Source organism: Eretmochelys imbricata, chromosome 1 (genome assembly GCF_965152235.1).
Source record: "Eretmochelys imbricata isolate rEreImb1 chromosome 1, rEreImb1.hap1, whole genome shotgun sequence".
In the NCBI taxonomy this organism is placed as follows: Eukaryota; Metazoa; Chordata; order Testudines; family Cheloniidae; genus Eretmochelys; species Eretmochelys imbricata.
Genome location: NC_135572.1, coordinates 328,264,904 through 329,356,515, shown reverse-complemented (window position 1 = coordinate 329,356,515; position 1,091,612 = coordinate 328,264,904). Strand labels below are relative to the sequence as shown.

Below are 1,091,612 nucleotides of genomic sequence, written 5' to 3'. Positions count from 1 at the left end.
ATTGTCATAGATGGCCTGGTGCAAGCTCAACTGAATATGGCTAAAGAGAAGTGGCTTTTTTGTCTTCCCATGTTTTCTTCACTACTCTTTCTCTAGTGCTCTGGACACTACAACCATTGTCAGTCACCCTGCTAGTCTTTGCCTTCTTTCTCCCTTCACATCTAAGTACGTTTTGGTGCATCTTCACAACATCTAAACAATCCATACCTTCCTGCCCTGCCAGCTAAAATAAGTGTGTACACCATAATCATTTCATGCTTTAGTTATTGCAACCTCCTCCTTTCTGGCCTCCATATCAGCCCCTCCAGATTGTACAAATCATAGCTGCTAAAATTATCTTCCTTGCCCTGTCAGCATCATGCCCTCTCTGATCTTTCCACTGGATCATATTTGCTCATCATATCAAGTTTAAACTTTTCACCCTTGCCTTCAAGGTCCTGCACAACTTGGGTTTAACTGAGGTCAGAGTATGGTCTATAATATTATGTATACTCTTTCCAGCACAGACAGAGAAACTATTTTACAAGACCTTCCATACAAATGCAATCTTTGGTTTCATCCAGCAAACATGTGCTTGAAGGAGGGGGAAAAGTTAAAGCATGCTGGATATTGCAAGATCATGTTTGGGAACATTTATTTGAATTCCAAATCACTGTCCAACTCTCTTTGTCCAACCCTCTAAACTCCTGTCCCATTTGTGAACATTCAGAGTGGGACTGTTCAGTGCTGACCTACCTCTGCTCTGGGAGGGAAGTTAGGTGGATATTGAGTGCTTTGGAAAATCCCACCTTAGGTTTTAGTTCAGGTGAATGTAGCAAGAATGATTGCTGTTTGCATAAATACCTGTGTTTGCATGGAAACAAGTATATACACTGATCCCTACTCATCATTAATTAGTCTCCTGTGTAAAAAGTCTTCCAGTTTGCAAAAGATTTGTGACCAGGAAAAAAGGGCTAAATTTGCAGTAAATATTTGCAAAGAATAATTCAACCAAGTCTAGGAAAAATTATTGATTTTAAGGAACACATGCTATTTTAATTGATATTTGCGAGTATTCTACTAGAAACTGGTTTTTGTCTTGTTGAAATGTGGACCAATGGCAAAATACAGAGAAATTTCTGGGGTAAATTTTCAATATAAATCGGATACATGGTAGTATCTGTAATTGTTGTTCACTTAAAGATGCATGGTATCACATGAGCTAATTTTCAACTGTACATTTTTCAGTTTGCTGCCTGAAAAACCAATTGCTCAAATACTTAGAGCAGTAGAAGAAGCCACTATCTGTTTAAAAGCCCCTATCTTTTTAATTACAATATTGGGAGATAAGGTTGCAAATCACTGAGATTTTTCTCTTTAGAGTTTCCCGTGTGCTTGTTCCGGCTCCAGCTAAAGTCTCACCTATTGAGCAGAGCTGCAGGAACTGAGCAAACTTTACCCTTCTACCTGCAAGGGTTTACTGGGGGATCTACACCAATGGCAGGGTAACATTTCACCTGCTCGCTTCTCTCTCAAGGCTCCCTCTGGTGATGCCCAGCAAATATGGAGCAAGGAGGAGGCAAAGCAGCTAGTTACCTTAGGGCTTTGTAATCAAGAGAGTGAAAGGTGAGAGGGCTCCAAAGGGCACAGGCTGGAGGAAGTATAGGGGTTCTCCTTTGAGTCCCTGTTGCTCCCCCGTTCTGTCCTACCGGTTTCCTTTGAGGACCTGGTCCTCTACTGGGACTTGCAGGCCACTGGCCTGCCAGTTTGGAACAGACTTTCTATGCCTGGAGAAGCTGTGTGCATAGAAACCAGCTTATCCGTCTTTGAACCCTGTCAAGGGAAAGACCACTCTAGTGTTATGTACGTTATGGTGTTTGCATGCAGATGGGGCAGGTATTCTATTAGCTTTGGGCAGTATCGCCACACCCAGGAGGAGTTAAAACTCAGGAGTCAGCACTCCAAAGTCATGAGACTGAAAAACAAAATAGGGATTTGGGTAGTTTTTACACCTCCCCTTCCTGGCATCGGTGTGTGTGGGAGAGAGACAGACACAATTACAGGTTGAAATCGCATTCAGAATGTGAATGCACACAAATGTGATTGTGTCTCCAATTCCCCCCCATTGCCCAATCCTCCCAATTTGCAGCCCCTGCTCCCTTCCCCAGCATCTCCTGGCTGCCACCAGGCCTCCGTTCCCTGCTCCATCAACACCCAGGCTGGCTCCAGCAGCCTCTCACTTCCCAGCTCCCACCTCCCTGCAGGCTCCACACCTTTCCCCCTGGATTCCTACTTCCATTAGCCCACGGTGGGGTGGAGTGGGGGGTTAGGCTGAGATCACAGCAGGGTTGCTTGTTCCCCCACAGAGCACACAGGGATGCCCTGATATTGGAGGCAGAGGCTATGGCTGCCTGAAGCATAAGCCGCCTCCAGCAGCCAAAAGGGGGAAGTGACTAGCAGAATTCCTGAGGTTACTGTTTTATCACCAGAGCCTCGAGGGGCAACCCGACGCTGTGACCGGGCAAGTTCTGGCAAAGCAGTTAGGGTCCTAGCATTCCAGTAAAGTGCGTCTGCGTGAAATATGGGCTCTAGCACGTGGGTGGGTGGCACCTGAGTGGCTGTCTTGATAAAAGTCAGGGCAGGATGGCTCCCCAGCCTTAGAAATGATTTTGGTGAATGGAATAACCTGGGCTTTCTCAGGTGCCCAGAGGAAATCCAAGTGCATGAATGTTCTCCCGCCCTTAAATTATTTCCAAGGCTGCTGTGTTGCATGGTCTGTAAAATTCTTAAGCAAACTTCAAAGGATCACCCTTGGATTTGCATGAGTTGGCAGTAGATGCAAATTCAGCGCTGCCAGCCTGCATCAGAAGAAAGTTAATGGAAGCCTTGCCTTCCTGAACCTTCCAGTCTTTCTGGTTCTGTTCTATTGGTTTTACAAAGTGGAGGAGGGCACTAGCCTGAAAGAGACTAAAGCATGCAATATTTTGCTACAGTGGATGCAGTCTAAAAATTTTATGTTTGCCCTTCTGAAGTGCAATTGCTTTGGAAGTCACGAAGGGATTTTGGGCTTATGTCTGCTGTTGAAATAGTGCCTTTAAAATATTTCTCCATATTTGAAATGTAATGACTGCATTTAAATGTGGTTTACAGGAAGAAAGTTTTACAGTAGGTGTGAAAGCTGGTTTCATATGAGTTGCTTTACATTAAGCTATTTATATTTTTCTGTAATTGGAATGCTTAGATGCATCCTACTGGCTGTATATTATAATCATCAGATGCTGATAACATTTTCCCCACTGACCATCACACAAAACTATAATGATCATGTTTTGGCTGCCTGTGCGTGTTCATAACTACTCGGGAATTAAGGCTATTTTTTTAAATTGGTGACAAGGAGTTATTCAGCTTGAATTGAACAAGAATGTTTTGCAACCTGTCAGCTTTTTTTATTGCAGTAATCTCATTACGTTGTTCATAAACAGATCAGCTGCCGGGCAGCCCTATAATCCCTCAGCTGAAATAATTTGAAGGTGTGTAAGTAAAGTGACAGGACTCTGAAGTGTGGGAACCCTTGTGATAAACAGCTCTGGGTCAGAGCTCCGTTTTGTCAGAAATTGCTTAATTCAGGCTCATTGTTGCCAACTTGTATGATTTTATTGAGGCTTGTGATTTAGTGTGTGTCTTCTATCCCCAGCTCCTGTAGTCATGGGAGTACATGACAATTTTATGTTTCACTTAAAATAAATGTCTCCAACCCTCAAGACAGCAGAAAAAAATCTTGAAACTTAAGAGTTGACACAGCAGAAGGCATATAAAATGAAACATGACCAATGTGTGCTTTTAAAAACCCGTTTTAAAGAGAGATTAACATGATGGCTGATGTGATTGCAGAGCCATTGGCCATTATCTTTGAAAACGGTTGGTGATCGGGGGAGGTTCCGGATGGTTGGAAAAAGGCAAATATGGTGCCCATCTTTAAAAAAGCGAAGAAGGAGAATCCAGAAAACTACAGACAGTCAGCCTTGCCTCAGTCCCCGGAAAAATCATGGAGCAGGTCCTCGAGGAATCCCTTTTGAAGCACTTGGAGGAGAGGAAGTGATCAGGAACAGTCAACATGGATTCACCAAGGGCAAGGCATGCCTAACCAATCTGATTGCTTTCTATGATGAGATAACTGGCTCTGTGGATATGGGGAAAGCAGTGGACATGATATACAGAGACTTTAGCAAAGCTTTTGATAGGGTCTCCCACAGTATTCTTGCCAGCAAGTTAAAGTAGTATGGATTGGATGAATGGACTGTACAGTGGCTAGAAAGCTGGCTAGAACATCAGGCTCAATGGGCAGCCCTGGGCCAGCCACATCGGCCACTGCTGGGGCGGTCTTGGGCTACTGCACCCCCTCCCACCAGTAGCAGCAGTAGTTTGGATGTGGGAGGAAGCTCAGGGCTGGGGCAGGGGGTTAGGGTACGGGGGAGGGGCTCCCCAGAAGCGGTTGGCACGTCGCTGCAGCTCCTAGGTGGAGGGGCCAGGGGACTCTGTGTGCTGCCCCACCCTGTAGGCACCACCCCCACAGCTCTCATTGGCTGCAGTTCCTGGCCAATCGGAGCTGCAGAAGCAGCGCTCATGGCGGGGGCAGCGCATGGAGCACTCTGGCCTTCCCCTCCCCATAGGAGCTCAGGGACATGCCGGCTGCTTCTGGGGAGCTGGGTAGGGAGCCTGCCAAACTTCCCCCCGAGTATGAGCGGGAGTCCAGGGCCGAGTGCTTCCGCCCCACCCCCCAGCACTTGCAGCACCCCCACCAGGGCCGCCCCTCCACAGCACCCATGGCCCACCCGGCCCAAGTTTCAGTTAGGGGTATATAGTATGTCATGGACAGGTCATGGGCCATGAATTTTTGTTTACTGCCTGTGACCTGTCCATGACTTTTACTAAAATACTCGTGACTAAAATATGGCCTTAGTCACGTCCCAACCAAGATAGTGTCTCTTCATTTTTTCCTTGTTTTTGTGTGGCTTTGCAAGTCCAGCTGTTAGAAATCTTCATTAGTATGTGTAGCCCAGCTCTCAAAACTAAAAGGATTTGTGTTACAACATTTTTGGATTAGCTCCAGTGTTCCTTTTCTCCAGATGTCCAATCTTAGTTTCCTTCTCCTAATTTGCATGGGCAAAGATATAGCAACTAGATACTATGGTAACCATTGCTATAACTACAAATTAAACAGATTGCTTAGCCCCTTTGAAAGACAGCCATTAGCTGGTCTGCAAGCAGATGGCATTTCAACCCCGTTTCTAACACAATACATATAAACTGCAGATGAGATGAGCCAAATCTATCCCCTTCCTCGGGTTTTCCTTTGCTGTTAAACTGAGGTTTGTTTGTTGTAATTTAAGTTAAGGTTTTCCTTGAGTAGTATCAGAGCCTCAGACAGAACTCAGACCCTTTTTTACTCGTGAATGTAGCCAGTGGTGCAAGTAGAAATAATTTCTTACTGGTACTGCACTCCTGGGAGGGACACAAGGGGGGGCACGTGACCTCCCCATGTGATTCCTCCCCGCCCAGCCCAGGGTCCCATGTTGTCCCCGTCCCCTCTGACACTCCCTTTACCTGTCTAAAATTTTACAACTGCATCTGTTAAACATACTCTAGTGCCTGTTACAGTTGCTCTGAGTATCCTTAGTTCATCGTTACCAAAGTTGTTGTATAGCTATAAGCAATGTATCATAGAAATGACTGGCAAGGGGAGGGGGCATTTGCAATTCAATATTTTTATAGGAAAAGCAAAAGATTTTTATTCAGTGACAATAGCTAGTTTCATTCTAAAAACCCAATGTAAAACAACACCACCACTACCAAAAATCTCAATAGCTAGACGCTTATTTTTCTAGTGCTGCAAATGAAAAATCTTCTGGGTGCAAAATGCTTTAATTCCACAATAGATATTCTACAGTTTGCCTTGTAATATGCATTTCCCTATAGCCTTGGTTTTATGCATCTGTTCATGTCAGTTCTAAATTCATACTTATTAGAACACACTCCACCATATTGGCTCCAAATGCTCTAGTGTGTTGGAATGTGACTAGTATTTTTATCAGGGATTTTAATTTCCAGAATATTTTATATAGTGTCTGTCTGCAATGACATTGTACAATGAAACAAATACAGGTAAGAGCCAGATTCTTGTCTCGCTTATGGTGTTGTAAGTCAAGGGACATATGCTGAAGTTACTGTGCCATAAAGCTTGTGTAAAGTGAAAGGAGAATCAGGCCCTAACTCACTAAAAATAGCTGAGAATGAAATAAATGCAAGCCCATTATCATTTAAATTGCGTAGTGCTGACCAGTATGCTCAGAGCTGTATAAGGCAATATAATACAGTTTCTCTCCAGCAGAGTTTCTTTTAGAGCAGCATTTCTCAAACTGGGGGTCCCGACCCAAAAAGGGGTCACAAGGCCATTGTAGGTGGGTCATGGTATTGCCACCCTTACTTCTGCACTGCCTTCAGAGCTGGGCAGCCAGAGAGCAGCAGTAGCTGGCTGTGTGCCCAGCTGTAAAGGCAGTGCCATCAGCAGCACAGAAGTAAGCATGGCATGGTATGGGGGCAACATCACAGCCTGAAATATTTTCAATGGGGGTCCCAGCAAAAAAAAGTTTGAGAACCCCTGTTCTGGAAAGTAGACACACCGAAGACAAGATGCAATGGAAAATCCAGAGGTGGGGGGGAATGGAAGGTTTTTTCCCCCTAATTTCCTCCAAAATAAATTCACCATATATCAGATGAATGGATCATGTTAAAAAAACTCCCAAATTAAAAAGGGCTTTAAATGGATCTGATTCTTTGGTCATCTTCAGTACAGAAGTAAGAGCATTCCTTAGCACTGTCCCAGGGCCACAGAAGCAGAGAGACACTTCCCCTGCAAGCCTGGCAAGCCAAGCCTCATCCCCTTGCAGGGCAAACAGAGGTAGAAGTCCAAAAAGTATCTGGGACCATTCAAGCCTTAAAAATTAAAACCAAGATCTGCCCATGCAGACAGTAATTAAGGGAGCCCAATAGCAGGCAGGGGGGCGCAGAGTTTGTCTAATAAGAATGGAATTGCTACATTCTATACAGACTGCAAGTGTTGGATCAGAGCACGCTGTGGCTGGTCAATGGAAGTGTCACAAAGGTGCTGATCACTGTTGCGGGCTGGAGCATGTAGTAAACCATCAGACGACAGCAGGCTTCTTCTTCGAGTAGTGTCCCTATGGGTGCTCCACTTTAGGTGTCTGTGTGTTCCTGCACCTCTAATCGGAGATTTTTGATAGCAGTGTCCTGTTGAGCCCGGGCATGTGCTCTCCCTCCCTCATGGCTATATAACACTGGGTGGGGGAACCCCCCTCGCTTCCTTATCTATCGCCTTTCGCCTCTGACCTAAGGAGCAGCTGTCCCTTCTTTATCTGTGTCATTAGCATAAGCGAGCTGTAGCTCACGAAAGCTCATGCTAAAATAAATTGGTTAGTCTCTAAGGTGCCACAAGTACTCCTTTTCTATTAGCATAAGCATGTTTGTTTTGTTACCTTTGTTCTCCCTAGAAGTATTCAGGCTAGTGTTTTGTTTTGTTTTGTTTTATTCCTTTGGTTTAAAAAGAAAAGAGAAAAAGGAAAAGAACTTCACTTCTCTTCCCTGTCTGGGGGCATTCTCCCCCCCCACCCTGCATCTAGTAGACTTATAATTATTTTCTTTTTCAGTTAAAAAAAAAAAGTAAAGTACAGACGCTGTTCTTCTGCATATTCCTCCCTGCTAGAGGATGACACCCCATGCCCAGGGGCTTGCCTGGCTCTCTCTGCTCCTTAGTCTCTAAGGTGCTACAAGTCCTCCTTTTCTTTTTGCCGATACAGACTAACACGGCTGCTACTCTGAAACCTGTAATGGCCAGACACTCACTGTGCCTGGGAGACCCTCACAAAAGTGCTTTACCTGCCACACCTGAAACTGCCTCACAGGAGCTGGGAGCTGAAGTAAAAATTCCTCCCTATGGAGAAAACACTTCAGTCTGCAGAGGACTCCGGTGAGTGTTGACCCCGGACCATCCCCGGAGCCTTCACTTCAAAAGGGGTCAAGTGGTGAAGAGGAGAAAGAGAGAGAGGAGGAAAAAAAAAGCCCCCAGCAGACTCCCCCTGGAAAGGCTCCTCTGAGCAACTGGCCGGCCAGAGGGGTGTTCCCCAGTGTGGCCATCTCGGCACCGACCCCCGAGTAGCTGGCCAGCCAGAGGGGTGTTCCCCAGTGCGGCCATCTCGGCACCGACCCCCGAGTAGCTGGCCAGCCAGTGGGGCGTTCCCCAGTGCGGCCATCTCGGCACCGACCCCCGAGTAGCTGGCCAGCCAGGGGGTGTTCCCCTGTGCGCCCATCTCGGCACCGACCCCCGAGTAGCGGGCCAGCCAGAGGGGCGTTCCCCAGTGCGGCCATCTCGGCACCGACCCCTGAGTAGCTGGCCAGCCAGGGGGCGTTCCTCAGTGCGCCCATCTCGGCACCGACCCCCGAGTAGCTGGCCAGCCAGAGGGGTGTTCCCCAGTGCAGCCATCTCGGCACCGACCCCCGAGTAGCTGGCCAGCCAGTGGGGCGTTCCCCAGTGCGGCCATCTCGGCACCGACCCCCGAGTAGCTGGCCAGCCAGGGGGTGTTCCCCTGTGCGCCCATCTCGGCACCGACCCCCGAGTAGCGGGCCAGCCAGAGGGGCGTTCCCCAGTGCGGCCATCTCGGCACCGACCCCTGAGTAGCTGGCCAGCCAGGGGGCGTTCCTCAGTGCGCCCATCTCGGCACCGACCCCCGAGTAGCTGGCCAGCCAGAGGGGTGTTCCCCAGTGCAGCCATCTCGGCACCGACCCCCGAGTAGCTGGCCAGCCAGTGGGATGTTCCCCTGTGCGCCCATCTCGGCACCGACCCCCGAGTAGCTGGCCAGCCAGGGGGCGTTCCCCAGTGCGGCCATCTCGGCACCGACCCCCGAGTAGCTGGCCAGCCAGGGGGCGTTCCCCAGTGCGGCCATCTCGGCACCGACCCCCGAGTAGCTGGCCAGCCAGAGGGGTGTTCCCCAGTGTGGCCATCTCGGCACCGACCCCCGAGTAGCTGGCCAGCCAGTGGGATGTTCCCCTGTGCGCCCATCTCGGCACCGACCCCTGAGTAGCTGGCCAGCCAGGGGGCGTTCCCCAGTGCGGCCATCTCGGCACCGACCCCGAGTAGCTGGCCAGCCAGAGGGGTGTTCCCCAGTGCGGCCATCTCGGCACCGACCCCCGAGTAGCTGGCCAGCCAGAGGGGTGTTCCCCAGTGCGGCCATCTCGGCACCGACCCCCGAGTAGCTGGCCAGCCAGTGGGGTGTTCCCCTGTGCGCCCATCTCGGCACCGACCCCCGAGTAGCTGGCCAGCCAGAGGGGTGTTCCCCAGTGTGGCCATCTCGGCACCGACCCCCGAGTAACTGGCCAGCCAGAGGGGTGTTCCCCTGTGCGCCCATCTCGGCACCGACCCCTGAGTAGCGGGCCAGCCAGAGGGGTGTTCCCCAGTGCGGCCATCTCGGCACCGACCCCTGAGTAGCTGGCCAGCCAGAGGGACTCCCCAAAGCAGCCATCTCGGTAGGACAATACCAGCAGAGGAACCTCCTGCTGTGAGCTCAGCTGCATGGTTGGGCACTGAAGCTCTGGAAGCTGAAAGCTGAGAAGGGGCTTCCTGCTGTGAGCTCTGCCCTGCTCTGGGCTCTGCTCTCGGCAGGGACAAGGGGCTTCTGTGGGCTCTGTGCTGCTCTGAGCTCTACTCTGGGCAACTACTGCAGGGAGAGGGGACAGTTACCGTACCATCTCTAAAAGAGCGGCATAGAGAAACCCTTTGGTACCAGCTGCAACAACACTCCCATCTAGGAAGTGTTCTGCACCTTCCCAACCACTGATACCGACTACAGACATTCCTCTGGGGTTCCGGATGAGCCCAGGGTAACACAGGTGCTCTGATACTCTGCAGACCTGTGCTCTCAGTACCCAGGGAGAGACAATTACCATACCAGCTCTAAAAAAGTGGCATCAACAAACTTTTTGTAGTGGGCAAAACTCTCATTTAGGGAGTGCTCTGCCCAACTATTGGTACTGACAATGTACCACAGACCCTCCTCTGTGGTACCAAATTGAACCCATGGTACTGCATGAGCTCTGGTACCCTGGAGACCTGATGATTGGGGAAGAACCACAATCCCCGTTACTTGGTACCAGGACCCCGGTATCAAGCACATCCCAGCACCCAGAATCGCTCTCAGCACTGGGCTGTATACTGCAAATACCCCAGTCAGCGGCACCCTTACCCACTGACAAATCTGACACTGGTCAGGAGGAGATCATTCCCTGGCCTCTCAGGGTGGCCCACCACCACACTACAAGGGTCACCCTCAATTCTATCACACCAACCACCCATGCCTACCTTCCTGCCTCTCCCTCCCAAGGCCATATTGTAACTCTTCTGGTATATACACAGTGCGAATGTCTCCAATGTCTCTCAGGGAGAGTCCACCAGATGGTTTGCTACAGCCTGGCATCTGAGCCAGGGCAGGAGAGCACCTGAGCCAGGACAGGAGAAAGCTTTTTCAGAACAGGAAAGAAGGGCAGGGGGAGAGGGCGGGGGTGAAAAACCTGAAGAGAAAGCTACCTCTTCAGCACACTTCTCCTCATCTCTCCCAGATGAGACTGTGCTGCCTACCCCTCATCACTAGGTGAAGATTTAAGAACTTTCTGGATCTTACCAAGAGGGTGGCAGATGAGCTGCAGATTCCCTTACAGGAGGTGGCAGATACACATCACAAGTTGGTGGAAATTCTGCACACTACCTTCTCATCTAGAACTGTCCTCCCAATTAATGAGCTGATTCTAGATCCTACCAAAATCATCTGGCAGAGCCAGCCTCCATCGCACCAACCAGCAACAGAGTGTAAACAAAAACAACCCTACATCTCTACCCAAAGAGGCAGACTTCGTTTTCATCATCTTTAACCCAATTACATCATAGTGGATGTGGTTAATGCATGAAGCAAGCAACATAATGCCAAGTCAACTCCATATGATCAGGCTTCGCAAGATGGCGTATTCATCAACAACATTACTGTTTAGAGTAATAAATTACCAAACTGTCATGGCCAAAACAATTTTGTTAATCTTGGGAAACTCAGGATGTTTCTGAAACATTACTGGAAACACAAAAAGAACAGATTCAGACTATTCTTAGAGAGGATCAGTTAGTAGTCAGAACGGTCCTAGAGACACCACTGGATGTAGCTGTTACAGCTGCCCACCCAGTCTCTATGACAGTGGTACTGAGGTCGGCTGTGGGTTTTTGTTTGGTTTTTGTTTGCTATACCTCTCTAGATTGTCCAAAGAGGTACAGACTTCCAATTTGAGGGCCAAACTCTTTACGGAGAAGACAGATTTTCTCTCAACATACTGAAGGATTCTCGGACCACACTACACTCCTTAGGAATCTACACTGTGGAACAGAAGAGAAGATATACCTCTCAACCACACCACAGATCACAATCTTCTCAATACTCACCATCTCTGTGCTGTTATGAGCCACAGTGTAAGAGGCCCAGGGCTCAAAAGTGAAAACAGTCTGCACTCCAGTCTATGACCTCTCTAACTGCCTCTTATAAGCCCTTTGATGAGCTGGTCGGGGGCCTGAACAATGATACCTTACAGCATCAGCTGCCATCTGTACACCTGTCACGCCACTCAGAAGTCACCTTACCTTACTTCACAGCAGTTAGGACCAGCTCTAGAGCAAAGAGATTGATTTCTAGCCCTGAACCTACAGGGTGCCTATTTCCATATCTCAATACAACCATCGTACAGGAGATTTCCTACTGCTTACCTTTGGGGCAGGATCATTATAGGTACAGACTGCTCCACACAGGGTATTCTCCAAGGTTCACTGCATTGTAGAGGCATACTAACCCCGGTACAGTGACTGGACTTTATCAGCACCAACCTGATGCAGTACAAGTAAGAGCATTCCTTTCGCTACCCACATTCACCGCCCTGGGACTTGTCTCCCTAATACCTTGGGGAGCTCACCTACACAACCACAAGGTTCAAGACAAATGACCTTCCACATCACTCTTTTGGGGCTAAGGGCTGTCAGGAGCGCCTGTGCACAAACTCTGCCTTTCATCAAAAACAACACACAAAGGTTATGATGGACTTAATGTGACCTGTATGTTTTGTATAAATTGCCAAGGAGCTGCCAGATCTCCCTCCCTCTGCAAGACAGCATTCAAACTTTGGAATTGATACACTCATCACAATGTGCTCATCTCAGCTATCTGTCTACAAGGGATACAGAATGGGACAACCAACAGTCTCAGTTGGAATTTTCTCATGACAATGAGTGTATACTGAATTCAGAGGTGCTTCAAGATATAGCCACCCTTTGGGGAACCCAGCCTATGGATCTCTCCGCTACTTATTGGAACAAGAAAGGTCCTTGATACTGCTCCAGAGCCGGCTTGGGGAAACATTCACTGGCAGTCGCCCTCATCTTCCCAGCGGACAGGGCCCACTTGTACGTCTTTTCCCAGTTTCCTACCCTATCCAAAATTCAACAAAACAAAGCGACAGTTATTGTGATTGCCCCTATTGACTACGACAAGTCTGGCTCCCTTACCTGACGCAGTTGGCAATATGCCCTCCTGTTCCTCTGACGTCAGCCCATATCTCACCCGATCTTTCAAAACAATGGGCTGACCCTTCACCCCAACCCATGGGTCCTCTGCCTCCAGGCTTGGATCTTTCTTTGTTCCAAAGCTTAGAAGCAGAATGCTCTGACAAGCTGATACACATGTTGCAACACAGCCACAAGTTGACCACTCCACATACCTATCTACAAAATGGAAGCGAGTCCAAGTTTGTACCATTCCAAACGGACAGACCCAACCTCATCTTTCCTCCCTCTGATTTTGCGCTACATTTTAAACTCTCACTCAGTTCCCTTAAGGTAAATCTCATGGCAAAAATGGCTTCCCACTGGGAGTTTGCTCAACCACTAATGTGTAGATTCTTTAAGGGCATTGGGACTCTCTTCCCCCATGTAACACCACCCGCTCCAGCCTGGGACTTTAATCTAGTTCTCAGGGCTTGGACTAGACCTCCCTCTGAGTCCACAGCAACTTGTTCTCTCTTACACCTGTCCATGATGACGGCATTTCTAATTGCCATCACCTCAGCTAGGCACATAGGAGAAATAGTGGCCCTGATGGCACACCCATCGTTCACGACCTTACTTTTTTTTTTTTTTTAAACAAACTCTAAGGCCATATCCCAAGTTTCTCCCTATTTTTTTTGCACTTTTCCATATGAATCAACAGATCCATCTCCTTGTTTTTTCCCAAAACCACATTGTGACAACTGGGAGACAACTGTGCGTATGCTAGATATTAGAAGGACATTAGCATTCTACTTGAACAGGACTAAGGCCTTCAGAAAATCCCCTAAACTCTTCCTTTCGTCCACAGAAAGATCCAAAAGCTCTGTGATATCTCCTCAAAGACTATCCAAATGGATCTCTAGTTGCGTTAATCACTTAGCAAGGCCGCAACTTGCTTCCGTGCATACGCACTCCATGAGATCAGTTCCTACCTCAATCTCCCCAATCTATAGAGCAATGATTGGGGCCTCTGTCCATACTTCCGCAGAACATTATGCGACCACTGAAGATTTGGTTGCTGACACCATCTTCGGCTCCACAGTACTCTCTGTAGTAAAAGACTCCGCTCCGAGTCTCAGCCTCCAGTGGTGGGTACTGCTCCGGAGTCACCTGAAGTGGAGCACCCATAGGGACACTACTCGAAGAAGAAGAGGAAGTTACTCACCTTGTGCAGTAACGATGGTTCTTCAAGATGTGTCCCCCTACGGGTGCTCCACAACCTGCCCTCCTCCCCTCTACTTCGGAGTTCTCTACAAGGCTCTGTGGTAGAGAAGGAAGTGAGGGGGGTTCGCCCGTGCAGTGCTAAATAGTCTCGAGGCAGACCATGAGGGAGGGAGAGCACATGCGCAGGCTCAACGGGACACTGCTACCAAAAATCTCCAATTAGAGGTTCAGGGGCACACAGACACCTAAAGTGGAGCACCCATAGGGACACACATCTCAAAGAACCATCGTTACTGCACAAGGTAAGTAATTTCCTCTTATGTAGATGAGAGGTAAATTTGGATTTAAATTAATGGGTGTACTGCATAATTGCTTTCAGCTACTTTAAAATACCATTCTCTGTGCAGCCTGGAGTAATCATCACTTACTTGGCAAAGATCAAAGTAGCCTGTGATTTCACTCACAAAAGCAGAAGAAATGCAGGGATGTTTAAAATGTTTGTAATAGCCCCACCTGGCAGATCTGGGATGCAGAGCAACTTTGTTTTGACTCAAAATCTATCGAACGTGATATCTCATCCAACCATATGAGACTTCCAGTGTGAACGGTAAAGTACAATTGCAGGGCTGAAATTAACAACAAAGCCATAATGCCTTTGAAATATCTGAAAATTCAACAGGCACTTCATCATAAAAGTGCCAGAGTTGGAAACGGACAGCTTGCCAGCGGGAGGAAAAGGTGCATGAGAAAGTGAAAAGTAAGGGACTCTGAGTGAAGGTTTGGATCAATATATTTGATAGTGCATCTAATTCTAGTGTTGTTCCATCTTCATGTTGATCTAGTGATTCAGCCCAGAACTGTGATTCTTCACACTTCAGTGCATCATGAGGCTTGCTTATCAGAGCGCTGTAGAAGAAACCCAGCTCCTCCAGAGCTTAAGCTCATTGTGCCAGGAGAACTGGTCTAAATAAAAAATCCAAAATGGATTAAAGTTGGTCATACATTTATTGGTAATACCTGGTATAAGAAGAAGGCCAAGAGGAGGTGGATATGGATTGCGCCCAACGCGAAGAACAAGAATGAGATTGACTATGTTCTGATCAATTAGCAGCACATTGTACAAGACCTCTCAGTAGTACCATCATTGAACACTAGGAGTGACCATCGCTTGCTCAGAGTAGGCTCAACTTCAATGAAAAGGTAGAGAAGAAAGCACTACAGACAGCAAATCAGAAACAGTGGCCAAAAATATTTGATGAGACAATCTTGAAAGCAGACATTTCCAAGGAAGACTGAAGTCTTATAGATAACTGCGATGAGGATTATAAAAACTTCATGATAAATTGAAGCAATGCGTGAAATTAACCAAGAAAGAGAGACCAAAAAGAGTGAAGGGAAGAATCTTGGAGGAAATGTGGAAATTTCTAGAGAAGCGGAGGAATATGAAGCAAAATGATGGTGACAAACTTGAGTACTCTCTCCTCTGCAAATTGATAAGAAGAAGACTAAAGGAGGAATTCAAGAAGTACATAAGAACATAAGAATAGCCATACTGGGTCAGACCAAAGGTCCATCCAGCCCAGTACCCTGTCTACCCACAGTGGCCAATACCAGGTGCCCCAGAGGGAGTGAACCTAACAGGTAATGATCAAGTGATCTCTCTCCTGCCATCCATCTACACCCTCTGACAAACGGAGGCTAGAGACACCATTCCTTCCCCATCCTGGTTAATAGCCATTAATGGACTTAACCTTCATGAATTTATGCAGTTCTCTTTTAAACCTTGTTATAGTCATAGATTCATAGTTATTTAGGTCAAAAGGGACCATTATGATCATCTAGTCTGACCTCCTGCACAACGCAGGCCACAGAACTTCACCCACCACTCCTACAAAAAAAAAAACAAACCTCACACCTATATCTGTGCTATTGAAGTCCTCAAATCGTAGTTTAAAGACTTCAAGGAGCAGAGAATCCTCCAGCAAGTGACCCGTGCCCCATGCTACAGAGGAAGGCAAAAAACCTCCAGGGCCTTCCAATCTGTCCTGGAGGAAAATTCCTTCCCGACCCCAGATATGGCAATCAGCTAAACCCTGAGCACATGGGCAAGATTCATCAGCCAGATACTACAGAAAATTCTTTCCTGGGTTACTCAGATCTTACCCCATCTAATAACCCTCACAGGCCATTGGGCCTATTTACCATGAATATTTAATTACCAAAACCATGTTATCCCATCATACCATCTCCTCCATAAACTTATCGAGTTTAATCTTAAAGCCAGATAGATCTTTTGCCCCCACTGCTTCCCTTGGAAGGCTATTCCAAAACTTCACTCCTCTGATGGTTAGAAACCATCATCTAATTTCTAATCTAAATTTCCTAGTGGCCAGTTTTTATCCATTTGTTCTTGTGTCCATATTGGTACTGACTTTAAATAATTCCTCTCCCTCTCCGGTATTTATACCTCTGATATATTTATAGAGAGCAATCATATCTCCCCTCAACCTTCTTTTAGTTAGGCTAAACAAGCCAAGCTCCCTAAGTCTCCTTTCATAAGACAAGTTTTCCATTCCTCCGATCATCCTAGTAGCCCTTCTCTGTACCTGTTCCAGTTTGAATTCATCCTTCTTAAACATGGGAGACCAGAACTGCACACAGTATTCCAGGTGAGGTCTCACCAGTGCCTTGTATAACGGTACTAAAACCTCCTTATCCCTACTGGAAATACCTCTCCTGATGCATCCCAAGACCACATTAGCTTTTTTCACAGTCATATCACATTGGCGGCTCATAGTCATCCTATGATCAACCAATACTCCAAGGTCCTTTTCCTCCTCCATTACTTCTAATTGATGCGTCCCTAGCTTATAACTAAAATTCTTGTTATTAATCCCTAAATGCATGACCTTACACTTCTCACTATTAAATTTCATCCTATTACTATTACTCCAGTTTACAAGGTCATCCAGATCCTCCTGTAGGGTATCCCTGTCCTTCTCTAAATTAACAATACCTCCCAGCTTTATATCATCCGCAAACTTTATCAGCACACTCCCACTTTTTGTGCCCAGGTCAGTAATAAAAAAATTAAATAAGATTGGTCCCAAAACTGATCCTTGAGGAACTCCACTGGTAACCTCCCTCCAGCTTGACAGTTCACCTTTCAGTAGGACCCGTTGTAGTCTCCCCTTTAACCAATTCCCTATCCACCTTTCAATTTTCCTATTGATGCCCATTTTATCCAATTTAACTAATAATTCCCCATGTGGCACAGTATCAAATGCCTTACTAAAATCTAGGTAAATTAGATCCACTGCTTTAGTCCTCCTCAGGCAAGGCGTTCCACAGGTTGACTATGCGCTGAGTGAAGAAGAACTTTCTTTTATTTGTTTTAAACCTGCTGACCATGACTTTCATTTTATGGCCCCTAGTTCTTATATTATGGGAAAAAGTAAATAACTTTTCCTTATTCACTTTCTCCACACACTCAAGATTTTATATATCTCTATCATATCCCCACTTAGTCTCCTCTTTTCCAAGCTGAAAAGTCCTAGCCTCTTTAATCTCTCCTCATAGGGACCCATTCCAAACCCCTAATCATTTTAGTTTCCCTTTTCTGAACCTTTTCTAATGCCAGTATATCTTTCTTGAGATGAGGGGACTAGATCTGTACGCAGTATTCAAGATGTGGGCGTACCATGCATTTATATCAGGGCAATAAAATATTCTCCATCTTATTCTCTATCCCTTTCTTAATGATTCCTAACATCCCCTTTGCTTTTTTGACTGCCGCTGCACACTGTGTGGACGTCTTCGGAGAACTAGCCACGATGACTCCAAGATCTTTCTCCTGATTAGTTGTAGCTAAATTAGCCCCCATCATATTGTATTGTATGTATAGTTGGGGTTATTTTTTCCAACGTGCATTACTTTACACTTATCCACATTACATTTCATTTGCCATTTTGTTGCCCAATCTCTTAGGTTTGTGAGATCTTTTTGAAGTTCTTCACACTCTGCTTTGGTCTTAACTATCTTGAGCAGTTCAGTGTCATCTGCAAACTTTGCGACCTCACTGTTTACCCCTTTCTCCAGATCATTTATGAATAAGTTGAATAGGATTGATCCTAGGACTGACCCTTGGGGAACACCACTATTTACCCCTCTCCATTCTGAAAATTTACCATTTATTCCTACCCTTTGTTCCCTGTCTTTTAATCAGTTCTCGATCCATGAAAGGATCTTCCCTCTTACCCCATGACAACTTAATTTCTGTAAGAGCCTTTGGTGAGGGATCTAAGTACACTATGTCCACTGGATTCCCCTTGTCCACATGTTTGCTGACCCCCTAAAAGAACTCTAATAGATTAGTAAGACACAGGGCTGGTGCAACCACCAGGTGAACTAGGCGGTTGCCTAGGGCGCCAAGTGGTTGGGGGCGGTGGTGGAGCGGAGGTGAGCTGGAGCTGGGGGGGCACGGGGAGGGCCGCCTGCAGCAAGTAACAGGGGGGGAGGCGGCGCACAGGGGAACCGATCCCCACCCCAGATCACCTCTGCTCCACCTCCTCCCCTGAGCACCGCCCCACTCTGCTTCTCTCCTTCCCAGGCTTGTGCGCCAAACAGCTGATTGGTGTCACAAGCCTGGGAGGCGGGAGAAGCTGCAGCGTGCTTGGGGAGGAGGTGGAGCAGAGGTGAGCTGGGGTGGGGAGCTGCCACACGCTGCTCCTGGGGCCGAGGGGAGGGAGGGAGTGGTGGGGAGCTGCTGCGGGGGGGCTCTCTGGGCCGAGGGGGGGTCGCGGCGGAGAGGAGCTGCTGCAGGAGGGGGAACCTCAGGGTGGAGGGGGGCGGTGGGTAGCTGCCGCAGGGTTCCTGGGGGGTGGCGGGTGCAAGGTGGAAGTTTCGTCTAGGGCGTGAAACGTCCTTGCACTGGGCCTGGTAAGACACGATCTCCCTTTACAGAAACCATGTTGACTTTTGCACAACAATTTGTTCTTCTATGTGTCTGACAATTTTATTCTTTACTATTGTCTCAACTAATTTGCCCGGTACTGACGTTAGACTTATGGTCTGTAATTGCCAGGATCACCTCTAGAGCCCTTCTTAAATATTGGTGTTACATTAGCTATCTTCCAGTCATTGAGTACAGTAGCTGATTTAAAGGACAGGATACAAACCATAGTTAATAGTTCCGCAGTTTCACATTTGAGTTCTTTCAGAACTCTTGGGTGAATGCCATCTGGTCCCAGTGAATTGTTACTTTTAAGTTTCTCAATTAATTCCAAAACCACCTCTAGTGACACTTTGAACTGTGACAATTTCTCAGATTTGTCACCTACAAAAGACGGCTTAGGTTTGGGAATCTCCCTAACATCCTCAGGCGTGAAGACTGAAGCAAAGAATTAATTTAGTTTCTCTGCAATGACTTTATTGTCTTTAAATGCTCCTTTTGTATCTCGATCGTCCAGGAGCCCCTGCTTCTGATGTACTTAAAAAACATTTTTTATTACCTTTTGAGTTTTTGGCTAGCTGTGCTTCAAACTCCTTTTTGGCTTTTCTTATTTCATTTTTACATTTAATTTGGCAGTGTTTATGCTACCCAAATGAAAGGCTCTTAAAGATGGCAGAAGCCTCAAAAAATGCAAAAGGGAATTGACATTGTACATGTCTACAATAATGGCGCTGAAGAACAGGGATGGAAAACCAGTAATTGACAGAACAGAGATGGTCTGCAAAGATTTCTACACTGAACTGTTTGTGTCTCAGATAAATGTCCCAGTACCAGCACTTCAACAGACCAACGAGCATGTGCTCCCAGTCCTTGTCAGTGAAGTTCGACATACAGTTCACCAAATGAAGGAAGAAAAAGCCCCAGATAAAGATGGACTGACAATCAAAATAAGAGCTGGAGGCCAAGATCTCTAGGAAACCCTTGCTCAGAGGTTTAGGCATTACTTGGAAATGCAGAAGATACCATCTAGCTGGAAGGAGTCCAACACCATATCACTATACAAGAAGGGCAATTGTGAAGATCTAAAGAACCATCATCCAATATGCCTGCTTTCACATGTCCATAAGCTGTTCACCAAAATAATAACAAAACGACTCTCGGAGAGTCTGGACGAGCAGCAGCCGAGAGAGCAGGCAGGCTTTCGAAGGAATTTCATCACAATTGACCATATTTTCACTATAAACCAGCTATTGGAATGCTCAAGGGAATACCAATTCCCTTTATGTATTGCCTTCATCGACTATGAAAAAGCGTTTGACTGCGTAGAGATCATTGCAGTGTTGAAAGTTCTTGCAGAGCAGGACATTGACACAAACTCTATATCAAAGGAAGCTAATTCTGACTGCACTATAGATATAACTATATTTGATACCTCCCTTCGCATCCCAGTTAAGAAAGGTGTAAAACAAAGAGATACGGTTTCACTGAAACCCTTCACAGCCTGCATTGAAATGGTAATGAGGTGAATGAATTGGAAGGCTGGAATCAACTTCAACAGAGAGCAGTTAAACCATCTCAGATTTGCAGACGATATTGTTGATCACTGAAAATACTATCAAACTACAGAAAATGCTGTGAGAACTCATGTCATAAATATAAAGGGAAGGGTAAACCCCTTTAAAATCTCTCCTGGCCAGAGGAAAAATCCTCTCCCTTGTAAAGGGTTAAGAAGCTAAAGGTAACCTCACTGGCACCTGACCAAAATGACCAATGAGGAGACAAGATACTTTCAAAAGCTGGGAGGAGGGAGAGAAACAAAGGTTCTGTGGCTGTCTGTATGCTGCTTTTGCCGGGGATAGAACAGGAATGGAGTCTTAGAACTTTTAGTAAGTAATCTAGCTAGGTATGTGTTAGATTATGATTTTTTTAAATGGCTGAGAAAAAAACTGTGCTGAATAGAATGACTATTCCTGTCTGTGTGTCTTTTTTGTAACTTAAGGTTTTGCCTAGAGGGATTCTCTATGTTTTGAATCTAATTACCCTGTAAGGTATCTACCATCCTGATTTTACAGAGGTGATTCCTTTATTTCTATTTACTTCTACTTCTATTAAAAGTCTTCTTGTAAGAAAACTGAATGCTTTTTCATTGTTCTCAGATCCAAGGGTTTGGGTCTGTGGTCACCTATGCAAATTGGTGAGGATTTTTACCAAACCTTTCCCAGGAAGTGGTGTGCAAGGGTTGGGAGGATTTTGGGGGGAAAGACGTGTCCAAACTACGTTTCCCAGTAAACCCAGTTAGAGTCTGGTGGTGGCAGTGGATATTCCAAGGACAAAGGATAAAATTAATTTGTACCTTGGGGAAGTTTTAACCTAAGCTGGTAAAAGTAAGTTTAGGAGGTTTTCATGCAGGTCCCCACATCTGTACCCTAGAGTTCAGAGTGGGGGAGGAACCTTGACAACTCAACACAAAAAGCAGCCAAGCTGGACTGAAAATTAATGACTCCAAAACTAAATTTATGCAGTCTGATACCTTGCCAAAAGCCCAAATAACAATCAAGGGAGACACGTTGCTCAACTTTTTCTATTTGGGCTAAGAAATTAACATGCGCCACGATCAGGAAGGTGAACTTTTGCGAAGAAAGAAAGCAGGTTGGTGCGCATTCAATTCGAGGAGGGATGTCCTCCAAGGAAAAATCAACAGGGCAACACACGCCAGCCTCTTCAACTCAACAGTGCTGCCAGCAATGTTGTACAGCAGTGAAACATGGGTGCTGACAAAGACAGAGGAGCAGCAACTGTCTGTCATGAAGAGGGTGATGGAAAGAAGAATTCTGGGAATGTCAATCCATAATCAAGACCCCAATGAAGTGATCAGACAGCAGAGTGGAGTGCAGGATGGCCTTTTGGAAAGCAAGTACAATAAAATGTGATGGGCTGGGCATAAGCGAGGCTCACTGACAATCGATGGACTGCAGCTGTTGCCGAGTGGTACCCACGGGAACTGAAACGACCACTTGGCCAACCTCCAAAGAGATGGGAAGATTTTATCTTGAAAAGACATGGCCACACATGGAGAAGGAAGGCCAAGATACGAGAAGAATGGAAGATGTGCTGTGATCGGCGCAATCTATAAGAGGGCTGAAGGATGGATCAATCAAGGTGAATAAATTGTACATTTTATTTTCTGTAATAACCCTTCTTCACAAGTGTCTTAATGTGTTCACTTAACAGTAGACATGAGGGATATGTTTTGTTTTGTTTTGTTATTTTTTTTAAATGTAACATCAGATCAGTTGTCTTTATTACAGACCTGGATTCCTTGAGGGAGCAATCCTTAACTCATCACTGAAAGGAAGACAACTAATAACCAGATGTCTCAGTGAAGGAAGTCTCCACACTATCAAATCAACCAGCTTCCTCCTGTTTATTTGATTAACAAATGAGCAGGACAGCAAGACTGAAAGCATTTATTATTGGTATATATTTATGTTCAGTAATTAATAAATATAGAATTGGACTTCACTGCAAGTCAGTGAACTGCAGAAATGAGCCCTAAGCATGTTGGGGGAGGTCTGTTATTTGCATAAATACTAGTGTGAAATGTTGGATCTTCTTCTAAAGGGGATATTTGACATAGCAAAAATGAAGAGTTATTTTAAAATGTCACTCAAACTATTAGGCTACAGTTTGCCACAGACTTTGTTCTCTGTTTCTATGGGAGACCATGGGTAGCAACAGTGGGGAGAAAAAGTGAAGAGCATTTTATTAACTGCTTCTAATCAAAACATACTTACATCAATCTAATCTCATTTAACACTACGGAAAAGTTCTTGAAAAATGACAGCTTTTCTATAGATTTGTGAACCATCCCATAGAATCTAATAGCAAATCATATCCCTTCTTTAGGAAAGCTTAACTTAACCATTTGAACAGAATTAAATGCTGTAGGTTTGTAGAGTAATTTCTTTTGAATTCTATTAATTGAATCTCTATTGGATTTTCCATAAGGGTACAGTTTACATATTGTAATGCACTCTGATAAACCAATGAGCTATTATTACCTAATCCTTTTGTATTCTGCTAGAGGTGTGGTGGACAAATCTTGTTTGGACAACCTCTGAAGCAGAACACTGTGCACTTGTTTTCTCTAGCCATAATCAGGGTCTACCCGTAAGACCACACATCTCTACAGCATATAATCCACTGAGGTAATACTTTATGCAGCATGCTTCACACAATACTTGTGTAAGCAGGGTCTGAATGAGTTCTCCCCTGACAGCTAGCTGGGAGCAAACTGTATTTATATGAACACACTTACTCTGCATAGGTATCCAGCAGACAGGAGCTGTGTTGCTCAACAGTGATCAACTTTGGCTGGTGTTGGGTTAAAAAACACTGTAGTACTGAATGCAAGGGAAGTGAAATGTTATCTTTATTGCATGAGTAAAGGGGAGCAGAACTGAGCTGAGCCTGTCCTGATTGAGGGGTCAGCCTCATTTGAAAGGAACTTGCTAAGGCAGGTGCGTGAAAGCCAGACCCCTGTGAAAGCAGAGATCAGTGGGGACAGGTGTCCCAGCCAGGAGGTATGGACTCTCCCTAAGGGTCCCCGGTCTGGTTTAACCTGTTCCTCCCCACTGTTCAAAGATAAGCTTCATTAGGAGCCTTTTGTTATTTTAAGTACTCAATAGGAGCTGAAATCACTTGTGGTGGGGCAGTGTTTTTGCCCAGCCTGCTGAGAGCTAAAAATCACTAAGAGAGGCAGGTGGCATCAGAAGGTGACTGACGGGCAGCTGGTGGGAGTGGCTGGTGAAAGTGGCGAGCACACTTGGCTGGTGGGAGCGGCCAGCAAATGTGGTGAGCAGTCAGCCAGCAGGAGTGGTTGGTGGTGTGGCCAGGCGGCAAGGAACAGCAGCTGTCAGAGTGGCCAGGTGGTGAGGAACAGTGTCTGCTCAGATGGTGGAGCAAGCTAGGTGCATTCTTCCTCCGGTTGGAGGTGAACTCACACAGATGCACCTCTGAACCCTGGGTCCTCACTGACCAAAGACAACCACTGTGAGTGGGTATGGTGAGGGAGCAGGGGGGAGAGGGCACTGAAAAGGAACTTTTGGTTGTAGAACTCAAGAACATGAGGCAGAAGACTTTGCCCTGCGCACTCTGGGGTGGGTGTCCTGCTCACAGTTCTGTTTATGAATCTAGTCCTGTAAATATGAATCCTGCTTGTGGCATTTTCCCTTATTAATGTCATGTGACTTCTCTCCTTTCATTAAAGAGGAATTTACTACTTACATGAACATGCCTAACCCTGACAATGTGAAACTGGATGTGCTGGCTTTTTGGAACAGTCATCAAGACACACTTTCCAACTTCAGCAACGTGACACAGAGAGCTTTGAGTGTACCCCCTGGATCTATTGACGCAGAGAGCTTATATTCAAAGTGGGACTACCTCCAAGACAGCAAAAGGCTCAATATGAGTGAGAATACTTTGGAGAAAATTATGCAAGCATATGCAAATAAGGATTTCTGGAAAAACTACTAGCTCTGAGAGAGACAAAATACTTTTGTACATTTAAAAAAAAGCTTCCATTATACTGTAGTAAAATGAGTATATTGTGAACAGTTTTTTTTCTTTTTTCCCCCGTTTTTTCCAATTTTTTTAATTATCATTTTTAACCAGATTTCAACCTGGTTTTAATACTTGGAAAATAAACACTGAAATATTCCTGGATTTTTTTTTTACAAATAAAAACTGAAAGCGTGTTGTGATGTTACACTCCATAGTCTCTATGAAAATATGTTTATGATATGGATACGATAACTGAAATATACTGTATCCAAGATGGCTCGTGTAAGATATCATTGGAAAGGTTATGATTTATTGTATGTAATTATCCAATTTGTATGCCTGTATCATTTCTGTATCTGAAATTAGAAATATTGACCATGTATCTGTATTTCAAATGTGCTACTTTGGGTGTCACCCACAACTAGCCCTTCGGGTACAACAATGAAAAGCCAGACAGGGCTGATGGCCCATTAGCAAAGACAATGGACTATGAAAAGGCTTAGTCTTCCTGTGGATGCTCCAGACAGCCTGTGAGTAATGGCTGCCATAGCCCTACAGAGACATGGGTCTGAGTCACCTGGTATAGGACCCACCCCTTGGCATGCCAGTGTTCTTCCACTGGGAGATAAAGGGTTCCCGCCCTACACAAGAGCTACATAAGGAAGGGGAGTGATGTCATGCCTCCCCACTTAGAGACACTGAAAAACACCTCGAAGCAAGAACTGAACTGGGGGGAGAAGAATTGATCCCAGGCTAAAAGGGCGTACAGGCTGAGAGTGGAAATCCCTGAAGTTTCAAGCTGCAGGCCAGTGCCGTTGGCTTTCAACACTCTCTGTAATCTGACTGTGACAATATCCAGAGTGAGAAATTACTATTTGTAGCCAATTTCTTTAGTGAATCAAGCTTAGTTTGCGTGTTTTGTTTTATTTGCTTAGTAATCTGCTTTGTTCTGTATCACTTTAATCATTTAAAATCTGCTTTTTATAGTTAATAAATTTGTTTGGGTTATTATTAAACTCAGTTTGTGCAATTTCTAATGGAGGCCCCTAACAAGTTGTGCATATCCTCCTCCTCACTGAGGGAGGGGGCAAATTTATGAGCTTACATTGTATAGATTTCTGTACAGTGCAAGAAAGTATTATTTTGGGTTTATTCCCCAAAAGGGGTGTACACATGAGTGCTGGGTGAATCCTCTAACACGGAGCTGACTTCAGTCTGTGTCTGTGGCTGGGTGTGGCCGCGCCTGTGTGTGCTCTAGAAGAGGCTTAAGAGCCTGGCTCAGCGAGACAGGTTAAAGGTGGCAGAACAGGTGGGCTCTGTGATATCTCAGCACACCAGGTGGCATCTTGAAGGGAGGCAACCTGTCACATGTGGAACACTACTGATCCTACAGTCAGATCTACACAGTCAACCCTTGTACCCAGATGGGGCCCCATATCTATTCAAGGGACACTATCAGTTCTAGTTTGGCCCAAATTTAGGCCTCAAGTTGATCTAAATTGCAGGGCTTACATTTGTGGCTAAACCACACTTGACAGTATTTCTTCAACAGATCTAGATGACAAGTTTTTAATGTTTTCAGCTTGAAAAGGGCTAGTAAGAATGTTTCACATTATGAGAGCTGAATTCACAGTTTAACCGCAGAAAGGAGTGAGGGTCACACATATTGGAGAGAATGTTCTTTCCCAGACTCTTATATAATTGGACCAGAAGAAACCACTTGGCCCATTCTGATCCCTTACATTTTTATAGGCTTGCTCACTATATGATTTCCTATGAAGTCTATCTCACCTGTTCATGAACATCTGCAGTAATCCTGAGTTTGCTAACTGTACTTTGGTAGTCTAGCCTATTGCTCCCCTGCCCAATTACTCTTAAGAACTTGTTCATAATTTCTAGCCTAAAATTTTCCTTCTTTAGCTCCTTGTTCTGTCGTCTTCCCATGGTTAGGAATTTTCTCTCAAAATGATTTTTTAACAGAAAACAGCTTCCATGAAATCAAAATTTTCCAAAGGGCTTCAGTTTTCTGTCAGGAAAACCTAAAATTAAATATTTTTGGTTTGGGTTGATTTAACCCAAAGTGAAGCATTTAGATTTGTCAGTTCAACATTAAATTGCATCTGTCTAAACTGCTGCAGTACCTCATGCCCATATTTTCCTCTGTGGGCTGGGTTCTTCACTGACCACATCTCCCATGAGATTGCCCCACCATCTCCCCTGTGACTGATCCATGTGGAGCATCATGGGAGTCATGTGACTACAGGTGCATCTTGGGAGATGGAGTCCACCCTGGGAGTCCAGGACAAGAGGTACCTGAATTACAACTCCCATGAGGCACTGCAGCATCAAAGGCAGGCACAGTTTACTGTAGAACTAACTGGAAACAAAACATTTATATGTTTCTGGATCAAAAACTTTTCTGAATTTTTAATCCCATGAAAAAATCCCTGATATTTCAACTTTTCAACCTGATTTGGGACAAACTATTTTTAAAAATCAGATTTTCCTGTAAGACAGAAATTCCAATTTTCTCACAGTTCTAGCAAAGAATACATCTGCGATAACTTAGAGACATAATTTAGAACAGAAAATATCTGTAGTAACAACTGGTAAATGTTAACCGTATAATGCCTTCTGCTAGGTGGAGCCAGCAGCGACCAGGGCCAGGTTCAATTTCTAGGGCTCCTTTTCAACAATACAACACAGACCTGGCTCAAGCCCCCATCCAGTAACGTGGGAAAATTACACACCACCCCAGGGTGCCTCTGAAAGGCAATACTTCTCCACTCACAGAACAAAGTCTGAGTGTAGATAAGAAACTTTTAATGGAAATCTGGTCCTGTAAATATTACAGTAATGCACAACTGTTTTTGTCAGTAAATTCAGAAACTGATGGTATATATCTGGGGGTTGGCAAATGCCTGTTAAATGGCTTCATTATCACTTGACAGGTTTCAGAGTAGCAGCCCTGTTAGTCTGTATCTGCAAAAAGAAAAGGAGTACTTGTGGCACCTTAGAGACTAACAAATTTATTTGAGCATAAGCTTTCATGAGCTACAGCTCACTTCATCGGATGCATTCAGTGGAAAATACAGTGGGGAGATTTATATACACAGAGAACATGAAACAATGGGTGTTACCATACACCCTGTAAGGAGAGTGATCAGGTAAGGTGAGATTTTACGAGCAGGAGAGCGGGATATGGGGGTGGGGGGGGACCTTTTGTAGTGATGGCTCTTTAACAGGACAGCCCTGGATGGTAAGGACTGTGCAGGGGGCAGATGATGGGGTGGCAGGGGCCAAAGAGAAGGAATTTAATTCCAGAAGGTGCCTTCTAAGTGGAGGCCCCAAGTCCACTGTCCTTCCTCCACCCAGGCCACCCTCAGAAGCACAGAGAACTTCAGTCCAAGCCCAAACTCAGAGATGTCTTCTGTAACTAAATTGTGTGAGCCTAAAGTTTTTGGTATGGAGCTTGAAGCTTGGTTGGGAAGATAGGTGTTGCCCTCTCTGGGCCCTGTGCCTTCCAGTTCATTGCCTTCCCAACCTATCCACGCTGTCACCTGAACCAATTTCGTCCACACACTCAACTCTAATTTTGCCTTCTGTTGGCTGGTTCAGTAGTTTTGAGTATATATGCTTCATAGCATATGTTTTAAAAGTAGCAGGGTCTAAGTATCCATTTAGGACCCTGTTCAGCAAAGCTCTTATGCACTTGCTTATCGTTAAACATGGCTACGGCTACATTTTAGTCATGGGTATTTTTAGTAAATGTCATGGGCAGGTCACGGGCTATAAACAAAAATTCACGGGCCTGTGACCTCTCCATGACTTTTACTGAAAATACCCGCTCTGACTAAAACTTGGGCGGGGCCATAGGTGCTGACTCCATGGGTGCTCCGGGGCTGGAGCACCCAAGGGGAAAAATTAGCTGGTGCTCCGCACCCATAGGCAGCCAAGCTCCCCCCTCCTCACCTTCTCCCCCCCAGTGCACCATGTCTCCACTCCTCCCCCTCCCTCCCAGTGCTTCCCTCCCCCCCTCCCGCTGCCTAACAGCTGTTTGGTGGCACTTAGGACTTTCCAGGAGGGAGGGGGAGGAGTGGGGTGGTGGCGCACTCAGGGGAGCAGCCAGAGAAGAGGCAGGGCAGGGGGTGGGGATTTTGGGGAAGGGGTGGAATGGGGGTGGGGTGAGGACTGTGCAGGGGCGGGAAGCGGCAGGGCAGGGGCAAGGCCGGGGCGAGGGGGGGGTCAAGCACCCACTGGGCAGAGGGGAAGTCAGCCCCTATGGGTGGGGGGCTGTGGGTGTTCTGGGGTGGGGGTGGTTCAGAGGTGCAGTCCGAGGGCTCTGCAGGTGCTGGGAGAGGTGGCTTGGGACCCCTGCTGGTGCTGCGGGGTGGGGGAGGTTGGCAGGGCTTCCTACCCGGCTTCATGTCCCTGCAGCTCCTAGGTGGCAGAGGCAGGGGCTCGGCTGCTCCTGCCACAAGCGCTGGCTACCGCAGCTCCCATTGGCTGGGAACTGCAGCCAATAGGAGCTGTGGGGGCGGGGCCTGTGGGGGCAGGCAGTGCGCAGTGTAGAGACACCCTCCTGCTGCTCCACCGCTTAGGAGCTGCAGGGAGGTCATGCCAGTGGGAATCAGGGAGCCCCCAGTCCCCCCTCCCCCTAGCCCTGAGCCCTTTCCCACACACCTAAACTGCAGCTGCTGGCCCAGGGGCTGCCCAGCTCGGGCAGCCACTGAGCCAGTACCAGTTGCTGCAGAAGTCACGGAGGTCACGGAAAGTCACAGAATCCGTGACTTCCGTGACCTCCGTGACAGACTCACATCCTTAAAAATTAGTAGCCTTATTGATTTCAGTGGGGCTACTCATGCACTTAAAGTTAAGCAAATGCTTAAATACTTCTGTGAATTGCCTAAGTTATGTAATATTGTATGAATTTTATTGTGAAGTGCTGTGCCATCGGAGGACACCTAACTGCTTGATAGATACGAGAAACATATTAGCTCATGAACATAATTGGAATGTTTGGTTATGATTATTTTGCAGTAATGTCTTGGTTACATGATGGTGGTGGACATAATGCTATATTAAAGTTGGAAGTCTGAACTAGTACAGCAAATACATATTGTGAGTGGATAATTCTGTGTAGTGTGCTATTGATATGTTCCATTGGAAATTTTGGAGAAAATATGTCACTGTTTTGACACTCATTGCTATGTATGTTAACTTTTGAAGCTTTAAAAAACATAGAATTGGTCAGGGATTTTCATCAAAATGGCTTTTCCAAAGGAAAACACAGTTTCTGAAAACAGTTTTGATTTAAAATCAAAACAAAATATTTCAAGTCGTTAACCCAAATCAAAACATTTCAGTTTGTTGATCTGCACTGAAACATTTTGGGTCAGTTCAACATTATTCTGTCCCCCTGAACTGCCCTGGTGCCTTGTGGGAATTTGGGTACCTTGTGGCACCCTTCTGTACGGGGTAGGATGTATCGCAAGCTCTTCTCTGGTTTAACTGCCATGACTGTGGTGGATCATGGGAGATATAGTCCAGCCAGGGCCCATAGCCCATAGCAGAGAATGGGGGTATGAGGCAACTGAAGTGCAGCTTCAAGGAAGCACCACTGTGGCTCAGGCAGACACAGTTCAGGGTTGAGTCTAGCTAGAATGAAACATTTAGGCATTTCTAGGTTTTTAACACCTTTATATTCTGTGAAAGATATTCATAGTTTGACTTTCCATCCCTGTAACCTGATGGGCTCCCTCACCAGCTCAGTTAGAATTCTGAGCCACTCCCAAGTCTCTTTTCAGGTCCTTCCTTTGAGGCACAGTTTCTTAACAAAACAAAACCAAAAGTTAGTGCTCCAGAGCTTACAGGCTGTCAGGGCCTAGACGCCTTTCCCTCTACACCTTTGGAAAGTACACATTCCATCCTTTTAGCCCACCTGAATCATGTGACAAGCATCCCCTCACCATTTCCTGGCCATTCCCCCCTGTCACCGGTCACAAAGAGTTGGGTCTAGAGCGCACACTTTGTCTAACCCTCCAGGAAAAGAAATCCACATTCACATGGGATGCACCACAGCTGGGCTCTACTGCGAAGGCACAGGGCTCCAGAATCACATAACCAGAGGCTCAACCTGGGGTAGGACTGGCTCATAGCCTGTGGCCATTTCAGAGGGGCATAGCTGATCAGCAGGGTAAAAGGTGCTCTGAGGAAGTAATACTTTAGGGCCCCAGCTGCCTATTATTTTGATAAACACAAGTAATTCTTCTCCCTGGAAAGGAGCTTCCTCCTGAGATGTAATACTAGCTGCTCCCCAGCCTCGAACTCCTGTGAAAACAGCCCCAAGCCTTTGCTTAGAGGCACTGTGTGTAGGACAAACTCCTTGGTGAAATCTGGACTATACAGCACCAATTTGCTGCACAGGATCTACTTGAGCTCCACAAAAGCATCTGCACATGCTGCAGAGAAGTGTAGCTTCCAGGGTGCTTTATTGTGCAGGATGTGCATTAAAAGAGCAGTTTTCACAGAGAACTGGGGCACAAATTGGTGATAACACCCCATTAATACCTGGCATTTCACAGTAGAGACAGAGGATTCTGGGCAAGGCCTTCTACCTTACTAGCCAGGGGTTTAGTCTGTATAATTCCCAGGATGTATCCCAAATACTTGGTCTTGGCATAACCACTCTGACAGTTGGTCAGGTTGGCTGTTAGTTCTGCTGCCCTCCCAGGATGTTCTGATCAAGTGGGTGAGTATATCAGTGTTTCCCAATGGTAGGTCCACTGCGTCTCAGGAATGTTCTAGATGGCTTGCCAGATGCAGGGCTGGATTGACCCGTCACTAGGCCCTAGCCTAGGCAAACATACATTTCTGCTGGCCTGCCGCTGAGGGGAGGCCCTCTAGGGTTGGAGGGAGAGCTAGCCTCACACTCATCCCACAGTGATAGCTCCTGTCCTGTGAGGCTGCGCCCAGCTCCCTGCTCTGGACTTTGTGACCCAGTGAATAAATCACAGCTCTACTCAGGTTTGGCCTGGATGCTCCTCTGTCATAATGGAGGGGTGGCTGGGCCAAACCTGAACTGTACTGTGATCCCATTCATCAGGTTGCAATGCCCAGAGCAGGAAGCTGTGCCCAGCCACACAGAACAGGAGCCACTGCTGGGGGGGAACTGCGGGTTGGGCTCAAACTTCCACCCCTTCTAGCCCCAGGGGCCTCCCCGCCGCACCAGGCCAAGATTAGCATTGCGGTGCCAGGGCTGAGGGTACATATATGTGATGGTAGATCACAAAAAAGGGCAAAATACAGTTGGTGGGTCACCTTAGTAAAAACTTGGGGAACTACTGGAGTAAATTACTACATCAGCTAGAGAGGCTTGGTGAGGTGATAGCACTCCCTTCATCAGCTTTTGAAGTGTGGCCATGGAGCCCAAATTGTTGGGATATGTAAGGGTTAAGTAGAGACCTGGGAAACCGCGGGGAAAGGAAGCGAGGGGGGTGCTGACATGGTATTAGGGAATAGAAGCCCTGCCAATGTTTCTGCACTTGATAGATAAAGTGTTACCCCTCTCCCTTCTCTTCTCCTTGTTAAGGATTGATAAGCACTGCAGCTGCACAAGGAATGTAGGGATCTAAAGGATACCTTTGTGTAAAGCAGCATTATTCCCCCCCCCCCCCCGCTTCCTTTCCCAGCTACATAAACGACCTTGGGGTCATGGCCCTTTCCTCCATTCCCTGCAAACTGCTGATCAAGGGAATTTGTGGCTGCAATTATTGCAAAGAAATGTATCTTCGAAGCAAAAATTATCTGTAGAATATGCTAATGCTGTAAACAGTAATCAGGTGTGGGGATAATTATATTCAGTATATAGCTATTAATATTCATTGTATAGGCATTCATATTACTCAATAAGGGTTTTGGGGGTGTTGTAGTAAATGTAAATATTTACATACTAACTTAGATAAAAAGTGTGCTGTAACTAACTCAGTGCTTACTCGACAATTGGGTCGAGGGGAACAGGTACCGCAATAAAGAAGTCCATCTACTCAATCCACCTCTGGGTCAGCCTACTAATTTTCTAACATCTGGCAGCACGAACAGGATCCCAGGGGAGAGTTGTGCCTGATCGCCATGTCTTGCCATGGATTCAATGAGTAAGTTGAACGGGCCCTTTACTGCAACCCCGGTTAAGGAGTTTATTAATAAACCAGTAGGGAAATGGGGGGGTCCTTATGCCCCCCCCCCCGCGATTGTCAGGATTGGCTAGCCATCCAGGGGTGGGTGGAAGCTTCCCTGGCATCCAAATACTCCCAGAATAAGAAAAAGGCTGTTTTGTTGCAGGCTCTGTGTGAGGGTCTGTCAGGTTTATGGGAGGAGGTTACCAGTCTTAAAAGCAAAGTTGAAATTCTGCAGCAAATTGCTGAGGAACAGCACATGGTAAATCATCACAGTGGGCTGGCAATCAGAATAGCTGAAAATGCATGGACGATTTTAATCATCTTAAGTCAAAGAACCTGATCCTCAAGGAGACGCCTTAAAGCAAAATTCTTGTTCCCTATCCCCCATTTCTCTCCCTCTACCCCCCAATTTTTGGTTTTCTGAAGTTTTAATGGACGGTACTTTGAATACTTAGGAAAAAGTTTGTTTGGACAAAGCAGGACAGAGTCTGCAGCATTCCTTTGACATTTTTTAGAGTAAAAGGTCCATGGGTGACCATGGAAACAAATGTTTTACTGCCTCTTTAAATAATCCCAAGGTAATGGAAGTACAGGGTGAGGCAGCTGTGTGTTGCAGGGTGGCTATGTCGTTACATGCAAAAGGTACCATCTTAAAGAATCGAATGCACAAGTGAATAATTTAAAGTGAGTGAAGAGTTACAAGTAGCTCTTGTAAAAATTAACACTGCAAAATTTGGGAAAAGTTTGGAGGGAAGTAAACACTTAAAAGTTGTGAAAATGTTTAAAAACTGGTGGGAAAATGGGGGTTGTAAAAATGTTAAAAAGTAACAGTTGTGGTGTTATAAAAGGAAAATTTGTGGTTTAAGAATAAAACCCAATTATGTAAATGTAATATATGTGCAACTCAGTACAGTCACATTAGGTGAAATCCTGGTAGTTAAACAAATTACACAAGGGGGTCAGGTGGCTACTACCACCACTGTGTTTTTGACCCCAGGAGACTTTATAGATATTCTGAGGGAAAATGGGCCCTTTTCCCACAGAAATGGTCTGTAAAGGACTGCTGCAGGCAGCAAGCAGCCAAATACTCTGATCTATATTATTTAACTATTGAACAAGTTAATCAAAATCACTAAAAAAATATAAGGGGTTTCCATTAAAATGTAACTGTCCCTAGTTGTACAAAATGGGAGTGTAATTGGGGAACAGTTATATAAAAAATAACAAAAGCCATCCAAGGGGTGTTGGGCAAAGGAAAATTTTTGTGTATGAATCTTTTTGTATAATTATGTGAGGGTTTAAGGACCGAAACCAACACTCATGGTTTGTAAAATCCTGTTTGTAGGTTTAAAATAAATTGGTTTTGTTTTTTAAATTAAAAAAAACAATGCCACTAAAACTCCATTTAAATCTGTCATTCAAAGCTGCAACACTGACAGACCCTTGTGCTGGACACGGGCAGCTTTGGGTACTTCCATGTTTTTTATAAAGTTTAATATCTTTTTAAATAAGGACCAGACAATGTGTTCCTGGCTGAGGCAACCAGAACTGGAAGAATGGGGAGAGATTCTGAATTCACTTTTTTTTTTTTTTTTTTGGTAATAAATAGCAGCTAAAAACTGCAGGAGAGGAACAAAAAAGTTAAAAAAAGCACCCCTCTGGAGCAACAGCAGGGGTGAAATGCACAACACTGATCCTTAAGGTGGCTGTAAGTAATCTAACTGTCACAATGTTAAACCTTGGAATGAATGCTAGTAAGTAATCCCGTGACAATGTATAATGTGTGTGATTTTTTGGGGGAAATTTTTAAGCATGCTAAAAACGGTAATTGAAAGCAAATTTCATGTCAAAGGTCTCATGGTAATACTGCCTCTCAGCTATTACCTGTGAATGAACTTAAAGCTTGGCACAGCAGAGAAACCATTACAAACCTGTCTGTTGTACAAGAGGGGAAACTGAGGTACACAACCTCATGAATTTCATAAATGAACAGTGGAATAATTCACCCTTTCCCTTTAAGGGTAAAAATCTAGCCTGCCTATAAAACAAAACAAGAAAAGTATGAAGGTAATTTTTCTATTTCCTGCAGTTAGCAAAAAGATTTGTAAAAGAAAGGACTATTTTTATGCAATAATCTGTCCCCACCAAAGAGGTGGGAAATGTTTATTTTGTTTTTCAGACACTCTGTGGGCAAGCTGGCACCAGTGGACGAACAATCCAGAACACCATGGGTCTACTGTCGCAGCAAAAATTGTGTTGTATGTTTTGTGGTGTTTGTCTTGTTATCGTTATTTTGGCGGATATTGTACAAGGAGGGTTAACGCATATAGCAGCAAAGGTCAGTGCATGATATAACCTGCCTGGAGAGCATGGTCTACCCATTGTGGGGGGGGATCAAGTGCTGTACCGCATTCCAGGAGAACACCATCCATTCCCAGTTCCTAAATGAAGGGTTCCTTACCTAGCCTGTGACCAGTTGGAGCCCAGCTTGCTGCTATTAAAAACAAAAAATAAAGAACAAAAATGGGTTTATTGCACTCAAATAAAAAGGCACAAAATGGGAATTAAAAATGAAAATAAATAAATTCTGTGGCATGCATCTTACAGGTAAACCCACAGAGGGGAAACAAGAATGCCCTGGCCTGGAATAAAACAACTATTGCTGCTATTCTTGCTATTGTAAGCCCTACCCAAATCCAGCAATATAAAGTAGCAAAGGAAGGAGACACGTGAACTGTTACACCCCCAAATGGTGGTAATGAGGCAAATAAGGATTTCAAGGATTTACCCGTGAAAAACTGTACTATTAGCCCCCCATGGGAATTTGGCAATGTCGGTATGTGGTGTATGGATTGGAGGGGGAAATCCTAACCTGGTAAAAAAAATATCAAATTTATCAGGAAATATTGCATGGTATTCCTTAAAATATGCCATAATAAATTACAGTGGGAAACAGTCATCCTGGTAGGTGGTTTATGACAAAGGGCCCAAAAATATAACTCTCCGGCTTCCTGGGGTGTTTGGGGGGGTTCCATAGTTGGAGTGTGGTATTACCATGTGTAATCATAATGGTACCTCTATAAAAGACAATCCGTAAGCTTGCAGTTATGTACATACCAGATGGGGCATGAAGCCTCCCCTAAAATGCTGGGAATATAACAATTTAACTGTTTTGCAGATAATATGGATGCCACGCTGGAAGGATCTTGATTTAAGATGGCCACAGCCTGGAGCTGGAAATAGTTCCTTACAGGCAACCGTGTGGGAGTGCGTGCAACCAGAGCTTGTCAGTGTGTCCTTTCAGTCCATTACATGGATGGGTGGTACACCCCAGAGAATGGTGGGTGGACCGGGTACACCCCAGCTGCAGAACATACATCAAAGGGATCTATGGGCAGCTGGAACCACAGGGTTGGGTGTATTGAATCTGGGGGACCGTTGGGTAACTAAGTAATTAATAAGCCAAAATGTAAAACTTCAACCATAAATCAATGAACTACTAGCACAACTATCTGCAATTGCAATGGAATGAAAAAGGGCAGCAAAGGTGAACCTGCAGTGAACTCAGTGAACAGGGAACCTTGTGATACGGGTGGGAGGGGATAGCTTCAACAGGTTGCCTTGGGGGAAGAAGTGTATGGAAATGCAAAATGCTCAGCTAGGGGGCTAGCACCTCGGTAATAGTTGCAGTAGTAGTTTGGGATGAGATGGCAACTAAGGTGGTCCCCATGAGCCCTATGGGAATAATAAGAAAGGGAGGAGCTCACTGGGAACCACTGGGGGATAGATAAAGAGGATGAAATGGTGTAAAATAAACAATAATTAAATTAAGTAATTGTTTGTCCAAAAAAAAATATTTAAATGTGCCCCTTCCCGATGGGTCTGCTCCTTCCTGGCCAATGGCCTGTGTCAGGGTGAATACATAGTCTAAGGGACCATTCCAAGTGGCCCATTAACACCTCTGCAGTCATAGGACAAAAAGGGGCGGGGGAAGGTTAGTAGGTTACAGATCGTTGTAATAACCCATAAATCCAGTGTCTTTATTCAGACCTTGTGTGTGTCTGTGTCTATGTCTGTCTAGTAAAGTTATGCTCCCAGGCTTGTCTTTTGAAAGTGTTGAGCAGGTTTTCTTTGAGGACAAGGACTGAGAGGTCAGATATGGAGTGATCGTTTTGTGAAAAATGTTCACCCGTGGGAGATAGGGTGTTTTTGACTTCTATCATTTTTCTGTGTGAGTTCATTCAAGAGCTGTCTCGTTTTACTCACTTGGTTGTTACTGAGTCCTCAAAGGAAGCCAGCCCAACACTTTGAAAAGACAAACCTGGGAGCGTTCCTGTCTGTGTGTCTGGATGACTCTTACTGGGTTGTCTCCCTTGATCTTGAATTAGGGGTAGAGACAATCCTGGAAGAGCTGATAAAAGTACTTCATATACCCTAGCCAGCCATCTCTGGAGCTATGGAACACTGCATCATCCCACTGGCTTTGAAGAAAACCAGATCTGCTAGCTGTGGTCTGGGCATCTACCACAGAGGGATCTGGTCCTCAAGGGGCCCCGCTGTGGGGTCCAGATTACATTGTACTGTGCTTTTTTTTCTTTTCCCAGGGCCCCTTGGACTCCCAAGAGTCTCCTTCCTGGTATGACAATGTTCCCTTCAAGGCCTGGGCTGGGTACTGAAGAGTTTGGGAAGATAAAGACCTGTTCTGGCTCACTCACCTGCTGGGTGTTGATGCCTGAGTCTGGGCCTGCCACAGCTGCTTCAGGTAAAAGACTGGCTACAGAGCCCAAATCCCAGCCCCCACTGGGGAAGGCAGCTGTTTAGCTACAGCTACTATCCTGTCTGTATTAAGGCCTCCCAGGGACAGCCATAGTCATAGGTAGGGCTGGCTGTCTCCATGGACGCAGCCTATATTTAATCACTTTTCTTGTGCAGAATCTCTGAGGTAGTTAGCTGTCCAGGCACATATGTCTGCCTTGAGCCTGAATCCACAAGGCCTAACACCTCTGTCCCATTTACTATGACTGGAACTACACAGGCTTTTGAATCAGGGGGCTCCTCTTGGGTTTCAAACGTTCAGGTTTAGGTATAATCACACTCCACACTGGGACAATCCCAATACCGGTGGACTTCTAGCCCACAACAGAAGCCAAAGGGGACACTCCAGTCCCACTATGGAGCCCCTGGTCCATTTAGCCAGCGATCCCATCACTGCATGTTCCTTGTTCCCAGTCATAGGCTGGGATGATACTGGGTCTAGCACAGGTCTCTACCTTCCCATAGCTTAGTGGAACCCTTCCCAGTGTAGGCCTTGTAACCCTGGCCACCCTCTCATAGTCCCAGCCACTACTGGCCTCACTTTCATAGAGGGACTGGTTTCAAAAGCCTCAGTAGTCCCCCAATCCAGTAGTACCTCCAGAAAGTTCTCCTGGTGGTTACTCGGTGGTGACAGACCCACTTCTGAGCCCCTTAGTAGGCTCTTAGTAGGATCTGACAAAATTTCTTCGGGCTACCACCTCCACAATTTCAGGGGATAGGATCTCTGTCCATAACTAGTGAGAGCAGAAATCCCATAACCATTGAACCTCTGCTTGAGGCTCAGCATTAGGGACAAGTTTCGTCTGAAACAGTCATGATATTCCTCCTCGCTGAGAGCCAAGCAGTCCAAGATGGCTGCTTTCAGCAGCCCATTGCTCTTTGCCAAGGCCCCAGCCATAGCACAATAAACACCCTGGGACTCACTTGTCAGTTAAGGAGCAATCTTGAGGGCCCATAACTCCTGGGCATCTGTCACCTGTTCAAAGGTCTCTAGGAAGGCTTTGGGGTCACCCTCTGGCCCCATCTTAATGAGAAATGCTCCCCTATATATGGATAGCCACAACATTACATCCACCTGTGAATCCTAGCCATCCTGAGCCAGTAGTTGGAGCAGTAACTGCTGCGGGCTTTCCTGTTGCTGTTTAATCTGCGGTTGCTGAACTTGCAGCTGTTCTTGCTGGAGCTGTTGGTACTGCTGTTGCTGTCCCTGTGCCAAAAGCTGCCTCAGCTGCTGTCATTCTTGTAGGGCTTCAGGATCCGGTTTTGGGCTGTGGCAGTTTGCCTGTGTTCTCCACCATGTGTAAACTCATGGGCTCCCTCACTAGCCCAGGAAGAATTCAGTGCCACACCCAAGTCTCTTTTTCAGAGTCCTTCCTCAGGGCATGGTTTATGATTAAACATAAAACCTCACAAGATAACACAAAACAAAAGTGACAACAGGGCCTTCCTGCTGCATCTCTCTGACCTGGAAATGGACATACCCCTACCTTTAAAGTCCTGATGAATCATGTGACAGGCCACCCCTTAACCATTTCCTGGCTGTTCCACTCTGCCAGAGTCCTCGGGACAAACCCACCTGCAGAAATATCAGAATTTCCCATGGGACAGAAGTCTAAAAGAAGCAGTGTTAACACTGTTGGGGGTCAAGGCTATGATTTTGGTGTGAAGGTCACAGTGTTCACAGCAATTATGAATTTTAATAGAGTCTGTGACACCACCTCCCCACTGGGCCGGGTCCTGTGGGCCCAGCTCCGGGCATTGGCAGGTTTGGCATATCCTCCTTTCCATAGACAGGGGCAGACATGCAGCCCTAAGTGGTGCTGTGACCTAATTCATGGGGTTGCAATGCTTAGAGCAGGTAGCCAGGCCCAGCCCCATGGGACAGAATCTGCCACTGAAGATTGAGTGAGGGATGGGCTTGCGCTCCAGCCCCACCCTTGGGGCTTCGCTTCTTTGCTGGGGTTGGCTTGCTATACCAGACCCCACACCCTTAGTTGTGAACTTTTCCTGACTACCAGGTTTTTCTCAGCACCTCTGCCATGAAATTGACTAAAAATTTGCATGACAAAATCATTGCCTTATTGATGATGAACAATCCGCTATTACAGGGGTTCTCAAACTTTTTTGCTGCCCGCCCCCTTTGAAAATATTCAAATATTTCAGGCTGTGACAACCCCCTCCAAAAGTGATAGCAAATTACTGTACGTACTCATAAGAGCATACTCATGGTTTTGCCACCCTTCCTTCTATGCTGCTGCTGGTGGCAGAGCTGCCTTCAGAGCGAGGTGGCCAGAGAGCGGCAGCCGCTGTTCCCTCCTCCCTCTGAGCTCCCCTGCTCCCGGCAATACTTTTTGTGATCTCATGACCCCCTTTTGGGTTGGGACCCCCAGTTTGAGAAATGCTGAGCTATTACATAGAAGAGGAATTGACTGCATTCCTTATCTGGGCATTTTGAGAGTGACATTTTTGGTGTTAGCAGTATATGATAGGGAGTTTTAAAAATGGTTGAGTGTTAACTGAGGTAAATGCTAAACGCTGCTTTAAACATACAACTCACAATGCACACTTTGGGTCTGACATGCAGCTGGACTGGCTTGTGAACACTTTGTGACTCAATGCAATGGCTAGGTGCAGGGAAGGGCTTATTGTCTGTACTTTCCAGATCGGACAAGTCCTTCTGCTGAACATACTTACCTAAGGGCTGGTTATTCTCTCTATCTGAGGTAGTTATACGGGCCTTCATTACTGTAGAATTCTGGTGCCTCAAGTCTTAAATGTATTTATCCTCACAACACCCCCAGAGGTAAGGAAGTGTTAATTACAGGTGGGATATTGAGGCAAAGAGTTAGTAAGTGACTTGCCCAAGGTTGCACAAGAAGTCTGTGGCAGAGCAGGGAACTGAGCCTGGTCTCCCGAGTCCTATCTCTAATCACTAGACCACCCTGCCTCAACCTCCAGGAGGGATTTTGAGTATCTTTAGAAGCAAAAATAGCTGCTAAGTACTTCATTTATATTCCCAGGATCACATGTAAGTACTTGATCCCTACCCTCTGACCTCCACCCACTGAAATGCCAACTTTGAGTTCTGCACAGTAATACACAATACCAACCCTCACTCATTGCGCTCAGCCATTGATGGGTATTGAGCAGCTAGTTCAGCACCTCTGCAGTCTGAGGCACCTCCCTGCTTAGTTCCTTGCTGGTCTGGTCTGAGTGCAAATCAGGATGTCATCCATATAAAAAAATCACACTGTCTCTTTCAGGCATCCCATGCCACATCCTGATTACAGGGGGACCCTGGCAAAACACAACTGCTTCCCTTGAAAGCTAATGGCAAATTTGTAATAGCTGACCCGATGTCAAAGGATAGCAAAGAAAGCATTGGCCAAATCCAAGACTAAAACCACTGTGTTCCTCCCACCCCACAATGGAGGCCATCACCCCCTAATACTTAGCTACTATGGGGGCTATCGGGGATGTTACCCAATCAAGGGGGCGAAAATTAACTATCAGCCTCCAGTTCTTGCCATCACTTTCAAGGACTGGCCTTGGGGCTTGAGTATTTCACTAAAATCCCTTGGCTTTAAAAGTCCATCAGTTGTTTCAGGCTGGCTTCTGCCTCCCTTGGATACCTGTACTGCTTCTGGGCTTGGGGATGGGGGTCTGTAACTAGGATTCAACTTTGCCACATTCTGTTTTATTCTTGGCCCACACCTCCCAGTGTTTCTCTGCAATTGCCAACATTTCTGGAGTCCACGACGGCCACCCTAATTCTTCAGATGCCTTAAGGACCACTATCAGGTAGCTTGCTAAAATCTCCACTGGTTCCTAGATATACCAGGAGGCATTTACCATAGAACCCTGTTAGCAAAATCAGCTAACACTCTTCATTCTCTTAAAACATCAATTCCCCAAATTCCTTCTCCCCCCAAATTAAGTAAGCCAAATTTCTCTTTATTTCTCCTCTTCCACACCTAATACAAAATATTTCTGCAAAAGGGAACAACATTCTTTGTCTCATTAAACCCCTATAAGGTCTTAACTCCAGCTGGAGGGTCAAACAAGTTCTCATTCTGGGTACTCATCAAGGAGTAAGTGGCACCTGTACCTAACAACAAATTCCGTCTGAACTCCCCTCCTTCAAACTCCACATAAACCATGAACCACCCCACCATCGGTGTCCAAATGTGTCACTGCTGGGGGGAGTTGGGGGCATTGGCTTCCCTACAGGGAGGCAACTGGCTGCAGTAGCAGGGCACTCAGGATTTTTCCTGCGTGCTCAGCCAGCCTCAACAAAAATTCTAGGGTGGACAAGGCTTAAAAGCTGTCTCCAAATTTCCACCCACCAGGGATCAAGAGCTTTGACTGGACCTTGAAGGGGCCTGTCTTCATTCACTTTCCCTTTTTCCTTTTCCCCCTCTTTTAAAATCTTATTTAGGAGGGACCATCGCTTTAAACAAGATTGCTTCATGTGGACACTAGCTTTTCAATCTTTGGGCCCGATCCTTCTTTTGCTAATTTACTGCTTTTTCTCAAAACTGCTTCCCACGTCCTAATCAGCATTGCCTGGCAACCATATCATCAAAGACAGTAAATACTTTCAGCGGAGAGAGGGGGGAAAGAGTGGGGGGGTTGGGGGGGAAGAGTTGGAGACAAGAAAAGTGGAGGGGGGGAGAAGAAGCAGAGACGGGGGAGTGAAAAAAGAACTGCTTAGGGAGAAAGGACAACCTAAGCCAAGGAAAGTACAGGCAGCAACAACAAGTCTGGCAGTAGGGCTCAGCAGACCAAAGCGTCTGGGAACCTGGACTTCCAACCCCTATCCTGGCTCCGAGAGGAGAGAGGGAGTTGCTGTAATGAAAGAGGTCCTGGGGCTCAGTCCTCGCAAGCCCTGGCACAAATTAAACACTGGCTGGGTGGCTGGAGAGCGGCGGCTGCTGGCCAGCTGCCCAGTTCTGCAGGCAGCGCTACTGCCAGAAGCAGCACAGAAGAAGGGTGGCATGGTGTGGTGTATTGCTACCCTTACTTCTGCGCTGCTGCTGGCGGCCGCTCTGCCTTCAGAGCTGGGTGGCCAGCGAGAAACTGCTGCTGGCCAGGAGCCCAGAGGTGCTGGGGCTCTGAACTGCCAAACCTAGAGGTGCTGGGGCTGACCCCGGCGCAAATTAAGCTCTTGGGTTAAGGTGCCTGAAGCTGGGCACTAAAGAACTGAGGCACCTGAAATCAGGATGACTATTTGAGCCCCCAGCCCTTACTATAACAATATCATACAATATATCTCAAGGTACTCCAGCTTTGCAGGGTTATGGCAAGGCTCTGGCCTATTGCCTAGAACACCTGTAGCAGTTCTTTTACAAAGGAGGTCCACCTATTTGTTAAGGAGCCAAATCACCTTGCATTGGGTTAGTTCTTCACATGAAAGTGTAAGTGCAATATCCCACATAAGCACTGGATGGCAGTAAATGCACAATAAAAACTAGTATCAGGGGTAGCCGTGTTAGTCTGTATCCACAAAAACAACAAGGAGTCCAGTGGCACCTTAAAGACCAACAGATTTATGTGAGCATAAGCTTTCTTCGGTAAAAACCCCACTTCACTTTTTTTTTTCACTCCATGCATCTGAAGAAGTGGGGGTTTTACCCACGAAAGCTTATTCTCAAATAAATCCATTGGTCTTTAAGGTGCCACCGGACTCCTTGTTGTTTTAATAAAAACTAGCTGCACAAACAAAGAAAGTGATGACTTCAACGGGTTCAATGACCAGTTCTTTACAAATGGTTATTATATAATATAATATGCAATTGTAGTTGGCCCGATTCATTAGAAAGCTGTGTGTGTGAATACAATCCATCTGCTTTAAATGGCTAAAGAAAGAAGTTAGCTGTCTCAGATGTTATGGGAGTAACCAAATAGCAGGCCGAAGTGAAGGCCTTTTGTTTGCAGGACAATTGCAAGGGGATGACGTAAATCTATTTCTTTGACTATTTGAAAAATTTAATACAGTTTGTTACTTGCTGAAGTTTTGCAGGATTGCTTGCTTTTGATGTATATGCAGGCAAATGAGTGCGAGGTAGTTCTCTGCCAAACCCGAGATCATTTGTTGAGGACATTACAAATCAGGCTGATAAAGATAACTGTTAACATAATATGCTTGGAGCGCTGTAAGGCATCTGACTTTAACACTGCATGACATTCCGATTTAAAAATTAGCACTATACAAAATCAATTCAGCCCATATTAAATGGATTAAAATTGGCTAACTGACAGATCTAATAAAATAATAGTAAATGAGCAATCATCATCCAATGGAAGTGTTTCTACTGGGGCCCCAGGGATCTGTTCTTTGCCCATTCCATTCTATATCTAGCAGGGATCTGGAAGAAAACAAATTCAATGCTGGTGAAGTTTGCAGATGACACAAAACTAGTGGAGTAGTAAATAATGATAAAGAAAGGTCAGGACTACAAAGTGATCTGAATTACATGGGAAGATGGGCTCCCTTGAACAACATGTGTTTTAATGCAGCAAAGCACAAGGTCATGTATCTTGGACCAAAGAAATAGGTTGTACTTACAGGAGAGGCTAAGGTATTTTGGAAAGCAGTGACTCACAAAAGGACTTAGGGGGCATGGTGGATAACCAACTGACCATGAGCTCCCAGTTTAATACGGTGGCAAAAAGAACTACCACAAGGCTTCCATGTACAAGCAGGGAAATATCAAGCCAGAGTAGGGAGGTGGTATTATCATTATATGTATGGCATTGGTATAGGGTTGCCAACTTTCTAATCGCACAAAACCGAACACCGGGCCCCACCCCTTCCCTGATGTCCCACCCCTTCTCCGAGGACCCACCCCTGCTCGTTTCATCTCTCCTCCCTCTGTAGCTCGCTCTCCCCCGCTCACTCACTTTCACCAGGCTGGGGCCGGGGGCTGGGGTGTGGGAGGGGGTGAGGGCTCTGGGGGTGGGGATGCAGGCTCCAGGTGGGGCCAGAAATAAGTTGTTCAGGGTGCAAGAGAGGGCTCCGGGCTGGGGCAGCGGTTGGAGTATGGGAGGGAGGTGAGGGTGCCAGCTGGGGGTGAAGGCTCTGGGGTGGGAATGGGGATGAGGGGTTTGGGGTGCAGGAGGGGATTCTGGGCTGGGGCAATGGTTGAGGTGTGTGTGAATGTAAGGGCTCCAGGTGGGGGAGTGGGCTCTGGGCTGGGGCAGGGGATGATGGGTTTGGGGTACAAGAGGGGGCTCAGGGCTGGGGCAGGAGGTTGTGGGAGTGAGGGGTGCAGGCTCCAGGAGGGAGTTTGGGTGTGGGATGGGGTTCAGGGTGTGAGGTCCCAGAGGCCCTTACCACTAGGCACATGGGTGGCCAAGGAGGCTCCGCATGCTGCCCTCTTGCCCGCAGGCACCGCTCCCGCAGCTCCCATTGGTCGCGGTTCCCAGCCAATGGGAGCTGCGGAGCCAGCACTGCATGGAGCCTCCCTGGCTGCCCATGTGCCTAGGGGCTGCAAGGACCTGATCACCACTTCCGGGAGCTGCACAGAGCTAGGGAAGGCAGGGATCCTGCCTTAGCCCAGGCCCCCGCTGTGCCGCCAACCAGACTTTTAACAGTCCAGTTGGCAGTGCCGACTGGAGCTGCCAGGGTCCCTTTTCGACTGGGCGTTCTAGTTGAAAACCAGATGCCTGGCAACCCTACATTGGTGAGACCATTACTGAAATACCATGACCAGTTCTGGTGTCCACACTTTTAAAAGGATGTTGATAAACTGGAAAGGGTTCAGGAAAGAGCAATGAGAATTATTTGAATCTGGAAAACCTGCCTTACAGGGAGACTAGAGAAGTTCAGTCAATTTAGTTTGTCCAAAAGAAGATTAAGTGACTTGTTCATGGTCTATAAGGGCCTATACAGGGAGAAGATTTCAGAAAGCAGATACCTCTTTAATCTAGCAGACAAAGGCAAAACAGGATCCAGGTGAAGCTAGACTAGAAATAGACTGAAGATTCAGATAGAAGGACAGGAACTTTTTGATTAGTATTTGTATAGTATCTTCCACTATGTAGTACTGAGTTCTGATTGCAGACCTTAAAGACTAGCAAAATACAAATATATAAGACTGTTTGGAGCTAATTCAGTTACACCTGTGGATATCTAGTAACTATGGAAGTCACCAGTTATTTTAGATATATAAATGTGTAAATCAGAGCAAAAAGAAAAGGAGTACTTGTGGCACCTTAGAGACTAACCAATTTATTTGAGCATAAGCTTTCATGAGCAACAGCTCACTTCATCGGTTGCATGAAGTGGAAAATAGAGTGGGGAGATTTATATACACAGAGAACATGAAACAATGGGTGTTACCATACATACTGTAACAAGAGTGATCAGGTAAGGTGAGCTGTTACTAGCAGGAGAGAAAAATAAAAGCCTTTTGTAGTGATAATCAAGGTGGGCCACTTCCAGCAGTTGACAAGAACGTGTGAGGAACAGTGTGTGTGTGTGGGGGGGGGGAAATAAACGTGGGGAAATAGTTTTACTTTGTCTCCCCACTGTATTTTCCACTGCATGCATCCGATGAAGTGAGCTGTAGCTCACGAAAGCTCATGCTCAAATAAATTTGTTAGTCCCTAAGGTGCCACAAGTCCTCCTTTTCTTTTTGTGAATACAGACTAACACGGCTGCTACTCTGGAACACAATATACTGTAGTCAATATGGTCTATATTATAGATGATGAATATATACACTCTATTTGCAATAAAAGTATAACAGTGTATCTTTGTGTGTAAAGAAAAGCTAAAGGACATCAGATAAATATTTCAGTGCATAGCTAAATAAGAGGGGGAAACCGTTCATATTCAATATGGTTTCTAAACACATTGTTCTGTCTGTCAGATCTGATGATGGCTGGTGACTAGACACTTCAAAGAAATGCTGCTTTGCTATTTATTTCTTATTTGTACTCCTGAGAAATCTCAAAACATTTTAAATTTGATTTAGAGAAGTTTCATGACATAAATTGAACATGCTACAGAGAGCAGTTTACTTTCATGGTCAATATGCAGACAATAAACTACAATAAAGGTAAAGTAATTTCATTTTGTGACACTTGCCTTGTATGTTTATGCTTTAGCTGGATTTTAATACCCCTGTCACTTGCTCTGAAGCTCCTAGATACTTTATGTTGAATCCTTTTGTCAAATCTAAATCTTCATTGAGTCAAGAATGTAAAGCAGATGTGCATAAACTTTGCCCATCTGAAGGTCACGTTAGCTAATTGCCTGAGAGCCACACCTAATCTACATAAAATGGAACAGACATAGTGGGATCACTGCATGCTAGGATTTGTAGTTGCAGATAGCGGCAATTCCATATTATTGAAGATGACAGCCATGCTAAATAACTCCATAGGCTGCTTTTCCCCATTCCAATGTAAGACATAGCATCAAAACGAGTGGCATGGAAACCATCAGCATGGAATGTAGGTATTACTGGAAAACGGAATGGGTGTGGGGGAATGCACTCATTACCCTTAACATTAAAATCCTGTAAACCTCCACTTGGAGTTTGCCAGCTTCTGGAGTGCCAGGCTGAGCCTCTAAGGCAGGAGTGGCCAACCTGAGTCTGGATTTACCAATGTACATTGCCAAAGAGCCACAGTAATACATCATCAGCCCCTCATCAGTTCCCCCCACCCTGCTCCCGGAGCCTCCCACCCACCGGCAGACCGGCCGATCAGCACCTTCCTCTCTGCACCTCCTGATCAGCTGTTTCCTGGCATGCAGGAGGCCTTGGGGGGAGGGAGAGGAGCAAGGGCACGGTAGGCTCAGGGGAGGGGGAGGGAAGGGGTGGAGTGGCAGAGCCAGGGGTTGAGCCGTGAGCATCCCCTGGCACATTGGAAAGTTGATGCCTGTAGCTCCAGGTGGGAAGAGTGGTGAGTACTGGGAGAAGGGAAATTCGTTGGTGTGTTACTAGTTAACTCCAAACCTTTCCCTCCCAGATCTTATTTTCCTGCTCCTCCTTGGTTTTATTGTTATTTTGGGGTGTGTCATTCCTTTGCTGGGGTTTGTGCTGATGCACTTTATTGTTTCTTGTGTACTGGGTTTATTACTCCTTGCCAGCTGTAGTAGAAGTAGTAGTCACTTTCCCAAGGGATAGCCTTCTTTGTGTCTCTGGCTCAGGGAGGAGGCATCAGGCATCACAAAATATAACTGGGGACCCAACCCCTATGAAGAGAGGGGAGAAGCCACTCCAAAGAGCAACCAACCCGGGCAGAGACTTGAGCCACATCTCAGGGGACAGGCTACAATTCTGAAAGCCCATAAAAGTGACAGATTGTAACAATCATAGGAGTGAAGGGCGGGAAGGGACCTCACTATGGAAAAATGAAATAATTGTCTCATCTAACTCAAAGCTACTTTGTTTTCATACTTGTTATTGTTCTTATAGCTGAAATATAGGCCACACTGTGCTACCAATGTTATCATTCCCAGGCAAAAATCTGGCTAACCTGGAGGTAAGGGTGGCAGTACATATCAGTGATATAAAAGAAAATGCCCTACAAGAACATTGTAGTTATCAACAAAACATTAGAAATCTGGAAATTCAGAGGTAAAATTGAACTTAAAAAGAAACAGAAACACTTGAAAGTATCGACATGCACAGCTAAGTTACCTGAACAATGTTACCTATGGCCCTTTAGTGGTACCCCCAGCCTCCCACCTTGCTATCGTAGTATCTTTCATACAGGTGGTATGGTGGGTTGGTTTGAATCAAGGGCCTTTTCCTAAGGGCTTTAAGAGGTCCGCAGCTATGGGTGCAATGCAGGGACCATGCACTGAGCATGCCTTCTTGCCTTCAACATGTTTGTTCACAAAGGCTTTAAGAAGTGTGCAGCCTGTGGCGTTTGGTGTATTTGTACAGATTAGGGGTGGAGTCTCAAAAATGTGCATCACAAAGCATTAGTTTTGCAATTGGTTTCATGCATACAGTATGTCCCTGATGTTTTGTTGCCCCACTGTGTTTTTGTCCGGAGCATAATTAAGTGTTACAATTTCATGATCTGATACTGGGACATTTGGACATGCGGGCTATGTGTTTAATGATACATGTGTACATAGAATTTTAATGAAGACTGGCTTCAGTAAGCTATTGTCTAATCAGGAATTTGTGAAGTGTTTCATTTTCTGTGGATTCTGTGTGGCCATAAAAAAGATTATAGCTAGCATTAATGGTGTACAATTAAGAATAAGGCATTTTAGTTTTTTTTGTCTACCAATAAGATTAAACTCTTAGGGATGAATAAATTGGACTCAGAGTTTCTGATTTTTCTCAGGGCTTCTCCACAGGGACAGAGTTTATTGGTGACTTTAGTTATGAATGTCCATCCTTTGGAATGTTTTGGTCAGAGGGAACCCTGCGTGTAGTGGAGCTGGTCCATAGCAGCTCCTGGGGATGTTAAGAAGTCTATAGGATGTCAAATTTGGAAGTGAGAGCAGTAAGTAAGGTACGGGCCCCGTGGGAGCAGGGCAGGCAGGAGGCAGATGACTTGGGGACGGTGCCGAACTCTAGGCTCAGAGGAAGCCATGGGACATTTAGGGTCTGAGTTGGGGCCAAATGAAGTGGGAGTCCAAGTATCTTCTACTGCTGGTGACTGTTGTCTCCCTACTTTTCACTTGTACAGATGCACATTGGGCACCTTGTAACTCCCCAAAGGACTCTACTAGTACATGAAGAGTAAGAAAGTAATTTTTTCATGGTGGTCATAGAAGTCTAGGATTCCTCATGCTAGGATGAAAGAAGCCTCCTTGCCCTGTCCCTTCTATGCCTGTTGAGACAAGGCAGCTGCTGCTGAGAGGAGAGCATAGACTGGTGCCTTAAGCCCAGGGGGAATGGAGGTGGTGGGAGGTGAGTTACCTAGGAGGAATGAAAGGGAGGGACGAGTGTTTTCTCCTCTCCCAAATGTAGCCTACAGACTTCTCAGCACCCCAGAAGTGACCTCCCCCTCCACTGTCTGGATTTCCTTTCTCCAGAAAGGAATGGCTCAGGGATGAGCGGAAACCTACTGACATTTTCCTGGTGATCCTTCTGGCTCAGCTACAGAGGAGAAAAGTAGAAATCAGAAGGAAATGGGGAATGAAAATTCCTTGGTGCCTCACTCCATGAGTGGTGTGGGATGAAAAGCAAGTTATGCCAGGAGCAAGCATTGAGTTAGGAGCTCTCATCGCCAGGGGCTGAGTAGGCCATCCTTGGCAAATAACTTACGGGGTGAATGTTGCCTCTTTTTACTCATGAGGTCTCTGCCTGTAGCAAGCTGTGATCCCCTCAGATTCCTTATCTGGAACTGGAAGAACTTGTTTTGCCTGTTGTTGACATCCCTGGATGGATCATGGACAGTTCTCTCTGCTGAGGATTTGTTATTCAGACTGTATTGGTCTGTTCTATACACACCCTATGTATGGCTATTCCCTCACACCCTGCTGCAGGAAGGACAGCAGGACTTTCCCTCCCATCTCTAGGGCATGACAGAGACTAATTTCCTTTCATCTGCTTTTGGGGGTGGGATGGAAGGGTTGAAAGTTTTCCTCCTTCTCTTTGTGGGTGGTGAGGACAGAGAGAGCCATTGTCTCTCCTCTGTTCCAGAAGGAAATCTGGGGATGGGGAGGAAGGGCAGAAAGGAGAGGGCCACTCTCCCTGATCATTTTCTTCCCACCAGGGAGAACAGAGAGCCCTTGAGCCAACCTGACCACTCCATCGTGGGGACAGTTTCCCTGACTCTGCATCACTGAATGTAATGCTGTGTTTGTGTAACGCCAACAGGCCCCAGTTCTTGGCGGGTGGAATCGAACCTGGAGCTTAGGGCATGAGCCTCTACTGCATGAGCTGAAAGTCATATGGCTGTTAGCTAAGGCTGTAGAGCAGACTCATTAATCTCTCTCTCTCTCTTTCTCTCTCTCTCTTTCTCAAGTGGTCTCGGTGCACTAGATGGGACAGAACACCAGACCCAGGAGGTGTATGGTTACATTTGTATACAATGGAAAACCAAACAATTCTTAAATAAATCCATATTGGTTTGCTGCTGGGGTTAATTTTTCAATGGGTCTCCTGACAAGAGAGTTTCCTTTTCAAATACCTCTTCTAAAACTTTATCTGCACCTTCTACCCACAAGACGCAAACATTGTCTCTCTACCTTGGCATAGGGATCTTCCCATGCCATGCTGTGTTGCTCACCTTTGCAAGTTTTCTGTCACTTAGTATTAGTAAATTAGAGAATTGATCCTAAATGTGACTATTTGCTTCTGTGAACCAGATACCATACTCATTACGCCTTTCTCCTTCCACTTTTTTGTACTTGTCCCTATCAAACTGCAGTCACATAGGACCACCCTTTGGAAGTCCATAGGATCCTGATTTCAGTGAGAGTTGAGTACGTTCAGCGCACTGCAAGATGAGGTCCTAAAAATCATTCCAATTAATACTAAGTTTCAGCGGGTAACACAATGCAGTTGATGCACTCCATTTTCCAAATCTGCTTTTACAGAGCCAGCTGCATGCAAGTTTTGCAATAAATTGCACAGAAAGGTAACTCAAAGCCTTTTTTGATTTATCTGAAATCTAGTGGCTCAATTTTCCTGTGGAGCTTATATAGTAGTAGGGTGTTCTATAGTGCCCATTGACATCTAAGTGCTTCCTGTACTAGCTGTCAAACCTGCTGGTTTTGCCACAGTGATCTGGCATCCTGACCAAGCTCCAACCTCTGTGTATCCATTGATACCTAGGGGCCCAGTTTTGGAGTTTATCTCCTGTAAAATTCACAGATACAATTTCTATGGCTGTGACACAGTTTACATTCCTCCTCCACCTCCCCCCACGGATAGTAAATTTAATTGCAATTTAGAATCATAGAAACATAAGGTTGGAAGGGACCCTGAAAGATCGTCTAGTCCAGGGGTTCCCAAACTTTTTTCGCTGAGGACCAGCTGTGTAGCTGCAATAGGCACAACTATTCACACTTCTTGAGGAAAATTGTTCATTTTTATTATTACATATACAAACCATAACACTGTAAATAAACCATGTGTCCTTTTCATTTTAATGTAAAAGTGCTAAAACCCACTTCATCAGATGCATGGAGTGGAAAATACAGGAGGAGGTACAAATACATGAAAAGATGGGAGTTGCCTTACCAAGTGTGAGGTCAGTCTAACGAGACAATGTACTATATGCCATCATGTGTCATCATGTGCCAGCAATGCCCCTCTGCCATGTACATTGGCCAAACCGGACAGTCTCTATGCAAAAGAATAAATGGACACAAATCTGACACCAGGAATTATAACATTCAAAAACCTGAAGAATAACACTTCAATCTCCCTGGTCACTCAATAACAGACCTAAAAGTGGCAATTCTTCAACAAAAAACCTTCAAAAACAGACTCCAATGTGAAACTGCTGAATTGGAATTAATTTGCAAACTGGACACCATCAAATTAGGCCTGAATAAAGACTGGAAGTGGTTGGGTCATTACCAAACCTAAACCTAATTTCCCCCATAATAATTTCCCCCTACTGTTACTCGCACCTTCTTGTCAACTGTTTGAAATGGGCCACTCTCATTACCACTACAAAAGTTTTTTTCCTCTCCCTTGGTATCCTACTGTTAATTGAATTGTCTTGTTAGACTGACCTCACACTTGGTAAGGCAACTCCCATCTTTTCATGTATTTATACCTGCTCCTGTATTTTCCACTCCGTGCATCTGATGAAGTGGGTTCTAGCCCATGAAAGCTTATGCCCAAATAAATTTGTTAGTCTCTAAGGTGCCATAAGGGCTCCTCATTGCTTTTACAGTTTTGTATAAAACTGAGCAATAAGCAACACAACAGTAACAAAATTGTTAAAAAAACACATTGTGTTATTTGTTGATTTTAAAACAAAATAGTAGTCCAACTTTGAAGACTATATTGTGTTTTCAATTTTTGTGTGTATAAAATCTGAATTTCTGTGCTGTATAAATAAATTTCTGTGCTGTAGATGGCCCAGAACTTTCATTATCTTCTCCACCAGTGCACCCTTCTCATTTTTGACAAATATATTGATCCATGTCAGATTGAAATACTGCTTGCCATTTTTTACAGTTGTAAATGACAGACTGTGTGTACATTGCTAGGTTACCTTGCAATGCACTGTTGTACTCATGAAAATTAAACTTGACATATTGCATCTTGTTTGTTTTTTAAATAAATAATTTTTTTTCTAGACACTGTCCAACATATATAGCTCAAAACATTACATTTATCTAGCCTTTACTTAGATTACATGAGTCATGTAGAGTTAAAGATTTACTAAGAGCTTGACTGGAGAATGCAGTTGCATCGGCAGACCACCAGGGACTGTGTTGTGTCCCACCTTCAGGCTGCGGCACAGTTTGGGAACTCCTGTCCAACCCCCACGCTGAAACCCCCAGGATTTAGTATACCTAGATCATCCCTAAGAGGTGTTTGTTTAACCTGTTCTTAAAAGCTTCTGATGACAGGGATTCCACACCTCCTGAGGTAACCTACTCCAATACTTAACTATCCTTAGAGTTAGAAAGTGTTTGCTAATATATAACCTAAATCTCCCTTGCTGCAGATTAAGTCAATTACTTCTTGTACCTACCTTCAGTGGGCATGGAAAACAATTGATCATCCTCTTTGTTATAACAGCCGTTAATATATTTCATGACTGTTATCAGGTCCACCTTCAGTCTTCTTTTCTCAAGACTAAACATGCCCAGTTTTTTTAACCTTTTCTCAAAGGTCAGGTTTCTAAACCTTTGATCATTTTTGTTGCTCTCCTCTGGACTCTTTCCAATTTGTCCACATCTTTCCTAAAGTGTAGCACCCAGAAGTGGACACAATGCTCCAGTTCACTCCAGACCAGGAGGTCTCGCCAGTGTGAAGTAGAGTGGAATAGTTAACTCCAGTGTTTTACATGTGATGGTCCTGTTAATACATCCCACAGTAATATTTGGTTTTTCACAACTGCATCATGTTGTTGACTCACATTCAATTTGTGACCACCATACCCCCAGATCATTTTCAGCAGTGCTACTGCCTACCCAGTTATTCCCCATTTTGTACTTGTGCATTTGATTTTTCCTTCCTAAGTGTAGTATTTTTCACTTGTCTTTATTGAATTACATCTTGTTGATTTCAGACCAATTCTCCTATTTATCAAGGTCGGTTTGAATTCTAATCTTGTCCCCTAAAGTGCTTTCAACCAATCCCATCTTGATATTGTTCACAAATTTTGTAAGTACTCCATTATTCTAGTTACTAATGAAAATATTGACTAGTGAAGACACCTATGGGACTCCCTTCCTGAAGATGCATCCTTCCAGTTTGACGGTGAACCACTGAATATGTTTTGTCAACCAGTTGTGCACCCACCTTACAGTAATTTCATCGAGAACACATTTCCCTAGTTTGCTTTTGAGAACGTCACATGGAACTGTGTCAAAGGGATTACTAACAAAAAATCCAAGATATCCTATCTACTGCTTCCCTTCTGTCCATTAAGCCAGTAACCCTGTTAAAGAAGGAAGTTAGGTTATTCTGGCATGATTTGTTCTTGACAAATTCATGTTGGCTATTACTTATCACCTTATTATCCTCTACGTGCTTACAAATTGATTGTTGAATAATTTGTTCCAGTATCTTTCTTGGTATTGAAATCTGTAATTCAATGGGTTCTCTTTGTTCTTCTTTTCAACGATACAATGTTTGCCTTCTCTAGTCCTCTGGGATCTCACCCCTCCTCCAGGAGTTCTTAAAAATAATCACCAGTTGTTGTGAGATTGATTCCTAGTCAATATACAGCAGTGAGTTTTCAAGTTGGCAAGGCCTGATGACATTTACCCTAGGGTACTTCAGGAACTAGCTGAAGCAAATGGGGTCAACTGCTTGGAAGACAGCTCGGCTCACCACTATACTACCCAGGCAACAACGAACAGAAGGAGTTGAAACGACTTATTACTTCCATGCACAGTAACTTCAAGTATCTGAGAATCTGGACAGTGCCTCCTCCTGTTCTTTCAAGTTCAGTTTAAATATAATTGGTAGTAGGACTCTCCGGGTGGGGGAAAATGCGCAGAAAGAGAATATTGACACAGCCATTTGGCATTAACACTCTCTGCTTTCCTTGCTTTTGCTGACAGTTATTGAAAAGCTGAGTTTTAAATGTTTCCTACTTTTTCTTTATCATCCTGTCATCTTCTGCTTAATTCTGCAGTGAATTCAAAATCCCATAGGCCTGATCCTACAAGTAGCTGAGAATCTCTTTGGAGTTGATGACAGCCTGCAACTAGCACACCAATAGGAGTTGAGGCTTCCTACTGTCTTCTCCTTGCAGGCATTTAATGACAGGGTGGCCTGTTAGCGTGGAAATAAGCATTACCTCTTTCAGTTTCCTATGAGTGTTCAAGAAAAGCTGAGCAGCACTGGTATTGATCAGCAGTCATTTTTGAAGGTTATTCTAGGCTACTCAGTCTCAGAACTCACATCAAGCTCAGTCAACAAGAGATTATTGATGGCAAAAGTGCATCAGTATTGACAGAGATAGGAAACCTCTACTTTGCAGCGTAACTGTGCCGCACTCCAGTGAGCACCATTTTAAGATCAAACATATTTCTAATTTGAATTCAGATCTTTACCCCAACAGTATGCTTGGATCTCCAGGGAAATCCTTGTGTACTACAGAATTTGCAACATATAAGCAAGAAATACGGAGAAAGGATATTTTTCTGTAGAGAACAGGGCCAAATTCTCAAATAGCTGTAAATAGTGCAGTGTGGGGAACAATTCATTTGTTCTCTTGAACATTAGGGATTTTTGTAGCAATCCAACTCGTCACTCACCTATCATTTTTGCTTTAACAACCATTTGCAGGGGGTTGCACATGATCCATGAAGGTCCAATCATGTTGCGGTATATGTATTTCTCTTATCTTTCTGCAGTTCTCCATTTCTGACACACAGTCCATAATCAAAGCCCCTGAATCTGTTGCGCTTAGCTGTTTGTATTTCAAGTCAGCAGAAGGCTGTAAAGCGCAATAGTTCCTGGGTGTTTAAAATATCTTCAACCGAATGGCCTTCACTGAATGAGTAACTGGGAACAGTGAGCTCTTGTGCCATGTCTATAAGCAACACATTTATAAAAATATCACTGTGGAACTGGCCTGTTAGGTCAATGCTAACTCACCATTTCCTCTTTTTAAAGCATGGGCTGCATAGCAAGCTATGTAGGGGGACACATTTCCAGGGGTTGCTCTCGCTCTAGGAAGATTCCCTCTCCCAGAGGGATCCACTGTCTTGGAAAACTATGCTCTGGGTCCCAGTCCCTGGGAGCATATCTGTACAGGGAGACTTCTTCTAGCCACTTAAGACAACTTCCCTTTCCAGCAGAAAAGAGATGGGGAGCAACCCAGAAAGAAGGGAAGAGAAGGCAATGGGGATCATGATTTAGTGAGTAAGCGGAAGCACCAGAAACATTATTTACTTAACACAGAATATAATGAGGGCCAGCCCTGCTAATGTGGTAGGATGATGGTACCAAAAAGAACCTGAGCAGCATGGTCTGATGGACAAGCACTGAACTGAGGTTCAGAAGAGTGGGGTTCTATTCCTGTCTCTGCTACTGCAGGCTGGGTAACCTTTGGCAAGTCACTTCATCTCTCTGGGCCTCTGTTTGCTCACCTGTATAGTGTACATAACAGGATAGCAGGCCCTTTAAATGAAACTGGGCTCCGCTCTCCTGTTGTAGTCCAGGTGCTTCCAGTTGGGCCAGTTCAGGGGGTGGTGGGTAGCATGTGGGGGGCTATAAAATGTCAGTCAGGAGGCAGACCAGGCCAAGTCAGTCAGGTGATGAGAGCACTCAGAGACAGAAGGTGATTCCTGGGAGGATGAAGGCAGGAGAGCAGAAAGAGCGGTTTGCTGGCTGGTGTCTCAGAGCCAGGGACAGAGGGCTGAAGGCGGGGGGGGGAGGAGGAGCAGCAGCAGCAGCAGTGGGATATGCCTGTTGGCTCGAAACCAAGGGCCAAAAAGGGCTGAAGGAAGGGGGAGCTGCCAAGGGGCTGAGCTTGAGAATTGGACCTGAGGAACGGGGAGAGGGCCAGTGGGAGTGGGGAATGCTCCCAATGGAGAGGCTGTGGGAAGATCAGGGTTACACCCCGGAAGGAAGGGCTGGAGTGACTGTCCTGGCACAGGGATGGAGCTGTGGCAGAGGACACTGGCATGTGCTGAGAACGAAGCACGGTTTTAAGGACTATGTGCACTGGGGGTGATATGAACTATTTGCATATGTTTTATTAATCAGCTATATTGATGGACTAGAGCAGTGGTTCTTAACCAGGGGTCCACGGCCCCTCAGGGTCCGTGAGCCCTTTCAAGGGGGCTTGCAGAGGCCTGCAGCTGAAACCCGGTTCTCCCGAGGCCCAGCGCTGAAACCAGGAGCGGTGTGGGGCTGAAGCCGGTGCCACACCCTAGCTGTGAGTGGTGCGAGGCTGAAGCCAGCGTGCCCCCCACCAAGCCAGGAGCAGCGGATGGCTGAAGGTGAGAACCACAGCAGCCCCCCCGAATGAAGCTGGGAGCCCCACTGGGAGCCCCTGCCTGGCCCAAACACAGCCCCTAGCTACTCCCTGAGCTACCCTCCTGCCTACACACAGCCCCTAGATATCCCCCTCTCTGCACCCTGAGCTACTCCCTGCCCACACACAGCCCCAGCTACCCATCTCCCTTTACCCTGAGGTACTTCTCTCACTTCACACAGCCCCTAGCTACCTCCTCCCTGCACCCTGAGCAGTTTTCAAACTTTTTGAAGTGAGTCCCCCCTTTGAGTTATATTTTTGGTTGCATCCCTCCACAGCCCAGACAGCCTGGATGGCCTGCTGAGTGAGTCAGGGGATGGAGGTGGTGCTCCCTCCCTGGACCCTGCTGTGTAGAATTGGCTCAAGCCCTGCCAGCCCTTGCCCTCTCCAAATAGAAGTAAAACTATGTGTATGCCCAAGGGTCCCCCCCAGCCCAGAGCCCCCCGCTCCACTCCCCACACTGTGCCTTGGTGTTTTTATAGCATGTTGAGGGGGGCCTCATCAAGAAAAATGGTTGAGAATGCCTGGACTAGAGGACAAGCTTGTATGAAGTTAGTGGGGACCCACGTGGGAAACTGAGGTTAGGGGTGTCTTACTTCTGCTGCCGCCAGGCTCTAAGGGGGAACCTGGGAGGGGGCCCACTCACTTACAGTGGTGTAGCTGGCAAGATCCAAGAGCCCCCTCCTGTCATGGAGGAATAATGGAGATGAAAAGCTCAGACCCTTTTTTAGATGGGAAATGTTCACCCTCCCAAGCTGAGCATGGAAGGATGGCCACAACTGCATGAGTTCGTGATTCAGTTTCTGCCAACAGCCCATATCATACTTCCTGCAGTAATTTGCAGGTCTGGGAACTGTCTCTAAAGTGGTTAAGTTTTTTCTGCCTCTCAGACCCCATCTTCCTCTTCCCTAAGGTCCTCAATACATACAACTGAAACACTTCTTAGAGGGGGTTTTCTTCCTTCCTTCCTTGTCCCAGTGTACACATCTCCCAAGCCTTTCAAGGGAAATGTCCAATGTGACCCATTGCTCATCTTTATGTTTTCATGGTGGGCAGACCCGTCTGATATGCCCCACCTCTTGATATTTAAAACACTTGGGCAGGCCCTTCCACCTCCAGGCCACCCTTGGAACGTCTCTTCCTCAGTCCCACTTCGACCACTCCACCTGACAGCTGGGGCTCTCCACTCTTGTGTCCAGGCTTTCCACATTTAAAGCAAAGCAGGATCTCCCTCACCAGCTGGTAATGGTGATCTCCCTGACCTTGCTGCTACACTGCCTGCTGACTCCACTGGAACTGCAGAAGAAATGCTTAAGTGCACTGCTGCTGCTCAACCAGTAGCCAGACCACATCCTCCATCTTGTCCATGGGCTACACTGTAGTCATTTCCCTACTTGATGGGAGGGAGTCTCAAAAATCCTGCTGACTACACCAGTTTGTAGCACTGTGCTTGCTATCCCAGTGCGCTGATCCTGTTTTCTCCTTCTTCAGGGTTTCTGTGGAGGTTAATTTTCTCAATCTCAGTTCCTGGGATCTGTTTTTTTTTTTATTAAATTAACTGAGTCCCCAAAAAATAAACAGGAGAAATCTTCAACCCAGCCTTAAACTGGGCATAGCCACTTCTCCCTGAGGTACTTTCCCTTCCTTGGGGACCACTGCAGGACGCGCTCTGTCCCTGTAGCTTCACTCTGCAGTCCCCTTGTAGCTCTGCTCTTTCTTTACTCTCACTCATAGACTTTATTGGCAATAGCTCTGCAGGAGCCAAACTTTCTCCTTGTAGCCGCTCATCCCAGCTCCACACAGTCTCCTGTGGCATGAGCTTCCCCAGGTCACTGTTACGCTTCCTGTCTCTTACAGCTTTCAACTCGTGTCCAATGCCAGATTGACCCTTTATTGCCCCCGTCATGGAGGGATAATAGAGTTGAAAAGCTCAGACCCTTTTTTGGATGATAAATGTTCACCCTCCCGAGCTGAGCATAGAAGGATGGCAGCATCTGCATGAGTTCCTGATCCATAGCCCCCAGGAGCTTTCCCTCCACACCTTAAGTGGGCCAACTGGGAGCCTCTGGACTAGAACAGGAGAGCTGAGCCCAGTTTCATTTAATGGGCCTGCTACCTTGTTACATTTGGATAATGGTACTTCCGTTCCTTTGTAAAAGGCTTTGAGTCTATGGATGAAAAAGCTTGTATATAGTGTAAGTACTGTATTATTATTATTACCTTTTCTATTCATGTACCCCATGACAGGATTGCTCTTTTTCTTTGCAGAAAGAGGAAAAGCTAGCTCCAACCTGAGGAATGGTCTACTGGAAATACCTTGCATAGTCTTAGGGGTGTATGAGTGTAGAAGCAATGCTCTTCTAAAGACAAGTCAGGCTCCCATTGAAGTCAACCAAAGTTTTGTCATTGCAGTGGGGGTGCACATTTAATCCTTGATAAATTTGCAGGACTACCAAAAAAAAAAAAAAAAAAAGAGCAGGTATGGGTAGTGAAATGTGATCTTGTTACCTGTTCCTGGAACCAACCAGGCTATAACCACAGACAAAGGGTGAACTCGAGCAGCACCAAGGCTTGATTTATTGCTTTCCTTATTGCTTCCCTTATTTGTGCAGTCATACTCACACATGCAACACATTCATGCTGGGAGGCTGCAGGCGTGGATGTTGGTTTAGATTTCAATGGCTGGGGCTGGCCAGGCCACAGCTGCTAGGTGACGAGAGTCCCCAGAGTCACTTCAGATCTGCGGGAGGGCTCTACTGCTTCTGGTCCGGTCCTGAGTTTAGCGTGCTGTTACATTCCCTTGTTGGTAACTCACCTGGCAGCTCATCTTGAGATTTATACCTTCACCCAGATAACACCATGGTTCCATAAAAGGAGATATTTGCTTCTTTGCTTTGCCATTGGCTGTCACTCACACTATCTCACTCATTCCATACATCAATTGTTTACATATTTAGATGCATGAATACAATTGGTAATATAGAGCACTGTAGCTTTAAGCAAGCATCTAATATACTTTCCGCTGCTGCTTGTGGTTTTGTAACAGCAAAACAGAAAGCTATTCAGACTGCATTTGAAAGAGCAAATGGGCAGGGATATGTGTGTGTGTGTGTGTGTGTATGCAGAGCAGGGCTGCGTCTGGTTACAATCTAGGTAGAATATTCATCTTTTGCCTTGATTCTTTCATTGAGATGGGGAGATGTAATTACTCTTTACCCTTATGAATGCACCTTAAGCTATCATTTTGAAATGGAAATAATTTTTAACTAGCTTTGGGACTGAATAAGACATTGGAACAGAGTCAGATCTTAGTTACACTAATGTAAATCCAGAGCAACAACTCTAAGATTAATGGAGTTACTTTGCATTTATGCTAGTGTTATTGAAATGAGATGCCAGCAAAGTAAGACTCCATTGTTGCAATAGTGCATCAGTTGTTGGGTTGCTGACAGACAGGTGCATCAACCGTAGACTTGTTTTGCTGTAATTTTGTATTTCTTGATAAAGAGCTTGGATTGCAAATTTGTGGCAGACCCAGGGGCTGTAGCTTTAAGCCATTGGTTCAGTGCAATGTACCATTAGCAGGATTCTTATATCAGTCCTTTTTCTTTCTGAAAGGATGTGATTTAATTAGCTTTGCTGCCAGATACTTTAGAGCGGAATGAGGAGATAGAGTTCACAATAAATCTCTAAGCTTTGTTAGGACGGGGAATGATGGCATTGCCTAAAAAAGGAAGGACCTGCAGAACAAACAGGGGAGAAAAGTGGACCAAAGTTGGATAATTAGTAATAATGAGATGGGAGGATGTTTGCCTTGCATTTACCTGCTTCCCTGGCAAATACTACAGGGAAAAGAGCTGGAAAGGCTCTTAGACAATGAGAATAGAGCCCAGACTTTTAAAAATTGATAGTCAAATTCAAGATAATATTTACTGAAGGCTGATGGTTTCAGTTCTAATATGGTGCTACCATAAATTATTGACTCCCTTTTAAGCCAGTTGCATATAGTAAATTTCTGTCCTCTATGTGATTATATGAACACCTACAACATTATTCTACAGTAATAGTCCAGGACTGGGATTTTCAGTGGAGCCTAAGAAAGTTGGGTGCCTAAATCCCACTGACTTTCCATGGGAGTTGGGCACCTAAGTCCCATAGGCTCCTTTTACAAACTCAGCCCAAACTACAGTTTACAGAAATGTTACTAGTGTTTAGCCCCTTACTGTAGAATATTTAAATCCTTTTAATTTGTAATCCCACTGCAATAATGGGAAGCTTAATTATCCTCAGTTAGCAGGTAGGGGGCTCAGGCTCAGAGGTAAGGTGTCTTGCTCATGGTCACTTGTCAGGTCACAGGCAGAAAGAGAGTGCAAATTACCCAATTCCCAAAGACTGATCTTAATCCACAACTGCCCCTTTAAAAAGGTATTTATTCCCCAGGGTTCCCGCATTAATAAATAATTGTAAAGGATGGCAGCGTTTGGTTGAAATACCTCCACCCTGTAAACAGTGTTGATGCCATTGGAAGGTAGTGAGATGGGCTCTGCTAACTCATTGGAGTAGGTAAGCGCTTAGAGGATGTAGGGTGCGGGCTGAGCAATTGTCCAGTAGAACCCAAGAAGCAGCCAAGCCTGAGAAGATTTGGGCTGAACTTCATTAATTTCTTTGATAGCCAATCCTTCAGGCAAAGGCTGACTGTTTGACGCTCCCATCTGTGGACTTTAGAGAGGGCTGGAAAAGACATCTCATCACAGTTACATTGTCTCAAGTTATTTTTCAAAGTCATGAAATACCTAACGCCGAACTTCACTTTTTTTGAACTGATATTGTACTGCAAAACACAAAAATTGCCACTGCAGCCTAAACACTACACAAAGAGCATTAAAAATCGGCACCAGTGGAACCTCAGCAAGGTATTGCCTCCCATGACTTCTACTTGCTGAAGCTCCAAGGCCATTATCTATGCAAAACATTAACAGCTCTGACATTATAGCTAGTGAAAAATCTGATGGAGTTATTTTTTAAACAAATTACGGATTTTACAGACTTAACCTTTTGTCCTAGAGCTTCTCATGACTTGTTTTAATAACACCCAAGAGATCTGACGCTCTGATTACTCCGGTTAAATAAAATACAAAATTTAAATTATAGTTAGGTCTTGGTTTATTCCCATGATCTACAGCTGCAGTTTGGTGTGGGTGGTTCACATTGACTACATAAGCTAAGACCGACTGTTTGGAAAACATATAGATTGCTACCTAAGGAGATTTCATAACTGGATGATAAATCCTTAACTTGAACATTCAAAGGGTACTGCTATGCTTTCTCACTACTCCTCAATATATGCTGCTATTTTGAAAGATTATACCGCTTGCAGCAGGCCTATTATTTCTATCTACTGGGGCTTTTTCTTACACAGTAGGGCAGATTCTGCTCTCATTTACACTGATTTAAATAAGGAGTGACTGCACCCAAGACACTGGAATTACACCACTCCATAATTGATCAGAATGAGGTCCATTGTTTCCTCCTTACAGCTTTAAAACAGGCCCAGTTCTGCTCCCACTGAAGTCAATAGCAAAGCCACTTTTGGTTTCAAGGTCAGCATGATCAGAAAGTGGAAATGATAACCTCCTTTTGTTGCATTCTCCTATATACAGGAAACATACTTCAGTCAGAGAGAACTTTCTTTTATATTAAGAGAACAATAAGGAAAAGTAGAAAGCACATAACTGGGTGCACCTACATTGCCATCATTTACCACAAGTGCAGGCTATAGAATAGAAAAAAGACTCAGGTGCTTTTACCACCATGTCATCTAGGCATCAACAAGTGGCAATTTACAGGCCCTAATTTTCCCAGTGCAGAAAAAGACGTATTTCAGCCCTGTAGCAGGTTGCATTTCAGTAGAGAAGATAAGCTGTCTCTGAAGGCAAGGGGGAAATGTATGTACATGTAAAAGGTGCAGCACAAAGAAAACAAGTTAGAATTAACACAAGCCGCAGCCGCCACAGTCTGGTGTGCTAGTTAATTTAAAGGCTATCTAAACTCCTAGATATTCAGTTGGTGCTTTGTGTAAATGTCAGACGGAGAATTATTAGAAATTATTGGAATTACAAAAAACCCAGAATTTAGATCATCCCAAGAGGCATAAAGATAAGCACACACTCAACAGGCTTTTTTGACACAGTTCCACATGACATTCTAATAGGTAAACTGGAGAAATGTGGGCTTAGCGGAACTACCATTAAATGGATACCTATTGGTTAATCAACTGCAAACAAAGAGTAACTATTAATGGAATGGTGTCAGATTGGAGAGAGGTCTCAAGTAGGGTTCCACAGCCATCTATTCTGCGTCCGGTGTTAACATCTTCGTTAATCACCTGGATGAAGGAATAGAGAGCATACTGATCAAATTTGCAGCTGACACAAAGCTGGGGCAGGGGGTTGCCAGCACTTTAAAGGATAGTGATAAACTTCAAACGGAGCTTGATAAATTGAAGAACTGGACTATAGACAGCAAAATGAAATTCAACGCAGACAAATGTAAGGTGCTACATTTTGGGAAGAAAAATCAAATGCACAAATACAAAACGGGGGATAACTGGCTTGGCAGCAGCAATGCTGAGAAGGATCTGGGAGTTGTAGTGAATCACAACCTCAACATGAGTCAGCAATGCGATGCTGTTGCGAAAAAAGAAAATGCAATTTTGGGTTGCATTAACAGAGGCATAGCATGTAAGTCACGGGAAATGATAGTACCACTCCACTTGGTGCTGGTTAGGCCTCAGCTTGAGTACTGTATCCAATTTTGGACACCAACGTACAGAAAAAATGTAGAGAAACTGGAAAGGATCCAGAGGCGAGTGACAAAGTTAATCAAAGGGATGGACTGCAAGCCATATGAACAAAGGCTGAAGGAACTGGGTACGTCTAGTTTGGAAAAGTGGAGATTAAGGGGGGGACAGGATAATGGTCTTCAAATACTTGAAAGGCTGTCATATAAAAGTTGGAGAAAAGTTGTTTTCTTTTGCCACAGAGGCAATGGGTTCAAACTACCGCATAGCAGATTTAGATTAAATCTCAGGAAACATTTCCTAACTGTAAGAACAGTAGGACAATGGAACAGACTGCCTAGGGAGGTTGTGGAAGCTCCTTTGCTGGAGTTTTTCAGAAGGAGGCTGGCCAGCCATCTGTCTTGGGTGGTTTAGGCACAACAAATCCTGCATTCTGACAGCGGTTAGACTAGATGACCTTATGATTCTAGAAGGTTAGACCTTCTAACCTTATGATTCTAACGGAACATGCACAGTGTGCATGCAATTTTTCCACCAGGGGCATGCAGGCAGCACAGGGAGTGGTCAAGAGGAAGACAGGACTTTCAGAAATGGAGATCATGCAACAGCTGTAAATAGTGCTGGCCAAATGGCAGCACTGTTGCATGATCTCCATTTCTGAAAGTCCTGTCTCCCTCTTGATCACTCCCTGTGCTGCCTGCATGCCCCTGGAGGAAAAATTGCAACAGCTCATTCATCTGTAAATAATAGTTCACAGGCTCAGAGAAGACCAGATGGGGATGGAATGGGCCCAGTAGGGGAGCATGAAGGGAACCAGCTAGGAGAAAAATGATGTCGGAGGTCACAGGTACACATGGATGAGGCTTTCAGTAGATGAGACAGAACAACTGACAGCTCAAAAGCAAAGACAGAATCTCTCCCCTTTCCTTTATGGGGGCCCCTGGGCACCATTCGCCTGCCAGTTAGTGATATCATTGACCCCCGTGAATCTAATGTAATTATCTATGGCATTTGTAGTGCACCTTTACTCTCATAGGCACCAGTCAGGGTTTGCTGAATGCCGTAGTGCTTGGCATGGCCACCCATGTCTCTCCAAATGCTGCTGTCCCTGCCTGTTGGTGGGAACACATCCAGCTGGCCTGTTTTACACTATGCTCATTCGGCAGCTTCAGCAGCGTGCACTGGCCCTGTCACCATTGGCCACACCTACGGTCCTGAAAACCAATCCCCTTTGCAATGCATGCCCCCAGGGAGTGCAGCAGCTATTCACCCTAGCCGTACCCCACATAACTGTGAGGGGAGGGTACTAATTGCACCCATTTTGCGATACATTCAGGTCCCAATTATAGTCTGTAGCAAAATTCCCACTAACTACAGTGGAAGCAGGATAACTCTTTGGGGATGCAGACTCAAAGGTCTCCCTCTACATACTTTTCCTAGGTTGCAGAGAACATGGTTACAGGGACTGATCAAGACCCAGCTGTTGAAAGTTCAGTGAATTGCTCCTGTGGTTTTCAGGTTCTAAGCTTTTCAGGGAAGGCACCATGATTAGTTTTGTCTTTGCAGAGTGAATAGCACATCATTGGTGCTACTGAAATACAATCAGTAAATGATACTGTTACCTCCTCACCTTCTTATTTGTATTTCCCAGTTCAAGTGAAATTGGTCATTTCCATGAAGGGGGCAAAATCTCTGTACACTGGAAGAATATTTCTGTCTTGTGCAACTGTTTGAATACAACGGTGATCAGGGCATGGAAAGAAAGCCTTCAAATGGCTCCATATATAATTATTCCTGACCTCAGAGTGCAATGTTTAATACTTGTGCTTTGGATGTATTAAAAATTAAAAAATGAACCAATGGCATGATTGGAAGCTGTCTTCCTTAAGAAGAAAGAGGAAGCCTAAAAGTTTTATGAATCATAGAGTTGGAAGGGACCTCAGGAGGTCATCTAGTCCAACCCCCTGCTCAAAGCAGGACCAATCCCCAATTTTTGCCCCAGATCCCTAAATGACCCCCTCAAGATTGAGCTCACAAGCCTGGGTTTAGCAGGCCAATGCTCAAACCACTGAGCTATCCCTCCCCCTCCCTTTTATGCATCCGTACATCAAAGTGTTATTACTAGCTGAGGTTTCTTTTTTATAATTTCAACTTGTATATGAATTGAATTTCAATGGGTTGGTTGTGCAATGTATTCCGATCTCCAGATCAGTCAAATTTTATGAACACCCCAAAGCTCAGTGGCTGTGAAAGACGTAGGGAAAAAAGCACATTTAGGAACATCAAATGGGAATGCAGGACTGATATCTTTTGTCAGTAGAAAGATTGTTTTAATACCCTGTCGGTCACAGTAATAACCTTAAACAAATAGATCACTTGTATTTACTTTGTAATATCAATGCTTTTACAAGATTGACTATCTAGTGGGATTGTCTGTACAAATTTCACAGTTGTCCCCAGGCAGCTCTGTGAAGAGGACACTTTCACTCCATATGCTATAGAAAGATGCCTTCAGTGATGCTCTATGAATTAATCATATCCCCAGGGGCTGGAGGAGGATAATCATAGAAAAACCCTGTAGCAGTGACTCAGAGAGCTTCAATAAGATGTAACAGCACCTGGCCACTTCGTACAACGAGGAGCAGTTATATCAAATAGGCTGCTGCCTCCGAGAGGAGATAGCTCTGAACCTCATGGAGTTGCCTGGGTTAGTCAGAGAGTAAATGAGATGAATCCACATGATTTACATTACAGATTTGTGCATGCTCCCCACCACCTGAGGCCAAGAGGTTTAGAAGAGAGAAAAGGCACAAACCATTTATCTAGCCGATGACTCATTTTTTGAAATCCCCCCACTGCTCTGGTATTAGAGAGGCACAGCAGGACAGGCTGCACTTTATTCAATGTTAAAATACAAGTGCTAGATGGCAAACTGAAGGTTTTGGTGAAATGTATCTTCATCAGTTACGAGACTTTCATGCACATTTCTTCCTTTCACAGAGACACACTCACCCTCCTGCCAGGTCATCTTTCCTTGAAACTATCTATTATACACCCCTTCCCCCCAGCACATAGATTCAAGGGAGTTTACATTAGTCACTTGGCATCCATCAGAAAATAAAAAGTCATGTCACACACTGAGGAAAGATAAATGTATCATTAAAACTGTGTTTGATTTTCTGTTCTGGGCCTTCTAAGATGTTACAACCAGACTTGGTTAAGTTTTATTGCATCTCTACCGGACAATAATTTGTGTGAAAAGAAAACACACAGATTACAGAATAAAGATGTTTGTGTGCAGAGCGTGCTAACCTGCAAGGGTATGGAGTCGGTCTATTTCTACTATATTTTAAGGCTTTTTGTTCCCCCTCCAGACAAATTCTGAGCTGTCTAAGTAGGTGCAGTTCTGCAAACCTCCATAGTTTTGCATCTACTTGTGTTGTGCCAGTGTTTTTACAACATTCGGAAAGTTTCTAGAAGCAGTGGCCTGATTGTCCTCTGATTTACACCAGTATGATTCTATGGACTTCAGCAGAGTTACACCTGTCAAAAGGAAGAAGCAAACGGGGGCCACTGGTAAAACACTCATTCCCCCCACTCCTCAAATAGTTCATATTAATCAAACGTTCAGTAAATCTGTTCTTTTTAAAAAACAATCTTGAGCTCTCAGAGCTGAAAACTCAGCTGAAGCTTAAAGGCTGCCACATCTAAACACTTAGCTCTGAATTTGGAAAACTTTTTATAAATGGCTGCCAAACTGGCACACTTGTTGGGAGTTTCAGCAGACAGATCAACAATTGAATGGATATAAAAGCTGAACTCCCCCCTTGGTCGGGAGGCACTCTGCCACAGCACACAAGACATGTGCTTCCACTGTCCTTACCTGTTCTGTGGCTAAAAAGAAGACTTGGGTCACCAAAGCTGCCAAGTAGGCATATCTAGCAATCTGTTTCATATAGCTGCCCATCACCCTGGAAACTGGGCATCTTCCATTTAAAATTGATAATGAAGTCCTTAGCGAACTCCATGGAGTTCCTGGCTCTTCCCTTTTTGACATAAAAACTCTGCTTGGGATAGGGGTTTTTTTGTGTGGGAGGGTGAGGAGGTTGGTTGATATGTTGTTGTTTTTTCAGAGTTCAGAAAAAAGTGTTAGTCTGTATCCGCAAAAAGAAAAGGAGGACTTGTGGCACCTTAGAGACTAACAAATTTATTTGAGTGTAAGCTTTTGTGAGCTACAGCTTACTTCAATGGATGCATTCAGTGGAAAATACAGGGGGAGATTTTATATACACAGAGAACATGAAACAATGGGTGTTATCATACACACTGTAAGAAGAGTGATCAGGTAAGGTGAACTATTACCAGCAGGAGAGTGGGGAGGGGGGGAACCTTTTGTAATGATAATCAAGGTGGGCCATTTCCAGCCGTTGACAAGAATGTCTGAGGAACAGTAGGGGGGAAATAAACATGGGGAAATAGTTTTACTTTGTGTAATGACACATCCACTCCCAGCCTCTATTCAAGCCTAATTTAATGGTGTCCAGTTTGCAAATTAATTCCAATTCAGCAGTCTCTCGTTGGAATCTGTTTTTGAAGTTTTTTTATTGAAGAATTGAGACTTTTAGGTCTGTAATCGAGTGGCCAGAGAGATTGAAGTGTTCTCTGACTGGTTTTTGAATGTTATAATTCTTGACGTCTGATTTGTGTCCATTTATTCTTTTACGTAGAGACTGTCCGGTTTGGACAAAGTACATGGCAGAAGGGCATTGCTGGCACATGATGGCATATATCACATTGGTAGATGTGCAGGTGAACGAGCCTCTGATAGTGTGGCTGATGTGATTAGGCCCTATGATGGTGTCCCCTGAATAGATATGTGGACACAGTTGGCAATGGGCTTTGTTGCAAGGATAGGTTCCTGGGTTAGTGTTTTTATTGTGTGGTGTGTGGTTGTTGGTGAGTATTTGCTTCAGGTTGGCAGCTGTCTGTAAGCAAGGACTGGCCTGTCTCCCAAGATCTGTGAGAGTGATGGGTCATCCTTCAGGATAGGTTGTAGATCCTTGACGATGCATTGGAGAGGTTTTACTGGGGGCTGAAGGTGATGGCTAGTGGCGTTCTGTTATTTTCTTTGCTGGGCCTGTCCTGTAGTAGGTAACTTCTGGGTACTCTTCTGGCTCTGTCAGTCTGTTCTTCACTTCAGCAGGTGGGTATTGTAGTTCTAAGAATGCTTGATAGAGATCTTGTAGGTGTTGTCTCTTTCTGAAGGGTTGGAGCAAATGGGGTTGTATCGTAGAGCTTGGCTGTAGACAATGGATCGTGTGGTATGGTCTGAAGCTGAATGAAAGTATGGATGAAAGCTGGAGGCATGTAGGTAAGGATAGCAGTCAGTAGGTTTCCGGTATAGAGTGGTGTTTATGTGACCATCGCTTATTAGCACTGTAGTGTCCAGGAAGTGGACCACTTGTGTGGATTGGTCCAGGCCTGAGGTAGATGGTGGGAAATTGTTGAAATCATGGTGGAATTCCTCAAGGGCTTCTTTTCCATGGGTCCAGATGATGAAGATGTCATCAATGTAGCACAAGTGGAGTTGGGGGCGTTAGGGGACGAGAGCTGAGGAAGAGTTATTCTAAGTCAGCCATAAAAATACTGGCATACTGTGGGGCCATGCGGGTACCCATAGCAGTGCCGCTGATTTGAAGGTATACATTGTCCCCAAATGTGAAATAGTTATGGGTGAGGACAAAGTCACAAAGTTCAGCCACCAGGTTTGCTGTGACATTATTGGGGATACTGTTCCTGACGGCTTGTAGTCCATCTCTGTGTGGAATGTTGGTGTAGAGGGCTTCTACATCATAGCTCACCCTACCTGATCACTCTCGTTACAGTCTGTATGGTAACACCCATTGGTTCATGTTCTCTGTGTATATAAATCTCCCAGTGGTCCCTTCCGGTAAGCTGGGGGAGGGGCCTTTAGAAGTGGGGGGGGTGCACGCCCTCCCACCTCCTGGGTTTTCCAACAAGACCCACACACTCCAGCCCTGGTACATGCTACCTGTTCTGGCCCCACCCACTCAGCAGGGACCCAGGCAGCTGTTACTGAATGTGTCAGCTGCCAAAGGGCACTACGTGGGCTCTTAAAGGGGCCGTGCTCCTTCTGGCTTGCACTCCCTGGCGGTGAGTATAGCAGCTTGGAACCCCTGTGGGCAGACTCTGGCATGTGCTCCCAGTATGGGGATGGCCTCACAACAAAGGGTACTGGAGTGTGGGCCCCCTTGTGTGCCAGGACCTGGCTCCTTACATAGCTATGGGGGGGGGGGCTCAGTCCCTAATCCTGCCTGGGTTAAGCCCCTGGGAGAAAGTAGCGGGTCCCATCACCCTTATCCCCTTTTCAGGGGAGGGGCGCAGTCCCTGGAGCTATCTGGGTTCTTCTGGCAACATAGCCAGGCTGCTGGGAGGCAGCATGGCCTAGTGACCAGGAGGCAGAGCCCAGGACTCCTGGTTCTATTTCTGGCTTGGGGCCTCTCTACTTTTTCCCCATAATTCAAGCACTGCCTGTTTTATGTCCCAACCTTAAGCAATTCCTTAGGAGGACCCCTTCAGTGTGCCAGACCTCCCAAGTGGTCATACTTTCCCATAAGGATTGGCTATGTGGCTTGTAACACATCCTAGACTGAGCCTTGGGCTCCAGCACTCCTGTGTCTCACCATGAGCTCTGCCCAGCGAGGCCAGCTGAGAGAGAGACTCCTGTTCAGAGACTGTGGTGGAACATCTGCCCCACACAGGGTTGAAAGAATTTAAGGTGGCCAGGCAGGCCAATTAACTTTACTAGTGCAACTGGAGGAGGAGCCAGGACTTTGAATTCCCCAGAACAGGAAGATTTTAGAGGGCAAACCACAAAGAGGAGATCTGAGAGTGAGTGGGGCCACAGACAGGACAGGGGAAGACACCACCGGGGGAGAGCACAAGGCTGGTGGAGCTAATCCCCAGCACAGCCAGGAGGAGGCGCCATAAGTGGTGAGTGAACCCCGTGATAGAGACTTTTATCCAGTTCAGGGATTGATGAACTTCAGCAAGTATTGGCAGTGACTCCATGCAGCCTTTTCAAAACAGTCGGGTTTATGAGTTGACTGGAATACAGCATTGCACAGCCCTTAATTTTTGCTTCTCTATGCCAGTCTAAGGCCTTGTCTACACTACACAGTTTTGTCAGCAAAAGGCAGCTTTTGCTGACAAAACCATGGAGGTGCACACACTACAATGTTCCTCCTGCTGACAAAACTCTCCTGCTTTGCTGACAAAATAAAACCACCACGATGAGAGGCGTAGAGCTTTTTGGGGCAAAGTTAGATCGACAAAGCGTCAGTGTAGATGATGCATCTGTTATGTCACTGTAACTGGCCTCCAGGAGATATCCCACAATGCCCACCATGACTGCTCCGCTCACTGTTTTGAACTCTGCTGCCCTGCATCCAGCTACACAGGCATGCACCCCTGCCCTTTCAAAGCCCCAGGAAATTTTGAGACTGCTCAGTGTGGAGAGCTCACATAGCTACCACCCAGCTGAGCATGCCGGCTCCTGGCAGCAAACACACTCCTGCCTGGACTACAGGGGAGGGGATGGATGACCTTGGTCTGTGGGGAGAGGAGGCTGTGGGAGAACTTGGAGGGAATCACGGTGTCATAAATATAAAGGGAAGGGTAAACCCCTTTAAAATCCCTCCTGGCCAGAGGAAAAATCCTCTCACCTCTAAAGGGTTAAGAAGCTAAAGGTAACCTCGCTGGCACCTGACCAAAATGACCAATGAGGAGACAAGATACTTTCAAAAGCTGGGAGGAGGGAGAAAAACAAAGGGTCTGAGTCTGTCTGTATGCTGCTTTTGCCGGGGACAGAACAGGAATGGAGTCTTAGAACTTTTAGCAAGTAATCTAGCTAGGTACGTGTTAGATTATGATTTCTTTAAATGGCTGAGAAAAGAGCTGTGCTGAATAGAATGACTATTCCTGTCTGTGTGTCTTTTTTGTAACTTAAGGTTTTGCCTAGAGGGATTCTCTATGTTTTGAATCTAATTACCCTATAAGGTATCTACCATCCTGATTTTATATACGTGATTCCTTTACTTCTATTAAAAGTCTTCTTGTAAGAAAACTGAATGCTTTTTCATTGTTCTAAGATCCAAGGGTTTGGGTCTGTGGTCACCTATGCAAATTGGTGAGGATTTTTACCAAACCTTCCCCAGGAAGTGGGGTGCAAGAGTTGGGAGGATTTTGGGGGGAAAGATGTGTCCAAACCACGTTTCCCAGTAAACCCAGATAAAGTTTGGTGGTGGCAGTGGAAATCCAAGGGTAAAATAATTTTGTACCTTGGGGAAGTTTTAACCTAAGCTGGTAAAAGTAAGCTTAGGAGGTTTTCATGCAGGTCCCCACATCTGTACCCTAGAGTTCAGAGTGGGGAAGGAATCTTGACACACGGAATCAAACATTAACAAGTAATTCTGCTCTCCCTGGCACTAGGACTGCAGTGGCAGGCAGGCAGGGTAGACCAGGGTGAGAGCCGAGGACGGAAGAAGGGGCTGATTTGGAGATGTTCCCCTCTCCTTGCCGGTGTACCAGTCGCTGCTGGGGTGCGGGGACATCAGTTATCTGTGTACCAGCTTCTGCCTCAGGATTGGTTGCTTCCAGCTGCTGTCTGAACTTAAAGAGACAGGGTGCCGACACTCACTTTCCCCCGAAACACACACACACACTCTCTTTCTCACTCTCTCCCTGTCACACATGCTTCCCACCCGTCCCCACTTCTGTGGGCTTCTTGTGTTAGTGTTTAGCAATGTAAGTTTGGTCATATTACTGAGTGTTACTTTAAAAAGTGATTTTAAATGTGTTACTTTTCAGGCACACACAGCAGTCATTACAAGGTTTATAGCAAACAAAGCCAGGCTCTGCACGCTATACCAATACACATTACTGTGGGTCAGTGTTAATATACTCCTTCAAGCCATCCCCAGCTGAATAGCCCCCTGTTGGGCTCCTCTTATAGCCTTGTGTTCATAAGGCACAGCACAATACTGAAGAGCAGTGCAGGATCCCTGTTTTCTGATAGACATGGCTGGGGTGTGGGTTACCAGCGTGCTTGAAAAGCAGCTGGCAATCTAGCAGGATGTCCATGGAACAATGGGATTGGGAAACCTGCATCATGTGATGCTGAAACTGCCCCCATGAGGCATTGCAAACCCTTCCCAAAGCACCCTGCGGCCAATTGCACAGTGGGATAGCTACCCACAGTGCACGGCTCTCTGTGTCGATGCAAGAGCTGCTACTGTGGATGCGCTCCGCTGACACAAGGAGCATAGTGTGGGCATGCAACAGTCGTTTAATTATAGCGGTGGCTGTATGTCGGTGTAACTTGCATCAACAAAACTCTGTAGTGTAGACAAGGCCCAAGTCAGAGTTCAGACTGGCCAACACCAGGGATCCCTTGAGCCATGCTGCTGTAGGAACCATCTTTGCTCCTTCTCTCTCTGTTCCTTTGTCTTAGGCCTAGGTAAGGGCTCTGTGTCTCTGCAAACCCAGTTCTTATCTTTGCCTCTTGTCACCTCTGCCTATTATCCTCCTGCTGCAAAGCCATGCTGAGTTTACATGTGTAACCAGCTGGGAGCTTATGCCCAAATAAATTTGTTAGTTTCTAAGGTGCCACAAGGACTCCCCATTGTTTTTGCTGTTGATAAGTGTTAATTGTTCAGGTGCTGAGGTTTCCATTGTCTCTGTAGAGTCTTCCAAGATGGGTTGGCTCCAGCCAGTCCTGAATGACCCATTTATATAACCCAAGACAGCTACCTGCCACAAACACCTCATGTCTCCTGCTTTGCCCTGAGAGCCACAGTTTAACCCTTCTGAACCCACTGGATACCAGAGAGTTAGGTATAGAGTCATACCGATCGTTCATACAAATATTACAGAGAATCTCCACATCTGTCACAACATGCAAATGACTTTTGAAGCAATGGAAAAGACTTCAGAACTCCAGAACTATAGGAGTTGGCAAATTGTGCAAGCTGTCTGAAATAGAACTCTAATATTTTATACAAATTAAAGAACAACAGTTGTTGTTGCATGTCAGGGTTTTGGGAGGCTAATTCTAAGACGGAGCAAAGGAATAAGAGATCTTCTCATACACACAGGGATGAAAGGAAGCCAGTGCAGCTGAGCACAATTTGTTAAAAATTAAACAAGTGAGAGAGAACTTGGCCGTGGTTTTCATGGGAAGATAAAAGCCCTTAATCCTTATTGAATCCTTGCAGGGTTTTTTATAATATTGAAAATAATGGGTCTCAGAAAGGATTTAGAGTTTTTACAGAGCGTTAAACTGTAAGCCGTGGACTTGTATTTTTAGCTCTGCTCTGGACACATCTGCAGCAATGAGGTCTGTGTGACTCTTCATACAGAGTCGGTTTTAAACAATGTTGGCAAAAATCATGCACCACATTTCTTTTCTCTTCAGTGTTTATTTCACTGAAATACAGAACATAAACTCACCCCTCTCCCCATTTCCCCCCTCACTGACTCTGAGGGGGTCTCATCTGTTCTTTACTTCTAATCTCCTCACCTGATCCTTGATCCATCCTCTCCTGGTGACTGACTCCATTTGCCCCCTCTTTCTTGCCCTTACACTTTGAGAAGGATCCAGAGAGTTAAGTGTCAACCTCTCCAAATATTACCCCACTTCCTTCTAACCTGTCTTCTGCCTTCAACTCACTGAACGAGCCATCCACAGCCATTGCCCTGAGTTCCTCCTCTTTAACTCCATCCGAACTCTCCTCCAACCTGTTCTGCCCTCTGCAACTCCTGGCACCAAGTTTTCTAATGACCTTTAAATGAGGGACCCAGTCCACTTATCTGGCTTCATTACTTCTTCTTCATGCTGACAAATCTCAGATCTACCTCTCCACTACTGTCCTTGAGCCAATCTCAGATTTCAGCATGTCTGTGTAATTTAACCACCTATTTAGCTATAGGCATACCTAAGCTGGAAAGCCCCATCTTATTGCTGTAACCCTTGTCCTTCCTCTCCTTCACCACTCTCCTTTTATTCCCAGTTGTCATGTCACATCCGAGAATATATTGCAAGTTCTTTGGGGCAGGGACCAAGCCTTTCTATCTGACCCGTAATGCACTTGCAACACTTTCGGATATTGTAAAAATAATAATACAGATGTAGCAATGTCCCTCCCCTCATTCTAGTTTGTTAATGATGGAATAATATTCTGTCATTTCTAAGGCTCCATACCATAGCAAAGGATGGAGTATTGTTTTCCATCTAGTGGCTATCTGTAATTACTTAGGAATATTTCTTTAAAAAGGGTATGTGGCTTACATTAAAAAAAATTGACTATAGGTACAAACAGATAGCTGCTGTCTTCTGCCCTTATCTGGAGTAAAATCAATTCCTTTTCATCCTCATGTGTTATGCCCTCAGCTACACAAAGGAAATGCAGCCTAAGCAGACTCAGCTTTCAGGGCTTTCCTGTCCTCTGCTCTTTTTCTCACATGCTGAGGTTTGGCTAGGGTTTTGGCTAGTTTTTCAGGAGCTGTTAGGAGAGCTACCTGTGCAAGTGGAGGCAGGTGAAACTCCTTGCTTTGACCATTGCTGTGTTTAGTTTGACGAAAGAAGTTCCTCTAGCAGAGCTAATCTGGACTCTGCTAGATTTTATTTTTCATGCTCTATATGTGTTATCACTTAGTCAATGTGGCAGGTGTTTCTTCATAAAGGGAGAAAGATATTCCTGTACCTTTCTCTTTATTTAGTGTTTGACAACTTCTAAGTGATATATTCAAACTTTGTCACCTCTAATAGCAGCAGGGTTTGAGATACCCCCCTGGAATATCAGAAGAACAGACATTAAAGAGGACTAGTATTATTAGGCACTAGTCCCTTCACTTTTCCAGTGCAAGATTGTCCCCTACCATATATTGTCAGTCTAGGGATTCCAGTTTTCAGTTTTAACCCAAAACAACTGGTTAAATTGCAAGAAATGTATTTATTCAAGTTCTGGTTAAAAAAAAATGAACTCTGGAAAAGATGAGAAAACATCAAGAATTCACGACTGTTGTGAGTTACAGCTGCTATAGTCCCCTGCTCATGTGCTGCATGGTTCCAGTCATGCTCATGCAGTGCAGCAGCAGGGTAAGGGGCTTATTTTTGTGGGGTTATTGTGACACAGAGGCCCACTGACTGTTCACTACTCTGTGTCAGCTGCTTTTGTCAGGTCTGACATATTCAATACACCTAAAATACTGTTGTCATGATAAAACTAAAAGGTAGCATGTAAAATATCATCTCAGAACTAATAATTTACTGGTCATTAATATTCTTGCATGATGTGTCTATGTGGTGTGTACAAAGAGTTTTGGATACATGCTAGAATTATGTTTTTAAAATGTGTTTGGCAAGCAATGCATAAGGCCAGTCTGTCCTAGACAATGGAATGTGTATTTGCTTGGCTCACCAGCCTTGCTGTCAGGCAGAGACAATGACACTACATTTATATAAAGGGTAAACAGAGTTATCAGCCTAGTGAGTGGTGGAGATAGCCTCTGGCGGGGGGAGGGAGTGGGGGGCAGAACCTCAAATGATATGCAATTGAATCAGCTGATTGTATACAATATTGCTCTTTATAAAAGTGTATCAAGTGAAGTCTTTTATGAAAGCTAATGACACAGGTGATTAATTTTATTGTGAAATGTATTATTAACAATGTGAAAAAAAATGGATACTCAATGATATTACGCTTTAAAGTCTGTGACCAATCACAGGGAGAAACAGGTTTTCACCCAGACAGGAGTGAAGGCAGCTATTTACCTGTTGCCAGTGAAATTAAGCAAAATGTGATCAAAAACAATGGAAGCCCAATTTACATACAAATCGTCAGGGAGATGGGAAGTCCACAGGAAAGCAAGAACAGCATGAGGTGATCCTGAGTCTGGGGACAAAACAGTGGGTTTCAGAAGATATAAGGAAAGAAAGAAACCATCCTGACACCCATCACTGGACAGACACAAGAGGTAGAGCTCTGACAAGCTCAGAAAGACGGGTCCTTCAGCCAAGGGGGTTGAAGTCTCTGGAAACTGAACATAAGTGAGACACCTTCCTAGGCAAAGATCTTTCACCTAAGAGGAAACAGGAAATTAGCAGCTTGTACTTCTGTGGAAGGTCCTGACTGAGAGAAAGTCAGTCATGGCTGGAAAGAAAGTTTGGAAAGAAATCTACCTTGATCCAAGGCTGTAGCTTATTGAGTTGTCTTAGCCACTAGAAAATGTATTTTACTTTTATGTGCTTGTGACCATTTTTATATTTTATCCCTTGTACATGAACTCCCTTAAAACCTCTCTTTTTTGTTTTGTTTTACTTTTAATCTATGCTGTGTTTGAATTGAAGTGGTCATTAACTACAGTTAAAGTGATAAATTGTGCTTTTGTCTCTTTAAAGGTGCAACAAACCTCATTAATTCTCTGAATGTTCCAAGAGAGGGCTGGACACTTCAGGGCAGAGGGTCTTGGGGAAAGTTAAGTCTGGGGCTACGTTGGGAGGTCACCCGGCAAGTAGTCAGAGACTGTCTGAGACCAGGGGGTGGATGTTGTGTTGTAGGCAGGCTTCTGGGGTCAGAGCACTGAACTAGGGTTGCAAAGCACCCAGATGCTCAGGGACCTGCATGCTTGTCTGCTGGATGTTGGTGTCTGGGCTGTGAGCCACAGCAGCAGAGCATTTAAGGTGCCCGGGGTTACGGGGCAGGCAGTGACACAACCTCTCATTGGTCTGGACTGCACCCCAGAACATGACAGTTATATAACAAACCCTGCCAGCATAGGCTGTTGCTATACAGCATACAATAGCCAGCTGGAATGGTGTAGTGCCAAAGGAGATAGAACTCAAAAGAACAGCCCCCTAATACTTAAGCCAAAGGATAATCTTCCACAGTTGTTAGCAGTACAGCAGCTTATAACAGCTGAGCAGCTCTGAGCCTGTCCAGGAAGGGCAAGTAGCCCCATTGCTACCAGGAGACACTGGGAGATGCTGTTCCTCAATTGTTTAGCCAGCTTAGCTAGTGCCTCCTCAGCACTGTGTTGCTCTCTGCCTTGCAGCAGTGCCTTCCTCATGGTTCAGCCACCTGACTACAGATCCACTGTCCAGCAACCAGCCCCATCCCAGCCAGCAGCCTCTCCCTTATAGCTGTACCTGTAGCAGGGGGCCCCAGCTCATCTCATGCTCTGTTTTCCTCCACTCCCAGCTCTGGTGAGAGAGCTCCAGGGCAGAGCACCCCTGAAGGGTAAGGAGGACAGCAGCAATGGGAATAGGGCTCATTGCATCTTTAAAGAGGAGCTGCCTGGTTCAGGAGCAGCTCAGCAGGCAATCACACAGCACTGAAGAGGAGGAAAACTGCTCATAGGCAGGGAGAGGCCAGAATTAAACAGTGAGTAGAGAGGGAAGTGCAGAACTAATGAACGGTGGAAAGGGAGGCTGTGAACTGGACTGAGGTATTAGGGGAGGAGAGGGAATCTGAGAATTAGCGGATCTGGGGAGGGGTGCTGAGAATTAAATTGATGGGTGAGAAAGAATGAAAGAGTAGCAGAATTGAGCTGTTTGGGGCAAGGAATAGCTAGAACTTATGAGGTAAGAAATTAATTGAATGGGTCTTGAAACTGAATAGCTTGGAGTGGGGTATAGCTAGAACTGATGAACTGGGGAGGGCAGCTGAGATGGGAAAGAATTGGAAGGAAGGGGCTGAATTGTTGAACTTGAGGCGTGGGACACAGGCTTGGTGAATTGCTTGGGAAAAGGGGCATTGAACTGATGGGAAGGGTTTTATAGAACTGATGAACTGGTGGGAGGGAATGAATTATGTGAGACAACTAGGAAGAAAAAGAATGAACAGATTGGGTAGAGAGCTCTGGAGGAGAGAGAATGGAATGGGGCAAATGGTGAGTGGAATGTGGGACAGAGAGATGGGGGAGAGGGATTTGGATTTAAGAAGAAGAGAAAGTGACAGGTTGTCAGGGAAAGACTAAAAGAACAAAGAAATTGTACCAAGTATTTCAAAATTGTTCTCTTCAGTTTCCTGAACTTCTGGGTGATTAAGGATTGTGTCTTGCTACTTGTTTGGGCAGTGCGTAGCACAGCATGGATACAACTAGGCTAATAATAATGATGAAGATAAATGACAGATGGCAGAGGAATAATCACATACTTGTCAGCTCATTACAATAATAATTACAACAGTAATTCTAGTGTTTTTTTGTCCAGACTCCAGTGATTTGGTTTCTGTCACCTTAAGTTCCTTGCAAGACTATAGCCCAGTCCTATAGATCTCGTGGTCAGAACATTTACACGTATGAAATATGTGACAAACCCAAAATATCAATGTTTTCATTACAAGTATACATATAATGATAGAGAAGGTATCTAGCCAAAAACAAAAGGGGAAATGTTGCTTTTAATAAAAGGTTTAGCAGCTCTTAAATTTTCAGAAAATGATGTGTATCTAGATTCCTGGCTTTTGTTTTAGCTGTTAGCTTACTCCAGAGCTGTGATAGGCTGCAGATTGGTTTCCTTCTTTCCCTTGTCGTCTGAGACTGGAAATGTGTTTGTTCTTTTCCCTCAATACTCCTTTTTTCTTACTCAGCTTAAAGGGCTGTATTTCAAAATAAGGAGAAACACCACTATGGTTTTCAGTTCTAAAATATCGTTGTGCATTGTGAGTATCAAGCTACTGACAGCGAGAGAAATGACTAAGCAGGAGGTGCACTTTTCCCCCCAACTTACTTCAGAATTAACCTGACAGTTTTCAGCTAGTTCCTTAGCGACTGATTTCACCTACTTCGAATAAATAATTTTCAGTACTTGGATTTCTCCTTGGCATTCAAGGCTCAATCCCTCCACAATACTTAGCATGTCAAAGGCTGTCAAACTGCTCAGAGCCCTGCCTGTAAAACATATTACTACTAACAATAAAAAATAAACAAATGTAACAAGACTGTATTTTGGCAATAGGCTTAAATCTCATGCAAACATTCCAGCATGCAGATTAATTAAAAACAGCCCAAGTGTTACTTTAGCTTGCAGCAGTTTAAGCTGGTGCATCATAAAGCATCCTAATTAATACTAGGCACACTGAAACAGGAGAGGTATTTTGGATTTTTAGTTACTAAGGGAAACCTAAGTGCTGTGCTAAATGCTTTGGCCTCCTTTTACTTGTAGAAAATCTGCTTTGTAACTCCACCATATGCACCCGCTGTTCTCTTCCTGATGGATGTTGCTATGGAAGCAAACTCGGGAAAAAAATCAAATAGGTAATGTTTCTGCAAATGATTGCACAGGTGGGGTTGGAAATTACCGATGACACAAGATAGTTAAGCAGAAGCTCTGAACTATAACAGGAATTTGAGGTTTCAGAGTAGCAGCCGTGTTAGTCTGTATCCGCAAAAAGAAAAGGAGTACCTGTGGCACCTTAGAGACTAGCAAATTTATTTGAGCATAAGCTTTCGTGAGCTACAGCTCACTTCATCGGATGCATTCAGTGGAAAATACAGTGGTAATAGCTCACCTTACCTGATCACTCTTATTACAGTCTGTATGGTAACACCCATTGTTTCATGTTCTCTGTGTATATAAAATCTCCCCCCTGTATTTTCCACGGTATGCATCTGATGAAGTGAGCTGTAGCTCACGAAAGCTTATGCTCAAATAAATGTGTTAGTCTCTAAGGTGCCACAAGTACTCCTTTTCTTTTAGCAATTTGAGGGCAGGCTTCAAACCTGTGAGATTTTTATTTTCCTTTCCTTTCACTTTGTGTGTTTGTTGAAGCTCCACACCCCTGTCAAAATCAGACCATGGAGGCTTTCTGTGCTCCTGGCTGACTGAATTTATTCAAAGAGTCAGGGATTCTCCAAACCTTTGGATAAAATAACAGAGGGAGGAGGGAGAGGGCACTAGATGAACGGGGGAGGAGCGCAATGAGTGATGTTCATGCATTTAGGGTGATATGGCTGAGGTTCCCTGAGGCTTGAGGATATCTGGCATATGACCTCATCAGAAGAGAATGTCCATTTTGTTTCATGTAGCAATTTGATATTCTTATGCCAAAGGTGGTAAAATGCATGCATGGAATTAGTGGATATGTGACTTTCCATTCATACATAGAGCTTTAGTTAAAGAACCTGATGTGAAGAGGCACATCTGGCAAAGCTGCTAAGGGTACATGGATAGATACCTGCACTCTTTTGTCTGGACAGAGACTCCCAGATAAGCATTCAAATCAATTCTAGCCACATTCAGCACTGAAAACAAAAAGAGCCATGCAATGGGGGGTGATGCAGCTTGCCTCCGACTTCTCTACTGCCTGTGCCTCACTTACGGCAGTGCACCCAGCCCTCTCTCTGGGATGGTCTCCCAGCTCTGTGCTCAGGCATTCCCAGGCCCCAACCCAGGCTTGCGGCCCGCACTGTGTGGTCTCGTTCCAGTCCCACCCTGTAGGCCTGTTTTCAAGGATACCTGGCCCAGCTGATTGGCCCAGTGGACTATAGTCAACAAACTATGGATTTGGGCAGGTCTGAGTTCCTCCTCTGGCATGCCATTTCCATCCTCCAAAAGGAGCAGGACTGACAGCTGGAAGTTGGAAGTGGGTTTCCTGTCGTCTCTAACCAGTTGGAGCATTGGAACATGGAAAGGGCAGTTCTTTCCCTCTATCCATCCCCCTAAGCACTTGGGGCTCAGGGAACATGGCTGGACCCATCACAGCCAGGCTGCCATTACATGAAGTGGGGACTATGGATGTGAAAAACAAAGAGAGGCAGGGGTGAATTTAAGCTAATTGTGCCCAAAAGGTGCCATCCAAACCATACTGTGGGGAAGGAGTGCAGGTTAAGCGGCAAAATTGTGGGCCTGCAAATCTACTCGTGTGTGTTCAGGGAAAAGGGAAGGCACAAAATGTGAAGACCAATTTGCATTGTGTGCTGTGAATCACCAGCTCCAGTCAATCCTGCTTTCAAGCAAAATTATGGCAGGAGGCTTTAAAATGTCTCTTAAAGTGCCAGGACTTAAGCAAGGCTTTAAAGTGAAAGGTCTCAACCCGCTGGCACTCAGTTATTCCTTCCTATTGTGTTGAACCATTCCGCCCAGAACCTGCACCTGGAGTCGGATGATACTGAGTCAGTATAGAGAGAGCATGTGACCCAGTTGCAGTTAAAAAAAAAAAGTTATTCAGAAAACAGTGCAACCCCTCCCCTCCAAATTACCAAACTAGAGATGGGCATGCCCTTCAGTCTGAACGGCCTCAAACTTTGGACCCTGATCTGAACTTTGTAGCCTTGCTTCATGAATAATACAAACTCTGCTGTATTGTACCTTAGGACCCGTTGCCACTAATCTTGCTTTAATAAAGACCAGACCTGAGTTGTTTCATATCTGTCCCCTGCTTTTGTCAGAGCACAGCTGGTTAACACTTTTTCCCTCAGAAAATGAACACACCCTAGCACAGCAGTTCCCATACAGTATTGGTTCATGTACCAGCTTCTTAAAATAGTTGTGACATGAATTGACTGAACACCAAGCTCATATACCACCACTAGACACGTCCCACACAGTGCTTAATTTGTAATGAAAGCGGTGCCAGGGCTCAACAAATTTTTTTACATTCATAACTGATGCAGCAAGGCCAGAGGTGTCGGGGCTATGAACTGTCAAAGCCTAGAGGTGCCATTGGCATCAATGGAGCTTTGCCATTGGCGTCAGTGGGTGCAGGATTAAGCCATAGAAGAATGGTTAGAGGAGAAATAAGTTTAAATGTTCAAATCCTTGTGTTCCCTCTAGAGACTAATACCTAATATTGCTACATATAATAAGTCTACTAACAGTACAATGAGTGAGACATTGTTAGTTATTTTACGGTAAAATCGAGAGGTCCCAAACAGAATCCTGTCTCCATTGTGCAAGGTGCTTAACAAACATTCTCTGCCTTGAAGAGTTTACAATATACATGATGCAGATCCTAGACTAGGCATAACAGGTTGCTGACTGGAACGTCCAGAGCAGCTGCTATAATGCAGAAATTGGGCTAAACCAAATCTCCATGGTGTGACTGAGGGGCAGCAAGGCAAATGGTCAAATGTGGTGGAGGAGTGCACAATCAGAAGATTGGAGGGTGGACTGCAACATCTTGATACCTTCTGATGCAGCAATGAGATGGCTGAACAATTTAGTTATCGACTTGTGACCCACACAAAAGAAGTGCCCTTAACAATCTCTCACTATTTGATAGAGCAGTGTCAGGTGTCATAGCATGGTTACCTTTCAAGATGATATTCAGGTACTACTGAATATAATGGCTACTATTCACTCTTTTAATGGATTGCTAACTTGCATGCTAAGATCAGAGTGCATGTCCTAAGTCCTATTGTTTGCATGTCTCTTTCTTTCAGGAAGGCAAGAACTTCAAAGGGGCTTCTTCCTGCTATTAGCTTCTGCCTTTTTGTTTCTTAAGATTTAATCAGAAATGCAGATACACAGTTTGAAATATGGACCTAATTCTTGAGATGGACCCATCCTCCAGGTAGAAGCAACAGTTACATTGTAAAAAGAAAAGGAGGACTTGTGGCACCTTAGAGACTAACCAATTTATTTGAGCATAAGCTTTCGTGAGCTACAGCTCACTTCATCGGATGCCACAGTATGCATCTGATGAAGTGAGCTGTAGCTCACGAAAGCTCATGCTCAAATAAATTGGTTAGTCTCTAAGGTGCCACAAGTCCTCCTTTTCTTTTTGCGAATACAGACTAACACGGCTGTTACTCTGAAACCAGTTACATTGTAAAGGCAGACAGACCATATGTTATGACCCATAGGTCTCAAACCTGGGTCTGTAGGGTTTATAAGAACAGCCATGCTGCAACCTGCCATCTGGAAGCTTGCTGATGCATGCTTACTGGGACCTGTAAAGCCCAGCCCTAGTTTGAGGCTGTGTCCCTGCACCCTATTGGTGTAATCCTGGAGCAGCTGATTGTCCCCCTGGCCTTTCTTAAATCAGCAGCAGGAACAGGAAGCTGTCTGAACAACTGGGCTCTGTATACCTTGTGCTTCCTGCTACTCTGGCTTAATTTCCTGGTATCCTGACTTAGTGTCACTCCTGGCATCTAATTTGTAGTTTTGACCTCCAGGCATCCTGACCTAGCTGACTCCTTTCTTATGACTGTGGATTCTTCCTCTGACTACTAGGTCTGGCTGCCCACAACCCAGCCATGACACCCTGTTGCAAATGTCTATCAAATATGCATTGTAACTTACAGTGGCAGTTCATCATTAACATTGCAGCATCATCCCAATGGATGCAGCTACAACATACAGAGTAGCTGGGTTGCACTGTTTTGCTGATAGTGCACATTTGCCACAAGCACACAACACTTGTGAGAGGCAGTGTCTAGGGTGACCAGATGTCCTGATTTTATAGGGACAGTCCCGATATTTGGGGCTTTGTCTTACATAGGTGCCAATTACCCCCCACGCCCATCCCAATTTTTCACCCTGGCTATCTGGTCACCCTTGCAGTGTCACACAGTCACTTCTGCTCACGTTCACACACCAGCCATCAGAAGGCAATCAATCAATGCCATTTTGACTCACCAAACTATTTCTTTTATTAATTAATGCATTATAGATACTACAAGGATGAGCACAATAGAAAACCCTAAAACAGCTTCATTGCTGCACTGCAGCCTAAGAGTAAGCCCTAAACATTAACAGGTAGAAGGAAAATTCTAACATAAAACTGGAACCAGGAACTGAATCTGCTTAGCATGCGTCTGCTAAAATGTGACTTGTTTGTGAACCCTCAGAACAGAATATCTTCCTCAGGCAGAGCTCAGTCTGCTAGAAATGGAAACTGAGCCTGTGAGTACCTTATGATTAGCACATTGAGTTGTCATGTTCTATATCAGTGTAACAGTCAGGTAACAGCAAGTGCAGCCTAAAGCGCGTATCTTGCTGGGCTGTGTTTGAACCCATTGGGGGCTGAGTAAGGCTGACCTTTCTGACAAGATGTGTTGGCAGTATGTGAGAATATCTCCAAGTGAAGTTTAACCAACGACTTAGGATGATACATGGAAAAACCAGCTGAATTCTGCTCTCAGTGTCAGCCATGCAAACCCACTGACTCCAGTGGGAAAGTCCAGCTTTGGCTCACTGGGCAGTATTTGGCTCATCACACAGGATCATTGATGAGGTGGGATAGTAAGGAACTCCTGTCCCTGCTGATATACTAGAGGATAAGGAAAACAATTTTTAAATGTGTTCTTATTGTTGGATGTGATGTAGGGAAACTGGATGGGATGAAATGAGGTTCTCCTGAACCTTTGTCCAAACTCAGAACAAACCTGGACCCATGTGGCTCTTTGAAAAAGTTCATTTAACTGTCATTTTTATTTTTCACATCTGTGCACTTGTCGGTTCTGGTTGGGCTTAGATGCAGAAGGGTCAAGAATACATATCCTTTGCACTGTCACATCAGGCAATTGATCCTTTAAGCACAGTGACCTCTCTCCAGCAGCAGTCAGCAGGGCTTCAATCCTGCGATCAAATATGTGTAGGCCAAATGTCGGCTACCTTTGGCACATGGCCCATCAGGGTAATCTGCTGGCAGGCCGTGAGACATTTTGTTTACGTTGACTGTCTGCAGGCACAGCCCCCCACAGCTCCCAGTGGCTGCAGTTCACCGTTCCAGCCAATGGGAGCTGCGGGAAGTGGTGTGGGCCACAGGGACGTGCTGGCCACCGCTTCCCGCAGCTCCCATTGGCCGGGAACGGTGAACTGTGGCCACTGGGAGCTGTGGGAGGCCATGCCTCTGGATGGTCAACATAAACAAAATGTCTCGTGGCCCGCCAGCAGATTACCCTGATGGGCTGCGTGCCAAAGTTTGCCGACCCCTGGTGTAGGCAGAGCCCTCTTAAAGAGAGAGGGACTGTGCATGGGCAAATCATGGTAGGATTGAGCAATACAGATAATTTGTACAAAATAATTTACGGTACTCCCGTTTCAATTGGTGAACTGTTTACCATCAAGTCAAAAATTATTTGCCACATAATTTTTGTGCATATACTTGGGGTGTCACTTATTCACAAGCAGTTTGTTGCAATTTATTTTGAGCTTGTTTTGATTGGACACAAGGGTCATGTAGTATGTTTAGTGCCTTGGATGGATGACCGTAATTTCTAGAATCAGGTTTCTAGTGCGACTACTCGGGGATACACATTCAGAACTTGTTTTCCAGGGAGATGCTGCCATAGTTATTTAAATTTGATCTCTTGGGGAAAATTCCTGCCAAAAATCCCCTTTACTTGGCTATTTTCAGGAACACCAGCGGGGAGTGTATACAAAGTAAATTAACTCAAAAGAAATTTGAATAGTTGCAGAAAACTTTGTGGCACATCCACCCAACCATTCTGCACCTGGCCAATTGTATAATGCAGCTCGTGGGAAGATGTGTGTGTGTGTGTGTGTGTGGGGGGGGGGACAATAATAGAAAATGTGGAAATGGAAGGTGCTTAATGACTTCTTTGTTTTGTTTTCACCAAGAAGGTTGGTGGTGATTGGACGTCTAAAATAGTGAATGCCAGTGAAAATGAGGTAGGATTGGAGACTAAAATAGGGAAAGAACAAGTTAAAAATTACTTAGACAAATTAGATGTCTTCAAGTCACCAAGGCCTATGAAATGCATCCTAGAATACTCAAGGAGCTGACTGAGGAAGTATCTGAGCCATTAGCGATTATCTTTGAAAAGTCATGGAAGACTGGAGAAATTCCAGAAGACTGGAAAAGGGCAAATATAGTGCCCATCTATAAAAATGGAAATAAATACAACCCAGGGAATTACAGACCAGTCATCTGAACTTCAGTACCTGGAAAGATAATAGAGCAAATAATTAAGCAATCAATTTGCAAACATCTAGAAGATAATAAGGTGATGAGTAACAGTCAGCATGGATTTGTCAAGAATAAATCATGTCAAACCAACTTCGATAGCTTGATAGGGTAACAAGCCTTGTGGATAGTGAGGAAGCAGTAGACATGGTATATCTTGACTTTTTATACAGTCTCGCATGACCTTCTCATAAACAACCTAGGTAAATGCAACCTAGATGGAGCTACTATAAGGTGAGTGCAAAACTGGTTGGAAAACTGTTCCAAGAGAGTAGTTATCAGTTGTTCACAATCATGCTGGAAGGGCATAATGAGTGGGGTCCAGCAGGGATCAGTTCTTGGTCCAGTTCTGTTCAATATCTTCATCAATGATTTAGATAATGGCATAGAGAATACACTTTCAAAGTTTGTGGATGATACCAAGCTGGGAGAGGTTGCAAGTGCTTTGGAGGGTAGGATTAAAATTCAAAATGATCTGGACAAACTGGAGAAATGGTCTAAAGTAAATAGGATGAAATTCAATAAGGACAAATGCAAAGTACTCCACTTCAGAAGGAACAGTCAGTTGTGCACATACAAAATGGGAAATGACTGCATAGGAAAGAGTACTGCGGAAAGGGATCTGGAGGTCATAGTGGATCGCAAGCTAAATATGAGTTGTCATAAATATAAAGGGAAGGCTAACCACCTTTAAATCCCTCCTGGCCAAAGGAAAAATCCTTTCACCTGTAAAGGGTTAAGAAGCTAAGATAACCTTGCTGGCACCTGACCAAAATGATCAATGAGGAGACAAGATACTTTCAAAGCTGGAGGGGCTGGGGGGGAAAGGGTTCTCTCTGTCTGTCTGTGTGTTTCTTTTGACGGGACCAGAGCAGGAATGCAGGTCAGAACTCCTGTAAAGAGTTAATAAGCAATCTAGTTAGATATGTGTTAGAGTCTGTTTTGTTTAAATGGCTGATAAAATAAGTTGTGCTGAATGGAATGTATATTCCTGGTTTTGTGTCTTTTTGTAACTTAAGGTTTTGCCTAGAGGGATTCTCTGTGTTTTGAATCTGATTACCCTGTAAGGTATTTACCATCCTGATTTTACAGAGGTGATTCTTTTACTTTTTCTTCAATTAAAATTCTTCTTTTAAGAACCTGATTGCTTTTTCCTTGTTCTTAAGATCCAAGGGTTTGGGTCTGTGTTCACTTATGCAAATTGGTGAGGATTTTTATCAAGCCTTCCCCAGGAAAGGGGGTGTAGGGCTTGGGGGGATTTTGGGAGGAAAGACGTTTCCAAGTGGGCTCTTTCCCGGTTATATTTTGTTAGATGCTTGGTGATGGCAGCAATAAAGTCCAGGGACAAAAGGTAAAATAGTTTGTACCTTGGGGAAATTTTAACCTAAGCTGGTAAAAATAAGCTTAGGGGGTTTTTCATACAGGTCCCCACATCTGTACCCTAGAGTTCAGAGTGGGGAAGGAACCTTGACATGAGTCAACAGTGTAATGCTGTTGCAAAAAAAGCAAACATCATTCTGGGATGTACTAGCAGGTATATTGTAAGCAAGACACAAGAAGTAATTATTCCGCTCTACTCCACGCTGATTAGGCCTCAACTGGAGTACTGTGTCCAGTTCTGGGTGCCACATTTCAGGAAAGATGTGGACAAATTGGTAAAAGTCCAAAGAAGAGCAACAAAAATGATTAAAGGTCTAGAAAACATGACCTATGAGGGAAGATTGAAAAAAATTGGGTTTGTTTAGTCTGGAGAAGAGAAGACTGAGAGGGGACGTGATAACAGTTTTCAAGTATATAAAAGGTTGTTACAAGGAGGAGGGAGAATTGTTTTTCTTAACCTCTGAGGATAGGACAAGAAACAATGGTCCTAAATTGCAGCAAGGGAGGTTCAGGTTGGACATTAAGAAAAATTTCCTGTCAGGGTGGTTAAGCACTGGAATAAATTGCCTAGGGAGGTTGCGGAATCTCCATCATTGTCTAACCTGCTCTTAAAAATCTCCAAACACCTGTCAAGGATGGTCAATACTTAACACAATCAGCCTGATTGACTGGCCTGAAACAAGATATTTATTATTTGTATTTTTCATTCCAAAAAAACAAATATTATTATTGGTAATAAAACTATCTTGAGAGACAGAGTAAGTGAGGTAATATTTTTTTTATTGGACCAAGTTCTGTTGGAAGGGACAAACTTTCGAGCTTCACAGAGCTCTTCTTCAGGTCCGGGGAAGGTAACCAGAGCGTCTTAGCTAAATAAAAGTTGAGACAGATTGCTAAGAATAAGGCAGTGGTCGCTAAATTTTTTAACTTGTTCTGCCCCCCCACCCACCCCTGTCCACATCCCCTTTCCCCTGAGCCACAGTTGTGAGTTGGGGCTGGGAGCAGGGCCATGGTCAGGGCCAGAGTGTGCCTGCACTGGGAACAAGAGGCCGCAGCTCGGGCCAGAGACACAGGCTGTGGCCTCGAGCAGAGATGGGGGGCTGGTCCGGGTCCCACCAAGCCTCCCAAACATTTCTCCATGTACCCTGGGGACCACTGGCATAAGGGGTTCACACATGCTGGAGGATACCACTTAAAATGAAATGGGCAATTAAGGGATAGCGGGCAGCAAGGAGTGTGACAAATTGTGATAGTGAGCCAGAGGTGTCAACTTTCTAATTTCCCAGGGGTGCTTGACCCCTGTTCCACCCCAGACCCCACCTCTGCCTCTTGCTGCCCTCATTCTGCCCCCTCCCCCGAGCATGCCCAGCCCTTGCTCCGCCCCTCCTGCCCAGTGCCTCCTGCACGCCACTGAACAGCTGATCGCAGCAGGAGGCACTGGGAGGGAGGGAGAGAGAGCTGATCAGCAAGGCTGCAGATGGGTGTGAGCACCCATTATTTTTTTCCCATGGGTTCTCCAGCCCCAGAGCACCCATGGAGTCGGTGCCTATGTAATGAGCCATAAAATCAGCAAGTCCTTGTTTTAGTATCTAGCAGCGTTATGAATTTGGTTCCCAGGCTTGTCTCTTGAAGGAGTTGTGCAAGTTTCCTTTGGAGATAGGAGTGAGAGGTCAGATATAGAGTGATCACGTTGTGAAGGGTTCGGTCACAGAGACACCCTTGAGACCGTCACCTGATGTGCTGAAATTACTTCTGAGCCCATTTTCCCTGCCATCTCGGGACTCCAGAACCCTGCCTTGTTGAGCCAGACATGCTAGCCTGCTGCAGCACAGACCCCCAAAGCTGCAGACTTTAACCAAAAACTATCTCCAGCACCCAGACACCCAATTCCCAATGGGATCCAAACCCCAAATAAATCTGTTTTACTCTGTATAAAGCTTATACAGGGTAAACTCATAAATTGTCTGCCCTCTATAAAACTGATAGATATGCACAGCTGTTTGCTCCCCCAGGTATTAATCACTTACTCTGGGTTCGTTAATAAACCAAAGTGATTGTATTAAGTATAAAAAGTAGGATTTAAGTGGTTTAAGTTACCAAGCAAAATAAAACAAAACACGCAAGTCTAAGGCTAATACATTAAGAAACTGATTACTGGTACAATCTCACCCTTAGACATGTTCCAATAAGCTTCTTTTACAGACTAGACTCCTTCCTAGTCTGGGCCCAATCCTTTCCCCTGGTACAGTCCTTGTTAGTTCCAGCAGGCATCTTAGGTGAAAAGCAGGGTCTCTCTCATGACTGGGATCCCCCTTTGTTCTCTTCCTCCCCCTTTTATAGCTTTGGCACAAGGTGGAAATCTTTTGTCCCTCTGGATCCCCACCCCTCCTTCTAAATAGAAAAGCACCAGGTTTAAGATGAATTCCACCATTCTTCCTGGGCTGGCTTATATGAACACAAGAAGTCTTGCAAGTAAACAGAGCCATTTACAGTCAATTGTCCTAGTCAATGGGAGCCATCAAGATTCTAATTTAAATCATCATCAATGGCCCACAATGGAATTGCATAATTCCAATAGTACCTCAGAGTTATACTTGATATTTCTAGCTTCAGATACAAGAATGATACATACATACAAATGGGATGAACACACTCAGTAGATTATAACCTTTGTAATGATACCTTACAAGAGACCTTTTGCATGAAGCATATTCCAGTTACATCATATTCACACTCATTACCATATTTCCATAAAACATATGGAGTACAACGTGACACATGTTCTGAATATTCTTTCTCCATGGGTGAAATGATTTTTTGTCCATTATCATTTCCCTGTGTGAGTTAATTTAGAAGCATAGTGATTTTTCTGGTTCCACCCAGTTGTTGCGGCCTTTGATGCACAGGATGAGGTACACTACCTGATGTTGGCATGTGTTGGACCTATGGATCTTAAAGGTGTTTTGTGGGGCTATTGATCATCGTAGTTGTGGAGATATGTCTGCAGGTTTCGCATCTGTTCTGGCAGGGTCTGGTGCTGCTTTGAGTGGGTGGGTCTGGGTTTATGGGGATCTTGCTTCTGATGATGAATTTAATAAGGTTGGGGGGGGGGTTGTTTGAAGGCCAGAAGAAGGGGTTCAGGAAAGATTTCTTTCAGAAAGTGGTCCCCATCAAGTGTGGATTGTAATTGTTTAATACCCTGTATAGGTTCCAGTGTGGGGGTTTAGGTGACAACTAGGAGCGTGCGGTCAATGTTGTGGTTTTTTTGTTTTTTGTATTGAAGCAGGTTCTCCCAGGATATTTGGGTGGCCCATTCCATGATGGAATCTACTTCTCTGGTGGAGTGTACTTGTTTAGTGAAGCTGATGGTAAATGTATTTGGGTGTATTTTCTTCAGAGAAAATTCTGTGGTACAACAACACTGCGAACATAACATTATCTACTGCCTTTTTATATCCATCTCCAGGATTTGACTCTAATCCTTCTGTTTTGTACAGACTGTTTGTATACTGTGTGAGCAGGCAGTCCCTTTTCTTTGTTTTAAATTTACCAGCTCTTAACCTTGTTAAGGGGGTCAGTATGTAAAAGGAGGTGCTGGTCAGTTTCTCTGTAATCATCATAATTCTAAATTCTTCAATTAAGTTCCCTTTATTTCCTCCCTTCAAGAAAAAGTCATCCTCATCTTTGAAATACCTCCTTAAACTAAACCCAGCTATTCACTAAACATTTTTTATCTTGGTGTACGTAGGTATTTATTATAGTAGTACCCAGAGGCTCCAGTCAGGATCAGGGTGTTAGGTACTGTACAAACATATCAAAGACACATCTCAAAGAATTAACAATTTTCATTGACCTTCACTCTACCAGCTCAACCTGTGGTGAGTTCATCAAAACGGCACACAATGATCCAAATGAGGATGTACTAGTACTTGATAAAATGTCATTATAAAGTGTTGTGGAAAATATATTCCATTAAGTTCTGCATTTGTGTTTCAAAAGAATGTGTTGGCTGCAGAAAGAATAATCACATGATAAAGGGCTGCAGGACTGGACCCTTAGTGGGAATTTTTATTGAACCATGTTAACTGGAGCAGTCATTTTTCACCCTTATTATTTAGGGTTATTAGTGGGGAAATTCATGGTGCAGCCATTTTTATTTCCTGCAGATTTTTCTTTTTTTGGCTTGATAGCAGATCAGAAGCTGAGTTCCTGTTTGACCAGGTTTGGGATGACAAAATAAGGGCTTCATGTAAATCAGATATTTATTGGTATCACTGTAGTTGGACAAAAGAACACTGTTTAAAGGAATGAAATATATTTATGCCATAGCAGTTAAATCCAATGTCCTAGAACTAATTAATTCATTATCTTATCCTAATTCCCCAGATGACTGTACTAATAGCAGCTTGATATATTCTTGGTGACTAGGACTTCTATATATTCCTGGAATATACGAATGCCAGAAATGTTTGTATTGAGGTACCTGTCCCCTGAATATCCCCAGAAGAAGGTAGCACTCAACAGTGGAAAAACAATTAAGCACTTTCACAGTACAAAAATGTGAATATTTCTCAAGGTAAGTGATGACCTAATCCTTTGGCTCCAGTTCCTTTCAGCTTTTGAGAAGTTAAAATGAGTTCAGCATTTGTATAACATTTTCTGCTGAACAACTGTGCTCTTATACATTTTATACAAGTTTCCTGGCTCTCCACAAAGCTTTCTGTAAAAATCAGGATATGTTCATCCATATGTGCCTTGCAAACTTCATTTATAGCTGCCAGTGCAGTGCTGCTTACTTGATGGCCTAAATACCTGGGAATGGATGATTTATAATCTCTTGGGCCTTGTGGTGTAACTTCTGGTGCCAGGTGTTCAACCCATTGTTTTCGCCCTCCTTCACTTGGTGCATACCAATGAGTTTGTGATCCTAGTTGTGCTGATTTTCTCTTAAGATGAGTGTGCGAAGAACAACTTCAAAGATTTTCTTTAGGAAACCCAAAGTAGAAAGACCTAAGGAGCAATAACTAAATTTTAGAGTTAAACAGCCTGCACCACAGGTGCTGGAACGAGGGTGCTGGGGTTGCTGCAGCACCACCTAGCTTGGAGTGCTTTCCATTAGACACAGGGTTTATAGTTTGGTTCAATGGCTCTCAGCACCCCCACTATACAAATTGTTCCAGCAGCCCTAGCCAGCACTAGATCAATCCTTATATTACCTGCAGATTGTACTTCCAGTAGTATGAATTTTGGCTTATCAAAAATAGATTTAATCTGGATGTAAATATTTATTGTAGGCCTGTAGTTCAGCCTATTTGTAAATGTACGTGCACCCATACAAAAACCACTTTGGGCCTCAATCAGGTTTTGATGAAAGATTCACTTATTTTCATAAATGAAAAGAGGCTTTGGCCAAACCTTTCTATTTTGTATATTGTCTAAGGAAGGACTTTAATCCTTTAAAAACCACCACCTACAACTGAACATTGTGTTAAAACACACCAGTATAGTCACTAAAGTCCCTGTGGTAGGACCGGGAGAAACCCATACAAACTGAGAGTGCATTTGCTAATTCAGATTATAAGGGCCTTAATTTTCAAAGGGTTTCACAAAATGTAGTGACATGACTCACAATGAGACATTTCATTGCATGACACCAACACATTCCTCCTGTCTTCAACATGTGGTGTTGATGAGCCTGATATAAATGTGCACATAGATATACTGCAAAATGGATGAAGTGTAACTAGTTCTTATTTTAGGTGTAATAAGACCTTGGTATTTGCAATGTGGTAAATACTAGATAAGAAAGGCACAATTCCCCAGCATAGCTGGTGGATAGGGCATTATTCTTTAGAAATTGCTGCTTTCATTGTTGATGTTAACCCAGTACTTTGATTTGATTCCCCCTTTCTCTTTCTTACGTGTCACTATTGTGTGGACTTAAATAAGCTCCCAGTTCCAAGAGGCTCATTTATATGGTATTTATACCACAGTGACATCTTTCTCCTTTTTGTGTGTGCTTGTTTTGATTTAGTATATTGGGTCCCTTTAGTACCAAGAGAACACGGTGCTCCTCTCTGGCTGATAAATTCTGATGATTGCTCTTGTTCTGTTTTCTTATGTGAGGAGACATTTTAATATTGCCTTCTCATCCATCAAATCTCTTCTTCATCTCGGAGACTCAAGCAACTATCCTATTGGGAAGTGATTTCTTGCATTATTTTCTAAAGGTGAACTGTGTCTGGCCACTGCTTTTAATCATATTTTAAAGACAAAGTGTTTGCTGAGACATTATGTTTTCAAAAGAATCTTTTAGCACATCTCCCAGGGGCATTTCCAAACTTGGACTCTGTCTTTCGCCCACCCTTTCTGTTGTTTAGAAATTGCAGAGAAGTAAGGAATCAGTGGTATTAGCATCAACCTGTATATTCTTCCATTAACAGCTTAGAATTGGCTACTCCCCCAAAATACCAAGTTAGATACTATTCCTGGAACACACTGTGAGCCGCATCTCTCCTAAAAAGAGACATTTGTATTCATAACTAGCAAACGGATTTTAATTTCTTATATTGAGGCTGCAGATTGCAGCAAATAGAGATTTGTCCTTGTGTCCAAGGGATGATAAGATTTCATTTGTTTTCTGCTGGCAAGGATCAAAGATCCTGTTTTTGTCACTAGGTCTTTGATATGCAGGAACAGCCACCTTGGAAGCCAAAATGGCATTATGCTGATTCTTTGAACCTGAATGGTGTTATAGGTGAACAATTAGCAGACTCTTGCTTGAGAACCTCAAGAGACCATGACTCTAGACATTGTCGGGCTTCACAAACAAATGAAGAATAATGAAGCTGGGCACGACAGGAAGTGTATGTTGGTTAAATCAGCTTCTGGGTTACATCGATTGATCTTTTGTCAGACTCCACATTAAGTATTTGGAGTGAAACGTCTTTTGTAAAATCTCATTATTTTCAAAGGAACAGCGTTCTGCATGGCAGGCTGAGTTGCACCTGGTTACTGGCCAGCCACAAACTTAGTTGCAAGATGATCATTCCTTACTACTGGAAAGAAATCAGTATCATTTCTCAGTCTTAGAGCTTGGAGTGGCATCTGATGCGTGGTTGAAGGGCACTGCACCTATCGTACTCCAGCTTGCTGCAGAAATTGTCATTTTAAATCACAGCAGGAGATGAAATTTGGGGCATTTTAGGGCTGCAATTTATCCACTAGTGTACCTTGAGTTACTCCTGTGTATTAATGTAACAGACATATATGAAACATTCTATTACTGGTGAGCCTGGAGAGTTCTTGTCTGATCTCAGCTCGTGTGGCAGTGAGCAGTAGGAGAGATCTTCCATCTGTTCCAGAGGTGGCATTCCCAGCCCCCAAAGCCCCAAAAGCAAACATTTTTTCAAGAAGGTTTACTGAGGCCAATACAGTCCTGCCAATTCTACTGCTTTCCTGGCAGGCTACTGGTTTTTAGCACTTCCTATTGGGAAACCTAAGCACTCTGGGATAAACAGATGGTTATTTCATATCAGACTGGAGTGATGTATACTTGTAAAATAATAGAGCAGGCAGCTAAAGGTTTCCATCAAAAGTAATAATCTATTTCCTTGTTTTGCTCGTAATTTAGAGTATCCAGTTCCAGATTTGCCAGATTCTGTAACAAGACATCATTCTAAGTATATTTCTTTCTCTCTCCCCCACCTGCCCCCCATGTCCTTATTTCTCAGGTTTTCCATTTAATCCCTTTTAAGTTTGAAATTTGCTGTGAGAGCTTCTTGGCTCCCTTGTAATATTTCAGGTTGTCCCTTGGGTAAAAGATCAAACTGTTTTGCAGTAAAAGAAATGGAAATGAATTATTTATTTGGATCCTGGACTTTCCACAGGTGCAACTTCAAGAAGCCCTTCAGTGCTACATCTTCTAATATGCACCAGTACAGAGTGTTTGAAATGGCTTAATCCTTCTGAATTTCCCTTTGACAACCCCTCTGGAGTTGGCTGATATGCATAGTAGGGATGGTCCTTGTTTTCCTGTCTCACTTTTTAGGATATGTCACCATGAAAATTAAGAGTGTGAGAAATCTGGTATGGACATTAATGTGTGATTATTTGCACTCTTTTGGCTTCTCTTATAAACTGTCTATACACTGTTGTTATTTATTCTTTTACATCCTGTCACGGGACAACGACTCACTGGTGCGGCACCTCCTGTCGGTCATCCTGGGAATTAGCACTTTCAGCCAGGAGCGCCCTCTGCAGGCCGGGGTCTCACCTGCCACTGGCCCCCATGTCCCTCCCGGACCCTGGTGCCCTCCTCACCAGGGTTCTGCCCCAGCAGTACCCCACAATCTGGGTCTCCCCACCCAGGGGATCTTCCAACCCTCTTCCCCCACCTTGCCTCAGTGGCCACTGCCAGTCACCATCTAGCCCCCACTCCCTGAAGCAGACTGCAGTCTATGAACCACTCATCATCGACAGGGGGGGTTGAACCAGCTGCCTCTGCCTATCTCTGGGCTGCCCCTCTGCAGCCCCAGTACCCTTTCATAGGCCTTTAACTTGGCCTGCAGCCTGGGGCTTTGCTAGGCTGGAGCTCCCCAGCCCCCTCATAGAATATCAGGGTTGGAAGGGACCTCAGGAGGTCATCTAGTCCAACCCCCTGCTCAAAGCAGGACCGATCCCTGACTAAATCATCTCAGCCAGTGCTAAATCATCCCCTCTGCCCTTCCCCAGCACTGCTCCACTTCAGGTACCCTGCTAGCTCCTTTTGTGTGTCCTTAACTAGGCCTGCAGCCTGGGGATTTGCTAGGCTGGAGCTCCCCAGCACTGCTGCACCCTAGGTGCCCTTCCTAGCTTCCTAGGCAGCCGGGTCCTTCTCTCTCTAGGAAGCTAGAGAGAGTGTCTGTGTCCTTCTGGCCCATCGCCCTCTTATAAGGGTCAGCTGGGCCCTGATTGCACTGGCTACAGCTGTGGCTGCTTTCCCAATTAGCCCAGATTTCCTCGCTGCAGCCCTCTCCGGGGCTGCTTTATCCCCTTCCGGCAGGAGTGGGATTACCACCCCACTACCCACCCCCAAATGCATGTGGTGCCACACAGGCACATAAACCAGACTCAGTTCATACTCTGGAGAACTTGGAATCTCGGCTTCTGATCCTGCACCATGATCTGTGTGGGATGCGCCCTCCATTCACTAGGAGCTCAATTGATTTCAAGAAGATCCCACTCTGGCATAAGGGACCACTTCTAGAGCCCTGCAAATCTGTGGATATCTGTGGACTGTGTTTGCAGATCATGGCTCAGATGGCAGATACAAATTTTGTATCTACGCAGGGCTCTAACCACCTGTAAGGATCAGATTAAAGGATTGGTACTGAAGTGCGGAGGAGACAGAACAGAAAGAAGAGAGAGGGGATATAAGCAACACGGGTCACAAAAACAGGATCCTAGTTAGCTTAGTAGTGTAGCTCATGTCTAGTTGCTGTTTGTTTTTTATAGGTTTATTTATATATATATATATATATATATGTAAGCAGTGTCAGGATGAGCTCCACCCTGACATCTGGTGGTGAGGTGTGGCAAGTTGTGGAAAAGAACTTCAGGGGCCGATCTCATTTGCATAGGCACACCCACCACGCCTAGAATGAGACCATAGCTGCTCAAATGGTCACTTTGGCTGCTGTGGGATCCCCAGCGTCTCTGTTATTGGGGCAGGAAGAATAAATTGTTATTACCCTGATTATGGGAACTGTGCTTGGAACTGTACGTGGCCTTTTGTTATGATGGAGGGATTCACCATCAACTAAGTAGCACTCGCTAGGCAAGGGTCATGGGTTCCAAAACTGTGTGAATAGAGAGAGGCTGGGGACAAGTATTAATACTTGGTGGCATGGGCCCCTTGGTGAGGGCCTTACATGCTAATTGCACTTCCTCCTCTCTCCACTGTGGAATATCAGAGCTAATTTTGATTTTATTAGAAGTCTAGTTATAGGCTGCTGAGCTCACTTTGGGCTGACAGTGCACCAGCACTGGGGCTCCCCTACTACAAGCTGAATTCACCTAAGAGCTGAAATCACTGAGTGTTGTGTTAAGTAGTGGGGGAGCCTGAAGATATATTGTGGAGCAGTTTGCGGCACGGCTGGTGAAGCAGCTGGCGGAGCGGAGCGCAGCTGAGCGAAGGAGTTCGTGGGGCGGCTGGCGGAGCGGAGCGGAGCGAAGGAGTTCGTGGGGCGGCTGGCGGAGCGCAGCGGAGCGAAGGAGTTTGTGGGGCGGCTGGCGGAGCGGAGCGCTGCTATGGAGCTGTGGGGCGGTCAGCTTCAGATCATGTAAGGTGCCTCTTACCCCCGTCCCATTTCCACCCAGGTTGGGAGGTAAAGCTCCGCAGATAAACTTTCGAACTCTGGGGCTGCCCTGACCAGGGACAGAGACTTTTGGGGCATTGGACTTTTGGGACCTTGGGTGATTTGGGGTTGCTGGACTCAAGAACCAAAGGGAAAAGGGCATGCCCCAATTTGCCTGGGGTGGGTTTTTTTTGCTCATGGGTTGTGTTATGAATCCTGTTGGTGGTGTTTCCCCAACATAATGCCACATTGTTTCTCTCTGTTATTAAAAGGCTTTTGCTACACTCAGGCTATGTGCTTGCGAGAGGGGAAGTATTGCCTCTTGGAGGCGCCCAGCGGGGGTGGTATATATTTGTCCCAGGTCACTGGGTGGGGGCTCGAGCCGGTTTGCATTGTGTTATTGGAATGGATCCCCTAGATATTGAACCCGGCCCTTGTTGCTGCCAACTCTGACGGGCAGAAGGGTTACATTTTTGGGGGCTCGTCCGGGATCGCCTGGGTCAGTACCCCTCGCAAGCACCTGTTGAGTGATCCACTACATTGGGAAACAATTTATATATTTTTTTGTTTTGTTTGTGCTTATATTTTGAGGAAATTACTGTTTGTATAATGGCTAATATGTCAGGTTTGTTGGGCCCTGGCTCAGCAGCTTCTAGCTCAGGGGCTGCAGCCTCGGCTGATGATTGGACAAAAGCTCTGGGGCAAATATTGGAAAAGGTTGTGCTGCCCCATGCTGAGTCAGACTCTTGTCGTAAGTTAAGATTATTTGCTGGGGAGGAGGAGTTTGAACCCTGGTTAGAGCATACCACTGAAATGCTGCAAGAGTGGGCCGTACCAGATGCAGAAAAGCGAAGATGCCTTATAGAGAGCCTTGGCGGCCCAGCATTAGATGTGATTCGCACCCTGAAGCTCATTGACCCTGGGGTCAGTGTGAAGGACTGCCTAGAGGCCCTTGAACACAACTTTGGGAGCGTAGAGGGCCCTGAAGACAGCTACTGTAAGTTCCTTAATTCCCGACAACAAAAGGGCGAGAAGGCTTCAGCCTACATACAGAGACTGGAGAGACTGCTTCAGAGAGCTGTCATGAGGGGAGCAGTGACTGCTGAGCAGATGGATCAGACCAGACTGGCTCAAATTGTAAGAGGAACTCAGTATCAGAACCCGATTCTACTTCATCTCCAGCTAAGAGAACGACGGGAACATCCCCCAAGTTACTCCCAGCTGATAAAAGAGGTCCGAGAGGAGGAAGAAAGGCAGGCTGCCAGTGAGTTTTGGGAAGCCCAAACATCGGAGCCAGGCAGCACAACACCACTGCAAACGGCCAGTGTACTGATGGTGAGCACCAGAGAGGAACTTGCCCAACAAATGCAGGTCCTGACGGAACGGATAGCTGAGCTGCAAAGTACCGTTGACCGAGTTAAGACTTCCAGGAATAAGAAGCCTCAAACTGTGGCGATTGAGAAGCCCGCACTTAGAGCCACCATCCCCCCCAGGCGAAGGGGAAAAGGTCAGTTCTTCTGCTACCGATGTGGTCAGGATGGACACAGTGCTGCCAAGTGCCGTAATGAAGAAAACCCCTCCTTAGTGTATGGAAAGCTGAGGATCAGTTGGGAGAGATCCGGTAGCTGCCAGAGGGTCTGGGGACGGGGACCCCCCAGGTCTGCAGGATTTGAAGATTCCCCCAGAAAAGACTGTCCAGCTGGGATCCCTGCAGGACTGATAGGGCCTCGAGCAGAGGTCACGGTGAGGATTGAAGGGGTGGAGTGTAAAGCAGTGCTTGACACTGGATCTCAAGTGACTATTATATTTCAGTCATTCTACCAACAGATGCTTAGGCACCTGCCTATACAGCCACTGACTGGCCTTGGCCTGTGTGGCCTCAGCATGGATGAATACCCCTATCAAGGGTATGTCATAGTGCACCTGGAATTCCCAGAGGAGGTTGCTGGGGTAAGAGAAGAGGTAGACACAGCTGCCTTAATATGCCCTGACCCTAAAGGGACTTCTGATGTGTCTGTGCTGATAGGGACCAACTCCAGTCTCTTCAAGGTACTCGCGGATTACTGCAGAAGGCGGGCTGGGGACCAATACCTGAATACCCTGATGATCCATACGCTTTGTGCTGAAGCCTATAGGAAAATTGAGAGCGCTAAAAGGGACACATCTGAGCTACCGCTTGGGGCACTGAAGTACGCGGGCACAACCCCCTTAGTAGTGCCTGCAAGGACGGAGCAAGAAGTGCTTGTCATGAGTACCTGTCTGAAAGGCAGTAAAGGGACGTTAGCAATGATAGAGCAGCCGATGGGAGGAGAGCTCCCTGAAGGAGTGCTGGTCCCCAGTGGAGTCATAACCCTACCTGCTGAAGCCCAGGAAAGGGTGACTATACTGATTGCTAATGAAACGAGTCGTGATGTTGTTGTGAAGCAAGGACAAAAGATAGCAGACCTCTTTGAGCCTGAGTCGATTGTAAAACCCCAGTGTGAAACTCAAGTTCCGACAATAGACCCAGCAAAGTTTGACTTTGGAGATTCACCAGTGTCCGAGGACTGGAAAGATCGCCTGAGGAAGAAACTTTGTGAAAGATCCAAGGTGTTCTCACTGCATGAGTGGGATGTGGGATGTGCAAAAGGAGTAGAGCACAATATCAGACTACATGACTCTCGACCTTTCAGGGAGAGATCTAGGAAGATTGCTCTCTCTGAGATGGAAGATGTGCGACATCATCTTCAGGAGCTGGCTGCGAATGGCATCATTACAGAGTCCCGTAGCCCATACGCCTCACCCATTGTGGTAGTCCGCAAAAAGAATGGGAAAATCCGGATGTGTATTGACTACCGCACCCTAAACAGCCGTACTGTGGTCGACCAGTACACTATGCCTCGAGTGCAAGATGCCTTAGACTGTTTGCTGGGAAGCCAGTGGTTCTCTGTGTTGGATCTTCGAAGTGGATACTACCAGATCCCTCTGGGAGAAGAAGATAAGGAGAAGACAGCCTTCATCTGCCCATTAGGGTTTTATCAGTTCGAACGCATGCCCCAAGGGATTTCTGGAGCACCTGCCACCTTTCAACGTCTCATGGAGAAAGTTGTGGGAGACATGAATTTACTGCAAGTGTTAGTTTATTTGGATGACCTGATTGTGTTTGGAAGAACCTTAGAGGAGCATGAAGAAAGACTTCTTAAAGTGCTTGATAGGTTGGAGGATTATGGTCTGAAGCTTTCAATTGACAAATGCCAGTTCTGCAGAACCTCAGTGAAGTATGTGGGTCACATTGTGTCCCAAGAAGGTGTGAGTACTGATCCTGATAAAATAGAAGCACTCACTACATGGCCACGTCCAAGTAACTACAGAGAACTCAAGACCTTTCTTGGATTTAGTGGCTACTACCGCAGATTTGTGAAAAACTATGCTACGATTGTAAAGCCTCTGAATGATCTTACCAGGGGACATCAGTCCAGCAAGAACAAATCTAAGTCCAAGAATAAGGGGAGGTCCCCAAAGCCTCCTGTGCAGAGACACAATGGCCCCTTTGCACCATTTGGGCCACGGTGGGATGAGAGATGTGAAAGGGCTTTTCGAGAAATCATTACTTGCCTAACTCATGCTCCAGTCCTAGTTTTTGCTGACCCAAGCAAACCATTTATCCTGCATACTGATGCCAGTTTGGAGGGTCTGGGAGCAGTCCTGTACCAGGAAGTGGAAGGCAAATGTAAACCTGTAGCCTTTGCCAGCCGAGGATTGTCTGATAGTGAAACTCGCTATCCCACCCACAAGCTGGAATTTTTGGCCTTGAAATGGGCCATCACTGAGAAATTTCGAGACTACTTGTATGGTGCTCAGTTCCAGGTGTGGACAGACAACAATCCACTGACTTATGTGTTAACAAGTGCTAAGCTGGATGCTACAGGGCAGAGATGGGTGGCCGCCTTGGCTAGCTATGAGTTCAGCATTCAGTACCGATCAGGGAGAAGCAATGTAGATGCAGATGCATTGTCCAGGCGTCCGCAGGCTCCAGAAGTTGCTGTGATACCCACAGATGGAGTGAGAGCTATTTGCAGTGTGAGTCGCCGAGAGCCAGAGGCCCGTGAGGGCTTTCAGGGATGTGTTGCAGAAGCTTTGGGCCTGCCCCCTGAATGCATGCCTTCTGCTTCAGTGAACTATATTGCATTAGACCAATCTCCTTTGCCCATGCTCAATGCGGCTGACTGGCAAGAAGCCCAGCGGCAAGATATTGACATTCGTGATACACTACTTGCCAAAAGGGAGGGGCGAAGCCCAGCTGCGGTTGTCCCACCTAACCCGGAGGGTAAACTACTATTGAGAGAATGGACCAAACTAAAACTGATTCAGGGAGTGCTACACCGAATGACCACTGACCCTTTACAAAAACAACGAGCACAACTAGTACTGCCAAAAAAGTACAGAGCCCTGGCCATGAGGGCCCTGCATGATGACTTTGGGCATTTAGGGATGGAGAGGACCCTGGAACTTATTCGTAGTAGGTTCTATTGGCCCCGAATGGCTGAAGATGTTCACAGGAAATGTGAGACTTGCGCTCGATGTGTTCAAAGGAAAACTCTGCCCACGAGGGCTGCATATCTCAAGAACATCACCAGCAACAAACCTTTGGAGTTGGTATGCATTGATTTCTTGTCTGTAGAGGTAGACAAGAGGAATGTTGGAAACATTCTAGTAGTGACTGACCATTTTACACGGTATGCACAAGCATATCCCACACGTGATCAGAGGGCCACCACCGTTGCTCGAGTATTGTGGGACAAATATTTCTCAGTCTATGGATTCCCGGCTCGGATACACTCTGATCAGGGGCGGGATTTTGAGAGTCACCTTCTGAAGGAGGTGCTGAAGATAGCAGGAATTAAAAAGTCTAGGACAACGCCTTATCACCCCCAAGGTGATCCTCAGCCAGAGAGGTTCAATCGAACCCTATTAGATATGTTGGGAACTTTGCGACCAGAGCAGAAGGCAACCTGGAGCCAGCATGTCGCATTTCTGGTGCATGCCTACAATGCCACAAAGAACGATGCTACGGGAGTCACCCCATATCTCTTGATGTTTGGGCGAGAACCAAGATTACCCATAGACTTGTGCTTTGGTGTATCAGAGGATGGAGATAGCTATGAAACTCATCAGCAATATGTATCCCGACTAAGAGAAAAGCTGCGGGATGCTTATCGCTTAGCTACCGCTGCGGCTCGGAAGAACGCAGACCGCAACAAACATCGATATGATGCTAGAGTGCGTTCGCAGGAGCTCCAGCCGGGGGACAGAGTCCTGCTGCGAAATTTGGGTATTGCTGGCAAACACAAGATAGCTGACAGATGGAAGGCAATACCTTACCTGGTGATGGAAAAGCTGGGAGATCTGCCGGTCTACAAGATCAAACCTGAAGACGGTCCAGGGCAAATAAAGACGGTGCATAGAAACCTTTTGCTCCCTGTGGGGGAATTGGTAAGCACCCCTTATGAGATGGGCCACGGCAGGGCCGCCGGGCAGAACAGAGGTGCTAGACCAAAGCCGCCATCCAACACAGACAGTGGGCCCCCTGCAGCTAACTTACCCCTATTCTGCACATCTGAGAGTGAGTCTGAGGAGGAAGACACAACCCTGGTGTATCCTGGGATGGAGACAAGATTTCAGTCTCGATCAGCTGAACCAAACGAGAGTTTTCCCTCTTCCGCCCTAAACCCAATGGCGGAACTATTTAGGCCCCTTTCTGATACCCCGGTGCTGCTGATGAGACCCCCCTGTGATGACACACACAGGTTACTGGACAATGGGGACAGACAGGTAGAGGATGTCCTGGGCACCTTGGACCCTCCAGCGTTAGAACTAGGAGTGCAGGGGCCTACGCCAGTAGCCGAGGGACCCTCCAGGGAAGCCTCTCCATCCGTCACTCAAGAGGATGTTCCCCCTACCTCGGCAACAGAGATTCTCAATAGACGAGACAGGGTGATAAGACCAGTGAAACGGTTAACTTATGATGCACCTGGGGTGACTAGTGAGGAGCCAATACATTTAGCACACAGGCTTGTGGAAGCTAAAGTGGGCTTCCTGAGGCCCTTTGGAGGAAAGCAATGAGTTGGTATAAAGGGGGTGTGATTTGTCGGGACGACAAAGTCTCGGCTGGGGGGAGGATGTAAGCAGTGTCAGGATGAGCTCCACCCTGACATCTGGTGGTGAGGTGTGGCAAGTTGTGGAAAAGAACTTCAGGGGCCGATCTCATTTGCATAGGCACACCCACCACGCCTAGAATGAGACCATAGCTGCTCAAATGGTCACTTTGGCTGCTGTGGGATCCCCAGCGTCTCTGTTATTGGGGCAGGAAGAATAAATTGTTATTACCCTGATTATGGGAACTGTGCTTGGAACTGTACGTGGCCTTTTGTTATGATGGAGGGATTCACCATCAACTAAGTAGCACTCGCTAGGCAAGGGTCATGGGTTCCAAAACTGTGTGAATAGAGAGAGGCTGGGGACAAGTATTAATACTTGGTGGCATGGGCCCCTTGGTGAGGGCCTTACATGCTAATTGCACTTCCTCCTCTCTCCACTGTGGAATATCAGAGCTAATTTTGATTTCATTAGAAGTCTAGTTATAGGCTGCTGAGCTCACTTTGGGCTGACAGTGCACCAGCACTGGGGCTCCCCTACTACAAGCTGAATTCACCTAAGAGCTGAAATCACTGAGTGTTGTGTTAAGTAGTGGGGGAGCCTGAAGATATATTGTGGAGCAGTTTGCGGCACGGCTGGTGAAGCAGCTGGCGGAGCGGAGCGCAGCTGAGCGAAGGAGTTCGTGGGGCGGCTGGCGGAGCGGAGCGGAGCGAAGGAGTTCGTGGGGCGGCTGGCGGAGCGCAGCGGAGCGAAGGAGTTTGTGGGGCGGCTGGCGGAGCGGAGCGCTGCTATGGAGCTGTGGGGCGGTCAGCTTCAGATCATGTAAGGTGCCTCTTACCCCCGTCCCATTTCCACCCAGGTTGGGAGGTAAAGCTCCGCAGATAAACTTTCGAACTCTGGGGCTGCCCTGACCAGGGACAGAGACTTTTGGGGCATTGGACTTTTGGGACCTTGGGTGGTTTGGGGTTGCTGGACTCAAGAACCAAAGGGAAAAGGGCATGCCCCAATTTGCCTGGGGTGGGTTTTTTTTGCTCATGGGTTGTGTTATGAATCCTGTTGGTGGTGTTTCCCCAACATAATGCCACATTGTTTCTCTCTGTTATTAAAAGGCTTTTGCTACACTCAGGCTATGTGCTTGCGAGAGGGGAAGTATTGCCTCTTGGAGGCGCCCAGCGGGGGTGGTATATATTTGTCCCAGGTCACTGGGTGGGGGCTCGAGCCGGTTTGCATTGTGTTATTGGAATGGATCCCCTAGATATTGAACCCGGCCCTTGTTGCTGCCAACTCTGACGGGCAGAAGGGTTACATATATATATATATATATATATATAATTCAAAACTGAATCTGGATATTTGTTTTTAGTGGTGTATGTGTACAGTAGGAATAGGTGATCATGAGATTGCTGGGGAGAGAAGGCAGGTGGGAGAGGGGATATGGTGGGGTATGGCAAAGGACAGTAGTACACAACCACAAGTAGGACAAGAAGACAACACTGCAAAGACTCAAATTGGAGAGGTGCTGTCATAAATATAAAGGGAAGGTTAACCACCTTTAAATCCCTCCTGGCCAGAGGAAAAACCCTTTCACCTGTAAAGGGTTAAGAAGCTAAGATAACCTTCCTGGCACCTGACCAAAAGGACCAATGAGGAGACAAGATACTTTCAAAGCGGGATGGGGGGAACAAAGGGTCCTATCTGAATATGAGATGCTTTTGCTGGGACCAGAGCAGGAATGCAGGTCAGAACTCCTGTAAAGAGTTAGTAAACAATCTAGCTAGATATGCGTGAGATTCTGTTTTGTTTAAATGGCTGATAAAATAAGCTGTGCTGAATGGAATATATATTCCTGTTTTTGTGTCTTTTTGTAACTTAAGGTTTTGCCTAGAGGGATTCTCTATGTTTTGAATCTGACTACTCTGTAAGGTATTTCCCTTCCTGATTTTACAGAGGTGATTCTTTTACTTTTTCTTCAATTAAAATTCTTCTTTTAAGAACCTGATTGCTTTTTCCTTGTTCTTAAGATCCAAGGGTTTGGGTCTGTGTTCACTTATGCAAATTGGTGAGGATTTTTATCAAGCCTTCCCCAGGACAGGGGGTGTAGTGCTTGGGGGGATATTTTGGAGGGGAGACGTTTCCAAGTGGGCACTTCTCCTGTTATTTTTGTTTGACACTTTGGTGGTGGCAGCATAATGGTTCAAGGACAAAAGGTAAAAGTTTGTACCTTGGGGAAGTTTTAACCTAAGCTGGTAAGAATAAGCTTAGGGGGTCTTTCATGCAGGTCCCCACATCTGTACCCTAGAGTTCAGAGTGGGGAAGGAACCTTGACAAGTGCCCTGGGTAGAACTGAGTGTAGCTTCGGGAAGGGAAGACTGGGAAGGAAGCCTGATGCAGGGTGTGAGGTTTGGGCAAAGGCAGAGGGAGGGACAGTGGCCCATACTCACCCCCTTAGTGCCTTATCTCCTGATGCTGCAGAGGCAGCTGGTAGTGGTTGAAATGCAATGGTAGTTGGTAACGTCACTGCCCTGGGGCACTGAATGGTGAAAGTGCACCCTAGTCCTCCAGCTCCTAGCAGGGACTGAGTCTCCCCCTTCCTAGGGCTGGCCTGGAACCAGCGGTAGGACCACTTCTCTGTGTAGTCCTGTTTGTGATGGGAGGGAAGGGTACAGGACACCTATCACCCTGGGAGACTCCCCATTGACTTTGCTGCTGTGGTGGACAGAGGGAACTGGCTGGTTCCCTCCCTCTGTCACTGGTGCTTTGGGTCCAAAGGGGGACAAAATCCTCCCCTTACTAAGGGGTAACTCTACCCCTAATATGTAGGGATGGAGCCATGTGATCTGCTTGGGATGGTTGTTGGGATACTAGGGACTTAATGTCCTGAGTGCCCTCCCCCCACCTCCACAGTGTCCTCCTACACTAAGGTTTTGATAAAGTGTAATTTAAAATTAGAAGTGGTTTTCTTCTAATTGTTTTCCCCTGAATTTATGCAAATATATGAAAATGTGCACACCTGTACAATCCATGGCATGTATGCTCATGGGCAATGGCTTCACTGACTTTTAGTGTTTCACACTAAAACATGGTCCTATGCAGACCACTGGCTGGAAAGACACTGGGATTTCAGCTAGTCCAGGAGGGAATCAAGAGTTTCCAAAAGGGAAAGCTAGAAGGCCCAGATGGAAAAATGCCAACCAGTGGGCACAAAACAATGTGTTGAAGCTTAGCTTTCAAGGCCTAGACTTTGCATAGTTTTACTACCATTCATGAGATTCTTAAGGAGAAAAAAGGTCACACTTTACACAAAAGAAAGCTATTTTAGTGATGAAAATGGACAAAGGTTCTTCTGGGCCAAATTTTTGCAAAAATCAGTGTCAAATCTCATAGTCCTACTCAAAGATTGAAATGCTTCTGACGTAAGTTAATGAGCAATATGCTTCCCTAGTGTAACTCCATTGTCAGTGAGGATGGAGGTATCTCTTCTAGTATAGAAGTCTTCTCTTGGGAATGGGGCTTAAATTTAAAAAATGGCAAATTGATCAGGAAGGTTCAACCACTCATATTGTGTCAGCCCTCTCACACCATGGAGGTGCATCAAAAGGCATGGGGTTATTCATTGTTGAATCATTCACAAGTTAATGTGAGATACTTTCCTTTTTCTCCCTTCTGCTCTGCAGAAATGAAAATGTGGCCCTTCAAATCTAGGGTGTTGGGAGCATTCTGCGTGCTGATTGAACAATAAGTTGATGACAGTTTCTATTCATTTTACCTCCTTACAGGGTAGCAAACTCATGCTAGATTTCACATCATTTTTTGGTAATAAGCACGTAAAAATGCTTTGGTAAACTCTCAATGTAATTTGTCTGTTTTCAGCATAATTTCTTAATACTTCAATGCTGAAGTGCCACTAAACACAGGATAATAATGTGACCAATATGGCAATTTCCTACAATATCCTGGACAAATCTTCTTGAATGAAATTAAACTTTACTAAATGAAGCCTAAGTGTCTTATGTGGTCATTGTATTATAATGAATATGTTTGTGTATTATTGTGGGATTGTATGTAGTGTCTCAAGGGGGGAGACATGACTAAGGTAAACCTGAAAATTGTTATGAGCTTCAAAGAACTATTTGAAACAATGTGAACTTTTACAGTTAAGTGGGTTTCCCAGGGGAGTGACATGCAAATGTAATTCCTGGTGTTATGCACCTGCCTTTTGAAGTTGTGCCCCAAGGAGAGTCCCATTGTCTACAGATTACCTATTCCCAGATCAAAGACACAGACTGTATAAAGGAGGGACTAAACTTTTCATGAGTGAGCTCATTCTGAGCTAACAGTGCTATGAACTTGTGACTGCAGAAAAACCCTTTGGTGGGGTTTGAAGGACTGTTCACCTGCCACAGACCTTGGTGGAGCTGAGGTGATCTCTGGTGATCTTATTAGCATGGGTGGAGACTCCTTTATTGTTTTTAATGTTTTCTCTGTATTGCTTTCACCTTAACAATAAAAGTGCTTGCTTAGAGCTGTGTGGTAACTTAACTGTGGGCAATCACACTGTTTATAGCCTGTAAGGAAGGAAAGCAAAGCAGGCCTGCTAAGGCAGTCTGACTTGCTGGGGAATTCCTAGTGTAGGCAGGGAACTGTGCAGCCAGGAAATACCCCCATCAGGAGGGAGTGAGACATGGGTCTCCACCCAAGAGAGATAACAGCTGGGAAGCCGGAAGCCTTGCAGGGCCACAGAGGGGGAATACAGGTGCAGTTGCCCTGAACTGTGGCAAATAGTATGATGGAAGTTTGGACAGCTTTGACATTCCTTATGAAACAGAGTTACAACACAGCGATAATTAATGAAGGATTCAATTGATTGATTAGATGAAAGTGAAAACCTCCAAATAAGTGTAGCCTAAGGTGCAGTGTGCTTCCACAGCAGCCCTGGGAACTACAAGTTTTGGACTACAAACTGCAGCATGTTGGGAGAACTTCCTTGTTCCTGCCAGGACGTACCCTCCAGCCCCCCAGCAGGACATCTCAGCACTGACTGAGCTGGGAGCAGGTAGCGGGCAAGCAGAGAGGAGGCTGCTGGACTGTAATCCTGTTCTATGTTCTTTACAGAATAAAGCCTTGTTCCTGGACGTTTGTCTGAGTGGGTCTGGTCTGAGGTGAACACACATTGACACACAATGCAGAGAACACAAAAGAGCCTCAAGTTTTCCAGTTTTCCAAAGTTGTGTAAAAAGTCGCAAGGCAGGCTTCCCCTATCTTGAACAAACTCGTACTGGGCCAGTGAACAGGAGAGGGGGTTACATTTTTTTTAGTTGTTGGTGCCGTGACTCAAATAGGGGAAGTTTAATTTTTTGCACACAGTAGGGAAGCTGACACAAAAGAGAACCAGGACAGCATGGATTCACGGTTTGAAGCCCAAGGGGATTGGCCTGACTCTGGTTTGGTGTCAGTGAAATTAGAGACCCCCAATGGGTGTTGTAGCCAGGAGACTCCTGTTACTCAGGGTGAAGGTATTGGGGGGGCAGGAGGAATCTTGGGGAGGAACACGGTAATGCCATACCTCCCTGCACAGCACCAAATCCTTGGGGTTCCTGTGTTCAGTGGTGGTGCAGATTGCAGAGTAGACATAAAGGACTGGATAAAATGTATACAGTACCTGCTAACAGCCACTGGCATTCCTGAGCTTTTGAAGTTCCCCACCCACATCAGATATCTGAGTGGGGGCCCCCGTAAATTAGTCCTTAATCTGCTGCCCCAGGAGCAGTTTCCAGCCCAAGCTATTAAAGAGCTTAAAGCAGAGTACAGTGACTGCCATTTATCTCTGGACCTCATGGCAGACTTTTATGAGACACACCAACGCCCTAGAGAGACAGCTTCGTCTATGCCATCAAGTTAGAGACACCACTGCGGGTAGTAGAGGAGACGCTCCGAAGGGCCACCCTTTTCCTGATTGGGACTATAAGTTGACACAGCAGTTCATGCAGGGCATCCGAGAGCGAGAAGTTTGGGACAGGTTGGCACCTATGCAGCCTTGCTGCATGACATTCTGGCAGCTGCAAGGAGAACTGCACCAGCTGGCTTGGGAGAGGAATGTAGAGGGTAGAATGGATATGCCAGCCCAGAGGATAAACAGCATGCAACAAGCTGTCCTGTCACATGGTGCTGTGCAGGCTGTTCCCAACGTGCCTCCACCCAAGGTGCCTTCACTGCCTCCAACCATATCACGTGATGTTGGAGGCAGTGAAGGGCCTAACTGGGCTAGTCCAAGAACTGACTGTCCTCCAGAGCCAGAGCCAGGAGAGAATGGGACAACTAGAGGCACAAGTGCTGCAGCAGGATGCAGTAGCGAAGACAACACCCCAAAATTCTAGATGGGGAAGTGGGTGAGGTACCCCCTGATCTTAGTGTCTGTGGCACCAGAGGCCATTTAATATACCATCGTTGTGGACAAGAAGGCCACATAGCCCGGGGCTGCCGTCAACCCCCTCAGCCCCACCCCATGGGGCCACGGCAAGTTGAGGCTCCCTCTTCTTTAAACTGCTAGAGCCTGACACCAAGAGGTAGGTGAAGGGCATAGAGCTGGTGAGAAGTCCCCCAGTAGCGTCAGTGTGCACAACTTTCCAGCGTAATCTACCAGCTGCAACCTGTCATCCTGGCCTGGTGGGGCTCTTGAACGAGGAAACTGTTGAAGTGAATGGTATCCTGTGCAAGGCTCTAATTGATTCAGAGTCTCAGATCACAACCATCAGAGAGGATTTCTGGAGAAACCACCCTACCCTGGGCAAGTTGCATCCCATGCCTGTAGATATCCTAATAGAGGGAGCCGGTGGCCAAGGAATTTCCCATCAAGGAGCAATCAAGTTAGATTTATTTTTTCTTGGTTGAACCTACAAGGGAGTCCCTGCCCTTGTGGTGCCTGGGATGAAGTACTGCCAGGGAGTCCCCATGTTGTTTGAAACAAATGTCATCCGTTCAAGTTGGCAGGATTTAGCTAACCAGTGAGGGAATCAATTCCCTGCCTGCCTGAAAGGGAAGTCACCAGTGTGGTATGCAGCCTAGAAGCAAGTGATCTCTGGCCAAGAGAGGCCATCCTTGAGATAAACTGGCAAGCGGCCCATCTTGTTAGGAGCTGGAGAAGGAAGAATTGTACCTGTGAAGGCCCCTTGGCGTACAGGATGGGGACCATACACTAGAAGCTGATGCTAAGACTTACCTGCCAGAAGACCTGAGGGTGGAGGAAGGCATAATGAATGTTGAACATGGGAAGGCTTATATTTATCTGCAGAATGTAGGACAAACAACAGAGGTAATAAAGAGGAACCAGCATCTAGCTACAGCTTCAGTAGTCTACAGCATGGCTAGCATGAGCAGCAACTTAAAATATTCTCCAGGACAAGCACTGGCCGACAAGCATAAGCACACAAGCACAAGTGGCACAGGCCGATGCTGCTGTGCAGGAAGTGGACCAGAGTCAGGTAGCTGTGCAGGACCCAGCTCAACTGAAGATACTGGAAAAGTTCCTGAGGCGGAATGCAGACGTATTTTCTCAAAATGATCTCAACTTGGGCTGCACTTCCACAGCCAAGCATGAGATACTGCTGATTGATACTATTCCTGTGAGGCAACCCTACCAGAGAATACCTCTGGCACAATACCAGGAGCTCTGTAAAGACTTGCAGGGGGTGGTGGAGGCAGGAGCAATCAGAAAGTCAAAGTCGAGTCAAAGTCCTTATGCATCACCAATAATGGTGGCGAGGAAGAAAGATGGTTCTATGAGACTGTGTATTGACTACAGACAGTTGAATGCTAAAACCACTCAAGATGCATTTCCTCAGCCCCGTATCGAAGAAGCCCTGGATGCCCTAGGAGGAGCCAGATATTACTCCACACTGGATCTTACCTCAGGGTATTGGCAGGTGGAAATGGCAGAGGAGGATAAACCCAAAACCGCATTCATCATCCCATGGGGCTGTTTGAATGTAATCTGATGCCTTTTGGTCTACAGAATGCCCTGGCTACCTTCCAGAGGCTTATGATGCATGTCTTTGGGGATTTAAACTTCACAGCAGTACTGATTTACCTTGATGATGTCATATCATTCTCCCATACTTTTGAGGAGCTCCTGGAGATGGTTTTTGATAGACTCCGTCAACACGGTTTCAAGCTGAAGCCCAGGAAGTGTCACCTGCTACGAGAAGAGGTAGGATACCTTGAGCACATAGTATTGGCCCAAGGCATTGCAACAGATCCAAATAAGATACAGCAGGTGAGGGTTTGGAAGGCTGCTTCTAAGAGGGAAGTGTTACAATTTCTTAGATTCCTGGTTATTACAGGAGATACATCAAAGGCTACTCCAAACTGGCAGCCCCTTTATTCAGATTAACTGCAGGTGAACCCCAGACCAGAAGGAGAAATCAAAGTGGTTCCACTAAGATACCCAGTTTTGTTTGGATAGAGGACTACGACCAAGCTTTCACAGAGCTGAAGACAAAGCTGACTACTACACCAATACTGGGATATGCTGACTACAGCTTAACATTCATAGTCCAGACAGATGCATCTACAGAGGGGCTAGGAGCTGTACTGGTTCAGGTTCAGGCAGGGAAGGAGAGGGTCATAGCTTATGCCAGCATGGGCTTAACTCCCTCAGAAAAAAATACTCTGCCCATAAACTGGAGTTCTTGGCGTTAAAATGAGCGGCAGCAGATAGGCTCTAAATTTATCTACTAGGACACCAATTTACAGTGCTGACTGACAGCAATCCACTGACCTATGTTACTACTGCTGCTAAATTGGATGCAACCAGTCAAAGGTGGATGGCAAAGCTGGCAGAGTTCAACTTTGACATAAAGTACCGGCCTGGGAGAAGTAATGCCAATGCTGATGGCCTGTCTCAGTTACCCCGGGAGGAGGTGGCTACAGTTCTGAATGCCGGATGCAATGTGTCCTCCATAGCAACCCAGGGTGAATGCCAAAGGAATGCAATGGTGAGAGATGAGCCACACCATAGGCTATGCATAGAATTAATCCCAGGCCTACCTAAGGAAGAACTGAGGAGGCTGCAGGAAAAGGATGCAGTAATCTCCTGAGTAAGGACCTACATGCCTAGGCAATGCCCAGGCAGTGCCCGGAAGAGGCAGAAGAAAGAAACACCAGGGCGGACATTACTGAATCAATGTAAGTGATTGCAGCTGGTAGAGGGGATCCTTTACAGGAGGACAACAATCCCAGGAGAGGGACAGATCCAACAGGTGGTGCTGCCCGAGAAACCTCAGAGAGAAGTGTTCAAAGCTCTGCACATGGACATGGGTACAGATGGGCATTGACCGTACAGTGGATCTCATCCGCACTCGCTGTTATTAGCTAGGCATGCAGTTCACCATCCAGGGCTGGTGCTTCTTTTGCGAAAGGTGCTGCCTAAGAAAGAGAGGCATCTCTGAAGACCGAGCTCCACTTATCTCAATGCATACCAGTAGGCCTCTGTAGGTAGTGTGCTTCGATTTTCTCACCCTGGAATTGTCCAGGGGGTGCATCAAGAATGTCCTTGTAGTCACTGACCACTTCACTCGTTATGCTCAGGCATAGCCTACTCTTGACCAGCGCGCATCTTCTGTGGCCAGGGTGATGTGGAAACAGTTCATCTGCTACTATGGCATCCCTGAAAAGATACATATGGACCAGGGGAGAAATTTTGAAAGTAATCTCCTGGTCCAGCTTTGGAATCTATTGGGGACTTCAAAGAGCAGAACCATGCCCTACCACCCTCAAGGGAGTGGGACTACTGAGTGTTTCCACCGAACACTCATGAATATGCTGGGAACCTGGCGTCTGGGCCAAAAGGCGAACTGGAAGGATTGTGTTGAGCCCATGACTCATGCCTATAACTGTACCCACCATGAATCCACTGGGTTTTCCCCATTCTTCTTAATGTTTGGCTGGCCCCCCAGGCTGAAGGTAGATCTGGCCCTGGGTATCCCTCACCGGGGAGATGAGGGGGTAGAGGTGGAGTAGTACATCTTCTGGCGAAGGGAATGCCTAGAGAGAGCATATCATCAGGGTGCACAGGCATCTGAAGCTGCCAAACTTCACCAGAAACAGTACTATGACCACCAGACGTGAGAAGCCCCACTGACTCCTGGAGACAGGGTGCTAGTAGTCAGGGAGAAGAAAGGGAGACAGAAACTGGGAGACAGATGGGAACCAATCCCCTATATTGTGATCAGGGGACTTGCCTGTCTATGCTGTACAGCTGGAATCAGGAGGAGGGGAATGAGTGATACACTGTAACCAAACTACATCATGCATGTTTCTACCTATCAGTGGAGTTAATCAACCAGCAGGCAGGGAGGTACAAATGGAGGAAGCCAAGCCGGGGCTTGAGTGAAACTTCCCATTGGAGGCAGCGGTCGGAAAGGAACTTACTGTTGGCTCTGTAGATAGACCGGCTGTTATAGGGGAAAGAAAACCAGTAGGGGGATGACGTACACAAGGGATACCCTGGACATGGGGGATGGGCAGTGCAATGAAAGGGTGTCAGGGCTACACTGTATTGAGTCACAAGGCCCAGACCCAGACCTAGACCAAGACCATCTTGACTCAGACCCTCAGTACTCTGACCTGGAAGAGCCTGATCACACCATGGGGACCACAGGAGGAGACCGACCAAACTGAGGAGAGTCTGAACAAACCTAACTGAATTGGAGAAGGGCAGACAGAGTGGGACCAGATTGGAGAGGTGCCCAGAGATAGTTCACCAGCTCCTCAGCCCTCAACAAGACAGTGAAGGTCACCTGTCCAGCTCGATTTGGAACAGTGGGCTGCCTGATGAAAGAGAAGCAGAGACCGGGGGTTTGGCTAGTGTTGCTGTGGGGAATATTGAAAATATTAGACTAAGGAAAGGCACGAGGTCACCCTTTCGATAAGTGGGGGAAGGGTGTAGCCCAAGGTCCAGTGTGCTCCAACAGCAGCCCTGGGAATTACAAGTTGTGGACTACAAACTGTGGTATGTTGGGAGTACTTCCTGGTTCCTGCCAGGATGTACCCTCTGAGCCCCCTTCTCCCCCCAGCGGGACCTCTCAGCACTGACTGAGCTGGGAGCAGGTAGCTGGCAAGTAGAGAGGAGGCTGCTGGACTGTAATTCTGTTCTATGTTCTTTACAGAATAAAGTCTTGTTCCTGGTGGCTTGTCTGAGTGGGTCTGGTCTGAGGTGAACACACACTGACACACAGCACTGAGCACACAAAGGAGCGTCAGGCCCAGTTTCCCAAAGTTGTGTACAAAATAGCAAGGCAGGCTTCCCCGATCTTGAACAACCTCATACTGGGCCAGTGAACAGGGGGTTACATAAGAAAGCAAGAATGATACAAGTGAAAGCAAAGTCAAGGTAAGTGCATGTACTCTAGGACTCTGGTGGTCTAGCAAAACGTGGCAGATGGGAAGGTGTCAACCATGTTACTTTTATTATTGCTCTGTTGATTCCGACAGTGTCATTATTGTGTATTCTTTACAACAGGCTGTAATTTAAAGGCACATGACACTTAATGAACAGTGCATCATGTAGACTCTTGCAATTTGCAGCTTTTCAGATCTGGTGGGTTTCCAGAAGGGATTTCAAAAAGATCAGGAGGGGACTTGGGGAAGCAGAGTCATGGATACAGCAACAAAGACATTACAAATGGAGAGGAATTAGGACAATAAGGACAACAATACTGAGATATAGGTTCACTCACAGGCCCCGACTTTCTGATTTTCCTGATGGGTGCTCGACCCCACACTCCACCCCAGACCCCGCCCCCACTCCATCCTTTCCCCCAAGACCCCACCTCCACCCTGCTCCCCCACTTCCCGCCCATTCCTTCCCCTCCCCTGAGCATGCCCCGCCCCCGCTCCTTCCCTTCCCCCTCCTCCTTCCCCCCAGTGTCTCCTGCCTCCAGCTTCTCCCAGCTCAGCCTAGGTGCCTCGCCAGGCCAAACTACCCTGCTCCTGGGGCCCATCGTGCGGGGCTTGGACACGCAGAGAGCTTTGTGCCTGGGGGTGGGGGCATGGCCCAGATTGGGGACAGCCAACACCAGATCAACCAGCCCCAGTGGGTCCGGCTCCTCAGCTGCCTTGGCCATAGCCTGGCCCTCTTCTCCCTTAGTGCGCTGAGCTGTTTCCTCCCCACGCTGCCCCACGGATGCAGTCTGGTCCCCCACCCATGCTGCCCCTGGATGCTGGCCCCTCCCAGTCGCTGTTCTGCAGCCCAGCAGCTGCCTGAGAGAACCTGGCTGGGGACGTGGTTTCCGCTCTCTGCCACAGCCCAGTTGCTGAGGTCCTTAGCTGAGCAAGCGGGGAGGGGAGCCTCTGGCTCGCTCGCCTCCGGCACCCTCGCCCAGGGGTGGGAGTGGCTCTCTCAGGCAGCTGCCAGCCTGCCATGCTGCAGAGCAGTTTCTCAGTGGCCGGAAGGAGCTGGTCCTGCCCCTTCCACTCCCTGCCAATGAGTGAGCACCCAGGTTTTTTTTGTGGGTGCTCGAGCCCCAGAGCACCCATGGAGTCAGTGCCTATGCGTTCACTGGCGCTGCCAGGCATCCCAGGGGATCAACAAAGAATGCATAACCTAGTTCAATATATTATGTTACTCTGGTCATACTCATTCTCCAGCCAACAGCACTAACTTCTGGGACAGCTCAGGAGTTAGCTGTCCCCTGGTGGAGTGAGGAATTGTGGGCACTTTTCCTGCAACCCGCTTGTGGGCAGACTTCCAGACACTGGCTCCCTGAACCCTGGGATATGTCAGTGTGGCCAGCATGTCCAATGGCTGAATTAGGACTTACATATAGAAAATATTAAATTACCCTTGACTGATCTCAGAACAGATACAAAATATTGAAAAGGAAAATATTCAAGCCTTTGGAAGCATCCCTTCCAGGCTTTATGTCTGTTTTAAATATGCTGCAGTGCTGTGACAAAACAGTTTTACTATCATTTATTTGAAAAAAAAATGCAGAAAACGTCCCCTTGTTCTTTTGCTCTTCAAATCCTCGATCACCCAGGTTACATTCCGAGCACAATGACATGTTACAGCTGTAACGATGACAGGCTGCTTGATCTTGTATTAAACAGCAATTTTACTTTAATTGTTGTTTTTCATTGCTTAAACCATGGCAGCCCAATACTCTGTTGTTTCTGGCAATTCATGCTGACCATGCATCACACAAACAGCTCCTTTACTTGTTCTCTGTTTCCTTACTCATTCCCAGGGCCGGCTCTACGTTTTTTGCCGCCCCAAGCAGAAAAAACAAAAACAAAAAAACCCTGCCGAATACACTGCCGGCGGAGAGAACAGGAATATCGGAGGGAGCTGTCGCTGAATTGCCGCCATGGGAAACAATGGAGAGGTGTTGCCGTCAAATTACTGTCAGGGCTGTTGCCGGAGTGCCACCCCAAGAACAGCCTGAGTGCCGCCCCTTCAGCAGAGCTTCCCCAGGCACTAGCTTCCTTAGCTGGTGCCTAGAGCTGGCCCTGCTCATTCCCCTATTATTAAAGGCCTTATTACTGTGTCATCTCTTAACAAGTATGCAGACATGGCATATGTACAAATCCAGTTTTTTATTTCCTATGCACTGCATGCTTACATTTCTAAGAAAACTCTTGATGTGCAAAGAGCAGCCACCCCTTTGTCTGTAGTGGTTGTTTGCCTCTAACAGAGGATGCACATACAAAACAGTCTTCAACAATATTATCTGATCTCTTCACCTTCTAGCTTTTGAGGCAGTTCCAAAACACAGGTGGCATTGTGCTCATCTTTAAAAAATGCGAGTAAGAAGGATGGATTTTCATTTGCTGCCATGAGTATAACAAGAGAAAATAAAAGTTTGAATATAGATTCCGCCGAAGAACCTATAGGGATTTATTTGCTGGAGTTTGCATTTCCATTGAAAAGCTCATTGTGGCCCCAGAGTATTTCTTTCTGTTCTAATGGTCTAGTCAAGTGCAAACGTTTGGGGCCTAGCTTGTTATAACTGCTTTTGAAAGTAATGTGCCAACCCAGAGCATGGCATAATGGAATCATTTATTTTTCCTGACCTCCTTACTTCTGCTGGTACCTTTTTGATTATGTAAAGTGATGAATCAACCGACAGCAACTTCAGAGACTTCCTGGCTTGCACAAAATTCCACTCTTACTGTAACCAAGGTGCAAGCAATGCACCCACTAATGAATTCATCGGAGGGCGGCATTCATTGTTTGGAAGGAAGCAAGGCTAGAATCACACTAAACTTTTGTGTCTAAGTCCTAATTTGGGAGACTGGGTAACTATCTAGTTATTTTTTGTTTTTAAAGAAGTCAATACATATTCTCAGTGTGACCCCATTAAAAGCTATAGTGACATCAAGTTTCACATAAGAATGTTCATATTATCACATCTTTTGGCTTTCCTACTTTACTTTCAGTGTGTCATGTCTCTTCATATACAGCATGTGCTGAGGGACTGCTGGAATTCAATTATCACCCGTCACTGTTATTTATATTGATTTGTAGATCATCCGTTGTGACAAGTTCATTGTGCAGCCTTAACAGGCCTTTATGGCGTTACTGTTTATTAATAGTAATGCACCAGTCAACTTCAAGTCTTACATTAAATGTAAGCTAGTTCATTGTCTGAAAGCTCAGTGGTGCCAATGTATGGTAGGTACGGGTGACAATAAGACTGTCACTAATGTGCTACAACACTGCCCTTTATGCTAATCCTCTACAAACATGACAAGGAACAATTCCTCTAATTAATGAGCTCCCACAGATTATTTTTCTTCTACAGATTTCTGAGCATAAAAAGCAGTTTCTTCAAATGGACAATTAAGTAATAAAGAGATGTAAGTAATCGAACATTTGTCATACAAATAATTGCCTGTTAATGTTCCTAATGTGCTAACCATGCTTTCTAGTTCTCACTCCTTTACAGTGTTCTTTGCTACGGCGTGTCTCCTTGGCCTGTGCAATTCCTCCCTGCCCGGCTTTTGGGCTGCTTCTGTAATGACTGACTGTGGTCAGTAGATAGCACTGCAGCATACAGGATCTTCTGAGCCAGTTTAGCACGCGTCTGGTGACAAACAATAAAAAGGGTGAAGATTAACATTCCAAATGGTTAGCACGTCAGAACAGAACACTAAACCCAAGAATATTACAGAGAATAGAGAGGTGAAAAATCATGTGCACCACGGGGCTCTTTTTCTGGCCAATTGTGTAGAGTTTTATAACGAGGGCAGAGTTCACTGGCAATTATTGCGGGGAAGAGTTTTCATGGACGGCTATTTTTCTTTCATTCCTGAATCCCTGCTCTATTAAAGATCCATAGGAAAAGTGTGTTACATTTCTGTTGAACAGCACTGAGCCAGCTGTACCATGAGGCAGGAATGTTTAGGAACAGGACAACATAATGGATAAACAAATGTCCTGAATTGCTATATGATGGGTTATGTTTCACAGTGTATGCTGTTTACTGTAGCGCACCAGCAATATTAGAGGGAAATACAGCTGCACCGTTCATACAAACCAGTATACTGGCTGTTTACAACATTTAGAGGCCTAATTTCCAAAATGAAGCTATGTGTGTTTGCCTGGATGTAGATTTGTATATTTCCCCTCTACGCTGTGATCCTGGCCATGTGACAGTTAACAAGTTGGGTTATTTTTTTTATCCAATACAACATGTACTGATAATTCCAGGAAGAGGTTGCCTTGAAAAAGCCATAAAATTTAATCAAGGCATGGAGCCAAGCTGTTGCATGAGCCTGGGAGGGAGTAGGTGCAAAGTCTTTTTCAAGATGAAGATACCAGCACATCAGACTCATCTGTAGCAGCACAGCTCTGCTATGTGAGTTATTTACTATGACAGCAGAGTCCAGTATCATATACAAGCCCCTTCCAGAAAGTGTGCTGCTTCCTGGTATGTTGTTCAGTGGCATTGAGCACCTTCAAAGGAATACATTTATGTGCTCAGTTTGCCATTTCCCTAGTCTGTTATGTTTCCCCACAGGCATCAGTCCATACATTCTTTCCCTTACTAGGGAATGAGTTGCATTTTTTAATAATATGTATATTAAAGAGAGAGATGCACGCGTATGTTATTCCTGTGAAATACAATTAGGATTTCCCCCCCCCCTTTCTTGGATTCAGTTTTCTAAGTGAATTCAGCAGGAGTTGCCACTTTTGATGATGAGATGTGACCTGTTTTAATCACCACTGTCCACTGTCAAGCCTGTCAGGCAATTTAGCTTCAGGTGCATAATGGCAAGTTATTATAGGGAGAGAATCATTTTAAGTTTCTAGACAGTGGGAGCATTCCCAGAATCCATTACTGCCTGATTAAATTACCCAGATTTCTGCGTGTGAAGGTTTGTTACAGCAGCATGTAATCCACGGGAGTAACTAATCATATCATATTGATTTAGATGCTGCTAGAATGGGAAATCTAATTGTAATACTGTGAAAGCTTCTCAAGGAATCTGTACTAATGATTGCATTTGTAATCCCATTTGCAGGTGAAAGTTCTAAAAGACATCCGTGAGACGAATATCAATGCTGCAGTTTTGGACAGTGCATTGGAAATCAAGCTGCAGAAGGTGAGGCTGCTAGAGGTTATTTTGATGACTCAGTAGTGCCACAAGGTTCTACCATTCTAGCTTGCCCCTCTGCTGTTCTTTACCATACCTACAGAAAGAAATATGTGGGAAAGTTACATGCAAATATGAAGAAAATCTGAAGGATTTGACCTTCAGTCTTGCTAAACCTTAATATTCATTTCAGTAAGGTTGCTAAACTTTTATCTGTGCTTTTAAGGTTTGTGTAGAGAGTGATATCCTTGATCTCCTCCCTCTCCACATATGAGAACAAACGGGTCTGAAAAACACTTCTTATTCAGGGCAATGCTTTTTATCTGGAGTGCCTTGTGGCTCTTTAGTTACTCTTTAGATGTTAAAAAGAAATTCTATAATCCTTTATTGGGTTCAGTGACTATCAGCAACTTAACCTTGTGTGTGTATGTGTGTGTACGTTAGGCTATCCAAATTTTTTTCTATTTAGTGAAATCTATGGGTCATTTACTATAGATCAAGTATATTTAATGTTTTTAATCTGTTGTCTGTGTAATGTTGAAGTGGGGTGACCTGCAGACTGTATAAATACAATACAATGGCTCGTGTAGCATACTTGTTGACAAGGGATTATTTTACTAAACCAGGATATTCCCTCTTCTGAGCTGCAGTGATTGTGTTTTAGGAGTAATGTAAGCAGTTATACAGCATATCAAGCTAACTCATTCTTATCACTCACAAACAAGGTTTGTGTGTTAGCAAATGATTAGATGTGCAAGATGAGGACAAGTGATCTGACCGGTTACAAACCAGCTGTGCGTACCATTCTTTGGAAAGAGTTTCATATTCTTTCACAAAGCAAAAGCAAGGATTCCACTGGGCCATCAGATCATTCTTTTGTTTTCAGATGAATTTGGGACTGATGAAAATGACTGACTTGACTAATAGCAACGGCTAGTGCCAAGTGACTGGAGTTTTCTCACAAAACATTTAAAGCCTAATTTGCAACATCGTTGTGCCTTGGGTGTTAACTCAGTCCATTTTTTGATACAGAAAGAGACTGACATTTGGAGACAGAATAATCATCCCCCTTAAGAAAAAGGTTGTTGTTGGACTTTGTCTCAGTGGACCTTGTCATTGGACTTTGTCTCAATGGACTTTGTCTCAGTGACTGCTTCTTGGAGCAGCTGGTACAGGAACCCACAAGGGGAGAGGCAACTCTCGATCTAGTCCTGAGTGGAGAGCAGGATCTGGTCCAAGAGGTAACTATAACAGGACCACTTGGAAATAGTGACCATAATATAATAACATTTAACTTTCCTGTGGTGGGAAGAACACCTCAACAGCCCAACACTGTGGCATTTAATTTCAGAAAGGGGAACTATGCAAAAATGAGGAGGTTAGTTAAACAGAAATTAAAAGGTACAGTGACTAGAGTGAAATCCCTGCAAGCTGCATGGACACTTTTCAAAGACACCATAATAGAGGCTCAACTTAAATGTATACCCCAAATTAAAAAACACTGTAAAAGAACTAAAAAAGAACCACCGTGGCTTAACAACCATGTAAAAGAAGCAGTCAGAGATAAAAAGGCATTTTTTTAAAAAGTGGAAATCAAATCTTAGTGAGGTAAGTAGAAAGGAGCATAAACACTGCCAAATTCAATGTAAAAATGTAATAAGAAAAGCCCAGTGGTGAGCTGGAGCCGGTGCGAACCGGTTGTTAAATTTAGAAGCGGTTTTAGAACGGGTTGTTAGGGCTCCCCCGGCCCCTCCCCCGCCTTCTCCCCTCTGGCAGAGCCTCAGCGTGCAGCGCAGCTCGCGTCAGCGCTCTGGACCGCTCCTGGGCAGCTCTGGAGCACCTGCCGCTTTGAGCGGCGTGGCAAGGGGGCGGGGCTGAGTCCAGCCAGCCGCGCGGCATCCACACACGCTGCCCTGAGCAGCATGGTAAGGGGGCTGGGCCGGAGCTGAGAGGAGGGGTTGGATAAGGAGCAGGGAGCGGTTGGAGGGGGCGGAGGATCTGGGGGGGTGGTTAGGGGACGGGAAACGGGGGGTGGGGGGGGTTGAGTAGGCAGTCGCCACCCCAGAAAGTTCCAGCTAAGCTGGGGCTCAGCTGGGGCAGCCCCCCGGGCCAAGGGGGCCCCGACTCGCGGCGCTAGGGAGGGTGCATGGTGTAGGGCTCAGTGTTATAGAAGGGGGCGCTTGGAGACAGGGCCGGCTCTAGGCACCAGCAAAACAAGCAGGTGCCTGGGGCGGCACATTTCTAGGGGCAGCATTCTGGCGCCAGCCATGCCGCCCCTAGAAATGTGCCCCCCAGCTCGCCTCCTCTCCGCCTGCTCCCCTGAGCGCGTTGCCTCTCCTTTGCCTGAGAGGGAGGGGGGAGAGGCAGGGCGGCGGCGTGTTCAGGGGAGCAGGCGGAGCGGAGGTGAGCAAGGGCAGGGGGTTGTGGGGGGAAGCCGTAGGAAGCAATGGCGGGGGGGGGGGGGAATGTGGCATGCTCAGGGGGAGGCAGTGGGGCCGGGGATTTGGGGAACGGGTTGGGAAGGGGCAGAGCTGAGGGTGGGGGGGGGCATGAAAAAAAAAGCTGGGGTGGCCAAAAATTTTTTTGCTTGGGGAGACAAAAATCCTATAGCCGGCCCTGGTTGGAGAAGGGGCTCAGTGCTAGAGTGGGGGTGCATGGATCAGCACCGTTTGCGGGGTACAGGGCTATGGAAGGGCTGCGGGACCCCACGTCCTGTCTTGGGGCAGGGGCTGCGCTGTGGCTGGTACCTGTGCTGCACAGCCATCCGGACAGCCGCTCCGGGGCCCTGCGCACAGAGGCCGATCCGATGCCACCTCACTCAGCAGCCGCGGCCGAGCTCCATGCTGCTTCCTGCCCGGCCCAGGAAGTGCGACCAGCTGCTCTGGGCAGGGAGATCAGGCACCATGTGACTGGGCGCCGCGTAGGGCCGGGGAACCAGGCCCTTCACAGCAGCAGCCTCTTCTGCCCCAGGAGCCGGGCAGGGCCGGCTGGTACCATGGCTGGGGGCTGCCTTGGGCGTGCTGGGGCGAGCCTCCCCCCCCAGTCTCTCCTGCTCCTGCGGTTTGGTGCTGTCCGGCCTCTGCCGCTTGGGGGCACTCACATCCTGCGGTGGGGAGTCGGGCAGACGGCAGCCTTTGCCTGCAGGGAGCCGCCGCCCCACATGCCAGGAGCGACCCCACTGGTGCAAGGACTGCAGGACTCCTGTACCACCAGCAGGCACCTGGGATGGAGAACGGGCCTGGAAAGGGCAGGGGGGCAGGACAGAGCCTGGGGGGGTGGGAGGGGACAGGACAGAGGCACATCCCTTAAATCAGAACTTTTTATAGGGAACCGGTTGTTAAGATTTTGGCATCTCATCACAGGAAAAGCCAAAAAGGAGTTTGAAGAACAGCTAACCAAAAACTCAAACGGTAATAAGAAAATGTTTTTTAAGTACATCAGAAGCAGGAAGCCTGCTAAACAACCAATGGTGCCCCTGCACTATCGAGATACAAAAGGAGCACTTAAAGACGATAAAGTCATCGCAGAGAAACTAAATTAATTTTTTGCTTCAGTCTTCACACCTGAGGATGTTAGGGAAATTCCCAAACCTGAGACATCTTTTGTAGGTGTCAAATCTGAGGAATTGTCACAGATTGAAGTGTCATGAGAGGAGGTTTTGGAATTAATTGAGAAATTTAACAGTAACAAGTCACCGGGACCAGACGGCGTTCACCCAAGTGTTTTGAAAGAACTCAGATATGAAATTGTGGACCTATTAATTATGGTTTGTAACCAGTCTTTTAAATCAGCTACTGTACCCAATGACTGGAAGATAGCTAATGTAACACCAATATTTAAGAAGGGCTTTAGAGGTGATCCTGGCAATTACAGACTGGTAAGTCTAATGTCAGTACTGGGCAAATTAGTTGAAACAATAGTAAAGAATAAAATTGTCAGACACATAGAAGAATATAAATTGTTGTGCAAAAGTCAACATGGTTTTTGTAAAGAGAGATCATGTCTTACTAATCTATTAGCGTCCTTTCATAGACTGAGAACTGGTTAAAAGACAGGGAACAAAGGGTAGGAATAAATGGTAAATTTTCAGAATGGAGAGGGGTAACTAGTGGTGTTCCCTAAGGGTCAGTCCTAGGACCCATCCTATTCAATTTATTCATAAATGATCTGGAGAAAGGGGTAAACAGTGAGGTGGCAAAGTTTGCAGATGACACTGAACTGCTCAAGATAGTTAAGGCCAAAGCAGACTGTGAAGAACTTCAAAAAGATCTCACAAAACTAAATGATTGGGCAATAAAATGGCAAGTAACATTTAGTGACACTAAACTGGGAGGAGAGGTAGATACGCTGGAGGGTAGGGATAGCATACAAAGGGCCATAGACAAATTAGAGGATTGGGCCAAAAGAAATCTGATGAGGTTCAACAAGGACAAGTGCAGAGTCCTGCACTTAGGACGGAAGAATCCCATGCTCTGCTACAGATTAGGGGCCAGATGGCTAGGCGGCAGTTCTGCAGAAAAGGACCTAGGGTTACAGTGGACAAGAAGCTGGATATGAGTCAACAGTGTTCAGTTGTTGCCAAGAAGGCCAATGGCATTTTGGGATGTATAAGTAGGGGCAGAGCCAGCAGATCGAGGGACGTGATCGTTCCCCTCTATTCGACATTGGTGAGGTCTCATCTGGAGTCCTGTATCCAGTTTTGGGCCCCACACTACAAGAAGGATGTGGATAAATTGGAGAGAGTCCAGCAAAGGGCAACAAAAATGATTAGGGGTCTGGAACACATGACTTATGAGGAGAGGCTGAGGGAACTGGGATTGTTTAATCTGCGGAAGAGAAGAATGAGGGGGGATTTGATAGCTGCTTTCAACTACCTGAAAGGGGTTCCAAAGAGGATGGATCTAGACTGTTCTCAGTGGTAGCAGATGACAGAACAAGGTGTAATGGTCTCAAGTTGCAGTGGGGGAGGTTTGAGTTGGATATTAGGAAAAACTTTTTCACTAGGAGGGTGGTGAAACACTGGAATGCGTTACCTAGGGAGGTGGTGGAATCTCCTTCCTTAGATATTTTTAAGGTCAGGCTTGACAAAGCCCTGGCTGGGATGATTTAGTTGGGGATTTGTCCTGCTTTGAGCAGGTGGTTGGACTAGATGACCTCCTGAGGTCCCTTCCAACCCTGATATTCTATGATTCTATGAATGTGGATAAATGTAAAGTAATGCACATTGGGAAAAAATAACCCCAACTGTACATACAATATGACGGGGGCTAATTTAGCTACAGCTAATCAGGAGAAAGATCTTGGAGTCATCGTGGATAGTTCTCTGAAGACGTCCATGCAGTGTGCAGCGGCAGTCAAAAAAGCAAACAGGATGTTAGGAATCATTAGAAAAGGGACAGAGAATAACAAGGAGAATTCTTATTGCCCTTATATAAATCCATGGTACGCCCACTGGCATTAGAAAAGGCACCTAAAATGATTAGGGGTTTGGAATGGGTCCCATATGAGGAGAGATTAAAGAGGCTAGGACTTTTCATCTTGGAAAAGAGGAGACTAAGAGGGGATATGATAGATGTATATAAAATCATGAGTGGTGTGGAGAAAGTGAATAAGGAAAAGTTATTTACTTGTTCCCATAATATAAGAACTAGGGGCCACCAAATGAAATTAATGAGTAGCAGGTTTAAAACAAATAAAAGGAAGTTCTTCACTCAGCGCACAGTCAACCTGTGGAACTCCTTGCCAGAGGAGGTTGTGAAGGCTAGGCTATAACAGGGTTTAAAAGAGAACTGGATAAATTCATGGAAGTTAAGTCCATTAATGGCTATTAGCCAGGATGGGTAAGGAATGGTGTCCCTAGCCTCTGTTTGTCAGAGGGTGGAGATGAATGGCAGGAGAGAGATCACTTGATCATTACCTGTTAGGTTCACTCCCTCTGGGGCACCTGGCATTGGCCACTGTTGGTAGAAAGGATACTGGGCTGGATGGACCTTTGGTCTGACCCAGTATGGCCATTCTTATGTTCTTATGTTCTTTTGTTCCCTTGTGAAGGTTTTGTTGGAGGTGCCAATAATCAAGTGTCCTCTCAGAACCTGAAACTTCTGGAGGGCGGGGGAGGGGGCGGGGAGGAGTGTATTTTTCCTTCCCCTGTATAATGTGGTCAATATTCTCTGGTCAGGCTCAATGTGTTTCACATAAGACTGGGGACAGGGCAACGGTGGCTTTCCGAGCCCATCTTTCCTTGACCTGCTTACCCTGAAGACTGCACTAAACCGCACCAGCTACAAATGGCCCACAGGGTTCATTCTAGCAGCTGGGGATTGCTGGACTCCAGAGATGCTCCAGGGAAGACCCCTTTTTTCCTAGACACATTGGCTAATACACTAAGAGTTGGGAGCCAGGGGTGGAAGTAGAGACTGCTACAATGGCTCTATGCCACCCAAAGATTTCCTTGAGTAGGGAAGGATCCTCCACTGTCTGAATTTGCTAGGTTTAAGGTAGCTTTGCTCTGGAAAGTCAGCACAAAGCTAGCCTAATAGGCTGGAGAATTTAGCCTTATATGAGGGTTTGATTGATTTTTTTCAATCAAAATTTTATGTAACCTTACAAAACAGAAAACTTTACAGCTGCTGCTTTGCAAGGCCATCAAGTCTCTTGTAACTCCAGAAACCCTGCAAAGGATATTGCCCATATGCTAGCCCTTTTTACAGGATAAAGATGCTTCAGATATTCCCTTTCAGTCTGCCTTCTGCCTGTGAAGAGGTAGGAGATTAGGAGAAATATAGGTGTCTTAGACAGACATTAATATTCTCCAAGCTGGGTTTAAAGTTTTTGTACAGTAAAGCCTTATTTGTGTAGCAGTATATTTCCTTGCTTACTTCAGACATAGTTCAATCCCAGTCGTAACAGTAACAGGCTGCACTAATTCTGTGCACAGAATTTTAAAAATTCTGCATATTTTATTTGTCAAAATAACACAATATAATCACACCAGTTTCAATTATTTTGATAATCTATTTCCAAATACCTGTCAGCAAGTATGTCTGTAACAGTACAGACAACAAAAGACTCAGGAAATTATTTTTTGACAAATAGATTCCTTTCTAGGCATATTAATACAGAACTTTGAGTAATAATTCATTTAAACTACTATACAGAAACATATTTCCTGCACCCCTCAGAAGCAGTGCAAAGGCTTGGGGGAGTCAGGGTTTATGGAGGAACTGAGGGATGGGGAAGTAATTGCTGGGAAGAAGCCTGGAAGTGAATGTGGAGAGTTGTTGTGTGTGGTTGGGAGAAGTATTGAACAGTTCTTTATTTTTCTGGGGTGAGGGTAGGATTGTTAAGGAGTTGGGGAGCCTCCCCCATGCAAACCCTGGCTGACCCCAAGCCTCTCCCATTCGGTCAGGCACATCTGCCCTTTCTCTGTGTGTCCCTTCGCTCCCCCACCCCCATCCCTATGTGTCCCTGCACTGCCCTCCTCTCCCCATCTTCACGTGGTCTTGCACCACCTCCCATTCAGCCCCTGATCTATGTTGCCACCCCACTAGCTCCTGTGCTCCTGCCCCAGTTCATCCCCCTATTAGCCCTTCTGGACCCCAGTCTGTGATCTCCCCAGCAGCCCCGTGTGTCTCACTCTGTTCCCCCATATCCTATGCCTCCTCACCTGACCCCACGGGCATGTTGCTGTGAGGAATGCAGCCTCTGACCCCACTCTCTCTCACCTCACTGTGGCTGGGTGCTCCTGCCCCTGAGCCACCTGCCATCTCTTCTGGCATCACAGCAGCCCCTGGTGGACGAAAGGTGTAATTGCAGCAATTCTCCGTCAGAATGTATTATCTGTGGGGGACATGGATTCTGCACATGCGCAGTGGCACAGAATTCCCTCAGGAATAACAGTAATAGCAAATTGTACAACTTTACATCTTATGTTTAGCAGCAATGGACCTGGGTATGACAGGGTAAGTCATCCTGTATCTATTCAAGCAGCTAAATTAGAAATTCTGTGTGTTAATTACCTAAGCTTACAACGTGTCACACAACTTCTGCCGCAGCTAATAAACACTATAGCTGCTTACTCATTGTTTATTTACTCAGAATTCAGGAAAATAATTAGTTCATAAATCATATGAATTTTGGTTAAACTGTTAATGAAGGTTTCACAAGGTGGTGCTGTTATACAGAGTCTTCTAATTTATTTTTTCTGGGGACATGTGACCAAATGTTCAGTCTTGGGACTGAACATGTTGTCCTAGTGGGAGCAGTGCAAGCACCAGAAGAGTTAACTCACTTTCTTGGTCACTGATTGCAGCCAGTTCTTGAGGCAGAATTGCTGTCTGGGAGCCGGGCATTGGTGTTGGGCTGAGATTCCTGAAAGAAGGGATTGTCTGTCTGCAAACTGTATGACCAACTTTTTTTCTGGGACTGGTGTATGTGTCTAAATAAAACAAGTAACACTTAGAATATACCCAGATTCTGTGTCGCTGATTTCTCCTCCTGTGGGAAGCAGCCCTGGACATCTGCAATTGCTCGGCATTTGCGTAATAATATGGCATCTGCAATAATTTGCACAATTATTTGACCAATAATATTCCCAATAATATGGGGAATCTGAACTGTGCTCTCAATTGCAATTTCTCTCTGGGTTCCTCTTGGTGGGATATGTGGCTACTCTACTCAATGGACATATGGTCATTTTTATCAAGGCCTAACTGGATTAGGATTTTATCTCCAGAACAGTCCACCAGATTTCTCATTGCCTTATCAACTGGCATAGCTACAGCTTAGCTTTGATTTGGTTTTCTAAAGTTCCCACTCTTTCGCCTGTAGTTCTATCTATCTATAAGTCATCTATGGATTGATTGGTTTTCTATAGTATCCATTACCATAGAATATGCAAGCAATTCCAATGTAGTGTAAATGATACAGAATCAGGCCCAGAAACTTCTAGGTATTTGATATGGAAAGTCAGCCATGACATATTAAGATGAGACAATGAATGTGGCTTTTTATTGTGAACAAAACAGGATCTGAACCCAAGAATTTGTACGTGAAAAGCTCATTAATTGACTCCTTGGGCTGGCCAACCAACACTGTAATCCTGAATGAGGACTGGCTCTGTTCAGAGTAACTGATAATGCAGTGGTTTTTAGATTCCCCCAAAAGCAGTTTAGCATGTAAGCTTATAGACCACTAGGTGTTAATAACTATATCTAAACTTTGGTTAATATATTATTAATTATTATTATTATTATTATTATGATAATTCCCATCCTATACCCAGGTGATCTCTTTTCCTGATCTCCATAGCTACTGAAATTAAGTGCAAAGTAAAAGTTTTTTGAAAAAAGTACTGATAAATACTGGCATAACATCCCAGTATTGGAATTAAGAGTCAAATAAATTACCCAAATGTCTTAAACAGTTTTGAGTGAAGGACTTCTGTGTTCTCAATTAAGGTGCAAATTCATTGGGACAGATTCTAATAAATGAAAAAATGGTTGGATTGACATCAATGAGTTACTCCAGGTTGACACTGGTATAGTTCACAGTTTCACATGGTTTTGATCTAAACCAGGTTAATTTGAGAAGTTTGGGTTGAATTATGGGATTTGCTCAAAGCAGCAGTCAGAAAAAGTGAATCACACAAAAACAAAATCAAACGAAAGGTTCAAATGAACTCTGCAAACAAAACCTGCTGAGTTTTGCACAGCTCTAGTCTATCACAACAGAAGCCTCAATGAGTAATATTTCTCCAGTGGTGTTGCTTTTATTTGAACTGTTTGTAAAACATCGGAATGCCAGAGTATATAATAACCCTGTAGGGATAGACATTGTAGTTAACCCTTTGTAGTCATTAGTTCTAGCACGGAGTCAGGCACTTTACCTAGGACTCATGGTGTGATATTTCCTGGACAAACAGGCTGCAGTACTTACTCACATATTCTGCACAGTTTTAGGCATTATGTACCTTAAATACAGTTAATCTGTATCACAGATGTAAGTCTTGATGGACTACATTTCTGTTTCTCCAGTATGTTCTGTTTTTCTATCTCAGTCAGCATATTACATTCCATCAGAGAAGAATTATTTCCACAATTAAATTAGTGCTGCATTTATACGGAGTCTGAAGTGTAGGGCTTTACTTACTTTATTATTCAGTTTGCTATAAATGTTGGAAATAAAAATTCTGAGAGAGGGAATTGAGCAATTTCTTTTTCACTGCTCTGATACATATTTCTACTTATTTGCCATGTGTCTTTACTACATTAGAGTTGGTTGTTGAGCAAAGGCCAAACTGCGTTTAGAAAGATTGTAAGATCTACTGTGTGGAAATAACATCAGTAAACTATGTTCCAGATGAACAGAGCCCAGATAAGTTTCATGTAAATTTTCCCAAGGTAGGGTTGGAGTTTCATCTACACCAAGATGATTACTGGTCTTGAACCTGAGTGGTGATAAAGAGATACATCTTCATTTCTAAGTTGATGACACTTATGGTTTATTTACACACAACATAGGATCTGAATTGTGCCAAAATGGTTCAGCACCACAGATTTCTCGTACAAACTTCTATATGGCTAGCAACTTTAAAAGGAATTCAGTCTAGCTGGAGTCTCCTTTTGTTCTGTACACTCTGCGCTAGCCATGGATGGATATGGTTAGTCTCAGAACTACATTCATGTTTTTTAGGACTTTTCTAAGCAGACATGTTGAATGCAGCTTTTTATTTCTTTAGAAGAGAAGGCATTAGCAAGGATAGAAAGGATTGACAATCCACTCATATGCCCCCTACACTTCCTAATAGTTTTACTGAGGGTTTTGCAAGCTTGTCAATCATTATTATGTTCCCTCACAGCATCCTGGCCCTTGTATCCTGTTCTCATTCCATGATCTTAGAAGGTGAATACTTTTACCTCTTTAAAGCTGTCTAAAATGGCAAATAAAAAAGTTATAAGTACATCATATAGTAAGTAGATGGATATATGCACTTCAGAGCCAGATTCTCAAATGTGTTTCTTAAATCACACATCTAAAATTTGCAAGTGCACAACTTCTTAAGTGCAAACCACAACATTTGTGAGGGGTGAAAAAACAGTAATTGGGTGTGTAAACAGGCACTGGCCCTTGCAACTTCCTGTCATCCACTCAGAAAAGGGCACTTATGCATTCAGTTCCCTGGCTGCATGTATATATGCTAGCCTTTATGCAAATATACAAATAACTGTGTGGCGATGAGTGTACAGCAGAAACATAGACATTATAAAATATGAAGATCTAGCAGGTCACCTATGTCATTCCCTTGCCAATGCTGAATTATTCTGTAGAATGGATTTCTAGCATTCTGTGCTTTCTCATGTAGTTTTAAACTTCTCCCCTTGGGAGCCTGTTCCACAATCTAATAGATTTCACTATCAGGAAGTTCTTCCTGAGTCTGTCTGAATTTTCACTTCCTTAATAATTGTTTCCTTTCATTTCATTCCTAATAATATCTCCATGTACCATCCTAAATAATTCCTCTTCCTTCTTGGGTGTTCACAACTATCAGAGCTTTGTAAAGTGTGATCATGTGCTGGGCACACACACACACACACACACAGAATTTTATAATGCATAAAAATGTCAAAGTGTATTGACATGAAATGCACTATAGGTGCACAGCATAGCCAAAATCCTACAGCCCTTACTTAGCCAAAAACACCCACGAAAGCCAGAGCGAAGGATTTAGGAGTTGGGATGGTAACACATTTGTATGTGGGCACAAGACATGGCCCGTCACTATTCTGCTAATAGAGCTGTTTAAACTAAAAGCACGGAAGCAATTTGACTCATTTCAAGACTGTCTTATCTCTTCATTAGCCTTTGAATTACTATGAAAACATCCGTATCAGTTAAACATACCATCAAGCATTCTTGCTGCTGACCTACCCATCCCATAATATCCCAGAGGAAAAAGACTGGCTCACGCCTCATGCTAAAGACAGGGGACCAGTCACTCTCATTACAATATTCCAAATAGTTCAACACATTCCAGACCTGCTGCCTTTGAAGAGGAACTGCTATTATGGGATCACTCAATTGGGGTGGCAAAGTTTTTCCATGGGGGTAACATCTGCAGAAGAAATATTCTTAGTGATATTCTCATGGTGTGCTGGTTGCTTCTGCACTGCTGCTGAAATACCATTAAAATAATAATTAATAAAAAAATCTTCCACTTTTATGGAACCTGAAGGTCTCAAAGCCATTTACACACATGGATGAATTAAGCAGCTCAGAACCCCAGTGACATAAATACAATCACCCTCATTTTACAGATGACAAAAATGAGGCACAAAGAGACTGCTAAAATTTATCCCTGGTCACACATGAACTTTGTAAGAAATCTGAGAATATAATCCAAGCAGTTTGACTTTCTATCCTGTGATAACCACGAGATCAACCTTCCTTTCTAAACAGACAAGGCAGCATGTGTTAAGTTCCTATCACCCAGTATCATATTTAGTGGCGTTACTGTACAAAACTCTCTATGCTGACAAGCTCAAAGAAAAGTGATTGATAGCTAGAGAATTTTCTCCTTCTCATAGTGTGATAATAATGGACAAAGACAAAGAGGTTGGAGCAGGGAATTGACTGTTCGCGAACTATGTTGTTTAAAGTAACAACTTTGTGGCTTATTTCGTAGAGTTCAGACCCTTAGAGGAGGGTATGTTTGTGGCCCCCGGAGCGACCTGGGGATTCCTGACTGGGATTCTGAATCAGTTGGTGGATGACTTCATAGTTCATAGAACCTTCAGAGGAGCCTAAGTGGAATGGTGTTGATTGGTCACAATACAGAAAGTAAAATGAGTGTCAGATTAGTCCAAGAGTCAGAAACTCCTGGCTGCTCTGGTTATTTTGGGGGTTCTTTTTATTTTTCCCCACTGTAGTTGAGGACTAGGCTGACAGAGGTGACACAGATTCTCTTCCTGTGGGCTGCTTCTCCAGATATTCTTTTCTCCACTGAAAACTGAAGTCATTGTAAATAACTCTCCAGCAGCCCTGGCACACAGTTATGTGATTAGGGCACTGACTTATCTGACGATATTGCTTCATATTACATTTGAGACAGTAAATGCATTCCCTCTCTTGGAACCACCTCGCTGAGTGCCCCAGGCGCTTAAGACTTTTACAGTAGTCTATGAATCCATCACGGAGCCCCTATAGCAACAACTGCATTCCCTCTCCCCGAGCCACTAACAAAAGAGATCCCTGAAGATTTTTACATCTCTTGGGGAGAAATATGTATCCATTTGTGTGAGGATTTGTTGTTTCAGTCCCAAAAATAACTCCCTGACACCTACCTACTTATTTTAAAAGTGTATGTAAGTTACAACCAGTGATCAAGTAGATGCTGTACAGTGGAAATGAGCCTTCAGTAGGGAACAAGTGCTGCAGCAAAAGAATTGCGGATGGAGCAGGCTTCATGCCAGTTACAGAAAGCAGCCTCGGATATGAATAATATTGAGTGAGAATAAAAGCAATTAAGAAACACATTCTATTTGTTGCTATGGACAGTATGTGCACAGCCCATAAATCCGCCGTACTCAGCGGTTGTTACACAACAGAAATCTGTTTTTTAGTCGGTACATATTGGCCACCAAAGGTTTAAATTAATCCATTTAAAGCAAACTTTAAACAAATCTCCCTGGGAACTAGTCAAACTTCTCACCCTTAGAGGATGACTGATAGTGTTTCTTTCCACTGTAAAACAGACCTTAAGCAGGTACCTGTTGAGCGCCAAAGGTCTGCTCAGTTCCAGTATTGGTGGGAGAACACCCCCTTATCCCTTATGGGCGAAATCTTGTCTATTTCAAAACACCATTCAGTAATAATGTGAAACCCTCTTAAGCAAATAAATGCTAGAGAAACAAGACTACCTAAAAACTATACATTTGCTGTTCAGCCATGTCTGTGCTGGAAGCAGTTTGACCCTGTACCACTGACTTTGTCTGCTTTTTTTTAAGTAAAAGAAAGAGACAGTACAGCATCTCTAAAGGAAACTGCTTGTGCAGATTTTGACTGTCCCTGATGGTGAGTGGGATTTCTGACTGTCACAGTGCTGATGGCTAGGTTCCTGTTTACAGAAGAGCCTTCTCTTTTAGCTACAACCTGTTAACCAGGATAAGCCCTAAAACATGCAACTCATTGTTCCTTTGAGAGTAACAGTTCAGGTCACATTTTATTTTATGGTCTCTAGCAATCTTTCCTCCCCTGTTAATTATGATAGCTGTAATGTAATAAGAAAAATATTCATTAATTGTTCAGATTTTGTATGCCCTACAGTGGGAGCTGCCCAAGATGAGATGTGCAAGTCTGAGGATGACACTAAGCTGGGGTGAGAGGTAGATATGTTGGAGGATAGGGATAGGGTCCAGAGTGACCTAGACAAATTGGAGGATTGGGCCAAAAGAAATATGATGAGGTTCAACAAGGACAAGTGCAGAGTCCTGTACTTAGGATGGAAGAATCCCTGCTACAGGCTGGGGACTGACTGCTAAGCGGCAGTTCTGCAGAAAGGGACCTGGGGATTACAGTGGACGAGAAGCTGGATATGAATCAACAGTGTGCCCCTGTTGCCAGGAATGCTAGTGGCATATTGGGCTGCATTAGTAGGAGCATTGCCAGCAGATCAAGGGAAGTGATTATTCCCCTCTATTCGGCACGGGTGAGGCCACATCTGGAGTACTGCATCCAGTTTTGTGCCCCCCACTACAGGAAGGATGTGGACGAATTGGAGAGAGTCCAGCGAAGGGCAACAAAAATTATTAGAGTGTTGGGGCACATGACTTATGAGGCAAGGCTGAGGGAACTGGGCTTTTTTAGTCTGCAAAAGAGAAGACTGAGGGGGAATTTGGTAGCAGCCTTCAACTACATGAAGGGGAGGATGGAGCTAGGCTGGTGGCAGTGACACCGGTGGTGGCAGGTGGTGGCAGATGACAGAACAAGGAGCAATGGTCTCAAGTTGCAGTGAGGGAGGTCTAGGCTGGATATTAGGAAACACTATTTCACTAGGAGGGTGGTGAGGCACTGGAATGGGTTACCTAGGGAGGCGGTGGAATCTCAATCCTTAGAGGTTTTTAAGGCCCGGCTTGACAAAGCCCTGGCTGGGATGATTTAGTTGGGGTTGGTCCTGCTTTGAGCAGTGGGTTGGACTAGATGACCACCTGAGGTCTCTTCCAACCCTAACCTTCTATGATTCTATGTTAATGATTTGGCTGCGCTAGGGCACTTCCTTGTTTTTGTTTATTGTATTAACGAAAGGGTTTTGGTCTCATTCAGATATAACTTGTCATGTATTTTTGAATTCACCATGCATCACTTTCACAAGGTTTCAATGTGTGGTGGCACTTACAGTGAAGTAAGTTATAGCAAAACTATAACTATGCATTATAGACTCATAGACTTTGAGATCAGAGGGGACCATCATGATCATCTAGTCTGACTTCGTTCACATCGCTCACCCACCCACTCCTGTAATAGACCCCTAACCTCTGGCTGAGTTACTGAAGTCCTCAAATAACGATTTAAGGACTTCAGGTTACTGCAGATGATGTTGGAGCAGGAGTTAAAATGATAGTTTATAATGAGGTAGAGTGAATTATTTGGAACCGTTTGAAAGCCTTGCAATAGAAAAACTCCATTCCTTGTGGTAGATAACTCTCTCTTGCAGTGTCATTGTTCTGGGAATCGAATCCAGTTTTAGCTACTGATATATTAATAGGCTGGTCACATAGTATCTAAGCACCAGAGAAAAATTAAGAATTTCAGTAGATCCATGGAAGGACCTTACTCTCCACCACTTTTTGATTCAACCACTATTACTTAGAGCAGGAGTTCTCAACCTTTTTCTTTTTGAGGACCCCCCCAACATGCTAGAAAAGTCCATGGCCTAGCTGTGCCACCACAACTGCTTTTCTGCAAATAAAAGCCAGGGCTGGCATTAAGGGGTAGCAAGCAGAGCAATTGCCTGGGGTCCCATGCCACAGTGGGCACAAGAAAGCTAAGTGGCTCAGGCTTTACTTCAGTCCCGGATGGTAGGGCTCAGGGCCACAGGCTGCAGTTCTGTGCTGTGGGGCTTTGGCTTTATGCCCTAGGATGTAGCGAGCCTAAAGCCAGCCATGCTTGGTGGACCCCCTGAAACCTGCTCGCAGCCCCCCAGGGGATCCCAGACCCCTGGTTCAGAACCACTGACTTACAGGATTCTTTGGGAGTGGTAGGACTCTGCTTGTCTTCCTCCCCCCATCATTATCTGGTCCACTGGAAACCAAATAGAAATGATGGCCTCATGACAGGGGAGTTCTCTCTACTTACAAACCTACAATTTGGAGGAAACAGTACCATTTCTGCCACCTTTCTCCAAAGGCCTCTATCCTGTATTAAGTATCGGGGGTAGCCGTGTTAGTCTGTATCCACAAAAATTATGAGGAGTCTGGCGGCACCTTAAAGACTAACAGATTTATTTGGGCATAAGCTTTCATGGGTAAAAACCCCACTTCTTTAGATGCATGGAGTGAAAATTACAGATGCAGGCATTATTATACTGACACATGAAGAGAAGGGAGTTACCTCACAAGTGGAGAACCAGTGTTGACGGGGCCAATTCAATCAGAGTGGATGTAGTCCACTCCCAATATTTGATGAAGAGGTGTCAATACCAGGAAAGGGAAAGTTACTTTTGTAGTGAGCCAGCCACTCCCAGTCCCTTCTCTTCATGTGTCAGTATAATAATACCTGTGTCATAAATATAAAGGGAAGGGTAAACCCCTTTGAAATCCCTCCTGGCCAGGGGAAAGCTCCTCTCACCTGTAAAGGGTTAAGAAGCTAAAGGTAACCTCGCTGGCACCTGACCAAAATGACCAATGAGGAGACAAGATACTTTCAAAAGCTGGGAGGAGGGAGAGAAACAAAGGGTCTGTGTCTGTCTATATGCTGGTTTCTGCAGGGGATAGACCAGGAATGGAGTCTTAGAACTTTTAGTAAGTAATCTAGCTAGGTATGTGTTAGATTATGATTTCTTTAAATGGCTGAGAAAAGAATTGTGCTGAATAGAATAACTATTTCTGTCTGTGTATCTTTTTTGTAACTTAAGGTTTTGCCTAGAGGGGTTCTCTATGTTTTTGAATCTAATTACCCTGTAAGATATCTACCATCCTGATTTTACAGGGGGGATTTCTTTATTTCTATTTACTTCTATTTTTATTAAAAGTCTTCTTGTAAGAAAACTGAATGCTTTTTCATTGTTCTCAGATCCAAGGGTTTGGGTCTGTGGTCACCTATGCAAATTGGTGAGGCTTTTTATCCAACATTTCCCAGGAAAGGGGGGGTGCAAGTGTTGGGAGGATTGTTCATTGTTCTTAAGATCCAAGGGTCTGGGTCTGTAATCACCTGGCAAATTGGTGAGGCTTTTTACCAAACCTTGTCCAGGAAGTGGGGTGCAAGGTTTTGGGAAGTATTTTGGGGGGAAGGACGCGTCCAAACTGCTCTTCCCTAGTAACCAGTATTAGTTTGGTGGTGGTAGCGGCCAGTCCAAGGACAACGGGTGGAATATTTTGTACCTTGGGGAAGTTTTGACCTAAGCTGGTAAAGATAAGCTTAGGAGGTTTTTCATGCAGGTCCCCACATCTGTACCCTAGAGTTCAGAGTGGGGGAGGAACCTTGACAACCTGCGTCTGTAATTTTCCCTCCATGCATCTGAAGAAGTGGGTTTTTTTCCCCATGAAAGCTTATGCCCAAATAAATCTGTTAGTCTTTAAGGTGCCACCAGACTCCTCATTATCCTGTATTAAGTGCTACTTAAGTGAAGACCTAATATCACGGTCTGTTGCTCCGCTCTCTCCCAGAGAGATCATAGGAAATAATGGTTTAGAACTGGCCCCACACTAGATCCTTTTTCTGTCCATCCCAACCCAAAAGTTGAACATTGAGATAAAACAGGACTCTGATTTCAATCATCCCAGATATGGGTTTTACAAAACCAGTGCCAGGCCTAAGTTTCTCCCCATTCAAATTTTTTTGTTCTGGGTATTAAAATGTTAACTGATATTTCCAAATGACTGTATATACACAGATTAGGTGCAGCTAATTTTGTTTCCTGTCAAATGACTGCTAGCCACAGCTCTCTCTCTCATGTGTGTGTGTGAGAGAGAGAGAAGATATTTTTCCACACAGTTCTAAGACTTCTATTTGCTGCAGAAAAGAGCCTTGATTTCAGAATAACATTTTTCCTGAGCCTCATGCCCTACAGAGGGGAAGATTTATTCCATTATTCTTTACAATTTGTAAAACATACACAATCCATTAGGTGTAGCAGTTCTCAGCCTTTTCCACACCAAGACCCCTTTTTCCATGGCTCTAGGTTCTCTCTCCATTCTAGCCAGGACCCTCCTCTCACTTACCAATAGGAAAGGCAGGTTGACTGTGAGCCTCTGACACCTATTGCGATGCCCCAGTTGACAAACCCATGTCTTAAGAGCAAAGTTGGATAGGTGATTGGAGCAGGGTTCTTCATCTGTGATCCATTATTCATCTTCTCCCTTTTTCCTGGGTACCATAATGTTCAAGGGTGCTTGTGGTTGGGACTGTTTATGGGGTATGGAGGTGTGGGGGAAATTATTCATTCATCTTGTTCATTTGGTAATCCTGTAAATTTCAGGACAGTTGCCAATGCAATATAAGATCATAGAATATCAGGGTTAGAAGGGACCTCAGGAGGTCATCTAGTCCAACCCCCTGCTCAAAGCAGGACCAATCCCCAATTTTTGCCCCAGATCCCTAAATGGCCCCCTCAAGGATTGAACTCACAACCCTGGCTTTAGCAGGCCAATGTTCAAACCACTGAGCTATCCCTCCCCCCGCATCTCTACATTTATGGGACTGTTTATGGGGTATGGAGGTGTGGGGGAAATTATTCATTCATCTTGTTCATTTGGTGATCTGTAAATTTCAGGACAGTTGCCAATGCAATATAAGATGCATCTCTATGCTCAGGCCTTCCCTGAGTCAGCAGCTGTAGAAGAGCTAGAAGTGACAAAGCAAGTTCACCCCACTCAAGAAAGCAGTGATAATTAGGCTAAATAAACAGAGGACAGGGTCATTTCAGAGAGAACGGATGCTACTTCTAATTTGTGTATCTGGAGCATAGCTGCTATAGTGGTCAATGCACTGAAAAATACTTTGATAGATACCATTAGATCAGAATAAGATAGCAAAGCTAAAACAGACCTTGGATGAGATATATGGAAGCACAAAAACTAGAGAGGGGAAAAGACCTAATACTCTGTGCCTTCTATGCCCCCTGCCTATGTAGGAACATTGCCTGCCAAGCATCCCCTTTACAACTTCTGAAATATGTGTAACCTGTCTGCCAGTTGGATTCAGCAGCAGCAGTATCTAGAGGTTCCTCTTAATACATAACAGAACTGACTCAGGCCCCCACCCAATAATCTGGGAAAATGTAACACTGCCCCTGGGCGCCTCTGAGAGGCAATATTTCCCTTCTCGCAAGCACTGAGTGTGTGTATAACAAAAGAGAACTTTAAATAAAAGGGAAAGGGAGCCCAACTTTAATTTGGGAAAACACCACAAACACATTCAAAAGCATGTGACCATAAGCAGACCGGACCCCACAGTGTGTGGGGCAGTGTCCTTTGCCTCAGTTTCCCGCCTTGCAGTGAGAAAGTCTGACAAACAAATGCCCCTTTAACACATCACGCCCTTCTCGCTGCACTGCACCTCACTCACTGTTGGTGGTCCTTGGTTATGGAAGACCCAGAGTTCAGAGGTGCGTTCACAGTGGTTCACCTCCCACCCTTGGTGGGGGGGCATTGAGCAATGCCTCTGCAACTAGCTCACAGCTGCTGCTGTCTCTTTGCCACTGCTCTCTGCACATCACATTCTGAGGTTCCACCACTTAACTCAGGTCTCTGTGATTTCAGCAGGTAGCAGGGAACCTCACTGCCCGTGCAGTTGCTGTATTGTCTGTCACAGCAACATTGTCCCCACAACAAGGTCTAAAGCTGAGCCCCTTCAACCTGCTCAGCTGTGATGTCTGCACCAGGAACCACCCACCAGCGCAAAGGACTCTCAAATAAATCTAATCAGCTCCATCTTTAAACACTGGAAAAGGGCAGTCCAAATGTTAGCTAGGATTCTTCAGGTAGAGTCTGCACTCCCAGGTAAAAACACCTGCCCCACCCCCTTTCATCTTCACTAGGATTTGGCATCCCTACTCCCTGCTTAGCAAGAGAGGTTCAGTTTAGGGTGACCCCCTCAATCAGGCCATGCTGAGCACAATTCTGCTGACCTTTACTCATACAGTAAGGATAACAATATTTCATTACCCCTGCATTCAAATACTAGAGTGATCTGTAACCCAAAGCCAGCCAGAGTTGATCATTTTGGCAAAGCAGCTCCATCATGGTGCGCACCTCGGCAGCATGTCTAAGCAAACACAGTCTGCTCCTGAAATCTTTTCCCCAGTGCATCACAAGATGTCAGGGGAGAGCTTGTTTAGACCCTGCTTACATAGAAAATAGAAGAAGAAATACAGCACTTGATTATTGCTTTGCTGTGTATGTGTAGGCAGCAACTGGTTTTCAGAGTGGAAATGCTAACAAACATGAGTTTGTGGGGGGTAAGTTTCTACTTACTGGTCAAACTGATTAGGATAGAGGTGGGAGACAGTGCGAGGACACTGGTTCCCTTCTTAAAATAATCAGTGAGTTTAATGTACGGAAATGACACAGAGATAGAGGAGTTCCTCTTATTTAATGGCATTTCTCCTTATTAAATGTTCTCCATTCAAGCCCTGGGGCTCATGTTCAATCTATGAATGTCTATTCTTCTATTTGGTTATAGAAGCTTCCCTTCTCTTTCCTTGTAAGAAGGCATGCATTTGCCTGAGCCTCTTGAAATCCCAACATGAATCATTCAATTCAGCTCCAGCCAGCGGACCACCCTGGTGGGGATGTGCCTTTGACAGCATGCTGTCAAAAGTGTTTCCCTACAGGCACACTCTCTTTTTAAAATTCCTGACAGAACGGTTTTCTGAAAGCTTTTGTTCGGTAAGCATGTTTAATTTGCCGCCACTCTCAAACCTCCTGAAAGCTGAATTAGCACCCCGCCAATGCCTCTGGGGTGTGTTTTTGCACCCCAAAAAGGGCCTCAGGTTCTGCAATCTGATTAGATGCATAATTTAAATTCAGCAGACATCTGGCAAACACATCTGAAGATTTTCAGTATGTGCCATCTCGAAATAGCTGGAGCAGAATCTACAGTGTTAATTAGCAATTACATTCATGTCCCAAAAATATGTAAATAAAGTACAACAAGCTAGAAATGCTAACGATCACAAAGACTGAAGGTACTCAGCAAAGCCTAATTAAAAATGTGAGGAGACTGCCAGTGTATCTAATGTATGCATCTTCCTTTTCAAGATGATCCTTTCAATAGGCAGGGCTATAAAATATGAGTTATTCCTATTCAGTGGAGATCATACACCTGGAAGCTCTCTACATTTGGGGAATGAAATAAATAGAACTCATGTGATGAAAAGAAACCTTGAATCGTTAGCAGGAACAAAGCTTTTTGAAGAGTCATGGCCTTGATTGGTAAACAACTGCCTCTATGAAGGTTGGTTCAGTAATATGATGGACATCTGCTTCCTAAAAGCTTACAGTGCTATTGTGGTTTCCGTCATAAGCAGGAGCTGTGAAGAGGCTTAGCTCCTTTGGCTTTTCCCTGTCTATATTCCTGGCATTTTTCTTTTAAAAATGGTATAGTCTAAACAACACAGTGCTGGATAGAATGTCTTTGTAAGGCAAACACAGAAATGTAATAAAGTGCAGCTGAGGTACCCTGTAAATTGACTACACCAAATTGCCTCTGAATGATACTTGTAATTTCTTGTACAAATCACTGATATTCTCAAAGATGCCTCCTGCTATTATGTCTGTTAAAAAAAACAAAAACAAAACCAAGCCTCACTTAAGAAGCAAGAGCTGTTGTATGTCACCCACTGGTCATTATTAAAGGAACATGAATGACTTTGAAGGCAAACCCTCCTGAAGTGGGACCCCAGGGGCCAGTCATCATTTCATCCAGTGTAAAGGGGTATTCTGGAGGAGGAGGAGGAAAAACTTCCAGAATGAGGTGCATTTTCCCATTAAAAAACAATAAGCCTGGATGCACATGGTCTTCTGCCAATGATCTCAGTGCGTGAGTCTGTGATTAGGACCCAATCCTGCACACCCCCAAAACTCCCATTGATTTCAGGATCAGGGCCTTGAGTAGTGTGCTGGCGGTACACAGGAATATAACAGACCAAGCCTAACCTCATTGCTGCAGAAATCCAAAGCATTTGCTGCAAGAAGCGCTTGTCAATGGAAACCATTCAAATGCTGCTAGATAGAGAATTTTTTTTAAGCCGGGAAGGGGGAATGATGTGCTGCAGTTTCATTTTTATTAAATAAAAATGTTAGTGCTGAGATTTGTGTGCAGTGTACTTTGTGCAAAGCTTGTAAAATGAGTTGTTAAATTCCTTTGTCCCTGGCTTTACCAGTGAATGGTGCTAGCTGCCAGGTTTTGTAGCCCTTCAATGGACACTGAAGTTAGGTAAACAGTGGATCCCATTTTAAAGGGTTACTTTTTTAGATAATATTTGAACATAAACTCTTTGAACTGCAAAACTTGGAAAACCAACCCCAGATTATTTTAAGCATGCAGCAGGCATGTTTGAATGGGCAGCCACATAGACTGTAAAGACAGGAAAAATCAGCCCCTGTTTTTCTAACCAGTTACTAGTATTATTAATGCCCATTGACAGGTTTCAGAGTAGCAGCCGTGTTAGTCTGTATTCGCAAAAAGAAAAGGAGTACTAGTGGCACCTTACAGACTAACCAATTTATTTGAGCATAAGCTTTCATGAGCTACAGCTCACTTCATCGGATGCATTCCGGATGCATTAGTCTCTAAGGTGCCACTTGTACTCCTTTTCTTATTAATGCCCATTGTAAATGTACTAGCAGTACATTAAGGTCCACATTTTTCCAAGTACTTGCATGATTTGTGCAACATCCATTGTGCAAGCACAAGTCAGGGATTTTCTTGTGCTCCTTCTGATGCACATGCATACTGATGCATACATGCACTGAGGGCCACTGAGCGTGAGGAGCAAAAGGGCATGCGTACTTTGAACATGGGGGTACAGAACACATTCACTCTCAGAAGGGAAAATGCCCTATCTGCCTTTTACCTTTACTCAACCAGGTTTTTATTTTTTGCTACATTTCTGTGAGGGACAGGGGAATCAGGGGCTGAGAACTTTGCTTCCTTTTAGTGAGGGACTTGATATAGCTTTAACTTCATGTAATGGTGACTGGATATTATGGAGATTGATGCCTTGGAGATATGCCAATAAAATAAGATTCAGAATACCAGAGTGTTTGTGACGGTTAAATTGCACAATTGGACAAGGACAAAAACCTCTTGGGGAAAACAGCATTGAGGGGATATTGTCCAAGAAAAGGGAAATATATGTGTGTGTGCCCATCTGCAGGTATGAGTAACTCAATACAGAGAGTAGTTAGCTAACAGGCTGCGTAGTACTTATCAGCAGAGATTCACGTAGGGTGATTTTCCACCCTGGCCTTTTTCAAAGCCGGATGAAGCTGCACTGAGCTGTCTGTGTGCAGTTTTAAGACTTTTATTAGCAAAGCAAAATGAAAATTGATGCTCAGTTAAAGAAGGGGAGTACATGAATGGTGGTGTAATAAAGGCTCTTTCTGACATGTTGATGCATAGCTTTTCTTCTGAGTGCAGGTTTGGGGTGTGTGTGCAGATGAAATGTCTACATTAGGCCCACTGCCCAGGACAAATAGACTGTCTAAAATGAACAACTCTGTAATGAGCTAGTTTTCAGTTGCCATGGTGGAGATTGTAGACTAGTGCTCTGCATGACTGTTTCTCGTCACAAATTGAAAGCCTGAGGGCAGAACTGGGTTAAGATTCATTGCTCCCTGGGGAAGCACTTTGGTTGGGATCCCCATAGGCACTGGAGCACCCCAGGCAGATGGAATCTTCATAGAGCACAGGGGCTTATTTTCACTTGGCAGAGGGCATCATAAAAATGTGAGCTCAGTGTCGGAGAGTTTATTTCCTGGCCCCGGTCACCAGACCTGGGTCAGGGTACAAAGGTAAAAACTTGTGTCACATGAGAGGGGTCAGTATCCACTGGTTTCAATGGAGGCAGGGACTCTACAGTAGCAACATGTTTGTGAGGTGTCGTAGTATTGCAGGCATCTGCTCTATTTTATTTCCAGTTGAATCCCTGGCCCATGGTCTCGGGACTATGGATGTTCTGCAGTTTTCTGAGGTGCGGGAGGGGGATGGTTACCAAGAAGGATAGAGTACCATCATTTTGTATTAGCAAAGGAAATTCTATTCCTCTGTCTGATTTCCATCCTACATATTGATGCTGTAGACAGCTGACTACTCCTAAAGTCAGCCTTAGGGAGGAGAGAGCCAGGGGAACATTTTCCTCTCTGAACAAGAGTGCTACACGATTGACTAGGAATAGAGCTTTGCTCTAACAGACCAACTACCTTGAAATAGCCTCACTTCTGCCAAGTCGGGCTGTAAATTGCACATTAAAAGGTTATGAGGGTTCAAGCGTCACTCCACAGTTTGAGTGTAGGTGCTTCTTCTTGGGTTGCCAGCAGCTGCAAAGATCTAGGTACCTGGGATGGGGAAAAGAAATTCTTGAACACTGCTTAGTACTGGAGGGAGAGGGGGCTTCTCTTGGAAGGCTTTTCTCCACAAGAGAGCTGTTGGGTTTTCAGTCCCAGAAATTCAGCCTGACTAGATTTTCCACTGCGTGGGGGCTGTCTCCTGAAGAACAATCCCCAGGGAGCTGTCTGCAAAACACTGACTGCCAGAAAGGTGGGGGAGGATGTGCCACAGCAGGAGAGAATTTTTAATTAGAGCTGCTCTCGCTCAGAACATGGGGATTGCAGGGAGCAGGTGGAATAGGCCCTTAAACATTGCTGCTGAACTGCCTTAATCAGAACAGCTGGTAAATCTCTCGAGGACCGGATGGTGCTTTTGAACATGAAGGAGGGAATTCTTTTCTTTGCTGCTGCTGGGCTGTGGCTTCTCCTCCCAGCTGCCGAAGCTGAAAGTTAGCCAGGCCCTGGCTCTCAGTCAGGCAGAGGAAGGCATTTTTAAGTTGCAGGTTGGTGTGTGGAAAAGGGGGTAGGGAGAGCAACTGCTCAGCTGCCGCAAAACTTGAAAGGTAGGAAGGATCCAGAGTAGAATCAGTGCTGTGTATTTTAAGGGCTCTAACCTGGAAACCTTGGCTGTAATAGTGCCTGCAATAGAGAGAATTTTATCAGAGCTGCACAGCGTCCCTTGTAGGAGTGGATACTATTCATCTGTAACCTCAGGGAGGTCAGTGCTAAGGGTGGTATGGGATTTCACTGCAAATGCAGTAACCTGCCCAGGGCATTTCCGTGCCAGTGATTTCTGCTGGATGTGTGTGTGTGTGTGTGTGTGTGTGTTTTCTCTTGCTGTGTAGAGGTAGCTGAAAACAGGCAGTGGCAAAATCATTATCCACATAGGCTCTCACTAGAGTAACATATGCCAGTGCAAGAACATCCAGTAACCATAAGATGGATGGATCATATCACGTAAGCTTCTGGTGTTTGGCATGTTAAAACTCACTGCATCATAAATGGCAGCACTGGTGCTCAGGGCTTCTCAAAACATCATGGTGTTGAGCGGTGTTAATTTGTGCTGACTTCAGACTGCGTACTCATCTCAGGTGCTGTTGAAAGCTCTGCTCACCTTATACAGCATCGGGGTGCACTTGTGCACAATCATCAGACATAAAACCAGCAGTCAGTGCCAGAGGAAGAGGAGAGTTGGGAGTGGCAGTAAAGCATTTGTTCCCCTGTAATCAATATAAATGCTGCTTCTCTACCCCCAAGTTACCAAAACAATGGGAACTTTCAGATTCTATTTTCAATGTGCAGCCCTACCAGGATGTGGATTCAGTACCTGTGTTTATATACTTGTCAACAAATAAAATTGCCTCTCCATATTGAACTCGGCTGCTATCTTGCAACCCAACTTTAATCTTACCAGTGGCATCAGCTACTTGAAACCAGCATTTGAGCACTGTCGGAAGAAGCTCAGAGTGTTTCGAGTGAGCATCTTCCCAGCAAAAGGTGTTGCAAATGGAGCAGTTTGTTGATACCCTATATCTATGACTGTCTGGCTAGCAGAGGATTTTAACTTCCATTGCTGGAACATCACAACTGGCTAGCAATAGTGATGCAAACAGTTTTGTATGGCTGTGTCTCGGGGATGCTTGAAAGCATTATATCTGTGACATGAAAGTCTATTTAGTAGTTCACTATTAAACACACTGGCAGTTCTTCGCAGTCATGTTTGTATGTTGTGGGGTATATGTATATCTGTTTTGCCAGAGAGTCTGGCTTTTCGACATAGACACAATCAGAGTGTACAGTACTCTTTTTGCTTCTTTCATCCAGTTAATGTAACTTTTGCCAGACAATGCTTAGAATGAATCAGAGGGCATTGTGTCAACTGATCTGTGAACAATGTAACCAATTTTTCATTAACCAACAGCTTACGGAGAAGTTGCTAAATTTTATGGGCCATTAGCAGCTTCTGATGCTGCAAATGACTATGAAAATCAGGGTCTTGCAGTTTTGAATCCTGCTCGTTTGATGAATTGCCTCATTGTAACTGTAGCATTTTGAAGAAATGTACTCAGTCAGTATTACCCAATTTAAACAAGTTGTTGAAGGCTAGTAAAACAACCCACCCAGTGGGAGGGGAAACGACTGTAACAGCATGCAGACACTCCACATCTTCAAATATGTGTTAGGTTTTTTAAAAAAGTTAATTTTGAAAATCTTTGCATCAAGGGAGATCGTTCATTGTGGTTTGGAGCTAGGGAGGATAAAGAGGAACAGATATTTATATAGCAAATAAGGTGCCCCTTCATAACAAGACAGCTAATAATGCATAACTCTATTCATCCATACATATCAAAGGACTTTATAAAGGAAGGTAAAAGTCATTATCCCCATCTTACAGATGGGAAAACTGAAGCCCCGAGAGGTGAAGTGAGACTTGCCAAGATCACACAGCATAAGTGGCAGAGCAAGGATTAGCACCTAGATCTCTGGACTTTCACAGAGCACGATCCACGGGCCATGTTGCCTTCTCCATGTGGGCAACAGTGGTGCTAGTTGCATCTGTTTTTGAACTAGAGGTTAATATAATTATTTTTACAGCATCTCAAAGCATACTGGTCATTTTGCAATCTCTTCAGGCCAGGGACATTGTCTTTTATTTGTGTTGTAATCTAATTTGTAAGAGAAGAGCTGAAGCCACAAAATTTAAATCCGGAAATGAATTTTGAAGGACGTTTGGAGATAGTGTTCAGACCCAGGTTTATAGTCTACACTCATCTCTGATTTACACACAGTTTTTGTCCACAGGGTTCAATTGTCATTTCCCTGGGCTCTGTGAACATGCAATTTTTGTCTGGGAACTGCAAAACCACATGATAAACTACCAAAGGGTAGAACTTTTTCTGATGCTTGGTGGGGAAGAGGAAAATGGGGAAGCCTGTCTCATACTGGCCTAGAGCCATGCTAGGAGCACCCCAATAGCTAATATGCTTCTGTTCCCAGTGTTGGCTGGAATTTCAAACTTCTTGTCACAGCTGAAACAACTGTTAGCCTTGGTTGTTAAAACCAATTGAGGCAATTGAGGGTTTTTAAAATTGAGGCAGAAGTTAACTATGAGATGCTTTAGCTAGCCTAGGTGGATGGGGCTATGCTACATTATGGCCAGACTTTAAAAAACATGCATTTACTTGCTTGGGTAAAAGAACAGTTGTATAACTGGGTTAATAACACAGGTTAGCCTTGTCCACACAGATAGCTCCTAACCATGTTATAACATAGCGGGACCACAACCTAATTTAACAAACAGTTTTAAAATCAGAAGCTGTAGCTACAAGGTAGACTGAGCCATAGACAGGTTTCAGAGTAGGAGCTGTGTTAGTCTGTATCCGCAAAAAGAACAGGAGTACTTGTGGCACCTTAGACACTAACAAATTAGAGCATAAGCTTTCATGGGCTACAGCCCACTTCATCTGATGCATAAATTTGTTAGTCTCCAAGGTACCACAAGTACTGCTGTTCTTTTTGCGGATACAGACTAACACAGCTGCTACTCTGAAACCTGTCATTATGCAAGGCACTGAATTTAGCTGTATGGAATAGAAATCCATCAACTTCACAAAAAAAAACTCATACAGATACAGACAGATATAATCTCCCATTCCAAATGCAAACAGATGGACATCATACCAAAAGGACTAAAGGTAAAAAATCCATTACAATCTACATATCACACAGACTATGCTGACAGCTTGTACCACACACTCTCAAAGAAACTGCAAAATCACCTGATCAACATCCTCTACAGCAAACAGGGAAAGATTAAGAATGAGCTCTCAAAACTGGATACTCTCATAAAAAACCAACCTTCCACACAAACTTCCTCATGGATAGATTTTACAAAAACTAGACAAGCCATTTACAACACAAACTTTGCTTCTATACAAAGGAAAAAGGACATTAAACTATCTAAACTGCTACATGCCAAAAGGAGCAACAATAGAAGTTCCCTTAACCCACCCAACAATATTGTTAATCTTTCCAGCTATACCCTTAGCCCAGCAGAAGAGTCTGTCCTATCTCGGGGCCTCTCCTTCTGCCCCTCCAGGCCCACGAACATGATACAGTTCTGTGGTGACCTCGAATCCTACTTCCAATGTCTCTGACTCAAAGAATATTTCCAACACATCTCTGAACAACATACTAACCCACAGAATCCTTCCTACCAACACTACAGAAAGGAGGATTCTGCGTGGACTCCTCCTGAAGATCAAAACAACAGACTGGACTTCTACATAGATTGCTTCTGTCGACCTGCATGGGCTGACATTGTGGAAAAGCAGCATCACTTGCCCCATAACCTCAGCCATGCTGAACACAACACCATCAACAGCCTCAGGAACAACTTTGACATCATAATCAAAAAGGCTGACAAAGGAGGTGCTGTCGTCATCATGAATAAGTTGGAATATGAACAAGAGGCTGCTAGGCGGCTCTCTAACTTCACATTCTACAGGCCATTATCCTCTGATCCCACCGAGGATTACCAAAAGAAACTACACCATCTGCTCAAGAAACTCCCTGAAAAAGCACAGGAACAGATCTGTGCAGACACACGCCTAGAACCCCGACCAGGGGTATTCTATTTGCTACCCAAGATCCATAAGCCTGGAAATCCTGGACTCCCCATCATCTCAGGCATTGGCAGCCAGACAATCCTGCTGTTAGGGTATGTGGACTCTCTCCTCAGGCCCTATGCTACCAGCACTCCCAGCTATCTTCAAGACACCACTGACTTCCTGAGAAAACTACAATCCATTGGTGATCTTCCAGAAAACACCATCCTGGCCACTATGGATGTAGAAGCCCTGTACACCAACATTCCACACAAAGATGGACTACAAGCTATCAGGAACAGTATCCCCAATAATGTCACGGCAAACCTGGTGGCTGAACTTTGTGACTTTGTCCTCACCCACAACTATTTCACATTTGGGGACAATATATACCTTCAAGTCAGTGGCACTGCTATGGGTACCCGCATGGCCCCACAGTATGCCAACATTTTTATGGCTGACCTAGAACAATGCTTCCTTAGCTCTCGTCCCCTAACGCCCCTACTCTACTTGTGCTAAATTGATGACATCTTCATCATCTGGACCCATGGAAAAGAAGCCCTTGAGGAATTCCACCATGATTTCAAAAATTTCCATCTCACCATCAACCTCAGCCTAGACCAGTCCACACAAGTAGTCCATTTCCTGGACACTACTGTGCTAATAAGCGATGGTCACATAAACACCACCCTATACCGGAAACCTACTGACCACTATACTTACCTACTTGCCTCCAGCTTCCATCCAGGACACACCACATGATCCATTGTCTACAGCCAAGCTCTGAGATACAACTGCATTTGCTCCAACCCTTCAGACAGAGACAAACACCTACAAGACTTCTATCAAGCATTCTTAAAACTACAATACCCACCTCCTGAAGTGAAAAAACAGATTGACAGAGCCAGAAGAGTACCCAGAAGTCACCTACTGCAGGACAGGCCCAACAAAGAAAATAACAGAACACCCCTAGCTGTCACCTTCAGCCCCCAACTAAAACCTCTCCAGCGCATCATCAAAGATTTACAACCTATCCTGAAAAATGATCCCTCTCTCACAGATCTTGGGAGACAGACCATTCCTCACTTACAGACAACCCCCCAGCCTGAAGCAAATACTCTCCAGCAACCACACACAACACAACAAAAACGCTAACCCAGGAACCTATCCTTGCAACAAAGCCCGATGCCAACTCTGTCCACATATTTATTCAAGTGACACCATCATAGGACCTAATTACATTAGCCACTCCATCAGGGGCTCATTCACCTGCACATCTACCAATGTGATATATGCTATCATGTGCCAGCAATGCCCCTCTGCCTCTGGACAGACTCCATGCAAAAGAATAAATGGATACAAATCTGACATCAGGAATCATAACATTCAAAAACCTGTAGGAGAACACTTCAACCGCTCTGGCCACTCAGTAAAAGATTTAAGGGTGGCAATTTTGCAACAGAAAAGCTTCAAAAACAGACTCCAACGAGAAACTGCTGAGCTTGATTTAATATGCAAACTAGATACCATTAACTTGGGTTTGAATAGAGACTGGGAGTGGCTGGGTCATTACACATATTAAATCTATTTCCCTACGTTAAGTATCTCACACCTTCTTGTCAACTGTCTAAATGGGCCATCTTGATTATCACTACAAATGTTCTTTTCTCCTGCTGCTAATAGCTCATCTTAATTAGCCTCTTCCTTCTCTGTGTGTGTGTGTGAGATTATATATTTTACTATATGTTCCATTCTATGCATCTGATGAGGTGAGCTGTAGCCCACGAAAGCTTATGCTCTAATAAATTTGTTAGTCTCTAAGGTGCCACAAGTACTCCTGTTCTGTTTGAGCCATAGACAGAAGCACAAGAACAGCTCAGGCATATATATGGCTTTGTCATATGAGAGGGGAGACGGTCTTTTTTCCTAAAAAATAATTAAATAGTCTATATAGGGTTCAGCCTCCAGCCTTTGACTGACACCCCTTCTATACTGATGCCATTAGAGTCAGCCAGCATGGCCATTACAACTTGAACATCTTCCCTGAAATGCCAGTGCTGCTACCTCATGTGGGATCAGAGGTAAAGGTAGAAAACTGCAAAGCAGAAATTTTTAATCCCATTCAGAATCCTTAGAACAAGCCTTTAGTCAATATTCTTAAATGATTAGGAAAAAAGTCTGGTTCTGGGAGTTTCAGTACGGCTGCCTTTCAGTGAGAATCCCACTAGAGAAATATGCCCTAGCAGCAGTTCTAAGAAAAACCAATGGTAGGTGATAGGTTGGCCAGATGCCAACATGCCCTCCTTGGCCTGTGGAGGTGGATTAACAGGATAACAGTTCAGATGGGGATGTTTTCTGACAAACCTTGGCAAGTGATTGGAAGATTTAGTGATTTAAAGAGACACATTTTGGCACCTTACTGTAGAGAGGCGATGGAGGAGATGGCATGTACATATACCCATGAGGGGGAAGTGAAAAGCAAGGATTGACTGTGAGACAGACATATGCTAGACAGGATTTGAACTTTCCCATATATTGAAATTGTTGAGATTCCCCAGCAGCTCTCCAGCTCCCCACGGACACTCAAAGGAAAGCACATACACGATGTTTGCCAGTATTCAGTTTAGCTGAAGCAGAAATTCTTAGGGACTCTCCATGTAATCAGAGGAGATGCCTGGGCATAGGAGCGCGGCTCTGACCACAGTGCATGAGGGTGTTGAAGAGGGATGGAAAGGTGGTTTAAAGCTTACATTTGCACTGCTCTGTACCAGGCTGGTTCCCATTTGCTGGGATAGAGCAGCCCTTAGTTTGTTCTACCAGATACCAGATAGCAATTGGCCACAGTGGTCCAAAAGCACAGCTGATGATCAGTAAGATAAAGGGTCATCCAAACCCCACTCCTCTGGCCATGCTATGCTGGTAGCAGGGTGGGCGAGCAGAGAGAGGTTAAGCCACTTTAGGGCCACTATGTTAGCAGAGAAAGGAAAAGCAGCTGCACCACACTAGAGACTTTAATACCTTTGACTAGCTGTGAACTGGTGTGCACCCCACAGCAGCCTGGGTAGAGCTGGCAAGGCCTGAAGGTATATCTACACTGCAGTGAAACACTCGCAGCTGACTTGTGTCAGCTGGCTCAGCTGCAGGGCTGTAAACTTGCAGTGTAGATATTCAGGCTGGGCCTGGAGCCTGTTCTCGGGGGCCCACCCTGCACCCTAGGATACAGGAGGTTGTCATGGTCAAGGAGAAAGTCTAGGGAGAGAATAAGCCATGAAATCCTGCCCTGGAGTAAGGAGTCTGGCAAGAAGTTGGGAGGAGTGAAGTAACCATGGGGAGTAGAGTGAACTCCAGAGGTAAACCCAGAAACAGGCAAGAGAAGATAGAGAGTCTAGGTAGGAAGGAAACGAGAAAAATAGTAACAGTAACGGGGACTACTGGTTATAGGGTCCTTGGACTGGAACCCTGTGTAGAGGGTGGGCCCAGGTTCCCCTGCCAGCCACTGGCATAGTGACACAGAACCCTGAGCTGGGGCTGAACACCATCTGGAGACAGCATTTGGACCATTGTTCTGTTGGACTTTATAACTCTAGAAGGGGTGGAGTAAATGATAAATTGGCCAGAGGCCAAGTTGACCAGAAGGGATTATCGCAGAATGAGCAACAAGCAGCAAGGGGACCCCCAATGCAGCACGAGCTACATTCCCAGATCTAGATGCAAGGAGGTGCACTAATGGTGAGTGGCAGCCCCATTACACTAGCCTTGGAACTGACATTAAATACTTTCCTGGAAAAAAAAATCAGAATCCCTTAAACTTGTCTGACATAGATGCCAATGCCTGTTTGCAGATACTGAGGAGAAAAAAAAAATGCACATTTCAAGGGCTCTTCAGGGAAATGCAGGTAGTTTTTAAAGATGTTTACTGCCAATGAAACTGGAACACTTAGCGCTAAGAAGGAAAAGACTGTTCCAGCTCTAGCTGAGCTATCAGTTATAAGTGCTAGTTCAGAAGTCCCTGCAGCTCAGCAGGAAACTTCAGCTAAGGAGGTACCAGAGAGTTTCACACCAGCTATAGTAATAAAGGTACTGGAAAGGTACTGAATGCGTGCCTAGAAAACCAGTGGTAACATTTTCTGGATCTAATGAAGAGAAGCATACCAAACCTTGCTAGCTATTAGAGAAATAATAAGAAATGGAAGGACTGTAAACAGTGGAAGTCAAACAGACAACTAGTTTTAGTAAGACTGAGTGGTGCCATTTTTGCATGCAAACCAATCAAGTTTCCAGGGGCATTATTTGTTTAGAAGTGAAGTTGGACAGAGAATTAAAAGAGAGGAAAAACAAGAGTTAGCAGCAGCGAGTGACAGAGCATTGAGAATGGAACATGGAGCTAGTCACGTCCAGGTAACTCATATCCAGCCCATGTTGGCATTGCCATGATGGTTCCTTGGTGGCATATGTGAAATGTGCTGATGCTGTCAGCTGATAGGTGTCCCTATCACAAAATGTGCCATCAAAATTGCAACCGTTGTTGGCAGTCCCAGATGAGAGGCCATTGACTGAATTAATTAACAATCAACTCATCTCCTAGGGTGTTCAAGACAAGTGGCACATTAGCATAATGGGCAAACATGTTCTGCTGAGCTCCCACTGTATCTGTTCTACAGTAGATTCCAGTCCCAGTGCTGCAATCTGGAATCCGTCAGGAGCACTTACTATGTGTAATGGAATCCTCAGTAGAGAGTAGTGGACCTGTAAAACCGACTAATACAATCTGACAAGATGACCAAAATACATATTTAACAGAGAATGGATATTAAGGGGGAAAAAATAAGATTTGAGAACTGGAAGATATAGAATCGAAGGGAGGTCATCTAGTCCAGTCCCCTGTACTCAAGGCAGGACTAAGTATTATCTAGACCATCCCTTACAGGTGATTGTCTAACCTGCTCTTAAAAACCTCTAATGATGGAGATTTCACAACCTCCGTAGGCAATTTATTAAAGTGCTTAACCACCCTGACCGTTAGGAAGTTTTTCTACTTAGTATGAGTCCCTGTAGTGGCATTAAGATATCACATGATGTGTGGACTAGAGATAGGTCACTTAAGGTAAAATATCAGATACTTACCTGTATGTCTTTGATCTTGTTTTCTTCTGATGTTTCATGTGTTAGAAATAATTCCATAGTAGCTTTTTTTTTTTCCTCTCTGCATTTTGATACTTGTGCCTCTGGGCAAGGCCAGGAAATAAACAGACTTTTGAAACGCAAGGAGTGAGCCCTCTGAATGCTTTTACATTTTTCTATCTCCTGGATCACTTAGCTTTGACCACGTCTATAATTGTCCTTAGCAACTCTTCCCTGGCATTGTTTGAAGAGGGAGATGGCAGTCTAATCTATGCCCAACATTTCATTTCCAAGTATAGTATATTTGGCTGAATGTCCTCAGAGCTTAAAGTACTTTCTCTGCTTGGGCCAACCATCAACTGTTTTCTGGTAACAGTTCAGATACCAAGTTCAAGTTGCCTTAATACAAATACATTTTATTTAAGGTTTTAGAGAAATAGAAAATAATAAAATATTTACAGATTCCAAGGCTTGAAGGGGCCATTGTGATCATCTGGTCTGAGCTCCTGTAGAACACAGGCAATTGAATTTCCCCAGAATAATTCCGAGATATTATATTATATTAATTAATTAATTAATTTTTTAAATCCAATCCTGATTTAAAAATTGTCAGTGATGGAGAATCCACCAGGATCCTTGGCAACTTGTTCTAATGGTTAATTACCCTCACTGTTACAGGCATACTTTTTTTTTTTTTTTTTAGTTTCAGTCTGAATTTGTCTAGCTTCAACTTCCAGTCTTTGGATACAATTAATTTAGGCTTGAATAGAGACTGGGAGTGGCTAAGTCATTATTCAAGGTAACCTATTTCCCCTTGTTTTTTCCTACCCCCTCCACCCCAACCCCCCCGTTCCTCAGACGTTCTTGTTAAACCCTGGATTTGTGCTGGAAATGGCCCACCTTGATTATCATACACATTGTAAGGAGAGTGGTCACTTTAGATAAGCTATTACCAGCAGGAAAGTGGGGTGGGGGGAGAGAAAACCTTTTGTAGTGATAAACACCCATTTTTTCATGGTTTGTGTATATAAAAACATCTTCTGTATTTTCCACAGTATGCATCCGATGAAGTGAGCTGTAGCTCACGAAAGCTTATGCTCAAATAAATTGGTTAGTCTCTAAGGTGCCACAAGTACTCCTTTTCTTTTTGCGAATACAGACTAACACGGCTGTTACTCTGAAACCTTTGGAACATGTTAGACCTTTCTCTGCTAGATTGAAGAGCCCATTATCAAATATTTCTTCCCCATATAGGAACTTATAGACTGTAATAAAGTCACCCCTTAACCTTTTCTTTGTTAAACTAAATAGATTGATCTCCTTGAATCTGTCACTACAAGGCATATTTTCTAATCCTTTAACCATTCTTGTGGCTCATCTCAGAACCCTCTCCAATGTATCAACATCCTTCTGTTGGCACTGTGAGCACAGTATTTCAGCACCACTTGCACCAGTGCCATCCCAGCATCACATTAGCTCTTTCGTCCAGAGAGTCACATTGGGCGTTCATGTTCAGCTGATTATCCACCACGAGCCCCAAATCTTTTTCAGTCATTGCTTCCCAGAAGAGTCCCGCATCCTGGAAGTATGGCCTACATTCTTTGTTCTTAGAGGTATACATTTACATTTAGCTGTATTAAAATGAATATTGTATACTTGCACCCAGTTTACTGAGTGATCCCGATTGCTCTGAATCAGTGACCTCCTCTTCATTATTTGCCACTCCTTCAATATTTGTATAATCTGGAAACTATCAGTAGTGATTTGATGTTTTCTTCCATGTCATTAATAAAAATGTTAAATAGCATAGGGCCAAGAACCAATCCCTGTGGGACCCTTTTGGAAACACACCCACTCAATGATGATTGCCCATTTACTATTGCATTTTGAAACCTATCGGTTAGCCAGTTTTTAATCCATTTATTGTGGCCATGTTAATTTTTTTAAATCAAAATGTTGTGCAGTACTAAATCAAACACCTTACAGAAGTCTTAGGATCTTATATTAACACGATTAGCTTTATAAACCAAACTTGCAATCTCCTGGGGAAAAAGGATATCAGGTTAGTTTGACAAGATCATAGAATCATAGACTTTAAGGTCAGAAGGGACCATTATGATCGTCTAGTCTGACCTCCTGCACAACGCAGGCCACAGAATCTCACCCACCCACTCCTGTAGCAAACCCCTGACCTATGTACTGAAGTCTTCAAATCATCATTTAAAGACTTCAAGGTCCAGAGAATCCTCCAGCAAGTGACCCGTGCCCCACGCTGCAGAGCAAGGTGAAAAACCCCCAGGGCCTCTGCCAATCTGCTCTGGAGGAGACTTACTTCCCAACCCCAAATATGGTGATCAGCTAAACCCTGAGCATGTGGGCAAGACTTGCCAGCCAGGCACCCAGGAAAAAATTCTCTGTAGTATCTCAGATCCAACCCTATCTAACATCCCATCACAGGCCATTGAGCATATTTACCGCTAATAGTCAAAGATCAATTAATTGCCAAAATTAGGCTATGCCATCATACCATCCCCTCCACAAATTTATCAAGCTTAGTCTTGAAGCCAGATATATCTTTTGCCTCCACTGCTCCCCTTGGAAGGCTATTCCAGAACTTTACTCCTCTGATGGTTACAAACCTTCATCTTATTTCAAGTCTAAACTTCCTGATGGCCAGTTTATATCCATTTGTTCTTGTGTCCACATTGGTACTGAGCTTAAATAATTCCTCTCCCTCCCTGGTATTTATCCCTCTGATATATTTATAGAGAGCAATCGTATCTCCCCTCAGCCTTCTTTTGGTTAGGCTAAACAAGCCAAGCTCTTTGAGTCTCCTTTCATAAGACAGGTTTTCCATTCCCTGGATCATCCTACTAGTTCTTCTCTGTACCTGTTCTAGTTTGAATTAATCCATTTTAAACATGGGAGACCAGAACCGCACACAATATTCCAGATGAGGTCTCACCAGTGCCTTGTATAATGGTACTAACACCTCCTTATCTCTACTGGAAATACCTCACCTGATACATCCCAAGACCACGTTAGCTTTTTTCATAGCCATATGACATTGTCAGCTCATAGACATCCCGTGATCAACCACTACTCCGAGGTCCTTCTCCTCCTCTGTTACTTCCAAGTTTTGCGTCCCCAGTTTATAACAAAAATTCTTGTTATTAATCTCTAAATGCATGACCTTGCACTTTTCACTATTAAATTTCATCCTATTACTATTATTCCAGTTTACAAGGTCATCCAGATCTTCCTGTATGATATCCCAGTCCCTCTCTGTATTGGCAATACCTCCCAGATTTGTGCCATCCGCAAACTTTATTAGCATATTCCCACTTTTTGTGCCAAGGTCAGTAATAAAAAGATTAAATAGGATTGGTCCCAAAACCTATCCCTGAGGAACTGCATTAGTACCCTCCTGACAGTTCACCGTTCAGTGTTACCTGTTGTAATCTCTCCTTTAACCAGTTCCTTATCCACCTTTCAATTTTCATATTGATCCCCATCTTTTCCAATTTAGCTAATAATTCCCCATGTGGAACCGTATCAAATGACTTACTGAAATTGAGGTAAATTAGATCACGAATATGATTAAAGGGTTAGAAAATGTGACCTATGAGGGAAGACTGAAAAATTGCATTTGTTTAATTTGGAGAAGAGAAGAGTGAGAGGGGACATGAAAACAGTTTTCAAGTACATAACGGGTTGTGACAAAAAGGAGGGAGAAAAATTGTTCTCTCTAACTTCTGAGGATAGGACAAGAAGCAATGGGCAGGTTTAGGTTGCAGCAAGGGTGGCTTAGGTTGGACATTAGTAAAAACTTCCTCTCAGGGTAGTAAAACGCTGTAACAAATTGCCTGTGGAGAGGTTGTGGAATATCCATCATTGGAGATTTTAAAGAGCAAGTTAGACAAATACCTGTCAGGGATGTTTCTAGATTATACTTAGTCCTGCCATGAGTGCGGAGGACTGGACTAGATGACCTCCTGAGATCCCTTCCAGTCCTCTGATACTCTGACATGGTAAAATGTCTGCAATCCCCTCTAACATTTTTATAAGCAATTTCCCTTTACTTGTGTTCTCTCATTCACTGTGTGCTTAAACCAAAATGTAATGAAGAACATTCATTATTTAATTGTATGATTTAAATAGCGATCTCTCTTATATCAGCCACAAATTGGTAAACTACTGTTGGATAAGGAAAAGTGTAATTCTTTGAGTTTTGGATCAAAAGTTCCTCAGGAAATATCTCAACTTGACATGAATCCCTGAGTAGCTACGTTTTTGTTCAATATAAAATGGCATGTATGCAGACAACTGTCTATTAAGGAGACTCATGTGGGTTGCATATTCCATCCAGGTTGCAAAACAGCCAGTGTTCATGAAGGTTGCCTCATATGGGACCTAGATCAGAGTATTTGAATAACCACAGTGGAACACCAGAGTTATGAACTGACCAATCAACCACACACCTCATTTGGAACCCAAGTACAGGTAGCAGCAGAGACCCAAAAAAAAAAAAAAAAAAAAAAGCAACAAATACAGTACAGTGTATTCAATGTAAATGACTAAAAAAAGGGGGGGAGGGGCAAGCAGCATTTTTCTTGTGCATAGTAAAGTTTCAAAGCTGTATTAAGTCAGTGTTCAGTTGTAAACTTCTGAAAGAATAACCATTACGTTTTGTTTAGAGTTATGAACATTTCAGAATTACGAACAACCTCCATTCCCAAGGTATTCTTAACTCTGAGGTTCCCACAAATGCAAATACTATACTTTTATTATTAATTTAACATGTTGATCTGAAGATAAAATCAAGTTCTTAATTGAGGAAGTAAACCAGCATTTGGTCTATACTTTGGTTCTGTTACTATCTAACTGTACTGTCATCTGCTTTTCCCAATAACCGTTCCTCAAATGCATGACTAGTTTAGTGCACAGTATATGGCAACTGTAAGGGTATAATCACATGTTTCAATGCTAGCATTTCAAAAATCATAGACATTAGTAAATGACATGGAGTTAAACCCAGACAACAATGCACTTGTCTCTTAGTTTATCTTTTCACCATGAAATATTAATAAGCCAGCTCTACCACTGCTGCTAGCTACTGCTACATGAAATACTTTTGTATCATCAGAGCAGTGTAATTTACAAAATGCTTGTCTCCTGAGAAGAGCCTCAGAAGAAGGTGCTCTGTATTTCTTTCATATTTTCAAGGCAGCCTGGTATGGAATTTTTCTTACTTGAATTCCCCATTTTCTTCTTTGTTTGGTCTATGGTATATTCACTTTCATTATAAATCCCTCTTCATTGGTATCTATTATGAAAATTCATTAGGTGGGTTTAATTTTCCACAATGAAATGGCATAGTTCTGAGTTGCTTCAGAGTTTTCTTTGGAACCCTACTAATTTATGTTATGTGCAAAGAAATCTCACTGAAATATATTAATTCAGGAGACTGGAAAATGAGTCATCTTAAATATGCTTCCTGTTCATGCCTGTTTAATTGAACAATGTGCGTACATACACCATATCTGTGGTGGGGATATCCACGTGATAAACAGCTTTTAACATTTGCCTTGATCATCTCACTTGCACTCTGTCATCTAAATCTACCTCTGCTGGGAGTATTTCTAAAATTCTAAGGATGAAATCCTGGCCCCATTGCAGTCAATGGTAAAACTCCCTTAGATTTCATCAGGGCCAGGATTTTACCTCATATCTCCAAGCTAATGCAAGCAGTTTCCAATGAGAAAACCTATCTAATACATTTTTTTCTTCCTCCCTTCAGCCTCATCTCCCAGTTCACTCGTCTGAGATGCAGGACAGGCAGTATTCTGTCCTATACAAATGACAGTCTTAAGAGCAGATATCTCACACCATTTTATTGCTAGGGATTGGTGCTACATACCATTGGACAGGGGAGATTTCCAGATTCCCAATGGAACCCAACATTTGCTCCTGACTCTAATAGGTTCTGAGAGGACCTTAAAATCATGACATTAGGTACAGAAAATCAATTTTTGACAATTATAGAAGTTTCTGAAATGGATCAGTTATTTTTCACTATGCATCTTATTCAGTGTTTATCACCACGGTATCTCTCAGCACTACACGTATGCAATGTGGTAAATAGAACACATGCTGGTGTGGTATAAAGATTTGATTTACACTCATTGGGGATGACCTGTAGAACTCACAGGTGGTCTCATCACTCATGAGTAATGTGAACATTTTGAACTCAAGCTGATAGAAACTGGATGACATACCACATCCATACGTATTCTCTCTCACTCTTTGTCATATTATATACTTTGTATCAAATAATTTATGTTGGTATTGCTTAAGTATATGCACCTAGCACATTTTTGGGTGCTGTATAAAGAAAAGTATTAGTATCTGATCTAGTTTTCATGTAATGGCTATTTGTTAAATAGTTTACTATATTCCTTCCCTTGAAAACTGCTTCTTCATGACTATATGTCAAAATCAGTCTAGGATTCATGTGTTGTGGGGTAATGTAATTTTCTTGGACAGGTAAAGAGTCACAAAGAAACAGACATTTTTCAAAAAAATGAAAATAAAATAGCCAATTAAAGATCATTTAATCTCAAAGACACTTAGTTTAATCACACTTTTCAGCAAATATTCTGAGAGGTAACTGTAAACATTTGAAAGCATGAGGATTTTCTTCTTCCTCTCGAGTTTACTAGGGAGGATAGGATCAGCTTAATAATGGAACCATGATCTTAATGACAGAAGGGCTACCTTCTTCTCCATAATAATCAGCTACACACACCTGCAAAGCTGAGAATTGAATCCTATTCTTTCAGCTCCAGAAACACTGGCATTTACCCCATTTGAGGTAAGTAACCAATCTTGCTATAGATACCAATTAGCTGTAGAAATACCCCTAATGTTCTTTCTGAGCAACATGCAACTAACAGAGCAACACACTCACTTACACATATAGAGACTAGTCCAAAGGAAAGACTCCTATTGACTTCAGTGAGTTCTGGCCATAGTGCTCAGTCATGCTCCCACTAAAGTCAATGCCCAATCAATCAATCAGTTAACAACTGACACAGGAGTGGGCCCATAATGCCCACTGAAACCAAAGTATTTGGCCCAAAACTATCCATAACAAACATAATTGAGAACTTTGCTTAACTTTGTCAGATGTAGCATGGAATTAGTAACCTTAGAGAAGCTGTGACAGTGAGCCAGCGAGGGTTAAACAACCAGTAGGCTAAGTGATCTAAAGATCAACCTTTAAGAACATATTAGGGAAGTACTGAAACGGTAAACAGGGCCATTTCTTTTAGATAGCTATCAAAGCCATCTTAGATGCACTAAAACCTTTGAAATGTAAACCTATATTGTCACAGAATTAGAAGTAAATACTAATTGTATTTGTCTGTGTTTACCTATATCTGTTAGGAATTTAACAATGTGATCTAATTAGCCAGTAGATGCAAAACTTCGGTTCCTGTTGGTAATATTTCATCACTATATTCTGTTGATTCAGAGATCAAAAGGGAATATTGTCAATTAGATGAAACATGTGGTGTAATAATATCATTGTCTTTATTTCTCTTTTAAGTTGGTAGTAAACTACCTGTGAACCTTTGAATGGTGAATTGCCTTATGCTAATCAATGCAACTAACTACGAGTGTATAAATAGGAAATAGAAAGTTTACTTCAAAGCAACAATGTATATTACCTATTCTTCATCCAAGGAATGCCTGTGGTATTATCTGCTGTCAAGAGCAGCCTGCCAGAGAACTCTAGGGCCTGATCCTGTCGTCTCAGATCTGCTTAAGCTTTGTCAGGAGAAGTTGAAGTTGCAAGACTGAGCTATCCAGCTCTATTCTAGATTACCCTGCAATTTCTCATGGAAGAATTTAAATACATGGCCTGCCTATTGAACTATGACTTAATGAATTGATTCTGGAAGGATTTTTTGCAAAACAGCAGCTCAACATCTGTGCTATGAAACTGACCTAAGGACTTTATTCATATCTCTGTGTATAATGATCTTTTAACCATAAGAACTCTCTTTTCTTTTTAATACAATGGAGATTAGTTAATAAGAATTGGCTGTAAGTGTATATTTGAGTAAAATCTGAAACACAGAGCATAATGTGTCCAATTTCTTGGGGCTGGTAAAACTTTATATATGGTGAATAAGATTTTCAGTGTCCTCCTCATATTTGATTTGGCTGTCTGGGTGGGAGCCCAGGGCTGGGTTGCTTTAAGGGAACTGTATTTTTGGTTTCTGGATAACCAGAAAAGTGTTGCAGAAGCTGTTTTGTTGCTGGCTCAGTGAATCTAATTATTAGAATAAACCATCAGTTTTGAGGATTGTCTGCCCCATTCTTTGCAGTTTGCCCTGACTGAGCACTCTCAGTGAGGCCCCTCCAGCAACCACGGTTATAGCAGTCTTCTCAGATTAGGGTGATTTTATGTGATTCAGAAACTGACAAAAAGAACAAGGAGTACTTATGGCACCTTAGAGACTAACAAATTTATTTGAGCATAAGCTTTTGTGGGCTAAAACCCACTTCATTGGATGCATGCAGTGGAAAACACAGTAGGAAGATATATATACACACACAGAGAACATGGAAAAAATGGGTGTTGCCATACCCACTATAATGGGAGTGATCAATTAAGGTGAGCTATTGTCAGCAGGAGAAGAAAACCTTTTGTAGTGATAATCAGGATGGCCCATTTCCAACACTTGACAAGAAGGTGAGAGTAACAGTGGGGGCGGCGAGGGGGTGGGGGGGAAATAAGCATGGGGAAATAGTTTTACTTTGTGTTATGACCTATCCACTCCCAGTCTTTATTCAAGCCTAATTTAATGGTGTCCAATTTGCAAATTAATTCCAGTTCAGCAGTCTCTCGTTGGAGTCTGTTTTTGAAGTTTTTGTTGTTGTAATATTGTGACTTTTAGGTCTGTAATCGAGTGACCAGGGAGATTGAAGTGTTCTCCGGCTGGTTTTTGAATGTTACAATTCTTGACGTCTGATTCGTGTCCATTTATTCTCTGTCTGGTTTGGCCAATGTACATGGCAGAGGGGCATTGTTGGCACATGATGGCATATATCACATTGGTAGATGTGCAGGTGAATGAGCCTCTGATAGTGTGGCTGATGTGATTAGGCCCTATGATGGTGTCCCCTGAATAGATATGTGGACAGAGTTGGCAACAGGCTTTGTTGCAAGGATAGGTTCCTGGGTTAGTGTTTTTGTTGTGTGGTGTGTGGTTGTTGGTGAGTATTTGCTTCAGGTTGAGGGGCTGTCTGTAAGCAAGGACTGGCCTGTCTCCCAAAATCTGTGAGAGTGAGTGATCATCCTTCAGGATAGGTTGTAGATCCTTGATGATGCATTGGAGAGTTTTTAGTTGGGGGCTGTAGGTGACGGCTAGTGGCGTTCTGTTACTTTCTTTGTTGGGCCTGTCCTGTAGTAGGTGACTTCTGGGTACTCTTCTGACTCTGTCAATCTGTTTCTTCACTTCAGGAGGTGGGTATTGTCAAACTGACAAATTTTCTTTGACCTTTGCAGAACTAGTCTCCCTTTACTGTAGAGTAAATATGGAAATGTCCAAACTTAAGTTATAAGGGAGCAAAAATAGGGCTTTAAAATGGAAGCTGGTGGCAACTTTAATTTTTGGAAACCTACTACCTCTCCATAATACTAGAACTATCATAGGCTGGCAAGAGGAAAAACTAGATGATCGTGTTGGTCTCTGCTTCCAGTTACTAAAATACTATATATTCCCTAGTTTAGATATACAATGAATTCTTTTCTCCTTTTATTTGCAGTGTTCATGGCTTTGGCCAAGATTCTGCTGTGACTAGTAACTAACCATCCATAATTTAATTAAATGTAATTAGGTGACTACTTGCAATTTTGGGGGACAATGGAGTAGTTTCTGGATGCAAATCTCTGGTTTTGCCAAAAGAGATTAAAGCACAAGTGCTGAAATACTATTAGAGATGTATATGTATGATCTATAAGACTAATGCTGTGTAATGACGTCGTTCCTTTGTTTACTTTGATCTTTTGCAGTTCTTTCAAATTAGGACTTTTCTACTAAGTCTTAAAAGTATTTAAACTCTAATAGAAAAGAACCCCTGTGGATAAATTAGCACTCTCAAGGTATCTTTTAACTCACTATTATCTCTTCCCTGGAGAATGACTTAATTACAGCTACATTGTATGCATTCTATGTTGTCTAAGACTGTTGAAAGTGAAACCGCTAGTGGAGAGGAACAGGCATCATTTGAAGCTGATAATGAGTTAGGCATCAAAATCTCACCTAAACTAACACTAGAAATCAGCCTTGATGGTGATGATTAACTGATGTCTATTGCACATCTATAAATAACACCCCCCCTTGCATAATTGCTGTCATTTTGCAGAAGTATTTTCACCTTGCCTTTTGAAGTTAGAATAATCAGTGTCTTTTTTTTTTTTTTTTTAATCAGGAAAGCAATTTGCAAAGTTGTTAGATCAGAAGCAGTATATGATACCTTGGTGGGCAATTTAAGCACAGATGTTTTTGGAAGATAAATTTGCCACACTATTCTCAAACCTAACCCGACAACGGTTTGTAGACTATCAAAATTGAAGTTTGCATATTTTGGTGGGTAAAGAATCTGAAGTTCATTTGCAAAAAGAATATTTCACTGCATGCCAAAAGGATTAACACTCAAGACGGCAAAGATATTGAGATGGAGGCACTTGCTGCCCGTTGAACTTTAGGAAATGAAAGATTTGAGTGAGGGCCCTGGGCATGGGAGACCTGATATGTTAATCCAACTGCCATTTGATATTAGAAAACAAAAGTGATCGCTTGTCATGACTCTTCCTCTTTATTTTTGAGTAGGTTTTATTTAGAACTTCTCTTTCACCAGTGTCGCAGCTGCTTTTAATCCTGTATCTTGCAAAGTCAAAACATTTTTATTTTCTCTTATTCTGATGAAAAACAGAAGCACTCAAATAGCAGTTCCTGTTGGCTAGACATCACACTGTGTGCAAGCCCCCAAGTCTCTAATAAAAATAAGGAGATGAATACTTAACCAGTCTCATTCATAACGTTAAATGGGGCAGATTCTCAGCTGGGCGATCTATTGCAACATGCTTTACAAAGGTAGGTAAGCAGAAAGTGACCAAAGATCTATCTTGTATGATATTCCCAAGAGCTTCTTTTAGGTCATCTGAGATGGTTTATTATTTTATTTATTATTTATTTATTTCATTAATCAAAATCTTTAGGGTTTTTTAATAACTACAAAATGTTCATGGTGACCACAGAACAATTTCTACCAAGAATAATAAAATAGCTTGAAAAAAACAATCAATCAGGTGAAATGAGTGTTCACTCTGATAAATGGGGTGGGCGTGAAAAGTTGAATGAGTGTAAACAATATCCGAGGCGTTCTTTTGCTCTGTATGAGTTTTAACAATGCTTGTTCAGGGTTTCGTGACAAGTTATTCAGAACACAAAGTCACTGGAAACAAATCCTCCATTATGAAAAATATCCATGTATCACTACTGAGTCACACTCTGGCACTCATGACACCTGCACACCTTTTAAGAAACATTGTGCTTTTGGTATGGCTTTTTCATCATCCTAAGAATTGCCTCCACAAAAGTGTCCTGACTCTAGATTTTGAAAATATGGTCATCTTAAGTAAACATTACTATTCTATTTTAGAGGCAGAGGGAAATTGAGGCACAGATGTGTTAAGTGATTTGTCTAAAGTCACAGAAGTAGAGATTCACAGAGGCAGGAGTAGAACTCGGGTGGCCTATCTCACAGGGTATCTCTATGCTGCAATTAAATACCCAGGCCTGGCCCATGTCAGCTGACTCAGGCTTTGTCTACAGGGCTGTCAAATTGCAGTGTAGACGTTTGGGCCCAGAGTGGAGCTGGGGTTCTTGGACCCTCTCCCCATGCAAGATCCCACCTCTTGGGCTCCACATTGCAATTTTACAGCCCTGTAGCCTGAGCTACACAACCCTGAATCAGCTGACTTGGGCCAGTCACAGGTGTTGACATGCACACAGTTTGGTCACCTATCCAGGAGACCATATCACTTGTGTTTTCTTTTAACACACAGACTGCTCCAGAACTCACAGCTAGTGCCAATGGCCAGAACTAACCTTAGATCTTCATCTGGTAAAAATACCATAATGATGGGTGCTATAAAAAAATCCAAGATAGTTAGAAGTAGGGCTGTGAATTAATCACGGTTAACTCAAGTGATTAACTCAAAACAAATTAACTAGATTCACAAAGTCACGATTAATCGCAGTTTTAATCGCACTATTAAACAACAATAGAATACCAATTTAAATTTATTATACATTTTTGCATGCTTTTCTACATTTTCAAATATATTGATTTCAATTACAGCACAGAATACAAAGCATACAGTGCTCACTTTATATTATTCTTTTTGTTTAAAAATAGTTACACTGTAAAAAAAGATAAACAAAAGAAATAGTATTTTTCAATTCACCTCATAAAAGTCCACTCAGTCCTACTTCTTGTTCAGCTAATCGCTAAGGCAAACAAGTACTAGTGGCACCTTAGAGACTAACCGATTTATTTGAGCATAAGCTTTCATGAGCTACAGCTCGCTTCATTTGATGAAGCGAGCTGTAGCTCATGAAAGCTTATGCTCAAATAAATCGGTTAGTCTCTAAGGTGCCACTAGTACTCCTTTTCTTTTTGCGAATACAGACTAACACGGCTGCTACTCTGAAACCTAAGAAAAACAAGTTTGTTTACATATACAGGCGATAATACTGCCCACTTCTTATTTACAGTGTCACCTGAAAGTGAGAACAGGTATTCCCATGGCACTGTTGTATCCGGTCTTTCAAGGTATTTATGTGCCAGATATACTAAACATTCATGTACCCCTTCATGCATCAACTTGTAGGCTCTAAAGTTTTACACAGTTTTGTTTTTCAGTGCAGTTATGTAAAAAAAAAAAAAAATTCTACATCTGTAAGTTGCACTTTCATGATAAAGAGATTGCAATACCGTACTTGTATGAAGTGAATTGAAACGTGCCATTTCTTTTGCTTATCTTTTTTTACAGTGCAAATATTTGTAATAAAAAATAATACAAAGTGAGCACTGTATACTTCGTATCCTGTAGTGTAATTGAAACCAGTATATTTGAAAATGTAGAAAAGCATCCAAAATATGTATAATAAATTTAAATTGGTATTCTATTATTGTTTAACAGCGCAATTAAAACTGCAATTAATCGTGATTATTTTTTAATCTCGTGATTAAGTGCAATTTTTTTTAATTGCTTGACAGCTGTAGTTGGAAGAGATTTCACTATTTTCTCTCAGACACATTCCCACCAGGATTATACACATCTTTTACTGGAAAATTAGACAATTGCATGGCCTTCTTGCTGATCATAACTTTGATTGACAATGAAATGCTTCAACTACTGTAGAATATGTTTACCCACTTTTTGAGTAGGACAGACTGCTGAGAACTTATACATCAGTACTCTTTACCATTGAATGGCTACCTATACACTTCTCGAGGTGCTGGTTAAGGTCTTAGTTACCTCAAAGGCTGCCTCTTTGCCTATGCCCAGCCACCTCTCGTGTTTATGGCAGGAATGCTGTGGGTGTCTGTCCTGAGGTAAAAGTTAAGTCCCAGTAACAGGCTGTGACCTCTAATTAATTCCTGTCAGACATATATCAGAGCCTGAGCACTCTTAGGCCCCAATCCTGCAAGCTGCTCTGTGCAGGGGTCCTCTTCAGTCACACAAGTCAGGATAGCTCTCTGTGGGCAGTGGGGTCAGCTCATATGATCCATACTTTAGGGTCATGGCCTTAGAATGCACTGTAAGATGCCTCTCTTTTTCTAGGCTTTAGAAGAGTGGTGGGCAATCTGTGGGCCACAGGTGGCCCATCAGGGAAATCCACTGGCAGGCCATGAGACAGTTTGTTTACATTGACCGTCTGCAGGCATGGCCGCCCACAGCTTCCAGTGGCCGCGGTTCTCTGTTCCTGGCCAACGAGAGCTGCGGGAAGCAGCGCGAGTTGCCCACCACTGCCTTAGAACCTCCTGGAACTGAACCTGCTGGTGACTCTTTCTCAAGTTTCTGTTAAGGTGACCTAATTTGCTGCTGTGTTTAGAGCCAAAATTATAGATCTGCATTCCATAAAGCTACAACAGCCATGATTCTGCTCAGATCTCAAAGGGGTAAAAAAATGAAGGCACAAATGAGCACTGTCTGACCACAACCAGGTACGCTCCAGCTGTGTCTTGCACCCAGCACTCCCCTATTCTTGACTTGACAGTTGCTCTCCCTCGTCACCTTCCAGTGGATTAGAACAAATTACATTATTTAAAGAAAAATAAAATAATCAAAAGATACGTTTGTTTTATGAGGAACTATAATGCTAATAAGGATGTAATTAAAGGAATAAAACTAAGAAAATGCCATAAGGAAAAATAGTTGAAGGTAGAAGATTTTTTTTCCTAATTAAGAAAATTAGCATTCATGTAGTGAGTTCTTGGCTGCTACCCCAGTGAGTTGTGCTAGTAGTGTACACTTGAGAATTTCTAATAAAATTATTCATTTTGGGTTGTTAACTGCTCGTATTTTAAACTCCGTTATGAAGGTAACTTTTGATCATAAATGGCTAGGTACTGTGTAAAATCATTATTAAAAAACTCAGAATGCAAAGCAGCTTAGAACATATTCTGCTCTTAGTAGAGCCTCTCCTTGCCTATAATGCCAAATTAAAAGACCCCCCCCCCCGAAAAAAGGGGGGGGACACACCAACCAACCACCTCAAAAAAATTGTCTCCAAAGTCAAGATAATAAACCAAAAACTCGCCTGACTAAAACAGTCTTGCAGTATGAGCTTGGCAAACTCAGGCTTCTGTTCGTTTTCTAATAAGTATCCTTATAGCAAATATCCTTTATTTTGAAGACCATGGTCTTGATTCTGATCGCACTTATGCTAATATAAACCAAGTGCAAGTCCGATGACGTCAATAAGAGTTACATTGGAGTAAACTGTTGTGGCAGCAGCCCCTGTAATTTAAGTACTGCTTGTGCTAGTATCCCATAAAAAGTGATGCCACTGATTTCAGTGGCAGCAAAAGCGGGCCCAAATGACAGAGAGAGGCAACAGCACCATCGAAAGGTAGACTGCTGCTTTTCATAAAAAAGACGAGACTGTTGTTTTTGATGTGTCAATGCACGGGACAACATTTGGGGGAGACAAAAATCTAGCTGGCTTAGCAACATTCTTACAAGGCTCCATCAGGGTAGTAGGTCAGTTTCTGTTTCCTGGAAAAGTAAGAGAACCAGATGAACATTATGTATATAAGTAAAGTTACATAGTGTTAATATGGGGCCCAGTCATGAAATCGTTACTCAGGCAAGACTCCCACCTGTATGCAAACAGGTGCAGTTGCCACTCACATAAGCTATGTGCTCAGGTATTGGGAACTCTTCTTTTAAACATTTAGGTCAAAATGATGGCTGCTTAGAGCACTGAAAGAAGGGCATGCCTGCACTCCAGAGCAGAGGAGAAGGAAGGATTAAGGTCTTTGCTATCATAGGGCCAGATTTTTAAAGGTATTTAGGTGCTTAAAGATGCACATAGACACCTACTGGGATTTTTCAGAAGTGCCCAAGTTCCTAACCCCCACTGGTTTCATTAGGAGTTAGGCACCAAAGTGCTTTTAAAAATTGCACCACGTGCTTAGCTGCATTTTTAGGCACCTAAATAACTTTTCACATCTGGCTCAGGGTGGCTGGTGTGTGCAGACTACGGTGCTTTTTGCTACACCTGTCAGAAAGGGTGTGTAGCCTATGCTCATACTACCATGTAGCTGCCTGCAGACGTGCTATTAAGGGTGGGGGATTGATTGTCTCCCCCATATGGCTTCTGCCCTGTATGCATATGTGCAGAGGACAGGACAGGGTCTCTCAGCATCCTCTCCACTTCCTAGCACATCCGTGCAGGGCTGGGGCATAACTTGGCCTTTAAATTCCCCAAGCAACATCCTTTCCCCTTGTCTTCACCCCCTTACTTTGGTATTTCCTAGTGAATGATGCACAATTAAGTGCATACTTTTAATTGAGACCCATATGCCATGCATTCCTTTATCTATTTGTCCAGAGTATATTAAAATCACCACCTTTATGTGTATGTGCATGTCCTACCCCCTTTAACAAACTGATACCAACCAATAAATAACAATAGAGAAGCATTAGCATTTTCCTCCCCTCCTTGTTCATACCCAAAAGAGCTATATCCAAATTCAAATAGCATTTTAACAAAAGAATAGCACTGTAAGCTCTTCAGGGTAGGGACTGTCTCCTCTTCTGTGTTTGCATAGCTCCTAGCACATTGGTACTCTGTTCTCTATGTAAGGAAACATGTTCTACAAAACCTTATAGGAACAGCTTACTGATGCCAGTTAGACGAGCCTCTGGGAAATTTTAATGTGTGAGTATGCAGCAGACTTTTTGCTTAGTTTTTCATTTAGAAATAAATACACATCATTTGCACATTTGAATGAAGCTCATGTTTTGTTATCAGCTGCTGGTGTCTCCTTTTCATGTTATGTTCCCTACAGGTCTGGAAAGTTATTATGCAAAGAAAGAAGAGGAATATGAAATATTAAAAGCAGATACTATTCAGGTACCTGCTTTCTATCTCTCACTTTCTCTCTGAGTAAATTCCATAGCAAAGCATGAAGAAAGATAGAAAATTTAAAAATGAGTCGATCTTAAAAGGCCTGTGTAACAGATTTTAATAATAATTACTTGGAGATCAACTGGAAAAAATACAAAAAGCCTTTGTTTTGTTTTAAGGACATTGTCGATCAGGCCCAACTGAGTAATTACTATTTCTAATTGCAAAAACTAACACAACTCATATAATGTATAAAAATATACACGGCATGCAACACAGATCTTTTTTAACATAGTTGTAAGTCTTCTATCATCAGCCGGGCAAGGAATTTGGATGAAAGTTGACTAAACCATAGTGGTTAGAAAGAGCAGTGGACTAAGAGTTTAGGCCAGATTCTCAGTTGATATACATTATCTTCAGTGGAGCTGCATTGATTTACTCTAGTTGAGTACATAAGCTCTGGCTCCTGGATTCTTTTCCTGACTCAGCATCTGATTCTCTGGCTGACCTGGGGCAAGTCACTTAACTTCTCGGGCCTTGTTTACAATAGAATTTTTTTCCTAAATTTTCATCAGTGGTAGCAGTACATATGGACAAAGTAGCATCAGTGGCCACTGGTGTTTTAATCACCATGTCATTTATTTTGACTCTGAGCAGGATTAGACAATGGATATGAATAATACTCATATTATGCACTGAACTACCATTATCTTCACACCCCCATTGGGTGTTGGAAGCATCCCACGGTTCTCCTGTGATCTTATGCTGACTCTGTGCACCATGGATCATTCAAAAGTCTTGCCTAAGTTCATAAAAATAAGTGCTGTTTTTGAAACCATAGTTTAACAACTTGTTCTTGGCTATGCTTGCAGCTAAACTGTGTTTAGTAATGGTTCAGATGCTTCATTGTTAGGGCCCTACCAAATTCATGGCCATGAAAAACGCATCACGGACCATGAAATCTGGTCTCCCCCAGTGAAATCTGGTCTTTTGTGTGCGTTTACCCTAGATTTCAGAGGGGAGAGCCATGTTTCTCAAATTGGGGGTCCTGCCTGAGAAGGGAGTTGCAGGGGGGTTGCGGTATCGCCACCCTTACATCTATGCTACCTTCAGAGCTGTGTGGCCGGAGAGCAGCAGCTATTGGCTGGGGGCCCAGCTCTGAAGGCAGTGCCATTGCCAGCCGCAGCGCAGAAGTAAGGGTAGAAGCATCGCAAGCCCCCCTACAATAACCTTGTGACCTCCCCACAACTCCTTTTTGGGTCAGGACACCTACAGTTACAATACCCTGAAATTTCAGATTTAAATTGCTGAAATAATGACATTTACTATTTTAACAATCCTATGACAATGAAATTGACCAAAATGGATCATGAATTTGGTAGGGCCCTAATCATTGTTCAACCCATTGTCAGCAACAGTTAATTTTCCTAACACAGACCAGGCATTCAAGAGATAACTAGCATACTTAAGCAGAAGATTCTACTAACTCATTAATTTTTCTGTTGTCCTTCACCTTTGTTTGTGTCTGTCTCTTGAAAGAAGCAGTGTGTTAATTTGTGCTTCTTTGTGTTCGTGCTGTGACATATCTTGATCACTCATCCAGCCTTGCCTCTGGTCATCTCCATCCACCTGAGTCTTGTTTCAGCATCAGAATGTATAGAGGTTTGCCTAGGCTCTAGGCCCTCATAAGGCAAATTAAAGTTGCTGGAGAACTGATTTACAACTGCCTCTCGTCTAGGCAGGCCATTCATCTGGTTTTCAGCTGGACAGTGCTGCTTTTCTAAGGTTGTCCCCCAACCAGTGCTGAGACAAAACTAGATGTGGCATTGGATGGGAGATGCCATTTTGAAGAGTGCACTGCTTCCCTGCCCCTGGTGTGACACAGTGCATTAGAGGTCACACTGGTGGGGGCGGGGTGGCGTGTTGTTCAAAACGGTGTCCCCTCTGTGGCATCACTTCATATGGTCACACTGCTGAGGGAGGGGCCACATCATTTCCAGAAGTAGCAGACAGTCCAGTATTCTGGGGATGCGTGAGTGGCCACCCTGTGTCTATTTAAGTTTTTATGCCATACATTCCACTCTGGTATCTAAGCACCTTCTGGTAGCACAGCAGGCAATGAAACTAGCATCAGTCACATATGTTTTTCCTTCTCGCATGGGTGCTCTCTCGCTCTCTCTTTCTCTCACTTTTTACTTGTTCCAAGGTAGCCAGTTTATTAGGGCTGCATGTGATTTCAGTGTTTTCTTGATGATATCCCTCTCATTTATACAATTACCACACCTTCTCCAGAACCTAAGATCTGCATCACTTTCTGTGATAGGATGATATATCTGTATTTTGCCATAAATTAGAGTCTGACATAATTCTCCTTGAACAGTTTTGGAGTGTAAATCCAAATTAGCCAGCTTGACAGGGCAGTATATACCAGTTTATTTCTTTACATTACAGATTGGATGAGGGCCGAACCAAGCCTATTTTTCTTGAGAAGCATCTCGCACAAATCACTTGTAGCAGATTATGCAGTGAGGAGGACAGGAAAACTTGGTGGGCTGGAAACTGAACAGGCCACAGAAGTTTCTTCTGAGAAACCACATGGGTGAAAACCCTTATGGTGTTTGCTATCTGAGTGGTGTTTATAATTGCAACAGCAATTCTTAAAATTCTAAATAGATGTTGACTGGGATAATTTACTAATTCTATGATTGTGTCCAGCCATTTCTGTCTAAAAAATAGAATAAAACACTTCTGAGTGTATGTGGCTGCTTTGAATCATTACAGTGATAGTGACATCAGAGGCATAGGGCAGATCTAAGACTTTACTACAAATGTAGGAAGCATGATTATTCATATGACATGTGACACTCCCTTTACTTCTAACCATCCGTTCCTACATTGTAGCCTGAAATACAGCTCTGGGCAGAAGGACAGCACAAAGTCTATGCACCCTGGAACTGAAGTGTGCAGGGCACCACACGGCTGAATTTCACCCACAGCACATACATTCACAATACCACAATACATTCCCAATACCTTGTAAGGTAATGACGTTTGGAATTTATTTGCAATCAAAATAAGTTTAGGAAAAATACTTTAAAAAATGGAAGAGCAATTTAGTAAAGCTTTTATCAGCTTGTCATAGCTGACGGACTAGTCAAAGTTCAGGGTCCTGGGCATGCTCCAGTTGGGGGTAGAAATTCATGATGGAGTATGGTATTTGATCTGACGCATTCTTGTTTATTTACAAGGGATTAACAATGTCCGGCTTCTGCGAACACAGGAGGAGCCAAAAGCAAAGGGGCAATTTCTTAGATTGCAGGCCCCTTTCAGCCAGTACCCCCGACCTTTCTCTAAGCTTCTCCCAGGTCATATCATACTTACAGGCTGCTGCTTTGTTTTCTTTCTCCGCTCTTGGTCTCTCTCTTTCATGTCTTTGCTCTGTCTTGCCTGCCCCCCCCCACACACCTGGTCAGGAAAATGCCCAATTGAACACCCTGCCCACATGATGTTTGTTTCTGGGCATACTCTAAGGGTACATCTACGCTGCAAAAAAAGCCTCTGGCCAACTGACTCAGCCTCATGGTGGAAGAAACTGCAGGGTTAGGGTTATGGGCTACTGATATCACCACAGGAGACTTAAATTAGCCTCCTGTGGGAAGCATCACCCAGCATGACCTGAGTGGCAATTTTCTCACAGCCCACTGATGGGCTGGCACCAGTATTTAAGCCAGGAAGCCATGACAGGGAGTTGTCTGAGCAACTATACACACTGCCCACTTGTCTTGCTTCAGACCCTGCACATGAGAGATCCCAGACTCTGGCTTTTGGCCCTGCCTGCCTCCCGATGCACGGTTCATACTGTACGACGATGTACAGTCGGGACGCCATTTGTCCCGATATTGCGGCTTTGGCCGCTCTGGCTTTTTTTTTTCCTTCCCCCATGTGTCCCGATATTTTCTCCCTTACATCTGGTCACCCAATCTACACTGGTATGTTTAGCCCCATCACTCAAGCCTCATGAGTCTGTCAGCTGACCCAAGCTCTGAGTCTCGGTGCCAGGGTTTTTTCCTTGCAGCATAGACATACTTTTTGTGCTTTGTTTGAGGTGTGGCCCCTTAACTTCTCTTGCAGCAATCTGAAGTGAATGATGCATTCACATATCAGTTTTGTTAACTCAACTCATAACAAAGTTTAACCCAGCTCATAATTATAGTTTAAACATAGTAAATAATAGTGTAGACAGATGGGACTTCCTCAAAGAAAACAAGCTCATTCAAGCTATCCTAAATGGGATCCAAGCAAAACTGTTAGGCCCCATATTCAGCAAAACACTTAAGCATGTGCTTAACTGTAAGCATGTGTTGAAGTCCATTTTTATTCAACAAAGCACACTTCAAGGGTATGTGTAAGCCCCAATGACTTCAATATGACTTAGGCACATGCTTAAGTACTTTGTTGAATCAAAAAGTTCATAGAGGGATATGGATATTAATAGCCATATCCCTCTATGAACTTTTATAAACAAACAAAAAACGTTATGGAGTTCTGCTTTTTATTTTGTGCGGGGAGTGGGGGAGTAAGAGTGGTTTTTTAAAATTGTCTCTGAAATGAAAATACAAACAAAATGGGATTCATAATTTTTCTTTTGCATGGGAGATCAGCTCTTCCTGAATATCAGGCTCCTTTAAAGTGTCTCAGATTGAACAGTGAAAAGCTGACACTCTCAAAATTGCAAATCACTTTGGAAAAGTGATTACTATTACTGTATCATTGGTGATTTTTGCTCTACCTGGATAGGCCTCCTTAAAAATAAATGGCCTAATTAAAGAAAGAGTAAACTTTATCATTTCTCTGCAGAGTAAGTCAGTAGCAGCTACCCTGGATAATCCCCAAAAGCAATCCTTCTGTGTACCAATGGAGTTACAAGCGAAGATGATTTTGAGAAACAGTAATAAGAATATTGTCTATCTTGATGCATTTGGTTCTAACCTCAGTGGGAGACCAAACTACTAACTGCAATTATTCCTAATAGATTGGTAGAGTTTTTTATGCTCTAATTCCTACTGCCACAACAATAGCCCAGAGATGATAATGTCAGAGAACGCTAGCTTTTGCTCAAATGTTATTAGACTGGTCTTGGGCTTCAGAAAATTGCACTTTTTATGTAATAGAAGATGAAAATATCAAAAAAGCATGTGTTCTAAATAAAGTCTGTTGTTACCTGGCTGCCTGCAATTGCCTTTAATGTCTGAGGCAATTCTAGTCAAGTAACATCATGGTACATGTAATAGAGATATCATGGCAAAAAAGTACTGTGTGTTTGTCTAATCTTTTTCCAATGCGTCTCGTTTACTTGGATCAGACAAGTTGCCTGGTTTTCATTTGTGGGTTATTTAGTTTGGCAAATAATATACTTTAATTCTGAAAATGACTCAAGTTAAATTAGCAAGGTAGCCTTGTATATGCTATTATATCTACAAAGGCTGGGAGTTCTGTACTTTTTCTTTGTGAAACAAGAATTTTTTAGTTGAACATTGATAGCTAAGTAAAGGTCATCTCTTCCTTTTTTGCTGTGTAATTGACTTGGCTGCTTATGCTCTTTGGCAAACAGTACATTAATTAAACTCACAGATTATACTAAACTGACAGCTGTTACAAAACCTAGTGTGGATGGCAAAATAATAAAAAGGGACCTAAAGAGGTTAGAGAGGTGGGCAGGTAAGAAAACGAGGTTCACCCTGGAAAAAATGTAAACTAGGAAAAAGCAACCCAAAATGCAGCTATTCATTAGGAACGAGGTACATGGCGATAAAAACCTAAGGAACACAGTATATTAGAAATGAATTCATAAATTGTGGCAGCTACCCCCAAAAGTCCTCACTATGATTCTGGGCTGTAGAAGCAGATAAATCATAGAGGAGACCATGTCTACATATCTCTTCTGTGAGGTGCCCAGCACAACTCTGGGTGCAGTACAAATGAATTCATAATTAGCTATTCCTGGGAACATAACATTATATGTGCATGGCTATTATAATATTATGTGATAAAGCATGGCCAGAGAGCAGTAGGAGAGCCTTATTCCTTGTAGAGGGAAGAAAGTTTGCTACAGATTAATTAAAACACCTGAAGCCAATTAAAGCACCTGAAGCCAGTCACCTGATAAATCCCCCTGCTTCAATCAGACAAGGGAAGGTGTTGAAGCAGAGTGGATGGGTGTTGGAGTAGAGAGCAGTTTGGAGGGAAGCAGAGGAGAGTTTGGAGAAGTGCTGCGGTGGACTAAGAAGACCAAGACCCTAGGTAAAGGGACACCTGATTTGTGCAGAGGGAGGGCAGGAAGCCCCACAAGCTGAAGGGCAGGAGAGGGAAGTAGCTCAGGGGAAGGAACCGCTAGTTCAAGCAGTTTACCGCTATCCCTACGGCCCCTGGGCTGGGACCTGGAGTAGAGGGCGGGCCTGGCTCCCTCCCTCTCCACTCCCCTCCTCTAGGACCCTAGTTGGGCAGTTAATACCCCAGTTCAGGGGTGAGAAACTGTGCCCTGAACCCTCCCCAAGAAGAGAAAGTGTGAGACCCATCAAAGTAGTGCTGGCAATTTGACACAATTAGTATTTATTGCATCAGGCATTGTTATGGTGCCTCACACAACGAAAGTGCATGTTCTCTGTACAGAAGAGAATCTAAATAAGAAAGACATAAGAAATTATGATACGGAAGCATGAAGGCCCCCAAAATAATGGACATGCAGGGTGAATAAGTGGGAATACATAGCAACAGAGCCAATATCAATAGTGGAAAGCTAGCTGGAGTTGTAGGCTTTAAAAAGCAGTCTGAAGAGGATGGGGAAGAGGATGTTTTGGTGAGTGTTTGGGGGTGAAATCTTCTCTTGTGCAGAGCACCAGGAGAAGGCCTAGGCACCACTTACATTTCACTTCAGCCCTTATGTAATTATGAGCTTAAATAGGATTTAAGTGGTTGCATAGGCCCTCTGCTGGGTCTCTGCACAAGGGAAATTTCTCCCTGCAGAAGGCATAAAGGTTCTAGACAGAGGGTTCAGCATGAGAAGAAGCCAGAAGGGTGAAGGAGACAAAAAGCATCAAGGATAGGAGAGTGGACAGCACATAGGGGATGTGGAGCGGAGTTAGTAGAAACAAGGACTGAGATGTAGCTGGGGCAAAGTTGTGCAACATCCTGAAAGTGTGGATGAGGAGCTAGTGAGGACATCTGAGAATACATACATGGCAAGAGCAACACATCTACATCTGGCAAATCTAGAACATAGCATTTGTACATCTGGGAGATCAAAACTTGGTGGCCATTAAATAACTTAGTACTGTTCTGGAAGTACAAGTTTAGTATCCAATCATAGCCATGCATGCAACAGTAACTAATGGTGTCCCCCTTATTGATCTATGTTGAGTTAAAAATTTGCCATGAAAGAAGATAAATTCAAAATACGAGTGAAAAAAAATCTATGTCTTTGAATCACTCAGAGCAGTAGAAATAGAATGGTCTTTCTCATCTAGTAGATAATAAACACAAGCCAATGGAGAAAAATTGCTGTATCCATCCCAAACAAATCAACGAAGCAATGTGCAAGGATTACTTGAGGATCTTGTTCAACATGTGTGGGAAAGCACAATCTACATTGTCTTTCGGCAATTTGTCGTTTTTTGTACATAGATAAATATCACCCCTCTAACTGTCTGAAAGGAATTGACTTTAAACCTGTGCATATTAAATTTCACTAAGCAGTTCAGTATTCTGATCAATTTTATTCAAGCACGGCTCTTTTTTTTATTAAAAGAGGATCCCAATAAATTCATCTTTGGGGAAAAACTCATTTTCATTCACTACATGCTACAACATATTAGTGGGTAAACTTCCTCTTCTGTTGCATAATCTACAGATCAGATTTATGGGTTTTCACTATATTTCCAATGGCCCCACTGCCTCAAGTGTGAATTTGCTGTGTTTGGGACAGTGGGACCTAAGTATGGCTGGCAAACATCCTCTCTACCATGTTCGACTTGTTAATGTCAGTAGAGGATGCTTTCTCTTATGCTGTTTTTCATCAGCTTTCTTCCACTTGAAGATCCACCTTGGCCATGCCGGTCCAGTTCTGGGTATGGTTCTGATCAATATCTTCATCAAGGATTTAGATAATGGCATAGAGTACACTTAGAACATTCACGAATGATACCAAGCAGGGAAGGGTTGCAAGTGTTCTGGAGGACAGGATTAAAATTCAAAACGATCTGGACAAACTGGACAAATGGTGAGAAGTAAATAGGATGAAATTCAATAAGGATAAATGCAAAGTACTCCACTTAGGAAGGAACAATCAGTTGCACACATACAAAATGGGAAAGACTCTCTAGGTAGGAGTACTGCGGAAAGGAATAGGGGGGTCATAGTGGACCACAAACTAAATGAGTCAACAGTATAATGCTGTAGCAGAAAAGTGAACATCATTCTGGGATGTATTAGCAGGAGTGTTATAAGCAAGACACGAGAAGTAATTCTTCCACTCTACTCTGTGCTGATTAGGCCTCAATGGAGTATTGTGTACAGTTCTGGGAGCCACATTTCAGGAAGGATGTGGGAAAACGGAAAGTCCAGAGAAGAACAAAAATGATTAAAGGTCTAGAAAACATGACCTATGAGGGAAGATTGAAAAAATTGGGTTTGTTTAGTCTGGAGAAGAGAAGACTCAGAGGGGACATGATAACAGTTTTCAAGTATGTAGAAGATTGTTACAAGAAGCAGGGAGAAAAATTGTTTTTCTTAACCTCTGAGGCTAGGACAAGAAGCAATGGGCTTAAATTGTAGCAAGGGAGGTTTAGGTTGAACAATAGGAAAAACTTCCTAACTGTTAGGATGGTTAAACACTGGAATAAATTGCCCAGGGAGGTTGTGGAATCTTCATCATTGGAGATTTTTAAGAACAGGTTGGACAAACACCTGTCAGGGGTGGTCTAGATAATACTTAATCCTGACATGAGTGCAGGGGACTGTACTAGATGACCTCTCAAGTTCCCTTCCAGTCCTATGATTCTATGCCTGATTTTGGCCTACCTGTGCCCCAACTCTTCCTTCTACTTATGAACCTGCACAGTACCCATAAAGTTTCTGAGCAGAAGCCACTACACCCACATCCTGATATATGTAGCCTCCTTGTCTTTTCTGTAGTCTTTCTTTGCTGCTCTGTTATGTCTTTGTTTGCTCTGTGCCTGAGCAGCAGCCAGGGAACACACAAACCTCAGTAATGCCAATTTTTTTTTAAATGTTCTTACATTTTTTTCTTACTTACTTCCTAATGATTTTAAAACCAGGCAGGAGTGAGCAGAGCTGTTGAGTTTTACAGCATTAAGCAAACTGAAGGACAGATGGATTTACCTTTTAGTGTTTCCAAATCAGAATGGATTTCCCCCTTAGAAACTTTTACAGTGTCAAATGCTGAAGTAGATCCTATTTAGAAAATATAATTGTTAATTGACCAGTCCCTTTGCACTATCTGGTTTGTGTCATTAAAATATTTATTAATAATATACATACATGGAGACCTTATTCCCAAAGGTCCCTAGGTTCCTTAACAAAGGATAATAAAAAATATTTACCAGAAACCAATGAGAATGTGATTAAGTAAATATATAATAAAATATCCATGCAGGTGAAGGAACAAAACTACATCATTCCTGACAACAGAATCTCCTGACAGGGGCCAGGTTCAGACCAGATTTCATTTTGGTTAAAAATTTTCAGTTTTCAATGGAACAGTGAAACAAAATGATTTTTTTTCATTTAGTGAAACTAAAATATTCGTTACACATTTTTAAAGAAAGGAAAACTCTGTTGTAAGGGGCATACCGAGGCAGAGTTGGGGGTAGGAGTGGTGGGGCTGTTCTGGAGCGATGCTGGGCAGCTTTGCAGCCCAGAGGACTGCCCAAGAGAAGGTGTCATAACATAAGGCAGTTTACGTCAATCTAGTTATGTTGCTGTGCACACTACAGCCTTGTGTTCACCGATGTAAGTGCCCTACTACACCAACATCATAACTCCACCTCCCGAGAAACAAAGGGTTTATGTGAGTGTAGTTATGGCAATGCTGTGGGCTCCCATTCTTGTCAATTTCATGGCTCCATGCTCAGACCTGCCGATTGAGGGCGGGCACGGAAGGGGGCAATTGCACAGGGGCTTGGGCATGGGAGGTGGGTGAACCCCAGGTTTGGGGAGGCTAGCCCTGGGCCTGGACCATCCCTTCTACCCAAGGCCCTGCCTCTCCCACCAGAGTCTCCCTCTCCCAGCACGGCAGCCAGCACTCCCCACCCCAGGCCGCCCAAGTGCCACCAGCCTCAGAGCACCAGGTGGGTGAGCGGGCCGGACGGCGCGGCACAGCCTCCCTCCCCCAGCACCAGAGTGCAGCCCGGCTCCCATTAGCTCCCCAGCCCCAGCCTGGGGCCCCAGCCACCAGGAAGCAGGAAGGGGCCCGGGTGTGGAGCATGAACGGGGCCACGCAAGGCTGTTTGGGGGGTACAGCCTCCCCCTGCCTTTGATACCCATCACCCATAGCCCTGGGCTCTTTTAAATCACCTGGGCAGGCCACAGGGCTCCTAGGCATGCATAGGGTGGTGCCGGCAGCGACGAAAGCAAATGGGCGGGCATGAGGAAACACTGGCTGTACCGGAAGAGCGTGTCCAGCAGCGCAGCCGGCAGCTCACTGGGCACCAGCCAGAGCAGGCACAGCACCGCCCCAAAACCTCAGCCATCCCTTTCTAGGGGGCCCATTGACTGTTCTGCCCTGGGGCCATGCTGGAGCCTAAAACTGACAAGGAAGATGGGTGGTAGGGGGCTCCAGCTAGAGCCCAGTTCCCTGCTTGGAGCCGGGCTGTCCCCCCAGGCTCCCAGACCAGCTACTGCCTGGGCTCCCCACTGGGCTGAGCTTGCCTGGCTCCTCACTTCCAGCTGGGCTGATGCCTGGGCTCATGGCTCCTGTCGGGGAGCTCAGCTGCATGGAGGCTCCCCACAGGGAGCCCAGCTGCTGCCCAGAGGCTCCTGGGCTGCCCACCTGGACTCGGTGTGGACAGCTGGGCTTCTGGCAACGGAGAGCTAAGAGCCTTGGGGGGAAGTTGGGCTCCTGGGAGCACGGAGCCAAGAGCCCAGGGCCAGCGGGGCTCTCAGTGGCGGAGAGCCGAGAGCTCGGTGGGGGGGCGGGGACAAGCTGGGCTCCTGGCAGTGGGGAGTGGGGAGCCGAGAGCCCGGGTGTGGGGGTGGTGAAGCTGGACTTCCAGTGGCGGGGAGCCGAGAGCCCAGGGGGCAGCAGCCAGGCTCCCAGTGAGGAGTCACGTGTGGAGCTGAGAGCCTGGTCTCTCAGGCCTCCACATTGCCCCTCTTAAATTGGTGGAAGCACTCCTGGTGAGGATGGGCACCACCAGCAGAAGGTGGGTAGTGTGGACATGAAGTCTAACATAGGTAGACTCAAGTTTCTAGTGTAGACATGCCCTTAGACAACCCCTTTCCCTCAACTATCTATACTTCATTGAGATCTGCTCTAGTCCCAGGAGCAGCCTGAGAGTGGAAGACTGCAAAGAGACCTTCTAGGCACCCTAGTCTATAGTTTGCTGGGTTGTGCGTTCTGGGCTGTGCTTTGCAATATAGACTCTCACCCTTTGTGTCTTTGAGAATTTTGGTGGAAAACAGTTTGTTTGTTTTTTACCAGCCCTCATTTCTGCTTAATAAAAAAGGTGATTTTTAAATATACATTCCTAACATTGATAAATATTTTCCTGAAAATGTACTGAAAACCACTCCAAGAAAAGGCTGTGTAACTTAAAGTTGGTGGTAATGTGACATTTGCAGAGTGCTGAGTCTCATGTTTGCCATAGTAACTAGGTGAGATGGATTTAATAGATGTGTATAAAAAGTATTATGTAGCATAAACCAAATGATCTAGCCAAAATACATGTTTCATCTAAGAAAGTTAAAATCATAATGGTTACAGAACTGCGCACACCAAATTTGACTATGGGCGGCTGTCCCTGAAGGTTTGTCAGATTTAAGTCATCTGGGAAACCCGCTAGGCTTTGTTTATTTCCAGCCTCTGTAAACAAAATCCCATTGCAATCCAAGCTATGTAGGTTTCATACAGTCTGTCTCATCTATGCAGGTGAAGTAGACACATAAACTTTCTTTAAGTGGTCATGGAAATTATGTGTGTACATCATCCACATGTCTGTGGGAGAAAAGATACTGTGATCTTAGTTGCTGCAATCTGATTGTCAATGCCTCCGATGGGTGATTGTTCATTACAACTATCCTCTTATTAAAGCTTCCCTAACGTGTGCAAAGTGGAAATGGGCACCACCCTCCAAACAGGCCCAGGAGATCCAATACTTCCTGTGTACTACAGACAAGAGCACAGTTGCAGCATGTAGCTGGCATGGTCAGCTGGGCAGTTACGCTCAACAATGCAGAGCTGTTAGGTTTGCTCACCAAGCCAGGCAATCAGGACCAGGAATTTCAATTTCAATCCATTATGCTACTAATTTTCCAAGAGGGCAGAAAAAATCTGTAGCTTTTTCTTGCTACAGAAATGGAAACTGCCATAACCCAAATCCACTCTTTTGACAAAGGACATGTAACCGACACACGATATGAGGCAACACCTGGACCTGTCCTGTTTTTTTTGTTAATCATGATGCATGTTATCATGTTGCAGAGGCTGTAAAAGCCAGTCCCACAGATTGGAGATTATGGAAATGAAAGATTAGCTCACCTATTTGAGCACATAATTTTGTTGTTCTGAGCAGGAGTCTACATTAGATACATATCTGTGAATATGAATTATTTTATAAAGTGACAAAAAAGTTGGAGAGGGTTCAAAGAAGAGATATGAGAATGATTAAAAGATTAGAAAGCATGCCTTACAATGATAGACTCAAGGCAGTCAAAATATATAGGTTAACAAAAAGAAAGTTAAAGGGTGACTTGACTACAGTGTGTAAGTACCTATATGAGGACTACATTTTAAAATGGGCTCTGCAGTCTAGCAGAGAATGGCATAACACAATCCAATGGCTGGAAGATGAAGATAGACAAATTAAGAGTGGAAATAAGGCATGGGCAGAAGAGAAGAGATGGGCAGAAGAGAAGAGAGAACCAGTGTGTCACAATCTGGGGTGCAGTCCAGACCAGTGAGAGCTTGTGTCACTACTTGGGTTATAACTGAGTGCCCCACAAATGCTTCTGCTATGCGTGGCTCCCTGCCTGAGGGACACACACACACACAGCCAGCAGTCAGCATGCACTTTGTGTTGTGTATGCTGTACAACTCTGATCCAACCACTTTGAATCCAATAGCAATTAATCCTAAGCCTAACCCTAACCAGTCTTGGTTAATGTTTGCAAGTGATCCCAACACCCTTGTCCCCAGTCCTGAACCTTTCCAAACCCATGTGCTCTGCAATGTCCAGCCCTCTCCTACAACATTCAGAGAAATAATATGGTCCATTTGCTCCTTTAAAGTGACAAAACCCAACTGGCATTAACATTCACTTTAATTCAAACACAGGGCTCTGGGTTTAGATCAGTGGTAAAACAAGTTTATTAATACAAGAAGATAAAGATAGAAATGGTTACAAGCAAATTAACATGAAAACACAGCTCTAAAAGTCTAAAACTTAATCTAGCCACATACAGACTTTGATCAAGACGGCTTTTCTCACCCACAGTCTTCTAGCAAGAAAGTGGCTGACCCCTCCCCCTTGTCAGGATCTCAGCCCAAAGTGCTGGTTCCTTTGTTTGCTTAGGTGAAAGAGAGAACTTGGAGCTTTCTTCCTCTTTCTTTTATAGTCCTTTGCAGTGGATTCTTCTGAAGGTTACCCCTCAAAGTAAAGTTTATTCAAGCTGGGAGGAAGGTGACATGGAGTCTCATGTGGACGGAAGCTCCATGCTCTTTCTCCCACCTCTGGTGTTTGCTGAAATGAAAATTGTTCTGTTTCCTGCAGTCTCCCCTATTGTTAGTTTACTGCTTCTATGTATATTGAGGTAAACCCACATTCCTTTGTTTAGGCTAGACCTGCTTAACAACCCCCGACATGTTTGGTTTAAACATACTTTAGTCATAAGTCCAACATATATCCAAAACTCTTAATACACATCACGTACATACATCCTGCGAGAGTATTAATGAGCAATGAGTTGTTAGTTTTCAAAGGATACCTTCCTAGGCATATTCTGTACAAAGATAATTACAATGGTGTGTAGGGTGTGAATACAGGGTGCCTCGGGGCACACAGTGAACGAGTGATCTACAGCGCAGTCACTTTGGAATGTGCCTGCTGACACTTCAGTATAGTTTTGAGGCAGAGCAGCCTTAGTTTAAGGAAAGAGCAAGTTAAACTCCCCTTCAAGGTGTGGACTGGAGGTGTTCATCTTTTAAATGGCAGAGCTTATTTGACAAGCAATTGTAATCTATCTACACTATCAACTTATCAGATTTACAATGTTGCTGCTAAAAAATTTCAGGTTGAGTTTAAAGCTATTTTACAAGTGCTTGTGTCCTTGTACACATAAAGACATATGATAGGTAATAGCATGGACCTTTGAGACAGCATCGTTTATGTCAATAATGAAAGCCAGTGCAGGAATCACTGGTTTGTAAGGCACATTAACCATCCTCCAGCGCAACAGGTGGCAGAAGTCCTGTTAAATACACAAAGGATTAACATTTAGGAGGGACGCCCTGGGCACAAAAGCTGTACAATAGGGGGAAATAAGCCCATATGTGATTAGGGTGATTATATTTGTAGGAACAAAAGCAGAGTTACTTTTATGCAACGCACTGTTACCAGGTACAGCATAATTAGATCTTTAAATAAGCTCCTGAATTTTACGTATCAGGGGGTGGTCCTGTTTGTTAGGGGGCTTATTCCTTCACCCGCTTACTTCCCTGGTCCTTCTCGCATGAACAGAGAGTAACAATACCCAAAGTCCAAAGGTGCAAACAATCTGATGTTTATTGGGGTGAGCTTCCAGCAAGCATGATTCCAGTTTCCTTCCTTAGTGTCCCCCTTCCCAGCTCTGACACCACAGAGCCTTACCTGTGTCCCTGTTCCCATTCCCCCCTTAGCAAAACATTATTCCAGTTTCCCCACCCCTGTTCCCATTTCCCCCTCCTTCTGATTGATTGCAGACTATATAGTAAAATTTGAGTTCTGCTTAGCTATACCTTAACCAATCATTTTACTGAAATGTAACTAACCAGTCCTAACATATTGTAACATGATTATTTAACCAATTATATCCACCACCTTAATTAGTTTACACCCAGCAAAATTAATTATACAGCAGACAGAAACAATCACAGAACCAGACAGAGGTTATACAGACAAACAATAGGGAAATGGGGACTACAATGATAGAACAACACAGAAATGAGGATTTCATATCCCAGCTATTGATAAGTGAGTTCTTGCCAGACAGGGTGCTATCAGGCTAAGTTTCCTTTTATATTTTCTAGTCAGTTCCCTTTCTCTGGAGGTGATAGGCATTATCAGGACAGGACTATATTCCTAACAGCCCAATAGCTCCTTATCAGTGTGACTAGTTTGGAATGTGAGGATGTGACCATTCACTTCCCAGCTTATTGCTGCCTGTGCTGCTTAGCCAAAGGCCTTAGCCTAAGAACACGGCTTCACACTGTCACAGTAAGAGAAGGCCCTTACACTGTCAGGCAGGGATTTTGATTCTCTCTTTTATACCTCTATAACTAGCTAAGTGATAAGAATACACCTCAATTCTTAGAGTATAGGCCTTTACAGACAAGCCTGAATATCTATATCCTAACACTGTTGCCTTTGAAATTAACAGAAAAACTCCCAATGACTTCACAGGCCTTGGCTCAGCAAAGTTTAAGCATATGAATAATTCCATTGTAGTTAACAGGATACCTGTGTGCTTGAAGTCAAGTTTGTTCTTAAGTGCTTTGCTGGGCCAGAGCCATATGGAGCAGGAGTTTGCCCAAAGAGTTGTAGGGTTTTTGTTAGCTCTTAGCTTTACAGCTCTACTGACTTTAATGGGTGTCACAGAGGGTCAGCCTTGTTTAACACTGTGGTCGATCAATATGTAACTGGTTCTAGGGGTGACATTATGAGTTGTTTGTGCAGCCTTTTCTATAGTTTTATGAAAGAGCTTTCATCTACAGCAGCTTCTTTCCTGGAGTAGAGAGGTTACATTCAGAAGACAGTAAGTTATTAATAAAGCACAGCCTGAAATATCCAGGCTTTATTTCAGGCTACTTGATTTCCAGAAGGTTACTGGCTTTAATGTCTTGCTATTTCAGTTCAGCGCATCCCTCCTTTTTAGAGATGACCACATTATCTGTCAAGTACTTTTGTATCCCTAATTGCTGTACTGTGAAGCTTGTGTTCTTCAATAACTGGTTTCTAAGGCTGATGGTCATTGTCCCTATATAGGCAAATCTACTTCCAAAAGGACCGCTTGTTTAAATTTGTGATAGATATTTAAAGCATGCAATGGCTGCTTTGAGGATCAACCAGCAAGCTAGTTGTAGTCTGGCTACTCATTTCCCTTGAATCTATTGAGGAAATAAGTGGGTAAATGTAGTTTAAATAAATGGCATCTACCATAGAAGTTACCTTTTGCCTAGAAATTTAGTGTGCTGTTTATTGTCTGTCTGATTTAGGGCTAGGTCCTTCACCCATTAGTATTGTTAAACTCGCAATAACTACAATGGAAGTAGCATCAGACCATTTCCTTACACTGTGAATGCTTATGAACACTGACAGAGAAACATATCATATCAAATTAATAATGATACTATTTCTATTCACATATGTGTAAGCATGGTTATTACTAGCATAGTTTCTCTGCGGTGTCAACAAGGCACAACAGAACTTTCTACATCAAAGGTAAAGTAAAGTGCCTTGTCTAAAATAAACTGAAAGCAACACGTGTAAATAAAGATAATTAAAAAAATCCCAAACAAAACACTCTCACTGCACACACTTTTCCCTCTGTAGAGAGGAAAAGAGAACAAACAGATGTTAGTCCCATAGCTTAATGTGCTGCTGGAAGACATGCAGATATTAGTGTGATGAGCACAGTACAAGAACCTGTATAGAATAGCATAGACATTGAAATTTGCTATCTGTAAACATTCACATTGGTCAGGTTTGCTATGAAACCCCTTAACCCCATTGCCATAAGGGGAGGGCGGGGCTGTAAAATTTTCCTTGGCCCAGCCAGGGCTAAAGATTTGTTGTTGTCCTGTTGTCAGGCTACTCTCCCTTAAGCAGAGAGGAGGCTGGAAGGATGGAACTAAAGCAGCAGCCCCAGATGCCTCAAAAGAGGGAATCTCTGGTTGGTTCAGTATCCCAGAGATGGGATGCCTGGGCAAGAGGAGATAGCTCCTCCCTCTGGGGTGATAGCTGAATGGGAAGAGAGTGGGAGGGCAGCAAACAGAACCAGAGAGCGGGGAGCTCCAGCTTCCCTCACAGAGTGACTGTTTTTTTCAATTTTCTCAGGTGGTAGCGTTAGGTTCCCACAGAACCTACCACACCACTGTGAAGGGAGTGACTGTCCGATGGACAGGTTTCAGAGTAGCAGCTGTGTTAGTCTGTATTCGCAAAAAGAAAAGGAGTGCTTGTGGCACCTTAGAGACTAAGCTCAAATAAATTGGTTAGTCTCTAAGGTGCCACAAGTACTCCTTTTCTCTTTGTCCGACGGACAGTTCAGCTGACTCCCTCAGCTGCCTCAGCCTGCAACCTGATCAAACAGTTACCTCAGCCAGGAGGAAAAGCAGAAAGCTTATATCTAAACTTGTTACCCTAGTGTGGGAGCATTCAGACCATCCTTTGGAGCTGGAAATCTATGTCTAAAACCCAGACTGCTCTGCGAATCATTCGACCCCTCAGAAAAGACTGGCACTGGACCACAATGCCTGCAACATCTAAGTGCACCACCAACAGGGGCTGGACTTGGGACTAACATGTTAGAAGGTTAACTTAGCAACTAGAGTCAGGGAGACTTTGAGTGGGTGTGTTAAGTGACCGGAAAAAGAAAAAAGAAATATATGGCATCCGCTATGGATGGCTGTGTATATATATATTTTAAAAATCTAGAAATATTGACATATTATTTAGTATAACTTGTTCTTTGCATTTTTTTGTGTTTATAATTTCTATTGGTTATATAAAGTTTATTGGAGTTGTTCAGTAATTTGAGAATTGTGTCCTTATGTATGATGTGACTACAGTATCCACTGTTAAGGTAGATTACCCATTATTTCCCTGGAGGGACTGCCTTTAGTGTAGCAGTTCAAATAATCCAGTCAGCAGAATCATGAGTTCAGCAGGAAAACCCACCTGGGCAGAATGACCAGGACCTCAGGAGGTAAAGCATACCCTGCGCATCTTGAGTTTGTATCCTGGAAGGCAGCAAGGGGGAAAGAGAGATCTGAAAGGTTTGTGGAAAGCAAGCGAAAAGGGGCTGGAATTTTGCAAAAAGAAATTCATTCAAAAATTACAAAAAGTATTTGTGGGAAATGGTTTGCTGAGTATACCATCTGTAGTCACTACTGGATCTTCTAGATACAAGTCATTGGTCTCAAACGGTAAGGATCTCAAGGGTTCTGTATTAATCCTAGCTATGAGATACTCTAGGAGGGAGAGGCCTATTGCTTCACATTATAATCATCTAATCTTCTGTTGCTTCACTCATTACAGGAGGGGACATCTGTAATCTTTTCAGATAAGAAAATTTCAGTCAAGAACATAGCTGTCCAGTGAACTTCTTTTGGTTACCCAAAAATCAAAAGAAAGGATAAAAAAAGACATGCACCCAAGAAAATTCCATTCAAAAGAGACAAATAATATAGGATCATTCATTTGGTTATTCTTGTCAGTTCTTAACCATTAGGGTAACCATATTTCCTAAAGTAAAAATGGGACGGCCTGCGGCTGACCCTCCCACCCTGAACTCCACAGCTTGACCCCCTCATTGAGCACCACAGTCACCTGGGGCTGACCACCTCCCGCAAGCTCCGCACCCTGACGCACACACCCTTTAAGCTCCACAGACGGCTGGGGCTGACCCTTCTACCCTCACCTCTGTGCCCCATGCTGCCTGCAGCTGGGGCTAAGCCCTTGTGCCCCATGCTGCCTGGGGCTGGGGCTGATTTCCCCTACTGAGCCCTGCGCTGCCCGGCGCTAGGGCTGACCCTCTAACCAGCCCCACACTGCACAGGGATGGGGCTGACCCCCTCCTTCCAAGCCCCACACCGCCTGGAGCTGGGACTGGGGTTGAGTGCCCAAGCTCCATGTTTCCTGTGGCTGGGACTGACCCCTGGGTTGCATGCTGCCTGGGGCTGGGGTGGACCCCCGAACCCTGCTGCCTGGCACCTCACATCACACTCCAGCCCATTCCAACTTTTATGGTAAACTGGGCATTTGTTCGTTTGCTCTTCCCAACTTATTAGTTGGGAAGATCAAATGGGACAAATGTCAGTTTTTGTCAAAAAAGTAGGGATGGGGATGACAGAGCTTAAAAAGGGGAATGTCTCAGCCAGAATGGGATGTATGGTCACCCTATTACCCATTTGTATGGAGTGGTGCTCGCCTTTCAGAGATGAAGTGGCTAGTCTGGCCTCCCTGTTAACATAGAACTTGAAGCCGTGGACTCTGTGAATCTCATTCCTATGTTTACAAGATAGCTGATGAGTGGTGTCAATATCCTGCTGTAACTGAATGCACCCCTGTACTCACACCTGACATGCTTTAATAGGCAGCAGGTTTAAAACAAACAAAAGGAAGTATTTTTTCACACAACGCACAGTCAACCTGTTGAACTCCTTGCCAGAGCATGTTGTGAAGGCCAAGACTATAACAGGGTTAAAAAAAGAACTAGATAAATTCAGGGAGGATAGGTCCATCAATGGCTATTAGCCAGGATGGGCAGGGATGGTGTCCCTAGCCTCTGTTTGCCAGAAGCTGGGAATGGGTGACAGGGGATAGATCATTTGATGATTACCTGTTCTGTTCATTCCCTCTGGGCACCTGGCATTGGTCACTGCTGGAAGACAGGATCCTGGGCTAGATGGACCTTTGGTGTGATCCAGTATGGCCATTCTTATTGTAATAATCTTTGTACAAAATATCCCTTGTGAGGTATCATTTGAAAAGTAAAAACTCACTGGTCAATAATATCATGATGAAATTTGTGTAGCAAGTTATGAATTCCCTCTAAATGATGTTGGTAGCCCATGTTCAAGTCCACATAGCCCCGACTAGGCAGGACTGGTCAAGCAGGCCTTAGACAAAGGAATATATGTTTATCTCAGTTTACATATACATTGTAAACAGGGTTCTCAGACAGCAAGAAAGGGAAGACAGGAGACAAAGGAAATCAGCAAACAAGTGAGAAGAAACAGCATACAACCTCTTCCACTACCAGATCCCCTGCCTCCATCCTCACAGCTAGAAGGAACTTTATCTAGGGGTAACCCTGAGGAAAATACATTTCAAGGGGTAACTGAACAATAAAAGCGAGGGGCAAAAATGCCCCAACTGTTCTCTCCCTATCCATCTCTCTCTATTCGCCGAAGAGACAAAAGAAACTTTCACTGGACTTTGGGAGCAGATCTTGGCCTCAGTGTTTGGTCAGCAATGCTAGTGGTAATGTGGTAAAGAACTTCACCTTGAACCAAGTCTAGTTTGTTAAGTTCAGAAAGCATTTTGTCTTTATTACTCTTATAACTATTTCTGATCTTAATGCCTTATACTTATACTCACTTAAAATCTGTCTCTTTTTCATTAAATAAACTTATTTTATTTAATTAAAATTAATCCAGTGTTGTGGATTGTCTGAATAACTTCATAGCAGGCAGCAGACTGTTTTATGTTGATCCCCTTACTGGGGCAACGGACCTAATATATCTGGACCCTCCAGGAGAGGGCTGGACAGTGCAGAACACATGTTTTGAGGGGAAAATCAGGGACTAGGAGTGCACTGGAGTCATCCTGCAGGTAGTAACCAAGGCTGCTGGAAGCCAGAGTGTGGCTGATGTTTGCTAACTGGCTGCTGGGGTCAGGGTTGCTGGACAAGGGCAGTAGCTGTACACAGACACTAAGGATGTACCTTGTTGGGAACTACAGTAGCAGAGCGTTGTGAGATACTCCAGGTTGCAGAGCAGGGGTGACAGCCCTCATTGGTCTGGCTTGTACCCCAGAATGTCATACCTGCCCAAAGGATAGGAAGGAAAAAGCTCCCATTTCAAAAATAAGCTTTGGCTTTAAAAGTAATTCCCACCTCCCGTCCTCAGGTGCCCTGGTGTCTAGAGGCCTTCCTTGGCAGCCTGGTGTACCATGTTCTAAGAGAAGTCAGCAGAATGAAGACGAAAGACTTGTCTGTGCTTTAATCAGATTGTCTCCTGAAATCATGGTCTTTATTCATCTTTTTATAGGAGCAGCTTTTACCGTCTACCCTTGACTAGACTGGTGATAAATCACAATGTGGGCTGTAGTCGGCTCCCATTGTGTAACACATGGTTAATTCAAGAAGCAGCTGAAGAAATCTTCGTTCTTGAGTCTGGCTTGTGTTCCTCTGTGACCTACCTTATTTGGAAGAAAAAGGGCTTGGGTGAAAGGGGGAAGGTGCACTAAATTAAGACAGATCAGTAACTCTGAGTGGGCTGGAATTTTCAGAGAGGATTTTAGATTCTGAATGTCAGTCATTAGCAGCACCTCAACAAGACAGAATCCAGACAGCAGAAAATGAATATTGAGGAGACTGAAATTGTGTTGAAAAGGTCAGCGGTTCAAACATTCTCAAGTTAAAGTACAGTAGAAAGAGGTAATAAAGAGATGGCTTTTCAAAAGTTTGATTCTATCATGCTATTCATAAAAGATCTCATCTGGGGTTTTCATATTTTTTTTCTTGCAAGCTTGTTCATCTTTTTTTAACTCAAAGTACTGAATGGGGGGAGCAGATGGATGTGATGCCTGCTGTGCTTGAAGCAGTTCAAAAATACTGCTTGTCCAAAGGAACAAAAATAGCTATGCTAGTTCCTGATAGAAATTTAATATGAGAATCACATTGGTAATAATGATCCTGTGAGATGTGGGTGATGATAATATGTGTTTGTACTGCCCAATGGGGCTGCAGACTAATGCATGAGTATTAGTATTTATTTATATTAGTATTATATTTATATTAGTAGTAACTATTATTAATAAAATGAAAGAGGGGCTCAATCTGCAAACTCTGCAACTGGATCCTGATTTGGAATATTTGAGTTCAGGAATGTTTGGTCCTAGAGAAAGAATCCATTTGTAAAATTTGCATCTGGATCTACATGCAGATTTGGAACACATCCTCCATATTTCAAGGGTATTTGCATTAAGTATTATGGCCCAGACCCATCTCAAATCCATATTAATAACTGGTATCCGTGCAGATATATATATATTTTCAGAGAAACAGCACCATTTACAGTTTCTTCACCAGACAAACACTGCTACCAAAATGTCATAACCAACAACATCTATAAACCCCTCATGCAGCCTGTTACAAGGAAATGCCTTCTACCATGCAGTGACACCTAATGTCAAGGACATTAGCAGATAGCATTCTGTTTGTGACATCTGACTGACATGTTGTCACAAGGAATCTCTGGTTGGCAATATGAATTTGTGGATGAGGTTTATTTTAGGAAGTGGGATGACAATTTTATATTTCTGTCTGGTTTTGTAAAATGAACAGCACTGTGCTTTTTATTTTATTTTTTTAATATCCCACCTAAAATGTCTTTAGTTGTTTTAAGCAAAAGAAAAAAATTTCCCATGATATGCTGTAGACACCAGGAAACTCTTTTAACCTTGCAAATCTTACAGTGCTGTACACTAAAGTATCAGAAACTAAACTAATTAAACTGGAATGCTGCTTTCTCTCTCTCTTATAAAAGAGGGAAAAAGAAAAAATTACTGGAGGGGGAAAATGGCACTGAACATAACTGAAAATTATGTGCAACCCAGGAGCATTATGAATATGAAATCTTTGTTGTACAAATTATAGACTACATATAGTTCTGGACATCTACCTTTTAGAACAATGAAGACAAATTACAGGGAATTCAAAGAACAATGAAAAATAACTGAGGGACTGGAGAGATTGATTTATGGAGCAAGATTAAAAAAACTAAATATTTAAACTGCCCCGAACAGTGCTAAGGAACTATAACTGTCTACAAGTATTTGAAAGCTGTAAACAGCAAGGAGGCAAAGGGGTTGTTTAGAGTGGTTCTAAGGGGTATAATTAAGAATACTAGGATGAAATTGAGCAAAGGGAGATTTATGTTGCCAAAATATCTAACAGTGAGGTCTAACAGATTGTGAAATAGCTTCCCAAGTAAAGTGGTGGAAGCCCCATCTCTTGGATGATTTAAAAACAGGCTGGACATAGTACTTTCAAATATACTGTCAGAAGTATAGAAAAAATGACCCAGTATGTCTTTTCTATCTCCAGTTTATATGATCCCTCAATTTTTTTGATAGTGTGGCCCACCTCCCCTTCCATCTGTGATTATATGGACCACGTAACCCCCCATTGGCAATTGAATAACATCCCTGTGCAACTAACATGAACAATTAGAATAAGGAAAGAATTTAATGCATTATTAGCATGTGGAAACAAGGAGGAAGAGTCAGCAGTATGTGACAAACCAGCTACCACAGTTCAGAACTACTGCTGAAGCTTATATTTAGTTTCTCCTTATGAATCTTGCAACCATAAAATGACTGCAAAAATTCTGAAGAAGGAAAAATAAAACTACCAACCCATCAATGTTCATTTGAAATGTCTAATGAATTCACTGTGTTTGCTCCCTTTTCGTGTTCTGCTTCTGCACACATTCTGATAGATGGAGTCACTGGCACGCGTGCTTGCCAAAGCAGCACATTTTAAGTACATATTGCAGAAAGTAACTTTTGTTCCTTTCATTGCCCCCAAGTCCTGGCTTTATTAAGCCTGATCTGGCAGGCTTAATATAACCAGGCACTTTCCACTAATATCAGTATGATGACTTGCAGCAGTAAGGACTGCACATGGGGTCCTTCAGGAAGGAAGGTGCTCCACGCATGAAGGCAGTAGTAGTCGTTAGTAGTAGTATGTATTGAAAGCAGTGGGAAATGATAGTTTTGTGGCTAAGATACAAAACCAGGAGTCAGGAGACTAGCTTCTATTCCTGGCTCGGCCACAGACTTTCCTTTGTGGCCTTAAAGAACTTGATAAATCTCTCTCTGGGCCTGAGTGCTTTCATCTGTAAAATGGGGATAATAATGTTTATCTACCACAGAGATCTGTTGTGAGGCTCAGTTCATTAGTGCTTTTCCTGAATTTAGACCCAAGTAGTTAGTGTTAGATGGGATAACTGTTATTACATTTCAAAGGTCTTTAAGAGCCTCAGGTGAGAAATGCTATGGAAGTGGAAAGGATTATTTAATGTCTCTTTGACTGCCTATTAGGCCAGCTGCTATGTGGAGAGATTCCTTTTGGTGTCTATCAAGCCATGAATCACCTTGCTTGTTATTAGTTGTGCAATGTTAGACCTGACAAATCTCGCTGGGAAGCAAATCTTGGTCTTTGGTAGCAGCGGGATGCTCTAGGCAAGTGATGTCCAGGACTATAGCAACAAGAGCTGGCTGAACGTTAGATGGTGTGCATCTGAAAGCAAAAAGAAAAAAGTGAAAAATGTTATTAGCCTTCAGGGCCGTCCCACAAGATTTTGGCACCTGAGGCGGGGAGCTCAAATGATGCCCCATGGTCCCCTTGCTTGGGCCAAAACTTTGAAAGGTCTCAATTCTGCTTTCTTCCTGTTCTACTCCTCTCATGGTACTGCTCTGCTACCTACCCCAATAAAGGAGAACTAATAACTTAAAATGCCTTGTTCAAAATTTTAAGTAACACTTAACTTTCAAATGCCTGAACAGCAAATGTAACTTTTCTTGTCTTCATAGTAAACACTGGCATTTTATCTGTTTGAATAATCAAAGTGGTGCTTTCCATGCCTTCTTGGTTGCAAAGATTTGAACTGCTTTCTGAAGGTCCACAGTCTGGGCCAGCTCATGCTTTATTGAGACGGCTGCAAGGCCAACCAGCCTCTCCTGTGTCATTGTGGAGCGTAGATGTGGTTTTTTTATTAACTTCAGCTTGGAGAAGCTGCGTTCTCCACTGGCAGCTGTTACAGGAAGCGTTAGAAGTATGCGCAGAGCAACAAAAGCATTTGGAAAGAGGATGGTCATCTTATTTATGCACATATATTCCAGAACAGCCTTTGTAGTTGATCCTGCTGAAATGTAACTTGAAAGGGCTTTCAGTTCATCACCTAAATCACTCGCATCAATATAGTACATGTCATCATATGTCAACACTGTCTCTAGTGCCCTGCATTGGTGGTGTAGGTCTTCTTCAGGTAAAGTGAGGAGTTTTGGAATATCTTACAGCATCCCAAATATACTGCTGTGTTCCTTGAGCTGCATGAAACGTTCTTCAGTTGACTGTATTGCACAATCTAGCACCTGGTTAAAGAATTCAACTTTGAATTGTTGTTTGCGGTCTCTTATGGGATTATCCCATGCCTCGTAAACAAAATGTCGTCGTCGTCTTCTTCATGACTCTTGTATTCTTGAATGGGTGGGAAAATAGCTTCAGTGTGAAGTTCCTCTGCCAACTTCTGTGCACTCTTCAGAACGTTTTGAAATCCCTCATCTGACCGGCCAGACTGTAGGTATGACTTTGCTTTGTCCAGTTGTTCCATTGCTCCAGATATATCAAGGTCAACGCCTTGGAGTCTCTTGCTTACAACATTTATTTCAAACAGTTTGTCATGCCACAATACTAAGCCACACAGAAATTTGAAGTTATGTATGTTTCTGGTGATTCCATTTCCCTCTGCCACTGTCCTCCCACAAACAGTTCCTGTCATAGCATTATTCTCCATAATGGCAACTATGGCATCATCTATCTTCCCAATTTGGTGTTTGATAGGCTTTATTGCCTCCACTTGACTTTCCCATCGTGTGGCACTCAGTGGTTTCAGTGTCGGCAAATTTTGAAACAACATCCTCTCTATCGATGAGTTGATGCAGAGAAAAATACATAGATGCTTTGAATTACATTAAAAAATTCAGCAGCCTCACTAGAAGCTGATGCTGCATCACTGACCACCAAGTTCAATGAATGAGAACTGCATGGGACAAAAAAAGCTCCAGGATTTAATTTTCGGATCTGTGTCTGCACTCCTCTGTTCTTTCCTCTCATGTTGGCACCATTATCGTAGCCCTGATCTCTCATGTCAGCTATCGCAATTCCCATATCTTCCAGCTTTTTAAGAAGCACATTTGTCATATCAGCTCCTCTGGTATCATCAATGTCAATAAATTCTAGAAAATGCTCTCTGACAGTCACCATTGCAGGGACATTTTCACTACGTTCTGTTAAAAAATGCACCATTAAAGTAATTTGTTCCATATGGCTGATGTCAGGTGTGCAGTCCAGAATAACAGAGTAATATCTTGCTGACTTCAGATCTGCCACAATATTCTGTTTGACTTTTGTTGCCAGTAACTATATGATCTCATTTTGAATTGTTTTTCCAAGGTAGTGGTGTGTGTACATTTCTTGGGTGGTGACTCTTCTTACATGCACCTGGAGTACAGCATCAAACTGAGCCATCAGCTCCACAATTTTAAGGAAGTTTCCATTGTTTGGCACATACAGCTGATCTGAAGTGCCACGCAGTGCTAGGTTTTGGGTAGCGAGCATTCTCACAATGGCAATGAGCCTTTTCAGAACATTTTGCCAGTAAAGAGACTCTGATGTAATCTTCTCTTCATGCTGATCATCTATGGTGGCCTTTAATCTTAGTCTCATCTCAAGCTCTTTCTACCTATGGAATGCTCTGTGGTGATTTCCTGCCTTCTCATGGCATGCCAGATTTCTAGCCAGAGTTTTCCAGTCCTTTGTTCCTGTAGAACCCAATGTGGCTGGAACATTAGACTGGAAGAGTTTGCAAGAAAAACAGTATGCAGCATTCTGGGTTTTTGAGTACATAAGCCATGGCTTCTCCACTTTGTCACTATTGGGGATTTCACACCAGTGATGTGTTGGATGGAAACTTCTACTTTCATTGTCTTTGGGAAACATAAAGTTTTTCACTTGCTGTGGCCCATACAGTACAAGGAAGTTCCTCAGGCTACTGCTCAAGTGGGTCCACAGTCCTGGATCATACAGATTTAAGGAACTAAACTCAGCAGCAGCTGTTTCTAGTGCCTCCACTACACTCTTCTCTGATCTACACTTTTCTTCAGGAATGTGCACGGTTACATCCATTTGAGATGGAGATATGGATGCTGCAGTAGCTGCCAGGTCACCTGCACTCTGACTGACTGGAAGATCAGGCATCTCCTCACCACTCAGATCCTCACTGGGGCTGGAAGGCTCACCGTGAACATTTGTGTCTATGTCTGTCAGGAGAGCTCCTTCCTGCTAAGATAGAAAAGCTTCCTTTGCTTTCTTTCTTTTTCTGAATGCTGCCCCAGAGGGGCGTTTTCTTCTTTCACTCATGACTGCTGTTCTGTGCCAGCTATAGTGGCTCTCAGCATTCAGTGGAAGGGGACAAATAAGCAGGCTGGTAGCAGGGCCTGAGTGAGGGAAGATATCAGAATCTTAACGGCCTAACTGGCTCCTACTACTTCAGTTGCCTGCCTGGTCTCCTCAGTGGGCTTCAGGGAAGCAGCAGGAAACAGGAAGTTCCCTGAGAGGCTGGTGTTAATCAGTCCAGGCTCCTGGGGGTGCTAGAGAGGTACATAAGAGGCTCCTCCGTCTCTCTCTCCCTGCAGCTCCTGCTGCTTTCTGTTATTCCCTCTCACCTTTTCTCCTGCCTGCCTGTTATGTCTCTTGTGCCCTCCTTCCTCCAGCACAGCACTCCACCATCTCTGTGCATCTAGAGCAGAGAGAATACATATGCACCAGCAGCAGACACAATTTTCTACACTCTGGGTCCTAGTGGCACTCGCCACACACAGTCTGGCACCTGAAGCAGCTGCCTCAGTTCGCCTCATGGTAAGGCCAGCCCTGTTAGCCCTACAGCCTTAAAACAATCTTTGCAAAGGAATAACAGTTATCTCCTCTGACACTAACTACTTGGATCAGGCTGTCCTGATTTTAAAAAAGAGAACAGTCAAGTAAACCAAGGGCAGCCATTCTGAAAAGTAGGCAATATCGTTACAAAACTGCAACCCAGAAAATTATGCATTGTGTTGAAAAACAGAAATACAGAACAAGGCATCAGGCTTCAATATACCAATAAACCTTCTACAAGCCAAAAATGGTACCGACTGCTCAGGCAATCTCTACAAGTGATCAATACTTGAACTCTGTTTAATAAATATTCCATAACATTGGAAATACATGTCTAAGCTGTAATGTGCTGCTAGCCACTTGAAAAATTAGCAATGAGAAATGTAGATCTGTCAAAGAGCAAATTAGGGAGGTTCTTGCAATTATGTGAGTTTATTTTTTTTTAAAAGTAATGTCAGGGAAGGCTGACTGGGAATTATATGTGGGAAGAAAGTCAGACAAGAGGAGATGTCCAAGAAAGGTTCTGATGATGGAATAATGTTATTTTGCTACCTTCATCATTACTACCATCAGCATATGACAGATTGATGGCTGCTGAAGTCCAAGTGTCTTAGAGAGCTTCTTTCTTCTCTAATATTTCCAACTGGCGGACTGCATTGCTCAGTGAACCACAAGGGGTTTTTCTGGTTGACATAGCATGTAAGCATCGTCTTGGAGGCTGTGCTGGGGAGAACACACGCTACATGTATTTAAAAGGTTAATAAGAGACCTTCTAAATCAAATACCCTCACACACCAGCCTGCTTCAAGCTCTAGGAAACATAGAGGCTGCTTTTATGTTTTGTTAAACTCACTTTGCAGCCCTGAGATGCAGGTAGATTGCTGGGGCAAAGAGAAGGAGCACAGTGGTTGGGGACTGTAGACAGCTGGCACAAGGTAGAGAAGCACCCAAGCTGTTTTAAACTAGGCCAGAGCCATGGGTGGGGCAAAGAGCCAGGAACCTGTGACCAGATCTCTGGGATTCTCCTTCCTGCTATCACCCTAATATGCTGCACTGTGCTGAGATTGCTTTGAGGAACGGTTCTGTGTATTAGGTCTTGCCTGCATGAACAGCATAGTTTGCAGCAATGTGGGGTGGCAATCGACTGTTCCTGTTTCAAAGAGGGGCAAATGAAAGTGCATTACAGAACTTCTAGTGTGTGGTACAGGGTCCACGTGGACATTTAGAGCTCAGCAGGCTAATGCATGGTAGATTTATGCTCCAGCTTGCCGTATTTATCTAGACCAACCCTTAGCCTTTAATGTGTCTTATGGTGCAATAAACACCCTGGTTTTAAGAAAATCTCTCCATCTCAGGCCTTCTATATCCCACTACTTCTGTGGTGGGCAGGGTCATTCTGATCATTCTGATACCCAACCGGGGACTGTACTGCAAAGGGAGTATATTTAAAAGGCAAAGGTGATTTACCAAGTCCTTGTCTAAGGGAACTCGCCCATCGGTCTCAGAATGCTCCATCTGAGGAGCCACAAGCAAGAGCAGCCCTGATACTGTGGTGATGTGGGGCACATAAGAAGTATGTAGACTGAAGACCCGGCAGCCCTTCTGCACTGCTAAAGGTCAGTCCTTGATTGCTTCAGGATCTTGTCTCTGGCAAGGACCCAGGTGCATCTGAGGTGATCAGGTTCAGGTAATCATCTGTCCTGGAATGTTCCTGAGGTCCCCACAGACAGACCCACTCAGAAAGGCGCTTGCAGAATGTTTTTGTAAGGACTCATCGTGAGACCTCAATTTCCCTCCAGATCTGCTGTTTGTGACTACCTAACACAGGGCTGCCTCTCCTTGACTTTCCTCCAGGACTCTTCACTCTTTCCCCTCAGGTAAGAGTCCTTGGTTTTTGATTAGTTCAAAAAGTGACCATTCCAATTCTTCAGAGCAGAGCGGGTGCTAGGCATAAGAAGGAGATATTTGGGAGATATTGTTTCAAGCTTCAGAATATTGTGTCTTCGTAACTTTCTAGTTCTTTTCAGTAGAAACTCCATATCAATATTTAGCTATTCCTTATCCTCAAGATACTATTTTCTGCACCAGGAAGACACTTCTGGTAACACCATAAAACTTTCTTTCCACGGTACTGAATGTGACGAAGCCAATAGAATACCTCTACCTTCCTTGCACATGACTGAGAGGAAAAAATTAGGTCATTCCTTTGAAACATTGAAGGTAAATTAATGCACTTTAAAAAAACCTTAAATCAAACAAACACAAAAATGTGTACTTGCATTTTGACAGATTGTTATGTTGTGATTTATTGAAAACAGAAGAAGTTGAACCAGTGTACCTTGAAGGATCATATCACAGCAGTCATTAGATCATCTCGTCTGCTTCAGCTACTTAATCAAGCATGAGTCCATGAAACCACCCGGGTGGTTAAGAAACGTAAGTGACGATGTGAAGATTAAAGGAGCATATCAACACTAAAACAGTTGGACAGTGATGCATCCTGATACTTTTTCAAATGTGACCCTCAACGACCACAGCTGCAGAACCCGTCATGTTGCCTTAGTGACAAGTATCTACTTAATGTAATTTTTCACTTTTGAAGATAGGCTGCAGTGACAGGCTTATTGTGGCACTTCTGCTGCACATTGTTACACTTACATGTCTTGCTGCATATTTGTGCTGTCCCAACTGACAGGTGCATATCTTAATAAGCTCTACCAGGGGTAGAAATTAACAGACAAGAGAGCCCGAAGCAGTGGAAGCATCTGGTAGAAAGAAAAAATGTCCTGTATTCCATATGCTGTCAAGTGTAATTAGAGTTGCCAGTTGTCATTGCTGCCAGAACTTAGCTAAATAAGTTACTCGGACGTTATCTAGCTGACAAAAGTCAAAGCCAGTCTATAAACTCAAAAGGTAAGATAATAACAAAATGTTAATAGTTAGTCTAATTATTTACTACCTCACAAGCTAATGGGTGAATAGCTAAGAAGTTTAGTGAGTTGCAAAACAGTTTTAATAAGTGTGCTTTTAAAAACATTTACTGTCAGCAATAGATATGTTAGTGGTAAGAGGATGTGTTCTTTGGCCCAGATAAGAAGTATACAATATGATGTCATATGTTTCATTTCATTTCTCTTAGACTGTAATACACAGCCCCAGAATTTACTGCAGATCTGTCATAAAGGGAAGGGTAACAACCTTCCTGTATACAGTACTATAAAATCCCTCCTGGCCAGAGGCACAATATCCTTTTACCTGTAAAGGGTTAAGAAGCTCAGGTAACCTGGCTGGCATCTGACTAAAAGGACCAATAAAGGGACAAGATATTTTCAAATCTGGGGTGGGGGTGGAAAGGTTTTGGTCTGTCTGTTCTGTGTGCTTGGGGGACACACATCAAGGAAGCAAGCAATCCAACTCCATTAGAATTAGTAAGTACTAGCAAGGGAATACGTTAGCTTATTTTTGTTTTGGCTTGTGATTTTCTCTGTGCTGAGAGGAAGGTGTATTCCTGGTTTTCTTTTTGTAACTTTAAAGTTTGGCCCAGAGGGAAATCCTCTGTGTTTTTTTAATCTGATTGCCCTGTAAGATTATCTTCCATTCTAATTTTACAGAGGTGCTACTTTTACCTTTTTTCTTTATAATAAAGTTCTGTTTCTTTTAGAATCTGATTGAGGGTTTTTTTAGTGTCGTGAAAAAACCCAAGGTTGGTCTGTGCTCATCTTGTTTATTCTCAAGCCTCCCCAAGAAAGGCGGTGCGGGGGCTTGAGGGGAGTAGGAACTCCAAGTGGTCCTTTCCCTGAGTTTGTATAAATCACTTGGTGGTGAAAGCGTTACCTAATCCAAGGTACAAGGGAGAATTTGTGCCTTGGGGAGTTTTTAACCTAAGTTGGTAGAAATAAGCTTAGGGGGTCTTTCATGAGGGTCCCCACGTCTGTACCCCAGAGTTCAGAGTGGGGAGGGACCCCTGACATCCCCCTTTACCACAGAACTGTGCTTCAGGCACATGTTATGATTGGTTATGAAGAAAGCCCTCCATATGTGAACCAAGCACAAAACCAGTGCAGTTCTATGCAATGCAGTCTTTCAGACTCTGCAGACAGTCCCATACAAGAGCTCTGACAGGGGAGAGCTGCCCACACAGCTTCATGGGATGCTGAACCCTCATGATGACAATATAAGAGTCAATACTGTTACTGCTGGTCAGCTTGACAGTCGCGCCAAGTTTTCTGGAACTGGAGGTGTGACGGAATGCTGCATGCTGGGGCACTCTCATGGTGGAGAGCTGGCTGGAACGACTTCATGTCACTCAAAAGGAATATTTGTTGGAACAGTGATGTTTGCTAGACACACCTTGCTTGACAAAGCTGGTTAGAGTCAGTAGTTTCACTCTGTAATGGAATCACAGGAACCAACACTTCTTAAATGGTGCAAAAGAGGCTCACTCTGTAATATGGTGACACAGAGCTAATAGAATGATTATGTTACCGCACAATGTTTCTCTCAATAAAAAGATTATAAACTGTTGTAATGAGTATTGTTTTGTTTCTGAAATTTACACGGTAATGAGTTGTAAACTTGTTAAAACTTTCTAAACAAATAAATAGTGAGAAGAAAAAGAGAAAGACAGTTAGTAGTGTGTGTGCTGAGCCCCTGTTCTGAGCACAAGGGCATTCAGCACATATTGTTGCAGTAAAAAGGAATTTGGTTTTTGTTTAGTTTTTCACCTTTAACACAATCATCACTTTGTTTTATGACCTGTCCTTTTGAAACATGGATGAATTTTTAGAATAATTCATGAGCAGAGATCTCACACAAAAGTTGAGCGGGGTGGAAGCAGGCACAGCTCCTCTTGAGGTCAATGGGCATTGCACCTGATTCTGATAGGGTCGAATTAGGCCCTCCATCCATCCTGTTGCACTGGGCTTGTTCTTGTCAGTAGTTTTTCCATCATTCCTAATTGGCTGTTAATGAGCTGTCAGCAACGGCTGCTCATTAGGTGGCAGCAGATATTGAAAGTTTGCTGTGGCTAGACTTGAAGTTTATCTGAAATATTACAGAATAAACGTCAAGCTGATAACTGTCATTACCCTTTTGTCCTGATGTACAGTACACATATAATGTGATCTACCCTACAGATGAGGTGACTTTAAGTGCCTTTAAAAATATTTAACGAGGTGAACAGAGGATTTATAAGTTCATATAAAGGCTGATGTAAAGCTCTGCTTTGATATTACATTACAGTATAGTTTAGTATAGTCCTGCATTGACAAGATGATATCAAATATCTCTTGTGGCCACTTATTATTTAATAACAAGAAATTGGCCAAATGATAGTGGATCAGTTGAGAGGCAACAAAATGTGTATTTCTTAAAAAAGGATTAGAGAGAGAATTCATATTTGGATACTCCACCCTTCATCCGTTCCTTGTCTTCTTAGACTGTGAGTTCTTCAGAGTATGGGCCAAGTCTCCCTAAGGTTTTGTACAATGGGAGCCTGCTCCTAGTTGGTGCCTTTGAGGCTACTGTAATATATTAATGAACAATTAATTACCAAGCACCATAACTGTCAAAGGGAAGATGTGGAATCAGGATTAAAAGCCAGGAAGGGGATGGGCCCCAACAGGTTCACTCTCAAGAAAGAAGTTTAATGTCAAACATGCAATAAGGCAAGACAGCAATCATTTACAAAGGCCCCTTTCTGCATGACACAGGAATAATGTGACTGTTTTCAGATGACAAGAAAAAATCCTATTGGATGAGACCCCAAAGTGAGGTGCTGAACCTCTTGTGGTCATTAAAGGTTCCATGTCACTTTCGTTGTGGACATGCAGGAAGAAAGACAAGATATGAGAAACAGGACTTAATTAGCCCTCATCTTTAACTTAATTCAGTTGGGAGGGCTCCATCTGGAGGGATAGGGTTTATATACCCTTCCTCAGAGGCCCAGGGCCATTAGCTTACCTGAGCACCTTCAGCCAGCCCACCAGCTCAGTTGATGCCTCTCCCCTTCACCCACCCAACCACCCTCCCTCTGCCCACCCAAGGGCAGTGGGGAACCCTTAAAGGAGCCACAACCCACCTCTTCCTGCTGATCAGAAAAAGAGCAACCCCTCCTCCACCAACACACACGCCTATACTTTTGAGGTCGCAGGGAATCCATTTTTAAGAGTAAGGATGTTGGGCGGGTGACCTCACAAGATTTCAGGTCAGATAATAATGTTCTGACCTGCCTACATTTTCCCTGTGTGTTCAGTTGGCTATTAGCATTCACTTTCTATCCTAACCTGATGTTTAGTGTTGCTGGAGAGGCAGAGGAAAGGGTTTGTGGAAATACTGATGTATGCTCAACGGTTGCGTGAGACAGTAATAAATAAAGTAGGGATAAAAGAGGCTTATGGGGATAAGCAAGGAGATTCATGGTATGATGTTTGAGGACATGATTGGCACAGAGATCAAGGCAGGAACATGATGGAAAAGAACCCAGATAAAAAATATTAAAGAAGCATAAAAATGAATAAAGAAGGGTAAAGTAGCAAATACAATGCAACTAGCAAAAAGAAAGTGAAGAGAAACACTAGCTTCTTTAAATACACTCTAGCTGGCCCAGTGCCTGCACGCAGGAGTTTTGGGCTCTGAAACAACTTCAGCATTTTTGCTAGGGCTTGGAAAGTCTTTAGAGAGCGCAAGAGGAAAGACACAGTCATTAGCACTTTTCACCAACCGCCAGCTACTGGATACCAGTGCCAGGTTGTGGACATTTCTTGCCTTCCCAGTTACAGAGTAAAGTGAAGCCATCACAGCATAACATGGTAGATACTATTTAAGGACATGATTTAAAAAATAATTATATGGGGAAAATTTTAGAATGGCTAAAGAACTGGGGTGACAGGCTTTGGTTTTACAATGCAACTGGCAAAAATGTAGCAGTGTCTAGTCACTCCTCTGGTAGAATGGTGGTTCCCGCAGCAGTTATCCCTTGCCGTGGTCAGTAGGAATGGGATTCGCAGTACACTCAGATGTGAGCCTCAGGAACAGTTTAAAATAGTTATTTTAGCACATGCATAAAGGCAGTAGGACAAGAGCTGAAAGTTAATGAGAGCTGAATGATACTGCTGCAGGCTGAAGAGGGGACAGGGGGGTCAGAGCGTAGAATATGGGCCTGGAAACTGGGAGGTCTGAGTTGTAAGTGGCTGTGGGGTTTGTTACAATATTTAAAGTCTTTATTATCATTTCACAGGATTCCACCCAAGAGATCATAGACTGCAGCAGAGAGAGAAAAAATTCAATATGTTTCAATATGAATATGTTTTAAAACTTGCCAAAGACACGCAAGGTACCTGATGTTTGTAAGAAGACACGCTCCTCTTAAGGAACCTCTGTGTTCATACTGTTTTGAGTTGAAGCTTTCTGGGGTTAAACATTTGGAATGGGGTAGTATTCTTATTTGTAAAGGGTATTTTTTAAATGTTGCACCCACACATTTTGGGTGCACAAACATAGATTTAGTTAGACATCTAACTGCCTTTGTGCTTTAATTTTAGGATATTATGTTCATTCATCTTTAACAAACGCTGCATGAAGTTTAATAACTTACACTGGTTCATCACCCCAAGTGATCTGTTTGGTCTAGCTTTCTTTTTTTATGAGGATAAAGCAATAAATCTGGCAAAATAGCCATTTCCAGAACAAAAGCACAATGTGTGTAAAAATCTCACAATCTAATAAGCTTGGACTTAACATTTCTTGCAAAGAAAACCCATCTTTTTTCTAAAAAAGTGTTTCTGAAAAGTAATTGAAGCGCTTAAAAAAAAAAAAAGACAGCAAGCACTTGTGCAGTTGTGAAGATGAAGAAAGGCAGCTTGGGGAAAGTAGCCACTCAATCCCTCTGGATTTTTTTTCTTCTGCAAGCGTACATGGTAACAAGCTAATGTAGGATTTTGACTGACCGCACCAAAGCTCTTGGCTTTCAGTGGCAAGATGGAATGAACTGATTAAACTGTCTAAAAAGTGGAGCAGCTGTGTGAAAGCTTATTCAGAGAGACTATAGCACCAAGGCTAATTGGCAGTTAAATTTATGTTGCTGTGTTGAATAAAAGTTTAAGAACTGAAATTTCACAGCAGGTATTTCCCCCTGTTGGCCTTTTAATTAAAACTCTGGTCTGCACTGACTTGGATATAGAAAATAAAGGTAAAACCTGTTATTGAAGGGTGCTGTGGAGGACATTGGTTATTTTTGTTTCACAACAGCTGGGCTTCCACTTACATAGTGTAGCCATGGGAGATAATTTCTGGGAGAAATGAGGAAAGAACAGGGCTAGAAGGCAGGAAACCTCATACCTGGCCTTGGCAAAGAATTCCTTTCTGTCCTTGACCAAGTCACATAGGCCAATTTCTTTTATCAGTCTTGGGTAGCTAATGTTAGGTATCTAAATCCACATTAGACAATTACACTGAGTGGCCTTGTTTTCCAGCTATGGATTTCACAGCTGCCACTGAAACCAAGTTTGAAAGAATTGGCCTTAATTTCACAAGGAAATTTGGGCTTTAATAAAGAAGTCCCATGCACTCTAAGCACAACATAAGCCCCAAACATGGGTCTTTGAATTCTGATCTGCACCTTCTGAAACATGTCCTCCTTGCTCCTCCTCAGTCGCTTCCTTAGCTGGCAGAGGCACTCCGCCAGTGTGTAGGGGGTTCCCCAGAAGGCCACATCTGCAGAAGTACAAGAAACAATAAGCAGAAGCATGATTGTTAGTGCACTCACAGCATCGAATTATAATAGTAAAATAACCTCTTTATCATTGTTCCTTGGCAAGCACACAGCTCAGCAAGTGCCCTAAACATGGTAAATTTGGCCCGGGGGAGGAGGCGGATTCAATAGGGGGCAAAGGGTCTTGATGTTTTTTAAGGGGATCACTGCAAGTGACTAGGGACAATATTGTAAATTCTGCCACCATTTTCACAGGCCGGGGGAGGGGGTCATCAAAACCAATATCTCACTCCTGAGGGTAAGCAAGGATGCAAATGTGCATCTCCTGCATGTGTGTCACTTCAGACTGGGTACTTATGCTGCTCACCTGTGTGTTGCTTTGGTCCCAGCACAAGTGATTGCCGATTGGTGGAGGAAAGTTTCCTGCAATGGGGGAAGGAACAAAGCAGCTCTGCCTTGGAACCTTAGGCAGAGGATTTGGCAAGTATTTCCATGAAAGTTTTCTAGCAATCTCTCTAGATGATTTCCATGAAATCTCAGTGTGTATTAACACTATATGTGTGTACAGTGAGACCCTGATCTCTCTTGGGGCCCCTAAGCACTACTAGATTACAAACAATAATAATATGTTCAAAAATCATGACTCAGGACCCAAAAATCATAAGATTAAAACTTACGAGATTTTAAAATAACAATAATAAATTTGGGCTGCTTTTTATTTGATGTCTGGTTTTGGGACCTTTGAGGGTCACTCAGGTCACATTTTCAAGCTTTGCTCCACAGCCATGAGGACTAAAAATAACTTACACTTGTCTAAAGTGAAAGCTGAGATTCTCACCTAATCACATAAATAAAATACCACCTATGGCGAGAGTTGGCAACAGTACTGCAGCAACTACCCCCTCCCAGCTCTTCACCTGATTGAGACTTCATGGCTTCTGATGACATATCCATGTTACACAGGAGTGGTGCTCAAGGCTAGGAAGGCAAAGGTTAGTCTCTATCATGGTCCACTGCCTCTGAAGTCAGACTGGGAATTAAGACAGCGCTCTGCTTGTTGGAATTGTGTGTGTGTGCGCACATGTGACTATGCAGTTACATAGGCTAAAGAATGACCCCTTTTTTCCTTTATAATTTTTCCCCAGGTCTACCTTTATTTAAATGTAGGGTTTGGGGCGTTGTGAATAGCATGGTATGATGCATTTAATTCCACTTCTGTCTTGTAATATACATCATGTACATTATTTACCCCTTACCTATCACAAATTATTCAGTAAAGCATCATTTGGGTGTCAAAAAGCTTCCACTAAGTATGAACTATATAGTTATTATTATTATTTATTATTTTCTGTTTTTATGAGTTGAATTTTTATATTTTCTCTCAGTGGATTGTGCAGTCAGTACAACTTCTGATTTATGCAGTAAGAAACAAACACAAGCTAATAGCAAAGGTGCACATTGTTGATAGGGTGTTGTGCCTTCAGTGCTGTGTGTACTACAGTTCTTGTTTTTCTTGGTCACAAGAGATGACAATATTAAGGAAATTACTTTTGCTGCACTGTAGTTGTGTCTATGTGCAGAGTTGCTGCTGGCATTCTTAGCACCCTTCCATCTATGCTGGCTCAGAGAAGGCCTAGATGTAGGGTGAGCAGATAGCAATTGGGACAGGGTGTGGCCGGGGGGCAGGGGGTGTGGGGGTGATGGTGGGGGTGATTGGCGCTTACATAAGAAAAAGCCCCACATATCAGGACTATCCCTATAAAATCGGGACATCTGGTCACTCTACCTAGAAGACACAGTGGTACAAATGCTGCTGGCTAATCTACATATACAGAACTTGTGGTGTATGTATGTGGTGGTGGGGAGTTAGGGGACATATTCCCCATCTCCAACTTTTTTACTACTTCATTGATGTCTCTCTCAATGGAGCTGTACTTCCAAAAATACCAGGCCACTTAATTTGGGTGATTACTAGGGACTTAAGTGCATAACTTTAGGCACCCAAGTTTGAAAACATTGATTTCCCTCTCAGTGCAGTTGCTGGTCTCCTGCTTTTTATCTCCCCTTCCTCCAAAATTAATAATGATATGGGGGTGCTTGCTCTCTATATTTATAAGTATCAGGAAAATGAATTTGTATATGTATAGATAGATACATCTGCATGGGATCTACATTTGATTTTATGGCTTTCCCTATCATCCCACCCTACCCCTTTGTATGTCACTTGTCTTCTTAGAGGCAAATGTCTTCTAAGCATAGACTTGCTAAGTGTTTATACAAATCCTAGTCCAAAGGATCCCTGATTCTGATTAGGGTTGTGCCACTGGTATTATCACAGTGTCAGTATTACATAAGACCACCAGCCCTACTTCAGTTTCAACCTTGCAACAGAAAATTGCAAACACAATAAGTGTTGCACCAGACCAAGCCCACAAGGAGGGAGACCAGGATTTTGAAAACATAGCTCACAATAGCTATAAAAATTGACATGCTGGTGAAGGGTCATCCTTATGCATGAGCACATTCAACGAGGCAAAACCAAGGCTAAATTCGTCTTCCATACTAATTCTGAGCTCAGGTTGTTAGTACGCACATAAACTTGTTAGGGGTCTGTACAGTTAATTCATTTCTCATAAACAGTGAATGGGTAGTGGAACACTGGATAGCTATTGGACCATGAAATTCTTTAACTCTGAAATTGTGCCAGTGGGCTGGGGAGGTGCGGAAGAGCTAGAGAAGGAGTCCCTAATAGAAAGGCCATTCTTGGACTCATGAAGTCATGCAGAATTTTAAACACCAGGTGCTTGTTACACCTGTAAGTAATTGCTGTGCTGTTGAAAAAACAGATTGTTCTCTTGGGATGCAAGTGTTCTTTACTCTGTACCCGGGGAAAATAAATAGCTTCTTTCTCTAAAAAACCAAAAATGTCATTTAATGCTCAGCAATCAGTCTTAAAAGGTGGTACTTGTCTGACACAGCTATAGCTTCAGGAATGCATCCGATGAAGTGAGCTGTAGCTCACGAAAGCTTATGATCATTATTATGATCATAACTGATGATTATGTTAGTCTCTAGGGTGCCACAAGTCCTCCTTTTCTTTTTGCGGAAACAGACTAACACAGCTGCTACTCTGAAACCAGTTACAGAAGTGGCGTTCTCCTCAGGAAGGAGTTTGCATTGTTATTATCATAATTCCTGCAGATCTGGCTGGCTGGTAGAATGCAGAGCAGCTTTAATCACACTTTTAAACAAAAGTGGCAGAAATTTATGCTAGGAACAACAGTGGTGTCAGCTGTGTTGGATGCTGTTACAAACTAACAATCAGCTGTCAGATATGCAGACAAAATAAAAAGAAGCAGGCCCCTCTTCAAATGGTGAGGTAATGTTATAAAAATATAAAGAACACAATTAAATTTAATCAAACATTTGCACTTATAAACAGCTGCAACAGAGGCCTCCTGGGGCTTTGATAAACACATTCAGATTGTCAAGTGTGACTGCAGGAAGATTAGATAGAAAGGTATTGTAATGATAAGGGACTGGAGAGAAAGGTACCATCTCCTGCGGGCATACTCCCCAGTTCTCTAATATATAAATTATGTCCCTTGGCTGCTCGCTGCTACCTCTCTACCTCGTACTTGTGCTGATGATAATCAAGGATGCTCACTACTGTAGAAGGGATAAAACCAGACAGAAACAGTGAGCAGTCCTCTAACATTTTGCTCTAATGAGTCAGGTCCTTAAAATAACAGACCTCTGTGTAATTATGCAACATCAGCTGATATTGAACAGCCTTCTCCAGTATCACAAGCTGGTGGCAATGCCGATTGTACCTTGTTCGCATTTTCTTATTGTTCCTGCTCTCTCTCCATTGTCCTGATTCTGCTGGACTGAGACCAGTGGTAGCAGAGTTTCTTGTCAAACACTGACAGGAACAACTGTCTCCTGAAGGGCAAGTTTCACATGGCAAAGTAGTTCAAGAGTTCACAGGGAAATTGATTGCAATTCCAATATAATATTTCTTCTTACGTAAATAAGAATATGTATCAATAGCAGGTTGGACTTGAAGTCTCTTTTCCTAAGTAAACAAGCAGATTGGCTTATACTGGATAAGCAATAGCCATGTAATTTAAAAACACAGCAACTTTTGGAGGCCAGAAAACGAATGGCAAATGAAGAAAGAATTTTTGAAGCACTGAAAGCATGTTGCTGGCGGGATGGAATTTAATACCTCAGTGTTTGTTACAGGCATTTGGAGGACTCCTTGAATCATCCACACAGGTTGTATTTTCAAAGTTTATGAATTGTCACAAACCCTTTCCCCTCATGGTTTGTTTTTTTCCACCTTGGTGTCCACGTCTACTCCATGCTGATTAGGCCTCAGCTGGAGCACCGTGTCCAGTTCTGGGTGTCACGTTTCAGGAAAGATGTGGACAAATTGGACAAAGTCCAGAGAAGAACAACAAAAATGATGAAAGGTCTAGAAAACATGACCTATGAGGGAAGATTGAAAACATTGGGTTTGTTTAGTCTGGCGAAGACAAGACTGAGAGGGGACATGATAACAGTTTTCAAGTACATAAAAGGTTGTTACAAAGAGGAGGGAGAAAAATTGTTCTCCTTAACCTCTGAGGATAGGACAAGAAACTATGGGTTTAATTTGCAGCTAAGGCGGTTTAGGTTGGACATTAGAAAAAACTTCCTAACTGTCAGGGTGGTTAACCACTAGAATAAATTGTCCAGGGAGGTTGTGGAATCTCCATCATTGGAGATTTTTAAGAGCAGGTTAGACAAACACCTGTCAGGGATGGTCTAGATCAGTGGTCCCCAATGTGGTGCCCGCAGGCGCCATGGCATCCGCCGGGGCATTTATGTGCGCCCACCATCAGGGCCGGCACCAAGGAATGGAGAGGAGAGGAGCATATCCACCAGAGAAGCTGCGGCCGAAATGGTGCCAAGGCATCGCTGCCTGCCACGCTCTTCTGAAGGCATGAATGTGCTCTTGGCCACAGAAAGGTTAGGGACCACTAGTCTACATAACACTTAGTCCTGCCATGAGTGCAGGGGACTGGACTAAATGACCTCTTGAGGTCTCTTCTAGTTCTACGGTTCCATACCATCAGATCTCCCCTGAAATAGTGGGCCCATAGTCTCACCTCTCAACCTAAGACCAATAAACAGGCTATTACTTCATTGCAGATGTACTCCTTTATTGGCAAATCCTGCCCTGTGCCAAGGCCAGGTATAGAGGAGTGAGGCAAGGGAACAATCCTGGAGCTGGAGAGAAGAAATCCTCGCCCCAAGGCTCCACACAGCAGAAAGAGAACTGTCTACAACTGAACTCTTAGGGCTTCACTGGCTTCCACACTGCTTGCTCCATCCAACCAAGATGGGAAATGTCTGGTAGATCTGCACAGTCATGGGTCCAGTGGTCCTACCCATACTTCACCTCACCCCCATTCCCAGTTCAGCAGTGCAGGAGAAGTCTCAAGTTGAGTTCAACAGGAAGACTCCCAGAATCCTCTTACCCCTTTCCTGAATCCTCCCTCACTCTCCCACCCTCATGCAGTAGCACCACAGGGTATGTCTACACTGCATCTGGGAGTGAGCATAATGCCTGCATAGACACACTCACACTCGCTGATAAAACAACTAGCGGGGCTCAAGCTAGCATGCTAAATATAGCAGCTTTGGCAGAGACTCAGGCTAGCCACCTGATCTCAAACCCAGGTAGGCCTGAGAGCCTGATCTGCCGCCTCGACTACAACATCCACACTGCTATTTTTAGCACACTAGCTGGAGCCTTGCTAGTGCCTGGCTCTTTACCTGGGCTGGGAAGCTCGCTCCCAGCTGCATTGCAGCCATTCCTCCAATACATCCTCCATAGCAGTGGTGTGGGCCTGGATTTGGAGCAGGGAGTTCCTTTGTCCTGTGTTTGTACAACGCATAGCACCATGGGGATATCATAATAGTATCCAACCAAAATAACATTGAGAACAAGTTGTAGGGAGATAATCGGATCAGTTTCAAAGATGACCACACTTTTCACTGTTTCTGTATATTTTTTTTAAATAGTAAAATTACTACACAGAAAGCAGCCAGTGAAGTGGGCTGGCTCTCTGCTTCCACACGTGTTACTCGGGAGAGTGCAATATGTGGAAGCTGGCAAATATTGTCATTTCAACTAGAAAGAATCAATGCAGCAGAATAAAACTCCTTAGAAAATCATTTGTACCTCACTGCTGATAAAACAACTAAAGCTGTCCTAGTTCATGTCCCTCTGAGCTGGCAAGTCTGTACTTTTTCTGTCTCAGACCTGTTAACTCCTTGTAGTGGCCTGCAGTCATCCCTCCCCGTCAAGCTCAGAGGGAGGCCACTCTGCCTCACTACATCACACAGCAGATAGTCAATTATTAGGCTAGGGCTTTGGCTCTCTGGGTGGGGCTGAGCACCACTCAATGTATAGCCTGAGCCTTCTAGTTGGACAGGGTACTACAGAACTCAGTAGCAAGGCTGGAGTCTTGCAGCTGGCTAAAGACATCTGCTTCCTTCACCGGGTCACTCCCAACTGAGCTGAAGGGCCCGTGTCTTATACTTCCTGTCCCATACCTCTGCTTCCAGTGTGTATGTGTGGGGTGAGGGGGTGCTGGCTTGGCTCCATCCACCAGGGGAAGTGTAGTTCAGAGGCCACTCTGCCTTACCTCGCTCCTCAACTGAACCCTAGCGTTAGGAGTTCAGAAATACATGCCCCTCATCTTTTGATCTTGGTTAAGTACCAATGCCATAATTCCATGCTTCCTAGCTCTTTCACACGTGCATCTTTCATGCATCTTTTTTCCCTCAGCATTTAAAGACTTCATCCTTTATTTCTTCCTATTGGTGATACTATTAAGTACACACACTTAATTGAGTTACAAGCAAATACATAGAATAATGTCAGGGAGTTTATCGTTGTCAATCCTAGATAGGTAATTAAATAGTATCCTTCACACTCTCTTCTGAGCAACCGGGACCCTTTAAACGGATATGCTGTTTTAACATAATGTCAATACATTTTCTTGTCCTTTCCTCTGTTGAGATGAGATTGTGTATTCCCTAGAAAATGGAGCTATGCCTAGCCCAAGACAGTGCCTGGAGATTAAAGTAACACTTCCATCAGATTTAATAACTGGGGGGTCACAGAACATCAAGAGAGAAGTGAAAAATTAACAGAAAACTATTCTATGTGTAATATAATAGCTAAAAATGACTGTTACACAAAACAAATCTGGTGAAAAGAAGTTTGAAAAAGCACTTGGGTAGGATGTATATTGGCCAAAACAGATTGGGCCAAATTCTTAGCTGGTGTAAATGAGTGTCGCTTGATTAAATCAACAGAGATATGCTGATTTACATCTGCTGAGTATGTGGCCCTTAACACTCAATTGTTTTTGTCCATGGTATCTGTAAAAGAAGAGAAAACCAGGTTGGTTTCAGTACCACCAACATTTAAGTGGACTGAAGAGGCTGTGTTAAGATTTGCTTGGATTTCAAACTTTTATGTAAGATAGTTAAAGTAAAGTGGTCATGTGCCAAAGGCTTCAAACCACAGTCAGTTTGGATTTTATAATCAGCATGCTACTGGCCAAACCTTCAAGGCAAATCTGAGTAAACTCAGAGAAGCCTTGCCTTTGACTGGCAGCTTTTTTCTGTTGCATATCTTTATTCTAGTGCTCCCTCCAGAGCAGAAGGAAAAGTACTCCTCTCTACCTTTTTGACAGCCACCCTCAGCATTCCCACTATAGATCCAAATGTAATAATGTCCATGCTCACAAAGTCCTTCTGGCAGTATAAACAGCCATTTTCCTATTGATAGCTTATGATCGCTGACAAAATCCCATTACAACCATTGGGATGCTCTTCAGTCAAGTATTGTGTAGATTCGGGATCCCATTGTAAGCAAGCCACCTCATGGCAATAAATATTAGGAATATTTGCATTGTAATCACTCTATACTATTTTCTGCAAAATTGTTTTTATGTATATATCATTGCTTTGCTATACAGGAAACAAGATATAGAGCATGAATATTGACATTCATATTATCCATACACTTAGACATCATAAAGAAACTGTGGTTTGTAAAGGCTTTCAATAAAGACTGGCTGTGGGAAGGTTAAGTAGAGTATCTATTCCCACAAGCATCTTAGCAGTACCCTGTGATACTTCTGTTTCCTTGGAGACTTTCTTAGATCTAGAAACAAGTAAGAAAATATTATTGTTCACAGTATAAGAACCAGAAGTTTCTGTTAACCCTCTCTTAGTGCGCATTAGGTAGATGCAATGCAAGTATGAATATGCCAATGCTTTACTAAAAAGGCAATTGCCCTGTGCTTCTGTACCAGCTATGGACTGGCTACAGAGCTGGGTTCTGTAAAGACACATAGTAAGAGCTCCCGCTCTAAAGAACTTACACTCTGAAGAGACAAGATGTGCTCATCATAAAGTCCTTTAATGTTCCGCCAGTCTGGCTCCAAATTACCTTAAGTAAGGTATTTTACACACAGCACCACCTTGTGGCTGAACAGCATAATATAGTATAACATTCCACTAAGGCTACAGTAATGTTCTGTAATCTTAGACCACCTAGGGACAGTTCAATATTCAGGTATTTAAATATTCTCAAAGGTAGCACCTACCACCTTGTCTATTGAATTCCTTACACCCAATATTGTTTTCATATTACTATGTTAACGCAGATGCTGTACCCTCAATATTTCTACCTGACAAAGGGGTTTCAACAGGTAAATTGTACTGATTTATATACATAGCTATACATGTCATAGTTACAGATAAAAGCTTGGTCTCTGTGACATTTGTGTTATGTTGTCTATTTTAATTATTGTTTGGATCAGACAACGTACCATTATAAAAAAAAGATACCGTTGTCACATGGACACTTCCAGAGGCCAAACAATTATAATACCCCTTCACTGGATTATAAGAGTATACCCCTTGTACCAAATTCAGGTCCATCAGCACTTGGAATATCTTTATCTTCAGAAAGTTGAGAAGAAACTATACAGAACAGAGGGAGCATAGAGAAGGACTAGAAAGACTGTCTGCTAGAGTGAGTGGCAGAGAACTGTGCCACAGGAATATCAAAGAAGGGCCAAAAAAGCATAAAGGAGTACAGAGTAAGGGTGGTGAGGACAGGACTATAGGACCCAGGGACTACTGGAAGAGGGCAAGGGAAGAAATAAAAGGTAAGGATAGCATGAAGTAAAGCAAGAAGAGAAACCTGCACAGAAAAGCCAGACAGAAAAGAAGGGGGCCAGATGTAGGCTGGATAAGCTCTCAGAAAGGCTGGGTAGAACAGTAGCACTCAGAAATGATCTGCGGCATGAATGAGCACATAGGGCAGGGCATAGCCAGGAATTTATAGAGAGAAGAAAGCAGGAGTTGGACTTTCTGGAATTCCTGTTTCAGACAAGTTTGCCAAAGTGACTTCAAATGATGCAAAAGCGAGGGAGTGATTTTTACAGTGCGTTTCCTGAAAGGTGCTGGAGTGAGGGAACTAGAAACTTATCACCACTATTTACCTACATTCTGCCAATGTGCCTCAGGAGGAACCACCATCAAGGATGAAATGGTAGCCCCGCTTCAGACTCTGTTTATTTCTTGTCCTCTCTATTGCAACTGCCAACAAAAGCGCTAATTAGTATGAGTGATGGGGGGCGCTAGTGGGTGGACACTTGGCAAATACGAATTAGACTGAGCTCACAGGCTCATTTCACATAAGTCATCATATAGCAGTCTGATGAAAATGGCCTTCATTAACAAACCGCCAGCACTACATATGACCTGGTGAGAGAGAAGACATTACATCCCATTACCAGTCACCAAGCCAGACTAAATCTACAGGAGCCATATAAAGAGCCCATGGATTCCAGACACAAAAGAGCTGCAAAATTGTTTTCATCTAGTGGCAAAAAACTATTTTTTTCTCATGTCTGTATGACATTTTTAAACATCTCTAATGAGCCAGAAATCAGAAACCTTGTCCAACTCGTTCATCTAAAAAAAGTAAGTAATTGGAAAGGAAACAACTATAGATCAACATAGTTTTATATGAGCTTTCCAGAATTATTTGCACTCAATTGTCACTGCAAGGAAAATTAAAAACCAGAAAGTATCAGTTTGTAATAAAAGTGCATTTTTTTCTGAAGCTTATGAATTGACAGCTCTTTTCTTGGTCATTTCTTAACAATTAATTGGCTTGGCTTTTCCAGCCCACTTTCAGAAACGAAACCCCACATTGGAATATACAGTATTTTAAGATAATTTACTTTCAGTAGAGGGCTCTATAGGACCACAAAATCTGCTGGTATTCCAGGGCACAGATTTTGTAGGTGCAATTTCCCATAAATGGCTACTTTTCAAATGCAGTCTACATTTCCGATTTTTTTTTTGTCATATTCTCCCACTGTTGCTACTAGCACAGCTCCACCATGGCTAGCAATATGCCAACCAGCCAGCTAGTATAGACCAACTGCCAACATTTCACCATTTTGCAGCCAGTCCTAATGTTAGGCAGCCTTATCTGCCAAAGTGCTTTAGGGAATATCAAAAGCCAAGGGGGTGGCACGTGCTCGTTCAGAGGAAGAGCAGGTTAAAGCAAAATACCCAGTTTCCCACAGATAGCAGAACACATCCAAGCGCATGTTCAGTCTAGTTATCTGCTTGGAGATTTATCTGTTTGGCCTTTTCTCCTTTGCAGCTGCATAAAGAGACTTTAAAGACTTATCTCAAATGAGCTTTGTGCCAAATTACGTGGCTTCCCTATTGTCAAATTAGTGAACACAATAATGAAGGAGTGGGCTATTCCACCCATATCTCCCTTCTGGGGTTCTCAAAAAAAGTGTGTGCCGTGTGTGTGTGTGTGTGTGTGTGTGTGTAATATGAACAAATGGAGCTGTGTGAAAGAGAGTGAAGGTGAAGGAGCAAGCGTTCCCATCACAGCTGCTACCTGCACTGTCTCTTGCGACCTTGGACCTTCTTCATCCTAATCCTGGAGAGGTCACAACCAGACTGAGGGAGCCAGATGACACCTCCACCAGCTACAACTAAATCCTGACCGGGGATATAACGTTTTGTCCCACACATACCCTATTTCTTCTTTTTCCTATCCCTCTTCTTTTCCCTTCTCTCTAATAAGAGTCTGTCTTAGCTGGCAAAGACTGTACATTTTGCAACACTGCGGTCAGCCTGCGACCAGAATGCTAAATGCAATGCCCTAAACAGCCCCAACACTGGTACAAATTGGCCAGATCTTGAAGTGGCTGATAAGTCTGTGTACCGTGTCTGTAGTTTTTCCAGCAGAGAGGCTGCAAGTGAGAGTCAACACCAGAGACAGGAGCTGGGGATCTTTCTATTTTTAATGTTCTTTTCCTTTCCACTTTTGTGTACTTTTGGCTTGTTTTGTTTTCTAGGAAACGGGACTGGACTTTAACAGCGGCACCAACAACAGCTCCATCCCATCCCAACTAACTTCTCTTTTCACCAAAGGCCAGTTAGTACCATCTTTAATTCCAACTAAGTGACACCCAACCAGGGGGGTTTATTTCTAAAAATGCTCTCTGGCTACTGGGAAATGGAACAAGGGACATTGTTAAAATGAAAGCCTTAATACTTTACATTGTAATTGCTTTAACTGCTTTTCCTTCTTTTCTATATCTTTGATAAAAAGTTAAAAGATTTTTGATGGTGTATTTGGCACAGTACTATGTAGATTGAGATCTCTGTACACCAAACCCCAAACCTTGTTTAAAAACTCTTTAGTACTAAACAATTTCAGGTTCACGTTGACACCCTTAACTCTTTGGTCCCATATGTTCCTCTAAATTAACACAGCAGGACCCTGGGAGACATTCAGCCAAGGAACAGAAAGGAATGAAAGGTCAAACCTGAGAAGGGAAGCAGGGGGTTTACATTGATACTTTCAGTTTGGGATTTCGTTGGGAGATTCCAGGGGAGCTCCCTTGAGTCCTGGCCTGAGAGAAGGGTGTAAGGACTGCAGGGCTAAAGATTTGTTATAAGGACATTGGACTGTTTATATGTTGTGTTGGGTTTTCTGTTGCTCTGGAAGAGGAGAGACTTTCAAGTTATTGGGCCAGAGGGCTAAATTTCAGGACGGGAGACCACCACAGGGCAGAAGCGGCTGTGGATAGAGAGTGCCAGAAAGGGGCAGGGCCTGCTATGCCATGCCCAACCACGAGGGGGCACCCCACCAGTGAGTTCACATTTCTACACCCTGGGCTTGAACTCAACCTGCTAATCCAAGATAAAAGCCAAGTTGCCATGTCTTTACTGCTATTTAACCCAGGTTACTTGACATGGGTTAGCTAACCCAAGTTAAGAACACACTTCTTCTTTGCAGCATAGACCTACTCGGAGACTAAATATGGAGGGGCCCCTAGTGGAGGCTGGAAGGCAGATAGTCACCACCATCTGGTCTAGACCAGCTCTGGTATTTCAGCACTATGTTGTCAGAGGGGTAGCCATGTTAGTCTGGATCTGTAGTGCCACAGGACTCTTTGCCTCAATTATGATGTTAGGCTAGATTAAATGTTCAACCACTCTGTTGCTCCTTACAGCACTTCCTGGCACTGAGGGGATATGGAGGTGTTGACCACCTGTTGGGAGCTCTGGCAGGCATCCTGTCTGAGGAAGGCCTAGAGCTCCAGGGAGAGTCCAGCCTTTTTGAAGGATGCAGCATCCCCTCCCTCGGCACCCAGCTAGATCCAGTAAGGAAGGGGCCTGGAACCATGGCTCTGCATTCTCACCAGCCTCACGTAGGCCCTTTGGAGAAGTGAGCCCCAGCCGGACTAGCATCACACAGACCTTGTACTTGAAGTGCAAGGACTGCTGTGGTGCCTGATCCCTGTGCAGCTACAGAGTGGGGGATGGGGGAGCTTCCTTGCCTCCTTACCAGCTCCCAATCCCTCCTAGAGTGCCTATGCACAGGCTAGCACAATCTAGTCCTAGAGAAGTTACTGGTGTTTACCTGGAGCAGGTGCCATTCACCAGTGATTGCACAAAGGTCCAGTGACTGGTTAATCTTTGAGCATCAGGCTGTCTGCAGCAAATTGAACAGGGGCAGGGTGTAAGGGAGTTGCCCCCAAACTCATGGGCAAATGGCAGGGCTGCAACTCAACCACTCTTTGACTGCTACAGGTTGGAACAACTACTCTGTGAAGGGAGTTTGGACCACAGGATCTGCACAGTTGCAGATTCTTTATCCCCTCAGCCCAGCCCAACCCCTCTTGTGCATGGGCCTATGCAGAACTGGCAAGGAATTCCCTTTTCAGTGCACTGGGGAAGTGCAGGACTATAGCCCAGCCACTCTGCCTATGGGTCCCCCTTATACAGTCTCATGCTGGAGTTGTCATAGTGCACACCATCTTGTGATAACCCTCAGCCAGAGGATCAGTTTCATCCATTGAGACCGAAAAATCTTTGCCTGGGGAAAAGTAAACTAACAGAACAGTTACAGCCAAGTTATCGAAGAGGCCCCAACTCCACTTCCATTTGTTGGCACGCAGCTTTGCGCACACGTACATATGGAGACCTTGAGCAAGGAGCACATCTTGGCCGACGGTGGGGGTTAAAAGCTCTTTATAGGCCCCTGATCCCACTACTACTGTGCATAGGGCATTGGGTAGGGAAAGTGATTGCATCTCATACCCGAGGTTCTGACCCCAAGTTTTGAAAATATGGCACAGTGTATGATCTATTTGAAGACCCTATGCAAACGTGCACTGCCATTTCTGCAACAGCCAGGTAAATTCCAGTGAATCGTGTTATGGATCACTTCTTTGGTGGCATAATACTGCTTAGCTTCAAGCAGTTTTCACTTACTACTGATTCTGCTCTAGCACTTTTTTCTTTTTGTTTGAGCAGGATGACCTTTGTTTATATAAACTACACAGATAAATACCATGTAGATATTGCAGCGATAGGCACCTTGGAAATACAGCAGATAGTAGAGAGAAATAAGGAAATACCAAGAGAACAGATGGTGTCTCTCCCAAAAAGAATTCTGAGACACCTATTCTCATACTAGGCTTAATGTGTTTCCATATGGGATATACTGAAAACATGTTTCATTTCCTAGTATTAAACAGAGATAGAGTTACTTATTACATTGACATTTTAAAAATCCATGTTTTTGCTTAAGACAGATGTCTAGAAGATATTTTGTGTGTTCACTAGTTTTGTGGTTCACTTTGGTTTTATAAATTAGAGTACAATACAGTTAGTGCACCCAAATACTGAATTGAACTGCATCTAAAGCTTTGTTTGCTGTTTTACAATCTGTATCTTATAAATCAGTTATTTAAACAGACATCTAATTATTTTCAGTCGCAGACTAAGTTCTGGAAAGATAATTGCTAGAAGTTGCTATTGGTGTTATGGCAACAGTGTGTGCAAACTCAAAGAATTGGTAGATATCTGTACATTGTCTTAGTAATGGAATTTATATCAGATTGTGCACATTTTCCTTATATTTGGGTTTTGGAAAGAGTTACTGTTATTCACATGTATTGCCTTCATATTAGAGAGACTAGGCGAGTGCGTTAACATTTTATTGGACAAATTCATATTATCATTTGTAATCTATGCATCCTGTAAACTCAAACTTTATGAATTTGTTATACTCATTTCTTTCTCCAATGTGAATCAATATTGTTACTAGGCACCAAATAAGTCCTGTAGTCAGTTTTTCATGAGATGCATCACTGACCAACAAATGATCTGAGAACTGTATTAGCTAAAATTCAACCATGTTTCTTCCGGATGATTAATCCAGGGTGAATCATCAGTACAATTACTTAGTTTAAATGTAGAACATCCTTTTTATTTCCTATACAAACATAGTTCAGCTCCCAAACTATGACTTAGAGATCTTGCCGGCTATGGCGAAGGACAGATGTCAGGAGTGTACGGAATGAGCCATGATCAAATTACTTTTTCAGCAATATCACAAGACTGCAAAATATGCTGTGACCTTCAGAGTCACCACCCATAAAAATAAAATCCACTGACTAATTTGCCAGTTCCTTGTTCCTTTACTTCTGCAAACAACTGTATCTCACACTGGCTTGCTCACATGCATAAAGGATGATGCATACTCTTCTGTATTTGTTGCTCTGCATCAAACTGGCTGTATAGTAACATAGTTCTACTCACTATTTTGAATGTAGATCTCCCAGATGGAAGCCTGTTAATTAATTCTGTGTTTGGCTAAATCTGCTTATGTTGGTGCCAGCTAGCTCTTGCTATCACAAACCGACAGGACAGAGATCTGGTGATGAGCACATTTTGGAGGATGAAAGAATGTGGGTAGGTGAACAGGTCAGCTACAGGTCAGAACTAAGTATTTTATAGTTCACTTAACACAACTTGTTCTGAATTTTGAAGATCTGCTGTGCAGATCAGAGCAGCTAAAAAGTAGGGGAATTAGCATTGATAAAATAGCTCGGACTCAAATCTGTGGAAAAAGAACAGAATTGCTGGAGCAGAAACTTATGACAAAAGAAAATCAGCCATATTGTGTACAACATAACTTTATTTTTCAGAAGAGTTCACCTCAATGTGTCAGAACAAAATGTACTTTTCTAATCTTGAAGCCAGCAAGATTTTAAAAGTTAAACTTCTAGTTTTCCCATCTGTAATTTTCATATTGAGATGGATTTTAGAAAAGTATTTTAAAGGAAAATTATTTGCATATGTTTGATCAGAACACTGCAGTACAAATATCATTATAGCAATGATACAGCACACCATTTAGTAATTACACTTAAACGTAATTGCCTCTATTGAAAAAAAACCCAGCCATCTATGATAACTGTACTTCAAGTGCTTCAGCAGTACAATGAAAAATTATCAGAGTTTAAACAATACAAACAGGTGGGAAAAACAAAACTACTGCAGCTAAACAACAGAAGTTTCAATAAGTTATTTAAATATGGTACTGTTAGTCGTTCAGACACAAAACAAACACAAACAAAACCTTTTATAGCAAAGCATATGCTCATCAAAAGGCAACATAGAGAGAGGGTGCTAAACTCTGATCTTCATTATGTAGGTGTGAGACTGGATAAAAGAGAATTCAGCCCAAAATCTATACTGACTTCAGATTTCAGCACAAAAGTATTAATACACCAATTAATATACACATGTAAATAATCACTCCATATCTGTACAGGATCATCAATTTTCCCTGCTAAAATAGCAAGCTATTGACACAGTGAATTTGTGATTTATCAAAGGTCAGTTTTTCCCCATACAAAACACAGCAAATTAAGTTTTATTTTATTATTTTCCACATTTCACTAATTAAAAGTACCTAAAATCTTTCAGTCAATTAAATCACATTTAAGATGAACTTGTGGCCCCATGTTCACCTTGTATAATGGACTCTCCAAAGGACTGTGCCATTGTCAAGGAGGGAACCTTTTTGTGTATTAACTTAAAATACTTAGAAAATGTAGAATTTGCTGGTGCTTTATAATGTATTTATAATTTTTCTCTTGCCTATGCCTTTCTGGTATTATAAAATGCCCCTATGAGCTGCTTGTGAGATACTTCAGCTTGTGGTACTTGGTATCATCCAAACAGTTCACGAAAGCCTTTTATAATCCCACAAAGTTCCATAAACACTTTATAAGTGTTTATAAACACAAGATCAGGTATGCTTTATAGACAGATGTGCCTTTTATTTACTAAAATATTTCTAAACTCTTAAAATTATTACTTAAAGCCAGGAATGTATATTTGAATTGCATTGATAAGTTGCAAGATACAGTCAGAATCAAGTAATGAAAGATTAACCAAAAATAGAGATGAAGATGAAGTAAATGAAGATATATCACTACTTTCCAGTATTTAATCACAGGCAGCTATAGAATAATTCTAGCAAAGCAGATCGTTTCAAACTGACATTGCAAATATCTCATTTTGATCTACTCCAATGGTGTAATTTCAAAGGAAAGTACTCACACTACTTTAACACATCTATAATTATTACTGCAACACAGCTAGTCAATTAGTTATTTAAAAATGGAATGAACATCAGTCATTATGAAAATGTAAGCCAATTAATCCTCCTCCTGCCACACACATAATTTTGGTTGTTTCTCTGAAATATCTCCTGATGACTCAGAGAAGGTTTAAAATCCTTTAAAATGTATACAGAGGAAATAAAATATTTATAAAATTATATTTTAACCGTCAAAATGCTTTCCAATTTTAAAATATTTGTTAACTTGAATGAAATTCATATTTACTCAAGTAATTTTCTTTAACCTTTTTTTAAACAGCCTGGAAGGATATCTATAGTAATTGCTCAGCTGTACTCTGGTTGTAGATAGCTTCATCGTTAGAGTTCTCCTCTATTCCTCTTGCAAAGAGTTTCATTAACTGACGGTGAACTCTGCAAAATAAAAAAATTATGTATTGAAGATTTTTTTAATTTTTCTTTTACTAAGAAGTAATCACATTTGCTATGGGCTTAATTTGGAATCACTGTGCATTCCACGTAGCTGGGCTAAACATTTTATTCCGCAGCACAAAGCTATGGCCCCCTATTGCTGGGACACTCCCCTTCTGCAGAGGATGTTGGACGGTGGAGTGCATATTCACAAGTTCACCAGCCCTGCGACCACCACTCCTCACAGAGAGCGTTCAATGGGAGTTTTGCATGAGCACACTACATCTGATTGATCACATCTGCTTATTCAAGTCTCTATGAAATAATATTTGATTCATAGATTCCAAGGCCAGAAGAGACATGGTGATTATCTAATCATTTGATTACTGTTTAATGGAACTCTGTTCTATGGACAGACTTCTGTAGTGTATTTCTGGTTCCTTTTACCAATTAAAAAAACAAACTCCAGCCTTCCACAGTCCCTCTCCCATCTGACTTGAACATTTACCTAGTTGTAAACATACTTCTGTACTTGCCAAGGCCTGAAAGTCACAAAGACCCAAAATCAGGGTACAAAGTGTCTTCATGGAGGTTAAGTAAAATGATATGGGGTTCACTCCTTTAGAGAATGTAGTTTCTATCATCTTAGTTTTATGATCCTTTATTTCTGATGCAAGTAATTTTTAACAATAAAAGTTAAGGGATAATGAATTTGTGTGGAATGTTGGTAACTTTGAGATGTATATGAATGATAACCCTCAAAATGAAGAATAACTGAAGGGTATTTTAAGATAATTTCTATGCCTGAAAATGTGGCATAAAATAATGAAAACTATAAAACACCAATATTTTGAGGATATTCTCAACCCTTATATAACCTAACCGGAAGTTTGGCAAACTTGTGATGTTGCATGGAACTAGTTCCTCACTAGCCCAAACGAGCACTCTGTATCTTCACTGCTCTCTGTATCTTCACTGTGGAATCCTGGGAATTGTGGAAGCAACTAATAGCTATATAAGCTTTTAGATGAAGCAGGAAGAAGGGGAGTGAACCATCTTCCTTTCCAACCTTTGCTATACAGGATATTTACAGTTAGTTTTATTTGGCAAACAAGAAGGCACATGAAGAAAAGCAAATGATCCCTGACGAAGCCAACCAATCATCGAAATTCCTGTGAATGTGATGCGATTTGATGTGATTTGAAACTGCTGTCAGATACATTTTAGTGTATTCTAGTGAAAGAGAAAGGATGCATTTAATATTTTCCTGGAAAGTATATGGTAAAAAGCAAAGGCTAGCATTCAAAGGAACTCTTCACAAAGATTCTAAAAAGCATCACGGAATTCTTTAGGAATATAATGTTATCTACTACCTATTAACTTCTTAAAACGGACTGACTTAAAAGCAGATATCTTAAAAGGATCACCTTGCTACAAATAATATACACCTTGACAGTTACTCACCTAACTTCAATTGTGGAGCTATCCAAAGTTTCTCCATCACAGTTCCAGATGCTGTTACTAAGATTGCAGCAACAAGCTGGATGGTCTCTGCAGAACTGACCAAAGCGTTTCTTTCCTACATCCTTGACATCAATGACACTGTCTTCTAAATGCTTTGATGTAAATTGAAACTTCTTTACCCGATAAACCTCTACAAATGTGAAGTCAAACTACAAAGAGAAATTAAAACAGGCATTCTACTAAGTATTTTATTTAAATTAATCAGTAAAGCTCAACACAGAAAGCGGCATTTAATTTTCACTGGGCTCTCCAATTTTCCAGAAGGGCTGATTGTGGCATGAAGTACAAGTGATACTAATGTTACACAACAAGTCAATAGTTCTTTTCACATAAAACACATGGTCCTCCCGGCTTTCAGGCCTTTGCTTTCATCACCAGGAGATGGGTTCTCAAGGGCCTTTTTCCCAAAACCCTGCCCTTCTTTATGGCTAAATGGGGTAGGATCCTGAAACTATCCATAGGAGGGGGGTCCCAAAATTATTTTATGTTGTGTTATAGGGTTGCAATATGAAAAAGATTGAGGCCCACTGCCATACCAGCCTATGATTCTCAACTTCCATACCCTATACAACTGTACTGACTTTTCTGCAACCCCCTCCCTCTGTGCTGTGTAACCTTCCCCTGAGGGCGGGGTCCAGTGATTGCCATATCTAGAGAAGTCCATGTCAGTACAGGCACCGTGAGGGAGCTGAGAATGTCAAGGGTGTGGGAGGAACAGTAATATTTATTTTCCAATGAAGTAAAATCTTCTTAACTAGCTAACCTAATTGAAAACAAATGTGGTAATTAAGAGATTGTCTTAATTATCAGAGGATTAGAGGATTACTATGTGATGGTATACAACCACTTATTTCACAAAGTTGTTTAAAATAAGCTTTGTATAAAACATTAAGGGACCAATCAAGCTGCTGAGTGTCCTCCACTCCCAGGAGGCAACTTACAGGATCTGGTCTGAAATGTTTAAAAGTCAGGCTAATGCAAGGTACTCAGTTTAGCAACTGCAACACACGGGGGGAAACAACAAAAGTGAGCAAAGGGACACCCAATAAAATGCATGCTAGCAAATATCAACTCATACCTGTTAACTAGTCTATATTAATGCAGAGACATCTCAATGTATCTAGGTTTTGGTATCATCTAAGCACCTAAATCAGAGTTTCTCAACAGAGGAATGCTAGACTAATCCAGGGACTGCCCAGGACAGAGAAGATGAGCAGACAGTGGTATGGGGCATATCACTCTAGGTAGGCAGAGGAAAGAACAGAGCAGGTGGTGGGGGTGGGAAGGGATAGCTGCATGACCCTGGATCCATTCTGATTTCCCACTGCAAACATGTTCCTGTGGGGAAAGCTGTGGGTAGCTTCTCAAAGCCTATTTTCTCTCCCTGCTCATGCTGCGTTCCTTAATATAGCAAGCCACAGCAGCAGCCCACAAGTACAGTGAGCAGCTTGCTAGTAACTTGTATTCATGGCCAGAGAGCCACCAATGGACGCCCAACCACCCACCCTGAGCAGCACATAGCCTTGTGATAAATGATGGAATAGATAGGGGGACAAGGAGCAACCGGGGACAAGGAGCAAGGGGACAGGGAGGCAGGAACAAGCAAAAATGATTGAGAATAGAAAAGAAAAATAAAGAACAAGCAAGATCTGGGTGTGGACAAATGGAGGTGGGAAAGGAAGAGAGGGAGAATGGTATGAGGGAGTACAGGGCAAGAAGTTTTAGCCACTTACGTTGGGGAGAGGAGTGGGAATAGAAATAAAAAGGTGGGCCTAAATAAGCATTTTACAATGAGGTGCACCATTAATCAACTGTTTAGTCAATCATCCACACATGGCATTAAAGTCATTTGTCTGGCAATCATTCCAGGTAAGTCAGCATGCTGGCAGCCATAGATATGATCTCAGCACCTGAGCTAAGATTTCACCTGATAGTACATTCTAAACAAGACAGGCACACTTCCCTTGGAATTAATCCTGTAAAAATGTAACAGCATAATGCGAGAGAAATTTTGATGTAGGACAGGAAAAGCTCATATTCTAATCATGTCTGGTCATTGAAGATCTTTCAGAAGCCTGTGTCATGCCCAAATTACAGTTTTGCTAACTACATTCGGACAATTTACATACATTATGCAGTTTCCAATGAGTAAATTCTTCCTCTTCATTTCCAGTTCTGAACAGTTTTGTGATACTGCTGTGGGGCAGAAGTTCCTGCATTTCAGTGTTTGGTGAAACAAAGAAACAGGTATGTGCCTACAAGCATTTGGGGATGAAAGGATTTCAAGTACTAACTGTATTCAACAGAAATTACAAGGGAAATTTTACAAAGGCCTAATGTAATTACCAAAATTGGAATTTGGCTTAGGACACCCTGGGAGAAGTCCTTTCTCTTATGTAAAATGTCACAAGATCTTCGATGGTCACGTGGACAAAACATTTAATCTAAAATGCATAAATGCTCTTGTTTATCAGTTCCACCACTAATGATTTTTGTGCCAGATAGGTTTACCAGCATTTAGATCCCCTTCACACCCTGAACAGTACATGGTGTTAGAAAGAGAGAATACATACCTGATCATCTTGGTTTGTATGTCTGACGAGATACCTCAGAAAATTGAATCTGGAGCATTTGCGAACTAGAATGAGGTCAATAGAGCCATCTGCCAAGTGAGCTGCTGGTGAAAGGCCTTTAGGACTCCGTGGACAGGCACAGCTCATATTGACTGCATTGATGGCCAGAAACTTTCCTTTAATAACCTTCCAATCTTCTTCTCCTTCATCTTCTGAAACACACAGTCAAGCATGTCGTTAAGACTATTACCAATATACTTACAGGAGGAGTGAGATACAACCATGCTTAGCAAGTTTCAGCTATTTAATACAAATTTTAATGCATTAGGGATATGTATCTAACGTAAGTAATACAATGTATTTTGTATATTTTACCATGAATTCATACACAAAGTTGATATTGTAATATTTAATACTTCTTCCTACTAAGCATTCTTTTATGAGTCTGTAGCACCAGAATGGTGCACGCTCTTCTCCCTTATATCATAAATGTTTGACACTTCTACCACATGAACGTCAAATTCAGATTCCATATACTCCACATTCATGGTCATGGGATTAACCCACATCAAAGCAAAAAAAAAAAACCAAAAAGAAGTGGTGCCAACTGAAAAAAGGGAGCAAGGGGAGAGACAGCAATTTTTTTCAGTTTTAATTTCAATTTATTAATATATTTATTTATTAAGATGCTGATCCAGGAAAATTAAGGATGTGTGTATGTGGTGGTTTGCTTGTTCCATTCTGTTTTGATTTTTCCCATGCCACAAAATGTATTCAAATCAATTTAAAAAATGTGGGAGGGAGGATAAATGATTCAGGGGTCAGTGACGGCTGAAGTTTTGAGGAGGGAAAGAAGGAAATTTGAACGTTTTGCTGGCATCGGCAGTTACATGGGATTAACTGAGGGCAGAATTGGTCCCTGTGTGGTATTATAAACCTGCCCAGGTAACTGAAAGACAAAAATAGTAGAGAAGCTTGTTTTCATCCAGACCAAGCTATGGGTATTAACAGATTATAACCAGACTCAGTTTAAATGTCTGGATGCATCAATTTCACTACCAGGTAGCAGTATTTTTTTCCCCCGACACAGTGGACTGTTACGCTGGAAACGCTGCATAAAAATGGCATTTAAAAAAAATGTAAGGAAAAAGAGTCAGACATGAGAAAAATAAGTTAAATTCCATGTTTTAGTTTTAAGATTACATCTTTTCTGCCTTATCCCCTCAATTAATTAAAAAGGCCATAAAAGCATTTTTAAACATCCCTTCCAAATATAAGTCGATTCAAATATTTAAGAGAGACTCCTCTATACAACCATCTACCCAGTCAAAAGATGCTTGGAGACTACGGTAATGAGCACTGTTTTAAGAGCCTACCTAGACAGAAAAGCAGCACTACAGATGATTAGGGTAGAGTATATTAAAGGAAATATTAAGGAACCAACAAAGAAGATAAACTTGGATGATCAAGCTCAGTAATATACTGTATCAATGAAAAGGGGGGAGATGGAAGCCATGCGACATATCTACTTGTAGGGATTCTGCAATACAATATTCTTCCCCTCTACCCATTTTGGTAAATCAATAGCTAATGGTTTTCTTTCTGAGTTGGTTTTCTGTGCCTCAAATGTAGTATTTTAGGACCTTCATTTGTACTATAATTCTGATATTCTTTGAACAATTTGATCAAATGGTGCCACGCTTGTTTTAGAGAAGAATTAGCCTGATCATGCAGTGTGAACAGCTTGTAAGCAAAAGCAGTATGTGTTGCGTGTGTTGGATTAATTCTGAACTGATCTTCCTCCAATCTAAACAGCAACAGAGAGACAGCGAGAGCCTGAGGGAGATATTTCTTGAAAGCAAATGAATTTTTCTAACTTCACTTGAATTTTCCACTTTTTGAATCTTCCACTCACCAGATTCGTTGGCAACTGAACTAAGGGAAACATAGCTACAGGATGACTGAGTGTTAAACGTGGAGATGTTTCAGAGTATTTGATTGCAATATTCATTTGGGCCTTCCACAGGTTGCTGGAAGCTGCTGAAATTACTTGTGCAGACACAAAGAAGTGCTAGTACTCAATATTTGCTCAGCACCTGCACAGATACTTCTACATAGAACTGAGAAATGCATTCAGTGCTCAGCAATATGAGCAAATTTCTAAACCTGTGCTGAACTGAGCAGGGAGGAAGCGAGCATGACGGAGGGTAGGGAGAGCAATCCAGTGAATACAAAGCATGTGCGCAGTGGCCTTTTAAATCTTTTTAGTTATTTTTACTGCAAACCAAGACTAGCAGATGATTCCACTTTGCTTATTAGTTTCGCTTAGAGAAGAGCTGGGACAGCCATGAGGACCAGCTGCTGACAGTATCTGTGTTCTAAGAAAATAGTAATCTGCACAACCAGAAGCTTAATGCCTCATGACACGTGCTGGCCACAGTATTCCTGGCTCACTAGCTAGCAGGTCCCACTCTCTTGAGCCAGTGTTTATTGGATCATAACTAACATAGCACCATGCTTAGCAGCCTTCATGATGACCCTGAACTGCTCTTTCACAACTGTCTTCTAAACCCTTGCAGGGTTGAGTCTTTGATCAACACATCAGATAATTTTCTTCTAGTGTGACATGACACATTACCATCATCTTCCCACTTCTTTCTGCACATAAAGATGCTGAGTTAATGTAGATTTATAAGGAAAAACAGAAATTTGAAACAACCATTGAACTTTAATAAAGTATGATAAGCTCCTAAAACTGATGAAAATAAAACACTTCCTCAATATCATGACACATTTTTTGCAATTCCATCTTACCAGGGACTAGGCAATGTTACAATAAGTTACATAACCATAAAGAGAAACAAGAAAACCTGTGCCCTTGGTTTCAGCTGTATGTGGGGTGCATGTCCATAGGAAGAGCAGTGGTACGAGATACTGAATGAAAAACTGCTAAAAATGCTCCTTCGCTCCTGATCATGGGGATTCTGGGCCTGATCCAGTGCCCAGAAAAGACTCCTATTGCCTTCAACAAGCACTGGCTCAGGTACTCTGAGCAGGGTTGGTTCCTAGGCATAAGTCAAAGCAACCTGAGAGTTCTTCTAATTTACTACAGCTGCTAACTATCTTAAGGGGTTGAAATAGCAGTTGGGGATCAGTGCAGCCTGAAAACATCCCAACTCTTACACTGGCAGCAGGAGGTGGGCCTGTCATATAAGTTGACACTCTTGGTGCTAAATATGCTAGTTTTATGACCAGAATCTACCAGCGATGTTGCACAAAATGACTGCAATATACTGGATGCTCTGGTCTACTATGTTTAAGGCCTTGATCCACTGAAGTCAGGCTTTGGATCAGGCTCTAAGGAAACAAAGAAGAACAGAAGTAGAGGTCTGCACTGGAAGTCTGTCCAAAAGACGAGAACACTGAAGAAGGATTTCCATGAGGAGATTGAGGCGGGGCTAGTTTCCAGTCAAATGGAATGCACCCATTTACATTAGTCTGAATTTGGCTCTGCTAGAGGCTCGAGGTTTGCCAAGACGGTAGAGCACAAGTGAGGGAGTAACAGGCTCCAGGAGAAGTGATGCAGCCAGAAGCAGAGCTGCACAGAGCCTTGAAGGGAAGGAGCAGTAGTCTGAAGGTACTGAGAAAGAAGACTGAAAGTCAATGCAGGAATTCAAGGAGTTGTGTATGTGTGTAGAGGGGGTTGACATGATTGGAGCACCAGATGAGGAACACCACGTAATCTGTACAGAGAACTGGTAGGGTGTCACTGAGAAAGATGTTAAGTAGGTTGTTAACAGTCCATGTTCACAGCATGATACTTACAATTTTTAACTGTTTATTTAGGATGAAGTTTAGCTCTGACGAAGTACAAAACCTTAACTGCTATCTGCCGAGAAATCTATCTAGGAGGCAATTCAGCTTCCACACTAGCTCAGGGCTTGCCAATTAATTGTTATTTTGTGATTAAGAGTTCAGATGATTTAGGATTTAGTTGAGCCCACAAAATAAACTCTTCTTCTCAGGCAGGAGAAGCCTGATCCACTAAACTATTCAAGGAATTAGTATATTTATTAGGAGGATTGTTGGAGGGTGATCATTTCTTATGGTTTTTCTTTAAATTCTTCTTTTCAACTTGAATCCTAGTTTATAATAATTAAAACAAAGTGAAATTGATCTAGGTGTTCAAGAATTTTTTTGAAATGAAACATTACACATTCTTCACATTTATCACTTCAATATGTTACCATTATGTTCTAATCCATAATTCTTCTGTTGCTCCTCTGGTTGTTGCTTACTTTGCCTGCAAATGTAACACCTGAAAAACAAGAATATTGTTCAGTTTAATTTTAGTATGTTTTTCTCAACTATTGAAATAAGTTACTTAAATTATTTTACATTTGGAAAATGTTATTTTTACCACAGCCTACATTCATTGTTCTTTAGCATATAAAGATTCCACGTGCTTCAAACAGAGTTTAGTGCTTGGATTTACACTAAAGAAATCTGTGTAAGAAATACCCAATCCCTAAAAGGGATACATACACTGTAATGGATTATTTTAGTACTAAACTATGCAAAAGTCACACTAAAACTTTTATTTTCTGCTAGTGATCAGAATCAAACTGAGCTGCCATTCCAAGAGATCTGTAATGCACACCCAAGAGTCTACAGCAGAGTACAGATAACAGAATAGGATTGTGAGCACAAGTGCAGTATGACTCTCTTCCCCACATCCATACCATGGTCCCATTCCTCCAACTGGATCCACGCAGGTGGATTCTTGTGCCCATGTAGAGCATCACTGATTTCAATGATGATCTGTCCTCTTGGATTGGACTGCAGGACCAGGGCTGTTGAGAGGGGCACATTAACAGCAGTACCAAGGGCTGAGGAAAGTCTGATCCCCAATTCAGATGACTTGTTTTTTTAAATGTATATTTGTTTGGAAACTCTTGTTTAGCTTTTACAAGGTTTTTTAATTTCATAATTATTTTTAGGTTCAACATTTTTAAATAGAAAAAAGTGAAACACCTTTAAAATGTAAGTAGAAAGAAAAATATCTGCACAAAATTATGGAATTTCATAAGGTCCCGACATGACATTAGTAGAGTGGGGATGGGACTCTCCCAGTGTAGGTCTTCAGCAGCAGGGACTGGACCCAGGATGCCTGGATCTGAAGCCATGAGCCTCTACTGTCTGAAATCAAAGACCCAGGTCCATTATCTCAAAGCAAGGAACAGATTCTTACACCTCAATGACTACTGACAAAGACAGTTCTACCTTAGAGCAAAATTATTAATAGAATTGGAAAAAAGGAAACTAGTGATTAATTAAAATATATTTGGCTGTATTAGGGGGCCCTGCCTCCAGTTAATGTGGGGTTTGAGTTTTGCAATTTACTTCAATAGGAAAAGAACAAGTCCCCAGACCTGAAACGACTGAACCATGTATGTAGTCACATTAACCTCAAGAGTCATATTGTGATAACTGAAAAGATTTTACCTCAATGGGACTACTCACATGCTTACATCTTTCCAGGATCTGAAGCCTCATAGTGTAATTACTTCCTTGTTTGTAGAAGCTAGAAGGCTTTTGGATTGGTCTTTTGCTCGTGTTTACATGACATGTGTCCTTGAGTGTCTCTTTGGTAACTGAGCACTACATTATTGCTTTATTTTGCTTCCTTTAGTAATGGAGGATGAAACACATCAGCTGGTCAATAGACACATTTTTGTAATGCAAACCAGTTCTAGTGTTTCTTTTTTGTTTTGAAGAGTTAACTTTGTCTACTGATTTAGGAAAATTAAGTGGTCCATTTGATAATCAAGGAACTGCACTTCTTTTTACAAAATTCATCTCTTCCATAGTATGTTTCTGGATATGGAAAAAACAAAATTGCCCTTATCTGTACCCAAAATAAATAAATACATAAGTGTTCTGTATTACTTTTCTTTGTTAGATCATGCAGAAAATGGAAGTGAATAGTTTATCAAAGTAAAGGGATCTTAGTTCTGATCCCTTTTTAAACAGTTTGTGTGTAATTACCATTAGAGATATATTAACTTACCCTGTTCTGCATTTTTTTTTATCTCTTGGAGATCCCAGTGTCTGTTTTGCTGGTAGAAAGGAAACTGTTCCCTCATAGTAATGATGAGAAAGAAACGTCTTGAAACCTTAAAAAAACAAAACAAAAAAACAACAGCAGAATTACATAGCTTTTAGTTGTTTTAATCGTGCATTTCATCCATCCCCTTGTTGTTCCATTTCCTCCACCAGGAATTGCAAGAGAACAGTTGCTCTTCTCAATTTCACATCTCTTTGCTATACTGGAACTTTTAGAATAGGTGGAAGGTGAAAAATACCTCTCCTTCATTTTCCTTAATTATTACGTGAATAAAAAAAATTGTGGCCCAGATTTTTAAAGCGTATGGCACTTAGCTATACAACTCCCGTGAATTTCAATGGCCTAGATGGGGCAAAAACATTAGTTTTTCTTTTTAAAGGAGAGGGGACATAAACAATACTTCCCAGGAGCATAATAACTGGATTTATAGGGTTCAAGAATGGAGAGTACAACCAAAATTAAAATTCAGATATTAATTTCCAAAATTCTCTGTGAAAGTGAGAAGCACAATGTGAAGGTCAAATACAAAATTGAATGAGTCTATTCCTGGATTTACAAGCACTTTGGCAAACAGTCTTAAGAAAGGGGGATGAGTACGAAATACATGGATAGAAATATTTGAAGATCACTAGTTCACCCACCTTAAAAAAAAATCAAACCAAAACTTATTTTTTCTGGCCAATATGATTTACAGAATTTAGGAAAATAATGTTTTGGAGGTATGGATGCTTCCTCCACATCACTGTAGTTCCACTGCTCTTTCAAGTGCAACAGCCTCATTCTCTACAGTTAATCCAATACCTGGCTCCATTTTTTTTTCTCCTTGAAACTCTAATATATTTTCTATAAGAAGAGGAACACTTGGGTTCATTGGTTCCTTTTCTACCCTCAAATGTTGCATCTTGCCCTTACTCCTTGTAGCACTAACATTACTTGTTCTCAGACAAAAAACATTCCCAAGCTCTCCCATTAAAATTGGTTACTGAATGTTAAGGTTGATATGTGATATCACAAAGAGCACATTAACAATAACAGTGCTATTAATAAAACCTGGACAATAACTATCATGGAAACTATCAGATGTTGACATTTAACAAATTTTGCTTAATCTGTCAGCTTCCATAGTGTGAATGGAAACAGTTGTGATGAATAATACTAGGAACTTTGTTCACTTTACTCACTGAGTTAGCTTATCAATGAAATTTTAGTTATAGATGAGGAGGTTACCTACTTGTAACTGGAGGTTTTTTGAGATGTGTGGCCCCTATCTGTATTCTGCTATGGGTTACGCATGTGCACCATGGGCCCACAATCAGAGAATTTGAAAGTAGTGTTGGTTGTTGCGCCCATGTGCCCTGACTCACATCATGCCTCTGACTGAGGTGATAAAGAGTGATAAAGGGTGGGGTGGACTGACTGCATATCCAGTTCCTTCTCCAGCATGAATCTGACAGATCTGAAGTGGAAGGGAAGGAGGGCAGGAAGTGGAATACAGATAGGTATCACACATCTCAGAGAACCTCCAGTTACAGGTTAACAAATTCCTCTTCTCTTCTTCTTTGAGTGATGGTTCCTATTGTATTCCACTGTGGGTGACTGACAAGCATTCCAAGTGGGAGGAGGGTGCAAGGATGAGAATAGAAGGGTTGTGTGGAGGACCGCCATTCCAAAGGAGGCAGCTGCCACTGCAACTTGCACCAAGGCATAGTGTGTTGCGAACATGTAGGCAGAACTCCACATGGGAGATTCTCTGGGTGGAGAAGGCCTGTCTCCTGATTCTCTTCTACCACAATAAACGAACAGTCTAGGGCAGGGGTCCCCAACGTGGTGCCCGTTGGCACAATGGCGCCCACCGAGGCAGTTGTGTGCCCCCGCAGGACAATGCACTGCCGAAATGCTGCCGCAGAGTGCGGCCCCCCTAAAGCCGCCCGCCGAAATGCCGCCGAGAAGCATTGCCGTTTCTCAGCAGCATCTTGCTGCTGCCGCTTCTCAGCAGCATTTCGGCGGTGGTGTGTCCAGCACCCGCCACAGTCTTCTGGGAATAGGAATATGCTATTCCCACAGAAAGGCTGGGGACCACTGGTCTAGGGGACAACCTGATTGTTTTTGTTCTCTGCAGGTAAAGGGCCAAAGCTTGTTGGACATCGAGGGAAGGGAGTCTACATTCTTCTGCAGATGTGTGTGGTTATGGAAAGAAAAACAGCTAAGTGAATGGACTGGTTAATATGAAACGGGGAGACCACTTTTGGTAAAAATTTCAGGTGTCAGCATAAGAAGACCGTATCCTTGTGGAATACTGTGAATGGCGTTGTGACACTATGCCCCATATTCTTCATAGAGATATTATTAGGATATGATTATGACGTAACTATGATATATTTTATGCAAGATAGGTCATGTAAGATATCGTTGAAAAGGTTATGATTCACTGAATATGATTATCCTATTTGTATGCATGTATCATTTTGGTATCTGAAATTAGGAATATTGTCTATGCAGCTATTACAAATGAGTTTACACCAGGGGAATGCCCACTAGGCAGAATGTAGTCAGTCTAGATGGCAGGCTGGAAAGAGAGAACAATAGGACTTAGAAAATGCTAATCTCCCACTGGGAAGCCTTCCTGAGGACGCTACAAACAGTCTCTGAGTTATGGCTGCTATGACCCTACAGGGACATATGACCAAGTCACCTGGTACTGGATTCCATCTTGAAATACCATTGTTTTTCAAATGAAAGGCGTGGGAACTAAGCCTGGAGACAAAGGGTTACCACCATATGCAAAAGCTATTTATGGCAGGGGAATGACATCATCGTGGTTCAACACTGACTCCCCGCCCAAGAACTCCTAAAAACACCTGAGAAACAAGGACTGAATTGGGAAGAAGGGCTGAACCCAGGCTAGAGGTATTTCTAGCCTGTGAAAAGAATACCTGGGGTTTTAAGCTAAAAGCAAGTGCAGTTTGCCCTCTAGAATCTCTGCAAATTGCCTAAATCAACATTTAGGGTGAGAATTTACCCTCATATCCCATCTCTTTAGTATATTAAACTTAGATTGTGTTTTTGTATATTTGCAAGGTAATCTGCTTTGATCTGTTTGCTGTCCCTTATAATAACTTAAAATCTATCTTTTCTAGTTAATAAACTTGCTTTTGTTTTGTCTAAAATCAGTGTGTGGAAATATAACTCAGAGCAGAAAGCTGCTGCATATCCCTCTCCAGATTGAGGGAGAGGGCGAATTTTAAGAGCTTACGCTGTACAGCTCTCTGTGCAGTGCAACGCGGTACAATTTTGGGTTTACCCTCAAGAGAGGATATGCGCCTGAGAAGCTGGTAAGTGCCCAAGCTGTATAGCTTTCCCATGCAGGGGCTGGTCAGAAAGCCTGTCTGCATGTTACTACAGCTGGGTGTGTCCCTACCTTTGTGCTGGTGAAAGTGGGAATGTGTCTGAAGCTTATCACAGCATTGGAATGAGTACCAGATTCAGGTCCCATTGAGGCGTGATCATTTGGAGAGGGGAAAAGGTTCTTAGGAGGCCTTTCCAAAATCAAGCGTTAGCATAAAAAAGAGTAACCCTCCACAGAAGGATGGGACATGCTAATCGCCATCAGGTGGACTCACAAGATGCTGAGGGAGAGACCCAATGTCTTTAAAGATCGAATGTAGTCCAGGATTAGGGAAACTCTGCAGCTTCTGGTATAACACCTTTATGTTGTACCCAAGACGAAAAGCATTTCCATTTAAGTCCAATAACATTGTCTAGTGGAGTCTTTCCTACCTTTAAAGTCAATGTCCTCTACTGCTGAGGAACATATGTATTCTAAGGTCGATGCCCATCAAATACCAGGCTCTGAGGTGGAGAGATTGTGGATTGGGATGCTTAATCCTGCCGGTGTACTGGGTGAGAAGATGAGGGAAGTTCAGGATGGTAATCGGTGGACAGGATGACATATGCAGGAGATTGGGGAACCAGAATTATCTGGGCCAGAAGGGGGCAATCCGAGTGACCATCTCCTTGTCTCACTGGATATTGTGTATAACCCGAAATAGAAGGAGCAGTGGACGGAAGGTGTAGTTTATTTGGTCTGACCAGGAGAGAAGGAGAGAATTGCCCCAGGAGCAGTAACTGAGGGCACCTTTGAGCAATATATTGCTGTTTGTCTGAGAAGTGAATAGGTCTCTGTTTGGGGTCCCCCACTGCGTGAAGATGCATATAGCACTTCTTCGTGAAGTTCCCACTCATGGTCGATTGAAGTGTCCGCTGAGTGAATCTGTGATCACATTCTCTGTCCCCAGAAGATAGGCTATGGATAGAGTGATCTGATTGCTGATGCACCCGTTCCACAGACTGACTGCATCTGTGCATAGAGCGGTAGATTTCGCTCCCGCTTGTTTGTTGATGTAGAAAACAGTGGTGATGCTGTCTGAAATGATCAGGATGAGAGTGAAAGAGTGGAAGAAAGAGTTCACATACCTTCCTTATTGTTTGAAGTTCCAGGATATTGATGTGCATCCTGGATTCTCAAGATATCCACGTCCCTTGTGTTGTGCGGTTGTCCAAATGGCCTTTCCAGCCTAGCAGGCATGCATCGGTGATGATAGTTTTGTTTGGGGAAGAGGGAAGAAAGGGGACTCCCAAGCGTATGTGATGTGGGTCTGTCCACCACAGGAGGCAGGACAGTACCTTGGAGAGGACTGTCAGCATGAGGTTCACGGAATGGCGACTCACTGAGTACACAAACTGCAGCCCTGTCTGAAGGCAATGAAGGTGAAGTCTTCCAAATGGGGTCACATAAGTGCACAAGACCATATGGCCAAGTAGAGATAAGACAAGTCTTGGCTGGTACACAAGGGTTGTTCATGATGCAAACTATGATGTTGTTCATTGCCTGAAATTTGTCTGTGGGCAAATATGCCCATGCCAGGATAGAGTTTAGTGAATCCTGAGGTGGGTGGAGGGGAGGAGGAAGGGGGCTGGAGAAGAAGCTGGAAGCGGTGGTGAAGATGATTACTGGGAGGGCTATGCCCCTGCTTGTCCCCCCTTATACATGCCCCTGCACGGACCAATGCACACTAATTTCAATTTCTCTGACTCCAGGCACATTGGGTTACACATGTGTAACCCAGAGTGGAATACAACAGAGACTACCACTTGAAGAACTATATCTATATACAACTTCAAGAGTTAAAACAAAGCCACTTGTTAATCACAATAGTCTGAAAAACAGATTAGACACCAGTTGTAACATTTCAAAAACCAAGTCCTTTTAAACTCCTTCCAGCTCCCAAAATCTTGAAAATATTAATTTATAACTTTCCAGGAAATTAATTTGGTATAATCAGAGTAAGTTGTCCACAATTTTGGTTATTTGAAACACTTATTTTTATCACAGATAAAATGTTAAGAAATAAAGAGACTGAAGCCCAGAGTCAAACCAGAAACTCAGTGTAACCTTCATTTTGGAGCTATTTAGGCTGCCTCTATGTTATGATGCGCTATGTGTGCATGAAGATTCACAACAGGCTAGACTATTAATGACAGGTTTCAGAGTAGCAGCCGTGTTAGTCTGTATCCGCAAAAAGAAAAGGAGTACTTGTGGCACCTTAGAGACTAACAAATTTATTTGAGCATGAGCTTTCGTGAGCTACAGCTAATTTCATCGGTTGCATGAAGTGGAAAATACAGTGGGGAGATTTTATATACACAGAGAACATGAAACACTGTAAGGAGAGTGATCAGGTATTACCAGCAGGAGAGAAAAAAAAAGACTTTTGTAGTGATAACCAAGGTAGGCCACTTCCAGCAGTTGACAAAAACGTGTGAGGAACAGTGGGGGGGAAAATAAACATGGGGAAATAGTTTTACTTTGTCTCCCCACTGTATTTTCCACTGCATGCATCTGATGAAGTGAGCTGTAGCTCACGAAAGCTTATGCTCAAATAAATTTGTTAGTCTCTAAGGTGCCACAAATAGTCTATTAATAGTCTCCTAGTCTATTAATGAGATCCAATGTGCTTGGTGGTGCCTTAGGGAATTTCCATCTGATGCAGTCTGGCTGCTATTTTTGAAAAGCTTCACAGAAGTTTACTTAGAGAGAAGTTATCCAGCGCTCCATTATCTTTAGATTTTCTACATAAGGATATAGTAATTACACAAAAGTTACCTGAAAAGTCATATCTGATCGTACCCATCCACCGCTTCTTTTCACTGTCTTTTAGTATATCGCCATAAAAACCATAGCCCAACAGTGACACAAAGTATTTAAGAAATGTATTGTTGTGATGTATGGAGGAGACATCCAGAGGCTGAGAATCACCTGTTAACAGAAATTCCAGGCTTTATCTCAGTTAAAAGTTTCTTTGTTTCAAACCTGATACTAATTTTTAACATTAAACATTTTTTTTTATTGAGAACAACCTTATAAAACATGCAACAGAGAAAAAGAGAAACATTCTGCAAGGCTAATGATGCCATATATTGTTAAATGAGGAAAAATAATGAAGACACAAGGAGGCCAGTGTACTAATGTACTGGCCATTGTACTGGGGGGGGGGGGGCAGAGACAATAGCGGCATCTTGCTGAATCCTACCATTTTTGAAGTTGCTTAATGTAATGTATTTGAGCTAATTCTATATTTTAGCATAAGCAAAAAAAAGCAATACTTAAAAAAATACAAATATACACCTACATTTAATATCCTAGGCCAAACACTATGTCCAGAGCACATGAGGGCCCCAATTCTGCAAAGGTGTCCACAGGTGCTTAACTTTATGCTCACTTCAGTGGGACTACTCACAGTGCATGAAGTTAAGTATTTGCATAGATCTTTGCAAGATCAGGTTTTAGGATTACAACAGTTAAGCTTTCGAAAGCCGAGAAATGCTGAAATTAAGGTTGTATGCAAAATCTTAACACTGCTCTTTATACTTCTGCATTACAATAATTTTAAAGTACATAATCATTTATTTCTTGTTTACAATATTAGCAAAAGTTAAAGTTTCAGAAAGTTCTGATCATCCGAAAACAGTCGGTTAAAACAGAAATGCTCATCCAATCTTAATGCAGCTCTCTTTAGCATCAGATAGATAGACAGATAAATAAAATATGAGCTGTTTGCTAGTGAGATACACACACACACACCTCACTAGCAAACAGTTCATACTTTATTTATCTATTATAATCAAACTATATTCTTACACAACAGAAATGATGATCATTCTGGATATGTTAAGGTCTTGAAAAGAAGTTAATGACCTGTAAGCTGAAAACCTACCCACAATAATATGTAGTGCTGATGTTACTGGATCAGTGACACCAACTGTTGCATAACATATGCAGTCTGTTGAACCTGTAAAAAATAAATGCTTTTCATTTTTTATCTTTTAATAATAGAGAGAATACTGCTCTATACATGTAGTCGTTCAGATAAAAACATTCTATCCTCTCATCACTTTTTATTCCCTTTTCCTAAATGCGGAAATAGAATAAAACCAAGCAATAATATGGATAGGAAAATTATAACAAATAAATTAGAATACTGATTTCCTCCTTGAGTGAAATTTACTCCTCTCTGAACAAAGTCCACATACTTCCATTTTATGCACTGAAGAATGCTGGTTTTGGGGAGGTAGAAGCTGCTTCTACCTCAGCGAAAGGACAATGGCACAGTCTTTATCTCAGCCTATGGACAGGAGTGGCAGCTTCTGCCACTTTGCACCCCAAGTTCAGAAATCCCTGCTCACTGGAACCTCATTTAAAAAAAAAAAAAAGATAAAGCAATCCACTCCATACCAGTCAATTCACAGCATTAGGGCACAATTCCTTAGGACATAGGGATGCACCTTTAGGTACTGCTTTTTCATCACTGCGGCCTGATCTATACTACAGAGTTAGGTCGATGTAAGGCAGCTTACCTTGACCTAATTATGTCAGTGTCTACACTACAGCCTTGTCCTGCCAATGTAAGTGTGCTACTATACCGACATAATAATTCCGCTTCCGCAAGAGTTGTAGGGTTTATGTCAGTGTAGTTAGGGCGACGCAGTGTCTGTGTAGATACTGTGTTACTTACATCGCTGTTAGCTCTCTTGCCCAGTGGAGCTGTGAAATTGACAAGAAAGCTGGGCAGATAGGCTGTAGCTGCCCTCCCTCTTCCCTGGAGAGCTGGGTGACTGGACCCTGCTTCCAGCTGGGAGCCAGAGCAAGAATGGATCCTGCTCCCGGCTGAGCGATGGGGAAGGAATCCCAAGCAGCTGGACCACGCTCTCAGCTGGGACCGAGGTGAGAAGCCCAATTGGCTGGACCCCACTCCCAGCTGGGAACCGGGTGAGAATGGACCCTGCTCCCAGCTGGGAGCCAGGGTGTGAAGTCCAGGCACCTTGGCCCTGCTCTCAGGGGCCAAGAAGCCCTGGCGGCTGGATCCCACTCCCAGGGGGCAAGAAGCCCTGGCAGCTGGACCCCCGTCTTGGCGGGGAATGGGGAGGCGAGAAGCCCCGGGCGGCTTCCTCTGCTCCCAGCGGGGAACAGGGAGCAAGAAGCCCCAGGTGGCTTCCCTCACTCCCAGTGGAGAACAGGAAGACGAGAAGCCCCGAGCAGCTTTCCACACTGATGGCGGGGAACAGAGAGGCGAGAAGCCCTGGGCGGCTTACCCCCACTCCCGGGGGGAACGGGGAGATGAAGTGGGAGGCGGCAGCTCGCCGAAAGCCAAGGAGCCTGTGGGGCATCCAGGCTTCCAGCTGGGAGACCAGGCTCTCAGCTCCCCACACTGCCCCTCTTAGGTCAGTGGAAGCACTCCTGGTGATGACGCACACCACCAACCCAAAGAGCATAGTGTGTACATGCACCACTATAGTAATCGCTGCCGTGGCTGTAAGTCAATCTAATATAGGTCAACTTAAGTTTTTAGTGTAGACATACCCTAACACATGAACGACTGTTGCATGCATCATCCTCCTAGTCCACCAATCCTCACTCTTTTTTGAAAGGGCAAATTGATTTGGGGCAAATAGACTGTGTAAATATGAATATGTATTAAATATATTTAAGTTACTTATATTTTCACCCATTAATTTGATTGGGTCCTTACAGAAAATACTTGCAATCTTATTTTTTTCTGTACAAAAATCCCTTCTTTCCCACTTAAAAAAAAAATTGTTACCACAGTACAAAATTACTGGTTTCTAGACTCTGTATAATTAGTCAGTAACTTTATCTAAGCATCTGGATTGCACAAATGTTTGTCTGGAGTAAAGATACAACAAAAACTGCAAAAACTAGTAGATATACCTGTGCCTTTGTATTAAAGTAGCATATTTATTATTAATACATACTTTTGTTTGGAAGAGGAACAGCTTGTGATAAATCCAATATACTGGAAAAGAGTTGGTATGAGACAGAGGTTCGTGGTCAAAAGGTCCCCCCTGTTCTTTGCAAACAACTCTCACCTCAGATCTGACAAACTCACTTCACCAAACATGTCTTACAGGATATTTACCTATGTAAGGTACCTACAGAAAACTAATAACTTGTCAAGATTCATAATCGTGAGGTTTATGTACAAGTAATATTTAATGAATAATGTACTTATATTGAAAGCATGCTTTATGGACTTGGAGTAAAAATTAGTCACCAGGGGATAATGTGTGTTGATGATGGCCCATTCAAGCAGGAGGGAGTTACCACTCTGCCTATTTTGCTGGTGATACAATACAAAGCTCAATTGTTTGGGCTTGTTCAACCCCAAGATTTTCAATGGAAAACCATCAGAGGCAACAGCAATCAATCGACGAGAAGTTGGATATGAGACAACAGTGTGCCCTTGTTGCCAAGAAGGCCAGTGGCATTTTGGGATGTATAAGTAGGGGCATTGCCAGGAGATCGAGGGACGTGATCGTTCCCCTCTGTTCGACATTGGTGAGGCCTCATCTGGAGTACTGTGTCCAGTTTTGGGCCCCACACTACAAGAAGGATGTGGAAAAATTGGAAAGAGTCCAGCGGAGGGCAACAAAAACGATTAGGGGACTGGAACACATGACTTATGAGGAGAGGCTGAGGGAACTGGGGATGTTTAGTCTTCAGAAGAGAAGAATGAGGGGGATTTGATAGCTGCTTTCAACTACCTGAAACGGGGTTCCAAAGAGGGTGGCTCTAGACTGTTCTCAGTGGTAGCAGATGACAGAACAAGGAGTAATGGTCTCAAGTTGCAGTGGGGGAGGTTTAGGTTGGATATTAGGAAAAACTTTTTCACTAGAAGGGTGGTGAAACACTGGAATGCATTACCTAGGGAGGTGGTGGAATCTCCTTCCCTAGAAGTTTTTAAGGTCAGGCTTGACAAAGCTCTGGCTGGGATGATTTAGTCGGGGATCGGCCCTGCTTTGAGCAGGGGGTTGGACTAGATGACCTCCTGAGGTCCCTTCCAACCCTGATATTCTATGATTCTATTCTATGAAAACCTCTTGAGGGTAAAAAAGAAATGTTACAGCAAGACAGGGGTTCACCCTATCTATGAACAGAAATAAAACACTGTTTCAGTAGAACACTAAGGAGGGGAAGGTACCCTGAATCCTTTCGCTGTGGAGACACCTAGAGAAGCAAGGTGTTCTCATGAAAAATTAGATCCTGGTTCACGTGAAGCCAGCCACAGACTGAACTTGGGGGGTGGGTGCAGAAATCTACTTTTTAGATAACGAAGGTAACTATTAATAAGTGTAGGCTCAGGTTCACGTTTTATTATTTTGTATTGTAATCATTTGTTTTCATCACTCTCTCTTGCTTCCAGCGGAATCTTTATTCTTAAATAAACCATACAAGTGCTGTGTGTTAATCAGGGGCAGTAGATTAAGATAAAACTGGTAAACTGCTCCTGGAATTTCTGTTAGTAGCCAGTGGCAGGGGCTGGATATCACAGGGAAACAACTCAAAAGGACAAGGGGTGCACCTCATGTTAGTCTGTAAAGTGAAGTCACAGGCTGGAGGAAAGTGCTTGAGTGGCTGAAAAGCTGGTGGCATTGGGGAGCTGACACCCAACCAAATACAGGCAAGACTCTCTCATGCTCGAGGCAGTGGGTAACACGGTGACTCTCAATTCTGGATACCCTGAGAACCATTACAGTTGTTAAAACTAAATTTTGCTCTTTATAGCAGAGCAAATAATTCATATTCTATTTTTGTCCCTACATAGGCTGGAGGGTTGGGGGGGGGGTATAATTTTAGCTTTGTGTAAATAGGTTTTGCTATTTTGAAAGGATATAGTGAATTTTTGCTAAATATTTAGGTTTTATAAAAACAAATGTTTACAAAATCTAAGCCCAAGAGATTTGTTTCTATGCATTTTTAAGATTCCAATAGGACCGGTTGTTTTTTTTTTAAAGTAAGCCCCTGTTGTGTTTAAAACTCAAACAGTTCAGTATTGTACAAACACATGTAAGCCTGCAAGTGAAGTTGACTAGAAAAGCAAAGTGTAAAGAAATGAAATTGACTCTAGTTTATTTTCAGTCTCCTCATTAATGCAAAGAAACCCAGCACACACAGTGAGGAGTACGTTTGATTTTTTCATCTTTAATAACCAAAGGTGTTTGCTGCAGCACAGATATGGAGGTTTTATTCAAAATGATTTTTTTATGTGACAGCATCCCTTTAATTTTCAGCCTCTCTTATGTACATGTATAGATATTTAACATACAAAACACATTTAGCATTAGAAGATAAAAGCATAAGAAGATCTATTCAATAAAGGAAAGCTATTTTATGCTGTTTGAAGTATTTCACAGGATTAATTTAAAACCATAACATAAAGGATGTATAAGATACATCCAATTTTAGATTATAAAATACTGTGATTATTTCCCTTCAGGTGAAGAACCAGCTTTTAATGCAGACTGAGCAGGAGGAAACTTGCCTATGGGAGCCCAAACAAGGGTTAGGAATGTGCGTTGAGAAAGATCAAGGAAGATTAAATTAGCCAAGTCAAAGATAAGATCTTGCGAGGAACCAACACCTAGCTGAGACTTGCTAAGGGTCTGTAGGCCCTTCTCCTCCCCAAACTCCTCCAAAATTGATAGCATAAGCCTTGAAAAACACCTTTGTCCACCTGCCTGTTTTCAGACACAGCACAGACATACTGGACAAAGGCCAAGTCAGACTACTCCATTTTCACAAGGCCAATTCAGACGCTGAGAAACATGCTAAAGGATGAATGATTCATGGATTTCAAATCTACTCTCCATTCTTTTTTTTAATCACTTCAGAGGAAACCAGGGAATACATGCTGGTAGACAGGGGCAGGGAAAATCCTTCCCTCTCTCTCACTGTCCAGGAGACTGTCATCACCACTTCCACTTAAGGGCACAAGAGAGGAGGCTGCTCCATCTCATATGAACATTTTGCAGAAGCTGGCCACAGTGATCAAGAGGTTTTAATGAGTAAGGCCCTGACAGCAAAAGGAGGCAAACACACATAATGGAATCAAACTCCAAAGGAAACAGTAAGTGTGATGGAGGGACTTTTCTGTGAGACCAGCGCATAGTTCAGGACACATTGTCATGGGCAAGTGGTTTGGCACAGCACACAGAACTCCAATTTCTCTTTTAAGGTGGTGACAAACATGATGGATGGCAGATGGTAAGGAGCCAAATTTGGGGCTTCGTAGTAGCAATAGCTGTTCAGAGATTTGGCATGTAGAAATGCTATACCAAATCTTTCCATTTCATTTTGCCTGCAGTTTGTGGAAGACCCTGATGCATGCATGAACTCTATCATATCTTGGTTCAGTTAGGGAAGAAAGCAGATGACCCTCTAGTTATCCTCTTAGTTAATATCATAACTGCTTGAAGATCTGAATAGGATCTGAGCATTCAGGTGTGAATTCCTTGTTTGTCACTTAGCCTTTCTGCCTTCATCTAGGTCAGGGATTTTGCAGTAGCTGAACAGAAACTTTAGTTCCATATTCAGACCTGGTCTAAGCAGATGGAACTCCAACAGTCAGTTAGCCACACAAGGTCTGAACAGTAAACAGCAGTGTGAAGCATTACTAATTTGATGCTCTCAGGTACTAGAGTATAGCCATCACAGAGAAACAAAACACTGATACAGCACATGGATGGCCCACTCCTTTAATAATTCTTCACATCATTCCAAGAGGGTATTGTGATGCTGACAAACCAGCTCAGATTAGAATCAATAGGCCAGTTCACCTGTCTGTAACCTTTAAAGGCATGTCAAGACGCACTGCAATTCAATCGTGTGTAAGTATCAAAGGGATGTTAAATGGGCTAGCAGACACCAGCTCCTTCACTTGTTTGGACAAGAAATCAAGGAAAATGGTGTTTGTATGCTTACATCTGTCTATATCCTGTACTTAATTAGCCTTACGATCAAAGATGTGTATATACCGCAAGGAACTAATGAATATTTCCTGTATTGTCCTCATTTATCTGTCCATGTTTTAATGAATGGCCAGTCATTGCCTAATGTAAATCAGTGTAATTGAATTGTTTGTGTATGCATGGGAAGTAGGTAGTTAACTTCAAACCAAGGGTCTTTGGCTTAACACTAGAGACACTCTAACTGTCTGCATTACCTATACTGTGCCAATAACCTTCACCAAGCTGCTTCCAACTACAAATACTGGACCATGGGAATGATCCTGCTCTCTGATTCATTTCTGGACTGCCTGAACTCTGGGCGAGCAGCGAGAGATCTACGCATACAGACAGAGATCCTCAGAATTCATTTTTGGGAAGCCCTGTGGACTTATGAAAAGATTCTAACAGCTTCTACATCTATACTATCATTTGGACTACAACCTCTAATTCACCTGTAATGTATATTATTTGCTTTAATTTCTTAACTCTCATTTCAATTTTTAAATTAATAAATCTTTAGTTAGCCAATCCTTAGTAAACTAACACCATTGTTTTGGGTAAAATACTGAAGTATCCAGTAACCAGCGGTGACTGATTGGTATTTGGAACTGGAATAATCTAATATGAAGTGGTTTTGGTTTTAATAACCTTACATCATAAAGTCTAGTTTGCCTGGGTGATAAACAGGGGCCTGTATTCCATGGTAAAACTAGTGTAGTGATCCAGGAATACTCTTATTACTGGCTTGGTGAATTTGGGGGTATTTGCCCTATGTTCTGACAATCTATCCTGAGTCAAATAGCTGCAGAGGGTGTCATTTAGTGGTTTGCTCACAATGTATGTAAACTGTCTTGAGAGAGAATGACTGCTCACCACATGTTCCTAGCCCCGAACAGTTACTTGTGGTCATGGTTGGATCAGGGTACTACAATTGGCCACCTGTATGAAAAGGTGCTCCATAGCAATTTTATAGGTGTATGGCTTCAGTATCCAAGGCTCATGTGGTACAGTATACCACTGCTTAACCAAATAGTATGTGCAACACAGATTTTATCTGGATAATTAGGAGTTCAGATAATTGAGGGGGCAGAATCCATTCAGCAGCAGGGTAGCCTCCCATGTAACCAGGGGCTTGCTCTCTCTCACTCTCTTCTCCTGGCAGCCTCAGACGCAGGGGTCTGCTCTGCCCCATTCACTTATTCCTAAGACAGCAGGGCTGCAGAACGCTTGCTGTACCGCTCCCGGTAGGGGCAAGGTATGGGGCAGAAAAGAGACACCCTCCCCCCAGGACCCTGCTCTGCCCCCTCAACACCACAGTCTTGCTCCTGCACCTTGCACCTGCAGGGATCGGGGAGGGAGGGGGACAAAGGGGGCAGCAGCCCTATGGCAGCACAGCGAGTCCTCTCTAGTTCATGAGAAAAAGATTTACCACTCTGAGGTGAAGAGAAGCCACAGGATAACACCGCATTAAACAGAATACAATACAACTAAAGTAAGAAGCTTAACATTTTCCCTTTCATGCACCTACACAAGTGTTTTAAGACAGATAATGCACAGGCACCACACACCTTTTTAAATTACTCTTCAATCTAGTGAGTTGACAAGGGAGATTGGATACATTCTTGGAAACCGTTCTCTGTTGGCATAGAAGAACTCATACTACTTCTCTCTGAACATAGTAAGACACCAAAGTAGTGTTATATTTGCTTTCTTCCAGTCCATTTGATGACACTGACAGAAAGCAATCCAGTGTTTCAAGAGAAGTTTTACAGACAGGTGGATCCATTGTTACTGCATTGCAATATAAAAGTCTTTTGTCAAGTTGTTACTAGTGCTGGAACACTCCTAAGACAGTGAAATAGGGTATGTCTAACAGAAGGAGGGAAGGTATTCTGAGCCAGAAGGATTCTCTGGATTTGTAAGAGGTAGTTGAATGGAGAAGAAAATGGAAGAAAGTGCATTGGCAGAAGCAGGATACCCCAAAAGGAGAAAGTCAGTAAGGAAAATGTAATAGAAAGCATGCTGAGGTGTACAATAAAGCTGGGGATAGTGTAAGAGAGGAAACCAACAAAGCAAGAGAGAAGAGTAGTCCGAGAAGCCTGTCTGAAAAAAAGTGCTTACCCTGGTAGTACTAAGGTCAAAGGTACAGCTACCATCGCCAAATAGGGCTCTCCCTATTTTACTTCTAATGAATCTGAACTGGTCTCAAACTATCTTTACCTAGAACTATTATTCAGTTTTATATATTGATTTAAAACATGAAATACGACCCACATAAGAAGCATAATTCTACCTTAGTTGACCTTCATACTAGCAGAGTCATCACTTTTTTTTCCCTCCAGGGAGGTTATCAAATAGCTTTTTCCTTCCTTGCTTCATTGGTTCTCTCTTACACTATCCACAGTTTTCTTGAACATTTTACCCTGCTTCCTATTACATTTTCCCTACTGACTTCCTTCTTAAGGGTATCCTGCTATCACCACAGCACTTTCTTCAGTTTTCTGTGCACACACAGGGGCATGTTCTGTCTAGATGAAAAAAAAAAGTGTGGTCACAAGGCAGAAGAAAGATGAGTGATGGGCAAAGATATAGGTGAATGAGTTATGAGGAGTTTTGATGACAAGAAACTTGAATTTGATGTGAAAGAAAAAACTGTTTCAAAAGCAACACACGTTTAAGTTGGAATGGGACATTTTAAATGTAAGCTGTGTGAAGGAAGGAAGGGAAAATGAAAGGTTTGTAAGTAGTGTGAACACTTAGTTTAACGCTGTGTTTGCTGGAAACTAAGAACAAAAGCTTCAACTAGAATAATGGTTCCTGCTACAAACGCATCATCTTACTTTTATCTGCTCTTAAATGGTTTGTTTAAACTCTGGGGTATATTCTGAATTTCCAACAAAACTTTAATTGCACACTCTCTCTTACTATTAGGGGGTGTCAAGCGATCAAAAAATTAATTGGGATTAATCGCGCTGTTAAACAATAATAGAATACAATTTATTTAAATATTTTTGGCTGTTTTCTACATTTTCAAATATATTGATTTCAATTACAGCACACAATACAAAGTGTATAGTGCTCACTTTATATTTATTTTTATTAAATATTGGCACTGTAAAAACAAAATAGTATTTTTCAAGTCACCTAATACAAGTACTCTACTGCAATCTCTTTATCATGAAAGTTGAACTTACAAATGTAGAATTATGTGCAAAAAAAAAAAACTGCGTTCAAAAATAAAATAAACGTAAAACTTTACAGCATACAAGTCCACTCAGTCCTACTTCTTGTTCAGCCAATTGTTCAGACAAACAAGTTTGTTTACATTTGCAGGAGATAAAGCTGCCCACTTCTTGTTTACAATGTCACCTAAAAGTGAGAACAGGTGTTTGCATGGCATTGTTGTAACTGGTGTCACAAGATATTTACGTGCCAAATGCACTGAAGATTCATATGTCCCTTCATGCTTCAACCACCATTCTAGGGGATGTGTCCATGCTGATGACGGGTTCTGCTCGATAATGATCCAAAGCAGCGTGGACCGAAGCATGTTCATTTTCATCATCTAAGTCAGATGCCACCAGCAGAAGGTTGATTTTCTTTTTTGGTGGTTCGGTTCTATAGTTTCCGCATCGGAGTGTTGCTTTTTTAGACTTCTGAAATCATGCTCCACACCTCATCCTTCTCAGATTTTGGAAGGCACTTCAGATTCTTAAACCTTGAGTCGAATGCTGTAGCGAAATCTCACATTGGTACCTTCTTTGGGTTTTGTCAAATCTGCAGTGAAAGTGTTCTTAAAAACAAACACGTGCTGGGTCATCATCAGAGACTGCTATAACATGAAATATATGGCAGAATGTGGGTAAAATAGAGCAGGAGACATACAATTTCCCCCCAACGAGTTCAGTCTCAAATTTAGTTAACGCACTATTTTTTTAACGAGCACCATCAGCATGGAAGCACGTCCCTCTGGCGTGGTGGCAAAAGCATGAAGGAGCATACAAATGTTTACCATATCTGGTACATAAATACCTTGCAATGCTGGCTACAAAAGTGCCATGCAAACATCTGTTCTCAATTTCAGGTGACATTGTAATTAAGAAGTGGGCAGCATTATCTCCTGTAAATGTAAACAAACTTGTTTGTCTTAGCTGAAGAAGGAGGACTGAATGGACTCATAAGCTCTAAAGTTTTACATTGTTTTGTTTTTGAGTGCAGTCATGTGACAAAAAAAAATCTACATTTGTAAATTGCACTTTCACAATAAAGAGATTGCACTGCAGTACTTATATGAGGTGAGCTGAAAAATACCATTTCTTGTTTATCATCCTTACAGTACAAATATTAGTAATAAAAAATATAAAGTGAGCACTGTACACTTTGTATTCTGTGTTGTAAGTGAAATCAATATATTTGAAAATGTAGAAAACCATCAAAAATGTAATAAATTTCAATTGGTATTCTCTATTGTTTAACAGTGCAATTAAAACTGTGATTAATAGCTACTAATTTTTTAATTGCGATTAATTTTTTTGAGTTAATTGCGTGAGTTAACGGCGATTAATCGACAGCCCTACTTACTATTAATTGGAAAGTTGGCATAGCATGACAGACTATATTGTAAAATTTCCCTTTTGTCCCACAATACAATACACTATACACAAGTTAATACACTAACACAACAGTTTCCAAACTTTTTCATGCCGCAGTCCCCTTGGGGCTCACCTCCAAACACAACCTTCCTGGAACGGAGTATTCAGGTTGGCTTTTCACAGATGAATGCTCCATCTTAACAGTCTACTTTGAAAACTATGGGGGGTGACCAGGCCCAGATTAATCAATGTGCACTCAGTGCACTTGCACAGTGCCTCCATATCAGCCCCCCGCTGTGCAACAACCAGATCCAAAATAAAGGAATGGCCAACTGTGGTCTATGGGCCACATCCAACCCACCAGAATATTTCATTTGGCCTGCTGCCCCATGTACAGGAACGGGGTGGGGAGTGGAAATTTCCTCTTTCCCCCGATCTCGCCACATCGCTCCTGCATCCTCCACGTGGAGCTTGTGACATGCTGCAGGCCACAGAAGGCATGTTGCTGCAGAGACAAAGCTCTATTCCTCCAATTGTAGATGGCGTTGAATAGCTGCCCCCAAACCTATTTGCTTAGAACTTCGTTGCATTTTTTCCCACCCTTCCCAGTCTTATGACCCCTCAAAAAGTATCAGATGCTAGACAGTATGCCTTTGCCTGTCACTTTTAAGATTTTAATTCTCCCCTCACTTGCCCCCAAAACACCCACTAACAGATAATTAAATTGAGAACTGTTGAGTATAAAAATTCAATACTTGTCTACTAATATGTAAAAGGAAAAATGAATAGCTATATGCACTCTGTAAATGACAGATTTCAGAAACAGATTTCCATTTGCAATATGACAATGTATAATATTTTTGTAGCCATAGTTCTGTCCCATCAGTGAAAGACAGCACTACAGAAACTCTAACCTAACAGACATTGCACTCAGGTGAGCACCAGGACTACCGCTGTGAGTAGGTTCACCAGGAATTAGGGGAGAATTCTTGCAACTTTTCCTCAAGTATGTCACTGACTGATTCACACGTGGCCATCTGGTGCCTATGATTTAAGAGGACCTGAAACCGAGCCTTAAGATTTGTACAGTGCACAGATCTATATAAATTACTGAAAATATTAATGTATACACTATACGTATGTACCCCTTTACCAATTTCCCATCTTTATTTAGGAATAAAACATTAAGAAAAGACTCCCTGCCTTTCCCCCTATTTCCAACATTAAAAAACCAAAACAAAAAAAACCACATACTTTACCAATACTTATTATATATAAAGGATTTATATTTTAAATTTGTTCTCCAGAAGAGTGTGTAACATAATTTAGAGGTTAACTTCCTTAAACATGTTCATTAAATATATTTTTCAAAATCACTATTCAGATCCAAAAGTAAAATTATGACTATATTAAGAGAATGTGTTTAATATAAAACCTTGCAAAATACAGGACAAGGATACAATGTAAATTCACATACAGCAAATGGCTGTACAGTGGACAAAATGAAAGCAAAAAGCAAACAACTCACATTTATAACAAATAGACTATAAAGGATTGTACAAGAAAAGAACTTAAGTTTAATACTGTTTTAACATCAGCGAAGATTGTTTTAAAAACAGACAGGAAAAACGATAACCCCAAATATGTACATTTAACAAAATGTCAGTTGGTGACAAATTGGTACGCTACAAAAGCAAAAGCATTTCAACTCCATTTTAACCTATTCCTCCCAACAAAAGTATAATTATGCCATAACCTAAACATTAGAGTTATGCTTTTTACCCGTACCTTCTTTAGATCACTAACACCATAAACAGACGAATGTTTTCAGATGAGCATGTGTCAAACCCAGAATACTTTACTCAGACAAAAAAAATCTTTACTGAAGTCAATGGAAATTTTGCCCAAGCAAAGAGTTAAGGCGTGAGAAAGCAATTCAGATTTTGTTCCCATAAGTTTAATTGAGTTGCAAATGGATACAAGTGTGTCTCTTCATTAGTATTATTTGGAGGAACACATGAAAATCTCTCCACAGAGTGATTTATATAAAGCACCTCAGATATATAGTACCTTTGTTTTACTCACTACACTATAAGACTAAATGAACAGGTGTGAGAGTTGGGTAAATAACAATTAAAATAGTAAATGAGGAAATTTAACCTTTATGTTCACTAAAAATACTAAATTTCAGAATTTTTCATTATTTACCATCAGCACACTCAGTGTTTTGTTGCTTATCACAACTCTAACTTCAAATTTTAGTAATTTACTCAAAGGCAGTCATGTGATTGTCAACACAGGATAATTCTGTGCCTTACCTGAACAATTGTATGCCCACACTCATCTGTAGTTCTGGAGATACCCCTGAGTATTATTAATTCCAGTATTGGAAGAGGAAGCCCTCCCTCCAGCCCAGAGCACATTTTGAATGGAACCTTAGGGATCTCTTTTTTTGGCTCTATGGGTCATTAATTTTCAAGTGCCAAAGATGCTCTTTGGATTAGTTTTTGCAGTTAAATCTACTTTGTCAAAGAACTTCACTTAGGAAAAAGTTTTGAACAATGATGCTCACTAGCAGTGGTCATAATTAGCCTGAAAAGGGTGGCTATCATAGTGAATTGGAATGGACCAGCACCTCACTGAGATATTGAAGGAAGCTAGCAGCAGGGCTTCTGCAGGCATTATGACTACAGAGCAAGAAGAACATCATAATATGCACCTCTCTCTGGATCCTGTGGACTGGCTCTCCAATGGTTCTATGCTTCTTGTGACAGAAGCATTGAGAGAGGAGAGGCTGTGGTTTCTATCCCACAAAACGGATTTCAACACTTGCATAGTTAGCCAGTGATGAAAACAGATAGAATATTGGGCTCCTTTCGCTGTACAGAATAAAGTGTTTAGCCTCTATTCAGTGGGTTTCAACTGATAATGCTTTCAGTGAGTGTTTTTTAGTGCAAATTTATAATTTTCCCTCACCATTCCTTTTTTTAATAACATTTGTATTAGCATATGTAAGCCCCAGAACACTAAACAAGAAAGCAGTTCTTAGGCACTACAATAATAATTTTATCAGATACTTTAATTTTTGCTTCCTCCCCCTCATGTAAATTCCCTCTCCCACAAACAAGACATTGCAGCCATCACTATTTATGCTGGCTCACCAATAGCTTTATGGAGCATTACTGTTCATATTTAATTCTACAGGCAGGCCTGACTACAGAAAGTTACTACATTAATAAATAACGTAAACTGAAAGTTAACCCTTTTTCATTCTTACCAGCAGGGATTATGCCAATCCTTATATTGCACTGGACTAATGGTGCTTTGGGATTATTTTGATCTATGCCAGAATCCTTCTGTATTCTTCCAATTAGACCATGCATCACTTCACTGAACATTCCGTCCCCACCAACACAAACAATACTGCCAGAAAACACAAGTTAGAATGCATGCTAACAGTCAAAAAACACATTAAATGTTCCAATTAGCACAAACGCCACTTACAGTCATCACTTTGTTCTCCCTATTCACCTTTATGATTTATAAAAAAGGGACACAGTCAACTTAAAACATTATATTTAAAACAAACAAACAAATAAAACAAGATAGCTGCAGGAACTACAGGAGTCCCCCTGCCCCATTTTGTAACTTTACAACAATTTTCTCCTGTGTTTTTAAAATGTGCTTTTTCTTTCCCCTGTTGCTTTGTGAACAGACACAAACATTAGTGGAAACTAACTATACAAGTAAAACACTGAAACAGACTGTACACAAAAAGCCCTCAAATACAAAATTAAACAAAGTAAAAATTCCTCCCCTCTTTTTTAATTGGTATGTTTATAAATAAATTTGTAAGTTAACATATGTAGTTTCAGAAAGAAGTACGATATTTGTATTCCTTTAATATGCAATTCCATTTAATCTGTTTTTTCTATTAATTTTAATCAACTGCTACATCACACACAATTACTATCAAAAGACATACTCTGAATCCTGAACTGAACATTTATACATTTAAAAACCATGTAAGTTTATAAAATGGTAGACAATTGGAGCCTCAAGTCTCAAAAGTACAAAGGCTTATATATTAGCTAAAGTGACTTATCCTTCTTAAAGTGGCTGAATCCTGAAATCTTAAATTGTCTTGTTACACAAAAGCATAAAAGAGTTGGATAGATCAAGATGACAATTCTACAATCTGACAACAAGTAGTTTTAAATATCTTCAGAAGCAAGAGTTTGTTTCGCAAAATTAATCCAGTTTAGCTGGAGTAGCAACTATAGTTAAAGCTCAGGACGGACAGACTCAAAGTCTGTAGCCAAGAGTAACACCAGAAACAAAGTATTACATGATGGTAAATAATATCTGGTCTGTGCATAAATATTAACAAAATGCACCCCCTTAAAAATCTTAAAGGGGCTCAGAGCTATAATTAAAAAAAAAAAAATCTTCCAATGAGATGCACTATGAGAATGAGCCTAGTCAAACCTTCAGAAAATTGCACATTAAATCCCTAACATACACATACAAGCAGTAGAAAGTTATATATGAAAACAATTGGATTAGTACAATTACTCTCTAGTTTGTTCAGTGTGTACTCTAACTTGCAGAACCTATTTCTATTTTGCACCCATTTCTCATGCAGAATACTCCTATTGCATATTCTGCACCATCTGTATGAAACAGACCAGTATGGGGAATAGGCACTCACAGTACAGATCAGAATAGAATTTGTTCTCACCATCATTCTCAACATACAGACCATTATGCTAATACACTTTTTCATGCTATTTGTTGATCATTTAAGCATTTAAATTCTGTCATCACTGAACTGCTGCACTGTCAAAACTGATCGAACTCTTGGCACAGAGTAGAAAAATAAGCAGTTAAGGGAAACTCCTGCATATAGACAATCCACAAGTGATATTTATCCTTTGAGAGAACCCTATTTTTGCTCCAGTACTGGAGTCACAGTCCTATAAATATATGTTAGCTTCTGCTCAATACTTGCTCTCTATGCCAAATACCTTGTTTTAAAAGAAAGATACAGTTTCTCAGTTGTATATTATTGAGCTACATTCTACCTCAAAAGAAAAGGCAGCTGCCAGTTTCTCACCTCCTTAAGTATATTCTATACCCAATCAGACCCTTGACATATTCCTGCCTCAACTCTAGATTGGATCTATGGCACTGTGAAGGCAAGGAATTGGTTTGGAATTAATGTAGGACTGAAATAACGATAATCTTATCCCGCTCTCAACTAACAGTAAGTACAAATTCAATATTGCCAGGACAAAACAGATGCCTCTCTCTTCTGAGGATAATCCCCATTGCCAATAACAGAGACCAAGAAATTCATGGTATATTACTTTGACTCAAACTGGAAGTGAATACCAGAATATCAACATGCAAAAAATGGTGCTTTAGTGAAGAGTTTTCATACCTCCAGAGCTATTGCTCATTTTAATTAAATTCTTATGAACTGTCATCCTGGGGCCTGGCTATTATGGAGATATCTGGTAGCAGTGACAATTTTTATGCTGAAGTATCTAATGAGTAGGTAATAGACATAGACAGGTTTGAAAGGTTTTTTCTAACTGGAGAAAATGTGAAATAGCTAAACAAATATTTGTGGCAGTCATGTATGCAGTGGGAACCAGAAATGGTCAGAGGTGCAGTCAGCTTGATAACTGTCACTATTTCTTCTAAAGATCAGACCTTCACTGTACCTGAATTATCTACTGAATTACTGTAAGACAACTATTTTTGCCTTTTTTTTTGGTGTTGTTTCTTTTAGACAGTTCAGATTTTTCTCTCAGCCAGATCAAAGAAGTTCCAATTAAAAATCTAATGTTCTATCAACTTAGAGAGATCAAATGAGATATTCAGGAATAATAAAGACTACACACAGGGATATCTGGCTTTTTCTTAAGGAAGACTTTGAAGAAAATACTGGGAGTGATTTTCTAGGAGGATAGGTCTTGCGCTGCATTAAGAGCTACTATATTTGGTCACTGCCACACCCTCCCAGAAAACATGAGGGAGAAAACTCATTGTGAGGATTGTTGGGTACAACATATACTAGACTACATTTTCAGATGGTCAGTTTCCCTTTCTACAGGTGTGTAGATTTATCCCCACAACTGGCTTACAAACATGAAAACAGCACTTCAACCCACCTGTAAATTCACCCCTTTATTTTGGAGGTAAGGTAGCCATTCAGTCCATAGCTAAGGCTGAAGCTAGTTTTAAGGTACAAAACCTATTTTCAAATATCCACTCCATAACTTCTCCAAAACACACAATTTCCCTAAACTTAACATTCCTCATTTTATTGTAGAGTAGAATTTTTCTGGGAAGTCAGAAAAGGAGTTTAAAAATTTGTGGTGTTGAAATTTTTTTCCTGTTGCCATCATAAAAATTATTCAGTATTTTGGTTCATCTCTCCAAAAAAATGGCTTTTCCGAGAAATCACGGGTTTTGTTTTATTTTTCTGGGCTTCCTCAAGAGAAATATATTAGTATTCTGATGGAGTGATGACTGGTAGTAGTAGTAGTAGAAGAGTTTAAAAATATACAGTGCTTGTGATAGGATGCATATAGTTCACACTAACGTTGAAGTGGAAGAGAGGGACAGGAGAAGCAGAGTCTTTTATCCATGTTAAACTTTACAGGGGAAATTTTCAAAAGAGCCTAAGGGATTGAGGATTTGTATTCTAAACTATCCTCCTTAATGCTTTCCTTTTCTAGATATAGAACTTAAATACTAAAAATTTGTGACATAACTACTTTTGGCTAAAAGATATGTTCTTTAGTACTGGAAATCAAAATCCAGTCCAACAATTGGCATACCAATATGGCAGTGATGGAAAGGATCTCCAATCATAATAAAAATGATAAGTTCATTGATATATGGGTAGACTCTATAGAAATAGTGGAATACGTTGGTAGGCCATGTTATGACTCCTCCTTCCCTCTCCCTTTCTTCTCTAGATTGTTTCTTTCCCTCAATCGCCTCTATTTTTATTACCTTTACCCATCTAACTTTTACACACAAAATTAAATACAAACGATAGAAGTCTGATCCTCTGTATGCTAACTTTCACCATAGTGTTTGGGTCATTTTAAATTATAATGCTTTATATAAATATTCAATTAAAATGGGGGGAAAAAAGACCAGAAATGGTTACTTACTGTAACTGTGGTTCTCTGAGATGTGATGCAGACATATATTCCACTTAGGTGTGTGCGCACCCAGTGTGTCAGAGCCCGAGCCTTTTGCCTAGCAGTACCTGTAAAGGGGTGGTGCTCGTGCCTCGGAGCTGTGGCCCCTCCTCTGGCTATGTGAGGCAGCGCTGCCCTGATTCCCCCCTCCACCCGCTCAATTCCTTTCCACTGACAACCCATGAGAGGAGATTCCAAGGTAGAGGGGATGGAGAGTGGGTCAGGAAATACATGTCAAAGAACCACAGTTACAGTAAGTAACCAACCATTTCTTCTTCTTCTTCAAGTAGATGCAGATGAATATTCCACTTAGGTCACTCACGAATAGTACACCAAAACGGAGGCGGGACTCAAAGTCTGCTGCAATAGGGATTACGGAACTGCCCTTCCAAGACCTGCATCCAGTCTGGAAGTTGCAGTAATAGCATAATGATCCATAAATGTATGTATCGACAACCACGTGGCTTCCCTGCAAACGTCCAGTACGGAAATGTCACGATCAACATCACTTGTGGCTTCGTAGAGTGAGCCCGTATCTGCTGAAGACGTGCAGTGAAAAGTATTTCATATGCAGCCTTGATACAGGATGTTATCCATCTAGAGATGGTCTGTGCAGAGATTGCTTGTCCCTTCATGTGGTCTGAACAGGCAAGGTAAAACATGCAACAGTTTAGCCCCGTCTATACATAGGGATTGGATATATTGGAATTAGAAAAGGTTCAGAAAAGGGCAACTAAAATGATTAGGGGTATGGAACAGCTTCCGTATGAGGAGAGATTGAAAAGACTGGGACTTTTCAGATTGGAAAAGAGACGGCTAAGGGGAGATATGATTGAGGTCTATAAAATCATGACCGGTGTAGAGAAGGAAGTGTTGTTTACTACTTCTCATAACACAAGAACTAGGGGTCACCAAATGAAATTAATAGTCAGCAGGTTTAAAACAAATAAAGGAAGTATTTCTTCAAACAACACACAATCAACCTGTGAAACTCCTTGCCAGAGGATGTTGTGAAGGCCAAGACCATAACAGGGTTCAAAAAAGAACTAGATAAATTCATGGAGGATAGGCCCATCAATGACTATGAAACAGGATGCGCAGGAATGGTGTCCCTAGCCTCTATTTCCCAGAAGCTGGGAATGAGCGACCAGGGATGGATCACTTGATGATTACCTGTTCTGTTCGTTCCCTCTGGGGCACCTGGCACTGGCCACTGTTGGAAGACAGGATACTGGGCTAGATGGACCTTTGGTCTGACCCAGTAGGGCCATTCTTATGTTCTTATGTCGATATAAAAGGCTAGACATTGCCTGTTATCAAGCATGGAGGTGTTGATCTTCTGGGGGAAGAGTGCAGCTTAGGGAAAAACACTGGTAAATACGCGGCTTAATTCAGATAAAACAGAAACCACCTTGGATAAAAACATTGGGTGTGGTCGCAGCGTTACCTTGTTCTTGGAGAACTGTGTGAAAAGCAACTCAGCCACCACGGCCTGCAACTCGCACACCCTTCTTGCCAAAAGGATGGCTATCAGGAACGTGGTTTTCTGAGACAGGATAGGATACAATGGACTTGAACAGAGGGCCCATCAGAGCAACCAGAACCATGTTTAGATCCCACAATGGACGGGTTCTCAGACCAGAGGATGCAAGTGGACAAGCCCCTTCAGAAATCTTGTCACTATGGTATTAGAAAAAAACCTGACTTCCCTTGAATTGGGGGATAGAATACTGATATTGCTGCCAAACGCTCTCTCAGTGAACTGAGCACAAGTCCAGATTTCTGAAGATGTAACAAATATCACAAGATGTACTGGGTGGAGGCCTCTGTCAGGTGGGTCCCATGGGCCACACTGAGAACCTGTTCCATTTCACTAAGTAGGCCATCCTAGTGGAGGACTTCCCACTGTTGAGTAGCACTTGTTGGACAGGTTCCAAGCACTATTCTTCCACATTTACCCATGCAACAGCCATACCATGAGGTGCAGGGAGCTGACTGCAGGATGGAGTGTGTGGCTCTGGTTCTAAGTGAACAGGTCAGGATGGAGAGGAAACAATATGAGACGTTTTCTTGGAGGAACTCTACATGGATGCGCAGTGAAAAAGGTTCTTGTACACCTTAAAAATCCTTTGGAGCAGAAGAAGATGATGAACCAAGCAGCTCAGCATCATCCAGCAATGAGGACTAAGGGAGGAAGGACTCAACCTCCATGGGGAGGAAGACCTCTAATGCCCAGGCTTGCGGTTGATCCAAAGCCATCACTGTCAACCTGGTGGGTGACTGGCTTTGAATGGGATGAAGAATGGGATCTCCATGAACAAGTAGCATCCCACTGAGTTCAAGGCCACTGAAACGGGTAGGGCATTGGTGGCCAATAGGGGGCTGAGACAGAGACCTCCACCATGGCCAGAGCACACACGCCAACCCTGGAAGCCGTACTGGTCCACTGGCAGCCCCCAGAGTTAATCAGGTGACAGGGAGTGGGAGGATGATGACTCCGACTCTGAATCGGAGCCCCAGGATCTCAGCAACATTGGTGGAGTGACACCAAAGGGAGCCAATCGGCAGTCTGAATCATCCATCACCTAGAAAGTGGCAGAAATTAGCACTCCTGATGTGGCAGTACCAAGCATGCTGATGGCACAGGTAGTGTTGGTCCAAACATAGGTGACAACTCCATGGGTGCTCCGGGGCTCAAGCACCCACAGAAAAAACAATAGTGGGTGCTCAGCACCCAGGAGCCAGAGTTTGAGTGTGGAATGTGATGAGTTCTCTGCTGCTACAACTTCTGCTCTTGGGGAAGGGAGTTTATAAACAGAGGCAGGGTGATTAAGATAACAAAAGGCTTGTCATTAAATTAAATAAAGGATCTTTAGATGACCCTGAAAGCATGATCAGGCACTCCAGTTAAAAGAGAGGAAACAAAGGGCAGGAATAAATGGTCCATTTTCAAAATGGAGAAAAAGTAAATAGTGGTGTCCTACAGGAGCTTTTACTGAGCCCAGTGCTATTCAACATATTCATAAATAATCTGCAAAAAGAGGTAAACAGTGAGGTGGCAAAGTTTGCAGATGATACAAAATAACTCAAGATCGTTAAGTCCAAAGCAGACTGCAAAGCGTTACAAAGGAGTCACATAAAACTGGGTGACTTGGCAACAAAATGGCAGATGAAATTCCATGTTAAATGCAAAGTAATGCACATGGCAAAACATAATCCCAACTATACATACAAAATGATGGTGCCTAAATTAGCTGTTATCCATCAAGAGAAAGATCTTGGAGTCATTTGCAGTACTCTGGAAACATTATGTTTCCAGAGTACTGCAAATTTATAAGAATCCTTCTCACCATGCCTGTATCATCCTGAACTCATTCTCCAACTTCAGAAGATTTAAAAATTATCTCCAGTCATCAATGGGACAGCCACAACTGAATAATGTAGCTGTCCTTAACGTGCATCAAGACAATACCAGGGAATTAGATGTAAATAAGATTGCTGACAGTTTCATCCAGAAAGCTACAATGAGACATAATGTCTTTAAACTGGGACATTAGTGAAGACAGCTTGTAAGTGATTGCAATGATTTTAATATACTGTAATTTATGATAATGTATTTATGTAATTCATAAGAATTGAATTATTAAAATAGTAAAGATATCAATGACAAATTCAATAACTAGAATATGGAAGAAGTGTATAAATATGGAGAAAATAACCTCTCCCCAAAACTGGCAGAGTGCCCCCTTCCACTCCCCCCGCCCCACACTCCTCTTCAAAAGCACACACTGGCAAAAACAAAAGTCAGTGCCTATAGGTCCAAGTGCAAACAGCAGTACCAGAACGAATCGACATCAAGGATGGTGAAAGCCACCAGTGGAGAATCTGCAGTGTCAAATGCAGCAGGGCTGAAGACAGTCCTGTTGCAGAGGTCCCCTGTACCAATTCTGGTACCAGCTCCATCCTCACCATGGGGAGGGGAACGTCTGGATGCCTGCCAACAGACACGAGGGTTCAGCAGTTCACTCCATTGGAGGGGCTATACGTGGCACAGCCCCGGGAAAGTCCTGGACCAACAGGGAGGTCTAGACCAAAAGGCAGAGGTCGTCTGCGGCTGCCTTGTATGCTGATGACATGGACATGGTACCAGCATCTCCCTCATCAGTACTGGACTCAACAGATACCCGGAGTCTGAACCAGAGTCGACGGTACAGGGTTTCTACCCTTCGCATTTGGTACCAGGGAAGGGTCAGAAGTATCCATGCCATTCTGTGCACTAGAACCAGTGCATGCTTTTCCTGGGGGAGGCAGAGGAGCTGCCCCACGACCTGGGGCAGTCATGATTGGTCTTATGAGACCTCTTCCTCAGTGCTGGCAACAGAACAGCTCCTCTGACTCTTTGGAGATGCGCCTGTCCTGGAATGAGAAGCGCAATGCTCTCCAAGCCCAAGGGTGATTTTTGGCCTGAGGAGGGCCTCAGTACCAGATCAGGCTGCCTGGCCTGTACTAGTAGGTGCTGCATGAGGCGGAGGTCCCATGTCACCTGAGTCCACTTCTTGAATGACCTACAGATCGAACAACACTTTTCAAGTTGGGCCTTGCCAAGGCAAAGCAAGCACTATGTGTGGGAGTAACTATTGGGGATCACTCCTCCACATAAAGGACAATGTTTAAACCCCGGTGAGGGAATCACTGGGACCACTATCCACTGACTACTAACTAAATACATACAATAAACTAGACAAAGACTAAAATGTGAGACTACAACCACACAGAGCTCAGACTCCAGCCACAGGTGGTGAGATGGAACTGAGGGGTGTCAGGGTGGTGCCGCCGCAGCACATAGCTAAGGAAGTGGCCACAACCACAAGCCGTTAGCACCTCCCCTCTACAGGTACTGCTAAGTAAAAGTCTCTGGCTCCAGCGCGCTGGATGCACACACATCTAAGTGGAATACACATCTGCATCTACTTGAAGTGGAATTTTTAGTGCCCATTTAAAAAGCCAAACTGGGCAATTCAAAAACAACAGCACTTTGTTAAAGAGCAACGTAAGGACAAGTTTTGGTGGAGTGCTGCCAATATTCAATATTAATGTTCTTTACAATGTTCTTGCATGGTCTGAATACATTTCCATTAAACCATAATACCAAATAATCCACGTATTTCATACCACCAAACAGATCGATCATTCCAATTCTATTTAAAAATATATTTTCATTTCCCCAACACACCACACTGTAAGAAAACAGAATTCTGATATAATTGAATATCACCCCTTTTGAATTCTATACATTTAATACAAAGTCAACAGCAGTGTTCCCTCTAATTTTTCCCACCCATGTGCGGAATGAATTTTGTTATGTGCACCAATATGGAGGTGATATATGACACACCACCTTCATATTGGTGCACATAAAATTCATGTGGTTGCGTGGGGCTGAGGGCTCTGGCTGGGGGTTCAGGCCCTGGGGTGTGGCAGAAGGTTGCAGTGTGGGGGGATGAGGGCTCTGACTGAGGGTGCAGGCTCTGGGGTGGGGCTGGGGATGAGGGGCTCAGGGCTGGGGCAGAGGGTTGGGGTGCAGGAGGATGAGGGCTGAGGATGAGGGATTTCAGGTGCAGTGGGGCTCCCTGGGGCTACGGTGGGAAGAGAGGACTCCCCCCAGCTCTCTCTCTCCCCCCACAGTAGCACCTGGGCTGAGTGGGAGAGGTGCCTCTCCCCGGGCCAGGTCACCTGGCCCACTTAGGTCCGGGGCTGGGCTGGGTTGGGGCTGTGGGAGAGGTTCCGCAGCAGGTCTGGGGCTTGGGGAGAAGCATCTCTTCCTACTGCAGCCCTGAGCACCTGCACGGTGTTTAATAGGCAGCTGCGTGGCTGTGCAGCTTAGAGGGAATTTAGGACACCAGTATACATCCAAAAGCATAATCCCCAACTACAGAACAAGTCAGGAGCAAAATTAAAATGGAGTGGTGGCTAAATCAGGTGAGGTGTACCTACTGGTAAAGGATTACTTGGCAATGGGGAAAAAGTGACTGGATCCTGTAATTATTCATTGCCAGACTTTTTAAAGTTTTAGCTTTTAAAACAAAGTACAGAAATTTGGAATGAAGTGTAATATTGAGTGGTGGTTGAACTCTGCTGAAACGTGCTTATGACTGTATCTGGTTTTAGGCCCTGATTCACAAAAAACTTAAGCATGTGCTAATTGAATTGGGGCCTTAATTTAAGTGTTTTAGTGTGTTTATTTGGTACATAAAACTATAGACTAACTTAGCATATAAAGTTCACGTAAGAGTAAGAGGAGGTTATTTACCTGTAACTGGAGGTTCTTCGAGATAGGAACCACACATCTGTACTCCACTGCGGATTTATGCATGTGCACCATGTGTCCGGAGCCAGAGAATTTGAAAGTAGCATCCGTTGGTCTGCACATGCACCCTGGCTCACACCTCATGCCTCCGATTGAGTTGATAAAGAGCAAGGCGGACTGACCACCTTTCCAGTTCCTTTTACACCGCAAATAATAGAAGACCTGAAGCAGAGGGGAAGGAGGGCTGGTTGTGGAATACAGCTAGGGACCATACATCTCGAAGAATCTTCAGTTACATGTAACTAACCACTTCTTCTTCTTCTTCGAGTGATGGAATACAATAGGGACCACTCTAGTTGACTGACAAGCATTACCTAAGGAAGAGGACGGTGTGGACAGTAGGGTTGAGCAGAGATCCACCATCCCAAAGGAGGCATCAGCAGCAGAGGCTTGCATCAGGGCATAATGCCTTGCAAACATGTAAATGGAACTCCACATGGCCACTTTACAGGTGTCCAGGAAGGGTATGTCCTGAAGAGACTTTAGTTGTAGCTTGCGCTGTAGTGGAATGAGCTCTTACCCCTGGGAGGCCCCGGTGTTCAAGAGTTGATGGAGAGTAGAATGTAGCCAGATATCTATTTGGAGATTCTCTTGGTGGAGATGGCATGGCATGCTCTCTAACTCTCTCTGCAACGGTGACAAACAGTCTTGGGGATTTTCTGATTGGTTTTGTTCTCTGCAGATAAAAGGCCAAGGCTTGTCAAACAGCAAGGAAGTGGAGTCTTCATTCTTCTACAGAAGTGTGAAGTTTTAGGATAAAAACAGGTAAGTGAATGGTCTGGTTAAAGTGAAATTCCAAAACTACTTCGGGGTGAATTTGGGGTGTAGATGTAAAGAAACCTGATGTTTATGGAACACTGTGCATGGAGGGTCTGCCATCATTGTTCCCAGTTCACCAACCCTTCTCACTCACATGACAGCTATCAGAAAGGCAACCTTCATGGAAAGGAGGGACATGGAACAAGTAGCTAAAAGCTCAAAGTGGGGCCTTGTCAGTACTAAAGGAACAAGATTCAGGTCTCATTGGGGTGGAATCTTCTGAGTAGGCAGAAAGGTCCTTATTAAGTCTTTCCAGAATCTATTGATTAGAGGATGTACGATAATCAAGTAGCCTGAAGCAGGTAGATGGTATGGACTGACCACTGCTAAGTAAACTCCTAAGGAACGGATGGATAGACCCGACATTTTCAAAGACAAGATATAGTCTAAGATGAGAGGCTGTGGACACGAAGGATTCCAACCTGGACCATACGACTGTGAGAAGGAAGTGGAGAGGAAGTCAGTCCACCCCGCCTTTAACACCTCGGTTGGAGGCATGAGGTGAGCCAGTGCACATGCACGGACCAACGGACACTACTTCCAAATTCTCTGGCTCTGGGTGCATGGTGCACATGCGTAATCCCACCATGGAATACAACAGGGACCACCATTCAAAGAAGAATATTAATTCAGGGGGTTAACTGGACTCCCCTGAAACAGTCTATTTTTGCCTTTGAGAATAAATCCATATTCAGGTGCAGGAGATGGACGCCTGTTTTGAAATGCTGTTTATTACAATGATCTCATCATCAAAGTTATCACATTACCATAAACTACCCTGTTACAATAGTCTCTTCTCCAGAAATTAAGCTACATATGCCAGGAAAAATCAAATCAAATCACTTACCCATCATACTTGTAGATATTAACTTCTAATAAGTTATCCTTAGCATGGTTAGCATGTTCAGTTACTATGGAGAAAAACAAACACACTTATTCACTCAAGCCTTCCTATTAAGCTAAGTTTCATAAACTTATCAAGTAATGTTTCATAAGTTCCATAAACAAAACCAAATGAATGTGGCTGTCAAGCAGAAAACAAGAGACAAGGTAGTGAGGCAATATCTTTTATTGGACCAACTTCTGTTGGTGAGAGGTCCAATAAAAGACAGAGAGACAGGGTGGGTGAGAGAATATCTTTTACTGGACCTTTCACCAACAGAAGTTGGTCCAATAAAAGATATTCCCTCACTCACCCTGTCTCTCTAACATCCTGAGACCAACACAGCTACAACTACATTACATACAAGCAGAAAACAAAACCATTACAATGTCTCGGTTTACCAAAATGTTTCATTTTAATGGATTTTACAACAAGGAAACAACTGAGAAATGCATGTACTACATACGAGGAAAATTCTTTGTTTAGAAAACAAAAAAATTAAATGTAAATGTAAGTGTCACATACATGTATTTTTCACTGTGAGTCGCTGTATCATTTAGTAATTATTTCATCAGGGTAACTACCTATGCAGTTTTAAATGGCAAGTTTTATTTATTTATTTATTTTAAGTGGAAAAAGAAGGATATCTGTTTTTATAAATTAAGACCTTAAATAGCTTGGATGCATCACTACCTACAAAATGGTCACTGAAATAAAATGGTACATTGCTACATCACCCTCATTTGTGAATTGCAGGGCTATAGCTAAATTAGCTAGAAATCAGTTACTGTTCCATTTCATGCACTTATTAATGCAGAAAGCAGAATTCTAAAAAGACATTTTCTTAAGCTGTAAGGAAGAGTTGCTTTAAAGATTTCATTTTATATTTAATGAGAGATTGAAGTAAAATATTAACATTACTCACTAATAACATCTGTAGAGATGGAAGCTAGACTAAACAATGGAGCCACTTTTTGTTCATAGATCCTCTTCCCTTGCCGTTTTCCTCCATATGGATTAATATATACTAGCAGTTGCTTTGGTCTAGATTCTGGGGGAGGAGAGGGGAAACAAACACGCCACATTGTTAGGCACTTGAGTATAAAAACAAGCCAGTTTTGATAAATGTATTTTTTAATTCTAAGTTATTACATTTAAATACATACTCTTATAAAATATTTTGTTAGTGAACAGAGGCAATTTGAATAAAAGATTTTATTAAAACTCCTTAGTGTGAGGATTAAATAGGTTCCTTATTATATGGAAAGAGCAGCAGAAAGTTCATATTACTTTCAGGCAGTTCTGCATTCACCTTGCCTTTCCACTAAATGAAATGACAATGGCATCAGAGCTACCAATAAGATACAAGCTAAGGTGGCAACTGGAAAGAGGCATATTATCTTCTCCTTGGAAAAAATAAGCATAGTAACTGTATGCATCCTGTGGGTGAGATGAATACAGAAATATGTCTGTACAGAAGGTATTTTATGAATAGAATTCTAGAAAATAGCTTTTGTAACAGGCAATTGAATGATCCTTCATGTGATAGAAAAGTGGTAAGTATATTTTGTAAAAGCATATTCTGAACTGCGGGAAACTGCTCTGAAGATCTGAACTCAATATAATGTAAGAATATCTACCATTACTGTCTGAAGTCTGGCTGAAAGGACTTCAGTTTGACCCCAAAGTCAGTCGAGTCAAGGAACCAAAAACACCTATCACAACAGGGCTATTCAACTAGACACCTTAAATGAGAATGCTTTCCACTGCTAGAGGGTCTTAGGATATATCTGTGCTTTGATAACATTAATTAATTAAGATTCAAAGTTTTTCTATGGAGGTACTGATTATTATCCCTATTTTAAAAAGGTAAGATTAACGAAAATAGACATTAGTAAACTGGCCAAGAGCTAAGTGGAAATCTGCGATTGAAATAGAAATAGAATCTAGATCTCATGACAGACCTTCAACCACATTGTCCCTTTCTAAAACCGTTGGTAACCTAAGGCCAGTTAGCCCAAATTTTGAGACTCAAGGTGAGATGCTTTTCACAGCTTCGTATGTTTCAACCAACCAACCAACACAGGACTGACTGAAAATTCCAAAATTTAAATCTTTGAGGAAAACACAAACAAATTTTTGAAAAAAAAAATTCACAGAAAATTCCTATATTTTGACCAGCTTCATCACAAATATCATCTGCACTGGAACATGGTGAAAAGCACCAGGTTGGCTGAATTAAGACAACTTTGAAAGGAATATAAGATAAATACTGAATGTATCACATAGGTCTTTGCAAAGAATCAAGGCTATCCGTATTATAGTAACATGGTTTCATATATAGCCAAATTGGACATTGCATAGACAAGACTTTTTTCCAGCACTGGCTGTATATTGCAACTCATTCACTAGTCCCTGGAATCAGTCCTGCAAACCTAATGTTCAATTCATTCTTCGGCATCAAAGAATAGTGTTACAGGCTGTACCAGAGAGATATTTATGCAAACACCTTTTTACACAAAGATATGTCCTGTGTGATTATTCAGAGACAAAACTAAAAAAAAAAAAAGAGAGAAAGAAAGAAACTGGATTATACTCCTTTTTCTGCATCACCATGGTTTACTAAATTTCAGACACTTACACATGAGCAAATCCATTGTAACTGTTGGAGTTGCACATACATTGCTGAAGGCACAATCTAAACACAAAGCTGCAGAAATAATTTTGAGCCCAGTCTGCCCAGCAGAGCTTTTATTAATGGTGATATTGCATGAGAAGAAAAGCACCCAGCTTGACATTCAGAGCTGGCTGACCATAGCATTTATTTTTAAACTGAGTACATTTAATACAGAAATTATTTAGACAAAAGAGGAAATCCTAAAGTGCAATTTTTACAAAAGACATTCTGATAGAATTATGATTTCAGATGTGCTTGTCCTCAATACCAGAAAAGGCACACTAGCTTCTCTCTCAGACACCTATTCCAGAAGTGCAGATTTAAAACTGTATAATTCACTCTCTTGGTCCAACCACAAAAAGGGCATTCAGCAAGTTCACCTTTCTCAACGTCTCTAGCATAGTATTGAATGTAATCTGATAAATTAGTATTTTATTAGAGCAATGTCCATTGGCCCTGATCAAGATTGGGGCCCTGATTTCATGTCTTAGATGCAAAATTTCACCACTGTGTAGATGTGGCAAGATAGAGGAAGATATGGTCCCTTTCCTGAAGAGCTTATCAGTATGTGTTATACCTGAGAGGAAAGTTGCACCTCTTAACTCAGTAAGGAAATTTTCCAGACAATATCAAATCATACATATTCATATGTGTGGCCATACACAGAGATCCCATAAGCCTTAAGCAAACTATTGGGCTCAACACTGGGGTAACTAGGTGAAATTCTCTGTCCTGTGTTATAGGAGGTCAGACTAGATGAGCCAATGGTCCCTTCTGACCTCAAAATCGATGAAACCAAAGGGTTCACATAATCAAGCTTCTGGACAGCTCACTGATAAGTACCAGAATAACATTAAAACCATTGAACAATAATTCCCTCTAGCTTATTTTTAAAAGTAGTTTTAAGCAACATTAAGATTCTGAACAAATACCCAAGGCAAGCAATTCCCAGTTAAGGCAAACGCCTAGTCACAATAGGTGCAGAATAGGAAAACTGAGTGAGGATTGTGTCTCTTTGGTCTCCTCCTTTCATAAGTAATGCATACAAAGTACTTCAAAAACAAAGCAATACTGGTATAACAGGAACTATGCAGCCAGCAACTACCAAGCACTCTGAAGCAGCTGACACTGGTGTGAGCACTGTAACTTGTTTTATTGGAAGAAACATTAACAAAGTTATTATCAGATGTTTGTTCCCAGTGCTTAAGGCTCTGGGAAGTTTACTATTACTAAATAGTTATACCGGGCTTGTAGTTAGAGGCCCATAATTCTAGGTGCTTTACAAACACATAGATCTGGTCTACACTAGGAAATAAAGTTGGCATAGCTATGCTGGTCAGGGGTATGAAAAATCCACACCCCTGAACGATGCAATAAACTGATCTAACCCCTCTCTAGATCAACAGGAGAATTTTCCCATCAACCTAGCTACCGCCTCTCGAGCAAGTGGATTAGCTACACCAACAGGAGAACACCTCCTGCTGGCATAGGAAGCATCTTTAGTGAACCACTGAAGCTGTGCCACTGCAGCATTTTAAGTGTAGACAGGCCCATAGTCCATGCTCCAGAGGATTTTCAATCAATACAAGTGATATGTGGGGTGCGGGGAAGAAGAGCTTAAGCAGCAGTGTGTTTTTGAATCTAATGAAGTTTCGGAAGGTGCAGGAGATACTATGGATGGAATGGCTATTCTGTAGCAGCATTACCCCTGGCTAACATACAAATGTTTATGCAGTGGTCCGGGATTCCTTGTCAGCATGAATGTATCCAAAAACTCCTCTCATTCATTCAAGTCACAATACTATGGAAAGTCTACAGGCCCCACATTCTCCAGTGCTCTTCACAGTCATTTACACTTGGACAAATGAATAAGAACCCTACTATTCTGATCTGTTAGGGTTTGACATTCACTTTCCACAGGTATTAATGACTATGCTGCCTTGCACCTTGTGACAGTGGAGAATCAGATACTTGCTAGTTCAAATGCAGCACACCTCCTATCCCCAACTGCTCTCCCTTAGGAGGGCATGAGCTGAGCTTAAGGGCTGAGTTAGCCACATTAATAGAAACTTAACTAAACTGCTGTAGGTGCCATGAAAATAATGTTGTATATTTCAGTAATTTAGTCGAACAACTTACTCTGTAACTCAAGTAATTCTTTAAGTGCCTGTATCCACTGGTTACACAGTTGCTCATCAACGCACGAAAATGTTACTTCGCTGCACCGCCAGCGGTGTTTTTGTGCTCTTTTCATGTAATATACTATATATAGTATAAAAAAAAGAAAAAGAAAGACATTTATGTATTCTACATTTATTGCAACAATGAAATATACTTAATTGTGTGCTGAAGCCCTAGTTTTAAAAATCTGTGCAACATATTTAAAAGACAACATATTAATGAACCAAAAGACACTACTACCCCCTTCTGGAATGTTTCTATTTCTCATAATTCTAATAGGAAAACTTTGTGTGTGTGTTTGTAAGAGGGCAACATTCCAAGTATTTTTCACAATTTAAAAACAGTAATTCCTCCCTGACACATTTCAGCTTACAGTAACTGCTCAAATGTGAATGATTTTTTAAAGATACTTCTCAGCATGCCCAGAGGAAAGGACAATAGGTTATTACATGGTTGCTTACAAGAGTTGCAGCATTCATACTGCCTGAATTTCTTTTGTTTTGAAAAATTTATATGCCATATAAAGCTTGCAAAGTTCATGTCAGAAAAAACACCCAGTCCTCAGTACCCCCTTTTAAATATCACATCAGTTTGCAGGAAGCTGAAAGGAAGAGGGAGAATCTGAAAGCCAATTTCAGTCTCTTGAGAAGCATGTGTGTGGGTGGAAGAGAACCACCAAATCATTACAGACTATTTTCTCACATTTAGTCCTTCCATAAAGCCTTGGACAAGTACATTCAAGTCCCCTTTCCACAGTTAGCAGTACAGAGGATTGCCATTATATCACTAAGCAGGTTAGAGTACCATTGTATCTCACTTGATTATACGTAAGTGCTTACATAAAAGAAAGTCTTCACACGTCGAAAAATGTGTGAAAGATCTTTTCTCACACAGTCTGATCATTAATAATGATTGGAGTTTTCGTGAGGACAGCATCTCTTATTTGATTTTCTAGTGGAGTAATACAGAATCTATGATGCCACAATATTTACTTCGCAACAGTGAGATGTAGTAAGTAAGGGTTATGACTCCATTGTGGGACCAAAGAGAAGGAGATGAGCCATGAAGGAAAGATTTGATTAAAACATCTTTAACAATAATAAAAAGCCAGGCTCTTGACCAATAGTTCTGTTTATAAAAAACTCTTTGTACAGCTCTTAGATTCAAGTCCCCCTTACAATATCTACAGATGACTACAGCATTCTGAAAATAGGAGTAGTTTCCCTACCTGTGAAAGCATGCGGCTTTCCCATTTTTTGCCATTTTCCACTACTACATTGCTTCTCGTCAATTTCAGTTTCTTCTACAACAATAATCTCTGAGGCGGGCACAAAATAATTTCCTGTACAAACACAACATCCATACATGAAAACTGAACATTAACAATACAAAACACATTAAAATAGCCTCAAAACATAGAAGTGTAAAATGTGTATTTCATATCAAATGTAAAGACTATGTAGGTAAATATCAGACAAACAGCTTTGAACTAAGCCATGCACAACCAAGGACATAAATCAGGAATACAGGGTCACAACACCACTCACTCAAAATTGGCCCAACCATGAGCCCATCATTCTCCCCGACCCTCCCCCAGTCATGACAGAAGGGCAAATAAATCTTCAAATAAAGCGTTTTGTAATTCTAATTGTTGTTGTTTCAATCCTATTCCTGGTACTGAAGAAAAGCTTACTGGTATCTAATTTCTACATCACCCTTACACCGTGATGATCTTGTTATTTCAGAAGCCTGACTATATTAAAAAAGTGGGAAGTACATGAAAAAAAAAAATGAGATTTCACCGTACAAATAATTGTTAAATTTATCAAGGCTAAAAAGAGTAGGAGTGTGTGGCAAGCCAACCATAGCTATTTCTGTTTCTAAACAGACTCTAGAGCATAAATGTAACTTAATTTATTGAATATTGCTAGCTGCAGTTTAACCATGATTAAGAGTATAATAATGGTCAGCTCTCACATAATCAAAGAATAGAACCTTTTATGTAAGAAGAAAAGGAGTACCGGTGGCACCTTAGAGACTAACAAATTTATCTGAGTGGTGCCACAAGTACTCCTTTTCTTTTTGCGAATAGAGACTAACACGGCTGCTACTCTGAAACCTGTCATTTATGTAAGGGGATTTCAAAATGTAGTTGCCTGACCTGGCTAGACATAAAGCAGTCAAGAGGAGGAGGACAAGAAACAAAAGGGAGAAAGATATAATTTCTGCTCTGTTTGTGTTTTTAATTCTATTACTGAACTGTATAAGTTACTCAGATATTCTTCAATATTAACGGCAATTCTGTGTTGCATTAACAAAAAACAAACTTTTAATGATTGTTCATTTTGCTATCTCCTGGACATGTTAAAATTAAAATGAGAGATTCCAATTAGATAAAATGTAAACGAAGATTCTGGATAGGATACTCATTGGCATGTTTGCTAGGAGAAGTAACAGAAGGCACATTGCTTTATTACACATTTTCTGTACACTAGAAAGAAAAGAAAGCGGTCTAACCCCGTAGGTAACAATAATTTCATACAAACTTTTAAATACATATTATTGCAAGCATTTATAAGTATCCGGGCTCCTTTTACATGGTTTAGATTAAAGGTAAGCCTACATCACAACCAACACCATTTTAAAGACACATCAAGAAAATTTCACTAATCAAAAAATGAGAGAAAATTGAGCCAGCAGCAGGCAGAAAGTTAGCCCGACAAGTTTCACGATTCCTTCTGAATCGTGGCCAGGCTAAGGTTCAGATGTATTCCTGGCAAGAGAAAATTCCAGAGACACACCTGCTACTAAAAATACTCTGTCCAGCAATCCCCTTAGTTCTTAATCTTGAGAGTTTAGTTTAAGCATTCTAGAGAAAGGTAAGCAGGCAGCATGGCAGGTCAGAGAAGTATCCAAGCCCTAGGACCTGTATATAGATTTAACTGGAAACACTGACTCAACCAGAAGTTGACTGGCAGCCTGTACCAAGTGTGGTGCACAAAACACAATATGTTTGTCACAGCCTAGACCAGTACCACTCTCTGGACAAACGTCATTCTGTTGTGATGGGCTCCAACTGCTGAATCCCACATGTAGTTAAGCTCTTTGGTTCTGGGTAGCGACTGATCACTGTTCCTAAATCTGGGTCTCAGGAAATCTCTCCTGGTGCAGCAGATTGTGTGTGTCAGACACCCTTCCTGGGCAGTGAGATGTTACCTAGATCCTGGAAGCAGTGCCTCAGTCCTCCTGAGCCTCCAGATGTTAGACTCATTCTCCCTACAGTCTAAATGGCTGTGGGAGTTCTGGTTCCCTAGTTAACCCCTTAATTGCTCTATCACAACTTTCCAGACAGTCTCTGTGCTAATAAATCAAACTCCTGGTACACAAAGAATGCTCAAAGCTACACTTAAGATTACATTCAAAACAGAGGTTCTAATACAACTGGCATTCTCAAAAGAAAAATGGAGTTCATAAGCTGACAAAAATTGCTCAAACTGTCACATAGTTCTCTCTAGTTAACCCTGCCCTAAAGCAAGAGACATATTCTGAATTAGGGAAAGCTTTCAAGCAGCCTACACACAAGCCTATATATTGTTATACAAGATTTTGGGTGAGTTAAATAACATTTAAGGGGCCTACTAGAGTGTATGATGGGCACTAATCTGCCTAATCTTTCTAAAAAGTTAACTTTTATTTAAAAGAGGATAAGGATAGCATCTTGACTCCACCGCTGCTGTAGAGTGTTTCTAGCAGCTGAGGGCTAGATCTGTCTCTGCTTACAGCCTTCCCCAGACAGGAGTAACCTTAATTCACAATACAGTCATGGGTTTCACATCTGACTTCGACTGGGCAGCATCAATGACAGTGATGAAAAGAGAAAAGGAGTACTTGTGGCACCTTAGAGACTAACCAATTTATTTGAGCATAAGCTTTTGCGAGCTACAGCTCACTTCATCGGATGCATACTGTGGAAACTGCAGAAGACATTATATACACAGAGACCATGAAACAATACCTCCTCCCACCCCACTCTCCTGCTGGTAATAGCTTATCTAAAGTGATCACTCTCTTTACAATGTGTATGATAATCAAGTTGGGCCATTTCCAGCACAAATCCTCAATTTGATCATCATACACATTGTAAGGAGAGTGATCACTTTAGATAAGCTATTACCTTATCTAACACGGCTGTTACTCTGAAACCAGTGATGAAAAGGATCTTGCACATTCTTCAGAGAAACTACTTACTCATTAGTGGTGAGTACAAGTTCAAACCATGGTTTGAGAAATCTCAGTTCCATCTAGGATGACTACACTAACTTACAAAGTGCTAGGCACTGTACAGACACCAGACAAGTCTACTGTCTTCACAGGAGAAGACTGCCCCAACCTTAAGCAAGTTAAGAAAAATGTACTCCATGATAGGGGTAAATTTTCCAGCTCTCCCTCCTCCAATCTCAGTCCAAATACTAGCTCAAGAGTGAGACTAATACCGAGAACATTCCCACATGGTTCTGAAAAGTTGTCACGTTACATACAGATGGACAAATGTCATCGAGATGAATGTAGGGCCTCACTTCACTCTGCCAATAGAACATTGTGTGAAAATGTAGGGTCAACGAACAGTAGCCTAGGATCCTTATCCACTGCAGTCTATTCCTTCCCCAATAGAGCGGGTAGTTTCCACAAGTAGGTGCTCAAATACAAATGCACAGAGCAAGCTACAAAAGGCACCCTACTAAAATCATCCCCAAACAGGATGGCTTTATCTGCAACAGCCTGAAATATCATAACCACCCACAGAAGTAAATAGTAGGACAACTCTCTCAGAGAATTTGTGGAGCAATTATTCCCCTTGAAAATAATTCACACACCCAAACTACTAACCCCATAATAGTTTTACACTATACTGCAATGTGTTAGTGGAGTTCATTGCTATTTACACCGGTGTAATGGGATGATTTAGTTGGTGTTGGTCCTGCTTTGAGCAGGGGATTGGACTAGATGACATCCTGAGGTCCCTTCCAACCCTAATATTTGAGGATTCTATGTGTGAGATCAGTATCAGACCCTATATGTACAGTGTAGCTCATTATGGGCCTGTCTACACTACCGCTTAAATCGATGTAACTTACTTTGCTCAGGTGTATGAAAAAATCACCCCCCTGACCAACCCAAGTTACATCGACTTAAAGCATGTCCTCCCCATGCTATGTAAGCGGGACACGCTCTCCTGTCAGCGAAGCGTGTCTTCACCAGACGTGGTGCAGCGGCACCGATGTAGCGCGGTACTGTAGACTAGCCCTAAGAGTTTGTCCTGGCTGAAATAATACACACATATACACACACACAGTATAAGTTTTAAACAAACAATTTAATATTGTACACAGCAATGATGATTGTGAAGCTTGGCTGAGGTGGTGAAGTTAGAGGGTGGAAGAGGGTGGGATATTTCCTAGGGAATGCCTTACTGCTAAATGATGAACTAGCATTCAGCTGAGCCCTCAAGGGTTAACACATTGTTAATGTAGCCTCACACTCTACAAGGCAGCACAAATGGTGGGAGGGGAGACAGCATGGCAGACAGAGACACACACCCTGTGTGTGTGGGCCGGAGGGGAGAGAGACAGATACACATTGCCCCTTTAAGTACACTGACATCACTCTAAGTACATTGCCTTTTTAAATAGATCAGGAAGTTGAGACAGCAGCTGCGGCCAGCAAGCTCTCTCTGTCCTGAGCCCTGTTGTGTCCCCACCCTGCTCTATATGGAGAAGGTTTAAGTGGGGGGCAGGCATAGGGGGGAGGGGGACACCTTGACATTAGCCCCCTTCTTCCCCCCTCCCCTGCACAGCAAGCAGGACACTACAGGGAGCAGCTCCAAGGCAGAGGGCAGGAGCAGCACATGGCAGTGGGGGGAGGGACATCTGAACTGCTGGCAATTGGTAGCCTGCTAGGCAGCTGCAGCACAGGGAACTTAGGGGAGCAGGGAGCTGATGGGGGGCTGCTGCTCCACCCTGGTTTCAAGCCCCCACCAGCTAGCTGCAATGGGCTGCTCTTCCTGCAAGCAGTGGACAAAGCAGGCAGCTGCCAAACAACATTATAAGGGAGCATTGCACAACTTTAAACAAGCATGTTCCCTAATTGATCAGCAATGTAACAACGTTAACCAGGATGACTTTAAGTGAGGAGTTACTGTAAATTGGAGTTGAGGGATGACTTCTGGTAAGCTCTGAAACATGTGCGTAGGTTCCTTTAAATGTGTTTTCTCTTTAATTCTTTTACCTTAAGAATAAATGTACCTGCTCAGAAAGAACTCAGTGGTAACTTATAACTTGGGGCAATACATTGCTCAGAGCCCTTGGAGTGAAAGCAAAGTGCAGGCACTGGCCTCTTAGGCAATTTGGCTTGCTGGGGATATCACAATGTCAGGCAGGGAGCCACGCTGCCTTAAAATCCCTGGTAAGGAGGAAGAGAGACACCAGTCTCTCCCAAGAGAGGTGATGGCTGGGAGCTGGAAACCTGAAGTGGGAGCCCTTGCTGGGCCACAGAGGGGGAATATGAACATAGCTGGCTGAAAACTGTGACATATATACATTTAAATACACAAGCACCAGAAAAATGCTACAAACACTGGCTAATATTGTGTTTCTAACTGCTTAGTTCCTCATCAGCTCTTCAGAATGATGTTAGGATAATTACCTGATGTAACTGAAGTTGAGATTTTTCTTGAAATGGATATATCTATAAAGAAATAAAGTCTCAGCATACAGTATGCTACTTGTTCCTTTGCTAATATACATTTTATGTGACATTGGCAAGTGACAGTACTTAGGATTCTCTCTTTCCTTTATATATAAATTAAAAATGAACACCGATGTTTTATTGTAACACACAAGAAAAGCAAGCACAGGGAAGGTCAGTGTGGTATTCTAATCACAAGAAGTGCAATTTTAAAGACTATAAAGACACAAAAATGTAGGGCTGGAAGGGACCTCAAGAAGTACTCAAGCCCAGCCCCCTGTGCTAAGATAGGACCAAGTAAATCCAGAACATCCCTGATAAGTGTTTGTCCAAACTGTTGTTAATAAACCTCAAATGATGGTGATTGAAAGTCTGTATAATTACCCTTAACTACCCGTAGAATTAGGAAAATGAGGAAACATTTTCTAATATCTAACCTTATGCTCCCATGGTGCAGATGAAGGTAGGATTTGTAGTAATGGGCTTAAAGGGACATAGCAAACAATTGATCACCATCCTCTTTATAACACCCCATAACATATTTGAAGACTTATCAAGTGTCCCCTCAGGTTTCTTTTCTAAAGACTAAACATGCCCAGTTTTTTTAAACCTTTCCTTTAGGGCTGTTGATTCATCGCAGTTAACTCACGTGCTTAACTCAAAAAAATTAATAGCAATTATTCGCAATTTTAATTGCACTGTTAAACAGTAGAATACCAATTGAAATTTATTAAATATTTTGGATGTTTTTCTACATTTTCATATATATTGTTTTCTGTGTCAATTTAAATCAAAGTGTTATTTTTTATTACAAATATTTGCACTGTAAAAATCACAAACAAAAGAAATAGTATTTCTCAATGCATCTCATTCAAGTACTGTAGTAGCAAACTCTTTGCCATGAAAGTGCAACTTACAAATGTAGTTTTTTTGTTACACAACTGCACTCAAAAAACAAAACAAAGTAAAACTTTAGAGCCTAAGAGTCCTCTCAGTCCTACTTTTTGTTCAGCCACGCCAAGACAAACAAGTTTGTTTACATCTACAGGAGAGAACGATGCCCTCTTATTTACAATGTTACCAGAAAGTGAGAACAGGCATTTGCCATATCACTTTTATAGCCGACATTGCAAGGTATTTACGTGCCAGATATGCTAAACAGTCACATGCCCCTTCATGCTTCGGCCTCCATTTCAGAGGACATGCTTCCATGCTGATAACACTTGTTAAAAATAGTGTGTTAAATAAATTTGTGACAGAACTCCTTGGGGGAGGGGGACGGGGGGGAATTGTATGTACCCTGCTCTGTTTTACCGGCATTCTGCCATATATTTCATGTTATAGCAGTCTCAGATGATGACCCAGCATATGTTGTTCATTTTAAGAACACTATCACTGCAGGTCTGACAAAACGCAAAGAAGGTACCAATGGGAGATTTCTAAAGACAGCTACAGCACTCGACCCAAGTTTTAAGAATCTAAAGTGGCTTCCAAAATCTGAGAGGGATGAGGTGTGGAGCATGCTTTTAGAAGTCTTAAAAGAGCAATACACCGATGCGGAAACTACAGAACCCGAACCACGAAAAAAAGAAAATCAACCTTCTCCTGGTAGCATCTTACTCAGATAATGAAAACAAATGTATGTCAATCATAGAATATCAGGGTTGGAAGGGACCTCAGGAGGTCATCTAGTCCAACCCCCTGCTCAAAGCAAGACCAATCCCCAATTAAATCATCCCAGCCAGGCCTTTGTCAAGCCTCACCTTAAAAACGTCTAAGGAAGGAGATTCCACCACCTCCCTAGGTAATGCATTCCAGTGTTTCACCACCCTCCATGTGAAAAAGTTTTTCCTAATATCCAACCTAAATCTCCCCCACTGCAACTTGAGACCATTACTCCTTGTTCTGTCATCTGCTACCACTGAGAACAGTCTAGATCCATCCTCTTTGGAACCTCCTTTCAGGTAGTTGAAAGCAGCTATCAAATCCCCCCTCATTCTTCTCTTCCATAGACTAAACATCCCCAGTTCCCTCAGCCTCTCCTCATAACTCATGTGTTCCAGTCCCCTAATCATTTTTGTTGCCCTCCGCTGGACTCTTTCCAATTTTTCCACATCCTTCTTGTAGTGTGGGGCCCAAAACTGGACACAGGACTCCAGATGACGCCTCACCAATGTCGAATAGAGGGGAACGATCACGTCCCTCGATCTGCTGGCAATGCCCCTACTTATACACCCCAAAATGCCATTGGCCTTCTTGGCAACAAGGGCACACTGTTGACTCATATCCAGCTTCTCGTCCACTGTAACCCCTAAGTCCTTTTCTGCAGAATTGCTGCTTAGCCAGTCGGTCCCTAGTCTGTAGCGGTGCATGGGGTTCTTCCGTCCTAAGTGCAGGACTCTGCACTTGTCCTTGTTGAACCTCATCAGATTTCTTTTGGCCCAATCCTCTAATTTGTCTAGGTCCCTCTGTTTCCTATCCCTACCCTCCAGCGTATCTACCTCTCCTCCCAGTTTAGTGTCATCTGCAAACTTGCTGAGGGTGAAATCCACACCATCCTCCAGATCATTTAGGAAGATATTGAACAAAACCGGCCCCAGGACCGACCCTTGGGGCACTCCACTTGGTACCGGCTGCCAACTAGACATGAAGCCATTGATCACTACCCACTGAGCCCGACAATCTAGCCAACTTTCTATCCACCTTATAGTCCATTCATCCAGCCCATACTTCCTTAACTTGCTGGCAAGAATACTGTGGGAGACTGTGTCAAAAGCTTTGCTAAAGTCAAGGAACAGCACATCCACGGCTTTCCCTTCATCCACAGAGCCAGTTACCTCATCATAGAAGGCAATTAGATTAGTCAGGCATGACTTGCCCTTGGTGAATCCATGCTGACTGTTCCTGATCACTTTCCTCTCCCTTAAGTGCTTCAAAATTGATTCCTTGAGGACCTGCTCCATGATTTTTCCAGGGACTGAGGTCAGGCTGACTGGCCTGTAGTTCGCAGGATCCTCCTTCTTCCCTTTTTTAAAGATGGGCACTATATTAGCCTTTTTCCAGTCATCCGGGACTTCCCCGGATCGCCATGAGTTTTCAAAGATAACGGCCAATGGCTCTGCAATCACATCTGCCAACTCCTTAGCACTCTCAGATTGAACGCATCCGGCCCCATGGACTTGTGCACGTCCAGCTTTTCTAAATAGTCCCGAACCACTTCTTTCTCCACAGAGGGCTGGTCACCTCCTCCCCATGCTGTGCTGCCCAGTGCAGCAGTCTGGGAGCTGACCTTGTTTGTGAAGACAGAGGCAAAAAAAGCATTGAGTACATTAGCTTTGGATTGTTATTGAGCAGAACCCATCATCTGCATGGACTCGGGTGACCAGACAGCAAGGGTGAAAAATTGGGACATGGGGTGGGGGGATAACAGGCACCCATATAAAACAAAGCCCCAAATATCAGGACTGTCCCTGTAAAAATTGGGACTCTGGGCACCCTGGTATGGACACATGTCCCCTGGAATGGTGGTTGAAGCAGGAAGGGACATATGAATCTTTAGCGCCTCTGGTACGTAAATATCTTGCAATGTCAGCTACAACAGTGCCATAAGAATGCCTGTTCTCACTTTCAGGTGACATTTTAAACAAGAAGCAGGCAGCATTACATCCTTCAAATGTAAACAAACTTGTTTGTCTGAGCAACTGGCTGAACAAGAAGTAGGACTGAGTGGACTTGTAGGCTCTGAAGTTTTACATTGTTCTGTTTTTGAGTGTAGCTTTTTTTTGGGTACATAATTCAACATTTGTACATTCAGCTTTCATGATAAAGAGATTGCAGTACAGTACTTATATTAGGTGAACTGAAAAATATTATTTCTTTTGTTTTTTTACAGTGCAAATACTTGTAATAAAAATAAATATAAAGTGAGCACGGTACACTTTGTATTCTGTGTTATAACTGAAATCAATATATTTGAAAATGTAGAAAATATCCAAAAGTATTTAAATAAATGGTATTCTATTATTGTTTAACAGCGTAATTAATCGTGCGATCACAATTTTTTTTAATCGCTTGGCAGCCCTACTTTCCTTATAAATCAGGCTTTCTAAACCTTATATCATTTTTGTTGCTCTCCCTTGGATTCTCTCCAGTTTGTCTACATCTTTCCTAAAGTGTTGTGCACAAAAGTGGATGCTATACTCTAGCTGAGGCCTCACCAGTGCCAAGCAGAACAATTACCTCCCACATCTTACATGACAGTCCTGTTAATATATCGTAAAATATTAGCCTTTCACAGCTGCATCACATTGTTGACACACATTCAGTTAATGATCCTTTCAGGAATGATCTAGTTATTACTTAGCCCTGCCTTGACTGTAGGGGACTGGACTAGATGACCTGTTAAGGTCCCTTCCAGTTCTACACTTCTATGATTCTATAACCCGCAGATCCTTTTCAGCATTTAACCTGATATTACCCATTTTGTAGCTGTGCCAGGATCACATTACCATGTGGAAGAATCAGTGTATTGTGTCTGAAAAAGAAGGTCTCATCAGCAATTTGAGAGAGAAAGGGAGAAGGAGAGCAAGACTTCATGTTCTGGATAAGAAACCACACACAGGCAGATGGCGGGAGAGACAGTGGACTCCTTAGAGGGCTCTGGTCTACAGCCAAACATGCTCTGGAGTGGTAAGGAAATGGAGGTAGGGTATTCTGTCTACATCTGTATCTCTCTTTTGGTATCTAAATAAAGATTAATGTTTAGAATCTTGTGAAAAGTCTTTGTGTCTGTTGGCTTCACTATCACATGCCCCTAAGAGTGAAACCCAACCCAGAGAACCCACGCAGCTGGAATTCTGGGATAGGGTGTGCTTCAGCTACAGGGGAGCCTGACAGGGTGTGGTGGTGGGGGGGGCAAGCACTTGTCCCAAAGGCTAGGCAGTTGAACTGTGAGGTTACAGCTCTCAGAAATGGGTGCTAGACAGAGCACCTGTACCATAAAAGTGTGCCTAGAGACCCCAGCCAGGGGCAATGCCTGGACTCTGTTCAGATTCACCAGCTTAAAGCACCCCAATCCCAGTGAAGTGGGACCCAAACACAACAGACCGGTGAATATCAACCTAGGAGCTCTACCAGGGCTATAAATGTGTGACAGCAAGAGTGGAACTGTTTTCATTCAAACTGAGTACTGTACTCTGAAAATATTTCTTTATACTTCACATGTACTCACATTAAGAAAAATACAAGAGATGAAAGTAATAGGAAAGAATATTCACTTCAGTCCCCAGAAAAATCACAGTGCAAGTCCTCAAAGCAATCCATTTTGAAGCACTTGGAGGAGAGAAAGGATTCACCAAGGGCAAGTCATCCTGACCAACCTCATTGCTTTTATCATGAGATAACTGGCTCGGTTGATGTGGGGAAGGCGGTGGATGTGATATACCTTCACTGTAGTGAAGCTTTTGATATGCTCCCCCACTGTAAGGTGGACAGAAAGCTTGCTACATTGTTGGACTCACTAGGTAGCGATCAACGGCTCGATGTCTAGTTGGCAGCCGGTATCAAGTGGAGTGCCCCAGGGGTCTGTCCTGGGGCCAGTTTTGTTCACCATCTTCATTAATGACTAGGATGATGTGATGGATAACACCCTCAGCAAGTTTGCAGATGACACTCAACTGGAGGGAGAGGTAAAGATATGCTGGAGGGTAGGGATAGGGTCCAGAGTGACCTAGACAAATTAGAGGATTGGACCAAAAGAAATCTGATGAGGTTCAACAAGGACAAGTGAAGAGTCCTGCACTTAGGACGGAAGAATCCCACGTACTGCTACAGGCTGGGGACCGACTGGCTAAGCAGTTGTTCTGCAGAAAAGGACCTAGGGATTGCAGTGGGTGAGAAGCTGAATATGGATCAACAGCGTGCCCTTGTTGCTAAGAAGGCTAACGGCATATTGGGCTGCATTAGTAGGAGCACTGCCAGCAGATAGAGGAATTTTTTATTATTCCCCTCTATTCAGCACTAGTGAGGCCACATCTGGAGTACTGTGTCCAGTTTTGGGGCCCCCACTACAGAAAGGATGTGGACAAATTGGAGAGACTCCAGCAGATGGCAACAAAAATGATTAGGGGGCTGGGGCACATGATTTATGAGGAGAGGCTGACCTGGGGTTATTTAGTCTGCAGAAGAGTGAGGGGCCTTCAACTACCAAAACGGGGGTTCAAAACAGGATGGCACTAGGCTGTTCTCAGTGGTGACAGATGACAGAACAAGGCGCAATGATCTCAAGCTGCAATGAGGGAGGTGTAGGTTGGGTATTAGGAAAAACTATTTCACTAGGAGGATGGTGAAGCACTGGAATGCCATAGCTAGGGAGATGATGGAATCTCCATCCTTAGAGGTTTTGAAGGCCTGGCTTGACGAAGGCCTGGCAGGGATGATTTAGTTGGGGTTAGTCCTGCTTTGAGCAAGGGATTGGATTAGATGACCTCCTGAGCTCTCTTCCAACCCTAATCTTCTAGGATTCTATGAATGTATATGCATATTGCACTGAGTACTTAGTATGACAATTTCTCCGATTGACAGAAACATCAGCTTGTAGAACTTCTCATTACACACTTCCTACAAGTTTTATTTTAGATTATTCAATTATATAAGTGATGGGCAACCTACAATACAGGGGCTGCTGCCACATTTCCCCATAATTTTCATTTACCCCATAGGAACTTTAGCAATTCATTTGAATTTTATTGGCTGACCTAATCTTTGTCTAAAGACCTACTGTCCCATACACTTTGAAAGTGTCACAATGGAAGTGAAATCAGACCAGACAGCAAATTGAATATCTGTATTACTTTGTATCTTAGAGGCTCCCACCAAATATGGCACCATAAAAGGTGAGATATCAGAGTTTACAATCTAAGGCCATGTCTACAGTACCCACCAGATCGGCGGGTAGTGATCGATCTATCGGGGATTGATTTATCACATCTAGTGTAGACGCGATAAATTGATCCCCGATTGCTCTGTCGTCGGCTCCGGAACTCCACCACGGCGAGAGGCGGAAGCGGAGTCGACAGTGGAGAGGTGGCCGTTGATCCCGGGCCGCGAGGATGCAAAGTAAGTGATTCTAAGTCGATCTAAGATACAGCGACTTCACCTACGCTATTCTCGTAGCTGAAGTTGCGTATCTTAGATCGATCCCCCGCCATCCCCTGCAGTGTAGACTGGGCCTAAAACACAGTTAGAAACAAGGAGCGGGAAGGAAAGGTGAAGAAATGTGCCCAAGGTCACATAGCAGAGGTCATTGGCACGGCCAGAAATAGAACCCAGACGCTTGGTCTGATACCGTGTTTGCTACACGATGCTCTCTATTATGAAAGTGCAGTCAAAAAGCTCTACACATTTGTATTGGTAAGCCAAACTCAAATGTTTCATATTAGATATCAAGTTTCAGCAAAAAGAAAAGGAGTACTTGTGGCACCGTAGAGACTAACCAATTTATCTGAGCATAAGCTTTCGTGAGCTACAGCTCACTTCATCGGCTGCATACTGTGGAAAGTACAGAAGATCTTTTTATACACACAAGCCATGAAAAAATGGGTATTTACCACTACAAAAGGTTTTCTCTCCCCCCACCCCACTCTCCTGCTTGTAATAGCTTATCATAGAATCTCAGGGCTGGAAGGGACCTCAGGAGGTCATCTAGTCCAACCCCCTGCTCAAAGCAGGACCAGTGTCCAATTTTTGCCCCAGATCCCTAAATGGCCCCCTCAAGGATTGAACTCACAATCCTGGGTTTAGCAGGCCAATGCTCAAACCACTGAGCTATCCCCCCCCAGCTCAGGGATTAGCTAAAGCAATCACCATCCTTACAATGTGTATGATAATCAAGGTGGGCCATTTCCAGCACAAATCCAGGGTTTAACAAGAAAGTCTGGGGGGGGGCGGGTAGGAAAAAACATATTACATATCAGGGAAATTATAGCATCTCTACAATTGACTGGCAAAGCCACACCTAAATGCTGAATTAATTCCAGACATTTAAACCAGGAAGAGATCAACAAGTTGTAGTGATTTTTTTTCAAAATACAATGATTGAAGACCTGGAGGAACTGATAAAATATTAAATGTGAAGCTTGGCTACTCAATAACCAAACGTAATTAATGACTAAGGACTATGTATGTGATTTTGAGGTGTGGTTGTGGGGCAAGAAACCTTATATATTTGAAGAGCATTAATATACCAAGGAAGAAGTAGTGTAATGAAGTAACGGAGGAGCAAAGAGATATTTAAGGTAAACTTGAGGGAATTTTTTTCCTAAACACTGAACTCTATTAGACCATAGTAGTCTCCCAAAGAAAGTGGAAGCCTCATTGTGTTGCTTATTTAAACTAAACTGAAGAAAACTCTTGAAAATATATTCTAGTTAATAACCCTGCACTGGCAGGGGTAGGAGAAACTAATAGGCTTTTTCATTTGTAATGCCTATGATTTAAATCCTACATACGACGGTATGAATATAGATGAGCTTTATATCTAACAGTTCATTAGAGGTCTTTATAAATACCACATATAACTGAAGGTCAAAACATTTTTCCTGACAAAAGGAATTTTTCACAGAGTGAGCATACAAGCCTCAAGACTTTCCACAAATCCTCCTAATTTGAAAACTTTTAAATTGTTAGTTTTTCAGATTAAGCTTTATTTTTAATCTCTGCATGTAGGATGAATTCTCCTCTCCTCCCTTGCGAACTGTTCCCTTTTGGGAAGTTTGAGTGAATTCTCTTTAGCAGTTTCTGTATTTGGGTAGGAAGGAGACAAGTGGGCATTTGAACACTCTTTATGAGCAGTCCTTTCCTGTTTCCTGCCCACCAGTGTTTTCCTGTTTTATAGAAGTACCAAATAACTTTCACAAAAGATAAGCCCAAGTCCAAAAGGTCAGATAATAGTTGGAAGGTCAACAGCCCTCAAGAAAGTGCTACCTTTGCTAAGTTTGAGACAATGATTGTTTTAATTTAATGATCACGTGATAACTGCAAACCACTCATAAAAATACATAATTTTATAAGCTGTGCACAGGTAAATTTATAGTTAGATATACTGCACAGTAATGCCCTGATCATGAAGGATCAACTTTTAAAAGGCAATCAATCTTTACCAAATTACTGCCTCTTCACTCAGGTACTTTTGGGTTGCTTGCCAATCCTCCTCATAAAAGTGTTCATTTATATTTTAGCAGCACACATTTCTTTCATATTCCCAAGTCCTTATAAAGACTGTACTGAGGCCTCCAGCGCACAGAAAACCTAAAAGGCAACAGGAGACACCTGTGAAGCTCTAGTAAATATTGCCTTAGTAGCTAACCGCACATTCCACAAATCACACATCAAGCAGTTAAAAGGAGGATGCACTTCAGATACTGAATTATTTTCTTCATAAAGTGTAGCTGTGCCTCCAGAAGTGCACTTGCATACTTCCTTGTTTTTACTCTTTATTTACCAGTGTGTCTTAAATAGACTTTTGCAGGACTGCAGCCAAATTTGATAACAGGGACTGCCATGATTCTCCAACCTACCTAGTGCTTCGGCAGACATACCAAGAAAAGTCAAGTTCATTGTGCTTTTTCACAGTTCTTAGCCAACCTCAATTTTTTGCATGTAGAATGACCAGACACAACATTCTATTTGCAAAGGATTGTGGGGGATGCCATCTGCTTTGCAGCAGCCATCTTACCCAGTCCACGTCCCATCCCAGCAGAAAATAGTCAACAGCAGATACAAGCATATAAGCAGCCATTGGTTCCGAACGAAACTAGCGTGCTGGGAGCACGTCCAGTACGTTCTGTGGTTCTTTCATGGTCTGGAGCAGGGGTTCTCAACCTTTTTCTTTCTGAGGCCCCTCCAACATGCAATACAAACTCCTCGGCACAAGCTGTGCCACAAGTGTTTTTCTGCATATAAAAACCAGGGTGGCATTAGGGGGTAGCAAGCAGGGAAATTTGGGGCCCCATTCCACAGGGGGCGCTGCGAAGCTAAGTTGCTCAGGCTTCAGCACTGGGTGGTGGGGCTTGGGGCGGTGGGGCTTCAGCTTTCTGCTCTGGGCCCCAGTGAATCTAATGCTGGCCTTGCTTGGTGGCCCCCTGGAGGCCTCAGACCCCTGTCTGAAAAGTGCTGGTCTGAAGGAAGTATATCATCCGCACAGAAGCCGCCAGTTCAAAAGCAGCCCCACTCTAGCCTATGCATCAGCTAACTACTAAGGGTATATCTACACAGCAATATGAGCCCAGGCTCAAGCCTACCTCCCCTTTTAGCCACACACCAATTGTACTAACCTAGGGCTCGGACCTAGGGTCCAAGATCCTGCAGGGCTGGAGAGTCCAAGCCTGTGTTAAGCTAGGACCAAAGGTCCAAGCCCTACTGCTTTCCTGTGTGCATGCAACACTGGCAGTCTTCTGCATATATCCCAGAATTCCTGGTGGAAGAAGAGCAACGCTACTGGTAGCAAGCACAGAGACCAGACGTACCGTTATTGCCTGGCTGAGTGCACTCCCCCTTCCTACTCCTTCTGCTCCTCACTGCTGCATGGAGCTTGCCTGGAGCAGGGAGCAAAGTTGACAGGCAGGAGGCAGCTGCCAGGATGTTGGGAGGTTGCAGAGCTGAGCCTGGAGCTCTGCCCCTCCCCCGCCCTGCAGGGCAGCCCTTTAGTCCCTGCTCCACTCTCTGTCCCTTGGTCCCCACTATGCCCGCCCGCTCCTCCCAGGGCTGCATGTGCAGATTCACCCAGGCAGCATGCACTGTGAGGGCAGTGAGTGGGAGCCAGCCCTAAAACTTCCCCACTGCCTCCCAAGGATTCCTTATTTCTGCCTCCAGGGGTGCAGCAAGGGTAGGGATAAGAGATCCTGGGGGGTGCTGAAGCACACTGCACCACAAGCCTTTAGGATGTACTTCACTGGCTCTGCAGCTGGCAGCAGCCAGGCTGGGGTGTGTGTCTGTTTTTACTCTGAAACCTACATTTTATGTTAAGCTTCAACAAAAACAAAAAGCCAGACAACAATAAAATGAAAACCAACCAACCAAAGACACTTTCATTGATCATCCCATTTTAAAAATTAAGAATTGCAAAATTCCATTTTAATAGTCTGACAGCCCTGGAGATTGATGGCCTAATTATCCTCAGAATAGGTGCATATGCGCATGTTCCTGCCCATGTGACTCAGCCTAGAGATGGAGAGCCCAATTCTCAAATTAGATGGTAGTTCATTATAAAGACTTCCCAAACTTACTCCTGAGGGAATTCTGTGCCAAAAAATAAAAATTCTGCAAACTTATTTGTCAATAAATAAATGTAGAGGCTCCAGCATGGCAGTGGGGAGCACAGGCCACTGGCTGTATGGAAGTGGGAGAAAATGCATGGAAGTGGAAGGGGGAGGGGCAGAACGCAGCACACTCGGGGAAGAGGCGGGGGAGGAGCTTGACTGATGGCGGAGCCTGCCTTGCTTCTGCCCCCACAGAAGAGATCGGGGAGGGGGTGGGGTGAAGAAGAGCAGGCCAGGTTGGGACCCCTTTGGACCGTGGACCTGGTGCCATGGTAAATCCGGTACTGATTAAGTCTGATACACTTTGCCGGACACCTTCTTTGAAATTGATTCTTTTCCTAAGAATTTACAATAAATCCTCAGTCCTGCAATTAAAGCCAAGTTTACATTAGAAATTTGTTAAAATTTGTTAGAAATTTGTTAAATGTTGACATGTCAGACGTTTACATGAGCAAACATGGAACTGGTAACAATAAAATTCTTAGTGTGCAACAGACTGATTATGCAGATAGTTCTTAATTAGGACATTTAAAGGGACACTTACAAAACAAAAAATGTATCTTAGATACACAGCTGATACCCGAAAAATATTACTCACCATTTAAACCTATTTCAAGGGTAAAGTTTACATTGAGTGCAGCCTGGTTTGTACTGAGGCATACCATTTTTGCAGAGGATTAGTTTGTATTCCATAATCTGTCATTGCATCTACACAAAAACTTATTAAAATTCAAATCAAAATATTTATATTAACACAAGAGTTAAGAGTAAACATAGTTAAGTAAGAGTAAATGTAAAGTTAGCCAATACTATGAGTGCACAAAATAGTGGGAAATGTATGTACAGCAGGAGTGGGCAACATGAAGCCCACAGGCCTAATGCGGCCCATCAGAGTAATCTGCTGGTGGGCCGCGAGACAATATTTACATTGACAGTCCACAAGCATGGCAACCCGCAGTTCTCAGTAGCTGTGGTTGACATACAGTGTATAATTTGAAAGAACGAGGAGTACTTGTGGCTCCTTAGAGACTAACAAATTTATTTGAGCATAAGCTTTCATGGGCTAAAGCCCACTTCACCAGATGCATGCAGTAAAAAATACATACGAAGATAGATAGATAGATATACAGAGAGAGAGAACATGAAAAAATGGGGGTTGCCATACCAACTCTTAACAAGACCAATCGATTAAGGAGGGCTATTATCAGCAGGAGAAAAAAACTTTTGTAGTGATAATCAGGATGGCCCATTTCAAACAGTTGACAAGAAGGTGTAACAGTAGGGGGAAAATTAGCATGGGGAAATAGTTTTTAGTTAGTGTAATGACTCATCCACTCCCAGTCTTTATTCAAGACTAATTTAATGGTGTCCAGTTTGCAGATTCATTCCAGTTTTCCTGTTTCTCGTTGGAGTCTGTTTTTGAAGAGTTTTTGTTGAATAATTGCGACTTTTAGGTCTGAAATTGAGTGTCCAGGGAGGTCGAAGTGATCCCTAACTGGTTTTTGAATGTTTTTCTTCTTTTAGGTAGAGACTGACCAGTTGGACCAATGTACATGGCAGAGGGGCATTGTTGGCACATGATGGCATATATCACATTAGTAGATGTGCAGGTGAATGAGTCTCTGATAGTGTGGCTGATGTGATTAGGTCCTATGATGGTGTCCCCTGAATAGATATGTGGATACAGTTGGCAATGGGCTTTGTTGCAAGGATGGGTTCCTGGGTTCATGTTTTTGTTGTGTGGCATGTGGTTGCTGGTGAGTATTTGCTTCAGGTTGGGGGGCTGTCTGTAAGCAAGGACTGGCCTGTCTCCCAAGATCTGAGAGAGTGAGAGGTTGTCCTTCAGGATAGGTTGTAGATCCTTGATGATGCGTTGGAGAGGTTTTAGTTGGGGACTGAAGGTGACAGCTAGTGGCGTTCTGTTACTGAGCAGTCTTCTGGCTCTGTCAATCTGTTTCTTCACCTCAGCAAGTGGGTATTGTAGTTGTAAGACTGCTTGATAGAGATCTTGTAGGTGTTTGTCTCTGTCTGAGGGATTGGAGCAAATGCGGTTGTATCTTAGAGCTTGGCTGTAGACAAGGGATTGTGCAGTGTGGTCTGGATGGAAGCTGGAGGCATGTAGGCGAGTATAGGGTGGCGTTTATGTGACCATGGCTTATTAGCACCGTTGTGTCCAGGAAGTGGATCTCTTGTATGGACTGATCCAGGCTGAGGTTGATGGTGGAATGGAAATTGTTGAAATCATGGTGGAATTCCTCAAGGGCTTCTTGTCCATGGGTCCAGATGATGAAGATGTCATCAAAGTAGAGTTGGGGTATTAGGGGACGAGAGCTAAGGAAGCGTTGTTCTAAGTCAGACATAAAAATGTTGGCATACTGTGGGGCCATGCTGGTACCCATAGCACTGCTGCTGACTTGAAGGTATACACTGTCCCAAATGTGAAATAGTTGTGGGTGAGGACAAAGTCACAAAGGTCAGCCACTAGGTTTGCCATGACATTATCAGGGATACTGTTTCTGATGGCTTGTAATCCATCTTTGCGTGGCATGTTGGTGGAGAGGGCTTCTACATCCATAGTGGCCAGGATGATGTTCTCTGGAAGATCTCCACCTCCCAGAGGAGCGGCGCTCCCACGGTGCCCCAGTAAAGGTCACGGACTGGGGATTTTTGTTTATTGCCCATGACTTGTACTAAAAATACCCATGACTAAATTGTAGCCTTACCTATGCACACTATTTAAAATTTAATAGAAAATTTGATATCATTCATATGCAGGAAGTTTCCAAAAGATAAACTCCATTATTTCTAATACCAAATTTCCTCAAACTAGTCAGACATTTCTCTTCCAGTGAGTTGAATACGTATCCCAAGTTTGAAGTTAAGCTTTTTTACATACAAATAGGTACACTATCAATTTTCTAACTATGTTAATAACTTCCCTTATCTCACAGTGATATCTCATATGACCTAGGAGACTTCGCAAGACTTGGCAAAAGAAGTTTCACTTTTCAGCTGAGGGATCATGCAACAGCTCAAAGGATAAACTTATCTGGAAGGCAATAAGTGCCCAAAGCTATAGTGGCTTAACATTAAAGTGCTTCCTCGACCATAACGAAATCAGCTAACAAACAAAAAGGAAAGGAATGTTTTCATCACTGTTTTGAAGCAACAGTTATTCTACTATATCCAGGTGCAATTAATTTGAATATGAAACAGAAAAACAACTATTTACTAAAACAATACTTAAGGCTTTGATGTTTTCAGAAAATAGTGTAAACATATTAGCCTGTGTTTTTGTACTCCAGCTAGACTGGCATGTGTTCTTGTGGTAGACAGAAAGAGTCAACATTCATACAAAGGATGCTCAAATCATATGGTCTGAAAAGTGTACTTACTTGCAGTTACAAGCCCTAGGATTACTTTAACTGACTAATTTAAGACCCATTTCTTTCCATGTCAAGGAGTATACATTGGCTAAGCAGTTGGTGTATTGTGACTGCTGATTATACTAAACACGATAGTTCCACTTGTTATCTTGTCCTTCCTCATTTTCTCCTTCTCACACTTACCCGTTACCATGAAGCCAAAGAATATTTGTATAGGCACAGTGGTATCTGCACTGATATACGAGCAAGATTTAGTCCCAAGACTCAAAGTAGCACCGGCATAACAAGGCCTTGACCCTCAGTTATCCTGTGGTAGTAATTTAGAGGCCTCCTAACACCATGCAACTACAACCTTTACTCTTAAGAGGAACGCTGAGAAATGCTGGAATTATTAAGCAGTCAGTTCTGCAAACATACTGCAAGTTTCAATTTCAATTGCAAACACACTATTTCACAGATGCAGTTTTTCTGAAATCTCAAATGGCACATCCATTACATGATAAAAGTACTAAATTACATTGTGGCTTGAATATTTTAATAAATATTCTTGTTTTAGATCTGCTCATTGCTGTAACATATTCCAGCTAAAACCCCTAACTCCAATGGCTCTCCAAGTGACCAAAAGCCACCTGCAAGATCCTCAAAATGAGTACTTTTTCTAGCTATTACTAATCTATGTTTAGTGCGCAGAAAGAGGACTATGCACACTTGGCTTTATATCTGCTGACAAGCTCTTCGGGCTGGGGGAGGCGGAGAAACCACTTCCTAGTGTCTTGTCAAATCATTATGAGCTTGTCAATGTGGTCCAAAGTCTATGCATGCAGCTTTTCCCATACTTATGAAGAAACTTAGTGAATGAACCCAGGAGCAGAAGTTTGCAAAGCTGTTTTCCTACTATTAATTCTCACCAGCTGTTTAATTTATTTTAAACGCTGGACCCCACAGTCCTGCCCTAAATATATGGCTTTAAGAAAACGTTGCTGATGGTGTGTAAACTAATCTGTATTGCACACATTTTTAAAATTTATTTTGCAGCAACACTCGAGAAGCCTCTAGTAAATACTACACCAAATATACTACAGTAGGCTAAACACCACCACAAAGAATCAGAACCCTCTGGGACAAGAAGAACATTTCTCAACCCCATTCTGGACCCAAAACGAGAGAAGAAAGAGCAGGAACCTTTGGAACTTTACGCCCTTTAAGAGAAGGCAGACCTGTGCGCAACAGCTTGCGCTATTAACTGGTCTGTCCCTTTTCGTAAGAGCTGGTTGGACATAGGAAGGTGGTGCCTTATCTTTACAGTATGTGTGTTACCTCCCACACACATTTCAGTGATACACGTGCCAAGGGCACAAGCAGACAAGAACAGGAACAGGTGCACTCTATGACAACCTCCAGAGCCGCTCCAACCTCCCCCACACACTATACAACCCCTCACATCTCAAAGCCCCTCCAAATCCGCACTACTGCCAGAGCCCCTCCAGTGTCCCCCACTATAACCCCAATCCCAGAGCCCCTCCAACCCCACATTATCCAACCCCCCACTACTGCCAGAGCCCCTCCAGTGTCCCCCACTATAACCCCAATCCCAGAGCCCCTCCAACCCCACATTATCCAACCCCCCACTACTGCCAGAGCCCCTCCAGTGTCCCCAACTATAACCCCAATCCCAGAGCCCCTCCAACCCCACATTATCCAACCCCCCCACTACTGCCAGAGCCCCTCCAGTGTCCCCCACTATAACCCCACTCCCAGAGCCCCTCAAAACCCCACACTATACAACGCTGCACCTGCCAGAGCCTCTCCAGGGCCCCCCACTATACCCTCACCCCCTCCATTCTCCCCCCCAATGACACCCCCCCCATGGCCGTTCAGTCCCCCGCACCTGCCAGAGCCCCTGCAGTCTGCCCCGCACTATACCCTACCCCCCAGAACCCCTCCAAGCCAGCCCTGTACAACCCCCATCCCCTCCAGTCTGCCCCAGCCCCTCCTCCCGCCAGGCCCCATCACTCACCGCCGTCCCGGCCCCGGGGCGGCTGCGGATCCCGCCAGGACAGCAGCCCCGGCTCCCACTCTAACGTGACCTCCCAGGCGCGCTGCCCGAAGGCCAACGAGGAGACGAGCCGGGGCCGCCGGCCGCCCGCGGGCTGCTCCATAGGCGCTCAGGGCCGGAGCACGCCTGCCCCGCGACGCATAGCCCGGGCCTCAGGGGCCGCCCAGCTCCTGGGCACCGGGATGGCGGCAGCCGGCAGCTAACGGGGCCCGGCCTCACCGCTATCCGGCTATTGCCTAGCGTGGGGGGACGAGAGCGTCAGCACGTATGAAAATCACCGCCGAGGGTGGAGCCTCGCCGTCTCTCTGCTGGCGGCGGCGAAGATACGGGCCCGGGTGCAAAGCTGCTAAGCGGCGCTGGGGCCAAGGGCCGCGACGCGCGATCCCCGTTGTGGCCAAGCGTCAGGCCTAGCCCGTGAGCCCTCCACCCCCTGCAGCCCAGCGCCGCCCGGGGCTCTCACAGCGTCGGGCCGTCCCCGTGTGCCCTCCGCCCCCTGCAGCCCAGCGCTGCCCGGGGCTCTCACAGCGTCGGGCCGCCCCCGTGTGCCCTCCGCCCCCTGCAGCCCAGCGCCGCCCGGAGCTCTCACAGCGTCGGGCCGTCCCCGTGTGCCCTCCGCCCCCTGCAGCCCAGCGCCGCCCGGAGCTCTCACAGCGTCGGGCCGTCCCCGTGTGACCCCTGCTGCCCAGCGCCGTCCTGGTCTCTGACAGCATCGGGCCTTGCCCGTGAGTCCTCTGCCCCCTGCCGCCCAGCGCCACCCTGGTCTCTCACAGCGTCGGGCCGTCCCCGTGAGCCCTCCGCCCTCTGCAGCCCAGCGCCGCCCGGGGCTCTCACAGCGTCGGGCCGAGCCCGTGTGTCCCCCGCCCCCTTCCTTCCAGCGCCGCCCGGGGCTCTCACAGCGTCGGGCCGAGCCCGTGTGTCCCCCGCCCCCTTCCTTCCAGCGCCGCCCGGGGCTCTCACAGCGTCGGGCCGTCCCCGTGTGCCCTCCGCCCCCTTCCTTCCAGCGCCGCCCGGGGCTCTCACAGCGTCGGGCCGTCCCCATGTGCCCTCCGCCCTCTGCAGCCCAGCGCCGCCCGGGGCTCTCACAGCGTCGGGCCGAGCCCGTGTGTCCCCCGCCCCCTTCCTTCCAGCGCCGCCCGGGGCTCTCACAGCGTCGGGCCGTCCCCGTGTGCCCTCCGCCCCCTTCCTTCCAGCGCCGCCCGGGGCTCTCACAGCGTCGGGCCGTCCCCATGTGCCCTCCGCCCTCTGCAGCCCAGCGCCGCCCGGGGCTCTCACAGCGTCGGGCCGTCCCCGTGTGCCCTCCGCCCTCTGCAGCCCAGCGCCGTCCGGAGCTCTCACAGCGTCGGGCCGTCCCCGTGTGCCCTCCGCCCTCTGCAGCCCAGCGCCGCCCGGGGCTCTCACAGCGTCGGGCCGAGCCCGTGTGTCCCCCGCCCCCTTCCTTCCAGCGCCGCCCGGGGCTCTCACAGCGTCGGGCCGTCCCCGTGTGCCCTCCGCCCTCTGCAGCCCAGCGCCGTCCGGAGCTCTCACGGCTGTGCCCGTGTGACCCCTGCTGCCCAGCGCCGTCCTGGTCTCTGACAGCATCGGGCCTTGCCCGTGAGTCCTCTGCCCCCTGCCGCCCAGCACCACCCTGGTCTCTCACAGCGTCAGGCCGTGCCCATGTGCCCTCTGCCCCCTGCCTCCCAGCGCTGCCCGGGGCTCTCACAGCGTCAGGCTGGGCCCATGTGACCCCTGCCGCCCAGTGCCGCCCTGGTCTCTCACAGCATCAGGCCGTTCCCGTGAGCCCCCTGACCCCTTCCGCCCAGCGCCACCCGGAGCTCTCACAGCGTCAGGCCGTGCCCATATGTCCTCTGCCCCTCTGCAGCCTGGTGCCGCCTCAGACTCTCATGGTGTTAGGTCTTGCTCAGGGGCCCAGGGATTTCCCTACCGCCCCTGTTAATTTCCCCAACACCGCCACAGCGGTCAACCAGTTGTACTCAGTGTTGTCAATTTAGTTATTGGTTGGAAATTTCAACTGAAATGAAAGAAAAGGAGTACTTGTGGCACCTTAGAGACTAACCAATTTATTTGAGCATAAGCTTTCATGAGCTACAGCTCACTTCATCGGATGCATCTGATGAAGTGAGCTGTAGCTCACGAAAGCTTAGGCTCAAATAAATTGGTTAGTCTCTAAGGTGCCACAAGTATTCCTTTTCTTTTTGCGAATACAGACTAACACGGCTGTTACTCTGAAACTGAAATGAAAACATTAATACACACTTTAAAAGCACCCTCTACACCATTGCAGCACAATACCTCTGAGGTCCATCATAGCATCAAATCATGCCCAGTGTACTATACCCATGTGCTCTCTGCACCATTGCAATCTAGTATTTGTTAGGTCTCTTCAACTAGCTCTCCTATCTTGTACCCTTAAATGCCCATGCATAGTATCACCTAGTGCCAAACTGGGTCCAACTCTGCATGTGAGGGGAAGAGCCAATGAAGTAATTGTTGGGAGAAAGATGCCGTAAATGAGCCTCGCACAGTGCTGTGAGCAGATGCCTTTCCCAATCTCTCATAAAACACAGTCCACTCACTGTCCAGAGTTAGAGATTCTACCCCTTCTGGCTTCATAAACAAAGTAATAAACCCTTAAGTTCTCCCCCGGCTTGTATGCTCTTAGGGCTCCTACTTCAGAGCAACCAACAGTCTTCCCTGACCCCCAAGCCGTGAGGCTTATTTAAACAGCAGAACCCAGTGGATCCTGCTGGGAGAGGGTTAACATCTGCTGACAGGACCAGGTGTGTTACGCAAACATTGCTTGCCTTTTAAACTGTGTAAAGATTAACTAGAACAACTGAGTAATGGTGCCAGTTTGCCTCTGTATATAGGTCAGTGTTCACAGCTGAATTAGTTTATTAACTGTTTCACATCTGAATACTATCTCTTCTAAATCAATTTGCATTTGAAGAGAGCAATAGAAGTGGCTAAACAAGAAAGTGTCTAGTACTTGGGTGCAGACAAGATTATGTAGGCCTTACCCAGCAGTTTGTAAAACTGTGACCTGTGGTCTACAGCAAAGTTGCTGCTCAGGGTGCCTAAGTCCCTGTTTTGCCTCCACTGTGGTTCACAAAACTTCTGCTGAACCCTGTAGGTGCCTAAACTCACCTAGCCCCTATGTTTTTCCAGAGTAAAAGTTCCCTGGGTGCCTGTGTTTCTGCCTCTGGGCACTGCAGCCTCCCCCTAAGCATCCAGGTACCTACCTCCCACCTAAGCCCCAGAGCAATTCACAAATCAGGGGAAGACAGGTATTTGGCTGCCTCATTTATGAGTAGGCCTGCTCAGAGGGAATCTAGCAGGTTAACTCCCATGCAAAATGCAGCTGGAGCTGATGCCCACCTTCTGACTCAGTGGTTAACCTGGTATGTGGGAGATGCAGGTTCAATTCCTTCCACCTTTGCCAGTAGGGGAAAAATGATATGAACAGGGATCTCACATTGCTTAGGACAGTGCTCTAATCCTGGAGAGCTATGGGATATTTTCAGGGCAAAAGAGGAGGAGGAACTCCCTCAATCTCTCCTCTTGAAGCTGTTCTGTTGTGGATCACTACTAAGGAAAGTGTGGTTGAAGCAGGGGGACTATACCTAAGGCATCCCACCTCCCAGCTAGGTGCCCTAATCTCTGGACTACATAGTCATTCCCAGTCTCTGGCTTAATGCTTGTTCCACTGTGGATAAATACTAGGGCTATCAATTAGATCACAATTAACTCAAAAAAATTGTAGTTTTAATTACACTGTTAAACAATAATAGAATACCAATTTAAATTTATTATAAATATTTTTGGATGTTTTCTTACATTTTCAAATATATTGATTTCAGTTACAACACAGAATACAGTGTACAGTGCTCATTTTATATTATTTTTATTTCAAATATTTGCACTGTAAAAGATAAACAAAAGAAAAAGTATTTTTCAATTCACCTTATACAAGAACTGTAATGCAATCATGAAAGTGCAATTTACAAATCTAGAATATTTTTTACATAACTGCACTGAAAAACAAAGCAAAACTTTAGAGTCTACAAGTCCAATCAGTCCTAGTTCTTATTCAGCCAATCGTTAAGTCAAACAAGTTTGTTTACATTTAGTGAAGATAATGCTGCCCACTTCTTGGTCACAATGTCACCTGAGAACAGGGGTTTGCATAGCATTGTTGTAGCTGGTGTTACAAGGAGGGACCCCATTTCTGGATTGCTAAGCAGAGCTAACCATTTCCCTGTAACCTGGATTTAGGCACATCTCTCTGAGAGGTTACCATCCCTCTGATCAGCATCTCCCATTGGGTAGCTTAGGTCACTTCTTGCCTAGGGTGCTGACTTTGGTGAATTGTATTTTGAGGTACCTATTCATTGTATAGGGAGCCTTGGCACCTAATTGGCTTTGTGGATCCCAGTGTTGCTCTTTGACTGTATAGGCACCTACAAGTTAGGTGCTATGATGTTCAGCACTGCAACATCTTAATCCCTTCCTGGTTCCACCCTGGTGCTGGCTTTCATTGTTTGTACCTGCTAAGTCAAACGCAAAGACATCTAAAACGCATACATCTTGTTAATTATCCCCGTAGGCAGAGTGGGAGGGAAACTGCCTACGCACTCATTTTTTTTATTAAGGAGTCACATTATGTGCATATTGAGAACTCCTGGCTTAAAAAGAAACGTTCACCATATTTAAAAGCTTGATTCAATAGAGACGATTTTCACTGTCTTGCTTTAACAACACAAGAATAATAAATAGTTGAAAGCTGTTGCATATGCAAGTCAGTAGAGTTACATCAGTAATGAATATGGCCCACATGTTTATCAAATCATTATCCCTCATGTCAAGGTTCCTTCCCCACTCTGAACACTAGGGTTCAGATGTGGGAACCTGTATGAAAACCTCCTAAGCTTACTTTTACCAGCTTAGGTTAAAACTTCCCCAAGGTACAAACTATTTTACCCTTGGACTTCCACTGCCACCACCAAACATCTGATCGGGTTTATTTTATTAGGAAAGAGCCCGTTTGGAAACATCTTTCCCCCCCAAAAGCCTCCCAACCCTTGCACCCCACTTCCTGGGAAAGGTTTGATAAAAATCCTCACCAATTTGCATAGGTGACCACAGACCCAAACTCTTGGAGCTTAAGAACAATAAAAAATGTATTCAGTTCTTGAAAAGAAGAATTTTAATTGAAGTAACAATAAAAAGAATCACCTCTATAAAATCAGGATGGTAAATAACTTACAAGGGAATTAGATTCAAAACATAGAGAATCCCTCTAGGCAAAACCTTAAGTTACAAAAAGACACACAGACAGGAATATCCATCCTATTCAGCACAGTTTATTTTCTCAGCCATTTAAAGAAATCATAATCTAACGTGTATCTAGCTAGATTACTTACTAAATTCTAAGACTCCATTCCTGTTATGTCCCCAGCAAAAGCCCCCCCCCCCCCGAGAGAGAGAGAGAGATAGATATTTGTTTTCTCCCTCCCCCCAGCTTTTGAAAGTATCTTGTCTCTTCATTGGTCATTTTGGTCAGGTGCCAGCGAGGCTATACTAGCTTCTTAACCCTTTACAGGTGAAAGGGTTTTTCCTCTGGCCAGGAGGGATTTTAAAGATGTTTACCCTTCCCTTTATATTTATGACACCTCATTATCTGGGTTTGAGTTGTACAGTCCCCAAAGCATGGTTCCTCATCAGGATGTAAGAGCAGATCAGGGTAAACCAGTTTAATGTAACTATCCCAGAGATCCTAGTTAAGTCCTGACAAAGAAGGGGGACTTCACATTTAGCTGCTGTCAGTGTCTATTTGCTCAAGGCTAGCCACTCTCCTTATATGCTACTGTTAGGCTTCCTTAAATTAGCACACCTTTTAAGAGTATCTTTTAGGTTAATTATCCCTCAGCACTATAAAGCAACAGTATTTTCACTGGTAACAAACAGATATAAGGTTGGTTTACTTATATAACATAATATCAAACTTACAAGAAATAGATTCAAAATAAAGTGACTGCTCTTCTTCCTCATAGAAATGACAGAGTGAATTTTTTGAACATTTGTCAGTAACATACATTGATCTGTAGCTACTCAGAGCTTACAATATAGCAATGAGATGCATAATACAGAGGGAACCCTTTCCCCATGAGCAGCTTACTTGGGTTTATTTTCCCTACTAATTCCCTTTTGCACAGAGTTGCCCTATTATCTAGTCTCTCTCACATGCTTTTCTGAGGCTGGCTCTTTCAATATGGCACAACCAAAATGCTGCAGCTCTAAAGTGGGTATTTTGTAAGTGACAGCTGCATCTTTCTCTCTTTCAGTAGTAAGTGTTTGTATGTTTCCCCCTCGCTGCCTCTCTACTTTCCCTTTCTTATTCCTGAGGTGACAGCATATTCTTACAGTGACTTAACAGACTTGCCTCCAAAGATAAGATTCTTCTGACTGAACTGTTAAGAGAGTGCTCTAGAAAAGAAATGTCTATATTTGCAGAAGTCCAGTTAATAGAAAATTCGCCAGTAGCTGGCATTCAAGAAATTGTTGGCATTCACCATTGTTCATAGGTTTTCTAGAACCAGTAAAAGTTGTTGCTCTTCACTGTAAATGACTTCTCATGTGCAGCTATTTATGTGGAGCTCTTACTGTAAATAACTTGAATTGAACCAGGAAGTATTGGTCCTGAGTCAAAGACTGTATTTGCTGAGTTGAAAACAATCCATTTGCTTCAGTGGACTGCAGAGAAGTAGCAGCCACTTACACCAGTGGTGAAATTGGCCTCTACAGTCTAAATTAAAGGTCATTTCAAAGGGAGAAAAGTGGGATTTGTGTTGCCCTCTGTTTCTTTATAGTGAAAGACTGAATTTTTTAAAGTTGAGATTTATTCTGATTCATTAAGTCTTGCATTTCCTGATTTTGCTGGAGGTCTCCCTTGGAAGATGCAGAGAAATGGTTTGGGAGTTCTCCGACCTTGAGTGAAGGCCCAGTGTGTTTAATTTTTAACAAAGGGAGTTTTTCACCCTACAGTTTAAGGTTTAGTTAAGCAGTTGTTTGTTTTTTAAAGTGTAACAGTCTGAATAAAAATCCCTTCTTCCCCCAGTGAATCAGGTTTCACTTCCTTGGTGTCTGTGATGTCAGTAACACAAGCTCTCCAGCTTTCTAGGAAAAACAAACTAGATGAGACCTGAATATCTAGTGTAAAATTATTCAGAAAACAAATCTTTTGTGAACAAAAAGTGAAAAAAACCAACAGGAAGCTTTACAAGTTTAAAGCAGATAAACACACATACACAAATGAGTTACAGTCTTAGGTTTCAAAGGGTAATAGAAGCTGTGGTAATATGCAAATTCTGTATGCTGTGCAGGACTAACCTAAACTAAGCATCTTGGGGATCCCTTGCTTATGCTTAGAAATGTTGTCATCTCCAAATTCCAAGCAGCACAGTGATACAGTTCCTTCTGGTCAGGCATTTTTATTCCCTGTCTCCAAACTGATAAAACAAGTGTTGGTGTTTGTCTCCTCTTTGTGTGTGTGTGTGGGTAGAGGGTGGGGGAGGCAATCAACAAAGTCTTTGTCCTTTGCAGGGCCGGCTCTAGGCACCAGCAAAACAAGCAGGTGCTTGGGGCGGCACATTTCTAGGGGCGGCATTCCGGCGCCAGCCATGCCGCCCCTAGAAATATGCCCCTGCTGCCCCAGCTCGCCTCCGCTCTGCCTCTGCCTGCTCCCCTGAGCACACCGCTGCCGCTCCGCTTCTCCCCCCTCCCTCCCAGGCTTGCTGCGCACGAAACAGCTGTTTCACGCTGGAAGCCTGGGAGGGAGGGAGAACCCAAGCGGCCGTGGACTCGGGGGAGGCGGTGGTGGTGGAGCGGAGGTGAGCTGGGGCGGGGAGCGGTTCCTCTACTCCCCCCCTGTTACTTTCTGCGCTTCCCCCCACCCTCGCTCACTTCCACTCCGCCTGCTCCCCTGAATGTGCTGCCTCTCCCTCGCCTGAGAGGGAGGGAGGAGAAGCAGAGCGGCGGCATGTTCAGGGGAGCGGGCGGGGGGTTGTGGGTGGGGAGCAGCAGGAAGCAATGGCGGAGGGGGGGAAATGCAGCATGCCCGGGGGAGGAGGCGGGGCCAGGGATTTGGGGAAGGGGTGGGGAAGGGGCAGAGTTGGGACGGAGCTGGGGGCACGAAAAAAAAGTGGGGGCGGTCAAAAATGTTTTTGCTTGGGGTGGCAAAAATCCTAGAGCTGGCCCTGGTCCTTTGATGTTCCCCAATGGCTCCTTTGGTTTCAAAGGGCCTTCTTGTATGCAGGCCCAGCACTTTACATTAATTAATGTAGTCATTTCTTGTTTGCTGTGTTACACAATTAGAGAACTTCATGATGCAAACAAATTATCAATGTAACTTCATGCCGTGGGCTACAGATGTTATGAATGAGATCAATATATGCAGCAGCCTACAGGCATTTAATTAAATCTAAACACATTCTTATCAACTTAACATCTATTTTAACAATGCTAACACACAGGTGAGCCAGACTTGTTTCCAGCTATGCATTTGTCAGTGTTCATTGAGACTTAGGGGCCTTGGCATGAGCTGGCACCTGGTCTGCCAGTATCACACTGAGGACTCGCACTACTTTAGCAGGTGCACCAGAAGGCTTTGTGGTGGAACTCCAAGATAGCTAAGTAGCTGCACCATTCTTTTATAGGGTTCAGCATGTGCTTTCCTCTGTGCCAGCCTGGTTGGTATAGAATGAGGTGGGGCTAAGGCCTTGACTCCTCGTTTTCCATCTCGTTTGGGTAGTTTGCATCACTAGCCAGCTGCAATTGTGCTCAGTCCCTGAGCAGGGCTCAATCTTATTATCCTCATATTATCCCTATCCCCAGATAGGGAAGTGAGGCACACAGTGAAGTGACTTGAACAAGGTCACCAAGCAGGTCCATGGCAGAGCCAATTATGGAACTCAAGTCTTCTGATTCCCATGCCACAGTGCCTGGCTCCCTTGACAGGGGTGCAGTTGGGAGAGAGGTTCCTTCCATCTGCCCCTGCACATTCACATAAGGGCCAGCACAATTTGGATCAGTGGAGAGATACAGGTAGGGTTAGTGGTGATATATATCCTGGAATTTAAAGGATAGTCCCAATTTCAGATTCCTAAGTGGCGGACTCACTGTTCACTGTGGACAACTTTTGGCATGGGTGTTTTCCACTCCCAGTTGGCAATTTCAACTTGTTTCTTCTCCTCATGAGAAAGAACACCCTTCTCTAAGTAACCTTCTGGGAAATGTCTGAAATGTATCACTCAAAGCATCTCAGGAAAAGTGGAAGGTGTACACTTGGGCCAAAATTTTCCAAGTACACACGCACCCATCCCATTAAAATTGTGCACCTATATCTGAGGGGAGATTTTTGTCCTTTAATGCTTCTAAAGAGAGAAAACTAATGACAAAAGGTGATAATGTAGAGATAAAAATGCATTTTGACATTAAAATGCTGAATGACATTCTGAACTGATGAGCAAACAATGACCTAAACAGTAAGTGTAACAGCTTTTCAGCTGATGAAAGGGATGACATCATTCTCTCTGAAAATTCTTCAGAGCCATTTTACAGTCTTTTTATGCTTATATTTTAAATATCAATTACAGTAATTATTGGAAACAGTCTGGAAAAACAAATTCTGAAAGCTTGTCAAGAAGGCTTCTACACCTCAGGCCTTTTTTCATGCCTTTTTCATTTGAACTGAAAGGTAATTGAGGGAAAGTTATTGACATAGTGGAGGGTCTGGGAATAGATCCAAAAGATAATTTGCTGTCCTGTGAATGGCAGTGCTGCACTTGATCATGATCCATGGAGATTTGGAGAGCAGCCTTCTTTCTTTTTCTCCTAAAGTCCATTGGTACCCCAAAGAGGTAGTGTTACAGGCTAAAGGGAAACTTGTTGTGGAATTCTGTCTTAAGGATTTAACAAGAACGTTGAATTAGACTCCTTGAGACATGGACTGTTTCTCCATATTCTCCGCATGATACCATATATATCCATTGTACAATATATAATCATTAAAAATAATAGTGATGATTTGTTTAAGGTTGCTGTGTCCGTAGCTTCCATCCATAGAAACTAGCCAAATGGAAAATGCCATTAGCATTACTACCATTCCTTCATTGAGTCCTCAAGAGAGCAGCAAATCAAATCCTAACCACAAAACCAGTAAAAAAGCATTACCAGGAGAAGGGAAAGAAAAGTGATTTGATACAGGTTGCCATAAATTAAGGTGAGAGAACTCTCCAATTTAAAAACCTGAGACCCACTTGATGCTAATCTGTGCTATGCTTACCAGGATACACTGCAGAACTACAAATCAGTATTCCAAAAGGGGGGGAAAGTGAAAGCACATGAAAGAGAAATTAAGACAAATTGAAGAGGCAGTAGACAAATATTCCTTCCAGCATACCTGGGAAAAATGTAAACCAAATCAGAAACCAAACCTCACTGCACAGAATCGAAAAATCTGGAGAGAACATTTACAAGACCTACCACAATCTAATCTGAGAAATTTGCTTGAGAACAAAACAGCCTCATGAAAGAAACCATTACACTAAAAAAATGCCATTTACAAACTTCCAACAATCCTGGACACCCCTATTACAATACAGGAAGTCAAGGAAAAAATCTTCAAAAAGTCAAACTCAGGAAATTATTGAGCCCTGAGAATGTAGCAAATGAGATGCTGAAACAGCACTGAGCACACCTGGGAAGCCTTCTCAATATTGTTTAACATGACACTCCGGTCCAGACACTTCTCTGAGGTATGCTCAGAGGGGCCAATTAGCCCATTACATAGAAAGAGATGTTTCCATCTATAGGTGTCACATGACTCTTTCATTTGGAGAAGCTTATGTGAGCACTGGAAGATCCCAAGAAGCGTGGGGGGGGGGCAGGCACGGGCACCTGGACCATGGCCCCATCTCCTGCTCTACCCTGAGGCCCCACTCCCATTCCACCTCTTCCCCCCAAGGTCCCCCCACCTGCCACTCACTCCTCTTCACCTCCTCCCGCAAGGCCCTCCGCCTGGTACTCGCTCTTCTCCCGCGGTTGCTCACCCATAAGGAGGGAAAAAGGTGGGCGGGCATAGTCCCAGTCCTCCTCCTGCTGTGCGTGCTGATGCTGGAGCAACTCAGCAAAGAAGCGCCAGAACAGGGTGGGGAAGGGGAGGTGGCAGAGCAGGGGCAGGAAGAGGTGGAGCAAGGGCAGGGCCTTGGGGGACGAGGCCAATCAGGAACAGGGCCTCGGGGCACAGCAGGGGTGAAGCGCAGGCAGGGCCAGGGTCTGGGCACCGGTGGCCACCCCACTTCTAGGGAGCTTTTGATGGCAGCGCTCCAAAGCCAATGGGCTGGCATGCTTCCAAAGTGAGGTGACCCGCACCTCATCTGGCATTTTTTGCCCCCTGCATGGCCAGCTTTTTTGGGGGAGGCTTAGCCTCCCCAAGCCTCTCATATGCACCTCCCATGTTTCCATCCCAGACAACTATGTGTAAGCAGAGTCTGCATGAGCTCTTCCCTGACATCTAGTGAAGAGCTGGGAAAGAAGGCTTCAGGAACTGACCTTGTTTGCATGGGCATGCCCATCCTGCCTAGGGGCTCAGCATGATGGGAGTGCTTTGCCCAAAAGATCACTTTTGACTGGTGTTGGATCACAAGTCACTTTGTTATTGAGTGCAGGGGTAATAAAGTGTTGTTATCCTTGTTTGAATCAAGGGCAGCAGAACTGGGCTTGGCATATGCTGACTGAGGGACTCACCCTCAACTGAACTTCACTCTCTAGGTAGGGGAGAGGGTGGCCAAAGCCTAGTGGAGTTGAGAGATGGTGGGGATAAGTATTTGTAGCTGGTGGTATGGATTCTGTCTTAGGAGCCTAGAAGCTTTTTGACCATTCTTTTTGCTACTGTGTAATAACAGAATGAATTAAGACTCAGTTGGGAATCTTTTGTTGTAGACCAATAGAGCTGAAATAACTGATAACTGGGTTTTAATATTAGATGCGGTTATCAGTGATAACTGATAACCCTGCTTTGGGACAGTGTTTCTGATGCAAGAGACTGCCCAATCTGCACTAGCAGTGAGGATCCCCCACTAACAGCTGAAATCACTAAGAGCTGTGTTTAACTGGTGAGACCTCAAGATGTCCTGGAGGGCACGGAATGACTGAGGCAGAGTGAGCACCCAGACATTGGAGTGAGCAAAGTGCCTTTCCCCGTGCCGGGGGAGGAGGAGAACTCATGTGAATGCACCTCTGAACTCTAGATCTTCACTGACCAAGGACAACAACTGTTAGTGGGGTGCAGTAGTGGGAAAAGGGAGGGGCACGTTAAAGGAGCATTTGGTTGTTGGTTTAAGAACCTGAGGCAAAAGACACTGTCCAACGTACTATAGGGTGGGTGTTTTTACTTATGGATTTATGCTTATGAATCCTGCTTGCAGTGTTTTCTCATGTTAATGTCGGGTTACTCCTCTTTTAATAAAAGTTTCTTTTCTACTCTCAGACTCTATGCTTGCAAGAGGGGAGTACTGCCTTTTAGAGGTGTGCAGTAGTATGTAATTTCCCCAGGTTTCTGGGTGGGGGCTCGAGCTGATTCTGTGTTGTATCATTGAAAAGTAACCCCTAGATATTGAACCCTGCCCTTATTGCTACCGACTCCACCTGTCAGAAGGGTTACATATAGAAGCATCTATGTTAGCAGCAATACCAGTGAAGTATTCTTTAGAGTAACAGGTACTCTAACAGGGTAACAGGTTGCCTGACCAAAAGCAAAATACATTAGAAAGTCTTAAGAAATGAACCACTGAGGATACCTTTACTCTAGAGACTCTCATTAATAATATGTAAAAACAAAAAATGGAAATGAGATTTACATGCTTTACAGGCTTTAGAAAAGCTTTTACCTGGTCTCCAAGACTGAACTTTAAATTGCTACAAAATGGCACCAGTGGAAAAACCTGACAGAACTTAACTTTACATTAAAATAGTTTCCAAACCATTCTCTCCATCAGTCTCTCCTCCTACAGCCACTTGAATTCCATTTCAGTGGCCACGCTTCTTACTACAGAGCTCTCGCTAGTTTCTGGCATTGCTGAGCAGCTGCACTTCCCCAGAGGCAAGTGAGGTGGTCAACTCACCACTGAACTCTAGCAGGTCTTCCTGCCCTGCATGGGGGGTGTCATAAATATAAAGGGAAGGGTAAACCCCTTTAAAATCCCTCCTGGCCAGAGGAAAAATCCTCTCACCTCTAAAGGGTTAAGAAGCTAAAGGTAACCTCGCTGGCACCTGACCAAAATGACCAATGAGGAGACAAGATACTTTCAAAAGGTGGAAGGAGGGAGAAAAACAAAGGGTCTGAGTCTGTCTGTATGCTGCTTTTGCCGGGGATAGAACAGGAATGGAGTGTTAGAACTTTTAGTAAGTGATCTAGCTAGGTATGTGTTAGATTATGATTTCTTTAAATGGCTGAGAAAAGAGCTGTGCTGAATAGAATGACTATTCTTGTCTGTGTGTCTTTTTTGTAACTTAAGGTTTTGCTTAGAGGGATTCTCTATGTTTTGAATCTAATTACCCTGTAAGGTATCTACCATCCTGATTTTACAGAGGTGATTCCTTTACTTCTATTAAAAGTCTTCTTGTAAGAAAACTGAATGCTTTTTCATTGCCCTAAGATCCAAGGATTTGGGTCTGTGGTCACCTATGCAAATTGGTGAGGATTTTTATCAAACCTTCCCCAGGAAGTGGGGTGCAAGGGTTGGGAGGATTTTGGGGGGAAAGACGTGTCCAAACTACGTTTCCCAGTAAACCCAGTTAAAGTTTGGTGGTGGCAGTGGAAATTCCAAGGGCAAAGGGTAAAATTAATTTGTACCTTGGGGAAGTTTTAACCTAAGCTGGTAAAAGTAAGCTTAGGAGGTTTTCATGCAGGTCCCCACATCTGTACCCTAGAGTTCAGAGTGGGGAAGGAACCTTCACAGGGGGTAAAATTTTCAAAGACTCCTAAGTGCTTAGGTCTCTTTGGATAATTGGGATTTACGCTCTTATGTCACTTAGGCACTTTTGAAAATGCTACTGTCCTCTCCTCAGAAACCCTAAAATGTTCATCTCACTCTTCTCAATCCTACAATTCAGTCTTAGCACTTTGGGACTGAGCTTCCACTCTTGCTCACACTATCTGTCAGCTCACACTCAGTCCAGCTCATCTCCAGATCTTTGATTGTAGTGGTTAGAGATGAATCATTGAGTCTGTCCCCTTGCAAGAGCAGAGTATAGGTCCTCTAAGAGAAGATGAATCTGATATTAAAATGATAGTACACTTGATCTTAATTAGGAGTCCTGTACGACACCATACCTCTATTCAGTTTATTCCACCAGCTCAGTCACAGAAAGACACAGACATATACAACACAGTCAACTGAGGACAAAACAATTCAGAAAAGCTAAAAGAATATCAACAGTCAACAGTGTGCCCTTGTTGCCAAGAAGGCTAATGGCATTTTGGGCTGTATAAGCAGGGGCATTGCCAGCAGATTGAGGGTCGTGATTGTTCCCCTCTATTCGACATTGGTGAGGCCTCATCTCGAGTACTGTGTCCAGTTTTGGACCCCACATTGCAAGAAGGATGTGGAAAAATTGAAAAGCGTCCAGCGAAGGGCAACAAAAATGATTAGGGGACTGGAACACATGATTGATGAGGAGAGGCTGAGGGAACTGGGATTGTTTAGTCTGTGGAAGAGAAGAATGAGGGGGGATTTGATAGCTGCTTTCAACTACCTGAAAGGGGGTTCCAAAGACTGTTCTCAGTGGTAGCAGATGACAGAACAAGGAGTAATGGTCTCAAGTTGCAGTGGGAGAGGTCTAGGTTGGATATTAGGAAAAACTTTTTCACTAAGAGAGTGGTGAAGCACTGGAAGGCGTTATCTAGGGAGGTGGTGGAATCTCCTTCCTTTGAGGTTTTTAAGGTGAGGCTTGACAAAGCCCTGGCTGGGATGATTTAATTGGGGATTGGTCCTGCTTTGAGCAGGGGGTTGGACTAGATGACCTCCTGAGGTCCTTTCCAACCCTGATAGTCTATGAGTCTATGAATATATGAAACACAATAAAAATACTTGGGGTTACATAGTTTTTAAGCAGAATTCCCACTGATTTACAAAAAAGGTTGGACAGCTTACGTCTTCCGAAAATTGCTTCAAGGGTAGCTAGCATCCTAGGGCCAGTGTTCCTGCTTCCGGATTCTTTATTAAAGTTGTATTTATGGTTTAAAGCTAGGATGAGGGGAATTATTGTTTTTGTTTTAAAGTATTTCCAAAGCTTCTCCTTGAAACTGTATTGAGACAGCTCATATATATGTTAATTAATAGTATAAAAAATAATTTATAGTACTAGACACTGAAATTTAAAGTGCCATATAAACATAAAGTAGATGCTTAAAGAAGTAAGCCAAATTATCTGTCAAATGCTGTTTTTACATGCCGATATTCAGAACAATCAGATATAAAACGCATTAGAGCGGTTCGTGTTTGAACTGAGTAATCTTCACTTTGATTGTTGTTCAGCTGAATACTATAGTGAAGAAGATGACAGCTGGGTACGAAGTTGTCTGAATCACTGATCCTAGAATGCAAATGCACTCCATTATTTTACATAAAATCTGCAAAGCAGAGCTATTTCTGCACCGACAGCTCAGCGTGCGTGTTAGGCTGAATAGGCCGTCTCTCTTCCTAATTTTCTCATACCAAAATTAGAAGGAAAGCTAAGAACACTATGAACAGAATACAAAATCAGGCACAGCTTACCCAAAGAGGTGGGGGAAGCAGGAGGAAAAGAGTTATTTCATATTTAAAGCTATATATTCTAGTAAACACATCTATTCAAGGAAATCTGCTCTACTTGGATTCAGAAAAGCAGAAAATCACCAGTTCAAAGGCAGGACAATGCTGAGATGGAGACATTTCTGAGTATATCGCAGGGAGGTTGAAAGGGGCAGGAGTCAGTTTGTCTACCAAGGTAGCACTGGCTGACAAATTAATTGGGAGTATCTCTAGTATTATGGGCCACTTGTCTAGAGCTGACTGGTCTACATGTCAATCTGCAACATAGAAAAGCTAGTTTTGAAGACAGTAGGTTTCTATGAAAGAGGTACATCTTCAAAGGATTGCACAAGGTCTTAGTCATCTGTTCATTCAGTCAGAACTGTGAAGTTAAATACACTTTCCATGCTTTGAGAAATCAGTCTTCTTCAAGCTATCTCCTAACTGTTTTAATATGAACAAATTTGCAAAATCATGACTCTCTAAGGAATTATTTAAAATCTCTGTTGCTAAAATCTTATAATTGGGAGCATGAGTGGGCTATGAACAGCTGGCTGAGGGAGGCTAGACCCCAGCCCCCCCCCTTCTGCCGGAGGCCTCACTCCTTCCACACACCCCTGCAGGAGCCCAGAGCCCCCACATCGCAGCCGCTGGCCAGCGCCCCCAAGCTAGCACCCGCAGCCCCAGGATGGTGGGCGGCACGGCCCCAGCCAGCACCGGGAGGGCGGGCGGCACAGCCCCAGCCAGCACCAGGAGGGTGGGCAGCACGGGCCCAGCCCCCACAGCACTGGGAGGGCAGGCGGCACAGCTCCAGCCTACCAGTGCCAGAGCCCTGGCAGTGTGGCCCCAGCCCCCCCAGCCCCAGAGCGCTGGAAGGGCGGGTGTCGCGGCCCCCACCCAAGCCGGGGCCACTGCGTAGGGAGACTGGAGCTGCATGCAGAATGGGAAGCAGGAGGGGGATTGAGGGTAGAGTGTGGGCAGGGCCATGCCTGGCTGTTTGGGGAGCCACAGCCTCCCCCAGCCTATGATAACCACCACCAATGACTGGGGGTAATCAGTGTTGCTGGAAAAAATCAAGTCCAAAAGAAACCATTCAGACTGATTGCTCATATGACTAGTATGTTTAAGAACAAGCCTGCAGGAAAAGGATTATATTGTTAAAGGCAGATTTTTCTCCCTTGATTAGAGGTGAAAATGCATTAATAAGACTTCTCAAACTAATAACGCATTCAAAATGAATTTAGTTGTGAAAAACTTCCTCCCCCTTCAAATAAGGATGGACATATGACAACCTACAAAGTTTTTTGCAATGATGTTGGATCCAGGATATTAGATCCAGGATATTCCACTGGTGAGAAAGACAAGCTTTCAAGCTTACCCAGAGCTCTTGTTCAGATCTGGGCTCTGTAAAAAGCTTGTCTCTCTCACCAACAGAAGTGAGTCAAATAAAAGGAAAGGAGTACTTGTGGCACCTTAGAGACTAACCAATTTATTTGAGCATGAGCTTTCGTGAGCTACAGCTCACTTCATCAGATGCATACCGTGGAAACTGCAGCAGACTTTATATATACACAGAGAATATGAAACAATACCTCCTCCCACCCCACTGTCCTGCTGGTAATAGCTTATCTAAAGTAATCTTCAGGTTAGGCCATTTCCAGCACAAATCCAGGTTTTCTCACCCTCCACCCCCCACACAAATTCACTCTCCTGCTGGTGATAGCCCATCCAAAGTGACAACTCTTTACACAATGTGCATGATAATGAAGTTAGGCCATTTCCTGCACAAATCCAGGTTCTCTCACTCCCTCATCCCCCTCCAAAAACCCACCCCCATACACACACAAACTCACTCTCCTGCTGGTAATAGCTCATCCAAACTGACCACTCTCCAAGTTTAAATCCAAGTTAAACCAGAACATCTGGGGGGGGTGGGGTAGGAAAAAACAAGAGGAAATAGGCTACCTTGCATAATGACTTAGCCACTCCCAGTCTCTATTTAAGCCTAAATTAATAGTATCCAATTTGCAAATGAATTCCAATTCAGCAGTTTCTCGCTGGAGTCTGGATTTGAAGTTTTTTTGTTTTAAGATAGCGACCTTCATGTCTGTGATTGCGTAACCAGAGAGATTGCACGCAATCACAGACATGAAGGTCGCTATCTTAAAACAAAAAAACTTCAAATCCAGACTCCAGCGAGAAACTGCTGAATTGGAATTCATTTGCAAATTGGATACTATTAATTTAGGCTTAAATAGAGACTGGGAGTGGCTAAGTCATTATGCAAGGTAGCCTATTTCCTCTTGTTTTTTCCTACCCCCCCCCCAGATGTTCTGGTTTAACTTGGATTTAAACTTGGAGAGTGGTCAGTTTGGATGAGCTATTACCAGCAGGAGAGTGAGTTTGTGTGTGTATGGGGGTGGGTTTTTGGAGGGGAGTGAGGGAGTGAGAGAACCTGGATTTGTGCAGGAAATGGCCTAACTTCATTATCATGCACATTGTGTAAAGAGTTGTCACTTTGGATGGGCTATCACCAGCAGGAGAGTGAATTTGTGTGGGGGGGTGGAAGGTGAGAAAACCTGGATTTGTGCTGGAAATGGCCTAACCTGAAGATTACTTTAGATAAGCTATTACCAGCAGGACAGTGGGGTGGGAGGAGGTATTGTTTCATATTCTCTGTGTATATATAAAGTCTGCTGCAGTTTCCACGGTATGCATCTGATGAAGTGAGCTGTAGCTCACGAAAGCTCATGCTCAAATAAATTGGTTAGTCTCTAAGGTGCCACAAGTACTCCTTTTCTTTTTGCGAATACAGACTAACACGGCTGTTACTCTGAAACCTGTCAAATAAAAGGTATTGTAGCTCTAATATCCTGGGACCAACATGGTTACGACAACGCTGCATGCTGTCACTTTTATTTTGGCATGAGGGCTCCACGTTGAAACACTATGGGACAGCACATGGAGGGGAGGAATGAGAAGTGAGAAGCATTGCATGTGGGTTTCTCAGTGAGCAATAAGGGCCCAGCTAAGGGCTAAATTGTAGCTGGCCTTGCCCAGGTGCATCAGGGTAGAAATAAGGGAGAGGTCACAAAAGCCAGACATTGTGCAGCTGTTGTCCATGTTGCCCCACACTCACACTGCACCAGTGCAAAGAGGGACAGGGGCGGTGGTCCTCGGAGAAATTTTGTTCCGCTGTGAAAAGCTACAATATAGCTTATGTGCTGTGATCCCACTTCAAGCTGTTCCTCCATAATTCTGAATCACACCAACATAGTGTCCTAGCTGCCACACACAGGTTACCTGAAGAATATCAGAAAAAATAGCAGGTTTCAAAGTAACAGCCGTGTTAGTCTGTATTCGCAAAAAGACTCTATGGTGCCACAAGAAAAAATAGCAATAGTAAAGGTGAATTAAAGACTGAAGATAGAGTGGCTGATCGATTCCCCTCACTTTATAAAGAAAATCTCCCTGGAAAATTAATAAGAGTGTAGCTACTCTGAAAAGTAGCTTAACTGATGCCCTAAATTCAGTAACTCTTCATGCTGCTAAAGCCAAGCTGGAAGGTACCACATCGAGCCCACTATTCTATACAAAGGAGAGTGGTAGAAGTATAATGGAGTTAGATTTACTTTCCTTACAGACCTGACTATCCTAGTCTTAAAAGTTTCACCCTCCAGTGTTCCCTCTGAAATCTATTTAGCTGTTCAGAGGATGTGATGTTTGACAGTAATGGTAGTTGCCCCTCAAACACAGAGAGAATGAAGTGTCATCTGATGAAAATTTTGGAACTTGGGGCTGAACATTTGCAGCTATAAATGAGAACTGAAGTATTCAGCGTCACAGACTAGCCCAGTCCTGCTCTTTGGACTGACACCAGCCTGTTGGGATGGGATCTAACTGCTGAAACCTAATGTGCTTCTAAGCCCTGTAGGTCTGGATTGTGACTTGTCACTGTTCCTAGCTCTGGGTCTCACAAGCACACTCCCAGGTGCAAACTCCATGTATGACTCCCTGCCGAGGGAATAGGACCCTGCAGTCTGGCCACCTAGACAACAGAGCATCTCAGCTCTCCTGAGCCCCCCAGTTGCTTAGTCATATTCCCTTCAAATTGCACCTGGCTCTGGTTTCCTTTCAGGGATAATGTGGCAGTAAAGCAAAGGACAAAGGCTTAGCAAAGAAATTTCTTATACACACACTGCTAAAAACCACAAGACAGTTACAGATCTATGGAAAACAATAAACACCTGCATGCAACCCCCATCAGTGTTCTCACCATCCCATGAGTCCTACATTTGGTCTGAGTCCATTAGGCCAGGCCATTTTTCTGGACTTCTTGGCTTGATTGTCTCAACTCTGGTAGTTAAAAAGCTTCATTGGCTTAGGGACCATTCCTCTTTTAGAACAGCCTCTGACACCTATTCTTGCACCTATGCTTCTTTTGAGAAATTTTAGGGCTCCAAACCCCTTCTGGGCAGAGAGTCATTCAAAGATAATAGCCCTGCTGGTAGAAAACCCTTTGTTTCACTGGGATAGCACCATTCAATGTTGATGGCCCTTGATTACTTCGTCACAGCTTCCCAAATGCAATCTGTCCACTATGTATTAAGTTCCTGCTACCGAATGAATGTTCAGCGCCACACTGAAGTTTACATTCAGAATGGTGGTTCACAAAACTAAAATGGAAATTCATAAGATGTCCCAGAAATACTCACCAAACTGTCACACTCACTCAGCATTTTTGATACTCAGCTATTAATATAGGTGCCTAACATTAGGCACGCAAGTTCAAATATGCTGGCCTTTGTATCCAACTATGTCCAAAAAGTAAAATCAGCACCCATTTTAGATAAAAGCAATTTCAAATTCAGTGTTCAGGGGGGCAGAAGGATTGTATTTGGGCATGCAAGAGACGTCCTCCTCAGCACTCACTTAGCAGCCACTCTGGAAAATACCAGTATTAACACAACCTTCCTGACCTTACTTATCTGCACTAGCGTCTTATCTTCCCCTCTCTGTTCCACCAACAGTGCCAACCTCTATTGCCTATTAATCCACTTTTACCACAAACTTCATCATGCTTTCTTCCATGCCACCGCATATACATGGTACATCCTCTCTGGTTCCTGTATACCATATTTTTCTTGGAAGACTCTATGTCCAACTAATTGGTCTATGACATCACAAATACCAAGCAAGTAAAAAAATTACTAATTAGGAGGGGAAGCAATTTTTATTCAGACTTTACAAAGCTCTTTGTTCCTTTTGGTTTTATTAAGTAAACCCATTTTTTCCTTTCCTTTGCTTGTCACCTTTAGGGACATTTCTACTCACATAGTCACCCTCAGATCAGTGTCCAGTGCTGCAAACACTATGGTCACAATATGCAGACTTTCCTCACAATAAATATCAGTGCTGTTATCACAGTAGTTGCTTATAGACTCCAGCACCTGTGATGCATGCTAACATGAACAGTTTCCGGCCGGATGGTGATATGTTGCTATTCAGGAAATCCAGGTTCAAATGTTACTCCAGTACTCCTTGCTCTTCCACTGGCAGAGAGCAGGATATGCTACAAAGATAAAACACTTGATCTCCAAAAATGAGATTACCAAAACATTACACTATTGAGCAACCCCAGCTCATCTATTCTAACAGCTGCCTGGCTGGAAGACTCCAGGGAGACCTCTCATTAAAATCTCATAATGAGGTAATAACAACAACCTCCTGGGAAACCACTCACTATTCTGTCTGGAAGAGGTATTAACAGCAGACTCAGAGGAGACCATTTATTATGTCCTATTGAAGCAGCAGTATTTGGGACAACAAAAATTCCCATTAATTGTGCCCTCTTTGGCTCTGATGGAAGGCTTGAATAAGCCCCCTAGTTATACCTTTCCATTCCAAAGGTAAAATGGCACATTACAAGTCAAGCACTACGGGCAATGAAATGATTCCCATTGGTTTTGGATCAGGCCCTAAGAGAGAGATGGTTATGGAGAGGACTATTTGATCCACTCCACTGCATAATGGAGGTGAAATAAAGGAGTACAATAATGGCGAGAAAGGGCCAAATCTCCTCCATTCAAGACCACAGTAGGTCATTCTTGTGAAAATGCTATGGCTGGGACCTGCGGGAATTCTCAGAACATTTCAGAGCAGAGGGAGCTCAGGGAAGGGTGTGCTCCCCTCAGAATCGGGTGCATCTCTAAATGGCAGTGTGACGGGATCCCTGGGGTACAACCAGGAACTGGGGTACCACTGTGCCCCCTTAATTCTGCAGCATGGGTTGTCTCTCACAATGCTTTGCTTGTGACAAGCAGCAAGGCAAAAGCCTACGGATATAACTCAAGGACTGTGTTAACATCAGAGCTGGGAAACAGGAGAGCTGTGAGACTGGAAATCAATATATTAAAATTGGCATGTTGGAAATTAGTTCTCGGTGAACAACATAAAGAGGGGAGGGCCTATTCCACCCATCATGTGGGCAGATCCCTTCCCCAGTCAGGAAGGGGTGAAAGAGTGCCTCTGGGAACAATTAGACCCAACCTGGGGCACATGTAGGTATGTCTACACAGCAACTTGTGGGTATGTCTGTGCCAGCCAACTTGAGCTTGCAGGATTTAGGCTGCGGGGCTGTTTCATCACTGTGTAGACTTCCAGGCTCGGACTGGAGCCTGAGGTCTGGGACCCTCCCGTACTCTATGAGGCTTGACAAGCCTAGAGATGGGTGGGTCCCTAAAAGGGAGGATACTTGTTCTGTGCAATATTCTTAAGGAGCAGAATTGCAGCTCAAAAAGGCCACATCATCTAAAAGACTGTCAAAAAAGGGAGTTTTCCTTATAAAAGGATCCAGCTAAAGGGAACAAGGGATGTTAAAGTGAAAGCCTTAGCTAATATTTCAGATTTCAAATGCTTTAACTGTCTTTCCTTTCCTGTATCTTTAATAAAAAGTTAGAATGATTTTGCCATGGTACTGAGCAGGGTGAGGTCTCTGTACGCCAAATCTTTTTTAAGGTTGGACAGTGACAGGGTCATGTTAATACCTTTAACTCTGTGGGCTCATATATTCCATCAAAACTAATACAATATGTTTCTGAGTTCTATGAGGGTTCAGGAGAAACTCTGCTTCTCCCATGGAGTCACAAATTCCCCCCTGATAGATTCTCCACACCGTTTCTCATGAAGTTCTATAGTATTGTTCTCCACCTCAGTTTTTTCCATAGGAAGAGACCATTTGGCTTAAACATCTAAAGAAACTTAAATGCTCAACTTCTGTTTGCTTACCTAGTCTTTCTCATAAGTGAAGTTTATTAGTGGTACATTTAGCTTGACTTTTTTTTCTCCCTTTCCTCTGCAATGTTTCTTCCCTAAATATAATGGTACAGTAATCTAGGTGGAAGGTGATGAATGTGTGATTCTATTTGAACTTTAGAACCTCTTTTGGGTGGAAGGAGTGAAATTTCTTAATTAACCGAGTTAGCAGTATTTTTCACCCATGGTGCAACCCAATTGTCTAGGCTTATGTGAAGTCAAACAGAGCCCCAAGGTTTCACATCATTGCTGATATAATCCTTCCCTTTTTCAAAAATATCTGAACTAGTCCTTTGAATTTTCCCTTTGTGCCCCATATCACCTTGGTCTTGACCAAAGTTTGAGCCTGCTGCTCCCAATCCAAGTATGGGCACTGTAATATCCATGTGATAAGGTGGATGTCATTTGTGGAAACTGAGACACACGGGTGCCTACGAATGTATATTTTTGACAGTGTAGTCTGGGGCATTTCACCTCCTCTCCAAATCTGAAATATATAAATGCAGGAGAACCGATCAGTGCCATCCTGTCCTGCTCTAACAGAGGAAATTCGTCACCGGGTCTGTCTTACTCTGCTCCATCTCTATACAGGTAAGTCACTTTCCCTTTCAGCCAACACCAGAGTCATTGAACCACACTCCAAAATGTTACCCCTCTGTTGTTCTAACTCCTCCTGCAATGCATTCTGGAATACCTTTTATGAAGGAGTGCTATAAAATTTAATTTATTGTCACATTTTCCCATGCATTGTACTATAAGCAATGGTATTTCATATAACTACAAAGAGACAATTTTAAATGTCTATTTTTAAAGTGATGCACAAAGAACTATGCACAGCACTACTGTTTTCATTGTGCATGTAAATCCCCTATACATGCTATGAAGATTTACCCTTTAGCAGTCCTCCATTTCAGCCACTAAATCCCCTGTAGCCAACGTAATAATGAGTGGGAGAACCAGCAGATGTAATCTGTTGGGATTTTCTATGCCTTACTTTTAAAGAGTCTTTATGTTTCCCAGAAGGAAATATTTCTCATGCATTTTAAAGTTTTCTGCAACCATTAGAATTTAAAGCCTGTATTTCCATTACATTGTTCATCTCATTAAAGGCAAGCAAGTGCTCCGTCTAAAATAGTTTAACCAGTTAGTGGCAGGGTTGACTAAAACACTTTCTGTTTGAGACAATTAATTATGGGGAAGTGTGGTTCTTATACAGAAAGTTGCAGAACCAGTGTGTGAATTTGCAGGCTTCTTACATTTAAAACAATGCAAAATAAAGGTTTTATAAATGGAAAATGCAATTGATGCAGAAGTATAGTGTCTACCTTCAGAGAGATTATATAGACAATACTAAACAATACAGCTTTCTTTCTAGGGCTAGGGTGAAAAACTAAATGGCTTATTTTTGGTACATAATTTACTTCACTGAATAACAGTATTGAAAATGGTCAAACGAGAGGCACTGAGCACCTGTAATGCCCATTAAAATCAATGAGTAGCAGCTGCTCAGCATCTTCCTATCACCTTCTCGAGCTCTGGATTATGCAAATATTAGCTTGTGCTAAAAGTATCTCCTCTTTGGAAATGACACTATACTGCTAGGAAACACCTACTCCGTAATGAAATACACCACACCACATCTATCTCGTAAATAAACTGTCTTTTGGAAACCTTTCAGAGTAGCAGCCGTGTTAGTCTGTATTCGCAAAAAGAAAAGGAGTACTTGTGGCACATTAGAGACTAACCAATTTATTTGAGCATGAGCTTTCGTGAGCTACAGCTCACTTCATCAGATTTTCCACAGTATGCATCCGATGAAGTGAGCTGTAGCTCACAAAACCTTATGCTCAAATAAATTGGTTAGTCTCTAAGGTGCCACAAGTACTCCTTTTCTTTTTGGAAACCTAAAACTCTTCACCTAAAGTACAGACTTTCCCGTTTGCAATACAAGACAGGGCTAACCAGGCACTTCAAGAACTGAGCATTTAAAGAATAATATTGATAGCAAATTATAAAGAACTGCGGTAACCCAGTATATGGATTAGTAACAGATGTTGCTAAAAAAGCTTCTACCATTTCTGGCAATGCTAGATTTCTCTCTCCTCTCGTCACTCCAGAGTCAAGGATTTATTGGTTTAATTCAACAATCCTCTGAAGTTGTATCGTTTTGTAATGCTATACTTGAACTTTCACTGCATATGCCAGCCAGAGGCTAATAATAAAGAGCACGATGTATGTTGGAAAGAGAGTATATTACATTTGCCAACTTTGCTATTTTCCCCTAGTCTTCCATTTGAGAGCTTTTTAGAGTCCTCTAGCCTCTTTCACGTATTGCATCAGAATTTAAGAAAGGACCATTTCATGTAATAGAATGTCAGAAGGTGAATGCTCACAGGAACACAATGTGTTGTTATACACTGCCATTCAATAGAATGTGTCATACTGTCAGTTGATCCATTATTGCACTACAGGTGCTTTTGGGTTTTTTGCTTTTTTAATTGCATTGAATATAAACATGAGCCCTGCTGCTAGAATTTTGGTGAGTGGCAGATTTTATTTTTAAAGTCCCACATTGATTACTCATCAAGGCAGAACAACATTGAACATTACCAGACATTTGCCCAGAGGGCAGCATTTATTTACACGCTCTCCTGATTCAGTTTTCTTCTTTCACTGTTACTGAACATAGAAAGTACATCATTCTACACATGCACAGTAGCAGCACATCTTTGCAGAATCTTGCCCACCTCGTGGCCATAATGGAAACAGATCCATCTATAGAACATGGCCAAAAATGGCCATATTAGCCATGCACATATCTATCTTCTGTATTTTTGTATGCAAAAGATGCAGTGTTAACTTAAGGAAATCTCAAGTTTCCTGTGACTACTGAAATAGAAAGTAGTAGCAGTTTAACTAGCTAAGAAGCACTTATTATCCAAATAGGTGCTCTGATACTGTGCTTTGTGTTATCCTTTTAGGAGTTTTTCTGCTGTAAAGTGTAAGATCTTTCATTGTCAAGATCAATCATATGCAGAGATACCCAGAGTCTACAAATGATGGCTGACGTACATCAGTCTTATGCTTATGTAACTCCATCATAAATGGAGTTATGCCAGTTTTATGCTGGTGCATGGAGTGGAGAATTAGGCCTACTGTTTTTTAAGTTATCTTTATTAACAATCTTAAACAGTCTTCATCTTGAAGCTCTTTGGTATTTCTTTGAGGATGGTCACAGCCTAGAAGGGTGCTGTGCTTTCTAACGGAACAGAATTATAATCAAACACAATCCCACGCTGCATTTTGATGCTCCAGTGTCTATGATAGTGCCTTAAGGTGTATATGTGAATTTCTGTATCAATGGTTACTTGGCTATACAGACAAAATCTTGTCTGAGGAGTGAAGGTGAGTTCTAACATTCCCATCCATTGCTAGTATTCCCAGCTCTACCTATACTTCTCCTTCCCATCCACCCTAATCCTTATCCCATTCTGACACTCTCCTCCTTCCTGCAGATGATCTCTGCTCCAACGCTGGGCCTCCCTCTAGCCTCAACCTCTCTACATTCTGTTCTCTTCCCTGTCACCACCTTCTGCCTCATTGGTTCTTTCCTCCCAAAACTTCACAGCCTTCCTGACCCTTCCCCAGATCCCTCTGGCATGCCCATTTCCAGAAGCATAATAGTGAACAATGAGCTCTTCATCTCTCGCTCCCTCCATCTTCTGGATCCCTCCCTGATGCTATCTTTAAAGCCACGCTTCTGGTGGCCTCCATCTCTCACACTCCCTACCCAGAATTACCCTTAACAGACCATGGATATTGGACCTCTTTGTTCTTGCTTCTTCCAATTCTTCGCTCTTCAGCTTTCCTACTCTTTCCTTCTGAGCAGCAATCCATCTGACTCTTTTCTCCTCTTTCCCCTCCATGCTGCTGCCTGCTGTCCCCCCGTGCCCCGCTTCTTGCCCCTCCCCAGCCACCTTCCTCTTTCATTTTGGTTCCTGGATCTGTCATCCTCTCATCACAACCGTCAGCTTCCATGCGGATCACTTGTCTGCCCCTTTACCTGCATGTCTCCTTGATCTCACCTCTACTTTCTCATATCCAGCTGGTTCTTCTATGATTTCCCCCCCCAATCCATCAGCATTGATGACGTCTCTTTAGCTCTCAGCTTTCCTCCATGTTCTCTTCCTTCTCCTTCACTGACATGGTTGTCGACTTCCTCCACTCTCCACTTTCCTAGAACCGCCTGTTTTCTTCATGACTCCTATGAAGCTGAGTTTCTTCGCTGGCAGTCCCACAACTATGCTGACTTTCTCCACTACAGTTTTGTTTTCTTCTCCTCTCTTGCCCTCACTTTCACCCCCTCTTACACTTATCCTCAACCTTTCCCTCTCCTAACATTCCTTCCCACCACAATACACATATGCTTTTGTCTTCTCCATCATGAAAAATAGACCTTGCTACCTCTCCAACATATGCTTTTCTCCCCAAACGTAGTGAATGTGTGTCTCTGCTCCACTGAAACTGCTCTCACCAAGGTCTTTAATGACCTCTTCCTGGCCATATCTCAAGGCCTCCACTCTATATTCACCCTTTTTAACCATATAAAGCAGAGGAGATGTCAATCATATCCTCCTCTCAATATTTTGTCCATCCTTGGCTCTTGTGATTCTGTACTTTTTGTTTTTCTGACCTCTCTGGCAATTCCTACAGTGTATCTTTTGGCAGGTCCTCCTCCTGCTGCTATCGTTTTCCATGGATGGGGATCCCACATTGTTCTATCCTGGGCCTCATCTCTTGTCCCTTTATATGTTTTCTTTGGGTGAACTTATCCTCAAACATTGCTTGCACTGCCATCTCTATGCAAACTGGCCACAAATCTACTGTGGTCCATTGCTGTATCTCAGCCTGTCTTTCTGAACCTCTTAAATGTCCCGCCATCTATTTCAGCTTACTAAGTCCAAAACTGAAATCCTCTTCCCTTCCAAACCATCTCCATTTGTCTGAATCCCTGTCACTTTTGAAAGCACTATCATCTTCCTGACATTCAGGAGTAACCTTCAACTCCTCGCACACATCCAGGCTGTGTCCAGAACTTGCTGCTGCTTTCTCCATACCATTTCTAAGAGCTGACCTTTTCTTTCTGTTCATGCAACTCAAACTCTCCTCCAGGCTCTCAGCTCTTGTTTTGATTACTGCAACCTCCTCCTGCCTCCCACACTGTACCTCTCCACTCCATAAAAAGGGCAATTGCTTGGATAATTTTCCTTGCTTGACTATTTGACCATGTTATGCCCTCTTTGAATCCCTCTAGCGGCTCCCCTCCACCACAGCATCAAGTTCAAGCTTCTTGTCCTTTCCTTCATGGTCCTGCATGATTCTCTCCCTACTTATCTTTTAACCTCAAATCTCATTGCCCCCCCTTCTCCTCAAATGATGCTAGCCTTCATGCCCAGCCTGTCTGCTTCTCCCACCATGGCCTCTGTGCTTCTACCATACTGTTCTTCTTTTTGTATAGAATGCCCTTCCTAAATTGGCCTGCTAGGCAACTACTATGACCCTAAGAGCAGCCCAATGCCAGATGACAAGGGGAAACCAGATATGTAACAGTAGATTTCAGCTGGCCTGACCAGCTCAGTACACCTAACACACTTAGATACCTTTTAAATAAATATATAATTTGAAAACTAATAATATGCTGGTCATTAATATCATTGCAAAATATACATAAGGATGCTATGTGTAAAATTATGGATACTCTCTGGTATTATGTTTTAGAGTCTGTAAACAGACCAAGGAGGCAAAACCAGGATGGCCAACACCTCCTGGGCTCAATTGCAAATCAAGCCAGGTGTGGCCAAGAACAAAGGGCTATTCATTCGCATTGTAAAATCACAGAAGACTGGAAAAAATAATGTTGTGGTGGCTCCCTGGTGGACATGGAAAGCAGGTCCCTCCAAGAGGGCTTCCTTACTTTTTGAAAACAAATATAAACTTTGAAGATAGAGAAGGAACTGCTGAAGGATTTTGGGGTATCTGTCATCTTGGGGACAAATGGATGCAGCACCCTCTGAGTTCATGAAAAGTGGATCCTCTTGGAAAATTATAGGTGAGAAACCTTTAGATAAAGATTGTAACTTGCTGAAATGAAGTTTGTCATTCACTAGAAAGCCATGTTTTGTTGTAACCATACCTCTCTCTTCTAGTCTTACTTATCACTTAAGTACTGTTCTTTGTCAATAAACTTATTCTTGTTTTATTATAAAACCATCTCAATTCTGTGTATTAAACCAAAGAGTAAAATCCTCAACCAAACTACCAGACTGCAGTGTATTCTGCCTCTCTGGAGGCAGCAAACTTGATAACTACTGTGAGGGTCCGGTGAGCAGGACTGGACACTGCATGGGAGATGGTTTGGGGGACACTGGGAGTTGGCAGGGGTTTTGGTGTCAGCCTGCAAGGTGGTTGCTGGAAGCCAGCGTGAGGCCATTGTTCTGTAAGCAGGCTGCAGGGGTCAGGGCTCTAAGCCAAAGCTGCACAATAGAGAAGAACCCAGGATTACACGATAGGCAGTGACATAACCCTTTCCTAGGGTGAATTCCCAAAGCGTTATAATTACCCTCTCTTTGTTCAAATCTCTTCTAAAGAGCCATTTCTTCTGTGACATCTACAATAAATTAGCCAGCTGTGCTTCCCTCTGTTTCTACAGTGTTTACAATACTGAGATTGTAGTCTTTTGCACAATTATCTTATAAAAGTATTTACAGACACTCCCCGGGTTATGCAAGACCTGACTTATGCAAATTCACACTTATGGAAAAAGTTCCATAAGCCAGAAATAGGATTTTCGAGTTGCGGAAATTTTTGCGTAACATATGGGTACACGTTTCTGACTTATGCAAAATTCGAGTTACGCAATGCTTTCCAGAACAGAACAATTGCATAAGTCGGGGGGCATCTGTATTATAGTGTATATGTCTTATGGAACAGTGGACACCAAAATTATCATGATGAATAGCCATAATCAGAGGACACAGTGTGTTGTGTTTAGAAAAGGGAAAAAATTCAGATGAGTATATGTCAAAGTTTGAAAAGTTTTCATGAGAATGAGGACTCTACCTTACTAACCATTACAGTGTGAAACACTAGAGCGAATGGTTTAACTGAAAAGGCAGACTTTTAATGAAAGCTTGAACTATCACAAAAAATAACATATCCCTGTATAATTTAGACTACAGCCTTTGGCTACACACATTTGCACCAATTTATTTAAACTGCTGCAATCATATGTGCAGACATTAATTTCAGAGAAAGTGGCTTATTTCAGTTTGCTTAAACCTGTTCCTTATCAATTTAAGCAAAACAGAAGTAAATCGAGTGTAAAGTGAAATAAGTGTCCACACAGCCTTTTGCACTGGTTTGACTGAATAAGTTTAAGATTACCTTAAGATAAATCAGTGCAACTCTGCCTATAGAAAAGTCTGCAAGAATATCTCCCTACGGCAGGAGTGGGGCCCACAGAACAGATCCGGCCCATTGCTTATTTTCATCTGGCCTGCGGCAAGTCTCGGTGCCCCTCGCGGGGCTGGAGCCACAAGTGCCAGGCCCGCCCACCGCAGTCCCTGATCTTCCTTGACCCCATGGGGCTCGAGCTGCAAGTGCTGGCTCTCCCCTCTGCAGGTGGGAAGCCCTGAGCCATGGCACCCCCCGTGGGGATGGAGCCGCAAGCACTGGCTCATCCCGCCATGGGTGGGAAGCCCTGAGCCTCTGTGCTCCCCCCGACCCCGGGCGGTGAGTTGAACATTTTATATTTCTCTCTCTAAAAAAAATCCCTAAATTAAGTTGCTTTTTACTTGTGTGTGGCCCACGATTGATTTTTTCTGTGGGTCAATGGCCTGTGGTAGAAAAAGGGTTCCCCACCCCTACCCTAGGGAAATGTAGCTCACCAGCTGTAACACTAACGAGTAAGCACCTTGTGATGGGTTCTCATCCCATGGGTGCAGTCTAGGAACCGCTGGTGCCTTTCTAGTCACCCAACTGGGCTGGCCCTTTTCTCACACACAGCCAGCCTCTCCAGACCCTGTTATCACGCAACACAACAGCAGGTGGCTCCACACACCAACTGAGTTACCTGAGAGCTTTACCTAAGCCACTCAAAGACCGACAGACAATTTCCCAGCTCTCCAGGCTTGAAGACCCTGCTGGAGTATAAACCCAGAATTATACCATCTTGCACTGCACAAGGATCTGTACAATGTAAGCTCATTAATAAAGTTTGCCTTCCCCTTGATGTGGGAAAGATATGTAACAGCCTTTGCTCACAGAGCTGAGATTTTCTCCAGACACTTCACTTAAAGGCATGCTGGTTTAGATAAAACATAAAACAAGTTTATTGACTACAGAAAGATAGATTTTAAGTGATTATAAGTGATAGCAAACAGATCAAAGCACATTACCTAGTTAATAAACAAAACTGAAAACTAAGCCTAAAATACTAGATAGGATTTGAATCAGTAATCTCTCACCCTGATTGATGAGACAAGCAGTCCACAAAGTTTCCTTATTCAGGCTAGACATCCCTTTAGCTTTGGACCAGCACTTCCCCCAGTTCAGGCTTTGTTCCTCAGGTGTTTTCAGAAGTTCTCTTGTGTGAGGAGGGAGGCCAAGAGATGATGTCACACCCCACCTTATATAGATTTTCCATATGGCAGGAACCCTTTGTTCCAGCCTCAGTTCCCAGTCCAGTTTGTGGAAAAATACGGGGAACAAAATGGAGTTCAGTGTCATGTGGTCTGGTCAAATGCCCTTGCATACCTTGCTGAGTCATAGTAGTCATTATTCATAGGCTGGCTGAAACGTTTCCAGAAAGGCTAAGCTCTTCCATGGTCCATTGTCTTTGCTGATGGGCAGTCAGCACTGTCTATCTTCTTCATTGTTGTACATGAAAGGCTAGCTATGGGTGTTTTCCAGAGTAGGAACATTTGAAACACAGATACATAGTCAATATTCATAACTTCAGATCCAAAATGATACATGCATACAAATAGGGTAATCATATTCAGCAAATCATAACCTTTCCATAGACATCTCACAAGACATATCTTGTACAAGATGCATCAATAATTATGTCATAATCATTTAATAACCATACAACTATGAAAAATACGGGGTGCAGTGTCCCAGCACCTTACCTCCTGTTTTGTTCACAACAATTGCTAATGCAAGCTATAATACCCCTAGTTTGGTCAGCCAAGAAGAATGTCTAATTTAGAACAACAAATGACTTCCTGGGCATACCCAGTGGAGTTCCTCAATATCATTCTCAATTGTTGTATACAGAAACTGGGCTGAGCTCTGAGTAGATCCTTAGGAAAAGGGCAGCAAGCAAATCTTGCTAAATTAGGCATTTCATGACTACTGAACAATTTTGAGTCTGATACCAATGGGAGTTTAGGCTGAGTAAGAACTGCAGAAATGTCCCATAGGACCTTAAAAGGTGCACAGCACACGGGGCCTATGAAGCATCTTGAACCAATAGTTTACAGAAATGAATTTTTGCTAGAAAAGGTCCTAAAGATAATGCTGAAGGAAAAAGTACCAAATAAAAGCTACGGAATTTCCTTGTATTCTGGGAGTGCCATTTCTGTGCTTTATTAAAAGAAAACTCCAGAGATTTTTCAACAGTAAATAGATAGCAAAACCAATAAAAACCACACTTATAAAAATGCTAACATTTACGAATGTACTCCATAGCATAATGAATTTATTCCATGGAAGATATCATTGTCATCCTATCAGATTGGAATTACAGAAATTAGTACTAGACAAAATAAAGTTGCACTGAAATGTATTGGACGATGTCCAGGAATTTCAAATGAAGACAGGTAACCAGCTCCACATCCCTCAGCAATGGAAAGGCTCTTTCTGCTTTCCAGGAATTTTCAGCCTAGTACTTGCAGATCAAAACTCTCCAAGATCATTCTTCCTTGCATTTACTTCTCCCATGCACCTACAGCTGTTAGTTTTTACAGTCTTAAAAAAAATGTTGTGATGACATACCAAAGCTCCTATGAACCACTCATCAGAATATGCAGAAAATGACAGCCAGGCTCCTGGCGGAACAACTTTCTTCCTTTTTCTGTGTCAAATTTTTAAACTTCCACTTATTACACTAAAAACTGGTTTATACTGGTGCCAGAAGGATAAATAAAATCCAAGGATTGTGTATTACACTGCAAAAAAAGAGGGTCTTCTTGTATGATTAGAAAGATGAAAAGGTATGGTTTATTTTGAAAATGCATGCATATTTTCATTTTAATCAAAAATTTTATTTCATATTTCATTGTAATTAAAATTTGTCTTTAGAGTCAAGATATACAGAATCTTAGCAGTACTTGGACTTTTAGAAAACAGATTATGCATTCTGTTTTCAAGCGTTTAGTGTTACAAACTTTTCATTCTGGCCAATAAAAATTTAAATTTTAGAAGTATTGCCATATGCCAATCTTATATCAACAATTTGAGGCACTAATCCTGGAAATACCTATGCATGTGAGTTATTCCATTTAAGTCAGTGGAGCTACTTATATTCTATTCCGGGGTCGGCAAACTTTGGCACGCGGCCCATCAGGGTAATCCACTGGCGGGCCACGAGACATTTTGTTTACGTTGACCGTCAGCAGGCACAGCTCCCAGCAGCTCCCAGTGGCTGCGGTTCACGGTTCCTGGCCAGCAACTGTATACTTCTTTTCCAGTCTGATTCACCTCATCTTACAGCACGTTCTGCTTGCTGCCACCCCAAATTTACTTCCCTCAGTAATATGCCCCTCAGATATGCTCCTCTACCAATCTTCCAGCAAACACCCTCCTATCGATTTCCTCCATCTCCAAGGTTAACTTCTGTAGCCCTGTGAAATTCTATTTAGTGTGCTTCTAGTGGGAAGCTCTGCAATGGTGGCACATAGCAGAAGTAATTTGAGGTAGGGTGAAGAAAGCTCTCTTAATGTTTCACTTTTACAGCATTTTGTTATTGAAAGCGTCTTTCTAAGCTAATAGCATGCAAAACATCTTTTAATAGAGGACAGGCATTTGCATTACCATTGTAACTGCCCTTACAAGGCTTGCCAGTCAGCACTGGGGCTTTGGTGGCACGAACAGAAAAAGGACAGCATTGCATATGCACTATGTAATTTGAGTCTTTTAAGTATAATCTCACAGTACAACACTCCTTCCTGCTCCATAGTGCAGGCTCTGTCATCTCACAGTGCTGGCTCCATTACCTGTGAAGCCTCTCATCAGCTGCATTCAGATTTAATATGCTGAGACAACTGTCATGGTTACAAGGCTAACTCCACTTCTGACCCCCATCTGGTGTCTGAGTGCATCCCACAAATGTCAGGTCCCCTACCTTTACCTTTCCTGGGGTGGAATCATCCAATTCTCCTGCTCTTAGATTGGGCACCACTGTTTTAAGTGAGGAAGAACAAGAGGAATGCAAGCAGGCTGCACGAAGGGGCCTGGAAGGATGTCTCCCTTTCTAATTCTTGCTTGGACCACTCCCATTTCTTGATTCTAGGCAACACAGAAAATAAAACAATGGGTTCAGTTATAAAATAAAGCGCAGAACAAGAGGGAAAATACAACCAAAATTACTTTTATAAACATTATTGAATAAATTAATGGAAATAATGAAATGTGGTTCCTAACCTCCAGAAAGGGCTGAGGCCCAAGCCTAAGTGATTCTAACTCTAGAGACTACCCAGCAGTGGCTCATAGGAAAGCTTGTGACTCTCCACCATGGCATCCACATTGATTGAATGAAGGCATATCCCTGTCCCTCATTCTACAGATGTAGATCCATTTGTAGGACAGAACTGCTTGGAACAGTCAGTGGAACAAATCAATACAGCAGTTATTTATGAGTAAGGATACGATTTAGTCATGGAGGTCACAGAAGTCATGGATTCCATGACTTTACTGAACCTCCATGACTTCTTCAGTTTCAGCTGTCAGTGGCAGCAGCCAGGACCGGAGCCGGGGCTATGCGACCCTGCCCCATTGCTGCGGCCAAGGCTGGATCCAGGCTGTGCCCCCCCCATCCCCGTGGCACTGGGGCTCGAGTCCCCACGCATGGGGCTCCAGCTGTCAGCTCTCCCCCACATTATTTTTCATAAAAGTCACCGACAAGTCATGACTCCCATGAATTTTTATTTATTGCCCAAGACCTGTCCATGACTTTTACTAAAAATAACCATGACAAAATCTTAACCTTACTTATGAGTTTTCAGTACAGAATTCTGCAGCACATTGAAAATTATGCACAATATAAAATATATTGAATTAATATTTGACATAATACAATGAACATTATACAGAATACTATTCACTTCAATATTTAATTGAGTAAAATTCTCCATTTTTTAAATTTAACCAAATTTCTGTAGAAGTTCCCTGTAGCTGCTCTGGACTGCCACAATATTAGGGGGTCTTTGGTTAGAATTTGGTCAAACTTTTCAAAGAGTTCAGAGGGACTTTACCTCAAACTCATTGACAGGCTCCCTTCTTTAAAACAAATATTGCAAGTCAAAGCGTAAAAGTATATCTTAAAAACCCTGTGTTGCTATTAATAAGAGTATATTCCTTTTATAGATATTTAATTTATCATTCTTTTATTTTAGTGTCACAGTCAAAAGTTGTGCATAAGATATTAATGGATACTGACAACTATGGATCTAATTTAAATTTATCGAAGTTAAGACTCAGCAAAGATTTTCTCATGACCTTGTCACTCACTCACAGGTTTTATTTTCACATTAGCTAGGGGAGGCAGTTCATATTTCATTAAGCCCCTTGTATATCCTGTGTAAAACTGCTGATACTTAAGGTCACAAAGTATCACAATGTGCTTATAGATCCAGAACCTGTAAAAAGTATCTTACTTAAAGGACATAAGTACAGAACAAAATACTACACTTAATAATCAGGGAATGGAAAAGGTCAAACTTGCATGCAGCCACTCTTCTTGGACTAGCAACTTGTTAAATCTTACAAGCTAAAGGTAGTTGGTGGGGGTGGGGGAAAGTGAAGAGAGAGAGAGACTCTATAGCATGGTGGTTAAGCCACTACTGTGGCAAGTTGGAGACTCCGACTCCCAGTGATGCAAGTAGAAATCATTTCTGGCCAGTACTGCACTCATGGGAGGGACACAAGGGGGGCATGTGACCTCCGCATGTGACCCTCCATGTGACTCGTCCCTACCCAACCCAGGGCCCCCACGCTCTCCCTGTCCCCTCTTACACTCCTCCTTACCTGTCTAAAATTTTACAGCTGCATCTGTTAAACATGGAGATAAGCAAAATGGAGATGTTTCCAGGGCCTTTTAGACTGCTGCTAAATGAAGGGAAATCTCTTCGCACTGTAAAAGATGGTGTTTGGAGTCACATGGGCAAGTTACATGTCCATCACCCCCACCCATATTGTATTTAGAAAGTTCACAGGAAGAGTCCATTAAGTGCAGACAGGCGTTTTCCAGGGTCCATTGTGAGCTAAGTGTTCCTTAGTGGGCCATTCAACTTGACTTGTCCCTTCATGTGCTGGTTCATGTGCACAGGAGCAAACATGTAGTAAACATAGCTAATATTCATAACTTTAGATACCAAGATGAATATACATGCATAGAAATAGCATAATCATAAGTGCCAGCTATTTCACATACATGACTATTCCCAAAAGAGATTCTGAAAAATCACAACACGTACCTGAGACTCTATGTGCCAGCACCATGCCCCACTGGAGTTTTGTTATCTCTTATGTAACAACAGAGATGGAGGCAGTGACATGACCCTGTTTAGCCTAAAAGGGCAAGGTTAATTTTTAGCTGTTCAGGTGTGACTGAGCCTTTGAGCCTTGTCAGTGGGGGCATATTAGCACACATATGTAACCCTTCTGCCTGTCAGAGTTGGCAGCAACAAGGGCCGGGTTCAATATCTAGGGGATCCATTCCAAAAACACAATGCAAACCTGCTCGAGCCCCCACCCAGTGACCTGGGACAAATATATACCACGCCCGCTGGGCGCCTCCAAGAGGCAATACTTCCCATCTCACAAGCACATAGTCTGAGTGTAGCAAAAAGCCTTTTAATAACAGAGAGAAACAATGTGGCATTATGTTGGGGAAACACCACCAACAGGATTCATAACACAACCCATGAGCAAAAAACCCACCCCAAGCAAATTGGGGCATGCCCTTTCCCTTTTGTTCTTGAGTCCAGCAACCCCAAATCACTCAAAGTCCCAAAAGTCCAATGACCCAAAAGTCTCTGTCCCTGGTCAGGGCAGCCCCAGAGTTCAAAAGTTTATCTACAGAGCTTTACCTCCCAACCTGGGTGGAGATGGGGGTGGAGGTAAGAGGCACCTTACATGATCTGAAGCTGACTGCCCCATAGCTCCATAGGCCTTCGCTCCGCTCCACCAGCCGCCCCACAAACTGCTTTGCTCAGCTCCGCTCTGCGGCCCACACGCAGCTCCCGCCGTCCCACGAACTGCTCCACCAGCCGATCCACGAACTGCTCCGCGTCCCACCAGCAGCTCCCGCCGTCCTATGAACTGCTCCACCAGCCTGTCCACAAGGCACTCCAGCCGTCCCGCAAACTGCTCCACAATATATCTTCAGGCTCCCCCCCTACTTAACACAACAGTCAGTGATTTCAGCTCTTAGTCAGTTCAGCTCTTTGGTGAATTCAGCTTGTAGTAGGGGAGCCTCAGTGCTGGTGCACTATTAGCCCAAAGTGAGCTCAGCAGTCTGTAACTAGACTTCTAATGAATTAGCTCTGATATTCCACAGTGGAGAGAGGAGGAAGTGCAATTAGCATGTAAGGCCCTCACCAAGCTGCCCATGCCACCAAGTATTAATACTTGTCCCCAGCCTCTCTCTCCATTCACAGAGTTTTGGAACCCATGAACCTTGCCTAGCGAGTGCTACTTAGTTGATGGTGAGTCCCTCCATCATAACAAAAGGCCAAGTACAGTTCCAAGCACAGTTCCCATAATCAGGGTAATAACAATTTATTCTTCCTGCCCCAATAACAGAGACACTGGGGATCCCACAGCAGCCAAAGTGACCATTTGGGCAGCTATGGCCTCATTCTAGGCGGGGTGGGTGTGCCTATGCAAATGAGATCGGCCCCTGAAGTTCTTTTCCACAACTTGCCATACCTCACCACCAGATGTGAGGGTGGAGCTCATCCTAACACTACTTACACATACAAGTTAATCGGGCTTCAGTGTTCCTTTGCAGTTAACTTTTTAATGTTCATAAAACTGGTATGTGCTGAGGTGGTTTAAAGCATAACACAGGTGTTTAGGTTTGCAAATCTGTGAACCTCTGCCTCTTTGAGATTTTATTTATTTATTTATTTATTTATTGCTTGGTCATAATGTGGAAGGGTCTCCTCTCTGCCCTCTGCTCATAAGGTTTATGTGTCTTGTAGCACTCCTCTGAACACCAGTTGGAAGGAATTTTCTTTTCAGTAAGTGTGGACTGATTCTTTTCTCTTAGAAGGCATATAATTTTTTTCAGGTACACACTGATTAACACACAAAACAATTGGGGCTGTTAAACTTTCTTCAAATTCCAGAGAAAATTAAGTTCAACTGTATTTTCCAGTACAGTGATGAAATGGGTTTTTGTATATTCAAACATCAACATGCTTAACTACTCTCCCTCCAAATATGTAGTATTCAGTCTGTTTATACGGAATATGGGAGTTGGGTGAGGAGCCATTTCAGCATATGTATGACCTATTAAAAGACAAATTTTAAGTAGAACTGTATCCTAAACTGCATTATGGTATTGTACCCAAACCCAATCTATTCGACATTGGTGAGGCCTTTTCTGGAGTACTGTGTCCAGTTTTGGGCCCCACACTACAAGAAGGATGTGGATAAATTGGAGAGAGTCCAGCGAAGGGCAACAAAAATGATTAGGGGTCTAGAACACATGACTTATGAGGAGAGGCTGAGGGAGCTGGGATTGTTTAGCCTGCAGAAGAGAAGAATGAGGGGGGATTTGATAGCTGCTTTCAACTACCTGAAAGGGGGTTCCAAAGAGGATGGCTCTAGACTGTTCTCAATGGTAGCAGATGACAGAACGAGGAGTAATGGTCTCAAGTTGCAGTGGGGGAGGTTTAGACTGGATATTAGGAAAAACTTTTTCACTAAGAGGGTGGTGAAACACTGGAATGCGTTACCTAGGGAGGTGGTAGAATCTCCTTCCTTAGAGGTTTTTAAGGTCAGGCTTGACAAAGCCCTGGCTGGGATGATTTAACTGGGAATTGGTCCTGCTTCGAGCAGGGGGTTGGACTAGATGACCTTCAGGGGTCCCTTCCAACCCTGATATTCTATGATTCTATGATTCTATTGCACTTCAAATGGGGGGATTCAACTTCCTTTATAGGAACGGACTTCTGAAACTCTTACCACAAAAGTAGTCCATAGTCATGCAAATAGTCCCATTGTCTTCAACGGGATTGATCAAATGATTAAGGGTTTACAGGATTAGGTTCCAAATTTTTAAATTGTTCTGGATGAAACTGGCAATGTCTGAGCTATCAGATCAGAAGGAGCTTCATTTGAATAAAGGTGGGCAGATGTGTGATAAGTTTTAGCTCTGCTTCTAAGATGAGGAACATATTTTCCTCAAAGTTCTTGGCAGATTCCTGAGGCAGACGGTTTAAGGCTATCTTCACTTATAGTTCTCTCACCCACAAAGCTGGAAAATAGGCATTTGTTTTTTGTTTTGCTGCTCCAGTTCCAGTTAACAAAATGCATATTAGACTAATTTGGCTGCAAAAAAGAATTCTATGTTTAATTACACTGGGGACAACACCACTGATTCCTGTCAGGTGGCTGACATCAGAATCCAAACATCCTCTGGTCAGTGCAAGCGGAGGCATTCCTTTAATTATTTGGACTTGATGTGATGCAGTATGCATGTCATGGATAATTCAGACCAATGGGGAGAAACAGAATCAAAAACACTGTTTTATAGATTCATAGATATTAAGGTCAGAAGGGACCATTATGATCATCTAGTCTGACCTCCTGCACAATGCAGGCCATAGAATCTCACCCACCCACTCCTGCGATAAACCTCTCACCTATGTCTGAGCTACTGAAGTCCTCAAATCATGGTTTAAAGACTTCAAGGTGCAGAGAATCCTCCAGCAAGTGACCAGTGCCCCATGCTACAGAGGAAGGCAAAAAACCGCCAGAGTACCCAATTGCCTCTTCCAATCTGCCCTGGAGGAAAATTCCTTTTCAACCCCACATATGGCGATCAGCTGAACCCTGAGCATATGGGCAAGATTCACCAGCCAGATACCCAGGAAAGAATTCTCTGTAGTAACTCAGATCCCACCCCATCTAACATCCCATCACAGGCCATTGGGCCTATTTACCATGAATATTTAAGATCAATTAATTGCCAAAATCATGTTATCCCATCATACCATCTCCTCCATAAACTTATCAAGTTTAATCTTGAAGCCAGATAAGTCTTTTGACCCCACTGCTTCCCTTGGAAGAATACCCCATCCACAGCCTCAGAAACAACTCTGACATCATAATCAAAAAGGCTGACAAAGGAGGTGCAGTTGTCATCATGAATAGGTCGGAATATGAACAAGGGGCTGCTCAGCAGCTCTCCAACACCACTTTCTACAAGCCATTACCCTCTGATCCCACTGCGGGTTCCCAAAAGAAACTACACCATTTGCTCAAGAAACTCCCTGAAAAAGCACAAGAACAAATCCGCACAGACACAGCCCCGGAACCCCGATCTGGGATATTCTATCTGCTACCCAAGATCCATAAACCTGGAAATCCTGGATGCCCCATCATCTCAGGCATTGGCACCCTGATAGCAGGATTGTCTGGCTATGTAGACTCCCTCCTCAGGCCCTACGCTACCAGCACTCCCAGCTATCTTCAAGACACCACTGAATTCCTGAGGAAACTACAATCCATTGGTGATCTTCCTGAAAACACCCTCCTGGCCACTATGGATGTAGAAGCCCTCTACACCAACATTCCACACAAAGATGGACTATAAGCTGTCAGGAACACTATCCCCGATAATGTCACGGCAAACCTGGTGGCTGAACTTTGTGACTTTGTCCTCACCCATAACTATTTCACATGTGGGGACAATGTATACCTTCAAATCAGTGGCACTGCTATGGGTACCCGCATGACCCCACAGTATGCCAACATTTTTATGTCTGACTTAGAACAACGCTTCCTCAGCTCTCGTCCCCTCATGCCCCTACTCTACTTGCGCTATATTGATGACATCTTCATCATCTGGACCCATGGAAAAGAAGCCCTTGAGGAATTCCACCATGATTTCAACAATTTCCATCCCACCATCAACCTCAGCCTGGACCAGTCCACACAAGAGATCCACTTCCTGGACACTACTGTGCTAATAAGCGATGGTCACATAAACACCACCCTATACCGGAAACCTACTGACCGCTATTCCTACCTACATGCCTCCAGCTTTCACCCTGACCACACCACACGATCCATTGTCTACAGCCAAGCTCTATGGTACAACCACATTTGCTCCAATCCCTCAGACAGAGACAGACACCTACAAGATCTCTATCAAGATTCTTACAACTACAATACCCCTGCGGAAGTGAAGAAACAGATTGACAGAGCCAGAAGAGTACCCAGAAGTCACCTACTACAGGACAGGCCCAACAAAGAAAATAACAGAAAGCCACTAGCTGTCACCTTCAGCCCCCAACTAAAACTTCTTCAATGCATTATCAAGGATCTACGACCTATCCTGAAGGACGACCCATCACTCTCACAAATCTTGGGAGACAGGCCAGTCCTTGCCTACAGACAGCCCCCCAACCTGAAGCAAATACTCACCAACAACCATACACCACACAACAGAACCACTAACCCAGGAACCTATCGTTGCAACAAAACCCGTTGCCAACTGTGCCCACATATCTATACAGGGGACACCATCATAGGGCCTAATCACATCAGCCACACTATCAGAGGCTCATTCACCTGCACATCTACCAATGTGATATATGCCATCATGTGCCAGCAATGCCCCTCTGCCATGTACATTGGTCAAACCGGACAGTCCCTACGTAAAAGAATAAATGGACACAAATCAGATGTCAAGAATTATAACATTCATAAACCAGTCGGAGAACACTTCAATCTCTCTGGTCACTCGATTTCTGAGCTAAAAGTGACTATTCTTCAACAAAAAAACTTCGAAAACAGACTCCAACGAGAGACTGCTGAATTGGAATTAATTTTCAAACTGGATACAATTAACTTAGGCTTGAATAGAGACTGGGAGTGGTTGAGTCATTATACTAAATAAAACTATTTCCCCTTGTTTCCCCCCCCCCCCCAGTGTTCCTCAGACGTTCTTGTTAACTCCTGGAAATGTGCTGGAAATCGCCCACCTTGATTATCACTTCAAAAGGTTTTCTCTCCCCCCACCCTACTCTCCTGCTGGTAATAACTCATCTTAAGTGATCACTCTCCTTACAATGTGTATTTTTTCATGGTCTGTGTGTATATAAATCTCCTCACTGTATTTTCCACTTTATGCATCCGATGAAGTGAGCTGTAGCTCACGAAAGCTTATGCTCAAATAAATTGGTTAGTCTCTAAGGTGCCACAAGTACTCCTTTTCTTTTTGCGAATACCGACTAACACGGCTGCTACTCTGAAGCCCTCATAAGACAGTTTTTCCATTCCTTGGATCATCCTAGTAGCCCTTCTCTGTATCTGTTCCAGGTTGAATTCATCCTTCTTAAACATGGGAGACCAGAACTGCGCACAATATTCCAGGTGAGGTCTCACCAGTATAATGGTACTAACACCTCCTTATCTCTACTGGAAATACCTCATCTTATTTAAACATCTTCTGTCCCTCACACCTCTCCCCTCTTGAGGACTCCTGACCAAGGTAAAAAAGGCTTTGTTTAAGTTTGTTAGCATATGTATTGTGCTGTTAAAACCATAAGAATGAATGCTCTCCCAAGCCACGTTCTGCTCTTTTAAGGAGCAGAGTGCATCCCCGCCACTCCCAGCTGGGTGCTCCAGCAGGGTGGGAGGAAGGGATCTGGCCCCACGTCTTTCCAGTACCCCGTGCTGGCTGGAAATCTCTTGCAGGTATGGGGTACCGGAGGGTACCGTCCTACTTGCACTCCTGCTGACTCCAGTTCCCTTGCTCCCATAACTTCCTAATTATTTATCCAAAGTGGAATATCTTCAACAGGAGAGACTGAGGGAAACCTCCATCAAAATATTCTCTATCCCAGGGTGTGTGACGCACTCTCCTTAGAGGCGTGAAAGATGTTTTTTCTTGTCAGGCAGAGAGGAAAATTGAACTAGAGTCTCCCACATCCCAGGTGAATGCTCTAATCGCTGGGATAAAAGTTATAAGAAAGGTAGCACCACCTCTTCCTCTGGCTGTTTTGTGTGGAGCTAGACAGTCACCTAATTCACTCTTGCAAGAAATAGTTTAGATGCCTAAGCCACCTGACCCCAGGAGCGGGGTTCAGAGCTATGGATAGAGAGCAGAAATAGGCACCTCTCTACAGCCCAGATTTAGGTGCTTAATTCCAAGAAAGGGGCAAGGCTTAGGTCACACCCCTGTCATTGGCATCTCCTATTGGCTATCTTAGGCAGCTCCCTAACCTAAGCCTGCCCTTCTGGCTTTTGTGGATTCCATAGTAGAAGCCTATCTCTCATCATGTATTGTACAAGGAGCCTAACTCAGGCTTTGTGGATCCCATTGTTGTTTCAGTGAGTTCCTAGGCACCTAAAAGTTAGGTGATGCAACACTTAAATCCCTTTGTGGATCCATGGCCTTGTGCCTAACTTTAAGAGGTGATAAGCACCACACAATTACCATGAAAAAACAGATATCTACCTTTGGAAGTATTTCCTATAAAAAAAATAACCAGATAGGTAATTTCGCTTTGAGTTTTTAAGAAATAGGAGAGAATTACAAACTGGAAAAGCTACCTTATAATAGCATTTTGTTTCAAAACTGCATATCAGTTACTCTGGTCAAAATCTGTCCTAATATCTTCCACAATCTTCATCATGGGATCTATCCTTTCAAATTAGAAGGTATGCCTTCAGAAATGATTGTTAGGGTGGAGACTAAATTACATCACACTTTATTTAGACCAATTCAATGGTGAGGGAATATGGAGTTAGCAAACAAATAAACCAAATCAAATCCCTCCCACCCCTGCCAAAAAAAACTAACTAACCAACCAACACCCTTCTCATCTAAATAAAACGAATCTGGAAAAAATAAATGACTTACTTCATGTAGAATTGCCATTGTTAAAAATCTCATAGAAGTGCAACATAATTTTTTTTGTGCTGGCTAGACTCCTCAGCAGAGATTGAAGCTACATTGTGTTAAGTGTTGTACATACCCATACCAAGAGATGGTTCCTGCCTCAAAGACTTTACAGTCTAGCAGTGTTAGAAAAGAAATACAGTATTCCATTTTATTGATGGGACTGAGGCACAAAGAAATAAAGTAACTTGCCCCAGGTCACACATGAGGCCTGTGACAGGACTGGGATATCAACCCAGATTTCCTAAATCCAATTCCAGTGGTTTAGCCATAAGATTATCTTTTTGTTATATTCAACATCTTATAAAACCCAACCATTGATGGAGTGCAAATACATAGTAAATAAACAGATAACTGTTCAGCTGGTCTACCTGAAACTGCAGCTTTCTTAGGGTAAAATGATTAATGTGAGGGGAAGCGTAGGCTGGAGAGAGAGAGACCTGGTGTACTCTACACAGCTAGATTGACGTAAACTGTTTTGTGTCAGTCTAGCGGTGAAAGTGTCTTCACTTAAATTTGGCTCCTGCCGACCTAAATGCCTCTCTATGCTGATTTAGTAATGCTACCTCCCCGAGTGCCACAGAGTCATAGTTGATGTAATTAGGCCAATGCAGTGCCAGTGTAGACACTGTGTTGCTTATATTGACTGTTACTGGCCTCCAGGAGCCATCCCACAATGCCCCACACTCACAATACAGTCGATACAAGAGCTCCTGGTGAAGATGCACACCACTGAAACAAGGAGTCAAGTGTGCACACACAAGCAAGTTAATAACTGCAGTGGCTTTATGCCTATGTAAGTTAGGTCTACATAATTTTGTAGTGTAGACATGAGCAGAGAGAGAGAGAGAGAGAGAGAGAGAGAAAGAGATTGGGGGTGGGCTGTCATGGGCAATAAGGGTCTACAAGTGCTGCAGCTGCAGTTATGCTGCTGTAGCACTGTGGTGTACACACTATGATGACGGAAGGGGTTTTTCTGTCACTGTAGTAAAGCCACTCCTTTGAGAGGTGCGAGGTAGGTTGATGGAAGAATTCTTCTATCCACAATGAGGGATAGGTTGATCCAACTACACTGTAGATGGCGTGAAATTTTTCACAGTCCGGAGCACTGTAGCTATGGCTACCAAATTCTGTAACCATTTACACTACATTGTTGCTCCCGCCAATGTAAGTTGCCCACTAACAACTCCACCGCTGTAAGAGGCGTAGCGCTTAGGCTGATGTACTGAGATTGATGCAGCAGCAGTGTAGACACCGTGTTGACAGTTCTGGCTGTCAGCTCTTGGCAGCTGGATCCCCACCGCCAGGGCTGAGAGTCCAGAGCCCTGCGACTGGGGCTGACAGCTCGGAGCCCCACCTCCAGGGCTGACAGGCCAGAGCATCACCAGGCTGACAGGCACAGCCCCGCTGCAGGCTGACAACTCCGGGTTGTCTGTGCCTCACGCTATCGGTTAAATCAGTGGAAGTGCTCCTGCTGAGGATGCGCACCGCCAACAGAAGGAGCGAAGTGTGGACATGAAAAACCAATTTAATTACGGAGGTGGCTATACCTCGACAGAACATAAGTCGACTTAATTTTTTAGTGTAGACTTGCTCGCTGGTGTTAGCACCCTAACCCGCCCCAATGGTGGAGGGGAAAGGTCCTGGTAGGCTAGACCAACGCCCCCTGGAGACCGTTTGTAAAACACCCTCCTCACCCCTGAGACGGTCTGTACAGTGCCCCCTGGAGACTATCTATGCCGAGCCCCTCGCACACACGGGAGGGAGCAGCGAGAGGGGTGTGGGGAGACAGCAAGGGAGGGAACCCAGGGCTGGGAGGCGGGCGGGACTTTAGGGAGGGGGCGTGGCGACAGGCGGGGCCGGGACTGCTCTGGCTCTCGCTCCCCACCTCCCTTTGCCAGCTGCTCCCAGTCGCCCGACCCCAGCTCGAGTGGCCCTGATTGGGTGACTCTGACCCAACCGTCAGTAAACTTACTTCTGATTGGTGCGGGACTCCGCCGGCCAATGGGAGTAGAGCTTTTTGCCTGGTGTCAATATGGCAGCGCTCTGCGCCAAGTAAATGGGAAGTGGTTGGGATGGAGTAAACTCCCAGGAATTAGGCTGGGCAGAGCGGGCCGTGCCGTGGGGAACCGAGCAAGCGGACAGGGGGAGGCGCCGCGCTCCGGCGAAGGGGATGAGGTGACGGGAGCCATGGCGAACGACGGAGGCAGGAAGCAGTTCTGGAAGCGGAGCGGCTCGAAGGTGCCGGGGAGGTGAGAGGGTGTGAGTGGGTGAAGGAGGCTGGCCTGTCGGAAGGGAGGGTGGCAGTGGGGCGGCTGGCTCCGGGCTGTGTGGGGTTAGTGGCGGGGTGGGGGTGCTGGAAGGCGGCGGGGTCATTTGTTAGCGTGGGGTGTATATTAGGGCTAGAATGGTCCCTTCATCTGGTGCTGAGGGCGGCTCTGCACCCCGTCCCCGTGGCTTGAGGAGGAGGGTTTGGCCTCCTGCGTTGTACCCCAGAGGAGCTGGAGAACAACTAACGCTTTACAGCAACAGCCGTGAAACTGACTAGCCTCTGGAAGTTGCACTGTGCTTCTGTAAGGGGTAGCTGTAGAACATGAACGCTGTCCTCTGCTGCTTGGCTTGAGTGATGTACAGTAAACCAAAAATAATTGACTTTCGTGCTCCACATGCCTTGAAGGTGGTAATATCTTTTTTATTGGACCAACTTATGTTGGTGAGAGAGACAAGCTTTGGAGCTTACACAGAACGTTTCTTCAGCTCTGGGAAACTTACTCAGAATGTCACAGTTAAACAGGAGGTGGAACAGATTGTTTAGCATAAGTAGTTGACACATATTTCAAGGTATGCAGTGTTGCAACCATGTCCACCCTCTTCCTTGACACTCTGAGTAAGTTTCCCATACCTGAAGAAGAGCTCTTTATAAGCCAGAAAGCATCTCTCTCTCCACAGAACTTAGTCCAATAAAAAATATTATCTCACCCACCTTGTCTCTCTGAACAGATTCTTGTCAATTTCACTTTGATTGGGTGGCAGCCACAGTAGAGAGTTCTTTGCTCCTTGCTAGCAAGTGTGCCAGGATATCTTTCAATTCTTCTTTGTGGCTTTTCTTGTTGTTGAATTAACAATTGGAATTTTTATGTGCCAAACTGTTCAGTTACTTGAGCAGCTTATCTCGGTAGCTTTCAGTTAGAAATCTTTGTGTGTGTCAATCAAGTAGTGAATAGAAGAGAATTAGTTGAAACGATTCATTACACTGTGTGTAGTAATTCATAGATTGTAGAAACAGCAAGGACTACTGTGATCATCTGGTCTAATCTCCTGCATATAGCAGCCCATAGGATTTCCTTGAATTGATTCCTCTTTGAACTAGAGCATAACTTTTAGAAAAACATCAAATAAAATGTCTTTTAGAAGTCTAAGGGCTGGTCTACACTAGAAAGTTGGGTCGAGCCAGCTACATTGCTCAGGGTGTGTGGAAAAATTCATGTCCCTGAGAGATGTAGTTAAGATGACCTATACCCCAGTGTAGACCACATTAGGTAGAAAAAGAATTCTGTTGACCAAGCTACTATTTCTCAGCAAGGTTGATTTACTATAGCAATGGAAGCTTTAGTGTCTACGCAACTGCACCACTGTCGTGTAGACGCAGCAGTATATTATGTCAACACTACTACCTTCATCAACCAAAATTGTAATCTCATCAAAAAATATGAGATTAGTTTGACACGATCTATTTTCCATAAAACCCTGATTAACCCTGGCATTAATTATATTTCCTCTCCCTTAGTTCAGGGTGGCTTGATTTTTAAATCAAAGCAATTTAAACACCAATTTTTAATCATGGTTTAAATCAGCAAAGCAAAAAACCTTGATTTAAATCATCAACTTTAATTGTGGTTTACATCTGTACTTTTTAGTTATTTTCTTAAATAAAGATTGACACTCATTGGATGATAACCATTAAAACATGTTAAATATAGCCTTTACTAAATTGGTGCTGCTTTTTGCTAACCAGGAGGATACAATATATCTATACACATTTATTTAAGCAATAGTATAGCTTAACTTACATCTAGTCAGATTTTTAATTTTTACATTTTCTATTATGTTAGAAAATGGTGATGCATTTTTTTACTAGATAAATTTTTTACTAATGATTTGTTTATTTGCATAAATATTCAATTAAAATGCACAAAACCAGCTTTTTTTTAAAAAAAAAACCCTACCTTAAACGTGCTGGATAAACGATCTTTAAAAAAATCTATCAAAACATGTTTTGCATTTAAAACCGTTGGTTTACTAAACAAGGAAGTATTATCTGTAGTTAGTGAACTGAACTGATAGATTCTGGTTACCATGCACTTCAAGATTTTAGATGTCATTCTCTCACACCTAGTTTCTATACATAGATTGGAAGAGGCTAACAAGCTTTCCTGCTTTTTCAGCTCCCAGTTGGTTTCTTAAATTTGAACTGCACTAGTCATTGTACTGAACTAGTTGAAAAAACTGAAATGAAGAAATTATTCCCTCTGCACTTGCAGAAGAGACTACTGCTGTCAAAATCTGGTTTAGTACTTTAACAAATTCTGGTTCCAGGTGCTTAGCCAGTTACTTCCACAAATTCAGTGGTTTGATTTTCTTTAAAACTTGGTTGCAAATATGTACTGTTTAATATTATTTTTATATTACAGTAAGTTTAGGCCTTAACGGGTTGTCAATTTCAAATTTAATTTTAATTTAGTTTATTTAAAAAAACCACACACCCCGTATTTAATATAAATTAAAAAAACATTGATTTTTTTAACAATTGATTTTTATCCACACTGTTTTGCCTGGTGTTGATATCAGGCCGACAGTCCTATAATTACCAGATCATTCTTAGCTTTTTAAATATTGGCACAATCTTAGCCTTCTTTCAGTACTTTGGAACTTCCCCAGTGTTCCAAAACTTATTAAAAATAAACATTAGTGGTCCAGAGAGCTCTTCAGCTAGTTATTTTAAAACTCTGGATTCCATTGTACACCTTTCTATTTGGCAGTGGTGCAAGTGCTACTGGAATACAGTGTCCAGTTCTGGTGTCCATAATTCAAGAAGTGTGTTGACATATTGGAGAAAGTTCAGAGAAGAGCCGCGAGAATGATTAAAGGATTATAAAGCATGCCTTATAGCGATAGACTCCAGGAGCTCAGCTATTTAACAAAAAGGGATGACTTGATTACACTTTGTAAATAGCTATATGGAGAACAAAAATTTAATAAAGGGCTGTTTAATCTAACAGATAAAGGTATAACAAGATCCGGTGGCTGAAAGCTGATGTTAGACAAATTGAGACTATAAATAAGGCACGACATATTTAACAGAGAGAGTAGTTACCATTAGAACAATTTACCAAGGGATGTAGTAGATTTTTCCATCACTAGAAATCTTTAAAATGAAGATGGGATGTTTTCTAAGAGGCTCTAATTCAAACAGGAATTATGGTAATTCAGAGAAGTTCTATGGCCTGTCAGCAGGCTTGGCAAGCAGGTCAATTGACTGCTTATTATTCGATTGTGGCGAAATATTGTCAAATGTTCGTGCAATAATACCCTTATGTAGGTGGCAACCCAATGTTCTGATTGCATCATGGTGCAATTTTCCTTTTCTTATACAACTTCATTGAATTGTATTCTGCCTTTTTCTGAGATAAAATAACTCTGTTAAGATACATTTTTTTAAAATTAGGCATAAGTATAGAAAACTAAACCTATTTGAGACCATAAAGTTTTACTCTTTTTTTGTTACTGTTCTAGTAAACTAGTGCTTTCAAATATTTGACCAGTCAATTAACTAATGATTTTTTGACTGATCAAGTACACAACCCTAGGGCCTGGAGGGGTTATGGAGGAGGTCCGATTAGATGATCACAGTGGTCCCCTCTGGCCTTATAGATTATTCTGATTTTTAAAATGTCTAATTTCAGTAGCTTTGCTTTAACCGCCTCCTGAGTTACTGTTAGAGTAGAAAGTATTTCTTCTTTTTCATCATAATATCATATGTGAATATATCATCTGTCTTGCCCAATACAAAACAGGAAATATTTATTAAATGCTTTTGCCTCTTATGCATTGTTACTGATAATCCTACAACTTCTATCTAATAATGAAACAGTACCACTAGCAGGATCCTTTTTTGTTCTTAATACACCAAACTCCTCCTTATTGGCCTTAACTCTACTGAACATAGATTTTGCCTTGTGTCCTTTTGCTTCCCTTATCAGTTTTCTATAATTCCTAGTTTCTTATTTATATTCCTTGCTATCAGCTTTCTCCCTCCTTTTGTTTGTTTTGTTTTATTTTCATTTATTTTAAAACTTCACATTTTTCTGTTAATTTTTTTTCCCCTCAGCTAATTTGGCTTATAATTGTTTTCAGCTTCATCACCACATTTCAAAAAAGATACTGTAGAATTATAGGGACCTAAAGAAGGGAGATGAGAATGATCACAGGCATAGAAAAACTCTCATATGAGAAGAGATTGAGAAAACTGCAATTGTTTACCTTAGCAAGGAGGTGAATCAGAGGGAACATGATAAAAGTACAAAATAAAGAATCGTATAGAGAAGGCAGAATAGGTGCATTAGTTTTCCCTTCCTGACAGCAGAAGAACAAGGGGGTAATTTAATGAAATTGAAAGGTGTCTAATTCAAAACTGAAAAAAAGAAAATACTTAATACAATTCATAATTTGGCTGTGCAACTCATTACCAGAGGACGTTAGAGGCCAAGAATTTAGCAAGAGTAAAAGAGGGATTGTCACTGGATAACAAGAATATCTATAATAGTTAATGTTAAAAATAGAGTATTGGGAGGTATATAAAACTTCATGCTTGAAGAGTTAAGCCAATCTCTAAACAGTAAGAACTAGGCTGGGACCTTCATTTGGTGCTGATTATCCCACATCTGCCTACTGTGTGGTTTCTTGCATCTTCTGAACCATCAAGTGCTGGTCACCGTTCAAAATGGAATGCTAGAGTAGATGGAACTTGATCAGATCTAGCATCCAGCAATTCCTGTGTTCCAAATTGATCTGTGGTTTAGTGGGAGTTTTTGGAGCTTTAGCTGCGCAGAGCTCGGAGGTCACATGCTACTAGTTGTTCTGTCGTTTCTAGCTATTAAATTTCATTAGAATATATATTCTAATGTGCTTTTAACTAATTATTCCTTGTCCATGCAAGCAATTACCATAATTGTCACAGGGATATTACATAATAAAAGGGGAGGTGATCCATCTGCTTGGGGATGAGAAGGGAAGCCATCCACAGTGATAAAGAGCTTGAAAACTCGTGTCTTGTCTTGGCAGGGAAATAAGTGAATCCTGAACAATTCTTTCTTCACCAGCTGTATCCACAAACATGGTATTTTTCTGATGGCCCAAAAGGCACCATGGCCATTCAGATGGGAGAATGCCTTTTCTAATTGCCATGCGCATGCTCTTATTCATTCTAGGTGGAGCATATTGCCATTGTTCTATTTGTACTTTAACGTATGAAGATTCAATATAATGCCATACTAAGCTTATCTGTAGAGCCAATCCTTATTAGAGTACACACTACCCTTCAGAAGATATACAGGACGCACTGACTGTTTACCACTGTTGAACTCTGTTGTTTTTTTTTTTTTCCTTGAAGAGGAACCCTGAGGGTCCTTTTCTTCTTCTTCCTTTATTTTACATTATTTTTCAGTTCATAGGTGTTTGGAATCTGTCAGCATGATTTTTTGATCATCCACAGTACTTTGCTGAATGATGTCAAGCCCTCCTTTTCAAGGACTAAAGGGAGAAGGTCTGCAGCTGGTGTGAATTTGTCACTGCTCCGTTGACTTCAGTACAGCTATGACAGCTTACATCAACAGAGGATCTGCCCCTAAATATGCGGCATTCCTGGATCCTATCAGCCTTTGAATTTAGTCTGTGATTGGAAACCCACAGCATATAGATCTCAGGACACTGACAATTAATTCCACTGGGCTGGCCTGCAGGTGTCCCTTTTTAGTTTTCATGTCTGGGTGTTCAATCCAATGTCTGAGTCCAGACGTTGGCAGTGTCTCTCATTGTTGACCAGAATATCAGCAGGCAATGAACAAAATGATAAGCTTAGAAGTTATGGTAAGAGGTTGGTGTGGAGAAAAATGAATGGAGCACAAGTGCTGCCAATCATACTGATTTTCTTTTAAGAGCAAGAAAACAAATAATCGTTAAGGGTATTACACATTTTTCACTGCACACAAGTTATAAAAAATGCATTTCTACCCAACCCTTAACACTGAATCAAAATAAATATTATTCTCTGTGCACATTTTGGTCATTTGTACCAAAGGAGCAGTGGAGCAACAATTCTTTCCCTTCCCCTCTTAGTTGCAGGTGTAACAGTACTTATCCAACAGCCATGCCTCCGTGACTAATAATGTATTATCTTTGTCTATCGTGGGCAGAAGCCTTGTTTCAGTGGTGCACAACTGTTTTAGGAAGGACTTGTGGATGGAGAGCTGAACGCCGTCGGTGGGCTCTGAGTTGTTGATAGTTTTGAAGATGAGGCTGGGAGCCAACCAAAAGTGCAGAGTACAGGAATGATGTAGTTATTATAGTAATATCGTAGCACTTAGGAGTCGCAGTCATGGACCAGGACCCCATTGTCCTAGGTGTTGTCAAAAATACAGTCCCTGCCCCAAAGAGTTAACAATATGTGTATAAGACTAGATATAACAGATACAGACAGATTGGGAATTGCAAAGAAAGAAAGAAAGAATAAGTATTGGTTAGCATGGTAGGCAGTGGTCTGTATACCAACAGCCTAACCGTTGTCAGATTTTTCTTTTTTTTTTGTAGGCCTCACAGCAAAGTATAGTTTTGAAGGAAGATAATGAGTTAGTTTTGCAGATGTTTATGGGGATCTTCTCCAAAGTATGAGGCAACGCATGGGAGAAAGCATGAAGGTGTTTGTTTGAAAATGTAACAAGTGGGTGGTGGAAGCTGATGTGATGGGCCAGTTGGAGGCAGGAGTGAGAAATGATAGGCAGGGTGGGGATAGGTTATGACAGCCTGGAAAATGAAGACAAGTAGCTTGTGTTTGGCCTCCTCCCCTTCTCTGTCATATCAATGAAGGAATGCAAAGAGCGGGATGATATGGCCAATGTGAAAGGCTAAGACAATGATCTTTGCTGCAGCATTCTGAATGGATATCAGTAGGGAAGATTGTATTTGTCAAGACCAGTGAAAAGGCTGCTACAGTACTTGAGGTGCTAGATGAAATAGTTGTATGCTGGATAGGAAAGGTTGCATCCTTGAGATGGTCTGTCCTGCTGAGAATGCAAACTGCTGCACTCTGCTACATTACTTTGACCTTCAGCCCCAGATGCATTGGATTATAGTAATTTACTCTGAAGTCAGAGGCTAGGTTGGGGGGAGAGGAGCACATGGGATCATGTTTTCTCCTCCCTACCACCCTGATTTCTGCCAGAGTTTTCTGGACCTGCTCAGTCACATGGTGCAGCCTTGCCCCTCCCTGCACGGCAGCTGCCACAGCCCATGAGCTACATCCCACAGAGATCAGGTTTCAGAGTAACAGCCGTGTTAGTCTGTATTCGCAAAAAGAAAAGGAGTACTTGTGGCACCTTAGAGACTAACCAATTTATTTTGAGCATGAGCTTTCGTGAGCTACAGCTCACTTCATCGGATGCATCTGTATGAGCATAGCTGTAGCTCACGAAAGCTCATGCTCAAATAAATTGGTTAGTCTCTAAGGTGCCACAAGTACTCCTTTTCTTTTTTTATCCCACAGAGAGAGGCTGCTGCTTTCCTGGAGGGGAGACTGAGAGTAAGGGGAGGGAGCCTGCCTGTGTGAGTGTGACTCGAGCTGTTCTGGGGATGGTTGAACTTTAAATTGTTTTCCCCACCTCCCACTATTAGTGAGGATGGGTCATCTCTGTCTGAAAGGGATATGAATTATGGTGACCAGATTCTTGATTGATAGGAAGGGGTGAATATTCCTAGCAAGCAGAAGGTAGAAAAGGGCATATCTCACTACTCTCACTACCTGGGCATCTAAGAACAGTCACTGGTTGAGTAAGACTTTGAGGCCACACAATTCTTGATGAATGAAGGGAAGATGCCTGTAATAGGAAGGGATCTCAATGTCCTGAGTAGGTGTCAGAGGTGTTTCCTCCTTCCAGCCAGCATTACTTCAGTCTTTCTTGAGTTTAGTTTGAGCTAGCTGTTCTTGATCCAGAAGTTGCTCTCTTGTAGCTTTCATATAGAGCTTTTAGTGTGCCTAATAGGTGTGAGACAGCTGTGTGTCATAGACATGCTGTTGAAAGCAGGGCACACAGCATCTCCAAATGAGCTCATGTAGATATGGAACAGGAGGAGGAACAGGGCAGATATCCATGAGTTTCTGCATTTTTCGTGGGGGAAAAATACCAGTTGCCCATGGCCAATCAGAATCATTCTTCTAAAGCAGGATCAAGTAAGTATATTAGTACTTCACAATCTACTCTGGCTGTGTTGCGTAAGAGGAAAAGTAAAAATACTTTTACTTTTTCAAATATCACTAAAGTCACTTTTATTCCATTTTGGGTTATGGACTGTGCCACGAGGAAGTAGTTTAAGTGCAGGTATGGCATTCTTTGTGTACATATAGCATTAAGATGAGTATGTTCATGCTACAATAGGATAGCCTGTGTCAGTATTTCCAATATAAGCACCACCTCTTTAATCTCCCTTGCTCTCCCTGAAGTTTTAATTTTAGTAGATGTTTGTCAGGTTGAAACTTGTAAGTAAATTTACTTTTATTTTGAGAAGGACAAATCTTATTATATTGCTTACATAGTAACATTTTTATAATCACTCCTTTTAAGGATGTTGTACATGAAATTGTATTTACAAGCCTATTTTGTTTTTCTTTGTGGCATTGCCATTGTGTTTGTTCTCTAATGCACGCTATCTTGTATACTGTGTCTCTCTTGAACTGATAGATCTTATGTACAATAGTGACTACAAAGGAGCCGTCATGATGATGCATGCTGTAATTGTCTAACATCGTGCAAATTGTTTATAAAGTACACGATACCTCACAGGGTCCTAGATCCCAGGCTCCAGCCTGACCCCAAAGAACTAGACTGCTGTTAAACAGTCCCTTAGCCCGAGTCCCAGTCAGCTGTGGGTTTTTAATTGTGGGGTAGACATACTGTGTATCTCCATTTTGTAGCTTATGATGTGACACTTTTATCCTGGTTTGGGGCAATTGCAGATTGACTGAAATGACATTGGATGTGAGTCATGGCTAGCTCATAACATGGCATCCAATATTGTGCACTTTAAAAAGCAAACTCTTTTTTCATTTTGTCATAGCATTTTAATCAATAGAATTTTTATGTTAAGATTTTCTCAACCCATTTCATTTAGTTACTGCAATACATGTGGTATGTTAGATCAGTTACCGTTAGCTGTAGTGTTAAGGCACATGGTGAGACTTAGATGTAATACTGATTAAGTCTAAATCAGATACTTAAACCACCCATTCAACATCCCATATTATGGGGGAATCTGGGGGGTTTGTAGGAAAGTTAAATGATGCTTAGAGATAGTTAAATTACTGCATTAATCAGGTAGCAACCAAGGTCACAAGGAAATGACCCATGCCTCCAGAAATAGGGATGATTAACTTCTTTACAATAAGCTCTTTCAGGCACTTTTGTAGGATTTAATGACCGGTGAATGAAGAATGTGGTTAATTGGAAAAGGAAGGGGTTCAGAAGCAACATGCACTCTGTGTTTAAAAAAAAAATCTTTAATTTTTGTTTTCATTTTAATTCTGAGTTTAAGAAATAAAATTTTAGGTCTCAACAGTGTGCTCATACAAAATCCCTGTCCTGAGGAGTTTACGGTTTAATGGTAATCCTGATGGAAATGATTACCCCGCTTCCCATATACTGTGACTTTTGCTCACTCTTTATAATGGTATATTTAGCAACAACTCTTTTTATATGTGCTTCTTTGAGACAGAAAGTTGATGAAATATTTTTGGTTTGTTTTTTTTAAATCTCTTGTCAAATTTGTGATCGCTTCTTTTTCTGTCTTTAGTATCCAACATGTGTATGGAGCTCAGCATCCTCCTTTTGATCCATTGTTGCATGGAACGTAAGTTAACATAAAATTAAAAAGTACTAGATGATTCTGACCTGTTCTGGCCTCTCACCACCTCCTCCTCTTCCTTAGTTTGTCCAAAATGCTGCTGTTAGTCATCTTCCTCTTCCATATCTAACCACATCATGCTATTCCCTTCCCCATTCTAACTTCTGCTGTTACATTGCTGATTCTTACAGTATCAACTACCTAACAGCAGTTCATTGTATCTTGCATGACTTAAATTGCAAACTCTTTTGGAGCGTCTTGTTTGAATGTCTTATTCTGTTTGCAAAATGCCCTGTACATTTACCATTTTACGTAAATGATTTGTAGTAATGACAATTTAAAAATATTTGTAGTTAAACTTGCTAAAATGAGGTTAATTTAATCTCCTGTTCTAGGCTGTATTTCTCAATTTTGTACCTAATTGTATAGTTGATGAAAAATATTGAGAATTTTTTCACCTTTCTTTTGGCATGTTGTGTTGTATCTTTCCCGTGGCAACGACCAGATTTTATTTTCTGATCAGGCATGGCAATCCCTGTGTTCATAAATCAAAATTACTGTTTGCAAATCTGTGTCTAAATTTTTTGTATCCAGTATTTCTTATTGGCTGTAATCTTTTGTGATGTGTACTGTGCTTGCTTAGTTTGTGACAACTACACAAATGTTTACATCTTTATGCCAACTTTAAGCTTTGCTTGCTTATAACACAGTAGGAAATTATTAATGTTTATTCTTTTAACTTGTTCTTTTTATTCATGACAAATCTTGTATGCCCATTTTACTTAATGGGTTGTGCATGTGCCTTATGAGACTTGGAAGAATGTCTTACTAAATAGAATGTTTTTTTTAAATATTTTTATAATCTAATTTAATTTAGTATAATAGAGTGGAGAAAATATACAGAGGGAAGAATGAGTTTGTCAGATTGGTGACTTCTTTTTTAAATGGGACATACATTACACAAATTATTTTATTTCCGTTTTTCCAGTGTCCATCAAAAGCTCAAGGCCTTTCACATTATTTAAAAGCACCCACATTTAACATAAAACCTAAAATTTATCATACTATAACTATATCATTGATCAGAAACTGAGCCATGATCCAGCACAAAACATTGTTTTAACTAAATTACAAGGTTTTTTTTGAGAGGGGTGAAGGATCTCCAATTGTCCTGGTTGTGAGGGAGTTACAAGGTGTGGGAGTGTGTGTGCACGCATGCATGCGAGAGTGTTGGGTGGTGGAATAACAGAAGCAATGCAGGGAGAAGGTATATGTTGGCTGTTGGAGTTTTGAGCAATTACCAGTGCTTAAAGGCCAACAGAAATAATCCAGCAGGAAGAGGAGTGAGAGAACTTATATTAGGCATCTTTGATCTGGTAGGGTGCCTAGAATTTATGGAACTAAGTACATTAGAAATAGCTAGATAGAACTGTCAGGGTATTAAGGGAAGTGTTGTTTCTTGAGATGGCTCTCCATGACAGGCCAGGAACCAGCTCCTCTGGCTGGTAGTGTGGTTGTTCCAATCCACTCCTTTGTTCCTCTCCCTAGTGATGTCATGGGGACAGTCTGCCCTCTCTCCATGTTGGAGAGAAGTGCTGGTGAGAGCAGATGTCACTGTGGAGCGCATAAAGAGCCTGCTAAGAACCATAGTGCCAGAGAGCTGGGAGAAGGAGCCAATTCTTGACCTGCTTACAAGATAAAACTATATAAATTTAAAGCCAGTAAAGGGTTTGACTAGTATGTGTTCTTATACCTTGTCATAAATGTAAAGGGAAGGGTAAACACCTTTAAAATCCTTCCTGGCCAGAGGAAAAGCCCTTTCACCTGTAAAGGGTTAAGAAGCTAGGATAACCTGGCTGGCTCCTGACCAAAATGACCAATGAGGAGACAAGATACTTTCAAAGCTGGAGGGGGGGATGGGGCGAACAAGGGTCTGGGTCTGTCTGTGTGATGCTTTTGCCGGGGACAGAACAGGAATGGAGTCTTAGAATTTAGTAAGTAATCTAGCTAGATATGTGTTAGATTATGATTTCTTTAAATGGCTGAGAAAATAAGCTGTGCTGAATGGAATGGATATTCCTGTCTTTTTGTAACTTAAGGTTTTGCCTAGAGGGATTCTCTGTGTTTTGAATCTAATTCCCTTGTAAGTTATTTACCATCCTGATTTTATAGAGGTGATTCTTTTTATTGTTACTTCAATTAAAATTCTTCTTTTCAAGAACTGAATACATTTTTTATTGTTCTTAAGCTCCAAGAGTTTGGGTCTGTGGTCACCTATGCAAATTGGTGAGGATTTTTACCAAACCTTCCCCAGGAAGGGGGGTGCAAGGTTTTGGTGAGGATTTTTGTGGGGAAAGACGTTTCCAAACGACTCTTTCCCAGTAATAAACTGGGTTAGACATTTGGTGGTGGCAGTGAAAGTCCAAGGGCAAAAGGTAAAATAGTTTGTACCTTGGGGAAGTTTTAACCTAAGCTGGTAAAAGTAAGCTTAGGAGGTTTTCATGCAGGTCGCCACATCTGTACCCTAGAGTTCAGAGTGGGGAAGGAACCTTCACACACCTCTATATGTTCTTCATTTACTATCTGATGTATTCTGTCATAGAAATGGGAAAAGCACAATGAGATATTTCATGATCCCTTCTTCTTCATGCTACTCTGCTGTATGATTCTGTTGCAGACCTAGAAGGTGTTCCCAAAGTAGTTCAGATTTCAGGCACACAAGACCACTGATATGCAGTCTGTAGAGAGCAAGGTTGGTCTGAGAGTTAACTTTTTTTTGTTTTTTAACCTGGCAGTCATGGTGTTTACACAAATCAAACAAGAAGAATAGTCCCATTACTATGAAAGAGGAACTAACTTGATTAGGGATTTGATGTAAGAAAGGACTCTATGATAGGGATGAAGATAACCTTCCATATTGTCTAAGACAGGGTTCTCAGATTTTTATACTGGTGACCCCTTTCACACAGCAAGCCTCTGAGTGCGACGATCCCCTCCCCCCACCCCCAGATTAAAAACACTTAACACCATTTTAAATGCTGGAGGCAAAGCAGGGTTTGGGGTGGAGGCTGATGGCTCATGAACCCCCATGTAATAGCCTCGTGACCCCCTGAAGGGTCCCAATTCCTAGTTTGAGAACCCCTGATCTAAGAATTGCTGATGGACTTTTTTTTTTAACTTTTCCATTATATATTATTATCAATGTCTCAGGTGATAAGAGTATTTGGATAAAATAATACTCCTGAAATTGGAGTCTTTCTGTTTGACTAGATCCATGGCCATGATAAAACAGAAAAAATTCCTTGCCAAGTCTAACAGCACCAAAACTCTTAGGTGATGTCTATACATACAGCGCTGCAGTGGTGCAGTTTTACTGATATAGTTGAAGACACTCTATGCTGATGGTAGAGCTCTCTCCCATCAGCATAAAAAACCCCCCACCTCTGCAAGCGACTTAAGCTATGTTAGTAGGAGACGTTCTCACACCAAAATAAGCACTTGTGTGCACACTGTTATGTCTGCGGAACTTATGTCGCCTGAGGGAAGAAATATTCGCAATCTTGAGCGACATAAGTTTTGCTGACTTAGTCATAATGTAGACAGAGACTCAGTGCATTTAATATAATTTAAAAATGTTCTCGCTCTTGTGAATTAAAAGCATTAACAAGATTTTTCAACATCCTTGCAAGTCCCAAGGCTTATTAGACAAATAGACATTAGCTGGCTTTTGGTTTAAAAAATACAATTATCTCATCTTTAATGGGGGGGAGAAAAAGGAAAGTTCCAAATAGTAATTGAAAACAGTATTAATTTTATATTTTGAGTATGGACTTCCTAGGAATGCCAAATATTGTAAACTGAACATGGGCACCTATGACTGCTTCATCAGCAATAGCACAGAACTGTTGATACTTTCCACAAAAGCAGTTGAGACTGTCTTGTTTCAGGCTTCTGTAGGATTTTTATGTTCTATTAAATGTCGTAATATAACAGAATGTAGTATGACAGATGGATTACATTGTTAGCCAAAGGAGGAAAAAAACTTCTTTTTCTGCATTCTTAAAAGTACCATTTGCAAGTTACTAACAAGCTAGTGAGCATATCAAGTGGTTTGAGTTAAAATCTAGTTGCTTTTGCATTTAATTCTGGTTCACATAAGAACTCAAATTAAAACTTCCCTGAGACTTCAGAATTAAGTCCATAGTCTGATCAAATATTCCAATACAAGCAGCTATGTATGAACTTCAAGGTCAATGTAGGGGTGGAAAAAAGGAGATTAGGTTCTACACAGGTGGTAATGGTACTGTTATCTTTCTAATTTGGCATTGGTATTGCCATTTTTCGAGTTCTATTCAGTACATTCAGGCATTAATAAGGAGAATATATACAAGCTAAAGCAAACTGTGTCAAATTCCTTATCCCTACACAGGCTTCCGCCACTCCATTCTGCAAAGCCCAAGTAAATAAGCCTTGTAGTGGGACCTGCTGGCCAACAGACTTGTACACTAATGTGGGCAATGCTGAACAGCTCTCATGGAAACTTTTCTACTGGTAGCTCCTCTCTTAAACAAGAGAGCTCTTGCTCAGTGCCTCTGATCATCAGAGCTGTGGCAATATAGCACACAAGGTTGGGGGGAGAGAGATACTGTCTCTCAAGCAGACAAGCTTTAAGCCATTTAGGGTTTAACAGCTCAAAACCGCTGCCTTTTAATCTACACTCACAAACTAATACACAGCCATGGCAGATCACAGAGCACTGGTTTCACATATTTCCACCAAGAAATGCTATTTAAGAAACAGGCTGCCATGTATATGCTGCACTAGTATGAGTTTCTGGGTTGATTTAAGATGTAGCCCATATAGGGTGCAGTATGGTAATCTAATCTTGAGGGTGACAAAGGCATGGATTATATCTAACAAGCTCTACATCTGTCAGAAATTCTTGAAGTATCGTCGGTAGACAAAAAATAAAAGGAGTACTTGTGGCACCTTAGAGACTAACAAATTTATTTGAGCAAAAGCTTATGCTCAAATAAATTTGTTAGTCTCTTAGTCTCTAAGTGCCACAAGTACTCCTTTTTCTTTTTGCGGATACAGACTAACATGGCTGCAACTCTGAAATAAAAAATAGTGCATGAATTTTATCTCTGTATGACTAACGGCAGCTGGGGAATCCAATAAACCAATATTATAAACTCTTATAATTAAAACATATGATACATATGTGCCCTTATCTGTGGGGGATACTATGTCTTTGGGTTGCTTCCTCCAACCCATTTGCTTTCTCTCATGTTTACCCTGATTGAGTTTCAGTTTGAGGCATTGAGGAGCACCAGCTGTGTCTCACAGATGTTGGGCTAAGTGTTTAACAGCTGTGATTGCATTAAGTGACAGACAGAGACAGCTGGGTATTGTCAGTATACTGAAAGCATTGCAACCATGCCGTCTGGTTTAGCTTTCCTAGTAGCTCCAGGAGATGAGATGAGATGGAACACTTCAAAACTTCACCTGACGTCTTGACCAACTATGGAAGGTTGGATACTGGACGATAGGTAGTTAGCTACACTGTGAGCTTCCAGCATTGGTTTCTGGAGCAGAGGCTGCACAAAAGCTTAAGTGAAGCTGGCAACCCACTCACCTTAATGGAGGTGTTGATAGTCTCCACCAGTATTGGACACAATGCTTCCCTACTAGCTTTCACCAGCCAGGAGCGAGACACGTCCTAATAAGAGACTGTGGAATGAAATACTACTAATGCCTCTCGTATCTCAGTGAGCATTGGTGGCCTAAGAGTAACCAGAGAAAACAGAAGACATCTCCTCCAGAATCCACTCCACAACCTCAGTAGCAAACGGTTTGGCCCAAATTCATCTGATTTATGTATTCACAAAATAATCAAATTCCCTCAGAATGGGAAGAACTTCAGCTGGCTACCAAGTGAAGGCAGCTCACATTGAAAAAAGCTATCTTTAGGTTAGTCAGATGACTGTAGCTAGAAATTTCACTTCTCTTATTCTTTCTTAGTCACTTCCTCAGACTACATAATCCAAATCTGAGACGAATTAGGCCAGTAGTTCTTAAATTTGGAACGTTAAAAGTGAGCAGTTTTCACATGCTGTTTGGTTTGGATGCTTCTAAGAACACCTTAATTCATTTGAGCTTCTATACTTCATAGGCCTATCATGTCACTCCAATTCAAGGAGTTAATGAGCTCAATAAAATAAATAGCTTCAGTCTTGTCTCTTCCTGTTAAAACAGAAACTAGGTGGAAGACATAGTTAGTATAATATTAAGGCTGAGAAATGAAGTGCTCAACAGTCAAAGCAAGAAAATATGGCTGTGAATCATGTGAAAGGGGAACTTCATTTTTAAAAAAATATCTTTGACCTATTTTCCATTTCCCTCCCTCCAGATTTTGACTCCATAAGTCCTATCATGTATCCTGTTTCTTATTTACATTGTTCCAATTCAGTTTTGATACACAGTGTAAGCAAAAATATGTTGACGTTATATTGGGCTAAAAGTCTTGTTGACCTTTATAGAGGAAAGAAGTTTTGGTAAAAGAGTGAATACAGTAGAGAGAAAATGGGTTGGGGTGGGAGGAGAAAGGCCAACAGTGCCATTGCTGGAAGTTAAGAATTAAGCCCAATTTAACCGTGCGCTCTGTTGGAGCATGTTCACTTCAGATGTCCGTACTAAAGCTGCTTCTTTCTCCTTAGAACTCTACTTTTCCTTGGCCTTGGTTTATTCACCTCAGGATAGGGGTTGACAAGAAGTACCTTCAAGTTGTTGTTGTTTTTTTATATTGTGCAGTCTGGCCAAGTGACAGTTGTGAGGGAAATCTTAACTTTCAGAATTTCCTAACCCTTGTATGCATAACTTCTGATTTCTGATGCTGCATTTATGCTACTTTCTCACATAATGTTAAGAATGAATCTAATTTTAACAAATGTTTCCTAATTTCATTGCCAATTTTGCTAATTATCAAGCTTTCTCTGTTGGTGAGAGACAAGAATCTCATCAACAGATGTTGGTCCAATAAAAGATATTATCTCTCCCACCTTGTGTCTCTAATAGTGTAAACAGGAAGATTGACAAATATAAGAAGGGGACAACTTTTCAATAATAAGAGGAATACAGAAAGCTGTAGCAGAGTATCCTGATTTATATTGAGATTTTTGTTTTCATGCTTGTGTTTCCCTAAGTACAAGAAGTGCTTTTGATTTTCATCATTCTTCTGGAGCATGTTGTGCACTTGTGAAGAATACCACTGTGCAGACTAGCCGTGTCCTGTTTTTTTTCCTGTACAATTCCCCCTTCAGAGAAGATCTCTTGCTTCATTTATCTGTCCTTACTACTTGTTCCTCCTGTGAATCCTAATCTTTTCTGTTGTGGAGATAGTTACAATAGTTGAGACAATTGTAATATCACAGATTAAGTAGCAGGAGTGGACGAATTTCTGTGAAACAATTATCCCTATGCTTTTAGTAGCAGTAATGTTTTATCCCAAAATACAGATAAACAATTTGTTTTTGATAGAAATTTTAGTTTTACGTAAGCATTTCAGCATTAGTGGTATAGTAGCACTTTTAAAATAGTCATGTCACACATGCTTATTATTTATGAGCCGGCACCTTATTATGTCAGGTGCTAAAGAAACAAAGAATAAAAATATGGTCTCTTGCCCACAAAGCTTGCAATCTAAGTGTAAGGCCTTGTCTGCACTACAGAGTTTTGTCAACAAAAGTTATGTCGACACTTTAAAAAGCACTATAATAAAAATCTGTATTGCATGTTCATACTTGCTCCCTCTGTCGGCAGAGTGCATCCACAGTTGGGGCACTATCATCGACAGTGTGAGCAATGCACTGTGGGTACCTACCTATGATGCATTGTTTTCCGTCCTGGCATTCCATGGGCTTTCGGCTTTCTTTCATGATATTTTTCGACAGCCCTTGTTTGTGTGAAGGGATGGATCCCTCACTGCTCTCCTATCCTCTGATAACCGTCATTAAAACAACATGAATGGCCGTGCATTTAATCATGAAGTTCCAAACTGAACAAGACTCCCAGTTGCCTGATATGGTGTGTGATATGGATAGGAGCAACTTTAGATTTCTTTTGGCATTCATGGAACAGCTGCACATGGTGGACCATCGCTTTTGGACTTGGGGAAACCAGCACTGAGTGGTGGGATCGCATTGTCATGCAGGTCTGGGATGATGAGCAGTGGCAACAGAACTTTCGGCTGCAGAAAGCCACCTTCTTGAAACTGTGTGTGGAGCTCGCCCGAGCACTGTGGCGCAAGGACACCAGAATGAGAGTTCTCCTGTTGGTAGAGAAGTGCGTGGCAATCGCAATGTGGAAGCTTGCGACTCCAGACTGCTACCAGTTGGTCGCAAATCAATTTGGAGTAGGGAAGTTAACCATTGGGGCTGCGTTAATACAAGTGTGCAGGACAATTAATTGCATTGTGCTACGAAGGACCTTGACTCTGAGAGATGTGCATGAAATAGCAGCCAGCTTTGCAGAAATGGATTTCCCTAAGTGTGGAGGGGCAATAGATGGCGCACACATTCCAATTTGGGCACAGACCACAGTACATCAATAGGAAGGGGTACCTCTCTGTGGTGTTGCAGGTGCTTGTGGATCACTGTGGACGTTTCACTGACATCAACACCGGGTGGTCCGGGAAGGTGCATGACGCACGTATCTTCAAGAACACCTGCCTGTATAAAAAGATGCAAGTGGGACTTTCTTTCCAGACCAGAAGATTACAGTGGGGGATGTTGAAATGCCCATGGTGATCCTGGGAGCCCCAGCATGCCCCTTATAACTATGGCTCATAAAATGTTACACTGGAAACCTGGATAGCAGTAAGGAGTAGTTCAACAACAGGCTGAGTAGGTGCAGGTGACTGTGGAATGTGCCTTCGACAGATAAAATGTGCACTGGCAATGCCTTTGGCAGATTAGACCTCAATGAGGGTAATATACCTGTGCTCATAGCCACATTTTATATGTTGCATAATATTTGTGAAGCTAAGGGTGAAAGGTTTGCTCAGGGATGGAGAGCTGAGGCAGACCGCTTGGCTGATTTTGAGGAGCCAGATACCAGGGCTATCAGAGGGGCAATTTGAATGAGGGAGGCTTTGAGGCAACACTTTTTGAAAATGAGAACCAGTAATATATATCTCTGTGATTGGTATTGCAGTGTTGCATCTAGTTTTCATAGGAAGCAATTGTGAAATTTGGGGCCTTCAATTCCAGTAAGCAAATGATTAAACTGCTTGTGTATGTCTTGGTAGTGCTTGCTATCTCAATTTGTAGGACACAAATAAAGGTTAAAAGAAAAGGAGTACTTGTGGCACCTTAGAGACTAACCAATTTATTTGAGCATGAGCTTTCGTGAGCTACAGCTCACTTCATCAGATGTATCTGATGAAGTGAGCTGTAGCTCACGAAAGCTCATGCTCAAATAAATTGGTTAGTCTCTAAGGTGCCACATGTACTCCTTTTCTTTTTGCGAATACAGACTAACACGGCTGTTACTCTGAAATAAAGGTTAGTTATCGTTAAAAAACTTGGTTTTTATTTCCGAACGGAGGTACACGGGAAGAGCAGACTTTCAAAACTCTGTGTAGGTCCAGCTATCCTTTTGAAAGTTGTCTGAGGGGGTGGAGTGAACGGGAAATTGAGAACTTGTGGAAAGCAGAAAGGACAGTGTGAGTGGTTTGGGGGAGGCACGGCAAAAGAGTTCTGAATGTGCCGCGGGGGGGGGCGGGCCCACATCTGCTCAGTCTGCAGCAGCATTAAGGCTTTTAGCATCTGTGTTTGCTCCTCCATGACTTGAATCACCCGCTCAGTAGCGTCCTTAACTCCACCTCGTCATCAGCCCAAGTCCAAACATCTATACTGCTATCTTTAGTCCCTGCGGCTTGAGCCTGAGTCAGTTGACCCAGGTTCTCAGACTCGCGGTTGTGGGTTTTTTGCTGCGTAGCCATACACTTAGATGCCCAGCTCCGACTGAAAGTCAGTGACAATTTATATGCCAACTGCCACTTGCGTCTTTGACCATCTTTGGGCTGATTTAAAATGTGACTGTTTTCCCCCTCTTGGCTTTGTTCACTAGTGCTCTTACTGCTGATAAACAAGTTACACCTAACTGTGTGTTCTGTTGTGTTTTTTGTTTTTTTTAACAGCTTGATAAAACCAGCATCCAAGCCGCCAACAACTCCTGTGAAATTGAAGAAAGTCAGTACCTTCCAAGAATTTGAAAGTAACACAAGTGATGCTTGGGATCTTGGGGATGATGATGATGAACTCTTAGCAATGGCAGCTGAAAGTTTAAATACAGATGTAGTCATGGAAACGGCTAACAAAGTAATTCAGAATCACAGCAAGCTACAAGAACAGCATAAACTGCAGGAGGAACAGCTGCAGGAAGACAAACCAGTACCATTTTCAGAATTGCCTTCAGTGGCGTATGGTGACAACAGGCTGGTTAAGTCAGTCAGTGAAAGTCATACGTCAAGTTCTGCAGGTACGATAAGATATGAAAATGATGCTGAAGTCTGAATCTTAGAGGCTTCAAAATGCTAAACACTTGTAGTGTCGATTTTAAAACTTAATACCACAAGAAAAAATATTGATGGTGAACATGAATTAATGAAAAGGACCTGGCATGTCAAAACAAGCTTTAAAATGTTGGCGTGAGAAAACAAGACGTTTCTTGTTTTCAAACTGTTACACTAGCAATGAGGTGGTTTAAATTGGATCTTTGAGTTTAGTAAAGTGGTCAACTGAATCAAGATGGTTTCAGGACTGGTTATAAAATACATACCTTTTTTGGGTAAAATTTGCAGTTAAGATGCAGCTCAGACAAAAGGTTTTAAAATTCTATTTGTTTTATAGACAGCCTAAAGTTTCATTAAAAGGAAAGGTCAAAGCCTAGTTCTACCAACCCCATATTTCCATTCCTCCCTTTTTCTAATTGCACCATATTTCCTTACTGAGTCTGTCAATTACCTCATCTGTAAAATGTTGTAACTCTCTTGGGCCTCACAGGTGGGTTGTGAGGATAAAGTTTTTATATATATATATATATATATATATATAAAACTTTATGTGCTTAGATATAGTTTGGAGACTCCTATAAAAATTTATCACTCTTGGTTTCCAGTATCTGTTTATCTTGTGGGTTTTTTTTTTTTTTTTTGGTTATCTGTTAAGATTGATGTTTTAAAACTACTTTGTTAAATTGTAGATGATGGGGAGGGGGCGCAGGGCAGAACTCCTCTGAAGTAGTGCAACCTCAGCTGACTTGGACTGCGTATATCATGCATGGTGGTCTTTTAAATAACTGGAGCTATGCTTTTTTTCACTATCTCCACAACAGTTGCGAAAGACTGCTTTCAGCAGTATACTGGTCTTTATAGTTGGGCCCAAAAAATAATTAAATGGGCCTTAACCTTTGAGGTATGACATCCCAGACTGATGTGTTCTGTTGAAGGTCTTGTGAGTCCTGGAGGAAAAACTCTGATTTTCCTAAATCTAAGAAGCCATCTGCAGTTGAGACTGCTGGCTTGGTCTACACTGGAGAAACTTCCCCCAAGATTCTATTTTTAAAATTGATTGGAGTCATAGTGTAGAACAGATTAAAGGTGGCCTAAATTGACTTCCAGAGAATCTCTGAATTAGGGGGGCTTTAATACTCTCCTTTTTCTGTTGTAGAGTGTGTTAGTGAAAATTCTTCCATGCAGAGGTCACAGTCCCTTCCACATGCTCCAACAGATCCATTAGAGGGTGAAGTGGCAGACCATGATACCTCAGCTACTCCGGCACTAACTGAAAGAGAGGCATTCAGATTAGACAAATTTAAGCAACTACTTGCTGGTCCTAATACGAATCTGGGTAAGTACATGAAAAATAAAAATGATGTGGATTTTAACAGAAGGAACTCCTACTTTTATTATTTTGTCAGTTTGACATACCATATTATATAATGTGGGTGAGAATTTACAGTTGCTCTCCTAATCACTTAGTGTTTCCAGTTTTGAACTGGCTGAGTTAAGAATTTTGAGATGCAATTGTGATCTTGTTCTAATGCTTGTAGTATACAGTTGGTGTACATCAAAATGTTTTAAATTCTTTTGTTACCTGGTATAATGTGGCTTTTTTGATCTGCCCTGTCCTCCTTGCAGTATTTATTTCACTATACGTCCAAATAACTCGCTGAGTATTTTTTATTGGAATAACTCGTGGAAACAAATGATAGACTGAAGAGAGAGGGTAGATTGGATATTGGAAAACATAATTCAGGTGGTATTTGACACTTAAAAATAGGATGAACATAAGAAAAAAAAAAAAAAGATTGAAGAGAAATGGATTGTAACTCCAAGACCAATGAACTTGTGCCATCAACTGGAAGAATCGTGGGTACATCCAAACTCGTGTAAATGGGAAAAGGAGTCAAGAAGTGAAATGCTATATAGTATCAAAGTATCATTATTTGTCTTCCATATGAGCATCTTTTATGTTCAAGGACTAATAGTATCTACCATACCAGTACCATTTTTATATATGTTGCACTAATATCTGACAGTGCTTTTGTTTCTGTAACTTAATGCACAAAAAAAAGTGAAGATGAATTTACTGAAATAATTATCATACAACGTGAGCAAGAGGTCTTCCAGTTGTTCACATCTCAGCACCAACTCCTGGAGTTCCAGACTATAGGAAATGTAGTAGTCAGCTACGTCTTAAGGGCTTCTCCAAAGTCATAGCCATTTTCAGTATATGGAGAGTGGTAACAGAATCACTGAGGTTCATTTTAATTGCCAAGATAGAAAAGTAAGCCTCTAAAGAGGCTAGAAAGATTATACTGCACCTGGAGAAGTTGATTAAATTCTTCTGAACCACATAAATCTTTGGCAAAAGTAAAAAATAAGAATGGAAGTGGGAATATGTTGAATTGGGTCATCCTGGAAGATGTGTGCATGCAACTCTTGTGGAAAGCAATGAGAAATGTACGTTTGCAGTTCCTGAGTTGACTGGCCCCTGATTGCTAATCCCAGTTCTTCCACTGCCTTCCTTTGCAGCCATGTGCTGACTATTTTAGAGGTCCTGGGATAAATGATTTTTGATGGGAGTTGCAGGTACTAGCCTCTTTTGAAAATAGTTCCTTTAATCCTTTTTTCATTATTTTTTCCTGCCTACTGTACCCACATCTAGAGCTTAAGGACTTTGCTGTGAGGGTTTTTCTTTTACCTATCAAGTGCTTAGCAGACTTTTGATATTTTTGTTGTTCTTATTCTTATTATTCTTATTTATTTTATTTATTTGTATTACTGTAGCGCCCTAGAAGCCCTAATCATGGACCAAGACCCCGATAGAAAATCTTAATGTGCTGTTAGGCTTCATATTCTTCAAACTTCTGCAGTATAGAAGTATTCTGTTCAGTCAAAGTCATGGTGTTTGTTTTTTTTCCCCCTCTTCTATCATAGATTAATACAAGAGACTTGTTGATGCCCACAAAGTAACAGAATAAAAAACAGCAGCATTACAAGCAGATCAATATGAAATGAACATGTAACATCTTTGGACATTTTAAATTCTATTGTAACTAAATTAAAAGGTGCCAGAACTAATATTTCTTTTTAGAGTGCATTATATAGACAACAGTAATAACTTCATGAGCTATGCAGTTGCTATAGGCCTTAACAGTCATACAATCATACATTTCCTATTTAAAACAGAGTATTCTAATAAGAGACGTAAGATTATAAAATGAGTATTGGAACTTTTTAAAATTTAGCCTTATCTATTTAACTCTGACAACATAATCAGACACATACTCATGTGAATGCCTGTGTGCATTGAATATTTCCCCATACAGTCAACATACTGGCCATATTCCTGTAGTTTAATATGTTATGAATAGCACAAATAGCTTAAATGTTTGAGGCCAAATTCTGCTTTGTTGCTGTTACACTAGTGCAGTCATACTGATTTCAATGGGAGTTGCGTCCATATAATCATAAGTAAAACTTGATTCTTGTTCTTTCCTGTTGAACTTTTTTAAACTTGAAAAAATAATACTTTTACCTTTTCCCATTATAAATGTAGAAGTAGGAAATACAGATATGTTGTTTGTTTTCTACATGTAAAGGAATTGAATAGTTTCTCAATATTTTTTCTTGGAACTAAACAGGATCAAGATTAACTCCTTTTTTCCATATCTGCTCAAATGCAGTTTTGTTTGACACCTCATCCAGTCTAATTAGTGTGGATCTGTGTTCACAACTATTCTTCATCTGTTTCTACAAAGCTAAATTGATAAATGTAACTTCATAGTATTAAAAGGGTGAGTTAAAACTAAGAGCAATAGTGAATTTATAAATATTTTTTGTTTGTAGCTCAGACATTGGTAGTAGCATTGCTTCATAAATCTAGAGCTGTGGCTATTTTTTTGGGGTCTTTTTACTGATAGAGAATTTACATGGGTAATATCAATTTTCATACGTTATTGGTAACACTTTAATTTCTATGTAGTATACCTCCCTGTTAATACTACTGGAACATACTTCAACATGCAATTTGACTCTGGGAGAGGACTACCAGAACTTTCTGGGGATGGGAGTTGGAGGAGATGCTAATTTTTAGCTCACTGTTGCAGCAAAGACAACCTTTTTAAAAGGCGTTCTTGAACGTCAAATGTAAACCCAAAGTACTCTGGGAAAGTCAAGAGAATTTTGTGCTGATGGAAATTGCTGAAAAAGAGGTGGTGGTGGAGCCAGATAATAGGCTGCAGGATGAGATTTGTATTTGCATTTGTAGGCAAGCTGTCCTGTAACTGAAGTCCAAAAGCTCTTACAAAAAGCTTCCAGAAAAATTGAGTGTTTATCTAATAGACTATCAAATATCCAACACAGACATGTTCTTATCTCAATGCTTTTGCTTCCATCATAATGGGAGAAATAAGTATCAACAAACTAGAACACAAAATAGAATAACTACCCTTGAAATCCTTTCAGTCACACTTGGAAGACCACTGTCCTAATGGAGACATTGTAAAATCTGTGCACCCATACAGGAAAAGCATCCATTCCTGCCATTTTATGTACTTTACTTGACTGTAAGTGCTCTAAAATCCAAATGTTTACCCAGATTGTTTTGAAATGTGGTATGCCGTGTGGGGTAGTGTTTGTGATGCAGATTTGGGGTTATTTGACCCACGGGTTCCTGAGTTACAGGCCCACCTCAAAAATGGTTGCCTTCTGCTGTCTTGTACTGTAGAACTGAGAGGTACTAATGATGGCTCTAATCAGACTTCTTGAAAGCTTGAACTTTAGTTAACACAATTAAGGATAAATTAATCACAAGCCCTCACTGAAGGCAAAAGGAGTTTTGAACTGAGTAGCTGGATGTTGCTGTAATTTGTGAGTCATGGGTGGCATCTTATATTGGGAGGAACGTAATCACGGTATTTGAGGGAGATGGTGGGGGGAGAGGAGGTTTGGGTTGCAGTGATGGGTGGGAGGTTATGTGGGGAGGACTATATGGGGATCAATGGTCAGACAGGTTGGGGGCTCAGGTGATGGGTAGGCATGCTAGCCCCCCGCTTTGTCAGTGCATCCCAGCAACGTTGCAGCCCTAGTTCTGCCAATGCGTTCCAATCACACTGTATCCCAACCTATTGCATTCCTCAGCTCTCCCAGGTTGAGGGTTATGGAGAGTGCATGGCACCCACTAAATCTTTGAGTTACCCAGACTGTAAACAGTACTTAGGAATGTGTTCACTACTTCGCTTGCGTAGATGTACAGTTTGGAAGGATTTCATATTGCATATGAACCAATAAAGGGAAAAACCTGAGTTTCTTTGCTTGCCTGGGTAGTTTGAGGGAATGTGCCAATGCCTTTGCATGTGCTGAACATCCCACCCCTGCTGTTTCTAGTCTGAACCTTTGTACGCCTGTGCAATGAAGATTTTAACAACTCATGTTACTTTCTACCAGTTATCTGTTATAACATGTATTTATTTTATGGGGAGGATTACTGTGAACGCAGCAGAATAGTCAGCAACCAAAATTTGTGTTATTTTGGGTCGGGAGGAGCTGGAGATGGAGGACTGTGTGTTGCAGAGGAAGAGGGAGATGGGATGACGGGAAGAGGGCTTTGTAGCTGCAAAGGGGTTGGATGGGAGAGGGGACGGAGTGGTCGGCAATCCTTGGATTGGTTGTTTTGAGAATCTGTATTTTACTAGCATCAGTGGGAGGGGATCAAGTGGTTACTTCCTGATTTTGGAGCAGATTAATATGGGTGTTTCCAGAGACCCACGGTGTCGAGGTGTGGAACTGACAGTGCAAGTAGCTTGATTGCTCAGGGAAAAGCAATATATGCACTGCCATGATTGCCAATATGTGGATCTTGGGAGATGACTGGATCACGAGGTTGCAGAAGTTTGCAGGAAAGCAAGGAGACTGCTGACTACAGGCTGATTTGGTTTGGTATGCAAGTTGTGGTACATATTATGGACTGCTAATTCCTACCAAAACATATCTTTTCCTCTTTGAATTTCCTAGGTTTCTTTTAATGGCCCCCCAAAATTAATTAATGCATAGTTAAGGCTAATTTGGTCGTATGTCATCCCCTTGTGGAATGTTGAGTTGAGCAAAACTCAAAACTTCTGAAAACGAGGAAATGCAGAGTTAAAATTGCCCATGCAAACTCTGCCTTTCAGCGGTGCTCCAATACACCCTATTAATAGGCATACGTTTACCTTGCCAGCTCCATAGTTGCTGAAATGTACAAGCTCGTTACTTCCTTTTACAGCACATGCATCCTCACCTACAGGTTTCAATCTATGACCTGGTCTGTGCCTAAAACTTAGGTCAATCTAGCTATGTCTCTCTGGGGTGTGAAAAAGACATTGCTAGGTCAACAGAAGAATCCTTCTGTCAGCATAGCTTCTGCCAGTTGAGGGGGTGGATTTACTACAACGGAAAACCCCCTTCTGTGACTCTAGCATGTGTCTACATTATAGCAGCATAACTGCAGCTGTGCCTTTGTTGCACTTGTAGCATAGACATGCCTGACCAAGATTAAAGCATCAAAAAAAAGTTGCCCAGGCTACCTTCTCTCTACTCTCTCTTTGAGCAATGCCTCAATACCCACATAGCACACACTTTTACTGGCTCTTGATGCTAGGTTCCAGATCCTTGCATACCTGAGCATACTTAACCACTGCCTCAGAAAGAATATGCGATATGTACAATTTAAGAACAACTTTAAATTTTTTCACAACTATATTCTGCTTTTTCACAGAATACCATCTCAACCTACAGTTTCCATTAACTCTTGTTAAAGCATTAGAATCCTTTTATTTCACTCAGTGTAATAGAAGCCCTGTATAGGGAGCCAGGGTGGCTCCTCTCCGAACCAGAGGGTAAAGAGCCACCCTTGCAGCCTGAGTGGGCTGGGCCAGGCCAAGCTTCTGCCAATCCCCGGAAGGGAAGGGTGGGACAGGAAGTACAAAGGGCGGGGTCCTCTGCCCAGTGAAGAGAGCACTAGGGAGGGAGACAGACACAGGCTGCTGGCTGCTCCCTCGCGATCCTGCTGCTGACCCAGGCGAAGCCCTGGGCAAGGAGGAGCCTGACTGGGAGGAAGGCCTGTGGCAACCAGGGCTGCCAGCCGCTGAATACCCAGAGGACCTGGAGGGGCCTGACGGCAGCCCGGGCCAGCGTGAGTCCGATACTGAGGGGGAGCGGGAGTGGTCCACAGCGGAATACCCGGGCGAGATGGAGGGACCGGAGTGGCCCGCAGTGGAATACCCGGAGGAGATGGAGGGACCGGAGCGACCCACCTGAGAGACCGGGTAGGAAGTAGCCCAGGGGCCCAACTACACCGTGGGGTGGGTGTGTTTGGTCAGCGGGTTCGGACGGCCCCGCTGACCCAGCGGCGGGACTTTCGCCTCCCGCCACTGCCAGGGCCCTGGGCTGGAATGCAGTGGAGTTGGGTGGGCCTGCATTCCCCTACCCCGGCGCTCCCCTGCCCGAGGGGCGCGCTACTGACTTGTGCCGGCGCACCTTCCCCGCTAATTGCCCAACGCCCGGAAGGTGTGGCTGAGGCCTGCCACGGAGACCATAGCTCTCCATCACCCCAGGGGCTCGGCAGACCGACACCTGTGACACCCTGTTACTGATAACCTAAACAATGCTGCATTGAAACGATGTATACTGGAACCTGAAGGTACACATCTTCCCTGTCCTCTTGCACAAGTACGCAAAATACAGATCTCCTTCATATCATAATGACCGCTTTCTCACACCTTAAAGTAATCCACACATGTCCCCATATCATAAACATACCTTTCTCGAGTATGCCCAACTACTTCCTCCACCATTTCATGTAGGTACATGTAAAACTCCGACTGCGCTGAAGTGTAAGTAAATAATTCCCACTGGCCACTACTAGGTCTAGCGGACCTGAGGGAAGGTGGCGTAGACAACTTTGTTTTGGTTCCTTTTTTGTCCTTAAATTGTAATAGCTAGAATCCTATGGGAGAGTGGAAAAGGAGACGAAGAGCTTGTATGTTTCGGCAACTGTGGGTTGGTGGAATGAAGGTATGTGTTAATGGGTGACACTGGGGAATTGCTGAAAGAGGGCAGAGTTAAGATTGCCTGGGCAACCTTAACTCTGCATTTCCTGGTTTTCCGAAGATTGAGTTTTTGCTCAATTCAGTGTGGTGCAAGGAGATGACATACAACCAAGCAACCTTAGTTCTGCAATAACAGGTGTGGGGTGGTTTGTTCTTTTTTTTTTTTTTTTGCCATTGAATAATGATCTTTAATCAAGGAAGATGACAAAAACTTAGTATATTAACTTTGGAAGAATTCTAGCAGAGATAAGGCCCCTAAACTCAGGTCTACCCTTAGTGATAGTTAAGGCTGCGAGTCTGTCACAGAGGTCCCCGAAGTCACAGGTTCCGTGACTTTCTGTGACCTCCGTGACTTTCACAGCAGCTGTAAGTTGGTGAGTAAGGTACTTCCTCCTTGCTAATGAATTCAGTCTCATGTTTACAGATATTTACACATTCTAGGATGGAGATTTGATCCTGGTAGAACACAGTGATTGTCATAAATATTACTTGTCCCTTTTATATGGTTCATTGACATGGTAGTCTGGAATTAAGGTATGTTATGTCCTGTCATAAATATAAGGGGAAGGGTAAACCCCTTTGAAATTCCTCCTGGCCAGGGGAAAGCTCCTCTCACCTGTAAAGGGTTAAGAAGCTAAAGGTAACCTCGCTGGCACCTGACCAAAATGACCAATGAGGAGACAAGATACTTTCAAAAGCTGGGAGGAGGGAGAGAAACAAAGGGTCTGGGTCTGTCTGTATGCTGCTTTTGCCAGGGACAGAACAGGAATGGAGTCTTAGAACTTTTAGTAAGTAATCTAGCTAGGTATGTGTTAGATTATGATTTCTTTAAATGGCTGAGAAAAGAATTGTGCTGAATAGAATAACTATTTCTGTCTGTGTATCTTTTTTGTAACTTAAGGTTTTGCCTAGAGGGGTTCTCTATGTTTTTTAATCTAATTACCCTGTAAGATATCTACCATCCTGATTTTACAGGGGGGATTTCTTTATTTCTATTTACTTCTATTTTCTATTAAAAGTTTTCTTGTAAAAAACTGAATGCTTTTTCATTGTTCTCAGATCCAAGGGTTTGGGTCTGTGGTCACCTATGCAAATTGGTGAGGCTTTTTATCCAACATTTCCCAGGAAAGGGGGGGTGCAAGTGTTGGGAGGATTGTTCATTGTTCTTAAGATCCAAGGGTCTGGGTCTGTAGTCACCTAGGTAAATTGGTGAGGCTTTTTACCAAACCTTGTCCAGGAAGTGGGGTGCAGGGTTTTGGGAAGTATTTTGGGGGGAAAGACGCGTCCAAACAGCTCTTCCCCAGTAACCAGTATTAGTTTGGTGGTGGTAGCGGCCATTCCAAGGACCACGGGTGGAATACTTTGTACCTTGGGGAAGTTTTGACCTAAGCTGGTAAAGATAAGCTTAGGAGGTTTTTCATGCAGGTCCCCACATCTGTACCCTAGAGTTCAGAGTGGGGGAGGAACGTTGACATGGTGGCATAGTGGTGGGATTAACCTGAAATCATTTTGAGATCCAGTTGAGATTTTTTGAACTAGAAATACAGATTTTAAAAAGGAATTTTTTTTTCCTGTGGCTTTGAAGCAGCTTTGAAACTGAAAGCATCTTGGGTTTTCCCTGCTTTGTGGCCAAGCAGAGACAAAAGGGGATTATCTTGTGAATTGCAGGTTTTCTTTGCCTGGAGGCAGGGTACTTAACTCCTGCAGGGAAATTCACAGTCTTCCAACCCAGAGGTTTTTTTTTTTCTTTTCTTCCTAAAAGTAAATAGGGGGTGTGTGTTCTACCCATTTGCTTTTTCTTTGGGCTGGGTAAGCAGGTTTCCAAGTAGTTTGGAGGTTTTTTGCTTTAAGTTGGGCCCAGAACAGAGACAAGGGAATTGTCTTTTTCTGTAGGCTGACAATCACTATCAGAGAATAGGTATTCTATTCCAGCACAGCAAAATTTTACAGCCAAGTTTTGTTTGTTTATTTCTAAACCTCGGGTGTAAAGTTAGTTAAAAACAGAGAGGTTAGAATGACCAAATCCTCAGCTCGACTACAGCTGGAATTAGCCAAATTTCAGGCTGAGGAAAGACAAAGGGAACATGAAAGACAGATAGAACTCATGCGGCTGAAGAAGGAACAAGAAAGGGAGGCAGAACAACACCAAGCGGCTGCTCACAGGAGAGCTATGGAAGCGAGGGACAAAGAACTGGAGGAGAAGGAAAAAGAGAGGAAGTATGTGGAGGAGATGGAGAAGATAAAGGCTCAGCAGAATATCCCAACAAACCCTAGTAATCCTTCTCCAAGTACCACTTCCCATCCCAGAAAGTTCCCCACCTACAAGGCAGGCGATGATACTGAGGCCTTCCTAGAAAACTTCGAAAGGGCCTGCCTTGGATACAACCTCTCTACTGACCAGTACATGGTAGAGCTGAGGCCGCAGCTCAGTGGACCCTTAGCTGAGGTGGCAGCTGAAATGCCTAAAGAACACATGAACAAGTATGAACTGTTTAAATCCAAGGCGAGAGTCAGAATGGGGATAACACCCGAGCAGTCTCGTCGGAGGTTCAGAGCCCTAAGGTGGAAACCAGACATGTCATTTACCCAACATGCCTACCACATTGTGAAACATTGGGATGCCTGGATATCAGGAGCAAGTGTTGAATCTCCAGTAAATTTGCCCTTCCTAATGCAAATGGAACAGTTCTTAGAGGGTGTTCCTGAGGAAATAGAAAGATACATCCTAGATGGGAAACCCAAAACTGTAATCGAGGCAGGAGAGATTGGAGCCAGATGGGTGGAGGTGGCAGAGAAGAAGAAAACTGGTCGCAGTTGGAGCGGAGACCAGAAGGGACCACCCCAGACCACACCCTATTACCGGGGGCCGCCCAAGGCCCCACCTACCTCCCAAAGAACCCTCCAGACCCCTTATCGTCCTGCCACCCCGTTCTCCAGCAACCCTCCTCGCCCCAGTGACCCGTCAGCTGGACGATGTTTTAAATGTAACGAGCTGGGGCATGTAAAGGCCAACTGCCCCAAGAACCCCAACAGATTACAGTTCATTGCACCGGAATCACACCAGAGGTCCACAGGCCCAGATACTTCCCAGATACCCTTAGAGCGGAGGGAAACTGTGAGTGTGGGCGGGAAGAAGGTCACCGCGTGGAGGGACACCGGAGCACAAGTGTCAGCTATCCATGCTTCCTTAGTGGACCCCAATTTAATCAACCCAGAGATCCAAGTGACGATTCAACCCTTCAAGTCCAACTCTTTCAATTTGCCTACAGCCAAGTTGCCTGTCCAGTACAAGGGCTGGTCAGGAATGTGGACTTTTGCAGTCTATGATGATTATCCCATCCCCATGCTGTTGGGGGAAGACTTGGCCAATCATGTGAAGCAGGCCAAGAGGGTGGGAACGGTCACCCGCAGCCAGGCTAAACAAGCCGTGAGGCCTAGCTCTGTTCCGGAAACTGCTATCAGGACCCAGTCAGAGGTGATGGACCTGGACCTTAGGCCAATGTCTGCAACAGCAGTAGTGGATCCAGTCCCAGAGACCCAGACGGAACCAGTCCCAGAACCGGAACCAGCCGAACAACCAACACCAGACCCTGTGTCAGCACTGAATCCAGTACTTGCAACCTCAACACCAGAGGGCCCCACTGAACCTGAACTGGCAGCAGCCGATAACCCTACACAAGAGGCTCAGCCGGAGCCTGAATCCCAACATAGTGCACCAGCGGAGAGCGGTTCACAGTCAACAGAAACAGCTCCATCCCCTATATTGCTTCCAGAGGGACCAAGCCTAGGTCCACAATCCAATGAGGGACTGATGTCTCCAGCATCAAGGGAACAGTTCCAGACCGAACAGGAAGCAGATGAAAGCCTCCAGAGAGCTTGGACAGCGGCACGGAGCAACCCACCGCCTCTCAGCTCTTCTAATCGATCCAGGTTTGTTGTAGAAAGAGGACTTTTATACAAGGAAACTCTTTCTGGTGGACACCAGGAAGACTGGCATCCTCAGAGACAGTTGGTAGTTCCAACTAAATACCGGGCCAAGCTCTTGAGCTTAGCCCACGATCACCCTAGTGGCCATGCTGGGGTGAACAGGACCAAAGACCGTTTGGGGGGGTCATTCCACTGGGAGGGAATGGGCAAGGATGTTTCTACCTATGTCCAGTCTTGTGAGGTGTGCCAAAGAGTGGGAAAACCCCAAGACCAGGTCAAAGCCCCTCTACAACCACTCCCCATCATTGAAGTTCCATTTCAGCGAGTAGCTGTGGATATTCTGGGTCCTTTTCCGAAAAAGACAGCCAGAGGAAAGCAGTACATACTGACTTTCATGGATTTTGCCACCCGATGGCCGGAAGCAGTAGCTCTAAGCAACACCAGGGCTAAAAGTGTATGCCAGGCACTAGCAGACATTTTTGCCAGGGTAGGTTGGCCCTCCGACATCCTCACAGATGCAGGGACTAATTTCCTGGCAGGAACTATGAAAAACCTTTGGGAAGCTCATGGGGTAAATCACTTGGTTGCCACTCCTTACCACCATCAAACAAATGGCATGGTGGAGAAGTTTAATGGAACTTTGGGGGCCATGATACGTAAATTCGTAAATGAGCACTCCAATGATTGGGACCTAGTGTTGCAGCAGTTGCTCTTTGCCTACAGAGCTGTACCACATCCCAGTTTAGGGTTTTCCCCATTTGAACTTGTATATGGCCGTGAGGTTAAGGGGCCATTGCAGTTGGTGAAGCAGCAATGGGAGGGATTTACACCTTCTCCAGGAACTAACATTCTGGACTTTGTAACCAACCTACAAAACACCCTCCGAACCTCTTTAGCCCTTGCTAAAGAAAACTTACAGGATGCTCAAAAAGAGCAAAAAGCCTGGTATGATAAACATGCCAGAGAGCGTTCCTTCAAAGTAGGAGACCAGGTCATGGTCTTAAGGGCGCTCCAGGCCCATAAAATGGAAGCATCGTGGGAAGGGCCATTCACGGTCCAGGAGCGCCTGGGAGCTGTTAATTATCTCATAGCATTCCCCACCTCCAACCGAAAGCCTAAGGTGTACCATATTAATTCTCTAAAGCCCTTTTATTCCAGAGAATTAAAGGTTTGTCAGTTTACAGCCCAGGGAGAAGATGATGCTGAGTGGCCTGAAGGTGTCTACTACGAAGGGAAATGTGCTGGTGGTGTGGAAGAGGTGAACCTCTCCATGACCCTTGGGCGTATGCAGCGACAGCAGATCCAGGAGCTGTGCACTAGCTACGCGCCAACGTTCTCAGCCACCCCAGGACTGACTGAACGGGCATACCACTCCATTGACACAGGTAATGCTCACCCAATTAGGGTCCAACCTTACCGGGTGTCTCCTCAAGCTAAAACTGCTATAGAACGGGAGATCCAGGATATGTTACAGATGGGTGTAATCCGCCCCTCTGAAAGTGCATGGGCATCTCCAGTGGTTCTAGTTCCCAAACCAGATGGGGAAATACGTTTTTGCGTGGACTACCGTAAGCTAAATGCTGTAACTCGCCCAGACAACTATCCAATGCCACGCACAGATGAACTGTTAGAGAAACTGGGACGGGCCCAGTTCATCTCTACCTTGGACTTAACAAAGGGGTACTGGCAGGTACCGCTAGATGAATCTGCCAAGGAAAGGTCAGCCTTCATCACACATCTCGGGCTGTATGAATTTAATGTACTCCCTTTCGGGCTGCGAAATGCACCCGCCACTTTCCAAAGACTTGTAGATGGTCTCCTAGCGGGATTAGGAGAATATGCAGTCGCCTACCTTGATGATGTGGCCATATTTTCGGATTCCTGGGCAGACCACCTGGAACATCTACAAAAAGTCCTTGAGCGCATAAGGGAGGCAGGACTAACTGTTAAGGCTAAGAAGTGTCAAATAGGCCTAAACAGAGTGACTTACCTTGGACACCAGGTGGGTCAAGGAACTATCAGCCCCCTACAGGCCAAAGTGGATGCTATCCAAAAGTGGCCTGTCCCAAAGTCAAAGAAACAGGTTCAATCCTTCTTAGGCTTGGCTGGTTATTACAGACGATTTGTACCGCACTACAGCCAAATCGCTGCCCCACTGACAGACCTAACCAAAAAGAAACAGCCAAATGCTGTTCAGTGGACCGGAAAGTGTCAGAAGGCCTTTAACAAGCTTAAAGCGACACTCATGTCTGACCCTGTACTAAGGGCCCCAGACTTTGACAAACCGTTCCTAGTAACCACAGATGCATCCGAGCGTGGTGTGGGAGCAGTTTTAATGCAGAAAGGACCTGATCAAGAATTCCACCCTGTAGTGTTTCTCAGCAAAAAACTGTCTGAGAGGGAAAGCAACTGGTCAGTCACTGAAAAAGAATGTTATGCCATTGTCTACGCTCTGGAAAAGCTACGCCCATATGTTTGGGGACGGCGTTTCCACCTGCAAACCGACCATGCTGCACTGAAGTGGCTTCACACCGTCAAAGAAACTAACAAAAAACTTCTTCGGTGGAGTTTAGCTCTCCAAGATTTTGATTTCGACATCCAACACATCTCAGGAGCTTCTAACAAAGTGGCTGATGCACTCTCCCGTGAAAGTTTCCCAGAATCAACTGGTTAAAATCGTCCTTAAGATGTGGAAAATATTGTTAGTCTTTATGTACTTGGTAGTATATTTAGAGATGCATGTGTCTTATTAACTCTGTTTTTCCTAGAGCTCCAGGAAGAAATCCCAGCCAGTGTTTCACCCTAGCTGAGATTTGGGGGGCGTGTCATAAATATAAGGGGAAGGGTAAACCCCTTTGAAATTCCTCCTGGCCAGGGGAAAGCTCCTCTCACCTGTAAAGGGTTAAGAAGCTAAAGGTAACCTCGCTGGCACCTGACCAAAATGACCAATGAGGAGACAAGATACTTTCAAAAGCTGGGAGGAGGGAGAGAAACAAAGGGTCTGGGTCTGTCTGTATGCTGCTTTTGCCAGGGACAGAACAGGAATGGAGTCTTAGAACTTTTAGTAAGTAATCTAGCTAGGTATGTGTTAGATTATGATTTCTTTAAATGGCTGAGAAAAGAATTGTGCTGAATAGAATAACTATTTCTGTCTGTGTATCTTTTTTGTAACTTAAGGTTTTGCCTAGAGGGGTTCTCTATGTTTTTTAATCTAATTACCCTGTAAGATATCTACCATCCTGATTTTACAGGGGGGATTTCTTTATTTCTATTTACTTCTATTTTCTATTAAAAGTTTTCTTGTAAAAAACTGAATGCTTTTTCATTGTTCTCAGATCCAAGGGTTTGGGTCTGTGGTCACCTATGCAAATTGGTGAGGCTTTTTATCCAACATTTCCCAGGAAAGGGGGGGTGCAAGTGTTGGGAGGATTGTTCATTGTTCTTAAGATCCAAGGGTCTGGGTCTGTAGTCACCTAGGTAAATTGGTGAGGCTTTTTACCAAACCTTGTCCAGGAAGTGGGGTGCAGGGTTTTGGGAAGTATTTTGGGGGGAAAGACGCGTCCAAACAGCTCTTCCCCAGTAACCAGTATTAGTTTGGTGGTGGTAGCGGCCATTCCAAGGACCACGGGTGGAATACTTTGTACCTTGGGGAAGTTTTGACCTAAGCTGGTAAAGATAAGCTTAGGAGGTTTTTCATGCAGGTCCCCACATCTGTACCCTAGAGTTCAGAGTGGGGGAGGAACCTTGACATGTCCTTTAAAACTTTTTTTTTTAAATTAAACTAATGTTATTGCAAAAATGTAGTAACTTTTAACTTGATTTTTTGTTTGTTTGTTCTTAGCCTCATTATCTTTAATTTCTCAGCACTGAATTTCATATGCAATTTATCTCTCTGTGGTCGTGGTCTGTCCAAGTCATTTAGAATTTTATTGCCCTCTACAGTTTTTGATCTGTAATTTATCACTGTGGTACACATGCCTTTTTTTCAGGTCATCGATAAATAGTACGAAGTGAACAAAATCTGTCCCAGCACTGATCCTTGTGGCATGCCTCTTTCAAACTGTTACCATCCAGAAGTACCCCATCTCATTGATGTTCAAGTCAGTTTATTATCTGTTCAACATGCTTGTCCCTTCACTTAATATACAGAACTAATCTAGCAGGTCAGTACTATATCAAACTGCAGAGAAGTTTTGCTTTTAAAATAGCATGGATCTGTGAAAGGATTTTTATTTTAACTATCCTTAAATAACTTCCCATGTGTTGAGTATGTTGAAGAGGATTAGTGCCATGGTTTTAAAAGTGAGTATCATGGTTTGTAGTTTTCTGGATATTTCCCTAATTTTCCGATGTGTATATTATATCATCTACTTAACCGGGATGCGTTTAATTGGGCTGACTACTTTAGTGAGATGTTTCGTAAGAAATCTATTTGGTGTAATGGTGAATGATAGTGTTGGCTGCTTTAATCAGAACAGTAGTGGTCAAACCTTCAACTTAATACAATATTTTCAGATGATACCAAATGATTTTAGTATTTAACCAGATGTTAATTAGATATGAAATGATTAAAAAAATTATGAAATGAAGAATATTTGCACTAAAGTAATTAGTTCAGACTTACTGAAAAATGGCCTTGTCTCTTGATCAGTTGTTTACTCTTCTTACTGTTGATTTGTTTTTTGTATTTGCATGTCTAAAAGGCTGATGCAAATAAATAGATATAACTCTTGAGGATTTAGTAATTTAGCTTTGAAATCATTGCATTCTCTATCTTTTCTCTTGCTTAATTTTTCCCATTTAACTTCATCAATACTTCCCTAATCCTCTCAAAACTTGGGTCACTGAAACTGAGTCTTGTCTTTCTCCTATTTTTGGTCTTGCTTTCGTTTTAATTTACAAATGTATCGTAATTATTGCATAGATGGTCCGCTATCCCTTAATCTTCAATTCATTTCCTTTCTTCAATCAAAATAATACCTTTCTAAAAAAGAATGGGCAGTGCTTTTATGGAAAAGCGTTTTCTACTGTGTCAACAAATTTATTGTTGGGTTTATTTCTTCTCTTATTGCATTGTTCACTGTCTGTCTGAGTAGGTGGGTGAAATCTCCCTTCACCCATATTCTTGGCTGTATTAAAAATACATAAACCTCCATGTTTCTTCTGATGAAATGGTTGTCTTGTTCTTATCTGACTTTTTTTTCATCTTGTATTTTATGATTAGATCTCTTATTCGAGTTACTTTTTCCTATCTGTCTTGGTGAAACCCTGGCGCCGTTGAAGTCAATGGGAATTTAGTCATTAACTTCAGGGAGCCCAGGATTTAACCCAACCATGTGACTATTCCTCATCTTGCCTGCCATGAGTGACCTTTTTCTGATCTATTCCCTGTTTGCCTACCGATAATTATCTGAAATCTTGCATTGCTTCTTTGATTACATTGGTTTTACTTTTTCACTCTACTCCTCTTCTGTTTCTTCTTCCTGTTGTTCCTCTAGCCTTCATCTTGGTTTTTCACTTTACCTTCCATTTTCAAATATAATGCACAATCAACCCTTATTTCCAGGACCAATATGAAAGCTAGGTATCAAGACAGAATATTAATTAAGGCTGTCAAAAATTAATTGCAATTAATCATGCCATTTAAAAAACTAATCTTGATTAATTGCACTGTTAAACAATAATAGAATACCATTTAAATATTTTGGGATGTTTTCTACATTTTCAAATATATTGATTTCAATTATAACACAGAATACAAAGTGTACTGTGCTCACTTTATATTTTTGATTACAAATATTTGCCGTATAAAAATAAGACGTATTTTTCAATTCCCCTATTATAAGTGCTGAGTATCCTAAAAGTTGAACTTACAAATGTAGAATTATGTACAAAAATAACTGCATTCAAAAATAAAGGAAAATCTTTAGAGCCTGCAAGTCCACTCAGTCCTACTTCTTGTTCAGCCAATTGCTCAGACAAACAAGTGTGTTCACATTTGCGGGAGATAATGCTGCCCGCTTCTTGTTTACAATGTCACTTGAGAGTCAGAACAGGTGTTTGCATGGCACTATTGTAGCTGCCATCACAAGATATTTATGTGCCAGATGTGCTAAAGATTCATATGTCCCTTCATGCTTCAGCCACCATTTCAGAGGACATGTCCATGCTGATGAGTGTTTCTGCTCGATAATGATCCAAAGCAGTGTGGCCCGCTGCATGTTCATTTTCATCATCTGAGTCAGATGCCACCAGCAGACGATTGATTCTCTTCTTTGGTGGTTCAGGTTCTGCAGTTTCTGCATCGGAGTGTTGCTCTTTTAAGACTTCTGAAAGCGTTTCACACACCTTGTCCCTCTGAGTTTTGGAAGGCATTTCAGATTCTTAAACCTTGGGTCGAGTACTGTAGCTATCTTTAGAAATCTCACATTGGTACCGCATTTTGTCATATCTGCAGTGAAAGTGTTCTTAAATGAACATGTGCTTGGTCATCATCTAAGATTCATATAACATGAAATATATGGCAGAATGTGGGTAAAACAAAGCAGGAGACCTACAATTATCCTCCCAAGGAGTTCAGTCACAAATTTAATTAATGCATTATTTTTTTTTAACAAATGTCATCAGCATGGAAGCATATCCTCTGGAATGGTGGCCTAAGCATGAAGCAGCATGCGAATGTTTAGAATATCTGGCATGTAAATACCTTTCAATACCAGCTACAAACGTGCCATGTGAACGCCTGTTCTCACTTTCAGGTGCCATTGTAAGTAGAAGAGATACTACATGGAAAAAGCTGTCTTGGTTACTGCTGTTGTTTGATCATCACAAAGCAGCTGGAATCTAACAGGACCCACCACAAACAGCAAACGTCATTAATAAATGATGGAGGTAGATGATCTGGCTGAGATTATTTTGGGTCCTGATGGACTATCATGAATGCCCCAGGTTTTATATGAATTGAACTTTGAGCAATTCATTGTATCTGTGCCCCAGTCTGACCCAATCTTTGATAGACACTTGATTATACTCCTCACTCTGGATGAAATGGAGTGGGGAAGAGCAACTTTCAGGAAGCTAAAAATACTTTAGTCCATATGTCCCCACTAGCTTCTGATGGTCTTGCACACTGAACGTGTGCAGGCACAACATAGAATCCCATGATGACATTACACACAAGAACCTTTGGGGCAGAAAACCAATTGCTAATGTTACCTATAGGATTTCTGAGAGAAGGGAACAAAGCCACTGGAGGGCACTTATTTCCTACTCAGGCACAAAGTAAGAATTCCAGCTCCTACCAGAGTCCTAGCAGTAAGAATGGCTGAATTTTCTTTTGAATTATATACTTGGACTGTCTATTGCAATATTTAGCTTTTTACCTTAAAAAGTGAACTCTAGGACTTGAGGGCTAAATTAAAAGAAAAGCCCAAGAGATGTGTGAAAAGCACAGGAAAGAATATTTGAATGAACAGAATCTTCCCACATAAGCATATTTGCAAAGTTTCATTATTACTTTTGTACTTAACTGGAAGTCCAGTACAGGATATGTGATGTAGCAAAACTCCTAGAAGATAGGTTTCGGGGAGGACCTGTGTGGAGGACCCTCTGCTGTCTCTCAACCTCAAGAAGTGAGTTAGACCAATAAGTGGGTAGTTATGGCCATTTAAATTGTTTTCCTAAATGTAGTCTGGGGGGTTAACAGTGTTTCTCTTGAGGTGTGTTCACATTGAGTTAAATGGATTCAGAAGATAGAGACTAAAATCTTGAAGAATTTGATTAATGGAGATGGGGGACTGGGAAGGTGAAAGTATTGTAGTGCCTGATCTGAGAGCATGCAGAACACTTGTAGGTCTTATTATCTTATGGGCTGTGACTCCCATGACTTCAACAGGAGTATTTGGTGCTCAGCTGATCTATGGATGAGGCAGTTGAAAAGCTAAATAAAAACTAATGCCAAGCTAGTGTTGGGTGTGAAAGATTAGAGTAATTTAGTTATATTTCATTGTACATACTAACAGTATTACATTCAAAAATGAGAATCAGGACCCCAAACCCTCCTCCCCAGCAGCAAAGTGAACTCCATCTCTGTCTCCCTTCAGCCTTGGCCCATTGAACAGTTTAGGAAGCATGCACTGTAATGCAGTTCTCTCTTCCTTGGGAGGAAAGCTAGTGAGCAGCTGTAGGCAGGTCCTGGCAGGCTAAACAAAGTATCAGGCTCTTGACTGCAACAAATGGGGAATTGCGTGGCATCCTGGGAAAATACCAAATTCTGTGGTTGAATTGCAGAGTCCATAGACCCTGATTGAGATAACTAGTGCAGTTCACACATCTCAAAGACAACCATTGCAGACTCTGCAGATTCACTGCAATGGTTTTCCAAGATTGTTTTCACGGTTATCGCTGCAATCAAAAGGGCTAGAAACATATATGTTTTTTAATAAAAGCTGAGTTTTAGGAGCACAGTTCTCTGGCAAGGAATGTGTTCCATGCCAGATTCTGTGACCATGGATACACAGGGCCCTGGCTATAATCAGAGAATTCTACACACATCACCATTTAACTTCCTAACGTCTACATTTGCACAATAGGCTCCCGTGAGCCAGTGTGTTAGTGCAATGGCAACTCTTCTGGCCAGGTGTGGCATGGCACTCGAGGTCACTCAGTCTGGCAGGGCTGTCAGTTGATTCTTGGTCTGAAAACCCCCTCGGCTCTTTAGTACCTCAGGGGATTGATAGGGGAACTGAGGTAGTATAGATATAGCCTTAGGGCTTGTCTACACAGACTATTTACAGCGCTGCAACTTTTTTCATGCCCCTGAGCTAGAAACACCCCTCTGAGCACAGCAAGTTTCAGCACTGTAAAGCGCCAGTGTAGACAGTGCACCAAGCGCTGGCAGCCAAGCTCCCAGCACTAGTAGCTACGCCCCTCGTGGAGGTGGCTTTTTTTGTTTTTCTTTTGTTTTTTTAAGAGTGCTGGGAGAGCTCTCCCAGCACTGTGCCGCGACCACACAAGCCACATTAAAGCATTGCCGTGGCCGCTAGTTGCATGTAGATATGTCAAGGAAAGCTCTTTAACATATATTTTGGCAATAAAAAGGTGTGACACAGGTTGGTGGTGGTTGTTGTCGTCCTCGCCCCCCCCCCCCATGTGACATCTGGACTTTTCATATCTCCCAAAAGTGATCGATTGTGGATTTTTAGAAAGCCAACACTGAATCTATTTTGTTTTGATAGCTTAGTAATGTGGACTTTTAATACTATCGTAAACACTTTGATTTTGTCTCACTATTCATTTGCTCCAAATTAATTATAAAATATTCATATAAACTTGAACTCTCATAATTTAAACAGGACCTTATTTCTAGACTTAAGCAAGAGCAAGAGAAATGCGGCGTTTTGTCATATATTTTTGGTATCTCAGAGCATCCTCCCCGTTACAACAGGTGGTTTTTTTGGTAAGGGGGCTGTCAATATCTCTAAGGAAATTGGGCAATTGACTCCATTTACCTCCTGCTGAATCTAGCAGGGGGAACTGTTGAGTGACAAGTTCTGCGTTGTAGCTATAAAGACTAAATACTTTAGTAATGCCCAGTCTCTTAAACATTATATAATTAGTAATTGGTTCAATAGCTCTGAAATGAAAATAACAGAATAGTTGATGGGGATGGGGAATTGCACAGAGCATGAGGTGATGCTGGATACTTGTAATCGTGCTTAGAACTTTTTGCAGGAAAGGTAAGCATTCTCCATAATTTATTCTGACAATTTACTCTGGCATTATCACCTTTCCTACTTGAAATTTCTTTTTTAATGGTCTTCTCAATCACTCTTGCTCCTTTGTTTTCCTAATCCTAATGTTCACTTACTTTCTAATATCCACCTAATCCGTTTCACTTCTCATTAAATTCTCCTACTTTCTACCTCTGTTAGCTAACCAGGCTTACTTTTTTTTTCTTTCTTCATTCCTGAAGAAGGCCTCAACTCATATTCACAATATTGTATCAGACTTTATTTTCAGTTTTCTGCATGCATTCAAGATAACTTTGTTCCATTGAGAAGATTAAGAGCAGTATTTGCTTGAAAAAGACATAATGAAGCACCTAATGGAGCTATTATTCATTTTAGAAACTAGTTGCTGTGGTTACCATAGTAATATAAAGCCCTTTATTAAAGCTCTTTTCTACATGTACTGCCTGTTTTTTAAAAAGCTGTTGGGGGAGCTGCAGTTCCATGAATCTACTATCTTGAAAGAATTTTCTAGCTCTACACCTAAATTATCCAAGGAATTTATGTTATTGGAACATAAAGCTTATAAATCTGTTTTATCATATTTGTCGTTTAATTGTTCATGCAAGCCGTCGCTTCATATAGTGATTTACAGTAATCTCAGTGAAATAAGTTTTGTGTCACAAAGTGAATAATGCATACAGACAAATTGTTGGGTTCCTTTAAAATCAACTTCTAAAATATTTATCCTCTTTATTTGAAACTGAGAGAGTGATGAACTTGTAGTAGTTGTAAGCCAAACACTGTAGCACAGTGGGTCACCCGCTAATGATCGCTCTCAGGAATAAAAAGTTGGCAAATTAATGTCAGTAATACAATATTTTTATTGTCAAAATCATGCTCTATGAAACATTTATTCAGTATGAATAATTTGTACATCAGTGCAATTAAAGGTATTATCTTAAGCATAATACCTTTCAAATTATTTTTTTTTAAACATAACTGTCTGGAAGAAGAAATGTTTGACTCACTGCTATGTGTTGTAGTAAAGTAAAATGCACTAATTATTCCACCATTAAATGAAGCATGGGGCACGGGTCACTTGCTGGAGGATTCTCTGCTCCTTGAAGTCTTTAAACCACGATTTGAGGACTTCAATAGCTGAGACATAGGTGAGAAGTTTTTCGCAGGAGTGGGTGGGTAAGATTCTGTGGCCTGCGTTGTGCAGGAGGTCGGACTAGATGATCATAATGGTCCCTTCTGACCGTAGTATCTATGAATTTTGTCAATCTGAGGCAATTACATATCACATTCTTTTATGATATTTAAACAGACACCCCACCTTTGTTTATGCAGAGTAATTGTTGGCTTGTAAACAGAAACAACAGTTAGCTGGTGCTAGCAAATTGATTATTGTAGAATGTAAATCAAAGTTACTTAAAGCGCTAGTCTACACTGGGAATCTACGTTGGCATAGCTATGGGTCTTGGGTATGAAAAATCCGCTCCACTAGGTATGCTGACCTAACCCCTTCTGTAGACAGTGCTAGCTACTGCCTCTCAAGGAGGTGGATTACCTACACCAATGGGAGAACCTCTCCTGTCACCATAGATAGTGTCCACACCGAAGCGCAGCTGCAGACGTTTAAGTACAGAGAAAGATACTTAAAAGAATGATGAAACCGCAGAAAAGAGGGAAGGTGACTTTTCTGGGTTTGGAGTCTTGCTTTTGGAAGTTATACTTTGTCAGTCTGAGAAGAGGTCTGGAAGACAGGAATTCTTGAATTCTAATCCTGGCATGTAACTGCTTTACCTCTGTGCACATACTTGTAAAATGGTGATATCCACTCATATCCGTGTTATGATTACTTTGAAGATGAGAAGTCATGTGAGTGTTTTATGATTCTATAAACAAATTTAAGGAAAACATTTGTTTATATTGGAGCTATAGTCTTAAAATTCTTCCTTGATAAATACAATATACACCTGATGTGAAGATAAACAGCAAGACTTCTGTGTAAATATTAAATATTTGCAAGTTGAAATATTAGTATAGCTTTTTTTTCTTGGGACAGATATTAAGCATTAGGTTAGTGACAAGAAAAGGAGTACTTGTGGCACCTTAGAGACTAACCAATTTATTTGAGCATGAGCTTTCGTGAGCTACAGCTCACTTCATCAGATGCATACCGTGGAAACTGCAGCAGACTTTATATATACACAGAGAATATGAAACAATACCTCCTCCCACCCCACTGTCCTGCTGGTAATAGCTTATCTAAAGTAATCTTCAGGTTAGGCCATTTCCAGCACAAATCCGGGTTTTCTCACCCTCCACCCCCCCACACAAATTCACTCTCCTGCTGGTGATAGCCCATCCAAAGTGACAACTCTTTATCACCAGCAGGAGAGTGAATTTGTGTGGGGGGGTGGAGGGTGAGAAAACCCGGATTTGTGCTGGAAATGGCCTAACCTGAAGATTACTTTAGATAAGCTATTACCAGCAGGACAGTGGGGTGGGAGGAGGTATTGTTTCATATTCTCTGTTTATATATAAAGTCTGCTGCAGTTTCCACGGTATGCATCTGATGAAGTGAGCTGTAGCTCACGAAAGCTCATGCTCAAATAAATTGGTTAGTCTCTAAGGTGCCACAAGTACTCCTTTTCTTTTTGCGAATACAGACTAACACGGCTGTTACTCTGAAACCTGTCATTAGGTTAGTGACAGAGAGTCAATTGCTTAGCTGTGTGACAGTATTAAAATAATTTGGCTATTGAAAAATTAGTTCAAATTGCAACTCAACTCTTTTTAATATATAAATTGCCAAATAAGAGTTTGAGTATATTTCTTTAGTACTCAAGAGGTACAGATCAGAAAAGATGGCTCCTGCTTGTAAATAGCCGAATAGTTCCATACTATAGAATTCCACTCCATATTTGCCTTTTTTGCAATCCACCTGGGCTTAAGTCTTGGAGAACTGTAGCTCCAATACTGTAGTTACTGATATCCCCATGTTTTAAACAATCAAACTGAGTCACCCAAATTTACTGTGTATTTATGATGATGAATAGTTTATATCCTTTGCAACAACATTAGAGTGGGATTAGACTCATTCTGTCTCTATATAGCCCCATACAATCTTAATTCTCGAACAGCCTTGTACCAAGGGTCAGTTTTAGGACTGGGGCTAAAGAGATTGGTGTCTACAGCACTACACATCTGGTGGTGCCATGACTTGGGAAGGTGCTTCATTATAGAAAATCATCTGGCCATGAGAGTCCCATGCTCCAGGAACTCATTGTGATGCTCTGTACCTCGGGGGAACACCAAACATCCCCATGTTCACCTTTTATAAAATGATTGTGTGGTATCCAATACAAAGTTTATCATGTTGGGTGTCTTCGGAAGGCTCATAATGTACTGAACGTGGTTGTTATAGTAATTGTTACAGTAAAGTTATAAGTTATAATTTCATGTATATAGTTATGAGGCTGAAAATGTATCCTCATGGCTAAAGCAAGCCCATGCAAAAACCCTCCAAGAACAGAGAGGCAGTTCACACCTTTTCAGGGCATGGATGGGACAAACCCAGCTCAGCCTCACAGGAGCAATGGACACTGGCTTAGGCAGCAACAAAAGAATCTGTTAGACTCTCTTGAGGGAGTCACCCCCTTTCTTTGGGCAGTTTGGGACTGCGATGAGGTAATGCTCACCTGACTCTGAAGGGATTGGGGGTGGGGCAAAGCTAGGAAGAAAGAAAGGACATGATAAAAGGGAGAGCGATTTTGCTATGCTCTCTCTTCCACCTACATCTATAGACACCACCACCACCATGTGACTGAACTGCTGATCACAGGGGAGAGCCTGGCTGAAGAGCCAGCCTGTGGTGAGAAGCATCTAAGTTTGTAAGGACATTGAAAATGTTAAGATCATCTTAGAATGAATTTTGCTTTTATTTCATTTGACCAAATCTGACTTGTTATGCTTTGACTTATAATCACTTAAATCTACCTTTATAGTTAATAAATCTGTTTGTTCTACCTGAAGCAGTGCATTTGGTTTGCAGTGTCAGAGACTCCCTTTGGGAGAACAAGCCTGGTATATATCAATTTCTTCGTCAATTTAACAAACTTATATAAGCTTGCAGCGTCCAGCGGGCATAACTGGACACTGCAAGATAGAGGTTCCCAGGGTCGTGTCTGGGACCGGAGATATTGGCTAGTGTCATTCGCTTGCAAGTAGCTGGGAGCAGCTTAAATGCCAGAGGCTGGGCTTGAACAGCCCAGGAGTGGGGGTTCTCACAGTAGAGCCGGGTAAGGCTGGCTCCCATCGTCAAGGATTTGAGTGGCCTAGCAGATCACTGGTTCAGACAACACCAGAGGGGAATGTCGCACTCCTATCTAATGAGTGGACTGAAGGAGATGCCAAGCTGACCAATAGCCAATCTTTGCCTTATTAATGGCCATGGGAAGAGCTTAGATAGAGAAATGTGTGAAACGTAATGAGCAATATGTGGGAAGAAAAGGGGTGATGGAACCCCTCAAAAAGAAGAAAAGAGAGAAGCTCACATTGATTTGGAAGAACACAAAACAATCCTTCACCTAGGATGCCAGTAAAACATGGTTTGGCCATGCTTGCTGCCATGTGGTGGGCATGGAAGTCAGTGAGGGATAAATCTCCAGTTAACTGAAAATTTCTTTTACATCTTTGAATCTAATTTTTCCCTACAAAATTGTTGGTAGTCAGATTTTTAAGTAAGATCCTGAAATGAAGATTAGCACTGTTGTAAACAGGAACAGTGCAGTTATTTTTTTCATTAATTAAATTCTGTTTTATCTATGTTGATGAGGTAAGGAAGTTCATTTTACAATATCTCTGGCGCATATTTTATTAGCGAAGATAAGTTGTGTGGACAATTTGCTAGACAAATAGGAAAAAAATTATTCAGATTTCTAGTTATGTTTGGATGGACGCTGTCTTCAGAGTGGTGATATACAGAGGCGTATTAACACCTAGGCCAACAATCCTAGGCCTAGGGCGGCAAATTTGTAAGAGCAGCTAGAGCCGCCAACTTCCGCCGGCACCGGTGGGTGTTCGTGCCCCCCAAGCTCCGCCCCAACTCCACCCTCTCCCTGCCCCTATTGGTGCCCTTTCCCAAATCCCTGCCCTGGCCCCGCCTCTTCCCCTGAGTGTGCAGCATTCCCCCCTCCCTCCCAGCCGCGTGAAGCTGCTTCACGCACAAGCGCTGGCAGGGAGTAGGGAGAAGCAGGACCCAGCGGTGCTCTCAAGGGAGGGGGCTGAGTCAGAGCAGAGGTGATCTGGGGCGGGGAGCTGCTGGGGGGGAATGGCAATTATTTCAGGGCCTAGGGGCGGCAAAATCATTAATCCGCCATTGGTGATATCTGATTTGACTTGACATTTGTACTTCTGCTCTCCTTATCATTATGAGCCCTGGTGAGGAGGCTTCAAAGATTCAAAAATATACTTGGAAAAAGCCTTTTGACAATCTGATGCTTTTTTCTTCATTTTAGACGCTCAACAGATACTAACACAGTTTTTTTTTGTGTGCCTCTTCTGTTCTCTTGTATATCCTATCGATATTATCTGCTAAAGGGTGACCTGGAATGAGGTTGGATTTCTTATGGTGTATTAAAAATGCCGAGAAGGATTCTAGTCCTGCTGCTGCTTATTGTTGCAAACTGCTTTATTGTGAGAGGTTTATATATTGAACATTTCAGTAAGTACCATATCAAATGATTTTTGGCAGTTTACTTTAGTTGAGGTTGTATTTAAGCCTTTACCCATGTTACTACCCTTAAACGCTTAAAAAAAAAAATGTGTAAAATAGTTTATCTTTTAGTATTGGTGTAAATGTGGATTTAATGTCTCTAGTGATAGTTGTGCAATGCACTACTTACATATCTCATAAAAATTTTAATAGGTCATTTGCTCCAGGTGCTTAACTTGTATTCATAGCTGAAAAGACTTTACTTTCCTCAAAATTAATCTTTCCTTCTAAAGTGTTAGTGTTTGTGGGGTCAATTGTGGTATGTTCAGCTCATTTAAATTTTGTGAATTTTTTTTTTTTTATTGGGGAGAGAACAAAAGTAACTATTTGCTATCCTGTGAGAACAAGGTCTCTTTCAGGGGAAAACATTTTGTTCTATAATTGATATCTATCTGTTTTTGGTTGCCAAACTAGGATTATATTTATTTGAACATCTGTTTTAGTCTTTTTATCTCCTGGTTGTATTAAAGGTTTTAGTGAGGTTTGCAAAAGTTTCCGAAGTGGGAAACTTTCCAAGTGTTTATGAAACCAGGATTTTTCTAAAAGGTACAATTTGGTTTATGATTTTGAATTCTGTATTCTCAACTTTGTGCTGCTGCTTACTGGGAGATCTCTCCAGGCATGTAAACTTGCAAGACATCCCAGTAATATCAGAGATGGTGGAAAGGACCCTTTTTAGAATTTTTTTTTAAAGGTTCTTTTTGAGCTACCATATGCACAATGTTGCCTATTCTTGGTATATGTATAACAACAATATGGACACATGACTAGTGGAAATATACAAACTAGTTATGTTTGGTGAGTATCTGCCACGTTAGGTCTCTGATGCTTGAAACAGTTTCTTCACAACAAAAAAGAGAAAAGTATTCTTTGCTGGGGGGAAAAAGGGATTATAAGGATATAATTGTTCTAAGTCAGATATTATGAATAAGGCTGTGAGTTTGTCATGGAAGTCCTGGATTCTGTGACTTCCGCAGCGGCCGGTGTGCCTGGCTCAGGGCAGCTCAGACAGCCCTTGCACCAAGTGCACTGACCGCTCCTGGGGCAGTCTCTGGCCCCCGCGCCCTCTCATTCTCCCAGCAGCAGAGTTTGGGTGTGGGAGGGGGCAGGGGGTTGGGCATGGGACTGAGTGAGCCGGGGTCTGGGCAGTGCTTACCTGCGGGGGGCTCCCTTGAAGCAGTGACTCCCCCTCGCTCAGCTGCTAGGTAGAGACAAGGCCAGGCAGCTCTCGGCGCTACCCATTGGGAGCTGTGGGGATGGTGTCCTGGGCAGCCACAGTGTGCAGAGCTGCCTGGCCACACCTCCACCTAGCAGCTGAGCAAAGGGGATGTTGCCCTTTCCAGGGAGCCCGCCAGGTAAGCGCCGCCCAAAGCCCGCCTCACCCTGTCCTGTCCTCCAACCTCTTGCCCCCTCCCACATCCAAACTCTGCTGCTGCTGCTATGGGGTAGAGGTGCGGAGCCATGTAGGGAGCCTGACGGCCCCTCCAGCTCTCCCCAGCACCAGCGAGTGGGGGTCCTGGGCTGCTTGCCGCCGTCTACACAATCCAACGCCCCCTCCCCCCAGGATCTGGCTGCATGCGGGGCTCCCGGGCAGCTCCCTCTCCCCCCCCCAAGTTTTAGTCACCCAGGTATTTTTAGTAAAAGTGATGGATGACAGGTCGTGGGCCATGAATTTTTGTTCACTGCCCGTGATCCGTCCATGACTTTTAGTAAAAGTTAGGGCTGTCAAGCGATTAAAAAAATTACTTGTGATTAGTCATGTGATTAATCATACTGTTAATAATAGAATACCATTTATTTAAATATTTTTGGATGTTTTCTACATTTTCAAATATATTGATTTCAATTACAACAGAGAATAGAAAGTGTACAGTGCTCACCTTACATTGTTGATTACAAATATTTGCACTGTAGAAAACAAAAGAAATCGTATTTTTCAATTCACCTAATACAAGTACTGTAGTGCAATCTCGTTATCATGAAAGTTGAACTTACAAATGTAGAATTATGTACCAAAAATACTGCATTCAAAAATAAAACCATGTAAAACTTTAAAGTCTGCAAGTCCACTCTGTCCTATTTCTTGTTCAGCCAATCGCTCAGACAAACAGGTTTGTTTACATTTGCAGAAGATAATGCTGCCTGCTTCTTGTTCAAAATATTACCTGAAAGTGAGAACAGGCATTCTCATGGCACTGTTTTAGGTGGCGTTGCAAGATATTTACATGACAGATGCGCTAAAGATTCACATGTCCCTTCATCTTCAACCACCATTTCAGGGGCATGGATCCATGCTGCTGACTGGTTCTGCTCAATAACGATTCAAAGCAGTGCAGACGGATGCATGTTCATTTTCATTATTTGAGTCGGATGCCACCAGCAGAAGACTGATTTTTTTTCTTTTTTTGGTGGTTCAGGTTCTGTAGTTTCTGCATCGGAGTGTTGCTCTTTTAAGACGTCTGAAAGCTCGCTCCACACCTCGTTCCTCTCAGATTTTAGAAGACACTTCAGATTCCTAAACCTTGGGTTGAGTGCTGTAGCTGTCTTTAGAAATCTCACATTGGTACCTTCTTTGCATTTTGTGAAATCTGCAGTGAAAGTGTTCTTAAAATGAACATGTGCTCAGTCATCATAGAATATCAGGGTTGGAAGGGACCTCAGGAGGTCATCTAGTCCAACCCCCTGCTCAAAGCAGGACCAATCCCCAACTAAATCATCCCAGCCAGGGCTTTGTAAGCCTGATCTTAAAAAACCTCTAAGGAAGGAGATTCTACCACCTCCCTAGGTAACGCATTCCAGTGCTTCACCACCCTCCTAGTGAAAAAGTTTTTCCTTACATCCAACCTAAACCTCCCCCACTGCAATTTGAGACGATTACTCCTCGTTCTGTCATCAGCTACCACTGAGAACAGTCTAGATCCATCCTCTTTGGAACCCCCTTTCAGGTAGTTGAAAGCAGCTATCAAATCCCCCCTCATTCTTCTCTTCCGCAGACTAACCAATCCCAGGTCCCTCAGCCTCTCCTCATAAGTCATGTGTGCCTGTCCCCTAATCATTTTTGTTGCCCTCTGCTGAATGCTTTCCAATTTTTCCACATTCTCCTTGTGTGGGGCTCAAAACTGGACATAGTATTCCAGATGAGGCTTCACCAATGTCGAATAGAGGGGAACGATCACGTCCCTCGATCTGCTGGCAATGCCCCTACTTATACAGTCCAAAATGCCGTTAGCCTTCTTGGCAACAAGGGCACACTGTTGACTCATATCCAGCTTCTCGTCCACTGTAACTCCTGGGTCCTTTTCCTGCAGAACTGCTGCCTAGCTATTCGGTCCCTAGTCTGTAGCGGTGCATGGGATTCTTCCGTCCTAAGTGCAGGACTCTGCACTTGTTGAACCTCATCAGATTTCTTTTGGCCCAACCCTCCAATTTGTCTAGGGCCCTCTGTATCCTATCCCTACCCTCCAGCGTATCTACCTCTCCTCCAAGTTTAGTGTCATCCGCAAACTTGCTGAGGGTGCAGTCCATGCCATCGTCCAGATCATTAATGAAGATATTGAATAAAACTGGCCCCAGGACCGACCCTTGGGCACTCCGCTTGATACCGGCTGCCAACTAGACATGGAGCCATTGGTCACTACCTGTTGAGCCTGATGATCTAGCTAGCTTTCTATCCACTTTACAATCCTTTCATCCAGCCCATACTTCTTTAACTTCTTGGCAAGAAGACTGTGAGAGACCATATCAAAAGCTTTGCTAAAGTCAAGGAATAACATGTTTACTGCTTTCCCCTCATCCAGAGAGCCAGTTATCTCATCATAGAAGGCAATTAGATTAGTCAGGCATGACTTGCCCTTGGTGAATCCATGCTGACTGTTCCTGATCACTTTCCTGTCGTCTGAGGGCTTCATAATTGAATCCTTGAGGACCTGCTCCAAGATTTTTCCACGGATTGAGGTGAGGCTGACTGGCCTATAATTCCCCGGATCCTCCTCTTTCCTTTTTTTTTTTTTAAAGATGGGCACTACATTAGCTTTTTTCCTGTCGTCCAGGACCTCCCCTGATCGCCATGAGTTTTCAGAGATAACGGCCAATGGCTCTGCAATCACATCTGCCAACTCTTTTAGCACTCTCGGATGCAGCGCATCCGGCCCCATGGACTTGTGCTTGTCCAGCTTTTCTAGATAGTCCCAAACCACTTCTTTCTCCACAGAGGGCTAGTCACCTCCTCCCCATGCTGTGTTGCCCAGTGCAGTAGTCTGGGAGCTGACCTTGTTCGTGAAGGCAGAGGCAAAAAAAGCATTGAGTACATTAGCTTTTTCCACATCCTCTGTAACTAGGTTGCCTCCCTCATTCAATAAGGGACCCACACTTTCCTTGACTTTCTTCTTGTTGCTAACATACCTGAAGAAACCCTTCTTGTTACTCTTAACGTCTCTTGCTAGCTGCAACTCCAAGTGTGATTTGACCTTCCTGATTTCACTTCTGCATGCCCGAGCAATATTTTTATTCTCCTCCTTGGTCATTTGTCCAATCTTCCACTTCTTATAAGCTTCTTTTTTGTGTTCAAGATCAGCAAGGATTTCACTGTTAAGCCAAGCTGGTTGCCTCCCATATTTACTATTCTTTCTACACATCGGGATGGTTTGTCCCTGTAACCTCAATAAGGATTCTTTAAAATACAGCCAACTCTCCTGGACTCCTTTCCCCCTCATGTTATTCTCCCAGGCGATCCTGTCCATCAGTTCCCTGAGGGAGTCAGTCAGCTTTTCTGAAGTCTAGGGTCTGTATTCTGCTGCTCCCCTTTCTTCCTTGTGTCAGGATCCTGAACTCTACCATCTCATGGTCACTGCCTCCCAGGTTCCCATCATCTAAGTTCCCTCTAAGCTGCATATCCGTGCAGCAGCCTCTTAAGCGCCCCGCTGGTGTCCGAACCCCTTGGCCCCACCTCCACCACATGAATTTTGTTATGTGCATCAATATGAACATCACCTTCATATTGGTGCACATAACAAAATTCATTCCGCACATGCATGCAAAAAATTAGTGGGAACACTGGATCATCTGAGACTGCTATAACATGAAATATTTAGCAGAATGTGAGTAAAACAGTGCAGGGAACAAACGATTCTCCTCATAAGGAGTTCAGTCACAAATTTAATTGAACGCATTTTTTTTTAATGAGTCATTAGCATGGACTCATGTCCTCTGGAATGGTGGCTGAAGCATGAAGTGGCATGCAAATGTTTAGCACAGCTGGCACATAAATACTTTGTAATGCCTGCTACAAAAATGCCATGCAAATGCCTGTTCTTTCTTTCTGGTAACATTGTAAACAAGAAGCGGGCAGCATTAACTCCTGCGAATGTAAACAAGCTTGTTTGTTTTTAGCGATTGGTTGAATAAGAAGTAGGACTGAGTGGACTTGCAGGCTCTAAAGTTTTACATTGTTTTGATTTTGAGTACAGTGATGTAACAAAAAAAAAATTGCCCTTTCACGACAAAGATTGCACTACAGTACTTGTATGAGGTGAACTGAAAAATGCTATTTCTTTTATCATTTTTACAGTGCAAATATTTGCAATAAAAAATAATATACACTTTGCAGTTACAACGCAGAATACAATGTATATGAAAGTAGAAAAACATCAAATATTTAATAAATTTCAATTAGTATTCTATTGTTAAACAGGGCGATTAAATCTGCGATTAATCACAATTTTTATGAGTTAATTGCATGAGTTAACTGCAATTAATTGACAGCCCTACTAAAAATACCTGTGACTAAAACATACTGTTAGTTATGAATAGTGTCTTTTATGGAAAGAAAGTATGGCAGATCATTCCATCTAGGTCTGCATCTTGAAAAGAGATTAGTCTTTCTTCAGAGTGTGCTGGGGTCCGGTATGATGAATCTTTGCATGGAGGTATGAGATTTGTTCTTCCTTTAATGGCGATAGCAGAGTTAAAATAACACAGGTTTGTACCTATGACAGAACTTCTCAGATAACTAGGATTTTCTTCTGCTTGATCTGATGCTCCAGCCTTCGTACATCTTAAGACAGATATACTATTACAGTTTGCTTATTTGTATTTAATAAGCTTTTATGTATGTTATGTGCCTTTAAGTGAGATGGCACTTGTGTCTTGCAGTGATCCACTGCTCTAGACATAAGTCATAACTCATAGGGAATGGAGGCAGAGCTCACTTTTTGGGGAAAGAAAATGAAGTCCCTCTTACTGATAGATTTTTCAGAACAGACCACAGCCTCTCTGATGTTTCTGCCTCTACATAGAAAAGTAAATATTTCCTCTTCCAGCTCCCACTTGCTGTATATTCTATCCTTTGTAAAGATTCACCTAATCTAAATAGAGAGAAGTTTTTAACTAGTCAAAGTGCTGCAATGTATCAGCATTTGTAAGAGCACTATTCCACATTTCTCTTCTCAAAATATCTTTGTCAAGTCTTTTATTTAGTTGTGTTTTCCTGTAAAGTTCTACTTTCATGAGCAGACTGAGGTCCTAATGGTACCACAGATGTTTGTATAAAGTCAGATCTTTGTGGTGTTTTAAACAAAAACAAAAATCTTTTTTAGCCTGTACCATGTATTTCAGTAAGTATAGTTAGTGTTGAAAGAACTAATTTCCAGGGACTGTACTGGAATTTTCTTTCCCCTATTAAAGTTCAGATCTAACTTCCTTGGTGCAAAGAGGCACATGGAAACTTAGCAGTGCTGTGACATCCTTGAAAGCATATTCTTTAAATTTGAAATTTCATGCTGCGGTCAGGGAAAATTTTAAAAAATAAAAATAAAAAACCTGTATCCTCTTATTACTTATTTTTTATTTTCACGGAGTATTGCACCCTAGTCTGACAGAATTTGATCACTATAGAGGAGTGTCTAGTCACAAGGTAATATGGGTCTTAGCATCTGACCCTACTCAATTTTTCTTGGAGGAAAAGTGAGCAGAGGAAATAAATTTAAAACAAACAAAAAAACCTCATGAGTAGAACAAATAAATGGAATACTGTGGAGTACAAATCAGTACTTGAATTTTAAAACACGACACTCCTCCTCCTCCTCCCACACTTCTAGCAATATTTTGTATTGAACCAGATTCTACAGAAACTTAAAACTATCTGTTAATTGTCTTGCTGTGGCAGTATTTAGGTGGGTAATACAATTTTTTTTTTTATTGGAACACAAGATTAGTGTGCATATAGTAGTCACCATTCAAAGCCAATCATTTCCTGCACAGTGGTACCAGATAAATAATTGTTTCTTCCTAGGTTAGTCAGATAACTCTCTTTGGACTTTGTTGATAAACTGTAAGAACCAAAGACTAATTCGGGGGCGCTGATTAGGGTTTTAGGTTGGCCAGCCGATATCCACCCAGGGCTGTAAAGATTGTAGACTTGCATTGTTTATTGAAAGATATGTGGCTCTCTGTCAGCTTTATAGAAGTTACTAAACAAAATAAAATCACAAAAGCATGTCACCAAAACTAAGCTATCGTTAGTTGTATTGCTTTATCTTTATCTTTGCTTTATCTATTATTGCTTTATCTTTATCGTTTAGTTGTATTGCTTTATCTTTTATCTTTATCAAATCAACAAGTGTCAATATTTGATTGGAATTTAAATTATTTGATTAATACAACAAATAAATCAGCCCTTGTGAGAACGGATCTAAGGAGGTGGCTGTCAAATTGGTCGTTCTTAGATTTCAATTCCAATAACGTGGTTAACCCCCCTACAACACAGATATGACAAGCAGGCCGTAAAATAGCTCTGGTGTTTGACAACTCTTATTCAGCAGTTTACAGCTGACAGCTTCAGGTTTCTCTTGCACACAGAATATAGAACACACTCTGAGTATCCTTTTGAGACTTTGTTTAGTGCAGTTTAAACCTGACAAACTTATTTTCTGGATTCAGAGTAGCAGCCGTGTTAGTCTGTATTCACAAAAAGAAAAGGAGTACTTGTGGCACCTTAGAGACTTCACTTCATCGCATGTGCTCACAAAAGCTTATGCTCAAATAAATCTGTTAATCTCTAAGGTGCCACAAGTACTCCTTTTCTTTCTGGAGTCTTCCTAGTGTGAACTTTCTAGGTGCTCATACACACATCCTTTCACCCAACCACTCTTCCACATCTTGCTGTTAAAGAATGAAAGGCTGGGATGTCTCCAAAAGACATCAAATACAAAAGGAAAGAAATAAGATACTTAAGGTAACAAGGGATTCGTGAACTCTCCAGGTCTCATGGTTTTCTGTACTCCTTATGGAATAGGAGCTGGAACTGCAGTTAAGGAACTAGAGGGTGATGTTGCTGTACAGAACTTATTAGTGGGTTTTTTCAGCTGTAGCGAGAGGCTGGTCAAAGACTGGCATAGCCTGTTTGTTTGTCATGGTTTCCTCTCTCCAAGGATTCCGCACGATTAGGTTATTTGATTTAGGTCATCCTTAGCTAGCTTCGACTTTGGAAAAGTCTGTCTTAAACAATTAAAGTATTTGGCGTTACTGTATTGCACTGATCTTCTATATGCTTAAAAAATAGAGGTGAAAGTACTTTGCGCACACACACACTTGGCATGTTCACATAACTCTTGCTGCTAGATTCTTTTCAATTAATCATTTTGATATCCATGTTGGTATGTGGGCTCTGGGAGTAACTTTCTTCTTATCACTTTGTCTTCTTTTGAGAATAGTTGACAGGATCCTTATGTGGTCCATTATCCTTAATGGAAGCCCAGTGATTACTGAATTAGAAACCTTGTCCTTTCTTGACGCTAAATGTATTTGGTGTGGCAGGAGTGGGAAGTGGTCATGAACAGAGAAAAATGGTCTCAATTCTCCCTTGCATCTAAGCTCTCCTTTTTGTAGGTTTGGGGATGAAGGTGGGGATTCAGCACCAGGGTTGGCATTAGTTTATAATTGATCCACTTTACCCCGGCCATTTCCAGCCTGCCCTCACCATGTCTGCTCCCTTCCATGTCATTACCCCTAGGCTAGAATGGAGGTAGGGCAGCTGGCATAGGTGGGGCAGCTGCTGTCTCCACCAATCCCTCTGTAGGGAGGGGGAAATCTTTACTAGCTACTTCCTGCTGGAATCTAGCCACTGTGCACCATCGCACAATGCAAAGTGAACTGATTGTACTGAAAAATCTAGGCCAGTATCTGGGATAGTTCTTGAGCCCTATGGAACTGGTTGTACAACATGATTCCCCAGTATAGTACAATGGTATAGGTCTGTAGCTAACAAGGTATCGTACAGTAGTATATGCAGAGCTCGCAGATGCGAGATGGAGTTGACCCTTTTATTACATACCCTGAACAATATGCTGTTGGAAACGTGTCCTATCACTTGCATACTTCCACTTTGATAAATACTATAGATTTTTAAAAAGGAGGACTTGTGGCACCTTAGAGACTAACAAAATTATTTGAGCATAAGCTTTCGTGAGCTACAGCTCACTTCATCGGATGCATTCAATGGAAGATACAGTGGGGAGATTTATATACACAGAGAACATGAAACAATGGGTGTTACCATACACACTGTAACAAGAGTGATCAGGTAAGGTGAGCTATTACCAGCAGGAGAGCAGGGGGAGGGAGAAACCTTTTGTAGTGATAATCAAGGTGGGCCATTTCCAACAATTGACAAGAACATCTGAGAAACAGCCAGGGGAGGGCGGGGGGGGATAAACATGGGGAAATAGTTTTACTTTGTGTAATGACCCATCCACTCCCAGTCTTTATTCAAGCCTAAGTTAATTGTACCCAGTTTGCAAATTAATTCCAATTCAGCAGTCTCTCATTGGATTCTGTTTTGAAGTTGAAGAATTGCCACTTTTAGGTCTGTAATCGAGTGACCAAAGAGATTGAAGTGTTCTCCGACTGCTTTTGAATGTGTTAATTCTTCACCTTACCTGATCACTCTCGTTACAGTGTGTATGGTAACACCCATTGTTTCATGTTCTCTGTGCATTCCATTGAATGCGTCCGATGAAGTGAGCTATAGCTCACGAAAGCTTATGCTCAAATAAGGTGCCACCTTTTCTTTTTGCGGATACAGACAAACACAGCTGCTACTCTGAAACCTGTCTTCATAGATTTACTTTTTTCTTGCATTTTTGTGTTTAAGGGGTGGGAAAAAAGCCAGAAATATCAACCTACAACTATCAGTTTTATTTCAACTATCAAGAAAAACAAAAAGGATCAGTATGATATCACATAGTAGTAACCTTTTCTTAATTAAATCCTATATACTATTGGCTGTGAAATCAATGATATTGAGAAAGCAGTGTGTAATTAGACCCTTTTTTGAAGAGTTCCTTTAAAATTGACTGTGAATCAGATGCTCGTTTTCAGAGAAGGGGAGTAGTTGTAAATGGAAAACACTTAATTAAATTTTGTTTACTTGCAGGAGACTTGAAAGTGTGTAGTCAAAGGTGAATGAATAGTTTGTTCTTTATCCACTTAAATGCTTTGTGTGCTGTTTCTTAGTTTTAATCTTTATCCTTTTGCTACTTGAAATGGGAAACATATTCTTCAAACACTTTATTTTGCACTTGTGTAGCTCAACCAACTTCTGTTTTTTAAAATCTCAAATTTGTCATATACATAGTGCAGAGTGAAGAGTAGTGTCTTGGCATTGTTTGAAAGAAATTTTGGCTTAGCATAAACGACTGAATTATTTCCATGTTTGCTTACATTACTTTCATTGACTACTTAAGCACTTTCTGAAGTGCATTTTAACCCACATGCTTTATACCACAGCATTTCCCTCTCTTTGGCCCAAAGAGAGGGTGGAGAAGCAATGGGGAGGAAAGATGGATTTTAGTTGGAATACTCTGTGTGGACACATGCAGAGAGAAGGACAGAGCAACTCAGCTAGAATGGGTCAGAAACATCCAGAGATGGGGTGTGGAAGTTACTAGACATGCTCAATAGCGACTTCTGAAACTGTATAGGAAGTTTTCATTGTAGGCCATCTGTCTTGGCAGATTACATGCAGTCATCCTCCGAGAACTGAGCAAGTCAGCACAAGGAGGAGGAAGGCTATAAATTTAGGATTTTTTAAAAAATAAATAGAAATTTACGACTGAAATGCTACCAATCTTCTCAAGCTCTGACGAGTGGAGGTGACGCATGCTACATATTATGGCTATGCTACAAAAACTACAAAATCATCTCCAAGAGAAGATCACAGGGCATGTGTTGATGCATGTTCTAAAGGACAGAAGTGTAGATGTTTGGTTGGAATCTTATATTTGTACATATATGACAGCAACAAGGTGGGGAAGTCTGTATGAGAAACACCAGTAGACTTACTGTCCAATAGCTTTTGTTTGCGAGTTATTCATAGTATTTCAAATACTATTTACAGTGTTTTATATTTGTTTTCTTTGCATTAATCTTTGTTTTACTAAGAATGTATGTACCCTGTCTAAAGATGACTGGGAACTGTTAACACCTATTTACCAGGGTTTTGCCTACAATGGCCATGAAAATTAACTCTGTAATGCTTTCTGAAAAGACATAACTTTGGTCAGTTCTTCAGCAAAGAGTTATACTTAGGCAATATTATGTATCCTAGACATTCATCCTCCAAAAAAGAGGCTGGCCTTTCAGACTGGCAGTCTGTGGCTACATTCCACCCTTTGAGGGCTCTCTAAATGTTCAGGCTCTCAGCTTTTCTTAAAGTAAGACTCTACTTTTACAGAAGTAATATTAGAAATCTAAACTGATTGCATGTGATTTCCATATTGACTTTCCAAAAATCAAAGGCTATTGACAGTTCCTTCCCCTCTATCGTTACCAGAGGTTGACCGATAAATCCTATGAAGGCCATGGCCATGTGTCACTTGAGGGGGTGCCACCATACCATTGTGTGACTCTTATAGGTCTCTGTGGTAATCACCTCAGCATCAGAGGTCTCAGTGGAAATAGTCATTTAATTCAAATCTGTTGAGGAGGTAGAATCAGTGATTGGGTTCTGGTCTACACTAAAAATTAGATTAAACCAGCTACTTTGCTCAGGGGCATATGCGTCAACTCCATGGGTGCTCTGGGGCTGGAGCACCCACGGGGGAAAAAAATAGTGGGTGTTCAGCACCCACTGTCAGCTGCACACATCAGGTCTTCCCCCTCTCTCCCAGTGCCTTCCGCCCGCCCGGATGAGCTGTTCAGTGGTGTGCAGGAGGTGCTAGGGAGGAGAAGGATGAGTGGGAGGCAGGAAGAGGTGGGGGAGGGGGCGGGGAAGTGGTGGAGCAGGAGTGGGAAGGGGCAGGTGGTAATAGGGGCTTGGGAGAAGGGGCTGAGCCTGGGGTGGGGGGGGCAGGAAGGGGTGGGGGGGGTTGGGGAAAGGGGTAGAGTGAGGGTGGGGCCTGGGGAGAATCGGGGGTCGAGCATCTCTGGGATCTGAGTAAATCAGTGTTTATGCTTAGGTGTGAAAAATCCCCACCTTTGAGCGACATAGTAAACTGACCAAGGCTGTGGCTGCTGGGGAGTGATGGCCCTCCTTCCTAGCCCCAGCTTGGGGTCTGCCTCAGCGGGGGACAGAGGGCACATCCATAACATTTGAAAGGTAAGACTATTGATATTAAAATATGAGTAGTGTGCTTTTATTTGTAGAACGAAAGAAGTTTAAGGTTTTTTTTTATATAGCGCTTTTATCCAAAGTGCTTTACAATAGTTAGCTAGTGGTACAAACAGCATTTGGAAAGATCATTAAGTGGTCCGCTGAGACCCTCAGCAATTTTCAAGTAATCTGCGAAAAAAAAGTTTGAGAACCACTGCTCTAGTTCACTATTCAATTTACTCTACATGCTTTCATGGTCTTACTGGAGAAACATTATACACTAATGCACATTTTCTTCCATCATTATGCAAGTGCAGTAGAAACCTCAGAGGTCAGTTTGCAGCAACCATTAGAAAATAAGGGCTGCATTTTGCTCTCTTATATAAAAACCGAGCTGACACACAATTCTGATTACAAAATAGCTTTTGAAAAGCATGGTAGTGAACAATTTTTGTAGTGTTTTTCTGCAAAAATATGAAGTTTTACAATCTCAAAAGACACTCTCTTCAAATGTTCTCTTTCAACATTACAAGTGTCTTTGACATGTTTGAAAATCTGTCTGAAAAATGAGAATGAATATTGGAACTTCAGATATTTTTTTCTCCAGTTAGGTTTGGTCTGATTATTTGTAATGGTATCCGATGTTCATGAGTTCCCATCATTCTAATATTTGAAGTCTTCTTTAGGAACAACTGTATAATGGACTGATCTGTTTTTGCCAAACCTAGCGCGATTGATCCTAGCTGCTGGAATCTTATTTATCAACAGAATAGGCGGTAGCAATATGGCCATGCATGCTTCTCTGCCAACGTGCTACAAAGTTCAGGAGGAACTTTTTTTTGCTAGGGATGTTCTTAATAAAAACATTGTTTTGGTGTTTTATGGCTTGTTTGCTCTTGAAATGCTAACGTTGCACCCCTGCTCCACTGCTTTAGCACTTAAGTGTAGACACTATCTACGTGGATGGGAAGGGTTCTCCCATTGGTGTAGATCAGGGGTCTCAAACCCACGGCCCGTGGGGGTTCTTTTCGTGCGGCCTGCCAAGCTCCCCACGGCCTCCCTCCCCCATGCCCCTCTGCCTACCCTGTGGTGCTGCGAACCCCGCACCGCTCCCTGAAGCGGCTGGAACCATGCCCCTGTGGCCACGGAGGGGCAGAGGGCTCTGTGCATTCTCTCTCTTCTGGGCACTGCTCCCTGCAGCTCCCATTGCCCGGGAACGGGGAACTGCGGACAAGAGGAGCTTCGGGGGAGGTACCTGGAGGAGCGGCAAGAGCAACACATGGAGCTGTGTCCGTCCCCCCCCCCCCCCCCCCCCCCGCTTCCCCCACTCCCAGGGACGTGGTTCTGGCTGCTTCCTGGAGCGGAGCAGAGTGGCGCGGGGCCAGGGCAGGCAGGCAGCGAGCCTGCCCTGGCCCCGGTGCATGCTGCTGCCACCCCGGAGCTGCTCTAGGTAAGTGGCGCCAGGCTGGAGCCCACACCCTGAACCCCTCCTGCACCCTGCACCCCAACTCCCTGCCCCAAGCCCCCTGCCATACCCTGCACATCTCCTGCACCTCAACTCCCTGCCCTGAGGCCCCTGCCACACCCGGCACCCCTCCTGCTCCCCCTGGAGGCAGGGAGGGGGCGAGGTTGGAATGGGGCAGGGAAAGGGTGGGAAGAGGGGGGGCGGGGCGGAGCCCCATAGAAGGGGTGGAGTAGGGGAGGGGCCGGGAGCAGCAAGGGTGGGGTGTCAGTGATGTGCACTATGTGCACAGTGATGTGCACATAGTGCACAATGATGTGATGTGCACAATGCACTAGTCCTCATGTGGCCCTCGTGGTCACTTGAGTTTGAGACCCCTGGTGTAGATAATCTCTCTAAGAGGTGGTAGCTAGGGTTGACAGAAGCATTCTTTCATAGACCTAGTGCTGTCTATATGGCAACTTGGGTTGGCTTACCTACATTGCTCATAGGTGTGGATTTTTCATACCCCTCAGTGACCTAGTTAAGCTACCTAATTTTTAGTGTAGACCAGGCCTAAGTGTTTTTAAAATATTTATTCTGATTTTGCATTGGCTAATTACTAAACAAAGTGTTAAAAACAGCTTAACTGTTCGTTTCAACTTATTTCAACTTATTTTGTTTTACTTTATGTACAGTACTTTCTATTTTATAGTTTTGTCTAAATAGTATGTATATTTAGTATATTGTAGCAAAAAATCCTAATGAGTTTTTATAGATTTTTCCTGCTAACATTTATTAAACTGATGCATACAATCTGTTTCTTTAAACCAGAATGCTAATATAAAAGAGATCGGAACAGGTAAACAATAAATAGTCCAAAATGACTAATGGAACAGTAGGAAGCACAGTTGTAGATCACTTTCTTTTTGAAGCTGGAGAGCCTTCATTCTTCATCCAACTCTGGAGCTCACAGTTAGATTCCAAAACTATTTTTACAGATGTAATCATGTTTAGTTAAGGGAAAATTTTGTTTCTTCATTCTGTGTACATAGACTATATAAAATGGATATTTCTGAAGCAGTTCTTAATATCACAAACTTATTTTGCTGTTACTTGTTCTGATTGGGTGGCTGCCTTTTTGGGCTTGAGGCGTCCATAAAGGTGTGTGTTTGTCATATTCAGTTTTACCTTTCAGTGCTAGATTGCTAGACTTCGTTTGACGTCTAGTCTTGTATGTAATTGAAACCTCCCGCAGCTGGATATTGACATATCTAATTTACTACTTCATTGGTCCTTCATTTTCAGTCTTCTAATATCTCTCAATAGTTGCTGCTCTTGGTGTTCACTCAAGGCTTACAATATTGGAGTTGCATCTGACAAAGCTTTTGTTTTTAAATGGCTTATAAATGAAGCTAAGGGTTCCTGCTGCTGTTAGGAAATATTACTAGGCTCTCTCTGCTCGTGCATGTGTTTAAAACTGTAATGCATAAATTCATAATCTTTCACTTAGATTATAGTAAATCTTTTTTCTAAAAATGTCATATGAGGTGGAGTCCTATTATTGGATCTCCAAGTTTTTTGACCCTTTGAGTTGCAGGCAGACTAAACTCCTGTAGTGCCCTTCAGAATGTTAATTTCTGGTTAATTTCAGCTGGATATGAGTCAGCAGTGTGTCCTTGTTGCCAAGAAGACCAATGGCATTTTGGGATGTATAAGTAGGGGCACAGCGAGCAGATCGAGGGACGTGATCGTCCCCCTCTATTCGACATTGGTGAGGCCTCATCTGGAGTACTGTGTCCAGTTTTGGGCCCCACACTACAAGAAGGATGTGGATAAATTGGAAAGAGTCCAGCGAAGGGCAACAAAAATGATTAGGGGTCTGGAACACATGACTTCTGAGGAGAGGCTGAGGGAACTGGGATTGTTTAGTCTGCAGAAGAGAAGAATGAGGGGGGATTTGATAGCTGCTTTCAACTACCTGAGAGGTGGTTCCAGAGAGGATGGTTCTAGACTATTCTCAGTGGTAGAAGAGGACAGGAGAAGGAGTAATGGTCTCAAGTTGCAGTGGGGGAGGTTTAGGTTGGATATTAGGAAAAACCTTTTCACTAGGAGGGTGGTGAAACACTGGAATGCGTTACCTAGGGAGGTGGTGGAATCTCCTTCCTTAGAAGTTTTTAAGGTCAGGCTTGACAAAGCCCTGGCTGGGATGATTTAATTGGGGATTGGTCCTGCTTTTGAGCAGGTGGTTGGACTAGATGACCTCCTGAGGTCCCTTCCAACCCTGATATTCTATGATTCTGTGATTCTTACCATGGTGAGCTAAGGATCTCCATGTTGTGGCATTCTCTGCCTGTCTCAAAACCAAAAAACCCTAACTCACCCTTCCAGCTATTAACCTTTTTCTGTTCTTTTTTTCATCTATCTTTCTATCTTTCAGTTCTCTTTGACCCTGTCCAGTCAGTCTTCTACCTGTATGCCTTCACTGAAACTGTTCTTGACAGTCTGTCCCTGCCCAAATCTGTCTGTATTCTGATCTCACTACTGCTTCTGGTACTGATCACACCCCCAGTGAGGTCTTGTTTTCTATGGCTTTTGTTAGTTTTTCAGGTTTTCTTATCTTTCTGCTTGCTTCTTCAGCGTCTTGCAGTGGTTTCTCTCCCACTCTCTGTGGGTGTCTCTCGGGTCCTTTCCCTTTGTCCTGGGTCCTTTCCTCTTTTCTCTGTAGATCATCTCTCAGGGTGATCTCTCACATCAGTTACCATCTTTTCTCTAGGACTCTTACAGCCCCTCTTGGATGTCTCCCCATGAGCTTACATTGAAAATGACTGAGCTCTTTAGTTTCTTCCTAAATGAGTCCCACTCCTCTACCTGTTCCCTCAGTGAAAATAGCACAGATGACAACACTATCCTTCACTCAGACCTTGACATGGGAGTCAAATTTGACTTCTCCCTGTCCCTTAACTCATGTGTTCAAATTCGGCTGCTGCTTCTGTGATGCTTCTGAAATCAGACCTTGCAACTACACTAAATTCACATTAGGCCCTCATAATTCCTCATCTTGAGTACTATAACTTTGCTGATGTCCAGATCACCCTCTTCCAATCCATATAAATTGCAGGTGCTAGGAAGAACATAAACTTGATACAGCAGTTACATTTATTACTTTAAACTTCAGGAGTGCAATATGGAAGACGCTGAGTTTGCTATCTCTAGTCCTCTTTGGGAGGGAAGAATAAAAATTCAATTTTTTCCCTAGCAGGCTCTTGTGCATATATTTTGATTACTCTCTTTTCCTTTAAATGATTCTCAATTCTTGAGATTTGTATTTGTGGCTCTTTACTGTTTCTATGCAAGGTGCTATTTATTAGTCACTGTTCAAGGTTTTGAAGACCCATCAAAATCTCTTGGCTAACAGCCAATGCTGGGGGAGGACTTTTGGTAATATGGGGAGTGAGACCACCCTACAGTGAATGGGGGAAAAGGCTGGGAGACCATAAGCACTGGAAAGGAGTGGGGAACAAGAGTCTGAAGAGTGGGGGCAAGGGCTGACTGAAATTGAGTCAGGGGAGTGACCCAAGCAGATGCTGGTGGAGCTTAAGGAATTAGATCGAGTCCTGTTTGAAAGTCAATGGGACTTGAGTGCCTACAGTCATTTTCCCCAAAGAACTTTCAGTCTAAATAGACAGTACAGCCACTCAGGACTGGGATGCAATAAAATGAAAACATGATTGGTGAACTTTAGCTCAAATCATTTTAGTAGTGTTTTTCTTTTCAAGATTTTTGTTTTATTGCTATGAATGTGTCATGAGCTTGTCGGCAGTTCAGCAGTTTGTTTGCTTTTCCTGAAACATTTAAATTGACCACATTGTATACCCTGCATGCTTGATTAATTTTATAACAACCTAAAGAGTACAGTATTAAGCTAAACGTTTTAATGATAAAACAGCAACACACTCCACTAATGCAGCCTCACTGAGTTAATGTTTGTACTACTTTTTAGATTGCCTGACATCCTATGATTTCAAATTTCCAACTTTATTTCTGTGGTATGGCATTTTGCATTTAATTTCTTAGTTTTTTTTAAAGAAAAATAATAAACAAGGTAAGGTATCACTGGAATATTCCAAGATACTCAAATTCCACCTTTGTTTCATGCTCTTGCTGATCATGCACATAGTTATAAATGTGTTAAAGTTGCAACACAATGGTTAAAACTTACTGGATCACTGGACGTTTTAAAATCAAGTAACAGTTTTTTCCTTTGGTTGCAGTTCCAACGCACTCCTCATTGTGCAGAGTAATGAGAAACAAATAGATGTACCTGTAATGGACAAACTTCAGTGAAGTGTCTTCAAGAGACATCCTGATTAAACGTCCACCAACAATTATATGGAAGAGGATTATACATGTAGGAATTAGTTACATTATATACTGGCCAAACAGAGCACAAATGTGCAAACTGTGAGGATTATACTCTTCCTCCCAGCAAGTAGAATTTCACAAGGCTGAATCATTTGAAACACAACTTCCAAATTTATATTCTTTTCATACTATTAAAGATCTTCCCTTCTACCAGACAATATCTAAACCCTACATTCACTCTCCATGCACAGTGTAATGCATCATGTTGAAATAGCATCATATACTTAACAAAAACATTCAGAACTTCTCCAACTCTCCAGAAGTACAGAGGTTGCTATATGAAAAATCAGCATTGACCTAGATTTACCACACTAGTATTTTGTATGGTAAAAGTGCACAAATGTTGACATTTTCAGATGTGGCCATTGTATATACAGAGCCTAAAGGTTTGGCATTAGGATGTATTTCCCCCAAGGAAAAGTTCCGGTATTTATCAGAAACTATAAAGGCCCCTTCTGCACCTGTGAACCTTCTGCACACGCGTCCCTTTCTTAGACATGCTGTGGCTAGTTCAAAGAGCTAAGGTGAAAGCTTCTGGGAAAATACATACACAGTTCTTTTGAATTGTGAAATCCCAATCTTAGTTTTTTGCTGCATGTCTCCAGGACAGTTTTTGGGTGCTCAAATTTTCAAACTAGGTCATATATTACTCTTCAATAGAGCCACTTATATGCTATGTTTCAAAGTTGAGCTGTTACTGAGTTATTGATGTGGGGGTGGGGGGAAGTGGCAATTTAGTTATATAATGCAAAACAACCATTTTAAGCACATTTTAAAAGACTGTAGTGAATTTCTTCAAATCACCTCTGGGAAGAGATCAAGCATGGAAAATTTCAGTCTCAAAGGAGAATTTCTTTAGGTTGATAGAAGTAATACAGGAGTGAGAAGGGCTATAATTGGGGCTTGACAAATCCACTCGCCAACAGTGAATAGAGAACTTCCCTTTTCAAGTGGAGTGTCTTACCTAGCGAAGTCTGTGACGTCATCTAAACTCTTCTTAAAAAAAAAAAATCTAGCCTGTATGAATACAACTAAAGCATTTAAAATATAATAAAAAAGGTAGTAGTATAAATGAGAATTTATTCAATACGACCAACTTATTCATTGGGAATTGCTGTACCAACATTGTCCTGCCCTGAAGAGTTCTAGACAAAATGAAGAGTCATAGGGATTTGTGCTTGCGTGCCTTTGCGGGCAAATCATCAGCTGCTGTAAATTTGTGTAGCTCAGTTGATTTGAATGGCGCTATGCCAACTTACCCTGTATGAGGATCTGACCTGCTGTATGCACAATTTGATGGTTTCAAGTCTAACTTGATTTATATCCTGTATCAAAACAAAAACAAAAATAAGTAAAATAAAATAGCTGTTGGTGGCTTCCATTGTCTGTGTACCCATCCTGCATCAGGTGCTGTGCACCATGGGACCATTCCCAAGCTGAATGCTGAGACCTGCTTTTTAAGTGGAATTGCGTGATGGGAGCACATTTTACTAGCACCCCTGGATCTGCACTGGCTTCTAACAAGCTTGTGGGTGTAATTCAAGGTTTTAATGTCTAAAGCCCTAAATGATTTTGGGATCTGGTTACTTGAGAGAATGTTTTTCTCCCCATGACATATTGCAGTGGTTGTGATCAGCAGAGTCACTTAAGCAGGAGCTCCTTTGGTATAAATGAGATAGAACTGCAGGCAGGCTGTTCCTTGTGAGGGCTCCTCCAGTTTTCTGTTCTGGAACCCTTCTCTTCTTCCCATTTCTGCCAGAACCCTGATTTGCTGACCTACTGGGACACTGCAAACCCATGTTGTCTTTTTCTTTACCCAGACTTTTCTGGCAGGACTGGGCTGAGAGCTGGGTCACTGTATTCATGGGCAGTCCTTTTATATTATTGTATATGTTAACCTGTTGGATAGATTCCTAGAATATAGCATGGGTACCTATATCTAACTTTTATGAACTTGAATATTTTTTCCTGTAAGTAATTCCTGGGTATTGATGGATCTGATGATGGACAGTATGGTTAGTGGCTTTACAAACTTACTTTGGGCGTGGAGGGGGTTTGTAGTTGTATGGAATAGTGGAAGACAACGACAGAGATGCTTGTGGACAAATGGAAAACAAAGGCTGGAATCACTGGTCCGGAATCACTGTTCAGTGGAGGGTGGAATTATCTTGCTTTACCGTTCAGTTCAGTAGGAATGACTTTGTTGCCTATCTTGCTAATGCTACAGGTTTTTTGGTTGCAACAGGATTTTTAAACTAACTGTAAATACTCAATTTCAGCTGGTAATACTTGTCAATTTATAGAATAGAACTTGCTTTTGTTTGATTTGTAGTTTTGTGTACCACATAATGTTCAGTAGATTCTGTTGGCTCTTTTGAAAAGGGATGCCAGTTATAACAAAATGTCTTCTAAATCTTTATAATTTTAGGAAAAAAAAATTCAAAATGTGTAATACAGTACTATACTTTGCATAAGTTGTAAAATGTTTTGTAAAGGGACACTAGTATGTGTTTTTTTTTTTTTAGCGGAGTTATTTTCTAAAAAACAAGAATTAAATGCAATTTCAGATTGTACGCTTATGCTTGAGTTGCCGTACCAATTTTTTGTTGTCTTACAATCATCTTTTCCTGTTTACGATGGAATATTTTCTGCAATACATTACAAAAAATTATATACACATTTCAGTCATTACAGAGAATAAGGAGAAAACTATTCAACCACAGCAAATTAGAAAAAATAACTGTTTATATTTCACATATCCAGCCAAATGAAGGAGTCAGTGTCTTTCAGATAAAATATGTAGCATAATTTGACTGAGATTTTGCACGTGTAAAAATTCCTAAATGCAATCAAATATCCAATATCTGTGCTGTAAGTGTAAGAAATTAACTTTCATAAACTCTAAATTAACTGCTTGAAAAAATGTCATCAATGTTTGCAGCTTCAAATTACAAAATTAAGTCCCATCAAAATGTGTAAAACATACGTGTTCTTGAAAGTTTGTAGGATACACTATTGTTGTTTGAGCATCTGTTGCCAACATGTGTTAAGATTTTAAAATGCATTGTCAATATTTGGGTTTCTGTTTGACATAGTTGTGGAAAAATTTCTCTCTCTCTCCCCTTCCCCCACCCCACAATCTCATCTTTTTCTTTTTGACACACTTTAACGCTTTCTTACCTTTGGTTTTGTGACTGATTACAACTTTCCCATTGGTCCCCTTGTTATTAAATAAAAAGTAGGTAATGAACAGGCATATGTTAAACAAAGCTTGACTTAATCTAGTGTGTATTTTGAATTGCATCATAAACTACATTAAATGAATGTTAAATTTGCAAAATCAAATACTCAAAAATTAAGGTTGTTGATATACTGGGTACTTGATGTTCTGGCCTAGCAAAGGCAAAGAGTGAGAAAATAAAGCAGGATTAAGAGGTGGCCTGTAGCAAGCCCTCCTCAGTCCTGCTTCTGTCTCAGTCTACAAACCATGCAAAGACTCTTTTTGCTGGTTCAACACCCTGTGAAGTTTATTTATAATTGAGTCCCACCAACTTCACAGCATATCTTTACAAGCAGGGGGAAAGCAATCTCTCTCTCCCTCTCACTGCCTGCTTTCCCCTTTTTTCACTTCCTTCTATGCCTATTTTGTGGGTTCTGGCTAATGGCTTAATTAGCCTTTCTGCCCTGCCCCATGCACAAATTAGGCACAGGTCTGCCTGGTTAGCTCCAATCTGCTATGCCTGATTGTAGCTGTTGTGAACAGAGTGCTGACTCAGGCTTTCATAGCTAGCACTCTGTCACATGGCCCAAAAGGATGTGGACACAGAGTGAAATGGGAGCTGAAAGTGGGAGCAACAGGTAAGCGTGCACATGAGGTGCACGGGAGAATTGAGGGAGCCATAGTATACTAGGAGAAAGAGTTAGATTGGATCACTGCAGGAAAGATCTCAGTAAAAGGGGTAGTTTCTAAACTGAGATGGATTAGGAAAGGAAATAATGTAATCTCTGTCCTTTGAGGTTTTTAATGCCCGGCTTGACAAAGCCCTGACTGGGATGATTTAGTTGGGGTTGGTCCTGCTTTGAGCAGGAGGTTGGACTAAATGACCTCCTGAGGTCTCTTCCAACTCTAATCTTCTGTGATTCTATGATAGAAGAGGTCTTCTGGTGAGGCAATAGGAAAAATGGGATTTGGGATGGAGAGACTTGGGAGACTGGATTATTTTATTTCCTTACAGTATGCCATAATGGCGCAAGGAATTTATCGTTTAAACAAGGGACATTCCCTTCCCTGAGGAGCTCAATCCTAGGAATAGAGAAGGAAACAGATGAGTAGGGTAAGAAAGGGGAATGACAGAAGGATTTTGTATACAAATGAATGCATTATAGGCTCTTCAAGAACGCAATCACTCAAAAGGGTGCTCGTTCTCTTCACGCAGCCGCTGAATTCCCTCCCCCCCCCCCCCCCCCGTGTTACCCTTCTTGATCACCTTGTGTGCAGCTGCCCACTTCTGGCATCGGTATAAAGGGCCCAGGAAACCCTGAGCCCCTTCCATTCCTTCTTACTGCCTTTGACAGTCAGTGGAATTGCTCTTCTTGCATTTGCAAGCTCCCTCAGTGGACAGTGTTCTCTTGTATGGTAAATAGTGTTATTAAGGTTATTACTGTTTAGCTTGTTTTTTACCAGCTGAGGTTTTCGGTTGACTCCCAGGTGCTGAGGGATGCCTCAGTCACTGGGCTTCAAGCCCTGCATTTCTTACACGAAGGCTATGCTTGTGCGCTCAAATTGCTTGAGGTGCCACAGGGAAGTTCATATTGGAGAGTGTTGCCAAACGTGCAGGGACTTTAAACCTCGCAGGAAAAAGATTGTGAAGCCAAGCTATAGTTTCTATTCATCTGAGCCAGGTGAGTCGGACTTGGCACCAAGTGTCTCGGAGTTGTTAAGGAGTGCTCCTCCTACTTTGCCTGAGTCCTGACACCACTCACCATCCCCAGTGTCTAAGTAGAGGCATAAGAAGTGCACTGCCTAAAGGGAGAGAACCTTGGTATCGAAGTCTGCTAGGCAAGGGGATAAGAGCAGAGTGTAGTCTAAGTCAAAACACTCCTCTGAAGATGGCACAATTGACTCCAGCACCTTGGTAGATTCCATCAAGTCTGGAGCCGAAGGAGTCCCTTCTGCATCTGCGACACCCCACCATACTGACCACGCTGGAGGTGTTTACAACACTTGGTACTATGCTAGCTTCATGTACCCCTGATTGCTTGCCCTTTGGTACCATCAAAGGTACCCCAATGCTTGCTGCTTTGTGGGCCTCAGCACCAGTCGCCAGCACTGTCTGGAAGTACACCACTGTTGTCAGCGGAAAGAGTCATCTTCCAAATCTGAGGTCAGGTCGTACATTTCCCATCTTTGGAGCTGCTTGCTTGCTGCTCCTCCTCCAAATGTTTCCACCGTTCCATGGATCCTATCGCAGGCATGTCATTGAGTAGTTGGCCAGGAGGTCTTGGGAGCCTACAACTGTCCAGAGGGCTTTCCCCCACTCTCTGTATTATATTCCAGGCACTCCTGTTCAGTGATCTTGGAAATGCCATTCCTGCTTGCAGTACTGAGCCTGGTACCAGACTCCAAGAACTGGCTCCACAGAACGCTGCAGATCAATAAAGGGAGGAAGAGCATCCAAGCCAGTGCTGGCCACCTCTTTCCTCCTCCCCTGATGAGGCAATCTTGGGCGGGGGAGCAGGCAGGCATGTTGCCTCCCCCAGATGACTATAAGGTGCACTAGGAATCATTAGAGGGTTGCCTTAAGTCTGGGCCTACATGTGGAGGAAGTAAAAGAATCCTCTCACTACCTGCTCAGTATTTTAGCAACTGGAGGTCTTTCCAGAGTGACTGTGACAGACAGGCTTTCCTACCTCATTTTGGGGGAGAAACCTGTTTGTCCTTATGGACAACATCACAGTGATATTTTACCTCGGCAGATAGGGAGGATCTCGATCATTCTTCCTGTGTCAGAAAGCAATTCACCAATGGGAATTTTGCATAGTCCATTCAATCAACCTCAAGGCATCTTACCTTCTAGGGGTGCAGAATGAGCTAGTAGTTTGCCTGAGCAGGTCTTCCTCAGTCACCACAAGTGCTCTTTTCACCTGGATGTAGTCAGATGCATTTCCCAGCAGTGCCGTAGTCCCCAAATAAACCTATTTGTGAACAAGTACAACAGAAAATGTCGTCATTTCGGCTCTATACGTGGCCACAGCCTGGGTTCTGTCACAGAAGCCTTCCTGGTACCCTGTATAGGAAAGCTTTATTTTGCTTTTTCCACAATCCCACTCCTATGCAGAGTGCTACTGAAGATCATAATTTAATTAATTAATTAATATTAGCACCAGCATGGTCTTGCAAACAGTGGTTTTCCACTCTGTTGGACCTCTCAGCGGTGACTCCAATCTCACTCCTGTTGCATCTGATCTCTCAGGACCACAGTTAGCTGCTCCACCTGAACTTGCAGTTCCTTCATTTAATGGCCTGGAATTCCATGATTAAATCCCAAAGAGAAGGCTTGCTCAGAGCAAGTTTGCTGGGTCTTACTAGATAGCAGACAGGCCCTCCAACAGGTCAGCCTACTTGTTAAAATGGTTCTCTGTCTGGGCTTGTCAAACCAGAGTCTCATCAGTGCATTCATCCATCCAGTAAATACTCGACTGTCTGCTGCATCTGAAACAGCAAGGCTTAGCTATTTCTTCTATTAAGGTTCACCTGGCAGCAATATCAGCTTTCCATCCTCATGTGGATAACTGTTCTGTTTTTTCTAATGACATGACAATTAGATTCCTTAAAGGCCTGGAAAGATTGTACCCTCAAATAAGGGAGCCTGTTTCCCCCGGAGAGTTGAATTTAGTTTTATCTAAACTTGTGGGACCAACATGCTCCTTACTACACCTTTCCTGGAAGGTGGTTTTCCGAAGGTGGAGACCTAAGCCCTGAGGTAAGTGGGATACCAAGGAGGGTGCAACAGGGGAGACCTCCTGATCCCTACTGAGAAGGTAGGGCAATCAGCTAGTTATCTTAGGTGCCTGTACACGAATGCAAGAAGCCTGGGAAACAAGCAGGAAGAACTGGAAGTCCTGTTACAGTCAAGGAACTGGTGATGTGGTGGGAATAACAGAGACTTGGTGGGATAACTTACATGACTGGAGCACTGTCATGGATGGGTGTAAACTGTTCGGGAAGGACAGGCAGGGGAGAAAAGGTGGAGGAGTTGCACTTTACGTAAGAGAGCAGTATGATTGCTCAGAGCTCCAGTATGAAACTGGAGAAAAGTCTGAGAGTCTTCAAGTTTAGAGGCAAGAGTAACAAGGGTGGTGTCGTGGTGAGCATCCACTTTAGACCACCAGAACAGGAGGATGAGGTAGACAAGGCTTTCTTCTGACAACGAACCAAAGTTTCCAGATCACAGGCTCTAGTTTTCATGGGGGACTTCAATCAACCTGACATCTGCTGGGAGAGCAATGCAGCAGTGCACAGACAATCCAGGAAGTTTTTGGAGAGCAATGGGGACAACTTCCTGGTGTAAGTGCTGGAGGAGCCAACTAGGGGCCATGCTCCTCTTGACCTGCTGCTCACAAACAGAAGAATTGGTAGGGGAAGTAGAAGTGGGTGGCAATCTGGGCAGCAGTGACCATGAGATGGTAGAGTTCAGGATCCTGACACAAGGAAGAAAGGAGAGCAGCAGAATATGGACCCTGGACTTCAGAAAAGCAGACTTTGACTTCCTCAGGGAACTGATGGGCAGGATCCCCTGGGAGGCTGGAGTCCAGGAGCGCTGGCTGTATTTTAAATTAGTCTTATTGAGAGTGAAGGAACAAATCATCCCAATGTACAGAAAGAATAGTAAATATAGCAGGCGTGTTAACAGAGAAATCTTCGGTGAGCTTAAACACAAAAAGAAAGCTTACAAGAAGTGGTAACTTGGTCAGATGACTAGGGAGGAGTATAAAAATATTGCTTGAGCAGGCCAAAGCACACTTGGAGTTGCAGCTAGCAGGGGATGTGAAGGGTAACAAGAAGGGTTTATACAGATATGTTAGCAACAAGAAGAAAGTCATGGAAATTGTGGGACCCTTACTGAATGGGAGAGGCAACCTAGTGACACATGATGTGGAAAAAGCTGAAGTACTCAATGCTTTTTTTTTTTTCCCCTCTGTCTTCACAGACAAGATAAGCTCCCAGACTGCTGCAGTTCTCACCACTAAGGGCCACTCACCTCCTCCCCATATTGTGCTGCGAAGAGGTTAAAGGCTATTTTGAAAAGCTGGACATGCACAAGTCCATGGGACCAAATGCAATGCATCCAAGGGTGCTCAGGGAATTGGCTGATGTGATTGCAGAGCCATTGGCCATTATCTCTGAAAACTCCTGGCGATTGAAGGAGGTTCTGGATGATTGGAAAAAGGCAAATATAGTGCCCATCTTTAAAAAAGGGATGAAGGAGAATCCACGGAGCTACAGACCGGTCACTCCCACCTTTGACCCTTTCCAAAATAGCCTGCAATGCTTGCAAGAGCATTAGCAATATACAATGCTGATCTGCCTTCTCCAGGGAACCCCTTGAGGGAGGGGGCCAATGGGTGTGAGAGCCTCACCTCAGTCCCTGGGAAAATCATGGAGCAGATCCTCAAGGAATCCATTTTGAAGCACTTGGAGGAGAGGAAGGTGATCAGGAACAATCCACATGGATTCACCAAGGGCAAGTCATGCTTGACCTACTTGATTGCCTTCTATGATGAGATAACCAGTTCTGTGGATATGGGGAAAGCGGTGGATGTGATATATCTTGCCTTTAGCAATGCTTTTGATATGGTCTCCCACAGTATTCTTGCCAGCAAGTTAAAGAAGTATGGGCTGGATGAATGGATTATAAGGTGGATATAAAGCTGGATAGATTGTTGGGCTCAACGGGTAGTGATCAACGCCTCGATATCTAGTTGGCAACCGGTATCAAGCGGAGTGCCCGGGGTCTGTCCTGGGGCTGGTTTTGGTCAACATCTTCATTAATGATCAGGATGATGGGATGGATCTTACCCTCAGCAAGTTTGCAGAGGACACTTCAAATTTTTATATCAATCAATTTACTTGCCTGTATCTTAAACCACATGGAAATAGGGGTGAGGAACAACTATACATATTGAATGTTAGACAAGCACTGATTTTTTTTTTATCTGGACAGGACCAAATCATTTCAGCTGTCAATCCAGCTGTTCGTCGCCAAAGCGGACAGAATGAAAGGTCCTGTACAAAGAATTTAATTTTGGGTAACTTCTTGTATCTGCCCATGTTACAATCCAGCAGGTGTCTCTCCTCCAGACAAGCTGACTGCCTATTCCACAAGATTGTAAGCATCCTCAACGACATTCCTAGTGCAGGACTCTTGCTGGACTCTTGCAAAGCAGCAACCTTGTCATCTGTGTTTAATTTCTCCTCCCATTATACCATCAGTCAGTATTCAAGAGATCATGTCAATTTTGGTCAATCAGTACTGCAGAACCAGAACTCTGGTCCCTCTGCCTTTTTAACTAAGAATGGAATGCACATGTGCAATCACTCGAAGAAAAAATGGGTTCTCACCTTTTGTAATCTTCAAGATCTGTTGCACACGTCCATTCCACGACCTGCCTTCCTATCTGTCTGCATTGAAGGTTCCAGAAAGGAGGAACTGAGGAGGTTCAAGGTCAGCTGTGCCCTCTATACCAGCACCAGCACCGTGTGGCAGTGGTGGGCGCTTGAGCTGTCCCAACAAGTACCACTGAGGAAAAGAATTTCTGGTGACTGTGGGGTGTGTGCACACACAGAGTGGAATGGACATCTGCAACACATCTCGAAGAACAACAGTTATGAAAGGTTAGTAATCCCCCCCATATCAGAAGTAGATTTTAAGAACGATTTTGAAGTGGTGAAGATACGGGCCTTATGAATGAATTCAGGAAGGTGCAATCTTACATAGAAGGTAATGAAGGGATAAAGATGACTGTTTGAGAGGCAACAAATGGGATGATGGGGGTGATAACGCTGGCTGAGACAGAAGGCAACATGAAGCTTTACTAAGGAGAATGAGTAGAGAACTAGATTTATATATAAGCCTTGAAATAGGTGACCAGCAATTACAACTTGATGCAATAACAGATGGTAGGCAGTGGATGAATTCTAGGAGGGGTGGGGGATGCAATCAGACTACGTAATGGAGATAATTTTAACAGGTGCATTTTGTATGGAATGAAGAGTGACTGGGTATGTTTGAGAAGCCAGAGACAAGGGTATTTGTCATAGCTGAGGCAGGCTATGGGGGCCTGAATGAGAGACTTTGATGTGGAGGCAGAAGAAAAGGAGGAATCTTGTACATGTAGAGGCATAAGAATGATTTGAATATGGCTTGGAAGTGTGGAGCAAAGGAGAGGAAGAAGTCACAAACATCCATCAGTCCTGAACTATGTGGAAAGTTTATGGTATTGCTGACAGTATTAGGGAAAGAAGAAAATGGAGAAAGCTTGAGAGGAAATGTCAGGAGTTTGATTTTGCTAGTATTCATTTTCTTTGACAATAAGACCCCAAACAGATGTTAGAGACAAGCTAAGATTGGGGATTGAAAGTGAGAGAGTGCTGATGGAGAGAAATTTGTCAATAATCAGCATAGATATGATACTTGAAGCCATTTAAGCATGAGATGTCCCAGTTACAGATGGTAACTTTCCAGAGTTTTGGTCCAAGGGAAACTACCTGTGCTAATAAACTCAGCCCACAAGGTTTAAAAATTGGCTTTCTCAAAGACTGGTGACTCAAGTAATTTTAAATAAAATCTCATTAAATCTAATAGGAGTGATATCTTTTATTTATTTTATTTATTTAATTAAATCGATTTGAGTAGGAAAGACTCAACTCATTCAGTAAAACCACTCAGTGAAGTGGCAGATGGGGAAAAAAAAAAACCTTGTCTGTTTCATAGAGTAATGCAAAGCTTTTGCACACAGCAGTGACTTTGGGATTTTTGAAATATACAAAATCTTTTAAAATGTTCACATAACTGTAAGAAATATTAAGGTTGTGTCAGTCATTTCAAGCAGAGGAAGGTAGGGCATCGTTTTTACTCCCAGTTCTGGAGAACATATGGCTATTTCTGTCTTAACGGTGACTCTCCCTGCCCTTAAAAGTTGAAAACTTAAAAAAAAAAAAAAATCAATCCTCATCCAGAGAATATTAAAAATGACATTTGAAGATGCATTTGTGAAACTTTTTGAAAGCTGTGTACAGGAAGTAAACCCAGAGCTCCAACAGGAACAAAGCTATGTTCTAAAAAAAGCAACAACACTAGCTTGTGGTGACAGAAACCTTGTGATTTAACAATAGTCAAGAATATGCTATAAGCTGTCACAGTTAGAGGAGGCACTTGCTTTGTCTCCTCAGAGTCCCCATCATCTAATAATTTGTTTTCTGTACTTCTGGGTTTTCTTATTACAATTTTTGGGGTGGAAGTTTTCAAAGACTGACTAGAATGTAAAAATTGTGTATACTTATGTGTAGAACCTAAATCAATAAATCTAATCACTTGCCCATAATGTAGGATTTTCATCCTCACTTCCTGCCTACAGTGAGAAGCAGCAAGAGACTGTCTTGCTTATAATTAAATCCTGAAGTTCTAGGTTTCTTAACAGGCATTGTTATGTATCTCTTGTCATTAAATATTTTTCATACTTTTTTGTTTTCACAACATTTTCATGCATTTTATAGATTAAACACAGAATTCGTACAGGAAAGTAATGAAAGTGCTTCTGGCTGGATAGATGTTCAGTGGTTTTAGAGGGGATTGTATTTGGTTTAGTTGGATATACTGTGTTGGATATGCTCTCTTGGAAACAGTTCTCTAGAGAACTATCTATAAAGTTATAAAGTATGACTGGAAATGGAAATAACTTTTTTAAATTTAACATTAAATTCCAGCATCAGAAAGTGAAACATTGCTGTTTGGGTTACTACTAATTGTCACCTTTTAATCAACATCAGTATATGTAGAGCCTACATCAAGTCTCTCTTGTGCATATTAATACACAACATGTATGGTAAGAAATAACAGTAGGTAAATATACCAGGAAACTACCTTATCACACCAAATATCTATTTTTCTTAGGCACCTGTATGGATTCTCATATGCAATACCTTTTTAATTCACAGCAATATTGTGTAATTCTGATTTTACTTGTATTTTGATAAATATTATTAACAACTTTGTATTAATTTGCTTGTATTGATAAATATTCATTAGTAAAATGTTGTTGACTTCTCATGAAATTGATTTTGTTTGACAGATGAATTACGGAAGCTGAGTTGGTCTGGAATTCCTAAACAGGTTCGCCCGATCACGTGGAAGCTTCTTTCAGTAAGTTCTGTTTGTGGCAATAATTGCTTTGTTTCTGTCACTGAAGAATTTTGCTGGAGTTATAGCCTATTAGTGATACTCCAAATTATTGCATCATGTTACTGACTGGTAAAAGCAAAGAATACAGTTATATTATTTGTTCAGTTTCAAGCTTGTTTTGTCAAATTAGGAGGCAATGACAATAAGTAGTAAATAACTGGTGTACTTTAATTTTTTTTGTTTAAATGTGTGTATTCAAAATTGTTAGCTTCCCACAAAAAGTATGATGTATTCTAGCTAAGAGTGTTTAGTTAGCAAAGTGTGAACTTGAAAATCGTCGTCATAAATATGTGTTTTACCTATTTTCTATCTGTACATGATGGGGGGGGGGGTAGGGGAAGGGAGTGGTAAAGCCACTTGCATTGAAAAGACTCAGTGCTTACACTATAGAGAATCTAGAAGAGACTTTATCAGCAAATGTTCATGAACTTAAGGTCTGTTTAACATTCTGAGCTATGCACACAAGAGTTTAACACTGTTAAATTTTTCAGGGAAGGCTTAGATTGTATTCCCTGATGATTTATTTTTTCAAAAAAGGAAAACTAAGTGTTCACTTCAGATTGGGTCTGATTTTCAGTGTTAGAAAGGAAATCAGACGCAATCTCTCTTGCTAATGAGTCCTAATAAATTGGTTGTGTAGTGCTTTCTAATTCTAAATGCATATGCAGTTTTTAACAGAGAATATTTATTGATTAAATAGTCTCTTGCAATTAAAATTAAGCACAGTGTGCAATCACTTTTATTTTATATTTCAAAATTTGAAGTCAGAGCTTTGAACTGAGTAATGTGAGTTTCTCTTGAAACTGAGGGCATGTCTACACATAGGACAGTTAAACTGATTGTTTACATAGGGAGTTTAATCTGCAGCATATGAGTTAATTCACTTTGAAATTGCTTGCATACACATGAGGGAATTCATTGTAGTACACTCAGGGCCGGCTCCAGCTATTTTGCTGCCCCAAGCGGACAAAAAAAAAAAACAAAAACCAAGCCTGGTTGAGCTGCCACCGAAGTGCCACTGAAGAGGAAGAGAGGGGCTGCAGGGCCCACTGCCGAGTTGCTGCTGAAAAACCGGCCGTGCAGCCCCGATGACGGACGGGGTGCCACCCCTTTCTATTGGCCACCCCAGGCACCTGCTTCCTTTTCTGGTGCCTGGAGCCGGCCCTGAGTACACTGACTCTGTATTTAGCATGAACTGTGGAGTCCTCTTTCAAAGTGAATTAACTTTGCTGGAAAGCGAGTTAGTCCGGACTATTGTTTGTATGCATGCAATGCTGCTGCGAGCTACTTTGGTAGTCTTCCACTGGCTATGCGTGCCATGCTCTGCCCTGCGGTCAAGTTGACTGGATGCCGCCACCCCTGCTTATAAGATGGTGCACAGCCAGACTTCATCCATTTGCTCCTGGATCCCAGTTGATCACAATACCTGTGGTGATGCGGCGTAAGGTCCTACAATATGTTTTGAGCAACTACTTGGAGCTGTGCCAAGATGCTGGATCTTATCGCCATTTGGGGAGAAGTATTGGTGCATGAAGCTCCTGTGGCCAGCCTACAGAACAAAGACCGTTTTGTGGATATTACTGGGCAGATGTCCACAAGGGGCCATGACTGGGATGCTGAACAGTGCTGGATAAACACCTGCTTGCACAGGAGCTGCACAGGATTTTACATAACTACGTAATCACTCAAAACCAGGCAACTTGAGGAGCCTGCTGGTCACTGCTTCACTACCCCCACACTTCCCTGAATATGACTACCAAGACTTATTGAAGGATAAGCATGAGAAGCCCAGTAAAGAGATGTCTCTGGAAAGCCAAAATCTGTTTGCGACTGATGCTGGCTACGGAAAAGGAAAGCCTGATTCCTGCCCTGATGTACTCAATCCTGAATCCCAGCAACTCAGACTAGGATTGAGGAGGCTGATCCTATGGAGGGAACTGTGGCGTGTGAGGGTTTTTAAAATTACTTAATTTACCTTTTAAGTTTTTAATTCACTGCTGCTGTTCTGCTATACTGCCATAGAATATCAGGGTTGGAAGGGACCTCAGGAGGTCATCTAGTCCAACCCCTGCTCAAAGCAGGACCAATCCCCAATTAAATCATCCCAGCCAGGGCTTTGTCAAGCCTGACCTTAAAAACTTCTAAGGAAGGAGATTCTACCACCTCCCTAGGTAACGCATTCCAGTGTTTCACCACCCTTCTAGTGAAAAAGTTTTTCCTAATATACAACCTAAACCTCCCCCACTGCAACTTGAGACCATTACTCCTTGTTCTGTCATCAACTACCATTGAGAACAGTCTAGATCCATCCTCTTTGGAACCCCCTTTCAGGTAGTTGAAAGCAGCTACCAAATCTCCCCTCATTCTTCTCTTCCGCAGACTAAACAATCCCAGTTCCCTCAGCCTCTCCTCAGAAGTCATGTGTTCCAGTCCCCTAATCATTTTTGTTGCCCTCCGCTGGACTCTTTCCAATTTTTCCACATCCTTCTTGTAGTGTGGGGCCCAAAGCTGGACACAGTACTCCAGATGAGGCCTCACCAACGTCGAATAGAGGGGAACGATCACGTCCCTCGATCTGCTGGCAATGCCCCTACTTATACATCCCAAAATGCCATTGGCCTTCTTGGCAACAAGGGCACACTGTTGACTCATATCCAGCTTCTCGTCCACAGTAACCCCTTGGTCCTTTTCTGCAGAACTTCTGCGTAGCCATTCGGTCCCTAGTCTGTAGCGGTGCATGGGATTCTTCCATCCTAAGTGCAGGACTCTGCACTTGTTCTTGATGAACCTCATCAGATTTCTTTTGGCTCAATCCTCTAATTTGTCTAGGTCCCTCTGTATCCTATCCCTACCCTCCAGCGTATCTACATCTCCTCCCAGTTTAGTGTCATCTGCAAACTTGCTGAGGGTGCAATCCACACCATCCTCCAGATCATTAATGAAGATATTGAACAAAACCGGCCCGAGGATCGACCCTTGGGCACTCTACTTGATACTGGCTGCCAACTAGACATGGAGCCATTGATCACGACCCGTTGAGCCCAACAATCTAGCCAACTTTCTATCCACCTTATAGTCCATTCATCCAGCCCATACTTCTTTAACTTGCTGGCAAGAATACTGTGGGAGACCGTGTTGAAAGCTTTGCTAAAGTCAAGGGACAACACGTCCACTGCTTTCCCCTCATCCAGAGAGGCAGTTATCTTGTCATAGAAGGCAATTAGATTAGTCAGGCATGACTTGCCCTTGGTGAATCCATGCTGACTGTTCCTGATCACTTTCCTCTCATGTAAGTGCTTCAGGATTGATTCTTTGAGGACCTGCTCCATGATTTTTCCAGGGACTAAGGTGAGGCTGACTGGCCTGTAGTTCGCAGGATCCTCCTTCTTCCCTTTTTTAAAGATGGGCACTACATTAACCTTTTTCCAGTCGTCCAGGACCTCCCCTTGATCGCCATGAGTTTTCAAAGATAATGGCCAATGGCTCTGCAGTCACATCTGCCAACTCTGTTAGCACTCTCGGATGCAGCGCATCCGACCCCATGCACTTGTGTTCGTTCAGCTTTTCTAGATCGTCCTGAACCACTTCTTTCTCCACAGAGGGCTGGTTACCTCCTCCCCATGCCGTGCTGCCCAGTGCAGCAGTCTGGGAGCTGACCTTGTTCGTGAAGACAGAGGCAAAAAAAGCATTGAGTGCATTAGCTTTTTCCACATCCTTTGTCACTAGGTTGCCTCCCTCATTCAGTAAGGGACCCACACTTTCCTTGACTTTCTTCCTGTTGCTAACATACGTGAAGAAACCCTTCTTGTTATTCTTAACATCTCTTGCTAGCTGCAACTCCAGGTGTGATTTGACCTTCCTGATTTCACTTCTGCATGCCCGAGCAATATTTTTATACTCTTCCCTGGTCATTTGTCCAATCTTCCACTTCTTGTAAGCTTCTTTTTTGTTTCAGAGTAACAGCCGTGTTAGTCTGTATTCGCAAAAAGAAAAGGAGTACTTGTGGCACCTTAGAGACTAACCAATTTATTTGAGCATGAGCTTTCGTGAGCTACAGCTCACTGAGCTGTAGCTCACGAAAGCTCATGCTCAAATAAATTGGTTAGTCTCTAAGGTGCCACAAGTACTCCTTTTCTTCTTTTTTGTGTTCAAGATCAGCAAGGATTTCACTGTTAAGCAAAGCTGGTCGCCTGCCATATTTACTATTCTTTCTACACATGGGGATGGTTTGTCCCTGTAACCTCAATAAGGATTCTTTAAAATACAGCCAACTCTCCTGGACTCCTTTCCCCCTTATGTTATTCTCCCAGGGGATCCTGCCCATCAGTTCCCTGAGGGAATCAAAGTCTGCTTTTCTGAAGTCCCGGCTCCATATTCTGCTGCTCTCTTTTCTTCCTTGTGTCAGGATCCTGAACTCGACCATCTCATGGTTACTGCCTCCCAGGTTCCCATCCACTTTTGCTTCCCCTACTAATTCTGTTCCAGATGACTCATGGCCATAGTCGTTGTAGGTAGATGAGGGCTAGAAGTTGACTCTACATTTCATTTTAGACAACTTGCTCCACTTGAAACAACAAGGCCTAATTCTGTCCTCTGTTAGGGTCCATATGGTGGAAAATTTAGCTTTCCACCCGTGAGTGAATGGCTGTTCTGTTTTCTCAAACTCTATCTGTAGTCATATCCTTAATTACCTGGAGAGATTATACCCCCAGGAACGGCAGCCACTCCTTCCTTGGGACCTCAACTTGGTGTTGGCAAGGCTAACAGGACCTCTGTTTGAACTGCTGGTAATGTGCTCTACATATCCTGGAAGGTGGCTTTTCTGGCGGCCATTACTTCTGCCAGAAGGATCTCGGCGATCCAAGCCCTTACATCGGAACCACCTTATACAGTCTCCTTCAAGGACAAGGTTCAATTGCGGCCACATTCTCCATTCCTTCCAAAGGTGATGTTGCAATTCCATAGTAAGCAGGATATCTTCCTGTCAGTCTTCTATCCAAAGCCACATGCCAATAAAGGGGAACAGAGACTCCACTCGCTGGATGTCAGATTTGCACTTGCCTTCTACATAGAAAGGACTATGTCATTTTGGAAATCTATTTAGGTTTTTGTAATCACTGCAGACCGAATGAAAGGCCTTCCAGTCTCAGCCCAGAGAATTTCTTCATGAATCACTTTCTGTATCCACATATGCTATGACCTGGCAAAGGTCCCAGCTCTTCTTGCCCCGACTGCACACTCTCTACAATGGCTCAAGCTTCTTTGGTGGCATTTGTAGATCAAGTATCTGTACAGAAAATTTGCAGAGCAGCGTGGTCATCAGTCCACACCTTTTCATCTCATTACAACATCATCCAACAGGGTAGAGAGGATGCTGGATTTGGCTGAACTGTGTTACAATTAGCATGTCAATAAACTCCGAACCCTCCGCCTGCATTACTGCTTGGGAGACACCAACACTTAAATGGACACAAGCAAGCACTCGAAGAAAACAAGCAGTTACTAACCTTCTGTAACTGTTCTTCAAGATGTGCTGCTCATGTTCATTCCCAACCCCCCCCCCCCCACTTGTCCCTCTGTTGGAGTTAGCCGGCAAGAAGGAACTGAGGGGACTATGGGTCGGTGGGCCCCTTTATACTGCTGCTATGAGTGCTTGACCCTAGGGGGCAGCAGAGCTGACCCAGCTGATACCACTGAAGGGAAAAAACTCAAGATAAGCACACACCTACATTGGAATGGACATGAGCAACACGTCTTGAACAACAGTTATGGAAGGTTAGTAATCATTTTTCCACCCTCCCCTCCTTGAATTAACAGCTGGATGTACAGCTGCTCAATTTCAAGCCTGAGACTCAAAATGAGAGTAATAGATGTCCCTGACAACATTGCCCCAGCTGTTTTTGCATTGGTCACCTTGCCGGCTGCTGAAACCACTCCGTATTTCAGCCTCCCACATGCTGCTAAGGCTTCTCCTTTATTTTCACAAATACTATGCAAAATACGTTCTGCCAAGCTATCTGTGAATGGCTTAATTAACCAGGGAAACAAAGGATAAGCCAGGTCTCCCAGGATAACCAGAGCAATAGCCATACCATTAATGTCCGTAGTGTTCCCTGGGGGCAAACAGTTCTTTCTCCATTAATTTAAATACAGCAGCGTTCCAAAAGGTCCTAGCGTCATGGACCCTTCCAAACCACCTAGTATGTGTCTGTAAACCTGGCATGGTGGTTGACCAGTCTTTCAAGCCCCATGAGGAAATACCCCTTTCTGTTTATAAATTCTGAGCTATGGTGGGGCAAATAATAGGCACATGGTTCCCATCAATTGACCCAATACAGTTTGGGAACCCCATGCATGCAAAACCATCAGTGACTTCCTGAGCATTACTAAGCTCGATTACCCAGTACAACAGTACCTTTTCTAATTTGTATTCTAATACTAAGTAGGGTCTTCCTGGGTCACTTATTTGATAGGAGACCATCAAAGAATGCTTCTGGTGACTTTCCTCATGGAGTTGGTATTTAATCAATGCTCTACTACATTTTTAGGAAGGTGACACAAAAAACAAAGGTCCTGAGTGCTAATGGTATCAAAAGATCTCATGATACTTTTTCGGATGGTAGGAATGTTAATCTTACTGACCAAATTGTATCTTCTACTTATTTCTTTTTCATCTAGTGGTAAATCCCCCTGCAATGTCAATTGGATACTGTAGTCTTCACTTCCTGTTTTAACTACTGTGTAGGGGAGGTGTTACTTCAGTATGATACTTTGTATGCTCACTTCCATGCAGGTCATTTGGAAAAGAAGAACATTAAACAAAACTAAACTGAGGAGTGGTAACAATTGTAGTTTGGAATTGGTCAGAAGACTGGTTTTAAAAAATATAAACCATTTGTTTGGGGCCAGAGACAGATCCCCTCATCTTGTAAATCTAGTATTAAAGGTACATACGCTAAAAAGCAATTTACTATTAACAAATTGAGAGGCTTCTCACTAAACCTCTGTTTATGTAATGTTACTGTGTCTGTTCAAAACAATTTCCAATATGGAAAACATTTGAGAGTCAAGAAAATGCTCAGGGACTGCCACTATAATGACTAATAGAGGCGACACTTTTTATAAAAATAGTCACTCTATTCTTAAAGCCAGAATTCAGTATTTAACTTAACACAAAGCATTGAGACAAGATTTTTAATTCAGAGAGCCTGCATCTTGAGACTAAATGCTGATGTAATTTAAAATATCTGGAACCAGCTATATGTCGGCATATTTCAAAAGATATGGTCTCAGTGAGGTACCTCTTGTAGGGGTGAAAGATCTGGAGATGATATGTTTGATAGCCTCCTAAAATAGGATTAATTTTAAGAATACATTCTTGTTCTGTTGTAGTGAGAGCCTCACTGTGTCCTAGTTTTGTGTTAAAGCCATCCATACTTCATGCCAAGCTACGTTCGTAGTGTACTGAAAATGGAGGACTTTACCAAATTGTAACAACATTTTGTGTATTTTAAGATAGTGATTCAGTGCGTCCATCAAAAAATTGCTATTAAACAAAGAGGAAAAAAATTAAGTTAATACTGTAATTTTCTGACTGGTGGGAGGGGGAGGAATAATATATAATTGATCAATTCTTAATATTCTACAAAAATGATTGAGATTGTTCTTTATCTTTTTAATGTGTTATCTTCTTTAAAAAAGAAACAAAACAAACAAAAATCCAAAGAAATAGACTAGAAAACCATCCAATGATTGTTTCATGTTACAAAACAAAGCATAAATATTAGCAATTATAAAGAATAATTTAGTTTGTAATGTGTGTAGGATTGAACGTGAAAATTTAATATGGTAGTGTTGTGCTAAGTGTCTTAGTTATACTTTCATTTGCATTTGCTGTGGCTTAATACATTATGATAACAGATTTTCTGATGAAACCCAGGAGTTGTTTGTTAAGGACTATCTATGGCTAATATGATTAACATCTATTTTTAAAAAAACTCATTGGTTAATAAATATGGAAGTGTTAATTAGATTTGAAGATTTTTAGCAGTACTGGCAGGAAATGCAGCATTTAATCTCATTTCTGTGTGCTGGTGAGTGGTGTGATATTATACAGTTAACATTTTTATATCAACGGTCCTTGGTATCAAATTTACTTTTAAGTTTAGCACCATCTCTGTTAAGAATGACACTTTACTGAAGTAATTTTTAAAGCCCCTCTTCCTCAATTTGTATGAAATTTGGAACTGAGGAGACAGTGATCACCGTCTCTTTGCAATTGGATGAAACACTAGTGTTGCTTGTTTGAATTGCAACTGCTTTAATTAGACTTCCTGTACAAAGCATCCAGTATTCATGTTATATGCACCTGAATACTCAAGAAGCATTCCATTTGCTAATTATGGAAACATCTTCTGACATAGGGTTTGTTTTTTAAGAAGGTTTATAAATAACTGCATATTTTTGGTTTCCTTTGATATATAGTATTATGTGTTTGCATAAAACACTTAGCTGGAGACCTGAACTATCAGTTTGCATGGAAAGCAGTGATAGATACTGCATGAAGGGACTGTTACCCTCTGTCTGAGGGGATCTTTTGTGGCACAGGGAGAAGAGTTTTTAAAGTGGCACAAATATGTTTTTTGGTGAATCTGTTAATAAAAAAATCACATAACTCTGTCAAGGTAGGATCTGACTTCCCAGCAAGGTATACCTAACTTGAAAGGGCCCGTATTTTGTGGCAAGGTCACTGTTAATATTTACTACTTAATCCTAAAGGAGGATCAATTTTTAAAAGAACTTATAGCCATAAAAAATCATTTTAAGGCTTTCATGTTTTGAAATAGTTTAATAAAATCCCTGAAATATGTTGAAGGGTTTGAATATATGTTCTGTTCTAAGATAATTTGGATTGCAAGGGCATATGCATATGTACATTTTTTTCTATTTTAAATGAGAAAAAGGTAACATGCAGCTTATTAAGTGAATGAAATGAAAGGAATAAAATAAGGGCCACCATGTGGTTGGCAGGTATCTGGCTTTCCACCGGAGAGTCTTGTCGAAAAGGGAACTGGGCAGTGTCCAGTCAACTCTGCTAAAACTGTTAAAAGCCTGGTTAGCTGCTGTAACCGGCCTCCACCCACAAGGGGCAGGAACAGCAGCAGGTGTTGCTGGAGCCTGGAGAAGCAGTGGAATACTCAAGAATGGCTCCAGCAGAGAGGTACCAGCGGCTCCCCTGTCCTGCCCAGAGTGCAGCTCTCCCTGCCCCGTTCTGCCTCACTCATCCCTCCACCCCCGGAGCGTGGCTCCCTCCCCAGCCCTTTCCCAGTCACACCCCCACATTCCTGGAGCACAGCTCTTTCCCTAACGTCTTGCCCCACTCACTCCTCCGCCCCTAGAGCCCTGCTCAGCTGCCAGGGGAGGGTGGTGGAGAGAGCAGTTAGCGACAGTGCGGGGGGAAGGGCATCAAGGGAAAGAGGTGGAGCAAGGGGTGGGGCCTCGGGGGAAGAGGTGGAGCAGGGGGTGGGGAGGTTCTCCCGCTCCGTGTCTGGTTTTCACAAATTAGAAAGTTGGCCACCCTAGGCCACGCTGAAATCTGGCAATTGACAAAATCGTTTAGCATTACTATTTTCTGTACGTAATTATTATGTGGTTTTCTTTTTGGAAGGCAAACATCTGCTCTGCATTTTGAGGACTAATTACTACTTGTAGAAAAAAAATGCTTAAATCCTGTTTTTGAAAATGCACATGTTGAAGTAAGAATGTCTAAAGCTGTATTTTGTGTTCAGTTTGAACTGGGAATAAAAACAAAGGACTAGTTGAAAGATCCTTCACGTGAAGGTACTAGGTCTTGCCCTTCTAGCCTTTTCAGATCCATACAGGATTGCATTGTAACACTATATGGAATAAATTTACTGCAATACATAATGCAGACACAAACAGTTCTTTTTCAGACCCTAGTGATAGTTCCCCTCTAATTGAGTGTGGTTTTCTGGTCATTTCATCATACTGGGCATCCAAAATTTTGATCATCGAAAGTGCTGCAGGCATCAAGCTTCCAGAGTGAGGAATATCTGGTAGCAGCTAAGTGGAAGACCCCTCTTCTTCCTCCCCCTCTTCCCAAAGTCTCTAAGGCCTGGTTCGACTACGAGTTTGTTGGATTTGGCAGTGTTAAATCCGAATTAACCCTGCACCCGTCCACACAACGAAGCCATTTTTTTGACATAAAGGGCTCTTAAAACTGATTTCTGTACCCCTCCCCAACGAGGGGATTAGCGCTGAAATTGACATCGCCATTTCGAATTAGCGTTAGCGTGGACGCAATTTGAAGGTATTGGCCTTCGGGAGTTATCCCACAGTGCACCATTGTGACCGCTCTGGACAGCACTCTGAACTCGGATGCACTGGCCAGGTGTACAGGAAAAGCCCTGGGAACTTTTGAATCTCATTTCCTGTTTGGCCAGGTGAGCTCATCAGCACAGGTGACCATGCAGTCCCAGAATCGAAAAAGAGCTCCAGCATGGACCGAACAGGAGGTATGGGATCTGATCGCTGTACGGGGAGAGGAATCCGTGCTATCAGAACTACATTCCAAAAGACAAAATGCCAAAACATTTCAAAAAAATCTGAGTCCATGAGGGACAGAGGCTACATCAGGGACGCAACACAGTGCTGCGTGAAACTTAAGGAGCTCAGACAAGTGTACCAGAAAACCAAAGAATCAAACGGACTCTCCAGGACGGAGCCCCAGACATGCCGCTTCTACGCTGAGCTGCATGCAATTCTACAGGGGGGCCGCTACCACTACCCCCCCTCCCCGCCCCCGTCCGTGGACTCTGATGATGGGATACTCTCCGCCATGGCTGAGGATTTTGCAGATGAGGAGGAGGAGGAGGAAGACGAGCTTGAGGAGAGCACACAGCACACCATTCTCCCCGACAGCCAGGATCTTTCTATTACTCTGACTGAAATACCCTCCCAATCCAATGAAGCCAGAGAAGGGACTTCTGGTGAGAGTACCTTTATAAATATAATACATATTATAAAAGCTAGTGTTTTTTAATGATTAAATAGCCCTGAGGACTAGAGATGCATTTATGGCCAGTACTGCTACTGGAAAAGTCCGTTAACGTGTCTGGGGAAGGAGCTGAAATCCTCCAGGGACATCTCCATGAAGCTCTCCTGGAGGTACTCTAAAAGCCTTTGCAGAAGGTTTCTGGGGAGAGCAGCCTTATTCCGTCCTCCATGGTAGGACGCTTTACCACGCCATGCTAGTAGCAAGTAATCTGCTATCATTGTATGATAAAGCCTGGCAGTGTATGGTCCTGGTGTTCTCTGGCATTCACGCAACATCCGTTCTTTATCTTTCTGTGTAATCCTCAGGAGAGTGATATCATTCATGGTAACCTGGTTGAAATAGGGGAATTTGATTAAGGGGACATTCAGAGGTGCCCGTTCGTACTGGGCTGTTTGCCTGTGGCTGAAAAGAAATTCTCCCTGCAGTTAGTCACGCGGTGGGAAGGGGGGCCATTGGTGCTGAGCTGTTCGTGTTTGGCTAGCAGGGATCTTCCCTGATACCAGCCAGGCGGTGGGGGGAGGGGAAAAGCGATCATCCCAGAGAATTGGATGGGGGAAGGGGGTTAGTTTGGTTTCTGCTGCTGCACGTTAACAGGAAAACTGCAGAACTAAATAGCCAACTCAACGGGCTTCGCTTGGTATGGGAAAGGAGAGGGCTGCTGTTTTGAAGGTTGCCGAAGCCGAAAGACTATGGCTTACCATGGCCGTCTGCAAGCTGAACTCTGTTGCCTGGCCCTGCGTGTGGGATCTCTAGCACCAAAGCCACAGGCACTCAATATAAGATGCAAAATGCGACCTTGTACCAAACTCACATGTGCTATGTGACGTGAATAGTGTTCACCGTGAAAAAGTATAGCCATTGTTCTGTAAAATGTAACTTTTTAAATACTTCACTCCCTTTTTTCCTCCAGCAGCTGTAAATATTTCAAGCCTCCCTCCTCCATCCCAAAGGCTATCTCAGATAAGGCGGTGAAAAAAACACACGCACGATGAAATGTTCTCTGAGCTCATGCAGTCGTCCGACACTGACAGCTGTCTGGAGGGACACAATAGCAGAGTACAGGACAGTGGCCAATGAACGTGAGGAGAGGTGGCAGCAGGAAGATCAGAGGAGGCATGAGGAAATGCTAGGGCTACTGCGGGATCAAACGGACATGCTCCGGCGTCTGGTGGAGGTTCATGAACGGCAGCAGGATCACAGACTGCCGCTGCAGCCCCTGCTTAACCGCCCTCCCTCCTCCCCAAGTTCCATAGCCTCCTCACAAAGACGCCAAAGAACGCAGGGTGGGAGGCTCCGGGCGCCCAACCACTCCACCCCAGTGGACAGCCCAAGCAACAGAAGGGTGGCATTCAACCAGTTTTAAAGTGGCCTTTTCCTTCCCTCCTACCCTCCTCCCACACCTCACCTGAGCTACCTTGTGAGTTATCTCCCTATTGTTATAACCAATTAATAAAGAATACATGTTTTTTAAACGATAGTGACTTTATTTCCTTTGCAAGCAAGCTGTGATCAAAGGCAGGAGGGCGGGTGGCTTACAGGGAATTAGAGTCAACGAAAGGGGTGGGTTTTCATCAAGGAGAAACAAACAGAAGTGTCACATAGTACCCTGGCCATCCATGAAACTGGTTTTCAAAGCTTCTCTGATGCGCAGCGCTTCCTGCTGTGCTCTTCTAACCACCCTGGTGTCTGGCTGTGCGTTTTCAGCGCCCAGGCGATTTTCATCAACCTCCCACCCTGCCATAAATGTCTTCCCCCTTACTCTCACAGAGATTGTGGGACAAGCAGCAATAACAATGGGAATATTGGTTTCGCTGAGGTCTGAGCAAGTCAGTAAACTGCGCCAGTGACCCTTTAAATGTCCAAATGCACACTCTACCACCATTCTGCACTTGCTCAGCCTATAGTTGAACAGCTCCTGACTACCGTCCAGGGTGCCTGTGTATGGCTTCATGAGCCAGGGCATTAAGGGGAAGGCTGGGTCCCCAAGGATAACTATAGGCATTTCAACATCCCCAACAGTTATTTTCTGGTCTGGGAAGTAAATCCCTTCCTGCAGCCATTTAAACAGACCAGAGTTCCTGAAGACATGACCATCATGAATCTTTCCTGACCATCCCACCTTGATGTTGGTGAAACGTCCCTTGTGATCCACCAGTGGTTGCAGCACCATTGAAAAGTACCCCTTTCGGTTTATGTACTTACTGCCCTGGTGGTCCAGTCCCAAGATAGGGATATGTATTCCATCTATAGCCCCACCACAGTTAGGGAATCGCATTGCAGGAAAGCCATCTAGTATGACCTGCACATTTCCCAGAGTCACTACCCTTGATAGCAGCAGCTCAGTGATTGAGTTGGCTACTTGCATCACAACAACCCCCACAGTAGATTTGCTCACTCCAAATTGATTACCGACTGACTGGTAGCTGTCTGGCATTGCAAGCTTCCACAGGGCTATTGCCACTCGTTTGTGAACTGTGAGGGCTGTTCTCATCTTGGTATTCTTGCACTTCAGGGCAGGGGAAAGCAAGTCACAAAGTTCCAGGAAAGTGCCCTTACTCATGCGAAAGTTTCGGAGCCACTGGGAATCATCCCAGACCTGCAACGCTATGTGGTCCCACCACTCTGTGCTTGTTTCCCGAGCCCAGAATCGGCGTTCCATGGTATAAGCCTGCCCCATTAATACCATGATGTCCAAATTACGGGGGAACAAGATTTTAGAGAAAAGTGTGTTCATGTCCTCATCACCGTGCTGCCATCGCCTGGTTTTTTCAGGTGCTGGTTCCGCATATACTGCACGATAATGCGCGAGGTGTTTACAATGGTCATAACTGCTGTGGTGAGCTGAACGGGCTCCATGCTTGCTGTGTTATGGCGTCTGCTCCTGCTCGGGAAATCCAGGGAAAAGGGTGCAAAACGACGGTTTGCCGTTGCTCTGGTGGAGGGAGGTGTGACTGACAACATGGTTGGCTTACAGGGAATTAAAATCAACAAAGGGGGTGGCTTTGTGAGAAACAGAATGGCCCCCTCCAGGATAGAACTCAAAACTGGGTTTAGCAGGCCTTTGATTTCACAGAGGGAGGGAGGGAGGAGAAAATGAATACCAAACAAATTTGGTCTATTTCTTGTTTTGATCCACTTCATCTATCTTTATACATCTTGCTGGCAGCAGACTGTGCAGTACGACCGCTAGCTATCGTCATCTCCTGGGTGCTCGGCAGAAGACGGTGCAGTATGACTGCTGTCCATCGTCTTCCGCTGGCTGCAGATTAAAAGACAGTGCACTGCTGGTAGGACTGAATTGCCATGAAACGAAACTTAAAAGGGAAGTGACCTGGCTGAGTCACTCCCATGTTTGCCCAGGCGCCCCGACCTCATCGAGGTTGGTTAAAAGAGCACCCTGGACTACGTCGACGATGGCTACCAGTCATACTGCACTGTCTGCTGCCAAAAGGCAATAAACTGTTGCTGTGGAGCAATGCAGTACCACATTTGCCAGCACCCATGAGACATACGGTGAAGGTTAGCTGAGCGGGCTCCATGCTTGCTGTGGTATGGCATCTGCACAGGTAACTCAAGAAAAAAGCCGCAAAACAATTGTCTGCCCTTGCTTTCACGGAGGGAGGGAGGGAAGGGGGGCCTGATGATATGTACCCAGAACCACCCGCGACAATATTTTAGCCCCATCAGGCACTGGGATTTCTACCCAGAATTCAAATGGGCGGCGGAGACTGCGAGAACTGTGGGATAGCTACCCACAGTGTAACGCTCCGAAAGTCAACAGTTGCCTTGGTACTGTGGACACACTCTGCTGACTAAATACACTTAGAGCATTTGTGTGGGGAGACACACAATCGACTGTATAAAAACATTTTCTACAAAACCGACTTCTATAAATTTGACCTAATTTCATAGACAAAGCCTAAAGTAACAAAGAAGTCAGTGTTTTGTGTACATTTGTTCTAAGTTAACTAGAGAATTTATTTTGGGCTGCAACCTATTTCTGCTTTTAAAACACGGAATAAATATTTTTATCTGAAAAAGTTTGAAATATAAATTTCATATTGAACTGTGTGTTTTTTGTATCCCTGTAAAAATCTGATGATGGAAATCTTTTTTTTCCCTCTTCATATTTTCAGGGTTATCTTCCCGCCAATGTGGACCGAAGAGAAGGCACTTTACAGAGAAAACGAAAAGAATATTTTGCTTTTATTGAACAATATTATGACTCCAGAAATGATGAAAATCATCAAGACACATACAGACAGGTAGAGTAGCTTATTGAAAACTCTGAAACTCTTAAAAGTTCCATGAAAAATCTTTTTGATAACATGTTCAGTATGTTCTATATTGCTTTATTACTACTTCATAGCAAAGCAGAAGGATATTTTTGTTTAGCCATATGTTCAATAATTATTTTTGTGCTTTGCCACCATTTAAATCTAGCAAAGGCTGTTCAGTAATAATGAGGCATCTTTAATTGATCTGTAATTTAGAAAAATGTTGTTAATTTTATTTCTTTGCTTGTAAAACATTAAATATCAAGATATTAAATCATTTAGGGCGCTTGGTATGCAATACTACCACTTCCTGCACATGAGGGGAAACAGGCTTCAGAAAGCTTCCCCATCTCATGGGGCAGGGAGAGTCAAGAGCAGCAGAAGCTCCCTAATAGTAGGAGCCCCCCCCGCGCGGCCCCTTCCCCCCAGTACCCTGCACCTCACTCACATAGCCCTCCCACTTTTAAAAGCCCCCCCGGACTCCCTTGTTTTTGTGCCCCTGGTTGGAGTGGAAGAAGGCGGAGCTTTGACTCTCTGCTCCCCAAGTGCACCCGGTGGCATAGCTGGGGGGAGTTTATGCTCTGACAGATGCATGTCATACTTCACATTCTCCCCAGAAGGGTGGGCAGACTGGGGATATTGTGACCTGCTGCCCCTGATCTAGCCCTTAACATATTTACTGTAACAGGGTGGATCTGCATCTGTAGGTTTTTCTTTCCCCATTGAACACCAGTTTTACAATACAGACTAATTTTTGGTATTAATTCCAGTTCACGTTGGGACCTTCAGCTAACCTTTTTCTTTGCAGTTCAACAGTAATTTTTCCAGTTTTTTTCCAATTGAGTCTTTAGATTATTCCCCAGTCTTCCCGAAGTTGCTTTTCCAAATGCTTTGAGGTGGTGCTATAGCATTAGAATAGAGGACTTGAAATTATGACTTCTACTTCAATGAAAGTAAGGAAATTAATGGAGGGTGGAGGGGAGAAGTTGAGGAGTATGAGCTAAGTGCTTTTAACATATCCCCGTAGGACATGTGATAAATGGAACAATCATATTCACCTAAAGCTACCAAATGATGGTTCTGCATGCAATTGTGGAAATTCTTCCACAAATTTTAGATGATTGGTGTGTTCTATCTTTGCCACTAAAGGGTTTGAGATTTTGGAATGCATTGGGGTGGTGGAAGATTGATTAGACACTAGAGGGGTATATGCCCATATGACTATTTCACAGGAATATAGGTTATATCTACACTCTGGACCTTACAATAGTACAGCTGTACCACTTCCACTGTGCCGCTGTAAGGTCTCCTGTGGAGCTGCTTTATGCCGGTGGGAGGAGAGCTCTCCCGCCGGCATAATTAAATCACCCCCAACAAGTAGCGGTAGTTATGTTAGCGGAACAGCATCTTCCACTGACGTAGTGTTGTCCACACCAGCGCTTTTGTTGGTGAAACTATGTGGGTCAGGGCTATGTGTTTTCACATCCCTGACCAACAAAAGTGCTGGTGTAGCATCTCTAATCTTAATAGCATCTCTAATCTATTATATTAAAAGAGCAGGAGAAAGATACAAGAACATGTTTGTTGATGACAGGAGATTGTATTTTAAAATTAAAAACCAACATGTCACAGTTCAGGGCAACTACACCTCTATATCCCCCTTCTTGGTCCAGCAAGGGTACCCACTTTTAGGCTCCTGGCTTATAAGACATCATCTCTCTTGGGCAGAATTCAACCTCTCTCCCTCCTGACTGGAGTCTTTCCGGGCTACACTGTTTCCTGCCCACACTGAGTTGCCTAGCAAGCCAGATGGGCTAAACGCTTGCATCTGTACTTTACTTTCTCCTCAGAGGCTATAAACAGCATAATTGCCCAGAGTTACAAAGTACCACGGAGCCCTTTCTAAGGAAGCATATTTATTCTGAAGGTGAAAGCATTAGAGAGAAAAACATATATTAAAAACAATGAAAGAACCTACATGCATGCTAATAAGCTTACTAGAGGTCACACTCAACTCCAACAAGGGCTCTGGCAGGCGATAAGTCTTTCAAACCCCACCAAAGTGTTTTTCTGTAGTTACAACAAGCACAGCTGTGAATCGGAGGCTGTTTACACAACAGCCTATGTTGGCATAACTTATGTCGCTCAGGAATGTGAATAAACCACCCTCCCGAGCAACGTAAGTTATACCGACATAGGCGCTTGTGTGCACAGCATTCGCAGAGGTGGTTTTATTATGCTGACAGAAGAGCTCTATTCTGTTGTCTTAGAGTGTCTTCAGCACATGCACTGCGCGGCGCAGCTGCATCGGTACAGGTCTGCTTCAGCAGCATGGTATGCATAGACATGCCCTGAGTCTCTTCTTTATGCAGCTTGGGGCATTGATCTTCAGATAATCAGCAGACAATGGGTTTCTCCTCAGGTCATAGTTTCAGAAGGTTAGATCCAAAGGTGTGAATTTGCATTCATCTTCTCTCTCTAGCATTTCCTAGGAAATCCAGTTAATTTCATTTGTCCCAAAAGTTCCTTCTTTCTGGTACATTGTTTAAAATAGTGATAGAATCATAACATCGTAGGACTGGAAGGGACTTCAAGAGGTCTTCTAGTCCAGTCCTCTGTACTCAAGGCAGGATTAAGAATTATCTAGACCATCCATGACAGGTGATTGGAGACTTATTCCAGTGCTTAACCACCCTGACAGTTAGGAAGTTTTTCCTAATGTCCAACCTAAACTGCCCTAGGCGCAATTTAAGCGCATTGCTGCTTGTTCTAGCCTCTGATGTTAGAGAACAATTTTCCTCCCATCTCCTTGTCGCAATCTTTTATGTACTTAAAAACCATTATCATGTCCCCCACATAATCTTTTTTCAATCTTCCCTCATAAGTCACATTTTCTAGACCTTTAATCATTTTTGTTGTTCTTCTTGTCAAGCTGTTTGGCGGTGCCCCCGATCAGCTACAGTTGGTGGGTGCTGAGCATCCACTTCTCTCCCCCCTTTCCCCCCTTGGGTGTTCCAGCTCTGGAGCGTGCAAGGAGTTGGCACCTATGTCACTGGTGTAGTTTACTCACAAGATTGGACATCAGTGAGAAAAATATCCAATGGTTATAGCTACCTGCTGTGTCCTGCATAATATCTGTGAAGCAAAGGGAGAAAAGTATCTGCTGGAGTGGAGGGCAGGAGTTGAGTAGCTGTCTGCTGAATTTGAGCAGCCAGATACAAAGGCTATTAGAAGAGGTCAATGTGGAGTTATACATCTCAGGGAGGCTTTGAAAGACCATTTTAACAGTGAGACAGAAAGTATATGGTACTGTAATGTGCTCCTTTGTGGCTGGTAGGAATCATGTTGTGGTTGCTGTAAATGTGGCAGTTTTACATTGTCAATGCAACTGTTAATTTTGTTTGTGAATGATTCTATGAGCTGTGTCACATTGTGCAATAATGGGTAACTGCTTTCGGAACAGCTGAGCAGTTAGCAGCATATGTTGTGAACTAATAAAGATGAATTGTGTTCCAAATAATATAATTTGATTCTCTAACAAAATCAGTGTTTTTTTTAAAGAAACCTATGCAGTTGTAAAACAAATACACCACCACCTCTTTCTCCTTGCTGTTTACAGCAGGGGCTTGTGACTCAGGCTCCTTGCAGCTAGCCATGGTACTGTTGTGAGTGGTGGGGTCTCTGCTGAGAATGGCATGCAACTCTTTTGTAAAAGTGGCATATCTGGGACTCGGCACTGGATAGATTGGCTTTCTTGTATGCCTGTTGCAGCTCCTTGGCTTTCATGGGACGCTGCTGATGGTCCCTGCTGTAGCCTTTCTCCTTCATCACCATAGCAATCTGCTCGTAGATGTAAACGTTTCTGCCACTGGATCAGGTCTGTGCCTGCTGAGTCTCTTCTCTCCACAGGCCCAGGAGATCCAATATCTCCTGTCTCTGACAGGCAGGAGCGTGTCTGGAGTGTGTAGCTAGCATGGTGAGCTGGGCTGTTGCACTTAACAATGGAGAGCTGCTAGGTGTGCTCGCCAAGCCAGGCAATCAGGAAAACAAATTTCAAAAATTCATGTTACTTTAAATGGAAACGGGGGGGCTTCTGTATGACTCCTGGGCAGTGGAGTTCAGTGGTAACCAAAGCGGTCAGTGTGGGGCATTGTGTCAAGCTGCTGGTGAACAGGTCAACATAAGTAATGCAGTGTCTACAGTTACCCTTTATCGACCGAAGTACATTGACTGTAGCTCAACGCTGCTCAGGGAAGTGGTGTTATGATGTTGGCATAACGGGGTATTTACAGCAGTGGAAGATCAATTTGAGACATATGCACAACTAGATCAATGTAAACTGCCTTGCGTCCACCTAACTAAGTAGTGTGGACCAGGCCCTAGAAAACTTTTAAGGGCCACCACTCTAAATGATGGCAGACTAGGGTCTCAGGATACATTTCTGGTTATATACATATTCTAACAAAAACAGTCAAGAAAAAATGAAAGTTCAATAATGTTAAAAAAATAAATTTTACGTACTTATTGATTTTTTTCTAAAATGTTTTCTGTCCAATTAGATTCACATAGATATCCCTCGTATGAATCCTGAAGCTTTAAGACTTCAACCCAAAGTAACAGAGGTAAGAATTGTTGTCAATTAATTTTAACTGTTTAGATGATTAATTTCTGAGTACTCCCAGACTGGCTATATTTTTTTTATTAGTAATTACATTATGCATATGATTGCCATCTTGGCTTGAGGACAATGCTTGAAAAGCAAATAATCAAGATAGAGAAGTGATATAGTTGCAACCTGAGAATAATGTTGAAAAAGGTGAGTACGCCAGTGAAAGGTTAAAGAGATGAATGGGGTCATCTGGACTGAGCCCCAATGTGTGAGTTTTTCCATTTTCTTTTTTGATCAACAATTTTTGTTGATCACCTATGGTCACTTTGTCAAATGCATTCTTTTCCATGATCCATGTATCCCAGGCTGCCCAACATTACTCTATGCTATCAGACAAAGTGATTTAGTCTGTGATGGCATATGTATGGCAGATTTTTTTTTTCTGGCTTATTTTTTGTATTCCATTATCTTGCATAATTGGTTGGTCTTCCTCCTATTAGCTTAGTTTTGGTTTTGGTTTGTTTTCGTTATTAATGTCTCTGGTTCTCTTCCCCCATCTCCCCAGTAATTTAAAGCTGTTCTGTCTGTAATATTTAAATACTACATGCATACATAGTGTTGTACTTTTAAAGAACTTACTTACAAATATTTAATTAGAAATGTAAAATAGATTCCTTCATATGAGGTCTAAACACCTGTGTTTTTTTTCTACACTGTTAAACTCTTTTCAGTTGCTGTTTGCAGGTTGTAAATGTTAGCATGGAATACAACTATTCCTTTGAACTCCTTAAAATCTTTACAGTTGGCATCTTTGGCCTAAATAGAAGTGTTGTACTTTGAAAACGGACTAAAAACATGGCATCTTTTTATTCAACGGGTCTGGTCCCTGCATATATTGAAAAAAAAAAATGCCTTTTTTCTTTTTCTTCCTGTTAGCACTGCGAAGCTAACACTGAGTGAGCTGAATTCGGTTCTTGCACAGCAACTGTTTTGAGTGCATAGTCTGAAGATGGAGGGGTTGCACAGGTTGTAATTGAGGACTTAATTTCATCTGGGGGAACTCTATTACTAATGCTGATATGTGAGGGAAGGAATTCAGTTTGCCATTGAGTCCAAGTTGGATTAGCAGGCCTGACAGTTAAAACCAAGTAACCAAATCCATTAAACTCTTCTCAACCCCATCCCCTGCTCTTCCCCCCAAATGCATCATAACTCCCAAAATAAAATTTAAAATTCCAAACATTTTTTAACTTGTAAACTGAGCACATTTGATATGGAATGCCTACAATGCCATTTTAGTCATGTTTCAAAGTAGAAGCACTCTTTACTGTGTGACATCACTCACGTTTTGGGGGGAGGGCAAAGTTTTAAGACAAGAATATACATGTGAACACTTGGAACCTCACCATGCCCACTTCTTTCTATAATGGCTGGTGCACCAAGACTTGAATGTGACTACTAACTCACTTGCAGATCTTGTTTTGATTCCACTTAAAACAAAGTAATTTTTATAGTAGGTATATCTGTCACTGTACCTAGAATGGGTCACAGCTGAGAGAGCTGATTGTCAGAAAAGAGGATAGACACCCCAAACTGGTGGTATATTCTATCATTTGATTTCACCAAGCCAGTAATAAAGGTTCACTGCTGGACCACTATACTAGTTTTACCACAGAGTACAGACCATATCCTTAGGTATTCTAGCCACTTATTACCACCCAGGCAAAATGGACTTCACGATTCGGGTGACCAGATGTCCCGTTTTTAAAGTTTTTTAGGACTTTTTCTCACATAGGCGCTTATTACCCACCACCCCCGTCCCATTTTTTCACAGTTGTTATCTGGTCACCCTATTCATGATGAAAGGTTATTGATACCAAATTCACCACACATTAAGTTCTTCCAGGCCCAGGCGGCTAGTCACTTACCAAGGTCAATAGATACTTCAGATCACACACCAAAAATAATGCTGTAGCCAATCCTAAATTCATAAATCTTTAGTTACCTTACTAAGGGTATGTCTACACTACAAAATTAGGTCGATTTTATAGAAGTCGATTTTCAGGAATTGATTTTGTACAGTCAATTGTGTATGTCCCCACTAAGCACGTTAAGTCAATGGAGTGCATACTCACTACCGTGGCTAGCATCGACTCACGGAGAGGTGAACTGTGGGAAGCTATCCCAGAGTTACCGCAGTCTCCATTGGAATTCTGCGTTAAGCTCCCAATGCTTGATGGGGCAAAAACATTGTCATGGGTGGCTTTGGGTACATGTCGTCAGTCTCCCCTCCCTCTCTCCATGAAAGCAACTGCAGACAATGATTTAGTGCCTTTTTTCCTGGGTTACCCGTGCAGGCGCCAAAGTACGGCAAGCATGGAGCCTGCTCAGCTCATCACTGCTGTTGCGAGCATTGTAAACACCTCGTGCATTATACTGTGGTATGTGCAGAACCTGGCTAAGAGATGGCAGCACGAGGACGATTGTGAGGAGGACATGGACACAGATGTTCCTGAAAGCACAGGCTATGGCAATTGGGACATCATGGTGGCAGTGGGGTTGGTTGTTAGAGTGGAATGCCGATTCTGGGCCCAGCAAACAAGCACAGACTGGTGGGACCGCATAGTCTTGTAGGTATGAGATGATTCCCAGTGGCTGCGAAATCTTTGCATGCGTAAGGCCGCTTTCCTGGAACTCTGTGAGCTGCTTTCCCCCACCCTGAATCATAGAATATCAGGGTTGGAAGGGACCTCAGGAGGTCATCTAGTCCAACCCCCTGCTCAAAGCAGGATCAATCCCCAATTAAATCATCCCAGCCAGGGCTTTGTCAAGCCTGACCTTAAAAACTTCTAAGGAAGGAGATTCTACCACCTCCCTAGGTAACGCATTCTAGTGTTTCACCACCCTCCTAGTGAAAAAGTTTTTCCTAATATCCAACCTAAACCTTCCCCACTGCAACTTGAGACCATTACTCCTTCTCCTGTCCTCTTCTACCACTGAGAATAGTCTAGAACTATCCTCTCTGGAACCACCTCTCAGGTAGTTGAAAGCAGCTATCAAATCCCCCCTCATTCTTCTCTTCTGCAGACTAAACAATCCCAGTTCCCTCAGCCTCTCCTCATAAGTCAAGTGAAGTGCAGGAATACTAAGATGAGAGCTGCCCTGACAGTTGAGAAATGAGTGGTGATAGCCCTGTGGAAGCTTGCAATGCCTGACTGCTACCGGTCAGTCAGGAATCAATTTGGAGTGAGCAAATCTACTGTGGGGACTGGTGTGATTCAAGTAGCCAACACAATCATTTGAGCTGCTGATATCAAGGGTAGCGACTCTGGGAAATGTGCAGGTCATAGTGGATGGCTTTGGTGCAATGGGATTCCCTAACTGTTGTGGGGAGATAGACGGAACATATATCCTTATCTTGGTACTGGACCACCTTGGCAGCCAGTACATAAACCGCAAGGGGTACTTCTCAATGGTGTTGCAAGTACTGGTGGATCACAAGGGACGTTTCACCGACATCAACGTGGGATGGCCGGGAAAGGTGCATGATGCTCGCATCTTTAGGAACTCCTGGCTGTTTGAGCAGCTGCAAGAAGGGACTTACTTCCCAGACCAGAAAATAACTGTTGGGGACGTTGAAATGCCGATAGTTACCTTTGGAGACCCTTGCTCCCACAGCTTAAGAAGCCATACATAGGCAGCCTGGACAATAGTAAGGAGCAGTTCAACTATAGGCTGATCAAGTGCAGAATGGTGGTAGAATGTGCTTTTGGATGTTTAAAAGCTCGCTGGCGCTGTTTGCTGACTAGGTTAGACCTCAGCGCAACCAATATTCCCATTGTTCTTACTGCTTGCTGTGTGCTCCATAATATCTGTAAGAGTAAGAGGGAGATGTTTATAGTGGGGTGGAACGTTGAGGCAAATCCCCTGGCTGCCAATTTTGAACAGCTAGACACCAGGGTGATTAGAAGAGCACAGCTAGATGCGCTGCACATCGGAGAGGCTTTGAAAATGAGTTTCATGACTGGACCGGCTACGGTGTGACAGTTGTGTGTGTTTCTCCTTGATGCAAACCTGCCCACTTTGTTGATTTTTATTCCCTGTAAGCTAACCACTCTCCCCCCTTTATCACACCTGGCAAAGGAAATAAAGTCACTATTTTGAAACCATGCATTCTTTCTTTATTAATTAAAAAAAAAACAACCGGAAATAATTGATAAGGTAGCCCGGGTGGGGTGGGGGAGGAGGGAAGGACAAGGGCACATTGCTTATTGTAGCCACGCTACAAATCAAAACTGTTTGAATGACAGCCTTCTGTTGCTTGAGCCATCCTCTGGAGTGGAGTGGCTGGGTGCCCGGAGCCCTCTCCTCCCCCGCGTTCTTGGGCATCTGGGTGAGGAAGATACGAAACTTGGGGAGGAGGGCAGGCATTTGTACAGTGGATGCAGCGGTGGTCTGGGCTCTTGTTGGCTTCTTTGCAGCTCCACCAGATGCCTGAGCATGTTGGTTTGCTCTCCCATTAGCCACATCATTGCATCCTGCCTCTTCTCATCACGCTCACTTAGTGCTTTTCTGGACTCTGCCACTGAATGCCTCCATGCATTCAGCTGTGCCCTATCAATGCAGGACGACTGCATGAGCTCAGAAAACATGTTACTGAGAGTGTGGTTTTTTTTCGCCTTCTAATCTGCGATAACCTCAGGGACGGAGATAATAGGAGGAGCATCAAAGCTTTTGCACATGCAGCAGGATAAAAAGGGAGAGTAAAATTTAAGACTATACATTTCTGAAAACAAAAGGGAGACTTTCACAGTGAATCAAGCAATTCAAAACAGACAGCACATGTGCTTTAGTACGGTACAAGGTCTCAGTTTGCCTTTTATATTGAGCGCCTGCAGGTATGGTGACACATCACACATGGCTGGGCAACAGAATTTGGTTTCTAGGCAGCCATGGTAACCCAAACAGTACACGGGTTTGGCTTCTAACGCCTTCATAACATGTGGGAATGTTTTCAAACTGCAGTGTTCTCCTTTCCCATAGAAGCAATGCCAGTTGGGCTTGCTATTTGAAAGGAGGGGCTTCCGTTTTTGGGTGGATGTGCTGCACACACCTCTGACCCCTCCGCGTGGCTATTTGGGATGATCTGTTCACCCCTCCCCCCGTTGCATAGCTATGGGATGATCCCTTTTAGCCAAGTGCAAACAGCTCAGCATGAACAGGGTCCTTTTACTGTTCCCATACAAAAATTCCCCTGTTTCAACCAGGTGACCATGAATGATATCACTCTCCTGAGGCTAACACAGAAAGATAAAGACCGAATGTTGCTTGAATGTGACCAAAACTCAGGACCATTTGCTGCCATGCTTTGTACTGCAATGATTCCAGACTACTTGCTACTGGCTTGGCGTGGTAAAGTGTCCTACTGTGGAGGACGAAATAAGGCAGCTCTTCCCAGGAACCTTCTGCAAAGGCTTTCAGAGTATCTCCAGGAGAGCTTCATGGAGATGTCCCTGGAGGATTCCCGCTCCATCCCAGACACATTAACAGATTTTTCCAGTGGCTGTACTGGCCGTGAATGCATCCCAATTCTTCAGGGCAAATCAAACATTAAACTCTATTGCTTTTAAACCCTGTACTGTAGTTACAAATGTGCACTCACCAGAGGTGCCTTCTCCACCTTCAGGGTTGGGGATCCCCACTTGGGAGCTGTCATAAATATAAAGGGAAGGGTAAACCCCTTTGAAATCCCTCCTGGCCAGAGAAAAAAATCCTCTCACCTGTAAAGGGTTAAGAAGCTAAAGGTAACCTCACTGGCACCTGACCAAAATGACCAATGAGGAGACAAGATACTTTCAAAAGCTGGGAGGAGGGAGAGAAACAAAGGGTCTGTGTGTCTGTCTATATGCTGGTTTCTGCCGGGGATAGACCAGGAATGGAGTCTTAGAACTTTTAGTAAGCAATCTAGCTAGGTATGTGTTAGATTATGATTTCTTTAAATGGCTGAGAAAAGAATTGTGCTGAATAGAATAACTATTTCTGTCTGTATCTTTTTTGTAACTTAAGGTTTTGCCTAGAGGGATTCTCTGTTTTGAATCTAATTACCCTGTAAGGTATCTACCATCCTGATTTTACAGGGGGGATTTCTTTATTTCTATTTACTTCTATTTCTATTAAAAGTCTTCTTGTAAGAAAACAAAATGCTTTTTCATTGTTCTCAGATCCAAGGGTTTGGGTCTGTGGTCACCTATGCAAATTGGTGAGGCTTTTTATCCAACATTTCCCAGAAAAGGTGGGGTGCAAGTGTTGGGAGGATTGTTCATTGTTCTTAAGATCCAAAGGTCTGGGTCTGTAGTCACCTAGGCAAATTGGTGAGGCTTTTTACCAAACCTTGTCCAGAAAGTGGGGTGCAAGGTTTTGGGAAGTATTTTGGGGGGAAAGACGCGTCCAAACAGCTCTTCCCCAGTAACCAGTATTTGTTTGGTGGTGGTAGCGGCCAATCCAAGGACAACGGGGGGAATATTTTGTACCTTGGGGAAGTTTTGACCTAAGCTGGTAAAGATAAGCTTAGGAGGTTTTTCATGCAGGTCCCCACATCTGTACCCTAGAGTTCAGAGTGGGGGAGGAACCTTGATAGGAGCGTATTTGGCTCCAGGGTGCCAGGGAGAATGAATTCACTGCTTGCCTGCTGCGCATTCCGCCCCGACCCATCCACAAAATCCTCCACCATGTTGTGTGAGAATTCCCCCCCTCCCGTCCCCCCACACCCGTTACAGGTGTTGCGGACAGTGGTGGGGTAGTGGTAGGGTCTCTAGAATGCCATGCAGCTGATCATAGAAGCGGCATGTATGGGGCTCTGACCCAGAGTGACCATTTGCCTCCTTTGTATTTTGGTAGGCTTGCCTGAGCTCCTTGACTTTCACGCGGCACTGCTGTGTGTCCATGTTATAGACTCTGTCCATCATGCCCTGTGCCATTTTGGTGTGTATATATATAAGCATTTCCTCTCTTTGATCGGAGTTCGGCCTGCACAGATTCTTCTCCCCACACAGCAATCAGATCCAGTGTCTCCTGTTCACTCCATGCTGGAGCTCGTTTGCGATTCTGGGGGGACTGCATGGTCACCTATGCTGCTGAGCTCGCCACGCTGACCAAACAGGAAATGAAATTCAGAAGTTCCCGGAGCTTTTACTGTGTATCTGGCTCGTGCATTGGAGTTGAAAGTGCTGTCCAGAGTGGTCACATTGGGGCACTCTCGGATAGTCCTTGGAGGTCAATAATGTCGATTTGCACTACCCCAAATTCGACCCAGCAAGGTCGATTTTAGCTCTACTCCCCTCGCTGGGGAGGAATACAGAACTCAACTTTAAGAGCCCGTTCCGTCGACCTAAAGGGGTTGCTTATGTAGACGCATACATTATAAAATTGACCTAACGCAGCTAAACTTGACCTAACCCTGTAGTGTAGACCAGGGCTAAGAAAAGAGCTGAGTTATTTCAGAGGTTAAAGCTGGTAAAGTACGTTACAGATGAATTCGAGTTTATAAATCCAAAATGCTAGAAGGGATGTTATATCTGCTTGTTTCTATAAGTCTATCTGGTTTCCCATAATGGTTCTGGGGACCTCAGTGCGTTGTTCAAAATTTCCTTTGTCAGAGTTCATCAGTTTAGAGATGTGGTAGGAAAGAGGTGGCCAGGGGCCTTTTGTTCCCACCTTTTATATCTTTGCCCCCTTTCCTGAAAAAATCAGCTGTGTCATGGGGTTAGGCAGTCCATTGCATAAGTGCCGCGGCACACAGTTCCAGCGCCGTACGTGCTGGTTGACCAGCCCTTCATGCGAATTGCATATTTTAGCTTGCACTTTTGCCTACCTGTTGTCATCTGAGGTGTTTTCGGGGATGACTTAAAGACATCCTTATTTTCAGCTCCTCTGTTTTTTCTAAAGAGCTAACCTGTGGGCGTTTCTCAGACCACAATGTGTTTGTGACTCAAACATACAGCAACGTTTCATAACTCCATGCACAGTGTCAATACATTCATTGTAATGAGATAATAACATACAGCAGATCATAACCTTTTCAATGATACCTCAGAAGGTGTTCTTTTTAGAAGATTTATCGCAATTTTATAAAACTTGTGACCACATTAGTGTAGATGGTCACCATCCCTTTTATGCAACATCACCATATCAATTTCGGTTTTCTGTAGATTTTCCCTTATTCTCTTGTAAAATGTTATTCAGCAGATGAAAAAAAAATTGCTGTGTGTGTGTGTTACACCAAAGCTTATGTTAAAAAAACATAATTAAGATTACAAAGTTAAATGCTCAAAGTAAGGAAATGCTAAAATTATGGTTACCCATGCATCTTTGATTTCTCTCCCTTGTATATATGTATTACACAATCTTTAATTACAGATTATTTTTTTTCTGCTTAGACCCATGCTTCATTTGCTTCACAGGATGGACCTGCTTTGGAGATGAATGAGGGCTGTGTAGTGAAGGAGGCCATTGTCCATTGGGGTCCTGCCTCTTTTGTTGTAGAAATTGGCAGTTGCGTAGTGAAAAGAGGTAGGACATTGCAGGAAGAGAAGGGAGGTTCTGTTGTATTAACACAACTGATCTCTTCGCTAAGACAAAAAGAAAAGGAGTACTTGTGGCACCTTAGAGACTAACAAATTTATTTGAGCATAAGCTTTCGTGAGCTACAGCTCACTTCATGCTCAAATAAATTTGTTACTCTCTAAGCTGCCACAAGTACTCCTTTTCTTTTTGCGAATACAGACTAACGTGGCTGCTACTCTGAAACTTTGCTAAGACAGTTAATGCTGCCTTAGAGAAATAGATTCTATTCCTGCTTCTGTCACAGAGTTCCTTTGTGATGCTAACTTGGTCTTTTAAATCAGACTTCACAAATGGTCCCTAATTGTTGTGTGTTCCTCATTTTTGGGGTGCTTGACTTGAGACGCTGGGATCTGATTTGCAATGGCACGGAACACTCATAATTGGAAGTGAAGTCAATGGGAGCTGTGTTTTAGACGTATAAAGTTTTTTAGAATGCTAAGTATTCTGAAAAATCACGGCCCAGGAATCTCTAAGTGGGCACGCAAAATTAGTGTGTGTGTGTGTGTGTGTGTGTGTATATGTGTGTATATATGTGTGTGTGTGTGTGTGTGTGTGTGTGTGTGTATGTATGTATGTATGTGTATATATATATATATATATATAATATATTTAAGCGTGCGAAAAAGCATGTTTATTTCCCTAGCCTCTTTCTTGGAAATGGCTGAAATTTAAAATATATAATTTTTACACACACATACACACACACACACACACACACACACACACTGAGGCAGACAGCTGATGTGTTAAATTTCAGTTCAAATGATTAAACTTTGGCAAATTTTGCGACTGAAAAGGGACTTCTAATGGGAGGAATTGGGCAACCTTAATAGGTGGTGCTACCAGCCCCACCTATAATAAAGTTGGCAATAGGACACGTTTTTCTGAGTTTACCTCTCTCATAATTCATTTTTCCACGTTTGGGCTCATTTGATAGCAAATTGGCTACAGTTCACAAAATCCCCCTCCCTGCTGCCCCAGTCAAATGTCCTCTCTCTGTGGAAGTGGGTGTCTGAATGGCCGGTACATGGCCAATCTCTGGAGTCCTAAGGAATGGAGTTGGGAGCACACTCACATGTACTGGTGCCTTTACCTTCCATTTATTCCTTCCCTTCCCATCCTAGAGCACATGCAGAGATCTTGCCTGGGAAATGGAAGAGCTTTCTTGAGCACTTCCTGCCACCCATTGGCCAATGAGTGGTTTGTGTTTGAGAAGCAGGTTGGCTTTCTTACATGCCCCTACCCCCATCAGTATTTAAGGCACTGCACCACCTTCCCTACCTTATAGTTGAGGTATTATTCCCAGTATGCTGTGGTTTTCATTAGATCCTCTGGTTTTGGGTACTGGGAAGGAAATTGGCAAGGTGTCTGGGGGACCTTTCATCTTCCTATTTTTACCATTCTCCTGTGTGTCTTGATCAGCAGTCTACCAGCTCTGCTTTAGTTTAGGGTAACCAGACATCCCAGGGAAGAGGAGCAGTCCCAATTCTATATCTTGTTTTATTTAACTCACGACTCGTTTCAGTGAAGAGAAGGAGAAGAGTAAAACAAAACAGATACTGTAGAATAAAGACAGAGGATGAGGAAAAAGGAGAGGAGCAAGAATTTAAAGAACACAATGAGGATGAAGGAAAAGGAATTAAAAAAAAAAGCTCAAATAAAGGTTTCTTGGGAAGAGATGGGGACAGATGAAAAATACACAAGAGGTTATGCAATAGACAATGGGATATAGAAAGGTAAATATTAAACATTTGAACTATCCCTATATTATATCTGCAGTACCATTTCCAGACAGAGGAATAGAAAAGGGCAAACTTATCTGAGATCAAATACTGAAAATATTTTTATTGTAAATGATTTTACAGGGATTTTTTTATTTAACCCACTACAGTTTTGCAACCCTTTTGATCATTTTATTTCAGAGAAGAAACTGCGGTATGAAAAATTATCTAATCTTTTACCCTGCCAGTCCAGGACTGCTCCTTATAATTTAATGTGCCTGTGAGTTAGGCCCTGATCCAGTGAAACACTGAAGTCGGTGTGCCAGTGTAAGCATGTAAAAGTGGTCTCACTGAAGTCAGTGGAACTATACCACATGCTGGATCAGAAACTTAGTGTTTTGAAAGTATTTTCTTCTACCTTAGTGTTGAAAGTTTGCAGGGTCACACATGCAAAAAATAATTGTCATTGTTTCAGTATAAACATAGAATTACCTTAAATGTTAGTGTAGCTATTAGAGTCAAACACAGCAGTTCAAGATCTGTTTTGGCTGCAAGATTTTGATTTGGGAAAACTATGATTTGGAGGGGAAAGAAAAACTCCTTAACACAATTCAAATTAAAACAATTCAGATTAAAAAGTTTTATGCACTAAGTCACCTGCTGTCCAGCAAGTCATCTACTGCTCAGTGATTTGAGGTCCAGATAAAGATGAATGTAAATTAACATTCTAATAAGGTGGATGAACTGTTGATACGCTATTTTCTAACAAATGTAATACTTGAAGTGTAAATTACAAACTGAACAGGAAATCATTTCATGTTATACAAGTGCACTACTATATTAATACTGTTATGTAAATCTAAAAAAGAGCAAATGCTGTGGTATCTTACACGAATATTTTTCCAGTTTTAAAATTTGTGGTATTGTGTTGGTACATACTGTGTGGTAGCTAGTTTATAGTCCAGTGTATTGACTTTTAGTTCTTAATTATTTTTTTTCAGGTTATATAGCTCAAATGAGGAATTGTTTTGAATAATTGACTCTCTCCTCATATTATAGTAGTGTGAGCTTTTAACAAATTTGAACTGCATTGGCATAAATTTTCTACTTACATTCAAAGATAACAGTTGCATGGTTCAATAAAACTAATTTTTAAAGCATCTTACCATGCCAACTGTCAAAACACAGGATTAAATACTTAATCTGCTTTGAAACAGGACTAGATCAAAGTGCATTAACTGATTGTTAATGCACGTCGGCAGGATCCACATGGAGAGCTAATTTGCTGCAGGGTAGTGAGGGGTAGATTCACATGTCACCTTGCTGCAAATTAAATGTTTCTGTAGACAAGCCCTTGGATGTAATTCTGTATAGGTTCTATCATCGTAATATCTGAGTACCTTCCAATAGTGCATTAAATGATGTAACTGATGGCTGTCATGCATGGATTGTGTGCTACATAGTGTTTTGCTTTTTGGTACTGTTTTTTAATGTACACACTGCTCTGTGTGTATTAGAGAAGTCTTAGAGAGGTCAAAGAAATGTGCCTTGCACTTGGAGTGCAAGGTATTGAAGTTTGTGGTGATCCTTATTTCTTGTGGGAATGTGTTCCACAATCTTCAACTGGCCTCGAAGAAGGCTCTGCCTCCTGCACAGTTCAGTTTTATCTTTGTGGTAGAGTGTTGAAGACAGCTTTAAAGTTGAGGAGAATGAGGAAGGGAATAGGGAAAAAAGTAGCAGGAAAAAATAGTCACTAATTAAATGTATGAGAGCAGTTTCAGTACTGTATCCAACAATGAACAAGTATCGATATTAGTTGAGGATTTTGTTACATTAAAGAACGACAATACAGAGCGGAAAACTATTCTCTCAAGCATTTTTATTCAAAAAGAAAGGTTTGTGATGGACCAAGCATAAGTGTTTGGGTCAAGGGAAGGTTAAAAATAATAAAAATCTATTAATGTCAAAAGTAAATTGTTACAAAGATTTGTTTTGACTCAAAGCTAAAGATTTTGGAATTATTTTGTGTAATGCAGACAATCAAACTACAGTATACAATATTACTATTTTACTGCATCATTAAAATATTACACTCAATATTCCTCTTAAAGGAATGAAGGTGAATTTAACTATTAATTGTTGCAGTTCACACACACAGATTCAGTTTTTTAACCAAGAGCTACAAAAGCCCAAATGGTATAGTTTACCCTTTTATATATATGCATGTGTATTTTTAGGGAAAAACATTATAGGGACACCTTAACTTGATGAGTCTAAAGATTTAACTTTCATAGAGGAAGGTAAATTATATACAATATTCCATCTGAGATGCCTGCTACACAGTGTGTGTGTATTTCTTTTTCAATTATTAATTCATAATTCATAATTCAGCCTCTGTTTTAAAACCACAATTTTTAAATGTGAATTTGAGATCAAATTAAGATATTTTTATCTACTTTGGCAAAATACATCGTATGGCCCTACTTTTAGCCAAGCTAAATTGGATAGGAGCTCAGGTAACTTTTTTCTTTTTTGGCAGTATTTGGTACTGCAAAGGAAGTAAAATATTCCAAAAAGACTTTGAAAGTAACACTTCAAATAATAAAGAAATGAGACATACTTATACTCCATGGATGGGCTCCATTCTCCAGTGGATTACCCTTCTAGCCATAAAGTCAGAGGGAAGGGGAAGTCTCTAAGAGCTAGGAATAGTTTCATCTTCAGTGTATTTTGTTGCGTCTAAAGTAAAAGATGACTCTCTACTACAGTATTTGGTGGATCTGTGATGCCTGGCATATTACTGACTTACTGTTCTAGATTTCTGTTTTTTTCCAAAGGGCAAAAAGTGTCTAAATACAAGTTTACATAATAGATTGTAACAACATAACTGTTTTGTTACCACAGGTTTCTGTTTTAGAATAACACAGCTGGAGACATGAGTGTTAAATGGACATTGTCTAGATATGACATTTTACTGTTTAGTTTTTCCAACAGATTAATTATTTAATTTGCACTGTGTGCATGAAAGAACAGGCTGTAACATTTCATTTTTAAAAGTGGAGGGGTTTGAGTTATAAAAAAGCAGTCTGTAATTTTTGTTGCATTCTTATTATCTTTGTGTGGCCAAGGAGTTTTTCATGTGAATTTATTAAAAAAAAATGAATGTAAAAAAAGGTTGTTCCTAGGCTATTGCTTATTATTAGCAGTCAAAATCTAGAGGGAAATTTTAGAGCTGACTTATAATCTTTGAAATTAGGCTGGTGTAATGAAAATGATGACAGACTCAACTTCAGCACTAGTGGGTACGGCCAGAGTAAAACATTTTAATAATTATTGTTTAGTAGAAATTACCGTAAAGAGGAGAGATGTCTTGTAGGTTAAAATGAATACAACTTTTAATTAATTCACTTTTGCCAACTAAAGCATGAAAATCATTTAAGTCAACAGAACTTTAATAGGCACTGCTAACCAGTAAGGATTCATTGTTAAAAGCAATTTCAGATTCTTTTGCGTGTTCATTAAACGCAGGCAGAATTATTTTGGGCTTTTTCTATTGATGGTCCTTTGGCAGATAACGTTGTTGCTTAAACAGATGGCACGCTCATTTAAATATGATTTAATGTACTGTAACTGAGATCTTTTTTTTCTTCAGTGTAGTCATAGATCCCAGGTTATGAGAGAGACCAGGTAGATGAGGTAATATCTTTTATTGGACCAACTTCTGGTGGTGGAAGTTAAAAGCTTTCAAGCTTCATCATGCTCTTTTTCAGGTCTGTAGAAGGTAATCAGAGTGTCTGAGCTAAATATAAATTGGGATTTATTAACCATAAGTGTTCACACATACTGTAGGAGACGACTTAAAATGAAGTGGGTAACTAAGGGTTAATAGGAGGTGGGGTGTGTTAAAAACTGTTGTAATGAGACATAATAACAGCGTTTCTAAGTCCATGGTTTTTAGTGTCTAGCAGAGTTATGAATTTAAGTCCCAAGGCTTGCCTTTTGAAGGTGTTGAACAGGTTTCCTTTGATGACTGGGACTCGGAGATCAAATATGGAGTGATTGCTTTGTGAAAAGTATTTGCCCACATGGTAATTTGTCTTATCATTTTTCTGTTAGAGTTCATCTGAGAGAATAGTGATTGACTGGCTTCATCCACATAGTTGTTGCTGGAACATTTGATGCAGTGAATGAAGTACACCATATGTTGTTATAGGCATGTATAGGACCCATGAATCTTGAAGTGTGTCCTGGTGATATTGATCATATTAGCTGCGAAGATATGTCTGCAATTTTTCTATTGTTCTAGCAAGGTTCAGTGCCAATCAGAGTTAGTGTGTCCTGGTCTCTGGTGATGGGGTGGGGTGGGGGGTGGTGGTGTTTTAAGCCCAGATGAGGGGGTTCAGGAAAGATTTATTTCAGATTCAGTATGGACTGTAATTGTTAGATGATACCCCATATGGGTTCCAGTGTGGGTTGGTAGGTGACAACTAGCTGTATGCAGTTAGTGGGTTCTCCCACTCCCTTCCTGGGTATTTGAGTGGCTCTTGCCAAGATGTAATCTACTTGTGTCACACTTTAAACCACCTTCACTAAACAACGTCACTCCAACAGAGAACTAAATTGCATTATGGAAAGGACCACCCAGATACCCTAGGAGAACTTGATTCAATACAGGGGGAAAACCAAAAACAATTCTGACTCTACACTCATAGTTGTCATAATCTGTCCCAACTTTTGTTTCGCTCAGATACTCCGGTTACCTTCCCCAGAGCTGAAGAAGGGCTGTGAATCTCAAAAGCTTGCACCTTTGACCAACAGAAGTTGGTCCAATAAAGGTGTGACTGGATGCCCGGGGGAGCCAGCCGAGGTCACTGAGTTATGGTGTACTGCAAAGAATGGGGCAGACTACCCCAAAGCTGGTGGAAATTTCAGTATTAGATATACCAAGCCAGCAGTAAACAGCTTCTGTTATATCTTACTGGTTACTCAGAAGTCCAAAACACACTTCCCTTGAAGTAACCCAGACTCAGGCCTCCACCTAGTTACCCAAGTCAGACGTGATGAAGATTCAGGAACATCTTATTTCATCATACAAAAAAGTTCTACCAGTCCCAACGGATCAGACACATTGCCTCCCAGATCCAAATACATGCTTAAAGCCAATTCTTAATAACTAAACTAAAATTTATCAAAAAAGAAAACTATAGGTTAAAAGATCAATATACATACAGACGTGAGTTCAATTCTTGAGGTTCCGATACATAGCAGAGATGGCAAGCTTTGTAGTTGCAAAGAGTTCTTTTAGAATTTAGTCCATAGGTTGTAGTCAATTTTATTCTGGGGTGTTCCAGTTTAGGACAGGGATCTCAATCCTTATGGCTTAAGCTTCCCATGTATGAAGCCTCAAGCACATCTGAGATGATAAGGATTGGGGCCAAAGGATCTTGTATAAAATTTCAAGCCTTCTTTGACAAGTTGGAGTACCTGGGGAACAATAGGTAATTAGGGCAACTTTGAAGTAGGTCCATTACCGGTACTTAGCTATACAAATTAACATAAGACAATTGCCTGTTTCTCCACCATTCACAGATGATTTGCTTTACATTTCAAAGAGAGATTAATACAGTGATATCCCATGTTTGCAATTCATTTAAATGCTAGGATGTTCTTTTGATCTCTGAATTAACAGAATTCAGCATAGACAGCGACTGTTGATTACATTGTTGATCACTACCCATATATATGTATATACAAGAACACAAACATTATTTCCCCATATGTCTTTAAGGGTTGAATGTGAGTCATTTATCCTGCAGGTTGTTTAACCCTTTCCGGGCATGTGGCTCAAAAGGATATTACCTTATGTAGCTTACCTTGTTTCAGTCTATTCTTTTATTTAGAAAATCTTTGTTTACATTTTCTAATTACTTAAACTCTTTCAGCCATTTGTGTTTTTCTTTTGCTTTTATAGAGTCTTCTTTTTTACACTAAACTTACTATTTGCAACAAAAATGGAGGGACACCATACACCTGAAATTCACATTTCTATTTGCAGATTTTGTACCAACTATTGTTACAAGTAGCCCATGAGGTTACTAGAGCAGGAAGAGACTAGGCATTTTTTTTTCTGATTTTGTGTTTAACTTTGCGTATTTGGCAGCACTTGATGGATAGGCATTTTCACTGTTTGTTGATGGTGTGTGAAATTCTTTAAGCCATGTAAAAGAGGGTTTACTAGAACTGGCTGGAAATTTTTCAGTAACATGGTTTTTTGCCAGAAAATAGTAATTCTTTGACCAGGTAGAAGGACTTCTGGGGAAGTCCCCTCCCCCTTGATATTTCCCCTGTGGTAATGATAGTTGAAGAGCAAACTAACAAACGTACAGTATCTCACGTTATATGCCTGCAAGCATGTGTAAACATCAGCTACTTGAAGCTTGGGATAACATGAAAAGGAGAGAGAATGATTTGGCTATTAAACATATAACTTAAAAGTGGGTGAAAGTCCATCTTTGTGTGGAATGTTACCAAAAGAAACTACAGCATTTGCTCAAAAACCTCCCTGAAAAAGCACAAGAACAAATCCGCACAGACACACCCCTGGAACCCCGACCTGGGATATTCTATCTACTACCCACGATCTACTACCCATGATCCATAAATCTGGAAATCCTGGGCGCCCTATCATCTCAGGCATTGGCACCCTGACAGCAGGATTGTCTGGCTATGTAGTCTCCCTCCTCAGGCCCTATGCTACCAGCACTCCCAGCTACCTTCGAGACACCACTGACTTCCTGAGGAAACTACAATCCATCGGTGATCTTCCTGAAAACACCATCCTGGCCACTAGGGATGTAGAAGCCCTCTACACCAACATTCCACACAAAGATGGACTACAAGCTGTCAAGAACACTATCCCCGATAATGTCACGGCTAACCTGGTGGCTGAACTTTGTGACTTTGTCCTCACCCATAACTATTTCACATTTGGGGACAATGTATACCTTCAAATCAGCGGCACTGCTATGGGTACTCACATGGCCCCACAGTATGCCAACATTTTTATGGCTGACTTAGAACAACGCTTCCTCAGTCTTGTCCCCTGACGCCCCTACTCTACTTGCGCTATATTGATGACATCTTCATCATCTGGACCCATGGAAAAGAAGCTCTTGAGGAATTCCACCATGATTTCAACAATTTCCATCCCACCATCAACCTCAGCCTGGACCAGTCCACACAAGAGATCCACTTCCTGGACACTACAGTGCTAATAAGCAATGGTCACATGAACACCACCCTATACCGGAAACCTACTGACCGCTATTCCTACCTACATGCCTCCAGCTTTCACCCTGACCACACCACACAATCCATTGTCTACAGCAAAGCTCTGCGATACAACTGCATTTGCTCCAACCCCTCAGACAGAGACAAACACCTACAAGATCTCTATCAAGCATTCTCACAACTACGATACACACCTGCGGAAGTGAAGAAACAGATTGACAGAGCCAGAAGAGTACCCAGAAGTCACCTACTACAGAACAGGCCTAACAAAGAAAATAACAGAATGCCACTAGCCGTCATCTTCAACCCCCAACTAAAACCCCTCCAACACATTATCAAGGATCTACAACCTATCCTGAAGGACAACCCATCACTCTCACAAATCTTGGGAGACAGGCCAGTCCTTGCCTACAGACAGCCCCCCAACCTGAAGCAAATACTCACCAGCAGCCACACACCACACAACAGAACCACTAACCCAGAAACCTATCCTTGCAACAAAGCCCGTTGCCAACTGTGCCTATATATCTATTCAGGGGACGCCATCACAGGGCGTAATAACATCAGCCACACTATCAGAGGCTTGTTCACCTGCACATCCACCAATGTGATATATGCCATCATGTGCCACCAATGCCCCTTTGCCATGTACATTGGTCAAACTGGATAGTCTCTACATAAAAGAATAAATGGACACAAATCAGATGTCAAGAATTATAACATTCATAAACCAGTCGGAGAACACTTCAATCTCTCTGGTCACGCGATTACAGACATGAAAGTTGTGATATTACAACAGAAAAACTTCAGAAACAGACTCCAACGAGAGACTGCTGAATTGGAATTAATTTGCAAATTTGATATAATTAATTTAGGCTTAAATAGAGACTGGGAGTGGTTGAGTCATTATAAAAAGTAACCTATTTCCCCTTGTTTATTCCTCCCCTCCTCTTCCCCCCCCCCCCCACTGTTCCTCAGACGTTCTTGTTAAACCCTGGATTTGTGCTGGAAATGGCCCACCTTGATTATCATACACATTGTAAGGAGAGTGATCACTTTAGATAAGCTATTACCAGCAGGAGAGTGGGTTTGTGGGGGGAGAGAAAACCTTTTGTAGTGATAAACACCCATTTTTTCATGGTCTGTGTGTATAAAAACATCCTCACTGTATATTCCACTTTATGCATCCGATGAAGTGAGCTGTAGCTCACGAAAGCTTATGCTCAAATAAATTGGTTAGTCTCTAAAGTGCCACAAGTACTCCTTTTCTTTAAGTGGTCTCAGTGGCAGTAGATGGGACAGAACACCACACCCAGAAGGTGTGTGGGTTACAATCACATTGTCTGTCTCCAAAAGTGAATGTTGCAGTTGCTTTTGTATCTGTTCCTGCTGGCTGAGTTTCTGCCCCCAAGCTGACTTCCCATGGGATCTGTTAATGGTGGATTTTATTTGTCCGTATTTGTATTTCCGCAGTCAAAGGCTATGGATTAAGGAAAAGTTACCTCCTTGGCACTGAGTGGAAGTAAACAAGGAATATTTGCTCCTTTCTCATGAGTTTTATGTATTTACTTTTACCAGAAATTGTCATGTGACGGTTCTGCTGACTAAAGTGGGAACTAAAATAGAAAATCCAGGGATGGAGGAGTAGAGAATCAACCAAGGCCCATAAGAAAGGGAGCAAGACTATACTCTCGCTCCTAACTGTAGGACAATTGTCGGTCAACGTATTCATAATTAGCATTATATTTGAGGGTTTAATAACTGTTATAGGCGTGGTTTAAGTGAATTTTCTTAGTCATGGTGGCTATTCTTTCTGTGATTTATTGTCTGTGTTAAATATTTAATTATGTTTTGACAGCTTTTGATTGTAAAAGCTCCTTCAGACACTTGAGTCTATCATGTATGTGCAGATTATATGAAAAAATGTAGTTCAGAGGAACTTTGGACTTTATGGGGCAAGATTTTTTTATTTTTATTTATTTATTTTATTTTACTTTTTTGCTCTTTCTTTTTAATTCTAGTTAATATAAAAAGAAACTATATATGATGAAAACCTATTGAAAATTATTCAAGGCCTGAATTCCTTTAATGTGATTAACTTTGAATTTCCTTGCTGTAATGTTTAAGATGATTGAATATTCTCCTTTAGATACATACATATAGTTCTCTTTAATACTAATGCATTAACTTATATCAAGGGAAAAATAGGCAGATAATGGGCAGATCTCACAAAGTTCAATGTTTAATTTCAGATCAGCATCCCAAAGTTTGATTGTTGTTAGTTTAGGAATCAAGCTGGAAATTTCCCATGTGGTTAATCAGTACTGTGAGAACGGATTCCGTGGTGACTAGTGCGATGCTTTGTCTTGGGGTGCCCAGGACTCTGAGTCACCTTGTTCACCCTCTTGTCTCAATGAAGGAGAGATTTGCTGGTGCTTAACTGCATGTCTGTTCCCTGATACTGCCAGTCTTTAGCCACCCAAACAATCTCCTCAGAGCTTTGCCAGCCCTTACTTTGTATTGCAGGTTAACAATAAGTGCATGCCAATCTCCAAGCGCATCTGAAAGCATCCTCCTGTAATATTCAGCCTTTGTCACTGGACAGTCACAGTAATTACCAGGTCTGCTGTTCCCAAGAAAACAGTGTACGTACAGCTTGATTGGTGCAACTCAGGTTTGGGTCCTTTATAACACTACACTATGGAGATATATTTATAGTGAAACAATCATAAGTGTTGTTAAAGGTAAAGATGTAAGAGATACCGATTAAGGATAATGGAAAGAGAAATGGTTACATGTAAAACGAAAAGTACAACAGGCTTCTTAGAGTCTAAATTCAGCTTTAAGAGGCTAAAATCCTTGTCTAAAGTAGCTTCTCACCTAAAGCAATCTGCCGGCACAGGGATTCTCAAACTTCATTGCACCGTGACCGCCTTCTGACAACAAAATTATTTTATGAGCCCAGGGGGAGGGCTGGAGCCCGAGCCCTGCTGCCCCAGGTGGGGGTGGAGCTCGGGCTTCATGATGCACGTTGGGATCCTGACCCACAGTTTGAGAATTGCTGTGCTAGCATCACCAGCCCACATGGCTGGGATCGACTGTTGTTGGATGTAAAAGGCCCTGTCCTTTTTGCTCCCTCAGTGATGGATAAAGATGTCCTTTTGCCTTCCTCTTGTATTCCCCCAAAGTCATTGTTTTCATCCCCAGAGTCAGTAAAAATCCCTAAAGTGTTTTCTCTAGTGCCTGGTGACTTCATGTTGATTTCACATCCTCATGTTGTCATGTGGAAATTGGCTTCTGTGATGTCTTATGATGATTAATTTACATTTGACAGAGGTACATATTTTATCTCTTGTCTGGAAGAAACCTGTTTGTTAGCTCTGTCTGGGATTCAGGTTTTAAAACATATGTTTAGTACATATACACAACTTCTTAAATATCATCTGTACATACAGAATGCAATAATTATGAAGATGTCACATAATATTCTTTACAGATAAATATTATGACAGCAATGTGCTAGGTATGGTAGAAGTTGTTATAGAACAGTGAACCTTTAGGGGTTCTTAGGGTCACAATTAGTACTATAGTAGAAACTTACATCAAATAGCCTTTCTAGTAGCATTTTGGGTACTTCTGCTTCTGGATGAAATCAGTAAATCAAGTTTTATGAAAACGGAAAAAAAATTATTTTCAAAACTCAGATGACTTGGTTTGGTTCTCATATTATCCATATGCATCCAGCCAGATGTAGGATGTAGTTCTGTCTTCCACTTAATATGCTTAATTATGGGGCAGCCCTTGTCACACAATAGTTAATTTGAAATGTCAGCTGTTAAGGTTTTGAGCTTTCTAAGTGCTCTAAAATTCACATGTATGCTCACAGTGTATTAAATTGCTGTGCATTGCTGAGGCAGTGTTGGTAGTGCAAATATGGAGTCATTTGAGCATTTTATCTGAGCTGTTTCCTCCATTTTTGTACCTTTTTTGGTCTACGTTTATTCCTCCTCCCAAAGACATACAGACTGATATTGCCTGAACAAGTTTGATTTTGGCTAGCGTCCGGCACCCAGCAAACGCTGTTTATATTGTTCTTAAGGGATTGAATTGCATCTATAAATAGTTAAACACCTAGGGTCTGCACTAGAGAAAGTGTCTTGTGCATATACTGTGAGACTGCTGCTCTGTGGCCAGCAAGAGTATATAGAGGCTTTCCTGATGTCAGTCAGTGGATGCCTCAGAGCAATGTTTTGTAGATATTGAAACCAAGTACCATCCAAGGACCTGTGAATCCAAGTCTTGCCCTTGGCAGATTTGTGTCTGCTGTGCAAATTACTACTCTACACCTGCATTCTACTTCAGGTTAGACTGAGGCTGCAGAGGTCTCTATTTTGGAAGTTTTGCTTCAAGGGCGGAACTTTGTTTGAGCCAATATTTTTAAGCACTTTAAAATCCATATCCCTAGGTTGTTTTGGCAGTTGCAGTTCCTCATCAGGGTCAGAGATGGGGTAAGTGGGGGGTTATTGAGATATAGCCCCCCGATAACGATCTGATTTTTACTTTCAAAATGATCTAAAACCCACATCCATAGGGGCAATCATCTTGAAACTTATCATGTTGTAACAGAGGCTTAGGCCTGGTGTACACTTAAAATTTAGATCAACCTAACCTTGTCACTCAATGGTGTGAAAAATTCTCACCCTGGAGGGCTGTAGCTAAACTGACCTAATCCCCAGTGTAGACATAGTGAGATCTACAGAAGAATTCTTCTGTTGACCTAGCTGCTGCGGGAGGTGGATTAATTGCAAGGACAGGAAAAAAAACAACCCTTCTGTTGAGGTCAGGATTGTCTATGTTATGGACAATATAGCAGTATAGTTGCAGTGAGAAGAAAAGGAGTACTTGTGGCACCTTAGAGACTAACCAATTTATGAGAGCATAAGGTTTCGTGAGCTACAGCTCACTTCATCGGATGCATAAGTACTCCTTTTCTTTTTGCAAATACTGACTAACACAGCTGTTACTCTGAAACCTGTCATAGTTGCAGTGGTGCAGCTGTGCCGTGGTAGTACCCATAGTGTAAATGTGGCCTCAGGTAGAGTTTGTGGGGAATGTTTGGGGTCACTTGATCAAATGGTTCTTGAGATGCAACCCCATACAATGAGCTGCTAATAAAAATCTGAAACATTTTCTCACTTTTTTTAATACAGGCAAGGAAAATACTAAGGCTCTGACCTTCATAAAATTTATATTACTGAACCGTCCCTGAGCTCGGCTATTCAATATTCAAGGACCAGTTTCAAAATATTTCAAAGATTATTACATTATAAAGGCTTTAGGACCCCTGATTACAGACAGTGTGTAACTCTGAGAGCTATTGTTTCCTAAGGAACTCCTTTTGTGAGTGACCTACTGAATAATGTATTCACATGGTGGCCAAGGACCATAAGTTGGAATCTTTTCCTCTAGAGATTTGTGTGATGTGCACATTAGTCCTATCAACCCACCAATTGCTAGGTGTGTGGGCTACAAGGGAATTGTTTTGAATGGTGTGTGCAATTTTGGGAAAGCTCACAACACCACAGGTATACCCTCTATGTAATCTTCCCAAGTCCTATCCTAGGAAAGTTTGAGGGCAGTAATGTGGCCAGGATATGATCCCAGTATGGTGACTTGGATGGCTGGGCTGATATGGGAGGGTCTAACTGCCAAGTAGAAAATGACATCAAAGAGGCGAGTACAAGTGTAGGGGTCCAAGCCAGGTGAATTGGTTATCTACTGGGAGAAGCTCAGTCAGTTCCTGCTGGGAAGCACTAGGTGTGGGCTGGGCACTGGGAACAGGCATGTTCGGGTGGGGAGCTTAAAATGGATATACTCAGTGCATAGCACAGGCATGCAAGCTCTGAGATTGGGTATGGAGGGATGAGAACACTCATTGAGCTGAATGGAAAAGTTAACAACTCCCAGAGCTAATGCTTAGAGCTGCTTGTGCCCTTCCAGAATGAGTAAGGGGCTAAATGTAAACCTCTGAAAACTATGAAACAGAGCGAAACTGATGCCTTCCTCCATCACACCTCCACGTAACCTTAACTCTGCCCCCTGGAACTAGCAATAAGCAATGGGACAAAGCCAAACCTCACCTAACAAAATCTGACACTCTGCATTTTTGTGCTGTGTTGTCCAATAAAATTTTCAGCCATCATTCCTCTTTATGTGCTCTCAGTAATCCTCACAATGCTAGATGTGGCAGTATTGATTCTGGCATTAGTTGTAGCAAGTTGCCAGAGTTCACATTGCCATCTGGGCAGAGGTGCAGATGCAACTAGAAGAATCCCCCTACCCTCACTATTTTATGGCTTGATTTATGCAGGAGATCAGAGTCTTATGATCACAATGGCCATCTTGATTTTAAAATTTAGGAATGTTTTTAAAATCTTAGAGTTTCAGGGCTGCTAAAACTGCTTCCTCTTTCATCCCTAGAGGCAGACATTTTACTTGGTGTGCCATAAAGATAGAGGGGATATAAGTGTGAGTTAACCCATTCTAATGTGCTGTTGTTTATTTTTGTTGCCCATCAGAACTTCTCGTCCACGTTGGCATGCACATGTTTCTCTACACCCTCTATGCGCTCATTGCAGCTCTGGTATTTTCTTGGCATACGTTACAAGGATGTACAGTGTCAGCTGGTACTTAAGCAAACGAAATCCTTAGGACAACAATGAACATCTGGCAAGTCTTAGGGGGTTTGTCTGAAGTAGGTGAAGTGGTTGAGTGTAGGTCGGGCTTATCTTGCCTGTTTTTGCAAAACTCTACCTAAACTCAAATTATATCCTAGTCAAGAAAAGGTTTAAGTTTTCCTCACACTGTTCTTCTTCATGCTCTCTTCTGTCTTCAACGTGCTCAGAAAGGGTACAGTCCTGTGGTCTCTCACAAGCAGTTGTTAGGACATTGCTCAAAGAGGGCAGAGTTAAGGTGGGGGGTGATGTGGGAGACATTGCCTTGACTTTACATTTCCTAGTTTTCAGAGATTTAAGTTTAGCTACCATACGTATTCTGGAAGGGTGCCAGGCAGTGCTAGACAAGCTTAACTATAGGTTTCTTGGGGATGAATTATTGCAAAAATCTGCAGTGACCTATCACAGAAGTCTGAATAGACCTTTTGTTGTTTTGAAAAGTACAAAGTATGGTTCTTAGTAATATATTTATCTTTGAGAGGGATTGGGGCGATGTGGAAAGGCGATGTAAAATTCCAAAAGGGGGGGAAAAAAAATCTTACTTTTATTTTAAAAGCTCCAGTCATAAAAGTTGTGTTTTTTCCTTTCTTTTTTTTTCCAGTTACTAATATAACTGAATTATATACAAGGTTGGTTTTAACATGTGCGAATATCCTGAAATTCCTTTCTCTAAATAACTGAGAGACTTAATTAACGTTGACAGTTAACTATGAATACCAGTGTTCATTTATGCTTCCGTATGCATACTTTTAGTACTAGTTATTGTCTATGATATTAAATTTGTCCTTCATGCTTTTCAAGTATCGTGTTTAAAATGTGATAAATTTGATAAATTCCTTGCTTCACAGTTTCTTTAACTCTCTTTCAGATTTTTGAACGCATTTTGTTTATCTGGGCAATACGTCATCCAGCCAGTGGATATGTTCAGGGAATAAATGACCTTGTTACTCCTTTTTTTGTAGTCTTCGTTTGTGAATATATAGGTAAGATTTGGTACAATACTTAATTACAAATTGGTGATGATTTCAGAAGAATAGCTGCATTTTTAGTATAACAGTTTAGCTGGATAAATAAATTACGTTTGAGCATATGAACGGTCATCTGGTGTATAAGAGGATGATATTTTTGGCAAATGTAACTATATAACAGGTGATGCCCTTAAATATATATGGGCGGGGAAGGGGCGGGGTATTATTTACAACTAAAACTATTTACTTGTTTAAAATGGTGACTTTAAGGTATCCAGACCTATGTTACAAACTAAGGTCCTGATCCAGCAATCTGATCTGTGTAGCTACCCATTGACTTTTGTAGTGTTCTGAAACTTTGTCCATATAGAGTCCTTTGTCCCCATTGGAGATGCAGGAGGAGTCCCTCATGGATCAGATGGCAAGGGTGAGACCTGCTGGACTTCTTAGAATTAGGGCATACCCTATATTATACTGTTGTCCTTTAACTATAATTTAATCCTTATTATGATCATAAAGACTGAAGAATGTTTTTATAAGGACTGATTTTGTGTAAAAGCTGTAAATATCCAGGAATAATTTTTGCCATCATTTTATTTTAATTTCCATTATGCATTATACCTAAACTACTGAAGGGAAAGCTATTGTAAAAGTTCACTACTAATTATAAACTATTGGGTTATGCTTGTGTAAATCACTAACATATTTCAGATTGCAGTTTTTTTTCATTTTAAATTCCTAATCTATTTTCTAGTTTGTGTGTACTGTGTAGACTCTTAGAATAAATATAAGTCATTAAGGGTAAGCAACAATAAGAGTGGAAAATAATATATTTGAAGTTAAAACTGTTTTACATTTCCCTTAATTTCTTTTCAAATATACATATAATGAAAACAATCACAGTTGCATATATAACTATGCAGAGCGTTCTGTGCTCTATGAGGTGTTATATATGTATGCATATGTGTGTGTATACATAATATGTTCTACATTGTGTATATATCTTTTCTTTCCTCCTCCTCCTCGAGTTACCCCATCAATGTCCTAACCTAGATTAATTAGATTTAATGGGGGACAGATTACCCTTGAGTGGATGAAAGACTATCCATTTATTGCATGGAAACCCCTCTCTTGCTTTGTTTCATTTCTTGTTAAATAGGAAGATTTTCATTGCTAAGCAACTAATGAGAACAACTGCTGCTTACTCCCTAATCATCTGTTAAGTGGGGGTAGAGGCCTACTCCTGAGAGTGCTTGCAGTTTCTGCCTTTTACTCCCTAGATTGACAGATAATGAAAATGTTGTTAATGATCCTAGAACAGTAGGATCTCTGTTGGTAGACTTTAGAGTTCTTAATTGAAATAAGAAGTTCAAATGAGATGTGATTAGAGAATTGATATTCCATGTTAAATAGACCATTTAATTAATATGGTAAATAAGTTTGTCTTTACTACCAACTTTTGTTGTGAGACCCTAGTGATTGTTAATGCATTTGCCTGAATGTCAGTATGATGAGATCGGAGAACATGTTTCAGTTCAAGTTCAGTTCTTCAGACTGTTTCAGTAATTGTAGTTTTTTTTAAACTGGACAACAACACAGCAACAAAAAACTAATAGTAGTAAAAGTTGATTTGCCAGTGAAAAGGTGTGTGTATCAGTGAATTACGTTTTAAAAGTCTCATTTCTGTTTGTTACCTATTAAATAGGGATATGATATTCATGTGAACTATATTTTTCCAGTATATATTTGAGTATTTCTAACCCAGAATGTTTGAAAATATTCATTCTTCCTAAAATTGAGATTGGTTTAAAATCATTACATTTTAAAATCAACAACAAAAAATAAGCAACAGATTTGTTGTATTTGCCTTCTGGTTTTTGAGCCTTCACGGTGCTTTCCAGTTATATTTTCAAGTTTTTTCTCCACAATCAAGGCCTAGATTTTTTTTTAATGAAAGCTGACATTCTTACCTAATCATAAGTTTCTAGAGGTCGTGCTTTAAGAAATGCACGAAAAATCGTTACACTCTTGATAAAGATGTGAGAATTGGCAGCACTGAATGCTTTTTTCCTTGATCACTAATTTCTTACAAGATTAAAACGTAGTATGGCAAAAGTATATTAAGTCTATTAAATTTGCAAGAACTAAATAACACACTTGAGTTAAAGTATTTCTAGAATTTGGATAGAGTATCAAAACTTGTGTAGTGATTAATCAATAGACGTATAGCACCATCTTTTACCCCTTGCAGATTTTTAAAAATCTTGTGCAGATTTTAAAATGGTACAATTTTATTTACTTTAAATAGCAAACTAAATAGTACATGTGAAAGAATAATTAAAAAAAAAACTTTTAAACATGAGTGATTTATGATTACTGGATTACATTCCAGGGTAAGCTCTTTCGTTATTCTTCTGAGTCGCTTTGTTTAAATTCTTTGTGTGTTCTTCCACTAGAAGCAACTTGGCCTCATGTAATGAAGGTGTAAATAATCACTGCCAGTTCATAAGTAAGTGAGAATGTTGTTTAGTGTCATCTTTTGTACACTAATTACATTTTATAGAAAATGCACCATTGTGATGGCATTGTTCATTCACATCTGTGTAGCTTAATTTGATCAAAAACATGTTATAGAAGTGAGTCATTTATTAGTAAATAGTCTGTACTTTGTGAATTGTTCAAACACAATGATTCTCTATCATGAAGAGTTAAGATGGTTATTCATATTTTAGAAAATAGAAGTCTGTTTCTGCTTTTTCACAGGGTTTCCCAGCACATTAAATTCCTTTTCTAGGCACCTAAATTATACGTTTAGCTTCCTATAAAATGGTGTACACCTAAAATGTATGTCAACCTAGCTTCCACTGTAGATACAGCTAGACTGATGGAAGAACTCTTGCACTGGTGCATCTCTGTCATGGTAGCACTTGTAGTGTAGACATACCCTAATAAATATGGGTTAAGATGCCTAACTTTAAGGCACCCGATTAGAGTATTTTAAGTGACTGAATGGAGGAACTTACTTAATGAATGTGCCAACAACAACACAATGGTGGCTGTGTAATACAGTTATATCTCACTAATTCGCCACGTATTTCCATATTGGATGTCCACTTTGCATATATCAGCAAGGTAGGTCTGAGAACCTGGACATGGATAGGAAGGACAGGAGAGCATGCAGGGAACAAGAGCGTGCCACGCAGGAAGAGATGCTGCGGATTATATAGGAGCAGTCAGACATGTTGCGGCGTCTGGATGAGGTTCAAGAAAGGCAGCTGGATACTATTTCCTCTGCAGACTATGCTAAACCTGCTGCCATCATCACCCAGTTCTACAGTCTCCTCCCTCAAACATTCTGTGAGGTGGGGGGAAATCCTTTGCACTCAACACCAGGGGAGGGTACAAGGACCAGAAGGTGCCAATTCCCACACCTTTGATTGTTATTGCAGAGCATCTGTAAGCAAGCTCTTCTTGTCTCCCCCCCACCCCCCTCCCCCAGTGTTATCAGCCCTTTTGCCCCATGTTATCTTACTTTTCTTTGTGGTCTGTGTGTTTTTGTGTGCATAATAAAACTTACCGGATTGAGGAGAAAAGCCTCTTTATTCATTCAACATATGGTGGTTGGTGGTGGGGGTGGACTTTATGGGGGAGAAAATGCAGTGGAGGGGACAGTTTGGTATGGTATCTCAAAGGTAACTTTGATCTGTGGGACACCACGAGGAGCAGGAGGGATTCCAATCAAGTCAAAAGTACCCAGGAGTTGGTTATCCTTGGTGAGAGGACGTTCACCTTTATAGACCTTGTTTGCCAGCAAGAGGTTCACTTAGAAATGTTGAACCAAGAAGTTAATTTCATTTAATTAACTAGGCCAGTATTTCTAGTTTAGCAATTCTTGGAAACATTTTGGTTTTTAAAAACCGTAAAAATCAAGGAATATGTTATCAAAGAAAATTGTAGGTACATTTTCCCCATTTTCCAGGAAAGAAAAAACCGGAAAAAATATTGTTTTGTGCTTGACAAATGTTTGTGGAATTTTTGTTTGTTTTCCAAACAGCTTTATCATCTTTTCTTTATTATGATAGCAATACCTCCAGTTAAGGTTGCCTGACTCTTCCTCTTCTAAGTCCTATTTTCAGTTGCTTATAATTTTGCCACACTTTAACTATTCCGTATGCCAGGTGTCTGCCTTGGACTGAATTCTTCTGGAAAGTTTCAGCAAAAATGATTTTCCCATTTCCGAGAACAAGATTAAGGGGAAATGCTTTGTTTTGCCTGTGTTAACAAACTGGTTAAGAAATTATTTTTGAGACATTTTAGAACCTCTGTGCTTTGGACAAAAAAAAAAAAAAAATTTAAACGTCCAAAGGCACATTCCACCACCATTCTGCACTTGCTCAGTCTATGGTTGAACTGGTCCTTACTGCTGCCAGGCTGCCGGTATATGGAGCAAAGGGTAGGCTGGGTCTTTCAGAATCATGATTGGCATTTCAACCTCTTTGGAGGCATTTGAGAGAGAGGGGATCGTAAACAGAAAACAGAAAAACAGTAAACAGAAAAAACACATGGCTGGTTTACAAAAAAAAAAAAGGGTCCTTGGAGAAAGGATAGAGAGGGCAAGGAAACTTTCAGGGCTGGGGAAGAGAGAGGAATGATTACTGGAGAAAAATCTTACCTAAAACCCCTTCTCTAAAATTTTGAATCCCCCTGTTTTTAAAAGTGCTGGAATTTTCTAAATCTTCAATTGTTTTTGGAAACTTGAACCTTGGTATCTTTCACCAAGGCTTGTTGGAATTAGTACACTTTAGATTGTACATTCTCCAAATTGGTGTTAGTTTTGTTAGTTACCAATCCTGTAAAATCTTTGTCTGGGTTTACACTTAATTTTTTTTACTAGTCTAACTACTTTGGTTACACACATGACTTTTTTACCAATACAGTTATACTGGTAAAAGCCCTTGTTTATTGTGTACACAATTATACTGTTACAAAGGTGACATTTATGCTGGTAATGTTATCCCCCTTCCCATACAGGAATAGCTGTACAAGTATAAAGTGCCTTTATAACTGCATCCAGTAGTCTAGCTACGGGGGAGCGGGGCAGTGGCCGCTCCCCCACTGAGCAGAAGTGGTGCCTTTTTAATTCTTTGGCGCCTTTTAAATTTTTACTCACCTGGCGGCGCTCCGGGTCTTCGGCGGTGGGTCAGTGGGTGCGGAGATTAAAAAAGGCGCCACCCCCTGGTACTCAGCCGGCGGTATTCTGGGTCTTCAGCAGCACTTCGGCGTCAGGTCCTTCACTCGCTCCGGTCTTCGGCGGCATTGTGGTGACGGTCCTTCAGTGCCGAAGACCGGAGCGAGTGAAGGACCCGACGCCAAAGTGCTGCTGAAGACCTGGTGAGGACCAGGGGGTGGCCCCTTCTTTTATCTCCTCTCCCCCTGTGTTTTCCACCTGGCTACGCCACTGACTGCATCCACACTCGAGATGGTTGTACTGCTTTAACTATACCGGTGTAGTTAAAACACTACAATTTTCTAGTGTAGATAAGCCCTTATACCACTAACTTTAGTGCTCCTGGTGTTTAAAACAACAAACTGTAGTGTCTACAGGATCAGTCCCTTTAGTTGTTCTTTCAGCTGACCTGCAACTAAAACTTAGATCGACCTAGCTATGTCAATCAGGACTGTGAAAATGTCATGCCTTGTGTGATGTAGTTCGGTCAATCTAGCCCCCAGCGTAGAGGCAGCTAGATTGTCAGAAGAATTATTCCTCTGACCTATCTATGCTACAGTAACACAGCGGTGGCACTGTAGCTGAGCTGCTGTAGTGCAGACATACCTGTAGGCTTGTGTCAAAGCCTGATTTTTACTTACCCTTTCTGCATGCGTTGTCTCAGTTAGCCAAAACTAAACTCTCTAATTCTGCCTGAAACCCTAAATTTGTTCTTGTGCCAGGGTAAACGTTTTGGTGTGAAGTTTAATACTCATCAAACAAAGCATTTGGGAAATATGAGGGCTGTTAATTTTAAAAAGGGTTACTAATTTTTATTTGCCACTTTGTATTTTTCAAATAATTTACAACAGAAACATTTGATTTATTTTATTTTGCTATCCTCAGGTAGGACAGGGGCATTTGACTATTTTGAGAGCAGATGTGGTGATTTAATTTTGGCATTTTGGGAGACTTATCCAGACCTCTTGGAAAAGTTAAAGTAATATATCATATTGCACAGTTTGAGAAATACATGCTTGTAGCTTCAGAGATCTTAGAGTTTCTGATTTTTCTTCATGCAGATGGAATACAGTTAAAGTTCATAAAATCTTAATTTTGCCTGCTGCCCTATTACACCATCCATGAACTGTAAGATCGCTTTTACTATAATTGTAACTTCTCACATGTTTACCTGTAATTTATCCTCTGTGTGCAATAGTGTTATATCCTCATTTAGTTTGCATTGGAGAAGGAGAATAGTCTGAGGTCTTTGGACAAAATTTGACCAAAGTATAAATCAGAATCTGTGGAAGATTAGGTTTCAGATCCATATTGGGGACAGACCATATAGTTGTCTTTGTAAATATAGAGTAGATTGACAGGAGATTTGATTTTGTTCCAATTCTGTTGTTTTGACTTTGCACTGTGGTTTTGTGGCTTATACTGGAATGGGAGATAGTGATAGATGTTTAAAAACAGTATGTAGAGCAGGGGTTCTCTCAGCAATTTTTTTAGTGGCCTCAAGGGTGCGGCCACCAACTCTTGCTGGTGGCTGCTCTGACAATTTTTCCTAAAATACTTAACTTTAGGAAAACCAAATAAATATGCACATATAAGTGTCCAAATCATAGTAATTTATTTATGTAGGTATTTTTTAGACTTGATAATAAATATAATGTATATTTGTGTCTCTCCTTTACTGGACCTAAACAGAATACAAACACAAGTAAGGTGCTTTGATGTTCTTGTCTTTTGTTGTTTGTTTTTGCTTTTTTGTTTGCTGTTTTTTGTTTTGACTTGCTAGTTAGTAAGTCTGCTTCTGTGAAAAGTGCCTGCACCCCAACCCACCTGCCCCATCCCTGAGCCCCCTCCCATGCTCCGAGCCCCTCAGCCACAGCCTGGAGCCCTCTCACGCACTCCAAAGTCCTGCCCTATCCCAAAGCCCCCTCCCATACCTGAACCACTCATTTCTGGCCCCACCCGAGAGCCTGCACGCCCAGCCGGAGCCCTCATCCCCTCCCACACCCCTGCACCCTGCCACAGCCCAGGGAAAGTGTGTGAGGGTGGGGGAGGAAAGCAAGCGATGGAGGGAGGGGAATGAGCCTGGGGTGAGACCTTGGAAAAGGGGTGGGGCAGGGGCAGAGCAGGGTACGTGGCCAGGGTGTTCAGTTTTGTGTTCTTTAGAAAGTTGGCAACTCTAGACCTTAACAAAGACTTTCTTTCTGAGATTTTTTTATAAAAGGGCTTAGGCTATGGCAAAATGAAGTAATAAGCTGGCAATGTTAAATTGGGTTTCTCTAGTAGCAATTCAGCATGTGCTGGAAAAGCAAAAGTGAAAAGAGAAAGAGTAATGTGAGATTAGGGTGCTGACTACACACCTTAAACCACTAGAATAATTTGGCTTTTGATTAAATGTCTTGTATAATAGAAACAATTTTTCATAACTTCTCATGAGGATCTGAAAGAATCTCTGTTAGGATCTGTCTTGTTAAGTTTAAGCAGTATTTGACTCGGTCTTTAAACAAAAAAAAAGTGGATTCTTGATGGTTAATACTGAAGGGAAGAAAAAGGAATATGTTACGTAATCAGGGCAATAGAAATTAGAGTAGATGCAATCAGCATAAATCTATTGTCATATCTCTTTATATTTAAAACTTAAGAACATCTGAAATTTTCAATCACGTTAATGGGATTTCCAGATAATATTTTCGAATGCACCACATGATGACTGAAGTGCTACTGGAATTGTAATTAGTGGACACTGGCAAGGAAAGTAAATTCCCATAGCCTATAAGGAACTACAAGAGCAATAATGTGTACAATTTATTATTAGATGAATTTCAGTGATAGTCATTCTTTCACATATTCCAATTATCAGAGTGTAAATTAAAGTTTGGATGACAGTGAAGGAAAGAAAAGCTATCAGTTATGTTGATACATTAGAGTTTTATGAAGCTGTTTGTAACTGTTGTTTGCATTTAATTTGAGCTTGATTGCTTTTTGTTTTCCAAATGTTCAGTAGTCTGCTAAATCGTAATAGGATTTTGCTTTTTTTTTTGTGAATATACTGTTCACAGTCAAGATGTATTTTTGTATTTAAATTTTGTACATCCTGTGAAATTTTTTAATACAAAGAATTAGGCATTTAACACAATTGTGAGGAAAAAAATCGAGTGAAAAGAATCCAAGTTTGGCATGGTGTAAAAACTTGTTTTTGCAGACTTTTACCCAATAAACGAGAAGGAAGTAGCACTTACTTTGGCTGAGGTTTTTTGTTTTATTTTTTGTTTTGAAAGGTCTCTTGTTAGTCTATTTATATCAGGTGTCTTGGTGAAAAGCTCTAAACTAAATAGAATTCTGGGATAGTCCATTTGTCTAAGCAAAATTACACTACTTAAATGTGATCTCATAGATCATTGTGGGTCTATTTTGGGTGGGGGCAATTTTTTTTAACAAACACGAGTATAAATATTTTAAATACCTTCTCTATTGTTGTAAGTGGTATTATAATTGAGAATTTCAATTAGGGATAGAACAGAAAAGCTAGACAACAAAAAGGGTATTAGGGTAGAGTGGTAGCAAGACCATAATTAAGGTTGTCAGGGATTTCAGTTTCATAGGATAATGATTTGTTATAAATATATTTTTTGGAGTGGAAAATAAATTATCCCTGTGTCTGACCATGAAGAGCAGGCATAGAATGTCATCAGAAATATTTCCCCTGTAGGAAAAAAAATTGTAGTCAAGAATGGCTTCATTTATTCTCAAGAGAGGCTGCTTTTATCTGCTATATTGGGGAAAGAGCATAATTTGGTAGCATCATAGTAATTTTTCAGAGAAATCTAGTCATGGCTTATGTTAGATAAATTCATCCCTTCAGATACACTGACCACCTTTGTATTGTCTATGTGACTAAGCAAGAGAACTTGCTACTTCCTGTCTTCAAAAAGCCCAAGTCCATGACTACTTGATTTTCCCAATACATTAGTCTGTGTTTGTGAGCACTTTGCTATGTCCTGACATTAGCAGAAGAACCAGGTTCCAAGGACAGGATATGCCAGGCTATCTTTTAGCACAGTGCTTACAGTCTTTGGAAGGTTTAGCCCTCTCTGTCCCAGCCCCCACTTTTTATTTTCACTTTTAATATGGCGTCCTAACTATTTACTACTTTTAAATTGTGTACCAGTGTTCAACGCAGACTGTATTAACGGAACATGGATGGGCTTGTTCCCTGAATCCATGGAACACATACAGTACAGTTAGAGGTCGGATTACACCTTTGTAGCTACGCTCTGTGAAATTTTTTAATACAAAGTATTAGGCATTTAACATAATCGTGTGAGTTAAAAATCAAATGAAAAGAATTCAAGTTTGATGACTTGAGCAATTGCATACATGCACCTACGGAATTGTTTGTGACAAATGACTGTGATGACAGAAGGCAGAACCTAGTATGCTGATTGATAAATACTAGTGTAGAATTCTATGGTTTTGTATACTCTGAGGTAGGAGTGGGGGCATTTAAAATATTTCTTTTACTAGCCCTCTTCCCCTCCCCCATCAGCCAGAGACCTTCACCTAAAACAATTAATTGAACAAGAGGCCCAGCTATTTGACTGCACCCTTTGCAGGAGGGACTTTAGACCCATATGTGATTTTAGTATACAGATTGAGACAATGACTTGAAATGGTGATAGGTGGCAGAAATTGACAGTAAATTCAATTAATGCAGTTATTAAGTATTTGAAAGAGTATTGTATATAGGATGACTTGACACAGAACTGGAACAACAGTTCCTGAAACCGCACACTACAGGCCTAGCACCAGTGCAATTAAGAGACACAAGAGGGTGTCAGTTCAGGACAACAACTCCTGTTTTTCCCTTTAGTTGTCCAGTGAGGGCACCTGCTCTCAGGTTTCCAGCTCTTGCCTTTCTTGGGTGGAGATGAGCTTCTCTCTCCCTAGTGATGGGGCATTCCCAGGCTGAACAGTTCCCTGCCTTCGTTGTGTTTGCAGCAAAAGACAGTCTGCCTAAGCAGACTTGCTCTCTTTCTTGTCAGAGACAGTGTAATTGCCCACAGATAAGCTACCACACAACTCTTTCTATGCAAGCTTATTTATTCTTTGGATAAAAGCATTGCCAAGGAAACATATTAAGAGCAATAAAAGAACCTACATACATTCTATTAAGCTCACCAGGGATCACCTCAACTCTAACGTGGGCTCTGGCAGGAGCAGTCCTTCAGAACTCTTCAATGGTCACATGTTCATAAGAGCCTCAGCTCAGAACTAGCATGCTCATGAAAAGTCTAGTCCATCCTTTATACAGTTTGGGGGTCTTTGAACTGGAGTTTCCAGTAGACAGTGGGGTCTCTCCCCAGGTCGTAGCTTCTGGGAGGATTTGGTTTTCCCTTCTCCCAGGTATTTTCCAGGAAATTCACTTCACACATGTTGTCCCTCAAAATCCTTTGAAATTCCTGAAACTTTCCAGAGATTGCATTAGTCTCCTCGAAGTTATATCCAATTCCACAATAGTTACATGCACAGTTGCATTTTTAATATGAAAGGTAATTCCGTAACGTTTATCTTAATTCCATGTTTGTCCAGGATATTGTCAGTCTGTCACAACACCACAGTGGAAAAACAGTTCCTGAATCCCAACAGTAAAGGCTAGCTAGTAGTGAAGTTAAGAGAGAGACACTCATAGGTGACCACTCCCATTGCATTTGGGATCAGTCTGCAGTTTAATTACTAAATTGTTTGACTGATCCTGATTTTTATAAAGGTGATAGGGAAAAGGAAACTGGATAATTCATCCATGCACTTAATAGTATTTGAAAAGGTTTTTGATGGGGAGGAGACACTTAACCATAGGTGGCAATTTCCTAAAATCTCAGTGGCTGTAGATCTAATAGTTGATCAGCCCAAGATTGACAGTGGCACCCTCTGAACTGCACAGATTAACTATTGTGGCAAATTATGTGTTAATTTAATGTGTTTAACAAATGTGTTTAACAAAAAATGTGTTGTAAATTGTGAACTGTGGATTTAATTAATGCACTTGTCGGATGTTATTGGCAGAGCTGATAGTACTGCCTAAAGTTAAGGTTGCTTAATGCATCACATATAAAGACCTTCTTCTTTGAGTAGTGTCCCTATGAGTGCTCCACTTGAGATGGAGTGCCTCTTGATCCCTTGTTTGGAGATGTCTAGCTAGCAGTGTCCATTAAACCTGTGCATTCACCCTATGCCTCATCAAGGCAGACTTCGAGTCTATATACGGATGCATGGGTGAACTGCAGTTTCTTCTCTACCACTTTAGCCTGAGACACAAACCTAGCATGTCCACCTTCAGCGTACTCGGCCTTCACTTTTCATGTATGCAGTTAGCTAGTTTATAGTTGTAAATTTAGTGTTAAGTACAGTAACTCCTCACTTAAAGTCATCCCAGTTAACGTTGTTTCGTTGCTTATCAGTTAGGGAACATGTTCGTTTAAAGTTGCGCAGTGCTCCCTTGTAACATTGTTTGGCAGCCTCCTGCTTTGTCCACTGCTTGCAGGAAGAGCAGCATGTTGGAGTTAGGTGGTCAGGGCTTGGAACCAGGGTGGACTGGTAGCCCCCCATCAACTCCCCACTCCCCTAAGTTCCCTGTGCAGCAGCCACCCAGTAGTCTATCAGTTTGTTGGGCAGTTCAGCTGTCCCTCCCCGCACTGCCTTGTGCTGCTCCTGCCCTCTGCCTTGGAGCTGCTCCCTGGACCCTCCTGCTTGCTGGGGGAGGGGGAGAAGAGGGGTGCTAATGTCAGGGTCCCTTCCTTCCCCCCTGCTCCTTTACCCCATTTCCACAGAGCAGGGGTGGAGTGGTGTGTTGAACATGACAGGGCTTAGGACAAAGGGAGCTTGCTGGAAGCAGCTGCTGTCTCAACTTGCTGATCTATTTAAAAAAGCTGTGTATTTAGAGTGGGGTCAGCATACTTAAAGGGGCAATGCATGTCTCTCTCTTTCACACATGGTTTGTGTCTCTTTCTCTCTTCCATGCTGTCTTCCCTCCCTCCATTCATGCTGTTTTGTAGAGTGTGAGGCTACGTTAAAAACAATGTATTAACCCTTGAGGGCTCAGGCAAGTGCTAGTTCATCATTTAGCAGTAAGGCATTCCCTGGGAAATATCCCACTCTTCCACCCTCTGACTTCACCACCTCAACCAGCTTCACAATCATCATATCTGTGTACAGTATTAAATTGTTTGTTTAAAAGTTATACTGTGTGTATATATAAAATAAAATGTTCTTTCTGGCAAAAAAAAATGTCCCTGGAATCTAACGCCACCTATTTATATTAATTCTTATGGGGAAATTGGATTCACTTAACTTGGTTTCGCTTAAAGTAGCATTTTTCAGGAACGTACCAACAATGTTGAGCGAGGAGTTACTGTACAGTATAGTTTTAGGTGAGAGGATTGTGGGTTTTTTCCTTCTGGGAGACTATCTTCTCCTAGTGGGGCATGCTTGGCTCTCCAGGCTTCAAACACTGGGTCTCTTGCTGGAAGGCTATACTGGTAAGAGACAGGGCAGTCCAAGTATGTCCATTGCCTGGGGGAGTCCCATGTCTCTCAGAATTGTTCCTTCTGTTTTGGCTCTTAAGTCCAGGGCTAAGAAGAACAGGGAGATAAAGCTCAGACTGGTCATGACACGCTCCCTGCAACCATCCTCTGAGCCAGGTTAGGAGATTCTCTTCTTTATCTCCTCATATCTGTCCCTGGACAGATTCAGTGCCGCGTCAAGTTCAGGACATGCTTCTCCTAAGAAAGGGAAGTCTTTGGGGCCCACTGGGAAGACTCTTGGAAAGAGGACTGTGGACTCTTACTCTGAGCCAGCTCCAAAAAAAGACCAGGTCCCCATCAAGGTTCTCTGTCTCCAAGGGTACCGTTGAGGCCAAGGACTCTTCCCTTGATATTGGCAGGCTCATGAAGGCCCGGAGATCCAAGGACAAGAAGCTCAGCTCCAATTGGGCACATGTACCCTCCACCAATAAGGGGGCTAAGCAAAGGGTACCATCAAGTTCAACCCTGCCATCGGCACTGAAGCATCCCGTTCAGCTGTTGGTGCTGTCATGTGCTTAATCCAGCCATCAGTACTGATGGAAGGAGTTCAGCTGGGGATACCTGTGCAAGCAGTACCCTCAGTACCAAGCAAGTATTGATACCTACAGTGCCTACAGTACTCCCGTCATCATCCGCATCGTCCACTTCAGCTACTGCAACCTCAACTGTGGCATTGGTACTTGAATACTTCCTGGTACCTGAGGAATTTTGATACTTGATAGACCTCTCAGTGTCAGATAAACCAGAGTCCCCATTGTTGGTGGGTACTAAGCATCACATGGTACTAAGACCTCAGTCTCCAACGAACATTCCATGGCACAGGACTCTCCTCTTTCCTCAGTGGCTGCCCCCACATGGCAAGAGGTGGAGGAAGAGGATTCCCAATCAGTCTAATCGATTTCAGTGCAGGGTTCTACATACCCCTTTGCGAATCCACCTTCTAGCAGGGAGGACCGTGTCTCATTATCCTTGGTGGCCCACCAGCCATGCATTGCACCCCTGCTTCCTTAGGGCCCCTGCAATGGCCATATTAGGACATGTGGGGTGCCTATTGACAGCAATTTCAGAGACCATTGGTACCATCCCTCATGGAGACCAGGGTTTCACATCCCCCTACTCATCCATGACAGGAGACGTTTGAGGAGCTAAGGCAATGAGGAAGTCGCCCGCAAGAGTCCCAATTCTACACCTCAGGGATGGCTCCTGGAGGATTCTCAGGAGTAAAGGCTTCCTGCTCTATGGATGTGCAGCATTAAACAGTAGGAAAGTGTCAACCTGCACTACTAAATACCAGAAGAAATGGAAGAGATTTGTGCATTGGTGTGATTGCTGTTACTTCAGGGCTGATTGGGCTTCCCTTTCTCTTATGCTAGATTACCTGCTGGATCTGAAGACGACATCTGGGTTATTCATCAGTTTTGGTCAAGGTACACTTGGCCACCATTTCAGCCTTTCATCCCCCAGTTGAGGGATTCTCCATTTTTGATCACCTGGTATCACCCAGATTTAAGGGTCTGGGTAATCTTTTGCCCCCTAATTAAATGTCCAAAGGCAAGGTGGGGTCTTAACTTGGTTCTCAACTGCCTCACAAGACCTCCATTTGAACCAATGGCTACCTGCTCCCTACTTGATGTATCTATGAAGACAGACATTTTACTCACCGTCACATTGACCCATAGTGTCCGGGAGATTGGAACCTTAATGGCAGATCTCTCCTTTACAATGTTCTTTAATGATAAGAAAAGGAGGACTTGTGATACCTTAGAGACTAACTAATTTATTTGAGCATAAGCTTTTGTGAGCTACAGCTCACTTCATCGGATGAACCTTATCGAGCTGTCAGCGGTAAGCCCCCTCCCGAATGGGGAGAACCCTCCGCCTATACCTCGGGTGTCGTCGATGGGTAAGCTGACAATGGTGTGCCGCTCGAAGACACCGTCCTGTCACCGCTCCTGGAGTTGGTCCCGGTCGAGCTCCGACGCAGCAGACTCGCACTTGCCAGCAGCCCAGAAGGAGGTTGCAGCACAGGCAGCGGGTCAACGCGAAGAAGAACCAGAAAGGGCACGCCGCTCTCCGGCACTGCCCAGAGACCGGCGCTCGGAAGAGTTGAGACAGCCCTTGCAGACGGTCCCGGTCCAGGGAACACCGACACCGGTCCCGGGTATACTGGTACCACACCTGGTCCCACTCAGCCAGGAGCCGCTCGTTTTCCTGCCGGCGCAGGTCGTTGGCACCGCCATGGCCTTCGCAGTCGGCGTCACCACAGTCCGGCGTTGGCTCCGGCCGCTATAGCTACCCACACCGGGGCCCGGAAAGCAGGGACCCTCAGGTGAGCTGGCAACCTCAATGTGGGCCGCAGGCCATTGGCCCTTCTGGACCCCCTGGGCCTATCAGGAGCGCCAAGGAGCCCCGTCCAGGGCAAGTTACTCAGTGCAGCGGTTCTGGTCCCCACACCAATGCCAGACTGTGCTGGAGGCAATAGTATCCAGGCCTCCAGCATCCCCCCAGCATAGACTGGAGAGTCTGGCACCGAGCCCAGTGCCGTCCCATGGACTCCCGCCCTGGCCTGAGCCGGAGGCCCCAACTACAGGAGATGGGGAGCAGGAGGACCAACCAGAGGGGGTCAAGGAGTAGCTAATCTCATCATCTTCCCCCGATGAGGCGTACAGAGGTTTGCGGCCCTCCGCCGATAGAACATAGAGCCCACCAGGAACCATTTGCAGAGTCACCCAAAATTTGGAGTTGCAGGCCGAGGAGATGGTTGAGTGGGAGGACCCCATGGTGGACATTTTGAGCCCCGAAGGTCCATCCAGAACAGTGCTCCCACTCATTAAAACCATTCAGTCTAACTATAAGACTATATGGCAGACCCTGGCCTCCAGCACTCCAACAGCTAAAGTAGTGGAGCGTAAATACTTGGCCCCATCTAAGGGCTGTGAGTTCCTGTTCTGCCACCCGAGTCCATGCTCCCTAATGGTTTCAGTGGTGAACGAAAGGGAGTGCCATGGTCAGCAGGCCCCAACCCCTAAGGCCAAGGAGGCGAAACGCCTGGACCTTTTTGGTAGAAAGGTGTACTCATCTGGGGGCCTTCAGTTGAGGATTGCTAACCAGCAGGCCATCCTCAACAGGCACAATTTAAACTCCTGGTCGGCGGTGGGGAAGTTTTAAGGACAACCTCCAACAAGGTTCCCAACAGGAGTTCACGGCCCTGGTGGACGAGGGCATTACGGTAGCCAAGACCTCTCTCCAGGCCTCCCTGGATTCGGTAGACGCGATGGCTAGAACAATCACATTGGGGTGGTCATGAGGCGCTCAGCGAGGCTCCAGGAGTCAGGCCTTCCCCCCTGAGGTCCAGAATACACTCCAGGATCTCCCCTTCAAAGGGTCTGGGCTCTTCTCGGACCAGACAGACGTGAGGCTGCATAGCCTCAAGGACTCATGAGCTACGCTCAAGTCGTTGGGTACGCACACCCAGGCGATCCAGAGGAAGCTGCAGCCTCCCCCTCAACACCAGTACCAGCCTTGCCATAGGCATGAGCCTTACCGTGGGCGAGGCAGGGATAACAGGCGACGGCGCAATAATAATAATGCGCCGGGCCAGAACCAAGGCCAGCACAAACCCTGGCCGGGCACTAAGCCAGGCTTTTGAAGGTGTGCTCAAGGACCGCGTACCAGACCAGTCACCGGATCCGTCCCTTTGTTTTCTGAACCGCCAGTCCCTTTTCCCCCGTGCGTGGTCCACCATTACGTCAGACCGTTGGGTCTTACGCACGGTGTGGAATGGGTATTCGCTGCAGTTCGCCTCCCTCCCCCCCCTTCCCCGTCCCTCTTCAGGGACCCTTCTCACGAGCATCTCCTAGAGGAGGAAGTCCGCTCGCTGCTAGAGGCGGGGGCAGTAGAGGTGGTGCCTCACGGCCTAAGAGGAAAAGGGTTCTACTTCCGGTACTTCCTCATCCCAAAGGCCAAAGGGGGGCCTTCGCCCAATCCTAGACCTGCGTGGGCTCAATAAATTCCTGGTCAAGGCCCGGTTCTGCATGGTCTCTCTGGGCACCATCATCCCTTCCCTGGATCTGGGGGACTGGTATGCCGCCATCGACATGAAGGACGCGTACTTTCATATTGCCATCTTCCCAGCACATCGGCGGTTCCTACGCCTCACCGTGGGCTGAGAACATTACCAGTTTGCAGTTCTCCCATTCGGTCTAGCTGCGGCCCCAAGAGTGTTCACGAAGTGCATAGTGGTGGTGGCGGCTGCCTTCTTATGGAAGTAGAGAATCCTGGTGTACCCTTACCTCGACAAATGGTTCCTGGCAGGCCGATCCGAGGCAGAGGTGCAGGGCCATGTGGAGGTGGCCCTGAGATTGTTCTGCGAACTGGGGCTCCTGGTCAACGTCCCCAAGTCCAAGCTCGAACCCACGCAGAGAGTGGAATTCATAGGGGCGATCCTGGGTGTGGTGCAGGCCAGGGCAAGCTTTCCGGTATGCTGATTCCAGGCTATCCAACAAGCAGTGGCCTCCCTGCGCCAGTTTCCAACAACAACGGCCAGGTGCTGCCTGCGGCTGCTGGGCCACATGGCAGCATGCATGGATGTGGTCAGGCATGCCAGACTGAGACTCAGGACTCTGCAGGCGTGGCTTGCTTGGGTGTACGGCCCAGGCAGGGACCCCCTGGACTTGGTAGTGTTAGCCCCAAGGGATGTGCTGGACTTCCTGCTGTGGTGGCAGTCCCAGCCTGTGGTTTGCGAAGGCATCCCCTTTGCCACCCCACTTCCAGACCTGACGCTGGTGACGGATGTGTCTGACCATGGATGGGGGCTCACCTGCAGGACCTCATGATGCAGGGGTTGTGGTCCGAAGCGCAGCGGTCGTTCCATATCAACGTGAAGGAGCTCAGGGCAGTTCGTCTCGCCTGCCAGACCTTTTGAGTGGTCCCAGTGTGACAGTTCTGACAGACAACACTACTGCCATGTTTTATATAAACAAGCAGGGCGGGGCTCATTCCTCGTCACTCTGTCGTGAGGCTCTCCTCCTCTGGGACCTTTGCATAGCCCATGCAATTCACCTCAAGGCCCCTATCTCCCAGGGGTACTGAACGAGCTGGTGGACTCCCTCAGCAGGTCGTACCTTATGCACGAGTGGATGCTCAGGGCGGACGTTGCGCTTTCGCTCTTCTTCAGGTGGAGGTTTCCCTGGGTAGATCTGTTTGCCACCAGGGCCAATGCCCAGGGCCCATGGTTCTGCTCATTCCAGGGCCACAGCCTGGACTCACTCGCGGACGCGTTTGCGATCCCGTGCAGAGGGGGCTTGATGTATGCCTTCCCCCCGCTTCCTTTGGTGCACAAGGTCCTGCGCAAGGTGCGCAGGGACAGGGAGGCGGTGATCTTCTTCGCCCCAGCCTGGGCCTGCCAACACTGATACACATAGCTCCTAGAGCTGTCGGTGGAGGCCCCAGTAGTCCTGCCCCTACACTGGGACCTCATTACACAGGATGGCGGGTGGCTTCTCCACCTTGACCTGCAGTCACTGCACCTGACGGCGTAGAGGCTCTGTGGCTAACCGCCCTGGAGAGCCAGTGTTCCCTTCCTGTGCAGCAGATTCTGCAAGTCCTCTACCAGGGCGGCCTATATGGCCAAGTGGAAAAGGTTCTCGTGTTGGTGTGAACCCCGACAGGTGCGGCCAGGCCAGGCCCCGGTGCAGGCCATTCTGAAGTACCTCCTGCACCTCAAGCAGCAGGGGCTAGCCCCGTCCTCACTCAGAGTGCACCTGGCGGCCATCTCCACCTTCCATCTGGGGTTCTCGGGGGCTCAGTGTTTTCCCACTCAATGGTGGGATGGTTCCTTAAGCGGTTGGAGGGGGGTGTTCCCATACTCCCCCCCCTCCCAGTCCCTCCATGGAACCTTAACCTGGTCCTTTCTAAACTCATGGGACCCCCTTTCAAGCCCCTCGCTACCTGTTCTCTCCTCCACCTTTCCTGGAAGGTGGCTTTTCTGGTTGTCATTACCTCGGCCAGAAGGGTGTCCGAACTGAGGACTCTCACCTCTGAGCCACCGAACACAGTATTTCACAAGGACAAGGTGCAGCTCCGGCCGCACCCCAACTTCCTCCCTAAGGTGGTCTCCCAATTCCATCTGGGCCAGGACATTTGTCTGACGGTGTTCTTCCCAAGACCCCATATGGACCCGAGTCACCGCAGCTTGCACACCCTGGATGTGCGTCAAGGGCTGGTGTTCTATTTGGAGTGCACCAAGCCCTTTTGCAAATCCACGCAGCTGTTTGTGGCTGTAGCCAAGAGGATAAAAGGCCTCCCAGTGTTGGTGCAGCGGATTTCTTCTTGGATTACAAGCTGCAACTGGGCATGCTATGAGCTCGCAGGTGTTCCGGCCCTGGTGGTCACGGCCCACTCGACCACGGCACAGGCGACTTCCACGGCGTTCCTGTCACAGGTCCCAATTCAGGAGATCTGCGGAGCAGCCACCTGGTCCTTGGTGCACACCTTCACGACCCTCTGTGCGGTCAACCAGCAGGCCAGAGAGGACGCGGCAGTTGGCAGAGCGGTCCTCTGAGCAGTTGTTGTTCCGTGACTCGTATCCTCCTCCAGAGGTAAGCTTGTAATTCACCTAATGTGGAATGGACGTGAACAAGCACTCGAAGAAGAAAAACGGTTACTTACTTTCTCGTAATTGTTGTTCTTCGAGATGTTTTGTTCACGTCCATTCCACCACCCACCCTCCCACCCGTCTGTCGGAATCGCCGGCAAAAAGGAACTGGAGGGGGTCAGGCCAGCAGGGGTATATATGCACCGCACAGTGGCCCCACTTGGGGGGCCCGCCAGCCCGCCCGGAGCCGCTAAGGAAAAGAGTTTCCGATGCTTGTGCATGCGGTGCGCGCACACCTAATGAGGAATGGACGTGAACAACACATCTCGAAGAACAACAGTTACAAGAAAGTAAGTAACCGGTTTTTTTGCATATGTACTCTTTCTTATATACTGTACATTACTATATACTTTTATACATATTACTGTACAGGGTTGTATACACAAAACCATGTACAGTATACTGTACTTTATGGGCAATTTAAGGGTTTTTCAAGGATAATTTTGACTATACGCAATTTTAGCCTAAAGCAGTGACTTTAGAACCTAACCCCAGCATGAGATGTGACTCCACTGTATTGACTTTTGAAGGGTGACCTCTGTAATTCAGTAATTACAGAAACTTTATTGCTTTAAGAAAAAATGTAATTTTTATCAATTGGGGGGGTGGAGAAGGCTGTTACAGTTGTGAAAGGGGCTGGGGGAAATACAGCTATGCTGGAGGAGCTGTCGGTGTGGGATGTTGGCTTCTGGGAGTGGCAGCCCCACGTTCTGCTCCTTTCACTGCTGCGTGAGAGCCCTGTGGTCCCGTGGATACTGATTTATATCTGCGGATATAAATTTGTATCCATGCGGGGCTCTAACTACTAGCTCAACACAATCCAGGGATCTGATTAGTGGAATTGGGAGGGGTGGGGGGGTCCAGTTCATTACCTGCTTCTGTTTCAACCAAGCAGAGAAACAGTAAGTTGTCTGTGCAGCTGGGTTTCCCCTACATAGAACTGCTCCCCTGCTCTTATTGTCTGACTCTGATTTTCTGGTATCTGATGTGTCGTGGCTCCCAACTCATGCTCTGACGGCTAGGTCAGGTCCTAGTTGCGATAGGACGTTTACATGAGATGTGCAATGTGGATACTATTACTATTTTACATTCCTGTGTTGTCCTGAAACATTGATGTGTTATGCTCCTTCAGGTTTCAGTTCGGATTTGGATTTTAGCATCATGTAGTGTACATTTCAGCTCTCTAATCTTGAGGTGACAAGGACATGGTTGGTGGTAACAAGTTCCACATCTAGAAGAAATGGTTGCAACTTCCCAGCTAAATGCAGCGGGGGAATATGTTTAGTGCCAACTATTTTTGCTCCTACCTGATGATCAAAAAGTATCTGGGAATCTGGACACCCGGATAGTGAACGTGAGCAACAAGAAGTGCTTGCACAGTCTCGCTTAAAGGTGCAAATATCCTCACCATGTCCTCCAGTTCCTTTCCCCAACTCATCAAAAACTCCACACTTTCATTCAGATTGAGCCTCGGTTAGCTGACCCTGGCTCTTTCCTTAGTCTTGGATGGACTCTGGATAAGGTCAAAATGTCTGGTATGGTCACAAGAGATGGAAAGATTGAGATGGATGTATATTGAAGATGTTGTAACCCATGTCTCCTTCGTAACCTTCCCAATGGTTTCATATATGTTTTAAACAAGAGGAAAGACTAAAGGGAACTGTGTGTAACCCACATGAATGCTATCCTGGTGGAAAAACAATTGCCCATCACAACTCTTTTTGAGGTTGCTCAGCAAGAAATTAAAGCAATCAGCCAAGAACAGCCTTGTCCTTTCCCATGGTTGTCCACAGGTAAATCACTAATACTTAATGATTAAAACATCAAAGGCAGATGATATCTAATAATATCAGCATGGCCATGAGGTGACCTCTACCCATGCAGAGTCCATTCCATACTTAGTATAGTAACCTGATTAACTAGTGAAGAGGTGGTTAGTTCCTGGGAGTTATCATGTCATAGCCTTTTTTTAATAATCTTCACCAAAATGGAAGATGAGATACAGAGTGTTAATTGTCCACTGTTGGGATTTGCCCCGAGACCTTTTATACTTGCCTTATCCAGAACATCTTGTCCATTTCTGGGAGAACACTTCATCCAGTTCTCTGGGATCCAAAAAACGCAGACACCAGATTTCATCACTGAGGTTCCTTTATTTGGCATACAGCAAAGCTATGCTGAGTTGATAAGACTCAAGCGTAAGGAGTGGACATAAGGTGTACCACACGTCCAAAGTTACCAGAAAACTTCTTCCTTTATATACATTATGTTGCATTTACTATAGATTGCATTAACATTTTTGGTATTGGCTTCGTTACTTTGTAGTAACCAATCCCTGTCCAGCATACGCTGCCCATGTGCTGTTTCATGTATAACTTGAGCTTTACATTGCAGATTTATCTTGTCCATTATCCCTAGCCCTAGGGTGTTGCCGCTTATCTTAGCTAGCACAGGCATTCTGACTTTAGCATACTGCGGGTAAAGTTTATTTACAACTTAACCTTCCATTCACCGCCTCAGTCATGACCACTAAGAATTGAGGCAAGTTACTTATATCAAGCTATGCCTACATCCAGATTTTAATGGAACTTTATACTTTATTAAGAAGATTCTGGGTCCAGCAATGCTGATTCCTGCTCTGACCCATATGTAACTGTGGGAAAACTGATCATTAGGGCTATGCTCCTTTATTCTTCATGGGGTGGTTCCTATTTCAGAGGAATTATCATTGGTAGAGCACCAAAAAGAAATGAAAATTCATTTCCCCCCCCCCCGCCCCAAGTGGCTGTTTTGTTTGAGATTACAGATTTGGTTGATAAAAGTAATAGTGTTGATGTACTATATTTAGACTTCGTAAGATATTTGACTTGGTACTACACAACCTTTTGATTAAAAAAAAACCTAGAACAATATACAATCAACATGGCACACATTAAATTGTTTAAAAGCTGGCTAACTGTTAGGTCTCAGAATTTAATTGTTAAACCAGGGATCATCATTGAGTGGGTGTGTTTCTAGTGTGATCCTGTAGGGATCAGTTCTTGTCTCATCCTATTTAACATCTTATCAGTGACCTGGAAGAAAACATAAAATCATCACTGATAAAGTTTGCAGGTGACACACAAACTGGGGGAGTGGTAAATGATGATGAGGCGTGGTCACTGATACGGAGCAATTTGGATCTTTGGTAAGCTGGGGGTAAGCATTTTAATACATCTAAATATCCATGTTTACATCTAGGAACAAACAATACAGGCCACAATTACAGCATGGGAGATGATATCCAGGGAAGCAGTGACTGAAAAAAATTTGGTGTCATGGTGGATGATCAGGTGAACATGAGCTCCCAGTGTGATGCTGCGGCTAATACGATTGTTGGATGCATAAACGGGAATTTTGTGTTGGAGCAGAGAGGTTATTTGACCTCTGTATTTGGCACTAGTGCAACTGCTACTGGAATATGGGGGCCAGTTCTGGTGCCCACAGTTTAAGAAGGATATTGATAAATTGGAGAGGGTTCAGAGAACAGCCATGAGCATTATTAAAGGATTAGTAAACCTTGCCGTATAGTAATGGAGCTACTTGAGTCTATCTATTTAGTTTAGCAAAGGGAAGGTTAATGTATGACTTGATAGCAGTCTATAAGTACTTACACAGAAAACAAATATTTGATAATAAAGAGCTCCTCAGTCTTGCAGAGAAAGGTGTGATAGGATCTAATGGCTAGAAGTTGAATCTAGACAAATACAGACTGGAAATAAGATGTACATTTTTAACACTGAGGGTAATTAACCATTGGAAAACTTAACAAGGGTCATGGTGGATCATCCATCACTTGCAGTTTTTAAATCAAACTTGGATATTTTTCTAAAAGAGATGCTCTAGAAATCATTTTGGAGAAGTTTTCAATGTACATTCCAAATTTCTCAGGTAATAAGGGAGTAATTTATTTCTATAAATTATTGGTTTTAACTCTGGTTATTTTAACGTTTTAAATTATAACTATAATCTATTTTACTTGTTGAGGGGGAAAATCTACTTTAAATGAATAAAAAGAAACATGACAATATTAATTAAGTATTGCCAAGGAAGTCTGGGAGTTTTCTGTAAATTTAGCCTTGAGAATTGGATGTTTTTGTCCTATTTTTCCCGACTCCATCTCAGACGGTTATCTTACCTCTAATATGGATAGTTGATAATCATGTGTCTTACGTATCTTAATCAAAGTAGAGACATTCTAACTGAAGAAAAATCCAAATCCTCCCCGTTTCAACACTGTCATTTTTCTCAGTGCTGCCATAATCCTCCTCTCCCTCAGAAAATCCAATTAACCAAATGATGATGAGTTTGGCTGGGGATGGCGATACCTGAAGATATGTTCCGTGTCTAAGCATTTATTATATACACTTGCTATTGTATTAACTACTTTGGTATGAATAATTCCATGGTACCAATTCAATCCCTTAGGTGTCCCAAAGATGTTGATTATTTCTTTGAAACCTATTATTGAGGTTATCTCATTTTTCTAACACAACCCTTTCAATTTATCTTTATCCCAGAAAAAAAGCAGACAATTTCAATTATTCAACATGCTACCTCTACTACTTCTGTTGTAAGGAAATCTTGAACACTGAATATGTCCTTCAACTTCATTTCTATATTCCTATTCGCTCTGTTATTTGAACATAAATTTTACTCATGTTTGGGTATTTGCCTACTTCCGCTCATCCAAGACCTTAAAACTTTAGTTTGGTTCAGTGATATTTTTTTTATGAGCGTGGAGTTATTGGCTAATGTTCTTTAGCTGGAGATTCATTTTTAGGGCTCTACCAAATTCACGGTCCATTTTGGTCAATTTTATGGTCATAGGATTTTGAAAATATTACATTTTATGATTTCAGCTATTTAAATCTGAAATGTCATGGTGTGGTAATTGTAGGGGGGTTGTGGTACTGCTACCCTTCTTCTCTGGTGTTGCTGCTGTTAGTGGCACTGCCTTTAGAGCTGGGCAGCTGGAGAGCAGCAGTTGCTGGCCGGGCGCCCAGCTGTGAAGCCAGTAGCAGCTCAGAAGTAAGGATAGCATTGTATGGCATTGCCACCTTTACTTCTGTGCTGCTGCCTGCAGAGTTGGGCCCTCAGTCAGCAGCCTCCACTCTCTGGCCACCCACCTCTAAAGGCATCAGTGCAGAAGGGTGGCATGGGATAGCATTGCCACCCTTACTTCTGTACTGTTGCAGGCAGGGCGCTGCCTTCAGAGCTGAGGGTCTGGCCAAGAACTGCTGCTCTGTGGCCACCCAGCTCTGAAGGCAGTGCAGAAGGGTGGCAATACCGTGACCACCCTAAAATAACTGTCAAGGTTCCTCCCCCACTCTGAACTCTAGGGTACAGATGTGGGGACCTGCATGAAAAACCTCCTAAGCTTATCTTTACCAGCTTAGGTCAAAACTTCCCCAAGGTACAAAATATTCCACCCATTGTCCTTGGACTGGCCGCTACCACCACCAAACTAATACTGGTTACTGGGGAAGAGCTGTTTGGACGCGTCCTTCCCCCCCAAAATACTTCCCAAAACCTTGCACCCCACTTCCTGGACAAGGTTTGGTAAAAAGCCTCACCAATTTGCCTAGGTGACCACAGACCCAAACCCTTGGATCTGAGAACAATGAAAAAGCATTCAGTTTTCTTACAAGAAGACTTTTAATAAAAATAGAAGTAAATAGAAATGAAGAAATCCCCCCTGTAAAATCAGGATGGTAGATATCTTACAGGGTAATTAGATTCAAAAACATAGAGAACCCCTCTAGGCAAAACCTTAAGTTACAAAAAAGATACACAGACAGAAATAGTTATCCTATTCAGCACAATTCTTTTCTCAGCCATTTAAAGAAATCATAATCTAACACATACCTAGCTAGATTACTTACTAAAAGTTCTAAGACTCCATTCCTGGTCTATCCCCGGCCAAGACGACTACAGACAGACACAGACCCTTTGTTTCTCTCCCTCCTCCCAGCTTTTGAAAGTATCTTGTCTCCTCATTGGTCATTTTGGTCAGGTGCCAGCGAGGTTACCTTTAGCTTCTTAACCCTTTACAGGTGAGAGGAGCTTTCCCCTGGCCAGGAGGGATTTCAAAGGGGTTTACCCTTCCCTTTATATTTATGACACGCCCCCCAAATCTCAGCTAGGGTGCAACACTGGCTGGGATTTCTTCCTGGAGCTCTAGGAAAAACAGAGTTAATAAGACACATGCATCTCTAAATATACTACCAAGTACATAAAGACTAACAATATTTTCCACATCTCAAGGACGATTTTAACCAGTTGATTCTGGGAAACTTTCACGGGAGAGTGCATCAGCCACTTTGTTAGAAGCTCCTGAGATGTGTTGGATGTCGAAATCAAAATGTTGGAGAGCTAAACTCCACCGAAGAAGTTTTTTGTTAGTTTCCTTGACGGTGTGAAGCCACTTCAGTGCAGCATGGTCGGTTTGCAGGTGGAAACGCCGTCCCCAAACATATGGGCGTAGCTTTTCCAGAGCGTAGACAATGGCGTAACATTCTTTTTCAGTGACTGACCAGTTGCTTTCCCTCTCAGACAGTTTTTTGCTGAGAAACACTACAGGGTGGAATTCTTGATCAGGTCTTTTCTGCATTAAAACTGCTCCCACACCACGCTCGGACGCATCTGTGGTTACTAGGAACGGTTTGTCAAAGTCTGGGGCCCTTAGTACAGGGTCAGACATGAGTGTCGCTTTAAGCTTGTTAAAGGCCTTCTGACACTTTTTGGTCCACTGAACAGCATTTGGCTGTTTCTTTTTGGTTAGGTCTGTCAGTGGGGCGGCGATTTGGCTGTAGTGCGGTACAAATCGTCTGTAATAACCAGCCAAGCCTAAGAAGGATTGAACCTGTTTCTTTGACTTTGGGACAGGCCACTTCTGGATAGCATCCACTTTGGCCTGTAGGGGGCTGATAGTTCCTTGACCCACCTGGTGTCCAAGGTAAGTCACTCTGTTTAGGCCTATTTGACACTTCTTAGCCTTAACAGTTAGTCCTGCGTCCCTTATGCGCTCAAGGACTTTGTGTAGATGTTCCAGGTGGTCTGCCCAGGAATCCGAAAATATGGCCACATCGTCAAGGTAGGCGACTGCATATTCTCCTAATCCCGCTAGGAGACCATCTACAAGTCTTTGGAAAGTGGCGGGTGCATTTCGCAGTCCGAAAGGGAGTACATTAAATTCATACAGCCCGAGATGTGTGGTAAAGGCTGACCTTTCCTTGGCAGATTCATCTAGCGGTACCTGCCAGTACCCCTTGGTTAAGTCCAAGGTAGAGATGAACTGGGCCCGTCCCAGTTTCTCTAATAGTTCATCTGTGCGTGGCATTGGATAGTTGTCTGGGCGAGTTACAGTATTTAGCTTATGGTAGTCCACGCAAAAACGTATTTCCCCATCTGGTTTGGGAACTAGAACCACTGGAGATGCCCATGCACTTTCAGAGGGGCGAATTACACCCATCTCTAACATATCCTGGATCTCCCGTTCTATAGCAGTTTTAGCTTGAGGAGACACCCGGTAAGGTTGGACCCTAATTGGGTGAGCATTACCTGTGTCAATGGAGTGGTATGCCCGTTCAGTCAGTCCTGGGGTGGCTGAGAACGTTGGCGCGTAGCTAGTGCACAGCTCCTGGATCTGCTGTTGCTGCATACGCCCAAGGGTCATGGAGAGGTTCACCTCTTCCACACCACCACCCCATTTCCCTTCATAGTAGACAACTTCGGGCCACTCAGCGTCGTCTCCTCCGTGGGCTGTAAACTGACAAACCTTTAATTCTCTGGAATAAAAGGGCTTTAGAGAATTAATATGGTACACCTTAGGCTTTCGGTTGGAGGTGGGGAATGCTATGAGATAATTAACAGCTCCCAGGCGCTCCTGGACCGTGAATGGCCCTTCCCACGATGCTTCCATTTTATCGGCCTGGAGCACCTTTAAGACCATGACCTGGTCTCCTACTTGGAAGGAACGCTCTCTGGCATGTTTATCATACCAGGCTTTTTGCTCTTTTTGAGCATCCTGTAAGTTTTCTCTAGCAAGGGCTAAAGAGGTTCGGAGGGTGTTTTGTAGGTTGGTTACAAGGTCCAGAATGTTAGTTCCTGGAGAAGGTGTAAATCCCTCCCATTGCTGCTTCACCAACTGCAATGGCCCCTTAACCTCTCGGCCATATACAAGTTCAAATGGGGAAAACCCTAAACTGGGATGTGGTACAGCTCTGTAGGCAAAGAGCAACTGCTGCAACACTAGGTCCCAATCATTGGAGTGCTCATTTACAAATTTACGTATCATGGCCCCCAAAGTTCCATTAAACTTCTCCACCATGCCATTTGTTTGATGGTGGTAAGGAGTGGCAACCAAGTGATTTACCCCATGAGCTTCCCAAAGGTTTTTCATAGTTCCTGCCAGGAAATTAGTCCCTGCATCTGTGAGGATGTCGGAGGGCCAACCTACCCTGGCAAAAATGTCTGCTAGTGCCTGGCACACACTTTTAGCCCTGGTGTTGCTTAGAGCTACTGCTTCCGGCCATCGGGTGGCAAAATCCATGAAAGTCAGTATGTACTGCTTTCCTCTGGCTGTCTTTTTCGGAAAAGGACCCAGAATATCCACAGCTACTCACTGAAATGGAACCCCAATGATGGGGAGTGGCTGGAGAGGGGCCTTGACCTGGTCTTGGGGTTTTCCCACTCTTTGGCACACCTCACAAGACTGGACATAGGTAGAAACATCCTTGCCCATTCCCTCCCAGTGGAATGACCCCCCCAAACGGTCTTTGGTCCTGTTCACCCCAGCATGGCCACTAGGGTGATCGTGGGCTAATCTCAAGAGCTTGGCCCGGTATTTAGTTGGAACTACCAACTGTCTCTGAGGATGCCAGTCTTCCTGGTGTCCACCAGAAAGAGTTTCCTGGTATAAAAGTCCTCTTTCTACAACAAACCTGGATCGATTAGAAGCTGAGAGGCGGTGGGTTGCTCCGTGCCGCCGTCCAAGCTCTCTGGAGGCTTTCATCTGCTTCCTGTTCAGTCTGGAACTGTTCCCTTGATGCTGGAGACATCAGTCCCTCATTGGATTGTGGACCTAGGCTTGGTCCCCCTGGAAGTGATATAGGGGATGGAGCTGTTTCTGTTGACTGTGAACCGCTCTCCGCTGTTGCACTATGTTGGGATTCAGGCTCTGGCTGAGCCTCTTGTCTCGGGTTATCGGCTGCTGCCAGTTCAGGTTCGGTGGGGCCCTCTGGTGTTGAGGTTGCAAGTACTGGATTCCGTGCTGACACGGGGTCTGGTGTTGGTTGTTCGGCTGGTTCCGGTTCTGGGACTGGTTCCACTACTGCTGTTGCAGACATTGGCCCGGGGTCTGGGTCCATCACCTCTGACCGGGTCCTGATAGAAGTTTCCCGAACAGAGCTAGGCCTCACGGCTTGTTTAGCCTGGCTGCGGGTGACCGTTCCCACCCTCTTGGCCTGCTTCACATGATTGGCCAAGTCTTCCCCCAACAGCATGGGGATGGGATAATCATCATAGACTGCAAAAGTCCACATTCCTGACCAGCCCTTGCACTGGACAGGCAACTTGGCTGTAGGCAAATTGAAAGAGTTGGACTTGAAGGGTTGAATCGTCACTTGGATCTCTGGGTTGATTAAATTGGGGTCCACTAAGGAAGCATGGATATCTGACACTTGTGCTCTGGTGTCCCTCCATGCGGTGACCTTCTTCCCGCCCACACTCACAGTTTCCCTCCGCTCCAAGGGTATCTGGGAGGTATCTGGGCCTGTGGACCTCTGGTGTGATTCCGGTGCAATGAACTGTAATCTGTTGGGGTTCTTGGGGCAGTTGGCCTTTACATGCCTCAGCTCGTTACATTTAAAACATCGTCCAGCTGACGGGTCACTGGGGCGAGGAGGGTTGCTGGAGAACGGGGTGGTGGGACGATAAGGGGTCTGGAGGGTTCTTTGGGAGGTAGGTGGGGCTTTGGGCGGCCCCCGGTAATAGGGTGTGGTCTGGGGTGGTCCCTTCTGGTCTCCGCTCCAACTGCGACCAGTTTTCTTCTTCTCTGCCACCTCCACCCATCTGGCTCCAATGTCTCCTGCCTCGATTATAGTTTTGGGTTTCCCATCTAGGATGTATCTTTCTATTTCCTCAGGAACACCCTCTAAGAATTGTTCCATTTGCATTAGGAAGGGCAAATTTACTGGAGATTCAACACTTGCTCCTGATATCCAGGCATCCCAATGTTTCACAATGTGGTAGGCATGTCGGGTAAATGACATGTCTGGTTTCCACCTTCGGGCTCGGAACCTCCGACGAGACTGCTCAGGTGTTATCCCCATTCTGACTCTCGCTTTGGATTTAAACAGTTCATACTTGTTCATGTGTTCTTTAGGCATTTCAGCTGCCACCTCAGCTAAGGGTCCACTGAGCTGCGGCCTCAGCTCTACCATGTATTGGTCAGTAGAGATGTTGTACCCAAGGCAGGCCCTTTCGAAGTTTTCTAAGAAGGCCTCAGTATCATCACCTGCCTTGTAGGTGGGGAACTTTCTGGGATGGGAAGTGGTACCTGGAGAAGGATTGCTAGGGTTTGTTGGTATATTCTGCCGGGCCTTTATCCTCTCCACCTCCTCCACATGCTTCCTCTCTTTTTCCTTCTCCTCCTCCACATGCTTCCTCCCTTTTTCCTTCTCCTCCTCCACATGCTTCCTTGCCTCCATTTCCCTCTTGTGGGCAGCCTCCTGTACCTCCTTCTCCAGCCGCATGAGTTCTATCTGTCTTTCATGTTCCCTTTGTTTTTCCTCAGCCTGAAATTTGGCTAATTCCAGCTGTAGTCGAGCTGCGGATTTGGTCATTCTAACCTCTCTGTTTTTAACTAACTTTACACCCGAGGTTTAGAAATAAACAAACAAAACTTGGCTGTAAAATTTTGCTGTGCTGGAATAGAATACCTATTCTCTGATAGTGATTGTCAGCCTACAGAAAAAGACAATTCCCTTGTCTCTGCTCTGGGCCCAAATTAAAGCAGAAAACCTCCAACTACTTGGAAACCTGCTTACCCAGCCCAAAGAAAAAGCAAATGGGTAGAACACACACCCCCTATTTACTTTTAGGAAGAAAGAAAGAAAAAACAACTGTGGGTTGGAAGACTGTGAATTTCCCTGCAGGAGTTAAGTACCCTGCCTCCAGGCAAAGAAAACCTGCAATTCACAAAGATAATCCCCTTTTGTCTCTGCTTGGCCACAAAGCAGAGAAAAAACAAGCTGCTTTCAGTTTCAGCTGCTTTCTGGACTTCCTTTCCAAAGGAAAAAAAAAATTCCTTTTTAAAATCTGTATTTCTAGTTCAAAAAATCTCAACTGGATCTCAAAATGATTTCAGGTTAATCCCACCACTATGCCACCATGTCAAGGTTCCTCCCCCACTCTGAACTCTAGGGTACAGATGTGGGGACCTGCATGAAAAACCTCCTAAGCTTATCTTTACCAGCTTAGGTCAAAACTTCCCCAAGGTACAAAATATTCCACCCGTTGTCCTTGGACTGGCCGCTACCACCACCAAACTAATACTGGTTACTGGGGAAGAGCTGTTTGGACGCGTCCTTCCCCCCAAAATACTTCCCAAAACCTTGCACCCCACTTCCTGGACAAGGTTTGGTAAAAAGCCTCACCAATTTGCCTAGGTGACTACAGACCCAGACCCTTGGATCTGAGAACAATGAAAAAGCATTCAGTTTTCTTACAAGAAGACTTTTAATAAAAATAGAAGTAAATAGAAATGAAGAAATTCCCCCTGTAAAATCAGGATGGTAGATATCTTACAGGGTAATTAGATTCAAAAACATAGAGAACCCCTCTAGGCAAAACCTTAAGTTACAAAAAAGATACACAGAGAGAAATAGTTATTCTATTCAGCACAGTTCTTTACTCAGCCATTTAAAGAAATCATAATCTAACATGTACCTAGCTAGATTACTTACTAAAAGTTCTAAGACTCCATTCCTGGTCTATCCCCGGCCAAGACGACTACAGACAGACCCACAGACCCTTTGTTTCTCTCCCTCCTCCCAGCTTTTGAAAGTATCTTGTCTCCTCATTGGTCATTTTGGTCAGGTGCCAGCGAGGTTACCTTTAGCTTCTTAACCCTTTACAGGTGAGAGGAGCTTTCCCCTGGCCAGGAGGGATTTCAAAGGGGTTTACCCTTCCCTTTATATTTATGACAATAACATTTGACCTTCCTACAACTCTCTTTTGGGTCAGGACCCCCAATTTGAGAAATGCTGGTCTCCTCCGTGAAATCTGTATAGCATAGGGTAAAAGCACGCACGAGACCAGATTTCATGAGGGGAATACCAGATTTCACAGTCCGCGATGTGTTTTTCCTGGCTGTGAATTTAGTAGGGCTCTATTCATTTTCTTATATCTCTACAGCCTATAGCTTCATCACAAGAAGCCCTCGGTTTCTCCAATCAACTGAGCCTTAAATGCCTTTCCAACCTAGGAATTGTGCATTGACTGTATTGTGTCCTACAGTTTGGTTATGCATCTTCAGTTTTTATACTTTATGCCTTTTAATATATTTTTTGTATTAGTTTGTGCAGAAAAATATAGGTCATTCTCAAATCCTCCTTGTTGGTAGCCAAAAACCGCTGTTACATCTCTCTCTTATTCTAAATAGTTACAGATATACTTTATGCTGGTAGAGTGTATTGGGTCACTTACCTAATTTTTATGTTCAGTAATGAAAGCTGAACAGTAGTTGAGAGAATTTTGTACTACATAAATAGCTAACTACTATCATCTGCTACTACTAATGAAAATCTCCTACTCTGATATGTACAACTCATTGGTTAGAAGAGTTGATAATATATCCACTGAAATGTATTTTAAATTTTTGTTGTTGTGCATCTTGATATAATATTCAGATTTCTGGGTGGTTGTTTGCATTATTATAGGGCTTTAGGAGCCCTCATCATAGGCCAGAACTCCATTCCCAAAGGTATCCATCTAGAGAAAATGTGCTGTGTATTACTTGCTGTTTAAATGGGCAAATGTCCCCCCCCCACCCGATTCTTTTAATCCAATGTAATTATTTATATAAAACTTCCTTAAAGGGTGAATAAGCTACTAGGAAAATTGAAATGTCTGTCATGGATAACTTTTTGTTTCAGGGTTGAATAATAGCAATTTTAAAAAGAAATATTAGCAGTCAATTGGTCTGAGGATGCAGGGAGAATTCACTGAAAGACATATTGACGGAAAATGCAAGTTGGAAAAATGTTATGCCATGAGAACAAATGGAAAGTAAAAGTTTGAGTAATGATGGCAGCAGCAAAATGGAGTTGTACAGAAGCCAAAGTACTTGTGCAGGTGTCAAAATGAAAGAATTATGAAGGAGTAGAAAACTAATTGCAATTAATGTAATTATGAGGAAAGAAACGTACTCCAAAGGGAGCTGCTTACTTTGGCATGTGCACTCTTCCCACTCTCCCTATGGTCTACATATAGTTATAATTAATGATCTTCATCTTCCTGTAGTGGAGAATTGCAGAGCTGGTTGTATTTTCAGAGCTGAAATCTTCTCGAACACTCTTAGCTCTGGGGTAGATGGTGACTCTAATTGCCTTTGGAATCTAAATGACACAAACATTGGATATCTAATTATAAAAGAACTAATAGCAAGAAAGCTAAAGATTCTCCAAGCAGAGATAACAGATGTATAACTCTTCAAGGATATGAAATTCAAATACTGCTAGTGAGGGTTACTAGTTTATCATCTTCCAAAAAGTTTTTAAATTAGAAGGAACTATACTTAACTCTTGTTACTCCAAACTAATACTTTCTGTATTTATTATTTAAAGAAATTATATTTTTATTGATACACAATATGTATAGTATTCAAACCATTATAATTAGTTGCCTTAAATTACTGTTGCCTATATCCTGTAAATACTGCTCGTTTTAACTTGATTAGACTTTTCTTGTAATTTAAATACAGACTACTTAATGATATACCTGTTTAATGCAATTTTAAAAAGGAAAGAGGAAGTCCTAGGGACAAAATAAGCAAGCAGAGCAAAGAGGGGAAGGTAATTGATATTTTTGTGTTCACCAGCATGGAAAGTGTTTGGCTTTTATTTTAGGGCAGGGAATTAAAATTCTATATAATAGATTTTAATTACCTTCAGGCTGATGCCTGTGGTGAATGATAAAGTGTAAAGCAGGAATGAAGAATTTAATTAATCCACTTAAGTATTTAAAGCACACACTTACTGAAAAAGAAAAAACTCAATGTAATGTGTGTGTGTGCGCACTCAAATATATATATGTGTGTGTAAAAAATTCAAATTGACTCAGAGGACAGTGGAATTCATTAGTGTTTAAAAGCATGTTATTATTATATTAAAGCATTATGTACAATTTTTTTTTTTAAATTTTACGGTATTAGCTGGCTAAACTAGTACTGCAAAATGAAAATTCGGTTTCTGGAATTCCCTGCTTCTCAGAGTAGTTTTGTGAGAAATGAGAGATATGGAAAAGCTGGTCATTTTCTCCTCCAAATTAGGTTGTCCTGAAATAGTAATAAGAAGAACTTTTTTTACATTTTTAGAGATGTGAAAGTAAACTTACAGGAAATCTTATTTTTAGTTTTAACTGAAGGGAGAAATTATTTTTAAAGAGCAACTGTTTTTGGTCTTACTATTTGTGTGTGAATTTAGTGCTCTTGAAAGGCACTAGCTTGAGAGTCAATGAAACTGGGAGTCGCAACAGAGCCAGCATGACCTGACCAAGAGCTATATAAGCTTCCCCAGGAAGTCCTGACTTTGTGCCCAAACCTTGATTTGGCGAGAGAACCCAGTATGGGTGTGTTGACCCTGAGAACACCCCTCTGCCAATGGGCACACTGTTGTCATGACATATACTCAAAAGGTACACGGAATATATCCCTGGAAAACTAATAACTCACTGATCATTAATATTCTTGTGTGTTGTATGTATGGTAAACCCCCAAAGGATTCTATAGATTTGTGCTCAGGAAAGAAAGTTTCTTAAAATGTATTTGGCAAGCAGTGCCTAAGCCATGCCTGTTCCAGACAAAAGAATGGGGTTCTACCTGATTGATTGTGTCTCCAATGGAAATTAAACAAGGTATGACGAAAAACAGAAACACATTTACATGCAAGTAAACAAAGCCATCAGATGAGCAAGTGAGGAAAGAGGACCACTTCCTCTCGCACATGAAGCTTTCTTGTCTCTTGGTGCAGGGTCAATGAACTCTGCAAGATATAAGGAGAGAGAGAGAGCCATTTTGGCATCCTTCACTTGAGGAAACAAAGGAACGGAGTTTTTGGGGCTCTGTGACATGTCCTGGCCAGGCAGCCTGGTCAGCCATGCTGGAACGGAGACTTGATGAGAGAAACTTCTTTGAACAGGAGATGCTTGTTTGTTAAATCAGGTTTTAATCTTAAGCCTTGTCTACACTGCCACTTTACAGTGCTGCAACTTTCTCACTCATGGGTGTGAAAAAACACCCCCTGAGCACTGCAAGTTTCAGTGCTATAAAGTGGCAATGTAGACAGTGCACCAGCGCTGGAAGCTACTCTCCTCGTGGGGGTGGTTTTTTTACAGTGCTGGGAGAGCTCTCTCCCAGCGCTGGTGCCGCGACTAAACAGCCATGTTTAAGCACTGCTGCAGCAGCCCTTTCACGTTGCTAGTGAAGACATACCTTTAGAAGCTGAGTCATAGCAGAGGCCATTACCCATATTTTAGCTAGAACGTCCATAGGAAGGTCCATCAGGTAGGGGTAAGCCTCTTCTTTGGTCCATTGTGTGAGTTAAGTGTTCTTTGGTGGGCAACTCAATTTGAATAGTCCTTTCACAATGTCCTGGCAGACCAGAAATAAGCTGCCTTTTGGGTGTGACCATAGGAGCAAACACATTTGAAATACAGGTATACAGCCAATATTCCTAATTCCAGATACAAAAATAATACATGCATACAAATAGGATAATCATATTTAGCAAATCAAGCTTTTCCATAGACACCTTACATGACATAATTGGTAGAAGATTTTTGTGATTTATATAACAATGGTAGCAACAGTTATCTACATGGTCATATTTAATGATATAATACCACAGATGGTATTGGTGAAGTATCAACAATTTTGAGAGAGGGTTTGAATTAAACATGAGGGTCTGATAGATGCACTGGAATCATTTTGGTTATTGTCTCACTGCTTGACTGTGTATAATACCACAAATATTGATGAGATTTAAGGATTTCTCGTGAGGTGTTAGTATTCTTAGAACTAAAACTCCTGCTCCTATTCTCCATAAAGATGACTCCAGCAGGACATAATTCCCTAACAATAATACATGGTCCTTAAGTAAACTAAAGTTTTCTCTTTGATCATCTGTGTCGGTTCAGATGTTTGAGCATCATTCATTCTTGCCAGTAGATCAAGATAGCATAGAGTTTATAGAATCCTGAAGTGTAAGGCTGGAAGTGATAAATAGCTCACTTACTTCCTATTTATCACAGGTAGAGTGATCAGATAGCAAGTGTGAAAAATCAGGACACTTTTTTTTTTTTTTTCGGGTCGGGGTGAGTAATAATTGCCTGTAGAAGAGAGAGCATCTAATATCAGGACGGTCCCCATAATATCAGGAGGTTGGGTCACCCTAATCACAGGCAGTTAAAATCCACCCAATTACTCCTGCATTGAGCCTAGTAACTTGTGTTTTTTGGCTAAAGCATATCTTCCAGAAAATTACCCAATCTTGATTTGAAGGAATCAAGAGATGGAAAATCTGCTACTTCTCTGATTTACACTTTTTTAAGTCAGGATGATTATTTCTAATTTGAATTTGTCTGGTTTCAGTTTCCTGCCACTGGTTCTTGTGATGGCTTGTTTTGGCTTTCTCCACTAGATTAAAGAGCCCTTATTACCCTCTGGTTAGCTTTCGCCAGAGAAGGCGAAAGCAGTGTCCATACTAGTTGACACAGCAGACTGATGTAATAGCGCTGTCATAACTGATTTGGCGTCAGGGAAGCTGCTACCTCATTTTCCCTGTATTGGGCTCCCAGTAACTGCAACATAGACTTTTGTGCCAAGTGTAACCCTCTTTCTTGGGTTCTGGGTTTATTAACAAACTGTACAAGGAAACACAAGAACTTCTATCCCGCTTTCCTAGCTGGCTCACAACGTTGGATGCAGGGTCCTTATTGCTGTACCTGCTAACTTTGCTCACTTTCTCTGCCTGAGGAAGCAAGCTAAATGGGGGCCCAAAACTTTGGAGAAATCCATCTAGGACTTGGATGTCCATGGTGTATAGTTCTTCCAAGGGAGTTGCTGACAGGTCTTACGCTATCTCCCCGCTCAGAAACTCCTTTGACAAGGGGTTCAGCATGTTTGACTCTCACAGACCCCTGCCCAAAGAACCCCAGAGGATGACACTGGAACAGTCCCTCAAATTAACTGTTGGGAGATCCTCCTCCTTGGGAGCTCTTGGAAGATCATATACTGGAAATGAGGCAATATTGGGGACAATACATTGTTCTCCAAAGAGCCCTTCACAGCCAGAGAGACTGGACAGACAGACTGATGCAGGGCAGCACCCCTTTCCAAAATGGCCACAGCCAGGATCCAAGGAAGCTGGTCAGGAACACCATCATCCCATGCCCGGCAATCGCTCCCCTTCTTATGTGGATCTTACGTTGGGCTCAAGAAGCTGCACTCAAGATCCATGCTGCCCTATTTCAGTGTGTCCTCCTTTTGCTTCCTGAGTTTTCATACTTTTATGCCCCTTCAACTAAGAATGAGTGAGGCTTTTTCTGGCCTCCCTGCCCCCCTAATGGGGGAGTGGGGAGACCCTTGTTACCATTGCGTCATCTGCCTTTACCCCTTACTGCCCTGCTGTTTCTTTGTGGTGGCCATGAGAATTGGGGGAGCTTGTGCCATATGAGACTTTGAATGTACCTATCTGGGAGGACTAGAAAGCCACCACTCAGGCACTTTCTGTACAGTTAGAGCTTGCCTCCATCCTTACCCACTGCCTTCTCTCTGACAATACATGACAACAGTGGCATTTCATTAGGTGTTGTCCCTGAAGTTAGGGATGACCAAATTGAGGTGTCATAGATGCTGCCTGATTGCATTCTCCAGTGTTTGTAGCAGTTACTAGGCATAGACCTGTATCAGAGGCGCGCTCTGATCAGAAACTGACTAGCCTTTCTGTCCTGCCCTCAAAGGGACAGTGCTGTTTGGGAAAACTTCAGAAGCCACAGGAGTCTTTTACAGATGACAGGAATCCAGTCCCTATTCCTCCTGCCCCTTCTTTAATAATAATATTGTGGGTTTTTTCCAGTAGATTCAGAGGAAGTAAAACTCTCACCCAGGGAAAATAACTTTATTCAAAATTTCAGAAAGGCAATTCCTTTCACCCAAAGGAAAAGCTCAGAGATCCAAGTGCTATGGAAGGGCAGCTTTCTTACTACTTGATTCATGGGCCAGCGTGATCTCAGGTCACTGGATATGGGAAACTATATCCCAAGGCCATGTGTTAAAATTAAATGTCAAGTCCTTCCTTGGCTATTTTATTCAGTCACCTTGCTGCTTGAAAATGCAGGGCTTCCAACATTTTGGACTCTCTGCTGAGAATCCAGGCCAGCATACTAGTTTCCCCAGACAAATAGCGATAATCTGCATACCTTATAGTTCCCAACAGCAATAGAGATCTGTGTCCAATGATGGGCCTGAATTAAAAAAACAAAACAAAACTCCCTTCTGGTCCCAAGCTTCAGTATGGAGCTCCTGAAGAGTAATTGTGGCAATTAACTTGGTGGAGTTTCTCTGCTTCCTGCATCTTCAAGGTACTGACCCACACCTCACAAACAGTATCAGGTTCTTTTGTTCAGTTTGCTAGCAATTCGAAAAACATTCACAGGGGTGTGATGGTGATGCTTTCAGCGGTCCTGAATGTGTAAGGCCTCTATTTGGGTGATTGACTAAGAGCTAAGACGGAACACAAATAGGGTCAAATCCTTCCTAGAGATCACAACTCAAGGAGCCCTGAGCTGTTAAGGTCTGTATATTGGAATGGAAAATATCAGCCATTTCCATTTAGGGGATCAGTTGTGATCTGTTCTGTCATTCTGCTTCTCTCTTATCTCTTATGGCTTGTCTACACTCCCCGGGGGATCGATGAGCAGTGATTGATACATCGGCGGTCGATTTAGTGGGTCTAGTGAAGACCTGCTAAAACGACAGCAGGTTGCTCTCCCGTCTACTCCTGTTCTCCACTGGATCAAGAAGAGTAAGGGGAGTCAATGGGAGAATGTCTCCCATTTACATCATGTAGTGTAGATCTAAGCTATGTCGATTTTAGTTACGCTATTCACGTAACTCAAATTGCATAGCTTAGATCGAATTTCCCCTATAGTGTATAGCCTTAGCTGTGGCTTTTCCTATTCCTTTCAATCACATTTGAGTTTCTCATCTGGGAGTTCCTTGTAGGTCAAACTGTGGAGATTGTTGTGTTCTTAATATACAGTGATGTTCTGTATGTCCTTAATAAACTACTTCTGTTTTCCTGCTTGTAAATTGGAGTTGCACTACTCTTCTGCAAAGGATAATGTGATGCTTATTCACCAGTATTTATGAAGCACATTTATATTCTTTAATGAAAGAATATAACCAAGTGCAAAATTTTTTTTTTGCTCCTGTCTGTATGCCCTGATGCATCCATCAGGAGCTGACGAGTCTTTCTGAGGCTATTTGATATGTTTCCCTCTGCTTCACAATCCTTCCTTGTATGAAGTAGATCCTCAGAAGTGGCAGAAGGAAAGCCTTCCACTGTTCTCTGCTGTTTCACAGCAAGGCAAGTGGGAGACTGACTGTCCACTCCACTGTTTTTCCTTCCATCTGCAGCCCCCTGTATCATCCCCAGAGTGACTCCTCAACAAGTAGAAGCAGGTATTTTGGAAAACACAACATAAGAGAGTAAAATTAAATATAAAGTTGAAGTGTAAAAATAAAACAAGAAGCTTGAACAAAAATTTCAAACCATGAAAGCTCCCTACATTTAAAAATGCTTCTGGGAGTAGGTTAAGCCTTTAATCTTTTCTCCCTAATCTCCAAGCACATCACCTTTCGGATTTCACAGAAGGCTCACCTCAGGCACTCCAGGAAAGTGTTTGTTCAACAGTCTCTGTGCTGTTCTTGTTAAACCCTGGATTTGTGCTGGAAATGGCCCACCTTGATTATCATACACATTGTAAGGAGAGTGATCATTTTAGATAAGCTATTACCAACAGGAGAGTGGGTTTGTGTGTGGGGGGGAGAGAAAACCTGGATTTGTGCTGGAAATGGCCCAACTTGATTATCATACACATTGTAAGGAGAGTTATCACTTTAGATAAGTTATTACCAGCAGGAGAGTGGGGTGGGGGGTAGAGAAAACCTTTTGTAGTGGTAAACACCCATTTTTTCATGCTTTGTGTGTATAAAAGATCTTCTATACTTTCCACAGTATGCATCCGATGAAGTGAGCTGTAGCTCACGAAAGCTTATGCTCAAATAAATTGATTAGTCTCTAAGGTGCCACAAGTACTCCTTTTCTTTTTGTGGATAGTAATTGTTAGGCCTGCGTGGCTGAGGTTTGCTTTAAACTCACTTGACCTTTTTACAGTTGGCTGTTGACCCTTCCTTGATTTTAGCTCCAATTTAAACTTCAACCTGACTATTTGTCCATTCAGAGTTGCAGGGCTTTGGAGCTGTGCTCTGGCTCCAGGCAAAAACTTGCAGCTCCACTGCTCTGGAGCTGCTCTGCGCTCCAGCTCTGGGCTCCGCTCAAGCCCAGCACAGATGTTTGTTGTCTTTCTTAGCTCTCCGGGTACATGTTATATATATTTTCTCCTTGGGTAAATTTAATGATTTACCTTGAAGGAGTAATGGTAGTAGTTTAAGCTAGATATGATGCTGGTAGGTACAATGCAAACTTTTCAGCTGTGCTTTACAAAGGCTCCTCTAAAGTATTTTACTACCTAAAAATGATATTATTTTAGAGTATCTTTTTATAATTGGTAATATTTACACACAAATGTATAAACTTCCCAAAGTATGTAATAATGCTTACACACATGTAAAGTGCTCTGACAATTACAGCTGAAAATTACTATAAAGGTTACCAATTTTTAATATTTCTCAGTGCTGTGAACCTCAAATCATGAAGCACATGTTAAAATGTCCAGGTTTACTAAAGAGCCAGTGGATGGCCTTTATCTAATTTTCCTTGATTCTTTTAGTTTTTCTGTAGCCTGGAACACCACTTTATAAATAGACTATCTTAGAAGTCCTATATGCAATTCAAATAGTGCAGTCATTAGGAGTTAACACTGCTGTCAGTATAGTCTAGCTACAACAGTGATTTCGAATGAACAAAATCCTTACGTTTCAACAGATATTTTTTAAGTCATTACAAATTCATAAACTTGATTTACAACCTGGTTTGTGATGCTGGAAGCAAAAATGTCAAATATGAAGCTTTATTTTGTCAAGAGCCGTGTTTTAGTTTAGACAATCTAAACAGTCCCGAAGGATGAGCCTTTGTAGCTGTTGGCAGTGTTGACAATAAACACAAAAGAAGGGTATTTCTTCTTCTGATCATATTTAATTGTATCTTAAATTGCATTTTTAGTTTATAGAAGTCAAATGAAGTTGTAAATTCAGTGTAAAAATCAGATAAAATGAGATCAAGATGTATAGTTACTTTTTAAATAAGATTTGTTTTGTTGAGCCAGAGAATGCCTTAAAGAAACACACACAGAAAAGATAGATTAGAGAAGGTAAACATACAAAAAACACTATACTTGCATTAACTTATTGTTAACAGAAATGGTACCATACCTTATTTTACAGTTTGTGTAAATTATAATTATTTTTCAGTATGTGTGAAATATAGATTTGTTTAAAAAAGGGAACATTGCCTAAAACTTATTTAACTGGGTTTGCTACAGTTGAAGTTTTTCATTAAAAAAGACTATATAATTCAGTATTGTATTCTTCAGATTCAGAATCATTTGGCATTGTCAGTTTATTTTGTCTTACTGGGGGAATATCCCTGTAATATGTAACACCATAATCTGTGTCATATACTTTATTTTTAGAATAGGTGTGCTAAATTTGTCTTATTCTTCTGAATCAGACTTTTAGATTAAACGGTCACTTACATAAGTATTTCTAATTAAAAACAACAAACCAAAACAATTTTTACCATTTTCCAGCATTGAGGAAGGGATATTAAAAATAATTGGACAGGGAAGTGCAAGAAGACTTCCAGAAAATTGACAGCAGAACTGAGAATAGGCTTTTGATCAAAAGAGTGGACCAATTGAGAGCATGTTAAACATGTTGACAACGTACGTCATCTGAAGCTCAGGCCATTTGGAAACTTGTTCCATGGATTTCATATGTGAGAACCAAACTTTGTTTACATACCACGTTGGTGTACATTGCATGTTTGGCATAAAACAAGGTCTCTGCCCAGAAGATCTTAGTATCTAAGGGCCTTTTCTTGCTCTTGTTCAAATCAAGAGGAGCAGATCTGGCCCGAATTTCATCAAAATTAATGAAAGACAATAGACCTCATTGGTAGAAGTTACGGGAATGGGCAAAGGAAGAGGAAAAACTGGGAGAAAAATGTTAATGGGAAAGCAATATAGCTGTTGTAAGTTTTCCCAAGGTAAGAAGATTGTTAGTTTTTATTTGCTGTTTGGTTGTGATTAGTGTTACTTTAATGGTCATATGCCTGTAAGGGTGTAGATGCAGGAGTGAAAATTAATGATGGAAAGCTATCTGAAATGAGGTTTGTTGAGGGATGTGAAGGTTAATATTGCTGGCAGACACCCAGTTTTATGAATAAGCTTCTTTAACTTACAAGAAATACACATATTCTGATCCTCTGAGAGGGATGGATAACAGTAAAAGTAGGCCCAACAGAAATAAAAGGATAGTCATTCAGTCATTTTATAATAAATGAATTGTGACAATTCTTGATGTTTGCTTTAGAGATGTAGAAAGTAGAAAAATGTCCAGTTCAGAGTCAACAAAAGCATATACATGGTGTGACGGGTTGGATCACAGAAACCCCCTTGGGGCTGCCAACTGATGTGCCAAGAATACTACTGCCCCTGCTTTCCTGCCTTGGCAGCTTGGGACTTCAGTGCCCTGCTTGGTTTGAGCCAGACCCGCTAACCTGCTGCAAACCCAGACCCAGGCCTGAACCACATCCCCTAACAACTGTAGGCTTAAACTGAAAGCAGTTTAAGAAGTGTTCCTGTCTTTAACACTCAGATGCCAACTTCCAATGGGGTCCAAACCCCAAATAAATCCGTTTTACCCTGTATAAAGTTTACAGGGTAAACTCATAAATTATTCGCCCTCTATAACACTGAGATAGAGGTATACACAGCTGTTTGTCTCTTCCCCACTTCCCCCCTCCCCAGGTATTAATACATCCTCTGGGTTAGTTAATAAGTGATTTTATTAAATACAGAAAGTAGGATTTAAGTGGTTACAAGTAATAGCAGACAGAACAAAATGAATTACCAAGCAAAATAAAATAGAACACACAAGTCTATGTCTAATACACTAAGAAAACTGAATGTAGATAAAAATCTCACCTTCAGAGGAATTCCAGTAATCTTCCTTTTACAGACTAGTTTCCTTCTAGTCTGGGACCAGCAATCACTCACCCCCTGTAGTTACTGTCCTTTATTCCAGTTTCTCTCAGGTATCCTTGGGGGTGGAGAGGCTATCTCTTTAGCCAGCTGAAGACAAAATGGAGGGGTCTCCCAGGGGTTTTTATAGACTCTCTTGTGCGTGGAGACCCCCCCCCTCCTGTGCAAAGTCCAGCTCCAAGATGGAGTTTTTGAGTCAACTGGACAAGTCGTATGTCCATGCATGACACAGTTTCTCCAGACAGCAGCCATTGTTCGCATGCTACCTTGAAGGTCCTCATGTAGAATTCTTATGTGGATTGGAGCCTTCCAAGATCCATTGTGTGTTAAGTGTTTCTTGATTGGGCACTTAATTTGCACATTCCTTTCTCAAGAAACTGACCAAATGCTTTACTAAGGCTACTTAAAAATCAAGCAAGTACACAGCCAATATTCATAACTTTGAATATAAAAATGATACATGTATACAAATAAGATGAATAGATTCAGTAGATAATAACCTTTACAGAGATATGTTACATAGCATATGTAGCATAAAACATATTCCAGTTATGTCGTATACACATTCATGAGCATATTTCCATAAAGCCTGAAGGGGTGCACCGTCACACATGATGTTCATCTGAAGTTCCAAAATGATCCTGTGATTAGAAAGTAAATCATTTAGAGAAAGCTTGACCTTCAACAATAGCAAGTATTAAACACTGGGAGGGAAGGGGAAAGGGAGGACAAAATTAATGATTGGTTATATTGGTTAGCTGTTTGCATGACCTGTTGGTTATTTACATTAATTTTGTTTTTGTTTGGTCCTGCAATGGAAGGGGAACGACTGGTGGATCTGTGTAATGGCAGTTAAATTTTCACAGTCCTCCCCCACTTCTAAATCTCAGAAGCTTACCAGCATCCAGGGTGGCCTAGCAAGTGTAAGTGTCCTATATGCACTCAAATAATGCTTCCCCATGTGCAGCAGAACATCATGAGGTGCCAGCAGTGAATGGGAACAGGATTTGTCACATATTATTCTATGGCTAGAGCTATAGATAGGGTCACTGACATCTTTCTCTAGAAGAACACTGATCCATGTACCTTTGTAATTGTAGTTTTACCAGTTGGGCTGATTAAAATTTGTCTTTTGCATGCTCTTATGGTTCCCAGAAGCTTCTGCTGCTCCCATTAGATGAGGTACGAAAGTAATTAGGATTTCTGAAGAGGAGGACCTGGTATGTCTTTCACAACTTATTTTATTAAACATAAAACTTGCTGTAAGATGGAGAACTGGAAGTCTCAAGAGAGTGGCAATAGGAATGCAGTGCTTTTAACCTCCAAAATTACTGATACGTATCTCGCACAGAATTTACCTTTTATAATGAGTCTGTGAAATGAAGTTTTCTTAATAGAGATGGTGGTTCTATTTGTTGGAAAACGGTGATTTGTCTAAACTGAAACTCCTCACAGGAACGTACCAGTTTCAGCAAAATGTTTGCTGGGAAAGTTTTCTCAGTCTAGAATGGAATGTTGTGTTCGTGCACTCACATACTCTAGTTCTAGTTTTTAATTCACTTTGTGGTATTCGTCTGTCCAGAGTATAAAAACATAGGTAATGCCACCACAATGGGTACTAGACAACGATATAATAAACTCAGAGAATTCACAAAATTCAAAGTTAGGGTTTGATTAGTTACATATCCACTTCCTATGTATATTAAAACATTGAAGCTAGCCACACAATGTCATTTTATAGTCATTGCTATGGCACTTATCACCGCAGAATGAGAATAATTATTTTTTTAGGCTGTATAAATGTCCCTGGGTCTTAACAAACAAAAGACGGGATTCCTTCCCTGAAGAGACCAAAGAGACCATTTTAATTAAAATACTTGGTTCTGTGTAGCTAGATATATGTACTTTTCCTGTGGAATAACAAACACGTGAATATGGTTCATATCAGAATTAGGAACACTTAATTGTGTTTCACTGGACAGAAACCAAAGCTGTACTGGGAAACAACAAATAAGAATTCTAATAAATTTCAAAAAAGAAAGAATTAGCTTTGTAGAGTTTAACTGCACCACAAATTTGTTTACAACCTGTGTTCAGTAGCAATTAAAGCAGATTGATTAAGAAAGTTTAATAGTTGAGAGTAGAAATGCAGTTCTCGACAGCTATATTTCCTCAATTTGTAGATGTACTTTATGATTCTAGTAACTGTATTGAGGCGTTGGTAGTTATATAATGAGTTGTGTAATTAAGTTAAGCTAATGGAATACACAGTCTAATGTTGCATGGTATTTTATTCCTTATGAGAAATTCAAATTCAACTTATGATTTCTTGATTCATTATTACAAAAATGGTTTGTTAATTTGACTTTCGCTTATCCAAAGATGCTTTAATTAGTTACGTATAGGTAATAGAATATATGTAGTTGGTGTACTTGAGTGAAATTACTATAACACTAGGAATTGTCAAAGAGCATATGGGGAATAGTGTCTTTAAAAAAAAGCTTGTTTTCAAAAGGTTGTTTGTATACCGTACCACATCTTTTTAAAGCCTTTGCTTGACTCAGTCCTATTTTATGTAGCTTTACTTGCATTTTTATGTTGTATTTAGAACATTTTTACTGTTTCAGGGAGAGGTGTACCTTTTCACCCTCTCAGTCTCCCTGTACTTCCTGAGCCTGTACTTCTCTCAGGGTGGTATCCTTCAAATCACCCCATTTTTAGACTAGGCCTCAGCTTACAGCACTCCATTTCATCAGCTGAGTCTTCAGCAAGTCGAACTGGGTTTTGGTTGCTGCTATAGCCTTCCCTTGTGATCAGTATGAAAATGCAGTCAGACTGAACAGCCCTTTCAAAACAAAGTATTATTTATTTATCCATAGGAACCATAACCATCTGTGGGGGGAAAGGGCTAAAACAACAAAAAGCCTTACCTTACTGTTCCTTGCACCTTCTGTAGCCCTATTTGTTGTAAGCGCACACAGCACTGGAGCTGGGGGGGGGGACAGTCTGCACTCCTTGCTGCCTCTGTCTGAGTCTGACTGTTAGTCACTGTCTCCACCCCTGAGTTCACAGGCAGCCTTTGTAACCATTTCAGAGTTTCTTTATCTGATGTTGGACATTTTACACCTTGTTGCTAAGAGGTAGACTTCCAATAGTGGATTCACTGTATTATGCAGTAAGCATCAGAAATTAAGTTAGTCGCGGTCTGGCTTCCTGGAGAACCTCCCTGAACTAAGTTAACTGATTGTACCCATGTAGCAGACACGTGGGTAATTATATAGACAGAAGTACCCACAATATGTGTTTTTAAAAAATATAGTTATCTCCAACATTCTTAGTTTTTATATAAATGTTATAAAATTAGTAGTGTTTCATATAGTGAATTATAAGATTCAGGGGGAGTTGTTTTATACTATTGGATAAATATGATTTTAAAAAAACCTACTACATTGCATATTGTTCATCCAGTAGAAAGAGTAAGTACAGTTTATTTAGTTCATTTAGTAGAACCAAAGAAGCTGGAGTCCATTTCTCTGTGCATACAGGATCATTTCAGTACTCTTTTTAGAATTTTGTCCAGTTTCGTCTCAAGTGATGGGAATTCTTCTATTTCCCTTTGAACACTTACTGGAGTAGGAAGAAAAGACTGCAGCTAACATCAGCCATTCAAAACCCAGTGTCACACTCAACCTTCCACAGCATCATCTACCCCCACCGGCACTGCATTCAGTTCCACTACCCATGGGATTGTGTGCTGTGATTGCCATCAGTACTTTATTTGGCCATTTTGTGGATCACTGCTATACAGAATCATTTATAGACATTTCAGACTTTGTTTTTGAATGGATTTTTTTCACTATAAGAGACCTATTTTTTTTTGTAAATCAAATGCCTTTTCCTACATTGCTAAGGATTGAGTGTATTCCTTAGAAAGGAGTGTGTAGTGTAATGGTGTGGTGTGGTAGCGATGCTATAGTTAAGGTTGAGAGGACGTTATGTCTGAAAGTTAGTCCAATAAAAGTTATTCTTGTTTAAGTGCTTGCTTATGTCCATTCCAATAGGTGTGTGTGCGTGCTGCCTGCACGATTGTTGGAAGGTTTTACCTTAGCAGTACCTGTTGGGTTGGCTGTGGAGTCCCTTGGAGTGGCGCCTTGATGGCGGTGTATATAGGTCCTTGCCGACCTCCTGCCTGCTCAGTTCCTTCTTACCACCACTGGTGGTCGTTGGAGCAACTTGTCTCTTACGTTAGCAAGTGCTTTCCTAGTGGTTTTTCCTGTACATAGTTGTTAATCATTATTATAGTAGTTAGTAAGTTTCTTAGTTGGTTAGTTTAAGTTGTGGTCCGTCCCCCCCGCTAAGTTTTTCCCGGTCACCGGAGCATGCCACAGCCCAGGGGCTCAAGCCATGTGATAGGTGTGGTAAGCCTATGACCAGAGGGTATCCTCATGCCGCTTGTCTGAAGTGCCTAGAAGAGGAACATTTGCAAGACAAGTGTAGTATTTTCAGAGGCTTCAAGCCAAAACTAAAAGGGGGAGAGACTATCAGCTGAAACTCCTTTTAATGGAGTCCACTCTCTGGTCTCAACCAGCAGAAGAGGCGTCACCGGCTGCTTCGGTGTGGGACACCTTGGCACTGCGGAAGGACTCGCATAAGGAGCATCGGCTTTGCTCCCCCGTGCGGAAGGCCAGCTCGTTGGTGTGGCTACAACCACAATCTCTGGTGCTGCATAAGAAGAAAAAGGCGGAGAGGGGCCGATCACCTGCCAAGAAGAGCAAACAGGACACCAGTGTGGTGCGTCCCATGCTGGGATGCTTGATGCCTGGTCCATCAGTCCTGACACCATTGACTCCGGCCTCAAGGGGAGGTCCGTCGAGTCTGGTGTCAGTGGACTCCATGGTCTGGGAGGTGATGGAGGAGGACCTGGACCTTCACTCCACACTAGATACTTTCGAGGTTGCGTGGGACTTGATTGCCATGACAGCACAGTCCTCTGCCTTGTGTTCCCAGGCATTGGATCAGCTGCAGATGGCGCAAGCCCTGGCTCATCTTGCAGTGCCGATGTCTGGTGCATCTGCTGCACCACTTTGGGCACTGTCAGCAGCACTGTCTGTGGCACCGATGGTGGCACCACCTATCCTGCTCGGACTATTCCTCTGAGTCAGAGGCGGAGTCGTGTGTGTCCCAACACAGCTGGTACCACTCAAGATTCCAGCACCAGTCTCGGTACCATACAGCAGAGGACCTCTCAGTACCGATGGTGTTCTGGCCACCTTGGTGGCAGGGCCTGGTACAGTGGCCCTTTTGGACACCTTGGGCCTATCACCAGGTCCTAGGGCATAGTTCCAGGGTGGCATCAGTAGTTTCCTTTGCTCATACCTCCCTCCCCCCCCACGACATTGGTCACCCCCGACATGTTCAGGGCTCCCGAGAACCCACCATGGGGTTCAGACCCTGGCCTCCTGGATCTGGTGCGTTGTCAGAGCTGCCAACGCCTGTGGCTCCCGCACCACCAGTTGCAGCGTCAGGTGGATGTCCCCGAGGTCACCAGGGAACCGGAGGGGCAGAAAGACCCTGTCCCACCTCAAGCCTCATCTTCTTCCTCGCCAGACAAAGCAGTAGCAGGCACTACTACGTCCCTCCTGGCAATGGACATGAAAGCCCACCAGGACCTCCTTAGGAGGGTGGCCCAGAACCTCAATGTGCAAACTGAGGAGGTTGTGGAGGACTTGTACCCAATGGTCAACATACTTGCCCCTCCAAGGTGGTGCTGCCACTTATAAAAACTATACAAAACACCACGAAGTTGCTGTGGCAGACCCTGGCCTCTATATCACCTATGCGTGGTAATTTGTCCCACAAAAGAGGTGTGAGCACCTCTTTACCTACCTCAAATCTGGGCCCTTGGTGGTTGATGCTGCAAACCACGGGGAGCGGCAGGGGCACCCGGGTCCTGCCCCTAAAAATAGGGAAGCCAAGAAGATGGACCTCTTCAGTCAAAAGGTATACTTGACTGAGGGGCTCCAGCTTTGAATTTCCAACCAGCAGGTGGTACTTAGCTGCTACACATACAACTTGGAACGCCCTCTCCAAGTTTCAGGAACTGCTTCCATCTGAGTCACAACAGGAATGTCCTGCAATCCTAGAGCAGGGCATAGTGGTGGCTAGAACCTCCCTCCAAGCTGCTTTGAAGTCTGGTGGCATGGACTATGGCTACGGCCATTACAATGAAGTGTAGCTCCTGACTACAGGTTTTAGGACTCCCGGCAGAGATCCAGAATACAATACAGAACCTTCCATTTGATGGTGCGGGGCTGTTGGCTGATAAGACAGACTTGAGACTGCACATTCTCAAGGACTCACGAATAACCCTCAAGTCTCTGGGAATTCACGCACCAGCACCCCAGAGAAAGCCCTTAAAGCCCCAGCCCCCTCACACTTCTATCCAGGGCCCCCTAGGCAGGACTATAATCAACGGAGGGGCAGAAACAACAGGAGGCGTCCTCCGCAGTTGTCCTCAGCCCTGGGCTCCTCCAAGCAGCCCCCTGGCTTGAAGCCAAACTTTTGAAAGTGCGCCTGAGGACGGAGCCCCCAAGTCTCGGATCCTTTCCTTCGCTTTGTCAGTCGTCTGTCCCACTTCTACCATGCCTGGGGCCAGATTACTTCAGATCACTGGATCCTGACCACGTTAGGGGTGGGATATTCTATCCAATTCTGTGCCTTTGCGCCCTCCTACTCACCTTCCCGGTCCCTCTTCAAGGACCCTTATCACGAGCAACTCCTTCTACAGGAGGTGCAATCGCTTCTCACTCTAGGGGCGATAGAGGAGTTTCCTCAGTAGTTCAGGGGCAAGGGATTCTACTCCTGATATTTCCTCATCCCCAGTGCCAAAGGTGGACTCAGGCCTATCCTGGATCTGCAAAACCTCAACATGTATAAGAAAGCTGAAGTTTCATATGGTGTCTCTGGCCAACATCATTCCTTCCCTGGATCCAGGGGACTGGTACGCCGCCCTTGACCTGAAGGACGCGTACTTCCATCTGTTGATTATTCCGGCGCACAGATGATTCCTGAGATTCGTGGTCAGCGGCTGATACTACCAGTTCACTGTACTCCCATTCGGGCTTTCAGCGGCCCCTTACATGTTCACAAAATGCATGGCAGTTGTGGCAGCCTTCCTGCGCAAACGCTGGGTACAGGTTTTCCCCTACCTGGATGACTGGCTCATCAAGGGTGGTTCTCGAGCACGTGGCATTGGTACGCACCACTTTCAGCAGGCTGGGACTCATTCTGAATGTGCCCAAGTCTACCCTACCCCCAACCCCAAAAATAGAATTTATTGGGGCTCTCCTGGATTCCACTCAAGCCAGAGCTTCCCTGCCTGAGTCCCAGTTCCAAAGCATCAGGGGCATCATCGAGAGCCTCTGCCTGTTTCCAACAACTACGGCCAGAAACTGCATGAAGCATCTGGGGCATATGTTGGTCTGCACGTATGTAGTACAACACGCCACATTGTGCCTTTGTCCCCTCTAGGCTTGGTTGGCGAAGGTATACAGACCCAGCCAGGACTCTCTGGACAGATCGGTTACCCTCTCGCCCCCCAGTTCTTGAGTCCCTCAGCTGGTGGCTACAACCTCAGGTGGTCTATGTGGGAGTGCTCTTCGCCAAGCCTCAGTCCTCCCTGTCACTGGTCACAGACACATTGGAGATGGGCTGGGGAGTGCACTTGGTTACTATCAGAACTCAAGGCCTGTGGTCACAACCAGAACTGTTGCTACATATCAATGTCAGAGAGCTGAGAGCAGTTTGCCTGGATTGCCAGATGTTCCAGATTCATCTTCAGGGCAAGTGTGTCTCAGTGATGAGAGACAACACCACAGCAGTGTTCTATATAAACAAACAGGGTGGTGCTTGCTCCTCTCCCCGGGGTCAGGAAGCTCTCTGACTGTGGGACTTCTGCATCACACATTCCATCCAGCTACAGGCCTGGAGCACAGAACGAACTAGCGGACCACCTCAGCCGCTTGTTCAACACTCACGAGTGGTCACTCAGAGCAGACATTGCCCTTCCCATCTTCCAGAGGTGGGGCTATCCTCACATGGACTTGTTTGTGAGGCAGAGCAACAGAAAGCACCAGCTGGTCTGCTCCTTTCAGAACCACTGGCTCCATAGCGGACGCTTTTCACTTCCATGGACGGGTCACCTGCTATATGTGTTCCGGCCCTTCCCTTTCATACACAAGGTCCTCCTCAAGGTCCGGCAGGACAGGGCTTCGGTGATCCTCATAGCACCAGCATGGCCCCAACAACCCTGGTTCACTGCACTGCTGAATCTATCAGTGGACTGGTCAGTAGCCCTTCCTATGCTCCCAGACCTCATCACGCAGGACCACGATCAACTACAGCACCCCAGCCTGGAGTCGTTCCATCTCATGGCGAGGAAACTCCATGGCTGAACCTGCTTGAACGTATCTAGTAGTACCCATTTAGAGAATTGCCTCTGGTGAGATGCATGTGGACAAAGAGCTGTACTTTGAGGGTTATGAATTGCCTGATTACCACTATCATGGGGCATGGACTAGATGCCTGCTTGAGGTCCCCACCAGCTCTGTATTTCTCATTTCTATTATCATGTTTACTTTTTAAAAGATACTCACATCCTTCTCTATATGAGGTATAGTCAAAATATAGTATCTATGTTGTTATGCCTACTAGGTGTAAGTAGTAGATTTGCAATGCACAGGGACATAAAATATTCCCCATGACTTCTTTTTCTGTCCTCTCCTTTTCAGTATCAATCCTGGATTTTTTCCTGTACTTCTGGACTGGTGCCTTCACGCTTTTAAAATCTTTATCCCTGTGTACTGTAACTTCTGGTGCAAAATCATTTCTTGGCTTCTTGTAGTTGTGCAAGTGCCAGTGTAATTTCATCAGTCGTTTGGTACGGACTGTTGAACGATGATCCATCTTGCATGTTTTCTTCTTGGGAGATTAAACACATTACCTCCTCTGTCAGCTGATATGTAAAATCCACATTCTGTAGCTAAATACTTACTGTCTTCAGCTCCAAAGGACATGTAATAACATTGTGCAGTATGTATTCTATAATGGGCTTTAGAGATATTGCTGCAACTAACATTTTATTATTTAATTCCTTATTTGTTTTAGTCCAGTTGTGTTTATCTTTTCTTTCTGTAGAAATGCGCTGGTATCCATTTTCTTAAAAAGACGCTTCAAGTTGTTTACATGCACCAATTATAACTCTTCCTAAAATCTGCATATTTTGCTATCACACAGGTACTTTAAGCCTTCCACAAAAGCTGCAATGGCTAGTGGCTCAGCAAGGTGACATGATAACAAACGACCCAAAGTGCTAAATTTGTTGTATATCCCTTTTGCCTCTGTTTTTAAATAGTGGTGATCTATCTGGAAGAATAGAGATGTTTTCCCAGATTTCTGAGGTCTAAGGCTGTGCTTAAGATAAGATCTGGTGTATGTGTGGGGCTGGCTGGGTGGGTGATTGGGCCAAGTATGACCTGTGAGCAACCTGTGGCTGTAATATCAACTAAAATCTTGCTATTGTCTAAATATTGCTAGCTAGGTGACAGCATTGTTGCCTACATGGGTAGTAAAGAAGGAGGGTAAAGACTCTTGAGGATTCCATTACAAAATTTTGTAGATGTTCTCTTCTGGGTAGGTTTCAGAGTAGCAGCCGTGTTAGTCTGTATTCGCAAAAAGAAAAGGAGTACTTGTGGCACCTTAGAGATTGACAAATTAGAAATCTGCCATATATGATTTGACCTCTTTATCAGAGTATTCCTGTTTTGTTTCCATCCCTACTTTTACATAAGAAGGTGGACTCCCTTTAATGTCTGTATTTTTGGGAAGTGGCTCCTTTTATACTGGAAGTTGGGTGAGAAGGTTATGGCTACTGTACCTTCCTTATCTGACGTAGGATTTTGATATATTAATATATTTGATATATTAGGACATATAGGTTAGCTGTGACCTTATGGCATCATCTAACCAAATCTTGGTGATAGATTCCTCATCTGAGATAACGTTGACGTTATTAACAAATGTCTTCGCGTTCTAGTTATGCATCTGTGCTCATTCAGTTCTTTTGGTTTTGCTCTGCAGAAGTGTGTGAGACATACCACATTTCCAAGATGCTGAGTGTTTGTTTGATTTCCTTAGGTGACTTCCTCGTGCCATTCATGCCTGGGATTTGGGTAGGTTTCTATTGTGTGTTCCAGGGGTTTGCTTTTCTTTAATGGCAGAGTCTCAGGTTGTAGTATCACTTTTTTGGCTTGATATCAAGGCACAGAGTAATGATGAGTAAGTGGGTGATGTCCTGATTCTGTGCCACCTTCCTTTTCTTATATCCTGTGCAGACTATCTACGATGACTTTTCTCTTGTTCCTAGTTTTCCATCAGGCTTGTTAGTTTGGTTTTTAAAAAGTGTATTAGTTTGTGAAATTACCCTCTGACCTGAAGGACAAGGCAAGTGGCTTTTTCCAAAGTCACTGCAAGTGTAATTACTTTGAGTGGCCTAGAGGAGGGACTTCTACTACTTACGAAAACTGGTGTATGACCTTTCAAGTACTCTCAATTTCTCCCAGCCGGAGGGAGTATAAATGTTGTGTCTCGTCTTGAACTCTAGTCATTGTATAACAACAATCATTAGAGCATTGGGAGATCTCCTTAAATAGTTTAAGAAGCATATCTGGTACCATTGCCCATTTACCAGGAACATTTGCATTTAATCTTTTTCAGGACAACACTTTATATAATGTCACGAATGTATTTGCATTCAGTTCAGAAATGTCCCTTTCGCCAATTTATTAACTGTTCTAGGTGGCTAGAAAGGAATGTATTAGTTTGTCTTTACTTTGAGACAATAATCACATTTTAAAAATAGATAATCTCTCTTGACTAACATATTGCAAGCTAAACAGAAGGGTAATCTCCCCTCAATGTTTTTGACTATCTCTCAGAAATGCTAATAAGCTACATGTGGGGAAATGTACTTAAAAATGGGAAATTGAGGTACTGAGACATGAATATCCAAAGTGTACAGTAGTAGTATTTGCCCGCTTTGACATACCTGTTATGAGCTGGGTGATTCCTTGTTGTGGTTTGAATTAAAGCCTTTTTAAATTAATGTGTGAATGAATTTCCCATTTAAGTTGGTTATAAGGGACCACACCTAAAACACAGCCTAACGGTCTGCCCAGATACTAGTACCAGAAGGAGGGAATGGCGAGAACACACAGAAGCTGAGAACAGACTGAGTGAGAGAGACAGGCTGAAGAGCAGCTGAAAGTATGTGGCTGACCCTGGAAGAAACCAGGAGAGGTTTTTTGGGTCGGGGTGCAGGCTGGAAAAGACTGCGCTTGGTGCTGTGAGCAAAAGAAGCAGTTTCCCGTGATTGGATTCCTTCTGCTTTCAGAGACAAAGGACTTTGCATGTTTTTTGTAATTAAACAAAACTGCAGCAAAGAAATACTTGAGCATCACCTACTTCTGCTCTCAACTGGAACACCCACAGGGCCCCAAACTTTGAATTACCTACCCATTCTGGGATGCAATCCAGACCAGTGAGGGATTGTATTACCACCTGCCCCGAAACCTTTGGTGCCTCTCAATGCTTTGCTGTTGTAGCTCCCAACCTGGCCTGCTCAGAAATAGCCAGGCAGCATACAGGTCACACCATGAGTGACTGTGTGTAGCTACAGCCCTGGCCCCGTAACTCTGATGCTAGCAGCCTGTCAGCAACACACTACCCATGCTCTGGGTTTCAGCAGCTTTGGCTACTACCTGCAGGGTGACTCCGGCACACTGCACTGTCCGCCCTCTCCTGAGACAAGGTGGGTGAGGCAATATCTTTTATTCCACCGATTTCTTTTGTTGAGAGAGACAAGCTTTCAAGCTACACAGAGCTCTTCTTCAGGCATGGGAAAGGTAACCAGAGCGTCACAGCTAAATACAAGATTAAACAGATAGTTTAGCATAATTAGTTAGCACATATTCCAAAGTAAACTGCCTTGTCCTTTAGGTCAGAGGTACCAAAGAGGGAAGGGCGGCCAGCACGTTCCTTGGCCCATGCCACTTCCCGCAGCCCCCATTGGCCTGGAGCGGCGAAAGGCGGCCAGTGGGAGCTGCGATCGGCCGAACCTGCGGACGCGGCAGGTTAACAAACCGGTCCGGCACTCTAGGGGCTTTCCCTGAACAAGCGGCAGACTGGCTTTGAGAACCACTGGCGTAGGGAATGCAAGTAACTGTAGTTGGTTCTTTAAGGGCTTGTCTACACTTACATCACTGCAGCGGCGCAGCTGCACTACTGTACCACTCAGTGAAGATGCCACCTTTGCTGATGGGAGAATTTCTCCTGTCGGCTGAGGTACTCCTGCCTCTCGACGGGGTGTAGCTGTGTCAAGAAGAGAAGCCCTCCCATCGACATAGTGCTCTCTGTATCGGGAATTAGGCTGGTATAGCTGTATTGCTCAGGGGAACAGATTTTTCCACACCCCTGAATGATGTTATACCGACATAAGTTAGTAGTGTAGACCAGTGCTAAGAGACCTACTGTCAGTTGTTGGCATTGGGTAAGCAGCACTGGGAGAGCCTGAGATCAATCCTGTGATACTTCATTAACTTTTCAGTACTTAACAAGGCCCCTCCAACACTAAAGCCCTCCTTGTAGATTGCTCACTGCACAATTTTGCTTGTCTTGGGGTTTTCAGGATATAATGGGAATTTATCTCCCTTTGGAACAATTAAGAGTCTAGGTCTTGTCCTCCACATCCAATTCTGGCTGTGCATATTCACAAACTTTTCACAATAGTAGTGGCCTATTAAAAACAAAACAGCCAAAAACTGCCCCTCTCATGCAGCAGGTGCTAATGCATTATTCTTGCTGCCATGGTAGATCTACTTAATCTCTGTTGAAAACTGTGGGGGTTCCTCTTCCAGCAATCAATAAGTACTTTTAAAAGGCAGAGAGTGAGGAAACTAATATGAATTTAATTATAACAGTTAAACAGACCCACCAAAAAGAGGATGAGTGGTCTTAATCTCAATCTGACACTCATTCTTAAATCTGAGGAATTTGAATACAATCACATCTGTTTAACCTATTTATTTGATAGGATCATCAGGCAAATGTACGTGTAACAAGCTATAATTAATTTCCTTTCATTTTGTCATGTTGCTGCCTGTGGAGTGTGCATTTAGTTAGTTTTCCTAAATGAGTTACGGACTTTCACTCAGAGGACAGTTTCACAAGCATAGGGTAATACACTGGGAGGGAGTAAACAGCAGCTAATAGCAATACTTGCAGTAACATACACACTCAGATCAGCATGTCACTTAACTCCATGTCCCAGCAGGTTTTCTTCAGGCATCTATTTTGCTGTCTTCTACACTTACATAGATAACATGATGAAAATCTCCACAGGAAACTGAAGAAAATGAGAAACATTGCTGTGAGACATTATAATTGGGAATTTTTATACAGTGATTTCCCCCCCCCCCCACATACTGATACAAATGCACACTTGTCTGTTGCTTTTTTCCATCCACACATTATTTAATCCTTATATTATTATTATTTATTATGAATTGAACTCATTGCTTACAAATTTAAACCAGGCATCCTACAAATACTATTTGAAAGTTGTCTTTGTTTTCTGATAGGAAACTTAAAAAAGGTTTAAAATGAAATAGGACTTTGATTCATATTCTTTTGAAGTAATAATCCTTCTGCTTCTCTCCCATTTTATTTTGCTTTCTTAGAACTCTTCCCTTTTCCCTTTTTCAGTTTCTTGATGTCATGAATGTTTCCTCCAGCAGTGCACAGAGTCTTTCAGGAAAAACAGTGTATACAACACTCGCATATTTAATGTAAAGAACAAGCAGAGAAAACAAAGGGTTTTTTAATGTTTGGAAATTTGCTGTGCCTTCTTAGTCCACTAGAAAGATGCAAAAAGTACACACACTCACTTTTTTCTTTTGCAGCTCACTTTAAAGTATTTGTCTGTTTGAGGCACTTCCAGAATGATTAAAACATGCCTTTATCATGGATAAAGGGTGGGTTTAGGAATATTTGTGATAGTTATTAATTATTTGTATTGTAGTAGCACCTAGGAACCCCAGTGTGGGCTAGGACCGCACTGCATTAGATGCTGTTTAAAACACAGAGCAAAAAGATGGTCCTTGCCCCCAAAGAGTTTACAATTTAAGTGAGGTTTGTCTTGTTTGTCCATCTTCATGCAATATTCACCATGCCTCAACAATAATTAAGGATACAATTCTGTTATGGAGGTCACGGACTGTGTGACTTTTTCTGGGGCAGGGCTGGAACAGCTGTCACCCCAGGGCTGGCAGAGCAGCAGCCCCAGGGCTGAAGCAGTGGCTGGGTTTGGGTCAGGACCCCTGGGGCTGGAGGAGCAGCAGTATCAGCCCCTACCCTCAGGAGCGGTGGCGGGGCTGGAGCAGCTGCTGGCAGTCAGCCTCCAGTGCAGGGACAGGTTGCGGGCTTCTGTGAAGTTTTGTTTATTGCCCGCGACCTGTCCCTGACTTTTACTAAAAATACTCATGACAGAATCTTAACCTTAAAAATAATCATAATTACCTTAGATTAAACAAATCTCACTTAAAATGTAAACTATTTGCTGTTGCCTTTAGCAGGAGTGCCCTCCAATGTGTGGAGTTATATCATATGTATGAGAGAACCAGATTAATTTGTCGTTTTCTTTTTATTCGCTCTATCCACTTTCCCTGAAACAACTTTTATCCTTTGTGTGTCAGACCTCCTCCTTCTCTTCTTTCACATTACTCAAATACTTCTTTTCGTTAGCCTTTTTTAAAAAAGCTCCAGAATGTGACCACATTAAATTAAAATAAACAGAAAATGCAGAAAAGATATGAAACAAACAAAACTCTTACCGAATCTACAGAATTTACAATCTAATTGTAAATGATGCTTTCCTAAGGTTAGTCTCCTTCCCCACACTCAACCTCAGTACTACCTTCAGATTTCTCCCCAGGTTCTGAACTGCTCCTATTGCTCGAATGTTCCTCTTTGCTATGCTGATGGTCCTCTTCCCCACCTTTCCCCCAGACTTCCTCAATCCATCACCAGATTCCCATTGCCTCCACTTACCTGCTTTCACAGACCTGGAGCAGTAGGAGAGAAAGTAAGAAAGAGGAACTATCCAGCTCCTTTGAAACCCTTGTTTGTAGCTGCAGAGAACAGGTACAGTTGTGGTGTGACTCCTGCTTTGCCTGTCCTGGGGTTATATGAAACTGCCCATCAGAAGCTTGAAACCTGCCTCTGCTCCTGTGTTATTTGCTGTCAGGGACTTGAGGAAGATTGAAGAAATTCCGGCTCAGCCCCGTAGGCCCTGGAAGCAGCAGGCAGTACAGCACTTTACATTACAGCTGCCCCTCTATAGACATTGCATACTGTCTATAGCAGGGGCGGGCAAACTTTTTGGCCTGAGGGCCATGTTGGGGTTCCGAAACTGTATGGAGGGCCGGATAGGGAAGGCCATGCCTCCCCAAAAAGGCCTGGCCTCCACCTGCTCCCTGGCTGCCTCCCTCAGAACCCCCGAACACATCCAACCCCCCTTGCTCCTTGTCCCCTTACCACCCCCCCAGGACCCCACCCCCATCCAACCCCCCCCTGTTCCCTGATGGCCCCGACCCCTATCCACACCCCTGCCCCTGACAGGCCCCCTGGGACTCTCACGCCTATCCAACCGCTCCAAATCCCCCGCTCTCCTCCCTGTTACCATGCCTCTCAGAGCACCAGGACTGGCAGCCATAAGTAGTACACCGTAAGTAGCACATTCCTACGGAGAGCAATTTAATTCACTACACCAGCGGCTCTCACAGCCACACTGCTTGGCAGGAGCTCGCAGCCCCACCACCCAGAGTGTTGATGGCATGGCGAGCTGAGGCTGTGGGGGAGGGGCTGGGGGCTAGCCTCCCGGGCTGGGAGCTCAAGGACTGGGCAGGATGGTCCTGCGGGCCGGATATGGCCTGCTGACCGTAGTTTGCCTACCGCTGGTCTATAGTATGATGCTTGGCTGATTAATTATTTTTGGTACCTGGACCCACCAGTGCTGCTTCTGGTTATTGGTAGAGTCAGATAAACACTGCTGACTAGTGTCAGTAATCATGGATTTAACTTCTGAAGAAAAATTCTTTTCTCGCTTCTGATTTTGCCCATAGAATGAAATCCTTGTATGTTTTACTGTAGTTTATTAGGATTGAGGGGGAGCTATGTTCTAAAGCAGCTTGTGGTAGAGGATTGTTAGGTACACTTATAGAATATATAAATAACTGCCAGTCGGTATTAATGGGCCTACCCATTATTTTTCATTATTATACTTCCTGGAATACTGGTAAAGGGGATGGGGAGTTGGGAAAAAGGTACAGAAACTTGGCTAGCACCAGAGGTATTCCTCTTCACTGCAGTTCTGAGAGATCCTAATGACAAATTTCAATGTTTTGTGATTTAGAGAGCTAGCTACTCTATTTCTTTTGGAGTGCTCTTGAGGGAGATCTCTGGTCTTTGCTTCTGGATGAGGCAATGGATACATCCTCTTTCCCAGGAATATGTTTGGCTAGGCCAGAAGGCATTTCATCTTCGTAACTTCCAGATTTGTGTGGCCATATTACTCCCCCCTTCCCCCCATCCCCCTGACACCTGGTTTCTGTGTAGAAAGGATTGTAGGATTTGCACTCTTTTTTTGGCTATTACGTTGGTTGTGGATCAAATGGATGGGTGGGTGTATTTGGAAGAGGGCTTCTTTCTTCCTTCATTTTTTTCTTTCCCTGCCTGCATGGTGAAAAGTAACTGTAAACCTGCCAGGTAGAGGACTTAAGAACAGCCCTGTAATTAGGAAGCAGGGGTAGAGCAGGTCTGGGGGATGGTGGCAGGGGTGCCGACTTTGTGATTTCCCCAGGGTGCTGCCCCTGCTCCTCCCCCCCAGTACCTCCTGTACGGAGCTGATCACTGTCAGGCAGGAGGTGCTGGGGGAGAGGGGGAGGAGCTGATTGGCAGGGCTGCTGGTGGGTGCTGAGCACCCACTATTTTTTTTCCATGGGTCCTCCAGCCCTGGAGCACCCATGGAGTTGGAGCCTATGGATGGTGGCAATAGGAATAGTGTACACATCCGATGGCTGCACCTAACCGGTGACTCCTTGCAGCCTAACCCACTAGTTGTGCTATACCAGACTTAACAGATCTTTTGTTTTGTAGGAAAATGTATGATGTTTGCCTCCAAATGATTGCTTTTTAACTACAGATTTATTTTCATCTCACTGGTATGGGTTGTTTCCATTCTGTAGTGTTACCTGGGATGATGCAGTGATATCCAACGTTGTCAGCATGAGAGCCAAACCTTATTTCCAAAAAGCTCAAGGGACCACAATTAGCGCTTTGGGTCAGATTCTCAGTCTCATTCTGCTCCCTGTGTGAAACTCTACTCCCTTTGTGTCCCTTGAAATAGTTCATGAGTTCCCTGTTGGGGATTTCTCAGTTACAACTGTCTTCCTGCCAACAGCCTCTCGTGCAGCGGGCATAGTAGGGACCAAGGGGAAGTGGTTGGAGTGCAGCTATCCCAAGCTTGGCTATTCCAAGCTGGCATATAGTTCTTTGGCCACTACAGCCAGCTGGGACAAATTAGAGCAGCACCCAAACTGCTGTAACTTGCTGCGGGTATGGGCCAGAGTATCAGGGAGTTATAATCTACTGTAGATTCTCAGTTTCTCAATTAATGCTGCTTTGTGGCCATGCAAAGGGGGAGATTCATACTTTGCTAGGCCACACACCTTGACTTAGGCAGCTCATATCCTGCTCACCTCAGGGCTCCCAGTAGGACTGGCTGGAAAACAAAAATTCCATATTGCAGAAAATGTTGAGGTTTTGCCACGTTTTTGACGCGGAGCACATTTTTGACGCGGAGCACAAATGAGACATTTAAAAAAAAAATTCATGAAAAAGAGAGAGACCCACTCCAGAATAGCTCAGAGTAGCCCAGTGGTTAAGGACTCACCTTGCATGTGGGTGACCCAGTTTCAAGTCCATCCTCTGAATCAGGCCAAGCAGGAGTTCCCACATCCCAGTAATAACCTAATAACCGGGCTGTAGGATCTCTCTCTCTCCCACCCCTCTCCCTTTATCCTGTTGTAGCTGTTCCACTTTTATAAATAATCAAATATTCATTGGGCCAGAGAGAGACTGACACTGTACCCTGGTGGACAGGGAACTCATCTGGGCTGAGGGAGACTCCTCATTAAGAGCAGGGACTTGAAACGGGGCGTGTTACATCTGAGGTAGCTAACCTCTGAACTGCAGTCTCTTGCTCTCCCTGCGGTTTAGACCAGAAATTCTATCATGGATCCTGAGAAAACTTCCCTATGAAAGTTTTGTCAAAAAGGATGATTTTCCCCTAAAAGTTTGTTTTGATGACTCAGCATTTTCTAGCAAAGTTTTGGTGGAAAAATTTCCAACCAGTTCTAGCTCCTTTAGCCTGGCAGACAGTGGGACAACCGGAGCTATTGACCCTCCTGTGATGTGGCAGGTAGCTAGCTGGGGAACTATTGCTCAGCTGCGGCAGGGAAGGGAAGAGACACCAACTACTTAGAGCGCTACCAGCTGTTTCTTAGGCTGCAGGGAAGTGGTGGGCGGCTGTTGGGGAGGTGGTGCCCACTGTATTCTATTCAAACTCTCCAGTTTAAAAATTACAGGAAATAGCTTAGGGAGCACAATTTTCACATCACTATGATTGTTTAATGCATATCTAGGGCATCATAGTGGGTTGTAGCCAGCCAGTGTGACTTTGGGAACTTTAAAAAATATGCTTTGGGTGTATATTTGTGCTGAATGCACATCTTCTTACTGTCGCTGTTTGGGATGCATTGAGCACATTATTAGAATTTTTATTCATTCATATTTTTTTATTCAAAATATTTACATTATTGTAGTGTTCAAAGTCCCCAACTGGGATTCGGGCCATTTGTGTTGGGCACTGTACCAACACTGAAAAGAGACAATCCGTGCCTTGAAAGAATATTTTTAATAGTTATTTTCTTTAAAAAAAGAAAAAACAAAGTAATACACGTGTGCACGTGCACACCCCCATACACAAAACATCTTTGCAGAGTAATCTGTTAAAAAAAAAGTTTATATATTTTAGAAGACTATTTTTATTGCTCTTGGTACTCCTCTCTCAGGTGTGAAATGTCTAGAATTATATAATTTATTGTATATGAATTCTAGTTAATTGGACATGATTCAGGATTTTCACAGTCTGCAATAAATTAAATATTCATTAACATTTAGAACCTGTAAATGACACAGTTGAGCAATAAATGATGCATTTAGTCCCTGTTAAAGAACGCGTTTTGAAGATTGTGAATACAAGGTGGCTGTCTTTGTTATCAATTATTTTTGTCAACCTTGCTTTATTTATTCTGTGCACTTCATTGACTTGTCTTTTTCCTCTTTTTCCACAAGCAGAAGAAGAAGTGGAAAATTTTGATGTTTCCAGTCTGCCTGAAGAAGTACTGCAGAACATTGAAGCTGACAGTTACTGGTGCATGAGCAAGTTGCTTGATGGCATTCAGGTAAATTGATTTCTCCTGTTCTTAAATAGTGAAGATAACTGATTAATGTCATGGCTTTGAACTACTTTAAGGATGTTGCGAAAAAGTACATGTAAGAAAATAGAGGAAAAAATAAATTTCCCCAAAGTGGAAATCTGCCATGAGTTTGGTGAAGGAGGTTTTAAAAAGTGCTGTACAACTTCTTTTGTACTGAACTTCTACATGTCTCAATACATTATGATGTATGAGAACGAAATAGGAGGTTGTGATTCCAGAGACATTTTAAGCACTTGGTGTCAATTAGTGGAGATTGTCAGCAGCATTTTGTCACATTTGTTGTTTGAAGTCTGCACATAAAATGGTCAATGAGGGACAATGAGAAAGTGGATTTTTGTAACTGACTATTTTAAACAAAATCCATTTTCTGGCAGAGTAACCTTTAAATAGGCTATCCTGATTGAAAAAAAAATAATTTAAAAAACATTTCTTAGTACCCCAGTTTGTAGGATATCTTGAGCTGTTGTCTGATTTTATAGGGGAAACGATGAACAAAGTGAGTCAAATGGACCAAATAAACAAATGCAGTCATTAAAATACAGTTTTGTATATATGAACTGTTGGAGTAAAACTGTGTCTGTAAAGGTTACAGCCATTTACATGAGGAAATAAAGCCTCAGTTAAACTTATCTGTTTTGAATAGAGGGGACCAGCATGGTCCAAAAGAGAATAATCATTAGATCCAAACATAGTCAAAATATAACATTTTAAGAGGTTTAAATTAGTCTATGCCTTAACACAAACATACAATAAAATAGGTTATTAGGGTTTTTTAAATTTTCAGTTCAGAAAGCAAATTACATGCTTTTAATTACATTCACTGCCTTATGCTATGGGCAAGTCTATACTACAAACTTTTGCTGGTGCAAGTTCTGTTGGCATAAGGCCACTGCAGTTGGTAGATTGCTTGTGCGTGTGCATACTTGGCTCCCTTGTATCGGCACTGCAGAAGTCCTTGTTTCAGTGCACAGTATGGTGCACTATGTGTAGTTATACCAGTTTTCAACTCACCACCATCCAGCACTCTCTGTTTTGGCAATGTGTAATGGGGCAGAAACGAGTTGTTAAGGGATGTCTTGGACTGGAAAGACAGGTTCCCAATATGCACCTTTCTTCATCCCATAATACTATCTCTATCCCATAATTTTCAAAGTCCCACAAATTTGCAGAGGACTTGTTGCTGTCTGCTATCTCTGGCAGAAGCCTGGAGCCTGTACAGCTCTGCACTATCGTCATAAGCGTTGCAAACACAGGGTGCATGGTCCTCTGGTATTTGCAGAGCCACAGAGAGCATAATGATTTTCTGGAGGACAGATTGCTGTGCATAGCAAGAACCAATTAAAGATTGCTGGTGGCATTCATGGAGCACCTGTAAATGTTGGCCGAGAGCACCTGACCACAGAGTACATCAACAGAAAGGGCTATGGTTAATGCAAATTATGGTTAATGCATTTCTATGGTTAATGCAAATGCTGGCGGATCACTGATGATGCTTCAGCAACATCAGTGTTGACTGGTCAGGGAAGGTGCATGACACTCACATCTCTAAGAACACAACGCTGTTTAAAAGGTACAATCAGGGACTTTCTTTCCTGACCAGCGGATTACCAGTAGCGATGCTGAAATGCCAGTAGTGATCATGGGGAACCCAGCCTACCTCATACTCCCCTGGCTCATGAAGCCGTACACTGGCCACCACAGCAAGGAAAAGATTGAGCTATTGGCTTAGCTGATGCAGAGTGAGAGTTCGGTGTATTTTGTGTAGATTGAAGGGGCACTGACATTGTTTACTCACGAGATTGGATCTCCGGGAGAAAAATATCATAATGGCAATAGCTGTATGCTGTGTCCCGCATAATATTTGTGAAGCAAAGGGGAAAAGTTGCCGCCAGCATGGAGGTGGAGTGTCTTTCTGCTGAGTTTGAATAGCCACATACAAGGGCTGTCAGAAGAGTTGTATGGCTCAGGGAGGCTAAAGAGGACTTTAAGAGTGAGCCACAGTAATGTGTTCGGTGTACTGTGCTCTATCTGGCCCTGCTGTTTGGGAGCCTGTTAGGAATTGTGTGGTGCTTGGTACATATCTATGAATAGAACACTGACAATGCACCTATTAATTCTGTGGTGCTTGCTGTACATTTATGATTATTACACCATGTTTTGTCACTGATCCCATTGTTACCCGGGGTTCTTTCAACCCAAAGCTCTTGTTAACTTTTACTCTATGCGAGGTGGTGTCAGGAAATAAATCAGGGGAGACACGGCTGTCTGACCGATAGATGGCTGGCACAAACAGGATAATGCAAAAGTGCTTTCACTTAAAGCTAAACTTTATGTAGTCTCAAGCACTTACACATGTCCACAAAATGTTAGTAAAACACCCCCAATGCTTGATAATTACTAAAGCTGAGTGTGGCTCTCGGGTGGCACAGCAGCAGGCTTCCGGTGGCCAAATCTTCCATCTGCTGGTGGGTACTGCAAGATGTATCCAGATGGAGAGTCCAAAAAGAGTCCAACTACCTCAAACTTTCCCCCCTTATTTATACATTAGACATGTCCCTTAAAGAAAACTTGTTACAAGCAGTTTCAGTGGTCCAGCAAAAGGTTCCTTCTGATTATTGATTAACCAGGTGTGGGTTTTTCCAGAGTTTGCAGCCGTGAGGCCCCCAATAGACATTCCTGGGGCACATCCTGCTCTTCTAAAATGCATGTATCAGCCACTTCCGCACAGTTCTTATCAGGAAGGACACGGGGTCAAGCTGCCCTCTCTGTGGCACCCAAAGACCCCCCCTTCCCTCCTGCCTTAGTTAAGCTAAGCCTGCTGAGTTGGCCAATTTGCAGCCTGCTGACTTGGCTGCTTTTAGCAATAAACCATATTGGTTTCAGGCACTTTACTGGTTTGCCAAAGTCTCCCCGTACAGTTTCCCCTCCTTAAAGGTCACCTTTCACACAAGGGGACCTTTACATGTTCGATGTTGCACCTTTTCTGGATGCACCTGAGTTGAGATCCAACGAAAGCTCAAGGCTCTCAGCCGAGACCGAGCAAATTATCTTCTTGTTGGCATCCCATAGTTAGCACACCAGCACAGCAATTCACAAGCAATTGCCTTAGCCTCCTTTCCCAGGTGAGGGAGGGGTGACAAGTTCGATATGTTCCTTACGAGTATCAGTGGCAGTAACCACTGACTCATCTGTTGGGGAACTTGCAATTGTGGGGAAGCTTCTGCTCTCGGTGATCATTGGGCAGTGGAGTTCACAACTGTGATCAGAGCAGTCAGTGTCAGACATTGTGGGGCAACTGCTGGAGGACTGTTAAGGTTGACACAGGTAATGCAGTGTCTACATGCACACTGCATCAACCTCACTACATTGACCATGGCTCAACGCTGCTCATGGAGGTGGTGTTATTGTGTTGGCATAATGGAGAGCTGACGTTGGTGGGAGACAAATTTAAGTGTAGACACATGCACAGCTAGGCTGACGCAAGGCAGCTTATGTCAACTATCTTTGTAGTATAGAGTAGGCCTATGTCTACACTAAAGAACCTATGCCAGCATAGCCCTCTAAAATAACCACAGCATACACTGACAGAAGGAGTTTTTTCTTCTGGTGTGGGAACACTACCTGCTTGAATAATGTTAGCAGTGTTGACAGAAGCACTTTTCTGTTGGCATAGCTGTGTCTACACTAGGATTTTTTTCAGCATAGCTATGTCGGTCAAGTCTGTTTTTTTCCCCCCACACCCCAGACTACATAGCTATGCCTATATAAGTTTCAAGCATAGACCAAGCATTACAGTAGTGTAGTAATAAATGGTGATGTATGCATACTTTAGGTATGTAATGTGTGACTAGGACAGCTCTCTGCTTGTTAATGAGGCAGCATGATCTTAACATTTGCCAAATACCTCATGTCTGAATGAGTGTGTTACTACATGTTCCCTTGAATTTGTGTGTGTGTGTGTGTGTGAAACAAATGACTTCTGTAGCTCAAGTTCAAATCTACAAGCATAGTCTGTCCCACTCCTATTCCCTCCCCTTCTTACTGAAGAGGGTACCTTAAGAAAATTAAGTTTAAATACTCTGTTTAGAAACAGAAGGTGGGATTACTTAACATCATTTGTCATCCAAAACTGTGGAAGTATTTCCTTGAGTGGATTTTCCATAATGAAAGAGTAATGGGAGAGTAACAAGAGAGGAGTGATCCCAATGTAATTTACAGGTTTAACTATTTTGGACTGCTTTTTGGTGATAGTGGGGTGTAATTCAATCCTATATGCTAGTTTTAGATGTACCAATTGTTTGCCAGCAAGACGGCTGTAAAACAGAGATCACCCTTGCACAGGGGGCAAAAAAGACATATATGAATTTATCATCTTATCAATAAGTGAAATGGAAAACATATACCATGTACATTGGCTAAACCGGACAGTCTCTACACAAAAGAATAAATGGACACAAATCAGACATCAAGAATTATAACATTCAAAAACCAGTCGGAGAACACTTTAACCTCCCTGGTCACTCAATTACAGACCTAAAAGTCGCAGTTATTCAACAAAAAAACTTCAAAAACAGACTCCAATTAGAAACTTCAGAACTGGAATTAATTTGCAAACTGGACACGATTCAATTAGACTTGAATAAAGACTGGATGTGGATGAGTCATTACACAAACTAAAAACTATTTCCTCATGCTAATTTCCCTCCCTACTGTTACTCACACCTTCTTGTCAACTGTTTGAAATGGGCCATCCTGATTATCACTACAGAAGTTTTTTTTTCTCCTGCTGCTAATAGCCCACCTTAATTGATTGGGCTCGTTAGGGTTGGTATAGCAACCCCCATTTTTTCATGTTCTTGTGTGTATGTATGTATGTGTGTGTGTGTATGTATATGTGTATATATATATATATATTTATATTTGTATATGTATATATTTGTATATGTATATATGTATATATTCCTACTGTATTTTTCACTGCATGCATCTGATGAAGTTATGCTTATGCTCAAATAAATTTGTTAGTCTCTAAGGTGCCACAAGTACTCCTCGTTGTATATACCATTAAGGAATGCTTGCCAAAATGCAGCAAACAGCAGGCAAATGGCCACTTCAGGACTGTAGAGGCTTGTCATTGCCAAATTTACAAGGCCACCAATTAGAAAAATATAGAACAGGAAATACCTAGAATTTTCTTCTTTCTGTGAGCTGACCATCATTACTTTATCTTCCAACCCAGAGCTGATATAATGCATGTTCTCTCTTAAGGCTGTATTAATTGATGACACACTTTTTAAAGAAATGCTCAGTCCCTGAAGAATCAATCTTGTACTTTTTGTTCTAGGAGTTGAACTGAAGTTGTAACAGATTGTGATTGGTATATTAATTGTAAATATGCATGTTCTGATGCTGTTTTAAGCAGTATCTAGAGTTTAAAGTGAATATACTAGCTCCACTTTTTTTAAATTATGTGGAGGTAACAGGGTTTGCCTTAACCCTTTCTGGATCTTGGTTAAAAATGTACAACCCACATTATTGTGTTTAAACCATAGAGTCTTATTGTGCTTTATTCATTTGTAGTTTTATTTTATCATGACTTAGTGTATGCTAGTTTACTGAAGTAAAAATTGTACATCTGTACGAAAGGAAGGCTACGTATATTCTATGCCTATCTGGTAATTCTGTAGCCACAGTATTATGTCTTTGTTCTTATCATTCTAATGGTGACGAATTGCTGACTGCTACTGATCATCTTTGCATAAAACACCAAAGAATTTACAATAATTTCCTATTTGCGTTTGCCACTTAAATTACTCTGTGACTCAGCAAGGTCCTTAACTAGAGTGTATATACAGGAAAGGCATTGCTGTGCTCTTGCCAGTATTACTATTTATAAAAGAATTATTCTTCCATAACACTTTCTTGCTTTATAATTTGAATGTTTCATTGGGTTAGGCATTTTGCAGAAGGACCACAAACTAATTAAGGTCAGAAGAGGTTCACTTTTTGATAAAATTGTTTATGAAATATTTAGGGAAGAAAAGTACTCTACTTTCCCTAGGGTGTTTTAAACATAATTATCCTGCTTCGAGGTCAAGTAAATAGTAGCATGCTTTCTCTGCGTAGCAGCATCTGAAAAATTTAGCCTGTTTTGTTTTTTTAATTTGACCTCTGTAAATGTGATTCATTGCTTATTTTAAACTCCATAAACGACACATTTCAAAGCACATATAACTCAAACATAGAAAATAAGCTCTTGTAATACTTAAAAAAAAATCTTATGAGGATGACAAAATAAATGTGTAATGTGTTCTCCAAATGAGAAAAGATGTATAGTACATGCTTGATAGAAAAAGTAACAAGGCATAACCAGTCATATGTAGATACAAAAAAGAGAGAAATAATTGCTTGGCAGTAGTAGCACAAAGAACGCTCTGGGTGTTATGCATAATAAATACATTATATTATTTTTTTCTCCATTGTTAATTAATACTGAATTTCTTTATCTGGTTTCACTGAAGGACCCTGAACAACTTAGTTGCACTTTCCCTAACATATGCTGCTATACCTCTCACCTACAAAAAGTGAGTTCAGTGATTACTTCTCCAAGTCTTACTTGTGTACACAAACACAAGTATGTTTGGATCAATAAATTATTTTTCAGTGAAGATGAAAGAAGAAGTAATAGGCTTGAGATGCAGCAAGGAACATTTGAAATATTATGTGGAGATGTTAAAACCTTTTATACAGTATATTAGTTGCCACTGGAAATATCCAAGGGTGCACCCATCTATCATGGGAGTATTTTATGATAACAAAATTAACCCTGCCAGTATGCAAAGAAGTGGGTGAGACTCGGACCCACTCTAGGTCCTTTTTATATTTACTCTGATAAGTTGTTGTTTTGTTTCTTTGCTTTACATCTCTTACATTTAAGTAGAATCATAGAATATTAGGCTTGGAAGAGACCTCAGGAGGTCATCTAGTCAAATCCCATGCTCAAAGTGGGACCAACACCAACTAAATCATCCCAGCCAAGGCTTTGTCAAACTGGATCTTAAAAACCTCCTAAGGATGGAGATTCCACCACCTCCCTAAATAACTCATTCCAGTGCTTCACCACCCTCCTAGTGAAATAGTGTTTCCTAATATCCAACCTAGACCTCACCCACTGCAACTTGAGACCATTGCTTCTTGTTCTGTCATCTGCCACCACTGAGAACACCCTAGCTCCATCCTCTTTGGAATCCCCCTTCAGGTAATTGAAGGCTGTTAACAATTCCCCCCTAACTCTTCTCTTCTGCAGACTAAATAAGCCCAGTTCCTTCAGCCTCTCCTCGTAAGTCATGTGCCCAGCCGCTAATCATTTTTGTTGCCCTCTGCTGGACTCTCTCCAACTTGTGCACATCCCTTCTGTAGTGGGGGGACCATAACTGGACGCAGTACTCCAGGTGTGGCCTCGCCAGTGCTGAACAGAGGGGAATAATCACTTCCCTCGATCTGCTGGCAATGCTCCTACTAATGCAGCTCAATATGCCATTGGCCTTCTTGGCAACAAGGGCACATTGCTGACTCATATACAGCTTCTTGTCCACTGTAATCCCCAGGTCGTTTTCTGCAGAACTGCTGCTTAGCCAGTCGGTCCCCAGCCTGTAGCGGTGCATGGGATTCTTCCTTCCTAAGTGCAGAACCCTGCACTTGTCCTTGTTGAACCTCATCATATTTCTTTTAGTCCAATCCTCCAATTTGTCTAGATCACTCTGGACCCTATCCCTACCCTCCAGCGCACCTTCCCCCATCCTAGTGTCATCTGCAAACCTGCTGTGGGTGGTAATTAATCCCATCATCCAGATAATTAATAAAGATGTTGAACAAACCCGGCCCAGGGACCGACCCCTGGGGCACTCTGCTTGATACCGGCTGCCAACTAGGCATCGAGCTGTTGATCACTACCCGTTAAGCCCAACAATCTAGCCAGCTTTCTATCCACCTTATAGTCCATTCATCCAATCCATACTTTTTTAACTTGCTGGCAAGAATACTGTGGGAAACCTTATCAAAAGCTTTGCTAAACTCAAGATATAGCACATCCACCGCTTTCCCCATATCCACAGGCTCAGTCAGTTCCCCAGGGGAGTCAAAGTCCTCTTTTCTGAAGTCCAGGGTCCGTAATTTGCTACTCTCCTTTCTTCCTTTTGTCAGGATCCTGAACTCAACCATCTCATGGTCACTGCTGCCTAGGTTGCCACCCACTTCTACTTCCCCTACCAATTCTTCCCTGTTTGTAAGCAGCAGGTCAAGAGGAGCACCGCCCCTAGTCACTTCCTCCAGCACTTGTACCAGGAAGTTGTCCCCAACACTCTCTCCAAAAACTTCCTGGATTGTCGATGCACTGCTGTATTGCTCTCACAGCACATGTCAGGGTTATTGAAGTCGCCCATTAGAACCAGGGTCTGTAATCTGGAGACTTCAGTTAGTTGTCTGAAGAAAGCCTCGTCTACCTCATCCTGGTGGTCTATAGCACATGCCCACCACGACATCACCTTGTTGCTCTTGCCTCTAAACTTAACCCAAAGACTCTCAACAGGCTTTTCTCCAGCTTCAAACTGGAGCTCTGAGCAATCATACCGTTCTCTTACATACAATGCAACTCCTCCACCTTTCCACCTTCCTGAACAGTTTATACCCATCCATGTGCTCCAGTCACGTGAACTGCCCCACCAAGTAGCTTGCTCTTGTCAGTTATTTTTCCTACTACTTTTGTCTGTGTGACCAAAGTTAATTTAATTCAGTTTGAACATTATTTATATTCAAAACCAAATAACTTGCTGCCTTCCCCTTCTTCCTCCCCTCCCAAACCAAACCCAGAATGATTGACCGTAGCACTAAGAGAGCCCCAAATAAGTTCAAGGCCCCATTGTGCTATGCACTCTACAAACACATGGTGAGAGACAGATTCTACCTTAAAGAGTTTACAACCTGAACAGGGCTATTGATATTTTGTTTTAAGTGTGGCTGTAGGATGTTTAAATAATCCTACTAGTTCAAAAGTTTTAAGAGTGGGGTCGAAGTGCTCAGATACTACAGGGATGAGTGCAGTGTAAGAACCTACCTACATAACAATAGAGTTGATAGACTCCTATTGATCGGTAGCATTGTTCTATCTGCTGTCCATCTAGCATGCTATTCAGTGCCAGAGCACACACTGTCATAATGGGAATTGGAGCTTTAATAAATAGCTTGTTGCCAAGCTGTGTGAAGTCTGTTGTTGAGGAATGAGGTACCAGTTCATTTAGTTTTGTCTCTCCAAAGAATAAGAAGAGTCAACAGGAAAGTGAGGCCCAAATTTCATTTGCTTGCCTTTTTAATAGAAAAATAATTTCTTTGGTTACCTCTCTTCCCCTAGGCTGTCTGATTCTAGATTCCAAAGTTGTTCAGAAAGGTACCGAGGCATGGGTTTATCAGTAGCCAATCTAGCATTGTGAAGACTGAGAATACCTTTAGATTTCCTCCCCTTCTTTTGAAAATGTATGTGGATGCGTGTTCTCAGTTGGATGACACACTTTTCAGTATAGTACTGCTGCTGTAAGTAGCAGTGTGGCTGCTGAGTCAGATTAGGTATGTGGTATTTGCCTTCTGACATAGTTAAGATTCTTGTCAGGAACGGGAAGCCTACTTTTATGTTTGCTGCTGCTTGGTTTACATATAGATAAGTTGACCCAGTTTCTTATTCCTTATCTTTCACTTTAGAGCACTTAGACTGAGTCTGCACTTAAGCTATGCGTCATAAATATGAAGGGAAGGGTAAACACCTTTAAATCCCTCCTGGCCAGAGGAGAAACCCTTTCACCTGTACAGGGTTAAGAAGCTAAGATAACCTCGCTGGCACCTGACCAAAATGACCAATGAGGAGACAAGATACTTTCAAAGATGGGGGTAAGAGGGCGGGAACAAAGGATCCTCTCTGTCTGTGTGATGCTTTTGCCGGGACCAGAGCAGGAATGCAGGTCAGAACTCCTGTAAAGGGCTAATAAGCAATCTAGTTAGATATGTGTTAGATTCTGTTTTGTTTAAATGGCTGATAAAATAAGTTGTGCTGAATGGGATGTATATTCCTGTTTTTGTGTCTTTTTGTAACTTAGGGTTTTGCCTAGAGGGATTCTCTATGTTTTGAATCTGACTACTCTGTAAGGTATTTCCCTTTCTGATTTTACAGAGGTTTTTTTTTTTACTTTTTCTTTAATTAAAATTCTCTTTTAAGAACCTGGTTAGTTTTTCCTTGTTCTTAAGATCTAAGGGTTTGGGTCTGTGTTCACCTATGCAAATTGGTGAGGATTTTTATCAAGCATTCCCCAGGAAAGGGGGTGTAGTGCTTGGGGGGATATTTGGGGGGGGGAGACGTTTCCAAGTGGGCACTTCCCCTGTTATTCTTTGTGTAACACTTTGGTGGTGGCAGCTTTTAACCTAAGCTGGTAAGAATAAGCTTAGGGGGTCTTTCATGCAGGTCCCCACATCTGTACCCTAGAGTTCAGAGTGGGGAAGGAACCTTGACACTATGTCAGCACCGCTACATCAGTCAGCGGAGTGAAAAACCACACCCCTGACTGACACAACTATGCTGACAAACCCCACACTGTAGACACAGCTGTGTCAATGAAAAAGGGCATCTTTCATTGTAGCTATTGTGGGTCCTGGAGGTGGTGTTCCTACACTGATAGAAAATCTTCTGTTGGGGTAAGCTGCATTTACACTTGGCAGCTATACTGGCATAGCTTTGCTGACATAACTGTGCCTGCGTAGGCTCCATAATGTTAACATAGCCTTACTCATGCTGTTTCTTGGTGTTCTGAGATTTCTGATGTAAGGGTACCTTTGCTCACAAGTTAGAGAGATGATTAGTCTTTGTATGTTTTCGAGCAGTCTCTGCCCCCTCCCTTAAGTGTTGGAAATTTTAATAGTAACTATTTTATCCTAAAATTCTCAGTGTTATCTTTGTTTCTTCAGTCTCTCTTCTTTTATATGTGACTAGTTACGAATCTCATCAATATTTATCTGTGTCCAGCAAGAAAACAGGTTTCATCCTCTTTGAAAATGTTTTGGTACGTGGGACCCATGAACTCCTCAATGCCGACTGGTAGGGGGATTACAAGAATATCCTGATTCTGGCATGTAGATTCTGGTTCATAAAAGAATGTCATATGAGGTCTTAAATAAAAGCCAGGGTCATGCTGGTCACAAATATTGTTGTGAAATGCATGTACAAATTTTACATAAAGAGTTATGTATGTATACTAGAAATATATTCTAAGGTTTGTATCAAGGTAGAACACAAGTGCTGGCTTCTTCCTTTCCCCAGAGGTGCTCAACTCCTGCTCAGTCCCTGTCCCTGCCCTCACTCCACCCCTTTCTGTCCCACCCTGCCTCTTCTTGCCCAACTCCATGCCCCTCCCCCCCAGAGCATGCCCCATACCCGCTCATCCTGTACACCGCAGAACAGTTGATTTTCAGCGGGTGGGAGGCACCAGAGGAGGAAAGGGAGGAGTTGATCGGTGGGGCTGCTGGTGGGCGGAAGGTGCTGGGGGGAAGGGGAGGGTGCTGGCTGCTGATGGGTGCTAAGTACCCACTTAATTTTTTTCTGTGGGTGCTCTAGTCTTGGAGCACTCATGGAGTCGGCTCCTATAAGGTAGAATTGACAAACAAGTTTTCTGTCAGAAAAAAATACAGTGGAACCCCATTTATCTGAGCCTCCCTTATCCGGCTCTCCATATTAACCAAATCACCCTCTCCTGGGTGGCTGGGGCTTCTGCCATGCCTGGGGCTGACAGCCCGAGCCCTGCCACTTATTCTCTAGTTTATCTGGATTTTTGGTATCTGATCTGGCTCCAGTCCCAATTAGATCAGATAATCAGGGTTCCACTGAATGTTTGTTCACTTTTCTCTGTGTCAATATATAAATTAAGCATTCTAAGCCAACACAATGGGAGTCCCATTTACATATGAAGTTAAGGAGGGGGGATTTGTAATCAACAGGGAGGCAGCACACCAGAAGTTATGCAGCGAGCGGTTTTTCATGATTTTTGGTACCAACTATAAATGTTGGGGGATATAAGGAGAAGGAAAGGAAGACACCCCTTTGTCCTGTACGTAGGACGTAATCAGGCACTGCGGTTATATTAATGAAAATGGGATTCCAACCTGCCCTTGTTGAAATGCTGCAGAGGACATTTGGGGTGAAGTAAACTTTAGACAGGAGGCTGGCATGTTAAGTATAGTTTCTAATAATCATGTTATGATTTTGTTTATATGCAACCCTTTTGTTTCTGTTACTCTTTCTCACTGTCTCTTGAATCTTTGATAAATTTCCTGTTGTTTTCACTATAAATATACCTCAGTGCTGTGGTATTATATAGGGAGCTGAACTTGAGTTGAATCATTCAAGCTGGTGTTTACTCTGTTCCCATGGGGACAGCAGACTTGGTATTTCTGTGAGTGTTCAGTGGAGAAGGGGCTGAAGGCTACAGGAGACTGCTTCAAAGGAGGTCAGGATCTGGGGTACACTTATTGTTAACCTGCAAGGTGAAATGAGGGGTGGGGTAGCCTAGAGGAGATTTTTTGGGTGGCTAACAGACTGGGAATGTCAGGGAGCTAACACTGGGTTAAGCACAAACAAATCTCCTAGCTGGAGGCCAGGAGAGTAACCGGGTGACTCTCAGTCCTTGGTACCTTGAGAATAGTCAAAGCATGGATTTGTTGAGCAGAAATCTTGAAGCTTTTCATATATTCACATTTTAGAGTGTCACTGCAGTCTGTATTCTGTTTTATAATTGAACCATGTCAGTCACTTTTGACTATCTATTCTGTTTGCTCAATCTTTACTTATCCATGACCTTAAATCACATAGAACCATAGAATCATAGAATATCAGGGTTGGAAGGGACCTCAGGAGGTCATCTAGTCCAACCCCCTGCTCAAAGCAGGACTGATCCCCAATTAAATCATCCCAGCCAGGGCTTTGTCAAGCCTGACCTTAAAAACTTCTAAGGAAGGAGATTCCACCACCTCCCTAAGTAACACGTTCCAGTGTTTCACCACCCTCCTAGTGAAAAGGTTTTTCCTAATATCCAACCTAAATCTCCCCCACTGCAACTTGAGACCATTACTCCTTGTTCTGTCATCAGCTACCACTGAGAACAGTCTAGATCCATCCTCTTTGGAACCCCCTTTCAGGTAGTTGAAAGCAGCTATCAAATCCCCCCTCATTCTTCTCTTCTGCAGACTAAACATCCCCAGTTCCCTCAGCCTCTCCTCATAACTCATGTGTTCCAATCCCCTAATCATTTTTGTTGCCCTCCGCTGGACTCTTTCCAATTTTTCCACATCCTTCTTGTAGTGTGGGGCCCCAAACTGGACACAGTACTCCAGATGAGGCCTCACCAGTGTCGAATAGAGGGGAGCGATCACGTCCCTCGATCTGCTGGCAATGCCCCTACTTATACATCCCAAAATGCCATTGGCCTTCTTGGCAACAAGGGCACACTGTTGACTCATATCCAGCTTCTCGTCCACTGTAACGCCTAGGTCCTTTTCCGCAGAACTGCTGCCTAGCCATTCGGTCCCTAGTCTGTAGCGGTGCATTGGATTCTTCCGTCCTAAATGCAGAACTCTGCACTTGTCCTTGTTGAACCTCATCATATTTCTTTTGGCCCAATCCTCCAATTTGCCTAGGTCCCTCTGTATCCACATCTATTTGTATCCTATGGTCTTTTGTACCAGAATCTGAGGTGCCTCGTCCCAAAGGAAACTCCTACAAAGCTCTTCTGCAGAATTGGATACTTCTTATTTTTATATGTTCATGTCATGTGCCATATATGAGTAATGTAGGCATTTGTGTTCTTTGCACTCAGTTTGATAATTTCATACTTTAAATATATATTATGGTATTTTTAATATATAACTTATCTTTGAACATTCCTGAAAACTAGTGAATCTCACAACTTGTACCTGATTGGACATTTTCCTCTGGAAATATGTTTACTTGCAGATATTGGCGGCCTGCTATAGCTTAAACAATGTCTGAAGACTTACTGAATATACTAATCATCCATTTGATTGCCAGCATATTCTTATTGACCCATAATTTAAAAATTCCTGAAAAATATATAGAATAGTTTCCAAATTTACAGATATTATTAGTTTGACAATTTTATAATGGGTTTGAACTTCAGCAAAATAAAACTGATCCTACAGTTTTCTCCTTCCACCTGACTAGATCAACATTCACTAATGTTTATTTTCTAATTACTTTTTTTGTTTTTTGTAAAGACTCCTTACAACACAATCCCATGCAGAATCCCAGTAACATGCAGATAAAAAGTTCACATTGATTTGTCTCACTGACAGGTCTAACATTTGTATATAAAATTGAGTACAACACCTCATTTAAAGTTCAGTACAGATTAACAATACAAAGTTTTTTAAAAAAATAGGTACAGCTAAAATAACTTTTAACAGCAATTAAATAACCAGAGGCACAATACATAAGCATATACTGCATAAAAGTTCTACTCAAACAGAATTAAAATAGAAAAATTAGCAATAAAATATTAATATGGTTACTGCAGGCAGGACCTGTGAATTTGAGAATATGAGACTGTTTACGCAGTTCCTTAGGGTGGGAATGACTTGTGTTGCTTATTAGCAACTCCTATGGCTGATTAAAGAGCAGGATTTACAGGCTTCAAAAGGAATCCTGTCCAGTCTTCTGTAATTAGATAATTGTTGAGAAAATGGGTCATCAAGGAGGGGTTGTAAATTGTGTGTGGGGTCGAGGAGAATGGATAGGCTTCTCTGGGACTTCAGGGCTCTGTAAGGGATCCACACTTTGTCTTAAGTAATACATTTCTCTTTAAGTTTCTCTCTAACATCAAAAGTTCTCTTTAACATCAATTCAAATACTTACCTTAAGATTGCTATGTTTGTAGCTTTAGTTTATTAAGCTCTCAGGTGTTGGTTTCTAATTGACGCTGCTCAGTTTTGGAAATATCTGGGTTTCACTTGCTATTCTCAGACGTTTAAAACAGGTATTAACATAGTTACTCCCATACTAGCATTACAACATCTAACTTGCATACTTATTTCCATACTACAAACTAGATAACTGATCTTCCAGCAATTGCCGCTGTTACTCAGGTTTGTGAGACAGGTTCTGGGTAATTCCTATTTAGTGTCTTCTGATAATGTAAAGGTTCTTTCCTTCTTATATTAGTTGCTTGCCTAAGTGGGATTTAGAGAGTCACATAGATTGATCTGTTTAGCTTTCTGCCTTTTTCCTTCAGCAGCAGCTACTTTGGGGAAAATGTTCTGGCATGGATTTGTTGAACACAAATCTGTTTGAAGAATTTGTGTAAATACTTAGCTTTTTTATTCTAGGGAGTCAGTCCAGTTTGTAATGTAATAATTATACAATTCTTTAGTGATTACATATTGCTAATAGCCTGCTACTAGGCTAACACAGCTAATTTTTTTTTTAAAAGGCTATTGGCTGTATGCAGCTGATCATGCTGTCTGTTATCATACTGGGTATTACAAAGCTTGCATATAATGTTACCCTGTAATCCCCAGTAATGTCAGAAACATCTAGAACAAGGTTGGATCTTTCCTAGGCTTGTTCACCTTCATTATGGTTCAGAATTTTGGTATTGTCTGTTGTCAAATAGCAATACTCTTTCCTCAGAGATCATAAAAGATAGAATTTGTGGTGTTGATGATAATTGGCCAATATTATGGTTAAGATTGAGCATGTAATGGATTAGTGGGTCAAAACTCTTTCCTGCTTTGTAAATGCAATATAAAGTGAGTATCAATAAGCAGTGTCCCTTGCTAGTTAGGTGTACAGTTGGAATCCTATTTTCATTAATATAACCGCAGTGTGCTTGGTCTGGAATTGAGAGTCTCAGTGGACTCTGTCCTGCTTTTGCCAGTGGCAGGCAAGACCAGGGTATAACTTCCTTCGAAGTGGAGACAGGAAGGGAATGGAGGGAGAGGAGGAGGAGGATGGAGAGAGAGAATTTGGGTCACTGTAACAATACTGTCCAGACTGCTTTCTGTTGGTTAGTCTGGCTCTACTAGTGGTCAAGTAGAATTCACTGTAGTTCTTTGGCGAGCACTAAATTCTGTGGCTTTTGCTGTGGATGTGGAGTGACAGAAAACTAGAAATCCTGCATTTAGTTGAAGAAAGGCCTAAATTCTGTATTGTAACTAAAGTCTACAGAAGACTGACCTCTTTTTTGGGGTAAAACTTTCAAGATTGCTGAAGATTATCATTACAAGATACTTGAGAGCCTAAGGGCATGGCTACACTGGAAACTTCAAAGCACTGTCACGGGAGCGCTCCCACTGCAGCGCTTTGAAGTGCGAGTGTGGTCGCACGCGAGCGCTGGGACAGAGCTCTCCCAGTGCTCCTGGTAATCCACCTCACGAGGGGATTAGCTCCAAGCGCTGGGAGCACAGCTCCCAGCGCTTGGAGCCTGTTTACACTAGCGCTTTAAAGTGCTTGGACTTGCTGCGCTCAGGGGGGTGATTTTTCACACCCCTGAGCCAGCAAGTTAGAGCGCTATAAAATGTAAGTGTAGCCAAGCCCTAAGTCTCCTTGAAAATTAGGGTAAAATTTTCAAAAGTGAGTTTCTCCTGCAAAATATGCTTATCCTGTTATGTCATTTTTTCTACTCACACGTATCATTTTCCCCCTTCTTACTCATGATTGTGTGTGTCTCAGACAAAGATGGTATATGAGAACAAAAAAAGACACTTTGTGACCTGTATGTTCAGCAACTTCAGTAATTAAAAATGTCACGTTTGAAGGGTGTGAATTTTTATTATAATATAATAAAACAACCCCCCGAAATAATCAAAACTAGCATCTATTTCCACTGTACATAAAATAATCTGAATAATCAAATACATTCAAATGTGTTTTTACACCAACAGATAAGTCAACATAAGAAAGGTCATACTGGGTCTGGTCCATCTAGCCCAGTGTTCTATCTTCTGATAGTGGCCAATGTTAGATGCTTCAGAGGGAATGAACAAAACAGGGCAATTTTGAAAGATCATCATGTCCCAGCTTCTGGCTATTGCAGGTTTAGGAATACCAAGAGCATAGGGTTGCGCTGCTGACCATCTTTAGTAATAGCCATTGACCTGTCCTCCATGAACTTATGTAATTCTTTTTTGAATCCAGTTATATGTTTGGCAACAAGTTTCACAGGTTGACCATGTGTTCTGGGACTTCCTTACCGTTATGTTAAATCTGCTTCCTGTTAATTTCATTGGGTGACCTCTAGTTCTTATGTTTGTGAAAACATAAATATAGCTTCCTATTCATTTTCTCCATATCATTCATGATTTTATAGACCTCTATCCTGTCCCCCCTTAATTGTCTCTTGTCTAAGCAGAGCAGTCCCAGTCTTTTTAATCTCTTCTTGTATGGCAGTTGTTCCATATCCTTAATAATTTTTGTTGCCCTTCTCTGCACCTTTTCCAATTCTGATCTATCTTTGTTGAGAAGGGCCATCCACAACTGCGTATGTTCTCAGATTAAATAGCTTATTGACATGACTGACAAGTTGATGAGAAGTTAAACTTATTGAATCCTGTGTTTTTTAAAACCTGTCTAAAAGGAGAGGCTGGCATCTGTCTTCATAGAATCATAGAATATCAGGGTTGGAAGGGACCTCAGGAGGTCATCTAGTCCAACCCCCTGCTCAAAAGCAGGACCCATCCCCAATTAAATCATCCCAGCCAGGGCTTTGTCAAGCCTGACCTTAAAAACTTCTAAGGAAGGAGATTCCACCACCTCCCTAGGCAACGCATTCCAGTGTTTCACCACCCTCCTAGTGAAAAAGTTTTTCCTAATATCCAACCTAAACCTCCCCCACTGCAACTTGAGACCATTACTCCTTGTCCTGTCCTCTTCCACCACTGAGAATAGTCTAGAACCATCCTCTCTGGAACCACCTCTTAGGTAGTTGAAAGCAGCTATCAAATCCCCCCTCATTCTTCTCTTCTGCAGACTAAACAATCACCGTTCCCTCAGCCTCTCCTCATAAGTCATGTGTTCCAGACCCCTAGTCATTTTTGTTGCCCTTTGCTGGACTCTTTCCAATTTATCCACATCCTTCTTGTAGTGTGGGGCCCAAAACTGGACACCGTACTCCAGATGAGGCCTCACCAATGTCGAATAGAGGGGGACGATCACGTCCCTCGATCTGCTCGCTATGCCCCTACTTATACATCCCAAAATGCCATTGGCCTTCTTGGCAACAAGGGCACACTGCTGACTCATATCCAGCTTCTCGTCCACTGTCACCCCTAGGTCCTTTTCCGCAGAACTGCTGCCTAGCCATTCGGTCCCTAGTCTGTAGCTGTGTATTGGGTTCTTCCATCCTAAGTGCAGGACCCTGCACTTATCCTTATTGAACCTCATCATATTTCTTTTGGCCCAATCCTCCAATTTGTCTAGGTCCCTCTGTATCCTATCCCTGCCCTCCAGCGTATCTACCACTCCTCCCAGTTTAGTATCATCCGCAAATTTGCTGAGAGTGCAATCCACACCATCCTCCAGATCATTTATGAAGATATTGAACAAAACCGACCCCTGGGGCACTCCACTTGACTGTCTCTTGCATTGTATTGAATGATTGAAGATGACCCTAAACAGCAGATCAGAGATGTACGTTGACATTCCGCTTGGTGTTTCATAGTTGTAATGAGCATTCCTCTGATGGCCTAGTATATTAACACTGAGAATATTTTCATGTTATGGATTGTCACAGGAAATTTAGAAAGTCTTCAGAGAATGAGGATTAGTGTCTATTTAAATGTAGAGATTTTAGGACTGGGCATTACAGGAAAAATTAATTTTTTTTTTACTCTCATCCTTTATCATAGGTAATAGTGTGTATGTACACGTACAAATCTCTGAGTACGTTCGTGCATGTCTCATACTTGTCTGTATTTTTAGTGGTGGGTGTCATGCTGTCTGGAGTGATTCATGACCATGCCTGCCATCCTCATCCAAACTGGTGGTATGTTTTATAATTAGATTTCACCAACTCAGTAACAAATGTGAACTGCTGGATCACAGTAACAGTCTTGCCATGGAGTCAAAGATGGTCCCCTTGTTCATTCCAGTCTATCTGGCCACCCAGAAGACCTGGATTTTAGTGATAAATAGTCCAAAGATCACAAAATATTCAGGTTGCTCCCAGTCCCAAGAGACCAGTAATTTACGTCCTAATCAGAGCCGTAATTAAGCATTTTAGCACCTGGGGCGAGCAATCATATTTGTGCCCCCTACCATTTTTTCATAATTTTTCCGCCAATTTTTTCCACCCCCGCAGCTTTGTGGCAGCCCCACTCACCCTGCCCTGGTTACAACCCTGCCTCAGATCAATTTGCACTTTAGCTCTCACACTGAAGACAGTGCCTGTAGCAGCTCCACACAATAAAGGTGCTATATTTTTATATTAGTGTTAAGTTGTTGTCACATATGTTATGTAATTGTACAAGTAGGACTAGGTATGAGTAGGAAGTTAAGTCCTGCCAGAGGACTTAGTGGTGCCAGAGTTGTTACTTGCAGTCTCTTAGTGGATCCATGATTATTATAAGCAAATATTACAACACTTCCTACTTTTTAGATCCTCTATCCTGAGTATTATTGTGTTAAACCTTTTTTTTTTTTTTTAAAGATTGTCCACAGTGCTATGTGATTGGACTGTACATAGCAAAATGGGCCTCAGATTCTGATTGAGACCTTTAGATTCTATCAAACACAAATAATAGATTTAGTGCCTGTTTTTATAAGATATTGGTATGTTATATGGCTAGTACCAATGATATGGTATTGTGTTTGAAGAGCCTTGCGATTAGAAATCATGCAGAACCTCTCCTGTAATTTAAGAAATCGCTACAAGTTTTAAAAGTAAAGTTTTATTAAAATTAATGGTTACAGAGTTCTCAAATCCACGTTATTCTGTAGTGGATTTGTTGGATGAATTGCAATGTGTACTACTGAGTACCTTCAAAAAAATTCTGTTTCCAACACAGGTGTACTCCAGGATACTGTCCGATAGTTCCTATATAATACTATAATTTCTATCCTCATGTTTTTAACTGACAAGAAATCTCTTAAGTGAGGGCAAAAAGTCACCTTTGGAGGAGTGATACCATTGACATACAAAATAGTGATCAGTATCTTAAGTTTTCTCTGGTTTTCTGACTTCAAGGAGTCATAAGATGAACCAACAGTTGTCAGAGTTAGAAGAGCAGTAGATAAGTGAGTTAAAATATTCATTACTCTTCAATATGAGAATTAGGATAATGTAAAGCCTTAAAGGCTTTTGTTCTTCTGTGCACCTGTGATGGTGAGAAAGGGTTAAAGGCCCAGTTAGTCACATTCACTTCACCTGGGTGGTAATTCAGTAGTTACTTGTCAGCCAGGGAGGTTAGGGCTAAAGAAAGATCAGATGATAACTCAACAGACACCTTGGCCTTTTATAAATAGACTTGAGAGAGTTCTGTCAGGGGAAGAAGCCACAGGGAGCAGACAGGCAGGCTCGTGCCTGAGAAGGACCAAAGTACTGAAAACTGTTGGAGGCTAGAGGACTCAGGAAAAGGTAGGTTGGATGGGACAGTGCTTGATCCCAGAGCTGGAGAAAGACAGTTGAACTACAGGAAAGGATTCATCACTAGGCCCAGAAGATAAGTTGATTTGGGACTTTCAGCTGCACTTGAACATTTTGTTATCCTGGAAAGGGTTTGAACTAGGAGCCTCTCAGTCAGAGGGCTGAGTGGCATGCAAAGGCAGATGGCCTTGGAGAGTGCAAGGGAGATGAAAATTCCTGCAACCTTCCACTCTGAAACAAGGAGACAATCTGGTGGTGATTGTGCACTACTACAACACAAAGTGGGCCTGATTCTGCCAGGTGCTATGAAATTTGCATGGTACTTCAAAATGTGTCTCTTATTACTTGGATTATTTTGTCCTTAGTTCAGGTTAATTATCTGGTAATAATTTGTTAGTCTATTCCTGTAAAACCAAAATAGTGCAAACAGTCGGTTACATGTGGCATAAATGGAATAATTTATAAATCTGATTGAGTCTGACCTATGTGATTTTTTAAGAAGGATACATTTTATTTTTTGTACATGAGGTAAAAAGAATACTTGACTTGGCAGTGGTAGATGTCTGTTAATATGAAAAAATAGGGCTTGCTTTTTGCATTCATTATATTAAAAATAAAGATTATAAAACCGTAAAAAGTGAATACATTGTGTGGTATTTTCAGTCTATTTTTGTAAATTGTATCTCTTACATTTTCATCAAGGATTTGTTTGTGGATATTTTGTCAGACCCAAAGAGGTGAGAAGTGCTGTAGTGTTGTTCTTATGCTTGGCTACATTATTATTATTATTGAAGTTATTGACAGGTGTACTTTTTAGTTTTAGCTGATTCCGTTTCTCCTTCAGTGACTACATTAAAAGCTGTCTTCCAGTTTTGTTTTTTCCTTTTCAGTACTTTTTCCATCACTGCAAATTGCATCCAACCATCGCAATTTTTTTTAAATGTTCATTTTCTTTAACCAAAAAACCCTAAAAACAATGCAGAATCTGACAGTTAAAAATAGAAAATATACCTGATAATTAATGGTTAGAGCAACTGAAAGCTCTAATAAGGCACATGTATTCATCATGTATTTAAAGCATCGCCGTAGTGACAGTATAGTTATGATTCAGAAGGCACATTAATTCTAAGCATCTATCTTCAGAAGCTGAAAGCTTCTCTGTTGAACCATTTTTTTTCATTATCTGAGCATGGAATAATAATTTTGATCTAAAATATTATTCAGATGATTCTTTAAACTAGACTAAATTGGTTATTTAGTTTTTAGAAATTAAAACATCTAAAGTATATGGTCCTCAGTAAGGAATGTTATTTTCCAAATTTGAAAACACTGGCTGAGAAACAGTATATAAAAAAATGGTTTACTGTGCAGGTTCAGTGTATTATTTTCCTTTGCTAGAGTAATTATACACCAAGTGTAGTTCCCAACCTATGCTTGTTTTTCCTTGTTGCTCCTTTGCACTTGGATAATTCAGGAGGTTGAAAAGAGGAACAGCCTTCAAACCTGGTGTCAAGGTTCCTTCCCCACTCTGAACTCTAGGGTACAGATGTGGGGACCTGCATGAAAACCTCCTAAGCTTACTTTTACCAGCTTAGGTTAAAACTTCCCCAAGGTACAAATTAATTTTATTCTTTGCCCTTGGAATTTCCACTGCCACCACCAAACTTTAACTGGGTTTACTGGGAAACGTAGTTTGGACACGTCTTTCCCCCCAAAATCCTCCCAACCCTTGCACCCCACTTCCTGGGAAAGGTTTGGTAAAAATCCTCACCAATTTGCATAGGTGACCACAGACCCAAACCCTTGGATCTGAGAACAATGAAAAAGCATTCAGTTTTCTTACAAGAAGACTTTTAATAAAAATAGAAGTAAATAGAAATGAAGAAATCCCCCCTGTAAAATCAGGATGGTAGATATCTTACAGGGTAATTAGTTTCAAAACATAGAGAATCCCTCTAGGCAAAACCTTAAGTTACAAAAAAGACACACATACAGAAATAGTCAGTCTATTCAGCACAATTCTTTTCTCAGCCATTTAAAGAAATCATAATCTAACACATACCTAGCTAGATTACTTACTAAAAGTTCTAAGACTCCATTCCTGGTCTATCCCCGGCAGAAACCAGCATATAGACAGACACAGACCCTTTGTTTCTCTCCCTCCTCCCAGCTTTTGAAAGTATCTCGTCTCCTCATTGGTCGTTTTGGTCAGGTGCCAGTGAGGTTACCTTTAGCTTCTTAACCCTTTACAGGTAAGAGGATTTTTCCTCTGGCCAGGAGGGATTTTAAAGGGGTTTACCCTTCCCTTTATATTTATGACATCAACGCTGAAGAAGTGTCATGTGTGGCAGTTCAGAAATGTGTGTGAAAAAATGGGGAAAGATGGGGGGAGGGATAGCTCAGTGGTTTGAGCAATTGGCCTGCTAAACCCAGGGTAGTGAGTTCAATCCTTGAGGGGGCCATTTAAGGATCTGGGGCAAAAATTGGGGATTGGTCCTGCTTTGAGCAGGGGGTAGGACTAGATGACCTCCTGAGGTCCCTTCCAATCCTGATGTTCTGTGATTCTATGGGAGCAGTTTAAAATGTTTTTTTCTACAAGTTATTAAAGATTTCACTAGTTAAAAAAAAAGTACTTAACAAAACTATAGTTCAGTTCAGAAAAGTACATAGAAAAGTTGCCTTCTGCCAAGTTTGGAAATTGAATTCAACAATTCAGTTGTGCAATAGAGGGATTTTAGTCTTGCTTCAACTGCAAATCTCAACACAACTCTGTTATATCAATAAAAATAAAAAGCAGCAGGATCTTATTAAAGGGGAAAAGGCAAAATGCCACATTTATTGTGAATACAGAAAGAATCATAGTAAGCAGTTAGTTATAGCTATAACATTCCATTCAATTTCATATTTATTCACACGTTCATTCTTACAGACACACACAGGTTCTGCAAGGTTGTTATCATAGTTACCAGCCTTAGAGTTGCTCATGCCAACCCACTGGCCAGGTGGGCTGGACATGAGGAGGGAGCAGGGCCTTGTCAGATGCTCATCTGCCGCTCTTGGAAGTTGGTTTGCAGAATCAGACCCCAAAGTTCTCACTTTCTAGAGTCCATTTTTATAGGAATTTCTTCCTATGCCAGTCTATGGGAATTGCTTCATCATGCTGTTGCTGAATCAATCAGCAGATGGCACGTTCCTGACGGCTCCGTGCTGCCAGATGTTATCTTGTTCTTTGGTTCTCCCATCCTTGAGGCTGTTGCGTGGATTCCAGTCTGTCCTCCAGGGGTCCTCTGGTTATTTCCACTTGCCACCTTCTTCAGCTGATGGACACTGGATTCTTAGGCTGGCACCTCCCTGATCATTCAGTTATTATCCACACCAAGCATCCATCCACATACATCCTCTATCTCCAATTTAATCACAATTGTTAACAAAGCGAGATGAATACAACAAAAGGGCGGGGAGTCTCTGGGTACTGTTTTTGTTGTTACAGAGTATTGCTTTGAGTCTCTCTCTGTTGTTGTTGTTGTTACAAAGAATTGCTTTGATTACAGACTCTGTCTTAGAATGTACTAACACAATTAGCAGCTTGCACGTTTCACACACAGAGGGAGAGAAACAGTACCAAAAACCAAGAGACCTCTTAATTAGTAATACCCTGGAATTTAAACTATGGGGAATCAAACTCATTTGTGATTTTAATTCAGAACTTCTTTAATATGATCCAACATATGTAGTCACTGCTGACACTCCATAATGATGTGCAATATTACTGTGGAAACAGCTTTTGAATTCCCTGACTTTTACTTGCTTAATTTCTCAATCTTAGTTTTTTATTGCTAGTTTTTGCAACATAAGTCATTAAAGGACTAGGGATAATAGAATACACTTTACACTTATGTAGAGTCCTTCCTCCACAATATCACAGATAACTTTTTTAAAAAAAGTCTATTATAAGACAAAGAGAAGGTAATTTCTATAGCATTGTCCGAATAGAGGCAACTATTGGGGAACTTAGGCCTGGTCTTCACTGGGGGTGAGGATCAATCTAAGATATGCAACTTCAGCTACGAGAATAGCATAGCTGAAGTCAACGTATCTTAGATCGACTTAGAATCACTTACTTCGCGTCCTTGCGGCGCAGGATCGACGGCCACTGCTCCCCCGTCGACTCCGCTTCCACCTCTTGCAGTGGTGGAGTTCCAGAGTCAACAGCAGAGCAATCGGGGATCGATTTATCGCTTCTACGCTAGACGAGATAAATGGATCCCCAATAGATCTATCACTACCCGCTGATCCGGCGGGTAGTGTAGACGTAGCCTAAGGATAGCTGCAGATAGATGAGCCAGCACCAGTGAGAGAATTACACTCCACCGTATTCCTTTACAATTGGAGAAATGAAGTAGGTGGGTAAGAGGTCAGAGAGACAGTGGAGAACAAATTAACAATTTTGATAACCAAGACTGCTGTTTTGAATTGGATGCTGAGATGGGTGGGGTAAATGATCATTATCGACACCTTGACATGTAATTAGTAGGGGATCGTGAAGAATGAAAAAGGGAAAAGTTACAGAAGCATAATATATATAGAAGTTAGGATGTCCAGTGCAGTACTCCGTAGGAAAGGTTTACAGTGATCAGATAAATGGCTTAGAAAAGGACTTGAAAGGAGGTGTTTGTTAAAGGAACAAATGGGGGTGGTTAAGGACTCCTATGATTGGTATGGCAGGGAGCCAACCCCCATTCTTATAGCCCACCTTAACTCTCCTACGAGGTGGAGTGGATGGTAAGGTCCCGGCAGTGGATTTGCTGGAGGGACCTGGATAGAAAAAGAGGGGGAGCTGATAAAAGCCCCCCCTCCCCTGGGTAATTACAGAATAAACATAGGGTTACCTTCACTGTACGCTTTTATCTGACGGGTAGTCCCAGACATGTCAAATATTCCCTGTTGTTCTTTCGGTATAGCCAGACAATATATATTGTATACCTTATGTCTAATACTGGAACAAGAATTAACTGCTTTTTTTTGTAGTTACACATCTGTAGTTTGGGTATATTAAAACATTCCTAAATTTGCTTGAAGACTAAATTGTGCCATGTTACCTTAATAATGACTACATCCATAAGGAATAAACTAGACATTTTCCATTTATTGAAATGGATAGATTTTGAGTTCAAAACTATCTGTACTAAAGTTGTTGTTTTGGTTTTAATTATTTAACTGAATGCCATACAGAATTTGACTTTCTCTGATAAACTTGAAAGGGACTTTGTTGTAAGTTAAAAAGAGAACTAACATCTTTTTCTTGAGTGCAAGTTGAAAGCATTCTTCACACAAGCAGAAATGCAATAAAACCAACCCAGAGAGATTTTTAAAATTGAGAAAGTTTGTTAAAAATATCTGTTCTTCTTTGTGGTGCTGTTGGTTGTTACTTGCCTTTCATCTCTAAAGAATTGACTTAAAGTTTCAGTCAGTAAAAGCACATACAAATAGGAAACTACGAAGAGACTACCACGCTCTCCCACGGTTTCACATTTCAGCATATTTTGAAATCTGTGCTTTAGAGAAACTAATATTTGGAGTAGCAGAGAAGTTTAGATCAGGATGGAGTGCCAGTGCCGAATATGTTCATGGAAGTAGTTTACCTAGTACCAGCCTGTAGTTAACTTGACTCAGTGCAGCACTATTAATTTCCTTAACTTTCCTGAGTATTAATTAACTCACTTAAAAAAAACCTCACCGGTCCCACACCTCCCCCAAATTCCTTTGTGGATGTCGTCCTTTCATTACTGGTATGCAGCCCTGCTAGTAAAATAAATATAAACTAATACTTAACATTCATACTGTTATAGCACTGATTGGAACTTCAGTGTTGTCCATACTCCGTAAATATGTTACTTTTTGAGTCAGTGTGATTTTTTTTTTTGTCTCTAATGCAGGAATTTTTCGTTGTTACAGAAATTTAAGCCTCACAAAAAGGTTTACTGTCTATATATCAGTTGTGCTGTTAATACAGATAATTGTTTTGTTCACCTTTATTTGTAGTAATGGTCCATGTCCCATCATACAGCTAGTTGAACAAACTAATGTACTCATTAATTTGAATTTTTTTTTTACTACTGTTTGTTAAAGGGAAAAGCAAATAAAAATCGACCAATTAATATAATTCTTGACATTTCTTCTTCAAGAATTACCTTGGCAGTTCCTCATATTTGGGAATAGATATGACAAGGGTGTCTCTGCCTAGAAAGTAGAACCATGCCCCTTGGATCTGAATATTTGGCCTTTGCATATTTAAGAGACCATGGATCAAATTATAACTTGGTTTCCTTAGTTCTGATCTGCACTTACGTTGGTTAGGGGTGAGGATTTTTTTTTATACTGACCTAGCTATGTTGCTATAAGTCCTAGTATAGATCCAGTTATACCAGCAAACAAGTCCTTTTGCTGGTTTAGATTATTTTGTTCAGGAAACTGGTATAAATTATACTGGCAAAAAAGTTATTTTCCTGATATAAACTGTATCTGCACTAGGAGGGTTTGCTAACATAGCTAAGATGAAAAGGAGTACTTGTGGCACCTTAGAGACTAACCAATTTATTTGAGCATGAGCTTTCGTGAGCTACAGCTCACTTCATCAGATGCATACCGTGGAAACTGCAGCAGACTTTATACATACACAGAGAATATGAAACAATACCTCCTCCCACCCCACTGTCCTGCTGGTAATAGCTTATCTAAAGTAATCATCAGATTAGGGAGACAGGCCAGTCCTTGCCTACAGACAGCCCCGCAACCTGAAGCAAATACTCACCAACAACCACATACCACACAACAGAACCACTAACCCAGGAACTTATCCTTGCAACAAAGCCCGTTGCCAATTGTGCCCACATATCTATTCAGGGGACACCATCACAGGGCCTAATAACATCAGCCACACTATCAGAGGCTCGTTCACCTGCACATCCACCAATGTGATTTATGCCATCATGTGCCAGCAATGCCCCTCTGCCATGTACATTGGTCAAACTGGACAGTCTCTACGTAAAAGAATAAATGGACACAAATCAGACGTCAAGAATTATAACATTCATAAACCAGTCGGAGAACACTTCAATCTCTCACACAATCACAGACATGAAGGTCGCTATCTTAAAACAAAAAAACTTCAAATCCAGACTCCAGCGAGAAACTGCTGAATTGGAATTCATTTGCAAATTGGATACTATTAATTTAGGCTTAAATAGAGACTGGGAGTGGCTAAGTCATTATGCAAGGTAGCCTATTTCCTCTTGTTTTTTCCACCCCCCCCCCCCCCCCCAGATGTTCTGGTTTAACTTGGATTTAAACTTGGAGAGTGGTCAGTTTGGATGAGCTATTACCAGCAGGAGAGTGAGTTTGTGTGTGTATGGGGGTGGGTTTTTGGAGGGGGGTGAGGGAGTGAGAGAACCTGGATTTGTGCAGGAAATGGCCTAACTTGATTATCATGCACATTGTGTAAAGAGTTGTCACTTTGGATGGGCTATCACCAGCAGGAGAGTGAATTTGTGTGGGGGGGTGGAGGGTGAGAAAACCTGGATTTGTGCTGGAAATGGCCTAACCTGAAGATTACTTTAGATAAGCTATTACCAGGAGGACAGTGGGGTGGGAGGAGGTATTGTTTCATATTCTCTGTGTATATATAAAGTCTGCTGCAGTTTCCACGGTATGCATCTGATGAAGTGAGCTGTAGCTCACGAAAGCTCATGCTCAAATAAATTGGTTAGTCTCTAAGGTGCCACAAGTACTCCTTTTCTTTTTGCGAATACAGACTAACACGGCTGTTACTCTGAAACATAGCTAAGATGGCAAACCTTTTTGAGTGTAAACAAATCCTATGTTTAAGGTTGGAGTAACAATAATGCACAGCCTCATGCTATGGAAGTGATTTTAGAAATACTTGAATTACAGTTTTCTAGCCACTGTGGAGGTTGGTCACATGAACTGTTAATGTAACATATCTTCGTTAATAATAGTTTTCTAGCAAAGCTGGCTTTCATCTTGTTTTACTCCTATTTCCCCCAGTATGGCTGCAACCTAACCCTTTCATTTTGCCCACTGCTGCCTTCTCTCATACCTTTGTTTTTCCTTAATTATATAATCTATAATCCTCTTTTGTCTTTCTCCATTTTTCAGTAGACTGTTTTTAAAATTATGAAAAAATGCTTGAATGTTTAACTTCTTACGCTGGACTCTTGGTTCCTAAGTATTGCCTTAATCAGAAGGTGTTGGCAAGTCGATTTTTAAATTTTGATGTATTCATGACATATACAGAGTAAAAGTGGCAGAAAAAGAAGTTAGAAAATTGAAGGATTCTGTCTACCACATTAAAAATACAATCTATAAACTAAGATTTCTTATTCATGTGGCTCCTATTCATTCTTATTCATTCCTATTCATTGGTCCATTTAACGTTAGAAACTATTATACTAAGTGAGAAAATGTTTGCTAGAATTCAAGGAAAAACATTAATTGTAATGTATGCATTTTGTACGTAAACACTAAAAACACAATTTGAAAACGAAATGAGAGCATTTGAGATTATACAAATTATTTATATTTACATTGGTTTTCAGAGGGAGTTGCCTTGGAGTTAAAAGGTTCTAGATTTAAATCCTATATCTGGATTTTACTTTCTTTGCAATGTTGCCACTTTGTATAATACTTCACTGTTAGAGGTACAATTCTTCAGATGAAATGCTAACCAGAAAACTTTGTTGCTTGTCTCTGGTGGCTTTTCACTGGGAAGTTTGAGTATGTGGCTCTATTCCAAATGTTAAGGGATTATCCTTGTGTTCTGGCCAACATTTGCTCACTTAGTATAATAGTTTCTAATGTTAAATGGATTAATGGATGGCTGGTCTATTTGCAGACACAGTTACCAAACTACCAGTGTCTAATTTATCACTTTACAAAGCACTTTGGAGTTCCTTGAAAATGAAAGGTTCTGTACAGAACTATATTTTAATTTGATAATCTGCTTTAAAGAGCAGGATGGCTTTAAATCTTCTCTCATCCAACTACAGTGGATTAAACCTTGAATTTCGGATCTCATCCCCCCCATAGTTTCTTGGGGGAGGATCCTATCCTGAGGGACGGTACAGAAGACAGAACTTCATGCTCTATAACCAGAGTGCGCTTACTGGGGAGGGGAGGTACCTAAGGAACCAGCACATACTCCCATCTGTTCGTAAAATTATTTGTCATTTTCTCTGGCCTTCGCTGGAGGTTCCACTTTTCCCTCTTCTGATGCTCGGACAGGTTTCCCTTCAGTTTTCTCTGTGTTGCATTCTCCAATGCTTAACTCTCTCTGCAGTGCTCTTGGTGGTGTGCCTGCCACAGCACTTGCCTTTTGGCTTTGGTGTCTGTAATATCCATTGTTGAAGCACCGTAGAGAGCTCGCATGGCCCTTTAGCTCCCTTTCTGGTGCCTTTTAATGGTCTTCTAACAGCCTTCTGCCTCAGATTCAGAGAAAACAGACTTCCTATCATATCCTTGTTCTGTCTTCCTCCTTCATGGACATTACTTTTCTCCTGGGAAAATGCATTTTCCCACTCTCCTTGCTTCTCAGTATGGTATTAGGAGAACCTTGATCCTTGTGTTAACACTTGGGATGTGTTTTCCAGCTTGTGTTGAAGGGAATACATTCTTGAGAATCTGACTCTCATGGCAATCACTGGATAGAAGGAATGGGATAATTTTCATGAGTGGAAGCTCATATTACACCCAACTTTTCATTAATGGTATCTTTTCCATGCAGACTGACTTATTTGCAAACTGTTGGTTCTGTGAGAATGCAGTCTGGTCTTTAAAATCATTGGCAAAGTGAGGCACACCAGATTCTGGAAACCTTCATGAGAGTTCTCAGACTTTTCAGTCCTAATAAGCTCCTTTGCAACACTTCTGCTGCTGCCCAAAGTACCGAGGAAGGGCAGTGAAGACCTGACAGTTGTGATTTTGCTGATTTGATGGTGACCCTGCCACTCTTGGTTTTCAGACCGAATATGCCTAGCAGTGCCCTGTGGATACTTCCCAGGTTCCTTTACTTTCATTCTCAGGGGCTTGTACTCTGCAGTCACATTCATCTCAGATTGGCTATGGGGGTCTTGAAGCTGCATTCTCACTGAGCATGACCAGGCTGGTAAGCTTTTTCATGAGCTTATGAAATGTCATTTGTCTAGAGCACCCTTCAGTTCAGAGGCAGTGAGGACTTATTTCCCCAGAATGCCATACAGAGTTATCAGAATACCTTGATAACTACATAAAAGAATAAATGGACACCAATCGGACATCAGGAATGGTAACATACAAAAGCCAGTAGGAGAACACTTCAATCTTCCTGGACATTCTATAACAGATTTAAAACTAGCTATACTTGAACAAAAAACCTGCAGAAACAGACTTCAAAGAGAAACTGCAGAACTAAAATTCATTTGCAACTTTAACACCATTAATTTGGGCTTGAATAGGGACTGGGAGTGGCTGGCTCATTAAAAAAGCAGCTTTGCCCCTCCTGGAATTGACACCACCTCATCAACTATTGGGAATGGACTACATCCACCCTGATCGAATTGGCCCTGTCAACACTGGTTCTCCACTTGTGAGGTAACTCCCTTCTCTTCATGTGTCAGTATATAATGCTTGCATCTGTAATTTTCACTCCATGCATCTGAAGAAGTGCTTTTTTACCCATGAAAGTTTATACCCAAATAAATCTGTTAGTCTTTAAGGTGCCACCGGACTCCTTTTTGTTTTTTTCAGAATACCCTGGTTTCTTTTCAGATCATGTACATCTTTCATCTTTGACTAAAGACTTATAAGGAGAGGAACATTTGAGTTTATACACAGTTTCTTGAGGTTTCCCTAGGCCTTTCCTCTCTCAGGAAACCTTTTTGGCTTTAAGATTTTGGTAGTAGCATACAAGGTAAACCCACTTCCTGGGAAGAAGAAAAGGAGTACTTGTGGCACCTTAGAGACTAACCAATTTATTTGAGCATGAGCTTTCGTGAGCTACAGCTCACTTCATCGGATGCGTACCGTGGAAACTGCAGCAGACTTTATATACACACAGAGAACATGAAACAATACCTCCTCCCACTCCACTGTCCTGCTGGTAATAGCTTATCTAAAGTGATCATCATGCACTGTTGTCAGTCCTTACAATTTTTCTATCTGCTTTTCTGTCTTTCTAATATAAGGATTCTTATAAATTTCTGCATTCAATCTCTGAGTTTTGCCTTTAGCTAAAATAGCCACAGGCTAACCTTAGAAGGATGAACACCATGTCTATTTGGCTTCTGCGGGTGAAGTGAGGCTGCCCTCACAAAGGGGGGCACCATCTCCCATTACACAGTCCATAGAACTTCCCCAACATAATTCCTACAGCATATCCTTTAGAAAAATATCCAAGCTTGATTTAAAAATTGCGAGTGACGAGGAATCCGCCAGGTAAATTGTTCCAATTGCTAATTACCGTTGAAAATGTACACCTTATTTTGTTTGAATTTGTGTAGCTTCATCTTTCTGCCATTGGATTGTGTTATACCTTAGAGCCCATTATCAAATGTTTGTTCCCCAGGTTGGTACTTTTAGATTGTCATCAAGTCACCTCTTAACCTTCTCTTGGTTAAACTAAGTAGGTTGAGCTCTTTGAGCCTATTACTATAAAGCATGTTTTTTAATCCTTTATTTGTTCTCATGGCTCTTCTTTGAACCTTCTTCAGTTTATCTATATATTTGATTTGTGGACCCCAGAACTGGACACTATATTCCAGGAGTAGTCATGCTAGTGCTAAATACAGAGGTAAAATAACCTCTCTCCTGTTACTGAGGAATCCCCTTTTCATACTACAATGATAGCTTTAGCCCTTTTGGCCCAGTGTCACACTAGGAGCTCATGTTTAGTTAATTATCCAGCATGGCCCCAAATATTTTTTTTTCAAAGTCACTGCTTCCCAAGATAGAGTGCTCCATCTTGCAAGTAGGTTCTACATTCTTTGTTCCTCGACATGTACAATTATGCTTAGCCATATTAAAACATGTATTGTTTTCTTGTGCCCAGTTTACCAAGTGATCCAGATCACTCTGAATCAGTGATCTGTCATCTTCTTTATTTACTCCTCTAATTTTTGTATCATTGGAAAACTTTATCAGTGATAATTTTATGTTTTCTTCCAGGTCATTGATAAAATGTGAGATAGCATAGGGCCAAGAAGCAATGCGTACAGGACTCCACTAGAAACACATCTGCTTGGCAATCATTCCCTGTTTACAGTTACATTTTGAGAACTATCTGTTAGCTAATTTTTAATCCATTTAGTGTGTGCCATGTTAAATTTACATTATTTTAGTTTTTTAGTCAAAACATACGGAACTAAATTAAATGCCTTGCAGAACTCTAAATGTATTACATCAGCACTGTTACCTTTATGAATTAAACTTGTAATATCATCCAAAAAAAAAAGGCAAGTTAGTTTGACAGGATCTATTTTCCATAAACACATGTTGATTTGGATTAATTACATTACCCGTCTTTAATTCTTCATTAATTGAATCCCATATCAGCTGCGGATCAATGTCGGACTGACAGGCCTATAGTTACTTAGGTCTTCCCAATTACTAGTGAAATGGAAAGTATGTTCTCGTATGATATGGCTACACCTCTTTTTTTCCCCACATACCATACAGAAATATTTATTGAACACTTTCTGAATTATTATTGATATTTCTCCAATTTCCATTTAGCAATGGACCAATACCAATGATAGGATTATTTTTATTTCTAATATACTTTTTTAAAAAAACATCCCTTCCTTCTCATTGTCTTTAACTATGCTGGTCATAGATTTCTCCTTGTGTCTCTTTGCTTCCCTTATACATTCCCTACAATTCCTGGCTTCTGATTTATATTAATTAATATCAATTTTCCCTTTATTCCATGTATTATGTATTACATTTTTAATCACTGTCTTCACTTCCTCTCTAAAGCAGGTTGGTTTTATTAACCAATATGCCCTTCTTCCACAATTGTGGGATTGTGGCTTTTTGGCCATCCAATAGACAAAGATGGATGCCATCTCCTGCTATTTCCACTGAGACTAAAACCAGGCTGCCCCGAGGGAAGCTGGGAGTCAGGCATAGGGAAAAGAGAATGCAGGTGTGCTAGGAATGGGTACTGTGAGAGTATCCGAGAATGGCAATATATTAGGGAACAGGGCAAGTAACTTTGAGGAACGTGGCGAGCAGGAGGCTTGCTGTGGGTATGCAAAGAAATGGGAGGGGGGCGCAGGGAGGAGGCAGATTGAAGAGCCTACGAGGAAATATGGGGGAAGTGGGTTGCAGACAGGATGCAGGGAAATGTTGGAGGCTAGATGCAGTGTAACGTGTGTCAGAGGGAGAATAAGAAGGGAAAAGGAGGGCTGTATGAGAGGCATTTTTAGTCAGATTATTTTTTTAACCCAGACTCATGATTTTTTGGGTCTGACTTTTATGATTTTTTTTTTTTTAGCAGCACTATCACTGTTTGCTACATCTTCTGTCTGGTCCTTTATCCCTTGTCATAGGATGGGAGAAGAGAGAGATGTATGACAAGGGAAAATTACCGGTTATCTGTTCGGTGTAGTCCTCTCTTCTTCCATCCAATCCTACCCTATGCTGGATAATGTGCTGGTACTGTTTTGTTATTTTTCTTCCTATTTTGCATACTAATTTTTATCTGGAAATGTCTCTAATTAATGGATGGGTGTAATCTGCGGGGTGAGAGTGGGACTTCACAAATCTGTACCTCGCTTTCCAGTTGGTGGCACCATATTGGTGTTGGGACCTCAGTTCACTGTTTTAGGGTGGGCAACAAACTACAGTACCTGTAAGTAATTTTCCCTTGTGAACTTTTGAATTTGCTTTTTCAAATTAGATTTTAGTATTTGTAAAATTGAAGACTAGTACAGGCTATAATCCAACATATTTTAAATGGTACTATGTAAACTTTCCAACACACCTCTGCCAGTATAGCTGATCTGTAATATCCATTTTAGTCCAGTTCTTGATTTCTGCTGATCAGAGGCTACTAATCATGCTAATTTGTCAGATTGTTTTTTTGGTAGTTGGGGAAAATGCACATTGGTGAACAGCTTCATATAATGTCTTGGGGGGGAATCCAAATCTCATTGAGGTTGGTAGAAAGAATCCCATTTACATCCATGGAATTTGATCAGGCCCTTATTGAGTCTGCTCAAAATGAAACTCAGGTTACCAGAAAAAATTCATTTAGTTACTGCATATTGTGTTTCTCCAGTTCACTATTATCCATAAGTTAGTACACTTTGTTTCCATATTCTGATGTTTTCTATTCTAACTTATATAATGATTGTTAAACACAAACAAAGCTTTAATATTTTTGTTCAGTTTTAGGACATTATAGATTTTAAAAAATCTAAATGACACTTTCTAAATTTTTATAAACCCTGTAAATAAAATTGAAGAAATTAATATGTATGCATCAAAATTGTATTTTAAAAAAATAAGTACTGTTAAATGTTCTACACTGCATTAATGCAAAGTTAAGGTTACCCAGCTGAAATCAAGATAGGAATGGAAAGATTAGCATTCCAACAGCAAGGATGGTTTTATTAGCATGATTTTGGGATGGCTACACAGCTCACTAATGGCATGTCGCCAGTGAGTTATGCCAAAATATCTTTTACACTATATCAACTCATTAGATATTTTGTGTGTGCCACATTTTATAGGAAAACAATTTTTAAAATGTTTGCATTCTTTTAAAAAAATTGTGTTGGTACTGGGGTTTCTTTTATTCTCTCTCCATGTTTAAAATCATGTCATAGTAGCATGAGTCCTGCTGCACAGTGGCTGCGAGAGGAAGAATGCTACAAAATATTTAGATATTCTACAATGTATTCAAGTAACTTTTCTCTTCAAAATATTGACAGGCGTAGTGTGGAGGGGAGAGTTTCATCTCCTCTTCTGAAGTATAACCAAAGTGTGGTATTCCCTGTCTATAGACTTTCAAGCTATTCGCTCTCAATACATCAGAACTCACATCTGTACAACTACAATAATTTGCATGACCATTTGCCATTGTTTCAAATCAGGCATTTGCACATAAAAATATTCAGTCTGTCTGCACAATTGTGGAATTTGCATGTTGCACTTGGGTTCACAATTTTACCTGTGACCAGTTCTGCTAACAGGAATTCTGGGCCCCAGGGCCAGGGCTGTCCCTATGGAGGTGCGGAATCCGGGGCGGAAGTGACAAATCCATCACTTCCAGGGCCGACTGTGGTGGCCAACATTGCTGGCCCGCGGGGCCCCCAAAGCGTGGGGCCAGAGCGGTTGCCCTGATTGCCGTATCCTACGGACAGCTCTTCCAAGGGCAGAACAGTCAGTGGGCTCCCTAGAAAGGTCCTCTTGACATTTGGGCAGTGCTGCGCCTGCACTGTCTGATGCACAGTGAGCTGCCGGCTGCGCTGCTGGGCGCGCGCTTCCTGCACAGCCAGGGCTTCCATATTCCCTCCTAGCTGCCATCGCCACCGCCAGTACCACCCTGTGTGCCTAGGAGCCCTGCAGCCCACCAGGGCAATTTAAAAGGGCCTGCGGCCCTTTTGTTATCTGCTCAGAGGTTTAGAATCTTAACATAAATTCCAGTGGGGATGGATTAGCGATTGAAGTACAAGTGAGGAAGTCAAAAATGAAAGGTAAGCCACTGGACATGGAGATCACCACTACATCTATGGAATGTGATTAATTACTGATTATTAATAATAAATATATAGAAACAGAACTTTCATTCTTTTAAATGCCATTGTCCTCATCTGAAAAGTTTATATTTTATATCAAACAAAAATATGTGGATTTAAATAAGCAAATGAAAAGTCTTCATAATTTTTGCTATTATGTATTATTTATATGATCTTTTCCTCCTTAGGATAACTACACCTTTGCACAGCCAGGGATTCAAAAGAAAGTGAAAATGCTGGAAGAACTTGTTAGCCGGATCGATGGTAAGTCTTAAAAGCTAACCTAGACTCTAAATGGTGCTTCACTGAAAGTCTTTAGTTAAAAGCTTTGCGAGTAGTCTAGCCAATATCAGTGCAGTTATCTACCATGAGAGTGTAACACAGCCTTTCTTAGGCGAGGTGTCATACTCAATCAACTTGTGGCATAGTGGCCTTTGCAAGATCACTGTTGTGTATCATTTAAAGGAAAGCCACTAGAGCATGAGCCACTTTCATTACTTTTTATTAAGGCAATGTAATCAAAATTCAATGGCAATCTCTTTGCAGCAGAGTAATGGCCACATACAAAAGGCAGCCAGCATTTATTTCACATTAAGCTCAGTGATTGTTGTAATTCAGCAGAGTCACAGTGGTTGTTTATGGTTGTCCTTCGGCACTATGTTTTGTTCCTTTGTGGATCGTTTTGCTATCAAGAATGCCTGAATAATTTCTCTGTGGAATCCAATTAATTACTAACTCTGGAAATAACATCTTTAATATTGTAGATAAATTACAGTAAGTTGCAGGGATAATTTTAGATTATGCTTTCATGTTTTAGCAGGGAACTTTGAAATATTTTCTACCTTCATCCTTAAAATAATTCCTTTCATGAAATGCTGACTGTCGTATTGGTATAGCAGAGTTTAATTAAATGAAATGCAAGAGATAATGCCTTGCCCATTCTAAACATATTCTCCTGGTAGTTTGTTAAATTAATGAACAGAGCATTAACAAAGTGATGCCAAGCAGAACTAAGCATATATTTGTGACAGTACCTTGTCAATGATGAGAGAGAAAAAGAAATGTTATTTCTTAAATAGCTTAATATTGAAAAATCTTCTTGAAAAGATGAATTCTTTTTTCATTATACATATTGTAAGCTTTTCTTGCACCAGTGTTAAACTTGTTTGCACATATTTACATTCTGAATTCTTGACATATCTCTGTGAACCTTATTAGTGTCATAACAAATGACAAAATGAGGGAATGAAAACCAGTCTTAAAGATAAATTGTTTAGGAGACTGAAAATGTATAGCCTATTCGATATATGTATGTAATAAATTTTGTGTAATATACCAAGTTATTTTATCAAAATGTTAGTGGATTTAGGTGGGAATTTCAGTTTGTTCTTCAAGTGATTGTCCATATATATTCCACTTCTCATGCATGTGTGCTCCATGCTTGTGAAATTGAAATCTTTTGAATGCAAGTGTCAATTGGAGCCATGCCTGCATCCTGCATACCCTACAGTGCTCCGTAGCCAATGGCATAAAGGTTGGGGTTGGCTCAGCTGCCTTTCAGTTTTTTCTTACTGCCCATGGTACTTCTTTGGCAGGTCCCATATCTCTGCACGATGCAATTGGCTTTTATTTATCTAGTGCTGTAGGTATTATTTGTAGTATAGTTAGATTAATATAGTTTTTAAGCTTGTTGGTATGCAATAAAAAGGAAGAAATCTTTTAGATAGGAGGTGCTCTAGCCACAGTCACCCCTGGACCTGGGAGAGCCAAAATCTCCCAGTTTTTAAGTCCTGTCCCTTTTGCAAGACAGCTGTTCTTATTAATGATGGACACTTGAAGTGCTGCTTCTGCCCAGGCGGAGCACATACACCACTTGAATGCTCAAAGGGGGAATCACTCCTAAAAACTTTTCTTCACGGCGCGGTCCATGAAGGCATCCTCCCAGCCGATTTGAGAAGATGACTTCCAAACGGTCACTAATTGCTTTGGTATTCTTGGGTCCACCCCCAGCTCCTGACTTCAGTCCTCCTCAAGAAAGTCCCATTCATTCACTGTGGAATTGGCAAGAGCTTCCCAACCCTCCTTGACGGTGTTCCGAGGAGACTGAGAGAAAACAAAATGGGTCACAGGGTGATAGGAGAGACTGATATCCCCAGTCTACTTTGTGCTGGTGAGGAGGTAGTTAAATGCAGAGATTGGGTTACCAGATGGTGTTGGTGCCATTTCATGAGCTGGAGCTGGTGAATGCCTCAACTAGTACCAAAGTACTCACACTGAAACACTTGGCACGGTCATCCAAGCTCCGGCACCAAAGTACTCAGAACTGAAGCACCTGGCACTGACATCTGCAGCATATACCATGCTGCCCATTAATGTGCAGGGTATACCTGTGGAACTGACCATCTCTGTTCTGATGAGATTCACGGTATTGAGTGACTTGAAAGTAACTGTCCTCACAAGGTTGTTGTTGCTGACCACCATTAAAAAAAGCCCCGTTGACATCTGTTTTCGCTACATCAGTTCCTGCACAGAATATTCTAGACCCTTGTAGACCTCCCAAGAGAGTGGCTCCATGTATGGAAGAGAGATTTCTCTTCAGCATCTGAGCAAAATGGAGAGATGTTTCCCACATACTTACTGCACTCTCCTCACTATGAGCCAAGCTGCTCTGACAGGGAGTTAGATGACACAGGATGAGATACTGAGAACCTAGCGATGAGACCCTTCTTGGCATCCTCCGGGGCCTACTACATTCCTATCTGATGTAATTGTGGTGGTTCCAGGCCCCTTGGGGGATGCAACTCAATAGAAAGACTTCATTGGTTGCTCCTGCCTCTAAAGCCAGGTTCCCCTAACCTCTTAGACCACCTCATGAAAGGCAACTGATCCACCATACTCTTTAGTATCAGAACCAGGATTTACAGCAAGAAGATCTGCTAGAGACACATGTCCACCCTATCACATTAGTGATATTGTCATCTGTACCTGATAAGGCTCTTACTCCAATTGTGTCAACCCAGCCAGATGACTACCAGATCTTGCGGGAGCTCCTCTAGTGCAGTTCCTTCAGTTCCTGGTAGGTCGCCAATGTGAATAAATGAAATCTTGCTGGATCCAGGAAGGGACCTATGGCAAACCCCAGCGTCAGCGATACCTACTTTGAAGATGAGTAGACGCTACCAAGTCCCCTTGAAGGGGTTCGTACATTTCTATAATCACCCGACACTTGAATCCATAGTGGTTGCAGCTGCCCACAAGTGGTCTAAACAGGGACCACCCAAAATGACCCCACTGGATAAAAACCCCAAAGGACTTGACCTCTTGACATAAGGCTTATCCCTCAACCAGTTTACAAATGTGGTTTTCGAACTACCAAGTTCCTGGCTAAATACAATTTCCTTAACAGGGACTGAGCATCCCAACAAGTAGCATTAGGTGGCGTCTACCCAGGGCAAATTAATTAAAGATGTGAAGTCAATTTGCATAAATTAAAGCATGTTAAACCCTCATGTGAATGCTGATTTATGCAAAAAAATTGAAATTTCACTATTTGGACAGTGCAGAAGTATCTGTTATCTTACGAGATCCCAATAGCAATGTTTCTAGATTAAATTTCTAATCCTAAAGCATTTGGGGCTCTGAATTATCTCCATATGAGTCCATTTGGCAGCTTTTCCTGCTCTTCCTTCCATAGAGGGTCTCAGTCTTTTCACCCATTAGTTGGTAAGTTCCTCAAAGATCCTTTTTGTGTGTTTCCATCAATCAAAGACACTTAACAATCCATTGAAATCCCAAGAGGGTGATCAGCATTAATGAGACTTCTCTTTGAACCTGTGGCAACCTATTCGTATCACCTGTCTGTGAAGACTACCTTTTTAGGTGCTACCATCTCATCCAGAAGAATAGGAGAGATGTAAGCCCACTGAAGGACCATCATATACAGTGTACCAGAAGGACAAGATAACCTTAAGACTTTGCTTGAAGTTCTTATGTAGTGTCAGATTTTCACCTAAATCAAGTGATTCACCCAGCAGTTAAGTTCCCTAAACGTGATGCTAGTCTACAAGAAACTAGGCTCCACAATTTAGATGTACCGAGAACTCTCTTCCACCATTTGGAAATTCACCATGATTGTTCCTGGCCTTTTCTGATGGGATGAACGGTGAGCCTGTCTCCACATGTTATCTAAATGGGTTTTGGACTGCATTAGACTGCAGTATGATGTAGCACATTTGGACCTACCTACACAGAGCAGAGGTTGTTCCACCGGAACTCAAGCAGCTTCTGCAACTTCAGTAAGAGGCATTCTAATCTCAGAGATTTGTAGAGCAGCTACCTGGATTTCAGTTCACACCTTTACACAACACTACTCAGTGATTGCTCAAGATCTGATGCTCCCTTGGCAAAGCTTTCTTGCAGTCCTTGTTTCAGTAGACGCAGAACACCCACCTCTTGGACACGAGTCCACTTCTTGTGAAGTACCAGAAATGTAAGACAAGTGGACAATCACGCTTGAGAAGAAAGAACAGTTCCTTATTCTACAGTAACTGAGGTTCTTCAAGTTCTGATGTCCCCAGTTATACTATGATCTGCCCTCCTTCCCCATACTACAGAGTACAGTATCACCTGGATTCTGTATTGGTGAAAGAACTGAAAGTTGATTGCAGCTCCCCGACCCTTATGCCCTTATCTACATGGAGCTGGAGGACACAGGCACAGACACGGACCCTACAGACACTTCTGTTCAAAAGAATCGGAGCTTGTGTGCATGTGCATCAGAAATGGAATTTAGGTGGATGTGGATAACATCCTGAAGAACTGCTGTTACCAGATTTGCCCGTTACTTTGGGGTACGCTCATTTATTAGGGTTACTCTTCTGGGGCGGGGGGACAGATTCTGTAATTCTGTCCATGTACTGCTTGTGTCACTTGCGTTTTCATACGGAGCTGTACCTATCCCTTCTGCAAGTTTCCTCCCAATGGAGCTATTGCGCAGGAGCTCTAGGTTCCCCAGGGCTGGGTTCCTCCAGCCCCAGAATCAGATGAACACCACACATTAACAGAGCGCACCTGAGCGGACCGGGTCAATCAGCACTCCCAAGGTGGCTCCTTATATGTCCCTGGACTCAGCAGGCTGGGTCGAACAGCACTTCCAAGCTGCCACCCTCATATGCCCCTAGACTCAGCAGGCTGGGTTGTGCAGTATTTCCAAGCTGCCACCCTTCTATGTTCAGCATGTCCCTGTCCCCACTTTCACATTACAATTGTGCTGGTAGTAACCCACTTGATGACCAAACCCCACAGGCTTTTTGTGCGCTACAGAGACCTTGAGGTTAGGTAAGAGAAGCATTGCTGCAGAGCAAATGGGGTAGCCAAGGAGCGGGGGGAGAGAAACAGTTGCAATATTAAATGTATCTTAAATAGGATTACAAAAGTCAGGTTTAGAAAACTATAACTGATCACACAAGTCAGGGTTAGAAAGCTATACCTAGAGTAGGAAAAAAAAAAAAGAGAGAGTTAGGTTCTTACCACTCCGTGAACCAGTCGGGGTTCCCCGGTGGTGGTAGATAAGGGTCCGGAGTGCTGGAGACAGGCAGAGCCCCCAGCATGATCAGTGAGGAGAAGATGAAGTCCCAGTTGAACTGATACAGATTTTGGATCCAGGCATCAGAACACTTGAGCATAGGTAGGGGGTTTTTGTAGGAAAACAACAATGTTGAAGGGAGAACACTAGATTTGTTTATGGATAAACTGATGTCTCAAGGCAGTATACCAAAGTTGTTTTGTTCAGGCTAGACAATAGGAACTGATAATTCCTGGCTATGGGTGGTATTCCTTTGAGGGAGTTCGCAATGCAATTAGGCAGTGTCAGTATTTTGGATACCAATAAAGGATTTATTACTTGAATTGTTCTGATAACTACTGAACTGGGTGTGTACAGGCGTGGGTTCATTAACATCTGGAGCAGAGATCCCCCATCATGCAGTGATTCCTTGCTTTTCTGGTACCAGAGTTCAATGCGGTTTTTGCCTTGGAATCTCCGCTCTCCATTCTGTGTGTTAATGGAGAAGCCTTCCTGTCTCATCTCCAATTCAAATGAGGCCAGGGGAGTTTACTTAATCCTGTCACCCTTCTCCGGAAGGGTTTAGGTGAGTCTCCCACTGCTTTTCATTGCTTTTTGTAAATCTTTCTTTGATCAGTTTTGGTTCAAGCAGAGGCTAGGGGGTGGGGAGGGGGTCCTTCGTGAGTCAGACAGGCTGGATACTGCGCCCTGGTTCCCCAAGAGCATAGACCTGACAGGTAACACCACATTTACTGTTGAGTAAATAACCATTCTTTTCCCTAACAAGATACTGTTAAAGTAATCCAGCTCAGAATATAAATCACATTTACAATTGTCTCAGATTATCTTCTTGTTTCTGAATAAGCCTGTTTTTCATTTGTCCTTTCTTCAATATATGTTTTATTTAAATTATGTAACAATCAGTGTACAAGTCCGGGTATTTACACCAACTCTACCAAAAGTGCACCAACACCATTTTGTTTACTTTGAGTCTTACTGTAACTAAATTATTGTTCTGATTTTAAAAAGTGTGTGTGTGTGACAGTTACAACCCCAAAGGCAAAATTTTCTCTATGGTAGTACTTCCAAGGTAAGTAAATTTTAGGGCCCAAGGAACATGAGTGTGCCGTTGTTGCCAAGAAGGCCAATGGCATTTTGGGATGTATAAGTAGGGGCATTGCCATCAGATCGAGGGACGTGATCATTCCCCTCTAATCGACATTGGTGAGGCCTCATCTGGAGTACTGTGTCCAGTTTTGGGCCCCACACTACAAGAAGGATGTGGAAAAATTGGAAAGAGTCCAGCAGAGGGCAACAATAATGATTAGGGGACAGGAACACATGACTTCTGAGGAGAAGCTGAGGGAACTGGGATTGTTTAGTCTGCAGAAGAGAAGAATGAGGGGGGATTTGATAGCTGCTTTCAACTACCTGAAAGGAGGTTCCAAAGAGGATGGATCTAGACTGTTTTCAGTGGTAGCAGATGACAGAACGAGGAGTAATGGTCTCAAGTTGCATTGGGGGAGGTTTAGGTTGGATGTAAGGAAAAACTTTTTCACTAGGAGGGTGGTGAAACACTGGAATGTGTTACCTAGGGAGGTGGTGGAATCTCCTTCCTTAGAAGTTTTTAAGATCAGGCTTGACAAAGCCCTGGCTGGGATGATTTAGTCGGGGATTGGTCCTGCTTTGAACAGGGGGTTGGACTAGATGACCTCTTGAGGTCCCTTCCAACCCTGATATTCCTATGATTCCTTTTCAGTTTCTTCATACTGTCATCTGAAAAAACGTGTATATTGGTAGATTCTAACATCTTAAATTAACCTGGTTAACTGTATGCATTCTGCATAGTTAAACTCTAAAATTTACTTTCTTTAAATTCAGCACCAAAACAAACTCATTATTTTCAATGGGGGAAAAAAAACCCTATATTTGAACAGCGTAAAGTGCTGCATGTCTTAAAATACAAGGAAATATACAAGCAGCATGTGAATATATTTTTAAAACATTCTTTAAACATCAGAACATCAGCTGGGTAGCAAAGTCTAAGCACTAAGACTTAATGGATCTGTGGTTCAGAATACATGAAGAATGATTATTTGCAGTGTAGTTGTAGCCATCTCTATTTAGCTCAAAAGCTTCTGTCTTTCACCATCGGAAGTTGGTCCAATAAAAGATATTAACTCACCCACCCTGCGTCTCTGAGGAATCATTAATAATACAATACCCAGTACTATAGATTATGTACAAAACATTTGAAAGCATCAATCATTAAAAATCCATGCTGTGCCTCCTGTTGGACAGATTCCAGCAGAAAAAGAAGATCCAAACCTATGTATGTGAAACTGCCTGAATTGTATACTACAATCCTGTTGTTTTCTTATCACTTTTCACTGGCTGATTCACAAAGCTGCATTAGCGTCAGCTTTGAAGGAAGTTACTTGACTCCCATTTGATGATGAAAAGGAGATAAGCCTTATGAAAACAACTGGGAAGTGTGGCAGGAAAAATAAATGGAACGGTTTACTGTGGAGGTTGATTTGTGTGAGTACTCCTCCCACTCAATGTGTTTATTATGTTCAGTTTGTATCTATACAAACTTACATTCTAATGGGCGGGTCAAGAGAGCTGGTTGGAAGAATCGTGTTCAAGTAAGGTTCTGGTTAGCAGAGATGGAAAAGACTGAGCATAAAACTTAAATAGAGAAATATCTCCTAAAACATAAGGAGCAGGTGGAATATGTGTTTGGCTTTTTTTTTTTTAATTCTGTTTAGTTAAAAAAAAATAAACATGTTGGTCAATGGATTTTTAAAACATGTACTTAAAGTTAAGTTTCTAGGCCTATGTTTTAAACTCCTACATAGTCTTCTGGCAGGAAAGTGCAATAAAATGTGGAAACGAATGAACATAATAGAGCTTTAATTTTTATATTGCAAGCTCTTTGATGTAGGGAGTATCGTTTACTTTGTCTGTACAGCACCTAACACAACGGACCTGTAATATAAATGTTTAATAACAGTATCCTTAATGTTGTGGGTTTTGTTTTGCATTTTCCATTTCATTTTTTTCTCCTTTTGTCACTAAATTCTCCAAAATCCACGTATGTAATCAGATATCTTGAAAAGTACTATGTCTCATCCAGGCAATGGTGAGTCAAAGAAGTTCCTCAGATAAAGCCTCCAAATAAGAAGCTGATTTTAATGTTCAGTTTGCTCTGAATTCCACATACATAGAAAGATTATCTTGAAAATTAATTGTCCATTGAGCACAACAATTTGATGCCCAATAACAAGAACTGGAGTTGGCTTTGGAAGAAGGGGGAGAACACATTAAGATGAAAGGGGCATTTCACACCTCTAAATTATTGACAGGCTGAATTCATATCCAGGGGCTGTTCTCATTTAGCTGAGAACATGCCATCAAAATGAATGGGGCAATTCACACATCTGTAGCCTTCCTATCCTGCAGAGGATTGTGCATAACCCTGTCCCCTTACACCAGCCCCCAAAATGGAATAGCGAATCCTAGGGCTTCTCTCTTTCTTTCTGCTCCCCCTTGTTGCCTCCAGCTTGTAGATAGGCTCTTCACAAGCTGGTTACCAGCTTCCTTCCTCAGACTCTCTAGCCATGCTGGAGACATGCAGGAGCCAGGGGGAGGGCAGAGCTGAGTGGTAATCAAGTATTCCCAGGAAGACCCCTTATTCCTGCCTCACACAGGTACTCTTCTCCCTCTTCTGCCCCCCTCCCCCCCCCACTACCACTACTGACTGAAAAAAACAAGGGAAATTCATTTCCCAGTTAAGGTTGGTTGGCAGTACCTTGTGCCCTTTCAGAATGTCAGAGGAGCGTCTTCATTTCAAACACGCCCTGTGAGATACAGCAGCAGACTTACCTTACCATGCTGTAGGTAAAAGTCAAATTAGCCTGAAGAGCAGAGTAGTTGATGCACAAAGTTGTGTGCTTACTTTTTTATAATCTGGCGGATTACACAAAATGTAACAGTAACAAAAATACCATAACCACAAATTAAATTTGTGGAGGGAAAATTATATTCATACAACTGTATTTTGCTAACAGAACTTTTGTGCATGTTCTTGCTAACATCATTAATTCTGGTGCTCACTGAATGAATAATGGAGGGAAGAACCTTAACAAAATAAGTAGCTGCTTGTTTAGATGAAATTTGTGAAGACTGCTTGCTAGTCATAATGGATTACCAGCATATGAAAAGATATATTTACCCTTGAGTGTGAATGCATTACATTAGCGACTCAAGCAGCCTTCATTAACCCAGTCTCATGGATCACAACTCCTCTCTTAAAATAACTGTCCTGTGTGGACTGCAGAACATTGCATCAGACTTTAAACAGCCAAGCTTCTTCATTCATTGAAGAAAAAAATCTGAGTTAAAACAGAGCTTCTAATCAATTGTGATTAAGGAAGATCTTATGAATTTAATTAATGTAATATTTTTATAGGAGACACAAAATTTGAAGTTATAGAATCATTGCTCCATCTAATTCATCCACTTGTTTGTTTACTACTTCTGTTAAAGTAAAATCAGTTGTACAAACATAGACAGACATGGTCTTTGCCTGAAAGAGCTTACAGTTGAATACAGCTAGCTCATTATTATTATACATCAGTGTTTCATACATATTTTTATTCCAAGAATGTTCATCTTTGTCTTAAACTGTCGTTCATTTCACTCCCTTTTCTTCACTCTGACACTCCCTCTCATCATTTGTTTTGCCAATAGCTGAATCTTGTCTTTTGGATGTAAGCTGTGGAAGTCATGGACTATCTCATTATCTGTACAATGCCTGACACAGTGGGACACTGATTCTAATTTATAGCCTGTTGGTGCAATTAGGTAGTGGTACTATCAATGGGAAAATCCTTCTTAATTGGGCTGTCAAGAGATTAAAAAAATTAATTGTGATTAATCACTCTGTTAAACAATAATAGAATACCATTTAAATATTTTTGGATGTTTTCTACATTTTAAAATATATTGATTTCAGTTACAACACAGAACACAGTGTACAGTGCTCACTTCATATTTATTTTTTATTACAAATATTTGTGCTGTAAAAACAAAAGAAATAGTATTTTTCAATTAATCTCATACAAGTACTGTAATGCAAACTCTTTATCATGAAAGTTGAACTTACAAATGTAGAATTATGTACAAAAAAAGTGCATTCAAAAATAAAACAATATAAAACTTCAGAGCCTACAAGTCCATTCAGTGCTGTTGCTTGTTCAATGAGTCACTCAGACAAACAAGTTTGTTTACATTTGGAGGAAATAATGCTGCCTGCTTCTTGTTTACAGTGTCACCTGTAAGTGAGAACAGACATTAGCATGGCATTGTTGTAGCCAATGTTGCAAGATATTTACATGCCATATGCACTAAAGATTCGTATGTCCCTTTATCTTCAGCCACCAATCCAGAGGACTTGCGTCCATGCTGATGACAGGTTCTGCTTGATAACTATCCAAAGCGGTGCAGACTGACACACATTCACTTTCATCATCTGAGTCAAATAAATTTGTTAGCCTCTAAGGTGCCACAAGTCCTCCTTTTCTTTTTGCGAATACAGACTAACACGGCTGCTACTCTGAAACCAGCAGAAGGTTGATTTTCTTTTTTGGTAGTTCAGGTTCTGTAGTTTCCGCATTGGAGAGTTGCTCTTTTAAGACTTCTGAAAGCATGCCCCACACCTCATCCCTCTCAGATTTTGGAAGGCACTTCGGATTCTTAAACCTTGGGTCGAGTGCTGTAGCTATCTTTAGAAATCTGACATTGGTACCTTCTTTGCGTTTTGTCAAATCAGTAGTGAAAGCTGTCATAAATGTAAATGTAGGCTTCCTCCTACAGCTCCTGACACACATGCCCCACCTGACTAAGAAGGAAGCTTTTAACTAGTTTCAGCCAGCCCGTGATTGGCTTCGGATGTCCCAATCAACCTAGCTGTCTTTACTGCTTTCTGGAAGGATCTTAACTGGCCCCAGGGGTCTTGATTAACCTGGAGCAACTGCTCTTTGGCTACCATGGTAACTGGGATTTGTTTAGCCTGGGGCTAACATACCTGTTTCTCACTACTTTCCTATAGCCATCTGGCCTTGCCCCGTCACACCCCATACTAATTTTCCCCTACTATTACTTTCACCTTCTTGTCAACTGCTTGAAATGGGCCACTCTCAGTACCACTACAAAAGTTCTTCTTCCTCCCTGGGTATCTTACTGTTAATTGAATTGTCTCATTAGACTGACCTCACAGTTGGTAAGGTAACTCCCATCTTTTCATGTGTTCATACCTGCTCCTGTATTTTCCATCTATGCAGCTGATGAAGTGGGTTCTAGCCCATAAAAGTTTATGCCCAAATAAATTTGTTAATCTCTAAGTTGCCACAAGGACTCCTCATTGTTTTTCTTTTTTTGTGATTCAGTTCTGAGGTTTCCGGTATGTTGGTCTTTCTGAAAACATGCTCCACACCTCATCTCTCTGATTTTGGAAGGCACTTTAGATTCTTAAACCTTGGGTCAAGTGCTGTAGCTATCTTTAGAAATTTGACATTAGTACCTTCTTTGCATTTTGTCACATCTACAGTGAAAGTGTTCTTAAAACAAACAACATATGTTGGGTCATCATCTGAGATTGCTATAACATGAAATACATGGCAGAATGTGGGTGAAACAGAGCAGGAGACATACTATTCTCCCCCAAGGAGTTCAGTCAAAATTTAATTTTAAAAAATGTATTAACGAGTGTCAGCAGCATAGAAGCATGTCCTCTGGAATGGTGGCCGAAGCTTAAAGGGGAATACAAATGTTTAGCATACCTGGCATGTAAATACCTTGCAATGTTGGCTACAGAAGTGCCATGCAAATGCCTGTTCTCACTTTCAGGTGACATTGTAAATAAGAAGCGGACAGCATTATGTCCCGTAAATGTAAACAAACTTGTTGGTCTTAGCGATTGGCTGAACAAGAAGTAGGACTGAGTGGATTTGTAGGCTCTGAAGTTTTACACTGTTTTGTTTTTGAGTGCAGTTATGTTGCAAAAAAAAATCTACATTTGTAAGTTGCACATTCACGATAAAGAGATTACACTTCAGAACTTTTATGAGGTGAATTGAAAAATACTATTTCTTTATCATTTTTACAGAAGAAATATTTGTAATAAAAATAATATAAATTGAACAATGTACACTTTGTATTCTCTGTTGTAATTGAAATAGATATATTTGAAAATGCAGGAAAACATCCAAAAATATAATAAATTTAAACAGGTATTCTATTGTTTAACAGTGCAATTTAAAAGTGCAATTAATCGCGATCAGGGTGGATTTCATTTAAATCAAATTGATTTAAATAACTATTTAAATCACTAGTCAGGAAGACTCGATATAATCATGGATTTCTACATAAAAGTGCATTCTTGTTGGTTGTTACAACCTTAATACATATTTTTCACAACTCAGAGATAGATGTAGTTTTCATTTTTAGAAGGTACACACTATACATTTTTAAAATGATTTATTTTGAGAACTTTTCAGATTCCTTTTACAGCAGAAAATGAATGATTGTTTGGTGGTTTCATTTGCCAAAGGTAATTGAAGCAGATAGTTCACCTCCCAGTGATGTCATAAATATCTCCAATTCAACAGGTTAATCATCAATATTTGGAGGATTTTCTTGCCATGCTGTGTTAGGAGGAGAGCGTCATCAGACAGACATTTAAATTTATTTAATTAAAACAACATTATGTTTTCTGGATTTTTTTCTTCAACAGCAAACATATAATATTTTAACAAAACAAGCATATGAATTTTTTAATTTAGTTAAATATTCAAGTTTTTTAAAATCAGGTTTGTTTTTGTTAAAATTGTTTTTAATTAAAATAGTTAAATGAAATATTTAAAAAAACAAAAACAAATTGAATCGACTGTGTCAGCCAGGTCAACATGAGAAACTTAAAATATTGGCTTCTGCAGCTAACTCAGTCGCCTTCATCTTCATTTTCCTGTTTGTTCAGAATCTGGAAAAGAAAAACAAGTTTTCCTGCTTTTTCAGGTCCCAAACGATTTCTCAATTTGGAATGAGTTAGTCCAAAGGAAGAAAATATTCTTTCTACGATGGCAGAAGAAGCTACTGCTGTTGAAAGTGAGATTATCACTTCAACAGTCTCTGAATCCAAGTGCTTAAGTGACTTCCACCAGTTCACTGGTGTGACTTTCTTTAAAACATCATCAGCAAACATATATTTCTTGAATGGTTCGCCCTTAGCTCTGAAGTTTATTATAGTTGGCATTATGGAGGGATGATTGCTGGATGTCCATGTCACAGCCAACTCCTCTTCTTCAGCAGTTAAGGTTTGACCCTGGTACCGAGTATTGAGACTATTTGCAAGAAAACGAGCTGGAGATAGTGCTTGTCCCATTTGTTTTTTTTTTTTTTATGCTTCTAATTTAACTCTGTCATTGCATATTTCTCTTTTTAAGATCTCACTCAGTTCCTTCCAAATTTCAACAGTGTCAGCAATAAAACAGCTATTTCCCTGCATTTTGTTCAAGGCTACAGAAATAGGATTCAGGGTACTCAGCATTTGTTCAATATTTCTCTTAAGCCCAATGTTGAGATCTTTGGCTGTGACAGTGTCCTCTATTTTTTTCATGATTTTGTTCCCAAACTGTCATCAGATTAGGCCAGTTCTTGATCTGGTGCTCAAAACAGTCCACTCCTGAGTTCCATTGCATGTCTTGTGGGAGAGTTAGCTTGGTTCCTCCCACTTTTTTCAGAGTAGCTGCAGCAAAGTGGTTGTTACGGAAGTATTTTGCAATTTCAACAACATTAGCCTTTATTTCTGGAGCACTGAAGTCTTTCGCTAGGAGATGCATCAAATGAACACTGCAACTGTATGTTATTAGCTTGGAACTCTCTTCTAAATAATTTCTTTTCATCTTGGATACATTTGCAGCATTGTCAGTGACCAAGCTGCATAATAGACATTTGAATTTTTTTTTCACATTTTGTTATATGTTCTGCCCCCAACGATCTTCTATTCATTGAACTTTTTGAAACTTTGCACTTTCAGAGAGAGGTAAGGGATTGCCTCTCTGTACACAAATTTGCAGAGGGACAATAGGGTTGAGGTCTGTTATTTCTCTCCTCTATATATTTATTTATTTAAAAACATTTTTGCTGTAAACAAGCATGTTATCTCTGGAAACACAAATCCACAGTTTGAGAACTGCAAAACTAAGCATCTCTGATGGTATCTTCTAGCCTGAACACTGAGTCACATTGGGTAGATAGAAAGATTAACTGAAATAATCTATACAGAAGTCCCTGGAACCCCATAAAATTGGGTCCCTAATCCATGAACTATTGGAACTCATTTACAAAACTTTTCTTAAACATTACATGAATATATTTTCTCATACTATAGAATTAGAATTTATAATCTCTATTCCATGATGAGATATCTTTGAGCTATAATGTATCTTAATTAAAACTATCTTTAGATAGGTTTTTTCCTGAAAAAGCATTTTATCAAAAATATCTGGTTTAAATGAAAAATATCTGATTTTTTATTTAAAAAAGTCACTGATTTTTATCCACCCTGATTACGATTAATTTTTTAATCACAATTCATTTTTTTGAGTTAGTCACGTGAGTTAACGGCAATTAATCGATAGCCCAATTTGTTAATTTAATGCAGTTTTCTATTATCATAGTCCCAAAACATTACCACTATTGAGCTAAAACAGGATGGGGCTGCTTTAAAACTATAAGCACTATGTAAAGGGTATTATAACTGCTTTATAACTCTAGGCTTGTTTTTTCCATTTGTAAAAAGCAACAAGCTTGTATATGCAGTCTTGTACCTTTTACTCTGAGTGAAAGTGAGGCTGAAGTTTAAACTAAGAAATGGACATATAAAAGAGTAGAAACAGTCCATTTTACTGTATATGCCACTTTTACCAAATTCTGTTGTGCTCTAGAAATCCAAAATACCTGAACTCAGTGGAGACTGTATTTACAACTATTATAACTGAAGACAGAATTTACAACAGGAATAAGTGAAAACAGAATTTTATCTAAACTATTTGCCACCATATTTTCCAACTTTAATTTTAACTGCCTTTTTTTTTTTAAAACCTGGAACAGTACCATATTGATTCACTGAAAAATACGAAGATGTCAAAACACTAGTAGTGTTCTCAAGTACTCATTCTCAAATTTTGGACATTTACTTTAAAAATAGGTTATGATTCTTTGTCTAGCTTTTTGTGTATGCTTTTTCCAATTTAGGAGGGGACATGTTAGATTGCAATACATGCAGCGTCTTCAAAGTGATCTTTACCTGTCATCTTCTAAGGAAATTGTTCTCTGGCTCCAGGGATTATAATTTTCTATTTAAGAGGATTTGTGATTTTACAATATTTAGAAGGTCCACTATTATATTAGCTCAGTAAAGCTGTTAAAATCATGTAATTTTAATTTTCCAAGGTATATACAGTTCCCTGATGCTGCACAATAATCAAATGTTAAGTTTTCTAAAGAGAAATAGCAAAGCTTCTGGTGCATAGAACAATATACTTTAATATCTTTTGCCAACAAGTTGATTGGTAATTTTGTTCTGTACAGTCTTTGCTGAACCCTTTTCACTGTTTGTCATTCTTCAATTTATAAAACTTTAGTTTGTTTAAAGGAAGTAATTTTTTTTTTTATATTTAGTTGAAATATTAGCTCTTCATTAGCTAGGGAAAAATACTGCAGTGTGTGAAACTGCATATACTGCAAAATCCATATACTGCTAAGGATTTCTTTGCTAGCATTATTACACTATAGGTAGAAACTAGACACTGGCTGGGTAAAAGACAAGAGGTCACAACTTGAATAAAATGCAATTTGTTAGATAGCTTTAAACCACTCTCTGCAGTCAGAGTGCCAGACCATATAGGCTAACAGGTACAAGTCTGCTGGGCTCAAGCACAACCCCTTTATTTTGCCTTTTACCTAAGAGGAAGAGTTGGGTTCTCTAAGACCAGCAATGAGATTTCCCTTCCCTGGCCCTTTTAAAAACCCTGTTCCTGGAATTTACAGCAGGAAATATTAGTGAGTACTCTTCTTCGCACAGTTGTGACAGTGATAATCTTCACAAATTTATGCATTCCTGAAGACCGTCTGATGGCACCATTTTCTCCTATCCTGAAATAACCTGCAGATCTGTGGTTTCCTCGTTTTCATTTGTGTATATGTTGAGGCAGGGGTGGCAAGTTATGTGGGCTTATGCTGCTAGAATATTCAGGGCCCGGGGGTCCGGCTCCACCAATGTTCGGAGCTGGGTATCTCCCATCAACCCTACCTGCTGCCTCTGGGCGATTTATAATGGCCCAGGGGCCGCTGCTGCCACCACCAGCAGAGCAGTGGGGCTAAGGCGGCTTCCTGCCTGCCCTCACTCCACGCCACTCCTGGAAGCGTCCAGCATGTCCCTGCGGCCCGGGGTGGATACGGGAGAGGGTGTCTCCAAGCACTGACTGCGCAGCTCCCGTTGGCCTGGAAGTGCAGCCAATGGGAGCTGCGGGGACGATGCCTGTGGGCAGCGGTACACAGAGACCCCCTGCCCCGCCGCCTAGGAGCTGCTGCCAGAGGGGTGTGTGGATTGCTTTCAGGAGCCGCCAGAGGTAAGCGTCACACCCCTCAACCTCTCCTGCACCCCAACCCCCAGCCCAGAGCCTGCATCCCACACCCCCCTTTTGCACCCCACTCCCCTGCCCAAGCCCAAACCTCACACCCAAACTCTCTCCCAGAGCCTGACCCTTCCCTCCTCCCACACCCCAACCCCCTGCCCCAGTTCAGAGCCCACACCCAAACTCCCTCCCAGAGCCGCACCCCCTCCTGCACCCCAACCTCCTGCATTCCTTCTGCTCCCAAACTCCCTCCTAGAGCCTTAGGCAGACGTGGGGGGGGGGGAGGATTGGACCCGTTCTGGGCACCACCGAAAATTATACAAACCTGCCGCCCTTGCGTTGAGGGAGTGAGGGAAGAGATGGGTTCCCTCTATAGAGGAAACTGAACTCCTTTACACTGTGTTTCCTGGAGGAGGGGGTGCAGGAGGTTAAGGGATATCCACTTTAATAACCCCTGAATTGATGGTTTTCAGATTGCTACATAGTTCCTTTCCTGCTAGACCCAGGAGGAACCAAAATTCCTATTGAATTCTATGGTCTCTGCCCCATATTTTCCATTGTGCTGGTGTTTTTTTTGTTTTGTTTTGTTTGTTTGTTTTTTAAAAGCATAGTTTCAACCACTTGTCATAAGGGCTGAATGGAAGTAGAAAAAATGGTATACCTTATATTGTGATTTGGGGGGTGGACAGTAGTTTCCTCTTTTGACTACATCTTCTCCCCCACTCCTTGCCCCTCTTTCTCATATTGCCCAAGGCTCCCCTGTCCCCCTTTTCCCAGGAGGACTTCTCTCTTCTTGTCTGTCTCCCTATCCATGAAGCAAGAAATTGTCTCAGATGAGTGAAGCAGCAGATACGCTGAGACAGCAGGGAAACTGGAAACTGTGGTGTCTCAGCTACAGCGCAACAACAGAAATCTCTAGCATGGTATGTAGGCAGCTACACCATCACTTTGGGCGTAGGATATGGGGACATTCTGACCCTCATAATCAGAATAAGACTCTTGCCAAATATGTGGCTGTTTTGCTTCTGTTCAACGGGGGTGGTGAATCTCACATCAAATCATACTGGAAATTAGACACCCCTCATTTTTATTTACCCATCTATCAAGGATTACCTGGTAATGTAAGAGAGGCTTAAATGTGAGATTAAAGATCAAATTGCAATTAACGTACATTGCACAGCTGCAAATATTCACACAATACCGAGACTCAAATACAAGCTGGGGATAGCTCTGCTGCTAACCAACACCCCCCCCCACCCCCAAATGGTTACGAGCTAGCCAGTAGGAATCCTTGGATAAAGTTCACAACAGTTTAGCATGTGGCTGGAATGAGAAGCCCAATTTATACTCCATGCTTTCTCTTGTGGCTTCCAGAAATATAGGATGACCCTGTCCCCATGAGGAATTCTCAGAGCTGGAGCAGAGAAGATCAGAGAGGTGGCTCTCCAATTGTCTTTCTACTTCCCACAGCCAGGTCCATTTATTAATTGCTAGATCTTTGCTTAGTTACATTTTAGAATACCTTTGCTAATTAACTTCAGAAAAATAAAAGTGTTTATAGTGCAAATTATTTATAAAAGCAGGGACAGAAATAGTTAATTAAAATGTAGGTATCTTCTCTAATTTAAACTACTACTTTGCCTATTTTACAGAATATTGGGGTCTGGGATTAAGGTTAAATATTTTAACAGTATGGTAATTAGCAGGTGGAACAATTTACTAGGGCGATTGTATTGTTTCCTTCACTTGAATTCTTTAAATGAAGATTGGATGTCTTTCCAGGAGATGTGCTGTGTCTCAACCAGATGTTATAGATCTCATGCAGGAAATACTATGTGAAATTCTGTGGTCTGTCTCATACAAGAGGTCAGAATAGATGATCGTAATGGTCCCTTCTGACCTTAAATCCATGAAACTATAAATATTGAATTAAGGATAGAAAAGTCTTCAGAAAAATCATGAAACTTACATCAGTATAATCCTGATTTTCATTCATTTGGGAATAATATATTTTTATCTGTTACTGTTTGAAAGATTGATTTTTTAAATTTTTTTTTTGAAGTTGGACTGTAGTACAGAATCAAAATAGATTTGGAAATAGTCATGTTCTCCTAGTTCATCTTCAAAGCATACCTTGGATAGAAAAATATTTTTTTAAGTAATCTGCATGTTAATTTATTTTAAAATTCTTTAATTGACACAGAGTGAAGTCCACATTTTATTTCTTTAGCTATGTCATGATAATTATCAATTCTGAATTTTAAAAAAATCATTTTATTGTTAGTAGCTATTTTGGGCTGATTTTAGTTTTTAATATCAGTAGCTATTCTGAGGACACTGCAAAAAATTTTGAGGCTGATTGCTACTTTTTATTGTAACAGAATGAAATTTATCAGAATAATAAAATATATAATTAGTTACACCTGTTTATCACCCCCTATCTGAATTCCACATAGACAGTGTAAATTGACTGCTGAAATCCCTCTCCAGATGTTAATAGCAGTAATTAACTCATTTGACTTGGAATCCTTGTGGCACCTTAGAGTCTAACATATTTATTGGGCATAAGCTTTCCTGGGCTATAACTCACTTAATCGGATGTATGGAGTGAAAAACACAGTAAGCAGGTATAAATATACAGCACATGAAAAGATGGGAGTTGCCTTACCAAGTGGGGTGTCAGTGCTAACGAGGCCAATTAGGGTGGATGTGCCCCATTCCCAACGGTTGACAAGAAGGGGGTGAATATCAACAGAGGGAATTAGCTTCTTTAGCACTACAAAAAGTAATTTTCCCTCTGATATTCGCCCCTTCTTGTCAACTGTTGGGAATGGGCCACATCCACCCTAATTGAATTGGCCTCGTTAGCACTGACACCCCACTTGGTAAGGCAACTCCCATCTTTTCATGTGCTGTATATTTATACCTGCTTACTGTATTTTTCACTCCATGTATCCGATTAAGTGGGTTATAGCCCATGAAAGCTTATGCCCAAATAAATATGTTAGTCTCTAAGGTGCCACAAGGACTCCTCATTGTTTTTACTGATACCGACTAATATGGCTTTCCCTCTGAAACCTGTCATTTCACTTGGGTTCCCTTATGAAATCTGTAGGGAATCAATATGCAGTATTACCAAACAGATAAACAAATGATAACTTTTAGCACTCTTGTAGGCACAATACGTGGCAAGGATGATACTACATGCGACATTTCCAAAATTTTTAACAAAATTAAATTAGAATGTCTCATAACTGGAGGTTAATGTGGAATCTTAGGTATTGTCTACCGGGAGGCTTAGTTTTCACTGATTTGACACATTTGGTACATTATACATATGCTGTACTAATAGAGTGCCCACGGGACAGCTGTGCCATCTTTCAATTCACAACATTGTGGGTCCATTATGGGAGCTTGCTGTATACTAAGCAAGTGGCATTCTGGGAGCATATCCCATGGTCCTGTACTTAGCTGTTGGGCAGTGTGCATTCTGGGATTTTTTCTCACTGTGCATTCTGAGATGCATAGTGGAAGCTAATGGAATTCTGGGACTTAGGGTCAAATTCAAAAAATCCCATGATTCTGCTCTCTGTTCCATACCGCTTCTCTTTATGCGTGGGTTAGTGCAATTTTTGAATTGCTGTCAGCCAACTTGGTCTCATCAATGCTCAATACCGCTATGCTGGCAGCCATGACTATGCAGGATCTGATTGGTCTCGAATGGTCAGCAGTTGCAAGAGAAATTCAGGATAACAAGGGCAACCTTTTTAGATCTCTGTCCCCAGAGCTGCAGCTGCAGCTGCAGCGGTGCCCCATACCAGTTCAGAAGTGGGTCACCTTTGCCATCTGGAAGCTGGCCAACACCAAATGTTATCTATCCATAGAAAACCAATTAGACATATGGACATCAGTGGTTGGGGCCATTATCATGCAGGTATATGAGTAAAGGAGATTTTGCCCCCAGGATCACTATTGATGTTAATGGTGGGCAGGTCGCTCCAGTTCACCTGGGTCTCCCAGAATATCTTCTGCTTTCCGGGTGTTGCGTGAAAAATGAAATCCACTTCAATTCACTCTTAAACAGTTTCTTTTAGCCTTTATTTTGTACATTTTTAAGACAATTCTGTTACCACCTAAGAATACATACATGCAAAAAGAGATAAGGCAAGAGATAACTTGATCAAGTTACCTCTTCTGGGGACAGGGCAACTCATTTTAAATCTTTATTTGTGCTATGTTCTTCCCCTGTGTCTTCTCCACTGTCCTTTTGTCAATCACCTGTCTTTTATCCCTTGTTCCATAACTTTGCCCAGATTGAGTTTACCCAGATTCTTTGTCTGTGTACCTGTTTATTCTAACCCCCTAATTAAAGCATTCTCATTTATAAATACTAGCAATTAACCTAAATTAGTACATTTTTGCTTGTCCTGCTAAAACTTACTTTTATCTGTCTACTTCTATCATCCATTCTTTGCTGTCAATTCTGCTGGTTTCATCTAGTCATGTTTATCTTGTCTGTTTTTGTGGCATTGGATTTTTACTTGGTAGCTTGTTTTGTTAGGAGGTGGAGTGGGAGTCATTTGACATTAACTATTACCTTATGGCACTCTGCTTCACCTTGCTAGTTATACCAGGTTTCCTGGTTTATGTGATCCTGAAGCTGTTTCAACTCAGTTCTGAAATGCTGCATTAGAGGAGAGAGAGAGAAAAGCAAAAAAAAAAAAATCCTTTATAGTTTCTTATGGTACTATATATAATATTCACATCTTTAATAATATTTAGTGTAGGAGTACTTGTGGCACCTTAGAGATTAACAAATTTATTAGAGCATAAGCTTTCGTGGGCTACAGCCCACTTCATCGGATGCATAGAGTGGAACATATAGTTAGATATAGATATACACACACACACACACACACACACACACACACAAGTTGGAACTTGTATGGAAGTTGGAACTTAACATACAAGTTCCAACTTATCTGTGTGTGTGTGTATATATCTACTTACTATATGTTCCACTCTATGCATCCAATGAAGTGGGCTGTAGCCCACAAAAGCTTATGCTCTGATAAATTTGTTAGTCTCTAAGGTGCCACAAGTACTCCTTGTTCTTTTTGCGGATACAGACTAACACGACTGATACTCTGAAACCAGTATTTAGTGTATATATTTGACTAACACGTTGATTACACAGTTTTCTAGCACTGGCTAATAGTCATTTACAGACAACTTGGACAGAAGGAAGGAACTGTTATCTACTATTATCTCAGTAGCTGCAGAATGAAAGTGAAGTGTGCATTTTGGCTGCCTGCAAGGATGGTGACACTATTTATGAGCTAGGTTGAAAGCTGCAAAAAAAAATCTTGCCTATGATTATAGCTGCATGTTGTATTTTGCCCAATATTTGTGAGAACAAGGGAGAAAGCCTTAATGATGGGTGGGAGGCTGAAGTGCAGAGACTTGTTCAGTGTTTTGAGCAACCAGCAAGGGGTCCACTAGACCAGTGCTACTCAAAGTGGTAGTACGCGGACCAGTGGTGGTCCGCGGACCAGTGCCGGTCCGCGAGCCATCGGCTGCCGGTCTGCGCTTACGTTAGAAAAAAAATTGCCGGTCCCCCACATCAGATAGTTTGAGAAGCACTGCACTAGACAATTGAAATAGCTAGGACAATACTATTGGGGATGCTTATTGCTCTTACTTTGAGTCTTGGGCTTGAAAATGTGTAGCTATACACCCAGCTCTTATCCCTTGGTGGCGGGGGTTGGGAAATGGATTGTGAGCACTGCAGTCTCTTATGGGTGCTAGAAGTGCACACTGTGACAGTCCTTATTTTCATCTTGTGTCTAGCCTTTATACTTTTGTAAAAACCTATGACTTATGCAAAGTTTGTTTTTTCTGTGTCCCCTGCAGAACTGACACTTTTTGAATGAATTTTATCTGCTTTAATTATTAAGCACAATTTAGTAGATAAAAACCAAAAATAAACCTTTAATTAAAGCAGCAGTGAAACAAATCTTTTAAATGATGAAGTCCGGTGGAGGGGAGAACACAGCAGTGGGAAGCGGCTCTCCAATTCACAGTTGTCCTGCTTCTGCTTGTTGTTCTGCATTCCAGCATTGAGTGTCGGAGCTCAAGGTTATCAATTGAATTGGCACAAACGAGTTGGGTTGTAGTTGTGTAATTGTTGTAATTGTGTGATGGTGTAATTATTCTCACTGTTGTGAACTTGGTCCAGGAAGGGAAATGGCATCTGGGAAAACAACTGCAGTGGTACAGAGGGGAACATATATTGTCGAGGGCCTGCAGAACATAGCTGGGTTCTGGTGGAGGGCACTGGGTTGCCTGTGTGCCCACTAGTAGCATGTGCTGCAACAGAATATTCTGCCTCTGTATTGCTTCCAGAAGTTGTCTTTGCATCTCCCCATCTTTCTCTACAGTGTCTTTTACCATGGCAATACTATCTCGGGCCACTGCAGCGCTCTCTCTTGATAACTCCCTGTCTTTTTCCATCTCCTACCTCAAATACAGCCTTCAGCTCTCTGTTTTCAAAATTTTGGGGAGTCTGTAAAGAGGTTTGTGAACATTTCATCCTGAGTTTTCTGTTTCTTCACCCTCAGGTTAGCCAGTCTCTCAGCCATTGATAGAGTCCTGACTTTGAAGGTGTGGCTGCTGCAGGTGTTGTGACTGGGGAATTAGGAAAACAAAATAAGTGATTATTGTTCATATTCCAGAGGGGCTATGGTAGTTGGGCGGCGGGGGGGCGTAAACATGAATTTCTGATTACTTCTTCTTGAGGTTCTTCCTGGTCTCAGAGATGGTAAATAGTGTGTGCACGAGGACGGCTAGATTGGGATTTTTAGGTGTGCAGTATATGCCGTTTGGGTTCACAGTTGTGCCTTGGAAGCTAAGGGGGTTAGGAAATCTGTTCCTGGTTTGACCTTGCAGTTTTGGCTCTGGGAGATGAACTGGATAATAATCCCCTCCTGATTCTTGATGATGAGATGGGTGACTGGAAGGCAGAAAATGGCCTTACTCAAAAAGGTGAAGGGCAGACCAGTGAGATATATTGTGAAGTTACTGACCAGGATGGTCCACTCTCCCACCTCCAAAGTATTGAAGGAGTAGAAGCTATTGGGAGCTGTGCTGGGAGCAGTGACGATGCAGTTACATCGTAGACAAAAATAGAGTAATTTCTCAGCCTTAGGGTTTGTCTACATTTGAAATGCTAGAGCGACACAGCTGCACCACAGTAGCACTTCAGTGTAGACGCTACCTACACCACCAGGAGGGGTTCTCCCATAGAGATAGATAATCCACCTTTCCTAGATTGACAGACTAATTTGACCGTTGACCTAGCGCTGTCTACGCTGGGGGTTAGATCAGCTTAGCTATGCCACTGAGGGGTTTGCATTTTTCACATCCCTGAGATACTTAGTTAAGCCGTTTTAATATTCTAGTGTAGATTGTTAGGGGGCTTATTCCTTCACCCACTTACTTCCCCGGTCCTTCTCGCATGAACAAAGAGCAACAATACCCGAAGTCCAAAGGTGCAAACAATTCGATGTTTTTGGGGTGAACTTCCAGCAACCATGATTCCAGTTTCCTTCCTTAGTGTTCCCCTTCCCAGCTCTGACACCACAGAGCCTTACACCTGTGTCCCATTCCTGCCCTTAGCCAAACATGATTCCAATTTCCCCACCCCCATTCCCTGTTCCCATTTCCCCCACCCACCCACTTCCTGATTGACTGCAGACTATATAGTAAAACTTGAGTTCTGCTTAGCTATACCTTAACGAATCATTTTCCTGAAATTTAACTAACCAATCCTAACATATTGTAACATGATTATTTAACCAATTATATCCCACCACTTTAATTAGTTTACACCCACCAAAATTAATTATACAGCAGACAAAAACAATCACAGAACCAGACAGAGATTATACAGACAAACAATAGGGAAATGGGGACTACAGTGATAGAACAAACAGAGAAATGAGGATTTCACATCAATAGCTGGGTTCTTGCCATACAGGATGCTATCAAACTAAGTTTTCTTTTACATCTTCTAGGCACTTCCCTTTCTCTGGAGGTAATAGGCATTATCAGGAGAGGATTGTATTCCTAACAGCCCAATAGCACCTTATTTCAATGTGACTAGTTTGGAATGTGAGGATGTGACCGTTCGCTTCCCAGCTTATGTGTGCCTCTGCTGCTTAGCCAAAGATCTTAGCCTAAGCACAGGGCCTCAGATTGTCACAGTAAGAGAAGGCCCTTACACCGGCAGACAGTGATTTTTGATTCTTTCATTTATACCTCTATAACTAGCTAAGTGATAAGAATACACCTCAATTCTTAGAGTATAGGCCTTTACAGACAGGCCTGAATATCTATATCCTAACATAGATCAGGCCTTATGTTCTGCTTTATTTCCCCTGTAGGCATGCTGAAATTGCAGAGAAAAATAGATCAGGTTCCACACTTTTTGTTTGAACCCTTAACTGCTCCCAGACTTCTTCTATGTAAGCCTGTGCAAAGCCATTAAGAACGGTACGACTGTTGTCCCTAAGATAAACTTCTTTTTCTGTATGAATGCATGTTACAGGGCATATATACTTCAGGAGGGAGTTGTAGTCTTAGTACCTTTATGGTCATGCAATGCCCATGTCTGCCTCATGTAAACCGAGAATATTAACCACATTTTTTTCCTGTAACCATTGTCTCAAAATACTGCTGAATTTCACAAAACTGAATACTTTCATTTTTTGAATATACTGTGGGAGGCCACCATGTTGAGCAGGTGAATGGGTTTGGAAGGGTGGGGTGGTTTATCGGGCAGGACAGATACAGAGAGGGAAAGAAACCTAGGTAGATGGTGATGTGCCCTCTGTGGTAGGGGTCTGTAAACAGTCAATGGTTGGGGTGTTACCATAAGACAAGCAGGTTGCACAGCTGGAGTAGCTACCATTTTGAAAATGTTTATTGGAAGGGCTGTATAAGAGTGTGGGCTGAGAGAGGTGGAGGCTGGAAACTCAGAAGAGTACCTAGCTCACGTCCACCCAAAATGGCTGTGGCTGTGGGGCACCCAGAACAGAAGGTGGTACAGCAATATGGTTAAGCTTGGAAGGACTGTTTTTATCGGTAAATGTGATTAAATGTTGAGGTGACTGATTCGATCACAGCGACCCTCTTGGGACTGTCACCTGATGTGATAGATTACCTCTGAGCCCGTTTTCTCTGCCAGTTTGGGCCTCCAGATCCCTGCCTTGTTGAGCGAGATATGCTAGTCTGCTCCAGCACAGGCCCAGGGTCTGAACCACATGCCCCAAAGCTGCAGACTTAACTGAAAACAGCTTAAGACGTGCTCCTGTCTCTAGCACCCAGACACACGGTTCCCAATGGGATCCAGACCCCAGATAAATCTGTTTTACTCTGTATAAAGCTTATACAGGATAAACTGATAAATTGTCCATCCTCTATAACAGTGATAGAGATAAGTGCACAGCTGTTTGCTTCCCCAGGTATTAGTCACTACCTTTGGGTTCAGTAATAAGCAAAAGTGATTTTATTAAATATAAAAAGTAGGATTTAAGTGGGTCCAAGTAATAAGACAGAACAAGGTAAGTTACCAAGCAAAATAAAACAAAAATGTGCAAAATAAAAGTTGGGCCATTTCCAGCACAAATCCAGGTTTTCTCACCCTCCACCCCCCCCCCCCCCCCAAACTCACTCTCCTGCTGGTAATAGCCCATCCAAAGTGACCACTCTCTTCACAATGTGTGTGTGGGGGGGGCGGAGGGTGAGAAAACCTGGATTTGTGCTGGAAATGGCCCAACTTGATGATCACTTTAGATAAGCTATTACCAGCAGGACAGTGGGGTGGGAGGAGGTATTGTTTCATGGTCTCTGTGTGTATATAATGTCTTCTGCAGTTTCCACGGTATGCATCCGATGAAATGAGCTGTAGCTCACGAAAGCTCATGCTCAAATAAATTGGTTAGTCTCTAAGGTGCCACAAGTACTCCTTTTCTTTTTGTCACAGACTAGACTCCTTCCTAATCTGGGTCCAGCAATCACTCTCACCCCCATAGTTACTGTCCTTTGTTCCAGTTTCTTTCAGGCATCTCTTTGGGGTGGAGAGGCCATCTCTTAAGCCAGCTGAAGACAAAATGGAGAGACTTCTAGGGCCTTTTATATTTTCTCTCTTGTGGGTGGAAACCCCTTTGTTCTTCTGTGCAAAGTCACAGCAACAAGATGGAGTTTGTAGCCACCTGGGCAAGTCACATGTCTACGCATGATTCAGTTCTTTGCAGGCCGACGCCATTGTTTACACGTTAGTTTTAATGTTCCCTGGAAAGCTCAGATGTGGATTGGCGTCTCCCATAGTCCATTGTTAGTTAAGTGTTTCTTGACTGGGCACTTAACGAGAATAGTCCTTTCTCAAGAAGTTGACCAAATGCTTCACTGAGGCTACTTAGAATCAAATACATTGCGATACAAGTACATAGCCAATATTCATAACCTCAAATACAAAAATGCTACACATGTACAGACAGCATAATCGTAACCAGCAAACTACAACCTTTCCATAGACACCTCACTTGACCTCCTTTGAACAAGACCTGGTACAACCGTAGGACCCTGATTGCATCAGGGATCTATACGGTCACAGTTCATGTCAATAATGTCACAGTTGATTTCACCAAATCAACAAAAAATACTTCCATCAATGATGATAAAAATGTGCCGATAGGCAAAGTAAGAAAAATGCTGCTTCAGAACTTAATAGAGTTTGATGTAAGCCTAAAATGTCGATATATGATGTTGACAGTTTGTTTTAATGGTTATAAAGCTTTCACTGTTTGAATCTCAAATTCTGTCATTAAATAATTGTTTGATACACCCCATAATTTTGCGCAACTATGAAAATTTAACTAGACAAAAATAGAAAAAAATGCTTAAAAATAAACTTTGGTGTTATCCATTGAAATTATACAAAAAGTTGAATTCTGCCAAGTCTTAGCATAAAGCTGAATAGTTTACTAATTGTATAATAATAAATTGTAAAGGTTGATATTTACATGCCAAGGTTCCCTCCATGGGATGTGCCTCCTCAGTCTCGGGCTGGGTTTCTGTCTAGGAATTGAGCTAGCTTCCTCCCTGGCTGCCCATAGGATCCTAAATCCTGAAGAGATGCTGGCTTTCTGTAGAGAGACTCTTCACTGCCCTCCTTGTGTTCCTCCTCTGATGATTCTAACTGCTTGTCCTCAGGGTTGCGGCAGAGTCCACAAAGTCTTTTGGTTCAGTTGTGGTGTAATTTCTCAAGATCCTATGTGGCTCCTCAAAAAATGGATAGGTTCCAGGCATCCCTGGTTTTGATGTAAGTTCTCTTGAGCTGTTTGCCCGTTATCGGGCTCTAGTCAACATCCCAGTTGTGACCACTCACAAATGTGTGACAAGCAATGTTCAGATATTTTTATTCTATTGGGTTGGCTCCAAAAGCTTGCTGTACTGACACTTCTTTCCAGATGGTGAGGAGATCTAGGGTCTCAGCACAGGTCCAAGCGGCTGCTTGAGACATGTTGTGAAGGCTGCTGGAGTAATATTGCTGTATTACGAATATATTGGAATCCAGGAGCACATAGGCCAATCCTGGCACCATGCCACCTTTTAAACAGGGGAGGGATCATCTGGTCAGCTTGACCCCAGAGCAGTAGAGGGCACACAGTTGAACAGACAGGTTGGTCATGGACACCTGCAAATCAGCGTGGAATAGCAGTTGAAGTTGAAGCAATATTGTGTGTACTCGAAGAGTAGACCACACTAACTCAGTCTTCATTGAACTTAGTACACTTTGAAAAAGGACTCCAGAGTTCATATTATGTGCAGAGTAGTGTGCTGTAAATAATTGCTTTTGTGTACTTCAGCTTTTTCAGACCAGACTAACTCGTTTGGCTAGACTAAACACCCTGTGTAGATAAACCCTTAAATCTAGTGTTTGTTCTGAGCAATCACTTGATTTTAGTCCTTAAAATAGAGCTTAATTAAGTCGGACTTTGTGATTAGGACTTGTGCTAGTCAGCTGCACAAGTCCGCAAGAGGGTTGATGTCAGAATTCTAGAAACTAAATATAATAAAGGTTTGAGCCTGCTTGTCTATGTATGGTTTTCTATTAGAAGCAGTATTACGTATTGAATAATGTAAAATTATTCATATTTCAGGAACACTGAAAAGGTTCCACATGAGGCAGATATGGTTTCAATTTAGTGGTCTCCAATATTTTAAATCTTATCATCAATGCATACAAAATACCATGCTTTTTAAAAAGCACATAAATAATGTTAAAAACACCAATAGTATATTTTGTGTCAAATAATATTCTTTGCTGGTTCTGTGACATAGTTGATACATATAATTGTATTTTGTGTGGTAGTCTATTTATTGTGCATTATTCTTTTTCAACCTAGTAGATGGAGTATGCTTGTGTGTGGAGTGTAGTTAGGAGATTAGAGCAGTGGTTCTCAAACTTTTGTACTGGTGACCCCTTTCACATAGCAAGCCCCTGAGTACGACCCCCTATATAAATTAAAAACATATATTTTAAATATATTTAAACTATTATAAATGCTGGAGAGAATGTGGGGTTTGGGGTGGAGGCTGACATTTCGCGACCCCCCACATAATATCCTTGTGATCCCCTGAGGAGTCCCGACCCCCAGTTTGAGAACCGCTGAATTAGAGAGTGCTAGTAATTGCAGCTACCTAGTCTAAATACTGGGTTTTCTTATGGATAGAGTTGGTTTTCAGAGTTGATAGTTATTTGATGTTTTGTTTAAGATCTACATTTAAAATCTAAATATTGGTTTGAAATAAATAATATAACATTGATATATCCACATATGAATAAGACTTACCCTAGAACTATGTAAAAGTGAGCTTTGCTCCAAAGAAATGTATAAACCAAAAAAAGTTGTGATGCTTTGATATTCATTAAGAGGTATTTTGTAAAGTGATACACCAATGAATATGTGAATGTTTATGTGCTAATGAGTAGTGTTATACACAAGAGTTGGTATTTGGCCAGATTATGGACCCCGGTTAGCTTAACACTGGCCGTTGTTACTGGTTGCCATCAGTGCGGGTGCTTCATTTTTAGTTTTTGTTTCTTTGTTTTGTTTATAAAATGCCATAAATGAGTGAGAAATATAACTTTAGACTTTTTGAATTTGACATTAGTTATGCATAACTGAAATTGCACATGCAGCAGAGAACAAATTAAAATTGTCAGGTGATTTTAGGTTGTGTTAAAAAAATGGATTCACAAAAGCAAAAAAAAAAAAAGATTCATTTTTAAACAAGGAGTTAGACATGCTTAAAATACTGTATACCCAGGCATCTTTAATTTTTGGAAGCACTAGCCCACAAGTTAAAGTCCAAAGAGCAACTGATTATAATATGAGGCAAAATTTTAGTAAAAATGACCACGTTTATAATGAATAGTGTTTATTCAAATACGAATACTGTCTGAATTCCATAGCATCTTTTGCAAATTTTTTTCTTCAGTCTGGGAAGTCCTAAGCTAACTGTGCCTGGTGGCACAGAGTATTTGCTTTTCTTTTTAAAAAAGTTGATTTCTTTCCTGCCGAGAGAGAAACTGGCTGCAGTGGGAATGTAAAATTCTTGTCGTCACTCAGAAACTGGCTTCCTTATAAGGAGGAAAAGACAGTGTGAATGCTGGCTAATGAATCCACTCAGATTCTGAATCTTATTTGTTGGACTGAGCTTGGAGCAAAAAGCCTCATCATTTATCATATATTTTTGGATAACTCTGCTGGCCACTAGAATGTGGGAGAAATAGCAATAATTGCATCTTCTCTTTAGCCTGCAGTCAACCACAGTGTTTGAACAGAGGGCTTGGGAATGGTGGAGATGAGGATAGTAAGCATTTGTGCACATTTGTCAATCTTTTATTTTAAATGGGGATTTTTTTTTTTCTGTATCAATGGAACCTATTCCCCATGGGATTCAAGAGTTACTCTTCTGGAGAAGTGGCCAAGAAAATGTCTATATTCGTGAAATAGATTATTTAGCTAGCTACTGTGCAATTAGTCCATTCTTTTATCAATCAATTTTAACTTGATATTAGTCCTTCCTTCAACAGGACATTCAAATGTTGAGGTCTGGTCTGGCCTGGCCTGGCCTGGCCTGTATTCACTGTTGAAGTGGCAAGTTAACTTTTTTCCAGTTGGTATCTCTTTCATTACTGAGCTATATTGCCTATTTGAAAGTTTGATTTCTAGCTATATTCTATTGGGTAAGAGTACTCCATACATTTTAAAAATTTCTGGTTTTCTTCCCTATTTTCAAATCCTTCACATGTTTCATTTACCCCATTGGTGAAGAGTATGGATTTCATTCACAAGCATTTCCACCACTTTATCCATATAAATTACTCTCAGTAAGATGTGGTCTTTTATAGTCTGTAGCACAAGTCCTAGCAGATCCGATCCATGTATATCTATTTGAAAGCATGAGTGCTGTGGCCTCTCACGTATATTTTTAAACACCCAAAATGTGGTAGGTGCTAACATGTTATATAGGTTTAAATTTAATATTTAAGGAAAAATAAGAAAGCATACTATTTTCTATTCTCTTTAGTTGATGTATAAATTAAATTTTGATGAGAGACTAATTAGTTTTCAAAAACCCTGCAATATATAGGAGTATAAATTGTATGGCTATCTCAGAATTCATATGACTTATCAAAATATGGATGCTGAAATCAGTAAGCAAGACACAAATATTGCTTGTCTGTATTTAAAATAAATTCTACAGATAGACAAGATTAGAGCTCACAAATCTGAGGAAATTGTAGAGTGTTGGTAATTCGGTTATACTGCATCTTTCCAGCATTACTATCTATATTATCTTCTGCATGCAGCTGCTGACTTTGCATAGATAAACACAGCTATTAAACTGAAGTTTAAAGAGCAGAGTCAACATTTTGAAAGCTGGTCACCCAGGAATGGCATACTTTATCCTTTTATATTCCATTATTTATTCCAAAAAATTGTTGCTTCCTGGTAATTAAAACTGAAAGTACCTTTGTCAATTTGTTCTATATTGCAGTACAAATATCTGTGAAGTGAGATCAATTTAATACCTCGTGGCTTAAATTATATTTAGCTGTAGGAAAGCAAGTATCTCAGATTACCTTACAATCAAAAAGATTCTGTAATACTTGTATTCAGAAAATGAAACGGCCATGTAAATTATTTGTACAAATAACACTATTTCTTTAAACATGGTTGTCAGCCAATTCTGATTATGTAAAGATCGAATTACAGAAAATGATGATGTATTCTGATTAGGATGCCTCTGACTTGCCAACTTTTAACTCATAATTTTTATTCATAATAAAAAGTTAAATTCTCTTAAAGTTAAATAAAGAGAAGCTATCATTCCTTGCATACATCACTGTGTTTAATCAGATTTTGCAGTTCTTATGGGCTTGGCTTTAATGTGCTGTGTGTTGCTGTTAGGTACAATGAAAAGGAGTATTTGTGGCACCTTAGAGACTAACAAATTTATTTGAGCATAAGCTTTCATGAGCTACAGCTCACTTCATCGGGTGCATTCAGTGGAAAATACAGTGGGGAGATTTATATACACCTAGAACTTGAAACAATGGGTGTTATACACACTGTAAGGAGAGTGATCACTTAAGATGAGCTAATAGCAGCGGGGCGGGGGAGGGGGCGAAGAAAACCTTTTGTAGTGATAATCAAGGTGGACCATTACCAGCAGTTGACAAGAACGTCTGAGGAACTGGTGGGGGGCGGGGGGAGGAATAAACATGGGGAAATAGTTTTACTTTGTGTAATGACCCGTCCACTCCCAGTCTCTATTCAAGCCTAAGTTAATTGTATCCAGTCTGAAAATTAATTCCAATTCAGCAGTCTCTCATTGGAGTCTGTTTTTGAAGTCTTTTTGTTGTAATATTGCGACTTTTAGGTCAGAGATCGAGTGACCAGAGAGATTAAAGTGTTCTCCGACTGGTTTATGAATGTTATAATTCTTGACATCTGATTTGTGATCATTTATTCTTTTATGTAGAGACTGTTCAGTTTGACCAATGTACATGGCAGAGGGGCATTGCTGGCACATGATGGCATGTATCACATTGGTGGATGTGCAGGTGAACGAGCCTCTGACAGTGTGGCTGATGTGATTAGGCCCGACGATGGTGTCCCCTGAAAAGATATGTGGGCACAGTTGGCAACGGGCTTTGTTCAAGGATAGGTTCCTGGGTTAGTGTTTTTGTTGTGTTATGTCTGGTTGCTGGTGAGTATTTGCTTCAGGTTGGGGGGCTGTCTGTAAGCAAGGACTGGCCTGTCTCCCAAGATCTGTGAGAATGATGGGTCGTCCTTCAGGATAGGCTGTAGATCCTTGATGCGTTGGAGAGGTTTTAGTTGGGGGCTGAAGGTGATGGCTAGTGGCGTTCTGTTATTTTCTTCGTTGGGCCTGTCCTGTAGTAGGTGACTTCTGGGTACTCTTCTGGCTTGGCCCATAACCTCAGCCGTGCAGAACACAATGCCATGTGCCAGAATGCCCCTCTGCCATGTACATTGGTCAAACTGGACAGTCTCTACGTAAATGAAAAAATGGAGAACACTTCAATCTCTCTGGTCACTCGATTACAGACCTAAAAGTCGCAATATTACAACAAAAAGTCTTCAAAAACAGACTCCAAAGAGAGACTGCTGAATTGGAATTAATTTGCAAACTGAATACAATTAACTTAGGGTTGAATAGAGACTGGGAGTGGACGGGTCATTACACAAAGTAAAACTATTTCCCCATGTTTATTCTCCCCCCCCCCCCCCCAGTTCCTCAGACATTATTGTCAATTGCTGGTAATCATAGAATCATAGAATAACAGAGTTGGAGGGGACCTCTGGAGGCCATCTAGTCCAACCCCCTGGCCAGAGCAGGACCAATCCCAGCTAAATCATCCCAGCCAGGGCTTTGTCAAGCCTGACCTTAAAAACTTCTAAGGAAGGGGATTCCACCACCTCCCTAGGTAACGCATTCCAGTGTTTCACCACCCTCCTAGTGAAAAAGTTTTTCCTAATATCCAACCTAAACCTCCCCCACTGCAACTTGAGACCATTACTCCTTGTCCTGTCATCTGCTATCACTGAGAATAGTCTAGATCCATCCTCTTTGGAACCACCTTTCAGGTAGTTAAAAGCATATCAAATCCCCCCTCATTCTTCTCTTCTGCAGACTAAACAATCCCAGTTCCCTCAGCCTCTCCTCATAAATCATGTGTTCCAGACCCCTAATAATTTTTGTTGCCCTTCGCTTGACTCTTTCCAATTTCTCCACATCCTTCTTGTAGTGTGGGGCCCAAAACTGGACACAGTACTCCAGATGAGGCCTCACCAATGTCAAATAGAGGGGAACGATCACGTCCCTCGATCTGCTGGCAATGCCCCTACTTATACATCCCAAAATGCCATTGGCCTTCTTGGCAACAAGGGCACACTATTGACTCATATCCAGCTTCTCGTCCACTGTCACCCCTACGTCCTTCTCTGCAGAACTGCTGCCTAGCCATTTGGTCCGTAGTCTGTAGCGGTGCATTGGATTCTTCCGTCCTAAGTGCAGGACTCTGCACTTATCCTTATTGAACCTCATCAGATTTCTTTTGGCCCAATCCTCCAATTTGTCTAGGTCCCTCTGTATCCTATCCCTACCCTCCAGCATATCTACCTCTCCTCCCAGTTTAGTGTCATCCGCAAACTTGCTGAGGGTGCAATCCACACCATCCTGCAGATAATTAATGAAGATATTGAACAAAACCGGCCCCAGGACTGAGCCTTGGGGCACTTCGCTAGATACCGGCTGCCAACTAGACATGGAGCCATTGATCACTACCCATTGAGCCCGACAATCTAGCCAACTTTCTACCCACCTTGTAGTACATCCATCCAGCCCATACTTCTTTGACTTGCTGACAAGAATACTGTGGGAGACCGTGTCAAAAGCTTTGCTAAAGTCGAGGAATAACACGTCCACTGCTTTCCCTTCATCCACAGAACCAGTTATCTCATCATAGAAGGCAATTAGATTAGTCAGGCATGACTTTCCCTTGGTGAATCCATGCTGACTGTTCCTGATCACTTTCCTCTTGTCTAAGTGCTTCAGAATTGATTCCTTGAGGACATGCTCCATGATTTTTCTGGGGACTGAGGTGAGGCTGACCGGCCTGTAGTTCCCAGGATCATCCTTCTTCCCTTTTTTAAAGATGGGCACTACATTAGCCTTTTTCCAGTCTTCCGGGACTTCCCCCGATCACCATGAGTTTTCAAAGATGCAATCACATTCGCCAATTCCTTTAGCACTCTCGGATGCAACGCATCCGGCCCCATGGACTTGTGCACGTCCAGTTTTTCTAAATAGTCCCAAACCACTTCTTCCTTCACAGAGGGCTGGCCACCTCCTCCCCATGCTGTGCTGCCCAGTGCAGTAGTCTGGGAGCTGACCTTGTTTGTGAGAACAGAAGCAAAAAAAGCATTGAGTACGTTAGCTTTTTCCACATCCTCTGTCACTAGGTTGCCTCCCTCATTTAGTAAGGGGCCCACACTTTCCTTGGCTTTCTTCTTATTGCCAACATACCTGAAGAAACCCTTCTTGTTACTCTTAACATCCCTCGCTAGCTGCAACTCCAGGTGTGATTTAGCCTTCCTGATTCCATTCCTACATGCCCGAGCAATATTTATATACTCATCCCTGGTCATTTGTCCAATCTTCCATTTCTTGTAAGCCTCTTTTTTGTGTTTAAGATCAGCAAGCATTTCACTGTTAAGCCAAGCTGGTCACCTGCCATATTTACTATTCTTTCTACACATCGGGATGGTTTGTCCCTGTAACCTCAATAAGGATTCTTCAAAATACAGCCAGCTCTCCTGGACTCCTTTCCCCCTCATGTTATTCTCCGAGGGGATCTTGCCCATCAGTTCCCTGAGGGAGTCAAAGTCTGCTTTTCTGAAGTCCAGGGTCCATATTCTGCTCTTTTCCTTTCTTCCCTGTGTCAGGATCCTGAAGTCGACCATCTCATGGTCATCTCCCAGGTTCCCATCCACTTTTGCTTCCCCTACTAATTCTTCCCGGTTTGTGAGCAGCAGGTCAAGAAGAGTTCCACCCCTAGTTGGTTCCTCCAGCACTTGCACCAAGAAATTGTCCCCCTACAGTTTCCAAAAACTTCCTGGATTGTCTGTGCACCGCTGTATTGCTCTCCCAGCAGATATCAGGGTGATTGAAGTCGCCCATGATAACCAGGGCGTGCAATCTAGTAGCTTCTGCGACTTGCCAGAAGAAAGCCTCGTCCACTTCATCCCCCTGGTCCGGTGGTCTATAGCAGATGGTCTATAGCAGTAATGGCCCACCTTGATTATTACTACAAAAGGTTTTCTCCCCCTCAACCCACCGCTCTCCTGCTGTTATTAGCTCATCATAAGTGATCACTCTCCTTACAGTGTGTATGATAACACCCATTGTTTCATGTTCTCAGTGTATATAAATCTCCCCACTGTATTTTCCACTGAATGCTTCCGATGAAGTGAGCTGTAGCTCATGAAAGCTTATGCTCAAATAAATTTGTTAGTCTCTAAGGTGCCGCAAATACTCCTTTTCTTTTTGCGAATACAGACTAACACGGCTGCTACTCTGAAACCTTAGGTACAATTTTGCTCGAGAAGCAGATTTTTTTGTTTGTTTGTTTAAATAATCTTCCAGCATCATAGGCCAGTGTTTTATTTTTTTTTTCTGAATAAACTGCAATTTATGATTTAAGGTTTTGGAGCCAACCCAATAGAATAAAAATATCTGAACATTGCTAGTCATACATTTATGAGTGGTCACAACCAGGATGCTGACTAGAGCTGGATAAAGGGCAAACAGCTCAACAGAACTTACATCAAAACCAGGTATGCCTGGAACCTATCCATTTTTTGAGGAGCCAGATTGGATCTTGAGAAATTACACCACAACTGAATCAAAAGACTTTGGACTCTGCCCCTACCCTGAGGACAAGCAGCTAGAATCATCAGAGGAGGAACACAAGGAGGGCAGTGAAGAGCTCTCTCTACAGAAAGCCAGCATCTCTTCAGGATTTAGGATCCTATGGGCAGCTAGGGCGGAAGCCAAACTGCAATTTGATTGTCAAGTTTGATATGCAAAGCAGCTCAGGCAGGATTAGTACTTGGCCAGGGGCCTTTCATCATATCTTAGATTCTGAAGGAAGTACTGGAGAGCCAGTAACTGGAACCCTTTGCTCTGAGTCAGTATTGAACCAATGGCCTATGTTAATGAGAGGGGACACTATGCAAGAGATGCTGTCTTTCAGATGAGACTTAAACCTAAGATCCTGGCCCCTGGTGAATTTTCATCCCATTTGACTATTTGTAAGTTAGGACTATTGTGATAATTGGGCCTACACATTTACCCTCATTGTAAAAAGTATGTAAAAGTTCATCATATGTCACGATAACCTATGATAACAAATGTTGATGAGGAAAAGGTACAAAAGAGAGACTGAATGACTGCAAACAACAAAAAGGCCTACTGATATAACTCAAGGATTGTGTTATCATGCTTGATAAACAAAAAATGGTGTGAAACCAGAAATCAGTGAACCAAAATTGGTGTGTTGGAAACTAAGAACTCTGGATATCTCCATTGAGTCTTCCTCTCTTCTTGTAGGACTAGCCTCTCTTCTCTTCTTCCTTGCCCTCCCGTCTTCAGTTACTGCCTGCTGTGTGCCTTCTTTATTTTCTAACTCAGCAATTCTGTTCCGAAGCTTTACTTCTCCTTTACAAGCCAATCTTTTCCTCTGCCTGGTTCTCGTAGTCACTTGCTTCCATGGGCCACATTTCTTATCCAGCAGTCTCCCCTCAGAGTTCTTCAGTCCAGCTTGCATCTGCAAGTCTTTACTTTTTCCTTCAGCCTCCTCTTGCCTTCTTTCCATCATCTGCTCGAATCCCCTTCAAAACTCAACCAGACCTTCCACCTGCATCTCCAAACCTCAGATCTTCTCTTCCATCCGCTCTGTCATGCAGCACTTCATACAAATGAAGCTCTTTTCAGGTACCTGCTCCATGATCATATACATCCCTCAGCTTCCATGTCATCTTCACTGTCTTTTCCATTGCTTGGGTCACTACCACTGCTACTTCTGTATCTGTCATAGCCTTTCCAGCCTACATTTAATTTCTAGATTTCTGCAAAGGATTGGGGTCGAATTTACAGTGCCTGGATGAATGTCAGGATTAATAGTAAAAATATTTTCCTTTTAGCCATTCAGGTCCTGTCTGCTGGTTAGCAACCCTCTTGGTTACTTTGTCTTCACACGCACAGTGTAATCCGTTTGGCATATGAGCTTTAGGCTTGAGCCTAACTTCAGCAAAGAGTTAAACTCTGCACAGTGTTATTGCTTGCTTAATGGGGCTGTGGGGACCATGCCCTAGCCAGGTGCATGACTAAGTAGTGTGATTGAGATTCCTTGCGGCTAGATAAGAACCATGGTTTGATACCCAGTTTTTGTGCAAACTAGTTGGCAGAATCTTTCAACCTTAAGAGATTTTTTTATATTATCAAAATATTGTTCAAAGTATTGATCAAATATATATTTTTTAAATCTTGTATTACATTCCTTTTCATCATCTCCTTGTCTGTAAATTATCCTAAGCCATGATTTCGAAAAGCATCCCTATTTAGGAGAGCACTTAAATGCGTGAAAGGAATATAAGCACATGCTTTAAATTATGTGCTATCCTGTATAGGGATAGATTTAAGTACATACATAAGTACTTTTCTGAATCAGGGCCTTAGTCCCTCATCCTACAAACACTTACGCACATGCTTAACTTTGAAGTCAATGAGGCTACTTGTGATACTAATGTTAAGCATGTATGTAAGTGTTTGCAGGATTGGGAACTTTACTTGTAAGATTTTGGTGCAGGGACTGTTGCTTTTTTGTGTCTAGCAAAAATGGCACCTAGCAAAAATTGAGAGCACTGGCCCTATTTGAGGAAAGCATTTCAGCACAGATTTAAGTCCATTACTATTCAGGAAAGCACTTAATCATTTCCTTAATTTTATTTAGTTAAATTGATACAACTCTCTAGTCTTAACACACTTATGTCCAACAGGCCTTATATTGATTTAGCTTAAATAAGGAATCAATGTTTCTAAACCGATTTAGTTAAAGAAGGCCTTAGTTTCCAATTGAGATCTGAAGATTTCCATTCAGTTTTTGCTTTAACATTGTATTACTAGAGATGCTGTAGACAAAGCCACTATAGTCAATGGTATTGAACCCAAAAGCTTTATTTTGACTTCAGTGTTCCCAGCAGAGGAATGGTGGATGGAATTACTTTAGAAGTCCTAGGTAGCTGCTGCTGTTAAAAGATAGTAGAATATCTTTCCTGTGGCATTCTATTTAAGATGATTATGAATGATTACACTTGCTGTTAGAACAAATATCTATAAATAGTGAATGCACTGTGCATAAACATACATTTTTATATCAATTGTTCACCTTCCTACTATGTAGTATAAATCTATATCCGATTGTATTGGTATATTTTTTATTCCTAATTAAGAAGACCTCTTTCAGCAATGTTTTCAATCTGTGGATAGGTTTTAAGAAAATGCTGAAAAGTGTGTTAAACAAATATGCTCCTTATTTCTTCTGCATTTTGATGTAAGCACTATTATTTCTTGTGACTTTAACATAATTTTATTATCATAAATTGCTGTATAAGTATTTTATGAAAAATATTTTAAGTCAGAAAGATGACAATAATTACATCTGCATGCTCATTCATTACATGCACATACTTATTTCCAGTGAAATGGAAAATTTAAATTTAGGATTATTGTAATCCATATTACCTTTATCAGTGAAACAGCATCTGCTCACAGTTTCTTATAAAGTAGGAAGAATGAGTCTTTTCAGTTTATGCATTTGCTGTTGCGATCTATATAAATTGCAAGTAATGCTTAAAGTTTAGCATATTTTTCAATGTTTTTTAGAATAGAAGGCAACCAGCAAGAAATTCAGGACATTTATTAAAAACCGTAGTTGAAGTATCACAAGTGGCAGTTTATTGCTTTTCATTGCTTATGTCAAAGATTTCCTGTAAGCAGATGAGAATATGTGGCTGCTATATGAAGAGCAAAATCCCTGTCCAGTGTTCCAGAGTGAATGCCTCCATTAGACTGATTTTTTTTTTTTGTATCTCACTGGATATAATGGATTTATCTAATTGAAAATCTGCAATATATGTATCTGACAATGACTTTTTTTTACTGCAGTAAGTTAGCGTTGTCTTACTTCAATGATTTGAACTTGCTGCCAAATTTGCCTAGAGCAAGGACTGGCACACAGTATTAATTCTTTACTTTGCTTGTGTAGCAGATGGTGGCCGAAAGGTGTTCAGGCCCCTAATCGTGCGGAAGATGAAAGGGCAAAGAATTCTGAAACTTATACTCCTTCAAAGTTTTGACTCTTAAGTATAGAATGTCTTGTTCCACTTTCAAAAGTATACTGTTTGTATTTGTACTTTCTTGCTATTTAAAGTTAAAGAGAACTGACTGTTCTTTCTTCAGCATGCACCTCTCCTAGGGCGGCGTGTGATTGCCTAAGAGTTGAGAAGAGCATTCTAAAGTTGCATGCCACCATTGGAAGTTTAAGGTTTAAAAACAAACTCCACAAACTCATTCCAGATGCAATATTCTGTATTTTTTTCATAATGAATGGTACTTGCCCTTCCTCCCCAGTTTTCCCACCTTGGTCATTTTCTTCATTTATAATACTTGTGTACCTTGTAACAATATCTAGTTAATTGAATATACTTTTAAGCATAGCAATAAAATAAAACCATTTAAAGTGGATGAAAAAGTTCATCTCCTCAACACTACTGCAGCTTTAAGAAAAGACAGCTATTATCTCTGATCTTTTAAAAACTTCACTAATAATTTTAATATGCATCAGGAGTTAAAAATTAATGTATATAACAATTAAAATTGGAAGGTAAAAATTGAAAAATAGACAATTTTTTATTTAAGTATATCTGGAAGGTGTGTTTTATCATGATTTTATATTGTGATCTTTTTTCTGGATCCTTATTTTTTTTTAAATGTGCATTTATACAATAAATATTTATACTCCAAGGCAAAATTCATGGAATTCTGAAGACGTTTAATTTAACGTTTTTAATCACTTTTTAAATTAGCTATGTATGAAAATAAACAATCATGTTAACACTACAATCTCCTGTTCTTTTAAATTATTTATTAAGGTCAGTTTATTTTGTGTTCCCAAGTTTTCAGTCTGATACAGATTTTTGTATTGTATGCAAGTTATTGGGAGCAAAACTGGAGGCATGGGAGGTTGACAGAGAAAGAGGTGAAGATAGTAAATGTGTGTCTTGCTACGGTGATCAGTTGTGAAATAGTCAATCGTGTTGACAATTAAATTGTCATATTTAAGTGTCAGCATTTCAGTGCAAGGGACAGTTCAGATCTCTGAGCCATTGTGTAAGGCTATCTGCAGACTCTAATATGATACTGCTTTAGTTTACATGTTCAGATCATGATTTCAAGGACTTTTCCCACAACCCTTAGGGCTAGAAACATATTTTTACATAGATAAGTAATTTAAAAAAATCTCAAATGTAATTCTGGAGTACAATTCTGTGGCAAAGGGTGGATTATGCAGCAAATTCCACATCCATTGATTTGTGGAGTTGTCATAAATATAAAGGGAAGGGTAAACCCCTTTGAAACCCCTCCTAGCCATGGGAAAGCTCCTCTCACCTGTAAAGGGTTAAGAAGCTAAAGGTAACCTCACTGGCACCTGACCAAAATGACCAATGAGGAGACAAGATACTTTCAAATGCTGGGAGGAGGGGGAGAAACAAAGGGTCTGTGTGTCTGTCTATATGCTGGTTTCTGCCGGGGATAGACCAGGAAGGGAATCTTAGAACTTTTAGTAAGTAATCTAGCTAGGTATGTGTTAGATTATGATTTCTTTAAATGGCTGAGAAAAGAATTGTGCTGAATAGAATAACTATTTCTGTCTATGTATCTTTTTTGTAACTTAAGGTTTTGCCGAGAGGAGTTCTCTATGTTTTGAATCTAATTACCCTGTAAGGTATCTACCATCCTGATTTTACAGAGGTGATTTCTATTGACTTCTATTTCTATTAAAAGTCTTCTTGTAAGAAAACTGAATGCTTTTTCATTGTTCTCAGATCCAAGGGTTTGGGTCTGTGGTCACCTATGCAAATTGGTGAGGCTTTTTACCAAACCTTGTCCAGGAAGTGGGGTGCAAGGTTTTGGGAAGTATTTTGGGGGGAAAGACGTTTCCAAACAGCCCTTCCCCAGTAACCAGTATTTGTTTGGTGGTGGTAGCGGCCAATCCAAGGACAAAGGGTGGAATATTTTGTACCTTGGGGAAGTTTTGACCTAAGCTGGTAAAGATAAGCTCAGGAGGTTTTTCATGCAGGTCCCCACATCTGTACCCTAGCATTCAGAGTGGGGGAGGAACCTTGACAGGAGTACATGATGGAGACTTGATATGTATTTTACATCAAAACTTTGATTCTCACTCTTGCATCCATGATTTTTTTTAGCTTAATCTATAGAAAAACTCTAAAGATTAGTTAGAGAAATCGATTAATATTTTAAATGATTAATACTTTAAATGATTAAAGTTTAGAGAAATTGATTAATATTACAAAGTAGTGAGTGTATTCAATTCCTATTAAAATCAAAGGGTTTATGTAAGTGGTTTTTGTGACTATAAATCCTCTGTTATTGATGCAATAGTAAATAGTGCTAAAAATGTGCCTGCTACTGTTTGTGTTTATGCACATACTGTTACTCCATCTGTCTGTCTGTATTACACTGCTGCATATCATTGTGGTATCTGAAAGTCTTACATGTAAAAATCATATATATAGTGAGGTAGTGGACTTCATGGAATCTGGCACTTCTTTCTTTTCAGGGTCAAAACTCTACTTCTGGTAATGTTTTAGTTTTGTTTTTGTTTAGATTTTTTATTAATTTCCTTTGTTGTCTTTTGTTTGGTAGGGCATGACTCTTCCCAGGGATCTCCAGGGTTGTAAGGCACATTCCTACCACCTGCTCTTTAGCATGAGGGAGCTTTGTTTGTGCCTGCCATGGGTCAGTTGCCCAACTCTACTGGCCATGGGCAACACAAGCATTCCCCTCTAGGCCACACTTGCCCCACTGTTACTTTACAGTTAATGATTGGCACACCCCAACCCTTAAGCACTCCAAGCATCTCCTTGGCGAGTCCAGCACCTGGTCCGCTGGACACTCATAATAATCCCAGATTCTCTGCTTCTAAAGGATCAGTACACCCCAGTTTATCATCCACCTCATATTAACACTCCACTTAACGTGCAGATCTTAGATATGTTTATTGTGAAATCGGGTATAAGTTTATTTAGCAAAACAGAGAGATTCAAGTAGTAGCATGTAGAAGAATTGGAAACAAATGGGTACATATAAAATAAAATCCTAACACACATTTTAGAGTCTAGACTTGATAACAAGGTCTCTTATGTCCAATCAAGTATTGTTCTCCCAGAATCCTTTCAAGTGCTCTACAGCCATACTAGCTATGATCCTCCTTTCATGAGACAAGCTCTCTTTCAGCTTGCCTCCTTGGTGAAGGATTCCATATGTTTCCTTGAACCCCAATATATACTATAACAATTCTTTGTCTTTATTCATAAACAGGAACTCCCACCTCCCACCGCCCTGCCTGCTATTTGTTTCATGTTGTAAATTTCTTCTCTTGTAGACTAGACAATCTTTCATTCCTGCCTTGGCTCTGCATGCAAATATGCATACATTGTGAGGCATCCAATGCATAAATGACCAGAAAGGGAGATACGTGTCTGTTACCTCCTGCCTGAAGGGAATAATTCCAAAGTATGTTACCTCCTGGGGACCAGTCTTAAGGACATAATTTTTAGTATATATGCTATTATCCATACACACATTTCACAATGATTATTCTGACCAGTGGGCTACTCTTCAGAGAAGCGTAGGCTGCCACCGTATGGTGAACTATTATGCATAATTGATCCAGGGATCCTGATACAACTTTATGCCCCCCCGCCCCCTGCCCTCTTCCTGTTGGCACTAACGGATCCCTGGATCACATATGGGTTTATGGGTAGGAGGAGGTGTGTCTGTTGTGAATCTCATTCTTATGTTAGAAAGGCTTTTTCGTAGAGGAAGATTTTGCAGCATTTCCTAAAAGTGGTCTGATTTGCCTGCTTTCCAGAAGTTTGTTCCATGTCCAATTCCTTTGACCAAGAATACTGTTGCCCCTAGGTCTGAGCAGTTAACTAATATTCAAGGCCTTGGTTGGTTGGTTGGTTGTATTGGGAGAAATTGATTAGGCATCTCAGGTATTCCTTTGGTGCCATCCTGTTATAAATAATGAATGCTTTTAGAATCATAGAATCATAGAATATCAGGGTTGGAAGGGACCTCAGGAGGTCATCTAGTCCAATCCCCTGCTCAAAGCAGGACCAATCCCCAACTAAATCATCCCAGCCAGAGCTTTGTCAAGCCTGACCTTAAAAACTTCTAAGGAAGGAGATTCTACCACCTCCCTAGGTAATGCATTCCAGTGTTTCACCACCCTCCTAGTGAAAAAGTTTTTCCTAATAACCAACCTAAACCTCCCCCACTGCAACTTGAGACCATTACTCCTTGTCCTGTCGTCATCTACCACTGAGAATAGTCTAGAACCATCCTCTCTGGAACCACCTCTCAGGTAGTTGAAAGCAGCTATCAAATCCCCCCTCATTCTTCTCTTCTGCAGACTAAACAATCCCAGTTCCCTCAGCCTCTCCTCATAAGTCATGTGTTCCAGACCCCTAGTCATTTTTGTTGCCCTTCGCTGGACTCTCTCCAATTTATCCACATCCTTCTTTTAGTGTGGGGCCCAAAACTGGACACAGTACTCCAGATGAGGCCTCACCAATGTCGAATAGAGGGGAACGATCACGTCTCTCGATCTGCTGGCTATGCCCCTACTTATACATCCCAAAATGCCATTGGCCTTCTTGGCAACAAGGGCACACTGCTGACTCATATCCAACTTCTCGTCCCCTGTCACCCCTAGGTCCTTTTCCGCAGAACTGCTGCCTAGCCATTCGTTCCCTAGTCTGTAGCAGTGCATTGGATTCTTCCATCCTAAGTGCAGGACCCTGCACTTATCCTTATTGAACCTCATCAGATTTCTTTTGGCCCAATCCTCCAATTTGTCTAGGTCCCTCTGTATCCTATCCCTACCTGCCACCGTATCTACCACTCCTCCTAATTTAGTATCATCCGCAAATTTGCTGAGTGCAATCCACACCATCCTCCAGATCATTTATGAAGATATTGAACAAAACCGGCCCCAGGACCGACCCTTGGGGCACTCCACTTGATACCGGCTGCCAACTAGACATGGAGCCATTGATCACTACCCGTTGAGCCCGACAATCTAGCCAACTTTCTACCCATCTATAGTGCATAGTGCTTTTAGATTAGTCATGGACCAGATGTCAGATGGTAAAGCTCAAGTTTAGTTTATTAATCAAATTTATTAATCAAAGAGTAGCCATCTAGGCTCAAGCAGTACAAGCAGAAAAGGTGGCATTCACGAATCCTGTGGTCCAGTCCACAGCTCATCGTATCCCAAGGTGAGCTAAGACTCTAAGGGTTTATGTAGACCCCCTTCTCCTTGATTATCCCATATTACAATTTGTGATTCTTGCTTCTGTAGCTTAGCACTAACAAATCATTATTAAATGTCAACTTGTTGTCAAAGGCTTTATATTCTATTTTGTTTATATTTCCATCAGCACAAGTTTATACATATAATGAGACTTCAGATCAAACAAAAATAAGCTTTTTCATACACCTGTACATTGTTATGCTTTCCTCATATGTCTCCATCCTGTGTACTCTTTCTTGTGAGTTCAGTTACAGCTTAGTACAGTAGAAAGCTTGTTCAAAAATCTAGTAATGTAATGCTTCTTTGTTTTCTAAAGTAAATTGGTCTGCTAACTTGAGTACATTTCTTTTACTTTCTACTTAGGATCATTCTCAAAACCTTATGGGAGTCTTGCATGACAATTCTTTAGCATAGCCCTGGGACTGCTTAGTCTTTAGGCCTCTCTGTGCCAACACTGTTTGTTTACAGAGAATATACACAAAGTCCTGTTTCCCTGAACACAGTAGTAACAAACGGCAGGCTATTTCCTTGCTTACAATTTCCAAGCCCGCCTTTCCAGTGAATATTTTGCCCCATGAAGCTCTGTCTCTGCTCCCATGCAGGACCACGCTTACCACTGCTTCTCTTGCTGTCTGCTGCTTTCTACTTAGCCCACATGTTTTGGCCAGTGCCGTGGGTAGTGGCTTTTATTATTTCAGCTCTCTCTACACAGAGGCCTGTTAATTGCTTAGTACACTCATTGACTTTAATCATGTTTGAGATTGATGGCATTAACGCCTTCCAGCATAACAATATGGGTTTTGTGATCTGTTACTCCTTTGATCAGGGAAGTATATTAAATAGCAGCAAAGCTTGCAAGTCACGTTACAGTAGTAAGCAACTATTCTACCAACCAGCAGTTCGTATTTTCTTCAGCTGTCCCCACTGCTGTTTGAGTTTTGTGTCTTGATTGCTCACATTAAAATCTTGTCATTTTGACCATGTCTACATAATGAAGTTTGGTTGATACAAGTTATGCTGGCATACAGCCACCAAAGAATGCATATCATTTAGGTGTGTACGTGCTTGGCTGCTTGCATAGGTACCGTACTCACCAGGAGTGTTTACATTGATGTAAAATGCAGTGCACTATGGGTAGGTATCCCAGTGTGCCCCATGCAGCCCTTCTTTGGGACATTTGGGAGTGCCTTTGGGACATTGTTTCAGTGACTTATGGAATAGGAACAATTTGTCCAGAGATATCTGGGAGCTAGGAGTCAAATTCCCACCATGCTGCTTTCTGCATTCCATAACGCTTTCCACATCCTATAATTTTTGCACTGTTTTTTATAATTCCCGCAATCTCATGCGCTACTTTTCAGTCTCTGCGATCTCTCTGTCAGAAACATGGGCTGACTTCAGTACAGTTCTGCTACGTGGGGCTAACATGGCATGCACAGTTCTCCGGTATTTCCAGAGCTTGAGGGAATACAGCTACAGTTGAGTTTGCGATAAGGAAGATGTGGATATGTTTGACCACAATAACAGGATACTGATAGACATAGTCGGGGGAAAAATGCCATTTTACTGGTCGTGTTCATGGAGAAGCTCCACATGGTAGAGCGCCATTTCTGGGCCAAAGAAATGAGCACTGATTGTTGGAATAGCATCTCAATGCAGGTTTGGGATGATGAGCAGTGGCTTCAGAACTTTTGGATGCAAATGGCCACATTCCTGGATCTGTGTCTAGAGCTTGTCCCAGCACTTTGGTTCAGGCACACCAAAATGAGAGGCTCATTGACAGTGGAAAAGCAAGTGGCAATCTCTCTCTGGAAACTTGCAATGCCAGATTGCTACTAGTTAGTGGGCAATCCTTTTGGAGTTGGAAAATCCACAGTGGGGGCCGTTGTGATACAAGTGTGCAGAGCCATTAAGTGTCTTCTGCTACACAGGACTGTGACTTTCAGTAATGTACAGGAAACTGGGGATTGATTTGCAGCAATGGGGTTCCTGACTTGTGGTGGGGTGAAGGATGGCACGCATATCCCTATTTTGGTGCCAACCCACCTGGCAACAGAGTACATCAACTGAAAGGGCTACTTTTCTATTGTTATGCAAGCACTAGTGGATCATTGGAAATGCTTCACTAGTATCAATGTGGGCTGGTCAGGGAAGGTGCATGACTTTGTATTATTGAATTTCATCCCATTTCTGTTACTGTACTCTTCAAGGTCATCCAGTTTTTCCTGTACAATATTCTCATTCTGCTCTGTATTGACAATGCCTCCTAACTTTGTATTATCAGCAAATGTAATGAGCACACTCCTACTCCACTCCTACAGCTTGGTCTGTAGCTTTTCTCTACAAGATTTTTGCCTTTGCTTGGAATGCAAATTGCAAATAGTTTTTATATAGTTGATTTTTTAAATTAATTCTAAGCCTTCTCCACATTTAAGTCTTTAAGCTCTTCAGTGCAGTTGTCTTCTTTTACTACTTCCATTAAGTCTGCCTTTTTGAAATAAAAAGCCATAGTTGAAGACCTGGTTTTGATTATCCTTCCATTTACTTTAAATTAAATCAGCTCCTGATTATTTGATCCAAAGTTATTTCCTTACTACTTAGCAACACCAAGTTAAAATTGCGTGACCTCTTGATTTCGTGACGATTTGATGAAGAAAACTGTTGTCATCTTTTAGAACACAGGACTTTTCAAAAAGCTGCCGGCAGGGATGCTGGTGGTGATAAAATGCCAATGGTGATTCTGGGGATCAAGCCTGCCCTTTGCTCCCCTGACTCAGGAAACTGTGGGCTGGACACCTCAGCAGTGCTCAGGGAAGATTTAGCTTCCAGCTCAGCAGGTACAGAATGATGGTTGAACTTGCTTTTGGTAGCTTGAAGGCACATTCCACCACTTCCTTCTCTGGCTGCAGCCCTGCAAACCTGCCTTCCACTCATTAGCAACTGCCAGATAAAGACAACTTTTTACTGGCAACCAAGGGGTTGCTAATAAGCGGAATCTACTTGTGTTCTATGGTTCTCCTTGTTGTCCCTCAGCATGCAGTGTTGCGGGTAAGGATGTACACAGTGATGCCAGGTGGTATGATGGGAGCATGTAGGGAGCAGCAATTATGGAGTTCTCCAAGGGCTACAAGGCTGCTGAATATGAAATCTTTGAGCCTCCATGTCAACCATGATGTGAAGCATTTTTTTTCTTGTCCTGGTGCATACCCAATGTGCCTCTCGCTCTCTCTACCCTTTTTGCTTCTCCTGAAGCAACCATTCTCAGGCTCTCTTTATGGTTGTGTTCTGATGGGCCTTCCAAGCCCTTTGATTACTGGACGAGGCAATGGTGGGTTGGAGAATCTCTCAGAACGCATCCTTCCTGTGGTGAGGGGCACCCCTCAAGGCCACCATGCCAGAAGCTGCTGATCAAAACAGACACACACCATTAGATTTACAGTCACAATGGAAAGGGAAAATAAGTCTGAAAAATTCCTTATTAGTACTAGAAAAACTCTTTATAAGAAATTCCTATTAACACCTTCCTACAGATCCACTCTGCAGCTCAAACCATGGTGAGTACAGCTTAGAGCAGAAGAAAGGGCTTTTCATAAATATAAAGGGAAGGGTAACAACCTTCCTGAATACAGTACTATAAAATCCCACCTGGCCAGAGGCACAATATCCTTTTACCTGTAAAGAGTTAAGAAGCTCAGATAACCTCGCTGGCACCTGACCAATAAGGGGACAAGATACTTTCAAATCGGGGGGGGGGGAGGGGGTTGGGGGATGAGTCTTTTGTCTGTCTGTTCTGTGTGCTTGCCAGAGAGAGATCAAGAAAGCAAGCAATCCAACTCCATTCGAATTAGTAAGTACTAGCAAGGAAATGCGTTAGTTTACTTTTGTTTTGGCTTGTGATTTTCTCTGTGCTGAGAGGAAGGTGTATTCCTGGTTTTATTTTTGTAACTTTAAAGTTTTGCCCAGAGGGAAATCCTCTCTGTTTTAAATCTGATTGCCCCATGAGATTAGCATCCCTTCTAGTTTTAAAGAGGTGCTTCTTTTACCTTTTTTTCTTCTAAAAAAGTTCTGTTTCTTTTAAGAGCCTGATTGATTTCTCTATTGTTCTAAGACCCAGGGGTTTGGGTCTGTGATCACTTTGTAACCAGTTGGTTAGGATATTATTCTCAAGCCTCCCCAGGAAAGAGGGTGTAAGGGCTTGGGGGAATATTTTGGGGGAATAGGAACTCCAAGTGGTCCTTTCCCTGATTCTTTGTTAAATCACTTGGTGGTGGCAGCAAACAAAAAGTTTGTGCCTTGGGGAAGTTTTACCCTAAGCTGGTAGAAAAGCATTTAGGGGGTCTTTCATGCGGGTCCCCACATCTGTACCTTAGAGTTCAGAGTGGGGAGGGAACCCTGACAGAAGTGTTCTGTGGCATGTTGCTATAAAGTCTAGGCCCCCATCCCTGGATATGGGTATAGGGAAATGGCAGAGAATACTGACACTATTTTCATGGGCAGTGGTGATTTTGGCTGGTATCTCATACCTAAAGGTGACAAAGGCATAGACAACCCAGCTGCTACTTGCTTCCCACAGCTGCCTGGTCCCATATGTTGCTAGCTTGTTTACTGCAATGGTGCTAGCCCAACTCAAATGTTTGGGAGAGGATTGCAGAGTATCCCCATCAAAGTGTAGTTGAGATATCTGAAAAGGATAAAAGGGACATTTCTATTCAGATATGCGGAGTACTCTGTAACACCCCCTTCTGCCCCCCCCCCCAACCTCGCCCAATAAGAAAAAGAAATGAAATGAGGAGGCCGAGTCTATCTCTGTTCGACCTGTACCCAGACACAGGACATTGATCTACTGTAGGTTGTTACCGGACTGCCATACTACTCTTTTTGAAGGTATTCCCCAACATTTTACTTGATTATCTTATACCAGTAAAACAATGAAAAACAGATCCCTGTCTCTTAACTTGCAGGTAGGTTGGGGGCCGTTTTTAAATGGGGAAGAAAAGTGAGGGAGAGGGAAAGATGTGGCTTGAGGGAAAGAAAAAGCAACAAAAACAAAAAATTGCAAGGAGTAATTTGTGTACGCACTTACCTGAGCTTCCTTCCCCATCATCAGTGGGCATCATCTGAGCTCACCTGGCAGAACTGGCTTGAGTGCTGGAGAGTTTTAAACAGTTCCTGGCTCACAGCATGGTTTGAGTCCCCTGTTATATCCCCTCCCTTCTTCAACTCCTCCTCCTCTCTCTTCATGGCAGGGGCCCACTTTTGGGCTCCTCTGAGGTGTCAACAGTCATTTATGGGGTGCTGATGAGGTCACCACCAAGTATAGCATGCAGTTTGTTGTAAAAGGAGCAGGTTTGCATGGCAGCATCAGATTTCTTGTTGCCCTCCCTAGTCTTCTGGTATGCCTGGCATAGCTTCTTCACTTTCATGCTTCTTATCTCTCTCGTACCCCTTTGCCAGCATTACCCATGTGATCTGCTTGTAGATGTCGATGTTCCTATGGATGGTCCATAGCTCTGCTTGCACAGCATCTTCTCCTCACAGGCCAAGGAGATCCAATACTACTTTCCTGCTCCAGGCAGGAGCATGTTTAGGAGCTCTCCATTTGCTTTGGGTTGGGCAGTCAACTGCACACAAAGGTGAGCACTTAAGTGTGCTCTCCAAAATGAGCAATCAGGAAAGGGCATTTCAGAAACTTGCAAGGATTTTAAAGGTGGCATGGATTGCTTCAGGACTCTGTGACCCCTGGGCAGTGGAGTGAAAAATTCTGATCAGAGCAGTCACTGTCATAGGGATGTGGGCATTGGAGGATGGTTAGGTTTGACACAACTAGTGCAATGGCTACACTTCCTCTGTGTTGACCTTAGTTAGGTCAACAGTGGTCAGCGTCACTCATGAAGGTGGTGGTACTGTGTTGCTGTAATGAGCCGCTTACGTTAATGGGCGACAAATTTTAATATAAACACATGCCAAACTTGGTCCAGGCAAATATACCTAATTTCATAGCGTAGACTAAGTCTTAGTCACTGTCCCAGCCACTCAAAAACCAGGTACTGGGGCCAAAGCACCAGGGCTTATTAGGGGATTGGGCAGTTGTATCGCCTCCTCTGCCTACTGCTGCTGCCTTGTTTTATAAACAAAGCCTATTTGAATTTAACCCCTTTTATCATCAGGTATTAAAGTGTCAGTTGTTAATGGCTCATCCAATTTTGAAAGCTGTAAAGGCACACATAGAGCATTACATAGGTAGTTATATACCTCTCAAAAATGAGTGGGAAGTAGGTAGTGCTGTGAATCAAGGCATGCAAATAGTCTCACAAAAATGTGGTATTTCTGCACAACCTTGTGAGGTATAAAGTGATAAAAATAACCTGGGAAAAAATTGCTTTGAAATCTATAAGGATTTACTTTCTCCTCTGCTGGCTTTGTTCTCTAGCGCAGCTTGCTGGGGTGTCATGTCATAGTGGGTGAACATCCCTAATATCTGAAAGAATTAAAATGTTCTAAGTTTTTAAAAGAAGATATGTTGAACCCCCCGTTTATCCTGGCATATGTGAACAATTAGTACATAAAGGTTAAAGGTGATTATAATTTGGCACACATCATTAAGTAAGTATAGTACAAACCTGTTTAAACTGAACACCAGTTAACATGAATGAGACGTTATTCCTTGGGTTTGTGCTGTATGCATGTGGACATCCTGTGATCTTCATTATGCTCCACACTAGGGACCAACATTGGAAAGCAAATTCTCTTGTGTAGAGAGGGCTCTGCTATGCTGGTTGGCAAAAATTCAAAGATTTCAGATGCTCTTCCAAAGCCTTTAGCTAACTGGGTTATCTCTTATTTTTAGTCTTTGCTGCCTTAAACCTATAGATTCTATGTTTCCTTACAACTGTACTGTATTCTCTTACTGCTGTTGTATTAATGTCTTTCTGGTTATTCCTGAGAAGAGCTAAATAAAAAAATAAAAGGGACGATAAGCATCTAGTCCCACTGTATTATCAGTTACTATGCCTCTATGAACGTGGATTAGAGGAAAGGACCTTTGAGACTCGGTGGCAAGATTCCACAAGAATACATTGATCCATAGGAATACTGTAGCTTGCCCATTTTTGGCCTTACAGAAAAGTTTTAAGTGAACATAAGACCAAAAAAACCAGATAAGTGTCCTGTTAGAAGATTCAGTATGTCAACACTGCAGGAGCCATAAATATAATGGAACATACCATAATTTATAACCTGTTCTTCAAAAAGATGAGTGTTTCATTAGCTTGAGACCTTCTATTCTCAAGAAGGTGTCTCCCTTTGTTACCCTTTTGATGTAGATCTACAATGGCAAACTGTGCTTAATATACATAAGTCACGATATGTCAGGTCCATGAGCTATAGGGGAACCCATGTGGCTAATTGTCTCAGCCTCCAAACAATAAACTTGGCAATGTAGGAACATGATTTCTTTCCTTAAAAACAAAAAAGTGGTTGGAAATGTTGTGCTTTAGTGTGAGCAATACTAAAATCACTCACCCAAAACCATTTGTTTTGATTGTTTGTATTTATTTGTTTAACTGAACAAAATTAAGGCCAGTCAAGCTGTACGCATCAAAATATGTTCAGAGTAGCTCCTAAACATCATTCTGTTTCCCTACATGCACGTTAATATTGGGGGTAAATTGATGTTTTGAGTTTGTTAGCTTACAAAGTACATACTTAACATATATTGCAAAGGGCCTATGACCCTGGTGCTTCATAGTACTCCTAGTTTTTCAGTCATTAGAGAATTCTAGAACAGTGTTTCTTAACCTTTTTGATACCAGGGACCAGCATGCTTCCTTCCTAAACTGTGTCAGGGAGATCTCAGGGACCAGCACCAGTCCACCGTCGTTGAGAAACACTGTTGTAACAGGCAGTTTGCCATGCACTCTTTCAATTTTTGTCCTACTATACTAATATTTCTCAACATCCTTGCTATAATGATTTTTATTAATTTTTGTTTGTTATCAAATCATTATTGGAAACCCATTGTTCTAAGTGTTTTACATGTGATCCCTCTCCTAAAGAGTTTAAGAAATAAGTGTGTATAATGATTAGGCAGTCCTAGTCACTTTATACTGAATTATTAAAAAAATTGAAGTACTTTGAAAATCACTGGCATTACTCCAGATCTGTATTACCATGAATGAGACAGCAGTATTTGGATTATATTTAAAGATCCAATTTGGTCATGGAAGTCACGGATTCTGTGACTTAGATGTACATCCATGATATCTTCAGCCCACTGCAGCGGCAGGACTGTGATAGCTGTCAACCCCCGCCCAGGGCTAGAGCAACCCCCAGGGCCATGTCAGTGGCTTCCAGGGCCAGGTCAGCCTTTGGAGACCACCAGAATAGCCCCCGGGGCTGGAGCAGTGGCTGGAGCAGCTGCCCAGGGCTGGTTGAACCCCTGAGGCTGCCGGAGCAGCGGACTGGGTCATCCACCCAGGGCTGGCAGCCAGCCGCCGCTGAAGGAGCAGTGGCTGGGACTGGAGCCATGGCCAGAGCTGCAATGCCGCAGTGTAGGAGTAGGTTTCAGAGTAACAGCCGTGTTAGTCTGTATTCGCAAAAAGAAAAGGAGTACTTGTGGCACCTTAGAGACTAACCAATTTATTTGAGCATGAGCTTTCGTGAGCTACAGCTCACTTCATCGGATGCATACCGTGGAAACTGCAGCAGACTTTATATACACACAGAGAATATGAAACAATACCTCCTCCCACCCCACTGTCCTGCTGGTAATAGCTTATCTAAAGTGATCATCAAGTTGGGCCATTTCCAGCACAAATCCAGGTTTTCTCACCCTCCACCCCCCCCACACAAATTCACTCTCCTGCTGGTGATAGCCCATCCAAAGTGACAACTCTCTACACAATGTGCATGATAATCAAGTTGGGCCATTTCCTGCACAAATCCAGGTTCTCTCACCCCCTCACCCCCTTCCCAAAAACCACACACACAAACTCACTCTCCTGCTGGTAATAGCTCATCCAAAGTGACCACTCTCCCTACAATATGCATGATAATCAAGGTGGGCCATTTCCAGCACAAATCCAGGTTTTCTCACCCCCCACCCCCATACACACACAAACTCTCTCTCCTGCTGGTAATAGCTCATCCAAACTGACCACTCTCCAAGTTTAAATCCAAGTTAAACCAGAGCATCGGGGGGGGGGGGTAGGAAAAAACAAGGGGAAATAGGCTACCTTGCATAATGACTTAGCCACTCCCAGTGGGAGTGGCTAAGTCATTATGCAAGGTAGCCTATTTCCCCTTGTTTTTTCCTACCCCCCCCCCCCGATGCTCTGGTTTAACTTGGATTTAAACTTGGAGAGTGGTCAGTTTGGATGAGCTATTACCAGCAGGAGAGTGAGTTTGTGTGTGTATGGGGGTGGGGGGGTGAGAGAACCTGGATTTGTGCTGGAAATGGCCCACCTTGATTATCATGCACATTGTAGGGAGAGTGGTCACTTTGGATGGGCTATCACCAGCAGGAGAGTGAATTTGTGTGTGGGGGGGTGGAGGGTGAGAAAACCTGGATTTGTGCTGGAAATGGCCCAACTTGATGATCACTTTAGATAAGCTATTACCAGCAGGACAGTGGGGTGGGAGGAGGTATAGTTTCATATTCTCTGTGTGTATATAAAGTCTGCTGCAGTTTCCACGGTATGCATCCGATGAAGTGAGCTGTAGCTCACGAAAGCTCATGCTCAAATAAATTGGTTAGTCTCTAAGGTGCCACAAGTACTCCTTTTCTTTTTAGTGTAGGAGTAGGATTTTATATTTGTACTATAAGAGTTAATGTCTGTCTTGATTTCATCCTGCTAGCCCTCCCCATTTGAATAGCAGAAAGAAATGACCCTCTGGACAATGAGATTCTGTTTTCCCATATGCATTACAATTAGGACCTGTTATAAGGTTTAGTTAATAAGAGACAGGATTTTTTATTGTGTCTATGTTAATTAGATTAAAGGAATGTTGAAGGCCTGAGCACAATGTAAACTATTTTTGACCACAAGATTTAGTGAAGTTTAATTTCTCACTTCTCTGAGAGACTGTGAATGAGGAATGCATGCATCAGGAAAAGACAAGGTGTGAAAGCCATTGTTATAGCCAGATGGTCAAGGAAGGAGGAGTGAAGAGACTTAACAACACCAGAAAATCATCAGTGCGCTTCCATAATGAAGGAAGGGCAGATTGATGGCCCTGAGGGGAAGGCTGTCACCCCTAAAGACAATTGATTAAATCAAAACCAGGACAGAATGACCCTCTCAAGGGTGTTTTGAAATGTTACTCCAATCAAGGAGTAACCGGTCAGAAACTGACACAGCAAAATCCATAGACTTCAGCCGAGAAAAAAGACTATTAGAACAGGGTGCTTGGCCATGAGACTTTGGGTTCGTCTTGCCACACTCCAGGAGCATCGGATCGTGAACGACAGAGCCCTGCTCCCCTCTGTGACCAATCTGGCTGGCCACTAGATTGATCCAGACTCTGGACTGGTAACTATAAACATCAACTGGCAGGACTGTGTTCATGGTGTGTGTGTGTGAGAGAGAGAGAGAGATTGGAAAGCACATGCTAACTGTTGTATTTACAATAAACACAGCATTTTGCCTTATCCCTCTTATAAGATCCTATTGGTATTATTTTATTAGTGTAACAGCAGGAAGAGTATCAGGGCTGGAGCAGTGACCGGCAGTCATCCCCCAGTGGGGCTCCAAGTGTTAGTCATCTCCCCACCATCCAGGGTCTTTTTAGTAAAAGTCAAGTACAGGTTGCGGGATTCCATGTATTTTTGTTTATTGCCAGTGACCTGTCCATGACTTTTACTAAAAGTACCCATGACAAAATATTAACTTTAATTATAGTTGTGTAAACCACCTATGGACAGTAAACTAAATGCAAGATAAGTTTGGCTGTACCTCTCTCCATTTTGTTCATTTTCTCTTTAACTGTAACAGTTTCTGTGAATTGTTTTTATATAATGTTTTATTTTTAGACTGTTTATTTGATAATTATAGCTGCAGACAAGGTTCTATATAAGTGATAAATGTTTCTTTGTTTTGTCTTCCAGAACAAGTACACAGACATTTAGATCAACATGAGGTGAAATACTTACAATTTGCTTTCCGTTGGATGAATAACTTGCTGATGAGAGAAGTTCCCCTGAGGTGCACCATAAGGCTATGGGACACATACCAGGTGAGCACTTGCTTTATGGTTGCATACTTCCAATTAGTGATGTAGGATGACATCATTCTGAGGTGCTCTCCTTTTATATAAATGTACCTTTCCCTGTTTTTCAGTATGGGACAATGAATGTAAATTTACCTCATTGCTGTACACAGTACATAAAATGAATATATAGCTTTTCCATCCACTGGTATTGAAAATTAGATTATCTGGTTTGATTGAATACGTCACCTCAGACTTGCTGCTTTATTCTAACATAATTGTAACATAATCTACAAATTGTTGGTCTTTTACTGGCAGAAGTTAAGGTAAAGTGAGAAACATTTTATTTTAGCTGGATAACATATGTCAAGGCTGAATCCCCACTCTGTCACTTAAAATTAATACTTGCCACTCCAGGCTTGTATTAAACTCTCAAGGTTACAGGCTTTCTCTGACCTTGGCTTGGTAAACGCTGCCACCGCCCAAATACAAAAAATCCCCTTGGACCCAGGAAGGAGCACTTGGGAATTCTTCTCCGTGGGGTACCCTCAAGCCCTTTCACCCCTCTCTGGGGAAGAGCAGAGAAAGGAAACAAAGGAAGTTAGCTGTTGCCACCAGCTAATAAAACAGCATATGCACAAACCTCTTAGGACACCAAAAATCCAATCCTGTTCTTAAAAAAGGTAAATTTTATTAAAAACAGAAAAGGAGGAAAATACTTCTGGAACTTAGGCTTTTGCTAAATTTTAAAAGAGCTATTGCAAAAAATTAAGCACCCAAAATAGCTTTCTTGGGGTTCAGCTTAAAGTTTACAAGCAAACAAAAGCTTCTGGGGTTAGCACAGAGGAGATCCACAAGCCAAAATAAAGAAATAAACCTGATCTCGTTATCTAAACATTACCTAGTCAAATGATTCCTTCTAGGTATGGGAGATAATTTTTCATACCTGGTTCAAACCTTACACAGCATTCCTGCTTATAGTATTGCTGCTCTGTGTCCTTGCAGCCCAGAGAGAACAACAGACAAAGGGAAAGGGTTTTTTTCCCAATTTTAAAAAGTTCTGTCCTTCCCATTGGCTCGTTCGGTCAGGTGCTCACTTTTTTTTCTTTACCTGAGGGACTTTTTAACGCTTTACAGGTAAAACAAGTAGAGAAAAGATACCAAGAGGGATTTTAAACTAACTGGCTGGCTCAGTGTCCATCAAAGGGAGCTACCCCCCACTTTATTTATTACAACATATTATACGGAATCAGTATTACCTGCTGGGTAAAGCAGGAAGCGGGGATAAGGACCTCTGGATTCTGTTGTATGCTATTTATGAAAATGCTTACTATTTATTATTTTGTACATTTGGGGCATATCACTTAATTTCTCTCTCCCTCAATATACTCATCAGAAAAATATTTAGATTTATTTGTCTGAGTGAAATGTTGAGAGATTTGGCTAATGTTTTTAAAGTACTTAGATCCTCAGATGAAATGCACTATAGAAGTATTAATTTACTAGTTAAGTACAGGCTTGATCATTTATCCCACTCTGATTTGAAAGGGTCACATTTTGCTTGAATTACTGTTTACCCATAAGTAAAGGTGGTGACACATTTATGTGCAACATTGGTAGGCAAGTACTTTAACTATGATGGGTTCTCACTTTTAGTCAAGCTGTTCCGAGCACAGGATTTGGGTAAGTTGAAGATAGACTTCCCCTATTCTTAGCCTCCTGAGACCTGCCTCCTTTCAAGAGAGCAACCTCTCTAATTTATGATCAGCTCTAACTGCCCCAATGGACTGTTTTTTCAGCTGAAAATATCCCATAGGATAGAGCATATCCCATTTTGCTGGGGAAATTCCCTGGTTGTTAGTTATGTCCCTTTTGCACTGAGAGCGCAACATAAAAGGCATCACTACCTGTGAGTGAATCAGGCTCTGTTTTAAGCTTTATTCTAGTAACTTCTCTAGTATATTATAATTGAAGATTAATAATTACCACAATAGTTAAAATAAACCTGAATGTGTAAATAAGGGCTGCAGAGACAATGAATTATAGGTATTGTTGGAGTAGTGTTATATGGTGTAGCTGTTGCTGTCACTGGAAACACTCGTTGTTCCTTTTGAGATTCTGCAGATTCCTGCAGCTTCCGTATGATCCGTTTCTGCAGAAAGCCATATTTTGTGATGCCGCTTTCCTTGCTGTGCCTACAATATCTTTTAAAATCTTCAAGTCCTTTCAGTTAAAGACATTTATTTTTCAGCAGTTGCCTCTCCTTGGGCAGTATTATAAGGGTGAATAACAAAACTATACAAAATAATATGCAGTTTGAGGAATGACAGTTGTCTCATAAGGTACGTATAGTGGCTTATTGTTTATGTAATGAGTATTTTTGTTAGTGTTGTAAAAATTTATTGACGTGTAAGAGTCTCCCTCGCAGATTTGGAAGTTATGCTCTCTGTATATAAGGTTTATGAGAAATGCTTACATAAAGTGTGTGTCACAAACTGGCAGCCAGAATTCACTGTGGCTGATGTCTGTGACCAGATTGTTCACTAAGGGGTTGGAAACTATGTTGACCTCTTGGACCATCTGCTTTAAGTTGATTTTCCTGGAGAACCGAATATTTCAAGCTTGGTAGCATCTATCTGAGCTTCATCTGCCTTGGTAACATATGCCGTCTTGATATTTGCTGCTTTTCTTGGATGAGTCAAATACTAAGGAGGAAAAAAAAAGTTTGAAGTGATGAGTACCACTTCTTGAAACACTTGCTGTCTTCCTGCCTTTAAAAACAAGCACAGGTGTCATCATAATTTTCAGTGCTCAGATCTACATCCACTGATGCATGCTGTCGTGTCAACACCTCTTCATGCCTCTTTGTCATTGAAGAGGGTATCATGATTTATAAGAGAAAAAGTGGAAGATGTAGAATTAAAATGCTAAACTAGCAATATGTTTCACTCTACGTAGCATAGATTAGTAAGTGTTGATGAAAATATAGTGCGCAGATTGGATGTTTTTCTAAAGGACATATCTAATTCAAACGGGATACATTAATACAGGGAAGTCCCATGACCTGTGTTATGCAGCAGGTCATACTAGATGAACACGGTGGCTCATTCTATGAATGTATCTATGAATAATCTATTTTAGATTTTACAGTATCAAGCACAGTCTTGCCAGTATCTGACTTTCTGTCTAACTTAATTCAGATTTAATCAGCTGTGTGAAGTAGGTCATTGCATACATACTCCAAAATTATTGTAAGTAAGCCAGGTATATGAGAATAAAGTTTCACAAAGACTCACAAATTTCCCATAACAAAATGCATAGGTGTTCTGTAACTGTGCTTTGATAAATCTGTAAAAATATGGTACTGTCTTTACAGCAGAACTTTACAAACACAAAAATACATTTTGAAAAAGAAAACTGCTGCTTGACAACAACTTTTAACTTTAATTCCTACTAAAATAGATAATTAGAAGCACTGTGCAGCTTGTGCACACAACAAGGTGTGTGGTGAGGGCTTCTTAATTTTAAAGATTTAGTTTGGTTTATTATTTCCTTAATTTGGATTGTACTTTAACAAGAGGAAATTCAACTGTCTTTGGATTGGCCTGTTTTTTTATGTGAGAATGAATGCCTTTGATTAGCTACAGTGTTCCTTTCAAAGGTTAATTTTTTTCCCAAATTGCTAAATTACACTCAGGACACCGAAGTTTTAAGTCTTTAGAACTGAATTATGTGAACTTTGTTGGAATCAGATGTAAAAAATTGCACAGTCAGAAACTGTAATACAAGACCTCAGTTTTATCTTCTACTTACAAGAGGTAGATAAAGAATTATTGGGGCCCTGGGCACAGAGAACTTTTGGGCCCCCCAAACCCTCCCTTGCACGGGGCCCCACTCCCTGCTCTTCCCCTTCTCGCAACAACTGCCCCCTGGTCAAGCCAGAAGCTGGAGTTGGGCCATGGTAAGATCCGCCCAGAGAAAACGGAGCCATCGGCAAACTTGTATCTTGGTGCCTCTGGCCACTATGGGCTCCCCAGCCCGCAGGGCCCTGCTGCCTCTCCACAGTGCTTAATTTATATCAAAAGAGGAGCTGGGGCTCAATCCTAGCAAGCCCCGGCACAAATTAAGCACTGGCTGGGTGGCTAGATAGTGGCAGCTGCTGGCTGGGTGCCGAGGTCTGAAGGCATTGCCACCACCACCAGCAGCAGAGAAATAAGGGTGGCATGGTATATGATGTATTACCACCCTTACTTTGTGCTGCACCATGCCACCTTTGCCCCTAACTCCTGCACTCCTCTTCTGTGCCCACATGGGGAAACTGCTCCATGCATCCAGGTCAGCAGGCAAGCTGGTTGTGCACCCCCAAGAGGACTGGGCGGGGGGAAATGAGGAGCAATGTCAGGGCTTCTTGCATCCAGGTCACTTTCTCAACCCGGGCTGCATAAGGGGAGGACAGGAGAGCAACAGTTCCTGATGCTCATGTCACAGCACAGCCCAGTGGTGGAATGCATGGAGCACTTGGTGTTGCTTCTTGTCCCCCACTTACAGCTACCTAGGGGGGAATGGAGGAATGTTGGTGGGGTAGGAGGGGCGAGTAATATCTGTGTGTCACCATTCACCTTCCCCGTTTCTCCACCATGCATAGTCACTGCAAGTTTGTGGTTCTCCCCTGCCAGCTGGCAGCTCAAACTCTGCACTGTGACCCCCTAACCATGGCGCCTTGGGCGGTCACCCAGGTGGCTTGCCCCATAGGCCAGCCCTGAGGAGTCACCCAAGGATCTTGGGCCTCTGTGTAGAGCCCTGGATATGGGCACATGGGCCGGGGCTGCTCTTGGACCCCCACACAGGGCAGGTGGAGGTTCCTGGTTTCCCCACAGCAGCCTGGGCAACTCTTACTATGGCCTAGTTCCAGCTTCTGGCCTGGCCAGGGGGCGGGGCCTTGGGGGAAGCAGAGGAGCAGTGGGCGGTGCCAGAATTCCAGTGTCAATGGCACCCCCACTTCCACCCAGGTTCCAGTGCTCTTGTGGGGGTCCTCAAAATGGCGAGGGCCCCTGGGCATGAGCCCCATGGGCCCGTGCATTATTCTGTCACTGCTTCTTACCCTCATGTTTTTTTATCTTGCATTTTCTTTGAAACCTGGGATCACCACCTTGGCACAATACTTTGGTACAGTGTAATATGCACAATCCTGCCAATCCTGAAGTTACACAGATTTTTGTGCGTTTATGAAAAGGAAGTAAGACAAGTTGCATGTCTGCTCCATTCTAAAAGAGCCTGTGTTTGACATGATAATGATTTAAAGGTTTCTTTGTACGCTTACAACAAATACTATTGCTACTTTCTATCTTTGTACTTGCATGATTTAACAACTTTTATTAGGAATGGTAGAGATGTCAATCTGTACATCTTCCATGCTCTGCCACATTAGACAAATGTTACAGCATTTTATGCCTATCAACAACAACCCAAAAAAAGTACCCGTGATCTGATTTAAGGCATTTCATAAGAGTTAGTAACAACTTTGGGATTTCTTCTTGCCTTACTTCTGTTTAAATTTTTTAGATTGAAATTGGTTTTTGTCTTTCAGAGCATATATCAAGATGTATCTTCTGTATTTATGTCGCTTACTAGTCTTTTGTGCAAAACAAAGAGTGAATAGTGTTATTCCAATAATTGAATTCACACGTGTGCATCACAGTCTCAAAATGGCAGTGTGGGGCTGAAAGTCAGAGGCTGTATATCAATTTGTATTGAGATGTTATATTCATTTTTAAGTATCAGGAAAAAAAATCTTTGATGCCGAAAAAAGTTAATATGCTATTTGAAATATTGAAATTAAAGTACTTCTGATTGTGAAGTAGTTATGAATGGAATCCTCTGACATACTGCCAGTGTCACACATAATGTCAAGCTGGCTGCTATTTGCATTAGGGTCAGAATTTCCATTTGTAAGTCAGCGCTTTATTTTGAGTCTCTCTTTATCTATAGCAAGAGGTCCTTTTCTTTTTCCCATCCAGTTTCCTCATCCAGTTTCAATAGACTAACCATGATAAACACGTATTGTGGAGGCACTGACACTAGTTCCATTATTCGGCGTTTGGCCTTTGACAGGATGTTAAACCTATATGGAACTGAAACAGTGGGTTGGTTAAAAAAGTCTCAGATTTAGAGGATATTTTAGTTATAAACATAAAATACACACACAAGAATATATACGTATAAATATTTGTATGCGTGTATTTTCAAATATAGCCAAGCCACATTTTTAAAAAATGGATACAGTTATAAGTCCATATTTAGGCAGTTAAATAAGTAAGCTACTGAACTTCATTCAGTATTTTAGAATATTAGGGATCCTATTTAAGTGCCTACATTTATTTGGGCCAAGAATTCAAATATTGATGTCTACAATTAGACCTCTAATTCCATATTTAATAAGTTTGAGGTTGAAGTCCATGGAAAGAGCCTAACATTAAGCACCGATTTATTTATTTTTTAAATCTTGCAGATATATATAACACACACAAAAATATTATGTTAAAAGAATGTTATTTAGGTTGCACAGTCAAGCACTCAAAAGTTAGGAAATGCGTTTTATGTTTGACCATGCACCAATCCGTCACCCTGTATGTCCATCCTGTGCACAGAATCAGTAGTTCTGTGTAAAACAAATGTGTATGTGTGTGATATCAAGTAATTAATGACTGTACATAATGCCTATTCACAAACTTGAAGTTAGGTGCTTGTATTTATGTATAACCAGTTTTTTTAAAAAAAATGATTATATTATGTAAAAGACTTTAGCCACCCTTCTCTAGTCTCAGAGTGACAGCCGTGTTAGTCTGTACCCGCAAAAAGAAAAGGAGTACTATGAAATTAATTTTGCTTTATCTTAGAAAGAATATGCTCCTTTACAATGTCCTTGATGTTCATTTCCTTTGTGAACAATGCATAATATCAGCCCGTGTACAAGAGAGCTACATTAACTCACCGATATCAAAAGTCAAGATTTCTAGTAGTAAAGCATTAATGCAAAATGAAAGCCGCTGACCCACCTAATACCATGGGATTGACGGCTCTTTACTTATTTCTCATTGTTATTCTTTGAGTGTGATATTACAGATCATTTAACCAGAGCTATGGCAGCAGTGGTATCTAGCCTCAGGTCACCTCTGCCTATTGAGATTTGCAAGTCAGCCACTTGGAATTCATCACTTTTCAAAAGGCAGTTTTCCTGACAATGCATTGGAGAAATTATGTACCCAGACTAGCTGCTGAAGTGCAGTGTGATGGTTCTCGGGGTCCCCAGAACTTAGTTACCCTGCCTCCAGTGTGTGGGAGGCTTTCTTGTGCTTGACTGGGTGTCAGTTCCCTGACACTCCCAGGCTATGCCAGCCCTTACTTTGCCATGCAGGTTCAAAAACAGTGTAATCCAATCCCCGAGTCCCTTTGAAGACCCTTCTCCACTGAACATTCATGGAAATACCAAGTTAGCTCTCCCCAGATGACATACCATCTTGTCTGATGCAACTCAGGATCAGCACCTAGGTTAATATCACAGCACTTAAATATATTTTGTAGTGAAAACTATAAGTTTATTATCAAAGATTCAAAAGATAGTAAGGGTAGTGGAAACAAAAGGTTACATATAAAACTAAGTCATAACATGGTTTCTAGAGATTAATCTTAACTATTAGGTTTACCTACTGTCTTCTGAAGTTTCTGTTACGCAAAGCTTTTTGCAGTGTCTTCAACCCAGGCTGGTTGTGATATCCCATTTTCATTAGTATTTCTAGGTACAGTATGAGGGGGTGTCTTCTCTGTTCCCCGAATACAGTCCAGTAAACATTTGAAGTGTATTTCAGGGTAAGATTTTTTTCCCCCAGTGTGTGTTCTTCCCCGTGAATTTCACATCTTTCTTGTGACTTCATATATAAATGTGCCTCCATTGTGTTAAGGCTTAATTTACGTGCTAACAGAGATAAAGGTGAATAAACATCTTTTGACTGACAGGAAACTGGTTTCCTCACCTTTGCTTTGATACAGAATCTAAGAACATATTTTCAGTTCACATACATAGCTCCTTACATAGTTATCTGTACATACATTTCACAGTGACATTAATGACCAGCGTGATCCTGGCTTTCATTTAAGATTTTGCAAGATATTCCTTGAAATATAATTTACATTCCAGAAGCAGAATATTCTTTTAACCCTTTGCCAGTTGGCATTGAGGGGTTATTGGGTCACATGTAAATTCTACTTAAACCTCCTTTTTTAAAGCTTTGCATGTATCTATAAATGTTCATTTTAAGAAAACCCCCATGAATGCATATTATGACAAAGTTCCTCCTATACCTTGGTGGGTCTTGCGCTTATTAGCAGATTTGCTCGCCTTGGAACTTCACGGCAGCCCTCAGTTTGGCCGTTTTTCTGAACCCACAGTCCAGGTCAACTCCTCCTGTGTCTGACCAGGAGTTGGGAGGATTTGGGAGGAACCCGGGTCCACCCTCTACTCCGGGTTCCAGCCCAGGGCCCTCTGGAATGCAGCTGTCAAGAGTGCCTACTGGAACAACTGTGCGACAGCTACAACTCCCTGGGCTACTTCCCCATGGCCTCCTCCCAACACCTTCTTTATCCTCACCATAGGACCTTCCTCCTGGTGTCTGATGCTTGTACACCTCAGTCCTCCAACAGTCCACGTTCTCACTCTCAGCTCCTAGTGCTTCTTGCTCCCAGCTCCTCACACGCACACCACAAACTGAAATGAGCTCTTTTTTTAAAACCCAGGTGCCCTAATTAGCCTTCCTTAATTGATTCTAGCAGCTTCTTGATTGGCTGCAGGTGTTCTAATCAGCCTGTCTTAATTGTCTCCAGAAGGTTCCTGATTGTTCTGGAACCTTCCCTATTACCTTACCCAGGGAAAAGGGACCTACTTAGCCTGAGGCTAATATATCTGCCTTCTGTTACTCTCCTATAGCCATCTGGCCCAACCCTGTCATAATATTTAAAGATTTTGTGCTTAATAAGTTTGTGTATGTTAATGCACGCCATGTCACTTACAAGTTCCATGATAATAGGGGACAAATTTATAAAGTGATCTAAAATAGATGTATCAAAGCCAGTACTGTGCACATTTTGTTGGGTATAGCTAACATCTTGTAGATCTTAACTTACCACTTATCAGATATATGTAAATATAGAAACAATATAGACTATTTTTTCTCCCTACCAAAAATTGCCAGTAGCTGAGTAGATATAGTTTAATAAAAAGATATTTTAAGATCAGTAGTTTTTCATTTGTACCTCATTAATTGACTGTATTCTTAGTGCCCAAGAATCTCCTCGACACAGGCACAAAATTTACTTTTATTAATAAAAACAAAACTAGTACCTGTAATAGATGACTTCCCTCGAAAAGATTACATTTGTCCTTTTGCCTAATGATTTTGAGTAAATACTAGGGCTGTAAAGTGATTAAAAATTTATTGTGATTAATCATGCAATTAACAAAATTAATCCCAATTAACAGTGCAATTAATCATACAATTAATAATAGAATACCATTTATTTAAATAGTTTGGGATATTTTCTATATTTTCAAATATATTGATTTCAATTACAACACAGATTACAAAGTATACAGTGCTCATTTCATTTTTTATTACAAATATTTACACTGTAAAAAACAAAAGTATTTTTCAATTCACCTAGTGCAATTGTAGTGCAATCTCTTTATCGTGAAAGTTGAACTTATAAGTATAGAATTATATGCAAAAAATAACTGTATTCAAAACTAAAACAATGTAAAAGTTTACAGTCTACAGGTCCACTCAGTCCTACTTCTTGTTCAACCAATCGCTCAGACAAACAAGTTTGTTTACATTTGCAGGAGATAATGCTGGCCGCTTCTTATTTACAATATCACTTGAAAGTGAGAACAGGCATTTGTATGGCATTGTTTTAGCCGGCATCGCAAGTTATTTACGTGCCAGATGCACTAAAGATTCATACGTCCCTTCATGCTTCAGCCATCATTCCAGAGGACGTGTCCATGCTGATAACAGGTTCTGCTCGATAACCATCGAAAGCAGTGTGGACCGACTCATATTCATCTTCATCATCTGAGTCAGATGCCACCAGCAGAAGGTTGATATATTTATTTATTTTTGGTGTAGTTTCCCCATCAGAGCGTTGCTCTTGTAAGACTTCTGAAAGCATGCTCTAAACCTCATCCCTCTCAGATTTTGGAAAGCACTTCAAATTCTTAATTCTTGGGTCAAGTGATGTAGCGAGCTTTAGAAATCTCACATTGGTACCTTCTTTTCATTTTGTCAAATCTGTAGTGAAAGTGTTCTTAAAATGAACAACATGTGCTGGGTCATCATCCAAGACTGTTATAAAATGAAATATATGGCAGAATGTGGGTAAAGGAGTAGGAGGCATACTATTCTCCCCCAAGGAGTTCAGCCACAAATTTAATTAATGCATTATTTTTTAGTGAGTGTCATCAGCATGGAAGCATGTCCTCTGGAATGATGGCTGAAGCATGAAGGGGCATACGAATGTTTCACATATCTGGCACGTAAATATCTTGCAATGCCAGCTACAAAAGTGCCACAAGAACACCTGTTCTCACCTACGTAAATAAGAAGCGGACAGCATTATCTCCTGTAAATGTAAACAAACTTGTTTGTCTTAGTGATTGGCTGAACAAGAAGTAGGACTGAGTGGACTTGTAAAGTTTTACATTGTTTTATTTTTGAGTGCAGTTATGTAACAAAAAAAAATCTACATTTGTAAGTTGCACTTTCATGATAAAGAGATTGCATTACGGTACTCCTATGAGGTGAATTGAAAAATATGATTTGTTTATAATTTTTACAGTGCAAATATTTGTAATAAAAATAATAATGTAAAGTAAGCACTATACACTTTGTATTCTGTGTTGTAATTTAAATCAATATATTCAAAAATGTAGGAAAACATCCACAAATATTTAATTTGAATTGGTATTCTATTATTTAACAGTGTGATTAAAACTGCGATTCAACACTATTAATATTTAATCATGTTTTTTATGTTAATTGTATAAGTTAACTGCAATTAATCAATAGCCCTAGTAAATATCCTATGAATGAAAAAAATTAATTGATTTGGATTTTAATTAGCTTTATTTCTACAAATTTCTCTCATTTTTCCATCTTTTAACACATGTCCCATGTCTCCTCTGTAAACTTTGTCTTATACCTTATTTGTTCTTATGTGTCATGCTTTAACACAGAATCAATATTTGATAGTTCTCAAAGTAGCATATTAAAATTAAATGATTAAAGCAGCCACTGGAATTGCCATGTCTTACAGAAGAAACCTAAAAGTTCCAGAAAAGTAAATAACAGCTTATAGTGAACTGTTTTTTCATATAGTATTTTCTTTAATATAAAAAATACTGCATTGGTATTTTCTGATTATATTTCATTACCTCTTTTCTTAGAAATGTTCACTATTGTGAGGGACTTCAGCATACCCATCTATGCAGTCTTGAGCATGCATCTATACAGAGATCAGGCCATGCAGGCAAATGAAAAACACACAGATGGATTTTAAAGTGTCAGAATACAACAGTATTAACTTGAACAATTGGGAGTGGCTGAGGGTGGAAATGCAGCTCCTTCTGACCAGTCTGCCCTTCAAATACCAGGCATTTTATTAGGTTCAATGTGGAGTTAAATGGCATCACACTTTATAACCAGCAAATTTGGGTTAGCCCTCTTCTGACTGATCGCTACCACTTATCCCAGCAATGAATTCTCTTCTTCTTCTTCTTTACCCTGCAAGGTGGAATTGAAGGTACTTCTGATGGGGACCTCAATCTGTGAAGACTTGAGATCACTGCTCCTGTCATAAAAATAAAGGGAAGGGTAACCACCTTTCTGTATACAGTGCTATAAAATCCCTCCTGGCCAGAGGCAAAACCCTTTCACCTGTAAAGAATTAAGAAGCTAAGATAACCTCGCTGGCACCTGACCAAAATGACCAATGAGGAGACAAGATACTTTCAAATCGGGAGTGGGGGGAAACAGAGGGTTCGTCTGTCTGTGTGATGCTTTTGCCGGAAACAGATCAGGAATGCAGCCTTACGACTATTAGTTAGTAAGTAATCTAGCTAGATTAAAATAAAATAAGTAAAATAAGCTGTGCTGAATGGAATGTATATTCCTGTTTTTGTGTCTTTTTATAACTTAAGGTTTTGCCTAGAGGGATTCTCTGTGTTTTGAATCTGATTACCCTGTAAGGTATTTACCATCCTGATTTTACAGAGGTGATTCTTTTACCTTTTCTTTAATTAAAATTCTTCTTTTAAGAACCTGATTTGATTTTTCATTGTTCTTAAGATCCAAGCGTTTGGGTCTGTGTTCACCTATACAAATTGGTGAGGATTTTTTATCAAGCCTTCCCCAGGAAAGGGGGCATAGGGCTTAGGGAGATATTTTGGGGGAAGACGTCTCCAAGTGGGCTCTTTCCCTGTTCTTTGTTTAACATGCTTGGTGGTGGGAGCATGCAGTTCAAGGACAAGGCAAAGTTTGTACTTTGGGCAAGTTTTTAACATAAGCCGGTAAGAATAAGCTTAGGGGTCTTTCATGCAGGTCCCTACATCTGTACCCTAGAGTTCAGAGTGGGAAAGGAACCTTGACAGCTCCCTACAGACTGAAAGTTCTACCAAGCATCTTGCTAATATTTACCTCTATCTGCTGCCCTTTCCCATTTTATCTATTCTGGACACCAGCTGCAAGTAGTGCTATGGCCCAAGAATCCTTTAATGCCAACTGGCAATAGGGTTACAAGAATATCCTGATTCTGGTATGCAGGGCCATCCCTAGGGCGGTTCGGGGCCCTGGGCGGAAGTGACGAATCCGCGGTGCCTGCCCAAACAGCCCATACTCCACCCCGCCAGGGCCCTGCTTTGGTTGTGCCCCTGGGCTCCAGAGTGCTGGGGCCAGGCCGCCCGCCATCCCAGGGCTGGGGAGGCTGCGGCAACACCACACGCTTTCCCTCCTGGCGCTCTGGAACTGGGGAGGCTACAGCAGTGCTGCTGCACGCTTTCCCTCGGTTGGAAGGGGCGGGGCTGGGGGGCTAGCCTCTCCGAGCCAGTGGTTCACATGCTGTCCATGTGCGCCAGCCAATCGCGGGGCCCCCCCAAAGCACAGGGCCCGGAGCGGTCACCCTGATTCGCCGTACCATAGGGACAGCTCCGCTGGTATGTACATTTTGATTCACCAAGGAATGTTATTTGAGGTCTTAAATGAAAGACAGGGCCACGCTAATCATTAATAGTGTTGTAAAATATATTTACAAGTACTTATGTAAGGAGTTATGTATGTATGCTGAAAATGTTTTAAAGTCTGTATCAATGCATGTTAATCTTCAAACTGATTAATCTAAGGTTATTGTCTTAATTCCCATATAAAGATGTCTTCTTTTTTTTAGTTCTGAGCTCAAGAGAAAAATATCAGACTTTATGGTATAGATGTATTCAATTTGTTTATAAGGTATAAACCTACATGAAAGTTCATTTTTGATTAACTTATGTCTTCATGCAGATAGAATTTGATTTTCTGTAACAAAGTATTGAAGATTTCAGGTTTTAATTACTTATATAGCTCCTGTACAGTACGTTATACAAAAAGTGAAGTGTTTGTCATTTTTCATTGTGCAGCCTGCAGAACCAGAATCTTCAAAATTGCTAATAGAATGACTCATGATACTTTTAATGGAGGGAGTAGGTATCTCTTAATAATTTTATTTAGCTGACAAATGTTTTTATCCACGTCTCTTCACATTTTTAAATGGTATAAAAATTTAGTAATACACTGAAATAAGGAATGGAAAATCATGCAAAAGAGGGAAATAAATGAAGACATGCTACAATTTTTTCTGGTCTTCTCATGTAATTATTTATTTAAGAGATATTGACAATCTGATTGTCTAACAAAGATCTGAAGCAAAGCTAATATGCAGCAAAGTAAACTGAGATATGGTGTTTATTGCACTATATGGAGCACAAAGAGAAAAAAGAAATTAAAAGAAGCAGAATTTGGGAGAAGATACCCAAACACCAGTTTGAGAACAAAGTAGTATATGAACTTATCTTTGCGTGGGGTTGGTGAGAATTGAGTTACTATTTGATGTTCCTCAAAAGAAAGTATTGTACAAGATCATTCTTTTTAAGATCGTTCTCATTACATCTGGTTGGGATCAGAATGCTTTGGGCTGAGAACTGCCTCACCAGATAGTGACACAACCCTAACTTCTGATGAAGCATGATGAGTAGGAGCTACCTTAGCTGTCATTTTTTTCAATTTCAGACTGGTTAAGAATTTACTTCTGCAGGTGAAGTGTTGGAGTGCTTTGTCACTTAAATGTCTCTTCACAAGTTGGAAGCTGTCTTTCTCCAGATGAGTCTTACTCTTAGTTATTATTCTTGCATAAACAAATTTTGGATGAAGTACATGGAGTACTCGACACCTCAATTTTGTTTATTGCCCGATTCTTGTTTTTTATAGTTTCTCTTTGTACTGTTTGTGCCCTTCAGGCTGTCCAAGAACCGATCAAGTGATGCCCTGAGCTACTCTTAAACATTGTCATTGTATTGTCTGGGAGTTGGGGGCATTACTTATCTGGTTGCAAGGTGTGAAACATAGTTCCCAAAATTCTCAGGAATAGATAGTCAGATGTTGGGTGACCACCGCTGACATAGCCCAGAATGCGACACAAACATTCAAAAGGAATAGATTGGTGTTATCACCTGACTGGCACATGTCTGATTGGATAGGCCTCACACAGTATTGCATTGCTCACTTTGGTGTCTCAATTCTCCTTCCTACTTCCTCCTTCCCACCACCAACTGGTGGTGTTGCTTTGTCTTAATTAATGCCTTCCATTGTATGGCAGTAGCCTTAAAAAACATACAATACATGCATTCTACCAACAAGGAACAGACTGCTACTAAACTTGTGTTGAGTTTCTGCACTGAATGCATTGAAGCTGATTTCTATGCTGCTGTATGCAGCCCTTGGTATGTTTGGTTATATCAGTTGTGACAAAGTCTCGAGCCTCTATTGGTGGGTTCAGCGCTTCTGGGCAGTTTCAGTGGCTTCAGAAACTCAGTAAGGCCCCAGTGTGACCTCCCTTTCTCAGTGTAGCAGCAAGAGTTAGTCTATTGAGTTACTTTCATCACCAGCAGTATGGAAGATGGGAAGGGGGAATACCCCACAGTCTCTGTTGCTCCGTAGAGCTCAGTAGGCACAGTTCGGCCTCCGGCCTGGACCGAGTCCTACTTTCCTTCTCCAGGGGATCTCTGTAGAGAAGGTGGGCGGGGGGGACCTGGGCCCACCCTCTACTCTGGTTTCCAGCCCTGGGACCCTAATGGTAGCAGCTGTTGGTGGCTTTCCCTTCACCACTGACACCACTTTGATTCCTTGGGCCACTTCCCCCATGGTCACCTTTTCCTAGCTTCACCCTTACCTCAGGATTCAGCCATGCTTCCTCTCCTCCAGCTTCTTTCACCTCAGCCTCCTGGAGGGCACTGGAAGGAGAGCTTTTAAACAGTATAAGTGGGACCTTGATTGGTTCCACTTGTCTCCATTAGCCTAACAGCCTTAACTAGTTCATTGGTGTCAGGTGTCTTAATTGGCCTTGAGTAGCCTTTGTTTGGCTATCCAGTGAACAAGGGCCTGCTCATTCTGAAAGCTGATATACCTGCCTTCTAGCACTCTTATATTCTTCTGGTCTGAATCTGTCACACAGTGGCATTAAGGGAGATGACATTCCGTGTCATCAGTCTCAAAACTTTCATTGTTATAATGAACTTCAGCTTTGTTTACACATCAACTTCTGTGACTGTTCAGCAACGTGAAGTAAACTGGAAAAAGGTAAAAAATAAACAAGATTCTTAAGTAAGTACTACTTGTAGACACTACACACATCACTGCTCATTGATCTTCTATTTTCAGTGGTTTGTTGTGTCTACAGGTAGCACTTACCTGAGAATCCTTTTCTTTTCCACCTCCTTTCCTCTTCTGTTAATGGTTAGTATAATATATATATTTTTTTGCTTTAGAGCATGCCAAGGACTCAGTAAGCTAGAGGAACCCTTATATATACTATTTAGCAGGAGGATAAACCTAGGTTGGGCACCTCACTGTAGATGTTTTCAACTTTGACACAACTGAATGACCAGAAAAAATGAGACCAGTGGAATGACATTAGAATTCTTGGATACAAAGAGTACTGAAGGCAGAATCTGTGAAAAAATATTTTGTTAACTAGTTTACTACACTTGCAAGCACTCCATAGTACTTGTAAGCTATGGAACTAAAAGTACCTTTTCTTTGTGGGAAAGGGGTAAAAAACAGAAGAAACAGAATATAATAATTTATATTATCATATATTTACATACACTGATTGAGTTTTGCTCATTTCGCTCTTCAGGAGTATGGCCAACAGCACAATTCCAAGTATTAATTATCCTGCTTGTTGCAGTCCAGTACTTGTCTGCTCCATTTCATAGAAGTCAACACCTCCAGGTCCTACCCTGATTTGTAGCCACCTGGTGGCTGATTTGTAGCCAGTTCCATGTCATCAGCTCTGCCATTGATCCTGTCAGGTCCTTGCTTTGCAGACAGCTCTGCTCCGCTGCCACCACCACTGGTTCAGCCTGGTCCAGTCCCACAGAATCACGCCACACACGGTTCAGAGTCTCCAGGTTGGGATACTAGAGCAAAACAAGACTCTTGCATAGAGTCCTCTCCTTGTTGAGAGTCCCAAACTAGAATCCACTATTCCAAACTAGAGTCTCTTACGTGTAAGGTCCAAGGTGACCTCCTTACTCTAGGATGATTTCCAACTAAGGCAACAAAACACAGTAATTATAATTAATGTAAATGAGACTGTATAGAGCTGTCTTTTCCCCTATAGAAGGAGCAGAGTTTTCTATCCCTGGAAGCCTTCTAGCTCTGGGTCTTACACATATACATGTGGTTAGTATTTTTGCTATTCAGTTTGGTATTTGAAAACTGGACTCTAAGTAGCTCACTCTGCTCTGAAGTGGCTGTTTTGGATTTTTATATTGTGGTTTTGGAACTGTTCTAAACTTGCCTTTTTATTAGTAAGATACATATTTTGGTAAGGTTAACTTAGTGCAAAGGAAGAATTTTAGAAGTGTAAGGCTCATAATAGATTTTTGACATAATGACAAATCACATGAGTAAAGTCAATACCTTTTGAAAATAATGAATAATTTTTATCACTGTTGCTCTGACACTACTTTCATTAAGGTTCTGTTGTATGTACTCAAGTCATAAGGCTGAGTTTTCACTCCAAACTCTTCAGTAAGTAAGGGGTGAAATGCTCATGATTCAGTTCAGCTAAGCATCTAAAAATTAAATGCTTCAACTTATTTAAAGCCTTTTGATTTAAAAGCTGAACTGGAATTCTTATAGGATTCCCTGTATCTTTTTCCATTCATTTGGAATGGAAATTCTATGAGAACAATGTTTCCTACCGTATTCTAGAAGTTCTGCTTGTACTAGACCAGGGAACAAAGGTGTGTCTCCTAATTCTTCTATAAAACTTTGGTAAATTTGAATTTAGGACAAATTTACTTCTATTTTTTTTTTTTAAATAGGATTAGCTTGTACTAGAGATGTAAGAACACAGTTTTGGGGAGAGAGCACAGCCTAATGGTACATACATGAAGGGATGGTTTCTTGAGTTGTTTTAAACCAGTTGTATATAGTATATGGCCCATAATTTAGGTTAAAATGTCTCTTCAGAATAACTGAATGTGATACATTACAGACATAGTGGAAAAGAAAGAGATGTGGTACTGAGAGTATTGCTGGTTTGGAGTAACTTTGAAAAGTGTCCCATATTCAGTGATTAAAAATATTGGTTAATTTGAATGAGGACCTCTCATGTGTCTCTTATTTCTCATTTTAATGGAAATATGGAAGCAGCAAAAGCTCAGTCACCTTCAGCACTATGGCAATGTGCCTTCATTTGGGCTGCGGAGAAAACATGTTTAGACAGAGAGCATAACTCAGTTTCCATGCATATTGACTTTTCGTTATTTCTGCTGACACTTGCTAACAGTTATATTATTTACTGCCATTTGTAGTGGTAGATACTGGAAACTACGCTGGGACCAGCAATTAATTTCCCTTTGATTTTTAAACAGCTAATACTGGTCACTCTCAACCTGGGCAAATTTGAACCATTGATCCAGATACGAAAGGCTTCCTCTCCCACTGTTGACCTAAATATTTAAAGCTTTCTGTCCCCTTGCTTAGTTCCCAACTCTCCAGGCCCATATTAATATGAATAATACATTAAAAGATTTATACCTAGCATTTGATGTGTTTTGATGTAATTTTATATTATAATGTCAGAGGTGTTGCATAAAAGAGTAGATTGGCTCAATGTGGAAATACATGAAATGTTCTAATTAGGTGAATTTTAGATCACATTAATAGTTTGTCAAATCAAAAGTACTAATAATAGGTCTAAATTTATTAAATTGTATAAATAAAATGAATAAAAATGTAAGCATTTTCTTACCATTGAAAATGGACAGCTAAGTAATCCTAAACAGGTAATGATATTGAAAAGGTGGTGTATAAAACGTGTATAATTGTATAAAAGCATGCATGAGCAATCATTTTGAATAGACCGCTCCATCAATGCAAAAAGAAGGCAAAAATACATCATAAATGATCCTTGATTGAAGTTCTTTCCTTCAAAATCTTAATTTCTAAAATCTAGGGCTTAATCCCACCTTCCAATCTTATACAGCCTTTTTTACAATCTATAAAATAACAAGTACATATTAATGCCAGGCTTTTTCTGTACATTGCAGAACACATCGCTACAGCAAAGGTCATTAAGAAGTACCTGATAGCTGTGGGAAGGCAGTATATTGTTATGCAGATTATACTGCTTTGCAACAACACAGCATGTAGTATTGACAAAGAACATCTAAGCAGTCTGCAGGGGAAATTTATTAATTTGTCACACTTTTTCAGTGTTCTTCCTCCTTTTCCCATTGTTTAAAGTGTGGGTTCTATATTCAAAAGCATCCTATATAAAAATGGCAAATTCTTACTCAATAAATCTGTCCCCTGTGTGTATTCAGTAATATTCACTGATTTTTAGTGACATAAATAAGATTTTACTTGTTTGACTCCTGTTAGCACTCCAGAGTGAAAATAAATAAATAAATATATTGTGTGTGTGTGAGAGAGAGGGAGATATTCATTTTTGCCTTGCATATCATTGACAGAACAGGTGAACTCTTTGGGTCTGTAACAGTTTATCCTCATCCTCCTCCACATCTCTGTTGGTTTTGGAATTATTAATAATTTCTTTTTCCTTGTATACAGTGTAGTTGCATACAAGGAAAAGAGAAGGTGGGTAAGGTTATATCTTTTTATTGGACCAGCATCCGTTAGTGAGAGAGACAAGCTTTTGAGCTTTCACAGAGCTCTTCTGTCCTGAAGAAGAAGAAGAGCTCTATGTAAACTTAAAAGCTTGTGTGTCACACCAGTAGATGCTGATCCAATAAAAGCGGTAACCTCATCAATCTTTTCTATCTTTTTTCTTTTATATCCTGACCTTCTTTGGTTTTCCTGTGGTCATTTGTGTCTCTCCTCTGCCATTCTGATTGTAATTCACTGTCTCCTTTGATAGATCATCTTCCACACTATGGAAGTCTCAGTTGGGATCTTGGTCCTTTACTCCCTCTACATTCTATCACTGGGTGAGCTCATCCACTCCTACAGCTTCAAGTGTCATCTTTATGTTCATAATATACAAATCTACCTCTCCATTTCCAACCTGTCTCCCTCAGATCAGGTCTGCATTTCAGCTTCTCTGTATGACTTCTCTCCAGAAAGCGCGTCACTTAAACATAATATAACTAAACTGAGCTCCTTGTTTTTTTCTCCTGAACTCTTTCTACTTCCCTCATTTTTTTTTGTCCCATTCTTTTAGAGAAGCACCTACCTGATACCAAAGCGCATAATCTTTGGTTCTTCCACATTTTCTTCTCACATCTAGGCTTTGCCAAATCATGCTGTTTTTTCACACCACAATTCAAAGATCTCTCCTGTTCTCTGACTCCGGACAACTAAAACTCTTATCTCTTGACTACTGTAATCTCTTCCTCTCAGGCTTTCTGAATACCCACAGTTTCCCTCTTTAGTCCATCCAGAATACAGAATGTGTCTTCCTACCCAGTTGATCTCACTGTGAGTCACTATTTTTCCCATCAAAAGATTCTCTCTACTTTCCTCAATGCTATGACACACAGGCTCCTTAGCAAACAGTCCCCTGTTCTTTGAAAACCACTTTCATCTCAGACCTGACAAACTTACTATACCATTTAAAACTTATATTTGCATTAGTTTCTCTCTCACATGTGCACGCACACACATTCTGCAAAGCAAAACATGCAAAGTTCAGATAAAAATTCCCTGATATAAATACAATTTTATACCAGTAGATTGCATGAACATTGTACAAACAGTGGACTTCACTTCAGATGTATTCCTTACCCTTGCTAATTTAAGTAGTCTCAGTGTTTGAAACTTTCCAAATCATTCTTTGAAGCATGCCAAACAATGCTGCTGTCATCCTTTTTAACACTACCACCATTTGCCCTAGGTGACGCTTCCATTGGACCAGTGATAGAATAGTGCATCTGACAGACTGGATCAGTTGGATAACTAATGAAGCCCCATTTAAGGAGTTTAAGTCATTAAGCCAGTCTGATTTATGTACTTAGGAAAAATTAAGTAGCTTCTTGAAAAACTTTAGAATCATAGAGAAAAAGTACCATCCATGTACATTTATGTACAAACTACCTTGTCCATATCCTCTCCCATGCTTGGCCACTTTCCCTTTTAAAGAACTATGTTATTAATGATAGAAACATAAATATTTAATGCAAGAATTGAATCATCAGGTCTTTATATTTATTGCAAGTCTAAAAATCATGTTGGACCCCACATAAATATGTCCACTATCTCTCTTCCTCTAGTGCTGTAGAGGCTTAAAGTATATCAGGTGTCTGTTCTCGATAGAAATATCTAATTATCTTCATTTCAGACTAATGATTAATTATCTTATTAAATTCAGAATCTGTGCTACTTCATAAATCAGTCTGAAATGGGGCACAGCAATATTAATCAATGTAGTCCGCATATTTTCCTTGAAAGGCTGCTCACATCACAAGCAGTTAACTGTGTCTTCCCACCTAAATTTGGCAACTGAAAACGGAGTCTTCCAAATGTCAGCTGAATTCTTACATACCTAATTATTTTACTCACGTTTGGCTGTTCTTCACTGTATAATTGGAACACACTGGTATGCCTATTTAATACAAAGCTGTGTTAAAGTAACATTAAATATCCTGCCATTAACCAACGAATAAACAGAGGTTCTAAATTGATGCTGATTTATCCACAGGGACAATATTTTTAGGGTTAGATCTGGTTACAGTTGCCCCATAACCATGTATATGTCTTGAATTAAACATGTTTACTGCCTGCATTTTGTACTTTCATTAACAATTAAAAGTCCTTTTAAAAAAAAATGTTTCCACTCATCAGTCCAGGGAACTGTATACCATCTCATCACTCCAGAAATCAATAAAGATGATTCTATCTCCATAAAATTCAAATCTCTGAACAAAACAGCATAGTAGAACAGGCACTGAGGGTGAAACTTGTTACACATTAATTCATGCCAGTAGTAATTATGGGTAACTGCAAAACCAATTAATTTATTCACTAATTAAACTCAAAATATTTTTAATTGAAAGCAAGTTTTGCATTTTTGTCCAATTAATGTATTCAGTTTGAAAAAATATAGGCACTCAAAAAATAGTGTTCATTCCGGTATTCATCTTTGTTCTGCCTGTTCACTGCCTCACTCATAGTACCCAACTGGGATGTTAAAAAAATAATGCAAGTTATCTTATACATGTAATGTGATATTCAGGCACTGTGCATCACATTCATCCCAGGGCAACTCTATTGCCTTCATTGGATTACACCAGAGATTAATGTATTTCCCTGAGACTAACCAATTTTCAATCTAGTGCAATATAAATTCACAAGTTACTATACCTATAAAATATGGACTAAAAATAAAAGAACTGCCTGAATCATAACTACAGCATCACTATCTACCTGTTCTACTGTATTCATGACTCTGTAAACTATTGAATAATTTACAAATAAAATAAAAATAGCCCCTGTGGGAACCATATCTTTCAGAAACAGTGATTCAGTGTCTGGCTCTGCTGTCTTTGAAAACCACAGCCATGGTAATAACGTGAAACAAGATAAAGCTCAGTCCAAGCTGGGAAGCCTTGGTTAAATACTGTAACTGTTTACCACAGTACAGAGAAAAATAGAGCTCTATTTCTTTCATACCACATTTTACAGAAAAAGAAATATGCTTTTATAGACTGTTCTTAGTTCACATTAGCCATGGCACTGTGGAAAATACTGCACCAGTTATCCATCTTTATGCATAGTGGTTCAGTATCATTTTCTGTTATTGCCTAATGGTATTGACCAAGATTTTCAGAAGTGATATTTGGGTGCCCAATTTGAAGGTGGCTGCTAAAGGACAACAGCCCCCTACCTGCAGGATGAGGCGTCATGTACCTGGTGAATCACTACCAATCTACACTAGTCTCGACTATTGACATGTTGGTTCCCATACAGTCCCTTTCTCCCCATCTTCCACATAGATCTCTTTGGTTTTCTGCCACCCTGCAATGAATGGAGAGAGAAAGAGAGAGGAGGAAACTCAAGCACCAGTGGAAGGAAAAGAACAATTCAGACAATATGAAACATAACACATTCCTCATATCCTGTGCTGATGGTGTGTTACAAGCCAAGAAAACCTTCCTGCCAGCGTCAGTTGAGACTGCCAACACCTACTCAAAGAGCTATGCAGGGAGGTAAACCGCTTCAATTCTGAAATCCTAGAACCTTCATCAGAACCAAACAGCAAATGTTGTGAAGAACTATCATCCTACTTCTCTGAAAAGATCATACGCATTTGAGAAGCCTTCTCAAGCAGTATGGAGCCATCCTGACGATATCCATCAGCCAACAACCCACCTGCATTCCCAAAATGAGTACATCACTCCTCAAGAAGTTCTGGACATCCTAAAGGAGTCTTAACCAAGACTTGCTAATCCTACCCAAGGCTTTCTTGGCTTGTGAAAAAGAGGCATGAACACTTGGTGCGATTCCTGAGCAAAAACAGTAAATGCCTCATACACAGAGGAATTTTTTTCCCTTCTTTCATTATACTAACTGAAGTGAACGTTCTAGTCCTAGCACTATCTGGATTCAGGCCAGGACATGGAACCGAAACAACCTTAGTGTTACTGATGAATGATCTCCTTCTGTCAATGGATAGAAAACAGACATACATTCTCATTCTCCTGGACCTGTCTGCAGCGTTTGACACTGTTGAGGATTTGATTTTGCTGTCTTGCCTGGGAGAGATGGCAAGGTCCAGGGTAATATACTAAAGTGGTCTGAGTCCCTACATGAAGGACACACCCAACAAGAAGTAATGGGAAACTGCACTTCCACCGCTAGATCCCTCTCTTGTGGAGTTCCACAAGGATCAGTTCTCTCTCTGGTCCTTTTCAACATTCATATGCAACCATTAGTTGAACTAGTCAGATGACATGGACTGAAGTACCAGCAATATGCAAGTGATGCATAGCTCTAATTCTCCTTCACCACACAAGACTACACCATTACCACCAAGATGGCCCAGAGCTTTGATGATCGCTTGGATGAGCTTCATGGATGAAGAAAAGCTGGCTGAAGCTGAATCCGATCAAGAAAGAGGTGATGCTGATGGACAAAGGAAAGTATTTTGAAAGGCTTGAAGCCATGGTGCAGTCTCCATTGACTGAAAATACACACCCACAGTTGGTCAATTAAGTCCATAATCTAGGAGTACTCTTGGCTGCTTTGTTGACTGACTCACATAGCAGCATCTGCAAATAACGCTTTCTACTATCACTGCTTGGGTAGGAGATGCCATCCCATCATGGTGGATGAACACCTGACCTAAATTATTCATACTGACTTTGCTTCTCGGCTGGATCACAGAAATGCAATATACCTGGGCATGAAGCCTTCAGCATTTAGGAAACTCTAATTGTACAGAATGCTGTGGAATGTCTTCTCAGCAGCTCAGGCTATCAGGAACACATCAGACCTGTCCTCTGCTCTCTACACTGGCTTCCCAAAGAATTTCATATCAAGTTCGAAGTCTCAGTCCTTATCTTCAAAACACTCTATAGCCTGAGCCCAGGATATCTAAAAGATCATCTAAAGCACCAGGATGAGGACAGTGGTTGACAACTATGCTCTTTGGGCACAATGGAACTCTCAACAATACGAGTACATCTCATATGTCCACATACAGAACTTTCTCCAGGAATGGTCTGACCCTGTGGAATTAATTCCCCCAAAAACTAAGGGTCATCACAAATCTCACTATTTTCCACTCCAAGTGCACAGCACATTTCCTTGACCTTGTTTTCTCTAATATAAACAAATAGCAACAGGTATATTTATATTTTAAAATATAAATAAAAGCCATCAAAACAAGATACTCCATTGCACATGTTTCTTCATCTGGAGAAGTGATGAGAGAACAAACAACATATAGCAGATGAGTAGTCACGTTGCTTAATGAACTACTCGAGGGAACTCAGATACTACTGTGATGAGCACAGTATAAGAGTCTATATAGAATGGAAAAGATTTCAGAAATCAGGCCCCCCTTAAGATGTCTGAAGTTGAGCACCCCAGAATGGATCGACTTTACAACATCATATGGTTGGTTTTTTTCTTAAGCAATTGTTGTGTGCTATATATTAACACAGGCAGTATTAATACAGATAGGGCCTGATTCTCATTTATATTAAGGTCACTTTACACCACTCAAGAAGTGTAATGAGACCTCTAGAATGAGCATAAATTACATTTACATAATTACATTTAAAGTCATTTTATTCTTCCAGAGTTGTGTAAAATGGCTTATGAATAAATTAAAATTAGGCTAATAATCATAGAAATTCAGGGTTAGAAGGGACCTTGAAAGTTCATCTAGTCTATTTGACTGTGCTGAAGTAGTACCAAATATACCTAGACCATCCCTAGCAAGTGGTTGTTCTTACCTGTTCTTAAAAACCTCCAGTAACGAAGATTCCACAGATTCCCTAGGTAACCTGTTCCAGTAGTTAAGTATCCTTACAACTGGAAAGTTCTTCTGAATATACAACCTAAACCTCCCTTGCTGCAATTTAAGCTGATTACTTCTTGTCCTACCTTCAATGGAGATGAAGAACAATTGATCGGTGTACTCATCATAACAGCCCTTAATATATTTAAAGACCGTTATCAGGTCCACCCTTAGACTTCTTTACTCAAAACTAAACATACATTTTTAACCTTTTCTCAGGTTTTCTCAATGTTTTATCACTTTTTGTTGCTCTTCTCCGGATTCTTTCCTAAAGTGTGGCGTGCAAACTGGACACAATATTCCAGCTGAGTCCTCACCAGTGCCTACTAGAGTGGAACAGTTACCTCTAGTGTCTTAGGTACGATGCTCTTCTTAATACATCCCTGAACATTAGCCTTTTTTTTTTTTGCAGTTGCTTCACACTGTTATCTCATACTCAAGTTGTGATGCATGATGACCCCCAAATCCTTTTCTGCAGTACTACTGCCTAGCCAGTTATTCCCCATTTTATAGCTGTGCATTTTATTTTTCCTTCCTAAGTGTAGGACTTTGCACTTGTCTTCATTGAATTTCGTCTTGTTGATTTCAGACCTGCGGAGATGAAGGAAGAAAGAGACACACATCAGGGTCCTAATTAAGCCCTGGGTGATCGCTACTTCCCTCCACCCAACACAGATGTAATGAGGTTGAGTGGTCCCTATAAAAGAGAAATTAAAACTACTAATTATTCCTTTTTAAAAAAAGGTTTTTATTGATTTATGGCTATAAAGGCAATACAGACAAAATAAGAAAAGAAAGATTAAAGACCAGCACTGAATAAGGATTAATATAAATGACAAGTTATACTGAAGACAAGTACATGCAAAGCTATCATACACCAGTCACTTACCACTGGTTTTACACTACAGTATTGATACAACTAAGATCAAATCAGCTCGAGCAACCAGACTTCTTTACTCCATAATCTTACCCTGCATTTGTCCGAAAATGTTACCCTTCAGTCTGTCGTTTTTCTACACTGACCAGGTACAGACGGTCGAGAAGTGCACGTCCCTTCGGTTCCGGGGTCTGGGTCAGGTTTTTCTGATACCAACTCACACGCTTTAGTTCTGTGCCTTTGTATCTTTTATCTCATCTGTTGGCCCCGTTTTAAAATAGACCAACCAATCAGGGTGGACCACATTGTTAATGTGGTTAGTGTGGCTTATAATTGTTGCATACTTATCTCCTTGTAGCCAATTGTCAGTTAATCATATAGGTTAGGAATGTGGGTTTGATAAGTGCATAGGAGTCAACACAGTGTTATCTGGTTGAAGCACATCCTGACCACAAGTTTCAATTTAATTCTGCAAAGCTTATTTTCTTGAAGCATCCAGAAGTTTGAGGCCTAACATTGCTAAAACCCTTGTTGCTAGCTTGAGAATACTTTTGTTCAAATTAATCACAAGACCAATTCATCCAATTTATCAAGATCATTTTGAAATCTAAGCCTGTCCTCCAAAGTGCTTGCAGTCTCTTCCAGCTTGGTGTCACCCACAAATTTTATAACATCTGCAAAGAAAGGGGTAGAGGGAGAAGCATAGGAAAATAGTCATACTATCTCACAATAAAACTATTTTAAAGATTAAATGAGTTAATAATTAAGTTTTCCAATCTAATACAACATATAAGGAATCATTCTTGAGAATACTGTACTTTAACTTTGAGGAGGAGTTAGCCAGTCATTGCTCCTTATTATGCTTCATCTGGATTAATGATTAACTGTGTTTGAACTCTGTTGTGCTCTCATAATACATTTATACGGTCTCGTGGTTTAGCTGTGACTGTAAGCATTGGTACAGGGTTTCTAGATACAAAGGACAGAAACTGCAGAGTGCCAACACATTTTAGGAATTGTTTAATTTTTATCACAGCAAGATCAGAAGGAATCACTGTAATTAAGTTTGCAAAATGGTTTCAATTATATAAAGCTTTATTTTCAGACCATTGTAACTTTGTGAAGCATTCACGTCCTGAGCTGAAATTTCCCATGCTTGGCCACTTCTCAGAATTGAGAGAGCATCAAAATAATCTTCACTGAGAAGTAGTGCTCGCGTTTTCCAGTACAAATTGGTTTTAGTTTTACAGATGGATGTTTGAAACTCTCATGCTGAACATGCAAAGTAGATTTCTACTAAATTGATTGTGTACTCTTAAAGGAAGCTAACCTTGTGACACATGAGACTGCCCAGGCCAGTTTGGGGACTACTTTCCATATGTTTTGGAAAACCCAAAGAGCTAGTGAAGCTAGGGTCCTTCTCCATCAGCTCCTGCTGCTATTCTCATCAAAATATCCCATTAGCTTAGCATAGTGTTCACAAGGTTGGGAACCAGGAAGGCCTGAGTTCTATCTTTATTTCTTCCATTGACTTATCCTAACCAGCCAGGCCTCAGGATGCTGTGAGGAAGGTAGACAAAGAAAACACTAGGCATCTTTTCCAGAGGGAAACATTTCTTCCTGACTCCTGAAAGGGTGTTCTGGCCAGACTTACAAGAAATCTAGAAACCCATTTCTGGCATTGCAACACCCTATAGGGAAGGGAAAGCCAGGTGCATATTTGACCAATTAAAATGGTGACTCAGGACCAAGAGGATCTTAACTGTTGCAGGGAAGGAGTGGATGGAGATAGTTGTCATCACCACCTAAAACTCAGTTCTGGGTAGCCATTGGAGGCAAAGAGTCTTCCACAGCCATTCATCATCACCCCCTGCTTCCCCGGCTGCAAACTCCACATTCAAACATAGGAAGGTCCCATCTATCTCCCAAGTAAAGGACCGTAGCCCTGCCACTCTGATAAAGTCCCTTATTTCTCTCCCAAACCAGAGCTGGGAAGGCTGTAGGGGAGGAAAAATCTGTTTTGTGGTATGATACAATCTTGATGCCATGAGCTATTCCAGTTTATCGGCCGTATAATACACATTTATTTTATTTAACCAGTGGACTGTGAATGAGCTTTTAAAATGTAACTAATGTTTAATAAAAGAAACAAAAATCAAATGGAAAAATCAGTGTTCAATGTTAAGACTGTCAGAGCAACAACGCAAACAGTAAAATGTTACGGCAGGAATGCTATGACATTTCTTTTTCTACAAACCTGTGAATCAAAACCAGTGTCAGTAATCAAACCTGTTGAATTAATAATTGCATCTTTTAATGTTGCTGGCTGGATATTTCTAGTTGAAGTCAGAACTACAATAGAAAGAGTTTCATATAGGTAGATAATGACAATTGCCATGAAAAACACAGAACTGTATTTCTTAATTAACATTGCAATTTGTGTGGCTTAAATAGTATTACATTTTTCCCAATAAAGCTCAGTAATTCAAAAAATGGCAAACATCCCTCTTCTAGTTAAAAAAAAAAAAAAACCCCAATTTTAAAATCTAGTTTTTCAAGAACACTTTTAAAAAACATATTTTTGTTTAAAATGTTTTACTTTCACCAACTTGTGATTCTAATGAACAGGGTACGCTCACAAATGTCATAACCTCTAGTGAGATTCAGCCCCTTTTCAATGAAAAATTCCATTGGAAAGGCATGATATTGTTGCTATTATTTTAAATTCAGTGATATCCACTGCAGAACTAGCTGGAGCAACATTTCTGATGTCAACAAATGGTGTTAAAACTGATTGATTGTGTTAATCTAATCGAACTGGAAAAACAGTCTTCCTTACAACATCCTTTTTCATAATCCCATCAAAAAAAATTGAACTAGTAAGCCTTTTATGCCTCTTCCCCCTCCAGAAAGCAAGCATGTGTCATTGCCAAAGTGAAAAAGATTTTAAAAGGAGAATATTCAGAAAAGTTTAACTAGCGAGCAGATATGAATCTCTCAGAGAAGAGCAAGAAAATTCACTTATCAGTTGCTCACTAGAAGCAATAAAATTATGGTTTACTGTGGATTTCAATAAAAAAAATTGTATCTGTTAATTATCTGCTTAAGGATAAGACTGCTTTTAATGGCAGTGATTCATAAAAATCCACGCTATTTCTGATATATATGTTGTCCTTTTGGTACTCTGGTTAACAGGTATTTTAGATCTGAGGTTCATTATAAACTTTCCACCTGAAAAAAAATCTGAATCTCTATCAGGAGGAGTTTGATAAGCATTCAGTATTTTGACATGGTTCGTCCTGGTAGGAAAAGTAATCTGAAGTAGGAAAATTAGGCCTGTTTTCAAAATTCATATTTAATATGGTCTTAGATCTGGCATAAATAATTTCATATATTTAAGTACTGCCTAACAACAAAGAGTACAAATGTTTTTTATTTTTCATTGTGGCTAGGGCCCTACCAAATTCGTGGCCATGAAAAACACATCACAGACCATGAAATATGGTCTTGTGTGCTTTTACCCTATACTATATAGATTTCACAGGGGAGACCAGCGTTTCTCAAACTGGGGATCCTGACCCAAAGCAGGGGGGTCACCAGGTTATTATAGGGGGGTCATGGTATTACCACCCCTTACTTCTGCGCTGTCTTCAGATCTGGGCATCTGGAGAGCGGTGGCTGTTAGCTGGGCACCCAGCTCTGAAGGCAGTGCCCTACCAGCAGCAGCACAGAAGTAAAAATGGCACTAGCATACCAGGCCATCATTACTTCTGTGCTGCTGCTGGCAGTGGCTCTGCCTTCAGAGCTGGGCTCCTGGCCAGCAGCCACCCCTCTCCAGCTGCCCAGCTCTGAAGGCAGTGCTGCTGCCATCAGCAGTGCAGAACTACTGCAACCCGCCCTACAATAACCTTGTGACCCCCCCACAACTCCTTTATGGGTCAGGACCCCTACATTTACATCACTGTGAAATTTCAGATTTATATAGCTGAAATAATTAAATTTACTAATTTTAATTTCTAATGACATTGACCAAAATGGACCATGAATTTGGTAGGGCCCTAGTTATGGCACTGTAACATAGTTTGAGAGAACTGTATTTAAAGATTAATCACAATTAAACTATTTTTGTTCTTTGAGCCCCTTAAAAAGTCTCCTTAGCTTGGACTGTTGGGTATCAGTTAAAGTCTAAGCAATGTTATTAGCTTTTAGGATTAAAATGAGTTCTCTCTGCTGTAGTTAGCATTAGCTGAAAGTTAGTGTACGCTAAGAGGTTATAATAAAGAATGGTTGACCAGTTTGAATAAATGTTACGGTACTTTAACTAAGTTCTTGAGTATTTATATTTATTTGATCACTGAATATATGCTCATGATAGTGCATATAGTGCACCGCTTTTCAGTGGTAAACACACTGTAACAGATTTTAAAAAGAGAGATAAGATTTCCTTCATATAGTTTGAAAGATAATTTTACTGGTGGTAACACCTGTGTTATTTCCCTATAAAATGCAGAAAATAAGGTTAACACAGTTAGCTGTCCATTTTAAATCAGTGTTTATTTAATTGTAATTGACTAACTGGAGTTTAAAACCCCCCAAAAGTAGCTTGTGGCATACTGCATGAAATCTTTTTAGATGATAAAAGCACTTGTTTACCCCGTCCTCTTGATATTTTTAAAGGAACAATAATAATGAAAAGAAACACAAAAAGTCAGGCTCGGTGAGTGTGAGTTTAGAGTAATGTTTTGCCTACCATACATTTTTGGTCATGGTCACTCATACTGTGTGTCACCAGGGTCTTTGTAACACATCAGAAGCAACATGCCCTGAAGAAAAAGTAGTGATCCCGGTAGTTTATTAAAAGGTGATGCAGATGAAAAGTATGATGAAATGTGGGTGTTGGAGAGGAGCAAATTAGATTTTAAAAACTCAGACTCCAACTAAATAAATGGCAAGAAGGGACAGCAGACTTAAAATCCTTTTGGTGGTTGAAACAAGAAAGTTACACTCTCTGAGCCAAACATAATACAGTTTTTCAATAACCAGAGAAGTCACCTCTTAAACGAATTCCCATTTGAAAAAATGGCAGCATTTATATGAATTGTTTTAAAAGGCCACTGTCAATTTATGTGGGGGCATTTTTGGCACTTGGCCAATTTTTTAAATGCAGTTTTTAACAGAAGTCTTTTAAAATAATATGTCTTGACATACTTTTAAATTGTCATTTAAAAAGCCCACAAGTTTTCAGTTTGCCTGCTGATGTTTAAATGAGCCTTTTCATCGGGGGAGAAACTGACTGATGATACATAGCAAATAGTAAAACTGACTATACCCAAATGTTGTCTCATGCACCCGTAAAAAGGCTGAAAAAAACAGAGAAAATATTTTTCACTGGCTTTTTTCACCTGAAGTAATCTTAACTGCTACTTATTATTACAGAAAGTAAAATGTTTTCAGACAATTTTTTCAAGTTAATGGTGATCCTATTATCAGGAAAAGTCACCAGTCACTAGTCTCCAGATAAGTTTACATTTTGAAAATAGATGTTTTAGTTTGGGTCACAATATAATTCTGGCATCAAAAGGTTGTCATCCTGTAACAATCACTTTACTTTTCAACTCCTTCTCCCTTTTACATAGGATCGGAATTGCACAAGATTCTTTGCCAGTCCTTCCAGTCTATAGCCCAGGCTTGTAGGTCTTAGAATTTCAGTGCTTTTCTCTTTGAACTTCTCTTGACAGTCTTCCCATCATATCATAGATCTTCCACATCCTTTCTTGCTGTCCTCTTCCTCCCATGTTTTTTATTTTTGCTGATTGTTCTTTTCCCATTCTTGTCTCATGTCCAGCCCACCTCAAACATGAATTCTCCAGCATATCACTGAGAGTCTAAAGTTCATCTTTTCCCTAATTTCTTCTGTGCACACTCTATCCTCCACTTCTCTGCCATACTCCTCAGTATATTATTTTCTGCTACCTGTATCTTCTTTTCTTCCATCTCCATAAGACCCATCATTTCCAAATCATAGAGCAGGCAGGGACATACACAGCACACAATTTTCCTTTCTGTCTGGCTCTTAAATGTCCCACTGTACTTCTCTTACTCTTTTCACTGTCGCTGCATGTTGGGTTCTTCTTTTCAGTTCTCCAGATCTTTCTCCAGTGGCACTAAGTGCACTTCGGAAGTACACAGATTCTTTCTTCTGATTCAGCTTCTCTCCTGAAACATCTTTTCTTCCACCTTCCCTACTTACGTAACTTCAGTTTTCTTTGTGTTTATCTTCAAACACAGAGGTCCACTCTGATACCATATCTACCAATTCATCTTTGCTATCAGCCAAAAGGACTAGATCATCAACATACATTAGTTTTCTGTTTCCCCACAGGCTTGATTCTCCTACTAATTAACTCTATAACTAAGATGAAGAGAAGTGGATTCAGTACACTGCCTTGTCTCAATCCCATCATCACCTCAAAACTCTCAGAAATTCTATGTATTGTTACCAGTTTAGCTTTTGACCCTTCTCTCTCATCTCCATTTCTTGAAGTCCCCCCTCCCGTCTATCTCAATACTCCAGACACTAGATCCCTCAGATCAATGCCATATGCATTCTCAAGATCAAGAAATGCTACATACATCCTCCATTTATCATTCTTAAAAGTTCTGTCTGATTGCAAATAGTATGTCTATAATACTCTTTCCCTTCATAAAACTGTTGCTCCTCTCCTATATTTTCCTCCACCTTGCACCTCCACCTCACCTCCAAAACTCTCTCAAGGACTTTGAGAAGCTGAGTCAACAGGTGTTGCTCTAATAGGTTATTGGATCACGTACTTTACTCTTAACATTCCAAAGAGGCGCCAGTCATCTGGTATCCTTGCTTAATCCCAGCAAGTACAGTAAACTATGAAGCCGCTTTACTCTCCAGTATTTCCAGCTACCTGTAACAATGTTTTATGCTTTTCTCCTCATCTTCTCATTAAAAGATGTTATTACAGTAAAGTGTTATATTTAGATTTTGTTTATATCTTGCCTTAAGGAAAACAAAATATTGAATATGGATTTGTGTTAGTGAAGCAACAAAAGTCCTGCAGCATATATCTGCTTTGTAGGTACTCTTTGTTTCTTTACATACAGTTTAAACTAATATTTAGTTAAGTTTTCCATAGTATCATTTTGAATAATGCCCTAGTCTTTCTGTATGCATCACACGGGTGTTCAAGTAAACTGTCAGTAAAACTGAAGAGGCTTCAAATAGTGATTGTTAATTTAAGCCTCTGACAAACTGCATCTGAAGTTCTTAAGTTCTTTTTCACTTCTAAAATCATCTTTTTGCATGAATGTGTCAGAGTTTGTAATGATGTTGTTTGGATTACCTAAATGCCTATAAATTTTGAGATGTAGCCAAGTCATCCAAAATGGATACGCAGAATTAAACTGGGCATTTCTCTTCACATTACCTTTGAACTTTACACAGACCAAGGTGAACTGCTAATTTACAAACTGAGACATATTTCTATGAAGTTTTGTGTTATTTTACCAGATATAAAGGACATGAATGGAAAACTATTGGTCTGGTGTGAAAGAAACACTATGAGGGAAATAGAATGAATGCGTTTTAATTAATAGGATTCGTATCAGGAAAAAAAAGTTTTAAATTTGTATATATTTATGTATAATTGTTGAAAAACTAAGATAAAGGTCTTTTCAAGCAGCTGGGTAATGATTTGAAGATTTCAGAGTAGCAGTCGTGTTAGTCTGTATCCACAAAAAGAACAGGAGTACTTGTGGCACCTTAGAGACTAACAAATTTATTAGCGCATAAGCTTTTGTGGGCTACAGCCCACTTCATCGGATGCATAGAATGGAACATATAGTAAGAATATATACACACACACACACACACACACACACACGCACACACAGAGGGGGTGGAAGTTGCCATAGAGACTGTAAGAGGCTAATTAGTTAAGATGAGCTATTATCATGAGAAAAAAACTTTTGTAGTGATAATCCAGATGGCCCATTTAGACAGTTGACAAGAAGGTGTGAGGATACTTAACTTAGGGAAATAGATTCAATATGTGTAATGACCCAGCCACTCCCAGTCTCTATTCAAACCCACATTAATGGTATCTAGTTTGCATATTAATTCAAGCTCAGCAGTTTCTCGTTGGAGTCTGTTTTTGAAGCTTTTCTGTTGCAAAATTGCCACCCTTAAATCTTTTACTGAGTGGCCAGAGAGGTTGAAATGTTCTCCTACCAGTTTTTGAATGTTATGATTCCTGATGTCAGATTTGTCTCCATTTATTCTTTTGTGTAGAGACTGTCCAGTTAGGCCAATGTACATGGTAGAGGGGCTTTGCTGGCACATGATGGCATAGATCACATTGGTAGATGTGAAGATTGTCACACCTCTATTTGAGGTGATTACCTGTTCCTTTTGGAAAGAAAGCAGTTTTCTTGAAAAAAGTAATTTGCATTACATTGAGAATAAACTTAAACAGTAGCTCTTCTGGACAATGCACTAGAACTCTTGAAAACTGTGGGTTGTTTAACATTCTTCATTTTTGGTATTTTTTTCCTACTGTCCCTTTAAAGCATGCTTTCCATTGATCCTAGCAATGAAGGCAGTTGATACCCTATCTCTTCCTTGCTGGGATGTCTGCACTGCAGGATCTCCCAACCCAGATAAATAGATTCACACTAGCAGGTTTCAAACTAACATGCTAAAAGTAGCAGCGTGAATGTTTCGTCTTGGGCAAAGCTCAAACTCTCAAGCCCATGCAGCGCTTTAGGCTTCAGAGCCTGAGCTCCAGCCCAAGCCAGAACATCTACACTGCTATTTTTAGTGTACTGGCTCAAGTCCCACTAGTACAAATCTGTCTATCCAAACTGGGAGGTTTGCTCCCATCTGTAAGGTAGACATACATGTATAGATCCTCTTATGTTATTGGCCACCAAATACATTGGGAACTGGCCTTTCCAGGTGTCTTTGACCTGAAGATTCGCTAGTTTGATGAAAAAGGAGAAATGAAATAAATTTAGATAAGGTCTGAAAAACATTCATTAGAAACACTTTACCTCAAATCTGTTTTCCTGAAAATTATGAGCAGATTAGATTTTTGTATGCCAGTTGAACTAAGTGATATATTTTAATTAGGTGACTTGCTGTTTATTTAAAGCACATTTTTGCATTGCATTACATTGGTTGAAGTGATTATGTGTACAAGTTCTCACTCTAAGAACAGGGCATGACTGATGGTATGTGTTTCCCCCTAACCCCCTGCTTTACGTTGCAGTAATGTGGATTGCTCATTTAATTCCAAAGAAGCCACGCATGCTTAATTGGTCATCAACCAATTATATACATGTTTGTGTGTCTGTGTGAATATAATAACTTGCAATATAGGTAAGAGGAACCACAGTATCTACTGGCAAAAGTTAACGGCATTTGTATATGGTGATGATTATTGTACATGGAGTTGGAAAAGAATATTTAATCCAAATGTTGTTTTCATCCTTTATAGTAAATATTTTAGAAATATACTTGTAAAAAAGTTGGCAGTGGCACCCACATTTATTAAGAAATAAACATTTTAATTTGAAACTGTTGGTGACCTCCCTTGCAGACAGAGCATTCAAATTGCTAAATAGGATCAATTAAGAACAAGCTATTCAGAGAAAGGAAACAAAGGCATAGGAGAAATGAATTGCCTTCTGTCAAATATTGCTAAATAAAATAGTTATATATATATATAATGTAACTTCCCTCCAGAGCCAGTTTGGTTTTACAGGGGAAATTAGGGAAATTAATCTATTCAAGTCATTTGAGTACAGCATTTTGAATACATTTGCCTCTTGTTTGTTCCTTTATGTGAGAATTGTATACTGCATCATGAGGTTCACAGTCATATTGTTAATTTCTGGTCATTACCAGAAAATTACACACAAGAAAAATAATGTTGCAGGTGTTTTTACCATACAGATTTTAGTTTCCTTTAAGCAGATTTTTTATGGTGACTGATGTTTAACAATGGCTAATTTTGGTACTAAAATGTAATCAGAGTAATTTAATCATTTTCTTTTACTCATTTGCTTGAATTTAATTTGTATGAATCAAACTGTTTTATGTTTGTATTAAATTAACCTTTTTGCTTTTTCCTGATGAATTGAGATGTTACTATAAACACAATTGTTCCCTGTATCACTTTCAGAAAATTCTGCTCCAAATTGCACAAGAAAAGGGTAAATGGATTAAAATTCACAAAGCTATGTACAAGCAGTGTTACATATTTGATGTAATCAACAAATACACGGAAGCTGGATTTTCTACTTTGTCCCTGTCTTGCTTCATTGTGCAAAGATTTGCAGAAGGCTGAAGCCCTGATACAGAAAATAATCCCTATTTAGGAAAGATGCTTTAGTTCTTACAGTTAAGTACCCTTCTGAATAAGGATGGAGTTAAGCACATATTTAAGCACTTTTGTGAATTTGGCACATGGGTTCATTATATAATGTTGTATAGATATTGTAGGACATATTGTATATGTAAAAAGGCGGCTTCCCTTATGTTTTCAACCATGAGAATTGCCTAGTTCTTCTTGTAATGATTGTCCATACAGATTCTAATCTTGGTGTGTGTGAGGTTGGATTATTTTGAGCAGCAGCATCTGTAAGAGCTGCATCTGCACCCTGAGAAGCCTCAACAACCAAGTGATTCAGCTCCTTCTTACCATCTGTGGCTGTGAGCTAGAACATCTTCAGTATCTGAGTCCCTTATGACTTTAGCTTTAGTGTTTATTAATTATAGTTAGTATAGTTACCTAGTTCATTCTTCTTCTGTTGGTTTCCTTTGGCTATACTATGTAATCTGTCTCAGTGTAGATGTATAAAAATCGTAGGTAATATATCGATGGATTTTCTTTATTCCTCCACCTTCCACCCTCCCATTTCCAGTATCTTATGTTACTCAGACACCAAGTCATTGGGATTCAGATCCTACCCCTCCTATGAGACACCAATGCCAGTTAATAGGCATTCTAGATGTCTAATTTGCCTAGGAGAGAGACATGTTGCAGAGCTCTGCTCTGTGTGCCAATCCTTCTCCAAAGGTTCTCAGAAAGCAAGGGAGGCAAGACTTAGGATTTTCCTCCTGGAACAATCGATGAAAGTCTCATTGGATCCTGGCACACTAACAAAGAAGCTTCACCAATAGGATCAGTCACATGCCTCCAGTGCCCAGGTGAGCCAAGACATCATTCCAAGCTCCTGGGCCACTTCTCACAATCCCATTCATCTGCACATAAGCGTCAACTTCTGAAAGGGGCTGTAAGGAGCACTGCTACCTTGATCAGAGTAGACATCACTTTCCTTCTCCAAATCGGAGGCAAATATCTTCCCTATAAGCCTCTTCTACAGTAAGCCTGAAGCCAGTCCTGCTTTGGTACCTCCAGGGTGAAATCAAAATAGACATAAATGGTTGTATTGCAGAATAAGGACTACACCGCCTCTAGTAGCGATCACTCAGCACCAATCTCAAGACCAAGTACCTTTCTCTGTGTGTGGCACTATTGACCACTTTAGTACCTTCTGACTCAAGGCACCAGATGCCCAGGTGCTCATCTTATTGGCATCGGTACAATTCACAGCAACTTTGCTGTAGGCCCAGAACCAGAGTCTTTTCTATCGAGAGGCTCAAGGAGATGATCACCAAATGCTCAACCTCTCACTAACCTATGGTACCAGCCACAATTCTCACCAAGCAGGCAACTTCTATTAGGACCACCCAGCCTCTTAAAGAGGTATGCATCTTTTCATCTTCCTCAAAGGAACATAGTAGTGTTGTTAGATGTTGCTAGACATCGGCTGCGTGTGTGTGTGTTCTCTCTGTGCTATCCCAGCTCTGCACAGATAGTTGACACAGCAGACCTCTATCGAACTGCCCAATAATCACAGACTTCGTTTGTAGCGAAGACACTTGGTCAGGTTTATTGTCTATGAAGCACGGTCCTAATGTCCTGGCTCAGTGGTTTCAGGTGCACTAACATATGTATGCCCATTGCAATGAACTAGCTCAGTTAATGGTGGGACTTTCCATTATCCCCTAGGCCAGCCAAAGACACTTCCTCTTTATACACAAATACAAACAAGTTATGTATTGCCCGTATTGACATATCTAGGTGCCACCCATTAGGATGGGTCAGCATATTCCAGTTATCTTTAGGGAATGTGTTGGTATCGAGGTGTTTTGGTCCCACCCTTCTGGAATGTGTTTGCGGGAGTGCTCTGTGCCTAGTACTTCTTAGGAATGTGTGTTTCTGCAGTATCAGCTCTGTTCTTGCCAGATTCTGTGATTAGAACCTCTTGCTCACAACCTGGCTTTGCTTTATATCAGCAAAGCTTTGACCACTACTTTAGCCTATGCTTCTGGCCTCAGACCAGGCCTCTGATACAAGGGCTTATGTCTCAAGCTCTCTTCCTACTACAGTTTATAGCTAATCAGAAACCTAGTTCAGAAATAATGTCTGATTGATGAACCATACATTTTAAATATTTTTATGCATTTTATTGCCCCAAAACCAAAAATATATTTGAGCTAATAATGGCTTTTTAAAATATCTCTGTTTTTATTAAAAATAGATGTGGTTTTGAATTTAAAAGATATAACATACTGTCCTTGCTTCAGCATCATGTGCTTCCACATACACACAAAGAAAAGAATAATAAATGAGAGTTCAGCTTCCTGGTTTTGTCTGTCTGCTTTGCAAAGATGGCAATCTATGTTTTGAGGACAGGCTGGTAATGATCTTGCTAGATCGAAGCAGTGTGCACAGTCGTATATGGAGGAGGTAGAGATTAAGAATTGCTGTTCATAATAAATAAGATAGTGAAAACCACGTCTGTGGATTTGCCCTTCTAGGTTTGTTATATAAATAACAGACACAGCTACTTTATATATGTTAAGCAGAAGTGTGTCTGTTAACAGATTTGGAATTTAGTATTGAAGTTCTGAATATACTTTTCATTATGAATAGGATAACTATTCAGGCCAGGTTTTCCCTCTGTATAATAGTAATTGAAACACAAAGGCTGTCAATTTGATTCCTGTTATTATGTTACATCAATCATATAAACTTCAGACCCCTCTTTTAAACTGTTACATGTTCTACTTGATATATTATTTATATTTGTCTCTTGTAATCTGTACCTAAAATGTATTTATTTTTGTTATGCATGCATTCATCTGCAAGATTGAAGGAGTATGAAAGAACGCCTTCAGTAGTGTCAGATGAAGTGAGGTTCATTGCTATTCTAACTGTGTGACTACTCTTCCTGAGCGGGACTATTCTGTCCTTGGTATTCATTCCCTCACAGTGATGTGATAACAGAATAAAGGAGCTTTACAACTGATTGAAGTCAAGTAGCGGGGCCATGGTAAATGCTCACAAGAAGATCACTGATGAATACTATTAATGTTGGAGGCTGGGCTAACAAATGTGGATATCTTTACTTTCCCCTTGAGGGTGGATCATGGCATGGAGGATGGGCTAACAGTTGAGAATATCCATTCTTCCCCCTAGAGGGAGGATCCTAGTGTCCTCTTGAGTTTTGAATGTTTAACATTTACATAGAAATGTATTTTCAACCTATTTTTGAGCCAATAAGAAGCCTATTTGGGCAGATGTTCTCAACATAGTCCCCCAGCTCCTGTCACTGCCAACCAGGAAGGTATTCTGTCTCAGGGAGTCCCTCCACGTAGCAAAATCCATTTAGAAAAGCCTCTTACAAAGGATGGCGGGTACTAATGCATGTTCCAGCTCTTTTTGTCTATAAAATCCTCATTTATGTGTCAGAAGAAAAGAAAACACTTATAAATTACTCAGTCTGATTTTTCTTAAGGTTGGTTTTATCTGTCTGCTCTGCTTTGCAACAGCCACCACCACCATTCTATCAGGCTCTCTATACACTACTGCATTCTCACATTGTTGCCCGCCCCAAACATTTCAAAACTAATGTAGGACCCCCAAAATTGTGAGTGTTTTTTTAATTGCAGGAGTGGTGGTGTGGGGGGTGGGGTGGGAGGGTGGGTTATACCTTTTGCGTTTTGTGACTTTAGGATTTATTTTTTCATGCTTTTCTCCATAACCACAAGAGCTAGAAAGTAACTTACTATTTGTAACCAAAAAAAGAAAAAAGGCTGACATAATTACATCACACCAGGAGACAAGGCTTTAAGAAAAATCACCAAATATCACAAGACACAAAATCACACAAGATGGTGGCAGTGGTCCTTCCTCCTGGAATAGCTGTGAACAGAAATTTTTAATTTTATATGCATCTCTAAACAGTTTTTGGACTTAGTCTGTCTTACCTTGAGTCCCTGTTTAAACATCTCTGGTTCAGGCTCGTTCATTTCATTTGTTTTGCTCTCTGTCAGTGTGACGCTTTCTCCAGGAGCACAGAACTGTGGGTCACGTTGTAACCCTGCTGCTTCAGGAAGAGAGATATTTGCTGTTGCTAAACTGGGTGACAGCTCTTTGTCACTCCAGTCTGTTGGTCACCTCTGACAAACTTCTCAGGACTCTGACAGCCCCACTTTGCCTTGCATGTAACACTTGGCACACCCCAGTTCCCAAGCCCCATGGAAAAGCATTCCCCTGGAGTATCCAGCCTGTCACTGGACACTCTCACAGAAATTACCAAATTCACTATCTTCAAAGAAACAGCTTGTTTGATTCAACACTTTGCTTAATGTTACAGCACTGAGATCTGTTTATTGATAGAACAAGGAAGTTTATTAACAAAGATAGAATGTTAAGTGATACTGAATAAGGATAGTAGAAGCAGAATTGGTTACAAATAAAACAAAAGATTAACATGCCTCTAAGAGATTAAATATAGTAAACTATAATCCTCTGGCTAAAGGAAGTTTGACACCCTCAGAGTTTTTCTGTAGAGCTTACTGATTTTCAATCAAATCAGGATCCAGATTTTCATGATTTCCCTATGCCCTACCAGGGGTCTCTTCAGTAAATGGAACACAAATTGTATTTTTGCTTCACCTTGTATTTTCCCAAAACTCATTGTTTTGACCCCAGGGACAAATCAACACTCTCTGTAGCCTTGGTGTCTCTCATACTGATTTTACTCCCCCCACCACCCCATCTTGTGGACTTAATATGCAAGTAGGGTATATTGTGTGTTGGCTTATTGCTTACTTTACATCAGAGATTTAATCATGCAGGTAAATCAACTTCTCTTTGGTTACATAGTTTAAACATATTTTTAGTACATACATACAACTTTTTGCATAATACCTGTACATACATCTCAGAATGTTTCATGACCCATATGATATAAGCTTTTATTTGATACCTTATGTGAAATTTTTTGTAGATAAATACTATGCCAGCAATGTGTTAGGTGCAGTGAGTTTTTCAGGTCTGAAAGGAGTTGCCATTGCAGGACAGTGAACCCTTTGCCAGTTGGCATTGAGTGGATCATAGGATCACAGTCAGAGAACAATTCCTTCCAAAGTCGGTCATATTTTACATGGCTTCCTTGGCTTCCTTATTCTGTCTCAAACATTGTATAATCAGCACCATGTTAACACTAGAACAAATGCTGGTACAGAATTTCCTTGGGGTAAACTTGTTTCTGGGGCTTTTGAACTGAGAACCATTTAGCAGGTTGTTCTGGTGTTTACTACATATGGTAGGGTGCTACTTGAAAGGGTGGTTGAGGTCTATAAACCTACCCAGCAGACACCACTTAGACATGATGGTCACAATTCCCCAAGCAGTCCTCTCCTTGTTAGAATGGAGGAAGCATCCTCTACTCATGTGCAGTGGAGTGCCCTTCTGTTTGCCTCTACCCACCCAGACTCTGATGACAGACACGTCCACTCCTGGATGGGGAGCTCCTCTGGATCACCTTTATAGCCAAGGCCTTTGGTCCCCTTAAGATGACAGCAGCAGCAGATTCACTTGGTTATGATGTAGCCATGATGGTGTGTAGGCTGAATGTCCATACTGAACAGCCCCTTGCAAGTGTTCTTCCTTTGGCAAGAGTCAGTATGGGGGTATTTAGGTTTCTTAAATCTCTCAAAATTGCATCTTCCAGGTTCATTCATGATCGGCCTTATGCTCTACTTCCTTTGGCCTCATCCTGATAAACTTTCTGTAAAAGTATCTTCTTCTAAATGTTACACAGGGCCCCACCCATTGCAGTTGTATTCTCAGCTGGTGCAAGACTGCGACTTGCCAGGACCATCCAAGAATCTCCTCATATGTGACAAAATCAAACCAACTGATGTTGAGAATATGCTCTAACTTTTGACACTGTTCAGTTTCCTCTCCTCATCTGTTTAATGGCCATGTTTCTGCTCCATTTAACAGAGTTGTCACACATATATCCCACAACTAAAGCAGACGCCTTTGAAAAGCTGAAATGTCATTGATGCAAGACCAATCCAACATGTGACTTCTTTTGGATATAGAACTTCTTGCTGTTAACTGACTATCCAGATAGATAAAACTATTCACTCATTCAATATCATTGCCATCTACATATAGCATTGGTAGGTCATTGGTTTGTTTTATAGGAGGCATTCATAGCTTTAGTTTTATCACCATTGACCTTAAGTCCCATAGATCCCACAGTTTTTCACATTTCTTCCACCAGTAACTGTAGTTGGTCAGTAGCGTCTCCAAGTAAGGCAATATCATCCATATACTCAATCTCCTCCAGTGATGAATCTTTAAATTTCACACCACCTTCTTTGGCCTCAATCAGCTTTGTCATAGGATAGTCTAGTAGATCATTAAATAACATAGGTGAGAGAATGCAACCCTGCATACTCCTGATTCTACTGAAAACCAATCTATTATACAACTGTTGACCCTCACACAGCTACATACTGCTGTACAGTTCCTCCACTAGGCACTGTCTTCAGGCACCCCATATTGATTTAGCAGTATCCACAGTGGTGATCAATTCACTGAGTCAAAAGGAGCTGCAAATACAATGTCTATAAATGCAATGTTAATTTTACTTTGTTGCTTTAGTATTTTTTCAGTAACATTCTGCAAAGCATATATAACATGGATTGTAGATCAACCTGTGCAGAAACCACACTGCTTGTGTCTCATTTTTGGGTTGAGACAGTATTTCAGTAGTTTGACTATAAACACTGGGACTGACAGCAGTAACATTCCCCTATGTATTGAGCAAGCTGATCACTCTCCTGGGTTGAATAAAAAGGTATAATGTAGCCCATTTTCCAATCTTCTGGAATTTTACCTGTTTCCCTAACTTTTAAGACAACTGTGTCACAGTTCAGAGCAACTCTACCTGTTTCCCCCTTGTGGTCCTGCAAGGGCACCTACTTTTAGGCTTAAGGCTCCCCAGCCATCACCTCTTATATGGAGATATGCATCTGCCTCCCTCTTGAGTGGGCTATTTCCAGACTGCACAGTTCCCTGCCTATGCTGTGAATTCCGCAGCAAAATCAGATTGCCTAAACAGGCCTGCTCTGCTTTGCTTTCTCTTCAAAGGCTGTGAAGAGGGTAGTTGTCACAGTTATGAAGTAGCACACAGCTCTTTCTAAGCAAGTCCATTTATCTTTATGATGAAAGCATTACAGAGAAAACATATTTAAAAAATATAAAAGAACTTACACGCATGCTAATAAACTTACCAGAAATCAACAGCTGAGTCCAACAAGGGCTCTGGCTGGTAACCGTCCTTCAGACCCCACCAAGGGGGTTTTCAGTGGTTACAAACTCATAACAGCAGTTAGCTCAGAACAAGCACACACATGAATCTGAGTGTTACTCTTTTATCCAGTTAGGACATCTGACCTGGTCCTCTTGTAACAGGTGATCAACAGACTATAGGTTTCAGAGAAGCAGCCGTGTTAGTCTGTATCTGCAAAAAGAAAAGGAGTACTTGTGGCACCTTAGAGACTAACAAATTTATTTGAGCATAAGCTTTCGTGGGCTACAGCCCACTTCATCGGATGCATAGAATGGAACATATAGTAAGAAGATATATATATATACACACACACACAAACAGAGAACATGAAAAAGTGGAATAAGAGGCTAATTATAATGTCTATAATGTCTTCTGCAGTTTCCACGGTATGCATCCGATGAAGTGAGCTGTAGCTCACGAAAGCTCGTGCTCAAATAAATTGGTTAATCTCTAAGGTGCCACAAGTACTCCTTTTCTTTTTGCGAATACAGACTAACACGGCTGTTACTCTGAAAACTGTCATTTCTGGTAATGTTTTTCAGAGGCTTCCTCAGTGCATTGCACCATACTATTTTACCACTGATTATGATCATTCTGACAGGCCCTCTTGAATGTTCATTCAAGACATTTATTTTTGTCTATTGCCCATTTCCTCCTCTTTTCACTAACTTAACTTTGACCTTTCAGTGTATCCCTTCTGCTCGGAGCCTCTTTTGCTTCTCTCCCATAGTTCTGTGATCTTATTTGTAATCCAGTGTTGCTTTAATCATTCTCCTTAGTTTCGGTTGCCCTACAGCAATTTCTGTGATAGAATCCCAAAATCCCTTTCAGGTAAATTTTCACATAAATGTCCTTGAGCTAAGAGCAGTTCATCTAGTATACACAGCATTCTTACCCATACTCCAGGAACCATAGTGCAAATACTGACAGAAATAACTACAGCAATGTACTACATCAACAAGTATGTGTGGCAGGGTGGTGGAAGGAAGAGCATACTCTGCCTTTCTGCTGGAAATAAATCTGTTTCTGGAACTTGTGAATCAACCGTTAAGTACTCTACAGCTTCCAGGCCTACAAAATGCCCTAGCAAATCAGTTCAGCAGACAACACTTGAACAATCACAAGTAGCCATTTGAGAACTCCATTCTACAAAACATCTTCTAGATAGACCTCTTTGCCATGGACTAAAATAAGAAGTGTAAGTTGTTTTGCTTGAGGGAGGAGGCAGGAGGGAGTGAGCCAGCCCAGGGTGTCTCTCTCTCCAACACTTTCCTCATTTCCTGTGCACTGGGACTCATGTATGCCTACTCTCCCATTCCATTGGTACAAAAGGTCTTGAGAAAGGGCTGGCATGACACAACAAGCCTATGACAATGATAGCCGTATTATGGCCCTGGCAGTTTTGGTACTTGGACATGATGAGCCTTCAGTACAGCCCCTGATCACATCTGGCTGAACTGGAAGTGTCATTATGCATACTGAGGGTCACATTCTATACTCAGACCAAACATTGCTGCACCGCACAGCCTGGATGCTGGTTGGCTAATAGCAGAGAGAGCCTGCTCCAGGAAGTCCAAAACCATTCTAGCTTGTAGCAGAAAGAATTCCACTAGAGTGAGTCATGTAGCAAAAAGGAAGAGCTTCTCTATGTAGGCAATGCAGACACATCTATCCTTGCTAGAAACCCCAATAGCTGCTATCCTTGATTACTTGACAGCCCTAAAGCATTTGGGACTCTGTCCGCTCCATGAGTACATTTGGGGAAGAAGGAAAGGGGGGTACACAGAGCCTCTGCCATAAGGGGTATTGAGAATGTTGCAGGGGGTCCCTGAAATAGAGGAGGATGGTGAAAGTGTGGCACATAGGGAGCTTGCAAGGGAGAATGGAGAAATGCAAGGAGCCCCTATGTGTGTGCAATGATTTCAGCCTACAGAAGCAAAAAAGTGTATGACCTGCTAGCGGTTAATAATTTCATTTTTTTCACTGAAATCATGTTTTTGTCACAAGCTTCCTAGTTGCTGATTCTTGGGTTGTCTGTTTCTTTGGTTTCTTGGGTTTTAATGCTGCATTTTTTACAAAAGGCTCATTGATAAGTTATACTGGTAAACATCTGTTGCTTGCATGCATACCTTGCTCATAATGTAGTTTTAGACAAAATTCATCTTGGTCTCTTTGAAAAAGAAAATGAGTTTTTCTGATAAAGCTTTTTATTACTATGTTGTTATAACGTTAACAAAAGGGGTTTTAGAAAAGATCCTTTGGAAAGTCATTTTTCTCATAATACTGTTAAAAGAACATATTACGTGAGAGTTGATTTCCACTGAACAATTTTAGACAGTACACTCAATGTTTTTTCTGAGGCTTGTATGGAGGAAATTTTTTTTTAATTTTTCTGAAGGTGATGTAGAGCAAGAGCCATAAAATTCTTTGGGGTACAGGGTGTATAGCTCCCATTGAAGTTAATGGAAAGTCTCCCATTGACTTCAGTGATCCTTGAATTGGACCATTAGGGTTCAGCCTTGCCAGGTTCTGAACACTGTGGTACTGATCCACCAAAAGCACTTAAGCACCTGCTTAACTTTAAACATGTAACTCCTTGAAAATTTTGAATGCAATTAATTAAAATTTTAATCTATTAATTTTAGTAAAATGTTTTGTAAAATATTAATCAAATTTGGAATTCATGTCCTTTTTCTTTGATTATTTAGGTTTTTATGTGCACCTTGATACGGTGTTTTAGCTGAATTCTAAATGATTTATATCAGGAGTCTCAAACTTTGTCATAGAATGGACTACCACGTGACCTCAGTGGAGCCGCATGTTCCAAGCAACACTCTTTGATAATCACTATATAGCATTACCATATTGAAGGCATGGTTTCAACATTAACAAAAGCTATATTTGACAGTTTAGGTTGCATGAGGACACCTTAAGCGCATGGAGATCAGAAATTCAGGTAAATGTCTCCTGTAAGACTTGCCACTTTCATGTAGCCTGCAGTGCTGTCAGTAACACTCTTCAATGCCTCATAAGCCTTCACTTCCATCTCCAACACAAGTTCATCAACACCATGTTCATTAAACTTGAAATCCAATGCAAAGCCTTAATGGTGACCTCAATAGATTGGCACAGTTGGCTGTCACACATTCCAGGTATTTGGGAAATTAATCGGCTTCATCATTGCTGAGGTTGCTGTTCAGGTTTTACTTCAGAGTACAAGTTCTGAAGCAGCTTGAACTGTCACTAAACATAGTTTTTGTTTGTATTGCCTGTTTGTATTATTTCCTGGGGAGAGTGGGTTGTTGGACTTTTTTTTTAATCTCAGTAAATAGCTCCCCGGGATCAGAGAGGGACAGGGAGAGAAGTGGGAGCTGGATGTACCTGCCCAAGAATGGGAAGGAAAAACTGCACTACCAAAGTTTCTCCTGGCTATGTTGAACTTTCTGAAGGATATGAGAGGCTGCAGCATGCCTCAGTAAAATCTTTGTACCTCAAGCATTTTGTTCCTGTTAAAAGCATGTAGTGAGTACATGGAGCAATCCTCCATATTTAGCAGTGATGACATAACTTGTCAGCTGGTGGGTGTGATGGGTTGCACCCCCCCTCCTTTTCCGGGATGCCATCTGATGTACTGGGATTTCACTGAGCCCACCTGCTCCACTAACCTGGGCTCCCTCTCCCTGTTTTGCTGAATCAGGCTCTCCGGCCTCTGGCAGCACATACTCAGGTAGGGAAGTACCATCTGTAGAATCACAGAGTCTGCAAACAGCTCACTGAGCTAGGAAATGCCCAGCACTCAAGTGCAGCTCCCTCTGGAAAATACACCCAAGAAAATATTGTCTTGCGCTAAATAGAAAGAACTGCACAGCACAAGCTCATAAAAATTCACCCTCTCCCTCAATGTGAAGAGAGATATGTGCAACTTCTTGCCCTCCCAGTTATAAACTGCACAAACTGGATTATGTTATAAACAAGAAATAAGTTTATTAACTATAAAAGGTAAATTTTAAGTGATTAAAAGCGATAGCAAACAGAACAAAGCAGATTACTAAGCAAATAAAACAAAACACGCATACTAAGCTTAAGATCTTAAAGAGGCGGGTTTCAAGAAGTAATTTCTCACCCTAAATGTTATTTTAGGCAAGTTGCAGAGTTTCTGTAGCTTAGAGTTCCAGTTATCTCTTCTTACAGATTGGACCCTTGTCTCAGTCTGGACTCACCCCTGCCTTTCCCCTCAGGTTAGTTTCTTTGTCTCTTCAGGTATTTTCAGCAGTTTTCCTTCTTGGGTAGGCAGTGGAGGAGAGAGTCCTGATGGCCTTGCTTCCCAGCCTTAAATAGAATTTACATAAGGTGGAAAGGCTTTATTTCCAGTGGAAAAGTACCAGCAGTGTCCAAGGTGGTATTTTGCATCAGGTGATATCACCTGACCTTGTAGTGTCAATGCAGCATCCCAGTAAACTTCTTAGGAAGGAGTGAGATTAGCATTGTCAAAGTTCTATTGTTCTCCTTAATGGCTTATCCAGGATGATTGCTTACTCTTTGGTGGGCATTCCCCCAAGTACACTCACAGTTGTAATTGTTACAAAGTCAATATTCCTAACTTCAGATACAGAAATGATACATGCATACAAATTGGATAATCACATTCAGTAAATTGTAACCTTTCCAATGATATCTTACAAGACCCATCTTGCATGAAATATATCTTAGTTAGGCCCTATTCATATCATGACAATATTTCTATGAAGAATATGGGGTGTCACTCCACAGTGGGAACCTCCATGAAGAAGCCTGTGTTGTCACTTCTGAAAAATAGATACAGCCAGGATTGGCTGCAGCCGTAGTATGCCTTCCTCCATTCCACTAGCCATTCTGCCCACTGTATTGCCTCTTCTTCTGGGTCACTCATCCTTGCCAGTGTGAAGTATGCCTCTCAGCATTCAAACCTGCAAAGCAAAATATGTGAGTGACAAATGACTGAAATGTGAAGCCACCTGCATTTTTTTTATTCATATAATGATTTATAGATTATCATGGTTTAGAAGTACAGCCATAGCATTGGGTTGGCGCTCTGGAACTTTAGATTCATAGCTCAGACCCCTGCCTTTTGAGCCGCAAGAGTAATTGCTAGCCTCTTTGTAGATAAGACACTAATGGAAAATTTGACAAACAGCTTGCCAATCTTTTGATTCTTTTAATAACAAGAATTTTAGTTATAAGCTAGGGACGCATCAACTAGAAGTAACGGAGGAGGAAAAGGACCTTGGAGTATTGGTTGATCATAGGATGACTATGAGCTGCCAATGTGATATGGCTGTGAAAAAAGCTAATGTCGTCTTGGGATGCATCAGGAGAGGTATTTCCAGTAGGGATAAGGAGGTTTTAGTACCGTTATATAAGGCACTGGTGAGACCTCACCTGGAGTACTGTGTGCAGTTCTGGTCTCCCATGTTTAAGAAGGATGAATTCAAACTGGAACAGGTACAGAGAAGGGCTACTAGGATGATCCGAGGAATGGAAAACTTGTCTTATGAAAGGAGACTCAGGGAGCTTGGCTTGTTTAGCCTAACTAAAAGAAGGCTGAGGGGAGATATGATTGCTCTCTATAAATATATCAGAGGGATAAATACCAGAGAGGGAGAGGAATTATTTAAACTCAGTACCAATGTGGACACAAGAACAAATGGATATAAACTGGCCACTAGGAAATTTAGATTAGAAATTAGACGAAGGTTTCTAACCATCAGAGGAGTGAAGTTTTGGAATAGCCTTCCGAGGGAAGTAGTGGGGGCAAAAGATCTATCTTGCTTTAAGATTAAACTCGATAAGTTTATGGAGGAGATGGTATGATGGGATAACATGGTTTTGGTAATTAAATATTCATGGTAAATAGGCCCAATGGCCTGTGATGGGTTTTAGATGGGGTAAGATCCAAGTTACCTGGGAAAGAATTTTCTGTAGTATCTGGCTGATGAACCTTGCCCATATGCTCAGGGTTTAGCTGATCGCCATATTTGGGGTCGGGAAGGAATTTTCCTCCAGGGCAGATTGGAAGAGGCCCTGGAGGTTTTTCGCCTTCCTCTGTAGCATGGGGCACGGGTCACTTGCTGGAGGATTCTCTGCTCCTTGAGGTCTTTAAACTACAATTTGAGGACTTCAATAGCACAGATACAGGTGTGAGGTTTTTTTTTGGTAGGAGTGGTGGGTGAAATTCTGTGGCCTGCGTTGTGCAGGAGGTCAGACTAGATGATCATAATGGTCCCTTCTGACCTAAATATCTATGAATCTATGAATCTTTTAAACAACTATTTGCTGGTCGGCAGCAGAATATTGGTTACCAGGAATACTGGATTGTTTAGTGTGGTTTAGTGGTTTGAGATAGGATAATAAGCTGAAATTGTCAAACTAAGAGACAGCATGTCTTGAGTAGATCAGATTTGGGTATACCTGTTAGAAGCTTGGGTTGAATTCCTGACTTTCACTGTAGTGACCTTGCACAGCCTCTCTGTTAACTTGAAAAAAGTAGGCAGCAGTTCATACTTGAGTACCTTTTGTATTCCCCGCCTCAGCTTTCCAGAACTGAGACAGTGATATGGTAGAGAGAGCACAAGCCTGGAGTATTGTCTTTTTATAGGGAGGCTGTTTACCCATAAAGTGACGCCACAGGGCTCTCACCAGAGAACATGCAATGATGTCAGTGTTAACTGTAATGGGTTTATTTTGGTGTGCATACTCACATTTATTTCTAAAATATAACAAAATGTTCTCTAGACAAATACTATTTGTATATAACTGGTAGTCAGAATTGGCACAGGAAGAGCAAAATACAGATCCAGTGTGTCAAGAGTTCTTGCAATTGGGTTTTGAAAAAATGGTGAGATAGTCCAGTGGAAAAACTGCCAAAAGGGTGGTTTGGGACCACGTTCTCTGTTGTATCAAGTCATTTTTCAAATGACCATGAAAAATTCAAACACTGTTCAAAATTGATCATGTATCTTGTGGATTTTGTAATTTTTTATTAAATTTTTATAAGTTAAAGGTTTAAAGGCTCCTGTTAGGTTTGCGTTTAGAGATTTCAGCTCAACAATGAAGTCATGGCCAGCTCCAGTATAAGAAATCCTCACAGTACTTTTATATGGTACATTAATATAATTATCTCCATATTCTACAAAAAAGGGGAAATTGAGACCTGGGCGTTTTCCTAGATTAAGAAAAGAGGTCAAGATCTATTTTGGGTTTAGCTAAACCCCGAACCTCTCACATCCAGAAGAGTGGGTTACAATCAGAATACCAGCCTTCTTGCCACTGAAGTCTAGCTTCCATCTCCTGAGCTGATATGCCAAGGTTATGCATATACTTTATGGGTGCCTGTGACCATGGTTTTGATGATCATGGTAATAAATGTCTCTTCTGGAGGATATTGGAAGAAATGACTAAAATAATTTTAATATTTCTATCAAAATAATCTATATTATCTTTGTTTCCAGTTTATATTTAATTTTAATACAGGATGTCATAATGGCCATTCAGATTTTTTGTTTAAGATTTGGGAACTCAAGTTACCCCTTTTTTTCCTTTATACTTCTGCCCTTTACAATTTATCTCGTAACGTTTATTAACCTAAACATCTATTAATCAGACAGAATGTGAAGTACATTAGAAAAATGTCATAGTATCTATGAAACCCTAGAGCTGAAAACTCTAGTGATTGCCCTATTCATGTATTGTGTGTTGCAGTAAAATGTGGTAATTGATAAATATCTGTGAAAATGGATATGATTGTGTCCTCTTTAATGAGCTAACAATTCCATGCACAAGTTTCATCAGTCCCATTGTCTCAAATAAAAGAAGACATGTAAATGAGGCCTGTGCTTTAATTGTATTGAAACAATGCTGGCAGTTTCCTTACTGTATCCATTAATTTAATTTCCCAACATCAGGGTTCTCTGGGAATGAACTGGAAAAAAAATAATTAAAACGATACATGAGATAAATAGAAATTCAAAAGGTGAAGTAGAGAATTAGTTTGATTTTGTGTGCAAACACTTTTTAAATGGGTTATTGAGGAATTACGGGTCTAATTTTGATCTAGCATGATCTTGACTTGGTATCCTTTTTGACTTTTACCTCATAAGTGCATAGATTACCCTAATGAAAACTTTTTTCTAATAAATGGGCACCTGTCCTCAGTGCATTTTTAAACCAACTCTACATACAAAGCAGAACAATATTTATTTTGTAACATTTTGATTTAAAACAAATCAATTTAGGTTTAATTCAAATGCAAAACATCTTGCCATACTTTTGGCCTGGTAGTGTGCACTTCGTGAGATAGATCATATCTCTAAGCTGAGTAGAGGCAAATGAATTGCAAGTTTTGACATGCAGTTTCCTTTAACTTCTTCTATCTCCAGGTATGTGTGACTGTACTTTTCACTCCACATGCTATGGAAGGTGAGGAAGCCTCCACTCTGCATAATGTCCCCAGCCCCACAAGCTCTTTTAACAGCACCGCTCTTATAGGAGATACTGCTAGGAGAGCTCTGGCTGTCCCCAGAATCCTCCTCCCTCAACGAGGATTCTAAACTGAAGAAGTAGAATCTTAGTAAATTGTAGGGTCCCTAGGAATTTACCTATAAAAGTCTCAAAAGGCTTTTTTGTTCTTGTTGGATGAGATTATATGCAGTAGCCAATATCATCCCTTCTCCTCCCAGTACATGCAGCCAAATTTCAAGGGAGGCCCCCTTGGAGGGACTTCCTTGGGATTAAGGAAAGTGGGGAATTTAAATTCTGTGCTCTTCTGCACCTTTAGGAGACAAGATGCAATGAATCCCTGTGCTGTTTGCTGGCAGCGAAGCAGGAGGTCCCCTCCAGTGCAGCATTCATTGCATAGTTAGAGATACTGGAGAACTGCATTCATTGCATTTAAACTATACAACATTATTTGGTATAAAAGTTGAGCTACTGTAATAATGATCCGAACTGGATTTTTTTCAGTCTTTTTTAACAAATTAATCACTGCTGCTCCAAAAATTTTTACCATAAATCACAGTGTCTTTCTCCTCAGCAATAGCCATTAGGAGAGCCAGTACTTGTCTGTCTTCTCTTGATGTTTTATATTGTAACCTATGTCAAGTCCCTTGTGGATTTCATACTCCTGTGCCCATGTATCAATGCTCTCATGGTATTCAGAGGCTGTGAGTAAAGGTGGATACTCCCTGCATCCATGCCTCCCACTTATAAGGAATAGAAACAGGAAGAGCTGAAGGATGAGCTCTCCACTCAGCACAAAGAGCAGTTAGTGGACATCTTTAATGTCTCTCTGACTGGACTCAGTGGCATGGTGAGCTACCACAGAAGAAGATGGGGATGGAGCAGCAGCTTTTCTAAAAGCTTCCCAACATCAGATTGCCTGTGATTCTTCCTCATTCATGTTGTTCTCGTGGAATAGAGTTCTGATCATCCTATTCTCAGCCTCCTTGTATTCACATCAAGTGTATTCTCAAAGGAGACTGCATTATGGCTTTGGCTTCTGTGAATGCTTAATTCAGCATGGAGGGATTGATATGATGCTATTAAACCCACACACTGGCAGAAATATAACCATAAAAGAAAGATCTGTTTTGAGTGTCAGATCAGCTGCAGATAAGCTAACCATGTGTTTCCTCTTTGAGCAAGAATCTACTTACATCATACCATCCATGATGAATCTCATCAAAGGAAATCAGAAACACTTAATGTTTTATCACTGTGGTCTGTTGAATTTCTAGAGAAGCCAGAACCAAAAAAAAAAAAAAAATCAGAGATGCACTAAAGAAAAGTTTTATTCCATTTAAATTGATCAGCCCATCAAGTCAAGACGATGGTGACTTCAATCTCTTTATTCTCAAAATAAAGGTTAATAGCGAAACTCCCTTGAAAGATGTCTCTCAAATAAGGAATACTTAATAGGAAGCAGATTGCTCAGAGGTCTGGTAATGTGACGCATAGCCTTTCACCTGTAGATCAGTAAAATCCACCCATGCTTGCTCTTGATCAAAAGTTGTCACCATCTGGTTTCTGTTTGCTATGCTACATGAAATGAATAGGTCACAATCAAATTACTAACAAATGGATTAAATTTTAACCCCACTATAGTCAATAGGTATTTTACTTCAACGGGGCTAGAATTTCCTATGAGATGTTGGCATCACAGCCTTCCTCTTTCAAATGTACACTAATTTGGAACGTTGTGAAAGTCTCAGAGGGCTCCAGTATTGAATGGATTTGAAATCTGAACTGCCATTTCGCCTCTTCGGAACTTTCCAGAACAAAATTCAGGGACACTGGTGGGGCAATATAGGGAAACTTATTATTGTTTTTACATCTTAATATTTTTAGCAAAAATGGAGACTGTGAACGTACATCATGTAAGACTATTTTTTTAAAGTAGAATATATTATAATTGTTCTTCCATAAAGAACCCCACTCTATATATAAAATTCATTGAATGGCTTTATATATTATTCCTACCTGTACATTTTAATTAATAGAAATAAACAGTTATGACAAATAATATACAAGGAAGAGTGTCAGAGGTAGCAGTTTCCCCATGGTATTTTGAATGTGGAAGAATCTGCTATCCTACAATTTACAATCTGAAAACTTAGTAGGTTCCATTGTCAGGTTCTAAGTGTAAGGGTTTGTAATTATGCTTGGACCAGACTTTGATTCAAAAGAGTGAGTGTGAGTGTGTGAAACCCACCACAATACCACAGAAATTACCTTCTTACTAACTGATAGGTGCTTAAATTAGGAAATCATTACCTTTTACTCTTCACTACATATTGTACATTGATTTTTCTAGAATTTGTTTGCATTTTGCCTGGTTTTCTGTAAAACACAGGGATGCGCTGCCTCTTCCTGCATGTAAGTTTTACAGTGACACTCTTATTGTTGGTGTTAACTGAACACACAGATTAAGTGTAAACATAAAATTGTGTTATATCAATTCAATAACTCAAGTTTTCGATCAGCAGTTATTGAAATATAATGGCAGGGAAGGGTACATATTACTGTTGACTCACCTAGTGATAACAGTCATGCTGTTTACATGATCATGATGTAGTTGGGAGTAGTAATTTTATTTACTGTTGATTGAAAAGTAATACTTGAGAAGTGCAGATTTCTAAAAGGCTTTCAGTTTCAGCTAAAAATGTAATGGATCCTACACTCTTTCCAATTACTCATCAAACTTTAATGCTGCTATATAAATGATAGATACAAAAATTATTCCACGTGCACTGAGATTGAGGGACTCCTCTAGCAGTTTGACACAAAGTACAGACTTAGCTAACACACTTCAACTAGAATACAGAAATACTAGACCTGCATTTTGCTTCTCTAGAAAGGTTTTTAATGTGTTCCTGCCTTCAGAGGAAAGAATTTTTAATAGTCAGATATTATTCAATGCTAAAGGCATTTTATTAAATATTGAAGAACCACAATGGTGTGTGACTTTTTAAAATATGGGGTTGAAGGAATATTTTCAATAATTGATGGCTTGGCGGTACTGTAGATCTAGAAAAAAGCTTTTTAACATTTAAAGTTTGTAGAGGTGTTTTATAGATATAGAAGTTTGTAGTCTCCTTTTGTGGCTGGCAGTGAAAACCGTAAACTGTTCAGCTGAAAACCTCTTGATTGGTGAGAACAGTACAGTGATAGTGTAAAATTAGGTTGATCTTCTAAACACACAGGGATATGTATGTAGTTCATAAATACTCTCTTCAAAAAAGGAGAGCTTGAAAAAGTGTTTTCCTTTTGAACTACTTTTAAAAGTTACATTTTCCCAAAGGAACTGATAAATTTAAAACCAGAGCACTTAAATGTTTTCTTTAAGTGGAGTAGTTAGAGATATGTCTTGTATCAAAGATTTGTTTTTGCAATCCTTTCCTAAGCACCTTCACTGGTCTCTGGAAACACACCTGCATTAAGGCAGTGTTCCAAAATTATTTCCTGTTCATTTTTTTTTATTTGACTGCCTTCTTTTGTGGCATTTGTTTTAATTATGCATGTAGGTGCTATTAAACCCAGAGAGGCGGCATGTACATATTGGTGATTTGTTTATAATGATGATTATCATAGGGGGACTATACTGTGATTAAAAATCTTTTTCTGTTTTCATGTGAACATTCTTTTTCTTGTTTAAAATTTTTAACTTTATAATACAGCTAAAGTATCTAATTTTCTGGAATTAAGATTCTTATTTCCAGTTCTCCAGTGAATTAAAAGGGGCTGATATAAAGCCATTCAGAGAAACAACACTTTTTTATTAATTTATGATTATAACTTAATTCCCAGCAGTTAAAAGGAGGAAACTTATATCCAATTAAATGCAAGAAACTGTTAAAGAATATTAATTAGGTTGCAAACTCAAGCAGTCAAAAGTTAGGGAATACCAGATTTGTGTATGCCCATGCAATCTTAATTCTGCCCTTTTGTGCATCTCACTTGTGCGCTGAATAAGACCAGGGATATTGACAAAAAATGGCATGTGATCATGTAATTAAAGACCATGTGACAGAGTGGGATATAGTTGTAACAAATTATGAAGACCATTTTCCATTTTGTGTTGAACACGTCTAAACATACCCACGGCTAGCCTATAGAATTGCGATACAGTCAGTGACCCTGCCCAGCAAAGATGCTTGGCACCACATTGAAATACTATCACTGAGAAGCCGTCAAGATGGCAGTCGAGAGCCATTGGATTTGGAGCCCACCTCAGCCCATCCTGGGATCTGGAGGAGCTCCTGCCCCACATGGTGTTCTCAGAGGGAGGATGAGACACTGGGGCCATGTGCTCCATCCTGGGGGAAAGACCTGTTTCCCCCTCTCTCTCTTTCCCTCTACCCTGCCCCTAGTGATTTGGAGGAGCACTCGTCCCATATGATGACTCAAAAGGAGGAATGGGACACCGAGGCCATGTGCTGGGTCCAAAAGTGGGTGAAGGGGGAGTAATCTGTCTCTCCCCACTACATTTGTTCTGGCAGCTCACAAATGTTTTCATTGCATTCTTTGCTGCTGATGCCACTTTGATGGCAGCATTAGCCTGCCCTCCCTGTCAGAATGATCTATGATTTTGGCAGTCTGCCAAAATTTTCCTGAGGCAAGCAGGTTAGAGAAAGGAAATGGTGACTTTTAACACTTTGCATTTAGATTTCGCTACCTTTTAATTTCATATGACAAAGTATCTTCTGAGGAAATTTTCTCTACAGAGTATCAAAAGCCTGCTGCAGATGATGGAGGTGTTTAGAGCTCCTCAGGAGGTTGCAAGAATTCTTTGTAATGGAAAGTTTTAGACAACCTAAATATAGGGGTCACTACTAACTCCCCCTGTATTATTCATTTATCAATCATTCCCCTAAAATATGCTTCCCTTGAATTTGATGGTGAAGTTTTAACAAAGAAATCCTGGGAGACCCTGTGATTTCAGTGCAACAGCCATCACTGCTCAGACTAATTCAGTCAGTGGCTTAGTGAAAGGCTCTTTGCTTTGTATGATGTTTGCTCTTTGCAGAACTCAGTTGAAAATGTCAAAACTTAGGGGAGTAAGGGCATGCCAGATTTGTTCCTAAGGATTTCCAAAGTCAAAAAGAAGTCTCTCTGAAAGCAGAAGACACATCCAATTTGGTTTTGAAACCAGCACTTGGCATCCTGAAAATACGAGAAACAGTAGGTTGGAAAGTTGAATTTTCCCAACATTTTGTAAAAGGACAAGGCCTCAAATTCTGATATTGTATTTGCGAATCTAACAGGCATAATGTATCTTTCAAAAAAGATACTCATGGCACGCAATTTTCTCCTTTCACTAATGATTTATAGAAGCATGGTTATGGTTAAAGCAGAGGACGAAGATCTTAAGATCTTATTTCTATTCCCACCTCTGCTGCAGACTTCTTGTGAGATGTTGCGAAAGTCATTTAACCTCTCTGCATCTCAATTTTCTGATCTATGCAGTGAAGATATCTATGAACAACATAGGGGTTCTTCTACTCTTTATTTATGAAGTGCTTTGAGATTCTTAAATAGAAGTCTCTGTGGAAATGCAAAATGTTCTTCCATTATTTTCACTCCATATCTTTAGTGTTATTAAGTATTGTTGGTCATTTGATAGTTTAAAACTATAACTTTGAAGTATGCCTACCTATTCCTCTTACAAATATAAATTACTTATAAACATAATGCAATTATATATTAGCATTTCATCTTCCCTGATGAAGTGTTGTGTATGGGCGGGTGGGTTAGATTAATTTTTCTCTGTTTACTACAAAATTTGCAGTCTGCAGTCTGCATCCATTCAGTGATTGTCTAATTCAAGAAGTTCTGAGAGTGGAGTATAAAAGAGTGCCTTTGATTTCAGCTGAACAGAGATCAGCTTTTGCAGGACAATGTGATATCTCTGATGTTAACAATCTAAATGATTTTTATTGATGATGACAGATGGCTCTCTGATGATGTGCTCTGAGTCATGCATAATATGTTCAGAATAAATCTTCTGGAGGGTTGTACATCTGTCTTGAGACATTTTGCTAAAATATTTAAATCAAGGTCATTGTTTATATTTGATTTTAAACAGCCTTTAGCTTGTAGTCTGCATTTTTATACTTTTAGCGATCAAACTGTTTGCAACTTCAAGGGCTACAAATGGAAAGGTATAATAGGTAGCAGGTGTTAGAAAAGGCAATTATGTGTTAGCTGTTTTGCTCAATTTCCAAAACTGTCTAAGACTATCCATTGGAAATACTTTGTAGCCTAGTTTTATCTCTGAAGCATGATGAATTCTTAAATCTAAAGGGAATATGCATTTTTCTTTAATGAATAGAATATTTAAGCCTATTTGGCTTAATATAAAGGAGCCTAGGAAAATGGTATTGAAAAGAAAGATACTAGAGGAAAATTTCAAGAACAAATACAGGCCTTTGGTATTATACTGGATATTCTTTATGTATTCTCTTAAAAAGCTTTTTAACATTCCAATCAGAATGCTAGAGGTTTTGGATGTATTTTCTTTCAAGTTCTCCTAAACATTTTCTTTTGATCTTTTTCTATGATATGATTCTCTTCAGTATGGGACAACAAACAGATTATTTGCTTTCAAAATCTGGATCTTAAAAGAATAGGTATTCTTTTTTATTCCACAGAATAACTGAAGAACAAAAAAGCAGTTGTGCCAAGGGTTATGTTGAATTGAATTTTAGAGACATAAAAATAATAGCAAAATTTCAATATATCCTAAATTTAAATCATGTCCCTCTCCCCACCAGCAATACCTACAGTGCTTGACTTAAGAAAATTGAAATATCTGGTATGCACCACCACACAGAAAAATTGTCGTCTGTTCATTTCTGTTCCCCCTTTTCAGCCAAGACAATACAATAAAATATAGGAACAGTCATACATAACAGAATTTTTAACCTTACGTTTATGTTACTTGCTTTTTTGTTTTAAATTATTTCTGTATTTTATTCTCATTAATTTTTCTTCTTTTCCTCTGTCTCATCCGCCTTTTCTCAGACCTGCCATTTGCCCTCCCAGCATCTCCAGATTAACCCCTCATCTTTCTGTTGCTTTTCCCACACAATCTCTTTCTGTCCTACCCATTCTCAGGCTCCCTCACCACCACAAATGGTCTTTTTCTTCTTCTTTTTACTTGTCCTTCCCTTCTCCTTGTGTCTCTGTACTCCCTCCCTCCCATCCGCCCACCTCCCTACCACCAAACAATCTCAATATCATCTTCTCCTGTACTTGTTACTCCTGACGGAATTCTGTGCCAAAAAAATAAAAATTCTGTGCACAATGTTTTAAAATTTTGCACATTTTATTTGTCAATAAATAAATGTGAGGCTCCAGCATGGCAGCGGGGAGCACACTGGCTGCACCAATGTGAAAGAACAGTCTGCAGCTCCCACATCGCAAGGTATGCTCAGGCAGGCTCAGCCCAGCAGGATCTAAGTGTGGAGGGGCTTACTGGGGGGGGGGGGGGAATCCAGATGTGGGGTGATTTTGTTCTGTGTGGGGCTAGGCAGATCTAAACTCAGAGCATAGGTTCATCAGGCAGCACTGGGTTGCTATCTTCTTCCATCTAGCTTCTTGATTACTGCCGTAGGCTCCGCAAATACAGATTCTTCTCTCCTTCATCAACTGTAGCCTGTCTTCTGGGGTGTGGGAATTTTATTTTAGGTCTGGAATGTGGGCTGTCTTATTTAGGCCTTCAGGTTTCCTACTGCTATGCATGGCCACAGGCCTTTTCTCTTGTTTTCATTGAGGCCAAAGTTTATTCTTACCCAGACTCTTGAATTAGTTTAAGCCTCATACAAAAGTAAGAGCATCACAGGGAGTTTACTGCAAGGTCATCATTGATGTGCTAGTAAAATGTGGTAATTTGGCTTCCAAATGCATCATGGCACCATTCCAGTGGTGAATAGGTTTCATTTCCAAAGCAAGGAGAAAAAGGCAATAGTTCAAAACAACATTATTGAACTTTACCAGGCTTTCTTTAAGATAAAACTTATATTTACATGATTCTATGCAGTTTGAATTTAGCAGACAACTATTGTACTCACTGTTCCAGTTTCATGGGAGTAAATTTGAAGTGTACTTCTTACAAAACTCATTTTATTGATCCTGTAAATTTAACATAAACCTTACGCGCTCTCTTTTGCCTTTCACATTATGGTTCTTTTCCTTGAAATGTTAAAGGTATGTCGGTAACTTTTAAATGGCTATATATTATTCTACTAATGAGTAACTATGCATTCATTAATTGAACGATTTAATGAATGCTTAAAAGGCAATCACATATCATGGCATTTGCTTTATTTATACTAAAGCAGAGACTGGCTGTAATCCTTTACTAGTAAGAAGTAGAACAAATTAATATTTGTCTATAATTAATTTAAAAGGTTTTGATTTTATTTATTTTAATTTCCTGATGTCAGCTGACATCTTTTTAAAATTATTATTGATCTTCAAGTGCTTGCGTATGTCCATTCCAGTGTAGGTATGCACATGCCGCATGCACTGCCACTGGAGAGTTTTTCCCTCAGTGATATCCATCGAGTCAGCTCTGGTGCCTCCTGGAGATGCACCCTCATAGCACCGATATATAGGGGCCTGTTGCTGCACTGCCCCATCAGTTCCTTCTTATCGCCTGTGACAGTCACTGGAAATTCTGTTCATCCTTGCGCTCGCACAAGTATTCTCCCCAGTGGACTTTGTCTCTTTTTCCTGCCTATAGCTCATAAAATAGTAGTTAGTTATGATCGTTTTAGTGTTAGTAGTAATAGAGTAGGACCCCACTTCCTGGGGTTTTCCCTTCCCTGGCACCAGGGCATTCCTCAGTCTTTGGGGTTTAAAGCCATGTGAGGCTTGCCATAAGCCTATGCCAATTAGTTACCCCCACTCTGCTTGCCTTAAGTGTTTGGGGGAATTTCACCTGCAGGACCGCTGCAGGATTTGTAAGGGGTTCAAACCAGCGAGACTCAAATTCTTCCTCATGGAGGCAGCACTTCATTCCTCCTCGGAGCCAAGTCATAACTCACCACCGAGTACCTCCACCTCGTTGAGAACCGCGCCGGCTTCTCTGAGAGACAGGGAGTGTAGCCCAGCCTCTCCGGCAATGAGAGAGGACTCCTTGTCTGTGTCCCAGGACTCAGCACTACCAGGGATCTCCAGTGCAGAGGAGATCTACCCCTCATGGGGATACTCGGCACCAATCTCAGTCACCAGTGCCACGCAAGGAACGATGACAGACAGATAATGGACACTCCCCAAATCCCAACCCATCACAAGGAGCCTGGCAGAGTGAGACCCATGTCAGGCCACTCACATCAATGGCTGCCAGTCTGGTACGGTCAACTCCAGCCTAGCGAGGGGAACCATAGAGTCTGGTACCATTGGACCCTCCTTGGAGGAAGAGCCATCAGAGTGTAGTGCTGGTACTTCCATCTGTTCCAGAGGCTTTTGAAGCAGCAGTAGACCTGCTATCCCTCCCAGTACCGCCTTCCCGGAACAGGCACTAGAAACAAAAACAGCTATGGCACCAAGACCACAGGTACTGCCAAAGGGAAAACCCACTATGAATTTGCAGCACTGGTCACTCCCCTCCTGGCACCATCAGACACAGCTCCCCTGTGGTCACTGGGGAGTGACTCCTTGCCTCGCCATCGGACTCCAAACCAGAGTCCTACAGCTCCCAGAGGAGCCAGCAGAGGTCTGACTGCCAGCACCTGATGGCTGATATGAGCTAACGGTTTCTACCAACGGCCTGGCCCGCACAGTGGCAGGTTCCTATGTAATAGCTTTTTTGGACCCAAGGGCCTCAGTCAAGGAAGTCATATTCTATTGTGTCAGAGGGTAGAGCTCCCCGACCTCTTCCGTCTGTTCAGGGACTAGGTCCCAGCACCGAGCCCAGAACCGAACTTCAGGACCTGTCATCACAGGATTCTTCAGGTGCCAAAGGGAAGGAACAGAGTCCAGTAGTGGTCCTAGCATCCTTCTCCTCCCTAGATGAGGCAGTAGCAGGAACTTCATTTGCTCCCACTCAAGATGACCACAGGGTGCACCAGGAACTTCTAAAGAGAATAGCCCAGGACCTGGAAATCCAGGTGGAGGACATCTCAGAAGCCTCCCATTCCCTGATGGACATCTTGGCCCCTTCAGGCCAATCACGAGTGGCTTTGCCTCTGAACAGTTTTATCCTGGAGCTCTTTAAGGCCCTGTGGCAGACTCCAGCCTCCTTGCAACCCATGACAAAGAGGGTGGAGAGAAAGTATTTTGTGCCCCCCAAAAGGGGGTTGAATATCTGTACACCCATCCTCCCCCAGGGTTGCTAGTGGTATCAGCAGCAAATGAATGAAAGAGGTAGGGGGAGCACGAGCGTACCTCCAAGACCAAGGATGCTAAGAGCTGGATCATTTTTTGGCAGAAAGATCTACTCCATGGCGGGACTATGGCTTCAAATTCCCAACCAGCAGGACTTTAACACCTGGGGGGGCACTGACTAAATGTAAGGAGTTGCTGCCACAGGAATCTAGGACTGAGTTCTATGCTCTAGTTGAGAAGAGCAGAGGAGTGGAGAAAGAGTCCCTGCAAGTGGCACTGGATGTTGCAGACTCATCTGCACAAACCATGACTTTGGCTGTGGCTATGAGGAGAAGCTTGTGGCTGTAGGCCTTGAGCCTTCCATATAAAATGCAACAAACAATTCAGGACCTTCAGGTATGTCTCACTTTTCAGAGCAAACCAACTCTAAGCTCCACAGCTTAAAGGATTCAAGGGTCACCTTTAAAGTCACTAGGCCTACACACACTGGCCCTGTTGAGGAAGCACTTTAAGCCCCAGCCTTTGCCTTGTTTCTACCAACCTCAGTCCAGGTAGGATTATAATAGGAGGTGGGGTAGGAGCTACAAAAGGAGGCCTCCGCCCAAGCCCTCATCAGCCCATGGGTCTGAGCCCGTGAGACAATTGTCTCAGTCTAAACAGGCCTTTTGAGGGTGTGCCCAAGGACGTTGTACCAGGGCAGTGTTTGGATCCAACCTTCCTAATGTTTGTGGACTGGCTATCTCACTTCTATTGGGCATGGGCCCATATTACCTCAGATCACTTGGTGCTACGCATGATAGGACTGGGATAAACTCTGCATGTCAGTTCTTCCCTGCCTCCCTCCCCTCCCTCCCCGCACCTCTTCAAGGACCCTACTCACGAATTCAGGAAGTGTGAATACCTCCGCAAGTGGGAGCAGTAGAGAAGGTTCCTCCGAAGCCAAGAGGGCTTCATCAAGGGGTTTTACTTCCATTATTTCCTAATCTCAAAGGCCAATGGCAGTCTCTGACACATCCTGGACCTGCAAAACCTCAATAAACTCATGAAGAAGCTGAAGTTCCGCATGGTATCCTTGACCACCGTTCTTCTCAGATTCGTTGTGGGCCAAGTACGCTATCAGTTCATGGTACTTCCATTTGGCCTGTCAGCAGCCTTTCAGGTTTTCACAAAATACATGGTGGTTGTTGCGGCTTTCCAAAGGAAACAAAGGGTTCAGGTATATCCCTTTCTCGATGACTGGCTGATCAGAGGGCAGACCAGGGCGCAGGTGGAGACAGACATATAGCTAATATTGTTAACCTTCCAGAAATTAGGCCTTTTGATAAACATGTGAAAATCCACGATCTCCCCCGTCCAAAAGATTCATAGGGGCGGTCCTTGATTCGGTCCAGACCAGAGCCTTACTTCTGGAAGCCACATTACAGACCCTGGGCTTGATCATAGAGAGCGTCACAAACCATCCCATCACCATGGCAAAAAATTGCCTGAAACTGCTGGGGCATATGGCATCAAGCACGTATGTAGTGAAACACTTGAGGCTGTGATTCAGACCTGCTAGCATCACTGTACTGACCAAGATGGGACTGCCTGGACATGGTGGTCACGCTTCCCTCTTCAGTGGTCACCTCCCTTTTATGGTGGCTGGATCGGGGGTCAGTGTGCACAGGTGTCCCGTTCGCAAAACCACAGCTGTCGATGTCTCTAGTCACCGATGCTCCTGCCCTGGGTTGGGGGGCCCATCTGGGGATCCTCAGAACTCATGGCCTCTGGTCCCAGGAAGAGCTCTCACTCTACATCAACAAGAGGGAACTCAGAGCGGTGTGTCTTGCCTGCCAAATGTTCAAGCCCCATCTGAAAGGCACATTTGTGTCAGTGCTTACAAACAACACTACAGTGATGATCTAAATAAGGAGACAGGGTAGCAACATGCTCCTCTGACCTATGCCAGGAAGCCCTTTGCCTGTGGGAATTCTGCATAACCCACTCAATCCACTTCGAGGCCTCCTATCTTCTGGGGGAACAGAACAAGTTAGAGGATCATCTCAGCAGATCATCTCCAGTCATGAGTGGTCTATTCGCCCAGATGTCATGAAGGACATTTCTCAGAGGTGGGGAACTCCCCAGATAGACTTGTGTCATAAATATAAAGGTACGGGTAACCACCTTTCTGTATACAGAACTATAAAATCCCTCCTGGCCAGAGGCAAAACCCTTTCACCTGTAAAGGGTTAAGAAGCTAAGATAACCTCGCTGGCACCTGACGAAAATGACCAATGAGGAGACCAGATACTTTCAAAGCTGAAGGGCACAGGAGGGACACAAAGGGTCGGTCTGTCTGTGTGATGCTTTTGTCGGGAACAGATCAGGAATGCTCTCAAACTTCTGTTAAGTTAGTAAGTAATCTAGCTAGAAATGCGTTAGATTTCCTTTTGTTAAATGGCTGGTAAAATAGGTTGTGCTGAATTGAATGTATATTCCTGTTTTTGTATCTTTTTGTAACTTAAGGTTTTGCCTAAAGGGATTCTCTATGTTTTGAATCTGATTACCCTGTAAGGTAATTTACCATCCTGATTTTACAGAGGTGATTTTTTTACTTTTTCTTTAATTAAAATTCTTCTTTTAAGAACCTGATTGCTTTTTCATTGTTCTTAAGATCCAAGAGTTTGGGTCTGTGTTCACTTATGTAAATTGGTGAGGATTTTTATCAAGCTTTCCCCAGGAAAGGGGCTGTAGGGCTTGGGGGGATATTTTGGGGGGAAGACGTCTCCAAGTGGGCTCTTTCCCTGTTCTTTGTTTAACATGCTTGGTGGTGGCAGCATAGGGTTCAAGGACAAGACAAAGTCTGTACCTTGAGGAAGTTTTTAACCTAAGCTGGTAAGAATAAACTTAGGGGTCTTTCATGCAGGTCCCCACATCTGTACCCTAGAGTTCAGAGTGGGGAGGGAACCTTGACAACTTGTTTGCAACGAGGCGCAACAGGAAGTGTCTGTAGTTCTGCTCGCTCACAGATACGGTCCTTCTCCCATAGAAGGACCATCTCTTTTATGCATTCCCTCCCATTCCACTCATAAACAAGATTCTGCTTAAGGTCATAAAGGAGGGAACGAGCCTGATAACCTCGGCCTGGCCCCGTCAACACTGGTTCACCACCCTCCTGGACCTCTCGGTGGAAACACCAATCACCCTACTTCTGTTTCTGGATCTCCTCTCCCAGGATCACGGATGCCTACCTCATCCGAACCTTGAATCCCTCCATCTCATTGACTGAAAGCCATGGCTGAGCCCCTCAGAGCTAGCATTCTCAGGTCAAGTTCAAGAAGTTCTTTGAGGGAGCAGAAATCCATCCACTAGGGCCATGTACCTGGCAAAATGGAAGAGGTTCTCAATTTGGTCAGCACAGAAAATGGTCTCACCCATCCGAGCATCAATGCAGTTTGTTCTGAACTATTTGCTACACCTGAAGCAGCAAGGCCTATCAGTGTCATCGATTAGAGTACACCTGGCAGCAATTTTGGTTTTCCATGCAGGGGTAAATGGCAGGTCAATTTTTGCTAACTTGCTCTGTAGATGCGTTCTTAAGGGGCTGGACAGACTGTACTCTCAGGTGAGACAGCTGGTCCCGCCCTGGGACCCTCACCCAACTTTTCTCCCAAAGGTGATGTTGCATTTCCACAATAACCAGGACATCTTTCTTCCCATCTTCTACCCAAAACTGCACGTAGATAACAAGGAACAGAGGCTATATTGGCTAGACATCAGACGAGCATTGGTCTCCTACATAGAAAGGACTAAATCATTTAGGAAAACTTGTCATTGAACTCCAATCCCACCTCCTACAGCTGCTTGGGAGCCACCTACATTGGAATGGACATGAGCAAGCACTCGAAGAAAAACAAAAACTGTTTCTAACCTTCTATAACTGTTCTTCAAAATGTGTTGCTCATATGCTTTCCAAAACCCACCTTCCTACACCTCTGTCTGAGCTGGCCAGCAAGAAGGAACTCAGGGCGGCGGGGCAGAAGGCCCATATATATCAGCGCTAAGAGGGCAAACTTTCAGGGGCACTAGAGCCGATCCGATGGATACCACTGAGGGAAAAACTTTCCAGCGGCGGTGCCCACGGCATGTGCACCCCTATATTTAAATTGACATGAGTAACATATCTCAAAGAACAACAGTTAAAGAAAGTTAGTAACCATTTTTTATTAATTGTAGAGCTGAGAAAGCTATAAAGGAATTTTAATGATGCAACTAAACAGGAAAAATCTTTCATTTTCTGTTAATTATGTTCAGAATAAGGTAGAAAAGGTTTTTGACCTCTACATGGCTTTCTGGATTTTTAAATGGTTTTTTTTTTTTCAATTTCTTCATATTTTCTTGAACAAAAACTGATGTGATAATTGGTATTGAATGCTGTTCCTACAGCTACATCATCTTCAGGTGTCATTTTATCCAATTTCATATGTTAAACAGTCAGCTCTGAACCCAGTATTTAAATCGAAATTCTTTAGGAGTATGTCTACACTAGGAAAAAAGTGTGGTTGTTACAATGAAGTAGTGAACACATGAAAGCTCATATGGTAAATATCCTAGTGCAGAGCAGGCAAGTTATAATTTTTCTCTGCTTAGCTGATCAAAATGAATCTAAAAGGGGAGTTTAGGTAAAACTACAACTTGTCCTGTTTCAGAGTAACAGCCGTGTTAATCTGTATTCGCAAAAAGAAAAGGAATACTTGTGGCACCTTAGAGACTAACCAATTTATTTGAGCATAAGCTTTCATGAGCTACAGCTCACTTCATCGGATGCATACTGTGGAAAGTGTAGAAGATCTTTTTATACACACAAAGCATGAAAAAATACCGCCCCCCACCCCACTCTCCTGCTGGTAATAGCTTATCTAAAGTGATCACTCTCCTTACAATGTGTATGATAATCAAGATGAGCCATTTCCAGCACAAATCCAGGGGTTAACAAAAACGTCTGGGGGGGGGGGGGGGAGAGTAGGAAAAAACAAGGGGAAATAGGTTACCTTGCATAATGACTTAGCCACTCCCAGTCTCTATTCAAGCCTAAGTTAATTGTATCCAATTTGCAAATGAATTCCAATTCAGCAGTCTCTCGCTGGAGTCTGGATTTGAAGTTTTTTTGTTGTAATATCGCAACTTTCATGTCTGTAATCCCGTGACCAGAGAGATTGAAGTGTTCTCCGACTGGTTTATGAATGTTATAATTCTTGACATCTGATTTGTTTCCATTTATTCTTTTACGTAGAGACTGTCCAGTTTGACCAATGTACATGTCAGAGGGGCATTGCTGGCACATGACGGCATATATCACATTGGTGGATGTGCAGGTGAACAATCCTCTGATAGTGTGGTTTTAGTTGGGCGCTGAAGGTGACCGCTAGTGGCGTTCTGTTATTTTCTTTGTTAGGCCTGCGGAAGTGAAGAAACAGATTGATAGAGCCAGAAGAGTTCCCAGAAGTCACCTACTACAGGACAGGCCTAACAAAGAAAATAACAGAACGCCACTAGCCGTCACCTTCAGCCCCCAACTAAAACCCCTCCAACACATTATTAAGGATCTACAACCTATCCTGAAGGATGACCCAACACTCTCAAAAATCTTGGGAGACAGGCCAGTCCTTGCCTACAGACAGCCCCCCAACCTGAAGCAAATACTCACCAGCAACCACATACCACACAACAGAACCACTAATCCAGGAACCTATCCTTGCAACAAAGCCCGTTGCCAACTGTGTCCACACATCTATTCAGGGGACACCATCACAGGGCATAATAACATCAGCCACACTATCAGAGGCTCGTTCACCTGCATATCCACCAATGTGATATATGCCATCATGTGCCAGCAGTGCCCCTCTGCCATGTACATTGGTCAAACTGGACAGTCTCTACGTAAAAGAATAAATGGAAACAAATCAGATGTCAAGAATTATAACATTCATAAACCAGTCGGAGAACACTTCAGTCTCTCTGGTCACGGGATTACAGACATGAAAGTTGCAATATTACAACAAAAAAACTTCAAATCCAGACTCCAGCGAGAGACTGCTGAATTGGAATTTATTTGCAAATTGGATACAATTAATTTAGGCTTGAATAGAGACTGGGAGTGGCTAAGTCATTATGCAAGGTAACCTATTTCCCCTTGTTTTTTCCTACTCTCCCCCTCCTCAGACGTTCTTGTTAAACCCTGGATTTGTGCTGGAAATGGCCCACCTTGATTATCATACACATTGTAAGGAGAGTGATCACTTTAGATAAGCTATTACCAGCAGGAGAGTGGGTTTGTGGGGGGAACCTGGATTTGTGCTGGAAATGGCACAACTTGATTATCATACACATTGTAAGGAGAGTGATCACTTTAGATAAGCTATTACCAGCAGGAGAGTGGGGTGGGGGGAGGTATTTTTTCATGCTTTGGGTGTATAAAAAGATCTTCTACACTTTCCACAGTATGCATCCGATGAAGTGAGCTGCAGCTCACGAAAGCTTATGCTCAAATAAATTGGTTAGTCTCTAAGGTGCCACAACTTGTCCTGTCTATACTAAGATTTATGTGTTAATTATCATATATTAGCTATCATGTTGTAAAAACATACCTTTTTCCTAGTATAGGCCTTTTTCCTAAGGCACTTATTCCTAAACTTTTTCCTGCCACGATTCCCAAATTAATTCGCATTTTTTTTTCTCCTGGCATCCCACGTCCCTTGTTTCAGTTCAAGTGGAAATTCAAAAGTTTCCTGAAAAGATTGGTGCTACCCTGTTTTTATGACTGCTTGATTTGGTCAGGCTTATGTTTGGACTCACCTGCCTGCTAACAGGGAATGGAAGGCTCCACTGACTTCTTCCCACCCCCATCTCCCTTGCACTCACTCTCCTGGTATGAGAAGTAGCTGCTAAGAGGGGGTTTTCCACTCTTTAGGGTACTGCAGTTGTTCCAATGACACTCCCCCTCCACCTTGTGCAAGGAGCATTCATAAGTACAATATGTATTGTCAGATATGTAAGTATCTGGCAGAGAAATTAGTGATCTGTCCTGCCTGCATTGATTCCTTAATTGTCCAGTATACTTGGCAACAAAGCACTTTTGAGTTTTATACCACAAATGGATTATTATTATTATTGTTGATAATATTAATAATAATAATAGATATTGTATAATGCAGGAAAATAGGGTCAGTGATGGTAGATTGTGTTCTCTCTAAATCAAGACTGAACCAGTGCTACTTCATAATTATGGGGCACTGGCATTGTCTTTCAAGTAAAAAGCAAAACTGAAATTCTGACAAACATATTTGTGGGGCCCCCTGGGGAATGAAGGGGCCAGGAGCAAGAGCACAGCGGGCAGGGTGGATTTGATTTAAATCATGATTTAAGATACTGGTCAGGAAGACTCGATTTAATCATGGTTTTCTACATAAAAGTGCATTCTTGTTGGTTATTATAAACTTAATACATATTCTTCACAATTCAGAGATAGATGTAGGTTTCATTTTTAAAAGTTACACACTATACGTTTTTAAAGTGATTTATTTTGAAAACTTTTCAGATGAGTTTTACAGCTATATCAGAAAATGAATTATTGTTTGGTTATTTCATTTACCAAAGATAATTGAAGCAGATATTTATGAAGTCATTGGGAGGTCAACTATCTCCAATTCAACAGGTTAATCATTAATATTTGGAGGATTTTCTTGCTATGTTGTGTTAGAAGGAGAACATCACCAGACAGACATTTAAACTGTTTTATTTAACTAAAACAACAACTTTAAGTATTTTGGATTTTTTTCTTCAACGGCAAACATAATATTTTAACAAAAAAAGTATGTCCCTCACTTCTCACATTTATCTCCAGACTTCTTCTCATTGTCTGCCCCCAACAATCTTCTATTCATTGAACTTTTTGAAACTTTTCACTTTTAAAGAGAGGTAAGGGATTGACTCTGTGTACACAAATTTGCAGAGGGACAATAGGGATGAGGTCTGTTATTTCTCACGTCTATATATTTATTTATTTATTTATTTAAAAACATTTTTGCTGTTAACAAGCATGTTACCTCTGGAGACACACATCCACAGTTTGAGAACTGCAAAACTAAGCATCTCTGATGGTATCTTCTAGACTGAACACTGAGTCCCACTGGGTAGATAGAAAGATTAACCTAAATAATCTGTACAGAAGCCCCTGGAACCCCATAAAATTGGGTCCCTAATCCATGAACTATTATAACTCATTTGCAAAACTTTTCTTAAACATTATATGCATATATTTTCTAATACTGTAGAATTAGAATTTATAATCCCTGTTCCATGATGATCTTAATTATAATATATCTTTATCTTTAGATAGGTTTTTTCCCTCAAAAATCAGATTTTTGAGTATTTTAAAAAAAAAATCATTGATTTTTATCCATCCTGACAGCGGGGCGTGGTGGGGGAGGATTGGTCCCCAGCTGGAGCAAGGCAGGAGCCAGGGGCAAGATGAACACCGTGGGGCATGGGGGAAGGATTAGTCCCTGTTGATAGGAGCAATGTAGGGGCCGGGGGCAAAAGCGAAGCGTGGCGGGAGCTAGTATTGGTCTCTGGAGCAAGGGAGGGGCCGGGGTAAACTGCAAGCGCAGCAGGGCTAGGGAGGGGGTAAACAGGATCCTCCCCCGGCCCCTTCCCACATAGAGCAGGTACCTACCTTCTCCCTGGTTCTAGTCCATTCTTTTTGTCTCTCTCTGCACTGAGCTGAGGGTGGGGGTGCACTGAGCACAGAGCTGGGGGTGCAGGGTCTGGGACGGAGTTACGGTGCAGGAGCAGGCTGGAGGTTGGGGTGCAGGGTCTGGCCAGGAGCTAGAGTGAGGGAGGGGGCTCAGGGTTGGGGCAGGAGGTTGAGGTGTGGAGCGCTTACCTGGGGCATCTCCCATTTGGTGTGAGGGGTGCAGTTGGGAATGTGAGGGGGGGTGCAGGAGATCCTGTTTGGTGGTCAGGGTGGGAGTGGGTATGTGGGGGGGGTGCAGGAGTCAGGGTTGGGGGCGTGAGGGGGTGCAGGAGTCAGGGCATGGGGTGGGGGGTATGGGTATGTGTGGGGGGTGCAGGAGTCAGGGCAGAGGGCTGGGGGTGTGTGAGGGGGTGCAGGAGTCAGGGCTTGGGGCTGGGAGCACCCCCAGAACCCCAGCCCAGAGCCCCAGCCCCCTGTCCTGAGAGTCTTGCAGCAGGGGGCTGGAGGGACATGCCCTGATTCCACCCCCTTCTCCAAGGCCCCCCTCGTGTGGGCGATCAGCTGTTTGGCGGCAGGGAGAGGGGGAGGGCCAGGAACGCGGCACACTGTGGGAAGAGGCAGGGGATGGGGGAGTTTGGCTGCTGGTGGAGTCTGTCCTGCAGCAGGAGCCAGCAGGACCAAGCTTCTGCCCGCTGCCTTGGCAGGAGAGAGCGGTGGGCAGGGGACAGAGAAGAGCGGGCTGGGACGGGACCCCTTTCGAGCCTGGGACCGGCACCATGGTAAATCCGGTACTCCGTCTGCCCTCTCTGATGGTGTTCAAGACTGTTGTTTTTAATCCAAGCAAATTCCAACACAAGGAATTGCATTTTCTTCTTCGAGTAGTGTCCCTATAGGTGCTCCACTACAGGTGTGCTTGCGTCCCTGCACTGCTGATTGGAGATCTTCAGTAGCAGTGTCTGTTGGGCCCGCACATGCACTCTCTCTCCTCATGCCTTGCCATAAGGCTAGCCAACCTTCTCAACCACCCCTGGCTAGAGACAAAGCTATTCAAAGTCTGTTACAACCTTACTTTCATTTTACGTGTCTATAGCTAGTCAATCTCCAAGTACTGAGTTGTAGTTGTAGAGTTTTTTCCCTTCTTTCTTATTTTCTTCCTTAAAAAAAGACTTTATTTTCCTCGGTGTTATTTTCTTGTTGGGGACCCTTCCCATAACAAAGTATGCCTGGTTCACCGGGCTTCAAGAAGTGTGTCTCCTGCAAAGAGGCTATCCCTGTTGCAGACAATCACTCCTCCCAGTGTATACGCTTACTCGGGGAAGGCCACATTCCACAGAAGGATGGTCTCTGCCAGCAACTCAGGCCCAGGTCTTGCATGGACAGGGAGTTGAGACAGAAGATAATATTTCTGGGGGAGTCCTTCCAACCCTCCCCAGACCCACACCAAAAGTCACCTAGCAGATGTGATTCTTCCCTACAACGGTCAACATCCAAAGGCTATGGGTCAAAGAACCAGCCATTGACCCCTCTCGTAAGTCATCAAAAAGGAGAGCAGGAAGTCCCCACGCTAGTGAGCCCCACGCTATTCCTAAACAATCTCCGGCATGCTTGATATTCTCAGTACTGCCAGCACCAAGACATTTTCAGCCCAGTACCCATGGCTCATGAAGATCTACAGTGGCAGGTGCTGTCGATGTAACTACGGACCCAATGGGCACACACCCCAAGTCAATGGCACCGATGGACAAGGACAGAAGTCACCACTGCACTAGTCCACATTCAGGCTTCACATGCAATGCCTCCAGATGTATGTTTCTCCACAGAAAATGTATAGCCTGTTTAAAACAAGAAGAAAAGTCTAACTCAATGAATTATATAACAAATGCCCCAACCTCAAGTATGTGTGATGCACACAAAATTGTAGGAAAGCAATGAGAAATAGTTCTGCAATGACCAGCTAAGATGATTAAGAAAACATCCAGACTTCTGTTAGATTTTTATGAAGGACAATTACTATATTTTATATTTACTTATATTATTTGGTTAAATATCTTAACTAAATTGTACTCCCTCTATTTATCAGAGCTATAGTTTTCTAACTTCAAAAAACTAATTTTTTTCCAAAATTTTGATCTAATGAGACTTCTCTATAGTGTGTGTTCTCTGTAAACCAATGCTAACACCAAAAATAAGTTGGATCATAGTTTTCTTATTTCAATTTTACTAGTTCAGCAGTAATTGGAAATCAGTCTCAAATAAAATTCTATCCAGTTACATTTTTAAATAGGCCACAGATCTTGCTTTAGGGAAATACTTTTCTTTAATACTGTACATGGAGATCATGCCTTTGGACTAACTCTTTAGTATGTTTGTGAAATCTAAACTACGGCCAAGAGCCATAGAAAATGACCTTTGTTGGGGATTCAAATAAATGACTCCAAAATGCATTAGGAAAACGAGCAGATTTGGTTACAAAATTGGGGCCTGCAACTGATTGTGTGCCAGAATTAAACTGTAGTGTTCATGTTATTAACTGCAGAGAGGGTACAATTTTTGTTGGATTTAATGTGATACGTTAGCAGCTGGTCAACACCCACCAAACTTTACATTTTATTTTTTCAAAAAAGGTAACAAATGGACACAGCACTGTATTACTACAGTGAAAAGGCTTGAGAAAGAAATTGTGACTGGGTTCGGTCATAGAGACCCCCTTGGGACGGTCACCTGATGTGCTGGAATTACCTTTGAGCCCATTTCCCCTGCCAGCTCGGGACTCCAGAACCCTGCCTTGTTGAGCCAGACACGCCAGCATGCTGCAAACACAGACCCAGGTCTGGTCCATGCCCCCAAAGCTGCAGACTTTAACCAAAAACTGCTCAGCAGATCACCTATCTCCATCACCCAGTTCCCAATGGGATCCAAACCCCAAATAAATCCGTTTTACTCTCTATAAAGCTTATACAAGGTAAACTCATGTTGTCTGCCCTCTATAACACTGATATGCACAGCTGTTTGCTCCCCCAGGTATTAATCACTTACTCTGGGTTAGTTAATAAACAAACGTGATTTTGTTAAGTATAAAAAGTAGGATTTAAGTGGTTTCATGTAATAACAGAAGGAACAAAGTAAGTTACCAAGCAAAATAAAACAAAACACGCAAGTCTAAGCCTAGTACGTTAAGAAACTGAATACAGGTAAATCTCACCCTCAGAGATGTTTCAATAAGCTTCTTTCACAGACTAGATTCCTTCCTAGCCTCGTCCCAATCCTTTCCCCTGGTACAGCCCTTGTTAGTTCCAGCTCAGGTGGTAACTAGGGGATTTCTCATGACTGACCGCCCTCTTTGTTCTGTTCCACCCCCTTTTATAGCTTTGGCACAAGGCGGGAAACTTTTGTCTCTCTGGTTCCCCCACCTCTAAATGGAAAAGCAACTGGTTTAAGATGGATTTCTGTATCATGTGATATGGACCTCATTCTTCCAGGGCTGGCCCGCAGGTACCCAGGGAGGTTTGCAAGTAAACAGAGCCATTTACCACCAAATGTCTTAATTAATGGCAGCCATCAAGGTTCTAAACCACCATTAATGGCCCACACTTTGCATAATTACAATAGGACTTCAGAGTTATGCTTCATATTTCTAGCTTCAGATACAAGAATGATTCCTACATACAAATAGGATGAACACACTCAGTGAGATTATAGGGTTTGTAATGATACCTTACAAGAGACCTTTTGTATAAAGCATATTCCAGTTACATCATATTTACACTCATAAGCATATTTCCATAAAACATATGTAGTGCAACGTCACAGAAATGAATATTAGATTGAACTTCCACACTCAAAGTAGTGGACATGGGGCATATGGTTGTAACACTGAGTTTGGGGGAGTGTGCTTGAGCTTACAGTAATTCATAGAACATAGTTACTAAAGGGAAAAGCCTGGAATGGGGTGGAAAGAAAGTAGTTTAACTTTGAGAAATATGCACCCAGGCCTGGTTCTCAGTATAGGATATAGTCTGTGGATGCTTATAGCAGAGATGAAGTCATAATACATTTGGGATGTGAAAAATAGAGTTTTAAGTCCCTTAAATCTAATAAGATTCTAGACCTAATGAAGATTAAGAAAGCACATAGTCTGTGTTCTTTGTTTCTCTTAAACATTTGATATCGTCAACACCAAGTCAATATTGAATGTCTTATATATAATTGGGGTTAAATGACATAAGTAAAGTAATGACTCAGTAAATTTAATTTCTGTTTGTTTTTTGTTTTTTAGTCTGAACCTGAGGGTTTTTCTCATTTTCACTTGTACGTCTGTGCTGCCTTCCTTGTCAGGTGGAGGAAAGAGATACTGGAAGAAAGAGACTTTCAAGTAAGTAAATACGTTTTTATTCAACCCTGCAGATATCTAGGGATATATTTTTCCCAGCAGGACATTATTTACAAGATTACTTGTGTATGAATTTGACAGAGCAACAACAATTGTACTAAAATTGACCATGTTTGACTCTCTTTGTAAGTGTCAGCTCTTGTACCTGAAGTGATTGTCTGTAAACAGCAGCAGATGGTGGGGTGTGGTATGTGGGAGGAAGTACACTCTCAAGAAAGTTTTACTTAAACTGAGACAGTCACTGAGGCAAAGATTTCAGGAAACATTATAATAGGGAAACTTTGGGAATTTCACAGTGAGATTTTCTAAAAATGTAAGTGGCTGAGGGTAAATTGAGCTATACATTTTATCTTAAAATGTGATGGTGGTGATGCCTATTTATTATCATTAATATTTGTATAGCATCAATGATGTGCATGGCACTTCTACATAAATTAGAAAGACATAGGCCCAAATAAGCAAACATGCATGGAATGGTCTATTTTTCAAAAATGCCAGGCAGACACAATTCCACATCTTTGGAAACCAGACTGTTTACTGTAGTGCCTAACTATGAATATAGGGACTTATTTTGGGTGCCCACATTTGAAAACTTTAGCCAGTTTTTGGCCAAAAGAGCTTACAGTCTAAATGTGCCTAAAAAAGACAGGGGAAATGACATTAGATATGGAGCAGAGAAGAGGGAGTACACAGAATGAAGTTATAGAACTGCTTTGTTAGTACAATTCATGTTACGTTAGTTTCTTCTTTTTAGAGATTATTCAAATTGTTAGCAGAAGAGAATGGGTTATATTGCTGGAATGATTCTGAAATAAGATGGATAGACAGGGATTGGGTTCCAAGATGCAGATATTAGTGAGGACATTGTAGTTGTTTGCAATGGGATTTACACCAGTGTAGAGGAGGGAAGAATTTGGCTGCTTTTTTAAGGTCGCCTATATTTGTAGAACTTAGATTGTTTGTTTATTTCACACAAAAATAGTAGTTTGATTTTTATGATGTTATTACTTTTCTCTAAATACTACATATGCAATAGCTAAGAAGATGTAAACTGCTGAAATATACTGCCCCCTTGCAAGCCATGCCTGGGAGCCCTGCCCAGATTAATTAATTGATTTAACAAAACAAAATTAATTGATTTATTGAGGCAGTTTTAATTAACGTTGGGCGGCCCTCCTAACCACAATTAAAACACTTAATGCTGCCTCCCCACCGGTGAATCAACTCTGAGTAGCTCCCCATGAATAACTTAATTCATATTGCCTCCTAACATGCTACCAGGCTACTTCAATTTACGCCGTTTCCCAAACAATATCTTAATGCTGGACACCTCTCCCTCCCAATTATATGTTAGCACTGAGCACCATCCCCTCCATTAAATCCATTTATGCTGTTTTCTGCTCCCAGAGCCTATAGCATCTTCCTCATCGCCTACACACACTCGGTAGATAAGACACATATGTAAATACAAAATATGGGGTGAAATATTATAGTCTTTTTTTCTTCTGCATGTATACATGAAGGATAAGTAATACAAAGGAGAGTAACTTTAATACCATAATATAAGCGTTAAATTTCAAAGCTTTGCTTGGAAAATTATTTACTTGCGACCGCTGCAGTTCATTGTTTTTTATGATCAATTTGATATCTCCTTACAAGATATTAGGATGATTTGAAAAATAAATGAAAGATGAAATACTAAGTTGGGATATTATTAGATTGGTTCCAGATCCTCAAAATGCTTAGTTAATTCAAGAGCTCAGAGGACATACTCAGCAGGAATATATCTGGCTCAAGATTGCCTTTTGCCTTTCGGTCAGCCTTCTTCGCTCTTGGAATAAACAAATTAAATATATTCATTTCAGCTACCAGGACTTTACTGTTCAAAGATCCAAGCTTTGATGCAACGTCTGAGTATTTTATAAGAGACAGCTGTACTGCTGCATTATTAATGTACAAATGAACAGATTCTGCCTGTTTGTGTGAGCACATTGCCTGCTACTGCTTTCTCCCACTCTTTCAGTCACCTTTGTGCCCCGCAAATGTTGGGAGTGAAATACATTAGACTCATTTCTTGTAGACACCATGGTAGAAATGATGCACCAGGTCTGATAAGTTAGTGTATGGAAGAAACTGTAAATATTCTAAAAGAAAAGGAGTACTTGTGACACCTTAGAGACTAACAAATTTATTTGAGCATAAGCTTTCGTGAGCTACAGCTCACTTCATCAGATGCATTCAGTGGAAAATACAGTGGGGAGATTTATATACATAGAGAACATGAAACAATGGGTGTTACCATACACATTGTAAAGAGAGTGATCACTTAAGGCGAGCTATTACCAGCAGGAGAGTGGGGGCGGAAAAACTGTTTGTAGTGATAATCAAGGTGGGCCATTTGCAGCAGTTGACAAGAACATCTGAGGAACAGTGAGGGGTGGGAGGGAATAAACAAGGGGAAATAGTTTTACTTTGTGTAATGACCCATCCGCTCCCAGACTCTATTCAAGCCTAAGTTAATTGTATCCAGTTTGCAAATTAATTCCAATTCAGCAGTCTCTTGTTGGAGTCTGTTTTTGAAGTCTTTTTGTTGAAGAATTGCAATTGTCCTCACCATAACTATTTCACATTTGGGGACAATGTATACCTTCAAATAAGCAGCACTGCTATGGGTACCCGCATGGCCCCACAGTATGCCAACATTTTTATGGCTGACTTAGAACAACGCTTCCTCAGCTCTCGTCCCCTAATGCCCCACTCTAGTTGCGCTACATTGATGACATCTTCATTATCTGGACCCATGGAAAAGAAGCCCTTGAGGAATTCCACCATGATTTCAACAATTTCCATCCCACCATCAACCTCAGCCTGGACCAATCCACACAAGAGATCCACTTCCTGGACACTACACTACAGTGCTAATAAGCGACGGTCACATAAACACCACCCTATACCGGAAACTTACTGACCACTATTCCTACCTACATTCCTCTAGCTTTAATCAAGACAACACCACACGATCCATTGTCTACAGCCAAGCTCTAAGATACAACTTCATTTGCTCCAACCCCTCAGACAGAGACAAACACCTACAAGATCTCTATCAAACATTCTTACAACTACAAAATCCACCTGCTGAAGTGAAGAAACAGATTGACAGAGCCAGAAGAGTACCCAGAAGTCACCTACTACAGGACAGGCCCAACAAAGAAAATAATAGAATGCCCCTAGCCATCACCTTCAGCCCCCACTAAAACCTCTCCAGTGCATCATCAATGATCTACAACCTATCCTGAAGGACGACCCATCACTCTCACAGATCTTGGGAGACAGGCCAGTCCATGCTTACAGACAGCCCCCCAAACTGAAGCAAATACTCACCAGCAACCACACAACAGAACCAGTAACCCAGGAACCTATCCTTGCAACAAAGCCCGTTGCCAACAGTGTCCACATAGCTATTCAGGGGACACCATCATCGGGCCTAATCACATCAGCCACACTATCAAAGGCTCGTTCACCTGCACATCTACCAATGTGATATATGCCATCATGTGCCAGTAATGCCCCCCTGCCACGTACATTGGTCAAACTGGACAGTCTCTACGTAAAAGAATAAATGGACACAAATCAGACATCAAGAATTATAACATTCAAAAACCAGTTGGAGAACACTTCAGTCTCTTTGGTCACTCAATTACAGACCTAAAAGTTGCAATTCTTCAACAAAAAAACTTCAAAAACAGACTCCAACGAGAGACTGCTGAATTGGAATTAATTTTCAAACTGGATACAATTTACTTAGGCTTGAATAGAGACTGGGAGTGGATGGGTCATTACACAAAGTAAAACTATTTCCCCTTGTTTATTCCTCCCCACCCACCCACCACTGTTCCTCAGACGTTCTTGTCAATTGCTGAAAATGGCCCACCTTGATTATCACTAGAAATGGTCGTCCGTTCCCCCCCCCCCCCCCCCGCTCTCCTGCTGGTAATAGCTCACCTTAAGTGATCACTCTCGTTACAGTGTGTTTGGTAACACCCATTGTTTCATGTTCTCTATGTATATAAATCTCCCCACTGTATTTTTCCACTGAATGTATCCGATGAAGTGAGCTGTAGCTCACGAAAGCTTATGCTCAAATAAATTTGTTAGTCTCTAAGGTGCCACAAGTCCTCCTTTTTGCGAATACAGACTAACACAGCTGCTGCTCTGAAACCTTTAAATACTTTGTCACTGATCCCTTTGACAGTAGACACTATGCATTAGATGATCTTCCTAAGCAGGTGCACGGACCACTGCCCTTTGTTCATTCATATCACTCCTTAAGAGCCCCACTTCTACAAGAAATGAGTCTGTCATAAATATAAAGGGAAGGGTAAACACCTTTAAATCCCTCCTGGCCAGAGGAAAAACCCTTTCACCTGTAAAGGGTTAAGAAGCTAAGATAACCTCGCTGGCACCTGACCAAAATGACCAATGAGGAGACCAGATACTTTCAAAGCTGGAGTGGGGGGAAACAAAGGGTCCTCTCTGTCTGTGTGATGCTTTTGCCGGGACCAGAGCAGGAATGCAGGTCAGAACTCCTGTAAAGAGTTAGTAAGCAATCTAGTTAGGTATGCATTAGATTCTGTTTTGTTTAAATGGCTGATAAAATAAGTTGTGCTGAATGGAATGTATATTCCTGTTTTTGTGTCTTTTTGTAACTTAAGGTTTTGCCTAGAGGGATTCTCTATGTTTTGAATCTGACTATTCTGTAAGGTATTTCCCTTCCTGATTTTACAGAGGTTTTTCTTTTACTTTTTCTTCAATTAAAATTCTTCTTTTAAGAACCTGATTGGTTTTTCCTTGTTCTTAAGAGCCAAGGGTTTAGGTTTGTGTTCACCTATGTAAATTGGTGAGGATTTTTATCAAGCCTTTCCCAGGAAAGGGGGCATAGTGCTTGGGGGGATATTTTGGGCGGAAAGACTTTTCCAAGTGGGCTCTTTCCCTGTTCCTTGTGTAAAACTTTGGTGGTGACAGCTTTTAACCTAAGCTGGTAAGAATAAGCTTAGGGGGTCTTTCATGCAGGTCCCCACATCTGTACCCTATAGTTCAGAGTGGGGAAGGAAGCCTGACAGAGTCAGAGATATTTTTATTGCAATAAAATAATAATAATAATAATAATAATAATTTTATTGCAATAAAATAATAAATTATTTATTTTTATTTTAAGAGTTGTTTTTTGCTCTACCTTGCTATGCTCTAGCCTTTGCCGAGTCAGAATGTAATCTCATTGATGATTCTATTTCCTCTTCTTCCCTTTTATTTTATTACCCTCTTTGTTGAATTACCTGTACTTTCGCATTCAATATATTCAAAAGATTTCCCCCACAAATACTTTTACAGATCTAATTCTGCTACCTAAAATGGCACTCACTAAGAACTTGTCATGAATTCAGTCCTGTGGGCTGAGTTTTTGTGCAGTTTAAAATACAATAATATCTCTCAAAGGATTTAGGTTTTCAAAGCTCTATCTAAACAGTACTTACAACAGTTTGTGAAGAGATATATTATACATGAGGAACTTGAAGCACAGAGGTAAAATGATTTTGCCCAAGGTCCCATGGGAATGTCAGAGCCAAGATTAGAACTCAGGAATTCATGGCTCTCAGACCTAAACTCAGTCCAATAGACTACACTGCCTCATAAAATAACGCATTGTTTGGTGAGCCATACAGGATATCACTTAAAAGTAGGCTAGAGTATAGTTATTTGTTCTTCTTATGATTATGTATCCACCTTATTTTAGACATCTCTCTTAGTTTTATCACCATTATATTGTCAATGCCAGGAGGCTTTGACCTTAAAGAATAAGAGCTGTGATTTATGCTATACTGAGTATTTTTCCAATTGCAGTTTGCTATTTTTCTGATATATTACCACAATTATCATGAAACTAAAACTGTGTGTTTTATCTGCCGCAGTAACAGAATCATAGTTCAGGCTGTTACAATATTCAGTGGTAACAGATACTTAAAATCTTTATTTTGTAAAATATTTCACTGAGATGGGAAAATCCGAAGTATAGAATATAAACTTAGAGTACTAGTTGAATTTTTCATGGTGGCTTGATCAAAAATGAATTGATAGAGATAATAGGAGAATTTAATTGTAATTTCTATTTACATTTCCATTCAATTCACTACCCTTATTATTGACTAAAGCCATGAACGTCAACCTCAAAAGATGTTTAGGGAAGAGCTGCTGAACACGCCTTCCATTTTTTAAAAAAAGTTAGTACAGAGTTTATACAAGGTCATTTCCAGCCCAGACCCCAGGTCTCTAACAGGATAAATCCCAATCTAGTTCACTGTACAATAATTGCTTTCAGAGTTTATCCTATCTCTAAACATTATAAATCACACTCTTCTCCGAAAGCTGGGGATAGAATGTAGGATTTCTGGTCACTGATATTCTGCTGTAGACTAGTAAATACCTGCAAAGCCCACAGAGAAAGTGTGTGTCAAGTTCTCCCCCATTGGCTAGTCTACAACAGAGCTAGTAATTACTCTCACAGCTACAGTAGGGGTATAAACTAGGGGTCTGAAGGTCTAGGGTTCAAGCCCTGCTGCTGATCTATGCAGGGAATGATGGTGTGGTTGTAGGAGAGCTATGAAGTGAAAACACATCTTTTAATTTTTTTTTTTTTTTTTTTACTGAAAAACTACCCTGCAAGTTATGGGCTGAATCATCAATACACATTGTAGTGAGATAGAGTGGCTTCCCTCCGGACTGGAGAGCAAGGGACCACTATGCTCCTGTTGCTTGGCGGAGCCGAACCCGCCCCGCCCCTCTCACCAGAAGGAATGGGGCGGGACAGGAAGTATAAAGGGAGGGCCCTGCAGCTCAGTTGAGTGGGAGCCAGCAAAGGAGATGGCCGCCTCCTTCCCCTGCTGCAGTGCCCAGGAGCTGAATCCATGCTTTGCCACACCCTGCCCCCAGAGGAGACGGACCCAGATGAGGTGTTAGTGGGACTACCATAGGCTGTCTACCCGGAGGAGCCCGAGAACTGGTGGATACCTGAGGTACCAAACCCTGGGGTGGGAGGAAGTAACCCAGGGGCAGCCGACAACTGGCCAGCTACAGGGCTGACTGCTTCTAGGTCGGCGTGTTGTGGCTGGGTTCCTGCCGACCCAGTGGCAGACCTCTCTGACACTGCTAGGGCCCTGGGCTGGGATGCAATAGAGTAGGGTGGCATGTCCCCCTGCCCCTCCAAATCCCAGGGTGGCAGACTCCCCACCTTAGGCCAGGAGGCTTGTGCCCCCCGAACACCCTTGTCAGCACCCTACACTGCGTGCTGGATGATCAACCCCTTTTGGAGCCCCCGAGACTGTGGGGGCGCTCACCTCCCCCGAACCCCGAGAGTATATGGGTTTGCTGGCTGCCTGAGCTCCAAGCTTAGGCTAAAGCCTGCCCCCTGCTCTTCCCGGCCCAAAGGGCCAGGGCTTATTGATGGTGTGTTTGCTGGCTGCGTGAGCCTGAACCTGAACCTTAGGCTAAAGCCTCCTCCCTGTTCTGCCTTCCCGAAAGGGCTAGAGCCTATTGACTGTGTGCTTGCTGGCTACCTATTCCCCAGTTTAGGCTAAAGCCTGCTCCCTGCTCTGCTCTGTCCAAAGGGCTAGGGCTAAAGATTGTGTATATTTGCTTACTGCCTTGAGCCGGAGGCATAGGTGATAGCGTGCTACTAGCCCAGCCACCCCACCCCCCAAGGGCAGGGGCCTCGGACTGTTACTTGTTGTCAGCCCCAGCTGAGTGAGCTGAGGGCTAAAGACTACGTCAGCGGGCCCCCACCCACGGGTGGGGACAGGAGCCCAGACTATTATTGTGTGGTTGCTTTTGTTAGACGGACCGTGTCGGCTTGAGCCCGAAGACCACCGCCCCTACAACAAGGCAGAGTGGCCTCCCTCCCCATTGGAGAGCGAGGGACCACTACACACATGTTCAGTCATTTGTCATGCATTTTGCCTGTGTAACCACTGGTAGCATGTATGCTGTGGCCCTCTCTGTATCTGGTCCACTGAAAATGTGTATCTGTGACAGTTGTCAGCTTGAAGCTGGCCCCTTAACACATGCTGTAAAGACTGATTCAACTCTGGAGGTCATTTTTTCAGTCCCCACTGTTGGCCAAGATCGTGGCCTTCATGCTTATGGATTCCCACATTGGCACTGAACCTCAGCAGTGACAAGGCAGAAGAACTTCCCAAATGCCTGGATTGTGTGATAGTCAGGTGTACTGATCTGTTGATATAAAACCAAGAGCGGTCACCATAAGGTTTTTTGTGTTAGAGAGCAAGTTTGAGGAAGCTGGGGTACATATTTCTTTTTTGGATCTGTTGGTGATGGAAGTGAAAGCCTTGTGAAGTTTTAGAATGCGTTATCAGTAGTGATATAGGCAATATGAAGGTGAAAAATAATGTACAAGTCTTGCTTCTTCTTTCTATTCCTTTAACTTCTGGGAGAATGAAATGTGTACTGCTGCAACCTTAATTGGCACTAAATGTAGTTTTTGTTTGCTACTTAGCTTGTCTGAGCGAGAATAATAGACTTACACTGATCCTTTGGCGTGTTTTGTATCTAATAACGCACTTACAAAGAGACTGATTTTCTCTGCTGTGGTGCCGATGAGGTGGGAATATTGCAATTAAAGGAGACTGGCTGGGATTGCTGATTTGAAATGTTAGCACCTAAATAATAATTGGTACCTTGTCTTGTTTCTTAACTAAAGAGAATAAGAAAAGTGGCCCCTAAGCATAGGGAAAACAGGATAGAGAAAAGTTGATTCCAGTGGAGAAAACTATACAATGGAGAAATGAAAATGTAATAGTTGTTGAAGTAATAATATTGATTTTATTTGTTAGCTGCATAATAAAATTAGTGTTCTGAGACTATGTGAGTTGCTTATGAGCATTTAAATATGTTGTGGAAAACTGAACTAAACATGAGAGGCAATGAAAGAAAGTAGAAATTAAATTAAAAATACACAGTAATACTGAGCAATGGGGAATTATTTGCAATTATAGCTATTTTGGAGCAATTATTTGAGAGCTATATAGTCAAGCAAAACTTCTCTCTGATAGAATATTGTAGAAAAAAAAACTTTAAAAGACCCAGTGTTCAGTGCCATTGTAATTTTTTCCTGAGGAAATAATTAATAGAAATAAATTATTTCCATAGAAACAAAAAACAAAAAACAAAAAAACAAAAAAGAAATCTGCTTAGAGAGAGAGAGAGATGATAAATGAACAGGAAATGTTCAGTTTATGTTCAAATATTTTAAAAGTTAGAAAAATTAGGAAGGAAACAGAAGTGAGTGTAATCAATCTTAGTCACTTGAGAATTGCCAAATGTACAACTATGGACTGAATTCTGCAATGCTTACGCATGTGCTTAATTTTACTTGCTGCGATTAGTCCCATTAACTTAACTTCACGCACAGCGAGTAGTTTCATTTAAGTATATAAATCTCTGCAGAATCAAGGCCCATTTTCAGAAGATATGTATCACCCATGCTACTAAATGTACCAGGTGCATGTTGATGTGCTGTGGTTTTCGGTGTGGTCAGTGGCATGTGAGAGCACAAGCATTGGTATGTCAGGGTGCAGTTTGGAAATGATAAACATCAGGTGTTTGATATTGAATTTGCAAATGTAAATCTGATTTTAACAAAACAGTTTTTTATTTCCTAAATTTTCAGAAAATCTGTTTAGCATGTGGTCTTTCCGTTTTAGGCTTGCTCTTCTAAGACACACAAAACATATGGGCAATAGTCATTGCATTAATTTAAAATGCACACTTGATACAAACCACTCAAAGGTATTTATTAAGGTCTTTATAAGGTTTGAAATGTTGAGCTTTTTTAGAGACTTGAATCCTTATTCCAATTATTTTTCAGTCTTTACAATAAAGTAAGCATGGCATTTACTTTACATTCTATGGGTAAAGTTGTACATGTGAGTCATCTGCTTTTAAGATGTGTTGTCCTCTAAATTTTCTTTGAAAGGCTATTTGAGAAAAAAGCAACAAAAAATTCACGGTCAGCACGTTAAGGTGAACACTTCTGCAAATCAGTTTGGCCTGACAAATTCAAGATTTTACATCTTGCACTCACCTTAAATAAAGTTGTGCAAAGTGAACAAATGCGTTCAATAATAAGACTATATCCGAAAGTTTGAGGCCATATGATTTCTTATTCCTAAAATTAGTAATTTGTACAGATAAAATATCCTGGGCACTTCAGTGATAAACTGGTTAGAGAAAGGACTTACAGATCCTTAACACTGAGAATGATGAAACATTTTTTCCTATTAGTAATATGTCATTCCCACTTCCAGTGAGGAGCTCTATTAAATGCCTCAGCAGATGGAATGATGACTGAAAAGTAAACTGCAGTAATTAGTTATTTTGACATGATATGACAGTCCTTTGCAATTTTTCTTTAATATCAATTTTAATGAGAACAACAAAATCAGTTCACGTGGGGTTTTCCGTGAGCTTCACTTTGACTTGTCCATAGTTATATAACAGATGCTATAATTTAAGCATCTTTTAAAGCTGTATTATATTTAAGGGTACCCTTTCTTAGTGTCTCTGACACATGTTACACTTAAGAAAATCAGTGTCTTACAGATGGATGTGTCTGTGCCATTCATTGTATCATTCTGAAGTAGTTGAGGAACATTAGTCAAGAATCATGGAAAAACATAGCCTAGTGCAAGACTTTTTGTCACCCTGTTCATTGGCTTACATCCAGAAGCATGAGAGCTCAAATCCCTTACTTTTATTCTGTCCAGCGTAATGGGGAATGAGCCTGGTAAGCTCTGGGACAATCAGAGGGAATGAACTGGAAACCTAATGTGGTTACTGCTCTCAAGAAAATCAAAGGCAGTATCAAACTGCTTATTTTAAGAAACAACATCACAGGTAAAAGGCCTCCTCCTTTTCTTCTCTGATTCGAACAGGTAATTTATCATCTGAGAAGTAACAATGTTGGTATTTTACCAGAAAGCTCAGTGTTAATCCATTTCAGTTCTGTTTGCCTTTTCCACTTACCTCATTTTCTTTCTGCCTGGAAGCCCATCTTAATGGACCAGTAGGTCTGAAATTACTGGGGTTGGGGGGGAGGGGAGGGTGTAGTAAATTGCATTGTCTGCTTAACCATAACTTCTTGTTTGTTTGGGAATTTCCTAATGTGTTTTTTAAATGCTCAAATGAGTTCAGTCCCCAGGAGTCTCTGGGGATTAGGGTTAGGGTTTAGGGTTTATGCTTAGGGTTAGGGTTTAGGGAACCTTTCAAGGTATGCGGAGATGGGCTTGATTGATTTCTATATATTCCCACCTTCCTGTGTATGACCCCTTGTGAATGTGGCTGTCACTCATCGCAAATGATCTCCCTACAACTTTATGATCATATCCTGGACATCCAGATCTGGGCCCTGACCACTTGTAAAACACCTATTACAGACTGACGTATGTGTTTGAAAGCACAGTTACTTTCTAAATTCCACCCCCCAAATACAATATGCCTAAATTTAGACTGGCTTCAGTCCTGTCCAACATAATGAAACCTGTTGAGAGTTGATAGCTCAAGTTTCAGAGATGATTGAAAAAAAATTTAGGAGCATCTTTCAAAAGTGTGACTTCACTACATGTTTTAGTCCCCATATTTCCCCAAAGCTTTGTCTGATTTGCCTCAAACTTTCCAAGAAAATTTTAGACTAGGCCAAGAACTGGCATGGAAAATTTCAGTGGAGCTATTTTTGGTTTTTGCAAAGTAAGGTGAGAATGGTGGTAGGCTGAGTTTTCAAAATTGGGTTTATAAAAGGAAATTCCTTAACTATGAGGAGACTAGCATCTCGTTATATACCTCTTGATACAAGTCAACATGCTGCTTTCTTTCCTGCTCTTGATACTGATGGAAGAGTGTAAATGACTTTAACTGATTTACTGCCATTGAACCTATGTTTAGCTTCTTTATATTTTTCTAAGTGAATTAATTTGCATGCAGACACATCATATTTCATTTTCCACCTCTCAGGTTATTAATCCAATGTCATAGTCATCCTGGGGAAAAAGCCCTAAAAACATAATCTTTTTATATGTTAGTGTCAAAAGAGTATTCTGTATTTTCTTAAGTCTGTTCTTTACATGGAAGAAGTCGATGGTGCAAGCAGTCTGAAGTGAAAAGATGTTTTGTTTTATTTTAAATAAGTATTGTGCTCTCTTCTTTAAGAAAAAGCTGATAGTTCTTGCAAAATAAAAAAAGAAATAGCATCAGATGAAACTCATGAGTAGGGTATTTAATGGAATGTGTCCTTTCTTGTAGCCATAACTATCATTTTGAACTGTCATGGGGCATTCACTCTTTTTTTTTCATGGGCTAACACCGCTGCTGCAAGTGAGACACAGAAGTTGTTGATCCTTCGACATTGGGCCTTGGTTCATCCATGGGGATCTAATTGTAGTGTGTATGGTAGGTCAGCATCATCCTCTGGGAAAAATATGGTCTGTGAGCCTTGGATCTAAAAATGTTACCTGCACTCTATACTCCACAAAGCTTTTTCTTTACTTCAGGTGAGCGTCCTGATGGCAGTGGCTGTCAGCATCTCACAGGGTAAGGTGGAGGGGACTAGTCAAACCTTCCCCTGCCCCTGGCCTCTTTGGGGCACTGCTTCTCCCCAAGCAGAGCCAAGATTTTAGGATCACATGGCCCCACCGTTTTCCTTCTGCTAACCTAAGAATATTGAGGGGAAGAGAACCATGACAATCTCAAGACCCTCAGTGCAGAGATATCATCTGTCCCACAATATGAGCTATTTTGAATTGAGAAGCTGTTGAGTATGGAAGTGATTGAAAAGGGGAATAACTGAGTAGAGTCTTCGGTGGCATTAATGTCATCTTCCCAGCCCCGCACTATGGAGATGTCTGAAAATATGTTCCTTAATTGATCTTAATGCCCTCTTCTTGCACCTGATACCTCCACTCCTGAAGTGCAGCAAAGTGACAATCCAACTCAAGGAATAAGTTTGTGAAAGTTCCCTCCTCATCTGAGGGAATTTGTGAGGATAGTTTTTGTTCCTTTTTTTTTTTTTTTTTTAACTAATAACATAGCTAAAGGGGGTGATTGGGGATAGTTGGTGTGAGGTTGCATAATATTTTAAAGTAGATAACAAGTTTAAATAGACAGCAGTTTTAATCTTTAAAACCATAATTAAAAATGTTTAAATGATTCAGAAACATGAAGCTGTGTAGTATTAGCCTATATAACAATGTGAGATTATTACTTATACCCTTATCTTCCCTGACCATTTCCCCCTTATTTTTTGTTACACTCCATTGTCTAGGTTTCTCTATCAACTGTAGTCACTTCGGGGCAGAGAATATATCTGTGCTTAAACAGCACCTAATACAATGGAGTTCAATCCTAATTTACTATGCAGAACTATAAATAATAAAATTTAAAGGAAGAATTAGCTGGGCCTGTTTGTGTGAAAGTTAACATTTATTATTCATTATTTTAAATCTCCACAGTCCTGTACAACTGTGTTGTGCCCAGAAGTGAAAGTGCAGAGAGAGAGGCCATATTTGTGATACTTGCTGCCCTACTGGAAGTAGGAATACCAGGAAACTCCTAATAGAACCTTATTCTCATGTGATTTGTAGCATAGTTTTGCAGATCTAAGATATCAGGATGCACTTTTTTGGGTTCTTATCCAAACCTTTTTTAAAAAACAAAAAATCAAATACTTTATTTTTCATTAAACAAATAACATGCAAATTTGGAAATAAAACAAGAATCCATTCTAATCATATCAAACTATTTCCAAACCTTTTGAGTTCTGCTCATCAGTAATCATTAATTGCTTCAGATTGTTCTTGCATGCATAGCATTTTTCCTCCCAGCAGGCAAAAGTGGTGCAATCTGACTAAGACTGGCATCAGTGCAGCTGAACATTGAAGTGGTTTCCTATAAATGTGTCTTGACCTTTATTAATGCCAAGTATTCCCCATTACCATTTTACTGAATTGAAATATGGTTAATGTTTTTGAAATGCTTATAATGTACAAGCCTATAGAGGATGGAGATTTACTTGGTCAGTGCCACCTCTGTGACTAGAGTGCAGGGTCAGGCTATTTGTTTATATGCATTTCTCACTAGGTATAAAGAAATGTGTAAAATGAAAAAAGAATTGTTTATCATTGGGTAACAGCTTTTCTACATTCTACTTGCTCTAAAATTATGAAGAAACAAGTTAAACGGAACATAGCTCTTATACAGATTTTCTGTTCTTGATGGTAATGCACTGAAATAAACCTATTAATTTATCAAAAATAAAAAATCTTGACCAGGTGGAAGACAGAAAAATCAAGGGGTAAGCAACTCAAAGACTTTGTCATGAAACTTCTCCTACGTGTTTGCTTCTGTGTGGGATATTTCAAAGCAGAGTTTATAGTGTCACTTGCTAATGAGCACCGGTTAGTGAGCAATAAATCCAGCTTGATGCAGATATGTTCTCTGTGTCTTCTTTCGTCCTTGGTCCTTCTGTGACCCAGTCCCGCTCCCTTATTTTCTTCCAAGTATTAAATTATTGCAGTCATTGCCAATCGGATTTCTTCATCCTTTCTTTTTTTCCAGTTATGCCTACTGTATTTGGGAAAGGAAAAACTCAAATTTAGAGTTAGGTTTGAGTGCCTTCCTTCCTTCCTCTACAGATTGTGCCTGTGACTTGTAGCTCTTTCTCAGATACTGCCTCAGCAGCCGTACTTGCAACTTGAGATTTAAATATGGATCAAAATATGCAACAAAAGCTCTTTCCCCCTCTTCATATCAGTTAGAGTTTCTGCCACAGCATAATGAAATTCACAGAATTTAGCAAAATATTATTTTTCTTTCCATTATTTCTGCAAATTAGCAAGCAACTAAATTGTACTAATGTCTTGTTTTGGTGTGTAAATTTTTGCTTGACTTTTAATACTGCCAAATAATCTACAATGCCTACTGATAATCCCTGGCTAAATCAGGAAGTTGTGGCCTCAAGACAAAATTCCAGCTAACCAATAGTAAAATGCGGTAGGACAGACAGACTGTAATGGACAAGAGAAGCCTTTAGTTGGTGGGGCTACTTGGTAACTAGGGAGAAGATACTTTCAAAACACGTTATGGAGTGTAGCCTGATTTTCCATTAAGAATAAAAAAATTAGATTGTTATAGTCAGTGAAATTACAGTTGGGATGAAGAGATGAGTCTAAATCCCTGAATGTTATAGCAATGGAGGAGGATCTTTACTGTGGATTATTTTCAGAAAACTATTGAGGACCCTGGAATCTAAGCACAACCCAACAACTCAAGTATCTCGTTCAGGGTGTGTTTTTCAGGATTCAGACTTAAAATTTTTAAATTTCCCTACACAAATCTACAATCCTCAAAGGTAGGACTGATAAAAAAAAAATTGTAATTTTTGTCCTATGGGAAATTCCACTATTTTGGTATTTGTTTTTGTCCTGAACCAGGACAAAAAGTTGAAATATCAAAACTTTTCACAGAACCAAATTTTGATTTGGAAATGTAGTAATGTTTCATTTTGACACTTTTGATTGAAAAAACTGATCTGAAACAAAACGTTTTGTTTAGATTTTCCTGACAAAAACTGATTTTTTTTTATTCCCCAAATTGATGCTTTTCTGCAGAAAATTTTGTGGAAAACAAATCAAATATATTTTTGGTGGAAAATTTTTCAACCAGCTCTGCTCTACTCTAACTTTTTAATTTAGTTCAATTATTTGTAGATGTGAACTTTATATGGCAATGCATAAATGTGTGTAGCTCTAACATTATATGTGTGTATGTATGCTTAGAGTACCGATAAGACATTCAAAAAGAAGCATGATAAATTTAAATGTCACCACCACTCCACACGTATTTATGAAGACATATATAGTAGCTTATCGAGAATACACACACACACACACGTATGTATATCCACCTATCCTGAGATCACTTCTAGCATTCCAAACTTCTGAGCAACCTCAAACTGTTGACATATTTCTTTATATAAACTTGTGGGACAAATGTTTCCATTCCCTCCTTCTCCACCCTCTACCTAAAGTATGGAATTTCCTCTCAAAAATACAAAGGTGCAGTTTGGCCAATATTAATTCCTGGACCAGTAACATGTTTAAGATCTGTATCTCTCAACTTGTGATGGGAGAAATTTTGGAAACTGTGAAATCTTAATTTTCTAAAGGGGATAAGGAATTTCATTTCAGCTGTTAAAGGTCAAACATATCAGACCGTATAACTATGACATGGTTATGATTAAATTAATTGAGTCATATTTACAAGTTTCTTTATTTTAGTACAATTGTTTACTCCCTTGGAGGCCAGTATTTTTAGATAAATATTCTAAGGGAGTCTGATATTATTGCAAAGTGGTTATGGTTAGGACTTGATGTCGATCGAGGAGACAGAGGTTACAAAGTTTGGGTGACGGAAAGCAAGTCGTCGACTAAGTGGTTGCCTCTGGTTCAGCTCGAGAAGTTGATTGCATAGTCTCATCTGCTGCTGGTTGTTTTCCTTGAAAAACATGGTGATCAGCAACTGTCGCTGTTGTCTCTTGAGCTGCTCAAACATTTCTTGATACGGTCTCAAATCGTCCATAATACTATTTGTGATTTTGAGGCTTCGTTCCATAGAGGGATTGTATTCAGAAATTAATTCATTCAAGTGTTTCGCTGCTTGGAACACTTCAGCAAATTTATGAAGATTCCAACTTGCTGGCTCTTCCTGTTCATCGTCGTCGTCTTCATCTTCTGTAGAAGATTTTATCAGTTCCTCTAACTCTTCATTAGTCAGTGTTTCTCTATGGCTCTCAATTAATTCTTCAATTTCTTCCTCAAGGATGTCGACGACGCCATCACCACCCACTTGTCTGGCCACCTGAACAATGCATTTAACTTCTTTGTCAATGGTCGGGAAACCCTTAAAATCATTCACACATTCTTTCCATAGGTTTCGCCAACATGCATTGACTGTTTCAGGCTTGATTGCATCCATTGCCTGTTTAATGTAAGTGATGCAATCGGCCATGTTGAAGGACTTCCAACACTCCATCACATTAAGATTGGGATCAGCATCCATAGTGCTATGTATCCATGAGAACATAAGCCTCGTGTACATGGCCTTGAAACAGCGAATCACGCCTTGGTCAAGAGGTTGGAGGTGTATTGGGGAGGAGCAAGACGACTTCAACGTCGTTATGCACAAACCAGAGTGCCGCACGGTGGCCAGGAGAATTGTCTATGATCAGCAACACTTTAAAGTCAAGTCCTTTCTCTTTGAGGTACCGCTTGACCTCCGGAATGAAACACTTGTGGAACCAATCCAGAAATAATGGTGCTGTCACCCAAGCCTTTTTATTTGATTGTCAGAACACAGGCAGGAGATTTTTGTTCTTGCCTTTTAGGGTATGGGGATTTGCAGCCCTGTCGAGCAAACCCGGCTTTATTAAATGCCCAGCCACATTGCCACAAAACAACACAGTCGCACGGTCTTTAGCTGCTTTGAGGCCAGGGGCTTGTCTTTCTGATTTCAAAGTGTAAGTGCAGTTGAGCATTTTTTTCCAGAAGAGCCCAGTCTCATCAGCATTAAAAACTTGTTCTGGAAGATAGCCCTTTTCTCATGAAAGCTTATGCTCAAATAAATTTGTTCGTTTCTAAGGTGCCACAAGTACTCCTTTTCTTTTCTTCTATGATTTTCTTTAATTGTTTGGGGTAGGCTTTTGCTGCCTTTTCATTGGCAGATGCAGCTTCACCAATAGTCTGCACATTTTTGAGGTTGAAGCAGTTCCTAAAACTGTTAAGTCAACCTTGGCTGGCTTTGAATTCCTTCTTATCAGAAGGCTGTCCCTCTTTGGTGGGAGGTTTGAACAGCGCATAGATGCTTAGAGCCTTTTCTCGCAATGTGTTGCCATTGATAGGCACACGTTTATGGTTCATGTCTTCCAGCCATAAGTTTAATGCCTTTTCAGTCTTCACTAAAATCTTATCACACATCTGGCTCGTCACCATAGCAGTTATTGGACCACTTTGTGCCACGGCTTGACAAATTTCTCTCTCTCGAATCTTGATAGCACGGATGTTAGATTTATTGCGACCGTATTTACGCGCCACATTGGAGACCAGCATACCGTCTCTCAATAAGTCCAACACAGCCAGTTTTTCCTCCGGCGTTGTAACAGGTCACTGTTTCTTTGGCTGAGCACCAGATGAAGTAGTTGGCTTGCGTTTAGGGGCCTTGTTGTACGAAAAATACGTACAGTGTCTTTAAATGACACTCAGCGTGGCGAGATGCTCACACTACGAGAGGCACGCGGGAACTGAGACCGACTGAGAGAACAGCAGATTCACGTCTCCCATCTCATGCTCGCTCCGGGGCATACGCTCATTGAGTGGAATGGTGGGCGGAATCTCCAGCACTTTTTACAGGTATCTTGTTGTTTTTCTTTTTTTTTTCTTTTTTTTTTTTTTTTGCTGAGCGTGTATAGTTGAATTTGCGTAAGTTAAATGCACGTATGATGCGACTCACCTGTATAGTATATGTTTGTTCTCTGGATGAGTATAACTCTCAGGGCATGTCTACAGTGCCCTGCTGTTTGGACTAAGGGGGTGTGAATAGCAGTGCTGTAATGCCAACATCTGGACCTTCAAGTTTGTCTCCACAGCATTCCCATGGAGGAGTTACAGCATGGCACTTTGATGCGCACTGCTATTGAGACCCTTAGTCTGAACTATGGGGCAGTATAGACATGCTGTCAGATTCCAGTACAAATATTTTCATTCACAGATTCGTAAGTGTGTTCCAAACAGCTTAATAATTGCTGTTTGTCTGAATATTACCCTTCTTCCCTTGAATATTTGCATAAAGTGAACATAAAAGAGGAATAAATGCAATTAAAGGAAATCTGTTTTAAAGTGTGAACTAATGTTCATAGTTTTTTTTTCAAGTTTTTGCCTGGCTCTTATATTTTTGTTTCTTTAATGAAATATTTTAAATAAATACAACTTTTAAAAAGGCAGAAAATAGCAAGCATTAAAAGACTTAGGAAGAAGTAAAAGCTATGAAGTATTATGGACAGAACACAGATTTGATAGCTGTGTGAAAATTAAATATAACTAAGATGCAGAGAATGTTATGGCAGTTGAAGCTGAAAGCATCTTGGACTCTCACTGCTGCTGATTAGAATCTGTATCTTTAGAATACATGTCTTTGGAATATTTATCATCACTTATACTTTTGTGTGGTTTTCAAATTATCTGGAAGAGCTTCTGCTACAGTTCCTGATCAAATTATTGAATGTTCTCTGAGAAGTTAAGAACCTCTTGCCCCAAGCTAACGGGTGTACAAAACCCCACACTGGGACAAACAAAATGGGGTTAATGTTCTGGTCTGCAGACAGACTGCAATCAGTCTTGCAACACCTGCCAGAAATAAACATGGACTTGATGCCCTATAACTAGGAAGTAAACAGGGAATAAAAGGGAGGAAGTAGATGGTTGGATGCCTTGGCAAGGGAAAGACCTTCTTTCCATTCCTAGGGGAACTAGATATGTGAAGCTTGAGAACTGCAGGCAGCTGTACACAAAGCCTCCCTGAAAAGTGGCAAACTTTGCTTTTCCAGTGAGAGAGACTGCCCAAGTCTCCCTGAGCAAAGGAAAAATGTAAGGACAAAATTGCTTACTTTTTTTTGTTTCTCTGAATCAGTTGATACTATTTGAATTATGAGTGTATGGAAGATGGGGATGACTGTGACTCTCTGAGGAAAAGCATCACTCAAGGACAAGTTAAAAATTACTTAGACAAGTTAGATGTCTTCAAGTCACCAAGGCCTAATGAAATGCATCCTAGAATACTCCATGAGCTGACTGAGGACGTATCTGAAAGCAATTATCTTTGAAAAGTAATGGAAGATGGGAGAGATTCCAGAAGACTGGAAAAGGGCAAATATAGCGGCAATATAAAAAGGGAAATAAGGACAACCCGGGGAATTACAGACCAGTCAGCTTAACTTCTGTACCCGGGAAGATAACGGAGCAAATAATTAAGCAATCAATTTGTAAACATCTCGAACCACGGCCACTGGGAGCTGTGGGGGGCCATGCCTGCGGACAGTCAATGTCAGCAAAATGTCTCACAGCCCTCAATCAGATTATCCTGATGGGTTGCCTATGGCCCGCAGGCCACAGGTTGCCCACCACTGATCTAGAAGATAAGGTGATAAGTAATAGTCAGCATGGATTTGTCAAGAACAAATCATGTCAAACCAACCTGGTAGCTTTCTTTGACAGGATAACAAGCCTTGTGGGTGGAGGGGAAGCAGTATATCTTGACATTAGTAAAGCTTTTGATACTGTCTCACATGATTTTATCATAAACAAACTAGGGAAATGCAACCTTGAGGAAGCTACTATAAGGTGGGTGCATAACTGGTTGGAAAACCATTCCTAGAGAGTAGTTATCAGTGATTCACAGTCATGTTGGAAGGGCATAATGACTGGGGTCCTGCAGGGATCAGTTCAAGGTCCAGTTTTGTTCAATATCTTTTTCAATGCTTTAGATAATGGCATAGAGAGTACACTTATAAAGTTTGAAGATGACATCAAGCTGGGAGGGGTTGCAAGTGCTTTGGAGGACAATATTATAATTCGAAATGGTCTGAAGTAAATAGGATGAAACATCGTTCTGGGATGTATTAGCAGGAGTGTTGTAAGCAAAACACGAAAAGTAATTCTTCCGCTCTGTTCCGCCCTGATTAGGCCTCAGCGGGAGTATTGTGTCCAGTTCTGGACGCCACATTTCAAGAAAGATGTGGACAAATTGGAGAAAGTCCAGAGAAAAGCAACAAAAATGATTAAAGGACTAGAACACATGACCTATGAGGGAAGATTGAAAAAATTGGGTTTGTTTAGTCTGGAAAAGAGAAGACTGAGAGGGTAATAACAGTTTTCAAGTACATAAAAGGTTGTTACAAGGAAGAGGGAGAAAAATTGTTGTTCTTAACCTCTGAGGGTAGGACCCAAAGCAATGGGCTTAAATTGCAGCAAGGGAGGTTTAGGTTGGACGTTAGGAAAATCTTCCTGTCAGGGTGATTAAGCACTGGAATAAAATTGCCTAGGGAGGTTGTGCAATCTGCATCATTGGAGATTTTTAAGAGCAGGTTAGACAAACACCTGTCACGGATGGGTGACATGAGTGCTGGGGACTGGACTAGATGACCTCTCAAGTTCCCTTCCAGTTCTATGATTCTACGATTAAGTGGTTATGAAGACCTACCCCAGCCCACACCTGACTCAAAGCTATGATCCTTGCTTAATTGATTTAATTTTTGGTTTTAAATAAAGAAGTATTTCCTTTTCCCTACTTCGCGGCAGAGGCATGTCCCTCGTATTGTCTCCAGCCGCATCTTATTGAGCTTTTATTGATGGAACACTCATACATCATTCATTGACACAGCTCATGAGAGTAGAGAGGAGAGATTTTGCCAATATGGAAAAACAGCAAAAGCCCAGGATGTAATCCATGCTGACTATCTACCAGCTGTACTGGTTCTAGAGACTTTTTATAAAAATTCCTGTAGTCCTCATGAACAAAATGAAGCAACAAAGGCATTTTTGTGGGCAGACAGCTCAGAAATCAGAATAATTCCAAAAAAGTAGGAAACCTCTAGAGAGGCTCTAATATTGCTAAATATAGCAAAATAATATTTATTTTGATACCCCCCAATTTAATGTAAAACCCAGTCTAATGCTCTTAGGTGGATATGTGCAGGCTGTAATTCATTGCGTGGTGCAGTGGTTCTCAACCAGGGGTATTCAGAGGTCTTCCGGAGGTACATCAGCTCATCTAGGTATTTGCCTAGTTTTACAACAGGCTACATAAAAAGCACTGGTGAAGTCAGTACAAACGAAAATTTCATACAATGACTTGTTTATACTGTTCTATATACTATACACTGAAATGTAAGTACAGTATTTATATGCCAATCAATTTATTTTATAATTATATGGTAAAAATGAGAAAGTCAGCAATTTATCAGTAATAGTGTGCTGTCACTTTTTATTTCTGATTTTGTAAGCAAGTACTTTTTAAATGTGATGAAACTTGGGGTACGCAAGACAAATCGGACTCCTGAAAGGAGTACAGTAGCCTGGAAAGGTTGAGAGCCACTGGCCTAGTGTATTTGTATGTCATTTCTGGTCTACAGTTGTGGTGTTTAACCCACAGGCTCCGTATAACCAATCAAATTGTTTGTGCTTGTGAAATCTCAGCTTCAGCAACATCTAAGTGCTTATATTTTTTTTAAAAAAATGTCTAGGCCTTATAGTTACAAACAAAACATTCTGAATGCTAATGTGTCCACTTTTGTCTAGCTGAGTCTGTAGATGGACAACTTGAGTCACTATCTGTAAGAGAAGCATAATCTTCTCATGTCATCTCAGTGAAGTTAGCTCACAAGCCTGTGATGACAATTGAAATATCAACATTATTAGTTTTATTCCTCATCACTTCAGCAGAAATATCCACCTAATGTGATTATCCATTCTGATTTGAAATCATGTTACTTACCAGTAGAAAAGATCCTCTGCATTCCTGTAGCCTTAACATTTCTCCTGCCCTGCAGGAAGGGTTTTATTTATTTTTAACAAATTTGTTAGTAAGGTTGATCAAAATATTTCCATCAAAACTGCTTTTCAATACAAAACTTTTTTGATTAAACACATTTTTTCTACAAGTGTTTATTTTCCACTGAGAATTTTGATTTTTTTAATAAAAAATCTAAAAAACAAAAGTAAAACAAAAAATTCCCTGAAAACTGGAAAATTTTGGCTGAAAATGAAAGTTTCAGCTGAGAAATTATGGCAGAAAACCAAAAAGTTTGGTTTGGAAATGCCACCACGGTGCCTCACAGAGTTATAGACTGGGTGTCTCATGCCCCCATTCTCTTCTGTTGGATCGGCTCTGAATCTGAGCTATCCTCACCCAAGATGTACCGTAGCAGCTCAGCACATTGGAGAGAACATGGTGCATCATAGGAGATGCAGTCTAGCCAGGGAATCCCACCCATTGAGAACAACGGGGGCCAGACACACCCTAATTACAACTCCCATAAGGCATCAAGGCAGCATTTCCTAATCCAAGTTTCTGAATTTTGACCAAAAAGTAGAAATTTTCTGCAGGGGAAAATTTAAGGCTCCAGAATGACACTCCTATTCTCAACAGTTTTACAAGAGATCTTGAAAGAGATGTGTGGATCTAGCACTGACAAGATAACTTTAACATTTCATATTACAAAGTTGCAATTTTTTACACATACATTAATATGTCTTTCGTTTCATGCCTTTTGAACAGGTTTACTATTTCTTCTGAGTCCTATCCAGTTGTTTAGAGATGCGTAAGAAACCAAACCAATGTAAAACTTTTAAAAGGTTTATTTTTATGTGAAACCACAAACCAAGCTCTTTGTATCAGCTTTTGCCTTACTTTTGCAAAATTCACTAATATGCAGTGTTTAAGATTCCACAAAAGCCATTTAATCTTCAGTGTTCAAAGAGAAAAGAAAACACTGGATTTTAGGTACTCTAAAAATGTCCATTGCTCTGTTTTAGTGTAGCTAATCCTGCTTTTGCTTCCTGCACTTCTGCAATTAGTGACCATTTCCACAGTGACCATTTTGCGCTTCTTCTAACCTACTTAGAAACATTTACTCCCAATTTGAAATATGACAAGGTCTCAGTCAGATAGCAATGTTTTGCATGTAGTTTTGAAATGACCTAGTGTAGTTGTTTGATTGCAATGCATTTCTTAAGGTCGAAGAGCGGCAGCTTAAAAAAAAAATGCAGTTAGTCTATATTATAAAGTAAATATTGTTGAAAAGAGAAACAGTGCTGTAGCCAAAATTAGAATTTTGGAGTTCCTTGCTCTCAGTTCTGTGCTCTGACCTGTAGACCATGGGCTGGGAGTGTGAGCCAAGATTTCATACTAAATATTCACACTATTCTGGCTTTTAATGCTTCAGTCTCTTAGGGGTATAGGGAGTGATTGTGCTGCAGGAGCAGGCCCCAAAGCACTAAGGCATCTCATTGCTGAGTAAGCCAGAATGCTTCTGAGAGCACATGCCGCCAGATCTGCTACCATTGTACACTTTCATGGGGTTGCAGTGGTGCTCTTCCTGTACCAGTCTTTCCCTGCTCCCACTTTCTGTATCAGTTCTGGTTCACTAGGAGCTGGAAGAGGCCTTGGAGAGTCCAGTGCTGTGACTCCCCACTAACCCTTTTATTCCTTACATCTTTCCTTCTTGCATGCCTGCACTAGCCAGCCATATTCCAGCCCTAAAAGCTTAATTTTCACAGATTTGTGGGGTTTAAATTTGATAATTATCAGTATTTAAATGTATATTTGTCTAAACAACATAGCATATTTACAGGGTCACAATCTGTCCAAAATAAGAAAACATTTCTTCTGTAAACTTTTGCATTCTAGCTGATTTTATTAACTATCATATATATGACATTGCTTGATATTTTATTTAGATTTGTGCTGTATCTTCTAAATGTATGACAGCTACTGTCAATGTTAGTTTGAAATTTTTGACATGTACTGAAATGAGGCATTAGCTGAATAGTAAATTTACATACTACTTGTAAACAACCTGAGGCATATGTTGGGAATGTGTTCAAATAATGTTGTCGTTCTCATGAGACCTATAGCGAATAGAGCTTTTTGATTCTCCACTTGAGAAGGTGAGAAATGGCATGTGAAATTTCAGGTGGAGTGGCTTCTATTTGAGGAAGTTTGGTTGGGGGTTGGAAGTGAGGTGCATAATATTTTCAACTGTTAACTATGGAGTGATCATTGATGTTCTTTAATGCAATTCTGAACCCATAATTTGCCTCTGCAAACCCTGTAGCACAGGGGGTGGCCAACCTGAGCCTGAGAAGGAGCCAGAATTTACCAATGTACATTGTCAAAGAGCCACAATAATACATCAGCAGCAGCCCCACATCAGCTCCACCACCTCCTGCTCCCAGCACCTCCTGATCAGCTGTTTCGTGGTGTGGAGGAGGCTCTGGGGGAGAGGGGGAGGAGCAAGGGCATGGCAGGCTCAGGGGAGGGGCAGGAAGGGGTAGAGTGGGGCAGAGCCAAGGGTTGAGCAGTGAGCACCCCCCAGCACATTGGAAAGTTGGCACCTGTAGCTCCAGCCCCGGAGTTGGTGCCTATACAAGGAGCCGCATATTAACTTCTGAAGAGCCGCATTTGGCTCCGGAGCCACAGGTTGGGCACCCCTGCTGTAGCAATATGGTGATAGCTGCACGATAGTAAAGACAACTTAAAAGTTGAAAGTACCTGTTAAATCAGTTTGCCTAGAATAAACCTTCTAAAAGAAAGTAAGGTATCCAGCAGGATAAAGCAAAGTCATTTACACATATTCACACAATTTTCTTATTTGAGATCTTCAAAAGTTATCAGTCATCTATTTGCAGAAAGATTTATAATTCTTGCATTTTGTGTACTTATGCATTAGTTATTTGTTATACCATATTTTGCCATTTTTCCTCACATTACCCTTTGTTCTGCATGATTTGAAATGGTAGAGTTCGCACTTCATCCTTTTACTCTCTTTTTCTACCCAAAGAGTCTACACTGGGCCAAATGTATTTACATCTTTTACATTCTATTTGTGTGTGTGTGTACATGCACATATATCAATTACCAGGACTGATCCCAATCATAGTTTATACAGATGTAAATCCAGAATAACGCTATCAAAGATTAAATGGCATTACTCCAGATTTATATTGATGAAACTTAGATCAAGTCCTAGCAGTTGGTCTGTTACATCTTTGATCTCAGGAATTTGAAGATTTTGAAGAAGATTTTGTTTGTAAAATTTAAGGCTTTATCCTGTAATTGAATGTATGCATGCAGGTGCACCTTCATTGAAATGCACTGCAGGATTGTGGTGTAAACTAGTTATTACCAATAGTTTGAAGTTTGTTAGCAACTTTTTATATTCTATTTCATGAATTGCTATGGAAGACCAACATCTGGGCTTTGACTTTACCTTGCATGATGAGTTCAGCAAAGTTACATACTCCTCTCTCTCAAAACAGTAATTTGAATATAGTCTGAAACATGCTGAACACGTTCAACTCATAATGACTTCATTCAGTAGTTCACCATGCAGTAATTGCTCTTCACAATGCAGGACCTGGCATTTTATCCTTGGTTGTTGTCATCAACATATAGGACCTAACTAAACTGGAGTTCAGTTACTGACTCCACTGAGTCAGGAGGGGGGTGAGGGAGTGAGAGAACCTGGATTTGTGCAGGAAATGGCCTAACTTCATTATCATGCACATTGTGTAAAGAGTTGTCACTTTGGATGGGCTATCACCAGCAGGAGAGTGAATTTGTGTGGGGGGGTGGAGGGTGAGAAAACCTGGATTTGTGCTGGAAATGGCCTAACCTGACGATTACTTTAGATAAGCTATTACCAGCAGGACAGTGGGGTGGGAGGAGCTATTGTTTCATATTCTCTGTGTATATATAAAGTCTGCTGCAGTTTCCACGGTATGCATCTGATGAAGTGAGCTGTAGCTCACGAAAGCTCATGCTCAAATAAATTGGTTAGTCTCTAAGGTGCCACAAGTACTCCATTTCTTTTTGCGAATACAGACTAACACGGCTGTTACTCTGAAACCTGACTCCACTGAGGCAGTTTGGGTTCAAAATCCCATATTTCCGTACCTCCCTCCCTGCCTCAAAGTAGTTTACCTCACAGATGGAAAATAAAAAAGCATATCTGAGACAGATAATAGCTGAAGTTAAAATATGACACAGTTTTCACATCCTTCCCTGCGTGTATTGAGATAGTCAATTGTGTAAAGCTTCCAAACAGCTGAGCAGTGGGAAAAAACAGGTAACTTCTGATTTCCAGTCTTTCACTTAGTTGTAAAAGTGCTCTCCATTAGACCAACCCTAACATTTTTTTAAAGTACATATATATTATATTTTGAAAATTTTAAAAATGTTGTAAAATCTGATTTCAGTGCAAGATGTAAAATTCATTTAATTTCTATGGTCTGTGTTTAACTCATCACAGAACTAAATGATAGTTCATATTCATAAGCATGTTCATTTCCCTAACTGCTGCTATAATTCTGAAATTTTTATAGATTCAGAAGAAATAGATATGTGAATTGTTGCTGCTGTTAAAAATAAAATATTCATGCATTAAATTGAGCATATATGGTATTAAAATGCAAAAGGAAAAATATGACTTTCTGTTGATTTTAATAGCATTAAGCATAGTATAATGTTTGAAACATATGGAAATGAAAATAATTTGGGACCAAATTCTGCAGTAAATCCAGAGTGACTTTATTGACTTCAGTAATTTAGGTCCAGGTCTTTGACTAGTGTACACTGGCATAGGTCCTCTGGTTTCAACAGAGCTACAAAAATTTACACAAGTTGAGGATCTGGTCTCTAGTGAATTGTTCTGGATTTACACCCGTGGAAGAGCACAATTTGACCCATTAGTTATGCCCTAGATAGTTACGTACAGAACCACTCCTGTGTCACATTGTCTTATAATAAAGTGATGTGAGTTCTGCATGATTAATCTTTAGAAATTGTTGTTACACTATCTTTGGTTGTTGAGGTCAATACCTTGAATTACTGAACTGCCATAGCCTGTACAGTGCCAGAGTTCAAATGTATAAAGTTTATTAATTGAAATTGAGCTTGTTCGTTATTTGAGATATGATCTCTTCCCTCATGCCGTGCTGTTGCATGTGTATCTCTTGAATGAAATTTTATAGATAAATAAGTATCAGGGGGTAGCAGTGTTAGACTGTATCCACAAAAACAGCAAGGAGTCTGGTGGCACCTTAAAGACTAACAAAATTATTTGAGCATAAGCTTTCGTGGGTAAAATCCCCACTTCTCCAGATGCATGCAGAAGTGGGTGTTTTACCCACGAAAGCTTATGCTCAAATAAATCCCTTAGTCTTTAAGGTGCCACCAGACTCCTTGTTGTTTTTATAAATAAATAAGAATACTGTAATAGAAATCCAAGTACTCACTGGAATATAAATACATCCTATTTCAAGAGATTAGACCTGTCTTCTGTCCAAACTGAAATCTCTGCCTGTCTTTATGACAAAGCCCTTCCCAGTACAGTACTTCCTTTCTTAGTCACAATGGACAACATCAGCATCCTGCTTGTCATGCAGGCTCATAAGCTTATCGTCTTTGACTCGGGCCTCTCTAGGTCCTCACATCCAGGCTAGCCAATTCTTTCTGTATAATATCTTCAAGATATGGCCTTTCCTATCCATCCACACAGCTAAAACTCTTGTCCAGGCTCTCACCATCTTGTATCTTGATTACTGCAACATCCTTTTTTTCTTACCCCAGTGCTTGTATTTGCAAGAGGAATGAAAACACTTCCCTTAGATAAATGCAAAACAGACATTAGACCTGATATCCCCCTTTGAATTCTGTGGTTGTGGTACAGAAATCCCACTGTCTGTGTAAACGGACTGGGCTGGACAGCAGGGAGTCATGCATGTTAGTTGCAAGTATTGGTCCTTCAGATGTGTGGGCAAGTTTGGCTCCTTTGCTACCACAAACTCTCCTCATATCTCAACCACATCCCACCACTGTAGGTGGCATGTACCCTTGATATGATATTTGAAGGAGGTGGCCATCCTGTTGCTAGTCTGACCAAACTCTGTCCCCCTTTTCCCTTGCTGAAACAGGAAGGGGCCTTACTAATAAATGATTTTAAACATTTGTATAGAAGCTGAAAGTAACTGAGCTGTGAATCTTATTTCTGGAAGCACAACAAAAGACCTATTTTATGGCTTGGTAGTAGCATTCAGTATACCTGATGTATCATGTACATTTGGAAAGTAGAGTAACCTTTGCTGGAGTGTTAGTTCAGAAAATTATAGTACTGGAATCTTATCAAACCAGTGAAAACTAATACTGTGGAGCAGTGCAGGAGAACATACACCTTACCCTGCTCGCTTGTAATTTTTCTGATCTCTGGGGAAAAAATCACTTTGTCTGCAGAGATATGTATTTCCCATAAGTCATCTCCACACAAACAGAGAAAGCAGCTCCTTTGTATAAAGCAGACTCCATTTGTGCTTTCATTTTTGTAACAAAACAACCTCAGTCAGAATTTTAAAGCATTTGGTTCCAATAACATTTGAAGGAAAACATTATTTTATTCCTGGTGAAAAAGGAGAAGATCAGTGTGCTTGTACTGGTCATATTTTTTCCATTTAAATAGTGAATGAAATTGGCAAGCTATGTATTTCTAGCCATAAGCAAAGAAAATGCATTGCACGTACAATTCTGACTAGTCAAAACAGTGCAAAACTATTTAACTGTTCCAAGCAATTAACCTTTCTTTTTCCTAAGTACTTTATATAAAAAAAAAAAAAGAGTGACAAATTTTCTTCTTCTTTTATTTCAGTCTTGGGCCTGACTAGTAGTTCTCTGCAATGCAATTTCATAGGCTTGTTTGATTGCAGAGTGCTTTCCAGGCGGCACTTATCTTTCTTTGGATTGTTATCTCTGTTCAGTCTCTCTCCTCCATATGAACAAAAATTCCCAACAAAATACACATGAATGAAATTTTTCTAAAGAAACAGAATGTCCAATACTTCTTGGAGACTCCATCAAAGATTTGTATAAACATCTTCTGCAGAGATAAATTAAGTAATGCAAAATTGCACCCTAGATTAAGGGATAAGAGAATATGTTGCAGTGGTAACAGTGCCTAGCACAGTGGGGTCCAGGTCCATGACTTGGGCTCCTAGGTATTATGGTAATACAAATAATAAATAAGAGGTTGTTAATCCAAATTAGCGTGTCCTTTGGCAGTGTCTTGCTAGTGTTAAATACTCTCTTCTCCTTGAGGCCTTAATGAAAGATATCCAGGCACTTTTACTTACCGATCTCTTATGAAAGCTAGTATGAACAATTTTATTTTTTCATCTAAATAAATATCAATTATTTGGTTGGAAACTGCAGACCTGAGTCCTCTTTTTGCTCAAACGTGTTCAGTGAATACTGTGAGGGCAGGAAGAGGTTGGATGCCAGACCATTTTCAAGTAAAATTACCAAAAGAAAACAGACAATTATCAAAATTGATAATTGGATGAAACAACAATTAAATTGAATTAATTAATTGCTTCTCATTAGACTAGTTCAGAAAAAACTGATCAAAAGATGGATTTGTTGCTTATGGTTATTGATAAGACTGCACTCATGGTAGTCCACATAAAATTTACTAAAGATTCTTTTTTTCTGTACACTAACGGATGCCTCAGAATAAACAATTGAACTTGAGTTTGAAACAAAGAAAACATTTAAATAATTTAAAAATGATAAAAGAAACCAATAAACGATTAAATTGGCAAGGATTATGCAAATGAGTTATATCACGTAAAAGAAAAGTAAATAAAATGCAATATATCAATATTTAAAATCCGCTTCTAATTAACTATGACATTCTAAAACATAAAACGAAATCACAACAAAATTTGATTTAACTACGGTAGAATTAGTATCATAGATGGGTAAAATTCAAAAAGCCATAAAATCAGCAACCATGTTATTCAATCAGTTAATTACTCAAGGCACTAAACATATCAATGTATTTGTCTACTATTGAGAGAGGCTAATCACTAAGTATCATTAACAATTCAGTGAACAATTTAAGTATAATATCAAATAGCCAAGATAAATTCAATGAAAATAAACTAGTTTACAACACTATAACTTATCTAATATCAAAAATATCTTAAACCAAATAAAAACAATTATGATAAAAACTGGTAAGCTAAATGTGCTGATATACTTGAAAATAATACCAACTTAAACAAGATTAATAAAACAACTAGTAATTCTTCTCAGTTCTCTCAAGAATATAGAATTCTAGGACGAATCATAATTCATAAGGCATATTTAGTCGTATGACCACTACAGCTCAAAAGTGAGCAGTGTTTAGATACATATGCCTAGATGAGGGATGGGCAATAATTTTCACAGGGGGGGCACTTCACAAATTTTGGTAAAACATCATGGGCCGCACATTTCTACTATATTAATGGAGGGGGTTTGGGATCTGGGATGGAGTTTGGGTGGAGGAGGGATCTCCGTGCTGGTGCAGTGTTGGGGTGCAGGAGAGGGTGAGAGGTGTGGGCTCTGGGATGGAGTTTGGTGCAGGAGGGGCTCTAGGCTGGGGCAGGTGATTGGGGTGCAGGGTGCCTGAGTGCCCACTGTGCCGTGGGACTTTTAGCAGCCCGGAGATCGCGCGGGGGCAGCCAGCGAGCCTGGTGGGCTGGACAGAAATGTTAGATGGGCCGTATTTTGCCCACCCCGGCCTAGAGGAAGAGTGTTACTATGACATGGAAAGCAAAGATACAATAACCACATACAGCATAACTGTTAGAATAACACTGCAGAATGAACAAACTGGTTTGGGGTTCGGCGGGTTAAACAAGCTAAAGTTTGGAGATGGTAAAAGATAGTCATTCTAAGTGAGTATTAGGGGATGTGTAAATTGAAGAAAGGTGAGCAGTTTACAAAATGGGTTAGGTGTGAACAGGTCCTTCTGTCTTTCAGTTACTTTGCATAAAAAGCAAACAGACAAAGCACGTTCATAAAGTATAAACACAAGCAAGATTAATATGCAGGAAAGTAATTAAAGCATGCTCTTAGTAATTGGAATAAACAAAGGTAAACCTGTAACAATTTAAGGGTATGTCCACATTGCAAAGAAAACCCTGTGGTGCCTGAGGCCAGGTCTATACTACAGACCTATATCACAGTGGCTTTCAATCTTTCCAGACCAGATACCCCTTTTAGGAGTCTGATTTTTCTTGCATACCCTAAATTTCACCTCCCTTAAAAACTATTTGCTTACAAAATCAGACCTAAAAATACAAAAGTGTCACAGAACACTATCACTGAAAAATTCATAACTTTCTCATTTTTACCATATAATTATCAAATGAATTGATTGGAAAATAAATATTTTATTTACATTTCAGTGTATAGTATATAGAGCAGTATAAACAAATCATTGTCTGTAAGAAATTTTAGTTTGTACTGACTTCACTAGTGTTTTTTATGTAGCCTGTTGTAAAACTAGGCAAATATCTAGATGAGTTCATGTACCCCCTGGAAGATCTCTGGGTACCCCCAGGGGTACACGTACCACTCATTGAGAACCGCTGCTGTATCAGTATAACTGCATCACTCAGGGATGTGAAAAACCCACACCACTGAGCGACGTAGCTATACCAGCCTAACCCTGGTGTAGACAGCACTGTCAATGAGCGAGCTTCTCCCGTTGACATCGCTACTGCCTCTTGGGGAGGTGGGTTAACTACACTGACATAGTAGCATCTTCACTAACGTGTTACAGCAGTACAGTTGCACTGCTGTAGTACTGTACGTAAAGACAAGCTCTGAGTCTTAGAGTCCAGGTCAACTGGCTTGGGCTCTGGGGTAAAAATAGGCATTGTAGATGTTTGGGCTTGGCCGGGAGCCTGGGCTGTGACATCCTCCCCTCCTCACAGGGTTTCAGAGCCCAGGCTCCAGCCCAAGCTTGAATGTCTACATTGCTATTTTCAGCCTCACTGCCCAAGCCCCACAAGCCCAAGTCAGTTGACCCAGTCTCTGAACCTGGTGGTGCAAGGTTTTCTTTGCAGTGTAAGCATACCCTAAGTTATCACACACACAAATGGAAATGAGGCTAATTTGAAGTGAAAGAGCCAACACATGCAATATATTGTTACAAGGGAGAGAAGTCTGATGAAACATCTCTCACCAGCAGGTGATTCTCCTTCACACTGGCAAAGACAGCACAGCTGCAGGATGATGAGTGTGTTCAGATACAAGGTATGGGCAGAACAGTGATTTAACAAAGTTGCTACCACTCAGAAGCACTTAAAGTGAGGAATTAAGTTTAGATAAAACAACAGTTAACCATCAATCAATGACTTTTCACAAAGATCTAACATAATACATTACAGATCCAGATTTTTGAAAATACACGGCAAGACAGTTATAAGTTCAGAGTTATTTCTTTAAGCAACAGCAAAATAGCTTTAGAAGGCTGTCAGCTGTCAGATCATCCTTAACATACCAAAAATACAAATATTATTTCCTCACAATTACAGTGCTCTCTAGGTGGAAAACAGAAAATTGAATATAGGCACAAGTACTTAGTTACACAAGATGTTAGGTTTAAATCCTGTAACTCAGTCCAATTGTGGTTCTTAGAAGATTTCAAATCTTAAGGCTACTTTAAGGCTCTATTTTTTTCCTGCTTCCAGCATAATCTTTCTTGGTATTTATTTGATATCCAGATATCTTAATAGTATCTACAGAAGTTAAGTTTATTAATTTGGAATTTCAATTCCAGGATTCAGAACCGTGGTCTGGATTATTGAGCAAGAATCTGAACTCTAAGGGAATTCAGAATTCTAGAAAGGCAGTATTTTTGCTTTCTAAAGCCAAATTCTGGTTTCCTTCAAAGCACAGAAATTCCCTAGTCTTAGCAGTAAATACTGACTTTTAAATTGTTGTGTGTTTTGGAGCAAAGTGGGATTCATCTCACCTTTCCTTTAGTTTCCAGGGAGTCTTCTGGTGTGGTGGTGGTATTTTCTCAGAATCTTTTATTTTCAGGAAATCCTTTGCTTTCCTAAAGCTGCTTATATATGGAACTTTGGCCCTTTAAGGTTCCAAAACCCAGATTCTTGTCTGTAAAGGATTTTTAGTTAAAAGAAACTCTGTTGGGAGAGAAACATCACTAAACACTACTTCCGTGAATAGGGGGGCTCATCTTGGGTCAGGATTGGGATGTCGTGGTGGTTGGAGTCTCAGGACCTGCAGCAAAGACTGGATCTCTCAGATGAAGATTCAGATAATTTAAGTGGAGAGAGAACAATGAACAGGGATTTTGCCGAGCCTTTTATGCAGTTTTTCTTCCATGCAGTTGTAAGGAGGGGATTGATCTACAGATTTGGTGATTTTTTCATTGGACCTTTTAAACGGTGTGCCATTGTTGCCAAGAAGGCCAATGTCATTTTGGGCTGTATAAGTAGGGGCATTGCCAGCAGATCGAGGGACGTGATCATTCCCCTCTATTCGACATTGGTGAGGCCTCATCTGGAGTACTGTGTCCAGTTTTGGGCCCCACACTACAAGAAGAATGTGGAAAAATTGGAAAACGTCCAGCGGAGGGCAACAAAAATGATTAGGGGACTGGAACACATGATTGATGAGGAGAGGCTGAGGGAACTGAGATTGTTTACTCTGCGGAAGAGAAGAATGAGGGGGGATTTGATAGCTGCTTTCAACTATCTGAAAGGGGGTTCCAAAGGATGGATCTAGACTGTTCTCAGTGGTAGCAGATGACAGAACGAGGACTAATGGTCTCAAGTTGCAGTGGGGGAGGTTTAGGTTGGATATTAGGAAAAACTTTTTCACTGGGAGGGTGGTGAAACACTGGAATGCTTTACCTAGGGAGGTACTGGAATCTCCTTCCTTAGAAGTTTTTAAGGTCAGGCTTGACAAAGCTTTGGCTGGGATGATTTAGTTGGGGATTGGTCCTACTTTGAGCAGGGGGTTGGACTAGATGACCTCCTGAGGTCCCTCCCAACCCTGATATTCTATGATTCTATGAAATCTTGGGAAGGTATTTCCTTTTATTGCAAGTGATAATTTATTCACTGGACAATTTAAGTGTTATGGCAAGTTTCTACCCATCCAGTAGGTGGCATTATATCTTCACAAAAGTTTTTCTTCAAAGTTCCAGCTTTGTTCAGGGAAATATCTAATTTAAAGAGACAATGTTAGCAGGATTGTCTGAGAGTCTGCCCATTTAGTCTTTCATTGTTTCAAGAAAAAGTAAAAACTAAACAGCTGGCTTTCTTATATTTGGTTATTTTGGAGTTTATTCTTCTTACTTCATATGACTTTTATTTATGGAAAGGTTTTATTCCATCCCACTTCCAACTGCAGGAAGAAGTTATCCCCAGTTTGACTATAATTTGAAGACAGCTTCCAAGTTATTATAAAATTCCCATATTTTAACTCCAAGTAATTAGAAAATTCTAGCTTATTTTAAGGATTGTGCTAAATACTTCAAAACATTAGCAATACAGCAAGAGTGCTAAGTTTTATGAATATTTTAATATCAATTCACAATTGCTACACTTAATGTTTATACAACATTTCTAGATTTACTGATATATGAGCATAACTGATTTTATACACCAAAACTGTGTGGTAATAAAAAATATCTTCTACTACATATATGAACTTATTCAACTATATATATTCCCACAAAGACCTACTTTATTACAGAAAGCCTCTGTCTGAACACCTTGAGCTTTAACAGAAATATCATAAAATATTATTTGGCTTTAAAATTTTATTGTTCCCTGGTTGTAAAACTAATATTGGTTGTTACTTTTATTAATTTTACGAATTAAGGAATGTTACGAGGGTATTTTTTAAACTACCTTATACCTGTGCATATTGTTAAGAAGTGTATTACAATATTTCTGCTAATGGACCCATCATGGCTAGTTCGTTCAAAGATAAGAAATGTCCCTAAAACAATTTTGGAGATGTTTATTTTGGAAACATTCCGGTTTATGGTCTCACTTTGCTGGCTAAGTTTTAATTTTGTAGCTTTTTAATGGGAGATCTTAATTCTTTTAGCAAGGAGATATTTCTGTGTTGACACAGAAATAGAATTGTAGCATCATATGTGTAGGTTTCTGTGTCATTTAGCTGGAGATGAATTGAAACATCTGTTTTAATATGAAGTATATTTTGAGACCTTTTGGTATGTTACTTTTTATTTCTGACTTTAAACATGTTTTAATTTAATACAGGCTTATTGGAAGTTTTAAATAGACGTCTAAATGAAGGGGGAAAGGAACAGGTTGTTCTTTTAGGGTTTGCAGTGCAGGGGACGTTAATGGTGCCTTTGTTTATTTCTTCTCTTACAACCATATATTTCCTCTTGAAGGTAATAAGATAACATTCCTACAGTTAAACAGGTCAACTAGCTCAGGATGTAGAAAAAGGAAATGAAACCGTTTAAAGCATCTCAGCATTTATTTGAAGATAATTGGCCCTCAAAACAGGACTTTAAGTTTTAATGCAAAAATACATAGTTCAAGTGTTAACTCTTTCATTGTATTACCTTATTATAGCTTCCAAGTAAAAGAATATAAGAATTGCTTAATCAGGGGCCAAAATCAGACCATTTGGACACCATAAAACATAGTGTTTTTAGACTATCCTAATAACATAATTTTGTACGAACCTGGAAAACCAAATTAATGAAAATGCTGGTAAAAGGAATGGATTGGTAATGGTGTGCAGAGCCTTTCACTTCTAGATTAGTATGTTGCTGGTGAACCAGGTCAGTAGGGGCTATAATAGGTTGCGAGCTCATGCTTCTGCAGTTGCATATAGGAAACAGTTTGGTATCCTCACCTGTTGCACTCCCTAATACATGATGTCCATTCGACAAAATACATCATTATACCTGTCACTATTATTGGCAACCTTGGTGGAGGATCCAGGCGTGCATGTCAAAAAGGAGGCAATTTCTGGAGGCTTCTGATCTCAAACTCTGGTGTGATTCTAGCAGGGCACTCCCAGGGAGGAGACTGTCCTTTTCCCACCCTTTGTGGGTGTTTTGGTGTGTGTGTGTGTGTGTGTGTGTGTGTAGTGGCATAAAGTATGCAGCTAATGGATTTGTGTGGCAAGGAAGAGGGGAAATGAGCTAAAGAGAGATTATGGACCTGATGGAGTGAGATTCTGTAAGAGGCACGGCACAGCACAGAACTCTGAGTGCAGAGAGAAGGCAAAGGGTAAGAATGGTGTCCCTTGCCTGTGTTCGCCTGAAGCAGGGAAGGGGGCCGGGATGGATTACCTGTTCTGTTGATTCCCTCTGAAGCAGCTGGCATTGGCCACAATCAGAAGACAGGATATTGGGCTAGATGGACCTTTGGTCTGACCTAGTATGACTGGTTTTCTATGTTCTGATGTTCTTAGGGGCTTTAAGCCACCTTTGTGCTTTCCTAATTCTGATCTATCCCATGGTTCGTGGCATAACACAGACAGCCCTGGGGGCTTTAATAAGTTACAGCAGCTTGTTCCCAGCTGCCTCTGGACCACAGTGAAGCCCAAAATCTCTGGAGCACTGAGTGCTGTGGCCCTACCCATTGTGTGGCCAATGGCTGAGTGATAATCTGCTGGGATTCCGCGAATTGTGACTTACTGTGTTACCCCTCTCAGTCTCAACAAGAGAGGGTTTTGCTACTGCCAAACTGTATGCCTATTCCCTAACATATCAGCTCATCTGTCTTGCCAGCAAACTCTTCAGGACTCTGCCAGTCCAAACCTTCCCATGAAGTTAACGAACAGTGGACCCCAACTTCTGAGTTTCCCAGAGAAGTCTCCCCTCAGTGTCCAGGCCATTACAGAACAGTCACAGAATTCATTTGTTGCAAAGAGACAAGACAATACAGTCTGTTATCTTAACTGGGTATAAAGCGCCCGTCCCTTCAATCAGGGCACTGCACTGGTTTATATTAAAAGTAAAACAAGTTTATTTAACTAATATTAAAGAAGACAGTTGGCATTTTTTCAGAGACATTATTAAGGGCACAAAAGCAAACTATCCCAGTGCATAGGAAAGATAGGAAGTATGGCAAGAGACCACCCTGGCTTAACCAGGAGATTTTCAATGATCTAAAAATCAAAAAATAGTCCTACAAAAAGTGAAAACTAGTTCAAATTACAAAGAATGAATATAAAGAAATAACACAAGTGTGTAGGGACAAAATTAGAAAGGCCAAGGCACAAAACGAGATCAAACTAGCTAGAGACATAAAGGGTAACAAGAAAACATTCTACAAATACATTAGAGGCAAGAGGAAGACCAAGGACAGGGTAGGCCCGTTACTCAATGAGGAGGGATAAATAATCACAGAAAATGTGGAAATGGCAGAGGTGCTTTATGATTTCTTTGTTTCAATTTTCACCCAGAGATTGGTGGTGATTGGACATCTAACATAGTGAATACCAGTGAAAATAAGGTAGGATCAGAAAAGGCTAAAATAGGGAAAGAACAAGTTAAAAATTACTTAGACAAATTAGATGTCTTCAAGTCACCAGGGCCTGATGAAATGCATCCTAGAATACTCAAGGAGCTGACTGAGGAGATATCTGAGGGCAAATATAGTGCCAATCTATAAAAAGGGAAATAAGGACATCCTGGAGAATTAGACCAGTCTTGTGTCCAGTTCTGGGCGCCACTTTTCAGGAAGGCTGTGGACAAATTGGAGAAAGTCCAGAGAAGAGCAACAAAAATTATTAAAGGTCTAGAAAATGTGACCCATGAGGGAAGATTGAAAAAATTGGGTTTGTTTAGTCTGGAAAAGAGAAGACAAGTTTTCAAGTATGTAAAATGTTGCAAGGAGGAAAGGAGAAAAATTGTTTTTCTTAACCTTGGAAGATAGGACAAGAAGCAATGAGCTTAAATTGCAGCAAGGGAGGTTTAGGTTGGACGTTAGGGAAAACTTCCTAACTGTCAGGGTGGTTAAATTCTCAAGAGAACAAGAACACCTAGCTCCTGCAGCTATGAACCTTAGTTTCTAAGGTGCCACAAGTACTCCTTTTCTTTTTCCCTCAGTTAGCTTATTTTCATGGACATTAATTATTAAACCCTTGAATGAAGGCACACCCATAAGTTAGCCAAAAACTCAATTTAAGAGTATGAGATGAACTCCTGGCCCCATTGATTGCAATGGCAAAGTCTCATTGACTTCAGCGGAGATGTTCACCCCTGACCCCATTAGTCTCCAAGGAATGTGAAATGTAATTTTCCCATATAGTGAACCTTACTTTTGTCTCCACTTGGCTAATTTAGACAGTTGCCTTTGTACTATTAACAGACATTTCTTAAAACCTACTTTCAACACACTCAAACTTTTCTAAGATGATATACAAATAACAGAATTTTTGCAGTGGGTTAGTAAAGTACATGCCACTGCAGTAAATACTGAATGATGTAGCTCAGAAATACTTTATGACCAAGCTGTATGGTGCTCAAGAAAATAAGTGGTTTATAAGCAGATATATTCTTCATTTGTTTATTCTGAAATGCATATTTGAAAAGGGGAAAAGCTGTTTCCATTGCTCTGAATAACCAGTCTTTTTTTCTGTTTAACTCTGTGGGCCAGTTGAAGAATTATATTTTTCTTTGTTCTGCCTTTATATCCAACGTTAGGTGAATATTTGAATAGTTTGGTTCTGTGTCAACCAGTGAATATATTATAATGGTTAATGGTTCATGAAAAAGTTTGAATGTGTGCAATGACAAGTTCAGTTCAGATTTCATGAGCAACTTGTTCACCAATTCATTTTCTTACAGTTCCCTTCAAACAGAAGTCTTTCCTAGTAGATTTAAGATGATTGACAGCTAGGCTCCATGGGACTTACATATGCGGGACTCAGTAAATCTTCATCTTTACACCTCGAGTGCTTTTCATAGTTCTTCAAAGTGAACAAAGAAAGTATACGGCAAAATGGGTAGCAACTTATACTTGTCATTTCAATTATGTGCTACACTGATCATTGTTTACCAATTATTGTTTACCAATTATTTATCAAATATCAATATTTTCAAGGGGGAGGGGCAAAATGTTAATTATGGTCAAAGTTTAATGGAAACATTTATATGTGAACACTTCTCGTGTTTGAGATAGGCGATAGGCTGGGAATTATTAGGTTATATACTGAACTGAATACCTAACTTTCTAAGATGATATACAAATAACAGAATTTTTGCAGTGGGTTAGTAAAGTACATGCCACTGCAGTAAATATTGAATGATGTAGCTCAGAAATACTTTATGACCAAGCTGTATAGTGTTTCCTACTATCTAATACCTTCTCTTACTTTTTTCTTGTTAAAAATAATCAGATATAATTATGGGGATTCTACGTAATATTCGTACCTAAAGTGTCTGAGACAGGTATTTAGATGAGATGTAGTTGCTACTGTTATTTTCAGTGAATCTTGACATGACTGGAGAATCGGTGTGAATACAATGGACTACTGGCATTTGTCAGTGAACATAATTACTTCTCTGTGAATTTGATAAGTGTGTAAAATATTATGTATAATTTATGATTACTTGTGACTGTTTTATAACAGTTACGTTAGTCATTTACAGACTACAATACTTATATAATATTCCCCCACCCCCTAATCACTGTAGTATTACCTGAGTGCCTCCCACCAATATTAAAGAATTTATTCTCACAACAACCCTGTGAGGTAGGGAAGTTTTCTTACCCACATTTCACAGGTAAGAAATTATGGTGCAGGGAAAGATTAAAGGATAGATTTAAAATCACACAGGATGTCTGTGCCAGACCCTGGAATTGAACGTTGATGTCCTGAATTCTATTCCTGTACTTTAACCACCAGACCATCCTTCCTATGGCTGGCTTTGTCATTTTAATTATTCCTGTAGTTAACAAATTGGATAAAGTAAAAAGATTTCAAGAGCTGAAAAGGCTACTTGTGTGGCAAGTTATAATATTTGAGTGAAAATGTGAAAGGGCAAGATGTTTATTTGAAAAGTAACTGTTTATTTTAGTCATTAATATTCAGAGTTTTTATCAGAACATATCTTTGAAACTAATGGAATGGATTCATACTCATTTTAGTAGAACTTTCTTCTGTCACGAAACTAGTAATTATGGCAGATGTTTCGGTGTCATCTTACATAAGATTCTTCTTATAATAATAATTATTAATAATAAATATTGTGCTTTTCATCAATACAGTAGAACCTCAGAGTTATGAACTGACAGGTCAACCACACACCTCATTTGGAACTGTATGTACGCAATCAGGCAGCAAGCAGAGACAAAAAAAATCCAGTATAGTACTGTGTTAAAACATAAACTGCTAAGAAAAAAAAGGAAAATTAAAAAAAAAAATTGATGAAGTAAGGAAACTGTTTCTATGCGTGTTTCATTTAAATTAAGATGGTTAAACACAGCATTTTTCTTCTGCATAGTAAAGTTTCAAAGTTGTATTAAGTGAATGTTCAGTTGTAAACAACCACAGAATCAAAGAACAACCGTAATGTTTTGTTCAGTGTTACCAACATTCTTCTTTCCCAAGGTGTTGGTAACTGAGGCTCTACTTTAGATCTCAAAGTGCTTCATAATCCGTTGCGAGCTAGGGAAATGTTGTTATCCCTATTTTACAGATGGGGACTTGAGTCATAGAGAGGCTATATGATTTGCCCAAGGTCACACAGGAAGTTTTATGGTAAAGCGGGGAATTGAACCCCAGCCTTTCAAGTCCTAGGCGAGTGCCCTAATCACTAGATCATCTTTCCCCTTTATAATGTAAAGGAATCTTTGCATTTCTTTTTGAAACAAAAGAAATTACTTGTAAACTAAGTTAATAAGGATCCACTTCAGGAAACAACTTAAGTGCATGCTTAAATGCCCTTCCTGAATGGGGATGTGATCCTGAATTATGGCCAAATTTGCAATATTTTGAGAAGACTCATTGTGATCTGTTTTCATAGCATTATAGAAGTTATAAATATCAGAGATTTCTTACAGTATATAGTTCAGCTGTTTTCAAACTGGAGGTCAGGATCCCAAAGTGGGTCGTGACCCAGTTTTAATGGGGTCGCCAGGACTGGTGTTAGACTTGCTGGGGCCCAGGGCCAAAGCCAAAGCCTGAGCCCGCACTGGGGCTCAGGCTACAGGCCCCCTGCCTAAGGCTGAAGCCTTTGGACTTGAGCTTTGGCACCCCATGTTTGGGGTGGTGGAGCTCGGGCTTCAGCTTTGCCCCCGCCCGGGGCAGCAGAGCTCAGGCGGCCTCAGGGTTCAATCCTCCCTCCTGGGGTCATGTAGTAATTTTTGTCGTTAGAAAGGGGTCATAGTAAAATGATGTTTGAGAACCCCGATCTAGTTCATTTCCCTGCAAATGCAGGAATGTTTTCTACAGTTATCTTTCTACTGTTGTAAAACTCAGAAGCTATGGATATTTAAGCCCTTTCATTGGGAGCTATTTCATATCTGCAAATATCTCACTGTGAGAAAAAACTATCATGATATCTTTCTCTCTCAATTTAATCAAAAAAGAACTAGATAAGTTCATGGAGGATAGGTCCAGCAGTGGCTATTAGCCAGGATAGGCAGGGATGCTGTTCCTAGCCTCTGTTTGCCAGAAGCTGGGAATGAGCAACAGGGGATGGATCACTTGGTGATTGGTTCTGTTCATTCCCTCTGGAGCACCTGGCATTGGCCAGTGTCGGAAGACAGGATACTGGGCTAGATGGATCTTTGGTCTGACCCAGTATGGCCGTTCTTATGTTCTTATCCCATTACTCCTAGATTACACTAAAAAAAATTCTCTGCTTCCTTGGCGTTGACCCTTTTAGAACTGAGCACAATATTTACACCAGAGTCAGATAGAAAAGGGGTCTCCTATGCCATGATATGCAGCTTAAACGTGCATTGACCATTTTGCAGCCGTATCACACTGTAAAAGGTCATTTTATCATAGTATTACAACACTAGGCAATCTTATCTAGCTTATATGCAAACTGTCCCCAACAGAGATAATTTAAGTGTGTCATGGCATCCCTAACTCAACTTGTCGTCTTTTGCTTGTTTATGTCTTATACTCAAAGCTGTGTTAAAACTGGGTTCCCCCATTTAAATATTCTGTTCTTGCCATCTAAAACAGGCTTCTGGGTCCACAGTGTGAGGCAGTGTCATCACTGTGGTAGTTTGATTTTGCCTGAGTTCATCAAACTCCATTCCTGTGAAGTAATTCCAAAACCTAAAATAATAAAATACTAATTTCTCTGCATTCTCATTTTAAACATCCCTTTGCACACAAATGTTTTCTTCCTTTGCCATCTGTGCCTTGCCAGTCATTAAATACTTGGTCATTGACTATTATTTAAAATCAACTTAATTCTAAGCAGTATTTTAATTTAAATTCAGTAGTACCTGCAGTTACTGTGCATCTTGAATGACAAGATTATTAATTTGTACATGATCTAGGGCAGATAAACTTCAAGAAGTATCCTGTTGAAAAATGTAATTACATTTCGGGCTTTATTGAAGTATCTCAATATCATCTCAGTTTCAACCATCACAATTTCAACCATCACACATTTCTTTTTTTCCAGACATTAGAGACATCCAAAACAAATCTAGTATGGAAATTAAATTACTTATTACCCTAGAGAGGGTGGACCTTGAATTTCTATGTTAAATTCATTGGATAGGCATTTTAAGAAATATTATTAGCTCTTTGTTCAACAAAAAAAGTTCTGTATAGTTTTTCAAGTTTCCATGGTTACATAAAAGACAATCCTAGATAATTTCTAGTTGGTAATGTTTGTATGTACTATATCCAATGTAACAGGCCTAAAACATCTTACTCTAAATGTTATTTTCTAAAAGATACTTGTTGTTTGCACAGCACCTAGTAAATTGGGGACTTTGAATGTTGTTGCAATATAAAGAATGAATTGTAATAATTATAGGTCTCAAAATTTAGGATTCCCAGAATATTAGTCTTTTAAAAACTAGTAACTTAAGTATTTAATTTCTAACAAATCCAGGAAATTTTGTGCAACAATAAAAGTTCAGCATCTACATATTTCTGTACATGGAGAAAGACAAAATTTTTAGTCTCATTTTTAGAGCTTTTGCTGCTGCCAAGTTTTGTTTTCAGAAAGTCTTTGTGGAATATCAAGCTTCAGATAAACAAGAAAAAAACAACTTTTAAAAGTCTAATTTTAACCAAATGAGGTGGACAGTGTTTCTTTTATATCAGTGAAGATATAGAACTGTATGCCAATAACTCACATATGTGAAATAACAGAGTAGCCAAGAAGAGGTCACTGAGCCAATGGTGAGCCATTTCCAGCAGTTGACAAGAACAGTAGGGGGGGAAATAAACAAGGGGAAATAGTTTTACTTTCTGTAATGACACATCCACTCCCAGTCTTTATTCAAGCCTAAGTTAATTGTATCCATTTTGCAAATTAATTCCAATTCAGCAGTCTCTCATTGGAGTCTGTTTTTGAAGTTTTTTTTGTTGAAGAATTGCAACTTTTAGGTCTGTAATCGAGTGACCAAAGAGATTGAAGTGCTCTCCGACTGGTGTTTGAATGTTATAATTCTTGACGTCTGATTTGCGTCCATTTATTCTTTTACGTAGAAACTGTCCAGTTTGGCCAATATACATGGCAGAGGGGCATTGCTAGCACATGATGGCATATATCACATTGGTAGATGTGCAGGTGAACAAGCCTCTGATAGTGTGGCTGATGTGATTAGGCCCTATGATGGTGTCCCCTGAATAGATATGTGGACACAGTTGGCAGCGGGCTTTGTTGCAAGGATAGGTTCCTGGGTTAGTGTTTTTGTTGTGTGATGTGTGGTTGCTGGTGAGTTTTTGCTTCAGGTTGGGGGGCTGTCTGTAAGTAAGGACTGGCCTGTCTCCCAAGATCTGTGAGATTGATGGGTCATCCTTCAGGATAGGTTGTAGATCCTTGATGATGCGTTGTAGAGGTTTTAGTTGGGGGCTGAAGGTGATGGCTAGTGGCGTTCTGTTATTTTCTTTGTTGGGCCTGTCCTGTAGTAGGTATCTTCTGGGTACTCTTCTGGCTCTGTCAATCTGTTTCTTCACTTCAGCAGGTGGGTATTGTAGTTGTAAGAATGCTTGATAGAGATCTTGTAGGTGTTTGTCTGAGGGGTTGGAGCAAATGCGGTTGTATCGTAGAGCTTGGGTGTAGACAATGGATCGTGTGGTGTGGTCTGGATGAAAGCTGGCGGCATGTAGGTAAGCATAGCGGTCAGTAGGTTTCCGGTATAGGATGGCGTTTATGTGACCATCGCTTATTAGCACAGTAGTGTCCAGGAAGTGGATCTCTTGTGTGGACTGGTCCAGGCTGAGGTCGATGGTGGGATGGAAATTATTGAAATCATGGTGGAATTCCTAAAGGGCTTCTTTTCCAGATGATGAAGATGTCATCAATGTAGCACAAGAAGAGTAGGGGCGTTAGGGGACGAGAGCTGAGGAAGCGTTGGTCTAAAAGTCAGGCATAAAAAATGTTGGTATACTGTGGGGCCATGCGGGTACCCATTAGCAGTGCCGCTGATTTGAAGGTATACATTGTCCCCAAATGTGAAATAGTTATGAGTGAGGACAAAGTCACAAAGTTCAGCCACCAGGTTTCTTGTGACATAATCGAGGATACTGTTCCTGACGGCTTGTAGTCCATCTTTGTGTGGAATGTTGGTGTAGAGGATTGTCTGGCTATGTAGACTCCCTCCTCAGGCCCTACGCTACCAGCACTCCCAGCTATCTTAGAGACACCACTGACTTCCTGAGGAAACTACAATCCATCGGTGATCTTCCTCAAAACACCATCCTAGCCACTATGGATGTAGAAGCCCACTACATGTATCCTATGAAGTGAGCTGTAGCTCACGAAAGCTTATGCTCAAATAAATTTGTTAGTCTCTGAGGTGCCACAAGTACTCCTTTTTTTTTTTTTTAAATCTGATGCTTTTCTACCCAAAATTAATTGGATTATATTTAGGAAATAATCAACTATGATAGTGCAGAGTTACTGTTGCATGTCTGAGTTAATTATGACTCAAGATTGTTGAAATAACAGGTTCAATTAGAATTATTTAATCAAAGATTATCAATCAGCAATTAGTAAAGCACTACACAAAATACAGAAAGAATAGATACGTTACCATCCTTTGATGTGATGATGATGATAAAGAGCTGGCTCTGTCTCTGTCCTTCACTGTGTCTGGAGGAGACAGATTCATTGCCCAGCTAAGTTCCCACACTAGTGTCATTATATAGGGTTTTCAAACAAAGAAAACCTCTTTTGCCAGAAGAAATGTGTTCTGATGTTGTTTCTATAATTTTCAGTTTACCTAATTTCTGTGTGAAGGCATGATTATGTACAGCTGAGAGGGCTAACAAGATAATAGAGTTCAGTGGGTCTTTCTTCCCCCATAATTATTCTTTTCTATTTGCTGTAACAGTTATCCCTTGTTAGTTGCCTAGGTTTATGTATGCTTATGTAAGCATTATATATCTTAAGGGAATGGTTTCCCAGACTATCTGGATTCTATGGACATAGAGGCACTCAGGATTATTATATACAGTCATACAGAAATCCTAAATAGGGTTGGTCAAGGACCAGCATTCTGGGCTTTAGATAAAATTCAGCATATTCTTTGTTAATATCCTAAAGATTCTAAAGAATAGTTAATGTATAAATGAATCATATATACAGACAGTAAAAGACTAAAAGGGTTAATCATAGAATCAGAGAGTTGTAAGACTGGAAGGGACCTCAAGAGGTCATCTAGTCCAGTCCCCTGCACTAAAGGCAGGACTAAGTATTATCTAGCCCAGTAGTGGGAAATGTGCAGCCTGCTCACCACTGATCTAGACCATCTCAGACAGATGTTTGTCTAACCTGCTCTCAAAAATCTCCGATGATGCAGATTCCACAACCTGCTGAGGCAATTTATTCCAGTGCTTAACCATCCTGATGTTTTTCCTAATGTCCAATCTAAACCACCCTTGCTGCAATTTAAGCCCATTGCTTTTTGTACTATCCTCAGAGATTGAGGAGAACAATTTTTCTCCCTCCTGCTTGTAACCTTTTATGTACTTGAAAACTGTTATCATTTCCCCTCTGTCTTCGCTTCTCCAGACTAAACAAATTCAATTTTTTCAGTCTTCCCTCATAGGTCATGTTTTATAGATCTTTAATCATTTTTGTTGCTCTTCTCTGGATTTGCTCCAATTTGTCCACATCTTTCCTGAAATGTGGCACACAGAACTGGACACAATATTCCAGTTGAGGTCTAATCAGCATGGAGTAGAGCGGAAGAATATTTACTAACAGTTGCAGTAGTGTTAATATATGGAGGTACAGTAAAGTTTCCAAAGTGCAAAATAGTATTTTGTTATATATTAACAGGAAGATTACAACCTACTATACAATACAAAAATTGAAAATTATCTTCTTGAATATGACACAATCCATCGGTGATCTTCCTGATAACACCATCCTGGCCACTATGGATGTAGAAGCCCTCTACACCAACATTCCACACAAAGATGGACTACAAGCCGTCAAGAACACTATCCCTGATAATGTCACGGCTAACGTGATGGCTGAACTTTGTGACTTTGTCCTCACCCATAACTATTTTACATTTGGGGACAATGTATACCTTCAAATCAGCGGCACTGCTATGGGTACCCGCATGGCCCCACAGTATGCCAACATTTTTATGGCTGACTTAGAACAACGCTTCCTCAGCTCTTGTCCCCTAACGCCCCTACTCTACTTGTGCTATATTGATGACATCTTCATCATCTGGACCCATGGAAAAGAAGCCCTTGAAGAATGTACATTGGGCAAACTGGACAGTCTCTACGTAAAAGAATAAATGGACACAAATCAGATGTCAAGAATTATAACATTCATAAACCAGTCGGAGAACACTTCAAACTCTCTGGTCACTCGATTTCTGATCATAAAGTGACTATCCTTCAAGAAAAAAACTTCGAAAACAGACTCCAACGAGAGACTGCTGAATTGGAATTAATTTGCAAATTGGATACGATTAACTTAGGCTTGAATAGAGACTGGGAATGGTTGATTCATTATAAAAAGTAACCTATTTCCCCTTGTTTATTCCTTCCTCCCCCCGCACTGTTCCTCAGACGTTCTTGTTAAACCCTGGATTTGTGCTGGAAATGCCGCACCTTGATTATCATACACATTGTAAGGAGAGTGATCGCTTTAGATAAGCTATTACCAGCAGGAGAGTGGGGTAGGGGGAGAGAAAACCTTTTGTAGTGATAAACGCCCATTTTTTCATGGTCTGTGTGTATAAAAACATCTTCTGTATTTTCCACAGTATGCATCCGATGAAGTGAGCTGTAGCTCACGAAAGCTTATGCTCAAATAAATTGGTTAGTCTGTAAGGTGCCACAAGTACTCCTTTTCTTTTTGCAAATACAGACTAACATGGCTGTTACTCTGAAACCATCTTTTTCTGGAAATTTCATTAGAAATAGTTTCTACCTACCTAAAAAGAGAAGGTTTATAGAAATTCAGCACAATCTGAGGGAACAATTAACTGACCCTGATCAGTAAATTACCTGTGATGCTTTCACTGTGATTTTTACTCTTGCTGAAGATAGATATCAAGTGTTAAAACAAGTATGATTTAAAACAAACAAACCAAAGGAAGGTTTGTGTGCTTTGACAACAGGCTCAGGAAGAAAAAGCTTGACTTTTTAAACCTTTTTCTCTATATTGGAACAGAAGTTGCTGTGATATAACTAGCTAAACTTAGAGTGATATTAGAATATTTTTAATGTCGGTATTAAATTGTTGGATGTGAAAATGAGTACATTATGAAAAGGGAAAAAGTAAACTACTTGTAAGATGAATTTATTTAAGTAGGATATATGTAAAAGATTTTCTGAGTTGGGGATGCCCTAATTCTGCTTTCTTTATCTATGTTTAACATTACAGCTGTATAAAGCATATGTGAAACTGCCAGATATTTGGGGAGTAAATATATAAAAAAAAAATACACATGCGCACACACACGCATATAATATAAAATAACATTTTGTGGTTTATTTCTCAAGGGGTACCGGAAAAAAAGCATTTATATTTACCTCCTTCAGTGTCAGGCCTGAAAATGTGGGCTCTAGTCTGAAACATAGTTTTTAATATTGAGAGTCATCTACTTTTGATGTGCTTTTTTGTTCATACATATATCTTTTTACTGGATTTTTTCTTCAAGAATTACAAAACATTTAAAAGGTCCAAGAAGCCAATAGCACTGAACTCTAAAATCCCTATGGCAAAAACATTTGGTTTTTTTTCTAGTGGTTTGTTTTATAATTTCTTGTCTTTTTTATGATGTAGGAATAATATTCATAGCACTGGAGACTACTACTACTTATTAGATTTCCAATAGTGCCTACAGGCCCCATCTGAAATTCGGGGCTGGTTGTGCTAGACAATGTACAAAGTAATGGATGGCTACAATCTGAATAGACGGGACAGACATAAATTCCAGAGATAGAAAGGGACTGTGGTGATCAGCTAGTTTGATGTCCTGTATAACACAGGCCATAGAACTTCCCCAAAATAATTCCTAGAGCATAATTTTTAGAACAACATCCAAGATTGATTTAAAAATTGTCAGTGACGGAGAATCCACCACAACCCTTGGTAAATTGTTCCAGTGGTTAATTACTCACTGTTAAAATGTATGCTTTATTTCCGCTCTGAATTTGTCTCGCTTCAACTACCAGTCGTGTGTTAGACCTTTCTCTGCTTCATTGAAAAGCCCGTTATTAAATATTTGTTCCTTGTGAAGGTACTTAATGGCTGTAGTCAGTTAACCCCTTAACCTTCTCTTTTTTAAGCTACATAAATTGAGCTCATTGAGCCTGTCACTATAAGGCATGTTTTCTAATCCTTTAATCATTTTTATGGCTCTTCTCTGAACCCTCTCCAGTACATCGCCATCCTTGAATAGTGAGTGCCAAGACTCAACATGGTATTCCAGCAGCAGTATTCCAATCACTGCTTCCCAGGTTAGCGTCCCCGATCCTGCAAGTGTGGCCTACATTCTTTTTTCCCAGATGTATACATTTACATGTATCCCAGTTTCCCAAACAAGCCAAATCTCTGTCAGTGATCTGCCCTCTTCATTATTTACCATACCCCCAATTTTTGTGCAATTTGCAAACTTTATCAGTGATTATTTTGTTCTTTCCCAAATCATAGATAAAAATGTTAACTGGGACCCCGCTAGAAGCACACCCATTCATTGACTATTTCCCATTTAATGTTCTAGTTTGAGACCTATCAGTTAGCCAGTTTTTAATCCATTTAATATGTGGCATGTTAATTTTATGTCATTCAAGTGTTTTAATTAAAATGTTGTGAGGTATCAAATCAAACGCCTTACAGAAGTCTAAGTATATTATGTTAACACTATTACTTGTTTCAACCAAACTTGTAATTTCATAAAAAAGGGTATCAAGTTAGCTTGACAGGATCTATTTTCCATAAATCCATGCTGCTTTGCATTGATTACATTACTCTTTTAGTTCATTATTAATCGAGTCCCATATCAGCCACTCTGATCCCGGGCAAAATAATGATGTCAGGTTGACAGACCTATAACTACCTAGTTCATCCCATTTTCCTTTTCAAAAAATCGGCACGACATTAGCTTTTTTCCAGTCTTCTGGAACTGTCCCAGTGCTCCAAGGCTTATTGGAAATCAACATTAATGGTCCAGTGAGCGCCTTTAACAGAAAGGTATAACATGATCCAATGGCTGGAAGTTGAAGCAAGACAAATTCAGACTGGAAATAAGGTGCACGTCTTTAATATTGAGAGTGATTAACAACGGGAACAATTTATCGAGGATCGTGGTAGATTCTCCATCACTGACCATTTTTAAATCAATCTTGGTTGTTTTTTCTAAAAGGTATACTCTAGGAATTATTTTGGAGATCTGTGGCCTGTACTATAGAGGAGGTCAGACTAGATGATCACAATGGTGCCTTCAGGCCTATGGATTTGTGGGTGAAAAACATTGTGTAAGAGCTACATATTTATTTATTTATTTAAAAGTCTGAACATTTTTATGATAGATCCTTAGGTCCAGCATGTGGTGATGACCATAAGGGTGGTGCAGTTAATGCTCCCTGGCATACATAATAAAGTTGCCAACTGTGCTCTTCCCTCCTCCCCCACCAAAACCAAAAAATGTTCAAACAGAGTGAAAACTTTGTCCCATTAAAATAAGTACCTAACATTCCGTATGTGGATGCTTCCCCTCTTCTTAAGAGCATTTTGGTCTTCTGATAACAATTCTGTAACCTCACCAGCTTTACAGAAACCTTTAATCACCAGTTTTTAGTCTAGACAGAGTCAATTTACATCCTTCCTTTGAGTGCATTCTGTGCTTTCTTTCAATATCTCTTTTATTTAGTAAGTTAGTAACCTTTTGATGACCTTTCATGCATATCAGACAACAAATTAAATTGTGATAATGATCAATGGAAGCATTGGATCGGAAGGGTGGCTTACGCTCTCCTTTTTATATGTCTGATATCTTTTTATCTTTATCATTTTTTATCTTCTCATCTTTGTAGTCTTAACCAGTCCTTTTAGTACCCATTCCTAGCAGGGTTATCTGTAGAGAGCTGTTAGGTGCCCCAGTCTCTTAGGATGATTCTCTGATGGGGAAGAGCGTACTGTGGTCACAGTTCCTCTGGTTACATCAGCTAGACAGGAAGACCCAGTATTGTCTCATTTCAGCTTTGTTGGTCACACTTCACATACATTAGAACTCTGGTATTTGGCTTCCCTGTGACTTGAGCCACAGAGTATACAGCACTGGAAAAACTCCTTTGCATTCAAGATCCCTCCTACCCTTTCCAAGAGCATCTGTCAGATAAAGTGAATTTGAACCCAATGGATAATCCTTCAGGAGGACAGATTCAGCTGGCAGTGCTCTTAAAGAGCACTGCTCGGATAAGGGGGAAGAATCCAAAGAACACCAACAGTCAGAGGTAAAGGAAGCAGTTGATTTACTATTCTGGAATCTTAGAAACATTTGGCTTTGGGGGCCTAGGAGAATTTTGACTAAATCAATCAGTCATCCTTAATACAATTTAAAGATCGTTTTAATCCTGTCTTATCAGTAAAAGTTCTGATTCTTATATTCACAAATGCTCCTCTCTTGTCAGTGATTTTGTGGATGGAGTTTTTATAGAAGTTATTATCAGGGAGACTGAAGGAAACTCTAAAGTACCTAGGACCAGTCCCCTAGAACAGTGCTACTCAAAGTGGTGGTCTGTGAACCGGTGCCAGTCCACGAGCCATCGTTTGCCGGTCTGCGCGCACATTGGAAAAAAATTGCTGGTCCCCCACATCAGATAGCTTGAGAAGCACTGTCCTAGAGGTCTTGATCTTTAGGAAAGAAACACTGAATGGAACTCCATTTTCTATAGGGAGCTATTGCAGAGAGCAGAGGACTGCGGTGATATGTTCATAGCAACCTAATTTAGCAGATAGGCATCTGTATTTGTACCAGCTAGAGTTTTTCAGAGGGTGTCGCTTCAGTAACAAATGCATGGATCACTGTAGTCAGATCTTTCTCCCATAGGATGTGTGCAATCTTCTGGCCAGCCACAAATAAAATGGCCTTTTTTTGCCACAGAAGATTCCAGAACAACTTAATTCTGAGGTCTGAGGACCTCAATAGAGGGGGATGCAGTAGGGTGGCTAAATTCTTCATGACCCTTCCCTCTTCTTTACCAGCATTCCTTCAAACTTGCCTAGGTTCAGTTTACGCTAAGTATTTTCATACAGTTGCTAATTTTTGGCTAGGCATTGAGAAAGGCTGTGATGCTGTTCAGGTTTTACCTTTTCAGTAAATCTAGTGCTGGGTGTCAGCCACATGTTGATGGCACTTCAGCCTGAGTTCTAATTCTCTCCAGGAGGTGGAACTTATTTGACTAAGATAGGAGGGAGTCCTTAGATTTTTATGTTCACATCCAGACCAAGGTACTGTAAGAAACCCAAAGTAGAAAGTTGGGTTAGGAGCTTTTGGACTAGTGTATCACAAGCTTCATGCAGATGGATATGGACGTCTCACAAGATATGAGGTCTTGTGAACTTCATCACCATGTCAACTTCTCTGAGCAGCTTTGGTGGCTGGAGGTTAATAAATTAGTAGGATGCTCAGATTAGTCTAGTGGATTTTTACTGTATTTCAGCTCGAAAAGGAATATAATGTTTACTGCACCTCTAGATTTGTCTTCCCTTTGTCTCATTGTCTCTTTGTGGGTGTGTAAAGAAATAACCTTCTCCAGGTTTGGGTAAACGTATTTTGGTAGAGAAGATGTGAATCCAGCATTTACTTTATTATTTTAAGAGACTATTTTCAAAAGCACAAATGGTTTTAAGGTGTTTAGCTGCTATTAACATTTAATGCGAATTAGGTGCCTAAGTGCCATGTGTGCATTTCAAAATCTCACTCTTCACTATTAATTTTTAAAAAATTGTATTAGCTTTGTCTTTGGACTCAAATTAAATGGACACTCAAAGGATTTTGTTTTCCGTGAGCTTTTACTGCATTTTAGCCAAAGAAAAACATTCTGTTCAGGAAGAATTTTTATGGTTATTCTGTAAACCTATACAGAACATATGTATACTCTTGCCAAGAATTGATTGGATGTATTTTATTGATTTGTTTTAAATGCTGCCATTACTATTCACTTCATGCAGTAACTAATTAGATAATCACCATAACATAGCAACCTCAGAAGTATATCACTTGCATACTACTCCCTTTTCTCTGAATAACTGCAGTTATAGCATCTTCAGGGTCAAAGTTTATTCAGGAAGAAAACATAAAGGACGGTGAAGGACAGAGCTTGTGCGGTATAATCTGTATTTAAGGACTTTAGAGGTCACCCAGTAACAGTAACTTACTAAGAATTCTTTTCTAAGACTCACTTTACTGTACTAATTCTATGATCCTAACATTGTAATCCTGTAAATCTTAAGTTTCATACCTAGAATCATAGGACTAGAAGGGACTTCAAGAGATCATCAAGTAAGTATTAGACCATCCCTGACAGGTGTTTGTCTAACCTGCTCTTTAAAATCTCCAATGATGAAGATTCCACCGTCTCCCCTAGGCAATGCTCAACCATCCTGACAGTTATTTTTCCTAATGTCCAACATAAATCACCCTTGCTGCAAATTAAGCCCATTGCTTCTTGTCGTATCCTCAGAGGTTAAGCAGAAGAATTTTTCTCCCTCCTCCTTATAACAACCTTTTATGTACATGAAAACTGTTATCATGTCCCCATGCAGTCTTCTCTTCTTCAGACTAAACAAACCCAATTTTTTCAATCTTCACTCCTTCAATCGTCACATTTTCTAGACCTTTAACAATTATCGTTGCTCTTCTCTGGACTCTCTCCAATTTGTCCACATCCATCCTGAAATGTGGTGCCCACAACTGGACACAATACTCCAGTTGAGGCCTAATCAGCATGGGCATAAAGCAGAAGAGTTACTTCTCGAGTCTTGCTTACAACGCTCCTGCTAATACATCCCAGAATGATGTTTGCTTTTATTGCAACTGGGTTACGCTGTTGACTGATATTTAACTTGTGATCCACTATGGCTCCCAGATCCCTTTCTGCAGTACTCCTTGCTAGGCAGTCATTTCCCATTTTGTATGGCTGCATCTGATTGTTCCTTCCTAAGTGGAGTACTTTGCATTTGTCCTTATTGAATTTCATTCTGTTTACTTCAAACCATTTCTCCAGTTTGTCTAGATCATTTTGAATTGCAACCCTTCCCATCTTGGTATAGTCCGCAAACTTTATAAGTGTACTCTATGCCATTATCTCAGTCTGTGATGAAGATATTGAACAGAACCAGGCCCAGAACTTATCTCTACGGAACCCCACTTAATGTGCCCTTCCAGCATGACTGTGAGTCACTGATAACTACTCTCTGAGAATGGTTTTCCAACCAGTTATGCACCCATCTTATAGTAGCTCCATCTATAATACTATATATAATGCAGTGTTTCGAAGTCTGATATAATGCAGATTCTTGTTCACTCTTTGAAACTTGTATATTTTGAATGTGATTAGGTCAACTCCATTAGCCTTGCAGTGTCATGGGTCAGCTTTTGCTACTTGCCCCAGGAATCCTTTCTCAATTTTATAAATGGAAAGTGCATAATGAAATTTGTGCTAACTGAAGTGTTTTTATCTGTTGTCTTCATTAATTATTTTATTTTAATTGCAACATGTTTAATGTGGCATAGTGTCCTTTACTTGATTATATTTGCCCAAGGTTGTCCTTTTTAGAGTTTGAATGATCTGACACAGAACAAAAAGCCCCAGATGTAGCAACAATAAGTGAATAACAAATGCAACTGTTGGGGGCGGGGGATAGGGCACAAGCTGGCCTTGATTGAATGGAATTTAATCATTTTGGTTTTAAAGAAAATTTCATAGTTAACAATATTTTTAGTGACTTGAGTTCTCAGTTGCTTGCATTCTGATGTGTTCACAAGAGATGCAGGAATAAGGTCGTTAAGGATCAACTGTTACATTTTGCTGAAGTGAACACTGATACATTTTTCTTTTACAAAGCATATTTGTATTCTGAATCTGTTTCTAAAGAGAGGGAACCATTTCTGGTGATTAGCAATGTTGTGTTCTGTAACACCAAATAATTCATTAATAATAAACTTTATACCAACCAGTACAGGAGTATCACCCAATGAACCTGTCAAAAAGCTAAAAACTTTGACATTTTTATTACATTATCACTCTTGATTAATTTCTTTCTGTTAAATACTCATCTGTGATTCTGTCTTGGCACCCAGCTACATTAATATCTCTTTATTATCTTTATTGGATGGCACCTCTGTCACTTCAAGGATTACAAACAGTGATGAAGACTAAGTTGAAGCCAGGCAGTTTCTAAAAGAATTAATATTTGCTTTTACAATATGCAACAATGGGCGTAGTTGGCAATAAAGATTACAGGCTAGCTACTCATTTTGCCACCAACTACTTTAGATCAAACAGCTTTATCAGTTGACTATTCTAATTACACATGTGCTGCTAGTTAGATTATAAAACCAAAAATATAGATATATCTCATCAGCTCTGTATTATATACTAAATGGCAAAAAATACCGACCTTCATTAACAGAGTTAAAGTTGCCTGATGATAGCTCATGCCTTTCCAGAATGTCAAGTTCTGCAAAAGTCCTAGTTAGGGTAAATGCCCACACAACGCTAACTCTGCCCCACTGGAACTGGCAGTAGCCAATGCGAATTACCTGTATGCAACTCCAGCTGCATTCGCTGTGTTAAGCGTGGCTGTATTGAATGATGGAGGAGTAAGCTGGAGCAGCTTGGAAGAGGTGTGATTGTGATATGGGGAGATCTGGGTCTGAGCTCTCAAAAGAAAGACGTGCATACACACTTTGAGGTTGTAGTCTGTATCATTTCAGTACAGAATTGTGTAGATTATGTCAGTAGCCGGGCACTGGGGTCATCTTGCCATGGGTATTGTCAGTAGTGAGGTGGGATATGAGAGCAAAGTGTGGATTTAATGATGGGTAGGGGAAAGTATAGGTTTAGGTGGTGTCCTGTGTGCAGGGCTTGTAAAAGGGTAGGAAGCGGTTGTTAAATTTTCCAGGGGTAGTATTCTGTCGGGGGATTAGGCTCTGTGTTTGAAAATAGGGCAAGTGCAGATATCATCTGTCAGTTACAGTGACAAGCTAGAGTGGCAGTGTGTGTGGTAGGGGCATATTGGGGCGTCACTGAAATAAGGTAGTTAAGGATGGTGAGTGTTCACCTTAACTCTGTTATATCTTCGTTTCCAGAGGTTTGAGTTTTGTTGAACGCACTATTCTAGAAGGGCACAAGCTACATTATTCCCAGCAGCCTTAACTCTGTGCTAATGAAGTTTTTTTGCCATTTAATTTCCTAGTTTTTTAAACAGAGAAATATTTGCTGGTAGAAGTTTATCATTTAAACAGCTGTAATTCTCCCCTGGATTGCAGTTGATATGTTACTATGGCTAGGTAATAATCATAGAGGGGCTGGGGTGACCCTGGCAGATGGACTGGGAGCCCCCAGATCATTGCACATATCCAGAGAGGGGAACGTGGAGCTGACAAGCACTCCTGTCCTTACTCTCCCTCAGTCTTCCTGTCACTCACCCGTATGCCCCCCTTCCTAGTCTCCCACTAGTCCCCATCCTCTCCCAATACCTGATCCCCAACCCCTACTGCCCATTCCTGCCTACTCTTCCACCTCAATTACCCTCCCCTCGCAGGAAGCTGTAGTTTATTTTTTTCCAAAAATAGTTTCAGTGCCTTCTGAATATTCTGTTATAATCAGATTACATTTCTCCAGAAGTAAAAATCCCCCTTTGATAAAGGGGGATTGATAAAGAGTGGAGCAATATGCCTGCTTTTTTTTATTATTATTGCAGATATCTGTCCTGTGTTGGATTTGAATTCTCGGTGGTTGGTATAAAGCTTGGGTTTGATGACTGTGACGTTCCATCATAGCTATTCAGACCCTTTGACAAAGATTGTTTTCCATAGAATCATAGAATATCAGGGTTGGAAGGGACCTGAGGAGGTCATCTAGTCCAACCCCCTGCGCAAAGCAGGACCAATCCCCAATTTTTGCCCCAGATCCCTAAATGGCCCCCTCAAGGATTGAGCTCACAACCCTGGGTTTAGCAGGCCAATGCTCAACTATCCCTCCCCCCAAGTTAGTTAGCCTCCCTTCCAGATAGTTAGCCTCTCTCTGCATATGCACAGTGTAATTCTTTTAGTGCAGCACTTAATGCACAAGGTTTTTGACATTCTAAATGGAAGAAGTAAAGTCTTTTGCAAATAACTTTTTAATATGATTTCCCCCAAGGGGCTTGTGGGTGCCGTACACTCTGTTGGGTTAACCCTCAAGCACTGAATGCTCTGGTGAGATGATCTGTGCCCTTATTTGATCTCTATTTGTGAGCAAAAAAAAAGATTGCAAGTATCTCTCAACTATAAGAAAAACTCCTCTTTTTTCCATAGGCTTTATCTTGCAAACCTCTTGGCCCCAAATTTTGATCACTAACAGAATCCTGCATGAGGTACACCTAATTTCAATGCAGTCTGAGTAACCTTGTTGATTTTTTTGCTCTTATAAGAGTCAACTTGAAACAGAAACTTGGTCTTAGCTATAGTACTACTATTGCCCTGCTATAATATAAAATGCTGCTTTTAATGTTGGTCCCACATGAAAAGAATACTCTAGACATGCTGTTACTGCAGATGGCACATGTATACATCTGTGTTTGTTTTGAAATACCTTCCCCCACATTCACAAGATACGGCTCTGGTGCTGAGAATTTTAAAGTACTAGTACAGCAGCTAGCATGTATAGAAGTCCTACAGTTTTGTAGTGTTCTACTGCAGAAACTGAGGGGGAGGCTATATTTATAAACGAACCCTGTTCACAGAAATAGGCAGATACCATCTATGATGCTGTTGTACAGACAGATATGTGAAACTACCATGCAGTTCTACAACTTGCAAATCGGTGTTTTACCAATAAGGATAGGATTAAATTGATCTGGGAAATAAAATGTATTTGTAAATTTCTAAGACAGTATTACAGACAAAGAGGAATAAAAGCAAACTAATGGGGGGAAATATTTGACAAACTTTCTCATTAAATATATGACTATAATGAGCAGATCTGTTAACAGAAGGTTGTACAACATTGAAAAATGTAGTTTGGGCCTAATATACTTAAGTAGTCCTTTATTATGTGTTTAAAAAAAGAAAAATAATATATCTATTGACAATTTATAACCATGATTTTACTAGGATGCTAGAGTTAAATAGTTCAGCATAACTTCTAGTTATAATACTACATTTTAGATAATATAAATACGGTTGTATTTTTGCTTGTTCTAGTAAAAAGAATTAGTTGAAAAATATTTTGATAGAGTGCAATATGTGTAAAGAAGGTTATTTGTATAGCAAGCATTTGTAACTGGAACACAGAATAAAGAATCATTTTTGTTCATTCATCCATAAAGTGTTCCCTTGATATTCCTCTAGGTCTCTGGTTGGCATTAAGTGAACCTTTCGTTTTTGATTCAGCTGAGCTGTTTGATAAATGTTAGACTCTTATTGTTTTTACTAGATGTTACAGTCTACAGTTAAATTAGATAGTAGGGGAGAATGTATAGCACCTTTGAAGAATTTAAGTAGGTCCTCAGGATTGGGGGGGGATTTTTCTGTATGGTAAGATGAAAGATTTTGGCATTTTAGAGCATGTCTTCACTACAGGGGTAAGTTGACCTAAGTTACACTACTCCAGCTACGTGAATAATGTATAATAATTATAATACTATATATAATACTATATATAACAATAATAATACTGTGCTGCGTCAACAGGAGAATCGACTATGATCGACTTCCTTTACTATTCTCGGAGAGCTGGAGTACCAGGGTTGATCAGAGACTGCTCTGCCATCAATTTAGCAGGTCTTCACTAGACTCACTAAATCGATCCCTGCTGCATCGATTACAGCAGTGTCAATCTCCCCGTCATGAAGACCAGCCCTTAAAACTGTTTTTGACATGGGGAAATAGCACCAGTAAAGGTCCTGTAGTATAATATAATGTAGTACTAAGTAATTTAATAATCAAAGTATTAAACTACTAGGCTCTTCAGTTAATATTAAAATCAAGTACCCTCTACCCCAGTCAAATCCAGGCACAGTATGAACTGCCCTCTCCTTGTGTTACTCTGGAATGATATTCAGTCCCACCTAATTTAGTTTCTCAGATACAATGGAGATGAATTAAGGATTGCTATTCCTCCATATATAATTGATGAGTTCAGAATGTGCTGCACTAAGGCTGTCTCAGCTGGTGGGAGGATCTTCCACCAAACGAAAATAGAATAGAATATAAAATTGTGTACCTTGATATCTTTGTGTTGGCCCCTTTTTAAAGGTGGCTGAGTCCTCTTCAGAAAATGAAACCAATTGTGACAACCCCTTATCCCACCTCCCACCCCATACTAGGGTTGCCAACTTGGTAATATTTAAAAACTGAACACTCCAACAGGAGTTCCAGAACCTCTCCTTCCCCCTGAAGACCTGCCCCTGCTCCCCGTTCACTCCTCTTTTGCCCTCCTTCTGTCACTCACTATTTTTCCCCTCTCCCTGCATGGGTTGGGAGGGAATCATCTGCAGAGCTAGGACTGGGAGCTGCAGCTGCCTGATGCAGATAGGAGGTGTCCCTGGCTAAGTAGGGGCTGGCACAAGTGATGACTCAGTACCTTCCCCACCCACAGTAACCAGACTTTGGGTGTCCAGTCATTAGATCTGACTGGATACCATCAGGCACCCCTTTTGACCAGACTTTCCAGTCGGAAACCAGATTCCTGGCCATCCTACCCCATACATGCCATCCCTTTGTTAAAGCCCAACATATCTCAAATTTTGCCCCAAACCTTCCCCTTTCCCTGCCCCTCTTTGAAAAATGCTAATGCAGAACTTCATAATGTGATAATTTCCCTTTCTGACATGTTTTGAGCATTTAAATAGTTAGATGAGGATATTAAAGTACTACCATTGGCCTCTGAATTAGCAACCTTTTGAATGGGGCAGTTCAAAACACACATTTATCATTTCAAGCTCTCTGCAAATTCAGCTGGATGTCTCTGCATCAGCCACAGGCTACATCTTCACTGCAAAATGGTGTATTTTATGTTGAGATACAAGTTTGATGTAAAAACATACCTTTTTGCAGTGAAGACATACCCACTCACTTCACATTTTGAAGGTTTTCTTCGCAACCATAACAGTAAGAGAATAACTTACTTTTTTAGTGAAAACTGACACTTTGGAGTACAGTTAAGATGTTTGTTCATATCCCCCTTACAAACCCTGGATTACATTAATGTAAATTAACTTTTTGTAAAAACAAAAAATCAATTCCGTTCCACATTAATATGTAACCTTATCCCAGTGCTAAAATAGAGAATATGTTATGTTAAAAATAGATTAGAAAAAAGAACAGTTATGCCTTAGGACATCTCTAAAAATACCAGATTAAAGAAGATGTTAACCATAGAAAAGCTATGCCAAAATATCGGCGAGCCAACACATTAGGTTGAAGCTAATGCAGCTGAAAGTTATGTTCAAGATATACTGGATAGTAACTACGGTTATGAAGTCAAGAATAAAGTAAAATGGCAAATGCAGGAAGAGTGAGAAATAGAAAAGTATTTTAATATGGTATGATAATGCCCATTTGTATAAAAATATTGGGGGGGGGGGATTAGAAACAGAATAAATTTGAGTCTAACCTGAGAAACATTCCAAGTGATCTGAAAATATGTTGTTAGGTAATTTAGCCATTATCATGAATTTAAACCAATTGCAGAATAAATTGGGAGCTATTGCAATGTCTAAGAGGTTAGGAATTCAGCAGTGGGGTTCAATATTGCAGAATGGTACAGTATATTGAAATGATTACATGAATTTAGAAAAAAATTACTAGGCCTAAGTTAGAAAAGGGGATAGAACGTTGCCTGGAGCTTTGTATGTAGTCTAGCATTTGTAGTATGTGAGCAGAATTATCTAGTGGTAGGAGCAGGGGCTGGGAAATTGAGATCTGGGTTCTGTTCCCCCCTCTACCACTAACTCATTGTATCTCCTTTGACAAATCACTTAAAGTTTACTTCTACTTTGAAAAATAACTATTGCTTAGAGTGTCTGCTTCCTGCATGTAGTCAATCATCTGTTTCATTTTAGCAAAAAAAAAAGTTTTTACTACTCTTTACTCTTTTAGGCTATGTTGGCTCTATGAAGTTAAGGGCAGCTAAGCTGGATTCTGTTCCTTCTGTGACCCGTCAACCAAATTGTTCACTAGATTAAAGTCAGTTGCACCACTGAAGAGAAGGCCTAATCTGAAGACAATGGTATTACATACATTAATTAACTTGCCTCATTGAAAGCTAAGATTCAAGCCAAGTTTGAAGAAAATCAGTTCAGTTTTAGAGCTTCTCTTCACTAGGTTTTACCTTTAATATACTGATTGCATAATTAACTAATTGTCCCTAACATGTTTGTAAGGGCTAATGTGGACACTTCCCACAGGTTTGATCCAGGCTACAAACATTCTCTATCTTTGTCACATTTCAGAGCAGCAGCACCTGTATTTCCCCTCAATGGTCCAGCAAGGGCATCCACTCTCAGGCGTCCAGCTCCCCAGCGGTTGCCTCTCCTGGGTGGAGAGAGACATCTCTCTCCCTTCTGACCAGGGTATGTCCAGGCTGGACAGTTCCCTGCCTTCACTGTGTATTTCCTAGCAATACAATCTGCGTAAGCAGACCTGCTTGCTTTCTCTTCAAAGACTGGTAGCAGAATGATTTTTACAGATGTAAGTTACCACACAGGATTTTCTAGGCAAGCCTACTTTATTCTTAAGGTATAAAGCATTACAAAGAAAACACATTAAAATCAATGAAAGAACCTACCACGCAGCACCCCACCCTGGGAGTTTCTTTGAAGTTATAAGTTCATCAGAGCTTCAGCTCAGAACAAGCACACGGTCTTATGAGGTCTCAGTAGGCCAAGTCCTTCCAATCCTCCAGAAGGATTGAGGCCCTCCGTGGGCCAGAGGTCCTGTCCATTTGCTGGATCGGGAAGAGGGTCCTGAGTCAGCCTAAACTCAGACTTTTTATCCTAAAGTATTTTCTTTGTCAGTGGGTCTCTAGAGAATCCAGTTTGAACTAGCATATGTATATCTCTTTGGGGAGGCTTCAAAGGCTGATAAGTGAGGACATCTCTCCCCCACCCCCATTCAGTACCACAATAACATGTACACAATTGCATTTTAATCTAGTGTACCCCAAGGATGTTAACCTTAGTTCATCAACATTTAATTTAACTCAGTAAACCTTATCTTAATTCCATGGTTTGTTCATATCTTGTCAGTCTGTCACAATCCACCCCTACATTTGTAATCTGGATCACATGAAGGCCACACTGTGAAATATCAAGTTTCTGTGTCCACACTGGTGCAGTACTCTCTTATGTGATGCTAAGATTTCTGGGAGTACATCCTTTAATTCTTAGCGCTGCAGTAAGCTAAGTCACACATTTTATATCGGAGCAGTCATAGAAATCTAGAGCTGTCAAAGTTTAACTGTGAAGATACAAGGTTGTCTTGTCTTGTCTTTTATCTTCTTTTATGATTTTTGAGTTCCTTCACTAACAGCAAAAGACTTTTTCCTTTTGTCAAGTGGGTAAAATTATAAAAGGAAATGATTAACTATCTCTCTCTGCTGCTCAGATTCCTGTCAGTTATTCTGAAGTCTGGATTACAGCTGCTAGATAGAATTGCTGAAGAGGTACACCATAAGAAGTGCTAGAAAGATCTATAACACAGTTCTCCAAGATGTAAAGAATCCAGCCATATATAATCTCTTTGAATCAAAAAAAGGGTATCTCTATCACAGTGTTAACTGTAATGTCATCCTTAGGAGATAAATAACTAAATCCTTGGCTAGGCAAAACTACGTAGCTTTGAGTAATCATTCAGATATAATCACATAGGATTATATTTTAAACTCTAATTCTTCTTTATTGATAGCACTGATTTAAGCAGAAGTGTAGTCTTCATATATTTGAATGCAGACAAACAAGTGTTGTTTCTTCCTGACATGTAGTTCATCTTGCACTCTACTCTTCTAGCTCTGACCATAATGAAGGCCCCCATTGTAAAGTAATGTGATAGCAGCATAAATGTAGTGTTATAACAGCATGATTTAACAGCATGAATCAGCAAGTGGACTATTGTGGCTTTCCTACTCTGTAATACAACCCTGCTATCTCAACAGAATGTTCAAAAGTAAATGATGTGACATGGTTGGAGTGGTTCCAGTCATCTTAAGTAGACTAAATTAATGTTTTACTGATGCTGCAAGCATGCTGTCTTGTCCTATTGCAGTTTTGCTGAGTGTGTGCTACTATTTCCCTTGTGGCAGCATGATCCCTTACCAACAAGTGATATATTGTAGGTCATCAAATGTGCTACTGTAATGAAAGAATTTAACATTTTACTTCCTTTGTTTATGGTTTTTAATTCTGAGAAAGAATTTCTATTCCTGTGGACATTTTAAATAATGTTTCCTATTTTAGATATTTACTTTTCAAAGGTTTTGAGCATCCATTTGTGGTTTTGGTAACATCCACATATATCACAGCATTTCAAAATCCTTTTAATGTATGATGAATTCCCCCTTAGTAATAAGTATTTTATAAGACACAAGATACTAGTTAGTATTGTAAGGACTTCCTGATTGTCAGAGTAAAGAATCTATAACAAAAATCTGAATTATTAGAGTGGTAAAGTACAGAGGGATGCAATAATTAGTCTAGCCTTACTTTTTAATATAAAATTAAAGGTTACATGTTTCCCCAGAAATAGTTTTGTTGCCATTTTCCCCCTATATTGGCTTGTAATAGCAAGCTTGTAATAAAGAACAGGGTTGTTCCTAACTCTGTGGATCTTTATGCATAATTTGCAGAGAATGAGTGGTGAGATAGTGATATCGAGATCTTTCTGAAAAAAATATAAATGATTATATTTTGTTTATAAGTATTTAGTCTTTGGCCTTTAGGTTTCCCTTTGCCTATCCACATACTATAAGTGTTTATCTTTAATTTTCAGGTAAGGGTAAAATTGATAATACATTTCCCAATGTCATTCCGAAGACCTTAATTTCTGATTGTGTGAAACATTATCCCTAGAAGTGAACACTTCTAGGCATCAGAGTAAAGCCAAAAACAAATTTCTGTGGCCACGTCTGAGGAGGTAATGTGGGTAATATGGGGCTGCTATTGGGCCTGTAGAGCCCTGAAGATCCAGGGAACCTCTACAGTCTATGAAGTCACACAAGTAATTTAAGGCTGGACAGGCCCCTATGATGGCAGTGTATTCAGAGAAAGTGGTAACATCGCCTCCATATTTACAGTTGTGACCAGCATTTCAAAAGTCTGTTTATGTAATTTCCTCTTTAAAATAAATATTTAACTATCTAAAATGGCCTCTTCCATTGTTGTATGCAGTGTTGTTGTAGCCGTGGTGGTTCCAGGATATTAGAGAAACAAGATTGGTGAGAGAGGTTCTGTTGGTTGTGCAGGTTTCCTCAGAGGATGAGGACTGTGGTGTTTTTGTCTTTTACCGTTTTCCTGTATGTGTTCATTTGAGAGCATAGTGACTGTCTGCTTTCACCCACGTAGTTGCTATTGGTGCATTTACTGCACTGGATGAAGTACACCATATGTTGTGATAGGCATGTGTAGGAAAAGACTAAAATATACCATACATCATTGATGGGTGAACACTTTTCACAAAGTGATTAATCTATGGGCAGGTCTACACTTAGAACACTGCAGCGGTGCAGCTGCTGTTCAGTGAAGACCCTCCTATGCTGACGGGAGCGCTTCTGTCATTGGCATAGGTACTCCACCTTCGCGAGAGGTGGTAGCTTATGTAAGAACGCCCATACTGTGTCAGACCAAAGGTCCATCTATGTGACGCTAAATATTACAAACAAAGCATGTGCATTTACTCAGTAAGCGTTACAAGATGGTCTCTGTTATCCCTATATACACCTAGTCATTTTATATAATTATAAAATTAAATCATGGAAACTACAGGACTTTTTGCTCTATAGGACATCTTGCCAGTTTTCCTACCAGTGAGCCATATTTTCTCTTATGTGTGGAAATACTGGCTAGGAGCAGGAATTCTGTGAGTTTCAACTCATAGAATTCCCTCCTTGCCATTCTTTTTGTGCGACAGGGCTACCTAACACCATCACTTCTAGAACAGGCAGGATGTTTTCCCCTCCTTAAACGAGCAGAGATCTACAGAGGCCCTTTAGAACATCATTTCTGCCATGCCTACCTTGCAACTGGCAGAATGGTTCCCTCAGCCGCTATTCTCCCATTAACTACACCCCCTTCTGTGCCCAGAAAGGGATACTGCAGAAGTTAATGTTTACACCCACAGTATTATCAGCATAGGATGCTGTGTATTGCAGCTGTTCTCCGTTCTCACAGCCTCCTGCCCTGCAAAACCCCAGAGACGCAAACCCATAGAGATCTGGCAGAGTGGCTCCCTCTTTTCAGTATCTCTCGGCCAGCTTTTTGGCTCCCCTCCACTTACCAGAAAAGAGGAGAAAATATGGCCCAATGTTTCTATAAGCTGTAGAGATTTTTCATGAGCCATGTTATATGGGATACACCTTACAAAGAGACATTATTAATTGTCCAATCTTAAGTCAGCTGCATTTTACAAGAGTTGGATTTTACTGGCCTGTAATTACCTAACAGAACACGTTCAAGTTAATTTGACATTTTTCCCGGATGTTTACATTTATTTTCAGTAACTGACACAAAGAAATCTGCATGTGTTCTCAATGTCAGTATAAAAGCCCGTTCAGGAAAAGAGACAAACTGCTTTGCTTCCTAACCAATTTAAGTGGCCGTCTCAACTAAATGCCCTGGCAGTGCTTCCATTTAGTTAGTAATTCACAGCTATCACTGGAGACATCTCTCTCCAAAGAAAACTGTTTTCTTTCCATGTTTACTTCTTCAGCAAAAATTGCTGAATAACATTGTCAATTATTGGCCTTATCAGTGTGTAACCTCCGAGAAGATGAAAATCACAGAAGCCTGTACACTTGGCTACCAAATTCAATCAAAACTGCTGATAAAAGAACAAATAGAAACCGAACACTTTCGGAGTATGAGCTAAATAATAGGTGACACATGCCTTTCTTTCAGACAAACAGATGGAGTAGGATTAATTTTCTTTTACATTTCTTTCACTGCTCCGTCTCGTCTCTTATGGTTTATTAAATACTGGTGCATGTAGATTTCATTATCTTAGTACAAGATTGTCACACAGCAACAGCAACACAGTAAAAAGACAAGAATTATAATGTTTATTGTTTTGTCATCTAGTTGTAAACAAATTGGATTTAAAATTCCTTACTGAAATACTATTATAGCTGATAGATAGACTATTGTTGTTGTAACCCCTAGTTAGCTCTTGCAACTGCTGTAAAGCTGAAGAATTTTGCATATGACAGCTCATCTGCTCTCTTTTGGATTAGACCCCCACATACAAATACATTTGGAGTTTCTATTTGTCCTGATCTAATTCACCTTCTGCACACTTACATTAACATGCTGTCGATGGAGTAAATAGTAATGGCTAAATTCTGCCTTTAGGCCCTGATTCAGCAAAGCCGTTCAGTCCATACCTATTCAGCACAGCTCTTAAATACATGCTTAGCCTAGTTTAGCTTTATAGAGAGAGCTCTTAATTACTCATGAAAAATGATCACTGTAAGAACTATTCAATCAGTTTGGGCTGGTATTTTCAACAGAGCCTAGGGGATTGAAGCACTGTGACCAAAGAACCTCTTATGCCAGCTAGCAAGGGGATTACAGGAATGTCCTAATTCTGGTATGTACATTTTGGTTCACCAAAGAATGTCATGTGACATCTTAAACGAAAGCCAGGCTCACACAAGTCATTAATATTGTTCTGAAGTATATGTGCAGATACTATGTAAGGAATTATGTATGTGTACTGAATATATATTTTAAAGACTGTATCAAGGAAGTGTTGACAAAAAGGTTTTCTGTCAGACAAGAAATGTTTATTCACCTGTCTCTTGGTTGGAATATAAATTAAGCCTTGTAAGCTAACACAGTGGATAGATATTTACATACCGAGTCAACAGAAAAATGTAAAATCAACAGGAAAGAGCACCCAGGAATAAAAAGCCAAGGGTGGTTATCCTGATTCTGAGTACAGACAATGAACTTTGGGGATATATGTAGAAAGCAAAGAAGACACTCCTTGATCCTGCACCTAGAAAGTAAATGGACAGTGTGGTGACATTCATGGAAATGGGATCAAACCCAGCCTTGGTTTAAACTCTGTAGAGGACTTTGAGGGTGAGAGAAACTTCTTTAGGCTGGAGGTTACTCTGTTAACTTAAGTTTGGTCTCTAGAAAGCATGTTATGATTTTGTTTTATATGTAATCTTTGTTTCCATTATCCTTACTCACTATCGATAGAATCTTTGGTAATAAACATTTTTTGTTTTCACTATAAATGTATCTATATGCTGCGATATTAAGGAGGGTGCAGATCCTCAGTTGAATGAGACAAGCTATATACACTTCTTTTGGGGACAGCAGACTAGTGTTCAGTGGCGAAGGGGCTGGCCTTCTACAGGGGAATACTTCAAAGGGGCTTGGAACTGCGGTGCACCTATTGTTAACCTGCAAGGCAGAGTAAGGGCTAGCATTGCCCAGAGAAGAGTGCTTGAGTAGCTAACAATCTGGTGGTATGAGGGAGGTGACGCCCAGATAAGTATAAACAAGGCTCCTGCATGCTGGAGGCCTGGGGGGTAGCAATGTGATTCACAGTCCTGGGTACTCAGAGAACCATTACAGGCACCCAACCCAATTCCTGTTGACTTTCAGTGGGCACTAGGTACTTCAATCCCATAAGCACCTTGGAAAATGCCAACCATAACCATTAATTCCATTTCCTAGGATCATGTTTTGTATCCGCTGCTATATACTGATTTACATTAATTAGCTAACATTAAAGAGTGATAGCTTATTAATGAGATAATAAAAGAAACTTTTAAAGTTCAGTAATTGATTACATTAACTACAAGAACAGCATATCAGTGTTTAGTGCTCAGCACTTCAGTATTCATTTTTAATTAGCCTTTTTCATATGTATCAGGAATACTTCCATATCCATGGGAGAACAGATGAAAATTATGTGCTCTTAAATGTTGATTCCCTCATGCCTGTCATGCAGGAATCCTCTCCCTCCCCCACCTTTTTGTGAATCTTCCCAGACAAAGCATAGGTTTGCAGATGGCCAGTAGGGGAAATCATTAAGTATTAGTAGACTAAATTCTTATTTATGCCCACCAGAGTATCTTAAGAAATCAGGCTGCAGGTAGAGCAATTTTCAGTTAACACAATGTCTTCTCTCTTCTAAGTACAGTAAAATGCTTAATCCCACTGGACATAGGCGTCTGATTCTTGTTATCACTATGCCAACATTATTCACTCTTTGCCAAATTCCGTACTTATCCTCTGAATCTTTGGGGTTGCACAAGGGTAAGTCAGTGTAGAATCTGTATCCTTATTTCTACTTTCTTCCCTTAAAATAATTTATTTCAAGAAAATTGTCTTTTCTGATGCCTGTCATATTAGTCCAGTATATTACGTGTTTGTGTTCTATAGCTGGGTTGTTTCCAGTTCTTCAGTAAGTGTATTTTGCTGGGTAGTGTTTAGAGGAAGAGAGTCCAGAGGTGAGTATCTCTGGCCTGGGCAATTCCAAGAATTAAAAGTCATGAGTCAGGCCTCAAAAATATCATGTGGTGTTTGTTTTCTTTAAATAAATTTTGGTTTATGATTAGAGCTGGTCAGAAAATTGGGTGGGGGGAGACACGCTCTGTGGAAAATTTTGACTTTTTGACAAAAAAAATCAAGTGAAAAATACTCAGCCAAGAACCAAAAATATTTCAGTGAAAAACTTTTTCTAAAAGAGAAAATTTGGATTTGGAAAAGCTGCTATGGTTCCTATGGGAATTGTACTTTAGATGCCTCATACTTCATTTTCCTCTAAAAGGAAGGCTCCCTGGATGGACTACATCTTTCATGATGCACAAGCGTCTCTCCTCTTACTGGGTCACTGTGATAAATTATGGAAGACTCTGGCCGTGGTGCATTTTCTAAGATGTAGTCCAACTGGGCAACCCAACCCATAAAGGAGAACAAGGCATGAGGTATTCGAACTACAACTCACATGAGCCACCAAGGCAGCATTTCTGAGTAGAAAAGTTTTGGATTTGGGCCAAACACCAGAAATGTTTGTTTTGAAGTGTTTTTGACCATAAACAGCAGACACGACTTGTTAAAAAAAATTTGTTGAACGCCCCGTTTTCCATTGAAAAACAGTTTTTGATGGAAAAATTTCAAACAACCCTTTTCATTATGTCTTCTGGTTTATGAGATTTAAGTTCAGAATGCACTCAGGTTATATTTTCAAGGTTTTCTCCATAACAGAGGACTAGGAAAGCTGTTTAAACTTATTGGCAAATTATGGTCAGAGAATTCAAACCAGGATGTGGAATAGAAAGAGAACAAGTGTTGTAAATGCTCAATTTGAATGTACTATACAAATATTTTGAAGTTGCTAGACTACAGAAAAATCAATAGTATTCAGTGGCTTACGTGTGGTAACACATTTCAGAAATGGAATTTTCCTGTAACTGCTACATTTTTGGTAGGTACAGCAATTCTTGTGCTTTTTTGTAAGTCATTAACTTCTAGTTCCACATAGTCTGCAGATAGAATTATCCTGAGTATATATAGCTGTGGAAAATATATCTATTCTTTTACTTGCTAATATTAGTAAATAGTGACAGGTGGGGGGTTTCAGAGTAACAGCCGTGTTAGTCTGTATTCGCAAAAAGAAAAGGAGTACTTGTGGCACCTTAGAGACTAACCAATTTATTTGAGCATGAGCTTTCGTGAGCTACAGCTCACTTCATCGGATGCATACCGTGGAAACTGCAGCAGACTTTATATATACACAGAGAATATGAAACAATACCTCCTCCCACCCCACTGTCCTGCTGGTAATAGCTTATCTAAAGTAATCGTCAGGTTAGGCCATTTCCAGCACAAATCCAGGTTTTCTCACCCTCCACCCCCCCACACAAATTCACTCTCCTGCTGGTGATAGCCCATCCAAAGTGACAACTCTTTACACAATGTGCATGATAATCAAATTGGGCCATTTCCTGCACAAATCCAGGTTCTCTCACTCCCTCACCCCCCTCCAAAAACCCACCCCCATACACACACAAACTCACTCTCCTGCTGGTAATAGCTCATCCAAACTGACCACTCTCCAAGTTTAAATCCAAGTTAAACCAGAACATCTGGGGGGGTTGGGTAGGAAAAAACAAGAGGAAATAGGCTACCTTGCATAATGACTTAGCCACTCCCAGTCTCTATTTAAGCCTAAATTAATAGTATCCAATTTGCAAATGAATTCCAATTCAGCAGTTTCTCGCTGGAGTCTGGATTTAAAGTTTTTTTGTTTTAAGATAGCGACCTTCATGTCTGTGATTGCGTGACCAGAGAGATTGAAGTGTTCTCCGACTGGTTTATGAATGTTATAATTCTTGACATCTGATTTGTGTCCATTTATTCTTTTACGTAGAGACTGTCCAGTTTGACCAATGTACATGGCAGAGGGGCATTGCTGGCACATGATGGCATAAATCACATTGGTGGATGTGCAGGTGAACGAGCCTCTGATAGTGTGGCTGATGTTATTAGGCCCTGTGATGGTGTCCCCTGAATAGATATGTGGGCACAATTGGCAACGGGCTTTGTTGCAAGGATAAGTTCCTGGGTTAGTGGTTCTGTTGTGTGGTATGTGGTTGTTGGTGAGTATTTGCTTCAGGTTGCGGGGCTGTCTGTAGGCAAGGACTGGCCTGTCTCCCAAGATTTGTGAGAGTGTTGGGTCATCCTTTAGGATAGGTTGTAGATCCTTAATAATGCGTTGGAGGGGTTTTAGTTGGGGGCTGAAGGTGACGGCTAATGGCGTTCTGTTATTTTCTTTGTTAGGCCTGTCCTGTAGTAGGTAACTTCTGGGAACTCTTCTGGCTCTATCAATCTGTTTCTTTACTTCCGCAGGTGGGTATTGTAGTTGTAAGAAAGCTTGATAGAGATCTTGTAGGTGTTTGTCTCTGTCTGAGGGGTTGGAGCAAATGCGGTTGTATCGCAGAGCTTGGCTGTAGATGATGGATCGTGTCATGTGGTCAGGGTGAAAGCTGGAGGCATGCAGGTAGGAATAGCGGTCAGTAGGTTTCCGGTATAGGGTGATGTTTATGTGACCATTGTTTATTAGCACTGTAGTGTCCAGGAAGTGGATCTCTTGTGTGGAGTGGACCAGGCTGAGGTTGGTGGTGGGATGGAAATTGTTGAAATCATGGTGGAATTCCTCAAGGGCTTCTTTTCCATGGGTCCAGATGATGAAGATGTCATCAATATAGCGCAAGTAGAGTAGGGGCTTTAGGGGACGAGAGCTGAGGAAGCGTTGTTCTAAATCAGCCATGAAAATGTTGGCGTACTGTGGGGCCATGCGGGTACCCATAGCAGTGCCGCTGATCTGAAGGTATACGTTGTCCCCAAATGTGAAATAGTTATGGGTAAGGACAAAGTCACAAAGTTCAGCCACCAGGTTAGCCGTGACATTATCGGGGATAGTGTTCCTGACGGCTTGTAGTCCATCTTTGTGTGGAATGTTGGTGTAGAGGGCTTCTACATCCATAGTGGCCAGGATGGTGTTATCAGGAAGATCACCGATGGATTGAAGTTTCCTCAGGAAGTCAGTGGTGTCTCGAAGGTAGCTGGGAGTGCTGGTAGCGTAGGGCCTGAGGAGGGAGTCTACATAGCCAGACAATCCTGCTGTCAGGGTGCCAATGCCTGAAATGATGGGGCGCCCAGGATTTCCAGGTTTATGGATCTTGGGTAGTAGATAGAATATCCCAGGTCGGGGTTCCAGGGGTGTGTCTGTGCGGATTTGATCTTGTGCTTTTTCAGGAAGTTTCTTGAGCAAATGCTGTAGTTGCTTTTGGTAACTCTCAGTGGGATCATAGGGTAATGGCTTGTAGAAACTCGTGTTGGAGAGCTGCCGAGCAGCCTCTTGTTCATATTCCGACCTATTCATGATGACAACAGCACCTCCTTTGTCAGCCTTTTTGATTATGATGTCAGAGTTGTTTCTGAGGCTGTGGATGGCATTGCGTTCCGCATGGCTGAGGTTATGGGGCAAGTGATGCTGCTTTTCCACAATTTCAGCCCGTGCACGTCGGCGGAAGCACTCTATGTAGAAGTCCAGTCTGCTGTTTCGACCTTCAGGAGGAGTCCACCTAGAATCCTTCTTTCTGTAGTGTTGGTAGGGAGACCTCTGTGGATTAGTATGTTGTTCAGAGGTATTTTGGAAATATTCCTTGAGTCGGAGACGTCGAAAATAGGATTCTAGGTCACCACAGAACTGTATCATGTTCGTGGGGGTGGAGGGGCAGAAGGAGAGGCCCCGAGATAGAACAGCTGCTTCTGCTGGGCTGAGAGTATAGTTGGATAGGTTAACAATATTGCTAGGTGGGTTGAGGGAACCATTGCTGTGGCCCCTTGTAGCATGTAGTAGTTTAGAAAGTTTAGTGTCCTTTTTCTTTTGTAGAGAAGCAAAGTGTGCGTTGTAAATGGCTTGTCTAGTTTTACCACACAGACTATGCTGACAGCTTGTGCCACACGCTCTCAAAGAAACTGCGGAATCACCTGATCAACATCCTCTACAGCAAACAGGGAAAGATTAAGAATGAGCTCTCAAAAATGGATACTCTCATAAAAAACCAGCCTTCCACACAAACTTCCTCGTGGCTGGATTTTACTAAATCTTACTAAATTTTACTAATTTTACTAAATGTTCTGGTTTAACTTGGATTTAAACTTGGAGAGTGGTCAGTTTGGATGAGCTATTACCAGCAGGAGAGTGAGTTTGTGTGTGTATGGGGGTGGGTTTTTGGAGGGGGGTGAGGGAGTGAGAGAACCTGGATTTGTGCAGGAAATGGCCCAATTTGATTATCATGCACATTGTGTAAAGAGTTGTCACTTTGGATGGGCTATCACCAGCAGGAGAGTGAGTTTGTGTGGGGGGGTGGAGGGTGAGAAAACCTGGATTTGTGTTGGAAATGGCCTAACCTGATGATCACTTTAGATAAGCTATTACCAGCAGGACAGTGGGGTGGGAGGAGGTATTGTTTCATATTCTCTGTGTATATATAAAGTCTGCTGCAGTTTCCACGGTATGCATCCGATGAAGTGAGCTGTAGCTCACGAAAGCTCATGCTCAAATAAATTGGTTAGTCTCTAAGGTGCCACAAGTACTCCTTTTCTTTTTGCTTTAAATTGACATCACATTAAAAAAAGGAACATCGAATGGGTGGCATATAGTGTTTACCAAATGTAATGAAATAGGATTGGCAACAGTTAACATACTAATTTTTTTCTAAAGCTGTAGTAACAAGGTTTGTTTTTCATGTGTGTCAGTCTACGTGGGTACTTGAACTACTAGTAGTACTTTGAAACCTGGATGGTGAAATACTAACAACACTGAACATAAGAACAGCCCTACCGGGTCAGACCAAAGGTCCATCTTCCGACAGTGGCCAGGGCCAGGTGCCCCAGAGGGAATGAACAGAACAGGTAATCATCAAGTGATCCCTCCCCAGTCACTCATTCCCAGCTTCTGGCAAGCAGAGGCTAAGGACACCATTCCTGCACACCCTGGCTAATAGCCATTGATGGACCTATCCTCCATGAATTTATCTAGTTCTTTTTTGATCCCTGTTACGGTCTTGGCCTTCACAACAACCTCTGGCAAGGAGTTCCACAGGTTGATTGTGCGTTGTATGAAGAAATACTTCCTTTTATTTTTTTTAAACCTGCAACCTATTAATTTCATTTGGGGACCCCTACTTCTTGTGTCATGAGAAGGAGTAAACAACACTTCCTTATCTACTTTCACTACACCAGTCATGATTTTATAGACCTCAATCATATCTCCCCTTAGCTATCTCTTTTCCAAGCTGAAAAGTCCCAGTCTTATTAATCTCTCCTCATACGGAAGCCATTCCATACCCCTAATCATTTTTGTTGCCCTTTTGTGAACCTTTTCCAATTCCAATATGTCTTTTTTGAGATAGGGCGACCACATTTGCACACAGTATTCAAGATGTAGGCGTACCATGGATTTATATAGAGGCAACATGATATTTTCTGTCCTATTATCTATCCCTTTCTTAATTATTCCCAGCATTCTGTTAGCTTTTTTGACTATGCTTCACATTGAGTGGATGTTTTCAGAGAACTATCCACAATAACTTCAAGGTCTCTTTCTTGAGTGGTAACAGTTAATTTAGACCACATCATTTTATATGTATATTTGGGATTATGCTTTCCAATGTGCATTACTTTGCATTTATCCACATTAAACTTCATCTGCCATTTTTTTTGCCCAGTCATCCAGTTTTGAGAGATCCTTTTGTAGCTCTTCACAGTATGCCTGGGTCTTAACTATCTTTAGAAATTTTGTATCACCTGCAAATTTTGCTACCTCACTGTTTACCCCTTTTTCCAGGTCATTTATGAATATGTTGAATTGGACTGATCCCAGAACAGACCCCTGGGGGACACCACTATTTACCTCTCTCCGTTCTGAAAACTGACCATTTATTCCTACTCTTTGTTTCCAATCTTTTAACCAGTTACTGATCCATGAGAGCACCTTCCCTCTTATCCCATGGCAGCTTACTTTGCGTAAGAGCCTTTGGTGAGGGACCTTGTCAAAGGCTTTCTGAAAATCTAAGTATACTATAAGCACTGGATCCCTTTGGTCCACCTGCTTGTTGACCCCCTCAAAGAATTCTAGCAGATTGGTAAGGCGTGATTTCCCTTTACAGAAACCATGTTGACTCTTCCTAGGTAAATTATGTTCATCTATATGTCTGACAAAATTGTTCTTTATTATAGTTTCAACCAGTTTGCCCGGTACTGAAGTCAGGCTTACAGGCCTGTAATTGCCGGGATCACCTCTGGAGTCCTTTTTAAAAATTGGCGTGACGTTAGCTATCTTCCAGTCTTCTGGTACAGAAGCTGATTTAAATAATAGGTTACAGTCTACAGTTAGTAGTTCTGCAATTTCACATTTGAGTTTCTTCAGAACTCTTGGGTGAATACCATCTAGTCCTGGTGACTTATTGCTGTTTAATTTATCAATTTCTTCCAAAACCTCCTCTAATGATACCTCAATCTGGGACAGTTCCTCAGATCTGTCACCTAAAAAGAATGGCTCAGGTTAGGCAATCTCCTTCAAATCCTCAGATTTGAAGACCGATGCAAAGAATTCATTTAGGGTATGTCTACACTACGAAATTAGGTCGATTTTATAGAAGTTGATTTTTAGGAAGCGATTTTATGTAGTCGATAGTGTATGTCCCCACTAAGTGCATTAAGTTGGCAGAGTGCATCCTCAATATTGTGGCTAGCATCAACTCACAGAGCGGTGCACTGTGAGTAGCTATCCCGCAGTTCCCGCAGTCTCCGCTTCCCACTGGAATTCTGGGTTAAGCTCCCAATGCCTGATGGGGCAAAAACACTGTCAACGGTGGTTTTGGCTTCATGTCGTCAGTTGTTCCTCCCTCCATGAAAGCAACGGCAGACAATCATTTCACATCTTTTTTTCTGGGTTACCCATGCAGACACCATACCACGGCAAGCATGGAGCCCACTCAGCTCACTGCTGCTGTTGTGAGCATTGTAAACACCTTGCGCATTATCCTGGAGTATATGCAGAACTGGGCTAAGAGACGCCAACACGAGGACGATTGTGATGAGAACATGGACAGAGACGTTCCTGAAAGCACAGGCTGTGGCAATTGGGACATCATGGCGGCAGTGGGGCTGGTTGATACAGTGGAACGCCGATTCTGGGCCTGGCAAACAAGCACAGATTGGTGGGACTGCATAGCCTTGCAAGTATGGGATGATTCCCAGTGGCTGCGAAACTTTTGTATGTGTAAGGCCACTTTCCTTGAACTTTGTGAGTTGCTTTCCCCCACTCTGAAGCGCAGGAATACCAAGATGAGAGCTACCCTGACAGTTGAGAAGCGAGTGGCAATAGCCCTGTGGAAGCTTGCAACGCCTGACTGCTACCAGTCAGTCAGGAATCAATTTGGAGTGGGCAAGTCAACTGTGGGGACTGCTGTGATCCAAGTAGCCAATGCAATCACTGACTTTCTGTTATCAAGGGTAGTGACTCTGGGAAATGCGCAGGTCATACTGGATAGCTTTGCTGCAGTGGGGTTCCCTATCTGTGGTGGGGCGATAGATGGAACGCATATCCCTATCTTGGCACCAGCCCACCTTGCCAACCAGTATGTAAACCGCAAGGGGTACTTCTCAATGGTGCTGTAACTACTGGTGGATCACAAGGGACATTTCACCGACATCAACATGGGATGACTGGGAAAGGTGCATGATGCTCACATCTTTAGGAACTCAGGACTCTTCGAGCAGTTGCAAGAAGGGACTTACTTCCCAGACCAGAAAATTACCGTTGGAGATGTTGAAATGCCAATAGTTATCCTTGGGGACCCAGCCTACTCCTTGCTCCCTTGGCTCATGAAGCCATACACAGGCAGCCTGGACAGTAGTAAGGTGCAGTTCAGCTATAGGCTGATCAAGTGAAGAATGGTGGCAGAATGTGCCTTTGGAGGTTTAAAAGCTCGCTGGCGCTGTTTGCTGACTAGGTTAGACCTCAGCACAATCAACATTCCCATTGTTATTCTGCTTGCTGTGTGTTCCATAATATCTGTGAGAGTAAGGGGGAGATGTTTATGGCAGGTGGGAGGTTGAGGCAAATCGCCTGGCTGCCAGTTTTGAACAGCCAGACACCAGGGTGATTAGAAGAGCACAGGTAGGCATGCTGCGCATCAGAGAGGCTTTGAAAACCAGTTTCATGACTGGACAGGCTACGGTGTGACAGTTATGTGTGTTTCTTCTTGATGCAAACCTGCCCCCTTTGTTGATTTTAATTCCCTATAAGCCAACCACTCTCCCCCCTTTGATCACAGCTGGCAAAGGAAATAAGGTAACTATTGTTTTGAAACCATGCATTCTTTCTTTATTAATAAAAAAAAAAAAGGGAGATAACTGACAAGGTAGCTAGGGTGGGGTGCAGGAGGAGGGAAGGACAAGGGCACATTGCTTATTGTATCCACATTACAAATCAAAACTGTTTGAATGACAGTCTTCTGTTGGTTGGGCCATCCTCTGGAGTGGAGTGGCTGGGTGCCCGGAGCCTCCCCCCCCCGCATTCTTGGGCATCTGGGTGAGGAGGATATGGAACTTGGGGAGGAGGGCAGGTGGTTATACAATGGTCTGCACTCTTGTTGGCTTTCCTGCAGCTCCAATAGACACTTCATCATGTCCCTCATTAGCCTCAGCATTGCCTCCTGCCTCTGCTCTTTGCGCTCACCTAATGCTTTCTTGGCCTCTGCCGCTGAATGCCTCCATGCATTAAGGTGTGCCCTATCTATGCGGGAGGACTGCATGAGCTCAGAAAACGTGTCATTGCGAGTGTGTTTTTTTCGTCTTCTAATCTGCGATAACCTCAGGGACGGAGATGATAGGGGGAGTAGTAAAACATTTGTACCTGGGGAGAGAGAAAAAGGGAGAGTAAAATTTATGATACATTTCTGAGAACAAAAGGGAGACTCTTTCACAGTGAATCAAGCAATTCACAGCAGACAGCATATGTGCTTTAGGTACGAGGTCGCATTTTGCCTTTTAAATTAAGTGCCTGCTGGTATGGTAACACATCACAAACGGCTGGGCAACAGAATTCGGTTTCCATGCAGCTATGGTAAGCCTTTTGGTATGCGGGGTTGGCTTCTTACGCCTTCGAATCATGTGGGAATGTTTTCAAATTGCAGCGTCTTCCTTTCCCATGGCAAACCCAACCAGTATTGCTTGCTATTTAAAAGAAGGGGCTGCAGTTTTCGGGTGGATGTGCAGCACACACCTCCCCCAACCCCGCCACATAGCTACTCTCTGGGATGATCCCTTCACCTCTCTCCCCACCGCGTGGCTATTCTCTGGGATGATGCCAAGCGCAAAGAGCCCAGCATGAACAGGGTCCTTCTACTGTTCCCTTACAAAAATTCCCCTATTGCAACCAGGTGACCATGAATGATATCACTCTCCTGAGGCTAACACAGAAAGATAAAGACCAAATGTTGCTTCAATGCAACCAATACCCAAGATCATTCGCTGCCATGCTTTGTGCTGCAATGATTCCAGACTACTTGCTACAGGCTTAGCATGGTAAAGTGTCCTACCGTGGAGGACGAAATAAGGCAGCCCTCCCCAGAAACCTTCTGCAAAGGCCTTCAGAGTACCTCCAGGAGAGCTTCATGGAGATGTCCCTGGAGGATTCCAGCTCCATCCCCAGATACGTTAACAGACTTTGACAGTGGCTGTACTGGCCGTGAATGCATCCCAATTCTTCAGGGCAAATCAGATATTAAACACTATTGCTTTTAAACCCTGTACTGTAGTTACAAATGTGCACTCACCAGAGGTGCCTTCTCCAGCTTCAGGGTCGGGGATCCTGCTTTGGGAGGGTATTGGCTGCAGGGTGATGAAATGGTCCTGGCTGCCGGGGAGAACAGATTCACTGCTTGCCTGCTGCACATTCTCCTCCTCCTCCTGTTCTGCATCCACAAAATCCTCCTCCTTGTTGTGTGAGACTCCCCCCTTGCAGGTGTCCATGGACAGTGGTGGTGTAGTGGTAAGGCCCTCCCATAGAATGCCATGCAGCTGATCTTTTGGAAGGCTTGCCTGAGCTCCTTAAGTTTCACGCGGCACTGCTGTGTGTCCCTATTGTAGCCTCTCTCCACCATGCCCTGTGCGATTTTGGCGTATATATTAGCATTTCTTCTTTTTGATCAGAGTTTGACCTGCACAGATTCGTCTCCGCACACAGCAATCAGATCCAGTGTCTCCCTTTCAGTCCATGCTGGAGCTTGTTTGTGATTCTGGGGGGACTGCATGGTCACCTGTGCTGCTGAGTGCGCCATCCTGACCAAACAGGAAATGAAATTCAAAATTTCCCAGGTTTTTTTCCTGTGTACCTGGCTAGTGTGTTGGACTTCAAAGTGCTGTCCAGAGCAGTCACATTGGAGTACTCTGAGATAGCTCCCGGAGGCCAATACCGTCAAATTGCATCTGCACTACCCCAAATTCAACCCAGCAAGGTCAATTTTAGCACTACTCCCCTTGCCGGCGAGGAGTACAGAAATCGATTTTAAGAGCCATTTAGGTCGACAGAAAGGGGTTGGTTGTGGAGATGCATTCAGTTTAAAATCGACCTGATGTGGCTAAATTCAACCTAACCCTGTAGTGTAGACCAGGGCTTAATTTCTCCGCAATGGGCTTATCGTCCTTGAGCGCTCCTTTAGCACCTCGATCATCCCGTGGCCCCACTGGTTGTTTAGCAGGCTTCCTGCTTCTGATGTACTTAAAAAAATTTGCTATTACTTTTTGAGTCTTTAGCTAACTGTTCCTCAAATTCTTTTCTGACCTTCCTAATTTTATTTTTACACTTAATTTGCCAGTATTTATGCTCCTTCCTATTTTCCTCACTAGGATTTAACTTCCACTTTTTAAAGGATGTCTTTTTGCCTCTCACTGCTTCTTTTGCTTTGTTTAGCCACGGTGGCTCTTTTTTGGTTCTCTGTTTTTTTTAATTTGGGGTATACATTTAAGTTGAGCCTCTATTATGGTGTCTTTTAAAGGTTTCCACACAGCTTGCAGAGATTTCACTTTTGGCGCTGTACCTTTTTAATTTCTGTTTAACTAACCTCCTCATTTTTGTGTAGTTCCCCTTTCTGAATGGGAGTGAATGGGAGTTTGGCCATCGACTTCAATGTGGCCAAAATCTTACCCCTTTCAGCTTTTCACCTCCAGTTTTGATTTTTAAAAACAGCAGTTTAATTTTAACTTTCTTGTCAGATACAAGTCAGAATTTTAATGAATAAGATGTTTTCCAGCCAGATCTAAAATATAGCTTATATGACCTTTCCATATAACTCAGGATCAGGCTTTTTGAATTCAGAGCTGCAGTTGTGTCCTTACAGACAGACTCAAAGTTTTTTTGGTCAATATTATTTTGTTGTAAAATATTAATTTCACTTATATCTAGTGTCCTATGTGTATGAAAGGGTTGCTCATACATGTTAGGATAATTAGCAGTCAGTGACTTTTATTACCAAATTGCTAAATTACATATAACCCAAGGAAACAACATTGGATGGACTACATTAGTAATTGTTTCTCATGATGTAGCCCCCATTTTTTTTACCATTCCTAGGGGATGCCATGATGTAAACACAAGCACTCAAAATTTGAATATTCTACAAAGAATATAATATAAAATAGGTAATGAAACATTGTTTTTCTACTTACAATTCCTTCAGTTTTGTCTCCTTCTTGGACAGTGCCCATCAGATTATGCTTTCTGTAAGAGCGAGAATTGTATCCTGTAGAGAGTGCTCTTTTCTAGATGTGCTGGCTCAGCGGTTAATTATCCCCCAAATTAATTGATGGTCCCTCTCTCTAATTATCTCATATAATCCTAACAATTTATAAATGATGAAAGGAAGTTTGTTTCAAGGTTAGTGAATTGTGTTTAGTTTATAATGGATTGTTTTATTAATGTATACATGGACAAAGGTAAGTGTTGGTATTCAGTCTTAGGAAACTATCTGAAGAAGAGCTTTAATTCACTCATTTAAAGAACCCATATGACGAGCATTCTCTCAAAAGCTCAGCATATATTTTCACCCAATATTTTGCATAGAGTGATTTTGGACAGGCAGCATAGATGAAAACTCAGAATCTTACATTCAGATTACATCACACTCAATCTCTCTCTTTTACTGTAGTCTATTTACCTATCCTCTCTAGGAATACATGGTTCTGCTATTCAGGGTTAATAGGAAAAACTGTTCTCTTTCCAGTATCCGATTAAAACAATTTCAGTATTGAAATAAATACAACACTTGTCAGGTTACATGAGGGTGGTTACATGAGGTTTTTACCCATGAAGCATCAGGTTTGGTGATGGCATCCTCCTACAGAACACTACAGGAGCTGAAGGATTTTTCAGGGTTTTGGCCTCATTATTGGTCCTAGCTTTGTCAAGGCTTCTTCTTTTCTTCATAGTGGAGTGAGTTTCTTCTGGTCTTCCTTTTCTTTTTCTCCTCCCCCTTTTCTTGTACCATTCCAGTTGTTCCTTTCTAAATTGCATCAACTTTCAGTAGCTGTTATTTCACTTTCTTTCTCATTGTGTTCACTGTAGATGGAGAAACATACCTTTTAGATGCTTGCTTGGATTCAGTTATCAACTCTTGTCCCTTCTCCATTGGCTCATCTCTTTATAGGGGTTTATCTTAGTCCTTTCTTCAGTACAGACATATTCGGATGGAATCAAATTTTTCTGGAAAGATATTTGACTTTCTTACCTGGCTGAGATAGATTTTAGAATCTCTTTGAAGTTTTGCTTTTAAAACTTTTTTTCTTGGATTCTTTCCTAAGTATCCTTTCAGCTTCGTAAATGTTTGAGTCCATAAAAGAGCCCTTTCACATGAATTTAAACATAGATTGGCTATTTCAGTGTATTTTTGCTTTGTAGATGCAGAACTTTAGAAGTTCATATACATTTATATGTGTTGTTCTCTTTAGATATCCTTTAGGATTCTTCTTACATCTTTGCATTACAACTTAATTGATTACCCATATAGTACGGTCATTTTCAGAGGTGCTGAGAACAAGGAATTGTGGATGCTCAGGACCTGTGTAAATCACACGTGTGTGTGTGTGTACATTTTCAATAAACTTAAATTTTAGCCAAAATATAGTCATTGACCCTCTGAAAATCAGTTCATTTAAGTTGGACTCGCAAAAATTGAAGCAATGCAAATCACTAGTCACTTTTAAAATGCAATACTCCGGTTTTATGTTTGTAGCCCTTGTATATCATTATTCACATTAAAACAGCATTAAATATTTTGTTAAGTAATGCTTACATTTAAAAATGAAACCTTGACAGTTAAGGAAGTAGGTAACTTACAAAGCTTATAGAGCAGAGGTATGTATCTTTGTAAGATAATTAGATATTTAGGTAATTTAACCTCTTCTCTGGATACACACGTCATGCACATTTTTGTGAAGACAATTTTATTTATTTTCTTTTAAAACAGATCTTGGGAATCATTAATGATCACATCCAAGTTTGCATCTGATGAATTTATGGTAGATATTTTACATAAGCAGCAAAACGACTAAATATAGTCCTTCTAATACAGTATAAAAGAAAAGTATAAAATGTTCAGAAAAGAAAATATACATTTAACATAAATTATAATAATGTATATTATGGTAGCACAAATAAGGGTTTGTGATTATATTGTAGTAGGAACTGTCCAAATATTTATTAAAGCTCTAAGGAGTTTACAATCTAGGTTATAGCAGAACATGTATGGATGCAGGACAGCATGGAAGAAAGAAGGAAGGTGCTGTGTGAGGAAAAGCTGGCAGGACAGTGAACGCCTCCAGTGGATTTCCCAAAATTCTTAAGTTCAACATGAGACATCAGAAAATGAGGACCTATTTGCTTTGATTAAACAGTAGAGATCCGATGACTTTGATGGTATGTCTACAATGATACTGCTATTGCAGCACAGCCGCAGCAATACAGCTGCGTTGCTGTTGCACTTCCCCAAGGGAAGAGCTTCTTTACAAGCTTGAAAGCTGGTCTTTTTCACCAACGGAAGTTGGTCCAATAAAAGACATTACTTCACCTACCTTGTCTCTCTAAGTTGAAAGTCTGTTATGGTCTATGTCAATGCTTACTTAGTTTTAAATTTTATTAACCATGTAGACAGCAAAATCTTTGAGAAAGCTGCAACTTTCACACAGGTATTTTATGTTTTTACTTTTTCATAATGTATGAGAGTAAACATATGAACTACCTACCATATTAAATATTAGATAAAATGAAGTAATTTTATGTCGTTTTTCCTGTTTAAATTAATAAATTCTCACTATCAATCATATTTTCAATTCAAAGTCCTGTAAATGAAGATATAAATCCTCTTCCCGCTCCAAATAATAGAAGCAACAACTTTTTTGACCATGTTCTTCAAAACATCGTATTTTATGATTTGCGAGTAAGGCCGAAAATGCCATGAAGAAGATAGATTCATACAGGATCAAACAAGAATCTAATTGCTGTTTTTAGTGTTTTAAATATGCTCTATAGTGATCAAAAGTCTTTGTCAATATTCATGAAAAGAAAAACATGAAAGAGAAAAAAAAGACCATCAACTTGTCATAAGCTTTTATTTTCAGGACCCTAAGGTGCATTTCTCTAAATAATTATTTCTTCTGAAAAATATGAAATTAATTACAAGGACAATGCAACTCCATATGTTATCAGAAGATTAACAGAAGATTGTTCTGTCAAAGTGTCATCTTCAATTTTTCACCTTGTTGAGAGCCATCATACCTAGCCGTTGGTCAATTTCAGAAGTTGGTATTTGAGCCACATCTAGCAATCGCTATTTTCTCTATTTTTTAACAATGGTTTCTTCCAGAATATAACAAGATTTTCAGACTAATAAGTGGATTGTCAAATAAATCCTCTATAGAAGACTGTATTAACTAATGCTTTCAGGGTGGTGGTTGGGAAAGTTTCTGGCCCTGTGTCTCAGATCACTAGTAATTTTGAGGAAAATTAGTAAAAAGTCAAACAGTAATCCGCAGTTCAAAATATTAATGCACAGAAAGACTAGTGACATTTAAAGGACATCAGAAATGCACGACAATTATAAAATAAGAATATTTTCTTCAGAGCAAGTGATCTCTGCAGTTGAATTATTGAGTGTGATTTGATGGCAGGGAAGATTTCCTTTTACGTATTTGGAATCAAAAAATGAGCGTCTCTTAAGAGCTAACCATTCTAATCAGTGTGTGGAATGACCTTTTTGTCCATTGTTCGTTTATCTCTTCTGAGAGTCAGGTTGTGATCTGTGTTCTTTGATCCATTGGTTAAAAAGTCATGGAGTATGAAAGAAAGGTTAAAATAAGATAAATAATAAGAATCTTTTCATAGACAATTTTCTTAAAAAACACTTTGAAACCCCCTTGAAGGTTCTAATATTATAGAAGATACATACCTCATGTACTATTCAATAAACAAGATGCAAAAAAGCTCATCAAATGATACTGAATTTAATTAGTTGAATGTACGCTGTTTCAGCAAGTATTGATTTCTTTCCGTTAAACTATAATGAGGAAAAATATTGAACTTTTAAATGGCACCACAGGAGTTCTTAAATAACACTGATTTATAGCATGACTAGAATGTGTATCTCCTAAATCCTTTGAACTCAGTGTCTCTGAAATTTTGCAGCATATCTTGAATATACATAGAGAGATGAGGTAATGAGGTGTAATATCTTTTATTGCACCAACTTCTGTTGGTGAAAGGTACAAGCTTTCAAGCTACACAGAGAAGAGCTCTCTATCTCGAAAGCTTGTACCTTCCACCAACAGAAGTTGGTCCAGTACATATTACCTCACCTACCTTGTCTCTCTCATATCCTGGGAACAGCACAGCTACAATAACAAAGCAAATAGCTATGGAATATACATAGTAAAGAATTCAGAACTTTCTATTCCTACTATGTATATTGTAGACATACATAAAGCCTCTTACTTTGTCATACCTCAAATGCCACATAAATACCTACATCTACCTAAGTAGATAAACTTTTTTAAATATTGCAAATATTTAGGTTAAATTAGTATATCAATAATTTAGTCATATATTTTTGTAAATTTTTCATTACTACATTTTTAATTTTTTTTCCTTATCAAAATATTATGTGTTTGTTGTTCTTGAAAGTGACTCAGTCTAATCACTGGCTAGAGTGTTTGTGCTAAAACACCTCTGTTCTGAACTGCAACACTGTCATTCCAGTTGCAAGACGGTTTGTTCAGAGGACACATGGATGAATGACGGACACTGGAATGGATTTTAACTGGCAGGCCACAACGCTATTAATTTAACACTGGGTATGGGTGGTATATGTTCACCCATCTCATATACTAGAAATTTAAATGGGTCCAATGTGGGGTTAGCGCAGCTCCTACCATATAACCAATAACTCTGAGTAGACCCTTTGGCCTGCTTTCAAGGATTTGGCTCACTTATGAGTCCTCAGCATTAGCCTAATTCTGCTCTTTGTTGAAGCAAATAGTTTGGTCAAGATAATACTTAGTCCATGACTGCAGGGGATTGGACTAGATGACCTCTCGAGGTCCCTTCCAGTCCTATGATTCTATGACTTCAATAAAAGCAGAATGAGGCCTATGCTGAGAGCTTTGAAAATCCCACCCATTGTAACTTAATTATGTGATGGACAGGGTGTTTTCCGTTACATATTTATCACCTTTGCATTAGGGTAGATAGATAATTATCCTCGTACCTCAGTATTTGCAGAATGGCCTCTACTTCCCTGTCTTTACTGTACAGGGGTCTACGCTGCATATACTGCACATACTGAGGAAATGTTGAGTTACCAAAGAGAATTGGCAAGGTTTTGAGTGATTATTGTATATAATATAGCTGCTAATCTTCAATAAAAGTTTGTAGCATTTTTTTAAATTACAGATTTAAATTAAATGTGTAATTGGGGACTGTCATGTAAAGCTTTATGCACTTAAAATAACAGGTGTAAACTGAATGAAGTTTTATGATAGATGTATTTGTGTTTGTCTAATAATGAAATGTTGAATTTCAAGTGGTCTAGAGCCAGACACCATGAGAGAATATTTTATTATCTCAAATATTGTGGCGTAAATATGTAACTGGAATCTTATGGGGTATTTAGATATCACAGTACTTTTTTAGTATCATGTTTTTTATTTTTCTGTAATAGTTATGAAATTATGTATTTAGGACCCAATCCAGTTCCTAATTTACATGGCAGGAAGGATGTGTAGGTGCCCATAGGCCACATAAATTGGCTTGTACTGGGCTGACTAGTTCTGATAATGGTCAGCACTATGCAGCAGAGGAATTGTGTGTGATGAATTGTGGAATCTGTCTGTACAATTCATGAATTCTGGTTGATGATGAGAAGTTGGTATCATGGAATTTCTGTATCATGGAAAGCCTATGTATGTGTATCTGCTATTGTGGACAGGGCCTGCAGCATGTACACACCAGACTGAAGACAATGGGAAATGCTCAGCTTTAAGACACCTAATGGTTATGCTACAGAGTAACTGCATCTTAGCGGAAACCACATTTACGCTCCCCCTTCTGGTTTGAGGGGAGAGGTTTTTGGAGCAATGGAAAGTTACCAAAATACAGAACAAAAAAAGGCACATGGTGGTAGGGGGATACATAAACAGATACCCAGAACCACACAGAAGGAGCTTGGGGAACAACACACAGGAAGTCCAGGCGGGAGAAGGGAAGGGGGTCAGACTGACCAATGGCAATGAAACAAGCTGACTTAAGGAGGTAAGGATCCATGTTTCAGGATAAGCCAGGCAGTGGAACAGGACTCTGGGTTATTCAAGTGACTTCAACCTCAGACCAAAGAATGCTTTGGAGTGGGGAGGAAACTGCGGCAGGGAAATGTGTGTAGAATTTATTTTTGTATGGATCTATGCATTTCTTGTGCTATCAAATAAAGACCATTACAGTGTTAGAAACATGTGCAGGGTATCTGTATGTGTTACATGCTTCACATCCCCCATCTGCCTTCCGAGACTTAATGGTAAATCAGACGGGTCATACCTTAGGGTGGAGATCTGGGAGAGGTTGTGTTTAAGCTACAGGGGAATCTAAAGACTCAGTACTGAGCCCAGGAGTTAGGCAGATGGTCTCTGCCTTAGAGTGTGCCTAAGGACCCCAAAGACTGGGACAGTAGCTGGATGCTGTTTAGGCTTTGAGATGTTTAGAACAACTTGGGATCCAGAGGCTTGAATTCTCCTCACAGCAGTCTAGTGAGCGACCACAAGGGACAGTTGACTGGGACCTGTGACACTGTGCCTGTTCTGTGTAGGAAATGCACAGCTACTCACAGAGCAAGGAACTCATGGGAATTAACATGCCCTTGCTATCAAACAGCTGTACAGATATTCTGATTTTCTTTTTTCCCTGCCACTAGGACCATAGTGGGCAAGGGAGTTTCCCCTAGGGCTGTAGTAACTTGTAATTAGGTTAGGGCAGAAGATGTAGGGAGAGAGGACCAGGGATGGGCCCCCAATACTCTACCATGCAGTCAGATCCCAGGTTTGAGAGATGAACATGGTCAGATAGTCCACTTTAAGTATCCAGTGAAATGAGAGCACTTCAGAACCACACAGTGTGTGGAATATAATTTAGGCTACTGTCAATGCATTATTGCCAGGTACAGCTGACAGTCATTGGTCCACTAATTCCTCCCTGTGGCTAAGAAATGTTTTAGAACTACCAATAGTTTTGCTACAGATACCTCTTTAAAAGATAGTAGCTTTTGTCTGTAGGAGAGAGGTAGTGTTGACTACTGGATAGAGCACTGGACTGGGACTTTGGAGGCCCGGGACCTATTCCCAGTTCTGTCAATGGCATGCTGTGTGGCCTTGGGAAAGTCATTTCACCTCTGTGCCTTGGTTTCCCCAGCCGCAATAATTATACTGATCTCCAATTTAAAGTGTTCTAACATTTACTGATGAAAATGGCTATAAAAGGGCTAGGTAGTGTTGTTATTCTGTCACTTTGCAAAGTTGTAACTACAGTGAATGTCTTTTAATTAACTCTTGTGTCCTCTCTTTTTTTCTCTGTATTGTATTTAACAGCATCAGCTCACTGTCAGCAAGTTCACATAATGCTTGTTTGGTTACCACTGTTACTAAACATGGTATATAAACAGAATAGTTTAGGAACAATATATCAATGGTAGCTGCAGAGTAAATAGGTAGACATCTCATAGATCTATAGGTTTCAGAGTAGCAGCCATGTTAGTCTGTATTCGCAAAAAGAAAAGGAGTACTTGTGGCACCTTAGAGACTAACAAATTTATTTGAGCATAAGCTTTCATGAGCTACAACTCACTTCATCAGATGCATTCAGTGGAAAATACAGTGGGGAGATTTATATACATAGCCCTGGTCTACACTAGGAGTTTAGGTCGAATTTAGCAGCGTTAAATCGATGTAAACCTGCACCCGTCCACACGATGAAGCCCTCTTTTTTTTGACTTAAAGGGCTCTTAAAATCGATTTCCTTAATCCACCTCTGACAAGTGGATTAGCGCTTAAATCGGCCTTGCCAGATCGAATTTGGGGTACTGTGGACGCAATTAGATGGTATTGGCCTCCGGGAGCTATCCCAGAGTGCTCTATTGTGACCGCTCTGGACATCTCAACTTAAATGCACTGGCCAGGTACACAGGAAAAGGCCCGCGAACTTCTGAATTTCAATTTCCTGTTTGCATGGTCACCTGCAGCTTGCCACGCTGGCCAGAGCTCATCAGCAGAGGTGACCATGATGGAGTCCCAGAATCGCAAAAGAGCTCCAGCATGGACCGAACGGGAGGTACGGGATCTGATCACTGTATAAAGAGAGGAATCCGTGCTATCAGAACTTCGTTCCAGTTTTCGAAATGCCAAAACATTTGTCAAAATCTCCCAGGGCATGAAGGACAGAGGCCATAACAGGGACCCGAAGCAATGTTGCGTGAAACTTAAGGAGCTGAGGCTAACCTACCAGAAAACCAGAGAGGCGAACAGCCGCTCCGGGTCAGAGCCCCAAACATGCCGCTTCTATGATGAGCTGCATGCCATTTTAGGGGGTTCAGCCACCACTACCCCAGCCGTATTGTTTGACTCCTTCAATGGAGATGGAGGCAACACAGAAGCAGGTTTTGGGGACGAGAAAGATGATGATGATGAAGTTGTAGATAGCTCACAGCAAGCAAGAGGAGAAACCGGTTTTCCCGACAGCCAGGAACTGTTTCTCACCCTGGACATGGAGGCAGTCATCCCCCGGACCCACCCAAGGCTGCCTGCTGGACCCACCAGGTGGAGAAGGGACCTCCGGTGAGTGTACCTTTTAAAATACTATACATGGTTTAAAAGCAAGCATGTGAAAGGATTACTTTGCCCTGGCATTTGCAGCTCTCCCGGATGTACTCCCAAAGCCTTGGCAAAAGGTTTCTGGGGAGGGCAGCCTTATTCCACCCACCATGGTAGGACACTTTACCACGTCAGGCCAGTAGAACGTACTCGGGAATCATTGTAGAACAAAGCATTGCAATGTATGTTTGCTGGCGTTCAAACAACATCCGTTCTTTATCTCTCTGTGTTATCCTCAGGAGAGTGATATCATTCATGGTCACCTGGTTGAAATAGGGTGCTTTTCTTAAGTGGACATGCAGAGGTGCCCGTTCCTGCTGGGCTGTTTGCCTGTGGCTGAACAGAAATGTTCCCCGCTTTTAGCCGGGGGTGGGGGTGAGGGGCTATCCACGTGGTGGAGGGAAGCAAAATGCGACCTTGAAACGAAAGCACATGTGCTGTGTATGTAATGTTAACAGCAAGGTTTACTGTGAAAGACTGTAGCCATTGTTCTAGAAAATGTGTCTTTTTAAATATCACTGCCTCTTTTTTTTTTCTGCACCAGCTGCATGTGTTTCAATGATCACAGGATCTTCTCCTTCCCAGGAGCTAATGAAGATTAGAAGGCGAAAAAAACGCACTCATGATGAAATGTTTTCTAAGCTCATGGTGTCCTCCCACACTGACATAGCACAGACGACTGCGTGGAGGCAGACAATGTCAGAGTGCAGGAAAGCACAATATGACCGGGAGGAGAGGTGGCGGGCTGAAGAGAGTAAGTGGCAGGCTGAAGAGAGGACTGAAGCTCAAATGTGGTGGCAGCGTGATGAGAGGAGGCAGGATTCAATGCCAAGGCTGCTGGAGGATCAAACCAATATGCTCCAGTGTATGGTTGAGCTGCAGGAAAGGCAGCAGGAGCACAGACCGCCACTACAGCCCCTGTGTAACCAACCCCCCTCCTCCCCAAGTTCCATAGCCTCCTCACCCTGACGCCCAAGAACGCGGTGGGGGGGCCTCCGCCTACTCCACCCCAGAGGATTGCCCAAGCAACAGAAGGCTGGCATTCAATAAGTTTTAAAATTTTAAACTTTTAAAGTGCTGTGTGGCCTTGTCCTTCCCTCCTCCACCACCCCTCCTGGTGCTTCTCTCCTCCACCACCCCTCCTGGGCTACCTTGGTAGTTATCCCCCTGTTTGTGCGATGAATGAATAAAGAATGCATGAATGTGAAGCAACAATGACTTTATTGCCTCTGACAGCAATGATCAAAGGGAGGAGGGAAGGGTGGTTAGCTTACAGGGAAGTAGAGTAAACCAAGGGGCGGTGGGTTTCATCATGGAGAAACAAGCAGAACTTTCACACCATAGCCTGTCCAGTCATGAAACTTTTCAAAGCTTCTCTGATGCGCACTGCGCCCTCCTGTGCTCTTCTAACCGCCCTGGTGTCTGGCTGTGCAAAACCAGCAGCCAGGCGATTTGCCTCAACCTCCCACCCCGCCATAAACGTCTCCCCCTTACTCTCACAGATATTATGGAGCGCACAGCAAGCAGTAATAAAAGTGGGAATACTGGTTTCGCTGAGGTCTAACCGAGTCAGTTAACTGCGCCAGCGCGCTTTTAAATGTCCGAATGCACATGCTACCACCATTCTGCACTTGCTCAGCCTGTAGTTGAACAGCTCCTGACTACTGTCCAGGCTGCCTGTGTATGGCTTCATGAGCCATGGTATTAAGGCGTAGGCTGGGTCCGCAAGGATACATATAGGCATTTCAGCGTCCCCAATGGTTATTTTCTGGTCTGAGAATAAAGTCCCTTCTTGCAGCTTTTGAAACAGACCAGAGTTTCTGAAGATGCGAGTGTCATGTACCTTTCCTGGCCATCCCACGTTGATGTTGGTGAAACGTCCCTTGTGATCCACCAGTGCTTGCAGCACTATTGAAAAGTACCCCTTGCGGTTTATGTACTTGCCGGCTTGGTGCTCCGGTGCCAAGATAGGGATATGGGTTCCGTCTATGGCCCCACCACAGTTAGGGAATCCCATTGCAGCAAAGCCATCCACTATGACCTACAGGGTCGCTACCCTTGATATCAGCAGATCTTTGATTGCGTTGGCTACTTGCATCATAGCAGCCCCCACAGTAGATTTGCCCACTCCAAATTGAGTCCCGGCTGACCGGTAGCTGTCTGGCGTTGCAAGCTTCCACAGGGCTATTGCCACTCGCTTCTCAACTGTGAGGGCTGCTCTCATCTTGGTATTCTTGCGCCTCAGGGCAGGGGAAAGCAAGTCACAAAGTTCCATAGAAGTGCCCTTATGTATGTAAAAGTTTCGCAACCACTGGGAATCATCCCAGACCTGCAACACTATGCGGTCCCACCAGTCTGTGCTTGTTTCCCAAGCCCAGAATCAGCGTTCCACCGCATGAACCTGGCCCATTAGCACCAGGATGCCCACATTGCCAGGGCCCCTGCTTTGAGAGAAGTCTGTGTCCATGTCCTCATCACTCATGTTACCACGCTGACATCTCCTACTTGCCTGGTTTTGCTTTGCCAGGTTCTGGTGCTGCATATACTGCTGGATAATGTGCGTGGTGTTTACTGTGCTCCTAACTGCCAAAGTGATCTGAGCGGGCTCCATGCTTGCCGTGGTATGGCGTCTGCACAGAAAAAAGGTGCGGAACGATTGTCTGCCGTTGCCCTGACGGAGGGAGGGGCAACTGACGACATGGCTTACAGGGTTGGCTTACAGGAAATTAAAATCAACAAAGGGGGTGGCTTTGTGAAAAACTTAATGGCCCCCTCAACAATAGAACTCAAAACCTCAAGGATGGAACTCAAAACTGGGTTTGGCAGGCCATTGATTTCACAGAGGGAAGGAAGAGAAAATGAATACAAAACAAATCTGATCTATTTCTTGTTTTGAGCCTTCATCTATCCTTATACATCTTGCTGGCGGCAGACTGTGCGGTACGACCGCTAGCTGTCATCATCTCCTGGGTGCTCGGCAGAAGACGGTGCAGTATGACTAGCCATCATCTTTTGCTGGCTGGAGGTTAAAAGACAGTGCACTGCCGGTAGGACTGAATCACCATGAGACAAAACTTAAAAGGGAACTGACCTGGCTGAGTCACTCCCATGTTTGGCCAGGTGCCCGATTAAAAGAGCACCCAGGACTACGTCGGTGATGGCTACCAGTCATACTGCACTGTCTGCTGCCAAAAGGCAATTAACTGCTGCTGGGTAGCAATGCAGTACCACATCTGCCAGCATCCAGGAGACATACGGTGACGGTTTGCTGAGCGGGCTCTATGCTTGCCGTGGTATGGCGTCTGCACAGGTAACTCAAGAAAAAAGGCACAAAACAATTGTCTGCCCTTGCTTTCACGGAGGGAGGGAGGGAACGGGGGCCTGACGATATGTACCCAGAACCACCCGCAACAATGTTTTAGCCCCATCAGGCACTGAGATTTCTACCTAGATTTCAGATGGGCGGCGGAGACTGCGGGAACTGTGGGATAGCCACACACAGTGCAACGCTCCGGAAGTCGACAGTTGCCTCGCTACTGTGGACACACTCCGCCGACTACATGCACTTAGAGCACCTGTGTGGGGACACACACAATCAACTGTATAAAACCGCTTTCTACAAAACTGACTTCTATAAATTCGACCTAATTTCGTAGTGTAGACATACCCATAGAGAACATGAAACAATGGGTCTTACCATACACACTGTAACAAGATCACTTAAGGTGAGCTATTACCAGCAGGAGAGCAGTGGGAGAAAAACCTTTTGTAGTGATAATCAAGGTGGGCCATTTCCAGCAGTTGACAAGAACGTCTGAGGAACAGTGGGGGGTGGAGGTGGGGAAATAAACATGGGGAAATAGTTCTACTTTGTGTAATGACCCATCCACTCCCAGTCTCTATTCAAGCCTAAGTTAATTGTATCCAGTCTGAAAATTAATTCCAATTCAGCAGTCTCTTGTTGGAGTCTGTTTTTGAAGTTTTTTTGTTGAAGAATCACAACTTTTAGGTCTGTAATTGCGTGACCAGAGAGATTGAAGTGTTCTCCAACTGGTTTTTGAATGTTATAATTCTTGACATCTGATTTGTGTCCATTTATTCTTTTACATAGAGACTGTCCAGTTTGACCAATGTACATGGCAGAGGGGCATAGCTGGCACATGATGGCATATATCACATTGGTAGAAGTGCAGGTAAACAAGCCTCTGATAGTGTGGCTGATGTGATTAGGCCCTATGATGGTGTCCCCTGAATAGATATGTGGACACAGTTGGCAACGGGCTTTGTTGCAAGGATAGGTTCTTGGGTTAGTGGTTCTGTTGTGTAGTGTGTGGTTGCTGGTGAATATGTGCTTCAGGTTGGGGGGCTGTCTGTAAGCAAGGACTGGCCTGTCTCCCAAGATCTGTAAGAGTGATGGGTCGTCCTTCAGGATAGATTGTAGATCCTTGATGATGCGTTGGAGAGGTTTTAGTTGGGGGCAGAAGGTGATGGCTAGTGGCGTTCTGTTATTTGTTTTGTTGGGCCTGTCCTGTAGTAGGTGACTTCTGGGTACTCTTCTGGCTCTGTCAATCTGTTTCTTCACTTTAGCAGGTGGGTATTATAGTTGTAAGAATGCTTGATAGAGATTTTGTAGGTGTTTGTCTCTGTCTGAGGGGTTGTAGCAAATGCGGTTGTATCGTAGAGCTTGGCTGTAGTCAATGGATTGTGTGGTGTGGTCTGGATGAAAGCTGGCGGCATGTAGGTAAGCATAGCGGTCAGTAGGTTTCCGGTATAGGATGGCGTTTATGTGACCATCGCTTATTAGCACAGTAGTGTCCAGGGAGTGGATCTCTTGTGTGGACTGGTCCAGGCTGAGGTTGATGGTGGGATGGAAATTGTTGAAATTATGATGGAATTCCTGAAGGGCTTCTTTTCCATGGGTCCGGATGATGATGATGTCATCAATGTAGCGCAAGTAGAGTAGGGGCTTTAGGGGACGAGAGCTGAGGAAGCGTTGTTCTAAGTCAGCCATAAAAATGTTGGCATACTGTGGGGCCATGCGGGTACCCATTAGCAGTGCCGCTGATTTGAAGGTATACATTGTCCCCAAATGTGAAATAGTTATGGGTGAGGATAAAGTCACGAAGTTCAGCTACCAGGTTTGCCGTGACATTATCGGGGATACTGTTCCTGATGGCTTCTAGTCCATCTTTGTGTGGAATGTTGGTGTGGAGGGCTTCTACATCCATAGTGGCCAGGGTGGTGTTTTCAGGAAGATCACCGATGGATTGTAGTTTCCTCAGGAAGTCAGTGGTGTCTCGAAGGTAGCTGGGAGTGCTGGTAATGTAGGGCCTGAGGAGGGAGTCTACATAGCCAGACAATCCTGCTGTCAGGGTGCCAGTGCCTGAGATGATGGGGCATCCAGGATTTCCAGGTTTATGGATCTTGGGTAGCAGATAGAATATCCCAGGTCGGGATTCCAGGGGTGTGTCTGTGCGGATTTGTACTTATGCTTTTTCAGGGAGTTTCTTGAGCAAATGGTGTAGTTTCTTTTGGTAACCCTCAGTGGGATCAGTGGATAATGGCTTGTAGAAAGTGGTGTTGGAGAGCAGCCTAGTGGCCTCTTGTTCATATTCCGACCTATTCATGATGATGACAGCACCTCCTTTGTCAGCCTTTTTGATTATGATGTCAGAGTTGTTTCTGAGGCTGTGGGTGGCATTGTGTTCTGCACGGCTGAGGTTATGGGGCAAGTGATGGTGCTTTTCCACAATTTCAGCCCGTACACGTCGGCAGAAGCACTCTATGTAGAAGTCCAGTCTGTTGTTTCGACCTTCAGGAGGAGTCCACCCAGAATCCTTCTTTTTGTAGTCTTGGTAGGAAGGTCTATAGGTGTCCTCCACAAATAATGGCTGTGTCTGTGTAATTCACAGGGTAGGAGTATTGATTTTAAAAAAAAGTATTTAGAATCTGCAAAATATTCCCCATGGGATTATGACAAATTTATGGATGGTAAAATGTACTATTGAAACAACTTGAGAATCCATTTAACATGCAGTATTATGAAAATTATTAAAATGCTAAATGGGAAAAAGCTACAGACTTCTAATCATCTTTAAAAACCTACATGACACTACAAAGCTAGCTAAAAGTAAATAAATTGCTTGCAAAGCACTTCCAACGTGAAAAGTGTTATATAAATGCTAAATATTATTAAAAATAGAAAACACCAAGGTGATAAGAAATCTTGCATTTTGAAAATGTAAAACTCTATTAGTCAGATGTATCAGGTCCAACCTCATATTAAGGAGAGGACCAAATCTTTTATATCCTTTGTTGTTGCTCCTTATTGGCTGTGTTGAGCCACTATTCCATTAACAGCTATCCTTTCAAAAAATGCTGAGGCTGTGCATCATAACATGAGGCCCTAAAGGATGGGGATCTGTGGAAGCAGATGCATGAGGAGAAAATGTGACACTATGCTAATGAAAACTGGATCAGTTTAAACATAAATATGAAGTTAAAAAAACCCCTACCTGGCTAGACTCTATTAATTGTACTAGACTCTGTGGTGGCTTTGTGATGTGCTCAGATGGAGAGAGGAGACTTCCATGCTCATTTTCATTTGTAACCTGAGCAACAATAATAACCAGTCCGTTTGAGGTGAAAAGTACTGAGGGCCTGATCCTATAAGGTACTGAGTACCCTGAACTCCCACTGACATCTTAGGGAGTTGAGGGCACTCAGCACTCCTATGGAAGTTTTCAGCATCTTATGACATCAGACTCCAGGTCATTGTGCTACTAGTTCAACTCATAACATGATGTTCAATGTTCTTATTATAGCTTACTTGACGGTATTATACAGCGGTAAATTGTGTGTTTCCCTTATGGAATTGAGAGGAGATTTTTAAAAAATTTTATATATATATATATTTATGTTTCTTATATTTTCTATATTTCTTTCTTTTTCTTTCTTCTTCTCTTTCTTTCTTCTCCAAAGCCACAGACCAAGACACCTACAAAGTTTCAGCTTGGAGCAAATTTCTATGAATGAATTACTAACCCTTAGAAAAGAAGGATTGCTAGTAGGGCTGTCGATTAGTCACAGTTAACTCGTGCGATTAACTCAACAAAATTAATTGTGATTAATCACACCACTAAACCCAGTGAAATGTATTAAGTATTTTGGATGTTTTTCTACAGTTTCAAATATATTGATTTCAATTACAACACAGAATACAAAGTGTACAGTGCTCACTTTATATTATTATTTTTTATTAAAAATATTTGCACTGTAAAAATGATAAAAGAAACAGTATTTTTCAATTCACCTCATACAAGTACTGTAGTGCAATTTCTTTATAATGAAAGTTGAACTTACAAATGTAGAATTATGTGCAAAAAATAACTGTATTCAAAAATAAAACAATGTAAAACTTTAGAGCCTACAAGTCCTACTTCAGCTAATCGCTCACACAAACAAGTTTGGTTACAATTTGCAGGAGATAATGCTGCCCACGACTTGTTTACAATGTCACCTGAATGTGAGAACAGGCGTTCACATGGCACATTTGTAGCCGGCATTGTAAGATATTTACGTGCCAGATATGCTAAACGTTCATATACCCCTTCATGCTTCAGCCACCATTCCAGAGGACATGCTTCTATGCTGATGATGCTCATTAAAAAAATAATGCCTTAAGGGAGAATTGTATGTCTCCTGTTCTGTTCTACCTGGATTATGCCATATATTTCATGTTCTAGACGACTCGGATAGTGACCCAGCACACGTTCGTTTTAAGAACACTTTCACAGCAGATTTGACAAAATGCAAAGAAGGAACTAACGTGAGATTTCTAAGGGGAGATACAGCACTCGACCCAAGGTTTAAGAATCTGAAGTGCCTTCCAAAATCTGAAAGGGACAAGATGTGGAGAATGCTTTCAGGTGTCTTAAAAGAGCAATGCTCCAATGCAGAAACTACAGAACCCAAACCACGAAGAAAGAAAATCAAGCTTCTGCTGGTGCCATCTGACTCAGATGATGAACATGTATCGGTCCACTCTGCTTTGGATCGTTATCGTGCAGAACCCATCATCAGCATTGACGCAGGTCTTCGGGAATGGTGGTTGAAGCATGAAGGGACATATGAATCTTTAGCACATCTGGCACGTAAATATCTTGCAATGCTGGCTACAACAGTGCCATGTGAATGCCTGTTCTCACTTTCAGGTGACACTGTAAACAAGTCGTGGGCAGCATTATCTCCTGCAAATTGTAACCAAACTTGTTTGTTTGAGCGATTAGCTGAAGTAGGACTTGTAGGCTCTAAAGTCTTACATTGTTTTATTTTTGAATGCAGTTATTTTTTGCACATAATTCTACATTTGTAAGTTCAACTTTCATTATAAAGAGATTGCACTACAGTACTTGTATGAGGTGAATTGAAAAATACTGTTTCTTTTATCATTTTTACAGTGCAAATATTTTTAATAAAAAATAAATATAAAGTGAGCACTATACACTTTGTATTCTGTGTTGTAATTGAAATCAATATATTTGAAAATGTAGAAAACATCCCAAAATATTTAAATAAATGGTATTCTATTGTTTAACAGTGTGATTAATCCCGATTAAATTTTTAATCGCGCGATTAATCACCCTTATTTTTTTAATTGCTTGACAGCCCTAATTTCTAGTAGAAATGCTGATAAACCTGTCACCATAGCAGTATTATATAATTATATAATATATTATACATTCTAGTATTATAAAATAGCAAGAGGGTTCATAGCATATTAAAACCTATGTCCATACCTATTGTATCATTTTCCAACACCTCCTGAAAGATTTATGGAGGAAATAAAGTAAGCAAAACAACAGGAGACTAAACAAAGAAAGAAAGAAGAATGAAGATAAGCAAATAAATAAGAAGAGTAATAAAGAGAAAACCTACCTTATTTTCCTACTTATGAAAAGGCTTAAATTAAAAGGATTTGTACAGTTAAAGTTCTACTAATATAAAAGGCATATAGCTTCTCTTTATTCTGTAAATATTAACCAGGACATTGAAGTTGTAGGGTCAAGTTTTTACACTTCTTCAATTTCTAACCTATTTGAGAAAGTTTACTCACCTCAAGTCATTTCACCAGAGTCTTGCTACCATGAACAGATTATTATTCATCCTGCAGATGCATACACTCGAACAGCAGACAGTATCAAATCTCTTTGGTTATAATTTAATGTCAGATGATATTGTATCTTCCCTTTTTTACATTCTCTCTCTCTCTCTCACACACTCACACACACACACACACACACACACACACACACACACACACACACACAAGTAGAGACATTTCTTATTGTAAAATTGAACCATGCAAATTCAGTATTGTCATAAATATAAAGGGAAGGGTAACCACTTTTTTGTATCACAGTGCTATAAAATCCCTCCTGGCCAGAGGCAATATCCTTTCACCTATAAAGGGTTAAGAAACTAAGATAACCTCGCTGGCACCTGACCCAAAATGGCCAATGAGGGGACAAGGTTCTTTCAAATCTGTAGTGGGGGGAAAAGGCTTTTGTCGGTCTGTTTGTGCGATACCTTTGCCGGGAACAGATGAAGGATGCAAGCCTTCCAACTTCCAAAGTTAGAAAGTAATCTAGCTAGAAAATGTGTTAGATTTTCTTTTGTTTTTTTGGCTTGTGAAATTCTCTGTGCTGGAGGGAATGTGTATTCCTGTTTCTGTGTCTTTTTGTAACTTAAGGTTTTGCCGAGAGGGATTCTCTATGTTTTGAATCTGATTACCCTGTAAAGTATTTACCATCCTGATTTTACAGAGGTGATTCTTTTACTTTTTCTTTAAATAAAATTCTTCTTTTAAGAACCTGATTGATTTTTCATTGTTCTTAAGATCCAAGGGTTTGGGTCTGTGTTCACCTGTACCAATTGCTGAGGATATTATTATCAAGCCTTCCCCAGGAAAGGGGGTGTCGGGCTTGGGGGGATATTTGCCGGGAAGACGTCTCCAAAGTGGTCTCTTTCCCTGTTCTTTGTTTAAATCGCTTGGTGGTGGCAGCGTACCAGGTTTTTAACCTAAGCTGGTTCCCAAGGCAAGAAAGAAATCTATGCCTTGGGGAAGTTTTTAACCTAAGCTGGTAAGAATAAGCTTAGGGGGTCTTTCATGCAGGTCCCCACATCTTTACCCTAGAGTTCAGAGTTGTGAAGGAACCTTGACAAGTATCATAAGAAATAAAAACTAATTTCATCTGTTAGTCTATAAGGTGCCACCAGGCTCCTTGTTGTTTTTGTGGGTACAGACTAAAACGGCTAACCCCTGATACTTAATTTCATCTGTATAGTCTGTCAAAACGTGCAGCCATTTTTGTAAATACAAACACCTTCAAGTTACTTGATTTGTAGTGATTCTCTACAATTTCTAAAGTTAGAATGTTGGATACAGTTTTGAGCCTTTGTCTTCGGTGAATAATTTAAATAGAATTATGGGCTAATTGACAGATTCCCCTGCCAGATGCCTTTACAGAAAAAATTAAATGGACCAGAAAAATGACTGGTGGAAGCATGTTTCACAAACTGGTTTTCAAACTCATAGCGTCCTCATTCTAAAATATATTCTTCAACAGTTTATCACCAAAGAGTTTTTCATTAAAACAAATAATGTAAATAAAATAAACAAGGAGAGCAGCACAAATTAAAACTCTAAATGTGGATGGGAAAAGTGAATTACACTAATTAGTCTGGCTGCCTTACTTGCACGTAGACCTTAATGGTTCTTGCTTTATCTTTATCTGTGAGAAAAATCAGAACAATAATCAAAGTTTATCTCAGTCACTACTAATTCCTCATCTTTGCTCTGTTTTAATTATAAACTGCTAAAATGAGTAGCTTTTAAATAGCCTTGTCAGGTACTTTGTTAAATATTGGTTAGCAGATGCTATGTATCTCCTCTGACTGAAAGGCATAAAAACATACTTCTCTTAGGCTAGTTCACATTCAGGCTACAGTGAACACTCCCCTGGCATGTTTGGCATTAAAAGAAAATGTCATTTTCTTGAGGAGGTATTTTTCAGGTTATGCTTTTTATTTTTAACAAGTTGTAAGGTTTATTTTTACCCAGATCTGTTTTGAAGCTCTGTTAAGCAATATGTCTGAGTAAGATCAACCTCATCTTAAGTAAATTACTGAAGTGATGTGTCTTGGTGATTGCTAATTACCTTACTTGGATTTATAATGCATATCCCCCGATCAGGACCAATCTTACTTTCTTGAGCAGTTACAAGGCCTGATCCTTTTCCTATCTGTGTTAATGGCAAAATTCCCATTTATTTCAATGAGAACAGGATTGGTCCCTCAACAAGTGACTTTGCCATGGATTTACGTATTCAGCACTGATGAAAATCATGAATTGAGTTTGGAAGTAATCATAGAAGCATTTAAGCAGAGTTGTTGTTTTTTAAGAGGAGCCCTCTATCTTATTTAAGCACTGTGTTAAATTTAGTACTGTGTTCAAATGAAAGATGAACTTTCATGATGTAATTTTGCATATGGCATTTTTCATGTGGTCTGGTGGATTGTGTTCTCCAGGAACTCCTGGGTTCTGAATCCAGCTTTCCAACAGACACATTCTGTGGCCTTGGAAGACAAGTCACTGTCTTTGGTTGTTTCCACATATGTAAAAAAACCACAATGTGGTTTGTCAATTTATCTGACAGGTGTGATGAGACAACCAGTAAGTTAATATATCTGCAGTAAGCTAATATCTACAGTGCTTTGAAAAAGATAAATAAAGCATATAATAAATATTATGGAATATTATTTATTTAGTGGTAGTAGTTTTATTCCTTTTAATCATTGTGCAGTCAGTAAGGATTTATAAAAATATTCATCAAGATGATTTCAAGGGCTAAAAAAAAGAAAGTTAGTTTGTCACCATTTTATGATTTTCAAAATACAGTATAATTGTCACATCTATTTAAGGGAGAGTATTACACCTTGATGCTTTGTATTTGCAATAAGTGTTTTCTGTCTGAAATTTGTAACAATTTTTATCACTTGAAGAATATGAATGCATATTTAAAGAGGCTCTAATTTTTAAATCTGTTTGAAAAGCATTATATTCTAAAATTATTTTTTCAGCATGTTTGTAACTTTCATAAAAATGAAAGCTATTTATCTGTATTAATATGTCCTTTTAAAAACACAGTCTTTTATGAATATTAAATGAAACTAAGTAATATATTAACAACAACAACAAAAGCCCACATTTAGGGCTGCTGACATATACAGGACTTCTCCTGCTGCTGATTTTAGGAACTTCTAAATGTTAACGCTAATCTCCACTTTCATTTTTAAAAAATTACCTTTCTTGTCCTTGTGCTGATAGCATTGCAAATGGAACTGATCATTAAGGAAGAAAGTTTGTCAAGATGGCTTTTCCTACAGGATTCATATTTATTCACAGTGCCCACTCCAGGTATAGTGGGTTGCTCCTTGGGACCTACGAAACAGTTCACTCAATTTTTAGGGAGACTTGCCCATATCAGCGTAGGTGACTCCTTTCATGGCAGCAAATCTAGCCCTCTTGGCTAGAAGGGTGGCAGCTCAGAAGCAGCCTGGCATAGTGAACTAAGTATATGACTGAGAAAAAGATTCCTCCTGCTAATTTTGGCTCTGAAACTGACTTCCAGTGTGGTCTTAGTCAAGTAATTTAACATATTTGCATTAGTTTCTTTATCTGTTGAATAGGATAGCAGACCCCTCTGAAGTAGTTAAGTGTTTGTTGTGACATTTAGTTAGTTTATGTTTTATAAAGCACTACACAAGTGTTAAAGTTCACAAAAGGAAGCACAATCCTACAATGGTTTTGGAGCTAGTTGGCTCCAAGCTTTTTTGGACATGAGCTCCCCCTTGAAATAATATTTTCAGATTTTGTCAGTTATGTGTCAGACCCCAGTACAGGCATCTGAGCTGTACTTTTTCTGTTCTGGGAGGCTATTGGTAGTCCCAGAGATCCGCTTTACTGTTTGTATAAGGTCAGTCCACTAAATTTGAGAGTGTTTCAAAGAATCATCTCTCTAAACTTTTGCAAAATCAACAGGCTGAGTCCACAATTTAGTGGTGTGAACCCTATGTAGAGAAGTCTTAGGTTTGTGGGTAAGTTATGAATAATAGTTTCATACAACACCAAATAGGGTAGAATAGACTCTGACAATAATATATTTTGAATAAGATAGGAAATTGGTTAAATATAAAGTTTGATCTCATGTAATGACACATCACTTGACAACTGAGTGAACATTTCTAAAAACTTTCTGTATGATCTTCATTAAAAAAGTAAAAACAGAAGGCCATATCCTTAGATGGCATACATTAATTATGCCAGTTTATACCATAGGAGGATGTGGTCCAGCAAATGTAGAGATTGTTGATGACAAGGTTAAAACGGCTAATTTCTCAGAACTGCATATGACCATAATTTAATTTTGTGACTGTGACTAGTGTATTGTTCAAAATAAATTTGTTCAGATTAACCATCTCAATTTTTTTGTGAACTCTGTAGTTTTCTCTGTTTAAAAGAGATTCCTACTCTATAGTGCTAATCTGTTAATTACAGTTAGCAACACAGCTGTCAAACAAGCAGAAAGAAATTCAATGACAAAAATTTTGGTAGTACTTTGGCAACTGTCTTAACACTTACATGACTGCACTTGCGAGAGCACCTTTTAAAAGATATTCTGATGCTTTTTCTGTTGTACTGCTAATTATCAGCTATAGTTATGCTTGTCAGATTTATAATACTGCTTGTTTTACAACTTCCTTTTTCTATCAGACAAAACAAGATTCCTTAAAGCAAGCGATACCTTAAGCTACCGGGAAGCAGATGAAGCCATGTTAGATCCAGGTCCAGGCACCTGAACTGAGATCAGGGAGCCTGTCTCTCTTGGACTCTCGATGACATACACACACCTGCCACCCATGGGCCCATGCAGCCTGGAGGAGGGAGGAAGCTGCCTGATTGAAATGCAGAGGGGACAAGAGTTAGACCTGTGGTGGGATCAGGGAGAATATACTGGGATTAGAAGTTTGGGGGAGTGAATTGGAAACTGGGACTAGCTGGGCATGGAGACTGGGGTGAGAAGTGTAAGGAATGGAGACTGGGTCTGGCTGGGTGAGAAGACTAGGACTGGAACAAAGAGCCAAGGGTAGGGAAGAGACAGGACAGAGACAAGTTGGAGGGGATGGTGCAGAAATGGTCATGCTTAGCAGGAACATGTGGAAGAGTTTACATCCACTTAAGCAGAGGTCCCCAAACTGTGGGGCCCGAGGGCATAGAGGAACTTTTGGGGGGTTGCAGCTGGGGCCTGGGCCAGCCCCCATAGGGGGCAGGGAGGGAGCGCCACCCAGCTCTGCTCCCGCTTCCAGCTGTGGCCTGAGCCTCAGCCCCCTTACCCCTGTCCACATCTTTCCCGTCTCCACACCGTGGAACCGTGGCCCTGCTCCCAGCCCTGACTTGGGAGGGGGCAGACAGGGTAAGCGGTGGGGGCATAAGGTAAAAAAATTGGCCACAGCTGGACTAAAGCATGCTCCCCTCCAGAGCCTGGAATGGAACCCAAGTTCCCTGAATCTCACCATTCCTCTATTACCAAATAGCAATGAAACCTACTGGCAAAGTGTCCCATCCCCCTCTAGTTCTGGCCCACAAAGAAGATTACAACCTACTACTACTATCAGTTACTCAATTCACTCAAGAGACAGAAGGTTATGTGATGAATCTTAAGATTTGAACTCTGGTAATGACCCATATGGATATCAATATGTTGCCATGTGAAGGAATGTCTTTTCAGGTTCCTTTTTTAAAAACCTAGGAAATTATGCAAAAAAAAGCCCTTGTGTTAAATGAGCATCATTAAGGTTGCAAAGTCATGCACTCGGAATTTAGGAAATGCCAGAATTAAGGTTTTCTGTGCCCTTGTGAGTATGTATCATGATAGCCTTTAATTATATGATTCTATATTATGTTTTCCACAGGGCACAGAATGGACAGTGCTCACTGAATGAACAGCTATTCAATATTTTGTTTTCTCCTTGTTGTTCAATGCCTTATGTACTGCACACTATTCAAACAGTGCTCTGAAGGCAGAATTTCTAATTTTCTCATGCTTTCAATGGCAGTTATTGCTATGGAAGCTGAATACTTCACAAATGTTAGTTAATTTATTACCCAGCACCCATGTGAGATAAGTGGGTATTATCCCCATTTTACAGACAAGGAGCGGAGGCATAGAGGGATTAAGGTAAAAATAATCCATTGATTTTGGGTACCCTATTTGAGACACCTAAGATCTGATTTTTCAGAGTACATAGTATATAAAAAGAAAGAGTACTTGTGGCACCTTAGAGACTAACAAATTTATTTGGGCATGCGCTTTTGTGGGCTAAAACATGAAGTGGGTTTTAGCCCACGAAAGCTTATGCCCTCATAAATTTGTTAGTCTCGAAGGTGCCACGAGGACTTCTTGTTCTTTTTGCTGATACAGACTAACACGGCTACCACTCTGAAAAGGTATCATATAGCACTCTTTTCTATTCAAAGCACAGCTTCCATTGACTTCAGTTGTTCCTGTGAGTGCTCAACACTTCTGCAAATCAGACCATAGGGTCTTAAATTAGGTGCCCAGAAAATGAGAGAGAGACTATTAGTGACTACCTATGAAAAGCTTGTTTAAGTAACTTAATGAGCATCACGTGTGAACTGTTTGACACAGGGAGGGATAGAATCTAGTTCTCCAGGCTAGTATTCAGCTTTCTTAAGGATGAGACCATCTTGTTTCTTTCTGCAATCCTCCGCCTCATTTGCTACCCACCTTCCAACGAGTGCAACAAATGAAGCCAGGGTCCTACAGACAACAGTTCCCTTAACTACACAGCCCTGATTCATTGTCTCTCAAGTGGTACAGGAATGTCCTAACTACTGACAGGAGATGAATTTGAAAGTTTGTAGCAAATACATAAACACATAATTATATTTTTTAAAGGGAAGAGAAAGGTACAGATAAATTATTAATTATTACAATTGGAGAGGTGACCTACTGCCTGTCAGAGACTTCTTCATAATGTACCAGGGAAGGTGAAAGGCCCCTTAATAGTTGATCAGTCTTTATTATTGGGGGGAATTCCTTTCCAGCCCAGACATTCTGATTAGCCATGGCTCTGGCCATGTAAGCAAGGACAATTGTACAATGTCTTATACTGAAAGGTCATGCGAAGGTTAACAAGGATGTATTTTGGCTGACCAAAATCGATGTGTGGGAAACCATGCTCTTTCTGGTCACTGGGTGATAGAGCAGGAAGAAAACCGGTTCCCCCAGTGATCCCTTATCCCCCAAAAAGTGGAGTCAACTGCCAATCCTTGTAAACCATTGGGATTTAATCTTATCCATGATGGATTTCACATACTCCAACCACAGCTGTTCAGTTGGCCAACAGCACATTTGAAATGCCTTCTGATACCATGTGGCCACAGTAATACATAATTCCCATAGTGGTAGGAATCCATATTTTAGAAAAATATTTGTATATGTTTTAGTTATTATTTCAAAGTATTGTTGGAAGTGAAACCTATTTTAATCTGTTAAAAAATTTATAATGAATGATGAAGTAAACTGAACTAATGTGATCTTCCAAAAAATCCCCCGAGTTGTGGGTATTAAGTAGTCTTACAGATACTTCAGAATTGCATTGTTTTTGTCAGTGTATAAATAAGAGAGCAGTTAAAAAAAATGCAAAAAGCCAGATTTTATCAGATTTAATTTTTCTATGCGTGCGTTACTTTATGTAAAGGCCAGCTGGATGGAATTTTAATCTCCAGCATTTCAGGTGGCTCAGTACTAGACAGTTCTATGCACCATCCATTTAGTGAACCTGGGTTACAAAATTAGCTTCTGAACCTGAATGTGCAGCATAGTCAGTAAGTTACAGTAATGGTAGTGCACTGCGTTTCACCTTGAAAATAGAGAAGTTATGGTAACATGAAATAAAATAAGTATTTATTTTATAACCTTCTAAGAAATGAGTATAGGATTGATATGCCAGAATGATCAGAGCTAGCATAATGATGGTTGAAGTGACCTGGGTAAGAATTGTTAGTAACTGTAACTAGATCCTTGATTCAAATCAAAAGACCCATGGAATGTACAATACTTGTTTTCCATCTTAGCTCTCTTAAAATTCCAGACAAGAGGTGAGTGGAAATTGGAAAGAATTCTCAGTACTTACATGATGCTGTATTCAGTTGCAATTTGCAACTGTGGAACCAGAAACTGTGATTAAAATAACTGGGGAAATAAATTAAATTGCTATTTATATTAAGCAAATTTTACTGTAATTTGATAAAACTAGATGGGAGGAAGGATAGTCCCATAAAGGTAACAGATTGGGACTCTGGAGATTGGAGTTTAGTTTCTATTTCTGCCAGTGACTTTCAGTCTGACCTTGGGCATTAGATCCCAGTGCTTCAGTCCCCCATCTGTAAAATGTGGATAAGTATTCCTTTCCCCTCACTCTTTGGCTGCTTTGTTTATTTAGATTTGCTAGGTGTTTGTTGTTACGTGTTTGCCTAGCATGTTTAATGCACGAATGGAGGCCTAGACATTACCACGGTACAAATAATAATAATAGATTGTAAACTTTTCAGGGTAGAAACGATCTCTTACAATGTGTAGGGATAGCACTTAACACAATGGGGTCTCACTGTTGGTTGGGCTTTCAGGGCACTACACAAATACAAATAAATAATAACAAGCTCACTATATTACAATTCTATTTTAACACCATTCATCTTCCTATTTCTTTTTCTTTGTTTCTCCCCAGGAGTTGCTGATTTTTTTACAGAATTTGCCCACAATGCACTGGGGAAATGAAGATATGAGTGTTCTCCTAGCAGAAGCCTACAGACTGAAGTTTGCATTCGCAGATGCCCCCAATCATTACAAGAAATGAGTATAAAGAACCAGGAATTTTAAGACCAGCTTGTTCTGGAATATTATGGCTTTCTTTATTCTGGTTAGCACTTTCACATAATTACTAATCATTGCATTTAAATAAAGAATTCTGTGAGCATTTACAAAATGAGACTGGAATACCAAAGAGATGGACTGACCAGGATATTGAATATTATATTAACATAAAAGTGAACTTTCTTGCTCAACATATAAAAGCAACATAAGTTCAATTAAGTTTCATAGTATTTCATTTTTCTTACTTTGATAATTTCTGGAATTATGTATGAATATGGAATGCATTTTACGTTCATCTCTGCCTAGTGATTGTCATGTGTCCATGAGCCTTAAAATCTGTTATGGGAATGATTGTGAGCTTGTATAATTATTCCTATCTAAGCAATACTAGTCTCTGATACCTTTTCCTGCTTATATTTGTCTGTGATAGGAATGATTCCCTTTGGCAGAAAACAAGGACAAATCATGGGTATGAAGGTGAATTTGGAACAGTAGGGCTCACAAGTGTTTTTATTGTTTTTTTTTATTTTGAACCGGAGAGAACATTTAAATCTTATTTTGTGTTGATACAGAGAACCAAAATAGGAAAATTCTACAGTAATAACACAACATATGGAATCTGAATAGGTGGCACAATTTGCACATTTTCTAGAAGTCATTAAGGTTGTCCTGAAAGCTCTCTGAGGCCCTGTGCACCACTGTAACCACATGTTAAGGATTTAAGTGACGCTTAAGGATACATGTCAGTATTGGATGAAATTCTCCCATAAGCCTTATATTTTGGAATATTTCTAAAACACACTGAATAAATTAAGAAATATGTTTTTTCTGTCATGGTAAACAAATTCATAATTATTAAGTTTTAAAAGACTTGAATGTTTGTCCGCATGAAAGTTCACTTGTAAGGATTTTATATTCAATGGCTTAATTTACAATGCAAAAATGTTTTAAATATCTGATATTGCCTTATGATCCATTTCTAACATGTTAGAAAAGGAAAAAATATTAATACTTGTGTACTTCACCTATTTGTTGACTGGCTTGCTTGATGGTTTGTTCTCTCATTGTGATGCAGGGGAAGAGCAAAGATTGCTCCTATCACCAAGCAGCCCAAATCCCCCTTTGCAACATTAGAAGAATAAAAAATCCCCCCCAAACTTTCTACAGTTAATGTTCCTTCATATAATCACAGGGTTCTGAATGAATTTTTACAGACCCTTAATTTACTATACTGTAAATGGAGTGTTTATTTTCAGGGAAACTTATAAAATAGGAGTTCTGCCTGAAGTTGAGAACTGCAAGGGGCACAATATATTAGGAACTCACAGTTGTTTTACTTTTAACACATTTCCAGAGTGAGTTACACAGTGTTAATGGCACAAGTGTAGACGTAGCAATGCACTTTGTAGTTAGGGGAATAAAGATCTTCAGGAGGACTTTGTCGTAAGATATAATAATAATGAATTATTTGCAATGTCTTACAAAATATTATCCCTAAGTTGGCTTGTTTCTTTTTCTTTTGGGGGACGGTGGGGACGGTTTGACATTAGCTAAATTACCTGTTTTGTGGGCCATGGTTCTTGACAGTGTTTTGACTAATTTAATAGCAGAATCAAGATACATCAGAATCAAGGAATCAGCTTGTGCTATTATATGGGATTTGTCTTTTAAAATGGCATGAAGTTGCTGATGGAGAGGAAGGAACCAACTTAATTCATAAACTGATGTTTAGTATCTAGGGCATGATTCTGTTCCATTGAAGTCAAAGGGACTCAGTCGAAGCAGGATCAGGCTTCTTGGATTACTGTATTTGTGCTTAAAGTACATAGTCTATGTGTCCGTCTTAAATATTAGTGTAGTCTCAACGCTGGTGTTTATCTTTAATGGTCTAGTCACAGTGTGTCTAGAATTAACCTTAAGTTGACAAAGAATGTCATATTGTGCCTAACCGAATATCTACCGGTAACAGAATACACAAAGCCTGAAACTTTTATGTGACCATTTGTGGTAGTTTATATCTATAAAACATAAATAAAAATAATCCATTAATAGAGATTCAAATAATTGTAACTAATTCAAAAGAGAGAAAGCACACAGCAGTAAGCATATAATGTTTTGTGGGATTTGTATAGTTAACTTTTTTTATCAAGACGTTATTTAGGTAGTTATACAGAACATGAAAAGTCAACCCAAAGTTGTTTGCTGTGTTAGATGCTACTATGTAACATTTATAAAGCTTGGTATGTATTTTTAAAGTTTCCTTCACAAGATACACTGATGTCGATTGGTATGTCTTCCAAATTCAAGTGGTAAATATCACTTTCTTTAAAGGAAATGCTGTCATGCCCCCAAAAGGGGCCACATTTGCTGCTGTGCCCAGGTCAGAATTGAAAGATTGTACTTACGCACGTTGCTTAATGTGGGTGTTGGGGAGTTTCCTAATGTACTGATTATATAGAGAGGATATTTTAGTACACAGGAGGCCAACCTATTTTTATGTAAAATCTCTCCCAATTTATAATACCATAAAACTTAACAGAAAAAACATTTCACTTTATAAAAGTAATTGTCCTTATGTTTTCATAAATAAGCATCTCAGGCAAAGTGTCGTTCCAGCCACACTGTTACCTAGAGAGAGGAAATAACTTTCTCTGTCATTTTTACATCCATAGACCTATTTTTCAAAATCAAGAATCAGAATATTAAAATTGGTTTGTAATTTGTATTTTCTTATGGGTCAAAGATTTTAAACATATGGGAGGCATCTTGACACATCATTAGTGAGTCCAATCTGTAATTTAATAAAATTGATATGAAAACACTGAAGGCTGTGTTGTCTAAAATGCAATGTCTTATGGGATTTTTGTAATAAAAATGTACAATATAGAGAAACAGCTTTATGGCTTCAGTATTCACAAAGAAGTGTAAATAACAAATTAATCAACTCTGTAAATATAATACATGGGAGAACAGAAGATTCTCAGCTTGAACTCTTATGTACATCTCTAATACATTATAACAAATCATGTTACAATTTTCTTTGGCTTATTTTCATATGGAAAAACCCATGAATTTGTATTTAACTTCAGAACTATAAAATAAAACATAAGTATACAAAGTTCAGTTGTATTTTTGACAAAGAGAGAGATCATAGTTTCAATAGACACTGCTTAAAAACTGTAAAATTAATAAAAGATAATACAATAAACACATATTTCTATAGTAATGTGTTATGTAGCATAGAAAGCACTTTTAAAATCAGAGATATTCGGAATTGTATCATTTTTATAGTAGTAATACACTTCCAATCCTGTATCACAAACCACTAAACTTAATGGGCCAAGTTCTGCTTTCATTTATATTTCTGTGACTCCCTGCCTTGAAGACTTTACAAGCTAATAAGACAAGCAACATACCACGGTATATCCCTGCATAATGAGCCACATGAAGGGAGGCACAGGGATGTTTCCACAAGAAGCAGATGAGGCAGGTACAGTTGGCAGAGCAGAGGTGGTGGAGGAGGGAAATGCAATAAAAAAACAAGAGCCAATCAGTGGGGAGTTGCAGAGTTGTGAAGGGCATTGTGAAAGTGAGGACAAGGAGCTTAAACTTAATGTGATGAAATAGCAAGAACCAGTGGAAGGATTGATTGGGGTGGGCGGGGGGGGGGAAGGGGTGATTTGGTAAGAACAGTGAACTAGAAAGATGAACCTTTGGAGGATGATATGGGTATTAAGGTAGCCACAGTGCAGGTACAATAGTCAAGATGGGGGAATGTCGTTGTCTAGACAGAAAGAAAAAGGATGGCACATAAAAATGCTTTGCAGACCCAATTTTTCTTCAAGAGCAAGAGAGAGGGAAGTGCTACAGACAACCATTATGTTCCATATTTGAAGCACAGGAAGAACCGTGACCAAGTTGAAGGTCTCACATTCAGTGACCCTTATGCTTCTACATCAGGTACGCTCTTTTGAAAATCTCACCTGCTTAGTTTAAGTTGATGATGACACCAGAAGGTGTCAGAGAGGCAGGATTGGGGAGAGAGATGAGAAAGAGAGGATGTAAAGTGAGCCGAGGATAGAGACAAGCCCAGTGAGTTATCTGAGGTAACAATGCCATGGAGAGCGAGAAAGTGGAGCCTCCAAATGAGATGATGAACAGCAGGAGGTGAAGATAAGGTCTGGAAAACCAAGCGAGAATGAAATTTCAAGGAGGCTGAGGATGGAATAGAGGTCCTAAGAATTGACCAGGAAAAACCAAAAGCAGTTTATTTTATTTATGTATGTATTTTATTTATTTTGAATATATAAAATATAGCGACAGGTACCCATCCGATGTGCCGGGTGTGTCCTAAAGGTTTAAATATAAAATAATAGGAAAGGACTGTCCCAAACATTGGCCCACTCCTCCTTCAACAGCCTGAGACAGAGAGATCAAAAATGGGCTTTTGCAGCTTGCCTGAAAGGTTAACAAATCTAGGCTCTGGTGGGCGGGGAGTAAAGGGTGGACGGAGACCATTAGAAAACCAAAGGCCCCTCACTGAGAACGCCCTGCTAGCACCTTCCCATCCTTCATATCAAGGGACTCCACCTCAAATCCCTCTGCTGATCACAACTGTAGCAATGTGTCACGAGGAGAGAGATAATCTTGGAATCTTGGCTAGCCTGGTTCCACTAACTCTTCCAGCTACAACCACTTGCCACCCATCCCCACCAACATATGGTTATGTAAAATGTTCCAGTACACTTCAGGATAAAACAGCGTGTTATAGTGAACTAACAAACAGCATTAGGTGAAGCTAATTTCTTAGGATTTAAATGCACCCTTCCAAGCCATAAAATTTGTGTGTGTGCAGCCTTTTAAACAGCAAGGTTACTTAACCTAGGGCTGTCTTAAATGTTCGAGAAATAAATCCTGTCACCATTCTCAAATTCTGTGGGTCTAATCACACATATCTGCATGTAAACATCAATGTTCCCTCTAATTTTTGACAGGCCCTGTGCACAAAAAATTTCTTCTGTGCAAATTATTGTGCTTCTGTGCAAATTTTTGTGCACGTGGTGTTTCACCCTGTGCGCGGGGTTTAGGATCTGTGTGTGCGTGCACGCGCACAGCTTAGAAGGAACAGTGGTACACATGTAACCCCCAAGGAGATTACCCCGATTCCTGGGGCTCCGTCTGCTGGCAGCTCACGGAGAGGCACACTGTCCCCGGTAGGGAGGGAGAGCCAAGGCAAACTCAGAGACAGCCTGGCAACCAATAGGGAGTGAGATGCCCTTCCCAGGGAGTTCAGGAAAGGGGAGAAGCCATTTTGAGTCAGTCTGGAGCCAGCCAGGGCAAGGGCTAGCTGGTGAGTCCAAGGCCTGCATGCAGGGTTCCCTCTGAGAACTGGCCTCTAGGGACCTGAAAGCAAGATCCCTCAGCTGGGCTTTTCCCTCTCCACTGATGACTCCCAGTTTGTAGAGTTTTGCTGGGAAACTTCCCCAGCCAGGCTGAGTTCGCCCTCCAGCTCCCTAAGTGAGACCAGTCACCACATGGTCAGCTCTGCTCTGGCTACTAGTCCAGGGCTGCTGCCTGCTGTGTATGTGGCTGGACACTGGGCTGGGAGACTACCATTTGGAAGTTAGTGTAGTTGTGTAACCTGCACCTGGAGCCCTGCACCTGTTTGTGGTGAGGGGAAATCCTGGGACTGAAGCAGCCTGATTCCTGCCTGAAGAGGATCCCTGCCAGCAGAGATCCCCTCTGCAGTGACTGAGGAGTCCAGAGTCATCTCTGAACCTGAGGATCTTTCATGAACTTTGTGAGTGCACCATATTTTAGTGAGGGAATTTTGTGGGTGGGGGAACCCCCTACTCCCTGAACTGTGTCCTTGAGTAAGGGTTTGGCCATTTTATAACCTGCTGCATATTAAACCTGTGAGGGGATTTACCACCTTCTCCCACTTGTGAGTCCTTTGGGCTGTACTGAACCCAGTCAGCCACAGTGCTAAACCACTGCAGAGAAGAATTTTGTGGTCATAGGTCATCAAGGGCACCAATAAAGTACGCGTACCAAGGGGACACTAACCTTACATTTGCTACATCAGGTCCCGTGACTGGGGAAAGTGAGGGGTATTATCACCATGGGCACTGGTAACCCTAAAAATAGTGTTTTAACCTGTTATGTTGTATTTGTCTCCTGTTTAATATAATTATTGTGTTTGTGTTTGTGTTATTTCTTGGAAGTCTCCAACTATCTGGTAAGTAAGTGGGGATTACCCTGTGGTTAGAGTTTTCCTGGGAAGCTGCCCTGATGACCCTGCCAGGAAGGAGCGAGGGGGGTGAAGGCTCCGGCAAATAAATTAATAGGAAAAAATAAAGAAGATACACCCTGCTGAGTGGATGGAGGGATCCAGAAGAACCCAGACCTTTCCATCAAAACCTGAAAGCAGATAGGCATTAAAGAAGGTAACCGGGTGGAGAGGGGGCACTACACACACATGTTCACTCTGCCAGTTACCTGGTGGTTGGAAAAGAGGTGCAAGAAGATTCGCTAGAAGCATCCTCTGGCCAATAAACATTTAATTTTTTAATAGATTTTTATGAAAAATGGTTGTCATGACTTTGTCATTCAGCTTCAGAAAGTTTGTACTGCAGATTTGCTGATGGTTTTCTTAGCTCAGCTGCTTATTGTCCATGGATTTGTTGGCCGGCCGGAGGCTTTTTGCTTGTAGATCATAGATATTGTAAGTTTCTCCACCTGTGCCTTCGTGGTCAGCCGGAGAGGTGGAGAAAGCACAGGCCTTCTTTTTCAAGGGTTTTGGAGTCACAAGGTCAGAAGGCATGAGCAATGGTTCGCCATTTCCTCCAACTTTTCAGGATTATGCATTCCTTTTTCCTCTCTCTTGTAATTTCTCCTCAGGAATTCCTTAGTTCAGTGGTTCCCAAACTTGTTCTGCCTCTTATGCAGGGAAAGCCCGTGGCGGGTTGGGCCGGTTTGTTTACCTGCCGTGTCCCGAGGTTCGGCTGATCGCGGCTCCCAGTGGCTGCGGTTCGCTACTCCAGGCCATTTGGAGCCGCTGGAAGCAGCGTGGGCTGAGGGACGTACTGGCCACCGCTTCTAGCAGCTACCACTGGCCTGGAGCAGCGAACCGCGGCCACTGGGAGCCGCGATCGGCCGAACCTGCGGTCGCTGCAGGTAAACAAACTAGACCCGGCCCGCCAGGGGCTTTCCCTGCACAAGCAGCGGAACAAGTTTGGGAGCCACTGCCTTAGTTAATCGGAATGGGGCATCCCCCCTCTAAAGTCACCGTCATCACCTAATAAGAATCAGTTAGGTAATCTTTGTGCAAATGATTAGTCCTCCCAGTTTTAGCAGATGTCACAAAAAGCCTGCAAAAATCCCCCAAACTCAACATTCGGTAACTGTTGACATCAGCTTATTTTGGCCATGAAGTCCACCAAGGCGTTAGGTTATCAATAGTCTTGCAAAGACTGTCTTAAAATCTTATAAAATAGCTCAAAGATACAAAGCTAGCATAAAAATTGGAACTGAAATCACTCCAAACATCCAGCCTACATACACTCAACCAAAAGAAAAACATCCTCATTTTAAGATTGTGCAACTGATTCTTTTTGAACCAGTGTTTAAAATTGTCTTTTATTTTTTTGTTGTCCAGTAGCTGTTAGCAACTGTAGCTTTAAACAGCATTTCACCACAAAAATCTGGGAGAAATTGGACTTTGTCAGCCACAACACTCTCTTCCTCTTAAAAATTAATTCAATTTCTAAATAGGGCCTCTTGTGCCCCCACACAAAGTACCCAATAACCAGAAGGATACACATTGACTTCTTTGTTGTGGCTACTGTCCTGTAACATCAACCTTACTTAGCTATGTTTTAGCTCCAGCTAGGTTTCTGCTCAGCCCATTAGCTTGCTGTTTATATTTGCTATTATTCACACTGTGAATAAACTATAAATCTATGACACAGCCAGAGAGCTAACTTCGTATCCCTGTATGCAAACTGGAGCTCATGAGAAAAAGAAATTTTAATAAATAGTTTTATTTCAAAATGTTAATTGCACTGTTTAAAAAAAAAATCTCAAAGCAAAAGCTAAAGGAGACATAATTCCATTCTCCAAGCCAGAAGGTAGTGGCGCTGGTTCATTATTTATATTGAAGTGGCATCCAAACAGTGCAAGATGTTTTCCAAACACTGAAGAACACCCAGTCTCTGCCCCAAAGAGTGTACAATCTGTTTCAAGGTTTCCTGAGAGAGCGTGCTAAGCAACATTAGGAACTGGAGGCCAGGATGGTTGCTCAAGGTGGAATAAGGGCTTCAGAAATATCCAAGATGATTCTGACTGACTGACAAGATTCCCAAGCAACAAATGTACCTACTGATTGTGAACATATATTATTGTATATTCCTCTGGATGCCATGTTAGTGGCATGTTAAATGGCATGTTAAAAACAGAGTTTTCTGATTATTACTTAACTGAGTGCATTTCTAAAAGAAATGAAGGTAGGTAAGTTAATTAATGAAGAAAAGCCTTGCAGAATAGTTTGCCATTGTTTTGAAACAAGATGGCATCTTAATTAGTCTTTGTTCAGATACATATCAAGCAAAAGAAATTATCAAGCAATCACAAAACTTGAAACTCATCTGTAAGTTTTTCATGAGCTCAAAAGCCATTAAATTGTATCAATAAGCTATAAAAAGTATTCAGCATAGTAGGTGAAATACGTTGTTATCTACGATTGTAGAGGTCACACTTAGACAGCATGATTTTAAAGAACTTGCACAAAACTTAAAGTGGAGTTAATGTTGTTTCTGCATATCAGGGTCTTACCCTTCCAGAACATAGGATTTCAAAACCCCAACAAACATTTCTTGTTACCAAGAGCAGATTATACATCAACCAGAACAAGCTATCTGCTTCATTAAACCAAACTAGAGCTGGGAAGAGAGGAATCAAAGGAGAGCTATATGTATATCAAATCTTTAGAAGAAGCTAAAAGCATTAATCCTAATAGCATTAATCATATGTGTCTCGCCACATGCTTATGCTGATTTATTATTTCATTCTATAAAACATGTTTATTAAGAATTGGTATAGATAGTGAAAGTCTCCATGACTAAGATAATGACTGTACTCTTTCAATTTCAAATTATCCCAAACCCATTAACCAGCAGGGTCATGTCAAGGAGACCCAAAGGAAACTACGTTCAGATTTATTGAGCAAGCTTATTCTGAAAGCACACAGTTTTTCATTCTGGATGATAGTTTTCCTTAACAAAATAATTGAGGAACCTACTGTACATTGGGTTTGTTTTATGTAGGTGTTGCACTGTGATCTGACAAACAAGACAACCCCAATTTTTTGCTCTAGAGATATCAAAAGTGTTGGGGGAAACGCTGGGGAAGATGAGGATGCTGGATAAAGCAGCATATCCAGTGCAATTGGGTAATGCACTGGTGATGGGGAACTTGACCAAACTGAAATTAACTGACAGGAGAAATTCACTGAAACAGAGGATGAGATAATTTTGGTTTCAAATAGCTTCTTTTCAGAATTCTGAGTCACATATTGTATTTCCATAATGTATGCTGAACACTTTACTGGCTACTAATAAACCTTGCCAGCTATAATTCTGTTTTAAGTTTAGAATTTAAAGGTACACCATTTAACAGCTGTTCTTTGTGGTGTTTTTTAAACCTATTCTTACATTGAATTCATTGGTAGTTCTTGCAGGCATAAGGGTCTGCCCATGCCAAATGGCTTGCAAAATTGGGGCCTAACTCACTTTCCCTATTTGCTTGGGTCTTTCACACAATGGCAAGGGAGAAAAAAATATTTTAAGAAATAGAAAAATGTGATTGCAAAACCAGAAGAATTGGCAGGGGGCCTGAGTGGCAGATGTAGGACCTAAAATTATTTATAACTCATTTTTTAAAATTGACTAGCTTTCAAGTTGCCCTTTAAGCAGAATGGTTAACTTTGTATGTCACTTATTTCTCCTACACACACACATACAATTTTTTTTAAACATATATTTCTGTCACAGTCATGGTTTATTGTACAGATAACTTCTATTGAGCTTGATAGAAAAATTACCCTGAATTACTTGGGTTAATAGAAGTTTGCTATGGAGTGGAAGTAATGGAATAAAGTGTTAAGAAGAAAAAACGTATAGAAAATACTTTTTAAAGTGCCTTATTCCATTGGCAGTTGATCCACACCAGTGGTGTAGTATAGCTTTTCTACTTGTTCCCCTAATTTAGTGCTCCAAACCAACCCCTTTGTATAGTGTTTGTAGGCACCAATTCAATAAAGCACTTAAGCATGTGCTTAAAATTGATCTTTGTCAGCAAAGCATTTAAGCATGTCCTTAAATTTTAATTCATGTAATTTACTGAATTGGGATCTTGATCACTAAACTGTAAAGCAGTTCCCTACAATGGCAATATTATTATTAACCCTTCGCACCTTCCCTTGTATGTTATGTGCCAAAAATCACCTGCTTTATTGTAACATTGTGTGAATGAAGGATTGTAAAATTATTAAAATGAAATGCTTTTTCATGTGCAAGAATAAGATTATGGTTAATTTTAAAGTCAGCACCCATCTTTTAACCAAACATTAAAAAAATCCAGAGTGACTCTGTGGTTTTCAAATAAAATTCTGGCAATTGGATGACTTCCAAATAATTTGAAATAATATGATTAGCTATAATCATAAATGGATTTCCTGGCAGTGCATGCATTTTTTGGAATTTCTCTAAGCATCAATACTATATTTTAAAAGTTTGTACCATAAAAACAACTTGCTAGTCATTCTTATTAAGTAGTGACTATACATTATACTCTAATTGTACTCTTTAAATGTACAGTATTTGATTACTGAGTAATCACATATATTTGGCAGATTCAAACAGCCTCTCATTTTATGTATGATGAAAGTTCCTTATAAGACACCTCTTTTTCTGGGCATCTTAGACATGCGAAAAGGAGCTCAAAAGGAAGTGATTCCTGGAATTACAGCAATGGTTACTGACCTTTTGAGAGGTGAGTGATTGAAACTAAGTGGTTGGTGAGCTGTTTTTCTTTGTTAGGAAGCTATGTTTCTGGGCCAGATTGAGTGAGTTGGATTTTGTCATTTTGAGGAGCTGAGGCTAGGTTCCAACATTGGAATAGAAAAAGAGAGAAAATCAAATTGGATGAAAGAAGAGATACTGTTGGATCCTAAGCAGCCTGATGTGGAAAACATTCCAATTTCTTAATGAAGATCAGTAGGGTTATTTAGGTCTAAAGTCCAAATTAATTTCCTTTCTGAAGAAGGTGGAGAAGCTGAGACAGCAGCTGTGAAACCAGATACATGCAGTGAAGCATGATTAGAGAAACTCCCAGCTGGAACAATGGGTGGGATAATTGTGGATGAGGAAGATGAAAAAGAACGTTGACTAGGAACAGTGGAAGAGAGCAAAAGGAAAACAGATACAGTATACAGATACAGAAAACCTAGATTCCTGCAATGGAACAAAGAAGAAAGACTTGACTGGAGGTTTTCCGATATGTGTTGTCCCTATCTGTGTTCCACTTCCCGTCCTCCTTCCCCTCTGATTCAGATTTGTCATATTCACAGTAGAGAAGGAACTGGAGACAGGGCTGGTCTGCCCCGCCCTTTATCACCTCGGATGAAAGCACAAGGCAAGCCAGGGTGCATGCATAGACCCAACGAACACTACTTTCAAATTCTCCAACTCTGGACACATGGTGCATATGTGTAACCCTTAGTGGAGGAATACAGATAGGCATGTTTTCAGTGCCTAACAAATAGTTATCTAAAATTACCTTGGAGTTGATGAGAATCATGACATAATAGGAAGCAGTCCCTCTAAAATGTCATTAGTTGTAGCCAGCCTGTCTCTGTTTTGTGGAAATTGCACAGAGTTGCTTATACCTCTAACTGCACTGAGGTTTACAATCTCAAACCAGTTATACATTATCTTAAAGAGATGTAAGAAGGCTAAAAGACTCTATGATGGTAAACGCAGGCACTGCAGCAGAAATGAGTACTTAAAGGGCAGAACTACAAAGCAATACTGCTCAGATCATCTTCCTTGCCTATTCTCACTGCTTCACCCTTCTCTTTGAATCCCTCCACTGGCTTTCACTGCAGTAAGTGCAAGCCTTTAAGTCTCTTCACAACTCTGCCATCCTCCAGTTACTGGTAAATAACCTCCTCTTCTTCTTCAAGTAGCATCCCTGTGGATGCTCCACTTAAGGTGTTTGTGCATCCCTGCGCCAGAAATTAGAGATTTTCAGTAGCAGTGCTCAGTCAGGGCACGCATGTGCAGTAGTCATCTTGCAGTGCCATTGGTGCCTCATCTAATACGCACACATGATCCAACCCATTCAGTTCCTTTTCAGCTGTCCTTGGCTGCAGACGGAGCTCAGTGGCAGTGCGGCCTCTTCATGTACTCTAGAAATAAGTAAGTTAGTTGTAGTTTAGTAAGTCTCGTTTACTGAGTTTAGTTAGATACCTCTTCTTTCCTCCACCTCCCTCCTCCCCCCCCAAAAAAATATTTTTTTATTGTTAGCTCCCCTTTCCTTGTTGGAGAACTTTCAATATCCATGATATCCAGCTCACCCGGATTTAAATTAAGTGACTTTTGCCCTGAGGCAATACCAGTCTCTGATGGCCGTTCTATATGTGTCCAATGTTTGGGAGAGACTCATATCCGTCAAAAATGTGTCCATTGAAGTAACCTGAAAGCCAGGGCACAGCTCAATGGAGATCTTCGTCTCAAAATGATTTTAATGGAAAAGTCCCTTCAGCCTACCGCTACGGACCAAAACCAACCTCAGCAGTTGGTTCCCCAGACAAAACTTCTGCTAACAACAGTGCTCAGTCTTCCAAAATTTCTAGGGAGCAAGCCGCAAACTTCCCTCACGGGGACACTCAGAAAAAGAAGAGGTCCCCAGTGAGGTCGCTATCCTAGGTGCTGAGCTCGACTAGAGTTATCATCTTTGAGGCTCCTGGCACCTACAGCACCATCCCCCTACGGGCCTCGGCCAAGCCCCACCATATTGACAAGGAGTCAAGGCACAGATGCGGCACCAACTACCCTGGTGCGTGACTCAGTACCGAGTACAGTACCACCGGAAATGCTGCCGGCACTGGCTGAGTCATCGGTACCGACCGACAGACCAAGAATGGCACCAACTCTCCCAACCAAGGCTACATGCAAGGTGATCACGGCACCATTACCAGTACAGAGTACTACCCTTTGGGCTTTCCACTGCCCCACGAGTTTTTTTCCAAAACCCTTCTGGTAGTGGCTGCTCACCGTTTAAAAAAAGGGGTAATGATTTTCCCATACTGAGACAACTGTGTACTGAAAGATATAACTCATGAAGAAGAGACAAAGGTGGTGTAGACACCATTGCTTTGTTCCAGACCCTGGGATTGCAAGTAAATGTACAGAAATCTACACTGACCCCAGTGCAACAACTGGAATTCATTGGGGCCTACCTCGATTCCGCACAGGCCAGAGCATTGCTGCCTGTCCACAGATTCATAACATTAAACAACCTCATCTCGACAGTTACCAGCAGCCCTCAAACGTCCACCAAAACCTGCATACAACTATTAGGTCACATAGTGTCCACGACATTCATTGTGAGACACATGACAATGCATATGCATTGCCCACAGCACTGGCTGAGAATAGTATACATCACATCAAACACAGTCTAAACAAAAGAGTAACGGTACCTCCAAAGGTCATTGCATCACTACAATGGTGGACAAAACCAGAAAACGTCTGCACAGGGATCCCTTTCCAATAGAATTCACCGTCACTAATAATCACAACTGATGAGTCATTGATAGGCTGGGGTGATCACTTGGACCAGCACACCGTACAAGGCAGGTGGTCAGTGACAGAAACCCAACTTCACATCAATCTCCTAGAGCTCCGAGTGGTATACAGTGTGTGCAGATTCTTCCTTCTGATCATACAGAATGAATCAATCTGCATACTGACCGACAACATAGCATGCATGTTCTATATCAATTGCCAAAGAGGGGCTCATTCCCATTCACTCTGCACTGAAGCCATGAAACTATGGAATTGGTGCATACACCATAACACAACAATCTCAGCATCTTACCTCCCAGGGTGACAGAACACGATGGAGGACAAACTGAGCAGATATTTCTCCGAGGAACACGAATGGGAAGTACATGACAGCGTCCTCCACTTGATATTCCAAGAATGGGGCTTTTCATCTGTAGATCTGGTTGCATCAGCAACGAACCACAAGTGCCCACTTTTCTGCTTAGGGGTTGCCCACCCAAGTCCTTAGGGGATGCTTTTCTCATTTTGTGGGACACAGCACTCATGTATGCATTCCCACCGATACCTCTAATCGCACGAGTCATTCACAAAATTCCTACCATCAGGGCCTGGATCATACTGATTGTCCCAACCTGGCTGAGACAGACTTGGTTCCCTTACCTGCAATGAGCGCTTCCCTTGTGGGTGGATTTCCTCTCACAAAACAAAGGCTGGACTCTCCACCCAAATCCAGAGAAACGTCACCTCAAAGCATGGTTTATACATGGTTCCAACACGATAAAGTAGCTTGCTCAGAACAAATGAAACATGTATTACTAAATAGCAGGTGATCCACCACTTGCAATACGTACCTTCAGAAATGGAAGAGATTCTCACTATGGTGCCAACAAAAAATGTTAACTACAGTCACAGTGCTTCTCCCAGTCATACTGGACTACATTTTGGAATTCAAAGAATCAGACTTATCCATAAGCTCAATCAAAGTACACCTATCACAGCCTTTCACCATAAGTTGTATGGAATGTCAGTCTTTGCACACCCAATCACTAAACGCTTCCTCAGTGGGATACAAAACATTTACCTGACAACCTATGCCCCCATGGGACTTGAAGCTTGTACTTAAATGCCTCACCAGAGCATCTTTTGAACCTTTAGTGACCTGCTCACTCCTTCATATGCCCATGAAAGTCACATTCTTGGTTGCGATCACCTCAGCTAAACAAATCAGCGAGACTGGGGCACTGATGGCCAAGCTCTCGTACACAGAGTTCACTCAAGAAAAAGTCACTTTGTGACCACACCCAATTTTTTTACCTAAAGTATCCACATCCTTCCATATAAACCAACCCATACACCTTCCCACGTTTTATCCAAAACCACACGGGAACTTCCAGGAGACCATACTACATACACTCGCTGTCAGGCGAGCCATAACATTTTACTTAGACAGAACCAAACCCTTGTGGAAATCCCCAAGACTGTTTGTTTCTACAGCAGAACACTCCAAGGGATGTACAGTATCAACCCAGAGACTATCTAAATGGATCTCCACTTGCATTCAATTTTGCGACTGACTACATAATGAGGAACCCCCGCAAGGGATCCGATCCCATTCTATGCATGCCATGGCTATGTCTATAGCTTTCCTGAATAGTGGCCCTCTAATAGACATATGCAGGGATGCCACATAGGATTCTGAACTCACTTTTGCAAAACACTATGCCATCACTCAATGTTCTATGTCAGATGCAATATTAAGCCTTACTCTGTGCTCTCTGCAACAACAAACCTGACTCCGAAGCCTCTACTGACCACAGTAGGGCGCTGCTTTATAGTCACCTGAAGTGGAACACCCACAGGGACACTACTCAAAGAAGAAGAGGAAGTTACTCACCTGGTGAATTAACAAGGGTTCTATGAGATGTGTGTCCCTGTGGGTGCTCCACTACCTATCCTCCTCCCCTCTACTTCAGTGTTCGTTAATTGAGCTCTGCCGTAGAGAAGGAACTGAACCGGTTGGGTCATGCACACGCTAGATGAGGCGCCAACAGCACAGTGAGACTACTACTGTGCATGCATGCCTCCACCGAGCACTGCTACCAAAAATCTCCAATCTACGGTGCAGGGACGCACCAACACCTGAAGTGGAGCCCCCTCAGGGGGACACATCTCAAAGAGCATTCGTTACTGCACAAGGTGAGTAACTTCCTCTTCTTGATGGATACTTCTGAGGGGGGAGACAGCAAGTTGTTGGTCCGGCTCCCAAAGGGTCAGTTTACAAAACTACCTTGAAGCAGATGAACTCACCACCTTCTGCAGCCAGAAGCAATGACATGCCTGCTGGAATAGTGCATCAGAGGTTACATGCTGTAGCACTAAACAGTACAATGAGAAAATCAGCAGCGATAGAGGCTAGGAAGGGATAATTCGTTATCTGTTGCTGTTATTTATTATTTAACATTCATATTATGGGATCACAGCGAGGTCCCAGTCAGGATCAGGACGCTGTGGTGGGCACCTTTGGGGAAACACATATATAGACGAATGTCTTCCTAGGGAAACAACTAAGAGTCTGAATTGGGATTAAACTGAATTGAATTGGAATTTGGGCACCTAATTCCCTTAGGCTGCTTTGAAAAATCTCAGCCTAAGGCAACAAAGAACGTAAAGCAAAGTCTTACAGCAAGACACTTTTCCTTCTGCACTTTCCTAATCTGGCTTTTAGCATCTGCAGACCCATTCTGATAATCCCTTACTGAACGTTCCCAACTACTTACCTTTACTTTACACCTTGGGGCCAGATTGTGACTGAACCCGGCATGTGCGTCCAAAGGGGTGGAGGCAGAAAGAGCCTCCTTCTCCCTTGCACTCTTGGAGATGGGATGAGGCCTAATTAAGGTCTTTGTGCTCCCCTTGAAGGGAAAGACTGCTCTTGACTAATGGTGTTAGTCAGCAAGGCAAGAGGTGCAGCCATGGTCCAGCTTCCCCTGCACCAGCCAGCACTGCTGGCCAGCATGCTGCAAGTCCCTAGGAGCACAACTGAGCCCTAAGATTTCCATTGCCAGGTTTATGTTTCTTATTTGTTTCTGTTTTGAACCCCAGTGCTCTTCTGTGAGCAAACACCTCCCCTGGCAAATCTGTCTGAGATCTTCCGATAGCCTTTGCAATTATTAATGGAGCTAAGAAATTATCCAGAAGTAATAGGAGCCGCACATGGTCATACAGTGCAGCTATGGAGATTAAAATGGCAGCAAAGCCTAACAAATTTATCTGAAACTAGCTGGCAGCGTGGGCACTTCAGAAATGCAAAAGTTAAATATAACTGGTAGCCAGTAAGATGTGGGTTAGGTTTCAGTGTACAGACTAATTGTTTCCTTAATGGGGTAATGCTTCTGGAGGCCACAATTTGGAAATGCAATGGCTTGGAAAATGGAAGTCAATAAAACAATGCAAGGATAACTGGCATAACTAAAGGGGCAGAGAATTCAGGTGCAGACAGTTTAATCACCAAACTGATTCCTCATTTGTTAGGTATGGAAATGCTGGTTTGGAAGTTGATAGAGCACATCAGGAGTTATGGTTTAAGTCCTGAGAGTGCAGGCTACCAAGTGTTGTCATGGCAATGTGTACCCTTCAGGGTAGAGAACACCTTGCTTGCAGCAAGTAAAACTGTCAAGGTTCCTCCCCCACTCTGAACTCTAGGGTACAGATGTGGGGACCTGCATGAAAAACCTCCTAAGCTTATCTTTACCAGCTTAGGTCAAAACTTCCCCAAGGTACAAAATATTCCCCCCGTTGTCCTTGGACTGGCCGCTACCACCACCAAACTAATACTGGTTACTGGGGAAGAGCTGTTTGGACGCGTCTTTCCCCCCAAAATACTTCCCAAAACCTTGCACCCCACTTCCTGGACAAGGTTTGGTAAAAAGCCTCACCAATTTGCCTAGGTGACTACAGACCCAGACCCTTGGATCTTAAGAACAATGAACAATCCTCCCAACACTTGCACCCCCCCTTTCCTGGGAAATGTTGGATAAAAAGCCTCACCAATTTGCATAGGTGACCACAGACCCAAACCCTTGGATCTGAGAACAATGAAAAAGCATTCAGTTTTTTACAAGAAGACTTTTAATAAAAAATAGAAGTAAACAGAAATAAAGAAATCCCCCCTGTAAAATCAGGATGGTAGATATCTTACAGGGTAATTAGATTCAAAAACATAGAGAACCCCTCTAGGCAAAACCTTAAGTTACAAAAAAGATACACAGACAGAAATAGTTATTCTATTCAGCACAATTCTTTTCTCAGCCATTTAAAGAAATCATAATCTAACACATACCTAGCTAGATTACTTACTAAAAGTTCTAAGACTCCATTCCTGGTCTATCCCTGGCAAAGACGACTACAGACAGACACAGACCCTTTGTTTCTCTCCCTCCTCCCAGCTTTTGAAAGTATCTTGTCTCCTCATTGGTCATTTTGGTCAGGTGCCAGCGAGGTTACCTTTAGCTTCTTAACCCTTTACAGGTGAGAGGAGCTTTCCCCTGGCCAGGAGGGATTTCAAAGGGGTTTACCCTTCCCTTTATATTTATGACACGCCCCCCAAATCTCAGCTAGGGTGAAACACTGGCTGGGATTTCTTCCTGGAGCTCTAGGAAAAACAGAGTTAATAAGACACATGCATCTCTAAATATACTACCAAGTACATAAAGACTAACAATATTTTCCACATCTCAAGGACGATTTTAACCAGTTGATTCTGGGAAACTTTCACGGGAGAGTGCATCAGCCACTTTGTTAGAAGCTCCTGAGATGTGTTGGATGTCGAAATCAAAATCTTGGAGAGCTAAACTCCACCGAAGAAGTTTTTTGTTAGTTTCCTTGACGGTGTGAAGCCACTTCAGTGCAGCATGGTCGGTTTGCAGGTGGAAACGCCGTCCCCAAACATATGGGCGTAGCTTTTCCAGAGCATAGACAATGGCGTAACATTCTTTTTCAGTGACTGACCAGTTGCTTTCCCTCTCAGACAGTTTTTTGCTGAGAAACACTACAGGGTGGAATTCTTGATCAGGTCCTTTCTGCATTAAAACTGCTCCCACACCACGCTCGGACGCATCTGTGGTTACTAGGAACGGTTTGTCAAAGTCCGGGGCCCTTAGTACAGGGTCAGACATGAGTGTCGCTTTAAGCTTGTTAAAGGCCTTCTGACACTTTTCGGTCCACTGAACAGCATTTGGCTGTTTCTTTTTGGTTAGGTCTGTCAGTGGGGCAGCGATTTGGCTGTAGTGCGGTACAAATCATCTGTAATAACCGGCCAAGCCTAAGAAGGATTGAACCTTTGATTTTGGGACAGGCCACTTTTGGATAGCATCCACTTTGGCCTGTAGGGGGCTGATAGTTCCTTGACCCACCTGGTGTCCAAGGTAAGTCACTCTGTTTAGGCCTATTTGACACTTCTAAGCCTTAACAGTTAGTCCTGCCTCCCTTATGCGCTCAAGAACTTTTTGTAGATGTTCCAGGTGGTCTGCCTAGGAATCCGAAAATATGGCCACGTCGTCAAGGTAGGCGACTGCATATTCTCCTAATCCCGCTAGGAGACCATCTACAAGTCTTTGGAAAGTGGCGGGTGCATTTCGCAGCCCGAAAGGGAGTACATTAAATTCATACAGCCCGAGATGTGTGATGAAGGCTGACCTTTCCTTGGCAGATTCATCTAGTGGTACCTGCCAGTACCCCTTGGTTAAGTCCAAGGTAGAGATGAACTGGGCCCGTCCCAGTTTCTCTAATAGTTCATCTGTGCGGGGTATTGGATAGTTGTCTGGGCGAGTTACAGCATTTAGCTTACGGTAGTCCACGCAAAAACGTATTTCCCCATCTGGTTTGGGAACTAGAACCACTGGAGATGCCCATGCACTTTCAGAGGGGCGGATTACACCCATCTGTAACATATCTTGGATCTCCCGTTCTATAGCAGTTTTAGCTTGAGGAGACACCCGGTAAGGTTGGACCCTAATTGGGTGAGCATTACCTGTGTCAATGGAGTGGTATGCCCGTTCAGTCAGTCCTGGGGTGGCTGAGAACGTTGGCGCGTAGCTAGTGCACAGCTCCTGGATCTGCTGTCGCTGCATACGCCCAAGGGTCATGGAGAGGTTCACCTCTTCCACACCACCAGCACTTTTCCCTTCCTGTAGACACCTTCAGGCCACTCAGCGTCGTCTCCTCCCTGGGCTGTAAACTGACAAACCTTTAATTCTCTGGAATAAAAGGGCTTTAGAGAATTAATATGGTACATTTTAGGCTTCCGGTTGGAGGTGGGGAATGCTATGAGATAATTAACAGCTCCCAGGCGCTCCTGGACCGTGAATGGCCCTTCCCACGATGCTTCCATTTTATGGGCCTGGAGCGCCTTTAAGACCATGACCTGGTCTCCTACTTTGAAGGAATGCTCTCTGGCATGTTTATCATACCAGGCTTTTTGCTCTTTTTGAGCATCCTGTAAGTTTTCTCTAGCAAGGGCTAAAGAGGTTCGGAGGGTGTTTTGTAGGTTGGTTACAAAGTCCAGAATGTTAGTTCCTGGAGAAGGTGTAAATCCCTCCCATTGCTGCTTCACCAACTGCAATGGCCCCTTAACCTCACGGCCATATACAAGTTCAAATGGGGAAAACCCTAAACTGGGATGTGGTACAGCTCTGTAGGCAAAGAGCAACTGCTGCAACACTAGGTCCCAATCATTGGAGTGCTCATTTACAAATTTACGTATCATGGCCCCCAAAGTTCCATTAAACTTCTCCACCATGCGATTTGTTTGATGGCGGTAAGGAGTGGCAACCAAGTGATTTACCCCATGAGCTTCCCAAAGGTTTTTCATAGTTCCTGCCAGGAAATTAGTCCCTGCATCTGTGAGGATGTCGGAGGGCCAACCTACCCTGGCAAAAATGTCTGCTAGTGCCTGGCACACACTTTTAGCCCTGGTGTTGCTTAGAGCTACTGCTTCCGGCCATCGGGTGGCAAAATCCATGAAAGTCAGTATGTACTGCTTTCCTCTGGGTGTCTTTTTCGGAAAAGGACCCAGAATATCCACAGCTACTCGCTGAAATGGAACTTCAATGATGGGGAGTGGCTGGAGAGGGGCTTTGACCTGGTCTTGGGGTTTTCCCACTCTTTGGCACACCTCACAAGACTGGACATAGGTAGAAACATCCTTGCCCATTCCCTCCCAGTGGAATGATCCCCCCAAACGGTCTTTGGTCCTGTTCACCCCAGCATGGCCACTAGGGTGATCGTGGGCTAAGATCAAGAGCTTGGCCCGGTATTTAGTTGGAACTACCAACTGTCTCTGAGGATGCCAGTCTTCCTGGTGTCCACCAGAAAGTGTTTCCTGGTATAAAAGTCCTCTTTCTACAACAAACCTGGATCGATTAGAAGAGCTGAGAGGCGGTGGGTTGCTCCGTGCCGCCGTCCAAGCTCTCTGGAGGCTTTCATCTGCTTCCTGTTCGGTCTGGAACTGTTCCCTTGATGCTGGGGACATCAGTTCCTCATTGGATTGTGGACCTAGGCTTGGTCCCTCTGGAAGCGATATAGGGGATGGAGCTGTTTCTGTTGACTGTGAACCGCTCTCCGCTGGTGCACTATGTTGGGATTCAGGCTCCGGCTGAGCCTCTTGTGTAGGGTTATCGGCTGCTGCCAGTTCAGGTTCAGTGGGGCCCTCTGGTGTTGAGGTTGCAAGTACTGGATTCAGTGCTGGCACGGGGTCTGGTGTTGGTTGTTTGGCTGGTTCCGGTTCTGGGACTGGTTCCGTCTGGGTCTCTGGGACTGGATCCACTACTGCTGTTGCAGACATTGGCCTGGGGTCCGGGTCCATCACCTCTGACTGGGTCCTGATAGAAGTTTCCGGAACAGAGCTAGGCCTCACGGCTTGTTTAGCCTGGCTGCAGGTGACCATTCCCACCCTCTTGGCCTGCTTCACATGATTGGCCAAGTCTTCCCCCAACAGCATGGGGATGGGATAATCATCATAGACTGCAAAAGTCCACATTCCTGACCAGCCCTTGTACTGGACAGGCAACTTGGCTGTAGGCAAATTGAAAGAGTTGGACTTGAAGGGTTGAATCGTCACTAGGATCTCTGGGTTGATTAAATTGGGGTCCACTAAGGAAGCATGGATAGCTGACACTTGTGCTCCGGTGTCCCTCCACGCGGTGACCTTCTTCCCGCCCACACTCACAGTTTCCCTCCGCTCCAAGGGTATCTGGAAGGTATCTGGGTCTGTGGACCTCTGGTGTGATTCCGGTGCAATGAACTGTAATCTGTTGGGGTTCTTGGGGCAGTTGGCCTTTACATGCCCCAGCTCGTTACACTTAAAACATCGTCCAGCTGACGGGTCACTGGGGCGAGGAGGGTTGCTGGAGAACGGGGTGGTGGGACGATAAGGGGTCTGGAGGGTTCTTCGGGAGGTAGGTGGGGCTTTGGGCGGCCCCCGGTAATAGGGTGTGGTCTGGGGTGGTCCCTTCTGGTCTCCGCTCCAACTGCGACCAGTTTTCTTCTTCTCTGCCACCTCCACCCATCTGGCTCCAATCTCTCCTGCCTCAATTACAGTTTTGGGTTTCCCATCTAGGATGTATCTTTCTATTTCCTCAGGAACACCCTCTAAGAATTGTTCCATTTGCATTAGGAAGGGCAAATTTACTGGAGATTCAACACTTGCTCCTGATATCCAGGCATCCCAATGTTTCACAATGTGGTAGGCATGTCGGGTAAATGACATGTCTGGTTTCCACCTTAGGGCTCTGAACCTCCGACGAGACTGCTCGGGTGTTATCCCCATTCTGACTCTCGCCTTGGATTTAAACAGTTCATACTTGTTCATGTGTTCTTTAGGCATTTCAGCTGCCACCTCAGCTAAGGGTCCACTGAGCTGCGGCCTCAGCTCTACCATGTATTGGTCAGTAGAGATGTTGTACCCAAGGCAGGCCCTTTCGAAGTTTTCTAGGAAGGCCTCAGTATCATCGCCTGCCTTGTAGGTGGGGAACTTTCTGGGATGGGAAGTGGTACTTGGAGAAGGATTACTAGGGTTTGTTGGGATATTCTGCTGAGCCTTTATCTTCTCCATCTCCTCCACATACTTCCTCTCTTTTTCCTTCTCCTCCAGTTCTTTGTCCCTCGCTTCCATAGCTCTCCTGTGAGCAGCCGCTTGGTGTTGTTCTGCCTCCCTTTCTTGTTCCTTCTTCAGCCGCATGAGTTCTATCTGTCTTTCATGTTCCCTTTGTCTTTCCTCAGCCTGAAATTTGGCTAATTCGAGCTGTAGTCGAGCCGCGGATTTTGCCATTCTAACCTCTCTGTTTTTAACTAACTTTACACCCGAGGTTTAGAAATAAACAAACAAAACTTGGCTGTAAAATTTTGCTGTGCTGGAATAGAATACCTATTCTCTGATAGTGATTGTCAGCCTACAGAAAAAGACAATTCCCTTGTCTCTGCTCTGGGCCCAAATTAAAGCAAAAAACCTCCAACTACTTGGAAACCTGCTTACCCAGCCCAAAGAAAAAAAAAATTCCTTTTCAAACCTGTGCTCCTTGTAAAACAAAAAAATCAAAATCCTAAAAAAAAAACCCTGCCACTTTTGTCTCCAGGCAAATGGGTAGAGCACACACCCCCTATTTACTTTCAGGAAGAAAAGAAAAAAAAACTCTGGGTTGGAAGACTGTGAATTTCCCTGCAGGAGTTAAGTACCCTGCCTCCAGGCAAAGAAAACCTGCAATTCACAAAGATAATCCCCTTTTGTCTCTGCTTGGCCACAAAGCAGAGAAAAACCAAGCTGCTTTCAGTTTCAAAGCTGCTTTCTGGACTTCCTTTCCACAGGAAAAAAAAATTCCTTTTTAAAATCTGTATTTCTAGTGCAAAAAATCTCAACTGGATCTCAAAATGATTTCAGGTTAATCCCACCACTATGCCACCATGTCAAGGTTCCTCCCCCACTCTGAACTCTAGGGTACAGATGTGGGGACCTGCATGAAAAACCTCCTAAGCTTATCTTTACCAGCTTAGGTCAAAACTTCCCCAAGGTACAAAATATTCCCCCCGTTGTCCTTGGACTGGCCGCTACCACCACCAAACTAATACTGGTTACTGGGGAAGAGCTGTTTGGACGCGTCTTTCCCCCCAAAATACTTCCCAAAACCTTGCACCCCACTTCCTGGACAAGGTTTGGTAAAAAGCCTCACCAATTTGCCTAGGTGACTACAGACCCAGACCCTTGGATCTTAAGAACAATGAACAATCCTCCCAACACTTGCACCCCCCCTTTCCTGGGAAATGTTGGATAAAAAGCCTCACCAATTTGCATAGGTGACCACAGACCCAAACCCTTGGATCTGAGAACAATGAAAAAGCATTCAGTTTTTTACAAGAAGACTTTTAATAAAAATAGAAGTAAATAGAAATAAGGAAATCCCCCCTGTAAAATCAGGATGGTAGATATCTTACAGGGTAATTTAGATTCAAAAACATAGAGAACCCCTCTAGGCAAAACCTTAAGTTACAAAAAAGATACACAGACAGAAATAGTTATTCTATTCAGCACAATTCTTTTCTCAGCCATTTAAAGAAATCATAATCTAACACATACCTAGCTAGATTACTTACTAAAAGTTCTAAGACTCCATTCCTGGTCTATCCCTGGCAAAGACGACTACAGACAGACACAGACCCTTTGTTTCTCTCCCTCCTCCCAGCTTTTGAAAGTATCTTGTCTCCTCATTGGTCATTTTGGTCAGGTGCCAGCGAGGTTACCTTTAGCTTCTTAACCCTTTACAGGTGAGAGGAGCTTTCCCCTGGCCAGGAGGGATTTCAAAGGGGAAAGCTCCTCTTTGTATTTATGACAAAGGGGAAAGCTTCCCTTTATATTTATGACAAAAACAGAATGCATTCTTTAATTCTTTTTTCCAAAAAGATGTGGCCAGAATTAATTAAACAACCGTGTTTTTCGCAGGAGTGGGTGGGTGAGATTCTGTGGCCTGCGTTGTGCAGGAGGTCGGACTAGATGATCGTAATAGTCCCTTCTGACCTCAGTATCTATGAGATGTTTGTGCTGCAAGTCAGGTAAGAAAAAGGCCTCATGTGTGATGCATTTAAGCATCTGTGCAAATAGTTGCATAATTTGCCTTCTTGCCAAGTTACAATATAAATCTTTTTACCGCTTCAGTATTAAAAACTAACTATTTGCCCATCGGTTGATCGTTTGTCAGCACTGTAGCTTATCTTCCCTTCATGGTGCTGAAGCACTACCTAGGTGAAAGGTGTTGGTGTAGAGAGGTCTCAGAGGAGAAAGCTACAGCTGACATCTGAGGCTCCTGCAAGAATTCAGCTGTATGTCTAGCAAGTGAACGTACCTAACAAGTGCCTTGGTTTGCTACATAGCTCCTGCTTTGCACATTGCAGTTCAGTTCTGCTTTGGTGAGGCTTAGGAGCAGTGGGTGCAGGGCCCTCCTTAGGCATACACAGCATACAGGGCTGCGTAGGGCACCCGAACATTTAGGGCACCCTTGGGTCTTAGTGTCCACCCTTCCTCCTCTTCCTATCTCTGTTCTGACCTTTCTTTCAGGCTCCCACCACAGCTGGCTGCTGCAGCCTGATGAGTCTTCCTGTGGAGGGGATCTAGTACTTAAAAGTGAAAAAGACTTCCAGCCTGCCAGACCTATTAGCACGACACTGAAACTGTTAAAGAGCCATTCAAGTGGTAATGAAGCCATTTAATAGGTATTTGCCAACCCCCAGGTATATACTGTCAGTTTCTGAATTTACTGATAAAAGGAGTTGAGCATTACTGTAATATTTACTCAGAACATGTTAGTTTACAGGACCTTGGTTTAAAATTTGCTTTAAAAATATTTCATTAGTGTGTTGCTGAAGATTATAAAATCACATCTCTAAAAAATCCTTGAATAGATTTTTAGATGCACAATCTGAATATTCATTTTTAACCTTAAATGCTTGGATCTTCAGACATATTTATCTAAATAGATCCTTCAAAAGACCATCTTTATCTAAAATACACATGTGAGGCCAGGCTGCCATCAGGCATAGGGGCACCAGTTTAATAATACTGCATAGGGCCCCATAAATCCTAAGGATGGCTCTGCCTGGGTGGGAGATGCCACCTCCTGCAAATCTTACCCCCGTTCTCCTACCATGTCACTCCTTCCTTCTTTGCCTACCCCAACTCCTCCCAGCCTAGGAACCACTCAGATTCTAGAACCATTTTGTTATCAGTTAACATCACCATAAAATGCCATATGATTCAGAGCAGACCTGTCACATAAATTGGGGGATCTTCTTGTAAAAAGAAGTCTAATATGCTGCTTAGTACATAGAGCCTTGAGTAAGAGGTATAGCATTTAATGCAAAGAACATGTGAAATAATCTAATGTTCAGAATGCAATCTTGTTCAGGCTCCCCTGTTGAACAATACATGATATGGTACCCCAGGCTAAAAACACTTCTTTTTTTTTAAACCACAGTGCTGTGTGGTGGGTGTTTCATTTTATTGAAGCTTCTGCACATTAAAAAAATATATATTTTTGCCATTTTTTAAAAAATGTTTTCACTATCCCATTGAACATTCACAGTGCTGTGTGGTGGGTGTTTCATTTTATTGAAGCTTCTGCACTTTAAAAAAAAATATATTTTTGCCATTTTTTTTAAAATGTTTTCACTATCCCATTGAACATTCACAGTGCTGTGTGGTGGGTGTTTCATTTTATTGAAGCTTCTGCACTTTAAAAAAAAATATATTTTTGCCATTTTTTTTAAATGTTTTCACTATCCCATTGAACATTGACATAGCAGACTGTCCTTTGGACCTGCACAGTAAAATTGAGAGAAGAAGAAAATATATCAAAGTCCAGGGTGGTAATAGTTTTCAATATTATGAAAAAGTGGGGAGACTTTTGAGTCCGCACAGTGCTGAGCTTCAAAAGAATAACAGCCAAGAGAGAGACTGATGTACCAAGGAGAAGAGGGACAATTCTGGACAAAGGGAGTCAGGCAAGGTTACCTGACCAGAATAAGACAAAGCCAAAGGATACCGAAAGAGAAAATAATAGGACTATCAAATATGGAGTTAAGAGGTCAATAATATACAAAGGTTCGAGGATAAACAGTCTCTAATAAGGTAGGTGGTGAGCTATAATGTTTAGTGTGGCACTGATTTAACATGATGGGAACATCACTCTTGGTATTATATGATATCTGACCTTCTAATAGCAGTCTAAAGTGCGATCATCATTTGTGCTTCAACATTCTCAGCCAAATAAGTGGTGAAAACATATGGAGAAATTTGATTGAATGTGATCTGTACCAAAATGTTATATATAATAGCAAAAATATAGAAGGAAGAATTTCTGGAAAAATGCACCACAAAGCCAACAATATACCTGAGATACACTGATGATATTTTCATTCTCTGGACAGAAGACCTAAACTAACTCATAAATTTCCACCACAACTTCAACAATCATCACCCTTTCATCAGATTCTCTCTAAAATACTCTCACACCAGAACTGATGTCCTGGACAACATGTTTATATTAAACTAGAAACCCTACAGGCAACTATATACAAGAAACCCACGGATTACCACGCTTACTTCCAGAGATCCAGCAACCAACCCAGAAACTTGTTATCTACAGCCAGGTACTACAGAATTTGCTCCAAAGAGAAAGTCCGGGACACACCTTAACACATTTAAAACTGCCTTCACTAAACAAAGACATTCCACCAGAGAAGTAGATCACTTCATGGAAGGACCACCCAAATACCCTGGGAAAGCCTGCAGAAAACCTGACTGTACACCCCTAGGTGTCACTTGCCACCCCACATTGGAACCCATATGGGATATCATCAAAAATTACAACCCATATTTGATGGGGGCCACATCCTGAAAGAAATATTTCCTGAATGCCCTCAGTGGCCTTCAAACACCCCCCAAAACTTATCACCTGTGGTTGAACAGTTTTCACAAAGTGATCACTCTATATCTGATTTTTCAGTACTCATGATCAAAGGAAACTTGCACACCGCCTTCAAAAGGCAAGCTTGGGAACTTTAAATTTAGGGTGGTGCTAGACACTAAAAACCACGGACTAACTAGGGAGACTGGATTCACATGGCTCATTACAACAATCTGTAACACATACCTTCCTGCTAACCCTTAATGGCCCACTTCAAATGCTTTTGTATAACAATGTAACCCTTATTGCCAACTTCATATCAAGTGACTTCTTAAAATGCTTATGCTTAACTGTCTGTCCCAACTTATATTTAGCTCAAACACTCTCATTCTTTCATTAGACTTGAAGAGGAGCTCTGTGTAGTTCAAAAAAGCTTGTACTTTCCACCAACAGAAGTCAGTGCAATAAAAGATACTACCTCACCTACTTTTGCTCTCAAAAAATACTATTGTCAGTTCTGTAACTGAAATAATTGCTTCTCTTGTGTTTAATACATTTTTAAACTGCTGGTTGGCTAATTTCCCTCAAAGACTGGATGAATTTTGGAAGCAGTAGCTGCGATGGAATTGGTACTGCTTTGTAATAATTTATGAATACTGTACATTGACCTATTTTACTGTATGTTGACCTGTTTATTGGGAAGTTTACTATATGAATGATTACTTTAATAGGGGGCTGAAAGGAAAAATAAGCAGGAAGAGAAAAGAATGATTCAGGATAAGCCACCCCTCAGTCAAAACTTGTCAGGGCCTGCCACTTGAGGGAGAGCTCTCAGAGAGATCCAAAAGGGTACACAGATGCGGCTAGCCCTGTGACAATGGCTGTGAGCTCTGTTGTTCTTTCTTTGTAAGTATAAATATGAAGAGCTGCAGATTGCTTTTTTGGTATTTCTGAACACTGGAAACAGATGGACAAACAAAAAAACAGAGGAGAGCGATTAATGACTACCAGCCAAAACAGGAAATAAACTCTCAAACATAATAGAAGGTGGCAATTATAGTGTAGACTAAAGGGGAAATGAAGATGTTAGATTGCTGCAAACTCCTCACACCATATTGCAAGATCTTGTATTAAAATCTAGCAGCAGCTGGGGTCTTGTCTTTAATAAAGCACAGAATTTCAGACTCTGAAGCATTCCAACAGTGACCAAAAGGTCTTGTTCCATTAGCAAAACAACTTCATACTATTATGTTGACTTGGACCACAGTTTTGGATCTCAGCAGTGTTAGCTTAGCATTCAATCCTCTGGAGGCAGGATAAGTTGAGTTCCGTGCAGTATGCTGTGTGTGTGGTCTTCCAGAGGAAAACTTTCAAAAACCCAACAAAGGATGCCATTTAAAAATAAACATTTGCCAACAGATACTTCACAGTTTTCTTTTTTTAAGCATAATGAAAAACTTATTTCAGATAGTGCTGTGAGGCAAAGGTGACTAAAAGTAACTTTTCAACGGCAACCCACAGGTGCTGTCCCTGCAGCTCCCATTGGCCGCAGTTGCCAGCCAATGGGAGCTGCGGAGCTAGCACTCGGGGCGTGGTGGGGGCAGCACAGAGAGCTGCCTGCCGCGCCTCTGCCTAGGAGCAGCTAGGGAAGGTCACCGCTTGCAGGGAGCCATCCGGGGTGAGCACCCCCCGGATCTGGTACCCCGCACCTCAACCTGCTGCCCCGCACTCCCTCCTTGGCCCCAACCCACTGCCTTGAGCCCCCTCCCATACCGAAACTCCCTCCCAGAGCCCCTGACCTGCACCCCACCCCTGCACCACCTTCTGCACCCAAAGTCCCTCCCTCTTAGTTAACTGGCATTTTTCACTTACCGGCATCCCCCATTTCCCCAACATGCCTGATAAAACACCTTTTATTCTATCTCCATTCTCACAGTTAGCACCCACCTCTGCAGTATCTGTGTACTTGCCAATAGACGAGAAAATCAAAATCATGATAGGCTGAGGATCTAATCGTCATAGATTTTAAGGAACTAAAAAGGCCAGAAGGAACTAATGTGACCATTTAATCTGACCTCCTGCATAACACACGCAATAAAACCTCAGCCAGTGATTCCTGCATCAATTCCATAACTCCTGATTGAGGTAGAGCATATCTGTTGGAAAGACATTAAGGTTTGGTTTAAATATTTCAAGTAAAAAGAGTCACTTTTCCTCTCTACTTTTCTTCTCTATTCCCGGGCAGTCAGAACTATTTTTTTTAAACTTTGTTCTTCTCTCCTCGTCTTTCCCTCATCACATTTTTCTTTGGAGTCCCTTTGAGGCAGAACACCCTATACAGACATGCTAAGTATTATTAGTATTTATTATTGATGACTAGATTTTAAGGGCTGAAGATATCTGTTTTATCATATGTTATTAAATGTAAGACATATCCACTAGGAGACTTTATAATGTGCTTTCTGTATGGTAGTTTCTTTATCAACAGCTCCTCAGGACTGACTTAGTTCACTCCCCTGCTGATAAAAGGTAAAACATTTCTCACATTATAATGATAAGCTGCACAAGAATATTAAAGAGAAAACATGGTTACACAAACAGAACACTTTGCCTGCCTTCAGAATACACTGCACTACATGATCTAGAAAAGAAAAGGAAACCAAAAAATCAGATGTTTTGGATATATTCCCCTCCTCCCCCGCCAAAAAAAACCTACCATTTATATGAGAGAGAGCCTAAGAGGTTCTGAACAATCACAATTAAAATTTACACAAGTGACACTTGCCTGTCCAACACTTGTATAGATGCTGGAACTAGGGGTGCGGGGGATGATGCTGTACCTCCGGCTTGAAGTGGTTTCCATTATACACAGGGTTTACAGTTTGGTTCAATGGCCCCCACTCTACAAACTGTTCCAGCACCCTGAACACTTGAGCCCAGGAAAGAACAACCTCAGTCCTCAAAAGTATACACTAAACACATCAGTCCTGCTAGTAAAGAGACCCACCAGATGTAAATGTGTTTTTTTTCTAGGCTGACTGCCTCAACAATGGGCTTGTGCTGGCAACACTCTTCAAAAGGCTTCACTTTCCCTTGAAGTCTCAGCTGTGTTTCTTGTAACTGTGTTGAAAGCCACTTTGTCCCATTTAAACTATCTGTTATTTATCACCAGTTGGGGACAGGACCCGTTAGAAGCAAACATACCCTATTTCTGATCATCCGAAAGACCCGCTAGCTTGATTTTTTAGGCATACCCAGGGTTTGCAGACAAATGGGGCTGTGTGCCCTCATCTCTTCAGAAAATCAGGCCATGAGTACTGAAGAATAGTCCCTGTAGATCTGTACTGGGCTATAAATGGATCATGCTTTATCTTCACTCCAGGAATTCTTTCAGCAGCGTGTGGCTATTTGTAGCCAAAAGTGATTATGGGTCAGGATGGCTCCACTTAAAACATCACCCTGCATTTGAAAAGAATTAGTCTGTCTTTGGCTGGTAGTTTATGTAAGTTACAGACTTTCTTCCCTCGGAGTGGGCTTACTTATCTTTAAAAATGTTTCTATTTATTATCTTGTCTTGGGACTTGCTTATGTATTTTTCTTGAATCCCTGCAGTAAATCTTATCAGATTATCTGAAATTCAGAGGCCTTTGGAAGCTCCTGGCTTTGCCTTCATGCAGTAGAGGAATAAGGGGATGAATCTGAATCATACCTAAATAACTGACAGTTCTAATCCTATAGAGATAACGAGGGTCCCCCAACAGAGCTACACAATTAATACAGGCTACAAAATATACCATTTTACTCACAGCCACAGAATACTTGGGTGCCTATTTGGATGCAGAATTACTGTAGCACGTTATGATTATTAGCAATTACCTTTGAAAAGTCATGGAAGACCGAAGAGATTCCAGAGGACTGGAAAAGGGCAAATATAGTACCAATCTATAAAAAGTGAAATAAAGACAACCTGGGGAATTACAGACCAGTGATCTTCACTTCACTTTACTTTAGTAAGGCTTTTGATACTGTCTCGCATGACCTTCTCGTAAACAAACTAAGGAAATACAACCTAGATGGAGCTACTGTAAGGTGGGTGCATAACTGGTTAGGAAACCATTTCCAGAGAGGTTCACAGTCAAGCAGGAAGGGCATATCAAACAGTGTTCCACAGAGATCAGTTCTGGGTCCAGTTCTGTTCAATATCTTCATTAATGATTTAGATAATGGCATAGAGAGTACATTTATAAAGTTTGTGGATGATACCAAGATGGGGAGGGGTTGCAAGTGCTTTGGAGGATAGGATTAAAATTCAAAATGATCTGGACAAACTGGATAAATAGTCTGAAGTAAATAGGATGAAATTCAATAAGGACAAACACAAAGTACTCCATTTAGGTAGGAACAATCAGTTGCACGCATACAAAATGGGAACTGATGGCCTAGGAAGCAGTACTTCACAAAGGAATTTGGGGGATATAGAATCATAGAATATCAGGGTTGGAAGGGACATCAGGAGGTCATCTAGTGCAACCCCCTGCTCAAAGCAGGACCAATCCCCAACTAAATCATCCAAAAAAAATTCCCCTCTTTTCTTTTTGTCCCAGATCCCTGAATGGCCCCCTCAAGGATTGAGCTCACAACCCTGCATTTAGAAGGCCAATGCTCAAACCACTGAGCTATCCCTCCCCCTTACAAATTCTGGCTTAGGAAGCGAATGCCTTATCCATTAGGCCACTGAAGTGCCATAGTGGATCATAATGTCATAGTGGATCACAAGCTAAATCTTAGTCAAGAGTGTAACACTGTTGCAAAAAAAGCAAATATCATTCTGGGATGTATTAGCAGGAGCATTGTAAGCAAGACACAAGAAGTAATTCTTCCACTGTACTCCATTCTGATTAGGTCTCAACTGGACTATTGTGTCCAGGTCTGGGCGCCACATTTCAGGAAGGATTTTGACAAATTGGAGAAAGTCCAGAGAAGAGCAAGAATAATTGTTAAAGGTCTAGAAAACATGACCTCTGAGGGAAGACTGAAAAAAATAGTTTTATTTAGTCTGGAGTTGAGAGGACTGAGAGGGGACATGTGATGTGATATGATTGAATCATATATCATTAATATTGCCATTGTTAGACAATTGCAACAAATCTTGTACAAAGTGTATCATGTAAGGTATCATTGGAAAAGTTATAATTAGCCAAGTATGATTATCCTGTTTATATGCATGTATCATCACTATATCTGAAGTTATGAATAGTGACTATATAGCTCTATATTCAAATGTGTTACATCCAGCCTAGCCAGCACATCGCAAATGGACCATTTAAGTTGATGGCCCATTAAAGAATACTTAACTTTCTGAATGGGCCATAGAAGAAGCCTATTTCCACCTGGTGAGCCTTCCCAACAGGATGCCTTTGCCAGAATATGGGTCATGGCTGCTCCTGTGAGTCACCAAAGCATGCAAGGACATGTGACTTGCTCATGTGACCCTGGACTCCATCTTGTACTTGTAATTTTCCACAAACTAAGACTGAGAGCATTCCTTCTACATGGTAGAAGGTATACAAGACCCTGGAAGTATCTCCATTTTGCCTTTTTCCTGCTCTGACTTTGGACTATAGACTTACACTAAAAAGGGTATATTGACTATGGACTGAGGACCTGCCAATCTTTTGGAAGTTACCAGAGGCTTTACAATCCAGCAGTCTGCAACATCACTGCTGCAAGCCTGATCCAAGAATGTTGCAATGATTGTATATATGTGATTTCTTTGACCATTTTAACTCTCCTTATACTTTTCTCTTATAAATAAACCTTTAGATATTCGATACAAAAGGATTGGCAACAGCATGATTATTGGGTAAGATCTGAGTTATATATTGACCTGGATATGTAGCTGATCACCATCATCATTAAGTCTAGTGTCTTGGTGGTGAAATAAGTGCCAGAATGCCTAAGGAGACTGCATTTCTGACTCTTGTTAACCAGTGTGGTTAGGCAGAAGTTTATTTTTGTTAGTGGCTTGGTGTACATATATAATGGTAGAATAACTACCAGTGGGGGCGGGGGTGAGTCTGCCCTATTTCTCTGCAGTTTGTCCTGAATCTGGCATCCTCAGCCGTTACCCACTGAGGCACGGTGACGGGACATAACAGTTTTCAAGAACATAAAAGGTTGTTACAAGGAGGAGGGAGAAAAATTGCTCTCCCTAGCTTTTGAGGATAGAACAAAAAGCAATGGGTTTAAATTGCAGCAAAGTTGAACATTAGAAAAAACTTCCTAACTGTCAGGGTAGTTAAGATGCAGAATAAATTGCCTATGGAGATGGTGGAATCTCTATCACTGGAGATTTTTAAGAGCAGGTTAGACAGGATGGTCTAGATAATGCTTAGTCCTGCCATGAGCGCAGGTGACTGGACTAGATCACCTCTTTAGGTCCCTTTCAGTCCTGTGATTCTGTGATGCAAAGGTAGTATGGAAAGTCTGGATACTATGACAGAATAAAGGGGAATTTACTATGAAATTAAACAGTGGTATAAGATAATAGAAGAGAAAATGGTAACTTAAGCTAACCTGTAGTGTGCAAAGGAGGATAATGTATTATTCCACAAGTAGAAATGACTTTGGCAAAGAAACACTGGGATGAGATGCAGCTCTGGAGAAGGGAAGAAGTGATGTGCTAATGTAGGTATAGCTAGTTCTAGATGTACATGAACACTGAAGCCCTTCAACTGGGGGAGGACACGTAAATTAGTTTACAGTGTAGCAGCCGTGTTAGTCAGTATCCACAAAAAGAAAAGGAGGACTTGTGGCATCTTAGAGACTAATACATTTATTTGAGCATAAGCTTTCATGAGCTGAGCTGTAGCTCACGAACGCTTATGCTCAAATAAATTTGTTAGTCTCTAAGGTGCCACAAGTCCTCCTTTTCTTTTTTTAAATTAGTTTAGTTATTCATTGGCCTTTAATCTGTTTCTGGCAGACTGGCAGCAGGGTGTTATCAGTGAGTTGTTAGCTATGCTAATATTCTTAAGGAATTGCATCTGTTTTTCCTGGAGGAAGATATTGGGAGAGAACAGGGTGGGTCTGTTATTGGCATTAATTAAGAAGTGTGAAATGTCATTTACAGCTCTGCATTATCTTCCAGATCACTCAGTAGGCAGCTAGGAAACTCAGAGGCAGAAACTTAGTGACAATTTGGGCTGATATTTTTTTTCTGAGTAATTTGTTTTCTTCAATTGAAAAGGTTTTATCCATTTTAATTTTAAAAGATACAAATTAGTCTTTTGTGAAAAGGTTCAATTACCTAAAAGATAACACAATAAGGCTGTGATCTCAAGTGACCCCTCATGTGATATGAAAAAAGGCATGGGAAAGAGAAGAAAACATTTTCATTTGTTATCAATGAGTATGTATTTTTTTTTTGTTACTGTCAAGGTTCCTTCCCCACTTTGAACTCTAGGGTACAAATGTGGGGACCTGCATGAAAACCTCCTAAGCTTACTTTTACCAGCTTAGGTTAAAACTTCCCCAAGGTACAAACTATTTTACCCTTTGCCCTTGGTTTTCCACTGCCACCACCAAACGTTTCTCTGGGTTCCTGAGAAAGCATTGTTTGGAAACGTCTTTCCCCCCAAAAATCCTCCCAACCCTTGCACCCTACTTCTTGGGGAAGGTTTGGTAAAAAGCCTCACCAATTTGCATAGGTGACCACAGACCCAAACCCTTGGATCTTAGAACAATGAAAAAAGCATTCAGTTCTTGAAAAGAAACATTTTAATAGAAGAAACAGTAAAAAAAAAAAAAAAAAAAAAAAAAAGGATCACCTCTGTAAAATCAGAATGATAAATACCTTACAGGGTAATTAGATTCAAAACATAGAGAATCCCTCTAGGCAAAACCTTAGGTTACAAAAAGACACACAGACAGGAATATTCATTCTATTCAGCACAACTTATTTTCTAAGCCATTTAAAGAAACCATAATCTAATGCATATCTAGCTAGATTACTTACTAAGTTCTAAGACTCCATTCCTGTTCTGTCCCCGGCAAAAGCCTCACCCAGACAGACACAGACCCTTTGATGTTCTCCCTCTTCCCAGCTTTTGAAAGTATCTTGTCTCCTCATTGGTCATTTTGGTCAGGTGCCAGCGAGGTTATCCTAGCTTCTTAACCCTTTACAGGTGAAAGAGTTTTTCCTCTGGCCAGGAGGGATTTAAAAGTGGTTAGCCTTCCCTTTATATTTATGACAGTTACACTAATAAAATAATACCAAGAGGATCTTATAAGAGGGATAAGACAAAATGTCACATTTATTGTAAATACAACAGTTAGCATATGCTTTTCAGTCCCACAACATACATACACACACACACACGCGCGCACGCGTCCTGCAGATGGTCTGTATAGTTACCAGTCTGTTGTAGCTCAAATCAATCTAATGGCCAGTTAGATTGAGCATGAGTGAGGAGCAGGGCTCTGGTCGCAATCCGATGCTCCGAGGCTTTGCAGGACTGAACCCAGAGTTCCATGGCAAAACACCCCATCTTTATAGTTGTAAATTCCCATTTGAGTCCATGCATTTTGCAATGTCATCCTGTAATCATTAGTCCTTCAGTGGTGTTAATCTTGGGGTTTTCTGCTGTTATCATTTATTTGTTGTCTCACCTTCAGGGTGCCTGCCTCACCTCTGAGGTGTTCAGTGCTGCTAACATGTTTAACATGGATACAATGGATATTTTCTGATTGTCTCCTGCTGTTTCCAAGTCTCTCACTTTTTCTTGACCATCTGGACATTTGTGATGGCTTTTACACCTTATCTTTTCCTGATGCATGCATTCCTCATTCACACAAACAGTCTCTCACAGAAACCTTCAAAGGTATACAGAATACATTGTAAATTAAGCCTTGCTAAATCTTATAACTAAAACAATTCACATTGGGGCTTCAGGCCCTCAACATTTCTTTAATCTATTTACCAGAGACACAACACAAAATCCTGTCTTTTTATAACTGGTCCTAATTGTAATGCATGTGGGAAACAGGATCCCAGTCTCAGACAGTCATTCCTTTCTGTTATTCAAAAAGGGTGGCTGGCAGAATGAAATCAAGGTTTACATCAATTCTTATAGTACAATTATAAAATTTAGCCCTACATTTTTAGTTGTTAAAATGAGCCTCAGAAATATTTTATGTCATACTGAAGATATTTAATCGTATTTACTATTAGCAGTCAAAAATAATGGGCCTGACTTTCAGAGGAGTTTTGCACCTGCAGCTTCCAGTGTCCTCTGCGGGAGTTGTGGCTGGGTCCATATTTCTGAAACTGAAGCTCAATTCATTTAACCCTCTTGCAATGTCTGTAATGCTAACAATGTCATATCCTCCGGGGAGTACTGATGATACCTGAGTTTGTTTATTGAGATGTCCATTTGAGCTCATTCTGGCATCCCTTATGGCTGATCCTTTCAGCTGACTTTTGCACTGTTGTTGATCTGTTGTGATGAGAAGCACCAAAAAATAAAACGTGTATCAGTTCATGCAGTGTCCATCACTTTCATTAATTTCCTAATCCTCCTCTTCCTATCTTGTCTTCCTTCCTTGTTGTTGTTCAGTAGTTTCACCAGTGCCAACCCTATGGTACTTAAACTTTACGTCAAATTTTCAAGAAGTTAGGCACCTAAATAAATGGCCTGAATTTCAAAAGTGCTAAACACCTTCAGCTCTCATTGCCATCTGCATATTGTTGACATTTTAGTCCTTGCTGTATCAGCCCCCCCCTCTTTCCGCCCACCACCAGTGGCTTCACATAGATGTTGAACACAATTGGAGAGAGGATGGATTCCTGTGGGACTACATAACCAAGGACTCTGGAGACAGAGGAGTACCCATCATGACGCTGTCAGTGTGGTCTGAGAGAGATGATTGAAGCAATGTCAACACGGCTCCCCTACCCTCCACCCCATTTCAGAGGAAAAACAGCAGCTACCCTGGCAATTGTATCAGAGAGTTCCAGCCACATGAACAAGGTTCTTTGTGAGGGATCATCCATCAGTTCCTCCACCATTATATTCTTATATTGAACTCATGCTCAGTAATGAACCCTTGAATGGCTTTGCATAGACAGGTTTCAGAGTAGCAGCCATGTTAGTCTGTATTTGCAAAAAGAAAAGGAGTACTTGTGGCACCTTAGAGACTAACAAATTTATTTGAGCATAAGCTTTCGTGAGCTACAGCTCACTTCATCGGATGCATAGACATTGAACCAAACTCTGTGAATAAATAATTCAATACTATTCTACTACCACTATGTCTGTTGCATGCCCTGGTCTAAAGCATGGCTGAGATGGGTTCTAGGATACTGCCTGTATCTAGATGAAGTAGGAAATAATCTTTGGGGAACTTCTCAGTTAACTTTCTCAGGACTGGAAGTTCACATAATGGGCAGTAGTGGAAGAGGTAGGTAGCAGTAAGCTATGGTTTAAGTAGTGGCTGGACTATGGCATGTTTTGAAGTGGAATGCAGCTTCCTCAGAAAAGATGCTAAGCATCTCGGTTTGTATGGGTCCCAATGCTTATCACTCTCTTTCACTAGGGAATGGATCAGCAATTCAGGTGGCAACTCATATCTCCTCTAAGACTTACCGTTTTGTAAAAATGTCAGGAAAAGTGCTGTGTTTCGGGTCTGTGTCCTGTGAATGATTCCCAGGGTATTGAAAAGCCACCTGATATGCTAGGTCACTTGCTTTGGACACCATGATGTTGATATTTACCAGCTTAACTGGATTGCTGAGCTTGGATGAGATTGGGTCGGAGTGTCCACACTCATTCCTTTTGAGTAGGTTCTAGTAGAATGGTACTGAATTATTTATTCACAGTGTTTGGTTCTGTCTTAGAATCATAGAATCATAGAACTGGAAGGGACCTCGAGGTCATCTAGTCCAGTCCCCTGCACTCATGGCAGGACTAAGTATTATCTAGATCATCCCTGACAGGTGTTTTTCTAACCTGCTCTTAAAAATCTCTAATGATGCTGTCAGGGTTCCCTCCCCACTCTGAACTCTGGTGTACAGATGTGGGGACCCGCATGAAAGACCCCCTAAGCTTATTTCTACCAGCTTAGGTTAAAACTTTTGCAAGGCACAAATCCTTTCCTTGTCCTTGGACAGCATTGCTGCCACCACCAAGTGATTTAGACCAAAATTCAGGAAAAGGGCCACTTGGAGTCCCCATTTCTCCAAAATATTCCCCAAGTCCCTTCATCCCCTTTCCTGGGGTGGCTTGAGAATAATGTGAGTACCGACCAGACCCTTTGTCTCTAGGACACTGAAAATCAAACAGATTCTTAAAGGAAGAACTTTATTTAAAGAAAAAGTAAAAGAATCACACCTTCAAAATCATGATGGAAGGTAAGTTATTTCAGCGGTTATTTCATATGTGCCCAACTCTGGACCATTAATATTTGAGTGTGCCTTTACCAGTGTGTGCCTTTACCTTCCCAACCCCAAGTCTGACATGACCCCAACCATCTGACAACCATGACCCACAGCCCTATGACCATGAACAGCACAGTGCTCTGCCTTCAACAGAAGAGGGCTAGCAAGAGCTGCCCTGTATCTACTTGTGGCAATATGCCTCACTGTAATACCCAGAATACAGAGCCCTCTGAAAAGGCTGCTCCTATGACAGGGACAAGCAAGCAAAAAAAGCAAAAGCACCGAGGCTGTAGCTGCGTTCCCATCCCACTCCTCTTGTGAACACGTTGATATCGCACTGTCATGCCAACTGTTTTCTTTGACCGTAGACACCAGGCTGTTCTATAAACACTACATTCTGCAACCCTGTACCTGAGGGTGTGAGACTAATTTCACTGTATACAACCCTTCTCCCTGCTCATGAAAGGAATTAGTAGCAATCAGTCTGCCCTGGGAGCCCTGATGTTCAGCTCACTTGGGTGCTAGCTTTAGTTCCCAGCTCCACCACCTGGTTTTCATTCTTGCACCACTTCCTCTTGCTGAACCCACAGCCCCCTCTCATTTTCACCCTTGTTAGCAGCATTCATTAATTCATGATGCATGTGTTCCCAGGCTAGGGTACTCCATACAACATGAAAAGGGGATACCCTGTTAATCTTTATAGGTACAGATTTATTGTAATGTGTCATGAGTCTGATGAAGATACCTACATCTCATTTTGAGAAGACCAGATGATCTTTCTATAACCATTCTGGTAGGTTTAAGTGTACTGTTATACCAGTAGTGTATCCTTGTATAAGGATTCACTACGGAGATGTTAAGTCTGGTTCTCAAGGAGGCAATATTAGACAGAATGAGCTTTCCACCATCATGTGCATGATTTTGTAATAATTAGGCCCACAAATTTACTTTTCACAGTTGAGCTTACAGTCAGGGTAAGTGAAAGTTGATAAGATGTCACATAATAACCAATGTTGATGGGAAATGGTACAAAAGAGAGAGAGAGAGACTGATTTAGTTCAAACAAAAAGCTCTATTGATACAATTCAAGGACTGTATTAAGATTATGACTGGTAAACTAGCATAGTGTGAGACTGAAAATCCATAAACCAAAATTGAATAGCTGGAAATTAGTCCTAATTGGTGGACAAAATAATGAAGGGATGGGCTATTCTAACCTGCACTCCCTTATAGTTTTTTTTGGGGGGGAGTCCTTAAGAAAGAGACTTTGGGGACAAAAATTGACTACTGGAGGAGCTTCAGCATCATGGTTACCATCTACCCTATCTCCTGAGACCCACTGGACTTTTGTCATTTTGATCCTGAGAGGTGCCCTGACAAGACCAGGCCAGAAAGAGGGAACCATATGACATGGCCACCTCTACCAGCTTTGGCTGAATACCAAGATATAAGACTTTGTGTTCTTCCCACTTGCATCTTCTTTCCCTTCCCTACCTTATTTCTACTCTTTGCTATCTTTTTTTTCCTTCTGTCTAATAAGAGTCTGGCTTGGATGGCCAAGACTGAATATATTGCAACAGTGCTCTAAGCTTGTGATCAGAGAGGCAACTTAAAAGCAATGACCTAAACTGTCCAATGCTGGTATGAGGTTGCCAGGTCTCGGAGTTGCTGATAAGACCAAGTGCTGTGCCCTGTTTTGTGTTTTTTCCAGCACTCAGACTGCAAGTGAGAGTCCACAACAGAGACAGAAGCTCAATTTTCTATCTTTGCTGTTTTTTCCCCTCCTCAGTTGTGTTTACATGTCTTGTTTTGTCCTAGGGGAAACGGGATTGGAGTTTAATAACAGCAGCAGCAATACCAGTCCATCTCAACTAACTTCTTTTCTTTTCCTCCACATGACAGTGACCACCTTTAAGACCATTTCTTCCTTTCTAAAAACTCTCACAGGTAACAGGAAAGGGAACCAGGGATGCTGTTAAAATGAAAGGGTTAATCTAATACTTTGCATTTCAAATGCTTTAGCTGTTTTTCCTTCTTTTTTATATCTTTAATAATGGGTTAAAAGGACTTTCAATGGTGTGTATGACATGGTAATCACGCTTAGGTGTCAGGGTATGTCTACACTACACTACAAACCTAATTTGGTCTATATTAGGTCGACTTAAAACCACCACAGCAGTTACTGCAGTGGTGCATGTCCACACTACACTCTTTGGGTCAGTGATGTGCATCATCACCAGGAATTCTTCCACTGACCTCAGAGGGGCAGTGTGGGGAATTGAGAGCCTGGTCTCTCAGCTCTGCCGGCAGTTCCCTGCTGAGAATCTGGCTGCATCACAGGCTCCAGGGCTCCCCCTGTGGCTTCTCGCCTCCCTGTTCCCCGGGGCTTTTGATCTATTTTTCGGGGCCGAAGGCGAACTTCATGGCTCCACTCTCAATCGGTAAAAACAGGGGTGACTGGCTGGCACGTGGGAGCAATGGTATGATTGGAAAATCTGGCCACAACAGTGATAAACTGCAGCTGATGATCTCTCTCTCTCTCTCTCTCAAACATCATGTTCATGAAATACATGTGCATCCTACTTCTGTAGGGAATATTGTTCATCCTTCTCCACCTAGCATGGATGGGAAGTGGACTGCCTCATGGAATCCCTGCATGCTATTAAATTGTCTCTTTCTCTCCATGTATAAAGTTATATATTGGGGAGCCTTCCTCACCATGGCATTAAGAAAGTCATCTAACTAGTGAGAGACAGCTGACTTGTCTGCTTCCAGTGATGTCTCCAATGATCCTCTAGGAGGACTCAGTAGCTGGTATGCTCAAGGCAGTGATGACCTTACTGCAACCGATAGGATGTGACTCCTGTGTGTGTGACCTTCTTCAGCTCGGCTCATCACACAATGGAATAAGCATTTACTGGGATGAAATGTTCCTCACTGAAGGCAAGAATGGGGCTCCTTGGTTTATAGATGCTGTTTGAAGGACATTGGTGCCTTTCTGCCTATGCACAAAGATTAAAATTTACCCTCATCTAGAAATAACAGACCCAATTCCCTCTCCCATCCTTGCCTTTGTGAATCTCCTGACTCTTCCTGCCCTGACTTAGCTGTAAAGCCACTTGATCAGCTGTTTTTATTATTATTTTATTTTATTTATTTGCCTTGTGGGAGCCCAGTATGGACCAGAGTCCTATTGTGCATGGAATTGTACAAACACATCATAAAAAGACGGTCCCTGCCACAAAAAGCTTATAATTTCTGTATACGGCAAGCAACAAGGAAAGAAAATTATCTTTGCTGTGGCATGTTGAAAGAATACAAGTGGAACAAGATGGGATTTGTCAAGGCCAGAGAAGAGGATGTTGCAATATTTGAGATGTGAGATAATGAGAGCCTGGACAATTTTTAACTGTGTGGATGGAGAGGAAAGCCTGAATCTTAGAGATGTTGTTCAGGAAGAACTTGCAAGATTTAGATATAGTGAGGGTGTGATGATCTAAAGCAGTTGTTCCCAAACTTGTTCCGCCACTTGTTCAGCAAAAGCCCCTAGCGGGTCGGGCTGGTTTGTTTACCTGCCCCGTCCGCAGGTTCGGCCGATCGCAGCCCCCAGTGGCCCGTGGTTCGCTGCTCCAGGCCAACGGGAGCTGCTGGAAGCGGTGGCCAGTACATCCCTTGGCCCGCGCTGCTTCCAGCAGCTCCCATTGTCCTGGAGCAGCAAACCGCGGCCACTGGGAGCCGTGATCGGCCGAAGCTGCGGTAGGTAAACAAATCGGCCCAGCCTGCCAGGGGCTTTCCCTGCACAAGCGGCGGAACAAGTTTGGGAACCACTGATCTAAAGAGAAGGCTGAAGTGAAGACAATGCCCAGATTATTGGCCTGAACGAAAGGGAAGATGGCGGTGTTGACCATGGTTACTGAGAAGGGGTGAGTTGGGGAAGGTCTTAGCTGAAAAGATTAAGAGCTGTGTTTTAGAGCTGTTTGTTCCCACTCTCTCTCTGGGTATCAGAAGCACTTCTGCTCTTCTGTTCATCCTCCCATTTTCTCTGCAGCACTTGTACTCGTGGGGGTGAGTGGGGCTTTTGATCAATTTGGGGAGGTTTTGCTTCATCTGCGTTGTGCTGTGCAACTAATGAGTGGCTGGTGCCTGTGTAGATTACGCTGCACCAAATTTCTTAGGAATGCCACTTACACAATTAAGTTAAGAGCCTCTGGCTGACCATGTGGAGGCCCAGGAGCAATTTTGAAAACCCTGATTAACTGCCAGCCCCTTACCCCTATAGTAGACTTGTCCTCAGTGAGTGCTCAGGCCTCAGAGTACTCCAGAGAATTTCAGCACAACTGAAAAGCTTCAGTGAAAATCCCTTTGGTACCCAAAGCTGTGCCCAGGCTCATTGGGAATGCAGAGCAGATCGCTGGCACTCCTGCAAGCTTCTGAAAACACTGGTAGCAGTATAGACACAGCCATTCGGAAAGAGAGGTATAGGCTGCCTTTGTCCCCAGCGCCCCCCCCCCACCCTTTCATTCTCAGACCCTGCCAGAGCAGACGTGTGTCTCACCAAGTGAAGAAAACAGGGAGGTACAAGTGCTGGTGTGGAGCTGGGCTTCTGCAATCTTCCTGCGTGCTGCGCTCATATCCCCATGAGATCAGCAGCAGCAGAAGGGGTGAGAGGCTCAGATTCCAAGCTAAGCGAACCTAACATTTCCATTAATACGACAAATTTAAATAATTACAGAGAAGCTCAATTAACATATTATAGCTAATAAAAAAGAATCTGTTACAACAGAAAAATGACCCTGAACTTGTTTTGGCACTTTTTTCGCCACTTAACCTATACCATCAAAATGTAATGATATTAAAATCCTGCATTTACGAGCAAAATTGCACAGTTTCTTACTGGCCCTGGCACTTAAAAGCCATATTGCTGCAAAGATGTGATTTCTAGAATTTCTCACTGTTGATACCACCAGTTCAGCTCCATCACTGGAAGCATTAGTGTACACAGGACTCAAAGCATTCACTGGTGTTGGAAGCACTGTGTTGGCTGTACCCTGTTCACAGCAAGGTCTGCTTAAAATTCCAGCAGCCTCGGGGGCTATGCCTATGCTAATGTTTCCACTTGTCTACCATTTGGTTACTCGACCACTGGTGGCAAGAGTGGGGAATTTTTTTTAGCAAATTGTATCCTCAAGGTCAAAGAATGCCAAGTACCATTTATATAATGACTATAGGCCTGTTTCAATTCTACATTTCATAAAATAGGGGGTATTCATCTCTAAACGTATCCAGGTCACTTATATTAGTGTTCCTGGGAGTTATTGACATATATCAGAGGAAGAATATCCCTTACAATTTTCAAAGATATAAAGGGCAGGTAGGGGCTCTGCTCTCACTGAAAGTCAAATGCATAACACCCATTGGTCTCTTTGAAAATCTCCCCAAAATGTCTTTAACAAATAGTACTGCTCCACTTGTGATAGTTACTCCTCCCCTCCTGTAAGTAGAATATTTGTTGTTGATTTAATATTTGGAATTATCCTCATATTTCTATGTGAGTAACTACAAATGCCCTTGTAAATGTTAATATAAGACAGAATATACGATCATCAAACTAAATATTTTCAACTCTACAGATGACACACAAAAGTAAATGTACAATATATCAAGACCTAGATCTTCTCCCCATTGAAATCATACAAATTTGCTATTGACTTCAGTGGAGTTGGTGGTCCCAGTGGATTCAGTATGTGAAGATATGAGATGTCATGAATTTGTATTTCAAAATAGACTTTGTTCTCCTGAAATGGCAACCAGATCATAGAATCATAGAATATCATGGTTGGAAGGGACCTCAGGAGGTCATCTAGTCCAACCCCCTGCTCAAAGCAGGACCAATCCCCAATTAAATCATCCCAGCCAGGGCTTTGTCAAGCCTGATCTTAAAAACTTCTAAGGAAGGAGATTCTACCACCTCCCTAGGTAACGCATTCCAGTGCTTCACCACCCTCCTAGTGAAAAAGTTTTTCCTAATATCCAACCTAAACCTCCCCCACTGCAACTTGAGACCATTACTCCTTCTCCTGTCCTCTTCTACCACTGAGAATAGTCTAGAACCATCCTCTCTGGAACCACCTCTCAGGTAGTTGAAATCAGCTATCAAATCCCCCCTCATTCTTCTCTTCTGCAGACTAAACAATCCCAGTTCCCTCAGCCTCTCCTCATAAGTCATGTGTTCCATACCCCTAATCATTTTTGTTGCCCTTCACTGGACTATCTCCAATTTATCCACATCCTTCTTGTAGAGTGGGGCCCAAAACTGGACACCGTACTCCAGATGAGGCCTCACCAATGTCGAATAGAGGGGAACGATCACGTCCCTCCATCTGCTCACTATGCCACTACTTATAGATCCCAAAATGCCATTGGCCTTCTTGGCAACAAGGGCACACTGCTGACTCATATCCAGCTTCTCGTCCACTGTCACCCCTAGATCCTTTTCCGCAGAACTGCTGCCTAGCCATTCGGTCCCTAGTCTGTAGCTGTGCATTGGGTTCTTCCGTCCTAAGTGCAGGACCCTGCACTTATCCTTATTGAACCTCATCAGATTTCTTTTGGCCCAATCCTCCAATTTGTCTAGGTCCCTCTGTATCCTATCCCTGCCCTCCAGCGTATCTACCACTCCTCCTAGTTTACTATCATCCGCAAATTTGCTGAGAGTGCAATCCACACCATCCTCCAGATCATTTATGAAGATATTGAACAAAACCGGCCCCAGGACCGACCCCTGGGGCTCTCCACTTGACACCGGCTGCCAACTAGACATGGAGCCATTGATCACTACTCGTTCAGCCCGACAATCTAGCCAACTTTCTACCCTCCTTGTAGTGCATTCATCCAGCCCATACTTCTTTAACTTGCTGACAAGAATACTGTGGGAGACCGTGTCAAAAGCTTTGCTAAAGTCAAGAAACAATACATCCACTGCTTTCCCTTCATCCACAGAACCAGTAATCTCATCATAGAAGGCAATTAGATTAGTCAGGCATGACCTTCCCTTGGTGAATCCATGCTGACTGTTCCTGATCACTTTCCTCTCATGTATGTGCTTCAGGATTGATTCTTTGAGGACCTGCTCCATGATTTTTCCAGGGACTGAGGTGAGGCTGACTGGCCTGTAGTTCCCAGGATCCTCCTTCTTCCCTTTTTTAAAGATTGGCACTACATTAGCCTTTTTCCAGTCGTCTGGGACTTCCCCCGTTCACCACTAGTTTTCAAAGATTATGGCCAATGGCTCTGCAATCACAGCCGCCAATTCCTTTAGCACTCTCGGATGCAACTCATCCGGCCCCATGGACTTGTGCATGTCCAGCTTTTCTAAATAGTCCCTAACCACCTCTTTCTCCACAGAGGGCTGGCCGTCTACTCCCCATGTTGTGATGCCCAGTGCAGCAGTCTGGGAGCTGACCTTGTTAGTGAAGACAGACGCAAAAAAAGCATTGAGTACATTAGCTTTTTCCACATCCTCTGTCACTAGGTTGCCGCCCTCATTCAGTAAGGGGCCCACACTTTCCTTGGCTTTCTTCTTGTTACCAACATACCTGAAGAAACCCTTCTTGTTACTCTTGACATCTCTTGCTAGCTGCAGCTCCAGGTGCGATTTGGCCCTCCTGATTTCATTCCTACATGCCCGAGCAATATTTTTATACTCTTCCCTGACCATATGTCCAACCTTCCACTTCTTGTAAGCTTCTTTTTTATGTTTAAGATCCGCTAGGATTTCACCGTTAAGCCAAGCTGGTCGCCTGCCATATTTACTATTCTTTCGACTCATCGGGATGATTTGTCCCTGTAACCTCAACAGGGATTCCTTGAAATACAGCCAGCTCTCCTGGACTCCTTTCCCCTTCATGTTAGTCCCCCACGGGATCCTACCCATCCATTCCCTGAGGGAGTCGAAGTCTGCTTTCCTGAAGTCCAGGGTCCGTATCCTGCTGCTTACCTTTCTTCCCTGTGTGAGGACCCTGAACTCAACCAACTCATGGTCACTGCCTCCCACCCATCCACTTTTGCTGCCCCCACTAATTCTTCCCGGTTTGTGAGCAGCAGGTCAAGAAAAGCTCCCCCCCAGTTGGCTCCTCTAGCACTTGCACCAGGAAATTGTCCCCTACGCTTTCCAAAAACTTCCTGGATTGTCAATGCACCGCTGTATTGCTCTCTCAGCAGATATCAGGAAAATTAAAGTCACCCATGAGAACCAGGGCCTGCGATCTAGTAGCTTCTGCGAGTTGCCGGAAGAAAGCCTCATCCACCTTATCCCCCTGGTCCGGTGGTCTATAGCAGACTCCCACCACTACATCACTCTTGTTGCTCACACTTCTAAACTTAATCCAGAGACACTCAGGTTTTTCTGTAGTTTTGTACCGGAGCTCTGAGCAGTCATACTGCTCCCTTACATACAGTGCTACTCCCCCACCTTTTCTGCCCTGCCTGTCCTTCCTGAACAGTTTATAACCATCCATGACAGTACTCCAGTCATGTGAGTTATCCCACCAAGTCTCTGTTGTTCCAGTCACGTCATAATTCCTTGACATCACCAGGACCTCCAGTTCTCCCTGCTTGTTTCCAAGGCTTTGTGCATTCGTATATAAGCACTTGAGATAACCTGCTGATCGCCCCTCATTCTCAGTATGAGGCAGGAGCCCTCCCCTCACAGACATTCCTGCCTGTGCTTCCTCCTGGTATCCCGCTTTCCCACTTACCTCAGGGCTTTGGTCTCCTTCCCCTGGTGAACCTAGTTTAAAGCCCTCCTCACTAGGTTAACAAGCCTGCTCGCAAGGATGCTCTTCCCTCTCTTCGTAAGATGGAGCCCGTCTCTGCCCAGCACTCCTCCTTCATGGAACACCATCCCATGGTCAAAGAATCCAAAGCCTTCTCTCCGACACCAGCTGCGCAGCCATTCGTTGACTTCCACGGTTCGACAGTCCCTACCCAGGCCTTTTCCTTCCACGGGGAGGATGGACGAGAACACCACTTGCGCCTCAAACTCCTTTATCCTTCTTCCCAGAGCCACGTAGTCCGCAGTGATCTGCTCAAGGTCATTCTTGGCAGTATCATTGGTGCCCACGTGGAGAAGCAGGAAGGGGTAGCGATCCGAGGGCTTGATGAGTCTTGGCAGTCTCTCCGTCACATCGTGAATCTTAGCCCCTGGCAAGCAGCAGACTTCTTGGTTTTCCCGGTCAGGGCGGCAGATAGATGACTCAGTCCCCCGGAGGAGAGAGTCCCCGACCACCACCACCCGCCTCCTTCTCTTGGGTGCGGTGGTCGTGGAACCCCCAATCTCAGGACAGTGCATCTCATGTCTTCCAACCAGCGGAGTCTCCTTCTGCTTTCTCCCCCCAGACATATCATCTGGTGCACTCTCTGCAATGGTACCTGTGGAGAGAACATGAAAGCGGTTAGTTACCTGTGTCTGCGTTGCTGGAACCTGGACATTCCCCCTTCTTCTTCTGGAGGTCACATGTTGCCAAGCTTCTTCACTGGCCTCTTGGCTCCGCTGTGCAACCTGCTCTAAATCTTTAGAGCTTTGTGCCCGTAGAAGCATATCCTGACTTTTGTCCAGAAAATCCTCAGATTCTCGTATGCAACGCAGGGTCGTTATCTGTTGAAACAGCTGATAACCATGGTCGTGCTTTTATAGGCATCTTCTGAAGAGAATAGATAGTATTTTAAAAAGTTTTCAATTTTATAGCCTGAACAGAAATTAATTGACTAGACAAAACTGGTTTCATGAACACCCTTTGTTTTCCATTGTATTCTAGTCCGATCCTGGCTCTCTGATGAAGTCTTCATTGTTGAAAAGGTATGCTGCTGAGGCTGAGAGTTTGAGTGCTGATGTACAGAAAGGAAGTAGCTTTATTTAGAACAGCATCAAAGAAGTTGAACAGAGAACTGTGTTCTCTATAAATTTTACTAAGCCTCTGTGGTGTATTGAAAACTGCATTAAAATGGTAAGCGATCACTTTAAATCCTATGGGGGTTTTCCTGATCTTGCTTGCAGGCTCTGAGGGGCTCTGTAGGAAAGTGCGTAATCTGGGGGTCTCAGCAGTCAGTGTGCAAAGAACCAGCATAAAGGAAGGTAGGTAAGTTGTGCTTCTCTGCCAAAGGGGAGGTCTACACTGCAGTTGGAACCGTGCCTCTCAGCCTGAGTAGACAGACTCGCACTAGTTTTGCTTGAGCTAGCAAGCTAAAATTATACATTGCATCTTTGGAGGGGGAGGAAGGGGAGGACTTGGGCTCGCCCTCAAGTCCAAGCCTGCCCCTCCCCTGGTCTGAGCTTGGGTGGCTAGCTTGAGCCACTACCTGTGCTGCAATGTCCATGCTGATATTTTTAGTGTGCTAGCTTGAGGGACACTAGTGCAAGTCTGTGTAGCCAGACTGGGAGGCTTGCTCTCAGCTGCAGTGTAGGTGTAGTACAGTGAACCCACAGGGAGCAGCTCACTTTGTCTCTCTCTGCATTGTGGGTCTCCTGTGTTACAGTTCAGAATTCCACGCAATAAAGCAGTGTTACGTTGCAGCCTTCCAACAAGAGTATTTTGTGGCTTTCTCTAACTTCTCTGCCTGTCTGCTGTGAACATAACGTGTCCCAATGTGCCTCCTCTCTCATTTTTACTGAGCCTGACATTGTGCAAACAGATGTTTTCACTACAATCTGGGCTGCAACTGAAGGCAGGGCTTATTTGCAGTATAATCATTTAAAATTATATTTGAAGCGTTACACACTTTTTCCTTACAGTGATTTTTTTTTCTGTTTAGTTTTGCTTAGAGCATTTTTTTTAACAAGCTACTGTAGAATCTTTCAACAAGCTTGCAAGCTCAATAGCTTTTTGTAATAGATTGGGTCACTGCTGATATTTGATTTAATGCACAATCTCTTTCCAAAAATTTCAGCAGCCTACGGTCCTGCAAACGTTTCAGCATGTGAAACTTTAAACATATGAGCTCTATTGAAGCCAGTGCATTTACTCACTCAAATATGCTTTGCAGGTTTGAGGGCTTGGTTCTCAAGGGCTGCAACAAGTACTTTGCTTTCCTGCTCACCTGAGAAATACATGTAGTTGTTTTTTTTTTTAAAAAATTGTCGTTTAAGAGAATTTTAGGTGATTTTTTCCAGAATATTAATTTGACCCTCATCATTTAATTTGTTGGTTTTAATTTATATTTTTAAAAATTTGGGAAGAAAATCATTTTCTATTTTTGAGACTGGGTTTATAGTCAGGTATCTTTTAACTGCTCTCTAATTGATACTTTCAAAAATAGAGATAAAAATCCATAATCTGCAGAGCTATATTTCTATTTTCCAGTTTCTGTTAAAAAAATCTCTGAGAAACATTTAAAATAATATCTAGATCTGGAAAAAGAATTAAAAGTGTGCTTCTGTGAAATCTGCAGCACGATTCTGGATAAAAGTATAATTACATAAAACTAATGCATGAGAAAGAGAGCCAATTACCAGTCTAACTCCTATAATTATACATATGATAAATATCACTCCTTCTCTTAGCATGTCAAAAAGGTGACTCACGAGGTACAACAACCACCTGCTTTTATAAATGGAAATAATGCAGTGTTGTAGGCAATAGATGACTTATTTTTATTTATGTAGAAGGTTTTTTAATACCATTCATCAGCCTTTGTATTGAAATGTTCCACATTTATTAGAATTGTGATGCACATATAAGTTTCATGCTCACCACTTACCACATGCTTCTTCCTTTTAACACTGATCACCCCCACTCCACTCAGGTTTCAGTTTTATTCTGATTTTTATGTGTACTTTTTCTGGTAGTAATATGCTCCAGTGCCAAGTTTAACAGTGGCAGGGTACCTTCTCAGCTCCATAGTTGCATTCCGTTCTGTGTTTTCTTCCAGTATTGCAATGATCTTAAAGTTTCTGCAACTGCCAAATTGAGAGCAAGCCCAGAGGATGATGTGATGCTCATGTGTGTCCATCAGCCACAGAAACGGTGGCCTTGGAAGTCTAATTTTAATCCTCGGACTGTATCTTTAATCAGCAGTTGAATAGCATGGGGGAATTACTACATTGAAGAGAGGTAAGATGGTTTGTTACATTCCTGGACTACCCATGCTGGTGGTATTTCAAAGTGCTGCTGAGCAGACACCTGCTTAGTTAGCTGTTAATATGACCTTCTTACTTTCTTTAACATTAAAGGTTAGCACTTCAAGAGGCAAGGCTGTGGAGACTGGAGTTTTGAAAGAGTGTCCTACCATGTACATTACCCTGCAATGTTGTACAAGGTCATTTGTTTGAGGTACTGTGGTAAATATACTGGATAGCTCCTTTGTGGTTGGGATAGCAACCAGAGCACAGTTGCTTTATATAAGGAGGGCAGATATAACACTCAGTCCCGCAAAAAGCTGGGCACTCTAGCGCTGATCCATCAAAGAACTTAAGCATATGTTCAACTTTAAGCATGTGAATAAATTCCCTTGACTTCAAAGGGACTATGGAGAGGCTTAAAATTTAACAATTTCTTAAGTGCTTTGATGGATCAGGACTTACGTACTTAGCATCTTGCAAAATTGATTCCTAAAAATCTACCACTAACAGTACAAAAGAAAAGTTAAGGGTAGGGATTCTAATGAATCTTGAATCTGGAGAAGAAAGACCGGAAAAAAAAAAAGAAAAGAAAAAAAGAGGAACAGTCAAATTGGGTAAAAAGATCCTCCCTCTTAAAAAGGAAGAAAAATGTAAACTTGGTTCTAAAATTAGTATGAAGCCAATGGAGATCTTGCAGGGTGTATGTGTATATTTGTGGAAAGACAATATGGGGATATTTATGAATTTAAAAGAGACGTGAGACAAATCTGAAGTTTTAAAAGCAAACTCACACTAAACCTAAAAATGTGAAGGAGAGTAGCATCTATGCTGTGTGTAACATGGAAACCAGATTGGAAATTATCAGATAGAGCACTAAAAGAGAGGAATAGAAAGGAGTGCTGAATCTAGTATGGAATGTGCTACAAAATGAAACATCTTTAAAAAATATAATGAAGAAAAGTTTCAAATTCTTCTTACTTACCAATCAAGAAAGGAGCAAAGAGTGTGACATTAGGTGACAGAAGATGGCATGATCAGAGGAAAGAGGGTAACACCTGTGTAAGAAGAGTCAGGATGAGCTCTACCCTGACATCTGGTGATGAGTTATGGTGGGTTGTGGAAAAGAACTTCAGGGGCTGATGTCATTTGCATAGGCACACCCACCCCGCCTAGATGGTCACTTTGGCTGTTGTGGGATCCCCAGTTTCTCTGTTACTGGGGCAGGAAGAATAAAGTGTTGTTATCCTGATTATGTGAATCAAGGACAGTGGAACTGTACTTGGATTTTTGTTATGATGGAGGGACTCGCCATCAACTAAGTAGCACTCACTAGGCAAGGGACACGGGTTCCAAAACTCAGTGAATGGAGAGAGACTGGGGAGAAGCATTTGTATCTTGTGGTATGGGCTCCTTCTGAGGGCCCTAAATACCAACTGCACCTCCTCCTCTCTCCACTGTGTAATAGCAGAGATAATTTTGATTCCACTAGGAGTCTGGTAACAGATTGCAGAGCTGAATTCACTTTGGGCCAGTGGTGCACCAGCACTAGGGCTCCCCTACTATGAGCTGAAATCACTGAGTACTGTGTTAAGTAGTAGGGGGCCTGAAGACATATTGGTGAGCGGCTCGCAGGATGGCTACCAGAGAGGAGCAGCTGGCGGAGCGGCTCGCAGGATGACTGGTGGAGAGGAGTGGCTGGCAGTGAAGGCAGCAGCAGAAATCCACAGAGAGGCAGGGCAGTTGGCTGTCAGCGCACGTAAGGTGCCCCCCCCATTTCCACACAGGCTGGGGGAGTTAAAACTCTGCAGAAGAACTTTTGAATTCTGGACTCACCAAGGACAGAGACGGAGACTTTGGGTTGCTGGACTTTGGGCTTGTTGGACTTTTGGGACTTTGGGTGACTTTTGGGTTGCTGGACTCAAGAACCACAGGGAAAGGACGTGGCCCAATTTGCTTGGGGTGGGTTTTTGCTCATGGTTTCTGTTATGAATCCTGTTGGTGTTTTCCCAACAAAATGCCACATTGTTTCTCTCTGTTATTAAAAGGCTTTTGCTACACTCAGACTCTGTGCTTGCGAGAGGGGAAGTATTGCCTCTTAGAGGCGCCCGGGGGTGTGGTATATATATTTGTCCCAGGTCACTGGGTGGGGGCTCGAGCCGATTTTGCATTGTGTTATTGGAACGGAACTCCTAGATACTGAACCCGGCCCTTGTTGCTGCCAACTCTGACAAGCAGAAGGGTTAAACCTGTAATAGTATCTGCAGTGTAGAAGTGGGATTGCACAGACTGAAATGATTTCCTCACAAAAGATCAGAGGGGGGATTTTTGGAGATCTCAGTGGACAATCTGTCAGCTGTTGCTTTTCAACTTTTCAGTGTATATTAAGATAAAAAGATGTGACATCATTCTATCAAGGTGACCTAGAGATAGGGAAAGTTGGACAGGTTTTGAGGCAGACATTTAAATTGTGTTTTGGGAAAGGATTAATTAGCAAATGCAGTCTTTAGCAATGCAGTTTGATGTATCAAAAGTCTTGAAGTTAACATTGCAAGGTACTGATGATGGTAATGGGTTTACTGTCTGTTTTATACTGCCATCCACCACGGATGTATCTGAGCACCTTCCACGTAAAACTGATACCAATATCAAGGCCCCTGGTGCACTTCATGGGGAGTCCAGCATTCCTTCCTTTTCCGAGTCAAAACTCTGCTTGGGGTCCTTTTTCAAAAGCTATGTTAAGCTCAATTTCATGCAGACATTTTATTCAGATTCATTTTGCACTGTTCCAAAGCCCCAGACATACTCTGGGGTACTTCTGGGTTCCTGGCTTCCCTTCAGACTGTCAGGTACATTATTAAGGACTGAGGGCTTCCTGGGCTTCCAGATTCCCTGAGAGCCTGCCAAGGGTGTCTACCACGGAGCTGAGGACTTTGGAAGCCCTGGAAGCTGCAGACTGAGGGTATGGCTACACTGTAGTGTGACAAGGGCTCTGAAACATGTTTAAGCTCAACCCCCACCTCTGTCCACACACACAGTCCTCTGACATATCCCTGCATCCCCTCAGAACATGGGCTTACTGGCTCGTCCGGGTGCATAGGTATGAGTTCATGTTCTGTGATCAAGACCACCCACTTTGCAGTGAGGATGCAGCTAAAGCTCATGTTGCCAGTTTGGGACACTGACCAGACTTTTGTTATCCTGAGAAGTTCCATCGGCACTATTCAGTGGTGGGCAGACATAGCACTGGCATGAATCATGTAAATTTCAGTCAGCAGCTGCTAGAGTTTCCAGGGTCCCCAGCTCTTTTGCAGCCTGCCAAGTGGGCAACTGGCTATGCAGAGGCACATATTTCATTTTGGGGACATCCCATTGTGTCTAGGGTGACCAGACAGCAAATGTGAAAAATCGGGACGGGGATGGGGGGGGTAATAGGAGCCTATATAAGAAAAAGATCCAAAAATCAGGACTGTCCCTATAAAATCGGGACATTTGGTCACCCTAATTGTGTCACAAAATATTGAGGGATTCCAGTTCCATGAAAATGTTTGCTTTTTGGCTTTATTCAAGTTTATTAGTTTATTCACCAAAAAATTCAGTTGCAATTGATTTGAAACTATTCCTGAATTTGACATGAATTTGCTGAATAATTTTTTCTCTGGAGTGGAAGTGGGGGCTAGTTTCACCAAGCTAGAGATGTGTTGCGGTGCCCACCTTATAACTTTTAGTCCAGTGGTTAGGGTGTTTGTGTGGGAGACCTAGGTTTGAATCGCTGCAGTGGAGCAGCGACTCGAACCCGGGGGTCTCCCCTCTCAGGCTATTCTGGGGTAGAGATTCTCTCACTCTCTCCTCATGAAGTTGTTCCACTTTGTATAAAATACTGGAATAGTCATTGGGTCAGTGACAGCAAGTGTGACAATGACTCTCTAGCCTCATGGTTAGGTCACTCATGTGGGATAGGGGAGACCTGGTTCAAATTGCTTCAGCAGAGTTGGGATTTGAACCTGGGGCTCCCACAGGGAGTACCTGAACCACTGGGCTAAAAATTATAAGGTAGGCACCACCACTCATCACCGGTACTTCTTCCTTTTCAGGCCAAAGGTGTGAGGGATATTCTTTAAAAAGTGGAGTTAAATCCTAGTGAGGCAAATAGAAAGGAACATAAACCCTGGCAAGGGAAGTGTAAAAATATGATAAGGAAGGCTAACAAAGAATTTGAAGAACAGTTAGCCAAGGACTCAAAAAGTAATAGCACATTTTTTTTAAGTACATCAGAAGCAGGAAGCCTGCTAAACAGTCAGTGGGGCCACTGGACGGTTAAGATGCTAAAAGAGCACTCAAGGGTGATAAGGCCATTGCGAGAAACTAAATGAATTCTTTGCATTGATCTTCATGGCTGAGGATGTGAGGGAGAGTCCCAAACCTGAGCCATTCTTTTTAGGTGATAGATCTGAGGCACTGTCCCAGATCAAGGTGCCATTAGAGGAGGGTTTGGAACAAACTGATAAATTAAACAGGAATAAGTCACCAGGACCAGATGGTATTCACCCAAGAGTTCTGAAGGAACTCAAATGTGAAATTACAGAACTACTAACTGTGGTTTGTAATCAGCTTCTATACCAAATGACTGGAGGATAGCTAATGTGACACCAATTTTTAAAAGGGCTCCAGAGGTGATCACAGCAATTACAGGTCAGTAAGCCTGACTTCAGGACCAGGCAAACTGGTTGAAACTATAATAAAAAATAATTGTCAGACACAAAGATTAACATAATTTTTGGGGAAGAGTCAACATGTTTTTTGTAAAAGGAAATCATATGTCGCCAATCTACTAGAATTCTTTGAGCGGGTCAACAAGCATGTGGACAAGGGGAATCTGGTGCATATAGTGTACTTAGATTTTCAGAAAGCTTTTGACAAGGTTCCTCACCAAAGGCTCTTAAGCAAAGTAAGCTGTCATGGGATAAGAGAGAAGGTCCTCTCATGGATCAGTAACTGTTTAAAAGATTGGAAACAAAGAGTAGGAATAAATGGTCAGTTTTCAGAATGGAGAGAGGTAAGTAGTGGTGTCCCCTCACGGGTCTGAACTGAGACCAGACCTATTCAACATACTCATAAATGATCTGGAAAAAGGGGTAAACAGTGAGGTGGCAAAATTTGCAGATGACACAAAGCTACTCAAGATAGTTAAGTCCCAAGCAGACTGTGAAGAGCTACAAAGGGATCTCACAAAACTGGGTGACTGGGCAACAAAATGGCACATGGAATTAAGTGTTGATAAATGCAAAGTAATGTACATTGGAAAACATAATCCTAAATATACATATAAAATGATGGGGTTACCATTTAAGAAAGAGATCTTGAAGTCATTGTGGGAATGGGTGACAGGAGATGGATCACTTGATGATTGTGTGTTCTGTTCATTCCCTCCAGGGCACCTGGTGTTGGCAACTGTCAGAAGACTGGATACTGGGCTAGATGGACCTTTGGTCTGACCCAGTATGGCTGTTCTTATGTTCTTATATATAGCATCACAGATCCTACCACCAAATAACAGCCATCCGTTTTTACAGGGACTGCTATTGGTCATGTCTAAGTTGCCTTAGAAGCTCCAGGATTGGCCAATGGCTGAATAAGCACATCCCATAAAAGATATCCCCAGACAGAAGAGAGTATCGTCCTGTTCCACTCCACCCTCCTTCCCTTCAGTTAATTGGCTATGTGAGGTGTTAGTCTCTTAGTTATACTGATTGCATGGCCTTATATACTGCCCATCAAGTTATTGTGGCTTTCACTGTTGGGATCATTCACTTGTGTGAATACAGGTGGACTTCGACAGTTGATAATTGTTGTTTATTATTATTTGTATTAAAGTTGCACATGAAGGCCCCAGTCAGAGATCAAAGCCCCATTATGCTAGGCACCACACAAGCACAGAACAAATACTTGATCCCTGACCCAAAGAGCTTACTGTCTTAATGGTTATTACACAGGAATCTTTAGGTAGTTGGTCTTGGCTGCAGAGGTTAGTCTGCTTTCAGTTGAGACAGGATTAGTGCAGGGGAGGCTGTGTGTGGGGGGTCTCCTGATCTTGTGGACCTGAAACCTTCAGATAATAATAATTTCTGTGAATTAGTGATCAACCTTTTCTCTCAGTTAAGGGGCTGGTTTCGCAAGAAATCTCAAACTATTATTGTAACCTGCACAGGGCTGCAAAAATATTCAAACAAATATTTGTAGATTTTTTTAATGAATTCACCAAGCCATAATAGTTAGCGAAAATATCTGACCACTTGAAGTATCACGCATGTCAACTTTAAAAACTCTGCAGTCCTTGTAATTAACATATGGGGAATGATTGTTATTCATATTTACTATTTGTATTATAGTAGCATCTGAAGGACCCAGCTAAGATCAGGATCCATTGAATAGGCCGAAACATATAGTAAGAGACTGTCTTTGCCTGTATGTCAGACAAAGGAAGTGTATATTATCCACTTTTTACAAATGGGAACCGAAGTACACAGGGGGAAAGTGACTTTACTAAGGCTGCATAAGTGACTGGTTTTAGAGGCAGTAGTCCTGGGAATTAACTTTCATGGGGGTAAGACTGCTGTGCTGCTCGGCCTTTTTTTCCCCTCTGAACTCTGATTGGCTGGTTGTTTTTGATCTATTACTTGGCCAGCTCTTTTTGTGTGTGTGAGCTTGGTTTCTGGGCTTTATATGAAAACATTTTTCACCCTGGACGGCAAAATGCCCTGGTTCTCCTGGTCACACAAGAACTGTGGCAAGGCCAGGTGTTGAACCCATATCTCCCATGTCCCAGGTCAGCCCCTTAACCGCACACTATCCTCCTTCTCTCTGCCTGTTCTCTCCTTTTCAGTTTAGCTCCAAGCCAGTTCTCTTCTGCCTCTTTGCCTCATACTACCATCACTCATTGTTACCTGCTAGTCTATATCTGAACCGTTTAATTTTTATTAAACTATTTTTTCCCTTGGTTCAAAGACCTAGTGTTGTTCAGTTCATCTTAATTTTTTTTCACTCCGTAGCAAATTGCTTTCTTGCTAAAGAAGATATTTTTTGCTTGACTGAAACCTGGCATGCTGCTTCTGATCATTTTTTCCCATTCTGAATCTACTCATCCAAATAATTCTTTTCTAGAAGAGTATCACCCGCTGGCCTTGGTGGAACGGTGATGTTAATTTTATCCCAGTTCTGGGCCATATCTCCAGCTGGTGTAAATCTTCATAGCTCCTTTAAAGTCCATTGGAGCTACGATGATTTACACCAGTTGAGGAGCCTCCAACCCCCCTGTATTCACAGTTTCTTCCATTAGCTTCAGTCATTTCTGTACACACCTTATTCTCTTGTCCTAGATTCCCACATAGCCACATTGCCCATCTACTTCTACCCTCTTTTCCTTGCTGAATTTACTGACTGCAGTATTTTTCTGAGCCTGCAGTTTTCTATTTGTTGTTTTACTCTTGCTATAGACATTAATATCCATTCTCAAGCCCCTTTTTTATTTTTCCCTTTCAAACTCCAGAAGTTTCATCCAATCTTGCAAGCCTCTTTCATAAGTGTGGCCATATTCTTGACCTTGTCACATTTTGTTTTATTTATAAGAGCACAGGAGTTGCCAAATCATAAAACAATCAATGATTCATCTGGCCTGGTAGCCTTTCAGAGAGGGCAGGAGGCTCATAGTACACCGATACAGCAGCTCAATATTATGTCACGGGAAGTAAATCCTCTTTGACCCCAGCACTGATCAGTTTATAATCTGAGAATTCATAGCCTTTATTATTTTTATCTTAACTAGTCTTCTTACCTGCATTTTCTCCTGGTTATGCATGTGTATTTGATCCTTGTTGAATCTTAGTAAGAGTTTTGCCTTTGTAACATTGTGTGGCAATGAATTCCATAAATTAAATGTATGCTGTGTAAAGGATGATATTTTCAACACCAGTGAAAAGTTTACTCCTAAAATAAATCCATAATTTACCTACAAATAAACAACAACTAAAACATGTTTATGTTGTGTTTTGCTTTAAGCAGGACCTTCCAATGAGATGCTGTTTTCCTTAGCTTTGGTGCTGCCTTTGTCCACTAGTCTCAATTTCTTTAGTTTTGCTCAGATGTTAACTGTTTGCCGACCCTGCCTTTTTGTTTTTGCCAGCAGCATTGATTGATTCCATACTTCAGCCTCATCCAAATGCATCCAGCTGGAGTCGGGGTCCATAATTAGCCTGACAAAACTGCACTGCTTTGTCTTGTGTCAGTTTGGTCTCTTAGAAGCCTTTCACCAATTGCATCCCATAAAAGTCTGCTTACGAAACAGGGGAATCTCTGAAATTTCCCAAATGACAAGAGCAGTTGCTTAGGGATATATATGCTGTGTTTCTTTAAATCTATAGCAGGAAGCTATGCAGGAGGGAATATGGGGAAGGTTCTAAAGCAAAAGCTCTACAGGGAGTCAGTGAGAGAGGCCATAGCTTTAGGGAGGATACTGTTTTCCTGAAGAAGACCCCTTATTCAGCGTTGGAGGTATAACCTTCTGCCAGGTGGCAGTGACCAGGGCTGGGTTCATACTATGCCTAGGGGCCTGTTCCAAACCAGATAAAACATATAGTTCCAGCTAAAACTTTATTTTCTCCCAGGTATTAGGAACTTAATATATAAATGCCCTCGTCACCTTTAAAGGTAGCTCTTCTCCATTCACAAGTCCTTGGGAATATGATACCACACGTACTTTTTATTTGGGCAAAACACACGTACCACCTATGTTCCAACAAATAAAAATTAGTAAAACCTAGTGTGTGGGAGCATGGCCAACTCCACAGTCCCCATTAGCAGCTGTCTGGCTTGCTGACACCCAGAACTCTTACCATACAACATCCCCTCACCTGAAATCTTCACTCACAAATCTAAATAGGCTCAGTGATACTTGAATGGGCATTGGTGTTGGCTCTTCTTCTCCTGTCCTTTCCAGTGCAGCAAAGCATGCATCACCTGGTCTAGCTTCATGAATTGGCTCCGTTAGCTCATCTCTCGCCTGGCCTGGCCTCTGAGAAGTTAGCTCTATCTGCTCAGCTGCTGTCTGGTCCCACAAAGTCAGTTCCATCAGCATTGGTCTGAACGGGTTTTGCAAAGTCAGCAAAGTCATCACCATCCGTCTGCCACTGCCATTTCACTCGCCCTCCCTGGTGCCAGGTGAGCTTTACATACAGCACAGGATCTGTGTGGGAAACTCAGAGCAAGGCAAGATTCTAGGACAGAGCCCCAGCTTTCTTGGACAAAGCCTCTCAGCTTAGCTTTTTGAATTTGGGTTCCTGGACCCATTCAGAATCCCCTTCCTGTTAGCTCAAGTTAACAAACTTTCTACAGGGTATATGCTACCCAATGCATGTGCCCTTTCATTAACAGTTACACAAATAGACCACTATAGTTCATGAAATCAGAAAATGAACTGCAGATAATACAGCACTACACACAATATGGAAGTATGGGTAGAAAAATGATTATTTATGTAAACTAAGCCTGCCAGTAGCTAGACTTTCTCCTTTCTCCTATAAGGGAAAGCAGAGTTCCATCCCCCTCAGCTTTCCAGCTCTGGGGCTTATAGAAGAAAGAGACTCTTTACCTTTGTCACATGAATCAGCTTTTAAGCTTTAGGAAAGTGAATCAAATTCTTCAATGGTCTCCTTTCCCTCTTGCATGCTCAGTCTGAACAAGTGACACCCAAAACTTTCCTTCTCTGTAGTCCTACAGAATGCTTTACATTGTTCCTTTACAGCATTAGTGTGTGGCTGTCTCCTCTTTCCCGTAAGGAATTTGATACCCTGATACACTCAGGTCCTAGCAACAGTAGGTAGCAGAACTACTTGCCCCTCTATTACATGGACTTTGATAGCCTTCATGTACAGAAGAAGGTGGTGCTTAAACATTATCCATGCTGCTTCCATGTTTCCTACCAACCACAGCTCTATCAGAGCTTTCAGTAACTGCGTTTTACTGACTGGAAGCCAAGGTGTTGCAAACTTCAGACACCAGGTGTTGTTTTAAAACAAAACCTTGTTGATTAGAGAAGCACCCAGAGAGACCAGCTGCATACAACCGAACCGAGGAGATCTAGCTGGCTTATTCCAGCCTGAATGAAACAGCTTCTCGTGGTCACACACACACTCTAGAGTGCTTCTTGTGTGTTGAACTGAACGCCACTCATGATTCAGCATGATGGATAATTGCTCTCTAAATGTAGGTAGCATATGTAGACATTCATTTTGGTCACCTAATACAACTAGTGGGGAAACCTTTCCCTGTTTGATATATCCGCTCTACCCACCTGAACACATGGGATGCTAAATTCATATTGTTATATCTTTGAAATAGAGATTGTGTAAAAAAGAAAAGTATGCTCTTTAAAGAAACACTAACCTGTTATGTGTCTGAATGGTAGCTCATATTCGCGCTTTCAATGCTTCCTAGGCTGAAGAAACAGTTTACTCTTGAATGCTCAGCAATTGTTTCAACCCTGGCAGATTAGATAAAGACAAGAGAATGGAAGGATATTAAATCCACAGAGAGCTGTGGTGAGGATTCTAAGTAAATGAAAAACCCTTTATTGATAATCAATACATAGAGGATTCTGAACTCCCACATAATCAGCAACCCTTATACTCACCCCATCCATGGAATGCTAATGGAGGAGAGAATTCCTCCAAAACAGAAGTTAGACACTAAGCCTGCTATTAAAATAATTACAAATCTTTAATGCAGGGAAACAAAAAGTTGTTTGCAGTCTTTAATTTGCAGCTAAGATGCACACTATTTTCCTGTTTCCATAGTAACAGAAAACGTATGTATTTTCTTGAAGTGAGAAGGTTACTGCTTCTCAGTAAAGCAGTGAGAACCAATGAATGAAAGGATATAGGTTAAGTTATAATATTCAACATCTCATTTAATTGTAATAAAAGGATTTTTCATGTAAAAGAGCCCCTGTGTCAGACTGGCAATATGCTGCAAGATCCTGGACAAATCTTGTGGAATTAAGATGGATGTTATTGAATTAAGTTAAACACAATTGAATCAGGTTGAATACCTTTGGGGTCCATTATATTAAAATGCAATTGTGTATGTGGTGTTGTGGAATTGTATGTAACTCTTCTAGGAAGAAGGGGATGCTAATGTAATTCCTCCAGTTATCAGCCCCTGTGAAGCTACCCCAGGAGAGGTTCACATAGACTACTTCAAATTGGATTATCCAGGGATCAACAGACAGAGAAGGGATTTTTGGATAAAGAGCCTGGTTTTAAACAGGCTTAGGTTTTCTTCCTGATCCAGCAAATGAACAGGATTTCTGGTCCATAGACAGCCCCAATCTCTAGAGAAGGGTTGGGCCTAATAAAGCCCCATAAGACTCTGTTCTTGTTCTGAGCTAAAGCTGTGATGAACTTGAAACCACAAAGAAACCCCTGGAATGGGGTGTTGAAGGACTGCTTTTGCCAGAGCCCATGTTAAGTTTGGGGTGATCTCTGGTAAGCATGAAGCATGTGTGTAGGTTCTTTTATTGTTTTTAATATCTTCTCTCTCTGGAGCTTTTACTTTCAGAATAAAATAGGCTTGCATAAAAAGAGTTGTGTGGTAACCATATCTGTGGACAGTCACACTGCTAGCTGTCTCGGAAGAAAAAGCAAGAGGGCCAGCTTGGGCAGCCTGCCTCTGTTGGGAACAACACAGTATAGGCAGGGAACTGTTCAGCCTAGAGAAACCCAAGTAGGTGTTGGCCAGAGAAGCTTGAGAGTGGGTCCCCTTGCTGGACCACTGAGGGGAAATACCATGCAGTTGCCCTGAACTCTGACAGCCCCTTTCATGTCGAAAGGTTTTACAACTGTATAAATATAACAGCCACTGAAATTCAGACCCCTCTAGGCAAGAGGAAGGCCCTTATGTACTCTGTTGGATCAGGCAAGAGCACTCAGCCCCTTGCAGGATTGAGCATTGTCTGTCTGACTTTCTGCTATGTGAGTCATGTGGGTTACTTGTAACAGTAGTAGGAAAAAGATTTTAGTCTAGCACTTCAGGAGTTAATCAGAACTCTCTCTCTAGCTGCCAGCCACTGTCAGCTGACCAGCAAAGGAGTAGGCACCAATCAGAGCCACCCATTGCGGAGAGCAGAAGGGTCTTCCTGCTACCCCGGGTTTTCAGAACCCAAAGCAGTGGTAACTTAACTGTTTCACTCCAGGCGGTGTCAGGAATACATCAATGGGACCACAGCTATTCCATATGATGAAAGATTGATACAAGTAAGCGTGCTCTTATCTAAAACTACTATTTATTAGATTTGAGCACATACAGACATAAGCAATAGGTTTAGAACATCCCAAATAATTACCTAAAATCTGAGATGGTCTTGAGTAGTTAACAGGAAAACAATGGTTGGTCACTTCCCCACTGCAGAGTAAGGTGTCAGGAAAACGTCTCTCAGGATAGCTTCAGAGAACTTCTCCAAAGTATACTCTATTATCTAGTCTTTTTATAACTAGCTTTTTCAATACACACAGCTCATAGTGACCCCCTACTGGGTCATCACTTCTCCTAACTTCAATGAACTGCTTATCAGTAAAAGATTCCTAACAATGTTAGCCATAATAATCTTCTATATCAAAGCTGCCCAAACTCAAGGTCTCCATCCACTTATTTTCTTTCAATCTCATAATTTGTTGATTCTTTTCTCCCCTCCTCCCATTCTCATTAGCAGAAACTGCAACCCTGCAGCTAGCATTTGACCTTGCCTCTAAAAGCCCTGCTTATCCAAATTAACTGTTAACTATGTGGTGTTCTATTTTATTACCCAATTAATGAAGGCTGATGCACACAATATGGCTGCAATTAGCTTGATCAAATTCTGAGGTAACACACCCCTCAGTTCTGGGGTAATGTTCCCAGCTTCAGGCCCACCCTCCGATGACATTTTCATAGCTGAACAGTTGTTGAAATTCTCTGTTTATCCTCAGCCCAGCTGTCTCTCACTGACCAGCCATCTCTCTGCTTCCCCACCTTATTGACCTTCTCATTAACGCACTGCCTTGTTACTCGGTTGGTTGGTTATCTGTACAAATTGTTTTAGAGCTTTCTTTTTCCAGTTGACTTATTGCACTATGAGTTCTTGCTAATTAATTTCTCTGTCAGCCCCACCATTCACTTGGCATTAGTGTTCAGTCATACTTACCACACTGCTTGTCTGTTTCATTCTTTGCTCCTCCCATGCATGTCCCTTCTCACACCTGTCACCTCCATCTCCCAGTTTCTTCTACCACTCTTTCCTGTTCCCACCTCTTCCTTTCTATTCCTTCTGATATTATTCCCTTCCACTGCTGTTAACTCCACAAAGCCCTATGCCCACTTCTTCCTCTGCTTCTCCCTTGGTTCTGACAGTATCTCCCGCAAACACTGGCCCATGCCTGGGCTCTCTGTCCATTTCTCAGTCATCACCACTTCCTTGATCCCTTTCAGGCCTTGTCATTGCAGTGAAAAGAGGTGTGTTTTTAACGGAGTTAGCTAATCTAGTGAAGACAAAGCAGTTTGTAGTTCTCACGCAAGTTAGTGTGTCAAGGTACAGGCTAAGCTCCTCCATTGCCTTTAACTCAACCAGCAATCTTAAGTGAAAACAACAAACTACCTCATCTTCGCTAGGATTTTACCTTGAATCTGCTTACTGATCCCTGTACTCCAGAGAGACTGCTCTTCTATGCACAAAATCCTGTGCTAGGGTGATGATGGTGAGGCACCCCAGAACAGTGGTTGAAGTTGACGCTGCATTGAGATGTGTGGTACAGTTTACATATTTCAGAACTATTATTTCAGGCTGCCTGCAGACTCAGACAGACAACACTACATCAGTTACACCTGTGTCATACTTTCAAATGTATTTTTTTTAACCACAAGGGCTAGAAACATATTTTAAAATGAAAACTGATGAGACGTTGATGTTATCACCCAACAGGTGGGGCCCTAGACTATAATCCAGCCTTGGTTCTGGCCCTTACAGAGCTTCATAATTCCCTACTTGTCAGGAGAGTGCCATGGGTGGCTGCTGTGCACTGGTCAGTTACCAAGTTGTGGTCTGGAGACATGTAGCAGAGTCTGGGTAGAGCTGAGTTTGGATACCAGGAAATTGGGGTCAGGTACCAGGGTACAGACAGGAGGCAAGTGGCAGACTCAAGGATGAACTGAGGGCAGGAGCTGGAGTCTAAGGGTCACAGTAAGGTGAGGTGTGGAATGGAAGCGAGTAGGAGGTCTGACAACATCTGCCTGTAATGGTTACCTGGTTTATATACTGGCATGGACTGGTCAGTGGGCTATGGGAGGGCCACCACGCAGGGTGGTACTTCCTGCAGTGCCTAGCTTCACAGTTCATGCAAAAACCCAACCTGAGCTCCCTGTGATGATGCGGAGGTGTACAACCAAGAACCTCCATGTCCCAGGTTTTAGCCCATCAAGTGTTCACACTACTTAACTCCTCTTGTAATTTCCCATGTTACTCCCCCTTATACTCTGGCAACAGTGCCACCTTCCATCATCTGTTCGAACACTTCTGCAAGTACCCTTGTGCTTTGTACCATGGAGATCCTCCATATTAGCCCATAAATCCGCTATCCCTTTTCCCCCCCCCACAACCCCTTCCATAAGGCCCTACACCATTATATCTGTAGGATACAATAGCTGCTAAGCCAAGGTCCAATAGGGATTTCAGGTGTTTATCTTATTTATTTGCCTTACATAACTGCTTGTTCTTGTTACGGTTTTCCTGCCCTCCCTCTCCCATCCCCTTTGACTGTTCCACTGTCTTGTTGCATCTTGTCTTAGTACAATTGCAACTTTCATTCTGGAACCATCTTTTACTCTTTATTTTGTACAAAGTCAAACATGAGATCCTGATGGGGATGTTAAGGTACAGTCATAATAGAGATACATAATAATAATATAGAAGTGTTTATTTTACAGTTGACTTTATCCATTTGAGTGGGATGGAAATTTTCCATGTTCGTTAGCCTATGATTAAGCCTTTCATTTTAATTTTCTTAGTATAAAACATCAAGAGACCTTAGCATTTCTCATATATATCCTTGGATGCTTGGACTAGGTTGTTCTGCTTTAACGATGCTATTCATGCTATCCATGTAAGATGGATTTTTATTAAATTGAAATAGCATATACATTGGGTGCCTTTCTTATTTATCTAACACACAACTTGTCTTCATCATCATAATTTACTTGCTGCTGGAGGATGAGACCAATGCAGTGACATTTGCATTGTGAAGTGAACATGGGACCATAAATCATATGTGACAAAAGACATTCTGGCAAAGTTTTGGATGCTATTGACCATTGTTTCCAGGTAGATTAAATTTACTGCCCTGATATTTGAGTGACAGATACTGCAGCCTATGAAGTGAGGTGTTGACCTTGTCAGTTACGGGGGCTACATTTTGGAGGTGCTTAACTGTCGCTGCATAATGTCTCTTAAGTTATTAGACAAAAATGTGCTTTTCATTGGCATCTGATAAACGTGTTCTGTTGTTCCAACCTGTTGTATGAGTCCAGAACATATATGTTTTATACAACTTCCAAAAGCAGAATCACGCACTTCATATGATATCTCTCCCATCCCAAGATTGTTTGCTCTTGGTAAAGATCATGTTCATGTTCTATACCTATATATGGTGTGAATGGGGTCCCATGGGGGCCATGCTGAGATTGCTCAATTAGGGCAAACTGAAAAGAATGGGGCAGACAATCCCCACAACTGGTGGTTATTCTAATAGTTAGATTCACCAAGCTAGCAACAAAACAGCTTCTACAATACCTTACTGGTTACCCAGAAGCCAGAAATACAGTTCCCTTAAAGCAACCCAGCCCTGAGCTCCCACCCAGACAGCCAAGTCAAATATGGTGAGGATTACTGAAAATCTTGTTCATCATATAAAATACCAATCCCAAAAGATCAGACACATTATCCACCAGGTTAATGAATATTTCAGATCTTACCCAAGTACATGCTTACAGCCAATTCTTGTTAACTAAACTAAAATGTATTAAAAAAGAAAAGAGAGAGCTTATTGGTTAAAAGATCATTATCCATACAAGTATGATTAGATTTCTTAGGTCAGTTTCATAGTAGAGATGATTAGTTTTAGAATTACAAAAAGTCTTTTCAGAATTAGTCCATAGATTACAGTCCAATGTCCAATATCAGGGTGATCCAGAATGGAACTGGAGACCTCAGTTTTGAGACAATTTCCCCTGATGAAGCTTAAGCAGATCTGAGATGAAAGGCTCAGGGCCCAAGAGTTATTTTTATAGGTCTCTGGTAGGCTATCCGTAGCCTCTTGACAGCATGCAGTCCTTGGGTGAACAAAAGGCAATTATCCTCCTAGTTTTGAAGTAGACCTACTATTTCTAAGCATCACTGGTAATTAGCTACATAGATTAACATAAGGCAATTACCTATCTCCTGCTATTTACAGGTAGTTTACTACATACTTCAAAGGCAAATGAAGACAGTGATATCACTACATTCACAGTTTGTTTAAATGTTAACAGCTCTTTTTGATCTCTGAATTAACAGAATACAGCAATAGACAGGAACTGTTCAGTTACATTGTCAACCTCTAATAATATATGTGTAAACGTATGTCTCTAAATGTTTAATCTGGGTTAATGGGCCTGCAGGTTGCCTAACCCTTTCTGGCCCGGTGTCGCATACGTTTTTTAGGATTCCCTTCAAACTCCATTGCCACAGAACAAGAAGTGGTGCTTAATGATGGCCTGCTTTAGTAGCTTTCAAACAGGAATCTAAATATAGTTTTCGCAAGTCAGTGTGTGGAAGTTCAGAATGACTCCCTTGTTCCATCAGCTGAGAGCACGCATTATCACCAACTCCACAGAACACAGAATCGGAAGATTTTCAGGATCGACTGGAGGATCTGCACGAGGAGACTGTATTGAGTCAGTTCTTCAGCCCTATACCAGGAGTCTTATTAGCGTCTATGCATAGGCTGATGGAGGCTGTCCCTTTTGGGATAAATACTGCAGGACAAAGTGTACAGTTAAGACTTAGAATATGCAGCTCCTGCAGATGCTCTAAAGACAGACAATCTGTCTGCCCATATGGTAAACTTGCACCCAAGGATACAGGCAGTCAAATCCCTCTTAGGTGCCAGGTCAGGAATGTGCATTGTAAATTGTTTTCTACACTTCATCCATTTCAAATATTGGGATAAAAATTGATGATGTACAGAGTGGCGTACATTAGAGAGGTAATATTTTTTATTGAATCACCTTCGGTTGGTGAGAGAGACAAGCTTTCAAGTTTACACTGAGCTCTACAGGTCACCTCTTTCTAGGACCTATCCTGTCTGCTGATGTGTTTTTTATTGCACACTAGTTTATACTGCTCCCTACATAGTTAAAGCAGCCAGAGGCTATTTTACTTCACATGTTTTCACCTGAAGAAGAGCTCTGTGTAGGATCAAAAGCTTGTCTCTCTTACCAACAGAAGTCGGTCCAATAAAAGATATTACCTCACCCACCTTGTTTCTCTGATATACTGGGACCAACATGGCTACAACAACATTGCATACAAGAGTGGTGTACCTGTCACATGGAAAATGGCTTAAGTAGGGCTGTTTGCTTCCAGTGAGTGTGTGAAATGAGTATGACTTGCATGCAAAGAGGCAATATGGGGGCGGGGAGGATGAAGCAGGAAAATCCACTAATGGGTGTGTGTGTGTTGGGGATGATTTGCTGCCTTTTAAAAAAAAATTGCCTCTCTTTTTATTTGCTTTGGCTGCTATGCTGTCCTTTTCATTTCCTTGGTCTACAAGGGCCAGGGTGCAAAGTGCTCAGCAGCCACAACTGGCATTGGATTTTCAAAAGAGCTGAGCACCGCATATGGACCCAACGGCCTAAATCTGGCCATTTAATTTGGTGCCTAAATATGAACTGAGATCTTCTGAAAATCTGGCTTCAACTGTAGGTGAAAATTCTTGCATAAGTTACTTGTTTGACACACTCACAAATGGCAAACCAGTATCCTTTGCCACTTATGTACATTTTCTGACTCATTTACACCCACATGTTACTTACCTGTTGTGCATGTCATTGCTTGATTTATCTCTGAGACTTCCTAGGGGAATTGTCCTTGCTTATGCCAGGTCTGAATGTGGCCCAATGTGTTCGAATTTCTCACACATGAAGAAATGGCAGAGCTAAAAAAACCCCCATACATACTACCAATGTATAGGACCGTATGTTGGGATCACAGGCTAGGAAAGGCATGTTTATTGGCAGTACCCTTCATGGATAAAGTAGCAGCCACAAGTCTGAAGGGATATGTGATGTGCATGTGGAGGAGAGAACCTTATTAACATGATGATGGTGATGTAGGTATAATTTTTCAAGGAGTTTGTCACATTAGAGTCATTCACAGAGATTTTCAGGAGTTCAAGGGAGTGAGACATCCAACTCGTATTGAATTTTACTGTGAATCGGGTGCCTAACTCCCTTGGGCTCCTTTGTAAATATCTGCCAATTATTCTAATGACACTCCTCTCCCCCACCCCCAAGTTCTCTAGGGAGGAAAAGCAATCTCCTTTTTTCTCCAACTTTCCTTCCTTCTTGGGTGGAACATTTGTCATTTTTATTAATAGTTCAGCTGTGTGGGCATATTTAATATTTATGGCATGCACTTGTGTGCTGTGTTTTGTTTATGCCACGTGTATGAAAATGTGCATATATACAGTATGTGTGTTCCGTTCTGTATGCTTGTGTGACTCCAGTGAGAGTTGTTGCCAGCATGATTTGTGATCGTTTGCATGGAGATCATCTCAATGCTGTCAGTGTACATTACTGGAGGCTTGGGGGGGGGGCTATAATTACTTTTGCCTAATGTATCTTTCTCTACCTAGGATTACAACCCAAATTGACTCCCTTCCCACTTCATTTACAGGTATAAAAACCCTAAATGAGCAGAAGTGCTCTGGTTCTGCTGCACAGTGTGAGTGGGTGGGCCATAGAAGAGCCATGCCATGGGACATAACATCGTCTGCACACTGCTTTTCTTAGAAGCTCTCTCCTTGGCAACATGTGGGCAAGACCAAAGTGCCATGTACAAAAGAAGTGCAAGAACAGCATCATTGGACTCTACTAGCAAGCTGTGGAGCACCTGCACTCGTGCTTTGCTGCTCATAGGAGAATAGATTCTATCCCCCTATGTGTTAAGCTTATTTTCTCAGGCTTTTTACAGGAGATCAGGATTTGACCCTGCCCACAGTTCTTTCTGAAATATCTCCTTCACAATCTTGCTTTCCAAACAATTCCGCTCTTCCAAGACTCATTGGGCATATATTTAAAATAATTTCAATATGTGGTAAACTAATATCTTAAGAGCAGGCTGGGAAATAGTCTATTACAGAGGATTTTAGTTGATTTGCCAAATTAATGGTTTAGCTCACCATGCGGCAGCAGATATAATTAAGTGTCAGAGACAGAGGGCTAAATACATGAATAAAATATCTTTTATTGTATCATTATACTTTTATAATAAGATTGAGTTGTCAACTTAAAATGTAATAATGTAACTAACAAGATAATTTATTTCTGAATATAATGAAGATGTGCAGGAGGAGGCAGCGGGGCCTTGCAAGATTCCAGCTTCACTCTGTTGGTGAGAGCCTGCCTCATGGAACTGTAACTATGCATTTAACAGTGGAACTCCTCATTGAAATAAGGAAGGGAATTGGTGGAGATGAGGAAAAAGAAGTAAGAACAGGCATGAGGTGGGAAACAAATGGAGGAGGTGAGAATAAAAGAAAAAAAAGACTTTGGGGAAGGAGAAGGAAGAGAAATAGGGAAAAAATTGGGATGACCTAGGAGGGGAAAATAATAGCGGGAATGGGTGAGGAGGGAAAAGAGACGGGGTTGAGTGAGTGGTAAGGGAAAGAAGAGCAGGGATGTGTTAGGCTGAGAGGAAAGGCACGGGTAAGGCAGCTGTGTGTGCACTTGGCAAAGTCAACATTCCTTAAAGACTGCCTGGCCTCCCTTTATCAGCCCCTTAGAACATAAGAACAGCCATACTGGGTCAGACCAAAAGTCCATCTAGCCCAGCATCCTGTCTTCTGACAGTGGCCAATGCCAGATGCTTCAGAGAGGATGAACAGAACAGGTAATCATCAAGTGATCCATCCCCTGTCACCCATTCCCAGCTTCTGGCAAACAGAGGCTAGGGACACCATCCCCTTAATTAGTAAGTAATGCAGAAGCCTTTGCTAGAGTGAATGAAAACCCCAACGTGTTTTCTTTCAACTTCCCTGAGCAATGCAAGAAAGTATTCTGGGTCATGAATTCCCCAGGCTTCCTGCTGTCTCAATATTCTTCCGTTTCAGTTTGGGCCAGATTCTGCTGTTCTTTCTCCACAAATACCTCACTCCAGTTAATCAGTGGAACTACTTGTGGAATGAAGGTACTACTCAGTGTCAGTAAGGCTACATCCTTCAAGCTAGGTTTGCAGTTTCCAGCTCATGTAGACATACATGGGCTAACACAAGCTAGCACACTACAAATAGTAATGGAGCCATGGCAGCATGGGCAGTGATGAATCGGCAGCTAAAGTATGTAGCCAGGAGGTCCAGGCAGGTTTGTTTGCGGGGCATCTAGCCTGTGTTACCACTTTCCACTATCCATGATGCCATGGGTGCACTACTATTTTTAGTGTGCCAGGTCATGTCTATGTGAGTTGGGAATCACACCCTTAGCTCCAAGGGTAGACATAGCCTGAGGGGAGATTGGGACAGGGTGCACTGGCTTGGCAAGAGTCAACATCACCTGTCACAATGTGCATGCCAATTGATAGAATAAACGAATGTACCAAAGAGAAATCCATAATATGATACACATAACTTTGGATAGAAAAGTGACACTAAAGCTGAATAGGTTAAATATCAGGTAGAATGTCCCAGTGCTGACACCTTTTAGACTATAGAATAGCTTTCTGTGGTAAGAGGTGTCAGACTATCAATAGGAGCATTTTATAAATTAAAAGAAATAAAATAGAGAAATAGGCCCATGGTTTGAGACATTTAAACCTAGACTCCACAAGCACTGGAGACTGTATCCTAGGGAGCAATGTTGCACTTGGCAGGAGATAAAAACAATGACCTGCAAGGTCTTTCCCAGCTCTGTCTCTTACACACAAAAAGGAAACCGAGCACAAAGCGTGCACGTGTCTTAATGTTGCTAGTGGGAGAGCATGTTTATTGCTGCACTCCAGACAATAATAATCCAGGACAACAGAAATATGCAGGGGATTTCTTCCAAAATTAAACAAATCAGATTGGGACTAAAATTTGTAAATCAAGACTGGATGGTTTTTTTCTGAAAGATTAAACTTGAACTCATCCAGATACTGTGGCCATGATGCAGTTATTAATGGGAGAAATTCTATGGTCTGTGTTATACAAAAGGTGAGATTAGATGATCAGAATGGTCCCTTCCGGCTTTAAAATCTGTGACTGAACAACTGCCCAGAATGTTTCAGTTTCTCTGTTTTGTTGTCTAGTTTGGCTGGCCCTCCTCACATATTTTATTAGCGCATTTTATTCCAAGAGAAGGTTATTCAGAAATATGTATAAGCTTATTAAATTGCTCTGCCTTTGGTCTAGCTGCAGTAAATTTCATAAAGGCCCCACAAAAGCTACAAAAAGCCCTGGAGATTTATAAACTAAGACACTATGTGCAAAAATTGTGTCCATTAGCTCAATAATCAAAAGAATTTTTTACAGAATATTTAAATATCTCTATATTCAAATTGCACAGCTTTATTCCTGGGGGATGCCCATTCAAATGTATGACAAACCAAGATGCAACAAGCATCCAGTTGTGCTGTACAAATTCATGAGTTTGTAGTTTTTGCTATGACTGGGCCCAATCCTGAAAGATCAAGATCCTGAGCACCAACTCCCTGTCAATGAGAAATGCCCTCAACCTGCTTTTAATGGGAGCTGAGGGATATTAAGCACAGAGATGGTCAGTAATGATGCCAGCAAAGAACTTAAACATGTGCCTAACTTGAATCCCTCCAGTAGCCCCACTGATTTCAATGGGACACCTTACATGCTTCTAATCTGGCATATCCTTAAGTACATTGCTGAGCTGGGACCTTTGTTTTCCTAAGAAATCACAGCACCTATGTTTAGGAAGTCATACGCTGAGGATTAACTTTGCTATCTTTTATGACTATAATAAGCAATAAAATCCTGGGGCCAGAACCTCAGGTGGTGTAGATTGACATAGCTTCATCCACTTCAGTGGAGCTATTTTGATTTATACCAGCTTGGGATGTGGTCCCACACGACCTTCACATGGTTCCATCACGAATGGCTACAACAGTAAAGATATCCACTAGGGAGGCTATGTTAAAGTATAGTCCATTTTAGTGTGGCAAGCTGTAAAACCATTCTTGTGCACTATTCAAATTAACATACTCTGCATCTTTACGCTTCTGCATTAATAATAAAAAACCCTCCATGCCTGAGTTTTTCTTTTTTATTTAATCTGAGGCTTCTTATGAATGATTTTATTCAACACTAAATAGGAATAGCTATGTCCTGAAACTGTAACGTGCACAAAGAAAGTGATTCCACGACCTGTTAATTTAATAAAAGTCTCATTTTCTGGTTTTCTCATCATAAGCTCTTTGCCCTTTGAAAATCAAAGTTGCTCATTGATCACCATGGCAAAACATTACGTTTTCAGTAAAACTGATCAGTCAGGACATGTATGCAGTGTTGTCATAGTGGTGTTGGTGTCCGGACGTGGGAGAGACAAGGTGGGTGAAGTAATACATTTTATTGGGCCGACTTCTGTTGGCGAGAGAGACAAGCTTTCCAGAATTGCTCTATGTAAGCTCAAAACGTGCCTCTCCATTGAGAGGGCACACAGATTTTCTGCACGGTAATGTGAAAAATTCTAGACTGTGCTACAAACCACTTTATTGGCTTGGGTCTGGTTGACTTCAGTGTGGGGTTGTTGCCTAAGTTAAGAACATGTAGAATCAGATCCTCCATGCTGCAAAAGGATACACGCCTGCAACAAAATGTTAAAATGGTTTTGGTTCAACAAACATGTGGCTATAAAATGAAGGCAGCGTGACGTGGCTATGCCTGTAGCACTTTGTGAATGTCCAATGCGTATCATACTGGACTGGTGCTAGGCAGTCCTTTACATGACCTCCTTTATCAAATGGGTAAAATATAAAAGATCATTTGTAATTGGAATGTGCTCCACATGGGTCCTCACCTTAAATCTATCCAGAAACTTAAGCTGGTGTGGTGTATGGTAGGGCACCTATTAAGTGACGCCTCTTGGTGGCAGCAGGTGTTGTTATTGTTCTGTGATCTCGGCTGGCTGCCTATTGCTTTCTAGGTGCAGTTTAAGGTGCTGGTTTTGACCTACAAAACCTTAAGCAGCTTTGGACCTGTCTTGCTGAGAGAATGCCTCACTCCTGCTTCCATATTGCTGCAGTTGTAATCAGCACAGCCTCTTGAGTGTGATCCCCATTGTTTTAAAAATGAAGAAGGTTCCTGACAGGATTCCCCATAACAGTGCCTTTCTCTCATAATGCTCTCACCACCCTCAAGGTCTGAAATAGCCCAAAGTAGCTAATCTTCTGAATGTGCTGCAAAGCCCATTTGATTGAGCAGGCATTGTGGGAGGACTGAAACAGATGAGGGTGAAATTTCTATTGGTCAGGAAAGTGCAGCGGGGAGTTTAATCTCTGTGGTTCATGTGACTGGTGATCAGAGGATCTGGGGCAGAATGGGGGAAGTGCTGCACCTTGAGATGGCTTTATGTTATTATACAAAAAAAATGTACATCAAGGGACCCCAGAGCTTGGGCACCCTTTGTTAGGGACCAGAATCTACAAAAATAAATAAGATGAACATCTTCTATAATGATTTATTAAATCAATGCATTCCTTTCAGAATACAGTTTTCAATCACACCATGTTCTACTTAGTTCTCTCGTACTTCAAGTCTAGAACTGGGCTAAGAACAACTAGCTGTTGGGGGGAGAGGAGAAAAATGCCATTTATGATTATAAATGAACAGGTTCTCAATTTTACAAAAGCTGACACTTCCAGCAGCACAGTGCCTGGGTTTATAACGAGCTCAGAAGGAAAAATGGCACTTACTGAAACACCTGCATTGACTCCTGTCACCCCTAAATTTTCTTGGAGGCATTCCATCAAAGCATTGATTAAGCCTAATCCTGTTGATTTCAATGGAACTCTACATGGGTATAAGAATGCCCATGGATGGACACCTTTGGAGAATTAGGGCCACTGTTTGTGAGATCTGATGATATTCATGCATGAAGGAATAGGGTGACAGGCCTTGGGTAAAGAATGATGACTGCTATTTATAGCTGGTTATCTCTGGGTACGCACATGAAAGAAAAAGCATCAGTAGATGAATGATAGAAAAACAGCATGTACAGGATGCTTCAATTTCTGTGATGGTGTTCTGTGGAATGTATGTTAATAATATCATGCCTCAATCTACAGTATATTACATGTAGTATGTATAGCTATGCAGTGCATAGAATACATAATTACACATAAATAAGTATATTCCCGCTTTATGTCACATACATTAGAGTTAGTAAGACAGTATTACACTTTAATTCCTTGCCTATTGTGCTGTATGTCATGACAATTAGTAGATGATGGTACATTATTCAAGTGTAAAGTACAGTATCTGTAAATTATATTTTGTTTTCTCCTCGCAGCTGCCAGATGGTGTGGAACCACTTACACTACCTCGGAGTGCTGCTGAATTTTAAGCAGGCTTTAAGTAAGATTATGCTCAGCATTTTGTCTCCTTTGGATTCTTGGCTACATTGTCAGCCCAGTTGATCCTTGTGTGGAATAAAAGAGTTTGGTATGTTTTGTTGTCTTTGTCTCCTAGTGAATTTACTGGGAGAATGCTTTGTGTATGCTTTTCTTTCCAAAGGCACATAAAAGAAATTTCCAGATTTTACTTTTATAACAACTTTAAAATATAGAAAAGACTGTGAACTATGGTTTTTTAGCTTCTGATGCAATGCCTTGACTTGATGGTACCATACCTGGATTAGCAACTGGACCTGTTGTTCTCATTTCAGGAACAATTTGCGTCCTCTGTACATAGTAAAAACATGTGTACAGCACATAACCTATTTTGGTGTGGATTTAGTGTATCATTAAAGTGGCATCCTGTTCAAAATAGCAGGATGAGAAGAGAAGTTCACATGTTAATTCTGGTCATCATCAGTGGGCCACATCCCACACTCTTTCTGTATATTGTGTGACAGACCCAGACCAGTGGGGTACATGAGTCTGGTAGATGGCAAATATACTGGCCACTGGATGAATAGTTTTTTGTTCCCTGAGTGACCAGAGCAGGGGCCGCCCTAGAGCGACCAGGAACCTGCTAGAACCAATTAAGACAGGCAAGCTAGTAAGACACCTGGAGCCAATTAAGAACTTTCTAGAATAAATTATGGCAGGCAGGCTAATCAGGACACCTGGTTTAAAAAGGACCTTTTATTAGTTAGTAAGGGGGCGCACAAGGAGTGAGAAGGTGTGCTGCTGGAGGACTGAAGAGTACAAGCATGATCAGGCTTCAGGAGGAAGATCCTGCAGTGAGGATAAAGAAGGTGCTGGGGGAAGGCCCTGGGGAAGTAGCCCAGGATGTTGTAGCTGTCACACAGCTGATACAGGGGACATTGTAGACAGCTGCTATCCACAGGGCCCTGAGCTGAAACCCAGTGTAGAGGATGGGCCCGGGTTCCCTCCATCCCCCCAACTCCTGATTGGACACAGGAGGCGTTTACCTGGTCTGTGAGAAATGCCAGAAGGGAAGGTCTAATTTGGAAAGGGATCTGGCCTGTCCCTGACCCACTAGGTGGGACACAGAGACTGCGGGGATTGTTCTCCGTTTTTCCCATGCTGGCCAGTGATGAGGCTAGCTGAGTGAATGGCAGATTTGAGCCATGAAAGTGGCTAAACTGAGGGTTGCCATGAAACTCTGAGGCGAGCAAATCTGCCAAAAAGCACAGGACCCACCAAGGCAGAGGAGGAACTTTTTCACAACTGTAATAGGAACTCTGAATGTGTATACGTAACCTTTGGGTGGTCTTGAGTTCACTTCATTTCCCATCTCCAGTGCCTTAAAAAAAAAAAACAACTCCCATAGAAAGTAGCTGGAGACCCAGAGTTCAGTCTCTCTAAGGATTTTCAGCAAGGATTACACAAGGCTTAACCTCCCCATATTCAAGTCCCAAAAGGAACTAAAGAAATGAATTTAATTAAATAACTTTATAAAATCTTATTCTAAAGAAACTAATAATAATCTAATTTTACAGCATGACATGGCTATTTTATAATCCACAGCCATTACCTTCACAGGTATACATAAACACAAATAAAGAAAACGAATTAAAATCTGAACAGTTCAGTCCCCCACAGAAAGACACTGAGAGTTCCCAAAAGCTTAGGTTTTGTTCATCGAAGTCTCAATTAAAGTCTTTGATCACCAAATCTATACAGCCTGCTGAGTCTAAAACAACATCTTCCCTCCACTTGCTTGTAAGAATCTTCAGCTGGAATCCAGGCAGAGTCTTCCTCTGCTGAAATCATGCCTAGCCAGTCAGCTAACTGATTAACCAATCACTCAGTTAAGTGTATAGAGTTAAAGAAAATTTTGTTACAAGAAAATACAAAACTGAGAATAGCAAAATAGAAATGAATCTTTCCCCATTACTAGATTTAAAGAAAAGTTGGTGAATCAGAGTAGTTGAGACAATTTAACCAGACAATTTAACTAGAACAAAACATACAATTAAAATAGAAGTTATTTTTTCCCTCCCAATTTCCCCTTGCTATAATTAGCATTGCCCAAGCTTCCCTGTTAGAGGTTAACCATATCACTAATCTGCTGTAAAATGCTTCAGAGTTAGGGACAACAGCCTGCTTTCTGCTCCTGGGCTCAGCTTCTCCCAACTCACACAGGGCGCATGGTCTTCTGCAAAGCAGCTGCCCTGACTGCTTGCCTTCATGGAGTCTGACCCCAGCAACAGGGAACCTACTGGACTTTCCCAAAACTACCATACCCAATTCCAGAAGCTTTTGGATGTTCAGTGCTTAATCTGCCTAGCAACAGTGACCCAGACACAACACACTCCTACCTCCCCCCAAATGGGTTTCTTAAAGAGATATTGCACTATAGGCACGTGGGTTACATATGGACCATAATATTTGCCTATGGAAAAATTATTCCATAGTTATCGGGGGGAGAGTTCAGCCATCTTCTGATATATGTAGTTCTGGCCACTGTTGCAGAAAAGTTACTGTCATAGATGTACCACTGCTCTGAACCTGTGGGTAGTTCTCTGTTTGGACTCAAGTGTACTAAAAGTGTGGATGTTTGTATTCTGACCTCTGCTATGAAGACTGGGATTCAATCTCACAAACTGTGTTTGCTCCGGTGGCTATTCCATTTGATCTTTTCTTTGCTTCAGTAGTTTCTGCTTTCTACAGAATGGGCAAAGGAGGAATTCAGATCCCAAAAGCAAGCTTCATACTCAATCGCCACTTACTACTTTATTCACCTTATGAAGCTTTATACTCAATCACCACTTACTACTTTATTCACCTTGTCTTTTCAAACAAAAGAACTATTTTTTATTGCATTAGTAAAAGCATTGCCAGCAGATCAAGGGAAGTGATTATTCCCCTCTGTTCGGCACTGTTGAAGGGACATCTGGAGTATTGTCTCCAGTTTGGGTCCCCCCATTACAGAAGGGATGTGGACAAATTGAAGAGAGTCCAGCGGAGGGCAATAAAAATGATCAGGGGGCTGTCACATGACTTACGAGGAGAGGCTGAGGGAACTGGGCTTGTTTAGTCCGCAGAAGAGAAGAGTGAGGGGGGATTTGATAGCAGCCTTCAACTACCTGAAGGGGGGTTCCAAAGAGGATGGAGCTTGGCTGTTCTCAGTGGTAGCAGATGACAGAACAAGAAGCAATTATCTCAAGTTGCAGTGGGGGAGGTCTAGGTTGGATATTAGGAAACACTGTTTCGCTAGGTGGGTGGTAAAGCATTGGAATGGGTTACCTAGGGAGGTGGTGGAATCTCCATCTTTAGAGGTTTTTAAGGCACTGCTTGACAAAGTCTTGGCTGGGATGATTTAGTTGGTGTTGGTCCTGCTTTGAGCAGAGGATTGGACTAGATGACCTCCTGAGGTCTCTTTCATAGAATCATAGACAATTAGGGTTGGGTCTATTTTCTTCTTGCATTTAAATTTTAAAGGAAAAATATTGCCTAAATTAAAAGAAATATTTTGCAGAATTTTTCAACTGGACTACTACAATTTCATGTAAAGAATGTAGGATTTTGGGTGGCATTATAAGCTTTTTTACAACTATATTTGAAAGAAGAAAAGGAGTTGTTGTCCACTTTCAGTTTCCAGCATTCTTCAGTCTGGTTACTTAAGGTCATGTTATAAGGAATAGCTGGCATTTCAAAATAAGATTCCTAAAGTGTTGAAGAACTTAACCTCCCTTACGTGGTACATTGGTACTAATAGACTTCTGTTTCACCATGGGGGAAGAAAAAAGAGGGAGGAGAAAGTGTGTCACAATACATTGACAGATTTCAGAGTAGCAGCCATGTCAGTCTGTATCTGCAAAAAGAAAAGGAGTACTTGTGGCACCTTCGAGACTAACAAATTTACATTGAGTTTATCATGGTCAATCATCCTTATGGAATTTGGTCTAATCTGATATAGTGCAACTGAAGAAAGGTATTTTTATAGTGGGCAGAAGCTTGTGGGCAGGTAACAAAATCCCTGCACTGACCAGAAACTGGTTGGCACATCTGTTTCTTGATAACTTAAATGATATCGGGCAGTCTCTGGCACCTATCCCATGTTCTAACAGACTGAAAATGGAAGAAGAGAAGAATGTAGCATAAGAAAATCCTGTTGGGCTCTAATCTTCCCTTTTGTGCCTTCTAGATTTTCTCCCTCCAGTAAATCTGTCACATCTTTGTTTAGAGACCCATAGCATCCTTTATCTCTCAGATATATTCAGAGCTGCTCGTATGCTTATTTTGATTAGACACATGCCGGGCTTCATCATTAATTAAAAAGCATCACAAGAGAAAGAGAGAGGCCTCCATAAAAATGTTTTATTGTAGGGAATTTCCTGTGGAGCTAAATAAGCCCTACAGAAGTACAATCCCTGAAAGAAAAGCTGGCTTCTTTCAACCATTATTGCTTCTTCCCCTCCTTAGAATCATAGAATCATAGAATATCAGGATTGGAAGGGACCTCAGGAGGTCATCTAGTGAAAAAGTTTTTCCTAATATCCAACCTAAACTTCCCCCACTGCAACTTGAGACCATTACTCCTTGTTCTGTCATCAGCTACCACTGAGAACAGTCTAGATCCATCCTCTTTGGAACCCCCTTTCAGGTAGTTGAAAGCAGCTATCAAATCCCTCCTCATTCTTCTCTTCCGCAGACTAAACAATCCCTGTTCCCTCAGCCTCTCCTCATAACTCATGTGTTCCAGTCCCCTAATCATTTTTGTTGCCCTCTCCTGGACTCTTTCAATTTTTCCACATCCTTCTTGTAGTGTGGGGCCCAAAACTGGATACAGTACTCCAGATGAGGCCTCACCAATGTTGAATAGAGGGAAACGAGCACGTCCCTCGATCTGCTGGCAATGCCCCTACTTATACATCCCAAAATGCCATTGGCCTTCTTGGCAACAAGGGCACACTGTTGACTCATATCCAGCTTCTCGTCTACTGTAAGCCCTAGGCCCTTTTCTGCCGAGCCATTTGGTCCCTAGTCTGTAGCGGTGCATGGGGTTCTTCCATCCTAAGTGCAGGACTCTGCACTTGTCCTTGTTGAACCTCATCAGATTTCTTTTGGCCCAATCCTCTAATTTGTCTAGGTCCCTCTGTATCCTATCCCTACCCTCCAGCGTATCTACCTCTCCTCCCAGTTTAGTGTCATCTGCAAACTTGCTGAGGGTGCAATCCACACCATCCTCCAGATCATTTAGGAAGATATTGAACAAAACCGGCCCCAGGACCGACCCTTGAGGCACTCCACTTGATAGCGGCTGCCAACTAGACATGGAGCCATTGATCACTACCCATTGAGCCCGACAATCTAACCAACTTTCTATCCACCTTATAGTCCATTCATCCAGCCCATACTTCTTTAACTTGCTGGCAAGAATACTTTGGGAGACCGTGTCAAAAGCTTTGCTAAAGTCAAGGAACAACACGTCCACTGCTTTCTCCTCATCCACAGAGCCAGTTATCTCGTCATAGAAGGCAATTAGATTAGTCAGGCATAACTTGCCCTTGGTGAATCCATGCTGACTGTTCCTGATCACTTTCCTCTCCTCCAAGTGCTTCAGAATTGATTCCTTGAGGACCTGCTCCATGATTTTTCCAGGGACTGAGGTCAGGCTGGCTGGCCTGTAGTTCCCAGGATCCTCCTCCTTCCCTTTTTTAAAGATGGGCACTATATTAGCCTTTTTCCAGTTGTCCGGGACTTCCCCCGATCGCCATGAGTTTTCAAAGATAATGGCCAATGGCTCTGCAATCACATCCGCCAACTCCTTTAGCGCTCTTGGATGCAGTATATCCGGCCCCATGGACTTGTGCTCGTCCAGCTTTTCCAAATAGTCCCGAACCACTTCTTTCTCCACAGAGGGCTGGTCACCTCCTCCCCATGCTGTGCTGCCCAGTGCAGTAGTCTGGGAGCTGACCTTGTTTGTGAAGACAGAGGCAAAAAAAGCATTGAGTACATTAGCTTTTTCCACATCCTCTGTCACTAGGTTGCCTCCATCATTCAGTAAGGGACCCACACTTTCCTTGACTTTCTTCTTGTTGCTAACATACTTGAAGAAACCGTTCTTGTTATTCTTAACATCTCTTGCTAGCTGCAACTCCAGGTGTGATTTTGCCTTCCTGATTTCACTCTTGCATCCCCGAGCAATATTTTTATACTCTTCCCTGGTCATTTGTCCAATCTTCCACTTCTTGTAAGCTTTTTTGTGTTCAAGATCAGCAAGGATTTCACTGTTAAGCCAAGCTGGTCGCCTGCCATATTTACTATTCTTTCTACACATCGGGATGGTTTGCCCTGTAACCTCAATAAAGATTCTTTAAAATACAGCCAGCTCTCCTGGACTCCTTTCCCCCTCATGTTATTCTCCCAGGGGTTCCTGCCCATCAGTTCCCTGAGGGAGTCAAAGTCTGCTTTTCTGAAGTCCTGGGTCCGTATTCTGCTGCTCTCCTTTCTTCCCTGTGTCAGGATGCCGAACTCAACCATCTCATGGTCACTGCCTCCCAGGTTCCCATCCACTTTAGCTTCCCCTACTAATTCTTTCCGGTTTGTGAGCAGCAGGTCAAGAAGAGCTCTGCCCCTAGTTGCACCAGGAAGTTGTCCCCTACCCTTTCCAAAAACTTCTTAGATTGTCTGTGCACCGCTGTATTGCTCTCCCAGCAGATATCAGGGTGATTGAAGTCTCCCATGAGAACCAGGGCCTGCGATCTAGTAACTTCCGTGAGTTGCTGGAAGAAAGTCTCGTCCACTTCATCCCCCTGGTCCGGTGGTCTATAGCAAAGTCCCACAACAACATCACCCTTGTTGCTCACACTTCTAAACTTAATCCAGAGACACTCAGGTTTTTCTGCAGTTTCATACTGGAGCTCTGCGCAGTCATACTGCTCCCTTACATACAGTGCAACTCTCCCACCTTTTCTGCCCTGCCTGTCCTTCCTGAACAGCTTATATCCATCCATGACAGTACTCCAGTCATGTGAGTTATCCCACCAAGTCTCTGTTATTCCAATCACATCATAATTCCTTGACTGTGCCAGGACTTCCAGTTCTCCCTGCTTGTTTCCCAGGCTTCTTGCATTTGTGTATAGGCACTTGAGATAACTCGCTGATCGTCCCTCTTTCTCAGTATGAGGCAGGACCCCTGCCCTCTCACGTGCTCCTGCATCCTCCCAGTATCCCACTTCCCCACTTACCTGAGGGCTTTGGTCTCCTTCCCCTGGTGAACCTAGTTTAAAGCCCTCCTCACTAGATTCTCTCTGTATGTGTTAATTCTCAAAGCTAAACACCATCTGCACCTCCTCTGTATTCATCAGCCAGTCCTCTCTATGATCTGCACCTCCACTGTATGTTTGTCAGTCACAAGGGTTGGAAGAATGAGGTGGTTAAAACACATGTAAATTCCCTCCTCTCTACCCCAAAAATGTACTGTGATAGGCTAACTAGTTGTCATGCCCTTGTTAAAGCTGCTTTTGCCCAGTCGTTTCCCCCTATTTCTCATTTTTCAAATTATATCATGATTCTTTTTTAAACCCTGTAGTTTTGCACCAGCCGTGTTAATGAAGAGTGAAAGCTTTTTCACAATGGTAGGAACATAGTTTGGCTCAATGTAATGTCTTTTCCAGGGAAAATAAAATCAACACCTCCAAACATTAACTCAACTTGAAAAGAGCAAAGTGATTCTTGCGGCTCTGAGTAAAATGGCACTTTTTATAATTGATACTAACATCACCTTACAGTTATTCAGCACTTTTCATTCTGATGAATCCCAAGGTTTCTTATTGTCTGTATATACCAAGATTATTTCACCTATCACTGAAATGCAGCTGTCTCAAGTATAGAATGTGGTAATTATTGTGCAACCATAACAGTATACAGCAATGTTTTAGTGAGGCAGTAACAAAATAATGTATCTAGATTAACTAGGTAGGAATTTAGTTAGAATGTAATGAATTTAGGCACCGGTTCTACAGCTGCATCCCACACACCATCAATTACAAGATTGGCGCTTTAGTTCAGATGAGGCCTGAGCTTGTTCTCTCCTGTGAGAGATAATCCCTCCAGCAGCAGTTTGCCCCAGCACCATGCACAAACATTAAGTATTCACATTCATTCATTCAGGAATGTATTCATACACATTCATTCTCGGGTATATTCCCATCTTAGTTTGTTTGCATTAGTTTTGGTTTATGCATATGGGATAGCTCCTGAAGATCTTACTCTTTTTTGACACTAATTTGAATCTCTCAAATCTCTTATTTGGAATTGCAGGTGCTCAACATCTCTGAAACTCAGGCTACCTATTTAGGTGCCCAAATATGACTCAAGTTGCATAAATTTACTTTACCCACCTATGTACTTTTAGGCCTGGATTCTTTGGAAATGGCGGGGCAACATGGAGTCTAACATCAGATGTCCTTCAATTGTGTAACCCCAGAGGATCCTACAGCTAATATTTTCTGATGAAGTCTGAGAATTCCTTTTCAAAATATTCTCATAAAGCTAATATACATACAAATAAACACATCTTGGTTTAAATAATAACAGCAAAAGTTATAATAATAATGTTTGGCCCATATTCTTGGTCACATGAAAATTCTGTAATCCTTTCTACAACTCAGAGTTGCGTAAAATTGAGATCCCAGAGAATCTTTTATGTGGCCTATGGGAGAAGTATGACATTGTAAGTATATTATATATCCAACAAATATTTTAACCCTGATGGTGACTTTGACAGGGTGGCTAGGAAAAGACGCAGCTGACAAGGCTCTTGGCCAGGAATGATAGGACAGTTTCTATACTTAGAAGACACTTTTGTGCATCTTTCAGGTTTGTACTCTATTAGTGTTTCTGAACTGACAGATTTGCCAAAGCCCATTGTACAGTCTCTCTCCTCACAACCTCAAACTAATTTGTCTGCAGTGATACATAAAAAGACAGTGCAGCTCATCAATCTAATCTGTGAATTATTTCATGTGTTGGTACAGGTGACAAAATTCTTGCTGAAGTGCAAAATTCTTCTACAAGAATTATCACTCCCTATTGAATCCTACACAAGGTCATTAATTTGCACAATCCAAGCTTGTTTCATCAAAGAATTTTTTTGCAACATTAAAAGACCATTAATAATTTATTAGCAGCCCAAACAAAACACAAACAAAAACTAAACCAAAACAAAAATACTCTCCACCCTTCCCCACAGCAAGATTTCTCTTTTTGTTTTATTAAGGCCACATCACAATAGAAGCTGAGCTCCTCCAATGTATTTAAAATCAGAAATAACAATAAATCTCCCCCTTGGTTCCTTTCCAGCCTGTAGGAGTAATAGTTAGATTAATTGATTGGTATGTGTGAGAAGACCTTATTGAGGGGAAGTTAAGTCTACAAGATGAGTTTTGCTTTTACTTCAGAAAGGAGGAAGTCCATAGTGATTCTTGACTCTTGTAAGAGTGAGATCTACAGATTTGGATCAGCCTGTGGGAAAGTTCTGTCTCCTGTGCTCACATAGCTCCCCTCTTTTTCAACATATTCTAGTGGGAAGTTCATGGTCATGCATTGAGAAGTGAGATTCCAGGGATCGGAATATCAGGACAGAAACCTTCACTGGGAGACAGCATAAACTGCAAGGACATTAGGGCAAGGTGCTCATGGTGACCTGTGTTGCTGAGCAGACTGGCTTCTACATGTTGTGACAACTGGAGCTGTTTCAGCATGGGCAGCTTCATTCCTAGACATAAGTAGCAATAATCAGAAATCGGTAATGCTTACATGCCAGTGTCGGATCTGTGTCCGATAGAATGAGAAACAATCTTCTTCCCAGTCATAGATGAAAAGAAATGTTTGCTGTTATGGCTTTTGGAGTATCCAAGAGTATTGGGTAATCCACAGAGCCCGAGGCTGTGGAGTGACCAAACAACCTGGGAGCAGATGTTCTTGATACTTGGGAATGCTATGAAGCAGGCAAATTCTTCAGTGTGCTTCCCAGTCTTGCCTGGATTCAAAAGTTAGCCAGTCTTCATCGAGGTATTGTTTTCAGGTTGCATTAGGAGAGCAGCAAGATGAGGCTGTATATATTTGATGTAAAGGGTTGTATATAGCTAGTTGTCACCTGCCTTTTGCTAGCATTTCACTAAGGTTGTGTCTGACCATCTCTCCCAACAGCTTTCTGTATATATTGAGTAATATGAAGGAAAGGACTGAGCTATGTTTGCTGAGGGATCTGGAGGTGGAAAAACAGCTCTTCATAACAACTGACTGGATTTGGTTTGAGCGGATGGATCTGAGCCATTTCAACATATTTTCATTTAGGCAATGGTTTCTGTACATTTACAGAAATTTACCCATGAAATTTTACCCATATAAAAAATGTGTGTCAGGAGGTCTTTTTAAATATTTAATGATCTAATTAAACTTTATTAATGCAAGGTCCTTTCTTTTTTTTCAGAGTGCAAATTGACAAGGATTTTCCGCCCTCCAATTTTTATTAGAAAACATGTTTGTTACAATTATTTGTTATACATATTCATAAATGCTGCATGAATATATATTGTTTAAAATATAAATTATTTGAGCTGTAATGATGATCTACCAGTTCCATGAGTGCACAAGTACGTGGTGATAATGCCTCTGCAGGAAATCATTGGGCCTTTCTGACCACTTTGTCAAAAGGGGCAATTATTTCAACCAAAACTGAAAGCTAAAGGTACACTAGCTACATGGCCACAGCCACCCATAGATAAGTAGGTGTTATCATCATTGTTTTGTGGATGGGGAAAAGAAGGCACAGAGAATTTAAGTAACTTGTTAGGGAGTGGGAGGTCTTGTGGATTACACATAGAATGCTTCCGAGTTATAAACTGGGCTCTAATGCAGACTTGCTTTGTAGCTTTGGGCATGCCACTTAACTTCTCTGAACCTCAGTTTCTTCATCTGTACAATGGAAGTAATGGTATTTACCTACTAAATAGTGTTTACAATGAGCTATATAAGTGAAGAGTACTATTGAGACCATCAACAGCAGAAGTGGTAATAGATTGATAGGGTTTATGGCCAAAAGAGACCATTATGATGATCTAATCTGATCCCCTTTATAACAGAGGACATGGAATTTCACCTGTGATTGCTGCATCAAATACATAACTTCTGGTTGAGCTATAGCATATCTTTTAGAAAGACATCCAGTCCCCATTTAAAGACTTTAGGTGATGGTGATGGTGAATGCACTTCATTCCTAGGTAAATTGTTACAATGGTTAATAAAAGAGTTAGGCAAAAAAGTCTGATTTTTTGTTTCCTGGGGAGTTCTGCAACTTCACCTTCCCCCCCTCCACCGCCCCAGTTCTGAAATGGAATGAAAGCAAAAAAAATTTGAAATTTTCATTGAAACAAAATTTCTATTTTTGGGAGGGTTGATCAAAATATTTCATTTCAATAACAGTGAAATGTTTTGTTCTGATTTTGACTTTTATTATAAAATAAAATATATTATATAAAATTAAAAAAAAAGAAATGGTCATTTCAAAAGAGAAATTTGAAAATTTCCATTTTGAATAGGCTGACCTTATCTAAACATTTTTAATGAATTTTTGAATATTTTGTTTTCAATAATTTTCAGGACCTCCCCCCTCCAAACTTCTCAAACATTTCAATAGGGTCAAAATTGGTGAACAAAAGTTTTCATCAGTGTTTATGTGGCTGTTATAAGAACGGCCCAAGGCCTTGATCCTTCAAGGAGTCCCTGGGAAGGAGACCCTTATGCCTGTGTGGATTCCTCTGAAAATCTGGACCCCAAATCTGTCCTAAGCTTTACATTTTCTAGAGGGGCCCTGTCCAGGTTTTCAGGCTCAGAGTTTCAGGTTTTCCAGATACGCCTCAACACTTTTGGATTCTCTGAGTATCTTCTGGTTTGAGTTTTAACATATTATAAAATAAATGATCAAATAATTTAAAAAATAAAATAAAATTAGCTCAGGGTGAAAGCAAGGACACCAAATTCCAGTTTAAAGGGAAATTTATGTATTTGTTCATATTATAATTGATTGAAGTCAGGATTTATAATGGAAGTGTCATCTTAACCATAAACATATCATAGCCACTCTGACATATACTGATAAGATTGAATAGGTATAGTATATTTTTAGTAACATTAATTTAACCTGGAAAAGTGTTAATTCTTTACATGAACATTTTATGTGCTGTTTTATAATTGAGCACTGTGATTACCACAGCATCCATTATCTGATTATCTGGAGATCTGTTTTTGCTTTATCCATCACAGATACAATACTAAATTATGAAGGCAGAGCAGCACTGAGCAGGAGATGATAGCAATTTCTGGAGGCATTACTCCTTGGTAAGGACAAATGCCTACTGTGTACCCACATGAGAGTGGTGAGCAGCAGGACTTGCTGCACCTGTAGAAAATCCATCTTCACCTGGCACAGCATTCTTGCCACTGTATTCTCAAGCTCAGGGGAAGCAGAGCCCTGGCATTTCCCACCCAGACATATGCCTTCTTTGAGGACTAGCCAGCACCCGCTTGCAATTGCCAGTGCCCAGAGTCAAGTACAGCTAACGATTACATGCTTATATGGAGGGGCTCACTGTACCCTATCCCCACACTGCCATATCAATGAAGAGAAAGGTATACTTTGGCCTGCATGGCAGAAGACTCCTGCACCCATAGGTGATGACTCCATGGGTGTGTACATGGCTGGAGCATGCACAGAAAAAAATTAGTGGGTGCTTAGCATCAACTGGCAGCCAGATTCCCCCTCCTTCCCAGCACCTACCGCCCACAATGATCAGCTGTTCCGCAGCATGCAGGAGGTGCTGCGGGAGAAGGGGGAAGGAGTAGGGATGGGGTGCACTTGGGGGAGGGGGTAGAACTGGGCAGGAAGAGGTGGGGTGGGGACATGGGAGAAGGGGTGGGGTGGAGGCATGGCCTGAAGCAGGGAGGGGGTGGGGGCTTGGAGGAAGGGGGTGGTGGGGGCGGGTTTGGGGTTGGGCAGGGGGTTGAGCACCCCCAGGGCCTGGAGGAAGGCTGTGCTTGCACCCTTAACAAACTGATTCTCAGATTAGTTGATAATTTGCTTTTTATTGAACCCAAACTGTTAGGAGATATATGGACTTGTCACGGGGTTCACTCACCTCTAGGACAGCTCCTCCTGGCTGCTCTGGGGGAAGGGAATCCTCCCCTTCCAGGGCTGCAAAGTCCTTTTGGAAGTCTTCTGCTCCACTGCCCAGTCTGTGCCACTTCCCCAGTGACAGGTAAGGGAACTCAGGCCCACCCTCTGCTCCAGTCCAGGGACCCTGTGCCTAGCAACTGTGGTCTGCTTTCTCCCAGAATCTGTTGCTCTTCCCCGGACTCCTTCCTACATCTCCTGGCTCTCCGCACTCTCTGGGTTTACCAGGCCAGACTCCCTCCTCCCAGGGAGTAACTGCAGGCTATTTAACTCCTTAGTCCCAAACACACCTTGCTTCTCCCAGGGAGTGACTGTAGACTACTTCCCCTGCAGCCCCCTTTCTTTCCTTCTTTTCTTTTTTCTCTTTTTTATGGTGAAGCAGACTTGACTGAATAGTCTATAGCCACCACCAACTATAATTCCTCAGTACTTATTGGTTTATATCCTCTCACTCTGCCCTGCGTCTTTTAGGTAATATAACAGAATCTTTTTAATAATGCTTCATTTCCTCAGTGCTTTTACTAAATCACATCATTCAATTTTTTTAACCTTAAGACGTTTGAATTCCTCAGAAAGCTTTCTCCTTCCAGACCCATAAAAGATGATCAGTTGTTTCTTCCATCTTACAGAGTGCACATAGTCCATCTTCGTGTCTTTTTATTTGAAGCAGTGGCCGATAGTACTCTAAACAAAAGCACTTCATTAGCCTATCCAGGCCCTGAAATATGTTATCATCCTGAACTCTAGGGCACAATTCAAAAAATCTTCTTCCACTCTTTTCATTAATCCAACTTCTTTGCCATTCCTCTTTTAAATTTTCCAGTACTAGACTTTTGATTTCCTGTTTACTCCAGAGTATCTCTGTGTCAACCCTTCCATTTCTTACAACATTTTCAGCTGATGTTTGCCATTTAGTTCTCTGTTGTGCCAATATGTGCTGGGATCCTAGCAAATGCCACATGTGTCCCCATCTGTATTCACTCTGTTATTAGAAATATAACTTCATTGATTAAATCACTTCTACATACTGAGATACCATGAGACTGAATCCAAAAAAATGACCCGTGTGGCTGGGCTTACATCCCAGATCCAATTTAATGCTAGCATTATTGCTACTAGTTCAGCTATCATGATAGCTATATAGTCAGATATTTTTTAGATGTCCTAATTCCCAATTTTGGTATACAATATGCCATCCCTACTCTTCCTGTTTTTTTTTTCTTTTTTGGACCCATCTGTGTGTATTGGACAAAGCCAACTCCACTTTTCATCTACATACTGATAGACTTCATTTTTAATCCCTACTGTCTCCTTTTTACCTGCAAATTTATAAAATAAATCTAAATCCCCCACATTTGGACATGAGACTTTCCATCCATAACTAATTTCCCCATAAATGAATGTTTTGACTTTGTTCAGCTTTTCCTTGTCTTTCAACTCCTGCATCAACATCTTAACTTGAATGGCACGTTGTAGCCAGACAGCCAGCCCCCCCACCCCCCCTCAGACCAGCATTGCTGGAAACACAGGAGGAAGCCGGAACAGGGCACTTAACATATATTCCAGCACAGCCTTTGAAGCTGTGAAAGCACAGGTGTGCTGCTACAATGTGCCTCTGGGAACAGATACAACGATTAAGCTCACAGCAGGCAGAGGCCCTGTGACAGACATGGCTCTTAGCCCCTACTAAATAGCGTGATGCACACACACCAACATCCTAGGTGGGAAAATACTTACCCTGATAAAAGAAATGTCCAGTAGTCGACACTTATTGTTTCTCTCCCTTGCAAGTGTAAACTACTCTTGCGAAAGCTGGCGTCACCCAGACGGACCAGCCTCAATTTTGCATAAGAAAGGAGAAAGAGAATAAAGGAGTACAGAGGTATAAGTAGGGGACCTACAGCACCATGATTTTTGAGTGCTTTTCACTATCTATCTGCTGGTCAGATAAGTGACAGCCTCCCAAGGCTTCTGCAGCTAAGAGGGTCCCTAAGCCTTGTCCCTTATTCATCTTTCCGCAGAATTGAGTGACCGATCCTGGCTTGGCACCGCTGGAATCGAGAGATGCAAGGAGGGTAAGAAGCACCCACACCTGATCTCCTATCTTTAGTGTACACATATTTTGAAATAGAGCTCTATACTTTGTTTTCTTTCTTTGAGATTGTGGCTTCAGTTTTGTAACTTGTTTGTGTGTGTAACATCTCTACATTTAAATAAGTAGGCACTAGCAATTTTGTAACCACATGATTAGAATCTAGCTTAATAAATTTTGGTAACCATTTGTGCATAAGCCTGACTTGTTTTCTCTGGTTTACTGTAAAGCAGCCAACACAATTAAAGAACCTCAGCCGTTTTGGCTCTAAAGCCTGGCCATTAGGTGAGAGTACTAAGAGCCTAGCGTTGAGTTGTGCCGCCTCCATGGGGCAAACTCTTGGGGCACCTGTCAGTCAATCCTGGCTGCCCGCTGCGAAGGAGCTCTGAGCTCTAGCAGTTAAAGTCACGGGTGTGGAGAGGCTCTTAGTGCTGCCATTGGGGCACCTGTCAGTCAGTATTGACTGCCCGCTGCGAAGGAGCTCTGAGCTCTAGCAGTTAAAGTCACGGGTGGTTAGGACCTTGGGGCATCCGTCAGCCTAGCCCGGGCTGCCCGCCACGAAGGGACAGTGCGTCCTAGCGGTTAAAGTCACGGATGGTATAAACGGGCATAGCTGGCACCTCACCAAACATCCTTGGCCATCGGCTAACACACGTGGAGTTCTGATATTGTGTGCTATAGTTTGCCTATCAAATCCTCATAAATTTGTTTAGCACATTCATCATTGCAGTTCCCATTAACTTTGGACCAGAAAATTATGTTCAGTAGTTTAATTCATAGTGTAACTGGCATTTAACTAGAAGCTACCTGTAGTGTGCCTATAGGTGTTGTAATAAATGCACCATACCCAGTTCATAGTGCCTGGGCTTGTATTAAATCTAATTTTTTACATTATAATTTTGATGCTGAATCAAAAGCTTGGCAGCCATAGTCTATAACTGTCAGATTAAGGCTCTGTATATCATCAGCTGTGTTTTCTTATCTGCCCCCTAATTAGTCCCAGCAAGACTTTTAAGCATCCTTCCTGTACATTTATCTTTAACATAGTTTATATGATCTTCACAAAGTAATTACCCCTAAGAATTTGAACCTTTTAACTATACCTATTTGTTCTCCATACAGATGCAATTTACATTGCTTTGTAACATTCCTTTTTGTAAAGATCAATTCTTTGGTTTTTAATGGAGAACTTGAAACCCCATACATTTTCCCACTCAGGTCTTTTGTAACACTTCGTTGATTCTCTTTTCTGCCACCTCAACATTCCTGCTCCTAAGCCACAGAGCACAATTATCTGTGAACAGAGTGACACCTACCCCAGCACTTGTTTGTTTTGGGAGATCGTTTATCAAAATAATAAGGTTGGGCTGATAACACTTCGCTGTGGTGTACCATTTTTAATATTATATATATGTGCCATAACTTTCCCAACTCTTATGCGCCCGGTCCTTTTACTTCCTGCAGCTCCCTTTGGCTGGGAATGGTGAACCGTGGCCACTGGGAGCTGCGGGTGGCCGTGCCTACAGATGGTCAATGTAAACAAACTGTATCGTGGCCCGCCAGCAGATTACCCTGATGGGCCGCATGTGGCCTGCGGGCTGGAGGTTGCCCACCAGTGCACTAGATTGTTTTCATCTATGAACTTTTCTAAGCACATGCAATTTTATCAGTTGTCTTACTTCATCACAATTTATTATGACTATTTAGGTCACTGCATATAATATATGGTTTTTTAGCACTCTTCACTATGTTGCCGGCACCCAGTGCCGAGAGGCTGAACAACAGCTTGAGTGGTTCGTTACCCGGTGTGCTGCACCCAATAATCACAACGGGGTGGAGAAGCAGAAAAAGTTTATTTGAAGCTTCAAAAAGGTACAGGGAGATTTGAATCTCAAATCCTGTACAACAAAGCAGGAAGTTACACAGGCTTTTATACATTCTTTTTCCCAGCATACTTATCCAATAGCAAGCTGCTCCAAGTATCCATATAGCCAGCCAATCCAGTTCCCAGCTAGTTCCCTGATTCTCTGTATCATTTGTTAAACTATACATAAAGCTGCTTTATTCAGCATTGTTCTTCCATATCTCCCCTGTTTGGCCTTGCTTAGTTTCAGGCAGTCTGACTCTGCAACATACTGTTGCAGATTCTCAGCATAACTGCTGCGAGTGCCTCCAGGCAGGAGGGGGGGCCAAGGACACTGGGGCCTAGCGCGAGGGGGCTTCATCGACACTCGTGGTCTTCCATCCCCTCGAGTTACCCAGTGGCCATGCCCCAGTGTTCCCAACAACTCCCCCCTTTGAGAACACTCAACAGCCTTGGCTCTGAGTTTTCTCACTTGGGCTACTTATTTCTTTACAATATGACTTTGCATAAGCACTTTGTGATAGCCCTGAAGAGAATGACTTATTAACTTTTGCAAAAGGGCCCTGACACATGATACCGCACAGCATAATACCAGTAATACAAGCAATACAGGAAAGGGAATTTTCAATAGCAGGCTAAATAAACCACCAAGCCAAGACGACAAACCCCAGCCTGAAAACAAGGTTTGCAACCAATCGTTCTCTGGGGCAGTATAGGCAACCTGTGCTCCGGCTCGGGCATGGGCCTCAGCCTGTACCACCTTCTCATAGATCTCATAACTGCTATCATTTACATATACACAACATCGGGGCCCGATGAGGGCACAAACCCCTCCTTGGGATGCCAAGAGATAGTCCAAAGCCAGCCTGTTTTGGAGGGAAAAGGTCCTGAGCTGCTGTACCTCTTTATTTAATATTTTTTACTGCTGACCCTAAATCACTAACCGAGTCCTCTAACTCTAAGGCCACTTTCTCAAGTACCATCTGCAGCCTTATAGTATAGCGGCCTATGCATGCCAGGGCTGGCCCGGTAAACAGTGGCGCTATTCCCAGTACAGAGCACCCTACCAGCTTCTCAGTTGTGAGGGGATTCTTCATCTTGCCCTCCAATGCCTTAGTCAGTCGCTGCAGGGTTTTTTCTCGTGACTCAACAGAGGTGTCTCGGGCATTTCTAATCTTTCCTTTGGGCAGTGTGGCAGTTATGGAAAGATGAGGAACTCCATGAGCTATATAACAGCTACCTGTCCAGTTGGCTGGCAGTACCTTGTAAGCCTTTCGGCCACATACAAAATAGTGACCCTGTAGGGCCCAGTAAGGACTATTTCTTAAGGGGATTCCTGGGATATTTAAGGCTGCTTTTCCAAACAGTTCATATGCCCCTAGGGGGACATCCCATCCTCCTGATTGGGTACAAGTGGGGGCATTTCTAATTGTGCCATTCAAATTACACTCGCCATAGGGACCACTACAAACCCACCATTGGCTTGCTACATTGGAGATATTAACTGAACGGCAAGTTACATTTCCAAACCCCTTTTTTGTGGTAAGATTATTTGTAAGTGTTTCCCTAAAAGGGGAGGAACCATTACACCCACACTGTTGGCCTCCCCTGTTGGTCTTTATCCAATACCCATCAGCCCACTGTGTAGTAACACAGGAGCTCTTTCCCACAGGATGCCCATAGGGATCAGATTGGTTTCGGGTAAAACATAACACTCCCTCAGTGAGTACTGCAACTGAATACTCCTGGTCCTGATAGGTGGCTTGCTGTAAAGAGGTCTTGTTCCAGAACGGTGAGTCCGTTCTTTCCTGCTCTTTGGTGGTGGCTAATTCTGCTAGGGTCAGGGGCAGCATATCAAGGGGCATTCCCGTTTTGGGGGATAGTGGAGTTGGAGCACACACCCAGCAATCAGTCGGGTTCGTTAAATTAGCAACATGGTGCGCAAGCAAAACAAAGGAGTTATGCTTCCGATATGCACAGTTTGGAAATACCAATACAGAGAATAACAATGTTACCCAATTAATTATCACCAGAGTCTTCCCAACCCAGGGTCTCCAGTACCTGGGTGGGCCCATTTTAGCATTAAGGTGCCCGCTATTTGTGTCTTTTAAACAGTAGCTTTAGCCCGAGATCATCACTAGATGAGGAGTCAGCAGGTTGGACGGTCCACTGTCCTGCTGACGAGGGGGCAGGTACTGCCTTCAGACGAGAGTGATGGATCCAGTTCTTGTGTCCCTCGATCTTTGCCGCTGTATGGGAGATCAGCAGGACGGTATAGGGTCCTTTCCACCTTTCCTGGAGAGGCTCGTCTTTCCAGGTGCGAACAAGCACAGAGTCACCGGGCTGTAAGGAGTGGACGGGAGAGTCCAAGGGGAGAGGCTGGGAATCCTTGGTATACCTGTGAAGAGACAAGAGAACAGCAGACAGGGAACACATATACTGTGACAAAAAACCATTACCCAACTCCCATTCCCCTGACAGAACCGGGGTGCCATTCATAGGCCATGCCCTTCCAAACATAATTTCAAAGGGACTGAGCCCTAATCTACCCTTTGGGAGAACGCGGATACGGAGTAGGACGAGGGGCAAAGCATCAGGCCATCGCAGTGAGGCTTCTTGGCACACTTTTGAGAGATGCCGTTTAAGGGTCTGATTGGTACGCTCCACTACACCACTGGCTTGCGGTCTCCAGGGCGTATGGAGTTTCCAGGGGATCTGTAAGGCATGTGAGATGCTTTGAATGATTTTTGACGTGAAGTGTGTCCCATTGTCAGATTCCATCCACAGGGGGAGTCCAAAGCGAGGAATGAGCTCCTTAACAAACTTGAGGGCCACTGTTCTGGCAGTGCAGTTACGGCATGGGAAGGCTTCCGGCCATCCGCTGAACCGATCCACTATAACAAGGAGATATTTGAACCCTTGGGTCTGGGGAAACTCAGTAAAGTCTATTTGCCACACTTGTCCAGGGCCCGGAGTGGGTTCTAGGGCAGCTGGTGGCACAGGATGTCCCGGTCGGGGGTTATTCTTTTGGCAGACTAAGCAGTCCGCTTGTACCTGGGCAGCCAGGGGTCGGAGTCCGGAAGTGATAAAGTATTTTCCCATTAGTTGGATAAGTGCTTCCCTGCCAGCATGAGTAGTTTGATGTAGTTTCTGCAGCACTGGCCGGATTAGGCCCTTTGGTAAGAGGACCTTCCCTTCTGGGGAATGGAGCCATCCCTCCTTTTCCCGGAGATCGAGTTTGTCAGTTAGCTGTCTCTCCTCCCCAGAGTACTGAGGGGTTGGAAGCTCCCCTACTGATGGGATAAGGGCATGCATATGGGCATTCTCAGCCTGAGGGGATGGCAGGGTGGCAGCATGCTTAGCCTCTCTATCTGCCCGGGCGTTACCTCTGGCCACATCTTGATCCTCCCTTTGATGGGCTTTACAGTGTACCACTGCCACTTCTGAGGGGAGTTGTACAGCTTCTAGGAGCCAGAGGATTTGGGGCCCGTACTTGACTGGGGAGCCTTGGGCTGTCAGCATTCCCCTTTGCTTCCATAGGCCAGCATGAGCATGCAGCACACCAAAAGCATACTTTGAATCAGTAAAAATGTTGACCCGCTTTCCTTTTGACAGTTCAAGTGCACGGGTCAGGGCTATTAGTTCGGCAAGCTGGGCAGAGGTCCCAGCAGGCAAACCTTCAGCTTCCACAGTGTCATGGAGGGTCACAACAGCATAACCCGCCCTCCTTTGCCCATCTATTACAGTACTGCTACCATCAGTGTACCACTCATAATCTGCATTTGGGAGGGGTACATCCTTTAAATCCGGACGGCTGGAGTACTGGACATCTATGATCTCTAAACAGTCATGTTTCTGTTCCTCTGTTTCTGGCAAGAGGGTGGCTGGGTTAAGGGAGGGGCAAGGCTGTAAGGTGACTTCAGAGTTCTCTAACAGCTTAGCCTGGTACCGAGCAATCCGAGCCTGGGTGAGCCAAAGCCCTCCCTTTGCATCCAATAAGGCTCGGACCATATGGGGAGTATAGATTTGCATAACCCCTCCCAATGTTAGCTTCTCGGCTTCCTCAAGCAATAGGGCAGTAGCTGCGACCGCCCGTAAACATGCCGGCCAACCCTTTGCAACCTGATCCAATTGCTTAGAAAAATAAGCCACAGGACGCTTCCATGCTCCTAACAGCTGTGTAAGCACTCCTAGAGCCACCCCCCTTCGTTCATGTACATACAACTGAAACGGCTTAGAGAGATCTGGCAGGCCCAGAGCCGGGGCTTCCATCAATTTTCTTTTCAGGATTTTAAATGCCCTGTCAGCCTCTGGGGTCCAATAGAAGGGGTCATGATCTGCTCCTTTTACACAGTCGTACAGGGGTTTAGCCCACAGTCCAAACTCTGGGATCCATATCCTGCAAAAGCCTGCCATACCCAGAAATGCCCTGAGCCGCTTACGGTTACTTGGGGTAGGAACTTGACAGATAGCTTCCTTTCTTTCGCTTGAAAGCTGACGCTCCCCTTGCCGTATGTGAAACCCGAGGTACCGTACCTCTGGGAGGGCAATTTGAGCCTTACTCCGTGCTACACGATATCCCCGGAGTCCAATAAAATTCAGGAGGCTCACGGTGGCTTTAAGGCAGGGTTTTTGGCCCACAGTGGCAATTAACAAATCATCTACATACTGCAGAAGGAGAGCCTCCTCATTATCCCACTCCTGTAGGTCCCTGGCCAGAGCCTGGCCAAAAAGGGTGGGAGAGTTTTTAAATCCCTGGGCCAACACTGTCCAGCAAAGTTGCTTTTTAACCCTTTTTCGGTCCTCCCACTCGAAGGAGAAGATCTCCTGTGATGGGGTGGCAACTGGGATGGTAAAGAAAGCATCTTTCAGATCAAGGACTGAAAAATGGGTATACTGTCCCCCTATAGAAGCCAATAAGGTGTACGGGTTAGGGACAAGAGGGTGCAGAGTCTTAACCCGTTCATTGACTGCCCTTAGGTCCTGTACCAGCCGATACGTGCCATCAGGCTTCTGCACGGGTAGAATGGGAGTGTTCCAGGCTGACTGACATTCCCGGAGAATACCATACATTAGGAATCGATCTATAGTTTCCTGTAAACCTTCTCTGGCTTCCCTCTTGATTGGATACTGTTTTACTTGCACTGGGCCTTTCCCTGGTATGAGCTGAATAGTAATAGGGGTCTGGTGGGTGGCCTTTCCTGGAATCCCTGATGCCCACACGAGGGGGTACACCTGGTCTTCCCACGGACTCCATTCTGGGGCTTGCATGGCTGAGGGCTCAACTGCAAGGGTCATGATCCAGGCATTCTCAGGGTGTAAGGTAAGGGTTATTTCGTCCTCAGTAAAATGCAGGGTGGCACCGAGGCGACAAAGTAGATCCCGTCCCAGCAGAGGTGTTGGACACTCAGGGAGGTATAGCAGCTTGTGGGATATAGTCCTGTCTCCCAAAGCACATTCCGCTGGGGCATACACTGGGCACTTGGTGTCCCTGCCTGTGGCTCCCACCACGGTAAGGGAATCTGCTACTGGCAACTGAAGAGGCTGATTTACGGCAGTTCGGGCCGCTCCAGAGTCCACTAAAAAATCTATTTCTGAGCTTCCCACCCGCATCTTTACTCGGGGTTCCGGGGGTAGGGTGGTCCGTCTCCCCTGACACCCCTATTCCTGCTCCACTATCGCCATCATAGGGGCACCCCCCTTTTCTTTCCTCTTAGGGCACTCATTTTTCCAGTGTCCCTCCTGTTGACACAGGGCACACTGGTTGCGACCCAGTCGTCTCTCCTGCAGGCCCGGACGGTCGCGTCCATGGCCCCTTCCTCCCCGGCCACTTCTCTTAGTGCCGGCCTGTACCGCTGTTACCATCAATCTCACTTGCTTTCTCTCCTTCTCTGTCTCTCTCAGACTATAAGCTCGGTTTGCAGTCTCTAAAATTTGTGCCATGGTCATACCCATTAAATCCTCCTTTTTTTGTAACTTTCTCTTAATATCAGGGGCTGCTCTGCTCGTAAAAATTCCCTTAATAATTGACTCAGTTGCCTGATCATCGGGGTCTGCATTAGTGTTCTGTCGAATGGTGTCCCGAATACGCTGTAGAAAGGCCCCTGGGCTTTCTTTTAAATCCTGCATTACTTCATATGGCTTTGCCCAATTATTATGTCGGACAGCCGAGTGACGGAGTCCATGTAAAAGCAACTCCTTATAGGAGGTAAGGCGGGTCATATCCCCATGATCATTTGGATCCCACCTGGGGTCTGCTCGGGGGACTTGTGCATCCGGGTCAGGGACATTAATACGATCCCGGTCGTACCGTCTCTGCGCCTCCTCCCTTGCCTTGGACACAACCTGTTGTCTTTCAACCTCAGACAATAGGGTTCGCAGGAGGACGTTACAATCATCCCAGTCCGGCTTGTGACTACTGAGGCACCCCTCAAAGACTGATATAAACCTGCTTGGGTTGGTGGAAAACTCTCCTGCCTGTGCTTTGAAAGCAGCCAAATCCACAGGATTAAAGGGCACATGAGTATAAACCTGCATAGTTGTGGCAGGATGCCTGTCTGATCCAGACCGGGCGACTTTAGTTTCGGTGATTAAGGGGTATAGGCCAACCATTGGGGACTTACAAGGTGTGGGTGTAGGGGCCGAAGGGGACACCGGCTCTGCCATTACAGTGGGGGTGGGGGTCTGGGGACTAACATTAGCTGCTACCGAACCAGTCGGAGTCAGATTACAGCGCTGTAAAATATCTGGTCGAGTACATAAAGTCAGAAACAAATGCGCATACATATGTTCATTCCATTTCCTTGTTCTCTGACAGAACAGGAGTAACTGAAGGATCGTGTTGTAATTAATTGACCCTCCTGGTGGCCACCACTCCTGGTCCTCTAGTTGATATTGAGGCCAGTCAACTGTACAGAATCGTTTTAATTGGCTCTTAGTCATCGGATCCGAACCAAATACCTTCCAGTTTGCTAGAATGCACTCTAGGGGCATACACCGTGCCCTAACCTCTGAGCTCTGTCCCTGTCCCATACCTACAGGGTAACTCTGGGCGTCCCCAGGTTCCAACAGAGCATATAATCCGGATTTCAAAAGGTTCCTACCTTATCCAAGGGACCGGTTCTTCACCGTGGTCTGCAGCTGCTCCTCCCCCACGTCTAAGGGACCGGTTCTTCACCGCCGTCCACAACTGCTTCTCCACTATATGAGTGCGTTGCACCGTTGTGCCCTCCGGGGTCGATCAAATCGCGTCTCCTCCGAGGCCCCCGATGAACTCACCGGTGCGCGCTGGGCGTCGGTTCTCGCCGCAATCCTCGACCTCCAGGAGGGGTCCGGGCAAGGCTAAATTGCAGCCTCGTCGCCCACCCAGGGACGCCAAAAGCTGTTGCCGGCACCCAGTGCCGAGAGGCTGAACAACAGCTTGAGTGGTTCGTTACCCGGTGTGCTGCACCCAATAATCACAACGGGGTGGAGAAGCAGAAAAAGTTTATTTGAAGCTTCAAAAAGGTACAGGGAGATTTGAATCTCAAATCCTGTACAACAAAGCAGGAAGTTACACAGGCTTTTATACATTCTTTTTCCCAGCATACTTATCCAATAGCAAGCTGCTCCAAGTATCCATATAGCCAGCCAATCCAGTTCCCAGCTAGTTCCCTGATTCTCTGTATCATTTGTTAAACTATACATAAAGCTGCTTTATTCAGCATTGTTCTTCCATATCTCCCCTGTTTGGCCTTGCTTAGTTTCAGGCAGTCTGACTCTGCAACATACTGTTGCAGATTCTCAGCATAACTGCTGCGAGTGCCTCCAGGCAGGAGGGGGGGCCAAGGACACTGGGGCCTAGCGCGAGGGGGCTTCATCGACACTCGTGGTCTTCCATCCCCTCGAGTTACCCAGTGGCCATGCCCCAGTGTTCCCAACAACTATTTCTTGTAGCTCCAAACTTTCTAATTTCCAACATGCCATAGTCAGCACATGATTCTTTCTCTTATTGAGCGCTGGAAACTCCCTAGAAGTGGGTGGGGTCATCAGCACTCGGACCATGGCCCTATCCCTCACTCCACCCCAAGGTCGAACCCCTGCTCAGCCTCTTTCCTGAGGCCCTGCCTCCACTCCACCTATTCCCCTGAAACCCTGCCCTCACTCCACCTCTTCCTGCCCCACTCTGCCCCCTCCCCTGATGCCTCCACACCCACCGCTTGCTCCTCTCCACCCCTCCCCACTCTGTCACTTGACCTTAAGGCTGGAAAAAAGTGATGGGGCCATGGCCTCCTGGCCCGCCCTCTTCCGGTGCCCCTAGCTGAGTTGTTCTGGCATCAACAGAAGGAGGAGTCCCACAGTTGAGCCAGCCAGTGAGAGGCTGTGCTTGCTGATGCCAGACCAACTCAACTAAAGGGTGCTGGAACCGGGGGGGACCAGGAGGCAATGCCCCATTACTTTTAAAAGTGGGAGGCCTATGCCTTCCCACTTTTTTCCAGCCTTAAGGGCAAGCGACAGAGTGGGCAGGGCTGGAAAGGAGTGAGTGGCGGGAAGGAGGTCTTGTGGGAGGGATGGAGAGGAGCAGATGGAGGGGACTTGGAGGAATAGGTGGCGCGGGGGCGGGAAGAGGCAGAGTGAGGGTGGGACCTCGTGGGAGGAGTTGGAGTTGGGGCAGGGCCTCCGGGGAAAGAGGCCAAGAGGGAGTGGGGCATTGGGCAGAGCATGGGTGTGGGGCACAGTCTGGTTGCCAGTGGCCCCCCTACTACTAGGGAGCTTCTGGTCGTGGTGCTCCAAAGGCGATGGGCTGACATGCCTCCAAAAGGAGATGACTCATGCCACATCCAGCTTTTCTTTCCCCTGCATTGCCAGCCTTTTTTGGGAAGGCTATATGCACCGTCCGTGCCACATGGGTTATAGATATAAATCCTTAAAGAAATATTACTCTTCTGTATTGGGATCTCAACAGTATTATATTCTAGACTTACTTCTTCATTTTCTATAGCTATGTAGTTTAATAGTTCCCTTATGAAAGTACAAATACCACCTCCTCTTCCTAGTTTCCAGTCTTGCCTAAAGGCAATATACCCTGGAATTTTAAAAGCAAGCTTTTCAACCAACCATGTTTCCTGGATACGTATGACATCTGGTTTAACTTTCATTTCGAGAATATTTGCTTTTAGTTCTTGACCATGTTCTATCAGATTGTGAGCATTCCAACAAAAGATTGAGATCACCATATGGGTCATATTTCACTATTGACTTCGTTCAAAATTGCATGAATACAGTCCATTGACAAGTTGCTAATAAACAAGTATTTTTTTTGCTGTCGTTGCTATAATTTTCATTTTTTTCTGTTTTTTTCCCAGTTTCCGATATACAATTAAATGCAATAAACCTTTCTTTTTTCATTACTAGTAGATCATGATCTATTCCTTCCTAAGTGTTTTTCATATTTTTTATAAAATGAGCCTGTGTCTATGGTTCCCCTTTTCCTGTGCTGATTTTCTCTTCCTTCTGCATCTGATGCTTTGAGAGCTTTTGCATAAGATATGCTATTAACAGTTTTTGTCTTTTGTATCTCTTTAGCTTGCCTTGCTGCATACACCCTCTATATGCTGGACTGTGATTACACTGCAGTTACTACATTTTACCTCTGTCCCTTCTATATAATTTTCATAGCAATGCTATCCCCTACATTTACCGCATCTTGTTTTCCCTTTAATAACAGTTGCTACATACCCATACAATTGGCACTTATTAACACCTTAAGGGCGGGGTGGGGGTGGGGGTTATGGCTTGGTTCTGAATATCTGAGATCCTAGTGTTACTTTCTCAGGTAGGGTCCCTCCCTTACATGTAATCAATACAGTTGCTGATGGCTTGCTTTTTCCTCCTCATTTACTAATTAGTCACTTGCTAATACTTTTATCTTCTCCTGTGCTTTTTATCTTATCATTGGTCAGCTCTAGTGGTAGTCCAGGTATTACCCCCTTTATTTCAGTCAAATACTTGGGTAGTTGGAAACTTATTCTAACATTTCCTGGCATTTTAGTTTTTAGCAGTTTATCAGCTTGCTCTTTGTTTTTATATTAATCTCACAGTGTCCTAGCTCTTACAACATTCCCCATGCTTTTTTATAGCCAGTCAGCTAATTTCACAGGGTTAACATCACCTGATCTTATTTCTTTGGCTAGGGAGATTACAATTATAATATTTTGGTTTATTTACTTCCTCAGCTTTGCTTTTTTGCTGATATCAACATCATCTGATTCTGATTCTACTCTCCCCACTATTCTCTTTATGCTGCCAACTTCCTGGCTTTATATCAGCCCCGCTTAGTCCTCCTCAGCTGGGCTCCATCATCAATCAGCCTTCTTCTTTGAGTGATGGTCCCTACTGTAATCCACTGAGGGTTTCTGCATGCATGCCAGGCGTCCAGAACTGGAGAATTTGAAAGTAGTAGTGACAGTTGGTCCATGCATGTGCACTTGCTTTGCTTCATGGTTTTGTCCAAGGCAATAAAGAGCAGGGTCAGGGCGGACTGACTAGTCCTTCAATTTCCTTCACCGCTGCTTGGTCCAAGTTGGATATACTAGTGTCCTCTTCTCTCGGACACACTTTAAAAAAAACTGGTTTAGAATTGTACATAATTAGTTTTATTCTAGTTTTTGTTGCCTTTACTGTAGTTTTAGTGGTTAGTAGTATGATGTTAACTGGCTGGGATTACAATTTAACTTGGAAAAGTGGCTACTGCACATGTAGATTAGTTGCTTTCATAAGGATTTTTGCTGCAAATTTTAGAAACATTCTGAATATATACGGTAGTACATAATTTGACTGTGACGGCTTCAGTGGAGTTGTTATATTCTATCACATCCATAATGCCAATTTTTAAAACTCTTTTAAAAAGGATATACACAATAGAGACCATGAGGTGAATAATACATCTTTTCACAAGTTCCTGAATGACATTTGCATAATTTCATTTTTAAAAGTCCATAAATACATATTTATGTGCAAGTCCTTGACGTTATGATCTGCACATAGCAGCTCCCAGGCACCCTAATGAGGATTAAAGACATTAAAACTCAGGGCACTGCTGTGGGAAAAATAAAAATGAACATATACAATAACCACAAAACTACAACGTGAAGGAACAAAAACCAGATACGTTTAAAATTAATACTGACACTTTGTTCTGAATCCACCCTACTGTGTCAAGGAATTGCTGAACAGTGGGTATTTTAGTCATTGTTTTTCAAACTGAATTTCATTCTCATGAATGGTGATAGATTGACAGGACTGGAATGCTAGGGTTTTTTTTCCCTTCAATAACCTACACCGCAGATGCGTCTTGTCACCCAATCCTCTGAAGTGCAGAGCACCCTCCAGTGTCAGTGAACTGAACAGGAGCATTCAACACTTCATGGGATTGACCCCAAAGAAAGCAGCGGGAGAGGCTTCCTCTACACTGACCTTTAATTATTTCTCAACCCTGTTGCATAGGAACCAACTCTAGGGTAGGAGTGGGTAGTTCGGTTTCCATGCCTGTTCAGCCATTCTTTTATCTGCTGATGCTGCCAAAACAGTGGCCTGTTAGTACATTTTATCCTGTAGGAATATGGCCACCAGGGACTGGCCTGACACCATGAAATCATTTCACATAGGCCTTGATACAGATAATACCAATGTCTTTTTCGCATGAGTGACCTGGATCAGATTTGAATCAGTGGTTATGAACTAAAGGCTCTATTTCTCCTTACCAGTCCCCTCAATCATCCAGTCCTTCTCTGAGTGGCTGATTCTTGTGTCTTTAAATCTTCCTATTCACCTTAGTGGTCGTGTTGACTGAGTAAGGAGTGCAGAACGGGTTCCTGGTGATAAACATGTTGTATTCATGAGGGTCCCCTGTGGGAGAGCAGCCAGCACAAGTTTACTCCAGCATGTTTAAAATTCTAATGTTGTTGTTGTTAACCTCAGAATTTTGTAAAATTGCAACAAAAATTCAACTTCTGTAAATGTATTGTTTTTGCTGCTCTCATTTACAAGCTAAAAATTGGCCCATTTTACTGAAACCCCCCCACCAAATTTGGCAGATCACTCGATAAAAGTCCCATTTCCTAAGTTAAGGCCCTAGTACTGCAATGAGCTCCATGCAGACATGAACGGGTCCGCTTTGCTGAGCTCATGGTAGGATCAGGACCTAAAAATGGATGCAATCTGAGTGAAAGGTAGCTCCCAAATTAAAATTCATCATTTTGTGTGTTTGAATTAGGAAATGCTGTGTAAAAGCCATGTGTCAATTTCACAGAAAAATAAAATGTGTGGTGAAATCGCCCAAAACAAGATTGCAGAATTTGTCAAGTGAAATTGCACAGAGAAAAATGCATTCGTTTTTCTACAGCTCTTAACCATATATAAAATGCATGTTTGAGATATGAGGATAGTAGCTTATTCTGGCTGCTTTGCACTGCTACCTTGAAAAAACCTTCCTTCTCATTAATAGATACTTTAAAATGAATTGACTCGTGTAAGCAAAACATAACATTTCAGTCTGCATCTGAAAAAGTGACCATAATAATTATTAACATATGAATATAATGCAACGAAATTCTTCTGACAGTGTCCCTTGGAACCTACAACAAACTCCTTTACTTGTTTCTTGTCTAAGAGAGAGCAACTATTTTCTAGTCCATTCAACTCTTCCTCTTATACAGCAATGAGGAATTGGGAAAGTGGCAGCTGGCTAGAAGACAGGATCTCCTTCTTTAGGTATAATTTGGGAGGTACACATCTCCAAGGAGGGAAACTACCTAATGCTGGGGCGAGGACCAGAGATTAGCAGGCCATAGTACTGACAAGTAAATAATCATCTTAAATTATTATGGGTTATTTGGATCAAGGCTGCTGTAAGTACTACAGTATCTGTGATTGGTAGGATCTGAAGGGATTCTTTTTCTGTTCCATGTCCAATGTAGCTTCCGTTATAACATTTTTTCTTTTTCCTGGTTTTAATTCTCTCAAAGGTAAACAGATTTAAATTATTTTTAAATTGTGCATTCAAGCTATATAGATCTCATTTTACCTCCTCCTGAGAGATTATAGAAACCAGATGCTGCTTCCTTCATATGAATTTGGAACAAGAAAGCTCTATATGAAAATACTACAGGGACATATTACAATACAAACCCTGTCTGGGATATCGGAAGATGTGAGGTGAATTGCTTCAAATGGATCTTATTGATTCTACTCTGCAGTGATGGTGCATACCTGAAGGTGGAAGCCTCATTTAAACACATTGGCACTGCAGTAATTACATGAACTCTTGGACAATTTACAGAACAGACTAATTCTGTTCTTTAGAAAACAGTGAATTTCTTTCTTAAACATGAAACATGTTAGTAGCAAAACAGCTCATTTATGATAATGAAATGAAAAATACCATGTGGCACCCTTGGAGTCCAGATTATGCTACAGCAAGTTATTGTTTTTATGAATATGGATGATGCTCTGCAGATAGAATACTTTCCCAATCGAAGAAAAGGGTGAATTAATTTCTCATTCTCTGTTAAAAAGGATTATTTAAACCCTAAGTTCTTCCACTGAATCTTGGGTATAGTATTTGAGTGCTAGAGCCTTCCTGATTCTTACCAGATGCAGGAAGATACTCTTGCCAGGCTGTGGATGGAGATGACTGCCTAGGTTGTACAGTGAGTGAGAGGGTTTGCCCAGGAAATTATTTGCTCCAGCAAAGTCAGAATCTGCTTCTTAAAATCATGCCCTAAATGTGGTCACTGCCTTGTGAGCTTGTTTCCAAGTGCAATTCAAGGTGTTGGTTTTCATCCCTTTTATGGTTTTGGCGCTGTGTACTTACAGACAGTCAATCTCTCTCTCTCCCTCTCCTTAAGTATAACCAGTTTCATTTGGGGACAGAGCTCTTACTGGAGAGTCCTTGACTCTGGAACTGACCTGAATCTCAGTAACTGATATGTTAACTAACTCTGTTATGAGAGCATCATGACATGTAACCTGCTAAAATAGATCACTGGTGGTTAAAACTATGAGAATATTTTAAACTCAGTTGAAATAGGTAGGTTTTCTGAAAGTTAGTGACTAGTCATATATTGCCCAGAGTAAGGTTTCATTTATACACGTTGTATTTAGTCTTACAATAACTATGAACAAATGGCCAGATACGCTTTTTTCAATCTGCAGCCTGTATCAAAGAGCTATTTATTCTCAACACAGCAATCATAGATCTGGTTTCCTTAGTGATTTCCCTTGTGTGCATGAACCCTGGTTTCAGCTGAGATTCTTTTTACTGTTAGATCAAATTGTTTCTTCTTTGGGGAAGATGCGTGGACTTAAGTGACAGAATAATATGGTTGATGAAATTCTTTGATGCAGAAGTGCTTTTGTGGTTGATTGGAAGATGCAGCTTGGATTGAGGAACTGTATATTTATTTTATTGTGCTAAAAATTATGAACTAAATTATCCTTCAGTTTTTATGTGCAGAGACAGGATGGAATGTGTGTAGATATTAACCAGAACTCTCTTGTAGTGTGTTTGGGGAAGAGGAGTGTAATCAGATAGTGATCAGAACAAACAAAACATAAAGCTCACACTTTTGCCAATTCCTAGGGATTTTCTCTACCTGGCTCCCTAACTATAGTTTATTGTGCATCGGAGAGAGGGCCTCAAATCCTTTTATATTATAGCCTGCATCCGTGCGAATAGGAGCCTTAAGAAGCAGTCATAAAAATTAACCCAGCATCTGTATTCATTATTCAAGCATCTGAAATCAATATGGCTCAACAGAAGTGCCCTGCATTTCTATGCAGGATTCTTTTTCCCCCAATACAGTAAGCCTAAGTGGAATCATTTCTTTCCCACTTCCACTGGCTCCAGATCTGCAGAAGGCTTTCTGTGTGAAGAGCAGACATCTGGGATTCTGTGGGTTCATAGAATCATAGAATCATAGAATATCAGGGTTGGAAGGGACCCCTGAAGGTCATCTAGTCCAACCCCCTGCTCGAAGCAGGACCAATTCCCAGTTAAATCATCCCAGCCAGGGCTTTGTCAAGCCTGACCTTAAAAACTTCCAAGGAAGGAGATTCCACCACCTCCCTAGGCAACGCATTCCAGTGTTTCACCACCCTCTTAGTGAAAAAGTTTTTCCTAATATCCAATCTAAACCTCCCCCACTGCAACTTGAGGCCATTACTCCTCGTTCTGTCATCTGCTACCATTGAGAACAGTCTAGAGCCATCCTCTTTGGAACCCCCTTTCAGGTAGTTGAAAGCAGCTATCAAATCCCCCCTCATTCTTCTCGTCTGCAGGCTAAACAATCCCAGCTCCCTCAGCCTCTCCTCATAAGTCATGTGTTCTAGACCCCTAATCATTTTTGTTGCCCTTCGCTGGACTCTCTCCAATTTATCCACATCCTTCTTGTAGTGTGGGGCCCAAAACTGGACACAGTACTCCAGATGAGGCCTCACCAATGTCGAATAGAGGGGGACGATCACGTCCCTCGATCTGCTCGCTATGCCCCTACTTATACATCCCAAAATGCCATTGGCCTTCTTGGCAACAAGGGCACACTGCTGACTCATATCCAGCTTCTCGTCCACTGTCACCCCTAGGTCCTTTTCCGCAGAACTGCTGCCTAGCCATTCGGTCCCTAGTCTGTAGCGGTGCATTGGATTCTTCCGTCCTAAGTGCAGGACCCTGCACTTATCCTTATTGAACCTCACCAGATTTCTTTTGGCCCAAATCCTCCAATTTGTCTAGGTCCTTCTGTATCCTATCCCTCCCCTCCAGCGTATCTACCACTCCTCCCAGTTTAGTATCGTCCGCAAATTTGCTTAGAGTGCAATCTACACCATCCTCCAGATCATTTATGAAGATATTGAACAAAACCGGCCCCAGGACTGACCCCTGGGGCACTCCACTTGACACCGGCTGCCAACTAGACATGGAGCCATTGATCACTACCCGTTGAGCCCGACAATCTAGCCAGCTTTCTACCCACCCTATAGTGCATTCATCCAGCCCATACTTCCTTAACTTGCTGACAAGAATACTGTGGGAGACCGTGTCAAAAGCTTTGCTAAAGTCAAGAAACAATACATCCACTGCTTTCCCTTCATCCACAGAACCAGTAATCTCATGATAAAAGGCGATTAGATTAGTCAGGCATGACCTTCCCTTGGTGAATCCATGCTGGCTGTTCCTGATCACTTTCCTCTCATGCAAGTACTTCAAGATTGATTCTTTGAGGACCTGCTCCATGATTTTTCCAGGGACTGAGGTGAGGCTGACTGGCCTGTAGTTCCCAGGATCCTCCTCCTTCCCTTTTTTAAAGATTGGCACTACATTAGCCTTTTTCCAGTCATCCGGGACTTCCCCGGTTCGCCACGAGTTTTCAAAGATAATGGCCAATGGCTCTGCAATCACAGCCGCCAATTCCTTCAGCACTCTCGGATGCAGCTCGTCCGGCCCCATGGACTTGTGCACGTCCAGCTTTTCTAAATAGTCCCTAACCACCTCTATCTCCACAGAGGGCTGGCCATCTCTTCCCCATTTTGTGATGCCCAGCGTAGCAGTCTGGGAGCTGACCTTGTTAGTGAAAACAGAGGCAAAAAAAGCATTGAGTACATTAGCTTTTTCCACATCCTCTGTCACTAGGTTGCCTCCCTCATTCAGTAAGGGGCCCACACTTTCCTTGGCTTTCTTCTTGTTGCCAACATACCTGAAGAAACCCTTCTTGTTACTCTTGACATCTCTCGCTAGCTGCAGCTCCAGGTGCGATTTGGCCCTCCTGATTTCATTCCTACATGCCCGAGCAATATTTTTATACTTTTCCCTGGTCATATGTCCAACCTTCCACTTCTTGTAAGCTTCTTTTTTATGTTTAAGATCCGCTAGGATTTCACCGTTAAGCCAAGCTGGTCGCCTGCCATATTTACTATTCTTTCGACTCATTTGGATGGTTTGTCCCTGTAACCTCAACAGGGATTCCTTGAAATACAGCCAGCTCTCCTGGACTCCTTTCCCCTTCAAGTTAGTCCCCCAGGGGATCCTGGCCATCCGTTCCCTGAGGGAGTCGAAGTCTGCTTTCCTGAAGTCCAGGGTCCGTATCCTGCTGCTTACCTTTCTTCCCTGTGTCAGGATCCTGAACTCAACCAACTCATGGTCACTGCCTCCCAGATTCCCATCCACTTTTGCTTCCCCCACTAATTCTGCCCGGTTTGTGAGCAGCAGGTCAAGAAAAGCGTCCCCCCTAGTTGGCTCCTCTAGCACTTGCACCAGGAAATTGTCCCCTACGCTTTCCAAAAACTTCCTGGATTGTCTATGCACCGCAGTATTGCTTTTCCAGCAGATATCAGGAAAATTAAAGTCACCCATGAGAATCAGGGCATGCGATCTAGTAGCTTCCGTGAGCTGCCGGAAGAAAGCCACATCTACCTCATCCCCCTGGTCCGGTGGTCTATAGCAGACTCCCACCACTACATCGCTCTTGTTGCACACACTTCTAAACTTAATCCAGAGACACTCAGGTTTTTCTACAGTTTCGTACCGGAGCTCTGAGCAGTCATACTGCTCCCTTACATACAGTGCTACTCCCCCACCTTTTCTGCCCTGCCTGTCCTTCCTGAACAGTTTATAACCATCCATGACAGTACTCCAGTCATGTGAGTTATCCCACCAAGTCTCTGTGATTCCAATCACATCATAGTTCCTTGACATCACCAGGACCTCCAGTTCTCCCTGCTTGTTTCTAAGGCTTTGTGCATTCGTATATAAGCACTTGAGATAACCTGTTGATCGCCCCTCATTCCCAGTATGAGGCAGGAGCCCTCCCCTCACAGACATTTCTGCCTGTGCTTCCTCCCGGTATCCCTCTTTCCCACTTACCTCAGGGCTTTGGTCTCCTTCCCCCGGTGAACCTAGTTTAAAGCCCTCCTCACTAGGTTAGCCAGCCTGCTGGCAAAGATGCTCTTCCCTCTCTTCGTAAGATGGAGCCCGTCTCTGCCCAGCACTCCTCCTTCATGGAACACCATCCCATGGTCAAAGAATCCAAAGCCTTCTCTCCGACACCACCTGCGTAGCCATTCGTTGACTTCCACGATTCCACGGTCCCTACCCAGGCCTTTTCCTTCCACGGGGAGGATGGACGAGAACACCACTTGCGCCTCAAACTCCTTTATCCTTCTTCCCAGAGCCGTGTAGTCCGCAGTGATCCGCTCAAGGTCATTCTTGGCAGTATCATTGGTGCCCACGTGGAGAAGCAGGAAGGGGTAGCGATCCGAGGGCTTGATGAGTCTCGGCAGTCTCTCCATCACATCGCGAATCTTAGGGTTCAGGGGACATGGCCAAGCACAGGGATATGGAAATGGAGAAAGGCCATTCTACTCCCCTGCTAACCCAATGTGGTTTCCATTGACTCCCTCACAGTATTAACTCCTAGAAAAATCTCTTCACATTTTCTAAGACTAGGGAGATGGTGGAAGCCTAGGGGAATGAACGTGGATCGTCCCTCTGTGTGGATGGTCTGAGATCTGTAGAATTTCCCGAGAGATGTTGAGTTAGTCATAGTGTCAGAAAGCTAAGTCCCTGCTTACTCTGCAGGGCTATGCAAACCTTGCTCTATCTTATCTTGTTAGGAGCTTCATGGGTGGCATTCTGAGTTTTTCCCTGAGTTGTGGCTTTCCGATCGGTTTTTACACCAGAAAGCACCATATACACACCTATGGTGCTGAATAAATAATAACAATAATCTGTCCCTGTGATTTCTGGATCTGTATTCTTAGCTTTTATATGCATATATGTATTATTTGTATTATGATAGTGTTGGATGAGGCTCAGGCTTGATTGTGCTAGGTGCAAGAGCATGAGTGTAACACACTGGTGGGGCTACACAGTGCTGCGATCCACGCTGTTACCACCATGCCTGAGCAAGGGTGAGCTTTGCTGGCAGTTAGACTGTGTGTCAACTTCATGCCACACCAGTCTGTCTTCCAACTCCTCAATGATCTCCTGGCCCAAACCTCCCCTAGCAGGTAGCAATCAGTGAACTCCAGCCCCCAAGCATCTCAGAAATGTTTCTCTGCAATCCACAACAAAGGAGCAGGGATTAAGTGATACCAAGTAAACGAGCTAAAGGTAGAGATGGTTACAAGCAAATAAAAGTGGAATCACACATCTTACAGTCTAAAACGTTGTCTAGCAAGATATGGTCTTTGTTCAAGATGGTGTCTCTTTTCCACAGTCTCCTTTCCAGCTTTAGACTCGCTGATTTGGCTTGGACCCATCACAGAGATTACGTCACTTGGTTTCTTTGTCTCTTAAGATGAAGGATAAAGACGGAGTCTCACTCTCTGTTCCTTATATTTCCCAAGGGATTGCTTTTGTCTTACAAGTCAGGAAAGTCTCCTGGGGATTCAATCTCCTGTGTGTCTCTAGGGTTCAGCAGCCACGTTAATTCTCCATTTCTTTTGTGCAGGACCAGGAAAACCCCCTGATGGTTTAGCACAATACCTTTGTATGCTACTAAGATAAAAATGTAAGATGTAAAACCCCATTCCTTTGTATATCGTCTTTACCTAGGGTAGAGTACCTGTCTTATCTTAAACATGTTCTTTTCATATCATACAGAGGGAACTCATAACTTCAAATATAAGGATGACACGTGCATTTTAAAATGATATTATTAATCATAGTGCTATCCGTTTTCATAGAATACCTCCCAAGGCATATTTTATACAAATATCATTGCAGTAGTGTGTAGGGTGTTTGGGGAAAAAGGGTGCCTAGGGCCACAATGAGTCACGGAAGCAGTGGGTTTTCAGGAGGGATTTGAAGGTTTGACGGTAGGGGCTTTGTTGATGTTAGTTCAGAAATGGCATCATTCCAAGTGTAACAGGCAACATGGAAGAAAGCATGGGGTGTTTGTGGGAGAAGCTGACAAATAGGCCATCAAGGTGGCATCATTGTATGGTGCAAGAGGTTCACCTTTGACGACCCACACAACCTCTCTCCATGCATGGTGTACGCTTAGAAACAGATAACAGAATTGTCCAGATGTTCAGATAATTACTTTAATTCCAGTTCCCGCTCATCTTTTTAGCAACGTTTCTGTATTCAACTGCGTGCCATAAGACATCCTGAAGAGTTTTAGAAACCTAAACAGCAATGCAACACTTTATACATAGGCCATCTTTGCCCTGTTTTTATCAACATTAACACTTGATTTAGTTGCCCACTCTTGTGTGATTGTAAATATACCATTACCTTTTATTTAAATACTACTTGACTCTGTTAAAGAAATGAAATACATATGATAGACACAGAGCTATATAGGAAAGGAACTGAGAGGTTAGTTCTTATGTGAAAAAAATATTCAAAATGTTAGAAATCTGAGATGCCTCATGGGTTAACTTAGGAATTGATCATTTTAATGCATGGGAGGACTGAGGGTGGTTTGGGACCTATTTTTTACCTGCAAGATACAAGTAACTCCTCCTTAAGTCTCATATATTGCAGGAAGAGAATCATGGCCCTGGTGTTTAGCCCCTTGAGTAGCTGAAGATGTATAGTGCAGTTTTGTATCTAGAACTTACAGAGCTATATTGAAAGCAAGGCTTGCTACAGCTCATTGTGGTAATTAGTTGGTAATCATTTTGACAGTAATGTAGCCCCTAGATCAGGGATCGGCAACCTTTGGCACGCGGCCTGTCAGGGAAATCCGCTGGTGGGCCAGGATAGTTTGTTTACCTGCAGCGTCCACAGGTTCTGCTGATCGCAGCTCCCACTGGCCACAATTTGCTGTTCCAGGCCAATGGGGGCTGCGGGAAGCGGCACAGGCCGAGGGATATGCTGGCCGCTGCTTCCCGCAGCCCCCATTGGCTTGAAACAGCGAACCGGGGCCACTGGGAGCTGTGATCAGCTGAACCTGCGGATGCTGTAAGTAAACAAGCTGTCCTGGCCTGCCAGTGGATTTCCCTGATGGGCCGCGTGCCAAAGATTGCCGATCCATGCCCTAGATATTTCGGAGAGGTGCATTTTTTAATGGATTAATGTTAGCATAAAGTCAACATTATGCTATTCGTTTCTTTTAAAATCCGCAACCAGGAAAGGGAAACATAATGGACACCAGCAGTTAGCAAATGGCTTGCCATAGGGGAGGTGTCTCACAATATGTAGGATAGATTTTGCCTATTTTGTTCAAGATTCAATACAATGTGATCTTTATTCACTGCTTAAAAGTGGCTCTGAAGATATTGTTCTGCCTCGAATGTTACCCATTGCTCCTAGTTGCTAGCTAATGACCCAATACAAAGCTAGCATGGTGAATTGTAACCCTCTGAGAAAGCATTCCTTAATGATAGAATTACCAGATTTAATGGAGCTATGACTAGTATAAATGCAGCCACCATAGCATCATAGTTAATTTTTTAAAATTACATTTGTAGTGCAATTAAATTAAGATATTGGCCAATCTCTAATGGGTGTTGAATGTTTTCCACCACTGAGCAAACAGATTTTCTCTGCTCTGCTTATCATATTTTTGAGCAGTGCTTGCCTTGAAAGGGTCCCCTACCAGCTGTGAACTTACAGTTTGTTATTTGATGTCTGAAGGTATAATGTTTTGGTTAACTGGCTGTTAATTATGTTAATGGATGCTATGGAAGGGATTATTATGAAATGTAGTTAATGGTCCCGTGCTGTGCAAAAATGTTACCTTAGTATCTAGAAGAAAAGCTATGAAGGAATCATCTTAGCATGACTCAGATAAGGATTTAGTGCAAAAGGTGAAAAATGCCTAACCAGGTATCTGTGCAGAGCTTAAACTTTAAAGAAAGATGAGGTAAAGGTTTAAAGTTACATATTTTCAACTGGGACATTATACTGGCAATGTTTAGTCATTACCTTGAGCCTCTTGTAATGTAATGTTTCATCCCAATTGTTACTTAGATGCTCAGATACCACAGCATCTGTGGGCATGGTGTAAGAACTGGACTAGATTAGAAATAACGAGAATGAAAGATCCCTGATGAAAAGTCACGTGATGAGATGTTGCGCTCTAAGACATAACACAAGCAGATATTGCATGATGAATAATATGCAATTAAAGTTGTATAGATGTAAAGCTAGATTCAGTGGAACAAATTACACAGAAAATGAAAGAGAACATCCTATTGCAATAGAGACTGAAATTGTTAGCTATTGTCTGTTATGCAAGACAAAGTAGCTAAGAAAGTAAAAGTGTTTGCTCCATAAATGAGAGGCAGTACAATAGTTACTTTCTGGCTTTCATTTCATCAGGACTAAAACTACTCACAGAAATCAAAGGAGCCTTTGCAGCAGTGATCTATAATTACATTTACCGGGTGTATAGTGTAAGGCTCAAATATGGCTACATGACACCACTGTTGCTCTTTTAGCACTCTTTCAGCTACAGAGTGAAATGGCTCCTTGTGGGGAAAAAATTGCACAGCTGCAATAAAGAAGACAACTAGAATATTCAGCTAACCTTTGATGTATGGGAATAAATATAACACTAGGGACTAATTCAGTTCTCATTTACACCTTTGCTTATCTGGAGTAAGTGCATTGATGCTAATTGATTTATATTGCTGCATGAGAGTAGAATTTGTCCTTTGTTTCTAAACTAAAAGAAAAGGAGTACTTGTGGCACCTTAGAGACTAACCAATTTATTTGAGCATGAGCTTTCGTGAGCTACAGCTCACTTCATCAGATGCATACTGTGGAAACTGCAGCAGACTTTATATATACACAGAGAATATGAAACAATACCTCCTCCCACCCCACTGTCCTGCTGGTAATAGCTTATCTAAAGTAATCATCAGGTTAGGCCATTTCCAGTACAAATCCAGGTTTTCTCACCCTCCACCCCCCCACACAAATTCACTCTCCTGCTGGTGATAGCCCATCCAAAGTGACAACTCTTTACACAATGTGCATGATAATGAAGTTAGGCCATTTCCTGCACAAATCCAGGTTCTCTCACTCCCTCACCCCCCTCCAAAAACCCACCCCCATACACACACAAACTCACTCTCCTGCTGGTAATAGCTCATCCAAACTGACCACTCTCCAAGTTTAAATCCAAGTTAAACCAGAACATCGGGAGGGGGGGGGTAGGAAAAAACAAGAGGAAATAGGCTACCTTGCATAATGACTTAGCCACTCCCAGTCTCTATTTAAGCCTAAATTAATAGTATCCAATTTGCAAATGAATTCCAATTCAGCAGTTTCTCGCTGGAGTCTGGATTTGAAGTTTTTTTGTTTTAAGATAGCGACCTTCATGTCTGTGATTGCGTGACCAGAGAGATTGAAGTGTTCTCCGACTGGTTTATGAATGTTATAATTCTTGACATCTGATTTGTGTCCATTTATTCTTTTACGTAGAGACTGTCCAGTTTGACCAATGTACATGGCAGAGGGGCATTGCTGGCACATGATGGCATAAATCACATTGGTGGATGTGCAGGTGAACGAGCCTCTGATAGTGTGGCTGATGTTATTAGGCCCTGTGATGGTGTCCCCTGAATAGATATGTGGGCACAATTGGCAACGGGCTTTGTTGCAAGGATAAGTTCCTGGGTTAGTGGTTCTGTTGTGTGGTATGTGGTTGTTGGTGAGTATTTCTTTTATAATAAAGTTCAAACATTATATATCTAATATATTCTTACACTTATTTGCAGGTATGTGTTCAATGTTAGGGTTTGGGGCATTGGTAGGAAGTAAAATGCAAGGGCCAGTGTAGGATAGTGGATGTGGCCATGGGCAGTGATGAGATGATTCTACAAGGAAATGGTATTGGTTTAAAAAAAATGTAATCAAAATTTCATCAATTGGAAAAGCAAACGCCACTTCACTTGGGGCTAAAACAGGAGAAATTTAATTCAAATCAGTGAAATAGCAGCAGAATATATCACGGTTTTCATTTATTCAAAAATATCACTATGCCATCACCACCACTAGGATTGACACATTAATGTAAAAAGAACACACTTTGATCAAGACTTTCTGGAAGGAAATGTTTTCAGGAGTCTCATGAACAAAATGGTGTGCAGATTTTCCTCTCTTGCTGTTTTCCCCCATGATTTATACTGTACAGAGCAATGGGAGACAGTAAACTAATTTCAAAAACATTATGCATTGCACACTACAGAATGACATATAACTTTCTTTATTACAAAAACACTGGGAACATATTAGTGTTGCTCTGAAGAATACCACTCACTTAGAAATGCACAGAAAATTATTCAAGGACTTCAGCAATCTGTTAATGCACTGTTCAGAGAGCAAAAAGTATCCAATATCTGCACTCCTGCCAGTGCCATGAAGATGGCAATTAAAATGTAAATGCATATAAAACCAAATGTGATGCACTCTTAATGGGGAGCAAGCATAGCACAGTGCACATCTATTACTATTATTATTTTTTTATTTTAATCTTTGTTTAAGTACTAGTCTCTTTATAATCCCATGGTGATATAAAGGGACTAGAAGGGAGTAGAGAATCTGGCTCATACGATCTGCCACCTGGAATTTGCAGTCTAAATAGGCGGATTGACTACTTAAAACTCACTGGGACACCCAGAGGATGATGCTAACTCAATAAAGCATTAGTGATAGCCGTCCAATGACAACAGTTTTGCTGGCAGGTGGCTATCATGACCATATTTGCAATAGACCTTGATTAGAAGCTTAGCTTTGGAGGTAGATAAGAGAACATAGAAATGTTATAAGTACCACAAAATGTCACATCTGAAACTTTTAAAATGAGATTTTAGGACTATTTAGGAAATAGCGCATTGTCAACTGCATCTGTGTGGAACGATGATGGACAGCTTGTCACCAGCTACAAAAAAGCTTGGTTCATAGTTCCCCTTAATTTCAGTAGTACTATAAGCCAAGCTTTTACAAAACGGGTGCCTTATGCGCAGGCTACTAAATCTCTATTTAGGCACCTAAATAAATTGCCTGAACAGTCATGAGCATAGCCCCCCACTACAGTAATTGGGAGTTGTGCCACTGACATAACTAAGACTAAGGTTTGTCCCAATTGGAGCTTTGGTGTGCAGGTAATGAAGGCTGTGTTCCCAACTTTCTAACTATAAGGATAACTAAGCACTGGAACAAGTTACCTAGGAAAGTTGTGGATTCCACATCATTGGAGGTGTTTAACAACAGATCTGACCAACATCTGTCATGGATATTGTAGATATACTTCATCTTGCCTCAGCACAAGGGGATGGATTAGATGACCTATTGAGATCCTTTCCTGCCCTAGAATTCTATAATTCTATGGTTTTATGAAGGAGGAAGGAAAGACTTCTTCCCTGAATGAGACACTGGGTATTTTGGTATGAGTGGCACCAGTTGTTAATGTCTCTTTTTCACAGGCCTCAAAACTCAGTACCATCCTGCAATTATAGTATTATATTTTAGCTAAATTACCAAATCTCTAGGGCCAAATCTCAGTTTTACCTCTGCCTGATATCAGGGCTCATAACTGATGGAACACTACTCCTACACAAAGGTATCCATAAAGATACTTGGAATTCTCCAGAAGGAGTCACTAGGAACCAGATTGACCATCTATATATTGGAAGGAAATTTAGAAAAACTCATCAGGACATACGCACATATATAGGAGGTGATGAGAGAAGTGACCACAATTTATGTGTGGCCAGACTCAAGATCAAACTTAAGAAAAACAACTCCCCAAATGCACCAAGAAAACTGACAAACAAAGGCTAATAGACACAACATTATAGAAATAATTTCAAATTGAATGTATGAACAGATTTCAGGTGCTAAAAGACTTAGATTCACCATAAGAAGTTAACATTGACATGTTAACATGGTCCTTTCTGTGTGATAATATCATAGACGCTGCAATAACTGAAGTTGGTTTCTAGACAAGCAAAACTAATGTCTGGATAAGTGTGCACATGTGGAACTGTGTGAGAGAAAGAAAAGAAGCAGAGCAATTGTCAGCTCCTCAAAAACATCTCCAGAAAGAGGAGCAACAAAAAAGTCTGTATAAAATAAAGGAACAAGCAGTAAAAGGAAGCTTGAGAAGAGAAAATACATGGATAACATCACCAAAGAAGCTGAAGCAGCTGCCAAAAGAGTGATGTAAAACACTTTATCAACTCAGCAAGTTTCTAACTGGCAAAAGTTTATACCAGCCGGAGGACCTATTAAGAATAAACAAGAAAAGATCTTCACAGAAAAAAACAGAGGGTGATGGGCAGAGCATGTTCAGTGGTGCTAAACCACCACAAAAAAACTATAGACTCTGACAGATTTAAACACCCAGAATTAGATAGACTAACATCTCACACCACAAACAAAGAAGTGAAAGATGCAATAAAAAAGTGAGGAAATGGCATTATAGTCAAAATACCAGGGAAAGTTGACCTGAGCAACTGCAATAACTGGGGAGACATTTTACCCATTTCAGTGCCAGGCGAAGTCTTCTGCACTATAATCTTAAGCAGAATGAAGGAAACAGTTGGGACAAAACTTAAAGGTAGAGCAGGGTGGATTTTGACCCGGAAGACCATGTGTTGACCAGAGTTTTACTCTAAGAATAATCATTGAGGAGACCTTTGAATTGCAAAAGCCATTCATCATAAACATCATAGATTTTAAGAAAACATTTGACAGCCTTCAATTGTGAACTCTGGAATATCTCAAAATATGATGGAATGCCAATAAAATAATTATCATCAAGATGCAGCTTACACAGGTGAAGTAAATGAACAGCTGAGTGAATGTCTTACCATAGACACTAGTGTCCAGCAAGGATGTATTCCCTCACTTCTTCTGTTTGGCATTGCCATTGACTTCATTATGAGAACAAGTTTAGACAGATGCAACAGAGAATTCACATAGCTTAATAGTACTCTAGAAGATTTAGATTTTTGCTGATATCAGAGGTGATATCTGGGGAGAGGGGACATGGGGTCACGTGCACCTCCCACTCCTTCTATAACGTTTTTTATATATATATATTTTATATATATATATATGTAAAATTTTTTTTGGAAGGAATGGGTTCAAAATTGTGCCCATCCTCCACTATCAACAGTTAGGTGTTGCCTCTGGCTGATGACATAACTCAGTTACTATGCTAGCAAAGACCAAAACACTGTCCAGCATCACAAAAAAGACATGGTTAATGATTAGTTAGGGGGGGAAAATTAATGAGAACCCCAACAACTCTCAACTCAAGCATTACGTTAGAAGGCAATGAAGTAAAAGGTGAGTCAATTCACATACCTTGGCAGTACTTTGCAAGACAGAAGTTGATGTGGAAAAAGCTGAAGTACTCTGTCTTCACAGACAAGATCAGCTCCCAGACTGCTGCACTGGGCTTCACAGTATGAGAAGAGGTGAGCAGCCCTCAGTGGTGAAAGAACAGGTTAAGGAGTATTTAGAAAAGCTGGACATGCACAAGTCCATGGGGCTGGATGCAATGCATGTGAGGGTGCTGAGGAAGTTGGCTGATGTGATTGCAGAGCCATTGGCCATTATATTTGAAAACTCGTGGTTATTGTGGGGAGGTCCCGGACAACTGAAAAAAGGCAAATATAGTGCCCCTCTTTTAAAAAGGGAAGAAGGAGAATTAGGGGAATTACAAGACCAGTCACCCTCACCTTTGTCCCTGGAAAAATCATGGAGAAGGTCCTGAAGGAATCCATTTTGAAGCACTTGGAGGACAGGAAGGTGATCAGGAACAATCAACATGGATTCACCAAGGGCAAGTCATGCCTGACCAAACTGATTGCCTTCTATGATGATATAACTGGCTCTGTGGATATGGGGAAAGTGGTGGATGTGATATATATTAACTTTAGCAAAGTTTTTGATATGGTTTCCCACAGTATTCTTACCAGCAAGTTAAAAAGTCTGGATTGGATGAATGGACTATAAGGTGGATAGAAAGCTGGCTAGATCATCAGGCTTAACGGGTTGTGACCAACAGCTCAATGTTTAGTTGACAGCCGGTATCAAGCAGAGTGCCCCAGAGCTCAGTCCTGGGGGTGGTTTTGTTCAACATCTTCATTAATGATCTGGATGATGGGATGGATTGCACCCTCAGCAAGTTCGCGGATGACAAGAAGCTGTGGGGAGAAGTAGATATGCTGGAGGGTAGGGTTAGGGTCCAGAGTGACCTAGACAAATTGGAGGATTGGGCCAAAGAAATCCGATGAGGTTCAACGAGGACAAGTGCGCAGTCCTACACTTAGGACGAAAGAATCCCATGCACTGCTACAGGCTAGGGACCAACTGGCTAAGCAGCAGTTCTGCAGAAAAGAACCTGGGGATTACAGTGGATGAGAAGCTGGATATGAGTCAGCAGTGTGCCCTTGTTGCCAAGAAGGCTAATGGCATATTGAGCTGCATTAGTAGGAGCATTGCCAGCGGATCAAGGGAAGTGATTATTCCCCTCTATTTGGCACTGGGGAGGCCACATCTGGAGTATTGCATCCAGTTTTGGGGCCCCCACTACAGAAAGGATGTCGACAAATTGTAGAGAGTCCAGCAGAGGGCAACGAAAATGATCAGGGGGCTGGAGCACATGACTTACAAGGCGAGGCTGAGGAAACTGGGCTTGTTTAGTCTACAGAAGAGAAGAGTGAGGGGGGGATTTGATAGCATCCTTCAATTACCTGAAGGGGGGTTCCAAAGAGGATGGAGCTCGGCTGTTCTCAGTGGTGGCAGATGACAGAACAAGGAGCAGTGGTCTCAAATTGCAGTGGGGGAGGTCTAGGTTGGATATTAGGAAACAACATTTTACTAGGAGGGTGGTGAAGCACTGGAATGGGTTAGCTAGGGAGGTGGTAGAATCTCCATCCTTAGCAGTTTTTAAGGCCTGGCTTGACAAAGTCCTGGCTGGGATGATTTAGTTGGGGTTGGTCCTGTTTCGAGCCAGGGGTTGGACTAGATGACCTCCTGAGGTCTCTTCCAACCCATATCTTCTATGATTCTATGATGTCCAGATGCAAATAACGTCATTAATTGACAAGACAGCAGCTATGTTCACTAGCTTAAACAAGATTTGCTCATAGAAAAATCTACAATTTAAAGATCAAACTATGATTCTTCAACTCAGATTTTACTTCTACCTTAACATTTAGATTTGAAAGCTGGAAATCCACCAAAAGTGTGCCAAAATGTCTTCAAAAGCAAATGCCTTAGAAAAATATTAGGCGTTGCATGGAATTAATGTATAACAAATGCTGAGATTCACATAGAGTTCAACAACTTCTTATCTCCAAAATTTTCCAGGAAAAAACAAACAAGGAAGTATCTGGGACATTGTGTTAAGAATGAAGCCACAGTATCTGCCATGGCAGACATACCATTGGGCAGCTGGAGGAGCACATAAAAGGGACTGATCCAAAGAACTAGGGTGAGTAAAAATTAATGATTTTTTAAAAAAATAATCAGATTATTTAAATCGGATTTTTTTTGATAAAATGCTTTTTGAGGAAAAAACCTATCTAAAGATAGTTTTAATTAAGATACATTATAGCTCAAAGCTATCTCATCATGGAATAGGGATTATAAATTCTAATTCTATAGTATGAGACAATATAGTCATGTAATGTTTAAGAAAAGTTTTGTAAATGAATTCCAATAGTTCAAGGATTAGGGAACCAAATTTATGGGGTTTCAGGTGTTTCTGTATAGATTATTTAGGTTAATCTTTCTAGCTACCCAATGGGACTCAGTGCTCAGTCTAGAAGATACCATCAGAGATGCTTAGTTTTGCAGTCGCAAACTGTGAATTTGTGTCTCCAGAGATAACATGCTTGTTAACAGCAAAAATGTTTTAAAATAAATCAATAATATATAGAGGTGAGAAATAACTAACCTCGACCCTATTGTCCCTCTGTAAATTTGTGTACACAAAGTCAATCCCATACCTCTCTCTAAAAGTGCAAAGTTTCCAAAAGTTCAATGAATAGAGGAATGGGGCGGAATAGATCTGTACAAAGGAGAAGAAGTCTGGAGATAAATGTGAGTAGGGAGGGACAGGCAGTAGAAACAAAAGTGAAACTGTTTGAGCAGCATATTCCAGAAGTCTTGAGGTCTTTCTGAGTGTAGCCTTCATTGATTTGAGATCTACCGTACCATTCTTTCACTAGAAGGGAAAACCTATAATGGTAGGTTCCTGTAAAAGAGACCCAGTTTGGGAATATTTTAATGAAGTTCCTCTACCTGTGGATAAGACAGGCAAGGATGCAAAATGCAAACAGTGCAACAAAGAAATGCAAGGCCTGGTTGCCTGAATGAAACAACATCATGAGAAGTGTTCCTTCTCAGGAGGAAGCTGTGTTGAAGATGATGAAAGAAACATGTCTGAACATGCAGGATCTTCAGGTTGGTAAAATTTTTTAATTTCATACTTCTTTCTTAAGGACTGCCTGTCTTCCTTCTGGACTATTCTTGAATTCTCATGTTTGAGCAAAAAATATAGTTGTTACTCTGTGGTACTATCATTTTAGATGCAGTTATGATAAAAAATAAATAGCTGAAATAGGCAGATCTTCTTTTTACAATTTCAGCTTTAAAGTAGTACTGAGTGTCAGTAAATGCAGTGAGTAATACTAAATGAGCAGTATGGTAATAATAATTAAATAACTGCATTGACTTATTTTGTTTAGGAGAATCCATCCTCAACATACAGGATTCTGAAGACTATCCATCTTCAAGATCACCATCATTTTCTATAATTTCAGAGTGATCCACCAATGATAGCTTTTCAGTTACATCATGTATGTCATATAGCCACAGTATATCACCTGTAGCAAAAAGAAAAAAAAATCTCTGTGACGTTGCACTCCATTTGCTTTATGAAAATATGCTTCGAATGTGAATATAATGTAACTGGAATACACTTCATGCAAAAGGCCTCTTGTAAGGTCTCTCATTACAAAAGGCCTCTCATTACAAAACTTATAATCTACTGAGTGTATTCATCCTATTTGTATGAATGTATCATTCTTGTATCTGAAGCTAGAAATATGAAGTATTACTCTGAAGTCCTATTGTAATTATGCAAAGTGTGGGCCATTAATGATGGTTTAAAATCTTGATGGCTCCTGTTAACCAGGACAATTGGTTGTATTGTAAATGGCTGTTTACTTGTAAGCCTTCCTGTGTTTATGTGAGTCAGGCCGGAAAGAATGGAGGCTTGGGGTCTCACAAGACATGTGACCATGTCACCTGATACTGGAATCCATCTTAAATCTGGGGTTTTGCCATTTAGAAGGTGGGGTGGGGACCCAGAGAGACAACGGATTTCTGCCTTGTGCCAAAGCCATAAAACGGGGGTGGAACAGAACAAAGGGGGCTGTAGTCATGAGAAATCCCCTAGTTACCGCCTGAGCAGGAACGAACAAGAACTGTACCAGGGGAAAGAATTGGGCCCAGACTAGGAAGGAGTCTAGTCTGTGAAAGAAGTTTATTGGAACATCTCTGAGGGTGAGATTTACTTGTATTCAGCTTAGACTTGCGTGTTTTGTTTTATTTTGCATGGTAACTTACTTTGTTCTGTCTGTTATTACTTGAAACCACTTAAATCCTACTTTTTATACTTAATAAAATCACTTATGCATCAGATGAAGTGAGCTGTAGCTCACAAAAGCTTATGCTCAAATAAATTGGTTAGTCTCTAAGGTGCCACAAGTTCTCCTTTTCTTTTTGCTAATACAGACTAACACGGCTGTTACTCTGAAACCAGTAAACCCAGAGTAAGTGATTAATACCTGGGGGAGCAAACAGCTGTGCATATCTCTCTATCAGTGTTATAGAGGGTGGACAATTGATGAGTTTACTCTGTGTAAGCTTTATACAGAGTAAAATGGATTTATTTGGGGTTTGGATCCCATTGGGAATTGGGTGTCTGGGTGCTGGAGATAGGAAACCTGCTGAGCAGCTTTGGTTAAAGTCTGCAGCTTTGGGGGTGTGGTCCAGACCCTGGGTCTGTGTTGCAGCAGGGTAGCAGGTCTGGATCAACAATACAGGGTTCTGGAGTCCCAAGCTGGCAGGGAAAATGGGCTCAGAGGTAATTCCAGCACATCTGGTGACCGTCCCAAGGGGGTCTCTGTGACTGAACCCGTCTCAATCTCCATCTTCCAGAAACAACCATAGATAAGTTTGTGATAAGAATCAGCAGATTACAAAAAGAGGTAATTGATGAAAATGTTCCCCTATTTGTTTATGCAGCAAACTCTCCTTTCTGTATGATTGAGAACCCACACTTCTTTAACATGGTTCAGTCATTAAGACTAGGATACAGTCCACCCAACAGTGCAGATATCGCAGGCAAATTGCTGGATAAAGTGTAGGAAGAGAAATTGAGCAGTGTGCAAAAGGTCTAGAGGGTAAAATTGTTAACCTGAGTCTTAATGGGTGGAGCAATGTCCACAATGATCCTGTTGTATGTGCTTGTGTGACAACAGAAGAAGGGACTGTCTTCCTTACAGAAACTTGATATATCAGGAAATGCACACACACAGCAGCATACTTACAAGAAGTAGAAGAAAAAGCTATAACAAACTGTGAAAAAATTTCAAATGTCTAGTATGCAGCTTGCCCACAGACAATGCTGCAAATGTATTCAAGATGAGAGGAAATTATTTAGAAGAGAGTCCCAAGCTAATAACATACGGTTGCAGTGCTCATTTGATGCATCTCCTAGACAAAGACTTCAGTGTTCCAGAAATAAAAACTAATGTTGTTGAAATTGCAAAATACTTCCGTAACAACCACTTTGCAGCAGCTGCTCTAAAAAAAGTGGGAGGAACCAAGCTAACTCTCCCACAAGATGTGCAATGGAACTCAGTAGTGGACTGTTTTGAGCTCTTTATCAAGAACTGGCCTAATCTGATGAAAATTTGTGAACAAAATCGTGAAAAAATAAATGGCACTGTCACAGCCAAAGTTCTCAACATTGGGCTTAAGAGAAATGTTGAACACATGCTGTGTACCCTGAAGCCTACTTCTGTAGCCTTGAACAAAATGCAGGGAAATAGCTATTTTATTAAAAAGAAAAGGAGTACTTGTGGCACCTTAGAGACTAACAAATTTATTTGAGCATAAGCTTTCGTGAGCTACAGCTCACTTCATCGGATAAGCTTATGCTCAAATAAATTTGTTAGTCTCTAAGGTGCCACAAGTACTCTTTTTCTTTTTTTGCAAATACAGACTAACACAGCTGCTACTCTGAAACCAGCTATTTTATCGATGACGCTGTTGAAATTTGGAAATAACATCATCCCACCATAATACCAACTATAATAACTTCAGAGAGAAGGGTGAACCATTCAAAATATATGTTTGATGATGTTTTAAAGAAAGTTACAACAGTGAACTGGTGGAAGTCACTTAAGCACTTGGATTCAGAGACAGTTGAAGTGATAATCTCACTTTTAACAGCAATAGCTTCTTCTGCCAGTGTAGAAAGAATATTTTCTTCCTTTGGACTATTCATTCCAAATTGAGAAATCGTTTGGGACCTAAAAAAAGCAGGAAAGCTTGTTTTTCTTTTCCAGACTATGAATAAACAGAAAATGAAGGTGAAGATGACCGAGTTAGCTGCAGAAGCCAATATTTTAAGTTTCTCATGTTGACCTGACTGATACATTTTTGTTTTTGTTTTTTTAAATATTTCATTTAACTATTTTAGTAAAAACAATTTTAACAAAAACAAACCTGATTTTAAAAAACTTGAATGTTTAACTAAATTTAAAAATTCATATGCTTGTTTTGTTAAAATATTATGTTTGCTTTTGAAGAAAAAAATTCAGAATACATAACGTTGTTTTAGTTAAAGAAAACAATTTAAATATCTGTCTGATGATGTTCTCCTCCTAATACAGCACGGCAAGAAAATCGTCCAAATATTAATGATTAACCTGTTGAATTGGAGATAGTTCACCTCCCAATGACTTCATAAATATCTGCTTCAATTGCCATTAGTAAATGAAATAACCAAACAATCATTCATTTTCTGATATAGCTGTAAAACTAATCTGAAAAGTTTTCAAAATAAATCACTTTAAAAATGTATAGTGTGTACCTTCTAAAACTGAAACCTACATCCATCTCTGAGTTGTGAAGAATATGTATTAAGGTTATAACAACCAACAAGAATGCACTTTTATGTAGAAATCCATGATTAAATCGAGTCTTCCTGACAAGTGATTTAAATCAATTTGATTTAAATCAAATCCACCCTGCAAAGAGCCCCTCTGTCAAATAATATTCAGGGAGGGAGAACATATGACACTGAACGTAGAGGACATGCAAAGAGAGGACCAGAAGGGACAGGATAGCAAAGCCTTGTTCACACCCTAAGGAACATTTGATGGCATGGGAAGGATTCAGATTCAGAACTCCGCTGCTGCTGCGTGGCCTATTATGCCCTGCTACAGCTTTTAAAGATATTTCCTGAGGGTAGTCAGTTTATGATGTCTCTTCTCTGCCTTGCCTCTAAACCAGGAACATTATGGCTATGTCTACACTTGCCAATTTTAGTGCAAAAAGTCTGGGTTTTGGGCAAAAAACCACGCTAGCGTCTTTACTGGAAATCCACATTTTGTTTCAGCACAAAAATAAAACCACCCCCAACAAGAGTCTTTTTGCGCTGATGCGCCGATGAAGATTCTTGATTGCTTTTATGGGTCTAATTGCCCTCCAGAGCTGTCCCACAATGCAAAGCATGAGTGTGAAACTCAGCAGTCCTGCCTGCAGGTATGTGCCCCTCCCCTTTAGCTCCATTCTGACAGCCAGTGCTGTCACTGTTCCGGGACACAAAAGAAATCGTTATTGTGGAATGCTCCTGCTGCCTCCCACAATGGGAACAGAGGCAGGCAGGCAGACAGAATGTGCTGTGCAGAGTCAGGGAGGGAGGTGGGGCCTGAGGTTGGGGTCTCCCGCTCCCACTGCCTCAGGACTGGCTGCTTCTGGCAGCTGTCTCACAAACACATATCCACCCGTGCCACAATAATGCTTTGCTTTGTGTCCCAGAGCAGTGCATAGTGGGATAGCTACCACAGTGTGCTCCTCTCCTCTGCGATGCAAGTGCTGCATATGTAAACATGCTCTGACACCAGTGGAAACAATGTGAAAACAAACCAGCGCTTTTCTATCACCGACAAAATTGTCAGCAAAAAAACTGCAAGTGTAGACATAGGCCTACTTCTGTTCAACACATCCTAGTGCTGCTGTTTTCAGGTCCCTGATGAGATTTTAAGCATTTTCCTTTGTGTGACACCATTGTTTACAGAAGGGCATTATCAATCTGTAATAAAAATGAAAATTTTGTTTGCCAGATAAAAAGAAAACAAATCATAGTTCCCCAGCACTATCCTTAAGTGCTTGATTTATGGAGAATATATCTTATTTTAATTATACCAAAAGAGGAAAATAAATACCCTGGGGGTTCCTGAAAAGATAATAGCATTATTACCCCATTCATATAACAGGGCATGGCCACTCTTAAAAAAATATGCATCTAAAAATGTGTATTATCACAATGTGTGACAAACATGACAGCTTGATAACAAACAGGATGATAGTAACTGGCATTTTGTTTGAAAAATTACATACAATAGAATCCTGTGGAGGAATTATTCAAAGGTTTATTTGGAATGTGCTCTGAGATATATGCTAGGCAGAGGTTTTCAGCCTGGAGGTCATGAACCGCATGGTATAACAGATGTCAAGGGTCATAAACACCCTACCCTTTCCATACTGCAAATTAGAGAATTGTCCTGGCTAAATGGTGGTCCCATGAGGGCCCCAGTATGGAAAAGGGGGTCATGGTAATAAGGCTGAGAACGACTGTGTTCACTTTCTCATAAGAACGATGACAGAATCTGGAGCAGAAGTATAGTCAATATTGGTTTTCTTAGTACTTGCTTAATATATTTCAGACTGAAGTACTTTATCTTGAAAGTTTAAATAATTATCTATGAAGAAGCTATTGTTCCGGCTGATTTAATGTATTTATTGCTATGTTTTAAAAATAGCACTTAAGTCTAGATCCCAAAGATTTTGTTGTTGTGCTTGTTGTGCCTTCATATTAAATGAATCGTCCCTTCCCCGCGAGATGTTACCCTTTTTGCAGAAGGTGCATTTTGCAAAAGGAAACATTTGTAAAGTGAGAACTAGGAATCCCATTTAGGTGACTGCTTGTTTGAGAGCAAGTTTGAAAGAAATTGTATGCCATCGGGAACCGTAATGCCACTTTTTATCAAGGCAACGCAGTTTCATGATGAAACACAGAACTGATTTAAATGTTTTAGATTCCTGAAGATAAGGTTATTGTGCAGGTCGTATTTCAGTTAAATATTTATTTCTCAGTAAAGCTAAAGAAAATGTTATGTACAGAAATAAGAGAGTTGTACATTCAGACAAATGATGGTGAAATTCCCCAGACACTGTAGAGCTGCAGCTACAATGTTGCCTTGCCAGAAATCTTGGAAATCTCAGATGCCTCATGGCTTGAGAAATAAGGAGAAGTCAATATTGAGTATTTGTAACATATTGTACTATGCTTTTAAAGTTACCAAAGTAGATGGAAGAATGTCTAAACATAGTAACTATAATACATCATACAAAGCTCAGGCTGTGGCTGGCAATTGATAGTTTGGTAGTTTATAGCTCAGGAAAAAGCCAAGAATAGTAAAGTCACTAAACCTCAGCCTTGCTCACTATTGTGAGGACTAAGAATGCTTGGAACAAAGTTAGTTCATGGGCTTCTTTGGGGAGTAGTTGAGTGATCATATTAATTTTTAAATATATTTATTAAGTCACACAATAATTTTCCACAATAATAATAAATAGAACAGTCATTGTAGGAAAATCATACATAAAAAAACCCTCTGATGGAAAACACCTTTGCTTTAAATGATTGCAAAGCTGTAGTTTGGTATTTGATATCTAAAAATATAATGTGACAAACTGGCAACTTAGAATGTCCACAAATATTTTCAGGAAGCATTATATAATGCAAGTAATGGGTATGTGTTGAGAAGTACATTGTGTGCCTCTCCTCTACCTACTTAAGAGAAAATATGGAACATGCAAGTTGAAAACTCCAGCTGATTCCAGAATGATTTTTGAATTGCCATTAAAACTGTATCAGTTATTTAACCATTTCACCACCTAGTCTACTTGCTACTTGTTTTATTAAAGGAATGCAATGATTCTGAGGACTAATGTCGCTCATACACCTGTAACTCAGCTGCGAACCAGCTCAGCAGCGAACAGCAGAGTGGCTAACAGAGGGAGTTTGCCTGGGATCTGCCTGAGAGGAGGTATGCTAAGGGCTGCATTAAGGAGGCTGTGTTGTGTAAATTGGGAGTGCTTTGTTCCAGGTGAGCCTTGAGTGGGCCTGACTGTATAAAAAGCCAGACAGCTGCAAACCAGCTGAGAAGCAAACAGCAGAGCGGCTAACAGAGGGAGTTTGCCTGGGAGTTCGCTCGGGGAGAGTCCGCTTAGGCTTACATCTTGCTGGCTTCTCTGAGTAGTTACTACAACTCCTGAGGAAGCTCGTAGAAAGGAGGTAATATGGGACACAGGACAGAAGCGACTTTCTCTGTACAAAGTGCAAGCTGGTCTCCATATTGGAAGAGAAGGTTCAAGGTCCAGAGCAACAGGTATTGACCCTGTGTTGCATAAGAGAAACTGAAGATTTCCTGGACAGATGTCAGGATATGCTTCTCTAGGCACAACATTCTGAAGATTCAGAGCAGGCTGCGCAGCGGGGACAGGAGGACGGGGAAGAAATTTGGCAGCATGTGACCTCCAGAAGAAGAAAGGGGAGCGTCCATGTACCAGCAACACAGATATAAGTAAGTAACCGTTTTCATGTTCTCTCCACAGGTACTAATGCAGAGAGTGGACTAGATGATACATTTGAGGGAAGGGAACTGAAGGAGACTCTGCCAATTGGAAGGCATGAGACGCACTGTCCTAGGGTTGGGGGTTCCACGACCACCGCTCATAAGAGAAGGAGGCGGGTGGTGGTGGTCGGGGACTCTCTCCTCAGGGGGACTGAGTCATCTATCTGCTGCCCCGACCAGGAAAACCGAGAAGTCTGCTGCTTGCCAGGAGCAAGGATTCATGATGTGACGGAGAGACTCATCAAGCCCTCGGATCGCTACCCCTTCCTGCTTCTCCACGTGGGCACCAATGATACTGCCAAGAATGACCTTGAGTGGATCACTGCGGACTACATGGCTCTGGGAAGAAGGATAAAGGAGTTTGAGGCTCAAGTAGTCTTCTCATCCATCCTCCCCATAGAAGAAAAAGGCCTGGGTAGAGACCGTCAAATCATGGAAGTCAACGAATGGCTATGCAGGTGGTGTTGGAGAGAGGGCTTTGGATTCTTTGACCATGGGATGGTGTTCCAAGAAGGAGGAGTGCTAGGCAGAGACGGGTTCCACCTAACGAAGAGAGAGAAGAGCATCTTCGCAAGCAGGCTGGCTAACCTAGTGAGGAGGGCTTTAAACTAGGTTCACCGGGGGAAGGAGACCAAAGCCCTGAGGTAAGTGGGGAAGTGGGATACTGGGAGGAAGCACAAGCAAGAGCGCGCGAGAGGGCAGGGCTCCTGACTCATAATGAGAAAGAGGGATGATCAGCGAGTTATCTCAAGCGCCTATACACAAATGCAAGAAGCCTGGGAAACAAGCAGGGAGAACTGGAAGTCCTGGCACAGTCAAAGAATTATGATGTGATTGGAATAGCAGAGACTTGGTGGGATAACTCACATGACTGGAGTACTGTCATGGATGGATATAAACTGTTCAGGAAGGACAGGCAGGGCAGAAAAGGTGGGGGAGTTGCACTGTATGTAAGGGAGCAGTATGACTGCTCAGAGCTCAAGTATGAAACTGCAGAAAAACTTGATTGTTTCTGGATTAAGTTTAGAAGTGTGAGCAACAAGGGTGATGTCGTGGTGGGAGTCTGCTATAGACCACCGGACCAGGGGGATGAGGTGGACGAGGCTTTCTTCTGGCAACTCACGGAAGTTACTAGATCACAGGCCCTGGTTCTCATGGGAGACTTCAAACACCCTGATATCTGCTGGGAGAGCAATACAGCGGTGCACAGACAATCCAGGAAGTTTTTGGAAAGTGTAGGGGACAATTTCCTGGTGCAAGTGCTGGAGGAACCAACTAGGGGCAGAGCTCTTCTTGACCTACTGCTCACAAACCGGGAAGAATTAATAAGGGAAGCTAAAGTGGATGGGAACCTGGGAGGCAGTGACCATGAGATGGTCGAGTTCAGGATCCTGACACAGGGAAAAAAGGAGAGCAGCAGAATACGGACCCTGGACTTCAGAAAAGCAGACTTTGACTCCCTCAGGGAACTGATGGGCAGGATCCCCTGGGAGAATAACATGAGGGGGAAAGGAGCCCAGGAGAGTTGGCTGTATTTTAAAGAATCCTTATTGAGGTTACAGGGACAAACCATCCCGATGTGTGGAAAGAATAGTAAATATGGCAGGCGACAAGCTTGGCTTAACAGTGAAATCCTTGCTGATCTTAAACACAAAAAAGAAGCTTACAAGAAGTGGAAGATTGGACAAATGACCAGGGAAGAGTATAAAAATATTGCTTGGGCATTCAGGAGTGAAATCGGGAAGGCCAAATCACACCTGGAGTTGCAGCTAGCACGAGATGTTAAGAGTAACAAGAAGGGTTTCTTCAAGTATGTTAGCAACAAGAAGAAAGTCAAGGAAAGTGTGGGCCCATTACTGAATGAGGGAGGCAACCTAGAGACCGAGGATGTGGAAATAGCTAATGTACTTAATGCTTTTTTTGCTTCTGTCTTCATGAACAAGGTCAGCTCCCAGACTACTGCACTGGGCAGCACAGCATGGGGAGGAGGTAACCAGCCCTCTGTGGAGAAAGAAGTGGTCCGGGACTATTTGGAAAAGCTGGAGGAGCACAAGTCCATGGAGCCAGATGTGCTGCATCTGAGAGTGCTAAGGAGCTGGCAGATGGGATTGCAGAGCCATTGGCCATTATCTTTGAAAACTCATGGTGATCGGGGGAAGTCCCAGACAACTGGAAAAAGGCTAATGTAGTGCCCATCTTTAAAAAGGGAAGAAGGAGGATCCTGGGAAGTACAGGCCAGTCAGTCTGACCTCAGTCCCTGGAAAAATCATGGAGCAGGTCCTCAAAGAATCAATTGGGAAGCACTTAGAAAAGAGGAAAGTGATCAGGAACAGTCAGCATGGATTCACCAAGGGCAAGTCATGCCTGACTAATCTAATTGCCTTCTATGACGAGATAACTGGCTCTGTGGATGAGGAGAAAGCGGTGGACGTGTTGTTCCTTGACTTTAGCAAAGCTTTTGACACGGTCTCCTACAGTATACTTGCCAGCAAGTTAAAGAAGTATGGGCTGGATGAATGGACTATAAGGTGGATAGAAATTTGGTTAGATTGTCGGGCTCAATGGGTAGTGATCAATGACTCCATGTCTAGTTGACAGTCGGTATCAAGTGGAGTGTCCCAAGGGTCGGTCTTCAGGCCGGTTTTGTTCAATATCTTCCTAAATGATCTGGAGGATGGTGTGGATTGCACCCTCAGCAAGTTTGCAGATGACACTAAATTGGGAGGAGAGGTAGATACGCTGGAGGGTAGGGATAGGATACAGAGGGCCCTAGACAAATTAGAGGATTGGGCCAAAAGAAATCTGATGAGGTTCAACAAGGACAAGTGCAGAGTCCTGCACTTAGGATGGAAGAATCCCATGCACCGCTACAGACTAGGGACCGAATGGCTCGGCAGCAGTTCAGCAGAAAAGGACCTAGGGGTGACAGTGGACGAGAAGCTGTATATGAGTCAGCAGTGTGCCCTTGTTGCCAAGAAAGGCCAATGGCATTTTGGGATGTATATGTAGGATCATTGCCAGCACGTCGAGGGATGTGATCGTTCCCCTCTATTCGACATTGGTGAGGCCTCATCTGGAGTCCTGTGTCCAGTTTTGGGCCCCACTCTACAAGAAGGATATGGAAAAATTGGAAAGAGTCCAGCGGAGGGCAACAAAAATGATTAGTTATGAGGAGAGGCTGAGGGAGCTGGGATTGTTTAGTCTGTGGAAGAGAAGAATGAGGGGGGATTTGATAGCTGCTTTCAACTACCTGGAAAGGGGTTCCAAAGAGGATGGATCTAGACTGTTCTCAGTGGTAGCAGATGACAGAACAAGGAGTAATGGTCTCAAGTTGCAGTGGGGGAGGTTTAGGTTGGATATTAGGATAACATTTTTCACTCGGAGGGTGGTGAAACACTGGAATGCATTACCTAGGGAGGTGGTGGAAACTCCTCCCTTAGATATTTTTAAGCTCAGGCTTGACAAAGCCCTGGCTGGGATGATTTAGTTGGGGATTGGTCCTGCTTTGAGCAGGGGGTTGGACTAGATGACCTCCTGAGGTCCCTTCCAACCCCGATATTCTATGATTCTATGAACTCTGTTCCATTTAAAATGTATATTATTTTGTCTCCCACAGACTTTGTACTTTTTAAATAGCACGAAGGTTATCTCTGTTTTCCCAGATTATGGGCTAAATCCCTGCTAGTCTTGCCTAGGGTAAAGTGGGTGGACCTAAGAGAATGTTACGGCTCGACTCTTGAGGACAATGGGGTGGAATCCCTTGGAAATATAGCCAGCCAGTTTGTTGGTTAGTCAGATGCTGCATTCTCTTCATGCCTGCAGCATCTGGCAGCACATGCTAGGAGAAGTGCATACACCTTTCACCAGCAGGTGTGAGGAGGAACCATAATGTGCTCCTCCCAGTACTCTCTGCCTGCACCCGCCTTGTTCAGTCTCAGGCCTCTATTTCTCTCCCCTACTAGTAGCCCAGAGTGGAACAAGGGTTTGATTTTGTCCAATATAATAGGAAAATTATTCCCATAATGCACTCATGTTGATGAATGATTTGTACTGCTGTCATATATACAGTAAATTGCTGTCAGTTCAAGGAATAACATTGATGTCAAGATTTTGTGGTGTGGAAACAATTGCTTGGCAATGCATGCACCAGTCCCATCCCAATGCCAAGATGGCTTACTGTCCAGTTGTCATATTTATAAGGAATGAGTTATTTGCTAAATTTTTGCATTGGTAATTACAGTTAGAAAACTTAGACTGCCAGGGCCTATAAGATGAGGAAAGAGATTTTTCATTACAGTGTTTTAGTGTAATTGTTCTTATGCACATGCCTGGGTACGTTTCACTGTATGGCCCAAATTTTCAGAAATGATTGTATGTAAAAATGCATGTCTGATTTACAAATGCAGTTATGGTGACTGACTGAATGGCTGAATGAACAACTGGTCATTTGCATAAGCAATTGAGGTGATTGAATATACAAATTCACATTTTTTTGGCTCATACAAATAGGTTCATGTTTCCCTGGAAACCTGGGCCTATATGTGCTACTTGAAGATTTAACCAAATAGCTTGTAATATTAAACTAAATGTGATAAAGGAGGGGGGAAAAGAAAAGGATGTAAGTGGATATGCATAGATTTACATAAGGAGAGAATGTTGCTACACTTTATTATCACTTGTAACATTACTGCATCTGAATAAAATCAGTAGATCATCTCCAGACACTGGTAAAGTTCATCACTGTGCACTTTCATATTTTACAGCAGGTACTGATTTGTTAAGAAGACTGTGTTAAACTGAAATAAAATTAAATTAAATAAAGAAAACATCTTATACATTTATTAAAATAGTTTTGTTACTCTTCATATCAGGGGTCAGCAACCTTCGGCACGTGGCCCATCAGGATAATACGCTGGCAGGCTGTGAAACAGTTTGTTTACATTGATCGTCTGGAGACACACTCCCCACCCCCAAACCCTCACAGCTCCCAGTGCCCATGGTTTTCTGTTCCCGGTTAATGGGAGTTGCAGGAAGCAGTGGCCAGCACATTCCTGTGGTCCACTGCAGGTATGTTAGCAACAAGAAAAAGGTCAGGGAAAGTGTGGGATCCTTAATGAATGGGGGAGGCAACCTAGTGATAGATGATGTGGGAAAATCTGAAGTACTCAATGCTTTTTATGCCTTGGTCTTCACAGATGAGATCAGCTCCCACACTGCTGTCCTGGGCAACACAGTATGGGGAGGAGGTGAGCAGCCCTCAGTGGTGAAAGAACAGGTTAAAGGACTCTTTAGAAAAGCTGGACATGCACAAGTCCATGGGTCCAGATTTAATGCATCCGAGGGTGCTGAGGGAATTGGCTGATGTGATTGCAGAGCCATTGGCCATTATCTTTGGAAACTCGTGGTTATCGGGGGGAGGTCCCAGACAACTGAAAAAAGGCAAATATAGTGCCCCTCTTTTAAAAAGGGAAGAAGGAGAATTAGGGGAATTACAAGACCAGTCGCCCTCACCTTTGTCCCTGGAAAATCATGGAGAAGGTCCTGAAGGAATCCATTTTGAAGCACTTGGAGGACAGGAAGGTGATCAGGAACAATCAACATGGATTCACCAAGGGCAAGTCATGCCTGACTAATCTAATTGCCTTCTATGATGAGATAACTGTCTCTGCGGATATGGGGAAAGTGGTGGATGTGATACAACTTGACTTTAGCAAAGCTTTTGATACGGTCTCCCACAGTATTCTTACCAGCAAGTTTAAAAGTCTGGATTGGATGAATGGACTATAAGGTGGATAGAAAGCTGGCTAGATTGTCGGGCTCAAAGGGTCATGATCAACAGCTTGATGTCTAGTTGGCAGCCGGTATCAAGCGCAGCGCCCAAGGGATTGGTCCTGGGGCCGGTTTTGTTCAACATCTTTATTAATGATCTGGATGATGGGACAGATTGCACCCTCAGGAAGTTTGCGGATGACAAGCTCTGGGGGAGAGGTAGATATGCTGGAGGGTAGGGATAGGGTCCAGAGTGACCTAGACAAATTGGAGGATTGGGCAAAAAGAAATCTGATGAGGTTCAACAAGGACAAGTGCACAGTCCTGCACTTAGGATGGAAGAATCCCATGCACTGCTACAGGCTGGGAACCGACTGGCTAAGCAGCAGTCCTGCAGAAAAGGACCCGGGGATTACAGTGGATGAGAAGCTGTATATGAGTCAGCAGTGTGCCCTTGTTGCCAAGAAGGCTAATGGTATATTGGACTGTATTAGTAGGAGCATTGCCAGCAGATTGAGGGAAGTGATTATTCCCCTCTATTTGGCACTGGGGAGGCCACATCTGGAGTATTGCGTCCAGTTTTGGGGCCCCCACTACAGAAAGGATGTGGACAAATTGAAGAGAGTGCAGTGGCAATGATCAGGGGGTTGGGGCACATTAGCCTGCCACGGATAGCTCCTGCCACGGATAGCTCAGTGGTTTGAGCATTGGCCTGCTAAACCCAGGGTTGTGAGTTCAATCCTTGAGGGGGCCATTTAGGGATCTGGGGCAAAAATTGGGGATTGGTCCTGCTTTGAGCAGGGGGTTGGACTAGATGACCTCCTCAGGTCCCTTCCAACCCTGAGAGAGTCTATGACTTACAAAGAGCGGCTGAGGGAATTGTGTTGCGGTTCAATGACAAGACAGGACAAAGCTTTAAGCAAGCAAGCAAGCTGGTCTGCTAGAATCATAGAATATCAGGGTTGGAAGGGACCTCAGGAGGTCATCTAGTCCAACCCCCTGCTCAAAAGCAGGACCCATCCCCAATTAAATCATCCCAGCCAGGGCTTTGTCAAGCCTGACCTTAAAAACTTCTAAGGAAGGAGATTCCACCATCTCCCTAGGCAACGCATTCCAGTGTTTCACCACCCTCCTAGTGAAAAAGTTTTTCCTAATATCCAACCTAAACCTCCCCCACTGCAACTTGAGACCATTACTCCTTCTCCTGTCCTCTTCCACCAGTGAGAATAGTCTAGAACCATCCTCCCTGGAACTACCTCTCAGGTAGTTGAAAGCAGCTATCAAATCCCCCCTCATTCTTCTCTTCTGCAGACTAAACAATCCCAGTTCCTTCAGCCTCTCCTCATAACTCATGTGTTCCAGACCCCTAATCATTTTTGTTGCCCTTCGCTGGACTCTCTCCAATTTATACACATCCTTCTTGTAGTGTGGGGCCCAAAACTGGACACAGTACTCCAGATGAGGCCTCACCAATGTCGAATAGAGGGGGACAATCACGTCCCTCGATCTGCTTGCTATGCCCCTACTTATACATCCCAAAATGCCATTGGCCTTCTTGGCAACAAGGGCACACTGCTGGCTCATATCCAGCTTCTCATCCATTGTCACCCCTAGGTCCTTTTCCGCAGAACTGCTGCCTAGCCATTCGGTCCCTAGTCTATAACTGTGCATTGGGTTCTTCCGTTATAAGTGCAGGACCCTGCACTTATCCTTATTGAACCTCATCAGATTTCTTTTGGCCCAATCCTCCAATTTGCCTAGGTCCCTCTGTATCCTATCCCTGCCCTCCAGCGTATCTACCACTCCTCCCAGTTTAGTATCATCCGCAAATTTGCTGAGAGTGTAATCCACACCATCCTCCAGATCATTTATGAAGATATTGAACAAAACCGGCCCCAGGACCGACCCCTGGGGCACTCCACTTGACACCGGCTGCCAACTAGACATGGAGCCATTGATCACTACCCGTTGAGCCCGACAATCTAGCCAACTTTCTACCCACCTTATAGTGCATTCATCCAGCCCATACTTCCTTAACTTGCTGACAAGAATACTGTGGGAGACCGTGTCAAAAGCTTTGCTAAAGTCAATATACAATACATCCACTGCTTTCCCTTCATCCACAGAACCAGTAATCTTATCATAGAAGGCGATTAGATTAGTCAGGCATGACCTTCCCTTGGTGAATCCATGCTGACTGTTCCTGATCACTTTCCTCTCATGTAAGTGCTCAGGATTGATTCTTTGAGGACCTGCTCCATGATTTTTCCGGGGACTGAAGTGAGGCTTACTGGCCTGTAGTTCCCAGGATCCTCCTCCTTCCCCTTTTTAAAGATTGGCACTACATTAGCCTTTTTCCAGTCATCTGGGACTTCCCCCGTTCGCCACGAGTTTTCAAAGATAATGGCCAATGGCTCTGCAATCACAGCCACCAGTTCCTTTAGCACTCTCGGATGCAACTCATCCGGCCCCATGGACTTGTGCAAGTCCAGTTTTTCTAAATAGTCCCTAACCACCTCTTTCTCCACAGAGGGCTGGCCATCTATTCCCCATGTTGTGATGCCCAGCACAGCAGTCTGGGAGCTGACCTTGTTCGTGAAGACAGAGGCAAAAAAAGCATTGAGTACATTAGCTTTTTCCACATCCTCCGTCACTAGGTTGCCTCCCTCATTCATTAAGGGGCCCACACTTTCCTTGGCTTTCTTCTTGTTGCCAACATACCTGAAGAAACCCTTCTTGTTACTCTTAACATCTCTCGCTAGCTGCAGCTCCAGGTGCGATTTGGCCCTCCTAATTTCATTCCTACATGCCCGAGCAATATTTTTATACTCTTCCCTGGTCGTTTGTCCAACCTTCCACTTCTTGTAAGCTTCTTTTTTATGCTTAAGATCTGCTAGGATTTCACTGTTAAGCCAAGCTGGTCGCCTGCCATACTTACTATTCTTTCGACGCATCGGGATGGTTTGTCCCTGTAACCTCAACAGGGATTCCTTGAAATACAGCCAGCTCTCCTGGACTCCTTTCCCCTTCATGTTAGTTCCCCAGGGGATCCTACCCATCCGTTCCCTGAGGGAGTCAAAGTCAGCTTTCCTGAAGTCCAGGGTCCGTATCCTGCTGCTTACCTTTCTTCCCTGTTTCAGGATCCTGAACTCAACCAACTCATGGTCACTGCCTCCCAGATTCCCATCCACTTTTGCTTCCCCTACTAATTCTTCCCAGTTTGTGAGCAGCAGGTCAAGAAAAGCTCCCCCCCAGTTGGCTCCTCTAGCACTTGCACCAGGAAATTGTCCCCTACGCTTTCCAAAAACTTCCTGGATTGTCTATGCACCGCTGTACTGCTCTCCCAGCAGATATCAGGAAAATTAAAGTCACCCATGAGAACCAGGGCATGCGATCTAGTAGCTTCCGCGAGCTGCCGGAAGAAAGCCTCATCCACCTCATCCCCCTGGTCCGGTGGTCTATAGCAGACTCCCACAACTACATCACTCCTGTTGCTCACACTTCTAAACTTAATCCAGAGACACTCAGGTTTTTCTGCAGTATTGTACCGGAGCTCTGAGCAGTCATACTGCTCCCTTACATACAGTGCTACTCCCCCACCTTTTCTGCCCTGCCTATCCTTCCTGAACAGTTTATAACCATCCATGACAGTACTCCAGTCATGTGAGTTATCCCACCAAGTCTCTGTTATTCCAATTACGTCATAATTCCTTGACATCACCAGGACCTCTAGTTCTCCCTGCTTGTTTCCAAGGCTTTGTGCATTCGTATATAAGCACTTGAGATAACCTGCTGATCGCCCCTCATTCTCAGTATGAGGCAGGAGCCCTCCCCTCACAGACATTCCTAACGGGCTTCTGCCTGTCAGCTTTCCATCCTCCCTTTTATTTCTCTCCTCCCTGCGCATTACATACTCCGACCGCAAAAGGCATCAACAAAGGAAATAATATGACTTTGATTAATATTCTTATTTACCAGCCTCTATCTACTACAATCCTTGTTCTCAGGCCTTGAGCCCAGTCCAAGGAAGCTTCCCATGGTTCATGTCCTCTGACGACTTCCCATGGTCCATGTCCTTGGACGGAGCAGTGTGTGCACTGCTCCTACACAACACTCAGAGTGTGCCCTGAATGTTTCCAGGTGCATGAACTCTACATGAACCCTTCAGAATTGGGCTTGTTTAATCTGCAGAAGAGAAGAGTGAGGGGGGATTTGATAGCAGCCTTCATCTACCTGAATGGTAGGTTCCAATAGGGGTTCCAAAGAGGGTGGAGCTTGGCTGTTCTCAGTGGTGGCAGATGACAGAACAAGGAGCAATGGTCTCAAGTTGCAGTGGGGGAGGTCTAGGTTGGATATTAGGAAAAACTATTTTACTCGGAGGGTGGTGAAGCACTGGAATGGGTTACCTAGGGAGGTGGTGGAATCTCCATCCTTAGAGGTTTTTAAGACCCGGCTTGACAAAGTCCTGGCTGGGATGATTTAGTTGGGGTTGGTCCTGCTTTGAGCAGGGAGTTGGACTAGATGACCTCCTGAAGTCTCTTCCAAACCTAATCTTCTATGATTCTTCTTCAGCAACAAAGAAGATGTGAATGACAATGGAGAGCAGGAGAAGAATTTGTTTCAATTGGGATGCAACATGTTTGAAGAAACTAGGGGGGAGTAGGGAAGAAATAATTCTTTCTGTGAAATATTGCGAGTAGTATGTGAATTATTGTCCATTATTCACTCAGCAGAGATCTCCAGCTAACTTACAACCATTGCCAATAAACAATTATTTCTAAATCTCTTGTCACTACAGTATGTTACTGTAAATAAACACTGAGAAGAACTTATTCACCATTTTATCAGCAGAAGGCATTCTAAAGAAGGAAAAGGCAGCAGAGGCCAACATGATCGCATCATAAGAATTTATGTAACTATTAGTGCTGAAACCTGAATTCCATCTCCTTTTCAGAATGTTTGATCCTAGTGCTATGAAAGAGAGTACAGTATAGTGCTGATCATCCTACAGGGGAATAAACCTAAGCACTCCCAAAATCTTACAAAGGACTCTCAAATGCTCAGGCAGATACTGTAAAATCTTATAAAGTATACGCGAGCAAACTTTGTAGCCCTAGTTCACTGGGCATATGGTTGCAAAGATAGAGGTTAAAACGTAGACAGGATTTATGTAATTTTACCACCAGTCATCTAAATCTAATCTAAGATAACATTTCAGTATAAAAATTTCTATTTGAGAGTAGGAAGGACAAAACACTTCCTATTTCCTATTGCAAAAGACTGACTTGCAGCATATAGGCTGTCGAAAACCACATTCCAGCTGTCACGGCCATACCACTGTATATAAACCAGCCTGTTGCTGGAAAATGAATGGAGATTAGAGCTGGTTGGAAATTTCCACTGCCACCCCAAAAATGTTGATGAAAATGAAAATAAATGTTTTCATCAGAACTTCCTTTGGCAAAATTCAACTTTCAGAGAGAGAAAGAGGAAAGAAAAAAAAAAAGAAACCCCAAAATGTTCTTGCTTGGGGGAAACTCTTCCTTGGAATGAGGTTCAATATCTGCAATCCTTTTTGTGTATTTGAAAGACACCACAACTAATTATAAAGGGGCTTACAAAGATCATGATTAGTGTCCCCAAATAACAAAATAAGACTCAGTTGGGAGAGATGTAAGCTAATACAGTTGGGGAAAGCAATTTGAAGAACACCTACTCAGTGGTACGGAGAAAGCAGTAAAGCTGAAAAAGAGCTAGGGGTGACACTGGACAGCAAATTGGACATGAATTAGCAGTTTGATACAGCAGCAAAATAAGCCAATGCAATTTGGACTATTCGTATGAAGGCATCACATCCTGGAAAAAACTGGTAATATTTAATTAACCAAATTCATCCTTTGTGCAACTTTTCACTTCAGTGGGGTTACACCAGGGATGGGCCTGTCACTTTGTGTGTATACAACTCTAGTGTGACTGTTGTAGAAATGAGGCCTAATCATTGGATGTGGCCATGTAACTTGTCCAAATGTGATGGAAGGAATTGGTAAAAGAGGGAGGGGTGAAGTGGCAGGGGTGACAGTCTGTATTCCTATGTCCACCCCTTTTTCAAGACTATGATAAATTTTGTACAAAATATGCTGCGTAAGGTATCATCTAAACATTGTCCTGGTAAAATATGTGTGGCAACATAAAGTTATAAGATTCTACTGTATAATGTTATTAGGACATATCCAAATCTGGGGAAGCAGCCACAAACCAGTTCCTCAAAGACAAAAGGTTAACCAATGCCGCTAATGGACTATTAGGTGTTTAAGCTGCCATTCTTTGGCAGGAAAAACAGTGCAAGTGAGAAATTTACCTCTTGGCAAAGAAACAGCTGGAGGTTCTGCTTCCCACAGATGTTCTGACCCTGGAACCCCAGCTGGAGATGATTCTCAAAGAAGAGGAAAAGTATAAAGAATGGGGAACAGATGCCCCAAGTTATTTCTCCCCTTTTCTCTACCCACGACAGCCACAATATCTGAGGAACAAAGAAACAGCTTAGGACTGAGGGAGGGATCCTGTCCGAAAGGATTTCAGCCAGTAAGACTTCTGAAACATGTGGTGAGAGAGACTTCTTCTTTAAATCCACTTAGTTTGTTAATTTAGGTATTAGTTGCGTTTACTTTTATTTTCTTGTAACCAATTCTGACTTTCATGCCTCATTACTTGTAATCACTTAAAATCTATCTGTCTTTAGTTAACAAACTTGTTTTATTGTTTTTTCTAAACCAGTGTGCTTGGATTGATGTGTTTGGGAAACTCAATTTGAGATAACAGGATCTGTGTATATCATCTTCTATTAATAAAATGATGGACTTTATATGAGCTTGTGTTGTCCAAAAGAGAGCTGTGTAGTAAAAGCAGCACAATTCTGGGGGAAAGTCTGGGACTGGGAATTTGTTAGTATTACTTTGCAGTGTAATTCAAGAGTGACTGGCCATAGCATTCATACATTATAGCTGGGAGTAATTTACATGTTGGAGGCTGTGTGTGGGCAGACCAGGAGTGATTGATTACTGTCACAATGAAGCTGGGGAAAAGGCACCCCAGGCTGGAAAATTGTGGGGACACAGCTGTTCAACAGTCCAGATTGTAATATCACACAGGAACCTATTGCTTTCACACCCATGCCGGGGTGCCTCCCTCTGGAATCTCTGGGTGAAATCCTGGCACCATGGAAGTTAATGGGGACACGATTTTACCCTTTGTCTTAAGCGGGGCCCTGCAGTTGGAACTTAGTTAACAATGGTTTTGATGGTTTATGAGAGGGAATAGAATCGAGCTCACTCTCCCTAGCCTATATTGCCTGTGTAGGGATGACAGGGGTTAAACTTTTATGTTGAAACTGTGATGGGGCTGAGTGGCCCTGCACTGGTATCGCAGGTGGATAGTGGATGCCAACCTATGTGAACTAGCCACTAAAGGGGGACAGAGAGCCCCACGCTGCTAGCATATGCTACAGATCCAAAGTAGTGTTTAGATTAGAAGCCCGCTTTAAACCAGAATCAAAGCCATAGATTGCAAAACATTGTGGAGCAAAAGGTGCTATATCAATGTAAGTTCCTATTAACTAGCAATTTTGTAAACTATTCAGCCCCTTGGCCTCAAACTGTTAAGTTTAAACATTAAGCAGGAGTTGTTTTAATGCTTCATAATACAACTCATGCAATAGTGGTTAGTATGCACTGTGTACATAGAGGAGACACAGTGAGCGAAATTTAAATGGCCTCAGTACAAAACAAATGGGGAACATAAGGCTTTTGAGTCAGACATTTCACTGTTAGTCTCTAAGGTGCCACAAGTCCTCCTTTTCTTTTTTCAGATACAGACTAACATGGCTGCTACTCTGAAACCTGCCTCTTATTGTTGTAGCCTTTCCCTTCTTTTATTTTAGACAGTAGAAGTTTATCCTTAAAATTTCAAAGCTTCTGTATTTAGCTACTAAGCAGCTGGTGCTATTTGTTCTGTGTGATTTAATTTATTTATTACCCTATGTTCAAAAGGCACATAACTCTATCTCCTAACGATTTTACTGCATTCTCTTTACATTTAAACAATTGATCAGTTGTTTTGGTACATTGTCTTTTGGTTTTCTTTGAAAGAGCAATTAAACTTCAATGCATTTTTTCCTAAAGAAGGAATTTAATCAAAGTGAAGGATAGATATAAGTAATGCTATACTTACAATCACTTACCACAAAATATTATGGTTCAATAAAAGCTGCGATTTGACTTTGTTCTTTGGCTAAGCAGTTTTAAAAGGTTGCAATTGCTGTTGCTATGTCGCATCTAATCTGTAATCCAGAGAACATGTCAATATACATTAAAATAAAATGTGTTTATGTAAATTGCCCCCCCCATGCTTAGCTTTAGGTAACAATTATAATTTTGGTATCCATATTTTATTGTGATGTATAAGCAGGAATGAAAGAATCATACACACAGAAGAACAACAGATTCTATCACCCCAGCACTTGATTTCTGATTCTTTTGTAAGAGATTAAAAATATCTTTTTCGTATCCACTTTCCTTTTGCTGTCTTTTTACATTGAAGCTGTAAGTCTGTCTATTGAGGAAACGTTGTTAGGTGGGTAACCTCTTTTGATCTTTATGAAAGTTAGCCGTGGAAGAGGGAAATGACTTTACCACAGAGAAATTGGAATAAGAAGTGAACAATGGCTAGGTAACATTACCTTTTTCTATGTATTTTTTTCCCTATTGAAGGAGAAGAACAGAGCTCCTTAATAAAGATGCTATTGCTTGCAAGATCTTCTATCTTCAATGAACTTTGAGGGGAAAGAATCAGCAGTCATCTCATACTTGCAAACTTTATAGCCTTTGGTGCAAAATCTCAAATAGCAGTTGTGCATTGCTACCACTGGATCATAATTGTCTTGCTGATGTACTCGTTTATCTCTTAGCCAACACCTAAAATAATCCATTTGGAGGCCACTGTCTACATTTACTAGCTGGCAGATGGGAAAAGCACTAGCCGAATAACAAAATCAAACTAAGTTTTGATATTGTAAGGGAAGACAAGTTTCCGGTTTATACAATGGATTAATTCACTACTAATTTGTCAGGTTTCTTTTTTTGTCAAAATGCAAGAGAGGTGGCTGCTCTGCTTTTTTCCTGTTCTAAAGTTTCCAAGCTTCATACTCCAAGTATGAAGATTAAAGAGCCATATTGCACTCTGGGAACCTAGAAGCAAGCTGATGTTATAGCCCTCTGTGTTAGTGCAATTAGGGGCTGAATTTAAGAGAAAATCTATAGGTACTTAACATTCCATCTCCCTAAAAGTTCAGCTCTGATTTTTTGGAGAAAGCAATTGACAGCACACATTTGCCTCCCTGCAATTCCTCTGATGTTTCAACATGGATGATGAGCGGGGTGGGATCAGGGGGAGTCAGGTAAGTATTATTTCGGTTCAGCACATGGGGAACTGATGCAGAAAGGTTATGTGACCAGAACCACAGAGGAGATGGTGTCAGAGAAGGAAATAGTGTGCAAGAGTCCTTTTCACTCTGTCTTTGTTACATTAGGTCATGCCACATTTTACTCTGAGAGCCAGAGATTGCACAGGTTACTTAATAGAGGAGCCATCTCTGCAGCAGGCAAATTACACCTTCCTGTTCCAGTCTGACCCACTGACTGGGGGAGTGCAGCTTAGTTCTTTGCTGCAGTTCCCCAGTATCCCAGCTGGTACAGGTACTGAATTAATGCATCTCCTGAATTAATGCATCTAACTATGCTGCCTTCAGAATCACAGCCAAACACATTTGAGAAAGTGTGGGGTCCCCTGAGCAAAGGGAATTTGTGGATACCTTGTGCATTTTGTGGCTGGTGGTCTTTTCTGACAGTCTGCCCTGAGTCAGGCACTCTCAGTTGTGAGCCACTCCAGACAGCATGACAATTTATATTAATGAAAATTAATTACTGGCAGTGCTCAAGCAACTCCCTCACCCAATTCAGGAAGACAAGAAGAATCATCTCTCCAAAAATTGTTATAAAGAATCAACAATTTCTTTAATAACTATTTACTCTATAGAGTCTCTTTAAGAATTACTGAATTTTAAAAAGACTGTTTTGAGAATTAAAATCTTTCTATAAGGAACAGGACTTTTTGGACTTACTGAAAGCAGAATTTCATTTCCTCTTGAATTCTAATAAAACTAGAATGAGATCTTAGAAATAGACTGAATAAAAAGAAAAAGTTAAAACTCTAACTTTAAAGATGTTCTGAGAATCTCTCATCACAAAGACATATTAATGTCCAGAAAGAATTACAGGTTTTGCGCATATATGCATTAACAAATACATATTCATAAAATGAAGACATTCCTAAGAACAGTCCATAAAGTATTGAGCCAATAATGGACCATAGCAGCCAATTTGAACCTAAACAAGCCTAAAAGAGGTGTGGTTTCCTATAATTATATGGAAATAGGAAAGAGCATAGTATAGAAAAACTCTGAATTGAGCATACCTCTCTCACACACTCCCTGCACAACACCACACATCACTCATCAACATATCCTATCCATATTTACAAGAAAACTACTACAGACAGCTAAGAAAAACAGAGAAGACTCCAGAAGAAACCAGCCCCAAGAAAACCGCCCCAAGATTTCAACATGGAGTGATGAAAGGAAGTTAACTAAGACACTGCCAAGGGATTAGATTTAAAACTCTCATAATGATTCAGTCGGGAGATGGAAGTGCTGCTGTAATTTCAAGTACTATAGTTGCTTCTGTCAGTCACCAAATACTTACACCAGGTATTCCTGGAGAGGAGACAGGGGTGAAACACTGATAAATAGAGAAATACTGGGATTTAATTGGATTGAATATTCTTAATGTTCGTACTTAGTCCGTCTCAAGACAGCTTCTTAGATGGCTTCTTCTAAGTAGCTGATTTAATATTTTCTTTGATTTTATAGGGTTTACTTACGATTACATACTTTGCCCAATAATAAACTTTTACATTATCAATGATATACCAAATAGACTCCACCTGCCCTTATGTTGCCAAATTATATACAGTTTAAGTATCTATGAGGTACAAATCTAATACATTTGGGAAACAAAATACGTTAGTCTGAACTTACCAAACGCAGAATGTCCCAAGGGCAGTCCACACTCAAAGGTGTAATCTCTGTTAAAAAAAAGTCTAGAGAGAGACATACAGAAGAGAGAATAATGGAATTAACCAGGTTATCATTTGTGTTGTTTTGTTTAATACTTTCTTTTCCAATGAAATCCCTATGGTTAGCAATTCTGATTATTTTGCTTATTTTTAATCTTTAAGGTATGTAAAAAAAAAAAAAAAGAGTGGGAGTTACACTTCTGAGTTGGCAGCACGAGAAACAATTACTAAGAGCATGTCTACCATGACTTGTTTCTCTAACTTAAATATGTTTTATAATTTTAAAAATACAATTACTTGACATCCAACAATTTAAAATTAGCTCTTTCTACTCTACATAACTCATTTCACAGAGCCATGGAACAACAATCTAATTTTACCGGAGTTCAGTTACTCTTGACTGGGGCTGGATTCAAACCAGCAACCTCAATGTGAACAGCTACTGGAGCCATTCAGACTCCTAATTTCCATATGTAGATCTCTTCATCAATATGATTTAAGGTATCTGACTATGACATAGCAAATGAAATGCTCTTATTTATTCACATGGAATAGAGTATGCTTTGCTCCACGCAAGCATTCTAACACACTCTGCTCAGAACTGGATTTAATTTAAACATCTTCTAATTTAAACATCAAGGCAAATAATTTCCTACCTCAGAAAAGGCAAATCATTTGAGGATAATCTCAAATGGTCGTTAAAAGAGTTTTAATCAACATCTTAGAATTTTTTTTCGTTCGGTTGCTCCTTGTTGGCTGTGCCCAATTAAGCATGGTAATGTGGGTTTACCGCTGCCATCTACTGGATGGCATGTGTCATATTGGTTTAGGAAAATTAAAAGGGTGGAATGAGGTTATGACATTGGAGATGAAGGGTGGGAAATTAAGGAGCCCGTAGAAATAGGGAGCTGTGACCATTGGTGCCCTGGGAATTAGGCTAGCCAAATGGCTGTACAATGTCCTTAGGAGAGATGAAGACATTGTTACTTGTGAAAATATCATACAGCCAAAAATGTCAATACTACCTCATCCACAAACTACTGACATCCATGTACCATCAGCTAGCACCAGCTTGTCATTCAAGGGTCACATAGCTCTTTGTGTATCTAATCTCTAATGCATGCATTACCTTGCTGAAATTGTGAATAAGACACCAAAATTATAAATGATATTTTTTAATTTTTTTCTTTCCACTTTTTTTATTAGAAATTATACCATGAGGAAGAGAGAAAAAATTGCAGGATTGAGGTCATTAATCCCTTATGTGGTTTTAGTTTTTAAAAGTAAATAAGAAATTGAAGGCAATAAAAGGAATTTGAGATACCAAATGGTACATTTCAGTTTAAAATGGTGGTGGTGTCTGTTACGAATTACACCTTGTAGGACACGCACACAAGTGCTGCGAATTATACCTGGTAGGACACGCACACAAGTGCTACGAATTACACCTGGTAGGACACGCACACAAGTGCTACGAATTACACCTGGTAGGACACGCACACAAATGCTGCGAATTATACCTGATAGGACACGCACACCAGTGCTGCGAATTATACCTGATAGGACACGCACACCAGTGCTGCGAATTATACCTGATAGGTCACGCACAGTTCGAATCTAGGCTGAGGCACAGAAACAAAGTCCACAACTGCAGAGTTCCCAAAAGACACTAAGTTTATTACGCTCGAGCGTGGTGCCCCCCTGCTAGCCAGGAGGGGACCCTGAATGCAGATTATACAAAGGTTATATACCTTTTAGCAAAGCATGTTGCCCTCGTGCATCGGAAACCTTAGCCAATAAACAAACCCTTGTCTTATCTACCACCTATCCCTGCTTGGTGAATTCCTCGTGCTATACCAGTATGTCAATTACACAGCATGGTCCTAAAGCCATGGATCAGTAACTTTTATTATCAGGATGGGAGGCCTCACATCAAGGCCAAGAGACAGGGAGTTAGAGACTGACAAAAACCAGATACTGGGAGTCAAGGCAGGCTGGAGACAAGGAGGAGGATTTTCACAGGGATTCAATATCTAAGGATTACTCCTCCTGGTGTATGATGTGCTGGCATTTAAACAATGGTGGGCCCCAAACCAACATGGAGTCACATGTGCTAACTTTTCCTTAACATGTCTCAGACCTGAGCAGGATAGAAAGAGAGCCATAATGCCAAGTAGTCAAAAGATCCAGATTTTCAAAAGTGTTCAGCAGCTAACAGTTTCAATTATGATACTTATGACCAGATTTCAAAAGAGCTCAGCACCCAATGAGCACCAAGTATGCTGAGCTCTTTTGAAAATCTAGACCAGTTCTGGATGATGAATTCTTCTGAAAATACTGGTGTGTGTGTGTGTGTGTGGACTGGGACATCCATACTTCCTCTCTTGTGGGTGGGGAGAGGGCTTTGACTGAGAGGAGCCAAGATGTAAGCCTGAAGGTAGGAAAGCATACTTACTCCCTTAATGTGTGTCTGGGGGAGGGAGGAGAGGACGTACTCCCTGTATGTTGCCTTGGTGGTATTCTGTTTCCTGGTTAAGCACCTCAATGACTGGTGTGGGGTTCTTTGGACTTTTCCTTGGGCTATTTGAAAGTAATTTAATATTAGTTTTTAAAAAGGTATTTTTTTTACTGCCATCCCACTAACCATTTTTTAAAAATGTCTGTAAGTAGTCTTGATTCCAGCATCTAGGCTTTGCAGTCTAGTTGAACCTGGAGAATTTTTAAAGAAATTGATGACAAATTGTTAATCAAGGTGTTTTTCCAGTGTCTACAAGCCTAGTTAAAGACTTCATATCTACTGGGGCCAAATTCATTATTAATTCCACTGACTTCAAATACCAGCAAAGATGAATTTGATCCATTGTCCTTAAAATTAATCAATTCTTTATTAGAATTGAAATGTCATCCGTTTTTCTTTTAAGAGACTATTTCTGAAGCAAGAATGCAGCCAAAAAGCTATTAATTTCCCCATATGGTATCTCTTCCAGCATTAACCATTGCATCAGGTTTTGCATTGGGAATGTGGGTGTAACATCATGCCTTATATTTACCTGATATCTAAACATCTAATATTGCCTAAACTGTGGACACACATAGAGGCCAAAACATACCTTTTAAATAGTTAACATTTTTCCTTTATGAATAGTATGTAAAAACCCCTCCTGACTTGCACACTAAAAACATTGGCATAATATGACCATTTAAATTGCTTAGTGATGCGTAGCATCTTCCTAGAGCAGCAGGTATTCCAGTCTCTGCAGTATCACAAGTAATAATTGAATCAAACAAGCTTTTTATCAGACATCCTAAAGGGTAACCTGCTTCGAAGAATGTTCATCCTGCCACTGTGATAGATGAATATTCTGTTCTATAAAAGTCCAATGTAAAGAGAAATAATCTTGAAACCATGGCATTTCACAAACACAGTACTTGTATTATCCCAAGAGCAAACAGAGTTTAAGTTTAAATGATGGTTGCTAGTGCAAACCTGCTTAAAGTTTTTTCTGAGAAAATCATCCCCTAGCAATGTTTAGTGAAACTGCCTTAAGACATCAAGTACTTAGGGGTAAAATTATTCTTGTTACATGAAAAAGTTGTTTAAATGTGGCATTTCCTCCAGTTGCATGAAACAACCAGGGTGTTATTAATTGCTTACATGTTAAGGAGACTGGCAGTTTGGTTCCTTCTAGTAAATAATAAAACGTACCTTATGGATTCAGTACAGAATTCATCTAAGCTTGTGGACTGTATTAATTCAGTATATCATTGTTATAAAAACTGCTTTGTGCAGCTAGTTAATGTAATAAAGGGTAATTTAGTGCTCTTATTTTCAAATAATGTTTTTGTGCAACGTTCATTCACGTTTCTCTTTGTTTTATGTTTGCAATTAATGTAAAACAATATTTTTCTGTTGGGGAAAAATTCATTTAACAGTACTGAAGAAATGTTCTAAGGTGGATAATAATAAAAAATAATTCCTCTACTCTCTAGAGATCTTTCGGACCATTCAGGCAATGAAGTCAATGGTTTTGGTTAGTGGGTTCTTTCCCTAGAGTTGTCGTCTGCCCCGGAAATTGATGGGATAGGCCTACTCATACCCCACTGCACAGAGGTAGAAGTTTTCTTTAGCCAATATGTGACAATCTAAGGTGCAGATTCAGTAAAGCACTGAGGTACTAGCTTAACTTTAAGTATATGCCATAAGTCCATCCCTATTCAGTACCGAATTTTAAGCACATGCTTAAGTCTCATTGGAGTTAATTGGATCTGAGTATGTGCTTGAAGTTAACCCCAGTCCTAAATTCTTTGCTGAACAGTGATCCAGGTCTTTCCACGTTTTGGAGCATTGCCCCCTAAGTGTTACACTGTATGTTCTACATTGAATGCTATTCCACTCTGAAGAAAGCATGCTGGGGGAATAGGGAGATGAATATACACGTAGCAGCCTAGCATGGCAGAACCTGACAACATGCATGTGGCAAGTGTAGTAGCTGAGTATTGTGTAGATCTGCTGGAGCAAAGTATTTCTGATGCAGCAATCACAGAAGCATGTGACAGACAGGGATCACAGTTAAAAGTAATCAGCACGAACAGGGGAACCCTGAAGGGTCTTACATTATGAGCCAGATTTTTCACTTGCGTAAATTAGCATAACTGCTTTAATGGCATATGCTTCCCTCCAGTGAGTCCAAGAGAAGCTGAGTCTTCTGTTAATTTTCTTGTGGTTTTACAGGGATGATGATTCCCCCTCCCTCCCCGCCCTCCATGTTTTTTGTGTTGTGGCACAATGACTGACTGCCTAGCACCTGCATCACCCACTGCATTGTCATGGAGTATGCCACATTGTTCCACTTTTGTAACACTCCTTAAGAATTTCCCCTACCCTTATTTGGTGTGGTGTATTTTGGGCTTACATTGCACTGGTGAGCATGATGTGGATTAATACTAGTCAGGATTTTTTTTGTTGAAACAGGTTTTTGTCAGAAAATGCAGATTTGTTGAAACCAAAACTTTTCATGGGATTGTATCAGTTTTGTTTGATGAAATTTCATCAGCAAGGTTTGGATGGATGGTCAAATTAAGAGAGGCAGACACCTCCCATTCCATAATAGCTTGATGGTTTGGGCGTCTGGCTGGGATATGGGCAATCAGGTTCAAGACTCTGTTAAGAATCAAGTAGATCCAAGATTTGACCCTGGGTCTCCCATGTGAATGCCCTAACCATCAATCTGCTATTTTGGGATGGGTCTTTCTCAGTCTTGACTGTTGGAGCTGTTCCACTTTGTATAAATAGTGGTTGGGTTAGTGACAGTGAGATTGACTCTGTAGCCTGGTGGTTAGGGCAGTCAGCTGGGATGCTGGAGATGCAGGGGCTTGAACGTGGTACTCCCATATCCTGGGGTGTGCCCCCAACCACCAGGCTATAGTCTGTGTGCCTTGCTTTCTCTCTCTTGTGTTTTTCATGGAAAATTTCAACAGGACTTGGTTTCATTTTGATGCAAATTGAGAAAATATTTAAAATCTCAATTTTTTTTTGTGGGACAGGAAAACCATTTCCTGCCCAATTCTAATGCAGACAATACTTCTCCTTACAATGTAATTATGAGCACAGGGTCTGTCCTTGTGCACTCAGTTACACTATTGGCAGTGTCCTGGACACCTAAAGTATTTTGACCTCTACATTTGCAGGTCAGAGAGCAAAGGAAATTGCTACTATCACAACACATCCGTTAAATTATAATTAGTAATGTTTAAATTGGAAGATTATTGTTGGAAGTACAGTGCAGCCTTTTGTGATCAATCTGTTTTTAAAGGATTTGGTGGACAGGTTATTAAAATAACTAGAACTTGCTGTCAGGAAGTTTCTCTTGACTATTCAAATGATTACTTCTAGCAATTACATTTTTTCAGCAGTGTTACACCGAGTACTACTTTTAATGCTTTAAGCCAGACACTAGAGTTAATTCAGACTATAGGTTGGTTTGCTTCAGGGGATCTCTTGGGTTTCCTGCTTTCCAAAGAGTGCTTACCTACAAGGGTCAATGCTGAATCTACACTTTTATGGAGAAATTTCAAATCTCTTCATTTTCCTAAGGGCTCACTCACAACTCAAATATTTTTTGGATTGCCTTCCACCACTGGTGGAATTCACAAAACTTTTTATAGATAAATTCCAAAGTCTAATCAATCCATTGAATTATATAGTTGTTCCTTGCATTTTTTCCATACAACTTCCCCCTCTATTTCAAATACCAGCATTTTGGGGTATTTTTGCTGTTAAATGGACTTGTCTGCTCTGATTTTGTACCATAGTTTCTCCCTTTGGTGCCGCAGTGATGAGCTCGCATCCTCTTTGCAGAGACTGAATATGTCACTTAGACAGCTGAAGTCGTATGCATCATGCAGGAAGAAACAATTAAAAATTAAGGCAATCAAAATCACTAGTTGCTTTTGAAAATTTAAGCCTGGCCAATACCTTGCTTGGACACAATAATGATTGTCAGTGTTTCTTTCATTTTAAATCACCACAGTACCTTGTGGCACATAATGCAGCTTTTAAAGTGAGACCAATGGTCCATCTAGCCCAGTATCCTGTCTCTGACAGTGGCCAATGCCAAGTACTTCAGAGGGAATGAACAGAACAGGTCAATTTATCAAGTGATCCACACCTGTCACACAGTCCAAGCTACTAGCAGTCAGAGGTTAGGGACAGCTGGAGTATGGTGTTCCATTCCTGGCTATCTTGGCTAGTACCATTGATGGACCTAACCTCCATGAACTTTTCTAATTCTTTTTGAACCCAGTTATATTTTTTGACCTTCACAACATCTCATGGTAACGAGTTCCACAGATTGTTTTGTTTGTTTTGAACCTGCTGCCTATTAATTTTGTCAGGTGACCCTTGGTTCTTGTGTTATGTGCAGGGGTAAATAACACTTCCCTATTCACTTTCTCCATACTATTCATGATTCACAGACATTTATCAGCACCCCCCCATCCCCCAGACTTCTCTTTTCTAAAATGAACAGTCCCACTCTTTTTAATCTGTCTTGGTATGGAACCTGTTTCATAACCCTAATAATTTTTGTAGCTCTTCTCTGCATCTTTTTGAGATGGGGTGACCAGAACTACACGCAGTATTCAAGGTGTGGACAGACCCTGATTTATATAGTGGCATTTGGATATTTTCTTTTTTTTAATCTATCCCTTTCCTAATGATTCCAAACATTCTGTTAGCTTTCTTAACTGCCGCAGCACAGAGAACTACTCATGATGACTTCAAGATCTCTTTCTTGAGTGGTAACAGCTAATTTGGACACCATTATTTTGTATGTATACAGTTGGGATTATTTTTTCCAATGTGCATTACTTTGCACTTATCACCATTGACTTTCATGTGTCATTTTGTCACCCAGTCACCCAATTTAGTGAGATTCCTTTATAAATCTTAGAAGCCCTTTGGATTAAACTATTTTGTATCATCTGCAAATTTTGCCACCTCACTGTTCACCCCTCTTTTCCAGATTGCAGGTGACACTAAACTGGGGGGAGAGGTAGATATGCTGGAGGGTAGGGATAGGGTCCAGAGTGACCTAGACACATTGAAGGATTGGGCCAAAAGAAATCTGACAAGGTTCAACAAGGACAAGTGCAGAGTCCTGCACTTAGGATGGAAGAATCCCATGCACTGCTACAGGCTGAGGACCAACTGGCTAAGCGGCAGCTCTGCAGAAAAGGACCTGGGGATTACAGTGGACAAGAAGCTGGATATGAGTCAACGGTGTTCCCTTGTTGCCAAGAAGGCTAATGACATATTGGGATGCATTAGTAGGAGCATTGCCAGCAGATTGAGGGAAGTGATTATTCTGCTCTATTTGGCACTGGGGAGGCCACATCTGGAGTATTGCGTCCAGTTTTGGGCTTCCCACTACAGAAGGGATGTGGACAAATTGGAGAGAGTCCGGCGGAGGGCAATGAAAATGATTAGGGGGCTGGAGCACATGACTTATGAGGAGAGACTGAGGGAACTGGGCTTATTTAGTCTGCAGAAGAGAAGAGTGAGGGGGGATTTGATAGCATCTTTCAACTACCTAAAGGGGGGTTCCAAAGAGGATGGAGCTTGGCTGTTCTCAGTGGTGGCAGATGGCAGAACAAGGAGCAACGGTCTCAAGTTGCAGTGGGGGGAGGTCTAGGTTGGATATTTCACTAGGATGGTGGTGAAGCATTGGAATAGGTTATCTAAGGAGGTGGTGGAATCTCCATCCTTAGAGGTCTTTAAGTCCCAGCTTGACAAAGCCCTGCCTGGGATGATTTAGTTGGGGTTGGTCCTGCTTTGAGCAGGGGGTTGGACTATTTGACCTCCTGAGATCTCTTCCAACCCTAATCTTCTATGATTCTATGATTTTCATAGATTTAAGGAAAAAAGGGACAATTAGAGCACCAAGTCTGGCCTCCTGAATACCACAGGCTATATAATTTCATGCAGTTACCCCTATATTGAACCCAATAACTTGTGTAATTCCACTAGACTACCTCAGAACATGTGGACTATCTTCATATATTAAGTGATAAATGCATTATAGAGAAATAAGTAGACATGAATTTTCTTATGTTTACTTTTACATGACCAGACATTCTTGTTCAAATTTTCCCCTCCGTGATGCTCTCTTAAGTTAATTAGGTTGCATAGATTTGACTAACAATAGAATTTGGCTCTCCGTGTCTTAAAATAGACCCAAAGTATATTATAATCTTAATGAAATGACAGAGGAAGGAAGAATACTGTGTATTGTGAAAGATTTAATTTCTGCTTGTGGAGTGAGGGAGCAAACTCTGCCCTTAGATGTACATACAGACTCCCATTGAAAACAATGAGAGCTACAGGTGTATATATGAGGTCAAAATATGACCATAAGAGAATGACAAAAGTCTTGGACAGATTTAAGTAGTAAGTATAAATTTGTTATGAATTCTCTTTGGCTGGATATAGTAAGAGGGAAATAGAAATATGTCCCACAATAATTTATAGGTTTGGAAAGATTAATGAGGAAAAGGTGGAGATATACAAGGGAGATAAAAAGGAACCTTATCTAGGGAAACCAGACACAGAGACTAAAGATAATTTGAAAACTTAAATATTTAATGAGGAAGCAGAGGATAGCTAATGCTAAAGTGAAGGGTGGGTACAACTGAAGAAAAGTAGCCATGAGTTAAAGAAGAGATTGAAGATATCCAGAATTGTAGAGAATCTGTAACAGAAAAGAAAAGGAATTCAGAAAGAGGGATGTAGCTCTAAGAAAGTTCCTAGGATTAATTTAAAAAGTATTGACGTGAGAGAGAAATTTCAGAAAGCCCGACTGTCTGAAGAATGAAACAGAAAGAGGAAATACTGAATAGAATATGGACTTAGGGAAGTGGGGAGAGGTATAGTGAACACACAATACAGACCCAGAGTCTGTATGGGCAGAGATCCTAGAGTCCAAGAGGAAACAGGATCTTTATCATTGTGCAGATGACATGTGATCAACTGTTAGAAAGCTTGCTGCTATTTTCTAGATTGAATGCATAAGATGACATTCAAAGTGTTAATTAAAAAGCAACAGAGAAATGTCCCAAAGCAATTGGAATATCTGAAGAGACAGGCTACGATAATATGGAGGAAAGAAAAAATAATAGCTTGTTGTACGAGAGAGAGAGAGAGATATTTTGTGTCTTTCTCCCAGTCCAGATTTTGCACCTTCATTCATGCCATCTTCCATACATTTCTATTATAGTGACCTTCTCTTTATCCCATCACGAACTCCCAGTGCAATAGATAACAAAACTAACACAATTCTTCAATGAATAAGCAGGGGAATATCAAATAAAAATAGGGATTGGATATTACTTCTGAATATGGCATTAGTGAGATGTATGGGATATTGTGTCCACTTCTGGTGTTCATACTTTAAAAAGGATGTTGACAAATTGGAAAGGTTCAAAGAGGTACAAGACTAATATGAAGTCTGGGAAACCTGCCTGACAGTGAGAGACCAGAAAAGCTCATTCTATTTAATTTATCCACAAGAAGGTTAAGAGGTGACTTGATCATGGTTTACAAGTACCTACATGGGGAAGAGATTTCTGGTAGAGAAGGGCTCTTTGAGTTAGTCAACAAAAACATGACATGATCAAATGGCTGGAAGCTGAAGCTAGACAAATTTAGACTAGAAACAAGATGCACATTTTAAATAGTGAGGTTAATTAACCATTGGAACAATTTACCTAGCGGTGGATTACCTGTCCCCTGAATTACTTATATCCAGACTAGATATTGCTCCAAAAGCTATGCTCTAGGTTCACACAAATATTATTGGGTGAGGGTCTGTGTCCTGTGTTAAGCAGGAGGTCAGACTCAATTATCACAATGGTCCCTTCTGATCTTAAAATCTAGGAATATTTCTTAAAAATACACCTCTTTTGTGAAGATTTTCAACCCTGATCTCTTCCAGGACAGTTTCTATGCTGCATTATGTTTGAAGTGGTATTCATTTTTGTATGCCAGAGGTAAGATTAAAAGAACAGGCGTATTTGTGGCACCTTAGAAACTAACAAATTTATTTGCACATAAGCTTTCGTGGGCTACAGCCCACTTCATCAGATGTAACTCTTTGGTGTTGGGACCCTGGTATTTTATTTTGTTTGTTTGTTCTCTCTGTGGCACCCATCACAGTATTATCTGAGCTTGGAGAAGCACTGTGTACACTTCTGGCATGCTATAAATAAAAATAGCAAAAGACAAAGTAGTAATCAATTTTGGAATATTAAAGCTTCAAATATCTTCTGTTTCTTGTAACAAAATGGGACAGAGACTGTCATCCTTACACACATGGAGTAGTATCATATGTCACAAATAATCCTATTTTCTTCAACAGCACTACTCATGGAGTAAGGTGTCAGTCATAGTATAAGCCTAAAATGATTACAGCACAAATCTCTTTGCGTATACACAACGATTTCAGCTAGACTTTAGGCATAGCTCCACTAAAATACTATTATTCATAAAACTTCGCTGTGTTGGCTAATTGTGCCTTCCCTTAAGTCATGAGGTGCTCCAGGAGCATTCAAGGGCAGTTTCTTTCCCTCTGTTATCTTTGAGGGCATTTGCTGATCCTAGCTGATTTTACTGTTGCCTTTGAGGCTGAGGAGCTTTGAATTCAATTTGATTTGGCAAAATCCATGGCTGTTGTTATTAACATGGCACCAACCTGATTCTTTTATTGACCAACAAGCTGTTTTTGAATTTTCTTCCATGAGTTATACTCTAGGATACCCAAGGCATTCTCCTTTTGGCTCACTGTTATTCCTTAAATATACACTGCTGCTTGGGGATCTGATTCATTCAATGTTATATGAGTTTTCATATGTAATGTTTGCAGATGACTCATGCAGTATTTATATTTCATTGGACTGCACTGCAAGGTCAGCAATGCTCTTTTGGAGATGTTTCTCAGATTCTTAAATTGGATGCATTGCCAAATTATGCAGCTAACTATTTGGAGGGGGAATTCTTAGGATTCCTGGAAGCATTTTACTTCCTTTACATTCTATTTTAACCTGGCTCGCCTGACATTTGCTCTCACAAAATTTAGGTCCTTCATCTCTAGAGCTTATCTTTCAGGCTTATGTTTATTAGGAACATTTTTTCCAGTTTAAAAATATAGCCCATCCTGACTTTTCTTGGACACACTCACTTGAAGATGCTCTAGCAGTGTGTAGTCTTTTGACAGTGTCACTCATTTGTCTACATGCTACACGGTCGAATTTGGGGTAGTGAGGATGCAATTCGACGGTATTGGCCTCCGGGAGCTATCCCAGAATGCTCCATTGTGACCACTCTGGACAGCATTCTCAACTCAGATGCACTGGCCAGGTAGACAGGAAAAGCCCCGCAGACTTTTGAATTTCATTTCCTGTTTGGCCAGCGTGGCACAAGTGACCATGCAGAGCTCATCAGCAGAGGTAACCATTGAGTCCCAGAATCGCAAAAGAGCTCCAGCATGGACAGAAAGGGAGGCTATATCACGGACCCACAGCAGTGCAGCGTGAAACTTAAGAAGCTCAGGCAAGCCTACCAGAAAACCAGAGGCAAACAGCCACACCGTGTCAGAGCCCCAGACATGCTTCTTCTATGATGAGCTGCATGCAATTCTGGGGGGTGGGAGGGGGCTACCACTGCCTCATCCCTGTAAATGGACTCCTTCAAGGGGGAAGTCTCACGCAACAGGGATCAAGATTTAGGGGATGAGGAGATGATGAGGATGAAACTGTTCTCCCCAACAGCCAGGAACTGTTTATCATCCTGGATCCAATACTCCCCCAACCCTCCCAAGGTGGGCTCCCGGACCTTGAAGGCGGAGAAGGCACCTCTGGTGAGTGTACCTTTGTAAATACAATACATGGTTTAAAAGCAAGCATGTTTAATGATTAATTTGCCCTGAAGACTTGGGATGCATTCACGGCCAGTACAGCTACTGGAAAAGTCTGTTAATGTGTCTGGGGATGGAGTGGACATCCTCCAGAGACATCTCAATGAAGCTCTCCTGGAGGTATTCCCAAAGTCTTTGCAAAAGGTTTCTTGGGAGGGCAGCCTTATTCCGTCCTCCATGCTAGACACTTTACCATGCCAGGCCAGTAGCACGTAGTCTGGAATCATTGCATAACAAAGCATGGCAGCGTATGGTCCCGGTGTTTGCTGGCATTCAAGCAACATCTGTTCTTTATCTCTCTGTGTTAGCCTCAGGAGAGTGATATCATTCATGGTCACATGGTTGAAATAGGGGAATTTTATTAAGGGGACATTCAGAGGTGGCCATTCCTGCTGGGCTGTTTGCCTGTGGCTGAAGAGAAATCGTCCGCGCTGTTAGCCACACAGTGTGGGGAGGGGTGAAGTGACTATCCCAGAGAATTGGGTATGGGGGGGTGGGGTTTAGTTGGGTTAACCCAAAAACTCCAGCCCCTCCTTTTAAATGGCCAACCCATTTTAAATGGCCAACCCAATGGGTGCTTGGTATGGGAAATGATGGCGCTGCTGTCTGAAACCATTCTCACATGTTATGAAAGTTAAAGAAACCAAAAGACTGTGGTTTACCATGGCTGCCTGCAAGCCAAATTCTGTTGCCTGCTGGCCCTGCATGTGTGATCTCTTACACCAAACCAGCAGGCCCTCAATATAAGAGGCAAAATGTGACCTTGTACCAAAAGCAGATGTACTATGTAATGTTAACAGCTTGGTTCACCGTGAAAGAATCTACTCATTGTTCTCTAAAATGTGTCTTTTTAAATACTACTCTCCCTTTTTTTCCCTCCCACAGCTGCAAATGTTTCAACGTTCCCCCTATCATCTCCATCTCAGAGGCTAGTGCAGATAAGAAGGCGAAAAAACCGCACTTGAGATGAAATGTTCTCTGAGCTCATGCAGTCCTCCCGCACTGAAAGAGCTCAGCAAAATGCCTGGAGGCAGACAATGTCAGAGTCCAGGAAAGCACAAAATGAACATGAGGACAGGAGGGGTGCGCGAGAGGAGAGGTGGCGGCAGCGTAATGAGAGGAAGCAGGATGCAATTCTGAGGCTACTGAAGGATCAGACTGATATGTTCCGGTGTATGGTTGAGCTGCAGGAAAGGCAGCAAGAGCACAGACTGCCGCTGCAGCTCCTGTGTAACCGCCCGCCCTCCTCCCCAAGTTCCATAGCCTCCTCACCCTGCCCAAGAAGGCGGGGGGCAGGGGCGCTCCAGGCACCCAACCACTCCACTCCAGAGGACTGCCCAAGCAACAGAAAGCTGGCATTCAATAAGTTTTGAAGTGCAGTGTGGCCTTGTCCTTCCTCCCTCCACCACCCCTTCCGGGCTACCTTGGCAGTTATCCCCCTATTTGTGTGACAAATTAATAAAGAATACATGAATTTGAAACAACAATGACTTCATTGCCTCTGCAAGCAGTGATCGAAGCTTGGAAGTCGGCTGCCTTACAGGGAAATAGAGTGAACCAAGGGGGCAGGTTTTCATCAAGGAGAAACAAACAGAACTCTCACACCGTAGCCTGGCCAGTCATGAAACTGGTTTTCAAAGCTTCTCTGATGTGCAGCGCCCTGCTGTGCTCTTCTAATTGCCCTGGTGTCTGGCTGTGCGTAATCAGCGGCCAGGTGATTTGCCTCAACTTCCCACCCCGCCATAAACGTCTCCCTCTTACTCTCACAGATATTGTGGAGAGCACAGCAAGCAGTAATAACAATGGGAATATTGGTTTTGCTGAGGTCTAACTGAGTCAGTAAACTGCACCAGCGTGCTTTTAAACATCCAAATGCACATTCTACCACCATTCTGCACTTACTCAGCCTATCATTGAACAGCTCCTGACTACTGTCCAGGGTGCCTGTGTACGGCTTCATGAGCCATGGCATTAAGGGGTAGGCTGGGTCCCCAAGGATAACTATAGGCATTTCAACATCCCCAGCAGTTATTTTCTGGTCTGGAAAGTAAGTCCTTTGCTGCAGTTGTTCAGACTGACCAGAGTTCCTGAAGATGCGAGCGTCATGTACCTTTCCCGGCCATCCCATGTTGATGTTGGTGAAACATCCCTTGTGATCCACCAGTGCTTGCAGCACCATTGAAAAGTACTCCTTTCAGTTTATGTACTGGCTGTCAAGGTGGTCCGGTGCCAAGGTAGGGATATGCGTTCCGTCTATCGCCCCACCACAGTTAGGGAATCCCATTGCAGCAAAGCTATCCACTATGACCTGCACATTTCCCAGAGTCACTATCCTTGATTACAGCAGCTCAGTGATTGTGTTGGCTACTTGGATCACAGCAGTCCCCACAGTAGATTTGCCCACTCCAAATTGATTCCCGACTGTCCGGTAGCTGTCTGGCGTTGCAAGTTTCGAGAGTTTGCTATTTCCACTCACCTGTGAACTGTTAGGGCTGTTCTGATCTTGGTATTCTTGTGCTTCATGGCAGGGGAAAGCAAGTCACAAAGTTCCATGAAAGTGCCCTTACACATGCGAAAGATTTGCAGCCACTGGGAATCATCCCAGACCTCCAACACTATGCAGTCCCACCAGTCTGTGCTTGTTTCCCGGGCCCAGAATCGGCATTCCACAGCATGAGCCTGCCCCATTGCCACCAGGATGTCCAAATTGCTGGGGCCTGTACTTTGAGAGAAGTCTGTGTCTCCGTCCTCACCACTCTCATCACCGTGCTGCCGTCGCCTCCTCACCTGCCTTTGCAGGTTCTGGTTCTGAACATACTGCAGGATAATGCGTGAGGTGTTTACAATGCTCATAACTGCCGCGATGATCAGAGCGGGCTCCATGCTTGCCGTGGTATGGCGTCTGCAGGAGAGCAGAGCTGCAGCGGAAGTGGTGGCTGACGACAGATGCCACGAGAATAGATATTTATAGAGAATTATGAGAGGACCTGCAAGGTGGATTCATGAGAGCAGAGTTGCAGCGGAAGCGGTGGCTGGATTACCAGTTTTGCAGACCTACTGCACCGTCTGCTGCCAGCAGCACCAGGACACAACAGCGGCAGTGTCGGTGAGCGGAGCTGAGCGGGCTGCACGCTTGCCATGGTATGGCGAGACAAGAGCAGGAGAGCAGAGTTGCAGCGGAAGTGGAGGATGATGATGGTCATATAGAGGACCTGTGAGGTGGATTCATGGCACCAGGAGATCAGGAGAGCAGAGTTGCAGTGGAAGCGGTGGTTTGATGATGATGGTTAGCAGTCCTACTGCACTATCTGCTGAAAGCAGTATGGTGTCCGCACAGAAAAAAGGCGTGAAACAATTGTCTGCTGTTGCTTTCACAGAGGGAGGGGCGACTGATGACATGTACCCAAAACCAACCGCGACAACATTTTTGACCCATCAGGCATTGGGAGCTTAATCCAGAATTCCAATGTGCAGCGGAGACTGCGGGAACTATGGAATAGCTACCCACAGTGCAATGCTCCAAAAGTCGACGCTAGCCTCGGTACTGTGGACGCACTCCGCCAACTTAATGTGCTTAGTGGGGACACACACAATGGACTGCATAAAATCGCTTCCTAAAAAATCGACTTCTATAAATTCGACCTAATTCCGTAGTGTAGACATACCCTTAGTATAAATTGAGATACAACCGGTAGATGCAACCACCAGATTGGGCTGCACAAGGAAACAAGGAGGCAGCACTGGGCAGCAGGATAGTCTCTTCTTCTCTTCTGCAGTGTTATGAGTCGTGTTCTTTCTTTTTTTTTTTTTTTTACTGATTCTGCTGTCTGAGCCTGAGACCTGAACATATGGGCTACGCCTACTTTGGCTGCCCTACGGGGAACAGTGGGAGCAGAAGAAAGGAAGGTGTGTAGCTTTGCAGTTAACATCCCCTATTTTACATGCATCCACTAGCGCATGCTTACAGTAGAGACACTGGGAAGATCCGTGGTCATGCAGCTATCCCTGCCTCCCTCTGCTCTTCTGTCTTTTCCCCTGCCCTAGTGTTGTGCTGTTCCATGTACATATGCCAGAAGATGTGTACCCGAGAGCCTATTCAAGTCTATCTCTACCAGTAATTGATCTGAAAATGTGCTGCACTATATACAGGAAGTGTTAAGCGCTATTAGTAAGCAGATAGCACAGGTTTAAAGGGAGACTCCAGAGATTTTTCAAAAATTCTAGAAATCAGATAATCTTGTACTAATAGCAACTAAACTGCTTGCCGATGTATTTGGAGGAAGTGACAATAAAACATAGAATGAAAGAAAATGCACTTACTGAATAGAAAGAGTCATAGATTTGGAAATCTTTCCAAATCTCTGAAAGCTATTTTCAGGTACCGGGGTTGAACTGGCTAGGTCACAAGCCTGGGAGCTATGCTACAAAACCAGGCCACAGCTGGCATACTTCCTTCTCAAGCCAGGAAGAAAACCACCTTCCCCTCTACCTCCTCCACCAAAGACCCTGAGCAAGGGATGGTTCAGAGCCACAATGCTTTAAGAGTGCCTTAGGAGATATAATGACAGGTTTCAGAGTAGCAGTCATGTTAGTCTGTATTCGCAAAAAGAAAAGGAGTACTTGTGGCACCTTAGAGACTAACACATTTATTTGAACATAAGCTTTTGTGAGTTACAGCATCCGATGAAGTGAGCTGTAGCTCACGAAAGCTTATGCTCAAATAAATTTGTTCATCTCTAAGGTGCCACAAGTACTCCTTTTCTTTTAGGAGATATAATTCCTCAAGGACTGAAGAGCAGACTCTATCATCCATGGGAAGTGCCAGGGGCCTGACTCCTGCCCTATCCTCTTTGGGATACTTTATGAGCCTGTGTTTGGCAGGAAGGAAAAACTGTCCTCATCTTTGATCCTGGCCATTGCAGGGGGCACTTGCTTCTGCCTAGCTTGTGCAACCATATAGGGCCAGGGTACCGTAGAAGCTAAAGTCTGAGAGACCACTTTAACTCTTTGCGGTTGCTGCTGATCTCAGCTTGTAAGTGGCAAATAGCATTATTTTCTACCCCTGCTGGTTCATAAGATACCCATACCCTGAAAATGGGCCATTGCCCTCAGATCAGCCAAAATTCAGAGCATTTGCAGGTCAGGCTATGATCCTGTCCTGGGCTACTGTGTCTCTCTCAGGCAAGGTACAATGTTACAGAGACGGATTGTTTCTACCTCATGACAGTGTGCAGCACTGTTTTAATATCATTTATCTTTACTACTATTTTCTTGCAGATTTTAAAACTAAGACAGATAGGCTGTCCTCCCCCACCAAATAATGTGCACCAACATGCATTAACATTGATTTATCCTTTACCTTACACCCCCAACAATCTACTGTGTTCCATCTTTGTATGCACCTGCCATCAGTTAAACTAAGGCTGTAGAGGTAGATTTTCAAAGGCACAAGCGGGAGTTGGCAATTGATCTCTTGTTGAAAGTCAGTAAGAGCTGGGCACATAACTCCCATTTGTACCTTTGAATATCGACCTTGTAAAATTTATTATTGATAATTATTTATTATTTGTATTGTGGTAGTGCCTAGAGCCCCAGTCCTTTAGCAGGAACCCATTGTGATAGGTGCTGTACAAACACAGAACAAAAAGACAATTGGCAGAGAGCCAACTGGTGTAGTTTAACAGTCAGAGGACTGGTCTACACCGGAAGCTTAGGTCAACCTAGCTACATTGCTCAGGGCTTTGCGACATAGTTAGGATGACCAAGAGATTCTCAAACTGTGGTCCACGGATCACCAGTGGTACGTGAGCTCCATTCAGGTGGTCCGTGGATAGTTTCCTCTAAGGTGCGCACCTGTGCAGCTGCACACGAGAGAATGAAGGGCCACCCACCTAATTACTGGAGCAATGCAGGCATGGCTCCATTAATTAGGTGCCTGGACCCTGGAGAAGATGCACATGTAAGGTGAGGTGGTGGCCTTGAGGGAAATAAGGGGGGTAGGTGGGAGGGGGCAGTGGGGTGAGAAGAGGGGGTAGGGGAATTTGGGACATGCAGGGCTGCAGTGGCCAGGGAAAGAGGTGACTTTCCCAAGCTCCAGGGCTGCGGCTTCCGGGGAGAGACCCCTCTCCTTCCCAGCTCCAGCGGGGGAGAGAGGGCAGATTCATGGCATTAGAAAGGTAATTCATGATATTAAAATATGAGTTTTATTTGTAGAACAAAAAAGTTAATTATTTTTAAGGGTTTTTTTTTATATAGCGCTTTTATCCACAGCGCTTTACAATAGCTAGCTAATGGTACAAACATTTGGAAAGATCATTAAGTGATCCACTGAGACCCTCAGCAATTTTCAAGTGGTCTTTGAAAAAAAAAGTTTGAGAACCATTGGGTTGACCAAACCCCCAGTGTAGACCCACCTAGATTGATGGAAGACTTCTACTGCTGATCTAGCTACTGCTTCTTGAGGGGGAAGAGTTAGTACAGCAATAGAAGAACCGCTACTCTACAGCAGTGTAGCTGCTGGTGTGTTGCTGTAGAGAATGTGGTGTAGACACACTTTGAGATAAGTTGTTACACAGTGAATGTGTGACTAAATGAAGTTGAAGTGAATACAGTTGTTCCTACTTGTGCCAAGGCTGAAGTTGATCTCATGTTTCCAAATAGATGAAAATGTGTGTGTTTAAAATGCTGAAAAACTATTAAAATGTTCAAGGAACAGTAAGAGCTGGAAGCAAAACTGTTTTTAGACAACCTTAACAATGCTATCTTCTGGTACAATGGTGAGATCATGCCTCTGTTTATAATTCCAAGGTACTGATTCTCTCTCCACATCAGTTTTAGACGGGTGTAACTTCATTGAATGCAGTGGGGTTTACTCCTGATTTACAGCAATGTAGGTGAGAGGAGATTCAGGCACCATTTGGAAAAACAGAATTTCTGTAACCAACTGAAGCTACGTTCTCTTCAAACAAATATGCCTACCACTTTAGTCCTGTTTCTTACATATAAATAAGAATTCTCATCTACTAGCACAGAACATTTTAACCATATTTGTGCTAATCAAAGCTACTGATGTCAGAAAATCTGTTCTGCTCTTCATGAGGCTCCTTTGTTTTAAACACAGAGACATTTTTTATTGCAGTCTTCTCAGCTTTATTAAAAATGTTATTAATATTCTTGCAGCACAAAGGAGCAATGGAAAAGAGCTTTACACTCTTGGGTAAGTGTTCCATTATTTAAAATGTAAATAAGGCAGGCTGCAAAAAGTTAACCATCATAATGGGAAAAAAAATAACCTAGTTCTCCAACAGAGATGGTCTCATCACAGATATCTAATTCATGCATTTGAAATAGTTTGACAGCCCTACCTCTATAATCTCAGCAATAGAAAATGGTATTTTGTTCACATATGAAATCTTTCATTAAAGGGTCTGTCTATTTCCTCCCTAATTTTCTTTCTGTCTTGCTCCTTTGGTTTAAAAAATCTTTATGAGAAATTCTCCAAGTCAGGCTGTAAAGTCACTTTATTTTCACAGACTAATTCTGCTGGTATCAGAAAGTTGTCAGAAGAACCTGCCAGACATTTTAAGATTATAGCTCCTTAACATGTACAAGGACTAATATAAAATGGATGCCAAGGGAATGAATCTCTATGTGGGATAGGATAGCTATAATGCTCATGAACATTGCATTGTCAGAGTTATGCTGAAGCATGTAATGTATATTTCATTCTTTCTTAAGTGGAATGCAATGTATATTACCAACACTTTCTGAAAAACTCCACATTGTTTTGTATCCACAGGAGACACGGTGATGTGTAATTCTCTATGTTTTATGGCATACCACCAGCAGGCTTAAAAATACCATGACCTGTGCTGTGTGTTGTTGCTGTGGCTAAAGTCATCAGTTACTCAGGGGAACAGCTATTTTAAAAAAAACCCAAACTTAAAAGCAGTGCAGAACGTCACAATTCCACCTGTCATTCAGGGGATATTGCACTGAATTATACCAAGCCTCTAAAGCCCAAGGGGACTTTTAAGGTTCCCTAACTCTAACACCATAGATGTGTTTTTTGTATATTAAATTTTGAACTATATATTGATGATGTAGTCAGCTTTTGAACTACCAAATGTTTTGTTGAAAAATTCCCAACCAGCTGTAGTGACATAGCCGAGTATAGGGTATGGCCTTTGCTGATATCCCACTGCAGCCTCATAGTCCTTCAAGTCTGCTCATCTTTGAACCTGTCTGCCATTTCTTGCTTGTATCATCACTGTTGGTGGGGGACCAGCTTCTGCACTGTTTCTACCTTCAGTCTGTTGGGTGTGTCCTGTTGGTCCTCTGTGTTGTTTGCTTCTCCTGACTCTCCTACACCAGACCACATGATGGATGAATTTTTTTCTATGCCCTCTTGGTCCTGGCCTTGGCCCCATCTGTCTGGGTGTGCCGGCTGCCTGCCACAACTTCGCAGTTGCCTTTGGTTTTGTCTCCATTTCTCCTAAGAGTCTGTAGTTACCTCATATGACTTGTGTCCCAATGCAGATTGGACTGTTGTCTTTTGCCATTGCTTTGTATGGCTATTTGTATGGCTATTTGGTTGGTGTCAGGCTTAGGGGCTCATCAATTGAAAGCAAGAGAGGAGGAGAGAAACCAGGGTGTGTTGTTTGATCACAGGATGACTATGAGATACCAATTTGATATGGCTGCAAAAAAGGCAAATGCAATCTTAGGATATATCAGATGAGGTATTTCCAGTAGAGATAGAGAAGTATTAATGTCACTGTACAAGGTACTGATAAGACCTTATCTGGAATCCTGTTCTGGTCACCCATGTTTAAGAAAAATGAATTCAAACGGGTACAGACACAGAGAAGAGCTATTAGTATGATCAGGGGAATGGATGGCCTATCTTATCAGAGAAGACTGGCTTGTTTAGCCTACCAAAATGAAGTCTGAGAGGGAATATGACTGGTGTCTATAAATACATCGGGGGTAAACATCGAGTGGGTGAAGAGTTATTTAAGGTGAAGGACAATGTTGGCACAAGAACAAATGGATATAAACTGCCCATGAAAAAATTCAGGCTGGATATTAGAAGAAGAGTTTTGATCATCAAAAGAATGAGGTTCTGGAACAGCTTTCCAATAGGCGTTTTGATGTGGTGCCCATGCAGATATTCTGGTCCCCACTCTTCTCCCGCAGGGTCCCCAGGCGTCCCTCAGTTAGGGACTTTCCCCCTTCTCTTACCCACAAAGTGCAGGAGTCATTGCTGCCAGAAGCTGAGCTCTCAGTTGGCTCCCCTGTGCTCCACTGTACAGCAACAGACTCTCCAGGTTGCAGCACCATCTCACTGAAATTTGGCCCAGCAGCCCCTCTGTCTATACAGAGGGTTGCGGGATCACATTTCAATGATGTTGTGACCATGCCGCTAGAGTGATGCTCTGGACTGCTCCAACAGCAGCCATACTGATTTAGCCTGGGACCACTGCTTAATAGTGGTTGCACCATGGCCACCCCCCAGCTCCATGACCTGTGGAACTTTCAGCAAGTGAAAAATCTTGTAGGGGTGTTCACCCTCCCAGCTCCCCCGAATTGGCACTACTGGAATTGTGGAGGGAAACCAATTAGTTTTAAGAGAGAATTGGAGAAATTTTAGAGTGGGATGGTATGATAGGGTTGCTTGTGATAGTGGAGGAGAGGGCTTGGTAGCTCTGAGGGTCCCTTCTGGTTCATGTTGGATGTTCCTAAAATATCATGCTTCAGAGCTTCAGCTGGTCACTTTCAGGGGTCAGGAGTGGAATGTATTCTTTTTTTTTTTAACGCTCCTTCCTTTGAAGCATCTGGGTGGTCACGTCAGAGATGGGGCATGGATGGAGTGGGCTGGTGCTCTGAGCTGGCACCCAGCATCCTCTCTCTCAGGTGCTTGGCTGGCTGCCTCTTGCTTGCAGGTGCAGGGAAGAGTCTAACTGTTCACCATATGTGGGTCAGGAAGGAAATTCCCCCTATGTCAGATTGGCAGTGACCTTGAGGTTTTTCATATTCCTCTTCAGCATGGGGTTTGGGTCACTTGCCAGGTTCCTCAAGGTACATCTCACATAATCAGCTTCCTGCCATTGCAGGGGCCTTAGGCATTGGTGAACCTATGTCTCACCTATTCTCGGGTACGTAATAGTTTAGTCTTCTGTGGACTGTAATAACCTGATCTAATTTCACTTGTTGGGTTTAGTGGGTGGGTGGTGAGTGGTGTTGGTGGCCTGTGATATACAGGAGTTCAGACTGAATGATTTGGTGATCCCTTTTGGCCTTAAATTCTATGACCTTTTCATCTTGTATAGTGGCCTCTGGTCCTTGGTTCCTTTGTTGTAGTGGGCTTTCGGCCTTGCTTGGCATTCTATTACTGCTTCTGTGTCCTGTGCATTGTTTCTCCCTGGGCTGCAGCAGACTATCCCTCATAGAAAGCAGAATCTTGGTTCTCTGACCCATCATTCTCTGTAATAGAGAACTATCTAGTCACTAGGAAAGTATACTGAGATGGTCCAATACTGAGAAGGGATCCATCCCTTCCAGTCTGTTTACCTTGCCATCAGTCTCTTGGCTGTCTTAACTCCAGCTCTGCCTTCCTGTTGCTTTGTGGGAACACAGAGGAAAATGTCTTGTGCTCAGATTCCCAGTTGGTTCTCAATCATTTGAATTCTGCTGTTGTGTACTGTGGGACATTGTCTTAGCAAAGCAAAGTGTCCGGTATGCAAAACGCACCTTCGGTTCCGATTACCGTTCTTGTCTGAGTGTGCTTCAGATAGTCCATCTCCCAGAAACTGGAGTAGTAATCTACAATGATTCATGTAATTAAAAATGAACAGATCTGTTCTGACCTTTCCAAGGGTGATGCTGTAGGTTCTCCTTCCATTCTTAATCATTATACTCTTTGTGGAGCACCTTGCACTGTTCCATGTATGCTCTCCTTTGGGCATTCATGCCTGGCCAGTAGATGCACTCCCTGGCTCATTTCAGGCACACCTCTGTGCCCAGGTGTGAAGTGCGTATCTATAATCCACTAAACTTTGATTATACAAATACCCACTATAATGCTGTTTTACGGCTGGAATAGTGAGCAGGTTCATCTGTTTTGAAAGCAGAACTCCCATCTGTGGATAATAACACATAAGATGAATATATGAATGTGAACAGTTGTGGAAGCCCATACCCTGACTTCCTTCACTTTGGAATAAAGACACCACAATGTACTCAAACTGAAAAATCTTTAGGTATATAAGAGGACAATTTAAGGGCAAACTAAGACTCCTCATAAATCTAAACACAGTCTTATAATTACAAAAATACAGCAAATACTACATATTAACAACAAAAAATTAGTATCAGATATACAGATTTCTTCAGTGCCAAATGGTACACAGGCCACAAATCTTCTGAATTTAAAACATACACTATTGACTTGGCATTAATGTCACTACACTGCCCTGAGCTGAACAAGCAGCAAACACCGAGTTCTTCAAATAGGCTGGCATCCTTCTCCTTGTGTTATCCCCTTGCTACAATTAGTAAAAATGAATATCAGCCTTCAGGGCAGAGCTTTTCACCCTGACACCCTGGGTGGTACTATTTCCTGACATTGTAGTACTGGAGTCTCAATATCATACTTGGTAGTCACTTGAGTGCACTCAGCAGTGGCTTCTTCATGATGTTTTCTAATGGCTTGTGATTAGGCTGAATGTCCACCTTGTATCCGAAAGTGAACTGATGGAACTGTTCCATTCCAAAAAGCACAGCCAGTAGCCCTGAGCATCTCCACTTTCTGTGTCCTTCAAGTCTCTGCTAGCAAATGCTATGGTCTTCTGGATTTGCATCAGTGTTAATCTTCCCCCCAAGTTCCATGCCAGATGCTAAAGAGAGAATGGGAATTATTGTCCCAACAACAACATTATGCCAATGAGATCACACATGTCAGTTCTACTAAAGGTCACAATGGTTTCTTTCAATAATTGTTTTCGTCCTGCCTGAGACCCTGTTCTTGTATCCTTAGATACAAGATACACACGCGCTGCTGCAAGTGCATTGGTGGAAAATGGCAAGAGCATTTCTCCTACCCTCCATTACCAACTTGGGCCCTGACCTTCTTTATGATAAGCACTGCCACACCTGCATTTGGGACACGGGTTATAGATGTATTTATAGTTGGATACATCTAGGCAGATGTACAGCATAGTGATTTGAGGATTTCTGTTTTGTATTTATTTCAATATTTATTAGGATGGAAGTGTGGAGCATTGTTGAAGAGACTGTGTAAAGAAATAGGATTTGAAATAGAAAAGGGAGGTCATGCTGAGTGCACGATGGTGAACATTCTAACCACCAGGGGGCAGCATGGTAGAAAGCAGTTTCACATTTGGTAGAGGATGGTCATAAGCAAGACCATTAAAAGAAGTACAGTTAAAATATCTGCTTTCCTGATCATTATTTTGTGGTGCATGTGGCAACTTGCTGTACAAAGCACAGTACAGCTATATACTGCATCATATTTAACATAGTGCAAAGTATTTGATGTTCTCTCCTGGTGGTGAGAAGATCACAGTTATTCGAACAGTGCTACGTAGTTCACAAGCTACAGAACTGTGTGCCATGCGAATATTAATGACTGCTAATAATCCTGTTGGACCAATCATATGAGAGTACTCAGGAACTGGACACTCACATTTTTGTGAACAGCACCAGAAAAGAAACGACCACTTCATCTACCAGGGCAATACAATAGTTAAGTATTTTCTTCTTTTGCTGTGTCTTAAAAAGGTTTTAGTTCACAATTGCTTTTAGGATGGAGATGTTATAAAGACCTAAACTACACTGCTTTATGTATATATTTTTTCGACTATATCTTCAAAATACCTCTTTGGCTTTATCTGATATGAATTGTATCTGGCTATTTTAATTTGGGAAAAATTTAGCTGTATTGAACCATCTTTTTAGAGTTTACTTATAGACATACACAATTATCTTTAAAAATCCAGTAATCGTGGTTTAAATAAAAAAAGTTTAACTTTCCTTTTTTCTGTGCTTGCATCCCTTCTGTTAGTTTTCCATGAATGTTCCTAGCAAATTAGATTACTGGCAAAAATTACTGTGGGTATTTCCACTGGACACCCAAGTCTGAGAATTATGCTCCTCTAATAAGGGAATGGAACTAATTTAATATAAACTTCATGACTAATCAATAAGGATATATTTCAGATATAGAATATTTACAAAAAAATTACTCTGAATCTGTAGACAAAGAAGTATGGGAGTGCAGAGAGAAACAGACAAAAAGTTTTTTAAATTGGAAATAAAGGATGTAAATATGTATCAAAACCCTTTATAGGACAATGAAATGTTAAAACCCACAAATGTCTGAAGGTTAGGATATTCAAAGGCAATGTTACACTTATTTTAAAAACTTCTCAAATGTATTTCATTGTCCACATATCACAATAGATATTTCTCACATATCAGTTGTCATCTTTAAAGTTTAGTTGTCATGTAACATGTCTTCACACATCTCATTTATTGTCCAGTACACTATTAATGAAAGGACAATATATGAGGTTTAATAAGAAAGAGATATCTGAATTCATCTAATTAAATGGATGAAAAACAAAGAGCAGGTTAGCATAATATATGTTAATATATGCTAACATCTTGAACTATACCCACAACAATACAAAGGTTAAAATGATAAAATGTGAGTGCCTAAAATTAGGTACCTATATTCTTATTTAGCCACCGCTATAACTGACCTGATTTTCAGAGAAGCTCAGCTCACTGCGGGCTGCAAAGTCTCAAATGGGACTGTGATTATGCCACACCTCTCAAAATCAGGTCAATTAAATATGGAACTAGTTGCCTAACTTCAGGTACACAGGTTTTCAAACTTTTGGCCAAAGGTCTTTGGTGTTAAATGCCTATTCCATCAAGTCGACTGAGATCACTGTTGCTATTCATTGCATAATGCAAATTGTCCCAAGAAAGATATTTAATGCTACTGATTGGAAAGGTTGCCCATTAAACTAGAATAATATGACAAGTAATGGACTCTACAGAGCAAAACTGTGGCACAATTCAAGACATGAGCGCATACCAAAGAGATGCCTCATTTTTTATGCAATGACAAATTAAAAAGAGTATCATTTCATCTAACAACATTAAATAGTTTTGTTAGTATAGGAAATATTATGGGCTTGATTCTGCTGCTGTTAAAGTAAATCATAAAACTCCCATTGGCCTAAATTAGGCAGGATTGTGCCCAATTGATGAATATACAAAGAATACTAGATAATGTATATGAGATATGTTAATGTTGACATTTAATACCACTGAGTGAGAGAAAAAAGCTTTATGATTTGCAGTGTTCTTGTAGGTGAGTTAGTCCCAGGATATGAGAGAGATAAGGTAAGTGAGGTAATATCTTTTATTGGACCATCTTCTTTTGGTGCAAGGGACAAGCTTTTGAGCTTCACAGAGCTCTTCCTCAAGTCTGGAGGAGGTAACTAGAGTGTCCAAGCTAAAAGCAGCTAAAATTTATTCTTTAGGCAATCTCTCAAGCTTTATGATGGACATTATACATTAACAATAATAATAAGATAATTCTTTGTTAGACTTAGAGCCCTGTGAAATTCATGCATCTTACACCAACTGCATGAGTGCTGTGCAACATCTTAGATTGCATATACAGATACAAGCTTTAAAGTTTTCTATGCAATTACAAAAAGAAAAGGAGGACTTGTGGCACCTTAGAGACTAACAAATTTATTTGAGCATAAACTTTCTTGACCTACAGCTCACTTCATCGGATGCATGCAGATGAAGTGAGCTGTAGCTCATGAAAGCTCATGCTCAAATAAATTTTGTTAGTCTCTAAGGTGCCACAAGTACGCCTTTTCTTTCTGTGGATACAGATTAACATGGCTGCTACTCTGAAATCTATTCAATTACAGTTACAGGGAGATGTCTAAATCTCACTATGCATTTAATAAGGTCTATGAAGTAACATTCATGAAAATCACACAGGGCTTGATCTTGTATTTCTTGCATTTCCCAAAGTGCCATTGTTCTCACCTGATTCAGATGCTTTCCCTTGATTACAATTAACTTCACTAAAATGCACAAGACCTAATCCTCTCTCGGGCTATGTGTGCACTACAGTTTATGTTAGCATAATTTAAGACACTCAGGGGTGTGAAAGCACCTAGAAAAGCTTACACTATTTCAACCTTAAATGTTTGAAAGTTTAATTGGTTCTACCGATATTTTCCATTCATAGATTCATAAATTCATAGATATTTAGGTCAGAAGGGACCATTATGATCATCTAGTCTGACCTCCTGCACAACGCAGGCCACAGAATTTCACTCCTGCGAAAAACCTCTCACCTATGTCTGAGCTATTGAAGTCCTCAAATTGTGGTTTAAAGACTTCAAGGAGCAGAGAATCCTCCAGCAAGTGGCTAGAAAATGAAAGAGGTGTAAGGGCTTTTAAAATGGCAGAACTATTTTAAGAGTGGTCACTGTATTCACATGCCTTAACATGGATTTTTGTGCTTACCTTTATGCTTTCAAGTTTGGATATTTTGCTCAGGCAATCTGCAGAGAAGTCCACGAGGGTAGAAAAGTTAGCTGTTTATTAACCAATATTTATATTAAGGGTGCTTCCGGTGGTTTGTACAGTATAACTGAAGACCTGCTCATTTTTAAGCATTTTATACATAATAATCTGGAATGTCTGAGGTCAGATCTGTAAGCTAATTCTTCTCTAAGGCCTTGACATGATAGGAGCCATTAGTCTTTCATGTCAAGAATCCACTTTGATAACTCCATAATTACATAATTAAATGAGGTAGTGAATATTAGGCCTTTTAAAAACTTCCTAATTACACGTTGTATTAACTTATTTGTTCCTATTTGCTCAGAAAGAGCCATTACAGGTTATTGAGTAAGGACTTAATAAGAGGATATCTAAAACTTGTAACTTCTATCTGGAAAAAATAGTCTGATAACATTAAGGATTTCAGCCTGGTACAAGCAAAGGAATTTGTGAGGAGATTTTTACCGTTTGTATAAAACGGTAGAAGGAAGCCAGGCACAAGAGGGGCAGGAGGAAGTTCCAGGCAGAAACTCTGGGTATGTCTACTCTGGAACAGTTACAGAGTCACAGTGGTTGTGCCGCTGTGGTGCTTCAGAGTGGACACTACCTACGCTGACAGGAGAAATTCTCCCATCTGCATAGATAATCTGCCTCCCTGAGAGGTGGTAGCAGAAAGCCTGCCAAACAATCAGTGAGGCCGCTGGATGACTGAGGTGCTAAAAGAGCACTCAAGGAAGACAAGGCTGTTGTGGAGAAGCTAAATGAATTCTTTACATCAGTCTTCACTGCAGAGAATCTGAGGGAGATTCCCTTCTCTGAGCCATTCTTTTTATCTGACAAATCTGGGGAACTGTCCAAAATTGAGGCGTTGATAGAGGAAGTTTTAGAACAAATTCATAGATTAAACTGTAATAAGTCACCAAGTCCAGATGGTATCCACCCAAGAATTCGGAAGGCACTCAGATATGAGAAGGCAGAGCTACTAACTATGGCACGTAACGTATCACTTGAATCAGCCTCTGTACCAGATGATAGGAGGAAAGCTAATGTGATGCCAATTTTAAAAAAAGGCTCCAGTAAGCCTAACTTCAGTACCAGGCAAATTGGCTGAAACTGTAGTAAAGAACAGAATTATCAGACACATAGATGAACACAATTTGTTGAGGAAGAGTCAACATGGCTTTTGTAAAGAGACATCATGCTTCACCAATCTGTTAGAATTTTTGAGGGGTCAACAAACTTATTGACAAGGGTGATCCAGTGGATAAGCAATCAAGGGGAGCTAGTGAACAGGGGACCTCAAACAGGAGGTTGTCAGAAGGAGTTGTAACATAATCACTGTGGTTAAGAAGGTCCTTAACACCAGTGTTGATGCTGCTCCTGTCTCCTCCCCCTGCACCTGTATCCAGACAGAGAACCTAACCATGGATGCCTCTACCCAGATCCTGGTGTAGATTTGCAGAAACTGTGACCTGCATTTTCCACTCTCAGAAATCCAGGCTGGTGGGACCATCCAGCGTGAAATGTGTCTTCTAGTGGAATCTCTCAGGAAGCATGTGGGAGAGCTACAGGAGGAGGTGGCTAGGCTGAGGAGCATCCATACATGTGTGGAATTCATTGAGAGTATTCATATGGAGAGGTCCAAGACTGAGGAAGCTATCCAGCTACAGTGGACTGTGTCACTCCACTGGGGGAGGAGGATATGGCTCAGTCACACAGCAGACACTGGCTGCTGGTTACTTCTGGCAGTAGGCGGTGCTGCACCCCTATTCCTAACCCACCTATCAAGTGGTGAAGAACCATTATGCTGCCCTGACAATGAGCGATCAGGAATTTCCCCCCAAGGTGGAGGAGGAGAAGCCATATACCCCCAAGGCTTGGAGGATCACAGCCACCACTCCCAAGAGGAAACATATGGTGGTGGTGGTTGGTGACTCTCTTCTGAGGGGAACAGAAGCACCCATCTGTCGTCCTGCCATGGCATCCCGGAAGGTATGCTGCCTGCCAGGGGCCCATATCAGAAGGTTTGTTAAGGATCATCCGACCCTCTGACTCCTGACCCATACTACTCATCCATGTGAGCACTAATGATATGGCTAGATATGACCCTGAGCAGTCCTAAGAGTCTTATTCCAGTGCTAAGAGTCTATGATTCTATGATATAATATACTTGGACTTTCAGAAAGCCTTTGAGAAGGTCCCTCACCAAAGGAGTGTTATTTACTCCTTCACATAACACAAGAACCAAGGGTCATCCAATGAAATTAATGGGCAGCAGATTTAAATCAAACAAAAGGAAATACTTCTTCATACAATTCACAGTCAACTATGGAACTTGTTGCAAAGGCCAAAACTATTACTGGATTCAATGAAGAATCTGGTAAGTTCATGGAGAATAGGTTCACCAACGGCTATTAGTCAAAATTGTCAGGGATGCAACCCCATGCTCTGGGGGTCCTAAAACCTCTAACTGCTAGATGCTGGGACTGGATGATGAGATGGATCACTTGATAATTTCCCCATTCTGTTCATTCCCTTGGAAGTATCTGGCATTGACTGCTGTCGGAAGACAAGTTGATGGACCATTGGTCTGGTCCAGTATGGCCATACTTGTCTTCTTATGTTCTAGGTCAATGGAAGAATTCTTTCATTCACCTAGCACTGCCTACACTGGGGGTTAGGTCGGAAGAGTTACATCTCTCCGGGGTGTGGCTTTTCCCCTCCTTTTAGAGAAGGTATTGTCTACACTGAAGTGCTGCAGTGGTGCAGCTGTACCACTAGATCATTTCAATTTGAGACAAGCCCTGAGAGAGATGGAGGCAAAAAGTAAGAAAGGTAACCAGCAGCCTACAAGCATGATGTGTGACTCTGGAAAAAGTGTGTTTTGGGGTCTGGTGTTGGCTAAAGAGTCTTGGGGCTCTACGCTAAGAAACTATTCTTTTGTTTCTGGTTCCTTCTCCATTTAGAGAATCAGGACCCTGTACATTCCTTGTAAATGAACAAGATTGCCTAAAACAAAATCCCAGACTGTATCATCAGTTTCTACCCTGAACTGTAACTTCAACTAACTGCTTGGGTCAGAAAGGGGCAACAATACTATTTCTTTCATTATAATAAAGTTCATTGTTCAACAGTATAACTATGTGATTATTTTGTTTGTTGTTGCATATCACCCACGCACATATGCAGCAGCTCATAGCCTTTTGTTGAGTAGGGGCTTGGGATGGGTGATTGGAGGTACACAATAGGAGAGTTGAGAGAGGGAGGGGGCAGAAAAAGTAAAATGTGAAAAAAGGGAAAAGTGAGCCAGTTATCTGATGTATAAGCATTCCTCCACAGGTGCCTTGACATGAATGGCCGATTCCCAACTAGCTCAGACCCTTCATGTTGGCCAAGTTGTGCTTGGTGCCAGTCCAGAGGCAGGGCTGCGGGAGGCACAGAGGTGATTTTAACACATCTTTGTGCTGGCCCCATCTGCTGTTCTGGGAGCTGGTGATTACTGATGTGTAGAGATGCCTCAATCATATCCACTTTTCAGAGCAGGTTCAAAGCTGGTGGAGGGTTGCTACAGTGGCTCTGTACCACCCAGAAATTCCTCTCATAAGAATGACCATGCTACGTCAGACCAAAGGTCCATCAAGACAGTATCCTGTCTTCTAACAGTGGCCAATGCCAGGTGATCCAGAGGGAATGAACAGAACAGGTAATTATCAAGTGATCTATCCCATGTCACCCATTCCAAGCTTCTGGCAAACAGGCTAGGGACACTATCTCTGCCCATCCTGGCTAATAGCCATTGATGGACCTATGCTCCATGAAATTATCTAGTTCTTTTTTGAACCCTGTTATAGTCTTGGTCTTCACAACATCCTCTGGCAACTCATCCTCCATGGGTTGACTGTGTTTTAAGAAATACTTCCTTTTGTTTGTTTTAAACCTGCTGCCTATTAATTTCATTTCGTGACCCCTAGTTCTTGTGTTAACCCCTAGTTCTTGTGATTGTTTCCATAGAGACAATCCCCTCAGGGCCATTTGAAGTAGGGTTACAGCTACTTTAACCAGCTAGAGCAAAGCACAGCATCTGGAGGACACTGGAGAGTCAGGCCTACTGATTCGGAACCAATTTTCAGGCAGATAGCTATTTTGCTGCAGACTTGCTAACACGAGATCATTTTTGCAAGGATTTTGATATGCAGCCAGTTCCCCAGTATAGTTATTCATGCATAAACAACTTGCAATTAAACTTAAAATAACTTTATGGTTAGATTTAAAAACACGCAAACAAACAATAAAAATTGTTCTATATATTCATTCTAAGTGCCTAGGAAGTTTGAAATAATAAAAGACATTTATTATGGGTTATAGGTGATTTCCCAAAATATTATTAGACACATTTTTTTCAGAAGTCCAAAACATGTTAATTTTGCAGAGCCTTGTAACTCAGAAATGTCTTGACTTATTTGCTTCAACATTTCCACAACAAAAATAAATCATTGCTTGGCCTGAGGCAAAGCATGAGGATTTTCAGACCAAGTGTTCAAAATAAAACCTGAAACTACATAATACTCACTTGGTTTGGGATTTTATTACATACTTGGAACTCAGACCAAGTTTCTTAAAAAGTTCACTAAGTTTCATGAAATCTGTGCCAATTTATAGTTTCACCTGAATTGTGCAGGATGACCTGATTTTTCATATGATACTAGATAAAATGCAGCAATTCTAACTTTTAATTTTTTTTTTATTCACTGAAGCTCAAAAAGCAAAGAAAAATGAAGGTTGTAAAACTACATGGATAGAAGCCAAAGGTATGTTCCCACATACCCTTGCAAAGTAAAATCTTTGAGACTAATAACTAGCTGGTACATGGTGATTTTTAGGACTGTACAATGGAAAAGACCAACCATTAATAACTTAAGTTGAATTAACAAATCCTGGCATACAGGAAAACAAAAATAGATTTTGGAGGTTAAAAATGGGAAAACCTACAAAATCTGGACCAAAATCTGGACCAAGAGTTTTTAAGGTGATAACATTTAGGCATCTGGGGATTTCTTCAGGCCCATCTTTCTTTGCAATAAGTAATTACTCTAACCCTCTGTCCCCATCCAAAAATATAGCCGAGGAAATTAGCAAACAAAATCAGACCCTTCATACTCTTTTAATGTAGGCTTTTTTGTTTTGTTAGACAATGGGTAAATATAAATCATGTCGCTAAGATATTGCTTAGACATATTTCAGACATAAATATAATGTAGGAGGTCAGCTTTGTCTGCCTCAGACACTCCAAACAGATGAGAGGATTATTCTCACTCTTGTTCATCTGTCAAAATGCATTCTTCTTACATTTAGAAAGCTTACTTATCATACTTCAGTGTGTAGTTCTCAGTATTGCTCCTTCTTTTGTTACTACTTTGATATGGGAATTTCATCTGGAGCCTGGAATTGCATCTCCTGAACTGACACTCTTTCAGTAGCTGGTTTGTAGCTACTGTGGTTTAGTCAGATCTATGCTTTCAGGTTTTAAGCGGAAGGGTGTCTTTTATTATATACTCCAATAAACATAATTGAACTGCATATACTATGGCTGTTAGAAATTCTATTATCTTATTAAGTACTATTATTGTTTATCTCCTTGGAGTCCCACTCACTCAATTCCTGCATGACTGACAACTGTTTGGCATTTTTGGTAGTTTTTAAAAAAATATTAATTCTCCATCTATTAGCATTGTATATCAATGATGAGGTAGACTGTAAAGAAATAAGAAGTGTTGGAATGGATAAGACCGAGTCTGTCTGGGCAAAAATCACATTGGGGAAGAAAGCTACTAGAGACTCCCCTGGGATAGTGCTTGGGGTGTGCTATAGACTGCCGGGATCTGATCTGGATATGGATAGAGACCTATTTAATGTTTTTAATGAAGTAAATACTAATGGGAATTGTGTGATCATGGGAGACTTTAACTTCCCAGATATAGACTGGAGGACAAGTGCTAGTAATAATAATAGGACTCAGATTTTCCTGGATACGATAGCTGATGGATTCCTTCACCAAGTAGTTGCTGAATCAACAAGAGGGGATGCCATTTTAGATTTGGTTTTGGTGAGTAGTGAGGACCTCATAGAAGAAATGGTTGTAGGGGACAACCTTGGTTCGAGCGATCACAGGCTAATTCAGTTCAAACTAAATGGAAGGATAAACAAAAATAGATGTGTGACTCGGCTTTTGATTTCAAAAGAGCTAACTTTAAAAAATTAAGGAAATTAGTTAAGGAAGTGGATTGGACTGAAGAACTTGTGGATCTAAAGGTGGAGGAGGCCTGTAATTACATCAAGTCAAGGTTGCAGAAACTATCAGAAGCCTGCGTCCCAAGAAAGGGGAAAAAATTCATAGGCAGGAGTTGTAGACCAAGCTCGATGAGCAAGCGTCTTAGAGAGGTGATTAAGAAAAAGTAGAATGCCTACAAGGAGTGGAAGATGGGAGGGATTAGCAAGGAAAGCTACCGTATTGAGGTCAGAACATGTAGAGATAAAGTGAGAAAGGCTAAAAGCCATGTAAAGTTGGACCTTGCAAAGGGAATTCAAACCAATAGTAAAAGGATCTATAGCCATATAAATAAGAAGAAAACAAAGAAAGGAGAAGTGGGACCACTAAACACCGAGGATGGAGTGGAGGTTAAGGATAATCTAGGCGTGGCCCAATATCTGAACAAATACTTTGCCTCAGTCTTTAATGAGGAGCTTAGGGATAATGGTAGGATGACAAATGGGAAGGAGGATATGGAGGTACATATTATCACATCCGAGGTAGAAGCCAAACTTGAACAGCTTAATGGGACTAAATCAGGAGGACCAGATAATCTTCATCCAAGAATATTAAAGGAACTGGCACATGAAATTGCAAGCCCATTAGCAAAAATTTTTAATGAATCTGTAAACTCAGGGGTTGTACCGTATGACTAGAGGATTGCTAACATAGCTCCTATTTTTAAGAAAGGGGAAAAAAAAAAGTGATCCGGGTAACTATAGGCCTGTTAGTTTGACATCTGTAGTATGCAAGGTCTTGGAAAAAATTTTGAAGGAGAAAGTAGTAAAGGACATTGAGGTCAATGGTTTTAAAAAAATACAACATGGTTTTACAAAAGGTAGATTGTGTCAAACCAACTGATCTCCTTCTTTGAGAAGGTAACACATTTTTTAGACAAAGGAAATGCAATGGATCTAATTTACCTCGATTTCAGTAAGGCATTTGATACGGTTCCACATGGGAAATTATTAGCTAAATTGGAAAAGATGGGGATCAATATGAAAATTGAAAGGTGGATAAGGAACTGGTTAAAGGGAAGACTACAATGAGTCACACTGAAAGGTGAACTGTCAGACTGGAAGGAGGTTACTAATGGAGTTCCTCAGGGATCGGTTTTGGGACCAATCTTATTTAATCTTTTTATTACTGACCTTGGCACAAAAAGTGGGAGTGTGCTAATAAAGTTTGCGGATCACACAAAGCTGGGAGGTATTGCCAATACACAGAAGGACTGGGATATCATACAGGAAGATCTGGATGACCTTGTAAAGTGGAGTAATAGTAATAGGATGAAATTTAATAGTGAAAAGTGCAAGGTCATGCATTTAGGGATTAATAACAAGAATTTTTGTTATAAACTGGGGATGCAAAACTTGGAAGTAACAGAGGAGGAGAAGGACCTCGGAGTGTTGGTTGATCACAGGATGACTAGGAGCCGCCAATGTGATATGGCCATGAAAAAAGCTAATGCGGTCTTGGGATGCATCAGATGAGGTATTTCCAGTAGAGATAAGGAGATGTTAGTACCATTATACAAGCCAGTAGTGAGACCTCATCTGGAATATTGTGTGCAGTTCTGGTCTCCCATATTTAAGAAAGATGAATTCAAACGGGAACAGGTACAGAGAAGGGCTACTAGGATGATCTGAGGAATGGAAAACCTGTCTTATGAAAGGAGACTCAAAGAGCTTGGCTTGTTTAGCCTTACCAAAAGAAGGCTGAGAGGAGATATGATTGCTCTCTATAAATATATCAGAGGGATAAATGCCATGGAGGGAGAAGAATTATTTAAGCTCAGTACCTATGTGGACACCAGAACAAATAGATATAAACTGGTCATCAGGAAGTTTAGACTTGAAATTAGACGAAGGTTTCTAACCATCAGAGGAGTGAAGTTCTGGAACAGTCTTCCAAGGGAAGCAGTGGGGGCAAAAGACATATCTGGCTTCAAGACTAAGCTTGATAAGTTTATGGAAGGGATGATATGATGGGATAGCATAATTTTGGCAATTAATTGATCTTCAACTATTAGCGGTAGATATGCCCAATGGCCTGTGATGGGATGTTAGATGGGGTGGGATCTGAGTTACTACAGAGAATGCTTTCCTAGGTGTCTGGCTGGTGAGTCTTCCCCACATGCTCAGGGTTTAGCTGATTGCCATATTTGGGGTCGGGAAGGAATTTTCCTCCAGGGCAGATTGACAGAGGCCATGAGGGTTTTTCGCCTTCCTCTGCAGCGTGGGGCACAGGTCACTTGCTGGAGGATTCTCTGCACCTTGAAGTCTTTAAACCACGATTTGAGGACTTCAATAGCCCAGACACAGGTTAGAGGTTTGTTACAGGAGTGGGTGGGTGAGATTCTGTGGCCTGCATTGTGCAGGAGGTCAGACTAGATGATTACAATGGTCCCTTCTGACCTTAAAGTCTATGATTCTATAAGGTGCTTACAACTCTCGGACTACCAGTGCATGAATTTGGCTCCTGCTCTTTGCAGATAGCAGCTGCAATGACGGTAGCCCAGATAGGGCTAGGGCCACAGCAATTCAGGCAATTGGATGATGGCATTCAAGTACATACAGGAAGTACGTGAGATCCCAGGTAGAAAATCAGAGCAAATTTTCTTGTATTTCCACTTTCAGGATTATGCACATGGACCAAGTGAGTGGTGTTGTGGACTTGCAGGCACAGTATTGTATACTGGGTGCACTAGCAGGGCCTTCAGATCATTGGGCAGTTCACAGCTGGGTTTTGGGAGTGAGGCAATCCTGAGCTGGCATGAAAAGAAGGGTGATGTACCATGTACACTGTTTGGTAGCCTGGGAGTGGACACTGGAGGCAAATATAGTTCACCTTGATTTTAAAAAAAAGGAAGGAATCTGTGAATATCTGGGGTCCAGAGGGGTCGATGGGAAGAGGCAGCCAAGCATTTTGCTGGTGCCTCCTTTTGGCATAAAATGGACTGGAGTAAGGGTGGGTTGGGGCTTCTATGTCTTGTACAACAGGGAGCCGACCCCCTTGTTTTTGTAGCCCCATTTAAGAGAGCTGAAGAAGGGTGCTTGGGGCTCTTACATCGGGAGCACCAGACAGCCGACACCCCCTCCCAAACTGTCTAATTTGTTTCTGGGTACAGGCAGATATTTTAAATGAATAAAGTTGCAGCCTAATTAAACCATAGCCTTTAAGAAACAAGTGCCAGCAGAAACCAGATACAAAAATTGTAAGTGGGAGAGTAATCGTGGAGTAGTTCCTGGGGATGGGGTCTTGTGGAATTGTTAGTTGTTTTGAAGCTTGCATTTTACAAAAAGGCTAAGTCCAACCGTTTTCTGTCTTAGGGCCTAACCTACGAGGCACTTACAACTTCCATTATAGTCAATGGAAGTAGAGGGTGCTCAGAATTGCTCATGATCAGGTCGCTATAGGGTGGAGTGCTCTGTTATTAATTCATCTGCAGTGTTATGGCATGCAAGTTGTCATATATAATGCATTATTACAGTGCTATTTGATGTACTGTATTATGCAGCATATCAGTTTTGAAATGGAATTTAGTCTGTCAGCATAATCCTTCCCACTGAACTCAAATAAAACTGCACCAACCTTGGATCAAGGTGGCTTAGGGAACTTATGTGGTTTTAATGCCTCTGTCATGTTCTGTTTGTATTTATTGAGCCTTTCACACTTGGATTCTATGAGATCTATTCTTCACACATGTGTATAAGCCCCTTTTGTGTCAACAGGAGTAAAGTATGCATACACAGAAAAATCTCTCTGTGGATCTTTAATTCCTCTGTTTATTCTGTGCCATTACATGCCTTGATCTCCCTTCACATTTCCTGTTGTCCACACGTGTTTTATGAGTTATTTGCAGCATCTTGCTTCAGAAGGTGTTGTCACAATTTCCACTTATTATCACTTATTTTTAGTTGCATAGCTTCTCACAGAAATTTCAACTGCACAACCCCCATGAAGGTATTACATGATGAGATATTTTTGCTTTATCCCTGGCTATTTTCTGTGTACTGGTGGAGTTGCCCAGGCTTATTGTACTTGGCAACTTAGGAATAGTTCTAGGCTCACCATGCCAACGTGGCAGTAGATGGCCTATCAGGAGCCATCTCAAGTGACTTCAGGATCTACAGCACTATCTATCTATATCTTGTTTTTGTAAGATTACACATTTGTCATAGTCAAAACATCTGTAGTGTGAGGTCAGAGCTCTGCTTTGCTCCTTTTGGGCTAGAGAACCTATTCCATTGGTGCACTTGTGGACACTGTACATAATGTAATTTTTTTGTTCTGTCCTTGAGCTCAGCCAGCTCATCGTTCTGCCTTCTTCAGCTGGCTATTCAGACCTTGGGGAACATATAATACTTTCATTTAACTGAGAGTTTTTGATAACTGGGTTTTGGACAATCAAGATAACACCATATATGTTTGCATTAATAAAAATGCTTACAGCAATCTCTCCTCAATTTCTGTTGTATTTTTTTCCCATTACTGTAGAGGCATATACCACTGGGGTTTCACCTTGCAAAATGATAGCTTCAAATCTTTCTGCAGTTGCATTGACTAAACGCTTGTTATTCTTGCTAGCCTGTTTGGGGTTTTCATTCTTCCCTGAAAAGTGCAAGCAGCATTTGCCACTGTCATATTTCCTATCACTGCAATGCGTTTTCATTTTCTCTGCGTCTAAGGGATCATTTTTACTGAGGGAACTATGGCACCATGTGCTACAGGAGGCTTCCTGACCTGAGAGTTCAGATTGTTGCAACCAATTCCCCTGTTTCTCCTCTGAAGTGACTTTTCTAGCCACAGTACTCTTTCCTTTTAGTGACATGTTGTCAGCCAGATATCCCTTGTGCTGTTTTCATGCTTGTTTTACATAGTCAGATATAATCAATGCCATTTCTTTGGGAAATAACCTTCTCATCTTTAGAGGCTGTTTCACTGATATCAAGTAACTTTCATCATGGTGTGTTCTAATCAACCATGCTTTTTACCAGTTGGCACATTTGCCATCCAAGACAACTGAGATATGCAGAAACCTGTGATATGCAATAATCTAGCAAATGTCTCTCTAGTCTGTCTCAGTACAGGCTGTCAGATAGGTGTGCTTCTGCCCATACTTCCCCCCCCCCAAAATAGGAGACCCTTTTTTGATACAGATCTCTTGAGGATAGATGCTTGGCTAGTTATTTAGAGAACTGAAAAAAGTAAAACATCCTTTCATAAAGGCCCTTAATTGCTCTTGGTTACTTACTCAAATAAGGCTCATAACTCACATATAAGCAAACGAAGATGCATATATATGAAGCAATCCTTCAGGAAATGGACAGCATTTACTTCTTCTAGTAGCAACAACCTTTCTAAGAACCTGTTCCTTTTATAGGTGCTTGTAGTGGGGCAGTCACCACACTCTGGTGTGGTGTTAAAAACAGCCCTGGGAAAGGGCTGCCCCAGGGAGCCAATCAGGAGCAGGCTTGAGGCAGCCAATCAGGGCCAGGTTGGGAGTACAAGAAGGCCTAAGGGAGGAGCTGGGTCAGAATCTCTCTCCAGCCTTAGATGGAGAAGGACTTAGCTGCTTGGGACTAAGGTACTTGAAGCAGAGCAGTGCTGGGGAAGGGCAAGAGGAGCTGGGGAGCTCCAGCCTGGCAACTCCCCAGGCTAAGGCCTTTTATAAAGGCCTATGCAGGTACTGGGGCTGGGAGGTACAGCCCGGGAATAGGCAGAGGCAGCTGGTCTGACCCCCTTGCCAATGATGAGTGGCCTTTACAGACTGCAGTTTGCCCCAGTGATGGCAGGCTAGATGATGACTGGCAGTAGCCACTGAGGCAAGGTGGCTGTAGAGGGTTGGGAGGGGCGACCCAGCGTGTGGGGGTACTGCAGTGGGCAGAACCCCAGGGTAAGAGGTACTGGGGTACGGGAGGGACATGGGGGCCTGAGGCAGGCAAGACACCAGCCACCAGGAGGCGCCCCGAGTGCTGGTCGAGCTAATTCCCAAACGACCAGCAGGAGGCGCTGCGCCAGTGAGTCCTCACTCTGTTACAGTGCTTTTGAAAATTAAGAGGAGGACTCACTCTCCAGGGTGAAATTCACTCTCCTTAATTCATCTGTTATGGTGCCGAGCCTGCATTTCTTTAGCTTTGGCCATACCTCCCATACTCAATTAATGGGATACACTACTTCATGGTAGTGGAGTTTGATGGAGGGTAAGGCCTGTGGTGCCTCTCAAATTATGAAGAGGAGACAAGGGAGAAGCTGGCCCCAGCCTTTCACATCTGTTGTCACAAATTTCCCCCCATATTTGTGAGGAATTCAATCAACCTCTCATGTAAGTTATCAGTCAGAGGATGGAAAACTGAGGTAGGAAACAATCTAATCTTCAGCAGTCTCATGCCAGCCGTGTTAGATGAGACATGAAGTTGTCCCGTATTCTGTGATCCCCCTGACAGGGAGCTTGACTCAACTAAACATCTGAAATAACTCTTTGGCTACAGGCTGAACAATTACAAGTCTCAGAGAAATGGCTTCAGAATAATAAGCACCATAATCTGATATAACTAAAATATACTGGTGTCTTTTCACATTCTTTTCAAAAGGTCCAGCTGCATGCCTATCCCAGTTTGCTCAAACCAGGTGTAGACAAAGACCATGGGAGTTAAGGGAGATTCAAACTTTGTTTTTAGAGACACTTGGTGGCACTCTGGACAGGAGACAAAAAAAATTGGCTGTTTCCTTCTACATCCCTTGCCAAGGACATCAGATCCGCTCATTTCAGTGAGAGTGATTGGCCTCCTGGGGGTGCCACTTTCTGTCTGCCATTTTCTGGTGCCAGGGCAGAGCTCACTCCTCAATTTCTGTTTGCCATGCATGTTCCTGGTCTGCAGGACTAGAACAAAATTTGCATGAAGTCCAAATTACTTGCATGTCCTTCCAGTTCTCCTGCCATTCCCCCACCCCCGGTCCAGATATGTCAGGCTAGAATCCTACCATTGCTTGTCTTGTGGGTATGCCAAGTATTCTCCTTTCCAGAGTTGTGGTGCGAGATGCATATCTGATGCAAGAACATTAAATAACTTATTCAGCTGATAGCACTGGGAATACTCCCTAAGGGATATCTGTGCTGGGTGGAGAAATAATTTAAGAAATAAATTGCTTCAGCTCATATATTTTTATGAATCTCAGACTTTGTGGGGATTATGTGCATACTGTAAACTCACTCATTTTGTGTGTGGACTTTATTCCATCATATGTAAATGTAATAGGGCACTGAATTCAACTTTTACTTTATTTCTAAGTGTTACATGCATCATTGTATGATTGAGGGATCAGAGAGGTTATATTAAAATTCATATAATTATGAAGGAAAATCTTTAAATAATCCTGTTCCTTAAAATACTTTAGGTTTTTTGTACCAGTTTTGCTTCATTTCCTGCATTTAGGCTGAGCAAACATTGAATTATCAGCAAATTTGTAATATAGGCACAAAGATCACCGCCTGACCTGCTAATTCAAAATTCCAATGCTTAGTGAATTACTTATGTGATTAGAGCTTTGTCAAATGAACTTGTTTTGTGTCCACTTTTTAGATCATTCAGTTTATGCATGAAGCCAGCGTTTATTAATTATGGCCTTAAAAAGGCAAAATCAGTTTTGCAATAAGGATGAAAATAATATTTCTAAAAAGATTAGAATAGTGTAACGATTGTGAAAGTGCAGCCTGATGTCCTGGAGGCTTGGTTCTCATCCAGAAGAAGAGTCTGGGAGTCTGACAGTTATTACTAGGTGACCTCTGGGACAAAGCCATACATAGCCTTTGGAAAGGCTTCAGGTAGTAGGTATGCACAGATGTGAATAGTAAATACTAAGTATCATGATTTATCGTATTTGGGAGTCCGGATGTCGCAGGGCCAGATTGTCCAGATACTATTAAGATTACGTGGGTTTCCTGAAGCTGGATGACAATTCCCGAGCTACTGCAGATCCCCCCAGGATCTGTGGGATTTGGGAAGAGGGCAGCTGACCGTTCTGAAGGGGCTTGTGGAGGGTGCCCAATATCCACCCATAGAACAATCTATGAGAAACTCAACAAAGGGGGTATGGCGCATTCCATCCCCTACACCCTCTACCATGGTTGTTATTGAACAATGGAGTGATCTGAGTCATGGGCTAGTGCAGATGGCTGAAACAGAATAACCATGAACAAGAAGTAAGTTTGGTGAGAGGCCAAGGTATAACATGTCAAATGGAGGAAGGGTACAGAGACGCTGAAATTACTGCTAGCTGTCATCATCACTCTGGTAGGATGTGTGTGGGAAAAGAAGCAGGATGTACTTCAGAGCTTTGGGGAGCTCCGGAACACTTAGTGGAAAAAGTTCTTTAAAGTTTGATATTTGCAGATTGAAATATGTAATGCCTAGTGGCCAAAGAGGGCTAGGAGGCAGTCAGAGCAGTAGTCAAGTTTGTATCGTAGCAGGGATGCAGGAACAATTTTTATAGTGGGGGTGCTGAGAGTCATTGAACCAAACTGTAAACCCTGTATATAATGGAAACCATTTCAAACGAAGGGGTGTGGCAGTACCCCCAGCACCCCTAGTTCCACCACCTAGGGGTGCGGCAGTCAAGTTTGTGGGGTTGGTCGGGCAGCTGGCAAGTCAATCCATATCAGAGGCAGTCCAGGGCAATGGCTGGAGTTCTTTCAGGGGTCACTAGCTTGGCGATCCAATCCAAGGGGCTAGGTCAGTGGGTTGGACTGGTGAGGTCAGACAAAGTGGCAAGTTGGGTCAGGCAGGGCAAAAAGGTAGAATCAGGCAAAGCAGCAAGGCAAGGTGGTCTGGGAAGCAACCTGCAGGCACTGGTCCATTGTTCAGACAGCTTCCTTTTCCTGTTGGGGGCCTTTATATAGTCCAGATACTCAATGAGAGTGCTGCCTGTCCATCCAATCAGGAGTCTGGGTGTGGCTGCTGTGGGCCAGTAGACCTCAAGCATTAAGGCTGTCAGTCAGGGGCACCAGTTAAATGTATTGTTGTGGCTCAGCAGCTAAGGCTACTGACTGTGGCCGTGAGTTCAGTGCTGGAGTCCTGACCAGATGTCTGAAGATCATTGAATCTGTTTAGAGATTTTTTTTTCTTTGATGTCTGGGAAAAGGGACAAAAATGGCTTGAGAATGGTATTCCCATATTTCTGTGGCACATACTGTCTTAAATCTTTCTATGCTGCATGTTTCTATGCTGTTTCTATGTTGCCTAAAAATAAGTGAATAAGTATAGCTCACCTAACAAATAATAAAGGGAAAAGGAACATAATTATCTAGCATATATTTGGGGATGTAAATACCAATGAAAGAGAGGACTAATTTCACCAAATATTCCAGGTTGAACCCAGCAGTTAGTCATTTCCTCCCGTGCAAGTTTACTTGTATCTTGCTTTGCTGGACCACCTCCTGCTTTGTATCATTCTTCATAGTCAAGATTGATGGCAAATCCTAATAGGTCTTCACTATCTCCCCGTCAATGCAGAATTGTTCTTTACAATATACCTTCAAGTTATTTAAGCAGTCTTATTTCAAATAAATGAAGAGAACAGGCTTAATCTACTTCCTCAGGGATCCCAATAAAATGTGGGAGAGATCTCATTATTATGAAGGTATAAATAGGTGAAGTTTGTTCTATCTTGCCCTGAAGAAATTATATATACTCTATAAAATCAAAACTTACTCCCTACCTGGGACTTTATTGATAATTTAAACAACAACAACAGAATATAAACCACATTCATCTAGTCCCTGAGATGGCGAGGATTAAGAGTAAACTGATGTTGTAATACTCTTGCATTTGAATATTGAAAGTGTGAGAATTGGGAAAGAGTAGACACTGGCCTTGCATCATGCTTGACATACAAGATAACAGGTTTCAGAGTAGCAGCCGTGTTAGTCTATATTCGCAAAAAGAAAAGGAGTACTTGTGGCACCTTAGAGACTAACCAATTTATTTGAGCATAAGCTTTCTTTTCCTAATCATCGGATGCATCCGATCAAGTGAGCTGTAACTCACAAAAGCTTATGCTCAAATAAATTGGTTACTCTGTAAGGTGCCAAAAGTACTCCCTTTCTTTATACAAGGTAACAGGTTTCTCATAATTGTTGCACACCCTTGTATTTGTTCACATGGAAACTATATTTCTATTTGATATTTGAATGATCCTTGCACTGAATTCCAGGCTTTGCAGGGATGATAGGAACTCCACCCCAGTAATACAAATAATGGCTAAGGAACAGTTTCATGAGTCACCTTTATCTTCTCTTATGTTTTTGATTAAACCCTATGATTCTGTACACCACATGCTCAAAAAAGCAGAACCAATTGTCCCTACAGAATAAACCTCACCTTCAATGCAAATTAAAAACGTGACATCAAAGTTCAGCTCTGAAAGATTCATAAATGTAGAGAGAGTTGCAATTAATAGTGTGACTGACATGGTTAGAATGCCACAAAACTAATGAAAAACATATTTGCTGTGGTTTTGTCCCAATTAAATTATTTTTTACAGGTTTCCCCTCAAGTTGATTGCTGTCTTCTTCAAACACAAAAGCTTGAACTTCATAGACAAAAAAAAAAAATATTTTGCTGTGAATGTGTAAGATGTTTGTGTGTGTGGAAATGATACATTAACCATGGGCAAATATGTGAAAATGTCATCCTGGGCCAAACTTGAGAATTTTTCTTAAAAGCTGAACAAAATCTCAGTTTTTGCATGTGAATATTCTCAAAGCAACAAATAATAGCTTCATATAGTCCCAGTTAAGGGTTCTTCAGAAGTAAGTACTTACAATAAAAATAGAAACAAACGCACAGTAAAAATCTAATACTTTAAACTGAAGATGCTTTTTAATAGCTTCTCACTTCGTTTAATCATTTTCAGATAAATAGATGGCACAGTAAAGAAATGGTATTAGAATGATTTACCCTAATCAAGAATAACTTGATGTTCATACTTCTCCAGTTTGGACCTGTCTTGTTTAATTTATCTCAAATTTCCAGGAAGAGCTCTGTGGTCAGCAGCTGTACAATTTATGGGTGTGTTGTTTTTGCCTTTTTTTCTTCTTAATGAAATCTGTTCCTGCAAAGGATGGGCCTGATTGTAACATTGAACCAATGTCAACCCAGATGTTAACTCAATTGAAGTTGATGAAATTACTTCAGTGTGAGATCTGATTCTGGTCCAGTGTCTTTTATTGCTTGATTGACACAGGGCTGCTTGTGCTGGATAACTACTTCATATTACTGCTAAAACATTCACGTTTTTCTATTACTGTACAATATGTTTAAATTTGCTGTTTATTTTGGTGCCTTGGTGCTCGCTTTTTAAATTTTGTGCACTTCAGTTCTTTTAGCATATATGAAAGTGGGAAGATCTAATTTCACTTGCCATGCAGTAGAAAGTCCAGTTGATGTGCTATCTTTCTCTAGCTAAGCCATCAGTTATAAACCATATAATGCAGTTTCTAGTAAGGGATCTGTGTAGAAATTCCACATTCACAAGACTTGATTGCGTAACTCTGCGTGCAGAATAATGGTCAAGTTGCTGGTTTGTTTTTATTGCAAACATGCCTTTCCCATGTGGTGATTTGATATGGACTGCATTAGTCTTGACATTTTTTCAAGATTTATGTCAATTGTTCCCTCTCTATTCTCCAGTTAGAGCACATCATAAAACTGGCATGCTCCTGAAGTTGGTACATGGAGCTGTGTCATAGAAGCTTTCACACAGTGAATGTTCAGGGGTATACATGGATAACCTCCATTATTTGTCCAACTTGAAAGAATACAGTAGTTGCCATTAAAAAAGCATTACCCATGGCTGCTGTATCTAAGATACTAAAGTCTCCCTAGACTTAGAAAAGGACATAATTGTGGTATCTCATATTCCACTGTCTGTTGATATTTTAAATGAGAATATTGTATATAAAACCATCATAGGATAGCTCACTTATTTTGAGTGAAGGTCAGGCCAACACAAGGCCTATGAATAGGGGTTTGATTTCATCTGCTGAACAAACATTCTGAAAAAATCAGGAACTTCTGCAAATCTGAAACCCATTTTTGCTTGTATAAACTTTCTGACTCTGGAGACAGTATTTTAGATGGGCTTTTAGCTAAAGTTATGATACAGACATTCAGAAAATATTTATGGGCCAGATTATGCCTGGCTCTCATGTTGACGTGCAGGGAGGAGAACAAGTTGGTGCATGGAGCCTTCCCGACAGTTGCATGGCCTGTAGAAGGGAGAGGCACAGTTGCTGTCTTTGCACTGAAGGGGACACTGGACCTGCTGCTTCCTATTGCCAGGAGGATGTACAGTGTTCAGAAGAAGCCATTGTCAGTGCATGACCACTTTGTTGAACCTCCCAATTTATGAACAATGCTACAAATTCTTATGTTTCAGATGAAACTATTTATGTTAACCATCTATATATACAGATCTCTGTCTTTGTATACAGCACTGCTGCAATACCAGTAAGTAGGAGTAGGAAGGAAGCAGGGCCATAGAGAAGACCCAACACGTCAGTGTTAGTAAGGAACAACCCCTAAAGCAGCAAGTGTGCATCCCCTGCTTGTAGGGAGGTCAGGTAGGATGCCTTAGGGTTGCCAACCCTCCAGGATTGTCTTGGAGTCTCCAGGAATTAAAGATTAATCTTTAAAGATAATATCATGTGATGAAACCTCCAGGAATACGTCCAACCTAAATCGACAGCCCAAGGATGCCTCCCAGTACTCCACCTGAGGCAGCGCAACTCCACCGTGCTCTGAGCTGTGCCTATAGAATACAGCTGAGTGGTAAATTATTGAATCCCACTCTTGGATCCTGGACTGCACAGGAACGTTCCCTTTTCTGCACGCTGCGATGTAAACTGTAATGCATCACTATCAGAGTACTTTTATTCTAAATGACTGCAAGATTCTGACATGCTGGCAGCGTTAAGAATATTACGAGGGAGGATGCTGCTTCAGATATCGATTGTAATAATTCACTATTGAGAACATGGAACTCTGACAAACATCAGTTCTACGGAAAGGTCTAATCCTACTGGCCTGAGTTAAATGAGAATTTTTCAGAGCAAGAAACTCAGAAGTGGGCCTTAGATTGTCAACACTTCAGGGCAGGGACTTTGATCTTTTATTTGCTTTTACAAGCATAAATTCATAAGGGAATTCATGGAATTTCTATACTTTTCATTCTGAACCTTTTTTCATTCCTAAAATCAGCTGTTTTATTCATTCCAGGATGGTAGATGGGTCACATCAGCTTCTTTTAAGAAGCTGAAGTGCATGCACTGATGTCTGAATTAGCTGTCAGATCTAGATAAGAAGGTAATCCAGAGGAACATGACAGCAATTGATTGGAGATGCCTCTTTTTTTATACTATCCATGTTACCTTATATCTGCAGGTTCTCATTTTAAACCTTGAAGTTTAATCTCAGAGAGAGCTTTATTCAAGCCTCATTCTTTTTAACTGAACAAGGTATTTTATTTTCCCTGAAGTTTAATGTGATAGTTGTATATTACCCAGGTATTCCTGCTTCCCCACTGCATTTCAATAACATATTTTCAGAAGTTTAGCCCACAATAGCTATATTTTCCCCACCCCCATGTAACCTCTGGTTGTTGATTTTTTTTTTAGTTTCCTCCAACATTGTATTCAGTATTACTGTGGACCAAAACTCACAGCTGAGTGATATCTACAGTGCTCAGGTCTTAGCAGCTGTCTTGCACTACTGTCTACTATCCAGTGCTTGATGTGCTCGTTCAGCTATGTCTGTCATTGATGTGAACAAGGTAAGTGATGCGAAGTGCACTAATACATAAAAGCTTTGATGCTCAGTGCTTTTCCAGCATCACACACTGTAATCATGGTATTACTTGGAAATATATTTTAATAACTATATTTTCATATTGTCAAAATGTGAAATGTAACTCAAGGGGAAAGATGGGATTTAATTTTTCCTGATTAGGTTCCTTCAATTGCACTACGTTGAAGTGCTCCTATCAATATTTTGTAGGTTTTGGTCCAGGAGTACATTTAGAATATTCTTGTGAGTACAAACAAAAATGAGCCATGGTAATTAATATGCTCTTCCAGCCATGACATCTTTCATATATTTTCTCCAAGCTGATGTTTTACATTCCTGATAAGTTAAGAATTATTTAAAAATCCTGTTTTCAATATGCTTTCACTTTTCACCTGTAATTGAGTCATCAATATTAGCAACCAGCTACAAAACCAATTTGGCTTATTGGGTTACTCATCTTCACTTCTTATTTAATTATTGATTAATACTGCCACTGACAGTATTAGGTTTACTTTGAAGTGCAATTGATGTGTTGTAGCCATGTATTACGATTGTCTCCAGCATCATCTAAGCCACAAATATCGCCTATAATTAAAATATTAGGTTTGAGTGGGAGACTGACTTGCAGACAAGTATGTGAAGCTTAATACATTAATATGTACAAAAATGATCATTTGTAATAGCGGACATCATGATATACTTTCTTACTCCAGAACTCACCAGCTAAATTAATTACTTTGTGGCTTTTGCCATTTGCTGACCCTTTTTCATCATCCTCTCTACCCCTTGGGAAACATTATTTCCTTTTCTAGATCCCAGCGTTGCTAGGGTTTTAGGATCCCAGAATGGCTGTTTGATTTTTTTTTCCTTTGCAGTTCTGCTGGCATACTACATAGTTATTTACATAAAATGATGAAATTATGTAGTTTAAGGGACAAGGACATCTTATAATCAGATATGCCATACCTTGTAGAATGCAGGAGTTTGGACAGAGAGATACCTGCTATCAGTCTGGATAGAGGTCACATTCTTATATATAAAGAGGTACGAGCCATGAACCAAACACTGCGAGCTCATAATAGGCTGCTGTACTCATTGTTTACTAGTGAGAATGCTTGGCTATTCCCTGGAAAATTGTCCTTCTGGGCTCAGAAATTTCTGCTTCCCTCACAGCAATGGACTCTCTGAAGGACTACAGTGTAGAGGGGATGGGGTGACAGTCCATCTTCCTCTCTACCACTTGGGTGGCCCTGTGTAACATAAGATCTTTTGCATCCCAACCTACTTGGCTCTGCCAGTGATGATGTCACACCCCAGCCCCTCCCCCCCCCCTCAGGGGGTCCACTGAGGGCGGCAGATCAGCATTGTATATTGCTAATGCTGTTGCAAGCATCGCAGGGCAATTTGGGAAGGGTCAAAGGGAGGAGCTATGTGAAACCTGCGAAGCCATAGAGGCCACTTTAGACAAGGAAAAGGCCAAGCGTGAGGGGATCATCATTGAAGACATCCAGGGATGGCAAATTGGAAACAAGGTAATGTTGCAAAAGCTGGGGAAGGTGGCCCACACTCTGGACGCCAAGTGGGTGGGTCCATACACCATCATGAACCGTATCTCCCCGGTAGTGTACCAGATTCAGCTACCAGGCAAACTAAAATGGGCACATGCCAATCGGCTCAAAACATTTGCTTCTCCCTAGGTTTCAGGTCATGGCGTAGTGGGCCTTGGTTGTGGACCAGCCACCTGCCTGGACCATCCGAGTTTCCAGCTGTCCATGGGATTATCTGGATAATCATAATTAGGAGGAGGAAAAATACCTCCAAAGGCTTGAGCGGCCGAAGGGGTCCAAGCCACAGTGTGGAGGAAGGTGGGAGGGGAGGTGTCTTGGAAACAGTGTATAGTCTGGATAGACACAGCAGGACCACAGCAAAATACCTGGTGGATGGCCCTGAACCTCCCCTGGATTCCATGGGGATGAACCCTGTTCCTCCTGTGGTGGCCTGGAGTGGAAGTGGAATGGGAGGCCCTTTGGCAAGCAATAACAATTACTGATCTTGGGATGTAATATTGTTGTTGTAACCTCATAAACTAGGCAAACAACATTCATGACGAAAGCCAGGGAGTGCTGTAATAGGACAGCTAATAATTTAGGGAGTTTTTCATCTGTGCCTCAGCTTCCCCAATAGGCACATTTGTGTTGTTCTCTTTTTTTCCCTCTTGCTTTGTTAACAGGACAAGGCAGTAATAGCAAGAGCCACACCCTGAACAGGAGTGGTGGGACTGCTCTTGCTACTTCAGAATTTGTTAGTGTGATACAACGTATGTATGGTGGCACATAACTATGGGAATCCTTGGGTGTCTGATGCTTTTGTCCCTCTTTGTTAATTTTACCATTGTTCAGAATTGACCATGGTGGAAGAAAAGGTCAGTTATTCATTGGCATGGGGGGCAATTGTGGCTTAGCATCCTGGGAATGTGGCATCACATATTATCTGGGATTGGGTGGTCCATCGCGACATGGGGGAGGTGCCTCCCCCCAGTGACATGGCTAAGCGGTATGTGCTGACTACATCTTCTGACTATCAGCACATATGGATTGCAGAGGGCAACATCTGGCAATTATGGCCTAAGGAGCCCCCTCAAATGATATGTAAAGAAAAGGTGATGCCAGGCTGCTTTTACGAGGTGAGTCAACACATCTTCTGGGAAGGGAAGGAATCAGGATATGCCCCCACTAAGGCCCATGTGTTTACCAATACCTCTGTGAGTGTTTGGAGGTTAATTTGTGGTTGCACTCTGAGGCACAAGGTTTTTCGGTGCATTGGCTCATGATTATGCAAAGTATCGTCTATATCTCTAACTATGCTGTGTTTAATTTTTCATGGATTACAGCCAATGTTTTCTTGCCCTTGACGGACACCTGGGAGCAACTGACCGTATTCCAGACAGATGCCTCCTCCTTTACAGTTCTGCAGTACATGTTTAATTTGGAGAAAGCTTGCCACAGCAATCCGGATGGGGCATCTATGCCAACAGGGGGACGTGTTATGCTTTGTTACTAAGGAAGTCAGAAGCCAGTACTTGCTAGTGTATGCAATTGTTGTGGTCTTAACAATTTTGTGCATGCTGTATTGCTGTTTATGTAGGAGGCCAACAGTAGCCCTTGCCACCGTATCAGAGGGAGGATGGAAACCTAAGTGGTGACCCCTCCCAACAAAATGTTGATTCGGGGTCAAGGGGGGGGGCAGCTGTCACACCTCAGTCCCCTGGGGGAGGCAGATCAGCATTGTATATGCATTGTATATTGCTAACACTGTTGCAAGCATCGTAGGGCAATTTGGGAAGGGTCAAAGGTATGAGTGGGGAATGGAAGATTCTTCTGCAGGCTGTGAGAGACCAAAGGGGGAAGGAGAAAGAGAGCAGAGAACAGGTTAACTCAACACGGTAGCTAGCAAGCTCAGTGCAACGATAAGATGCTGGTCCCAGTCCAAGGTCACAGCACTAGACAAAAAATTATCTCACCCAGCCAGAGCCAACCATGAGAAAAGAAAAAGTACACTGAACCAGGGCTGCAGAGATGGAAAACACTGAGACAACGAGCGGGTTGGGGAGCAGAGGTTCACGTCCCTGGAGCCATTGTGTTTTGGGAAAGCAGAGAAGACCACAGAGAGCTGGTTTGGACTGGCACAAAGAGCACCAGGAACAGAGGTCGCGGAATGGAACACCTCCCAAAGGAGCCCAGGTCTTAAAACCCTCCTGAGAGCTGGAGCAATTTGTAGATCACAGCGGACCATTGACAACCTGTGTGCACAGGACAGAAGTCCCGTCCACCCCTCCCCCTCTTCTTCTTACGTTACACCCAGGCCTGGCCAGCCTCGGATAGTGCGGGTGTGAGTATGAAAGTGGGTTAGGGCTTGGGACACTAACACTTTCTTCCTTCCTCTGAGTGACATGGGGACACCCCCCCCAGCACTCTCCGCTGTTATTTTATTATTTTATCAATAAAGCTTTAAAACTTAGACACTTGGTATGTTCTGTCATCTCCTCCCTTAACAATCCTGTGGCCTCAGCCTGATCACCTGACACCTCAGGCTGATTGGTAACAGAAATCTGTCACAATGAGAGCCATTTTGCCCTGTTTATCTGGGTCTCCCTCAGTTGATTCCAGTCTTCCAGGCTGCTTCTACACGCAGAACACCTCCCTCAAGCTGCTATACCATGCCACGGTCTTCTTATTCATATCCCTCCTCATGAACTATGTCTCCTACAAGAAAATAATCACTGATAAGTGAGCATTTGTAGATAATTTACTCATACAAACCCTTTCCCTTACCCAAAAGAAACATCCTGTTATGCCTCCTTTTGTGTGTTTGTTTCTTTTCAAATTGTGAATAATCAGGGATTGTGTTCCTTTATGTATAGACAAGGCCTAGCACATTGTGAATGCTCCTGCAATAATAATAATAATAATAATTAATAATAATGCTACTCAAATAATAAGCAGGAATACCCCTATGTTGGTCTCTTTTTTCAATTTAATAGAGATTTTTTACCATTAAAGAGAGAACAGTGGGATTTGGCAGAGGAATTTCTGGTTCCTGCTGACTTTACAGGGCCTTGGCATGAACTTATGGGACCAGAAGAAAGGTATTAAATTGCACACCGTTAGCCTTTTGCATTGCCTCTCTTTTTATACATCTCCAGGTAAAATGCCCCTCCCTTTCTTCATCCACATGTTTACACACACACATACTTTTTGTTTCTCCTTTTACACAGTTCCTCTTCCTCTGTCATATATGCACACACATACGCACTTTCTCTCCTTTTGGAATCTCCTCTTCTAGCTAAGTTTGGGGGTATTTTACTGAACTAGTGTTGCCAGAACTGTTTTACAGTCATCTGCAAGTTGTCCATTTTTGTTAGATTTCTCTTGATACTGCAGACTTCTCTGTGAGTTGGCCATCACATTTCTGAATTTGACCATAACGTTTCTGAAATTTGGCTTCCCATTTGCCTATGGGAGATCTGAGATATCTAACCAGCTCTCCAGATCATCCAGTTTTCATTCTCTGTCTTTGGTTTTACATCCTACTGAGGTTCAGGTATTCAGCATAACATCGTTTCATCACAAATCATTTCCAGCATTTCTTTCACTGAGTGTAGAGGAGGAACGATCTGTGATGCATTTAGACCCATAAAGCTATTAATGCTTCAAATGGGGATAATGCATTTTAAAACCTTTTTCTCCATTTAGTGCTTTAGTTAGACATTCTTCCTCTCCATGTCGGAATTTTGCCATATCTTATCAAACCAATTCTGTATCCAGCAGTGGCCAGTATCAGACACTTCAGAGGAAAGTACCAATTGTCCACGATGAATGACTATGGAATAGCATATTTACAGGAAAGTTTCTTCCTAACTTCTGGCAGTAAGAAGTTGATTTATGTCCTGAAACATGAGGGTTAAATATCACTTTCTAATAGTGGATAATATTCTTGTTGTTCATATAAATGCCGAATGAGTTTCTGAATCTCACTCAGTTCTTGGTCTCTAATGTCTTGTGGCAGTGAGTTCCAGAAGTTATTTATGCATTGTCTATTTTTTTAAAAATCACTTTAAATTCATTGTTTGTGCCAATATGAGCATTCGACTGGTCTTCTCTCTTTCATTCAGAACATTAGATCTCTTTCTACTCTTGTTTCTTTTCCAAATAAGATAGATCTAATCTTTCTAACCTCTTCTCATTCAGTGGGAAAGCTTAACTTTTTTGTTGTGACTGATTCCACTAGTTTGGGAGAGTCTCCTTATACATATAATGGGGAATGCTCCTGAGACCAGTATACAGTGTCAGAACTGTGGGGAGAAATTTAAGATTGCCCACTGTGTTTTTCTACCTCCCTAATTGTTGACTTTCTTTGGACAATTTCTATTTCTGCTATCTGCTTTTTTGCAATTGGGTAATCAACATTGAACTGAGGGCCGGATCCTCAACTGGTTGGCATATCTCTACTGAACTCAACGGATCCAAGCTCAGTTACACCAGCTGAGGCTCTGGCTCTCCATATGTACTTTAATTTATGCAATGCCATTACAGTATTTTTAGTATTCTCAATTATTTCTATTACAGAAAGGGAGAATGAGAAACACTGAGGGAAGGGGACAGAGGGCAGCCTTGTGCCATCCCAGATGATGAAACCCTCAGATTTTTGCTGACAATCTGATTACTCTGTCTCATTTTGACTCTTCAGCCTTTCTGAGATTAAGCCCTCTCTATGCAAGATCTCTGCTTTCCACAAATGGCCACTGTACTATATCTATCTACAGTGCCTCTTCTTTCTAGGGAGTGCTATAAAGACCCACTAATGGGAAGGCTAAGAACTCAGATGTAGTTTTGCAGAGAGATGACAGGAGCTGGTGGAAAGGGTAGTTAGATTGGATATTTATGTGGGTGAAGCAGTAGGGTAGGGGAAGAGGGAACACCTGTAGGAGAAGTGCCCTGTTTTAGAGCAGTACTCACCCAGGCCACAAAGCATTATGCAATTGAATTTCTGCTCAGTCAAAATTCCCAGCATGTACACAGACTGGGAGGAGACCCACTCAGTCTCTCAGGGTATGTCTACAATACGAAATTAGGTCGAATTTATAGAAGTCGGTTTTTTAGAAATCGGTTTTATATATTCAAGTGTGTGTGTCCCCACAGAAAATGCTCTAAGTGCATTAAGTGCATTAACTCGGCGGAGTGCTTCCACAGTACCAAGGCTAGAGTCGACTTCTGGAGTTTTGCACTGTGGGTAGCTATCCCACAGTTCCCGCAGTCTCCGCTGCCCATTGGAATTCTGGGTTGAGATCCCAATGCCTGATGGGGCTAAAACATTGTCGCGGGTGGTTCTGGGTACATATCGTTAGGCCCCCGTTCCCTCCCTCCCTCCGTGAAAGCAAGGGCAAACAATCGTTTTGCGCCTTTTTTCCTGAGTTACCTGTGCAGACGCCATACCACAGCAAGCATGGAGCCCGCTCAGCTCACTGTCACTGTATGTCTCCTGGGTGCTGGCAGACGCGGTACTGCATTGCTACACAGCAACAGCAACCCATTGCCTTGCGGCAGCAGACTATGCAACAGGACTGGTAGCCGTCATCGTCATGTCCAAGGTGCTCCTGGTCGCCTGTGTGAGGTCGATCAGGAGCGCCCGGGCAGACATGGGCGCAGGGACTAAATTTGGAGTGACTTGATCAAGTCATACTCTTTAGTCCTGCAGTCAATCCTATTATCATCTTATGGTGAGCAGGCAGGTGATATGGATTGCTAGCTGTCCTATTGCATCATCTTCTGCCAGGCAGGCAAAAGATGAGAGTGGCTAGCAGTCCTATTGTGCCATCTTCTGCCGAGCAGCTATGAGATGTGGATGGCATGCAGTCCTTCTGCACTGTCTGGTGCCAGCCAAAGATGTAAAAGATAGATGGAGTGTATCAAAACAAGAAATAGACCAGATTTGTTTTGTACTCATTTGCAAAGCCCCTCCCTCGTCTAGGGGACTCATTCCTCTAGGTCACACTGCAGTCACTCACAGAGAAGGTGCAGTGAGGTAAATCCAGCCATGTATCAATCAGAGGCCAGACTAACCTCCTTGTTCCAATAAGAACAATAACTTAGGTGCACCATTTCTTATTGGAACCCTCCGTGAAGTCCTGCCTGAAATACTCCTTGATGTAAAGCCACCCCCTTTGTTGATTTTAGCTCCCTGTAAGCCAAACCTGTAAGCCATGTCATCAGTCACCCCTTCCTGCGTCAGAGCAACGGCAAACAATCATGCATCTGAGTTGAGAGTGCTGTCCGGAGCAGTCACAATGGAGCACTCTGGGATAGTTCCCAGAGGGCAATACCGTCGAATTGTGTCCACAGTACCCCAAATTCGACCCGGCAAGGCCGATTTAAGTGCTAATCCACTTGTCAGGGGTGGAGTAAGGAAAACGATTTTAAGAGCCCTTTAAGTCGAAATAAAGGACTTCGTCGTGTGGACAGGTGCAGGTTTACATCGATTTAACGCTGCTAAATTCGACCTAAAGTCCTAGTGTAGACCAGAGCTCAATCTCCTGAGATGCACTTCCTTTCCTACTCACACCAGGTTCCAATCCCACAAACAACTTCTAAGGAATTAAGTGCATTTTAATGGCATGACTTGATGTTTATAATGCACTGTGTACAGTATGGTATTTAGAATAAATTGCTAAGAGATTCATCTCAGGCAACCTTCAAGGTACTTCACGAATACTTTCGCTTTTTAAATTGTCCCTGGAAATTGTCTTTTATGTGAATGGGTGTATTTTTTTACAATGAAACATTGAGCTACCCTGAGATTTTATGTCTAAAGCGCTAACTTTAACTATCATATTAAAATATTATATTTTTAAAAATCCAGCATCCATCAATATATAACTTATTTGATTGAAAATATACATTTGCCATTAGCCTTTTTCAAGGACTACGTGTAATGGTACTGCAATATGGCCCTCCAAAATTTACTGCAAGAAAGTAACTATGTAATAGGATCATCTACCTGTTGAATACTCAGTCACGAGTACTTTCCATTGTTCTTGCTGACAGGGTTCTTTGGAGAAAGATGACTAATCTATACTTGTGGCGCTGTTTCAAAGCCACAAGATTTGCAACTACATAGTTGCCAAAAAGAGAAAAGACTTCCATTCTATGATGCAGGAAATCAGCATCCAGCTGTTGAAAGTGGTGAAAAATAATGGAGCATGATTGGAAAACTTTTTAAGCAGGATTTCTGCTCTGTTGCACAGCAGCTGGTGCAACTGGAAAAGACTGGCAAACAAAAGGTACCATGGCTTCTTACAGCTGTAAGGTAACAAGCAATTAATATATGCTTTCCCCAAGGAAACAGAAAAGTCAATGCGGCAACTCTGGTACATATAAGTGGGGAAGTAATCATTAGAACTATTGACTCTGAAAAACACCAGAAACGTAATAGGGAAAGTAATTTCACATGGCATTACCTGCAAAGTAATGGCTAGCCTATGTGACACGACTTTAGGCTGATAGAACAGTCATAACCTTTTATTTGAATGCAAAATATAGTAACAACAAATGACTCAGAGGCTGAATTGCAGTCCCAAATTGTTTTTATTTAAATGGTTTACACTTAAGTTGTACAATAGGTGAGAAACTGAAGTCCTCTAATCAGCTACTGTAAATTGGTGTAGTTCCACCGAAGACAGAGAAACTGTGCCCATACAACCAGGTGAAGATCTGGCCCAGGAAAGATGGGAGTGTAGATTAAAGAGCAAATTTAAGCTACAAATACTATTGGAGTGTTCAGCCAAATGGATGCAAAGCTGCTGTATCCGTGCACACAAATGGGTGTTAGCCCTTAGAAAGTGTACAGTGTGTGCCTTTCACTTTCCATGTTCAGTTACCTGATCTGCACAAACTTGCAGATCTACACATGTACATTTTGCACCTACACTTGTACACATTCTCCCACTGCTGAAAATTTGGCTCATGTGATCACAAAGTTTAAAAAAGCAAACACGCAAACAAAAATCCCACAACCATATTTTACTATTTGTTCTAATGTCGAACAGAACAAATTCTTTAAGTGACCAATATGTCAATCATAAGCAAGCTGGTGTCTAGCTTCATAGGCAAAGGCTAGGAGAACAGTTTACAAAGTTCCTTTTGAGATATATATATGTAATTACAGCTTTGTTTGACTAGGTCACAGTGTCTTCCTTTTGGATCAATTTAATATCCTTTCTAAAAGTGTCCATGTTTTACTAAGGATCATGTTACATTACTGTGCTGCACAAGACATGGCTGTTGGAGCAAAATAGTCACTTTGGTTAAAACAGATCTGTTGCCACTGGCTTTTTAACACAATAGCTGAGTATTTGTTCTTCTGAACTATTCTGCAGCTGTGTTAAGTTTAGTAGTTGAGGCTTGGGTACCTGACAGACTGCTGATAGAGTAATAACCAGTTTTTAAAAGTCTATGTACTGTAACAGGGTCGGGCCAGATGGCTACAGGAGAGTGATAGAAGGCAAATATATTAGCCCCAGATTAAGTAGGTCCCTTTTCCCTGGGTAAGGTAACAGGGAAGGTTCCAGAACAATCAGGAACTTTCTGGAAACAATTAAGGCAGACAGGCTGATTAGAACACCTGCAGCCTATCAAGAAGCTGCCAGAATCAATTAAGACAGGCAGGCTAATCAGGGCACCTGGGTTTAAAAAGGAGCTCACTTCAGTTTGTGGGGCGCATGGGAGGAGCTGGGAGCAAGAGGTGCAAGAAGCTGAGAGTGAGAAAGCATACTACTGGAAGACTGAGAAGTACAAGCATTATTAGACATCAGGAGGAAGGTCCTGTAGTGAGAATAAAGAAGGTGTTGGGAGGAGGCCATGGGGAAGTAGCCCAGGGAGTTGTAGCTGTCACGCAGCTGTTACAGGAACCACTGTAGACAGCTGCAATCCACAGGGCTCTGGGCTGGAACCCGGAGTAGAGGGTGGGCCCAGGTTCACCCCCCATCCCTCCATTCCCCCAACTCCCTACTTGATACTGGAGGAGTTGACCTGGACTGTGGGTTCCACCAGAGGGGAAGGTCTCCTGGCCTGTTCCCCGATCCACGAGGTGGATCAGCAGAGACTGTGGGGATTGTTCTTCTTCCTTTTCCCCATGTTGGCCAGTGATGAAGCTAACTGAGTGAATGGCAGATTTGAGCCTCGAAAGTGGCCAAATTGAGGGCTGCCATGAACCTGTGAGGCGAGCAAATCCGCCAATAAGCGCAGGACCCACCAAGGCAGAGGAGGAACTTTGTCACAGTACATTTGATTATCTCAGTCTAATTCCTGACACCTATCTTTGTAAGAATGTGATTTATTTAATTAATTTAGTCTGCAGAAGAGAAGAATGAGGGGGGATTTGATAGCTGCTTTCAACTACCTGAGAGGTAGTTCCAGAGAGGATGGTTCTAGACTATTCTCAGTGGTGGAAGAGGACAGGACAAGGAGTAATGGTCTCAAGTTGCAGAGGGGGAGGTTTAGGTTGGATATTAGGAAAAACTTTTTCACTAGGAGGGTGGTGAAACATTGGAATGCGTTGCCTAGGGAGGTGGTGGAATCTCCTTCCTTAGAAGTTTTTAACGTCAGGCTTGACAAAGCCCTGGCTGGGATGATTTAATTGGGTATGGGTCCTGCTTTTGAGCAGGGGGTTGGACTAGATGACCTCCTGAGGTCCCTTCCAACCCTGATATTCTATGATTCTATGATTCTATTAACATTTGTGTCTACAAGCTTTCTTTTAAGATTTTTCCAAATCTCTTAAAAGCGCATTAGCAGTTTTACAAATTGTGCTCTGCAAGGAAAATCTTTAGGGAAGAATTAGGTCTGCTTTTCACACTTTCTCCTGAGTTTGTTAACCTACATCTTTTGTGAATAACACAAAGAATAAGTGCATTAAATCACAAAAGACAATTTAGTTTCAACTTATCATTTAACATTCTTTTTAAAAAATCTCATTCCTGCTGCTGTGTGCTGCTTTCTGTGATAGCAAGATTGAATTTTGCTACAATTCAGAACATATAATATCTGAGGCAATAATACTCAAATTATCATGTTTAATATAAACCTTCATAGGGTGTAACTGTTTTCAGAAGCTAAACACTATAAATCCTAAATGACAGTGACCTTAAATGGGATAGAAGATGGGATTTCTCTCATTCTCTGAGGGATATTATAGAATGAATCTTAGTCATCTTTGAAGCTCCTGCTTAATACTAAACCTTTGTTGGCAAGGATTTATATGCATGTATAATTATTTGGTGGCTGCTAACAGAGCAAATATATATAGCATAATTCTCTAAATAGTTTAAAAGGCTGTAGTCAAGAAGTATTTTCTTAGAGACATGACTTTATAAATTTACCTATTCATCTTTTAAAATATTTTTTCCAAAAATGATTTTTTCTGAGAACAACTTGCTTGACTCCACTTTTTTTTAATTCTTTATTTTTGCCTTCATATTCAAATAATGCATTTTGTGTTGACGTGATTGCAGATGTAAATAGAAATATTAAAAATAAGAGAAATTAATGGCCAGATTGTACTGGCTTTGATTATTATCAATGGGACTGCTCACACGGTAAAGTACTACTCAGGATGCAGCATGAAAGTCAGAGGTAGATGCTTTATTCTTTAATAATTATACACATCACTTTCTAATACTGTAATCTACTTCACAGTTGCTAGTTAAGGGAGGATGGGTGGACAACTGAGTCAGTGTTGAGAAATACTCACTGCAGTGGAAAAACATACATGAAATTATGGACCAGAAGTGAAAGGAAGTAGCAATGACAATGAGAGCCAATACTACTTTCTAAAAGCTGGGGCATCTGAATTTTGCTCCTACTGCAGGTAAAAATGAAACTAAATATTCTCATTCAATCACATTTTTAAATAAGGAGCTTATAAGAAGGTTGCTTTGTTAGTTAAATGTGTAAATTTACTCAGTAAGTCTGTTGCAATTAATGCCAGAAAAAGAAAGAAAGACCTTAACCATAAATCAGTTGGTACAGTCCAATTCATTGTAGTGCAAAACTACATATTACTTTTTCCGTGCTGTGTCTTAAAAAGAGTAGAAGAACAATTTGAATCATCATTTACATGCAGGAAATCACAGTCAATTTAGGCAAAGAACACACTGAAATTAAGATAACTTTAACTAAATATTATAATAGCCATTCAGATAACAATTGTATTAAATCTAGTTTCTCTCCCCCCACCCACCCACCCGGCCCAGTGGGGAATAGTCAAAGTCAGGTTTCATGTCAGTGTGTTAAAAGCTGCCTCTCTTCGCCAGGAGTTAGGCTGACAGCTGGTATGTGTGGTGTAAATATTTACTATGTGTTAAGTTTGGCCTCTTGTTATTTGGGGAAGCAATATAGAGCCTCAGCTACTCAATCCCTCTTCTCCTTCTTGGCTTGGTTCTATCCTTTTTCTTTCCCGAGGTATGGTATCTGAGCTTGTCTCCACTTCTCCCACTAGGTCTGATAATTGGTATAATCTTACTATGAGTTTGCTATTTGAGGTATGTAAAATTTCGGTAGTGCTTTGAGTTCAGAGATGGTTTCCTTTGATGGCTTTAATATTGCTGCCTCTTTGTCTAACACTAGTTTCCAATTCTGACACCAGCATCGCTTCACTGCCAAGCAGTAGCGGTGTCTGAGGCCTTGCAGTCAACTTCCCAGTAGATGAATAATCAGCGATGCAGAGTCTCTGTTCTAAGAGCAACTTGTTTTATTTACACATATGCATCAGTTCTGGTACAGAGGTGGTCACACAACATGTAGGTGATCTCTTCTTTCAGGGAATTGTAACCCAACAGCCTGGTTGTTAGAGAGCATCTCTGCCTCAAGAATGGATTCCAGTCAGAACCCAAGTCAGAGAGCAAACACTTCTGTTCACGCTGTCTCCACTCCAATAACCGCTATCTCTACATAGAACCTTGCAAAATCCCAAACTAACAACACACAGCATGTCTCTCCAAGACCAAACGTGCTTGCACACTGAGAAAAACAATATTCAATATTGCTTTCTCATTAAATGACTGGCTTTTAAGTAGCGAGACAAGGTGGGTGAGGTAATATTTTTTACTGGCCTAACTTCTGATGGTGAGCGAGACGAGCTTTCAGGCTTACAACAACACTGACTTTTAAATCATCAGTCTGTATATGCCTCCAAGAAGAATAGGTAGGTTCTCTATTTGTTATGTCCAGGTCTGAAATTTGGAGTGTACAGTGCACTGGCACCTCTTTCAAGCTGTTCTCCATAATCTAGGTGTTCATTAAAATACAATGTCTCTAGCAGTTATGATTATGAAGAAAGCCCAGAAAATGTGAACTTATTGTAACTGAATCAAAGATGCCAGCTTGAGTTTTCAGTCTGAAACAACAGCTCTGAGAGGGATGAACATCCTGTTCTTCTAAGTGAGGTGTTTCTCAAATGCCCATTGATGATACTTTAATTGTCAGCATTGCCAACTATTTCACTGCCAACCAAAGCATGTAAGAGAGGAGAGGGAGTTCCATATGTAGATCTGCATGATCTATGCTAAACGGTATTTCATTCTGCTGCCATGATTGGGTGGCTTTGGAGAGTACCACAACTTTTCCCCATTTCAGTCAGGAAGACACCAAGTACAAGAAGCCTAACAGAATGCAGAAAGACATCTAGACTTCACTACATGGCAGCCAAATCCAAGGAGCTCAGTAGGGCATGTGAGCCCCAGCTAGGGTAAGCTGAGCCCAAGGACCCCCAGCAGAGCCCAGAGAGCATACATGATTTTATTTTGAACATTAAAACCATGTGCTGTGAATGGAATCTCATTTTGGTGTCTCAGGAGAGCAGTTTCTTTATGGGTGGACCTTGATTTGTGGTTGGAGCTTGGAAGAGCACCACAAGTCTTTTTATTTTTAATTTTGACCACTGAATTTTACCCACTGTCATACTCTCACACACTGACTTGTCATTAGCTGGCTGCTTTCTGGACATAAATGGCTATAGATACTGAAACCTCTTTGTTTTGTTCTTTACTGCTTGTTTGTATTTAATTTATTCCTTATCTTGCTGTTTCCCTAAGTGTCTCAAAGTTTGTAACATTTCCTCAGTGCTTAGTTTTTTGGTAAAATGTGATGAAACTGAACCTATTCGTTCAAGTGGGGATGGGGAGAAAGGTAAGTTGTCACAACCTGACTTCTTGAAATCTCCACTGTCACTTACAAAAACAAAAACAAAACAAAACGGAATGGGAGTCCATTGTCTTTAGTTTACTTTCAGTTTGTGATTAGGCTGCAGAAAGAGGTCTCTAAATGTAGCTGATCCTTGAGAATATACCTTGCCCTTAAACTATGTCAGGAAACAAAACAAAAAAAAAGTCAGTTCTTGGGTTAACATAATCAAAACTTTCCTGTTAGTTTGGTTATTTTTTCCTAACCAAGTCACAGACACCTGTATTATAACATCTCCGATGACATCAGTTTCTGTGGAAGTGATTCCCCGTCCGTTCCTTTCTTCACAGAGAAATGCCTGAGAGAAATAACACTTTGAGACATAAAAGAGCAACAACAACAAAATTTCTAAAACTGTGCCATCGTAATATACAAGACAGCTGACAGAGTGTGAAATGGTGGCTGTAAAAAGCCAATACACTCCATATCACCCAGCATTACAGCCTGAGGAAAAGAGCAACATTACGGACCTGGTACATTGACTCATGATTCCATTCTCTGTGTTTTCTGGGAAATTTTGCCATCACATTCATGGCTGCAATGCACCCATGTCCCTTTATTCCTCATTGAGCATTCTTCAAGCAGACTCTTGCAGAGATTTAAGGAGATGTGCACAGAAGTATATCAAACAACCTTATCCAAGCAGAGGGTCGTCATGTTTTTCAATATAACACATGTTGAACAAGTGGCCAGTTTACATGTGAGATAATCTTGAAGTCATACAGCCGAATTATACAGTAAAATTTTTGCATTCAACCTAGTGCAGAAATAAAAAAAAATGGAATGTGTTCTCCCTGATAACCAAGTCTCAATATTTACCATTACAAAACACAAGATATCAATTCCCCAAATAAAAATGTAACCATTATGGAAGAATGCAGAGAGGAAGCAAGGCTGGAAGGACTAATAATGCTAGACCTCCACCATTTTTTTAAAAAGAAGCATAGAAATGTAGAAATGGAAGGGACTTCAAGAGGTCACCTAGTCCACCGCCCCATGCTGAGGCAGGATTAAATGTATCTAGAACATCCCTAAGAGACAAGGTGGGTGAAGTAATATATTTTATTGAATCTGATGGTGAGAGAGACAAGCTTTCAAAGCTTACATTGTGATCTTTTTCAGGACATCCCTGACAGATGTGTATATGACAGAGAGAGAGAGGAATTTATAGCATCAAACAATGACGTCAGCATGCTCCGTAAAGGAGGTTATAGAAACAGAAGCGCTGAGATTTTCAAAAGCAGTGCAGGGGATTTAGCCACACATCTCTCATTGATTTTAATAGCAGATGTGTAGCTAACCTCCTACACAACTTTGAAAAGCTCAGCCAAGATAGTTTAATATCTTGCTTATGAATTATTATGAAAGTTCTGCCTGATTACTGCAATAATGAAGGTATATTCATGGTAGCATAAACAGCAACATCTATTGGCAATTTGAGTAAAAAATAAAAAAGGATCCTACTAAATAATTCACCAGGCACCTACTAGCCAAAAACTGTGGCCAATCATTGGCATTTGTTTCTCTGGTCTGTGCACTTGCCTCCATGCCAGTTTGCCACATCGCTGCTGAGTGAGGTCTGATTCACAAAATCTCTTAAACATGTGGTTGTCATGGTTACATGGTTAGCTGCAATTCTGTTCACACTCCAGTCTCTCTGAGTGCACCCCTTCATGTGTCAGGCCTCATGTCTTTACCTCTCCTAGAGCAGAATCACACCATTCTATGGCTCCAAGACTGGGCACTGGCTACAAGATCCTGTGTGCCCACTGTGCTTACCCCAGCAGGTCTGACTGGGTTCAGCACATGAGGTTCTTTCTTTAGGTGTATGTGACCAGTGGTGAATACAGGGACCAGAGAGCCTTCTTAAACCAAAGTATTGCCTCATCTGAACAGTAGGAATAAAACATAATGTAAGAGAAAGAGGATTTTAAAACAGTCTATACAATTGTCTATTTTACCAAAAGTCCTGCCATTCTGTGATGATGACTCAGATATTACTAGCTTCTTCTGACACCCCACCAGTGTCTGGGTGTTTCTCAATCTGAACAGCTTCTCACAACAACTTCCTCACCTCTGAACACACAGTGTCTTTTTCACGGGTTTATAGTCCTTTTGGCCCCCAACACAGGCTAAACATGCTTTGTAACTTGCCTGGACGCTGGAGGTAGGATCTTCACAGTTAATAACTCTGACATTGTCTCTTAACCACTCTGAAGGGTTTACCAGGAGATGGCTTATCTGGAGTTGTTTTGTTTTCTGCTTCTTTTTCTGACAACTTCCTATTATACTAAGACAACATATTAATACAGTAAACACCACAATAATCATGTCATATACATTATTCATTAACTGTTATAGCACATCCAAGCATTCATCACAGTGCTTAACTTTAAGTATGTAATTAAGTGTTTCCCTGAATGGGAGCCAAATCAGTACATTTCTGAGCTATGCATACTGTATATGTTTTGTGCTTTCTGATGGAGATCCCCCCTCCCCCAATCTAAAATAAGAGACTGGATGTATTTGGTTGCCCTTTGTACATGGAATACATAACACAAATAATATTACTTTTTCAGAAAGGAGACTGCATTCATAGACTTAGAAATATGAGAACTAATAAAACCCTTATATTTCAGATATAGGCTCAGATTTTAAGTGCCTAAATCCATTTTGAAAATGATTTTAGGCTCCTAAATCAGATAGACACTACAGAGATGAGCTCAGAAATGCCTAAATACTTTTAAAAATCTGGGCCATAGTCCCCAGCTTATTCATGGTGATAAGAAATTCTTACCTTTTGAACTTTCTGACTGCTGCACTTAGAAAATAGATATTGTTTTCTTAAGGTTATCATACACTAAATTAAAACATTTTAGTGTAATCTTGCTAATTAGTATTTAAATCACATAACAAATGGTCTTTGATTAAAAGTAATACATGCTTCTGATTGCATGTTGGAAAATTTGTTTGTTATAAGATATGGTATTAGTTTCCATCATTGGCACCAGACTTGAATCTTTTCATTATATATTTAAAAGGCAATATGCACACAGAGTCTTAGAATGTGAGACAGAAAATATGTTAATCCATTTTTGCCTAAGGTACAAAATGATCTTTGGTAGCTACTGCTTTGCAGTGCTATCCTTAATATCAAGGATGATTCAGCTTGTCCCAAGGGAAAACCAAACCAAACCAAACCAAACAATAAACTTTTCTATGGCAATGCTTAAAAAAAGTTACACTGTATTCTGAAATTAAGACCATTTAATCCGTGAGTACAAATTAGGTGTTCACTGAGATATGAGCGTATTTCCTCTCTCTGTATTTATGTACGTAAACACGCTGCTCCCACATGTAATAGAGACACAGTGAGAGGTAGATCCATGTGTGCATAAATCATTGTAGTTACAGCTGGTAGAGCGCTTTCCCTTCACCCTCTCCCCTGGTTCTTGTCACGCAGACAGAAAGCAGAAGACCAGAAGTCCGAAGTGTAGACAATGCAATGTTTAGTGGGGTTAGTTTCCAGCAAACGTGTTTCATAACTCTGATGCCGCAAAGCCTTGTTTCCCAGTGTCTCTCCCCACCTCCTCAGGAAGCATAATTATATCTGAAGTGCATGCCCACAGTCCCACCCCTTACAGCTTAGGGTCATGTTCCATTTTGGGTCTGGGTCTTCATCCCACCTCTTTTGTATCCCATGAGAGGGGTAAGGAGGGAGGTTGTGCTCCGGTCAGGGGCTGGCATTTCTTTGGTCTTTTAGTATTGTATACCTCCCCCCAAGCCCCTTTGCCTGGTTGCTTGATTTTGCCTTGATATAGGGGTTGAGACAATCTTAAAGGGTGCTCTGAGTTACACTTTAACTGCTCTTATCTATTCCCACTGTACTAACAAATCCATCTGCAGAAGCAACATCACAGTATCTTTGTCCTTTGTTTACATATATCAGTATAAGAGTATCAAAAAGTCAAACCCAAAATTCTATCCCACGCTAACAAACAGATCTATATACTAACAACAGCCACAATATTAATCAGTCAAATATGTGTCTAGTCTCCCTGTCGTTATATACAAAATACAGCTCTTTGCTAAAATGTTGATCTCCACTGAAAGATCATGGGACCTTTCAATGGAAAGGTGAAGGCAATGACAAAACCTCCATTGATTTCAATGGCTGCAGGATTAGGTACAATGTTTTCATGAGTTAAGCAAACTAATTTGTGGTTTAAAGTGAATGTTTTTGTTGTATTAAAAAGAAACACAACTCTTTTCACTGTGAACATGTATTAGTTTCCACTCTCGTCCCCAAATGGTGAGTTTTCCCCAGCAGCATACAATGCCAAGTGTACTGTGTATGGTTAATAAATAACAATGTTATTCAGTTTCTGGCAGGATGGAATTTTGCGGTTTCTTGGTCAGACTGGATTCACTGGTGTGCAAATGGAAAAATTACATGTAAGCAAATCCACAGGATCTCACAAAAACCTCATTCTTTTTATTTGAAAAACCTACTTGAGAGATGGCCAGATCTTGTGCTGGTTCTCTGCACAGGTGTTTCATCCTGAGTTTCTAACTTATGAACACAAGAGTGAAAACTTTCTTTCCAACTGGGTACTCTCATAAGCTTGAAGTTTAGGCTTCCTGACAAGGGGGAGAGAAGGTATTGGGAGGTTTGTCAATGGCATAAATCCGTTATCTGTTGAAGATTATTTTGCCCCATTAGCTGAAAAAGTCTTTGAAACACAAAATCTATAGCTTGGTAAAGCCATTCACATGCTACGACACTTTACAGTGGTGCAATCTTGGGCATTCCCTAGTGCTTTAGTCTGAACTTATACTATGTCAAGACATCTAGGAGAAGAGACTGTGATAAGGTCAAAGAGTATGCCTTTGGTACAATTCAGTGAGTTGGTCATTTTTTCATTTGAAAAAAACCCAGTATTGATAGAATGATGGTAATAATTTTTTCTCATTCCAAATCTGGTGACTATTTCCCATAACCCTTGCACCTATTTAGAGTCATTGTCTGTTCATTGAAATATATAATGTGCATTCAGTAAGTTCCTCTGCTCCCCAGCAGATGCTGGCAGAGAGCTGCCTCCCCTATGGAACTTCTCTTAATCTGGAGTTCTCAGGCAGCTGGGTCCCTGCTCTCCTGTTCCGAGCTCTCTGCTCTCTAAGGGCTTCAGGCCACAGGGCTTACATTGCAGGATTCCATTGGTTATCTAAGTCAAAGATTAACACCTCCTGAGGAATACAGAAAGGAGCTGGTTATACACACACAGAACCAGTGCTGGAAGCCTTGTGGGGTGTGTGTGTGTGAGAGTGAGCGAGCGAGAGAGACACTGAAGCAATGTGAAGAAATTAGCAGAGGGATTGGAAGAGTGGGTACAGTGTGAATCATTTTAAAAATTAGGATTTACTGTAATTTGATATTTCACTTTACTACATTATTTGTGGCATTCTTGAGACTTAGAATGGGAAATAATGTAAATTCTATGGTAACTTCACTACCATGGGCAGTAAATAGTGATTTGTTAAAGGAGACTAGTGCCAATATGCTAAGTGAAGATTTGAGTTCAGGTGGAGAGTGGCACCTTGCAACAGACAGCTTGTCCTTCACATTGTCATTAATATATAAACATAAATAATAATATTTATATGGCACTTTCTTTCAAAGAACTTTACTTAATATTAATGAAATCACCTGGGAGCAAATTGGAGCAAAAATGGGCAGCATCCAAGCCAGAATGAGAGTGTGGGACTGAATTAACTATATGTTAAAAGCTTTTAAGTGAAGAAGCCAGGTGAGTAGAACTGTATCTTACCTTGAAACAAAAATAAATGCAAGGAAAATAAAATGATTTCTTGGTACAGATAATTTGGAGATTGCAAATCCAAACTCTTCGGTCAGTCATAGCAGCCAGATAAAACTGGATAAATCCAAGTGACCGAGACTGAAACTTTTAAAAAGGGTCAAGGATTATGTGTTCTTGTGTGCTCTAAATCAACATTATCAGAAGCACCTCCTTGTCTATGGAAAGAGAGGCTCGGGAAAGCAACTTATATTACAGGATGGGAATGATTTTTCAGCCCACTTGTCAATTCAATACAGTATGTTAACAAAGTAGTGCAATAAGTAGAGCTACTAAAGAAATGATTTATAGATACTTTAAGGCTTGTTAAAACTGGTTAATGTCAATACAATTAGCTCTTGGATCAAGTCAGTCGACTCTAAAGTGAAAGTTGACATAATGGTATTAAAACCACATTCCAACCCAGGAAGAAGTATCACTTGGCATGGAAACCTGGGGGAATATATAAAGTAACTAGCTTTAAAGAGTGGTCCAGAGAAGAATCCCCTCTAATAAAAAAGCAGGAGCATTTTGGAAGAACAGTTTCAAACAATGAGCAGAAGACTGATAGGATAATTATAGAGCAATCCTATCAAAAAGGCAGATAGGAAAGAAGGGCATGAGAATTAGAAGGTAGCAATACTGCACAGTCAGCAAATGGCGAAGGGAAGAGGAGGTCAACACGACTTGCTAAATGTTAGATGCTAATTATACTGATTGGAAAAATTCTGCTGGTAAAGTGAATAAATTCTTCATAATGTACTCAATTATGTAATGCCATTATAAATTAGCAGACAAGAATTTAGTTGAGTTAGGGTTGCTGCTTAGCACAAAAGTTAAAAAGCATCTACCAAGGAATGGTAACATTAAGAAAAATAAGCATTTAAAATTATGAAAATGTACCATTAAGGGAGGGAAGAATATTCTCACATTTCACACACTTACTTAAAGAAATGTACATGTGTAAAGAATCATATTGCATATTCAAAAGTAATCTTGCCAGTTTCAACCCAGAGGCCTCATAACCTCTCATAGCATCGACCTTTCGTCATATACATTTTGAATATGGGCTACAAACTTTCATAAGCTATTATCTATCCATACCCACATAACATGTAGTTCACAGAACTATGGTATTTCAAAATGTCTGGGAAATCTGGTACACCTCGCAATGAGCTGTATGAAAAGTAACTTTAAGTGTGAGATGTTATCGCAACATTTAAAAGAAGTCAGAAAATGAAGTCAGATTGTATGCTTTGAATTGGTGTCCTGAATTTTAACAAATTTGTGATAATCATGTCAGCTTCTTTATGTTGGAAGCCACAGCGTATACATGTAACAAGATGCTCAGCACAAATCATGAGAGGAGTGTAGTAGGCTTTGACAGGCTCCTGATTTTGAGTCTTCATTTTCAGAGCCAGCTAAGAAGTGCTTGGTGCAAGTTTGTGGTGTGTGTATGCTGGAAAACCAGTCAGTGCTGGGCCATCCTGGCACTGGTCTGGTCTTCAGCAGAAAGTATAGCAGCTTTAGAGCTGTTTTAATTAGTGTTGGTTGGCAGTACCCATCCCCCCTTACTCCCTCAAAAGCCAGTATGGAAAGAATCAACCAGGTGCAGGTATGGCTCAGCCATGCACTTTTCTTTTGGTCCTCTACTTAGGGGAAGTTCTCCAGGGGTTAGCTAAACCAGATTCAGGGCTGCTTTGTCACCTCAGAGCAGCACAGAGAGACCCTAATGTTCTATCCAACAGGAACTGAGATTTATAATTCTGTAAAATAGCTGAACTTTTATATAAATTTCTGAATGAAGAAATTGGACTAATATGTTTGCCAAACAGCTCACAGGAGGGCCTGGAGAACAAAAAGATCAGCTTTAAGAGTAATGATTAGATAGCAGGAACGGAAGTGCATACGAAGAAGAGGATATTGCATAAGTCTTGCATCTTTTGGGGGCTAGAATGAAGCGGGAGCTATATTAACTATATTCAGTTGGGTTTGTGATAGCAGTGGTTTAATGTGGGATTATATTATGCCTATATTCTAATGGACTCCTGAGCAGCCAGCTTTCATGAGCTATATCTACACTGTCTAAAGTGATACAGACATCTTGGACTGGAGACATATATACCTTGATGGCACACTGATAGACTGTGGTGGCATGATGCCACTACAGTCTAATATTATATTCTATTCCAATTATACTTATCTCTACCAGTTGCAGCATCAGGTGGTTGAAACAAAGGGCTCTCTAATGTGTAAAAGCTTCACTTCATCTTTGTTAATCCATTTTTTTTTAGATAATCCAACAATCGTCAGAATCTAAGAAATCCACAGGTACTTAATGTTTAAGTGACTAGCTTTGCTGTCAAGTGTTGGTCAAGAGGGCACTCTAGTCTTGTGGCTTAGGTATAGGATATGAGTCTAGGGACTTGAGGCCAAATTCATCCTTGATTTCATGCCACTGAATTAGGTGGTGTTAAAGAGTAAAACTTGCTTCTTGGGTTTCAATCCTAGTTTTGATTTTGCCATGCTGTATGACCTTGGGCTTACTCACCTAGTTTTAAGTCTCAGCTTCTTCATCCCTAAACAGAGGAGGATAATCATGATTATAATATTTGGTGAGTGCAAGTGAAAGTTATTAAAAAGGTAATTCAAGTGGGCTAAATGGGAATAGAACTCAGAAGCTCTTGGCTCTTAGCCCTGTGCACAATCCCTCAGCAGCTGCTGCTCTTGCTTCTTCATCATAAGTAGTCACAAATGGGAATTTTCACATGAAAGTATCTTTTCAAAATGTCACATTTGTCACCAGGAAAAACGTTCACTCTCCTAAAATTTAACGAAAAGTCAAAACTTGAAGAATGCTAAATCATGCAAAGTAAATTGCTGAAAAGGATGAATACTTGTTGCCTCTACTTTAATTACAACTAAACATTTCTTGATCCTGAGTCTCTTGTATTGGCCTCCATTGGACTTTAACTGCATCTGCCATGGATCTTTCACATCTGTCATCATAAGATTTTTACATCATCCACCATAAGCTTTTCCAGATGCTTTCTAGGAAACTCTTCCAATAACCACTAGGGGCCTTTCACATTGATTTTCTTGATATTAAAATTTTCTTATCACTCAGTAAAAGTACTGATTGGCATGCAAATAGAAAGAGAGGGATGTGCAACCTAATCTTTAACTTTCCATTGCAGAAGTATAGTGTTTGCTACCTGAGCAAGAACCCAAAGGTGCAGGTAATTACATTTTTCTTTATGCATTACAATGGGCAGGTAAATGATGCTACCATAAACTCTTAATATCCATACTTATTAAAATAAACATCCACCATCACCATCAAAGCAAGAGTGTTGGAAAGGATAAATAAACCTGCATGGTACGTCTTCACTACCCACCGGATCGGCGGGTAGTGATCGATCTATCGGGGATCGATTTATCGTGTCTCATCTAGATGCGATAAATTGATCCCTGAATCGACGCCTGTACTCCACCTCGGCAGGAGGAGTAAGCGGAGTTGATGGGGGAGCCACCGCAGTTGACTCGCCGCCGTGAGGATGGCCAGGTAAGTCGACCTAAGATACTTCGACTTCCTCTACATGAATAGCCAGTGTAGCCCAGTTAGAGTTACACGCCACACACCCACATCATAGGGTGGGAGAAATTGATGGGTCTGGAGGTGAAAGGGGAACGGTTCCAGTAGCAAGGGAGGGAGATGCTTGTCAAGGGGCAATAGGTGGTGGCTGTCTCTGGCACCTACTGGCCAGCTGGGGAAGTGGGGTGTGGTTGGCCAACATTCCTCAGCTCCCAGGGTTTAGCACACTGCAGGGGCCATATGGAACCTCTTTTGGAGGCTCTTTTGGCTCTTTTTAAACAGCCCACCCTACCGCCTCCCCTACACACTTATTGTGCTCCTGGCCAGTTGCTAGAGTCCATCTAGAGAAGAAATTTACTGTTCTTTGTTAGTGCCAGTGGCAATGGCAACAGCATTCCACAAAGTCTGCTGGCAGGGCAGTGGCCCCATCCGTTCTCAGCTCAAGTAGACATGAGTGGCTGTCTGCCCAAAAGGATTCAGGTGGGATTATAGTCATGGCAACTAGGCCCTCCTGCTGTTTATGCGGCTGTGAGGAAATGCTTACTTGTGGCTGTGTGCTTATGCTGCTGAGGTGGCTAGGCTTTCCTGCTATGTGCATGCTAGCATAGGTATGTCTCCTCAAGCTGTGAATTAGACTTTCCAGCTCCAGTGTAGACATGTCCTGTAGTGACCAGCAAAGCCAATAAATGTACCGGGAAAGCATCCAGAATACATTTTGAGAGTGGTAAAACTGCTGCAGCTGCGGCATGTACTTTCCCTGAGCCTTTAAAGCAAAACCTAGATCTAAATGTTGAATGCAGTTATTTCTTATTGATCAGCCAGTTTCATAGCCTGAATATTTGTAAATGCTCATTTTAATGTTATCTTGAGTTAAAACAGAATGGCAGTAAATGAAGGGCAATAAAAATAAAGCAGCATAATGACAAGACACATGGAGTTAGTAGTTAGAAATCAGCTCAACTGAGTTAGCTCCAAGTGCCCCTCTTTAACATAAGAAGTGGGTTGTATGTATTCTCATTCATAGATCCATAGGGAATATATATTCTATTTTGGATTATTCTAAATGGCCACTGGATGATACTGTTACTCTACCAAATTGGAGCTTCAAGCATATATTTTCTGGCAACAAATCAAATGGTTCTGAAAAGGCATTAAATCTGAGCATCTGACTCATCTGTAGTCATTTTCACTTGTTCTTACTTTTCATATGATGTGTTATCTATACCTTTATCAGTAATAGGTATCCAGTATTGTACATATGTACAGTATGTTACTTACTTTAACCAGACTTATTTCAAGTACTGTTCTCTGCCTTATTTTTGCTTATCTTGTCTATGTGAGTGCCAGGCCAGGAGAGGTGCTGAGGAGTTATCAAGCACCTACCACTCTCACTACAGTCTAATATTATATTCTATTCCAATTATACTTATCTCTACCAGTGCGGCATCCCAACAGGAAATGGTCTATAGTTTCTCTCCATAACTATTGCCCTGATTTGTCAGTTTTAGTCATTTATATCATGTCAAACCTCATGTCTTTTCTGATAAAAATTAACCGAACAAAAGAAACCACACAGATTTAATCTTAAATCATTATAAGGATCCTTTATGGAAATCGCTAGAGTTTGGGGTTTTGTTTTGTTTTCTTTTTGGGGGGGGGGAATTGTTTTTTTGGTCATCAGTTTTACACTAGCCTATAGATACTGACTGAGAATTATATCCCTGATCTAGGAATCTATAGATTGGTTTAAACCTTCTATAGAATGATGACCAGTTCTATTACATTTTATAATATCTTTTAAATAAGGGATCTGTCTTTAAACCTACAGTCACTTGTGGGTTCAAATCCAACCTTCAATAGTTTCTGCATAGCTGCCGTACTTCTGTGGGATACATTCTTTCATCCTATATATCCCAGTGTAGTAAATAGTTTGTTACTGGTTGTTAAAAGAAGGAGAGTTAATGTCACTTGGATGGATATTCTGGGTTTATTCCATAGGTGCAACTTCGGTGAATGCACTGGGCCTGCTTTTCTGCTGCCTTGTACCTTTTGTCATTATTTGAACTTACACAAAGTGAATAGAAAGTGGATGTAAAATGATAACAGTCTGGTCTGGTAGCTTTACACTCCTTGTGCACCAGTATAAATGAATACACCTAAAGGGGATGTTTTAGGCTGTAATTAAGTTTTTGAATTCTGCTAGAAAAGCACCACGCTGCACTCCCATTTGTGTTTGTATGTTTCAGACTGAAAATCCCACCCCACGCCCTTCCTTTTTCAACCCTCACTCTCCCAAGACCTTAGCTCCTTTTCGCATTTCTCTACTGTTGTGCGCAGATCACCTGGGTGTGGTAACCAGATTCCTTTTCATGTTCCCTTTCTTCCTGGGATTTCTACCTCACTTTTCCCCCTTATAGCATCTATGGGGTGCTTCTTGTCACCAGACCACCTGCCTGTTCTCTTTTTGTCTGGATTTGGCAGTTTCCTGCTCTGCTGAGACACACAACTGGGATAAGAGAAACTTCCTATAATTGTAGTTGAGACAGTTGGATGCCAGAGCAAAGGCAGCAAAAACTCAGCAGTGGAACCTCAGTCTTTGATAGTAAATGGAGGGAAATGCAATTCCATTATTTATACTTTTGATTTTTTGAGCTATGCATTCCATTAACAGGTAAAAACAAAGTCCCTGCCTCAAAGAGCTTACAGGCTGAAGGCAGCTAGAACCTGGGAAGTGCTGAGTGCTTTCAATTCTTTTTGATATCAATTGATTTCAAAGGTGCTTAGCTTTGTAGGAGAGGCTCAGCACTCTACAGAATTGGAACCTATTTGGCAATATTATAGGTTGAGTTGGTATCACTGCTTTTGGTTTTCAGTTGCTTATTACTTTGTCAAAGATAAGCCATGTGAGGTGAAATTTTCGTTGGTGGATGTTTGACTCAAAATGAACATTTCTGGAAAGTTTGCACTAAAATGATCCAGCCATTTTCTGAGAATGAGGTAAGCAGAAAATATGTTGTTTTGCATGTTAAATTCGTACCGCCTTTTCGGAGCAGAAGCTTCAAATTTGTCAAGGATAAATGGGATATGCCTTTTGCCAGACTCATGAAAATTTGAAAATCAGTTTGCATATGCTCAGTAGAAACTTATTAGAGTACAGCAGCTAATTTATCTATGTCATCCATAATGGACATGCTCCATGTCCACACAGCTCCTACATGGAGTTGAGAGTACATGCGCACCATCTCCACAGAGTGACTGAGCATGCTCCATCCAAGGTCTATAGGGGCTGAACGTGATGTTCCCTGAAATTGCTCCTCCCAGGTACTAAGGGCCAATATGGTGCCAGGCAGAGGATTTGAGAGCGGAGAAAATAGAAAATGGGGAAAATAATACCACCTAATTTCACAGATGTGTTGTGAAGATAAATTTATTAGTATTTATGAAACACTTATAATATGGTAAGAGCACCATAGTAATACTCACGAGGAAATTAATAACATTGCATTCAGTACTAGGGTTTAGCTGGAGTGTGAATGAATGTGGAGCATAAAATGAAATACTGAATAACAACCTATTTCCTGAATGACACTGGGGCCCCTGGAAAAAATAGTACATTATCAAGTAATTAAAGACTATATCATAATGTGTATATACACAAATTAAAGTTGCATAGGCTGTCTTAATTCTAACATTTCCTAACTTGATTTTTTAATCTTTGTGTTCTTTTAACATACTTTTTCTGGATGTAACATAGACTACAAATGTGGGCAATAGGATGCAGATTAAAAAGTATCATTTGCATGTGTTGTATTACTTTCACAGCTTTATATTTTTATTAAATATCATTTTATTTTCTATTTTTATTTTTAGTGATGTTGTTTCCTCATGGGGAAGACAATTTAAAGAAAAGAATTTGGACAGAAATTCAGGAGAATCCAGCAGCTGTTTAAGTGATCTCAAGCAACCCAAAACTATCCCAAATTACCCGGATTCATGCTAATTTTATAAAGTAGGAAAATTGTTGAAAATTCTACCTTTTCAAAACTCTTCAAGTACTGTTTTCTTGAATGTATAAAGTGAGATAGTGACATATTTTAGATCTGAGTTGCAAACATTCTGTGACATTTTGTGAACCAAATGTAAATAGATAATAAAATAAGTTTTGCACTGTGAGCCCAGAATCAAACATTCCAAAGTAAAAGATCCCCCCCCCCCCCAATCTCCAGACATTTTAGAAAATAGTTCTGATTATATGTAAACAAGATCCAATGATAATGTGCCATGTAGAAGAGATACTTGTAGTAGCTTTACTTGTGGCACCTTAGAGACTAACCAATTTATTTGAGCATAAGCTTTGCTCAAATAAATTGGTTAGTCTCTAAGGTGCCACAAGTCCTCCTTTTCTTTTTGCGGATACAGACTAACACGGCTGCTACTCTGAAACTTGTAGTAGATTTGTAGCTGTTCTGAAGAGAAAGTGAATTCAAATTTAGAGGACATTGTCCTAAGCAGAAAATTATTAATAGTCAAATTCTGGCCAGACCCTGTTGTCTGTGCAAAGATATTTCTTGCCTTTTCACCTTGTGTTGTCACAAACCCTAGGAAGGGATACTCCCATTGAAATCAAAGATATAATTCCTACTGACTTCAATTGGAGCAGAGCTGAATCAGCACTGAGTGCTTTTGTGCCCCAATAGATGATAGGTGCTTGAAAAGGGATAGAGTGAGGACAGGGCCATGGCTCCACATACCAGTCCCTGTACTGGCCACATGGTTTACTCAAAACCTGTAGAAAGCATTTTACTGCCATCATAGGCTATGATGTTTCATAGTCATCTTTCACTGAGTGACAATGGGCCATAGTCTGCCATTTTGTCAACAACAGTTTTGGGTAATGATCAGTTAGAATATGGTCCACAGTTACATAACAGAAGTGAAGAGAATTTACAAAGTGTAGGGAAAGAAGCCAAGTTGAAATAGGGGACATTTCAGACAAATCTGGTAGGCTGTAGAAAGAAGTTATGTGTTTGCATCCTGTGCCAAAATCATGATGATCCTTAGAGCCTCATAACTAGGGAAGATACTTCAAAGCTACCCATAGACAACCAGGCAGACACACTTTTTTCAGGATCCACTTATGTCTGCTTTGTTTTTAGCCTATATAAAGGGTCAAAATCTGCTCTGTTGTTCTTGTGATACCACTGGAGATGCACTGGGGTAACTTCACAGCTATTGATACAAGGTCAGCAAGGGAGAATAAATCCCTTATCTTGTATGGGGAAAGGATACTAACTGGGTCAAATTCCACATTGATTTTTACTGTGTGACCCAATTTACATCAGTGGGGCTGCATGGGGTATAAGTCAGTCAAAATTTGATCCATTGACTGTGAGCAAGTCGCTGATTATTTTCGTCTCTCTAATGTGTCAAGAGGGAAAAGAACTTTATTACAGTGCTGAGTGCTATTTTATTCTTCATTCAAAGCCCAGCCAGAACTATGTTTGTTTTGTATAATAAGGAAACATTTAATGGTATCCGTCTGCTGTCTGTGTTATCCTAGGAATTTGCACTGAGCTGAAGATGGTAAGGCATTTAAGTTAATGGAACTGAGCAGCATACCCAGACTAACTCTTGGAAATAAAGTTTAAAGTACATAGCTTGAGACTGAGTTGTGCAGATCAATTTGATTATTGTAACCTAACTTAAGGAGAGAGTATTTTCCTTGCAACAAGATAATGCAGACAAAGTGTAGAAGGCATTTACTGTATACTTCTTGATCAGTCTCTGTATATGGGTGCAGTGAGAGAAAAGCATTAGTTCCATCAGGTTATTTAAGGAAATAATGTATCTATTTCTCTTGCAATGACTATTTCCTAGTGATAAATATTCATCTAATTTATGTTTAAACAAACTGAAATAAACATTTTAAATGGAATAAGGTCATCCATATTTATTTTCCCAAAATATATTTTCTCTTGTAGATCTTTTCCACAATAAGAAATAATAGGTATAGGCTCCAAGAATTATATTTCTAAAAATTATACAGTAGTCACATTCAGGTGGCAAAAACTAAAGGATAAAAAATAAATAACATGATACAAAAGGTGAATCCTTTGGGACCCATTTGTAGTCTCTGACCATAGCATAATTGTGGGAAGATCAGGGTCTGCATACTTCGGTACCCAGAAAACTGATTTTGCCCTTGGTCAAAATTGTGCTTCCTGCAAATGCCTGGTTGAAATACGAGCATTAAGTCACCAGCTTTCTAAGACAACTACTGAGATGTCAAATTATGTTATACAGCCTCTTGGCAATTACATTCACTTCTTCATTAGCAGGTCACTTGGAGCAAACTAGTCTGTCATAAAAAGAAAAGGAGGACTTGTGGCACCTTAGAGACTAACAAATTTATTTGAGCATAAGCTTTCGTGAGCTACAGCTCACTTCATCGGATACATTCAGTGGCTGAATGAAGTGAGCTGTAGCTCACGAAAGCTTATGCTCAAATAAATTGGTTAGTCTCTAAGGTGCCACAAGTTCTCCTTTTCTTTTTGTGAATACAGACTAACACGGCTGCTACTCTGTAGTCTGTCATAGAATGTGTTTGTGTAAATTCATGATAGGTGACTAGCAGGAATGTTTGTGCTGTAATCTGGAAGTGTAGGATATCTCTTAGCAATTGTACTTCATAATAAATTGTTGGTAATCCTGGATATATGGAGTAAAAAACACATATGTGAGAAGCAGCTTTATATTTCCATTCTACCTGCTGGGTAACTTCTTCTATATATATATATATATTTTTTTTTTTTTTTTGCTCTACATTGCTATTAGACCCTGTTCCCAGGGCAACGATATGTCAGCATAATATTGATTAAAATACACCATTGTAATATTAAATCATATTCTAAATATCCTTTCTTGATTATTGTAAGGAGAGCTATTAAATTTACTCCCGGGGAAATACTGCACAACAGCGGCGCAGCAGAAAAACACCCCCCAGCAGCATCCCTTTGCGTCCTCGCAGAAAATGGTTTCTGTGGGGAAGCAAGGAGAAGCTGCACCCGTGCTCCCTCGCCTCTCCCCAGCAGCTCGGCGGCGAAGACGAGCCTGTTCTGGCAGCTGGGGGGGAGTGGTAAATCACGGGTGGGGGGATGCCCTGGCCATCCAGGTACGTTAGTCCCAGCGTGGAGGGGAGGGAGGGTGGAGACGGAGTTCCCTCTCCCCTTTCCTTGCACGGAGCAGCCGGGGCTGAATCAGATCAACCCCCAGACACTTCTCCTGGCTGCGCCGCAGGTGTTGGTGGTGGTGTCTGGGTGCGGGGGTGTGTATGTGTGTGGGGGGAGTTTGGTGCTGGGGGGTCTGGATGCATGGGAGTTGGGCAGACTGGGGGAGCAGCTCCCTATACAGTGACTCCTCCCCCCACCCCTGCACCTGGAACCCCCTCACCAAGTCCCCTCCATATCAGGAGCCCCCCACATCCAGCCTCCCCCACCAAGCCCCGCCAAACCCCTACCCTGCTGAGCCTCACCCCCTGCATCGGAAGCCCCTCATACCTGGTCCCGCACCACTGAGCCCCAACCAGTTGCACCCTGACCCCCCGCCCCACTGAGTCCTAACCACCTTCACCTCACACCCCCTTGCACAATCCCATTCCTTCTGCACCCAGAAACCTGCACCGAGCCCCTGTGCATCCAGATTCCCCCCTGCACCCAGACCCCCACTGAGCTGCCCACATCCAGATTGCGCCACGCAGAACCCTGGTGGTCTTGAGGGAATTCTGCACTGAAAAATTTTAAAAATTAAAATTCTGCAAAAGTTCTGCATATTTCATTGTCAAATTAACACAAAACGCAATAACAATATAATCACACCATTTTCAATTATTGTGGTAATTTATTTGAAAATACTTGTCAGCAAATAATTGAAAATGGTATGATTATATTGTGTTATTTTGACAAATAAAATATGAAGATTTTTGCAGAATTTTAAAATGTGCACAGAATATTTAATTTTTTGTGCAGAATTCCCTGAGGAATAATAAATTGCAATATAAAGTGTCTTAGATCAAGCTTGGGGGTAAATCAACAATGCACTAATCTGCCGCACACTAACTGTCCATGTGGACCCTGTGCCATGCACCCGAAGTTCCATAGTGTGCTTTGATTTAGGTAGTAGGGTCCCTATGAACAGTTAGTGTGTGGCATGCTAATGCACTGTAGATTTTCACCCCAGTTTGCCAAACACTAACTCTTCAGCCCTTAGTACAGGAGTATGTTTGTACTGGTCTGCTTATGCCTATAAGGGACTAGTCATGTATGAAGTTACTTCTATATAAATGTTTACAGATTCAAGTCTAAAGCTCCTGGGGTCGAGATGGTCTCATTTTATGTGTTTGTATAGCACCAAGGGTATGGGGCACCTAGTCTTGATTGGGGCTTTTGCTTTGCTAGCTTAGTATAAGTAATAATTATAATAATGAGTGACTCTCATGATGCCTGTGTTAAACTGGGCATGCCCCCATGTTTTCAGGACTATGTTAATTCAGTTCAGAAGATTGCTGTGTCTTCTCTCAAACCAGCCTGCTTTCTGACTGCTTGTTAAATGTTACAGTGACTATTTTGTGTTCAGGAGTTTACCAATTCGCATAATTCAAAGCTAAAAAAAATAATCAAATAAAGATTTTTTTTTCAGCCATCTTTGCAAGTTTTTCAGTTGATGCTAGGGTAGTATGAGGATAGCAGATGAGATGATGCATAAGAAAGTATTTGCCATTTTGTCTCAGCAGTAGGAAAATCTGTATTAACACAAACCATCCATAGACTCAGTTCTCCTCATATTTTACCAACAGAGGTATTAAAGTAAGTAACAATTTTTTTCCATATCTGTCAGTTGCAGTTCTCTATAGCGCACTTGGAGATGAGTGTTGTAAAAATAAATTATTAGAGACAAGATGAAGAGGATGCTCAGTTAGTATAATGCATTTCATTGCATTGCCTTCACAGCACACAGCACATAATATGAATAAAACCCACAGATAAAAATAAAAGACAGAATAACACTTTGCTTTATCTAGGAGTTTTTGTAATATCTTTTCCTGTGGAAGATTTCTTTCAGAAGCCATGATTCAGAAATCCATCCCTGTTCAGCAAAGCATTTAAGCACCTGATCTGGGGCCACAGCAGGGGGAATGCAGGATCTTGATTCCTCCTTCAGGGTGATAATTCTGAAGACTAGCTTTTATCACCAGTACCCTCCTGAAAATTGTATATGGATCTGTAATGATTAGAGATCCATAGATACCAGGATTTGAACTGAAAGCCTGGATCTGAACACTCTAGAACTATGGAGAAGTTCTCATCTGGTTACAAATTTCACCTCTGGCACCACACCCGATAAGAGGCTGAAAAGCAACTCTTGATTTGAGCCATTCTGGGATGTAACAGCTCAGGCCTGTCACTAGTAATGACTGAATAAAGTAATTTTATCATTTGTCTGGAGTGGAGACTAAGGGCTTGTCTACACTGGCAATTTACAGCGTTGCAACTTTCTCGATCAGGGGTGTGAAAAAATACCCCCCCCCCGAGCACCCTTCCCCCCCCCGAGCACAGGAAGTTTTAGAGCTGTAAAGCGCCAGTGTAAACAGTGCACCAGCGCTGGGAGCCACGCCTCTCATGGAGGTGGTTTTTTTTAGAGCACTGGGAGAGCTCTCTTCCAGCGCTCTGCCATGACTACACAAGCCACGTTAAAGTGCTGCCATGGCAGCGCTTTAGTGTTGCCAGTGTAGACTAGCCCTTAGTCAGGTGAAGAAGAATTGACATCATCATGAGGGCGGGGGCCGTGGTATGTTTTTTTGTTTGTTTGTTTTTCTAAATTGGCTGCTCCAAAGAGGCCTGTATGAAGAAGGAAAGTAGGCCGAGTTTCTTGAATACTCATTTGATCACTAAATTGGTGGCTGCTGTAGTTTTAAATGACATAATTCTTGGAAATCCTGATACTATAGTTCTGGGTACTGTTTCTGTCGTAAGTATTGATATAGTCCTGATTATGAGATTCATTCATATGAATTTCATGTGTTTCACATTGTTGGGGACACTGGGGCATGGCCACTAGGTAACTCGAGGGGATGGAAGACCACGAGTGTCGATGAAGCCCCCTCGCACTAGGCCCCGGTGTCCTTGCCCCCCCCCCCCGCCTGGAGGCACTCGCAGCAGCTCTGCATGCTAGGCCCAAGTGTCCTTGGCCCCCCCCGCCTGGAGGCACACACAGCAGTTATGCTGAGGATCTGCAACAATATGCTGCGGAGTCAGACTGCCTGAAACTAAGCAAGGCCAAACAGGGCAGATATGGAAGAACAGTGCTGAATAAAGCAGCTTTATGTATAGTTTAACAAATGATACAGAGAATCAGGGAACTAGCTGGGAACTGGATTGGCTGGCTATATGGATACTTGGGGCAGCTTGCTATTGGATAAGTATGCTGGGAAAAAGAATGTATAAAAGCCTGTGTAACTTCTTGCTCTGTGTACAGGATTTGAGATTCAAATCTCCCTGTACCTTTTTGAAGCTTCAAATAAACTTTTCTGCTTCTCCACCCCGTTGTGATTATTGGGTGCAGCACACCGGGTAACGAACCAACTCAAGCTGTTGTTCAGCCTCTCGGCACTGGGTGCCGGCAACAGCTTTTGGCATCCCTGGGTGGGCGACGAGGCTTCAATTTAGCCTTGCCCGGACCCCTCCTGGAGGTCGAGGATTGTGGCGAGAACCGACGCCCAGCGCGCACCGGTGAGTTCATCTGGGGCCTCGGAGGAGACGCGATTTGATCGACCCCGGAGGGCACAACTGTGCAACGCACTCATACAGTGGAGAAGCAGTTGTGGACGGCGGTGAAGAACCGGTCCCTTAGACGTGGGGGAGGAGCAGCTGCAGGCCACGGTGAAGAACCGGTCCCTTGGATAAGGGGGGAACCTTTTAAAATTCAGATGATATGCTCTGTTGGAACCTGGGGACGCCCAGAGTTACCCTGTAGGTATGGGACAGGGACAGAGCTCAGGGGTTAGGGCACGGTGTACGCCCCTAGAGTGCATTCTGGCAAACTGGGAGGTATTTGGTGCGGATCCGATGACTAAGAGCCAATTAAAACGATTCTGTACAGTTGACTGGCCTCAATATCAACTAGAGGACCAGGAGTGGTGGCCACCAGGAGGGTCAATTAATTACAACACGATCCTTCAGTTACTCCTGTTCTGTCAGAGAACAAGGAAATGGAATGAACATATGTATGTGCATTTGTTTCTGACTTTATGTACTCGACCAGATATTTTACAGCGCTGTAATCTGACTCCGACTGGTTCGGTAGCAGCTAATGTTAGTCCCCAGACCCCCACCCCCACTGTAATGGCAGAGCCGGTGTCCCCTTCGGCCCCTACACCCACACCTTGTAAGTCCTCAATGGTTGGCCTATACCCCTTAATCACCGAAACTAAAGTGGCCCGGTCTGGATCGGACAGGCGTCCTGCCACAACTATGCAGGTTTATACTCATGTGCCCTTTAATCCTGTGGATTTGGCTGCTTTCAAAGCACAGGCAGGAGAGTTTTCCACCAACCCAAGCAGGTTTATATCAGTCTTTGAGGGGTGCCTCAGTAGTCACAAACCGGACTGGGATGATTGTAACGTCCTCCTGCGAACCCTATTGTCTGAGGTTGAAAGACAACAGGTTGTGTCCAAGGCAAGGGAGGAGGCGCAGAGACGGTACGACCGGGATCATATTAATGTCCCTGACCCGGATGCACAAGTCCCCCGAGCAGACCCCAGGTGGGATCCAAATGATCATGGGGATATGACCCGCCTTACCTCCTATAAGGAGTTGCTTTTACATGGACTCCGTCACTCGGCTGTTCGACATAATAATTGGGCAAAGCCATATGAAGTAATGCAGGATTTAAAAGAAAGCCCAGGGGCCTTTCTACAGCGTATTCGGGACACCATTCGACAGAACACTAATGCAGACCCCGATGATCAGGCAACTGAGTCAATTATTAAGGGAATTTTTACCAGCAGAGCAGCCCCTGATATTAAGAAAAAGTTACAAAAAAAGGAGGATTTAATGGGTATGACCATGGCACAAATTTTAGAGACTGCAAACCGAGCTTATAGTCTGAGAGAGACAGAGAAGGAGAGAAAGCAAGTGAGATTGATGGTAACAGCGGTACAGGCCGGCACTAAGAGAAGTGGCTGGGGAGGAAGGGGCTGTGGACGCGACCGTCTGGGCCTGCAGGAGAGACGACTGGGTCGCAACCAGTGTGCCCTGTGTCAACAGGGGGGACACTGGAAAAATGAGTGCCCAAAGAGGAAAGAAAAGGGAGGTGCCCCTATGATGGCGATGGTGGAGCAGGAATAGGGGTTTCAGGGGAGACGGACCACCCTACCCCCGGAACCCCGAGTAAAGATGCGGGTGGGAAGCTCAGAAATAGATTTTTTAGTGGACTCTGGAGCGGCCCGAACTGCCGTAAATCAGCCTCTTCAGTTGCCAGTAGCAGATTCCCTTACTGTGGTGGGAGCCACAGACAGGGACACCAAGTGCCCAGTGTATGCCCCAGCGGAATGTGCTTTGGGAGGCAGGACTATATCCCACAAGCTGGTATACCTCCCTGAGTGTCCAACACCTCTGCTGGGACGGGATCTACTTTGTCGCCTCGGTGCCACCCTGCATTTTACTGAGGACGAAATAACCCTTACCTTACCCCCTGAGAATGCCTGGATCATGACCCTTGCAGTTGATCCCTCAGCCATGCAAGCCCCAGAATGGAGTCCGTGGGAAGACCAGGTGTACCCCCTCGTGTGGGCATCAGGGATTCCAGGAAAGGCCACCCACCAGACCCCTATTACTATTCAGCTCATACCAGGGAAAGGCCCAGTGCAAGTAAAACAGTATCCAATCAAGAGGGAAGCCAGAGAAGGTTTACAGGAAACTATAGATCGATTCCTAATGTATGGTATTCTCCGGGAATGTCAGTCAGCCTGGAACACTCCCATTCTACCCGTACAGAAGCCTGATGGCACGTATCGGCTGGTACAGGACCTAAGGGCAGTCAATGAACGGGTTAAGACTCTGCACCCTCTTGTCCCTAACCCGTACACCTTATTGGCTTCTATAGGGGGACAGTATACCCATTTTTCAGTCCTTGATCTGAAAGATGCTTTCTTTACCATCCCAGTTGCCACCCCATCACAGGAGATCTTCTCCTTCGAGTGGGAGGACCGAAAAAGGGTTAAAAAGCAACTTTGCTGGACAGTGTTGGCCCAGGGATTTAAAAACTCTCCCACCCTTTTTGGCCAGGCTCTGGCCAGGGACCTACAGGAGTGGGATAATGAGGAGGCTCTCCTTCTGCAGTATGTAGATGATTTGTTAATTGCCACTGTGGGCCAAAAACCCTGCCTTAAAGCCACCGTGAGCCTCCTGAATTTTATTGGACTCCGGGGATATCATGTAGCACGGAGTAAGGCTCAAATTGCCCTCCCAGAGGTACGGTACCTCGGGTTTCACATACGGCAAGGGGAGCGTCAGCTTTCAAGCGAAAGAAAGGAAGCTATCTGTCAAGTTCCTACCCCAAGTAACCGTAAGCGGCTCAGGGCATTTCTGGGTATGGCAGGCTTTTGCAGGATATGGATCCCAGAGTTTGGACTGTGGGCTAAACCCCTGTACGACTGTGTAAAAGGAGCAGATCATGACCCCTTCTATTGGACCCCAGAGGCTGACAGGGCATTTAAAATCCTGAAAAGAAAATTGATGGAAGCCCCGGCTCTGGGCCTGCCAGATCTCTCTAAGCCGTTTCAGTTGTATGTACATGAACGAAGGGGGGTGGCCCTAGGAGTGCTTACACAGCTGTTAGGAGCATGGAAGTGTCCTGTGGCTTATTTTTCTAAGCAATTGGATCAGGTTGCAAAGGGTTGGCCGGCATGTTTACGGGCGGTCGCAGCTACTGCCCTATTGCTTGAGGAAGCCGAGAAGCTAACATTGGGAGGGGTTATGCAAATCTATACTCCCCATATGGTCCGAGCCTTATTGGATGCAAAGGGAGGGCTTTGGCTCACCCAGGCTCGGATTGCTCGGTACCAGGCTAAGCTGTTAGAGAACTCTGAAGTCACCTTACAGCCTTGCCCCTCCCTTAACCCAGCCACCCTCTTGCCAGAAACAGAGGAACAGAAACATGACTGTTTAGAGATCATAGATGTCCAGTACTCCAGCCGTCCGGATTTAAAGGATGTACCTCTCCCAAATGCAGATTATGAGTGGTACACTGATGGTAGCAGTACTGTAATAGATGGGCAAAGGAGGGCAGGTTATGCTGTTGTGACCCTCCATGACACTGTGGAAGCTGAAGGTTTGCCTGCTGGGACCTCTGCCCAGCTTGCCGAACTAATAGCCCTGACCCGTGCACTTGAACTGTCAAAAGGAAAGCGGGTCAACATTTTTACTGATTCAAAGTATGCTTTTGGTGTGCTGCATGCTCATGCTGGCCTATGGAAGCAAAGGGGAATGCTGTCAGCCCAAGGCTCCCCAGTCAAGTACGGGCCCCAAATCCTCCGGCTCCTAGAAGCTGTACAACTCCCCTCGGAAGTGGCGGTGGTACACTGTAAAGCCCATCAAAGGGAGGATCAAGATGTGGCCAGAGGTAACGCCTGGGCAGATAGAGAGGCTAAGCATGCTGCCACCCTGCCATCCCCTCAGGCTGAGAACGCCCATATACATGCCCTTATCCCATCAGTAGGGGAGCTTCCAACCCCTCAGTACTCTGGGGAGGAGAGACAGCTAACTGACAAACTCGGTCTCCGGGAAAAGGAGGGATGGCTCCATTCCCCAGAAGGGAAGGTCCTCTTACCAAAGGGCCTAATCCGGCCAGTGCTGCAGAAACTACATCAAACCACTCATGCTGGCAGGGAAACACTTATCCAGCTAATGGGAAAATACTTTATCACTTCCGGACTCCGACCCCTGGCTGCCCAGGTACAAGCGGACTGCTTAGTCTGCCAAAAGAATAACCCCCGACCGGGACATCCTGTGCCACCAGCTGCCCTAGAACCCACTCCGGGCCCCGGACAAGTGTGGCAAATAGACTTTACTGAGTTTCCCCGGACCCAAGGGTTCAAATATCTCCTTGTTATAGTGGATCGGTTCAGCGGACGGCCAGAAGCCTTCCTATGCCGTAACTGCACTGCCAGGACAGTGGCCCTCAAGTTTGTTAAGGAGATCATTCCTCGCTTTGGACTCCCCCTGTGGATGGAATCTGACAATGGGACACACTTCATGTCAAAAATCATTCAAAGCATCTCACATGCCTTACAGGTCCCCTGGAAACTCCATACACCCTGGAGACCGCAAGCCAGTGGTGTAGTGGAGCGTACCAATCAGACCCTTAAACGGCATCTCTCAAAAGTGTGCCAAGAAGCCTCACTACGATGGCCTGATGCTTTGCCCCTCGTTCTACTCCGTATCCGCGTTCTCCCAAAGGGTAGATTAGGGCTCAGTCCCTTTGAAATTATGTTTGGAAGGGCATGGCCCATGAATGGCACCCCGGTTCTGTCAGGGGAATGGGAGTTGGGTAATGGTTTTTTGTCACAGTATATGTGTTCCCTGTCTGCTGTTCTCTTGTCTCTTCACAGGTATACCAAGGATTCCCAGCCTCTCCCCTTGGACTCTCCCATCCACTCCTTACAGCCCGGTGACTCTGTGCTTGTTCGCACCTGGAAAGACGAGCCTCTCCAGGAAAAGTGGAAAGGACCCTATACCGTCCTGCTGACCTCCCATACAGCGGCAAAGATCGAGGGCCACAAGAACTGGATCCATCACTCTCGTCTGAAGGCAGTACCTGCCCCCTCGTCAGCAGAACAGTGGACCGTCCAACCTACTGACTCCTCATCTAGTGATGATCTCGGGCTAAAGCTACTGTTTAAAAGACACAAATAGCGGGCACCTTAATGCTAAAATGGGCCCACCCAGGTACTGGAGACCCTGGGTTGGGAAGACTCTGGTGATAATTAATTGGGTAACATTGTTATTCTCTGTATTGGTATTTCCAAACTGTGCATATCGGGAGCATAACTCATTTGTTTTGCTTGCTCACCATGTTGCTAATTTAACAAACTAGACTGATTGCTGGGTATGTGCTCCAACTCCACTGTCCCCCAAAATGGGAATGCCCCTTGACATGCTGCCCTTGACCCTAGCAGAATTAGCCACCACCAAAGAGCAGGAAAGAACGAACTCACCGTTCTGGAACAAGACCTCTTTACAGCAAGCCACCTATCAGGACCAGGAGTATTCAGTTGCAGTACTCACTGAGGGAGTGTTATGTTTTACCCGAAACCAATCTGATCCCTATGGGCATCCTGTGGGAAAGAGCTCCTGTGTTATTACACAGTGGGCTGATGGGTATTGGATAAAGACCAACAGGGGAGGCCAACAGTGTGGGTGTAATGGTTCCTCCCCTTTTAGGGAAACACTTACAAATAATCTTACCACAAAAAAGGGGTTTGGAAATGTAACTTGCCGTCCAGTTAATATCTCCAATGTAGCAAGCCAATGGTGGGTTTGTAGTGGTCCCTATGGCGAGTGTAATTTGAACGGCACAATTAGAAATGCCCCCACTTGTACCCAATCAAAAAAATAAGATGCCCCCTTAGGGGCATATAAATTGTTTAAAAAAGCAGCCAAAGCAGCCTTAAATATCCCAGGAATCCTCTTAAGAAACAGTCCTTACTGGGCCCTACAGGGTCACTATTTTGTATGTGGCCGAAAGGCTTACAAGGTGCTGCCAGCCAACTGGACAGGTAGCTGTTATATAGCTCATGGAGTTCCTCATCTTTCCATAACTGCCACACTGCCCAAAGGAAAGATTAGAAATGCCCGAGACACCTCTGTTGAGTCACGAGAAAAGACCCTGCGGCGACTGACTAAGGCATTGGAGGGCAATATGAAGAATCTCCTCACAACCGAGAAGCTGGTAGGGTGCTCTGTACTGGGAATAGCGCCACTGTTTACCGGGCCAGCCCTGGCATGCATAGGCCGCTATACTGTAAGGCTGCAGATGGTACTTGAGAAAGTTGCCTTAGAGTTAGAGGACTCGGTTAGTGATTTAGGGTCAGCAGTAAAAACATTAAATAAAGAGGTATAGCAGCTCAGGACGTTTTCCCTCCAAAACAGGCTGGCTTTGGACTATCTCTTAGCATCCCAAGGAGGGGTTTGTGCCCTCATCGGGCCCCGATGTTGTGTATATGTAAATGATAGCAGTTATGAGATCTATGAAAAGGTGGTACAGGCTGAGGCCCATGCCCGAGCCGGAGCACAGGTTGCCTATACTGCCCCAGAGAACGATTGGTTGCAAACCTTGTTTTCAGGCTGGGGTTTGTCGTCTTGGCTTGGTGGTTTATTTAGCCTGCTATTGAAACTTCTCTTTCCTGTATTGCTTGCATTACTGGTATTATGCTGTGCAGTATCATGTGTTAGGGCCCTTTTGCAAAAGTTAATAAGTCATTCTCTTCAGGGCTATCACAAAGTGCTTATGCAAAGTCATATTGTAAAGAAATAAGTAGCCCAAGTGAGAAAACTCAGAGCCAAGGCTGTTGAGTGTTCTCAAAGGGGGGAGTTGTTGGGGACTCTGGGGCATGGCCACTAGGTAACTCGAGGGGATGGAAGACCACGAGTGTCGATGAAGCCCCCTCGCACTAGGCCCCGGTGTCCTTGCCCCCCCCCCCCCGCCTGGAGGCACTCGCAGCAGCTCTGCGTGCTAGGCCCAAGTGTCCTTGGCCCCCCCCGCCTGGAGGCACACACAGCAGTTATGCTGAGGATCTGCAACAATATGCTGCGGAGTCAGACTGCCTGAAACTAAGCAAGGCCAAACAGGGCAGATATGGAAGAACAGTGCTGAATAAAGCAGCTTTATGTATAGTTTAACAAATGATACAGAGAATCAGGGAACTAGCTGGGAACTGGATTGGCTGGCTATATGGATACTTGGGGCAGCTTGCTATTGGATAAGTATGCTGGGAAAAAGAATGTATAAAAGCCTGTGTAACTTCTTGCTCTGTGTACAGGATTTGAGATTCAAATCTCCCTGTACCTTTTTGAAGCTTCAAATAAACTTTTCTGCTTCTCCACCCCGTTGTGATTATTGGGTGCAGCACACCGGGTAACGAACCAACTCAAGCTGTTGTTCAGCCTCTCGGCACTGGGTGCCGGCAACAACATGAAAACCATGACTTTCATATATAGTGTTAATTAGACCAGATCAGACTCATTTACCATCCCCTGCCCCTTATTTCAACCAAGAAGCATGGGGATCTTTGCTTGGTTAGGGTTTTCACTGTGAATATTTTGCATGGCTCTATTTAAAATGGATTTTTAATGTGTTTTTGTATTTAAATATATTTAATACTTTAGAATCTTTGTGTACATTTGGTAACTGAATAGCTCTTTGCAAAGTGTTGAGTGAAGCTACCCTATAATGTTTGTATAATGAGTGTGAGAAGCTCTTTGATTATTTCAAGTTCTCTGCAATATAATACATAACCCAGGAGGGATTTCAGTATTTTTATGTCAAGAACAGAGAGAGTAAGTTTCAAATCATTTGCCTGCTCAAGTTCTGTTTGTGTGCACTTTGAAGTGTAATATGATCAAGATGCTTTGGGATAAATTTTAAGCGTTACACAAGAGAAATAAGCAGCTACATTTTGATTGTAAATGAAGGGTTTTGAGTGAGTCTTTTTCAATGGATTGCTTTGAAAGTTTACCCTTTTATAAGTTCATATGCTACGGTGAAGAAGTGCACTCAGGGTCAGTCAAAAACAGTCAAAAACCTTTTTGAAGGATTTATATAACTTGTTCATTTTAATTCACTGTGGGCATGATCCAAAACCTATTAAGTTAATGGAAGCCTTTTCAGCTCAGAGATAATGGAGAATAAAAGAACTGGAGTTGAATGTCTAAGCATCACCATGAAATTAGACATCTATATGGTATGCCAGTCTAAGGTTTGTGATCTATATACTATGCCTGCTAATAATGTATACCTAATAACTGTGCACAGGAAAGCAAAATAAAGCTTCAAATATGACTTTTACAAATTGAAAATTAGAAACAAAGATTTGAAGCCATATTTGATATTATTGGATTTGTGTTAATACTGGAAGTAATCAAAATAATACTGGAAAGATTTTTTCGCTATTGATGACCTATGCATTAACCCTCCATAATTACTGAGCTGTGATGCGGAAAAAAACATTTTTCTATATGATCAAGGAAATCAAGCTTGCCCAGTATGATTAGGAAATTGCTGACATCAGGTATCAGAGGGTGCAAACACTGGTTGCTCTCTTCATTTCTTTATCTAATCACAAATCATCTCACTCTGTGGCAATATGGTAGTGATGGAATGAATAAAACAGAGCCTGTCTGGGTCAAAATCACTTTGGTGAAGAAAGCTACCAGAGGTTCCCCTACGATAGTGCTTGGGGTATGCGACGGACTCCCAGAATACGATCTGGAAATGGATAGAGACCTCTTTAATGTTTCTAATTAAATAAATGCTACTGGAATTGTGTAGGGAAAAAATGAGAACTGCCAAAAGCTAAGCAGAGTTGGATCTTGCAAAGGAGATTAAAACCAATGATCAAAGGTTCTATAGCCAAGTAAATAAAAAGAAAACAAGGAAAGAAGTAGGACTGCTAAACACTGAGGATGGTGTGAAGATTAAAGATAATCTGGGCACAGCCCATCACCTAAATGAATACTTTGCCTCAGTTTTTAATAAGGGTCATGAGGGGCTTAGCGGTAGTGATATGGTGAGTAATGGAAGAAGGATATGGAAGTAGAAAGTATCATATCTGAGGTGGAAGTCAAACTCAAACATCTTATTGCAACTAAATTGGGGGCCCTGGATAATCTCCATCCAAGAATATTAAAGAAACTGGCACATGAAATTCCCAAGGCCAATATGAAGGATTTTTAATGAATCTGTAAAGTTGGGGGCCATACCCTATAAGTGGAGAATTGCTAATATAGTACCTATTTTTAAGAAAAGGAAAAAGTGTGTCAGGGTTCCCTCCCCACTCTGAACTCTAGGGTACAGGTGTGGGGACCCGCATGACAGACCCCCTAAGCTTATTTCTACCAGCTTAGGTTAAAACTTCCCCAAGGCACAAATTCTTTGCCCTTGGACAGTACGCTGCCACCACCAAGTGATTTAACAAAGAATCAGGGAAAGGACCATTTGGAGTTCCTATTCCCCCACAATATCACCCCAAGCCCTTACACCCCCTTTCCTGGAGAGGCTTGAGAATAATATCCTAACCAATTGGTTACAAAGTGATCACAGACTGAAACCCCTGGGTCTTAGGACAATAGAGAAATCAGTCAGGTTCTTAAAAGAAGGATTTTATTTTTAAAAAAGGTAAAAATCACCTCTGTAAAATCAGGATGGAAAATAACTTTACAGGGTGACAAAAGATTCAAAAACACAGCAGAACTTCCTCTAAGCTTAGTTTCAAAGTCACAAAAAACAGGAATAAACCTCCCTCCACCAAAGGAAAAATTCACAAGCAGAACAAAAGATAATCTAACACTCATTGCCTGGCTTTTACTTACAATTTTTGGAATATGAGAGACTTTTAGGATGGTTTATAGGAGAAGGAGTTTTCTGACCTGATGCTTCTCTGCTTCCCAAGAGAACACATACAACAAAGCCTCCCCCCTGCCCAAGATTTGAAAGTATCTTCTTTCCCCATTGGTTCTTTTGGTCAGGCATGCCAACCAGGTTATTTGAGTTTCTTAACCCCTTACAGGTAAGGAGGAATTCTAGGCTACCCTTAGCTGTATGGTTATGACAAAGTGTATGCAAGGTCTTGGAAGAAATTTTGAAAGAAAAAGTAATTAAAGGCATAGAGGTAAACAATAATTGGGATGAGAAAGTAATTAAAAGCATAGAGATAAACAATAATTGGGATAAAATACAACATGGTTTTAGAATAGGTAGATTGTGCCAGACCAACCCGATCTCCTTCATGGAGAAGATTTCCTTTTTAGACAAAGGAAATTCAGTAGAGCTAATCTGCCTGGGTTTCAGTAAGTCATTTGATACAGTTCCACGTGGGAAATTATTGGTTAAATTGGAGAAGATAAAGATTAATACGAGAATTGAAAGGTAAATAAGGAACTGGTTTAAGGGGAGACTTATAGCGGGCCATACTGAAAGGTGAACTGTCAGGCTGGAGGGAGGTTACTAGTGGAGTTCCTCAGGGATCGGTTTTGGGACCTAACTTATTTAACGTTTTTATTAATGACCTTGGAACAAAAAGTGGGAGTGTGTTAATAAAATTTGCGTATGACAAAGTTGAGAGCTATTACCAATATGGAGGAGAAACCAGTGTATCACACAAGAAGATGTGGATGACCTTGAAAACTGGAGTAATAGAAATGGGATGAAATTTAATAGTGCAGACTGCAAGGTTATGTACTCAGGGACTAACAACAAGAAGTTTTGCTACAAGCTGTGGATGTCTCATTTGGAAATGACAGAGGACGAGGAAGACATGGGTGTATTGGTTGATCACTGGATGACCACGAGCTGCTAATGTGACCTTGAAAAAGGCGAATACAGTCGTAGGACGCATCAGGAAAGGTATTTCTAGCAGAGACAGGGAAGTGTTAGTACTGTCAAACAAGGCACTGATGAGCCCTCATCTGGAATACCATGTGCAATTCTGGCCTCCCATGTTTAAGAAAGATTAATTCAAATTGGAACAGGTGCAAAGAAGGGCTACTAGAATGATCAGAGGAATGGAAAACCTACCTTATGAGAGGAGACTCAAAGAGCTTGGCTTATTCAGCCTAATCAAAAGAGGGCTGAGGGGAATTATGGTTGCTCTTGAAATTCATGAGAGGAATAAATACTAGGGTGGGGGAGGAGTTACTTAAACGCCAATGTTAACACAAGAACAAATGGATATAAATTGGCCATCAATAAGTTTAGGCTTGAAATTAGATGAAGGTTTCTAACCGTCAGAGGAATGAAGTTCTGGAACAGCCTTCCAAGGGGAGCAGTGGGGGGCAAAAGACCTACCTGACTTCAAGACTAAGCTTGATAAATTTATGGAGGGGATGGTATGATGGGACTACAATGGCATGTAGCTGATCTGCGACTGCTAGTAGCAGATATCTCCAATGGCGGGTGAGGGGGCACAAGAAGGGGAGGGCTCTGAATTACTACAGAGAATTTTTTTCCCCAGGTGTCTGGCTGGTGGGTCTAACTGATCACCGTATTTGGGGTCAGGAAGGAATTTTCCTGGGTCAGATTGGCAGAGACCATAGGGTTTTTTTGCCTTCCTCAGCAGCCTGGGGCATGGGTCACTTGCAGATTTAAACTAAAGTGAATGGAGGATTCTCTGTAACGTGTCTTTAAACCATGATTTGAGGACTTCAGTAACTCAGCCAGATGTTATGGGTCTATTACAGGAGTGGGTGGGCAAGGTTCTGTGGTCTGCAATGTGCAGGAGGTCAGACTAGATGGTCATGATGGTCCCTTTTGGCCTTAAAGTCTATGAGAAGGTGTATTGAAGGAACATTCATTATTCTAAAATGTTCCTATGTGATAGGATATTTACAATCTTTCCAGTGCAGTTTATTAGTATTAATGATGATTGCCACAGGAACAGTAACTCTATCATGATTGGAGTCTAATGACGCCAAACCACTGTGGTTTTCCCTCCCAAGACATTCTGATTTTATCTACTTTGTATTAAAGCACAGGAATTTGCTTTTCTAAATCTTTTTGGTATGTTATATTGGATAGCTAAGTTGCACCAGTGAACTCAGGAGAGGAAGTAACTGTGGAGGGGTAACAGCACCTAAGAGTATTAAACTGTTCAGATTAGTGGATTTAAAAGGTTAACACAAACTATAGAAAACTATTGGTCATTGAACAAATTGATGGCTGGCTAATAATGTCAAAGCTTAAAGAAGGATTGATAATTGGAAAATAAGTGAAATAATTCATAGTGTGTCATTTATGTAACAAATTTAGCTAGAACTGGCTGAACTACTGATTGTGAATACATTCTATCAATTAGCTCTTTCCTTTGTTTGTGAATTGCTCATGAACTGATCCTTATTTGAAACCTCCTTTTCTCTTTATGAATTGTTATGATTTTCTTATTTATGTTTAAAATTATTTGCTGGATAATTTGTATTCACAGTTCTTAGTTTGTACATTACTTATAAGAAAATTCATTGCAAATATTCACAACGGGCTTGTTTTAAGTAAAGTCAGCATAATTGTGTCTGTGACGCCCAGTCCTGATCTCCCTGTCATTTGTGGTAAAGAAAGGTTCCAGCACTGTTACCATTCAACAAGTTGATTTATATTTGGCATTGAACCAACAGATCTTAGTGAATGTCACTTTTTTACACTTAGAAATAAACAACTACATAGAAGAGGATACTGATGTGTACCATAAATCTTTTCACTTTAAGATAGTGCATAAGAATGGCCATACTGGGTCAGACCGAAGGTCCGTCAAGCCCAGTATCCTGTCTACCAACAGTGGGCAATGCCAGGTGCCCCAGAGGGAGTGAACCTAATAGATAATGATCAAATGATCTCTCTCCTGGCATCCATCTCCACCCTCTGACAAACAGAGGCTAGGGACACCATTCCTTACCCATCCTGGCTAATAGCCATGAATGTACTTAACCTCCATGAATTTATCCAGTTCTCTTTTAAACCCTGTTATAGTCCTAGCCTTCACAATCTCCTCAGGCAAGGAGTTCCACAGGTTGACTGCGCTGAGTGAAGAAGAACTTTCCTTTATTTGTTTTAAACCTGCTGCCCATTAATTTCATTTGGTGGCCCCTTGTTCTTATATTATGTGAACAAGTAAATAACTTTTCCACTTTCTCCACACCACTCATGATTTTACTTACATCTATCATATCCCCTCTTAGTCTCCTCTTTTCCAAGATGAAAAGTCCTAGCCTCTTTAATCTCTCCTCATATGGGACCCGTTCCAAACTCCTAATCATTTTATTTGCCCTTTTCTGAACCTTTTCTAATGCTAGTATATCTTTTTTGAGATGAGAGGACCACATCTGTACACAGTATTCAAGATATGGGCATACCATGGATTTATATAAGGGCAATAAGATATTCTCCGTCTTATTCTCTATCCCTTTTTAATGTTTCCTAACATCCCGTTTGCTGTTTTGACTATCGCTGCACACTGTGTGGATGTCTTCAGAGAACTATCCACGATGACTCCAAGATCTTTCTCTTGATTAGTTGTAGCTAAATTAGCTCCCATCATATTGTTTGTATAGTTGGGGTTATTTTTTCCAGTGTGCATTACTTTACATTTATCCACATTAAATTTCATTTGCCATTTTATTGCCCAATCACTTAGTTTTGTGAGATCTTTTTGAAGTTCTTCACAGTCTGCTTTGGTCTTAACTATCCTGAGCAGTTTAGTATCATCTGCAAACTTTGTCACTCACCTCACTCCAGATCATTTTATGAATAAGTTGAATAGGATTGGTCCTAGGACTGACCCTTGGGGAACACCACTAGTTACCCCTCTCCATTCTGAAAATTTACCATTTATTCCTACTCTTCGTTCCCTGTCTTTTAACCAGTTCTCAGTCCATGAAAGGATTTTCTCTCTTATTCCATGACAACTTAATTTCCATAAGAGCCTTTGGTGAGGAATCTTGTCAAAGGCTTTCTGGAAATCTAAGTACGCTATGTCCACTGGATCCCCCATGTCCACGTTTGTTGACCCCCTCAAAGAACTCTACTAGATTAGTAAGACATGATCTCCCTCTACAGAAACCATGTTGACTTTTGCGCAACAATTTATGTTCTTCGATGTGTCTGACAATTTTATTCTTTACTATTGTTTCAACTAATTTGTCCAGTACTGACGTTAGACTTACCGGTCTGTAACTGCCAGGATCACCTCTAGAGCCCTTCTTAAATATTGGTGTTACATTAGCTGTCTTCCAGTCATTGGGTATAGAAGCTGATTTAAAGGACAGGTTACAAACCATAGTTAATAGTTCCGCAGTTTCACATTTGTGGGGGTTCTTTCAGAACTCTTGGGTGAATGGCATCTGGTCCCAGTGACTTGTTACTGTTAAGTTTCTCAAATAATTCCAAAACCTCCTCTAGTGGCACTTCAATCTGTGACAATTCCTCCGATTTGTCACCTACGAAAGACGGCTCAGGTTTGGGAATCTCCCTAACATCCTCAGCTGTGAAGACTGAAGCAAAGAATTCATTTAATTTCTCTGTGATGACTTTATTGTCTTTAAGTGCTCCTTTTATATCTTGGTCATCCAGGGGCCCAGTAACATACAGGAAAGTGTGAGAAACTGTAGAGATAGGCACACATACAGAGCTACAGTGTCTGTACAGTATCTGGATATCTCTGCTTCAAAAAGAAACACAGGGCTCAACTTTACACACTTTCATATTTTGCTCTTGCAATTAGAAAATATTACTTAACATTAAATTTGTTAGTCTCTAAGGTGCCACAAGTACTCCTGTTCTTTTTGCGAATACAGACTAACATGGCTGCTCCTCTGAAACTTAACATTCTATGTATTTAGACAATAAGAACATAAGAATGGCCATATTGAATCAGACTAACATTCCATTAACTCAGTGTTCTGTCTTCTGAGAGTGGCTGGTGCCAGATGCTTCAGAGAGAATGAACAGAACAGGGCGAGTGATCCACCACATGTCATCCAGACCCATCATCTGGCAGTCAGAGGCTTAGGGACACACAGACCATGGGTTGCATCCCTGAACATCTTGGCTAATATCCATTGATGGACCTATTCTCCATTAATTTATCTAATTCTTTTTTTGAGCTCAGTTATACTTTTGGCCTTCATGACATCCTCTGGCAATGAGTTGCAAGGGTGGCTGTGCATTGTGTGAATACTTCCTTAAATTTGTTTTAAACCTGCTTCCTATTAATTTTATTGGGTAATCCCTGGTATTTGTGTTACATGCAGTGGCAAATAACATTTTCTTATTAACTTTTTCCTCACCATTCATGATTTTATAGACTTCTATCATATCCCCCCATAGTCATCTTTTCTAAGATGAACAGTTCCAGTCTTTTTAATCTCTCCTCATATAGAAAGTATCCTATATGCCTCATCATTTTTGTTGCTCTTCTCTGTACCTTTTCCAATTCTATTTTTTTTTCAGATGGAGCAACCAGGTGTGTCGCAGTATTCAAGATGTGGGCATACCATGAACTTAAATATTGGCATCATGCTATTTTCTGTCCCTTTCCACGTGGCTCTGAAAATTGTTTTCTTTTTTGATTGCTGCTGCATTTTGCATGTATGTTTTTATAGAACTATCCATGATGACTCCAAGATCTTTCTTGAATGGTAACAGCTAATTTAGACCCCATCTTTTTGTATGTATAGGTGGGATTATTTTTTCCAAAGTGCAATCCTTTGCATTTATTAACCTTGAATTTTGTTGCCCAGATTTGAGAGATCCCTTTGTAACTCTCCACAGTCAGCTTTGGACTTAACCATCTTGAGTAATTTTGTATCATCTGCAAAATTTGCTACCTTACTGTTTAATTCCTTTTCCAGATTATGTATGAATATGTGAACATCACAGGTCTTAGTACAGATTCTTGGGGGACCCCACTATTTAACTCTATCCACTGTAAAATCTGACCACTTATTCCTATGCGTTTTTTCCTATCTTTTAACGAGTTACTCCATGAGAGGACCTTCTCTCTGATCCCATGACTGCTTACTTTGCGTAAAAGCCTGTGATGTGTCAACCATGTCAAAGCTTTATGAAATTCCAACTACACAATAATAATGGAAGTACCCTTGTCCACATACTTACTGACACTCTCAAAGAATTCTAACATACTGGTGAGGCATGATTGCCCTTTACAAAAGCCATGTTGAATCTTCCCCCACATATTGTGTTCATCTATGTGTGTGATAATTCTGTTCTTTATTATAGTTTCAATCAATTTGCATGGTACCAAAGTTAGGCTTACCGACCTGTAATTACCAGCATCACCTCTGGAGTCCTTTTAAAAACTGGCATTACATTAGCTATCCTCCAGTCATCAGGTACAGAGGTTGATTTAAGCGATAGGTTACATACCACAGTTAGTTTTTCTGCAGTTGTGTATTTGAGTTCCTTCAGAACTCCTGGGTGAATGCCATCTGGTGATTTATAACTACTGAATTTATCAATTTTTGTTCCAAAACCTACTCTATTAATACCTTAATCTGGGACAGTTCATCAGATTTGTCACCTAAGAAGAATGGCTCAGGTGTGGGAATTTCCCTCAGATCTTCTGCAGTGAAGACTGATACAAAGAATTCATTTAGCATTGGGAATATTCAGGAAAGCTACAAATACTGAGGTAACACTTTTAAATGAACTCAGGAAGTTGAAACATGTTAAGGGTAACTGCTGTTAACTTTTGCAGCAGAGGTTTTGGGAGCACTGACATAACGGATTGGCTCATGAACAGCTAATTAGGTATTGCCAGATCACAACACCAGGGTTGTAGAACAAAAAGCAGCCTTGGCATATTGTATTGTTCTCAGAATTAGTCCATATGAGTAGTACACTGAAAAAAGGAAGATTGTCAGCTCTACATAGTCCTAGAATGATGATGGCAAGTCTCCTGGGCTCCTATGACCTGATCTAAAAGCCTATTGATGTGAATAGCAAGTCTCCCATTGACTTCACTGGATTTTGGATCAGGCCCCAAGGAAGGTGCAGACTAAAAGGTAAAGATGTCACTAATAATTAGGTTTTTTTTTTTCTTATTGTGCCTCATTGTGGAATGTTCATCTGAAGATCTCCGTTCTCACTGTAAATAGCACACACAGTATTTCAATGGATTTCCAAATTCTCAGGCCATCAAGTGTTTCTGACATATTTGTAGGTGTTTGTGGCAGCCTTACTGGTTTGTCTGACATGAACTTTCCAACCTCCTTAGGAGAAACTGTGGCAAAGTTCCTGGGAAATTTGTGAGGTCTTTTGGACAAAGCAGTGCAAATTCCCTTCAAAACAATTAGTACTCTAGCCTTTGATTATCAAATGCATTAGTTGGTAGGAGGCATATACTTTTGCTTTCCCTTTTTTTGTCTCCCACTAGAAATTGGGAGAGAAATGCTTCTACATTCTTAGAGTTGAGTCTCTTAAGCCTAAGTACTGTGTGCCATTTGGGATGTGGATTTAGTTCTGAATAACTCATCTGAAATAGATATTTCTCTCTGCTCCCTGAGGGATTTATTGGCAAAACTAGCCATCTATTAACATTATCTTGGAACTCTGCACAGTGAGAATAGATACTATAAATCTTAGTTGTATAAAAACCCAGAAGCTATAAGGTTTTACTGGTCAGCAAATAGAAAACTCCAATAAATTCAGACCTGTTTATTTTACTTTGAGTGAAAGAATATTCTGAGTGAAGCTGGCCTAGAAATGTTTTTGGAGATAGTCATCTTATGCATACACATTATATACACCATACAGCATGATTGCTATTTCATACTTGTATACACATTGTTGAGAATGCATGCAATCAGCTGTTTGCACTGGTGGTTCAAAATAAGAAAAACCCTGTGTTTGAACTGTAATTACTGTGCGAATATCTTTGGTCTTGCATGAGATTAGAATTAATAAGAAAATAAATATTTAATTCTCTTTTATACTCTCTATTTGTAGGGAGAGTCTAGTATTCAAATACTCATTACTTACTAGTACGCTCAAGGTTATATCCATAATACTGAATGTGTATTAGCACACTTACATATCAGATACATTCATGGAGGGTAGGTCTATCAATGGCTATTAGCCAGAATGGGCAGGGATGGTGTCCCTAGCCTCTGTTTGCCAGAAGCCGGGAATGAGAGACAGGGAAAGGTTCACTTGATGATTACCTGTTCATTCCCTCTGGGCCACCTGGCATTGGCCACTGTCAGAAGACAGGATACTGGACTTGATGAACCTTTGGTGTGACCCAGTAGGGCTGTTCTTGTGTTCTAGATATACTTAATCCTGTCTCAGTGCAGGGGAATGGACTACGTGACCTCTTCGGGTTCCTTCCAGCCCTACATGTCTATGATTCTGTACTGAGCTGCAATGCTATTACTCCACTTCCTCTGGAAAGTGGTATTGTACCTCCAAAATATCACAGTACCAGCTATTCAACATTAACCAACCTGCAGCTTCAGCCCTAGCTGTGAATGTCTTTCAAAGATATCATTTTCAGCAACAGTGTCAAACACATGACAGTGCTAACTACTCTTCAAAACAGGAACAAGTAACAAAATAGCCTTGGTACACACAAGTCTCTGACCATACATATGGGGAAGGGTAGTACCAGATTTCTTCTGAACCAGTTCAGCCCATTTCTATTACATTTTTATTGGAAATGATGTCTGCTGTATGGGAAGTATACTGCTTTTGATCCATGCACTCAGTTCCCACTGATTTCTCATTGATATCGAATGTAATGGAATGCATGGAAGAAGGACAGAATGTAGCTCTTAAGAGCTTAGATTTGAGGAACTTGTCTCACTTCTGCACTGGTCTGATTGTAGCATAATATACCATAGTTAGGGTATCTTTCAAAACCCCATCAGATGTGGGACTTTTCTAGGAACTGATGAAGCATGCAGATAATGCACCACATTTTCTAAGTAACTAACAATTGGAATAAGGGTTCACTGTCAAATTTCTCTCAGTCCTATTTACCTTTCCTTTCTTTTTTCTTCATATGTGGTTGAATGTTATAGGCCTTTCCAGACCAGTCCTTCAAGTTGAAAGGAAAAGAATGGTATCTTTTTGATCAATATATTATTATCAACTCATCAGCAAAGTGATTTTTTCGCCTTCTGTATAGCTTATAAATCACATATAGTATAGTATTTGTAATGCTTTTATTTTTCTTTATTGTTATTTTTGTTTTGCCAGGGAACCATCTTCTGCCAAAGGATCCAATAACTCACTGTCTCTCATCACCTTTCATAATGACCCAGAATTCAACTGAGATTTTTCAATTCCCTTCCTTCTGTGACTACCATTTCTAGTAAAAGGCCATCATTGTTGTATTTAGTTTCTTTGTATTCACGCTTCTATAGCACAGCTTTATGTGGGCAACCTTCAGTGAGGGCAATACAAATCTTGTGCTGGCAGCAGGAGATGCACAGAGAGTGAATGTCCATAACTCAGACCCTCAAACTGCGTTGCGTCACCTCTCGGATATGCTTGAGCTCCACCAGCTCAGGGAGAAATTTGCCCTGAGGCCACTTCTGAAGCTGGGTGTCCGCTGGATTCAATATATTGCCAAGAAAACGCTGGGATAGCAGGAGTATTGCTAATAGTATCTGTCTGTCTCACCAGCTAGCTAGCTATATTCAATATGTATTGGATTCTGTAGTGATCACAGCGCTTTAAAAAAAAAGTGCTTTAATTAGCACACAAGCACATGGAACGTCTGTTTGAAATTCATGCTGAATCTTTCTACCTGCTGTGCTTCATTTCAAATTGGAATGCTCTCTCATCTCTGCACTGTGCTGCAACAGTCACACACAAGTCTTGGGGAAGTGCATTCTACCCTCTCTTCATCTTACTTTAAAACCTTTAGTCCCTGCACAAGCCTATCTGACATGTGAACAAGGCAAACTATTTCCTGGCTTTTTTCCCTCGATTCTTTATCGGATGATTAATGATTCCTAATGAACAAAAAGGGAAATGGAGGTGAACTAATCCACAACTAAAGGTTCTGATGAGTGTCCTAAATCTGGAACATCATAAGCACAACAGACCAGAGAGAGTGAGAAAGAGAGAGTTAATTTATTTAATTTTGAATATTTTCTCTCACTTTAAAACTGCAAAGATAAAACCAAAATAAGATGCCCCAAATATGCTTTTGCTTTCTTATTTACAGGTGCCAAGAGAAATGGCTTTGCATCTCTTCATTAGTAAGTATATATGAGGTTTGTTTAAAAACTTGTCTCTGGAAACGTTTTAGGTTCTGATTCTGCAACACTCATTCATGTTAGTGGTCTTTACTCACAGTGGTCCCATTGGCTTCGGCAGAAAGTTGATGGGACTATTTGTTTTAGTAAGGGCTACTCCCGTATGACTAAAGGTTGCGGGACTGGGCCCTGAATTTGTCAGTTCTTTACCTGCCACACAAACTTTATAAATCTTTAGTGTTGTCTGTAAACTACATTGAATAACGTTGTGAACATTTGAAATTATTTTTATTTTCATATGAAGAGAATTATACTGTGCATAGCAAAATGGAATATCTTTAATTATACAGAGACATTGATTTCCCTAAACCACCATACTGAATGCAATTAATATTTTCTGGTTTTAGAGCAGCAAAATTTTATGTCTCCTAGCATGGTCAGCTTCCCAGGTGCTCCTCTGCTGTTCTGAGATCCCTACTGACAGAAGACTGTTGTTCATACACATATATGTGGTCCATTTTCCAGTATTTCTGATTGGGCAGAGTGAGAGGCTGAATTTCAGTCACTGGAGAATCCGCATTATTTTTTTCTCTCATCAGCGCTTAGCTCCTTCTCAGCCCCATGGTTCAAGAAATGGACTGTGGACCAATCAGAGGCACAGAAAGGTGGATTAGTTGGGGGGAGTTGCATCGCCGATGAAAGAGGCAAGGGAAGCCTGGGCAATAGATGGAGGATCTACAGAAACTGTGGGGAAAGTAACTGGCAACAAAATTTGACCCTCACTCTTCAGTGGAAGCGTCACCATTTCACATGTGCTGAGTACCACCCATGACTCCTGTCATGATTTCTTCTTCACTATTCTAACTTGGTCCCTTTCAAAGGCTTTTTAATATTTATAATGATCATCTACTTAAATATCCCTAATGTAAAGAATAAAAGGGATCCAAATATAAAACAAAAGCACAAGTTTAATTCTGCCTGTATGTGTGCTGGACAGACCTGTTATCATAGCCCTCAGAATCCTGTTTTCATCTCCCTATTTGTTGTGTTCCTGTAAGATTTTCTTGCAGTCTGTACATGGCTTCTCAGTACTCTAGGAAGGTTGCCTGTAGTCTTGTGCTGTGTGGTTTATTTTGCTCATTTTCAATTTGCTGACTGCAAAGGCAGAAACAACAAAATAACTATTCATAAGTAAAGAATTCCAAATGAATCATGCAGGAAGTGTTTTAAGATAACAGCCTGTTTAAATGCTCTGAACCAGGCACACTGTACTTTGTGTTTCAGTTTAATGTACTGCCACTGGTTTATTAAACCACTGGAGGTAAGAAAAATATTTTCAGGGCCAATGAGCACTGGGATTTTCACAGTGGATCAATACAAAGTTTTTCAGCATTGTTTCTATAATTTGAATACAATGGGGAATTCAGAGTGTTCAATGACTATTCAAATCCAAATTCCACTTGCATATTGTGATGCGTTAGTGTTATTTCAGTGGTATATAAAATCAAGCATCTAAAACAATGACTAAAATTGTGTGAAATGCTTTTTGTTACCTTCTCTGTGCTTCTTTATTTAGCTTGATATGTTTTGTTGCTGCTTCCTTTTTTTAAAAAAGTCTTCTTTATTTTTAAAAGAGGGCAAAGCACACTTTAGACTGGAAACTTGGGCATCTTCTTCAGATGTGGTGCACAACAACCCACATCTTCATGGGCAACAAGTGGTTTGCTGACCCACTTCTTAAGTGGTCGCCCCTCAGATTCTCCAAAATTTAGTTCTTTTTTTAATTCTCACACACCATCAGGTGCATAGAGCTTCCACCAGTTTCCACCATTTATGTCAGTCTTGTGCTGGTCTGGTCAGGCTTCTGAGTGTCACGTTGATGGATTTGGCTTCTTTCTCTATTGTTCTGCATAATTTGTCTCTAGGTCATTCTCTTTTTCTCTTTCCAGGTGGTGACCATATTATCACCTGCTGTGGAAGTCATGTCAATAGCATCCTTAAAGCATGTCCTAAATATTCCCATTGTCATCTTTTTACAATATTTGATGCTTTAGGTTGGTTCACTCTACTTAGAATTTTTGATGTTGAAAGGAACTCTTTCCAATGGTCTCTCAAGATGTTTTGCAGGCATTTACTTGGAATGACCTGTTCTTACTAATTTCTCTTGTAGATTTCCATGACTCTGCTCCATAAAGGACCACAGACATGACTCTGGTGTTAACATTTTGTAGCTTTCTGTCAGTGTCAGTAATGCTGCTTTCCCCAGTCTCTTCACATTTCTGAAAGCTGTTTGCAGTTTTTGCTATTTGTTGCTTGACATCTAGGATGGTGTCACCATTGTTGCACATCTTTCTCCCTAGATAGGTAAAGCGACTCACTTCTAGTGTTTCTTCATCTACTGTAATATTTACTTAGGGGACACTGATAGCCATATATTTTATTGATGAACAAACCAACTTGTTTTGCTGTATCTGTCAAAAGCCGGATCTTTTCTTTTGTTATGCAATATGCTGAGCAGGACAATGTCATCAGTAAAAACAAGGTTATGCAATTGTGCTTTATCAATTGTCCATAAAATTCCTCAGTTGTCTTCTGTGGCTACTCTTCTCATCACTTAGTCAATGATCAGTGCAAACAATAGTGGGGACATAATACACCCTTGCCTTACTACAGCTGCCATTGTAAACCATTGGCCGGTGCCACCATCTCTGATTGCACGTTCATCATTATCACATATATCCTTGATTATTCTAATTATTTTTGCTGTTATTCCATAGAATGCCATGATTTTCAAAGACTGTCTCTGTATACATTGTCAAGATTATAAAATGTATCACAAAAGGTGCTAGCCACTCCATACTTTGTTCTATATTATGTCTCAGGACAACAGTATGGGTCTGCACATGATCTCAATGGTGTAAAATCTGCTTGTTCCTCTAAGTTGAAGATCTATTTATTTCTTGATACATTCCAGGATGATCTTGCACATGATTACTCTCAGTACCTGGGAAAATGTGATTCATCTCGTTTTTACAGTCTTATACCATAAGGCCCCTCTTCCACTGGGTTGGGTTGTTTTCTTCATTCCATATTCTGTCCAAGGGCTGTTTCATCACTTACTTCTTTTCAGTAATGTTATCCTCTCCAGCTATTTTCCCATGTCTGAGTATACTGATGGCTTTTCTAACATCTTCCACTGTAACATCTCCTAAATTAACATCAAGCTCTAGTGGTAGGTCTTCATCACATATTTCTAGTAGTTTGCTTGGGCTTTATCAATTTAAGACATCCTTAAAATGTTCTGCCCATCTTTTCCTTTGTTCTTCTGTACTAAAGATCTTTCCATTTTCATCTTTAGTAGGGCCTCCAGTACTCCTAAAGTTTCCTGTTACCCGTTTGATTGTCTTAAACAAGGATGTAAGGTCACCTCTTTGGCTAACATGTTCAGCCTCTTGAAATTTTCTCTCAATTTTCTCTCTCTTATCCCTTCTAGTCCTCCTTTCTAATTCTCTATTTAGAGCTCTGTATTCTTCTTTGCCACATGTTTATATTTCCACATGTGTGTAGCATTCATGAGTTTTTGCTTTACACCTCTTCTCTTTTCCATTGTTGCCCAAGTAGCTTCTCTAATCCAATCTTTCCTTTCAGATATCATTGTTACTAGAACAGCCTTTGCACTTTCCAGATAGCATTCTCTGTTTTTTCCAGAGAGTATCAGTGTCTTCGTTTTTTTCAGATAACTCCATTAGAACACTGAACCTATTCTTTAGTTTGATCTGAAAAGCACTTTTTGTGTTTGGGTCTTTAAGTGTGGGCTGTTGATGCATGGGCCTTCTTTTAACTTTCTCCATTCTCTTTAACTTGAGCTTCAATTTAGCAATACAAAGTTTATGGTCACTGTCCACATCTGCTCTCCTGTACACGCCTATATCTGCCAATAGGCTGAGAAATAGTCTTGAAACACAGAAATGATTTGTCTGGTTCTTTGTACCATCTGGGGAGTTCCATGTCACTTTATGGATTTCTTTATGAGGAAATATTGTTCCCTCTCTCAGTAGGTTGTTCACACTGTAAATTTTTACTAATCATTCACCCTTTTTGTTCATGTCAAAACCCCTGGTGCTCTTGCCGATAACTTTATCCAGCCCATCATTGCTACTTCCAACCTCTGCATTAAAATTACTCGTCACTGTATCATATTTGACCTCTTGGTTAACACATCCTGTAATAAATAATAAAAATCACATTTTTCATCATCTGACTTTTTGTTGGTTGGTGGATAGTATTGTATGATTGTTAGTTTGAAGACTCTAGTCTAAAAGCAATCTCTAATAATTCTTTCATTGACTGATTCCCACTCAATCAGTGCCCGCTCTGCTTTATTCAGCACTAGATTTGCCACACCTGCTTCATGTCTGCCATCCACATTCCTGGAGTAGAGGATGGTCTTATTTTTTCTCTAAAGTAAGTTTGTTTGAATCTGTTCATCTACACCTATTGATTCCAAGGACATCAAGATGGTATCTATTCATTTAATTACTTGAGCAGTTTCAGTGGCTTTGTACATTGTTCTTACGTTCCAAACTGCAATTTTCATTTTCATTTTTCAAATTTCATAATTTTTATTATGGAGCTGGCCTTGAGCAAAGGACTTTTCAGGACAGAGGCTTCCTTACGGTTTCGACCAATGCCCATCATAAAGTTGATCTCTTGTTCAAGTCTGCTGCATATCAGCATGGCTCCTAGTATTTGTTTCTGTAATAAATTTGTTTTTACATGGTGGGGTTACCAACTCCATTCACAACCTTAAGTCCATGGCTCCTTATTCATAATTTGGAAATGACCACATGTGGACACTCACCTATCTGTGAGCTGGGGAATGTGCTTGTTGCCTTTGGGTACCCCCAGGCATACCAAATTTAAGTTTTCCTTAAAAATAATGGACCTGGTCATCCTCTTGGATAAATTGACAAAGTCCCATTGGTTTAAATGAAGCTGTGGTGATTTACACCAGCTGAGGATTTGACCCAAGGTTTCTGATCATTACAGTTGTGAGCAGAAAAATATTCTGAATATGACCAATGCTATGATCTCTACCTAAGTCTATAAGCAGACAAACTAAAGTAATAACTTTAATAGAAGTGTGTTCTGCTCCCTGTCATCTTAATGATGTGTTCACTCAGATGACTAATCATGATAGCACAAGCAGAATACCCATCTAATGTATTTATCCATTGTTGGTGGAAATCAGACAAGTTAGAAATGGCAATGTACCACCTATAACACCTGAACTTCATCCATCTTTTTTTAAACTTTTGAAGGAGTGAGAGTAGATGCGGGAAAAAGAATTCAGAAGACCTTTGTGTGTGCCAGATAGTCTGAACAGATCTGACTACATAAGAACGGGTGTCAGCGAAGTTTCAGCAGATGAACTTTCACATTTCAAAAAATGCTGCAGTGATATGAGGATGAGAGGAGTTGTACCTATGCTGAATGAATCAGAAAAGACCACATTTTGTTTTAACAACAATTCATAGAATTTCAAAAGAGCAAAGTTGTTTGCGGAGCCATTTCCATAGATTTTAAGGACAGAAGGGACTGTTGGAATCCTCTGGTCTGAGCTCCTGCATAACACAGACCATAGAATTTCACTCAGTGATTCCTACAAGCTCAATTACTTCTGGTTGGGCTAGAGCACATCTTTTAGAAAGATTTTCAGGTGAACCCAAAACGTTAGGGTGTTACAATAGAATTGCTTGACTCAAGCCACAGTCTGCTTCTACCTATGCTTCATGGATAGAAATCCTTACATGTCTATGGATGTCTGTTGTGAGGCAGATATTCAGATGTCACAGAAGAGGTCTGCAAGCGTTTTGGGAAGTGTTTAGAGCAGTGAAGAGACTTTTTGTGCTCTGAATCTGAAAAAATCAAAACACCACAACTAATGTTAAAAGGAGAGTTGATACTCCTGCCTCTGCAATCTTCAACCCTCACGTCTTTTCCTTTGTACAGTGCTTTGTACACAGTGCATTGGTGGAATCCCCATCCTTAGAGGTTTTTAAGGCCCAGCTTGACAAAGCCCTGGCTGGGATGATTTAGTTGGTGTTGGTCCTGCTTTGAGCAGGGGATTGGACTAGATGACCTCCTGAGGTCTCTTTAGGGTGACCAGACAGCAAATGTGAAAAATTGGGATGGGGTGGGGAGTAATAGGAGCCTATATAAGAAAAATCCCCCAAAATCGGGACTGTCCCTATAAGGACATCTGGTCACCCTAGGTCTCTTCCAACCCTAATAGTCTATGATTCTATGACTAAATTGTGGCCTGTTCATGAGTGGTTATATGTGGAGGGAAGAATGTTCAGGGTACTTTCCCCTGCCCTTCCATCTTTCCACACAAAACTAGCCATGTAGCTGTGGCAGCAGCCTGTGTGCTCTCCTGAATGCAATTTCTGCTCACTCCTGGCTGGCACTATCATGGACCAGCATTGGAGGGGGAGACGGTGTGAGGCCACTTTCAGCCCTGGCTGACAGCAGAGTGAACTGCTCATCGGTTGTACTGCCCAGGAGTTCCTGAAAGCATTGTCTCTCAATTGAGGTTTTGTGGAGCTGTCCCTGGGGCACACTACCTCCTCCTCAGTGGCACAGTCGGGCCTTTGTAGCACTTCGGAAACACAAATAAAATCTGTGTGCTTGAGCACTCTAGATTGTGTAGTGCACATGAGAAGCACCAGCAAGACTTCACTGAATAGTCCCACAGCCTCAGTAGAAGACCCAGGGATACACTGTAAGTCTAAAATCTAATGATCTTTAAAAAATGAGCACAAGTGCATCTTAAAGAAGGTTACAAAACCCACTTAATTTTTTTTAACCTAGACGTGCCACTATCCTCAGCACAGCAAAGGCCAGGCACTGCCATTATAACCAAATAAAATTCATTCTCCCAGGTTTACACCATAGTAGTTAATGAAGTAATTATTAATGTGATTGTTTCAGGTATTCAAGATTACTGGTGAGGATTTAGGTGATAGCTGCTGGGCATTTCAGCCCCAACTCATCTCTGCATTTATTACATATAAAAGATGTTAATGTTGCTCACACTTGTTCCATATTGTATAAAACTGCTCTCATCATTTCCTCTGCCTTCTATTCCCTCTAGTGTGCCTGCAGGTCTGATTAGCAATTTACCACACAGTTCCATAACAGTGAATAGTCTACAGCTGCTGTTAATTAAATCTGTGTGGGTAACTATTCACTCACAAGAGACAATCATTTCAGCAAGATATTGTAAGGCCTCAGGCTTTGCACTAATAGAATCTGTACATATCCCCGAGGTGACATGTTCCATATCTGGAGAGGAAGCAGAGAGCCAGATCTTCTAATGTTTGCAGCATGGTGATTCCATCAGTGCCATGGAGATAAGCTTCAAAAGATGATGTTCTTAAGACAGGAAGACGGGCAAAATAGGATCAAAACAATGTAGATACTTTTTAATTCTTGGTCTAATGCAATATCATAACTTGAAATTTAGTACCATAGGGTTTTTTTAACTGGCATTTACGATACGTGACTGACATATAATACATTATGTCATTAACATGAATCATTTAGGTGTCTATTATAAGCATAGGATGGTATTGCCATATCAGGCTTATTGACAAGGTGAGAGACAGGCTGTAAAATAGGTTTATAGCTTGATATTAAGGAATTACATATGGGAGTTTTTAACCAAACTACTGAACAAAGGGTGTTGTCAGTTAGTTTAAGGTTTCAGAGTAGCAGCCGTGTTAGTCTGTATTTGCAAAAAGAAAAGGAGTACTAGTGGCACCTTAGAGACTAACACATTTATTTGAGCATAAGCTTTCATGAGCTCCAGCTCACTTCATCGGACGCATTCAGTGGAAAATACAGTGGGGAGATTTTTATACACAAAGAACATGAAGCAATGGGTGTTACCATACACACTGTAACGAGAGTGATCAGGTAAGGTGAGCTCCAGCAGGAGAGCGGGGGGGTATGGTAACACCTATTGTTTCATATTCTCTGTGTATATAAATCTCCCCACTGCATTTTCCAATGCATCCGATGAAGTGAGCTGGAGCTCACAAAGGCTTGTGCTCAAATAAATTTGTTAGTCTCTAAGGTGCCACAAGTCCTCCTTTTCTTCATACAGAGTTAACTATCTTTATGTTTTCACTTGGGGATTTGTTGTGACAAATGAAACCAGAATTATTTTAATGGATGTAAGAAAATCCCTGGTTAGTTAGTACTGAATATAGTTGCTTCAAACTTTGGCATATTTTTGCCAGTACAAGTACTGTTTATTTAGAAAAGTATTTACATTGCTTACAGAATAATTTTTATGCATTCTTCACAGATTACTTCATAGAAGACTAGGAATGCACCCAACCTCCCAAATCAGTTAGTTGACAGAGCAAAGTTTTTCTTGATGTTATTTGGGTGTATCCATCTAGCAAAGGTTCTCTTTTTTCCCCCCACATCTCTCATTTGGCCAGGAAATGTGATATCGATCCAGTCCTGCCAGCTGTTGAGTACTCTAAGCTCTCATCAGTGATGCCTTTACTAAGGTCTTTACTATATAATATATTTGCTCCAGATTTTTCCCTCTTCCTGTCCTTTGAACACAAGTATTCTCCTAAAAATTCTCCATATCATAGCTCTTTGTTTGTAGCATGGTACTTCTGCATGAGTAATCAAGCAAGCAGCTCCCTACAAAATTGGCTCTCACATAATTCTGTGGATTTTCCAACAGTTGTCACTGTAGAGCAGTGTAGTCACAGCTTCCTCCTGAGGATTTCAAAGTTATCTACTGACATGTTTACTCAAACAGTGCTCTGAACTGGACCTGGAACCTGAAGCTCTTTCAGAGCCTCATAAAAGTGAGAGCTGTTTCAGTTCAGCAGCTATACTGGGGAGTTGGAGTGAAGCTGGAATTTGCACGGTGTATCCCTCCACAGATTATGCTCAGCTCAGGCAAGATCATTTACCTTTGCATAATCAAATCTGGTTTACTTCATCTAAATGTTTTGGTGCTGAGATTCCTCTGACTGCAGCACTGAATGGGCACCGTCAAGGGGAGAGATGACCAAGCCAGGTAGCAGAGATTGGCGGTAAGGTTAGTGTTACTCAAGGGAGTGAGTGATGACTATCTCAGTTACCTCTGATGTAACAATGCCACTGTTCAGGCTGCACTATCTCCAAGGCACTGTCAAGGGGAAGTTGTTGATATGAAACCGATAAAACAACAAAGCAGAGTGGCTTAGATGACCTAATAAAATGTAGGTTTAGTGTCAGTATCTTGTAAAATTGCTACAGGTTCGGGGATAGAGACTGTGTTCCTGCCCCTCCCACCACCTGGCATGTTGCCCTAAATAAGCAACCAAGTGTGGGATCCTTTAGTTATAGACTGAGGGTTAGAGACAGCTGTAGTTCAGGTTGCCTAAAGGTTTTCATTTCAATCCTTGGTGTTCAATTGCTAAAATGTTTCTGAAACTCTCATCAGATAGGTTGATAGACTTCTTGTCTGCCTGAGAATGATTGTTAATGGCAAATGTGAGTGGTAGTCATTCAAGAAGAATGAGGGGGAACCCCCCCCCCACAAGTCTTTCCATGCCCAGTAATACGATCTTTTTAAAATAGCTTTTGCATGTAAGCCGCGAATGGTTGAAAGTTGAAATTTGACTGAGAAATAGTCATTGAGGAGAAGTGTATTTGAGTGTTCTGGTGATAAGTGGCAGTTATGAGCCATTGACACTTCCACTTCATTTAGGCACAGTGCAAGTGGTATGATTTTTCTAGCAGTTTTAGCAATGTTTGGAGAAAAGGCAGATTGTGTGGTCAGGTGAAAAGAGTAGAGCCCAGCTTTCTTCTGTCTGTATCTTGCACAAGGCATCAGTAGAGTGTTCACATCAGCCCAGTGCATGAACTCACACATGGCCTTATGTGTGCTTATGAAGGGTTGAGCCCAGCCTCATTCAATGCACTTTTTCAGGTGCTCACTTTTAAGATGTGTACTTTTCAGAAGTGTATTGTACATGTGGTGTGTGGTGATAGAAGCAAACCCTGCAGGAGTTTTGGTATCTATCATTCATTGTTCCTCTTTGATGTGGCTTTCACAGATTCTGTTTGTTTGGCACAAAAAAGAAGGTAGCACATAGAACGGTCTGATACTCTTATTGTACCAAATGTGGAACAGCATGTGGTTATGTATTTAAAGACTGTATCAAAATACACATATACAAGAAGACATTTTCTAACTTTTGAGTGTATAGCCATGTTACCATAATGTCCTTCTGGCTTATTTTTTGATGGAATAATACATGGAGTTATAATCTGGTTCAGGTGGGGTGAAAATTGAGACAATCAATTTACAGACTATTGAAAGCAAGTGAAAATCATGAATTGGGTTTGGCTTTTAAAGCAATTAATCCCAGGTGAAAATGGGACTGTATTCCCCTACTTTCACCTATCATATGAAGGACTAGGCTTTATCTCATCCCCACATATTGAGAAAAGAGATGAATGGTTCTGATGAGAGTTTGCAGGAGAAACTTTTCATTTGATTTACAATTCCTCACTTAAAAATGACCATTTTTTCCTGATAGCTGATAGTATAAACATCCAGGAACGCTTATAGTGGAATACACTTGAGGGTGGGGGGGAGTTGGATTTGTAGATGTCAATAAGGATAACATAAGGAATGATTGCTAAACTCAAACACACTGTGTTTCATTCTGATAGTGACAAGTGACAACAGGAAATTACTCTGATGATATGGTTTAAGAAATTGCTGGGAGGACAAACATTGACAAACCTACTGTTTTAGAGTCTGATGAGGTTATGTGATTGACAGATATTTTACCAAAAGTTTTTCTGATTGCGTTTCATTTGTAAAGCCTCCAGAGATCTGTTGTATTCCCAACTTGTTGAAGTCTTACTTCTCTCATCCAGAAACGCACAGCTTCTATTGTAGGCCTGTCCTGGAACTTGCACTGAGAACTAATCCCTAAACCTGGATCTGTTTAATTATAGCACATTTCAACTTGTCAGTTCTTTGCTAAGTCCTTCTAACACAAAACATTATATTGTTATTATTTGGTGTTCTTGCCCAATACACAGGAAACAAAAATGAAAGCTTGGAAATTGCTTCTGTCTTGCCCCCCCATTCTGCCCCCGCCTCTCCAAGTGACTCACTTCATTCTTTCCTCTTCCGGGTCTTCCTCCTAGTCCTTTGGTGAGATTCTTTGCTTTTCTTTTTGAATCAGCTTCAGTTCTTCACAGTGTGTTCGTGCTCTGTTGGACTGTTACAGTGAGCACAAGGGAAAATACATGACTTAGTGAAATTGTTAATAAATGCTTGATGAAATTGCTGTGCTTTCTGGAAAGTGGGTAGTAACATGAGATACAGCTTGATGACAGCAATTTCAAAAATGCCATTTAGAAATAGCATTCCTGGGGGAAAATCAACTGTACAATTTTACATTTGAGTTTATGAAGATATTTCTTAAGACAAATAATTGTTCCCAAAGAGAAATTGCTCATTTCCTTGGGTGATATCTCCTGTATCTTTAGTACAGCAACCTTCATCTGCTTCAGACATACAACATGATGTATATACCTGAATTAAAGAATATTTTAGTCTATTTGTTGTTGACAGGCAAACGATACTTGTTAGTTATGCTTCATCACTCTCATTTACAGAGGAGAGAGATAAACTGAACGATGAGGGCAGGATGAAAATTAAGAATACAATCATTTTATATTTTGTTCGAGATGCCATGTCAGTACCTATAAAACCACTATATAATAGGCATAATATTTTTCCTGAGCATTCTTTCTCATTGTCAGTATCATAATGGAAGTTTATTACTTCATTGTTTCAAAGCAATGCAAGGATTAATGATGGAGTATGACTGAGAGTGAGAGAGACAACAATGCAATCAGTTTAGGAAAAGGTAAATATATCTGCAAAACATCATATTCCATCAACAATATATAAATAGCAAAACTCCATCTTTCAGTACCAGTGTGGACTATTTATTTACTGAAAGGGTCAGACACTTTCCTGTGTTGCAATGGAGTCTAGCCTGTTTGTGGTACTATAATTTTTGTTTGCAGAAACACGTTTTTTGGAGGGAGGAGGAGATCAATATGATTATTACTGCATGCCAGAGCTTAGAATCTGGTTATATGTTTGCATTTTGCTATAGAGTGAGTTACTGACCCGTTTATGAACTTAATTTAATGTCTATTCAAATGGACTTTTTTCAGAGTAAGGGGCTTAGAGAACATAATTAGAGCTGGATAAAATTTTTCAGCGGCAGTGACACTGAAACATTTTGCAAATTCATATAAATTTCAACTAATTGTTCATTGAAAGAAAATTCTGAAAAAAACCTGGAACATATTTTGATATTTTAAATTTGAAATGTTTTGATTTTTCCATTTGAAATGCCTTTAATTTTTTTACCCTCCCCCTAAACATTTTTAAATGGTCAAAATCAAAATGAAACTGTTCAACCCAAAAAATGTTTTTTTCCCATCATTTTGAAATTGTCAACAAACAAAATCTGTTATTTGCCCAGGTTTACCCATTATGTGATGTGAGAGAGATTAAGACATGTTTGAATATCAAAGGAATTGCCATACTGGATGAGAACAGTTGCCCTTCTGGTCCAGTATTCTGTCACCAGCAATGGCAAGTACCAGATGCTTTAGAAGAAGGTGCAAGAATCCCTGCAGCAGGTGGTTATGCAATAAGCTACCCTAAGAGGAGGCTTTCTTCTAGCTCCAATAATTAGATCTGGGTTGGGCCCTGCAGCAGAAGGGTTTATAGTTCTTCCAAAACTCTTGCTTATTCTTTTAATATTCGCTGTGTCAATCCTGGGTGGTCTGTTCATACACATTTCTATTTATTTTTTAAATCATATTCTGCTATTGACCTCAATAATCTCTTGTGGCAATAATACTACATTGTGTAAAAAAAGTAAAATAAAAGTAACTGATAAGTTAATGATCACTTTTGGTTGGTCTTCAATAAAAATGTTTCTCTCCTTTCTCCCTCTCTTCTTCTAACGTAAGTGCGGGTCTATTAGGTCCCCATGCACCAGAAGGTTGCTTTTTACTTGTCTAAACAATCTGAGAAGTAACAGTGGAAACATCCCCACACTACCGCAAAGTTGACTTGGAGGAATCATGTTTAGAGGGTAAACCATCAGGCTATTTTCTCACAGTTACAGTCCATATAGTCAAGTAATTGGATACACAATCCATTGCTATGTTTTCCTGAACATGTTTTTCAGTCTAATGATTTTTATTCTAAATTAAAGAAAATAACCATGAAAGAACAACTATAAAGATGCCATGGGCAAGAGCTAGTATACACAATGACTTTACTCAGTAATATTCTGCATCTGTCCCACCACACCTGGTGCTGCAGCAGATGAGTAAACTCATCTGCTTTTAAAATGGTTCAGTAGACAGAAAAGAGAATGACAGTATTTCCTTTCAGTTATGATCAGCACACTCACAAAGCCTGCAGGCAACAAAAATCCACAGGACATGTCAAGTTTTAGTTGTGTGATTTACACAAATATACTAAATTGAACCAATGTTAAAGTCATTATTGATATAGATGCAATGGGAAAATGGGTCAGCCATATCCCTTTGTGATTATTTTTAAAGAACGTCAATAGCAAGTAGGCAATGGCAAAACAAACATTTAGGATGGCGATATATCAGAAAGCCGGCACAAGCATACTGCGAATTACTCACAAAAAGCCAAATTATATATAACGTTGTTTCGATTTAGGTTGCTTTTTTTCCTAGATTTTAAAAAAAGCAAACTGAAGAAAGAGAAATCCTATCCTATGGCATCATATTCACTCCCATATGGTTCATCAACAGGACTGGAACCTTTAGATCCACTGCCCAGAGCTCTGCTGCTTGAAGTAACAAAGCAACTGATAGCAAGAGTAGATTGTCTTTCCCTATGTGGGTCAGCACTAAATGGGGATGAGACACACTTTGCCAGTGAGTTTCACTTATAGTTGTTGATGGCAGAAGAATGTTGAGATTTGGATGTGAGTGTGCACTAGTGGGCACAGCCTCTTCCCCTCAACCTTGACCCCTTCTGTCCCATCCCCTCCAACCTGTCCCTGTCCCAGTCCTGTATCCTCCCCAGCCTTGGCCTTTTCCCCCCAATTCCATTTTCCTTGCCAACCCAGTCTCAGTCTCCCTGCCCAGCCAGTCCCAGTTTCTCCTCTCCCTACCCCACTGGCTCCCAGGCCCAGTCTTCCTTCCTGGGTTTCTCTCCAGTCTCAGTTTCCTCTCTCTTTCCCCCTGTGGTTCATAGTCCCAGTCTCCTTGTCTAGCCAGTCCTAGTTTCTCCCCTCCCCCCAGATCCTCATCCAATCTGTGTTCCACAGCCAACTGGGTACCAGTCCTAATTGTAGTAGGAAGAGAGCCCGAGGCATGGGTTAAAGTAGTGGTCAAAGTTTTGGTAATTTAAAGCAAAGTCACGCTGTGAACTAGAGGCAGGCCCTGCTCACAGAATCTGGCAATAACAGGGGTGATACTGCAGAAACACACATTCCTATACATGCAAACACGTTCCAGATGGGTAGTATCAGAACACCCCGATACCAACACATCCCCCAAAGATAACAGGAACATGCTGACCCATCCTAAAGATAAGGTCAGGATGACATCATGATGGATAGAGATATTTTGATCGAACCTACAGGTACAAGGCAATGGGTGGCGCCCAGCTACATCAGGGGCGATACATAACTTGTTTGCATCGGTATATAAAGAGGTATCTCAGAGGCAGTGTCTTTGGCCAGCCTAGGGGGTAGTGGAAAGTCCCGCCACTGACTGAGCTGCCTCCATTGTTACAGGCATACATGTGTTAGTGTAACTGTAGACATTGATCTGAAGAGTTAGGACTGTGCTTCATCGGCAATAAACCTGGCTGGGTGCCTTCATACCTTAACGGATCTTCTGGTTGTTGGACAGTTTGCTCAAGGTCTGCTGTGCCAGATGTCTGCGTAGAGCTGGGACAGCACACGGAGAGAACACACACACAGAGCTGAACATCTGATGACACTAATATCACTGTCTAACCAGTCCCAGACTCCCCTAACTCCCATTCCCAGTCTCCTTGCCAAATTTCAAGTCCCTGCTCCAAATCATGGGGACGGTAAAGCTTTTCAAAGAAAAGATTGATAGAATTTTTTTAAGAGGGGACAAAATAATGTATTTTTCCCCTAAACTCATTCTCAGAAACAGCTGTATTGTTTGGGCTGAAATTCCCTGTCCCCTTCTCCCCTAAATTAAAAGGCAGCCTGAGGCAGATGCCTGATACAGAAAATTTCTGTTAAATGGTTAAAGTTTTGCAAAGTTACAAACAACTGAAAACAAGTTTTTATTCTAGGAAGTGTTAATAAAAGATGGTGCTACCAGCTCTGCCTATAATGAAAATTACTAACAGGAACCACAGACTATGCAGGCAGATTTTATAGCACAGGAAATGGTTAGATTGTAAACTTTTCAGGGCAGTGGGTCTGTCTTTTTGTGCTGTGCTTGTACAATGGAACCCCAATCTCAAACTGGGGATTTTGGGCACTATCACAATACCAGTAATAAATCATCACAGGGAATGACAACAGGTATTATACTATAATTATCAAAAATGTACATTATTCACAGTTTGCTGTTATAATAAATGCAGAGATGGAATGGGACTGAACATAATTGAAATGTACTACACTATCCATTTACTATGCACTGGGGAGGGAATAGAGAACTGAGTAATCTAAGTAACAGGCAGGGAGTACCAAGAACCCCTGGGAATGCATTCAGATTCCAGCATGGTGGATAAAACCTTTAATCCTTCTGAAGTAGTTAAACTGAGTTCATGTAGTTAACTATACATTTGTGTGTTTTGGATGAGAACCTGAAAAACTGAGGTTTGCTAGTTCTGCATGAACACTAAAGGGCCACGGCACTTTTTGTAAGAGTGAGAACACTTGACCCATACAACTTTTAATCCATAGCTCACAACATGCTTTGCAAAAGTGGGAAAGTACCATTAATTGCGCAAATGCTTATCCCCTTCTTTGTTATGGAGAGTGCTCTGGTTCTGTTGGCTGTTACCCTTCTCTCCAGAGATGATGGCAGTTCAGAGGCGGTGGAGTATGCATAGCATACATTTATGAAGCTCTTTGGGATTTTCTGGCGAGAAGGATGGTATGTCAATGTGAACTATTAAAATACATGCTGTGGGGAAGAGAGGGAGAAGGAAGAAAAGGGCGGGGGGGGGGAATGGACCATTAGGGCTCTGATATGCTGATAAATTATGCATTTGTATATGATAAGATTGGGCATTACCATCACTCACAAGGTGTTAAATGTCCTCAACTCCCATAGCTTCAATCCATTTACCTAGATTTGTTTTCTAAGTCTGCCCCTCACTCAAACATCTGGGCCCATTCGGTGGGAGGTAAGGCCCTTAGCATCTTCTGAGAGTTTCTCAGCCCGTGCAGAATCAGGTCCTGCAAGAACATGCTGTGTGACTTTTAAAATGTAGATTATTGACTAGATAATGCAAAATGGACTACAGCTGGGCTGCTGTTATGACTGGCATTGTAAATAAGTATTTAGTCATTCTTAAAAGTGTGTTATTTATTTAAAGACTGTAATGGCTTTTTGGGAGCTATGAAAGCTTATCATGTAAATACATATTTAAATAATTTTTAAAAATCATATTCAATCTGCATATTAAAAAAGGGAAATTAGTTTATGTTCTAGCAGTTACATTTTTTAATTTAAATATTACAGACAGTTGAGGCTTTTATTTCAGAAAAAAGGGATCTAAAAGCAATTAGACTGTTGTGTACTAATTGCTTGCTATTAAAAAAAAATCTAAACAATCAGAAGGTTTCAGAATGCAGGAAAACTTCTCAAATGTGATTTTTCATTCACTAAACTTTTAAATCAGCTTCAAATGTTTCTTTTATATATACCTGCCTAAGGACTTTGAAATTAGGGAGAGTTTGATTTCATTGAGCTCCAGAACAGACTCTCTTATATCATAGACTCTATGGGGCAGAGACTGTCTTTGTTCCTTGTTTGTACAATGTCTTATACAGGAAGGCAGTGATCATTGACTGGGGTTCTATGCCCTGTAATAGAGATAATTATTAATATTAGTATTAACAGGAAAGGAATCAATATTGGTCTGGTGCAGTTTCAACCCATAATGCATTGTTATGCTAAATTATCATTATAGCTTACCTAATGCTGTTTGCTAATTTTTGCCATCACTCTGGGCAGTGGCTCTCAAACTTTCCAGACTATTGTACCCCTTTCAGGAGTCTGATTTGTCTTGCATACCCCCAAGTTTCACCTCACTTAAAAACTACTTGCTTACAAAATCAGACATAGAAATACAAAAGTGTCACAGCACACAATTACTGAAAAATTGCTGACTTTCTCATTTTTACCGTATAATTATAAAATAAATCAATTGGAATATAAATATTGTACTTACATTTCAGTGTATAGTATATAGAGCAGTATAAACAAGTCACTGTCTGTATGAAATTTTAGTTTGTACTGACTTCACTAGTGCTTTTTATGTAGCCTGTTGTAACTAGGCAAATATCTATATGAGTTGATGTACCACAGTGTACACCTGGTTGAGAACCACTGACTCTGGATGTACATGATTTAACAAATAGTTGTTTTCATTATTGAAGCAGCTCTATAGGAGGTGAAATATTATTTGTCAGATAATTTTTGATGAATAATGACAATATTAATTGAATACATCTTTGTTTAATAACTATTTGCACTGTATCCATCCCTATCTGTACCACCTAATTATAGTGGAACCATGATTTTATGCCTTTCATTTAGAAATGAAAGGTGAATGGAAAAAAATGTTGTCACAGGGGTTCTAAGCTCTAATTTGACCTAAAAAGTCCCTATTGCATTTTGAGTGATTTAAGGACTTTTGACTGTAAAGATGAGATCAATTGTTCACTCAATCCTTCAGATAGATTCAGTGTGAGGATTCCAGTCTCACTCTGACACCCTGTCATGTTCCTTTGTATCCAGTATGGACTGTATACAGAGCTTGCTTATACACACAACAGATGTGCTCATCACAACATCCTATAATGCTCTGCCAGATAGGGCTGAGGTTCACTTAAACAAGGTATTTTATACATGTACCACTTAGTGGTTGAACAGTATAATACATAGACTATCAGGGTTGGAAGGGACCTCAGGAGGTCATCTAGTCCAACCACCTGCTCAGAGCAGGACCAATCCCCAGTTTTTGCCCCAGGTCCCTTAACGGCCCCCTCAAGGATTGAACTCACAACCCTGGGTTTAGCAAGCTAATGCTCAAACCACTGAGCTATCCCTCCCCCCTCAAAATAACAAAAAATTAACCACCCAGATCATTGGATGGGCACCTATGCAGGTTTTTGTAAATCTAAGGCCCTAACACTTGCAAGTTTCTGCACAGTTTAGCATTCCATAGCATGAGATAAGACAATCAACTGATTTGGAGTTAACAACCGCTGACTGACTTAAAACCAGAACAAACCATTCACATCTTTCCTTTATGCCCATGAGCATGGCAGACCTGGCCACATGGGAAGAAGGAACTGGGCCACAGTGTTTTTGGAGCTAGGGGGCATACTGTCAGCTTTTTAAGAAGAAAATGAGGGTGATATGTAGTATCTCAAAGGGGAGGAGGATCAAGTCAGCTCTGGGAAGTGGGTGGCATCCCTTTCCTGCTCTAACGGGGAAACATTGCACATTTTGGTTTGTGTTAGAAACAGACAAACCAGTAATAAATCATAGTTTTCAACACTGAATAAAGAAAACTTGCTAGAATTAAAAAACAAACCTTTACTATAGCTGCCTTGTCTTTCCTCTTCTCCTTCAGTCTTCTTCAATGTCCACGTTTTCCCAAAGACTAATTTTAAAATGAGGTTTTTCTTATACAAATTTATTTTTATTATTTTGTCTAAAACCTGCTCACTTTCTTCCAGAACCTTTTTCTTCTGATTTGACCTCTCTCTCCATACACATTTTTTACTTTCAATGGTTTTCTCCTGCCTTTCCCCACCTTGTCTAACAGCATATTCTTCACTCTCTTTATTCTCTTTGGCTCCCTATTTATCAATCATTATGGTATTTAAGTACCTTCCTTGCCATTACACCCTCCCATCATCTACCTTTCATCTCGTGGGATGAGATCCGAATGTGGATCCTGTCACCCTACAAATATAGGGGTGACAGTCTCGGCAGGTGAGCCTTTGCAGTTGTATCTCTTCTGAAGAGAGTATTTCTCCTTTCTGAGTTAAATGAGATGTGGCAAAACTGGTAGGGGGCTTATTAATAAGAACCACATTCTATTCTGTATTAGATTGGTGTAAATCTGCCATAAACATGTTAAAGTCAGTCTCATCTTGAAAATAAGTTGGGAACAGGCCAGTAGCAGAGGACATTCACTTTAAAATAATTTCACTAATATTGGGTGCTTTCTACCAGACATTAGGAAATAGTAAGCTGGCTCTTACCAGAGTACATAAGGACCTGAAGGAATATTATAAGTTTGGGTAGAGTTACAAATTGATGTCTTTCAGGCTAGAAAGAATTCAGAGCCACAGAATACCCCAAATTGTCCACCAGTAGGGGCATATTAATAACACATGACCTATGTTAATCCCCAGAACTGCATGCCAAACATTGTGTGGTCAGTTCTGTGCTCAGATGAACTTAGGTTTCTGTAGACAATGAGGGACATGTGCATATATCCAAGGAGAGAACACAGCAACATTCTTCCAGGATCTGGAATAAAATCACAGAGGGTGACTAAAAGATGAAAGATAAATCAATAGATCTTCAAAACAACTTTTTGCCATTTCCAGCAAAACTAGGCTTGTTAAGGTGAGGATATTAAACACACAAGATTTACTAAGTTCTTTTAAGACAGATTTTAATTCCTTTAGAATGAATAAATTTCTCCATTGCTAGAGTCACAGCTTTAAAAAATCTCAGTTATTTCAAGATCCATTGGTGTCATCACTGTGTTTACCATAAGCTGTCACTGAAATTTAATCTATCAGATGCCTTTATATGGAAGGCAGTTGTAACGGGGCGAGCACCCCGCTCCAGGGAGAAGGGGTTAAAACTAACTCTGGCAAAGGGCTGCCCCAAGGAGCCAGTCAGGCGAAGGCAGGTAGCAGCCAATCCAGGCCCAGAAGGGCTGGTATAAAAAGGGCTGTGAGCTAGGATGCAGGCAGTCTCACTCCAGCCTTGGGGTGGGAAGGACTGGGCTTCCTGGGAGCACAGGATACCTTCAGCAGAGCAGTGCTGGGGAAGGGGCAGGCTGAGCTGGGGAGCTCAGGCCTGGTGACCTCCCAGGCTGAGGCCTGACAGGAAGGCCTATGGAGGTACTGGAGCTGCAGGGAAAGGCAACAGGTCCAACCCCCTAGCCAATGATGAGGGGCCATTGCAGACTGCAGTTTGCCCCCGAGTAAAGGGGCTAGATGAGGACTGGCAGTGGGTCACTGAGGCGAGGTGGTCTCAGGGGAGTGGGGTTCCTGTGTGAGGGGCAGCACCCCAAGGCAAAAGGCACCGTGGTCTGGGATGGACGTGGGGCCTACACGTGGTGGAGATAAAGGGACTGCAGAGGGGCAGGTAAGGGCAAGGAGAAACTGGTCAGAGGAGGATGTTCCTGAGCTGAATAAGCTAATTCCTGGACTGAACAGCAGGAGGCGCCATGGTGGTGAGTCAGCCTGCCTTGCTACAGCAGCCATCAAAAAAAGTAATCTTGGTAAATTAGAAATGAGTTAATTTGCTGAAAATTAAGGGTAATAGAATCATTGTGAATAAGCATACAATTCTGTACATGTCAGATACGGTTATCCTTCTTCTCTTACAAAGAATAGCTTTGCTTTAGAAGGGGTGGATTGGATCCAACCAAAGAGAAATGTTTAATTTTGGAGGCAGCAGGAGGAAGAATAGCAAGTAGGTCAATGTCTTGAACATACTTCTACTCTATTGAGGTTCGCATACCTATCTCATCATGGTAGTATCTGAGTTCCTTCCGGTACTGCGTTAAGCAATGTGACTACACACCGTCTTCTCCCCAGCGGGAGAAGCATGTGCAGTGAAGTGTCTTGTTTTGGTATAGTTTTAAGTTCTGTTGTTTTTATAGCTGTTGCTATGTATTTACGTTGGAGAAGGCAAGGTCAAAGAAATGTACTTGGCACGTCAAAGATAAAGTTCTGAAATTTGTGATGGTTCCTTTGTTCCTGGCAGAGTTCATTCTACAGCTTTGAACTGGCCCCCAAGAAAGTTCTGTCTTCTGCGCAGACAAGTTTGTTGTTATTATAGAGTGTTCCATTGTGCCAGAGGAGTGTAACTGTTGATCATGATCTTCATCCTGAAACTTTAGACAGTCTTTTAGGTAACCTGGGTGCAGACCATGCAGAACATTGAAAATAGAGATCAAGACCTTGAGCTTGATTCAAAATTCTGTGGGAAGCCAGTGTAAGAGAGTGGAGGCCAGGTGCGATGTGCTCATAGTAGTCTGTGTAGCTGCAGTGTTCTGTGTTAGTTGGAGTTTCTTAAGTGCTGTAGTCCAGCTGAGAGGAGACAGCGGTGTGGATAACTGTGGCCAGGTCATCATTCACCAGTACAGGACAGAGTCTCCTAACCAACTGGTCCTGGAAATGATAGAAAACATTACTCACAGCTGCTGCTTTGTGAAAGAGTAGCATCATTGAGGAGTCCAAAAGTACTCCTAAACAATGGACCAAACTGACCAATTGTGAATGTGGTATCTTCAACCAAAGTATTTGTATTAGTAGGAGCATTGCTAGATCGAGGGAAGTGATTATTCCCCTCTATTCGGCACTGGTGAGGCCACATCTGGCGTATTGCGTCCAGTTTTGGTCCCCCTAATACAAAAGAGATGTGGACAAATTGGAGAGAGTCCAGCGGAGGGCAATGAAAATGATTAGGGGGCTGGAGCACATGACTTATGAGGAGAGGCTGAGGGAACTGGACTTATTTAGTCTGGAGAAGAGTGAGGGGGGATTTGATAGCAGCCTTCAATTATCTGAAGGGGGGTTTTAAAGAGGATGGAGCTAGGCTGTTCTCAGTGGTGGCAGATGACAGAACAAGGAGCAGTGGTCTCAAGTTGCAGTGGCGGAGGTCTAGGTTGGATATTAGGAAACACTCTTTCACTAAGAGGGTGGTGAAGCACCAGAATGGGTTACCTAGGAAGGTGGTGGAATCTCCACCCTGAGAGGTTTTTAAGGCCCAGCTTGACAAAGCCCTGGCTGGGATGATTTAGTTGGTGTTGGTTCTGCTTTGAGCAGGCGATTGGACTAGATGACCTCCTGAGGTCTCTTCCAACACTAATATTCTATGAAACTACATGATGGTTGCAAACTCTACAAAATGCTTTCCTTTGCCCATCACTTCTGTCTTGCTCAGGTTCAGCTTCAGCCACCTGTTCACCAACAATGTGCTGATCTCCTCCGACCACATCTTAGTGGTACTGGTGTGGTCATATGTGGTGAATGATAGGTAGAGCTGTTTGTCATCTGCATATTACTGGCACTTGAGCCCATGTCATCTGACCAGTTCACCTAGTGGCTGCAAGTAGATATTGAAAAGGATTGGAGACAGAACTGATCCCTGTGGGATTCCAAAATGAGGGGGCTAGTGGTGGACATCAATTTCCCATCACTGCTTGGTTCTCTAGGAAGGACTCAGACCATTTTAGTGCCTTACCATGGATCCCTGCCACCTCTTTCAGGTGAGACAGCAGTGTCCGGTTGTCAGCTGTGTCAAATGGATGTGTGTCCTCTATCAACTGCCAAGAGAAGACCATACAAGAGTGCCACTAAAGTGGTTTCAGTTCCACATTTTGACCTGAATTCCAACTGTGCCAGGTCTACAATGTTAGCTTCAATTAGATGAACTTGTAATTGGCCTTTAAAAGCTAAAAATGTGGAACATCCAAGATCATCTACATCCAAGAATATGCTACTTGCATAATTGTAGAATACATTATTTAAATCATGTTAAATTTGTATCACTTCCCTATTGCTAGTATTTATTCCAAATGTTTGTGTTTATGTATCTTTGATAGAAGAAATAGCCTGATCTTCAATATTCAAATACAGATTTGAACGTCCTCAAAATTGATGGGGTGTCTATATGTTTGATTCAAGTTTGTGCCATTTCTGATTCATGAGAAGTTTTTCCCTGATTAATATTTGCCTCAGCAAATGATGGTTACATTAATCTTTATTCTATTCTATTCAAATCAGCTTCTGATCAATGTGCCCAGGACTTCAGTATGTGCTTAACCAAATGGGAGGAGACAGACCTTTTGGAAGTGAGGGCTCTGTATTTTTTTTTTTTTTGGAAGTGAGGGCTCTGTATACAGTTTACTCTGTATTTTTCAAAAGAAGATTGGACATTTTACACTTTCCTCTGGTACTAGATTTTGATCCTTTGGACACTTTCTGGAGAGAACAAAAATAGCTTGAAAAGGTTTCACTTGGTCTTCTTGCTCCAGTTTATAGTATATTCTGACAAAGATCAGTTTAAATTTTATTTTATCAGCCATTTAAACAAAAGGAATTCTAACGCATTTCTAGCTAGATTGCTTACTAACTTTTTACAGGAGTTCTGAAGAGCATTCCTGATCTGTTCCCAGCAAAAGCATCACACAGACAGACGGACACTTTGTTCTGAAAGCTTTTGAAAGTATCTTGTCTCCTCATTGGTCATTTTGGTCAGGTGCCAGTGAGGTTATCTTAGCTTCTTAACCCTTTACAGGTGAAAAGGTTTTGCCTCTGGCCAGGAGGGATTTTATACTTCTGTATACAGCTTCCCTTTATATTTATGACAGAGGCCTTTACGTTTGATTCATTTCAAGGACTTTATTTCAACAGTAGCTCACATTATTAACTGGAATGTCCTGCTTTTAAAACAATTTATTTAACCAATCCAAACTTATGCCCTGGTTTATATCTTTCAACATTCCTTCTTCTTTGTGCCATACAATTCCTATTACTTTTAGAGAATCACAATTATTTACAATGAAAACTAAAGAAATGCCTTATCTCCTAAATCTGATGGACACATTTCATACTTTTTTTGATTGTACATAATCATTTTATGTTATTTAGGGTGTGGGAGAGACACTATCTACATATATAGAGAGATAGCTCTGACTCATAAGACAAGCACATATGCAACTTCTAATTTGGAGTGAAAGATATATTGATGGGGCAAAACAGATTACCATGGTATATTTCATTTGCAGGGCAAACATATATATATATATATATATATACACACACACACAGAGATTTTTCTAATTTGGGTTGAAAACATGTGATTCTGATTTCTTGGTGCAACAGGCAGTTTTCCCTGTTTGATCTTCAATACTACAGCTTGGTTACCACAGCTTCCCCATCCACCCATCATTCCGCTCATAGAATATCAGGGTTGGACGGGACCTCAGGAGGTCACCTAGTCCAACCCCCTGCTCAAAGCAGGACCAATCCCCAACTAAATCAAGGCCATGTCTACTCTAGAAAGTTAAGTCGTTTTTACGTAAGTCAACATTGAGCCTCTAATTTAAGCAAGTTGATCTTGCATGTTCACACTACACTCATTGTGTTGGCTGAGTGCATCCTCACTAGCATGGCTTGCATTGACGCATAGAGCACTGCACTGTGGGTAGCTATCCCACAGTGCATGTAGCCGAGTGGAATTTTGGGTTGGGCTTGCTATGGCTTATGAGATCAAAACAACGATGTGGGTGATTATGGGAACATGGCGTTAGCCACCCATGATGCACTTTCTCCCTCTCTCCCTGCTTACCTTCCTCCCTGAAATCAATAGCAAACAAACCAAGCCTTTTCTGTGCCTTTTTTCATAACCCTGGGTTAGCCATGTGGCTGCTATAGCACAATAAGCGTTGATCCCGCTCAGCTGTACTCTGTTGTTTGTGAGCATTACAAACACTTTATTCTGCAGTATTTACATAGCCAATACAGGCGCTGCCAAGTGGAACAATGTGATACCATGCAAGCAGCCCTGCTGGAAGACACAGACCAGAGCAATTCACAGTTGCTGGTGACAGTCATGCATCACTTTGACATGGTTGAGTGCCATCTCTGGGCCCGAGAAACAAGCACTGACTGGTGGGACCGCATCATTATGCGGCTCTGGGATGATGAGCAGTGGCTGCAGAACTGTCAAACTAATAAGGCCACTTTCATGGAACTGTATGAAGAGCTTTCCCCAACCCAAAAGCACAGCAATACTAAAATGAGAGCTGCTTTGACAGTGGAGAAGCAAGTGGCGATAGCTCTGTGGAAGCTTGCAATGCCAGACGGCTACCGGTCAGTGGGGAATCAGTTTGGAGTAGGCAAATCTACCATGGGATGTGTTGTGATCAAAGTTTGCAGGGCCATTAACAGATTTTGCTAAGAAGGGTAGTGACTCTGGGCAATGTGCAGGACATAGTGGATGGTTTTGCTGCAGTGAGGTTCCCTAACTGCGGTGGGGCAATAGACAGAATGCATATCCCTAACGTGGCACCAGACCACCTTGCCAAAGGGTACATAAACTGAAAGGGGTATTTTTCAATGGTGTTGCAAGCACTGGTGGCTCACAGGGGCTATTTCATAAACATCAACATGGGATGGTCGAGAAAGGTGCATGACTCACACATCTTTAGGGATACAGGTCTGTTCAGAAAGCTGCAAGCAGAGACTTTCTTTCCAGACTCAAAATAACCATTGGTGATGCTGAAATGCCAACAGTGATCCTGAGAGACCCAGCCTATCCCTTTCTCCCATGGCTCATGAAGCAGTACTCTGGACACTGGTAACGACTGGTTCAACAATAGGTTGAGCAAGTGCAGAAGGGTGCTGGAATGTGCCTTTGGACATTTAAAAGGGCACTGACATTGTTTGCTTACTAGGTTAGACCTCAGTGAAAACAATATCCCCCTTGTTATTGCTACCTGCTGTGTGCTCCATAATATCTGTGAAACAAAGGGAGAAAAGTTTCCTTGAGGGTTGAGGCAGATTGCTCAAAATTGGCTGCTAGGCAATCAGACACTAGGGCAATAAGAAGAGTACATTGAGAGTCTCTGCATCCCCGTGAGTCTTTGAAAACCAGTTTCAGAAATGAGCCAGAGTAATGTGACACTTATCTGTGTTGTTTCTTACCAAACTGCCCCCTCCATTGTATTTCTCCCCTGTAAACTCAACCCCACCAACCACTGTGTGTTGAATGAATAAAGAGCCTTTTCTCCTCAATCCGTTAAGTTTTATTATGCACACAAACACACAGAGACAGCAAAGAAAAGTAAGATAACATGCGGCAAAAGGGCTGATAACACTGTGGGGGAAGAAATAAGGAGAGCTTGCTTACAGATGCTCTGCAATAACAATCAAAGGTGAGGGAATGGGCACCTTATGGTCCTTGTACCCTCCTGTGCTGTTGAGTGCAAGAGATTCCCCCCCACACCTCACCGAACTTGCGGGAGGAGGATGTAGAACTGGGTGATGATGGCAGTAGGTTCAGCATAGTGTGCAGAGGGACTCTAGCATCTAGCTGCCTTTCTTGAATCTCAATCAGACGATCAACATGTCTGACTGCTCCTTCATAATCCACAGCATCTCTTCCTGCGTGGCACGCTCTTGTTCCCTGCATGCTCTCCTGTCCTCCCTGTCCATGTCCAGGTTCTCAGACAGTGTAAATTGAATTGTTTGCGGTTTAATGGCTAGCATTGAAAACTTCCCCTGTTTTCCCTAGATGACCCTATGTGATATCACTCTCCTGAGGGTAACAGAGGTGGCAAGGGAGCAGATGCTGCAAGCGTCTGCTACAGACCTGGTCCTTGTACTGCAATGATGCCAGCAGAGTTAATACTGGAGTGGTGCGGGAAAGTGTCCTACCGTAGTGGTTGAAATAAGGCAGCCCTTCCCAGAAACCTTCTGCAGAGAATTGCAGAGTACCTCCATGAAAGCATCCTAGAGATCTTCATGGAGGATTCCCAGGCCATCCCTGTGAACATAAACAGTCTTTTTTGGAGAGCACCCTCTGTGTAGCTGGAGTGGCCACCAATACCCACTATATCTACATTTTTGTTCAGATTAAAGATAAAAATAATAGCATGTAACCCCTACAGTTTGATTAGAAATGTGTACACACCAGAGGTGCCATCATGCTCTGCCACCAACTGGTCCTGTGAAGGGATGGGCTCCAAGGTTAAAAAAAGTTCTTGACTGTCGGGGGAGAATGGATCCTCCACGCGCCTGCCTCACATTCTTCTTCTCCTCCTCCTCCTCCTCCTTCTCCTCCTCGTTGCTTGAGGACAACTGGGGCTCCTGGGACGTATCCACGGAGTGTTTTGGAGTAGTGGTGGGGTCTCTGCTGAGAATCTCATGCAGCTCCTCATAAAAGCGGCATGTCTGTTGGACAGAACCAGAACAACTGTTCACCTCCCTTGTCTTCTGGTATGCTTGCCAACGGTCCTTTATTTTTACGCAGCACTGCTGTGTGTCCCTGATGTAGCTCTTCTCCCACATGCCCCACATGATTTTGGCATAGATGTCACCATTTCTTCTGCTGGATCGGCGCTCTGCCTGCACAGACTCCTCTCTCCACACAGCAATAAGATCCACCCACCTCCTGTGTACTCCATGCTGGAGTGCCCTTATGGCCTTGAGTCTTCATGATCAGCTGTGCTGGCAATCTCTCCATGCTGATCAAACAGGAAATGAAAATTCAAAAGTTCCAGGCCTTTAACAGGGGAGTGGCTGTTTGCTGCATATCTGGCTGACGTTCAGTGGAGTTGAAAATGCTCTCCAGAGCAGTCACAGCAGAGCACTGTGGGACACCTCCTAGAGGCTAATCCATCCAAATTACAAAACACAGTGTCTACACTATCCCCATGTTGACCTATGGATATTGAATCAAGTGCTATGCCTCTCGTGGAGGTGGAGTATAGAAGTCTACTTTACAGGCCACTTAGGTTGGCAGAAGAGACTCGGCAGTGTAGACACATACATTATTAGATCGATTTAATGTGGCTTATGTCGACCTAAGTTTGTAGTGTAGACCATCCGTTAGTGTGCAAGAGACCACTTTGCAAAGGAAAGCAGGGGTTTACTTTGCTTGGTAATGGTTTTGGAGTTCTTTTTAGCGAGGTTGAGAGGGAGAAAGGTGTTATTCCTATGCAAATTATGAGAAATTCTTGCCTAGGTGTTTAACAATAATCTCATTTAACTATTTTAGTTTCTGTTCTTGGGAAACGGAAGTCCCACCCTTGGCTGATCTGTGGGTCTGTAGACAAAGTATCCCATATGACAGCAACCATTTTCTTATTTGCTTTATTTCCTAGGCAGATCCTATTTTGGGATAAAGAGAGGTGGATAATTTTTCTAATATTTGAGGGGCAGGAGGAATTAATAGTTATTAATCATTCAAGGAGTATCTGTTTTCTATATCCCTTACACCGTCATGAGTCTGCAATAACAGAGTGTTAAAAATTGTATGCTGTGACTGTTAAGGAGGAGGAGAAAGAAATCATTTGTCTCCACTAAGTCACCTGCAAGAGCCTGACCTGTGGAACTGTTCCAGTTGTAAACAAACTGCTTAGTCCACATTGCTTGTGTCCAGTATGAGACTCAAGTGTGAGGAGTTTGATATTATTCTGTGGATAAGTGCCTATATCTAGATTGCTATCATGAGTGCAGATTACTGAGAGCCGTTCTTGATGGGGATAGATGCAGGGTATTTTTTTTCTGCTTTGCATTTCAGCTTGTGATATTTACTTTCTGCTTTGCATTTCAGCTTGTGATATTTACACAGGTGCTGGAGGAGTTGCAGGTTATAATCTGAGTTAGATCCACTTCCCTTATTGCTGGTGAATGCAAGGGTGTCAATGCTGGAACTGTTGCTGCTGGAGTTGTGTTTTTAGGGTACGTCTATACAGGGATAAAAACCCCTCAGCTGGCCCAGGTCAGCTGACTCAGGCTCCCAGAGTTCGGGTTCCAGGGCTGAAAAATTGCTGTGTAGACACTGGGGATTGGGCTGGAGTCTGAGCTCTGGGACTCCACAAAAGGTTCCCAGACCTCGGGCTACAGTTCTACATAGTAATAAATGAAAGCAGTGAATCAATCAACTGATCCAAATTGTCTCTATTACAATAAATACATATAGGATATTATTAGTTAAATTGGAGAAGATGGGGATTAATATGAGAATTGAAGGTGGACAAGAAACTGGTTAAAGGGGAGACTACACTGGATCATACTGAAAAGTGAACTCTTAGGCTGGAAGGAGGTTACTAGTGGAGTTCCGCAGAGATCAGTCTTGGGACCTAACTTATTTAACGTTTTGATTAGTGATCTGTGCTAATAAAATTTGCAGATGACACAAAGTTGGGGGTTATAGCCAATATGGAGGAGGACTGGAATATCATACAAGAAGATTAGGACAACCTTG

General features: G+C 42.0%; 2 protein-coding genes across 9 annotated transcripts; one reads left to right on the top strand and one right to left on the bottom strand.

The window, feature by feature from the left end:
* Window positions 1-224,828: 224,828 nt before the first annotated feature.
* On the bottom strand, window positions 224,829-298,992 carry CERK (ceramide kinase). Of its 3 annotated transcripts, none has more exons than XM_077834935.1 (13): window positions 298,500-298,991; window positions 276,266-276,379; window positions 274,996-275,118; window positions 271,105-271,230; window positions 270,144-270,207; window positions 258,165-258,310; window positions 244,208-244,282; window positions 243,097-243,249; window positions 236,877-236,982; window positions 235,054-235,124; window positions 230,807-231,018; window positions 228,174-228,382; window positions 224,829-226,712 (listed from the first exon to the last, which is right to left on the bottom strand). In XM_077834935.1, the coding sequence occupies exons 1-13, from the start codon at window positions 298,639-298,641 to the stop codon at window positions 226,613-226,615; spliced, it is 1,641 nt and encodes a 546-aa protein (XP_077691061.1). In that variant the 5' UTR covers window positions 298,642-298,991; the 3' UTR covers window positions 224,829-226,612. The 3 variants fall into 3 exon arrangements, with proteins under 3 accessions (XP_077691061.1, XP_077691076.1, XP_077691068.1); XM_077834950.1 differs by lacking the exon at window positions 298,500-298,991 and adding an exon at window positions 290,940-291,067; XM_077834942.1 differs by lacking the exon at window positions 274,996-275,118 and having other exon boundaries at window positions 298,500-298,992.
* A 46,175-nt stretch (window positions 298,993-345,167) lies between these two features.
* Window positions 345,168-812,401, top strand: TBC1D22A (TBC1 domain family member 22A). Of its 6 annotated transcripts, none has more exons than XM_077834882.1 (13): window positions 345,168-345,376; window positions 355,242-355,298; window positions 365,494-365,834; window positions 367,025-367,204; window positions 424,196-424,266; window positions 439,519-439,647; window positions 444,219-444,281; window positions 469,504-469,618; window positions 532,359-532,468; window positions 569,171-569,246; window positions 626,198-626,325; window positions 702,157-702,252; window positions 809,984-812,401. In XM_077834882.1, exons 1-13 carry the CDS (start codon window positions 345,315-345,317, stop codon window positions 810,110-810,112), a joined length of 1,557 nt encoding a protein of 518 aa, XP_077691008.1. In that variant the 5' UTR covers window positions 345,168-345,314; the 3' UTR covers window positions 810,113-812,401. The 6 variants fall into 6 exon arrangements, with proteins under 6 accessions (XP_077691008.1, XP_077691017.1, XP_077691025.1 ...); XM_077834891.1 differs by having other exon boundaries at window positions 345,179-345,376; window positions 532,362-532,468; XM_077834899.1 differs by lacking the exon at window positions 809,984-812,401 and adding an exon at window positions 790,832-790,908 and having other exon boundaries at window positions 345,179-345,376.
* The last annotated feature ends 279,211 nt before the right edge of the window (window positions 812,402-1,091,612 follow it).

Excerpts from the sequence above, each read along its gene's own strand:
- CERK (XM_077834935.1), bottom strand. The coding sequence starts at position 298,641 with ATGGAGCAGCCCGCGGGCGGCCGGCGGCCCCGGCTCGTCTCCTCGTTG. Across the intron at positions 270,208-271,104 it reads CATCTCTACAGATGTTATTA|TAACTGAACATGCTAACCAT; the intron begins GTGAGTAATGTT and ends TTTTCTCCATAG. Across the intron at positions 244,283-258,164 it reads GATTGGCATAATCCCTGCTG|GTTCAACAGACTGCATATGT; the intron begins GTAAGAATGAAA and ends TATTTTTTACAG.
- TBC1D22A (XM_077834882.1), top strand. The coding sequence starts at position 345,315 with ATGGCGAACGACGGAGGCAGGAAGCAGTTCTGGAAGCGGAGCGGCTCG. Across the intron at positions 355,299-365,493 it reads GATCCATTGTTGCATGGAAC|CTTGATAAAACCAGCATCCA; the intron begins GTAAGTTAACAT and ends TTTTTTTAACAG. Across the intron at positions 702,253-809,983 it reads TGGAAGAAAGAGACTTTCAA|GAGTTGCTGATTTTTTTACA; the intron begins GTAAGTAAATAC and ends GTTTCTCCCCAG.